This window comes from Cylas formicarius, unplaced genomic scaffold (genome assembly GCF_029955315.1).
Source record: "Cylas formicarius isolate icCylForm1 unplaced genomic scaffold, icCylForm1.1 PGA_scaffold_9__14_contigs__length_23061073, whole genome shotgun sequence".
Classification (NCBI taxonomy): Eukaryota; Metazoa; Arthropoda; class Insecta; order Coleoptera; family Brentidae; genus Cylas; species Cylas formicarius.
The window spans coordinates 1869371-2979506 of NW_026844365.1; the positions used below are offsets into that span (position 1 = coordinate 1869371).

At 43.1% G+C, this 1110136-nt stretch overlaps 128 protein-coding genes, 5 long non-coding RNA genes and 2 other non-coding genes across 191 annotated transcripts in view; 61 read left to right on the top strand and 74 right to left on the bottom strand.

The window, feature by feature from the left end:
* Nucleotides 1-496: 496 nt before the first annotated feature.
* On the top strand, nucleotides 497-4892 carry LOC132707179 (protein atonal-like). 6 transcript variants are annotated; one of them, XM_060678908.1, is made up of 3 exons: nucleotides 497-3961; nucleotides 4007-4438; nucleotides 4497-4892. In XM_060678908.1, exons 2-3 carry the CDS (start codon nucleotides 4065-4067, stop codon nucleotides 4633-4635), a joined length of 513 nt encoding a protein of 170 aa, XP_060534891.1. In that variant the 5' UTR covers nucleotides 497-3961; nucleotides 4007-4064; the 3' UTR covers nucleotides 4636-4892. The 6 variants fall into 6 exon arrangements, with proteins under 6 accessions (XP_060534891.1, XP_060534893.1, XP_060534892.1 ...); XM_060678910.1 differs by having other exon boundaries at nucleotides 497-2847; nucleotides 3504-4438; XM_060678909.1 differs by having other exon boundaries at nucleotides 497-1467; nucleotides 2675-4438.
* Nucleotides 4893-5393: 501 nt separating this feature from the next.
* Nucleotides 5394-6931, bottom strand: LOC132706910 (small ribosomal subunit protein mS31). The gene is made up of 5 exons (XM_060678496.1): nucleotides 6786-6931; nucleotides 6391-6731; nucleotides 6025-6334; nucleotides 5755-5972; nucleotides 5394-5701 (listed from the first exon to the last, which is right to left on the bottom strand). Exons 1-5 carry the CDS (start codon nucleotides 6809-6811, stop codon nucleotides 5436-5438), a joined length of 1161 nt encoding a protein of 386 aa, XP_060534479.1. The 5' UTR covers nucleotides 6812-6931; the 3' UTR covers nucleotides 5394-5435.
* Nucleotides 6932-7081: 150 nt separating this feature from the next.
* On the top strand, nucleotides 7082-7742 carry LOC132706913 (active regulator of SIRT1-like). Its single transcript, XM_060678501.1, has one exon. The coding sequence runs from the start codon at nucleotides 7167-7169 to the stop codon at nucleotides 7509-7511; it is 345 nt and encodes a 114-aa protein (XP_060534484.1). The 5' UTR covers nucleotides 7082-7166; the 3' UTR covers nucleotides 7512-7742.
* A 14-nt stretch (nucleotides 7743-7756) lies between these two features.
* On the bottom strand, nucleotides 7757-16114 carry LOC132706908 (protein virilizer). The gene is made up of 7 exons (XM_060678494.1): nucleotides 15746-16114; nucleotides 15503-15694; nucleotides 14752-15450; nucleotides 13614-14046; nucleotides 8940-12178; nucleotides 7942-8206; nucleotides 7757-7882 (listed from the first exon to the last, which is right to left on the bottom strand). The coding sequence occupies exons 1-7, from the start codon at nucleotides 16095-16097 to the stop codon at nucleotides 7834-7836; spliced, it is 5229 nt and encodes a 1742-aa protein (XP_060534477.1). The 5' UTR covers nucleotides 16098-16114; the 3' UTR covers nucleotides 7757-7833.
* Nucleotides 16115-16353: 239 nt separating this feature from the next.
* Nucleotides 16354-18755, bottom strand: LOC132706909 (nudC domain-containing protein 1). Its single transcript, XM_060678495.1, has one exon. It carries the CDS (start codon nucleotides 18043-18045, stop codon nucleotides 16354-16356), a length of 1692 nt encoding a protein of 563 aa, XP_060534478.1. The 5' UTR covers nucleotides 18046-18755.
* Nucleotides 18756-18882: 127 nt separating this feature from the next.
* On the top strand, nucleotides 18883-19492 carry LOC132706912 (2-iminobutanoate/2-iminopropanoate deaminase-like). Its single transcript, XM_060678500.1, has 3 exons — nucleotides 18883-19015; nucleotides 19066-19292; nucleotides 19345-19492. Exons 1-3 carry the CDS (start codon nucleotides 18945-18947, stop codon nucleotides 19467-19469), a joined length of 423 nt encoding a protein of 140 aa, XP_060534483.1. The 5' UTR covers nucleotides 18883-18944; the 3' UTR covers nucleotides 19470-19492.
* A 149-nt stretch (nucleotides 19493-19641) lies between these two features.
* Nucleotides 19642-22853, bottom strand: LOC132706911 (uncharacterized). Of its 2 annotated transcripts, XM_060678498.1 has the most exons (4): nucleotides 21189-22837; nucleotides 20306-20705; nucleotides 20206-20233; nucleotides 19772-19911 (listed from the first exon to the last, which is right to left on the bottom strand). In XM_060678498.1, exons 1-3 carry the CDS (start codon nucleotides 21295-21297, stop codon nucleotides 20221-20223), a joined length of 522 nt encoding a protein of 173 aa, XP_060534481.1. In that variant the 5' UTR covers nucleotides 21298-22837; the 3' UTR covers nucleotides 19772-19911; nucleotides 20206-20220. The 2 variants fall into 2 exon arrangements, with proteins under 2 accessions (XP_060534480.1, XP_060534481.1); XM_060678497.1 differs by lacking the exon at nucleotides 20206-20233 and having other exon boundaries at nucleotides 19642-19911; nucleotides 21189-22853.
* A 4149-nt stretch (nucleotides 22854-27002) lies between these two features.
* On the bottom strand, nucleotides 27003-30401 carry LOC132707461 (uncharacterized). Its single transcript, XM_060679327.1, has 4 exons — nucleotides 29795-30401; nucleotides 29602-29733; nucleotides 28923-29260; nucleotides 27003-27839 (listed from the first exon to the last, which is right to left on the bottom strand). The coding sequence occupies exons 1-4, from the start codon at nucleotides 30000-30002 to the stop codon at nucleotides 27171-27173; spliced, it is 1347 nt and encodes a 448-aa protein (XP_060535310.1). The 5' UTR covers nucleotides 30003-30401; the 3' UTR covers nucleotides 27003-27170.
* Nucleotides 29327-29399, top strand: Trnat-ugu (transfer RNA threonine (anticodon UGU)). The gene has a single exon. It is a non-coding gene; the product is annotated as a tRNA-Thr (tRNA).
* Nucleotides 30402-31946: 1545 nt separating the features above from the next.
* Nucleotides 31947-40048, top strand: LOC132707755 (dipeptidase 1-like). 2 transcript variants are annotated; one of them, XM_060679695.1, is made up of 5 exons: nucleotides 31947-32261; nucleotides 32822-32982; nucleotides 34142-34656; nucleotides 35685-36140; nucleotides 37282-40048. In XM_060679695.1, exons 1-5 carry the CDS (start codon nucleotides 32130-32132, stop codon nucleotides 37539-37541), a joined length of 1524 nt encoding a protein of 507 aa, XP_060535678.1. In that variant the 5' UTR covers nucleotides 31947-32129; the 3' UTR covers nucleotides 37542-40048. The 2 variants fall into 2 exon arrangements, with proteins under 2 accessions (XP_060535678.1, XP_060535679.1); XM_060679696.1 differs by lacking the exon at nucleotides 31947-32261 and adding an exon at nucleotides 32686-32745.
* Nucleotides 40049-42063: 2015 nt separating this feature from the next.
* On the bottom strand, nucleotides 42064-43142 carry LOC132707407 (epimerase family protein SDR39U1). The gene is made up of 2 exons (XM_060679253.1): nucleotides 43052-43142; nucleotides 42064-42997 (listed from the first exon to the last, which is right to left on the bottom strand). Exons 1-2 carry the CDS (start codon nucleotides 43071-43073, stop codon nucleotides 42114-42116), a joined length of 906 nt encoding a protein of 301 aa, XP_060535236.1. The 5' UTR covers nucleotides 43074-43142; the 3' UTR covers nucleotides 42064-42113.
* Nucleotides 43143-43814: 672 nt separating this feature from the next.
* Nucleotides 43815-48369, top strand: LOC132707880 (ribonucleases P/MRP protein subunit POP1). The gene is made up of 4 exons (XM_060679884.1): nucleotides 43815-45142; nucleotides 45659-46029; nucleotides 46289-46549; nucleotides 46596-48369. Exons 1-4 carry the CDS (start codon nucleotides 43870-43872, stop codon nucleotides 46881-46883), a joined length of 2193 nt encoding a protein of 730 aa, XP_060535867.1. The 5' UTR covers nucleotides 43815-43869; the 3' UTR covers nucleotides 46884-48369.
* Nucleotides 48370-48461: 92 nt separating this feature from the next.
* Nucleotides 48462-49664, bottom strand: LOC132707883 (acyl-protein thioesterase 1). The gene is made up of 4 exons (XM_060679888.1): nucleotides 49477-49664; nucleotides 49389-49420; nucleotides 48905-49292; nucleotides 48462-48848 (listed from the first exon to the last, which is right to left on the bottom strand). The coding sequence occupies exons 1-4, from the start codon at nucleotides 49522-49524 to the stop codon at nucleotides 48660-48662; spliced, it is 657 nt and encodes a 218-aa protein (XP_060535871.1). The 5' UTR covers nucleotides 49525-49664; the 3' UTR covers nucleotides 48462-48659.
* A 222-nt stretch (nucleotides 49665-49886) lies between these two features.
* Nucleotides 49887-53836, top strand: LOC132707881 (alanine aminotransferase 1-like). Its single transcript, XM_060679885.1, has 4 exons — nucleotides 49887-50300; nucleotides 50890-51199; nucleotides 51258-51723; nucleotides 53231-53836. The coding sequence occupies exons 1-4, from the start codon at nucleotides 50052-50054 to the stop codon at nucleotides 53775-53777; spliced, it is 1572 nt and encodes a 523-aa protein (XP_060535868.1). The 5' UTR covers nucleotides 49887-50051; the 3' UTR covers nucleotides 53778-53836.
* On the top strand, nucleotides 53823-60442 carry LOC132707882 (alanine aminotransferase 1-like). Its single transcript, XM_060679886.1, has 4 exons — nucleotides 53823-54077; nucleotides 54305-54614; nucleotides 57892-58571; nucleotides 60092-60442. Exons 1-4 carry the CDS (start codon nucleotides 53958-53960, stop codon nucleotides 60419-60421), a joined length of 1440 nt encoding a protein of 479 aa, XP_060535869.1. The 5' UTR covers nucleotides 53823-53957; the 3' UTR covers nucleotides 60422-60442.
* A 2699-nt stretch (nucleotides 60443-63141) lies between these two features.
* On the bottom strand, nucleotides 63142-101416 carry LOC132707404 (low-density lipoprotein receptor-related protein 2). Its single transcript, XM_060679251.1, has 19 exons — nucleotides 101138-101416; nucleotides 86564-86692; nucleotides 86376-86507; nucleotides 86043-86319; nucleotides 84282-84562; nucleotides 83885-84231; nucleotides 81935-83819; nucleotides 81406-81879; nucleotides 80715-81350; nucleotides 79556-80661; nucleotides 77762-79496; nucleotides 76106-77176; nucleotides 73321-73950; nucleotides 71156-71367; nucleotides 70693-71102; nucleotides 66972-68953; nucleotides 64196-65755; nucleotides 63728-64142; nucleotides 63142-63674 (listed from the first exon to the last, which is right to left on the bottom strand). Exons 1-19 carry the CDS (start codon nucleotides 101241-101243, stop codon nucleotides 63290-63292), a joined length of 13773 nt encoding a protein of 4590 aa, XP_060535234.1. The 5' UTR covers nucleotides 101244-101416; the 3' UTR covers nucleotides 63142-63289.
* LOC132707636 (uncharacterized) lies at nucleotides 88780-98043 on the top strand. Of its 3 annotated transcripts, none has more exons than XR_009619762.1 (3): nucleotides 88780-91349; nucleotides 91853-96129; nucleotides 96183-98043. It is a non-coding gene; the product is annotated as an uncharacterized LOC132707636 (long non-coding RNA). The 3 variants fall into 3 exon arrangements; XR_009619763.1 differs by having other exon boundaries at nucleotides 91853-94968; nucleotides 95030-98043; XR_009619764.1 differs by having other exon boundaries at nucleotides 88793-91079; nucleotides 91147-91349; nucleotides 91853-98043.
* Nucleotides 98209-99463, top strand: LOC132707405 (uncharacterized). The gene is made up of 3 exons (XR_009619733.1): nucleotides 98209-98647; nucleotides 99101-99175; nucleotides 99237-99463. It is a non-coding gene; the product is annotated as an uncharacterized LOC132707405 (long non-coding RNA).
* Nucleotides 101417-106108: 4692 nt separating the features above from the next.
* LOC132707412 (protein HIRA homolog) lies at nucleotides 106109-112109 on the top strand. The gene is made up of 10 exons (XM_060679260.1): nucleotides 106109-106455; nucleotides 106512-107002; nucleotides 107052-107339; nucleotides 109876-110477; nucleotides 110537-110638; nucleotides 110692-110872; nucleotides 110920-111277; nucleotides 111328-111424; nucleotides 111478-111728; nucleotides 111785-112109. Exons 1-10 carry the CDS (start codon nucleotides 106419-106421, stop codon nucleotides 111982-111984), a joined length of 2607 nt encoding a protein of 868 aa, XP_060535243.1. The 5' UTR covers nucleotides 106109-106418; the 3' UTR covers nucleotides 111985-112109.
* Nucleotides 112110-112665: 556 nt separating this feature from the next.
* On the bottom strand, nucleotides 112666-112882 carry LOC132707414 (ubiquinol-cytochrome-c reductase complex assembly factor 6). Its single transcript, XM_060679262.1, has one exon. The coding sequence runs from the start codon at nucleotides 112880-112882 to the stop codon at nucleotides 112703-112705; it is 180 nt and encodes a 59-aa protein (XP_060535245.1). The 3' UTR covers nucleotides 112666-112702.
* LOC132707413 (small integral membrane protein 4) lies at nucleotides 112666-113172 on the bottom strand. The gene is made up of 2 exons (XM_060679261.1): nucleotides 112996-113172; nucleotides 112666-112947 (listed from the first exon to the last, which is right to left on the bottom strand). The coding sequence occupies exons 1-2, from the start codon at nucleotides 113141-113143 to the stop codon at nucleotides 112886-112888; spliced, it is 210 nt and encodes a 69-aa protein (XP_060535244.1). The 5' UTR covers nucleotides 113144-113172; the 3' UTR covers nucleotides 112666-112885.
* A 379-nt stretch (nucleotides 113173-113551) lies between these two features.
* On the bottom strand, nucleotides 113552-114922 carry LOC132707409 (uncharacterized). The gene has a single exon (XM_060679255.1). It carries the CDS (start codon nucleotides 114808-114810, stop codon nucleotides 113641-113643), a length of 1170 nt encoding a protein of 389 aa, XP_060535238.1. The 5' UTR covers nucleotides 114811-114922; the 3' UTR covers nucleotides 113552-113640.
* A 1371-nt stretch (nucleotides 114923-116293) lies between these two features.
* On the bottom strand, nucleotides 116294-131719 carry LOC132707854 (calcium-transporting ATPase type 2C member 1). 3 transcript variants are annotated; one of them, XM_060679827.1, is made up of 7 exons: nucleotides 131579-131719; nucleotides 127279-127418; nucleotides 122504-123249; nucleotides 119730-120293; nucleotides 118422-118676; nucleotides 117469-118356; nucleotides 116294-116829 (listed from the first exon to the last, which is right to left on the bottom strand). In XM_060679827.1, exons 1-7 carry the CDS (start codon nucleotides 131648-131650, stop codon nucleotides 116708-116710), a joined length of 2787 nt encoding a protein of 928 aa, XP_060535810.1. In that variant the 5' UTR covers nucleotides 131651-131719; the 3' UTR covers nucleotides 116294-116707. The 3 variants fall into 3 exon arrangements, with proteins under 3 accessions (XP_060535810.1, XP_060535809.1, XP_060535808.1); XM_060679826.1 differs by lacking the exon at nucleotides 131579-131719 and adding an exon at nucleotides 131082-131445; XM_060679825.1 differs by lacking the exon at nucleotides 131579-131719 and adding an exon at nucleotides 128009-128214.
* Nucleotides 131720-131879: 160 nt separating this feature from the next.
* On the bottom strand, nucleotides 131880-133446 carry LOC132707856 (uncharacterized). The gene has a single exon (XM_060679829.1). The coding sequence runs from the start codon at nucleotides 133420-133422 to the stop codon at nucleotides 131908-131910; it is 1515 nt and encodes a 504-aa protein (XP_060535812.1). The 5' UTR covers nucleotides 133423-133446; the 3' UTR covers nucleotides 131880-131907.
* Nucleotides 133429-134070, top strand: LOC132707860 (uncharacterized). The gene is made up of 2 exons (XM_060679833.1): nucleotides 133429-133606; nucleotides 133662-134070. The coding sequence occupies exons 1-2, from the start codon at nucleotides 133580-133582 to the stop codon at nucleotides 133932-133934; spliced, it is 300 nt and encodes a 99-aa protein (XP_060535816.1). The 5' UTR covers nucleotides 133429-133579; the 3' UTR covers nucleotides 133935-134070.
* Nucleotides 134070-134683, bottom strand: LOC132707858 (probable small nuclear ribonucleoprotein Sm D1). The gene is made up of 2 exons (XM_060679831.1): nucleotides 134535-134683; nucleotides 134070-134431 (listed from the first exon to the last, which is right to left on the bottom strand). The coding sequence occupies exons 1-2, from the start codon at nucleotides 134546-134548 to the stop codon at nucleotides 134080-134082; spliced, it is 366 nt and encodes a 121-aa protein (XP_060535814.1). The 5' UTR covers nucleotides 134549-134683; the 3' UTR covers nucleotides 134070-134079.
* A 127-nt stretch (nucleotides 134684-134810) lies between these two features.
* On the bottom strand, nucleotides 134811-135769 carry LOC132707857 (viral IAP-associated factor homolog). The gene is made up of 2 exons (XM_060679830.1): nucleotides 135039-135769; nucleotides 134811-134985 (listed from the first exon to the last, which is right to left on the bottom strand). The coding sequence occupies exons 1-2, from the start codon at nucleotides 135610-135612 to the stop codon at nucleotides 134864-134866; spliced, it is 696 nt and encodes a 231-aa protein (XP_060535813.1). The 5' UTR covers nucleotides 135613-135769; the 3' UTR covers nucleotides 134811-134863.
* A 458-nt stretch (nucleotides 135770-136227) lies between these two features.
* Nucleotides 136228-140113, bottom strand: LOC132707855 (thymus-specific serine protease-like). Its single transcript, XM_060679828.1, has 5 exons — nucleotides 138043-140113; nucleotides 137569-137992; nucleotides 137078-137521; nucleotides 136725-137027; nucleotides 136228-136671 (listed from the first exon to the last, which is right to left on the bottom strand). Exons 1-5 carry the CDS (start codon nucleotides 138343-138345, stop codon nucleotides 136484-136486), a joined length of 1662 nt encoding a protein of 553 aa, XP_060535811.1. The 5' UTR covers nucleotides 138346-140113; the 3' UTR covers nucleotides 136228-136483.
* A 1533-nt stretch (nucleotides 140114-141646) lies between these two features.
* On the top strand, nucleotides 141647-142546 carry LOC132707595 (uncharacterized). Its single transcript, XM_060679503.1, has 3 exons — nucleotides 141647-142077; nucleotides 142147-142346; nucleotides 142408-142546. The coding sequence occupies exons 1-3, from the start codon at nucleotides 141653-141655 to the stop codon at nucleotides 142506-142508; spliced, it is 726 nt and encodes a 241-aa protein (XP_060535486.1). The 5' UTR covers nucleotides 141647-141652; the 3' UTR covers nucleotides 142509-142546.
* Nucleotides 142547-154582: 12036 nt separating this feature from the next.
* LOC132707730 (protein extra-macrochaetae) lies at nucleotides 154583-161004 on the bottom strand. The gene is made up of 2 exons (XM_060679660.1): nucleotides 160555-161004; nucleotides 154583-155022 (listed from the first exon to the last, which is right to left on the bottom strand). Exons 1-2 carry the CDS (start codon nucleotides 160933-160935, stop codon nucleotides 154978-154980), a joined length of 426 nt encoding a protein of 141 aa, XP_060535643.1. The 5' UTR covers nucleotides 160936-161004; the 3' UTR covers nucleotides 154583-154977.
* Nucleotides 161005-183603: 22599 nt separating this feature from the next.
* Nucleotides 183604-185261, bottom strand: LOC132707510 (reticulon-4 receptor-like). Its single transcript, XM_060679401.1, has 2 exons — nucleotides 185023-185261; nucleotides 183604-184948 (listed from the first exon to the last, which is right to left on the bottom strand). Exons 1-2 carry the CDS (start codon nucleotides 185076-185078, stop codon nucleotides 184276-184278), a joined length of 729 nt encoding a protein of 242 aa, XP_060535384.1. The 5' UTR covers nucleotides 185079-185261; the 3' UTR covers nucleotides 183604-184275.
* Nucleotides 185262-220737: 35476 nt separating this feature from the next.
* Nucleotides 220738-224140, bottom strand: LOC132707216 (E3 ubiquitin-protein ligase RFWD3-like). The gene is made up of 3 exons (XM_060678969.1): nucleotides 222601-224140; nucleotides 221662-222545; nucleotides 220738-221378 (listed from the first exon to the last, which is right to left on the bottom strand). Exons 1-3 carry the CDS (start codon nucleotides 222783-222785, stop codon nucleotides 220942-220944), a joined length of 1506 nt encoding a protein of 501 aa, XP_060534952.1. The 5' UTR covers nucleotides 222786-224140; the 3' UTR covers nucleotides 220738-220941.
* Nucleotides 224141-224333: 193 nt separating this feature from the next.
* LOC132707217 (dual specificity protein phosphatase 22) lies at nucleotides 224334-233928 on the top strand. Of its 3 annotated transcripts, none has more exons than XM_060678970.1 (6): nucleotides 224334-224539; nucleotides 224839-224862; nucleotides 229500-229616; nucleotides 229669-229965; nucleotides 230854-231175; nucleotides 231970-233928. In XM_060678970.1, the coding sequence occupies exons 1-6, from the start codon at nucleotides 224519-224521 to the stop codon at nucleotides 232143-232145; spliced, it is 957 nt and encodes a 318-aa protein (XP_060534953.1). In that variant the 5' UTR covers nucleotides 224334-224518; the 3' UTR covers nucleotides 232146-233928. The 3 variants fall into 3 exon arrangements, with proteins under 3 accessions (XP_060534953.1, XP_060534955.1, XP_060534954.1); XM_060678971.1 differs by having other exon boundaries at nucleotides 224441-224637; XM_060678972.1 differs by lacking the exon at nucleotides 224839-224862 and having other exon boundaries at nucleotides 224382-224539.
* Nucleotides 233929-236217: 2289 nt separating this feature from the next.
* On the top strand, nucleotides 236218-249064 carry LOC132707549 (midkine-A-like). 2 transcript variants are annotated; one of them, XM_060679449.1, is made up of 5 exons: nucleotides 236218-236509; nucleotides 244129-244255; nucleotides 247143-247280; nucleotides 248486-248638; nucleotides 248715-249064. In XM_060679449.1, exons 2-5 carry the CDS (start codon nucleotides 244129-244131, stop codon nucleotides 248735-248737), a joined length of 441 nt encoding a protein of 146 aa, XP_060535432.1. In that variant the 5' UTR covers nucleotides 236218-236509; the 3' UTR covers nucleotides 248738-249064. The 2 variants fall into 2 exon arrangements, with proteins under 2 accessions (XP_060535432.1, XP_060535431.1); XM_060679448.1 differs by having other exon boundaries at nucleotides 236221-236509; nucleotides 248486-248647.
* Nucleotides 249065-250621: 1557 nt separating this feature from the next.
* Nucleotides 250622-254778, bottom strand: LOC132707603 (serine/threonine-protein kinase SBK1-like). Its single transcript, XM_060679509.1, has 4 exons — nucleotides 254248-254778; nucleotides 253073-253355; nucleotides 252759-253013; nucleotides 250622-251503 (listed from the first exon to the last, which is right to left on the bottom strand). The coding sequence occupies exons 1-4, from the start codon at nucleotides 254579-254581 to the stop codon at nucleotides 250837-250839; spliced, it is 1539 nt and encodes a 512-aa protein (XP_060535492.1). The 5' UTR covers nucleotides 254582-254778; the 3' UTR covers nucleotides 250622-250836.
* A 791-nt stretch (nucleotides 254779-255569) lies between these two features.
* LOC132707605 (chymotrypsin-1-like) lies at nucleotides 255570-256865 on the top strand. Its single transcript, XM_060679510.1, has 4 exons — nucleotides 255570-256123; nucleotides 256185-256326; nucleotides 256377-256619; nucleotides 256669-256865. Exons 1-4 carry the CDS (start codon nucleotides 255873-255875, stop codon nucleotides 256825-256827), a joined length of 795 nt encoding a protein of 264 aa, XP_060535493.1. The 5' UTR covers nucleotides 255570-255872; the 3' UTR covers nucleotides 256828-256865.
* Nucleotides 256866-257968: 1103 nt separating this feature from the next.
* On the bottom strand, nucleotides 257969-259184 carry LOC132707488 (chymotrypsin-2-like). The gene is made up of 7 exons (XM_060679363.1): nucleotides 259033-259184; nucleotides 258914-258978; nucleotides 258762-258859; nucleotides 258565-258712; nucleotides 258407-258517; nucleotides 258223-258351; nucleotides 257969-258167 (listed from the first exon to the last, which is right to left on the bottom strand). Exons 1-7 carry the CDS (start codon nucleotides 259079-259081, stop codon nucleotides 258012-258014), a joined length of 756 nt encoding a protein of 251 aa, XP_060535346.1. The 5' UTR covers nucleotides 259082-259184; the 3' UTR covers nucleotides 257969-258011.
* Nucleotides 259185-259394: 210 nt separating this feature from the next.
* Nucleotides 259395-260595, bottom strand: LOC132707192 (chymotrypsin-2-like). The gene is made up of 7 exons (XM_060678936.1): nucleotides 260439-260595; nucleotides 260321-260385; nucleotides 260171-260268; nucleotides 259970-260117; nucleotides 259812-259922; nucleotides 259627-259755; nucleotides 259395-259568 (listed from the first exon to the last, which is right to left on the bottom strand). Exons 1-7 carry the CDS (start codon nucleotides 260485-260487, stop codon nucleotides 259413-259415), a joined length of 756 nt encoding a protein of 251 aa, XP_060534919.1. The 5' UTR covers nucleotides 260488-260595; the 3' UTR covers nucleotides 259395-259412.
* Nucleotides 260596-260666: 71 nt separating this feature from the next.
* LOC132707191 (uncharacterized) lies at nucleotides 260667-262062 on the top strand. Its single transcript, XM_060678935.1, has 5 exons — nucleotides 260667-260814; nucleotides 260865-261175; nucleotides 261229-261334; nucleotides 261390-261807; nucleotides 261856-262062. Exons 1-5 carry the CDS (start codon nucleotides 260761-260763, stop codon nucleotides 262035-262037), a joined length of 1071 nt encoding a protein of 356 aa, XP_060534918.1. The 5' UTR covers nucleotides 260667-260760; the 3' UTR covers nucleotides 262038-262062.
* Nucleotides 262053-262803, bottom strand: LOC132707193 (uncharacterized). The gene is made up of 2 exons (XM_060678937.1): nucleotides 262544-262803; nucleotides 262053-262494 (listed from the first exon to the last, which is right to left on the bottom strand). The coding sequence occupies exons 1-2, from the start codon at nucleotides 262733-262735 to the stop codon at nucleotides 262096-262098; spliced, it is 591 nt and encodes a 196-aa protein (XP_060534920.1). The 5' UTR covers nucleotides 262736-262803; the 3' UTR covers nucleotides 262053-262095.
* Nucleotides 262804-263486: 683 nt separating this feature from the next.
* Nucleotides 263487-272778, top strand: LOC132707429 (histone-lysine N-methyltransferase E(z)). Of its 2 annotated transcripts, XM_060679289.1 has the most exons (9): nucleotides 263487-264271; nucleotides 264328-264488; nucleotides 264651-264751; nucleotides 265380-265587; nucleotides 268896-269017; nucleotides 269078-269339; nucleotides 272046-272216; nucleotides 272277-272459; nucleotides 272521-272778. In XM_060679289.1, exons 1-9 carry the CDS (start codon nucleotides 263589-263591, stop codon nucleotides 272745-272747), a joined length of 2118 nt encoding a protein of 705 aa, XP_060535272.1. In that variant the 5' UTR covers nucleotides 263487-263588; the 3' UTR covers nucleotides 272748-272778. The 2 variants fall into 2 exon arrangements, with proteins under 2 accessions (XP_060535272.1, XP_060535271.1); XM_060679288.1 differs by having other exon boundaries at nucleotides 263488-264271; nucleotides 268896-269339.
* A 1252-nt stretch (nucleotides 272779-274030) lies between these two features.
* Nucleotides 274031-274871, bottom strand: LOC132707329 (MICOS complex subunit MIC25). Its single transcript, XM_060679135.1, has 3 exons — nucleotides 274730-274871; nucleotides 274352-274551; nucleotides 274031-274297 (listed from the first exon to the last, which is right to left on the bottom strand). Exons 1-3 carry the CDS (start codon nucleotides 274839-274841, stop codon nucleotides 274112-274114), a joined length of 498 nt encoding a protein of 165 aa, XP_060535118.1. The 5' UTR covers nucleotides 274842-274871; the 3' UTR covers nucleotides 274031-274111.
* A 352-nt stretch (nucleotides 274872-275223) lies between these two features.
* Nucleotides 275224-277797, top strand: LOC132707328 (hypoxia-inducible factor 1-alpha inhibitor-like). The gene is made up of 3 exons (XM_060679134.1): nucleotides 275224-275358; nucleotides 275415-275966; nucleotides 276991-277797. Exons 1-3 carry the CDS (start codon nucleotides 275257-275259, stop codon nucleotides 277312-277314), a joined length of 978 nt encoding a protein of 325 aa, XP_060535117.1. The 5' UTR covers nucleotides 275224-275256; the 3' UTR covers nucleotides 277315-277797.
* Nucleotides 277798-278714: 917 nt separating this feature from the next.
* Nucleotides 278715-284241, bottom strand: LOC132707327 (intraflagellar transport protein 88 homolog). 2 transcript variants are annotated; one of them, XM_060679133.1, is made up of 9 exons: nucleotides 283952-284241; nucleotides 283621-283901; nucleotides 283153-283566; nucleotides 281763-281994; nucleotides 281461-281709; nucleotides 280778-281224; nucleotides 280516-280727; nucleotides 279110-279258; nucleotides 278715-279050 (listed from the first exon to the last, which is right to left on the bottom strand). In XM_060679133.1, the coding sequence occupies exons 1-9, from the start codon at nucleotides 284069-284071 to the stop codon at nucleotides 278761-278763; spliced, it is 2394 nt and encodes a 797-aa protein (XP_060535116.1). In that variant the 5' UTR covers nucleotides 284072-284241; the 3' UTR covers nucleotides 278715-278760. The 2 variants fall into 2 exon arrangements, with proteins under 2 accessions (XP_060535116.1, XP_060535115.1); XM_060679132.1 differs by having other exon boundaries at nucleotides 281368-281709; nucleotides 283952-284240.
* A 442-nt stretch (nucleotides 284242-284683) lies between these two features.
* Nucleotides 284684-290097, top strand: LOC132707674 (zinc finger protein 260-like). Its single transcript, XM_060679597.1, has 5 exons — nucleotides 284684-285341; nucleotides 285978-286095; nucleotides 286162-286933; nucleotides 289436-289581; nucleotides 289637-290097. Exons 1-5 carry the CDS (start codon nucleotides 284851-284853, stop codon nucleotides 289979-289981), a joined length of 1872 nt encoding a protein of 623 aa, XP_060535580.1. The 5' UTR covers nucleotides 284684-284850; the 3' UTR covers nucleotides 289982-290097.
* A 1280-nt stretch (nucleotides 290098-291377) lies between these two features.
* Nucleotides 291378-314020, bottom strand: LOC132707829 (sestrin homolog). 2 transcript variants are annotated; one of them, XM_060679792.1, is made up of 7 exons: nucleotides 313586-314020; nucleotides 313468-313533; nucleotides 310416-310445; nucleotides 296729-296899; nucleotides 293844-294580; nucleotides 293043-293337; nucleotides 291378-291985 (listed from the first exon to the last, which is right to left on the bottom strand). In XM_060679792.1, the coding sequence occupies exons 1-7, from the start codon at nucleotides 313817-313819 to the stop codon at nucleotides 291896-291898; spliced, it is 1623 nt and encodes a 540-aa protein (XP_060535775.1). In that variant the 5' UTR covers nucleotides 313820-314020; the 3' UTR covers nucleotides 291378-291895. The 2 variants fall into 2 exon arrangements, with proteins under 2 accessions (XP_060535775.1, XP_060535774.1); XM_060679791.1 differs by lacking the exons at nucleotides 310416-310445; nucleotides 313468-313533; nucleotides 313586-314020 and adding an exon at nucleotides 306577-306722.
* On the top strand, nucleotides 311557-312063 carry LOC132707832 (uncharacterized). The gene has a single exon (XM_060679795.1). The coding sequence runs from the start codon at nucleotides 311623-311625 to the stop codon at nucleotides 311935-311937; it is 315 nt and encodes a 104-aa protein (XP_060535778.1). The 5' UTR covers nucleotides 311557-311622; the 3' UTR covers nucleotides 311938-312063.
* An 11-nt stretch (nucleotides 314021-314031) lies between the features above and the next one.
* LOC132707831 (pyrroline-5-carboxylate reductase 1, mitochondrial) lies at nucleotides 314032-315551 on the bottom strand. The gene is made up of 4 exons (XM_060679794.1): nucleotides 315325-315551; nucleotides 315203-315273; nucleotides 314555-315149; nucleotides 314032-314498 (listed from the first exon to the last, which is right to left on the bottom strand). Exons 1-4 carry the CDS (start codon nucleotides 315422-315424, stop codon nucleotides 314422-314424), a joined length of 843 nt encoding a protein of 280 aa, XP_060535777.1. The 5' UTR covers nucleotides 315425-315551; the 3' UTR covers nucleotides 314032-314421.
* Nucleotides 315552-315607: 56 nt separating this feature from the next.
* LOC132707830 (cyclin-dependent kinase 9-like) lies at nucleotides 315608-317468 on the bottom strand. The gene has a single exon (XM_060679793.1). The coding sequence runs from the start codon at nucleotides 316981-316983 to the stop codon at nucleotides 315808-315810; it is 1176 nt and encodes a 391-aa protein (XP_060535776.1). The 5' UTR covers nucleotides 316984-317468; the 3' UTR covers nucleotides 315608-315807.
* Nucleotides 317469-318915: 1447 nt separating this feature from the next.
* LOC132707205 (cyclin-dependent kinase 9-like) lies at nucleotides 318916-321402 on the bottom strand. Its single transcript, XM_060678950.1, has one exon. It carries the CDS (start codon nucleotides 320964-320966, stop codon nucleotides 319791-319793), a length of 1176 nt encoding a protein of 391 aa, XP_060534933.1. The 5' UTR covers nucleotides 320967-321402; the 3' UTR covers nucleotides 318916-319790.
* Nucleotides 321403-322409: 1007 nt separating this feature from the next.
* On the bottom strand, nucleotides 322410-348044 carry LOC132707307 (ataxin-1). 6 transcript variants are annotated; one of them, XR_009619727.1, is made up of 5 exons: nucleotides 342535-342681; nucleotides 327367-327523; nucleotides 326527-327304; nucleotides 322889-323967; nucleotides 322410-322819 (listed from the first exon to the last, which is right to left on the bottom strand). XR_009619727.1 is itself a non-coding variant. In XM_060679104.1 (5 exons), the coding sequence occupies exons 3-5, from the start codon at nucleotides 327492-327494 to the stop codon at nucleotides 323626-323628; spliced, it is 1248 nt and encodes a 415-aa protein (XP_060535087.1). In that variant the 5' UTR covers nucleotides 327495-327523; nucleotides 327771-327880; nucleotides 347272-348044; the 3' UTR covers nucleotides 322410-323625. The 6 variants fall into 6 exon arrangements, 5 of the variants coding, with proteins under 5 accessions (XP_060535087.1, XP_060535086.1, XP_060535085.1 ...); XM_060679104.1 differs by lacking the exon at nucleotides 342535-342681 and adding exons at nucleotides 327771-327880; nucleotides 347272-348044 and having other exon boundaries at nucleotides 322410-323967; XM_060679103.1 differs by adding an exon at nucleotides 327774-327880 and having other exon boundaries at nucleotides 322410-323967; nucleotides 342535-342648.
* Nucleotides 348045-349635: 1591 nt separating this feature from the next.
* On the bottom strand, nucleotides 349636-357572 carry LOC132707505 (uncharacterized). Of its 4 annotated transcripts, none has more exons than XM_060679390.1 (4): nucleotides 357415-357572; nucleotides 353183-353311; nucleotides 352607-353128; nucleotides 349636-350348 (listed from the first exon to the last, which is right to left on the bottom strand). In XM_060679390.1, the coding sequence occupies exons 2-4, from the start codon at nucleotides 353296-353298 to the stop codon at nucleotides 350042-350044; spliced, it is 945 nt and encodes a 314-aa protein (XP_060535373.1). In that variant the 5' UTR covers nucleotides 353299-353311; nucleotides 357415-357572; the 3' UTR covers nucleotides 349636-350041. The 4 variants fall into 4 exon arrangements, with proteins under 4 accessions (XP_060535373.1, XP_060535372.1, XP_060535376.1 ...); XM_060679389.1 differs by lacking the exon at nucleotides 357415-357572 and adding an exon at nucleotides 356983-357380; XM_060679393.1 differs by lacking the exon at nucleotides 357415-357572 and adding an exon at nucleotides 354785-356964.
* Nucleotides 357573-361164: 3592 nt separating this feature from the next.
* Nucleotides 361165-367478, bottom strand: LOC132707787 (TOM1-like protein 2). Of its 2 annotated transcripts, XM_060679728.1 has the most exons (6): nucleotides 367295-367478; nucleotides 366499-367157; nucleotides 363590-363869; nucleotides 361726-361895; nucleotides 361538-361585; nucleotides 361165-361481 (listed from the first exon to the last, which is right to left on the bottom strand). In XM_060679728.1, exons 1-6 carry the CDS (start codon nucleotides 367356-367358, stop codon nucleotides 361317-361319), a joined length of 1386 nt encoding a protein of 461 aa, XP_060535711.1. In that variant the 5' UTR covers nucleotides 367359-367478; the 3' UTR covers nucleotides 361165-361316. The 2 variants fall into 2 exon arrangements, with proteins under 2 accessions (XP_060535711.1, XP_060535712.1); XM_060679729.1 differs by lacking the exon at nucleotides 361538-361585.
* A 162-nt stretch (nucleotides 367479-367640) lies between these two features.
* LOC132707786 (protein disulfide-isomerase) lies at nucleotides 367641-371879 on the top strand. The gene is made up of 3 exons (XM_060679727.1): nucleotides 367641-367946; nucleotides 368187-368384; nucleotides 370572-371879. Exons 1-3 carry the CDS (start codon nucleotides 367796-367798, stop codon nucleotides 371711-371713), a joined length of 1491 nt encoding a protein of 496 aa, XP_060535710.1. The 5' UTR covers nucleotides 367641-367795; the 3' UTR covers nucleotides 371714-371879.
* Nucleotides 371880-373366: 1487 nt separating this feature from the next.
* Nucleotides 373367-374225, top strand: LOC132707789 (motile sperm domain-containing protein 1-like). Its single transcript, XM_060679732.1, has 2 exons — nucleotides 373367-373569; nucleotides 373622-374225. The coding sequence occupies exons 1-2, from the start codon at nucleotides 373437-373439 to the stop codon at nucleotides 374113-374115; spliced, it is 627 nt and encodes a 208-aa protein (XP_060535715.1). The 5' UTR covers nucleotides 373367-373436; the 3' UTR covers nucleotides 374116-374225.
* Nucleotides 374226-374320: 95 nt separating this feature from the next.
* LOC132707792 (uncharacterized) lies at nucleotides 374321-375850 on the bottom strand. Its single transcript, XR_009619778.1, has 3 exons — nucleotides 375611-375850; nucleotides 375499-375555; nucleotides 374321-375432 (listed from the first exon to the last, which is right to left on the bottom strand). It is a non-coding gene; the product is annotated as an uncharacterized LOC132707792 (long non-coding RNA).
* Nucleotides 375851-375998: 148 nt separating this feature from the next.
* On the top strand, nucleotides 375999-381923 carry LOC132707788 (glutathione S-transferase-like). 2 transcript variants are annotated; one of them, XM_060679731.1, is made up of 5 exons: nucleotides 375999-376133; nucleotides 376432-376579; nucleotides 376639-376806; nucleotides 378238-378380; nucleotides 381588-381923. In XM_060679731.1, exons 2-5 carry the CDS (start codon nucleotides 376444-376446, stop codon nucleotides 381759-381761), a joined length of 621 nt encoding a protein of 206 aa, XP_060535714.1. In that variant the 5' UTR covers nucleotides 375999-376133; nucleotides 376432-376443; the 3' UTR covers nucleotides 381762-381923. The 2 variants fall into 2 exon arrangements, with proteins under 2 accessions (XP_060535714.1, XP_060535713.1); XM_060679730.1 differs by lacking the exon at nucleotides 375999-376133 and adding an exon at nucleotides 376141-376290.
* LOC132707790 (uncharacterized) lies at nucleotides 378441-379006 on the bottom strand. Its single transcript, XM_060679733.1, has 2 exons — nucleotides 378770-379006; nucleotides 378441-378721 (listed from the first exon to the last, which is right to left on the bottom strand). The coding sequence occupies exons 1-2, from the start codon at nucleotides 378978-378980 to the stop codon at nucleotides 378480-378482; spliced, it is 453 nt and encodes a 150-aa protein (XP_060535716.1). The 5' UTR covers nucleotides 378981-379006; the 3' UTR covers nucleotides 378441-378479.
* A 988-nt stretch (nucleotides 381924-382911) lies between the features above and the next one.
* Nucleotides 382912-394672, bottom strand: LOC132707543 (solute carrier family 22 member 13). Its single transcript, XM_060679439.1, has 6 exons — nucleotides 393797-394672; nucleotides 389621-390063; nucleotides 389269-389567; nucleotides 387213-387540; nucleotides 386979-387154; nucleotides 382912-384827 (listed from the first exon to the last, which is right to left on the bottom strand). Exons 1-6 carry the CDS (start codon nucleotides 394078-394080, stop codon nucleotides 384507-384509), a joined length of 1851 nt encoding a protein of 616 aa, XP_060535422.1. The 5' UTR covers nucleotides 394081-394672; the 3' UTR covers nucleotides 382912-384506.
* A 2210-nt stretch (nucleotides 394673-396882) lies between these two features.
* Nucleotides 396883-407413, bottom strand: LOC132707084 (E3 SUMO-protein ligase RanBP2). The gene is made up of 6 exons (XM_060678754.1): nucleotides 407033-407413; nucleotides 406725-406950; nucleotides 404531-405939; nucleotides 398207-402851; nucleotides 398051-398154; nucleotides 396883-397994 (listed from the first exon to the last, which is right to left on the bottom strand). Exons 1-6 carry the CDS (start codon nucleotides 407102-407104, stop codon nucleotides 397383-397385), a joined length of 7068 nt encoding a protein of 2355 aa, XP_060534737.1. The 5' UTR covers nucleotides 407105-407413; the 3' UTR covers nucleotides 396883-397382.
* Nucleotides 407414-407542: 129 nt separating this feature from the next.
* On the top strand, nucleotides 407543-440178 carry LOC132707085 (follistatin-related protein 5-like). Its single transcript, XM_060678755.1, has 10 exons — nucleotides 407543-407680; nucleotides 408689-408772; nucleotides 427979-428063; nucleotides 429078-429722; nucleotides 432226-432510; nucleotides 432565-432804; nucleotides 432858-432914; nucleotides 436493-437125; nucleotides 437181-437528; nucleotides 438985-440178. Exons 2-10 carry the CDS (start codon nucleotides 408689-408691, stop codon nucleotides 439212-439214), a joined length of 2607 nt encoding a protein of 868 aa, XP_060534738.1. The 5' UTR covers nucleotides 407543-407680; the 3' UTR covers nucleotides 439215-440178.
* A 774-nt stretch (nucleotides 440179-440952) lies between these two features.
* LOC132707088 (GDP-fucose transporter 1) lies at nucleotides 440953-442346 on the bottom strand. Its single transcript, XM_060678760.1, has one exon. It carries the CDS (start codon nucleotides 442333-442335, stop codon nucleotides 441343-441345), a length of 993 nt encoding a protein of 330 aa, XP_060534743.1. The 5' UTR covers nucleotides 442336-442346; the 3' UTR covers nucleotides 440953-441342.
* Nucleotides 442347-442447: 101 nt separating this feature from the next.
* LOC132707087 (drebrin-like protein B) lies at nucleotides 442448-443731 on the top strand. The gene is made up of 2 exons (XM_060678759.1): nucleotides 442448-443514; nucleotides 443584-443731. The coding sequence occupies exons 1-2, from the start codon at nucleotides 442575-442577 to the stop codon at nucleotides 443727-443729; spliced, it is 1086 nt and encodes a 361-aa protein (XP_060534742.1). The 5' UTR covers nucleotides 442448-442574; the 3' UTR covers nucleotides 443730-443731.
* Nucleotides 443732-443991: 260 nt separating this feature from the next.
* Nucleotides 443992-449464, bottom strand: LOC132707086 (rab11 family-interacting protein 4). 2 transcript variants are annotated; one of them, XM_060678758.1, is made up of 8 exons: nucleotides 449276-449464; nucleotides 447698-447909; nucleotides 447565-447645; nucleotides 446589-446633; nucleotides 446495-446536; nucleotides 446321-446438; nucleotides 445195-445911; nucleotides 443992-444137 (listed from the first exon to the last, which is right to left on the bottom strand). In XM_060678758.1, exons 2-8 carry the CDS (start codon nucleotides 447901-447903, stop codon nucleotides 444006-444008), a joined length of 1341 nt encoding a protein of 446 aa, XP_060534741.1. In that variant the 5' UTR covers nucleotides 447904-447909; nucleotides 449276-449464; the 3' UTR covers nucleotides 443992-444005. The 2 variants fall into 2 exon arrangements, with proteins under 2 accessions (XP_060534741.1, XP_060534739.1); XM_060678756.1 differs by having other exon boundaries at nucleotides 443992-444146.
* Nucleotides 449465-453610: 4146 nt separating this feature from the next.
* LOC132706915 (protein lifeguard 1) lies at nucleotides 453611-456717 on the bottom strand. Of its 3 annotated transcripts, none has more exons than XM_060678504.1 (4): nucleotides 456576-456717; nucleotides 456292-456323; nucleotides 455991-456179; nucleotides 453611-454518 (listed from the first exon to the last, which is right to left on the bottom strand). In XM_060678504.1, exons 2-4 carry the CDS (start codon nucleotides 456311-456313, stop codon nucleotides 453794-453796), a joined length of 936 nt encoding a protein of 311 aa, XP_060534487.1. In that variant the 5' UTR covers nucleotides 456314-456323; nucleotides 456576-456717; the 3' UTR covers nucleotides 453611-453793. The 3 variants fall into 3 exon arrangements, with proteins under 3 accessions (XP_060534487.1, XP_060534486.1, XP_060534488.1); XM_060678503.1 differs by having other exon boundaries at nucleotides 455961-456179; XM_060678505.1 differs by lacking the exon at nucleotides 455991-456179.
* Nucleotides 456718-456846: 129 nt separating this feature from the next.
* On the top strand, nucleotides 456847-458071 carry LOC132706916 (ras-related protein Rab-10). The gene is made up of 4 exons (XM_060678506.1): nucleotides 456847-457116; nucleotides 457170-457369; nucleotides 457417-457506; nucleotides 457558-458071. The coding sequence occupies exons 1-4, from the start codon at nucleotides 456990-456992 to the stop codon at nucleotides 457747-457749; spliced, it is 609 nt and encodes a 202-aa protein (XP_060534489.1). The 5' UTR covers nucleotides 456847-456989; the 3' UTR covers nucleotides 457750-458071.
* Nucleotides 458072-458553: 482 nt separating this feature from the next.
* LOC132706914 (fas-binding factor 1 homolog) lies at nucleotides 458554-462064 on the bottom strand. Its single transcript, XM_060678502.1, has 5 exons — nucleotides 461133-462064; nucleotides 460626-461080; nucleotides 459951-460566; nucleotides 459711-459903; nucleotides 458554-459658 (listed from the first exon to the last, which is right to left on the bottom strand). Exons 1-5 carry the CDS (start codon nucleotides 461930-461932, stop codon nucleotides 459572-459574), a joined length of 2151 nt encoding a protein of 716 aa, XP_060534485.1. The 5' UTR covers nucleotides 461933-462064; the 3' UTR covers nucleotides 458554-459571.
* Nucleotides 462065-463460: 1396 nt separating this feature from the next.
* Nucleotides 463461-465642, top strand: LOC132706917 (myophilin). The gene is made up of 3 exons (XM_060678507.1): nucleotides 463461-463649; nucleotides 464790-464926; nucleotides 465087-465642. Exons 1-3 carry the CDS (start codon nucleotides 463596-463598, stop codon nucleotides 465460-465462), a joined length of 567 nt encoding a protein of 188 aa, XP_060534490.1. The 5' UTR covers nucleotides 463461-463595; the 3' UTR covers nucleotides 465463-465642.
* Nucleotides 465643-465781: 139 nt separating this feature from the next.
* On the top strand, nucleotides 465782-470209 carry LOC132707846 (armadillo repeat-containing protein 5-like). The gene is made up of 5 exons (XM_060679810.1): nucleotides 465782-466886; nucleotides 466949-467176; nucleotides 467235-467529; nucleotides 467586-467772; nucleotides 469116-470209. Exons 1-5 carry the CDS (start codon nucleotides 465846-465848, stop codon nucleotides 470194-470196), a joined length of 2832 nt encoding a protein of 943 aa, XP_060535793.1. The 5' UTR covers nucleotides 465782-465845; the 3' UTR covers nucleotides 470197-470209.
* Nucleotides 470210-470215: 6 nt separating this feature from the next.
* On the bottom strand, nucleotides 470216-470666 carry LOC132707852 (TP53-regulated inhibitor of apoptosis 1-like). The gene is made up of 2 exons (XM_060679820.1): nucleotides 470438-470666; nucleotides 470216-470389 (listed from the first exon to the last, which is right to left on the bottom strand). Exons 1-2 carry the CDS (start codon nucleotides 470582-470584, stop codon nucleotides 470297-470299), a joined length of 240 nt encoding a protein of 79 aa, XP_060535803.1. The 5' UTR covers nucleotides 470585-470666; the 3' UTR covers nucleotides 470216-470296.
* Nucleotides 470667-471114: 448 nt separating this feature from the next.
* LOC132707847 (protein SDA1 homolog) lies at nucleotides 471115-474355 on the top strand. Its single transcript, XM_060679811.1, has 2 exons — nucleotides 471115-472018; nucleotides 473237-474355. The coding sequence occupies exons 1-2, from the start codon at nucleotides 471136-471138 to the stop codon at nucleotides 474310-474312; spliced, it is 1959 nt and encodes a 652-aa protein (XP_060535794.1). The 5' UTR covers nucleotides 471115-471135; the 3' UTR covers nucleotides 474313-474355.
* Nucleotides 474356-474800: 445 nt separating this feature from the next.
* Nucleotides 474801-477926, bottom strand: LOC132707848 (protein germ cell-less). Its single transcript, XM_060679812.1, has 4 exons — nucleotides 477439-477926; nucleotides 477166-477386; nucleotides 476664-477116; nucleotides 474801-476609 (listed from the first exon to the last, which is right to left on the bottom strand). The coding sequence occupies exons 1-4, from the start codon at nucleotides 477573-477575 to the stop codon at nucleotides 475978-475980; spliced, it is 1443 nt and encodes a 480-aa protein (XP_060535795.1). The 5' UTR covers nucleotides 477576-477926; the 3' UTR covers nucleotides 474801-475977.
* Nucleotides 477927-478076: 150 nt separating this feature from the next.
* Nucleotides 478077-479275, top strand: LOC132707850 (cytochrome c oxidase assembly protein COX18, mitochondrial). Its single transcript, XM_060679817.1, has 3 exons — nucleotides 478077-478568; nucleotides 478624-479007; nucleotides 479059-479275. The coding sequence occupies exons 1-3, from the start codon at nucleotides 478209-478211 to the stop codon at nucleotides 479239-479241; spliced, it is 927 nt and encodes a 308-aa protein (XP_060535800.1). The 5' UTR covers nucleotides 478077-478208; the 3' UTR covers nucleotides 479242-479275.
* Nucleotides 479276-479278: 3 nt separating this feature from the next.
* LOC132707851 (uncharacterized) lies at nucleotides 479279-481184 on the bottom strand. Of its 2 annotated transcripts, none has more exons than XM_060679818.1 (4): nucleotides 481032-481184; nucleotides 480082-480535; nucleotides 479929-480024; nucleotides 479279-479844 (listed from the first exon to the last, which is right to left on the bottom strand). In XM_060679818.1, the coding sequence occupies exons 2-4, from the start codon at nucleotides 480499-480501 to the stop codon at nucleotides 479479-479481; spliced, it is 882 nt and encodes a 293-aa protein (XP_060535801.1). In that variant the 5' UTR covers nucleotides 480502-480535; nucleotides 481032-481184; the 3' UTR covers nucleotides 479279-479478. The 2 variants fall into 2 exon arrangements, with proteins under 2 accessions (XP_060535801.1, XP_060535802.1); XM_060679819.1 differs by having other exon boundaries at nucleotides 480082-480530; nucleotides 481032-481160.
* A 591-nt stretch (nucleotides 481185-481775) lies between these two features.
* Nucleotides 481776-483295, top strand: LOC132707849 (diphosphomevalonate decarboxylase). Of its 3 annotated transcripts, none has more exons than XM_060679816.1 (4): nucleotides 481776-481965; nucleotides 482016-482083; nucleotides 482139-482253; nucleotides 482301-483287. In XM_060679816.1, the coding sequence occupies exons 1-4, from the start codon at nucleotides 481914-481916 to the stop codon at nucleotides 483212-483214; spliced, it is 1149 nt and encodes a 382-aa protein (XP_060535799.1). In that variant the 5' UTR covers nucleotides 481776-481913; the 3' UTR covers nucleotides 483215-483287. The 3 variants fall into 3 exon arrangements, with proteins under 3 accessions (XP_060535799.1, XP_060535798.1, XP_060535796.1); XM_060679815.1 differs by having other exon boundaries at nucleotides 482016-482086; nucleotides 482301-483286; XM_060679813.1 differs by having other exon boundaries at nucleotides 482016-482253; nucleotides 482305-483295.
* A 20-nt stretch (nucleotides 483296-483315) lies between these two features.
* LOC132707853 (protein stunted) lies at nucleotides 483316-483983 on the bottom strand. Of its 3 annotated transcripts, XM_060679822.1 has the most exons (4): nucleotides 483840-483983; nucleotides 483634-483764; nucleotides 483546-483566; nucleotides 483316-483412 (listed from the first exon to the last, which is right to left on the bottom strand). In XM_060679822.1, exons 1-3 carry the CDS (start codon nucleotides 483866-483868, stop codon nucleotides 483553-483555), a joined length of 174 nt encoding a protein of 57 aa, XP_060535805.1. In that variant the 5' UTR covers nucleotides 483869-483983; the 3' UTR covers nucleotides 483316-483412; nucleotides 483546-483552. The 3 variants fall into 3 exon arrangements, with proteins under 3 accessions (XP_060535805.1, XP_060535804.1, XP_060535807.1); XM_060679821.1 differs by lacking the exon at nucleotides 483546-483566; XM_060679824.1 differs by lacking the exons at nucleotides 483316-483412; nucleotides 483546-483566 and having other exon boundaries at nucleotides 483626-483764.
* Nucleotides 483984-484433: 450 nt separating this feature from the next.
* LOC132707556 (solute carrier family 53 member 1-like) lies at nucleotides 484434-489704 on the top strand. Its single transcript, XM_060679455.1, has 5 exons — nucleotides 484434-484707; nucleotides 484921-486085; nucleotides 487201-487395; nucleotides 487457-487626; nucleotides 489222-489704. Exons 1-5 carry the CDS (start codon nucleotides 484639-484641, stop codon nucleotides 489615-489617), a joined length of 1995 nt encoding a protein of 664 aa, XP_060535438.1. The 5' UTR covers nucleotides 484434-484638; the 3' UTR covers nucleotides 489618-489704.
* Nucleotides 489705-493588: 3884 nt separating this feature from the next.
* LOC132707016 (1-phosphatidylinositol 3-phosphate 5-kinase) lies at nucleotides 493589-504093 on the bottom strand. Its single transcript, XM_060678633.1, has 10 exons — nucleotides 503974-504093; nucleotides 503526-503919; nucleotides 503058-503479; nucleotides 500370-501067; nucleotides 498948-500319; nucleotides 498480-498893; nucleotides 497672-498424; nucleotides 496907-497472; nucleotides 494038-494199; nucleotides 493589-493985 (listed from the first exon to the last, which is right to left on the bottom strand). Exons 2-10 carry the CDS (start codon nucleotides 503787-503789, stop codon nucleotides 493798-493800), a joined length of 4839 nt encoding a protein of 1612 aa, XP_060534616.1. The 5' UTR covers nucleotides 503790-503919; nucleotides 503974-504093; the 3' UTR covers nucleotides 493589-493797.
* A 12-nt stretch (nucleotides 504094-504105) lies between these two features.
* Nucleotides 504106-510526, top strand: LOC132707018 (uncharacterized). Its single transcript, XM_060678637.1, has 6 exons — nucleotides 504106-504724; nucleotides 504779-504919; nucleotides 505021-505212; nucleotides 506128-506229; nucleotides 506859-507022; nucleotides 509262-510526. Exons 1-6 carry the CDS (start codon nucleotides 504284-504286, stop codon nucleotides 509713-509715), a joined length of 1494 nt encoding a protein of 497 aa, XP_060534620.1. The 5' UTR covers nucleotides 504106-504283; the 3' UTR covers nucleotides 509716-510526.
* A 39-nt stretch (nucleotides 510527-510565) lies between these two features.
* LOC132707017 (CCR4-NOT transcription complex subunit 3) lies at nucleotides 510566-513971 on the bottom strand. Of its 2 annotated transcripts, none has more exons than XM_060678636.1 (5): nucleotides 513746-513971; nucleotides 513412-513644; nucleotides 512845-513346; nucleotides 512309-512784; nucleotides 510566-511419 (listed from the first exon to the last, which is right to left on the bottom strand). In XM_060678636.1, exons 1-5 carry the CDS (start codon nucleotides 513768-513770, stop codon nucleotides 510589-510591), a joined length of 2067 nt encoding a protein of 688 aa, XP_060534619.1. In that variant the 5' UTR covers nucleotides 513771-513971; the 3' UTR covers nucleotides 510566-510588. The 2 variants fall into 2 exon arrangements, with proteins under 2 accessions (XP_060534619.1, XP_060534617.1); XM_060678634.1 differs by having other exon boundaries at nucleotides 512309-512793.
* A 3736-nt stretch (nucleotides 513972-517707) lies between these two features.
* Nucleotides 517708-518526, top strand: LOC132707647 (uncharacterized). Its single transcript, XM_060679570.1, has one exon. It carries the CDS (start codon nucleotides 517708-517710, stop codon nucleotides 518524-518526), a length of 819 nt encoding a protein of 272 aa, XP_060535553.1.
* Nucleotides 518527-521707: 3181 nt separating this feature from the next.
* On the bottom strand, nucleotides 521708-557443 carry LOC132707166 (glutamate receptor ionotropic, NMDA 2B). The gene is made up of 12 exons (XM_060678891.1): nucleotides 556591-557443; nucleotides 542315-542911; nucleotides 537289-537347; nucleotides 536964-537227; nucleotides 535463-535692; nucleotides 530660-530903; nucleotides 529102-529314; nucleotides 528825-529044; nucleotides 524467-525259; nucleotides 524309-524356; nucleotides 522522-522596; nucleotides 521708-522464 (listed from the first exon to the last, which is right to left on the bottom strand). The coding sequence occupies exons 1-12, from the start codon at nucleotides 557027-557029 to the stop codon at nucleotides 522425-522427; spliced, it is 3222 nt and encodes a 1073-aa protein (XP_060534874.1). The 5' UTR covers nucleotides 557030-557443; the 3' UTR covers nucleotides 521708-522424.
* A 2803-nt stretch (nucleotides 557444-560246) lies between these two features.
* LOC132707936 (probable cationic amino acid transporter) lies at nucleotides 560247-565564 on the top strand. Its single transcript, XM_060679984.1, has 3 exons — nucleotides 560247-560504; nucleotides 560558-560835; nucleotides 564161-565564. The coding sequence occupies exons 1-3, from the start codon at nucleotides 560360-560362 to the stop codon at nucleotides 565562-565564; spliced, it is 1827 nt and encodes a 608-aa protein (XP_060535967.1). The 5' UTR covers nucleotides 560247-560359.
* Nucleotides 565565-567492: 1928 nt separating this feature from the next.
* Nucleotides 567493-573663, top strand: LOC132707938 (dual oxidase maturation factor 2). Its single transcript, XM_060679985.1, has 5 exons — nucleotides 567493-567634; nucleotides 570849-571025; nucleotides 571080-571137; nucleotides 571233-572100; nucleotides 572153-573663. Exons 2-5 carry the CDS (start codon nucleotides 570861-570863, stop codon nucleotides 572184-572186), a joined length of 1125 nt encoding a protein of 374 aa, XP_060535968.1. The 5' UTR covers nucleotides 567493-567634; nucleotides 570849-570860; the 3' UTR covers nucleotides 572187-573663.
* Nucleotides 572445-594598, bottom strand: LOC132707933 (protein furry). Its single transcript, XM_060679979.1, has 17 exons — nucleotides 594237-594598; nucleotides 593424-594180; nucleotides 590654-590999; nucleotides 589737-590596; nucleotides 587241-588670; nucleotides 586753-587182; nucleotides 585469-585626; nucleotides 584917-585407; nucleotides 584633-584852; nucleotides 582085-584576; nucleotides 579538-579612; nucleotides 579307-579486; nucleotides 577476-577610; nucleotides 576727-577365; nucleotides 575972-576163; nucleotides 573970-574264; nucleotides 572445-573912 (listed from the first exon to the last, which is right to left on the bottom strand). Exons 1-17 carry the CDS (start codon nucleotides 594268-594270, stop codon nucleotides 573779-573781), a joined length of 8868 nt encoding a protein of 2955 aa, XP_060535962.1. The 5' UTR covers nucleotides 594271-594598; the 3' UTR covers nucleotides 572445-573778.
* Nucleotides 594599-594823: 225 nt separating this feature from the next.
* Nucleotides 594824-604231, top strand: LOC132707935 (inositol polyphosphate-4-phosphatase type I A). 2 transcript variants are annotated; one of them, XM_060679982.1, is made up of 9 exons: nucleotides 594824-595080; nucleotides 595266-595331; nucleotides 595582-595956; nucleotides 596013-596482; nucleotides 600228-600430; nucleotides 600485-601670; nucleotides 602923-603147; nucleotides 603199-603935; nucleotides 603989-604231. In XM_060679982.1, the coding sequence occupies exons 1-9, from the start codon at nucleotides 594963-594965 to the stop codon at nucleotides 604119-604121; spliced, it is 3513 nt and encodes a 1170-aa protein (XP_060535965.1). In that variant the 5' UTR covers nucleotides 594824-594962; the 3' UTR covers nucleotides 604122-604231. The 2 variants fall into 2 exon arrangements, with proteins under 2 accessions (XP_060535965.1, XP_060535966.1); XM_060679983.1 differs by lacking the exon at nucleotides 595266-595331.
* LOC132707934 (dual oxidase) lies at nucleotides 604178-615672 on the bottom strand. 2 transcript variants are annotated; one of them, XM_060679980.1, is made up of 8 exons: nucleotides 615095-615672; nucleotides 614486-614569; nucleotides 612895-613449; nucleotides 612677-612843; nucleotides 611124-612269; nucleotides 608398-609415; nucleotides 606615-606989; nucleotides 604178-605394 (listed from the first exon to the last, which is right to left on the bottom strand). In XM_060679980.1, the coding sequence occupies exons 1-8, from the start codon at nucleotides 615222-615224 to the stop codon at nucleotides 604304-604306; spliced, it is 4566 nt and encodes a 1521-aa protein (XP_060535963.1). In that variant the 5' UTR covers nucleotides 615225-615672; the 3' UTR covers nucleotides 604178-604303. The 2 variants fall into 2 exon arrangements, with proteins under 2 accessions (XP_060535963.1, XP_060535964.1); XM_060679981.1 differs by lacking the exon at nucleotides 615095-615672 and adding an exon at nucleotides 614870-614964 and having other exon boundaries at nucleotides 604179-605394.
* A 150-nt stretch (nucleotides 615673-615822) lies between these two features.
* Nucleotides 615823-617435, top strand: LOC132707939 (transmembrane protein 120 homolog). The gene is made up of 6 exons (XM_060679986.1): nucleotides 615823-616029; nucleotides 616087-616205; nucleotides 616255-616425; nucleotides 616495-616805; nucleotides 616859-617232; nucleotides 617288-617435. The coding sequence occupies exons 1-6, from the start codon at nucleotides 615973-615975 to the stop codon at nucleotides 617327-617329; spliced, it is 1074 nt and encodes a 357-aa protein (XP_060535969.1). The 5' UTR covers nucleotides 615823-615972; the 3' UTR covers nucleotides 617330-617435.
* An 8150-nt stretch (nucleotides 617436-625585) lies between these two features.
* Nucleotides 625586-652520, top strand: LOC132707079 (SCY1-like protein 2). Of its 5 annotated transcripts, XM_060678745.1 has the most exons (14): nucleotides 625586-625698; nucleotides 627584-627905; nucleotides 634796-635137; nucleotides 635190-635310; nucleotides 637361-637456; nucleotides 640593-640738; nucleotides 640793-641038; nucleotides 642254-642803; nucleotides 644750-645354; nucleotides 647417-647494; nucleotides 648263-648280; nucleotides 648707-648856; nucleotides 648958-649049; nucleotides 650517-652520. In XM_060678745.1, the coding sequence occupies exons 2-14, from the start codon at nucleotides 627735-627737 to the stop codon at nucleotides 650674-650676; spliced, it is 2775 nt and encodes a 924-aa protein (XP_060534728.1). In that variant the 5' UTR covers nucleotides 625586-625698; nucleotides 627584-627734; the 3' UTR covers nucleotides 650677-652520. The 5 variants fall into 5 exon arrangements, with proteins under 5 accessions (XP_060534728.1, XP_060534729.1, XP_060534731.1 ...); XM_060678746.1 differs by lacking the exon at nucleotides 647417-647494; XM_060678748.1 differs by lacking the exon at nucleotides 648958-649049 and having other exon boundaries at nucleotides 650517-650687.
* A 125-nt stretch (nucleotides 652521-652645) lies between these two features.
* Nucleotides 652646-654210, top strand: LOC132707148 (phytanoyl-CoA dioxygenase domain-containing protein 1). The gene is made up of 4 exons (XM_060678859.1): nucleotides 652646-653090; nucleotides 653156-653305; nucleotides 653463-653730; nucleotides 653781-654210. Exons 1-4 carry the CDS (start codon nucleotides 653067-653069, stop codon nucleotides 654200-654202), a joined length of 864 nt encoding a protein of 287 aa, XP_060534842.1. The 5' UTR covers nucleotides 652646-653066; the 3' UTR covers nucleotides 654203-654210.
* Nucleotides 654211-654550: 340 nt separating this feature from the next.
* On the top strand, nucleotides 654551-655497 carry LOC132707149 (18S rRNA aminocarboxypropyltransferase). Its single transcript, XM_060678861.1, has 3 exons — nucleotides 654551-654690; nucleotides 654741-655286; nucleotides 655341-655497. Exons 1-3 carry the CDS (start codon nucleotides 654615-654617, stop codon nucleotides 655379-655381), a joined length of 663 nt encoding a protein of 220 aa, XP_060534844.1. The 5' UTR covers nucleotides 654551-654614; the 3' UTR covers nucleotides 655382-655497.
* Nucleotides 655498-655953: 456 nt separating this feature from the next.
* LOC132707147 (mediator of RNA polymerase II transcription subunit 23) lies at nucleotides 655954-664217 on the bottom strand. Its single transcript, XM_060678858.1, has 6 exons — nucleotides 663422-664217; nucleotides 662243-663366; nucleotides 660658-661356; nucleotides 658782-659396; nucleotides 656873-656992; nucleotides 655954-656815 (listed from the first exon to the last, which is right to left on the bottom strand). The coding sequence occupies exons 1-6, from the start codon at nucleotides 663983-663985 to the stop codon at nucleotides 656029-656031; spliced, it is 3909 nt and encodes a 1302-aa protein (XP_060534841.1). The 5' UTR covers nucleotides 663986-664217; the 3' UTR covers nucleotides 655954-656028.
* Nucleotides 664218-664483: 266 nt separating this feature from the next.
* Nucleotides 664484-665543, top strand: LOC132707796 (uncharacterized). Its single transcript, XM_060679742.1, has 3 exons — nucleotides 664484-664659; nucleotides 664709-664861; nucleotides 665215-665543. Exons 1-3 carry the CDS (start codon nucleotides 664636-664638, stop codon nucleotides 665536-665538), a joined length of 501 nt encoding a protein of 166 aa, XP_060535725.1. The 5' UTR covers nucleotides 664484-664635; the 3' UTR covers nucleotides 665539-665543.
* A 358-nt stretch (nucleotides 665544-665901) lies between these two features.
* Nucleotides 665902-666504, bottom strand: LOC132707398 (stress-associated endoplasmic reticulum protein 2). Its single transcript, XM_060679243.1, has 2 exons — nucleotides 666279-666504; nucleotides 665902-666213 (listed from the first exon to the last, which is right to left on the bottom strand). Exons 1-2 carry the CDS (start codon nucleotides 666360-666362, stop codon nucleotides 666103-666105), a joined length of 195 nt encoding a protein of 64 aa, XP_060535226.1. The 5' UTR covers nucleotides 666363-666504; the 3' UTR covers nucleotides 665902-666102.
* A 192-nt stretch (nucleotides 666505-666696) lies between these two features.
* Nucleotides 666697-667767, bottom strand: LOC132707586 (V-type proton ATPase subunit E). Its single transcript, XM_060679492.1, has 3 exons — nucleotides 667610-667767; nucleotides 667366-667541; nucleotides 666697-667316 (listed from the first exon to the last, which is right to left on the bottom strand). Exons 1-3 carry the CDS (start codon nucleotides 667640-667642, stop codon nucleotides 666845-666847), a joined length of 681 nt encoding a protein of 226 aa, XP_060535475.1. The 5' UTR covers nucleotides 667643-667767; the 3' UTR covers nucleotides 666697-666844.
* A 400-nt stretch (nucleotides 667768-668167) lies between these two features.
* Nucleotides 668168-669017, top strand: LOC132707587 (mediator of RNA polymerase II transcription subunit 29). Its single transcript, XM_060679493.1, has 4 exons — nucleotides 668168-668479; nucleotides 668530-668591; nucleotides 668639-668723; nucleotides 668770-669017. Exons 1-4 carry the CDS (start codon nucleotides 668282-668284, stop codon nucleotides 668980-668982), a joined length of 558 nt encoding a protein of 185 aa, XP_060535476.1. The 5' UTR covers nucleotides 668168-668281; the 3' UTR covers nucleotides 668983-669017.
* A 336-nt stretch (nucleotides 669018-669353) lies between these two features.
* LOC132707908 (uncharacterized) lies at nucleotides 669354-678549 on the top strand. The gene is made up of 6 exons (XM_060679930.1): nucleotides 669354-669733; nucleotides 671201-671430; nucleotides 674311-674388; nucleotides 674444-674553; nucleotides 674614-674952; nucleotides 675945-678549. The coding sequence occupies exons 2-6, from the start codon at nucleotides 671247-671249 to the stop codon at nucleotides 678240-678242; spliced, it is 3009 nt and encodes a 1002-aa protein (XP_060535913.1). The 5' UTR covers nucleotides 669354-669733; nucleotides 671201-671246; the 3' UTR covers nucleotides 678243-678549.
* Nucleotides 678550-678949: 400 nt separating this feature from the next.
* LOC132707913 (cysteine-rich PDZ-binding protein) lies at nucleotides 678950-679821 on the bottom strand. The gene is made up of 3 exons (XM_060679935.1): nucleotides 679557-679821; nucleotides 679301-679511; nucleotides 678950-679218 (listed from the first exon to the last, which is right to left on the bottom strand). Exons 2-3 carry the CDS (start codon nucleotides 679471-679473, stop codon nucleotides 679089-679091), a joined length of 303 nt encoding a protein of 100 aa, XP_060535918.1. The 5' UTR covers nucleotides 679474-679511; nucleotides 679557-679821; the 3' UTR covers nucleotides 678950-679088.
* Nucleotides 679822-679948: 127 nt separating this feature from the next.
* LOC132707648 (uncharacterized) lies at nucleotides 679949-697342 on the top strand. The gene is given in 7 exon segments (XM_060679571.1): nucleotides 679949-680245; nucleotides 680464-680650; nucleotides 689725-690342; nucleotides 690344-690929; nucleotides 690986-691226; nucleotides 691473-691696; nucleotides 696694-697342. Coding segments are annotated over 7 exon segments (2637 nt in total). The 5' UTR covers nucleotides 679949-680113.
* A 17-nt stretch (nucleotides 697343-697359) lies between these two features.
* Nucleotides 697360-699029, bottom strand: LOC132707911 (peptidoglycan-recognition protein LC-like). Its single transcript, XM_060679933.1, has 3 exons — nucleotides 698466-699029; nucleotides 697946-698137; nucleotides 697360-697895 (listed from the first exon to the last, which is right to left on the bottom strand). Exons 1-3 carry the CDS (start codon nucleotides 698815-698817, stop codon nucleotides 697360-697362), a joined length of 1080 nt encoding a protein of 359 aa, XP_060535916.1. The 5' UTR covers nucleotides 698818-699029.
* Nucleotides 699030-700381: 1352 nt separating this feature from the next.
* Nucleotides 700382-703095, bottom strand: LOC132707910 (probable ATP-dependent RNA helicase pitchoune). The gene is made up of 6 exons (XM_060679932.1): nucleotides 702984-703095; nucleotides 702670-702930; nucleotides 702304-702618; nucleotides 701946-702247; nucleotides 700915-701238; nucleotides 700382-700860 (listed from the first exon to the last, which is right to left on the bottom strand). Exons 1-6 carry the CDS (start codon nucleotides 703027-703029, stop codon nucleotides 700510-700512), a joined length of 1599 nt encoding a protein of 532 aa, XP_060535915.1. The 5' UTR covers nucleotides 703030-703095; the 3' UTR covers nucleotides 700382-700509.
* Nucleotides 703096-703205: 110 nt separating this feature from the next.
* LOC132707912 (autophagy protein 5) lies at nucleotides 703206-704402 on the bottom strand. The gene is made up of 4 exons (XM_060679934.1): nucleotides 703922-704402; nucleotides 703742-703866; nucleotides 703488-703685; nucleotides 703206-703434 (listed from the first exon to the last, which is right to left on the bottom strand). Exons 1-4 carry the CDS (start codon nucleotides 704284-704286, stop codon nucleotides 703328-703330), a joined length of 795 nt encoding a protein of 264 aa, XP_060535917.1. The 5' UTR covers nucleotides 704287-704402; the 3' UTR covers nucleotides 703206-703327.
* A 95-nt stretch (nucleotides 704403-704497) lies between these two features.
* LOC132707909 (modular serine protease-like) lies at nucleotides 704498-715647 on the bottom strand. Its single transcript, XM_060679931.1, has 13 exons — nucleotides 715366-715647; nucleotides 715207-715309; nucleotides 713893-714003; nucleotides 712483-712620; nucleotides 712074-712247; nucleotides 711674-711781; nucleotides 711409-711611; nucleotides 709014-709226; nucleotides 706618-706782; nucleotides 705915-706039; nucleotides 705623-705790; nucleotides 704848-705013; nucleotides 704498-704750 (listed from the first exon to the last, which is right to left on the bottom strand). Exons 1-13 carry the CDS (start codon nucleotides 715409-715411, stop codon nucleotides 704542-704544), a joined length of 1929 nt encoding a protein of 642 aa, XP_060535914.1. The 5' UTR covers nucleotides 715412-715647; the 3' UTR covers nucleotides 704498-704541.
* A 1228-nt stretch (nucleotides 715648-716875) lies between these two features.
* On the top strand, nucleotides 716876-739693 carry LOC132707652 (hydrocephalus-inducing protein homolog). Its single transcript, XM_060679573.1, has 21 exons — nucleotides 716876-717133; nucleotides 718992-719186; nucleotides 719374-719569; nucleotides 721177-721835; nucleotides 722391-722628; nucleotides 723210-723414; nucleotides 723523-723590; nucleotides 723678-723835; nucleotides 726282-726409; nucleotides 728349-728532; nucleotides 728584-728939; nucleotides 729139-729404; nucleotides 731825-732054; nucleotides 732111-732314; nucleotides 735841-736215; nucleotides 736734-736958; nucleotides 737035-737274; nucleotides 738631-739059; nucleotides 739139-739175; nucleotides 739266-739350; nucleotides 739412-739693. The coding sequence occupies exons 1-21, from the start codon at nucleotides 717026-717028 to the stop codon at nucleotides 739545-739547; spliced, it is 4722 nt and encodes a 1573-aa protein (XP_060535556.1). The 5' UTR covers nucleotides 716876-717025; the 3' UTR covers nucleotides 739548-739693.
* Nucleotides 739694-740580: 887 nt separating this feature from the next.
* Nucleotides 740581-741536, top strand: LOC132707546 (EEF1A lysine methyltransferase 1). Its single transcript, XM_060679441.1, has 4 exons — nucleotides 740581-740867; nucleotides 740919-741069; nucleotides 741118-741327; nucleotides 741382-741536. The coding sequence occupies exons 1-4, from the start codon at nucleotides 740724-740726 to the stop codon at nucleotides 741510-741512; spliced, it is 636 nt and encodes a 211-aa protein (XP_060535424.1). The 5' UTR covers nucleotides 740581-740723; the 3' UTR covers nucleotides 741513-741536.
* A 1875-nt stretch (nucleotides 741537-743411) lies between these two features.
* Nucleotides 743412-744385, top strand: LOC132707287 (mitochondrial inner membrane protease ATP23 homolog). The gene is made up of 2 exons (XM_060679079.1): nucleotides 743412-743864; nucleotides 743914-744385. The coding sequence occupies exons 1-2, from the start codon at nucleotides 743532-743534 to the stop codon at nucleotides 744334-744336; spliced, it is 756 nt and encodes a 251-aa protein (XP_060535062.1). The 5' UTR covers nucleotides 743412-743531; the 3' UTR covers nucleotides 744337-744385.
* Nucleotides 744386-746227: 1842 nt separating this feature from the next.
* LOC132707462 (exonuclease mut-7 homolog) lies at nucleotides 746228-757464 on the bottom strand. The gene is made up of 11 exons (XM_060679328.1): nucleotides 757269-757464; nucleotides 756971-757162; nucleotides 756153-756505; nucleotides 755900-756102; nucleotides 755299-755480; nucleotides 754911-755248; nucleotides 752843-753038; nucleotides 752641-752784; nucleotides 747232-747383; nucleotides 746823-747179; nucleotides 746228-746769 (listed from the first exon to the last, which is right to left on the bottom strand). Exons 2-11 carry the CDS (start codon nucleotides 757149-757151, stop codon nucleotides 746272-746274), a joined length of 2604 nt encoding a protein of 867 aa, XP_060535311.1. The 5' UTR covers nucleotides 757152-757162; nucleotides 757269-757464; the 3' UTR covers nucleotides 746228-746271.
* LOC132707943 (U11 spliceosomal RNA) lies at nucleotides 751473-751604 on the top strand. The gene has a single exon (XR_009619801.1). It is a non-coding gene; the product is annotated as a U11 spliceosomal RNA (small nuclear RNA).
* Nucleotides 757465-757811: 347 nt separating the features above from the next.
* LOC132707531 (vacuolar protein sorting-associated protein 4) lies at nucleotides 757812-761984 on the top strand. The gene is made up of 6 exons (XM_060679426.1): nucleotides 757812-758174; nucleotides 758227-758356; nucleotides 758413-758644; nucleotides 758700-759181; nucleotides 761409-761637; nucleotides 761690-761984. The coding sequence occupies exons 1-6, from the start codon at nucleotides 758039-758041 to the stop codon at nucleotides 761789-761791; spliced, it is 1311 nt and encodes a 436-aa protein (XP_060535409.1). The 5' UTR covers nucleotides 757812-758038; the 3' UTR covers nucleotides 761792-761984.
* A 1945-nt stretch (nucleotides 761985-763929) lies between these two features.
* Nucleotides 763930-769362, bottom strand: LOC132707119 (polycomb protein SUZ12). The gene is made up of 6 exons (XM_060678815.1): nucleotides 769188-769362; nucleotides 769076-769122; nucleotides 768213-769017; nucleotides 766698-767133; nucleotides 766505-766641; nucleotides 763930-764684 (listed from the first exon to the last, which is right to left on the bottom strand). The coding sequence occupies exons 1-6, from the start codon at nucleotides 769285-769287 to the stop codon at nucleotides 764173-764175; spliced, it is 2037 nt and encodes a 678-aa protein (XP_060534798.1). The 5' UTR covers nucleotides 769288-769362; the 3' UTR covers nucleotides 763930-764172.
* A 214-nt stretch (nucleotides 769363-769576) lies between these two features.
* On the bottom strand, nucleotides 769577-770899 carry LOC132707373 (palmitoyltransferase ZDHHC3). The gene is made up of 3 exons (XM_060679206.1): nucleotides 770443-770899; nucleotides 770166-770387; nucleotides 769577-770111 (listed from the first exon to the last, which is right to left on the bottom strand). Exons 1-3 carry the CDS (start codon nucleotides 770707-770709, stop codon nucleotides 769743-769745), a joined length of 858 nt encoding a protein of 285 aa, XP_060535189.1. The 5' UTR covers nucleotides 770710-770899; the 3' UTR covers nucleotides 769577-769742.
* A 922-nt stretch (nucleotides 770900-771821) lies between these two features.
* Nucleotides 771822-782527, bottom strand: LOC132707653 (myosin light chain kinase, smooth muscle). The gene is made up of 8 exons (XM_060679575.1): nucleotides 782449-782527; nucleotides 779478-779774; nucleotides 776553-776847; nucleotides 776145-776486; nucleotides 775933-776085; nucleotides 774534-774654; nucleotides 773775-774453; nucleotides 771822-772264 (listed from the first exon to the last, which is right to left on the bottom strand). Exons 1-8 carry the CDS (start codon nucleotides 782525-782527, stop codon nucleotides 771822-771824), a joined length of 2409 nt encoding a protein of 802 aa, XP_060535558.1.
* Nucleotides 782528-859363: 76836 nt separating this feature from the next.
* LOC132707122 (small ribosomal subunit protein eS6-like) lies at nucleotides 859364-860382 on the top strand. The gene has a single exon (XM_060678818.1). The coding sequence runs from the start codon at nucleotides 859476-859478 to the stop codon at nucleotides 860223-860225; it is 750 nt and encodes a 249-aa protein (XP_060534801.1). The 5' UTR covers nucleotides 859364-859475; the 3' UTR covers nucleotides 860226-860382.
* A 351-nt stretch (nucleotides 860383-860733) lies between these two features.
* LOC132707120 (ribonuclease P protein subunit p40-like) lies at nucleotides 860734-861854 on the bottom strand. The gene has a single exon (XM_060678816.1). The coding sequence runs from the start codon at nucleotides 861800-861802 to the stop codon at nucleotides 860735-860737; it is 1068 nt and encodes a 355-aa protein (XP_060534799.1). The 5' UTR covers nucleotides 861803-861854; the 3' UTR covers nucleotide 860734.
* Nucleotides 861855-861927: 73 nt separating this feature from the next.
* LOC132707121 (leucine-rich repeat-containing protein 59-like) lies at nucleotides 861928-863202 on the bottom strand. The gene is made up of 3 exons (XM_060678817.1): nucleotides 862977-863202; nucleotides 862856-862915; nucleotides 861928-862802 (listed from the first exon to the last, which is right to left on the bottom strand). The coding sequence occupies exons 1-3, from the start codon at nucleotides 863073-863075 to the stop codon at nucleotides 861981-861983; spliced, it is 981 nt and encodes a 326-aa protein (XP_060534800.1). The 5' UTR covers nucleotides 863076-863202; the 3' UTR covers nucleotides 861928-861980.
* A 75-nt stretch (nucleotides 863203-863277) lies between these two features.
* On the bottom strand, nucleotides 863278-864329 carry LOC132707124 (large ribosomal subunit protein eL18). The gene is made up of 4 exons (XM_060678820.1): nucleotides 864271-864329; nucleotides 864057-864143; nucleotides 863746-864004; nucleotides 863278-863565 (listed from the first exon to the last, which is right to left on the bottom strand). Exons 1-4 carry the CDS (start codon nucleotides 864271-864273, stop codon nucleotides 863348-863350), a joined length of 567 nt encoding a protein of 188 aa, XP_060534803.1. The 5' UTR covers nucleotides 864274-864329; the 3' UTR covers nucleotides 863278-863347.
* Nucleotides 864330-864338: 9 nt separating this feature from the next.
* On the bottom strand, nucleotides 864339-865417 carry LOC132707123 (DNA-3-methyladenine glycosylase-like). Its single transcript, XM_060678819.1, has 2 exons — nucleotides 864923-865417; nucleotides 864339-864869 (listed from the first exon to the last, which is right to left on the bottom strand). Exons 1-2 carry the CDS (start codon nucleotides 865278-865280, stop codon nucleotides 864544-864546), a joined length of 684 nt encoding a protein of 227 aa, XP_060534802.1. The 5' UTR covers nucleotides 865281-865417; the 3' UTR covers nucleotides 864339-864543.
* A 496-nt stretch (nucleotides 865418-865913) lies between these two features.
* On the bottom strand, nucleotides 865914-872606 carry LOC132707118 (kinesin-like protein KIF18A). The gene is made up of 6 exons (XM_060678813.1): nucleotides 871266-872606; nucleotides 869360-869689; nucleotides 868293-868557; nucleotides 867834-868230; nucleotides 867527-867685; nucleotides 865914-866210 (listed from the first exon to the last, which is right to left on the bottom strand). Exons 1-6 carry the CDS (start codon nucleotides 872435-872437, stop codon nucleotides 866170-866172), a joined length of 2364 nt encoding a protein of 787 aa, XP_060534796.1. The 5' UTR covers nucleotides 872438-872606; the 3' UTR covers nucleotides 865914-866169.
* Nucleotides 872607-872630: 24 nt separating this feature from the next.
* On the top strand, nucleotides 872631-882431 carry LOC132707117 (uncharacterized). 3 transcript variants are annotated; one of them, XM_060678812.1, is made up of 7 exons: nucleotides 872631-873330; nucleotides 873390-873513; nucleotides 874622-874993; nucleotides 876528-877299; nucleotides 877943-878264; nucleotides 878652-878757; nucleotides 878814-879007. In XM_060678812.1, the coding sequence occupies exons 1-7, from the start codon at nucleotides 873267-873269 to the stop codon at nucleotides 878857-878859; spliced, it is 1806 nt and encodes a 601-aa protein (XP_060534795.1). In that variant the 5' UTR covers nucleotides 872631-873266; the 3' UTR covers nucleotides 878860-879007. The 3 variants fall into 3 exon arrangements, with proteins under 3 accessions (XP_060534795.1, XP_060534793.1, XP_060534794.1); XM_060678810.1 differs by adding an exon at nucleotides 881222-882431 and having other exon boundaries at nucleotides 872632-873330; nucleotides 878652-879257; XM_060678811.1 differs by adding an exon at nucleotides 881222-882430 and having other exon boundaries at nucleotides 872633-873330; nucleotides 878652-879084.
* A 1316-nt stretch (nucleotides 882432-883747) lies between these two features.
* Nucleotides 883748-910033, top strand: LOC132707802 (uncharacterized). Of its 3 annotated transcripts, XM_060679754.1 has the most exons (12): nucleotides 883748-884038; nucleotides 884735-884815; nucleotides 884876-884999; nucleotides 886094-886465; nucleotides 892348-893254; nucleotides 895248-895731; nucleotides 896140-896852; nucleotides 898350-898577; nucleotides 899836-900079; nucleotides 905917-905985; nucleotides 909299-909346; nucleotides 909413-910033. In XM_060679754.1, exons 2-12 carry the CDS (start codon nucleotides 884743-884745, stop codon nucleotides 909523-909525), a joined length of 3375 nt encoding a protein of 1124 aa, XP_060535737.1. In that variant the 5' UTR covers nucleotides 883748-884038; nucleotides 884735-884742; the 3' UTR covers nucleotides 909526-910033. The 3 variants fall into 3 exon arrangements, with proteins under 3 accessions (XP_060535737.1, XP_060535736.1, XP_060535735.1); XM_060679753.1 differs by lacking the exons at nucleotides 905917-905985; nucleotides 909299-909346; nucleotides 909413-910033 and having other exon boundaries at nucleotides 892348-892882; nucleotides 892943-893254; nucleotides 899836-903105; XM_060679752.1 differs by lacking the exons at nucleotides 905917-905985; nucleotides 909299-909346; nucleotides 909413-910033 and having other exon boundaries at nucleotides 899836-903105.
* Nucleotides 910034-911433: 1400 nt separating this feature from the next.
* LOC132707806 (glycine-rich selenoprotein-like) lies at nucleotides 911434-912119 on the top strand. Its single transcript, XM_060679760.1, has 4 exons — nucleotides 911434-911606; nucleotides 911665-911746; nucleotides 911797-911895; nucleotides 911950-912119. The coding sequence occupies exons 1-4, from the start codon at nucleotides 911588-911590 to the stop codon at nucleotides 912053-912055; spliced, it is 306 nt and encodes a 101-aa protein (XP_060535743.1). The 5' UTR covers nucleotides 911434-911587; the 3' UTR covers nucleotides 912056-912119.
* On the bottom strand, nucleotides 912119-920092 carry LOC132707805 (beta-alanyl-dopamine/carcinine hydrolase). 2 transcript variants are annotated; one of them, XM_060679757.1, is made up of 6 exons: nucleotides 919940-920092; nucleotides 914087-914281; nucleotides 913886-913990; nucleotides 913011-913486; nucleotides 912345-912538; nucleotides 912119-912285 (listed from the first exon to the last, which is right to left on the bottom strand). In XM_060679757.1, exons 1-6 carry the CDS (start codon nucleotides 920036-920038, stop codon nucleotides 912188-912190), a joined length of 1167 nt encoding a protein of 388 aa, XP_060535740.1. In that variant the 5' UTR covers nucleotides 920039-920092; the 3' UTR covers nucleotides 912119-912187. The 2 variants fall into 2 exon arrangements, with proteins under 2 accessions (XP_060535740.1, XP_060535741.1); XM_060679758.1 differs by lacking the exon at nucleotides 919940-920092 and adding an exon at nucleotides 916176-916380.
* A 909-nt stretch (nucleotides 920093-921001) lies between these two features.
* Nucleotides 921002-925070, top strand: LOC132707804 (alpha-L-fucosidase-like). Its single transcript, XM_060679756.1, has 4 exons — nucleotides 921002-921575; nucleotides 921714-921852; nucleotides 921909-922372; nucleotides 924508-925070. Exons 1-4 carry the CDS (start codon nucleotides 921374-921376, stop codon nucleotides 925041-925043), a joined length of 1341 nt encoding a protein of 446 aa, XP_060535739.1. The 5' UTR covers nucleotides 921002-921373; the 3' UTR covers nucleotides 925044-925070.
* Nucleotides 925071-926667: 1597 nt separating this feature from the next.
* Nucleotides 926668-928223, top strand: LOC132707222 (alpha-L-fucosidase-like). The gene is made up of 4 exons (XM_060678980.1): nucleotides 926668-926902; nucleotides 926975-927113; nucleotides 927164-927630; nucleotides 927679-928223. Exons 1-4 carry the CDS (start codon nucleotides 926674-926676, stop codon nucleotides 928221-928223), a joined length of 1380 nt encoding a protein of 459 aa, XP_060534963.1. The 5' UTR covers nucleotides 926668-926673.
* On the bottom strand, nucleotides 928208-931417 carry LOC132707221 (cytosolic non-specific dipeptidase-like). Its single transcript, XM_060678979.1, has 5 exons — nucleotides 930901-931417; nucleotides 930213-930843; nucleotides 929376-930160; nucleotides 928432-928958; nucleotides 928208-928370 (listed from the first exon to the last, which is right to left on the bottom strand). Exons 2-5 carry the CDS (start codon nucleotides 930245-930247, stop codon nucleotides 928326-928328), a joined length of 1392 nt encoding a protein of 463 aa, XP_060534962.1. The 5' UTR covers nucleotides 930248-930843; nucleotides 930901-931417; the 3' UTR covers nucleotides 928208-928325.
* LOC132707223 (cyclic GMP-AMP synthase-like receptor) lies at nucleotides 931038-935958 on the bottom strand. 3 transcript variants are annotated; one of them, XM_060678983.1, is made up of 9 exons: nucleotides 935758-935958; nucleotides 934748-934995; nucleotides 933420-933573; nucleotides 933209-933364; nucleotides 932878-933015; nucleotides 931793-931921; nucleotides 931558-931741; nucleotides 931428-931502; nucleotides 931099-931151 (listed from the first exon to the last, which is right to left on the bottom strand). In XM_060678983.1, the coding sequence occupies exons 1-8, from the start codon at nucleotides 935839-935841 to the stop codon at nucleotides 931456-931458; spliced, it is 1140 nt and encodes a 379-aa protein (XP_060534966.1). In that variant the 5' UTR covers nucleotides 935842-935958; the 3' UTR covers nucleotides 931099-931151; nucleotides 931428-931455. The 3 variants fall into 3 exon arrangements, with proteins under 3 accessions (XP_060534964.1, XP_060534966.1, XP_060534965.1); XM_060678981.1 differs by having other exon boundaries at nucleotides 931038-931151; nucleotides 931428-931741; XM_060678982.1 differs by lacking the exon at nucleotides 931099-931151 and having other exon boundaries at nucleotides 931364-931502.
* Nucleotides 935959-937558: 1600 nt separating this feature from the next.
* LOC132707224 (small ribosomal subunit protein uS9m) lies at nucleotides 937559-952816 on the bottom strand. Its single transcript, XM_060678984.1, has 7 exons — nucleotides 952636-952816; nucleotides 952383-952574; nucleotides 952068-952327; nucleotides 951764-952008; nucleotides 946520-946635; nucleotides 937895-938057; nucleotides 937559-937697 (listed from the first exon to the last, which is right to left on the bottom strand). The coding sequence occupies exons 1-7, from the start codon at nucleotides 952687-952689 to the stop codon at nucleotides 937606-937608; spliced, it is 1122 nt and encodes a 373-aa protein (XP_060534967.1). The 5' UTR covers nucleotides 952690-952816; the 3' UTR covers nucleotides 937559-937605.
* On the bottom strand, nucleotides 938065-946512 carry LOC132707218 (transient receptor potential channel pyrexia). Of its 2 annotated transcripts, none has more exons than XM_060678973.1 (3): nucleotides 943269-946512; nucleotides 941456-942790; nucleotides 938065-939948 (listed from the first exon to the last, which is right to left on the bottom strand). In XM_060678973.1, the coding sequence occupies exons 2-3, from the start codon at nucleotides 942694-942696 to the stop codon at nucleotides 938232-938234; spliced, it is 2958 nt and encodes a 985-aa protein (XP_060534956.1). In that variant the 5' UTR covers nucleotides 942697-942790; nucleotides 943269-946512; the 3' UTR covers nucleotides 938065-938231. The 2 variants fall into 2 exon arrangements, with proteins under 2 accessions (XP_060534956.1, XP_060534957.1); XM_060678974.1 differs by having other exon boundaries at nucleotides 941456-943006.
* A 51-nt stretch (nucleotides 952817-952867) lies between the features above and the next one.
* On the top strand, nucleotides 952868-966660 carry LOC132707220 (phosphatidylinositol-binding clathrin assembly protein LAP). Of its 3 annotated transcripts, none has more exons than XM_060678975.1 (10): nucleotides 952868-953127; nucleotides 958505-958647; nucleotides 959521-959596; nucleotides 960035-960055; nucleotides 960272-960374; nucleotides 960433-960641; nucleotides 963212-963961; nucleotides 965754-965976; nucleotides 966036-966213; nucleotides 966268-966660. In XM_060678975.1, exons 1-10 carry the CDS (start codon nucleotides 952986-952988, stop codon nucleotides 966376-966378), a joined length of 1956 nt encoding a protein of 651 aa, XP_060534958.1. In that variant the 5' UTR covers nucleotides 952868-952985; the 3' UTR covers nucleotides 966379-966660. The 3 variants fall into 3 exon arrangements, with proteins under 3 accessions (XP_060534958.1, XP_060534959.1, XP_060534960.1); XM_060678976.1 differs by having other exon boundaries at nucleotides 966274-966660; XM_060678977.1 differs by lacking the exon at nucleotides 960035-960055.
* A 1616-nt stretch (nucleotides 966661-968276) lies between these two features.
* LOC132707288 (U3 small nucleolar RNA-associated protein 4 homolog) lies at nucleotides 968277-971267 on the top strand. Its single transcript, XM_060679080.1, has 9 exons — nucleotides 968277-968451; nucleotides 968498-969192; nucleotides 969242-969455; nucleotides 969504-969741; nucleotides 969796-969973; nucleotides 970045-970253; nucleotides 970311-970490; nucleotides 970982-971077; nucleotides 971131-971267. The coding sequence occupies exons 1-9, from the start codon at nucleotides 968348-968350 to the stop codon at nucleotides 971248-971250; spliced, it is 2034 nt and encodes a 677-aa protein (XP_060535063.1). The 5' UTR covers nucleotides 968277-968347; the 3' UTR covers nucleotides 971251-971267.
* Nucleotides 971268-972395: 1128 nt separating this feature from the next.
* On the bottom strand, nucleotides 972396-973348 carry LOC132707807 (uncharacterized). The gene is made up of 3 exons (XR_009619779.1): nucleotides 973173-973348; nucleotides 972586-972681; nucleotides 972396-972532 (listed from the first exon to the last, which is right to left on the bottom strand). It is a non-coding gene; the product is annotated as an uncharacterized LOC132707807 (long non-coding RNA).
* Nucleotides 973349-977410: 4062 nt separating this feature from the next.
* Nucleotides 977411-979497, bottom strand: LOC132707654 (uncharacterized; the record flags this gene model as incomplete). The annotated part of the gene is made up of 3 exons (XM_060679576.1): nucleotides 977411-977633; nucleotides 977702-977843; nucleotides 979357-979497. Coding segments are annotated over 3 exons (402 nt in total), but the record flags the coding sequence as incomplete, so codon positions are not given.
* Nucleotides 979498-979530: 33 nt separating this feature from the next.
* Nucleotides 979531-984184, bottom strand: LOC132707596 (uncharacterized). 3 transcript variants are annotated; one of them, XR_009619756.1, is made up of 3 exons: nucleotides 982773-984184; nucleotides 981096-982719; nucleotides 979531-981041 (listed from the first exon to the last, which is right to left on the bottom strand). It is a non-coding gene; the product is annotated as an uncharacterized LOC132707596 (long non-coding RNA). The 3 variants fall into 3 exon arrangements; XR_009619757.1 differs by having other exon boundaries at nucleotides 979533-981041; nucleotides 981096-981255; XR_009619755.1 differs by having other exon boundaries at nucleotides 979533-981041; nucleotides 981096-981255; nucleotides 981524-984184.
* Nucleotides 984185-1000681: 16497 nt separating this feature from the next.
* Nucleotides 1000682-1003804, top strand: LOC132707138 (heat shock 70 kDa protein 1-like). Of its 2 annotated transcripts, none has more exons than XM_060678840.1 (3): nucleotides 1000682-1000880; nucleotides 1000932-1001480; nucleotides 1001534-1003804. In XM_060678840.1, the coding sequence occupies exons 1-3, from the start codon at nucleotides 1000736-1000738 to the stop codon at nucleotides 1002769-1002771; spliced, it is 1932 nt and encodes a 643-aa protein (XP_060534823.1). In that variant the 5' UTR covers nucleotides 1000682-1000735; the 3' UTR covers nucleotides 1002772-1003804. The 2 variants fall into 2 exon arrangements, with proteins under 2 accessions (XP_060534823.1, XP_060534824.1); XM_060678841.1 differs by having other exon boundaries at nucleotides 1000932-1001360.
* Nucleotides 1003805-1023461: 19657 nt separating this feature from the next.
* The window catches only part of LOC132707336 (low-density lipoprotein receptor class A domain-containing protein 4-like), a 115670-nt gene continuing 28995 nt past the window's right edge, over nucleotides 1023462-1110136 (top strand). The window contains exons 1-3 of one of the 2 annotated variants that reach the window (XM_060679147.1): nucleotides 1023462-1023900; nucleotides 1028569-1029246; nucleotides 1086883-1087184. In XM_060679147.1, coding sequence (XP_060535130.1) covers nucleotides 1029213-1029246; nucleotides 1086883-1087184 — 336 coding nt within the window. In that variant the 5' untranslated portion in view covers nucleotides 1023462-1023900; nucleotides 1028569-1029212. Of the gene's footprint in view, nucleotides 1023901-1028568; nucleotides 1029247-1086882; nucleotides 1087185-1095052; nucleotides 1095276-1110136 lie in introns of those variants that run through there. The other variant, XM_060679148.1, reaches the window with a different exon arrangement.

Consider the following 1110136-nt stretch of genomic DNA (forward strand, 5'->3'; position numbering starts at 1 on the left):
AGGTTTATACACGACCGATGCCTGTAAACTGATATTCTAGCGAAAAACAAAGAAGAAAAGTCAGCCTTTCGGCCTGCTTGTTGTATTCTGTGACTCCCAGCCTGGTATAATACGTACAGAAAAAGAAGAAGAATTAGGGATTCTGTGACTCGTATTTTTTGATGTTTAAAAGCACCAGTCAACAGCACCGCATATTGGGAATTTCTTCTGGCGTTAACGAATTTCCTTTTCGCCGTGTGACGTAAGATTTTTGGTACTGGTAGATTCAAACTAACCAAAACATTGACGAAAGGTTAATACTTGTGCGTTTTGCGTTTAGGCGACTCGTGTAAAACGTGGCCTGCGGTTAAACGTCTCGATGGACGACAACAGTCGTCGTAATAACAAACCATCACGACGGCGCCCTATATTATTAATCAATTAGCCGGGCTGCTGCCGGTCGTTACCGATATAGGGTCGTTACAAGGTCATCGGTGCGTGACGCGGGCATCTGTGGCACGCGGTGTCATGTGCCCAACTTCGCACTTGACCGGCCAAGCGTGTCGGCTGGCGTGTGTCCCGCGCGCGATCCGCCATTAGCGTCGTCTCGATTTCGGTCGGAAGTGCCGCCGCGAGATGAGCCCCGCTACGGCGAGATGACAGTTGGCCGCGCGAAATTCCCACGGACCATAAAAACCGTCATAGGTGTTTGATATATCACGGCGATTAAGTTTATGGCTCGGTTTCAATCGCTTGTTTTTAATCGACGCCGGCATACTGTTGATCGGGGACCGTTTTTCAGCGCCGCGCGATTGATTTACGATCCATCTAGGCGAGTTTGCCGGCCGTTCCCATCAACAAAGTCGTCCCGAAGGCACTTACACCATACCTCAACTTAATCTAACCTCAAAATTAAGCGAGCAGACGGTTTTACGCTAAGGCTCCAAATTGAATAGGGGACTACGATTTTTCGAGATTATCTCGAATTATTGAAACTGCACTCTGTAATTAATTATCTTTTGAGGACCGAAAAGGAATCAGAGAAAAACATGGAACATTTTGGTAATGTCCGTTCATAGATATAAGAAAGTGACTAACTGATACGGGCAAGCTGTAAGAATGAAATATGGCTCAGCAGGTCCGTACTTTGCTTAGAATTTAATTATTTGGAGTTTTGTTAGGAAAATAAAATTACAAATTATTTTTATTACCTACTTAAATTACTTAAAATTATTCACATAATATATCAGTATCACTATAGTCATCATCGCCTGGTCTAATTATTATTTGTTCTATATTATTTGCAATATGGACATACGATTGTTCTGCTTTTTCTATATGTTTAACAGAATTTGCCAAACTTTGTGGAGGGATGTTAAAAACTTCGGTGTCTATAAGGTTGAGGACATTGGAGTTAACACGGGGAAAAACATTGTTACGAAGAATGCCAGATTTCCAAACATGTTCAATGGGATTAAATATACAGTGGTAAGATGGAAGACTTAAAACTGTATGCTCTAGATTTTTTGCATAATTACAACAGACGTAGATATTCCTTTTGTAGGTTCAAGCTTTGTAGAATCTCAATTAATTGCTTTTTGGTATAATCTTCGTGAAAATAAATGTCGTTATTATACATGTATTGTGCATACATTGTTGCTTTTGTGTCGTATGAGGAAGGGGTTTTAGTCAACTGTCTACTGTGATAACTTGCATTGCACCATTACAATGACGCTATTAGGAGGAATGTTTGGAACTAGTTTGTTTTTAAACCAACTTTCAAATAAATCAGCGGTGGTGTCTTCATGGTAATCCAGAGAAGAATCCTTAATATTTTTCGCAGACAGAGAAAGTCCGTTTGGAATCCAACCATCTTTATGGCCAGCATGCAAAATAGTTATTCTTTTACCTCTTTTTTTTTATGGTAAATGGCAATTTTTTTAAATATAAAACCCATGTGTTGAATACACTTCCATGAGGTAGTTCTGCCACATTTAACGCCGGTTTCATCTTTTTCAAGCCTCCTAATTAAGATATCTAATGTACGCACGCTTTGTTCCTCGTATAACTGGTAAATTTTACGACGTATTATATATTGATCACTTTCATCTACACTCGAGAAAATGTCAGCATCGCTTCTTTTTTTCCTCGCTGAAATGGGATTATTCACAATTTTCCATATAGTTGATTTTGGAATTTTTGTCAATGTGGCCGTTTCTTCTAAAGATGCTTACTTGCTGGCACCACGTTGAGAGTCAAATTAACATTGTTTATAACTTCCTTAGTCTCAATAGAATACTGTTTTCTACATTTGGGCGAGAGCATCTCCTGAGATACACTAAACTCGCACAGATTTTGCATAATTCGAACACGATTCAACACACGCTGTATTACACACGAAATAAGAGTGTATGCCAAAGCAAAGAATATTAAACACGGGTAGGTATAAAATTATTTTCTGTTACGGACCACAATTTAACCTGAATTTAAATTCCAAAATTTTAGGTAATAATCTTGTATTGTATATTAATGACCAGTCTTGGATAATCCCATTGAAAAGCAATTGGTCACTTTCTTATATCTATGAACAGACCATACAAGAATTATTACACCGCAACCAAACCTCAATCTTCTTGACTTTGATATCAAAGTGTCTCTTTTTATGGGATACCCAAAGTTTGTTACGCGATTTCAGCTCAGTCCAAACTCAAAAATGTCCGAGGAGACGGTTTTACACTGACCAAGGCCCCAAATTGAATAGGGGACTACGATTTTTCGAGGATTATCTCGAATTATGGAAACTACACTCAGTAATTAATTATCTTTTGAGGACCGAAAAGGAATCAGAGAAAAACATGGAACATTTTGGTACGAGAATTATTACACCGTAATCAAATCTCAATCTTCTTAGCTTTGATATCAAAGTACATCTTTTTATGGGATACTCAGTTAGTTACGCAATTTCAGGTCAGTCCAAACTCAAAAATGTTCGGGGAGACGGTTTTACGCTGCCAAGGCCCCAAATTGAATAGAGGAGCGTGAGTACGCTATACTCTGTGATTAATGATCTTTTGATAATCAAAAAGTAATTGGAAAAAAACATGGAACATTTTAGTACTAGAATTATTACACTTTCATCAAATCTCAATCTTCTTGGCTTTGCTGCTCAAAATATCTCTTTTGTGCGATACCTAAAGGAGGAGACGGTTTTATGCGCCAAAGCCCCAAATTGAATAGGGATTATCTCGAATTATTGAAACTACGCAAACACTTACTTTACACAATGATCTTTCGGCGATCAAAAAGGAATCAGAGAACAACACGGAACATTTTTGTATAAGAATTATTACACTGCAATCAAATCTCGACCTTCTTGGCATTGAGACCTGCGACAGCGTTTTGTGTATGTTTCTTTTGGAGTTTTGCTGGCTTATGATTTTTCGAGTGACTCGTTCGTCTGAAACATCTAAACCGATATGGCTAGATAACTTTCCCAACAATTTCTTCCTGTTTTTCCAAATAAGGTCGTCGAGATAGTGTCGTGCTTCCTTAGTCTGCCCTACTAACTAACACATTTAATTTACGATTAAATACATTTATCGGACAAAATATGTCTTGAATATGTCCCACTACTTTATTCGGCAAAAAAGATGAAGTTACATCTGTGAACGAACCGTGGACCACAGAACCTCGAATAATGTCACGGATCACGGAGTCGCGACCTCCGCAGATCACGGACCGCTTTACGTCAAACCGTTGTGGAATTTGAATCTGTCAACGGGGGACGCCCCGCCGTCAAAAAACGCGCCGATCTAACGATAATCGGCGGGTTATTAAACGCGCGACGTGATTAATGTCGGTTTCGGCGTCCTAACGGTAGTACGGCGGGCCGTAAATTATCGCGGCTGACGTCACCGGCGAGTCCGGCCCTGCCGCGTGGGGTTGTTCCGATGTGATGATACGGCGGCGGTGGCACGTAAAGGTAGGTCATCGCGCATTCCTCGGAAGTTGTTTTATTTCCGCAAAGGGTGTCGTTTGGAGCGGACGGCGCGCGTTGGGTGTTGCGGCGCGCGAAACATGTGAACATGGAGTTGATGAAGAGCGTCTACGATCAGTACGAGCGGGCGCCGCCTCCCGCGTCGGGCTATTACAACGGGGACGGTTTCTTCGGAGAGTTTTATCCGGGATTCGTGAAGCTGGAGGAGGCGATCGACAGACAGGCGCGAGAAACTTCGCAGAACGACTTTTACGACAACGATTCATCGTACCTGTCGACCGGATCGTCCACGAACGAACCGTACGGAAATTTCAATATTTTTGCGCTCGCCCATACGTCGGCCGACAAGAAAAAACCGGACAAGAAGCGTCGGAACGCGGTCAGGGACAGGCCGACGTCGCCTACCGTGCTCAAGAGGCGCAGACTCGCGGCCAACGCTCGCGAAAGAAGAAGAATGAACGGGTAATGCGATTTTTATTTCTGTTGTCTGCGATCTATGGGTGCCGGCGTCTTTTTTCAGATTAAATGACGCTTTCGACCGGTTAAGACAGGTGATTCCCAATCTGGACGCCGAACAAAAGCTCAGCAAGTTCGAGACGTTGCAGATGGCCCAGTCGTACATATCGGCGTTGCGGGAGTTGCTCGCGTCGCGCAGGTAGCGTGAAAGTGCGTTTTACTTTTTCTAGTCCGACAAACCGAATCGAAATTATATTCAAATCGGGCGTAATAAAAGTAAGAGCGTCGCGAAGAATAGATAAACATCTCCGTACGGACGAAACGTTATTATGTAAATATGTGCAGGTGCCGCTGCTATTTGGATTTTTTCTTTCATCCGCGTGGTTGCAGGGGCATGACGGATTACATATTTTTTATTTTTATAATAGAGTGTGTTCTTTAGTCACTGGGTTGTTTTCAGTTTGAGCAAATAAAACGATTTTTAACCTAGCAACGTTTGAATTTTTACCGCGCGGGCCATCTATGAAACGACGGTCGAACCGCGCCGTAATCTGTTGGGTTTTTCATCGGTGGTCTGTGGTGTTTCTTTTCTATGGTCTTAAGAGGTTAGGATGCCGCGCCTATGTCCGAGCATCATGAGACTGTTTAAATAAAGTAGTGTAGTGGAGTTCTCTTTTGTTATAAAAAGTCTTCAATGCGATAAACGTCGAACTGACGTGGGTGCCGCGTCACTGCAATAAAAACGAAGTAAAAGAGTTCTAATGATTTAACGAACTGCTGTTGGTCTCAGGTCGCCATCTCTGAAGCGAAGACCGCACTAACCGAAGCGTAACCACAAAGGCACGTGCGACATCTGCGGACAACTTTAACCAACTAAATCCAATTAACTGTTTTATGGGACGCAAACTTTGTAGGTTATCCTCTGCTGTCAACGTTTGAAATAAAAAGATGGGAAGCAATCTAGCAAAATGTTTTATTGAAATTGGGATGCTACAATGTCGGATCACGTATCCGTGGCCCTTTCCTTTTCGCCGGACTCGATGGGGATGGCCTCCACCTCCAGCAGCAGTTTTCTCTTTTCCTCAAAGTAATCCCGGTACCATTCGATGTACTCTTTCTTGGCGGCGACGCTCAGGTGGGGATTTTTCGAGAGTCCGACGCACACGAGCTCCATAAAGTGCCGGATGGGGCCCTTCGAGGGACACCATGGCTCCAGGTGCTTCTCGAGGAAAATGTGGTCGGCGAAATACGTGTTGGCTTCGTCCAGACCTAAACGCGGAAAAATGAAAGCGAAAATGGTCTCCTCCGCCGGTTAACCTTACCGTATTCGTTATCGATGGGGAACTTCCATAGTTTGCCCTGCTCGGTCCACAGGATCATCTCCTGGAAGTAGTTCGAGGGTGGGTGAGTCACGGCTAGTTTCAAGTCCCTCTCTCTGCACTTGCGCAACGTCTCGAGCTGGGGACTGTCGCGAAGCTTCGACGGGTCTGTGAATATCCCCAAACCGTCCCCCTCGAACAAGTCTATCTTTTCCCTGACCCTGAAATACCGCACCGTGAGGGGAAAACAAACCCGACGCTCGCGGAACATACGAGGGGGGCCCCGTCTTCCTTAGACCCGGCCTCCGAGAAGTTTGCCTCGAACTTGCCGTGCGCGGAGTCAACATCTCTGCACTGACGCTTTCGAGGACCCGTTTAACTTGACTCGCCCTCGACTCTTGTTCCGGTTTCGGCTCCCGATCGATTTTCATACCTTGGAGGATGTCCCCGAGGTTTTTGGAAGTCAACGCCCCGCCACCTTCCACGGGAGTCAACAACTTCGCCATTAATACCGATTCCGTATGCTTCGCGTCGCCCCCAAACGATGCGGCGACTTCTTTCGCTGCTTCTATTATGTCTTTGTCTGAAAATTGCGACACGCGACAATAACTCACCACCGTTAGTCCCAAAACTACATACCGACAGGCTCTTTTTTAACCTTGACGCGTTTGTTTACTGGGCGGGCTAAGCTGATGCCCGAGTCGTATTTAGGGACGTCTTCTTCCACTATCTGCTTGAGTAGAGCGTTCAGTTTAGACAGGGCGTCGCTACGCGACGCTTTCTTCGAGATGATGTCGTCGTCCGAGGTGGTACTGTCGCTGGACGACGAACTGTCGACTTTTTTGATGGCCGGGGGCTTCTTGTCGTCGTCGCTATCGTCGCCGTCGCTTGTGGAGCCGATTTTGCTCCCCTTATATTTGACGATCGTTTCGGTGTAAGTTACGGGGCGCAAAAGTGGCGTCCTCGACCGCGCCGAGTTCCTGCAAAACGCGAGAGTCACGTAAGAGAGAAAGAAACGGCGAGCAGATCGACACCTTAAAAACTGTCGGGCTAAATTCATATTGGATCAGGAACCGAAGAAAATTGAAACATTAATAGGTAAATTGTTTGAGGTTATATCACAGTCCACCGAATTTACCCTTGGATTAAAGGACATTTTTATATTTTAGGCCGTTATGTGACCAGACCGTTTTTCATACTCGTTCATAGATGGCGGTGTTTAATTTGCCGTTTAAAATCTCTCACATCTTTTGCGTACGTAAACTGCAGAATTTTCCCTTTTTTAATTAAAAGTATAAAGTTACAGGAGTATGGCGCATGTTTAATCACGGATAACGGAAATTGCAAAACGCAGCTCTTTAGCGACCGGGACAGTATTCCGTGAGCATAACCTCAAAGTCGTCGAATGAGTCGCGATGAGCGCGTCGATGGTCCGCAAGGCGTTGGAACTCGTTGATCCCGATTTCGGCCCGCGAAAGAACCGAAAATCCCGCGGCAAAGCGGCGCCCAAGTACACGATAGTCGAAGCGAGGAAACGGTTAAAGTCTAAAGGCGAAATACTGGAACATAACCTCAAAACTTTGGAGCTGATCAAGAAGTACAGCGCGGTGAGGCTGGACAGGGACGCAACGGAGCGCATAGTGGACCGGGCCGTCTCGAGGAGGCCGGCGGCGACGAAGGAGGACGCGGACGACTCGAAAGGCACCTGTTTCACTGAGGAGGACTTTGAAAAGTTCGAAAAGGAGTACCAGCCGGAATAGATGGCCCTATCGGATCGCGACCTCGGCACCCTTAACCTCAGTTTGAGTGTGTTCGCGCTCGCGTACCTATTCTTCGTCCTCATGATCCTCCCCATCTTGCCGCTCGAAAACACAGTATTCGAGGCCCTGACCCCGCCCGCTTTCGTGTTACTTTTTTGCGGGGCTTTCGGGCTCGTTTTCGTCGGTACCCTCGCCCTTTTCACCCTGATCGTATTGTACAAAAAATAAAACACATTTTTCAACTAAAGATTTTTATTTGACGCGATGAACGTGCCGGTGCCCCACGATATTTTATGAGCAAAGAGTTTTTTTTTTAACGCGATTAAAAGTAGGGACCCCTGCCGATGAACATGCCGGCGCCCCACCACGGCCTGCAACAGAAAAGGAGTCGTCAAATGGGAACGATTCCCGCCCGACCCCTACAGCTTACATTTGCCGGTTGTAGTGCATCGAGCGTTCGGACGTGACGAAGGCTCGGCCCCGGGGGCCCCTCGCCATACGCGTCGACGCCAGCAACTCCCTGCTGATCTTGTTGTAGCCGGTGGGGCCGGTCGGCTGCGCCCCGCAAGTTTCCAACGCCACGAAGTCATCCACATGCAGCGACGGCGGTCTCGAAGTGTTCGGGGGCCTCGAACGGAACAAATCGGGCCGCTGCTGCGCGGGCCGAGTGAAATTTCGCGGCCTCATCGGCGTCACTGCGCAACGAATAAAAAATATCGATATTTTTCGATACCGATTCGATTTTGTTTTGGTATCGACCAATTTGACATTAAATGCTGAATTTCTATATTTTTTGCTAAGCGTGTATAGCAATTGGAAAAAAATCCATATTTTTGTCCACCGCTTAAATCAATTTAATAATTTTTTTTAGACAAGTATCTATATGGTCAGCATTCATATCATTTGGATATTAAATGCCGAATTTTCATATTTTTTGCCAAGTATCACGATCGATTTGACATTTTTTTGATAAGTATCAATACCGTTTCTATATTTTTGAAAGGTATTCAATTCAATATTAAATGAAAAAATCTATATTTTTGCCAAAAATTCATACCAATTCAGTGTTTGTTCAGACAAGTATCCATACCAATTCGATAATAAGTCTCAAGTTTCCCTATTTTTTGTCAAATATTAAGATCAATTTGACATATTTTTAGGTGCCAAGTTTTCATATTTTGTTTCAGGTAGAAACGCTAAATCGATATTTTTGCCAAGTCTGATGACTATTTGGATATTTTTTGACCGGAAGTCACACCAATTCGATATTAAAGGCCGAATTTTGATCTTTTTTTGCAAATCATGGAAACCGATTCGATATCCATTGCCAAGTATCGAGATCGATTCGCCGCTTTTTGACAAGTTTCGATGTCAAGTGCCGACGACAATTCGAAACATCATCGCGGTACATTCGAACTACCCGCTCACCGAACGGCTTCTTCGTCTTGCAGCGCTGCTCGGCCGTCTCCTTGTCCTTGCCCGTGACGTCGGCGACGCGCGACACGTGACACAACCGCTCCGCCTCCTTGACGAGGTTGAACTCGGGCGGCAGCAGCCGGCACACCTCCAGCAGGTCGCAGGGCACGCTCTCCAGCTCCGTATCGGGCTCGTCGCTGGGCAACGCGAGCCAATACCGTGCGGTCAACCGCTCGTCGCACGTCTCGGCGTTGCCGTACACCAAACGTCCGGCGAACTGGGCGAGCAGCGGCTCCGGCGGCGGCAGCGGCGCCGCCTCCCTCGACTCCGCCTCCGCGACGTCCCGCTGTCCGCCGGCCAGCTGCTTGAGAATCGACGCGAGACCCTCGAGGATCGTCTCGAAGCCGCTGTCCGTCTCGATCTCCCTCTTCAGCGTCTCCTCGATCGACAGGAACGGGTGGGCGGGGTCGGACCAGCCCACCAGCCGTCTTACCTCGTCGACGGCGAGGGTGGCGGTCCGCAACGGCGCGGCGTCGCCCTCGTCGACCGTCAGACACACCCGCAGGAACTCGACGAGGGTGTCGAGCGTCGACAGGCACTCGGGGCTCGTCTTCGTCAAGTTCGTGCTCAGTTTCGCGAGCAGGGTGCCGAAAACGCGATCCCGCTTGGCGAGCCGCTCCTTCAGGTGCCGGAAACCGTAGTCGTGCTCGGTGAGCAGGAGCAGCGTGCGCACGATCGGCAAATACGTGACGAAAGAGTTCTCGGGCGAGGCCAGGTGATCGAGCATCACATCCACGTACGTGAGCAGGTGCTCCTTGACGGGCAACGCGTTGGCGAGGTAACGCTCGGGACTCGCGGCCGTCGTCGCCTGCGTCAGCGCGATCTCCACGTCGCAGAAACTCTGCACCACGCTCAGGATGCATTCCTGCGCCTGCGCGGCCCCGCCCCCCTCGAGCCTGAGCACGCGGCAGAATCGCGGCACTAGCTCGGCGTACTTGTCGTCGGTCTTGGCGGCGCCTCCGCCGTGGATCAGGTGGAGCACCGCGCATTTGATGGGCGCGTGGGTGACGAGACACGCGAGGAAGTTGAGGAGGCGGGCGGTCTGCGACGCGGAGCACGACGACGCGTCGAGGGCGTCGCGGACCGCGTCGAGGACGCCGCGGGCGACCGTCGCCGCCGAGTTCGCGGCCAAGTCCGCGATCTGGACGCACACGCGCCTCAGCAAGTTCGACAGTTGCGGCTGACTCGACACGCACAGTCGCGAGACCATCGCCTGCACGACGGCCGAGTGGGGATGGAGGTGGGCGGACCACAACCTGCGCAGGTTCACCGTCCACGAGATTTCCGCGTCGCCGACGTCGCCGACGCTCTGCACCGGCAACGGGAGCGGCAGCAGTTCGGAGAGGAGCGCGAGGCCAGGCACGAAGCAGTAAGGGGCGGAGACGACGTACTTGAGCACCTCGCCGCACATCTGACTCCACAGCGTGCGGTTCGGCGAGTCTTTCTCGCGCACCAGGTCCGACACCGGCTGCGTGTAGACGAGGAGGGCGTCCGCGACGGCCGCGCGGGCCTCCACGCTGGTCGCGTGGCCCGCGCAGTTCGCGGGATACGCGCACAGCAGGTTGTAAACGCGCAGCAGCACCGGGATCGACGTCAGGTCCTTGAAGTCGACGTTGCGGCAGCGCACGACGTGCGCGAGCATCCGCTCGAGGAGAACGACGGCCGGATGGAGGACGTGGACGAGACGGGCGCCGCGTTCCGACGCCAACGCGTACGAGTGGAACCCGGGCAGCTGGTAATGGTCGCAGATCTTCTGCAGGAGACGGACGAGGAGGGCGGCGCCGTCGAGCGAATAGAGCTGCAGCAGGACGTGCTTGTACTTGAGCTCGACGCAACCGGCGAGCGGAGTCTCGGGCGCCGCCCGGTGTTTCGGGATCCCCAGGTGGTGGAGGACGCGCAGGGCGGAGACGAGGGCGCCCGGCGCGGACGCCGCGTCGGGCAGCTCGCGTTCCACGATCCCCAGGTACCCGGACACGTTGTCGTAGGTGACGGGGGCGTCGAATGGGGCGAGATGCGCGCGCACCTCGCCCGCCTTGTCGTCGTGGAGGGAGGAGACGGCGTGCGCGACGTCGCGGTGGTACTTCTCGAGGAACGGCACGTTCGCGACGGCGACGACGACGTAGTGAGCGAGGTCGACGAGGTAGCCGGCGGCGGCGGCGTTTTTTTTCAACTTCCCGGCGTCGAAGAGGCGGACGACGCGACGAAAGTTGTCCGCCATGGCGAGCACGTGGGCGACGGCGCGTCTGCCGACGTGCGAGAACCCGAGACACGTCAGGCCGTGGAGCTGGTCGACGACGTCGAGGGCGTCGACGTCGCGCGTCCCGACGTCCAGGAGACGGTCGAGGTGGTAGAGCGCTTGCAGTTTGTACGCTAGGTCGAGGCCGAGGTGGGAGGAGCTAGCGTCGAGGTAGTCGCCGAGGATGTCGTCGTCGTCGTTGGACAGCAAACGCTTGACGAGGAGGTTGACGGCGTCGGGATCGTCGGCGAGGTAACGGAGGCCGTCGAGATTGTCGCCGAGGGCGGAGAGTAGCTCGAAGACGGGCGCCTTCACCGCGGGCGAGTTCGAGGTCGCGGGATGCGCGAGCAGCAGGACGAACACGTGCAGGAGGTCGAACATGCGACAGAAGACGACGAGGACGTTGCCGGGGTCGACGCGGGGCACCTCGAACTGCGCGGACACCGGCAGGAAACGCTTGGGCTGCGAGAGGCCGAAGAGGCCGGCGCCGCAGCAGTGGCGCGCCACCTGGCGCAGCGATTTGGCGATCAGAGTGACGTCGTCGGCGGGGAGGTCGCGCGCGGGGTCGCGCAGTTTGACCGCGACGCCGCGCGTCTTCGTCAGCGCCTCGAACAGGTTGAGTTTCTTCAAGATGGAGGCGATCGCGAACTTGAGACGCACGAGGGGGTTGCGACGCAGGTCACGCACCAGCACGGCGTAACCGTTGCCGGGGTCGGCGGGCGGCCCGTCGACGTAACCGTTCTCGCGGGGCGACGCCCGGGCGTCGCCCCGGAGGAACTTTTCGATGGCGAATTTGTGCCTTAAATAGGCGTCGAGCGCTTTGAGTATCATCAGCTTGATCGACAGCGCCATGAACTCCTGGTGGTACAAGTTGAAGAGTTCCTTGTGGAGGTTAAAGCCGGCGCGCCACAAGTACTGCACGTAGTCGTCGCTAGCGCACACCCACTCGGCGAGTCTGAGGAAAGAGACGGGGGTGTTCGACACTCAGATAACGCTTTGCTAAACGGTTGGAAGAATCCTTTTTTAATTCTCTAAAATTCCCAAATTTTTAGTCAACAAATTCAATCATTTTTTCCAGAAAATTTTCACAATTTTCAAGGGACATTTTAAAGGTACTCGAAAATTCCATGTACCTTTCGGATACTTTCAGGTTAATTTCGTAGTTTTCCCGATTAACATTACTTCAATTTTGGAATATTTTCGGCAATTCCCGATATCTTTCACAATTTTTTGCGAACAGTGTAAAAGGACTCAACATTCAGTGATATTTTCCAGTTTTCCGGATAAACTTTGAAAATAGATTATGCAACATTTTCCAAATTTTCGAATAAGTTTGAAAGTACGCAAAAATTTATAACATTTTCGGCTGTTGTAGGCTAATTTCACAATCTTCCAGGTAAACCTTCAAAGTACTTAAAATTCTGTAAAATTTTTTCAATATTTTTAGGTGTTTCCAGGGACATTTTAAAGGTACTCAAAATTCCCTGGAATTTTCCAGAGTTTTAAATAAACTTCGAAGTTTTCCAGATTAAAATTATTGAAAATTCCGTGATAATTCTGTATTTTAAAAACAAATTTCACCCAAAATTGTGTAAAATGTTCATAATTTTGATCTATGCTTCACAATTCTCCAAAAATAGTTTAAAAGTACTAAATGTTTCCGGAATACTTAAAAACTACTCAAAATTCAGTGACATTCGCGGTTTTTTCAGGTAAATTTCACAATTTTGTAGAAACAGTTTAAAAATGCGACAATTCCGTATTTTTCAACAAATTTAACGGTTAGTTTCACTATTTTCCAGGAATAGTTTAAAGGTACTCAAAATTCCGTGCCGCTTCTGGATCTCAGGTAAGTCACACAGTTTTCCGGAAACATATTAAAATTGTTCAAAATTCCGTGACATTTTCGTATTTTATAAACAAATTTTCCAGTTTTCCAGGTGAACTTTCAAAAAACTTAAAATTCTTTAACACCTCCGGGGTTCCCAAGGAAGTATCACAATTTTACGAGTACAGACATTTCCGTGACTTCCAGGCAAGTTTCACAGTTTTCCAGGAACAGTTTAAAAATACTTAAAACTCATAAGATGACTCATAAATGGACAGCCGAAACAAAGACGACATTGACTTTTTAAACAGAACAAAGAACTTATTATTATTATTTCCGGATTTTTCATGACCGCGCGATAAAAAAAAACAAAATTAAAAAAAATCCACAATACCTTTTTCCAGAGAAGATTTTAACCAAATTTTTATAGGTATTCAAAATTCCCTGGGGTAAAATAAAAAAAAAACATTCCACGTCCCGAAGTTATTATTCTCAAAAGTCGATAGTGAAGAAATAAATAAAAACGCATTTTTTTTTCGTTTTCCATGAACCGCAAACTAACCTCACTCCGCACTTGATGTGACGTATCTTGTAGGTGGGCTGGTCCTGCGCATTGGCCATGCCGTAGTCGAGAGCGATCCTCAACCAATCGGCGACGGTTTCCGCGATGAAAGCGAGCTGCGCGACCAATTCGCGATCTTCGTTTGAGAGCCGGGCGACGTCCGTCGACGCCGTCGACGCGTGGAGACGCGCGATGTCGCGGAATGTCTCCGCTGTGCCGACGGTGACGGGCAACTTCTCGCACAAGTGTATAAACTCCTCCTTGATCTCGGCGTTGTGCCGCTCGAACGTGTTGATCGCGAATCGCGTGATGCTCGACTTCAGGTAGTCGTCGGTGATGCCGATCGCGATCCTGAGACTCTCTTCGAGCTCGAACGCGTCCTCGTTGATCGAGAACGCCGCCTTGGCCGGATACCTTTGCACTTCCGTAACGCCTGATGCGGGAAAAAAAAAAGAAGAATTTCACGGAACACCGACCGCGGATAACGGAACGAGTTTAAGTTAAATGTCAAAAATATTATATAAAATAAAAGATTCCTTCTCATAAGCGTTGTCGCTGTACTTGTGTGCAAACAGATAAACGTATACTGTAACAGGTTATACGCCCAGGGAATGTGGTTTAAAAAAACAAAACGAGAAGAATTTTGAGGTTAGAAACGATCAGTCAACTGTTGTACAGCGAGCGCAGTAACTTGAGATTTAGAGTGGAATACTCGCGAAAGAACGCGTCCAGGGTGTGCTGAACATGACGAAAGAACACTTTGACGACGTGACAGCTTAGGAAAAGGTAAAACGTGACCAAAACGACACGAGGGCAAGGGGTGTTATAATACAGCACATAACTGACAAATATTTTGAATATATTATCCCATTTTGTCCCAGTAATATTCGTATTTCAGCGGCAAAAAGCCAAAGAAAAAAGCTGAATAAAAGTCGACAATGGGCGAATGTCTCTAATAAAACGACTCAAGATAATATAAATTGCAGGGTTTACTATTAAAGGGTACATGCCCCCTTGCAGTCCTTTTTAATTAAGGCATCGTCTGAGGTTGTTGGAAGTAAGTCGCCCGAAAACTGGCCGAATGATCCTGGCCAACGTGACCAATAGCAGCAAAAAAGAAGAAGAATCACGCACTAACCTGGCGTAAACAACCTTATAATGTCGTCGTTGTTGGTGTAGCCCGAATAGTCGCACTCGACGTCCTGATAATGCTCGCCGTCGTCGACGATATCCTCGTCGCTAAGGATGGGCTCGAATTCCTCCACGTCCATGGGCGGCGGCTCCTCCACGAGAGGCGACTTTACTTCGGCCGCCACCGCCTCCACCTTCGTCTCCACAGGTTCCTGCTTAGCGCCGTCTTCTTGGCGCTCCGCCGTCTCCGCGGGTGACGTCTCCTTCTGCTCGTTGTGCGGAGTGTGAGGGCGTTTCGGAGACTGCGCGGGGGGCGGCGTCCTGGGCCGTTTGCGCTCCTCCCTCTCGTCCCTGTACCTGTCGGAACGCCGGTACGAGTCGTCATGTCTCCTGGACCTTTCCCGGTCGTGGCTCCGGTCCGAATCTGGCCATTCGTGCCTGTCGGCATCGGATCTGGAGTACCTCCTGTCCCTGTCGCGTTCCCTCCTGTCCAGGTCCCGTTCGGCACAGGACGACTGATACGCGACGTCCCTGCCGCCCCTTTCGGGTTCCCGGATCCGTGGTTTCGCCTCCCAGTCGGTCTCCGGCGTGTGATGGTATCCGCGCGGATCTTTCGGGATGTCGTTGTAATAATCGGTGAACTCTTGCTGATACGGCTCGTTGGTACCGTACGACTGGTACGTCGCGGCGGTCTGAGAGATGTATTCTGTAAAGGGGCCTCGTTTTTTCGAGAAATCAAGGGAAAAATGTAACCTAACCTATAGGGCCGGCATTGCCGGCCTCCTGCGACCATTCCGACTCCACCGAGCTAGCCGAGATGATCTGCTGGACGTCGGATATCGTGTTCGGTTGACTTGGCAACGCCGGATTGACCACCGGCTGGATTATCTGTTCCGTCAAGTTGTTGGTCAACGTGCCGTACACGGCCAACGTGATTGTCGTGTAGACGCCTTCAAAAGGCAGTCAGCAAACACGGAAAAACAAAATACGAATCACGTTACCTTTCAAGACGAGACCGTCGGTGGGGATCTTGCGCGCGATCGGATCCGGGCAACATTCCAAGTTGATTTTCCCGTTCTGATCGTACTCGAAGCCGCCGAGCGTCTCGAAAGTGCTCGCTCCCGGTTTGCCGAGGTCGTTGACGAAAAATTCGATCTGGAATTGGCTCGGGTTTGTCGCGCCGAGCCGAACCCCGCCCGGGAAATCGGCCTGCACCCGAGCCCCCAACGGGATGATCCTCACCTCGGTTACGTAGACGGGCTTTGGGAACTGCACCAAGTCGAGGTTAATTTCCTCCGTGTTGTCGTGAGCGAACGTGTCGAAAAATAACAGCTCCACCACGTTCTCCGACATCGTGGGCCGCCGCTTTTGTCGGATTTACGAGTCAGTTGCGGCCATCTACTCTATTTTGTTTATGTTAGGTTAACTGTCAAATTCAACGTTGGGCGGCTGGGTCATATTTAATGGCCGAATTATCCTTGCTAACAGCCCATGGGCAATTGACCGTTTTGCCAATAGATGGCGGCAGTTACGCGAAAAATCAATGCCTAAACATTCTAAAAATGGCGGTAAATATACGAAATAAAAAGCACTCTGGATAAAACTTGTGTTATTCATTGCCAACTTTAAATGCCGTGATAAAGTCCTCGCCGAGGACAAACAGGTGCGCGTCCGAGGCGAGGACGCCCAAAATTTGCTGATTCGCCAGGTTGAGGACCTGTTGCTGGGCGACGCTCTTGAATCGCTGTCCGCTGCCCCTGTGCCTCAATTCGCTGGAGACCAACGGCCGGTTCTGCTTGTAAATGAAAATGTGGCCCGTCGATTCACTGACGAAGCAGTAGTTCGTGTCGGGCGAGCACCCCGTGAACTTTCGGTTCTGCTTGGAGGCCTGCACGTAGCCGAAAGCGAGCAGAGTGCCCACGTGCTTAACCTCGAAGTTCGGCCCCGTTCCGCGAGGTTGCCAGAGGCAGACGTCGACGTCGTGTCTCGTGCCGACCGCCGGAGGCAACGGGGGCGACGACCGGCACGTGAGAAGCACCTGGTGGGACCCCAGGTGGATCTTGTGAGTGCACTCATTGGTTAGCCTGTTAATCCTTTGAAACGTGAACGCCTTGTCGCTTTCAAAGTCGCATTCTTCAATCTGCTGGCTGTTGAAAGTAGCGCCTTGCTGGGGCGCCGCCTCCGACATTTGATCAAAGTTCGACGACCGCGCGACATATTCACCCCTACCATTCCCCAGGACTAATTCAGGCCAGAATATCTTTTGCGCCGATTTGGTTAAAGATATCTCGAGCGAGTTGACGTTTTCAATGGTCCACGTCATCAGCGACGGGTCCACGGTCCCGGCGAGGGCCCCACTCAGCAAAACTTTCGCGTCGTACCTAACGTCAATCTTTTTGGGTTCGACGGCAACAAACACCAACTCTTTGTTGGGGCGCTCCGGTAAAACAAACTTCACCGACACTTCCTCGTCACTTTGGCTCCATTTATACGAAGTATCTTCGTCTCCGGCCTGCTCCGCAATCGGATACTCGGAGTTTAACACGAACCGTACCTCACTGTCACTTATAACGTACACGTTTTCGCAACCCTCTTCCAAATAGAGGTACTGGATCTCGCCCTTGGTCTTCAATTGCCTCAGGTTCGTTTGGTTCCATGTTACTTTGTCATCCGCCGTACCCTCTTGGAAAGTTACCCAATGTACGACGCTCACAAACCTATCTTTTGAGTCTTCGGCTATGTGCAGCAGCAGCACGTGCAATTCTTTCTTTTCGTCGCGGTACGCCGCGTCGGAAACCACGAACCCTTGCTCGCGACAGGCGATAACTTCTCCGGAATACAACTGGACAAAGTCAGAGTCGTCGGTCCTGTCTCCCGTGCTCAGTATGTACAAAACGCCCAATCCGTCTGAAAGTACGGCTAAATTGGCGCTGGGGAATTTAAGCGTAATGCCATAATCTCCGGGGTTCCGCGCCCTAACGCTGGGAATCTTCCACACGGTCAAAGGACCTATCATTTCATTACCGAAGTCGTCAATGTAAGTTTTCCGCACGTTTAAGTCTTTGTCCACAAAGTACACCGCTTGGGAGTGCTCGAAAGGATCGCCGAAGAGGTGGTTGTGCAACCCAAACAGCTTAGTATGCAACAACGAATACTGGCTCGTCGTTAAGTGGCTCGGATCAATCGGCACGTCCAGCTTTTTCCTGAACGTGGGTATCTCTTGCAACGACAGCTTGTAGCCGTCGAAGTTCGAGTCTAACAGGAGCCTGTCGGGCTTGAGTTCGAGGGATACGGGCCCCATTTTACGTAAACGAGAGAAAGACGAAACCAGTCGATCCGCTAGCGAAACAGGAATCTTCGTCTAAATAATTTTTGCATAACTCAAAACACGACCATTTAGTGTTTCCGTAAAAAATTGTGAAGTTACGTGATCCCGAAACGTTCGATATCGGCTTTATGCGACTCTAACGGGCAAAAAAAAAACAACGCAAGTGTATAACCTTAGAAAAATTAACCCGCAGAGATCAAATGACGGCCCATGGAAAGTTGAGGAAAAAAAAGAATAAGTCTCGCCGTCTTCATCCGAATGAAATTTCCAATTTTGTAGAAATTTCTGCCATGGATGGAACCACGGAGGGCTTTTTACGTCCGCGGCGCATAGATGGTGCAACCGTGTTGTGCAAATCTCACCGTCACTCCGATTCTTTGCGGAACTTTGATGTTAAGCTTAAGATGGAGCCATACATGCGCTTGATGTGCTCTCCGCCCCGCCCAATTTCGGTTTGATCTAAAAAAAAGTGGTCTTTTCCAATTTTCCGAGGAATTTTGATATTTTTCTCATAGATGGAGGCACAAATGCTCTCGTGTGCTTCTCTCGCTGAGAGTTAAAAAATAGTTAACGGTGTGACGTATAGATTGCATCACCGTATTTTCTAAATGTACCTATAAACACTCCCAAACGACCCGAATTATTTTTTGTGGGAGCCTGTGGGAATAGAATTCGAAAACGGTCACAGAACATGGAAAACGAACGGGCTAGAAGTTTTGCGCCACCACAGAGCGCAACGCCTGTTTAAATTATCCGTCGACAGATGGCGCGACATCGAGCATTTCTTAGGATAACGGCGATCTAAACTTTGACCCCGTTGTTTTTCTATTAACGATCGGGAAACGGCAGTCGCGTAAATTTAGAGCCGCATAATGACTTCACTTATACGGAGAATCGTCAGAACCGCCAGGGCGCCGAAACCGGTGGCCGGAGCCCCTTACAAGTAAGGTCCGCGCTTAAAAATTGCCGCCATCTAAATTGTTATTCGCGCAGCCAAGCGGTGGTGTTTAACGGTACGGTGTACTTGTCGGGGGTGCTCGGCATCAACACGGAGATGAAGCTGGTGCCGGGCGGGGCCGCGGCGGAAGCCCGACAAGCCCTGACGTCGATCGGGCATATTTTGGACGCGGCCGGCTCGTCTTTCGAGAACGTCCTCAAAAGCACGATAATGTTGAACGACATCGCGGACTTCGGCGCCGTCAACGACGTGTACAAGGAATGTAATAGACGTGTTCGCGCGAGGCGACGCGATTTTCACGCCGTTTTTTGCAGTTTTCCGGGCCAATTTCCCGTCGAGGTCGACTTACCAGGTCGGCAGACTGCCGATGGGCGCAAGCGTCGAGATCGAGGTCACCGCGGTGGTCGGCGACGTCGAGACCATAACCTCAAAGATGTGAACGCATTAAAGTGTTTCGTTGTTTGCCTTTTATTTATTCCGACTACATTACGGGACGCCGAATGCGGCGAAACTCAAACTCTGTATAAAAATAGAAAACTTTCTACTGCCGCTACGTTTTGCTACTAGGAAGTGTTCAAAAAACGTGAAGACTAACGCTTCCGAGGGCGCGGCATCTAAACTAGGTTAGTTCTTCTTCTTTTTGTTTAAGTGGCGCGTTCCCCGGAAGTGTTCGGGTCGCGTGGGCGCGATTTCACGACTTGTCCTCCTCCTCGGTGTTCTCCAGCACGAGGTCCTGTTCGGGGCCCGCGGTTTCGGGCGCCCGCTCGACGGCGGAGGCGTAAAAGATCCTGTCCTGACCGCGGACCGGCGCCTCCAACGTTTTCAACGCCTTGCGCGCCAAGATGGCGTCCGCGGCCGCCTCCCAGAACGTCGGCGTCGCTCTGCGGGCAGTAGAAACGACGCGTTAGCCGTTTTAAAGTATCGCGTTTTTATTATCGCGTCGGGGCGATCTCGCGGCCTCGCCCAAGGCCGTAGAAAATCCATAGAGCGATAAAAATAAACCGCGAAAAATTAAACAAAGGCGGCCGTGACGCCCACGCACGCGAACGTAGCGTCACGGAAGGTAGAATCGCCACGGACCACGATACACACGCGGACGGCCAAATTGTGTTTTGGTTTGCAACCGCCCGCGTCGAAGCGTGCGAAACACACACACACAAAACATTATTACGTACCGGACGTCGAGAAAATTACTCGGTACACCTACAAGAACAAGAAAAATACTCGGTTTACTCTTCGTCCTCGCATATTAACACTCACATGTGCCGAACTTACTCCTCCTGCTTCGTCGTCGCGTCCTCGCCGAGCAGCTCTTCGGCGTCGCGCGCCACGTCGTCCTCCACGTCCTCGCCTAGCATGTCGTACTTCTCCTCCCCGTTCTTAGGCGCCGCGACGTCTTCCTCGACGGAACGGACGGTCTCGAAGAAGGGCGTCGTCTTCGACGCGAACGCCTCCCGCACGTGGTCCGCCTCGGACGCGAGCACGGTCTCGGCCTCGGAGACGGCCTCGGCGCCGTTACCGACGACGTCTACTTCGTCGGCCGCCTCCTGGACCTTGTTGGACGCGAAACTGAACGCGTCGCCAATCTTGCCGAGTGACTCCTCGGCGGAGGCGACCGCGTTGTGGACGGTCTCCTTGACCGACTCGACGCTCTCCTTGGCGGCTTCGCCCGCGTCTGGGGCGAGTTAAAATGACGTGGAGTCGACCTTGACTTTTGATACGGCGTTTTTTGCCGCCGCCGACCGAGATATCGATCATTTCGCGAAATGTCAACGACATCGGGGGTCGAGGAGGGAGGCGGCATTGGAAAGGCGTCCGTCGCGTGCCGAACGGCAATATCGTCGCCGGACGGGACGCCGCGAAGGGCGCAAACGAGCCCCAAAGGGCTAAACGTTTTGATTTAATACGAAGCCCGTATAACGAATAAGAGCCGCGCCGCCCCCGCGGGGGCGGCCGAGATAGGGGTTGTGGGGTGTCTAACGGCGGGGAATCGCGCCGCTAGCGAGGCGGTGGCGGAGTTTCGCCCGGAAAATGACCGGAGCGAGCGGATATTGCGATCCCGAAAACTCGATATCGAAAAAGTCTCCTGGGCGTCGCGAAATAGAACCGGAAATGGAAACGCGGGCGGTAGATCGCGGAAGCGTCGATGGATACTCACTCAGAATGACGCGTTCCCCCTTGGCCACCGTCTCCGCGGCGGTTTCCTTGGCGGTCTCCACCAGGTTCTTGCCGGACTCTACGATAGGGGCACTGCTCGCGCAACCCATGATTGCGGCGTACTGACCGTGGCGGACGGCGACGCCGGGCGTCGGGCCGGACGACGGTCAGCCGCGCGCTCGACTTAGTCCGGTCGTTTCGAGGCGAAAATCGCTTAGCGCCGTTTTTTTTCAAATAAAAAAATTCTCCAAAGGCCTTCGGATAGTTCGCTTGACGATTTCCTCTCGATCGCAAGCGGTCAAAATCTTTTTTTTTAACGGAATGCCCTATATATTGTTAGCTTAAATCGTAGATAATTTTATTGTTTGGCGTTGTACTTCCTCAGCATTTGAAATATCTTAAGTTATTTAACTTACGCTGCAGATACTTAGTTTTGATGAGTAGAACATTTTGCAAACATAGATAATATGGTTGCTATCAAGGCAGACTTGACCATTTTTAAACAATATGGATCAACGCTATACGCGGGTGTCGAAATATAACGAACTACCCAGTACAAGAAAAAGCCGAACGGCGCTGTCCCAGCGGTAGGGAAGGTGATGAAATCAAAACAAATCGCCCATACGAAGGGGTCGTGAGAGGCATTAAATTTACAAAAATACAAAATTGTAAACACGTGCGTACATTGGCCATCACTGACTGCAAGGAATAGAACTTAAAGGTCTTAAGTTATGTATTTCCGAGAATGAAATTATTAGTTCGTATTATCGCAGAATTAATAGGCATAAATAATAAATAAAACTTGGATTAAAATGTCGAAGTGCAGTGCCATCTATGTTCTAAAAGGCGTTTCATCGAGTAACGAGGCGAGTCTCAAAACTTCGTCGTTAGATGGCGCTGCAGTTGGCTCAAGCGCGTGCCCAAACCGATACCGATCGAACAAATCCGTTGCCACTAAGGACGTGATAATATTATTTTAGCAGAAGTTTATTACAATATATATACGTGGAGTGCGGTCAATACAGTGAGATGGAAGTTTTCGTAGCGGGTGCGATACAGAATATTTTAATTTTTTGAAAATAATGACTAATTGCACTGGTGAGTGACTTGCTTTTGTTATTTGGATTAACTAAGGCAAACGAGGACCAATGGTGTTTAAATTTGTTGTTTAAGGATTATACCATTTTTTGCAGTTCTAATTTATGACATTAGCAGTGGTTTACACCAAAAATTAATCGAGAATAAAATATCCTTGTTATGTGAAATCCTTGTGAAATCATAGAAATATTATCTTTGTTTTTTTGCTATTTGGCTTTCATTGTATTTTTCTTATACAGAAAAAATTGGGAGTTATCGAAATTCCCATCTAAATGTGTTGAGCATGTACTTCTCTACGGAGTAACTTACTTATTTAAAGCTAAAGAAAACAAAAAAAAATTTTGGAAAACTTGAAAAAGATTTATATGCCCCTTTTTGAAAATTTACGGAATTTACGAAATTTATATTTACTAATTTGACACTGTGCCACTTTTCGCAAAACGGTTTTAAGTATGTTTTTTATATATTATTTTCATATATTAAAAATGGAGAAAAATAGCTGTTAACCAAGAACTACATCTAATATTTATAGAGTTTAAGAAAAAATCATTTAGAAATCTGTGAAATATTCCGTGAAATCTGCGAAATTATAACTTTTTTCCTGAGACACCCTGTATAATAGGTGATATCAATTTTTCGGTGTTAAAGATAAATGGCGTTTAATTTATCTCGATAACATTATAATTGGGTGCAACTTTTTTGTTTTTAGAGAAATCAAGGTAAACAAAAAAACAAAATGTAGAATTAGTAGCCAATTTTTTTTCCAAGCGACGTATAAAACAAAACACTATCAATTCTTTGACATAAAAGCCTACATCATATTTTTTGAATGCAACACCCTGTATATTATATATGTGTTTAATAGAATATCTTATTCCACGACATTGTTATAAAGAGTTATGTGCACGTGTGTTCCCAAAAGAAAAAATCCATTAAAGTTAAGTTGGGGATTGACCAATCCATAGTTCCGCCGTTCCCTATCCAACCCCTGGGATATTCCATGTTAAGAAAATTTTTAACTTGCAAGACATTGTGAGGGGCACCGTCGATCTATTCGAGGTAAATCTTCTATATATTGTTCTATTCGGTGCTCTAAGAGTAGCAAATAATGATCTCCAGTTCACTTTTGATCTATAAATATCGGACCCAAAACATGCCCATCTATGACTCCACACCATTTGATTGGTATGGTCTGTTCATAAATATAATAGAGTGTCCAATTGCTTTTGAATGGGATTATCCAAGGGTGGTCATTAGCATACAATGCAACAAGATTATTACCTAAAATTTCGAAATTTAAATTCAAAAACAAGATGGTTGGATCCCAAATGGACTTTCTCTGTCTGCGAAAAATATTAAACATTATTCTCTGGATTACCACGAAGACACCACTGCTGATTTATTTGAAAGTTGGTTTAAAAACAAACTAGTTCCAAACATTCCTCCTAATAGCTTCATGGTAATGGACAATGCAAGTTATCACAGTAGACAGTTGACTAAAACCCCTTCCTCAAAGGACACAAAAGCAACAATCCAAAACTACATGCATAATAACGACATTTATTTTCACGAAGATTATACCAAAAAGCAATTAATTGAGGTTCTACAAAGCTTGAACCTACAAAAGGAATACGTTTTTGATAATTATGCAAAAAATCTCGGGCATACAGTTCTTAGCACTGTATATTTAATCCCATTGAACATCTTTGGCACCAAATCTGCCATTCGTAGTAACAATGCTTTTCCCCGTGTCCTCAAACTTATAGAAACCGAAGTTTTTAACTTCCCTCGATAAAGTTGGGCAAATTCTGTTAAACATATAGAAAAAGCAGAACAATCGTATATCCATATTGCAAATAATATAAAACAAATAATAATTAGAACAGACGATGATAGCGATAGTAATACTGATATATTATGTGAATAATTTTAAGTAATTTAAGTAGGTAATAAAAATAATTTATAATTTTATTTTAGATTTAAACACATACATAAATAAATAAATATTGTTTAGTATCTCTCCTAACAAAACCCCAAATAATTAAATTCTAAGCAAAGTACGGACATGTTCGGCTATATTTCGTTCTTACAGCTTGCCCGGGTCTTTCCTTAATTCGTATCAGTTGGTCACATTGTTATATCTATGAACAGACTTTACCCCTGGATTTTTGCTTCGTGTATTTGTCTAGGATTATTTAAACACCAATATCGCGTGTTTTGTCAATTACATCCCTTTCTTGTAGTGAACGAACTTTCATGAGTCCATAAAATGTTTTTCAAATAATTGTAATTGTCATTATGTCTATTTAAAAAATCTAACTGCACTTAGTTTTGGAATTTTACGAAATTCGTATTCATTATATTTATATTCTTTCAAAACCGAGTGGATTGATCCCCGAGAAATACCTGTCTTTTCATATATTCCAGTAATAGAGGATGTGTTTCATAGAATCCTAATATGTATACCTTATTTTCTTCATTTAAAACATTATGATTCAAGCATACCTTTTTAAACATTTAATACGTCACCGTTTTCTGCAAATTTCTTTGCCAGCCTTGGAAATACCTGTTTTGAAGGAGCCCCGCGCTCTGGATTAAGCCTAATACACTTTTATCATTTAGAAAGTATACTTGATGACCACAGTTCAAGAAAAACCATTTCAACAATAATGACTTGGACAATAATTCAACGATCGACGTTGTTTACTAATATGTCAAACATGAACGTATTTTTCGTTGTCAGTCAGGGCACTCTTTGAAATTACATAAAAATTTCCTGGAAAAACTGGTCTAAAATGTAATAAGTTATTATGCAACAAGTGCGGTGAACGGCATTTGAGCGGAGCAAAAAAACGCATATTTTATGGTGCGTGAGCGCACCACTGGTAACACCCGGTTTCATTTTTGGTGATATTTTACAAAGCATGAAGTATGTGAATGCACGTTACACTTATTACGAACGTAAATTGTGTGGCTGTGGCTCCTTCGGGCTTTATTAGCATGAACAATCATGAGGTGACCTTGATTATCATAACGCCCTTCATCTATGGCAGGTGCAAGATTTCTTTGAGTAATTGTTTTATCAGTTTTAAGTCGCAAAGCAATGTAACATTCGTCATCAAAAAACATAAAAAATATTTTAAGCGTAGTTTTTCCAAAAAGCCTATTTTTTAGTTCCTCACATGACACATTGACAGTAGAAGCAAGCCTGTCGTTTGTCTTCTTTTGAATTCCAGTGTTTCATCATCTGACGAGTCCCATTCAAGTTCAGTAGTTGATGAATTACAGGACTGTTGAAGGACAGCTGTATCATTAGTTGTACGTAACTCGAAAGTTCCAACTATATCAGTTGGTTCCCCAAACTCTTGTAGATTTATGTTATCGTTCATATCTTCTTCGTTAGTCAAAGTATCCACGTCGGGCAGTGTTGCCAAACCTACAGTTTTAACTGTAGGTCTACAGTTTTTAGGAGATTCTCTCAGTTTTTAGTTTAAGCCTCGAAATCTACAGTTTTCTACAGTTTTTATGCAAGATGCTAGCGTCATCTATTTTATTTGTCTGTACACTAAGTCAGCTTCAGGTAAACCTGCTACTATCGCACCGAAAGTAATGGTCGGATGATATTTTAATAGATGGCGTTAGTGGTAGGTCGTTCCGGCAATATTTTACCGACATTCTCTATGGTTCGCTTTTTTTATTTTTACTGGGGAATCCCCGTAACTGCTTTGTCGATATAAAACAATAATTTATACGTCATTATCTAGTTCATTTCTTATCTGATTAGATTCTTTTTTATTATGTGACGTTGTGAGTTGAGCAAATATTAACGAATATGCAAAGTTGCAGTGATGAGTCAGATGTCGATAAATCCCCACGAAGAAAGAAGAAAGTTATGAGATATGAGCAAAAATTTGTTGACTCTTGGCTCAATGACGCAAATTTTAGTGGATGGCTCGTAAAAAGTAAGAAAGGTAACACTTATTTTTACTGCTCTACATGTGACTGTGATCGTAAATGCGGAATTCAAGAATCGCGATTTGTCGCCATTAACCTCTTTTTAACTGAGCACGTTAGACAGAGAGAGATATATCATTTTTTATGCCACATATATAAAACGTTGTATTGTTTATTTAACTTTTACAATTGATCATTAAGTTGGTTATTTAAAGAAAAGGACTGTAATTGGAAGAAAAACCATCCAAGGATAGAGCTTTTAAGACCCTATAAGCGCGAAACAGCAGCTCCTAACCGTCAATTTTGTTTTGTTTGTTTGTCAACATTCAAACCGTGCGGTAAAATCCCGGAAATGTAAGAAGTGGCTCTGTGAGAAACGAAACCGCCGTCGTAAAGTGACGCTTCCCGCTAGATCGGCGTGGAATTCGGTATTTTACATCATTGTAATAGGAATAAGATATTCTATTAAACACATATACAATGTACGGGGTGGTCTATTGAAAAAAGTATGTTCGAAAATTGATAGAGCTTTGTTTTATGCGTCACTTGGAAAAACTTGGCCAATAACCCTACATTGTGTTGGCATATATTAAAAATAAAACATTTAAGTTACTTTTCGCCCGCATCGATCGGCCCAACAGGTCCGCCGCTTTCGAATTTGCGTGATTTATGCCCGCCGCCCCCCCGCCCCCGCAACTCGACGCCGCAACTTTTCGTCGTATTTAGAACGGCCCCGTTCGGCGTATCGATTCGGCCTCTTTCTCGCGTGCGGGGGAAGAAATAAAAACCTCGATACAACTTCACCGACGGTCTCTAACCTCAAAACGTCCACATACAAAATACTCCCTATAATATATGTATACGTATATAAATATACCTGCGTATGTGATACAAACATCGAACACACGACACTCAAACTAATGTCCACATACTACTGATGCGGGCTAAAGTGCACCATGACCTTGTGCCTGATGTCGCCATCCGACGTCGACGCCGCTCCCTGCTGCTCCTGCTCCGTACTGTTGTTCCTCGAGGGCTCGTACGAGTGGTAGCAGCCGGGGATCGTCGCCGGAAGCCTGGACTCCGAGCTGATGGCCCTTTCCAGCCTTCCGCGCGGCCTGTGGCACGACACCTCCCTCGTGCGGGACCTGGAGGCCCGCGAGCACTCGGAAGCGTTCGAACTCCTCCTCCGCGAGGAGGCGAGGTGCTGGGCGGACCCTCCTCCGGGCAGCGTCCCCGGCAATCTGGGGGAGCACGAATGCGAGCTCCTCCTCGGGCAGCCTTCCGCCGCCTCGTGCTCCTCCACTTTGCGCTGCCGCTTGAGGGGATTCCTGCGTCTGTCGCGAATCCTCAACGTCACCGGGCACTCCAGGTGCAGGTCCATCGCCATCGAGCCCTGGCTGCCGGCGGCGTGCTGCAGGGACTCGTTGCTGCGATAGTTGCCGGTGGTTTCGTCCACCGACACCGCGTGCCGGTGGAGGAGGCCCGGATTGAGCAACGCGCAGGCCGCCAACGTCTGCCTCGAACTCTGGGGCGCCGCCTGGGGCGGCCCCTCGTGTTCCTTGAGGTCCGGCGCGGACGGACTGCGATTTATAGAACCCTGGAACGACCTGGAGGTGACCTGGGGCACGGCGTCCAAAATTTCCCGAACAAAGGATCGAAATTGAACAATTTTTGTTTATTTCCGTCGCTTGACCAAGCACTTGGTTTATGACCAAGAGGTAAAAATAGAATAATCATATTTTACCGCTAAAATGTCTTTTTCCGTTTCGGAACAGATTCATATCTTAAGGATTGAAATACGAGGGCAGCGCCAAAATTTTCCGACCTGTATATGAAAGAAACAAAGCAGAGTTACAATTTTTTATTATTTTTCAATATAGTCCCCCTTAACTTCAATACACTTATTACATCTCTTTATTGACAACTCAATCCTTCTTTTAACTCAACTTCGTCGTTGAAAACGTCCACGTAAGTCCTTTTTCAAATATCTAAACAAATCACAGGCTTCGGTTCCGACCCACAGAGTTTCAAAAAAGACCACGCACAGTCGACACGGCGTTGTTTTTGAATAGCCGAAAGGTTTTTAGGAACCCATCTTGCACTAACCTTATGCTTACCTAAATGATCATGCAGGATTCGACGAACACTTGTATCAGAAAGCTTGGTAATTTCTGGGATGTTCTTGACCTTTAAACGTCGATCACTCAATACCACCTCCTCCATAATGGCAACAATATCTTCCGTTATGACCTCCGCTGGTCGACCAGTTCTTGAATCATCTTCAAGGGACTCCGCCTCATTCGAAAACGTTGTGCCCATTCTTTCACTACAGAATACGGAGAGGAGAAGTTTGGCCGTACACACCCTCCAGCCTTTCTTTATTAATTTTAGGTGCTAACCCTTCTTTTGTCAAAAACTTCACGACTGCTCTATACTCAATTTGCGTTATTTGCGACATTTTTTCGGACACGTCTTGTTTAAAATGCTGCCAATAAAAAACTATTTGACGCAAGACTTCAATTTTTTTTCGCAGCCTACTAAGATACTGGAGCTGCATCTATGTCAGGCCGGGAAATTTTGGCGCTAACCTCGTATATTCTTTTTCTAATTTCCCATAAATTGGAAAATGAAAGTATTATTATTAATGTGATCAAGTTTTCGGCAATTTTGAATCGTGTACCTGTTGAACCTTGAGCGAGTCACGGGAGCGTCGCGCCTGGGGCGTCGGTTCCAGAGCCAGACCTCTGGAGAAGTGTACGAAAGATTGCTTGAGCGCGTGGCGGTCGGCAAGGGCGGGCCCGCCGGCCGGCGGGTACCGCTTCGAAGACGACGTCGCCGGGAGGAAGTTGGCGGCGGTTTGGGAGGCGGCGGTCCTGAGGGAGCCGTGGCCGTTGCGGGTGCGCAGGCCCGCGGCGGCGGGTGGCCCCGTCATGCTCACCTTGAGGCGGGCCGGCACCACCTTGGCGGCCGAGTCGCGCGCCTCGAACGTCATGACGCACGCGGCGACGACGATAAACCCTGCGTTCAAAACGACCGGCGTCAGCGACATTTTACATACGTTGTGCGGGCAGATGCTATTACGTAGCCTCCATAGCTCAGGGGTTAGAGCACTGGTCTTGTAAACCAGGGGTCGAGAGTTCGATTCTCTCTGGGGGCAATTTTTTTTTTTCGCGCGATTTAAAGTTTTTCAATTTTTCCGCGTCGCCTGAATCGTCCCGGGCCCATTCAACAGTCGAATATTTTTTTTAACAGATGATTTCAGCGATAAACGAGACTCGGCCTCACCGCGCCATCTATCGACCGGTAGTGGAAACCGCGAATGGTCGTGCCGCGTGTTTTTTGTTTTGAACCGGCCTTACCGCCCACTCCCATGACAATGGGGCCCGCGTACGACAGATTGTTGAGGTGGAAGCCCCGAGACTCGTTCTTGACGGCGACCGTGTGATTGCCGCGCACCTCTTGAGCAATTGACAGGTGGTCCGCGTAGTAACCTTAAAAAAGGGGACACGGCGTGAAAAAAACGACCCGGCGGGGTCGGGGAAGGGCGCGGACCTATCGTCGCCATCGCGGCGCCCAGCACCATTAGCAGCAGGCCGAGACTCAGCGCTTTGCACGCATTCCACAGACATTTCCCGTTCACTTTGCCCCTGACCACCTGTACGTTCCACTGGGCCCCAGACGCGGGGTGGGCCCTCCGCACCACCTCGGAGGTGCCGCCCCGGGCCCAGCCCCCGGTCAGGAACGCTCCCCTCTGGCTCATGGTCGAAATTAAGCGCGTAAGCGGGGGCTCAGCCCGCGGGCGGGCGACCCGCCCCCCGCACCATCGCCCGTTGCACACACCACTTTCGCGGAAAAATAGAGAATTTCTTAACGCGACAACGACGACGCCGACCGCGGGTCCGCCATGATGATTTCTCGCAACAGGTTCGGATATGCGCCGTGGGAGGCTGGGGTATCGACGGCGCGGATCTCCGAGGGGCGCCCGCCGGATAAATTTTCGACCCCCACGGCGCAAGCTTCCACGTTTCGCTAATTAACGGGCTCGCGAGCTTCGTGAAAGGGAAGCAATCTCCGCGCGGTAAAATTATTCACGAGGCCGAACAAAAATAAGAAGAGGAGATCGCGGCCTACTTTGCTATTTTCCGCATCAAAAATTCATTCCCCGGGTCGTAAAAAGGCCCGGGTTTGTGCCCGGCCGCCCACGATATTCGGGCACCTGTCGAGACCGCCTAAACATCACGGCGCATCTCGGTTGCCGTGGCGACGCGAGCGCGCGCGCCTACCCGCGTGCGAGCCTGCACGCGACTAGGAATGACGTCATCATACAACACACCCGCGATTTCCGGTACCGGGGGTGTAGAGAAGGTTTCTTAGTAAGGTCTGCAAAATTAAACTTTTTGACATATGGTTTTATTTGAAAACTGATTTTATGTAATTTTTGCAGGCTGATTTCAAAATTCTATGCATTTGTTTGTATCACGTGAGTTTTCATCGCAAATATTAAAAAAAAAAAAAAACTTTTTTGAGTGAACTCTTCGTGTTTTTGCCAGAAAACTGGTCCACGAACTAACCGATGAGTTTTGGGCCGGATGGTGACGTGAAGTTTTCTGTATACACAATGACCCAATGTTAGGTCTGATTTTCTATTGATTAGAATGTCTAAGAATGGGAAGTTGTTATTAGTTTCTATATCAACGCGGCAGCGCCAAAATTTCCCGGCCTGAATATAAAAGAAACAAAGCAGAGTAACAATTTTTTATTATTTTTCAATATAATCCCTCTTAACGTCAATACACTTATTATTAACAACTCGATCCCTTTAAAAAAATATTCTTTTGGTTTGTCTGCAAAATGAGCTAAAACAGCCTCTTTTAACTCAACTTCGTCGTTAAACCGCCGTCTACGCAAGTCCTTTTTCAAATATCGAAACAAATTATAGTCGCTGGGGGTTATATCTGGACTATAGGAAGGATGATCTATCTGTTGGAACACACACTCTAAAATGGCAGACGCACGCCTCTGGTCAGTTTTCCTCTACGTTTTACACGTATGCAGTCTTGCAATCTATGTAATAATGTTCCATAATATTTACCATTGACAGTGGTATTAGTTTCTTTAAAATCTATCAAAAAAATTCCTTCACAATCCCAAACGATCGTGGCCATCACCTTCTTTGTTGACTGGCAGACTCTGAATTTTCTTGGAAGTGCTTCACCGTTAGGACATCACTATATTGATTCTTTTTTCGATAGAGGGTCATAATTGAGAACCATAGCTTCATCTCCCGTCACAATAGTTTCTATCACAGGCTTCGGTTCCGACCCACAGGGTTCCAAAAAAGACCGCGCACACTCGACACGGCGTTGTTTTTGAATAGCCGAAAGGTTTTTAGGAACCCATCTTGCACTAACCTTGTGCATACCTAAATGATCATGCTGGATTCGACGAACACTTGTATCAGAAAACTTCAGACCTTTAAACGTCGATCACTCAATACCACCTCTTCCACAATCGCAACAATATCTTCTCTATGCTCAATTTGCGTTTTTGGCGATATTTTTTTGAGACACCTCTTGTTTAAAATGCTGCCAATAAAAAACTATTTGACGCAAGACAATTTGTTGCTAAAATCGTATTTCGAAAAATTAGGCGCAAACAAAACGAAACTTGAATTGCGCGGACCCGCGATCCTAGTAGGCGCCGCCGCGTTCCGAAAACATTGTAAATCCGGGCGTCTTCGGGCAGCGGCGGTCCACTCGACCAGTCAGCCAGTCGGTCTCTGGATCGCAAGCCGTCCGGAGAGGGCGCTCGCGCGACAAACTTCCGGGGCCCGTGCGGGGGCTTGAACGAGATCGATGCTGCAGCTCGGACACACCGGGGCCCACCGATGGGCCATCGGCAGGGGCTCGAGGAACGACCCGGGCCCCCCACGTCCTTGGACCCCGAACTGCTCGAACATATTCGCGAGTGTCCGTGTCCCTGCGACCATATGGGCTACGGCAACTATTTGGACTATCAGGTGAGCGCAACGGGCGGTCGGGGCCGCTTTTTTCGCGGTTTTTTCCGAAACCACAACGCCCGCCACCAAATTTACCGTCGTAACGACCAAACCCCAACTCCTGCCACCAAATTTACGGTCCTAACGACTGCCACCAAAATTACCGTCCTAACTACGAAACCCCAACGTCTGCCGCCAAATTTACCGCCCTAACGACGAAACCCCAACGCTTGCCACCAAATTTACCTTCCTTTGTACCATTTGTGTACAAAAAGCGAACTTTTTCGCTTCCCGGGCGGCCGGGGGGCGGGAAGGCGACCGTCCCACGCCGAAATCACGCGGCAGTTTCAATTTTACGAGCGGCCGGGGTCGTCGGGAACGGCACAGGCGCGCTTGCATATTTTTCGGTCCAGATCAATGCGGCTGCGAGAAAATTTTGATTAGTTTCGGCTGGCGGGTGACGTGTGCGACGGTTGCTCGACCCGGGGGCCCCATTTCCGCCATGGTAAGTACGGCGGGGGCCGCGACAGACGGTTGACCTAGGTTAGGGAAGCGCGTGTCCAAGGGGCGCCTCTTTGCAGATCCCTCCGTGTTCCGGGGACCTGCACGCCGTGACCAGGGAGACGTCTTTCAACGCGGGACCGCACCATCATCAGTACCACAACGTGCGGGACTACAGGCCCCACCACCCGCAGTACGAGTACGACTCGTGCTCTTGCAGCTCGGCGAGTGACACCAACAGGTAATGCGGCTTCCTCCTCGGCGACGGCATCGACGTTCTTGTTATTATTATCAGGTTTAAGTCGAGTAACGATTTTCATTTTTCTGCGGGAGATCGCGTCAGTTTTCGATGGTATTACGTATTGTTGTTGGGTAAAGTCATTGACAAAAAAAATATTCTTACTCGAGTGACGTGGCTGTGGTGGGTGAGGTATATCTCTTTCTTTCTGATTCATATTCACATGACAATTGTTTCGACAACACCGTATCTTGATAAAATGTAATGTTTACAAACTACCTGCTACTATATATACCGAAAAATGACCATAAAACACTAATTAATGTTGTGAGAATTTAAGTTTAATAATGGAGAGGTATTTAAATCTAATTGATCGTTAAGCAATACATTTGAATGTCTCATTTTGTTAATTTTGATGGCTTCCAATAAATTTCATTTTCTACTTTTTGTGGCTGTATGTAAAATATCAAAATTGTCGTCAAAAATGTGTTTTTCTGTGTTTCAGTGTGTAGCATAAATAGAGTCTAGACTATTGTTTTTAAACGCTCTTTTATGTTCGTTAATGCGTTAAACAGTGCATCATCTCCTTAATATGTTGTAATACCTGGACCAGTAGCGTCACAACACAATTTTATCTGGAGTAATCAAAATATAAAAGAAACACAACCTCAATTTCTGTCTAAACTGTGCAAAATCCGAATAGAAATTGTTCGAGAAAGTGACCTTTATTTTAACCAGGGATTCCGAAAGTGTCGATATATACCGGGCGTTCCGATTAAAATATCAACGTTGATGTCAAAGGGGACACTTTTAGGACACCCTGTATCAACAAAATTATATGTTGAAATAAGGCAGGACAGGGGAAACTTGTGTCAAATTGAAAAATCTAGGCGTACCGCAAGGTGCTTGGCTTCGTTTTATTTATCCTTTTTATCACTCACGCTCAGAGCGTCCAGTCCGCCTAACCAAAACTAACCAATTGACCACGGCCTAACAGCCCGAAAAATCTCACATATAACGACGCCGGCCGTGAAAGCCTGCGTAATAATACTGCAGAAATCTGTAATTCTCCGCGGTATTTCCTCCATGATGTGTTCGAATTTTTCCTGAATTACTTCGTGCTGTACTCCATCTGCGGTTCACCCCTGCCCTTTGGCTCCAGAACCACCCTGAGGGGCCCGTGGTGCGTGTGCCTCGTGGTCTGCATCGTGGTCGCCACCCTGACCGCAGGCCTGGGGCTGCCGCTCGCTATGAACCCTCCGTCGGAGCCTCTGACGCAGGAGCAGCGCCTCGATCTGGTCAGGAAACTGCTGAAGGAGACGCCGCTGATCGACGGCCACAACGACCTGCCGTGGAACCTCAGGAAATTCGTGCACAACAAGCTCGCGAGCCTCAACCTCAGCGCGATCGGGCTAGAGGAGCCTTGGGCACAGAGCAAGTGGTCTCAGACGGACATACCGAGGATGAGGGCGGGGCTGTTGGGCGCCCAGTTCTGGTCCGCCTACGTGCCGTGCAAGGCGCAGCATCTGGACGCTGTCCAGATCACCCTCGAGCAGATCGACGTCATCAAGAGGCTCGTCGAGGTGAACTCGAGGCACCTGCGGCTCGTGCACAGCGCCGGCGAGATCAGGGGCGTGCACAGGGAGGGCATGATAGCGTCGCTGATCGGGGTGGAAGGTAAGAGTCTCGGAATCTCTCTATACAGCACGTCTCATAGTTAGCTTTTTTTTAACAAACTTCCAATCTGCAAATCTTATTAATTCTTTCATTTACCATCGAAAAATTCGAGAATCTATAAAAATCTATAAGCACCCAAACAGATCAAGAATTTGTGAAAACTAGGATCGAATCTGGAAAGGTTGCGTTATAAAAGGTTTTTCTAGGAAACAACAAATATCCAAATTACAATGCCATTATAGAAAAAATATTCGAGAAATTTAGGGAAATATGAGTGTAAAACTACCTTCTTTACAATCACATTTGCATTATACCCAGAATTTAAAAAAATGGAACGCAGATACCAAGGTCATTGTTTAAAAGGGACCGTCCGGCCATGGAATATGGACTTCGTTATTATTTGAGACTCTTGAGTTTTCCATTTATCAATTCTTTTAATGTTGACAAAAAATCTTACGCGGAATAGAAAAAAAATGAAGTCTTAGCTAGGCATCAATATCAGAAATAAACTTCACCGAAGAAAAAGTTCTAAAAGCTCTCACACAGCTTAAGTTTTCTGGTCCTGATCATGTGTCCCCAGTTTTTCTAAAAAACTGTTCATCTACAATGATGAACGAATTGAAACAACTATCGACCAATCAGTCTAACTTCTATTCCCTGCAAAATTATGGAGAAGATAATTGCTTGAGAACTCATTGAATTTTTAATGACAAACTATCAGTACTTCCTTGCCAACCAGCATGGCTTTGTACCTCGAAGATCTGTTAATTCCCAGGATTATTAACAATAAATTGTTCCTAATTTTTACAAAAAAATGACATGATATTTTGAAATCTCTTCCTGTCTTTACGATAGTTGAGATGGTTTCAGCCAAAAATCGCAGCTCTAAAAATCGCTCGCAATGTGTAAGATATTTTAAAAACTGTGAACGCGACAGTGTTTACGAACAAGTTCCGCCCCATGGGGCACGGCTTTGGCCTAACCCAGCCCTTTTAGGGGCGTGGCCTTACACGGTTATACCTCCGCAGGTGGCCACGCCCTCGGAAACTCCCTCGCCGTGCTGAGGACGCTGTACAACCTGGGCGCAAGGTACCTGACCATCACCCACTCCTGCGACACCCCGTGGGCTACCGGGCAGGACACGATGACCAAGGAGGGTCTCTCCGATTTCGGCAAGACCGTCATCAGGGAGATGAACCGTCTCGGTATGATCGTAGACCTGTCCCACGCCTCGATACACACTGCCAAGGCCGCGCTCAATATTTCGAACGCGCCGATCATCTTCAGCCATTCGGCCGCCTACTCGCTGTGCAACACCTCGCGTAACGTTCCCGACGACATCCTGAAGCTCGTCGCGCACAACGGAGGCGTCGTCATGGTCAACTTTTACGCTTACCACCTCGCGTGTAACGTCAACGCGACCGTCGCCGACGTCGTGCGCCACATCAACCACATCAGGGCGGTCGCGGGAATCGAACACGTCGGTGAGTGACCCTCCACCCTCCCGGTCGCGCCTCGCTCGTCATAAAGGTTCGCGCCTGAACGAGCCGCGCTTTTCCTTCCGGTCCGACGGACGCCGCTGGCGATTTTCGGGCCGGTCGCGTCACAAAGACGACGCTCCTTTTTTTCTTCCCCTTTTTCCACCACAGGACCTCAACGATGCCACCAATTTTTACATCCCCGGCCTCGCGGAAATTCTAAATTTAACACCCTGAAAAAACCAATCGTGTAAAACTTCTAACAGGACACTTTCCACGCCCGTAGGTCCGCTTTACTTAAAATTCATCACTAAGCTCATATCTGCCGTATAAAAAAAAAACGAACCCCACAAATGACGCCAATTTTTACGTCCCCCGCACTACTCGTAAGATCAAAATTTCACTTTCATAAAAAATCAATATTGTAAAACTTTCAGGACACTTTCCACGCCTGTAGGTCTGCACCGTAGCATACCACAGCGAATTTCAATTCCGTTTTGCTTAAAATTCATCACCAAGCTCAGATCCGTCTTAAAAATATCTAAACCCCACGGATGCCACTAATTTTCACGTCCCTGACCTTTTGCACCTCTTGCTAAGTTCTGAACGTAAAAGCCAATCGTGTAAAACATGAGGAACCAATTTGAATTATATTCTGCTTAAAATCATCAATTTTATTTTGATCAACAAGCTTAGGTCTTCCATAGAAAAGCCTGATGCCACCAATTTTTACGTAGCAGTCCGATGAGAAGACGTCACATTTCAATGCTATTTTTCAAAACCAATTTTTACGTCCCTCCTCGTAAGTTCAAAATTTGATTTCCTTAAACACCCTATTGTGTGGAGCTTCGAAGGCAACATCTACGCCGTAGAGACAACTGCGAAAACGTTAAATTTTAATTCAAAGCCTCCACCCCACCGGCGACACCAATTTTTACGTCCTCAAACAGCTTCTCAAGTCTATATCGTAGAGTCCGCTGCGAAGACGTCAAGTTTCAATTTCTCACTTAGTTCAGGTGCTTAATTCCGTATTTTCCCAAACTTAAGCGCAAAAACACGTCCGAATCTCTTCCCCTAAGTTCAGCAGCATGAGACCTCGACGGCGACGTCGTCCACGGGACACCTCCATGTAGCGCTCGCGTTGCAGGAATCGGCGCCGGCTACGACGGCATCAACATGACGCCGTCCGGCCTGGAGGACGTGTCCAGGTACCCGTACCTCTTCGCCGAGTTGTTGACGGACCCCGAGTGGTCCGAGGAGGACATAGCGTCGCTGGCGGGCGAGAACTTCCTCCGGGTGTTCGAGAAGGTCGAGGAGGTGAGGGACAAGTGGCGTTTGGCGGAGGTGCTGCCCCTGGAGGAGCCCGGACCGCGCGTGGACGCCGGCTGCGTGTCGTCTTACTCCTGACCCATGCTGATGCTGGCCGCGTGGTTCGCCGCCTGCCGGTGGGCGCTCGGAGGTTTGCTGGCGGCCGGGTAACCCGCCCCCACCCGAACAAATCAAACCCAGGTTGTGATTACAATGATGATATACACACAATCAGTTTTAAGGGACGATTTTAGGCGAATTTTTATGTCGAAACCCGCCACCCCCGGCTTCGTGAACCCCCCCGAGGCAGAAAATTAGCGAACGACCTTCGCCCCCCTCCCCCGTGCCGGTCGCCGCCGATGGGCCGCGGCGCCCCGCGTAGGCAACCAGCAATGTCGTTTTTTTTTTTTTTTTCTCGTTTCGCATATCGGTAAACTTGAAGTCGTAAGAAAGACCATCGCCTACTACGATTACCAGTGAAACTCTCATCTGCATATAATAATAATGAATAGTCCTTATTACCATTACATGGGCGAAGGCTGCCTTTAAGGCCAGTCACACTTAACCCATTCCTAACTACAACTACAGATAAATTACAAGTATGTATGAAATTACAAAATAGAATGAAACTAACTTTGATTTGGGGCCGCTATTTAAGGAGTTGAACAAGCTTACAGCATTATATGTAAAAGAACATTGAAATTTTTTGGTGATTGGTGATTTAATTGTAAATTATGAGCCTGCGCAAAGGTGACTATATTTTCCAAATCCTTATCTGCCAAATCTGCCGTATAAATCAAAAACAATAATGGACCTAATACTGAACCCTGTGGCACCCCTGATGGAATATCTAGATTAGTTGATAGCCGGTCCCGCAACAGAACTTTTTGACGCCTGACACGTAAATACAGTAAAAATTCTACGACTTTCTCACATTCGTCATCAATATTGCAAATTTGTGTCTTGTTAACATTATATTCAGGTGTCACTTTGGCCTTAATAATGCAGGGTTTCCATGGGAATGCTTCCCTGATTTTTAGGTTATAATTTACATTTTATTTGATTTACCATTTTAATTTTAAAATCTAGACTTTAAGCGGATGAAAATTATGTCTCCATAAACACATCCACGAAACTTTTCTTTTGACAATAAAGAATCGAGACTAAAATTTAAATTCAAACCACCAAGACGAACGCGTTCTCTAACGGCTTACCAGCGGACTGACGTCAGATGGCAGCGCGTTTCAAAGAAGATTTAAATTTTACAATTTTTAGTTGCTTATATTTGTTACATAGGACTGCGAAATTATTTTTTTTGTGAACTGTGGTTCTTTTAATATTATAAACTTACTTTTATAAGCAATATTTTTGAAATTCAATTCAACTCTACGTACGTCTCAATGAGCTTTAAATCTGTATCCTGAATTTCTATACCTTATCATTTTGGTAGTTAAAGTAATTATAGTGAATTAAGTTGTTTTTTTTTAACGAAATTTCGAAAATTTTTATAAATACATAATATAAAATGGAGGTTTATAACTAACCGTTTAATTCCATCAATTTCTGCGTAATAAACGCGAAACCGGGTCTGCGCGAGGCTGGTTGCCTACTTTCGGGCGTCGTCGGTCCGCTCCCCGACGTCACCGGTCTCCGACGTTCCGACCGATACGCACAACGCGGCGCGACATTCACCGACTGAGTTTCGTAAAATAGTTGACTAAAAACGGTGCGACGCGATTTTTTGTAGACCGTTTTTTCGGTAAAACCGCGAAAATCAATTTCCCGCGTCGCATTTTACTCTGAAACTGCCACTTAGACATATTTAGGTAGGTACCCGGAATCCGCTTGAGGGCGCGCCCGCCTCCGGCGGCGGCCCGGAGCCGTATATAGAGGAGAGGATCCGTTAGACTAACTTAAGTGCGAAAACCGCCCGAAAAAAAGGAACTTTCGCACCCACCCCCGTATATAATATTAACAGGTGTTTGTTTTTCGTTCGGCTTATTTCGTAAAACAAAAAAAAATGCGCGCATGTGCAAAGTAGCGTTAAATTGTGATAAAAATATCATCAAGTGAGCTGTGTCAGATTTTCGTCGTCACACACACACGTCTAGTTTAGTTCCGTCCCCATCACTTACTCCATCTATATCTCTCTCTCTCTCTCTCACGCGGTATACTTTAAAGCACTTCCCCGGTGTTCTTAGCGTCTCTCAGTTGATTTTAGATGTTTTAGCGTAGTAGAGTGGAATAACAAATGCGTAGACGTTTTACATGTAGTAGGCGGTGTTTGATTTCCCTTGGCTTCCGGACTGTTATTAGCGTAGGCTTCGCGCCAGCGTTTCCGTTTTCACTGGATAGGAGGGGGTGGGGGGCGCGCGCCGCCGCCCTCCCCCCCGATAGAAATGTGTGGCTTTAAGAAATAGGTACCTTTTATGATTAAAACATGAGGAAGAAAAAAATCCGAGCTATTTACCCATAGATTTATTATTATACCGAAACGCGGGATATTTTTCAATTTTATTAAGAGTTTATATGTTGTTGTGTTTGTACGGTTTAATAATATAGGACGGTATTTATGTAGGACACACATTTGACCAAGCATATTTTGTTAGTGGAGATTCAAATAAAACATTATTTAAAAATGTACATCGCTTGTCACGTTAATCGATACACCCGCTTCCTCCAAAAGGCGCCATCTCGCGGATATTAAGCGCGGGTAGTTGCGCTTCCGAACCATAGATGTCGCACTTCGAAAAAAAATCATTTTTGTTTGATAAAGGCGATTCAAACTGGTCCATTTTAGACGCTCCTATACCTTATCTCAGCAAACACCAAGGGAAAAAAGGTAATACAAAAAGTGTTTGACCCTACGTATATATTTTGTTTAGAGCATATTTATGTGTACAGGGTGTTCCGTTGTGCCGCGACGATAACCAACATTTTTTGTTAAAGGAATGCTATGAATGTTTTGAAAAATTGTAATTACGAAATTTTGAGTTTTTGAGAAAACTGAACTTTTTTATATTTAATACTGGCGAAAATATATTATGCAGGTATCAAAAAACTTTTTTTCTAATTAAAAAAACTCAATTTTTGTATTTAGCACTTTTATTTAAAATGTTAGTTTAGAGGTTATAGCCAATTTTCTGCAACAGCTCTTGTATTTTATTTTAAATCTAACTTAAGCCATATAATATCCTGTTCTAAGTTTTTTTAAACATTGATTACTTGAATTCAATATAAAATCAACAAGCAATGCAGGTAAATAGATACAAGATACAAGACACAAATAGTACACCTATTTTTATACACTTCGTCTTTTATGCAGCCCCATAAAAAAAAGTCCAGGGGTGTCATGTCGGAGCTCGTTGCTGGTTAATCCGTGGTCCAGTACAATTTCCATAACAGACACTATATATGGCGCACTATCTTGTTGAAAAACAATCCCTTACTTAATATCGTCCGACAGATATCAATTAATAGAAATATATAGTCCTCCGACAAATTTAAATATCCCTCACCTTTCAGAACAAAGTCGTAAAATACTATCCTATTATTCGATCACGTATAATTCCACTCCGACCTTGGCTCTTAATTTATTTTACATGATTTTCCTTTGAAATGCGCCAGTAATGAGTATTTTTTCTGTTGGACACATCGGCCGCACTGCACGTTGCCTCATCGTTAAAAGAATATTTTAAAAATGTCACTTTCCCAATAACGGCCAGTTATCACTAGAGTTCAACTTTAATACGTGCAGGGTTAACGATTTCAACTAGGTTTAAACTTTAATACAAATAAGGTTAACGATTCATGTTAGTCACTGAACCAACCCATTGTCTAATACTCATTGACGGCTCCCGACGCGGAACTTCGGACACATCCGGCCTAGTTACCGCCGTACGTGGGCAAAACAGAAAAACCGCGGGGCAGTTATATCACTAAAATAGACTATCTATTCACTAACATCGAAAACAATAAGAATTTGAAAACGTCTTAAATGTTGAAAAAACCGGACTCTGTAAGCAGCGGACAAGAGTCAACCTGCCTTGTGCAATGCTACTCGCAGAAACATCGAGAAAAAGTCTTCTTTGAAAGTCTACTAATGCTGGACTCTGATTATTTCTTATGTAACATTCGTGAAGATCTAAACGCACTTGAACACTGTAAGAAGCCATTTTTCTTGGTAAAAAAGTTGGTCACAACTAAATGTCTAATAAAAACCATGTTTTTCTGTCCAGGCAACAATTTTATTAGTTTATAAAATACTTACAGTTATAGATTAAAAATCTTTTCTTTTTTTTCCTTCTTCTTCTTTTATTTCTATTGGCCAAAACAGCGAGCATCATTCGGCCACAATTATTTTCCCTAGTTATTTCATAAATTCTTGAACAATCGGCATTATCAATAAGTTAATTGCCTCATTAACTATAATTATAAATTTCGGTCTTTTCCTTTTCTCTTATTCTTTGTAATTTTTAGATTTTAGGTTCAGTTTATTGATGTAATTATTGCATGGAATGTTTCTGCAAGTGTTATACTCATTTGTACTGGATACATACTTGTTGGAACGCATGGCTGTAAGGTATTTTCTTTAAATAAATAAATATTTTGTATATATAGGGCGAGGTTTATTTAACAAAATATCACACAAGAAAATCGGGAATTATCAAACTAAGCCTCCTTGACGACGGCCTCGCAAGCAGCCTCCACAGTGGGGTACGAAAACTCGTAGCCCAAAGCCCGCGCGCGCTTGGGAAGCACTTTGGGACCCGCGGTCACCATTTTCGCGCGCTCCGCCCCCAATACCAAATTAAAGACGAACGCGGGCACCGGGATCACGGCCGGCCTCTTCAGCGCCCGGGCGAACGCTCTCGTGAAATCCCCGTTGGTCGTAACCTGGGGGGCCACCGCGTTCAGCACTCCCCGAACGTGCTCGCTTTCCAGCGCGAACGTTATAAGCCCCGCGAGGTCGTGGATGTGTATCCAAGGCATGTACTGCGAGCCGTCCCCCACGGGGCCGCCTAACCCCAAAAAAAACGGCAGATAGAGCTGTTTAATCATGCCGCCGTGTTTGCCGAGGACGACGCCGCTGCGTACGGTCACCGTGCGGCATTTCGACGCGGAAACGGGGTCCAACGCGGCTGCGTTCTCCCAATTCAAGCACAGCTTTGAGAAAAAGTCGAACTGCTCGATCGGGCTGTCTTCGGAGTATTCGACGTCGTCGTCGGGTCTGTACCCGCTTATTCCCGACATCGTGACGAACACTTTGGGTTTGACGGACGCGTTTTCGATTGCTCTCGCGAGCGCTGAAGTCGTGTTCACGCGTGAGCTGAAAACGTTCTGCTTAAAGCCCGGAGTCCATCGACGTCTGAAATCCATCACGTTTTGGCCCGCGAGGTTAACCACGGCGGAGGTGCCACTCGGCAATCCCGTGCTGTTAATCTCGTTCCACGACACGTGGTGGGGCCCCGGCATTCGCGACACCACGTTGACGCCATAGCCCTTGTTCCTCAGCACCTTGCAGAGGTGGTTTCCTACGAATCCCGTGCCACCACCTGCAATATGCGTTCAGTATCGGCCATTTTCGCGACTCCCCGGACCAAACTAACCCACCAGAACATTTCCGGCCATAAGACGTGATGAAGAAAATTCCGCTTGGAGCAATTTATTTACATAATATAACCCCCAAGCGGCTGAAACTGGCTTCCAACTGTCAATTACTCCACGGATCATAGACAAACGCGGATGCGGAGCCATCTGTGAACCGCGAGCATGATCCTTTGAAATTTTTGCTATAGATGGCGCGCATTGTGTCATATAATCTAATGATTCTCTTTTGCGGGATAAAAAAGAAAGATTGTGTACTAGCCTATAGCGGAGAAACGTAGTTTATAAAACGCAGTTAAAAGACCTGGTTTATAAACAGCACGTCTGCTTAATTTCGGACCCGGAGGGTCTATGACAATAGACACAGATGGTTTAAGAAGACAAGCTTGGCTTTTGATACAATTCTTCGACTGCCAATGCCAATCAACGAACGATATATCATCAGCAGATAATTTCTTTTAAAATAACGAATGCGATTTGAATTCAATGTATCGCTAGTGAGCCAAAATCGACTCGGTGCAAGGTTTAACATTCAGTCGGTAGATGGCAGCTTTATGGTATGAAAATTGAGCGTCCCTCATCAAATCAAATTGAAACCGAAAGGACTTACTATAAATCGGCATGATATAACTGAACCCTCGCCTCTTGTAATTGGAAAATTTTGACCATTGACGGACAGATGGCCGCTTCAAGTTTGTATAGCGGCGACACACCATTTGTTATTCCGTGGGTTTAACCCAACAGTTTAAGCCGCCGATTCTGTGGGTGTGCTTAACCTACCAGTTTTTTAAGCCGCCGGGTTCGTCGTTCACTCGCGAAAATGTTGGGCAAGCACGAGAGGGGCCCCCGGAACGTGCAGCTCCCTCCGAGCGTCACGGTGTCCGCGTTCACCGCGGCCCGCGTCAAAGAAATCCAAGCCATGACGAAAGCCCTAAAACAAGACACGGGCACGAAGCTCGTGTTCCAGCGGCTGCCGCGGCACATGAGGCGCCGCGCCATGTCCCACAACGTTAAAAGGCTGCCGCGGAGGCTTCGCGAGATCTACGCGCGGCAAATGAAGAAAGGCGGACTGCCCCCGAAACAGAAAAGGCCTTCGAGGAAGTTCCGGCGCAGGCCGCAGGATCTCGTCGAAGAGTACGCGCGTCGCAAACGCAGAGTATCGTGGCTATGGACTCACATCTGGCACGCTAAAAGGTTCCGCATGGTCGAAAAGTGGGGTTACAAGTTGCCGTGGTGCCCGTGTGATAAATCCTTCAGGGCTTGTTACCGCGCCACCGCCAAACATTGCCTGATTCAGGACGTCTCATATTGTCGATGCGTCCAAGTCAGCGGCGCGCGAGATTTTATCCTCCAGGGGTTGAAAAAAATTACGGACCCCTCGTGCGGGTTGACCCCCGCGGCGAAGTGCTACTGGGGCGGTAAACGGGGGGGCACCGTAACGTTATTTGGGGTTATAGGCAAAGCGATCGGCCCCGTAGAATTCTTGTGGAACTCCGCGATGACCGGTTTGTGGTTATTTGTTCACCCAGCGTATTACGACACCGTTTTGGGGACCCTCGAAGTTTGTTTCCGGGCCCCGGGCGATCTTGAAGAATTGCACCAGGAGCTGAGCGTGTTCAGGTTAACGGGGCCCCTGTCGCACGCGGTACTCCGTAACGCGCTGCAATTGCCCGATTGGAGCGTCGCCGACCCGACGCTACCGGAATGGGTCGAAAAGTGCCCGCGCGAGTACTTAATCGAGCAAAATCGCGCCTGGGGATCGTTGCGGGGCCCCGGCCAGCTGTCCCCAGGCGCCGCGCTCGCTTTGGTCGTGAAAGACCCTCGGTACGGGATTCCGGCCAAGCGTACCAAGTCGCAGGCCGAAACCGGAGGCGACGCGGAAAATTTCCACCCCTGGGCGGAAGATTTAGGTCGGAGCGCGTTGTGGGACGCCTCGACCCGCGCCTACCTGCGCGACAACAAAGTCCCGAACGGGGCGGTGGCCGACGCCAGGGGCAAGCTGTTGACGCCGGGCACGGAAATCGCGAATTCGGGACAACTCGTGCCTGTGGTACTGGTCCAGAGGCCCGGGGTCCGGTCGGGCCCCAATACCGGTGAGTGTGCCCCGCTAGCGGCTCGAACCGTCTCCAGGGTAAAGAGAATTGTAAATTCCCTGGTACATTTTAATTTATTTAAAATGTAGGAAATTGAAGGAGTGGAAAAACAAAGAAAACATCAACTGTTTAGACAATAATGTCGATAAATTCAACATTTTTCTTGATCCAGACAAAAGAAAAGCTATAAGAATAATTCTACTCGACAATAAAATAACAGAACCTTACAAAATTAATCAAACTAATCAAATAACCAAATAAAACGCAGAAAGGCAACAGCAAACCTGAAAGGTCAAACAATTACCGTCTAATAACGTAACGTTAACCTTACTGTAAATGATTTATCTTCGTTTTGGAGTTTCGAGTTATTTTCCCACCATAAGATGAGTGGACACAATAATATATTAAACAGATATTTTCTACAAATACCCAACGTTCTATCTTCCAACTTCCCTACTTGGTACAGATTAGTTGTGTGATTGTTTGTTGTGGGTCTGTAACCATTCCAATTTTTAGGTTACGCGGCCGGGTGGGACATCATTTTGCCGTCGAGTTACGCGCAGGCGTTCTGGCTGGCGTTTATAATGCGGGGCGCGCGGGCGGGCGGGCTCCGCGAAACGCGCTCAATCGACTTCGAAATGTCGCGGTCGGGGCGGCTGCGACCCGACACGCTGGCGGGGGCGGCCGAAGACCGCGACGATTTCGCCGCCGGCAGGGCCAAGTTTTTCCGCTTGCCGCCCAACAAAAGGACGAACTTCAACAAGTACGCGATAGCGTCTCCGCTCGGCTTCCGTTGGGACCTGCTCGTCGACGAGTGGCGGCGTGCAGGAGAGACGGCCGGCGACTTCGCTGTTCTGCGCGACAGAAACGTCTTGCGCGGCGTTCAGGTTCGTATCCTTTTTGTGGTCTGCGATCGCGGGTTGCCAGTCGACGACTGTCACCGATCACTCCAATTGTCGCGAGTCGCCGATAAACGTCAATCTGTTGTCGCGAAAATCTAATCCGCGTTCATCCGCATGGTTTCGACGCGGAACGTAAAAAATGAGTTGCCTCGACCGTCGTTTATCCAATCGATAAATCCGCACGGAAAATATTTCGACGCAATTCGTTCGAATTCGCGGTATTTAAAGGTAAGTTCGTTTTCAGGATTACTTGGACGCGAAGGCGGAACTGCCGTCCCGTTTGGCGAGCCTGTTGATCCCGGTCGAGGTGACGCCGTCGAAAAAGGGCTCGTGCCGCAAATACTCGATCATATGCGTGCCGAAACCGACGGATCACGGCGGAGACCCGGTCGAGCCGGCGTGCCGTGACGTCAACGCGGCGACGCGAACGCGCCTGCGCGCCGAGCACAAAGCGCTGCTCGGTCGGCTCGGCAGGCGTAGGAAACGCGCGAGGCGGGGCGGCAAGGTGAGCACCGGGTTCCGAAAGTCTGGTTCGTAACCTCACTTTTTAGGAAGTGGCGCCGCCCGACGCCGAAGCTCTCGAAAAATACACCGCGGAGATGCGCGGACTGTGGCTCCCCGACGCGACGACGGTGCGCGCGTCGTGCTCGAGGCAGGTCGCCGGTTTCGTCACTCACGGCGACTTTTCCTTCGCGACGGGCGGCGCCAAGGGCGTCGGATACGTCGCGGCGGGCGCGTTGTGCGAACTCGGCGCTCCGCCCCACCGTCGCCGGGTGCTTGTCCGGAACACCAACTCGAGGCTGTACCGCTGGGCCTCGATAAGGGTCATATGCGAATAGAGCGACGTTGCCACATGTATATTTGTAATCGAGAATGGTCTATTGTTTATATAACGCTCACAAGCAGCCTCTTGTTTTGAGCCTGTCGTGTCTTAGAGGGGGGATAATAGATCAACCTTGCCATATCTACGTCACCACTGGCCTTAGGTAATAAAGCCACACGTATATTTGTTTTATTTTTTTACCGAAATTGGTCTTTTATTGATATAACATCCATGCCCGGCCGCCTATGATGCCCAACTTTTTTTACGCTTGTCGTGTTTTAAGAGGGACAAGAAAAGCCAAATTGTCACATTTATATAGAGGTTGATACTCGGTCTCCCTTGGCCGTTATTATTATTATGATTAGTGTCACTTATATATTCGTTCTATTTCTAATCTAGAATGATCTTTTGCAGATGGAAGGTATATTGTAATTTTAATTGAGGATCCTAATTTGTTTAAATGGACGACCATTGTTATTATCTGTCTACAATTTATCCATGCCCGGCCGTCCAACTTTTTTTACGCACCTCTTGTCTTAAGAGGACTGAAAAAGCCACGTTGCCACATCTATATGTTTAACAGTTAATACTTTTAATCGAGAATAGTTTTTTTTGTTTATATAATGCTCATTATTGATATCTAGCTCTTCTCTTAAGCAGCGTTGCCACATCTATATCACCATTGCCACATTTCCGTATTTTTTCTGAAAAAATTGACTAATTTTCATAAGAACGCAAAATCAATCTCTGAAATCTGATTATAATGGGCAACGCGCAACTAGGAGACTACTAATAGTCTGTGCCATAGTTGTTTACATTTTTGGTGGTTATGATTCTCTCCATAAATTTTTCGTGTTTTTGCGAAAAATTTGTTGTTATATACGGGTAAGTCTTGCCTTATGTACATAATGCACATTTTTTACGCTTCTCGTGTCTTAAGAGAGTAACTTTTTTTTAAAGCCTGTCATGTCTTAGAGGGGGATAATAAAGCAATGTTGCCACACTTATATCCGTTTTATTTCTAAAAGATTGGTCTTTTATTTATATAATATGCCTGCCCGGCTGCCCTTGATGCCCAACTTTTTTTGACGCCCTCTCGTCTTAAGAGGGTCTGGAAAAGCCACGTTGCCACATCTATATAGGTCGATACTTGCTCACCATTGGCCATTATTATTATTGTGATTAGTGGAGTGAGGCTAATAAGGTGATATTGTCACATGTATATTCGTTTTATTTTTAATCTAGAATGATTTTTTGCGGACAAAGGGCAATAAAGCAAGGTTGTCACGTATAGATGTTTTGTTTTTAAGATCCTAATTTGTTTATATGAACTACCAGTATGCTACATATAATGCATATCTTTGTTATTATCTGTCCTTGTCTAAAATTGTTATGTCGTGTAAGGGGGTTTTAAGTTTTCTTGGTTATACAACACCCTTATTCCTTCTTTAAATTTATATTGGAGGTACATCACGCGACGTTGCCACATCTGTATTTGTAAACCTAAAATGAGCTGTTGCTTATGTAACTTTAGTCAGTTTCTTTCCTTGTGTGAGTTTGCCTTGCGATAGAGGGGACAATAAAGCGACGTTGCCACAACTAAAATCGTTTTATTTCCAACGGAAAATCACTCTGACGGTATTGCTTAAAACAAGTCCCTAAACCGGGGGGGGGAGCCCAAAAAAAAAATATTACGCTATGTATCTCGGAAACTGTACTAAAAACGGGGTAGGTTGGGGAAAGTTTCCGCACGCCTAGGAAGCGGGATCGCGAATAAATGCCTCGCCCCGACTCACTGCCCGGGCAAATTCTTTCCGACGAACTGTTTGACGTCACGGAGTTCCTCGTCCGAGGACGTGTGCATCAGACCCCGATACGACCTGAACTCGACGTCCTTCAGCAACGTTTTCAGCACCGACGCGGTCATCTGGCCCCACTTGTAGGGCACGATGGGATCGCAGTCACCGTGACACTGCAGGATCTGAAAGCACCATCCTCCCATTCACTACCTCGAGTTCCGATGATGAAACCACCTACCGGTAGGTCGTCGGGACACTTCCTAGCCGCGGGAAAGCTCTTGCGAAGGGGCAGCCAGCAGGACAACGCCACCACACCGGCCAAACGCTGCTGGAACGTAAGGGCCGAGTAGATAGCCAACGCGCCGCCTTGCGAGAAACCGCCGAGCATGATCCTGTCGGCGGGGACGCCGCCCTTCAGCTCCGCGTCGATCAACGCGTGAATCTGGGCGGTCGCCTTTTTGATACCGTCGTCGTCTTCGGGGCCTGACTCGTCCAGCGTCTTCAGATCGAACCAGCTCGGCATCCGGAGCCCCGCGTTCAACGTCACCGGCATCGCCGGCGCCGTCGGGCACACGACTTTCACGTAGGGCGGCCTGATCGCACTTATAGCGCCCGCCCAACCTTGTCTGCGACCGAAAACGAGGAGGGTTTATTTATATTGGCCCAAATGCCTCTACCACATTTTGTCGGAATGTTAGAGGCTACCCTTGCCATTTACTCACCCGGTGTCGCCCAAGCCGTGCAAAAATATAAGCTGAAAAAACGGAAAACATAATCAAAAGGGCACCGTCTCGCGGTTCCCGTACTCACCGTCGCAGTGTGCTTCGCCGATGCGGATATCACAACGGGGGCTGCCATGTTACCGTGTCTAGTGCCACGCAATCGTATTAAACCCGAAAATCACCCAGCTTTCATGCAAAAAGCACGTAAAAATCAAAAGATATCGCTCGCATCACATTTGACAGATGACGGACGTGACGTTCGACGCGGACCACCGACGTTCGCAGACCATAAAAGCCGAACGAGACGATCTGCTGTCCTTATATTCGTTTTTGGTTGTAAAAACAATCCTATTTTCCGAATCAATTCAACGTCAGCGTGCGCGGCGCGCGCCGCCTCCAAAACCGCCCGGTTTAACGGGCTTAATACCAAGGCCTACCACGTCTAATCTCGACCCAAGCGATAAACCCTTGACATATGGACTCTAGACCGCTGTGTTTTCGGTACGAACGGCCACAGTCCGGCCGGTCAGTGCGCGTTTCGTTGCCGGACGTGCCTTATTGAATTTCCCGCGGCCGATTATGTAAGCGACGCGAATCCGGCCAATAAAAAATTAATACACATATTTAGCCGTTTGACGAGTACGGGAGTTTTATCGCCCCGCCATGCGCCGGTGTTCCGCGACCGCGGCCTACTCAGTGTTTCGGCACGTCGGGCGGGTCGAGGTCTGTGGTCGACGCGAGTTTCGGCTGTCAACGATACGAAACAAAAGCGTTCCGGAGACGATGGCGGGCTCGGGGGCATCGCCGTGTCTCGCCATGGATAACCTCAACCCCAACATCAAGGTTATGGAATACGCCGTGAGGGGACCGCTCGTAACTCGGGCAGGCGAGATCGAGAAAGAGTTGGAGCAGGTAAAAGGGATCGATACCCGGGCGCCCCGTTAGTGCATTTAAATTCAGTAAAATATACGACGTGCCCCGCGTTTTGTTTGTCGAAATCGATTGTAAACGGATTAGAATCTGGATCGAGCGATCCGAAAGCACTCAAGGTCGCCGCGGTGCATTATGCAACTAGTCAATTGAGGGCCAGATTTCAGCAGGCGGCGTTGCCGTCTCCTCAAACTGTTTAAACTTTCGCCGAGAGCAATGCAGCCAAGAAACCGACGTGGTTTTGGCGCAGGCAATCCACACATCTGTAAATAATCCATTTCGTTTCACAACGGAGCGCGCGTCGCTCCTAACTCGCGATTTGCCGTCGTTGCGGAAACATCGGCAACGGCGCAACAGCTGGTCCCCGTCGCCTGCCAATTTTCGCTTGCCGGAAGTTTTTCGTTATCGATATTAAAACAAACACTTTAGCATTTAACCACGGACCACGTGTCCTTGTTTCTGTTATCTGTGGAGTGACAGCGCGGAAACGAAGGTGGCTGGTCCGTGGTCGCGGGACGACGAAATGCCGCGATGACGTCATCGCCTGCTTATCGCTCGTGTTCGTGCGTAGGGGGTGAAGAAGCCGTTCACGGAGGTGATCAAGGCGAACATTGGCGACTGCCACGCGATGGGCCAAGTGCCGTTGACCTTCATCAGGCAGGTACTCGCCTTGGTGACGTATCCGAAGCTGCTGGACGACCCGCAGTTTCCGGACGACACCAAGGAGAGAGCGCGCACTCTCTTGAAGGGGTGCAGGGGCGGCTCGGTGGGCTCCTATACCGATTCCCCCGGGATCGAGGTCATTCGCAAGCACGTCGCGCAGTATATCGAGCGCAGGGACGGGATACCGTCCGATTGGCAGAACGTCGTCATCAGCGCAGGTCAGGCCCGCCGGCGCCGGTCTAAACGCTTATTCTAAGGGGGGGTGGGGCTTTGCAGGCGCCAGCGACGCCATCAAAAACATCCTCAAGCTGCTTATTTGCCCGGTTGACGGCAAACCGCCCGGCGTGATGACCCCCATACCCCAATACCCGTTGTATTCGGCGACGCTGGCCGAATTCGGCATGCACCAGATCGGGTACTACCCGAATGAGTCGCGAAACTGGGGCCTCGACGTCGCCGAGCTCGAGCGGTCGGTGTCGGAGGCCCGGAAGGTGTGCGCACCGCGCGCCATCGCCGTCATAAACCCGGGGAACCCCACGGGTCAGGTTTTGTCCCGCGACAACATCGAGGAGATCATCCGGTTCGCGCACAAGGAGAAACTGTTCGTCCTCGCCGACGAGGTCTACCAGGACAATATCTACGCGGACGGCTGCAAGTTTTTCTCGTTCAAGAAGGTGCTGACCGAGATGGGGCCGCCGTACCGCGACATGGAGCTCGCCAGTTTCATGTCGTGTTCGAAAGGGTACCGTTCGAATCGTTATAATGGTCGCGTTCAACGGACGTATCAAAGGGCTCCCGATTCGTAGGGGTGGGGGACTTTTGAGTTTGCAAAGCCGTAGCGGAAACTTCCGCGTTACAAAGCCAACACGTTGTAGGGTGGACGCCATTTTTAGTAGGGGGGTTATTTTGAGCTACATTCGCACTTAATTTTTTTTTATTGAAATTACATCATGTATTTGTTGTTTAGATTGCATTCCTTTCAATATTTTATGACGGTTTTTAAGTAAAAATATTGTATTGGAATTGTACTTCGCCGTAGGGGCAGTAAAAATAATTCTTGAAAACGTCTCGTATTTTACTGGTTGCTGCTCCATAATGATCGTAGCGTCTTGAAACAGACATTTCATGGTTGTTTATATTTTGTTCGGGTTGTGTTGAAACTCCTTCAATGTCAGTTAGTATATTGTGCAGTAGACATGCAGTTTGAACTAAGATACCTGCTTTCTCGGGATTGACTTGCAATTCGGTTTTTAAAAATCTCCACTTAGCAACTAATATACCCCATGCGCATTCAATGCAGCGTTGGGCCCTAGACAGGCAATGTCCCAATGGGAAGGTTTTCTCGAAAACCCCTCGAGTTTTCGACTATCGTATCAAGGTATGTCTATTTTTAAACAAACGGTAATCTTTTCTAAATGCAAATTGCACTCATATGAAATAGATATGCAATTTTAAACTAAACTTAACCGAAGAAATATTGGATAGGAAATGGAGAAACCTGAAAAAAACCTATACAGGCATCAAGAACAATTCAAAACATTTTATTTGTTACAAAAGCATATTTGCTATGTGGTTCCTCTCCTCTTTTCCACCCTCAGCAGGTAGCTGCTCTTCTAGGACCTCTTCTAAACATATCAAATGTCTCGCTGCTCGGAAACGTGCTAGGTGTTATGGCAATTCTAAAATAGAGCTCTTATAATAAGTTTACAAATGTCGGCCTCCGACGTATTGTTTCCTTCATAACTCCTTGTAATACTTTTGATTTTTACTATACTAAAATCTACAAATACTAAATCTCAAAATCAACAACACACAAAGAAAAATAAGAAACCATAACCTCTTCATATGTCAAAAACGGAAACTGACTGAGGATGGCTCTGCTGGTAAGGCGTTGATCTGCCAACTCGAACTTGCCGGAGGTTGTGGGTTCGATTCCCACCGGGAACCTTGGGTGTATTTCTGTTTGTTCGATTTTAACGACTGGCAAAATTTGCCAAATTTACTCGTTGATATATGGAAAAACCTTGGCAGCCGTCTAAGTAAAGATGCGAGCTAATTGTATAATAGAAAAAAAGTGACTTGAGGGCGAACACGAACCGCTACGTATCGGAAGTGCTTTGCTACGTCCGCCGAATGCGACCAATAAAGTTACTTTCGTTTTCTCGGCCACGAAACGTTTTTTTTTTCAAAGAGCGCGAAAGTAACCTCACCTTTTTCGCAAAAGTCGCAAATTTGCGTGCCATCGCCAGGTACATGGGGGAGTGTGGGCTGCGCGGCGGCTACGTTGAGGTCATCAACATGTGCCCCAAAGTCAAGGCGATGTACCTGAAGGCGATCAGCGCGATGCTGTGCCCGACGGTGCTCGGCCAGGTCTGCATGGACACCGTCGTGAACCCGCCGACGAAAGGCGAGCCCAGCTACGAGCTCTACATGAAGGAGAAAACGGCGGTGCTCGATTCGCTCAAGGCGAGGGCGAAAATGGTCGCGGACGCGTTCAACTCGATGGAGGGGTTCAGTTGCAACACCGTGCAGGGGGCGATGTACGCGTTCCCGCGGATTACGCTGCCCCCGAAGGCGGTCGCGGCGGCGGAGAAGGCGGGCAAGGTGCCGGACGTGTTCTACGCGTTCGAGTTACTCGAGAACACGGGCATTTGCATCGTGCCGGGTAGCGGGTTCGGGCAGCAACCGGGCACTTACCACTTCCGCACGACGATACTGCCCCAGCCCGACAAACTCAAGGCGATGCTGCAGAAGTTCGCCCAGTTCCACAAGGACTTTATCAAAAAGTATTCTTAAGGCGACATGAAACGTGTTCGTGTATATAATTGTTTGGATTAAATGTACTACGCATCCTACGAAGTTTTTTTATTGGCCTCCCCGCCCGACCCACTTGCACATACTATCTCCTCGCGGTGGTAATTAAAGATATCAGTCTAAAGGTGCCGCGGCCGATAACGGACGCATTTAGAAGCGACCATGGCGACCAGACACCCCCTCACGATGACCACGTTGAACCCCAACATCAAGAAAATGGCCTACGCGGTGCGCGGCCCCGTCGTCACCAGGGCGTGCGAAATCGAAGACGAGCTGAGAAAGGTGAGCCGAAATTTCGCGGAAAATGGTTTATTGCCATTACCGGTTAATTACTTCGCGTTTATTATCATCACGCTATTAGCGAATGCATTTCGTAACAGCGCCCTCTGTTCAAAAACTTGACGTGGCCGACCGCTTTGCGCGCTATCTCTCGGGAGGCCATCGAACTTATCGCATCGAGCTTGCCGTTAGCGCTAATGGATGACGCGTCGCGCGTTTAAAACTTGCAGGGGCTGAAAAAGCCATTCGACGCGGTGGTGAAGGCGGATATAGGCGACGCGCACGCGATGGGACAGACGCCCATCACGTTTATTCGCCAGGTGCTCGCTTTGGTCAACTACCCGCCGCTGTTAAACGAGCCGTTGTTTCCCGCTGATGCCAAGCAGAGGGCGCGGGCGATTCTGGGCGCTTGCAAGGCCGGTTCCGTGGGGGCGTACACGGAATCGGCGGGTATCGAGCTGATCAGGCGTCACGTGGCCGATTACATCGAAAGGAGGGACGGAATACCGTCGGACTGGCGAAATATCGTCTTGACGACAGGTCGGTGGCCACGATTTTAGCAGTTAATTTTTGTTAGTAGATATCTTTAAAAAATGTTAATATTTTCGATGCAAGAACTTCGAGAGAGATCGATCCAGCGCGCCCCCTCCCCCGTTAACTCATGTATAAATAAAAAAACAATAAATGTCTTTTTTAATTTATTAGAAAAAAAACTTATTATCTTTGTATATAAAAGAACCACGTCAGTTTCGCTTCCCATGAATCGGAGATATTTCCCACGCTTTGAATTTTGACCTTTGTCAATTCTGACAGTCATGTCAGTGAATGTATTCGTGTAAGTATAGCATGCAACACGTTCGGTAAACAGAATTAAATTAGATCAAAAAACTGTTAAGTTTTTCACAGTTGTTTCTACTTTATGACGGCTGTTTCAGCAACACCGTGTTTTTATCAAATTTTTTGATAAAGGTGCGGTGTTGCCGAAACAGCAGTCATAAAGTAATATTTTTTTTTATAATTTAATTCGACCTCGAAAGTTGTTTATAATTGAAAGCACTCTTTCTTCCTCTGGATTAGTACCGGGCAGATAGAGTGCAAAGCTCACCTACGAAAGATATGTTCTTAAACGCCAGTTACTTTTTTTCTACAATTATCAAAAATTTCAAGCTATCGGGCACAAACATTGATTTCATTAGCTTCCAACTTTTCATTGCTTACAAATTCCTTCGTTAAAGATATTTCGGCAAGTAGTTCGCCTTCGGTTATTAATGTTTCACTTTACAATAAAATAGTTTTTATTGCGGCGTTGCCAATGTTTATACGTTTTCATTGTCACTTGCCAGTATCGGTCTGATACGATTCACGTTGTTGTATTTAATTTTTACGGTTTTTGTAAAATATTTCAATAACCAACTCGATGTGACATTTGCAAAAACAATTAAAAACATCGCATTTTACGTCGTGTATACTCACATGTAGTGACGTAATCAAAAATCCGCATTTCTTAGCTATATTGCTACCATTTTTAGATGCGGATTTCAAAATTGACCAACGAAATTCCTGCATCAATTTACGACATCCAGTCACGCTACGACGTAATTGCCTGATTGCTTTGACTGAACTCTAGCTGTTTGATAAAATAGCGGCCGTACTCCTAACCTGTATTTCGCACGCTTTTTTTTCCCACACCATTTGACGATATCCGGACATATTTTGAGAAAACCGTGCAATAAAAACGTTACACTTAAACGGAATATTGTTCGTTGAACGGCATTCGGTCTTATTGCTAACGTCTAGTCCGCCGGTGAACCTGACCCCCGAAGTGAAATCAGCATCGCCGACATCCGTCTTTAGCCGGAGCGTCAGGACCAAAAGTAACGAAAACTAACGGACACTGGGCGAAAGAATTTGAGAACATAAATTTTAAACAGTCATCGCCGTTCCTGAAACGTAAAAGATAAAAAGCATTCGTTCCGGTTTAGTGATTGTGTTCGGCAATTGATGATGAGTTTGCTTGTCTTAGTCTTATGGCTCTTTTTATCTTTGACGGATCGAAGATGTTGAGAGATTGTTGGACAAGTGATAAATCTGGTTTTGGCGTTATATTTCTTTAGAACTTTTGATATCTGGTCAGTGATGTTTTCAATGAAAGGAATTACAACAGTGGCAAGTGTAGGGTTGCTTTCAGCCTCATGAAGTGAAGTGTATTTTTTAATAGAACGCGTAATATCTTTAATGTGGAAATGATTAAAGAGAAGAGTAAGGTAAACGTAATTCTGGGCTCAGTGACTCGGGCTGAGAGAGTTGTTAACCGATGATTTTTGGGCCGGATGGTGATGTGACAATGCATTGAGGCATCGGTCTGTATGCGTACGTTTTCTGTAAACGCAATTACCCAATAGTAGGTCTGATTTTTATTGATAACCATTAGGTGGTGGTGTACCACCTAAAAATATGTATGTCAACTCCAGCAGTTCTCGATTGTCATCTCTAGGATTACAATTGTACTATATTACTATATATTGTGTTATATGTATTCTTTCTTCAACTTTTTCACCTAAGATTTCATCAACTCTGTTATCCTGTAAGACAGTTTTGTAATTAGACTTGTTAATTACAAGGTTGTACACAAAAAGTGGTTCTAAATAGACAGCAATCAGACTGCCGTGCTTTAATATCTGGGGTGCCTCAAGGCTCCATTCTGCGGCAAACTTTATACTGTTGTTGTATGCAATTTATTACTCATTTCCGGAGATAAAATGTTGGAAAGCTGGAAAACATGGTGTCCCTAGAACATTTCACTCCATCTAAATCCAAAAAAATCTATAGCAATGTTCTTTGGTAGACCCGTTTACGTTGATCGATTATCGCAAATGGTTGAAGTAAAAATGTCGAATGTGTGCATTCCTCTGAACACGGAAGCAAAAAACCTTGGGCTTATGCTCGACAGTAAGCTAAGGTTTAACATATGATGGCGACAGGCAAAGATTTCTCCCTAAAAGCCATTTTTAAGACCTTAAATTTTAAAAAGTAATAAATACAATTTTCCAAGGTTATTATATAGTTTACATTAAATAATCTGTTTGAAAAATCAATCGCAATAAAATTATCATTAGCAGTATTCACAGCTGCCGTATCAAAACATGTAAACAAATCTAAAAACAATTTATAAATTAGAATTTGTAGAATACAGAACTTACTTGTAGAATAAATCATATAAGTACCTGTGTAATCGTTGTTTAGTGTCTGTAACCCGTCGGAGAACGATATTTGAGATTCTATATTGATAATATCTTCGTCACGAGTGATGCTTAGAACTTTACATTTACCTACGTTAAGACTCGATTCATTTGAGATACACCAGTCAAAGAGTATATCTACTGATCTCTGCAACGTAACACAATCGGCAATACTGGAAATGGATTTTTAAATTTTTAAGTCATCCGCAAATAACAGGTTCTGCGTATCATTGAGATTTGAAACAACGTCATTAATAAATATTAGAAATAGTAATGGTAGAACCCTGTGGCACCCCTGATGTGAAATATCCACCAGATGTAAGATATGTACGGTGTTGGAGTTGAGCTACAGGGCTCTCATCTTTGGTAAGGATTTTTGTTATATCAATAAGAAACATTTGAGAGGATAAGAGCTAAAAAAATTTTTTGTTTGAAGCACCCTAAGTATAGAGTTTAAAACGCATATCAACGCGCCGGGGTGCAGCTACCCAAAACTAGATGGCGCCAGGAGCTCCGAATTTAATTTAAAATGTTTGATGTTTGATTTTTTTTGCATTTCTGGGTACCACCGCGTATAGGCGGCAGCGAGGCCATCAGGAGCGTTCTGAGGTTGCTTTTGAGCGGCGCCGGGGACGACCCGGTGGGCGTCATGGTGCCGGTGCCCATGTTCCCGCTCTACTCCGTCACATTGACCGAATACGGCATGCACCGAGTCGATTATTATCCCGACGAGGACAACGACTGGGCTTTGGACGTGTCGGAACTTGAACGAGCCGCCCGGGAAGCGCGGAAGATCTGCGCGCTCCGCGCCATCGTCGTCATAAACCCGGGGAACCCCACTGGCCAGGTGCTCACCCGGGGCAACATCGAGGAGATCATCAGGTTCGCGCACCGGGAAAAACTTTTCGTCCTCGCCGACGAGGTCTACCAGCAGAACGTCTACGGCGACGGCGTCCCCTTCGTCTCCTTCAAGAAGGCGCTGTCGGGGATGCCGTGCCGCGACGACGTGCAGATCGCTAGCTTCATGTCGTGCTCGAAGGGGTACGCGGGCGAGTGCGGGGCGCGGGGCGGATACGTGGAGCTGATCAACGTCTCCTCCGAGGTGATGGCCGAGTACTTAAAATCGGTAGTCGTGAATATGTGTCCCGCGGTCTCAGGTCAGGCCTGTCTGGAGGCCATCGTGAACCCGCCCGCGGCTGGCGAGCCTAGCTTCGAGTCGTACCGCGAGGAGAAGGCTCGGGTGCTCGCGTCCTTGGAGGTAAAGTCTGTTCATAGATATAAGAAAGTGACTAACTGATACGAATTAAGGAAAAACCCGGGCAAGCTGTAAGAATGAAATATGGCCGAACAGGTCCGTACTTTGCTTAGAATTTAATTATTTGGGGCTTTGTTAGGAAAAATACTAAACAATATTTATTTATGTTTAAATCTAAAGTAAAATTACAAATTATTTTTAGTACCTACTTAAATTACTTAAAATTATTCACATAATATATCAGTATCACTATCGCCTGTTCTAATTATTATTTGTTCTATATTATTTGCAATACGGATATACGATTGTTCTGCTTTTTATATATGTTTAACAGAATTTGCCCAACTTTGTCGAGGGATGTTAAAAACTTCGGTTTCTATAAGTTTGAGGACATCGGGGCTAACACGGGGAAAAACATTGTTACGACTAATGGCAGATTTCAGTTGGTACCAAACATGTTCACAACTTGCATTGTCCATTACAATGACGGTTTTAAGAGGAATGTTTGAAACTAGTTTGTTTTTAAACCAACTTTCAAATAAATCAGCGGTGCTGTCTTCATGGTAATCCAGAGAAGAATTTTTAATATTTTTCGCAGACAGAGAAAGTCCATTTGGCATCCAACCATCTTTAGAGCCAGCATGCAAAATAGTTATTAGTTTACCTCTTTTTGATGACGCGTTTGTTTACACTTATCAGTTGAGTGAACTCAACCCTTTTCCGTGGTATCATAAGTGTCGAATCAGGTTTCATCCAAGTAAATAATTGGCCTTTGTTGTTCTCTGTAAATCCAATTTTTTTCTAGATATTCCAGTCGCCATTTCCGAATTCCAAAAGATTCCATTAAAACTTGCCTTTTGTCAATTTTTTAAAATCTAAAACCCATTTGTTGAATACACTTCCATAAGGTAGTTCTGCCACATTTAACACCGGTTTCATCTTTTTCAAGTCTCCTAATTAAGATATCTAATGCAGGCACGCTTCACTACACTCAAGAAAATGTCCTCATCGCTACATTTTTTCCTCGCCGAAATTGGATTATTCACAATTTTCCATACAGTTGATGTTCGAATTTTCTTCAATGTGGCCGTTTCTTCTAAAGATACTTGCTTGCTGGCACCAAGTTCAATGAGAGTCAAATAAACATTGCTTAGTCTCAACAGAATAGTGTTTTCTACATTTGGGCGGGAGCATCTCCTAAGATACAATAGACTCGCACATATTTTGCATAATTCGCACACGATTCAACACACGCTGTATTACACCCGAAATAAGAACGATTACTACTAAGTAGTATACATACCAAACCAAAGAATATTAAACACAGGTAGGTATAAAATTATTTTCTATTACGGACCACAATTATACCTGAATTTAAATTCCGAAACTTTAGGTAATAATCTTGTTGCATTGTATGTTAATGACCACCCTTGGATAACCCCATTCACTTTCTTATATCTATGAACAGACCATAACCGCTCCCCCAGGTGCCGAAAATTTTTAATTTGACGGACGATTCGCAGCTCAAGGCCCGCATGGTGACGGACGCGCTCTCCTCCGTCGAAGGCTTCAGCTGCAACTCGATCCGGGGCGCGATGTACGCGTTCCCCCGCCTCCGGCTGCCCCCGAAGGCGGCGGAGGCGGCCGCCGAACGGGGCCTCGAGCCGGACACGTTTTACGCGTTCCGGCTCCTCGAGGAGACGGGGTTGTGCGTCGTGCCCGGCAACAACTTCGGACAGAAACCGGGCACCTACCATTTCAGGATGACGATCCTGCCGTCTCCGGGGGACCTGCACGCGATGCTGCGCCGCCTCGCTAGCTTCCACGCCGAATTCATGCGGACGTATTCGTAGAAATAAAGTTTTCTTGGAGTATTCGTCGTTTTTATTAGTCGCCATGTATAACTTCCGTAGCCTCCCTTAGCCAACGCGTCCGGATTTGGTTTCGCTACTCATCGAGAGATGGCGACATAACGCAACGTATTGTTTCGTCCATATGGCTATGAGAAAATATGATTTTTTTTTTACTCCCGTCTGTAAAATACCTAATTACCCACCACGTCAATTTCGTTTCCCATAAATCCGAGCCACTTCGGACATTTCCGGGATTTTAGCGCACGGGTTTGGGAGCGATCGGATGTTTTCGGAGATATTTCCGACTCTTAGAATTTTGACGTTTGTCAATTCTCGACAGTCATGTCAGTGAATGGATTCGTGTTTAGCGACAATGTAACCAAAAATTATCAGGCCTAGAAAAAGTATAGTATGCAACAGGTTCGGTAAACCTTTTAACTCACTCGTTTATTAAACACTTGCTCTGCTCGTGTCAAATAAACTCGCGATTCAAATGCCGTTTACCGCACTTGTTGCATAATATACTATTTCCATACAGAAGGTGTGGATCTTTTGCGCGTGCGTCGCCCCCAACCAATTGAAATTGGTCTCCTTGTTAACGCTCCACGCCGCACATAAGCTTAAAAGAAATGGCCCTTATCCGACGTCGATATCCATCTTTTTTTCGCGATTTTCGACTGTTTTTTGGACATTGCTATGAATCCCGACAAGTGTCTGAAATTTGAATTTGAAAATTAAAAATCGCGCGTGCAAAAGCATTTTTCAAAAACCGTTTTCGACACTGTTAGCATCACCAGTCAACACTCGCCCTCCTGGCTGTTCGCATAATGGGGAGCGCGAGTCTGGGCCGTAGTTCGGCAACGATCCGTGAGAGGGTGCCACCGTCTACGCACAACAACGACGATCCGTGAGAGGGCGCCACCATCCGCGCACAACGCTCGCTGAAGCCTGTCAGCCGGCGGGCATTCACTTGCTCCGCGTGTGCCTGGCATAAGCAGTTGTTTACGTCAAATAAACCCCTTTTTACCGTTTAATTTCGGTGCAATCATTAAGTGTAACGTGCTAGAGATTCATTATCTATCAGACACCAAAAAAAATCTTGAACCAGACGACGCACAAGTTACGGTTCCATAAACTTTATACAGGGTGCACCGCATTGTGCATGGTGCATTGGTTATAACTGAAACTCTTTCTTTTATATTGCGATATAGCCCATAGAAATAGCAAAAAGTTTTATATTTAAGGTTTTCACCTATTGTACAGGGTGTTCCCGATATTCCGTGCTAAATGAGAAATGTGTCCTAAATTTTCCAGATATCAACTTCAAATTTAGCAGAGAAGTAAAAGTCTGTGTATACATTTAAACGGTAGCAATTGGGTGCAATCAAATTTCTGCAATTATTTTTTAAACATTTTTGTTTTTTTTCTGTAAATTTTAAGCGCGACTCAGGTCTCTACCTGTCACCAATATGGAAATCAGTCATTAAAGATGGTGTTTATCATTTAGCTCCGCCCCCGTCAAACAATATATAAGCGGGTACAGAGTAAAATGCGAGATAGTTTCAGTTAAGCTCTGAATGTCAGCAAGTTCGATTTAATAAAAATCGGCACAGAAGTTTTGTGAAAAGTAGATTTTAAAGTGCTTTTTATGGGACTCCCACTCACAAACTTGCATAAAAAAAATAAAAGTTATTTTCTTTCATTTATTTATTTTTGATAAAATTTATTATTTATAATTCCACATTCCTCGAAAATATTATTTTGTTGGTAATGTGTTACCAACTTTTTTCGGCCTATTTTTCCTGCAAAATTTTCACGGTAATGTGTGAATGTGATAATTTTCCATCTTGAACATGAGAGAAATTTTTATTGCCGGGGTACGTTTTTAATCCATCTTTAATCTTCCGTCGTGTTCGAAACAACATTACAAGTTACAGAGAAGCCTGGCACCAAATAGTCAGCGGTCACCATTTTTTAAAAAGAATTTAGGCCACGGTAACATATTGCCAACAAAAAAAGCTAATGAAATTATTATAAATGAACAATTTTTTTCATCGCTTTCATCTCTTTTTTTTTTTTTTTTGCAAAGTGGCCATCCTCTCAAATCAAGTATTATAAAAGTTCCTTGAAAAGAATAATACTGATGCATCTTACGTCATACTTCATAGTGTAAATACAAAATAAATATTATGCTATTATGTCTATACAACTTCTTATTTTTAGAGTGGTTAGTGCAAAAAGGCTTTGCCCGTACTAGATATTTGTTTGAGGTGCTAATCCGATAGGTATTGGTCGCTAATTTCTTTAACAACGCTTAATGCCTTGTTCGCCTGAAAATTTAATGGGATTTCGACATATTTCGAGAAAATGCATCACCCAAACATCGACGACCTGTCAGCGGCCATCTCGAACGTCAGAATTTGGAATTGGAGTTGCCATTGGTTAAAAACGAAACGTCAAATCTCGCGCGTGCGCATGTCGAATTCAATGAATTTCCTGTACTGTCAGCTGTATGGTTTCGACATTCAGGCGGCTGGGGCTTAAGCGCCGAGGAGGGGGAGCCAAGGGGAAAACGAAACGTCCGAGCGACGAAACAACCTTTATATTTCACATCTTGATAATCTGCAAGACACTCCCGGGGATTATTTACAGGTAAATTAGCATCGGCGGCACGTCGTCGTCGCCACCTCGCTAAAACTAAACAACAACTCGATAAAATTTCAGTAAAAACAGCTATATACAGTCCGGGGCGGTGAGGACTCGCACTTCCTCCGGCAGATGGCACTCGAAACAGTCCCCCCAGGTCCCTCGCTCCGCGTCGCCCTCCTCCACCGCCCGGCGTGAATAAATAAAATGGACGCGCGCGCATCAGCAGTCCTCTTCGACGAGCTTCTGCGTGTCCTTGCCGGAGTCGTAACGCGCGGGCTCGAGCTCCCGGTGCCGGACCTTCGGCGACGTCTTCTGCGTCACGCTCGACGGCGCGAGCACCGCGCTGCTCGGCTCCGCCTTCGCCGCCTCTCCGGGCACCTCGTAGACGGCGCCGCCTCCGCCGTTGCCCAACGCGTCCGGGTTGTTTTGCACGTGGTCGTACATGGGGTTGTGGAAGTCGCGACTCTTCCGTCCGACGGGGTCGAGGCTGTACGCGACGTCGAGCGGCTCGGGCGCCGTCCCCGTCGGCGGCCCGAATTCCACGTTGCTCCCCTGACGGAAGGACACGCTCTGGCTGCCCGCGAGGCCCCCCAGACCTTTCCCGCTGCGAAAAGACGGAGTAAAAGTCGCGCCTCGACGGCGACGGCGTCCACTTACAAAGGCCGCTTCCTGATGAAGAACCAGACGCCCGTCGCGGCGCCCAGGATCAACAGTATCACGACGACGGGGACGACGACGGCGGTGGCGGCGGCGCCGGGTCCGTCGGTGCCTTGGGCGGCCCTCGCTTCGCAGTACCGCCCTTCGTAGTGCTCGGGACAGTCGCACTCGAGACCGTCCAGGTCGCTCTCCCTGCAGACGCCGCCGTTCTCGCAGCGGCAGACCTGGGGCAGGGCGCGCGGCGGCTCCGTCGGCGCGTCGCACACGATCTCCGCCTTGCTCTTGTGCGACGGCGTCGCCTGCGAGTCGGGACACGCGCAACGGTGCCCGTTCGGCACCGCCAGGCACAGGTGGGAGCACTGGTTCGACGCGCAGGGATTGGGCAGCGAGGTGTTGTACCGGGACTCGTGGAGAACTGCAGAGAAAACCGTTATCGCCGGGTCTACGTGTTCCGACGCGACGTCGTACCTTTGACGCCGGACGGGTTCAGCAGGTCCCGCTGCACGGTGACCTGGACCCCCCTGCCGAACTTGTCCTGCCTGACGATCTCGCCGGTATCCTTGGTGATCCAGAAGAGGTGATTCTCGAACACGTCGAGCGACACGGGATGCTTCAGGTTCTCGCCGCGCAGGACGATTTTCCGGTTGGAACCGTCGTACCGCATCGTCTCGATGGTGTTGAGCTTGGTGTCGGCCCAGAACAGGGCGTGACCCATGGCGTAGTCGACCGTCAGACCGGCGGGATGCCTGATCTCGTCGGTGATCAACGGTCGACGTTTCGACCCGTCCATCCACGACACCTCGATCTTGGGGGCGGAGCCGGAATCGGCCCAGAACATCCTGCCGATCTGCGGGTCGACGACCAACGACGTCGGACTCTCCAAGCCGACGTTCACCAACGCCCTGCGGTACCGGCCGTCCGTTTTCGCCACCATAACTCTCCCCTTGGGTTTCGACCCCGCCCTCTCGGTCTCGGTCCAGTAGAGGTTCTCCGCGAGCCAGTCGCACGCGATGGCGGTCGGTTTCGAGCTGCCCTTGGTCTCCAGGTCCTGCGCGTATCCCGCCTTGACTTGGCCGTCGAGGGCGTCCACCAAGTAACTCCTCTTGATCGTCTTGTCGTAGCTGTCCGCCCAGAACACCATCTGGGTCAACGGGTTGTAGTCGAGAGCCTCGATCCGCTTTTCGTCGCTGACGACGCTCGTCTCGTCGTCTCCCTTGAGGGCGAGGGCGCGGATCTCGGGTCCGTTGGCGAATATAAGCCGAGCGTCTTCTTTCACCGCCTTGCAGACGCCCGACAGGCCGTCGGAGAGGGCGAAGCCGTCGCGACACGAGCACGCGTACGTGCCGTTCAGGTTGGCGCAGAGCTGGGAGCACCGGTGGGTGCCGGTCGCGCACTCGTCGATATCGAGACACACCTTGCGGTTGTCCTTGGAGATGATGAAGCCGGAGAAGCAGGCGCAGATGTAACCGCCGCCGGTGAGGTTGGTGCAGGTGTGTTCGCAGCCGCCGCGGGTCGAATCCGAGCAGACGTTGTTGTGGTGGCAGCCGAGCTCGTCGCTGCTGTCGCCGCAGTCGTCGGCGAAGTCGCACACGCGCTTGCGGTCCACGCAGCGGGAGTTGGCGCACTTGAACTCGGCGACGGCGTCGCAGGGTTTCGTCTTGGTCGCGCACAGGGTCATGTTGTTCTCGTCGGTGCCGTCACCGCAGTTGTCGACGCCGTCGCACAGCTGGTACCTGGGGATGCACCTGCGGTTGCCGCACTGGTACCGCTTGAGCGAGTCGCAGTTGAAGTTGTCGCAGAGCGACGGCGACTCGTCGCTGCCGTCGCGGCAGTCGTCGGCGCCGTCGCACAGGTCCGCCTGGTCTATGCACAGGTGATTGTCGCATTGGAACCGCGATTCGGGGCAGTACCGTCCGCCCGGGTACTTGGGCGGGCAGTCGCGCTCGTCGGACATGTCGAGGCAGTCGCGGTCGCCGTCGCAGCGCAGGTAAGCGGCGACACAGTGACCGGAATCGCATTGGAAGGAATCTACGAAAACGTAATCATGCTCATTTTGTCGTTCCAAAGCCTACGGTTCCTTCGTTTGATGAAAGTGAGAGTCTATGGTCGAAATATAAAAAATCCAAATCTATCGCCGACTATATTGGTTATAAAGAAATAAGGAATGTTGTTACAAGAAAAGTCGGACGGCATATTTCTCTTACAGTTTCCATTCTGGGAATTCTAATCAGATATGGAAAACTTTAAATATGTTTAGAATTTGTAATCGACCGATTTCGGAAATACCACCTAACTTAAAAAATCCCAGTGATATTAACTATTATTTTACTTCTGTTTTTAGCAATATTAACAAATCGCAAGTTCAACTCGAATAAATCATTTGCATTTAAACTCGCAACTATTGACTCAATTAAAGCCTTTATATACCCGCTAGAATGCTTTTGAATGAATTTAACAAAAAGTACCATTCTGGGAAACTAAGAATCAGTTTAGAGGTGCCAAATTAACGTCATGGGCGCCAATTTAACAAACTGCATACCATTCTGACGAGTTAAGTATCAATTTAACGGTTTAAGAAACCGTGTGCCAATGACTAAATGCCAATTTAACAAACTGAGCGGCTTTGTAGAGAGTTGAGAGTTGGAATTTAACAAAAAGTACCATTCCGGTAAACTAAGAACTTAATAAACTGTGTACCATTCTGAAGACTTAGGTACCAAGGTGCCAAGTTAAAGTAGCGTGTGCCAATTTAAGAAACCGCGTGCCATTTTAAAGAGTTAATAGTAAATTTAACCAATTAAATGCGAATTTAACAAACTGAGCGTCTTTGTAGGGAGTTGAGAGTTGGAATTTAACAAAAAGTACCATTCCGGTAAACTAAGAATTTAATAAACTGTGTACCACTCTGAAGAATTAGGTACCAAGGTGCCAAGTTAAAGTAGCGTGTGCCAATTTAAGAAACCGCGTGCCATTTTAAAGAGTTAATAGTAAATTTAACCAATTAAATGCCAATTTAACAAACTGAGCGTCTTTGTAGGGTGTTGAGAGTTGGAATTTAACAAAAAGTACCATTCCGGGAAACTAAGAATTTAACAAACTGTGTACCATTCTGGCGAATTAAGTACCAAGGTGCCAAGTTAACGCAGCAGGTGCCGATTTAAGGAACCGCGTGCCGTTTTAAACAGTCGCTAGTGAATTTAAGCAACTAGTTATCAATTGAGCGGGAGTTCAATTTATCACTCACCCGGTTTACACTGAAAGCCGCTGCAGCCGCGCTCGTCGCTGCCGTCGCCGCAGTCGTCCTCGTGGTCGCAGCGCCACCTCGACGACACGCACTTGCCGTTGCCGCATCGGAACTCCGACTCGGAGCATTCCCTGTACGCGCCCTTGCACATCTCCTCGAGCTCGTCGCTGCCGTCGCCGCAGTCGTCCGCGAAGTCGCACCGCCACTGTCGCGGCACGCACCTGTTGTTCGCGCACCGGAAGTCGGTGTCGCGGTCGCACGCGGGGCAGTTCTCCGGCAGCTCGTCCGAATTGTCGCGGCAGTCGTCTTTGCCGTCGCAAAACAACCAACGCGGTATGCAACGGTAATTGGCCCGGCCGGGACACCTCTGCCACCCGGTGGTGCAGTTCTTCTGACGGCACATGTACGCCGGCTCGTCGGAATCGTCGCCGCAGTCGTTGTCGAAGTCGCACGTCCACAGCGTCGGGATGCAGCGGCCGTTTTTGCACGCGAACTCCGTCTCCGGATCGCACGCGCGATTGTGACACACCTGGGGGTCTTCGTCGCTGCGGTCCTTGCAATCGGCCTCGCCGTCGCACCTCCAGCTGTTCAAGATGCAGCGCCCGTTCGAACGGCACTTGGTCTCGAGTTCGGGACACTCGCGGTCGCAGCCGGCCTCGTCGCTACCGTCGCCGCAGTCGTCGGCGCCGTCGCAGATCGTCGCCGACGGTGTACAGTTGTTGTTCGCGCACTGGAACGTCCCGTTACGACACTGACGGGGCGGACACGTGTTCGGCTCATCGGAACCGTCGCCGCAGTCCTTCTCGCCGTCGCACTTCCAGAACCACGGGATGCACTTGTCGTCCGCGCCGCCGCACCGCCATTGCCCGTCGGTGCAATTGGCCACGCACGTCTTGCGGTCGTTGGCGAGGTAGAACTGGTTCGGACACGCGCATCGGTACGTCGTGCGACCCTCCTCGTCGCCGAGGGGCGGGGCCAGCAGGCACAGGTGGGAGCAGCCGCCGTTGTCGTCGCCGCACGGGTTCGGGTACGGAGGTTGCCGCAGCGGGTGCACCACGTGGATGTCGTACGGTTTGTGGGTGGTGTTGCGCAGCACCCGCAGCTCCGAACCGTCGAATTTGTTGGCCGCGCTGACCGCCTTCAGGTTCCAGTCGGTCCAGTACACGCGGTCGTCGAAGAGGGTGAGCGCGAACACGTGGGGCACCGCGTTACCGGAGAGCACCACGTGCCGGTGACGGCCCTCGAGGTCGGTGAAGGCGACGTAGTCCAGGTGCGCGTCCGCGAAGTAGAGGCGGTCGGTGAAGAAGTCCAACGCGAGGGCGTTGGGCCACGCGATGTCGTCGTTCCAGGTGAGGATCCGGGTGAAGTTCGACCCGTCCATGCCGAGTTTGCCGACGTAGGCCTGCAGGTGCCAAGAGGTGAAGTAGAGGTAACCGGTACCCGGGTGCGCGACTATCGCGCGCGGATCCGCGATGCTCGTCTTGAGGGTCTTGCGGCTGGTGCCGTCCAGCTCCGCGACGTCGAGGTTCTTCGAGTGGCGGTCGAGCCAGTAGAGTTTCCGGCCGACCCAGTCGACGGTGATGCCCTCCAAGCCGTGCGAGTCGTGGCGGACGACGGGCTCGCGCTCGCCCGTCCCTATCGTCGACCTGAAGATGGTCTTGGCGCCTACGTCGCAGAAGTACATCTTCTGGGCGGCGTAGTCGAAGTCGAGCGCGACGACGTTCAGCAGGTCCTGGTGCACGAGGTTGTAGACGGTCGCGTCGACCGACATGTTGCGGATGTAGTACTTGTTGGTGAAGACGAGCCACGGGCGGGTGTTGTCCTTGCGCTTGCAGGTGTGCTCGTCGGGTTCGCGCTCGTAGTACTGCTCGTCGCACTTGCAATAGTACCCGCCGGGAGTGTTGGAGCAGTGCTGAGAGCAGACGCCGGGCGTCTCGACGCACTCGTCGACGTCCGCGCACGCTTTGCCGTCGGCGAGGAGCCTGCGGGATATCGCGATGTAGACGGTATTATACCCAGATAGCACACAATATCCCCAGTCCCCAGGAATAGACTGTCAAATACATCCCAGGGATATCCTGTGAATGGATAGCTTGCGGATTTACCATACACGATATACCACAGATATCCTCTAAATAGATGGCCCTTGCGCCATAATGGGACCATTGGAATAGCAACCTAACAAGTTAAATTTTGAACAGCTCAGAAGGAAAATACTCAGTTTTTTTAGGTTTGTGGTGTTTTGGGAGACATTTTATTGGCGAAGTTTTTAAGCACATCTACATCAACTTGTTTTTAGTTTTTCTGGATACGAACGAGACAAGAGACAGAAAATACGGATACGCCCGAACAAAGTAAAAGAATTACAACTAAGTAAAAAAATTACAACGCGTTTGACAACGCCGTTCTGCTGCAACCAATGACGCAACTACTCGCGCTCGTGCCGCGCCGGACTCGCTCGGGTCTCGTCGGCTTCTCCTCCGTCTCGTCGTCCGCCATCTTTTCAGCCTTATTTTTTTGGCGGCGACTATTTTAATCAGTTTTTTAGTTATTTTTTGTGGTATTATTATTACTGTAATATTATTATGTAAGTGAAACTTTATGGTAATATATAACATAAGATTTTTAGCGACATCATGCCTTGTTTTTTAATATTTTGCTAGGTCAATGAGATAGCAAGAACACGCGGCGGCAGCAGTTATGAGTTTGGTTGTTGGGATAACTTATGGAAAAAACTAGGAAAATTTTTAGGTTGACAAGCATAATTGCATGAAAATAGGCCTTTACTGTCAAACTGAAAAGTCATATTTGTTCTAGTTTTTTTTTTGCACGCCCGATAGTAAATACTCTCTCTACCTACTTTAATGAGGTTTGTATTTAATGAAATGAAATACATAAATGTACACCTACATCATTGTGGAGATTAGCATCTAAGAACACTTTCATGAGAGTACTATCAGCGTCAAATCAAGCCTTTACTTAAAAGGCGGATGTAGGATTTTTTTAAATCTGCTTTTTAAACATATAAGATACCAGTCTCGTTCTTTTTTTTAATAAATTCCAGATATATGCGAAGGCAAACACGTCACAAACATCAAAAGAATGTGAGAATTCGATAGCTGCTTGGCCGAAAAAAGATACATTCATCAAAGAATGACAGGAGAAACCTGTCAAATATTAGTTATCCTTTTAGAGTGTTGTTCAAGATATAGTATCTTACTCTATTTTTAGGATCTTTTAGCTTAGCAGCTTGTTCTATATTTTTGATACATTATATACCTACAATTTTTTCAAATCTAAAATAGAAATAAATGAATAGGTTAATTCCATCACACGCGAGTACCAAGTACTGGGATAGAATTTTTGTAGTCGTACAACCAATTGAACTACTGGACATTACCATTCCAGTATTTATCGTAGACTGTTGGAAATAACCTAATAATTAATTAATTCATTAATTATATCGTCACAATCGGATATACTAACGACGTCTCAACTAGTATCACTGGATATCCCCAATATGTCCTAACAAACATCCTACGGATATATCTGATCATTTCATGCAAAAAGTACCTTTTTCTGCACTCCACGAAAAAGTAGTAAAATCTGTTGCAATTTATAGAAGACGCTAAAGAAAATAATATAAATAACTTCGGGAAAGAACTAATTAACGTGGTGTGCTTTGCGACGTAGAGGGCGCCGGTCGCGATATTACACCTACTTGTAGCCGCGGTTGCATTCGCAGTAGTAGCCGGTGGGCGTGTCGACGCACTTGTGGCCGCACTGGTGGATCTCGACCTTGGCGCATTCGTCGATGTTGCAGTGCGCGGGCTCGTCGGACTCGTCGCCGCAGTCGGGCACCTTGTTGCACACCAGGTGGTAGTCGATGCATTGGCCGTTGAGGCAGCGGAATTGGCCCGGGTCGGGACACGTGGCGTTGTCCTTGGTGCAGCCGACCTCGTCGGAACGGTCGCCGCAGTCGTCTTCGCCGTCGCAACGGTACTGGCCGCGCACGCACTTGAAGTTCTGGCACGTGAACTCGTTGGAAGCGCACGTCTTGTAACGCGCGTTGCACTCTTTGCCCTCGTCGGTGCCGTCGCCGCAGTCATTGTCGTGATCGCAGAGCCAACCCTACGGCGTGGCACGTTAAAATTGAACAAGAGATGCGCACGTGGTCGCCGTACCTTGTTGATGCACCGGCCGTTGCCGCAGGTGAACTGATCTTCGCCGCAGGGCTGCGGCGAAGCGCACCGGTGGAGGGTCGCGTTCTCGTCGGCGCCGTCGATGCAATCCGGGTCGCCGTCGCAGAGCCACTTCCGCGGGATGCACTGCGCCCTGCCCCACGCTTTGTTCGCCTCGCACGTGAACTCGGTCTCCTCGTCGCACTTACGGTCGTCTACGGACACGCGTAGATTCGAAATATCAAAATTTCGATATTACCGTTCACATGTATCACAGTAACTTTTATCGCAACAGATCATCTAATGCAGCAGTAACATTTATTGTAACATAAGCTAAGTAGTTTCAGTGCTGTTCCTGATTTTTATGGCTTTTATTGCAGTCATCAGTAGCAATTATTGCAATTAACCTTTACTGTCACATTAATTAATATTAATTGCATTTATTGGAACGTTTACTACGAATGTTCGGCACTTTCGTAATTTATTTTAATAATTTATATTAAAATGCGTTGCAAACAAACTCTATTTTCTCAATGTTTACTATAACATTTATTGTAATCGTAGCGAATTCCGTAATGTTAATTGCATCTATTGTAACATTCACCACGAATGTTCTGCACTTCGGTAACATTAAATGAATGTTGCTAACAAACCCTATTTTGGCAACCTTTATTGCAATCATTCAGTGCATCAGTAAAAATGTATTGCAATTAGTCTTTATTCTATTAACGTCCACTGCAACATTTATTGAAATCTTTCATATTTTTATAGAGTGTAATATTTATTGCAGTCGTAGCGCATTCCACAAAGTTTTTAATTCCATTTGTTGTAACATTTACCACGAATGTTCTGCGCTTTAGTAACTATCAACTTGTCAACGTTTACTATGATGTTTGTAGTAATCGTTCAGTGCCGCAGTAGCAATTATTACAATTGGACCTTATTCTATTAACCTTTACCGTAACATTTATTGGAATTTTTCCGTATTTTTGTAACTTTTACTGTCACATTGATCGCAGTCGTAGCGCATTCCATAACGTTTTTGGTAATATTAATTACATTTATACTAACATTTATCACCAATGTGCTACACTTCAGTAGCATTTATTATAAAGTACGTTGCAAACAATTTTTATTATCGCAATTAATCCTTGTTCTATTAACGCTTACTGTAACACTAATTAGAATTGTTCAGTATTTTACTGCCACATTCATTGCAGTTGTTCCGCAATTTTCGTCTGGTTTGCAAAAGTTCCGAGCATTTTCGTGACATCTATTGTTACAATTTATTGCAACGATTTGCAGCAATAATAATTGCTAACGCTTCGTGTTTTCGTAACGTTTACCGTAACATTTACCACGAATATTCTGCGCTCCGGTAATATTTATTCTAACATACATTATTACATTTACATTTATTACTATTTTGTTATTATTTGTAACATTTACCGGGAATGTTAAACGCTTGAGTAACATTTATTGTAACGTAAGTTGCAATAAACCGGTAGCAACTTTTATTGTAACAATTATTGCCATCGTTCCGCGATTCATATAACATTCGTATAATATTTTCTGTAATATTTACTGCAATTCTTCCGTATTTCCTAATTGGCGTAATTGCAATAGTTTAGGGTTTTCGTAAAATTTAGTGCAACATGCGATGCCTATTTTAGCACCGCTTACTATTACACTTATTACAACCGTTCAACGCCTCACCAGCGTTTACTGTAACAATTATTGCAATCGTTGCATCAGTAACATCCATTGCAATTGCAAAGTTCACTGTAATATTGTAACTATGACTATTACATTTATTGCACTCGTTCCTCATTTCGTAACCGTTGCCATGCCATTAATTGCAATAGCTTCGTGTTTTCGTAACACTTAGTGTAACATTTGACCCGTATTTTAGCAACGTTTTTATTTCGACCGTTCAGCGCTTCATTAACATCTACTGTAACAATTATTGCACATGGAACGATTCAGTAACATTCATTCCAATAAAGTTTACTGTAATATTTATCCCAATTCTTGGGTATTTTTGAAACTTTTACTGTTATATTTATTACAGTTACTACGTATTTTCGTAAGTATTGGTGTATGGTTGATTGTAATCGTTCCATGTTTATCGTAACATTTTATTGTAACGTTTACCGCCAAAAACTTACTGCATTCGTGACGGGCGTCCTCGTCGCTGTTGTCCAGACAGTCGTTGTCGCCGTCGCAGATGTAGATGCGAGGCACGCAGTTGCCGTTGTCGCAGGTGAAGAGGTCGCCGAAGCAGGTGCGGCCGTCGCTTTTGCAGTATTCCGGCGGCTCGTCGGCGCCGTCGCCGCAGTCGTCGTCGCCGTCGCAGTACCAGGTCGCCGGTATGCATCGATGGTTCGAGCATCGGAAACTGTTCTGCGGGCAGGTCCTCTGCGCGCAATGAAGCGGGTTCTCGTCGCTGTTGTCGCCGCAATCGTTGTCCCCGTCACACAGCCAATAAGGTTCGACGCAGATGTTCGTGTTCTCGCACTTGAGGTGTTTGGGGGGACACGTGGTGTTGTGGGGGCAACGCTCGTGAGTCTCGTCGGAGGTGACGTTGTCCTTACAGTCGTTGACGCCGTTACAGACCTGGACCATCGGGATGCAGCGTCGGTTCGCGCACGTAAACTCGCCCGTCGCGCACGGCGGGTACGAACAACCCTCCTCGTCGCTGCCGTCCTTGCAGTCGTTCTCGTGGTCGCACTTCCATGACTTGAAGATGCAACGGCCGTTGTTGCACCGGAACTCGTTCGGCGAGCACGAATGGTACGCTGCGAGTGCAATAAACGTTACGTAACACTTACCCAATGCTTTCGCAATGTCGTCGCTGCGCGAGGCGACTACTCCGCGCTACGCAGTCCATAAAGCATTACGTCGATTTTTTCAAATATCTCGAGCAGCGTATGTCATAGACGAAAATCGAAAATAGAGAAATTTTACAAAAATTTAAATTTTATAGAGCCTGCGTCTTCTCGTTTAAGAATTTTTTAGGTCGCGTAAACCGTTTTTCAAAAATCATTTTTTTTAGACCCTTGCAAACGCGATTTTTAATTTTTTTTTAAATACTTGCCGACCCCACACCAATTTCGATAGGTTCCGTCGGGGAACTAATGTCTATATTTGTGCCAATTTTGAAATCGACAGCTACAAATTGCGGGCGCTGGTCTTATTTCGTACCGACGTACGAAAAACAATCGAAAATCGCAAAAAAGGTGAGTCATAACTTCCATTGTCTTTATTTTTAACTTTACACAACGTTTCGGACAGTGGTATCACTACCCGTTATCAAGTGTAAACTAAATACAGACGCTATATTCCGGATAACATTAGAACCACCAACCACCAACTCCACATCACACCAAACCACCACATCTTTATGGACTGCCAAAAATCCATAAAGATAATATACCACTCAGACCGATCACCAGTTCAAGAGATTCTGCAACCAGCAGCTTAAGTAGATTTCTCCTTCAAATCGTCCAGCCACTTGTAGGTAAAACTTCTTCATTTGTAAAAAACTCAGGGCACTTGGTAGAGATTCTAAAAAACGTGAAACTAGATCCTTCAGACAAGTTTATTAGCTTTGAAGTTGAGTATCTATATACCAACGTGCCCTTGAAGGAGTCGTTAAGTATTGTCGAGGCTAGACTAAGGAATGATATAACCCTATCAGAGAGAACTTCGCTGCCACTTGAGGGAGTGTTGGAGCTTCTGAGGTGCCGTCTGCATAATTCTTACTTTAAAGTCAAAGATAAGGTTTACACACAAAATGATGGCCTGTCGATGGGTTCTTCTCTCTCTCTCCAGTGATAGCGAACATATACATGGAGTGGTTCGAAACTCATGCCATAAACACTGCAATTATTAAACCTAAGATCTGGCTTCGATATGTTGACGATACCTTCATTATCAATTAAATTTACTATTGAGAAAGAAAAGAACGGCTGCCTACCGTCTCTAGACGTCCTAGTAAGTAGAAATAATGGTTCTATTAACACGTCTGTATATAGGGAACCTACCCACACACTACAGTATCTAACTTTTGAGTCTAACCATTCTGAAGCAACCAAACTAGGAATAATTAAAACACTGTGCAAAAGAGCAGTCACAATATGTAGCGACCAAGCATCTCTTGATGCAGAATTGAATAATATTAAAAAGGATTTGCTTCAGAACGGTTACTCCGAAAAATCTAAACAAAATAGATACTCTTTCTCTCTTGACGATCCCATGCGTGGAAGGAATATCAGAAAAAATTAGGCGAATAGCTAAACCATATCAAGTTAAAACTGTATTTAAATCTGGATCAACATTAAGAAGTGTACTCACAAAAACAAAGCCCGAAACGTCGACTCAAGAGTGTATCTACCAGATACCCTGCGAATGCGGAGAGTCATATATTGGCGAAACCAAACGACCTCTCAAAATAAGAGTTGAAGAAGATAAGAAACACACGATGAAGGGTGAAACGCAAAAATCAGTTATCGCAGAACATGTGTGGACCAAACACAACATCCAATGGTCCAGAGCGCGGGTTGTTCACAGGGAGCGGCATTGGAGAAACAATGAAAATATCTTCAGCAATCCAAGCGTGGATATACCAACAATTTAGCAACCCCTAATGAGGCGATTGGCGAAGAAGTTCGACATCCTTTTAGTATTTCTACTCGATCAGTGTCTACCACATTCAGGATAGGTGCCCCCCTCGCGGGCGATTGCAAGTTTTTGAGGTTATGTTGTTACAAAACCCCTTTTGTTTATCTACTTGGACGCCATTGTTCGGTCGCGGCGCACTGACTTAAGTAGTTCGGAAGTTATTCGCGTGAAGCGTCGACGGGGCACGGATAAAAAGACCAAAAAAAGGTACCAATTGCCGTACGCGTATACCTTCGAAAAATTCGATCACATCGATTGTCGCACACTCACCGCAGTAGTTGACGTCCTCGTCGCTGCCGTCGCCGCAGTCGTCCTCGCCGTCGCACGCCCACATCTTCGACACGCACTTGCCGTTCGCGCAGTAAAACTTGCTCGCGTCGCAGCTGAGCGTCTTCGCGACGCACATGCGTCCGTCGTTGACCAGCTTCGTCGCGTCGTCGCACCTGCACTCGACCGTGGCGTTCGGCGCCGGGTGGCAGCTCTGCGCGCAGCCTCCGTTATTTACCGCGCAGGGATTCGCGTCGCAACGTTGCCGAGTGGCCGCGTACACTTGGATATCTCTCGGACTGTCCTCGAGCCTCTTCACCATCTCGACCATGCCGGCGCCGGTGTGTTTCTCCGCGCGGTAGACGCCGCGCAGTTGCAGGTCCGTCCAGTACATGTAGTCGCCGTAAACGGTTATCGAGAAGGGGTAAATGGTGGCCGTTACGAGGACCTCGCGTTTCTGACCGTCGAGATCGGAGCGTTCGATCTTTTCGCGGACCGCGTCGGTCCAGTAGAGCATCTGCTCGTCGAAGTCGATCGCCAAACCGCTGGGCTGCGCGAGGTCCTTGTCGACGACGACGCGTTTCAACGAGCCGGCCATCGTGGTGCGCAGTATCTTGCCCGACGTGCCGAACTTGCCCCAGTCGGTGTAGAAGAGGGTGCCGTTGCAAGGGTCGACGACGATGGCGCGCGGACGTTCGACCCTGGTGATCATCACGAGCTCGGTGCCGTCGAGGTTCATCGCGTAGATGCTCCGGTTCGACGAGTCGGTCCAATAGATTTTGCGCTGGGTCCAGTCGTAAGCGACGCCTTCCGGGTTCACGCCCTTGTTTTTGATGTTAACGATCGATTTGGAGTCGGGCGCCGCGGCGGGCATGCTCGCTATACGGGCCCACGGTCTGATTTGGGTGAAGATGAGACGGCGGTTCTTGTAGTCGAAGTCGATGCCGACGACGTTGGTGAGGTTGCCGACGGGGGCGAACGGGACGTCGGTGGAACGGGGGTCGAGGCTCACGGCCCTCACCTCCGTGCGGGTCGAGAACACGAGGTACTCGTTCACGGACTCGCACTTGCGACCTGCGGTTATCGGAATCGGTATCGGAATCTTAACGTTTATACATTTCATTCCGCAAAGTTTATTTAACTTTTATAGAAACGATAATTATAACGTTTACCAAAATTTATTGTTGTTTTTTTCGCAACGTCCATTTAACTTTTATTGTAGAATTGTAGTAACGTTTATTTAACTTTCACAGACACAGTACGTGTAGCATTTACCGTAACGCTTATACAATATTTACTTATTGTAACATTGTCGCAAAGTTTAATTAACCTTTATAGAAACGTGTAAGGTGGCAATTTTCTTAAAGTTCATTTAGCGTTTATCCATTATATAATAGCGTATGTATAATATAGGCCTTAATTTTTATTTAAAATTTATTTTAGTATTTTTCGTAACTTCCATTTAACTTTTATTGTTTTTTTTTTGTATTTATGTAACTTTGAGTAAAAGGTTTATTGTAACTTGATCGTAACGCTTATTTAGTTTTTTTTGGTCGTAAAATTAATTTAACCTATATATCGAGACGTTTATTGTGGCGTTTAACGGAAGATTTATCGTAAAATTTACGAAAAATTCATACGTCAGTCGGAAATACTCACCGTCGCTGGAGACGTTGCCGGTGGCGCACCCGCACGCGTACGCGGGCTTCTTGTTCGAGGTCACGACCTCCGCGGGATAAGCGAAACACAATTGTTCGCAGCCGCCGTTGCCGAACCTGCCGCAGGGGTTCGACTCGTCGGCGGGCTGCGTCGTCACGTCGAAGATGGCGATGTCGCGCAATTTTTCCAGATTGGTGCGCACCCGCGTCGGCACCGACACGTTTCCGGGCACCTTGGACGCCTTAAACACCGCCCGCAGGTTCCTATCGACCCAGTAGACGTCGCCCTTGTAGACGGCGACGCCCATCGGGTTGGGCAGGTTGCGTCGCACCACCTGGCGGTTGCCGCCGTTGTAAGAGATCCTCTGGATCGTATCCAGCTTCGAGTCGACCCAGTACACGTCGTGGGTGATCGCGTCGACGGTCAGGTCTCGCGGGTTACTGATTCCCGACGTCACGAGCGGCGTCCAACCGGTACCGTCGAGGTAGGCGCGCCCGATTCTCGGGTACTGTCCGTAATCGATCCAGTAGAGGATCCTCTTGATGGGGTTGACGGCAAGCTCGCGCGGCGCGTCCGTCGTCGTCTTCACCAGCACCTTGCGGTGCGAGCCGTCGAGTCGCGCCACCTCCAGGTAGTTCTCGTGAGGGAACACGTTGGTAAAGTAGAGATTGCCCGCGATCCAGTCCACGGTCAACCCTCTCACTCCGTTGCTCCCGATACCCTCCTTGACCACTTGTTGGAGGTCGGTACCGTTGGGTCGCACCCTGAACACGCCGTTCCAGAATCCGCGGTTGAACTCGGCCCAGTAGATCCAGTTTTCCGCGTAGTGCACCTCCACGTGGAGGATGTGATGGCCGAGGCCGGATATCGGCACCATCGCCTCCGAGCTGTCCTTGAGGCTGTAGCCGCGCGCCACGTCCAGCTGCGTCACGACGGCGAAAGTGATATACGGCGAGCAGCCGTTGGCGTCGTTGCGCCTGTAGCCGACGCCGCAGGCGCACGACCGCGACCTGCCCTCCCCCGGGATGCAGATCTGGTCGCAGCCGCCGTTGCCGACGGCGCACGGGTGGTCGACGAACGGTCGTTTCCGGAATATGGTGAAGGTCTTCAAGTCGGGCTCGTTCTCGAGGAGGGTCTTCGGGTTACCACCCGACGGCAGCGCCACCTGGACGAGCTTCTCGTAGTGCGGGTCTAGGTAGTAGAGGCGCGAGCCCATCACCGCCAAGGCCTTGGGCAGCGAGATGTAGTTCGCCTCCGACAAGATGGTCGTCCGCTTGCCGCCGAAGGCGTCCATGCTCTGCACCAGCGGCGGGAATTGCGTGCTGAAGTAAACCGTCTTGGTTTCGACGTCGACGGCGATGGCTTCGGGACGGTCGACGTCGTCGACGAGCACCACCGCCCCCGACCCGTCCATGTTCACCTTGCCAACCTTCTGCGGCACCCCGTAGCCGCCCTCGTCGGTCCAGAAGAGTTTACCGTCGGCGGGGTCCAAAGCGATGGCCCGGGGCTTCGCCACCGACGTGTGGTTCCCATCGTTGGCGAGGATCACGGCGCGGTACCGGATCTTACCGTCCACCCGCACCACCTCGAAGTTGCCCGCAATGCGATTCGCCACGAAGAGGTTGCGACCGAGCCAGTCGAACGCGATGGAAGACGGGGCGCCGACCATGCCGGTGTCCGCGCCCAACACGCGGGTCTTGTTGCCTCCGCCGAGCGGCGTCGACCACAACGTGCACTGCAATGGAAAAATCGACCTAGAGGACCGACCTCGGCGGCGACGACGTCCACGCTTACGTTATCCTCGTCGTCGGTTTTCGCCTCCAACCAATACACGGTGTCCGTCTTTTTGTCGTACTCGATCTGCTTGCCGTTTTCGACGCCGACGACGGGCGTGACCGAGCCGACGGAGACGTCGCCCGGCGTCAAGGCGAGGTCCACGATCTGGGTGCCCTTCATCAGCATGATGAAAGGCGCGTCGTCCTCGGCGCACCGGCCTTCGGGCGTAAGCTTGAAGCCGGCCCGGCACCTGCACGCGTAACCGGCGGAGGCGCCGGGAGAGGCGAGGCAGATGTGCTCGCACGGCGCGCGCGCGCACGGGTTCTCCGTTACCGGCTGCAGCGACGGATGGTGCACGTGGATGCTGAGCGGCTGCGAGATCAGGTGCGACACCACCGTTTGATTGTTACCGCGGAACTTGTGCGCCGACAGCACCCGGTTCAGTTGGCGATCGGTCCAGTAGAGGGTGTCCTCGAAGACGGTCAGCGAGTGTGGATGGAGGAGGTAATGACTGCCGGCGAGCACATTCTGCCTGCCGGTACCGTCGTAGTTGCAAAAGTCGATAAAGTCGAGTTTCGAATCGGCGAAGTACACCCGGTCGGTGGTGGTGTCCAAGGTTAGGCCGTTCGGCCAGTAGATCTTCGTGTTGACGATGACGGAACGTTCGGTGCCGTCCATGCCGACCCTCTCGATGCGCGGGTTCTCGCCCCAGTCGGTCCAGAAGAGCCAGCGGGCGCCCGGTTTGGGATCGAGGCACATGCCTCTCGGCTGCGTGATGTTCTCTTTGACGAGGACGATGCGGTCGAGGCCGTTCTCTTTCGCCACCTCGATCGTGTTGAGCTTCGAGTCGAGCCAGTAGATGTTGCCGCCGATCCAGTCGTAGGCGAGGCCCTCGACGAGGTCGAGGCCGGTGGAGATGATGTCCACCGGCGCGCCGTTCCTGTCCAGCTTCGAGATCTTTTTCAGTTTCATGTCCGACCAGAAGATGGTGCCGGTGTGCATGTTGGACGCCGTCGCTACCACGTTCTCCACGATTATGGGCACCCTCTCGAGGCCCTGGTCGCGCAGGTCGGCCACCAAGATCGAGTGTCGGTTCGAGATGATCAAAAACGCCGACGAGTGATCTGCGAAAGGGTTCGGTGTAAAGAGGCGCGAGTGTCGACGTCGCGGCGCTTACTGAAAGCCTTGCAGGTGCGCTTGTCCGGCTCGAGGATGTAGCCCGGCACGCAGCCGCAGAAGTACGAGCCCTTGGTGTTGGTGCAGGTCTGGGAGCACGCTCCCGGCGGGTCGCACTCGTCGTAGTCCTCGCAGGCGAGGCCGTCCGAGGACAGCTGCTCGCCGACGGGACAGAAGCAGATCGTGGACTCGGGCGTCTGCTTGCAGTTGTGCGCGCACATCCCTTTCAGCTTCGCGCACTGGTCGAAATCGCAACCCGGACCTTCGTCGGAGCCGTTGGGACAGTCGGGTACTCCGTCGCACACTCGGGTGACGTTCACGCAGCGTTCGGACACCCCGGGACACTGCCACTGTCCCGACGGACACTTGAAGGGCTTCTTGCACGCGTGCGCGGCGCTCTCGTCGGAACCGTCCTCGCAGTCCACCTTGCCGTCGCAGATGTACGCCTTGAAGATGCACTCGGTGCTGTTGCACGCGTAGAAATTGGCCGGGCAGACGATGTTGCCGCAGGAAGCCTCGTCGGAGCGGTCGTCGCAGTCCGGGGTGCCGTCGCAGTGCCAAGACTTGGGGATGCAGATGCCGGACGCCTGGCACTGGAACTGCTTCTCCGCGTTGCACTGGTCGGGCGGGATCAGCGCTGAAAAACCACCTCGAGTATACCCGGGGGACTTCTCCGAGAGCGGCGCGCTTACGGCACCCGAGCTCGTCGCTGCCGTCGTTGCAGTCGGGGATGCCGTCGCACTTGTAACCCTCCTGCACGCACTGCCTGAGGTCGGCGCACTTAAACTGGTTCGCCTTGCAGGTGATGGGCGGACAGTCCTGCTCGTCCTGCTTGTCGAAGCAGTCGTCGTCGCCGTCGCACACCCAGTTCTGCGGGATGCAGTGGCCGGTGCGCGGGCACGTGAACTGGTAATACGCGCACGTCTTCTCCGCGCACGAGTCGCCCTCGTCGCTGCCGTCGCCGCAGTCGTTCTCCGAGTCGCACTTCCAGCTGTTGGGCACGCAGCGCCCGTTATCGCAGCGGAACTGCGTGCCGCTGCAGGTGACGTTCACGCAGCCGGTCTCGTCGCTGTAGTCGCCGCAGTCGTTCTCGGCGTCGCACTTGAACGTCGTCGGGATGCACCGGCCCGACTTGCACTGGAACTCGTTGCCGCCGCACGTCGGCTCTGCAGAAGACGCCCGCGTCGTCGTCACCGCATCCGAGCCACCCGCGATACTTACTGGTGCAGTTCTGCTCCTCGTCGCTGTTATCCAGGCAGTCGTCGTCGCCGTCGCACACCCAGGACTTGGGGATGCATCTCTGGTTGGCGCACGTAAAGTCCCAGCTATTCGGGCACGCTTGCACCGGCGGTTCTCGGTTGGGGTCGGCGCGGCACGACTTGCCGTCGTCGTCGAGGCGCTCGCCGTACGGGCAGCCGCATTTGGACGCGAGACCGGCGACGCCGTCGCCGCGGGGCACCGCGAAGCACAACTTCCGACACCCGCCGTTGTCGACGTAGCAGGGATGCGTAACGTCTTTGCGTTGCTCCGCGCGGCTGTAGATCTTGACGCCGTAGAGGCGGTTCGTTTGGGGTTCGCGCACCAGGATCTCTTCCCCGTCACCGGTCAGCTTGTGCAGCTTGACGATGGCGTCCAGGCGCCAATCGGTGATGTACATGTGATCGCGGTAGATGACGATGCTGAACGGGTGCCGGATCAGTCTCGAGTTGACGGTTTTCACGTCGCCGCCGTCCATGTTGGAGTGCTGCACGTGGTCGAGGAGCGCGTCGCACCAGTACAACCGGTCGGTGTCGAAGTCGATCGACAGCCCGTTCGGCCAGCCCAAGGTTAGGTTCTTGAACACCGTGAGGTTGGTGCCGTCGGTGAACGCCCTCGAGATGTTGGCCGGCCGGTCCCACTCCGAGAAGAAGACGAAACCTTTGTTGGGATGCACGACGATCGCCCTGGGCCGTTTCAGGTTCTTCAGCAGCGTCCTGCGGTAAGTCACATTCCTGGTGGACAACACGTTCAGGGTGCCCTTCCTGCTGTCGATGTAGTAGAGGTTCTTGGCGGCCCAATCGGCGGCCAAGCCTTCGACGCCCTCGTTCTGAGACGCGAGCACTATCTCCTTGGAGGAGCCGTCGCGGCGCACCCTGTAGATGACGTCCTGGAGCACGTCCGAGTAGTAGATGTGCTCGTCGTCGGCGTCGAAGTCCAAGCCGACAAAGCGGGCCCTGCGCGACACCACCGGCAAGATGGCGTCGTTGAAACCGTCGACTACGGGGTCCAGGACCTTGCCTTTGATGAACCTCTGCTGCGAGTACATGAGGAAGTCGTCGACGAGGTCGCAGTCGTTGGGGGCGGTCCGGCTCGGCCGGTAACCGATGCTGCACGCGCACCGGTACCCGAGACCGACGGTGGCGCGCGTCACGACGCACATGTGCTGGCAGCCGCCGTTGTTGGTGCCGCACGGGTTGGGGGCGGGGCGTTGGATCAACGGGTGGACCGCCTTGATCGCCTTCGGGTCCCTGATGTCCTTCATGCGGTAGACGGACTGGATGCTACCGGTTTCGAACTTATCGACGGAGAGGACGCCCTGCTTGGTGCCGTCGGTCCAGTACACGCGGTTCTCGAACACGGCGAGCCGCGACGGACTCGGCACCTGCTGCCCGCGTATCACCAGGAAACGTTTCCGGCCGTCGTAGTCGACGGTCTCGATATAGTCGAGGAGCGAGTCGCACCAGTAGACGCGTCGCGCCACCAGGTCCAAGGCGACGCCGGACGCTTTGTAAGCCGCCTCGGACACCACGGACACCGTGTTGGTGCCGTCCATGTCCGCTCGGAGCACCTGGGAACTGTCCGCCACGAACATGTAGCCAACGGTGGGGTCGAGCGCGATATCCGCCGGATTCGTCAGGTTCGAGCTCAACACTATGGCGTGGCGACGTTGCGGCTGCGCGGAGTATAAGTCGAAGATGTCGATTTTCTGGCCGATCGAGTCGGCCACGTAGAGCTTCTCGCCGACCCAGTCGACGGCGACGGCGACCGGCATCCACGTGCCGGGAAGCACGATGTCGTCGGAGAAACTGCCGAACGCGGAGTACCCTTTGAGTTGCTGCGCGTGGATCTGAAACGAGGCCCCGCCCGCACGTCACTCCGGAGACTATCCGCTAGGGGGGCGTTCCCACTCACCCTTTTAGTTTTCGTGTCCGACCAGAACAGGACGTTGCGGTTGTGGTGGAAGTCGAGGCCACTCGCGCCCGTCGTGTTCACCACCACCTTCACGTTGCTGCCGGACGGGTTCATCATGAATATCGACTTTTCGTGTGCGAAGTAGAGCGTGGCGGGGTCGTCGGCCGCGCATCTGCCCGCGGACTGCTTCGACGGCCGGTAACCGGGTGCGCACGAGCAGGTATAGCTGCCGTTCGTGTTGGCGCAGAGCTGGTCGCAGAAGCCCCACTCCTCGCACTCGTTGCGGTCCGAGCAGGTCCTGTTGTCGCCCGCCAACACTTTACCGTCCGGACACGCGCAGGAACCACCTAGAAGAGCGTTACTCAAGCCAAAAAAAACCTGGGGCGCTCGCCATTACCCGTCAACGAGGCTTGGCATTTGTACTCGCAGCCAAGCGACGGACACGACAGCTTCGAGCATGCGGCTTCCTCGTCGGCGTTGTCCGCGCAGTCCGACTTGCCGTCGCACAGTTTCGACTTGGGTATGCACTTGTAGCCGCCCTGGGCGGAGCCCTTCGGGCAGAGGAACTTGTTATCGGGACACGCGATCGCAGTGCAGTTCTCCTCGTCGGTACCGTCGGAACAGTCCCGGTAGCCGTCGCAGCGGAACGCCCCCGGTATGCACAACGCGTTGGAACACCTAGTTATTTATTTATTTGTGCAGATACACTGTTCAACAGGAACTACATTAATATGTTAGATGCGGTCAACTTTATTAGTAAAGGACAGGACAGGACTTGGAAGATGATCAGCCACACTCTTATCGTCATGTAGGATAAAGCAGTTTCAAATAACAATGAGGAGTTGTAAGATTTTGTGGTGATAGATCAGGATTTGCCTACAACAACAGACTTGACAGAGGAAGCCATATTACAACTAGCAAGAAAGGGTGAGGAAGAGCTCCAAGAGCAAGAAGAAGATGAAGAAGTCGATCTGGGACCACAAAAAAACATTCAACAAGCCTCGTATTCAGTTAAACTGCCAGAGAAATTTTTTGAAAAATAATACATTTGCGTATTCGAGTGCCTATAATGAAAACTCTTTTGTACGTGACGTTAAAACATTTTCTTTAAGGAACGAGCGTTTTGTTGTCCTTTTGAATTTGTCCCTTATGTCTCTGTTCTGTAGTTCCTGTTGAACAGTATTTAAAACATTAAATTCCTAAGTAGACGTTAAAATATGTATACAAAATAATTAAATATGCGTATTGTTATTTTTCAAGTGCCTCTTTATAATGAAAATAAAAAGCAAAAATGCAAAATGAAGAACTTCCATATTATCGCTATTACTAAACGTAAGACTTGAACAAGAGTTAGCAGCATTTAGCACTTAAAATGACAGTAAGACCATCTAATAATTTATCATTGTGGAACATCCTGTCTGAAATGTTAGTCGAGCCCTTTTTATTACTGATAAAACGCCAAAATTTATTTGGCTCATTTTTCTTCTCGACTCGACAGACAGTGCATACGATTTATAATAATTATTACGATCTTAATTAATTTTGTCCCTTAGTAGCTCAAATTCATTGACAGCATCGAGATTGTTCTTAACCTTAACCCATTTTGTCCCAGTATTACTACTAAAGGACATAAGACCGTAGAAATCGCTAATTTGTAATAAGGGCAATGTGAATTTTTCAAAGAAACTTCCACAGGGTACTGTAATGCTTTTTACAAAATGTCTGGATTCCTCCTGCGTCGGTTTTTGCTTAGTCGAAATTGCTGACGTTTCGCCAATCAACCTGTTGGCTTCTTCAGAGCTTGACTGAAACTGGACAGTGGTGCGCTCACGCACCATAAAATATTCTGTGTTTTTTGTATCAAATCATGTTCTATTTAGTTGTTTTCTGTCGAATTTGAACTTTCTTTTGTATACTTATGTATAAATTATATGTTACATCTTATGTGCCCCAAAACATTATTTAATGTTTTTTCCCAGTGGTTCGTTTGCGCACCAGTATTTTTTGTACGTTTCCAGTTTTTTTTTTTGACACATGTAATGTACGGTTAAGTGCAACCAAATAAACAATTTCAAAGCAAAAAAGTATTTTTTCTTTGCTTGGGATAATATGGGTTAAACAATTTTCAATATTTAGGTTTTAAGCCTGGGCGTATTACCTGAACTGGACGCCGTGGCAGACGGGGAAGTTGCAACCCAATTCGTCGGAATTGTCGCCGCAGTCGTTCTTGTGGTCGCACTTCAGGGCGGAGTCGAGGCACTTGAGGCCGTTGGCGCACCGGAACTGATCGAGACGGCACGACACCCCCGGACAGCTCTGCTCGTCCTTGCCGGAGCGACAGTCGAGATAGCCGTCGCACTTTTTCTCTTTGGGGATGCAGGGGTCGGAGGGCTTCGGGCCGCAGTGAAAATCGTCCGGTTGACATTTCCGATACGCTGCGCGAAAAACCCGACGTGAAAATCAAAGACGGCAATCGGCGGGGTGTACTCACTGCACTCGGACTCGTCGGAACCGTCGATGCAGTCGACGTTCATGTCGCATCGGTAGTGGGGCGGTATGCAGTAGGTCTTGTTGAATATGTACTGGCGGCACGTGAGCTGCCCCGGCTCGCAATCGGGGGGCGCTGAAATCAGACGTTATGGAACACAGTGGGGCGGGGGCGCCGCCTCCGACACTCACCGCACTGCTGGAACTCGTCCTCGCCCTTGTCGCAGTCTTTCTGGTAGTTGCACACCCACAGCGACGGTATGCACTTGCCCTCCGGGCACCGGAAGAAGCCCTGAGGGCAGACGGCCCCTCCCGGATCGCCTGAAAGTTTGCCATTTTCATCGGGATACGATAACGATTGGTAATTAGCGGCGCCTAATGATTTATAAGAGAAATATGTTCCAGACAACCGTTTTTCAATTAGGATGAGAAGGTTCGGTTCGAGATTCTCTGATTTTAATATATCTGAAACGACGTTGAGAGTTTCAGGAATAGGAGCTTTGGTAAAGAGAGATTCTACGTCGAAACTAACCAAAATATCTTGTGTATCTAATGTGTTTACGCCCCTCATTTAACTCCGCTCCCTCAAACAATATTTAAGCAGGTACACAGTAAAATGCGAACCAGTTTCAGTCAAGCTCTGAAGAAGCCAACAGGATAATTGGCGAAACCAGGATTTTTGTAAAAAGTAACCTGCAAGTTTTTATATATGCTTTTTATATTTGCCATAGCAGTTGAAATATCTAACTTCTGCATACCCAGTGCCCCGGGAGAGACTTCGAGAGAACGTCGTTACAGATTCCTGTAATTTTTTTTTGGTTAGTTGGTAATCTGCAATTTCGTCATCCCAGGAGACGGTGGATGCACAAGTAAGGTATACATACTACTTAATTGACTTTGAATATTGAAAAAGTGTTATAACTGTAGCGATCTATCTGTTGCAAGGTTGGCTCTTAGACTTGGAAATTAGAAATTATTTGCAAAGTAAAAATAAATAATAATAAATAAAATTGGTCTGCTGGGGTTCCCCAGAGTTCCTTGCTCATTGTTTTATTTTTCTGTGATACAGGAACTTGTTTTGTTTTGTCAACGTGTTAACTCTAGTGCGAGTAACATTTGGGAAAGGTAACGAAATTTGGGAAAACTACTGAGGGCTTTGAGCAGCCAGTTTCGTCCATTACGTTATATGGCGGTATGGTGAGAAGTGTTCTGTACGTTTCTAAAAATCGAACTTTGGCTTTTGGTGTTTCCGAATTCGCTAAATATTCAGCGAGCTTCATGCAAATGGCGACCGACTTCAAAGGGTTGGCCCGCTTCAAAGCGCCGAGTTTTGACGCGCCTATGCAAAGCAGCTCCGCCCCGCAAAGGCCTTTGCGACCGAAGAATCATCGGCCATTTTTAAATATATTTTTGAACATTTTAGAAAATTTATTTTAATCTTGTCCCGGTTAACGTACATTTGATTTAATTCAAAAAAATACGAATAGAATACAAAACCTAGAAAATTTCAAAAAAGAAAAACAACTTAAATCGTGGAATCCAAAACTCAATGGCGTACTAAGGTCAATAAGCTTTCTTCGATACGCTGTCTAAAGATAAACGTCGTTTTTGTTAACTTATCAACTTTCTGGGTAATGTGCTTCTTATTTTTGGATGGAATTTCAATTGAATTTCGAAGAACTCCAAAAAAATTCAAAAAATAAATTTCGAAGAATTCCCAGGATTTCTAAGGAATTCCGAAGAATTCCCAGGATTTCTAAGGAATTCCGAAGAATTTCCAGAAATTAATAGGAACTTCGAAGAATTCCACCACGATGATATCTGCCTAAAGCATAGAATCCAGAAATCACTGGCGTACTTGAATTTTTGTTATAAAGTTTTGCGATACAAGCCAAAACGTAATGGAAGATCATACGTATTTTTAAAAACTCGATTAGGCTTTTCTTCGATACGATTTTGAAGATACACTTCGCTTTTGTTAATTTCTTAACTTTCTGTTTAATGTGCTACATCTTAACTACACTTCATTTATTTTTGGATAAGCTAATAAACGATGGATTGATTGAAAGCCTAACATAGAATTTCATTGGAATTGCAAAGAATCTCGAAAAATTCCCAGGGCTTCTAACAAATTGCGAAGAATTCCCAGGTACTCCAACAAATTTTTATGAATTCCCAGGATTTATAGGGAATTCCGAATAATTCCCAGACAATCAACGGAATTTCGAAGAATTCCACCGTCTAAATCATAAAATGCAGAACTCAGTGGCGCACTTCATTTATTTTTGAATAAGGTAATATCAATTGTTTGATTGACTTAACCTCGGACAAGGAATTCACAGGAATTCCAAGGCATTTCAAAGATTTCCCAACGCACTCCGAAAAATTTCGATAGGTTCCCAGGATTTCTAGGGAATTCCGAATAATTCCCAGACACCCAACGTTATTTCAAAGAATTCCCAGAAATTAAAAGGAATTTCGTTTTTTTTCCATTTGTCAACTTTCTGTTTAACGTGCTACATCTTATATTACCCAAATTTATTTTTGAATATTGAATTTTAATGGAATTCCGAAGAATTCCAAAGAATTTCGGAGGAATTGCGAAGAATTTCCAAGCACTCCAAGGAATTTCGAAGAGTTCCCAGGAAACAAAATAGAATTTTCGAAGAATTCCCAGGATTTCTAAGGAATTTCGTAAATTATAAGGATTTATAAGCAATTCCGAAGAAGGAATTAGTGCGCCCGCTGTCAGCGGGAGAAAAACGCAGGAAAACTTCTTCGGCATAGAAAGTGGCAGTAATTTTGAGCGTATCTGTTATAAGGTTGTCTATTGCGAATATTTTTCGTGGAAACGTCGCTAATTAAACACCTTGCCAATTATAATGGGCTCCGCCTTCCGCTTTTACGTTGAATAATTAATCGTCGACAATTACGTCCGAATATGGGTCGCGGCAGCATTTCTTCGGCACTACTTTGTTTTTCTTACGCGAGTTAATTGGACGCCAGATTGTGGCGCGTAATTAAATCGCAAGGGTACACACAGAAACCGTTCGGTTTGCGAAATTTCGAACATTTAATGTTAAACTAATTAATGGAAAACTCAAAGTTCTTTGATTTACTTAATCAATTGAGGAAAAAAATCATTACTTTTGTTTCCAGCGCACATTTTTAACGCCCCCGTGTGGTACAGAACGAACATTTCAGCCCTCGACGAATTCAAATATGGAAACAATGGAAAATTAATCTCTGAAAAACCTAACCTCATCTTTAGCGGTTTTCGAGAAATTAATTTTCCCCCTTTTTCCTGTTAAAAACATAGCTCCCCTATTTGAGAGTCATACCATAAGCGAATATACAGGGTTCAAAATAAGTAACAACACTAAAAAAAACTAATTGTCAGTGTTAATGTATAAAATATTCTTTTTATTAATAGTTTCTCGTTTTCAAACATATTTTTCAGTAACACGTCATTATTTAAAAAAATATATTTTCGTCCTGTTTTTTCGAAATTAAATAAAGAGTTGATGAGTTGATTTAGTTGATTTACAATCACCTAATGCTACAAATAAAGTAAAAAAATGAACAAAATTGAATTTTGAGCTTAATTTTCAAAACAACTTTATACTAATATGTATTTCTGAAAAGCTTAAATGATTTCCAATTAATATAAAAAATAATCTACAGAATGTTTCCACTTATAAAATATATAGGTTAAAACAATCAAAAAAGCAAACTACGCCACTGGATTCCACGGGAATAACCCTTAAGAACGTTGTTTTAAACTTTTCGATAACTTAAAAGACAACGCAGATACGAGGGTGGTTTTCAAATATATTTTTCTGTATTTTCATACATTGCCATTATTATAGAAAATTGATTAAAATGAAATAAACACAGAAAGAACAACTGGATAGGTAATTAAAAAAAAACTGGCAACCTCGTAAGTATTTGACATATTCGCTTTTTTGTTTTTAATGGATGGGTCATAGCAACCTATCTAGTTGACAGTACAATAAAATAATATTTATGATATTAATAAAATATGGTTATTCAAAAAATATGTTTAGATGTATCTTATTTTTAGTTGATTTAAGTCTACTGCTACAAATAAAGTTAAAAAATGAACAAAATTGAATTTTCAGCTTAATTTTCAAAATAACTTTATACTAATACGCATTTCCGGAAAGCTTAAATGATTTCCAGTTAATGTAAAAAATTGTATGAAAAATAATGTACGGTGTGTTTTCTTCATAACTAAGAAACGGAAAGTAAAAAACAAACAAACTACGCCAACTGGATTCCACGGGAATAATCCTTAAGCACTCAAAAGAGAACGTAGATACGAGGGTGGTCAAGATGCGACAGTTTGGTTGGGACTTTCTTTCCCGAAATACTACATATAGGCGGGCGACGTCCGCCACTGGCGCTGTAACTGTCCGCGTCGCAAACCGATTCGAAAAAGTCGAACGGGGGCAGCGCGGAGCGGCGAGTACCTGCCGGTACCATTTCCCGCGACGCCTCCGGCGCTGCGACGTTGCCGGCTTGTCGAGGTTCCCCTCGACGGAAAAAATGCGTGGCGTCGGAGGTCCGCGCGCCCCCGGGCGATCGTGATAGATCGATAAACATTATTATTTAACAATTTAACAAAGTTGGCGGCCTTGGGCGGCGAAAACAATCGATGCCGTTGCCGGAACGACGAACGTCCCAAGTAAATAACTAACTGAGGGCGACGCGATGACGTTTTAACACTTTTAACGGTTTTTTGTTCGTAACAGAAGAAGAATTAGGTTATGTGACGGGGCGACGAGGAAACGCGTAATGGCGAATAATGGCGGTTTCCTCGGATGCGGGCATCGACACAAAAAAAAGAAGAAGAACTCGGTTACGAAGCAATCTGCGATCTCTTGAGGAAACGAAAGGAAAAAGTATGAAATGTCCTCAAGTTAACGTAGAATGTTCCATCATACCACTCTAACGAGTAAGTGAATCGTTTTATTGTATTTTTTATATCGCTTGCCTCTTTAAAATGTAATAAAATCAACTAAATGTTATTTTCTTGATATTTTTTTGATACGAGCCAAAGTTGTATTTTTCACGTTGTATATATTGCCTGAATTTATTATTTTAAATAAACTTATTTGGACATTTTAGAACATAGATTATAAAAAAAATACGAACCACAGAATACAATGTTACTGCGTGATGTAGTCGGCTACGAAAAAATTGATGATTACAAGAAAGTATTTCTTAGTAACTACATGTCAAAGTAGTAATGATATATCATAAACATAACATACTTGAAGAACAAAAATTCTTATGTAATTACGCAGCGTTTTTTAAGTCGACTTTGATACAATGGCAGAGTTCATCCTAACCTAAAATATATTTGCATTGTCGCTCTTCATATTTCTCTCGCTATTCTTTGCTTTGGCGAGTTAAATATTTCTTCCGCTTATTAAAGGTTTTTTTCTATTCCCCCAGGAGGGTGATGGTCCCTTCGAGTCCCTTTTAATTAAGGCATCCTCGCAAGGAAGTCAGTCACCATTCAAAGAGGAAATGGCCGAATGATCCTGGCATACGTGGCCAATAGCAGTCAAAGAAAAGTGATCAACTATTGAACCAGGTGACGATTTTTTAAGTGACTGATACTTTGTTATTAATATTGTATATATTAATAATGATACTATGTATTTTGTACTAATTTAATTAAGTACATGTTTCAAGAATTGGTCGGCGAAAAAGATTGAAAACATACTTATTTCCCGCTTGTTAGTGTAGGTAGATAAAATCCTAGGATAAGGGTCTGTTCGGGAGTGTGTTCTATAAGGGCCCGCGGTTTTGGCGTAATAAACAGTAGGCAAAGTTGTATCGGAGCTCCTCTTCTTTAAATATTTTTAGGTTTTGTGGTGAATACGGTGATGGGTACTTCGAATGACTTTTAATATAATCATTTTAATCGAGAAATTAAAGTGACGTTTCTACAGACCGCAGAAAGAAAATATTCACGTTGCGCCTCATGCGACACCGGTTTAGGAAATCAAAAAAATATACAGGGTCTATTTTAAAAAGAAAACTTCATACGAAAACATGTCCTAAACGTCTTAATTTTTGAGATAGAGAATACCACCTTAGATTCAATTCAATGATGCGTTTCACAGATAGCTGTTGGGCACGACTACCAGGATCATTCGCCCATTGACCACCTTAGATATTTTAATGAAATTTGGCCCACACGTCAAGAGGCATTTTGGTTATTCTATTTGGCAGGCATTGATGCTACGCCACTGATTTTTTTAAAATAAAAATTATTTTTACAATCCAAAATCGTTTCTAAAGGAAGGGAGTTTTTAAAGCTTTTTTTTTTGAACTGAGGTCGCTTTTAACTTGATGAAAATCCAATTAACAAAATAAATAAGAACAAAAAGTTCAGATTTTCACGAAATTACACATTTTCCCATGACAATTTTTTCCACGACAGCGTGTCTTTATCAAATGTAATATTTACAATAAAATGACCATAAAACCTTAATTAATGTTGTTGTGAGAATTTAAGTTCAAATCTAATTGAACGTTAAGCAATACATTTGAATATCTCATTTTGTTAATCTCCATGGCTTCCAATAAATTTCATTTTCTACTTTTTGTGGCTGAATGTAAAATATCGTTAATGCGTTTCTTGAAGGATCTACCCGTTTGTCCAATATAAGTTTTAGGACAAGATCCGCAATTCAACCTGTAGACACCGGATCTTTGGGATTTTGGACTTTTCGATTTATTATTTTTTAAGATTTTAAACGAAAATTTGCAATAAAAAGTTCTTTTGAATTAATCAACAAAATTAAAGATATCAAAATCCCTTCAAACGCAGCACTATTTTCTTTTGATGTACAAAACTTATTTCCCAGCATTCCACCTATGGATGTGATAGATTAGATTTCACCCTCACTCGGAAACAGGTGAACCCATTGGTGAAACAAGATTTATTAGATTGCATAATAGCATCTTTAGACCAAAATGAATGAATTTGAATTTAATAGGCAGATTTACATCTCTAATGAAGGTTTGATTATGGGAAACCCACTTAGTCCTTTGTTAGCCGAGATTTTTATGGATAATTTGGAACATCTCTTAAGTAAAAGTTTTCTATGGTGGTATAGGTACGTGGATTATGTCTTAGCTTGCTTTGTTGGAACGGACAAACAATTGAATTCTTTTTTAAATTACATTAACGTATTACATAATCATATAAAATTTACTATCGAGATTGAACAGGATAACTATTAATTTTTTAGACTGAACTATCACGAAAACGCAAAACAAATTAGAGTTTTCCATTTACCATAAACCTTCACACAAGGACACAATCATAGATAACAGCTCAACTCACCCTTATACACACATTTGCATTGCATTTCACTCTTTTATACACCGACTTCTTAATACGTCACTCCCAACACAAAATTACATAAAAAAACTTAAAATCACTAAGCAAATTGCACTGAAAAACGGCTACAATCCGTCCAGCGATGAAATTATAAATAAAAAACAAATCCAGACAACAGTAAACTATTTATCCGAAACCTAATACAGAACACGAACAATTTAAAGCAATTACATACATAGGAGAACCCAGTGAAAAAGTTTCAAAACATTTGTCAAAATGTGGTTTAAAAATAGCTTTCCGAACTGACAACACAGTAGGAAAATTTTTAAAAAACAATAAAACGAAGTGTCCAAAAAATTTATATTTGACAAACAGGTAGATCCTTCAAGAAACACATTAACGAACATAAAAGAGCGTCTAGATTCTAATTATGCTACGAAACAACTTGCTGCTACAAACCAAAATAGACCATCCAAAATATATGTAGAGAGTTTTGCGCAAAAGCTTTTTATATAAAAATATATGGTTTTTAATAATAAACTCAAATTAGTTTCAAAAACTGCAAAATGCATCTGCATATATTGGAAATAGTACTAAATGTTAACAAAAATTGAAGTTGTTGAATTTTTTTAAATTTGCGATGCTCATATGTTTTTATTGATACACCTCAGAAGAAAGTAGCCAAAGAAAACACGCAACTTTCGTGCAAACATTTTTTGCCATTGCCCTGTTACTAACCTCTGTCGATATGTATCAAAATATAAATGAAATCCTTGTTCACAAGACATTTTTTAATTCACAACCGTTTTACTACTTTATAATTTTCTGATTTTCTGATTAATAAAAATTTCGTGAAAATCTGAACTTTTAGTTCATATTTATTAAGTTTTTAAAGCCTTTTTAAAACAGAAAAGAAAAAAAATCAAATTCTACTCCCTGTCGCTAACGAACGAACTATAGGCGTCGCGGCGCCAAATTCGAGCGTCACGACTTTACCGGCGGACTCGTCATTTACGACCGGACCGCGGGGACCTAGTTTTCTCTAAACGTACCGTCGACACCGCGATGGTGGTAGGCGCTGTTGGTACGTTGACCTTTCCTTCAGGTAGATACAGTTATTTACATGTCCGGAGCGGCGACACGCGCTATACAGGGCGTCCCCGAAAATTAAAATGGCGAAAGACTCTGCGGCGACACATAGCAGTAGTATATGGTACCGCGCGTTCGATTTATCTTGACAACATTTTAATTGGCTGAAACTTTTTTGTTTTTAGAGATATCAAGGTGAACAAAAAAACAAAATGTAGGGTTAGTAGCCAAGTGACGTATAAGACGAAACACCATCAATTTTCTGACATATAAGCCTGCATCGTATTTTTTTAAACGGAACACCCTGTATATTATATATGTGTCTAATAAAATATCCTATTCCGATTACAACGATGTAACACACTTCGTATTTTAGTCCACTCCTTTCGTCGTCCACTTCTTTTGTCGTGACACAACAAGAATAATTATTTACAAACTAAAATAGAACAAAAACTATATAAATTATGTACCGATAAGGGTTATACATGGAACGTATCATGAATTTTCTTGGAGGTGCTTCACCCTTACGGCGCCACTCCATTGATTCTTTTTTCGATAGAGGATCATAATAGAGAACCATAGTTTCATCTCCCGTCACAATAGTTTCTATCACAGGCTTCGGTTCCGACCCAAAGAATTCCAAAAAAGACCGCGCACACTCGACACGGCGTTGTTTTTGAATAGCCAAATGGTTTTTAGGAACCCATCTTGCACTAACCATACCTAAATAATCATGCAGGATTCGACGAACACTTGTATCAGAAAGCTTAGTAATTTCTGAGATTTCCTTGACCTTTAAACGTCGATCACTCAATACCACCGCTTCCACAATCGCAACAATATCTTCAGTTGCCCATTCCATCACTACAGAATACTAAGGAGAACTTTGGCCGTACACATCATCCAGCTTTTCTTTAATAATTTTTTTGGCGCTAACCTCGTAACTGATGATAGGACGCATCTGAAAATGTAACCTTAAAACTGGCCGAGGACCTCGTGGGTACGTTACGCCCCAATCGAAATTTTATTCCTCAAGAGATAAAGAATGCCAAATTAGCAAGAGGCGAAATCATTGCCAAGGAATCTCCAGAGGGTGTAACGAACATGCCATTTGGGAACGGGAACTGTGGTTACCAAAAATAGGCAAAAAATTGAAAAAATAAAACCCAAATGTATCGTCGATTATGACGGGGTCAAGTCTTCAGTCGATGTTAGTGACCAGTTGGCGTCCTATTATAAGCTCTTAGAAGATGTAATAAATGAAATAATTTGGAGTACTGGACTGGTAAACGCACACTTTTTATACAATCTCAATTCAGTAAACATAACAACCTTTAGACAAAGTGTGGTTTCGTCGCTACTAGAAGTACCAACTTTCCCTGATGACCAAACTGCCCAAACTACAAGTAGGAGAATTAAGGCAAATGTAACGCACCCATGAACAGGAAAAAAGAGCTAGATGTTCTATCTGCTACCAGTTGCATGGCAAAAAAGGAAAAATAGTCGATGGGGTAAAAAAAACGGCTTCTCGGGTTATCACTGCTTGTGATCAATGCGAAGAGTGTCCTCATTTTTGTAAGATTTGTTTTAACAAAAATCAGTAAGAATGTTGATCAGTTGTTTTATTTTGATATTCTTTAAGAATTTTTAGATTTTTGAATAATAATAATAATGTTTTTTTTTTAATTATAAGTGTTTTTATGTAATAAATTACATAAAACTACTTCGCATATTAGTTTTTTTTTCATTTTCGCTATTAACCCATGGTACTGACCAAAAATGTTAATAAGTAGAGTTGGTGCGCCCTAGAGATACACCACGAATACATGTGGCCTGTCGTGACAGTGCTAGGTGTATCGCTAGCGATATTTCAGAACAGGTTCGAAGGGAACTTAGGAAATAAAGGCAAAACATGGCGGAATAAACATTTAAAAAGCGCCAAGGGGAGACGGTTCCCCGGAATGCCAGGGTCCTCGTAACAAATTACTAACCGTGGCGGCTGAAATGGATTTCTCTGCAGATATCGTCGCAATTTAGGCGAATTTTGCGACATAAACGGAGTTGTTAAACCTGTGTCTATCTTCGCCATCGAGTAGTTACTAGCGCTACAGTGTGAGCCAACGTTCTATAAGCAATGATACTTACTGGTTGTGGATTATCTTAAACGTCCAGGAAAATCTATAAAACAGGAATAAATAAACATGTACAGCACTTCCTTATATTAACATTTATTAGAAAAATATTGATCAAGAAAATAAAATAAAAAACAATTTTTATTTCAACTTACCGTTACTGTTGGTTGTTAAGAATTCCCCGTACTCCTCTGTGTTCTCACTGCAGAAAAAACATTCAAAACAATAACAACAGGCAAACAACCGCTTGCGTCAAAGTCACAAATTCCAACCAGATCAGCTCAGCCGAGCAAATAACTTTGTTTTTACTTACCTTCGATAGACTATGCGAAATATCCACAAAATTATATACGAAGCGGTTGAAAATACAGTCCTTTTACACAAATATTCTATTGCAAAAACAAACAAATTAAAATGACTCTCTATGCTTTCTCCTCACGAGAAGCGAAATCGGAAGAAGAATTCCCTTAAACTTCTTCAAATACATTGAGGTTATGTGGCGAGTATACAAGTGGGTACGGCCGTATCGTGCTGCGTCCGTCTTACGTCTTACGTACATCACGTAAATAGCGTGCTGGCGGTTTGCGAGAGAACGAAAAACTCTGCGGATTGAATTTTAGAATTTTGCGGATTCGATCGTGATCTAGCAATATGCTAGAGGAAGAGAAAGTTCAGCGTATGGAACGCGAGCTATCGAGCGTACGGTACAGTTTAGGCATACATTAGACGGGGAACTTTTAACGTTCCTTCGATTTAATAGTAAATTATATTAAAATCGAAGTCTTTCTTCGTGGTTTGGGTGGAATAAGCTTCTCACTTGGGCTTCGCGTTCCAAATTTGACCTGCCAGAGAAGGTTATTTACTTGGTATTAATCTTGGTAAAACAGGTCATTATATGTTAAGATTTTTCTTAAAATTCATTGTTGTTGCTCTTTGTCGATTGTTGTATTGGTCTTCCACGTCCATTTATCGCTGTCTGCATTATCTACCGACTTTTAGTATACTCCGACTCGCGAACTATCGCATTGGTAAAAGAGATTAGTAAAAGGGCCATTTTAAAAGTGACAATTTTGAAGCAAGCAAGTGAGGTTATGATGACCTTCGGCGACGTATAACGCTTAATTTGCACAAACGAAGGGATAATTAACGCTAAAAGGATTGGAAAAAGACCAAACGAGGCACTAGATAACGGTTAAGTTCTATACGACGCCACTCGCTATTAAAAAAAAATGACGCATCCGCGGAAAATTCCGAATTTTGCGTGGAAAATGATGTATTAGTTTAATGGGCCACGGATGGCGGAAATCGTCTCCGCCCACGGACCATTCTTCTTCTTTTTCTCAACACACGGCGGACAAACGTATTGAAAACATTTGCCCTTCGTTATACCGCATTTCGGATAGTATTAACACCCTGTAACATTTCGAATCTAGAATAACGCACCTAGAAAGTGCAATTGGCCGCGATTACCCATTATTGTTCGCCGACAATGAGCGCGGGAAAAAGAAACTGAAAATCGACGCGGAAATTTCCGTCTCACGTTTCGAAAGAAAAATATCGCCGTACCAGGTCGTCTCGTCGCCGGCCGAACGTTTAAATAGGCCTTAATAAGGAAGTCCAGTTTTTGTCCGGCGAAGCGGAGAAGCGATCTTGGCCGTCAATTAACCGCAGGTACGTAGGGCGGCGCGTTTTCGAGGTTATGTTACAAACGGGCAAACAAAAAGCGAATCAACTTAATTCCATTCTAAAACTCGCGAAAAGCGTTAATGAGTCTTTCTTGTGCTAAGAAAAATCCGAAAAAAAAAATATTTCGACTAGTATTTATTTTTATTCCCTTCGACCAAAGTCAACTGCGATGAACCAATCGTTTGTACTTCTTTGAATGTTTTGAGTGTTTTTATGTACATATAAGGGGTGTTTTCCAATTAATTGTCGATAATTAAGGGGACTATTTTTGGGCCATTTTTAAAAAAAATAAAATATATTTTTATATCTGCAATACCACTTTTTTAACATCTTGATCTTCTTCTATCCGTTAGTGTGACAGCATTATTAAAATACTTTAAAAAAATAAACTCCGAGGTATATTTTTGAAATCTTTATAATTATTTCTTACTGTTGTAGTGGTCTGGGTCTGTAAGAATTCTGTCGTCAAGGCGGTTGTTTGACAGATGTCAGTTTTAAATGAGGAGTTGACAGGTATGCATTTTATGTATGTGTACGCTTTTCTAATAGAGTAAGCGAACATTTTATTTAAAAGGAGCGCATCGGACTGTAAGAACAACAGAAATTCAAGAACCAGTTTTCAATTCTATAGAAAAATTGGAAATAATCTGAATATCTCGCGTGTCTTGATTCGGAAAATTTTGCACGATTTTCTATTGTCCCATATCATATTCAGCAAGTTGGGAAATGATATGTATGTATATGTATATGCATTATAACTGTGAAAGTAAAAAGAGTAGTCTTTTATTTTTTTTTCTGAAGGACACTTAAGGATAAAAACGAATTTCCCTGCATGCTGTCATATTAACGATATGGTTATGGCCATGCAGAAAAGAGGATTTTATTTTTTTTAACATCGGTTTGAAACAAATCAAGAAATAACATTTCTTTAGAAATGATTGGGGGTTGTAAAAATAATTTTTATTTTAAAAGAAATCAGTGGCGTAGCATCAATATCTGCCAAAATAGCTAGGTGAAATTCTGTACGCCCGCCACTGGTGTATTTTTTAAAAATTGCAGTACACTAAATAATGCCTTTTGATATATAGTCCGTGTGTGCCAAATTTCATTAAAATATCCAAAGTGGCTTTAGAGATATTAAAAAAATACATTTTATTTTGAATACAGTTAAGATGTATCTTAAAAGTGACGACGTTTAGAATATATGTGCATATGAAGTTTTCTTTTTAAAACGGTATTCAATTAGAAAACACCCTGTATAAAAAATGCCCCTTTGATTTAAATACATTTATTAAATTCAAATAAAATCAGTTTTGGAGTTTTTAGGTTAGGAAAAAAAGCGTTAACAATACTTCCAGTGTTATTTTTGAAACTCCCTGTACGTTCCATCAGGATCCCTTCAAATCTGCGAAATATATCAGCAAAACCCGAAAGAAGTCTACTTTGGTTCTTCAGTAGAATCTAAAAATGAAATGATATACGGGGGACGCCATTTGCACTAAGCAAAGTATAGTGCTGAATTTGTTATTTTATTTATGCCGTTTGCTTATACAGGACGTCCAAGTTGTTTTAGAAAAAAAAGCTAAATCCAAAAGTTATTAATTAATTAATAAATTATTTTGAGAAATATAGCGTGATTCAGAAATATGAGGGAACCTAAACTTTTATTTTTTTATGGAACACGCTGTATATTATTGAGTTATTATGCGCAATCGCCCCAGTGTAGCGAGGATTTTGGTTTATAAATTTTTTTTTCTGTGAAAAAATCTAATGCGAAATTTTTGGAAATTCAGTTAAGTCCCTAAGTGGTTCAATATATTTGGTAAAACAATATTTAACTTATAATTATGCATGCAGAGTTTTACCAAATAGTAAAAGTTAGTAAAACGTATGTATGCACATTTTTTGAGTCGCAATAACCCAAGAAGCCCAACTAACCAAAGTATTATAAGCAATGATGTTTTCAAAGGCAACGTCAGTTGGCCATGCAAATCCAAGTTTGCCATGCAAATCTAGGTCGGCCATGCAAAAGTAAATAAATCAATTTAATTAAATAAATAACCAATGTGAAACTTAATCAAACAGTTCGGGTGTTTTGCGGCTTTGTTTTTTAAGTGTTCTTTCGGGAACTATTGGCAATATCAATATCGCATTTTTGATATTATCCACACTGTTAATAATTTTATTTTATATATTTTTTATGGAAAACCAGCCATATATCCGCAAACACTCGGTATGGGTGATCGAGTATAAAAAGGAGTATCTATGAATGAAGTAACGTACAGGGTGTTCGATTTAAATATACGTATTTATACGTTTTTTTTAGTCTCATAACCAACTTTTACTGGCCGCGTCAACGGCCGCCATTATTTATAAACAACTTCCCGACACGTCGACACACTTTCTACGGGGTAGGTGACGTGGCAACGCCGCCCGCGCCACCCCCGACGTTTGGCAAACGTCGCCGTCGCTCACCTGAACCCGGCGTGAGCCTCGTCGTGTCCGCCCCCATCCCGAATGTCCACCAGGCACTCACTGTCAAAACTACGGCCGTACAGGTCCGTGAGAAAAACCACCCCATCTCGCCGCCCCTGTCCGATAAACGTCTAAACGCGCAACCTCATAACACACAAAACAACGGGAACATTCCCGCGGCCAACCGGATCGCGTACGACGTGGCGTTGGTATGAGAAAAAAAAAACAAACGTGGCCGCCCTCGATAGCCGCCTGCGATCTCGCTACGTCCGAAGCTGAACTGAATGGAGAGCGACGCGAGCAGAAGAACCCACGGAAGTCTTTGTAGGCGCGCGCCGCAGGTATGAGCCGCGTGGCCGGCCTCCGAGAACGGGTACGACCCCAGGTACGAGATCTCCCTGCGACGGGGAAATCCCGACCGATCAGGCAACGTCGCGCCGGTTCTAGAAAGCGGGACACTTTCCTACGCGAAAACGCGTCGCAGGTAGTTCCTAAGCGTCGGATTAGGACGTTTGCTCGTAATGGGCCGCTTAATTTCCCATTCGGGCCGGTACCTGGGAGTACCACCGTGCCTACAGGGCGCCGCATCGTCCGGCGCGGTACCGTCGCGTCTAATGGTACCTTGGGCGGGGGGGAGCGTGACCCGCGCCCGGAGACTGGCACCGCGTGGTACCGAAGGACACCGCGGGTCCGTTCACGAGGTGGTACCGAGACGCGGTAGCGCGCCGAAAAACTACAGTATGGTGCTTTCGCGAATAAACGATAAAGTCTGTTCGTAAGGAAAGACCCGGGCAAGCTGTAAGAATGAAATATGGCCGAACAGGTCCGTACTTCGGTTAGAATTTAATTATTTGGGGTTTTGTTAGGAAAGATAGTAAACAATATTTATTTATGTATGTATGTATTTATGTTTAAATCTAAAATAAAATTACAAATTATATTTATTACGTACTTAAATTACTTAAAATTATTCACATAATATATCAGTATCACTATCGCTATCATCGCCTGTTCTTATTATTATTTGTTCTATATTATTTGCAATATGGATATATGATTGTTCTGCTTTTTCTATATGTTTAACAGAATTTGCCCAACTTTGGGAAGGGATGTTAAAAACTTCGGTTTCTATAAGTTGAGGGCATTTGAGTTAACACGGGGAAAACATTGTTACGACGAATGGCAGATTTCAGTTGGTGCCAAAACATGGTCAATGGGATTAAATATACAGTGGTAAGGTCGAAGCCTTAAAACTGTATGCCCTAGATTTTTTGCATAATTATCACAGACGTATTCCTTTTGTAGGTTCAAGCTTTGTAGAACCTCAATTAATTGCTTTTTGGTATAATCTTCGTGAAAATAAATGTCGTTATTATACATGTAGTTTTGGATTGTTGCTTTTGTGTCACATGAGGAAGGGGTTTTGGTCAACTGTCTACTGTGATAAATTGCATTGTCCATTAGAATGGCGCTATTAGGAGGAATGTTTGGAACTAGTTTGTTTTTAAACCAACTTTCAAATAAATCGGCGGTGGTGTCCATGGTAATCCAAAGAAGAATCTTTAACATTTTTCGCAGACAAAGAAAGTCCATTTGGAATCCAACCATCTTTAGAGACAGCATGCAAAATATTTATTCTTTTACCTCTTTTTGATGGCGCGTTTTTTTTACACTTATCAGTTGAGTCAACCCGGCGTATCATAAGCGTCGAACCAGGTGTCATCCAAGTAAATAATTGGCCTTTGTTGTTCTCTGTAAATCCTATGTTTTTCTAGATATTCCAGTCGCCATTTCCGAATTCTAAAAGATTCCATTGAAACTTGCCTTTTGTCATTTTTTAAAAATCTAAAACCCATGTGTTGAACACACTTCCATAAGGTAGTTCTACCACATTTAACACCGGTTTCATCTTTTTCAAGTCTCCTAATTAATATAATATCTAATGTAGGTACGCTTTGTTCCTCGTATAACTGGTAAATTTTACGCCGTATATCTTGATCACTTTCATCTACACTCGAGAAAATGTCAGCATTCACAATTTTCCATATAGTTGATTTTGGAATTTTTGTCAATGTGGCCGTTTCTTCTAAAGATGCTTACTTGCTGGCACCACGTTCAATGAGAGTCAAATTAACATTGTTTATAACTTCCTTAGTCTCAATAGAATAGTGTTTTCTACATTTGGGCGGGAGCATCTCCTGAGATACACTAGACTCGCACATATTTTGCATAATTCGCACACGATTCAACACACGCTGTATTATACACGAAATAAGAATGATTACTAATAAACTTAAACTTAACCAAACCAAAGAATATTAAAAACAGGTAGGTATAAAATTATTTTCTATTACGGACCACAATTTTACCTGAATTTAAATTCCGAAACTTTAGGTAATAATCTTGTTGCGTTGTATGTTAATGACCATCCTTGGATAATCCCATTCAAAAGCAGTTGGTCCGTTTCGTATATCTATGAACAGACCATACCGCCTGCACACGTAAATCTAAGCTAGAACGTTCACCAAAAACGACTACTATGCGAGAGGAGGGTCCCACTTTTACGTGAATGACATTACACATGATACCACACTTCAAGCCTGTTTTTGAAATTAGATAAATTCAATTGAATCGTACTAGTAACAATTAATGTGTACTTATGGCATGCCATGTAAAATTAACGCGGATAAAACTGTATGACGAGAATTGTTGGGTTAAGATGATAACGTCGCTAATGGGCGGGTGTCCTTAGAGCGCTTGCCCACATTACCGAAAAGCAGAGAAGAAAATATTAGGGTTTAACCAAAGTTTGTTATATAACTTGAACATAACCTGGCCGAATTGCCTTATGAAGCAGCAGCGAAACAAAGCGCAATTAAAAAAAAATAACGAAGTATGTATGGCCGAATGTAGCCGCGGCCAAAGAATTAAATAAGAAGAAAAAGAACCAAAATATATGATGAACTTTAGTTTTCGGTAAGTAACGATTCTTATTCTGTCAAGTCGCGTAATACCTGTTTTCAAAAATAGCTACAAATAAAATATAGATCCGTCGATTGCACTGTAACTGTACAGATTGTGACTATATCGACTATATGACTTTAAATTGCTATTTTTGACACAAAGATAGTCTTCAACTAGCAATACAAGTGATCCAATAAAAACATGTTCTTGCATTGCTTGGAATTGACTTTTGGTATTTATTTTTCATATTATATCCGGATATATAAGTTGTGCAAAAGTGATAGCCCATTGAACGTCCAAATTTGACATATTAAAACCGACCAAAACTGACTTCACTGTTCTGCCGCTAGGAAACAGTTGATTCAATTCAACTCAGAGTACTGCAGTTTGCCCATTTCCCGCTACTCTGCTCTCGCCAAATTTTAATATCGCTTTTCAAAAATGAATTTGTGTTTTAAAATATATGGGCGATTTTACCACTCTTTTGAAAAAAATATTGCGAATAAGGCAGATTCTCGTGCGATTTATCGGTTTCAAAGAGAAAACAAAAAACACAAAATACATCTGACCCAATAAACTTTATGCGGCACATTTCACACTCATCAAAAATATTTTTTATAACTGCTATGTTAATTAATTATATTCAATGTGCCTAAGTAAAAATTCCGCCCTTTATCGGAGCCAGCTGATTCCCCCAGGCACTAGAGGGCGCTGCGAGAGTTGCTGGTCTATCTCCTGCTTATATCTATCATCTGTGGTTCAAAGAAATGTTAACATTTCTATCATTACTTTTAATATAGTATGGAATTTTGAACAAGCTATAAATCTAGTTTGAAATTTTTGTGTGGCAACCGTGAGTGTTAGCGAGCCGATTTAATATATGTAGAACAATATAAATTTGTGTTTTGTAATATGCAGGTATTCCGACCCTGCGCCGCATCCCTTTCTATCTGCGAAAGCACTATACTGTCGCGTAAAGCAGACGCGGCAACGTCGCTCTCAGCGAGTTACGGCCGATTCGATTTTTCGTGACGCGCGGAAGTCTCCCACTTCGTTGTTTTACGCGGAGCAGAAAGCTGCCTTGGCCGTCTTCGACGCAGGATTTTCCCGCCCGCGGAAAAGGACGAAACCTTTCGCGTGAGAACCGGCATTTCGCTCGATCCGATATTTACGACGATCTTAGCTTAATCATCGTGGGAAATGTCGCGCGCTTACGATTCGTCGCCGAGCGTATGCAACCCGGCATACGGCACGGCCTGTGGCACTTTCAGTAACTAAACTATGGTGCCACGTTTGCTGTGGGTGGCTTCGAGTGCTTAGTTTCTGACGGGAACTGCCCGATTCTCCCGGTTATGTTAGTTTAATAAACTTTTTTTATTTCGTTTACTTAACACGCAGATTAATTTGACTCTCACGCCGGAGAATATCTGAAAATTTTCTGCGATTGCCGGGAAATGGGCGAACGACCAAAGCAATCTTGCCCAGCTGCGAGCGATTAGGGTTTTCTCTCTGTAAACTGTGGTGCCATGTCCAACCAACCAAGATATGACGGATCGTCTTTTAAGTCGACCTGTGAGTGTTAAGGAAATTTATTTTCTTTGAGACTTGTTTTTTAAAATAATTTTAGTATTTTAGTATAATAGAATCTTAGTAGTTATTGCAAAGAGGAAAAGCATGGTTACGACTGGGGCAGAAATCAAACGAATGTTATGGCATTTGGATTAACGATAATGCATTTCTAATATTTCATTGTCCTTTGTCCATTGTCGCTAGAAGAGGATCATTAATTAACAAACACAAGACGTTCTCAAATTTACAAAATATTAATAAAGGCAAATATAAATATAAATAAATTTTACTTGTATTATTTTTGAAACGCCTTTTTCTCTAAGACCGGAAAATGGAAGTGTTAGGTAATCTTGAAAATCAAATACTTATATTTAAAACAAAAAAATGTTAGGAATCCCGCGAAATCAAGCTCCGCGTGACGTCAGTGACGTGACTCATTGGTTCCGCCTACATGCGCAATGTCATATCTTTGTTGTATCATGGTGTGGTACATATTTTAAAAATTTATTTTAATGTCCTGTTATTTGGTTTTTGCAATTTTAAAATTCAATCATTTCTCTGTGGCGATCGATAGCGAAACCGGCCGTTTCTGGCGACGGTGGCGCCGCCGCTGTTGACAGCCGCCGAAAATTGTTTTGGGCCGCTCCTCCCGACTTAACCTTTTTTTTTTCCGCAAATTTTCACGCAAATCCGCCTCCCCGCCGACCGGAATGCGCGCCCAAAACAGTTTTTAAGCCGGCGCCCGACGATGATCTTTTTCAAGCCCGCGTGGATCAACCACGAAGGTGGGTCCGAGTTTTTCGTGGGATACGAGGGATACCGTTTCTTCGTGTGTTCGCAGACAACAAACCGATCTTTTCGGTCGACGTGCACCCGAAAGGCAACAGATTCGCGACCGGCGGCCAGGGAGGCTCAGGAGGGAGGATAGTGATATGGAACGTGAACCCGGTGGTCGACGAGGCGGCCGAGTCCGACCCGAAAGTGCCAAAGATGCTTTGCCAGATGGACAACCATCTGGCGTGCGTGAACGTGGTGCGGTGGAGCCACGGGGGGCACTACCTCGCCTCCGGTAGCGACGACAAACTCGTGATGATCTGGAGGCTGACGAACGAGGGCAGCTCGTCTATATTCGGCAGCGGCAAGGTGAACGTCGAGACGTGGAAGTGCGTGCACACGCTCAACTCGCACACGGGCGACGTGCTCGACCTCGCGTGGGCCCCGCACGACGGCTGGCTCGCCTCCGGCAGCGTCGACAACACCGTCATCGTGTGGAACTCTCACAACTTCCCCGAGAAGGTCGCCATGTTGAAAAACCACACGGGCATGGTCAAGGTAGGAAGGATGGAGTCGCCGACGAGGTTTTTTTAAGCTTTTCGCTCAGGGAGTGACGTGGGACCCCGTCGGTAAATACCTCGCCAGTCAGTCGGATGACAAGTCCCTCCGGATATGGAGGACGTCCGATTGGACGCAGCAGGAGACGGTCACCGATCCTTTCCAGGAGTGCTCCGCCACCACCCACGTTCTGAGGTGCTCGTGGTCGCCCGACGGGCAGTATTTGGTGTCGGCCCACGCGATGAACGGCGGGGGCCCCACCGCCCAAATCATCGAACGGGAGGGCTGGAAACAGGACAAGGACTTTGTGGGGCACCGGAAGGCGGTCACCTGCGTCGTAAGTAAACCCCCGGCGTTTTTTAAACAACCCCCGGAGAAGTGACCAACGTATCAAGCTGGGAGATACGAGATACCGAAATTGCTTCGAAATATACTGAACCTGGAAATGTATAGTTTCCAGGATACAGCCGGTCAAACTTTCAAAAATATCTTGCTTTGTTTCTTTAGTCTGGTTAGGAATTTCAATATTTGGCAATTTCGAAGGGTTAATATAACTTAACGAATTTTAAATGGCATAACCAATTTTTTTATTATTTTTTTTATTTTTGAAAATTGTGTCTAAGAGGCTGTGACCATCACAAATACTATTTACCGGGTCACCTGATCGTGGAAAAAATTGTAAATCAAACTTTTCTTTACTTGTCTAATGGCAAATAGCATTTAATGTAAGTTTTTAGGGTAACCTAGATTTTTCAAATAGCACCCTGGTGGAAACAAAAACTTTTTAAAGCCGTTACTTTTTTTGCAACGTTTTGACACGAAAATTATCATAATCCGTTAAAAAATAAGCTCACAGGAAGGAAAAAACCAGATAAGTCAATACATTTTTATAAAAACAAAATTTGACCCAGGTGGCTTTGCTTCTATTCATCATCAAGTCGGCATGATTGAAAGTTCTTACAGTTTGTACATTTTTATCTGATAATCGATTTTGTCGTGTTGTTGATTTGGATATCGCGGAAAACAATAATCAATTTACAAATGTAGAAACAGTTAATATATTTGTGTCAAAATGTTGCAAAAAAGGTACCGGTTTTAGAATATTTTTGTTCCCAATATGGTGCTATGTTGGTCACAGCCTCCTAGACATAATTTTCACAAATTAAATAAAAAATTTAAAAAACAATGAAAATCGCTACCCCAAGCCATTTAAAAATTATAGCGTATATATTGTTGCAAAAATTCTCGGACGTATGCTCTGGAAACATATGTTATTATCTGTCAACTATCGTGATTATTTATTGTAATTTTCTTGTTGCTTTCGCAAAATCGATGATCGATTATTTTGTCCGTTCTCCGTTTCTCTGTAACATTGACATTTTCTACGTGCGGCCATCTTTTTTTTTAATTTTCGGCTGGTTTTTGGACATCGCTATGAAACACGATAAGTGTCCGAAATTTGGAGCAATCGACTTCAAATTTCGCACATATTTGCAGCCTAGTCCTGCGACCGGACCTATTGAAATTGGGGGGGGGGGGGATCGGGAAGTATTTAAAAAAAAATAAAAATTGCGATTAGAAGGCTTCAAGGAAAAAGCTATTTTTCGAAAAATAAAATAAATCCTTATTCTTCATAATTTTCAAAAATGTACGGGGAATTCGCAAAAAACTTAAAATTGTGGTCCCCTAGAAGTGATAATTGACAATAACTAGAAGACTGCGCTACAGATGATAGCTTCTTTTACATGGTCATATAGCCTTTATGGATAGCTAAAACTTTTGTATTTAAGGTTTTCAGCTATCGTACAGGGTGTTCAATTTATTCCGTGATATATTAAGAAATGTAGCAAGTGTCTTAAATTTGAAGCTATCGACTTCAAATTTGGCAGAGAGGTAGAAGTGGTAGAAGAGGTAGAAGTGTTGCGCGAGATATCTCAATAAAAATATTATCGCAAATCGCTACTACTGGCATAAAGTTTCATCTTTATCAAAGTTTGCTGTAATGTAATTTGTGGGTTTTCTGGAACGTTCCCCGGGGGCGCCTCAACTCGAACATTTTCAAAAAATCGTCTGTCTGCATTTGTTTTAACAAAGACTTTGACTTTTGAGAACTAATCAAAACTAAAGATCTGCATCGTAAATTAAATAACTTAAGACATTTCAAATGGGTTTATTCTGAGGAAGAAAAACGCCAAATAATAAAGTTATATTATTCAAACAGTAATATTCCACATAACCTCCATTATTTTCTATACATTGGACAATACTTCCTTTCAAATTCTTATTAATACACGAGGTGATAAAATCAGGGTTTTCTTGTAAAATGAATATTAAGTTTTTCTGTCATCACTTTTAAATTTTCATGTCTATTATAATAAATATTATTTTTTAAGCATCCCTACAAAAAAAAAGTCACAAGGATTCGAATCGGTGCTGTTGGCAGGCCATTTGATTGTTCCTTGCCTATCTATCCAAAGTCTATTTATGTTATCGGTAACTGGTTAGACATCTTCATGCCAAAATAAATTTACATGATTCCTAGCTGGTACATTTTCTAACAACTGTTCTATTTCTGCCGCAAGAAAATTTAAATATCGTTGGCCGTTCTAGGATGCTTCGTGTATAATTGATCCGACCGCCATATTGTTCAACATACCATACCATTAGCTGTGCAAGCATAGATAATATGGTTGCTACCAAGGCAGACTTGACCATTTTCAGGCAATTAAACTGAAAGATCTCAAAAACGGCTAAAAGAAATGTCAATAAACTAAATGTTTTTGAAAAAGATCTACGATAGCGACCGATATATAGGGCAAGGGGGTGGGGCCGAGCAATGCGATAGGTTTGGCCCACGTTGCGCGTCGTTTCAGCGCTTCAACTCGAACATTTTCAAAAAATCGTCGCCCGACAGCCCCAAAAAGGCGACCCAGTATTGCTGTTGCGCGATCGGATCCCGCGATCGCTCGATCAGCGTGTGGCTGACGTCCCTGAAACGGCCCCTGGTGGTCATCAAGGACCTGTTCGACGACAGCGTGCTCGACATATCGTGGAGCAGCGGCGGCCTGTTCCTGCTCGCGTGCTCGTGGGACGGCACCGTCGCCTGCGTCACCTTCGACGCGAACGAGATCGGCGCCGCCCTCACGCTAGACGAAAAGAACGCCCTCTACGAGCGCGTGTACCACAAGTCCCTGCAGGGCGGCTGGGGCGTCAACTTTGGCGGCACCCAGATCGTCGAGGACCCCGAACTTTTGTCCGCCATCGAGGAAATGAACGTCAAGTCGGCGCCGGCGACGCCCGAGGTCGTCGAACCGCCCCGCGCCCCCGACGACGCCTCCAATCCCAACCAGAACGTCCTGGTGCCGGTCAACAAGCAGGTGGAGACGCGGTTGCCGTCCGGGAAGCGCCGCATCACTCCCATGCTGCTGACGACCGCCCCGACCGCCACGTCCGACGTCGACCCCAACGCGTTGCAGTAAGTCGCGGCGTGCGAGTCTTAGGGGGGGCGGTGCTCACCGCAACTGGGCGTTTCAGGGTCAGCGCGGACTCGACGACCTTCAGCAAATCGTCACCGACGAAATCGCAGATCGTGATCGAGAAGAGGACGGAGCCAGAGTGTCCGAAAAAGTCGTCTCCGTGAGTTTATCGCGAGTGGGCCGGGCCGTGCGTGTTTGACGCGGTTGTTTCAGGCGCGCGACCACCCAGACGGACCACGTGGTCAGCAGGCCGCCCAGCTCGGAGATAACGCAGCTGATGTGCTCGGAGGTGCCGGGCGACGAGCCGGTCACCAATCTAATCGGAGTCCTCGACCCTACCAAGCTGCCGGTGGGCGTGGCCGTCACGAAACAGGCCGGCGCGTTCAAAATTCAGGTAAACGTCGCGCGTTCGACGTGCCGGCGTCTGACGCGTCGTTTCAGGTGACCAACGGCTGCCACAAGATGGCGGGCGGCGCGTCCTTGTCGAAGATAGAGGTGGGCGGACCCGCCGAGCCCGCGTGGGATACCTATCTGGGCTCTCCGGTGCGAATAATCGGGTCCAATCGGACGACGATAGTCGCGTGCTGCGAGGACCTCACCCTCAACTGTTACGACCTCGCGACGGGGGCCCGCCCCCTGCCCCCTCTCCTCGTCGAGGACTTGGTCTCCGCCCTCAGCCTGTCCGATTCCGGGCTGCTGCTCGTATTAACGAAAACCGGGCTGTTGCACATGTGGGACCTGCGAAAGGGGCGGAGCGTCCTGAGCCGCGCGTCCGTACGCAGCTTGCTCGCCGGCAAAGGTAAGAACGGGGGCGGGGGCGGGGTTCCGCGAAGCGCCATTCGTCTTCAGTTTCAGTGAAAAGCTGTTTTTTAACCGCGTCGGACCAGCCCATCGTGACCCTGAGCGACGGACGCGCCTACTCTTACTCCATGGACCTGCAGACCTGGTGAGTAGGCGACGCCGCGGGGAACTTCGCCTCCACTCTCGCGTATTCCGCAGGGTGCAGCTGTCCAACCCCCTCGACCCGGTCATAAGGTCGGGGAGCGCGATGGTGCGCAAGGTGCCCGGCAATCTTCCCCTCGCGTCGCTCCAGCGGATGATGCCGTCGTACCGTCCCGCCGACTCCGCCCTCCCGTCGGGAGTGACCCTCAGCTTCCTCGAGTCTCAGATCGCCGCCACCGGCATACTGAAGTCGGTGATCGAGTACAAGCACTGGCTACTTGCCACCGTCAACCATCTGCTCGATCGGGGTGAGGGGGTTCTTCTTTTTTTTTAATGTCTTCTTCTTTTACGGGGCGGCTTACAGGACCGGAGTGCCGGTTGCGGCTCATCCTGGACGATTTGATGGGCCCCGCCCACGGCCGCGCGAAGAAGAGGCGGTTGGAGGCGGACGTGATGGGGATCCCAAGGCGGGGCCTACTCAAGGAGATCCTCGCCGTGATCAAGACGAAACTGCCGTGGCAAAGGCTGTACCGCGAGTACAGCGAACAGCTCAAAGAACTGTGATCGCGTTCTCTGCCATATTAGCGCTAGGCGACACTTTGTACATTTTTTTTTTAATTTTCTACACGCCCCGCGCGGGCGACCACTTGCGATTGTACCCATTTTTGGTAATAAAAACTCAATTCGTATGGCCGTTTGAATTCTGTGCCTTTAGTACCGCCTCTTGGAAAGAAGAAGAGCGGTAAGAATGTATTCTGTATTTTCTTTGATGTACAGGGAACTAAAATGTGATGGCAATGACAATGGGGGTTTTACTTTAAAAGCGAAGAAGATAAGAAGTTTTCTTTGACTAAAACTACCACTACTTTTACGTCAAATGCCAGTTTGAAACAATAATTCACATATACGTAGAGTAGAATAACATCTTAAATAATAAGATATCCAGCTTGGGAAACCGTATTTACATACACCTCATAGAATCCGTGTACATCCACGTAAGATGAACACTATTTCCCAAACTTATAGGCGCTACATCTCTATCACTTCAGATAACGAATATACGTGACAATATTTTCTTTAAACGACACTAATTTCGACCGATTTCTATAAATTTTTTGGAACCGGGCAGGAGCAACGTCCGCCATGTGCAATGGTTCAATCGAAAGTCTGATCATATCCTGAAACGTAGAAACGAAAAGAAGAAGACGACAACGTAGAGGTTAACTTAAAATAAAACGTCATATTCTAATAAAAAATCGTCTATTAAACAACACTAGGCGCTCTAAACGTCCTTGTTTTGCGATTCGCTCGCGTTACGCCGAGCTCTTTCTTCTTCCACATAGCGATCGAGGTCCGTCAGAGGTTTGTAATAGGCGTGCACAAGTTGCGCTCCCGCAAACATGCTAACGAGGGACGCCGCTACCAAGCGGAGATACGCGCCCCAGGAAACGCCCGCCGGCATCTCTCAACGCCCCAGCAGTTCCTTGTCGACGATCTCTCTCGCTCGGCTCCGCTTGAAAGTACGATCTGAAAGCAAGCGCTAGAGCAGCCACCGCAAAGGCATGCGATACTCACAAAAATTAGTCTCTCCCACATGCCAGTTGATCATGGAAAACTCCAACGCGGCGCCCAGCACGAAAAACAAAGGCATAAACCTGTAGAGACCGAAGCGCTCCTTACCGGGCCATTTATCGAGCAACCTATGGATTCGTTTGCGGTACATGAGATTAGTAAGACGTCCGCTTGCATAATAGTCAGCTTCTCCTTCTTAACTTCTCTTAGGCAAAATGGTAGGATCGTTCGGCCAGCTTGAAAAATGTTTCAATTTAAATCTCAATTAGTGTAACGATTCCCGTTACACTAATTGCTACCCATTTGCTATCACTTGTTAGACAAAATACTTTCGAACCGATATTAGGAAAAACACGGCTCTCGAGGGTGTAGGATTCTGTGGTTGATTGTACCTGACAGCTAGAGGCTCAATAGACGCGCCAGAAAATAAACGAGCAAACGTTTCATAAGTTTTTTATTTTATAAACCACTGATTAACAGAATTAACCAACTCAAGAACGATTTCATCTTTTATGCCGAAAGTAGAATGGATTTATGTCTCGTTATTCTAGCCCACTACGGCAGAAGAAGAAGTAGGTTATGTTAACAAGGAAACATTTATTTTCGTTACACAACAGCGAAAAAATAAATAAACGTGTTGGTTTATAGTCAGGAGTTTATTATTTCGAGCATTTGCCTGAATTCGGCGTCGGTCTGGGTCTCGGTGTGCGCCACGCCTTTGAAGCCGGCTGTGTCGGCGGTCGACATCGAAGTCTGGCTTTGGACGGACCGCAGCACATCGTCGAACGCGGTCTGCGTGTGGGTGTCGTTGAAGCCCGTCAAGCCGCTGAGGATTTCGTCGCACGTCTGCGTGTACATGTTGGAGTAATAATCGCAATTGAACAGGTCGTCGCCCAACATAAAGTCAGTCTGGGTCTCAGTGTGGCAGTTGAAAAAGTTGCTGAGACTGTCGCCGAGCAAATCGGACGTGTCGGTGTGAATGGAATCGCGAGCGGTCGTCGAGATAGAGTATATATCGTCTTCGTCGACGGTCTGCGTGGCCGACGAGTTTTTCTGTGTGTCTCTCATGGTAAACTCAAAGTCCTCCAGTCGGAACGAGGTGTTGCAACCGCTCTCGCACGACTTGACGACTTCGGTCTGGGTGACGGCGCTTTTCTGACCGATCGCGTCGTCCGCGTCGCTTCTTCGCCACAGACCAAAAAACTCGCCCACCGTCTGGGTTTCCACCGACAGCTGGACGCTTTTGCAGCCTGTCTGCGTTTGCTGCGAGTTTTGCGTCATTTTGCTGGCCAACGCGCGCTTACCGGGCAACGTATGACTATCGCGGACGCTACTCGATCCCCTTTCGCCCAAAACTTTCGCCTTGAAAGTCGACTTTTCCGGCACGGCATGTTTCTTACGTCTGCCGTGGGTTTTCAACGTGTCGTAACACGCGTAAGACGCGGTGCAGTCGCCGCACGTAAACGACAAGCCGCAAAATTCGAGGTGCGCCTTCATTAGGGGGGCCGACGGGAATTTTTTTCGGCAAGAGGGGCACTCGAACGCCCTCGCGGCGTGCACCTTGAGGTAGTGTTGCCTCAGCAGTTTCATGCTCTTGAAGTGCTTCAGCGCGCTCCACGAGCACGCCCGCTCGGGGCAAAAGTAATGCTTTTCGGCGGCCCCGCGCTCTAGCTCCGTCCTCTTGTGAGTTTTCGTCAGGTGAAGGTTCAGATTCGACTCGGACGAGAATATCTGGTTGCAGCCTCGCTCGGGGCACTCGATCCTGTTGTTTATCTGGCACTGCTCCGCCGTCGGGTAGATTTTTAAGGGGCCCGTCATTTTTTCAGTTTCGTGGTTCTTATTCTTCTTCTTCACTTCTGATGGCCAAGTTTATCAGGATTATTCGGTCAGTATCGTTTGGAGGTTAGGTTCGCTGACGTTTTTCTTCTTTACTTATAAGTAGAGTGCCCACTTAATTGAGAATGAATCATTATAGCTCGCCATTCCATTTAGCAAGAGTGGTGGGGAATCAAGGTACTGTGAATGCGGGGAAGTTTGTACAGTTTGTTGTACTTAAAATTTTAGTTTTATTCTTGTTTATTATAAAAAACATCCAATGCGTCCACAACATCTATCACAGAATACCAAGGTTAATTTGGTTAGTTTTAATTTCGCCATACCAAAAAAGTCATTTCGATGGCCGTATGTTGAGGCAGTGGTGTGATGATAAATTAATATTAACATTAATAGTGCTGCTGCGGGAAGTCTAAATTGAGTATTGTTATAATTATTCTATAGTATTGAGTTACGACATCGATTGGTAGATTTGCTTATGTGTTGAATTGCATATTGAATGAAATATCTATTTTCACACAGGTATTTAGTTTAAACAAATTAATGTATTACTGGCACAACCCAATACGTATTTTGATAAAATTATGATTCAATCAAAAGCAGAACACAGCTAAATATTACACTAACTAGAACAGAAAACATACAGACACAACAATAATTCAAATTAAAATGACTCTGAATCGGTCGTTCGGACTTAGTGACGACTATTGCCGCTTATGTTGACATAAAAAAGTATTGAAATGAACGATTGATTGAAATGATTCGGTCCTTTTCGAAATCGGTTACTGATAGATTCGGTCCTCGTAAAATGAACGAGTGACACACGGATGGAATGTCATTCTAATTCTTCCTTTCATTTATTGGATATATTTGCTGAGATCACTGCTATAAATCAACATTTTTCTTCTTCTTTATTATCCTTCTTCCGGATGGGAAAGAGGCCATGGCATATTAAGTGAATATTCTGGGAACTCCTACTTTTTCTTTCTTCTATGGTGTTTTCTCGAATCTCGACGGGACTATTTCGCGCATGCGTCATGCCCTGTTTGAGTCGAGAAAACCGCCGCAGGTTTCTTTTTCCTTTCTTATATTTTTTTTTTATTTATGCTTGTGTATATTATTATTTACTTATCCATTTCGTCTTTCTCATCTATATATTTATTCTTTATAGATTTAACGTTTTAGATTAATTTTATTGTAATTTAGAAAGGAAATTATAATTTTATTGGGTTCTTCGAGACTGGTGATTATAGGACAAAAAATATATATATGTAGTTAGGGTAGACTCGTTCGTTAACCACAGACGGTTTGCTCGTCTATACCTCTGTGTTCTGTGGTCTGTGCTGCGGTGACGTCATCGACTACTATGCGGACGGATCGTGCGCTCTGTGGTCCGCGTAGAAATGACGTCACAGCCTGCGTTCCGCGATGACGCACTTCGTCCTCGTATTGAAATGAAGCGAACGGCAACTTTTCAAAGAACTTTATTTACAAACAATCTACCCAATAAAGAGGTGATCGAGTGAACGCCGAATCTGTTACCGGACGAAGCGTGAGCTGAAATCGTACAAAACGCGCAAACGAAAGACATTCCAGAGACTAGCGGTGCGAGTTTGCGCGTGCGCCATATACGTAAAAAAAAAACCGTGGGCGGCGGGAGGTTAGAGGAATCGTACCCGACGGCGTCACAAATAAAACAAACGCACGTCCAAATAAAAAACACAACGTTTATGTAAATATTTACAGAGTGGTCCCGCGCCGACGGCCCGCCCCCGTGCGCGTCGTAAAAAATAATAAATACCGTCGTCCGATGGGGGCGCCGCGCGCGAGCGCTCCGGCCCTAGCGGTGCCGGGGCTTCGCCCCGACGGGCCCCCCGCTTCGTCATACGTACTCGAGCGGGGTCTTTTTACCGCGGCACCTCTTCTCCAGCAGCCGCTCGAACAGCTTCTTCAGCTCCGAGAACACCCACACGGACGACGTGAGCGCCGTGAGGAAGGCCATGTCTGGAAAAGATGAAGGGGTGACGGCATTTACAGAGATTTTAAATCAATGGACTGAGTTTTTGACGCAGTTCGAATGGGATAAGTTATTTGCTAACAGAACCCTTGAGGACATGGTCATATCGATATTTACGTTCCCTTAAAGAAGTTTTCGGTTAAGAAGTTTCCAGTTTGGTTTTCCCCAGAGCTTTAAGATTAAGAAGAAATCACATAAACAATATCTTGGGACCGGGTTATATACAGACTATAAGAGATTTTCAGACATAAGAGCTAAATGCAAATTTTTAAAAGTGCAGTGTTACCGGGGCGGAGTTCTTTTCTTACTAGGTCAGCTGCACTAGCGAATCGCTTTTCTGACCGACTCGACTGCTTCCAGAGTGAGAAACAACTTAAAGACTGTCAGTAAAACTATTCCGCTTTTCTTCGCAATAGTATTGTATAACCTTGTGGTCGTGCCTCGCCAAGTGTCCTTACTGGAAAACCAATGTTCATTGTTTGTTCAACTTTGTTTTATTTTATTTTGTTGTTTACTATTTCGTTTATGTGAATCCTAATTTATATCGCGGGGTTGGCCCGTTGATAAATAAATAAATAAGACGTGAAAGCCCCGCCCCCCCACCGGCCCGACCTCGCGCCACTCACCCCAAGCGGTCAGCGCTTCCGTCTGGAACACGCTCTGCAGAGGGGGCACGTAGACGACGAGGAGCTGCCCGAGGACGGAGAGGCCGACGGCGACGAGGAAAAACGTGTTGGAGAACAGGCCTATCTGGAACACGCCCTTGGTCTGCGACCTGTAGGAGAGGGCGTTCCACATGTCGAAGAAGACGAAACAGGTGAAGGTCATCGTGGTGTCGCGGGCCGTGATCCCTTCCGAGCTCATCTCGCGGTTGAACACCCACAGGGTGCCGGCGACGATGAAGGTGGCCGACAGCAGCACGTTGACGATCAGCTTCCTGGTGATCATCGGCTCCTTGGTGTTGCGCGACTTCTGCTTGACGATGTCCTCGCTGACCGGCTCGACGCCCAAGCTTTGGGCCGGCGGCCCGTCCATGATGATGTTGATCCAGAGGATCTGCATGGCGTTGAGGGGCGTCGGGATGTCCATCAGGGTGGCGAGGGCGATGAGGGCGAGGGCCGCGATCGACGTGGACAGCTGGAAGCCGACGAAGTTGCGGATGTTGTGGAATATGCTTTTGCCCTCCTCGATCGCGGCGATGATGGTGTAAAAGTCGTCGTCGACGAGGATCATGTCCGCGGCCTCCTTGCACACGTCGGTGCCGTTCTTGCCCATCGCGATCCCGATGTCGGCCTTCTTCAGGGCGACGCCGTCGTTGACGCCGTCGCCGGTCATGCCGACGATGTAGCCGTTACGCTGCAACGCCTTGACGATCGACAGCTTGTTCTTCGGCGACACCCTGTAGAAGACGGTCGCGTGGGGCACCGCGGCGTCCAGCTCCGGCTCGCTGAACGCGTCCAGCTGCTCGCCGGACAGCACGTTCGCCTGCGACGTCTGCAGACCGATCATTTGGGCTGCGAAAAAAAAAAAACGACTTCGGGGGGCGAGGTCTAGGGGCGGAGGAGGACGCTTACGGTACCTATGGCGACGGCGGTGTCGACTGCGTCGCCCGTGACCATCTTGACCTGCACGCCGGCCTCGCTCAGCATATTGATCGCTTCGCGGACCATGGGACGGGGCGGGTCGCAGATGCCCACGATGCCCATGTAGACGAGTTCGGTGAGAAGGGCGGGGCCTTTGGCGAGGGCGATCACCCGTAAGCCTTTGCGGCCGATCTCGTGCGCCTCCGCGACGAACTCGGCCCGTTTCTGCTCCGTTATGGGCTGGACGGTGCCTGGAAAGCCCCCGATACGTTTGAACTACCCGTACGGCTCCGCGAATTCGGAAAATTAGAAACCGCTCGACGTCCTACGATCGTCCAGGTAATTGACATGTTACAATACATTTAGACTATTATTGCAGTACACTGTATATTTGAACTACTCGTATGGCGACGCTCCCACGGCTCCGATTGGAAATCCTTTTCTCAGACTGTCTATCCTGCTAAAGCGTTCGAAATCGATGAAAACCCGGTAGCGATACATGTGAACTTCAGGTTTGTCAGCATTTGAACTACGCGCGACGAAGATCCTCAGAAATTTAAAAAAAAAATTTTTTCGACGGCCGAAATCGATTAAAGGTGTTTCGCGATTCAAAAGAACAGAAAAAAGATTTCCTGGGCTCGAAATCGTTGAAAACCGGGCTGCGGTACAGTTGAACTACTCGCAAATACGAGCGATCCTAGTTCCCGACAATTAAAAAAAAACTTTTTTCTGGGTTTCGTAGCGGTCGAAATCGTTCAAAATCCGGCGACGGTACGTTTGAACTACTCGCAAATACATGCGATCCCAGTTTTCGACAATTTGAGAACAAACCAAAAACTTTTTCCCGGGTGTTCTTGTAGTCGAAATCGTTGAAAATCCGGCAGCGGTACAGTAAAAGTACTCGCAAACACGCGCGATACTAGTTCCCGACAATTTGAAAAAAAAAATAGAAAACTTGCCCGGCTTTCGTGGACGTCAAATTCGTTCAAAATCCGAGGAGGGTACAGTTGAACTACTTGCAAACGCGCGCGATCCTAGTTCCCGACAATTTGAAAAAATAAAAAAAAACTTTTTCCCGAGGTGGTACATTTGAACTACTCGTACGACCGCCCTTCCGGCGTTCTCAGCAATTAAAAAATTAAAGTGCCGACGTATGCTGACTTTCCCGGATACTCCAAACTTTGCGCCGGTACATTCGAACTACTCGCATAGTCGCGCTCCCACCCCGTTCCGATTCGAAAAATCGTCGAATCGTCCGTCTCACGACGGCGGTACATTCGAACTACCGCGGCGCCGACTCTCACCGTTGACGCTGTAAGCGGTACACTTGGGCAGGATCCTCTCCATCGCGCCCTTGGTGAAGTACACCTCCCGCTTGTCGGGATCGTACTTGGGCACGCAGCGCACGGTCATCGTCTTCTGTTCAGAGCTGAACGGGTACTCCTGGAGACGGACGTAACGGTCCGCGACGTTGTACATGCCGTGTTTCATGGCGGCGGCAAGTAGAGCGCCCTCCGTCGGCTGCCCCATCAGGACCTCGTTGGCGATGACGGCGTTGTTGGCGACGGCGCCGACCTCGAGCAGTTTGGCGACGCTCTCCCGGGCCGCCTCCGGATCGTCGCACTTGTGAAGGAGCACCTGACCGTGGTCGTTGTAGCCCGCCCCCGTCAGCTCGGCTATGTAGCCGTCGGAGGTGACGAGGACGGTGGCGGTCATCTCGTTGCGCGTGATCGTACCCGTCTTGTCCGAGCAGATGACGTTCACGCAGCCGAGCGTCTCGACCGTCGGCAGTTTTTTCACGATCGCCTTGCGTTTCGCCATCCGCATCACGCCCAAAGCGAGCGTCACCGTGACGACGATCGGTAACCCTGGAAACGGACGAATTCGGACGTTTGTTACTTTCGCAAAATGAATTAAATTTTTTTTGCGAAAGTATACGTGCTAGTTACTTTCGCAAAAATCGATGAAATCGAATTTTCCAAAAGTATACGCGCTTGGCAACGGTTGGTCCACTGAAAATTTTTCAAAAAGTACAGGGTGCGCCGCAAATTCGAAAAAACTGAAAAATGTACTATTGAAAATTGGCCATAACTGAAAGACGGTGCTTCGGATGTCAGTTCGTTTTACATGGCGATATAGCCTCCACAAAGAGCTAAAACTTTTGTATTTAAGGTTTTCACCTATTGTACAGGGAGTTCAAGATATTAAGAGATAAATTCAAAAATTAACAGGCGTTTTAAATTTGCGGCTCTCGACTTCAGATTTGGCAGAAGGGTGGAAGCCGACACCCGCATTTCGTCTGTTGAAAAAGGACTAAGTGAAATCTCGCAAAGTACTTTTCAAAAAAATTTAAAAATTTTTTTGGTATATTTTGACTTCCAGAAAAAAATTATTTTCTCGAAAACTATCAACCCGGTCGGGAAAATTTGTGAACCATGAAATGCGGGAGATCCGGCACAATAACTTTTATTCCAGGCATTTTTTCCGTTATATACAAGGTTTTTCAATTATAAACAAAAATATGAAAGGCCCCGAAATCAAAATCGTGAAACAAATTGTTCAGCGTTATAGGCCATCGGGAGCAACAATTTTTTTATTCATGGTTTTCGTCTATCACATCTTCTGTTCGAGATATTTGAAAAAATCCAAATGAAAATGGCCATTTCTCGACCTCAATCTAGACGCGATGACGTCATTTACTATTACCACGTACTGCATGGTTTCAGAAAACAAGTATTTTCTTGAAAATCACCGACTCTAATTTATCTTCGTCCCGCAGATTTTCTTATAACGCCGTGGTGATTTTTAATAGTATACCCGATTCGGTAAAATCAAATTTAATTAAAATTATTTAAAAAATATTTCAGGTTGAAACTGCTAACTTTTAAAAAAATTGTATTATAACAATATTATACTACATTTAATTTATCGATGTATTTATAAATTCCTATTTAGTTTTCGATTTGAACATTTAAGAGGTTAAGTGGAGTGGCTTTTGCTAGACCGCGCCCCTTCTCTACCGTATATTTGTATATACAACGATAAAGGCAATATATTATTACATATTACAAATATGAAGCGGCAGGAAATTCTACTAAAAAACCAAGAAAGCCAAATTTTGAAGATTTGGATAGGGCAACGTTGCAGTGGTTCCAACAGCAGTCTTAAAAATGTACCACTCCCTGGGCCTATCGTAAAACTAAAAGCAGAAAAGATTACAAGGCTTCGGAAGGATGGTTGGGAAAGCCCGTGATGTCGACAGAAACGTCACTAACGATTGGCTGGAGCATCCGTGGCCAAAACTAGCAGATAAGTACCCTGTTGACGACATTTTTAATGCTGACCAAACTGGCATTTTTTACTAAGTGACTCTTAAATTTCGAAGCAAAAAGTGTGTGGGTGGAAAACTTTCTAAAGAACGTATAACAGTGTTAGTAGCTGTCAATATGCGTGAGAGAAAGAAGAAAGCTAGTCGTGATTGGAAAATCAACTAACCCGCGATGTTTTAAGAACATCACTAATAAACAGTCTTGAAAAACATGTTAATGGAAATGATCGAGTCCGAAGAGAAATTTTCCATTAATATGCTAGATGCAGTCAACTTTATTAGTAAAGCTTGGAAAGAGGTGACAGCAGAAACAATTCAACACCCCTGATAGGACTTGGAAAATGATCAACCACTAAGCGGGTAGATAAAGCAGTCTCGAACAACAATTTCGTTTACAAGTGAGGAGTTACAACAGCAGATGCCCCTCTCGAAGTACGAGATGCGATTGGCATACTAAAAAAAATTCAAAAGAAAACGACCGATTATTTGGAACATTAAATGAAGTTCTTAAATATTTATATAAAATAAAGTGCCTATAACTATTTGTAACGAAAAAAAAAACAGCCCCTCCAATTTCGCTATATAGAGTTTCGACTCGTGGACTTACGACTTTGCGAAAGTTCAATAGTGGTGCGCGGGATTGCGAAAGCAATCTTGTCGCCCCCACCCCCTTGAATCTGTTATTGCGAAAGTTCCATAGTGGTGCCAGTCGCCTCGCGCAGCGACTGGATTACCAAAGCAACCTCTTACCTTCGGGTATCGCCGCGACGGCGAGACTGACCCCGATCTGGAACATCTCGAGGAGCACCTTGCCCTGCCACCACCCGATCAGCATGATGACGGCGATGATCGCGAACGAGTACATGGACAGCTGCGCCCCCAGGCTATCCATCGACTTTTGTAGCGGCGTTTTCGGCGCCTTCTCCTCGAGCATCATCTTGAACACGGAGCCGAACTCGCTGTTCGTCCCCGTGCTCACCACGATACCCTTGCCGTTACCCGAACGTACCAGCGTGCCCATGAACGCGATGTTGGTGTTGGAGGAGTGAGCCCCGTTCGGCCTGAGCACCGAGTCGGTGTTTTTCCGAGACGGTTCCGTCTCGCCGGTGAAGGAGCTCTCGTCAATCAGCAGGTCGACGGCGTCGAAGAGGCGCAGGTCGGCGGGCACCCGGTCCCCTATCTCCAAGATAACTATGTCGCCCGGGACCAGCTCCCGCGCGAGGAACGAATCGGGCGTGCCCTCCCGCAAACAGTGACACGACGGCGGCACCAGCTTCGTCAACTCCTGCAGCGACTTCTCCGAGCGGTATTCCTGGACGAACGCGACCGTCACCACGATCACTATCGCGATGGTGATGCTGACCGCGTCGTCGAGCTGCTTCATCGCGCCGGACACTACCGCGGACGCGAGCAGCAGCAGGATGAGCGGGTTCTGGAACTGCTCGAGATATTTCTTCCACGGCGGGTCCTCCACCGACACCTTGAACTCGTTATAGCTGCGAAAACGAAACGGTGTAGGTTCAATTTTTCAATGAAACATCCGCAGGCTACTGCAAGAATTTTCACAAAACTTCTCGACCCCCCATGACTCTAAAATTCCTCGTCTCTACGGACCCCCAAAGATCCACAAAGCAGGATAACCCCTTCGACCTATTGTCAACACCATAGCTTCCTCCATCTCAAAACATTAGAATGTGTTAATGTTATTTTATTTTTTATAAAAATCAGCTACTGGTGAGGAGAAGACTCAAGATATTCTTGCAGACGGATCATATCGTCAAATTAAAAAAGATCCTACGTCATTCACCAAAATTAAAGTGCCTTCTGGTGTTCCGCAAAGATCACACCTGGGACCCCTTACTCAATGTCTTCTTCTTAAGTTTCTTGGTTTCTGCCTTGAGCAATTTGCCAGCTCGTTAGGTGTGAAGCAGCTTGTCTGGCCTGTGCCGTACTAACTTCACTTTGATTGCATTGCAGGATTACTCGGAATTGGAAATCTCTCTTCAACTTACAACTTTCTCACCATTCTTTATAATCTACCGCACTCAAAGAATTAAAAGACTGTCAGTGAATAGTATTGGGCGTTGTAATGTTATCTTTACATTACTCTAAAGCCTTTGATCGGCCTGACCATAAGCTTATGTGCGTCAAATTGAGCTACTACGGCTTCGATGATGTTTCGACTCGTTTTTTTGATAACTACTTAGCTAACAGATATCAGAGAGTGTAAGTTCTGAATTTCTCCCTGTCTCATCAGGTGTACCGCAAGGTTCCGTCCTTGGACCTATATTATCTTTAATTTATATTTCTGATATTTATACATCTGTCGAATATTTGAATTTTCATTGATTTGCTGTTGACACTAAACTAACCACGAGAGACAGACAAACTAATAATGAGAGCGTTGAGCTCGGTAGACACGATGCAATTTTTCTTTTTATAAACTTATAGGTTTAAGCCGTAATCACGAAAGATTGCTCTTGAAATATACGATTATAAAAAAATAGAACTCCCTACATTTTTAGGTACACTTAAATAGCTACGAAGAATGTTTGGGTAATATGCTTTCGCGTACAAGTATTACAGGAAATATAAGAAAACAATTAAGCTACAAGTTGAATTTTTACTACAACAAGCATAGGAAATACCCAATATCTGTGCTTGTTGAACACTTTGATGTTTCTTAAAACTTCTCAAAGTTTTTACAATGGAGGTCAAACCTATGAGTTTATTTTTTTTATTATTATTTCTTTTTTTACAAGCAAAACAAAAATACACGTAGAAATTGCATCGTATCTACAGGGCTTAAAGATCTGCAATCCATCACTGCCTTTCCACACCTTCACTCCTTTTTTGCCCGGGACAGGATTTCGACATATTTTGAGAAAATAGTGCCGTAAAAAATTCAAACATGGACGATCTGTGAGCGGCCATGTTGTTAGATGAAAGCCGCAAGGTCTTATGGGTCCTACGTCACAACTTGCCATTAGAGCTCCCGTGGAACAACTTCAGGTTAGTAAAGAAGAAGAAGACTACAGGAAGGACCACAGAAGAGCAAAAACGTTGCTCAGAGGATGACAATGATTTTGGAGCCAACAGTACTAGAGCGGCTTTCGTTCCAATCGGGTAGGCGAAAAAAGAAAAAGAGTTCTCTATGCGGCGACCGATAAAAACGTTTGTTGATCATTTTAATTCACCTGTCATAAAAATAACAAATATTTAGATTTAGTAAGAAATACGGTTGAGAAATAATGCAATTCAAATATATAATTGATAACAATTTTTATTCTATCACAAATAAAACGAATGTTAAAACTGGTTGCAAATATTTAAGTTGGGAAGCAAACAAATTACCCACAGAAGAAGTGGAACGTACGGGCTTTTTATTTCTATATACGAGGTGACTTCGAAAAGTAACGTGACTTTTTGCATCAGCCACCATAGCCACGTTTTGTTCATACAATTATGGCAAGTCATAAATACAATATGTATATAAAAAATGAGACGATGAAAAATTATATAAAGAATGTATAAATTACCGTGTATAATACATAAAAGCAGGCCAGTGTAAATAACAAAGAACAAGACGTTTATATAAATAAACAAAAGGAAGGACCATCAACAAAGTTATAGAAAGTCATTGCACAGTCACGCCGTTCACAGACGCTTCAATGGACCGAGTAAAAAAAGTGCCTTTTAAGAAAGGTTAAGATGTTTTTTTTTATGTTTGTCTGTCCGTTCTCCGTTCTCGTCTTTTGGTTGTTCCTGAATAACTTTCGAACCGTTGGAGCTACAAAATTGACATCTGCCTCCTTTTTAACCCTCCACGAGGCACATAAGCTTATAAGAAATCGCATCTTCTTTTCGCGATTTTCGACGGTTTTTTGGACCTTGTATATAAGTGTCCGAAATTTGAAGCAGTCGACTTCATGTTTGGCACATAAATGCAGTTTTGCCCCGTGACGGAACCTATTGAAAATGGGGGGGCTGAGGGGTCGGGAAGTATTAAAAAAAAAAAATCTTGACTAAGATCATTGCGGATAAAATCTGCTCAACAATGCCAACAAGCGAGGAACAACAAGGATTCCGAAGAAACCGCCCCACTACCGATGCATTATTCATACTCAGGCAACTGGCTGAAAAATCTTTCCAGCCTATCAATGCTTTATAGATTTAACAAAAGCCTTTGATAGAGTCCAACTAAAAGACATTATCACCATCTTGGAAAGCAGTAATGTCTCGAAAGAACTCACAGAACTTATCAAAGACTTAAACACAAATATGCCATATGGAAAAACAAACATTTGAGTGCAGAATGTAAGTCAAGAATATACAAAACCTGCGTACGACCAGTGATGACATATGGTGCGAAAACCAGAGCTGAAACATCAGTAACAAAGAGAATCCTACGAACTACTGAAATGAAGACCTTAAGAATGATAACTGGATACACATTGAGGGACAGACAGAGAAATGTAGACATAAGAGAAAAGTGCCAAACAAATGACGTTGTCAGATGGATAAGGCAGCGAAGAAGAGAATGGAACCAGCGTGTCAGTAGAATGGGCCCCGACAGAATAGGGACAGAATTGTTATTTCTAGTTAAATAGTCATGGTAAGAGGAGTTCTGACTGAAGCTGTCTATGCTTTTGTGTATTTCTTATAATTGATAATAAATATACAGCCAAGGAAGTGGCATAATTTCCAACTTCTTAAAAATTGGTCGACAATGCCCGAGATAACCTGCACCGGCAATCAAACGAACAACTTTCTTTTGCAGTTTAAATGCCTTGTCTGCTGTGCCAAAATTACAGAGAACTATTCCGTAAGTTAGATAAGAGTGAAGAGTCCTTTAAGTTTACGAATTACTAAAAATATTAGAGGCAAGTTTTTTACACAATAGGGGCCCAATCGTTACTCCCAAGTGCCTAACATTCTTATTATTAGTTGAGTAAACAAGACGTTGTGGCTTATCTGCGTTTAGTTTAAAGTTATTGTTGGTGAACCAAAGATCCGCCATCCGCTCAACATTATCAAACCAAATCGGGAATCACAAATGCATTTTGTTTTTTGAAAAAATCGTGATAATTGATTTTTCAAAAGTGTCTCGAAGACCTTACGAAATATGGGAACTATTGATATGGGTCGAAGAGTTTGTGTTACCTTTTTTTAAATATTGGAACCAGCTTAAAATTAATGTCATGCAATTACACAGTCTGAAACATCGTCTTCCGCCATCCAGTGCAAGAAGAAAGATTAAGTTACATTTGGGATTTTATTCAAAAACTCATTAAATTCATTGGGTGACTTTTTCCTGCTTCCAAAACTCAAGAATCACATGAGACGAAGGAGGTTTGGAAGGGACACCATTAATTTTGATAAATAAATAAATACTTTTTGATAAGACTTACTTTTTGAGGGCAGAATAACTATAACCATTATTTATTTCTATCGCCATAATAAATTAATGTTCATTCGTCGAAAATAAGCAAAATAATTAGTGAAAAGTACTCTAGGTGGGTTACCCGGAAAATTGCCTGCGTTGCGTGGCCTCCTGCCAGGTGAGACCTTTGAGCACGTCGACTTCCAGCCTCTGCGCGACCTCCTCGTAGGACAGGCTGCTGGCCTCGCTGGCCGCCAGCCACATGGGCGTCGTCGCGGCATCCTAAAAAAGAAGAGGACTCACGGAATGCTACGCGGCCGCCCCATATTGCGGAAGCCGCCGAGCGAGACCGCGCGGCTATTGTAAACTAATTCGCGTCGGATCGTTATTGTTTCGGTTTCATTACCGTTCCGGTCAAGTCGCGCCCCATCGATTATCGATTCAAACGGGAAAAACCTCGAAACGCGTCCGACAGATCGAGACGGCCGCGCCGCGACCACGGACCACAGAACGGAGAGAGAGAGAAAACGAGAGACACGGTTCTGTTTAAATTGGTCCGAGCAACAAAACGCTCCTTAAAGCGCGCGTATCTTCATTATGTAATTTAGCGAGAAAACGTTTCCTGTCGCGGACTTTTTATTGCTAGTTAAGGCCAATAAAAAAAAACGGCGGCGGCGGCGAGTCGCTGGTATCGAAAAAAAAGGGGCCGCGGAATCGAATTGACCCGCTTAGATATGGGCGCCCCGCGGCGGTCTCGTTAACCAAAAAAAATATATATTTGAATATTGAAATCGGCGAGCGGTCGAAGTAGGCCGCGACCGCGCGTGACGTCACCTGTTGCGTTCGGAGCGAATTTGAGGCGGTGGTTTTACCTGGGGCGGTTTGTCGCGGGCAGCGCAGGGCCAGCACTTGCACTTTCCCTTGCACATGTCCGGCGCGCCGAAAATCGTCTCGAGAGAACGGGCAGCGAAAAAAAAATATCTCATCAAACCGAGAGCATATCGTGACGCGCGCGTGGATCTACGTTTGAGCGTTACCGCTTGACTGACGCGACCGCGCGAGCAGATCTGCCAATTAAACAATAGGCGAATTTACCCATCACTGGCTAAGCCTTTTTTTTTCGTCGCCCCCCACCCCCCCAGCTCGCGCGCAATCAGCCTCTAAACGGTTGGACGAGCCGCGGCGCGTACAGGGCGGTCAGTTTAAACGCGAACAATATTTAAAATCGAATGTACGACCGTTAAACGGAACCTAACCTCACAATTGTCTCAACGAAGAGTCGGGACAGTTTACAACTATCGGTTCAGTAATTAATTGTTATTTGAGTGCAAAAAGTAATCTAGAGAAGAAAAACAACAAGAACAATTATATTTTGATGCTGTAAAAGGCATTCAAAGACCCCGAGTCGCTCCATTTAATAAGATCTGTCCAGAGATATAAGAAAGTGACTAACTGATACGGGCAAGCTGTAAGAATGAAATATGGCCGAACGGATCACTACTTTGCTTAGAATTTAACTATTTGGGGTTTTGTTAGGAAATAAACTATTTATTTATATACGTGTGTATTTATGTTTAAATCTAAAATAAAATTACAAATTATTTTTATTACCTATTTAAATTTAAATTCCGAAACTTTAGGTAATAATCTTGTTGCATTGTATGTTAATGACCACCCTTCGATAATCCCATTCAAAAGCAATTGGCCACTTTCTTATATCTATGAACAGACCATCCCTAAACCAAACCTAACCTCTAAATTGTGCCCGACCGTGATTTTTCAAACCTTGAATTATTCAGTCGGTGCAAAGAGTCCCTCGGCGCGTTCAATATTCTGAGGCCCACGAGTGCGGGTGCAGCAATTAATCATTATCTCAAAATTGTGCCTAGTCCGGATTTTCCAGATGCGATTTATCCAAAAAACCACTTCGAATTATTCGGCCGGTACAGAGAGTTCCTCGAACGGTTTACCAGGGAACCACTTTTAACGACTAATTAAGGATTATTTGGGTGCAAAAAGTAACCGAGAGAAAAGAAAACGACCATCGAGGTACGACAACAAATTTATTGCAACTAAGAGGCAATTTTCAACACAAATGCAGACCTCTTTAGCGACTTAAAGGACGCTGTAGGCGACATCGAAACATCCAAAGCCTCCCGATTCGCTCCATTTCATATTTAAACCAAACCTATCCGCAAAATTGTTTTAAAAGTGTGCGCCGCTGTCCCAGCTGGGATTTTTCCCTAAACCACCTCGAATTATCGAGTTTGTAAGAAGAAAAAAAAAACTACCATCCTGGTACAAGAACAATTACATTGCAATTGAGCTGCCAATCTTCAGTGCAACATGGGCTCAACAAGCTCATTTTTCTGCCGATTTGTCTTACGCAGTGTTAGCACAGCATCGAGCACTGTCAAGAGCTACCAACCAAAGTCTGCAATCGAAAATTTTAACGACAGCCGTGTTATTGAAGCTGTAAAAAATCAATTGCTGAGAAATGCCTTCTCCGCCTTTGAAAAGTAAATTAGCAGTGCTTTTGAATTGATTTAAATGTTAAATATATATACATAACGAACCTCTAAATAAGTGCTTATTCTGTGTAAATCCTTCAAATCTGTGGCTCAAATAGATTAAAAACGGGTCTCCTGGATACAGAACAAGCGTTCCGCAACTGTCCATTAGGGCCGCGAACCTCTGAACCCATTTTGTTTAATAAATTTGTAACAACACAGATCAGAAAAATGACATACCACCCGAGAACATAAAGAGAAAAAGACCATACACTCGCAACATGCCTTTATTTGGATGTCGCCAAAATTCAGTTGTGGTCTGTGGCGCTGACTACATGTCATTTACCGGCTTGCATAAAAACTTTTTACCGAGACCGCCCTGTAGTCGGGCGCCCTGCACGCTCGGCTACGCGCTTAACAACAAAATTGCTCGGAATTAAGCGATAATACGGGGCGACCCGTATTTCACGTCGCCCGCGTTAAAACGTCTCTTACGAAAAAAAAAAAGACGAAAAAAGTGCAGAATATACAATTAATGCAGCAAATATCGCCGAGGCAGGGCGATACGGCGACGCTCGCGTAGCCTCGATAGCGCGCGGCGACGTCACGGGGCGAATTATCCGTTAATTAAGTCGTTCCGGTCATTTGAGAGCGAAAAAAATAAATAAAACCCGGCAGTTTTCAAGACGATTCGAGCGAAAAATCCGCGTACCGGAAAAAATACGATAATTATCGAGGATTTTTCACGGTCCACGCGGGCCCAATGTCGTCGTTTTCGGGAAATCGATTAACGGGCAATCGTAAAAAAACGATTATCGCCGCGCTAATTCACGAAATCCGATAAACTAATCGGCACCGCGAGCCGATGACGTCATCGGTGAGCGGACAAACGGCACCCCCCACCCCCCGGCCAACGGCCGGGGCGGGAAAAAAGAAGAGCCAACGATCTCGACCCTGTACCGCGGTGGTCCGTGACGATTAAAAATAACTTTCTTTAACGTTTTGGGCAAACACCAGGGTGCCCCGGCGGCGCCGTCCGAATTATTCCTCGCGACCTTGGAAAGGTGAGTTTATTCTGGCGCTTAAAACAATCGTGCCATGTTTGCCGTGATATGCAAAAGAATTATGGAAAAAAAACACGCACCAAAAGATAAAAACGCGGTGTTTGAACGGCGGACACAATGCCTCGCGGTAATCCGCCGCGTAAACAACCGCGTCCCCGGGATTAGGCGAAAGTTTTGCCAGCGCGGCATCGTAAAAAAAAATCAACGTACGTTTTACATTCGGCGTCGCTATCGATCGCGTGTTTAAAAATTCATAAATTAACGCTCCGAGGGTGGAGGAGGGGTAGAAATAAAAAAAAGAACGCGACGCGCCGGCAAAGCCGCCCCCGATTCGAGCGGCTCTTCGAATCGTGCGAAAAGTATGCGCCTACCGAGTGTCTGTGGATCAGCAGGCTGGGAACGTCTTTGTAGGAATACTGCGGCAGCTTGTGGTATTTCGCGTTGCCGAACGCCTTTTTCATTGTCGCCGACGCGGTCGCTACCGGTGCACTGCTCGATTTCTCACATATTTCGAGTTTTTCGCACAGCCCCGCACGTAAACGTTACCCGTCGACACCACAACAACATACGTTTTTGACAGACCCCACGCACGCGAAGTTGGCCGCGTCACGGACCGCATTTTTTCGGCGCTGCGGTCCGTGACTCGGATTTTCGCGAAAAAAACCGACGCTAACGAGCGTTTCGGCGACTAATTGGGGTAATTGGCGGCCTGAATGCAAGCGAAATCGGGGCCGGCCGCGACGGACGGAAAAAATTTTTAAACGAAGGCGGGCGGCGCCATCTGTCGCCCGGTAGCCCGTTCGAAAATCGATACGTCCGTGAAAAATGACGGACGTGTCCGGCGAAAAAGTCGCGATTTTACCCTTACCTCGCGCTCCTCGGATGGCTCACTTTCCAGCAACGCCCTGCGAACCGGTTTGGCCCGTCCCCACGGATGCATGGCTCACGGCGGGCTCATTTCGCGGGCGAAATGGAATTTTGACGATGAATTTCGAAAACGTCAGCGCGGCTTGTCCCGTCGACGGACGCGAAATCGATTTCTTTTTTTTATTTGAAAAGGCACAGAATCACGTTTAGAAACCGTGCGGACTGCGTAACTTTGGTTCTATGCTTTACGATCGAGTTGAACCATCCCAATTCTGTGCTATGACGTAACGAGTGACGACAATGAAAGCCACGTGAAAATCAACTAAACATTTATTGCGTTTTGTGCTTTTTCGACTTTTTTTTGGCGGGACTAAATTGGATATTACCGATATCGGACTTGGCGGGTTCCACCGCGTCGAATATATTGCGAATCGAGTCGTCTTCATCGTCGGGGATCTTTGTCTTAGGTCTCTTTTTAAGCAGTTTTTTGTTGATTCTTCTTAGATTACTTTCCGCCTCTCGCAGCCTCTTCCTAATGCGTTCGTCCAGTTTAATTTGTTTCTTATAAACGGGCCCGAACAAGGGATGCCTCTCCTTCAAATTCTCGGGCAAAAGGATCGACGTTTGTTCGGGTGTAGGAATCTCGCACGTTCCAGAATCTTTGAGGTATTTTTCGATCGAGAGCAACCTTCGAACGCTCACATTTTTCACTGCCGAATCGCGAAAGACGGCCCTCTCGGATTTGCCCGAAAGAACCCTAAGATTGTATTTGCCTTTGCGGCCCGGCACCTTGAACTTGAGCCCCTCCCGTGACCCCAAATCCCAGGTTGCGCCCACTAAAGATTGCGGATCGATGGTTTTCGGGCACCTCAGCATGAAGTATTCCACGCTGCCGCGTTCTGGCACAGTCACATCCAAGTTGTACTCCACAGCTCCTGGATACTTTGTCATGAGGGCGGCGTGCCAGTTATTCGGGTCCGGTTTAGAAGGGGCGACAGAACTAGCCGCAGTCAGGTCCCTAGAGTTGTTGAACAACTCCTCATTTGATTCAACCGGCTGAGGTAAAACGATTTCCTCAGACTCTGAGTCACTTTCTCGTCGAGGTTCTTCTAGCTCCTCCCCATCGTCTTCTTTTGTCTTCTTGGGCTTTTTCTTTTTTCTCGGTGTTGCTCCCAAAGATGAATCCACATTGTTTATCTCAACTTTGGTTCGTTTAGGTGCCGGAACTAGCGCTTCCTCTTCAGCAGAGTGGCTTTCTATACCCTTATGTTTCTTTCGAGACTCGACCTTTTCCTCCCAGTCCCGCTGGACTACCTCAAATTCGTCCCCATCGTCCTCTTTTGCCTTCCTGGATTTTTTCTTCTTTTTCGGCTTTGCTACCAACGACGAATTCAAATCATTTACCTCGACTTTAATCCTTTTAGGTGCCGGAACTAGCGCTTGTTCTTCTGCGGACGAAGCTTGGTGTCTCTTCTCGAATTTGACTTTAATAGGGGAGGGTAACCGTGCATCTGAGGTAGAACTCGCGTCGTCATTAAAACTACAGTTTCTAGAGGACGTGACGAAACTGTGGCGTCTCTTCTCCACTTTAACGTTTATCTCCGCCTCCTCTTTGAAGGTTAGGGGCACCGGTAACCATACTTCCTGGCCGACATCGCGACTCTTGTGTTTTTCCTTCTTAACCTTGATCGGTAACGGCAGCAAGGACTCCCTGTTGCCGCTTTCTACTTTCACTTTAACTGGCGCGGGCACCGTTCGCTGTCCGTCATCTTCTGCGTAACCATTGAGGCGTGATTTCGACCTTTTCGAAGATTTTTCTTCCGTTACCGGACCGTCGTCTTTCATTTTAATTCGAAACGGGGCGCCCCACAAGGCGATTATAGTTTCGCAGGTTATTTCGACGCGCGTCTTCCTTTCGTTGTCCTTTCCGATTAAGAAGAAGGGCGAGGTCTCGCGAAGTGTCGGAAAAGCTGCACGGGGCTCGTTTCATCGGGTCAGAGACATGCCCGGGCCGACGCTGATGCAAAAAGTACGTATCGAACGCTCGCGCCTCACGAAACCGCATAGCGGGGTTGTATTTTAAGATTTCCTTAGCGGAAGAAGCCGTGAAGAATATGTCGAAGAGAATAAAGGCGCTGGAAACGAGACTGTGCACCGAGCAACTAAACGAGGCGAAAGTGAAGGCGATAACGGCCGAGTTGCTTGAGACGAAGAAGGTCGTTGCGGTTTACAGGCAGCAAGTGTCTCACTTATTGCACACCCACAATCGGCGAAGCTTCCTGTTCGTAGGCGGCCTGGTTTTTGTAATATTCACTACGTACATGCTGTACATATTGATAAACGGGGTTGAGATTTGAAACCGTCCGCGCCCCATTTTTGTTTTTGAAAGAATAGACCGAGAAAAAAGGTGTTTTATTTACCTAATGTGTATTTCAAAAAATCTTACAAATTACAGAGTCGCTTAACCTAACCGGTTATTTAAAATCTAGTCCCCATAATCTCTCATCGTCTGCCTCTGCCTCTGCCGCGACCTCTCGGGCCGCCCCTGCCGCGACCCCTGCCTCTGCCCCTGGTGGCGCCGCGCGCGCTCTCTTTCTTTTTGGCTTTGGCCTTCGGGGTGTCGTCGATCAGCAGCGTCTCCAACGGCAAACTGTCGGGCAGTATGTAGTACCGGATATTATTTCCGCGGACCGTTAACGTGTCCAAAGTAACGGGGTTACGATTTTTCACCGTCACCTTTACCGCCTTGAGATGCGTGTTCATCGCAACGTCGACGCCCGTGATGGTGCCGTGCACCTGCGTGCCATTTTTCAACTCCATGGTGACCGTCTCATGGCTCAATTTCATCAGAAACCTAAAAGGACGCCCGGCGTTTTAGGTTAGAAACGTCGGACTCGGCTTCCTCGCGGACGCGTCCCTTTCGAGAGGCGCCCGTACGACGGAAAACCGCCACTCACCTAACTAGCTTCATCGCGCTACCGATGTGATTCAAGCTAAAACAAAAAAATGCCCAAACAAACAAGCCCCTTCCGACGGCTGAGTAGCAAACACGGATTGGTAGGTTTTGATATGCGTCCAAACACGGAAAATATTAAAAACAATAGATTGGAAAGGAAAAGTCGACACGGGCGCCATCTCGTCGTCGGTAGCCACAGTTCGTAAAATACCGTAATCTGTTTACCATCATACCTTTGCTGGTAATGTATGTGCGTTAGGGTCAGCATATTATCAAATGAATGAATACAAAACAACGAAAAACTAATAAATTAACATATATTATAAACAATCACAAAGACCAATCGTTTGTGCTCGCGAGGTCGGACATGAGCTTGTCTTTAATCTTGGGTCGCGGGTCTTCTTTGATTTCCGTCTCTATGGCTCCCGTTTTACCCAACAGATATTCAAATTCTAAAAAAAATACCCAGTGGGCATTTGGAAGTGCCTCTAGACGAAAGACTTACCTTCTTGGGTGAGGTTAGGGCCCCTGAACTCAAGCGAGCCGACGATCTGCCGCTTGAGTTCGCCCTCGAAGTAAACGAACACGGTGGGCAGGTTTTTGTCCGGATAATTCGGTATACAAGTAGTCGATATGGACTTTAAAAATTTTACCGTGGGATATCTGGGCGCGAGTCGCCTCATGTGTTCGTTAATTAACGCGCACAACGGTATACCCTGCTTGTAGAGGTGTAAAACGACCCAGACGCTTTCGCCAGCCTTGTTTACTTCATTTACATAGTCCTGGGCGGATATCTCCCCGACGAAGCCGTATTTGGACCTCTCCGTCAACGCCTTGATCTCCGCGAGCCTCTTGTTTCGGTACTCCAAAAGGACCGCCTCGTCTTCCGAATCCTCGAGCTCGTCGAGCTCGTCGAGGTCCAGCTCGTCCAGCTTCTTCCCGTCCGACGTCTTTTTCTCGATGGTATCTTCGAGTATCGACACGATCTGCTCCTCGGTGATTTCCTTCTCCCTCGCCGGGATTATGCCTTTCGCGCGGAGCGCGTCGTTCCATTCCGTATCCTCGTTGGGATTTTGCATTTCGTGTTTTTCACGACCGCGGATCGCTACTTAAAAGGCAATCGCGCGAGTTGAGGTTAAGACGTTCTATCTTCCACATGACGCGGGCGAGCCATCGCTTAAGTGGTTGACTCACAGATAGCGCTGCCCCAGAAACTAAGCGCCGTTATTAACGACAACAAATAGGTGAATCCGCTCTCACAATTGCAAAATTTTGTGTTACGTAGCTTTGCGGAAACAGATTTTCGAAGTGGAAACACAACGAGTTATATTTAACCACGCTGCAACTTGACCGAAGGCGTGTCGATAGTTGCAATGCGCGGCGAGCCACAGGGTGGTACCGTTTAACTGGTGCGTCGACGCACAGATGGCGCTGGCCGCGAAATTAATTGCCGATCATTTCTTTTGGTTGATTGCCGTCATTAACGACAAGAAATAGATAAATAAACTATGGCAATTGCAAAATTGCCTGTTAAATAGTCTTGCGGTTACAGATTTTCGACTTGGAAACACGACGTGTCATATTTAACCACGCCGCAACTTGATCGACGACGTGTGGACGGTAGCAACGCGCGGCGAGCCACAGGATGATATCGTTTAACTAGTGCATCGACGCACAGATGGCGCTGCCCGCGAAACTAATTGCCGATAATTTCTTTTCGTTGATTGCCGACAATAACGACAAGAAATAGATGCCACTCTCGCAATTGCAAAATTGTCTGTTAAATGGTCTTGCTGTAACAGGTTTTCGACGTGGAAACAAAACGAGTCATATTTATCCACGAAATAACTTAATCCACCAGCAATGAGATGGCGCTGTCCATTACTTGGCTTAAATTAATTTTTGACGCATTTGCTACGGATTTAGTTATGCCGATAACAACGGTTTTATTCATTTAAGTGCAAGCATTAGCGATAAGGCGGCGACGATAGGTATCGCGGAGCCATCGTTCGAAACGGCCGGCGATTTGGCCGTGCTTAACCAGACGCCGATCAATCTGTGCACCTCGCGCCTGACCTTCTTCAGCTCCTCCGGGTCGCCGTCGGTCTCGGGGTACATGTTGGCGCAATGCGCTGTGCCTAAAACCGAGAAACCCTCGATATCGTCGAAACCGCCGAACCGGCACGTATACCGTTTATCAGAAAGGCGGGGGAAGCGTCGTCGCGGGTCCGGGTCACTCCCAGCGGATGCCACGGGTCGAAAGAGCCGTGCACGTGCACCACATTGGTGACGCGCGCGTCCTTGGCGCCGTAGCGCGTGTTGGTCGTCGCGACGGCCGCCGCAACGACGCCCTCGTCGAAGCCGTCGCCGAAGACGTCGCCGCACAGGCCCGTGAAGAACGACAGCGGCAGTCTGTCTCCGAAAACCTTCGTCTCCTGGTTCGACGTTTGGTAGAAACCGAACTCGGTGCATGTCTGGTACAGCCACTGCCTCACTGGAAATTCCGAGTGAATGGCACCATCTAGCGGCCGGCGGTGTACTCACTCATCGTCGACGGGCTGAGAGTGACGTCGCGCAGCTGCGCGACGACGTTGTCGTACTTGTAGTCGACGCAGCTCTTGCCCGACCTCTTCAGCGCGAGCCTGTTGACCTCGCCCAGCCTGTCGAGGACCGTGCCCGCGTCCTCGTCGACGAGGATCTCGCAGAGGTCGTCCACCGACACGGCCCGGTTGTAGTTCTTGTTGTACTGCGCCACCGCCGCGAAGTTGTCGTCCACCAGCATCTCGTGGAGCATCGCCACGTCCTTTGGCGCGTCCAGGCTCGTTTCTATCGGGTTGCAGAGGTCCAGCGCGCCGTCCACGTAAGCGTAAACGGAGGCGTCGCGGCCGGGCACCAGGAAGTCGGCGAGTTGTTCGAACGCGAGCCCCAGGTTCGTCGCGCAGCGCTCGCTGTGGCTGCGCAAGTCGTCCGCGACCACCTGGAGGTAATCTGCGAGGGCGACCGGTGCGAGATCGCATCGCCGACCCTAAACTTACCGCTAAAGTCGAGGACGGCTTCGAGGGGGCCGCTGGCGGCGACGGCGCCGGCCACCAGGTGCGGGTACTTCTGTCTCAGCCACGTGGCCATGCTGGCGGGGTACGAGCCGCCGAAGAGGATCCATTTGACGTCGTCCGCGAGGCGGTACTCGACGTTCATGGCCGCGACGAAGGCGGCGACGTCCTCGAGGGCCTGGTGCGTGGACAGGTAGCGGAGGTTCTCAACGCTGGTGTCGGCGAACGGGTGACTCTCCCCGTAGAAGCGGTGCTCGAGCATGAACATCAGGGCGCCGTACTCGCGGGCGGACTCCGCCCACGAGCCGAAGGTCATCCAGCCGACGGAGGCGGCGGACTCGCCGCCGATCTGCAGGAAAACGCGGTCTCGCGACGCCGCGTCGAAGTACTCGTCGTTGACGTAGTATCTCTACGGAGAAGGCGCCGTGAACGTGCAAAGGCGGAGCCCGCCGGCGGTACCTGGAGCCAGGTGCGGTTGTCGACGTGGCTAAAGTGGTCGAGCCTCTGCGGAAAGCGGCCGGTCGAAACGCGCGGGCTGGCGCGCGTCTCCGTGGGCGGCAGCAGCCCCAGACGTTTCCTGCCGAGGAAGCAGACGCCCACGTCGACGAGGAGCGCGAAGATCGTCAACGAACGCATCACGTAGATCGATTGAATGATCTCGAGATGATTCGGAGGGTTTAGCGTCGTCCGCCAGTGGCGTAGCGCCTCCCGATCGCGTTTCCCGCGTTCAAGAGTATTGAAATAGTATCGAAATGAACCCATAATACATTTCGTACAATGAACGTTTTCCTTATCGCAGACTAATTAAGTAGGCCGCGACAATCAAAATAAGCGATTTAAATCGAAATCGTTTTGTTACCATGGAAACGTCATCAACAATTTTGTAACGTTTGTTGTCAGTGTCATTTTGGGAATGTTGTATTTATACAATTTTCCGTGGAGGGGATTTTTTTAAAAGAAATTTTCTTTTGATAAAATTCGAAATGCGGAAATCCACTAAAGGAAAGTTTTGAGTCTAATTTTATGCTAAGTAAATTACTCTAAAAGGCAATCGTCCTTAAAAAAATTCTACGTTCTTTTGAGTCATATTAAAAAAATAGCCCAAAAAACTATGTTTGTAATTTATCAAGCAATCAAGCAAGCAATTTTTGGCGTAATTTAGGGATGCTGTTGATAAGTAACATGTAGTGTTACAATCTTGCTCCCACCGGCTCCATTTTATAAAAATAATTTTTAAAGAACCTACCGGGTGGGCAAAAAAAACCGGAGAAAAATGTTAAATAAATTTGTTTTCTCTTTTTTATAGAGCGCTATTGTAACTTAAATTTGATTCATGAAAGAAGTTGTTAAATATGTTATGTCATAACGTTTGTTTGCTATGCTCTTTTGACACTAAGATTAACTTTAAATCAAAACCTTCAATGAACGCTCTTATGGCAAACAATTATAACAAAAACAGACCAAAGTCTTAACTGAATGATACTTTAGATGTATAAAAACCCTGTTTTTGTTTAATTTCGTTTCTTTCAAGCAAACAAACTTAAATATTTTTAAAAATCCAATAACAATAACTTTTTTTTTGTTAAATTGTTGCTTTTGGGACACCCTGTATTTTTTTAAAATTTACTTAAATGTAATCATTTCAAATGTTTCAAATGTTTCTACATTTTGTGTAGTGTTTTCATGATTTAATTAAAAACTGTTTGTAAATTTGGTTTTGTTGTGAAAACCCTGTATAATAATCATATTGCATTAAAGTTTAATGTGCGTAATAATATTTTCGTTTTATTGTTGGGTCTTTATTAATATTATGTAAAATTTATTGGCATTACGAAAAAGTCGAATTAGTCAAACACCTAGTGGCGCACCGCGCGCCGCTGGCGCGGTTATCCGAGCCGCCTTAAGCCGCCGAAATCCGCGGATTAAGGACGTCGCGCGTTTGATTCGCGCCGCCGCCGCGTTGCGAAACAATGCGTGCTTGCGTAATGCCATTGTTCGGATTTCAATGGTCGCGCTTTCTACCGAAATCGCCCCGTATATACGGGGTGCTTTCTAATTGAAAAGAAAACTTCGTATGGACGTATGTCTTAAACGTCTTCGCTTTTGGGATGCAGGTCAAATCCGGCTCGAAGGGCCAAAGTATGTTTTGAATCCAGCAAAACGCGTTATACTTCGACCAGAAATATAGTGCTTTTACAACCGACCCCATGACTAACTTTGCCTACTGTTTATAGAACACCCTGCCGATCAGGAATTTATTTAACTATATTAACAAGCGGGATGTAAGTATATTTTCAATATTTTTCGAATTATTAATATACAAAATATTAAATATATAATAATAAAGCACTTAAGAAATCGTCACTTCTAGGGTTAAAACACTATTCACAGTAAGCGTCGCAGATTATACGGTAGTTCGTCTTCTAAATTCTGTATTGTTTTCCATGGTCTCCACATCTTAAACTGTTAAAAAACAGGAAGCTTCAAAAAATGTTTAATTGTAAGATTCTAACGAATATTTATCTGTATTCTCATGACGTACCTTTACGTAGAGTACCCTTTGAACTATCCAGTGAAATCAGCGTCCATGTCCGAACAGGTCCGTACTTTGCTTAGAATTTAATTATTTGGGGTTTTGTTAGGAAAGATACTAAACAATATTTATTCATTTATGTATGTATTTATGTTTAAATCTAAAACAAAATTACAAATTATTTTTATTACCTACTTAAATTACTTAAAATTATTCACATAATATATCAGTATCACTATCGCTATCATCGTCTGTTCTAATTATTATTTGTTCTATATTATTTGCAATATGGATATACGATTGTTCTGCTTTTTCTATATATTTAACAGAATTTGCCCAACTTTGTGGAGGGATGTTAAAAACTTCGGTTTCTATAAGTTTGAGGACATTGGAGTTAACACGGGGAAAAACATTATTACGACGAATGGCCGATTTCAGTTGGTGTCAAATATGCTCAATGGAATTTAATACACAGTGTTAAGGTGGACTAACTAACCAAAACTATATGCCCTACATTTTTTGCATAATTATCACAGACGTATTCCTTTTGTAGGTTCAAGCTTTGTAGATCCTCAATTAATTGCTTTTTGGTATAATCTTCGTGAAAATAAATGTCGTTATTTTACATGTAGTTTTGGATTGTTGCTTTTGTGTCCCACGAGGAAGGGGTTTTAGTCAACTGTCTACTGTGATAACTTGCATTGTCCATTACAATGACGCTATTAGGAGGAATGTTTAGAACTAGTTTGTTTTTAAACCAACTTTCAAATAAATCAGCGGTGGTGTCTTCATGATAATCCAGAGAAGAATCTTTAATATTTTTCGCAGACAGAGAAAGTCCATTTGGAATCCAACCATCTTTAGAGCCAGCATGCGAAATAGTTATTCTTTTACCTCTTTTTGATGGCGCGTTTGTTTTACACTTATCAGTTGAGTCAACCCGGCGTATCATAAGCGTCGAACCAGGTGTCATCCAAGTAAATAATTGGCCTTTGTTGTCCTCTGTAAATCCTAATTTTTTCTAGATATTCCAGTCGCCATTTCCGAACTCTAAAAGATTCAATTAAAACTAAAACCCATGTGTTGAATACACTTCCATAAGGTAGTTCTGCCACATTTAACACCGGTTTCATCTTTTTTGCTTTTAGTTTTACGATAGGTCCAGAGGGTGGTACATTTTTAAGACGTTGCTGTCGGAACCACTGCAACATTGCCCGATCCAAATCTTCAAGTTTTGGCTTTCTTAGTTTTTTACTAGTCGGCATCTTTAAAAACAAAAAAGTTACGGCCAATTAAAGCGTTACCAGGATAAATCGAACGCTCGGTACATATTACGTCTCGAAAAGAGAAAGACGCCGCGAAGAAGACACCGCGGCGAAAGTCTCCGTCGCCGATTTCCGCGGACGACGTCGCCGAGGGGTCCTAAGATCGCGCCGGATCCCCGCCCCGCCGCCGCCGCCCCCACGCTCTATTTAGCGTCGACAATGGCCCCGGGCGCACGTCGTTTTCGCCGTCATTCTCAGTCAGAGTGCCGCCATGTATCTACGCGCGTTATTCCTCGCGAGCGTCGCCGTCGTCTCCGTCGCGGCCGACGGAGACGACGTCCGCACCTGCACCGACAAGATGGAACGCACCCTCGAGCTGATCCGGAGACGGCACGTGGCCAAGGAGAAGACGCTCGAGGGGTACTCGCTGCACCAGCAGATGCGGACCGCCCCCTACGACATGTACGTGACCGACATGCGCGTCCGTTTGCCGTCGGCGAAGAGTTGGGTAAGGGTCGAAAGGTGCAGGTTCAACCCGATCAACCACAGCCTCGACACGAGGCTCCTATTCAACGACCTCACCATCAGCGGCCGCGTCAACCTGTTCGGCGAGGGGGCGGTGTCGAGGGAGCCCCTCGCGCCCAACCCAGAGGACTCCTGCAACATGATACTGCGCCTGCGCAAGGCCGGCATCGGGTGCGTCTAATCCGTCCGCGTGCCCGATTCGACCTCTATCGATTTCGCGGTTCCCATTGTCGATTTTAGGTTTCACACGGAACCGCTGAGGCGGGAACGGGGCCAGTTCAACGTCAAGACCGATTCGCATTTTCTCGAGCCCGGGTTCATATCGGTGTACGCCTACGGCTGCGAGCCGGGCCTTGGCCGCCGTCGTCACAAAGGTCCCGACGACCCGGAGGACGAGGAGGAGGAGGTGTCGCGCGAGATGGAGGACATATTTTTGAAGGGTGACTCGTGCGAAAGCTCCGCCCCCGCTTCCCGGGTGACGCGTCGTTTTTCGTTTTGCAGGAATCCGCTCCTTGCTGACGACGTACATGCAAAAAGAACTGCAGCCCGCTATCAAGGAGACGCTGATGCGCAACATGGGCTACACCGTGTCGTACGGCTGAACCGCTCGAGCCGACCAGTATCGATTGTACATATAGTGTATCGGTTTGGTTGTTACATGATAAATAAACGTTTATTATACGCGCGTTTTTGAATATCTCGCAACGCCAGCGCCATCTCGTAACGGCGAGCGGAACCATATTTGCGGCTTCGCGCGTTATCGAATAGATGACGCTTTTCCATTGAAATAAAAATTGCAATTGCACCATTCAGTCACATTTTACGACAGACGGCTAATTTTGCGTTTCAAATTCTTACAAGTAATAAAAATGGTGTTTTTCTACTACCTTCTGTCAAATGCCTAATTGCACACCGATCTAACGTGCAGGAAGCGTCATTTTACCACGTCAGTTTCGTTTCTCACGCCTAACGATTTTTCAGGTACAACAATTGCTAGCAAAAATTCAAGGCGTTTAGCTTTGAACCATTTCAAAGTGAAGAATCGTAAACGCGTTTACTATGCATGGAAATAATCTGAATCTGACCCGAGTTTTGATGAACTTTGAGTATTTTGAGTAGCTAATATAGCATTTTGTTTGGATAATCACTAGTTATTTTCATTTAATGTCAACATAATTATTGGGAAGTAGCGTAGGGTAGGGTCTTAGGTAGGGTAAAAATAATACTATTACAATCAAGTTTGGCTTATATGCATTATCTTGAAATACATATATTAAATAAATATTGTCCATACATAACAACTATTTTTAGGTGGTAGGTAAATAATAATATGTATTTATATGTATCCTCGTTTGTACAATACCTGGTGAGCTTCTTTTTTGGCATTTTTGGAATGAAGTCTTTTTGATCTAGATAATCCTGCTTCTGTTGGTGGTTTCTTGTTAAATAATAATAGGGTGGGAACAGCAGTTTTTTTAGAATATTTTTTAAAGGTAAACCAAAAATTTAAATTTTGTGGTGAATTTAATGTGTTACTCAAGACAAAAAAAACCTAATAACTCATTTTGTAAGTCTCTTTCGTGATCATTTTCAGTAAAATGAACTGAGCAGACGTAACTTTTATCTGGATTAAGTTTGTCCCCTCTTCTACATCGAACTATCCACTCGTTCTGAATATTTCAGGATACTAGATCTTTCCCTTTGGGAAAGCGATGAAAACTACATTTTCGAGAACTTGCTTTTTCATCAAAATAGTTGTTATTGCACCCATACATCGCACATCTCGTTCCAGGCATACCTAACCAATTTTTTATGTAGCTTATCCTGCTGGAGAAGGTAAAAGAAATGTGTTTCTTACCTTTACCTATATTATTATGTGTAATATTTTGACCTTACCTTCTAACCAGTAACACCGCTAATAAGCAGCACGAACACAAAACTTTTAAGTCTTTGTTTAAGGTTAAAAATACTGTATTTCTCAGTTCTCGCCACTTAAGCACATACAATTTTAAAGTATTTGTTAAAGCTGAAAAACACTGTTTTGTCCAAGTTTTTTTTTACAGAAATACAATTAACACAAGCATAAGCGCACTACTCACTAGTTTAAATTATTTTAATTGTTCAAAGAATACAAAATACAACGGTTTAATACACAAAAACCATTAGAGGACTTCGCTGACGTCACAAGCGACCACGTGCGATCGATAATTTTGGCGAACGTATGTTTTATGGGATTGGGCAATCCTATTGGGTTGCTCCAGTTTCCTAAGTTTCTACGTTTCTGCTAGGTACATTTCACGCCTAATAGATGGCACTCTCGCATTTAAATAATAGCATCGGAGCTAAAGGTTACAACTGCGTTTCGTATATTTAACCGTTCGCCGGTTTGACACGTTAAAAACGCATTGTTTGTAGTAATAACTATTTTATAATGATGACGTACGTAACTGTGTTTTTATGATTGTGTTAATTAGGCGATTTGAAATAAATGGGGCGCATTTTGTATTTAAAAATAGCTTTGGAGCAATTGAAAATTTAGCAAATACATGAATTTTACTGTGTTTTAGCTTAGTATCCTGTCGTCGCCCTTATTTTACGTCAGGTGGTGATGAGGGATCACTATATTACGACTTTGAAATGAGTTCAACATTTTTTGAATAGATAGCTCTCGTCGAATGAAGAAAACCACTAACGTGTTTTTCGTATATTTAATTATTTCTTTGCTTAACAAAAAAAAAACAGTTTAAAACACATTAATTGAAGTAATAAGAGTTTTATAATGTACGCGTTGGACTAAGATTGCCTTAAAGCTTTCGAAAAAGTTAAGAAGTACATGCATTTCGCTGGGTTCTAGCTTAGTTCGGCCTAAACGCTTTAATTATGGCCGTGATTATTATACAAAGTCAGCACCGTGATGCTGGGAACTATATTTAGACTTTGAAATGGGTTCGCGCTTTTTTCAATAGATGGCTCTGCTCCGATAAAGAAAAGCGTTTCAATTTTGTACAAAACTAATGAATTGCACTGACGTTTCGTGTATTTAACTACTGCAATTATCAGAACGTTTTAAGAATGCGTTAATAGATAAGTTTCGAATATTTTGAAACGTAAGCGCCGTGTCGCGATGACGCGCGCAACTACGTTGTCTTCAGGTTGATTCGGACCGTTTCGGATAGATGGCGCTCATCTGCACTTATGAAAATCGCTTTAACGCTATGTACGCTATGTCATGTAACCGTGTTATAACTGAACTTTTCGATAATGCGGGCAAATAAAATAGCGATTTTAAAGTATGGCTTAGATTTATCAATTCCGCGATGTGTATTTGCGTATGCAAGGTTGATTTGTGCGTTTTCACTCGAATTCCGCCCCCGTCGGCACCGATTGCATCTAAAAGTGGGCTCTCGGTCGGGGTAACGGGACTCGCACGTGCACTCATTAGTGTAACGAAGTCACGTGCGTTCCCTCGGGATACGCTGCGGGGGGAAAGTACATGAGCGTAGCTTTGTTCTCGAGTGTCTTTCCGCCTCGTATATACGGGGGGAGTCGCTAAAACCGCCGGCGTGTCGAAACAGGGGGACGCAACGGAGCGTCGCCCCCTCCGCGCTCATAAAACCCAATAAAATCACATAATTAAAATGTGTAAGGGCATTTGTAGAGATTCGCAGTCGGCCGGGCGCGCAACCCTCCCACGATCAATAAGTCACAAGGCCTGCACCCTCGATCGAGAGAGGGTCGGTTAACTAGACCGATGTATTCATTGCGATGGGGGGGGGGCGGCTTCGGAAAAGTCGCCCGGAAATGACTTCGACGCTCGCTTGTTTTCGCACGGGTAAGTGGATTAACGCGAGGGCCACCTGCGTGACGGACGTGATTAGAGAAACCTCGCGGTTTTGTTGCTTCGCGCGCGCGGTCCTCTTTGTCATTTTGCGTTTGCGTAAGAGGCGCGGGCTTTCTCTTTCGCGACGTTGGGCAAACGCGACGTACCGGGCGTCCGAAAAATGAAAACCTCCTCGTTTCTTAATAACCGTCTACGCCGGTTCCCACGTCCAGGTCCGAGACGTTGGCGCCGCCGAGTCTGACGCACACCTGCAAGTCGCGTTCTTACGCCCACGTCATTCTCGTACGGCCGTAAAGACGGACGGCGTCGAAAGAATTGCGACGCGCACTTGGAGCTCGAAAACAGTGAAGTCGTCGCCGACGCCTCCACGGAGACGACGTCCGAGAAATTATTCACCACGTCTAGCGTAACGTGTTGATAAACCTAGAACTCAATTCGTCGGAGACGAAGTCCGACTTCTCGGACGTTCCCCGGGTGACAGTTTCGTAACCAGATGGCGCAAACTTTCGGCCGCAGCTACAAAGACGGCCGCGGCATGTAATGTGTAATGTGGAAATTATTAGAGAGAAGGGTAGAGGTAAGGTGTTTTAATTCTGGAATTGAACTGGGGTGGCTTTTACTTGATGACAATCCATGTATCAAAATAAATAAGAACTAAAAGATTTTCACGAAGTTATATATTTTTACACGACAATTGTTTCGACAACAACGTGTAATATTTACCTGCTACTATATATACAGAAAAATGACCATAAAACCTTAGTTAATTTTGTTGTGAGAATTTAAGTTCAATAAAGGAGAGGTATTTAAATCTGATCGTTAAGCAGTACATTTAGTGACAAAGACAAATATTTTTTAACAATTATGAATCCACAACCGCCGAAATTATATTCTTTAGTTAAATTACAGTGTTACACTTAGTCCTTTGTTAGCCAAGAAACGCATTAACGGACATAAAAGAGCGTTTAAAAAAAATAGTCTAGATTCTAATTATGCTACACACTTAAACTCAGAAAAACACATTTTTGACGACAATTTTGATATTTTACATACGGTCACAAAAAGTAGAAGATTAAATCTATTGGAAGCCATGGAGATTAACAAAATGAGACAGTCAAAGGTATTGCTTAACGATCAATTGGATTTAAGCACCTCTCTTTTATTGAACTTAAATTCTCACAACTTTAATTAAGGTTTCGTGGTCATTTTTCGGTATATTTTCTATTGATAAGAATATATAAGAATGGGAAGTTATTAGTTCCTATTTCAATGGTAAAACGTATGTTAGGGTGTATAGAGTTGATTAGCCTAGAACTCAATTGGGAGCGGTGATCGTCGGAGAAGAGGTCCGGCTTCCCGAACGTTCCCGGCCGTTTCCGAAAAAACACCGTCTCAAATTTACCCGAATTGCGCGGCGCGCACCTAGAGCTCGCCAAGAGTGAGGTCATCGCCGACGCCTCCACGGAGACGACGTCCGAGAAATTAGTGGCCACGTCTAGTATCGCGTCTTAAAAAACCTAGAACTCAATTTACAGCGGGCGATCGTCGGAGACGAGGTCCGATTTCCCGAACGTGCCCCAGGTCACATTTTCGCAACCAGATCGCGCAAACTTTGAGCCGCGGCTACGAAGACGGCCGTGTTCGAAAAAATACCGTTTCAAATTTGCCCGAATTGCGCGGTGCGCACCTAGAGCTCGCCAAGAGTGACTTCATCGCCGACGCCTCCGCGGAGACGACGTCCGAGAAATTAGTCGCCACGACTAGTATCACGTGTTAAGAAACCTAGAACTCAATTTGCGGCGGGCGATCGTCCGAACGGCTACGAAGACGGCCGTGTCTCGCCAGTTCCAGGTGCTAGTGCTCGGACTATACCATAGATATAAATTATCGGGCAGATGACGCAAACGGTGACCGCGTTTTGTTTTTCCCAGCTTCGGTAAGCGGAAGCCGCGGAATTCGGCGTCCGCCGACGACGACGGCGTTCGAGTACCTGTTCTCGGCCGGGTTTAAGTAAACAATTTGTCAACAGAATCGTAAATAAAACCTAATCGCGCGATAAGAGCGGTTTGTTTTCCGTGGTCCGGGCTCAGATAAGGAGCGCCTCGAGACCCTCGGATATGTTCCTGGAAAAAAAAGAAAACCTCTCTCTGAGATAAATACGTTTCGGGCCCGAATTATATCGCACGTCGTTCGTCGCCCGTGTTGTCTTTTTTTTTCACGATCGCTCGAAGACTCTCGGTATTTTCGTAGGAAAAAATGTCACGCCAGGTGTAACAGCTGGTCCGTCTATTTCGAGAGAAGACCAGGGGCGCGCCGACTCGCGTTTTCGTCGATTTCTACGAAGCGCGCGACCTGTGCCGCCTCTGCGAGGCGGCATCCCCGAGGAAGTAACCGCGAGGCGCACGTGTCGCGTCCAGAAATACCGAAACCGCTGAAAGACGCGCCCTGCGGCAGCGTTAACGAGCACCAGGTCTCCCCCGGGTATGGTCTGTTCATAGATATAAGAAAGTGACCAATTGCTTTTGAATGGGATTATCCAAGGGTGGTCATTAACATACAATGTAACAAGATTATTACCTAAACTTTCGGGATTTAAATTCAGGTAAAATTGTGGTCCGTAATAGAAAATAATTTTATACCTATCCGTGTTTAATATTCTTTCGTTTTGTAAACTACTTAGTTTAAGTTTATTAGTAATCATTCTTATTTCGTGTGTATTACAGCTTGTGTTGAATCGTGAGCGAATTATGCAAAATATGTGCGAGTCTAGTGTATCTCAGGAGATGCTCCCGCCCAAATGTAGAAAACACTATTCTATTGAGACTAAGGAAGTTATAAACAATGTTTATTTGACTCTCATTGAACGTGGTGCCAGCAAGCAAGCATCTTTAGAAGAAAAGGAAACATTGCCGAAAGTTCCAACATAACCTGTATGGAAAATTGTGAATAATCGCATTTCAGCGAAGAAAAAAAGAAGCGATGCTGGCATTTTCTCGAGTATAGCTGAAAGTGATCAAGAAAACTGGCAAATTTTTTATTTAAATTTTAGAATTAAAAATAAATACATACATAAATAAATAAATATCGTTTGTATTTTTCCTAACAAAACCCCAAATAATTAAATTCTAAGCAAAGTACGGTCCTGTTCGGCCATATTTCATTCCTACAGCTTGCCCGGGTCTTTCCTTAATTCGCATCAGTTAGTCACTTTCTTATATCTATGAACAGACTTTACTTGCCGTACGCCCTGGACGCAGAAACAAAACATCTGCGACGCAACGTGGACTCCACGTGTCCGCGGAGGACGCAGATGCTCCCGCGTTCCAGAAATAATCCCGAATTTTCCGAAACACGAAATCACGAGAGGAAATAAAACAAACCAAGTGCCCAAAGAACGCCCATCTAGTAGTAAACCACGCCCGGTAGGCGTGGCTAAGGGCGTGGCATGGTCTGAACGTGCGTTGGATAGTACTAAAAAGTGGCAAGGAGTATTCAATACTTTGGAGTTTTAGTCAGATTTATAATACGACCATAAATATTTCGTTTGTCAGTTTTGAAATCCAGATCCAAAAATGTTGGCTATATATATATATATATATATATATATATATATATATATATATATATATATATATATATATATATATATATATAGCGAAATTGAGAGGACTCCGCACACAGCTACAGCTACTTGCAACTTACAACTACTTAATATTTTTATAAATCGATTGTAACACTTCTAAAGTTTTCTTTAACTTTTTTTTAAGTACTTTTTTGTCAACATTGAGATTTTTCAGTTCATTAGGTAATTCATTAAAATATTTTACTGCATAATACACATAGCTTCTTTGCCCAATGGCCAGTTGGTGTCTGGGCAAAATGATACTTTTGTTGCGAGTGTTCATTCGATTTTGTATATATTCATCCAAAAGCTTGTGTGATACTCAGTGGTCTATCTGCATCTTGTTCCTTTATTCTAATAAGTCTAAGAATACGCTTCTGAAGCCGATCTAACGGGTCAAACGAAGACCTGTAGAAACCTCCCCAGCATATGACTATAAACGTAAGTTATTCCTAGATATTTACTACTGGTAGCTCTCTTCAGACTCACACCACTAATCTTGATTTCAATATCCTGTGGAACAGAGTCTCTATAATTTCCAATAGAGACAAAAACAGACTTGTCTGTGTCGAGTACCAGCTTATTTTGATAGAGCCAGGAGCATATAATATCCAGAGTCGATGACATGGCTGTTGAAAGTTCGGGCCATGATTTTGCTTTCATTGGTACTGCACTATCATCAGCATATGCTATTAAGGTATCTTGCAAAACCAACAAATCATTTATATATAAGATGAACAATATTGGTCCAAGTATTGAGCCCTGAGGCACTCCAACATTTGTTTTACCTTGCTGACTTTAAGTACCATTCACCCTTACAACTTGGCGTCTATCTTTCAGATAACTTGCTATCAAGGACAAACTCACACCCCTTATTCACATATTCTGCAATTTGGACACTAGTATAACGCAGTAGCGTAACGCGTGCGGAAGCCAGACCATCCGGTTTCCGCTCATTTTTCAGGGCTCCATAAAAATTATAAATATTGGAGGTACAGTTCCGGGAGTGGGGATTTGTTTAGCAAATTTGCTGATCTTTTCACATCTTTTTTAACATTTCGAAAATTTTCATTATTTTTCGAGATATTCAAAAAAGCAAAACTCTTTTTTTTTTCACTTCATAACTTTTGGAACCTTTCCTTAAACTTTCTATATAATTTATTAAACAGAGGAAGGTATAAAATTATTTTCTATTACGGACCACAATTTTGCCTGAATTTAAATTCCGAAACTTTCTTATATCTATGAACAGACCATACATGTTGACCAGACTAGCAGCGGCACCAGAGTATCGTATGGTACGCGACGTACGTCAGCAGCGTTACGTCACGGACGGTGCCGTTCGTCAGCCCGCGACAAACTCGTTAATATGAAATAACCGGCTCAATGAAAGGTTTATCCGTGGCCGTAACCCGATGCCAAAACAAACCCCGCACCCTCGCGCGTCTAATATACGGCCGATCAGTCATCCGACGAGGGGCGGCTCGCCCCTAAGACCCCGTAAACGCGGGATTATCTTGCCGAAATGAACATGTTACTCAGAGTCGCCGAAAACGCCGCCCGCTCGCGTTTTATTTTACATAAAATATCGATCGATGAATATTTCATCGGGGTTTATCGGTTCGGACGATTACCGCCCCCGCTGAATAATTTACGCGGCTCCAGTGGCGTACGGAGCCGTCCCCCGTTCAAATCAAACTAATGGAAGCCGTGGGGGGAGGGCGACGCGGCCGCCTTTTCATTACCGTTAAAAGGCGTCACGCGGCGCAGACGGGGGCGCCTTTGATTTTCCCACCGTGCGTTCCGTCCGCGGCCCGGCAGACACCTGCATTTTTACAATGCCCGGTTCATCTCGGACACCTGAGATTATTTTCGGCATTCCTTCGCATGGGAACGGCCGACGGCTCCGTTTTTCTGGGAAAAAAAGCGACAATGGCGAATTCCGACGTTTTTCCCACGGACGAACTATATAAACGCAGCGTAAAATTCGGAGGTTATGTTATGTCAAGTAAACTGTTTTACAAAAAGCTGGAAAACGTCACTCGGAAAACCATTAGCCAAAAATAATGCCCCGACAAGTTTCGATGACGTAAGAATAATAAGTATATTACCGGCACTATCAAAAATATACGGAAAAGTTCTTTATAACTCAAATGTATACCTATATAATGGATAATAGAATAGTACCAAAAAGCTATGGGTGGCTTCATACTTTTGCTAACTATGTTATTAGCAAGGAATTATATTGAGTGTAGTAGAGTTGTGTGGTTCTTACGATTTTGCAGGTATTTTTCATATTTTATTTGTTGTTCATCCATTTTTTATTTCAATAAATAGTGCGCAAATTATAAATTATATAAATAGTTGTTTAGGGGTTCAGTAGAGTAGCTATTTAAAGCTAGGCTGTGCCGCTTTAAATAGCTTTATATATATATATATATATATATATATATATATATATATATACATATATATATATATATATATATATATATATATATATATATATATATATATATATATATATATATATATATATATATATATATATATATATATATATATATATATATATATATATATATATATATATATATATATATATATATATATATATATATACATATATATATATATATATATATATATATATATATATATATATATATATATATATATATATATATACATATATATATATATATATATATATATATATATATATATATATATATATATATATATATATATATATATATATATATATATATATATATATATATTCTTTATATTTTGTTTTTTCTTAGACCTTCTCTATATTTATGTTTAGCTTTTGGTTCTTGAGTTATAGGTCTTTGTATTAAAAGCGATTAAAATTTTTTGTCCATATATTGACGTTTCGGTCTTCTATGACCTTCTTCAGAAAGGGGTACAGTCTAAAATTATGTTATAGTACAGTTCTTTTTTTTTTACATATACACAACGGAATTACAAAGAACCTTACCAAAAAGAGACAAACACAAATCTTAAAATTGAAGAGGTAGCATCATATGGAAGTTTATACTTTAAAAGCGTTTGGTTTTGTCATAGTGCCTAGAAATATTATTGTTTTGGTTTTTTCCAACTATGAGAATAAAAAAGTCATACCCTTGATAAAAGATAAAAGTCCAACAAAAAATGATTTGTATACGACACACACATAATACACACAAATTTAACGAAACAGTTAAAATATATATAAGAGTTTAAAAAATAATAATAATAATAATACCGATACGCGAGGTTTGCTCGCGTCGACGTTACTGTAAAAACATCGTACGATGCACGATTGTTTTGGTGCAAGGTTCAGAGGATATACAGAGTGTTTTTGTTAATTTATAATTTTTTTCTTTTATTTATTTTAAATTATTTTTATATATTATAATTTTATATTAATATATTCCTATGTTGTATCTTTCATTGTTGTTTTACTTCATATTTTTTAACTAAAAGTATATATATATATATATATATATATATATATATATATATATATATATATATATATATATATATATATATATATATATATATATATATATATATATATATATATATATATATATATATATATATATATACTTTTAGTTAAAAAATATTAATATTGCATATTGTTTTTTTTTGTTATAATGAAGGCTATATATTATTATTATTATAATTATGTAGCTTTCGAAGTTCATTCATTCTTCTGATAAAACTTGTGAAAACTTTTTGATAAAACTTAAAATTCACCTTACTTTTTGAACACGCCCCGTATAATTCGTAGTATTTACACATTTTCGTTCGACGTATTAAAAATATTTTTTTTAAATTATTAAATCCGTAAAATGAATCCAAGATTTTTAGAGCCTTTTGAACAACATTTTCTATATATTTTTACCGAAAAGTTCAGTTTGTCACCTAGGTAGAGATCATTTTTAAAGAACCAATTTTGATGTTTTTAGATCGTCTGCGTACAAGGCCGAAGTGTAAAAAGCACTTGCCAAAATCGCACAGGAAAATGGCAAACATTAAGAATTTCAAAGTGCATTGTTTTTGAAATATAAGTAATATATATTTTTGAAATAGCGCAAGATCGATGTTTGGTTTGCTCAGATCGGAATCGTCTCACTCGAGATAAGCGAAGGAGGTGACAGTATGTTTGTTTGAGAACACCTGCATTTGTTTAAGCGCTTCGTAATCGATGTCAAATATTGGTTTGTCGTGAAGAAAGATAGGTAGGGGGGACAAGACGACAACCGGGTACAATTCGGTACGATGGACCTTGTTGAGGTTACGTGTACCGCTCAAAGTGCGAAGTCTGAGAAGGTGCGTATCGTTCCGCTGATAATCATGAGTAAGCATGAACGTTCCAAAGGTTCAGTTAAAAATTAAGTTTACTGGGGACCACGAAAATAGTCCGTTGTTTTTACGCAATTTCAAAGAAAATGATATTTCATTTGAAAATCTCCCCAGGCTTCACCTCAACACTCATCAAGGAGAAATTGCGTCCCATATCTATGAGTGATTTTTGATCCAAAGTTGTTATGGGAGCCACCAATTAGAAAGATGATACAGAAAGCTTCAGGCGTAGTAATATCTGGTGGGGGGCACATCCCTCTACCTTTTACAAAGCTTATGTCGGACCCCATTTGGACGACGAATCCGCTTTTTAGTTGGTTGTTCACGAAAGACCATTGCTCAATTAAACAAAATTCAATTCGAGGCATTGACAATAGCTCCTACTAACATACTACTGGGGGAAACAAGTGGGATGGAAGCGACATAATCATTGCTAAACCAGTTTCTATTATTGTTCTAAGCTCTGTTCAGGAGTTAAAACTAAAAAAGATAGTAATAACTCCAAATTATTTGAAATGAAGAAGAGGGAGACTTTTCATTTAGTCTGTACAGACGTTATGTGTTTATATGTTATGTGGAGTAGGTTCTGCTAGACTTCGCCTCTTCTCTACTGCATATTTGAATATAACAATATAGGCAATTTATTATTATTTCTGTGCACGTAAGTTTATATGTACGAAATACAATGTCAAAAAGACAAGGCTAAACATATTTTAATCAATACAAAATCATTTTGGGATTAAATTGTTTATGCCATAGTGCGTCATGGCCGGTAATAATTTGGCACCTGTGGGGGGGGGGCTAAAAAAAACACGTTATAGAAATAAAGACTATATATTTGTTTATATCATCTTCTACCTTGTCTCCGAGAGACGCATAAAATATATAAATTTATTTACACGAAGGAAGAGGGGGGGAGGGGGCGAACAACAGTTTTTTCTCTCCTGTTCTCGCTCACACACGCTCGCTCTCGCTCGCTTCTATACACGACAATGTACAAGTGCGCAAAAACTAACTATACAAGAAATCACAGAAAAAAACACGTCACGATGTCCTGCGCGTTAAAAATAAAAATAAAAAACAGAAATAACGTATAACAAGATTGCAACACAACAGGTACGACACTGTTTCTATCTCGTTCCACGGGCGTTTCGTCAAATCAGTCGGTCGCCGACGGCGACTTTGGAATGAGAAGGATGAGGGGGTCTGGGGGAGGGGCGCCGCCCCTTCAACACGACGACGGCCTGTCGCACGGCGTCAAGGCGTCGACGGTCTGAAAAAAAAAACTCGATCAGTTTTCGGTCTCCAACTTTCAGCACCATACAGTAGGCTGTCAATGTGTCAAATATATTATATTTTCTTTTTTTTTGTTTTATTTTTATTCCTAGTATTCCATGATATTGCTTTTTTGGCCCTAGTCATCCTTTTTTTTATTAGAAAAAGCCCTAGACAAATTTTGAAACGCAATCTTAACCACGTCGCCAAATTTAAACGGAAATATTGTTAAAAAAAAAAGTCGACGAGTTTCCCCCGGGGATCTTCTCGCAACACCCTGTATGTGCATTATGCGCGCATCTGTGCGAACACGTGCGTCTTGCAGCTGTGTGTGTACGGGTAAACATCGCGGAGAAAGGACGGCAGGGGCGGCGCGGACGGGCGGACCGCGCGATTCCCGATTTCTATCGACTTAAAGCCAAATTACATAAAGGTAACTCCATAGTCGGCTTATGTTTGCGATTTTAAAATTCATTGGTTTAATGGATAATGCACAAAAACTCTTCAAATCCTTCCTATCTGACAGAACACAGTGAGTTATAATAGAGGACATGCGCTCACTTCAGGAGTGCCGCAGGGCAGCATCTTGGGCCCCTCTTTTGTGAACCATTTATATTTCTCAGCTATGCTGATACATATATAAGAAATTGCATGACCATCAAACCAGAGGTCGGGACAATGTGGTTATGACCTACTTAGTTAGCTTAGAGAGGAGTCAAACTGGTGCAAGACGATTTTTAATTAATCAAAATTTTTATTCTTTTGATGAATATTTGGATTTCAATTATACAAGGTGCAATTTAAGTACATCTTATTTTGTTACTTTTTGTTTGACGTATGTAAATCACCTGTGATGGTAACATTAATAAAGTATTCCTATACACAGCTTTCAATGACAGTGTCTTATAAATCCTAATGTAACTGAAAAACGCTTATGGTACTTTAAATCTAATTTATTCTTATAGATATTATTTATCACAAGACACCAGGAGGCTGCTGAACCACTGTTCTAGTGTTTACAGCCCTTGCTTCGACGCAAAATCATTAAAAACAAATAAAAATAGAAATTTTCTTTAGAGCAAACATTCGTGGGCTTTATTTGCAGGGAATTACAACAGGCAAATTCTCTGGACTGGTGCAGTAATACAAAACTTGTTAATTTCTGTTCAATTTTTCTTATTCTTCTCCTTTTATTCCCGGCTTTTCAATTTTTCTTCCCTCTTGGATATTTCTTGTTGATTTACTTAATATATAAGGCTTATTATTAAGACTTTAACAGTATCCGGGTTTTCGAGACTTTTGCTGCGTATTTTCCTAATTTACTTACAATTATATATATCTAATCTAATCGTATTATTATTATTTTTGTTTTCGATGAATTTAGTTCAGTTGAATGAAATACCCCTTATATTTTTCCGTTATACTTTACTTTTTTACTTCAGAAAAGGTAAAAATGCTGTCCAAGCGAGAAAAAAAATTGACGGATGTGTATGGAGAAGGCGTGTTAACAGTACGCCAGTGCCAGAACTGGTTTGCAAAATTTCCATCCGGCAATTTTGATGTCGAAGATGCACCACGGTCTGGAAGGCCGGTCGAAGCTGACAAAGATGCGATAAAGGCATTAGTTGATGCAAATCGGCGAATAACCGCACGAGAGATCGGTGAGAGATTAAATTTGTCGAATTCGACTGTTTATGGCCATGTGAAAGGCATGGGCTTACCCTCGAAGCTCGATGTGTGGATGCCCCATGTCCTTACGGAGCGGAATTTGTGTCGTCGCGTTAACGTGTGTGATTCGCTCCTCAAACGTCAAGAAAATGATCCATTTTTGAAGCGGATTATTATTGGGGACGAAAAATGGGTTATATACAACAATGTTAAACGCAAGAGGTCATGGAGCAGAAAAGATGAACCGGCTCAAAGCGTGTCAAAAGCCAACATTCACCAAAAAAAGGTGATGCTCTCCGTTTGGTGGGATGTTTTTTGAGCTTTTGCCGGACAATACAACGATTAATTCAGAAGTCTATTGTCATCAACTGGACAAATTGAATGATTCACTTAAAGAGAAGAGGCCCGAATTAATCAACAGGAAGGGTGTAGTGTTCCACCAGGATAATGCGAGACCTCACACAAGTTTGGTCACTCGCCAAAAACTTTTACAGCTTGAATGGGACGTACTGCAACGTCCACCATATTCTCCAGATCTGGCGCCTTCCGACTACTATTTGTTCCGGTCCCTGCAAAATTTTTTGGATGGCAAAACCTTTACCTCAAATGAAGATGTCAAAAACCACCTGAACCAGTTTTTTGCCAGCAAGGACCAAAACTTTTATGAGAGGGCAATTATGTTACTGCCAGAAAGATGGCAAAAGGTGTTGGACCAGAATAAAATATTTATTCATTATACGAAAACTGTCTTTCATGTTCCCCAAAAAAAACGAAATGACTTTCCGAACAACCCAATAACAAAAGTATGAATAGCCATTTTGTTTAATACGTAGTCAATTTGGCCTGTCCAGGACAAATTACTGTCTATGAACAAGCCCAAATACTTGACAACGTTGGTCTGACTAATCGATTTATCCTGCATTCTAACCAATAAGCTCTTGTTCAAATCTTACATTATAAATAATAAAGGTCCCAGTATGCTTCCCTGTGGGACACCGCTGGTGAGTTCTTTTGATCACAGAAGTATTACTTCTAAGCACAACTCTTTGGTCACGACCCTTCAAAAAGGACTCGATCCAGGCGTAACTATCGCTTGAAGTCAAAGAACATACATAATGTTTTATTATTCTGATCCAGGTTCGAGACTATTTGATCATATAAGGAAACTAAACAGTCTTGAATAGCGAAAACCAAACTGAGAATTCGAGAAAAATTGCTCCTTCTTTAGCCGCAAGTAAAAACACTTTTCCGATATTTTGTTTACTGTTAAAAAAACTGATGATTGCACACTTTTCTGTGGTTTTGTTTTTTTATTTTTTCTCAAAAATATTTTGGAATTATGAACTATTATCGCTTCCGTTTTGGCTAGGTGAAAAGGCAAATTCTCTACCAATTCCTATGAGATACAAAAATACCGTGAAGTGCTTTATTTCAAATGAAACACCCTGTATATTATCACATATTCTATTGGAATTTCGAATGGTGGATCATCATGTCCCTATACCTAAACATTCGGTATGGTCTGTTCATAGATATAAGAATGTGGGAATGGGATTGTCCAAGGGTGGTCAATAACATACAATGCAACAAGATTATTACCTATAGTTTCGGAATTTAAATTCAGGTAAAATTGTGGTCCGTAATAGAAAATAATTTTATACCTACCTGGGTTTAATATTCTTTGGTTTGGTTACTACTTGTGCGTAAGTCCATTTCAGCGAGGAAAAAAAATGCGATGCTGCGTAAAATTTACTAGTTATACGAGGAACAAAGCGTGCCTACATTAGATATCTTAATTAGGAGGCTTGAAAAAGATGAAACTGGTGTTAAATGTGGCAGAACTACCTCATGGAAGTGTATTCAACACATGGGTTTTAGAATTAAAAAAATTGACAAAAGGCAAGTCTTAATGGAATCTTCTAGAATTCGGAAATCGCGACTGGAATATCTAGAAAAAAATAGTATTTACAGAGAACAACAAAGGATAATTATTTACTTGGATGAAACCTGGTTCGACACTTATGATACCCCGGAAAAGGGTTGGGTTGACTCAACTGATAAGTGTAACACAAACGCGCCATCAAAAAGAGGTAAAAGAATAACTATTTTGCATGCTGGCTCTAATGATGGTTGGATTCCAAATGGACTTTCTCTGTCTGCGAAAAATATTAAAGTTTCTTCTCTTGATTACCATGAAGACACCACCGCTGATTTATTTGAAAGTTGGTTTAAAAACAAACTAGTTCCAAACATTCCTCCTAATAGCGTCATTGTAATGGACAATGCAGTAGACAGTTGACTAAAACCCCTTCTTCATGTGACACAAAAGCAACAATCCACAACTACATGTATAATAACGACATTTATTTTCACGAAGATTATACCAAAAAGCCATTAATTGAGGTTCTACAAAGCTTGATCCTACAAAAGGAATACGTCTGTGATGATTATGCAAAAAATCTAGGGCATACAGTTTTAAGACTTCCACCTTACCACTGTATATTTAATCCCATTGAACATGTTTGGCCCAGTGTTAACTCAAATGCCCTCAAACTTATAGAAACCGAAGTTTTTAACATCCCTCCACAAAGTTGGGCAAATTCTGTTAAACATATAGAAAAAGCAGAACAATCGTATATCCATATTGCAAATAATATAGAATAAATAACAATTAGAACAGGCGATGATAGCGATAGTGATACTGATATATTATGTCAATAATTTTAACTAATTTAAGTAGCTAATAAACATAATTTGTAATTTTATTTTAGATTTTAACATAAATACATTCATAAATAAATAAATATTGTTTAGTGTCTTTCCTAACAAAACCCCAAATAATTAAATTCTAAGCAAAGTACGGACCCGTTCGGACATATTTCATTCTTACAGCTTGCCCGGGTCTTTCCTTCATTCGTATCAGTTAGTCACTTTCTTATATCTATGAACAGACTTTATCATATAGAACTAAGATATTAGGAAATAGCAAGTTAAGTCCAAAATTTTAACTTTTTTCCGGCTCCAGTGCCGGAATAAGTTTCAAAAAAATTTGAACAAAAAAGTTGGACTGAAAAGTTGACATCGGCTTTGCTGTTTTATCTTTCTTTTGCGTTTGCTTTGAAAACCCACGTTTTGCTGAAGGTATTTCTCTGTTTTCGTTTTTTATTTGTTCTCAAAAATATTTTGCAATTATGAACTTTTGTCGTTTCCGTTTTGCTCAAAGAAAAATGAATCCAATTTTTACATCACACTTTTGTACCTCGCAGGAAGAGCGTTAGTTTGGTAAACCTTGTAAGCAATAACATGCTTCCCTAGCTCAGTGTCGTAGAAGAAGGGGAATTAAAATCAGAAAAGGAAATTCTGGAAATTGAAGAAATTCAAAGACAAAATAATTTCTACATGGTTATAAACATCATTTACAATACGTTATTTACAGTTTATCTTTAATATATCTCACAATACGACAGGCAATTTAATTTTAAACGGTTGTTTATGGAATAAATTTCAATAATAAATAATACGACATTTCAAAATAAAACTTGAAGAGAAAAAAGTTGAACTGAAAAGCTGATATGAGCTTTGCTGTTTTATCTTTATTTTGTGTTTGCTTTGAAAACCCACATTGTGCTCACGGTAACCTATTATTTTTACATCACACTTTTGTATCTCGTAGTTTTGATCAACCTATATTTTCCGGCTCCAGTGCCGTAGTAATAAATATTTCAAGTCGAAGGGGAAAGCAATTCAGAAAATTGAAAGACAAAACGAACTGGATATACTTTTTTTGCCACGTCAAAAACAAACTGTAATCGGGCAGCCCGCCGCCCCCGCCTCAAAGAAAAAAATTAGGTCGTCAGCTTACCGTGACGTTGTGCAAGACGGTGGCCGCTTCGCACGGCGACACGATCCGATTGGGGCTCCGCCTCACTCCCAGCGGTTGCCTGGGACTCGCCGCTGCCTGGCTCTTCTTCTGGCCGAGGACGGATGCCGCATCGAAAGCCTCCACCGTCGTCGGGTGGGTCTCCAAAGCGCATTGCAGGTCGCAAATGTAATCGATCACGTGCTGGATCACCTCCAGCTTGCTCAGTTTGCGGTTCTTCGGCATGAACGGCACCAGGTCCTTCAGCTTCGCGAGGTACATCTGGATCTCCTCGTTCTCGAGGTCGCGGGAACGCGACACTTTGCCGCCCGCGACCGCCGCCTCCGACCGCACCGCCGTCACCGCGCTCACTACCGCTTTCATAGTCGTCCGGGAATTTTCGGGAAACGTGGCAACGTCGCTACTACGCGCTCCGATCGAACTACCGACTGCGAACGCGAAATGACGTGCGGGGAGCCGACGCGGCCGTTTTATACGACGCCGGGTGGGGGTAAAGCGACGACCAATCGCCGCGGAGGAGTGGGGGAGGAGCATGCAGGTGAGAATGGGGCGCCGCGTCGCCAATAGGGCGCCGCCGGCGACGCCGCTCCGGTGCGACGTCGCTGCCCCGGAAATCGAGTTTCGGTCGCGAACTTCCAAAAAAGTATCAAATTAAATAATGTTTTCGGGCACCTAAGACGTAACACGTAATTTGTACATGAATATACAAAAGAAAGTTTAAATTCAACAGAAAACAACTAAAAGTAGATAGATTGTTTTCCAAATAGAACCTGATTTGATACAAAAAACGCATAATATTTTATGGTTGGTTATGGTTATGGTTTCATTTTTGGTGATATTTTACAAAGCATGAAGTGTGTAAATGCACGTTACACTTATTACAAACCCAAATTGTGTGGCTGCGGCAGATTCTACATCTCCCTCGGGTTTTATTAGCATGAACAATCATGAGGTGACCTTGATTATCATGTGCAAGATTTCTTCGAGTAATTGTTTTATCAGCCTATTTTTTAGTTCCTCACATGAACTAAATTCAGCGGATATAGGTGTGTGAGTGTACTCAATCTCACCTCTCTTCCATTTGACAGTAGAAGCAAGCCTGTCTTTTGCAGAAAGCATACGTCTTCTTTTGAATTCCAGGGTTTCATCATTAGTCCCATTCAAGTTCAGTTTTTTCACGTAGATCTTTCCTTTACACATAATTTTGCGATTTCTCGGTTTTATGTCCTTTAGTAGTGATAATACAAAACAAACAAAACAAAATCATAGAATAGTTGGTGCGTTAACGCACCACTGGAACAAAATGGGTTAATATAATATAAGTATCCTCACAAAAAATGTCACAAGGATTGAGGTCGGGGCTGTTGGCAGTTCCTTGTCTACCTACCCAAAGTCTATATTTATTATCGGTGGACATTATGTGGAGGTGCGCCATTTTGGTACATTTTCTAATTTCTGTCGCAAGGAAATTTAAATATCGTTTTCCATTCAAGGATCTTTGGTATAAAATTGGTTCGATCACCATATTGTTCAACACATTAACTGACGACGTTATTGGTGGACCGAAAATGTTTATTCTTCCTATTACTTACACGTGCTGTGTTCATCGGTTAAATTTTGCGAACTTATACCGGTGAAACTTGTGATACTTTAGCGTTCATTGAATTTTACCATAGAAATTTCCGGGTATTTTTTTAACGTCAGGTATAGAATATTCAGGATTTTCTAAAAAATATGAAATATAAAAATTAAGAAAGTAGAACTGTCAAGTGTCGTAATGGTATAATAATTTATCTTGAAAGTAAAGTAATATATAGCGGTCTTCATCAAAATTTCTTTCTATTGTCTTGGCCATCCGTGTGACGCCATGTCGGTCCTATTGTTTAATTATACTTTCAATTTTATTTATTGAAGGAACTCTCCTACCCGGATATATTTGTTAACCCTTGCAGCATTATGTGCGTTTGACTAATGTAATTTCCTTCCTCAGTAGAACCCATTTAAAATATTTTTAGTTTTGATTAGTTGGCACAAGTAGAACATTGTTGAAACAATTGCAAACATAAGTAATATGGTTGCTGCCAAAGCAGACTTGACCATCTTTAATATGGCTATTATCCAGAAATCGAGTGATAATTATTTTTAAACTGAAATATCTCAAAAATCTGGAAAAAAAGATCTACGATTTAAGCAAATAATATATGTGGAATTAAGTTAATAAAAAAAAAAATAAATTTGTTTTTTGTGACATCTGCATGAGTTAACGGAGCAAAAATCTTCGAAGTTTTGTTTTTACACTTTTTTTTACATCTTTCAAAAATCGCGTTTACAAACTTGAACTCTCAGCAAAATTCAAGTTGGAAATAAAAAGTGCCAAATTTCCCGGAGGCAGAGACTTTGCAAATTCAAACTGGTAAGAAAATTTGCGTTGCAAAGGTTAAAAAAAAATATTTCTCAATAACTGTTTTGAAAATATTTGCAAGATTAAGTGCTACAAAATTTTATTTTTTATACTTTTAAAAAATGCGCAAGGTATGCCCGGTATTCTCATAAAACTGAAAATTGGGTTAATCCTATAAAGATAATTGATCATAAGCAGTATAGGCTGTATAGCCCATATGGACAGCTAAAACTTTTCTATGCAAGATTGGTACATATTGTACAGGGTGTTCGGGATATAGGTGTCTCTTACTATTTTACTAGAACTGCCTGCCGCTTCAGTCTGAATGATTTTTTCTTTGCACTTTCAAATCGTATCGACGTCCCACGTCACTTTTCTGTTCTCCTGGAATTAAAGCCACTTTCTCATCTAGAGATGTTCGCCGTATTCACTAAGTGTGTCCTTTTTTCTTTCGGCATAGAGAGTGAGGAATTCGTTATACAGAGTGGATTAATACATCGCTTTGTATGGAGACCTAATAGTACAAGAAATTTGGTTGGTAATACAGGGTTTTAGGTTATACGCTCTGGGGAGTCTTCGCTGTATTTTTAAAAAATCCTTGAAATTATTTTTTGAAAAAAATGTTTACCATAACTTTTATTTCAAGCATTTTTTTTGATTATCTACAGGGCTTTTCGATAATAGAAGAAGCCTTTAAAATAGAAAAAGCAATCTTGTTCGAGCGTGTTTCCTTCATAATGCACTCAATTTCCTGAGTGTTTTAGATATTTTATTTTTGAAAGTTCCACGCGTTTACTGTTACTATACAAAAGTTAGTTACTACGAGACCTTCTGATTTATTTCGACGCGCAAAGAATATAATTTTTTTTTATTTTTAAATATTTTATATTTTTAATAAGCAAACAATCAATTCAACACCAAAATATTTCGTTTCATCCACATTTTTAGCACCATTTGAACGTCACAACTTCTAACGTCTTCAGGTAAATGCTTAAGGTACTTAGTAAGCTTTAATAAACGACTGGGAATATCCATGTGTCCATTGAAATTAATATTGCTGCTTTACGAAAAGGCAGACAGTGGTTGTAAATGTTTACGACCTTGTTGACCTTCCCGCAATTATAGGCAAACGTAAGTTCAATTTATTTACCTTTACCTTTTATTATCGATTTACTATAAGTCCTAATACCATGCGCATTTGTTAGTCTTTCAACTGATATGGAACTGTAAGATATTGAAAAAGTACTACTTAGAAATATGATTCACGGTTTGTTAGGTACGGTTTTGGAGTTACAGTGCCGGATTTAAGAGCTACGACTTTAAAAATTCAAGTTTACAAGAAAATATTTGGTTAAATGCCAGATATAGAGCTACCAGTTTGAAAATAAGCGTTAAGTGTATAAAATTACTATTTGAAAGCACTACTGTTTGGAAACTCGGAATTACAAACTTGAAAGGCTTCACAAAATTCAAGTTTTAAATAAAAAGTGCCAAATTTAGGGCTAAAAGTTCGCACTTTCAAGTTTGGGGTCTAGAATTCTACTTACCAATTCGATTTTCGAATAACAAGTGAGAGATCCAGAGCTGCTAGCTCGAAATTCGAAATGATTAAATAATTCCAGAGATAGAGACTTTGCAAGTTCAAGTGTATAAGAAAATATTTAATTAAAATTTCAGATATAGAGCTACCAGTTTGAAAATGAGCGTTAAGTGTATAAAATTACTATTTGAAAGCACTACTGTTTGGAAACTCGGAATTACAAACTTGAAAGGCTTCACAAAATTCAAGTTTTAAATAAAAAGTGCCAAATTTAGGGCTAAAAATTCGCACTTTCAAGTTTGGGGTCTAGAATTCTACTTACCAATTCGATTTTCGAATAACAAGTGAGAGATCCAGAGCTGCTAGCTCGAAATTCGAAATGATTAAATAATTCCAGAGATAGAGACTTTGCAAGTTCAAGTGTATAAGAAAATATTTAATTAAAATTTCATATATAGAGCTACCAGTTTGAAAATAAGCGTTAAGTGTATAAAATTACTATTTGAAAGCACTACTGTTTGGAAACTCGGAATTACAAACTTGAAAGGCTTCACAAAATTCAAGTTTTAAATAAAAAGTGCCAAATTTAGGGCTAAAAGTTCGCACTTTCAAGTTTGGGGTCTAGAATTCTACTTACCAATTCGATTTTCGAATAACAAGTGAGAGATCCAGAGCTGCTAGCTCGAAATTCGAAATGATTAAATAATTCCAGAGATAGAGACTTTGCAAGTTCAAGTGTATAAGAAAATATTTAATTAAAATTTCAGATATAGAGCTACCAGTTTGAAAATGAGCGTTAAGTGTATAAAATTACTATTTGAAAGCACTACTGTTTGGAAACTCGGAATTACAAACTTGAAAGGCTTCACAAAATTCAAGTTTTAAATAAAAAGTGCCAAATTTAGGGCTAAAAGTTCGCACTTTCAAGTTTGGGGTCTAGAATTCTACTTACCAATTCGATTTTCGAATAACAAGTGAGAGATCCAGAGCTGCTAGCTCGAAATTCGAAATGATTAAATAATTCCAGAGATAGAGACTTTGCAAGTTCAAGTGTATAAGAAAATATTTAATTAAAATTTCATATATAGAGCTACCAGTTTGAAAATAAGCGTTAAGTGTATAAAATTACTATTTGAAAGCACTACTGTTTGGAAACTCGGAATTACAAACTTGAAAGGCTTCACAAAATTCAAGTTTTAAATAAAAAGTGCCAAATTTAGGGCTAAAAGTTCGCACTTTCAAGTTTGGGGTCTAGAATTCTACTTACCAATTCGATTTTCGAATAACAAGTGAGAGATCCAGAGCTGCTAGCTCGAAATTCGAAATGATTAAATAATTCCAGAGATAGAGACTTTGCAAGTTCAAGTGTATAAGAAAATATTTAATTAAAATTTCAGATATAGAGCTACCAGTTTGAAAATGAGCGTTAAGTGTATAAAATTACTATTTGAAAGCACTACTGTTTGGAAACTCGGAATTACAAACTTGAAAGGCTTCACAAAATTCAAGTTTTAAATAAAAAGTGCCAAATTTAGGGCTAAAAGTTCGCACTTTCAAGTTTGGGGTCTAGAATTCTACTTACCAATTCGATTTTCGAATAACAAGTGAGAGATCCAGAGCTGCTAGCTCGAAATTCGAAATGATTAAATAATTCCAGAGATAGAGACTTTGCAAGTTCAAGTGTATAAGAAAATATTTAATTAAAATTTCAGATATAGAGCTACCAGTTTGAAAATGAGCGTTAAGTGTATAAAATTACTATTTGAAAGCACTACTGTTTGGAAACTCGGAATTACAAACTTGAAAGGCTTCACAAAATTCAAGTTTTAAATAAAAAGTGCCAAATTTAGGGCTAAAAATTCGCACTTTCAAGTTTGGGGTCTAGAATTCTACTTACCAATTCGATTTTCGAATAACAAGTGAGAGATCCAGAGCTGCTAGCTCGAAATTCGAAATGATTAAATAATTCCAGAGATAGAGACTTTGCAAGTTCAAGTGTATAAGAAAATATTTAATTAAAATTTCATATATAGAGCTACCAGTTTGAAAATAAGCGTTAAGTGTATAAAATTACTATTTGAAAGCACTACTGTTTGGAAACTCGGAATTACAAACTTGAAAGGCTTCACAAAATTCAAGTTTTAAATAAAAAGTGCCAAATTTAGGGCTAAAAATTCGCACTTTCAAGTTTGGGGTCTAGAATTCTACTTACCAATTCGATTTTCGAATAACAAGTGAGAGATCCAGAGCTGCTAGCTCGAAATTCGAAATGATTAAATAATTCCAGAGATAGAGACTTTGCAAGTTCAAGTGTATAAGAAAATATTTAATTAAAATTTCATATATAGAGCTACCAGTTTGAAAATAAGCGTTAAGTGTATAAAATTACTATTTGAAAGCACTACTGTTTGGAAACTCGGAATTACAAACTTGAAAGGCTTCACAAAATTCAAGTTTTAAATAAAAAGTGCCAAATTTAGGGCTAAAAATTCGCACTTTCAAGTTTGGGGTCTAGAATTCTACTTACCAATTCGATTTTCGAATAACAAGTGAGAGATCCAGAGCTGCTAGCTCGAAATTCGAAATGATTAAATAATTCCAGAGATAGAGACTTTGCAAGTTCAAGTTGATAAGAAAATTTGGAGATAAAGTACCAGAGAAAATTCGGAATTGTAAGTTTGTTGTGTTGTCGTTTATTGTGTGTTGGTTAAAATTGAAATTAAAGTACCCGATATAGAGTAAACGGTTTCAAAATAGGGGCTTTTCTGTTGTCGTACTCAAATATTTGACCATAGAGTCAAGTAAATAAAATAGATATGTTTTTATATTGACATTTTTAGTATTTTGAAAACTTATATCCTGAAGGACAATCAAAATTAACCCACTTTGTTGTATTTTTTTCCGCTAGATTAACCGCCCCGCATCGCCAGCGGCGTCCGTCGAATGAATGGCGTCCATTGAGAGCCGGCGTGCAGCTGCGCCGCCGCCATCTGCATTCAATCACTTGATTATAACATTTTATCAGCTCGGTGGGGTCAACGCGGGGTCGCGCCTCAGATAATCGACTCGGCGCCTCGCGATCATGTTTTTTTCCGACGTCGAAATAGACGCTCGCGGCGTCGCCACCTGTCCCGCCTCCTCAACCCAAGAATCGATGGCCAGCAGGTGGAAAAAGTCGGGAAACGGCGACGACCGCGATTAAATTTAGGTGGGCCCGAATCGGGAGGTCCTGCTGGCGCACAGCGCACCCTTCGTGTATAAAAAAGGGGAACGCGTATCCCGGGACCCGCAGATGATGGTCCGGGATAACGGGCCATGTGCGTTTACGCGCCAAGGCAACCCGTCAATGGTCAGATGGCGTTTTCCGTTGGGAATCAAGGTGCGCTTTTCGCGACATCTGCCGCCCGTGAGAAAAACTTCCCCGAGTTCGAGGGGTCCGTATCGCGTTTTCAGTTCGCTGTCAAATCGTGAGTCAAGTATCGGACTGATATTGATAATAATAATAATTTTTATTCACGTATTGATATACAAGGAAAAGGACACGGTTCGGATGAACAAAATAAGATATTTCGTGTCTCCGTTTTTAAACCTATCCTAAGAAGAGGGTAGCAGCGCTAGCCAGGCAAAATACACATAAAAAAATAAATAAATAAATTCCTAGTACGATCTGTGCAAATAGAGGGACTTACACTTTGGAAATACAGTCGAACTTCGATAACTCGAACCAAATTTGTTGGCAATAGCGTCAAAAGTAGGAAATGCGTGTTAGTTTGTCTTGATTACTCGAACTTCGATTACTCGAAAATCTTGATAACTCGAACGAAACATTTGGTGCCAACTTCGATAAGTCGAATTTTCTCGGGGAACCCCCTAATTAAGACCGATCTTAACCTGTCTTTTTAACGTATCTATGCAAGCAGTTCAGTTTCTGCGCTTGCTAAGTTCACTTGTATGACTTACTAGTTAATACTAAGTGAAAAATACTGTTTCTATTCAATTTACACATTTTACTAAAGACATTCTTGGATTTTTGCATTTGTTGATATATCATCAAAACATACTTTAAGAGCTTCGTCTGTTGATCAAAAATTCAAGGTTATAAAAGAAGTGGGAAAGTGGAAAATAAAAATGTAGCTGTGAACTATGGGATTTCGGCAAGTACAGTGTCTACAATTTTGAAAAATAAATATTCAGTCATCACCGCAATGGAACGTTTCGAAGAAAACAAAAACGATAACATTACACTAATGGATTGTGTTGACGACGTAACTACCGCGTGGAATATCGACGTTAAGCCTGAAACAATGTCCGATTGTTTTTAAAAATCCGGTTTTGGTCAGTATTCTAAATGGGAAGAAGAACGGCTGAAAGAAAAGAGTGAAGACGAAATCCAAAAATAAATCCAGTTTAAAGCTTGGACAAACATTAGAGGTATAGCAGAAGGTAGCACCATCAACGATTTTCCTACTGATGAAGATATTATCGGGTCCTGCAGATCCGAACCGGTACAGTTAAACATCGAAGATGACTGCGAAAGTGACACGACGGAGGAGGAATTGAAAGATGATTCTCAGCGACCACCTTCAAATGAATTGGTTGAAAATTCGTTGATTGCCTTGCGTTCCTATTTGAAAACCAGTGAATACAACACCAGGATTGTTTAAATAAAATTGAAGCTTTTGTTGAAAACCAAAATAAGAAATTTGGTCGTCAGTTACAAATAACTGACTTTTTTTCAGTGTATGTATGTATATGTGCATACATACTATGTTTATATATACTGGGTACATATACAACACATTTGTATGTACATATATTATGTAAATACATACGTACATATATACTACTATTTCATAATTTTCGTTTTTTGTTCAAAAATCATAGATATTAGGGCATTTATGTAACGTATAACTTAAAAATGAATGAATAAATGTTCATTCGCAGAAAAGTACATGCATTTGTAGTTTTTATTGATAACTCGAAATTTTCATGTGTCAAATCGTCGAATGATTTTTTTTGAAAAGACAGCGTGGATACTTCAATCTTATAATTTTGTGATAAAGATTACATTTATGGAGATATCGTCGATTTTTCATATTAAGCCATCGGACTTCCTTCAGTTTATGACTAACGAGCCTGCAGCGTTTAATCCCAGTTGCGATAATCGATCAACATCCACAGGTCTACCAAAGAACATGGTTATAGATTTTTTTGGATTTAGATGGAGTGAATGTTCTAGAGACACCCTGTCAATGATTTCTTCTTTATTATCTCCCGAAAATGAGTAATAAATTTGTGTATCATCAAAATGGCCTCAGAATGGAGCCCTGAGGCACCCCAGATATTATAGCACGGCAGTCTAATTGCTGTCCATTTAGATCCACTGTGAAAATCTTAACATGTATTGTTTTAATTTAATTTGTGTAAGTCAAGGAGTCGATTCTCAACGTCACCTTGAAAGTTTCGAGTTTTCCTGAGCCGATTGAAGTTTCCCGTAAATTGGGGCACAGGTTCTTGAATTTCGCACTCTTGCATTCTGCTCTTGAATTCGGTGGACTTTTCTAACTAGTTATCGTCTAGAATTCTGGTATACATGCTTGAATTTAGATTGAATGTTCCAAGTTTTGATAATGTCACGATATATATTTTTTAAAACTTGAATTGATTGAATTCAGTCGATTTTTTAAGAAGTTATGTTAAAAATGTCCATTTGAGAGCTTCAAAGTCGGCATTTCGGATTTCAGACTTTGAATTTGGGACCTTGAAACTTAAAATTAAAGTCCGCAGTTTGAATTCGGCCGAATTTTCGAACATGGTCCCGAAATCTTTGAGTTTCGGTCTTCAATTCCGATGAAAAGACTAAAATTCTACATTTTAAAACTTGAATTGATTGAATTCAGTCGATTTTTTGAAGGTCAGCGTAAAACATTCAAGTTTGATCCCGAAATTACGACTTGAGAGGTGACTTCAAACTTTGGACTTGTAGCGACAGTACGTTAAATCTTAGATTTTCCATATTAAGCTTGAATTAGGACTTGAAAATCGATATTTGGGATTTTGGACCTTGAATTTGGAGTAGCAAGACCCGGTCCAATTTAGAGTTTCGAATTTCGAACTTTAAAACTTAAATTTATAGTCTCCAGTTTGAATTCGGCCGAATTTTCGAACATCGTCCCGAAATCTTTGAGTTTCGGTCTTCAATTCCGATGAAAAGACTAAAATTCTAAATTTTAAAACTTGAATTGATTGAATTCAGTCGATTTTTTGAAGGTCAGCGTAAAACATTCAAGTTTGATCCCGAAATTACGACTTGAGAGGTGACTTCAAACTTTGGACTTGTAGCGACAAGCTATGTTAAATCTTAAATTTGCCATACTAAGCTTGAATTCGACAAATTTTTTGAAGGTTGACGTGAAAATGTCTATCATTAGGACTTGAAAATCGATATTTCGGATTTTAGACCTTGAATTTGGATTAGCAAGATTCGGCTCAATTTGGAGGCTTGAATTACGTACGTTAACACTTAAATTTGCAATGGTACGCTTGAATTCTTCCGATTTGTTGTACTCAATATATGCGTCAAATCTGGCTACGGCCCTAACCAAATTGTATAACAGTCTTCCTAATAACTTCAAAGCCCACACTCCAAGTAGCTTTAAATTTGATGCTTTCAGATATTTTTTCGAAAAGTAAAGTTTAAAAAAAAAGCACCGTCTATCTTTAACAACCGTGATCAAAATAGGATACATTAATAAGTGTGAGAAGAAGTAATTTGCAATGTTACGCTTGAATTCTTCGGATTTTTGTAACAGCAAGCTTCCGTTCGACGTAGAATCTTGAATTTTGAAATTTCGCGGGATTTTCGAAAAATTTTCGCATTTCAAATCGGGAATTTGAGCTAAAGGGGACGCGGCGTCGGTATCTGGCATCCGCGGCATGGGAAAAGACACCAGAAAACGGAATGTTAACCAGACGTCGAAAAATCGTCAGCCAGTTGGCAGACATACGGGTTCTCTACAATGAAACGCTTTATGCGTGCATGTGTGTGTGTGCAGGCGCTCCGCAACGACACAAATAAACCACGCGGTGCGCCTCACGGTACCGACCGCGACCCCCCCTCCCCGCGTAAAATCTCCCAGAGCCGCTGACGTCGTCGACGCGATTTAACACGTGGCCGGTGCACGTGTTCCTCTATTTTTTTTTCCGTCGGAATTGTGAGGACCTTTCATGGAGCCGGGCACAAAGGGAGGGCCTGTTCACCCCGGCGAAACGTAAATAGAGCGGCGTTGCCGCGTTTGTGGGGAGAAAACGCGCAGGGCGGCAACGTCGCAACACGCGAGACACCCGGTATACGGGATTCGCGATCCGCTGCCGGCGAAACCGTCTAAAAAGCCGGAGTCACGAACGAGCAAACGGGACAGATTTAGAGCTACGAGTTTGAAAATTCAAGTTACGTGTTTGAAATTGGAGACCTGATTTGAAAGTTTGCAGTCGCAGGCTCCAAATCGGTGGATATTGGAGAATTCCCGAGATAAAAGCTGTACAAATTCAAGTAAAAAATGAAATTTTGAGTAATGACTCGAAATTGGGCTGTGGAAGTTTCAAAATGCAAGTTAGATCTTTGAAATTGGAGCCCTGATTTGAAAATTCGCAATCGCAGGCTCCAAATCGGCGGAGATTGGAGAATTCAAGTGATAGAGAGCCGTAGAAATTTAAATCAAAAATAAAATTTCTGAAATGTGGAGTAGCGACTTTGAAAATTGAATTCGGGGGTTTATTTTAGAGCAATTGGAACTTCGAAATTGCAAGCTTTAAACGGTAGTGAAAGCTCTACATATAGAGCTACCGATTTCTTTTTGAGAACAATACTATTTAGGAATTCTCCAAAGCTCTCAAGTGAGCAATTATAAGTGAAATTTCACAGTTTAGATTCAGGAATTCCACATTACAATCCCGCTAGCTCTAAATTGGAAGTGCATCGATAATTTCAGAGGTAGAGACTTTGAGAAAATTCAAGTTGACAAGAAAATTTGAAGCATATATAGAGCTACGAGTTTGCAAAATTAAAGCTTGGAATCGGCGAAGATACCAGAGATAGAGGCTTTACAAATTCGAGTAAAAATTCCAAATTGGGCCGTCGAAGTTTGAAAATTGAAGTTTAATGTTTGAAATTCGAGCTCTAATTTGAGAATTTGCAATCGCAGGCTCGAAATCGGCGAAGATCGGAGAATTCCAGAGATAGAGGCTGCTGGGAGGTTTATTTTAGAGCAACGCAATTTATAATTTCAAAATTTTAGAGTTCGAGGAATTGTAAGTTTGGAGCGGAAGCTCTGCATATAGAGCTACCGAATACTATTTGAGGGCAACGCTATTTATAAATTCTCTGAAGCTTTAAAATGAAATTTCACAGTTTGGATTCAACATTCCAATCCGATTTTGGAACTTCATGAAGGAATTCAGAGACAGAGACTAACCAAAAGGGATTGAGACTTATCAAATTCAAGTTGACAAGAAAATTAGAAGTAAAAGTGCTAGAATAGAGAAAAATTGGGTTAGATGTCTAAAATTAATATTTTGGATTAATTATTTCTTTTTATATTAACTTTATATTTTAAATTCGAATTGGAAATGAAAAATGTCAGATTTGGTGCTAATAATTCGTGGTTTCCAGTTTGCAGTCCCGAATCCTATTTTCCTAAATTGAAAGTCCTTCGATAATTTCAAAGGTAGAGACTTTGCAAATTAAAATTGATAAAAAAATGTGGAGTAAAAGAGCCGCATATAGAGCTATAGAGCTGTTTAGACATTCGGAATTGCAAGTTTGAAAGGCCCTCCAAAATTCATGTTTTACCAGCTCCAAATTGGAAATACTTCGGGAATATCAGAAACAGAGACTTTGCAAATTGAAGTTAATAAGGAAATTTGGCGTTAAGGTGACAGGTGTGGAGCTACCAGTTTGACAATTGGTTAGATTCTTAGAAATTTCGCATATCAAACCTTTTAAAGCTTCGGGGGATTCGAGATTTCAATCTGATTCAACAAATTTCAGGTATAAATATTGTTCGAATTCATGGTAATACGAAAATTTGGAGTAAAAGAGGCAGATAAAGGGCTACCAGTTTGACAATTGGTTAGATTCTTAGAAATTTCGCATTTCAAACTTTTTTAAAGCTTCAAGGAATTCGAGATTTCAATCTGATTCAACAAATTTCAGGTATAAATATTGTTCGAATTGATGGTAATACGAAAATTTGGAGTAAAAGAGGCAGATAAAGGGCTACCAGTTCGACAATTGGTTAGATTCTTAGAAATTTCGCATTTCAAACTTTTTTAAAGCTTCAAGGAATTCGAGATTTCAATCTGATTCAACAAATTTCAGGTATAAATATTATTCGAATTGATGGTAATACGAAAATTTGGAGTAAAAGAGGCAGATAAAGGGCTACCAGTTTGATAATTGGTTAGATTCTTAGAAATTTCGCATTTCAAACTTTTTAAAGCTTCAGGGAATTCGAGATTTCAATCTGATTCAAAAGATTTCAGATATAAATATTGTTCAAATCGATGGTAATGCGAAAATTTGGAGTAAAAGAGGCAGATAAAGGGCTACCAGTTTGACAATTGGTTAGATTCTTAGAAATTTCGCATTTCAAACTTTTTTAAAGCTTCAAGGAATTCGAGATTTCAATCTGATTCAACAAATTTCAGGTATAAATATTGTTCGAATTGATGGTAATACGAAAATTTGGAGTAAAAGAGGCAGATAAAGGGCTACCAGTTCGACAATTGGTTAGATTCTTAGAAATTTCGCATTTCAAACTTTTTTAAAGCTTCAAGGAATTCGAGATTTCAATCTGATTCAACAAATTTCAGGTATAAATATTATTCGAATTGATGGTAATACGAAAATTTGGAGTAAAAGAGGCATATAAAGGGCTACCAGTTTGATAATTGGTTAGATTCTTAGAAATTTCGCATTTCAAACTTTTTAAAGCTTCAGGGAATTCGAGATTTCAATCTGATTCAAAAGATTTCAGATATAAATATTGTTCAAATCGATGGTAATGCGAAAATTTGGAGTAAAAGAGGCAGATAAAGGGCTACCAGTTTGACAATTGGTTAGATTCTTAGAAATTTCGCATTTCAAACTTTTTTAAAGCTTCAAGGAATTCGAGATTTCAATCCGATTTTGGAAGAACGAATTTCAGATATTGTTCGAATTGATGGTAATACGAAAATTTGGAGTAAACGAGGCCAGTTTGAAAATTGTGTGCCAGACGTCTTGTACTTCGACTGCGAATTGCGGGGATTGTTCCTCGAAGGCAGAGAGAAAGTATCGGTAAAAAAAATGTGCCCGGCATTTGTCCGATCGCGGAAGAACCTCTGGTTTCCACATGTTCGATTGCCAAACAAATGTCGCGTCCATTTTTACGGCCCGATGTTGACAGATGGCCCGAGTGCCTCCGCTCGAAATTGGACGCCAAATGTCGCGCTTTCCTACCGGTCCTTTTTATTGCTCCACCGATCGATTCGCTTGAGCTTAGAGCTGCCGCTAGCCAAACTTACTAGTGGAGTAACATTACAATTAATCAAACTCAAACAGAAAAAAAACTGGAAATTATTTTCAGGTTCGTGAAATGGCCGCTAGGGGGCGCAACCTCTACTGTAAAGTAGAAAAAACGGGTTTTCCCAAAAACATTAAAAATTAACATATATCGAAATTAGTTTTTACGTAATCTACTCTAGATAAGGAAACTTTTGTGTCTGAACTAGTTTTTTTTTGTTGACTTTTTTGATGAAGTGATATTGACATGCCGGTCGAAACTAAAGCAAGTTCGTCAAAATCGGATTAGCCCAAAAAAAAGTTATTCGACTTTTTCTAAACCGATGTTTGACCCTTCCCCCACCCTTAATTTGACGAGATAGAAAAAAATTGTTCAAGCAAAAACGTTTCCTTATCTAGAGTAGATTACGTAAAAACTAATTTCTGTGTAGGTTAATTTGGAATATTTTCGAGAAAACCGGTTTTTTCGATTTTACTGTAGAGGTTACGCCCCCTAGCGACCGTTTTACGAAACTGAAACTAATCATTTATGTGAAGTTTAATCTGGTTCTAAGCATTTTTATTCCACTGTTGATTATGTAATTTACCGGGTAACCCGTTCGACGTAGTCACCTGTCATAACGTGACGTCGACGCGATTCAAAAATGGCGCTCCTTTCCCGTCGAAAGGGGGCCGACGGGCCGCCACGCTGGTCGTTAACATCTCCAAGCTTCCATATTAAGCGACGCGAGAGAATAAACAACAAAAAAAGAGCCGACATTCCGCGCGGAAGGAGATTAACAACAGACGACGGCGCGGGATCGTTCGGGACGCGCCGCCCGGTACCCGCAGGGCGTCGCGACGCCGGTTTCTCGTTTGGGCGGTCGAAAACCGACCTGTCGTGAGGTCAGCCGCCTCCGCGGGCCAAAGAAAACCGCCCCCCGGCGCACATTTGGCACGGGGCGGCGGCGGCCGTGAGAGGCGTTAGACCGGTACCCGCGGCGGGTTCTTCGGCCGGGTTCCGACCGCGTGCGATCTCGCGTTCCGAGGACGCGTCGTACCGAGCATCGAGCATTTCATTTATTAAATAATTATATCGATACCGAACCCAATCTAGGTCTACTACGCCACAAATTCGCTGGATTTGGGATTATAAGCAGCTACTTGTAAGGCTTGGGGCTTATAAGTTCTAAAATTTGCACCTTGACCTCGGGTGCGGGTTTATAAGTCACGCTGTTTCAGCCTATACGACTCATTAGAGTTACTACGTAAAATTGAACAATAGATCGGGACTCATAAGTCAATCTCTGGTCCGGCCCGACTTATAATCATTAATATATTGGGTCTTACAAGCAAGTCTCCAAGGGTACAGACTGAAACAGACACAGACTTATAAGTCACGCGTCTCTTAAACTTATAAGACTCGTTAGAATTGACAATCAGCGCACCAGAAGTGGACTTATAAGTCAAACTCAAACTATCACATTCATCGATCTCGGGCTTATAACGCTTCAGCATATAAAAAATGTGTCAATCCCTAGTCCTATTTATAAGTTTCGAATAATAATATTCGACGTCCAGCTCGACTTATAAGCTTTAATCACGTAGAAAACGTAATTCACACGTCACTTACATTTACAAGACTCATTAGAGTTACTATGTAAATTTGAGAACGAGTTACGGGCTTATAATACACCTACTGCTTCAGTTGGCACTTGAGCAATAGAAGCGGACTTATAAGTCAACTAGTCCTATCTATAAGTTTTAAGTGATGACTCGTTAGAGTTATAACGTAAAATTGGCATGAAGTGGGCTTATAAGTCAAGGTCAGATCATATTTATAAGCTTCAAATCGATCGAAACTTAAAAAAGCTTAAAATAATCCTGTTACAAAAAGGACCTTTAAGTGATTGCTTTCCACGATCTACTGGGGCTTGTGAGTCACTCTGAGTCAATGCGTTCCAACTTATAAGCTTTAGTATGGCCCTGTAAGTCGGTAGCTACGATTATAACGTAAACCGAGGACTTAACGGCCTGGGGCGAGCCTATAAGTTAAACGCTGGCTAAACAGGCACCAGCGGACTCATAAGCCATTACTTAAAGGTCTGGGGCTTATAAGTCAGTCCGGTTCTCCATATAAGCTCCGATGGACGATCCGAAAGCGTAGTTCAGCAATTTTAAGACACTTAAAATGGGCACTTAAATCAAGGAAACGCCGAACTTATTGAAGGAGTTTGTTTTTGGGTCGGTTGCGACCGTGAGACATCTAATCGCGTTGCGACGACTTTAGGCTACGTTTCGGGCTGATAGCGGCCAAGGCAAACACTCTATTTATAAACTGGCGCGATAAGAGTTATATTTCGAGGACGCGTTTGACATTTCGTATATCGGCGACCTTTACGGCTGACCCGGGGCCCCAAAAAACAACCGTCAAACGATTCAGATTTGTAACGATCGAGCTGAAGCTATAAACTTAAACTTGAAGCCCTTTTGATCCATTTTTTTTTTGTATATTTTGAAAATTCAAAAGAAAACACTTATTGGTAGTGCTTTGAGTAGTTCTGCGAAAAAAAAAAAGCGCCGCGCACCGGAAATTCGTCAAGCCGTTCGGCCGCGAAATAGATATCGGCGGACGCACGGGGAGGGGGGCAAAAAAAGTTAATAACCGCCTTCGTGTATACACGCTAGCGGCAATTGCCGAGATGGAATTCTCCGGGGCGGATAAAAACCCGGACGAAAAAGAAACCAAACGGTAAAATTAAATCGAGCGGATCCGTGTCGGGAAGATACGGGGGCCGTCGTCGCGGAAAATGGCGATTTGATCACAATGTAACTAACGCGCTTGTTTGGAGAGAGACAGAAATGTCGTATAGCCCCCCGTTTTGGTGTGGAAAAACGCGCGAGAGCAGGTGTCGGTCCGGTCGGTCTAGTTTTGACCGAGAGTCGTTTACGGGAACCCCCAGTGGCGTAGGACGCCTGCGCTTGCCATTGCGAATTACTCGAAGTTCGAGGTCTGGAACTCGCAAGGTAACATTGGAGTTTCAAAATTGGACTTGTAAATTCAAATATAATATAGAAACTTTGAATCGGATTGATTTGATTCAATAAACTTCAGCTTAGAACTTTTCATCCGTAATTTAAATTCGCAACGCCGAATTTCGAAATCGCAATTCTGAATTCACAAGTTTAATAAGATATTTCAAAGTTGTACCTCAAAATTCGGATATTTAAGTTCCATTTTAACGTCCGAGCTTCGAACCGGACGATTCGCTTCACACAACTTCCGATTGCGGACATTTAACCCCTAAGTTAAACTTACAAAGCCGACTTTCGAAGTCGCAATTCTGAATTCACAAGTTTAAAAAGAGATCTCCAATTTGGACCACAAAATTCGGACTTGCAAGTTCAAATTTAACATCCAAAGTTTGATTGCTTCCCTAAACTTTAGCTTATGGACTCGCAACGCCAAATTTGGAAATCGCAATTCTGAATTCACCCGTTTAATAGAATGTTTCAAAGCGGACTGATTTGCTTCCCCAAACTTCACCTTATGGACTTTTAATACAGAATTTACACTCGCAATGTCGGGTTTCGAAGTCGCAGTTCGAAATTTACACCTTTATTGGAAGATTGACAACTTGCAGTTCAAAATTCGGACTTGTAAGTTCAAATTTAATATTCCGACTTTGAATTGAACCGATATGCTTCTCCAAACTTCAGATTATGGACTTTTGATTCAGAATTTAAAATCGCAATGTCGAGTTTCGAAGTCGCAATTCAAAATTCACACCTCTAATAACATATTTCCAAATTGTAGCTCAAAATTCGGACTTGTAAGTCGAAATTTTACATCCCAGCTGTGAATCTGACTGATTTGCTTCGCTAAATTATACCTTACGGACATTTAATCCAGAATTTAAACCCGAAACGCCGAATTTCGAAATCGCAATTCTGAATTCACACATTTAATAAGAGGTTTCCAACTTGGATCTCAAAATTCGGACTTGCAAGTTCAAATTTAACATCCGATCTTCGAACCGGACTGATTTGCTTCCCCGAACTTCAGCTTATGGACTTTTAATACAGAATTTACACTCGCAATGTGGGGTTTCGAAGTCGCAATTCGAAATTCACACCCTTAATGGGAGATTTACAACTTGCAGCTCAAAATTCTGATTTGCAAGTTGAAATTTAACATCCCGATTTTAAATCGGACTGATTTGCTTCCCTAAACTTCAGTTTACGGACTTTTAATCCAGAATTTAAACTCGCAATGTTGGGTTTCGAAGTCGAAATTCTGAATTCAGACTTTTAACTTCCAACTTGAAGCTCAAAACATAGCCGTTCCACGCTTCGCCGATTTCCATCATACGACTTCGGATTTTAAAATTCTAATGCAGATTTTCGAATATTTCAGAGTTAGAACTCAGAACTGAGTTGGAGTTCGCACACCTAACTCGGTATTTATGAAGTTCCGGAGATCTAACACACAATTAAGACCAGTCGCGTGGATTTGCAGCATTTGGACCTCTTATTAACCGATTTGCTTCGCACAGCTTCCAATTTAAGCGTTCCAATTTAGAATGTAAACTCCCTTAAACTCCGAGGTTAGGCTAACGATACCAAATTCGTGAGTAGACAGTAGAGCCGAATAGGAACTAAAACTTCAGATTTTCCTGGATAATTCTTTGCTGTAATTTTCTCTTGAGAGAGGCGTATTCAGAAGTCTGTTTATAAAAGAGTAAAACGCAGCTATTTTGTGTGTATAAGGGTGATTTGAGCTGTCATGTATGATTGTGTGTGTTTTCGTAATCTTTAAGTCTAAAAAATTAATAGAGTTATCCTGTTCAATCTCGATAGTGAATTTTATACGATCATGTAATGAGTTAATGTAATTTAAAAAAGAATTCAATTGTTTGTCCGTTCCAACAAAGCAAGCAAAGGCATCGTCCACGTATCTATACCACCATAGAAAACTTTTACTTAAATTATCCATAAAAATCTCGGCTAACAAAGGACTAAGTGGGTTTCCCATAGTCAAACCGTCCTTAGAGATGTAAATCTGACCATTAAGTTCAAAATAATTTTGGTCTAAAGATACTATTAAGCAATCTAAGAAATCTTGTTTCACCTATGGGTTAACCTGTTTCCGAGTTAGCGTGAAATCAACTAAATCTATCACATCCATAGGTGGAATACTGGGAAATTACTTTTGTATATCAAAAGACAGTAGTGTTTCGTTAGAAGGGATTTTGATATCTTTAATTTTGTTGATTAATTCAAAAGAATTTTTTGTTGCAAATTTTGGTTTAAAATCTTTGTGGAACTTTAAAATATTTACAAATTTTGTTGAGAGTTTAACTGCTGGAGCCGCTATATAAGACACGACTGGTCTAATGAGCATATCTTCCTTCATTCATTTCGTCGGGCCTTGGATCTGTGCTTGCCTTGAAGCGGTATATATATAGTAGCAGGTAGTTTGTAAATATTACATTTGATAAAGACACGAAACAATTGTCATGTGAAAATATATAATTTCGTGAAAATCTGAACTTTTAGTTCTTATTTATTTAGTAAAGTCGAACCCTCCGGCGGGTTCAAAGCCGCGGGCAGATGTCGAAACGTTTCGTATACCGATCGGTTCGCACCGATCGCGTTTTATATACCAGCTGTCCCGTCGCTATTGTGCAGCGATGAGAAAATCGCGCCAAATGTCCAAACGCCAGGCTGTCGCGAGCACACATCGGCATAAATAAATTAAAAAGGAACAATTAGAGGGGGGGGGGGGAGCACACAACAACGGAAGCGGGGCGCCCCCTAGCCGGGCAAGAAGACATGTGCGCGGTCTTATGGGAAATCACCTGTCTCCCTATAGCATTCTCGGGAACGGTGGGATAGAGGGGTTGCGTAATAGGCAACGCTTCGACCCCCTCCCCGTTCCCTTCCGATGGATTTTTTTTCAGAAATTATTTTCTTGTATCGATGCACAGAGCGATTGCGCCCGTAATGATACAGCAGGTCGCGCTCGAGGATCAACAATAAAGAAAATTATCTTTTAACTAAAATTAAAAGTGAGTTATCGAAATTCGATAAGCGAAGATAGTGTACTTAAAGCCTCTAAAAACAACCATGTCGGTTGCAAGATTATTTTATTTTGTACTGGGTTATTCATCATATTTTGGCACCCACCTACAGGGTTAACTTTGAAGGATAGAAAATAAGTGTAGAGACAAAAGTTCGAAGATTTCTCTGTTATTTTGTGCGAATTTCAGAGAAATAGCCTCTATATTATACTTTATTGACATTTCATTAAGCCGTTTTTGAGATATTTCAGTTTAAAAATAACAATCATTCGACTTCTGGACAATGTTGTTTAAAAATGGTCAGTCTGCCTTTAATAAAATTAATTAAATTAATTAAAATTATTAATACTAAGTCTTTCTCTTATCACTTGTAAACTTTCAGGCCTATCATAATAAAATTTTCTTTTTTAAGTATCCCCATAAAAAAATGTCACAAGTATTCAGGTCATCAGGCTGTTGGCAGGTCATTTGATAGTTCCTTGCCTACTAGGGTGCTTCAAAAAAAATATTTTCTTTTTTAGTTCTTATCCTCTCAAATGATATAAGACAAAATCGTCACCAAAGATGAACCCTGTAGCTCAACTCTAAGGGGTCGCTATTTTTATTTTAGTTTCAGATTTAATTAACATGGGAAAAATTCTTGTTTCATTAAAATTAAATTTCCGTATAACGTTCGCGATTTTTTACAAAAAACGCATTTATATTATTAAAGATGAGCCTTTAAGCTTTCCAAAACCGTATAACAAAGTATGACTATCATTAAAAGAAGATTAATTACAGCCATTTAAAAATTACAATATGTTTCAAATTTGGACATGGTTGTCAGTACGTAGTGTAGGTGGCAGCACTGATTATATTAGATAATACGGTACAGTTGTCAAATTATCAGTAAAATGGCTGAAAAGAAAATTTATTTGGTTGGTTTTCCTTGGTAACCTCACAATTCATTAGAGTCTCTGTCGAAACTTCTTTATTTAAATATTTAGACTGAGCTTCTGTTAGAGAATGTGCTGAGTTATGATTTGATTTATGAAACAAATACTCAAGGCGATTTTTAAATGTATGCTCCGTATGCTGAGTTTTATACCAGGAGGTTCCCAAACTTTCAAACATCACGAATCACATCATTAAAACACTGTCGAATTGTGAGGTTAGAATCTGTGCGCTTGTAGAAAAATAATTCATAGAATAAAACTGACTATTAATTAGGACAAAAAATTATTAGAAGCTATTTCTGAATTAATCTTCTTTTAATGATAATCGTACTTTGTTATACGGTCTTGGAAAGCGTAAAGAATCAACTTTAATAATATAAATTGGTTTTTTATAAGAAACGGGCAACATTATACGTAAATTAAATTTTAGTGAAAAAAGAATTTTTCCCAAATTAATTAAATCTGAAACTAAAATAGAAACAGCGACCCCTTAGAGTTGAGTTACAGGGCTCATCTTTGGTGAGGATTTTTTTTTATATCGAAAAGAAACATTTGAGAGGGTGGGAGCTAAAAAACAAAATTAAAATTTTTTTTTGAAGCACTCTATCTCCTACCTATCCGTTCCTACCTATCGCCATTTATAAAATATTCAGAATTTTCTAAAAAATATAAAATATAAAAATTAAGAAAGTTTCTATTGTCCTGGTCTTCCTTGTGAAGCTATTTCAGTCCTCAGATTGTTTAATTACATTTTTAACTGTATTTATTGAAGGAACTCTTCTACCAGGATATGTTTGTCGATATTCTCTGATAACCCTTGCAACATTATGTCCGTTTGAATAATATAATCTTATTATTTGGGGTTTTTCTTCCTGAAATATCTTAAGTTATTTAACTTTTGTTTCAAATGAGTCGTGCGCAAGCAATCTGGCAACGTTGCCTCGATATTGATAATGTTGGCACCTAGTTGCCGTTACAAAACTTGTCGAAATCCTGCTTGTTAGATAGTAGATATCTTGTTGAAGGGGTTTAGCTCCATTGTGTTTTAAATTTAGGATCTCCTCTTTTAATTGCTTGTTGCTTCAGGATAACATTTGACAATCAGGTACTATTAGGCAGAGCACTTTGGGAAATCATCTCTGGAGGTTAGGAGGGGCATTAATTTTTTAAAATTTCTTTTACTTGGTACGGCGAACTCTGAGTGGCCGAAGTAAAATGTTACAAATGTTTTATCTCAGACGTCAATTTATTTTAATTTAATTTATATTAATGCGGATACACTTCGTGAAAGTGTCGACTCTTTTTGTAACTGCTGATAGTAATAGTAATTATTTTTCTCATCGTATTTATATATTGTCGTCTGTTCTCTGTTCTCCGCCGCGGACCTTCGGGAAATGCTCGAAACAATGTAGAAAAATGTTGAAAGTATCAAAAAGAAAGATTCACGGAAGCGGATGCGCGATAAGCAGTTTCCCACGATAGGAAGGCCCTCGCCTTTCTTATCGCGCCGCCACGACGGAAAATCACCTGAGCGCATCCGAGTGTCTTTCCTCGACCCGTAACAGGTGGTTTGACGGTTGGAAAGCGGCGAGCGAAGCGAAAATGAAACGCTTACTTGTACTATTTATTTGTTATTTACATCGAACGTCTAAAGCTAATATCAGGTACTGTAAAGGGAATTCGGAACGTCGTAATAAACGCTAATCTCGTTGAAGGTGACAGTTAAGCGCCGATAACAAATCGAAACTAAATTGAAATCGCGCGTATCCGACCTTCCGAGCACGAAACGTTCCTTGGGCGGCAAAAGAAATGCCACCTTTCATTCCTAGTGTCCATCGCGAGGTGTTTCAGGCAATCCCCTCAAAATAACCGCCAGTGAACATACGTATAATTCGTTATTGCTATACGAAAGTGGCCAAAGAGGCACACAACACACTCTTCGCAGTCTTAAAGCATCACGAGAATGTCCATTCCAAACACCTTCTTGTCACAGGCGCGCGTCACGTGACCTCGTTCTCTCGCCAAAAAAAAAACTCCAGCCCGCAGGAAACCGGCGTCGACGCACTTTGCATACCCGATACCCAGAAAAGGATGCACGTCGAGATCGTCCGCGCATACCAAACGCCGTTTTGCATAGCCGCGACCGCACCTCGATACCTGGACGTCGTCTTCGAATAATACTGTACACGTCGGCGAAGCCTTCACGTCCACACCATGTCGTCTATGGCGAGCAACCTCCCGACCGCGCGATCCCTGATCTTCCTCAAGGGCGGGTCGAACGTCTTCGCCACGGGCGTGTCGGTGAGGTCCAGGACCCGGGGCACCGCCCCGAACATGGCGCCGTTCAATTTGTAGACGCCGGTGTCGGCGAGCGACAAGTACTGAAGACGGCCGAGCGGTCGGAAACTGTTGGCCGAGACGTAGTACAGAACGTTGTGGTCCATCATCAGGTGTCGTAGACCCGGCAGCCTCGCGAAACTGATGTCGAACACGTGGCTGATACGGTTCCCGCTGAGGACGAGCGTCTCCAAGCTGGCCGACCTGAGGAACGGCTTTTCCGGGTCGAAACTGAGGACGTTGTCGCTCAGGTCGAGTTTGGTGAGCCTGACGTTGTACCTGAACGCCCTGGAGTCCACCCTGGACACGTTGTTGCCGGACAAGTCGATCGATCTGAGCCGATTTAAGCCCTTGAAGGCGACGGCGTCGACTGCGGCCACGAGGTTGTGCCCCATCTCGAGCTTCTCGAGGTTTCTGTAGCCGCGAAAATAGAACGAGGGCAGATGCCGCACCTGGTTGTAAGCCAGGTTCAGGTCGATGACGGTGAGGTTCCCCGGCGGCACTGCGACGATGCTTTTGCCCATCATCTCTGCCACGCTTAACGAGAAAACGCGAGGGTGAACGGTAGGGTCAGGGCGCAAAATGAGACGGCACCTAGGTGCGACGCTTACCTTTCGACGTAGAAGATCACCGCGAAGAGAACGACGTAGAAGAGAGCCAGGTCCATCGTTTGACGATCATTTAAACTGCGTATAATGCGGCGTTCGTGTTTAATGTTTATACGGGTGTTTATCGTTTATATAACTTTGTTGCACAACGCGAGGTCTATAAATAGAGTCGGATGTTGTTCTTGCACGGCCGGTTGCACAATCTACACCAATCGAGACGAGAGCAGAACGGTCCGTCAGGTTTGGACGAGGCGCCTATTCGAAAGAAACAAAATCCGAACGGGTAAAGACTTGGCCCCCGGACGGGTTATCGTCGCGGTCGCGACGCTGTTATCAAGGCGGGCGACAATTTTGTTATAGTTAATCGGAAGGTTATGTACGTCTACCGGGGTGAAGCGATAGAAACCCGCTACAAGTTGCAATACCAAATGGAAATTCTGTCTTCTGAGCGCGGATAAAACTCTCAATTGCGAAATCCAGAGTCGCTAATTCTGTTCTAAGGCTACGAGATCAAAATTCTTGCAGTTATACTCTTTGCTTACGAGCTAGGTCTGGAAATTCCCGTTTTAGAGCAAGAATTGCCAAGTTCTCAATGAGCGGCGACATTTAACGACCTCTCGCGCCATTTTTTCAGACCGCAGAGTGAACGGTTTATTTAACGGGTCGCAGAAAATTTTGAGTTTTAGATGTCGTTTCTGAGATACCCGTCGGGAATTCCGCCCTAAGAGTGAGATCTAACTCGTAATTGCGAAATCCAGAGTAGGCTAATTAACCACGTCAGTTGAAGACGGATTTCGGACCCGCGTGCGCGACATTTTGAGTTACGGATCTGATTTATGAAATACCTGCTGGAAACTAAACTTCAAGATCTATACGAAATTGCGAAATCCAGAGTCGCTTATTCGATTTTAAAGCTACAACCTCAACATTTTCGCAGCTACAGAAGCGAAGTCTTGGATTATCAAGAAATTTATGAGTTGCGAGTGGGAATTGCGATTACAGAGTTAGAATTGTAAAGTCTCGGTGAGAGGGGGTTGCAGATCGATTCGCGAATTGCGGTCGCAACGTTCTGAGTTGCGAAATCCATATGCGAAGTGTTTAGTCGCGGGTCGAAAATTCGCATTTTCGGAGCCGCGAAAGAGCCGGCAACGTCGCGTCGCGATCGTTCCGCAAACTGAACCCGAAAAACGTTATCTCGCGACCAAAGAGACGACAGTTGTCGGCCAATCTGGCCTCCGGCACATACCGCGGTCCAGATGGCCCGGGAGCGCGCCCTTATGGCCGCACATACGCCATATCGCATAATTAACGATAAAGTAACTCTATTTCTGATCCGCGCGCGTATCGACCCGGCCGGCGTCGGCCGGCGTCGCATCTGTCAAACGCGTGGCGTTTTAATAAAGTCCCCGGACCGCCTTGTTTACAAGCCGGATAAGGTCGAAACGTCGTAGGATCACGTGCCGACCGCGTCCATTAAAACGGGGGCGGATTAAAACCCACCCCAGGTCGGTCGCGTGTCTTCCTAATGTAACCGCTTTAATTGCCCCGGTTTTCTAGTCGTATTCTCTTTTTTTTTTTTTAATTTTTGAAGCTTCGAAACCGATAGGTTTGTCCTATGTAGATAGCCACGACGATTGGTTCACTTGTTGCGTTGGAACTTGACCAAATGGCGCATCGAATCGTTCGACATTTTCATTGGCGTGCGTCTTCGCTCTATGGGACCCCCCAAAAAAGCCCCGTACCGTCTAGCACATACGAGGGCAGCGCCAAAATTTCCCGACTTGAACATGAAAGAAACAAAGTAGAGTAACAATTTTTTATTATTTTTCCTTAACATCAATACAACTTCGTCGTTAAACCGCCGTCCACGTAAGTCATTTTTCAAATATCCAAACAAATAATAGTCGCTGGGGGCCATATCTGGACTATAGGGAGGATGATCTATCTGGTGCAGCACCCACTCTAAAATGGCAGTTTGTGCAACAGCAGTAGTATGGACAGGTGCATTACCGTGCAAAAGACGCACGCGTCTGGTCAGTTTTCGTCGACGTTTTACACGTATGCCGTCTCGCAATTTATGTAATAATGTTGCGTAATATTTACCATTGACAGTGGTATTAGTTTCTTTAAAATTTATCAAAAGAATTACTTCACAATCCCAAAAAAACTAACCTCGTAACTCATGGGCAGTTTGGATAGGCCTTAGGATTAGGGAACCACATACCACTTCACATTGGGACCATTAGAAAGGACTCGTCGATTAAGTACCTCGATCAGTAGTCAGTACTTAAAATAAACGACTTTAATAATAATAATAATATTAATAATAATAATAATAATAACAATATCTTTATTATCCCACATATTTAGAATACAATCAGTGTATTATGGATTTCGTCAAGTAAATAAAAATAAATAAAATATATGACAGAGCACAACAATACAGTGTTGACAAACATTAATAGGTAAAATATTCGCTTAATGATAAAAACAGGACTATTGTAGACTCTAATACCGGAGTTCGTAATTTTTTTTTTTGAAAATTCTAATCTTTTTTTTTTGTGGAGAAACAGTCTTTCAACCACTATAATACACGTATTATCTCCGTTTTTTTTGTAAGGTATTTTTATTTTTATATGCCCATAAACAAACTTCCCATACACGCTAAAGGCAGTATTTTAAACGGCCGGAAGAGTTGCCTGCTATCCGGCGACACTCCAGCAACACACCTTAGGACTTCTTTTTGGGATTTGAAAACAGATGTCGCATGACTTGAACGTAAATACCATAGCATAGTGGAAATTTATCAGGCACTTTAAATTTAAAACAGCTTTTTAATTTTTTATGAGGAAACAATAACTAATTGGCATTGAATTTCCCAAGATAGGGTTTCGCCGAGCTCTAGTCCTAAATCTACCGGCCATCCGACTAGAAAATTTTAAAGAGACATTAAAATCGATATTTCTCTCTTAATTGTATTATTTTGAATTTGTCAATGTTTGCGAATTAGCATGAAATAACCTTCATATTAAAAATAGCAATCGATACGATTATCGAAAGATATACCAAAGTTTATTTAACTTTACCATTCCTTTGATAGTACTCACTAAAAGGTATAACTAAGGAATTAAGAAACACTTCACATTCCTATCTAGTATCAAACGGTTTTCCTGTCTGGGAACTTTTAATTCTAGTACTCGGCTGGTTCCTTCGTCTTAACTGTCATCTAGAGGCTACGGCAATTAGAGCTCGAGGCGTTTATCCAGCCCGATCTTCATGACTCCATTCCAACGGAAGGCGTCACCAAGCCCAGATTGAGTAGCAATCAAATTCACAGAGGGTTTTGGTTAGTCTGCTTCGCGCCCGTCGTCTTTTGTGGGGCGTACAAGGCAGCCTCAATCTCTCTCTATTGCAGCATTGTGTACATTACTTTTTGCTGTAGTAGCGAATAAAGAGCCCAATCTTTTCAAATCATCCAAATAAGGTTTACCATCTCTTCGACGAATTTGTATTTCCAATTATATCGAGCACTCTGTACGATGGGCGAAAACTGTAAATAGAGAATTGTTTCGATACAGAAAATTGGACATTTTCAGAATATTTTATATTTTTTTTTATCCAAAAACAACACACCCTGTATATAATTCAAAAAAATATCTAAGCAGAGGTTATAACGCTGGACATCCCACGTTTCCCATAGAGCAAATTGTGGTTCTTAATGCGGCCCATAGTAGTGTTAATTAGTCATATTTATAAAATAACTGTAATTATACCTGTGGAAATAAGTAAAAAAAAAATTATAGACATTATAGTAACTTTTAGGTTACAACCCTGGAGCAGAATAATAAGCAAAAGATAATACATACATAATCTTACATTACATTACATTACATACAATTACATAATCTGGCGGCAGTAGACAACTATTAAATAATTATATAAACATAAGGAAAATAAGAAATTTAACAACATTTTTTTCTTAACAGTTAAACGGCCCTATTTGCATTGTTCTGAATATAATTCCTGGGATACTCTTAAATGTTTGTTTTGAAGCTGATTCTTTAACTTCAAGGTGCAATTTCTTAAGTACTTTTGAAATCTGGTAGGAGAAAGACCGTTTATATAATTCCGTTTTGTGTAGTAGTAGTAATATTTAAATTGTATCTTATATTTTGCATATTTAACCAACCATTCAATTTTATCGTATAAATTAAGCGCAAACACGAATTTTGAATATTTTTCAGAGCTTGACTGCTCTGAAGAAGCCAAGCCAACAGGATAATTGGCGAAACGTCAGCAATTTCGACTAAGCAAAAACCGACGCAGGAGGAATCCAGAAGTTTTGTAAAAAAAAAAACGTTTTTCTTTTGGCTTTTTACTGGAAAATTAAAATAAGTTTTCTTTTCTGTACTAATGAATATGAATAAAACTATCAGGGAGGCAAAGGATTTTTGAAATATTCTTTTAGGTGTTCTTTCAATCTATTTGCTCTTTAAGATTCTTGACACAATCTTTAAAATTTAATTTTAATCTGTCCTCAAACAACATAACGCGTGAATAAGTTTCAAATTTTTATAATTCTCAGTGCTCAGGAAAAGCGGCGGTCCTAAAATTGTCCTCCTTGTGACCTTCTTTGGATTTGAGAAGAATATTATCAAGAGTTTTGTTTACCATGGGTTTTTCAAAATGTCTAGGGGCCCGGATCAAATCTTACAACCGCGCCCATGGTTTCGGGGCCGTGCACGTGCACGGCAGAATGTCGCGCGGCGCCGGAGAGTCTGGGTAACACCTGCAGGTCGGTTTCGACGAGTCGGCGATTTGTACTTGGCGCGACGCCGACGGTCACACCGCCGGTCAGGGACGGCGCGCTATGGAAATGTCGGACACAGCTTTACAAATTAAACATTTTTGGCGGGGGATTTTAATGAATTAAAGCCCAGACTGTCGTATTTTATCGGTAAAAACCCAATTTCTTAAAAGGTGTCAGAGATATTTAAATTTTTTTCCTTGCAAAATGTGCTACTGCAAACGTTCGCTCTTACTTTCAAATAAAAAAATGTATACATTTATATCTATACAATTGAATGTGGGAAATATAGAATTTTTAGTAGCAAAAAATATTTATGTAAATAAAACAATGGAGAAAGCTGGCCGAGACTTTATACAGGCTGTTTTCTGATTTTCGGGCCCGTTTTAACAAGGAAACTGCGTATGAACGTATTGTCCTAAACGTCTTAACTTTTCAGATACCACTTTGGACATTTTAATGAAACTTGGCACGCATGTACTATGTATCAGGAGGTATTACTTATATAGATATAGATATAGATATATATACTTATATAGATATAAGAAAATGGCCAATTGCTATTGAGTGGGATTATCCAAGAGTGGTCATTAACATACAATGCAACAAGATTATTAAAGTCTGTTCATAGATATAAGAAAGTGACTAACTGATACGAATTAAAGAAAGCTGTAGGAATGAAGAGGTCCGTACTTAGAATTTAATTATTTTGGGTTTTGTTAGGAAAGATACTAAACAATATTTATTTATTTATGTATGTATTTATGTTGTGTTTAAATGCAAAATAAAATTACAAATTATTTTTATGACCTACTTAAATTACTTAAAATTATTCACATAATATATCAGTATCACTATCACTATCGTCGCCTGTTCTAATTATTATTTGTTCTATGTTTAACAGAATTTGCCCAAATTTGGGCAACTCCAAAATTGGAGTTAGCACGGGGAAAAACATTGTTACGACGAATGGCAAATTTCAGTGGTAAGGTGTATGCCTTAAAACTGTATTCCCTAGATTTTTTTGCATAATTATCACAGGTTCAAGCTTTGTAGAACTTCATTTAATTGCTTTTTGGTATAATCTTCGTGAAAATAAATGTCGTTATTATACATGTAGTTTTGGATTGTTGCTTTTGTGTCACATGAGGAAGGGGTTTTAGTCAACTGTCTACTATGATAACTTGATTACAATGACGATATTAGAGGGAATATTTGGAACCAGTTTGTTTTTACACCAACTTTCAAATAAATCAGCGGTGGTGTCTTAATTGTAATCCAGAGAAGAATCTTTAATATTTTTCGCAGACAGAGAAAGTCTGATCCCTTTTCTGAATCTGTAAATCGATTACTGCTGTCCACCATTTCTTATCTGCCCATTGCTTTCTGTTTATCTGCTAGTATGTCTACCTTTGGCAAGTTTCGGTCCCATTCAGTATCCACCAGGACGTTCAACTGTTTTTCGGGAAAACGAGACAGCTGCGGAAAGCGGCGGTCACGTGGCCCGATCGGGCCACGTGACCCGCGGGGTTGAGAACGCGACGATCGCGATTTTCACACGCGCCGCCCCATCGACCGAGGGTGCGTCGAATGTTTAACGCGGCGTACGGATCATAGGCGGCAGCTGGCGTCGCTAATTAACGGGGTGCCGCAAGGTTCGGCGGCGGGGCCGCTGCGAGAGAAAGAAAATCCGCGCGACGCGAACACCGTGGGAGTTTCGGCGTTCACCTGTTTCTCGACAAATATTCGAGCCGTGGGAAACGCGAGGTATGAGAATAGACGCTGGGAGACAATACTTTATACGCTTAACGCTTAGGCTCGAATTCCTCGCTTGATATTTGGCGTGTACAGCCAAGTAATCGACTGGAACGGAATATAATTTTATTACAATTTTAAAGAATGTACGAGTTACCCATGTAACATAGGTTTATCCGTGTGGGGTTGCCGGGTTTACCCGTAACGTACGTCAACCTTGTTTTTTTAAATGGAACACCCTGTATATTATCACATTTTCAGATTCAGCGAAACAGTCTGGAAGCTTTTTATGTAACATGTGCCATACCTATCTTGCACATTTTCGGAGATAAAAAAAAATTAAGAATTTGGCGAAAACAACCCGATATAAAATAATAATTTTTTTCACTGGTTTTCGAGTTTTTGATCTATATATATATATATATATATGGGGTTTGTTACAGCTCGCGCCGTTTTCCCTCTCTCAACCAGACTCTCCATTCATCTTTGTCATTCCAATCTCCGTCTTCCAACCCCCTTTCCTCCATGGCTTCATCTATTTCATCCCTCCACGATCTTCTGGGTCTTCCTCTCTTTCTACGTCCCATAGGGCTCCACTCTGTGATTTTCTTTATCCACCGTCTATCGTCACTTCGTCTGACATGACCATACCATTTAAGCTGTTTTTCTGCTATTGTAGTTAATAAGTCTTTTTCTACATTCATTTGCCTCTTGATTTCTGCGTTACGTATTCTATCCATGCGTGTTCGTTGGCAACACCTTCTCCAATATTCCATTTCTACGGCGGTTACTTTAGATTTGTTCTTTTTGTTCAATAGCCAGGTTTCTGCTCCGTATGTAATTATACTTTCTACTATTGTCTTAAATATTGTTGTTTTTGTTTTCTTTGTTAATTTCTTGTTCCATATAATGGAGTTCAGTTGTTTTATACATGTTCTACCCTGACCTAGTCTAGATTTGATTTCTTCTTCTGTTGATCCATCTTTTGTTATTATACACCCTAAGTATTTAAATTTGTCTGTTGCTTTTACGGTTGTGTTTTCATCTATTTCTAAATCTTCGATTTCCCCTTCTTTTGTTGTTAGATATTCTGTCTTTTCGAAGTTTATTTCCAAACCTACCTTCTCATATTCCTCTTTCAGCTTTCTGAGCACGTAACTCAAGTCGTCTTCATCCTGGGCTATGACCACCTGGTCGTCGGCAAAGCTTAGGGTGTATAAGTGGTCGTCGCGTACTGGGACTCCCATACCTTGACATTTTCTTTTCCATTGTGTTAGCGTCCTCTCAAGATAGATTTTAAACAATGTTGTTGATGTAGGGCATCCTTGTAGTAGGCCCTTTGATGTTGTGAATCGATTTGTGTACCTATTACCTATTTTAACCGACAACTCGTTGTTCTTGTACATTGTATCTACGGCTTTTATTAGTTCTCTTTCTATCCCAATATCTTCCATTGCTTTCCAAAGTTGTTGTCTGGGTATAGAGTCATAAGCTTTTCTTATATCTATGAATGCTAAATGGATGTCTCTGTTTTTAGCTTTTTTCTTTTCGATAGTCTGCCTTACCGTATATATCTGATCAACGCATGACTTCCCTGCCGTGAAACCGGCTTGATCTTCACCTATTTTCCCTATTATCTGGTCTTCTATTTTGTTTTTGATTATCTTGTTTTTGATCTAACTTCCTTTAAATATATATATAATACTCCAGATATACGAATAAAACCTAATCCTAAAAATAACAAAAGTAATTAATTAGAGTTTGAGTTTGAGTTATAAAACAAAAAGTTAACCAAAAAGAGCTCGTTAATTCGGTCCATAAAGTTAAGTTAAAAATAGTCCTCCTAAAATGCTCGTTTCATCCGGCATCAAAACAACGAACAAATATCAAAACATTAAAAAATGTAGTTGGCTATGACAAACTTTGACATTTCTGTTTGTTTTTCATATTTCCATTTAAAAAATTCATAGTTGTCAAGTTTTTTGTTAGTGTATATTTTATTTGTAGTGTGAATAAGTTATACTTTTTGGGTTACGTGTAAATTTAAATTATTTATTTTTGTTATAAGGTATTTCCTATCAAGCTATATAAGTAACTATTAAATGTTTCTTTAAATATGAATTCTGAAGTTTTATTAAATCTGTTAAAGTGTGTGGTATAGAGTCGAGTTTTCTCAAAATCTCCACGTATTAACGGACACCCTGTATTGTTAGCAATACGTTTTATTCGTATATCTGGAGTATTATATCTTGAAAAGAAACAGTATCGCGCCTTTGCTATTTAAAAAATACCTAATATTGCCAACAAGTGACCTAATGTGGGCAACTTTAAATTCAACATGAATCTATACTTGTATTATCTTATTATTATCTCGAATATCTCAAAAAGTAAGTAAAATTTAAATATAACATAAATTACAAACTCACCTTATTTTTTGTCCTAGAATTGATATCCGAATAAAAATATAGGGTGTTGCATTTCAAAATTTCGAGATTTTATTATTTCAATTCGCCAAAACGGCACCACCCATTTCGGACACCCTGTATATGCTGAGGCGCATCTGTCAAACTGATTGAGTAGTGCATCATCTCCTTAGTCTCTGGTTAAATTTTCGTTGCAATACCTGGATCATTGGCGTCACAACAGAATTTTAACTGGAGCAATCAAAATATGAAAAAAAAAAACACACATAACCTCAATTTCTGCCCAAACTATGAAAAATTTGAATATGAATTTCTTAAGAAAGTGACCTTTATTTTAACCAAGCATTCCAAAAATGTCGAAATATATAGGGTGTTCCATTTAAAATAACAACGTTAATATCGGGTTGTGCGAAACTTTTTTTCGTATCTCCTATGGGTTTCCAGATCTTATAATGGACTGTATAATGTATGTATGTAATATCAAAATTGTCGTCAAAAATGTGTTTTTCTGTGTTTAAGTGTGTTTAATTAGAATGTCTATTCCTGTCTCAACTACGCCTTGGTTTGTTTGAGCAGGTTCCCCACGTTATTAGGATGCAGAAACGCATTTTGCGGACTACACTGTTTGAGCCCTGGAATTTTTCATGTCGGGACCTATTTCACAACACTCTTTATTGACACTTCCTAGTATGTCTGTATGAATGTAAAACGTAACTCTAATCTTTATTTGCTCTCAAGAAACTCAGATATCCAGTACAGTTTAAGACCGAATCTTACCATAACACATCAGCTGTCTCTTACAGCAAATAATCCCTTTGTTTTGACTGTAAAAATTTATAATAAATTGCCTATCGAACTGAAGGAGGCAACTAGTCAAACAAAATTCAAATGCACTCTTAAAGACAAATTATAAATTAAAAAATATTAAGGATTTTCCTTCTTGTGATACCTTTTAATACGTATTCGTTCTTTGTTATTGTTCGTATATTTCTTCTTTATGTAACATTATTACTCCAATTGAAAAATTGCGAGAGCAAAATTTAGACGAAGCGTGGTTCGACGCTCACGACGCAGTAAGAAAATCGCCAAATACTTTATTTATTTTATTTAGCACTTGGCTATTTACATAAGCAAGTAAAATTTGCATAAACAAAACTGTAAACTTCGCAAATACCCCGTAAGTCTCTTCTTGCACACTTTTGGGCAAGGCGCGCCCTTAATATTATCCGGCAGTTCATTAAAATTACAAACACCATCGTAGAATAGAGTTTTCTGTAAATTTGTTGTTTTTACCATGGAAACATTGAAGTGCTGATTGGAGCGTATATTATATTGATAAAGGTTTGACCTTTTTTCCAATCATAATTTAAGATAGCCTGGTTGGTGATCGTGCGCCATTCCATAAACCAACATTAAACTTGCTCTTCTAATGAACTGCCCGACATTTAGCCAATTAGCTGGTCTAACATACTCGTTATAGAAGTATATCTACCACAGTTCAGGATGATTCTCATAACCCTATTAAAAACCGCGATACACGGTTAAAAAACCCTATTTTCTTACCAATTTTTTCGCATAGATATTCAACATAATTACTAAAGCATAATTGTGGATCCAAGATCACCCCTAAATATTTAATTTCGGAAACAAACTCAATTTTATTACCCTGTATATCCACAGAATACCCCGACTTCGGTGTTCAGTCTGGTAGCTATTTATTTGCAATCGTTTCCAGAGACCGAAATAAGCGTGTCATCAGTAAATAAGTTAACAAAGGAGTTTTTTAAAACCTGATGCATATCATTTATATAAGGTTGTTCGGAAAGTCATTTCGTTTTTTCCCGTCAGAGGACTTAATTACGTTTTTTCGAAACCAACTTCACACTTAAGCCGCATAACCATTATATGTCTTGAGAGCTGATATTGCAAGGCTTGTGTGTGAAAAAGTTCTATTAATTCTACGCAGTAGTTTTTGGTTGGTACCCTTTTAAATATGCAGAGCAATAAGCAGCATTTTCGTCATATTTTACTTTTTTACTTCAGAAAAGGTAAAAATGCTGTCCAAGCGAGAAAAAAATTGACGGATGTGTATGGAGAAGGCGTGTTAACAGTACGCCAGTGCCAGAACTGGTTTGCAAAATTTCGATCCGGCAATTTTGATGTCGAAGATGCACCACGGTCTGGAAGGCCGGTCGAAGCTGACAAAGATGCGATAAAGGCATTAGTTGATGCAAATCGGCGAATAACCACACGAGAGATCGGTGAGAGGTTAAATTTGTCGAATTCGACTGTTTAGGGCCATTTGAAAGGCACGGGCTTAACCTCGAAGCTCGATGTGTGGATGCCCCATGTCCTTACGGAGCGAAATTTGTGTCGTCGCGTTGACGTGTGTCATTCGCTCCTCAAACGTCAAGAAAATGATCCATTTTTGAAGCGGATTATTACTGGGGACGAAAAATGGGTTGTATACAACAATGTTAAACGCAAGAGGTCATGGAGCAGAAAAGATGAACCGGCTCAAAGCGTGTCAAAAGCCAACATTCACCAAAAAAAGGTGATGCTATCTGTTTGGTGGGATGTCAAAGGAATCGTTTTTTTTTGAGCTTTTGCCGGACAATACAACGATTAATTCAGAAGTCTATTGTCATCAACTGGACAAATTGAATGATTCACTTAAGGAGAAGAGGCCCGAATTAATCAACAGGAAGGCTGTAGTGTTCCACCAGGATAATGCGAGACCTCACACAAGTTTGGTCACTCGCCAAAAACTTTTACAGATTGAATGGGACGTACTGCAACATCCACCATATTCTCCAGATCTGGCGACTTCCGACTACTATTTCTTCCGGTCCCTGCAAAATTTTTTGGATGGCAAAACCTTTACCTCAAATGAAGATGTCAAAAACCACCTGAACCAGTTTTTTGCCAGCAAGGACCAAAACTTTTATGAGAGGGCAATTATGTTACTGCCAGAAAGATGGCAAAAGGTGTTGGACCAGAATGGCCAATATATAATTTAATAAAATATTTATTCATTACACGAAAACTGTCGTTCATGTTCCCCAAAAAAAACGAAATGACTTTCTGAACAACCCAGTATAAATAATAAATAAAAGCGGGACCAACACGCTTCCCTGCGGTACCCCCCATCTGCTATCCCTATGACTAGAAACATTATTATTAATTTTAGTCTGGTGAGATCTATCAGATAAAAAGTTCTTTATCCATTCTAGTGCAGAGTCTTTAATGACATATAAACCTAATTTTGTAATAAGAATGTCCCTGTCAATAGTCTCAAATGCACGTTTAAAATCGTCAAAAACACTCAGAATTTGTTTTGATTCATTCATGTCTTTCCGCCACACTGCACACATATATCGCAACGCAGATTCGCACGAGTGTTTGCTCCTGAAACCAGACTGTCCACCGTAGAGTAGGCAGTTCCGCTCCAGGTAGTCTCTCAACTGCCCACACACTATCGTTTCCAGGATTTTATCCACTACTGGCAGCCAGTTAATTAGTCGAAAATTACCAGGTGTTTTCGGTTTTGACATTTTAAGTATGGGCACTATGATGCTTGTTTTTAGTTTATCAGGGATGTTTCCGGCACTTAAAGACGCATTCACCAAATATAACAACGGATAACCTATTACACAAAATAAATCCTTGACGAGCTTAATATTTAGAACAGAGTCACTTGTACTTCTATTTTTTAGGTTATTTACAGTTTTTTCAAGCTCCGATATAGTTATTTTTTTAAAGCAAGACAAGCTACAGCTGATCATTGCTTCTTTTCTATACTCTCTGCTATTTCATTTAAGCTATCGGCATAAGAGTTATTCATGTTTTCTTCTTCTTTGTCACTGTAATGTCCAAAATATTGGAAAAATCTGCTTTTTATTGTTATTTTCAACAAGTCCTTTTAATGTCTGCCACATTTTCTTTCCATTTCCCTTGCAATCATCAATTTTTTGGTTATAGTATCTTTGTTTTTCATTTTTGATAACTGAAATAACGTTATTTCTTTTTCTTTTATATCCTTCCCAGTCTTCTCCACTTTTGGTGCATTTAAACTTTTTGTAAGCAATGTCCCTAACATGTTGCGCCTGCCTTATCGCATATGAAAACCACGGATATTTTCTTGGTTGGGTCTTGCGGAGCGGAGATATCCTATCAAGCGCTCCCTGTACAATTCCTATAAAATCCACATGTATTTTGTTAACATCCGTCGATGTGTAATTCCAATTTTGACCAATAAGTGCTTCCCGTATTTGATTAATATTTTGAGAAATCAGATTTCTGATATAAACATCCTCACTTACTAGTGTCTTGCTTCGAACTTCCACTTGAACGCCAATAGTTTCATGGTCACTGATGACAGGCCTAACTGTGAACCGCGAGTAATAAAAGTAGAAAATATTTATCGAGAACGATTAGTTGATCATTGAACTAGTTGACGACAGTAGCGATACTATTATTATGTTTAATATTTTGTACATTGAAATGTAATGAAATAGAACGTAACAAATTGTTACTTTGTACTAATTTTTTTATGTACATGTTTCAAGAATTAAAACATACTCATATCCCGCTTGGTAGTGTAGCACTATATTTGTGGTCAGAGTATACCATAGAAGGAAGGGCTAAGAGCCATCATCGTCGTCAAACTGTTGGCTCCTTCGGAGCTTAACTGGATCTGAAGATTGGCGAAACGTCAGCAAGTTTTGTAAGTAGTATTACGGTAGCTTCTGGAAGTTTCGAAAAAAAAAACCGTTTTTTGTTTGTCATCGAAAACTGGCCGAGTTCGGTAGTACCGGAAAAATCGCGTCATCTCGAGGGCGCGTAGTATTAGGAACGATCGATAAGATTAGATTTTGTTTTTCGTGTGGTACTTCTACCAGATGACGCTTGCTTTTTCGCGATTGTTTGCCACTCGAGCGCGAGAGAGAGGGAACTGTTGGGTGCACACAGGTGCGTCGTACCGCGATAGCCTTGAGAAAAATTCGGTCGTTCTCCCATCGTTCCCGATCACTTTACCGCGGGAATCGAACCTTTTTGTTTTTGTTTTCGGTACGACCGAGGCTAATTCTCAAACGCGGAGACCTTCGCCGACAAGTACTACCATTTTAGAGGCGAGTACTGCCAGGGAGGAACTACGAGCAGATACAAGTTATTACGCCTTCGCTGACGACACGGAATGCACATTATTCGCAAAAAATTAAGAAACCTTCGACGAAAACACTCACTCGTATATTGACTATGGGAAAGACTATTGAAAACAAAGCGACAACATAATATTTTGATTTTATAGACGATGCGAACTGTTTTAATCTACAAAATGCTCATAGCGCAAAAGTTTCTTTATCTTGATGTTGTCCGGTCTCTCCATTGTATTCTTGGTGCATATGCACGGAATGCTGTAAACTCCTGGCATCTCAAATGGAATTTTGTGACTCAGGCTGAGATAGTTTTGCGGCTCTGTAAACAAGAGAGCTGATAACCGATGATTTTTGAGCCGGATGGTGATGTGACCATGCCTTAAGGTATCTCAATGACCCAATGTTAGGTCTGATTTTCTATTGATAAGAATATCCAAGAATGGAAGGTTATTATTAGTTTCCAACTCAATGGTCTAAGAAAATCTACAACAAAAGTATCATCGAAGTAGTGTTTCCATAATGTTGGTTTTAGATGAAAGGTGTCGAGAGCTTTCTTCTCAAAGGCTTCCATAAATACATATTTGCGATGACTGGTGATAGTGGAGAACCCATAGCTGTTCCCGACGTTTCTTCAAAAATTTGACCGTTACTTTAACTGTTCAATGAAGTCAGTTTTCCCTGTAAAGGGTTTTAGTAAAAAAGCTAGATATTTTGCTGGAGAATATGTTGAAGAACCAATGGTGCTGACAATAGGTCGAAGGGGTGATACTGGTTTGTGAATTTTTGGGAGCGCGTAGAGGCGAGGAATTTTAGAGCCGTGGAGATTTTTTCACTGATAAAGAAGAAGCCTTAATAACAGATTTAAAGTTATTCATTGATGTCCATGACCGTGGTAGCATTTCCTTTATCCGCTTTTAGGGTCACGATGTCTGGATTAGATTTTAGGGATTTTAGGGCAATGCGTCCAGGCTTTGCAATATTAGATTTCGGAGATTTTGATTTGTTTCAAATCGAATTTCATTAGTTGGTTGAGATGGCAGTTTGTTTAGGATAGACTCGACATTTGAAATGATTTCCTCATTTGGGATAATACGTCCGTCCCCCTTAAACAATATATAAGCAGGTAAAGTCTGTTCATAGATATAAGAGGGTGAATAACTGATACGAATTAAGGAAAGACCCGGGTAAGCTGTAAGAATGGCCGCACAGGTCCGTACTTTGCTTAGAATTTAATTATTTCGGGTTTTGTTAGGAAAGATACTAAACAATATTTATTTATTTATGTATGTATTTGTTTAAATCTAAAATAAAATTACAAATTATTTTTATTACCTACTTAAATTACTTAAAATTATTCACATAATATATCAGTATCACTATCGCTATCATCGCCTGTTCTAATTATTATTTGTTCTATATTATTTGCAATATGGATATACGATTGTTCTGCTTTTTCTGTATGTTCCAACTTTGTGGAGGGATGTTAAAAACATCGGTTTCTATAAGTTTGAGGACATTGGAGTCAACACGGGGAAACATTGTTAAGACGAATGGCAGATTTCAGTTGGTGCCAAACATGTTCGATGGGATTAAATATACAGTGGTAAGGTGGAAGCCTTAAAACTGTGTGCCTTAGATTTTTGCATAATTATCACAGATGTATTCCTTTGCAGAACATCAATTAATTGATTTTTGGTATAATCTTCGTGAAAATAAATGTCATTATTATACATGTAGTTTTGGATTGTTGCTTTTGTGTCACATAGGGAAGGGGTTTTAGTGAACTCTCTACTATGATTGTCCATTACAATGACGCTATTAAGAGGAATGTTTGGAACTAGTTTGTTTTTAAACCAACTTCCAAAAAAATCAGCGGTGGTGTCTTCATGGTAATCCAGAGAAGAATCTTTAATATTTTTCGCAGACAGAGCAAGTCCATTTGGAATCCAACCATCTTTAGAGCCAGCATGCAAAACAGTTATTCTTTTACCTCTTTTTGATGGCGCGTTAGTTTTACACTTATCAGTTAAGATATCTCCTCGTATAACTGGTAAATCTTACGCCGTATAATATCTTGATCACTTTCATCTACACCCGAGAAAATGTCAGCATCGCTTCTTTTTTCCATCGCCGAAATGGGATTATTCACAATTTTCAATACCGGTGATGCTGGAATTTTCGTCAATGTGGTTGTTTCTTCTAAAGATGATTACCAATAAACTTAAACTAAGTAGTATACCAAACCAAAGAATATTAAACACAGATAGGTATACAATTATTTTCTATTACGGACCATAATTTTACCTGAATTTAAATTCCCAAACTTTAATGTTAATGTTAATGACCACCCTTGGATAATCCCATTCAAAAGCAATTGGTAACTTTACAGAATAAAATGCTAGCCAGTTTCATTCAAGCTCTGAAGAAGCCAACAGGATGATTGGCGAAACATCAGCAAAAACCGACGCAGAGGGAATCGAGAAGTTTTTTGATTTTGGATTTTGGACTTATGCGGTTCTCGAACTCGCCGATTCAGTTATTGTCTATGGTGCGGCGTGACGTCACGAGCGCGCGGGCACCGGCCTGTAGGTACCTCGGGTGGTACCGGGCGACAGGCTGGCGCCGCCGTGTCGGGTCTCCGCATACTCAGGTGCGCTGTCGATGCCCGTACCCGGCGGGTTCTCACGTGTGCACCACCCACGGTACCGGCGACGCGGCACCATCGTCCGATCTCTCTCTGTCTGTCTTTGTCTCTCTCGTTCGGCTTTTCCGAGACCGCCGGCGTCGAGAAAACTCATTTTCTAGACGCGACCGTCTGATCTGACGTAACCGGAAAAAAATAGGCGCCGTTACAAGGCCGGAAACCGCGCTACAAATTCCATAGACGATCGGTTTTGTCGGTTTGTCGGTCCTAAGAGCTGCGGGACCTGGAGCACTTTATGACTGTAATTTAATTGTTCAATGAAGTCAAAGCAATGAAGTCAGTCAGTTTTCCCTGTAAGGGGTTTTAATAAGGACGCTAACCAATGGTGCTGACAATAGGTCGAAGGTTTAACCCTGGTTTGTGGAAATTTTCATGAGTTTTTAGATTTTTTGCCCATAAACGAAGCACCCAGTGTATAATTCAAACAAAATGAAATTTAGAACGTCTTGGGAAGAAAATAAATTACCAAGAACATCAGTGGATGTGTTGTGGTTACCTTAAAGTGCTTTGCATACTCCTGGGACAACAGAGGGTTTTACTGCCCGCTCTTCATATCAAACATGACTTGATTAAGCAATTTGCTAAAGTCCTACACAAAAGGCAAAGGCATGGAATTTCAAAACACAATCACAAGTGTTTTTTTTATAAAGAAGTTCCTTGGGGACTCTAAGGAAAATCCGGAAAGCTGCGAAGAAGATTTCATTCAAAAAAGTCTAAGTAAATTTTTTCTTTCATTTTATTTTAACTAGGATTCCACCATTTTACTGAATAAAAAAATAAATTATTTTAGAAAAATCCTTTTTTGCTAATGTTCGCGAAATACCTTAAAAATCAGAATTTGTAAATAGTGAGCAAAATTTTAATTAAATAGAAACTGAAACATTTTTCTATTGTACTGTTGGCATTATGATTTCGGCGCCCACTTATACATATATGATTGGAATATAGAGCAGTTGTTATCATTATTAATAACCTGCATCCCATAACACGGCGCAGTCGGTAGGATAATGTAAATTTGCCTAGCTGTAGCCCTAGTAACTCTAGCTCTACTTCTTCCCAGGAAAATACAGATTTTCAAAACTTTGTCTCCAGAGCTGGTATAACCGTCAAGAAAAACACAAAATTTTCAGATTACGTCACGTATTAACTTTGCATAGAAAGCACAATTTGCAAAAGTAAATTGACAAACGGTAAACTTTCTTTTGTAAATTGTGTTCACATACATAAAATGTATACAAAAAAAACTCGGTACTTATAAAAAATCACCCTTTGTGACCTTAACGACTACCGAGGGGGGTGACTGGAGTTCGGACGGGTTTTTGGACGTCGTCTCCGTCGATACTAGCAAGCGAAGCCGAAATGGCAAAGGTCGGATGGTCGTCGTCGTCGTCGCTATCTTCGTCGACGGGCATTTGGCCCGGGGCGTTGCAGGTGTGCTTCAGACAACGGGGCGCCGTACATTCGAGGTCGGATTTGTTGGCCAGTCCACCTGCATCTCGGCGATGTTGCCGCCGCATTCCGACACTCTGATTTGACATGGTGTCGTAGTGAATTTTTACGCAGAAGGGTGTTCCAAACATCATTTTGCTGATCTTATTTTTAAGCTGATTAATAGAGTTCATAAAGTTTCATAGGGTTAATCACTTTTGGGACTCTTCTCGTCACCCTGCTTCAGTAAGCGGCCATGCTTAAAGTTCGTATACTCGGACCAGAAATATAGTGCTTTTACAACTGACCCCGCTATTAACATTGCCTACTAACTTTATTACTCCAAAACCGCAGCCCCTTAAAGAACACCCTACCGATCAGACCCTTACCTTATATAAGTATGTTTTGAATCTTTTTCACATAGCACTTATAGCAGTTAGTAGAAAGTAACAATTTATTACGTTCTATTTCATTACATTTCTACATATCATCATTATTAATATACAAAATATTAAATATAATAATAATAGAGTATCAGTCACTAAAAAAATCTATAGCTATAGCTACTTTCGCCACCTAGTTCAATGATCAACTCAACCTTTTAATCGTTCCCGATAAATATTTTCTTCTTTTATTATGCCTTTTTCACAGTTATACCAGCTGTGTACTGATATTTGCCGAATTATGTTTATGGTACCACGTATGATACCATTGTTTGGAACTGAAAATCCATTTTCTTCAACAAAGTACGCAACGACTCTTGGGCACTTTTTTATGCAGTTCTTCTATGGTTAAAACACTATTCACTTAATAAACGTCTAATTAGACGTGTTGCTCTTTAAAAACTCCCAAAGTACCAGCATCTCACTTTCCTCTTGACTATCCCATTTGCAACAATTTTTTTATTGATCTTCCTACTTTTCCTTCTGAATTTCTAACAAAATTGGAAACATTCATAACAATTTGCTTAGCATCCGAAGACAAATCGATCCGTGTTTTTTATTGCTGAGGTAGTTCGTCTTCTAAATTGTCATTAGGTTCGACTACCATCTCCACTTCGTGTTGAAATTCTGCGTTGTTTTCCATGTTTTCTTCTAACAGCGGAACATCTGCTTCACTCCACATTTTAAAGCCTTAAAAAACAGGAATCCTCAAAAAATGTTTAATTGCAAGATTCTAATAAATATTTATCTGTATTCTTATGACGTATCTAGAGAAGGCACCAAAAATAAAAGAAGAAGAATGTTATTAATCGACAGGCAAACCCTTACTGGAAGGATCACAGTCAAATACCTCCGTAATATATTCATACATTCGAACATGGGATGGGTTTTACTTATACTTATACTTAAAACGTCAAAGTAATAAATAACTATATTTTTGGTCGTTATACAAAATAAAACTTAAAATTAGTGGCTAAATTTTCTATGAGACTGACCTTTGAAAAAAATCATCTTCGATCATTTTCGTACCAAACAAAAGATAACAAATGCAAGCGACAAGACTAAAACGAAAACCAGAAGACTAATGGCTTCTCTACGCAATCGTCCAGCGAAATGACGTCACAACCGGGCACAGCCAGCACGTTCCAACGAGGATTTAAATTTGACAATTTTAATTGCTTATATTGGTTACGTGGAACTAAAAAATTATTTTTTTCTAAACCGTGGTTCTTTAAATAGCACTATTTTGAAATTAAAACTTTGAACAAGTTGCCTATTAGTATGAGGAGGAACGATAAATTCGAATGTGACGTGGCAACGTCGGGCTGCTCGCGGACTCGCTTTCCACCGATTTTCGATCTAGTTGTGCAATTTACGGCCGACACTCCCCCACGCAACGAAGCTATCTCGCTAACCTTTCTATTTTGTCGTTGTTTTCGATTTTTTTCGCATTTATTGACCTCTCCAGCTCTGCTTTGGAATACTTATGGAAAATGATATACTTATATATTCCACCAGGATGAAAAACGGACAACATATCGACGACATGTTTGTCGCAAAAACTGATAGACGAACGAACGGAGGGGAAACAAGATCGCTTTCGAAAAATCGTCGGTGAGCGGGGCAAGTTCGTCGCAAATAGCGCGAATCACCTTTTTATTTTAAAAACAAGGCGCTTCGCGGATTCCTGTAATTTCAATGTGAATACACTCTATATAAAGTGTCCTTCACGTCTCGTCGAACTTCAAAGTTACGGCACACTTCGGTAAATATTAAAATTTGTCTATTAATTGCAATTCAAAATTATATTTTTTCAAATATCTCGCGTCCCCTGTATTATAGACGAAACCTTAAACTCTCTCTCGACACAGTTTACTATACTGTTCATATAAAATTATCACAGATTTAAAAGTTTTTCATAATTCACCCACAAAAGCGGAAATTTGTTCGAAATAGAGGCTATAGCCCTGGATCTCTTCAATGGACTAAGGTTTTCAAAAAACTACTTGCTTTCTGAAACCATGCAATACGTGGTAATATTAAATGACATCGCGTCTAGATTGAGGGAGGGAAATGGTGATTTTCAATTGGTTTTTTTCAAATATCTCGAACAGCGTATGTGACAGACGAAAACCGCAAATACAAAAATTGTAGCCCTTGATACGGCCTATAACAGTGTTCGAACGGATTAGCTATTGTTTGAACGAATTTTGATTTAAGGTTAATAATTTACTCTCTAAAAGAACATTTTTCAGGGTCTTTTAGATTTTTGTACATAACTAAAACACCTTGTATATAATCGAAAAAGTGCACCTGAAGTCGGTAGCTGCAAATTTGGAGTACTTATTATGTTTTTTAATATTGGGCGGAATATCGCCAACACCCTGTACAATAGTTAAAAACCTTAAATGCAAAAGTTTACGTATTTGTAGTGTTCCATGGATAAAAGACATTGTGTGATCAATCAATAAAAACCGTAAATACAAAAGTTTAAGCTGTCTATACGGGCTATATCATCATGTAAAAGAAACTGACATCTAAAACACAGATTTCAATTTAATGCCATTTTTAAGTTTTTTTTTTTGAATTTGCGGCGCACCCTGTATATTTTTGAAAAATTGTCAAGAATGGAGTCGTTTCCTCTGCGTCTTCTGGTTCAAGAATTTTTTCGTTCTTGTAAACCGTTTTTCAAAAATGGTCTTTTTTGTAGAGCCTTGCAAACGCAATTTTTAATTTTTTAAAAAATACTTCCCGACCCACTAGTCCTCCCCCCATTTTCAATGGGTTCCGTCACGGGTGTGCCAAATATGAAGTCGATTGCTTCAAATTTCGGGCACTTATCGTGTTTCATAGCAATGTCCAAAAAACAGTCGAAAATCGCGAAAAAAAGATGGATACCGGAGTCAGATCAGGGCCATTTCTTATAAGCTTATGTGCCTCGTGGAGGGTTAAAAAGTAGGCAAATTTTAATTTTGTAGCTCCAACGGTTCGAAAGTTATTCAGGAAAAACCAAAAGACGAGAACGGAGAATGGACAAACAAACAAAATTTTTTTTTTGACGGTGATCATTTCTGTACCAACGGCGACCCCATCTGTGTGTGACATGGTCAGCTGTAGCTTGTCTTGCTTTAAAAAAATAACTATATCGGAGCTTGAAAAAACTGTAAATAACCTAAAAAATAGAAGTACAAGTGACTCTGTTCTAAATATTAAGCTCGTCAAGGATTTATTTTGTCTAATAGGTTATCCGTTGTTATATTTGGTAAATGCGCCTTTAAGTACCGGAAAAATCCCTGATAAACTAAAAACAGGCATCATAGTGCCCATACTTAAAGTGTCAAAACCGAAAACACCTGGTGATTTTCGACCAATTAACGTGCTGCCAGTAGTCGATAAAATCCTGGAAACGATAATGTGTGGGCAGTTGAGAGACTACCTGGGGCGGAACTGCCTACTCTACGGTGGACAGTCTGGTTTCAGGAGCAAACACTCGTGCGAATCTGCGTTGCAATATATGTGTGCAGTGTGGCGGAAAGACATGAATGAATCAAAACTAATTCTGAGTGTTTTGTGGATTTTAAACGTGTATTTGAGACTATTGTCAGGGACATTCTTATTACAAAATTAGGTTTATATGGCATTAAAGACTCTGCATTAGAATGGATAAAGAACTTTTTATCTGATAGATCTCACCAGACTAAAATTAATAATAATGTTTCTAGTCATAGAGATAGCAGTTGGGGGGTACCGCAGGGAAGCGTGTTGGGCCCGCTTTTATTTATTATTTATATAAATGATATGCATCAGGTTTTAAAAAACTTATTTGCTGATGACACGCTTATTCTCTGGAAACGATTGCAAAGAAATAGCTACCAAACTGAACACCGAAATGCAGTATTTCTACGAATGGCTGTGTCAAAATAAACTGAAATTAAATAGCTCCAAAACCAAGTGCATGGTTATCGGTTCTAAGGTTAACTGTCAAAAATTTTATAAGTCGGGGTATTCTGTGGATATACAGGGTAATAAAATTGAATTTGTTTCCGAAATTAAATATTTAGGGGTGATCTTGGATCCACAATTATGCTTTAGTAATCATGTTGAATATCTATACAAAAAAATGGATTAGAAAATAGGGTTTTTTAACCGTGTATCGCGGTTTTTATCGCAATATTAGCGTATAATTTTGCCTGATTTTTCATATGTTTGTTCATTGCTTAAATCTTGTACAAAAGAAGATTTAAATAAGTTACAGTTACAAAAAAATAGGGTGATGAGAATCATCCTGAACTGCGATAGATATACTCCTATAAAGAGTATGAATTGCGTACGATCACCAACCAGGCTATCTTAAATTCGGGCCTCTTCTCTTTAAGTGAATCATTCAATTTGTCCAGTTGATGACAATAGACTTCTGAATTAATCGTTGTATTGTCCGGCAAAAGCTCAAAAAAAAAACGATTCCTTTGACATCCCACCAAACGGAGAGCATCACCTTTTTTTGGTGAATGTTGGCTTTTGACACGCATTTTTCGTCCCCAGTAATAATCCGCTTCAAAAATGGATCATTTTCTTGACGTTTGAGGAGCGAATGACACACGTCAACGCGACGACACAAATTTCGCTCCGTAAGGACATGGGGCACCCACACATCGAGCTTCGAGGTTAAGCCCATGCCTTTTAAATGGCCATAACAGTCGAATTCGACAAATTTAACCTCTCACCGATCTCTCGTGCGGTTATTCGCCGATTTGCATCAACTAATGCCTTTATCGCATCTTTGTCAGCTTCGACCGGCCTTCCAGACCGTGGTGCATCTTCGACATCAAAATTGCCGGATCGAAATTTTGCAAACCAGTTCTGGCACTGGCGTACTATTAACACGCTTTCTCCATACACATCCGTCAATTTTTTTCTCGCTTGGACAGCATTTTTACCTTTTCTGAAGTAAAAAAGTAAAATATGACGAAAATGCTGCTTATTGCTCTCCATATTTAAAAGGGCACCAACCAAAAACTACTGCGTAGAATTAATAGAACTTTTTCACACACAAGCCTTGCAATATCAGCTCTCAAGACATATAATGGTTATGCGGCTTAAGTGTGAACTTGGTTTCGAAAAAACGTAATTAAGTCCTCTGACGGGAAAAAACGAAATGACTTTCCGAACAACCTTATATAAATGATATGCATCAGGTTTTAAAAAACTCCTTTGTTAACTTATTTACTGATGACACGCTTATTTCAGTCTCTGGAAACGATTGAAAAGAAATAGCTACCAAACTGAACACCGAAGTCGGGGTATTCTGTGGATATACAGGGTAATAAAATTGAGTTTGTTTCCGAAATTGAATATTAAGGGGTGATCTTGGGTCCACAATTATGCTTTAGTAATCATGTTGAATATCTATGCAAAAAAATTGGTAAGAAAATAGGGTTTTTTAACCGTGTATCGCGGTTTTTAATAGGGTTATGAGAATCATCCTGAACTGAGGTAGATATACTCCTATAACGAGTATGTTAGACCAGCTAATTGCCTAAATGTCGGGCAGTTCATTAGAAGAGCAAGTTTAATGTTGGTTTATGGAATGGCGCACGATCACCAACCAGGCTATCTTAAATTATGATTGGAAAAAAGGTCAAACCTTTATCAATATAATATACGTTCCAATCAGCACTTCAATGGTAAAAACAGCAAATTTACAGAAAACTCTATTCTACGATGGTGTTTTTAATTTTAATGAACTGCCGGATAACATTAAGGGCGCACCTTGACCAAGAGTGTTCAAGAAGAGACTTACGGGGTAAAAGTGCTAAATAAATAAATAAATAAATAAAATAGAAAATAATAAATAAATAGGACCTACCGTTACCGAGATATAAAATTTTTATACGAGCGTAGATACTTTCGATTTCATCGATTGTTTTTCTATCGTGCTCCTGCGGACCACTATGGAACTTTCGCAAAATCGATGTAATTTTATTGCGGACGCACCCTGTATGAAGTGTCTTTAACAGCTCGTCGAACTTCGAAGTCGTGGCAAACTTTCGTAAATTCGAGCAATTTTCAGGGTCTTTTAGATCTTTGTCCATCACTAAAACGCCATGCGTATAATCGAAAAAATGTGTGAAACGGAAGTTATAGCGCCGTATCTCCCACATAACACGGTTGTAAATTTTTTCCGATCGGATGAGTGATGAAGAAAAAATAACCAAAAATAAAATTCAAAAATTTTTAAAAAATACCTCGCGTTATTTTATTGTTCCCAATTTAGAGAGTATAAACGTGGGTCAGGATTCCGTACACGTTTTTTAATATTGCACGGAATATCCTCACCCTTTCTTGCTTGTTGTAATATGGCTTCCTTTGTCAAGTCTGCTGTTGTCGGCAAATCCCGATCTATCGCCGTAAAATCTTGCAACTCCTCACTGGTAAACGTAATTGTTGTTTGAAACTCGCTTATTGGCCGATCATTTTCTCCAATTCTCCATTAACTCCAATGTCCTCAAACTTATAGAAACCGAAGTTTTTAACATCCCTCCACAAAGTTGGGCAAATTCTGTTAAACATATAGAAAAAGCAGAACAATCGAATATCCATATTGCAAATAATATAGAACAAATAATAACTAGAACAGGCGATGACAGCGATAGTGATACTGATATGTGAATAATTTTAAGTAATTTAAGTAATTTAAATACATAAATAAATAAATATTGTTTAGTATCAAAACCCCAAATAATTAAATTCTAAGCAAAGTACGTACCTGTTCGGCCATACATTCTTACAGCTTGGCCGGGCTTTCCTTAATTCGTATCAGTTAAGTCACTTTCTTATATCTATGAACAGACTTTAACCCCGGAAACACCAAAGTTCAACGACGTCATTGATTTGATAATCATATCTGATAATATTACCTTTAAGTGAATATGTCATGACATTACGCTGTCACACGGTCAAACGCCATATTTGCCAGATTAGCGATGGCAGATCACCCTTTCATAAAACCATGTCGATGTTATACTGTTTTTTTAATGATTGTATGATCTATTGTACGGGACTGTATCAAAAACGTTAGAAAAATTTGCAAAGTAATGTAATGGAACGAATGTTACGTCACCTTTTTTGTAAACGGGTCTAACTCTGCATACCTTCCAGATATCAGGCACAGTGCATTTAAGGCACGTATTCAGTAGAACTGTAAGTGGTAGAGCAAGGACATTCGGACAGTCCTTTAAAACAAAAGAAAGAATACAGTCGAAACTCTATATAGCGAAGTTTTAAAGAGTTTTAGGCACTTGAAAAATAACAATACGGTTATGTGTTCTGTAATATTCAATTATTTTATATACAATTTTAACATGTACTTAGGAACATTTTATATAAATATTTCTTCTTCTTCTTCTTCCTCTTTTAGAAGGCGTATCGCCTGTTTAGTTCCGGTTTCCTCCTCGTCTAAGCAACTCTTGCGAGGTTGACTGCCAACTGTCTCGCCAACGTTTAGGTGGTCGTCCAGTGTAGGTCTTCTGTTGTTGCGAATTATTATGGCCATTCTGTCGGGGCCCATTCTACTGACATGCTGGTTCCATTCTCTTCTTCTCTGCCTTATCCATCTGACAACGTCATTTGTTTGGCACTTTTCTCTTATGTCTACAAATATTTAAAACCTACATTTAATGTTTCAAATAATCGGTCATTTTCTTTTGAATTTTTTTAGTGTGCCAATACGCATCTCGTACTTTGGCTTGTATTTTCACCATTTCTCGAGAGGGGCATCTTCCCCATGATGTATAAAACATTTCTCTAGCAGCTTAACTGTTGAATGGTTGGTGGTCGTCCCAGACCGACTTCTTCATCTTCGTCTTCATCTTGGTGCTCTTCCTCACCCTTTTTTGCTTGTTGTAATACGGCTTTCTCTGTCAAGTCTGCTGTTGTAGGCAAATCCTGATCTGTCACCATAAAATCTTGCAACTTCTCACTTGTAAACGTAATTGTTGTTTGAAACTGCTTTATCCACTCGGTCATTGGTCGATCATCTTCCAAGTCCTGTTCGCATTCTGTCTCGGTAATAAGTCCTGCATGACGATAGGAGTGTTGAATTGGTTCTGCTGTTACCGCTTTCCAAGCTTTACTAATAAAGTTGACTGCACCTAGCATATTAATGGAAGATTTGTCTTCAGACTCGATCATTTCCATAAAAATTTTTTCCCTGTATCGACTCATAACAAGTAATATTTTCCTCCCGTTTAATTTGGATTTCTTACTTTTTGACTAGAACTGCCTGCCGCTTCAGCCTGAATGATTTTTTTCTTTGCACTTCCAAATCGTGGACACAGTCGACGGTGTAAGTCCGCGTCGACGTCCCACATCACTTTTCTTTTCTCCCCGTTCTATCTCCCGAATTAAAGCAACTTGCTCGCCGTATTCATTAAGTCAAATTAGAACTGATTGAAACAATGTTGTGCTTTTATACATACCGGTCAAGGCATTAACATAATCGCCTCGTAAGGAATTCTGAGAAGGTAAAAGACTCTATTAATTACAAATCGGCCTACATTCCTTACTTTGTTACCTGATGTGCCCTTTTTTCTTTCGCTTTGTATGGAGACCTAATAGTACACCAAATTTTGTTCGTAATACACAGTTTTACGCTATAGGGAGTTTTCGCTGTATATTTCTTTTAATGAGAAATCAGTGGCGTACCAACAATGTCTGCCAATCGCGCCCTCAATTGTTGACATTCCGTCACATTATACTGTGTGACGCTGCGGCGCTGTTGTCGCGTTTCCAAGCTTTTATACCGAGCATGCGCTTCCTAACTTTATGGGGCGTTTCTCTGACCACGTTTGCGTTTTTTTAAACAGTTTAAAAGGCCCGGGCGAGGTACCCGACGCAGGTGTGCGATCGCACAGGTGTCTTCGACGTTTTCGACCCTCCCATGGTCGTCGAAACGAAAACATTATCGCCGGGATTGAAATCTGAATGTGGCACCGCGGTCCAGCGGTGCGAATCGGGCCGAGACGAGTTAAAGGAAGCCAGGCCCATCCTGCGTGGCGGTACCGACCGGGCGGGGGCGGTTCTACGCGCCGCCGGCTCGGTAAAATACCGCGGTGACTCAATCCCGCAATTATTCCAATAGCCGCCCCCCGAAAGCTCTATTATCCCGCACGTGCATCTCGGCGTGCACGTGCCGGGACGATATACGAGAGACCGGAACTAAAAGTCACGCGTTTCCCCCGGGGGCGGGGGGGGGGGGGGGAGGAAGGAAACAAACCGCCGCCACCCCCGTCGGACCTGGCGGGCGAGCTGACTCATCGACGTCTCTCCGATTGCGCAGCGTTTTTCCCCAAAATTTTCGCTGAAGAAATTCAACTGTTAGTCGGTTAACGCTGTACAGAGTTAATTTTGAAAGATAAAAAATGCCTAAATACAAGAGTAAGCTTTTTGCTTAATGTCAGAAAAAACCAACGACGATCGCAAGCTGTCAAATTATTGGAAATTATTGGAAAAATGTTTAACATTAATTATTGATGTTTTCATTCAAAAAAGCGAGGAAAATTTATATATTTTTTACTCTAGTTCTGTTCTACCATCATCTGGTTTACTTTTTCTTGTGTTGCACCTCTTAAAACATCAAGTAGAATTCTTTCTTTGCATCCCCTGCCAAAAGCATCTGACCTGGGCGGAATTTAAAATATATTCTAGTATTTGTTGTAATTTAATGTCCCCGTGCTCTTGTGGTTATTGAATAAATTATGTTGTGAGCATAAGCAAATATCGTTTGTGGTCCAACCTAATAATTATTTCAGATTTCTTCGCCTTATAACAAACTAAAATCTATAGAATTTGACGCAGTATATAACAGGAAACAGTCAACCTTTTTATCCAATATAAGAAGAAATGTGTTTGGAGCCAGAAAATATTACAAAAAAATTGTTTTATTTTGTAGTTCCAATTCGACCAAACAAAATGTCAGTTCAGTATGAGATTGGAGTATATATACAGTTATTCAAGTAGCATTTCAAATAACACCCAATACATAGTATGAGTATCCCCTATTAATAATAATAAATAACAACTGTTTTAAACTTTACAGTAAAATAGAGAAGCAAAAACAACGCTCTAACATTGAATGTCATGAAATTTCACAGAAAATCATGTCTATTTGACAAAGTTTGGCGCTTAATTTTATATAAATCGCATTGTAAATAAACAAGGATATGTTAATTAATTATTAATTATATATTGATTTTAAGTATCGAACCAATATTTTATTGCATTTTTGGCTTTTTGATTAGTTTACACCAGTTTTTGAAAAAAATTTTGTGTATGTTTTTTTTTTAATCCTTTGGGTAGTTGCCTATTCAAGTTACACTTTTCTAAAGCCCCGTTTCTAGAATAAAAGAAAAAGTTGTAGTAGTTTTGCTTAGACACTATTTAAATGTTAGATTAAATCTGCATCCTGCATACCATTGTGTGGTTTAAAAAAAATTATACAAAAATTTACTTTCATAATATTTCAGGTATAACTTATTGAATGGAATTGACGTAATGCTTGATTTGAAGCAACTATGTGAGTAATTAAAACTCGTGTTTATAAAAAAAAATTCATTGTATTGCAATATTAACAAGATTGTTCGTTTTTTTTTAGGTTTAAACCAGTTCTCACTGGATTAGTGGCTTGCAAATGTTGTTTTTTTTCCTAATTTTTTCAATGTTTCATTTCTTAGTTTCGTCCGAATACAAAATTTTATTCGGGTCATTAAAAAGTGAAATTTTGTTTTAATAAAGCCAAGGTATCCTCTGAAGACGCGAAATCAGTCAAAAAGAGGGGAGAAAACAAAAAAAAGGAAAATGATAAAAAATGAGACGCGCAAAGAAAAGAAATGAGAACAAACGAAAATTGTGAAGCAAAAATAACTTTTCTAAAGTTTGCAAAATTTTATTCAGGTCATTAAAAACTGAAATTTTGTTTTAATAAAGTCAAGGTATCCTCTGAAGACGCGAAATCAGTCAAAAAGAGGGGAGAAAACAAAAAAAAGGAAAATGATAAAAAATGAGACGCGCAAAGAAAAGAAATGAGAACAAACGAAAATTGTGAAGCAAAAATAACTTTTCTATAAAATGCTTCTTTTAAAAACGTCTTGCTGCAATATTTCTCTGTTTTGTATTAAGAAATTTCGAAAAATTTCGCTTGGCCGGTTTAACAATGCCATAATGTTTAGCGCATAACGCTTGCATCCGTGCGAGAGAGACGACGCGGTACGGGGACAAACGGCACGACCTGTCAAAGTGACGGTCGGATCTTCCCGGGCTTATACGCTTTTGTTTTCGCGCCGCCGCCGCTCCCACACCCCGGGGGGCGGTAAAGCCAGTGAAATTCCACCTCGGGCGGAAATTCCGTTGCCAGGCGACCGGCGACGGGGGGATCCGCGCCAAGATGGCCGACCGGGGATCAATAAGTCAAGCTTTCGGTTTTCACCTGGCCGTTTCGCGAAAGTTTCCGGTTTTTCAAGCCGACGTTTTTGAAAATAAACGCGCAGATTGCGAAAAAACGAAGTTTTCCGAAATTCTAACCGATTTGCGCCGACAAAAAAGTATAGTGTGTGTCAAAGTACGTCGTTTTGCATTTTGGACCATCTCTCTGAAACAATACTTTTTAACCTCAACAACAACGAGAAGCTTTAAAAGAATAATATCCTCGATAATCATAGATATTGCATAGTGAACAAGGCAAATAAATCAGAAATTTATTGTTTCTACTTTGGGTAAACTGGAACGGGAGCTAGAAATGGATGAAGCCAACAAAATTATCTGCTTTTATTAGACTTAAATAGTGGTCCTTGCTCGTTGAACGTCCTTTAGGCTATTTTAAGGGTTTTAAAAATTTAAAAGATTCTTGCGTTAAATTATAATAGAATATGTTCAGATTTTCACGAAATTTTATGTGAAAACTCCCTATAGGGAAAATATACAACGTAAAACTCTGTATTACGAACGAAAAATTGTTATGCTATTAAGTCTCCATAGCTATGTATTAATCCACTCGGTATAACGAATTTCTCACTCCCTATACCGAAGGAAAAAAGGGCACACTTAGTGAATACGGCGTGCATGGCGAATAAGCGAAAAATTTGATCTCTAGATGCAAAAAAAAATGATAAGGGACGTCGATACGGACTTACCCCGTCGACTGTATCCAGGATTTGCAAGTGCAAAAAAAAAACAATCAAGCTGAAGTGGCAGGCAGTGGTTCCAACAGCAACGTCTTAAAAATGGACCACCCTCTGGACCTATCGTGAAACTAAAAGCCGAAATTTTTTTAAAGAAACTTCCACGGGCGACTGTAATGCTTTTTACAAAACTTCCGGATCCCTCCTGCGTTTTTGCTTAGTCGAAATTGCTGACGTTTCGCCAATCACCCTGTTAGCTTCTTCAGAGCTTTCTTCAGCAATTTCGACTAAGCAAAAACCGACGCAGGAGGAATCCAGAGGTTTTGTAAAAAGCACAAAAGCAGAAAAGTTTGCCAAACAACTTGGCATTATCGATTTCAAGGCTTCGGAAGTATGGTTGGGGAAGATCAAACAGAGACATGGTATAAATTACGGACAGATAAGTGTCGATGTCGACAGAAACGTCACTAACGATCCGCTGGAGAAGACGTGGCCAAAACTAGCAGAAAAGTACACTGCTGAAGACATTTTTAATGCTAACGAAACTGATATTTTTTACAAAATGACGCCAGACAAAACTCTTAAATTTCGAAGCGAAAAGTGTGTGGGTGGAAAACTTTCCAAAGAACGTATAACAGAGAACGTTAGTCGATACGGGAAAAACATTTTAATGGAAATGATCGAGTCCGAAGACAAATTTTCCATTAATATGCTAGATGCAGTCAACTTTATTAGTAAAGCTTGGAAAGCGGTAACAGCAGAAACAATTCAACACTCCTATCGTCATGCAGGACTTATTACCGAGACAGAATGCGAACAGGACTTGGAAGATGATCGGCCAATGACGGAGTGGATAAAGCAGTTTCAAACAACAATTACGTTTACAAGTGAGAAGTTGCAAGATTTTATGGTGACAGATCAGGATTTGCCTACAACAGCAGACTTGACAGAGAAAGCCGTATTACAACAAGCAAAAAAGGGTGAGGAAGAGCACCAAGATGAAGACGAAGATGAAGAAGTCGGCCTGGGACGACCACCAACCATTCAACAGTTAAGCTGCTAGAGAAATTTTTTATACATCATGGGGAAGATGACCCTCTCGAGAAATGGTGAAAATACAAGCCAAAGTACGAGATGCGTATTGGCACACTAAAAAAATTCAAAAGAAAATGACCGATTATTTGAAACATGAAATGTAGGTTTTAAATATTTGTAGACATAAGAGAAAAGTGCCAAACAAATGACGTTGTCAGATGGATAAGGCAGAGAAGAAGAGAATGGAACCAGCATGTCAGTAGAATGGGCCCCGACAGAATGGCCATAATAATTTGCAACAACAGAAGACCTACACTGGACGACCACCTAAACGTTGGCGAGACAGTTGGCAGTCAACCTCGCAAGAGTTGCTTAGACGAGGAGGAAACCGGAACTAAACAGGCGATACGCCTTCTAAAAGAGGAAGAAGAAAAAGAAGAAATATTTATATAAAATGTTCCTAAGTACATGTTAAAATTGTATATAAAATAATTGAATATTACAGAACACATAACCGTATTGTTATTTTTCAAGTGCCTAAAACTCTTTATAACTCATTCAACTTCGCTATATAGAGTTTCGACTGTATTCTTTCTTTTGTTTTAAAGGACTGTCCGAATGTCCTTGCTCTACCACTTACAGTTCTACTGAATACGTGCCTTAAATGCACTGTGCCTGATATCTGGAAGGTATGCAGAGTTAGACCCGTTTACAAAAAAGGTGACGTAACATTCGTTCCATTACATTACTTTGCAAATTTTTCTAACGTTTTTGAAACAGTCCCGTACAATAGATCATACAATCATTAAAAAAACAGTATAACATCAAAATGGTTTTATGAACTACAACTGTCTACTGTGATAACTTGCATTATCCATTATAAATACGCTATTAGGAGGAATATTTGGAACTAGTTTGTTTCGAAACCAACTTTCAAATAAATCAGCGGTGGTGTCTTCATGGTAATTCAGAGAAGAATCTTTAATATTTTTCGCAGACAGAGAAAGTCCATTTGGAATCCAACTTTAGAGCCAGCATGCAAAATAGTTATTCTTTTACCTCTTTTTGATTTCGCGTTTGTTTTACACTTACCAGTTGAGTCAACCCAACCGTTTTCCGGGGTATCATAAGTGTCGAACCAGGTTTCATCCAAGTAAAAAACTTGCCTTTTGTAAACCCATGTGTTGAATATACTTCCATAAGGTATTTCTGCCACATGTAACATCGGTTTCATCTTTTTCAAGCCTCCTAATTAAGATATCTAATGTAGACACGCTTTGTTCCTCGTATAACTGGTAAATTTTATGCCGTATTATATCTTGATCGATCACTTTCATCTGCACTCGAGAAAATGTCAGCATCGCTTTTTTTCCTCGCTGAAATGGGATTATTCACAATTTTCCATACAGTTGATGTTGGAATTTTCGTCAATGTGGCCGTTTCTTCTAAAGGTAAAAAAAGTTCACGTTGTTATTGGTGTTGTCTACTTTTACACAGAATGTCCAAGATTGTTCCGCAAACATTCCCATCGTCAAAGTCGATAAACTCAAAAATATTCAAAATAACTTCTTCTTACAGTATCGCACAGTTAACAGAATAAAAATTGACGGTATACTCAAATGTCAAACTGGGTGGAAATACAATTTTTATTAGTTCCCCGATAATGTCTAAACAGAGCCGAATCCAGTCGACAAACATTCGACTAAAAATTAAGTCAAAACAACATTTAATCGCCTTATATGATTTTAATGTTTAAAATTTATACAGAGACGGTGTACTTTAGAAATTTATTTTTTCCTTAGGCCGTGTACCTTCTTATTGGGCGATTTGACAGGTCTTAAATTACATTGAAATGCATTGTCGGGGCTATATCAGTGGCCATGTGACAGAAAGGACACGACATTTACGCGATTTAAGGCCCGGCCAGCTTGATTAACCTTGGTTTAATTAACCATTGTTGTTCTAAGGCCCGCGCGTTCCGTGGTCTGTGTCCGACAGGCAACCGCCGCGTCCTTTGCTTATACAGTTTTGCGACGTTAGAATGTATCGCCTCGCGCGCCAGCGATCGGCAGGTAGTCAGCCCTAGACGTGCGGCGACTTGAAGATTCTATTGTTCGCCGTCGGCGACTGGCCGGCGCCTCCGCGCGGCCGCGCACTTTGCATAACAATTAACCGGGTCGTAAATCAACGTCAGCGACGGGCGCGACGCGATCGAACAACATCGGATGAATCAGAGCCGGGCCAAATTAAATTCCGTAGCCCGGACAGAATCTAATAAAACGCCGCCACCCGTAAGAAACACTCGTACGCGGTACGAGGGCGAGCGGCCTCCCCCTTTTAATCGCATCGATAATGAAATGCCGCTGCCGGTCCCTCTTCGCCCTTCGAGTTTTTCCAGTCGCGACAGGAAGACGACGTTCAAGTCCAATTGCGATTTAAACGAAGTCGGACGATAATTGATCACAGACGCGGCGTAGATTGGCCGGTTCCTGTCCGGAACCCTGGCCCCGATTCGAACATCGAGAACCGGACGGAATATTTGCGCCGCGCGCCATCTGTCGGCGGGCGCTCACGGCTTGCGATTCGGTCGGCGTAATGAGAACGTGCCCACCGTAAACGAGGAATGTGGTTGCGCGGGTCACCGTCCGGTGGCGCTGTGCGTTAAATAAAAGCCAGGATTAATGGTATAGTTCTTTGATCCTTGGAACTATGGCCAAAGAAATAAATAGAAGAGAACGTAGAGTCTGATTACAAACCTTTGATTTTTTTACTATTTCTTTCTTTGGCATGTAGTTTTTATTCAATAACGGTTTTTACCGATTCGCTTTAATTTTAGCGCTTAGCTTTTTTGCTAGGTGGCGCTGTTTGAAGATCAGGTAAGCTGGCATTTTTTAGAATCGGCTAACTTTTTTTATAGATTCGCCGGGTAAAAATAAATGCAGTAAATAAGACAGTCGGAAGATTTATTAATAAAAAAACATCGTGCTTGCTTATAGTGAAATGGCGACTGGATTTGGATACACGATTCGGAGCAGAGCAGTAAAACATTTTATAAGTACCCGTGAACAATTAGGGACTCCTAGAGACTCGAATTTCTTGAACTTTTGTTCCCGTTTTGTGAAAAATAATTTCGTGTTAAAGATGGTTAAAATGAACAGCGTTGTAAAGCTGGGAAAAATTCTACTGTTGAATTATTGGTTTTGACAGTTATGTCGCGAAGGGCACTTTAGATACCAGCAAGTTATCAATGCAAATCACCTAACAACCCCGAGCTGGACAAGACGCTTTAAGTCCTCCTCAAGTGATTGACTTTTAATTCCGGAAAACTATGGAATATATCCCAACATTAAAATTTTATTCTTTTTATTCTTGTGTAATAAAACCCTTTTAAATTGGAACATCATTATGTGGAGCGGACAACCAAAATTACTGAATTTTTTTTCTTTTAAATCGCTGCTGTCAGAAATTTATATTTGCAAATAAAAGTACAAACCGTGTTTCTTCTTCGTTTTTCTCAAACAGTTGGCCAAGGCTACTATGGCCATTCGCCTATTACCGACGTTCGCCGATATTTTTTGTTGTCACGGAACAACAGTTAACAAAAAACCATTTCCCACATTTTTTCTCAACTTGCAATAAATGACTTTGACCAACAAAAAACAACCTCCCCGCGGACCATCCGGCCACCAACCGGCGTGGATGGAACAAAAACAGCGGGGCCGGCAAAGATTAAACAGTGGAAACCAATTTCAAGTTTTTTGGGGACGAATACGTGGGATTCTCACGGGATGCTCACGACAGAATCCACCATCTTCTTCTTCTTTAAGGTTTGACATCAAGTTGGCCAAAGCTGCCCCTATCATTGGCTCCGCGCGGGTAAATATGAAACGCACCGTTCCGAGTAGGAAAAAATATATATCTCCAATTAAACAATGAACAAAAAAAAAACCGATTTAAAAAATAAAAACGGGGTATACTTAATTAGTAAAAAACGATCACGCGGTGTATTTAAAAAAATCGAGCTTGCTCTCGTTGAGCGTGACGAGGAGCTTGCCGTGGGGAGTCTCGCAGGCCCCGACGTCCAGCACCGGGGTGCGTGCGGGCACCGAACACACCTCCGAGCCGGTGTTGACGCTGTTGAGCACCACGCTGCGCCTCGTGGTGTGGTAACTGGCGACGAGGTCGCCGGGCGCGAAGCACGACGGCTTCGACAGGTAGGGGGAAGCGTTGCCGCCCCGGAACGCGTGCACCACGTTCGCGCCTATCGCGTCCGGCTCGACCGTCCGCTCCAGGGTGCAGAGGGTGTGGCGCGCGTAAGCGCTCTGGTTGTTGGGACGCGCGCTCACCAAGAGATGGCGCGACTTGTCGTCATACCGGGCGCTGAGGAACGGCCCGTCCAACGGCAACAGGTGCCTCTTAAAGCTGACGTCCTCTGCAACAGCCCGCCGTTACGGTAGTTCAAACGCCACGTTGGTCGTTCAAATATCAAGATATCACTTTTCGTAGCTTGAAAGTACCAATTGCCTTTTGGTAGTTCAAACGTACCGAAGGCCACATTTAGTAGTACAAACGTACCCAAGGCACTGGTAGTAGTTCAAATGTAGCCATACTGGTTATAAGTTCAACGTCGAGTAATTCAAACGTACCGGGAAGTTCTTTGGGTAGTTCAAACGTACTCGCGGAAATTTAGTAGCATAAACGTCCAGACAACTCACCTTGCGTCTCGAACGCCCAGAACGTGTTCAGTTTACAGCATAGCACGAGATCGGGGCAGTCGGTGGAGGCGCCCCTAACGGCGGCGACGGCCACGACGGGGGCGAAGTCGCCTTCGACGGAGACGGTGGCGAGGGGCGAGGCCACGGTTCGCAGGTCGTAGACATGTACGCTTCCCGTCTGCGTCCCCACGACGCAGCGGTGCTCGCGCGCGGGGTCCCACGCGCACGACCACGCCCCCGTGTCCAGGGCCAAGGTATGGGTGACCCGGTTGTGGGCCATATCGGTGACCTTGACCTTCTTATCGGAGGAGGCGGTGAGGACCCAGGGCTTGGTCGGGTGGAAGCACGCGTCCTTGATCGCCTCGGTGTGGAGATGCAAAAACTGCGTGGTCTTGTACGAGCCCAGGTTCATTTTTCGCAAGCCGAAACCCCTGAAGAGGCCCGTCGTGCCTTTCGATGACACGACCAGGGTATTCCCGGCGGGGCAGATGTCGAAGACGCGGCACTTGCGGCACTCCGCCACCTGGCACACCTCCAAGCTCTTGTCCATGTAGAGACGGACGCGCTGCGCGGAACAGGGGCCGCCCGTCCTCTGCTCGGCCACCTTGCACTCACCTTGACGTTGGACTTTGTTTTTTATCTGCTCGATGTCCTGGAGGAGAACGCGCTCCCTGGAAACGTACCGGGATATCTCTTGCGACATGCGGCCGTTTTCGTTGAGCGTCTCGGACAGGCGTTCCTTTAACGACTCCAGTTCGACGGTGTCGACCGCGACGAGTTTTTTCGCATAGATGAACCTCAGATCAGAATAACGCGCTTTGGTCATGCACGTCGGGCAGGTCTTTTTCGGCTGCGAGTCGAGCCAGCGAACCACACACTTGTACCTAAACGACATAAAAGCTATGCTGGGACGCGGTGCGCCTTATGGCGGGTTCGTACCCGAAAACGTGACCGCATTTCAGCGCGCATATCTTGTGGTCGCCGCCGTTGGTCCACCGGTCGAGGCAGATGGGGCAAGTCGATCCGTCGTCGTCGTCGTCGTCGTCGACGTCGCCGTTCGGTACGGGATTGACTTGACCGACTTCCGGGGCGTCAGCTTCCCCGTCAGATTCATCGAGTTCCATCGCTAACTCGACGAGCACCGACAAAAAATGTCACACTTTACACTAAAACATCTATCTCGAGCCTCACAAAACACGGACAAAATGGATTCTGAGAGCGCTTAACCTGCAAAGGCAAATTTAAGCGCGAAACGGGCCGCAGATTTTATCGCACACCACAGACTAAACCAAAACGAAATATAACATCGACAAAGTGACATCTCGTGTTGTACCCATTTATTATATTAAGATGCGGGCAAAATGTTACAGGCTCCTTCTTTACCTAAGCCATTCCAATTAAAGGTGCTGAATTGGTGTAGGGCGTTAATTAGATTTCAAGGACTCGAGTTAATTGTGGCTGTATAGTTCGTTTAGCAAGAATAGAAGTCAGGGAAGCAAGAAATTGTAAATGTGAGGAAGTAGGAGATCTGTCATGTACTATTTGAGTGCCCTTTACGTAGGAAAAATTCTATCCCCTTATATGCAAGTTTTAGTCAGCGAACTTTTTCCATTGTCTTTTATTAAGGTATCCTCTCAGGTAAGTGTATGGCCCAATGATCCTGAGTATTTTGGCCAAGAGCAGAATCAAAAAACAACATATTTACCAGATTTCAATTGCAATTTTTGTTTCAATCGCTGTCTACGATGTAAAAGAAACCACAAGGACAAAATAAGGATCTTCAGAAATACACGCCTTGTTTTTGTGAAATTTGTTAATTTCGAGTTGGCAAGTGAAAATTCGGGCAATTCGTGTATAAAATTCAATTATTTTAAATGATTTTCAGTGATGATTTTCGTTTTTGGAGAAAATAGCAGAAGTGTTTTATGCAAAATAAACAATGAACAATGGTTTATTAAGTCCAAAAGTCGCCAAGCACCCACTCAAATGTTACTAAATCGATTATCTTTTAATGCCCCAGTGAATGGTTTGAAATTTCACCGCGAGGTGGCGCCTCGGGTGTTTTGGAATCCCGCTAAAGAGAATGTAAAATCTTACCCACGATACCATGATCTATGGAATAAAAAAAAAACTTATCAAAACATTTGTATTACGACGAAATGTAAACATTATTAAGCACTACTTTCTTCCCACAAGTTAAACCAAATAGTAAATCCGATGAATAATTCAACGCAACGTTGTTGCGATAACATATCACTTGCACATATCCTGTAAATTTCTTCCACTGTCACACACCATGCTTTATTTAATTCACGCAGTCACTTTTCACAAATAGCTAAGTAAATACTAAAAGTACCAAAGGAATGCAAAATGAGCTTAATCACGTCGCCTGCGCCATCTCTTATTCGACCCAGTTTTTAATTGCTCGGGCCAGTGCTAAGAGCCAAAGTAACCCCGGCGTTTTATTCAATCTGCCATAGAGGTCGCCAAACGAGCTTTAGTGCCGCAATTTCCTTTAATCAAAGTCGAACCGGGGACGGTAGCGGCGCCCGCGGAAGCACAAACCGGCTCACGAAATCGTTCAAAACAACTTTTACGATGGCGAACCGAACCAAGCGCGTATCGACCTCCCGAGCCAGCGACGCTTCCGTTGTTGCGGCGACGTTGCCACGTCGTCGTCGACCGCGACGGCGGAAAGCCGTTCACACGCCAATTTCGCGGCTAAAGCGGACGCGGCAATGCCGCGGCGTAGAAACCATCCCCGTGGCGCGCCTCGTTTTCTAGTCGTGCACGGGTCATCGGTGAGGGTTGTGCGGCGCCCCTTCGGAAGCGGCCGTGCCCGCGCCAAACCCCGGCCATGGGGAACGGCATGAACAAGGCAAGTTTTCACACCCTTCCCGCTGAAAATCACCCCCAGAGCATCGCATTAGTGACGTAGATGGTTTGGCGAACATTTTTGCCGAAGCCGACCAAAAGGTGCCTATATGTGTTTTAAATGCGTAACTTAACACTGTATATTTGCTATTCGCGTGACCCGCGCGGTTAAATCGCGGCCTTGTAACTTTCGCGCCGTTGTCGTTCATTAATTATAAATTATTAATTACTTGGAATCAAAGTTGTCGATTTATGTTTTAATTCGAAACATTCCCGTTGGAAAATGACGAATTCGTGTTTCAGACAATGAATGAGGGAATGAGTAAGGCAAGTCGAATCCCAAGTTAAAGCTCACAAAACACATTTGAATTCGAGCAAGCACGCGGAGACCACGTCACTGCTTTGATTTAACTTGTTATTATTATTATACAGTGTGTCCTGCTTAAGAACTGCGCACCCTTGTAAAAACTTGGTTTACTTTTTGATTTTTTTTGTCGGATGGAGAGGAAGTAGAGCACTTTCAACAGATTCGTGTGCAGGTTTGCTTAAAATTAACAAGTAATTGTTGGAAATGAACCTTAAAATTACTTTTTATAAAACTTCTGGTTGGCTAGATATTCTCCAGCAAAATATTCCTTTCAATTCCTTTCAATTAATGTTAATGTTAGAACGTTTATAAAAAGTTGGTCCGCATCAAAATCATCACTATCGTCACTGGACTCGTCCCTTTCATTGATAATTATTTCCGGCACTTTGACTTTCAAGCAAAAAAAAAAAGATTTTCAGCACGAATTTCTTGCATTTCTCTCCATCCATTCCATAAAAACTGGTCTCTTATTGATGGCTTTGTAATAAAAACCTAATTTTCTCTTCATGCACTGTGTTAATTGTTAAAACAATATTCTACTGTTCTTTTTGCGTTTTTCTTTCTTCGACGCCATGGACTTTTCGGTCCATTTGAATTTGACGTCGTCGATCACAATCTCAACTTCTTCGTCGCTGGATATCGCAAGTGACTAACAAAATTGAATAATGTTAGGATTTGATAAGAAATAAAGTGTAATAAAATGTACATGGTACATCGATAAAAATAGCACGCCGAGTCTTGAAAAACAATTAAAGTTGGTTATCACTAATTACATTATTCTGTATTTATAAAAAGAAGACTAATATGAATTAATATAACAGTTTAATAATAGAAAAAAAAACCTTCAATACGAGCCTGGCTGAAAGTCAAAATCATAAAAGCTAGTAAAAACGGTATATCGTTTGGCGAACTTTACTTCCTTTTTAATTAGGCGTATCCAACAAAAAGAGATATATCAAAATCGAACGACAAGCACAGACGTTACGGGGGTGTACAGTTCCTAAGCGGGACACACTGTATATCACCGATGCACGACTATTCAAAAGTCACATTCTTTGCCCAAATCTAGTTAACCGACGAAACGTTGCAGACTGCAGCGTTGTCGCCTCAATATTTTACGTTTTCACAGCTTCATTATTTGGTTACGTCACGGTACAGTTTGGACCAATTAAATGTGGGTGTAAATAAAACGAACTGTTTTCTCTTACTGAGTCTAACTATGAACGTCGTGTACAGGATGTTCAGAAATTAACGTTAACGCTAAAGCCTCCAACATTCACAACACTCTTGGAGTAATGGAGGGAGGCTTGTTCGAAGTACCAGCTTTAGACGTAGGCCATCATAAGTACTCATATAAATCATAGGTCCTTTTATTTTGCCTTCTAGTAGGGTCAGCAATCTGCAATAAGCATTTGTAGCGAATAGAAAGAATGTGAGTGTGTGATTCAATTGAGCGATCTCCATTAAAAATTAACCCACATCTAGAATTTGTTTGTCTCTGTTATCCTAAGTCTAAACTTATCTGAGTTCGGTGTGTAATATTTCTTGATATTGACCCGATCATACTTCCTTTTCCATTTGACACATCTGAATATTTGTCGGCAATACGTCTTAGTATGACCATCAGCAAGAGATTAGGCCTCTATCCTTATATTTATATACAGGGTGTTAAAAAAGTACGAAAAAGTACAAAAAATTAACTACTAACAGGAAGACGTTTATTAATTAAATAATATTAAACATCTGTATACAAAAGGTAACTATTTTTACAAACAATACTCTCCCAGAAAAAAATAAATTAGAGCAAATGCTGGAAATAACCTCCCCCGACTTCGATACATGCGTTTGTACGCCTTATTAGGGACTGGCGATGTCAGGGGTGTTCCTAATAACTGTACAAGTCTTATGTCTGTGTCCCCAGAGAAAGAAATCTATTGGATTTAAATCAGGCGATCTCGGTGGCCAAAAATGTGGTCCAGCACGCCCGTTCCAGCGATCAGTATAATTTTCATCTAAATACTGAAGTGCGGTGGAGCTCCGTCATGCATAAACCACATAGAACGTCTTTGTTCTAGCCGGACATCCTAGAAAAGTTCAGGTAATACATGTCTGCACTGATCACCAGTAAGTCTGCCAAGCAGAAACTGAGGCCCGATAAGGAAATCCCCTATAACTCCAATCCAAACATTTACCGAAAATTGTTCTTGAAAATGCACAAAGCCACTCTTAGCGAAACATCCCTTGGCAAAAGTTGTTGATCTATGGAAATTTGCCATAGTAATAAGGGGTGTTTTTTCTCGATGTATAGAACTTTAAGTTGTAATAAAACAGCGATGGATCATTTCTGGCATATGATCGCCACGGCTGGCGCGGATGTAGTCCAATCTGGACGTCCAATTTTCGATGACTTTTTCCAACATTTGTGGCAGGAGCTGTATGACATGTCGCGCCTTCTTGTTGAAACCACATCTCCTGGACATCATGGTTATTCAATTCAGGAATGAAGGAGTTAGTAATCATAGCTCTATACCGATCACCATTGACTGTAACGTTCTGGCCATCATCGTTTTTGAAGAAGTACGGACCAATGCTTCCACCAGCCCATAAAGCGCACCAAACAGTTAGTTTTTCTGGACGTAACGGTGTTTCGACATACACTTGAGGATCAGCTTCGCTCCAAATGCGGCAGTTTTGTTTGTTGACGTAGCCATTCAACCAGAAATGCGCTTCATCGCTAAACAAAATTCGCTTATGAAAATCGGGAACAACGACAATCCCGTTTTGTGCCCATTCGACGAATCTACGCCTTACTTGATGATCGTTTGGCTTCAATTTTTGCACGAGTTGGATTTTGTAAGCAGTTAAACCAAGATCCTTCCGCAAAATCTTCCATAAAGTGGATGGACACAGATCCAATTCCTGTGCTCGATGGCGGATGGACTCATTCGGGTCTTCCTTGATGCTACGCTCTACAGCAGCAATAGCTTCTTCTATACGCACCGTACGGCGTCTCTGGGATGCGAGTTATCAATAAGAGTAAACGTGGTACGAAAACGTTCCACGGTTAATCGAATTAACTGCTCTGGACGTAGTGCGCGATACGTATTCCGCATAAAACCATTATTTTCGAAATAAAATTGCACTATTTGCAAGCGTTGTTCAGGGGTGAGTCTAACTAACCAAACTGAGAATAAATCACTTGACAGCTGTTAAATCGGTCGCCATCTTGAACAGTAATGCCAACTTAAAGTTCTATACATCGAAAAAAACACCAATTACATGTGCAACGTTTAATTTTGTTGCAATTTTTCTGGTGCTAGTTTCTGGGTTCTCTTAACTAGAATTTATGACAGCTTCCTCTATCTGAACCGTTGTTACTATTCTTGGTCTTTCTATAAGAGCAGTAGACCTCCAGCAAACCAACCAAGTGCAATTTTATTTAGGAATTTGACAACTGTCATGTCATTGTTATAAACAAAAGAATTACAGTTGCTTAGCAAAGCACTTTAGGTTTTTTTGATTAGTAAATTGTCGATTAAATTGCAGTTTGTTTCTTAAATTTTCAAAATTGCTAGTTTCATTAAAACAAGTACATTTAAAAATGATGATGTAGTAGCAAGTTTTAATAAATTAGAAAAAAGCTAAAATTTTTGTTACTTCCGTTTTTTTATGTCTTTATATAGAAATGACACGTGATGCGGAAAGGCAACTAAAATTTTGTAATTGGCTACAAAGGAGACACGGTTTTCCAGCTTTCCCAAAAAATGTAATTTATTTGAAATTGTATTTTATTTGAAACGTAAATGTACCGTTTTACATTTCGAGATCAAAGTAGGCCAATAGGGTGTTTAGACGAAAAGTGGTTCGACACAGTAAAAAAGGATGGTGTGATAACAATAACATGTGTGCTAGACGTGCCGCCCTCACACGAAAAACGCATAAAAATTCTTCATGCTGGGTCCAAAAATGGGTGGGTGGAAGATGCATTATTTTTGTTTGCCAAAAACGTCATACATTTGACCACTGGTTTTAAAATAAATTGTTGCTAAAACTATCGCCACATACAGCCCAAACACTTCTTCAAATATTTTGATATTTTGAAGAGAGCTACACGAGAAAACAACTTCTGGAATTATTAAAAATAAAACATTGTACAAAATCGATTCGATAGCCCAAGAAAACGGACATGGAATCTTGACATTACCCCCGTATCAAAGTACAGTACAAAGCTGGCCTAACTGTGAAAAACGAGTAGTAAAAGAAGAAAATATTTATCGAGCACGTTTAGTGGCGGAGTTGATCATCCAGTAGCGATAGTGACGATTTTTTAAGTGACTGATACTTCTTATGCCCAAAAAGTTCCAATAAGAATGTATTTACACATATTTGCAACACCGGAAGTAGGTAATTAACGAAGATAGCTTCAATTTCAATCAATTTCGGGACACCTTGTACATGCAGTTTAGTCTAACGTTTCGATGCTTCCAGAGTTCCTGCGTTTACCTCGCGGACATTTGCGAAAAAAAAACGTTTGTTTGGTCCGGACGATATTCGTGCACATTTTCGGGACATTTTAAAGCGCGTTTCGTGTCTCCAGGTGTTGCCAGGCCTTTACGTCGGCAACTATCGGGACTCGAAAGACGCGTCCCAGCTCGCCAAACACAACATCACGCACATCCTGGCGATCCACGACACTGCGAGGAGAATACACTCTGTGAGCGGGTAGAGTGCGTTCCGTGCGACGCGTCCTGACCTCTCGGTTGCAGGACAAGCACTATCTGTGCGTGATGGCGTCCGACACGCCTGACCAGAACCTCACGCAGTATTTCCCGCTCTGTAACGATTTCATACATGCCGCGCGTCTCAGGGACGGCAACGTGCTGATCCATTGCTTGGCCGGTATGTCGCGCAGCGTCACCGTCGCCGTCGCCTACATCATGTCCGTCACAACGCTGAACTGGAAGGAAGCGCTCAAGGTGGTGAGGGCGGGGAGGTCTGTCGCCAACCCCAACCTCGGCTTTCAGAAGCAGCTGGAGGAGTTCGAGTGCAAGGGCCTGCTCGAGGTACGGCGTGGCTCAGAACATACAGAGCACTACGGTGACGTAACCGAGAACGATCCGTATGTCTTGGCTATACAAGGTGTTTTCTTATCGAATGTTAATAATTAAGAGGGCAATTTTCGGGGTGTTATGTATCAGGAGTGTGTGCTGTGTCTGTAACAATTATTAAGTCTATTGTCAAGGCGATTGTTTGACAGTCGACATTTTTTTAAATTCGCGAATTTTCACCATTTCTTCGAGAAGAACATCTTCCCCATGATACAAAATTTCTCTAGCAGCTTAACTGAATATAGGGCTTGTTTAATAGTTGGTGGTCGTCCCAGATCAACTTCTTCATCTTCTTCTTCCTCTTACTACTCTTCCTCACCCTTTCTTCCTTATTGTAATTTCCATTAATATGCTAGATGCCGTCAACTTTATTAGTAAAACTTGAAAAGAGGTTACAGCAGGAACAATTCAACACCCCTATCGTCATGCAGGACTTATTACCGGGACAGAATGCGAACTGGACTTGGAATATAATCAGACACTAAGCGAGTGGATAAAGCGGTGTCAAACAACAAGATTTTATGGTGATTGATCAGGATTTGCCTACAACAACAGACTTGACAGAGGAAGCCATATTACAACAAGCAAGAGGAGCACCAAGAGGAAGAAGCTGATTTGGGACCACCACCAACGGGCCCTATATTCAGTTAAGCCGCTAGAGAAACTTTTTATGTATCTTGACGAAGTGGTGAAAATATAAGTCAAAAATCTTTAGGAGAGTCAGTGCGTGTATGTGTGTACATATTATATCTATTTATATTTATTCGTGAGCGATCAAAATTAGTAAAACCCATTATGGGAGCTTTCGCTGTAATTTGAAACACGCCATACGCGGGTCCGCAGGAACGCAGGCGCCTGAAGGAGCGCTACCCGAGCCTCGCGCTCATCTACTCCGACCAGGAGCAATGTGCGCTCATGCTCAACAACTACGAGGAGTTGCTGCAGTCGAGGACCATATGCGAGGGAAGATGTGCCTTAGGTGAAACTTGTCCTACGGGTGTGTGCAGGTCCGCCATTCCGAAGAAGCCGTCGCGACGCCGAAGCAACGCGAGGACGCAGTCCGAGATGCGGAGGAGTCCGAGCACCAGCAGCACCGGTAGCGCTAGCAGTGTGGGAGCTAGTCATAGACCCAGGTCGGGACCAGCGGGATTACGTAGCTACACGGGTACGTGGGGGTCGTCATCGAGGGGGGCATTTGTTACTTTTTACAAAACTCTTCTGGATTCCTCTTGCGTCGGTATTTCTTGACTCGAACTTGCTGTCCTGTTGGCTTCTTCAGAGCTTGACTGCATTTTACTACGTAGCTGCTTATTTATAAACGTAGTCTCGGATGACCAATTCCCATATTGGTAAAGACCTGAGTCGCGGTTAAGATTGTTTGGTTGCTTATATATTTCTAGAGACTCTCGGATTTTTCATTGGTAGAAGAATTGATCACACGTGACTATGTTCGACCACTGCAGATGAGTTTCTTTGTCTTAGTCTTAGAGCGCTTTCATGTTCTTTGAGCCTAGTTGCAATGCTGCAAACTCCTGGTATCTCAAATGGACACATCGAAGATGTGGACAGATTTTTGGAAAAGTGGTAAATCTGGTTCTGACGTTATATTTCTTTAGAACTTTTGTTATGTGGTCAGTGATATTTTTAATGGGGCGGCAAGTGTGGGATTGCTTTCGCCTGATTGCTATTAGAAGGTTGTGCTGAAGTGAGTTAGTGAAGTAAAGAAGACAATGCACTGTGTGCATGTTAGTTTGTAATTCAAAGGTCGAACGTATGTTAGAGTGTATACTAGGGATTCTTGACCATGAGTTAAACTCCTGGCATCTCAAATGGAATTTTGTCTTTGACGGACCGAAGAGGTTGAGAGACTTGTGGACAAGTGGTAAATCTGGATTTAACGTTGTATTTCTTTAGAAATTTTGATATGCGGGATTTGTTATGCAAGGGGGCGGTTCGCAGGTTCCGCGCCGCCGTCCAGGTCCGGCTCGAGGGCGGATCTCAGTGGCCAGGGAACGCTGACGGCGCCGTCGACGCCGCAGACGAGTCCGCCGGTGTCGCCGCTGAGAAGGAGGGGGACCGCGAGCCGCGTCCAGGTGCCCCTTGCCCTCAAGGAGGACGACGTCGACTTGTTATAGCGCCCCATTGCGGGATTTTTTTATTTTTGTACTGTCGCGCCGCAGAGGCAACTACAGCGTAGACAAGTGACCAAAGTGACCAAAAGGGAATAGTGGATTTAATGGGAGACGTTATAGAATGACTGAAATGAAAAGATATGTGGTCTGGTTAGGAAGGTAGTAATAACAAACATAATAGTCATGCACATACGCCAACCTCTCGCATTTACGACTATCTATAGCACCCCCTAGCTGCATAAATATGAACTCGAACGTCATTTCCAGGGTCGCCTTTTGGTCGCTTTAGTTGTACGTTTTTTTTCCGTGGTTTGTCACCCTGTACGGGGTGAGTCGTGCAACTCTGACGTCACTCGTGCATTTTGTGGGGGCGCCAGGGTCGGAAACGTGCGCAATCAAAAGTACATATTACCATTGTAGCGGATAGGTTAGGATTTCAGCTCAAATGGGACGCCGAATGTAAGGATCCAGGTCCTCAATTAGACGAGACGGCGGCAACTTTAGCAGTTAAGATTTTTCGCAATAATGTCCATCAATTACTAGTGAGTTAGGGTCACTTTGTGCAGGGCGGGCCGAATTAAAGGGAAACTTCCCTGTCTAAAAAAGACGAAACGTACCGTACGGAACTTCACCTTCACCACCTACTTTAATTAATACACAATCCAATCAATGTTTAAGATTGTATAGACCAACAACCGATAAGAATAAAAAACGACGCCATTGAAGCAGTGGGAAAAAGACGGGTACAGCATAACAAAAGAAAAAAGGTACATTAAATATATACGAAACAAAACACCAGAAAACTGAAACAACGTTCGAAGAAGACGAAACGAGGTAAACGCAAGAATAAAAGGACTAAAAGAAAACCACTGGGAAAAATTCACCAAAGAAATGGAAATATGGGGGATGTTAAGAAGAAGCAAGCTTGAAGTCAAACGTACCGTACAAACTTATAAAATAACACCTGAACAGTGAAAAATAAATTGAAAAAATCTATATAATCTATATAGAAAACACACTCAAGTCTCTAAAAAGTCGTTAGAATTCAATAAACATGTTTATATGCGCTTTGTCGATATGATCCTAGAAATCATGAGAATGGAAGGTTTAAAAAATAATACACGATATAAACACCCAATGTAGAACAAAAATCAAAGTTGGACATACGACAACTGAAGATAGAAATATAAAAAGAGGAATTAGATAAGGCGATTCGCTCAGTCCATATATATTCAATTCAGGAGTAGATACAAACAGAACTCTACAAATGACGAGAACAGTTGAAATGAAAATATTAAGAACTATAAGGGGTAAAACAGATTTTGCCAAGTTACAAATCAATTTCATTATTTATTAAGTGCATTAAATGCATAAGAAGTCAATTATGAATCATCTCTTAATTAAATTGTCGGTAAATTTTCGGCGTGGAGTCTAATTTGGTCCGCCCTTGAATTTTTGTTTTTCGGGCACAGACCACATATCAGACGGCCGTTGTTTTCCGTGCAGCCCGCACGCGAGTCGGAACATGTAGCACTAGGTGCGACGCTGTCCAGATTTTTCTATATTACATCCTAATTATAGTGTTGTTGATTATGAAATATTTAAAACGTTGATAGCGTAGTGATATATTAGCGGCACAGCTGAAAGGTCGGCGGCGCCGCCTGGCGGCCGATAGCGCGACCACGCGTGCGCCGCTGACCGCGAAACCCGTTCAAAGCCGAGGCAGAAAGCAATATTGTTACCAGAGTTCTTATTTATTTTCGAAATAAACCAGCTTTAACCCAAACGCTCGTGTTTTTTTCCTCACTTCATATACAGTGTGTCCAAGATCGTCGCAGAGACAGCTCGACTCCGATTAGCAAAAAGTTGTGCTTTTCACCTCTTTGAAAACATCTAAAGGTTACTAAAATGCTATTGAGGAAACTAAAAGATTCCCATAAACATCACACATACGCCCAAAATAAAACAAATTTGCACTTTTTTTTCCACCATCAGAAAAAACTAAAATCGGTATTGTCAAATTCCCGTTTTTCCCAAACATCTCAGCAGGCCATGAAAATTATTCTAACTTTCTCCTAATGTTTTAAATATCTATACACTCATTTTTATCTAAGCAATTGAAACGTGTACATATACAAAAAAATAAAGTTGATGACGAAACGTCTGTCATAAAATTTAAAAATCCCATCAGAAAAGACTAAAATCCGTATTGTCAAATTCCCGTTTTTTCCAAATATCTCCGCAGGCCATGAAAGTTTTTCTAAAGTTTCTAAACGACATATAAATAAACTTTCTCCTAATGTATTGAACACCTATACACTCATTTTTACCTATTCTACCATATGTGTGTTACATTTCGAACATTGAAATAATATAAAGCAATTGAAACGTGTTTTCAACAACCTTTCACGCATATTTGGCACAATGAACGCCATGCAACCAGATGCATAGCTCCCTTAATGTGTTGACTCATGTTTTAGCGCTTCACGTCTTCGTGAAAATTTCAGAGACATGAATGTTTTCTAATTAATAACTGCACATGATATATGTGAATATTGTATCACAGAACAGAACAAACAGAACAGAAAAAGAAAAATATTTGTTAGGTTGCGCTACCCGCTAGCAGATGGCGCCAACGGCACTTCTAAGGAAAATCGTCACTGCGCGAAGATGATTGATGACATGGGAGTAATTAATTCTCACCGAGGAGTTAGTGGAAATTGGGTAAACGTAACGCGGACCAACTTTGAAGAGGTTAATGGAGCGTGGCGGTTTTATATTTTGTGCGGCGTGAGAGTTTTTCCATATATAACGCGGTGCAAACACATGCCGATCACACGGCAACTATTTTGAACTCTGTGAGAGTGGGATGTCGACGATGTTTTGACAATTGGCGGGCAGCGTTTAAGCACACAATACACACACAAAGAGTGACGATTGAGGAAACAAAACGCAGAGCCGTATTAAATTATTTTGGTGAAAATTACGGTTGATATCAAAGCAGTAGTAAAGTTGTAAAGTAGTCAGTTAAAGCAATAGTAAAGTAGTATATTTTTACGATAGCACAATAACGGCTTGGCGGCGATTATTGACCTCGCAAGCACCATTTCCAACAAGATGGCGTACCAACTCACTACACTACACTACAACTACCCAAATAGCACAAGGACGTCCGTAAAACTTCCTCGGAATATCTGACGGGACACATCGTATATCCTATGGATATACTGTTTCAGCTAAGGGCCATCCTTAAGACGTCTCAAGGATATACGATGTTACTAATTGCAACGTCCACAGTATATCAGATACGCAGCAGAGGATAATTGAAATGCACAAGCTTTTTCTATTAATAAAACAGATTTTATACATATCTGATTTTTTTATATTGTAAATATGAAAAAATTGTAGGTATATAATATAGCAAAAATATAGAACAACCTAACCTAAAGTATCTTAAATATAGAGTAAGATATTATATCTTGAATTAAACTCTAAAAGGATAAGTAGGTTTTGAAAGTGGCTCTTTTCAGCCAAGCAGCTATTGAATTCTCACATTATTTTGATGTTTGTGTTGTGTTTGCCTTCTTATCCGAATCTGAAAATATTTTAGTATTGAGAAAGACAGGTACTTTATAAAAATAAAATAAAAAGAACGGACTTAAAAAGTCCCTACATCCGCCTTTTATATAAATGCTTATATAAACCATTTTAATGTGAAAATTGTACTTTACGGCAGGGTGATTCCTAAAATTAATACTTTGTTTTTGGGGGCTGATTCTTGCATCCATTTTAAGAAAAAAAAATTAGTATATCGCATATCCTGAGAATATCTTCGACACTGACCTGATATACTGGGGACGTTGTGTGCTATCTGGGTGCTTCATGGGTTCCTGTACTGTATATTCCGCTCACGGGTAACGTCGGATTTTTTGAAAATAAAAAAAAACAGCGGCGTTCCGGTTGTCATTAATCTCGCGCCGCCCCTGGCGCGAATCGGGCCGAAGTCGGTCGGTGGCGGTTTTACGTCTTCGCCGAGGGGGGAGGGAGATATCGCGGGGCGCGCGTTCCTCTCGCAGGCTCGTCGCGCACAGAAATCGATACGAGGCGATACGGACAGGCGGCAGCAGCAGCACAGCAGCCGCCGCGCACTCTCGTCTCTTCGCACGGCACTCTGCGATCGGTATCGCGCGCGTTGGTCAGGGCGTATATTTAGTCGAAGTAGGCGAGTTGTTAGACGCGTTAAATCGAGTGCACCGGACGACGGGAAGAACTTATCTCCGCCACAAGTAGGCGGCGGATCTCGTCCGCGTTTTCTCAGCCGCGGTTATTGAACCAGAGAGATTCGCGTGCCGACGGCGACGACAGAGGTGAGCAGCGTCCTCCTCCTTGTCCCCCGCGTTCCCGATCGATCGCGTTTTTTTTTCTTCCCTCGACGAAACGGGCTTAAAGCCCAGCGGCGCGCGGAAATCGATGGTGTGGCTTGGCGGCTCCCGAAAATACCTCTTTATTTCGGTAGTCCTCCATTTGACCAACTCCAGTCGGAGCCAATACGGTGTGACGGTGGACTATAGCAACAGTCAGAAAGATTTAAAATATTAAAATTTTGTTGATACAGGGTGTCCCAAAAGAGTCCCCTGCGACGTCAAATGGGACGCCCTGTATATATCGCAATTTTTTGAATCCCTCGTCAAAATAAAGGTCACTTTCTTAAGAAATTCCTATTCAGTTTTTCCAGAAATTGAGGTTATGTGTTTCTTTTTCGCATTTTGATCGACTAAGGAGATATATTTTTATTCAGACACCGATATTGCTAACAATACAGATTTTATAAAACTGAAAATATCAAATACCAAGGTAACAAATTTGAATAAACAAATGTATAAGAAAAAAAATTAACTAAAACCCTAACCCATTTTGTCCCAATTTTGCGTTAATGCATGTTTTTTTTTTTACTACTAAAGGAAGTCACTAATTTATGTGTAAAGGAAAGATCTTCAAAAGTTAACAAAAGCGGTACATAAATTTGTATCACATTTTCAAGTAAATCAAAACTAGCAAAAAAAAAATGTTTTGGATTTGTATTGCCATTTTTGTTAAATCCGTAGCATGTAGATTACATCGCGGAAAACATACATTGGAAATACTATATTGATTATGCTTTGTTTTTTGAAAATATTTACTGGTACGTGAATGCACCACTGGTTTTATATGTGAAACAAAAGTTTGTTGTTGCAAGTCAGCGCATGTAGAATAAACATCCAACGATTAGCGTGTTCTTTAATATAAAGGCCCCCACGCACGTCGTTCTTTTTTAGCGATTTTACCCGCACGGTTAAAACGGTGCGGATAGGTTGGTCAGTGTGTGGCCAAAAACTATCCTTTTTTTAAACGCGTTCGTTCAAGTCTGTCAGTGTGTGGTGGCAAAACAGTTAAGGACAGTTTTTATCAGTGTCGACTCACTTATTTCACACAGCAATAATTAGTGCCAGTTTTGAGTAGTGATTTGAAAATTGTATTGTTGAATAAAAATACATTGCTGTAGTTTTTAGCACAAATTACAACAAGCAATTTATAATTGACTTCATAGAACTGTATAGAAGCTATGGAAGGTTAAATCTACGGAGTATTCTGATAGAGATAAAAAAAAGCTTACGAAGATATGATAAAAAAGTTACAAGAAGTAGATAACTCGGCAACAAGAGATTCGATCCAGGAAATCTGGTTCCGGTACTGAAGACATCTATAAACCGCACCTTTGGTACTACGAATATCTATTATTCCTTACAGACCACGAAACACCGAGGAGCACATTTACTAATATTGGTGACGAAGCAACTAGCAATGAGGTAAGTATTACAAAAGGCTCTATTAAATGTTGAAAATTCCAAAATAAACTTACCGATCAAAAAGGCACCCAATTTTATAAATAACAAGCCATCTCCCGGTTCTAGTCGCAATTCATTCAAAATATTAACATGTGAAAATTGTCTTCTCTTGAGTAACCATTCCTTAACCCATTTGGAACGTTGTTTTTTAGAATATTTTATTTTAATAGCAACTGCGGCCGCCACTGCTAACGTCGTCGTGAAATCGTACGGGTAATATTGCTAAAAAAGAAGACGTCTGTGGGGGCCTTTAATTTGTCCTTGTGCAGTGAATGTTACAGTTCGTAAAATATGGCATTTCCAAGGAAAGGTAATAGATGCGGCTGTGGAGGAGATTGTGATGCATGAGGACAATAACAATGAAAGTCGTAAGTGTTATTTGGATTTACGTATTCTTATGTATTGTAGCATTCCATTCCTTGTAAATTTATCCTAAAAATAACTTATATTCCACCCGACGTGGATACCTTGACTGACGAAGAAGAAATGAACGATAACATAAATCTACAAGAGTTGCGGGAACCAACTGATACAGTTGGAACTTGCCAGTTACATACACCGAATGATACAGCTGTCCGTTAACAGTCCTGTAATTCATCAACTACTGAACTTTCAGGTTGAGTACACTCACACACTTATATCCGATGAATTTAGATTGCTTTGCGACTTTTAAAAACTGATAAAACAGTTACTCAAAGAAATCTTGCACCTGCCATAGATAAAGCGCGTTATGATAATCAAGGTCACCTCATGATTGTTGAGATGTAGAGCCTACCACAGCCACACGCCACACAATTTACGCTTGTAATAAGTGTAATGTGTATTTACATACTTCATGCTTTGTAAAATATCACCAAAAATGAAACCGGGTGTTACCAGTGGTGCGCTCACGCACGATAAAATGTTATGCGTGTTTTTTGTATCAAATCAGGTTCTATTTGGAAAACAATCTACAGTTAGTTGTTTTCTGTCGAATTTGAACTTTCTTTTGTATATTTACGCATAAACACGAACATTTCTTGCCTTTTTTTGCAAGAATGGAAGCCAAACCATCATCAAGTAAGGCGTAGATTCGTCGAATTGGCCCAAAACGAGATTGCCGTTGTTCCCGATTTTCATAAGCGAATTTTGTTTAGCGATGAAGCGCATTTCTGGTTGAATGGCTACGTCAACAAACAAAACTGCCGCATTTGGAGCGAAGCTAATCCTCCAGCGTATGTCGAAACACCGTTACATCCAGAAAAACTGACTGTTTGGTGCGCTTTATGGGCTGGTGGAATCATTCGTCCGTACTTCTTCAAAAACGATGATGGCGAGAACGTTACAGTCAATGGTGATCGGTATAGAGCTATGATTACTAACTCTTTCATTCCTGAATTGAATAACCATGATGTCCGGGAGATGTGGTTTCAACAAGACGGCGCGACACGTTTGGTGACCGCCTAATTTCACGTTTTGGACCTGTGAATTGGCCTCCAAGATGTTGCGATTTAACACCGCTAGACTACTTTCTGTGGGGCTATGTAAAGTCATTGGTCTATACGGATAAGCCACAAACGCTTGACCATTTGGAAGACAACATTCGCCGTGTTATTGCCGATATACGGCCACAAATGTTGGAAAAAGTCATCGAAAATTAGACGTCCAGACGTCCATATGCCAGAAATCATATTTAAAATGTAATGCCACAAGATTACCTTTCGGATAAATAAAATTCATGTCAATCGAATAATCCATCGTTGTTTTATTGCAAATTAAAGTTCTCTACATCGAAGAAAAACACCCTTTTACTTTACTATTACTTTCATTAGGGACAGATTCTACACATCTTTTCTTGTTATCTTTAATTGCTACAGTAGTTTGATTTCGCAGTTGTTTTGTACTTTTTAAAGGCTTTATCTCTCAGTTTAATCAGAACTTCCACAGTATCTGTTAACCATGCTGGTTTTTAAATTTTTATTTTTATAGTTCTCAAAGGAGCCAAAACGTCAAAGATATTTTTTTATTAGAATATTAGAAATTATTTCAGTATTTGAAGTGAAATGTCTTAACACATGATCTGAAACTTCGCCGGCGTCCTTTTAATGGGTCGCCCGGTACGCACCGCTGGCAACGTCGCGTTGTTTACGCGACCCCCGAGGTTATGACCGACGACGATGACGCGCGCAAGTCGTTATCGCGAACTCCGCGAACCCAAACATCTTGTTAATTAGGCGCCTCGCTTAATGTGCGCCGTTATTATCGGCCGCTACTACGACGCGTCTGAACGTGGACGAGCCGCCACTGGTCTTCGAAAAAAACATCGTCCACTCGGAACGTTGAAAAAACAAATTCTTTGGTTGGCTGAAACTTGACTGAAACTGGCTCGCATCTTACCCTGTACCTGCTTATACAGGGTGTTAAAAAAAATACTCTGTCGAACGACATAGCTACGAAAATGCATATTTTTCAATATCAACGTGTTAAAATTTTCTAAAAATTAGTTTTTACTTTTATAACTTTTATATCACTTTCGATATATTTATCAAATTTGGAGAACATCTTTTTATTATCGAGAGGCGGTTTTTGGCGCAAAAGCTTTATTTTTACCAGTGGCGTCCGTACGTGGTTTGAACTGAATATTTTTAAAGAAAAAAATGGCACGCCACTGTTTCTTCTGAAAACTAACTTTATTTTTAAAATCCCCATTCTGTTTGGAGTAAATTTGGTGCGTGAACTTTGAAAGTCGACACGGGTAATGCTATGACTAGTGCCGGTCATGTCTTTTTTATCTCCCGTACTTGTCTTTCGACGACACTCATGATATCCAATTAGCGGTCCTTTTTAGCTTTTGTTTATTTATTAAAACTTACTAGCACATCATTTTTAAATGTACTTTTTCTTAATTGAACCAGCAACTTAATAGGAAAATTTAAGAAACAAAAAGTGGCAAAGTGGGCTTTGCCGAGCGGCAGTAATTCATTTGTTTATAACAATAACATGACAGTTGTCAAATTCTAAATAAAATTGCACTTGCAACCGAATTAACGTTAGCCATGTGTTAGTATGGCAAATTTTAAAAGATCAACAACTTTACACTTACCATATGCAACGAGTCCAAGCCCTTTTGCCGCATTTTTGGCCAACGAGGTCATCTGATTTAAATCCAATAGATTTCTTTCTCTGGGGACACTTCAAAACTTTAGTGTGCACAACACCAGTCCAAAGTGAGGAAGATCTAAGAAATCCGATAGCAGACTCTTGTACAGTTGTTAGGAACACCCCTGGTATTTTCGAAAGGGTTCGCCAGTCCTTAATACGGCGTACAAACGCATGTATCGAAGAGGTCATATTTATTTTTTGATTTTTTGATGACAGTTATTTAATATTATTTAATAATAAACGTCTTCCTGTTAATAGTTAATTTTTGTTATTTAATCATTTTTTGATTATATACAAGATTAGTTGTGGACAACAATCTAAAAGACCCTGAAGACAAACAAACCAAAACAATTTTTTTTAGCACAAGAAGAAAAATGAATCCGTTTTTTTATTTGCCGAGGTTCCTTTCCGTATCTTATTCTAACAGGAGAACATCTAGTTCATTCCACGGTCTTATGATGCACCTTCATCTACCGATAATATAATTTATAATCATAACTTATCGGACTGAAATCCACTTTAAAACTGCAGATAACATCATGAAAACCCACTTTCTTGGATTGGTAAAAGGGTTTTCTTCCATTTTTCAAACAGATTCCAGTCGAAATCGGCTCCTCCCACACATATCGAACCGAAAACGGCATCAAAACTGCAGATATCAGCTCAAACTATCATTTTTTCATCCAAACAGTTACTTTTTGTTGTCAATATGTTTCAAATCCTAGTCAAAGTTGGCGTCTTCGGGCATTAGAGTAAAGCAAACCTTAGATATCGATGTAAAACCCTGTTCCTGAGACAAGTAGTTGCCGATTTCGATAAGATCTTAGTCAGAATCTGCTTTTTCGCCTCTTATTGTACCCAAATGTACCTTAGAAATGCAGGTATGTACTGAAAACCCCTCTTTTTGGGACAAAAAGTTTGTTTTCGCCCTTGATTTACGGTAGATTATAGACAAAACAGGCATTTTCATAACTTAGCGGACTGAAATCTACATTAAAACTGCAGGTAACTACTTAAAAACCCACTTCCTTGGATTAATAGTAGCTTTTTCTTCCAGTTTTCAAACAGATTCCAATCAAAATCGTCTCCTCCGACACATATCTAACCTAAAACCGCATCAAAACTGCAGACATCAGCTTAAACCAATCTTTTTGTGACAAATAAATTTTTTTCGCTTTTAGTCAAAACCTGCATTTTCATAACTTATCGGACTGAAATCCACTTTAAAACACATTTGATAAAAGCACGGTGTTGTCGAAACAATTGTCATGTCAGAACCCTAGAATCAGGTACATAAATACATACTTACTGGAAGGATCACAGTAAAATGCCTCCGTAATATGTACGAACATATTGCAATTTAGATTAAACTCTTAAATTAAACGCTTTTAATGTTAATCAAATTTAAAACGGTCCATTTACTTTTTAAATAAAATTTTCAAGTTCAAGACCTTCCTAATACAGAATAATTTAAAGTACTTTAAAATACTTAAAATGCCCATGCAATAATTGCACTATATTTTTGGTCGTGTTATAATAGAGACGGTTTATTGTTATTATATAATGCCCAAAGGTTCAACAATCGTATCAGCGGTTAACCTGTTACAAGAGCATAGTTCAAATTACTCCTTCCCAACTTTTGTATTTACTGTTTACTATTTTGGCTAGTCAGCGGCCATTTTTCACATAAAACGCGGTCGAAACGAACGGCACGTATTTACGGACCTCCGGCCCGCTTGGGGGGCGGTTTTCTTACCCCCATGCGATAATTAAAATCACGATCGCGACGGAAACTTTTAATTAACGATGGCGCCTCGAATCGGTGGCCCCTCAAACACGCGTTTGCGTTCGATCGGAGGGGGAAGCCATCGCTAATGGAAATTTTCGGCCGCCCTACGTCAGCCCGCCCGTTCCGGACGATTTAACCGCTTCCCCCGAGTCGAAGTTTTCTATATTTCTATACCCAAAGTAAAGTCTGTTCATAGATATAAGAAAGTGACCAACTGATACGAATTAAGGAAAGACCCGGGCAAGCTGTAAGGATGAAATATTGCCGAACAGGTCCGTACTTTGCTTAGAATTTAATTATTTGGGGTTTTGTTAGGAAAGATACTAAACAATATTTATTTATGTATGTATGTATTTAGGTTTAAATCTAAAATAAAATTACAAGTTATTTTTATTACCGACTTAAATTCCTTAAAATTATTCACATAGTATATCAGTATCACTATCTCTATCATCGCCTGTTCTAATTATTATTTGTTCTATATTATGTGCAATATGGATATACGATTGTTCTGCTTTTTCTGTATGTTTAACAGAATTTGCCCATCATGCATCATGCATGCATATTCGTGCATGTAATCAATTTTTGTACCAACGAAATCTATTAAAAAACTTAACAATCTTAACCGCGACTCAGGTCTTTACACCTGTCACCAATATGGGAATCGGTCATCCGAGACTGTGTTTATGCATACTACTACTACATACTGATAGAAAAGATTATGCTGTTCTCGTAACACATTCCATCTCAGAATTTTCGTTCTTTTTATAGAAGTGCGATGAAACAATTGAAACAATGAACATTTCTTTGCATCAAGAGTATCGCATTTCCAGAAAAAAGAATGCGGCATTTGAACCAAGGAACTCGAGTTTCCTTGGCTAGTGATTAAATTCGCCTGTGATATATATAAGCTATAGCTATACAGCTTCTACCGTATCCCCGTAACGCACTCCTATCCATCACCTGTTCCACCTAACCGCGTACTTCTAAGTCCCTTCTGTCTTGTTGAACACTGCCGTGTCTTTCTCGAACTTTCCTCTATCCGATATAATACCCTACACCTTTTTTTTTCGCCACCACCGAAAAGAACAGGACCAAATGAGGACGATAAGGCTGGCATGAGTTTGAGCGTTGATACCAGGGGTATTATCGGACGTTTCTCCTGTTGCAGATGAAGTGGTTGCTGGTGCTCAGCGTTTTGGCGGTGGCCGTCTTATCCTTCGCCGCCGCCGAAGGAGAGATTTGGGAGGAGGACGATCACGAGGTGCTGATCAGGAGTGAGAGGGGAGCCAAAAATCGTGAGTATCTCGGTCGCAGTGTATACAGTTCACGTAGATTAGCAAAAAAGCACGAAAAGGCGAATACACCAGATGTGGTTAGTTATTTCGCGGCTTTTGGTATTGGTTTTACAGCAGCGGCGCCACCTAGCGACCGGAAGGTGAATTCGTGTTTCACTTTGTCTACCAAAACAATGCGTCAATTAAACTCGAAAGTGTATTGAATTTGATCTCAGAATATGTGTCCTATTTAAAAAAAAAAGCCTACTTTCCACCAGTTTTGGTTAGCTACTAGACATAAGCTGAAGCAACTGTGCAAAAAAAATATGAAAGAAACAAAGTAGAGTAACATTTTGTTATTATTTTTCATTATAATCCCCCTTAACTTCAATACACTTATTACATCTCTTTATTAGCAACTCAATCCCTTTAAAAATATATTTTTATATATATATATATATATATATATATATATATATATATATTTTATATATATATATATATATATTATATATATATATATATATTATATATTATATATATATATATATATATATATATATATATATATATATATATATATATATATATATATATATATATATATATATATATATATATATATATATATATATATATAGGAATCACTCTTTCTCTAAGACCCTATTAGGTCCTCGTATTTGCCACATTTGCGTAAAAGAACAAAGTATTGAACACGAATCATACAAATTTGTGAGTACGGTACGGAGATGTTGACACTAAAAATGAAAACAACTATGGCAATTACGTTCGGATTTCGGAGATGGATGTTGCGTTCTTATCAAAAATGAATCAATTATCCAGAAAAAATTCGGCAGTGTGGCCACTGAGACAGTTAGGTGGGGCGACTCATACGCAAGAGATATCTGTGTATGAGTCAGTATCTGCTGCGCATCATTTTATACCGTAATAAGGCCACTATATTATCTTTTACCAACCCGGTATAACCAACCAAGAAATTCCGTTCGATACCTTCCTAAGCTATCTCCATAATTTTCTTCTTCTACCGGCTCAAGCGTCACCACAGTAATAAAAGTTTAATCAAAGCTATGTTTTGATCGCAAAAATGATTAAAATAATTATCTTCTTGACAGAAATTTCGTTGTTGATGCTACTTTTCCGAAGACGCGGTAACGTCGCATTAGAAATACTTTACATCGCTAGAGCGTCGCCGCTTTTACAAAAATGCATAAATCTTATCGTGTTTCTCATTTTGTGGAGCCCACACCATCTATATAAAGCTAGTTACGTTCCCGTTTCTAAATGTCAGGAGGCGGCGAAGGTGTCCTCCGAATTTAAGACGAAACCCCTCGAGATTTATGTCTCCGGAAAGTCGATTACATCGTGGGAGGCGGTCGGTTATCGATACTCTACCTTATTAATTCGCTATTCGGGGCACCGGGAGCGGTCACGGCAACTTGGGCACGTTTTGCGAGACCATTTAGCGATCGGAACCAAACACGAATGAAACATTACCACTGGTCTGTGACCATGTAGACGTTTGACAAAACATATACTCTGTGACTTAGGTTAGATGAATATACATGATTTCGTGTTCGCGTTTTCGTTTTCATTCGAACCTCTGCGTTTACCCGGCCACACGAGCCCCAAATGTCAAAAACTTCCACCGGAAATATCGTCCGACCTAAAAACATCGGCTCAATCTCGAGATTTTCGTCGTTTCGAAAGCAATTATTTCGCCGTAAACAGACGTAAATATCCTAATTAGTTGCAGCGCTCAGGGAACGCTTAAGGCGGTTGATTATCTCCGGGTAACGTAAAATAAACTGTTGTCCAATTACGCTCGGATATCGCCTAATGAGAGGGAAGTTCACTAACCACGTCATCCGAGTCGGAACGTCCAGAAATATGTAAAAGGATTAAAATGTAACCGTTTTAAGGCGCCCGTCGAGAAACTACGGCCCACCGACTAAATATAAACAAAGGCACGCACTACCCCGCAGGGCCGTACTTAATAAAGATTGACGCTGTCGCTGTGAACTTGAAAAGAGTGCGGTGGATAAGTTCGCAATTACATATGAAAAATCTTTGCGAACAATTCTCGCCAATCGCACAAACATGTTTGAAGAACGCTTAGAAAAAACTATGCTTAGGTACCGTTTACTTCGATTTTTGCGCTCTAAATCCTTCGGCGTCGAATATTTACGAAAAACGGTTCTTTGTAAATGTTTACAAAGAGACGTTTTTGGTTTTCTGGGCGTTTGCACAAATATTACGCATTCAGTTGTACGTTGTCACGTGACAAACGGTTGAGCTGCACGTCGCAGAAAACAAATTCCGCCGAATACGGCCTTGGCGGATTCCGATCTCGTCCGCGCCGGCTTCCAACGATCGGCCAATAAGAATCGCGCCGTCCACCTGCTTAACGCCGGGGGTTGTTTTGTTTTGCTCCATCGACATAAAAAAAAGACCGCGGTGTAGGGGTTCTCTTTCTGGTCGGAACGAGGCTCTAATTTCCCAATCACTGTTCTCCGATCGACCATCTGGGACGCATAATGCGGCCCGAAAATGGGGACGGCGGGATTCCGGCGTTGCCATCTCGATATCACCCGGTTAGGGTCAGAGCGCCTTTTTACGACGTAGATTTAGTCCCGTGGCCGGTTTCCTTTTATGGCGGTCAGGCGAATAGACACATTCTTTTTTAGCGCGTGTCAACGTCGCTCGAACCGAAACATGGAAGAAACGGAGGTCATTCTCATCGAAATTCGTTTCTAATTTACTTACAAACCACGTCTTCAATCATTTACCGAACCCAACTTTACGCAAAATGTAATTGTCACAGACCATTCTTCTTCTTTTACGTGAATTGTTGTTTCATGTTTCGAACGCGTGGTTTATTTAATTGCAGAAGAGTGCCGGTACGGCAAGGGGGCGTGGTCGGAGTGCGACCCGAAGACCAACCAAAGGTCGAGGACGTTGACGCTGAAGAAGGGCAACCAGACGAATTGCGAGCCGACCAAAACCGTGCAGAAAAAGTGCAAGAAAGGTAAACGACCGTGACGTCACGCGCGGGGCGCTTGGTTCAATATTTTTTACGCCGAATCTCGTCTCGAAATATATCCGCAAACATCGACGGCCGCCTCGAGTGTCTTACTCGGCAATTTTTCATCGTCAATTCCCCTCGAACAACAAACAACGACCGGATTACTGTCCCGGAGATTATAATACACCGCGTGGGAGGGGCAGGGGCGGTTCGGTCGCCGATCGATGCGATTCGCATCAATCACCGCTCAAAAATTGGCGCGCCCGCCCCCTCCCGCCGGTAAACCCGTCGAAGGGGGTCGAAAACGGCGCCTCCGGGTTTCTCCGGGAAAGTGAGGTTTGTTGAATATGTAATTATTTTGTTATTTGTCCACTGTAAAAGGAGAAGAGGAAAAAGGAAAAAGTTATTTTAGTTTAATACATCCGTGTGTTCGTAAATTCACAAAATGAGGAACACCACCATTTGCTTCTGTGGGTGACCGATTTAACTCGTATGCTGGACATAAGATTGCCTCTCCCTCTCTGGGTAAATTTGTTTCAGCAAATTCAGTTCTTACTTTATCTAACAAAGTTACCTTTTTTTTGAAATACTGTTTGAAATAATTTGAAGAAAATTCACCCCCCATTATCACATCTAATTTTTTGTGTGTTTTTTTTTACCCGTGTTCCCTTTCACTCAAAAAATTTTTTGAATGTAACTTCATTATCATTTCGTGATTTCATTTTTAATTCTTCGTCCAACAATCTCGATTTGACAAAATCCATTGTTACATCTGTGTTTAATGTTTCAATTCATTACAGGATCATAGTCTTCATTAAGAGACAAAAGTAAGTGGCATACCTTGTCCGATTCTTCGATTTTAGACCCAATACTTTCTAATTCTCGCATTACAGAGTCAAATTTCAAAAAATGATCCTCTAATTTTTCGTTCCTTTCGTTACATTTTATTGTTAGCAACTTCTTCCTTAAAGTCAACTTCGCAAATACACTTTTCCTCTGAAATACATCTTCTAATGCTAATACTTGAATCTTTAATTATATCAAGGTGTTTGTCACTTACACATTGCACTATGATTGATTTTGCCTTTGCAGGTTAGGTTCTATTGGACAAATGTTTCCTCTTCTCCTTTTACAGTGGATAAATAACAAAATAATCACAACAAGGTTAGGGTGGAAATTACGTGGCACCGTATCCTGCGCTTTTACAGCCTGCAGGTACGAGAAAGGGGCGTGGGCCGAGTGCAACCCGCAGGGACAGATGACGCGGAGCGACAAGTTGAAGACGGGCAGCGACGCCTCCTGCGAACAAACCCGACAGATCACGAAAAAGTGCAAGGCAAAAGGCCCGAAACCGACCAAAGGTAAGAAAGGTACTCGTATCGGACGTTCCGTCTCTTTTTCTCTTTCGACGACTGATTTGCGCCGTTTCCGTCGCAGGTCCACGCCGCAACCGGCAGTAATCGCGAGCGAGGGACGCAGACGCCCCTACGAAGCATTAATTAGATTGTAATTCATTTCCGCCACATTTGTAATAACCATTTCGGTCGGTCCTCCCCTCCCCCTGCCCCTCCCGTGAACGTAGCTGTTTGTCGTTTACCGGTCGGTGTCAAAATCAATGCCAAAAAAAGCGTAGTTTTTCTATAACGTAGCCGTTCAGTCTTCCGACCGCGCTCCGCGCGACCGGACCGCCGCGCCGGGCGCGGCCACGTCAGTTATCCATAAACTATGCTCTCTGGTTCACGTATTGTAATATTTACGACTTCTAGTAATAAAACGTTTGAAACAAACACGTTGTTTTCCTGAAGCCTGTTACCCGCGTCCGTGATGGGCGAACGGTCTGGGCAATTTGGCCGGCGAAGTTTAACGAAGTTTATGTTAAATTGATAAATATTCCAAATTAACCTATATCAGAATTAGTTTTAGCGTAATCTACTCTAGAAAAGGAAACTTTTTTGTTTGATTTATTTTTTTCTGTCTCGTCAAATTAAGCGGAAGGGTCAAATATTGGTCTAGAAAAAGTTGGATAACGTTTTTTGGCTATTCTGATTTCGACGGACTTAGTTTAGTTTTAGGAGCTTCGACTCTTATGTCTAAGGTTGAAAAATATGCTTAATAAACACATTTTTATTTATATCTCAAAAGGGAAAAAAATATTAACATGCCGTTTACATCACTTTCTGTGTTTCATCTTAGCTAATAATATGTATACCATTATATTTAAATTTTTCGAGAAAATCGTAAAAATAGCTGTTTTTGACATAAAGTTACATTTCAGATTCAAAAACTTATTGAACTTGCAACATATTGTTGTGGCAAGACTCTTCAGAGGCTGATAGAATATTTAAAATTCTAAAAAAAGATTGTTCGCACTTTGTGTTGTGCGCAAAATAAGGATCACTGTAAGCCACTATTTTCATCTATCAACGCCTTCCAGACATTAGATTGTCCGACACAGTTTACTTGCGTGTTGGGCCAACGGTCCCGGCCATCTGGCCATCGAAGATTTAGTGACGTATCGCGATATACGTCAACGGTCTGTGGCATTTTGCCAAACACTTAACGTTCGTAGGAGGCTGGCAAATAAGAAGAGTCGTAAAACTAATAGGATTGCCTAATAAGGCAAATCGCTGGCTGTAACGTAGGCGAAGTAATTTATTGGCTAGTTTACTACGTAAATGCATGGAAATAATCTGAAACTGACCCGAGTTTTGATGGACTTTGAGTATTTTCAGTAGCTAATATAGCATTTTGTTTGGATAATCACTAGTTATTTTCATTTAACGTCAAAATTAAATTGTTTTAGAACTTATTTAATAATTATTGGGAAGTAGCGAAGGGTAGGGTCTCAGGTAGGGTAAAAATAATGCTATTGCAATCAAGTTTGGCTTATATGCATTATCTTGCATTGACAGAATACACAAAAACCGATAGAGGACTTCGCTTACGTCACAAGCGACCACGTGCGATCGATAATTTTAGCGATCGTACGTCTTATGGGACTGGGCAATCCTAATAGAAAGAAACTCTGGGGTTATGGTGTGTACTTACCTGTGCATTACAATATGAGGACTTTTTAGATCGAAGTGATAGTTATACAAGAAGCAGCGTTCTATGGAAGGCGTTCTCTCAGTTGACAGCTGAATTGCCAGTGGATGTAATTACTTCATTGCAGAACGAATTTCTTGATTCTATGCCGGATTTTGTCGTGAGCATTGCTCATGGCGGTTTAACCTCCGTTCGCTCCACTGTGATGGATTTAGTGTTTTTAGTGTTCTAAAACTGTTGGTCTATGAGCAAAGGGAAAAATTCCTCTACGGACGAATGGCCATAGTAGTCTTGCCCAACTGTTTGAGAATATCAAAAAAGAAGAAGAGAAAGAAGTCATTCTATGTCAACGGTTCGAGTACGTAACTACTCTATTGCAGATTTATATTCGTTTCTAATTCGTGTAATAAAACATCCCCCTCTAAATCGTTAAAAATGTATTTTTGGTCGAATAAAAAGGTAAACCAAACGTAATAGATATCACAGAGCCGGAAACCTAACGGTTGAACCTAACCTACGTCTTGTGCCTGACACTCTTTCGGTGTCCCTCCCTCGCGGTCCTCATCGAAGGCGCCACGACGCCCGACGTCTGCGGTAACTGCACGCTTATGTTGTGCCTGACGCCGGGCGTGTCCGCGATCGTGACGTGCCTAAAAGGCAACGCAGCGGCGACGACCGACGCCGGAACCTTCTCGTCCGCGTGGGCGTGGCCGTTTCGAGCCGGCCACGCCCACCCGCCGTTTCTATTGGCGGGCGCGTGTGTCGCGGGGCGGAGCTTGTCCTTTTGTCGTTCGAGCGGTATCCTGGGGTCCACGGGCGGTTTATATTCCCTCCCCGCCCCCGAGTCTTTGGAAACCGGCCCCCTCGCCCCCACTCGTTCGCCCGTGGGCCCGTTTCGATGGTCGTGGATCTTTAACTTTTCTTCGTCGACGTCGTCGTCGTCGACGTCCTCGTTCTCCTCCTCGATGACGCTGCTCTGGATCCATTGCCTGATCCGGTCCTTCTTCGCGTTCCTGTCGACGGTGGTCTCGAGGCCGTAGAGGGCGAGAGTGCGCAGCAGCTTGTTTTTCTCCTCCGGCGAGCTGTGGAAGCTGTACATCGACGGGCACAGGCCCTCCTCCTCTTTCAGCGTCTCGTTCGTCTTCTCCATGCCCTTCGACATCCATCGGTCGTCGGTGAACCTATCGACACCCGATGTCGGAAGCAGTTATAGTACAACCAAAAATATAGCTAACCGCGGACCTTGGGGTATTTTCGAAGCGTTTATTTTAACATCAGGTGATATGTATCATTCAATCTGAATTAGAGTATGTTCGTATATATTACGCAGGTATTTGGCTGTGATCCTTCCAGTAAGTACGTATTTACGTAACTGATTCTCGAGCTTTGACCCCGCCGCGATGCTGTTTTCACTAGATAGTTCAAAGGGTAAGGGTGAGGACCTTTACTCTATTTGAAGAAAAGGATTTTCAGTTCAGAAATTTCGTATAAAAGTGTCTTGGACTGTCTTGAAGATTATAAATATTATAATTTTATTTTTGTGTGCCAAAAGTGCCCCCCCCCCCCCCCCCTGCCCACGACATCATCATTGTTATTGTTGTTATATTTCGACATTTTTTGAATCCTTGGTTAAAATAGAGAACATTTTCCTTAAGAATTTTGGATAGTTTGGGCAGATATTGAGATTATAGTGTTTTTTTTTCATATTTTGATTGCCCCACATAAAATTGTGTTGTTACGCTTCTGGTACTGCAACCAAAATTTAACTACAGACTAAGAAGTCCGTCTCGGCTTATACAGGGTGCCGTTTTGGCGAATTCAATTAACAAAATCTCAAGATTTTTAAAGGGAACACCCTATATTTTTATTCAGATGTCAGTTGTGGGACGAAAAATAAGGTAAATTTGTAATTTATATATTTATATTCGAGGTTTAAGATAAGACCCGTAGAAATTCTTGTTGAATTAAAAACCGCCCACACTATGCAATTTTAAGTATTTTTTAAATTGCAAAGACGTGATACTACTTCTTGCTAACCTTGCTACCTATGGCTAACAATACAGGGTGTCCATTAATACGTGGAAATTTCGAAAAAAATTGACTCCATACTACTTACTTAAACAGGTTTAATAAAAATCTAAAAAATCTAATATCAAAAATAAATAATTTTTTGGTAAACCAAAAAACTATAACTTATCTAAAATACAAATAAAACATTTTATTTTAAATCTGGAATATCTCAAAAGGTAAGAAAAATTTAAATATAAGATAAATTACAAACTTACGTTATTTTTTCTTCTACAATTGACATCTGAATAAAAATATAGGGTGTTCCGGGTAGATAAATTCGCGGTTTGACGGTAACAAACAGTAGGCAAAGTTAATCGCGGGGTCGGTTCCAAAAGCACTATATCTCTGGTGGAAGTATACTCGCACCTGTAGACGTCGGAGAGGGTGGCGGGGCGTCGCTCCGGCTTCGGCTCCAGGTACTTTTTGAACAACCTCTGAGCTTTGGACGATACCAGCTTGAACAGTTTCGGCTGCCGCTTGATCGGCAACGCACTGTTCTGCCACGACAGGTATCTGGCGTACCTGGGGTCTTCGCGGGACGCCTTCTGCCACGGCAGACACCCCGTCAAGCAGACGAAGATGACGATACCGAACTGCCACACGTCGTGCGACGTGTTGGTCCTGGAAAATCGAGGTCGTTAAACCCCCGGGACGCGAGACCGCTCCGAGATGACTCTCACGCGTAGCTGCCGTCCGTGGGCACCTCGAGGATCTCGGGGGCGGCGTAGGGCAGCCACTCGTTCCTGCGCAGCACCGTCGAGCCCGCTTTCCGGGTCTCCCCGAAGTCGCATAGTTTGATCCGCGAAAAGTCCGATTTGAACACGAGAATGTTGTCCAGCTTGACGTCGCGGTGCACCAGGTCCCTGGCGTGCATGAACTCCAACGCGGCGGCCAATTGACGCGCCACCCTCTTCGTATGCAGCTCCCCGATACCGATCTCGGAGACGTTCGAGGTTAGATCGCCTGGACAAACGGACTTGAAATTTCGCGACAATAATATTGACTATGCACTCGAGATAGAAGCCGTTATCGCGCGTATTTTTAACGTCCTTCACAGTCCGTGCAATGAACATTTTTTACCCGCAGTATTTACATGAAACCAAACAAAACGGAACAAGTACAATATCTAAATACAGGAAGCATTGAACTGGGGTGGCTTTTACTTGATCAAAGTCCCACAGTTGTACGCGGTGCATCCTACCAGAACAATAACCTTTAAAATACAAAGCCGCCTAATGACTTTGCAAACTGCGTAGCGCAGTTTAAGTGAGTTTAAGAGGAAGAGTAAGCTCTGTTGCCGTGAAAAATGATATACTCGGTTTGATTCTGTGGTGGAGCATCGCGCGCGGCGGTTTAACCTCCGTTCGCTCCGTACAGAATCCCTTGTAACTGTCCCCAAAAATTTTGAAAGCGGTTCCCACTGGGTGGATTTAGTGTTTTTAGTGCTTAGTTAATGGTTTAAAGTGATAATTGTTGCCGACCCCATGGTTTTTGCTCGTTCACGCCGGTAGGGAGGCCGGATGGGCCCGGATGGTCCGCGGTGGAAGCGGGGGGATGCCGGTTTTTTTTTGGTATCGATCAAAATTGTTTTTTTGCTAGTTGAGCAAATACTGGTCATATTTTTTCTTTGTACGTGTTGGTCTATGGCCAAAAGCGAAGATCCTCGACGGAAGTCGGCAATGGGCAAATGATCCTAGCAGTCTAGCCTAACAGTTTTTGTGAAACCCATTATTGTACTTGTACTCTGTTTACGTTTAAGGTTAGGAACGAAGAGCATCTTCTTTTCTAATATACGTGTGCATAATTTCGTAACGACGAAGCTACAGCTTTAATAAGTTTCCGGAACGGACTTTACCGAGTGGGGCGTACTCCTGCGAGAACACGTAGAATCCGGCAGTCTCGAACGCGACGTCGTACGCGGTGACGATGTTCTTGTGGGCCCCCAGGTGTAGGCCGTAGTGGAACTCCCTGTAGAAATCCTTGAGCGCTGTATAGGGCTTCGGCAGCGCCTTGAGCACCATCTCCGTGTCGGTCGCGCGGTGCTCGACCAGCAGAATCTTGCCGAACCAGCCCTCGCCGACGATCTGTAGGATGTCGAACTCGTCCACCAGGTTGACGCGCTCGAGCTCGAACTCCCTGACCTTGTGGACGCTGCCGCCGGGCGCTGCTGCTCTAGCGGCGCCCGCCATACCGTCATAACCCGAAAACGCACGGTACTATATCCACCACCTCTTCTCGGACGCACTATTAAAAGTATGCGAAACGCGCGGCGAGACTATCGGCCGCTCACTGGGTCGTCCAGACGCCCGACGACGACGACGACTTCGTCGCCCGCGACTACACTGGCAGACGTAAAAGTCGGAACAGCTGGACAGGAGGAAAATAGGAAAAGAAACAAGAAAATTGGTTCTGAACTTTGCTATTACCTTCTTACGTGATGTTGTCTATAGACAATATTAATTAATTACATTTTTTAAATGTGTTTTTTTTTAAAAAAAAATATTTTGGAATTCCTATTTGAAAAACTGATTTATAGGTAGATAAAGGGGAAACATCGGCTCTGGTCGTATTAGATTTAAGTAGAGCTGTGTCATGTAAAAACTTTCAATTTATTCATAACCTCAAACGAAGAGATCATGTAAGTCATAAACTTCACGATTTAAACTGGTTAAATATATATTTTTTGCTTGTTTTCTTCACAAACTACTGGACACCCGTCATATTTGTTGGTTGATTAAAGGCTGATTCTCGTTTACGTCTGTTAAACTACGTGATAAAAATCCTCATTGCCCTTTTAAGTTTCATTTAAAAAATATATCTACTACCAAGTTCTCTTTATTTAATATCGTTTTTTTATCGTTTTTCTTTTTTGATTTGTTGCTTGATTCATATCTTTGTACGTAAAATTGGTATACTAAATGAAGTTTAAATTGTCTTATTGCGAACTCGGAAAGTTTAAAATAAAGGCGATTTTATTTATTTATTTATTATTATTTACATGCTGAATTCCACTAAACCAATAAGAGTCTAATTTTATTTATATTTCTCCTATCGATCCGGCTGTTTCGAGCCAATTTCCCTTTGATATATAATATTTAGACATTTATCGAAATGTTTCGAATGTTTTCTTCATAACCGAAAGGGCATCGGATCACTGCGCCACGGAACACAAACGATGATGTTTAGTTTGGAATCCCGCCGAATTAAGTTCCGCGTGACGTCAGTGACGCGTCGGCTCCGCCTACACGCGCAATGTCATATCTTTGTCCGGTCGGGCAGTGTACGCGGGCGTCGGGAATTCAACGGAAGCTAAATCCGCAACGCCGGACGGCTTATTTATAGCCGCGGACGCTTTGTTGGGCGAGTCAGCGGCGCAGGGAGTCGGCTTCGTAGACGGCCGCCACGTGACAGTGGCGTGCTTATCTCGGGGCTCGAGTGCCGCGTTTTATCTCGCAGTGCATCGGGCTTTATAAGAGCCCGATGCAAGCGGCGATGCAGATTTTTTTTTACCGCCCGATGTCTCGAACGACGTTGTTGCTGTGGTTCGCGGTATGCTCGGCGGCGGCGGCCGCCCGGGGGTGGTTACGCATAGCCAACGGGGGCGCGGTCGGGGCCGGCGGCTACAACTACACAGTCAGCGTGCGGAGGAACCTAGTGCACGCGTGCGGCGGCTCGATCCTCAACCAGAGGTACGTGCTGACGGCGGCCGTGTGCGTCTGCGACGAGAACGGGTGAGTAGGAGCGTCGCCGACGCCGTCCACGTATCGAGACGCGACGACGACGACGTTTCAGGCCCGTAAACGTTACGTCACTGACGGTCCAGTACGGGACCGTTAACGTGACCGCCACCAACGACAAGAGCGTCGCCGTCGCCAACGTCACCTGCTATCCCTTCGCGAGGAACGTACAGAACAATGACGTCGCCGTGTTGCAAGTACGACCCCGGGGACGAAAGTCTTTGCACTTTTAACGGTTGCGTTGCAGCTGGCAGCCGCTTTGAACGCGTCCGACAATTCGTGGTCTACGGTGACCTTGGCCGACACCTTCGACACCGACTGGACCAACCAGGGCGTGGTCGTGGGCTGGGGCGTCACCGAGCCGTACGGGAACATGTCGTCGACGCTGCTCCAGCTCGACGTACAGATTCTGGCGGACGCGATTTGCTCGCTCCGCATTAACTACTTGCGCCATCTGTGTTCGACGGGCGGCGACGGCGGTCTGTGCGAGGTGAGGTTACGTGGTCCGTGGCCGGACGGGCGAGTAATTAATTTTGCAGGGAGACTTCGGGTCGCCGCTCGTAGTCGGCGGCCTCCAGGTGGGCATCGCTTCGTACAGCCTGGGGGCGCGCTGCGGCGTCACCGGCGCCTTCATGCCCGACGTCTTCACCCGGATCACTTACTACGTCGACTGGATCCGAGCCAACTCGCAGCCGTAATCGCGATTCGAGATTTGTTTGTCAAATAAAAGTGCTGATAGTCGTATCGGATTTTTATTTTGGTTAAAAACGTAAACTTCACCTTCGCCGCGGAATATAGAATTCATGGACAAAATTTTGTGTGCTTCTTTTATAAGTTCCGGTTTGGGTTTAGGGATTTTAAGTAGTAGAGGCTCAAATGTGTCCACCATGTCTTCTGAGCCCAATATTGAAACCGGTCAATGTGTTTGAGAGACGAGAACTTGCGTTGCGCACCCCAAGACACTAGACTCGAGTGTCTGGACATCGCTGTTTGGAAACAAAAAGGCGCAATCTGCACTTGATTTAGATATGTGAGAGAGCCGTTGTTAGATAATGCCATATGCAGAAAGAAATGCTTTAAATCCCGAGCAATACTTCATAAACAAAACCCAAGTATTGTTCTGGGTAACCTAGGAAGGGCAAATCCCCAGATAAAACAAACTGCGACCACATGCCCAGCCAACGATAATAACGACTATTCAATTCAGGTGATTAATTTTCTCTATATGTGACAGCCCAATAGATCAACTTTTTGAGTTGCGAAGTAAATGGACTAAATTGCTCAAAACCTAACAGATATATAGAGAAGACCAGCTAAGGAAAAGAAATTAGGTACCTTCTGCACCTCTCATTTTGAAATTGTTCTAATTTATCTCTTATTTGAAGCCTTCGCCCTCGATGAAATAGTTCAACACTACTTATGGTAAAACAAGGCTCCCAGTAGTAATACAAGTTTCAATAATAAATTATTCTGTATTGACTTTACGAAAAAGTAAAGATAATTTCGTGTATCTTGTGATGGTTTGTAAGTAAAGTTCAGCAGACACGTTTACAGTTGCCTCTTTGAAAATGCAAATTATTGGAAAGCGATTATTACGACTTGGTGTTAATGCGGGAGGCCCAAGTCGTGAAACTATTTGTTTAACTTCATTGGCCGGTCGATCGTCAAAAATATCACGCAAAATAACGGTTTTTATGAGGTTGTAATTGTAATCACGTGCAAAAAATTGGTATTTGCCAGTTCACCGTGCCTATTATTGCCTAAAATGCGTTAAATAACCAACCGCCAAGCGATGGTCCATGGCTAACGCCACGGACCACAAGGCCCACGGAACGAAACGAAAGTGAAACTCAAAACGAACGACCGGAAACGTTTATTTCGCTTAATTCGCCGAATTCCTGATGATCCAGTCGTAGTAGTGCGGTACTCTAGCGTACACGTTGGGAGTAAGGGAGCTGGTCACTCCGCAGGTGCTGGTAATGAAGGAGGCTATGCCGACTTGCTCGCCGTTGACCACGAGAGCCGTTCCGGAATCGCCCTGCGAACAGAAACGCGTTAAGACGCAACTGACGCGAAAGGGAGAGGCGCCGTACGTTGCAAGCTCCTCCGATGGTGGCCCCGAAGCATATATGATGAGTATTATCGAACCTCAGCCCGCAGACGAAGTTGGTGTAAGTCTGGACGTCTAATTTCTGAAGCGTCGACGGTATTGGCCCGTTTTGCTAAAAACCGACCGCATTAAGACGATTCCGGCGCGCCCCGTACGTCGTTTCTTACCCACAACCTACCCCACCCTACGATCACGCCCCTGTGCTGCGAGGAAGTGTCGAAATTGCGGCTCAACCTGACTGGTTCCCAAAGTCCGTTGTTCGGGATTGGGCTGACGAGCTAAAAACGACCTTAAAACGTCGTCGCGGCACAGACCACTGAATTACCTTTAGCACGGCCACGTCGTAGGTCAGTCGGGCGCTGTTGAAGGGCGCCAGCCTGATTTCTTGGACGCGGACGCTCCTCTGCTCGGTCTGCGAGATGTGCACGGACCCATACTGGATCGAATATAAGGCCGGATTGGCCGCCTGGCCTCTGAAAAGCTCGTCAAAGTCGTTTCGTGACGTCCTCGTTCGCGTCTTACCTGTCGTTGTCGTATACGCAGTGGGCGGCCGTGAGGACGAACCTGTCGCTCAGGATGGTGCCTCCGCACACGTGTCGAAGGTTGTTCCTCAGGGACACCTGCGAACGACGCGATCGTTACCTTACGGGGCGTAACGTTAGCGCTATACTTACGACGTATCGGAACTCGCCTTCCCTTGCGTCCGTACCGTTCACGATTCTGGGGTCGATGACGAAAGCTGCAACGCGGGCAGGGTTAAGTTTTGGTTACTTTCAATGTACACAGATCTTACCAGAGCAAGACGCTAGCGCCAGGAGCAAAATAACCGCGGGAGCTTTCATTTCGCGAACTACTTAAGCACTGCAACGAAACCTACTTAAGTAAAGTCCGCTTCGTTCCGTCCGCCTATTTTATAAGCCCGTTATCGAGTACCCGAGTGGTTTTTAATACCGCCATCAATCTTGCGGATTATACCCGCTTCGAGTGGTCGCATTATCTGTTTTATCTCGACGACGTGTTTCCGCCTGCGAATTTTTCGTTTTCGCCCGACGCCCAGATGGCCTTCACGTCGAATCCGGCGCGTGACGTCACCCATCCCCCACCCCGCCCGCAAATGACTAACGCCCCAGGAAATAAAACGAGCAACGATCGCGGAAAAACGTTTTATTTCGCTCAGTTCGCCGAATTCTCGAGGATCCAGTCGTAATAGAAGGGCACCCTCGAGTACACGTTGGGCGAGTTTGGCCCGGAGACGCCGCAGGAGCTCGTTATGAAGGAGGCGATGCCGACCTGTGCGCCGTCGACCACCAGAGCAGTGCCCGAGTCGCCCTGCGAACAGAAACGCAACACTTCAGACGCGAGAAGGTCGAGAGCGACGACAGCTTACGCTACAGGCACCCCCGGGGCTGGCGCCCAAACATATGTGGTGCGAATTGTTGTAATATTCGCCGCAGATGGCGCTGGTATAGGTCGATACGTCCAATTTTTGAAGTACCGTCGGGGACCGCCCGTTATCCTGAAAAAAAAACAATTATCTCCGTTTTTCCGCGGGTCCCTTTTATCCGTGCTTACCCACAGCCTTCCCCAGCCGACGATGACGCCGCTGTGCTGAGAGGACGCGTCGAAATCGCGTCCCAGCTTCACCGGTTCCCACAAACCGTCGTTTGGCAGCGGGCTGACGAGCTGAAAACAAAGCGGTTACGTCACATTATCACGGAACACCGATTCACCTTGAGCACGGCGACGTCGTAGATTTGTTTTTCCATGTCGAACGCCGCTATCGTGATCTTCTCGACGTCTACGCTCCTCTCGTCTGTCGCCGAGATGCTCACGGAACCGTACTGGATGGAAAATAGATACGGATCCGCCGCCACCCCTCTGAAACGGCCCAAAATATCATTATGTGACGTCATTGTATTCCCGCTACTTACGGGACGATGTAGTAGACGCAGTGCGCGGCCGTCAAGATAAACCTGTCGCTGAGGATGGACGCCCCGCACACGTGGCTCAGGTTGTATCTCAGAGAAACCTGAAACCGTAAGTACGGAACGTGTGACGGATAACGATTATCATGTACTTACGACGTACGGGAATTCGCCTTCGCTGGCATCCGTGCCGTTGACGATTCTGGGGTCGACGACGAACGCTTGAACATTTCATGGTTAAAATGTGTTTTTTCGGCCACAACGGTTAACTTACCGGTGCAAGAAGCAACCGCGAGGAGCAGAATAACAAACGACTGATTCATTGCGTGACCGGGAAAAAATTAAGTGCCGCTCATACACCTGGCTCAATTTATAGTTTCGTTATCGCGAAAGCATCTGGCTGGAGTATTTTTTCAACATCGCGCTAGCAATTTTCGGGCTCGAGTGCCTTTTTTATCTTGCTTTCGATTTCCGGTGCTTCGAAAATAATTTGCATGTCGCGTCACAGACCGCAACCGCGCGGTTTGTTCTGTGGGTGACGGGTTCTGAAAATCCGCGGGACGTCTAACGATAATGCCGTTGTGATCGCTCGAATCATGGAAAAGCGTTTCGAACAGCTAGACGAGTTCATTAAAGACGACGACAAAGTCGTGAGTGGTCGCTGGTTAAGTCGAAGCCGAATATTAGCTGCGAGTTTTAGGTTACTGTCGCGTCTTTCGCTTGCGATGCGGGTCTGTCTCTGGAAGAGGCGAAGCTCGCCATCCAGCGGTACGTAGAGGCGCGCGAGCGAGCGGACGAGCTCACCGTAACGTACGTTTTGAACGGAACGCGTAAAAACGGCCAAGGCACGGCGGTTTCTATAGTCAGAGGTCACGAATTGGAGGATCGTAGGCGGCTGTACGAGGATGGGGCGGTCGCGACTGTATTTAGCGTTCAAAAAGCGGCCGAAATCGACTTTAATTTCGTCGCGCTAGCCGACCCCTTTAGCCGCAAGGATGTGGAGCACCCCATGTAGGTTAAGTTCAGAGTCGCGGTTAGTTTGTAATGTGGGAGCCTGGTTGCAGCGAGGGGTCGATTGTGGGCAAAAATTGCAAGCGCAGGACTTTGAAAAACCACCAGGTCACCCCTGTCGCGTCTGTACGTGAGGTTAAGGTGGAACCCGACACTAAGGTTTGTGGGTGGAGGCAGTTGTGAGGTTTCTTATGCGCGGAAGCCGGTTTTTTAGGCTCCCGTTGAAACGGCGAAGCGGAATAGTCCCAAGAAAAATGGAATCTCTAACTTTTTCAACAAAATGGCGGAGAAATCGCCGTCACGTGCTACCGAGAGTGTCGGGAAAGTGACGTCCTCGCCCTCGCGTACCACGGGGAGCGTCGAAAAAGTGAAGGAGGAGAAAAAAATCGCGCGTAACGGAAGCGAGAAGAAACGCAAAGCGGAGAATAAGCGCGAAAGCGATAAGAAACGGAAGAGGATAATGGTGGTCGAGGATTCCGAGAGCGACGACCTGTTCGGGTCGGAGGATGACGAACGAGTGTTTGATAAATCGGGCGATGAGCCTGAGAAAGCGCCGGCCAAGCAGCCCGCGTCGACAGCCATGCGGAGGAAAGCGGTCAACCGCACTTACGAGGATGAGGAAGGCTTCATAGGTGAGCCGGGGTTTTTTATTCTCAGGGTTTTTCTAACGGAGGTTTTAGTGACACGCACGGAGTACGTTTTCGAGCCCGCGAGCGAAGACGAGGCCGCAGAAGCGGCTCCTGCCAAGGTGCCGGATAAAAAAATTGAGCGGGAACCTTCGGAGAAGGCATCCAAGGGTAAAAAGGGCCCGAAAAAGCCTTCGAATCAGCCCACCCTGATGAATTTTTTCAGCAAAAAGTGATTTTTTTTACTCTGATTAATCTTTATTAAACATTTTTTACAAACGCGCGTTTTTTTTTTCATTCCCGCAAATCCACGTCCTGGTATAACCGGTCGGTGATGGGAGTGCCCAAACCTATTGGGTGCCTTACCGTCGGCTCCTCCCCTTCTTTCGCTATCCGGTACTTGTACTTGCTACTAGCCAAGTTGTAAACGATTTCCATCTGCAAATCTTCCTCGGTAGCAGATTTACTTTCCCTCAACACGAGCTCCCTCATCAACGGGGGTAGCTCCATCCTCTGAGGCAATATTTTCGTTTTGTCAAAATCCGTGAGGGGCGCGCCAGTGTACTTGGCCTCTTCGTCTTTCGGTACGAGCTGGTAGTCATTTTTGTAACTGCTCATGCAAATATGTACAGGTTCGGGCATCCGCATGCCCCTGAAAGTCCTCTCCGCCACGACCTTAACCCGTCTCATGTTCTAAAACGGACCGCTTAACGAAACGCGGACGATCTCAGCGCGTACTTACGTCCATCGACGGATTCTCGGGCGCCGGCAGCGGCTCCACGCTCAGGATCTTCAAGTAACTGAGTTCCGGGTAGCGCTGGAAGCGGCCCCGCGTCACTATGCGTCCCACGCCGAAGTTTTTCAGGTTGCCGACGATCTCCCACAGCGATTTGCCGAGAAAATCGTTCGTTCTACCGATGTATTTGTACGGCATCCTGTTTGTTTTTAGAGCGATGCGGGGAATTTGAGGTTAACGTCGCCCGCACAGGATATAAGGTTGGTTTAGCCTCTATGGGAGAACAACGGTGGCGACGTCTGCGGGGTAATAGCCGAACCGGCAAACAATTATCAATTTGCATTCACTGCTTTGACATTTGGATATTCGGATTGATAGCGCAGAGATAGCGCTGCATCGGAATGGACCATGGAGAATAGAAAAAATTGCTATTTTAAATTTTGCTTCAGCAAGATTAGTAGTAACAATTTTCTCGATTTCCTTATGGAATGCAGAAAATCGCAATGTCTTTCGTCGGAGGGCAATACGCAGGTGATTTTGCCCAGTTGGTGAAGAAATATTTAGTTAAAAGGAACTTTATTTTGGGTGGGTAGCATTGCACGAGGCAGATTGATTCTTGTCCGCTGCCTACAGAATCCTAGTTTTTCAACATTTAAGATTTGTTTTCGGTCAAATTGTTAATGATTTTAGTGTACAGATGGTGTGTATTAGTGTTATAACTCTCCCGCGGTTTTGCTGTTTGTTGTTGGTCCACGCCGCGTTTTTTATAGTATCGATTAAAAAAAACATTTTTTCGACCAGTGTTAGTGAATGGGTTGGTCGGTGACCAGCGCGAATCCGTTAACCTTATTTGTATTAAAGTCTAAACACGGTGTAAATCGTTTACGCGGCATGTATTAATGTTGAACTATGGTAGTGATTGGCCGATTGATCTGAACAGCTTGGCCAATCGAGATAAAGAAAAGAAGAAGAATGCTGTTTTGACGAGGTTAGGTGGTGGTGTTTGGGGCGGGAGTCGTTGTCCGTTGCGCGTCGAAACTTTACCGTGAGGATGTCGAAGCCGAAGCCCCCGATTGACTGGAAGAAACGCGTGAAGCAGGAGTACATGCGGTTGCGGCAGCAGAAGCGCTACAAGCGGGCGGACGACGTGAAGATCGCGTGGAACAAGAACCGAAACAAGATGACCGATACGCTGGTCGCCGAGCAGAAACGGTGGACGGACAACAAAGTCGTGTGGGCGCAGACCACGGAGCTCCCGGCCCACGTGACGTGTATGAAAAAGGCGGAAGTGATCGGCAACGAGGGCGACATCCAAGTGGTCGCGATCAAGATAATAAACGCTGTCACGCCGATCCCTACGATGTACAACTGGGCCCCGATCCAGCAGAACTTTATGGTCGAGGACGAGACGGTGCTGCACAACATCCCGTACATGGGAGACGAGATCCTCGACCAGGACGGCACCTTCATCGAGGAACTGATAAAAAATTATGACGGCAAGGTGCACGGTGATAGGGAATCAGGCTTCATCGACGACGAGCTCTTCGTCGAGCTCGTCCACGCCCTGATGCAATACCAGGACAAGCCCAGCGAGAAAAAGAAAGAGGACGCGGACAACAAAGATGACGGAGAGAAGAAGAAAACAGATTACATGGAGTTCCCGACGACGGTCATTTTCCAGGCGATTTCGGGGCAGTTCCCGGACAAAGGAGGCCCCGAGGAGTTACGCGACAAGTAATTGACCATACGGCGAGTACGTCTTCGAGGTTAGAGATGTTCGATTTACGCAGGTATATCGAGTTGACGGAGAGGACGGACCCGAACGCGCCCCCCGAGTGCACGCCCAACATCGACGGCCCGAAGGCGGCGTCGGTGCCCCGGGAGCAGACGATGCACTCGTTTCACACCCTGTTTTGCAGACGTTGCTTCAAGTACGACTGCTTTTTGCACCGTAAGTTGTTTCTCATTCAGCTCCCATGCCGGTTTTCTCAACCCACGTGGTATTAAAAAAATCGTTGTATTCTCGTACGCCGCCAACTCCCAGGACAACAAGGTAACCCCCATATATGCCTTCTCCTGTTTCGTTTAGCTGTTGTTTTTTTTTTGTGCATAGGTCTCCAGGCCTGCCATCCGGGGCCCAATTTGCAGAAGAGACGCGGCCCCGATCTCAAACCGTTCACGGAGCCCTGCGGCAATGACTGCTACATGCTTTTGGTAAAATAAAACAATGTTGGCCTTTTCCTGCAAAGCGTTAAATGTTTGACTCTGGCCGAGTCGAACTATCTGTCCCGTGTACATATTTTTGAAAGATGCTTAAGAATTTCAGAATTGTGCCTGATGGAAATAACACAAAATATCCAGGAAATATATCAGAATTTTTAACATAAGACAGACAGAAAAAATAGCTTAAAATAAGTCCTACAACTACAAGAGTGAGATGACCTTTTTTATAAAAAAAAGTAAAAATTCCTTCTGATTGCAATAATTAATATTGGCAAACTTCAAGTCAACGTGCAAGTAATGTATTAGTCATAACAAAAACTGTCAAATTTTAATATTTCGCTACGACAACATTCTCAATTAATTACCTGCACACATTTAATGCTTCGATTCGTCCCTGACGAGAAATTCCGACCTATTCTTCAAAAATTTGTCTTATTAAATGTATACCTACATTTCGTTTTCGGTTGCCTTTCAGCCCTTCCAATAATAGAAAGTAACAAAATACTTTTTATTTTTAACCATACGTATACGCGCGCCACCTGTCGGATGGTAGCGAAACCGCGGTTTGGCCGATCGTCTGGCAGAGTTCAGGCGCACTTGTCAAGCACCGTAATTGCAGGAGGCGGTGAAGGAGAAGATGGCGGCGAAGGCGCGTCAGGACGAGGAGAGCGAGTTGCAGCAGGAAAAGAAGCGAAAATCGGCGGTGGAAGCAGCGGACGCGAAGGCCGGCCCGACGGGGAACCCCCGCAAGATCTGCAAGCAGCAGAGCGTTGATTCGGGCAACGAGGCCAGTTCGGAGGACAGCAACGACAGCAACAAGTACAAAGGTTGGTAGGAAAGCTTTTTTTTTGAGAGCGTCTTTCGAAAGGCAAAAGAGTACTGCAAAAACAACGTCGATGGAACGTCGGAGGTTGTGAAAGCTTTTGTTAAATTCCCAGGTCTGGTCGGTATTACACTAAATATTTGTGTACTCTAAAACTGCATTGGTTATCACCAATAATTACATTTATTTAAGTTATTTCTATCTTGCGGTTGATGTCCCAAATAACTGACGCATGTGGGAAACCAACAAATTCAAAGTCGTATTTAATTGCGTTCAAACAAATGGAAAACACAACAATTTAAGTGTAACCATATTTGTAGTGACCAAGTAACCAACCAACCAGCAGTGTTTCGACAGATAAATAGCCATAGAGCCCTTTATTTTGAAAGTGGCTTAAGTCCGTTTTCGTCTTTTATCATTATATATATATATATAAATATATATATATATATATATATATATATATATATATATATATATATATATATATATATATATATATATATATATATATATATATATATATATATATATATATATATATATATATATATATATATATATATATATATATATATATATATATATATATATATATATATATATATATATATTCTCACGTATTGATTCACGGATGGAAAAATGTGATGACACTATATTCCGGGATATCATCCGTTCGCTCGTTGAACTCCGACTGGAATCCTGCATCCGACTGGAATCCTGCAGACGTTTCGCCAAAATCTCATTTGGCATCTTCAATGCTCGCGCTCCGAAAACACTTCGAACACTTCCAGTCGGATGCAGGATTCCAGTCGGAGTTCAACGAGCGAACGGATGATATCCCGGAATATAGTGTCATCATATATATATATATATATATATATATATATATATATACAGGGTTTTTCACTTAAAACTCCGTACGCCAATAAGTCCAAAACGAAAAGAAATATTTAATTTCTGTAAAAAGTAGTCAAAGTGTGGGGTCAAGTAGATATTTCCTAAAGTTTCAAAAATTCGACGCCTGCAAAGAGCTGGGCGTCGCGACGCGTCGAAAAATTATTCGATTGCAGAGACTTTGGAAATACGCTCATACAAAAGTACATATTATTTAAAAACTTTTTTGTTATTTACTCAAACTTATTTACTTTACCCGTTTCTAAGTTATACCGATTTAAAGTAAACATTTCTTGATTAATAAAAAATGTGATTAACGCTTATTTTTACAAGTATGCCATGAATGTTAGCTACTATGGCAACCATTGTTATCGCAGTTGTTTTAAGTGCAATTACAAACAATAGATTTCAACTATTTTAGTATGATTTTATTTATTATTTTTTATCGATTTAGTTCTGATAACATGATAAATAAATGAAAAAACAGTAAAATACCTACAAGTTAATAACCAAAATTATTATTGCAATTAACTACATAATAAGACATTTCAAAAATTTTGTTTAAAATTATGTCCATCTACTCGAACACAACTATCAAAAACTTTTAACAGATGAGCTTGGGTCACTTGTAGGAGAGTCCTTCTTGTGATAGTGGCACACGCTGCACTAATTTTGTTAATGAGATCAGTCATATCTTCGATAGGTTCTTCATAGATAACGTTTTTTAGGTAGCCCCAAAGAAAATAATCTGGTGGTGTAATGTCCGGGGACCTCGCCGGCCACCTTACCGGTCCGTTAGTACCAAACCATGTATTGGGATATTCTCGGTTCAAATACCTCGTTACTATTTGGGCATTATGTGCAGGCGCATATTCATTCTAGTGTCAAGAGGTACTTCTTCTAATAGTTCCGGAAGTGTAGTTTGAAGAAATTTTAAATAGCGATCTGCATTTAAAGTTCTCTCGTAAAAGTAAGGTCCAATAAGGAATCCATTTAATATGCCGCACCAAACATTGATACTAAAAATTCGTTGGTTACCTCTTTCTGTAATCCAACGAGGATGGTTTTCGGACCAAAAACGACAGTTGTGTCTATTAACGATTCCATTATTTTGAAATCGACTTTCGTCGCTCCATAAAATTTTCGAGAGAAAATTTGCATCTTGGCTATACAAATCGGACAATGTCGCTAAGAAATACATTCTTCTAGCATAATCGCCCGGTTCTAGTTTATGAACTAGTTTACTTTTGTACGGGTGAAAAGAGTTTCTATGTAAAATTCTCCACGAAGAACTTATGGTAACACCGGTATTTTCTTTTATCTCTGATAGGGATATCTTGGGGTTATTATCAACCTGCTGAATTACAGCAGCAGTATTTTCATCATTTGTAGCCGTCCTGTTCCTATCTCTTTAGGTTTTATGAAGCTGCCATATTCTCTTAAGTTTTTACATAAACTTGAAAAGGTTTTTGCATCGGGGACTCTTCTATGCGGATAACGCCGTGCGTAAACTCTTTTTGCTTCTCTACAATTGCATCTGCATTCTCCAAACACCAGTAACATGTCTACTTTTTCCTCATTGCTAAATTGCACCATTTTCACATAATAATTCTTAGTTTTTTTTTAACCGAACAAATTTGGATATTTCTTGTGACAAAATGTGACAATTTTTTGATACAGCAATAACAACTTACGTTTGTAATTGCACTTAAAACAACTGCGATAACAGTGGTTGCCATAGTCCAACATTCATGGCATACTTGTAAAAATAAGCGTTAATCACATTTTTTATTAATCAAGAAATGTTTACTTTAAATCGGTATAACTTAGAAACGGGTAAAGTAAATAAGTTTGAGTAAATAACAAAAAAGTTTTTAAATAATATGTACTTTTGTATGCGCGTATTTCCAAAGTCTCTGCAATCGAATAATTTTTCGACGCGTCGCGACGCCCAGCTCTTTGCAGGCGTCGAATTTTTTGAACTTTGGGAAATATCTACTTGACCCCACACTTTGACTACTTTTTACATAAATTAAATATTTCTTTTCGTTTTGGACTTATTGGCGTGCGGAGTTTTAAGTGAAAAACCCTGTATATATATATATATATATATATATATATATATATATATATATATATATATATATATATATATATATATATATATATATATGATGACACTATATTCCGGGATATCATCCGTTCGCTCGTTGAACTCCGACTGGAATCCTGCAGACGTTTCGCCAAAATCTCACTTGGCATCTTCAATGCTCGCGCTCCGAAAACACTTCGAACTTTGTATATGAGAAACAAGTGACCATTGGTAAATGGTTTAATTATTCAATTAAAAGAAGTATTTCTAAATGCACCTTTAATCGTTCATTTTCGTAAGGAAAATATATTATTTTTTTTTAGATTGCGAGAACGGGGACCCGGTGTCGACGACGACGTCGTTCAGCCTGCTCGGTTTGATGGGCGCGAACGACCACAAAGAGTGGACCGGTTCGGACGAGAGTCTGTTTCGGGCCCTCCACAAGGTCTTCCTGAGCAACTACTGCGCCGTCGCGCAGATCATGCTGACCAAGACGTGTCAGCAGGTGTACGAGTTCGCGCAGAAGGAGGCGGCCGACATCCCCGCGGAGGAGACGGCCCGCGATTACACGCCGCCCCGCAAAAAGAAGAAGAAACACCGTTTGTGGTCGATGCACTGCCGCAAGATCCAGCTGAAGAAGGACTCGAGCAGCAACCACGTGTACAATTTCACGCCGTGCGACCATCCGGGGCTCAACTGCGACCACAATTGTCCGTGTATCGGCGCGCAGAATTTTTGCGAGAAGTTTTGCCAGTGCAGCGGCGACTGTGAGGGCGCCACCGTCTCGGCACGCGGGCGAACGCACGGGAAATCCCGGCAGAAAATCCGACGCCAGTAATTTAAAGAAAACAAAACGGTAAAACGCGGAAAAGGTACACGGCGTGGGGCCACATTATTTTCTCAGGGACCGCTGATTTTAGACAAAAAAAAAAGTTTCGTGGTTTGCGTTCAATTTTAAAATATATATTTTTTAATATATATACAGAGTGTCCGATAAGTGATAGACCGACGTGAGCTTTAAAATTTTCAACGGGACGCCCTATATATTTTGATATTTTTAGAATCCTTGGCGAAAAAGAAGGTAATTTTTATAGAAACCGCTCATTCGAATTTTGTGTAGTTTTTTTTTTTTGTAGATTTTGTACATTATGTTCTTCGGATGGCAGTAATAACTATTTGATCGAATTTTAATCGCGTTTTTTTAAAAGACTCCCTTCTAACGATCCGCGATGACTAGGTATTTTACAATTATAAAGGATATTTTTTTAAAATTTCAACTTGCAGTTTTTTTTTTTTTAATGAGACGCTCTTGTTACTTTCGAAAATCGATGAAATCGAATATTCGAAAGTACAAAAATTTTATATCTCGGTAACGGGTATGGGATCGCCGTTGGTACAGAAATGATCACCGTCGAAAAAAATTTTTTTTTGTCTGTCTGTTCTCCGTCTCGTCTTTGGTTTCTCTTAAATAACTTTTGAACCGTTGGAGCTACAAAAGTGCAGTTTGCGTCCTTTTTAACACTCCACGAGAGACATATACAGGGGGCCCGCAAATTCAAAAAAACTTGAAAAATGGGTATTACAGATAGCAAAAAACTTTTGTATTTAAGGTTTTCGCCTATTGTACAGGGCGTTCCCGATATTCCGCGCTAAATGCGAAATGTGTTAAGTGTCCTAAATTCGCAGATATCAACTTTAGATTTAGCAGAGAAGTGAAAGTCCGCGTCCACATTTAAACTGCAGAAATTGGGCGCAATCAAATATTACCAAGTATTTTTTGAATTTTTTTTTGTGGTAATTTTAGAATTGAAGAAAAATATGTTTTCCTCCATAATCGTTCATCCGATTGGCAAGATTATTTTACCGAAGGTCCAGTGCAATAACATTTATTTTTTCGATTATATACAGGGTTTTCAAATTATAGGCAAAAATGTAAAAGACCGAGAAAATTTTTTTTTTTTTACAGATTACAGACAGATTTTTGTATGCAAAATTATGTTCTTCGGGTGGTAGTAATAACTATTTGATCAAATTTTTAAAAGACTCCCTTATAACGATCTGGGATGACTAGGTATTTTAAAATTGTACAGGGTGTCTTAAATTAAAGGACATTTTTTCAAATTTCAACTTGCATTATTCTTTTTTTTTTTTTAAATGCGGCGCCCCTGTTTTTGATATTTCCTCTGGTAATGGTAAAGTAAAAACTAGGAAAAAAAAAAGGATATGCATTAGGTTTTCATCATCATGTCCACCAACAACTTCTCTATGGTTTATAACATAAAAAAAGACCTGTGGGGTGAGGTCTAGATTTGGAGGTGGCCACCAGACGTTTCCATTTGGTCTTATCTGATTATTGTACTTTTGATTTAAAAATTCAGTATAGTGTTATAGCTCGATATTTGATTCTTGAAGCTGTTGACTTTAAAGTACAAAAGTTTCAAGCTGGGGGATCGTGAAGTATTTTTTAAAAATAAAAACATCGCAAGGGTTCAAGAAAAAGGTAATTTGTCGCAAAATTGTCAAAAATATATGGGGTGTGTCCGTTATTCGCAAAAAACCGAAAATTGGCTTCGTCTTTTAATAAAAAGCTGTGATCAATGTGTCTCACACCACGATATAGGCTCTATGGATCGCTAAAGGTATTTAAGGTTTTCATCTATTGTACAGAGTGTTCCAGATATTCCGTGGTGTATAAGAAATCGATTAAGTGTCCTAAATTCGCGGCAGTCGACTTCAAATTTAGCAGAGTAACAAAAGTCCGTACCCACACCTAAACAGTAGAAATTGGGCTTAATCAAATATCACCACTTTTCTTCTTTTTCCTCTCCCACTCGTATTGGCAGCTACCAACACTGTTACGTTCTTTAGAAAGTTTTCCACCCACACACTTTAAGCTTCGAAATTTAAGAGTTTTATTTGGCGTCATTTTGTAAAAAATACCAATTTCGTCAGCAGGGTACTTTTCTGCTAGTTTTGGCCACGTGCTCTCCAGCCAGTGACGTTTCTGTCGACATCGCGGGTTTCGCCACTTATCTGTCCATAATTTATACCATGCCTCCGTTTGGACTTCCCCAACCATCCTTCCGAAGCCTTGAAATCGATAATGCCAAACTGTTCAGCAAAATTTTCTGACTTTAGTTTGACGATAGGTCCAGAGAGTGGTACTTTTGCTTGGAACCACTGCACCATCGCTCGATCCAAATCTTCAAATTTTGCCTTTCTTAGTTTTTTACTAGAACTCGACTTGTTGATAACCGCATTGTACCGTTTTTATGGTCAAAAAACATCCCGTAACTGAAAAAAATCGTACTTCAGACGACGTTATACGGGGTGCATGGATTTTCGGCCGGGATTTTCCCGGAAATTCGTCCCCGTGCGTCGGAGACGTCGCGTCCGCGGAGAGGGCCTTCTCCGTCGGGCGCGACGTCTCCCGGGGACCGACTCGGTGACCGACACTCCGAACGCGTCGACAGGTCAGAACCGGTTCCCCGGGTGCCGGTGCAAGGCGCAGTGCAACACGAAGCAGTGCCCCTGTTACCTGGCGGTGAGGGAGTGCGATCCGGACCTGTGCCAGACCTGCGGGGCCGACCAGTTCGATATCTCGAAGATTACGTGCAAGAACGTGAGCGTACAACGCGGTCTGCGTAAGGAGGAGCCGGCCGTGACGCCCCGCCCCTCGAGCCTCACGTACCACTCGGTTTCAGATAAGCATCTGCTGATGGCGCCGTCGGACGTCGCGGGCTGGGGCATCTTCCTCAAGGACAGCGCGCAGAAGAACGAGTTTATTTCGGAGTACTGCGGCGAGATCATCTCGCAGGACGAGGCGGACCGACGCGGCAAGGTCTACGACAAGTACATGTGCAGTTTCCTCTTCAATTTGAACAACGGTAAGGTGGTGGGGGGCGGGGATCGGCGCGGTGGTGGATGTCGTCACCGTCGTCGTTTCAGACTTCGTCGTCGACGCCACCCGCAAGGGCAACAAGATCAGGTTCGCGAACCACTCGATCAACCCCAACTGCTACGCGAAGGTGATGATGGTCAACGGCGACCACCGCATCGGCATCTTCGCCAAACGGCCCATACAGCCCGGCGAGGAGCTCTTCTTCGATTACCGTTACGGACCCACAGAGCAGCTCAAATTCGTCGGCATCGAACGCGAAATGGAATTTTTGTGACGTCTTTTTATACGTTGAATAAATTACATTCACGCCATTCGTGTTTTTATTGTCGGCAATTTTCCATCGGAGGTCCATAAGAACTTGGGTGGTGCAGCAGATAAAAAAATTGTCTAGAGATTTGTAAGTTTTGTAAGTTGGCTACGTCTTCAAGTCCTTGGTGCCCCATAAGTGCTGCACTCTATGGTATGAACGTGGACGTAAGTTAATGTATGGGGTTTATCTGCTCCGGTTAAAAAATCACACATAAGTGATCTAAATCGGATTTGGAGTTTTATGCAGTCAGCATTTTCTTCTCAGAATTCCGCTTTATGGTATGAACGTGGACGTAAGTTGATGTATGGGCGATTATCTGTTCCGGTTAAAATCACACTAGCGATAAGTGATCCAAATCGGATCGGAGTTTTATGCAGTCAGCATTTTCTACTCATAATTTTAGGCAGTCGGCAACTGTAGTCCGCCCGTCCACGAAATTTAAAAAATCGAAGTGGTATTTCAAAGAACCGATGCCGGAAATAGGTGGTGAGGAGGACGCTTATGGCTCCACCTATGAGACAAGTTTAAAAGTTCCGTAGGAATCAATTTATTTGAGGCGTATCGGAAAGAGGCGGTGAAGAGAGCATTTAAAACGCGAAGCTTTATACATGTCTTGTCGGAACGAGGCGGTGAGGCGAGTTTCTAAGCGTCATTTTATTTTGGTACTCTTACCACATGGTTTTCATTTTCTAAGGTTATACACTTTCGAATTTTTTTCGATCGCTCCGAGTGACAAAAATCCCGATATCGACTATTTCGGGGATCGCCGTGTTTCGTCGGTTTGATATTTTTTTGGAAGCTGTTGGACCCCAAAAGCAGGTTTTGAGGAAAGGACTTCACGGTATTACGTTATTAATAATTTTAAGAGTTTTTAACGTCTAAAAAATTTATTTGGGCGTTGTCTACCTTGGAGGCCTTGGGGATCACTGTAAGCCGCTATTTTAACAAAATCGATGCGTAACGTATAATGCAAGAAAATAAAGTAATGAGTTCCGACCTTCACATGTATGATACCAAACATAAAAATGTGTGCCCCTTCGCGTAAGTGAAACACAGTCGTCCATTAACTTTATTCGTATATAATTCGTATGTAATTGAATGTAAATTTGAGAACACCTGACCTCTAAGTTTTAGAGATAACTCACATTGACAATTTTAAATGTATGCTTGTTCGATCAATGATTATGTTTTATTCCTATGCGGAGCTGCGGTGAGTAGATCCAGGGAGAAAGAAAAACCGCGACACACGGAAACGAACAAAAATAATTTATTAACACGACGGACGTAACCTAAAATTAGCGCCGTTACACTAAACCGAGCGTCTCGGGTCACTTGCCGGCGAGCAGGCTGTGCGTTTTAAAGTCGACGCACTCTTGAAACGCCTGCACCACTTTCGCGCACCTGAGGGGCTCGCCCGGGTACCGCCGGTAGCACTCGATCACCGCCCTTTTCGAGTCGAGACACGGAATCTCCTTCAGGGACTGCGTCCTTTTCGGCTCCTTGTACTCGTCCAGCTGCAACGACGCGAGTTTCACCGGTCCCGGTTTCCCCGAAACAACTACACTTACGGCTTTCTGGTACTCATCCTGCATCACCTGGTTCATCCGTCTGTGACTGTCTTCGACGTGTTTCAACCGACCCGCCCAGTACTCGTCATTTTTGCTCAGTTCGGCGACGTGCGACCGCCTGATCTCGAGACTGGTCGTCGAGGGCTCGGAAACGTAGACGGGTTGGACCGTCGCCTGCTGGGGCTCCGCCCGTGGCGCCGCTACAAAACAACCACGCGATTATGTAACACTTTTTGTGGCTCCACCAAATCACCGGGCATCACGCTCACGCGTTACCGACTCGCGCCGCGCGGATTAATCAATCGCGATCGCCAAAAACAAAGCGGAACGCTCGGCCGCAAAGCGCAAAGAACGATTTTTGAGGTTACGTGCACCTACTCTGAGCGAGTCCCTTTATCCGGTCCACGACGTCGTCGGAAACCTTGATGACGCTCGTCGGGTCATCGTTCTCGACCGTCAGCATCCTCGTTTTGCTCGGACCGCTCCCCATCCTCTTTTACGCCCTATCGACGAGTTTTTACGTTAGATCGGCTTCAAACATCAAAACGACATGTTGGACGGACGACGCGCGGCTGGTTGCCTACCGTGCAGCAAGAATTTACGCGGCGGCGCCTGTCCGGCTGCCTACCCTCGCCTAATGCCCGGGTTTACACGAAACGTCACAGTGGGCGCGCGTTACCGTCTTTAGCATCGACAGGCATGAAATTCACACGGGGTCGCGTGCGTGAGCCCGCCTTAACGCGGGTCGCCTGGCGTACGTGACGCAACGAACGTGTGGCGTTTTCGCGAAACGAGGACCGCGCGCCGTCGAGAGAGAGACGCCGCCAATAATAATAATCCGCTGGGAGAGTTCGTTTACGACAACACGCAGGCAGGCCAGTCTGGTTTCGGAATTGGTGAAAGCGATGTGGGACCAGAGCCAGCTGCGAAAGTACGATCTGACGTTGGAGGCGATCCCGCGGCTGCACCACGCGGACCCCAAAATCGACGAGTACATCGCCGACAACGTAAGTAGGGGCGGCGACGCGCGAGGGCGACCCGCCACATTTCTTTTCCGCCGCAGAAACCGGTCGTCATAGCGGGATCGCGGGTGATCAGGCCGGCGGTCGACAAATGGGACATGGATTACATGGAAAAGTGCCTCGGCGGCCCCGGCCTGACCGTCTTCGTGTCCCAAAGTCACAAGTTCAAGTACTTCGACGAGAACAAGGTGCAGTACTGTCTGCGGCACGGGATAGATTTCGTGCCTCCGACGAGACGATGCAAGATGCGGATCGGGGAGTTCGTGCGGAGGCTCCGCGAGTGGAAAAAGGGCGACGACAGGCTGTACCTGCAGCAGGCGGTCAATTCGTCGGTCGGTAACGTCGTCAAGGATTTCATGAAGTTCGATTGGGAGTACCTCGCCGGTAAACAGGCCAAACACAACTGGGGACCCTTGTCGTCCAACTTGCTGCTCCTGTCGATGGAGGGCAACGTCACGCCGTGCCATTACGACGAGCAGCAGAACTTTTTCGGCCAGGTGTACGGCTACAAGAGGTGCATACTGTTCCCGCCCAGCGATTACGAGTGCCTCTATCCGCACCCCCTGTATCATCCGCACGACCGTCAGAGCATGGTGAGTTGAGAAAACTTCACAATTACGAAGAAAACAATCGCCGGGATGATCACAGAACACTGAAAGCCGGTCTCCTTGCGCTGCCGTTAATTTTCTAACGTCACGTTGCCCGACCGCGGTTGATCTAAGCTTCCAACTGTGCCGACCAATGGGAACGCGGCGGCCATTGCGGATCGTGGCGCCAAATTTAAACCGAATCGGTCAACGTGACGTTTTGCACAGCGAGAGAACAAAAAGAAGACGTATCGTAATTCGAGAATATTTAGTTCGCTTATTTTATTTATTTATTTTAATCAACTGCCCAATATAAAATAATATGTATATAAAATAATTAAATATTACTGTAACTATTAACAACGCAAAAAAAAGCAGTCCCTTCAATTTCGATTCGCTACATTTGCTTACATAACAGCTCAGGTCCGTAAGAATTTCAGCGCAGCAAATTTTAGACACAATAGATGGTGTGCGTAAGTCAATTTAATATCGACTAACACTCCAATATCCCTTGTTATGGAGGCCTACAATAACGGTGACCCTTTTACATTATGAGTTTAATGTATGGGATTTCTGCTTCAGTTAGAATCGCACCATAGCGATAGGTGATGCAGTCATTAGCATATAGAATTTCAGGTTGTCAGCAAATAATAGGAAACATGCATGTTGCATAGACATTGAAGTGTAGGGGTCCCGGGTGTGATCCTTGCGGAACACCAGAAGGCACTGTCTGCACTCTTTCAAAGTTTCGTAACATTTTTGGCTAAGATTCGATGATTTACTCTATCGACTGCCCGTGAAAAGTTTAGCTCACTGGAGTGTTGGGGAGAAATCCAAATTGTCGCTCGATAAAGCAACCTTTCAGGCCAGCGGATAAACTGTCGAATACTTGAAAAATGACTGTCAAAACAAATGAATAATTTTCGACTTTTGACGTACGCGATAAGCGAATGTATATTCCTCTTTTTTCCGATAGCCAAAAAGTTGACAGATGGAGTTTGTCAAATAAGATTACGTCTTTTTTTATCAGGTGGACTTCGACAAGCCCGATTACTCGAGGTTCCCGAAGTTCAAGAAGGCGCGGGGCTGCGAGGCCGTCCTCGAGCCGGGCGACATCCTCTACATCCCGATCTACTGGTGGCACCACGTGGAGTCCCTGATGCGCGCCGGCCCCACGATATCCGTCAACTTCTGGTACAAGGGCGGCCCCATCTCTCTCGAGTATCCCCTGAAGGACCACCAGAAGGTATCGATATCGCGCAACGTGGAGAAGATGCTCGTCGAGGTGCTCCAGGACCCGAAGGAGGTCGGCCCGCTGCTCGAGATGATGGCCGGCGGCCGCTTCGGCGAGTGACGCCCGCGTCCTCGCCCCTTTCCTCATTTCACTGTGATCCGGACTCGGAAAGTAAAGACCGTAACAATTTGAGGCCGGTTTTAAAAACGTCGTGATGGAAATGTGCGCGTGCGTACGTAAAATTTGAAGCCCGTTTAAGGAGGACAAGATCGTGTCACGACTTCAAACGCGAGTCGGAAACGGACTCTGGCGTCGTATTATTAAGTTTAAGTGTCCTAGTCGTAAGTTCAAAGGTGAAATAAAATTATTTTTCTCTCTTAAACGTCGTTTTTGAAGTCGATTTTAAGAATTTGAAGTCGATTTTAATCAATTTAAACCGACTTTAATTTTGGATTTGATATCGAGTTTAACGACCCGCGTATACGTTAAATTCGAAGCCGATTTTAATAACTTGAAAATATTAGAAGAGAACACGCTATTGGGACAAATTTGAAACTTTGCCGTAATCGTTCCCGGTACCATCGAATCTTGGAGTTTTTGGAGCCTTCATTCATTGAATTTGGAAATTAATTTTGTAATAAGTTGGTTATAATTATTTGAAGCCGATTTTAACGACTCTCGCGCATGTTAAACTTTATAACAAGCGCAAGATGCGCTGACGGCTCCATCTATTCGGATAAATTTGAAAATTTGTGGTAATCGTCCGCGGCATCGCACCTCGGAGGTTTTGCAGCCGATTTTAGGAATTAGAAGACGGTTTTAACGCTTTGACGCCGGTGTTAAGGTGGTTTGAAGCCCACTTTAATTTGGAAATAACAGTACGCAAAAAGAGGGTGTACCTTGAAGCGGATTTTAACGAATCGGGCTCACGTTTAATTTGAAGTCGATTAAAAAAAAACGCAGCCGATTTTATAAACGCGTTTGCGGCTCCATCTATCGGGCAAATTTCAAACTTCGTCGTAGTGGAGCCGATTTGTAAGGATTTGAAGACGCTTTTAATGACTCTCGCGCGCGCCATAGTCGACGCGAAACGCGCTCGCGGCTACATCTATGAAGTCAAATTATAAACTCCGTCGTCATGGCACATCGGCGATTTTGGACCAGATTTTAAGGTTCTGCAGCCGGTTTTAACGATTAGCACCCACGTTTAATTTGACGCCGATTTTACACAAGCGGAAATTATGAGGCAAATTTCTAACTTTGTCGTAACGGAGCCGACATATAAGCCGGATATAACGATTTGAAGCCGGTTTTAACCGCTCTCGCGAGTGTCAAACTCGACGCGGACTTTAAAAAATTTAAAATAGGAGCAAATTTGGAAACTTCGTCGTAATCGTTCGCGTCTCCGCACATCGGAGATTTTCGAGCCGATTTTAAGGTTCTGAAGCCAGTTTTAACAACTCGCAGCCGGTTTTATTCGTTCAGGATATCTTAGCGACGGGACCCGAAGGCTAAATAAATTTCTTAATATTGCTTCATGATATAATTTTCTGTTCGAACGTGTATTTATTCGGGCAAAAGGTCGTCCCCGAGGTCGTCGTTGCCGAATTCGTCAAAGTCGACGGGTTTGCCGGCACCGGTCCTCGGCCTCGGCGGCGTCGGGCCCAGCGGGTCCGTGTAGATGACTTCGTGGTCGCGGGCGCCGCCCCCCAGGCCCGAATCGGAACTACCGGCGCTCGACTGGGCCCTGAGAGCCCTCGAGGACCTCGGACCGCGGGCGACGGTTTCGTGTTCCGGCACCGGGCTAAATCCCGATCCCGCTCGCGACGACAGTCCGCTGTTGCTCCTCCGGGAGCCTGCAAAAGGTCACTCGGAGGTCATCGAAACGCAACTTTGCCTGCCCCCCACGTCTTACCGGGACGGCCGCTGTTCACGCGCTCCCTCACTTCTTTCGCCTTCTCCAGCTTCTTCAGCTCCGCCAGGTAGTCCTGGGCCTCGCGCATGCCCATGTCGCCGCACAGCCTCACCAGGTACCGGAGACATTCCGCGTTCTCCGGGAATTGCCTTCGGAGGAGAACGTCTTGAAGCCGGTTTTAAAATAACTTGATTGGAAAATAAACAGTCTAACTCCGCTTTAAACGCACTGAAGCCGAATTAAGAGTCTTGAAGCCGGCTTTAACATAATTTTATTGGAAATCATAACGTCTTTTTGCAAGGTTTAAGACCATTTTAAACCGACTGAAGCCGATTTAAATGTCTTAAAGTCGGTTTTAAAATAATCTGATTAGAAATCTTTTCACAAGATTGAAGCCCGTTTTAAAATAAATGGACTTACCATTTTAAACGCGCTGAAGCCGATTTAAAAGTCTGGAACCCGACTTTAAAATAATTTGATTGGAAAATAAACTGTCTTTTTTACAACGTTAAAGTCCGTTTTAAACACGCTGAAAGCGATTGGAAGCTAATTTTAAAATAAATTGATTGGAAGATGTCTTTTTGAGTCCGTTTTAAATGCGTTGAAGCTGATTTAAAAGTCTTGAAGCGGGCTGTAAAATAATTTGAGATGGAATTTAAACTGTTTTTTACAAGGTCGAAGTCCGTTTTAAACCTATTGAAGCCGTTTTGTCGCATTGAAGCCTGTTTTAAAAGTGGATATTAAACTGTCTTTTTAAGGCCGACTTAAACGCACTAAAGCCGCTTTAAAAGTCTTTAAGCGGGTTTTAAAATAATTTGATCATAAATTCAACTGTCCCTTCAACTCCGTCTTAAACGCACTGAAGCCGATTCAAAAGTCTTTAAAATAATTTGGATGGAATTTAAACAGTCAAATCCGATTTAAACGATCCGAGTTAAAGTGTTTTTTAAGTCTGTTTTAAACGTGCTGAAGCCGATTTAAACATCTTGTCGCTGTACAAGATTGAAGCCCGTTTTAAACGCGCTGAAAGCGATTGGAAACCGGTTTTAAAATAATTTGATTAGAAAATAAACCGTCTCTTTAGCTCCCCTTTAAACGCAAAGAATTCGAATTAAAGGTCATTAAAGGCATTAAAATAATTTGATTGGAAATTAAACCGTCATTTTGTAAGGTTCAAGTCTGTTTTAAAATAAATTGTTTTTCTTTGGAGTCCGTTTTAAAAGCGCTGAAGTTTTGACGCCGGCTTTAAAATAATTTGGATAGAATTTAAACTGCCTTTTATAAGGTCGAAGTCGGTTTTGAACAGACCGAAGCCGATTTAAACGACTTGAAGCCGGTTTTAGAACAATTTGATGGGAAATTACACAAGATTGAAGCCAGTTTTAACGACTGTTACATGTCCTCACTTGTGTATCTCCCGGTAGAGGGTCAGTGCCTTGTGCATGTTGCCGCATCTGCGGTGGCAGCCGGCCACCATCATGTTCCACTTGGGGTCGCCGGGCTGCATCTCCGCCGCGCGTTCCAAGTACCCCAGCGCCTTCTCCACCACCTGCATCTCGACGTAGTAGGTGCCCAGCCACTCGATAACCGACAGGTTGGCCGGGTAACACCTGAAAGACTGCAAACCGACTTTCGGGAGCGGCCTCCTCGGAGACGACGTCCACGTACGTCCGCGTGGTAGTGGTGCGCCTGTTGCTTGTCGCCCTCGCGGTCGAACAGTTCCCCCAGCTTCTGCAACACCTTGGCGTCGGCGGGCACGAGCCCCAGCAGCTGCTGGTACGTGTCGGCGGCGGCTTCGGCGTCGCCCAACAACTCCAGCAGGTCGGCCACGTGGTAGACGACGGCCGGGAGTAGCGCCAGCGAGCCGGAAAAGCGCTGGAAGCAGGCCAGCGCCTCGTCGTAGTGGCCGCGCCGTTTCAGGCACAGTCCCAGGTCGTAGGTGGCCTCGAAGTGGCCCGGGTCCGCCTCCAGCGCCCTCTCGAAGCAATCGGTAGCCTTTCGGAGGTCGCCCTTGGCCATGAAGCAGGCGCCGCGGTTCACGAAGGCGCCGGCCGTCGGCCTCTCGCACCGATCCACCGTCTCCGCGTATTTGGCCGCCGCGTCGTAGTCGCCTTGCTAAATTGAAGCGGAATTTAGAAATATTTGAAGCCGATTTAAATTCGTTTTAAAAGGGCTTAGGTATCGATCGGCGAGAGCGCGACCGGTTCGAAAGCGCCCGAAGCCGGTTTTAAAGGAATTTGAAGCCGGTTAAATTTTACCAAGAAATAAATGAAGCAGAGATTGGAGGCCGCGTTCACGTCCATCTCGGTGTCCTTCTCGAACGTCTTGAGCGTCTCGACGGCCGCCGTCACCTGGTTCTGCTTCAGGAACATGGCCGCCTTGTCGATTTCCAGGTCGGACGCGAGACGCGCGTACTCCGAGTTCTTGATGGCTCGCGCGCACCAGTCGTAACCCGCGCTGAAACCGTCATCCACGAAGGGGGCGATCAGTTTGGCCGCCCCCAGGATGCAGCGGTCCGCCTCCGCCCGCCTCCTAGTCTCGTAAGCTCGCAGTTCGTCGTCGCGGATCGCTCGCGCCAGTAGCGCATCGTTCGGGTTATCCTGCGCGTAGCGCTTCGTCAAGACACCTCCAAAGCGCATCGGGCGCCGCTCACCTGCTCCAGGTTGTACTTGTCTTCGTCGACGGCCTCCGACGGCACGGCCAGCAGCAGCGAGAACGCGGTGCGCATGCGGTCCTTGTCCTCGAGCGCCCTGCAGCACGCCACCAGGTGCAAACCGGCCCCGTGACACGCCTGCTCGCTCATGATGTACTCCAGGTTGCTGACCGCCTCCTCCCACTGACCCATCCGCACAAACACCATAGCTATGTTGTGTATTATCTTGATCCTGCGGAGCGGCGCATTCGATGCGAGTTTTGAAATTTTTGAAGTCGATTTTCGAAATTTTGCGGGTTTTAAATCTGAACAGTGTTTCAAAGCGTCGACAATTTGAAGTCTGTTGTGAAAGTCAAGTTTAGGAATGTGAAGCCTGTTTTTAAGCTGCTAAAATGTGTCAGTTTTAACATTTCAAGCCTGTTTAAAAATGTTGAGTTTTTAAAGCCTGAAAATTTTAAGCTTGTTTTAAGAAATGTTAAGCCTTTCAATTTTTGACGCAGGTATTAAAATTTAGAAGCTCGTTTAAAAGCGAAAAATTCAAGTTTTTGAAATTTGAAGCCTGTTTTAAAAGCGGCACTAATTTGAAGCCTGTTTTAAAAACGTCGAGAATTTGAAGTCGGTTTTAAAATTTTGAAGCTCGTTTTAAAAGCATCGAAAATTTATAATAATAAAGTACCAAAAAGATACTTTTTATACCGGTTTTTAGAAGTTTTGATTGATATTGTTAAATCGAGAAGACTTAAATCATTTATTGTAGGTGCCTATTGCACATGCTAAGCTAACCCGATTATTTTTTCTAAAACTTTAGAAAGAGTAGAAAGGATGCTAATTGACCTCAGTTGTTTAAATTCTGTGAAGTTCTTTACTGAAGTCGGTTTTGAAATGTCAAAGCCCATATTAAAAATATGAAACCTATTTAACACTTGAAACCTGTTTAAAAACTTCAAAGATTTGAATTAACTTGCTTTAAAAAAATTTTTAGTCGGTTTTAAGAATTTTGCAGTGGGTGTTAAAAGCGTCGAAAATTTGAAAAAGGTTTTAAAAAATTGAAGCCGGTTTTAAAAACGTCAAAAATTTGAGGTCGGTTTTGAAATGTCAAAGCCGATTTTAAAAATATGAAGCCTGTTTTATAAGCTTCCAAAATTTGAAGTCAGTTTTAACATTTGAAGCCTGTTCAGAAATTTGGATTTTTTGAAGCCGATTTGAAAAGCGTCGAAAATTTTATGCATGTTTAAAAAATGTGGAACATTTGGAGTGGCTCTTAAAATTTTGAAGCTCGTTTTAAAAGCGAAAATTTGAGAGCCGGTTTTAAATATGTCAAGACTGATTTAAAGCGTCTAAAATTTGAAGTCTGTTTTAAAACTGTTGAAAATTTAAACCCGGGTCGAACCTCAAGTTTCTCTGACTGGCCGGTACTTGGTCAAGCGCCATCCGATACATCTTGACGGCCATCTGGTACTGCCGCTGCTTGAAGTAGATGTTGCCCATGTTGACTTTGAGGCGGTGCGCGTTGGCGAACATCCGGTTCTTGGTGATCATCTGGTAAGTGTTGAGGGCCTCCGCATAAAGCTCGTTAGATGCGTACTGGTTGGCCAGGTTGAACAGTACCGCGTAGGTGAGGTCGACGTTGTGGTGGTCGCCCAACCCGGACTGCTCCTGCATCCGTATGAGGCTGCGCTCCTTGTTGGACGCTTCCTTGGCTTTGGTCAGGGCCTTCCTGACGTCCCCTTCGGACTGCGCGACGCACGCCTCCTCAACCAGGCTCATGATCTTCGCCTCCTGCTGCCTCACTTTGCCCTCGGGCCTGGAAAAGTCGCCTTTCAAATAAAATCGAAGTCTTTTTCAAAAACGAGGTTACGAGTCGTCCTTTTGCAGCTCGAGGGGAGGCGTGGGCGCCTTCCCGCCCTCGTTGAGGGGGTCGAACGGCTTGCTACCCCCCTGCGAGGTGTACCCCGCGCCTCTCACGGCCGTCATCGGCCTGCTGAACGCGTCGGCGCCGGTACCGGGCCGGAACCCGGTGCCCGGTTTGAAGCCGGTACCCGGTCTCTTGAAGTTGGTGGTCGGTTTGAACCCGGTGCCGGCCCTGCTGTAGCCGGTGGATGGTTTCGAGGACAGTACGGCGGAGCCGAGCCTTTGAAACTTCGGAGTGGTGGTTTAGATAGGTCGCGGGGCGTTGAAGCGAGTATTACCTCTGTGGACGAGCCCAAATGAAGCACGGGTTTGGGCGTCGCAAGACGCGCCATATCGGGAAACTTGGCGTCGGGCGCGTCGCGATTTTTGGAAACATTCAGGACGTCAGTCAGTGCCATCGTTCGAGCCGCCGTTGCGATACAAACAAACGTTTCGGCGCATGACCATCATTGTAACGACGCTTCTCTCTTTTCTTGTTTGACGTCGCTTGTTTATACCGTCAAGTTTGCAGTTTGATTAATAAATCAGTTGGTAAAACATCGAGTGATATTTTATCCACAACAAAAAGTGGCCATGGTCTGGAGACTCGCAGCGCCACCTGCCGGTTACGCCTTGCACCGTTTCCGAACACATCGACACACGATAGGCGTTGTCGATCTACCGTCGACGCGACCGTTTTGATAAACATTTGCCGCGCAGCGGTCGCAAAATTTCGAATCGTGTGTTCCGCAAAAATCCATCGGAACGCTTTAGAGACACTCGCGCTCTATCTGTCTCGTCATTCTTGCATCGCCGCTTTGCGCGGTTGCAACTTTGCCCGCTAGATGTCGCGCTTCGAAAAGTTGAAAGGTAACCCGGTCGGCCACAAACTTATTTAATAAACATAACTGTATGTAAATTAAATACGTGGATCCGTCGGCAAGGCGTGGAATGAAAGAGGCAGAGGTCGCGCCTTTTCTTCTTCTTCTCTTTATCGACCGAGAGAACAACATTGTGTCCCAACCAAAACCGATCTCTGGTAACTACGTTCTTTATCTGCCAAATTTGTCAGCTCGCACGATAGTAAACATCGCGTCGTTTTTCAACGTTTCGTGTGTCGGTGCTGCGATGTATCCAGCGTAATTTGGGCGTACCGCGAGCATGCTAGAGGTACCTCGGGGCGCGAGCGAACAGTAACATGGCTGCCGCCGCCCTGGTGGACGCGAACACGAAATTCGACGAATTGTGCCGCTTGTGCGCGGCCAAGACCGCGGTCGTGCTCTCAGTTAACATCTTCGAGGGCGAGGGGCCGGCCCGCCAGCTCAGCAGGAAGATCCACACGTGCCTGCAGCTGCAGGTCCATTGTGAGGACGAGCTGCCCAAAGTGGTGTGCGGCGACTGCCTCTACAAGCTCGAGATGTTTTCCGACTTTAAGGACCGGAGCGTCCGCACGGAGCGCCTCCTCGTCGAGCTGTGTCGCCAGTTCAAGTCGGTGACGGAGGTGGTGCCCGCTGAGCAGCATTGCGTCGTCTCCGTCGACCAGCACGGGCTTATCGTCGTGCCCCACCACGAGCTGCTCGCCGAGGGCCTCCCGAACGTGGCGGACATGCAGATGGCCGGCCTCGGCCACCACGAGATCGTCCTGCAGCACCCGTTGGACGACCTCGCCATGAGCAACCACGATGCGAGGTACAAATATGAATGGGGCCCAAGATTAAGCGTTCGCTGATCACCCCAGAGTATTTAATCTGTCTAGCATCTATTGTTCTAAGTTTATAAATTTTGTGAGAAGCAGTGTAATATTTCATTTTTAACAGACCGCGTAATAATATAAGCTTGTTAGTTTTTCAAAGAAACGTCCCCAGGCTACAGTAATACTTTTTATAAAACTTCTGGATTCCTCCTGCGTCAGTTTTTGTTGAGTCCAACTAGCTAACGTTTCGCCAATCATCCTATTGGTTTCTTCACAGCTTGACTGAAACTGCCTCGCATTTTACTCCGTACCGGACATAAAATTTTATTCGATACAACTAAAATTAATAAATAAGCAACCAAACAATCTTAATCGCGACTCAGGTCTCTACCTGTCAATATGGGAATCAGTCATCCGAAACGTGTTTATGCCCCCCATAAGCAAGTACAAAGTAAAATGGGAGCCAGTTTCAGAAGTCAACAGGACAGCAAGTTCGAGTCAAGAAAAACCGACGCAGGAGGAAACCGGAAGTTTCATAAAAAGTAGATTCTAAGATATCCATAAAATCCCAAGATGTATCTGATATGATACTGTGGAATTGGTGTGGTCGGCCTACATGTTTTCCGCAATAGGTACGACGACGAACAGAACCTCGGGCTCGTGCAGCACCAGCTGCTCAACGAGCACTTTCGCCTCCACGACGATTTGCACGTCGCCATGGACGGGGACGGCGACGGTTTCGCCCGCGAGGTAAGGCGCGGACAGGGGCGGGGGGGGGAGGGGCCCGGCCGTGAGCGACGCTCTTGGTTGTTGCAGTCCGACATGGGGCGGCAACTTCGAGTCGAAGACGGTCTGGGGCCAATGAACGGGATCGCGTCCTACTCGAGCGACAGCCAGATGGAGGAGGCGCTCAAACGGGACGACAGCAGCAGCAGCGGGCCGAATTTGGTAAGCGACGGCGACGCGTACCACCTGGTGGGGAACGACCTCGACGACGGAGGCGGTTACGACGCCTACGCCAAGTTTTGCGAGTCGTCGGCCCCGGCTCCGCCGGAGACGCAAGAGGCTGTCAAAACGGGTGCGGGCGGGGAGGCGAGCGACGACGGCTCCATCAGCGACGACGACGAGGAGGAGGAGGAGGAGACGGCGTCGAGGTCGTCGCCAGAGCAGCAGCAGCAGCAGCAGCAGCAGCAAAATAGTCAGCTCGCGGCGAAGGTGTGCGACGAATGCGGCAAGGTGTGCAAGACCAACTACAAGCTGCAAGAGCACATGCGCAAACACACCGGCGAGAAGCCCTTCAAGTGCGGCTCGTGCGACAAGACGTTCCGCTCGAAGATCGGACTGGCGCAGCACGAGGCCAAACACACGGGCAACTACGAGTACGCGTGTCCCACGTGCGGCAAGGGCTTCCAGTGCAAGAGTTACCTGATGGTGCACCAGCGCGTGCACTCCGACGTCAAACCCTATCCATGCACCACTTGCGGCCAGAACTTCAAGTCGAAGCAATCGCTGCTCGACCACACCAACCGCCACCTGGGGGTCAAACCGTACGTTTGCGACGTCTGCGGCCGCGGTTTTATCACGAACGGTACGTGTTCTCCTACTAACTCACTTATTTGCGAGAATCGTGCTTTTACTATAGTCAGCAACTGACGTCTTTATATATTTTGCCGATGCGGCCAAAGCTTTTGATAAAAATCCTTTACCAAAAAATTTGCGACAAGCGTGCCTTCGTATCAAAAAAATGTCACAAACATGTTTACGATAAACTTGCCTTTACGAAAAAATTATCTCCTAAATAAAAAAAAAAACTATTTGCAACGAACGTGTCGTCATTAAAGGATGGCGTGAGACAAACGTGCGTGAATTATTGTTACGCTCTGTCCTTTACCAAAAAATTTGCGACAAACGTGTCTTTACCAAAAAGTTTGCGACAAACGTGTCTTTACCAAAAAATTTGCGACAAACGTGCCTTCGTATCAAAAAAATGTCACAAACATGTTTACGATAAACTTGCCCTTACGAAAAAATTATCTCCTAAATGAAAAAAAAAACTATTTGCAACGAACGTGTCTTCATTAAAGGATGGCGTGAGACAAACGTGCGTGAATTATTGTTACGCTCTGTCCTTTACCAAAAAATTTGCGACAAACGTGTCTTTACCAAAAAGTTTGCGACAAACGTGCCTTCATATCAAAAAATGGCACAAACATATTTGCGACAAAACTAAAAAATTATGTCCTAAATGATTTTACAAAAAAAAAACTATTTAAGACAAACGTGTCTTGATTAAAAGATTGGCCCTTAAATGACCTGCGACAAAAATGCTACACACAATCTACGATTGCGACAGGTTGTATCGTATAAATCCCATTTTCTGGGTGAATTATTGTTACGCTCTGTCCTTTACCAAAAAATTTGCGACAAACGTGTCTTTACCAAAAAGTTTGCGACAAACGTGCCTTCATATCAAAAAATGGCACAAACATATTTGCGACAAAACTAAAAAATTATGTCCTAAATGATTTTACAAAAAAAAAAACTATTTAAGACAAACGTGTCTTGATTAAAAGATTGGCCCTTAAATGACCTGCGACAAAAATGCTACACACAATCTACGATTGCGACAGGTTGTATCATATAAATCCCATTTTCTGGGTGAATTATTGTTACGCTCTGTCCTTTACCAAAAAATTTGCGACAAACGTGTCTTTTTACCAAAAAGTTTGCGACAAACGTGCATTCATATCAAAAAATGGCACAAACATATTTGCGACAAAACTAAAAAATTATGTCCTAAATGATTTTACAAAAAAAAAAACTATTTAAGACAAACGTGTCTTGATTAAAAGATTGGCCCTTAAATGACCTGCGACAAAAATGCTACACACAATCTACGATTGCGACAGGTTGTATCGTATAAATCCCATTTTCTGGGTGAATTATTGTTACGCTCTGTCCTTTACCAAAAAATTTGCGACAAACGTGTCTTTTTACCAGAAAGTTTGCGATAAACACGCCTTCATAACAAAAAATGCCACAAACGCATTTGCGACAAACTCGCGCTTACTAAAAAATTATCTCTTAAATGATTTTACAAAAAAAAGAACTATTTGCGACAAACGTGTCTTTATGAAAATATTGTCTCCTAAATGATGAGTAAAACATTGGCACCAGAATGTTCTGCGGCAAACGTGCCTGTACGAAAACGTTGGCTCTAATTTAGACACGAAAGTATTCACTCAAACGGTTTTATTAAAATATTTGTTACTAAATGGCCCCGCGACAAATGCCGTTTTTCATTTAAAAAAAACGTTGAAAGTGTATTCAACAAACCTTATAAAAAAAAGTAGACAGAAGTGTCGGAGATGTTAAAAGATAGTCTGCTACATTAAAAAGACAACGACAAACGATTTGCGACAAACGTGCTCTCACAGATAAGCGACACCAATTGCATCTTCGAAAAACGTGCTTCTACCAAGATATTTGCTCCAACGTTTTTGCCACAAACGCGCCTTTCATATAAAACCAAAGACATAAGTCTCTGAGATGAACGTGCCGTTATTAAAAGAATGATTTCCGAGGAAATAATCTGAGCCAATGGTGCCTTCGACAAACGTGCTTCACTAAGATATCAGCTTCAACGTTTTTGCGATAAACGTGCCTTTCATATAAAACCAAAGACACAAGTGTCCGGTAAAAGATTAAAGAAGGATTTGCGACTAATGTGCTCTCACAAATAGGCGGCGCCAATTGCGTCTTCGACAAACGTACTTTTAGCTAGATATTTTCTCCAACGTTTTTGCGACAAACGCGCCTTTCGTATAAAATCGGAATCACACGTGTCTGGGATAAAGGTGTGTTTATTAGAAGAATGATAGGCGACAAACTCGCCTTTCACATATAATCGGAGCCAATGGTCTCTTCGACAAACGTGCCTCCAACGTTTTTGCGACAAACGTGCCTTTCATATAAAACCTGAGACACAAGTGTCTATTAAAAGAATGGTTTGCGACAAACGTGTACTTCACAAATAAACGTCGACAAACGTATTTTTCGTGAAAAAAAAAGCATGCATGCGTCGTTGCAGGTTTGCGCCGGGCCCACCAGAAGGTCCACTCGGGCGTCGACAACCGCAAGTACTCCTGCAAGGTGTGCAACAAGATGTTCGTGTCGAAGAGCTACCTGCAGACGCACCAGAAGATCCACACGGGCGAGCGGCCGTTCATATGCGAGGTGAACGTCGCAGAGGGCGTGGCAAGGGGCTAGTTAATCGCGACCCTCGTTTCAGGTGTGCGGCAAAGGTTTCCTGACCAGGGTCGACCTGAAAATCCACTCGACGATGCACACGGGCGAGAAATCGTACGTGTGCGAGATTTGCGGCAAGGCGTTCGCTCGTCGCGACTCCCTCCGCTGCCACCGACGCTCCCACACCGGCGAACGGCCCTACAGTTGCGACCTGTGCGGCCAGAGTTTCACCCAGTTCACCCCGATGGCGATCCACAAGCGTCTTCACACGGGTGAGAGGCCGTACACGTGCGACACGTGCGGCCGCACCTTCGTCTCGCGCTCCACCATGATGGCGCACGCGAAGAAACACGTCAAGAAGGAGGAGGAGAGGATCGAGAAGACGTAACGGCGGGCGCGGGCTCGGCCCCGCCCCCCACGCCTGTGATTCCGCCGTCGAGACTGCACCCCCCCCACTCCGATTTTATTTTGCATTGTATTTATTGCGACGTATTTAAATGTTAATTTATTACGAACGGACCGTCGTTTTACTTCGCCGGAATCAAACGTGCTTTCGCGAACGGATCGGGGCTAACCCATTAGCGAGAAACGTGCCTTCACCAAAAAAACTGCGACATACGTACTTTTACCACCAGATTGATGTCAACCCATTTGCGAAACGCGTCTCTCCATGACAAGAAGCTACAAACGTGCCTTTACCTAAAATATTTACACTCACTTATTTGCAGAACGCGTGCCTTCGAGGGAAAAAATAGCGACAAACTTATTTTTACCAAAAGATCGACGCCAACCTATTTTCGAAAAACGTGCATTTGTAAAAACGACGATCGACGTTCCTTCCCCAGAAAATTGTCGAAAAACGTGATTTTCCCAAATGATTTAGGCTAACCTATTTGTGAAAAACGTCCTTGCATGAAAACAGGACGATAAACGTGCCTTCGCCAAAAAAATGGCGACAAAGGCGATTTTACCAAAACTAACTTAGTTGCGAAAGGACCTCCTTGAAAAAAAAATGCTATAAACGGGCCTTCACCAAAAAATTGGGGACAAACACGCTTTCACCAGAAGATTGATGCCAACTTACTTGCGAAAAAACGTGCCTTTGTAAAAACGCCGATAACCCTGGCTTCAATAAAAAAAAAATGACGACAAACGTACATTTGCGAAAAACGTGCAATACAATAATCGTGCGTTTACTATAAAATTGACTCCTAAAATAATCTGCAACAAACATATCTTCAGATATTGCTATATGTCGATTTCCCTAACAGGATGCATGCGAAGTACCTGAGGAAATGTAAAAAAAATAATCCGACTATGACACAGGTAAACAAAATGTCATCTGTTAACAAATAGTTCATCACGTTTAGTGATTATTTATAACAGTCGTGCACGGCTGAATAGGCCTCATAAAACCATGCGCCCATAGAATAGAATATTAGCAGAGATAGTCACATTAGTGGTCTGTGATGCGACCAACCAACATGGCTGGTGACAGTTCTTGGGCGCGGCATTTTTACGTAAGTATTTCGTCAGAATGTACCAGGACGTCGTTAAATTTTCAGGAAAACAAAAAACTAAGCCCAGGAAGAGTTAGAGTTTTTTTTTTAATTTTTTTAATTTGCCCGGATCTGTTTCTGTTCCTGTTTATAATTTTGATGCGTTATTTTCTAAAAATATGTTCAGATCCCGCTTGGATGGGAAAAACGTATCAAAGTTTCAATATTAGACAACCATAAAAATGAGTTAGTTTATGGGCGGGGCGAAAAAATAAAATGCGTTCGGAAAAAAAACATCTTTAATTCATCGTCTCTCCGTCGTAGTTCGTTCGGAAAGTTCGGGCGAAGACAATTCACAAACTATCGCGTCCGCCCCCGCCCTCAACGCAATCACATTCAGACGACTCGATATATATGTATGCATATAACAATAAATATCACAAGACGTGGGTAAGCGGCGAAAAGGGCGGGAAACGGGAACCGCCCCCGCCCCCGCGCGCACCTCCCCACCCCGGGCCGATATCACAGCGACGCGACGTTTGGCGGTAGTTCAAACATACCCGCCCCCAAACGGTTTTCTCCGACGCGTTCAAACTATTTACATAAAAATAATCTGTTACGGGTATACAATATATATAGGGTTCTCTCTTACAATATACGCATATGTACAGGGTGTGGTCACATATCGTTCCTGTGTTAAAAATATGTACCTTAAAATATATTTATATAAAAAAACAAATTACAGCATCAACAACAACAATAGTTCCGCGGGGCGGCGCCCCGGCTCCGCCAATCCCAACCCTTCAGTTTGTCATGTAAGTGTTGACGGTGCGCAGCGCGTAGATCAGCTCCGCCTGCATCCGCGACTCCAGTATCATCAGGTTCACGTGTACCTAGAGGAAAAACAACGTTTTTTTCTACCGTACACTCGCAATATTGCGACCTTTAAATCCCTAAGCGAAGTTACACCATAAACGAATGAACTCTAGCTATATCGCGGTAGCGATTCTCGAAACAATTGTACACAAATGTTATACTCGCAAGATAGCGATCTCGCCGCCAAACTGCGACACGTATGTACACTACACTCGCTCTGCGAAAAATTATACTTGCAAAATCGAGATAGCCACTAGTTCTGAAGAGAAGATGTTCTTCTTTAAAGGAATTCATGCTTGGTAAATCGCGACTCTAGAAACGAATCTACACCCGCAAAAAATCGCAACAGCGAGTCCAACAACGAATGTACACTCGCGCAGTTTGCTGCGTTAAGTTACACTCTCAAAATCGCGACAGCTACTCGCGGAACATCTCGTTGCATAAACGAATGAACACGATAGCAATTTTGAAAAGAAATGTACACTCGCTCTACGAAAAGTTACATTACAACATCGCGATAGCTATTCGCTTTGAAAGGAACATTGTCTTTCATAAACGAATGTACCCTAGCTATATCGCGATAGCGACTTTCGAAACGGATGTAAACCCGCCGAGCGCCAACTTACTCGCTCCACGAAAACTTACATTAGCAAAATCGCCACAGCTATTCGCTTTAAACGGAACATTGTCTTCCATAAACAAATGAACCCTAGCTATATCGCGATAGCGATTCTCGAAACGAATGTACACCCGCTGAGGGAGAAGTTACACTCTCAAAGTCGCGATAGCTACTGGCTTCGATCGGAATATTGTCGTGCATAAAAGTAAACATACTCGCTCTTCGAAAAAATACACTAGCAAAATCGAGATAGCTACACGTCCGAAAGGGAGACCGTCTTTCACAGACGAATACACGCTCGCTATATCGCGATGGCGACTCGCGCAACGAATGTACACTCTCAAAAAATCGCGACAGCGAGTCCCGTAACGAATGTACACTCGCGCAGCGAGAAGTTGCGATCGCCACTCTTCCCGGCGCCGCGCTGCGTTAAGTTACACTCGCAAAATATTTACCTTCTCGCTGTGCTTGAACTCCTTGAGTACGCGGTCGTAGTCCTTCTTGGTGACGCGTTCCGGGTAGCAGCACGCGCTCTTGATGAACGTTTTGAGCGACTTTTCGACGAGCGCGTTGATCTCCGCGTAGTCGTAGTCGTCGTGACGGATACCGAGCAGCGCCTGGATGTAGTTCCAGATGGCCCTCCGGAAGCGGGACGTGTCCACGTCCGTCCTCCCGCCCATAGTGTAATACGTCAGGTTGTACGCGGTCTTGAACTTGACGTCGAGCAGGGTGCCGACCTCGTTGTACAGCCTGCGGAGGGAACCCCGTTTGTACACTCGCCACGTCAGCGACAATTTATATAATAATAATAATTGAACTGAGGTGGCTTTTACTTGATGAAAATCCATTTACCAAAATAAATAAGAACTAATTGTTTCGACAACACCGTATCTTTATCAAATGTGATCGAGCTTTTAGTTCTTTTTTATTTTGAACAATAATAACAATAATAAATTGCCTTTAATCTTGTATGTTGTTATATACAAAAATACAGTAGAGAAGAGGCGAAGTCTAGCAAAAGCTACTCAACTTAACCTCTTAAGTGTTTAAATTGAAAGCTATATATCGTTATTTTTTGCCGATGGTATCATCAAACAGGAATTGATGAGATGTGTAACGTATGGCGCGATAATATGGAGGGTCATCTGAAGCATTCTAGCAGGTACACAATCAACACCAGCGGTAAAAGTTTGACATAATAGCGTTAATAATTTCGGGGCAATTGTAACAATTATATTAAGTAAAATCACTCGCACCTGTTGACTAGCGAGTAGCCGTGGTCGTCCCACGAGTAGTCCTGCACGCGGAACGTGTGGATGTCGGTCTCCGCCCTCTTCGCGAAGTCCTGATACTTGAACGACGCGTCGTCGACGAAGTAACCGACGTCGGCGGGCGTGTCCTGGGGCTCGGGCCCGATCACGCCCAACTCGGCGCTCTGCGTCTCTATACTTTCGAACCGCTTCGCGAGTTCCACGGGGGTGCACTCCTCCATCTGCTCCGACAGCATCTTCATGCGTTGCATAAGCGTGGTGATCCCCACCTCGGGTTCCGTCGGCGACGGGGGCCCAGCGTTCGCGCCCCCGTCTTTCCAGTCTTCCGCGCCATGGACGACGTCGCCGACGGGGTTACGACGCGGACTCGACGACGGCGACGACTGGCACGGGTACTCGTAGCCGCCCGCCTGGTCCAGTTCCTGGTTGACGCCGCAGGAGAAGACGAAGCAGCAGAGGGAGTGGAAGTGGGTGAGGATGACGATCGCCTGGACCACCTCCGCGAGGGACCAGCTGTCCTTGCCGCCTTTGGTCAGCTTCTCGATGTGGGCGGTCTTTAGCAGCCACGGCCTGTGCGCGAGGATCTTGTTGATGTCGTAGAGGTTGCGCAGCTTCTGCGGGATACACTTGAGGCCCCTGAGCCAGTTCTGGTCGCCGCCCTGCAGCAGGAACTCCTGCTTCTGCAAGGCGATCAGGTAGCTGCACCGGTGTCGACCGGCCGCCTGAAAAAAACAATCCCAGTCGATCGGGAAAAATACGCGGAAGCGGCAACGCCGCCTCCGACGAGCTCACGGCACGGTGCGTCGATCTAACACAACTAATTGGCCTAATATCTTTTTTGCGGGCTGTTTTTTCGATCATTTGCTACGTGCTAGCCCAGGAGTGTAAACGTAACGTATTTTTTAACATATACTTAGGAACATTTTACATAAATATTTACGAATTACATTTAATGTTTGAAATAATCTGTCATTCGGTCATCTCGTACTTTGGTTTGTATTTTCACCATGTCTTCCCCGTGATACATAAATAATTTCTCTAGCAGGTTAACTGAGCACAGGGCTTGTTGAATGGTCCCAGATCAACTTCGTCATCTTTTTTTTCCTCTTGGTGCTCTTCCTCACTCTTGCTTGCTTGTTGTAATATGGCTTCCTCTGTCAAGTCTGCTGTTGTAGGCAAATCCTGATCTATCACCATAAAATCTTGCAATTCCTCACTTGGAGACGTAATTGTTGTTTGAAACAAATTGAAGAGTTTTATCTGGCGTCATTTTGTAAAAAATGCCGGTTTCTTCAGCATTAAAAATGTCGTCAGCAGGGTACTTTTCTTAGGTTTTTACTAGAACCGCCTGCCGCTTCAGCCTGAATGATTTTTTCTTTGCACTTCCAAGTCGTGGCTACAGTCGACGGTGTAAGTCCGTATCACTTTTCCTATCTTCCCGTTCTATCTCCCAAATTAAAGTAACTTTATCATCTAGAGATAAAATTTTTCGCTTGCTCGCCATGCTCGCCGTATTCACTAAGTGTGCCCCTTTTGCTCAATTTTATAACTCTCGCGATTGGGTAAAGTTCGGTGTATATTTCGAAAAAAAAAATTTGAAATGTGCCAGAATTTTTTACAAGACGAAACTGAAACTGAATTTTATATTGACACCCCTGATAGTGATAATATTAGTGACTCTAGTAGTGGTGGTGATATTAGAGTTACTAAAAGACGGAGAACCAAACCTTTACCATCAAGTTCAAGCAGCGGTGAAAATATACCTGGTGACTTTTTCAAGCTCTTTTAGTGGAATAGTGGAACAAACAAATAACTACGCTAGACATAAAATAGCATAGAAGAGGTTGTCAAAATGTGGGTAGATACTACAGTAGAAGAATTTATGCGCATGCATGTCGTTTAATTGTTTACCGTTTATATCAAATATTTTAGATAAAATAGAAGTTTGAAAGTTGTTTTAAAATTACAAAATGTCACGTAAAAATTCCTCAGATTGTTTTTGCTAGGTTTGTGGGGAATACGTACTAAAAACACAGCGACATGTCATGACCGATCTGGTTAAAACCGCTTATAAGCTATATTTTGGATTTTCTATCGATGAGCGAGATAAAAGTTGGTCGCCAAAAGTATGCTGCAATAGCTGCTCGAGAACGTTGAGAGGTTGGCTTGAAGAAAGTCACAAATCCATGCCGTTTTCAATGCCCAATGATTTGGAGTGAGCCTCAAAATCATCAGAATGATTGTTATTTCTGCATAACCAAAACTTTGTGAAAGCTATGAATAAAGATGGTGCAGGTTTTCAATACTTAAAAACAAAATTTCCTCGAATCAGTGACGCGAAATTGAAGGAAGGAATTTTTGTAGGTCCGCAGATACGTGAGCTCATGAAGGATGACGTTTTTGATTCGAAGTTGAGCAAAGCAGAGAAAAGAGCTTGGGTAGCGTTTGTGGAGGTGTGTCATAATTTTCTTGGGAACGCATTTAGATTTCTTTGTTTCCTTCTGATTTTAGATTTAGGACTGCGAAAAAATTACGAATATAGGTGACCATGGACACTTGGTTATGTTGTGTGTTGTTGCGCCATTAACGTTGATATTTCAGGCTTGCTCTATCATGAACAATTTGTAGTTTGAAATATTATTATTTTTATCATACTTGGAGCCATATTTTTAACATAAAGTAACGAATTTCTCGACAACTGCTTCTTTTCGAAAGAAGCGGCAACGTCGCGTCGCTTCGTATGTATATCTGATCGACGGATCGTCCTCGCTTCCGGCCGCCATACGCAAGGTAATCCGGTGTAAATCGCCCTGTATATGGTCGAGGCCCGTAGCAGCACACACTAACTCAGTAGAAAATCGTAAACTCACCATAATGGCGATGTAATGGCGGTAATCGAAGGGTAAGGGCCCGTCGCCCCTCAGGATGAAGTTCTGCGTCCTGAGAAAGTGCTCCAGGTAGGAGGGATGGTAGCCCATCACCTGGCTGACATGGTCGAGCCTGTTGTTCTGTAGGAACGCGTCCCCGAAGAGCGTGTGCGTCTGCAACAGCGCGGAAAAGCGAGTTAGAAGGCGGCCGGGGCGACGTTGCCGCGTCCCCGCCGCAGAACGAAACAAAAAAAAAACCGGCGGCGCCGCCTCCGTCGTTTGTAATACGCATAAATATCCGGGCTAATTTGTTGTTGTTGTTGTTATTGCGGTTGCCGTCGTTGCACTTTTACCCGCGCCCGTCGCTCCACGTCTCGCCCGTATAGCGTTATTTACTTAAAACACAGACTAAGCAACGGGCGGTATCCTATTACGGGACGGCGCAAAATTACTATTAGTTTACTACAAGTCCATCCCAGCAAAAAACAAAACAAGATATCAGATATGTCTCCATTAGAATTTCGCGTTTGTGGCGCCATCTAACGGTACCGTAGAGACCAATTTTTGTTATGTTTACGCAAAAGCCGCTAGGAAATGCTCGTCCGGATGTATTCCGCGAACTTCTGGATTTATATAAACCATCATTTTTTTTTTAAAACGTTAAAATCGTTCTTCATAGTGATTCACCGCCGAAACAACGCCGGGAGGACGTGGATTTTGCAGCATACGGTCCGTGGTGTTTGATAATCATTCGTTTTTGTGTTCCGCGAATTTTTTGACAATTGACATCTTCCCGTTCCGTCGTGACTGTTGTTTCAACGAAATAAATTTTATGATTGCGCTAAGTCATATCCAAGTTGAAACTAACAGACGTCATTTCTACAGGTCGGATCGTCGCGATAATTTCGGCATCAATTCCAGGTGGCTGCGTTTAGACACAGACAACTAATACAGATCGATGGGTCTAGAAGGCCTTTAAGCGCACAGAATTTGAATGATAGGAAAGGTAACCTATAATGGACTGCTGTATATGCTTTGCAAAAATGAAAAGCCTAAAGGCTTGTAAGCGCATAGAATACAGAATTGGAATCATAGGAAAAGTAATCTATAATGGACTGCTCCATATTGGTCTCCCGAGCAAACCCACATACGCTGCTGTCCATCATCGAGATGGTTCGTTGAAACACCCGGAAGCTTTCCAAGAGCAGTTTTCAATGTACGGGAAAATCCCTTTTTGAAATATTCGCAAGCGCACAAGGTTGCGTATAAAGGAAAGGTCAAATTTTTCGTAGGAAGCGAGGAAGATTCGAGACATCTGCACCCTGACAAAAATCTCGCCGTGCTTGAATCGTTATTTCGCACATGATCCTCGGTTCTTTTTATATACTTAGCATAATCATTCTAAATTCCAAACTTGTTTTCTGTGTTTCGCGCCCGTTTGATTTGGCAACAACAAAAACCGACGCACGAGCCAAAACGCGTCGCGCTTTCGACGTCCCGTTGGTTGCGTACCGACGAGGTGCGGTTTAAAAGCAACCAAAAAAAAAATCACAGACCAAAGAAACATGCGTAGCGTCATAAATCGCACCGTCTCTGACGTAATTTGAAATCTATTTTAGTGCGTATTGATGTTTTAAAAACCAATAAAGTGAATCCAAACAACTTCCATCGTTTAAGTTTTTGTTTTATATCGACGTCTAGTGAGTTGCATACCAAAACCCGACGAAGGTTTTCCCCCGGTGTCCCGGAAACCTTTAGAATGACGCGAAAACGTCCCGAATTTCGAGCCGATCGCTTGCCGCCCGCGTTTATTCGTTTTTTCGCCAAATTCGCGGGTCCAATAACAAGAACGTCGCGCGATAGCGTCCGAGGTCGCGATCGTTGCGTAATAGCGGCGTTGCCGCGTCGGTCGTTCGTAATATTGCCTTTGTTGCGATGCAAATATAGGCGGCGCCCGATGCGTAAACATGAATGGTTGCCACGGCAACCGCGTAAGCCGGGTGAGGATCACTCAGTCAACAACGTTGAAAATAAAATAAAAGTTGATTTTCGGAAGAAAATCGACTTTTATTTTATTTTCAACGATACAATAGAAATACCTTTTTAATTTTTTGCAAAAAACTATACACATACATAATCAAATATATGGAGTAGAAAACCACGACTATGTGCAGCATTAGCAACGCTGTCTCAACCCGTCGGATTGAATGGAAACGATCGTTTCCCCGCCGGCGGGGAAGAGCGGCGCGACACGGCAACGCCGCGTTTTAAAATTAAAGCGCGTCACGCCCGGCCAGCGTGCCTCTCGCGCTTTTTATTAGTTACAAAAGTATAAATAAACGTTGTGATTCGAAAATATTCGATTTTTCTCCGTTTTCCGGTACGAGAAAAATCGAGGCCGCGAAACAAAGGCATCGAAAAAATTTTTTTTTATAAAATTAAGGCCAAGCCGATAAGGCGGCAGATAAGGACCCCCGAGTCCAGACAAACAAGATAAGATTTTCCAACTCGTAACACGAAAACATTGTTATTACGCGCGACGGCCCGTTACCACACCAATCCGCTCATTTCTGCATCATTTACACGACAAGGACGTTGTTCGCCCTTTTTACGGTACAACGTAGGGCGAGCCACACCCCAAAAAACAAGTTCGCGCCGTAATTTTGATTTTCGCCATATTTACGCAACAAGCACGATGTTCTCTTTTTTTTTACAACACAACGCGCACTAAGGAACGCCCTAAAAGGAAATTCCTGCGTGTTACAGATCGTAATTCGGAATTTTGCGTTATTTAAACTTTAAAAATGCGTTCTCTCTTTTTTATTAATTAATTAATGGAGGCCGTGACATGGATTTATGCATTATTTACATTACAATACAACGTATAACAAGGAACGCTGTAAAAAGAATTTCCAGGCTTGATACGGATTATAATGTGGATTTTTGCATTATTTACGCCAGAAGGACGTTGTTCTTCCTTTTTTCATCCTTTGTGTTGGAATATTTATATTATTACGTCATATCCGACAAGACCCCGTAACAAAGAGGCGCCGCCTTGTTTTTTTTTGCCGATCGTAAAATGTATCGGCGTCTCAGGCAAAAAGGACAGGGTGGGCAAGCTGCGGTGAGGAGATAATTAGGGTATTATTATGCGATGTTTTTGGGGGTTTACGATGAGTTAGTGAAGACGTAGTTGTCGAACGGAGAGGATTAAACTCGATTCTGCTTCATTACGTGGTTTTATTTTTGATGATCCTTACAAAGCAGCGGTGGGATTTTACTAAAATCACTTACAATCGTTTTTTTTTTTCTCTTCTCGGACAAGTTAAAATTATTGTACGTCATGGGAAGATTTAAATCGAAAACAGTTACAAGTGAAAAGCGTAATAAACGGAAAGAACGTTCATCCTCGTCTTCGGGAAGTGATAGTGACAGTTCGAATTCGAGTTATAGCTCTTCCGATAATAGCTCGAGGAGAAAACGGACAATAAAACGTTTGAGAAAAGAATTAAATGATTTAAAAAGGCGTAAGCCGGTCTTTCGCGCGGGAGACGAACTTTTAGTGCCAAAATTTGACCCAAGTCGGGATGACGTGATGGTGGATAATTGGTTGAGTAAAGTGGATAGTTTGGCAGAACGTTATCAGTGGGACGATGATACTATTCTTCGAATAATTTCCGGACGATTACGAGGTAATGCTCGTCAATGGTACGACGAGAACGTGGAGTATGACTCAAGCTGGATTGAAATTAAAACATCAATGAGCCTCTATTTCCGTAAGTCTGTTCCATTTTCCAAGTTACTAAAGGACGCTGCTAATTACGAAACTAAGCCGGGACAAAACCTAGGAGATTATTGTTTTAAAAAAATGTCTAAATTAAGGGCACTTAACATAAATATACCTGACGTTTATTTGATTGACGCAGTAATCGGCGGTATTAAAGACGATAATATATCGCGAACTGTTAGAGCCGCACAGCATGAGAATGCCAATGCACTTTATGCGTATCTAAACACCGTGGGTAACATGCCTACGGAAATTTGTAGTTTTCGTCAGAATAATACTAAATTCAAACGTCTGCCTTGGACTGGCTTCAATCGAGGAAATTCGAATAATAAAGAATTTTCTAGAAAATCTGAGTCCCGCCCAACGTGTTACAATTGTGGTATTCCGGGTCACATTTCAGTTAACTGCAAAAAACCACGTCTTGAATGTAATAATTGCAAAAAACTAGGTCACACTAAAGAAAAGTGTCCCTTTTTACAAAAGGAAATACAGCACGTTAATCTGTTAGCAAAGGAAAAGTTTCCTAATATATTCTTACAGCCCGCCCGAATTTTTGGCAAAAAAATAAAATGTTTAATAGATTCGGGCAGTTCAAATACGCTAATAAAGGAGTCCCTCGTTAAGAGATTTGGATTGCAACGTATTGATTCGGAGAGTATGACTTTGTGTAGTTTTATGGGCACTTCTTTAGATAGTAGGTCCCTTTGTAAAATAACCGCTACTATACAAGGGGTTTCGGCACAAGTAAGTGCCATAATTCTTCCGGACAAATACCTTAAATATGATTTATTAGTTGGTCGGGATTTTATTAACCAAGAACATGTAATCATGATTAAACGTGACGATCGATTAGTTTTATACAGCTTATTCCCCATTACAAGTGTGTCTGTGAGTTTGGTTGAGGTTTATGACACTATGGATTTAAATAGTGTAAATTTGGGCCCTATTTCAGAGGCTGATAAAGTAAAATGTATTTCCTTATTGCATAGTTTTTCGGATTGCATTTCATCTTCCATGGAAAATTTAGGAAATACGAATACGGTAGAGATGGAGATAAAATGTATAGTCGACACACCGGTTGTACGTTATCCTTATCGTATGCCTGAGGTTGAAAGGGGTATTCTCCGAAATATGATTCAAGAACTTTTGGATAATGAAGTCATCCGCGAATCCAATTCTCCGTACTCCAGCCCGATTACACTTGTTAAAAAAAAGGATGGAGGCTATAGAATGTGCGTTGATTTTAGACATCTCAATGCAGTAACCATTAAAAACCGTGGTGTATTGCCACATATCGAAGACCAAATCGACAAATTAGGAGGATTTAAGTATTTCACCAGTTTAGATTTAGCATCCGGTTTTTATCAAGTTCGCATGGCTGCTAATTCCATTGAAAAGACTGCATTTGTAACACCCGATGGCCATTACGAATTTTTAAGGATGCCCTTTGGGTTAGCAAATGCGCCTTCAGTTTTTCAATCATTAATAAACAAGGTTCTGGGACCGTTAAAAGATGAATTTGCCTTCCCCTATATAGATGACATTATAATTCCTTCATTGACGGTTGCGGAGGGACTAGAACGCTTAAAAAAGGTGTTAATCCAACTTCGTGCACATAACCTTACTTTAAAAATCAGTAAGTGCGTATTTCTTGCAACTACTATAGAATATCTTGGGAGAGAAATCAGTGCAGAAGGAGTGAGGCCAGGTAAGAAGAAAATTCAAGCGGTATTGGATATGAATTATCCTTCCAACGTTAAGCAAGTGCGTCAATTTCTTGGATTAGCAAGTTATTTTCGAAAATTTGTCAAGAACTTCTCCATGATTGTCGAGCCTCTAACAAAATTAACTCGCAAAAGTGCGAATTGGATATGGAGCGCACCACAAAAAGAAGCATTTCACCAAATTCAACAAAAGCTTATATCTTGTCCAATTCTTGCAATATATAACCCTAAATTAGAAACCGAACTTCACACAGACGCATGTTCCATCGGTGTCGGGGCAATATTGCTTCAATATGATGCTGAGGGTAATACACATGTTGTCTCTTATTTTAGCAAAAAAACAACAAGCGACCAAAGGCAGTACCACTCATACGAACTCGAGACTATGGCTGTAGTTTATGCCTTAAAATATTTTCGGGTTTATTTATTGGGGATAAACTTTAAAGTGGTTACGGATTGTAATGCCTTGCGAACGACCTTATCAAAGAAGGATTTGATCCCGCGCATTGGAAGATGGTGGCTGGAAATTCAAGAATATACCTTCGAAATTGAGTACAGGGCCGGCAAAAAGATGACGCATGTTGACGCTCTTAGCAGAAACCCTATATCGAACAATAATTTTAAAGTTGAAGTTTTTCATATAGACTTGACAGAAGCTGACTGGATTACCGCCGCACAAATGCAAGATGAACAGATTTGTAGAATCCGAAACATTTTAGCCGATAAAATAAAAAATAGCGATACAAAGTTTTACTTTGAGCAGTATGAGTTAAGGAATAACAAATTATACAAAAAATTAGGAAATGGAACCAAAGCATGGGTTGTTCCACGAGCAGCACGTATGCAAATTTGTCGTTTGTGTCACGATGATTCTGGGCATCTTGGTGTAGAAAAAGTGTTACAAAGAATTTGTGAAAACTATTGGTTCGCAAAAATGAGGAAATTCGTAACGAAATATGTTAACGCATGTCTAAGTTGTATGTATTACAAACAGTCGTTTTCTAAACGAGAATGTAAATTGAACCCTATTGAGAAACATCCGATTCCTTTTCATACATTACATGTAGATCATGTTGGGCCGTTTATGACAAGCAAAAAGAAGAATAAGTATATTTTTGTAATTGTTGACGCATTTACTAAATTCACTGTAATCGAACCAGTACATAATCAAAAAAGTAAATACGTTATTAGGGTTTTAACCGACCTAATATATCTATTTGGAGTACCTAGCAGAATTATAAGCGATAGAGGGACAGCTTTTACATCTCGAACTTTTAGAACATTTTGTAATACTTATGGGATTAAGCACGTTTTAAATGCCGTTGCCTCGCCCAGAAGTAATGGCCAATGTGAGCGATATAACAAAACCATTGTGAGTGCGCTATCAACAACAGCTGCAGGCAAGGATGAAAGAGATTGGGACAAATATATAAAACAAGTGCAAAGCGCACTTAATACAAGTTTTAATAAGGGTATTAATTCGACCCCCATGAAGGCGCTTATTGGCTATAATTCAAAACATGCGGCAGAGGCAATAATTCTGAATGAAATCCAAGACGAAATCGATAGGCTAGACCTGGAAGAGCTTAGGTGTAAAATTTCGGATCACATATCGAGGGACCAGAAAAAACAAAAAGAACGCTATGATAAAACACGACGAGATGCCAAAAGGTACAACGACGGTGACCTAGTTAGAGTATTAATAACGAGTATACCTACTACGGGTGCCAGTCATAAGCTTCATCCGAAATACAAAGGCCCTTTTCGCATCACAAAAGTACTATTTAATGACAGATACGAAGTTGAAGACTTACGAGAGGGGTTCAAACGTAGACGAACTGTTGTAGCCGCAGACCATGTTAAAAAGTGGATTAGTATACAAAACGAAGAGGATTAATGGCAAACGTGCCTATGAGCGAACGTCGCTCGTGTTTTGTATTTTGGCAAACGTGCCTATGAGCGAACGTCGCTCGTGTTTTGTATTTTGGCAAACGTGCCTATGAGCGAACGTCGCTCGTGTTTTGTATTTTGGCAAACGTGCCTATGAGCGAACGTCGCTCGTGTTTTGTATTTTGGCAAACGTGCCTATGAGCGAACGTCGCTCGTGTTTTGTATTTTGGCAAACGTGCCTATGAGCGAACGTCGCTCGTGTTTTGTATTTTGGCAAACGTGCCTATGAGCGAACGTCGCTCGTGTTTTGTATTTTGGCAAACGTGCCTATGAGCGAACGTCGCTCGTGTTTTGTATTTTGGCAAACGTGCCTATGAGCGAACGTCGCTCGTGTTTTGTATTTTGGCAAACGTGCCTATGAGCGAACGTCGCTCGTGTTTTGTATTTTGGCAAACGTGCCTATGAGCGAACGTCGCTCGTGTTTTGTATTTTGGCAAACGTGCCTATGAGCGAACGTCGCTCGTGTTTTGTATTTTGGCAAACGTGCCTATGAGCGAACGTCGCTCGTGTTTTGTATTTTGGCAAACGTGCCTATGAGCGAACGTCGCTCGTGTTTTGTATTTTGGCAAACGTGCCTATGAGCGAACGTCGCTCGTGTTTTGTATTTTGGCAAACGTGCCTATGAGCGAACGTCGCTCGTGCTTTGTATTTTGGCAAACGTGCCTATGAGCGAACGTCGCTCGTGTTTTGTATTTTGGCAAACGTGCCTATGAGCGAACGTCGCTCGTGTTTTGTAGTTTGGCAAACGTTGCCTATAAGCAAATGTTGCTTATTTTATTGTTTATAAAGGAATATCGCTTATGTTTAAGATACCCTACTAATTGATTATGTTTTTTTTATTACGTAAGACTAGGAACCAAGCTAGAATAGTCAAATTATTGTAGTTTTGAAAGATTTAAGTTACGTTTAAATTTCACCATTAGGTCTGAGGACAGACCAATAGTCAGGATGGCCGAGTGTTGGAATATTTATATTATTACGTCATATCCGACAAGACCCCGTAACAAAGAGGCGCCGCCTTGTTTTTTTTTGCCGATCGTAAAATGTATCGGCGTCTCAGGCAAAAAGGACAGGGTGGGCAAGCTGCGGTGAGGAGATAATTAGGGTATTATTATGCGATGTTTTTGGGGGTTTACGATGAGTTAGTGAAGACGTAGTTGTCGAACGGAGAGGATTAAACTCGATTCTGCTTCATTACGTGGTTTTATTTTTGATGATCCTTACATTTGTCATCAAAATATGTGGATGGAAAAAAATTATTGTACTATGTTTTAGGAATAATTATTAAACTGCTTATAAGTTTCGTTTCATTTCAACCATTTAAATAGTTTTCCATCATAAAAGAGAGTAATCAGAACAGATATTATATGCTACACCAATGCAACAGCACAATATTTGGTGGGGCCATTAGGGGACATTTCTGGGCTACTCTGGATCCGTGAGTCCAGAAACCAGGTCCACGATGCTGCAGATCTAAAGTATTTTTGTATCGCCATAAGTAGGGGGCCCATAAATGTGTGTTATCCCAACGCTCCCTCGCAACTAGCTGGAACAAATTGCACAGTGAATTCAGTCAGCTTATAATCAGTTTTATTCCCATCATCAGCTGTAAACCCAAATTATTTTGCTAAAAAATGAATTTTGTTGTGGACATTGTCATTCATAACATTTTTGTAAATTTATTATAATATTATATAAATAGGGGGCGATAATGACAACAAAATATTTAAAAGATTTTCGCGGGATAATAAAAAATATTATTTTGAATGCGGGTTGCATAAAATTAACCTATATTTTTTGGGAAAAATAATTGACCGGATGCATAGGAATTCATGTGTCCTGTGACGCTTCCCGCACGCAAATCGATGTGCGCAGTAGGCAAAGTAAATCCCGGGTTCGGTAGTAAAAGCCACTGTATTTCGGGTTCAAGTATAAGTATCAGATAGAGGATACCACGCTATTTTTTGGATTTTTTTACGCATAAAACGGGTCGTAACGAGGATTCTCGCGTTTTTGGGGAAGGGGGCGGGCGTCGCAACGCCCACCCCCACGATATCGGTCGTTGACTGCGCCGATCGCGCGCCAGATTATACCGCGCAAGGTCGTCTGCGGCGTTGTTTTTTTTTTCGCCGTCTTGTTGCCACGCGCGATAAGATAAAGAGCGAAAAATCGAGCCGGTGCCGCCTCGCCCGCCGCCGCCCGCGCCGGATCCACGCGGAAGCCGGATATTTTTTTTCCCCACTCGCGACCGCGAAACGGAGACGACGGCAACGTCGCGTCCGCGAGAAAAACAAAGCGATAAATAACGCGCGCGCGGGGTCGGGGGTGGGGGGAGACGCGTTTCGCGTGTTGTCGCGGGGCGGCCGCCCACGCGGTCCCTTCTCACTTACCACATCCTGGGGTATCTGGCCCATCGTGTCGCCTTCGCGGGCTTCCTCGCCCGCTCCCCTCTTGGCCACGGGAATTTTGACGCGTGGAACTACCGACACCCGGAAAAATCAAGTGAGTGTCACCGTTCGACGCGGCGCATGACACGCGCGCACGTAAACAATCGCGGCCGCCCGCGATGTCTCTCGCAACTTCTCGATGGGGGATCCGATCACGCGTGTCCGTCCGCCCGCAGAACCAACCGTTTCCTCGAGTCCGCACTGTTTGTCGCGAGAAAAGAGAAAACGGGATCGGCGCACGGCACAACAGGCGGCGGTGGGGAGCGCGCGACGTTGCCGCTAGCCTCCCGAATTCCGACGAAACGGGTACGTTTTGCGACGGCGGGTGCCTTAGTGTTTTACCCGCTTGGACCCATTCCACTCTGTATAATGAATCTCTCACTGTCTATACCGAAAGAAAAAAGGGCACATCAGGTAACAAAGTAAGGAGGCCGACTTGTAATTAATAGTCTCTTACCTTCTCAGAATCTCTTACCCTAATAATCTAATTACCGAGAACCTGGTCGTCCTAAGTGTTTTTCTCGTAAAAACCGATTATGTTATTAGTATGTATAAAAGCGCACCATTGTTTCAATCGGTCCTAATTTGACTTAGTGACTAAATGATATAGTTGCTTCAATTCGGCTTATCTTCTACCCACCCATTTTTGAAGAATCCTTTTTTCTACTGTGTCGTGTGTGTCGAACCAAGTTCCGTCTAAATACACCATTGGCCTAGTTTGCTCTCGAAATTTTTCATTGCAAACTTCTTTGAGATTCCATTTGAAACCTCTTACATTGCGCGTTTTTGTGGGTAATTTGATAGGGGGTCCCTAGAACTCGCCCCGTTTTTTAAAAAAAAAAAAAAATCTAAAGTTTCAAAAATAGGTTGCCAATACTAGGGGCACTCCTAGCGGTCGATATTAGGAACACAAAACCACAAAAAAATGGTTTTATGCGATAACCTTGTTTATATTTTTTATTTATTTTATTTATTGTTTATACTACAAGCAAGTTGTTCTCTGTTTTTACGTATGCAGAATTTCGTGTTATTTTTTTTTACATTTCTCTACTTGATAAGGGCCGTAACGTTGATTTCTGTATTATTTGTGCCACAAACGGGTTATTCTCCAACAATACAACGTATAGTAAGGAACACTAAAAAAATATTATTTACACTGCAGACGCCTTGTCATCTTCTATTACAATACAACGTACCTCGAGGAACTCACTAAAAACGAAGTTATCAAAACTTCCAGACTTGATAAGGATCTTAATGTTGATTTTTGCATTCCTTACACTACAGACGAGGTTTTCTTTTCCTTTACAATACAACGTATCCCGAGGAACTCCCTCAAAACGAAGATATCGAACTTTTCATGCTTGATAAAAGCCGCAATGATGATTTTTGCATTATTTACAATACAAGCGCGTTGTTCTCTTCTTTTACAATACAACGTCTCGCATGGAACCCCCCAAAAACGAAGTTATCGAAGTTTCCCGACTTGATAAAGGTCCTAATGTTGATTTTTGCATTATTTACACTACGAGCGCATTGTTTCTTTCAAAAATTATGTTGTTCGTCCTTAACAACGTATCGCATGGACTCCCCAAAAACAGAGTTATCGAAATTTCCAGACTTGATAAAGACCCTTATGTTGATTTCTGCATTATTTACACTACAAGCGCGTTGTTTTATCCCATACTTTCAGGAACATCAATGACTTGTAATTGCTGTCTCTTTCAATCCAAAAAGTATTACGTTTCATGATCCGTTCTTCAATTTGACAGCTTGGCCTCCATCTTGTTAAAAGTTTGGCACAAACCCTTTTTACCAGTCCTTTTAGTCGTTTTCCAGATATTTTTTCCAATATACAGGGTGTTTTTCTTGGCAATGTAACTTAATATGTATCAAGGGATAATTTACAAAAACAGATACTTGAACCCGTGAATAGTGTCTTCTTTTAGACACCCTGTATAATCAGATTCAAAAGATACGTTAAAAATACAATACTACGCGTCAAAACGGAAATTTACTCGACACTGTAGACGTGATTCTGCCCTTAACTCTAGCAACCCTTTTATCTGTCGTGGTGGAAACGAAACATAACGCCCTAGGACACTTGGGAAAAGCCATAATCAATCGCTTTCACGCTTTTCCCAACCCAAGCTAACCAAATCCACGTGGGCCACGTTTTTTCTTTCATTCCAAATACGTGAAAAACATAGATTGCCGGTACATGAAATATCGACGCAGAGCCGGCAACGTCGCGCCCCGCGCGCCAGCTGATCGAACGGGCGGCCGCATTCCGAGTCAGCTGATCGCCTTAGCAACAACGCGGGGCCGAAGGATACGGCGCGGCGTTGCCGCGCGCGCTCGTTTTTCCCCGACCGCGGGTCCGTCGCCGGAAAACGGGTTTTTCGCTGATGCAACCCCGCCGGCGGGTTGCGTGAGTCACCGGCGTCATCGATATCGACAAAGGCCGCGGTATCGATATCGTCTTCGCCGGTCAATATTTGCGTTTTCGTGTTTATCGCGAGGCCGGACCCTATGCAAATCAATTTCCGATATTGCGGCCTCATGCCCCCTCCCCCTCATAGGCGCCCGGCGTTATACAGGGCGTCTCGCGTTAGAGATTTCCGGAAAATTCGGTTTTCGGCCCACTGCACTCCACTCCATTTTTTGACATCTTTTTATGAAAAACAGAATAAAAAAGGAAATTATCAGGTAAGTAACTATAGCACCAGTAAAATGCTGCAATTGTTATACAGGATGTACAATTAGTGTGTCAAAATAAATTTACGTTTTTAATTTTTTTAAAATACCTACGTTCCTTCGAGAAGAAATTTTTGCTAGAAATAGAGGTCAACGAGGTCCATCCGCAGATACCAAAAAGTCCTTCCCCCACCCCCTCCACTTAATTGTAAATAATTATTTTTTGAAAATTTTCAGCCTCTCACAAAAACCGTTCCAGAAAACGAACGATATAGCGTGCGTTAGACTTTTTAGTGTCGTTCGATAGGGGAAGGACTGAGGTACATAGAGTATAAGTTTCAATTTTTCAAAGATAAAAATTAGGGAGATATGTAACTTACAAAATTGATCATCAATTCTTGGAAACTTTCCCGCATATTAAAGTTTAAAATAAAGAGAGAAAATGACGACATCTATTTCTTTTTATGATCAATAATGACTAGTTTTATTATATTAAGGCTTTTAGGTTAAATAAAAATTTAAATTAAATAGACCTTTTTTTATAATCTGTTATGGCCAAGTAAAAATAATTTTCCGAAACTTAAATGTTAGGCTCCACATTGAAAAACAGCCATGGGGTTTTTGCATGAAACACTCAATCGTATTATCCAAAAATATAGAGAGTGAGCCATGAAAAAATCTGTTTGGTTTATTTCCGATAAACTTTAGAGAGAGGCCCCGCAACGACGTCGAAAAAAGGACGTCCGGTATATTTTTTCGAAAAATCGTTTATCGCGGAAGCGTCGCGGCCGCCGGCGCCCCAGAAAAATTTTTATCGGCCCAAATACCGAGCGTTCCCGGGTTTATTTTCGTCCGCCGGACAAAGGCGCGCGTATTGCGGGTTGCCGCCTATTTTTAACCCGTCGAGTAAACACCGCGTATCGCCGTAATAATAGGAAGACGAAAGCGTAATCGGGGTTAAATAAACAGACGATAAGCGGACGTTATCGGCGCGCGATAAGCGCCGAAAACGGAGACAAAAACACGTCTCAATGTCGAATTGAAAAGGCCGCGCCCGGCGCATCCGCCAAAGCGATGCTCGCGCTCACCTTATCGTTGTGGGTCCCCAAAAACGGCAACTGCAACAAAAAGAAACAAGTTCCAGGTATCCAGGTATTGCAACGAAAATTTAACTACAGCTTCGCTTCAGCTTATACAGGGTGTTGCAGTAAGAGAATATTTAAATCACCCAGTTTCAGTTTCAGTCAAGCCAACAGGGTGATTGGCGAAACGTCAGCAATTTCGACTAAGCAAAAACCGATGCAGGAGGAATCCAGAAGTTTTGAAGTTTTGTAAAAAGCATTACAGTAGCCTGTGGAAGTTTCTTTGAAAAAAAAAACTGTAAAGGGTGGACCCAATTATGTGGTACATTGAAAATTGAACAATTTATACATTAGCCCATATCGGGGTGGATTTTTAAAAAGAAATCATGACATGTTTAATGAGTTAATTAAATTATTTTTTTAAAGATAGACCAAGTTATCATGAAAAGTTGCACTTTTAAATTTCTTTGCGACTTTGATTTTTGCACAGCTCGGTGGTAGTTGTTGTTATAATTTTGGTTTTCAGAAAAATTTCTTAATAATGATTCCCTGCCAAATAACATTATCTGGTTCCGTGTTTTAATGTTTTTTTTTTAATTTGATTTTAAGGTTTACCGAGACGGAAGATTTTTGAAAACATACTCCGCAAGCTTTTTAATTTTTTTTAACGTTTTTTTTACGTCTTCGTTATAGTGTAACCAATCGAAGTGGGGTCTGGATTTTAAAATTTTATTTTTAGAGTTTTTGACCACAAACAACACACCCTCTATATAATATGCGACATTTGGATTTGAAACCAACCAAACCAATGGAATTTACTCTATTGTTGACTCACCCTGTATATATCTTTAATAATATTAATAATAATAATAATAATAATAATAATAATAATAATCTAGTATACGACAAACACTAATCTGCATTTTTAACTAAGTGTATTGAGAAAATTACTGGAAAATACTTGTTTATTATTATAAATAATATATATACAGGGCGGGTCGACGAAGGCACGGTACCTGATCACCCATATTCTATACCATGCTATATAAAAGACGAGATACAAAATTTAAATAATAGTTCGTGTTTTAGGGAAACGGGCGCGAGGAGCGGCAACGCCGCGCCGATTAGCGAATCGTCGTAGTCGCAGCAACTACGCGTCAGTTGGACGCGGTTTGCGACGGGAGGAGTGCCGCGAGGTTACATCCCGGGGCCGATGCCGCGTCGCCGCGACGCCGACGACGCACGGTCCTTCGAGCCGGATTGGATCCTCGAGCGCACGGCGAGCGGCCGCCTGTACTGGCGTCGGGACGACGGCGCGTCGCCGCCGACGCGCAGCGTCAAGTTTAGGCACGAGGTAGAGGTGAAAGAGTTCCGCAGGGACGCTCACGAGTTCCGCGAGCCCGATTGGGCACGCCCCCGCCTCACCATGCTCAACCTGGGCGTCACCTGCGCGATCTGCCTCACCGTCACCGTCATTTTGCCGTGGTATCTGCTCGGGGGCATCGCACACTGGATTGAACCGAACTAATTATTTATTTCGGATTGATGTGAATATAAAAAGTTCAGCGAACGATTTTTTACTAAAAATGTTATATACGGGGTGTTCCCGACATGCGAAACAACTTCAAATGAATAAACGTTTGTGTTTTACTAATTTCCAATATTTATTTCAGTTTGAAATAAAAAAATATAAACAGCTCTCTTGCAAGAGGAAAAAAAATCGTGTCTAATTCTGCATCGTTAAAGACTGTTTCAGTTTTCGAAGAACCTATTCACATGTAGAGTATAATATTAAAACCTCTATACCAAATTCGTAGATACGATACTTGGCTGACGACATTTTTTTTTATTTTAACATTTCTCTTAAAGATGGAAACTTGTCGCTCTCTGTAGACGGGACATTAATTGGTTATAACTTTTGAACGGCTTTCCATAAGACAATCAGGCTCCTTTTAAGCGGTCCACGAGACACAAGAGCAGGTAAAAATTGACTCCGCTCAAACCGCGGCATCCATCTTTTTTTTCGATTTTCGACTGTTTTCCGAACGCCGCTATGAATCCCGGTATTCGCAAAAAACTTAAATTCCCCTTATAACGATAATTAACTATAACTAGAAGGCTGTGTTTCAGTTGTCACTTTCTCACAAAATTTTGGTACGGTTTGCTTTTTACATATTGTACAGGGTGCTCTGGATATTCTGCGTTAAATTCAAAAATCTAATAGGTGTCTGTGTGTAGCAGAGAAGTAGAAGAAATTGAGCACAATCAAATGCCATTTAAATTCGTAAAAAATATGGGTAATTGGTTTAGAGGATATTGTAGAGCGAATCTAGAGCTACAATTTTTGTATTTATCCAATTCTAAATAAATCTCATTACTATTACAGCGTACTGCATGGTTTCAGAAATCAAGTATTTTCTCGAAAATTATTTACTCTATTGGAAAAATTCATATAAAAGGAAAAGGCATTAACAAGCGTCCAATTAAGTAATTTCCAACAAGTCCAGCCCAAACATTTATCAAAAATCGTTCATGATGTTTAAATTTAAAAGGGTGAGATAAATATTGAGGACGGAGGGAAGTCGATGCTTAAACACACAACAAATTTTTGTTAAAAAAGAAAGTTAGCATGCCTAGTTTTACCCGGCTCGGGGCCCACCCGGGAAAACCAGCGAAACCGCGGGTCACTTAAATCATCAAAAGACACTATCTCTTCGCCGGGATTCAAAACAGAAACAATTCGACCGCTAACAAGTCTCAAACGTGGAAAAATTCGGTTTCCGTAGGCAACAATCGACTTAACTCGAGCGATGCCACCCACGGAATCCGACAAAATTGTTTTGGTCACAGGTACCATTGAACATCTTTTTTTTGTGGTCCGTCGAACAAATGACGCCGGGCCACTCGCCCATTACCGAACCCTCGCCGTTTTATGCAATAATAGAATAATAAACGATCGCAAAGGTGACGCCTTTGCTTAATTGCGACGTTGCCGCGACGCGCGCGGCAACGTCGCCACCCGATTTCGCCTAGCGACGGGCAGTCTGGAGATACTTGCCTCGTCGGGTGGGATGTAGCGACTCGGGCTGGGGACGACGGGAAACGGCACCGCGAACTCGCGGCTCTGCAACAAAGGAAAACGGGGCGTCAGTGTCCCCTCGAAAACGGCCCAGTACCTGGAGCGCCTCCAAAATGTGCCGGCACTTGTCTCGGACGTTCGCGAAGGGACACGTCAGGCACAACCGCAAAATGACGGGCAGGTGGAACGCGACGAGCTCGACGCACTCCTTGGGCACGTCGCCGCCGTCGCAGACGCGCGCGATCTTGTCCTCGGAGACGCCGTTGAGCCAGGAGATGAGGTCCAGGTCGATGTCGTCGCCGTCGGGCGCGGGGTTACGGGCGACGTACATCGCGTTTTGGACCCCCGCGACACTCGCGCGCGACGAAACAAAGGCGAAACCGGCTTTCGACTGCTGTTTTTTTTGCACGTCAATAGGAACAGCCGGCTCGGATCGCGGACCAGCTGACTGTAATAATAGCGCGGCGTTGCCGGTTCCGCCGTGAGAGGCCGTCTCGATGACGTTAGGGTCGGGGGCGGGGGTTCGAATCAAACGCTACAGTTTCGAAATCATTTTATTCGACGAGCCGGTGCGGAGCGTCGCGACGGGCGACGTGAAATACCGGAACGAACGGGATTTCGCGCCGCCTCCGGCAACATCGCGCGGAGGCCTCTTTGCGCAACCATGTCGATGACTAAATCGGGCGAGCGTATACTCGTACCAACTATATAGGGCCCGTCCGGTCCCAAACGTGCCGAGGGTGAGCGGCCGGAGGGCGCCATCTCACGACATCGGTCCGACGTGACGACGTTACGCGCGACCGGGACTCCCAGCCCGCGTTTGAGAACCAAATAGGCAGACGAAATGGCCGCTATACCGTCGGCACGAGTACACGGCAACAGGTTCGGTGCGGCGTTGCCGGGCGACTGATAGGTCAAGGTGACCCTCAGTGGTTACGAGCTCGATCCGGACACCTCGCGACATCTGGCGGCGGCGGCTTCGACCGCGCCGATGACGGCGGCCCGGAAACCTGCAAAATCGGCACGTCGTGCTCGACGGAAAGTTACAAGCGTTCGACAACGTTACCGTTCCGTTCGAGGAAATGCAATGCCGCGGCGGTCGAGCCCGCAGGCGACGTGACGTCGTCTTTGAGGACGCCGGGGTGAGTCCGGGTGTCCCTGACCATCTGCCCGGCCCCGACGACGGTTTGGGCGGCCAGCCTGTACGCCAGGTCGCGCGGCAGTCCCATTTTCACGCCGCCGTCCGCCAGCGACTCGATCATGACGTAGACGTAGGCAGGGCCGGACCCGCTCAAAGCGGTCACGGCGTCCAGGGCCGACTCCGGCACTTGCTCGCAAGTGCCGACGGAGCGGAGCAGCTTGCCCGCGACGGCCAGGTCACGGTCGGTAGCGGCGGCGCCACTCACGAACACCGACGCTCCGCTTCTGACGAGTGCCGGCGTATTGGGCATCGCCCTGATCACCCTCGCGCTCCTGGGCAATATTTGCTCGAGCTGCTTTATGGTCACGCCCATCGCGATCGACAGGAATAGCTTGTCGGCGGCGTGGGTCCCGACCTCGCCCAACGCGACAGGCACCACCTGGGGCTTCACGGCCACGATCACCACGTCCGACTTGGACACGACGGGCACGTTTTCGAACACCGCCTCCGCCCCTAGCTCCTACGAGGTGCGCGCGCGTCACTCTGGGCGGTCAAGCGCGAGCCAGTACTTACCCGCATAGCCTTGGCGGACGCCAAGTCAGAGGGGTGGCAGCTGGAGACGATGGCCTCGCCTTTCGTCAACCCTTCGGCACACACATTCGATCACAAACACAAACGGTTATCGGTATACGAACCTGCCGCTATGAACCCTTTGGCGAGGGCCTGCGCCATCTTGCCGCCCCCGATGAACCCGATCCTGAGCAGTTTCGACGACATTTGAGCCCGATCAGGCATCGTATTATCGCGTTATCGGACCTCTTCAAAAATCATGTTTACGTTGCTAGCTTATCGGTCCGCGATTGGTACATAATAACAGAAAAGAAATAAACAAAACTACGAGCTCGAGTCTTATCCAGGCGCAGTCCAAAGTCCCGCGGAATCGTTCGAAATGAAAAGCATCTTTGCGATTTTCTTCGAAATTTTATTGCAACGAAAACGCGCCATCTAACGGCGGCGGTGGGTAAGCAGTTACCCGAAACGGGTGCGAGCGCGCCGCCACAGGTGGCGCCACGTTTCGCAGTAACGTTTTCCGTTGACAAGATAGCGCGCGCGCAGTCGCCAGAAAGATTTATTTACATATCAACGTTACAAAATTATAGAAGAGTGTGGCGCCCGCGTTAAAACACGCGGTCCTGGTAGCCACTGTCTTGGACGGCCGACGTCGTCGGCCTGGGCATCGAGTGGTGCCTTATCTGGGTTCCCCTCCGGGCGGGAGCGAGAAACTCGAACATGCTCTGAGTGTGGTTCGCGAGCATTTTCCCGAGCTCGCAGGGCATCGGATCGGTCCAGAAAAAGTCGTGGTTCAAGGCGGTGTCCGAGTCGGCCCTCTTGGCCGGGTCCAATACGAGTAGTTTGTCCAGCAAGTCCAACGCGTACGGGTCCTTCATGTAGGGCTTGAGCCGCTCCTTGACCTTGCGTTTTTGCTCCTGCGGCAGCTCCATCTTTTTAAACAGTTCGAGGCCGTCGACCCCGGGCCAATTTTGGGGGTTTATCGAGCCGCACAGCTGCGAGATCAGCGTCAGCTGTTGCTGCTCGCTGTTGCCCTGCATGATGGGAGAGCGGGTCCACATCTCGGCCATTATGCAACCGGCGCCCCACAAGTCGACGGGCGGGCCGTAATTCCTCTCACCGAGGAGCAGTTCCGGCGGCCGGTACCACAGAGTCACCACTCGATTGGTGAACCTGTTCGGTTGGCCATTTTTATTGGTGCTGAAGGCGCGAGCCAGTCCAAAGTCGGCCAGCTTCAGCACCCCATTCTTCGTGATCAACACATTGGCAGCTTTCATGTCCCTGTGCAGGATCTTGTTCTGGTGAATGTAATACAGGCCGTTCAGCAGCTGCTGAAGCACCTTTTTGATCTCGCCCAAACTAAACTTTACGTTCACGTTCGATAAGAGTCCGGCCAGGTCGTGTTCGCAAAAATCAAACACCAGGTAAAAAGTCGATCGGTAGCGGTTGTTCGAGCACGCCTTGGTCCGACATATTTCGATCAGGTTCACCACGTTCTCGTGCTTGAGCAGCTGCAGGATACGGATCTCCCTGAGCGCGGTAATCGGAAAACCCTCCTTCTCGTTGTCCATCAGCACCTTCTTCATAGCGACGAACTTTTTCGGGTTGCTGTTGTCCCGCGCCTTGAACACCTCGCCGAAAGTGCCCTGCCCGATTTTGGCCACCTTCTGGTACTTGGACGCCTCGTCGCAACAGGGAAAGTTGAAGGTCTCAATGTATTTTTCTTTCTCGCGCATGTTCATCGCCCCCTGCTGCGGGTGCCCCGAATGGTGGTTGTTTTGCATCGCGAGGTCTTGCTCGAACGCGTTTCAAACACTGTCCGCATTCAAGTTTTCATGACTCGTACGCCAATTTATTGGCACGTAAACATAACCTCCAAGAACGTCGACGTCACACGTAAAGCAGAGCGAAATAATAGCAAAAGCGCTGGGAAGCGTTTTGAGGCTAATTGGCGCAAATTTATGAAAAAATAAGAAGACCGGAAAATGTAAACGAAAACTGCCAAAGTGTGGAGTTTTGAAGCAATATGTGCATATGAAATTGACTTATGTACCAATGTATAATCAATATAATTCAGCTTTTTTTGTAACTCTTTAAAACCCGGATTTGATTACGTTCACGATTTCACTTCGGGAGCCTAGTTCATGGGGAAACTATCAGACGGTGGGCCGCGGAGATCACAAACTATCGAAATGAACCCATAATACATTTCCTACAATTAATGTGTTGTTATCACAGAATAGTTAAATAAGCCAGGAACACAAAACGAACGATTTAAGGCGTCTTGTTGCCATGGAAACGTCAACAATAATTTTGTGGTTGTCAGTGGCATTTCGAGAATGTTTTATTTATATAATTTTCTAGCTTCTAGCTTTTCACCAAATTCAAAATGCAAGAAGCCCGTTTTGAGACTAATTAAACTAATTTTACGGAGAAACGGAGAAAACTGTTTTCGTTATAAGTTTTGACCTATTAATATATAAAATTGTTTTCTTTTTTTATATTGCGATAGAGTACCTTAAGTTTGATTCATGGAAGATATTGTTATTATTTTTGGCATTTCAATAGTGAAAAGTATTGTCATAACATTTGTTTACTATGGGTTGTTATGCTCTTTTGACCCAAGACCAATCAAAACCTTAAATGAACGCTCCTTTCGCAAAGCAGTGGTCTAACTTTTTTAGAGCTATGACTAATGCAAAAATTGTAACAAAAACAGAGCAAAGTGCTTAACTGAATGATACTTTTGTCGTATAAAAACTCTGTTATTGTTTAATTTTGTTTCTTTCAAGCAAACGAACTTAAAATTTAAAAAAATCCGATAACAACAAAATTTTACTTTGTTAAATTGTTACTTTTGGGACACTTGCATTAAAAAAAGTCTGTCACCTATTCATGTTTTAATGTTAACAGAGCCTTTTGTCATAGCCAATTACTATTATAGTTATACACTATGAGATCACTTCTAAATTCGTGCGATGTACACCGTGTGCCAAATAAGACGATCCACTATACGATCTGAAAATCCGTAGGAAATACGAAAAAAAGTTTCTTGGACTTCCCTGAAGATTTAAAAAACTTTTGTGTTCATCAGGGGTGTCGGAAAAGTGCCCCCCGACAACAACGTTATTATTTTAAATGGAACACCCTGTATATTTCAACATTTTTGGAATGCTTGGTTTAAATAAAGATCACTTTCTTAAAAAATTCCTATTCGAATTTTGCCTGGTTCAGTCAGAAATTGAGGTTATGTGTTTTTGTTTTCATATTTTGATTGCCCCATATAAAATTGTGTTGTGGCACTACTGATCCAGGTATTGCAACGAAAACAACCACAGACTAAGGAGTTTGCGCTACTCAATCAGTTTGACAGATTCACTTCAGTGTTGCAGTAAGAAAATATTTAAAACACACTTTTTTTTGGAGTTTTTCGCACCCCAGTTAACACTGTAGAAGAACTGAAAGATCGGACACTTTCAACAACCAATCTCGTTTCTATGTTCTACTCTTTTTCAAAAAGGTTGTTATTAATTTATTAACAGACAGTTTTGTTAAAAATGATTAATAGTAGGTAGTGTGTTTTTTTTTAATAAGAATGGTTTATTACTTATCTTTTTGTTAGGATTTTATATTATTTTTATTATTATTTACAATGTAAAGGGTGGACCAAATTATGGGGTATATTGAAAATTGAACAATTTTGGTTTATACAAAAGCCCATATCGGGGTGGATTTTTAAAAAGAAGTGACATGTCATGACAGGTTTAATTAGTTATCATGTTATCATGAAAAATGCACTTTTAAATTTCTTTGTGACTTTGATTTTTGCACAGCTCGGTGGCAGTTTTTGTTATAATTTTGGTTTTCAGAAAAATTTCTTAATAATGATTCTCGAACAAATAACATGATTTTTATTTGGAATTGGATAAATACAAAAATTGTAGCTCTTGATTCGCTCTACAATATTATCTAAATCAATTACCCATATTTTTTACAAATTTTTATAATTTAAAGTACAATGTTCATGGTCTTTTAGATCTTTGCGCCAATAACTGAAAAACCCTGTATATAATCGAAAATATGCTTGAAATAAAAGTTATGGTGTCGGATCTTCCGCGTCTGCCGGTTAAAGAATTTTGCAGATAGGATTAACAGTTTTTGAGAAAATGTATTTTTTCTGTAACCCAAAATAATCTTGATGGTGTTTGATTGGGCTCAATTCCTTCTACTTCTATGCTGAGTTTCGAGTCGACAGCTGCAAATTTGCAAAATTGAGGGCTTATCGGTACATATTAACAGAAAAGAAACAAACAAAATGACAATCTCGAGTCTTATCCGGGCGCGTCCCCCGGAATCCTTCGAAATGAAAAGCACCTTGCCATTTTCTTCGAAATTTTATTGCGACCAAAGCGCACTATCTACCGGCGGCGGCGGGTAAGCAGTTTCCCGAAACGGGTGCGAGCGCGCCGCTACAGAGGCCGTCACGCTTCACAGTAACGTTTTCCGTCGATGAGATGGCGCGCGCGCAGTGGCCAGAAAGTTTTATTTACATATCAACGTTACAAAATTATAAAAGAGTGTGGCGCCCGCGTTAAAACACGCGGTCCTGGTAGCCGCTGTCTTGGACGGCCGACGTCGTCGGCCTGGGCATCGAGTGGTGCCTTATCTGGGTGCCCCTCCGGGCGGGCGCGAGGTACTCGAACATGCTCTGAGTGTGGTTCGCGAGCATTTTCCCGAGCTCGCAGGGCATCGGATCGGTCCAGAAAAAGTCGTGGTTCAAGGCGGTGTCCGAGTCGGCCCTCTTGGCCGGGTCCAATACTAGTAGCTTGTCCAGCAAATCCAAAGCGTATGGGTCCTTCATGTAGGGCTTGAGCCGCTCCTTGACCTTGCGTTTTTGCTCCTGCGGCAGCTCCATCTTTTTATACAGTTCGAGGCCGTCGACCCCGGGCCAATTTTGGGGGTTTATCGAGCCGCACAGCTGCGAGATCAACGTCAGCTGTTGCTGCTCGCTGTTGCCCTGCATGATGGGAGAGCGGGTCCACATCTCGGCCATTATGCAACCGGCGCCCCACAAGTCGACGGGCGGGCCGTAATTCCTCTCACCGAGGAGCAGTTCCGGCGGCCGGTACCACAGAGTCACCACTCGATTGGTGAACCTGTTGGGTTGGCCATTTTTATTGGTGCTAAAGGCGCGGGCGAGCCCAAAGTCTGTCAGCTTCAGCACACCATTCTTCGTGATCAACACATTGGCAGCTTTCATGTCCCTGTGCAGGATCTTGTTCTGGTGAATGTAGTACAGGCCGTTCAGCAGCTGCTGAAGCACCTTTTTGATCTCGCCCAAACTAAACTTCACGTTCACGTTCGATAAGAGTCCGGCCAGGTCGTGTTCGCAAAAATCAAACACCAGGTAAAAAGTCGATCGGTAGCGGTTGTTCGAGCACGCCTTGGTCCGACATATTTCGATCAGGTTCACCACGTTCTCGTGCTTGAGCAGCTGCAGGATACGGATCTCCCTGAGCGCGGTAATCGGAAAACCCTCCTTCTCGTTGTCCATTAGCACCTTCTTCATAGCGACGAACTTTTTCGGGTTGCTGTTGTCCCGCGCCTTGAACACCTCGCCGAAAGTGCCCTGCCCGATTTTGGCCACCTTCTGGTACTTGGACGCCTCGTCGCAACAGGGAAAGTTGAACGTCTCAATGTACTTTTCTTTCTCGCGCGTGTTCATCGCCACCTGCTGCGGGTGCCCCGAATGGTGGTTGTTTTGCATCGCGAGGTCTTGCGCGAACGCGTTTCAAACACTGTCCGCATTCAAGTTTTCATGACTGGTACGCCAATTTATTGGCACGTAAACATAACCTCCAAAAACGTCGACGTCGCACGTAACTTAGAGCGAAATAGTAGCAAAAGCGATGGGAAGCGTTTTGAGGACCAGTTGCGCAATATTATGAAAAAAGGAGAAGACCTGAAAATGTAAACGAAGACTGCGAAAGTGTGGACTTATGTAGCATTGCATTATCAATATATTCACGATTTCACTTCGAGAGCCAAGTTCACGGGCTAACTATCGCACGGTGGACCGGGGAGATCACAAACTATCGAAATGAACCCATCACACATTTCGTACAATAAACGTGTCCTTATCACAGAGTAATTAAGTAGGCCATTAACACAAAACGAGCGATTTAAGGCGTCATGTTACCATGGAAACGTCAACAATAAAATTGTAGCTTGTTGTCAGTGGCATTTTGAGAATGTTTTATATATATAATTTTTCAGCTTCTAGCTTTTCACAAAATTCAAAATGCAGGAAGCCAGTTGTGAGACTAATTAAACTAATTTTACGCTAAAAGGAAATTATCCTTAAAAAAATCTACATTGTTTTGGTTAGTCAAAAATAGCCCATAAAAGTATTTTTTATAAAAATATTTTTTAAAGATCTTACCGGGTTTGCAAAAAACACGGAGAAACATGTTGTCGATATAAGTTTTGACCTATTAATATATAAATTTGTTTTCTTTTATTTATATTGCGATAGTGTAGCTTAGGTATGATTCATGTGAGACATTGTTATTATTTTTGGCATTTCAATAGTGAAAAGTATTGTCATAACTTTTATTTACTATGGGTTGTCATGCTCTTTTGACACCAAGACCAATCAAAACCTTAAATGAACAATTTTATTGCAAAGCAATGGTTTAACTTTTTTAGAGCTACGACTAATGCAAAAATTGTAACAAAAACAGAGCAGTGTGCTTAACTGAATGATACTTTAGATCTATAAAAACCCTGCTATTGTTTAATTTCTTTTCTTTCAAGCAAACAAACTTAAATATTTAAAAAAAATCCAATAACAATAACATTTTTCTGTGTTAAATTTACTGAAACGTAATTATTTCAAAATTTTTCTACATTTTGTGTAGTGTTATTAAACCGTTTTCACGATTCAATCAAAAACTGTAAATATAGTTTTTTTGTGAATTAAAGTTTAATGTTCGTAATAATTTTTTCGCTTCATCGTTGCGTTTTTATTAATATCATGTAAAATTTATTGGCACTACAAAAAAAATCGAATTAGTCAAACACTTGGGGTGGGTTTCCCCGACCCGCCGTGTGGCGTGGTCCGTAACAGTCGAAGCCACAGACCACCGACACAAGCGAAGAGTGGATGACGTCAGCGACGGGAACGTTAAATGACACAAGCGCGTATGGATATAATATATATTTAATTGGTTTCTGACTGTACCGCAGTAAAGGGCTCACAAATTTAACAAAATGGCACACCATGTACATCTCGTAAACAATATATATATATATATATGTCTATACAACAAATCTGCTCTGTAATATAGCTTCTCATTTTTTTTTGCTCTTTATCGTCGTAGACATTTTCTTTTATATAATTAAATAGATTTGCTCGCAGATCCTACAGTTACGATATAACGTAGTTCTCTGAAGGTGGTTTTTGTTTACATTCATAGAAAAGGCACTTCGAATCATTGTCTAACTAATTTCCCCGTATGTTTGCCGTCGTCGACTGTTGACCGGACGTCGACGCCCGCGCGCGCGGCCCTTAAAGGCCCGCGGAACAAAATCTCGTATCACAGGAGGCCAAACGACAAGCTACAAAGGTTCCCACTGTACGGTATTGTTAACGGAAAAAGCACGAGTGAGGTATATGACGTTACTTACGCGCGAAATTACATCGTCGTTTATATATAGTCGGTAGAGGTTTCAGGCGACGCGGGAGAGAGAAAGAGAGACGACGGCGGGTTAAAGAGACGCCCCCGAAACCCCCCTTGCACAGACCCAAAGCTCGGACCGCGTCCGCCGCACACTTTACCGTATCACAGCCAGGAATTCAACACGTAAAAGTAATATAAAACAAGAACTGTCGACTTCAAGCGGCTCCCCGTTACTACCGGGCCCCCTCGGCGGCGTCGCAAAAAAAGCATACCTATATCACACAATATTCTTTGAGACTGAGATCGAAGTGAGAGAGAGACACGGAGACACGCTCTCACAAGCTCCAAATTAAAAACCTTACCTAGACGATATTATCACCCTTTTAATACTCCTTATTATCGATTAATTACACGGCGCGACCCTAACCTCAAATCTTTACACGGGCTCTCGCCCATCGCGCGTTTCGCATTGACAACGCGCCGGCATCCCCCTAAAACTAACGCGTCCCGCCGAGACAACTATTGTCATGAAATCCAGAGTTTCGCCGCGATCGATCGCGCGTAATTTTCGCCTAACAACAACGACAGCACAGTTAAACGGTCGGGACAGGCGCTGACCGCGCGGCGTTCGCGCGCGCGCACCCCCTCGCGGCGATAATATCAATTATTCATATAAAAAGCGACACCTCGATACGATAGCGTGTACGTATCTACAAGGATAATGTTTTAAAACGACCGGCGCCATCAGTCGGCGCGGCGTTTCGGCGGCGACGCGTCCCCGTCGCCAATTTGGTCGGGCGCCGACCAGCGGCGTTTCCTCGCGCCCTCGTCGCCGTACGGGCCGCATTCGGCGACGGGATACTGCCTTGCGGTCATCGACGTCGTCGTCGCGGTCGTCACGACGGTGGCGCCCCCGCCCTGGGACGCGTTAGGCGTCTCTCTCGGCGTGAGAGAGACCAACACATCCCCCACGTGGAGCCGGTGCACTTTGAGCCCGTGACACTGGTGCGTGAGGTCGGGGTTGCAACTGGCCCATCCCTGGCCCATCACGAAGTACGGGTGCTCCGGGTTCGAGTTGACTTCGACCTGCAAAAGCGTGACGTCACTCGCGGTATTGTCTGTTCATAAATATAAGAAAGTGACCAATTGCTTTTTGAATGGAATTATCCAAGGGTGGTGATTAACATACAATGCAACAAGATTATTATCTAAAGTTTCGGAATTTAAATTCAGGTAAAATTGTGGTCCGTAATAGAAAATAATTTTATACCTACCTGTGTTTAATATTCTTAGTTTAAGTTTATTAATAATCATTCTTATGTCGTGTATAATACAGCGTGTGTTGAATCGTGTGCGAATTATGCAAAATATGTGTGAGTCTAGGAGATGCTCCCGCCCAAATGTAGAAAACACTATTCTATTGAGACTAAGAAAGTTATAAACAATGTTTATTTGACTCTCATTGAACGTGGTGCCTGCAGGCAAGCATCCTTAGTCTGTGATAATTATGCAAAAAATCTAGGGCATACAGTTTTAAGGCTTCCACCTTACCACTGTATATTTAATCACATTGAACATGTTTGGCACCAACTGAAATCTGCCATTCGTCGTAACAATGTTTTTCCCCGTGTTAACTCCAACCTGTTCGGCCATATTTCATTCTTACAGCTTGCCGGGGTCCCTCCTTAATTCAGATCAGTTAGTCACTTTCTTATATCTATGAACAGACTTTACCTATAAAATCGATTTTTGCGGCCCGGCGCAGGCCCCGTGGCCGTTCAAGGACACCGGAGCCGGTTCTGTCGTAGTACTACGAGCGTACGCATTCCGCGTCGGCGAGAGAGCGCCCGGGGCTTATTCGAAACGCTCGCCGAAAGACGAAAGAGAAATCCCTGGCGCCACCGTTACGTAAAAGCGCGATCATCCTCACCCGACCTTGATCCGGGCCGTTTTTTGTTTATGCGACGGAAAAACGCTCCGAATTTTACGCGAAAACCTCTTTTCGCGCAGCCCGATTCGATTAATTGACCATGACGTACGTCCGGTCGTTGCGGGCAACGTTGCCAAACCACCTGTTCGCAGCCTCAAATTATATATACATATCCCATTTGTATATACTTATTTATCATAATTTACGACCACAGTTCTTCGTGGCATTCTTTTTGTCGATTATTTCGTTCGATTTCATTTCATTGGCAAATTTAATTTTCCATTCCAACGCTATCGCTGTTACGTTGTCACAACAATTGAAAAAAACCCTGCCGCCGTTCTTTTTATCCACTAAATTTTTACTAGGATGTCAAGTTCGAAAGCGAAATGGCAAATGGCAACGCCGCGCGACCGGGTGTCACTTTGGGAACCGCAGTTCAAATTTTCAATGATTTTCCGAAGGGTTGACCGCCCTGGTTTTCGTTCGTTCTGTGACGGCGCTTTCTCATTGGTTGGCCCAATCACGCGAAGCCGACTGGTTTGAACTTCCCGTTTCTTGGACGTTTTTCGGCGTTTTTTCAGTGTTTTGCGACTTGGTGAAAGTTTATGAGTACCGGTGCGATCTTTCCACTTGTAACTAAACAAAACGCGGCGGTTTGCGTGAACGTGGGTTGGAGGACCGGGCAATATAGCTTGAATTTACGGAAAAACAACGGTAAAGATGTGAGGTAGGCGTTAATTAGTATACCACTTTGTAGGTGTTCGTATTGGACATGAAACAAGTCAAAGTGTTTTGTCGAAAATTAAAACCTAACCTAAAAATTGTTGCGATTGTGGTGTCATTTAAGGCCAAACGTGAAATGCGGAATACTTTTATTTTGGACGCTGCTGCTTGTTATAAACTATAGTCGGTGCGATTTGTGACGGCATAGGCGGCAATAAAATGTTTGTTCATCTTGCTTCCGCTTGAAAACATTTCACACTGAGCCTGCACTAATTTTATGCCATTGAAAATACTAGGATGATATCGTGCGTTATCCATATTCATTAAAGACGGCTCTTCGAGTTTCGGCGGCGGTTTTTCAAAAATATGACCCCGTTTTGTAATTTGTACCGTGCGTTCAATTTATCTTAATTGGCTGCGACTTTTTGTTTTTAGAGATTTTAGGATTTTAGGATTTCTTAATTGATTGCCTCTGAAATCCTTTGCCGAACTTCCACGACATTATTACAAGGAGTTGTGGGCGCGTGGTTTTCAAAAAATTATTATTCTCATTATGTATATTTAAAAAATCCAAACCTTTTTAGCATTTAATTCTATACCATTTCCTGCAATTTTTTTTGTCAGCATTTTATGTATCCGTTTTGAAGGAGCTTGGCGCTCCGGATACCTGCGGTGTTGCAACAAATGGAACCGAAAATATAGAAGATTTATGTTGTGCAAGTTAAAAATTTTCTTAACATGGAATATCCGAGGGGTTGGGAAAGAAGAAAAGAGATTGGCATTTTTCGTCTCGTTATTTACAAAAATACGATGTGGGTTTATATGTCAGAAAATTGATAGTGTTTTGGAAAAAAACTTTGCTACCAAACCTACATTTTCTTTCTTTTTTTTTTTTTCGTTTACCTTGATATCTCTAAAAACACAGCCGATTAAAATGTTATCAAGATAAATTGAACCCACGGTCCGTGGGAAATGTTAAATGTTAAACGTACCTGAGCCTTCCGGTCGTCGTACGTCAGCGTGATGACGACGCCGGTCCCGCCCCTCTCCTCGATCCTGACCACGGTGCTCTCGGCCAGCCTGAGGGCGGGACTCTTCTCTGCCGACTGCACGAAATCCTCGGTCCTCATGTCCTCGACCTTCCTGAATTCGCCGCTAGCCAACTGGATGAGTTGGCCGCGGTTAAAGTTGCGCGCCGCCCCGTTGGGCGGCCTCTTGGGCGACCGGGGCGGCGATTGGGTCGCCTGCAGCCTCCTCCTGCCCTCCGGTACCTTCTGCAGGTCGAGGGGGGCGTCGGGTCGCGTCAGGAGGCGGTGCTTCATCGAGCCCTCCTTGCCCGACGGCACCTTGAAGCCGGCCAGCTGGGTGGGCGTGTTCTTCTCCCGCGGCGTCGTCTGATTGGTCTTGGCGACGCCGGAGGGCGGGCTGTAGGCGGCCGGTGGCGGCAGGAAGGTGGCGGTGCTGCTCGCGGTGGGCGTGCCCGGCGAGAACATGTCCTGGGGACTGAGGGGCGTCGGGGGGAAGCTCGGGGTGCGTATCATGTACGGCTGTTGGCATAACGTCGAGTAGGGGAAGCTGGAGTATTGCGGTCCGTGGGAGAATAACCGGTACGGGGAGTAAGGGGTGAGAGGTTCGTCCGGCTCGTCGACCTTGGCGAGGTTGACTGGGACGGCCGAAGAGGGCGGCGACGAATACTTGCCGGACGGCCGCGAGGGCGCGAGCCTCGTACCGTTGGGGTAGGTGGTCGCGGCGCCCGCTCCATTGTAGCCCCTGAAACGGAAGAACAATGGGTGGTCCCGCGGCGGCGGCGTGGGGCGGGAGTGGGGGGTTACCTCGCGGCTGACGGCAGCAGTTTGGGGGCGGGCCTGAGGAACACCTCGGGCGGCTGCTTGGGGGGGTTCCTCCAAGGTTCCGGGTAGGTCATGTATAGCAGTCTGCTCTCGATGCCTGCTGAAATCATCGGCTCACCGATCGACGCTGGCGTACCTTCTGCAACCAGGAATACGAGACTTGAAATCTGGTCTAGTTTATTAATCCCCACAATGGGTCGATGATAATAACCAACGCCATCAAAATCATTCTCGTAAGATATGGAAAGAACAATTCAGGGGCGGATTTTTAGGTTCTCCTCTGCACATTATTCTTTAGCGAAATAAATAAGAACTAAAAGTTGAGATTTTCACATGACAATTGTTTCGACAGCACCGCGTCTTTATCAAATGTAATATTTACAAACTACCTGCTACTATATACGAGGTTAGCGCCAAAATTTCCCGGCCTGACGTAGATGCAGCTCCAGTATCACGATAAAACGTTGTCTTCTCTTAAATATGATATCTTAGTAGGCTGCGAAAAAAAAAATTGTCTTGCGTCAAATATTTTTAATGGCCAGCATTTTAAACAAGATGTCTCCGAAAAAATGTCGCAAATAGCGCAAATTGAGTGTAGAGCAGTCATAAAGTTTTTGACAAAAGAAGGTTTAGCAACTAAAATTATTAGAACTGGTCGACCAGTGGCAGTCATAACGGAAGATATTGTTGCGATTGTGGAAGAGGTGGTATTGAGTGATCGACGTTTAAAGGGCAAGGAAATCTCAGAAATTACTAAGCTTTCTGATACAAGTTATTTACTTGGATGAAACCTGGTATGATACCTATGATACCACGGAAAAGGGTTGGGTTGACTCAACTGATAAGTGTAAAACAAACGCGCCATCAAAAAGAGGTAAAATAATAACTATTTTGCATGCCGGCTCTAAAGATGGTTGGATTTTTTTTCTCTGTCTGCGAAAAATATTAAAGATTCTTCTCTGGATTACCATAAAGACACTACCGCTGATTTATTTGAAAGTTGGTTTAAAAACAAACTAGTTCCAAACATTTCTCCTAATAGCGTCATTGTAATGGACATGGCAAGTTATCACAGTAGACAGTTGACTAAAACCCCTTGTTCTTGTGACACAAAAGCAACAATCCAAAACTACATCTATAATAACGACATTTATTTTCACGAAGATTATACCAAAAAGCAATTAAATGAGGTTCTACAAAGCTTGAACCTACAAAAGGAATACGTCTGTGATAATTATGCAAAAAATCTAGGGCATACAGTTTTAAGGCTTCCACCTTACCACTATATCTTTAATCCCATTGAACATGTTTGGCACCAACTGAAATCTGCCATTCATCCTCGTTAACTCTAATGCCGTCAAACTTATAGAAGCCGAAGTTTTTAATATCCCTCCACAAAGTTGGGCTTAATTCGTATCGGTTAGTCACTTTCTTATATCTATGAACACACTTTACCGCTTTAGTTAACTTTTGAAGTCATATATAAGATCTTTCCTTTACACATAAATTAGCGAGTTCTACGGTTTTATGTCATTTAGCAGTGATAATAATAAAATTTGTAAATGGAAGTGCAAACATATTTCCTGGATGTGACAAAAAAAAAATAGAATAGGTGGTGCATTAACGGGTTAAATCAATCCGCATTATCGACGCCGCACCGCAACGAACTTATCGTTTCATTCACTTCCGCGCGCGCGGAAATAATCGCTCGCAACGCCGCCCCTCGGCACGGACCGCAATCGCGGGCAAAATGGTCGTCGTATCGGGATGCGCCCGCCGTTGGGTAAGGTTAGGCGACATGCTCGACGACGGCAACCTTCGCCTTGTACTTGACGGGGCGACGTTGCCAAGTCGCGGCAACGATCGGAATAAACGACGCGGCGTATAGGGGGTTGCATACCTGGTAGGGAGCCGGAAGGCTGACGGGTACTTCGCGAGGCTGTCGCGTCGAAACTAAAGTGGTACCGGGTCGTGCTGGGAACCTGTCCGTCACTACGTCGCGTTACTACGGTCGGGTAGAGGGGCTCTGCGAGAGAATTCGTGGAAAGGCGGGCACGCGGGGCCGGTAATGGACCCTCTCGAGATAACAATGGGCCTTTCGGGAATTGTTTGGGTGTACCTTTTTTTGTGTAAATCTCGAAATGATGACCTGCGGCCGGACCGCTCGCCGCGCGTGGGTACAGTCGCGGCACCGACCGTAGGACCTCGCCAGATCATAGCATTTTTTTGTTTACGCGAATTGTTCAAGAATTTTTCGATTTTTTTTAATTTCACGAGAATACGTATTTTCCTTTTTTTGTAGCAATTACGATACATTTTAAAGACACAGAACATAGAACGCGCTTTTTGCAAGAAAATTTCTGTCGCGACCTGGTTTGTCCCCGATCTGTAAACTGTCGTTGTCGATTACGTCTAGAGTTGGTGGGTTGTCGAAATACACCAACGATCACATTATTAGTTCGCGACTGCACTTATATCTTTAGTTTACTCTTACTTACTTAGCTTACAGATACCAGAGAGTTAAAGTTTGTTCATAGATATAAGAAAGTGACTAACGGATACGAATGAAGGAAAGACCCGGGCAAGCTGTAAGAATGAAATATGGCCGAACAGGTCCGTACTTTGCTTAGAATTTAATTATTTGGGGTTTTGTTAGGAAAGATTATTCACATAATATATCAGTATCACTATCGCTATCATCGCCTGTTCTAATTATTATTTGTTCTATATTATTTGCAATATGGATATATGATTGTTCTGCTTTTTCTATATGTTTAACAGAATTTGCCCAACTTTGGGAAGGGATATTAAAAACTTCAGTTTCTATAAGCTTGAGGGCATTCGAGTTAACACGGGGAAAACATTGTTACGACGAATGGCAGATTTCAGTTGGTGCCAAACATGTTCAATGGGATTAAATATACAGTGGTAAGGTGGAAGCCTTAAAACTGTATGCCCTAGATTTTTTGCATAATTATCACAGACGTATTCCTTTTATAGGTTCAAGCTTTGTAGAACCTCAATTAATTGCTTTTTGGTATAATCTTCGTGAAAATAAATGTCGTTATTATACATATAGTTTTGGATTGTTGCTTTTGTGTCACATGAGGAAGGGGTTTCGGTCAACTGTCTACTGTGATAACTTGCATTGAAGTTTGTTTTTAAACCAACTTTGAAATAAATCAGCGGTTGTGTCTTCACAGTAATCCAGAGAAGAATCTTTAATATTTTTCGCAGACAGAGAAAGTCCATTTGGAATCCAACCATCTTTAGAGCCAGCATGCAAAATATTTATTCTTTTACCTCTTTTGCCCTTTGCCGGGGTATCATAAGTGTCGAACCAGGTTTCATCCAAGTAAATAATTGACCTTTGCTGCTCTCGGCAAATCCTAATTTTTTCTAGATATTCCAATAGCCATTTTCGAATTCTAAAAGATTCTATTAAAACTTGCCTTTTGTCAATTTTTTTAAATCTAAAACCCATGTGTTGAATACACTTCTATAAGGTAGTTCTGCCACATTTACCACCGGTTTCATCTTTTTCAAGCCTCCTAATTAAGATATCTAATGTAGACACGCTTTGTTCCTCGTATATCTGGTAAATTTTACGCCATATTATATCTTGACCACTTTCATCTACACTCGAGAAAATGTCAGCATCGCTTCTTTTTTTCCTCGCTGAAATGGGATTTTTGAAAATTTTCCTTACAGTTGATGAGAGTCAAATAAACATTGTTTATAACTTAGTCTCAATTGAATACATTTGGGCGGGAGCATCTCCTGAGATACACTAGACTTGCACATATTTTGCATAATTCGCACACTATTCAACACACGCTGTATTACAGACGAAATAAGAATGATTACTAAGTAGTGTACCAAACCAAAGAATATTAAACACAGGTAGGTATAAAATTATTTTCTATTACGGACCACAATTTTACCTGAATTTAAATTCCGAAACTTTAGGTAATAATCTTGTTGCATTGTATGTTAATGTCCACCCTTGAATACTCCCATTCAAAAGCAATTGGTCACTTTCTTATATCTATGAACAGACCATACCCTCGACAATGTAAGTTCTGAATTTCTCCCTGTCTCATCAGGCGTACCGCAAGGTTCCGTCCTTGGACCTATATTATTCTTAATTTATATTTCTCATATTTACACATCGCTCAGCTATTTTACTCCATCGATCCTAAATTATTTGATATTGCTTCAATTTATATCAATTTCAATTTGCACAACGTATTTCTGGGCATGATCTTCAACTTAATGCTAATAAATGCGGTGTAATGTTCTTTTCTCCTAAATCTAACATTGTATCCCAAATGTATTTATTAGTTAACGGTAAAAACCTTGGTGTTACATTTGATTGTTGACTTAGATTAGATTTGTTGGTGAAAAAGTATTATATGGTTTTGCGCCATTTATACGGGCAGTTCACAGAAACTTTTAGCTTAATCACTTGTCTTTTCGGTTATGAAGTATGGTTTAGTCCTCTATTACCCATGTCTTGAGTATTAATAAATATTGATTTCACAAAAATTGAACTGAGGTGGCTTTTCCTTGATGAAAATCCATTTATCAAAACTAAAAGTTCAGATTTTCACCCCTACAGACTCTCACTGCCACGAGATCGTTTATCTTTGTTCCGCAGATCGTTTTCGTATAACGCTGTCGTAATTTTTAATAGTATACCCGATTTAATAAAATCACATTCAATTAGATTCTTTAAAAAACTCTTTCAGGTTGAGACTGCTAATTTCTAACTGTTTAAATAAACTTCTGTTGTTCCATATTACTATTACATTTATCTATTATACTATATTTAATTTATCAATGTATTTATGATTTCCTATTTAGTTTTCAATTTAAAAGACGTTAAGTGGAGTAGCTTTTGCTAGACTTCGCCTCATCATCAATCAATCATGGTCCGAACTTTTAACAACCATTATATACTCCTGGCTCTATCAAAATATACTGGTGCTCAACACAGACAACAAGAGCTACCAGTAGTAAATATCTAAGAATGACTATAATATAACTGAGGGCTGACACAGTAAAAAAACCAATACTGCTCAGTATTGTAAGTAAGGTAATAGTACGAGGCTAGCGCCAAAATTTCCCGACCTGACGTAGATGCAGCTCCAGTATCACGATAAAACTTTGTCTGTCTTTTGACAAAAGAGGGGTTAGCACCTAAAATTATTAAAGAAAGACTGGATGGTGTGTACGGCCAAAGTTCTCCTTCGTATTCTGTAGTGAAAGAATGGGCAAAACGTTTTCGAATGGGGCAGGAGTCCCTTGAAGATGATTCAAGAACTGGTCGACCAGTGGAGGCCATAACGGAAGATATTGTTGCGATTGTGGAAGAGGTGGCATTGAGTGATCGACGTTTAAAGGTCAAGGAAATCTCAGAAATTACTAAGCTTTCTGATACAGATGTTCGTCGAATCCTGCATGATCATTTAGGTATGCACAAGGTTAGTGCAAGATGGGTTCCTAGAAACCTTTCGGCTATTCAAAAACAACACCGTGTCGAGCCTTTTTCGGAACTCTTTGGGCCGGAACCGAACCCTGTGATAGAAACTATTGTGACGGGAAATGAAACTATGGTTGTCACTGTTTATTCTGGTTCACACGCGATTTTTATTTGTTTTAGAATACTTCCCGACCCCCCAGCCCCCAACTCTCAATAGGTTCCGTCATGGAGCAAAGCTGCATACGTGTGCCAAATATGAAGTCGACTGCTTCAAATTTCGGACACTTGTCGTGCTTCATAACAGTGTCCAAAAAACTGTCGAAAATCTCGAAAAAAAGATGGATACCGGCGTCGGATCAGGGCCATTTATTATAAGCTTATGTGCCTCATGGAGGGTTAAGAAGAGGCAAATTGTAATTTTGTAGCTCCAACGGTTCGAAAGTTATTCAGGAAAAACCAAAAGACGAGAACGGAGAACCGACGGACAAAAAAAATTTTTTTTTTTCGACGGTCATCATTTATTTCTGTACCAACGGCGATTCCCATAGGACCTACCGTTGTCGGGATGTAAAATTTTTATACGAGCGCAAATACTTTCGAAAAATTCGATTTTATCCGCGCACTGTATGGAGACGTGGCAACGCCGGCCCGGGCGGCGGTTGTACTCCGTAAAGGGGAGGCGGTCAGCGTGAGTTTGGGGCGGCCTGTGCGGGATGAATGGGCGCCGTCGTCCCGGCGACGGCGTCGCGCGAAGCTGAATCGATTTTGCTGCCAAGGATGCGGGGGCCGGGAAGGATTGACGCGGCGTTGCCGCTTTTCCCCGCGATTTGGACGCGTGCCGACCTACGCGGGGGCTTCGGGACGGAGAAACGTGGCAACGCCGCGCCCGCACGCCGACGGCAACGTCGCGAGTTCGTAACGACGTTCATTCATCAAACTCGCGGACGTACGAAACCTGGGACGTCGGATTTTAAATTTATCATTGAAAATGTACGCCGCTGATACTTCCCTGAGGTAGAGCGACTACAACTACTTGAATTTTTCTCATACTTTGCTTCGTTACGAGATAAATGAAAACTATCTAGCGTCAAAAACTCACCAGCAACGCGAACTGATGTCGAAAGTGATCTTCAAATGTTTCCCGTAAAATTGATTCGGCCGTTGGGGGAAGAAACACGATAAGTGTCCGAAATTTGAAGTCATCCACTTGAAATTTGACAGATACGAGGGCAGCGCCAAAATTTCCCGGTCAGGATATGAAAGAAACAAAGTAGAGTAGCAATTTTTTATTATTTTTCAATATAATCCCCCTTGACTTCAATACGCTAATTACATCTTTTATTAACAACTCAATTCCTTTAAAAATATATTTTCCTCTCTCAGCCTCTTTTAAGTCAACTTCGTCGTTAAACCGCCGTCCACGTAAGTCCTTTTTCAAATATCCAAACAAATAATAGTCGCTGGGGGCCATATCTGGACTATAGGGAGGATGATCTATCAGTTGGAACACACACTCTAAAATGGCAGCTTGTGCAACACCAGCAGTATGAACAGGTGCATTACCGTGCAAAAGACGCACGCCTCTGGTCAGTTTTCTCCAACGTTTTACACGTATGCAATCTCGAATTTATGTAAAAATATTTACCATTGAGAGTGGTATTAGTTTCTTTAAACTCTATCAAAAGAATTCCTTCACAATCCCAAAAGATCGTGACCATTACCTTTTTTGTTGACTGGCAGACTCTGAATTTTCTTGGAGGTGCTTCACTCTTACGACGCCACTCCATTGATTCTTTTTTCGATAGAGGGTCGTAATAGAGAACCATAGCTTCATCTCCCGTCACAATAGTTTCTATCACAGGGTTCGGTTCCGGCCCAAAGAGTTCCAAAAAAGACTCGACACGGCGTTGTTTTTGAATAGCCGAAAGGTTTTTAAGAACCCATCTTGCAGTAACCCTACGCATCCCTAAATGATCATGCAGGATTCGACGAACACTTGTTTCAGAAAGCTTAGTAATTTCTGAGATTTCCTTGACCATTAATCACTCAATACCACCTCTTCCACAATCCCAACAATATCTTCCGTTATGACCTCCACTGGTCGACCAGTTCTTGAATCATCTTCAAGGGACTCCTGCTCCATTCGAAAACGTTTTGCCCATTTTTTCACTACAGAATACGAAGGAGAACTTGGGCCGTACACACCATCCAGCATTTCTTTAATAATTTTAGGTGCTAACCCTTCTCTTGTCAAAAACTTTATGACTGCTCTATACTCAATTTGCGTTATGTGCGACATTTTTCCGGACACGTCTTGTTTAAAATGCTGTCGATAAAAAACTATTTGACGCCGCACTTCAATGTTTTTTTCGCAGCCTACTAAGATATATATAGCTTAGCTCCGGGTTCTTAAAAACCTTTCGGCTATTGAAAAACAACGCCGTGTCGAGTGTGCGCGATCTTTTTTGGAACTCTGTGGGTCGGAACCGAAGCCCGCAATAGAAACTGTTGTGACGGGAGATGAAACTATGGTCCTCTATTATGAGCCTCTATCGAAAAAAGGATCAATGGAGTTTCGTCGTAAGGGTCAAGCACCTCCAAGAAAATTCAGAGTCTGCCAGTCAACAAAAAAGGTGATGGCCACGATCTTTTGGGATTGTGAAGGAATTCTTTTGATAGATTTTAAAGAAACTAGTACCACTGAAAGAATATTTTTTTAAAGGGATTGAGCTGTTAATAGAGAGATGTAATAAGCGTATTGAAGTTAAGGGGGATTATATTGAAAAACAATAAAAAATTGTTACTCCACTTTGTTTCTTTCATATTCAGGAATGGAAATTTTGGCGCTGCCCACGTGTCAGGGTGATTTTCGATTACGGTTAATTCTTTTACCGGTCTTGAAGGAAAACGACACTTTGGCATATAGATATCCTCTAGGAACTTGGTCCAACTCTTAAAGGTGAACCGACCTTCACAAGAAATAACTTTAAAAGGGCTTGGTTTTGTTCCGGAATCCCTTAAAACTGCATTCCATTGAGGCAGTTCACCGTACGTCTTCGGTTTCACTAAACCCATATTTGTATCGCATTCGAGATACGGATGTTCACGAACAGGAAAAACCATTTTGATTGTGTTAAGTCTTTTAACAAAATGAAGAATTTAATCTAACGGTAGAAACACATTTATTTATATATATATATATATATATATATATATATATATATATATATATATATATATATATATATATATATATATATATATATATATATATATATATATACAGGGTTTTTCACTTAAAACTCCGCACGCCAATAAGTCCAAAACGAAAAGAAATATTTAATTTATGTAAAAAGTAGTCAAAGTGTGGGGTCAAGTAGATATTTCCTAAAGTTTAAAAAAATTCGACGCCTGCAAAGAGCTGGGCGTCGCGACGCGTCGAAAAATTATTCGATTGCAGAGACTTTGGAAATACGCGCATACAAAAGTACATGTTATTTAAAAACTTTTTTGTTATTTACTCAAACTTATTTACTTTACCCGTTTCTAAGTTATACCGATTTAAAGTAAACATTTCTTGATTAATAAAAAATGTGATTAACGCTTATTTTTACAAGGATGCCATGAATGTTAGTTTCTATGGCAACCATTGTTATCGCAGTTGTTTTAAGTGCAATTACAAACGTAAGTTGTTATTGCTGTATCAAAAAATTGTCACATTTTGTCACAAGAAATATCCAAATTTGTTCGGTTTAAAAAAAACTAAGAATTATTATGTGAAAATGGTGCAATTTAGCAATGAGGGAAAAGTAGACATGTTACTGGTGTTTGGAGAATGCAGATGCAATTGTAGAGAAGCAAAAAGAGTTTACGCACGGCGTTATCCGCATAGAAGAGTCCCCGATGCAAAAACCTTTTCAAGTTTATGTAAAAACTTAAGAGAATATGGCAGCTTCATAAAACCTAAAAGAGATAGGAACAGGACGGCTACAAATGATGAAAATACTGCTGCTGTAATTCAGCAGGTCGATAATAACCCCAAGATATCCCTGTCAGAGATAAAAAAAAAATGCCGGTGTTACCATAAGTTCTTCGTGGAGAATTCTACATAGAATCTCTTTGCACCCGTACAAAAGTAAACTAGTTCATAAACTAGAACCAGGCGATTATGCTAGAAGAATGTATTTCTTAGCGACATTGTCCGATGTGTATAGCCAAGATGCAAATTTTCTCTCGAAAATTTTATGGAGCGACGAAAGTCGATTTCAAAATAATGGAATCGTTAATAGACACAACTGTCGTTTTTGGTCCGAAAACCATCCTCGTTGGATTACAGAAAGAAGTAACCAACGAATTTTTAGTATCAATGTTTGGTGCGGCATATTAAATGGATTCCTCATTGGACCTTACTTTTAAGAAGGAACTTTAAATGCAGATCGCTATTTAAGATTTCTTCAAACTACACTTCCGGAACTATTAGAAGAAGTGCCTCTTGACACTAGAATGAATATGTGGCTACAGCAGGATGGAGCGCCCGCACATAATGCCCAAATAGTAACGAGGTATTTGAACCGAGAATATCCCAATAGATGGTTTGGTACTAACGGACCGGTAAGGTGGCCGGCGAGGTCCCCGGACATTACACCACCAGATTATTTTCTTTGGGGCTACCAAAAAAACGTTATCTATGAAGAACCTATCGAAGATATGGCCGATCTCATTAACAAAATTAGTGCAGCGTGTGCCGCTATCACAAGAAGGACTCTCCTACAAGTGACCCAAGCTCATCTGTTAAAAGTTTTTGATAGTTGTGTTCGAGCAGATGGACATAATTTTGAACAAAATTTTTGAAATGTCTTATTATGTAGTTAATTGCAATAATAATTTTGGTTATTAACTTGTAGGTATTTTACTGTTTTTTCATTTATTTATCATGTTATCAGAACTAAATCGATAAAAAATAATAAATAAAATCATACTAAAATAGTTGAAATCTATTGTTTGTAATTGCACTTAAAACAACTGCGATAACAATGGTTGCCATAGAAACTAACATTCATGGCATCCTTGTAAAAATAAGCGTTAATCACATTTTTTATTAATCAAGAAATGTTTACTTTAAATCGGTATAACTTAGAAACGGGTAAAGTAAATAAGTTTGAGTAAATAACAAAAAAGTTTTTAAATAACATGTACTTTTGTATGCGCGTATTTCCAAAGTCTCTGCAATCGAATAATTTTTCGACGCGTCGCGACGCCCATCTCTTTGCAGGCGTCGAATTTTTTAAACTTTAGGAAATATCTACTTGACCCCACACTTTGACTACTTTTTACATAAATTAAATATTTCTTTTCGTTTTGGACTTATTGGCGTGCGGAGTTTTAAGTGAAAAACCCTGTATATATATATATATATATATATATATATATATATATATATATATATATATATATATATATATATATATATATATATATATATATATACATACGCCGTTGCGTAAGCGCCAGACGTTGGCGTACAATTCGGATTCTGCGACCTTGGATTCGGGATCGGATGCAAATCGAGTAGCGACAGCCACGTTTAACGAGATGGCCGTGTTTGTCCAAATGTTCATTTGTCCAAATCGAATCGGGGCGTAGGAGGCTCGTTCAGGGCGGCGAGGCAGGGAGGTCGGCAAAGCGTTTCCGTGGAGAAAGAATTTCCCTCGATAGGGAATAATTACGAATTGTTTACATTACAATGTTTTTAAAATGTTAACCCGTATTATCCCAAGCAAAAAAAAAATACATTTTTGCTTTGAAATTATTTATTTTGTTGCACTTAAGAATACATTACGTGTGCCAAAAATAAAATAAAAACTCGAAACATACAAAAAATACTGGTGCGTAAACGAACCACTGGGAAAAAACATTAAATAATATTTTGGGCCACATAAGACGTAAAATATAATTTATACATCAATATACGAAAGAAAGTTCAAATTCTACATAAAACAACTAAAAGTAGCGCACCACTGGTAACACCCGGTTTCATTTTTGGTGATATTTTACAAAGTATGAAGTATGTAAATGCACATTACACTTATTGCAAACGTAAATCGTGTGGCTGTGGCAGATTCTACATCTCCTTCGGGCTTTATTAGCATGAACAATCATGAGGTGACCTTGATTGTCATAACGCGCTTCATCTATGGCACGTGCAAGATTTCTTTGAAATTTTCTTCAATGTAAGATTTAAAATCAAATCAATCACTTCCTCATCAAAAAACAAAAATATTTCAAAGCCTATTTTTTAGTTCCTCACGTGATCTAAATTCATCGGATATAGGTGTGTGAGTGTACTCAATCTGACCTTTCTTCCGTTTGACAGTAGGAGCAAGCCTGTCTTTTGCAGAAAGCATACGTCTTCTTTTGAATTCCAGGGTTTCATCATCTGATGAGTCCCATTCAGGTTCAGTAGTTGACGAATTACAGGACTGTTGAAGGACAGCTGTATTATTCGGTATATGCAACTCGAAAGTTTCAATTATATCAGTCGATTCCCCAAACCATGTTATCGTTCATATCTTCTTCGTCAGTCAAGGTATCCACGTCGGGTGGAATATAGACCACGTCAATATGTTCTGTAACTACAATACATAAGAATACGTAAATCCAAATAACACTTACGACTTTCATTGTTATTGTCCTCATCCATCACGATCTCCTCCATAGCCACCTCTAACTCCTTTTGAGTCAAATACCTCGGAAATGCCATATTTTACGAACTGTAACGTTCACTGCACAAGGCACAAACTAATACTAAAGAAGACGCTAATCGTTGGATGTTTATTCTACACGCGCTGACTTGTCTTGACTTGCAATAACAACGTTTTGTTTCACATATAAAACCAGTGGTGCATTCACGCACCAGTAAATATTTTCAAAAAATAAAGCATAATCAATATAGTATTTCCAATGTATGTTTCCGGCGATGTAATCTACATGCTATAGACTTAACAAAAATGGCAATACAAATCCAAAACATATTTTTTTACTACTTTGGATTTACTTGTAAATGTTTATGTACCGCTTTTGTTAACTTTTGAAGTCTTTTACACATAAATTAGCGATTTTTACGGTTTTATGTCATTTATAAGGTTGTTCGGAAAGTCATTTCGTTTTTTCCCGTCAGAGGACTTAATTACGTTTTTTCGAAACCAACTTCACACTTAAGCCACATAACCATTATATGTCTTGAGAGCTGATATTGCAAGGCTTGTGTGTGAAAAAGTTCTATTAATTCTACGCAGTAGTTTTTGGTTGGTGCCCTTTTAAATATGGAGAGCAATAAGCAGCATTTTCGCCATATTTTACTTTTTTACTTCAGAAAAGGTAAAAATGCTGTCCAAGCGAGAAAAAAATTGACGGATGTGTATGGAGAAGGCGTGTTAACAGTACGCCAGTGCCAGAACTGGTTTGCAAAATTTCGATCCGGCAATTTTGATGTCGAAGATGCACCACCACGGTCTGGAAGGCCGGTCGAAGCTGACAAAGATGCGATAAAGGCATTAGTTGATGCAAATCGGCGAATAACCACACGAGAGATCGGTGAGAGATTAAATTTGTCAAATTCGACTGTTTATGGCCATTTGAAAGGCATGGGCTTAACCTCGAAGCTCGATGTGTGGGTGCCCCATGTCCTTACGGAGCGAAATTTGTGTCGTCGCGTTGACGTGTGTGATTCGCTCCTCAAACGTCAAGAAAATGATCCATTTTTGAAGCGGATTATTACTGGGGACGAAAAATGGGTTGTATACAACAATGTTAAACGCAAGAGGTCATGGAGCGGAAAAGATGAACCGGATCAAAGCGTGTCAAAAGCCAACATTCACCAAAAAAAGGTGATGCTCTCCGTTTGGTGGGATGTCAAAGGAATCGTTTTTTTTTTGAGCTTTTGCCGGACAATACAACGATTAATTCAGAAGTCTATTGTCATCAACTGGACAAATTGAATGATTCACTTAAAGAGAAGAGGCCCGAATTAATCAACAGGAAGGGTGTAGTGTTCCACCAGGATAATGCGAGACCTCACACAAGTTTGGTCACTCGCCAAAAACTTTTACAGCTTGAATGGGACGTACTGCAACATCCACCATATTCTCCAGATCTGGCGCCTTCCGACTACTATTTGTTCCGGTCCCTGCAAAATTTTTTGGATGGCGAAACCTTTACCTCAAATGAAGATGTCAAAAACCACCTGAACCAGTTTTTTGCCAGCAAGGACCAAAACTTTGAGAGGGGAATTATGTTACTGCCAGAAAGATGGCAAAAGGTGTTGGACCAGAATGGCCAATATATAATTTAATAAAATATTTATTCATTATACCAAAACTGTCTTTCATGTTCCCCAAAAAAAACGAAATGACTTTCCGAACAACCCAATAGTAGTGATAATAACAAGATTTCTAAATGGAAGTGCAAAAATATTTCATGGATGTGACAAAAAAATCATAGAACGCACCACTGGGACAAAATGGGTTAATATTTACAGTGACTCAGCTTAAAAGGTACATTTGCATTTTAATCAAGTTCAAAAAGAATCAAGAATCCAAAAGTAAAAGTTACCTAAGTAGTTATCAGGATAACAAGTATGAAAAAATTGAAATTGCATTAAAATTTTAGAAAAGAACATCGCCCATTACTTAAAGATACCTATTTTAAAAGGTCGAATTGTAAAATCAAAATTCCTTAGGTGCCAATGAAATACATACCTACACCTTCATTGTAGTATGTTTAATAGAAGTTGTAAGTTTTTTTAACTTAAACAATAGCGTAAATTGTTCTTTATATCCCAATAACCTCTACTTTATTTTGTAAACTGTTAATTTTATTTTGTTTGCAAGTAATTAATTTACTATCTGAGCCGTGATTTTACACTTGTATTTTAACCTATCTCTTTGTTTGGGTAAATGTTTCGGCCGCTTTCGGGGTGTTCGTCGCCGGTGCCTCGCACATTGTAGAATTTCTGGTTTTCCGGCGTTTAACGCGTATTTTCGTGCATTTCCGACAGAAACCGACTTTTACGTTGACCGAATAGCCAAAAATAGGGATCCGTCCGCGCCAGACAACAATGCGCCGTTCACACGTTATACGCGCCGATTTATGGGCGAGATACTTCGGAACGTACTTTACCGCCAATTCGGCATTCTCGGCCGGTCGCCCATTGTTCCCGTTCAAGGACGAACGCGTCCGCCGCCGGCCTCCGATCGATGCCCGCCGTTTCATTCACGGACTCGCGTCGCCCGCCCCGTTGCGTATTTCGCGTGGGGCCGGCGTCGTCGAAGCCCCGGAAAGGATCACGGCAAACACTCATCGGGCGCCTGGACGCCTAACCGGCTCCGCCACGCCGCATTTTTCGCTCCGCATTCCGGCCGGTCCGACCGGTCGTAGGCGCGACGTACGCGGTAGCCGTTCGCGCCAGAGCGAGAACGATGTATGGCGGCGGACGTGCGACAGACGACCGGGCTCCTCGATAACGGAGATAAACCGCGAATGTGACAGGGCTGACGTCACCGCAGCGATCGACCACTGCCGTCTATGTCAAACATATGCCGTCGCGGATAGAGAAGGCGGCGGCGTTCGTTTTCGGCGACACGTAGGCGAACGTCGTCGCCGCTTACCTTGCGGATTCGAGTGTATCCATGGGCATGCAAAACCACGTCCCGCGAGACCCGACAACAACGGCACGGTACCACGGATTGGTTGCGACGCGTGCGAGCGTCTGCTCCGCCGCGCGGTTCTCCACTGACTGCCCGACGACGACGACGACGACAACGACGGAAACGAAAGTTCAGAGTCGATCGGCGCGCGCCTTCCACGCGCGAGTCGGCGCCTACTTGTTGCTCTCTCCTCGCGGAAAGCGAAAATTCGGGCGGCGAGGGGTCGCGGGTTTTTCACGTGGCTTCCACCGAGACGACGTCCCCCAGGTGCGAGATGCCTTCTTCTCGTCTCTTCGCCGAGGGGTTTCTCCACCAGGTCCCGGACACGTAAGTGTCAACGAGAGCGGAGCGAGCGATAATCCTAAACGCGAACTGTCCCGTGACCCCCCACAGAGACATCCGCCAGGTGCAAGGTGGGTTCTTCCCCCAGAAACCGGTTTAATGCGCCTTTTGCGACGCGCGCTTCGCGATTTCGGACGTCGTCTTCGTCGATGGGTTTCTCCACCAGGTCCCGGACGTCATCTTCGGGCGGTGGGCGAAGTCGATTTCGAGGGTGATCGATCCCGGAGTGAGGCGAAGGTCGGGCGCGGGCGCGGGCTAGTTGCCGGGACAATAGCTCGCCCCGGAAAGATCTTCCCGAGTTATTTCTAGAAACCCCGGGGTGGGGGGCGGGCACGTGCGTTCGCCGAAACGTCCCCGAAGTGACCCAGCTCGAGTTCGATGCGCGCCAGGCAGCTGCCGGTTTAAACGTTTTTAATTGAGGCCCGGATGGCCTATTAACTAACGGCGACACGTGGGTCGTTAAAAAATGTAAAACTGTCGCCCGTACGGACGGAATAAAACGCTTAATTGGCGACGACGCGCCGCCGCTGCGCGCCGCCAAGTCGCATCCGCAACCTTTTTTGGGAAGAATCAACGCTGACGGGTACCGGGCCCCCGCCTCCGACGGTATCGCGGCCTTGAACTTTCCTCGGAACGCGATCCGAGGGATTTCGCGGCAAATATTGATCGCGCGGCACCGTCGTCGTCGTCGTCGTCGTCGTCGGGGTGGCAATTTTGTTAATTCTGTTTACCAACAACTGTAAACCCGCTGCAAACATTATGCGGGTCTCTCACTTCTAAAATGTTAACAAATCTAACGGAAATCATATACGGAAAACCGCGCTTAAAGCCTGTTCATAGATATAAGAAAGTGATTAACTGATACGAATTAAGGAAAGACCCGGGCAAGCTGTAAGAATGAAATATGGCCGAACAGGTCCGTACTTTGCTTAGAATTTAATTATTTGGGGTTTTGTTAGGAAAGATACTAAACAATGTTTATTTATTTATGTATGTATTTATGTTTAAATCTAAAATAAAATTACAAATTATTTTTATTACCACTTAAATTACTTAAAATTATTCACATAATATATCAGTATCACTATCGCTATCATCGCCTGTTCTAATTATTATTTGTTCTATATTATTTGCAATATGGATATACGATTGTTCTGCTTTTTCTATATGTTTAACAGAATTTGCCCATCTTTGTGGAGGGGCGTTAAAAACTTCGGTTTCTATAAGTTTGAGGACATTGGAGTTAACACGGGGAGAAACATTGTTACGACGAATGGCAGATTTCAGTTGGTGCCAAACGTGTTCAATGGGATTAAAGATATAGTGGTAAGGTGGAAGCCTTAAAACTGTATGCCATAGATTTTTTTGCTTTTCGCTTCGAAATTTAACGAGTTTTATCTGGCGTCATTTTGTAAAAAACACCAGTTTCGTCAGCAGCGTACTTTTCTGCTAGTTTTCACCACGTTTTGACCAGTGACGTTTCTGTCGACATCACGGGCTTGGTCACTTATCTGTCCATAATTTGTACCGAAGCCTTGAAATCGATAATGTCAAGCTGTTCAGCAAATTTTTCTGCTTTTAGTTTTACGATACTGCACTTTTTACAGGGCTGCACTTATGGCGCTGAAGTCAGTGCGTATGCGCTTCTTGTTGATAAAGGAGTGCAAAGGGGTACTGAGGAGGGTGGCTGAGGAGAGGAAGGTCACGTTGGTCTCCTGGTTGGAGGGCTCCTCGCATAGGCATATAGGGCCAGAGCCCCGCTTGGGGATCGGCCCGTGTGTGAGGCGGGGAGCTCTCAAAGCCGGGGCGAGAGACCGGGCCGCGGGGGGCTGAAGAGTTGCTCCGGGAATGAGGCAGGCGAGGCTTATGATGGATGGGCCCGCCCTCCCTCGGACCAGGGAGCTGCTTAGACTGACCAGGAGGGAGTGTAGAGCACTAACAGGGGCCTACACAGGACATTGCAGGCTTAGGAGGCATCTTTGCTTGCTAGGCATTGGAGACGGCCCGGAGTGTAGGTGGTGCATGGAAGGGGAGGAGACCCCGTATCATCTGCTCACCGAGTGCCCTGCCTTGACATGGGCAAGATTGGGAGTCTTCGGAACGGCCCTGATCGATCCGGACTCAGTGCACGGTATTGGGCTAAAGGAGTTGCTGACCTTCTACAGGAGGGGCGGCATTCTGGACGCCCTCTAGAGCGGCCTGGGGGCACAACGGGCCCATCTGGTGGCCTAAGTGCTTGGACGCCCGCGAGGGCGCCCCCCTTTAATACCAATACCCTCTTTTTGATGGCGCGTTTGTTTTGCACTTATCAGTTGAGTCAACCCAGCCGTTTTCCGGGGTATCATAAGTGTCGAACCGGGTTTCATCCAATAATTGGCCTTTGTTGTTCTCTGTAAATCCTATTTTTTTCTAAATATTCCAGTCGCCATTTCCGAATCCTAAAAGACTCCATTAAAACTTGCCTTTTGTCAATTTTTTTAAATCTAAAACCCATGTGTTGAATACACTTCCATAAGGTAGTTCTGCCACATTTAACACCGGTTTCATCTTTTTCAAGCCTCCTAATAAAGATATCTAATGTAGGCAAGCTTTGTTCCTCGTATAACTGATAAATCTTACGCCGTATTATATCTTGACCACTTTCATCTACACTCATCACATCGCTTCGTTTTTTCCTCTCTGAAATGGGATTATTCACAATTTTCCGTACAGTTGATGTTGGAATTTTCATCAATGTGGCCGTTTCTTCTAAAGATGCTTGCTTGCTGGCACCACGTTCAATGAGAGTCAAATAAACATTGTTTATAACTTCCTTAGTCTCAATAGAATAGTGTTTTCTACATTTGGGCGGGAGCATCTCCTGAGATAAGTGTATCTCGGACTCGCACATATTTTGCATAATTCGCACACGATTCAACACACGCTGCATTACACACGAAATAAGAATGATTACTACTAAGTAGTATACCAAACCAAAGAATATTAAACACAGGTAGATATAAAATTATTTTCTATTACGGACCACAATTTTACCTGAATTTAAATTCCGAAACTTTAGGTAATAATCTTATTGCATTGTATGTTAATGACGACCCTTGGATAATCCCATTTAAAAGCAATTGACTACTTTCTTATATCTATGAACAGATCATACCTAGGTGAAAGAGAATAAAAATAAGTAAAAGCGAAAAACAACGTAAACAATCGCGGTAATCGATTTTTGTCGTTCGATATCGTTCCGATCGAATTTTGAGCCGGCAAGGGACGGAATTGCTCGCCGCTTCCGAGACGGCAACGTCGCAGAGGACAATGGATCCGAAAATTCCGGCGCGGTTAGTTTTTCTCCCGCGAGGCATTCCACCGCCGTTGGAATTTTCCCGTCTACAAAACCGCACCGAATTCTTCGATTTTTATCGACGGCTCGCGTGAAGAAGAACCCGTTCCGACGCGGCGGTGCCGTCTCGTACCCCCTCCGCGTTTGGCGCGGAGCGCTCCGGGTCGCGGCGTCGGAGAAGTCGTCACTCGTTACGGCCCCCTTGTTTTCGCAGCTGCCGTCCGTCGCGTACGGCTGCCAAACGCGCGCGTGTTGCGTAACGAGCGGCCCTCCGGGCGATTTAGGCGAACGCGAGGAGTGCCCGTGTGTGTGTGTGTGTGTGTGGCAGTTTCGCGCGTGCCTTTTGGCACCGGTCTACAGTTATTTTTACGCGGTCGCGTATTTACGCGCTCCAGAGGTCGTTGGGCCCTCCGCGAATACCTGCGGCACGCGCGTCGACGAACTTAACGCTTCGGAGATGGCGAATGCGACACCGTCCCCGTCGCCGATCGCGGAATTTTTTATATCCACGTGCACCAGGTGGTCGCCCGCCCGGATTAAACATCACCGAGTCGACGGAAATGGCGAATGCGGCACCATTCCCGTCGGCGATCGCGCGATTTTTTTATATCCAGGCGATCCAAGTGGTCGCTCGCCCTAATTGCAGATAATTAAGCTAGAGCTTCGGAGATGGTGATTTCGGCACCATCCCCAACGCCGTTCGCGGGATTTTTTTATATCCAGGTGCACCAGGTGGTCGCCCGCACGGATTCCACATTACCGAGCGGGAGCTTCGGAGATGGCGATTTCGGCACCATCCCCGTCGCCGATTGCGGGATTTTTTATGTCCAGGTCGCAAATGGGGCACCTTCCCCGTCGCCGATCGTACAATTATCGCTTTAGAAACGTGGGGCTCGAAGACCCGCGGCCGCCGCCAAACGTTCTCGCGGCGGAATCGCTGACGTCACCGTTGTTACTATGCGTGGCCGGCGGACGCGCGCCGACCCGTCCGCGGGCGGCGTCGCGGTCGCCTCCGGACTCACCTGAAATCGGCCGCCCCGAGGTCGTGGTGTGGACGTCGTGGTCGTCGTCGCGGCGGACACAAAAATCACGCGAAACTGTGGTTCGAACGTCGTCAATCCGGCAGCGCCGCGTCTCGACTGAGAGGTCCGTGCGTGCGTACGTTCGGCCTACTACGACCCGCGGGTGGGGATTACTATGAGCAGCGGACCGAATCGAGGCGGACTCCGCGCGCCTCTGCGTCGCGCCGATTACTCGTCAGGTCGACTCGGGTAAGAAAGTTCAAGCCCGGCGTAGGAGAGCCCGTCCGCGTAGTAGTAGGCCGAGAAAATTACGGCGTCGCCCGTCTCTTTCTATCACTGCGTCGAACGCCTGTTCGGCTTCAATGAATTCCGGTAGCGGCCAACATGGCGCGGCGTTCGGGTCCGCGTCGGGCGTTCTCGGTGACGCGCGGGACGGGCGGCGAGCGGCCAGAACCCGCGGGAACCAAAATCTTCGAAGTCAAGGTCGCGGCTATTTTTAGACGCCCGGCAACGCCGAAAACATTCCGCATCGATTGATTTTGTTTTCGTCCGTCGCGGGGTGGAAAACGCGACGGAAACGAGCATCGAGAGTGACACTGTCACTCGAAGCGGAAACGTAATTCTCTGTCGCTTTGCGAGGCGGACAATGGCGCTCGCTGACGATTCAATTGGCCCCGATTACGAGCCCCATTGTACTCCAATGTACCGGACGAAAACAAGCCTCGGTGCGTGCGAACTCTCGCCGCCATTTTGGCCGCTAATTAAGGCGACGCGGCCCGGCGAGCACGTTCCCGCACGCGCGCAGGATGTGACTCACTTTTCGCCGACGATCGCAATCGCGTAAATAACGACGACGGGCTCGCCGCACAAAGGCGACTGAAATATTTACGGGACGCTGAATTCCCAAAAACGGTCACCTGTTGCGCCTGACGGATTCTCTCGAGTGGGCCTAACAAAAGGGGCCGTTAAATCGTCCGGGGGACTGGCGCCGGCATTGACAATGGGCGAACAATGGGACAATTCGGACGTCGAGGGATGCCCGTCTCCGCATTGTACCTCGAATTCCTTCACGTTACGAGTTCCATCGTTATTTACCGACGTCGGCGCGAAGCGCCGCCTCGAGTGTGAGTCGAGAGATGGCGCCACGGTAACGAATAATCGCGTCGCTTCATCTGGTGTTATAAACAAACTAAAATTAACAAAAATAGGTATCTTTGAATAATGGGCTGTTCTTTTCTAAAATTTTAATGCGATTTCAATTTTTTCGTACTTGTTATCCCGATAACTACTTAGGGAACTTTTACTTTTTGATTTGATTTGATTGATTGATCCAAAGTGTTATATTTGACAACCGTATCCTCAAAATAGTCGCAGCTGATGTATTGGAAAAAGATATTGATAAATCATATTGCTTATTGAATAAATTTAAAAATCATCAATAATTATAGCTGTGAGAAGAATTGGGCACACGGTTTTATTAACCTTTCATGATCGCCGTATGCGATTTTCCGAGTAAAAGGTATCTAAATACAATTTTACTATGGCCGCAATGAGAACCTTTAATCCGTTTGGCTCTTTGATTAATTAAAATGCAACTGAACCTTTTAAGCTGAGTCACTGTAAATATTAACAGATGTATTTTAAAAACATTGTAATGTAAACAAATCGTAATTATTCTCTATCGAGGAAAATTCTTTATCCGAACGCACCGATACGATTTGGACAAATGAACATTTGAACAAATTTACAGTTATCTTGTGCAAAACCGTGCAGGAAGCAAAATTTTCGGCGATTAAGACGCCGCCAGGGAGATTCGGTACTAAAATTCCACGCGAAAATCGTTTACAAATAGAAACGTGGCTAGAAAGTGCCTCGCCTCTGGCTAAACGAGAGATTCAATAGCATTACGCGTTGCACTGCAATCTACCGACGTCGGCGCGAAGCGCCGCCTCGATTGACGGCCGATAGATGGCGCCACGGTATGGAAAAATCGCGCTTCGTCTGGTGTTTCATTTGTAATTTGTTGTATTATGTCATATTCGATGCGACAAGTTTGGAGATTAAGACGCCACGGAGATGCGATACGAAAATAGAAAAACGTCAGAATAATGCCTCGTTCGCATTTCGCGTTTCACCGCAATCTACCGGGGTATAAACAGAGCGCTGCTTCGAGAGTCGGTCGAAAGATCGCGCCACGACCTAAAACAACTTTATTGCAGTGAACCGGTCAAATGGCCAGAGGTCGAGTGGCCCCACGAACTTGGCCTCAACGGGTGAAAGAACAAACGACTGAGAAAGCTCACTTGCGTCTAGAAGCGACAATTGCATCGCTTCGTCTGGTGTTATTTCGCGAAAGGTGGGGCGGAACTGACACGACTCGCTATCGAAAAGGTGTTTATTTCTCCGCATAGTCTTTAAACAAAGATGGAAAAGATGCAACGCACATCGATTAAGTAACACTTATATATATATATCGGGCGAGAGATTGTCTTTTTCGAAAAGAACGACGTCTCGACAAAAACACCCAGTAGTTTGACTACGCCAACAACTATATATTCCTAAACAACGAGCCAACATTAGAGACGCTTTTTAAACGCAAATATTTCAATAAGGAAAACGACCAACGTTCGATAAATACTTTGTTTAAGAGAGAAAAAAAAACTCGAGCGAAACGTAGATATGGTAGGCCTCGCCTAGAACTCGCGTCATCACAGCAAACGCCGCGTCGGGCGGATTTCGCGTAAAAAATATCGACTTTTGGTACGCGTCGTCAATCGAAAACGGCCGTCCAGCACGTTAAAAAGTTGAGCAGCGCCCTCTCGCACGCGCCGTCGCATTTCGCGCCGTTCTGTCCGTCCAACGAGACCACCCGCGGCTTCAGGTTGCCCGGCTTCCGCTCCTGCGAGCCCTTGTAGGGCAGCTCCTCCGTGGCGGACCTTTTCCGCCCCTTTTCCCGCCTGCGGATGTGTTCGAGGATCCGGTTGGTTTCGGTTTCGTCGAGGATGCCGCTCCGGTCGGGGCCCTTGACGCCGTCGACGGTGCGCGTCAAGAACTCTCGCTTCGTCATCAGGCCGTACCTGCGGAAAAAACGTTTTTCTTTACTGGAAACACTTCGAAGAAACCATAAACGTTTGAGCGCCATCTAACCACGAGTCTAAGAAACTTCACCGCTCATTGGAAGGTTGCCGCCATCTACGGGCGTTGATGTGAAGTTTAGCTTCACGGGATCGCCGCTAGGAATACGGAGAGAATTTCGAAATTCCATTGTTTTTATTTTTTTCTTTAAACAACGTTTGGAGCGCATACTTAATTTTAATAATACAGAAGAACGTGTAAATTTAATGTACGGTCGCAAAGAGTGGAGATGATTGAGAAGAGAATCGAGTTATTTATGGATTACAATCCAGATGATGATGGTGTGGTCCACATATCGAAGCCAGACTAGGTTTAACAATTGCCGTATCTATAGAGTGAGTTTCAAACCATTTCATGTATATATTCACCAATACTGAAAAGCCCATCGGTAGGCCACAAAACTATCTTCGATTTCAAAGTAAGATTTATTCAGGCGCTCCATCTAGGAGCGGAAGAGAAGTACCGTCTCCACATGCTCCACATTCCTCAATCTGGCCTCGACAATGTCTGACTCAGTTTTAAGGTTTTTTAAATATCTACCAAAATCCTTGGCGTTCCTTACAAATGAAGGATTTGAAACTGCCTATTACTGGTGTGGTACATTATCTTTCTGGATTTTTGGAAGTGCTTTGGTACAATGCAGAGTTAACGAATTTCTTAGTAGCAGTGCTCGATACATTCTTCCCTCAATTGTCCTAGTAGGATCAGTGGAAAGTAGCCTATATTTGCCCTTAGCAAGTATCTCTTCGATTTTGTGGTCTTATTCCTGCACATCCATGAAGACTGTGGCTTTGTCAATGGGAGTTTTTGATGGCCGGTCGTACCTGTCGTCCTCATTCTCCTCTTCTCCAAAACAAAACTTTTTATCGCAGTTCATCTAGTAGTTGTGTGTGTGTAGAAGTAGTGCTTTTTTTATTTCCTTAAAACTCTGTCGGATATCATTAAAAAGGACCAATTTAATTTGAGTTCGTACAAGAATCGTAAACCTAATAGGATTCCGTAAGCGAATTCCTCTAACGGTTTTTATTTATTATTTTGTGTTCTTTGAACAATTAAAATAATTTAAACTAGTGTGTAGTGCGCTTATGTTTGTGTTAATTGTATTTCTGTAAAAAAAATTGTACAAAACAGTGTTTTTAAGCTTTAACAAATACTTTAAAATTGTATGTGCTCGAGTGGCGAGAACTGGGAAAAACAGTATTTTTAACCTTAAACAAAGATTTCAAAGACTTCATTCCAAAGTGCTAAAAAAGAAGCTCGGCAGGTATTGTCTCAGCTTTTAGCAACAGCATCGAATGCCACAAGTGAAATTCTCGAGAAAAATCCGTCTCCAGAACCCATGCCAGAAGTAAGAGGGAAATATAACGTTAGTCTAAAAAGAAAATCTTTGCAAGATGATACCTGCAGAAAAAAAAATAGAAAGTACGGTAAAATTGTAAAATAAAGATTTAAGTATATGTAGTAATATGTATTTTTTATATTATATACATACGACGGTACATATAAATACATATTATTATTTACCTACCACCTGTAAATAGTTGTTACGTATGCCTAATATATTTTTTGTTTTTTAATATATTCTTAAATATATCCAAAAATAGGGATTTCTAGTTTATAAGTATTTGTTGATTTTTGTATATTTAAAATGGTAGAATGCCGTAAATCAAAGTTTTACAAGTAAATCGTTTTGTTCGCTAGATTTATGTATTTGTGTTTAACAATATTTAATTAATATATGTATTTCACATATATGCCACAATGCGGTTTGTACAAAATAACAGATCCCAAAATAAAACCCATACTGTTTTAGCACAACTTAATCTTAATTTGTTACGTAACGCAGTAAAAAACGTAAGAAACAACGTGCGGATTTATTATTTTCTTCTCGGTTACTTTTCGCGGTTGGGCAACACTGCTATGGTCATTCGCCCATTATCGACGGCCGTCTCAAATCGGCATATAAACAGGACCCTAACCCCAAACTGTTGTGAGCTTGCACAAAAAGTTTTCCGACGCGTGTGGCAAAGACAGCGAGACCGGTAACACTTAAACACTTAAAAATCCAGAACGGTATCAAAGCTTTTGGGACAAATACGATGGATTTATGCTTCTCATATAAAAATGAAAGTTTTACGGAACGGTTGTTTACCAGATCGCCGCTAGATGGCGCTACCAAATACGTCGGCAAAAAAAATACCTGGGCGCGTATACCAGGTCCCTGAGCACCGCCTTGATGTTGATGAGCTGCGTCTGGAGCGTCCTCCGTTTGCACTCGTGCATGCACCAGCGCATCGTCGCGCTGTAGACGACCAACTCGCTAGACACCTGCAGGGTGTCTCTGGTGACGATGGCCAGCAGGTCCTCGTAACCGAGGTCCACGATCTCCTTTTGTTTGAGCACGTGGTCGCCGTGCTTGTCGATTTCGAGGAGGCAGTTGTGGCGCACGCCGTCGACGAGTTCCGCGACCCATCCTTCGGGGACGGCGTCGTCGATCTCGACGGCGGGCGGCGCCGACGGCTCGAAATCGTCGCCGTCGGGGTTCTTGCGGCGCCCGCCGATACCGACGAGGATCTGGAGCGCGTTGCCCTCGCGCACATGACCGTTGAGGCTCGCGATGCACTGCCTCGCGAGGTGCGCGTTGCGGATCTTGACGGCGGTGTCGAAGAGCTCGAGGGCGACCGCCGGATTGTCGATCGTTAACGGGTCCGCCGCCGTCGAACTAAATAGATGCGTTTTTGCGACCACGCGGACAACGAGACACCTGGCGGCTCACCTGGAGACGTTCTGGGAAGCGTCGTCGGCGAACTGGCACCCCCCGAAGGTTTTCGCGTCGTCCGAGCCGTGCCGACCGAGGATCGGTTCTGTTTCATCGCTGGTCACCTGCACCATGGCTTCGCACGACCTGCGGCAGCGGAAAGTACTATGTTTAATCTCCGGGCTTTTGCTTTTGCTTTAAAGCAGGAGCGCTCAACCCTACCCCCCTAATTCCCTCGATAGTTTCGCACCCTCTTCGCCCTTCTTCCACTTCCAACAAAAAACACTTCATATCATATCTTAAGATATAAGGGGTTGCTCTATCTAACTTAGTTTAGGTTTATTAGTAATCATTCTTATTTCGTGTGTAATACAACGTGTGTTGAATCGTGTGCGAATTATGCAAAATATGTGCGAGTCCGAGATACACTTATCTCAGGAGATGCTCCCGCCCAAATGTAGAAAACACTATTCTATTGAGATTGAGGAATTTATAAACAATGTTTATTTGACTCTCATTGAACGTGGTGCCAGCAAGCAAGCATCTTGGAAGTGTATTAACATATAGAAAAAGCAGAACAATCGTATATCCATATATTGCAAATAATAATTAGAACAGGCGATGACAGTGATATTATGTGAATAATTTTAAGTAATTTAAGTAAGTAATAAAAATAATTTGTAATTTTATTTTAGATTTTAACATAAATACATACATAAATAAATAAATACTGTTTAGTATCTTTCCTAACAAAACCCCAAATAATTAAATTCTAATCAAAGTACGGACCTGTTTGGCCATATTTCATTCTCACAACTTGCCCGGGCCTTTCCTAAATTCGTATCAGTCTGTTTCAGGACTTTCTTATATCTATGAACAGGCTTAGTGGAATATCACTTCTATCGGTTTTTTCCAAAATATTCGAAAAGTGTTTTGACGTGCGGCTCGATGCATTCCTAAAGAAGGAGCAATTTTTCTCGAATTCTCAGTTTGGTTTTCGCTATTCAAGACTGTTCAGTTTCCTTATATAATCGAACCTGGATCTGAATTATAAAACATTACGTATGTTCTTTGACTTCAAGCGAGCTTTCGATGTGCTTGATATCAATTTATTAATATATTTATTATATATTATTGATTAATAAGTGAGGTATAAACGGGAATAGTTACGCTCGGATTGAGTCGTTTTTGAAGGGTCGTGACCAAAGAGTTGTGCTTAGAAGTGATTACATCCTCATCTAAAGAACTCACCAGCGGTGTCCCACAGGGAAGCATACTGGGACCTTTATGATTTATAATTAAAAACATGATCGAATAATGTTGGGGAAGTCTCGTGGTCCCAAAATTAAACATTTTAACGTTAAATAGCATAATTTACATAAAGAGTAATCCATCTAATTATGGCATGGCCAGAATTGATGGAGATTACAATTTTAGAGCCAATCTTAATTTGCAGGGCCTTCTATTGTTCCATATTACTATTACATTTATCGATCATACTATATTTATAACTTCCTAATTAGTTTTCAATTTAAACATTTAAGAGGTTCAGAGCTAATTATTGCTTATAAATCAATACAAGAGGAAAGTATGAAATTTGCCTTTTTTTACTTTACCTACTCTTTTCTGCTGTTTTTATTGCCGTTTTTAGTTATTTAGGATTGGCAGCACCGCGCACGGCCGACCTGATCCGCCATTTGCAACGCCGGCGTGCGTCCCGGCCAACTGAGCGCAATATTGGTTGCCTATCGTCGCGCGGCCGCGCAAACATTTCGACACCGTCCGCTAACGCGTTCCACAAACGGCGGCTCGTTAGCGCCTTTAAAAACGGCGCTAATTGAAATCGCGCGCGCGCGCGCGCCCCGGGCCACGCGTTTTCGAAAAACCGACGGCCTCTCTAAAATTAGCGAAAATTCCTGCGCGTTTATAAATAGACGTTCGGACGCGTTCCGATTCGCGTGCCAAACGCGGTAGCGCGGCCTACTACGATAAAACGGCGGGGCCGTCCCTCTTATCGCTCCCTTTCGCGAGAGATAAGCGATCGAAGGTCGGCCCGGCGTTTGCCGCCGAAACGCGACGATCCCTCGAGCCCCCGGATTACTTATTAATTTGTTGTTCCGGAATTTCGCCTAATCTCGAGTTTTGACGCCGCCGAGCCGTAATTATTGTATTGCGAAGCCACCGAAGCCGCTATCTCTTATCTCGATCGCTCTGCATTTAAACGGAGATTAAAACCCGATTCGTAGACGTCGCTCGGTGGTCGTTAAAACGGCTTTACTCGAACCGAGTTCAGTTAAACCGAGTTTAATTAATGCAGTTTGTTTACGCCTTAAGCCAAGTTTTCAAATTTTAACTTAAACCCACGTTAATTAAACGGCCTTGAACTAAGTTTAAATAAACCGCATTTAGTAATAATAATAATAATAATAGACGAAGTTAACTTAAAATCCGACTACTTAAAACGAGATTACTTGCGCAAATCCCGGTTTAAATAAATGATAACTTATCCGCTTCAATTTACGCCACATGTTTCCTTAAACCGAGTTTAATTACAGTTTTGGGTCGGGGTTAGCTAAACCACACCCGTTCAAACCAAGTTTACTGAAATCGAATTTTCTTCAACCCCGTTTCGTAGAACTGCATTTAAATCAAGTTTACTTAAACCCAGGTTAATTAAACGGGCTTAAACGGCGTTCAGATAAGCTACATTTAGTAATAATAAGACGTTTTTTATTAGCTACTTTTTTAACGTTATTATTCGATGTAGTCTTAAACCCGAGTTACTTAAACCTTACTTAAATTTTACTTAGCTTACTTAAATCGAATTTTGTTAAACCGCGTTTAGTTAATCAGGTTTACATGGAATACATTTAAGCCCAGCTTATTTAATCTCTATTTTAATATAGTTTATTTTAGTTAAACCGCATTTCAATCTGGTTCACTTAAACTCAGGTTAATATCAAGCTGGCTTAAACTGCGTTTAGATAAACCGCATTTAGTAATATTAATTATTATTCGATATAGTTAACTTAAACTCGATTCAGTTAAATCAAGTTTACGTTATAAGTTAAACCGGCCCAAACTGGGTTAAACCGGTTCTAGTGATGACGCGGTTTAGTTAAACCGGGTTTAACCATGCTAGCTTAATCGTTCGGTTCAGCCACGCCACGCTTAAACCGGGTTTAGTTAAATCGGTTTTCTTTAAATCGCGTTTCCTACGAGCGGAAGTTTCTTTATTCCTTCTCTATTAGACGCAGTTAACTTAAACCCGGTTTAGTTGCGCAAAACTCCTGGAACGACACCCGTTTAAACCGGGCTTACCCGGGCCGCTTTCAAATCCGGTTTATGCCGAATTAAGCCTAGCTTAATTAGTGAAAGAGGGACGGTTTAGTTTAGTTTAGAACTTAAACTCGTTTTACTGAAACCGGGATTAGTTGGCTGCTTGGTTAAACCCGTTTTATACGGAACCGGGTTTATTCCCACCAAGTCGTAGTTAAAAGTGAAACCGGGCTTAAACGAATCCACTAAAACCCGCATGGGCCTAATTCGGGTTTAAGTGCGCCTCATTTAACCGTAATAAGAACACTAGGAAGTCAAGCAAGTTACAAACGTCTTATTTTTATTATCGAGTGAAGTTAACTTAAACCAAACTTAATTAATTCCGCCGTTCGAGTCGAGTAAGGGTCACTTAACTAAGGATAAAAACGTAGGAGTTAGGGGAAGCCCTGGCGAGCCACTTGAAGCCTTTAAACCCGCATGTACCACAATTGCCACCGAATCGGCCGCCCCTCTGCGCGCCCCCGCTTATTTACTTTTACCTATGGTCCATGGCGACGGTCTCGACACTACTGCGGGAGCGAACGAGGGGGCCATCGGCGCGCGGGGCTCTTTACGACCTGCATAAACAAAGAGCCCGCCTGTTCGATAAACAAAACCGCGAAAAATATGACTAACGCGCGTCCATTAGCGCGTTTTTAAGGTCCGCCACGGAATTAACGACAACAAGGGGGGAACGCGGGGCCCGGTATCGACCGCCCCGTGACCTACATCGCCGGGAATACTATAATGGGAGTTGAGCTCGCCAGGGGTTGGCCCAACGACCTTGGCCGAACGCGTAGACGGACAAAAAGCGGCGGTAACGCGATCGAACGTCGGCCAAATGTCAAAAAAAAATCAATCTCGGCGTGAAATTCGGTTTTAATGAGCCGCGGATGACGGGGACGGTTTCGCGCGCGCGTGTGTGTACTTGCCTGATGGGTTGGATCTTCGCGCCCCCTGCCCGCGACCCGTCCGCGACGCGCTATCGCCGACACTGGCCCGCAGTTTCGCGTTTCGTTTTTCGGGGTGCCGGGAGGTGCGCGCGCGTCGCTCCCGATCGGCGATTTTCGCGCCCTCCCGAACGCGTGTCATTTATAGCTTGCTTAAACGCGGTAATTGGGGCGTTGAAAAAAAAAACAGGTCGGCCGACCACTTTTTCAATAATCGCGCGCGTCACCTAATTAGGAACGCCCTTTGCGCCGCAGGCGTGATTTAAAAACGATTTCGTTCAACGAGAAACGTTTTTTTTTTTCGCGCGGCGGCGCCATCTGTGAAGCGATGGCGGAACTGCTTTCCGTGTCCGGCCACCTGGTGAAATTTTACCGTCGTCCATGAAAATTGATTCGACTTTTCGTTGATAGGCGGCTCTGCGCAAACAACACAACGAAAACAAATCGGTAATTGGTAAATAGTAGGTAATTTTCTAATGGGATTCGTCGCCTAATTGCGGCCGCCCTTATTCGAAAACGATTTCGTTGGAAGTGAAACGCGATTCGATTTTGCGCGAGCGCGGCACCATCTGTGACGCGGTAGCCGGAGCTGGTCGGCGGGAACGAATGCGGTAATATTAAATACTGAACACAGTCATTTAACGTCACAATCTTCTTATTTCTCTAATAGGTAAATGTATAACGCCTATTTTGAAATCTTTAAAGACAGAGGAAAAATAACACAATTCTGTTAGTTTTGGTTAGTGTAGATAAAATATCATATCGTTTAGTTTAGTTTTCGCCAGCACGGTATTTGTTTGTTTTTTCTACATTCGATGTTTACATTATTTCTTTTAACGAACGTGAGTCGAAATCCTGGAGTTCGGGACTAGTTTTTGATGAAAGGTTAAAAGTAGGTCGCTTGACCACGGGCACTAGCTATTAGACGGTTAGACGAAAAAGATGCAAAAGACGCAGGTAACGCGGAAATCCGTGCCGCTTTCTCTTTTTCTGTAAAAAGACAAAACACGGATCGTAGACTAATTATTATTGTTTGTATACGAAGTGACGACGAAGTTTTTTGTACGAGGTACACTATAAATGAGAGAAAATATAGTTTTGTTTAATATGCCACAACGTCGGACTGTATTTATTTCCTCATAAACTTAGACTAATGATAAACAAACCTTTAGTTTCGATGTAATATGACTGCAGCATAATGTTGTTTAAATGCGCTTTACAGTATAATTTGTTCCGTCATATGCAGTTTGCAAAAGTTGGTAATAGATGACGCTACTTATCTTCAAAAATAGCAACAGCGCCAAGAACTATTCACTATTTGTACGAGTAACGTTAGGTGAAACGCACATTTTAACTTTTACTTTATTTAATAAATAAAAATAAAAATATTTCGAAACCGAAATATTTTTTCGATGAATATATTTAACAAATTCGGTCTTCCGCATCAAAAAAACTTAAAAAATTCATCTTCTTAATACTTTTTCATTTTCGTTTTATTTTTTTGCTGCTATAACCATTCTACCATATTTTTCTGATAATTACATTGTAAATTAACGATTTGAAAACGATTTCGTTCGCCTGGTTATGCGGTCCGCGGCGCCATCTGTTTGTCAAGATCGACGTAGGTCGTGCGCCATTCATACTTTCTGTAATCTGTAGTTGATGATGGTTTCGCGAAGGATCGGTCATTCCTTCTCTATTCTTTAGCGCTTTACCGTGATGAACGGGTTTGATGGTGCTGTGCGTTTGCGTGCATTTCATGTGACTAAATCCAGGGCCCTTTGTTGTGTGCGTTTTATTCCATTATAACGAACGAAAGAACATCATAGGCGGGGAAATGCACCGCCTGCTTTGTTGTTGTTTGCTGTTCGTAAATTTTCCAACACCTAGTTGTTCGATAAATCGCAAATTTTTATGACCACGGGATTGATAAATATATATGTTTTCCGACCATTTAGATAGCGAAGGGAACCATTTTTTAAAGCATTATTAAGTGCAGGGAGGTGGAGCAGAAAATGGTACTTTTGGTGAAAGTTTTGGTATAATTTCAATTTTTGACAGTTTTCACTTCGTCAATTTTGAAGTGATGAAATCAACTCTTGTGATTTAAGCTAATTATTAAATTACTATAAAACTTTAATGTCTCCTTAGAAGATATTATATAGGTTTGTAACCTCCAAACGGTGTTTAGTTTTCGGTTTCCAATAAATCCTGGGACGATAAAATTAACTAAAAAAAAACACCTCCACTATATTCTCGACGTGATTTAATCTAATATATGAGAATATTTAATTTCGTAGATAAAATATCTTTTCTCAAAGGCACAATGAATCGACGCTTATGCCTTCCTCCGACAAAAATTAATTCGAATGACCATGACGTCATCACTCCACCTCTGACAGCTACGTGTTCTAATCTTGTATTGTTTTTTGTCGTTAACTGAGCGATTCTGTTTGCGTTCACTGTAGAGCAGGGTTTTCACAGCAAAGGCGCAAAGGTGGGAAACTGTTGAATTTGCTCGTTTGTTCTATGATGCTTATTGCTTGTTGTTATCGTCAAATACAGTAAAAACCAAATATTTGACATTGATACTGGTTAAATTGTTTATCAACAAGGGACACCCGACTTCTGCAATTTTTTCAATTACATTGACTTGTTCAATATCCTGCTTTGATGGTGGTGTGCATTTGCGTGCTTTTTACGTGATTAAATCCAGCGCGTTTTGTTGTGTGCGTTTTATTCCATTAAAAGAACTAAAGGATACTAAAACTATCGATAGTGGTCGCGGTAGGTGGAGCAATAATCGACATCAAAGGCGGCGAAATGCACGGCCCGCTTTGTTGATGTTTGCCGATAGTAAATTTTCCGTCGTATTTCAGAATAGCAAACTTTTGTGACGACAGGATAATTTTTTAACGCAATATTATTAAGTGCAGGGAGGTGGAGTACAAAAAAGTACCTTTATTAATTTTATTACGGAATGTTCGGTGCATATGATTTTAACTGTCGGAACTGTTAGGTGCGGGAGAGTAAGAGTTTAAATTTTCGGGTAAAATCGTGTAATCTCTTGTGATTTAAACTTAAATATCTCCTTGGAGATCTTTTATAGGCTTGTAACCTCCAAACGGTCTTTAGTTTTTTCGGTTTGCGTTAAGGTTTAATCTAAAATATGCGTTCTCCGTAAAGGTTCTACATCGTAACGCAGGATTTTCACAGCAAACCTGCAAAAGTGGGAAACTGTTGAATTTGCTCATTTGTTCCATGACGGTTGTTGATATTGTAACATAAAGTAACACTCAAATATTTGCCGAGCGGTTTTGTTTACAAATTAATTTATTAATACAGGGAATTTTTTATATTAAACTGTTTATTATCAACAAGGGGCACCTCACTTCTGCAATTTTTTCAATTACATTGACTTCTTCAATATCATTGGAGGTATAAATATTAAGTTATTACTCATTACTAATAAAACTGGATCGCACAAATAATCAAACAAAAAACCAGTTCTGTTCGGAGAATGCATAAATAATAACAAACCAAAATAGCCAAAAACATAGTGGTTTTCGTCACAGACCATTAAAGCTAATTTTTTTCATTCAGTTGGGCCACTCGTCTATGGCCACTCGCCCATTGCCCAACAAACGATTCAAATTGCTCCTTCTGTAACCGATGTGTTTAACAATCTTGAAGGAAAAGCGCAAGAGGCGGGTTGCGAAATAACACAACTCGTAGCTTCGGCGCGTGCGCCGTAATATAATGTTCAACTGGGGGATACAATAGGGGGCAATTCTAACCTAACAAATAATAATATAAACAGTAATAAAATATATGTCGCTATTTACAACCGTCCGTCTTTGGTCAAACCGTAGGGGGCCACGCCCCTACGACGTCAGCAGGTCGGGCCGCTTCTTGTCCGACTTCCTCGCCTCGCTGGGGTTTGTCGAGCCCGTCGTCGCCGTCACCGTCGGCAGCGTGTCCGCCGCGGCCGCTCTCTCCGCCAGGAACCGCTCGAAGTCGCTGCTCGTCACCGACTCCTCGGGCCCGCTCTAGTAAAAAAAAAAAAAGGCGTGAGCGCCTGCGCGCGCGGGGGGCGGGGCCTCACCGTGCTCCCGAGCCAGTTGGCCATCTCGTCAAACTCCCGGTCCTCTACCTACGACACACGTAAAGCTTTGGAAAAAAGAAAGAGAAGAGGAAAGAGAGGAGAAAAAAAAAACAACAACAAAACAAAAGAACAGCGACGCAAAACAAACGACAATTTTAGGGGCGGAGCGCCGCACTGGCGTGACTCACCGCGGGTCGCGAGTTCGCGAGGCTGCTGAGGCCGCCCGCCACCTGATCGGGCTCCAGGTTGTCCCTGTAGGTGCTACCGCTCCGCTTGGAACTCTCGTAGGTCGCGGTCCGCGACTGCGCGAACATGTCGAACTCTTCGTCGCGCCGTCCGTCACCCCCTTCCGCCACCACTGACATATACACTCATATCAATAACTATGTCGCGCTATAACTATAATATTGAAAAAATGAACTCGTTTTACATATGTGGGAAAAATTACTCAGAAGCGAACTCGGAATCAAAGTTACATAGCGACTGGTTGTGCGTAATTAAACTCAAGTTAAATTTAAATCATGGTATTAGGGAGTAAATAAAATTGTAATGTATTTTTGGACAATAATCTTAAGATTTATATTGACAGTATCTGGGAGCAGTTCTAGATTCTCGATTAAATGTCGATTGTAATTGTCTTGTTTTCAATGCGATTATCAGCCCTCATTTTTGCTGGAATAGTGATGAGTTACACTCCCATTCTTCTTGGGTTTTTATGGTGGTTGTCGGTGTCTCAGAATATTGAGTTCTATAATGTTCCGCTGACATATAAAATAAAAAATAAATTACTTCCATCTTACTTACAACATTATTTAATTCCAAGGTCAAACAAACTCTCTTATAATGTTAGGGGTAAAAATGGTTTGTTAAAACTCTACAAATGCAAAATGCTCTACCGACGGAGAGCAAAAATTTACCGAATGAAAAAAGGTTCCAAAAAATTAACGTGCGTGCGTGCGTAATAGCATGTATGCATGTAGGGACCACCTAAAAATTTACACGGAATTTCCCATGGCAATGCATCACCCGGTATAAATGTGACAACAAAACGGAAATTAGCACTTTCCGCCGTGTTCCGTGGGGGGTTGTCAATGGTCCCGAGAGTGGTAGGTAGTTGATCCGCATGCGCATGATAGTGTTTGAAATTAGAATCACAATTCATTGCCAGCAGTCCTAGAAAATGGCTGAAGTTGGTGGGCAGTGAGAACTTACTGAGGGTCTAAGTCTGAGTCAACTTTCCGCTACATTTTTAGGTCCAAAATATTAAAAGCCGTCACCAAATGGTATCAAACGAAATAAAGGTACCATTAAGGAAATTTTATGCACTAACAAATACGCCTGGACAGTTTACTATTTTTTTTCCAACATTCTCCATTTTTAATAACAATTATACAGGGTGTTTACTAATCGCATGTCAATAATTAAGGGCGTGATTTTTGGGTTCATTTTAAAATGAAACTTTTGCGGCAAGTTAGAAAATAAAATATACTTCCTTATATCATTTTAGATATAATCATTGTTTAGGGTTTACCGAGGATATTAAAAAAAGTTTAATTAAAATTTTAGTTAAAATAAATGATGAATGATTCAAGACTTTATTTAAAAAAAAAAAGAAACAAAGAAAGAAAACTTTTGAGGCAATCGGTCTCGAGGAAAATCTCACGGTTTGCTCAAATGGTCAAGTTTTTTAATTAATGTTCTTCCGCACATCAGGTGTACCGCAAGGTTCCGTCCTTGGACCTATATTATTCCTAATTTATATTTCTGATATTTACACATCCACCTAATAATTAAATTTGCATTCATTTGGTAATTAGATCCTAAATTATTTGATGTAGTTTCAATTTATATCAATTTGAATTTGCATAACTTATTTCTATATTCTTCTAGGGATAATCTGCAACTTATTAAAATAATAAAATAATTATTTACCCATTTTCACATAGTTCTTGACTTGACCTTAAGTAATTTATATCAAAATCATCTGATCTGTCCATATAAACATTAAATATCACTGTCACGCGTAAAGAAACGACCGCGCCGTCCACTCACCGAGCTTCGATACCGCGTCCGCGACGTCGTCGTCGAAGTCGATCAGGCTGTCGCCCGCCGCCGGGGGCGTCGCCCTAGCGGACGTCGACGGCGGTATGGCGGCGGCGACTAGAGCCGACGGCGTCGCTCCCCTGTTCTTCTCCCACCGACCGTAGCGCAGGAACAGGTTGTTCATGTCGTCATTGATGCGCAGCAGCTCCTCCGTCAGCGAGTCGTTGGCGATCTTACCGATCAGGTCCACCAGGCGGCGCTGCATGCCGTCGCACGTGACCCGCAACTCCTGCGCAACATCTTCTAATATTTCCAACCGCTTAAGCGTTGCTTTAAGCATTAACAACGACAAGATTGCTTTCGAAAAATCGTCACCGGGCGGGGCAAGTTCGTAGCGCGTAACGGCTGTTTATTATAAAAGGAATTGTTTTTCTATTGTGCTCCCGCGGACCAGTATGGAACTTTCGCAAAATCGATGTAATTTAATTGTGCATGCACCCTGTATAAAACATCTCGTCGAACTTGAAAGTTACAGCAAATATCGGGAAATATTAAAATTTGCACAAATAATAACGTTGTCGAATGATATTGTTTCAAATACCTCGCGCCCTGTATAATTGGCGAAACCTGAAACTCTCTCCCGACACGGTTTACGATACTGCTCAAATAAAATTATCCCATCTTTAACGGTTTTTCATTTATCGCCAATAATTCACAAACAAAAACAGAAATTTTTATATTTTATATTTCCACACCCTGTATATGATGCAATCATTGTTCGGAGTAGAGGTTATAGCCCTGGATTTTCCACGCGTCCCAATAAAACGAAATGTCCCCAAATCCCAAAAATCGGGTGTCTACAGGTTGAAATGCGGATCTTGTTCTAAAGTTTATATTGAACCAATAGGTAGATCCTTCAAAAAACGCATTAACGAATATCAACGTTACTGTAGTGTTTAGCATATTTGTTCTTCACAGATAACCGTAATTGGGTTGCAAATAATTTTAAATTTTTTCCTCATTTTTCGTTTTACAACAAATTTCTTCTCCATCCGGTTAATTCGTTCTAGCCCCTTTGTGCAGTGTTAAAGATTTAGGGGTTAACATTTGAGTTTTTATTACTTTAAAAGGTATTATTTTCAGCGTGACGCATTACGTAAAACCGCTATGACAGTACTTTAGTACTTGGACACAAATAATAGATGGCATTCGTAACAGTATACGCGACCTTCACCTCTACCTTATTCTCTTTGTCTAAAGCTTTGAATTTTTTCTGTTCTTGGTGATTTTGTCGTGCATAGAACCAACATTTTACGAGTCTGTTCCTTGGATTTTACGAAGATCTTTCAACGATGGGCGAGTGTCCATAGTATACGTGCCCAATAAAATCATGAAGACTTACAATGCATATCTCATGCGTTACTCATGGTGGCATTAAAAAAATATATTTCCTCATAGAATCATTCCTTTTTCTAATTCGACTGTGGAACAATTGTTGCCGGTATTTTATTATGCAATTTAACATCAAAAAAGTGAACCGACGATTGAGTTGTGTTTAACAGTTCGGCTTATAATGATAGAAACGGTGGATGTATCCTAAAAGGAAGGTGGAGGTGGGCGTAATGACTCGGATTTTAAACACAATAACCTACGATTTATCCATAAATGACGAGAAGGATAACAATAATCATATGCGAATGAAAATACGTTTTTAAAACCAAACCAAAATAGCTAGATTTTATATAGGCACGTTGGAATAATTGGCCTCCGCAAATGCATAGGTATGGTCTGTTCATAGATATAAGAAAGTGACCAATTGCTTTTGAATAAATGCCAACAACATTATTAAGTTTTGGATTTTAAATTCAGGTAAAATTGTGGTCCGTAATTGAAAATAATTTTATACCTACCTGCGTTTAATATTCTTTGGTTTGGTATACTACTTATTAGTAATAATTCTTATTTCGTGTGCAATACAGCGTGTGTTGAATCGTGTGCGAATTATGCAAAATATGTGCGAGTCTAGTGTATCTCAGGAGATGCTCCCGCCCAAATGTAGAAAACACTATTCTATTCTATTGAGACTAAGGAAGTTATAAACAATGTTTATTTGACTCTCAATGAACGTGGTACCAGCAAGCAAGCATCTTTAGCAGGAACGGCCACACTGGATGGAAAATTGTGAATAATCCCATTTCAGCGAGGAAAAAAAGGAGCGATGCTGACATTTTCTCGAGTATGGATGAATTTTAGATTTAAACATAAATACATACATAAATAAATATATACTGTTTAGTATCTATCCTAACAAAACCCCAAATAAATTCTAAGCAAAGTACGGACCTGTTCGGCCATATTTCATTCTCACAGCTTGCCCGGGTCTTTCCTTAATTCGTATCAGTTAGTCACTTTCTTATATTTATGAACAGACTTTAGCTATCAAAATACAAGGCGTCAATATCCCTCGATCGATTTTATTGAAATTTGATTATGTGGGTTGGTGAGACAAGAGGCCCACTTGGGATTAATTAAATTAAAATTACGTGGCGTCCCTATGGAGTATTTGAGTATTTTTGACATGAAAAATGCGCGTCGCACATGATTCAACACACGCTGTATTACACACGAAATAAGAATGATTACTAATAAACTTAAACTAAGTAGTATACCAAACCAAAGAATATGAAACACAGGTAGGTATAAAATTATTTTCTATTACGCACCACAATTTTACCTGAATTTAAATTCCAAAACTTTAGGTAATAATCTTGTTGCATTGTATGTTAATGACCGCCCTTGGATAATCCCATTCAAAAGCAATTGGTCACTTTCTTATATCTATGAACAGACCATACCTTAATCGCAAGTGATTTTAAACTTGCGAGAGGGGGCCCAAAACTAAACTGCCGCGCACTGACCTTAAGGAGCGCCACCTCGTCGGGGTGCTCGCGTCCCGGCTCCGCCTCGCCCAGCATCTCGCCCAGTACGCACATGTTGCTCTGCACCACGTCCAGCTCGGACTGGAGCTTCGCCCTCTGTTCGGGCGTCAGCACGCCCTGAGACGCGGCCGCAGGCGGCGGCGGCGACGACGACGGCTCCGCCGGGGGCGGCGCCCCTACGACGCTCTTCCGCGGCGTGTGTATCGGCGCCATGGAGTCCAAGTCGGTGGGCGGGAACTCGATGCCTTTGGCGAGGAGGTCCTTGTAGACGGCGGCGACGCCCGCGAGGTCCGGGTCGCTTTGGAACGCGCCCGCCCAGGACTGGATCAGGCTGAGCACCTTCTCTTGCACGGCGGTCGGCGGGTCGTTTTTGGGGCTCAGCAGTTTGACCAGTTCCTGGACGAAATCTTTGCCGCAGGCGAGCGCGTGGAAGCGCTTGCCGCAGTTCTTCACGCACGTCTCGAGGATCGTCAGCGTGTACATGATGACCGTGTAATTTTTGCCCGCGTTCTGCGACAGCCGCTTCCGGATCGCCCTGATCGCGTCCTTCGGGCCCTCCTCCGTCTCGTTGATGATGTCGCAGATCTCCATGTTCAGGGCCCAGTTTTCCGACGCGAGGCTGCCGTCGGTCGCTTGCTCTGCGCACACACGACCATAAAAAATGACGCGTGACTAAGCGGGCGACAGAGGAAGCGCAAAAACAAACAACGGACGTGTACCCGTCGCAACACCCACCCCGCAAGCGACACGGACCTCTTCGCCGCGCGGTACTCACCTATTTTGCTACCGACGGGCGTCGAGAACGGGTTGCCGATGAGCGCGTTCTGCAAGAACGACATTTTTTCCACCGGATTGTCTCGTTCGATCCGTACGCGCGCATCCGTACGTTCCGGATTTCTTTCCAGACTGGCCTCGACGACACCTGTCAAAACTACGCGTTCGGTCGGTCGATCGAGGTGGTGCCGCTCGCTAAAACTTAAATGGATCGCCGATAGATGGCGCCGCCAGTAATTCTGAAATACGCCCGTGTGTCGGGCGAGATCGATAACGCCGGACGTCGGACGCGTCGCGTTTGGTAAAAATTCATCTTAGCACGGAAAAATCTCGGTCCGTTGATTGCGCGGAGACGATCCTAGGAAACGGACCAATCGCGTCGTCACACGAGTGTTGCCACGTTTCGGACGGGCCCGTTTGACATTCGGAGTGCGTCGCCGTTGTCTTTTCTGTCCGGTTCATCGTCGAGTCAAGAAGTGTGAAAAAAAAAGAAAACGCAATCATGAGGTTCTTGTACGGCGCGGGGCTCCTGTTTGCGCTCGCGGGGGCCGTCCTCTGCGACGACATCAAGAGCGAAGAAGGCGTGCTCGTCCTCAACAAGGACAACTTCGAGAAGGCGACCGCAGACAATGAGTTCATCCTCGTCGAGTTTTGTAAGTTTTGACTTGCTGCCGCAAAGGTCGTGCACGTCTGTTTCCGTAAACAATTTTCACGTGGAATGCATTTTCGAAAAACTCTCGGGAGAGAGATCAACGCACCCGACGTTGCCGGTTTTTCGAAACAAATTGCGTCACTGCCGCAAAATTTACAAGGGGCCGTTTTTCGCGTATCCTTCGTAATGTAATGTTCGTTTTGAAGGCGAGTGTGACTTATTTGTTGGGCCCCCCGTTTAGACGCGCCGTGGTGCGGCCACTGCAAGGCGCTCGCCCCAGAATACGAGAAAGCGGCCAAGACTCTGGCCGAAAAGGAGTCACCCATCAAGCTGGCCAAGGTCGACGCCACCGAGGAGCAAGAACTGGCGGAGCGTTTCGGCGTCAGGGGCTACCCCACCCTCAAGTTCTTCCGCAACGGCACCCCCTTGGAGTACAGCGGTAAGTTTGCCTAGCCACTCTATTCGCGAACGATTCACATGAAATCTTTAACAGTAACTGTCAAGTCTCCGGGAATGACTCGCAGGAGCTCATAAATAATGTCTCTGTTGCGGTTGAACAGTTTAATAAATTTTCCATAATCATAAGTTTACAAAAAACAGTTGTGGTTGGATTTACTGGCTGGTAGTCAGAGCACAAGATTTCTTGGCTCCTACGTTGATACGCCATCGAGGTGTGATCAAGACATAAATAGTGTTGTCTTTTACAAAACTTATGGATTCCTCCTGCTTCAGTTTTTGCTTAGTCGAAATTTGTGACATTTCGCCAATCATCCTGTTAGCGTCTTCTAAGCTTGACTGACAGTTTCGGTCAAGCTTAATGTTATTTTTTGTGACGAAACATCCATTGTAATGAGTTTTGTGAATAAATGAATAACTGATCTATCATTGGGATAAATATTAAACATATACTTTCGGTAAAATGCCAGTAATAATAGTCAATACAATCGTTATATCAATTTGCGCTACTTTTTTTTTCCATTTCGAATAGTCTCCATTAAGTGTCTGATAATTAAATATTATCTAGATCGAGACTTATATTCGCTTCGTATTAAATGCTCAGACTTTTACGTCATATCTACAATCAGAGAACAATTGGGGAGCGTGTTATGCAAAAAACTTCCAAGCCGCAAATGAAATAAGAAAATGTGCAGCCGACGCATACAAAACTGAATACGTGAAAACAATAGCAATAGTGCAAGTGTCATCTTACTTTGCGGTATAAAAGGTTTTTATTTATTTATTTATTTATTTGGCTTGGTAGGATTTTGCAAAATGCAAAAAAATATAAAATTCAAAAGAAATAGGAAGTACCAACAAACACAATTTATATGCAAGTGCACTTGTATCTTTAGATTACTCTAAAGCCTTTGAGTTACTATGGCTTCGATAACAGATATCAGGTATATTGACCCAAAACTTCAGTGGGACTCCCAAAGAGGTTTTGTTGCTCAGAAACCGACCAAAAATCCGCATCTACTGCATGACCATCAGAGGTCGGGACACGATGCGGTTATTACCTACTGCCGCTTGGAGAGGTGGTGTTGGTATTAAAGGGGGGCGCCCTCGCGGGGGTCCAAGCACTTAGGTCACCAGATGGGCCCGTTGTGCCCCCAGGCCGCTCTAGCGGGCGTCCAGAATGCCGCCCCTCTTATAGAAGGTCAGCAAGTCCTTGGAGAGGTGTCAGACTGTGTCAAGTGTGTTACAGAGCGTAATAAGAAGTCTTAAGAGCCGATACAGGAAAACATTTTAATGGAAATGATCAAGTCCGAAGACAAATTTTCCATTAATATGCTTGATGCAGTCAGTAAAGTTTGGAAAGACAGCAGAAACAATTCAACACTCCCATCGTCATGCAGGTCTTATTACAGAGACAGAATGCGAATTGGACTTGGAAGATGATCAGCCACTAAGCGATTTCATTCATTTGCATAGATCAGGATTTGCCTATAACAGCAGACTTGACAGAGGAAGCCATGTTACAACAAGCAAGAAAGGGTGAGGAAGAGCACCAAGGGGAGGAAGAAGATGAAGAAGTTGATCTGGGATCACCACCAACCATTCAACAAGCCCTATATTCAGTAAGCTGCTAGAGAAACTTTTTATGTATCATGGGGAAGATGCCCCTCTCGAAGAAATCGTGAAAATACCAGCGAAAGTACGAGACGCATATTAGTGTACTAAAAAAATTCCAAAGAAAATGACCTATTATTTGAAACGTTAAATGTAGTTCTTAAATATTAACATAAAATGTTCCAAAGTAGATGTTAAAATATGTATATAAAATAATTAAATATTATAGAACACATATGCGTATTGTTATTCTTCAAGTGCCTATAATTCATTATAACGAAAAAAAGAAGCAGTCCCTTCAATTTCGCTATATAGAGTTTCGACTGTATTTTAATGATAATGTACCAAGTACCAAGACTTATGTAAATCATCTGTGATAGTAACATTAATAGAGCATTCGTATACGTATTTGAGGAGCTCCGAAGTGTACGGGACCGAGTGTGGAGCCTCGGGGCACCCCAGAAAGCGCTTGAAATACCCCATGATGATGATACTGAACGTGTTGGAGTATAATTTTCGAAACGCCAATGCCTTTTTTTCTCTCTCTCCCTGGCAGGCGGCAGACAGGCGCTCGACATAGTCGCGTGGCTCGTTAAAAAAACGGGCCCGCCCGCCGCGGACCTCAAGAGCGTCGGCGACGTCGCCGCCCTAATCGACGCCAACCCCATCGCCGTGGTCGGCTTCTTCAAGGACCAATCGACGGATCTGGCGAAGCAGTTCTTGGCCGTCGCGGCGTCCGTCGACGACGTGCCGTTCGGCGTCGTCGCCGACGACGACGTCGTCGCCAATTACGAGGCGGCCGACCAGCAGATCGTGCTGTTTAAAAAGTTCGACGAGGGGCGCGCCACTTACGACGGCCCGGCCGTCGAGAAGGACATCAAGAAGTTCGTCCAGGTCAATCAGCTGCCGCTGCTGGTCGAGTTCAACCACGAGACCGCACAGAAGGTGTTCGGTGGCGAGATCAAGTCCCACCTGCTGCTCTTCCTCAACAAAAACGACGAGGAGGCGTACGCGCGCGTCACCGAAGCGGCCCGCTCGGTGGCCGCACCGTTCCGCGAGCAGGTCCTCTTCGTCAGCATCGACGCCAACGAGGAGGACCACCAGCGCATCCTCGAGTTCTTCGGCATGAAGAAGGACGAGGTTCCCGCAGCGCGGCTCATCAAACTCGAGGAGGACATGGCCAAGTACAAGCCCGATTTCGTCGACCTCACCGCCGACAACCTGAAGAAATTCGTGGGCGACTTCCTCGACGGCAAACTCAAGCAGCACCTGCTCAGCCAGGACCTGCCCGCGGATTGGGACGCGAAACCGCTGAAGACGCTGGTCGCGAGCAACTTCGACGATGTCGCCTTCGACGAGGCCAAGGACGTCCTGGTGGAGTTTTACGCCCCGTGGTGCGGCCACTGCAAGCAGCTCGCCCCCATTTACGAGCAAGTGGCGGAGCATTTCAAAGACAACGCGGGCGTGGCGATCGCGCAGATGGATTCGACCGCCAACGAGCTGGAGACTATCAAGGTGACGAGTTTCCCCACGATAAAACTGTTCAAGAAGGGCGACAACCACGCGGTCGACTACAACGGCCCCAGGACCTTCGACGGCATCGTCAAGTTCGTGGAGAGCGGAGGAAAGGACGGCGCGGACGCGGACGAACCCCTGGAGGACACGGACGAGGAGGCGCCAGCGAAAGACGAGTTGTAAGAGAGAGAGGAGTTGTAGGTTAGGTCTTCCGGCGACCGCGAAGGGTCGAGATATTTTTTTATTCACGTTTTGCAAGGTTAGTGCGCGAGCGAGCGGCCAGTTTTGGCGTTTATTTGGAACGTTTGTGTTATTGGAAATCGCGTAAGGAAATAAAAATTTAAAGGAAGTTAAAGTGTCTCTGTTATCGCGCCTCCCTACACGACGTTCAGGACAACATTTAAAACCTACTTCGCCTTTTTGCTATCCAGACCTTTCACAAAAACTCAAAATATACGATGCCGGTTGCTCCCGAGGTTATACTTTTAAACGCGTAAAGAAATAAAAATTTGAAGTTAAAGTGACTCTGTTATCGCGCTCTCTGCGCGACGTCCGAACTTCGACAATTGAAACCTAGCTCGCCTGTTTGCTACAAAAACCTAAAATATATAATGCCGGTTGACGCACAGGTTATGCTTTACAACTGGGCTGGCTCAAACGCTCGGCATTTTACTAATTTATTAAATTCAATTAAATAAAACTGGTGCTCCGCGGCAGAACCCGTCAGCAGCATCAAACGAGGAACGGAGACCACTACCACACGCACACAATAGAGAGAAAATTCAATTCGCTCTCAGCTGGACAAGTGCGCTGTGGTGATACGTCCATTTTCGGGCACCCGCCAAGGATTTTTCTTTTGGAACCTGACCAATACGTAAAAAGAAGAAATATAACCAATATTTGTTTTCACCTAGCAAAAAATAATTTTGACTGATACCAAAAAAAAAATCGTCTTCCTCCGCGGCCTTCAACCGGCGTGAACACTTTAAAACCATCACGAAACAAATATCACACAAAAAAAGAACCGATAACACAGTTTTTTTGGAGGAATACAAAGCATTCTGCAGGGAGCAAACGGAGGTTTATTCGCTATGTGCAATGTTCACCACAGAATCCACACAGAATAGCGAAGCAAGGTTCTTCTTCTTATCGCATCTTGATCAAAATTTCCAAGGTGAATAAGGGAGACAAACATACGATTTTTTTCCACTGCCTTTTGTAAAATACCCAGTTATACACCGGAAGGTGTCAGTTTAACACGTCAGTTTCGTTTCCCATGGATCGGAGCCGCTTCAGACATTTCTGGGATATCACCGCATGAGTTTGAGTATTTGCTACTGTTGTGCAAAAATGTACCCAGAAACCAATGGTCATAGAATAAATATAGCTAACCTTTTAAAGTCACTCCCCTAGCAACAAATAAACTCATAACTTAAATGCCGTTTACCGCACTTATATACTATTATGGTCGTTCTCTTATAGCTGTGTGGCCTTGCTGCTCTATAAAACAAAATTGCCCGTTAAATGGTGCGCTTAGTTCCTTATCGACGATCTGTCAGCGACCATTTTGGTGGTCTAATGCCGCAAGGTCGGAAACGAGAGAAAATCAAGTCGATCCATGAGTTTCGTCGAAATTCCAATAATTAAAAAACAATGATACTGATATTGCGTACTGAACTGAACGCAATTTTATAGCGAGACAGCGTTAACAAAGGGTAAAAATTTCATCATGAGCCTATAAATAGTTCTTCGTTTCAATTGAGGACACAGAAAGATTAGTGGTCTGTGCCGCGGATGATAAAGCGCTCAGCTGACTTTTCAAACTTGATCGTCGTCCGCGAGGGGACGCCACGCCTCACGTCTCGCGTCGAAAACAGCTGATCCGACGACAACATTCGAACGCGTGATGGACGGGAACGCGAGGCAGATCCCGGTATTCGCGTTCCCCAACTGCCTCAAGTTTTTTCTCGGCTCGAGGACCACCCACACGCAAGTGCTGAGCCTGTATAGCCCGTACGACTTTCCCGTACGCTTCAAAGGTCTGTACGCTTTGAAAATCCGTCTCAGACCCACGTAGTAACCCCGTTACAGTGCACTGTCACGCGAACGCTTGGGACAAGTACACCGTGACGAACCCCGAGGGCGTCATAGGACCCCAGTCGACCGTCGACCTCGTCGTGACGCACAAGGCACCGTTGCCGCATCACTGCAACGTCGTCGACCGCTTCAAGATCGTCATTTTCGACAAGGAAACGGACCAAACGATCGGAAAAAAGTACGTCGAGTCGGTCCTGCTGTCTGGCGAAAAAGACGGCAGGTCGCAGGACGACGATTTCGAGTTCCACAGCAGCGAGAGCGGCAGCAGGGCGGCGCCGAGCGTCGCGCCCAGACCCGTGGACAGGCCCGCCAACAACATAGTCGCGTCTTTGGTGGTGGCGGCGTGTGCAGCCGTACTTTTCCTGCCCGCCGATCCCGAACCTGCTCGGATTTCGAGCCTGCCCACGTATCTTCACGTGTCGCACAAGACGCAGCTCCTCGCCGCCTTGCTGCTCGGCGTTTTCCTGTGCGTTTTGGTTAGGAATTGACGCCCGTGACGTCATTTGGACGGGCTAGTTCTGCGGTCTGTGATTGCGCTCTCTTTCAGTCGTCTGGTTTTCCATGTCGTGCGGTGGACGATTTAAATAAAGGGTATTTTTACAGGTTGTTTTCATTTCGGCGCGGTTATCTCGGCCCTCGGGCGCATTATCTCGCCAACAACGCCGCTATAGAACGCGGCAAAGCGCTTTGGCTAGGCCGGCCGAGTTCTCCGGTCTGTGATCGCGCTATCTTTCTGTCGTCTCGTTTTCCGCGTCGTGCCGTGGAAGATGTAAATAAATGGCGTTTTTACAGCTTGTTTTCATTTCGGCGCAGTTATCTCGGCCCTCGGGCGCATTATCTCGCGAAAAACATCGTTATCGGGCGCGGCAAAACAAATATTTTTCGATTGCGGGCTGAACTTGAGCATATTCGAGTTGGACCGAGGAATAAGTAACATTCTGCCAATTTTATGGACACAGTGGCTCAAAGAACCGTTCAATGTTATCAACTAGATGGCGCCGCATAATCTTTTCCATCAATATAAAACTGAAAAATTGATTTTTCATCGTGCTTACCACGATAATTGCTTAAAATTTGAAAACATCCCCATCACTTCGAGAGCAAATTGAGGTTAGGGCTAGTCTGGTTAAGCCACAGATGTTCTTGATAAAATTATTCTTTAGTGTGACGGAAAATTTAGCAAGAGGGGCGTGAGTGACGTTTAAACACCACGGAAGGCGAGAGAAAATCGTGTTCCCGAGAGCGAGGACGAAACATTACCGTAGCTATTGTAACCATATTAAATAAGGCACGAGAGGAAAAATCAGAAGAATAAATAATTAAACGGCCTGTGAATCGATAACGAAAATATGTTTTTAATTTTTATTTTATCGCAACACAAACGCCAATCTACTTATTCGATTTTGTGGATTCAAGTGTGAAAATCTGTGTATCGCGATCTTTATCTGTTGTTACATCGAATCTATCGTTCAAGTGCTTTGATAAAATTCAAAATACATTAAATGTAATTAAGGAGCACATAAACTTTTGCAAGATCCCTTGGAACTTCTCTGAATAAAGCGCTTATTGACCCTAAAAAATATTACAAATGTAATAAGTCAACAACCGTCATTTTGATGAAAAATATATAACGGGGTTAATAAAAAAAAGTTAAGCGTTATATAACAGATTTTTTGGTGCATAATTTAAAAAAAATGCGAGAACAAATAAACATTTTGTTAGTTTAACGTGTCCTTCTCGTTTGCCCAATGCTGACGTTCCTGTTTCTTATGATACCTGGTGCCAGATCTTGTACAGGCAGTACCCTAAAATTTTAGTAAACAAAATTGGGATAAGCATATAGATCACTCTAATCAACAAACTTCACACACTTTCAGCGGTTTCTCATGTTCGTAGAATTTCCATTATTTACCCTCGCTTACGTCATTCTACAAACAATTCAATGTTTCCATGACCTCACCATGTATCTCACGTATTTTTCACCTAACACACACTTCAAGTATTTTTTTTCATTAATTTCTGATACTACGACTTTATTTTCTCTAAATCCTAATAATGCAAACTGCATCCGGCGCCTTTGGGAAATTTACCATAGATAATGCTAAGCATAAACTCAGAAAACGAGTATGGCCGCCTATTAAACACGAATTGATTTGTTTTCAAACCCTCAAAATGGAAAGGCGCGCGTGAAATTGTGATTAAAACTCCCCCGCGTTGACGCGAACGACTGTCCAATCTAACATGAATAAAATACGAAGAAAATTTTTTTGGGGTCATTCTGTGCGTAACGTATTAACAGGCAACATTGCCGAGACATTTGCGTCACGTTCAAAACGGAAGCGACTCGATTATATGTCGGCTTTGAGGCTGGGGTGGATCGATCGGTCGCAGGGAGACGTTTGCGCGCGAAATCTTTCGGGGTAGGCGCGCGTCCGTCGCGATCCCGCCAGTCGTGCGGCGGACCCGTCGACGAAGCTGAGACGGCCTTGGGAGGCGAGCATTGCAGGTTAGGCAACACGCATTTCGCGCGATAAACGTACGAACGTTCGCAGATAACGGGGCCGTATAAAATCGACGCGCCGCGCCGTTTTCCGATCATGTTGCCCAAATTAATTGCGGGCGTGTTATCGGTCGCTCTCGTCTCTTACCTAGTGAAGATTTACGTGAGTAAAGGGCACCGCGGTTAGGTTAAAGATCATAGCGGTTAAGGGCGCGGCGTTGCCAATTCGTGCGCGATCGCTCGCCCGATATCGGGCTCGTGTTCTTGTCCGCGATAGGTCGCTGTCACTGTTTTCCGTTTTCAGAAACCCGGCAACATGGCGCCCAACTACAAGCTGATCTATTTCGACGCGCCCGGCAGGGCCGAAACCATCCGGTACATATTCGCCGTCGCGGGCGTCGAATACGAGGACTACCGTTTCCCCAAGGAGAAGTGGCCGGAACTGAAGAAGGGTAAGGCGGCGAGGAAGAGAGAGAGAAAAAAATAAATTAAAAACGCCGCCACGTTGTAGAGATGCCGTTCGGAAAGGTTCCCGTGCTCGAAATCGATGGCCGCCAGGTGGCGCAGAGCAACGCGATTGCCCGTTACTTGGCGAAGCAGTTCGGTTTGGCGGGCAAGAGTGACTGGGAGGCGTTGCAGAGCGACGTGCTCGTCGACACCCTCGAGGACCTCAAAATGAGTAAGTGACGTCATTCAAAATGGCCGCTGACAACGCCGGCTGTCAGTTGTCGACAACCGCTGCGATGTTGTTCTAGACGTACGTGAAATGTTTAAAAAGAAATTGGCCGCGAGGAATGTGCAACGTGCAGCTATATAGCTGTAAGATTATGTAGTGACCATACCAGGAAGAGAGGGTATGGATCTTTTGCGCATGCGTTACCGATGTTCCACTGTACAAGAATTACAGGAAATATAAGAAAGCAATTAAGCTGCGCGTTTAATTTTTACTAGAACAAGCATTTAGTGTCTATTAATTGTTTCTTGAATATTTTTTCACTTAGATTTGCGATATCTAGCATCTCAAAGTTATTTCAATGGAGGTTAAGCCTGTGAGTTTATGAAAACTAACGCTTTGCGTCGATTTACAAAAAAAAATTGCATACATAAAAAAATATGTGTAGAAATTCCATAACTCCTTAACTCCTTTTTTGCCAGAAAATTTAATAGGATTTCGACTCATTTTGAGAAAATTCTGCCGTAAAAATGACGATCTGTCAGCGGCCATGTTGTTTGTTCAAAGCCGCAAGGTCTTATGGGTCCGACTTCAGAATTTGGTATTGGTCAAAAACGAAATTTTCAAAAAAATTTACACAGTTATGTTATATGGTTTTTTCACTTCCTAGCCCCACACGCCGTCTCAAAATGGCGAATAACGGTTCGACGGACTCGTAGCATTTGGTGGTTATGGTTGATCGATTTGTTGGTTTTGAAGGCTGCGGTCTTTCAGTTGGGACTCAGTTTCACAGTAAAATAAAAGTTTGACGAGAGTTAGCGTCAACAGTTGCTGAAATTTGAGATCCGTAACGGTTTTTTTTATAAAACTAAAAAAAACCAACGAACATAATTCATCAATACTCCTTAAGTCCATATAATTTCAAAAGGTAAACTCTGTTCATAGATATAAGAAAGTGAGTAACTGATACGAATTAAGGAAAGACCCGGGCAAACTGTAAGAATGAAATATGGCCGAACAGGTTTGTACTTTGCTTAGAATTTAATAAAATCTAAAATAAAATTACATTTTTATAACCTACTTAAATTACTTTAAATTATTCACATAATTAAAATTATAAATAAAAATAATAAAAATAATTAATTAAAACAGTATGGTCTAGATTTTTTGCATAATTATCATAGACGTATTCCTTTTGTAGGTTCAAGCTTTGTAGAATTTAAATTCCCAAATTTTAGGTAATAATCTTGTTGCATTGGTCACTTTCTTATATCTACGAACAGACCATGTCACCTTAAATAATTGCGGTGTCTGGCAAATAACCGTTGTTTAATTCAATGGTAAAGTCTATAGAGTGTAATGGTATGTAGGTCAATCTACGAATCATACCGTGAAAAGTGGCTAATGTAATGCAAATTTAATATTGCTGTGCCGCAGGCATGATGGGCCCGATGAGGGAGCAGGACCCGATCAGGAAAGAGGAGCAGAAGGTCAAAGTCATGAAGGAGGTCGTGCCGTACTACCTGTCCAAGTTCGAGAAGATCGTGTCGGAGAACGGCGGCTTCTCCGTCGGTTCCGAGGTGAGTCTGGCGTCACGTGCGCCATTTTTGCGTTAGGATAGCGAATGAAACGAGTGGACGGAATCGTTCTATCTATTTATTCGTACGTGGTGGCGCGCGTTACCTCGCGAAGACGACGGCCGCGAGGGCGGCGCCGAGGAGGGCGCAGGCGGGTAGGGTCGCGACGTTGCCGCCGCTGTCGTCGTCAGATACGAGGTTGCACATGTCGCCCTCGCAGGTGTAGCAACCCAACACGGTCGAGTTGGGGTACGACGTATTCTGGGCGATGTAGGCGGCGACGTCGTCGCAGGAGAAGGTGCCACACCCTTTTACCGTTACGTTCACGTGGTGCGACTCGGTCGCTGAAAACGACGCTTTGGAGGGTTTTTACGCGACGCTAACGCACTCACCTTCGTAGTGGAACGCGTACGAGTAACACCCCTCGGCGCAGGTGACGTTGTGCACCAGGTCCGGGTCGACTTCCTCGAATTGCGAGCACGCGGTGTTCTTCTCCAGGTAGGAGTCGCACCACGCGCACGCGTAACTTTCGGCGGAGGCGACGGGATAGGCGAGGACGACGCAAAGCGTCGCGACAGCGACAGCAAGCTTCGGAGACGCCATTTCTAAACTAGACTGGCGTCTTCGGCGCCGATCGGCCCCTTTTATCCCGCGAGATAAATCTTCTCGAGTGCGACCTCCGCGATAAGGCGCGTTCTCGAAAAAGCCCCACCGCCGTCATCTTCGCGCCACTCGAAATTTCATCTCGATGATTTCATACGTTTCCCGACCTCATCGCGTTATGACTGATAGATTAAACAGAGAAATTTGGCGAACCTGCTCGGTGAAATTAATAGGAATGAAATCGTTTAAAAATAATTAGTAATTCGAACGCCGTGAGTTGTCTCATCGTCACAGTGGAAATCGTTTTTCAAAATTCCGAAAAAATTTAGAAAACTCGTTTACTTTACTTCGCTTTCTTGGGCTCTCTTGAACATTAAAAATATTATAATTCTGTTGATACACTGTGTCTCAAAAGTGTGCCGGCCGACATCAGCTTTGTTATTTTAAATGTATTTGTTACTATTTTTGGAATCCTTGGTTAAAATAAGGGTCACTTTTTTAAGAAAGTTCTATTCGAATTTTGCATAGTTTAGGCAGAAATTGAGGTTATGTGTTTTTTTTTTTTTCATGTTTTGATTGCGCCATATAAAATTGTGTTGTGACGCTACTGATCCAGGTATTGCAACTAAAATTGAACTACAGACTAAGGAGATGATGGGCTACGCAATAAGTTTGACAGATACGCCTCAGCCTATACAGGGGGTCCCAAATAGCTGGTGCCGTTTTGGCGAATTCAATTAACAAAATCTCAAGATTTTCAAATTGAACACCCTATATTTTTTAAGATGATCCGCGTATAAATTGCCCACATTAGGTCACTTGCTGGTAATATTAGGTATTTTTTAAATAGCAAAGATACTATATTACTTCTTTAAAAAAAAGTTTAAAAAACACCTAAAATTGCCAACAAGTGACGTATTATTTATTCATGCGGGTGTTATCTTAAACCTCGAATATCTCAAGAAGTAAGAAAAATTTAAATATAAGATAAATTACAAACGTACCTTATTTTTTCTTCTAGAATTGATATCTGAGTAAAAATATAGGGTGTTCTATCTGAAAATCTTGAGAATTTGTTAATTGAATTCGCCAAAACGGCACCACCTATTTGGGACACCCCGTATAAGCTGAGACGCATCTGTCAAACGGATTGAATAGTGCATCATCTTCTGAGAATGTGGTTAAATTTTCGTCGCGATACCTGAATCAGTAGCGTCACAACACAATTTTGTATGGGGCAATCAAAATATGAAAAAAAAAAAAAACGAAACCTCAATTTCTGCCTAAACCATACAAAATTGAGGATGTTCCTCAAGTCTATTTAGCGTTAACAAGATAAATAAGAACTAAAAGTTCAGATTTTGACGAAATTATATATTTTCACATGACAATTGTTTTGACGACACCGTGTCGTGTCCTCAATGTTGTGAGAATTTAAGTTTAATAATGGAGAGGTATTTAAATCTAATTGATTTGATTGATTTTGATAATCTCCGTGGCTTCCGACAAATTTAATTTTCTACTTTTTGTGGCTGTATGTAAAATATCAAAATTGTCGTCAAAAATGTGTTTTTCTGTGTTTAAGTGTGTAGCATAATTAGAATCCATACTATTGTTTTTAAACGCTCTTTTATGCTCGTTAATGCGTTTCTTGAAGGATCTATCTGTTTGTACAATGTAAATTTTAGGACAAGATCAGCATGTTAACCTGATTTTTTCGGATTTTGGACATTTCGTTTTATTGTTTTTTTAAAAATTTTCCTTTTTTAAACCACATTTTGACAAATGTTTTGAAACTTTTTCTTATAACATAATTTGATTTTCAATGTTATTCTTTTTATTTCTACTTTTAATCTATACTACTATATTTAATTTATTTAGTTTCCAATTTAAACATTTAAGAGCTTAAGTGGGTTAGCTTTTGTTAGACTACGCCTCTGCTCTACTGTATATTTGTATATAACAATATACAACAATAATGGCTGCGTGCCTCGGCGTTTACGTCGACACTCAACAGCGGACGGTTCCCGGGTTCGATCCCCGGTAGGCGCGAAAAAAAGATGAGTCACGTAACCAAATGTGACGAATTTATTGAGTTGTTGCGAGAGGGGCTATGTATGCTTGGTGGAGAGGGGGGTGAGTGTTATTTAGATTTATTTGAAAGGTGGTTTAAAAACAAGGTAGTTCCAAACATCCCTCCTAATAGCGTCATTGTAATGGACAATGCAAGTTATATCACAGTAGACAGTTGACTAAATTATAATAATTTGTAATTTTATTAAAATTAATAATCAAATAATTAAATTCTAAGCAAAGTACGGACCTGTTGGGCCATATTTCATACTTTCAGCGTGCCCGCGTCTTTCCTTAATTCGTATCTGTTAGTCACTTTCTTATATCTAAGAACAGACTTTAGGTGCGTTGCTACTAAGAGCGGTATTGGATCGAATGACCTCGACCTAATATGAAGAACCTTAAATTTCCGTGTGGGAATTTACATGCAAAAACTTCCGAAAATGTTTGACAGATGTGAAAGTTTCAAAAGTTGTTTTTTTATTTTATCACAATTTTCATAATACCCTCTTATGATGGGTTACCCTGTTTTAGTTGACGTGGTCGGACCTGGCTTTCGCCGTATCGCTGGACTATTTCGAACAGGTGTACGGGGGCGACGCCCTGCGGCCGTACCCCGCGCTCAAGGGCCTCAAGGACAAGGTCCACGCGTTGCCCGCCATCGCGGACTGGATCGCCAAGAGGCCGCCGGCTCCCGCGAAACCCTAGTTTCGCACAACCTCCCCGAACCTTTCACGATTCAATGCAAGCCTAAAGTAACCAATCAAATTTAAAAAAAAAGTGGGTGTGTCGTGTAGGTCGTAGCGCGACGCTAGCGTTGTTGTTTCAATGTTGTTAGATTTATTTTAATAAACGGAAAGGAAAATTCGACCTGCCGTTTTGTTTTTACGAGGTATGTCGCTTATTAGTAACCAACTACGTTGACGTGTATATGACGAAAAAATGACGTGAAAATGTCACAGCCTACTTACGTATATTGAGAAACGACAAACGTCATATTAAGACGGAAATTTTACATCATTCTTTGTTGTTGTGTGACGTAGTTTAAACGGCCCTAATTAATGTAGTGTGGAGTCAAAAAAAAAAGACGAATATGTAATGAAAAATTTATTGAAAGTAAAAAACAAGATTTTAGACATAGTTAAAGAGCTGCGGCGGTCGAACGAGTGTAATACTGCAAACATGCAAGGACCGCTGTCATATCAATAATTTTATTGACAATCATTCCATGACAATCTGCTTGAGAACGTTAATAGTTACAGTGAAATTAAAAAAAAAAACACAGTTTTTTATACATTTCTGATGTTATGATAACCATTAACGTTCAATTTAAGGTTGTCCAATTAAGATAAGGTTACCATGTTATATTAGAAACTTTGGCCCATATAAATGAAGACAATGTTTTATAAAATGCTGTTCTGTACCAAATTTGCCTATTTGAATAGAAGATATACGTATTACAACAGCGCAACTCAGAAGAAGAAAATTCCCAATATTTCCTATTTTCGATCTTAGGGGACTGATTTATACACCCATAAGTGTAAAATATCCGCTAATTCAGTAGGTATTATTATATTATACATGATTGGTAATGGACTGAACAGATGCGGTTGATGTAGTTAACCTTGCTGAACTATATAGCGAATCCTGTTCTACATTCCAACCTAAAATATAAAAAAAAATAGTTTACTTCCATCCGAAGGAGTGTTTTATATTTTCATCTACAGATAATTCGATTCTCTCATCTTCAAAACTAAATACACTCGTCAATACGCATATGTGTTCCGTAATATTTAATTATTTTGTATACATATTTCAACATCTACAACATCTGTGTCAAATAATCGGTCATTTTTTTTTGAATTTTTTTAATATGCCAATACGCAACTCGTGCTTTGGCTTATATTTTCACCATTTTTTCGAGAGGAACACCTTCCTCATGATACATAAAAAATTTCTCTAAGGGCTCAACTCAATATAGGGCTCGTCGAATGGTTGGTGGTGGTCCCAGATCGACTTCTTCACCTTTTTCTTCCTCTTGGTGCTCTTCTTCACACTTTCTTGCTTGTTGTAATATGGCCTCCTCTGTTTAGTCTGCTGTTGTAGGCAAATCCTGATCTATCACCATAAAATATTGCAAACTGATCATCTTCCATGTCTTGTTCGCATTCTGTCTGGGTGATAAGTCCTGCATGATGATAGGAGTGTTGAATTGTTCCTGCTGTCACCTCTTTCCAAGCTTTACTAATAAAGTTGACTGCATCTAGCACGTTAATTGGAAATTTGTCTTCAGACTCGATCATTTCCATTAAAATGTTTTTCCTGTATCGACTCTTAAGACTTTTTAGTACGCCCTGGTCCATCGGGTGTAATACACTTGTTTGTACTGTTTCCTCCCCTTTAATTCCGCATCCCATTTCCGTACCTCCTCTTCAAAAATTTGCGAAGCCATTTTATCTGGTGTCATTTTGTAAAAGATACCAGTTTCGCCAGCATTAAAAATTGTGTACTACGTATTGCTTCAATACGGTAAGGTAGGTCGGATATTTTTTTAACTTATTGTCTTTTGTTAAGGAATTATCTCAACCCACTCAAACCAACCCACATACTCCCTCAAAAAGCGGATCGACTGCGTTTCGCCGCAGGATATCGAACTCACTAATTTACCCACAAAAACGGAAATGTTTAGGATATTTTAGATTTTTTGCCCTTAAACGACACACCCTGTATATGATACAATCATTGTTCGAAGTAGAGGTTATAGCCTTGGATTTTCCACGAGTCTTGGTTCAAGAAGTTTTTGAAAATAGTAAATGGTTTTTGAGAAAATAAGTGCGACGTAATAATCAATGACGTCATCGCCTCTTGACAGCCCCAGAAATAACGATTTCAATATGGAATTTTTCTGTGTGCTATAGACGAAAACCGCAAATACAAAAATTGTAGCTCTTGATGCGGCCTACGACGCCGTTTAAACCAATTAGCCATATGTTTTGCGATTTTTGATTTGCGGCTAAAAGAACATTTTGCCAGGTCTTTTAGCTTTTTGCCTATAATTTAAAAAAATATAATCGAAAATATGCCCGAAATAAATGTTATTGCACTGGATCTTCTGCGTCTGCCGGTTAAAGAATTTCGCCGATCGGGTGAACGGTTATGGAGGAAAACACGTTTTTCTGTAAGCTAAAATTACCAAAAAAAATTTCATAAATTTTATAAAAATACTTTTTGTTATTCGGGGTACCAATGAATTTGAGTATTTTAAGAAAGGTAATGTCTTTTTGGCATTGACTGTTTTAAGATTTCACCGTGGTTGACAAACACGACGTTTCGGAACCAAACGGGTATATTTCGAGAACTACCTACGAATAAGTTAAATACTTTACAACGGCATACAAAAACAAAAAACGATAAAGCTAAGATCACAGGCGTGCGTGGGCGTCGTCGCCGTCGTCAGGCGTCGCAGACCGAGCGTTTCCTGGACCGCACCGAAGAGCGGCCGCTGTTGATCATGCTCGACCTCGCTTCGCCCCTCACGGAAGCGCGGAGCGACGACCCGGTGGACGGGGCGCGTCGGAACTCGGCCGGGGGCGGTTCTTTCCTCTTGACACACGGAAAGTCCCACATTTTCTGGTCCAGGCCGAAGTTCTCGCCGTCCTGCAGCGTCTGCGGCAGCTCCTGGTCGAGCGTCTCGGGTAGAAAGAGGGCGAGGACGCCCCCGACCACGCCCAACACGCCGAGGATGAGCAGGGGCAGCGCGAGGTCGACGTTCGCCTGGATAAAATACATTTGGAACGTGTGGAGGTGTCGCCCTATGCACTAACGTCTAGCGCGGTGATGGGGAAACTGCGGCCCGCGGGCCAAGTCAACAACAATTATTTTAGTTGCGCTACGAAAGCCAGTTATGTGTTGGTTTATAACATTGCTAAATATAATAAAGCATTTTCAGATGGAGTATGCATAAAGCGGTGCGTGACAGAAAAAAGAAAAGAAAAATGATTTTCAGTCACTGTCTCTCTCAAGAGGAACAATCACCGAGAGAACTTTGATAAAAATCTAATTTCACAACTGACTACAAAAACTCAACAATTTATTTTGTATTCAATTACCATGGATGAAAGTACAGATATCAGCGATACTGCGCAGTTACTCATATTTGTAAGAATCCGGAAAATGATGTTGTTTTTTTGCATTGCCTTATACATCAGGATGCTCTCTGTAAATCGGCTTTAGATATTGACCATGTACTTAATATTGTTGTAAAACTAGTAAATATGATTCCTTCCAGAGGATTATTACATCGTCAGTTTCAACAGTTCTTGGAGTCCGTACATGCTGAGCATTCCGATATCCTGTGTTATTCAAAAGTTCGCTGGTTCAGTGCTGGAAAAGTATTTGAAAGAATTTGGGATTTAAAAGACGATATTGTGAATTTTCTTCTTGATATATCAATTTGACGTCGTTCTGATTTCGCTTTTTTCACAGACCTCTTCGTAAACATGAATAAACTTGATCTCAAATTGCAAGGGAAAAATCAGTTTCTTCGCGATATTTGACAATGCCTGAAGAGTTTCTAATCTCTAAATCTGATTTTTCTCATTTCCCAAGAAAATTTCACTATATCACACAATAAAATTAAAAAATGCGAAATTAATTTAAGAAAACTGTCTTCAGAATTTGAAAGGAGATTTCAGGACCGGGAACCAGAGTTTAGTATTTTTGCGACCAACTGAACTGTAATACTCTCCTGAAACAAACTTTTCATACAGTACCGTTACTACTATAATGGGTGTTTTTTTTCGATGTATAGAACTTAAAGTTGGAATTACTGTTCAAGATGGCGACCGATTTAACAGCTGTCAAGTGATTATTCTCAGTTTGGTTTGGCAATTCATCATGAATATACTCACGCCTGAACAACGTTTGTAAATAGTGCAATTTTATTTCGAAAATAATGGTTCTGTGCGGAATACGTATCGCGCACTACGTCCGTTTTATCGTCGACAAAATCGTCCATCAGAGCATTTAATTCGATTAACCGTGGAACGTTTTCGTACCACGTTTACTCTTATTGATAACTCGCATCCCAGAGACGCCGTACGGTGCGTATAGAAGAAGCTATTGCTGCTGTAGAGCGTAGCATTGAGGAAGACCCGAATGAGTCCATCCGCCATCGAGCACAGGAATTGGATCTGTGTCCATCCACTTTATGGAAGATTTTGCGGAAGGATCTTGGTTTACGTGCTTACAAAATCCAACTCGTGCAAGAATTGAAGCCAAACGATCATCAAGTAAGGCCTAGATTCGTCGAATGGGCCCAAAACGAGATTGCCGGTGTTCCCGATTTTCATAAGCGATGAAGCGCACTTCTGGTTGAATAGCTACGTCAACAAACAAAACTGCCGCATTTGGAGCGAAGCTAATCCTCAAGTGTATGTCGAAACACCGTTACATCCAGAAAAACACTGTTTGGTGCGCGTTATGGGCTGGTGGAATCATTGGTCCGTACTTCTTCAAAAACGATGACGGGCAGAACGTTACAGTCAATGGTGATCGCTATAGAGCCATGATTACTAACTCTTTCATTCCTGAATTGAATAACCATGATGTCCAGGAGATGTGATTTCAACAAGACGGCGCAACATGGCACACAGCTCGTGCCACAATCGATTTATTGAAAGACGTTTGGTGACCACTTAATTTCACGTTTTGGACCTGTGAATTGGCCTCCAAGATCTTGTGATTTAACACCGCTAGACTACTTTCTGTGGGGCTATGTATGATAAGCCACAAACGCTTGACCATTTGGAAGATAACATTCGCCGTGTTATTGCCGATATACGACCACAAATGTTGGAAGAAGTCATCGAAAATTGGACGTCCAGATTGGACTACATCCGCGCCAGCCGTGGCGGTCATACTCACGAGGTAGACGACGAAAGGCGCGACGATGCTGGCCACGTAGCCCATGATGTGGATGAGGGCGACGCCTTGCGCCCTCACGACCGTCGGCAGCAGCTCCGCAGCGTACTGCAGCCCGATGTTGTAGGAGATGTTGATCGCGAAGCGGCCGCAAATGGCGAGCGTCGCCGACGGCACACCTGGGCGCGGCGAAGGTCGTCATTTTTTTTGTTTTTTTTGCTACGTTTACACGCTTACCGAGTGGCACTACGGTCGCGAGCAGACTGAAGACGCCGCTGACGACCATGCTGCCGCAGCAGAGCCACCGGCGGCCCCACACGTCGAGCACGAGGGTGAGGAACGTGTCCGCGGGAAACTCGGTCGCGCTCGCCACCGTGAACGTGAGGAAGATGTCCAGGCCCAGGGTGCCGACGTTCCGCACGTGGCCGTCGAACACCAGCGAGATGGCCATCCAAAGCACGACGAGGATGAGCGTGATGCGGCGCAGGCGCGGCGTCTTGAATAGATCGAGCACCGTATAGTTCTCCTGGCACGCCTCCGCCTGCTGTACCCTCACGCAGCTCGCCTGCGCAAACGCCCAAGTCGCGTCAATGCCATTTATCAAGTTACCCGTGGATCGGATGATAGCTGTGGTATGTGGTCACGATTCGGATATAACAAGCGACAGGATATCCCTGTCTGTGATTCGTAGGTGCTTTGTGGTTCCGCAATGGGCGAGTGCCCAGAGTGGATTTGCCCACCAAAATCAAGCAGTGTTCTTGGGTTCTAAAGTTGTGAGTGTCTTTTTTATGGATATTTCTCGTATGTAGAGGTAAGTGCACTAATATCGGTATTTCGTATTCTTTCCAGTGCTCGATCAGACAAAGGTAAAGAAAGTGATTCGAGCGCTAGGAACCGATCGGAAGCTTTAATGTGGGGAAGACTCAAGTTACCAAAACAAAAAAAGTTAAAATATTTTATCGAGAATTTAGCAATTCTTAACCAGGCTGGGTTTTGCAAAGCACGAGACACTTCAGGGGCCATAATTGCTTCATAGCTTTCGATGTCTTCATAACATTATCTTTGAGACACAGTCTGTGGATATCTGGACACTCGAAGAGAAAAAATGTTGACATGCATACGAGATTTTTGTATCTGTGTTTTGCCCTAAAAGTCATTGTTTTTATTACTGGATAATGGGAAAGTTATTTTTTCTTGAAATAAATATTAATTTAAAATCGACATTATTAAATAAATAAATTAAATAAATAAACCGGAAATTATGGGAAAACAAAAATCTCAAATAAGAATCAAGAAGGATTGTGTTCAAAGAGGGGTCAGATTGATTTTTGAAGATAAATTGTCACAGTCGATTTGCTGTTTTGGTTAGTTTTGGTCTGTTGAAATTCCATCGCCATAGACCCTTATATTCAGAGAAAGTCTGTTGCTTCGGTGGGAGTTGTGTGCGAATGGTTTATCAAGATTCGCATTTATAATCTTTTAAACGTTCAAAATTACTATTGACGTGGATAATAAGGGAAACGGTCCCAGGAGACACGTTGGACTGAACAATTTTGTTGTTAGGACTGGTTTTATGTTTTTTTGGCATATACTTTTTACAAAACTGCCTGCTTTTTTTTATCTTTGACGGATCGAAGATGTTGAGAGATTTTTGGACAAGTGGTAAATCTGGTTTTGACGTTATATTTCTTTAGAACTTTTGATATGTGGTCAGTGATGTGTTGAATATAACGAAGGACAACAGTGGCAAGCGTGGCAAAGTATTACAGTAGCCTGTTAAAGGTATTGACCGACGAATTAGTGATATTAGTTACGAGTAGTAATTAGTCGAGGCACGAGTTGTTTAAGTCAAGGAATTAGTCGCTTTAGTCGAGGAATTAGTGGTGATGGTTGAGGTATTAGTTGTGTTAGTTAAGGAATTTGAGGTTCTAGTCGACGAATTAGTTGTATTCGTGACGTAATTAGAGGTATTGGACGAGGAATTATTAGTTGTATTAAGGAATTTAAGGTATTCCTCGAGAATTTAGTTGTATCAGTTAAGTAGTTTGAGGTATTAGGCGACAAATTAGTAGTGACAGTAGAGAAATTAGCTGTACTAGTTGCGTAATTTAAGGTATTAGACGAGGAAATATTAGTAATAGTCGAGGTATTAAATAATTTAAGGTATTAGTGAAGGAATTAATGATATTAGGTAAGGAATTTAACATCTTAGTTGATGAATTAGTACTAATAGTCGAATTATTAGTTGTAGCAGTCAGGGAATTAGTAGCAATAGTCGAGGTAAGAAACTGACCCTGAATTCTTCGTAAACCTTGGGCTCAACGTCCTTCCGGTTGACCCGCTCGAACTTGCGCAGGATCCCGATGGACTTGTCGAACTTGCCCTTGGAGGCCAACCACCTCGCCGATTCGGGAACGATCCAGGGCGTGAGAACGGCGAGGGCGAGGGGCGCGCTCGTGTAGTAACACAGCATCTTCCAGCCGTTGGAGTAGATCGCGATGTAGGGCAAGATGGACGCGGCGAACGTGAAGAATATCGCTATGGACATGTTCGCGACGAACGTCCGCCATTTCGGGCCGACGTACTCCAAAACTGACGTGACGGAAGGGTCAAGGGCGCGTAAAAAAAAACGGCCGTCGCCTTACCTAGGATGTACATCATCGTGAAGCAGTTATCGAAGGCCATGCCGACGAGGAAGCGGCACGCGGCGAAGCTCCAGAACGACGTGCAGAAGGTCGTGGCCATGCCGCCGAAGAAGCCGACCACGTTGGTGCCGACCAGGGCTGGGATGCGGCCCATGCGGTCCGCGATCCAGCCGAACACCAGTCCCCCCAAGATGGCGCCACAGAAGAAGATCGACTGCGCGGTGCTAGGCAAAGCGGCGTCGTCGCACACCCAGTTCTGTTCGGTCGCGATAGTCGAGTACGGCACCTCCGTGGTGTTGTACTCCCAGCCGTGCCGGCACGGCACCTTGCTCCAAGCTGGGTCCGAGCGTGCCACTCCTCGCGCCACCAGGTCCGTGAAGTTGACGTCGTACACGTGGCAACGGTCGAGGACGTCGCCGTCGGGCGGTATGGCCAGCGCGATCCTTGAAAGGATATCGAAGGAATTGGAGATGCATTGGGGGAATCAGTTGTATTAGTTAAGGAATTTGAGGTACTAGTCGAGAATTTAGTGGTATTAGTTGTGAATACTAATAGTAGAGGCACTGGTTGTTAACGTCAAGGAATTAGTCGCCTTAGTCGAGGAATTGGTAGTGACGGTTGAGGTATTAGTTGATATTAGTAAAGGAATTTGAGGTACTAGTCGAGGAATTGGTAGTGATTTTTGAGGTATTGTATTAGTTAAGGAATTTGAGGTACTAGCCGGGAATTTAGTGGTATTATGAATACTAATAGTAGAGGCACGGGTTGGTTAGTCGCCTTAGTCGAGGAATTAATAGTGATGGTTGAGGTATTAGTTGTATTAGTTAAGGAATTTGTGGTACTAGTCGAAGAATTAGTTGTTTTACGTTAGTATAAATCGAGAAATTTGGGTTATTGGTGGACGAATTTGTGATATTCCTTAGTCGCGAAATTAGTGATGCTAGTTAAGATGTTAGTTGTGTTAGTTAAGGAATTAGAGGTTCTAGTCGAGGAATTATTAGTAATAGTTCAAGGTGTTAGTTGCATTAAGCAATTTAAGACATTAGTCGGGGAGTTAGTCGTATTTGAGATCTTATTGGTTGAATTGTAGCAGTTAAGGAATTAGTAGCAATAGCCAAGGTAATAGTTGAGGTATTATTCAGAGAATTTAAGGTATTCCTCGAGGAATTAATTGAATTATTTAAGTAAATTGAGATATTAGTCGAGAAATTAGCTGTATTAGTTGCATAATGTAAGATATTAGGTGAGGAATTGTTAGTAACAGTCAAAGTATTTGTTCAAGTGAGAATTGCTGCCCTTATCCCAGCTTCTATTTTTTGTTTGATGTTTTTGTATGTTTGAAAAAAATTTAAATACATTTTTAACAAAAACTATAGAGATGTTAGTATTAGAGGTATTAATAATGTGTATTAGAAGAATTATTTATCGAAAATGAGAAATTTAGATCCGTTACTAAGAATTAATGTATAGAGTTTTCTCTAAAAAGTTGGTCCTTGGGTAAGGGTTTTGAGGGTTTGTAATTTCGTAAATCTGTATGCACGTTACGAAATCATAGTCAAAGTTTCAGCCGCCGACGAATTGAAATACGGTCGTGATAAAGATAAAAATAGGTGAATTTTTCAATATCCTCTTAACGGCCGTACGAAAATCTATGGAATTTTTTTTATATGGGTTTTTACTTCGACCGTCATAATCAGACGCCGTTTTTTGATTATTTGTTTTCGAGCTCGGTGGCCACTGGCACAGATCGTCGAAAGTCGCAATACGAAGATCGCGGGTTCGAACCCGGTCAAACATAATAATTTTTTCTCGTATTTTAAACAAATAGTACTATTTAATTGTTGCGCGTTACGCGGCGGCGGCGTTTTTAGCCCTCGATAACGCGTCCAATGCTTTTTTTTCCAATCAATGCCTCCGCGACACGCTCTGATTGTTCCGAACGCGATTTACATACATCCCGGGCGGCCGCGTTCGAAGGATACGCGGGACGAAAAAAAAACTCACGCGCAAAAAATCCGCGCGGAAAACGTCGGCGAAAAAAAAACCAATCTCGAATTTGGGTTATATTACGCGCGCCAGTTTAAAAATTCGATTACGTTTCTTGCGATCTCGCAACGCGTCTGCGAGCGATTGCGTCAAGGTCGATTACGCAACGCCGCCTCGTTCAAAACAAACTTTTAATTGGACACCGTGGCGTTTTAATTGGCGACGGAAGCGCCCCTTGTCGCGGCCCGATCCAAGGTTGCTGCCGTTTTCTCCTTAGTTTTCCGATCGAGGGAGGCTGGTATGGCGTTGTCACAGAACACGGTTTCGTCCGTGCCGTTTTCATGCACGGCAACATTGCCAGGTCACCTGCCGTGGCTAGAATAATATTTTTCATAAATTTCTCCCAATGTTTCGTTAAACACCGCCCCTAAAATGACAGGGAGTTTTCATTTTTAAACAATAACTTAAGAAATCAGTTACTCTTCTGTTTCGTATACTTGCGCTCGGTATTGTCCATCGCAAAATGTGCATAGTACGATCAAGTAGGTCGGATGTGATTTACGTTAATAGAATTACAGAAAATAAAGTCGTAGTACCAAAAAAAAACGCATCAGTTGGAAATAATGTTTTTTTCCTAGATTATTATACAAATTGTTCCAAGAATGAGTTCCAAAGAATGAGACTTGATGTAGAAGCAGATTGCCATCGCCCTATACATTGAAGTCAAAGCATCAAAGGGATTACTATAGAGATACAGCCCAGAGAGTGTGGCTCCCATTCTTAAAAAGGGCCACAGGCATTCTGCAATAGCAATCACATCACAATTTGCTAAAATATTTGAATACGCCATGCTTATCGCTTGACCGATTATTTAAGTAAAAACAAAATTTTGTCTGAAACTCAGCACAGTTAAATCAACCCATCCATTCATTTTTGGAGCATGCTATCAATTATATTGAGTCTGACTTTTGACTGTAAGAACCATGAAATTCTTTTGAATAGGATAGAACAATGCGGAATTCGTGGAATAGCTCTGAACTGGTTCAGTGTCAAATTCAAAATTCTCAAGTCCAATCTGTAGATGCGTACCCTGTTTTGTTTTCAATCCTGTTTAGAGTCTACAATAGACTGTGCCCAGAGCTAAAGAGCAATAGTAATGTAAACATTTTTAAATCCAAACTAAAGTTTCTCCTTCCAGAAAACTGTTTTTATAATTTAAACGAATATTTTTCCTATTAATATTTGTCATCACTGTATTGTTGTGTTCTGTCATATATTTCTATTATATAATTTTTTAATATAATTTTCTGCCTCTTTGACGAAATCCATAATACACTGATTGTATTCTAAATATGTGGGATAATAAAGATATTATTATTATTATTATTATTATTATTATTATTATTATATATTTACAAAACTTCTGGATTCAATAAGAGTTGCACGAGCGTTTTGACCTTTTGGCTGTTTTTCGTGGGAAAAGGTACTGAAACTTCAGTTAGACTTTCAAGAAGCCAAAAAAAAACAAGGGGTACGCCTGTGGTTCGTTGACCAGCCCTAACCTCAGCTTGAACGTAATAGGGAAGTTGTCAAGTTTTTTTAACGGTCTCCCGCGATAACCGTCGGTCGAGGCCATATTGACACACGAAGGCGCTCGCGACCATTTCCAAGGCCCGCTCCGCGCGCGCGCGCGAGAATCAATCGTCAAATAACCTGTCGCCCAATTAGGCGTCATTAGTCACGGGCGCGCGCATTTTCAGCGGCCTCCAGCCCCTTTTGCTCCGTTCCGCCCCGCGTACTTAACGCGGACGCCGGCCTTGATTTTGATCTTAGATCGGTATCTTTATTTCGCGACCGCCGATTACGCGTCACTTGAAGGGGAAAGCGCGATACTCTACGCTCTTGACCTAAACGTCAACGCGTAGAGAACAGGCGTTCAGGGCGCCGACGGTCCGTGACGTAGCCACGGACCTTTGCGTTTCGTTCCGTGGTCCGTGCTCCTCTTCTTTTAAACAACAATTACCTTTGACCCTCTCGTTCTATCCGAGTAAGCGTCTTACGTCAAGTCAGTTGTCGAATTTAACGTATAACGTGGAAGCGCGAGTTTGTCAGCGAAAGTGCGTTTTTTTTCGAGCAATATCGACGTGAACCGTATTGAGAACAACGTCAAACGAGGTAAGTGCGCCTCACCGTTCTTCGACGGTCAAGTTGGCGAGTTCGGGCACCCAGCACCAGTGGCGTTCGGGCACGAGCGTGATGAATATCTGCGAGAAGTAGACCCAGGCGACGAAGAACGCGAACGGGATCATCATCAGGAAGAGGAAGACCTGGTAGTAGCCGAAGTCGCCGATGTGCTCGAACAGGTCGTCGAAGTCGAACGCCGTTTCGTCGGGTTTCGGCTTGGCGCCGTCGCCGACGAACGCGGGGTTCGCGCGCCCTTCCAGGCCGGGCGGCGCCTTTTCCTGGGGCGGCATCTCGTGCAAACTGAGTGGCGGAGATTTATATATACGGGCTAACCGCGACGGGTAATTCCCGGTACGAGACGCGCGGACCGACTAGTAGTACCAGCGATCTCTCGCCCACTTTATAAGAACCGCGTCTTCTGCGGTTGGAGGCGGCGTTGCCGCCTCCGCGCGTTTTCCGGACAGCGTTCGATAAATAAACCGCTACAAATATATATAATTTCGTGAAAATCTGAACTTTTAGTTCTTATTTATTTTGAGAAAAAAGAAAGCTAGTCGTGATTGGAAAACGCATAATATTTTATGGTGCGCGGTACATCTCCTTCGGGCTTTATTAGCATGAACAGTCATGGGGTGACCTTAATTATCATAATGCATTTCATCTATGGCAGGTGCAAGATTTCTTTGAGTAATTGTTTTATCAGTTTTTAAAAGTAGCAAAGCAACGTAAGATTTAAAATCAAATCAATCACTTCGTCATTAAAAAACATGAAAAATATTTCAATCGGAGATTTTCTAGTTCCTCACATGATTTAAATTCATCTGATATAGGTGTGGGAGTGTACTCAATCTGACCTTTCTTCCATTTGACAGTAGAAGCAAGCCTGTCGTTTGCAGAGAGCATACGTGTTCTTTTGAATTCCATTGCCATTGCCAATTGCCGGCAACCTCGCAACTAACGGCGTCTGTAGTGGAAGACGCTGGCACAAAGAGACGGGAGAACCGACGTTGCCGGTTTTCTCGAGATACCGGTAACGCCGTTAGAATGAAAGTGAACGAAAGATTTCGTAAGTGTTTTAGTACCATTAGTCTACGATCAACGATCACATTATTATTTCTTTTGATAATGCTCTTGCGACTGCACTTAAATCTTTAGATTACTCTAAGGCCTTTGAGTTACTACAGCTGCGATGATGTTTCGACTCGATTTTTTGAAAATTATTTGGTTAACAGATATCATGACGATGCAAGTTCTGAATTTCTACTTGTTTCATTTGGTGTGTTCTGATATTTACACATCCATCGAATATTTGAATTTGCATTCATTTGCCGATGACACTCGGCTATTTTACTCCTTCGATCCTAAATTATTTGATATTGCATAACTTATTTCTATATTCTTCTAGGCATACTCTTCAACTTAGTAGCTTTTGCTAGACTTCGCCTTTTCTCTACTGTATATTTGTATATAACAATATACAACAATAAAGGCAATTTAATATTATTATTATACTGTCAAAAGAAACGCAAAATATGGATTTTTTGCATTAAATTTATAGCCGGTCCAGTCCAAACTCGCATATGTAAACTTGAAGACGAAACAAACATGGCCACCGCGCATGATAGCCACCTGACAGCGGTGTTGCCAAATAAATTAACTTCTAGCTTTATCCGTCGCAGATACATACAACTCTCGATACAGACTTATTAGTTCCGCATCTCCTTTTCTTGATATCTTCGTGAGGGGTTTCTGTCTCTAATTTTGACGAGCTTGGTTTTGCATTTACCAGAATGTTTGTAAGATGTACGTGTCGTAGCGTTTGGTTGGTTTGTGTGCTTTAATAGCAAATAGGGCCGGCAACGTTGGATTATATTTACCGATGCCGATAATGCAGGCACCGACATAAGGTGCGCGCGTCCTCTCGCCGCTCAATATGGCCGCTGACGTTATCAGCTGTCAGTCGTTTCGTTTGTGCCTCGTTTTTGACGATTGCGTGAGTGGACGTTGCCGTTTGGAAATGGAAAATGGCGAAAAGTGATTTCGCTGGTCGGTAGTCGATCGTGTCTAGGGGTCACACCGGGAGCGAGAGCGAGAGTCGCTCCGGGTGCGACCGCTAGACGGCAGTGTGTCTTTAGGCGTAACCAATCGAGGCGAGGTTTTTCCCTGAACGGACGGGACGCAGCCGGGCCGTGACGGCGAAACAAAATAAAAATAAAGCGTCGTCCGGCGGAATCGCCGAGTCGGCGACCCGTGCGATTCAATTAACGGCTAATTGGTTGAAAAAAAACAACGGATCGTTTGACCGACACGGTCGCGGTTTCGTTTCCTTCTTTTTTTTTGCCGTGGAATCGCGACGGCCGCCGTCCGCGGTTTTCTTTCGTCCCGTCCTGCTTTTTTTTTATCACACGCGAAACCCGCCCACGTGTACGGCAAAGCACTTCCGGGTTCCGGGGTGCGGCCCGAGGCCGACGTTCGGGGCGCGAATGGCGGCCGTTACGTCACCGTTTCGAAAGCTTTATAAGGTATCAACTTCGTTAATCGATACGTGTAATAGGCAACAGTGTCGCAATCGCCATTTCGTTAATTCCGTGTGTGCGCCTTATCTCCGAGAACGTTCCGACCTTGGCGGTCCGACAATGCGGATAAAAAAACGCCCGATCTCCCGCGCCGAGGTCGCTGTCGAGTCGTTGTTTCCGTCGAATAGGCCGATTCGGAAAAGTCTGGTTTAGCGAGACCGCGACGCGACGGGGGAGTTTTGCCGGTTACCCGATAGATGGCGTTACAGTACAATACCGCCGCGTTCCCATGTGGCTGGTATTAATAGCTCATTCGTTCGGACGTGATGTTTTTAATAAGTTTTCGTAATTTTCGTTGATTGTACAATAGATGGAGCTGAAAGTCAAATCACCACTGCATACTAAGAAATCTGTTAAACAGCCATTTTTAAATTGAGTTGTCTTGCAAGTAACGAAAACAAATTACTTTCGCGAAAATTTTGAAATTTTTTCGGCTCTCGAATAGATGGCGCGACCTGATTGCCCAATTTGGCCGTTCGTTGTTTTGGGTCGCCAATTATGTTAATTTACTAAGTTATGCTCTGATGGTTATCCAGAAATGCCCATATTAGGTGTTTTAGGGGGTTGACGAGTGTTGAGGATTTGCCTTTGAAATTTTTATTTGGTTGTTGGTTATCCAAAATTGCTCATATTAGGTGTTTTAAGGAGTAGACAAGTTTTATAGATTTTCCAAGTCTTTGAATTTTTGATTCGCCTGTTGGTTGGTTAGTTTCTGGATAGAAATGCTTATCCAGAAATGTCCGTATTAGGTGCTTTAGGGTGTGGAAGAGTTTCGTAGTTTTTCCAAGGTTTATGGTCTTTGAAATTTTTATTCGGCTGTTGGTTATCCAGAAATATATCCGTTTTAGGGAGTAGACGAGTTTTGAGGATTTTCCTTTAAAAATTTTACTTGGAGATCCAAAATACCGATTTCTTGATTTTTGAACGTTTTGTTGGCCAAAAAAAAAACACCGCTTTAAGTAGGAAAGATTATATTAAATGAATCAAGAAAATCTAAACATATACTACTAAAACGCTCATTGATCTTCGCGATCGTGCTCGTTGGGCATCTCGTCCAGCAGGCCGATCTCTTCCGCGTAGTTCAACCCCTCCAGGTACGACGAGTGGAACTCTTCCGCGGCCTGCGGACTGCTAAACGTCGCCTTCAGGTGGCGCCAGCGGAGGACGCCGTCCGCCCACTCGACCGCTTTCCACCGGGACTCGTTCTTCCCGGTCTCCATTATGGTGTTCATCCCGATAAGGGTGTTGGTGTAGACGACGCCTTGGTCGTCGGTAACGGCGATCCGCGCCGCGTAAATCTCCGTGTCGTAGTACACCTGGAGGTCGCCCATCGCGACCTTGGTCCATGTGCCGGGCGTCGTCGACGACTCCTCGCTCAGCGTGCACCGTTTGGAAAACATCACCGACCGCTCGACGTCCTCGTCGTCGTCGTCGTCGTCTTCCTCCTCCTCGTCATCGTCCTCCTCTTCCTCTGCGGGCTTGGCGGCTTGAAACTCGCCGACCTTGGCGACCGCCTCCTCCACCGCCTTTTTAAACTTGTCCGCGAGCTCGACGCTCTTGAACCTCACGGCGAGCTTTTCCAGACCCTGCGCGTCGTCCGTGTAGTTGTACCCCACCCAGATCCACGCCTGCAACGCGAACGGGACGTGGACGTCGTTTCCGGGGAGGTCCCTCGCGCACCTACCTTATCGGACGTCGCCATCGGCTGCAGGTCCGTCTCGGCGGCGATCCTCTGGTTCAGCACGACCTTGTGGACCTGCTCGCGTCTCAGCAGCAGCCTGTACGTCTCTGAAACGGGCCGCGTCACCTGGGGGAGGACTTAGGGGCGTGCTATACTCACTGTCTCTCGGGTGGAAGAGGACCTTCATCTGGCCGACGCCCCTCTCCTTCCACTCGGCGGCGTCGCCGTCGAAACGGAACAGTTTGGCGCGCTCGTTGAACAGCGGCGTTTCGTCCTCCTCGCCGGTGGTGACGACGATCTGGTCGGGCAGCGGCACGATCGGCTCGAAGTGGGGATCGTGGTCGCCGCCGCCGCCGTCTTCGTCGGCCGCCGTCGTCGTTTCCTCGTCGTCCCGCTTCTTGGCCGAGCCGAAGACGGGTGCGCCCGCCCCCAGGAACGCGAACGGAGTCGCCTTTTCGTCCTGGGGGGCGGCGAAAGCGGGCGGCGCTTCCGGTCCCGCGCGCGCCGCCAGCGATGCGAACGACAACCCCGCGTCGCACTTGAGTACAGGCCCGTCGGTTTTGCCGCCCCCGAACGCGGCCGGCGTCGGACTGCCGAATATGCTGCCCCCGACGCCGGTCAACGCGCCGAACGGGCCGCCCTTCGATCCCACGTCGGCGAAGATGTTCGGCTTGGCGGGGGCGGGCGCGTCGTTCGTGGTGGTTTTCGCACTTTCGGTGCTGGTCTTTGGCGTGGTAACACTGTTTATCGTTTGGGAAGCGGTACCGAAAATATTGGCAGCGGTACCGCCGAAAACGGAGGTCGTTTTCGCGGCGGCGGTACCGTTTGTGCTTTCTGGATTATCGGCGGGGGCGGTCGTGTCGAAAATATTGGTGGATTTTGAGCTGCCGGTACCGGTGGGACCGAATATAGAGCTCGTCTTGGGCGCGGTAGCACTGTTTACCATTTGGGGAGCGGTACCGAAAATATTGGCGGCGGTACCGCCGAAAACGGAACTCGCGTTGGTGGTTTCGGGATTATCCGTGGAGGCGGTCGTATCGAGAGTAGCGGTGCTTTTTGAATTATCGTTGCCGGCGGTACCGAAGAGGTTCCACGAGGCGGGACTGTCGGTCGCGGTGGTGCCGAATATGGTGTTCGTCTTCGGCGCGGTAGCACTGTTTACCGTTTGGGGGGGGCTACCGAAAATATTGGCGGCGGTACTACCGAAAAGTGAGCTAGTTTTGGGGGTCGCGGCGCCGTTTGTGGTTTCGGGGGCGGTCGTATCGAAAATGTTGGTGCCGGTGGTACCGAATATGGTGCTCGTCTTCGGTGTGGTTTTGGGACTATCAAAAAGGTTGGAAGTTTTGGCGGCGTCACCGAACGGGTTAAGCTTGGGCGAGAAGCCGAAGATGGGCTGGCCGGGCGTAAACGAGAACGTCGCCTTGGAGGCGGCGCCGAACGTGAACGCCGTTTTGGGCGGCTGCCGCAGCAGCTCCTCCAGGTTGGGCGCGTTCTTCGTCTCCATAAACAGTTCCTTGAGGTACTCGTCCTCCTTGAGGCACTGGGCGCAGCGGCAGTCGGGCCGTTGGCGGTACGCGAAGAATTTGGGCGGTAATCCGAGCCGGACCGCCTCCCGTTCCTCCTCTTCGCTCACCTTCGTCTCCGACACGAACTCGACGTCGGAATCGTCCGTCGCCGGGACGTCTTCACCGACGCGCACCGCGTCCTCGGCCGCCTTCTTGAAGGCGCGCGCCGCCTCCGCGCTCTTGAACCGCACGCAAAACTGGTCGTTGCTGACGGCGCCGTCCGAATAGTCGGCCGCGTGGAACAACCACGTCTTCTCGTCCTTGGGGCGGTACTCGACGTCTTTGGTGAGACGATGATTGAGGCACACCTTGAGCACCTGCTCGCGTCTCATCACCACGCGCAGCTTCCCGCCCGCCTTCTCGCGCAGGATCTTCACGTCACCGACGCCCCTGTCCTTCCACTCGCCGTCCGCGAAGCGGAACAGCTTGGCGCGATCGCGGTGCACCACCTCCTCGTCCTCTTCGCCGGTGCGCACCTCCACCTTGTCGGGCAACGGCACCGCCGGCTTGAAATAGATCGTGTCCTCTTCCTCCTCCTCCTCCACCGGTTCCTCGGCGTCCCCATCTTCTCGCGCCTCGCTGACGCGCCGCGGCGACTTGGGCTTGAACTCGAACTCGCGCTTCTGCGGCGATCCGAACACGAACTCGGTGGTCTTGGGCGACTCCGTCGGCGCCGGCTTCCACGAAAACGCCGCGGGGGCGGACGGTTGCGGCGCCGGCACGCCGAACGTGAACTTGAGGCCGGGCGTGGTCAGGTCGACGCCTTTGGGCGTGGGCGCCGGAGCCCCGCCCTCTTTCGAGTGGTCGCACGACAAGCAACGCGCGTTGGTCGCGTCGTTGCGCACCAGGCACTGCGCGCACTCCCACGAACCCGCTTTCGGCTTGAAAGCGTCGCCGAAGCCGGCCACGGGGGACCTGGGGGAGTCGCAGGCCGGACACTTGGACGCTTCGGCGCCGTTGACGATGTAACAGTTGCGGCACTCCCACGAGCCCGCCTTCGGCTTGAACGCGTCGCCGAAGCTAAAGTTGGCGAACGGGCTCGGCTTGGACGGCGGCGGCGGCTCTGTTTCCTCCTCCTTCTTCTTCTCCACCCCCTCCTTCACCGCCACGGGCGCCGTAAACACGAACCCGCCGAGCGACTTTTTCGGCGAGTCCGCGGCGGGCCGTATCTTGCTCTTGGCCAAATCGAAGGCGGCGCGAAAGTCGACCGCCTCCTCCGCCGTCTTGAACTTGGCGCAAAATTTCTCGAGGACGACGGCGCCGTCGGCGTAGTCGTGGGCGGCCCAGACGCACGCGCGCTCGTTCCCGCCCATCGGCGTCACCGTCGTCGTCTCGACGATCATGTGGTTCGCGCACACCTTGTGCACCTGCTCGCGTCTCATGATGAGCCGCACCTTGCCCGTTTCGGGGTCGAAGAGGATCTTCAGCGTGCCGACGCCGCGCTCCTTCCACTCGGACGCGGTCCCGTCGGCGACGAGGCGAAACAGCTTGGCGCGACCTCGGAACAGCTCCGTCTCGTTCTCTTCGCCGGTGGTGACGGGCACCTCGGCCGGCAACGGCACGATCGGCTTAAAGTCGGGCCTGGGGTCGTACTCCGCGTCCGTCGGGTCCGCCTCTTTCGCGGGACTGAAGGTGCGGTCGAGCGTCTTCTCGATCTGGACGCCGAGCGTAACGTTCTTGGAGGGCGGCGTGACCGCCGATATCGGGGGCGGCGCGACGTTCGTCAGCAGGCTCTGGGTGGCGATCGCGGGCGGCGGCTCGCGCAAGACGGCGGGCGCCGCGAGCGTCGACGTCGTCGTCGGCATCGGGATCTGGTAGCCGTGCGGCTGCTTGATGTGCTGCGGCGGGATCGTCACCGACAGTACCGGCTTCGCGACGGCGGAGGCGGCGGTCGCCGCGGGCAGCGGGTCCGACGACGTGATGACGACGTTGACGGGGGGCGGCGCTCGTCCCGTCGCGAACGGTTTCGGGGATTGCGGCGCGAGCGTCGCCGGCGGCGGCGGCGGAGGCGCGAGCTGCGTCAACGCCGTCAGCTGCTGCAGCTGCTGCTCGGGGGCGGCGAGGAACGGCGGCGGCAGGCCGAGGCCGCCGTAGGCGTACGCGAGGCCCGGGTAGAGACTCGGATAGAGAGCGGCCGCCGGCGGAGGCGGCATCCGCGCGTGATACGGCGACGGGTAGAGCAGCGGCGGCGGCGGCGGCTGCGGCTGCGGATTCACGTTGTAGTCGAGGTCGAGCCCGAACAGGTCCTCGTCGCTGAGCTGCACTGTGTTCTTCTGCTGGTCCTTCTTCAGCTCGCGGATTTCCAGCTTGAGCTCGCGCACCACGTCGCCGACATTCTGCTTCAGGTCGTCGAGGCACTCGCGGAACGTGCGCGCCTGCTCGTCGACGGCGCCCGAGAGTCGCTTAACCGCGTCCTTGAAACCGCGAAACTCTTCGAGGAGGCCCCGTTGCAGCTCCGCCACCGTCTTGTTTTGCTCGACGAGGCCGCCGACTACGGCGTCCCTCGCGGCCGCCATCTGACGCAGTTGCGCGTCCAAACGCTCGGGGCTGGGACGAGCCTCTCGGCGCGATAGCGGCGTCGACTGCGTGCGGAAACTCGCGCGAGCGTCCACGTAGACGGGGCTACGCTCCGCGCCGTCGTCGTCATCGTCGTCGTCGCTACGCCCGTCGGGGTCGAGCCGGGCCAATTTCCGCTCCGTCTCGTCGATTTCGGCGGCCAACCGGGCGTTGAGGGGATGGTCGCGGTCGCATAGAGGGTCGCGGAGGCGGTCCAGCGTGAGATAGAGGCAGTCGCGTGCGCGAGTCAGCAAAGCGCGGGTGGCGGCGCCGTCTTCGTCGGTTAACTCGTCCGCCATCTTCACGTAGATCCGGGCCTGGTGGAAACTGGCGTAGGGATCGCGGAGCGTCTCGAAGATGGCGCACGCGCGCTCGAACTCCTTGCGCTTGGCGAGCTGCTCGCCGACGAAGAGGTTCGCGCGCTCGATCTGCGCCGCGACCTCCGCGGCCGCCATTTCCCTGCCGCGGTACTCGAACAGGCGGCAAGGGGGGTACGAGACCGCGCGCTGCTTCTTCAGCCTCTCGAGAAGCGGCAACGCCGCGTTCCAGTAGAGTTCGGCGCGCGCCTCGTTCGCCTCCGCCTCCGAGCGTTTGGCGCGCTTCTCGGCGCGCCGAGCGAACGCGTCGCCGAGACGGACCAACATGGCGACGTCGAGGCCGTGGTTCCCCACGCACCGAACCACCTGCGTGATGGTCCCGAAACGGGAAATATTAAAAATAGTTTGCGTTTTCGTAATAAAAGTATTATTTTGCCCCGACACCGACTGACTATCGCACAAAGAAGCTATGCGTACTATGCAGTAAAATATTTTAATGAATTACCTAATGAACTGAAAAATCTCAATGTTGACAAAAAAGCAATTTTTATTTAAAAAATTCAAAAATCATTTATATTTAAAAAAAAAAATGATTTTTTTATTTTCGTGGATTTGTTTTTTAATTGCAGCGCCCTTAGTTTTAAGTGGACAATATTTTCCCATATTTCGGATGTTTATTTTTGATTAGCATTATTTATCGGTCTAGTCTAAACAGTTATAATTCTGTCATTCGTAATATTGTGAACTCATGGGAACCCACTTTGGGTTTTTTTTTCGGAAGTAAACGGAACACGCACTGATTAGGTCGGATTTTGAGTAGCCCCGATAGTTTGTTTTGGATAGGCCATTTTACATTTGATCTAACGGGTCGAGGATCATTGGATTCCCTTCAATAATCAATTAAGTGATTAAATTATTCATTTTTTTTAGCACTGTGTTGTGCATTCTTTTAATGTCCTAGATATCTAACCATTTTATTATTTTTGTTATATTATTTCGACATATATACGAGGGCAGCGCCAAAATTACCCGGACTGAATATGAAAGAAACAAAGTAGAGTAACAATTTTTCATTACTTTTTAATATAATCCCCCTTAACTTCAATACACTTATTACATCTTTTTATTAACTCAATCCCTTTAAAAAATATTCTTTTGCTTTGTCTGCAAAATGAGCTAAAACAGCCTCTTTTAACTCAACTTCGTCGTTAAATTGCCGTGCACGTAAGTTCCTTTTTCAAATAATAATAGTACCAGAGAGCCATATCTGTTGGAACCCACACTCTAAAATGGCAGCTTGCGCATGACCAGCAGTATGGACAGGTGCATTATCGTGCAAAAGACGCACGCCTCTGGTCAATTTTTCTCGACGTTTTACACGTATGCAGTCTCGCAATTTATGTAATAATGTTGCGTAATATTTACCATTGATAGTGGTATTGGTTTCTTTAAAATATAAGAAAAGAATTCCTTCACAATCCCAAAAGATCGAGGCCATCACCTTTTTTGTTGACTGGCAGACTCTGAATTTTCTTGGAGGTGCTTCACCCTCACGACGCCACTCCCTTTTTTCTATGTTTCGAGTTTTTTTTTGACACGTAATGTATTCTGTAGTGCAACAAAATAAATAATTTCAGAGCAAAAAAGCATTTTTTTATTTATTTTTTTACGCTTGGGATTATATGGGTTAAAGTGTGTTTCTCACTCGTGAGTTTTTGAATTAACCAGTAAGTTATTTCTTATCAAGAACAAAAGGGATGATTTATAACATAAATTTTTTATGTGAAATATTTACATAAAATGTTCCTAAGTAGTAAATAACTGTTTACAACGAAAAAAAAAAAAAAAGCAGTCCCTTCAATTTCGCTTATAGACTTCCGACTGCATTTAAAACTAATTTGAAATTGTTTCTTTTAGTCTCGTTTATAACATTCGCATTCGACATTTTTCCATAAAAAAAAATAATAATGATTTTTGGACACGGTTGAATAAGCACTCGTAGTATTACAGTAAGCCTGTGAAAGTTTGAAAAAAAAAAAGCTCACCTCGATGCCCTTCATGAGGAGGCGGCGCGCGTCTCCGGCGACGGGGCCGCCCCCGGCGGCGCCGCCCATCGCGTGAGCGGCCTCGACGAACTTGGCCTGGTCGGGGGTGCCGAGGGCGGCGGTCACCGCCGCCGGCATCACCCGGGGCCGGTCCCTCTCGTACGGTTGGGGGGCGTCGTCGGCGCACATCGCAGCGCAGTACAGGAACGCCTCTACGTCGACGACGCTCAGCGACTCCGCAGAGCAGTGGGTGGGGTTGCGGGTGCCGTAAGGCAACCCGTCGAAGGTGGTCAGTCGGAAGGCGGTCGGGTCTTCTTCGTTGGCTTTCAACAGCCACACGTAGTGGTGGAGGGAGGCCGGGCGGGCGGTCTGCGCGGTCGAGTCGTACCGCTCGAGGTCTACGGCGTCCGGAAGGCGGAGCGTCGGCTCGACGGCGCTCCGCGCGACGAAGAAGCTCGTCGCCGCCTTGCGTTGTCTCTGGCTCCCCGCGAAGACGCTCTTGAAGAATCGCTCTCGCCACGACGCGCCCGTCGCGCATCTCCGCGACGCCTTTTCCATCAACGCACCGCGCCTGTTCTTCGGCGCGCACCCGAGCACCACGTGACCCGATTGCGAGCAACGAAACGAGGCGTCGCGATGCCACCGACAGACGGTGCGACGCGTGTTCTCGGGGGCGGCGGCGAACCACACGCCGTCCAAGTCCGGAGGCGGGCAATGGTATGCGACGAGCCACACGGGCAGGCACGAGTCCGCGCACTCCTTGAAACCGACGAGGCCCTTTTTCGCCTGCCTGAAGGCCAACACGGCGAGGTGGAAGTGGAGCTGCGCCTCGTAGTGGTCGAGGAAGAGGCGTCGGAACGTCGGGTCCGGACACGCGGCCTCCGCGTCGCCGGTGGCGCGAGCCAGAACCTGGTCAAAGTTGAAGACGCATTCGGCGTAGTCCGTCGTGCTGGTCGGCGAGTGCTCGTCGAGCGCGAAACCGGCCATCTTGTCGAGTACCGAGACGGACAGGTGCCAAAAATGCCACGAGAGGGGCGGGGACGCGGCGCGCCGCTCGTACCGCACCAGCACCTCGGCGACGGCGTCGTACCACGCGGGGCTCGCGTGGAAGTCGCCGAGTTGGCGCTCCTCCACGTCGGCGGCGTGCTCGTACGCTTCCGCGATCATGTCGTTGCGCAGATAGTGACGCATCAGTCGGACCCGGAGGGCGACGTCTCCGGGCCTGTTCTCGAGCTCCGCGAGGAGGAAGCGGGTCACCTCGCGCGGGTCGTCGCTCTCGCACGCCACCAGGCGCTCTTTCAACGTGAAAATGGCGGGGTCGCGGGGGTCGAGCGTCTGCGCGAGCTCGCAAAAGTACCGCGCCCCCGACTGGTCCAGCTCGACGTCGTCCTCCGCCATCAGTTGACACACTGTTCAATTTATTTGTTTAATCAAACAAAACAAAATTTAATATACGCGTAGTATTATTGCAAAATTTCCGAGGTAGCAGAGGTTCGTCAACTAGTTGGTGGTCCGACAAACACGTCAAAAAAAAAAAAGGATGTTTGTAGGACAGTGATGGAGAAACTAGGGGCCTGTATAAAAACTACCCGCGGCGATATTCAAACCTCAATAGCATTCTAGACAAATCCATCCGACCCCTCTTCACTCGAAATTTCCAGACACTGTTCTGTTTTTCCGAAAGAATTTGCTTTCATTGGTGATAAGTCCGATAGGTCCATAAAAACAACGTAAATCCAGTTTTTCGAAAGTAACTCACACTACCTGCAAGAGTTCAAAAAAGAATATCTCCCCTTAAAATTAAATCTCCAACTTCTTTCAAATCAATGTTCCGGGTCTTTTAAATGTTTTCCTAAAATCTGTAGCTACAAAATTCGAGATACTTGTTACATTTCATAACCTTAAATAAAACAGCTTTTACTGTCCACCTGGACTATATGCCACTAAAAGAATAGGACTGACTGACTGACACCATGGTATCTCAGACAATTTTCATTAAAGAAGAACCCATTTTCCAAGACATGATTTTGCAAATTCTGCTTTTTTTACCCTCCGGCTTAAACGGTTCGAAAGTAATCGAACTACAATCCTATTCCACTGAGAACGGACAACAGGTCGCACCAAATTCACCGAGCCAGAAGAGCCATGGACCACATAACTAGTTAAACGCTTGATATATATTAATCTACCATACCTTTCATGATCAAATTGTTCTGCTTGGGCTCCTGCTGAAGGCTCTTTTTGTACGCCTCCAAGGCGGCCTCTTTCCTGCCGAGCTTCTCCAGCGCATTACCGAGCAACCCGTAGCCTTCGGGCGACTTGGGCTTCACACTGAGGTAGGAGCTGACGTAGCGAACGGTTTGCTCGTAGTCCCCGACGCTAAAGTACAGCTTGGCGAACGCAAAACATCTCAAGTTTCGCTGCAATTTGCAATTGGCACGTGTCGACCGTAGCCAATAAACAGTAAATAATGATCGATGGACATTTTGGCACGCCGCTTACCTCGGTCTCGTTGTTTATCTTCTTCAGGCTGTTGTCAACGTGTTTGTCGACCTCCAACTTGGTGCGGAACATCGCCGATCGCGGTTTTCGCAATACACTTAATCTAAAATACGATAATATCACTTTTACGACAACCTTGCACGAACGTTGAAATTTTTCAAAGACGAATACGCCATTTGACTTTTTACTCGGTACGAAACGACACGCCGATAGGTGCGTCCCGTCGCGCGCGCACTGTGAGGTAGAAAGAGATCCACAGCGCGCGGCACGTCGATTCTCCAACGACACGAAAGCGGGAACCCAGCGCTGCCAACTTGGTCCAAGTGGAATAAACAAAACCCTGCTCTATAAGTACTATTCAATTGATAATTACGCAAAAACAACGGCAACGTAAACCCTCAAATATAGGACCTTTTTTTTCAAATCAGAGAATAACTGTTGGTCACTGAAAAACAGGCGAGCAGGGATAAAACGCGAATATGTGCGCGGTATTGACCATACGCGTTGACACAGTCGAAGGGCGCAAGATCGCCGCTTAGGGGGTGCGAAGGGGTGCGACCGTCATCCAGTTGACGTCGCGACGCATTCTGAGACGGTCGGCGTCGTGTCGTATTGTTCGTTGTTTACGTGTCACGGGTGCAATAAAAGGTAAGCAGTATTAGTCGAACGAACGGCTTTCTTTTCGCGGTTGGTACAATTGAACGCAATGTAACCGTCTTCTGGAACGTAAAAAATTGACGTACAATGCCAGTCGCTTCCGTTAGACAATTGATTCAAATCGTCGTGCACTCCAAACGGGTTAATAATTTAATCATAACGACTATCGATTGAGAGTTTGCGTCAAGACGGTTGTTGGTTTTTAAACGTTCCGTAATAAGGTAAACGAGGCGCGTCACTCTCCGCGTTTGCATTCACGGACCACAAAAAATTACTTCGACACCACATTTTTTTATTGTCCGCGACCGGGCGCCCGCACAATAACCACTCGGCCGTGATCGATGGGTCTTTATTTGACGCGTGATTGACCGCCCCTCGTCATTCATTACGCTCGGGCATAATTGGCCGTCCGTTAATTCATTAACGGCCGATCGGCAGGTGTCAACGGCAGGCGAAACTGAATTTTTCCCGATATTAATCACGCGACGAGAGGCTTTCGCTGTCCCGAAATAACCAAATTCAATTCGTCGCTTTTAACGGAGCCAGGGCGAATCGGATCAAACGCTAAAACGCAAAAAGCCGCTCGGTGGAGGGGGGACGGGGACGGTATTAATTAAACCCTCCGCCTCGGGCGTCTCAGGATTTTTTTGCCGCGCTTTTAACGATATCCGAAATCAAGGAGGCCTTTGTTTCGCCAGGGAAACCGGCCCTGCACGCGGCTCGTTATCTCGACTGCGAAACGGCGGTTTATCTCCGTTTCCGTGGCAACGGTCGTTTCCGCAAAACGAAGGGAAGCCCGTGTTATCATTAACCGCGTCCGTCTTTGTCTCTTAAAACGTTAAAATCGCCGTAACCACCGAATGCGTGTTAATGCGTGGGCGAGACAGTAGCGATCACTCGCCCAAACCACGGAACACTAACTATAATCAACGACGAACACGGAACACGGCATTTGGATTGTTAAAATTGAACGGAAACTTATGCTTTCCTCGTTTTCAGATGAAACGTGCGAAAACTGCTCTGGCGTGGCTCGCTTGTCTGCTGGCGGCGGCGGCCGCCGAGTCCACGCGTGTGGAGGACGAGGTAAGAGGCGGGCAGTGGTGACGTCATTGGATAATTGGCGGCGATTTTTATATTTATTATATCGCGTCGGAGCTCCGTTCGAGGGTGGGATGGGGGGCCACAGGGCCCCTTTCGGGTCGCGCCAATGACGGATACGAGGGGCTGATTGATGGATCGCGCCCGAAGTCGTATTTTACGACGTCCCCGAGGACCCCGTCGAAAGCGTCGCGGTTTTGAATCCCCCGAGAGGGGTGGGGGCGGGGGCGGCTTGCCCGCCCCCGACTCCGCGTCTTTGACGGTGAAATTATGCCGGAGCACGCGTGTCGTCTAACCGCCACGGGCATACGATCATCGGTGCGGTTGTGAACATACTGGGTGTCTCCAAAACTAACCACAACTCGATATAGGGCGGGGCAACTAGGGGTTGTGGCGTATTATCGCAGAGCTTGCTCGAAGAATATTTTTGCGTTGCAGTTTTGATACGTTGACCGTACCGTATTACCCGTATTACTGCTGATGAGTTTATTTGTTATTTGTTAAAGTATTCTTTGCCTCGTATCTTAAAGATCCTAAAAAATAAATGAAAAATTATTAAATATGTGATAATTCTGTTTGAACACTATCGTAAACTGTGTCGAGAGAGAGTTTCAGTTTTCGTCTATCATACAGGGTGCGCCAGATATTTGAAAAAACATAATCGCAATTACCGGTACAAATTAAAATATTTACCAAAGTTTGCCGTAACTTTGAAGTTCGACCAGATGCGAGAGACGCTTTTTACAGGGTGCGTGCACAACAAAATTACATCGATTTTGCGAAAGTTCAGCAGGAGCACAATAGTAAAACAATGCGTCCATCTTTTGGTAATAAAAAGCTGTTTCGCGCTACTTGCGTCGAACTTGTCCCGCCCAGTGCTGATTTTTCGAAAGCAATCTTGTTGAATAAGCGGCGCAATAGCTACTCTACTGAACCGCTAAAGAACTATTTATATAATTAATAAATTGCGCATTATTTATTGAAATAAAAAATGGACGAGCAACAAATAAAATATGAAAAATACCTGCAAAATCGGAAGAACAACATAACTATACTACGCACTACAGAAAATGCAATTGAAGATAAAGAATTTGATCACTCAATATAATCCCTTGCTAATAAAATAATTAGTAACACATTGTTTGGAAAATTGTATTTGTAACAAATGATCTTTGCACCTTTTTTTAAATGAATATAAATTTAAGTTACTGAATTCCTGTGACAAAGAATTATAAACGCGAATCGCGTTGAATGTGAAAGATCTACGAAACAAGGCACTCCGATGATGTGGCATCGTTAGTCCGTACCCGTATCTTACATTTACAGAATGGATAGTACTCCTAGGAGTAAGCCGAATATGTTGAAATGAAGAGCTCTTCTTTGTTCCATTTTAAGGCAATTAAGTTGACGATATGCAGTCATATTTTCGAAGACCCATAATAAAACAAACACAAGCATTCTGCAACCTTTGAATACGGCACTTACACTCGTTATCAATAAAAAAAAACCATACATTACATCACAGTAATTAAAATGTGAGAGAACAAGTGACTCACATAATTGTTTCCTAAGTATATAATTTAAAATATGCCTGTTAATACATAAGATCTTTAGTAAGAAATATGCCTTTTGAAATATATTTTTTAAATATTCACGAAATCTTAGATCACAATCTATGATCACCCCCAATTTTTTTGCTGAATCGACAACGGAAAGTTTAATATTATCTAACATTATATTAATATTTTGTTTAAGTAGCTTAACCTTATATGATTAAATATGGTTAAATGCGATTTTAATGGGGTCAACATTAAATTATGGGGATGAGAAGGTTCACTAATCCTGTAAAGATCTTGATTTATAAATACTTCTGCATCCACGCTGCTATTAAAATCAAAACAGCAATACCATTGAGTATTATCGGCATATGCGTGAACTTTGCAAAACTTTCAAGATTTTAAAATGTCAGGAGTGTAAATCGAAAAAAAATTAACGGCCCCAAAATGGAACCTTGCGACACCCCGGAGAAAATGTCAATTTCTTTCGAATATCTGCTATCACTGACTATTTTGTGATATCGATTTGAAAAATACGATACGTGAATTAGAGGAAAAACCATAAAAATTCAGCTTGGAAATCGGTAGGTCAAGGGAGATTTCGAATCACCATTTGGAAAAATGTCTCTTCAAAACAGCTTCGCGTGTTTCGAATTTTTGCGCTTTTAAAATCATTTGCATGTATAAGGTTGTTCGGAAAGTCATTTCGTTTTTTCCCGTCAGAGGAATTAATTACGTTTTTTCGAAACCAACTTCACACTTAAGCCGCATAACCATTAGATGTCTTGAGAGCTGATATTGCAAGGCTTGTGTGTGAAAAAGTTCTATTAATTCTACGCAGTAGTTTTTGGTTGGTGCCCTTTTAAATATGGAGAGCAATAAGCAGCATTTTCGTCATATTTTACTTTTTTACTTCAGAAAAGGTAAAAATGCTGTCCAAGCGAGAAAAAAATTGACGGATGTGTATGGAGGAGGCGTGTTAACAGTACGCCAGTGCCAGAACTGGTTTGCAAAATTTCGATCCGGCAATTTTGATGTCGAAGATGCACCACGGTCTGGAAGGCCGGTCGAAGCTAACAAAGATGCGATAAAGGCATTAGTTGATGCAAATCGGCGAATAACCACACGAGAGATCGGTGAGAGATTAAATTTGTCGAATTCGACTGTTTATGGCCATTTGAAAGGCATGGGGTTAACCTCGAAGCTCGAAGCTCGATGTGTGGGTGTCCCATGTCCTTACGGAGCGAAATTTGTGTCGTCGCGTTGACGTGTGTGATTCGCTCCTCAAACGTCAAGAAAATGATCCATTTTTGAAGCGGATTATTACTGGGGACGAAAAATGGGTTGTATACAACAATGTTAAACACAAGAGGTCATGGAGCGGAAAAGATGAACCGGCTCAAAGCGTGTCAAAATCCAACATTCACCAAAAAAAGGTGATGCTCTCCGTTTGGTGGGATGTCAAAGGAATCGTTTTTTTTGAGCTTTTGCCGGACAATACAACGATTAATTCAGAAGTCTATTGTCATCAACTGGACAAATTGAATGATTCACTTAAAGAGAAGAGGCCCGAATTAATCAGCAGGAAGGGTGTAGTGTTCCACCAGGATAATGCGAGACCTCACACAAATTTGGTCACTCGCCAAAAACTTTTACAGCTTGAATGGGACGTACTGCAATATCCACCATATTCTCCAGATCTGGCGCCTTCCGACTACTATTTGTTCCGGTCCCTGCAAAATTTTTTGGATGACAAAACCTTTATCTCAAATGAAGATATCAAAAACCACCTGAACCAGTTTTTTGCCAGCAAGGACCAAAAATTTTATGAGAGGGGAATTATGTTACTGCCGGAAAGATGGCAAAAGGTATTGAACCAGAATGGCCAATATATAATTTAATAAAATATTTATTCATTATACGAAAACTGTCTTTCATGTTCCCCAAAAAAAACGAAATGACTTTCCGAACAACCCAATAGATCTTTTGACACAGCATTATCAGAATTATCAATATAGCATCAAGTTATTTTTGCACAAAAAAAGGGGAGGTGGCTTTTACTTGATGAAAATCCATTTAGCAAAATAAATAAGAACTAAAAGTTCAGATTTTCACGAAATTCACATGACAATTGTTTCGACATCACCGTGTCTTTCTCAAATGTAATATTTACAAACTACCTGTTACTATATATACCGAAAAATGACCATAAAACCTTAATTAATGTTGTGAGAATTTAAGTTCAATAAAGCAGAGGAATTTAAATCTAATTGAACGTTAAGCAATACATTTGAATGTCTCATTTTGTTAATCTCCATGGCTTCCGATAAATTTAATTTTCTACTTTTGGTGACTGTATGTAAAATATCAAAATTGTCGTCAAAAATGTCCTTTTCTGTGTTTTCTGTAGCATAATTAGAATCTAGACTATTGTTTTTAAACGCTCTTTTATGTTCGTTAATGCGTTTCTTGAAGGATCTACCTGTTTGTCCAATATAAATTTTAGGACAACCTGTAGACACCTGATTTTTGAGATTTTGGACATTTCGTTTTAATGTTTTTTAAAAATTTTCCTATTGTGTTGTTAGCTCTGAAAGCTATTTTTAAACCACATTTTGACAAATGTTTTGAAACTTTTTCACTGGGTTAAGTTTTTTTGTTGTAATTTTCTGAGTGGCGTGTAAAAGAGTGAAATGCAAGCATTTTGTGTGTATAACGGTGATTTGAGCTGTTATGTATGAGAATGTGCGTGTGTGTTAAGGTTTATGATAAATTGAAAAATCTAATTTGTTTTGCGCTTTCGTAAAGTGAAGTTTAAAAAAATTAATAGATTTATCCTGTTCAATCTCGATAGTGACTTCAATTCAAGAATTCAATTGTCTGTCCGTTCCGACAAAGCAAGCAAAGACATCATCCACGTATCTATACCACCATAGAAAACTTTTACTTAAAGGATTAATTATCCATAACAATCTCGGCTAACAAAGGACTAAGTGGGTTTCCCATAACCAAACCTTCTTTAGAGATGTAAATCTGTCCATTAAATTCAAAACAATTTTGGTCTAAAGATACTATTCAGCAATCTAATAAATCTTGTTTCACTAATTTCACTTCCATAGGTGGAATACTGGGAAATAAGTTTTGTACACCAAAAGACAATAGTGTTGCGTTAGAAGAGATTTTGATATCTTTAATTTTGTTGATTAATTCAAAAGAATTTTTATTGCAAATTTTGGTTTAAAATCTTTGTGGAATTAATTACTAACATTAATTAAGGTTTTATGGTCATTTTTCAGTATATATATATATATATATATATATATATATATATATATATATATATATATATATATATATATATATATATATATATATATATATATATATATATATATATAGTAGCAGGTAGTTTGGAAATATTACATTTGATAAAGAAACGGTGTTGTCGAAACAATTGTCATGTAAAAATATATAAGTTCTTATTTATTTTAAAATTATTAATAGCTGCCAAACTTTCAAATATCTATGATCGACAATACACCGAGAAATGGTACACGTTTAAGGGATGTAGAGACAAAAATAAGACGAGGACAACTGATATAGAACAATACTCTTACTATAGAAAACAAAAAAGAATCTTCGGAAGCGTAATACAAAATATGGAGCAGAAGTATGATCAAATTGGACTTTATGAGAAGATGTCTACAAGTCACAAGAACTGACAAAATAAGAACTGCAGAAATTTCCAATGGGAATAGAATGCTAGATAACAAGGAAATTAGAAAACAGAGCATTACAATGTAAGAACACGGGTGGCCCAAATGAGTATTGGAACGGGAACATCCAGGGAGAAGACATACTTTGGGCATGTGGTGTTTGATAGAGATCTGAGAGTAATGTAAGAGAACTGTGGAGGAGAAGAACAAGAAGAAGAAGAAGACAAGCATAATTTTCATCTTGATTTTACAAGTTCCTGGATAAGGTATAAGGTGGTTTTGGAGACACCCTGTACGTATAAAGTTCCCATTGCAATCCATCAACAAATGTTCACTTCTCATTCCTCCCTCTAATGTTTGAACGCCCTATATAATGGCACGGGGGCGGCCGGGGACGGGAAACGTATTAACAGAGAGGTCGGGGGCGGTGGCAATCGAATTATAAACCGGCGGCACTCGGCAGCGTTCAATCGAGTTATGTCCCGCCGCCCGCCTCCGCCCCGCCGTCAAAGACGACGTCAAAGAGACCGATAGAGTGTCTTCGCGACGTCTAAAAAATCCGGGGCGGGGACGGGGGCAACTTGAAATATTGTGCCCCCGCCGCCCCGGGGCCGGTATGCCGGACACGTAGCCGCCGCTTTAATTAAAGTCGACCCGTAGCGTTTTACATCGGGGGCCGCCCCCCGACCGCCTCCGTCGCGGGTCGGGGGCAGGATCCGTGGCAGAACGCGTAAGAGATTCGGCAGGGGAGAAAAGGCCATCTTACTGCGGCGACGTCATAGGAAAATAATTATGAGGCCTCCAAGTGGCGGTTTACATCGTCCTAAAATGGTTTTGCTGCGAATATTTCAAATTGTCGACTATACGAGAGAATACGGCCGAAAAACTGGAAAATGGCAGTGTCAGGGGTGGAGAGATGGTATTAACATATCCTCAACTGGATAAACTTAAAGAATCAAAGATGGAAAATGCTCGCTTTGCTTTGGGTTCTTTTAAGATATTCTTATTAATTTTAGACAAAACGATACTACATCACTATCGTCTTGTTTACAGAAAAGATGAGTGTCGGGATGGCAGCAAAAAAGAGTATTGAGGTACTATTATTGAAGCCCAAGGAGGTTCAAAAAAATGTATGCTTATAAAAACACAACACATATTGATCCAGGAAAGAATGAAGTTCCTTAAAGATGGGCCAGTTGCAAATAAGCTTTGAACGAAAAGAAGATCTAGCGAATGTTTCCAAGGGTATGGTCTGTTCATAGATATAAGAAAGTGACCAACCAATTGCTAATGAATGGGATTAACCAAGGGTGATCAACAAGATTATTACCTCTGGATTACCATGAAGACACCACCGCTGATTTATTCGAAAGTTGGTTTAAAAACGAACTATTTCCAAACATTCCTCCAAATGCAAGTTATCACAGTTGACTAAAACCCCTTCCTCATGTGACACAAAAGCAAAAATCCAAAACTACATGTATAATAACGACATCTATTTTCACGAAGATTATACCAAAGAGCAATTAATTGAGGTTCTATAAAGCTTGAACCTACAAAAGGAATACGTCTGTGATAATTATGCAGAAAATCTAGGGCATACAGTTTTAAGGCTTCCACCTTACCACAGTATATTGAAACTGAAATCTGCCATTCGTCGTAACAATGTTTTTCCCCGTGTTAACTCCAATGTCCCCAAACTTATAGAAACCGAAGTTCTTAACATCCCTCCACAAAGTTGGGCAAATTCTGTTAAACATATAGAAAAAAAACAACAATCGTATATCCATATTGCAGACAATATAGAACAAATAATCATTAGAACAGGCGATGATGTGAATAATTTTAAGTAATTTAAGTAGGTAATAAATATAATTTGTAATTTTATTTTTGATTTAAACATAAATAAATAAATATTGTTTAGTATCTTTCCCAACAAAACCCCAAATAATTAAATTCTAAGCAAAGTACGGACCTGTTCGGCCGTATTTCATTCTTACAGCTTACCCGGCTCTTTCCTTAATTCGTATCAGTTAGTCACTTTCTTATATCTATGAACAGACTTTACACGAGATAAATTTGAATAAAAAGTATCCAAGAATTAAAATTGTAAACCTCGATGATTGATAAAAATAATTTCATACCATGCCATTACCAAACCAGAGGCTGCGAGATATATATCTGTGATAACACATTTCAAAGAAAGAAGAGAAGAGGTGGACATATATACAGAAAGCTTAATAATAATAATAATAATAAATACGAAAATTTGGCGGTGGAGCTGAAAAATATTTGGCAGCTCAATTAAGTGTTTATCTACCCATTTGTAATTTCGGAGGAGGGAATTGTCTCCAAAAATTTAAAAGACATCGGACTTCCACCGAACATCGTGGAATACACAGACAGAAGGCTGTCGTACTACAGACATGCCACATTGTTCGTAAATTTCTGAATTGAGTGGGAGGAATTGAACTGTTTTCTCGCCAGTTCAGAGAGCTCGCAGCAAGCAAAGCCTCGGGTGAAAACAGACCAGTGAGAGCTGAGATGTAATCGTATAATAGTAGTAATAATAATAATAATGATAATATCTTTATTATCCCACATATTTAGAATACAATCAGAGTATTATGGATTTCGTCTAGTAGGTCAATATATAGGCAGAAAATTACATTAAAAATTTATATAATAAAAATATATGCCAGAGCAAAATATACAGTGATGACAAACATTAATAGGTAAAATATTCCTTTAAATTCTAAAAACAGTTTTCTAGAAGGAAAAACTTTAGTTTGAATTTAAAAATGTTTACATAACTACTGCTCTTTAGCTCTGGGGACAGTCTATTGTCGACTCTAATACCGGTGTTCGTAAAATATTTTTTTCAAAATTCTGGTCAATTTTTTTTATTTAGAAACAGTCTTTGTTACGTGTATTATAGTCGTCGAAATCTAAGTTTTTTTGTAAGGTATTTTTATGTTTATAAACCCATAAACGAACTTCTAATATGTATATACACGCCAAAGGCAGTATTTTAAACTCACTATCCGGCGACACTCCAGCAATACACCTTAGAACTTTTTTTGGGATTTGAAAACAGATGTCGCATGACCTGAATTTCCCCAAAAGGGAAAACCATAGGGTAACGTCGAATAGATGTGAGTATAGTAGAAATTTATCATGCACCTTCCAGCCAAAACAGTTTTTAATTTTTTTATTAGGAAACAATAACTATGCAGCTTTGAAGAAAGTAATTGACATTGGGCTTCCCACGATACGGTTTCGTCGGGCTCTAGTCCTAAAAATTTAGAGTGCTTTTTTGGTTTTGTGCGCATTTGTTTTTTGGACATTCAAAAAAGTTCGTTGGTGTTAAACCAGCTATATAGCAGTACATTAATCCTGTCTTAAAGAGACACATAACAGTGTGAGGAGACTAAACTTGAACAATCGTCAGCGAACTCTGATAGACCCAAACTAGGTAGGTGATAAAAAGGATAAATAAAACAGGGCCAAGCACTGTACCTTGCGGTACGCCTCTATCTACAGATTGGACTTTCAACATACTGCCTAAGATTTGTTAAGAGTGATCTGAACCAGTTCAGAGCCATTCAAAAGAATTTCGTGGTTCATACAGTCAAACGCCCTGCTGAGATCACGAAATATCCCAGCATGGTGCTCTCCAGATTCAATATAGCTGATAGCATGCTCCAAAATTGAATGGATCGCTGTTTGGGATGATCTGCCTGTTCTGAAACCGTGCTGACTTTCAGGCAAAACTTTGTTTTTACTTAAATAATCGGCCAAGCATTGCGTATTCAAATATTATAGCAAAGCATTATGTGATTGCTATTGGACGATGAGTTACTGCAGAATGCCTATGGCCCTTTTTAAAGATGGGGGCCACACGCGAAACTTTCAGGGCTGTAGGAAAAAAAAAGAATTTTTGTTTTTTATTTTATTTTTTATTATTTATTATTTCAAGGAAGCTTCCAATTGCATCATACATACAATACAAAAGAAAGAAAAATTGTCAATTGTATGGACAGCATCTAGATATTTTGATCATATAAATATAGTTAAGTGTTTCAACTGCTACAAATTTGCCCTCAATGCACAAAAGGTCATAAGATGAATGAAGAAAAAATTGTAAGAGTGATTTTCTGGGATTTTCAAAGAGCAAAAATTACAAAAATATCAAACCGTACTCAGGAATACAAGCCAAAGTACGAGATGCGCATTGGCATAATAAAAATATTTAAAAAAAAAGACCGATTATTTGAAACATTAAATGTAGTTCTTAAATATTTATATAGAATGTTTCTAAGTAGATGTTAAAATAGGTATATAAAATAATTCAATATTACAGAACACATATATTTTTCAAGTGCCTAACAAAAAGCAGTCCCTTCAATTTCGCTATATAGAGTTTCGATTGTATCTGAAATGATGTTGAGAGTTTCAGGAATAGGAACTTTGGTGAAGAGAGATTCTACGCCGAAACTAACTAGAATATCTTGTTTATCTAATGTAATGCTTTTTAATTGTTCGATTAAGTGAAAGGAATTAATTACGAAACTGTCAGTTTTCCGTGCAAAGGGTTTTAATGGTGCTGACAAGAGGTCGAACGAGTAATCCTGGTTATGGATCTTTGGGAGTCCCTAGAGAGGAGGAATTTTGGAGTCACAAGTGGTGACAGACTTTTTCATGGAGTCTGACCGAGAAGAAGTCTTAATAACAGATTTAAGGTTGGGTTCTGTAGATGACGTAGGATCTTTTTTAAGTTGGCAAGAATATCTTTTCCTGATATTCATTTGTGTTCATGACCACCTTGGCGTTTCCTTTATCGGCTTTTAGGATTACCATGTCTGGATTAGATTTCAGAGAATTTAGGGCGATGCGTTCAGGCTTTGCGATATTAGAGGTTTTGATTTTTTAAGGATCTTTGCGGTTTCAAATGGAATTCCATTAACTGTTTGAGACGGCAGTGTGTTTAGGATAGACGCGACAGTTGAAATGATTTCCTCTTTTGGGATAATACGTGGGGCAAGGACGAAGTTGGAACCTTTTGAAAGAACTGATTTGTTCGTTTCCGAAAATTGGTGCGATCACGGTGTTTGATAGTTGAGAAGAGTTTTATGCTTTTCCTAGTAGTGACTAGTGAGGTTATGAGCAACACATTTTTCTATAATTTATTGTAGGGTATATACATGCTTTTCGGAAGCTCCCTCTGTAATGCCCACATACTTTTCTGTTTCCTTTGTTATGGACGGAGCTAGATACCAATCTTCCGTGTTATACTGAAAACAAATATTACTGATATCGTTAAATGATGTTTTAAAAAATATGTTTTTATTTATAAGGCTAAGAAACTACCACAACTTGTATTTGTATTTGAATTTGCCGAAAAGTATCTGTAAAAGTGGTAACGCTTACTTGAATGAAACCACGGACCACAGCTCTAAGGAAATTTAACGTTTAAACCAGGTTTACCACTTGCACTAACTGACCAAAACTAAGAACCAACGCAGGAGGACCCAGAAGATTTGCATCGATTGCACTTTAATTTCGGTGGATTGGTAAGTAGGGTACGATGTTAACCATTCCAAAAGTCTTCGACGGATTACAATGTTTCCCAATTTTTTTATTAAGATTGATGATTTGAAAAGTCTGTGTAAATGGCATGAACGGGAGACTCCCGCATCAATGTAAATGAAAGCAAGTTTAGCTCAGTGGAGCGATGGGGGAGAAATCCAAATTGTTGGTCGATGAGACAACCTTTCAGGCCAGCAGACTAAACTTTAGAACTCTTTGGGAATACAGCTCAGGTTACTGACGGGCCTGTAATTGTTAACTTGTTAACAGTAAGTTGACAGTAAGTTGAAAAAGTCCCCGTTTTTAAGGATTGGTTAAAGATAATATAAAGTTTAGGAGGTTTTGATTTTTTAAGTTGCTTTTAATAGTTAAATGAACATTAAACAGTGACGTAAGGGGGAAAATTTAATTGAAACGCATATGAAACCCCCCAGACCGCCCCCACTGGAACGAGGGCGAAAGAAAAACGCGTCAATTACGCGCTTAAGCCGATAAAACCGAAAATAAAAAGCGATTCGGGGAGACGCCCGCCGCCCCCGACGAAAACAATGGCGGGCGTATGTTTTTAATACCCGCCACACCTGGCCCCGCGTTATAAACGGTGGCGTTTTTTTTTCTAGCCAAAACAACAATCGCCGGCCGGAATTGGAATTCGCGCCGCCGCCGCCGCCGGGAGGCGGCGAATAAATAAATACGACCCCGGCTCGTAAAACGCGCCCGTACACCTTTTCCGCCCCCCCCCCCCCTGATTTACGACCCTAGGGCGAATCTTGCCCGAGCGAGATAAAAGGGTCGTCGGATGCGAAGGGCCCCCCCTCTATCCGGCGTAGTCGTAAAACCGGATCCTCTGAGGGGCGGCACGCCCGTCAGTCGAGAGCAAAAATTACGCGAGACGGACCTCGTCTTCGTAGCCGAGGAAATGGAAAACGTCGCCGCGAGGAAATTCGAAACGCAAACGCAGCTTCCCGTTTCTATAATCGCCACCCTCGAAGACGTCTGACGCTACCGCCACCGACACGTTTCATAAAAAAAATTAAACGTTGAAACAAAAACAAAAAATTTATTTTAAATAAGTGTATACTTCGACCAGAAATATAGTGCTCTTACAACCGACCACTTGATTAACTTTGCCCACTGTTTATTACTCCAAAACCGCAGCCCCTTATAAAACACCCTGCCGAGTAGACCCTTTATCTACCTACACTCACAATTTTTTTTGTGGCTGGGAGGTCGGGAAGTATTTTAAAAAGAAATAAAAATCGCGTGCTCACCGACGAGTTTTCGAAAGTAATCTTGTTTTTATTGCTGTTCCTACTTCCCCTTCCGAATTTCTTATAAAATTGTGAACATTCAAAACAATTTGTTTAGCATCCGAAGTTCCTCTTCTAAATTGTCATTAGGTTCGACTACCATCTCCACTTCGTCTTCAAATTCTGCGTCGTTTTCCATATCTTCTTCTAACAGGAGAACGTCTGCTTCGTTCCACAGTCTCCACGTTTTAAAGTGTTAAAAAACTAATTCTAAAAGATTCTAATAAATATTTATCTACCGGGAATATAATCTAGTCTTAAAAAGGACTGTCGTTTACAAATGGAAGAACTATATAGAAGGCACAAAAATACAAGAAGAAGATTGTTGTTAACCTACAGGCACAAGACAAAAATGATTATATTCATTTACTTTTTGAATTATCCAACAAACGGCTAAGTTCAAATAACAAGCGTCCCGGAGGTCATGTTGCTTCTGATATCAACATTTAACTAACAATGTTCCGCCCAAGTAGATAAAACAATCAAAGCTGGTACGACCTATACGCGACCACAATTTTCGCTATTCTTTTTAGCACCCTTTTATCTTACTGACGATGTCGTCTTTACGGATCTTGTTGGATGTTTATATCTCTTTTACTTTGGGCACTTATTACGTCCTATAAACTATAAACCATAACCTCAAACGCGTCCCAGTCGTCGTGGACCATAGAATTTCTTCTTCTTTTCCTTCTATTGTCCAAAACTGCTGGGATCATTCGCCCATTTTCTCGGCGAATGGTGACTTCTTCATAACCTGGAAGGGCGCCTTAATTAAAAGGGACTGAACGAATCCATCACCCTCCGACGTTTATGCACTAAAAACAGATAATTATAGTCTAAAACTTCTAAAAAGCTCAATCGTCCTCTAGGATAACATATACATAATGGAATAACACATCACAAATCCATATACATATACATATACATAGACATCGATCAGCTTGACGCTGGGTCGAGTCAAAAAACGCACGGATCGCAGAAATATCATTTCGACGACATTCTGACGTCGGAAGTTTGCATAGATTTATATCTCACACGCACTTATTACAACTTGCAAATAAAATAAAAGAACCTCAAACGCTTCCGAATCGTCGTGGACCATAGAATTTCTTTCACCTGCGGAATTCGGGCAGTTCGAGTATATCAATGGCCGAATTGAAAACGAATGGACTCTTGTCCCGCAAAACATCCCCCCGTTTTATTTGGAACATTGGACGTTAACGTTAATTTACGCAATTTATAAACGACAAAACATAACCTCAAACGCGTGCTATTCGTCGTAGACCACAGAATTACTTCTTCTTTTAAATGTTTTATAATAATAATAATAATATTTATTTCAAATTGGTTACATATTATAATGAAAGTGAAGTGACGTCAAACATAAGTCTGTCACAAATAAATTATCTAGCCTATTACATATTAAGGTAGTCATTAAGACAATAAGGTTCTAACTGGATTAACAACTGTTTAATTTTCGTCTTGAACAAACGTTGACTCTCATTCCGTTTAATATGGAGTGGTAACTTATTGTAAAGTTTAACACACATATATTCAGGGCCTGTTTCAGTAATTTGAAGGCGGTGTATCGGGTAGTTAAAACTGTCCGCCCTGGTTTCTCTATAACTATTTCTTAAATGGTGAAAAAGGTTCAAATTTCTACGTAAAAACATTAGACATTCAAAGATGTACAAAACGTGCACCGTCCGAATTCTAATTGTTTTTTTTCTGTGATACGAATATATCTTGTGTTCTACTGTGACGCCCTCAGAATATTATTCCATATTGAAGTACCCAATCGAAGTTTGCAAAATAATTGATTTATATGAAATGTCCAGTTCAAATTTACATCAACGAAAACTCCCAAAAACTTTCCGAAACGTTGGATGAATTCTCCGAAATTTCTTGTTTTGGTGTATTTTCTAATTTTGAATTTTTTGTTTTGAAGATTATTATGTTCGTTTTATTTGTATTAAGAGTTAGCTTGTTTTCATTAAACCATTGTTTTACCTGTACGAAAAAACTACCAAAACTAACCATAATATCCCTTTTTCAAAAAATTGCAACACTATTTGAATAAATTGGAAGATTGCTGTTTGAGTCGATTTTCTTTTTAAAAACCCATATTGATTATTCCGTAGTAACTTACAACTTACACTTTAATGTCCGTAACCACGGAGATCGTACGAAATTAGGTCGGTTCGAGCCGATCATTGGCCGAATCGAAGACAAATTGACTGTTAGTACGTAATTCATCTCCAAAAAGTTTTGTTTTACATAGAACTTTGAAACGTCGACTGTGGCGTGTCACAGATAACAAAAGTCGATCGATCGGATGCACAGAGCACAGAACTTTCGGCTTGAAGCTTCACGAGGAACACGCCGGCCCCGGCTTTACCGGGATCGCGTCCTAAGCCCCTCGGCGAAGCTCCGCGGCGCTACAGCTTATCCGAGAAAAGCCACAGCTGAATATTAAAGCTCCCTCGTAGGCGAACTCTGCGATACCATCGTCGTCGTCGTCGTCAGGGAGCCGCTTCGGCAATTATTTTTTTAATGGGGCGAGGACGTGACTTTTCCGCGGGTCTTAATCGCGCGCCGCTAATTGCTGCTTCAGATTTCCTCCCCCCACTCCAACGGATCGATGATCCTCCTTCGAAAATTCGAGCGACCTTCATTGTGCGAGTCTATGAAAGATGGCTTCATATTACGACCGTTAAATCCGCCCGGCGCTATTAATTAAGTCCCTCCACACTGCCGAGTCCCGGGGTTAATCTTGAGAAAGGGGAACCGTAAGTCTGGACCACGTTATTAACCGTTTCTGCTCTGATCCAGCGCACTGCTCGGCTGGTTTGCATTCCTTGACGGGTTTTAGCGTGGATACTGATACTCCATTTGCTTCGCAACTTCAAGAAGGTAACTATCACAAATTTCCAGATGCATTGACAGAATGCACAAAAACCGTTAGAGGACTTCGCTTACGTCACAAGCGACCACGTGCGATCGATAAATTTGGCGAACGTACGTCTTATGGGATCGGGCAATCCTATTTGGTTTACGATTCTTGACTTGCTTCTAAAGCCTAAGACGCTACAGCCAAAGTCTGTTCTGTGTTACCTCACCTCTTCTTCTTTTCCGGTATTGGGCCGAAAGTTAACATGATCAGAGAATACATCTGTGATGTATGCAAATGATGCAAATTAAAATTTAGAAAATCCTACAACCTTCAACGGGCTAACATTTCCCAGAAGTCGAGAAAAGTACCGCGTGTACGGAAAAGAAATTCACCAGTTGTTGGATTTTTTAAATTTTACTGTTAAAACTATCAAATAAAATTGTCTATTGCATGTCATCGATAAGACAATATATTTTTCATAAAATTTTGAAAAAATTCAATCACAAACCGCCTGCGCGTTTTCTTCTTCTTTTATACTTTTACCGTCAAAGTCTGCTAGGATCATTGGGCCAGTTGACTATTTGCAGTTAAAGCAGAGATCCACTTCTTGTTCTTTACTTTGTATGGCCATCGCAGCATAGACGTAATCCGTAAAGATCTACGAGTCGAAGAAATATTTAAGTACACGCAGCTTGTCGAATAATGCGGTCTCGTCGTTCGAGCGGGATCAAATTTCACGTAATTCCCGCGAAATTCCCGCTACCGATCTTTTAATTAGGCCGCCGACGAACAAGAATCCGGGACATTTACAAATTTTTCGCGTTTTTCATCGAACGGAAGGTGGAGGGGCTGTTATATAATTGAGTGCACGCGCGCCGCTGCCGTCCTAGAGGGCGCGCGATAATCGCTTGCCCGTAGCCTATTATTACGAGGTTAGCGCCAAAATTTCCCCCCTAATTTTAAATATATATCTTAGTATTGACAGCATTTTAAACAAGACGTGTCCGAAAAAATGTCGCAAATAATGGAAATTGAGTATAGAGCAGACATAAAATTTTTGACAAAAGAAGGGTTAGCACCGAAACTTATTAAAGAAAGGCTGGATGGTGTGTGTAAAGTCCTCCTTCGTAATCTGTAGTGAAAGAATGGGCAAAACGTTTTCGAATGGGGCAGGAGTCCCTTGAAGATGATTCAAGAACTGGTCGACCAGTGGAGGTCAAAACGGAAGATATTGTTGTGATTGTGGAAGAGGTGTGTGTGAGTGATCGACGTTTAAAGGTCTGAAGTTTTCTGATACAAGTGTTCGTCGAATCCTGCATGATCATTTAAGTATCCATAAGGTTAGTGCAAGATGGGTTCCTAAAAACCTTTCGACTAAAAGAATATTTTTTTAAGAGATTGAGTTGTTAAAAGAGAGATGTAATAAGTGTATTGAAGTTAAGGGGGATTATATTGAAAAATAATAAAAAATTGTTACTCTACTTTGTTTCTTTCATATTCAAACCGGGAAGTTTTGGCGCTGCCCTCGTATGTTGTCCCATCGATTCGGGCTTATAGCATCGGGAAAAAGTACTGGACGCGTGCCCGGCGATAAATAGAGAGCGCCAGGGGCGTGCGCGGCCTCGAAAAGTTCGTCAAAATTAATAAGTTTCTCAAGTGGTTATTAACAGTTTGTTTTGTTTAATTTTGCCCGTCCGGCACTTTTTTTCTTATAATATCGCGTTGTTCAGTGTTATTTTACGTCGAAAGGTTTTTTATTTGGGGACCAAAATAATACGTTTAAACACACTGGATCTAAGTTAAAATATCCATCGACAGCAGTTTACGATAACGCGACAAAGTGTCGTCTTTTTCGCTGTTTCAAATGGAGCATTTTTCTATCGCATCTATTTCCGACGGATAATGGAGTTGGGATGCGAAATTATTCACGGGTCGGGGGGCCCGGGCGGATAACGGGGGCGAACGCGAATGTGGGTTAAGGGAAATCGATCGTTCGGCGCCACCCCCCTCCCCCCTCTTTTTTTCTATAATTAACGCGATTTATTTTTAAGTTTTCGCCGCACGGAATACGGTACAAGCGGAAAGCACTCACCGAGCGTTCCATTTCTAGGTTAGATTTTGTTGTCGCAGTAATCGGCGCGGAACCAGCAACTTTACGCGAAACCTTGGCAATTTTTCGCATTCGGAACGAACGAAATTTAAACGCGGCAAACACGACGAAGCATAGCACAGCAAACCGGCGAAATCGACCGTTTCAAACGGACCAATGACGTCTTCGACGTGCAACAATCAAGATGGCCGCTGACAAGTCGTCTATTCCGTGGTTTTAGACGCGTAATGCCGACCGCCTTACCATTGGTCGCATTCACCGGACGTAGCAAAGCGCTGCGAACTTGTCATGTCATTTGCCGTTTTTGACAAATGTTGAGGTTATGGTTTTATTTTTATTTGGATGTTGATTTCGGGATTTAGATTTTTTCGAAGGTATATGCTGTTCAGTGTTTATAATAATAATAATAATATACTTTATTCAGGTAATTTCGAGAAGAAAAATTGCAAGAAAAGGCAAGAGTGCAGCGCCCAGACGTATCTGCTTGCTGATTTCTACACTTATCCTTACACATAACATGGTTTTAATTAATGTTTACAATTTACAATACGTTAAGTACCCACTTAATTATTTCAGGACCTCCTTTTGCTTTCTCCCCGTTAAATAGTTTTTTAATTAAATTTACGGATGCCTCCCCAAAACCTGTTTGTGCGTATAATGAGACAACGTCTATGTACTCTAGTATCTACTACTTCAGAAATTAGTAGAAATTTTAATTTAAAACGAAATGACGGAGGATAATTTGGTCAAATGGCTTTGGAATTTTCAGAAGCAATTCGGATATTTGAGGAACTTAGTCTTAGAATATTTTCGAGGCCTACATTTGTAATTTTATTTTAAGAGGTCTATTTTAGAATTTATCACAACATATAGCACACCAGGAAGTAGATATTGCAGATAAGGGTGGAACCAAATAGCAAATATGCTAATATAAAAAATATAAAATGTTTTTGAATTAATGCTCTTTTTTTTGTAATTCACATAAGTGCAAAATTTTATTTCTTTCCTCCTTGATTTTCTTGCTTCTTCCAGTGGCGTTCAACCTACGGGCTGGATGCAAGTGTTGCTCTGACAAAGAAATTAATCTGTTTATGTCAAATGTCAACTGGGATTGTATTTTTAAGTGTGCGGATGTGGATATGATGGTTTCGCAGTTCTATGATGTTCTGTTTTGTGCTATTGAGTTATTTACACCTATCGCTCCCTTCTATTTTTTGACATCTCTACATTGTACAATGTCCTTAATAACTTGATGGATGCACCAGATTTTTTGGAATCTGTTGGTTTTCTTATTTCTCTTATTAATGCAAGAAATAAGGCCCTTTTTAATATCGATTTTCGTAGGACCAACTATGGCGTGTGAATCGAATGTGCAAGCTGACAAATATTTTACTCTCAAATAACAACCGTATTGATTCATTTTCTGATTGATTGATTCAATTCAGCACAAAATAAACTCGCCACTAAAACTGTACCACTGAATGCGACCATTGTCATAGGATCAATTTTAAACTAATTTTTGAATAGCGCCATCTAACGTGCGCACGTTTAAACAGTTATTGCATTAATTTGGTTCATTTTACGGTGTAACGCCAGAGGGCAGGGAACTAGGAATTTTCATGACAAAGTTTAGGAGGTTGGTTGATCTTTTGGTGGCTTTTGGGACTCTCCAACTAAACATTGCGGTTTAAATTCATTGTCGGGATTTAATGCAGTGAGCTCAAATACTAAATACCCGGTTGAGAGGTGGATCGAGTCGAAATCCAGCGCGGAATTATCGGATTTCTTTAACCGAGTGGGGCGGAATTGACTGACGTATTAATATCCGTCCGCAATTTCGGGGATCGCGCGGCGGGCGCCGGCGCCGCCCCCCAATTTCCGGGGCAGTTATTAATTATTCGCCGCCCGCGTTATTGCACCGCCGCCGCCGCGAAATCTAATTAAATTCGTAAAAACTCGCGCGCGGGTCGAAAGTTAAATCCGCAAATGAATTTGATAGGCTTCTTTCTTTCTGCAGAACGCCGGCTCCCAGAGACGCCACCGCGAGTCCGGGTCCACCGCGTCGCCGCCGGAGGGCGCCACCCGTACTCTTTTGGAGAACGGTAAGTACCCGAGAATCGTAAACCGAATTGTCACATGAGGAAGGGGTTTTAGTCAACTGTCTACTGTGATTGTCCATTACAATGACGTTACTAGGAGGAATGTTTGGAACTAGTTTGTTTTTAAACCAACTTTCAAATAAATCAGCGGTGGTGTCTTCATGGTAATCCATGGCGCGTTTATTTTACACTTATCAGTTGAGTCAACCCAACCCTTTTCCGGGGTATAATAAGTGTCGAACCAGGTTTCATCCAAGTAAATAATTGACCTTTGTTCTCTGTATGGTGTTTTCTACATTTGGGCGGGAGCATCTCCTGAGATACACTAGACTCGCACATATTTTGCATAATTCGCACGCGATTCAACACACACTCTGTATTACACACGAAATAAGCATGATTACTAATTAACTTAAACTAAGTAGTACACCAAACCAAAGAATATTAAACACAGGTAGGTATAAAATTATTTTCTATTACGGACTACAATTTTATCTGAATCTGGTTGCGTTGTATGTTAATGACCACCCTTGGATAATCCGATTCAAAAGCAATTGGCCGCTTTCTTATATCTATGAACAGACTATACGACTTCGACAACCGGCAACAGTAGCGATACAGGCCTAGCAGCCCGGAAAATCTCACAGATTAGTCATCTTAGGTTTGAAGGTTTGAAAATTCTGAGTTAAACGGGTGCTTCCAGAAATTAATACAGAAAAATCGTTTGCTTCAAAGCACGTATTATTTAAGTTAGGAGTAAGTTGATCTATATTAAGGTCGCCCGTTATAATAACGTGATCATATTGGGGCACCGCGTAAGACAATATTACAAACGTTCAGATGTTATCAGTGTGCGTTACCATGGAACATGGGACAGTTTGTTTCAAACCTGGATATTTGGAAAAGCATCCGTTCAAATTTTTCTCTAGATATTTAAAACCGACGGGTTGTCCCGACGACAAGAAAAAATAGGTTTTCGGTTTTCTCCAAAAAACCCAATATGACCGCGTTTTCCAGATCCGTGCCTCGTGCAGTACTGCGCGAAGGGCCGGGAGTGCGTCGTTCAAGACGGCGCGCCGCGGTGCGTGTGCGCAACGCATTGCCCCCCGCATCGCAGACCGGTCTGCGCATCCAACGGCAAAGTGTTCGGCAGTCATTGCGAGATGCACGCGCACGCGTGCCGCGTTCAGAAGAAGATCACCCAAATGCCGGGCACTTTCTGCGCCGGCGCCGCCAAGGCCCCGCCGAACGTCACCGTCACTAGGGCGTCGGAGACGACGCCGCCCCCGGGCCCCGTAATCGGCTCGCCGGACCTGGTGAACGAGATCGAGGACCACTACTACGGACGGGACGAGTGCTCGATGCAAGAGTACGAGGTGATGAAGGACAACCTGCTGCTTTACCATCACGCGCGACTCATGGCCGACGATAACCAGAGCAAGGACTACCTTCTGTCGATGATGTTCGCGCACTACGACAAGAACAGCGACGGCCAGCTGGAGGCGACCGAGCTGAACGAGATCGCCGCCGATGAGCACATGGAGAGCATCATCAGCCTGACCAGCGGCTGCTCCCTGGCCAGCATGGTGCAATTCGACGACGGCGACGGAGACGGAAAGCTCAACATCAACGAGTTCTCGATGGCTTTCAGCAAGCTGTACAGTGAGTGTTGACGTTACATAGAATGGGTCGTTTTTTTTATTCATTTTTGAAAATTGTGCCTTGGAGGCTGTGACCATCATAAATACTATTTACGGGTCACCTGATGATGGGAGAAATTGTACACGAAACTTTTCTTTACTTTAGCATTTAACGTAATCAACTATAATTTTTTTAATTTTATTCCCAAATAATAACATCTGCGTGTTAGTCGTATTCGATAAGAAATAATGAACCGCAGACAACTCCGAAATTACTATTAAATCCAAATTATTTATTTACTTATTTATTAACCGTCAATATAAACCAAGATTCGCATAAACAAAAACACTTGAAAACGAAATAAGATAAAATACAACAGAATGAAATAGGTAGGTGAAGACCCGACCCTAGTATGACAAACATTGGTTTTCCAAAATATTGATGGCCCAAGAAAGTGAGAACACTCTGTAACTTTTAAATGGCTTCAGACGGCGACGAATGTTCATTTTTTTGACGATATGAGCGGAAAGGACAGCAACTCTCAAATTTATGTTTTTTTTTGTATTTTTAAATTTTTATTTAATTTTTGAAAATTGTGTCTTGGGGGCTGTGACCATCATAAATACTATTTACCGGGTCACCCATTAGCTAGATAAAAATTGACAGGACAGGAAATCAAAGAAAGGGCTCAAACCAAATATTTAGGTATAATTATATAGGAAAATCATATATGTTATCTACTTAAGAAAATAATTAAGTTGAACTTTTTTTTATTAAATAAGGCAGATTATGTCTAATATATAGATCGCTAGTGTAGGATGGATTGTATAGTAATGCCTTATAGAAAGTAAAAAATACATCATATAAATCATACACTATCAAGAAAAACTATACCAGTAGATAAACAAAGGGGGTTCTGCGACGACATAACCTCAACTCACTTACTATTTGACAGAGACATATGTAATACTGGAACTCTGTACCTTATTAATATTTGCACCTTTGCACATAAACCTGAATAGCTACGAATAGTTGTCTGCTATTATCAAGGCCAAAACCCAAAGGTTTCCAATCTAACTCTCCCAAAGTCTATAATGTTTGCCCCTGGGGTATAACTAACCATGGACGGTTTACTTGCACTCAAGGAGTTCATCGATACAAATTTCTTTTAACCGTCTCGCTATTATAGAATTAGGAGAAATGGACCAGAGGCGCACGGTCACTATTGACACTGATCCAGATATTAAAAAAAAACTGTTTTTCTGTGTTTTAATGTCAAGTACCCCATTTATTACACATCAGACTGCCCAGACAACTAGGATAAGTTCCACCAAAAGCAACTGTTCCCTAGGCGATGATGCCATGGAAGAATGCACAGTAAAGCAGCAGGCTGTTTCTGTATTCATTATTTTCGAGAACAGCTTGTGAAATATTAAAAATTAAGCATTTAGTTTCATCCAGAACAAACTCTTTTTAACAGTTGTTCCCTTCACCCACCAAGATTTAAAGACAGTTTACTTAAGGCTAGTCAATTGCTAACGTCGTCGATAATCCAGTCTAAATAAACATTTGATCTAGCCAAAATTCGCATAGAGCTAAAAATTGGCAGAAAAGTTAAATATACCGTTCTACAAGAAATGTCAAAAATCCCCTTCAATTCGACTTGTGCAAAAGAAATTAATTCAAAGTCAAACGTGCAAAATTGAGTTTTTTTACATTTCTCGCGAAAACGATAAGTTTTATCGTAAAAATAGGTCAGACAAAAGTTATAGATCGTACAGTCCTCTACAATAATTGTTCAGGCACTTTTTTTTTCACGACTCTTCATTCGTGAGATATCGCTGCTTCCACTATTAAAAAGTTCGTATTTTACATAATATGTACACATTTCCGCTCCACCTACGACATAATCTATTCTAATGAAGAAAATTTGATCAGATCGTATCCTATTGATTGAAAGTACGGTAATATTGATAATTTTCATAGTGGAATAAGTTGTTACTTGAGTTGTCCCAGGTTTCAGAAAGTAAAGTATCAACAACCAACAACGACGATTATATTTGAACATTTGCATTGTTCTATTACTCTTTCAATTATATGGACATCGGCGTCATTATCAGCTTGTTTTATTGAAATACCAGCAGCTGTAAATTCTTCACATAACATTGAAATGAGGCGAGACTTATTGTCAGTATTTGCAAGAAATTGTTGTTGGTTTGTTTGAACTTTCATAGATCGATCGAAAATGACAGTCCGACGACGTTGTTCTGCAGCTTTAATATTTTTCATATGATTCGTATAACCATCAAATACAATCGCACTGTTACGACCAAAATGTCCGTAGCTTTTTATTTTAATTTATATTGAACGTCAGATGACGTGTATAAGCTGCGTTGTCACCGTCATCCGTCCACAGGCTACCGTAATACTACCTACAAATCTTCTGTTGGCTTTTTCGGAGCTTAATTGAAACCATTTCGGTGGAGTTCTGAAGAAGATTTCCAGTTTCTTTCTTCGGTCATAGGCGTCTCCGTCGTGTCCCTCGACAAGGCCCTCGAGGTGAACCGCCTCTCCGCCAAGGTCGGCGACAACGTCGAGATCAAGTGCGACGTCACGGGGTCGCCGGTGCCTCCCGTTCAGTGGCGGCGCCACGGGCTGGACCTCGCGTCCCTCGACGAAGAAGAGGTGCGGGTCTTTGGCGACGGCAGCCTTTACCTGACCCGCGTGCAGCTCCAGCACGCGGGCAACTACACGTGCCACGCCCAACGTAACCGGGACGTGGTGCAAACGCACGTGTTGACCGTTCACAGTGAGTAGGGCGGGGCCTTGGGAGGCGGGGCTTCGTATATCGTGCGTTTCGCAGCCGCGCCCGAGGTCCACGTGATGCCGCGGATCCAGTCCAAGAGGCCCGGCGAGGAGGCGACCATGTTCTGTCACGTGACCGGCGAGCCGTTCCCCAAGGTCGAATGGCTGAAGAACGACGAACCCCTGAAGCCGGACAACCCGAGGAAGTACCAGATCGTCGGCAACGGCACCGCTCTCCAGGTGCGCGACATCGATTTCGCGGACACCGGCGCGTACATGTGCCAGGCGACGAGCATAGGTGAGTGCCCCGCCCCCAGGTTAATAATCGGACCAAAAGGACGTTGCTCGCAGGCGGTCTGACGCGGGACATCAGCTCGCTGGTGGTGCAGGAGCAGCCGACGTCGCAGGGTGAGTCGCGACAGCAAAGTTTGCAGAATTAAAATATAAGTTGCCCCACTCTCTCGACGTCCAGCAGGTGCAGTCGTTCGTTATCCTACGCGGTTGCGAGGGACAAGATTGCTTTCGAAAAATCGTCATTGAGCGGGGAAAATTCGGAGAGTGTAGCGCGGACCAGATTTTAATTTCAAAAGGAAGGCAATTCGGGGATTTTGTCCTTGAGGGACGCTTTGATTTTCTATCGTGCTCTTGCGGACCACTATGGAACTTTCGCACATTCGATGTCATTTTATTGTGAATACACCCTGTGTTAAATGTCCTTCACATCTCTTTGAACTTCAAGGTTACGGCAATCTTCGGTAAATATTAAAATTTGTACAAATAATAGCGTTGTCGAATACTATTTTTTCAAATATCTCGTGCGCCCTATATAGTTGACAAAACCTAAAACTCTCTCTCGACACAGTTTACGATACTGTTCAAATCAAATTATCCCATCTTTGGCAGTTTTTCATTTATCGCGGAAATTTTAAGGAACTTTTAGATTTTCTGTCAATAATCGACACTCTGTATATTATTCAAACAATGTTCGAAATAGGGGTGATAGCCCTGGATCTCCCACGTTTCCTGCTGTATGATTTTTTCCAATAGAGTAAGTGATTTTCAAGAAAATACTTGTTTTACAGTACGCCGTAATAATCAATGACGTCATCGCGTCTCGATTGAAGGCGAGAAATTGTGATTTTCATTTGGATTTTTTCAAATATCACGAAAAGCGTATGCGATAGACGAAAACCGTAAATACGAAAATTGTAGCTCTCGATGTGGCTTATCACACTGTTTAAACCAATTGGCCATATTTTTCATCAATTTTGATCTACGGCTAATAATTTTCATGGTCTTTTAGATTTTTGTCCATAATTCAAAAACCCCCGTATACAATCGAAAAAATGTCTGAAATAAAGGTCATAGCCCTCGATCTCTCGTATTTTCCTGGTTCAAAAATTTTTCTGATCGGTTGAATAGTTTTTGAGAAAATCATGTTTTTCTGGAAGCCAAAATATTGAAAGAAAATTTTCCAAAATTTTTAAAAAAATATTTGGTGATACTTGATTACGCTCAAATTCTACTGCTTAGATGTGGGTATGGACTTTTACTCCCTTGCCAAATTTAAAATCGATAGCTACATATTTGGGTCACTTATGACGTTTTTGAATATAGTACGGAATATCCCGTTCACCCTGTACAGTATGTGAAAACTTTAAATGCAAAAGTTTTAGCTGTCCATACGGGCTCTATAGTTATTTAAAAAAAAACTGGAACAGAATCACAGCCTTCTTGTTATGATCAATTATCATTACAGCACCCAGCACATTTTTAAAAAATCATCAAGAATAAGAGGTTTTTTTGATCCGAATCTTGCGCGTCGTTTGGTTAAAGAATTTTTTCAATCGTATATACCGTCTTGAAGAAATGATTTTTTTTTCCCGATACCATGCAAGTGCGGTTTTTAATTTTTAAAAAATACTTCTCGACCCCCAGATCCCCCAGTTTTAATAGGAACTATACTCTATATATGTGTCAAATTTCAAGTGGATGGCTTTAAATTTCGGATACTTGTCGTGTTTCATAGCGAAGTCCAAAAAACAGATGAAAATCGAAAAAAAAAAGATGGACGCCTTAGTTTGATCGACCCATTTTTTACTGGTTTGTGTACCTCGTGCACGGCTTAAAAGGAGCCAAATTTGAAGATCGTGCTGGAAACCGTTCAAAAGATATAGCCAATTAATGCCAGGTCTACAGGGAAACGGATAACGGAGAACAGGAAAAAAAATTTTTTTTCGACGCTGATCATTTCTGTATCAATGGCGGTCCCCTGGGACCTACCGATGCCGAGATGTAAGTTTCGTTGCCGAGCGCGTATACTTTCGATTTCATCGATTTTTCGAAAGTAACAAGGGTCTAAAAATGTATTATTGGTAAAATACTAATTTGTTTAGAGCATAGACTCTTGTGATTCCAATAAGTGAACGTTAAATTTTATCCTAAACACTAGAACCGAGAACAAAGAAAAAGAACGAAAGTAGAAAATATGGTAATACAGTCCAAACAAGCAAAACCAATCAAAACCTTTTCTACAGAGTGCTGGTCTGCGAGCCAATAAAAAAATAGATGTGAACTAGTAATAACGGAAACAGATATAATGGAGCGCTGGAGAGAATGTTTTGAAAGATTGCTCAAAAAGACTGGCAAAAGGACAGAATACCAAGGTAAACAAATGGTAGAGCAAGAAGAGGCAGCTCAAAAACGGCAAGTCGCCAGCTGAGATGGTAAAAAACATGGAAGAAAAGGCGACCACAATATTATTAAAAGTGCGATAGATCGGGAGTGCAAAAAGTTAATTTTATTTTTGCATAGTTTAAAATGAAAAATCTTAAACAAATATACTAGTATTCGCTTCTTGGGCAAAAATATTGATTATTTAAATATATTTTCATAAGACTTATTGTAAAAAAGAACAAGGCTTGAAGGGTTTAACAATAAAAAACTTCTATTTTTATCAGCAAATTCCACAGAGTGATTCAAATGTGCACTTCATTAAATTCGTTTTTTTTTTCAATGTATAGTACCACTATTGATTGATTTGAGAATGGAAAATTTCAAAGGAGTTATTTAGCTTTATAGCATAGTGTGATTACATTAAGAATGATGATGATTTACATTTTGAAGAAAGCTGCACGAAAGAACAACTTCTGGGACAATTAAAAATAAAATATTTTAATAAAGACTAGAAAATAGATTTGATAGCATAAAGAAACGGACGTGAAGTCTTGAGATTACCACTGTATCGTTATTTATACAGTATGTAATAAGTATATAAAAAAGTAATAACAATAGGTAGAGTTAATCGCGGGGTCGGTTGTATAGGCACTATATTTCTGGTCGAAGTATAACAAATAAACACACGCTATCTGCCCACAGATGTTCTAGTCAAGCATAACCTCATCGAGGTAGATACGTACGGACCCGCTAAAGTAACCAGAAGGCGCTGGTCTGAGGGCAAGAAGATGGCCGTTGGCCAGTTTTGATACGCGTGAAATGTGGTTTTACGATTTTTTTTTGTACCCACTTCATTTGTAGCAAATTGTTTAAGTTCGATTTCGTGTGTTTAATTACGCTCTCGGATTGCTACAAATGTTTTATTTTCCAAAGGAAAACAATTTTTAGCCCTGGATTTTGCGGGAAATCCTATCAAATTTACGGAAGCCGAAAATGAATCTGCAATATCTGTTTTGAATTTTTTGCAATCTATATTTATTAATACTATCCAGACGTTGATAATAGAGGACTAAACCATAGTTCATAATCGAAAGGAAAAGTATCTGTTTGCCTTATATCTAGATCAGTATCAGTGGTCGTTGTGAATACGCTCCCCTGCTCCATTTCTCTTAATTCTATGATCAACTATCAGCTAAAAAATGTACGCTTAGGTCTGCCTACTGCCAATCTACCGAGAGTTAAGCGGCAACTTATATTTTAATTCCGTAAACTTTGACGAGGGGGCGGGGCGCAAATATCCAACTCGGCAGGCGCCTCGAACGAGGAGAGGCGTTTCTTCGCGTTCCACGACTGGGGCGTTTCGGTGTACGAGCCGTCCACGTGCCGTCTCCACCACAACATCAAGGGCACGGACATCATCCCCGGGACCCAAGAGTACGTGTGCGGCGACAAGGGGGTGAGGTGCGAGTGGGGCCGCGCGGTGGGCGTGGCCAATCGGTACGTGTACGCGAGCCAGCCGACGCTCGACCGCGTCGTCATCGTGTCCACGGTGCAGATGGTCGTCGTCGACGTCGTCAGCGCCGACAAGTACCCGGTGGAACTGTTCCACGTGCCCCACCTCGACCAGGTGTGGCTGTTGAACTGGAGGAGCGGCAACGACTCCGGCGTCAAGACCGTCCAGGTGATTCGGGACGCTGGCCAGAAGAGGAAGCACCACGCGGTGCACCCGGAACCGATCGACGGCCAATACGACATGGTGACGAGGATGTTCGTGCCGTCGCCGCTCCAGGAGCTGTCGCACTATAGCTTCAAGTACGGCTACGTGACGCACACGAACCAGCGGGGCCTCTACAAACTCGACCTCGTCAACCTGCGTTACACCAGGTCCGTGGACCTGACGCCCTACAACTGCGTACCGGTCGAGATTAAATTTTCCGCTCTGTGTAAGTGCGCCCCGCCCCCAGGGAACCACTTCCTCCCTAATTCCCGTCACCGCAGATGGGATGGTATTCATGCAATGCCTCGAGCCCGTCACCCGCAGGCCCACCGGGCAGCTGGTGCTCGACTATTTGACGGACAGCGTGATCTCGACCGCCCCCACCCTGTTCGGCACGCCCCATATATCCCCCGACTCCCGCAAACTAGTCACCTTCGACAAGAGCGCGACGGGCACCGCCCTCGTCGTCCAAGAGATCCACGGCGACGGTCTCGAGTTCCTGTTCGACGTCAAGACGAGCCTCGACGTATCCGACTTAACGTTCTACCCGAGCCAGACGAGCCACGGCTACGACCTCTACGCCAGCGGGCAGAACAAGCAGGACCTCCTCTACGTCAACCTGGATACAGGTACGACAGCGGGATCTTATAATTAAATATATTATTTTTACGGGTGGCGATTGTTTTGAGGTTATGTTCTTCCGAACTCTCTTTGCTTATCTACTTACACGAGTCAATATTTTGAGTGGGATTTTTTTTCTTGTGTTCATAATAAAAACGAGTTGATTTTAACGGTTCGATTCCGGTTGTTTCTTATGACTTGGCAACAATGACGTCGATGTAGAATTGCACAAAAACGTTGCCAACGAAACACCACAAATCAAAAAAGACTTGGTATTTTCCGTCTCGGTTGTCCAAAATTTAACTTTTTAGGCTTGTCTGACAACACCGTTTTGAACAAAACTTGCTGATATTTTTTTCAGTTTTTTTTTCCTTTTTTCTATTCTCATGTTCCCATTATGGCGCAAAGGGATATCCTCAGGCTGTCCATTCAGACGATATCCCTGGGTTGTATTTTACGGTATAACATTAGTATACCGGGTGACACAAGAAAGTGGGAACACTCTATAACTTTTAAACGGCTCGAGATAGCGATTTGAAATTTGGAAGGGTTAATATAGGTGTAATGTCCATTTTTTTGACAATATGTAGTCAATGGTTGCCCTTCCGGTTTGAGCGGAAACGACTTTCGAATTTTAAACAGTACGCATTCTACTTAGAATAGGACTTTCATAGAATGTTTTAAAAATGACAGTTCCTCCTTCTTGTCTCCCTGACTCTAGAAATTACATTCGCTGTCACGCCAAGAGATAAATCATCCGAATTTTCAATTTCATTTCATAGGAATTGTAAATATCGTGCACCAGTTAAGGCACCATGAAAAAAAAACAGGTTGTTCTGTCTTCTGCATTATTTGAGAATCGAACGAAATTATTATTATTATTCTTGCCAATACAAGTCTTCTTACAAAGTCAGCTTCATAAAGATGTTGATGAACGTGATAATTAAAAGAATGATAGCCGTGTTTTTTTTTAATGCTCACAGATTCGCTTGAGATGTCTGTACGTATTCCACAACATTGATTTCCATTTCTACACTTAAATTGATTATTGTTTGTACAAAATGTACAAACTGTCAGAATTTTCGATAATGCCCACTTGATAATGGGTAGAAGCAAAGCCACCTAAGTAATATTTTGTTTTTATAAAAATGCATTTACTTGTCTGGTTTTTTCCCTTCCCGTGAGCTTACTTTTTTAACGGATTTTGAAAATGTTGATGTCAAAATATTGCGAAAAAAGTACCGATTTTATATAGTTTTTGTTCCCACTAGAGTGATACTTGAAAAACTAGGCTAATTAGGTCAATAATATTTATGATGGTCACAGCCTAATTGACACAATTTTCAAAATTAAATAAATTTAAAAAAAAAACGAGAAAACCTATCCTATCCTACGTAGAATGATCTCTGGTACCCGGGGTGAAGGGGGCGTGTCCGTCAGGGTGTAAAAACGCCCTTTCCGCAGGCAAGGTGGAAGTGATAACGGGAGTGGGAGAGGCCAGTCCGCCCCGCCTCAGCCACTGGGGCAGCCCGAACCGCCCGATCAGCGCGTCCGGCCTGTTCGGCCAGTTCATGGTGACGCCGGCCAGCGAGGCCATCTTCGTGGTCAACGGAAGGTCGAGGACGGTCAATTGCGAGATCGGCAACGTGCACCACCCGAGCCAGGTGGTGTGGACCACCTTCAAGTACCACTAAAAGCGTCGCGGGGGACGGGGGGCGGCGCCGTCGGCGAGACAATAAACCGGGGGTTCGAGACAAGCCGGGTCTCGTCGCCCCCTTTCGACGGCGTATCTTATTATCACCACTTGTACATAATTAAACGGTTACCACACACAGAACAACATGTCTAGTGAATATCGACGTTAATTCTAAGGGTTAAACACTTTTTTTTACGGGCACGCGCCGTTTCGTTACCGCGCGGGCGGCTCTGGCCGTGGTCCGTCGCGCGCCACGGAACACGGAAACGTTTCCGCCCCGTTGACCTCGGCATTCCGTGGTCCGTGGTTCCCGGAGCGTCTCCACAGATAAAAGATGTAAATAGACTGGTTAACGCGACAAAAGAACAAAGATAACATGTCCATAACAAATATCTGATATTAGTATTCATCAATTGCTAAAAAGACATACACAAAAATATACTTACGACGTTGTCCAAACGTTTTAACCACCTTAACATCATTTTGACCAAAACAAGTTTCACCGACGATGCTTAATAAAATTTTCATGGATTCAGACCACCTCAAAATATCGTTAACACCATCATCAACACGACGCGCGACAGTTACAACTGTCATTTTGCTGCGACGCCAGCGACAAGCGGTTGTCGTCAGAACCACAACCGTCCATTTCTTCCCGTTATCTGTGGGCGTCCCCCGCGCGAGCTTAGTGGCATGAGCGTATTTCTGTGACTTGTATAAACAAAGCTATATAAATATTGCCGTTCGCGTTCGTCGTTGTTGTACCGGCAAAAGCCGGCAGCTGATTTTAAGGATCGCGTTTCCGGATTAAGGAACCGCGCGATCGATCAACGCCGCCTCGGATAATCCCGCCTCGTGTCTCTAATCGCGGGCCCCCGGCGGGATTATTTTTATTGTAAAGACAAACTCGGGCGGCGCGTGTAAGTACTTTGTTCCCATTGAAATATAAACTAAAAATCGCAGCCTTGGTTTTTGTTCGTTCCCCGCGTTTTACCGTTGCCCACAAGGAATGGAAAGCTCCATTGTTTGTGCCCACCCTCAAGCGATTTTCGCCACCCATTTTGAGGCTAAATGGGTGTATGAATATCTTTTAAGGCATCCATTGCGAACGCGAAGACGTCAAGTGGGCCATGCGGTAGCACTTTTCACAGGAATTTATGAAGCAACATGGCCGCTGACAGGTCCTCAACTAGCTTGAATGCTGCATTTTTAAGGGTATATTTTGTCAAATGTTTTCGGCAAACCATTGAAGTGTGTGACAATCGCTGTTCAGAAAGAAAATGCCGCCTGCGACGCATCAATTTTCACGGGGTGAAATCTAGTCCGCTACACAATATTGTGTGAAATCTTTGTTATCGGTGGCATCCGTGGAATATTCGTGAGATCGTAACGTATTTCGTTGCAATGTTGAGCAATTGCTATTAATTGAACCATCTTTAAGTAATAAAAAAATTAAAATTAAAGTAGATCGACGTCTAACAAACTGTCACAAATATCATTGTTAAATTATACGGTCATCGGTGGAATCTGTGGTTCAAATTAAATAATTTCCGACCTTGATTATAATTTTTTCATGGCCATATATTGATAATTATCAAAATCGTTTACTTAATGCTATAAACGTAGCTTTTTCTATAAAGTATCAATTCCGATAATGCGGCATAACCTCAAATTTTCAAGTTCGTGTTATGGTTGCTATAAATCTGATCGACGTTGTCATTGAAGAAAAAGAGAGATTTATTAAAAGAAAATTTCTGTATTTAATTATTAGTTTAGCCATTTCATAATTTATATAATTATTTTTTATTGTAATACACATAGAAAACTCAGGGTATTTTTAGAAGAGGTTTGTCAAATTCTTGTGGTGTGAAATGTACCGTACCAGTTTTGGGATGGTGGTTTGCCCCATTGCCATTTCATCCTTAAACGGTAAGTAGAATAGAAAGCAAACTATTTGACAACTTACCAGTCAAATGTTAGAATACAAACAAAAAAGTATTAATAGCTAGTTTTGGATAAGGGAGCTTTCCATTTCCTAGCCGAGTTTGGCAGCAAGCTGTCGTCACCGAAAAATGCCTCTCGGGTGATAAAAAACGAGGCGCCGTCCACCCGACAACGTTTTATTGCTAAACTTTTTGATAACGCACGTCGAGCGCGTGACGGCGCTCCATGTCGAGCTGTTTGATCCTCGCGTAGGCGGCGCTCCCGATTAAAACTATGGCGTTCGAGCACCACCACAGCGCGGACTTGAGCTCGCCGTACCAATAAGCGGCCATCACGGTCTGGGCGCAGGCCTTGGCCGTGCCGGAAATGTTGTGCGTCAACGCGGACGTGTACTTGATCTGCAGCGCCGTAAAGAAACCTATGAGGAAGCCGCACACTCCGCCCCCGGTTAAAATTAACAAGAAACTCGGACGGGTGAGGTTAGTGTAGCTCCAGAGCGCTGGCAATTCGCCGTTGCTAACGATCATGGGCACGAATAATACCGAGGCGTACACGTTATTCGCGTACGAGAGGGCCCACACTTCACCGTTCACCACCGGCAGTACCTTCTTGGTCCAGATGGAATAGGCGGACAAGGAGAGCGAGCCCAGGATTCCGAACGCGGTGCCCGCCACGGAGAGGCTTCCCGCCAGGTTCTCCTGGTCGACTCCGAGCCAGAAACCAAACACGATCACGGCGCAACACGCGACGCAGCTCTTGGACGTTTTCTCGCCCAAAATGAAATAGGTTAGGAGTACGTTAAACACGGTGGTCAGCGACCGTCCGATGTAGTAAAACGAGACGGAGACGTATTTCAAGCACAGGTTGTTGGTCGCTATCATGCTCGTAAACATAATCGACAGCGGCAGAATGGACCTGACGGTGCATGGATCCGTCACGTCTATGTCCGGGAAGCTGACCCTGTCGGGGCACGAGCGGCTCGCTAGTTTCTTGCCGTAGCATATTAGCGCCGTGATGACCGTTTGGCTGAATGCTATGAATAGCGGCGCCTCCAAGTCGATGTGGCTCAGCAGCGCTTTGTTTACAAACACCGTCGAGATCGACACTACCCAATAGCCGCACACCACGAGGAATATTACCACGTACCGCCGCAGGAGCGTTTTTTTCGCGTCCATGGAGATTCGAAAACTGCCGCTTATCGATGTTTAATCGCCTGCATCGTCGTTATCTGCTGCCACTCGAAAATTGCGGTTATGTCGTGAGTTTTCGGTGATACTTTTACTATACTACCGGCGCGCGTTTGACATTTCAATCCGTGGCGTAAACCGACCAATATGATTTTTGTCTGTGCGTGGTGTTTCGTATTCGTGTCGTCGGTATCGATGATTTGATAATGTGATCGTTGTGTGGCGAAATGACCGTCGACTTGAGTAAAAACAACGCGGCGCTGAAAGCGGCGTGGCGCGACGTGCTCGACGACAAAACCGCCACCAACTGGGCCCTGTTCGGCTACGAGGGCCAGACGAACGCGCTGAAGGTGGTGTCGACGGGCGAAGCCGGCATCGACGAGCTGAAGGATGACCTAAACAGCGGCAAAATCATGTACGCGTTCGTCAAAGTCAACGACCCGAAGACGTCGCTCGACAAGTACGTGCTGATCCACTGGCAGGGCGAGGGGGCCAACACCGTCAGGAAGGGCATATGCGCTAATCACCTGCGGGATGTCGAGCGGTTTTTCCCGGGGGCCCACCTCACGTACACCGCGCGCAACGAAGAGGAGATCGAGGAGGAACTGGTCGTCGACAAACTCAAAAAGGTCGGCTCCGAGTACAGGTTCAAGGCGAAGGTGACCCCGATGGAACCGGCCGCGCCCGTCGGCACCGTCTACCACAAGGTGAACGCCGTGAAGGAGATCGACTCGCAGGAACGGGACCGCTTCTGGAAGCGGGAGGAGGAGCTAGAGCGGAAGCGCGTGGAGGAGGAGAAGAGGAGGCGGCGGGAGGAGATCCTGAGGTTGGAGACGGAAACGGCGCGCAGGGAAGAGATCGACACCAAGAAACGGGAGGACGAGGCCCGGAACAGGGACGACGAGCGGGAACAGCAGAAGAAAGCGCCGCAGAAGCCAATCAGGGCGTCGGCGGTGAAGGCGGGGGCGGAGTCGCCGGTGAGCGACGACGACTCCGATCAGTTCGCAACGATCAAAAGGTCCCCGCGGGACGTTGTCAAGGACGCGACGCCCCAGGAAGAGAAGACCGTGGTGGGCATTACGGAGCAGGACTTTGTCGACGAGTTCGTGTACGGAATCGACAAGGAGGGGGGCCAGAAAGCCCGCGCCATCTACGATTATCAGGCGGGTAAGGTGGGCGCGGCCGGCGCAAGGGGACCGTTTTTGTTTTTCCTGTTTTTTTTTTATACATTGGTAGCCGACGACACCGAGATTTCGTTCGATCCCGGCGACGTCATCACCAACATTGAGAAAGTGGACGACGGGTGGTGGCAGGGCCTCGCCCCCGACGGCATCACCTACGGCCTATTCCCCGCGAACTACGTCGAGCCGCTCGACGAGTGACATTTGGGCGGCGGTAGTTCAAATGTACCGGGATGCGGTGGGGGTGTGAGACGGCCAGTTTTCGCGGACGTTAAAGGTGGCGACGCGCTTTTTATTTTGTAGGTTTTATACGACGCCTGTCAAATAAAGTCCTTGAACTATTCGAAAAAATATATATATACATATATATTTAACAGTAATAATTACATAACAGGGTGTTTAAAAAAATAGACGCTATCTACATTTAAAACAATATCATCGAGGGAGTATCAGATCCGTGGGGGGAGTGGCCGCGTCTCACGCGGGCCTCTCGAGGCACCTCTTCTGCTTCACCTCCAGCAGCTGCGGGTGGTTCTCGACGATGTTCAGCAGGATCCCGTCGATGTACGCCCGCAGCTGGCGGTTCACCTCCTGCTGCTCCCGGAGCGCCTGTTGCGCCTGCGGCGTTCAGTTTTTTCACTTGTTTATACCCGGGTTCTCGATGCGAGAGAGTTAAGGAATGGGGGACAAACTACACACTTTGAATCGAATCAATATAGACGAACCCTATCCGTCAGGGCCCAAAGAAATAATAATGTTCTACGGTATTTTCTAGGAGATAATTAACAATGAAATTAAAATCAAAAGGAAAGAAACTGGATGTAAGGTGAATTTAAAAATCCAATAAGAAGTGCTTAGACCAAATATATTGTCTTACTCAATAATTTTTTTTTATCCAGTTTCTAAATCTGCTTTCATTGGTGATAACTCTAACGAAGTCTGGAAAGTGATTATAAATTTTAATAGATTGTTGAACTTGCAAGTTATTAAATGACCTAGTTAGATAATTGTTCACTTTATTTGCAAATTTTTTAAATGTGATAATAAATTTGACAGTGTACCCAATAAAAGAATAACATAACCTGTCTATTTCCAAAATTTCATAGTTTCCACAACCTAAAAAAACACTTATTCTTTTTGCAAGTATCTAAGTTTATGACCAAAAATTTTACTCATTTAGAAAAGAACCGACTTTTTCATCGAGGAAGGACTACTGTCTTTTTATGTCAACAATAAAAATTGCAAAACAGAACGGCACCAATAAGCGGCTCTCGACTACGCGCCACTCTGAGTGACGTCTCTTCCTCAGAGTCATTTTCTCAGAATCTTTCCCTCCATTATGCGACTTACCATTACAAATGGTTGTGATTAGTCGGAAAACATGCCAGTTTGAGCATTCATTTGGTTGCCGAACTGACCCTCGAATAAGTCGTCTAAGCTTTGTTGTAAATTTTAGAAAAAAAAAAAAAAAACAAGAGCAAATTCACTGGCCCACAACTGTCCAACTTGCCTTTCGTCAAAAGGATTTTTTAAAGCTCTGTTTTAAATTCACCAACTACAATTCAAATTTGAAACGCTCAGATAGGTCTCAACCCTCTCGCATTCGGAAACGGGGCGTAGAAGAAAAAGAAACAAAAAAGGATCTAAAGGGTGGAGGAAGACTGACCTCGTCCTGCGACATGACGTCGAGCTCGCGGGCGAGGCTCGCCTCCTCGTCCGCGAGTCTCCGGCCCGTCTCCAGGCCGGCGTGGAGCAGGCTCGCCTGCAGCTCCTCGTTGGAGTCGCGGAGCTGCGTGTTTCGTTCGCGCAGCTGCTCCATCTCTCGTTGCAGCTCCTCGAGGCGGATGCCCTCCGGCGAGGTGGTGGGCAGGGCGGGGGTGCGCGCCTCCGCCCGCAGCCGCTCCACCTCACGCGAGAACTCGCGCAGCAGTTCCTCCTGCGCGTCCCGGTCCCCGGTCAGTCTGTTCTCTCGGTCGCGGCAGCGCTTCGCCTCGTCCCTCGCGTCCGCCGCCTCCTGCCCCGCTTCCTGGAGCTGCGCGACGAGCTCGTCCCGCTGCGCCTCCAGTTTGTCGCACTTGGAGCGGCACCTGGCCAACTCCTCCGCCAGTTTCGCGCACTGCGTCTCCGCGTTCTGGAGGCGGATGCTCGCGTTCTCCAGCTGGAGCTGCTTCTCGCGTTCGAGTCGCGCGACCGCCTCCCGGCACCTCTTCTGCTCGTCCTGGAGCCTGTCCTCGTAGCGGAGCTCGGTGTCGCGCAGCTGCTCCTCGAGCATGAGAACGCGAGCGTGCAGGGCCGCGTTCTCCGCCTTTGCCCGCGTGTATCGCTCGTCGTTTTGATGCGCGTTGTCCTGCAGCACGCCCACCTGTTGCTGCAGCACCTGAAACTGCGTCGCGGCCGCCTTAGATCGCGCGAAAAAAAAAAGAAAAACACCGGACGCAACGCCTACTTCGTCGTGGTTTTTGACGGGGCCGCCGCCCATAAACTCGAACTGGCCCTGCCACAGGTCGAAGTCCAGTTCGGCGACGTCGTCGTCGTCGGCACGCGCCATCTCCGCCCGAATTTATGCGGCACGTCGACGCACGACTTTGCACCCCGCGGGCGCGAACTAACCTCAAATTCCGGTCGCGGCTAAAATGGCCGCCGCGCGCGTGTCCACGTTACGTTATCGCGCGATTAAACGGAAACGGCGGGATGCTCATGCATATTCACCGCCCGTGACGCGCTCGGTATCGGAACGCATGGGCGGAGGCGGCGGGCGGGGCGTGGGTTCGTTCGATCGCGTCAGCGCTCACCTTATGGTGCAGGTCGTGGACGTCCTCTTCGAGGGACGCGTCCGAGTACATGTCGTCGGTGGTGTCGCACGTGCTGCTGCGGCCCGACGAGTTGAAACTGGAACTGCGGTACAGCTGGCTGCGGGATTCGCGAGCGTTAAATACCGAATAGGACGGCCGTTGCGTTTTTTTTACCTGGCGAGCGCGTTCGATCCCAAGTTTTGGCGTCTCGCGGTGCTGCAATCGCAATTTTATTATGACAAATCAACGAGCCGGCAAGTCTACTTACTGCCGGAACGATCCCCATCGCCTGTTGGGTAGACTGTCGGGATTGCTAAAGCAAAAAAATAACCGCGTTTAATCGCAACCGAAAATTCGTCAACAAACCCGCGGCATACGAATATAAACGCCAAAACCCACAGGTAAACCCCTGTACCGTCCCTCGATCGGGTAAAATGCGGCAGGGCCGGTCGCCCAAACGGGGAAACAAAAATCTATTGATCTCGACGCGCAGTAGGCGAGTGCAAGCATTCCATATAGTCACTAGAAACCGTGGATTATTCCCATAACGATAACTATTTTATTTTATTTAGACTTATGCAATGTCTGAAGCGGATTTCTTGATGTAGAAAGATTCTTATAAACAGTAAATAATAATAGTATAGCCACTACAATAGCCCCCGAACTACGAAAAATACTTTACGCGTTCGCGAGAATTGAAACTTCTGGCCACAGATTGTCAATAAGTTGGGACACGGCCATTAAATTACGAATTAACCATGCCGACGTGGCTGTTCACAAAGAAAAGAACCCATGGCGCAGGTTCAACGACTTCATAGGTGATTATGTAAATTTGAATGTGACAAATTTTTTTTTTCTGTCAGAGCATTTCTGCAGTTACGTCATAGCATGACATCTTCAACTAGGTCAAATGATGTCGTCGATACTTCGTTTTTTAGAACTGAAATTTAAAATCTAAAAGCGCTGTGTGTAAAAGCGTTCATTTCCCTTTCACGAATTAAATATATAAGAAAAAAATAGGTTTTTGCTGAAATCGCTCCTTATCGGTAGCCCGGCAACGCTGTAACGCCGAACGCAAAATACGCTCTCATTAGTGCACATATCACTTTATAAGTTAAAAAAAGGAAAAAACGCTCATCGACCTACTCGCGTGATTAATAACCGTCAACAAACCTTGAATCGCGCTAAACACCTATCGCGTGACCTCACCCGGGAAATTAGCACACAGCAGAAGGTAAACTCACCTAGGGGACGACCTGCGCAGGCTGGTGCGCAGCCATGTGTTGCGGTTGATGCCCGACGGGCTAGACCCCGCGACGACCAGGCTAAAACGACGAAACGTCGACACCTTTTACCGTCTCCCAACTTCAAACTCACTTGTTGTTGTTCCGGGCGAGGGCGACGTTGCCGTTAGTTTCTTCCGCGACGCCGGACCACTCGAAGTTCTCGCCGTCCGACAAGGATGAGCACTGGCTGGCGTTTTGGTCGCCGTTCGGCGACGCGGCGGTCAACTCGAAGTGGGGACGCAACGTGCCGCTTCCGAGAGGCGAATCCTCGGCGTTAGTCACCGTCGGCGACATCATCACTCGCTGAAACGTCCAACCGTTCGCTATTCTGTGTCAACACGCGGTCGGCCGACACGGAGAAAGAAAGAGACCGACGCGCGCCGCTATACTGTGCCTGACGGGTCGAGTTACGACATGCGCGCGTTACCCAATTTTAAAACAAAATTTATACGTTCGTGCCGTATTGAGGCAACAAAACTTCAAAACAACGGTAAATTGAAAGTGAGGTTATTGCAGGGTTTATTAAAATAATTCCGATCATTCGGCATCATTCTGTGTTTTTCTACTAGAGCAACAGACCAGTTGAGAATGTTCATTTATTGCGGATTGTGTCGACGAGAGAGAGCGAGAGAGAGAGAGCACGTTCTAAATAAACGTGGGCTAGAGTGAAGATTAAAATTATTGTTTGCGAAACGCTTCACTAATAAGGTTACATTGTTAATAACAATTTCAATTATGTAAACTGGCATTGACTAGAACAAATCATTAGTCCGTTGTATGCGTTACAAAGTCGTTTCAAACGTTCAAATAAATAATATTTTTATTCCCGTGTCGTTTACTTCATCCGATTGCGAAATGTCCACGGATCAAAACCTCAAAAACGTTAAAATTTATGATCGTATTCCAATACTACACTCTACACTGCTTGAAATCAAGGTTATGTTATTATTTAACCCGTACCTAAACGTATTTTATAAAATCTTTCTTTCGAAAACCTCCATAATTGTTTACAATGTTCATCGACCGAATAAGGGCTATAAAATTCGAAATACCACAAGTTAAAAGAAATTTGGCAAATCTAATGGGACGCGACGATACGCCACTGGCCGGCGGGACGAATGCACGCGCCAATATTATTGGAAAGCGGTCGGTGGTCCGCCCGATTTACGCAACGTCGACTCCGAGGCGCCATTTTTAATAATTACGCCTGATTTTCAACTTTCTCCGCGGGCAACGCGAAAGTGCAGATTTTCCGGACAATTGCAGCCGTCACAACCGGCGACTCCGCCATTAACCGAAAAGGTATAATTCCACGAAGCCGCGCGACGATAAATAGGGCACGACGCCGCATTCCTCCGGTTACCGACAGGTTCTTTGCGTCAATGACTCATCGCGGCGTTGCCGCGTCCTCTCGCGGCGGCCCACGCGATTTAACGCCGGCAATGCCGCGCGGGACAATCGGTACCTTCGCTCGCGGAATCCTCGCTGGTACCGAATGGTACCGCGTTTCGTACTTTTACTTTTCGGGTATCGACCGCGTATTCGGGGGGCGTTATCGGATTTCCTTACTCGCAGATCGGGCGTAAAGCAATTAGGTGTCGAATAACGCAGAGAATCGAAAAAAACAGCGCCTGACGAATGCGGGTCACTGGAAGACGCGGAATTTTACCTCAGGTCCGCGGTATTTTCGGCAAATTCCCGTAGACGGTCACCGGGGCACTCGATTGAGGCCGTTGGCGACGACCCGCGCCTAAAATTACACGCACAGCGTCGAGTATTTCGCGAACGAGGTTTCCTTCGAGCCGGGACACGCTCCGCAACGAACCCCGCGACGAGCGGAGGGAGACTGACGTTGTTACGGATGCGGACCGTGAGAAAAGGAGAGGATCGAGCTCGGCGCGCCTGCGCGCAGGTAGAGCCACCTGCGTTCGAGCGCAATGCCACCTTCCATGGAAAGGTCAAATCCGTGAGGAATCGCGTACTTCGGCGCAAATAAACAAACCGTGAGACGAGTGACGTCACGCGCCCACCACAGAACACATTATTAAATCGCGTAAGGAGCATCGCACGCTTTTCGAAATGAATCCGCCGCGTTCTGTGCCCGCATACGTCATTTTCACGGCTGCGCGGTCAGGACAGAAAAACGGTTTTATAGTCTTAAAATGTCAGCGCGACATAAAGTAGAAGCGTTTATTTTAACGTCAGGTGATATGTATCGTTCTTAAGAGTTTAATATAAATTGAAATATGTTCGTACATATATTACTAAGGTATTTGAATATGATCCTTCCGGTAGGTACGTATTTATGTACCCTATTATTGAAAATTGGCAATAATTTCAAATCTGTGTTTGAGATGTCACTTTCTTTTACATGACGATATAGCCCATATAGACAACTTAAACTTTTGTATTTACTTTATACAGGGCGTATTCACAATCAAATTACATCGATCTTGCGAAAGTTTCATAGTGGTCCGCAGGAGCGTCCCTCTAGGACAAGAATGAGCGAAGCGCCTTCTTTTTAAAATAAAAAGCTGATTCCGCGCTATTTGCGACGAACTTGCCTCGCTCACCGACGATTTTTCGAAAGCAATCTTGTTAGCACTTCCGTGTTTCTCACTTTCTGTGCCCAGGGAATACGAAGACGCCTATAAATGTACATGTGACCTAACTCCACTCGAAAATAAAAAGTCAGATTTTATAAAGACACACCAAAAATTGTTCTCCCAACGACTATCACCGGTCGCATTTTGTTTTTATTTCGGAGATTTTTTTTATTGTTTTCGTATGTACAATTTACGCCACACCAACAGCTAATACGAGCCCTAACAACTAAATGTTCGGACGATGTAAGAAATGGTAAAAAAGACATTTTTATATCTATTTAATTTTTTTTTTTTGCTTTGTCAATTGAATAATCAATTTAGTGCTATCGTAATGAATTATTTTTTATTTCGCATGAATTACATAGCAAAACAACGGAAACATACCAAATTTGCTGACAAATAAATATTCGGGCGCGAATGTTTATTGACCAAGAAATCCAACCATGCCATGCATTGATGGTAAAATGTAGTGTGCTTAGATAAATGAGATGTCGTTCGGGTTGTATCTTTCAGTTTGTATAATAGTTGATAAGAAAATGACACGTGGTAAAAATTATTAATATGCCAAAACGCATAAAAGCTGTTATTGCCGCGAAAGGTGATGTTACTTCTTATTAATGTTCGATTTAAAGTAAAAGATTTAAATGCGCCCGAATATTTATTTCTCAGCAAAATCGGTACGTTTTTGATATTTTGTTATGTAATTTATGTGAAATAAAAAAAATAATTCATTACGATAGCACTTTTTGGTATAAAAATAAGTGTGATTTCATTTTTCAATCGAAAAGGCAAAAAAAATCAATTTAAAATAAGTATAAATAGGTTTTCGTATTAGGGCTCGTATATTAATAATGACACCATGTAAAAATACTAATTTTTCCATGTACATCTTTCAAAAATTGCTCGGCGATAAAGATTGAAAACATAGGTATAGTCTGTTCATAGATATAAGAATGTGACTAACTGATACGAATTAAGGAAAGACCCGGGCAAGCTGTAAGAATGAAATATGGCCGAACAGGTCCGTACTTTGCTTAGAATTTAATTATTTCGGGTTTTGTTAGGAGAGATACTAAACAATATTTATTTATTTATGTATGTATTTATGTTTACATCTACAATAAAATTACAAATTATTTTTATTACCTACCTAAATCGACCGTCCATTGTAATTATTATTTGGTCTATATTATTTGAAATATGGATATACGATTGTTCTGCTTTTTCTATATGTTTAATAGAATTTGGCCAACTTTGTGGAGGGATGTTAAAAACTTCGGTTTCTATAAGTTTGAGGACGTTGGAGTTAACACGGGGAAAAACATTGTTACGACGAATGGCAGATTTCAGTTGGTGCCAAACATGTTGTAACATGTGTAAGGTGGAAGCCTTAAAACTGTATGCCCTAGATTTTTTGCATAATTATCACAGACGTATTCCTTTTGTTGATTCAAGCTTTGTAGAACATCATTTAATTGATTTTTGGTATAATCTTCGTGAAAATAAATATCGTTATTATACATGAAGTTTTGGATTGTTGCTTTTGTCACACGAGGAAGGGGTTTTAGTCAACTGTCTACTGTGATAACTTGCATTGTCCATTACAATGACGCTATTAGGAGGAATGTTTAGAAGTAGTTTGTTTGTTTGTTCTTAAACCAACTTTCAAATAAATCAGCGGTGGTGTCTTCATGGTAGCCCAGAGAAGAATCTTTAATATTATTATATAATTATTCCCAAAACATAGTATTTCCGCCGTAACTTTCTTCCATTCGCATTTCCTTGTATTTGACGTACAATCCACAGTGCCTCGTCCAAGTAAAAGCCTATAATAATAACATTATAGATTTTTATGACAAAGGTATAGTCTGTTCATAGATATAAGAATGTGACTAACTGATAAGAATTAAGGAAAGGCCCGGGCAAGCTGTAAGAATGAACAGAAGAACAGGTCTGTTTTGCTTGGAATTTAATCATGTGGGGTTTTGTTAGGAAAGATACCAAACAATATTTATTTATTTATGTATGTATTTATGTTTAAATCTAAAATAAAATTACAAATCATTTTTATCACCTACTCAAATTACTTAAAATTATTCACTATCTCTATTGTTATCATTGCCTGTTCTAATTATTTGCGATATGGATATACGATTGTTCTGCTTTTTCTATATGTTTAACAGAATTTGCCCAACTTTGTGGAGGGATGTTAAGAACTTCGGTTTCTATAAGTTTGGGAACGTTGGAGTTAACACGGGGAAAAACATTGTTACGACGAATGGCAGATTTCAGTTGGTGCCAAACATGTTCAATGGGATGAAATATACAGTGGTAAGGTGGAAGCCTTAAAACTGTATGGCCTAGATTTTTTGCATAATTATCACAGACGTATTCCTTTTGTAGGTTCCAGCTTTGTAGAACATCAATTAATTGATTGTTGCTTTTGTGTCACATGAGGAAGGGGTTTTGGTCAACTGTCTACTGTGATAACTTGCATTGTCCATTACAATGACGCTATTAGGAGGAATGTTTGGAACTAGTTTGTTTTTAAACCAACTTAATCCAGAGAAGAAACTTTAATATTTTTCGCAGACAGAGAAAATCCATTTGGAATCCAACCATCTTTAGAGCCAGCATGCAAAATAGTTATTCTTTTACCTCTTGTAATCCTAACCTCTTTGTAAATCCTAATTTTTTCTAGATATTCCAGTCGCCATTTCCGAATTCCAAAAGATTCCATTAAAACTTGCCTTTTGTCAATTTTTTAAAATCTAAAACCCATTTGTTGAATACACTTCCATAAGGTAGTTCTGCCACATTTAACACCGGTTTCATCTTTTTCAAGCCTCCTAATTAAGATATCTAATGTAGGCACGCTTTGTTCCTCGTATAACTGGCCGTATTATATCTCGATCACTTTCGTCTACACTCGAGAAAATGTCAGCATCGCTTCTTTTTTTCCTTGCTGAAACTTTCACAATTTTCCATACAGTTGATGTTGGAATTTTCATCAATGTGGCCGTTTCTGCTAAAGATGCTTGCTCGCTGGCACCACGTTCAATGAGAGCAAATAAACATTGTTTATAACCTCCTTAGACTCAATAGAATGGTGTTTTCTACATTTGGGCGGGAGCATCTCCTGAGATACGCTAGACTCGCACATATTTTGCATAATTCGCACACGATTCGACACACGCAGGAATGATTACTAACAAACTAACTAAATAGTATACCAAACCAAAGAATATTAAACGCATTAATAAACAGTAGGCAAAGTTAAGCGCGGGGCCGGCTGTAAAAGCACTATATTTCTGGTGGAAGTACACCTCGGAGCTTGGACCAAAGATTGATTAAAGGTATTAGAGGCATTAAAGGGCTCGGGATCGAATGAAACGCGATTTTAATTATGAGCAGTTTAATCAAGACTTGGAAACGGTACAACGTAGACGTGGACGCCGCGTCGGCGCACGCGCGGTGCCGCTTAAATATTGTACAAGGTGCGGAAGCAAAGGCGCCCTCCCCCCGCGGCCTACGTAACCTACAAACAATAAATATGTATAGTCGCGACGCGATAGCGATACTTAGTCGCGCGAGCTGCCTATAATGGCCAGGATGTACATGAAGATGTTGATGATGTCGAGGTAGAGGTTCAACGCGGCGAAGACGTACTCCTCGGGCGAGATCGAGTACTTGTGTTTGCCGCCCATCATCAGTTGGGTGTCGTAGATCAGGTAGATGGAGAAGATGAGGGCGCCCAGTGACGCGTATACCAGCTGGACTATGCGGTTGCGCACGAATATGGCGACGATGCCGAACACGAGCAGGATGACGACGGCGACGAGCAGGATGCCGCCCATCATCGTAAAGTCCCACTTGGTCTGGAACGCGAACAGGGTGAGGGCGAGACAGACGGCGGCCGTGATGCCGACCGCCATCATGACAGCGTCGGGGGCGTAGGTGGACGCGCTCACGCCCAACAGGAACGACTCGGCGATGGTGAACAGGAACAGCATGACGAAGTTCATGGGCGCTTTGCGTCGCACCTCGCCGCAACACGCCAACGTGATCATGCAGACGATCATGACGACGAGGGCGACTATGAAGAGGGACGGGGTGCGGTGCACGAACTCCTTGGTCGGCTGGTGGTAGCAGAACAGCGCGATGAATGCCAGCGTGATGCTCAGCTGGCTGAGCAGGATCGCGTACACCTTGCGGATGAAGCCGCGCCTGATCGACGCGTCGTTGAAGTCGAAACCCTTGACCTCGGGGTCCTCGCCCCCGGCCCCGTACCCGCCGTAATGGCCGCCTGGAACGCGAGAGGCACAGGATTATTCGCAAATCTTCTGGACGGGTCGCTTGTTCGCACATCAAACTCGCTGTTGGCTCGGTCGAAGTATGGGGAAACCCAGCCAACAGCGACCGAAAGAAGAAAAAGTGTCATTCGTCATTGGTTATTGGCCATTCGTCATACGTATTTCATTCGACTTCTTTCTGTTCTATCTAAATCCTAGACATTGTCCACATTTTCCTTTACACTAAATATTCTAGATAAAATACAAATCGTCTCTTCGTTTCGCGGTTTCATGTTCAAGTTTTTTTGATCGATTGACGAGGCACAGAATTATTTACAAATCTCCAGCCAACAGCAACGGAAAAAAGTGAATCATTTGAAAGCTGTTGCCGAGGGTCCTCTCCGAAAATGGAGTGTTATTCGTTATTGGTCGTTCGTCATTGGTCATTGGACATTTGTTACTGGCCATGGGCCATTGGTCATTTATTTCTAATTCATTTCATTCGATATACGTCATTGGTCGTACTTCTTTCTGTTCTATCCCAGAGATTGTCCACATTTTCCTTTACACTAAATTACACTACATTCGTCATTGAAACATTTTCACTGGGTTCTCCTATGTACGTAATTGTTTTAAATTGTTCGTGTTCTATATTAGGTTTCAGATAAATAGAGTTTACTGTTGTCTGGATTTGTTTTTTATTTATAATTTTATCGATCCCATTCGAGTAAGTCCTCCAACTTTTTCCAAATAAATATAGTATTGTGAGACGTAAAAGTGAAAGACAAAGTATAGACAAATAAATCCAACAACATACAGGGTGCCCCATTAAAATTAAAAAAACCCTGATTAATTTTTTTTTATCATAAAATAGACAATCGAAGTTGAACAAGGAATTAACAATTATTTATTTTAAATAAATGATAATTTGAAGAATTGCATTTTGGACAAACTCGGTTTCATTCAGATATTTGCTCTATCTACTCAGCTGTTTTACTGCTTGAGTGTCAGCGAGTGTCAAATGTGCAATATGAATTTCTTGCTTTAACTCAGAACAAAAAAGAATAAGAAAATTCTTGTGAAGTTTCGAAACCTTTCGCCTCAAACGGCTCAAAACAACGATACGCCACTGATCAATTTACGGTGCACGCCCACATTTTTTTTCCTTAAAAAACTGTCAAATTGACATCTGTGAACGGCCATGTTGGCTATCTCTATACGGCATCTTCAACAGATAAACTAAAAAGGGCAATTTTGTTTCGATTTGATCAAATGTATTAATAAAATTGCAATAAATCATTGCCGCACTGCATTTTTTATTTACTCTAATTAAAACCGTCTCACAGGAGTCATTGGTTAAACAAAAACAATTTTATCTATGTTGTAAAAGTGGCACCGATTTTATAGTATTTTTTGGCCGAACAATTCTTTGAAAAAAAAAACGTGCTACACCGACCCTGTGCGTTATTAAGCGGCAAACTTTCACCTGGGGCTGGATTGTAGGGGTCCGCACCGGGCCCATAGTTAGGCTGAAACCCCGGCTGCGGCGCCGAAGGGTACCCGCCCGCGCCGTAAGCCGGGTACCCGCCCGGCTGGGGATACGCCCCCGGCGGAGGCGGGTAGGCGCCGGGCGGCGGCCCGTAGCCCTGCTGCTGGCCCCCGTACGGGTTGGGTCCTGCAATCCCGAAAGAACACCTTTTAGGAACTCACGAACGACACTGGGTTCCGCGCCGGCGGGGAAAACGACGCGCGTAAACCACGAAAATGTCGACCAAATTGTGACTCACCTTGGTTGTATGGATAGGACATGTCGTCTGATCTGCGAAGGAAAAAAAACTGATAACGATTGCACAAAATTCCACGTAAACCGTCGATTTATTATCGTTTGTCAAACGAATCGCGTTTTTTTGACGTTAAATCGATGAATCAAATTGTTTTTCCAGCGTACAAACTCGTTGGCGAGCCGAGGCCGAATGAGTAATGGCTCTAGCGACTCCCACACTAAGCAAACGATTCGATTGCGATCGCGTTTCCTTCACAATACAATAAACTACGTTTTTCGAACGCTTACCTGGAAACCGTAAACGGTGGATTATTGCTCAACGCACTTTCGGAAACGACAAGAAACGCAGTCTGTTTTGATAACAATCAATCGTTAAGTTCTAGATTTGTCAAAAGCAGAGTTCCGGAAAAACCGGGCATGCGTCACCGAGCCAACCAAAGATTAGGAGTCGGTCGATATACGGTGGGTGCCAGGTTTCTCGATGTTTGTATAAACGGCAACGACGCGATGTAATAGTTTACAAGGCGAAGTTGAGTGTAAAATTAAGAATGACCGAAATCAAATGCCGATGGGTTAACCCAACCAGCTCCGCGAGCGGCCCGACCGCCTCGCGAACCGTGCTACGCGCGGCGTACTGTCAGACGAACTTCGTTTGATGATTTACATAACTGTCAAAGTCAAACGTCGATTTATTTATCCGAAATGGCAAAGAAGACGTACGACCTGCTGTTCAAATTGCTCCTGATCGGCGACTCGGGAGTCGGCAAAACTTGCATCCTGTTTAGGTTCTCGGACGACGCGTTCACGACGACGTTCATATCGACGATAGGTAAAATTCGCATGGAGGATCGCCCGCCGTTCTCGAGACGCGTCTAATTTTAGGCATAGACTTTAAAATAAAAACGATAGAGCTGCGCGGCAAGAAGATCAAGCTGCAGATATGGGACACTGCGGGCCAGGAGCGCTTCCATACCATCACCACGTCGTATTACAGGGGTGCGATGGGTATCATGCTCGTCTACGACATAACGAACGAGAAGAGCTTCGAAAACATCGTCAAATGGCTGCGGAACATCGACGAGGTAAACTTTGCCGGTTAGTTGACTCGGTTATTAACCGGTGTTCGTAGCACGCCAACGAGGACGTGGAGAAAATGATCCTGGGCAACAAGTGCGACATGTCAGACAAGCGGACCGTCGGCAAGGAAAGGGGCGAGACGGTAAGACGTGGGCGGGGGCGCGGGCCCTAGTGAACGGGTTTTTTTTTGCAGATCGCCCGCGAACACGGCATCAGGTTCATGGAGACTTCGGCGAAGGCGAACATCAATATTGAGCGGGCGTTTAACGAACTCGCGGAGGCCATTTTGGATAAGACGGCGGGCAAAGAGCCCGGGGACCACGTGGACCGCGTGCTGGTCGACAGGAGGCAGCAGGCCGCCAGCTCAAAGTCCTGCTGCAACTAGTCTTAGTCCGGTTTTTAGGTTAAGTCAAACGCCATCTGTTAGCATGTGATTTTTTTTCGTTCGACACTGTGCGAGAATGCTCATCGTCGCGAGGGGGGAGGGGGAGCCCGGAAATTCGTCATACTCAAACCTTTGTGCCAGTTTTCTTTTAGGATTCGCGCGAAGAAACTTTAAAAGCAATACGTGTCCGTGTAATAAGGGATAGAGGTCTCCGGTTTATCCCCGGTGTAATTTTGCTTGTGTAACTATTTTTTTTTCTTTTCCTCGTCGGTCAGTGTATTATCGTCTGTAAAGATTGTTAATTAAAATTAAATATTACGGACGCGGCGTTTTTATTTAACGTTTCGTGCCCAAATACATCATAAAACGCGCTCTTATTGGGCGTGACGTCACCGCTCATATCGACACCTTCCTGTCGACCAACATAATCACACAGAATGCAATGCAATTAGTGGTCTGTGACGATGGTGGACCGTGAAGCTCGGGCTTTAAATTGTGTTCGCGGAAGATGCAACAAACTCAAAAATTATTCAAATTCAAATAAATCTGAATCGGTCGTTTGGACTGTTCGGATTTAGTGACAAATTGCCACTTATGCAGTTAAGCCCCATAACAATAAATTAAATGAACCCATAGTACATTTCGTACAATGAAAGTTTTCCTTATCACAGACTAATTAAATACGCCATAAAACGTCAACAATAATTTTGTAACGTCTGTTGTCAGTGTCACTTTGAGAATGTTTTATTTATACAATTTTCCGTGTGACAAAATTCAAAATACAGGACGGCAGTAAAGGTAAGTTTTGAGACTAATTTTATACCAAGTAAATTACTCTAAAAATCGAATAAATTATCCTTAAAAAATTATACATTCTTTTGAGTCATAAAAAAATATCCCAAAAAAGTATGTTTGTAATTTATGTATGTTACAATTTTAGCACAATTTAGGGATGCTGTTGATACTGTGTATTAAAGTAACATGTTGTGGTGTTACACCGGCTCCATTTTATAAAAATAATTTTTAAAGAACTTACCGGGTTTCGTTTTTTCGTTATAAGTTTTGACATAAAAATATATAATTTTTTTTCTTTTTATAGAGCCATAGTATAATTTAAGTTTGATTCATGTAAGACATTATTATTTTTGGCATTTCAGTGAAAAGTATTGTCATAATTTTTGTTTACTATGGGTTGTCATGCTCTTTTTACACAAAGACTAACTATAAATCAAAACCTTAAGTGAACCCTTTTATTGCAAAGCAATGGTTAACTTTGTCAGAGCTATGACTAATGCAAAAATTATCACAAAAAAAGACCAAAGTGCTTAACTGAATGATACTTTAGATGTATAAAAACCCTGTTTTTGTTTAATTTCGTTTCTTTCAAGCAAACAAACATATTTCAAAAATCCCGATAACAATATTTGGTTCCAATCTACATTAAATAACTTTTTGTTAAATTGTTACTTTTGGAACACCGTATTATTTTTTAATTAAATTATCAGTTTCAAAATGTTTTTGTAATTTGTGTCTTTTGTAAACCGTTTTTAGATTTAATTAAAAACTGTTTTTATATTGTATCAAAATTTAATGTTCCTTATAATTTTTTCCCGGACGGTCTGAACGGCAAAAATCGGCCGGGATGTGTCGGTATCAACGGTTTTGGCAATTTGTTGGAACCAAAAAGCAACGTTTCGATGTTACGATAACCAAAATAATTTTATCGAGGGACTGGCAATTTTTGTTTCATAAAAAATGTATTAATTAGTAATATGACGCCATTAAAGGTTAGAAAAAAAAAGACAAAACATTCATTCCTGTGCTACGTCGTCAGCGGCTCCTCGCGGCTCACCTCGCCCTCGTCTTCCAACGTTTCCGCGCGCAGCCTCATCAGCTCCGGATCGGAACCCTGCGGGAAAACTCGCTGGAGACGAACCCCACTTGCGTCAAAATAATCATACCGCGCGTTCCAAGGAGTGCGACGGGGCGATTCCGTCGCCCTCTGCCGCGCACAGCACGCACCTGTCCCGCTTCAGCGTCCCGTACAGCGACGTCCTCTCCTTGGACAGCGCCAGCTTGTCCTCGGTCAGCTTCTTCTCCCGCGCCGTCAGCGTCACCGCCCGCGACCGCACCTCCGCCAGTTTCTCGCGATACCTACGGATCGTCTCCGAAAAAATGGCGGATGCGCCGGGCATACTCACATGTTCTCCAACCGTCCGGCCTCGCCGATAAATTTACCGCCGGGGGCGGCCGCCCCACCGTGCCACCTCCTACTCGCCTCCCGCTCCAGGTCCGCCTCCCTGTCGAGCAGCTCACGTTCCTTCTCCGCGAGCGTCCTCGCGACGCGGTCCAGGTCCGCCTTCTGCCGTCGCACCAGGTCCCGTTCGCGGTTCAGCCGGTCCGACAGCTCCCTGGCGACGTCGACCGCCGCCTCCGCCTCCGCCTTGATCTTTTCGATCTCGTAGCCGCGCGTCAACCTGTCCGAGACGTCGGCGCGCGACCTCTCCGCCGCTAAACGAAGCCGCTCTTCGGTGAGCTGTGCGAGCGCGCTTTCGCGCTCCTCCAGCAGCGTCTCCTTGAGCGTCTTCAGCTGGTCCCGTTCCCGTTCGATCGACGCGCGGCTAAACTCCAGCTCCCTGTCCATGGCGGACGACCTCGCGGCCAACGTGGCGGCCGCCTGCCGCAACGCCCACCTCTCCTCCTGCGCGGCGAGGCTCTGCTCGGCGATCTTGCCCTCCAGGCCACGGATCAGCCCCAACAGCTGCGCCCTCTCGGTCTCGGCCGTCTCACGACACTTGTCAAGCGTCCGCCTCATTACTGAAACACGTAAACGTTGCCGAGCGACGCACCTGGACGTCGTCGCCGTCGCTCCCTACATTCGAGCTCCTCCTCCTTGGCGTCGAGCGATTTCTCCCGCGCGGCTCCCAGCACGTCGTGATCCGCGGCGACCTTGTCGTGAAGATTTCGTAGGAGGATCGCGTTCGCGGCCAATGCGCCGACGCCGGCGTCCAGCTTCCGTTCCAGTTCCGACCCGCGCGACGTCAAATCAGCCTCCCGCTCTTTGGTCTCTTTCAGGCGCTCGATTTGCGCGGAATACTCCTCGTGGAGCTCCGCCACGAGCTTCGAGTGGCGGGCCTTAGCCCGTTCCGCGTCCTCCAGGTGTTTTTCTTCGGTCGCTTTCAGTTTCCGCTCCCAAAACTCGACCTCGTCCCGGTGACGCTTCCGCGCGGCTTCCGTTTTGGCCTCGAAGTCGGCGGCGAGGTCGGCGAGGGCGCGATTCAGCCGCTCCTCCACCGCCTCCGCAGACTTCTCCGCGAGGCTCAGCCGTTTCCTTGAACGGGATCGCGATCATAGAGCGGGAGACGACTAGCGATATTACTCACTTGTATGACTCCTCCAAGAGGAAGAGTTCCTCCTGGTGCCTCTGCGTCGACGACCCCGACCCTTCCGCCACCTCGTCGGGAGGTTTGCTAGCGCCGACTAGAAGGCCGATATGGTCATTGATCCTCCTCTGTTGGTCCAACATGCGGGCCTCGAGCTCCTGCTGCTTGGCCACGTACGCGCCGAGGAAAGTTTCGAATTGGTCTTCTTGCTTGCTCAAGATCTTCTCCTGCTGTCTCCGTATGCCCTCCAGGTTGTCCTCGTGCTTTTTCAGCTGTAACGACACCAGAAGCAGAGATTCCTGCTGCTGCAGCGCGGAGAGCGCCGTCCGGGTGTCTTCGGCGGAGTCTTTGGTATCCGCGGGGGCAGCATCAATAGCGGCGGGAGCCGGCGGCGGGTCCGCCTTTTGGTCGACGGCGCCGCCGCCTCCAAGCCAGTCTGGAACGTCCTTCGTGGCGGGAGTCGGCGCCCGCGGGGCGCTTTCGGCCCCAAACAGGCCCAGGACGTCCTCCACTCCAGCCGCCCTCCCGCCGCGTCTCTTGGGAGGCGCGACGCTCGACGTCGGCCTGCCGCCATCCCCGAGGAGGTTCGGGTTCTTGGTCGCGCGCGGCAGGAGCTCGTCCAGCAGGTCCGACGATCTCTTCTCCTGCGCCGCGGGGACGTCGAAGCGTGTCTTCGGCGGCTTCGCGTCGCCCAGCGCTTCGAACAGGTCGTCGACGGACTTTTTCTCGGCCGGCCTCGCTCTCCTGCCGGCCCTCGGCTCGTCGAAGAAGCTGTCGTCGCTATCCGCCTGCTCGTCCATCACCCGGACGCTCGTCGTTTACGTTGACGCGTTGCCGGGGAAACGCCGGACAATAAGGGTGCGTTTACGACGTACGTTATGCAATTTGCATGACGTTAGACAAGTCTACTAGGGGCAGTCGCCCATAGCGCTTCCATGTGTACTGTAAATTGAAAAACAAACAACTAAAGTCTGGTTACAACTTAAATTTTGGCTCGTTTTATGGAAGTAAGAGGGTGGGGAGATGGTGAAAGATGGAGGAAGAGGATCTTCCTAATTTCTCAGTTCTTTCCAGTTTGATAGATATCAGACTTGTTAGTAGAAGAAATTCGTATTTGTGGCCCCATTTAACTTTGCTGTAGAAACAAATTGTTCATTTTGTGGTTTTGTAGCCGCTGTCATAAAAATATGCCGTGGTACTCTCTCACTGGCCTGCGTACGCTAAGCTAACGACATAACTTGTATTTCGTCCTTTTCAAATAAAAGTGCCCAAAACGTCGTGAGTTACTTTATTGCCGACATAATCTATGATCCCCTAGTACGCGTTAGAACCCAAAGTTGTTTAAGGCTGTTAAAAGTGCACGTTACATTTTTTTTTGAACGACATAAGCATTTAGCCTTAACCAAAGAGTATAAGATAGTGGGGAAGGCAATGTTAAAAACCGTACATGAGTTTCAACGCCCTCTAGTGACTATGTCCAGTCATGAAAACGGAAAACGCGTGGGACGTGCGGTTTAATTGAATTTAAAGTTTGAAAGGTAAAATCTGAAAAAAAAAATTATGTCCAAATAGCTTTTACATTTTTTTTATTTTAGAAATAAAGTGCTGTTATCTGTTACAAGCTACTGTAGTATTTTCAGTGTGACGCATTACTTTAAACCATATAGCTATAAGATAATGTAGAGGTACATCGAACTATCCACTCGTTCCGAATAGTTCGGGATACTAGATCTTCCCCGATGAAAACTACATTTTCGAGAACTTGCTTTTTCATCAATATAGTCGTTATTGCACCCATACATAGCACATCTCCTTCCAGGCATACCTAACTATTTTTAATACGCTTTCAAATGCATCGACAGAATACACAAAAACCGTCAGAGGACTTCGCTTACGTCACAAGCGATCACGTGCGATCGATAATTTTGGCGAACGTATGTCTTAACGGATTGGGCAATCCTATTAGGCTTACGATTCTTGCGCCTCTATATGTCTAGTAGCTGTATGCTTTAAACCGCCATGACAGTACTTTAGTACGTGGATACAAATAATAGATGGCATTCGTAACAGTATACGCGACCTTCTCTATTTTATACTCTTTGGGTTCAACTATCATTTACGTCATTTTCAGTTATATTCAGTCAACGGTTTTCGGATACCCAAAGGTTATAAAATTGCCCCAATCTGCATTCGGATGCAACTAGTTGTGGTTCGAGCAAGGGTTATTATGCGAGTGCACGTTTGCCGACTTTGGGCCACCCTGTACGGGTCGTTTTTTTTATCGCTCCTCGGCGACAAAGACAGACTCGAGAGAGGTCGGCGCGGCTCGCCTCGGCGAATTTAGTCCGTATTCGGCAGTGAAACGTGACGGTCGTTATAGGCGCAGCGAGGTTCAGAACCGGTCTCGAGGAACCATCATCAAACGACTTCTGACCGATCGTAATACACCCCAAACATTCCGCAATGGCTACCAACAGGGCGACCAAGAGCGGATTCGCCGCCGAGGCCCAACGAAAAGTGAGTGTTTTTTTGTCCGCATTCTTTGCCGATCGGGTTGGGCAGCGGTTAAGTTTTTGCGCGCGGAGGTCCGGCGGGATGCTGCGTTTAACTAGGTCACGACTGCGATCGATAGACAAGGGTCGTCGGCAATGTGGGTCAGGGTGAGCCGTCGTGTCGGCCCGTGTTTATCCACAATTCTCGGGGTGTCATAAATGCAATGGTCGATTTTACTAGACTGTCGGCACTCCCAAAAGTCTCGAATATCGTTAAACCCGCCCCCCTACGCGTCTAAATTCCGATCTACGGTCCCGCACCGACGGAGTTCGATCTTCGGATTCCTCGTTAACATCGATCGGACAATTGAAGTTTTATCGCGGTGGCCGTGGAAATGCCTGACGTAATTTTTAATTACCGGCGTCCGAGCGCGCGTTCGGCAAAGTTCGACGGATTCCGGCACCGGACGCGGGTACAGCGCGGGCCGAAAAACGCGAAGATCGGCCGCCTTGTACGGCACGTGACCAAATACGGCGCGTCCATAAACGGACGCAAAAGTCGGCCGTTACGGTTACGTAAGCGCTGGACCGCCATATGTTCGATCGATTACGATAACTCGGACGGGGGTATTAAGATAGCGCGCCGTTTTACGACACCCGGAGTCGTAAATCGCGCGCCGATCGAAGTCCGACGACGTGACCTCCGATGCCCCGATAGGTCGGAGGTGGCTTTGCTTCGGAAACACCTGTGGGCGCGCGTGCGCGTCGCGCCACGGACCACAGTACAGAAGCGAAACGTAACGGCATCTCTGATGTCAATATTTGAACCACTGAAGCTTTTTCTCATGAAAACACAAGTAAAAGTACCTGTTTTTCCCTTTGCGAAAGCGAAATAAATTGCTCCTACAATATAAGCACGTCTTTCCGTCATATCGTGGACAGTCGAGACTGTTAACGAGAAAACTATGGTTACGCTAGCTGCGAAAAAATCCAAAACTTCACGATTCGCAGTGTTACAGGAAACCCCGTGTCGCGAAAAAACCGTTCTATTCGGCAACGTCGCGTAACTGCCACGGAACATGTTTGTGATATGGTTAGTTAGGTTTTTTCCACCCGTTTATTAATCATTTACGATTTATGCGATTCTTTTGGGGGTATTCGACAGGTGAATGCAAAGTACAACGAGGAGCTCGCGTCCGAGAGCCTGGAATGGATCGGCAGGGTGACGGGCGACAACGTCAACACCGCCGGCGACATGGACAACTTCTACGAGACGCTCAAAGACGGCACGCTGCTATGCAAGTAGGTATATATCGGCGATGACTCACCGCTCCTTATACGGCCTCAGGTTTTCGCGGTGATGTCAGCGCTTCGTCGATAAGTCGGCCGCGCTTACGAAATAAGACAAACAGACGTATCATCGATTAAAAATACTTCGATGATTTTGTTGACACGATATCAGGTTGGTGAACTCGATCAAGCCCGGCATCGTTAAAAAGGTGAACCAATCGACGATGGCCTTCAAGTGCATGGAGAACATCAACGCGTTCCTGCAGGCGGCCAGAGACTTGGGCGTGCCTGCGCAGGAAACGTTCCAGACGGTCGACCTGTGGGAGCGCCAAAACCTTAACTCCGTGGTCATCTGCCTTCAGTCGCTGGGCAGGAAGGCGCACAACTTCGGTAAACCGGGCATCGGGCCCAAGGAGGCTGAGAAGAACGAGCGCGTCTTCTCCGAGGAGAAACTCAAGGCCGGCCAGACCATCATCGGTCTCCAAATGGGCAGCAACAAGGGCGCGAATCAGTCCGGCATCAACTTTGGCAACACCAGACACATGTAGACGGGCAACCGGACGGAAGCTGTTGCGAATGACACGCCCGCCATCTATCGCCTACTCTCTAAGAAACGTTTTTGTATCCGAGGCATTCCAATTATTATTATTCAATTTCGACTGACAACGTATGCGTTACGTTAAGTCGCGTCAATTGTATCATCGAGTAATATATTGCCTATTTTTTCACTACCGTTTTTTATTGCACCCTTCGATATGGCGCGCCATCTAGGCAAATGTAGTTAATTCGAGTCATCCATTTTTATGATGTAACCCCTCGCTCATAGATGGCGCCGATCCGTAAAGACCGACCAAAATTAACTGTCAACCACCAATTTTTATATCCGCACACAGGTTTTGTTTATAACAGAAACTTGCAAAAAACAAATGCGATGTCCGACGCTAAGCTCGAGGCCGCGATAGCGGCCGTGCAAAAGCCTCAGGAGCGCGGGGGGCTGGTGAGAGCCCTGATCGCGCTGCGGAAGGAGGTCGAGTGGCCCAAGAACCGCAATGGGATCGGCAAGCTGCGCGAAAGTGGTTGCCTCAAACTGCTGACGGACATCTTGCGGAGCTCCGGCGTCGGCCACTGCCTCAACTTGGCTCTGAGCATACTCGGCAATTGCCTGATGGACAGGGCGTGCAGCAGGGAGGTGGTGGTGCAGTACAACATACTCACGACGATCAAGCAGCTACTGAAAAAGCACCCGAAGGAAGACAGCGTCAACGGCAGGCTGTTCCGGATCGTGGCGAACTTGTGCCAACACCGCGACCTCTGGGCCAACATTATCATAGACCGCAAGCCCCAGATCGTTAACCACATTGTGCGGACGTTGGAGAGAACGTGCGACGCCGTTTGCGAGAAAATGTCGGACGCTACCATCTCGATGGCGTTGAAGGCGTTAAGGGAACTGTTGAACAGCCAAACGGTGATGCGGTTAGTGAAGGATTTTGGGGTGCTGAGAGTGGTCGGCCGGTTGCTGATCAAGTGCAGCTTGGAGTTGGACGAGAAGAGAGGAAACGAGAGGCTCTTGCTCGACGTGCTCAAGGTGGTGCAAGAGTACTCGCGGTACAAGTGTCCCTTGTCGATTCCCGAGCTGCGCGGCACGGGCCGGGGCGACGCCCTCGCGCGTCTCGGCAGCGCGGTCGAGGTGGCGCCGCGGCGCGTCGTCAAAATCGTCATGAACTTTCTCCAACTGTCGCAGCACCAGTCCGAGTTGCCCGTGCCCGAGATATGCGGCTACCTCATCCGAGCACTCAAGAGCTATTCCGTTACCGCGTCGACTTTTACAGAGTTCGACGCCCACAACGAGTACCTGCGTTGTCTGTGTCTGCTACTAGACGACCCGGCCAACCGGACTAACGGACGGTGCGGCCAGAGCGTGCCCGTGCTCGTCAAAGTGCTGCGGGATTACGAGGAGCCGTCGAACGCGGTGGTGAGTGCGACGGGTTCGGGATTCGCGGCGTCGCCGGTAACGGGGGCCCCCCATTTTTTCAGCTCGACAATTGCGTGCTGCTCGTCGCGACGCTCGCCAAGTTCCGATACGACGAGCGTCTACTGTGGGCCCAGATCAGATGCGGCGTCGTCGACGTCCTCGTCGAGAAGCTGCGCTGGCTCGTGGGGTCCTCGTCCGAGCTCGATTTGCGGCACGAGATCGAATTGCCGCGGGACGCGAGGAAACCGAGGCCCGCCTCCCTCCATTGCTACCGCGAATCCGACGACGACGTCAGTGATTCGCGCCTCGTGTCCTTTTCGACGTCAACCGCCTCGTCTCTTTTCGCAGAGCGCCGACGAGGCGGAGATGTCGAGCTGCAGCGACGACGACACGTTCAGGTGGTTCGAGCCGTTGCCCGATCGCAAAATGAGCCCCTGCTCGAGCCCGGACAGTTTACGGACGACGTCGTGGTCGTCGCCGGGCACGAGCACCGACGACGACGACGTCGACGACTCGGACGAGTACTCGCCGGTGTGCAGCGAGGCGGGCGGGTCGCCGAGGCCCGAGGCCAGCGCCGAGGACGACGACTTGCCGCTTCTGGAGAAGTTCGAGGCGACCGAGGCCGGCGACGTACCGGCGAACGGTGAGCGAGACGCGCGTCGTCGCCGTCGGCCGATTAACCGGGCCCGCCATTTGCAGCCTCCACGTCCGACAGGACCCTCAGGAAGAAGCTCTTCGTCGTGATCGGGAGCCTGCTCAGGTCTTACGCGAAACTGGCGCTCCCCGCGTCCGACCTCGTGGGCGAGCAGCTGCTGCTCGCGTTGCTCGAGTGCGCGAGACTCGACGACTACGCCGCCGCGGTCGGCTTAATATGCAGCATTTTTAGGTATGTCCATTCGGTACAATTTTATTTAGGTTGGGGGCTCGCTTTATTCAGGTTTGCTGCCCCTGTTTCTTAGGTTTGTTTGTTTTTTAATTACGCCTTATTTGGCCACTGTTTCATAACACAATTATTCGGTCTGCTTACAACCACGTCTTTAAAACTTAAACAAATCTATAATGGTCACAACACCCAAGACTTTCGTTTCGTTTAGGTTGGGTGTTTATTTTATTTAGGTTGGCGAAAAATGTTATTTAGGTTGGGCGTTAATTTTATTCATAGTGGTAAAAAATATAAATAACTTAAATTACACGCCAATATTATTTAGGACCGCGAAGAATGTTATTTAGGTAGGGAGCTCATTTTATTAGGTTAAACGATCGTTGTTACTATTGCTGCTCCTTATTTTTATTTAGGTTGGCCATCGGCGTTTCATAGGTTTGTTTGTTTTTTTTTAATTACGCCTTATTTGGCCACTGTTTCGTAAGAGAATTATTGGGTCAACTTACAACCACGTTTTTAAAACACCAAAGGCTTGGTGTCAATTTTATTTAGGTTCACGAAGAATATTATTTAGGTTAGGCGTTAATTTTATGTTAATTAGCTTGGGAACTAATTTTATTCAGGTTAACGTTGTTACTTTGGCCGATCCCCATTTTCATTTAAATCGGCGTTGCTTAGGTTGAGCATTAATTTTATTTATGTTGACGAAGAATGTTATGTAGATTCAGTGATTTTATTTAGGTTGACGACCGATTTTATTGAGATTGGACGTTAATTTCATATTATTTAACCTGGGAACTAATTTTGTTTAGGGTAACGGCAAATATTATTTATGTTTTGCGCGCGCTAATGTTAATTAGACAAAGAGGGTTATTTAGGTAGGGAGCTCGTTTTATTCAGGTCCGCGATCGACGCTACTTAGGTGCGCTTCGATTTTATTTGGGTTAGTGACCTATTTTTATTTAAGTTGGTGATCTGCGTTACTTAGGTTGGGCGTTAATTTTATTTAGGTTGGTGAAGTATGTTGTTTCGGTGGCGAGCTAGTTTTATTTAGATTGGTGATCAGCGCGGCTTAGGTTGGGTGCTAATTTTATTTAGGTTGGCGAAGTATGTTATTTAGGTTGAAGGTACATGTTATTTAGGTGGAGAGCTTATTCTATTTAGATTGACGATCGATTTTATTTATTTTCGGTGATAATTTTATTTAGGTCGACGAATAATGTTATTTAGGTTGACGGCAGGTATTATTTATTTGAAGAGCTCGTTTTATCTAGGTGGTCGGTTGATGTTATTTAGTTTAGGCGTCAGTTTCGAAGGGGTCGTTTAACGGGGTTACGTATACGCAGCCACCACGGGTACCTGCTGCCCGCGATGGAGACAAAGTTTGCCGAGAGGGCGTACAGACTGACGAGGTGGCGGCACGCGCCCCAACGGTGCCGGCGGTGCAAGCGGCACCTGGAGGTGGGACAGCCGATAGTGAACGCGCTGACGGCGCTCGCGGAATCGGGAGGCGGCAAGGGGGAGATCGCGCACAGACTGTTGACGGGCGCGGACGACCGCTCCAGGGAGCTCGTCGCCCTCGCCGTCCCCTACGTGGTCGGCAACGCATCGTTGCTCGCGACGTTACTGCTCAAGTGCGGCGGCCTCGACATCCTCACGACGCTGCTGCGTCGCGACGCGGACGTCGAGACGAGCAGTCGCGCCGTCGAGGCCCTGCACACGGTCGCCGCCCACAAGCTCCGCATAGCGAACCCCCGAAGCGGGCCGCCGCCCACCCGGCCCCCGATCATCGCCGACGCTTACGCCCCGCCCCCCGAAACGGGCGTCGTTTTCGTGCTGGACGACGGGGCCCGGGTGGTCGCCGACCGCGACTTCCTCGCCTCCAAGTCGGACTTTTTTCGGCTATTGTTGACCGGCGACCACTTCCTCGAGTCGGGCGCCAAGGAGATCTCGCTGCCCCAGGTGGCGCATAAGACGCTCCGCTGCCTGCTCCACCTGCTGATCAACGTCCGCGACACGGACACGGTCGAGGTCCACGCGGACCTCGACACCGTCCTCGATGTGATCCTGCTGTGCGACCGATTCCTGCTGGTCGGGCTGTGCGTCGCGCTCACCACCACCGTCGAGCGGTTCGCGATGTGCCCCCGCACAGTCCCCAAGATATACGGGTGGTCGCTCGAGTCGCGCACCAATTTCCTCCGGGTGGAGGCGATTGCGTACGCCCTCGTCGCCGAAGTAGACGAGGAGGAGCGTCGCGCCATGTTCGACGGTCTGCGCGCGCTCGGACGACCCGACGACCTCGTCGAAGACGTCGAGAGGCTCTTCGTCCGCCACCTGACGCTCGGCCACGCCGACCGGCGCGCCTGGACGAGCAAGCACTCCAAACGCGTCCGCCTTACCTTACCCCCTACTTCTGATAACTTTTAAATAAATGTTACATTTCCACATTCGGATTTTTATTTCACGACAAAGCTCGAGGAATCCTTTTCGTTTATTTAACAAGCACTAGAACGTTCGGTCGACGCCGTCACGAGTCCCCCGGCACCCGCTTCTCCTTCCCGCTGCCCAGCAGGTCCCTCTTAACCTCGTCGAAGTCGAGCTTGTGCTCCTTCATGGCGTCCTGAAACCCGAGAGTGAGTTACCGGCGCGACGCCCCCGCGTCGCTCACCTTCACGCACTGCTGGTACACCTTGAAGATGGGGGCGCACATGGAATCGTTCGTGCTCCCTTTCAAAAACTGCTCCGAGAACCATGCGTTGAAACAGTCGTCGTACTCTTTCTTCAGGTCGGTGCACGCGCGGCCGATGCTGTTCATCCTGGCGGCCCCGTTTATCGATCGGCGCCCCGTTTACTTCGTCCGCATTTTTTTTGTTGAAAATCTTCTTCTTTATTCTTTACCTCCGTTAGCCGAGGCTACTACGATCATCCGTGGTCCGTGACGTTACCTCTTCTTCTTTAAATCGCGGCCTAACATCGTTTTTTCTTTTTCCAGGGAACCATTGCACATGGCGGATGTTGATTCGGCCCGGTTCCAAGAATTTGTAGAAATCGGTCGAAATTAGTGATGTTTAGAGTAATGTGTAATTCCATGAGATGTACGTTGACACGGTTTCCGGATGTGTATAAGATAATTGCGGGAGCCGTTTGAAGAATCGGTCGTCATTTTATGACCATTTATTTGTTTCCGTTTTTTATACGTTAAATAACCTGGAGGACGATGGATTGCTCCAGACCCTTCTCTTTAGAAGGCACTCTTTGGGATATCTGAATAATGTTAAATATTGTGTAAGCTGGTCGAATGACCTTATCTAATCGTGGCCATTAGAAGTGAAGAAGAAAGAACCTCGTTCTTTTCCGCGCATCGGCATGGTGCGTAAACACAACAACCAGCTGCCGGAGAACCTGCCGCAGCTCCAGAACCTCATAAAAAGAGACCCGGATTCGTACCGCGATGAGTTCCTGCAGCAGTACCAGCACTTTCGGAACACGGTCGAAGTGTTCCGGCTCGATCCGAGTCGGCCCAACAAAACCCTCGACGCTTCGGTGATGTTTATCGCGCAGGTGGCGCAGTGCTACGCGAAAGAGGTGGCGGAGTTCCCGCAGCAACTGATCGACCTGATGCAGAGCCACAACACCGTGATGGACGGCGGCGTGAGGATGAGCTTGTGCCGCGCGCTCATTCTGCTGCGCAACAAGAACCTGCTGGCGCCGACCGACCTGCTCGAGCTGTTTTTCCGGCTGTTAAAGTGCCCGAGCAAGTCGCTGCGCGAATTCCTGCGCGACCACATAGTGACCGACGTGAAAAATTTAAACGCGAAACACAAAAACGCCAAGTTGAACGCCACGCTTCAGAATTTCATGTTCAGGATGTTGAACGACGCGAACCCCAAGGCGGCCAAAATGGCCGTCGACATCATGATCGAGCTGTACAAGAAGAACGTGTGGAACGACGCGAAAACCGTCAACGTGATCGCGACGGGCTGCTTTTCCCGCGTCACCAAGCTCATGGTGGCGTCTATCAAGTTCTTTCTCGGAAGCGACCCGGAAGACAAGGACGGGTCCGATTCGGACGATGACGACGACGTTGACCCCCGCGACGTCGCGATGGCCAACAAGGTCAACAAGAAGACGCGCAAACGCGAGAAACAGCTTTCCAAGGCGAAAAAGTTGGCGGCGAAGGCCTACAAGAAGAAGGCGAAGGGCCCCGCGTTCAACTTTTCCGCCGTCCATCTCGTCCACGATCCCCAAGGTAAGCGGATAGTCAGAATAATATATTTAACTCACATAGCCCACCATTTGTAGCCGTGTCTGATTGAAAAGGCATTATTAGCTTGGCTAATTTTCGCTACAAAGGAGAGGTATTTAAATCCAATTGATCGTTAAGCAATACATTTGAATGTCTCATTTTGTTAATCTCCATGGCTTCCAATAACTTTAATTTTTTACTTTTTGTGGCTGTGTGTAAAATATCAAAATTGTCGTCAAAAATGTGTTTAAGTGTGTAGCATAACTAGAATCTAGACTATTGTTTTTGAACGCTCTTTTGTCTTTTGTCTTTTGTCTCTGTTTGTCCAATATAAATTTTAGGACAACTGGTTTTTGAGATTTTGGGCATTTCATTTTATTGTGTTGTTAGTTCTGAAAGCTATTTTTAAACCACATTTTGACAAATGTTTTGAAAGTTTTTCACTGGGTTCTCCTATGTATGTAATTGTTTTAAATCGTTCGGGTTCTGTCTTAGGCTTCGGATAAATAGAGTTTACTGTTGTCTGGATTTGTTTTTTATTTATAATTTTATCGATAATGGACGGATTGTAGCCGTTGTTCAGTGCAATTTGTTTAATGATATTAAGTGTCCGTGTGTGAAGGTTTATGGTAAATGGAAAAATCTAATTTGTTTTGCGTTTTCGTAATAGTTAAGTCTAAAAAAATTATAGAGTTGCCCTGTTCAGTCTCGATAGTGAATTTTATACGATTATGTAATGATTTAATATAATTTAAAAAAGAATTCAATTGTCTGTCCGTTCCAACAAAGCAAGCAAAAATATCATCCACGTATCTATACCACCATAGAAAACTTAAAGGATGTTCTAATATGATATTTTCCAAATTATCCATAAAAATCTCGGCTAACAAAGGACTAAGTGGGTTTCCCATAATCAAACTTTCTTTAGAGATGTAAATCTGTCCATTAAATTCAAAATATTTATTATTATTATTTTGTTAAATGGATTTTCATCAAGTAAAAGCCACCTCAGTTCAATATGTTTTTTTTTTAACAAAGATTATTTATTTATTTTATTCATCGGCCTCATCGGGTTACAAAATAAACAAATAAAATGCTTTCCACGGGAGAGTTTCAACTCTAGAAATCTGTGTTCGTGGTGCTTCTAGTACTATCTATCGGAGCAGTCGACAAACTCTCGCTTTGATTAACGAGACCACAACCAACAAAGACTCGTTACAGGCATGGCGGAGAAGCTGTTCGCGCAGCTGGAGGCGAAGAACCACCGCTTCGAGGTGAAACTGATGACGCTGGACGTGATATCTCGCCTCGTCGGCCTCCACGACCTCCTCCTGCTCAACTTTTACCCGTACCTGCAGCGGTTCGCGCGGCCCCACCAGCGCGACGTCGCCAAAATACTGCAGTGCGCGGCGCAGGCGTGCCACGAGCTGGTGCCGCCGGACGCGGTCGCGCCGCTCCTGAAGACGATCGCCGACAATTTCGTCACGGAGCGCAACAGCTCGGACGTGATGGCGATCGGGCTGAACGCGGTGCGCGAGATCTGCGCCCGGTGCCCCCTAGCGCTCGACGAAGATCTGCTCCGGGACCTGGTGCAGTACAAGTCGTACCGGGACCGGTCGGTGATGATGGCGGCGCGCTCCCTCGTGCAGCTCTTCAGGAGCCTGCGACCCGAGCTGTTGCACAAGAAGGACCGCGGCAGACCGACGGAGGCGTCCGCCGAAATTGAGCCCATCGACTATGGCAAGATGGACGCGAAGGATTACGTGCCCGGGTCGGAGGTCCTGCTCGCCGTCGAAGACGACGCCGTCGAGATCGACTCCGGATCGGAGGGCGACGACGACGACGAGTGGGTGGACGTGGGGGATGACTCGACAGCGACGGCGTCCGACGATCGGCCCGGGAAGAAAGACATGGCGCGGGAGGTGACGTCGGCGCGCCTGTTGACCGACGACGACTTCAGGAGGATCGACGCTGCCAACGTGGGTAAGCAGATGAGGGGCGCGAAGCGCCGCGCCGACGGCGACCTGGTGAAGCTCGACGACATCGAGCTGGTGCACAAGAAGCGGCGCCACGATAAGGAGGCGCGGCTCGAGAGCGTGAGGCGGGGCCAGGAGGGCCGCGACAAGTTCGGGCACCGCGACGGTCGCGGTCGCGCCTCCGCGACGAACCGCGAGAAGAACAAGAGGAAGAATGTGCAGATGATCAGGCACAAGGCGCTCGTCAAGACCAAGCGGAGCTTCAAGGACAAGCAGATCGCACTCCGCAACCACCTGCTCAAGCTGAAGAAGATGAAGTGATCGGCCCGTGTCTCATGTATATTTATGTATAATAAACCATTCGAAGTTAGGCGGGGGTTCTTCTTCTTCTTTTCCTAAGTTTCTTGGCTTCCGCCTTGAGCAATTTGCCAGCTTCTCTGGCCTGTGCCATACTAACTACACTTTGATTGCATTTTATGTTTAGAAACTAATTGCGTTATTCCAAACTTCTTCATACATCCTTCAAGCGACTGACAGTGACAGATTATGGACTCTTCAACTGAGGTGTTGCCTCGTATAGGATTGATTTTATTATATTTGGAAAATATAACTATTAGTTTTCCTATATTTCCTTATTTTATTTATATTACAAAGCACAAACCCACAGCTCCTGTATCACTAAGTGCAACTGGAGACCCTTAGAGTTTTATTTGGATATAGCTACAGACTATGCTTTATAGATTATCGGTGTTGACCATTGATAATTAATAAGATTGCTCCAAGAATGTTCGACAGGTGAAAATGATCTTAAAATCGTAAAGAACCTCTACATGAATCAAATGGCATCCGCGAGAGTAGGACAGGAATTTACGCCATATTTTCTACTTCTTCTTATTTGGGGTTGGCCCTGCTAATAGGCAATTTACTGACGTCATATTTGAAGATCAATATAGGCAAGACGAAGGTAATGGCGGTTAACAGAACACAAAACATGCAATTAAATACAAGAGTAAACAAACAAGAACATCCTAGTCACAAAGTTCTGATATTTCGATAGTTGGATAGCTGAAGATCTAGATCCACACTTAGAGATATGTAGCAGGATCGAGCAAGCCAGAACATCATTCATTAATATGAGAACTTTACTAAGCAACCGCGGACTAAACTGGACGGAGAAAGACAATTATTGCCAATAATAAAAAAGAAAAAATGCCTATCTGGGTCACATATTTTTCGAAATTCCAATTACCACTTCTCAAAACTTACAATGGAAGGAAAGATTGAAAGAAAATGACGCATCGGAAGGAAAAACACTCTTGGCAAAAAAACATAAGGCATTGAACAAATCTCGACGTGCACGCACTTTTTAGAGCCACACAAGATCGAGAGGCGCCTTAAGAAGTCAGCTTCAGAAAGTCAGAAAAAGGATATGTTCCGGGTTTTCAATTTGTCCTGCGTAGATGTTCACCACTCGAGCAATGTTCAGTACTCGGTCTCATAATAATAGTCAAATGTCGTCTGTCTATAAAAAGGATTCCGGAAAACCGTGGCACCGTAGGAAATACCGTTTGGACAACCAGATCGCGCTCCGCGACCACCTGCTCAAGCTGAAGAAGATGAAATGATCGGCCCGTGTCTTATAAATAGATGTGTATAATAAACCGTTCGAGTTTGGGCGGGGGGTTTCATTGCCGTTCGGCGCAGTCGGTAGGATCGGGTTATATCCGCCTTTATTGGTTTAACGGCTCTCCAAACGAAAACTTAAGACTAAATACATAATTCCCATATATATATCTATAAACGACCGAAACTTATAAAGGCACGCGCGGGTATAAAAAAGAGAGATTAAACGCGTAGAATACTGGGGGCGGGGCAAACAGATTTATTCGCTCACGCCGTCGGTTAGCTGTACATCTGACTAGACGAAAAAAATAAACGCGTAAAAAAATATATTTATATATCGTGGACGTCGTCGGTACCCACGACTCACGCCTCCTCCGCCCGCTCTGCGTCCCCCGCCGGCTCCGCCTCCGGCGACACGTACATAATATTGGCCGATATGATGGTGGGGTACTCGAGCCCGGGCGCGAACGACATGATCTGCACCTCCTCGCCCTTGGCGAGGCTCATCTTCAGCACCGGCGACTGCATCGAGAAGACGATCTGACGTTGCTCGTTGAGACGCACGACCGTCACCCGCAGGGCCACGTGGCGCGTCTGCTGGAAGCTGAGCAGCTGCTCGAACTCGGAGCGATGATTGCGCTTGACGGAGAGCGTCGAGCCGTCGGTGATCATCAGCAGGTCGGTGCCGAAGTGGAAGCCCGTCCAACGCCACACGTGGCGCTCCTTCGAGGTGACGATGCGGCCGCAGCGCAGGCTCTCCGCCAGGAACACCTCGTCGGAGACGTTGGCGGGGCCCTTGTCGTCGTTCTGGTTCACCCGGAGCACGTTGCGCCACTGCTGCAGCACGACCGGGTGCAGCCACGACTTGGGGACGATGTTGTCGCGCAGGATGAGCAACACGTCGAGCTGGTGCGAGATGAGGTTGGGCAGGCGCAGCCCTTGGAACACCGGCACGAACTCGCGCCCCTCCGGCGAGTATAGGTACGGGGTTTTGTCTGGAACGGCCGGTAGTTCAAATGAACCGGTGGACGAATAACCTTCCCGCTCACCCGTCCTTGAACAAAAGTACTCGTTGACGGTCGACACTGTCGGATCGTCGCCCTCGTCGCCCCGCTTGATCAGAAACATCCAATACTTGAGCATGACGTAGATCGAATACTCGGTTTGTATGACGAAGAGGTCCGGATGAGCGACGAGCTTCGTCATGAGCGACACGGGGATAGTCCTCAGCTCGGAGTGGGAGCGGCTGAAGTAGTGCGGCATCAGGTTGACGAGGAACCACTTGAAGCACGCCTCTTGCAGTTTCTTGTCGCCGTACTGACACGCGGCGTTGTAGTAGTCCAACGCGGTTTTCGGGTTGATGGTCTCGAGCATCACTTCCGCGCAATGCTCGATCAGACCTTCAAGTTGGAACATGGTGGCGGTCGCGAGGATCGGCACGATTTCCAACGGGTTGAGGGCGACGTCCGAGTTGTACAGCGAACCGAAAACCACCTGCAACGCTGCGAGAACGAGTGGGTGACGCGGGGCGGGAGAAATAAGGACGCTTACAGTCGAGGGTGATCAGGGGGTCTACCACGTCGATATTGATGTACTTCTGGGTGGTCTCGAGCCACGAGCCGCCGAACATGCTCGCAAAGTACGGACTCTGGCACAAGTACACCCGGTGCAGGTGATGCTCCTTCCCTAACGCCCACACGGTGACGTCGGAATTTTTCCCTTCCAAAAACAACGCCTGGTATATGTACTTGGCGGTGCAGAGCAGTTTTTTCCTTAAAAAACGGAACGGCGTCACGACGAGAATGGTCCGCGCGAACTACTCACTTTTTGGGGGTGTGCAAAGCGATCTCGATCACTTTGCTCTCCTCGTCCTCCTCCGATTCCGAATGTTTACGTTTTCGGCCGGTGACGTAGCCCGTGAGGTTGTCGACGATGCTCTGGGTAGAGACCATGCCCCCCATTGTCAAGTGTAGGTCGAAGTTTATTCCCGTCGGGACTGTCAGCGCCGGGAATCGCGAAAGCCCGACGCGCCACGGAACTCTCGTCGAAAACGACTTTACACCGTAACAACGCAAAACGCGAAAAAAACATTCAAACCGCACGCACGGTCCGACTTTCACTGGTGTGTTTACGGCACGCGAGCTGCCCGTCCCGCGGGGGCTTTGACGCCGATTTCGGCGTGGAAAATCGCGACGCTCGACGCCGTTCGATCGCTTGGATTTAATAATCGGACGGATCGCACTTCTAGAACGGATAGCGCCGTCCTACTCCGGGCAAATTTTAAAATAGTGTCGACCCGCGCGGTCTCATCTCCACGCCACTGCTCCGAAGAGCACAGAAACTGGAACATCTGTCAAAATTGCGGCGACGTTGCCGGCTCACCGAAAAAGTGTTTCAACGGCGCGAGCTCGGTAAGGCGGCATCGCGCGCACACCGCCAGATGACCTCGTACGTTTGACAACGTCGCTGGTCGTTCCGGCGCAAACATAACCTTCGCTGGTTACGTCAGCGCCGAAAATATTGCCCCCGTTTTTGAATAAATTTGCGCGGCGCGAGTTTCGCAACGCGTCAGCGATGGTGCAATAGCCGGCGCGATGTTTAAAATAACGCGCCTGAGGCCGGTCCTGCGTCCCCAGGTTAGCCCGTACTCCGAGTACGGGCTGTACAAGTCTTTGAGCGAGAGCGCGCCGGTAGAATGGTGCCAGAACCTGCTCGTGACTGTGCACGACGCGACGGGGCTCCCGTGGTGGGCGTCGATAATCGGCACCACCGTAATGTTGCGCACCTGTCTCACGTTACCGCTGGCGGTGTACCAGAACCGCGTCCTCGCGCGTTTGGAAAACGCGACCCTCGAAATGGGGCCGCTCGTCGACGAGCTGAAGAAAGAGACCGCGATCGCCACCAAGGTGTACCAATGGGACGAAAAAACCGCCCGGTACATGTTTAACCGATCCGTACGTTGCCGATACGCGTGACACCCCCGCAGCGCCATCTCTTGTACTTTCGTAGGTGAAAAAGCAGTGGACCAAGTTGATCGAACGCGATAACTGCCACCCGCTAAAAAGCACTCTGCTGGTATGGGTCCAGATTCCGATGTGGGTATCTCTGTCGGTGGGCCTCAGGAATTTGGTGTACATGCTGCCCTATGGCGATCCCCGTGCACAGGTAACTTTGCTCGAGCTGACGGTGGGCGGTTTCGGTTTTATACCCAACTTAACGGTCGCCGACCAGTCCTGGATCCTGCCCGTCACTTTGGGCCTGCTGAACTTGGCCATCGTCGAGCTGCAGCTATTGTCGAGAAAGAACGTGCCGAGCAAAGTGCAGACCGCCCTCAGTTACGTATTTCGCGGGATCAGCGTCCTAATGGTGCCCGTTGCGGCTGCAGTGCCATCCGTAAGTGCTTCTTTGGTATCAGGGTTCCAGGTAAACGTTTCCATTTTCCAGTGCCTCGTGCTGTTTTGGACCACGTCCAGCGCGTACGGTTTGGCACAGAATTTGCTCCTAATGTCGCCCAAGGTGAGGAGGTTGTGCCGCATACCCAAGACCTCGAGCGAGGCACAAAATCCCTACGACGACGCCCTCGACCGACTCAAAGCCAAATTAAAAATGTCCCAGTTGTCTAAATAAATCGTTTTTAGCTTCAATAAAACAATAATTTACGAAACAACGTGGTTTATTTACAAAAACGGTGACTCTTACATCCCTTACATAATACTGATAGCTGCGACGCAAGCGACGAGCTCGTCGGTGGCCCCCAAACCGCTAATACCTTAACAATAAAAAATCTTTGGGTCGCGTGGTATCTCGGATCCTTGTCCGCGTCTAATATCACAAAATTCACCCCTCAGTCTCCAGAACTCCACATCAGCTCCCGTCGCTTTTGACGGGATCGCGAGCCGGCACCCTGGAGAACCCCGCCAGGTCCCTGTCGGTCCAGTGGACGTACAAGTACGAGATTTCGAGCACCAGCATGACGAAATTTACCGCGCAGGTGGATATTTCGAGGTCGCGCAGGAACTGCTCGACCTCGTCGCACGTTAGGTCTTCGTAGTGGTAAACGTCGTTAAAGACGGCCGAGGTCGCGCCGCCAGGCGCGCACACGCACGTCTTGTTGAGCTTGTCGAACGACTCGCACGTCGAAGAGTACAAATACGTCACGTGGATCAACGCGAATGTTAAAACCAAAACTATCGAAGCGATAGAAATGACAGTGGTGGATACGCTAAGGAACTGCAAAAGAAAACGGGTTTTTGGTTAGTTGCGGACGAAGCCATTCTTCTTCTTGAAAAACCAACTGCCTTTGGTCACATTTACCTTGACGTAATGGTAGGTCCAGCTGAGCCGTCTGCCGGGGTACGGACGCGGGCAGCAACCGAGGAATAAACACCCGACGATTCCAGAGCACAGCGCCTGGAAACAAAACCGGTTAGTTTTGGTTGTGTTCGGTTGGTTTTGGCATTCGCTCACGGGGACGGCGCTCCAGTAGGGATAGTCGGCCGCGCTCATCGTCGGCGTCCAGAGCACGAGCCACACGGAAATTAGGCACATGGCCACCGCGAGCAGGATAGTCATCACCTTCATCGACTTGACAATTTTGTAGTGGCGTATGACGAAAGGCAAATAATGCCGAGGCGTTTTTCCGTTGCGATTCATCACAATCATTCGGCTGTGACGTAGACTGTTGCGAGTCGGGGTGTGTTTGTCGCCGAGGGCCCTCGCGGTGATGTTTTGCGGCACCGTCGTCACCAGCGCGTGCGCCAGCGACGGGCTCTCGAGTATCGCCGCGCTGTTGCGCGCGCAGCCGTTTTCATCGCGACCGTCGTCCGTCGCGGCGGCGATGCCCTCGGATTTCTCGTTTCGGTTGTTGTTGTCCATGGTGGCTGACATCCGCTTCGCTTTCCGCCTCACGGCCTACCCTAAACTAACCAAAACGCAAACCGACGTTAAGGGAGCGCACAAGGCGAGTGACGGTTTTCAAACGAACTGTGCTACTGTCGCGAGATCGCTTCCATGGTCTGTGCTCGGGACCTTCGACTGTTTTTCAACGACCAAGAGATTTTTCCGTTATTAAATGTAGCAGCAATTAAATTGCCGGTCCGTTGATCACGTTTTTGCTTTTTTTTGCTCTCGATTCGATTTGCGACAAACATTTTTTTTGTACTTCGCGCCTACGACGAGAATTTTAAACCTTGCCGTCAGGTAAATCGATTATTTACGGCCGAATGTCGACGGTAAGTAACGTTTTTCGAGAACCGCTTTTTTTTTTGCGACAGTTTTTCCCACCGACTTCACGGTGTCAAGGCCGTTAACCGACACAATAAAAGAACAAACTCGTTACCCGGCAAGGTTTTGCGTTGCGGGGCCGATTTTAGGGCGAAAATCGGACTTCCGTCCGGGAAACGTGCCCACGCACTCACCTGTTGAAGGGAAACGCGGTCACGTGACGGCGGAATTTCCTCCGATTTCCACGCAAACACTCGTAATCCGCGTCGTTCACTTTCCCCGAGCGACGCGACATCCGTTACGCGCGCCCGTCGCTTCTTACCTGAACGCACTACACCTGTCCGACCACCACCTACTGTGACGACTAATGCTACACGGCGGCCCAAAAGCACGTATACGCCCGACGCTGTCCGCAACTGATTTTTCGGCCGCTCGAAAATCTCTAGCGGCGACGGCGCTAAATATGGAATCCCGATTCCGTTTTTGGGCTTCAATTTCGTCGTTTTTACAGTTACCGGCGCAGCGGTCGACGTGATCGGCCAGCGCAAAACCGGAAAGTGCTTTGTTATTGTTCTGCTTGGGCGACAGAAGCGGTCAAGGAACGAGGTTGAGCGCTTTTCGGTGACCACATAACGACGATCCAGATCTTCGAACTTGCCGACAACAGTCGCCATCGACCTTTTTTGGGGAAATACTAAAATATCCACAGAAAACCTTAGAGTTGCCGGTTTGATTTGTGCACGCCTCGCGCTCCCTACCGAGCGGTAGATGAACTTTCACGTCGCGATCCGAATCGTATTTTTGCTGTTTTTCTCCGATTCGAGTCGTATATTTATTTTTGGTTTTTCTTCCGATAGATAGCGCGACCAGCGCGAGTCGCTTGTCGATTTTATAATCTTTGGAAATAATGCGTTACCACTCGTGGTACTGCGGGGAAACATATATTATTCTAACCTATTGTTGTAAGATCGTTGACCCGGATAACTAACGTCAACAAAGGGCGCCCTATGGGTGGTAGAAATTCTTTCAATTAGCTTTCGTTCGTCCGCGTTGCCGCACTTTTACACGAGAGCACGATGAAGATTGTTACGTGCGTCGCTCCGGTGAACATTGCCGTTATAAAATATTGTAAGGCGCGTGCCGCGTTGCGACCCGATTAACTTTCGTCGATTTTTCAGGGGGCAAAAGCAACGACGAACTCATAATCCCGCTCAACGATTCCATTAGCGCCAGCTTGTCGACGGACGTCGTGAGAGCAGATCCGACGGTTCAAGGTTCGTTTCTATTGTCGTTATTTTTAGATGTGCGCCAAAACGACGATAATGGCGAGCCCGTTGTTGAACGAGAGCGCGTTTTGGCTCAACGGGGCGAAACAGGACATGAACTCGCCACGGCTCGCGCGGTGCTTAAAAAAAGGTAAGACCCCGTTTGGGAAATGGCTCTGGTTACCCCCCCCCGTCTAGTTAGAGAACGCGCCGACCCGTCTTTGCCCGAGGCCTCCTGGAATGTGGTCATTTGTTCGGAAAACAATTTCCCGACCGCCGCGGGCCTCGCGTCCTCTGCCGCGGGTTTTGCTTGTCTCGTCTATGCTTTGGCAGTCCTTTACGGCGTCGAGGGCGAAATTTCGGACGTCGCGAGGCAGGGATCCGGTAGCGCTTGCAGGAGCATGTACGGCGGATGGGTGCGCTGGCATTGCCAGGGCGATTCGATCGCCAGACAGTTAAAGGGGCCCGCGCACTGGCCCGAGATGCGAGTTTTGATCCTGGTCGTGAACGACGCCACCAAAAAACACAGCTCCACGTTGGGGATGAAGAGGAGCGTGGACACGTCCAGCCTCATCGGGTACAGGGCGGAAAAGGTCGTCCCGGACCGTATTAGGGACATGGAGGGGGCGATTTTCGCCAAGGACTTCGAGACGTTCGCCGAACTGACGATGAGGGATTCGAACCAGTTCCACGCGATCTGCTTGGACACGTACCCCCCCTGCGTGTACATGAACGACACTTCCCACGCTATAGTCGACCTGGTGCACCGTTACAACGAGTTTAGAGGCAGGAACGCGGCCTGCTACACGTTCGACGCGGGCCCCAACGCCTGCGTGTTCCTGCTCGAGCAGGAAGTCTCTAGTTTCGCCGGCGCAGTCGACTACGCGTTCCCGAGAGTCGGCGACGGTGCCGACTACTACAAAGGGCTCGGATTCGAGCGAGTGCCAATCGAAGGGGGCCTCGCAGAAACGTTGACGCCCGCGGAGCAAGGAAAATTAAAGTACATGATACACACCGAGGTCGGGGAGGGCCCGAGGGTGCTGGAAAATTCCGACGATCATCTGCTGACGGTCGACGGCCTACCGAAGGCTCTGGGACTGGTGCCCGCTTGAGCGGTTTTATACGTTTTTTCAATAAATTTATGGAAGGGGCTGCGATTTTATTAACTCAGACCCGTTCAGACTACTCCTTGCGCGACAAAAAAGGCAGGTACCATACTAAAACCTTCTATTTACGCTTTAAATTAACATAAGGTACAGTTTCGCCTTTACATCCTCGCTTAACGTCCTAGCCCTAATATTCGGTCTCCTCTGAAAAAGAAAAACGAAAAGCTCAATTAAAAGAAAGAACAGTAATATTGACCCCCCCCCCGTATTAGTCACTCAAACGCAAAAAAAAAACAAACGCCATTAACGATATTATCAAAGTTCACGCCGGACTTACGAAAAACTTATTCTTGAGCGTCTGGAAATATCAATTCGCGCATTAGCTGGGCTCAAATGTTGTAACACACTACAGAAATATTACTTACTTATCGGCTTGCCGTTCTCCCATTTCGTCACTTTGATTGCGGTCGCGTCGCGTTTCTGCGCCTCCACCCTCAGGTCCGATTTCAGGGCCTGCCTGAGCAGTTTGGCGGCGATGTTCGAGTAGTTGATGTAACTGAAATGCCCGCGGTTACGTAACCTTAACCTCGAAACTACCCCCTCGCCCCCAGCTCCCGAACGCTCCACTTACTTTAAACCGGCTTGCCTCCAGCCGCTCATTTTCCCTTAGTCGTGAGTAATTGTCTCGTGAGAAATGGCGAAAAGCAACAGCGACGTCCCAAAACCACGATCACAGAGTAACGAGATTAGCGCGAGCCCGATCACAGACGGTAAACTTTCGGGCGCCATCTGGTCGCTGCCTTATAAAACTCGATTTCAGAGCGGCCGCAAAAGATGGCGGGTCGCGCTTACGATAAAATTTATTTTCATCGTAATTTAAAAGCGGGGCTCAAATAAGACGGTTTACGACCATAGCCTTTATTGATATTCGGGATTTGTTTACTGTACCGAACGGATTTTCGCGGCAAATATTGATGCCGCTGCAATATGCGTGATAAGAGAGCCCGCGGCGCTTTAATTGGAATTGAATTTGCTCGCGTTTGATAACGTCCGCATTTCTGTTTGTTCGGATTTTTTCCCGGAAGTCTCTCAAGGATCCGCGAGCGCTCGCGTTGCATACCGTGGGTATGCAACGCGAAATACACGGGTCGGATTTCCTCAAAAACGATAATTTCATTATCGCGGCGATAAAAACAGCGGTCAAAAAAAATTGTTTCGCCGAGATTTCGAGCAGAGATAATAACGACTTAATTAATCGTCAGGAGTGCTCGAAAGTCGTTTTTTTTTTGTTTGCCTTGTTTATTAGCGGTCTCGTTATAACGGGGGAGTAAACAGCGGGTTTGATAATTCGGTGCGTACCGAGCGGCACCGCAATCGCGAGTGTCGCGGCGACCGTTACGTATCCAGCCAGCCACGGACTCGCGCGAGACATGAAATTCGCTGAGCACCTGAGCGCGCACATCACCCCGGAATGGCGCAAACAGTACATCAATTACGAAGTAAGTCTCTCGTTTTTCGTTCGTCTTGCGGATTGCGGGAAACGCGTTTCCCGTCGCCGTCCTTTCACCGCTGCCCATTTTTTCGTCTGTGGTATGACGCGTAAAGGTTAAGTCGAGAGAAAAAAAAAACAATCGGCGACCACATGACCGGAACTCGGGTCGCGTTGGCCGCGAGCTCTCGTTTGTTTTTTAAAATGTCGACGAAACCCGCAGGAAATGAAGGCGATGCTGTACGCGGCGGTGGAGGAAGCGCCTTCCGCGGAAACCGTCGACGCGGAAGACGTCCAGAAGCACTTCGCCAACTTTGACGAGCACTTTTTCCTCTACTGCGACGGCGAGCTGAAGAAGATCAACACGTTCTACGCGGAAAAGATGGCGGAGGCGAACAGAAAGTTCGCGACGCTGAAGACCGAGCTCAAAGACACCACCGACCACGAGAGGCTCGGCAAGAGGCGCGAGCGGCGCCAGGTCGCGGTCCGCAAGCGGCAGGACCTGAAGCTCGCGTTCAGCGAGTTCTACCTCAGCCTGATCCTGCTGCAAAACTATCAGACGCTCAACAACACCGGCTTCCGCAAGATCCTCAAGAAGCACGACAAGTTGCTAAACACGGACGTGGGTATGAAGTGGCGCGAGGAGCAAGTGGAGACCTCCCACTTCACCACCAACAAGGACATCGACAATCTCATAGCGGAGACCGAGAGCCTAGTGACGAACGAGCTCGAGGGCGGCGACCGCCAGAAGGCGATGAAGAGGCTGCGCGTGCCGCCGCTCGGCGAGCAGCAGTCCCCGTGGACGACGTTCAAAGTGGGCCTGTTCTCGGGCTCGTTCATTGTGCTGTCGATCGCGGTCGTACTCACGGCGATTTTCGCGGAGCCGACGAGCGATAACCTCAAAATCGGGTTCCGGATGTACAGGGCGCCGCTGCTCGTCATCGAGTTCCTCTTCCTGCTCGGCGTGAACGTGTACGGATGGCGCTCGTCGGGCGTGAACCACGTGCTCATATTCGAGCTCGACCCCCGCAACCACCTCTCCGAGCAGCACCTCATGGAGATGGCCGCCATTCTGGGCGTCGTGTGGTCCATGAGCCTTCTCAGTTTCATGTACAGCAGCAGCCTGAGCGTGCCGCAGTACGTCAACCCGCTGGGCCTGGTTTTGATCATGTTCGCGTTCGTCGTGAACCCCTTGAAGATGTTCCGGTACGAGGCGCGGTTCTGGTTCCTCAGGCTGTGCGGCCGCATGATCTCCGCGCCCTTCTTCCACGTCGGCTTCGCCGACTTCTGGCTCGCCGACCAGCTCAACAGCCTCGTCGGCGGCCTCCTCGACGTTCAGTTCCTCACGTGCTTCTACTTCACCAACGGCAACTGGGTGCACGCCGGAGGTGACTGAAACGCGTTTTAGAACAATGATAGCCCCTTAAGGAACCGACACACATCATATACGCTCAATTTTTATTAATAATAAAAAGGGCTCAACTAACATTTCAGACTGGATCTTACTTTGCTTACTCTTCTTCAAATTATAATATGCGAGTTCTTCATTTTACGTCTTCTCAAGAATGTGAAGTGCTAGCGGCTCTTAAGCAAACAAAAAATAAGGTGATGTCGGGACCTGATTGCATTCCGGCTTTTGTTTTGAAGGGCAGTGCGAACGTCCTTGTTCTACCACTTACAGTCCTACTGAATAGGTGCCTTATATATCTGCAAGTTATGCAGACCTATTTACAAAAAAGGTGACAATTTAGATATTAGTAATTTTCCTTCCATCTCATAACTTTGCAATTTTGCTAAGGTTCTAAGGATCTAAAGTTGTTCTGCAAAATTGACAGCATTCAGGGCTGCCAAAACCTGTCATTGAATGGGGGTATTGAAAACTGGTGTGTCCATAATGAATTGTCGTGAAATCCCATCAAAAAAGTAATATTATCGGATATGATTAACAAATCAATGACATCGTACTTCAGCGTCCGGGCACTCTTGCTGATATAGGTGTCACTTTTGACCCTAAACTTTTTTTCATTCCACATATTGACTCGAGACTTTTTAAAATTTTCTCCTTTCCACAGAACGGGCGATCTGTGTTACTCGCCAAGTTTCCAGCTTGATATATTTTCTTCTGTATGTGACGTTAAAACATGTTTTTTAAGGAATGGCATATAATTATTTTTGTTTTATTTTACGTTGTATTAGCATTTTTTTCTTTTTTTTTTATTTGTCACTTATGTCCCTGAGGGGTTTATCATGTTGAACAGGGTATCTAAATAAATAAATACGAAACTGAGAAGAAAAATACCGACTATAGGCAATACGCCGCTAGCTTTACGATTTTCCAAAGTAGGTCGCCCAGTTCATTGCAATGCATTTTATCTGCACAGTATACTCTCTCCAATGAGACAGTGTAAGTTCTGTGGCAACGTGTGTTACTAAATGTCACTCCCAGATCTTTGATAGAACGGACTCTTTCGCACAACGTGAATTACCTCTCTCTCTGTCGCAGATACGTCTCAGTGCATGGAGAACAACTTCGTGGTGCGGCCGATCGTCAACTGCATCCCGGCATGGATCCGGTTCGCTCAGTGCCTGAGGCGGTACTACGACACCCGCGAGGCGTTCCCCCACCTGGTTAACGCCGGCAAGTACTCGACTACGTTCTTCGTGGTCGCGTTGGGCACCCTCAAGTCCTACTACAAACGTAGGTGTCCCCGCCCACCGCCGGTCACGCCCCCTCGCGCTCACTACCGTCTGCGTTTCAGCTCACTACGAGTCGTCGCTGGACAACCCGTATTTTGTGCTGTGGATCGTCGCTCAGGTGGTGAGCTCCACGTATACCTACATCTGGGACATCAAGATGGATTGGGGCCTTCTCGACAAGAACGCCGGCGAGAACCGCTTCCTCAGGGAGGAGATCGTTTACTCGTCAACGGTGAGGCTCGCAAAAAAAGCGTTCTATATCAATTGTGACTAATGCAATAGTATTATTCTAATAAGGGCCCGTGAAGGTGGCTCCAGAAATGCAAGAAATTGTTTTTTACAAAAAAAAGTGCCTCTCAGCTCGAAAACTAACGTAGAGATTGACGATGAAAGCCACCGATGTTGCTTTAAATGAGCAGAGAGAATTAAGAAATTTTGTGAACCGCTGTGTGGGTACATTTATCCTACTTTCATGGTGCTTTTACTTCTTTTGGAGCTGTGGGTGGTATAGATTCTGGGTTTGGGTCTGCAAATTACACAATCTGGACCACTCTGTATTTAGTCGATCGTATCCATGGTATCAATCAAAAATGGGGGGTCTGGGGGGTCGGGATGTATTTGCAAAAGGTTAAAAACCACGTTTGCATGGATCTAAAAAAAGATCATTTCTCCATTCGCAAAAAAAATAAAAATGGGGTTTCTTTTTCAATGAAAATTTACCACAACTAGCAGACTGCGATTCAGAAGTCAATTTGTTTTACACCAAAAGCCAGCTAAGACTTTTGTATTTAAGTTCTACATTTAAACCATTAAAGTTGGGCACGAACAAGCGTCTAGAAGTATTTTTAAAAATTTTTGAAATTTTTGTGAGTATTTTGGTTTTCAGAAAAAAATTATATTCGCCAAAACTGTTATTCCAATCGGAAAAATGCTTTAACCGGCAAACGCGGAAGATCCAGTACTATAACTTTTATTTCAAGCGTTTTTTTGATTATATACAGGGTTTTTCAGTTATGGAGAAAAATCTAAAAGACCCTGAAAAAACTGTCCGTTATCGTGAGCAACAATATTTGTATTTATGGTTTTCCTCTATCGCATCCTCTGTTCGAGATATCTGAAAAAAAAATTTCACCCTCAATCTAGACGCGATGACGTCATTTACTGCTACGACGACTGCAAAAAAAACTACTATTTTCTCGAAAACTACTTACTCTTTTGAAAAAAATCATATACGTAGGAAACGTGGGAGACCCAGGGCTATAACCTCTATTTCGTCCATTGTTTGAATTATATACAGGGTGTGTCCTCAAAGGGCAAGAAATCTAAAATGTCCTAAAAATTTCCGTTTTTGCGGGTAAATTATTGGCGATAAATGAATAACTTTTAGAGAAGGGTTAATTTGATTTGAACAGTATCGTAAACTTGGTCGAACAGCTTTCGTCTATCACACAGGGTGCGTGAGATATTTGAAAAAATATTATTTTAAATCACAATTACCAGTAAAGATTTTAATATTTACTAAAGGTTGCCGCAACTTTGAAGTTTGACAAGGTGTGAAAGACACTTTATACAGGGTGCCCGTACATTAACATTAGATCGATTTTGCGAAAATTCCATAGGAGCGCGATAGAAAAAGAACGCGTCCCTTTACCACATGAAATCGCGAAGTTCTTTCCTTTTAACTTGCCCCGCCCACTGACGATTTTTCGAAAGCAATCTTGTTTCTTACGTCGAATTTTTCGAAAGTATACGTGTTAGTTTCATCTCCACATGGTCCACACTCACTTCTTTGACCCTTCTTGAATGGTTATTTCTCTCATAACTTAGTTCTTCTACTACTTCGCGATCGTCGAGGACCTGGTGCTCCGGTTCACGTGGACCGCGAACGTCTACCTCACGGAGTGCAACTACGTCAGCGGCGACGTGCTGACGTCGATCTTGACGCCGCTCGAGGTGTTCCGGCGCTTCGTGTGGAACTTTTTCCGGCTCGAGAACGAGCACCTCAACAATTGCGGCAAGTTCCGCGCGGTGCGCGACATCTCCGTCGCGCCTATCGACTCCTCGGACCAGATCCAGATCCTGAGGATGATGGACGACGAGGACGGCGCGGTGAACCGCGGCCGCAAGAAGACCGGCAAGAGGAAGGAGGACAAGACGCCGCTGTTGCCGGAGGCGACCATCGTCAACATCAAGTCCATCCCCTTCTCCACCATCCAGGGCTGAGGACGCACAAGGAGGGGGGGCCGGGTGTACAGTATATTATATTTTATTATTTTTTTCTAAACTAAGCAATAAAGGGTATCGCGAGTGCGTTTTTTTTTGTTTCTTTTCAGCTGGGTCATTTGAACTACTCGCGCAAATCGTTTTTAATTTTATTTTTTTATCGTTATTATTTATTGTCAATATCAAGGCCATCCCCTTCTCCACCGTCCAGGGCTGAGGACGCGGGGCCGGGTGTACAGTATATTATATTTTATTATTTTTGTTCTAAGGTAAACGCAATAAAGGGTATCGCGAGTGCGACGATTTTTTTTTGTTTTTTTTTGCCGGATCATTTGAACTACTCGCACAAATCGTTCTTAAATATATTTTTTATCGTCAATATCAAGTCCATTCCCTTCTCCACCGTCCAGAGCTGAGGAAGCGGGGCCGGGTGTACAGTATTTTATATTTTATTTTATTTTTTTCTCAGCTAAACGCGTTAAAGGGTATCGCGAGTACGACGTTTTTTTTTGTTTTTTCTCGGGTCATTTGAACTACTCGCGCAAAATCCCTTTGAGAATGTTTCCAGTAAACCTACCATTATCAAATTCAAATTTTCATTCTTCCAGTTCATAATATAAATAATTTTTTTATTGCAGTAATCACGTTATTAACAAATACATAGTTAATTCAAATCACTTCCTTTAATTTACTGTTAAAATAATAATATTTATCGCCAATAATTGCTTTTACATAAAAATATCTAGGTCGGTCCTAAAATAACTCGCAACTACTTAACATCGGTTGTGGGTCGCACCTCGCCGGTTATACACAATAGAACTTTTTTTAAAGCACTTTTTTTCGAGATTGAGATTTTTCAGTTTATCGGGAAATTCGTTAGCTTCTTGTCCGATAGCTCGTTTGATACTCGGTGGTCTACCTGAAGAGCGTTGAAAAAAAAAAAACGTTTTTATTTTTCGTCTGTTCTCTGTAGACGCTCTTTAAAAATGCGAATAACTTCGGAACGGTTCGAGGGAGGGAGCTGAAGTTTAGCTCCTTTTAAACATCCTACGGGACACATAATCCCATAAGATATGGCCTCGATCGGACCTTGCCGTCCATATTTTTTTCGCCATTTTGCACTGTTTTTCGTACAACGTTATGAAAGCCATATAATATAATAAAGCCATTGGGTTGAAATGTGGCACAGGCATAGGGATTGGTGCCCTAAAGGAACCTTTTGAAACTGGGGGCCCTGGGGAGACGCATAAGATCTCGATCAAAAAATCATCACGGATAATATTTTTTGAAAATGTACAGGGTGCGTCGGTAATTGCAAATAAAAATGGGTTCTTCTGTTAAAGATAATTGGCTATAACTAGAACTGTGTAACTTAAATATGCAGCTATCGAATTCAAATTTCGGAGGGATGTAGAAGTCCATACCCACTCCTAAACCGAACTTGGCGCAATCAAAATTCGTGATGTTCTTTTTATTTATTTATTTATTTTTTTGCTATTTTTGATTTAAAAAATATGTTTTCCTCAAAAGCTATCTAACCGATAAGCAAAATTTATTTCATTTAATTATAATTGTCGTATTTACGATATTTGAAAGAATCCAGATAAAAATCACCATTTTCGCGCCAAATCTAGACGCGATGACGCCATTTACTATTACGGCGTGCTGTATAGTTTAGAAAACAAGTATTTTATCAAAAACCATTTACCCTATTGAAAATATTTATATACCGAGAAACGAGGGCTATGAGTTTTGCCACAAAAACAAACTTGTCTGTGTTGAATATCAGTTTATTTTGATAGAGTCAGGGGTTGATGACATGACTGTTGAAAGTTCATGCTTTCATTGGTACTGCAACACCATCCGTATATGCTAACAAGATGTCTTGCAAAATCAACTAATCATGTATATACGAAATGAACAATATTGGTCCAAGTATTGAGCCCTGAGGCACTCCAACATTTGTTTTAACTTGCCGTCTTTTAATACCATTTACCTTTACAAATTGGCGTCTAACTTGCTATCAAGGTCAAACTTCCACCCCTTATTCTCACATTCTGCAGTTTGGACAAGTGCGGAAAACAAAATTACAACAAATATCACGGTGGTGCTAAACAGGATATTTATAATGTCTTAATTTGTAAAAAATGGAATATTCTATATTAAAACGTATAGTTCCAATGTACACAGGAATGAGTATTGACGTTTGAAATAATGTAGCATTTATTTATTTATTTTTAAATTTACGTTCTGTCCTTTATCATAGAAAGTACAATTAAGACGCAGTTTCTGAAAAATAAGTCGGGATCTCCGGAAAATGGGACGAAATTTCCAAAAAATAAGTCAGAACCGCCGGAAAACGAGTCAGGATTGCTATAAAACAGGTCAATAAGTCAGAATTTGTGATACAATTCCAAACCTCGTCGTCATCCCCTACTCCCTTTCCTTTGTATTTTTTTAAACAAATATTAAGAACCCTGGTCGGGCGTCTGGTGATAAAAAATTTGACGTTTTTTACTCTACTTTCCTGTGGTACTTTAACAAACATTTTCCTTTAAAAACCCGTTCTCAATGTCCCAATAAAGAGTCGTGGCTTTCCGCGTCAGTAACACATCTTAAAAAACTGTTTGCGCAAAAAAGGCTGTATTTCCGTCGAAAAATATAAATATGAGAAAAGTAAACATAAAAAATTTAACAAAAAAAGGCTAATATGTGCGAAAAATTTTAGAACCAGATAATCAGAATAAAACTGCTTGGGCTATTGTGTGAGATAAGTGGAAGGAATAAACGGCCAAAGAATTTTTAGATTAAGAATAATATTAATATTCCTAATAAAATAGTTGACAAAGTTAAGGTCATTTAACTTGCAAAAACCCTTAAAATTTGGCGTGCGGTCCCCATCTTTAAAAAGGGCGTCGGGCATTCTGCAGAAAATTATCGTCCACTAGCAATCACATCATGCTCTCCTAAAATATTTGAATACGTCATGCTTGACCGATTATGTAAGTTAAAACAAAATTTTGTCTGAAAGTCAGCACGATTTCATAAGAGATAGATCAACCCAAAGAGATATTTGGGATATTTTGTGATCTTAGCAACCACGAAATTCTTTTGAAGAGGATGGAACAATACGGAATTCGTGGAATAGCTCTGAATCTGTAGATAGAGGCGTACCGCAAGGTACAGTGCTTGGCCCTGTTTCATTTATCCGTTTTATCAATGAACTATCTGCTCACCTACCTAGTTTGGGTCTATCAGAGTTCACTGACGACTATTCAAGTTTAGTCTCCTCACACTGCTATGTCTCTCTTTATGACAGAATTAATGCATTACTTGTACTGCTATATAGCTGGTTTAACACCAACGAACTCTTTTTGAATGTCCAAAAACAAATGCGCACAAAACCAAAAAAGCACTCTAAATTTTTAGGACTAGAGCTCGACGAAACCCTATCGTGGGAAACTCAATGCCAGTTACTTTCTTCAAAGCTGCACAGTTATTGTTTTCTAATAAAAAAAAAAAAAAAAAGTTTTGACTGGATAAATTTGTACTACGCTCACGACTATTCGAGATTACTCTATGGTATTCCCTTTTGGGGAAATTCAAGTCACGCGGCATCTGTTTTCAAGTGCCAAAAAAATGTCCTAAGGTGTATTGCTGGAGTGTCGCCGGATAGTGACTTTAAAATACTCCCTTTGGCGTGTATATACATATTAGAAGTTTGTTTTTGGGTTTATAAACATAAAAATACCTTACAAAAAAACTTAGATTTCGACGACTATAATACACGTAACAAAGACTGTTTCTAAATAAAAAAAAAATAGACCAGAATTTTGAAAAAAATATTTTACGAACACCGGTATTAGAGTCTACAATAGACTGTTCAAACTAAAGTTTTTCCTCCTAGAAAACCGTATTTATAATTCAAACGAACATTTTAGTTATTAATGTTTGTCATCACTGTATTGTTGTGCTCTGTCATATATTTTTTATTATATAAATTTTTAATGTAATTTTCCGCCTCATTTGCATGATCTGTTTGACGAAATCCATAATAATCCATAATAATTGTATTCTAAATATGCGGGATAATAAAGATATTATTATTATTAATATATTACCAATAAACGCGAGCTAGGTGAAAACATTTTATTAATATCACAGGGGTTTGTTCGAGGTCCTAAAGGTCGATGCCTTTGCCGAGACCCGCCCAGTGGTCGGGCACCTCGAGGAAGTAGTTGTGCATGGCGTCGACGAAGCGCTTCTGGTACTCCTCCGGAGACACGATCGTCGGCAGCTTGCCCTGCCCGCCGATCTTTTTGAATATGTGCTCGATCCTCTTGTCCCACGTGAAGGTCCGGATATAATCTGCAACGTTCCCGAATTGGCGGCCGTTTTACACGCCCCGCCCCCTGTATACCTATGATTCCGACGACGAGGTTCCTGTCGACGGCGTCCAGCCCGACGACCAGCGAGTAGTCCATCACCGAGTGGGCTGACAAAAAGTCCGTGTCGTTTTGTATGGCGGCCATCAGCACCTCCTTCGAGTGGGGCAGCACGTAGAGCGGCGACTCGCACGTCACTGAAAACCCGCGGAAATTAACCTGGGGCGTGGGGGACGCATATTCAGTAACAGTGGACGCGCCATGTTTTCGAATAGGTCTGGAACGTCTGTTGAAGTTAACTTTCAAGTAAATGAGAAAAAGTTTTTATTTATTTTAGTTTAACAAATGATGACTTTGTTTAAAAATACATAACCTAACGTATAACCAATATTATGTTTTATTCACTTGTAAATGGTTAAAAAATAACAAACCAACGTAAGAAACTTATTTTCACCTATGTCTGTATTCATATTGACACGTTCTTGTAGAAAATGGGGTGCTTTAGCCTTTTTTTAGCCAGCTTTTCACTTTTCTACCAGCTGCACACTTCCTCTAAGTCATCGAGTTGCTTTAAAGCACACGCGGAAACACTTGTCATTTTGTAAAAATGGCTGCGTTCAAACTTCGGCGTCCATCTTTTTTTTTTTCGATTTTCGACTGGTTTTTGGACGTTGCTATGAAACGCGATAAGTGTCCGAAATCTGAAGCTAAGGACTTCAAATTTGGCAGGCGAAAAGCGTTTGGTCTCCTAAAGGATCCTATTGGAATTGGGAGGGTTGGGGGGTCGGGAAGTATTTAAAAAAAAATAAAAATCATGTTTGCAAGGGTCTAACAAAAAAATCATCTCACGTGAGCCGCATTTTCAAAAAAACTGAAAAATGGCTACCCCTAATAGTTAAAATTTGCAATAACTACAATACAGTGTTACAGTGGGAGGTGATAAACAATGTTTATTTGTCTATCATTAAACGTGGTGCCAGCAAGCAAGCATCTTTAGAAGAAACGGCCGCATTAACGAAAATTCCAACATCAACTGTATGGAAAATTGTGAATAATCCCATTTCAGGCAAAAAAGAAGCGATGCTGACATTATATGACATTAAAGACTCTGCACTAGAATGGATAAAGAACTTTTTATCTGATAGATCTCACCAGACTAAAATTAATAATAATGTTTCTAGTCATAGGGATAGCAGATATGGGGTACCGCAGGGAAGCGTGTTGGGCCCGCTTTTATTTATTATTTATATAAATGATATGCATCAGGTTTTAAAAAACTCCTTTGCTAACTTATTTGCTGATGACACGCTTATTTCAGTCTCTGGAAACGATTGCAAAGAAATGGCTATCAAACTGAACACCGAAATGCAGTATTTCTACGAATGGCTGTGTCAAAATAAACTGAAATTAAATAGCTCCAAAACCAAGTGCTTCTAAGGTTAACTGTCAAAAATTTTATAAGTCGGGGTATTCTGTGGATATACGGGGTAATAAAATTGAGTTTGTTTCCGAAATTAAATATTTGGGGGTAATCTTGGATCCACAATTATGCTTTAGTAATCATGTTGAATATCTATGCAAAAAAAATTGGTAAGAAAATAGGGTTTTTTAATCGTGTGTCGCGGTTTTTGTCGCAGTGGACTAGATATTAGTGTATAGGAGTATAATTTTGCCTCATTTTTCATATATTTGCTCATTGCTTATATCTTGTACAAAAGAAGATTTAAATAAGTTACAGTTACAACAAAATAAGGTTATGAGAATCATCCTGAACTGTGATAGATGTACTCCTATAAAGAGTATGTTAGACCAGCTAAATTGGCTAAATGTCGGGCAGTTCATTAGAAGAGCAAGTTTAATGTTGCTTAATGGAATTGCGCACGATCACCAACCAGGCTATTTTAAATTATGGTTGGAAAAAAGGTCAAACTGCTAAATAAATATTCTTACTTACTTATTTACTTATATTTTCTCGAGTGTAGATGAAAGTGATCAAGATATAATACGGCGTAAAATTTACCAGTTATAGGACAAAAGGCGAGTTTCAATGGAATCTTTTAGAATTCGGAAATGGCGACTGGAATATCTAGAAAAAATTAGGATTTACACTTTAGTTGGATGAAACCTGGTTGGACACTTATGATACCCCGGAAAAGGGTTGGGTTGATTCAACTGACAAGTCTAAAACAAACGCGCCATCAAAGACGTACATAAATAAATAAATAAATCTTGTTTACTATCTTTCCTAACAAAACCCCAAATGATTAAATTCTAAGCAAAACGGACCTGTTCGGCCATATTTCATTCATACGGCTTGCCCGGGCCTTTCCTTAATTCGTATCAGTTAGTCACTTTCTTATATCTATGAACAGACTATACCTTTGTCATAAAAATCTAAAATGTTATTATTATAGGCTTTTACTTGGACGAGGCACTGTGGATTGTACGTCAAATACAAGGAAATGCGGATGGAAGAAAGTTACGGCGGAAATACTATGTTTTGGGAATAATTATTAACATTTGAACAGTTTTACACGCGAAAAGAAAAGAATCAGTACAAATATTTTCTGCTACACCAATACAACAACAAACGATTTGGTGGAGCCAGGTCCACGATGCTGTAGATTTTAAAGCATTTGTCATGAGAGGAATGCGTTACGCCCAAGGCTCACTCGCAACTGGCTAGCACAACACCATGTTGCTAAAAAATGAATTTTCACTTATCTATAATTTGCAGTTCTATGACGAAACTTAAGAAATGTTAAATGAGCGATACGCCCCAAAAAGTACTAACCGCGACTCAGGTTTCTACCTGTCGCCAATATGGGAATCAGTCATCCGAGACGACGTTTAGCTCCGCCCCATCAAACAATATATAAGCAGTTACAGTCAAGCTTCACTCACTCTTCAGGAGGTTCTCATCGAGGAAGACGACCTCGCCGTCCGGCAGTTTGTCCGGCACGACGAGCCTGTTGCGCATCGAGCCCTTGAGGTCGAACTTTTGGCTCACGTCGCGGTCGTAGAACAGGTTCTCCATGACGAGGAGGTCCGTCTTCGAGGTCGCGTTCGCTGCGTTCCGCAGCGACACCTGGTAGACGCCGACGATTTTCGCGAGCAGCGACGGCTGCCCGCTCGTCGCGCACTTCTCCACGTACGCGAAGTAATGGGCGGCGAACTCGAGGAACAGCTGCACCTCCGTCTTGGAGAGGTCTTTGAGGACGAATCGGTCGTCCCACGTCTTGGCGAAAGTCGAACCGGACTTGCCGCCCCTCACGTTCCAGCGCATCGACCTGGATAGCGAGCGCACGTAGCCGTCTTCGCCCGAAGGTACCAGCGCCGACCGCAGGGCGGCGAACTTGTCCGCCAGATAAGCGGTGCAGGAAAACTTGGACGCGCCATCTTGGAAGTGGACCTCGACGTGCGCGTTGCGGGATTTTCGGGCGTCGTCGGGCGTCGCCGGCTCCGCCTCGCTGCGCAAACGAGTAGTTCAAATAAAAAGCCACCGTCAAACCATAATCCTAAACTTTTACATCCGTCTAAAGAAGAGGACATAATTTATTTATTTATTTAACCGACCGTCCATTATAAAATAGGATTCGGGTTAGCCAAGGGGCCGACCAAATGAGTAGTTCAAAAGTACCGACGCGATCTCCCCACCGTTCGACTCACCCGTCGCTGCCGCCCTCCTTGCCGCGCAGGAATCCCAGCAGCCCGGACGCCTTCTCCTCGTCCGTCTTGTCCGCGAGGTTCTTCCTCTTGGTCGCGGGGCTCGGGCTTTTCGACGTCAACTCCTCGAGCGCCTTCTTGTAGTCGGGCGTGGCGAGCGCGTGCGCGACGATCGAGCTCAGCTCCGCCTCGAAGACGGCGCCCGCGGCGTCCCAGTAGTGCTCCTGCGGCCCGAAGGGCGCGGCAATGGGCCCCGCGTTGGCCGCGGGCGCCAGCAGCTTCTCCAAAATGTTCTTCGCGGCGACGTCCGCGTCCCCGTCGCCCTCGTCCGGGCTGGCGACGGGCGAGCCCTGCTCCTTGTCCCGTTTCCTGCCCTCCTGCAGCGTCACGTTCCACGCGTCGACCGTCTCGAGCAGCGAGAGCTTCGCCGCAGCGAGGGCGCGCGCCGTCTCGCCGCAGGCGGCCCACGCGGCCTCCGGCTCCGCCTCCTCGGCCCCGAGCAGCGCCACGACGTCTTCGACGCGCCGCTTGAACTGCATCTGCTCCTTGACGACGGCCTGCACCAGGTGCCCGTCGGCTTCTTCGACGCACACCGACGACAGACGCTCGTGGACGGCGGCGAACCTGTCGTGGGCCTTCCGGGCGAGGGCGCGCGCCTCCTCCGCGAGGGACTCGCGCGCGCGCGTCACCGGACCTCGCGCCAACCCGATCCGGAGGCGGGGCAAGCGAATCTCCCACGTGGCCACGCTCGTGTACCTGCGAGCGCGACGAAATCGTAACGGGAGCGGCGGGAGGTGGTCGCGGCACTCACTTGAACGACGCGACGTACTTGCGGTACCCGAAGTACTGGTAGTGGTCGTGGTGGAGACTGTGGCGGCACGGGCTCGGTCCCCGACGGCCGAACGCGTCCCCGTGGAACTTGAGCTCGAGGTATTTCGCGAACGGGTACGACCACGAGTCCGCGGACAGCGGCGCCACGGGCGACACGCTCTGGCACCGCGTGCACCACGTCCACGTGACGATCGCCTCGTCCGAGAACTCGTGGTCGAAGTCGTCGAGCGAGACGGTGACGCAGCCTGCGCCGTGCACGAACCTGCGCACGTGTTTCACCATGGGGGAGTCGCACGTCTTCGACGGGCACGCGTAGCTCGGCCGGAAACAGTACCGCTCGAGGAAGCAGCCCAGCGGGATGTCGTTGCGCCCGTAAAAGTCCATGTAGACCACCCTGTCGACGGAAGTTCGGGTGGCTACGGCGACGGGGTTTTGCGCCGCGGCTTACCACGGGTTGACGCAGAAGGAGGGCGCGTTCGCCGACTCGTGGCTGAAGCTGCAGAAGAGCACCGCGAGCCTCTGGTGGTTGGCCGGGTCGAGGCAATCGGCGGCGGCGGCGGCGGCGGCCGGTCGCTCGGACGGCTCCTTCGGCGTCGGGACGCTCAGCGTTTCCTTCTTGGGGTAGCGGCCGCCGCACGCGCGGAAGTGCGCCAGCTCGTTCTGCACGTCGCGCAGCTCGACGGCGATGATCTTCAGCGCGAGGAACGGATGGAGCGCGACCGTTTCCTTCACGTCCGACGTCACGACGTTCGCCTCGTCCCGACGCTGCTGCTTCCCGGACGCGGGGTCGAACTGCGAGCTGTGGTACATATCCTTGGGGAAGAAGCGGCGCAGCTCGCACTTTTTGCCCGCGTCCGTCTCCAGATACGGCACGGAGAAGACGACGTACGGTGACACGCACAAGATGGCGTCGCCGAGATGCTTGCGGAACGCGTTGGCCAGCGGCAGCTCCGCCACCGCCATCACCTGGTCGTTGACGGAGGCGGGGCCGTCGCAGTGCAGCGGGTCCGTGAAGTCGTCGATCGCCTCGACCACCGCCCCCCTTTTGGATTCGGTTTGCGGCGGTTGCGGCGAAGGGTGTTTGGCGGGCGACGGCGGCGGCGGCGGCGACGACGGCGAGTCCAGGAACTCGCACTTGGGGTCTGGCGGCATCGCGAACTCGTCCATCAGGAACGACTTTTCCAGGCGCCAATTGTAGGCGGCGAGGAGAGCGAGCGACGCGACCCGCTTCAGACGGGCCAGCTCGCGCTCCGCCCCGCCTCTCAGGAGCACCGTGCCGCCGAGCCACGGACGCGGCAGCCCCTCGAAGAACATGAGCCGCTTGCCGTCCAAGTTTCGCGAGTAGAAACGTGCGCAGGTGCCCAGACGGGGCCGCCCGATGTGGGAGTCGACGGCGGCGACGACGTCCGCCCCCGTGCACCGGGCCAGCCGGTCCATCACCGTCCGCTTCACGTTGTACACGAGGACGATCTTGCTCTCGCGCAGCATGTCCTGCGCGAGCCTCGACACGTTCCGGTGCACGACGACGACGTCGGGACGGAACGCCACTATCCGCGCGCACACGTGCCGCAGGTACTCGTTTTCCTGCATGAGAAGGGGCTCGAGGGACATCAGACGACCTTCGGTCCGCTGATAGACGACCGCGCACTGCAGCAGCAGCACCTTGGGGTCGACGACGTCGACGTCCATGTCGCGGTGCGCGACGTGCTTGCTGCAGACGACGCCCGGCACGAGGCGGCTGTCGCCCCGCCTCCCGCCGGCCACTTTCTTGAACTGCACGTAGTGCCGCACGTCCAGGTCGATCGCGTCGTGGTGTTTGTCTGCAAAGAGACGCGCGGTACATTTGAACTACTCGGCGGGCGGAGCGTACCGGGCCTCACGACGGCGACGGCCTCGCGTATCAGCGGCGACACCGCGTCGATCCACGAATGCGACAGCCCCTCGCTGGACAGCAACTGCTTCCAGAGGCTCTGCTCGTGGCGCTCGTAGGTCTCGGTCAGACGCTCGTAGGCCTCCCGTTCGCCGTTCTCGTCGCGCAGCGACGTCGCGTCGAACCAGCCCGACTCGGGCGCCGCCCCCAGCTGCTCCGTCGGTCTGACGACCACCGCCGACTCGTGGATGCGAGGTTCCGGTGAGCGACGACGATCCTCGTCCGCCGGCTTAGACAAGTAGACCGTGCTCGCCTCCACGTCCAGGTCCAGGGTGTACGAGTCGGAGGAGCGCAGACCCGGGGAAGCACCTTCGTGGGGTATCTGCTTGACCCAGCTCGGCTCGAAGGGGCGTTGCGTGCCGGCGCCCTTCCTGTATCGGGCGTCGCCGTCGACGAAGGGCGAGGGTTCCGCGAGGCACTCGACGTAACCGCCGTCGAGCAGCGCTTGGCAGATGGCGACCGCTTGGACCCTCGTCGTCGCCTTGTGGCGGGCGATGAGCCAGTCGACGAGCTCCGAGCCGACGAAGTGGTCGGCGAGCGTGCGCCCGAATTGCGCGCCGCACACCTCGTCGTAGAGACCGCACAGCGACGCGGAACTGCGCAGCGCGCGCAGCTTCTCCTCGGGCGACAGGTACGCGCTGAAACCGCCATTTAAAAATAACGGCAAACGCATGGACTGCGAAAAATCAAGTGTAGCATGACCAAAAATGTAGTATACTTATTACTTTGACGTTTTAAGTATGTCGCGGTACCTTAAGCGTAGACCTTCGCGGGACCGTCGTAAAAGTATTAACTAAGTTTTACCTGAGATGGAGCGTAACAAATACATGTTTAAACTTGAAATTTTTATTTGAAACATAAACGGACCGTTTTAAATTTGATGCCGGGGGACACTGTCGAATAAGTAATAAGTTGCAATGGAGTAAATGGTTTTCTGAAACCATGGAGTGCGTGGTAATTGTAAATGACGTCATCGCGTCTAGATTGATGGCGAGAAATGGCGATTTTCATTTGGATTTTTTCAAATATCTCGAACAGCGCATGTGATATACAAAAACCGTAAATACAAAAACAGTAGCCGTTGATACGGCCTATAACACTGTTTCAACGGATTAGGTCCAAAAAACAGTCGAAAATCGCGAAATAAAGATGGATACCGGCGTCGGATCAGGGCCATTTCTTATAAGCCTATGTGCCTCGTGGAGGATTAAAAAGGACACAAATTTCAATTTTGTAGCTTCAACGGTTCGAAAATTATTCAGGAAAAACCAAAAGATGAAAACGGAGAAAAAAAACATGTTTTTTTCGACGGTGATCATTTCTGTACCAACGGCGATCCCGTAAGGCTTACCGTTACATGCAAAATTTTTATACGAGCGCAGATACTTTCGAAAATCGATGAAATGAAAGTGACATAGAACGCAATACTTTGCACAATTTTTTTTATGTACATATTGTTAGTGTAGATAGATAAATTCCTAGGACGGTCCTGGACTGATTACGGGTAAGCGGCTGCTCGTCAGGATGTTCTATAAGGGGCGGCGGTTTTGGAGTAATAAACATTAGGCAAAGTTAATCGCGGAGTCGGTTGTAAAAGCACTATATTTCTGGTCCACCTATAACCTTCGGCCAATAACACACATGTGAAAATAGTATATTATACAAATACGGTAAACGGCATTTGAATCGCTAGTTTTTTGACACGAGCGGAGCGAGTTTTTAATAAACGAGTGAGTTAAAAAGTTTACCGAACGTGTTGCATACTCTTTTTCTACAATTAGTTGTTGCAGCAGTGCGGTAAAATCCCGGAAATGTCCTTAAGTGCCCCCGATTCGTGGGAAACGAAACTGATGTGGTAGTGACTGCAAAATACCTAAATTGCGCACCGATCTAGCGTGCGCAGTCACTTTACCACGTCAGTTTCGGACATGAATTGTTGAGTTTCCACAATTCTAATGATCAAACGTTGAAAAAGTTTTTGTCACTTTGTAAAGTATAAAACATGTTCGACAGCCCATTTAAGTTGCTATCAAATTAACGTCCGTGTCTTGTTACACTTTTTAACGGACTGTTCGGACTTCAAACGGCGAGCTGCACACTAGCGCCCTCTATCTGCCTTACCACTAAACATGTTTTCATTACTCTACAGACCTGCTAATGTCTCAGACGTATGATGTCGTTTAAGTAATTTAAGTGTCACTTAAGCGCTTGCTTTTTTCTTTTCGGAGCGAGGAAAACCGAAGGTAAATTAAAGTAAATAAAGTGAGTAAATTAAATTACATAAAACGTCTGTTGCGGTCGAGTAAACATTTCGAATGTTTTTGTGTTGATTTGCGAAAATGTGGCCAAAAACTAACGATCGTAGAAAAAATATAGTATGCAACACGTTCGGTAAACTTTTTAAGTCACTCGTTTATTAAACACTCGCTCCGCTCGTGTCAAATAAACTCGCCAGTCGAATGCCTCTTTACCGCACTTCTTGCATAATATACTATTACAGACGGGAGTAGAAAAAACGCCATTTTCAGCGCAAACGTGGGTAGGAACCCCAGGAACTACTTTATATTAGTCGTGGGTTCCTACAGAAGACAAAATTTATTGGACATGCCATTTTTGGGTTCCACCAACCTTCCTGGGGAAAACTGCTCGTCTCGATATCCTACCGAGATTTTCCTGCGCAAGGCGTCGTTAGTTTCCGAGGGTTTGTTTGGGGACGAGACCGGGCCCGACGGGTCCCCGAACTTGGCCCGCAGGTCCTTCTGCAAGTGCCCCAGATCGGCGGAGAGGTCTGCCCCGAAGTTGGACGACTGCATGTAAGACAGCACGATCTTGCAGCAGTACGTGCAGACCCGTAGGTCGCCCGTGCAGCCGAATATTTTGCCCGGGATGTGCTGGTTGCAGCACTGCGAGCAGAATATCTGGCCGCACACCCGGCAATGGTGACGCCTACGGTACACTTTGAACTTTTCCGAGCACTCGTAACACTCCTTGCTGACCGAGTCGGGCATCCAGTACTTTTTGAGCTCCGTGTCCGCGTAGTCCTGCAAATTCTGCTGAGAGATTTAAGCGAAACGTGTCGAAACGCGGCAAACCGACGTTACTCTTGAGCGCCAGCAGGTTGCTGATCCTCTTGAGCACGTTCGGTAGGCTGCGGCCTTCGCTCAGGTCCACGTCGTAGATGCTCGGCTCGCGGGCCGTCTCGGACTCTTCGGTCGCGTCCTCCCCCGAGGCTCCGTCTTCGGGCTTGCCGCCCATTTTGAAGAAACTGGAGATAAATTGGCCCACGCTCTGCGACCTGTCCTCTTGCTGGAGCGGCGCGAACTCCGCGAGCTTCGTCGGCGATTCCAGATTTTTGTTCATCGCGGCATCGTTCTGTGCCAATCAGGTGACGAGAGTAAACAAATATTATCGACCAACGTCGAAAAGTAGGGTTAGGTGAAACGTCACAGTCACCTGTTCCGTGGGCGCCATATGTTTCGGTAATTTTACCCTGAAATGTTTATTCGGGAAGGGAACTAATGTATTTTTTAAAACAATCAAATACCAAAAACCATTCGAGTGAAATACCGAAGCGGCGTAATAATTTGTTGCCTGTAAAACCGGCAACGCAGCGTGAAAGTACCCTTCAGATGGCGTCGTAGTCGAACGGTCACGTCAGTTCCCATAATAATTTTTCTGTGGTCAGTTTTCTCGAGCGTGTCGGGAGGTGACGTCGCGTCCAATTCCGCTTTGTTTTTTTTCCACTTCCACCACCCGAGTGTTTATTTTTATCGTGTTTGCTTCTTCGACGAAGAAGCGAGCGCGTCCGCCTTTCTAATGCGCGAGTCTCGCGCTAGTTTACCGACGACGAAATAATGACCGATTTATTGGTGCCCCGGGGGGACACTTTTCCGCGGGCGTTCCTGGACGCGTACCGGGCCAACAGGACCCCGGACCCATACAACGAGCTGAGCTCGAGCAAAAGCGACGAGCTCGTTCTCCAAAACCCGACCGATATCCCGCTCGGCGAGGAGATCCACCGGGGGCGTTCCGAGACGCTGCTCGATTCGGGGTGCATGTCGCCGACGACCGACGACTTTCTCGACGCGTCGCCGGCCACGGGCCACCGTAAACGGACGTCCGTGTACGATCGGGTCGATCCCGAGGACAGTATCCGGGACATGGTCAGCGAGAATGACTTCTACAGGTTCGTGCTGTTCAAGAAGCACTACGACAAGTACCTGCACCTGTCGAAGAAGTACGAGGAGGCGCGCGACATCGCCTATTACCTCGAGGAGAAGTACCACGAGGTCAAGGTGAGTGTCGGGGTGGCTCGTTCCCATTTTCGTACCCCACGATTCGCGTTCCAGACGGAACGGGACGACCTGATTCAGCAGCGGCGCGAGTACGCGAGCCGCCTGGAGTCGAACGAGTCGCTGCTGCGCGAAAAAGAGGACGAGGTGTTCGTCCACCTCGAACGGGTCGTCTACCTAGAGGAACAATGCGACAAGGTACGCGATTTGAATATTTTCTAGGCCGCGTGTGGCCGAAATCGGCCCCGTTTTCGGGCGGGCGACGCGGCCCGCATAAAAATTAAACGTCGTTTTCGCAGCTGAGGGCGGAGAAGGAGCGGTTACTGGAGCAGAAGGCGCTCATCGAGAAGGAGCGGGACGCGACCTTAAAGTTGCTGCGCGAGCAGGCCAGGGAGTCTGAGTACACGCGACGGAAGCTGGAGAGGGCGCGCCAGGAGGTGGTGCACCACCTGACGAAGATCAAGAGCGAGAAGGAAAGCTTGGAGCGCGAGGTGAGTGATTTAATATTCTCGGCCGCGACTCATGAATATTTACGACACGGTTTACTCACGCATTAATGTGGCGTTGCGTCAGAGATATTTTTTATTCTTTTACCTAGTTTTTTTTTTTTGGAAAATGTGGATTTTATTTAAATGAGAATTGCAAATTACAGCCAACGGGACCCGCGTATTGCGCAACTAACTAACTCATATTTTAAAAGTTAATTTCACAGGGACAGTCAATTCGACAACTAATTTAATCTAAAGGCTAGTAAATACACAATAATGGAAATAATAAGTACCCATACGGTGTCAACAAAGTCCAGATAGAGAAAACAAACTCAGAAGATAAGCTTATGGTAGTTCAAAGGTACAGCGGTACCTGTTGTGAAACGACTAGGTTTTCGATGACTAGCACAGTCCAACGTACTTATCTAATTGCTCTCTAAGTACTTAAACAACTAGCTACAGGTATAGCAAATTATAAGCAGTGAAGTTTACTAGATATGACTTCAAAAAATGTATTTTGTAACTCGGTCGCCCATCTCTCGCATCCTCTCTTCAAAGTTTTTTTTTTTTCTCCAATCTTTGATTTTCCACGCGCCTGACTAGCCCGTTCTTCCTGTGTCGTGTCTCCTTTTTCTTTCACGTCAGCATTTTCATTCCATACAAGCGGATTTACTTTGGAAACGGTCCGCATGGCTTGATTTAACTGATGAGATGTTTCTTTTCCGCTGGATCTCCCACTTGGAATCTTTACACCTAAATATTTATTCTTCACAGCCATAAATTCAACCGGGGGCTTGACAAAACTGCATAGGCAAGCTATGCTAGCACATTTGTTCTGCCAGTTCTTTGTGTAGTGCAATATATAAGATTAGTATAACCTTGCTTTTTGCTACGTCTCAAAGATTACATTTCTTTCAGAACGACCAACTGAAAGAACAGCTGGAGGCGGAGCGCAAGGAGGCGGGGCGGCGTCCCTTGCGAAGGCGGAGGACCGACGCTTCGGACTATTTGTCAGGACAGGTGAGTAGGTTTTTTTTTTTATTTTTTTAACTGTATACAGAAAGGGGGACGAATCCAAATTATACAGGGTGTGTCTGCTGCGTTTTTCTACTTAATATGACATTTGAACATATCTCTTTTCTTCCCGTTTGGGGAAATATTTTAGGATAGATTTTAGAACCACCTTGAATACTAACTTACTAATACTTTCTTACTTGTGTTTCAAGTTTCACATGCCTCGAAATAGTTGAAAAATCTTAAGAACATATTAAACGGTTTCCATTGTTTTCAACACAAATATTGGTCTGTTTTGGTTGGGTTTTCGTAATTCTTGGTGTGGGTCAAGACTCCATGTTAATGGTTAGTTGGTGTCTGGATACCTTTAACTCCAATTTATCGTAATTTTTTTAAAGAAAATAGTTATAACATAATTGTAAAGGGAAATTGAACGCAGCAAATGTACAGCAACGTGAGACTTCAGCCCAAAGTCAAGGTCGGACCGTCAAATATCGCGTAAGCGTTGCGTAACGTCGCCATTAATCAGCGTCTGTTATGAATAATTTTTGGTTGCGTAAGGCGGCAGGTGCGGCGCTAAAAATAAAAATGTCGGCGGCGCCCGATCGATTTTCACGCGGGGGCGGTTGTTACAGGTGGCGGCGCAGCTCAGGACGGATCACCACCGCAGCTCGTCGCTGACGTCGCAGTTCCAGAAGGCGGTCGAGCACCTGGTGACGTGCAAGCGGAAGAAGTGCTCCGTGTGCAAGTACACGCGCGCCACCTACGGGAAGTTGGCGCCCAATCAGCACCGATACGAGTAAGTTTGGACGAGTAGTTCAAATGTACCGCACCGAGTTTCCTGTTACTGATATATTTGTGAGGTCCTTTGGCGTATTTTCTCCAATGCCGAGCTCTTCAACATCCTACGATGGCATTATCCATTCAAACGCTGCGATCATATTGATCATTTGATATGGTGGTTGTTCCGGACATCGACCAATGCTTCTTTTATCATCCCTCCCTTGATTTCTGGCTCGGGGCCACCCTTGTCGTCCACCATTAACAAACGTTCGGTCCTATTGTGGCCCTCATTCTGGACTAGCAGTTTCAATCGTTTCCTGTTCATTCTGCCCCAGAATGTGGGTGCTTATTGAAAAGGAAAAAAATGTGATTATCGCAAATGTGTTTGATGACGTTTTAAGATACAATCGCAATCTTATAAGAAACATTTTGCGGTATATTTTAAATGATCGACAATTCCGGCGCAGGTTCTAAACGAGGTTTTTCGCGTGGTGGTTATTATGGCAAAACTGTAATGGTCTTGCGACTGCATTTGTATCTTTAGATTACTCTAAAGCCTTTGAGTTACTACGGCTTCGATGATGTTTCGACTCGATTTTTTGAAAACTACTTAGCTAACAGATATCAGAGTTACCCTTGACAACGTAAGTTCTGAATTTCTCTCTGTCTGATCAGGTGTACCGCAAGGTTCCGTCCTTGGACCTATATTATTCGTAATTTATATTTCTGATACATCCATCGAATATTTGACTTCAGCTTAATGCTAAAAAATGCAGTTCTTTTCTCCTAAACCTAACATTGAACGAGTATCCCAAATCCCAATATTAATTAACGGCGAACGTTTGCAAAATTGTGAATTGTCAACCTTGGTGTTATATTTGATTGTGGACTTAGATCCGTGGAATATGTATCTTTGTCGGTAAAAAAGTCTTAGAACGATTTACGGAAACTTTTAGCTCAATCACTTGTCCTTTCGATTATGAACTATGGTTTAGTCCTCTGTTACCCATTTCTTCTCAATTAAATTTTTTAAAAAATATTTCAGGTTTAAAGTGCTAACTTCTCAAATAATTCGATTTCCATTGTTTTTTTTGTCAAGTGGAGTAGCTTTTGCTGGACTTCGCCTCTTCTCTACTGTATATTTGTATATAACAATATAGAACAATAAAGGCAATTTATTATTATTACTGACAACACCGCCTAGACTTTAAGCTTTAGTAACGGGGCGCTTATTCGGCCCTAGGCAATGTTGAACTTTATCGATTGATAAGAAGGGACACGGTAAAAAGGACGGCAGAATAAGAGGTGCGAAAATTCTCCGTTTATCTAGATCCAAGCTGCGAACGTTTTATTTATTTACAACAGCGAAAAAATCCTTGTTAAAAAATATATATAATATATATGTTAAAAAGTATATAGTGTATATTCAATGATATCACAAAAAAGAAATAGAAATTCTTTGTTTTTTTTCTTTTAATTTTCGACAAAAGAAAGACTTATAAAGCCTGAGATCATCTATTAAAAAAGGCCTTCTTCATACAAAACACCAAAGTCTTAACCTGTTTAACTACTTTTGAAATATGTGTCTCCCATTTCAAGTTGGAAGTTATCACAATTCCCAGATCTTTACGTTCTTCTACATGTTGTGAGCTCTTTTTATTAAGGATACAAAGATACTCAGTTTTCTGTTTGTTCCAATACATAAAACATTGCATTTTTCAAAGTTCTATCATTGTCAGGTCTCTCTGAAGGTAGTTTCCAGTAGGATTCGCGTATAGTTTTGTGTCATCTTCATTTATGTCGTTCACATAAATTAGAAAAAGAAACCGCCCAAGAACAGATCCCTACGAAACAACACACCTTATGCCTATTTGACAAACTGCCATTTACTCGTATTCGATAGTAACGATTTTGCGGAACTTTCTCAAAAGCCGCCTTTCGAAATCTAAATAAATTACATCAACTTGTTGATTTTAATCGTAGCTTCTCGTCCAGTCATCTAAGCATTTCGTTAAGTTCGTGATAGTTGATCACCGAGGTAAGAAAGGCGCTAATTCAGATACAATAATTTTCTCCATGCATTTACATGGATGACAGGTTAAGCTAATTGGCCTATAATTGTATTGCATTCTTGTGTAATGCTGTTACAATACAACGTTGTAACTAGCATTTTTGCCATATACGAGGTCATTTCAATAACACTCCGTATAAATCGAGGCGGGTAGTTCAAATGTACCATGACCGTGTCTGCGCAGCCGGAAGCTACTCGGCTGTCTACAGACGCCGTTCCTCGAGATGCGCAACATGATCAAGCCGCCCCGGTCGCCCATCCACGGAGAGGGCGGCGAGAGCCTGTCCGAGTGGTTCTGTCCCGCCGCCGCCGCCGCCGCCTCCGGGGACCCGTCCGAGTGCTCGTCGCTAGGCAGTCTTCCGTTCGCCGAACTGTCCATCTCGTACATGGACGACGCGTCGGACGCGTCGTCCGCCCTCCTCGGCGACGACGTCCACGCAAACCGGGACAGCTTCGGCGCGTTCGGCAGCGACTCTGGCTTCTCGTCCGACTTGTGCGGCGACTACAAGAGCAACGCCGCGACGCCCAAGGACAAGTTTTGTCCGTCGGCGGCCCTCGACGAGGACGACTGCGCCAAGCTGACGCGCACCAAGTGGACCGCATCGTTCCGCAAGATCATCAGGCGCATCAAGAAGTAGGCCCCCCCCCGCGACCGCGCCTTTTTTTTTATTGTATAACGTGTAGCGGGGCGAGAGATAGCGACGTCTTGCCTTTTATGAGGGTGTGGGGGCGCCCTTCTCCAGTATTTTCCATTTTTATGTACTTAACACTAGTGGAAAAAAGTATGGAAACATTTGAATACCGCGAGCGTATTAATTTCCGCAGGTTATGACTCCGTTCACGTAATATTAACGTTTAAGTTTGGCTTATTATTTTGCATCTTCTAGGCATAGGATCGACCAATTTCTGTAGTTTCTAATTTCCCATTGGATTTTAAGGTATCCAATGGGGTCGACACAATGGAACCAAGAACTAATTTTCTTCACTTTCCCCAACTTAAATGCCAAATTTTTCTACGTTTTAAGCTTTCCATATTCCGTAACTGATTTTACCAATCCTAAGGGTAGTTTTGGGGCCCCTTCTTCACTTCCTTTACTTTTATTCCATGTTGTATCGGCTTGAATGGCTTTACCAATCCTAAAGGTAGTTTTGGGGGAGGGTCTTTTTGGCCTTTTCTTCACATTACTGACATTTAAAACCAAACCGATGCTTTTTTTTAAGCCCTCCCTATACCTTGAATGAGTTTTGGGGCCTCTTCTCCACTTCCTTTGCTTTTATTCCAAGCTGTTCCATGTTTTGGGTAACTTTTAAGCAAATCTACAATTTTTAATTACGCAAAGTATGGAAATGAATTTCCATGCTTTTTTCCACTAATCTATATCGAAGCTCCGTCGCGCACATTCCACGTCCTTGTGATAAGTTTTAGGTAAATAAACGTTTCACGTAGTAGCCGTGGTTTTTCTTCCCCCCTTCCCGAAATGAAACCCCCGCGTCTATAAATATTACTTTAATCAATTAAGGTCTCTGTCCTCCAGGTATTTGTATTCGAAGGTGAAGCCCTCTTTTTTGCGCTGGCCCCACTTTTCGTAATCGAAGTAGATGTAGGTGCCCTGCTCGTACTCCTCGTTGATGATCTTGGGTTCCTCGTGCCGCTGGAACCACATCATGTACTTGGTGTGGAAGCGCCAGCTCTGCTTCTTGAGCGCCTTCGCCGCCAGGTACTGCGCCTTGGTGCCCTCCATGTAGTAGAAGACGAAGAAGAGGGTCTCGGTGCCGAGGCGCTGGTAAAACTCCAGGGTGTCGGAGTGGGCGAGCGGCGCCTGGATGTAGTAGGAGGGGGTGTTGTAGGGGTTCCGAGGCAGGTACGTCCGGATGCGTTCCGAATCGGACGGGTGCGGCAGGTGATAGAACGCGGACTCCATCAGCTGGAACTGCTGCTGGTGCTCCTTCTGGAGGGGCACGGCGCCGAGGGGCGCGACGCCCAGCAGCGGCGGGATGTGCGCCTCCGACTTGGCCTGTAGGCTCTTGGCGGCCGCCGCCGAGTCGAGGATCGCCTGCTGCTGGTGGAGGTGGGGCGGCGTGGGGGGCGGCGCCTCCGCGAGTTGGCTCTCGAGCCCCGCCCTGTCTATCACCTGCTGCGCCATCGACTTGAGCGACGTCAGGCCGTCGATCGAGATCTTGTCGCTGGGCGTCGCGGCGGGGACGTCGGGCGCCGGCGACGGCGTGCCCGGAGGTGGCGCCGCCGCCGCCTCCGGACTGACGCGGCTGTTTTGTACGGGCGTCGTGACGTCGGCCGGGTTGAGCTTCTGCGGGCCGCCCGTCGTCGAGACCGTCGTCGTGACCTGCGCGCATCGCGGACCAATCAACGTTCGCTTCCACCCCCACCACATAAAAAAAAATATATTGCCCGATTCTCGGACCTTTTTCGTACTTTATTATACATTTTTAAACTGGCGCCACCTGGTTCGAAAACACTAGAAATACACTGACACGCGACGTCGGAATTTTGACATAACCTTATAGGTGCAGAGATGGATTTTATTTTCGAAAATATATATCGACGCGTGAAATGTGCAACTTTTAATTTGACAATAGGTAAATGTCTGGAAAATGCAGATTTCCGACGCAGTGTTTCCGATCATACGAGAAGTAATTTAATTTATTGGTTTTAATCAATATCGCGGGTGCCTTGATTGAAATCTAATTGGAATCAAAAAGGAAAAGCTACCATAAGACCCAGAAAAAGAGCCCAGTGTTACGGTTTTTGTTACGGTAAGTGGCGGTGAATCCGATTTTGATCTGATCCGATAATAAGGCACGGTTTAACGTTGATATATATGCACTGATGTAGATAAACATGCAAAAGCCCATCTGGGTTGGAATTTGCTCGAAATCGGCAACTATTTGACCCGGAAAGTGAAGTTTTTAGCTATTATCTGCAGATTCGATGCCTTTTTCCTCATTCGACAAACATCCTGTGTAAAATTTAAGACTTTGGCATGAATTTCGTGAGTTTTTTTTTACATTTTTAGAATTATACTCCTTTTCGGTGGATCGTAGACAAAAATTCGTTTTACTATAGGTTTATGGACCTACAGCGGGATTTTTCCGAGGTGGGGCTCTCACTTGCGAAAGTACGCGCACATGCTTTCCGTTTATTATTACGTAACTTGAAAGGGTTTTCCGACACGGAAAAACTTTAACGTAGAAAGTTTCCCCTTTTTTACTCACTTGTGCGGGCGTGGGGCCGTTGGCGGCGGGTATCGCCGCCGCCCCCGAGGTTTGCTGACTAACGTTGGGTATCACAGACGAGGGATTGCTATCTCCGCTTGTACTAATCTTGGCGGTGCTGGCCGCCACCGCAGCGAAATTGCTCGCCCCTAGGGGCGGGCTCGACGGCGGCGGCGGCGCCTTGGGCGTCGCGCCTTGCGACGCCGCCTTGGCCGACGGCGTCGACGTCGCGCAGCTGCTGTAGTTGAGGATCGAGCCGGTGCTGGTGTTGAGAGTCGCCGCCGCCGTCGCGGGGGCGGCGGTCGCCCTCACGGGCGTCGGCTTCACGGGTTTCGACGCCCCGACCGCAGCCCGTTTGTCCGCCTCCCCGCAGCTGTTGTTCGCGTCACTGGAATGGTTGAAGGTGGCGGGGGGCGCTCCGCAGGGCAGCGGCGACGAGATCGGCGACGACCCCGATATTATCGACGTCGGCGTCCCTGAAAACACTGACCCATCAATAAATACCGCCCGCCGCGCCGCCTCCGGCTCCCTCCTACCTCCCGTGTCGTTGCTGTCGGTAGTCGCCGACGACGGCAGCCCCACCCCCGACAGTTCGACGTCGTCGAGCCCGATGATGTCGTCGTAGATGAACTCATTGTCCTCGAAGTCGGGCTCCTTCCACGACTCGATGTAGTACTCGACGTTGTCTTTGATCGGCTTGATCTGCTTCACCTCCACCGACTCGTTCATCAGCATCCTGAGGAGGGCCTCCAGCTTGTGTATGTGGAACTTGTGCCGCTCGAGGCGCGCCTTCAGCTCGTCCATCCGCTCCTGTTTGTCCTTGTCCAGCTTCTTCTTGCCCTTGGACTGGAGCTGCTCCATCTCGCTCTCAAACGAGTCCCCCTGGATCGCTAGCTGATTGATGGACGATCTGAGCCACTGCTGCATCTCCTCTTTCTCTTTCTGCGCGGGGTCCAGCTTCTGGGCCGCGCCCAGACCCTCTTTCGAGTACGCTTTAGTTTTTGTCTCGCGTTCCACCACTTTAAACCGCTCCATTTGCTGATCGAGCGGTAAAATCGCACGTAAAAACCCGGCCGCGACGCCGCAACCCCCTACCCACTCACCGTTTCGATCAGCTTCCGGTTCTCCATCAGGATACTCTTGTCTTTGATCTCGCCGGACGCGATCCAGCTTTTGATCTGGTCCCGAAGCCTCTGCAACTTTTTGATTTCCTTCTTGAGGTCCGCCTCATACTTTTCCTTCTGGTTGGTATTGCCGGCATTGCGGACCTTCGCCCAGATGTCTTCGAACGTGTCCACGCCTTCCGACACTTTTTTTAAACACCGATCTATTTCGCCTAAAACACGGGGCCAAACGTAACGGCGGGAAGCGCGGGGCCTTGCGGTCCGGCGTCCCGAGGCCCGCCGCCGCCGGCGACGCGCCGCCGCGTCCGTTTACCTTGTAGTTTTCTGGTAGCCGCCATGTCTGCCACCTCAATTCATCCTAAAATCTATCACTTAAACCGTCCAGACGCGACTAAACAAACACCCATCAATTCGACCGGAGCCTACGTCTCGCGCATTCGTACCTAAGGCAAATATTTTCCGATTCCGGATAAATAATTCGCGCTAAACATAAATAAAACTCTTCCTTTATCGTACGTGTTTGCTCACAGATCAACCGTGTGTACGTCCATAGATGTGCTGCCGCGTCGGTCGTACATTGCTCGCGGCACGTTCGCCCATCAGCGTCGTTGCCGTCGTGACCACCATTCCATTTTCTAGGGTCCAGCTTCTAGGTTTACGGACTCTTGCTTGAGCAATTAAGTGGCTAGTGGGATATGATTGGAGAGTTAGTTTCTAATTTTGGAGCACCCGTAATCGGCAGTGAATTAAACAACTAGTTCCACAATCAACCTCGACATTGACAATTACAGATAAGTTTCCGTTTTTCGAAGAGCGGATGAGGAGACACTTTGCCACTGAACACGGACGTTTTTTTCCTAGAAAATTCGTCGTGAATCTTGGGCGTATACGAAGAGATTCGCTGATAAACGAGTTCAATAAATGTTAATAGTCTGGATTTTGCTCGATTTATTACCTTCGCCAGTTAATCCGGACCGCCGGTGATTTGATTTTGATTTTTCGGGTTAAGCGGTTCTTAATTGCCGTGTTTTATTGCCGCTCCGCCGTAAATTCGGGATCAGTCGACATCGTGCGATACAAGGTTGAGTTGAGTGGCCAGAGTTAGTGCAGGTTGAACCCGTTCGTTAAAGAAGCGTTGACGTTCAGCTACCATATCATAGATGGGGCACGGCGATTGTAATTTTAAATGATTATGTGACGAACGGTGCGCACGTTTTTCATCGTGAAAGAGATATGACTCGATGTTTTACTATCTGATTTATCAAATAACTACGGTGGTTGTATAATCTGGCGGCATAGAAAGAGGAACGGAAACTGCGGACTGTCAAACCCTCAGAGAAGCAAAGCAGTTCTTCTTCTTAACGTTTCGAAAATAATTGGGTAAGTCACTATAATCAACGCACAAGCATAGTTCATCTGTTTGTGCTCTGGTTAACTTTGCAATAGTTCCTGCGTTAGTGATTAGCGTATGATAATGGTTCTCGGGGAAAAAAACAAAAATAAAGAGATAACGTAAAAAAAAATGAAAATCACAAAGCATAAGCTCTCATCTGCAGCAATGTAGATGTTTGTCGTTGCGTTGCCAAGTTTCTGTTAGATTCAATTGTGTAAAAAAACACTCGGATGAATTCGTAAATCGAACTATACCGAACGAACGATTTTTTTGAACAAACATCAAATGAACCTGTGGCGCCAAAATGGCCGCTGACAGTTGAATATTGCAACGTAGGAAAATTTCACAGATAAAATTGCCCAATTTGTGGGCGTAGATCGTTTGTTTTCGAAAACGTATAATTTTAATCTCCCTGAAAAATGCGAATCACGAGAGACTTTACAATTTGTTTCATTTTAATACTAAGGTTATGGATTTTCCTTATACGTTATTGTACGCGTGGTATTTTTTTTGTATAAAGATTAACAAAATGATTATAAATTCCATCTAAATAATCAAGGCCGTAATGCTCGCAAAATTGCATCAGGCTTATACAGTAGATCTTTCCCGCGTAGCAGAGGGTCGTCAAAGTGACGTCACTTTCGAGTCATAAGTGGTCGCTACTCGTCAGTGGTCGAATGTCGTCATAAAATAACGTGTTAATTCCAGATATTGACTTTAAACTCTTATCAAATTCTTCTATTTATGGATGAGATTTAAAGAAATCCATAAATGTGTTGGAAAACAAATTTAAATGTTTTAAATGGAACACCCTGTATATTATGGAATTAATAGATACTCCATTTTATACAATCACCCAATGTGTTGTTCTTCAAAAATGCTCCGCGTTTAATACCCTATATTTTTGACGCCGTTTCCGACAGCTGTAGTTTTATTATTCCAACAAATTTTTATATTTCTATACTTGTCTTGAAATTAATTCGAATGGTTTGTACACGGTCGCTTAAAATGAAAAATATTGATTTTCGTGAACAATTATACTTCCGTTATTATTATGCTTTATGCGTCTTTATTTTTTGCGCCACCGCAAAAGACGTTCTAGGTCATTTAATTTAATTTACTCACTTTACTTACTGTATTTTCGCCACTCCAAAAATAAAAAAAGCAATCGCTTAAGTGACACTTAAATTACTTAAATGTCATTATTCGTCTGAGATATTAGAGTATTCACAACATGTTTAGGGGTAAGGCAAATAGATGGCGCTAGTGTGCAGCTCACCGCTTGAAGCCCCGGCAGTCCGTCAAAAAGTGTAAGAAAATGATTTATTACGCAGGTGCGGTAAAAGGTACCTGAGTTGCTAGTTTACTTGACACGAGCATTTAAAAGTTTAATGAACGTGTTGCATACTTCGAAAAACACAAATACTTTCTATGAAACGTCAAAATTAAAAGCGTGGGAACTTGTGCGGTAAAATCCCTGTAACGCTACTGATGCGGTAAAGGGGCTCTCCCCGCACGCTAGATCAGTGTGTAATTAGGTATTTTATTGACAGCAGTAGACAAAGACGTTTAAACTCTATGGTTATTATCGTCCTCTCATTTTTAATCGTCATGTATAATTGAGAGCGATTGAATGGCTTCCAAGAATTGTGAATTAGGTATTTCTTTGTTTTCAAATAATAATAATAATAATAAATTGCCTATATTGTTGTATATATACAGTAGAGAAGAGGCGAAGCCTTGCAAAAGCTACTCCACTTTACCTCTTAAATGTTTAAATTGGGAACTAAACAGGAAGTTATAATTACATTGATAAATTAAATATGGTATAATAAATAAATGTAATAGTAATATGGAATAATAGAAAGTTAATAAAAGTAAAAATAAAAAGAATAACATTGAGAATCAAATTATTTGAGAAGTGAGCAGTTTCGACCTGGAATATTTGTTAAAGAATTTAATTGAATGTGATTTCATGGAATCGGGTATACTATTAAAAATTACAACAGCGTTATAAGAAAATCACCTGCGGAACAAAGATAAATGACATCGTAGCAGTGAGAGTCTGTAGGCGTGTTTAAAGCCACTGATTGAACATTACGAAACTCTGATTTAGCTCGTAAATAGGACATATTGGATGTGCTAATAATTTGCAAAACCATAGACACCAAAAAGTACTTGAAAGTACTGTCAATTTTTGTGGGAAATCCTATCAAATTTACGCAAGCCGAAAATAAATCTGCAATAGCTGTGCTGAATTTTTTGCAACCTATATTAATTAATACTATCAAGGCATGGACGATAGAGGGCTAAACCATAGTTTATGATCGAAAGGACAAGTGATTGAGCTAAAAGTTTCCGTAAACTGAAATTAAGAACAGTTCTATGCCTGTATAAATGGCGCGAAATCAATGACTTGACTTTTTCACCAACAAAGATACATATTCCACGGATCTAAGTCTACAATCAAATAAAACACCAAGGTTTTTATTAATTAATTAATAAATACATTTGGGATACTTGTTCAATGTTAGGTTGAACGGAAAAGAACATTACATTGCATTTTTTTATCATTAAGTTGAAGATTATGCCTAGAAGAATATAGAAATGAGTTATGCAAATCCAAATTGATATAAATTGAAGCAATATCAAATAATTTAGGATCGATTGGTGAGAGTCACCAGCAAATGAATGCAAATTCAAATATTCGAGGGATTCGAGTAAATATCAGAAATATAAATTAAGAATAATATAGGTCCAAGGACACCTGATGAGACAGGAACAAATTCAGAATTTTCACGTCCAGCTGATATCATATATAAAGTCATTTTCGTCATTCGGTGACCAGATAACGACGTCATTTTCTCTCTTTTCAGCACTCGATGGCAACCGCGGACCTAAAGGCCGCCGCCGCCGAGATGGCGTGCGCGTTGTGCGGCGACCGCCTCCGGCCGCCCATACGCGGCTGCGTCAACGGGCACGCGATGTGCCCCTATCATTTCCACCGCGACGCTCCCTGCGACGCCTGCGGGACGCGCGAACGCGGCGACAGGATCGTCGCTTTGGACAACGTCTACGCCTTGTTGCCTTTCCGCTGCAAGTTCGCGGACCAAGGTTGCCCGACGGAGACGTGGGGCGCCGGGCTGGCGCGCCACGAAGCCGAGTGCCGGTTCCACGTGACCCTTTGCCCTTTTAGTTTCGAAAGGGACTGCGGCTTTCGCGGCACGGTACTTGCAGCGACGCGCCACTGCTTGGAGGCGCACCCGGACGCCACCTTCGCAGCTATTGACGACGCCTGCGTTTACTCTCGATCGGTCCGCGTGCCCCACTTCCTGCAGGACCGGTTAGAGGGCGCCTCCGGCCCGACGCGGACCTACGTGTTCCTCGCGAAGGGTACCATGTTTAGGGCGGTCTGCGACGTGCACCTCGGCACGTTTTGGTTCGCCGTCGCCGTCGTCGGACGGGTGGACAGCGCGTCGAGGAAATTCGAGTACGAGATCGACTTCTACGACGCCCGGATCGGCCGGACCGCTTTTACCCTGGGGAACGCGTGCCGCGTCCTCCTAGACGACAGGCTACGGTTCGTCGAAGACGCTTACGTCGTTACCGACGAGTTGGTCGCTATGCGCCACTGCGACTTGTTCGGCGATTTGCATCTGCGCGTCAGACTATTCGAAATTGTAGACGGCGAACGCCGGTAGGGTTTCAATAAAATGATCGATATCTTAGCAGCAGTCTTTTTTTGCGATTTCGCTACCGTCTAGCAGGCGGCGCCGCCCATAACGAAAGAAACAGCACGTTTCGGCCACCATCCGATAGATGGCGCTTATTATCTTACGAAGACTTGCACGTACAAGATTACTTTCGAGTAATTGATCGCTGGGCGGCACAAATTCGTAGCGCGTAGCAGATTTGTATTTTGAAAAGAATCCGCTTCGCGGTTTCTTGTATTGTTTTTCTATCGTGCCCCTGCGGATCACTTTGGAACTCTCGCAAAAAATGTTTTTCATTTTTCAATTTACCCACACTTTTATTTATTTATTGGTATATGATTTTTTCTAATAGAGTAAGTGGTTTTCAAGGAAATACTGGTTTTCTGAAACCATGCAGTACGTGGTACTCAGGGTCTTTTATATTTTTGTGAAAAACTCTGCAAATAATTGAAAAATTGCTTAAAATTAAAGTTATAGTACCTCATCTTCTGGTTCAAGAATTTTGTCGATTGGGTTAATAGTTTTTGAGGAAATAATTTGTTTCTGGACGGCAAAATAACCAAAAAAAATTTTCAAGAATTTAAAAAATATATTTGATTGCAACCAATTTCTACTGTTTAAATGCGGCTACGGACCTTTATGTCGCTGCCAAATTTACGACATTTAACACATTCTTATGTTGCACGGAATATCGGGAACACCCTGTACAATTTCGGTTTCGGTTTGGTAAACGGTTTTCGAACAACGATCTTTTTTGTAGACTCTTGCACACGCGATTTTTACTTTTTTTAAAATACTTTCCGACCCCCCACCCCACCCATTTTCAATAGGTTCCACATATGTGCAAAAATATGAAGTTGATTGCTTCTAATTTCGAAAACTTATCTTGTCCAACATCCAAAAAACAGTCGAAAATCCCGAATCAATAAAACGATCGATCTCTTAGCTGCAGTCTTTTTTTTCCGTTTCCGCTACCGTCTAATAGGTGACGCCACCGCTAATGGATGTAGACGCTTGCGGTTTCCGCCAAACTGCACGTTTCGGTCATCATCCGATAGATGGCACTTGTTAGATGGGTGAAACGAGCGAGGATAGGAAAATAGTTACATTCGTTTATGGAAAAAGCGACAAATTCGCAAAATTAAAAGAGCTACAACCTCCACTGATGAGTCAAAAACACCTCGTTTGATCTGCAAGTAGTTTTTTATTTATGAATTTTTTATTCAGTGCGTATGATACACTTGCGTGCATGGAAATAGGCACGTTGTAACCTTTTTTTTCTTCAGAAACCAGTCATGCTGTTTGAAAAAACAACTGCATATGCTTTGAAACGGATTTAAATGATTCTTTATCCCATAGATGTTCGATCGAAATGAGGTCGGGACTACACGCTTGCCACTCCATAACTGGAAAAACCGACTTCTGCAATGTAATGTAGCATTGTCATGCATAAAAATGAATTCTTCTCCAATGTAGTCAACATATGGAGTCACCGCACCGCACCATGGTGCCCGTACGGATGAAATCAGGAAATACCTCCATAAGGGTTCCCTTCTTCAATAGAAATCGCTCTACTGGTTTTCGGTATACTTTTTTCCTCGATCGTTAGTTCTGGTCTGATCTGGAAACAGAACTAGCGTGCAATGAGTAGGTGGGCTTGTCGGACCAATTGCAGGTGTTTTTCGGGTCAGCTTAATTTCACGCAGTGTTCTTCTCGCTGTCCACTGCTGTCTAAGTCATTTTCTTTGGCAAAATTAAACAGCATGTTGCAAGAAAGTCCAAAGTTTACAAGCATATAACCTGTCCCTTTTTTGAAAAGTTTTGTTAAAGCCGACTTGTAATAATCTGTTAAAGAATAACATTTAATTTTGTATTAAAAATAGGGTTACAAATATGTTCCTAACAAATAAAATAAAAATGTTAAACTTTCTATGGATAAATTATCTATTCTACCCGTATTTGTATTACATTTTTTCTACTCCCTTCTGCAAAAAACCTAATTATCTAAAGATCTAGCGTGCGGAAAGTATCATTTTAAGTTTCGTTTTTCATGGATCCGGGTCACTTCGGACATTACCGGATGTTTTCGGAGATTTTACCGCACAGATTCCTTTTTTTCGTCACTCGTTTATTAAGCTTAAACCCGCGACTCAAAAACCGTTTACGGCACTTGTTGCATAATGTACTATTATAAAGGGTTCGCAACCTCAATAGTTGCGACGTAGTAGGTGGTGGTGGTAGTTTATTGAACACTATTCCTTTTTTCCTGCACTTGTGGATGCCTTGAATGATGATTCACTGCTGGATCCACTCTACAGGAGCCCCGTCCATCCCTGCCGAACCTGTCAAGCCATATTCAAATTCGGGACTTGAAACCAAAGAAATATAGCAATAACTCCAAGTTATTTGAAATCAAGAAGAGTGAGACTTGCACTTAGTTTTTACAGATAAAGAAGCTCGTGTAGGTTTTGGTGTTTACGATTACAATACGAACCTTAAAATGGGACAAGGCCTGCAAAGGGATCTATCCATTTGCTCTGCCGAGATTTACGCTCTTGAATGGATTGAATTCAATGATATCAACAAAGCAGTCATCTTTTCAGACTAAAAAAAGTGCCCTTGAAGATATCAATAAAACTGGGACGGTTGCAAAGTCCCTTGAAGGTCAAAAATAAACTAGTACTAGTATAAAACAGATCGCCAACGCTGCTCGCAGTTTTTTCCTAAATTGAAGCGTAACATCTGGAATGCTTGGAGCGACAGATGGAAATCTATAGGATTAGGGAAAGGAGTTAGTTCCAGCTCACATTTTTCATTTTTCATACAACTATGTGTAGACTGAAAAGCAACACCTAAATAGAATTAAAGTTAAAGTTAGTTCATATAATTTAACTACGCACCAGTTTCTTTCTTCGATGAAATTTTTGTATTAATATTTAATAAGAAATTTCACAGATGAGGAAACAAAAACTAAAAGTTTAAGTTAGGTTAAGCTTTAAATATTGTTTTAACATTTTCTGATTCTTTCGTTAATTTTTTTCTGTATAGCCGTCCAGTGGGACGATGGTATCACCCAGACACTTTACGGAGGCATTCTTTGCACCAATGCCGATGAGCTGGCCGAATGGTTTTAGCAGAAGCGGCCAAAAAAAAAAACGTAATTAAAAAAAAAACCTCGTTTATGGTCGATAATAGCCGAAAACGTGGGATCGGAGGATGCGGGAAAGAAGTCGGGCACTCACGTCAATGGCTCGTTTATTTACTCAAATATGTAGGTTACATGGTTTTAACATTTAGTCCGCCCAATCGATTTACTACACGCCCAGCGGTTTACGGTTATTGACTCGGTGTGCGACTTTAAGTTTGACAATTTTATGCATTGCCCTTATTTACACTCTCGTTTAGTTATACGCGTGCGGATGGCGTCCGAAAAAAAAAAAAAAAAAAAGGTCGACGGGGAAAATGGGAAAACGGAACCGGCTCGACTTAGGCCGAATTTCGAAAACGGTCGCCGGGTGGCGACGGCGGCGACATCTACCGAAAAGCGATACGCGGGACGCCGACGAGGCGCGCCTTCTGTATGTACATTCAAATTACGTGAAAAACATCAACAATTATTATATATAACAGCAACAACGATTCTTTAGCAACAACATTATCATTATTATATGCGTTATTATTAATAGTAGTCATTTTCTTCTTCCCATAGATCCGTGCCCGTCTTAAACGGACACTCCCGTTTATTATTTAATTTTATAGGATACGCTAGTGATTTCTTTTTTTGTTTGTTTGTTTGTTTGTAAATGCACCTGATTCATAAGAGATTTTCATTCGCGATACGATTGGGGTGTGGCGAGGGGCGGGACGAGGTCGAACCCCGATGCCATCACAGCACAGTCTCCATCTCCGCTATTTCGGTCTTGGGTCTGAGAAAAAAACGGACGCCATTTTTACTCGGCACCTACGACGCCTGCCACACTCACCCGTTGACGTCGGCGTAGCCGTCCGGGTCCAGACTCCGCATCCGTGCTCTGCCCTGCTCCCCCGACACCACGATGCTGAAATGCGGACGGGGACGTCGTTTTTTTTAAATCGGGCGGACGCGCCGGGCGAGCGGGTCGGGCAATAATAGACAAAGAACTCGCAAAACTCGATTATCCGAGGACTCCCGTTTCCGATACGGTCTGCTAATGAAAGGCGGATTCGCCGGAGATGATTTAATTTCGGCCCGACCCCCACCCGGGGTTTCGCTCGCGCGTCAGCGTCGACTCGTCTATCTCGAAAACCGATAAAATCGAACGTTTTCCGATGATGTTTATATTGCAAATCTTTGCTACTCATATTACAAGTAATGTTTCGAAGCTTGATGTTATGGATTTTTATTAACAATCAATAACATCGCTCATTTTAATATTCTTAATTCATTTTTTATCCTACCGACTACGCCACTTATTAATTATTGTACCGGAGTTTTATACTTGCTACTCCGTCAGTATAAAGATTTTATAACAAAGTCCTAGTCCAAAAGTCACCGCGTTGCCGTCATTTACTTTATATTGTAAACATATATGCATTTGTTACTTATAGATATTTATTAATAATTAACGAGGTCGATCATTTTAATAATCTAAATGCATTTTTTATCCTACCGACTGCGCCGTGTGGTATCATTACATCGCGGGAACGTCGACATTTATATTTACTATTTTATCAGTATAAAGATTACATTTTATAAAAAAGTCCTAGTCCAAAAGCCAAAGCGTTTCCGTAATTTACTTTTTATTGTAAACATGTATGCATTTGTTACTTTCATTACAAATGACGTTGGAAAACTTGACGTTATAAATATATATTAATAATTAACGAGGTCGGTCATTTTAATTATCTAAATGCATTTTTTATCCTACCGACTGAGCCGACATTTATGCTTACTGCTTTATCGGTATCAAGATTAATTTTTATAATAAAGCCTTTATATTGCAAACATGCAAGCATTTGTTAATTACATTACAAATAACGTTTAATTTTATAAATATTTATTAACAGTTACCGACGTCGGTCATTTTAATATTCCAAATGTATTTTTGATCCTACCGACTGCGCCGTGTATCATCACTACTTTGCGGCAATGTCGAGATTTTACCTTACTGCCTTATCAGTATCAAGATAAATTTTTATAATAAAGGCTTTATATTGTAAACATGTAAGCATTTCTTACTTACATTACAAATAACGTTTGAAAACTTGATTTTAGAGATTTATTTTTTTTTTTAATATTTTTTTATTTTTTATTTTATAGATTTATTAACAATTACCAACGTCGCTCATGTGTGTTATCATTAATTTGCATTTTATTGCTTCATCAGTATAAAGATTACATTTTATAGTAAAATCTTTGTTATTTACATTACAAATAATGCTCGAAAGCTTGATTTTATACATATTTGTCAACAACTAACAACGTCGGTCATTTTAATATTCTTAATTCACGCCTGCAACGGCGCGAACGGCTAGGCGAAGAAATAAAAAGAATTAACGCTCGTAGTTTTGTATGCGAAAACGATTAAAAGGGTATTTAAACCGGCGCAGGCGGTAGGATACGGATACGGAACCGGTGACAAACCCAAAGTGATTGGTTACCATTTGCTTTAAAAAGCGGAAATATTCGATTTTGCGGGTTATCGCGATCCGCTACGGCGGCGTGAGGAGGGCGGCTACTTGGAGACGCGTGCGCATGCGACATACGTGCAACTCTACCGAAGGGACTTACTCGGGTGAGTCGGAGACGCGAAGACATGAAGCGACGCAGCCGCGACGTCTACGACGCCATTCGCGGGAACAAAAACAACAGAGGGTGAGGTGCGGGGCGTGTGACGCTCTCGTGAGAGGGGTGATCATGCGACGAGGCGATACGTAAGGGCGACTTACCGCTTGCAAGGGGGCGGCTTGACCCCGTGCGCCTCCAGCTCCTTCTCCAGCTGTTTGACGCGCATCTGCGCGACGTCCAGCTCCCGCTTCACCTTCCAGAGGTGCGTGTCGCAGATGGGATCGCGACACCGGTGGTTCCTGAGGATGTCCTGCGCCTCGTAGACCGCCCCCCGAAACGTCAGACTCTTGCCCATCGAGAGGCTGATGAGGGCGCAGCAGCCGCCCCGGTCCGTCTTGGCCAGGTGCTTGCGCACGTACTTGAAGTAGAGATGCTCGAGGAGCAGCAGCAGCACCGCCATGAGGATGCCGGCCATCAGGAGCAGGAACGCGGACAGGAACTGCTCGAGCGCGAGCGGGTCGGAGCTCTTGTGCTCCTGCTTGCCGGGCCGACAGACGCCGGTCATCCAGTAGCGGCGCAGCCGTTCCAGGTCGCCGTTTTCTCGGAAATCGAGCAGCCGCCTGTTGAACATCTTCAGGTACTTGGAGTTGCGGGGGAAGGCGAGCCCGTAGCCGGTCATCGCGTACCACGAGCCGACCGTGAGGAGGCGGCAGTCCTCGTCCTGCGAGGTCAGGTAGTCGAGGACGGTACCGTCGTAGATGAACGAGTCCATCTCGCCGGAGAGCACGGCGCCGACGCCCTGCAGCACCGTGCTCTTGTTGAACTGACGCATGTACGCGTGCATGTCGCCGAAGTACTTGGCGAGGGTCGAGTCCGTGTGCGACCACGGGATCGTGCCGAACTTGATGCTCGGCTTGTGCGAGTACGGCCTGCATAGCCGGTGGTCGTCGATGCCTTCGGAAGCACGAAAACTTTGACGATTAGTACCGAAGTAACCGTGTTATCGATATATGGACGTGGGAGCCGTCATCGTGACAGAGGATGCCATCTAGCGGCACATATAAATTACTCTATACAACATGACTTACCACAGAAAGTCTTCGATAAATGATCCACCTATATACCGGGTAACACAGAATGTGTTAATATAGGCTGAATGTTCGATTTTTTGACAATACATAGTCAACATATACACTTCCGGTAACTTTCGAATTTTAAACTGTTTTTTTTGCATTTTTGGATCAGGAGATCTTTTTTTTTGTTTTTTTAAAATTTTTATTTAATTTTTGAAAATTGCTTGTGGGAACAGTTTGAAATGTAACAAGTAAAAAATTATGCAAAAAAAATTAAGCGCAAAGACCAAACTGAAACAAAACTTCAAAAACGGAATTAAAATTAAAAAAAATAAAACTAACCAAATCTGTTTAATATCGTGTATTCCCTCAAAAAGACCATGCTCGATCGGATGTCAGCCAATGCTTTTTCCTGGCCTTCGTGGCAATAATGTTAACTATCTGGAGGTGGTTGGTATCTAGTCTGGCATCAGACGTAAAAGTGACATTGTCTCCTGTATATGGGCCAAATGGGTTAAACCTCGCCACGTACATAACGGCTTCTTCAGCAGTTAAAAGACGATTTACGAATAAACGAATATATTCTTTTTATTCCCTTTTATCGTTTACAATTATTTGAAAAAATGAACACCTTACATAGGTACAAAATTTTCACAACGAAGATGTTGAGAGATTTTTGGACAAATGGTAAATCTGGTTTTGACGTTATATTTCTTTGGAATTTTTGATATGTGATCGGCGATGGTTTGAATATAAGGAAGGACAACAGTGGCAAGTGCGGGAGTACTTTGAAAAAACTAACGTCAACACTATGGAAACCATCAAACACTTCTCAACTACCAAACACTGTGATAAATGTAAAAGGTTCCAACTTAAAGAAAAAGAGGAAATCATTTCAAATGTCGAGTATATCCTAAACAAACTACCAACTCAAAAATCTAATGAAATTCGATTTGAAAAGGCAAAAATCCTTAAAAAATCAAAACCCCCTAAATCTAATATTGCAAAGCCTGAACGCATTGCCCTAAAATATATAAAATCTAATCCCGACATTGTAATCCTAAAAGCAGACAAAGGAAATGCTACGGTGATCATGAACACAAATGAATATCAAGAAAAAAATATTCTTAAAATTATTATTAAAACCCTTTACAGGGAAAACTGACTGTTTCGTAGTAAATTCCTTTCACTTCACAACAACAAATAAAAAACATTACATTAGATACAGACGATATTCTGGTTAGTTTCGACGTAGAATCCTTCTTTACTAAAGTTGCTGAAACTCTCATCATCTGAAGCTCTGAAGAAGCCACGAGGATGATCGGCGAAACGTTAGCTAGTTGTCAACAAAAACAGACGCGAGAGAAATCCAAAAGTTTTAGAAAGAGCGCTACGGTGGCCTGTGGAAGTTTTTTTGAAAAAAACTATCCTTGTTAATTTTAATTCGTTATTCAAAAACCGCCCCCGACCCGCGTCCATCACCGCGCGTGTACCGTCCTAAGCGGGCAATTGGTGCCGCTTTCGAGGAAGACCTCGATCGGGATGAGATTAAACGGGACGCGACGGTAGTTTTGTTCGTCTAGTTCGATCAGGACGATCGGAGGGTGCTTCCGTCCCCTTCGCCGCCCTCTTTGCGTCGACGGGGGCGGCCGAACCGTCGTCAACGCTGACACGGATCATTGGTACATCATTGAAACGACATCGCATCATTTAATCCTACTAGATTTCAATAACACTCTTTATAAGCAACAACCGGCCATATTAGAATATATAGGTTTTCTATGGTGGCTTCATACAATACCCGTGCACGTAAGTAAAAAAAAATGGACATTACAGCCCGACCTTTAGCAACAAATCTCGGTCGTTTTTCTTCGAGACCGAAAAAAAATTTTCAAAATTAAAAAAAAAAAATACTTGGCAACCGATCCCGTCCAACCTTGGTGGCTCCTATCCGGGCATATAACTCAAACTTTTTACCGAATTTCGACTTGATCGGTTGAAATTTCGGACGCTTACGTTCTTTCGTGGCGACTTTCCCACACAAAAACCGTCAATAGCTGATAAAATGGCCGCCGATTGTAGGAATTCGTCGATACTTTGCGGGCCGCTGCCCATCGTCCTGTACTAGAACGCATTAGAATTTGAAGTGCGTAACTGCGACCGTTAGAATGTTATCCGGCTTCAAACGCTTCCCGTCCGTCCTTGGTGGGGAACAGAGAACAGACGTCACGTGATGACAGACATCGTGATGGTTACCGAACGCGTCAGAGAAACGTTTTAAATTTCGACAGCGACGATGAATGACCTGCCATTGCCCCAAAAATTTAGTGAAGAAATAGTTCCAAGGTCTGGCGATAATCAGTTTAAGCAAACCTTTAGAATGAGGGAGTCAAGAACAAAAATTTCGTGGAGGTTAACCACAAAAAGGCAATAGAAAAACAACTTATGATGGCAAATATGGAAGGTTCTCGGTAAGATAAAAGACATATCATATATCTTCAAAAACTACACTGTTGAATAGGAGAGCGAGCCACAGACATCACATTACAATTTACATTAAACTAAGTATCAAGATAGACACTGTATGCACACAGGACCAGTGACACACATAATGTCATCGTGGAATCTTTCTTGTAATATTATATAAAAATATAAGCAAAAATTATACCTAGTGTCTGAAGTGATCGATCCTATTATTTCTGGCTTCATAAATAGAATGTCATGCCTTATATCAAAAAAATCTTTAGAAGAAATAACTCCTTTGTATAGTTCATCGTATTAATTACACGTTGGTTCTAGAAAAAGTTGATGGAGGTATATTTGACAACCAAACGATCGCTTTGATGAAGCCTCATCAATCTCAAATTATGTAAGGTGAACTACTACGCTAGCATATACTAACTCAACTTTTCGCCTTATCTGATCATCATCCATTCTTGAAAAACATAATGTAATTTTCACTTTTCATTTGCTAAATGAGCGAAGTTCACAAATATACTACCGAAAATTACGAATTTAAATGTTATACTCGGACGTAGCAACGCAACTACAGAACAGCCGATCGCTTTCAAATAAATTGCTCTGGACCCTCGAACAAAATATCTCGACGCCCTCTATTAGCTCTGTGACGCAATAAACGAACACGCTTCAGACGAATCCGGCCCCTCTAAAACCTAATTTTATAGAAAAAAACGGGATGTCCCAGATTTTCCAAAAATAGTAAGCGCCGGCTTCAACATATCATGTCGGATCCCTCTCTTCTTTTTCGATTACCATTTCTTAATCATTGCGGGTTGTAATAATACCAGCCAAGATTTTGCTTACACAAATTGTCTAGATCTTTTCGTTTTTCCTGGCATTCGGAGAAATTTAGCGTAAAATAAAAAATAGTGCGGTGGAGGGGGGTCGCGTGACACTTAAGCGAAAGGGGCGGCGCGTTCGCTCACCGGAAAACTCGAAAAACTCCTCGCGGGTGATCATGAAGGCGGCCAGGTTGGCGGTGTAGATGGCGAGGAAGACGACGGCGAACATGGCCCACACGTTGGTCATGAAGCGGGAGGTGAAGCCGCGGGGCGAGTCGACGTGGACCGCCGCCTGGAAGAGTACCGCCCACACCAGCCAGTAGGTGCGGAAGAGCGAGAAACGGTGAGCGTTCGACGGCACGCCCTGCAACAAAGTCGGCGGTCGGGGGGGCGGAGGAGGCGGCTATTTCGGCGTCGTTACGTTGTTGAAGGCGACCTTCATGTCGAAGCCGCTCGGCGAGAGCCACTCGAACAGGAAGATGGTGAAGGTGGAGGCGTGGATCGCGACGACGCCGACCAGCATCCACGACGCCGCGTCGAACGGCTCGAGGAACGCCGTCGGCGATATTATGCCGGTCCGTTTCGCTACCACGATCGCGATGCCCGTCTCCATGAATGGAACGCTAAAGTCCACCTGCGGAAACGACGCGTCGCCACCATATTGCCGAGAAAATGGCACTGTTATAATGCCGCCAGTTTAGTTCGCACTGCCATCTGTCGACGAGCGGTCAAATTGAATTCGATTTTTTTTTTCGCAGAACTGACGCAAGTTTGGCACACATTGTCGTTACTTATACACATGCCTCGTTACATATTAGGTATAATCAGATATATACAGTCGAAACTCTATATAGCGAAATATATGTGTTCTGTTACATTTAATTATTTTATATAAACACATCTTCCCTATGACACATGAAAAATTTCTCTAGCAGCTTAACTGAATATACCGCTTGTTGAATGGTTCTTCCTCTTGGTGCTCTTCCTCATCCTTTCTTGCTTGTTGTAATACGGCTTCCTCTGTCAAGTCTGCAAAATCTTGCAACTTCTCACTTGCAGACGTAATTGTTGTTTGAAACTGCTTAGTGGCTGATCATCTTCCAAGTCCTGTTCGCATTCTGTCTCGGTAATAAGTCCTGCATGACGATAGGAGTGTTGAATTATTTCTGCTGTCAACTCTTTCCAAGCTTCACTAATAAAGTTGACTGCATCTAGCATATTAACGGAAAATTTCTCTTCGGACTCGATCATTTCCATTAAAATCTTTTCCTGTATCGACTCTTAAGACTTTTTATTACGCTCTGGTCCATCGGCTGGATGGAATATGGGGATGTGCAGGGCGGCTATCCCCTTTAATTCCGCATCCCATTTCCGTACATCCCCTTCAAAAATTTGCGATGTCATCGATGCAGACCGAATGAATTGAACGAATTGAACCAATGGTGTACTTTTATACATACCGATGAAGGCACTAACATAATCGCTTATTAGGAGAAAAATACTGAGGTTCTCGGTGATTAGATTATTAGGGTAAGGAATTAATTACAAGTCGACCTACATTCCTTACTTTGTTACCTGATGTGCCCTTTTTCCTTTCGGTATAGAGAGTGCGAAATTCGTTATACAGAATGGATTAATATGGAGACCTAGTAGTACAACAAATTTTGTCGTTAATACAGATTTATACGTTATACAGAGTTTCGCTATATGTATTTTGAAATTGAAATCGTAACGGGATGAATTTCGAAGACACGCTTCTTCTTTCGCGTTTAAAACCTCGTATACGCCGCCCTTTGCTCAATATTTGGTGTGTGGGGGGGAGCTCGACCTCTCCCGCAACCCCCCCAGGTGTAAAAACTTCGCGCCGCCCCCGCGGGAGCACATAAATTCGCCGAAACGAGGAAAAACAGCCGTAAATATTGTTTTCCGGAGTAGTATCGATCCTCCGGGTCGAACGAAAATAGTGGTTGTTCTCTCACCACCGCCTCCCGTTCCGCGTTGATCGTCAGCGAGGTCAGCACCATGTCCGTTTTGCGGTTGACGAGGTCGGCGATGAGGCCGTTCCACTTGCCGTTCACGTTGGTGCCCCAGCGGCCGTCCTCGACACGTACCAGCTCGTACGTGAACCCCAACTCCTCGGAGAACTTCTGCAGCAGGTCGATGCAGAAGCCGGAACAGCACTGGTAGTAGCTGCCGTTGCGGTGCGCCTGCGCCATATCCACCCTGGGTCCCCAAAAAACGACCGGATTGAGAAGCCGAGGATCGCGCGAATCCGGGGGGGGGGGGGGGGTCTCGCTCCGGGTCCCGGAGGAAACACGCGCGTGCCGCATAATTTCCCCATATAAATGTAAGCGAGGGTTGATGGCGGCCGAAAACGCGGAACACATTCGTATTAATAATACGCAGGGCGCGTAATAGTCCGGTGGCCGGCAGCCATTTTTGATGACCGACAGTGAGAAAGCTAACTTTTATGTCACTTTCGATATTTTTCTCGAACCGTTTCTCAGGGGTGTTCCAAATAACTGAGAAAATCGACACTTGACACAAAGTTTCCATTGATATAGCAGTTCAAACCGGGATTGTCCTTGCCAACATGCAGTACAGAGTACAATAACCAAGATGAACAACACTTATATTTAAACCAAAGTGCGTCGATTCGCGTCCAATCTGAAATGACGAAAGCAGTGGAAATCAACGTCTACTCAGAGGAAATCTTCACCAAAGCCCTCGAAAATGATACCGCTGGGATAAGAATTAACGGGATTCCACTGAACAATCTGCGTTACGCGGATGATACAGTACTTCTCGCCAAGACTAGTCGAGAATATGGTCTGACACTCAATGTTAAGAAGACCAAGTACATGATTGTCACCAAAACCAAAGTGCTCCATGGACATATGTATGTTAAAAACCAAGAGCTGGACAGAGTCGAGAGATATGATTACCTGGGTACGAGTGTCGACTGCAATGTGGATTATTCTTCGGAAATAAAGATCCGCATTGAGAAAGCCCGTGCAGCCTTTGTGAAGATAAAGAAGCTGGTCTGTAGTCGCGATTTGAGAGCTCGAATGCTCAATTGTTATGTATTCCCGGTCCTTTTGTATGGTGTGAAAGCTTGGACTCTCAACCTATTTTGCGAGCGGAAACTGGAAGCCTTCGAGATGTGGGCATACCGTAGGATGCTGAGAATACCATGGACGGAACATATGACGAACGTGGAGGATCTGAGAAGAATGAAGAAAGGTGTAGAGATCCTACAGGAAGTGAAAGAAAGGAAATTGCAATATCTCGGCCACATCATGAGAGGACCAAAGTATGAAATTTTACAACTCATAATCCAGGGAAAAATTGTGGGAGGAAGATCTATTGGAAGAAGAATATCCTGGCTTAGAAATCTACGAAAATGGTTTAATGTTACATCATCAGCAAAGACACTAGCAAAATATGAAGCAAATTCATTTGAAATGAAGTTCTGGTTTTAAGAGACTTCTCCCGAGGTATGACAAGAAAGGATACCTTAGACGATACCTGTCTAACATAGAAATAAAAATATTAAAAGCAATTAATTATTTTTTTTTATTTGGACGACGCCCCAAAAAAATGGCGGCCGGCGTCTTCTGGACTATATAGAGCCGTAAATCAAATCTCCGGGATTATAGTAATTTACGCGCGAGGTCTATCTCGTTTTTGAGGTTTATTAATCAAAAGCGTTACGACGCAAAACCTGGCGCGGCTAATCCGCCCCGACGCCCGGATCCGCGTCGCGATTCCGGTCGAATAACGGCCCCGGAAAATCACACCGGACCCGGCGTTATTTACGCAAACAAGAGGGACCGCGTCCGGATTATCTTTAATCGGGCAATTTGCGTTTCGTCAAAAGGGGGGGGGGGGAGGTGGAAACTGCAATTGACGTGTTTCGAAAGGGTCGCCAGTGACATAATTAAATCCGTACGTCAAAATAATTAGGAAATGTTTCCGCATATTGCGTAATCGATTTCCGGTTCGCGCGAATAAATTTTAAATGTCGCGGCGCGCGCCTTCCGCAAGGAACGGCCCCCGGCGTCGGCCACGGACGCCCGTTTGGGAGGTCGTCGAGAGTAACGTCGTCCGGTGGTGAAGAAATTTAACACAAGCCGGCAACGCCGCTTTGTTGAGAAAGAAGGCAAACACGGCCAAAGAATTGGCAATCTCTAAATAGTGTAAATTTCTGAGAAACAAAACGGAATTTCGGACTTGACTCGGAATTTTCGAAATATAAGTAAAAATTCCTGAAAAATAAATAAATAAGTCAAAATGGGTGGCAGAGGCTTCTCATAATTTATAAAGAAGGGGTAATCTCTAAACTGTCAGAATTTTGAACTTAAATCTGAACTTTTGAAAAGTAAGTCAAAATTTGTGGCAGAGGCCTGTCGTAATTCATAAAGAATGGACAATCTCTATACTGTCAGAATTTTGGGCTAAAATCAGAACTTTTAAAAAGTAAAACAAGTTTGAATTTGTGGCGGAGGCCTCGCGTAATTCACAAAGAATGTTCAATATGTAAATTGTCAAAATTTCTGAAAAACTAATCAGAATTTCAGACCTAAGTCCGAATATCTGAAAAAATAAGTCCACATTTCTGAAAAACAAGTCCGAATTTGTGACATAAGTGTCCCACAATTCATAAATAATGTTCAATCTATAAATTGTCAAAATTTCTGTAAAACAAGTCGGAATTTATGACATTAGTTTCGAGAACTTTATGGTGAAACTTGCTCTCTCTGGGAGCAACGTCGAAAAAAGTTACAAATTCGTAATTGTTACGTCAAAAAAAATTAGGACTCAATTAAAACGTTAAACACCTTGTAGCTTCGAAACTAGCGATATTCTTTATGAATTACCCTATATATTTGATGTTTCGATTGGCAATGTCCCTTACGAGAGAATTGTGTCAGAAATTCTAATTTAAGTAAACAATTCCGACATGTTGTCCAGAAATTTTGACAATTGTAATTCACGTCAAAAATTGTTACTTGTTTCTCAGAAATTCCGACTTAACTCATAAGTCAGAAATTCTTAAATGTTTCTCATAAATTCTGATTGAAGTCAAAATTTCTAGCTTGGTTTTCGGAAATTATGATTTAAGTAAAAAATTGTAATTGTCAGACCTTTTGAAACTATTTTTCAGAAATTCTGAATTTACTCAGAAGTAGGAAATTCAGATTTGTTTCTCAGAAATTCTGGTTTTAGTCAAAAATTGAGACTTGTTACTCAGAAATTTTGAATTAATTCAAAAATTCTAAAATTACAGAAATTCTGATTTAACTCAGAAGTCGGAAATTCAGAAATGTTTCTCACAAATTCAACGTTTTCGTGTTTTCATTATATTTTTTAATATTATTTTTAAGAGCTTAATTAAATAATCCCCTTTCTGCCAAAAAACAACAGGATACTGCGCTTCGTAGTAGATTTTCAATAGTGCCCCATCTCGTGGGGCTGAAAGTGAAGATCACACACATTAAAATGAATAAAATTGACTAACTGGCTACGTCATCTCGTGATACATAGATTCCGTTTTAAAAAGTATAAACAATTCAAACAGATTCTTTGCATCGAAATAATAGTAATTAATATCAATTTAATTTTTAAATATGCTCGTTTATCTACGAGCCCGCGTACGTCATATTGCAACACGTGGTGGTGGGGGATGAACCTCCGGGTGATTAATGACAGCCCTGAGTAACTCGAAGGACCCGGGAAGGGAGGGGAGGGGTGGAGTTAAATTTGACGCTTATTGACGCGTACGAGTCCATACATCACGCGAGTTACGACAAAGAATTAATGGCGCTCAAATACGGCCATCTGGGATTGTGTGTTTTTTTTTAAGCGATCGGGATCCTCTCCGCCCCCGCGTACGTGGGGGAAGTTTAAAGTCGTCTCTAACGACCCACGAATTCCGGATAAAACCCGGATAATTACCGCGTCGAGACGGTTTCATGTTCCGGAGCCCCCCGCCCACTCGCAACCCGCAGGAGTTTTCGTAATTTTTCCGGGCGGCTTCCGCCGCGTCTTTAATGGACCCGCCTTTGTACGGACCTCTAATATTATCATTCGATTTCGTTCCATCGCGACGTTCCTCAACCGCGAGACGCGTTCCCTCGGGAACAAGGGAAAAAGGAAGTTTCGTCGTCGAAACGCAATTACCGACGACGTCGTCCCCGTGCGGGCCCCCCGTTTCCGATTATCCGGAAATTCGGTCGAAATAATCGCGACCACGGAGAAGTTTTCCATTGTTAATTAATCTACCGACCCTACCAAGAGGGGGATTCATCGGTTAATTTGTTATCGCGTGGAGCGCCATTAAAATAGTCCGGGCTACGGTGAACCGACAACCTTCCACCCGCCCCACCGTGGTCTGAGTCTCCAGAAAACCGGTCATAATATTTGACTTTTACCACCTCAATTTTAGTTGTAATTTAGTGTGTTTTTCGAGAGTGGTAGTGTTCAGAAAGTTATAGATTGTGACTTTTTTATAAAATAAAGAGAATTAATTTCACAAGGTTTAAACTACCCTCCAGATACCTACGAAATATTGAATAATAATTGTCAAAATTTTGTTTCTCAACATAGCCCTTATAATCAATCCGCCTGCAACCTACCCCCTTAGATCATTATTTTTATTACTTAAATGCGATTCTTTTTGAGCATATTGAGAATTAATTTTTGAGACCACTGTGCGCCCCCGTGAAGAAGGGGTTAAATCCCCAAAACCCAATTTAAATTGAGAAGGAAAAAAAACTCACTCGGTGATGGCCTCGTCGCTGGCCACCCTGCACAGCACGCCCCTGTCCATCGAGCACTTGCCGGTGACGGGATCGGGGGGCGCGAGCTTGATGTACGGGGGCTCCTCCAGGAACGTGATCTTCAGGTGGAACTTCTCGGGCACCCCTTGCGGCGGCGTGTGACTGTTGCCCGGCCACACGATGTCTTTGATGTCGAGACCCTCTTTCTGCCACGACTTCCACACCCCGATCTGCGAGCACCCGAATAAAATATAAAGTATAATTAGCGGTCTTCTATTGCCAGAATTAGCGACCATGACAATTGAAACGATTATGATTATCTCACGATGTCCACAGACGCGGGATGGACGTAGAAGTTACCCTTTCCTTCTACCGAAGTTGCTGAACCCCTTAAAGTTTAAAAAAAAGCTAAAATTAACTAGCTCTATTCAAAATTGTCGATTTTTTGATTTTGACATCTCGAGGAATGGTGGACGCAGAAGTTACGCTCTGCTACTACTGAAGTTCTTCAGAACTCGAAGGTGATTTCTCCTTTTAAGAGTGTTTTATAATTATAATGATGACTGCGATGGGTGACCAATTAAACCAAAATCTTTGATTAGAGATCTGTAATTTTGACATCCCAAGATCTTCCACACGGGAATGGTGGACGTAAAAGTTACGCTTTCCTACTACTAAAGTTGATTTCTCCGCATTAATTAAGCCAAAATAAAAAAAAAACAAACCTATTTTCCCAGTTTAAGAGTTTTGATGATTTAAAACAGCTAAATCAGAATCTTGATCTTTGAACGCATTCATTGTGCCAAAATGAAGTAATTTGAGAGTTTTGACGTTTCAAAACTGCCACACATTTGAGTCTTTTAAAGTTTCGTAGGCACTCTTGATTATCACGAAGAGTGGCCAGTTAAATCAGAATCTTTGATTAGGAATACGTAATTTGTACATCCCAAGAAGGCCACAGACGAACAGTGGACGCGGAAGTTATGTTTTCCTACTACTGAAGTTATTTACAACGAAAGGGCGGTTTCTCGCTTTTTCTTGAAATCCAATTTCTTAGTTTGGGCGTTTTGAGGATTGTCGATTGTCGATTCTTTGAGTCTATCAAAGTTTTGGAGCGAAACCTATGCTTCACTATTGAGCGTTTTACAATTATCATGAGTGGTCAGCCAAATCGGAATTTTGATTAGTAAAAAAAATGCTATTAATTTTATTAGACGATGGACCTTTTAATAGTATAAACCATTTTAAATACTTTGGTAGCTGGATCAACGGAAGTGCGAGCTTTGATCCCTGGACCTTTATGGGTACTCAATCTAGACTTTAAAGTATCGCCTTTCTCGCCGTTTTTAAAGATTAACACCAACAAGACTTCCATTAAATTAGGAATATGAAAACCTATTTTCCTAATAACTCAAAATAAGAAATGCTAGTTTTGGTTATCGCGTATTGAAGTGGTCGAAGTCGAAAAGAGGAACCGTAACGCGCGGAGGCCGCCGCTCACCTCCTCCCACACGAGCTGCTTGCTGACTCCGGGCCGCAGGTTCATGATCTTCAGCTCCGCGGCTTTGAGGACGCCGTCCTGCGTAAACTCAAGGTTGGGCCGGCCCATTTCCGCTTCGACGCTCACGTTCCGCAGATACTTAAAGAAACGATCGCCGGTGTCCCAGCGGGCCGCCCCCGCACCCTCGCACGACAGGTGCGTGTTGAGGGAGCGGTGCTTGTTGGCCGGGTCGGCGATGAAGTCTTCCACACCGTACGCGTACACCTGAAGGCGGAAGAAGCGAAAAAAAAAACGTCGGCGAGGAGGCCGAATTCTGCGAACTTACCTTGATGGCGGCGGTGATCTCGTTGACCAGGCTCTGGCTGGAGGTGTCGAAGTGGACGCCTGCAAGTAACCCGCAACATTATACGTAAAAGGAGCCACGTGGAAGTGATGTATTTCGAAACAAACTATACTAAATTGTTCGGAGATCAAACGGCGTTTGATATTGACCTTCGTTTTGGTAATATCCCGCGTTAATTATTGACAAGCGACCGGAACAATGGCGACGGAATTTGACCCGCCCCCCTTCCGCCCCGTCGTCGACGTCAATAAAAGCTTCCGGCGGGTAATTCGAGAGTCGCAAACGCGCGAGCATCGCTTTCTAGGGTAAATAAAACCATTAATAACGGTCGCATTGATAAAATTATGTCCCGAATTAATAATGGTAGCAAAGAACTAAGAATGTCAGACATGGTACAGAGGAACAGACAACGCCTGGATTGTCCCTAAGTATAATACGACCAAAAATATAGTGCATATGTATATATATATATATATATATATATATATATATATATATATATATATATATATATATATATATATATATATATATATATATATATATATATATATATATATATATATATATATATATATATATATATATATATATATATATATATATATATATATATATATATATATATACATATATACATATATATATATATATATATATATATATATATATATATATATATATAATATATATATATATATATATATATATATATATATATATATATATATATACATATATACATATATACATATATACATATATATATATATATATATATATATATATATATATATATATATATATATATATATATATATATATATATATATATTTATATTTATTTATATATATATATATATATATATATATATATATATATATATATATATATATATATATATATATATATATATATATATATTTATTTATTTATTTATATATATATATATATATATATATATATATATATATATATATATATATATATATATATATATATATATATATATATATATATATATATATTTATTTATTTATATATATATATATATATATATATATATATATATATATATATATATATATATATATATATATATATATTTATACATATATATATATATATATATATATATATATATATATATATATATATATATTCTTAAAACGTGAAAGCAATAAATGCACTATATTTTTGGTCGTATATATATGAATTATTATTTATATCGATTCAAGAGCACACCAAAACGGACATGAAGTCTTGAGATGACCCCCGAATTATTGTTTATTTAACCCGATTAAGATGACTTGGTCTGAGTTAAAAGCGCATATACGAAGGAATAACACTCCACTAAAATTTAGTGATAATATCATAAACGTAATTCGGCAAGAGGTAGCTAAAATATTAGTCTAGTCTAACTGTGAAAAACGAGTAAAAAAAGAAGAAAATATTTATCGAGAACGATTAGTGGCGGTGTTGATCATCCAGTAGCGATAGTGACGATTTTTTAAGTGACTGATACTTTATTATTATTATACTTAATATTTTTTATATTAATATTGACACTATATAGAAATGTAATGAAATTTTTGTTATATTGAGATTGAAAACATACTTATATCCCGCTTATTAGTGTAGGTAGATAAGTTCCTAGGACGGTCCTGGAACGGTTAAGGGTAAAGGCCTGCTTGCCAGGGTGTTCTATAAAGGGTTACGATTTTGAAGCAATAAACAATAAAAGCACTATATTTCTGGTCCAAGTATATCTAAGTATTTTAATTAGGTGGTATCTACAATTTGGTAAGAACCAGACCATTTCAAACACCATGTTGCTGAAACGACATCATATAATTTTAAGATTTGCCAAATTTTTGTTCTGAAATGAGGTCCCGCTAGTTTCAAACGTATTTTTTTATATTATTTATATTTTAGCAATAATCCCTAGCCCAAAACGCTGAGGAAAGAAAAATTTTAAGTACCCGAGTTGACAAAAGGTCACAAGGCTTTACTAATACAAATTATTTAATATTTGCTTTATCAAAATTACAAACAATATTGAATACAACTAAGTTTGGACAAAAAAAAACTCCCTTTCACTGTCTCCCTTCTGTCTCCCAAGCTTCTTGGATTATCCTTTCTGTGTAGTTGCTTGAGATTGCTCTTATTTCCATTTAAACTCAGACCAAACACATTTCAAGAGAAAATCTAAGTATTTTGCGACCTATAGATTTCATAGATTGGTCCAGGTAGAACTTTTTTATACAATGCTGTCAAAATCAACATTCTTTTCTTTTATCCATACAATGACCAACCTCTGCTGCTTTCTTGGAATATCCTCCAAAAGGCCAGAATGATAGTTTGCGTAGTCCATCACTATAAAATTCTTTGGAAGAAGTTTTTGTAGCAGCTGATTTTTGTTTTGTTTGATCCAGCGGTACAAGCATCTTCTCTCATACATTTAGATTTTTCATTTATTCCTGCAAGAAACTGATCTGCATCGCATATCTCAGTCGCAGTCACGACAACAGACACGATTTTTGTCAAAATTGTCAATAACCAAAAATTTTAGGCCACCGTCAGTGCGCTTAAGCGATCTTACTACTTCGCCCGCTGAAAACACTTGCCACAAAGCTTAAATTATCGTAAATCCAAAAGTCAAAACAGTTCTTGCATTTAACGAAATCACTAACGCATTAAAATTATAGACAAATTGGCATAATTCTCTCAAAAAAATTTATTTGCGACCCAAGGAATAACCTACAAAATATCGAAGCGTCGCTCGAGCGTCATAACGCGCGTGCGAGCTTGCCGCGACGCCCTCTGGCGGCGACGCGGTTCGTCTCCGTTTCGATTTGATTCGCTTTTCCGAGACTAGATGGCGCCAGCTTGACGGCAATTTTAAACCAATTTACGCGTTTTAATGCGGTGCTATTATATTTTATTTTTAAATAGGTAGCCGGAGATGGTTTAATTTTCTTTTTTGTCGGCTATTCGGGGTCCAACTTCGCTAATCATGTGATATGACGTCGCTTCGAGGCGAGATTGTCGATCTACGCGCTTTAATAAAAATGCTGCTTGAGAGCGTTCCCTCGTCCGGGAAGACTTTTAACCGGAAATAACAGCCCGGAAAGTGCGGGACGTCCCGCGACGGCGATAACTTCAATTTTCGGCAGAATGATTTAACTCCCCACGGAAACTCCGGAATTCTTCTTGGTGACCGCATAAAATGCGAAAAAACTGAAGAACAATCATCCGTAGCTGTGCAATCGGCTTTCAAACGGGTACAGCGTGTTATTTTCGACGACGTCTCCGACGGCGGCAGTAGCACGCTGGTCGATATCGCTGTGACGTGGTGCCAGACTATCCCGAGGGACGAAGGGGACTACAATTACGCCCCGGAATGGGATTTGCATCCGGTAGGGACGACCCGGAGTTCATTCCGGCACAAAGCGCCGCGAAAACACGGGGCGACGGCCGAATCGCCCACCCCCCCAAGGATTCGTCAAACTCTCGCGTCGAATTAAACGTCGCTTCGCAATTTCTAACGAAATTACGAAATCGGTGAGCAAGAAAAATCGGTAAGCGAACGTATTTCCGGGCCTCCTCTCCGAAATGCCGGATTTTCGTCGCTCGAGCAAATCGAATCAGACGTCGAAACGACGTGATTTATAACGCAAACGTGCGTCCCCCCACACCCCGTAAACCCATGAACGATGCATATAGGAGACGCGACGACGGTTGAATTGGAGGCAAAGTCGCGTCTAATTTCGTCCCACGCGAAATCGGGCATCATCTAGCGGGCTTTGAATCCGCCAACTACGAAGCGGAAAGTGATTTTCAACCAATCGGAACGCGTTTTTTGACAAATCACCATGGTAACGGCGAATTATACCGGAAATTGTTATTACCACGTGCGTTACTACGGAAACTTGTAGACAAGTTCAAGAAAAGTGATGTGGGACGTCGATACGGACTTACAGCGTCGACTATATCCACGATTTGGAAGGGCAAAGAAAAAATCATTCAGGCTGAAGCGACAGGCAGTTCTAGTAAAAAACTGAGATAGCCAAAATTTGAAGATTTGGATCGGGCAATATTGCAGTGATGCCAACAGCAACGCCTTAACAATGTAACATTCTCTGGACCCATCACAAAACTAAAAGCAGAAAAGTTTGCTGATCAGCTTGCCATTATAGATGCAGTCAACTTTGTCAGTAAAGCTTGGAAAGAGGTAACAGCAGAAACAATTCAACACTCCTATCGTCATTATTACCGAGACAGAATGTGAACAGGACTTGGAAGATGATCAGCAACTAAGCGAGTGAATAAAGCAGTTGCAAACAACAATTGCAAGATTTTATGGTGATACATCAGGATTAGCCTGCAATAGCAGACTTGCCAGAGGAAGTCATATTACAACAAGCAAGAAAAGGTGAGGAAGAGCATCAAGAGTAAGAAGACGAAGAAGTTGATCTGGGGGCACCACCATTCCACCATTCAATAAGCCCTATATTCAGTTAAACTGAAAGAAATGATGAAAATACAATCCAAAGTACGAGATGCGTATTGGCATACTAAAAAAATTCAAAAGAAAATGACCGATTATTCGAAACATTTAAATATTTATATAAAATGCTCCTAACTAGATGTTAAAATATGGGCGTTTTTCAAGTACCTATATAGCGAAAAAAAAACAGTCCCTGAATTTCGCTATATAGAGTTTCGACTGTATTTAAAAAAAAAGTGTTTAATAAAAAAAACGTTACTGATCAGTAACTACGTTTCTATTATTTAACTATTTATAAGATTTTCGAAAGTTCTGGCTTTAGGTCGCCTTGCCACACCCATCCCTATATAATGCGTTGCCCGTCTCCACGTACCTCGTGACGTCACGTTTTTGTATGACGTAACCTATCGTATTTTAGAAGGCGATTAAAACGTTTTCTTGACATCGACGGTAATTATTATTCGACATTTTCGATAAAAGAGAAGCGTGACGCTCACCCAACATGCCGACTGGAAACTGGTAAGGCGCGGTGAAAGCGGTCTCGATGACGCTCTGCGTGACCACCCACACGTAGTTCTCGCCGGTGAGGTGGAGGTCGCTGGCGGCGGTGAGGATGTCGATCGCCTCCTCCCTGGTGCAGTAGAGCAGCATGACCCGCGCCTCTGAGTCGACGAGGGCGGCGAGGTCGCCCTTATTGGCCACCAGCACCGCGTTCAAGATGGTAAACTTGAAGCGGTCCTGCATGGCGATGACGCGCTCCCTCACCGCCTGGATGAAGTCGTCGTGGCCCGCGATCAGACTCGTCACCACCGAGAACTGGTGCCATTTGTACCGCTCGAGGATACTAAGCATCGCGGCGGTCTGGTGCTCCAGCGAGGGCGCGAGCTGCAACTGGAGCGACGACTGGGAGGCGCGCCGCTCCAGTCCCGAGTTGTCCGCGTTCCACGCGATGACCGGCACGCCCAGGTACCCGGCCAGCTGCAGGAAGTACTGCGCGGACGCGGTACTGCGTCCGTACTGCTCGTAGTTCATCAGGTAGAGGATCGCGGACACGTTGTACGAGAGGAACTCCTTGCAGATCGACTTCAGGATCGCTGCGGGCGACAATACGGCCTCAAAAGCTTCAAAACATGACGACGCGATGGAAATTACAGCGGAAAGACCGAATTCTTGGATGTAATAAAGTACAACTGTACCTTTCTCATTCGAAAGAAAATTTTTTCACCAAACCAAGGGACTCCCCATGGGTGGTGCTGCTTCTCCAGTAATAGCAAAGATTGTCATGAATAGTTTACTTGATTATGTCTCCATTAAAGTTAACTCATTTCCCTTCACTTTTCAATACGTAGATGACCTACTGACGGCAGTACCGAAAAATCAAATTCAAACGGTACTGGGTACCTTTAATTCATTTAATGACAGTCTAACTTTCACGATGAAGGAGGAGTCGGACTGTGGGGTCCCCTTCCTAGATACAAAGCTATTAGAACGTCGTGCTGCTGGATTGGTACCAAAAAATTCTAGTTCAGGGAGGTTTATCCCATTCACGTCATATCATCAGAATAGAATCTTGAGAATTTGCCGTCCTAAGATATCCTAATCTCAAATCAGTACCCTAAATCTCTCATCAATAAATTACTTTTTTGTGAAGACGATACCACTTTGCGTAACAATCAACAACTTAACGATGATATCCCAGCTACACAACAACAAAAATATTTTAAATTACAATACATCCAAAATCTCACTCCTTCGTTGTGTAGACTATTTAGTAAATACAATATTATCATTTTCTATACTAAACTAAAAGATAAATACCAATTTTTTTAAAAATCCAATGTTGTTTATGGCCTACCGTGCCATTGCGGCCTCATGTATATGGGACAAACGTCCCAAAAATTTTCAAAAAAAGGTTGCAGGGCACAGAAGTGACTGCAGAAACAAACCCAACGCAGCGAGTTTGAGCGAACACGTGAATGAGACGGGACACAAGGTTTCCTACGATGAGGTTTCCGTTCTGGACGTAGAGTCGAGTTTCTTCAAGCGTAAATTCCTTGAACTGTGACAACAGCATAAATTTAATGTTGTCAATATCCATGCGTAGTGAATTTAATTGTTTGGTTATTACCAATTGTCACCCCCTCTACTCAAATGTCATCCCGACTTGGAAAATTTGTTGTTAACGTGGTGTTAATATTTTAAAGAAACAAAAAACTATTTTTAATCTGTGATCATCCCTCTTTGTGTTGTTTAAACTAATTTTAATGTTGACAAGAACATGCTGGCAAACTGCTTTTGGATTGATAATTTATAGTTAAAATTAACTGCTCATTCTGTAAATGAAAATTAACAAAATAAATAAAAACTAAAAGTTCAGATTTTCACGAAGATTATATGGAAAATATCATATTAGAACATAATTTAAGTAAAAGTTTTCTATGGCGGTATAGATACGTGAATGATGTCTTTGCTTGCTTTGTTGGAACGGACAGACAATTGAATTCTTTTGTAAATTTCATTAACTCATCACATAATCGTATAAAATTCATTATTCGAGATTGAACAGGATAACTCTATCAATTTTTTAGACATAACTAAAACGGAAAACAATTTAGATTCACACACGGACACAGTCACACATAAAAGCTCAAATCACCCTTATACACACACAAAATGGTTGCATTTAACTCTTTTATACACAGACTTCTTCATACGCCACTCTCGATAGAAAATTACAACATCATTAAACAAATAGCACTGAACAACGGCTACAATCCGTCCATTATAGATAAAATTATAAATAAAAAACAAATCCAGACAACAGTAAATTCTATTTTTCCGAAACCTAATACTGAACACGAACAATTTAAAGCAATTACATACATAGGAAAACCCAGTGAAAAAGTTGCAAAACATTTGTCAAAGTGTGATTTAAAAATAGCTTTCAGAACTAACAACACAACAGGACAATTTTTAAAAAACAATAAAAGGAAATGTCCAAAATCTCAAAAATCAGGTGTTTATAGGTTGAAACGCGGATCTTGTCCTAAAATTGATATTGGAAAAACAGGTAGATCCTTCAAGACCGAGGGGTCCCCAATTAGGGACCAATCGGGTCGGCACGAGTTTTCCGTTCGTAAAAATAGCGATGCGGAAATCTCGCGACAGTTTGATTAAATTTTTTCGCCGGAACGGGGGAAAAGTAAACGTCCCGGATTGCGTCCCGGAGTCGAGGGCCCTCCGGTCCGGTTTACCGCGGCCGGGAATCGATTTGGCAACATGCCTCTCCAATAATCATTTAAAAATTCGGCGTATCCGACGGATGGGATAAGCGTGTCGATCCGCGATCGCGATGCAGCTGGGAGTGGCTGGAATTGCTTTCGGACCCCCGGCAAAATCGAATTACACCGAAAACCGACGTCGTCGATTCTCTCACTTTGCACAGATTATCGGTATCGGACATTTTGCAATCGTTTACGTTTTACGTATTGTTTACGGCCCCATCCAAAAGTTCAACATTAAAGGAAAAACTTACCGGTTCTAATCCAAACGCAAAACAAATTGCTCTGTCGATTGGCGTCCCTCGAGAAATATCCGATAATGGAAAAATGTGTTGCTTAAGTTTTTTTTCTTGCAACGGCAATTAAAACTAACGCCTCGTCTTCTGCAAAACTCCGGCTTTCGCATTACACTTTAAATATCACAAACTAATACACACTGCAAAATCAGAGGCACTAACGACGCTTAACATGAAAACATTTAGTTTAAAAGTCAAACGGCTTCCCTTGCTTATGTTTAGCAGCGCCGTCATCGGGGCATAAATTTATGAATTCTTTAATGGCGGCATCTAACGTCGAAACAGCCGTTGCGTTTTCTTAATTTCTAGCTGTGACGCCAGATGGGGGTGTGAGTTTACATTTTTTAAAAGAGATTAGGGATATTTGTGGCCCGATTTTGTAAAGAAATAAATACTAAAAGGGGGATCTACTGGTGGATCAAAATCTTTCTGTTTTTTCTTCATTCCATAATACGACCCTTTTATTTTTCTGATTATTTTAAGCAACCTAACTTCTTGCAACGGAACCGTAAATAAAGAACTTGGCGAGCGCGTCCCCCGCCAGAACCAATTTTTTCGTCGGCCCGCGTGAAAAGGCGCGTTTTACGGAATTATAAGAGGCGCTTCCCGCGAATATCAATTCCGCCGGAAGCGACGTTGCCGGATCGCGACTTTTTCCGAAACTATTCTTCAAAAACCCGTCCGATTCGGAAATTGCCCGTCCTAGATTCCGTTCCGGAGATTAAGGACTAAGTGGGTTTCCCATACTCGCACCTTCATTAGAGATGAAAATCTGTCCATTAAATTCAAAATAACTTTGGTCTAAGCAATCTAATAAATTTTGTTTCGCCAATGATATTCTACATGCAGCCAAAAAAAGTAGATAATTAAATTTATTGGAAGCCATGGAGATTAACAAATGAGACATTCAAATGTACCGCTTAACGATCAATTAGATTTAAATACCTCTCCTTTATTGAATTTACATTCTCACAACAACATTAATGAAGGATTTATTGTCATTTTTCGGTATATACAGTAGCGGGTTGTTTGTAAATATGACATAAGATAAAGACACGGTGTTGTCGAAACAAATATCACGTAAAAATATATAATTTCGTGAACATCCGAACTTTTAGTTCATATTTATTTTTATTTTTTATTTATTAATTATTAGGTTCCAGGAGTAGTCGGACAAACATCCGAGAGTTCCATCCAGAGTTCTGCGTAGTGAATTATGGTGACGTTCCGGTAGAGAGCGCTACATGTCACTCCATTGTGGTGCACGATATACAATCACACTCACATGGCATCCATAGTACGTTGGTAAATATTGTAAAGTAACCCGGAGCTGAGAAATAAGCGATGGTGTTGGAGACATCGCTTTGCAATTGAGCCGCCAGAGAGGGCAGAGTAAGTCTTCTTGACTTTTTCACCTATTTTGCGATTTTTGTAGAGTTATGCGTAAAAGGAGTTAAACCCAAAGGTCATGCAGGGTTGAGAGTGGATGAAAATTACAGAAATGATGCGATACCACATCGCAAGAAAGGAGAGGCATTAAACCAGCAGCAGTTCCCTGTTTGAGTGTGAGACTGAGTTAGTTATACCGATGGAAGAGCAAAATATTTTTGACATTTAAATAAATTTTCCACTGAACCAGATTCACGATTGCGAAGAGAATAAAAGTAGCCGAGGGTATGTCTAGATTGACATTTCCATCTGGTTTAGTCTGATTTTTTTCTTAAAAATGTAGTCATCTTTTTTTTTTCTTTCAGGTACAACTGATGTCGGATACAGCAAATGCATGAAACTCACACAACCTGGTAAAGTATTAACAAAAAATTGAAAGGACAGAAGAGAATAAAATTAAAGCGGACAGCGAAAATTGAAAAAGAAGACATAATTTCTCTGCAGGCTTTTGATTTCATAGTTCCCTGTCCTGTTATTTTCAATGTCCATCGTAACATCGTAACTTTGCCACAATAAACTAACCAAATTCGTTAAATTCGCTCGTTGGCCGATGGCCGTTGGCGGTCTATTTTATTCTGTGGTTGGGCGTTGATCACGTAATAGACACCATTTCATAAAGCTACGTAAAAAAAAAAACGTGGACCGAGGATGGTTCGGTTTGTGTTTGTCCGATATTAACGAAAAATGTGAACGTGCTTGGGCGGCCGTCTAAAAAAACATTGAGCGACTAACACTTGTATGACAACACGGACCGAACCTGTGGGGCTCGGCGTGAGCGTCATCAGCACGTTGTGCACGTTCTTGGGGTTGAAGTTTTTCTCCTTGACCCAGTTGAGGGTGCGCGCGCCCCTGCCTCGATGCAGCCCCGAAACCGCGTTGTTGATGGCCCGCGTGTACTCGCGCACCCCAAAATTAGTGTGCGGCAGGATCAGGCCGACGTTGAGCGGCTCCTTGGAGGAGGCCCGGGGGCCCTTGCCCCCGGCGGGGTAAAAGGAGGCGCGCGACAGCGCGAGCTGAAGCAAAAGAAGCAGCGGCGCGGTTCGCATGCTCGCCTAGCATAGTATACGCGAAGCGACGCGCGTAGTACACCGGGAGGACCGACGGGGACACCTGGGGGACGTCGTCGACGGCTCCCGGCAAGTATCGGGGTGGCGAGCGTCGGGGAGGTCGCGACGGACTGCGGGAATCGAGAATGGCGCCGTGCCCAAGCGGAAGGGCTCGCGGGACATGCACATAACCAAACGAAACGGACCTTGGAGCGTCGGGGAGCGGCGCCGACGGTTCCTCGGCGGAACGCGAAGCCCCGGGCCGAAAAAATAGCCGGGAACGGCAAAAAAAGGTCGAACGACGCGTGTACGCGGACGCTTGCGGCGGGAGACAAGGCAGCCACCGCCCCAGCTGATGGGAACGGTGAGATAAAGACGACGCCGCGGGGACGAGCGAGACGGAGGCGGCGTCGCTAGGCGACGGAGCGGCCGATCCAACGCGACGGCGGCGGCGTTGTCGCGTTTCCGACGGAATTACGCTCCTGGGGGCCCCAGGGCGCTCAAAAATCGGCCCCCTAACCCTCCGTTATCTTATGAGTTATTGAAGAGTATAAAAAAACTTTCGTATAGGATTTTCCGTAAATGTTCGATCGGATTGAGGTCGGGGCTGCATGATGGCCACTCCATAACTCTTGCGCGATCCTTGCGGTGTACGGTCTAGCATTGTCACGCATAAAAATGAATTCTTCTCCAATGTAGTCGACATCGATCTGATAAAATATCCCCGACGTACCTAGCACCTGTTAGACCTCCTACCCTTTGACCACGGCCGCCCCTACCGATTAAAACAGGGTCGGTTCGTGCGTCCATAGATATTGCACCCCGATATCGTGCCTCTATAAGGCATATTGTGGCCTCATTTAAGAACAGAACAGACCCCCATTGGTACAATGTTCAAGAGTAGGCGTGCTTATCGATGAGCTGGAGTGAGCTTCGGACCAATTGCAGTTGTTTTTGGGGTCAGGTTAATTTCCTTCAGTCTTCTTCTCACTGTCCACTGACTAATAGCCACTCTCTTCGAACTTCATTGCTTGTTACTTTCGAAAATCGATGAAATCGAATATTCGAAAGTATCTGCGCCGGTATAAAAATTTTATATCTCGGTAACGGTATCGCCTTTGGTACAGAAATGATCACCGTCGAAAAAAATTTTTTTTTGTCCGTTCTCCGTTCTTGTCTTTTGGTTTTTTCTGAATAACTTTCGAAGCGTTAGAGCTGAAAATTGTTCTTTTGGAGAGTAAATTATTAACCGGAAATCAAAATTCGCACAAACAATAGATAATCCGTTCAGACAGTGTTATAGTCCGTTTCAAGGGCTACAATTTTTGTATTTACGGTTTTCGTCTGTCACATACACTGTTCGAGATATTTTAAAACATCTTACTTGACAAAGACATGTTCATTTTTTGGGAGATGAATACTTTCTACAAAAAAAAATACCAGTCAAGAATTTACAGTGGGCGGATATCTACACGCACAAGATTATTTCGGAAAATGTTCAAGTAGGCGCAGAACAATTTTCGTTTTATTAGTGAGGCAGACTCTATCAAAAAAATAATTGAAAACCAAAAATTAGCTCTTGAATTAGGAAAATTCCCAACATTTTTTTTGGTTAGTTACTGGTCACACCCACTACCGCATGCGGTGTCAATTTTTCTATTTAAAAACCTAGTAATAATAATAATAATAACGATAATGTTTATTTCCAATGACTTTTATGAAAAGTATCGGATAATGTCAACAAGTAAAAAAAAACATTAGAACACTAAAATACAAACTTTAAAAACAGAGAGGGAGAGGCAAACGTTAAAATATTTAATTTTGGGAACAGGGTTCTACAAGAGCGACCACGAGACTTCCACAACATTGTTCGAACAATACGTTTTTGCTGGACAAAACCTTTACTAGCTCTGGAAGAGTTTCCCCAGCCTATAATAGCGTAAGATAAGAGAAGATTGAACACATGCGAAATAATACAATAGTACAAGCTGAAGATCCACACTCGACCAGTCGCCAAATAACAAAAGTATGCCCAGCCGTTTTGTTTAATACATAGTCAATTTGCCCTGTCCAGGACAAATTACTGCATATGAACAAACCCAAATACTTGACAACGTTAGTTCTTGTTCAATTTCCTAAGCGGAAACAACATCATCTCAGTCTGTGTCCCGCTCAAACAAATACCGTTACGCTCACAATATCGCGCTTACTGCCCTAGTGACCAAGGACGTGAGATCTTCTAGGCTCCTAGACGACACTGCCACAGCAGTATCACCTGCATATAAGGAAACATAATTGTCTGGGAAAAAATCAGATATATCATTAATAAATATTATTAATAATAAAGGTCCCACTATGATTCCCTGTGGGATACCGCTGGTGAGTTCTTTAGATGAGGATTTAATCGCAGCACAACTCTTTGGTCACGATCCTTCAAGCACATCAAGAGCTAGCTTGAAGGCGAAGAACATACGTACTGTTTTATTATTCTGATCCAGATTCGAGACTATTCGATTATATAAGTAACCTAAACAGTAGATAATAGAAAAGAAAAAAGGGGGAAAACCGATAGAAGTGATATTCGACGGTATTGTTCTTCTTGTATATAGGCACAATAATGGAGTGTTTTAAGGCTGAGGGGAATACACTTTCTAAAAAAGACAGATTAATCAAAAAAGTACGAGGTTCAACTATAAAATCTGTATCACAGGGTATTTCATCGTACCCAGCTGAATCTCTTTTTGACGTCGACTTGAAGATTTTCTATTAGTTGTTTTTGTATTATTTATTATTTCTCTAACGGAATCCACAAAAAAGTCGTTAAACTTTTTTTTTGCTTGTTAATCGACAAACTTTTTATGTTTAGAAAGGTTACTTTCATTTTTTATAATCGTCCACGCCGTTTGAGATTTGTTGACAGAGGTTGTGAGAGGTTTATTGTAAAAACTTTTCTTAGCATTCTCGTGTTTTTTTCATGGCACTTTTTTATAATTATATATTTGGTTAAAATTTCATTACTGTTGGTATATTATAATACTTGTGCAAGTCTCTAACTAAACCACCCACCCACCCACTAATTTCACTATCTTTGACTTTTTTTGAGTAACTGAACTATCGACAACAGATTTGGTAGATTGAGTGTAATGTAGCGTCGGATCTCCCCTTTTCGTCGTGGGTAGTTCCCGTATAAAGTTCAAATTAGCGTGGACGACCGGCGGTCGGGGGTAAGTGGGGCGAAAAATCCAGAGCCGTCCTGACGGAAACCGCCCCCCTACGGGGGGCCGGATCGAACCCCGCATACGGCGTTGTGTCCCGTGTATCTGCGATGTAGGCGCGCTCTATTTAACACGAATAAACTCTTCTTTGCGCAAAAACGCCATTGGAAGGTTATGGTGAAGTGTATTTTGTGATGGAAACAGAAGAATCAAATCTATGAAAAGGTTCCAACTTCGTCCTTGCCCCACTTATTATCCTAAACAAAATGCCATCTCAAACAGCTAATCGAACATTCCGAAGCCTGAACGCATTGCCCCAAAAAACAGATAAAGGAGATAGTCATGAACAAAAATGAATATCAGAAAAAGATTCAAGATATTCTTACTTAAATCTTTCAAAGAAATTTCCATAGGCTAATGTAATATTTTTTACAAAACTTCTGGATTCCTCCTGCGCCGATTTTTGATGAGTCGAATTGGCTTACTTTTCGCCAATCATCCTGTTGGCGTTGAGCGTTTAAAAACAATAGTCTAGATTCTACACACTTAAACACAGAAAAACAAATTTTTTACAAACAAATGGGACATTTAAATGTATTCCTTAACGATCAATTAGATTTAAATACCTCTCCTTTACTGAACTTAAATTCTCATAACGAAATTAATTAAGGTTCTATGGTCATTTTTCGGTATATATAGTAGCAGGTAGTTTGTAAATATTACATTTGATAAAAAAACATTTGACACCGTGTTGTCGAAACAACTGTCATGTAATTTCGTGAAAATCTGAACTTTTAGTTCTTATTTATTTTGATTATTTTTTAAATTTTTTATTAATCGCAATAATTCGTAATGATTAGTTGGCATTTTTCCCTGTCAGTCATTAAAAATCTGTAATTACAGTTTTGATTAGTAAATACTACATTATTTTGGGAAGCCTTATCTTTAATTGATTTTACCATAGAAATACTGGAATTTTTTTTCTTTCCGGTTAGTGTTGGAGCACAAACAAGTTGTGAACAAACTTGAGGGTCGCGTGTAAAATATTAAAGTGTCCGGAAAACTCTGGCAAAACGGCTCGTCGTCCGCAAAGCCGCCGTTATTTGCCTTTGAAGCGACCCGGAATATGTCAAATTTACCGAATTCCCGAACCGAGTCAAAGGCAACTGCTTCGGGGACCATGTTGTTGGTACAGGGGCCCCGGAGGCTAATAAAATTTTAACCGTTAAGGAGAATACGGGCGTTGCCATTTCACTATTTTCTCGTTAGTTCCGCTTTGCTGTATATCAATTTGGCAATAGAATAGCAATGACAGTTCAAGAATGTAAATCATCATTCTCAATATCCAACACATAATTACACATCGCTTTTAATATGCTCGTTAGCTGGGCGTTAAAGTCGGAGTTCAACGAGAGACGGTTCCCGGGTTCGATCCTCGATTGACGCGAAAAAAAAAGTCACGTGACTAACACACGTAATGACGTATTGTGAGAGGAGGGGATGAGGGTGGATCCAGCTAATAATATAAACTTTCTTATGTAAAAATGAGAAAATTTATTCTTGAACCGTCATTGCGATTCTTCTACTCTTCCCTTATAACATTTGCAAAACAAGAGCCTCTAAAACTGATCCCAACTGGAAAGTTGAATATAACTCCACACCACATAATATTGTCACTATTAATTGATATATTTACTGAAAATTTTCAAATGTTTTCACCCCCTATATCTATCGCATGCGCTATATAACTAATTGTTTTTAATTTATCATTTTGCATTTGTTCTATGCGCTGATAAAGCTTACAGTTTATCGCCTCCCTCACTCAAAAACCTTTCTATGCATTTAAAATCGACAAAAGGAAACTTTTTCAAAGCACGGATTTGTTTTGTGTCACCTTGAAATAACCCCATACAATACATAATTACATTTTTCTTCTAATATACATGTTTTGCTTTTCTCGTTTTTAATTCTGTTTTTTTTTTAATGCATTTTGTATTTATTTTCTTTAGAACTAATAAAAAAGATTTATTATCAATTGGATCGAGCTTTTGGGGCAAATTGTAGAGGGCGCTACCTATGGTACATTTCGTGCATTTGATACATCCTAACATTTTTGCGCCTTGGCGTATGCAGCTTTATAATAAATATATCACTTTTTATACCTTTTTGCAAAAAAGTTCTATTTGGGTTTAAAATTTTCAATACATCATTAACTAATATTTAAGATTTCGTTTTTTTACGCCATCAATTGCAAAATTGCAAATTGAATGGGGATTTTAAAAATCGTTTTTGTTTACAGAAAAAGCAGTGGCCTGCCATTTTTTCTTTAAAAATATCCAGTCCAAATATAGACGAATTCTGTTAGTCGGTTAGTTTGAAAATGTTACGGCCTAATAAATATACGCGAAAGTTGTAGTAAACATTTTGTTATCGAAATGGAGCGCCCCACTTGTCCGTATTCGGGTCGACAGCTCGAAAGTTTCCGCGTCCGTCGCGTTTTCGAGCCCATTCGGAACAAAGTTTCGCCGATCCGGAGGCGGGCCGTCGCGCCCGGAATAACAACAGAGCGCGCGCCGTTCGAAACGTCGGCCGTCGCCCGCGCCTCGATTACGTCCCGACCGCGCTAATTAATCCGGGCTATGTTCCGGGGATTCCGGGCGGACGTCGCGAATTCCGCCGGAGCGAATTCCCGCTTCAATATCGACAGCATCGAAAAAATAAACGAAAATTACCGACAATTTTTTCGCCAACTTAAAATCGGATCGATAAAATATCGACCTCGATCGACATTTTTTTCAAAAAGTCACGTATTTAATACCTACGTTGCTCCGGGAAAGTTTCAATTTTCAGGGAATGTAGAGGTCAAGAGTCCCGCGTAAAACTCTCCGTTTGGTGTTTTTCTTTTCGACCCTATAACTTATAATCGACTTTTCGATAGAGAAACGGCCAAGAACCTCGCCGAAACCGGATTTTGAGGTAATTTCGAATTTTGCATTCCGAAGTATAACTGACTCAAATATTTACGTTTTTATTTTTTTAAATACCTACGTCGTTCCATGAAAGTTGCAATTTTTATCGAACGTAGAGGTCGAGGAGGCCTATTTGTAAATACTTCAAAGTACCCACTACCTTGACTCGTAATTGCTTTTTTTTTTATTTTAAAATATTCATAAATTATCGACAATTTATCGATAAAAGCCATTTTTTTTGCTAATCACCATTCTTAAAAGTTAAAATTTTAATCGAAGATAGAGCTCGATGAAATCGATTCGGAGATATTGACCGCAATTATTTGTATTTTTAAATTTTCCACCCTCTCACACAAATGAATCCTAACGGCGAACGGTAAAACTTATAATCGACTTTCGATACCGTCCGATAGAGGAAGGACCAGAGTATATGACGCATAGATATCAATCTCTCACGATTTTAAACGAGCGAGATGTAAAATATGAAATGTTGAACCAGCGAATGGGGGTTTAGAAAGTCAAAAATTAGTATTTAATATTATTTTTTTGAAAATATCTATTCTTTTATGCAGGAGGGGTTAGCAAAATTCTAATTAATGGAAACCTACATTTCTGAAATTTTTATCGAACGTAGAGGTCGAGGAGGTCTATTCGTAGATACCTCAAAGTACTCACTTTTTTAAAATTTCGACCCCATAAATTATAATCGACTTTTCGATACCGTTCGATAGGGGAAGGATCCAGGAGAAAAACGTGAATTTTGCTTAGGTCGCGAGGCTTCGGGAATTCGAACTTCGGATTATTTTTCGAAAATATCGATAACTTATCGACAAAACACGTTTTTAACATTCTAAAATACTAACGAAATCCCGAATCGACACGTCCGACGAAACCGGTCCCTTCCGGGGTGGGGTGGCGGTGGGCCGGGGTCTCGCGGGAGAGTTTGTCGTCGTGAGCCTGTCGTTTGCTGCCGGGAATTCTACACAAATCTACGTCGGCACCAGCCGATACGCGATCGGAATTGATGACTCCCGGTAAATGGCGCTTAAGAATTATTATTATCGCTATTAGTTTGGATTGTTTTCCTGAAAACGGGTGTTGTCATTAAAATTCTTTGAAAAAGTCGGGAATTAAAAGTTATATTATCTACGTTTGATAAACGCAACACAGTTTACTAGAAAAAAAGCTGTATCGGACTGCATCGAAAAGTTAATTGTATGTGCATAACATATACATATATACAAATAAAATATAAAAAATCAAATATTTCGAGGTTCAGGAATTTAAATTTAATATTATTTTTTTGTTATATCGATAAATTATCGACAGTTTATCGACGCAAACCAACTGTTACCTATACCTGAATTATTTGAAAGTATCTTCATGCAAAATTTTAGCCCTGTCCATAAAAATCGGCCTAGATAAAAAAAAACGTTTCAAAAATTGTCGTCTTTATTTTTTTAAACACCTACGCCGCTCCGGAAAAGTTGAAAATTTCAGCGAAGCTCAAGATCAACCAGATCCAGGTCCCCCTCCCTTTAGTTGTAATTGTTATTTATTTCTATTTTCGAAGCTCTCACAAAAATGTCTCCTGACGACTAATGGTGCAACATTTCGATACCGTTGGTCAGATGAAGGACCACGGAATATAACATATAAATTTCGGCCCCTCACAATTTTAAACAAGCGTGATAAAAAAAATCTAAATTTTTCGAGTATCAGGCATTTGAATTTAAGAGTTATTTTTTGGAAATATCTATGAATTATCGACAATTTATCGACACAACACAATTGTTACTTATAATTGAATTATTTGAGAGAACCTTCATGCCAAATTTCAGCCTCATCGATCCAAATCGGCCTAGATCAAAAATTTACGCCAGCCAGTCATTATTATTTCTTTTTATTTTCGACGCTCTTACAAAAATGACTCCTGACGGCTAAAGGTACAACCTCGGATCGACTTTTCGATACCGTTCGTAAGATGAAGGACTAAGGTGTATAATACATACACAGCCTGTCACAATCTTAAACAAGTGGATAACAAAAATTTCGATTATCAGGAATTTGAATTTAAATGTTATTTTTTGTAAATTATCGACACAAGCCAATATCTGAATTATTTGAGAGTGCCAAATTTCAATCCCGTCGATCTATATCGACATAGATCGAGAAAACGTGTCACAAATGCATGCAAGTCTCTCCTACCCCTATGTAATTATTTTTATTTCTATTTTCGACGGTCTCAGAAAAATGGCTCCTGACGGGTAACAACTTCAATCGACTTTTCGATACCGTTGGTCAAATGAAGGATCACTGTATATGATTTTAAATAAGCGCGATAAAAAAAAATCAAAAATTTTCGAGGTTCAGGAGCATTTACATGTTATTTTTTATAAATATCGATAAATTATCGACAGAAGTCAATATCTGAATTATTTGAGAGTACCTTCAGCCCCATCGATCTATATCGCGTCTACCATTTAGATAGAGGACCGAAAACGACAAAAGGCTCACCGGTGGGGCTCGGCGTCATCGGGTTCATCGCGATGTGCACCTCGATCTCGTACTTCTTGAACAGCTTGAGCTTCCTCTGGATGATGCTTTTCGTGGTGGTGATCGCTTTGGTGTACTCGCGCACCCCGAACGACTTGGACGGCACCACCATGCCCACGTGGAGGTGGTGGTGCGCGCGGCCGCCTCTATCCGACGGCGCGGCCGTCGGCGGCTGGACGTGGTCCTCGATCTCCGGCGAAGAGGTCGTCGTCGTCGTGGACCTCATCCCCCTGGAGCCGCCGCCCAGTTTGATGCCGTTGCCGCGCGACGAAGACACGTTTCGGCCGCCCTTTTCGGCGCCGATTTTAAGGCCGCCGCCCCTCTGCACCTCTTTCCACGCGGGGCCGCCGCTCACCACCGACGCGACCAGCAAATTAAACGCGAACATTGTCAGTTTCATGTTGAGCGAAACGTACGGTCAGCGGAGGCGTCGCGACATCGCGGGCCTCCGGGGGCCCCCCCAATTCTACGTCGGGGCGCGGGGTGTGGGGGTGGGAGTGTCGAACTTTATCGGCGGCGGGCGTTGAGACGGCGACGGCCGATGCGACCGACCGATACGCTCCGATTCTACCGACTGGCACATCGCCGCATTGGGGGGCGATGCGAGAAACGCCCGAGGGGGACTGCGCAGGCGCGCGCGCGCTCCGCTTCCGTCCTCGATAATTGTTGTTGATCGCCACCGTTTTTTTACCACCACAAAAGCCCCGCTTAAGCGGAAAACAACCCGCCGACACGGTCGGTTTCGCTTACCAGGCGACCCGATAACAATAATAATAATTAGAGTTCGGATTTTTATGCACAGAAAATGCTTAAATAAAAAATAAAATATTTGGAAAAACCAGACATAAAAATGTCTGGTTTTTCCAAAAAACATGTCAAATATACGCTTTATGGCAAAAACTATTTAGCTTTACAACCAGACCTATTATTATTATTGTACCAATTGTCTCCTATCGCTTTTGTACTTGGAGAACGTCCTTTCGACGTCGACCGAAGTAATTGGCCCAAATTTAAATGATGCAATGTGTTCTGGTTCCAAATAATCATTATCAACGATAAAGTTTTTGAAATTTTAAGTAACTTTGGAAAACCTTCGTAATTTTCCTTATTCTGCTTGGAACTTTTTTCAACAAATGTTCGCCCTCTTCTACTGAAATTGACTGTAACAAAGACATTTGTTTGGTTAGTTTAGCTTTGATTAATGTCCACTGATCTATAAGTTCACATTTTTCATATAATTTTTTAGTTTTTTTAATTGAATCAGCTGAATCTGAAAAGTCCCTTGAAGATGATTCAAGAACTGGTCGACCAGTGGAGGTCATGACGGAAGATATTGTTGCGATTGTGGAAGAGGTGGTATTGAGTGATCGACGTTTAAAGGCGAAAGAGATCTCAGAAATTACTAAGCTTTCTGCTACAAGTGTTCATCGAATTCTGCATGATCATTTAAGTATCAATAAGGTTAGTGCAAGATGGGTTAGTAAAAACCTTTCGGCTATTCAAAAACAACGCGGTGTCGAGTGTGCGCGGTCTTTTTTGGAACTCTGTGGGTCGGAACCGAAGCCTGCGATAGAAACTATTGTGACGGGAGATGAAACTATCGTTCTTTATTATGACCCTCTATCGAAAAAAGAATCAATATAGTGGCGTCGTAAGGGTGAAGCACCTCCAAGAAAATTCAGAATCTGCCATTCAACAAAAAAGGTGATGGCCACGATCTTTTGGGATTGTGAACAGATAGATCATCCTCGCTATAGTCCGCATGGATATTTGAAAAAGGACTTACGTGGACGGCGGTTTAACGACAAAGTTGAGTTAAAAGAGGCTGTTTTAGTTCATTTTGCAGAAAAACCAAAAGAATATTTTTTTAAAGGAATTGAGTTGTTAATTAAGAGATGTATTAAGTGTATTGAAGTTAAGGGGGATTATACTAAAAAATAATAAAAAAAATGTTATTCTACTTTGTTTCTTTCATATTCAGGCCGGGAAATTTTGGCGCTGCCCTCATATTCCATGCGCTAAGCAAGTCATGTGGATTAAATTTTTATATATATTTTTTAAATTTATCCCTGCTTTGGTCACACAAGCTGCTGCGTCCGTGACTAAGAGAAGTGTTTTATCAGCCATTATGCTTTCATTTACAAATCGAACAATCTCTATACTGTTAGTTTTTTTAAACTGTTTTGTACATTTTCATTCAAAACTAATGAATGGGTCAAAAATATGCGATATTATGTTCGAAAAATAGAAAATATTCACTTCATGTACAACAACTAAAAATATGTACTAAAGCTTCATTTTATGCGAAATATGTATTTTTTTGTATCGCTAATCTAAAACGGGTATATCCAAAATATTGGGATGGTATTCCTAATAATAAAGAAGATGTTTTTTTTTGAGTTATTTATTTCTGTTTTTTTTTTTAGATTTATTTATTCAAATTTGTAATCTTGTTTATGTAGTCTATTTTTATTTTTGATATTAGGTATTTTTAATCAAGCTTATTTATGAATTCTGAAGTTTAATTAAATATGTTACAGTGTGTAGTATAGAGTCGATTTTTTCAAAATTTCCACGTATTAATGGACACCCTGCATTGTAATAGTTATTATATCTAGGAGCAAACATTAATATCAGGATGCCTATATATGAGTACGAGAAGTGAATTAAAACTTGCGTAAGACACTGGAAACTAGAGCGGAGAACACAACCAGGGAAATGCGAACTACTGCGAATACTCTTGGCAAACGCTCGATGAAAAAACGCACTTGTCGAGCAAAATCTACTTTGCTTCAGAATATGCACGATGGAGATTACCCTCAAGTTTTCATAAAATGTTTAGTTTTTTGACAACCTAACTGGTTTCGCCGTAAACAAATTTCAAATTTCTTCGTGAGCTTCCGTTTTGCCTCCATTAAGATTCCAATTCTCAAGTTTCGTTTAGATTCGTCATATCAATTTTCTTTACTAATATCCAGTAGTAGCGAATGCACTGGGAATCAATTTAAGGGCTGCAAACTTAACGATATAACCGTTAAGTTGTCCACCCTGTTTAATGATACCCGTCTCTTTGTTTAACTGTGGCCTCAAAATAAATATCGTAATATAAATAAGACAGACTTATATATACATGAAAAATGGATGGTTTTAAATTTAACAAAGTATTTCGAAACCGAAAGAGAGAATTTCTATATTCTCTTTCCACGACAGCACTGGGAATCAGTTTAAGGGCTGTCACAATATAATACCGAAAAAGATTAAAAGATGTAAACTGAAGATTCAAGCTTTTTCATAAATATTTGTTAGTGCGACTCTGATAATTTCATGTCTTTTATTACCTTCTGGCGACACTAACGAAAACTATAAAAAAAAGTCTTTTAAACAATAGTTGTTGCGATAACGGAACGGGTCCTGAAGGAGCGTTTCTCGACTCCCCCCCAACCCCCAACATCGGAAATTGAGAAACGTCGGATGCAGCGGCCATCGATTAAAACGTCGGCGCGTTCCGAGTCTAACTTTAACGGAGTTATGATAATTAAAAAAAAAAGTTGGTCGCTTTCGCGCGCCATCTACCAACGGGAGGCGGAAAAATGAGGGGACGCGGCGCGCGTGCCCGGGTTTCATCGATTTTCCCCCGGTTATCTACGGCGGAAAATGCGACGCAATCGTAAGTTTTCACCTTTGGTCGTCGCGGCGTGAGAATGCCCATCCCCGAACATTTTCCGCGACCATGAGCAGCCTCCAGGACTACGCCCCCGTCCTCGTGCACTGGTCGTTCGGCTCCGCCGTCTTGGTGGGGCTCGTCGCCTCCGAGTTCACCGGTGCCGAGACCGTCGCGGCCCTCTGCATCGCTTGCTGCGCGTCCACGTTGTCGGGTAAGTGGGCACCGTCCCCGTGGGCGTCCGGGTGACTCGAACGGCACCCCCAGGTCTCTGCGGCGCCGACGAAGAGGCGCCGTCGAGGCGGAGACGCGGCCTCGGCGACCTCCTCGCCTTTCTAGCCATCTGGCTCGACGCGCTCACCAACTTGGTGGCGGCGTCGACGTGCGCCCGTCTAGCGAGCGCCACCGTCGACTACATCACCAAGGGCAGCTTCCGGGAGTTCCTGTTCGGCCTGCAGCAGCACTCGCTGGGCGAACCGTGGCCCGACGTCCTCGGCGTCACCATTGTCCTCGTCGTAACCGCCCTCTTCATGCTGGGCCTCGAGGTGAGCGTGAAAGTCAAAGAGTACAAGATAGAGGGGAGGTCGCGTATACTCGCACGAATGCCATCTATTATTTGTGTCCAAGTACTAAAGTACTGTCATGGCGGTTTAAAGTAACGCGTCACACTGAAAATACTACAGTAGCTTGTAATGGATAACCGCACTTTATTTATATTGTAATAAAAAAAAATTGATAACTATTTCGACATAATTTTTTTTTCACATTTCACCTTTCGAACTTTAAATTGAATGGAACCGTACGTCCCGCGCTTTTTCCGTTTTCATGACTGGGCACAATCACTAGAGGCGTTTTTTCGAAAGTATGCGCGCCTGGCAACGGAACCTATATCGCGTTTGCGTTTGCACGGATTTAAAAAAAAAACATTTCTCGAAAACGGTGTACGAGGTCGAAAAAAATTGGATATCCAAAGATCCGCAGGACCCAACGCTGTAAACCTTAATTCTTGGAAATTTTTAAAAATGTACAGGGCGTGGTCAGTATTCGCAAAAAACTGAGAATGGGGTCTCTCTTTTAATGAAAATTTGCCATAATTGTACAGGGTGTTCGCGATATACTTTGCAATAGTATAAAACGTAATAGGGGCCCTAAATTTGCAGCTACCGACTTCAGATTTAGTTGCGATGCAGAAGTCCAGACACACATTTAAACCATTAAACCGCAAAGTATATTTTTAAAAAAATTGTTTTTTTTTTGGGTTATTTAGGTTTCCATAAAAAAATTATTTTCCCCAAAACTACCATTCCGATCGACAAAGTTCTTTAACCAGCAGACGCGGAAGATCTAAAACTTCTGTTTCAAGCATTTTCTTGTATATATACAGGGTTTTTCAGTTAATGACAACAATTTAAATGACCCTGAAAATTGTCCGTTTCTAGAGTAAATTATGAGCAGTAAATCAAAATTTTTAAAAAATATGGCCAATTGGTATAAACAGTGTTATAAGGCACATCGAGAGCAACAATTTTTGTATTTACGGTCCTCTGTTCGGGATATTTGAAAAGCCATCTTGTTGCTAGTAAATTTTTTCCGTACCTCGGTAACGGTAGGTCCTAGAGGACTGCCATTGATACAGAAATGATCAGGGTCGAAAAAAAATTTTTTTCTTATTTTTTGTTTCTCCGTTCTCTGAGACGCGGGTTTTAATTCAATAACTCTCGAGCCGTTTGAACTAGGCGGCTCAAATTTTGCTCCCTTTTTACAGTTCACTAGACGCACAAGACATTTGAAAATGGCGGCGATCGAAAATTGGCGGCAATTTTTCTTTTTCGGCTGTTTTTGACATTGCTATGAAACACGTGCAGATAAAAGGAAGACAGTCATAGCTCTCGATCTCGCAGAATATATTTCAAAAACCAACAATTTTCTTAAACCAGAACTTTTCCTTTTTATCAAACACGATCCAACTGAGTTATATCAAAGACAAGTCAAGGATGTTATTACTAACTCCACACTATTTAGTGACAAAGACAAATATTTTTTAACAATTATGAATCCACAACCGCCTGAATTATATTCTTTAGTTAAATTACATAAACAAGATATGCCCATTAGACCAGTGGCGTCTTATGTAACAGCTCCAGCAGTTAAACTCTCTACCAAATTAGTAAATATTTTAAAGCCCCACACAGATTTTAAACCAAAATTTGCAATAAATAATTCAAAGATATCAAAATCCCTTCTAACGCAACTCTAGTGTCTTTTGATGTACGAAACTTATTTCCCGGTATTCCACCTATGGACGTGATAGATTTAGTAGATTTCACCCTAACTCGGAAACAGGTTAACCCATTGGTGAAACAAGACTTATTAGATTGCTTAATAGTATCTTTAGACCAAAATTATTTTGAATTTAATGGACAGATTTATATCTCTAAAGACAGTTTGATTATGGGAAACCCACTTGGTCCTTTGTTAGCCGAGATTTTTATGGATAATTTTGAAAATATCATACTAGAACATCCTTTAAGTAAAAGTTTTTTATGGTGGATGATATCATTGCTTGCTTGGTTGGAACGGACAGACAATTGAATTCTTTTTTAAATTACATTAACTCGATACATAATCGTATAAAATTAATTTTTAGACTTATCTATTACGAAAGTGCAAAACAAATTAGATTTTTCCATTTGCCGTAAACCTTCACACACGGACACAGTCATACATAACAGCTCAAATCACCCTTATACACACAAAATGGTTGCATTTAACTCTTTTATACACAGACTTCTTAATACGCCACTCTCAATAGAAAATTACAACATCATTAAACAAATAGCACTGAACAACGGCTACAATTCGTCCATTATAGATAAAATTATAAATAAAAAACAAATCCAGACAACCGCAAACTTTATTTATCCGAAACCAAATACAGAACACGAACAATTTAAAATAATTACATACATAGGAGAACCTAGCGAAAAACTTTCAAAACATTTGTCAAAATGTGGTTTAAAAATAGCTTTCAGAACTAACAACACAATAGGAAAATATTTAAAAAACAATAAAACGAAATGTCCAAAATCCCAAAAATCAGGTGTCTACAGGTTGAAATGCCGATCTTGTCCTAAAATTTATATTGGACAAACAGGTAGATCCTTCAAGAAACGCATTAACGAACATATAAGAGCGTTTAAAAACAATAGCCTAGATTCTAATTACGCTACATACTTAAACACAGAAAAACACATTTTTGACGACTATTACACACAGCCACAAAAAGTAGAAAATTAAATTTATTGGAAACCATGGAGATTAACAAAATGAGACATTCAAATGTGTTGCTTAACGATCAATTTGATTTAAATACCTCTCCTTTATTGAACTTAAATTCTCGCAACAACATTAATTAAGGTTTTATGGTCATTTTTCCGTATATATAGTAGCAGGTAGTTTGTAAATAACAATTGTCATGTCATAATATATAATTCCGTGAAAATCTGAACTTTCAGTTCTTATTTATTTTGTTAAATGGATTTTCGTCAAGTAAAAGCCACCTCAGTTCAATTTAAAAATATATATATATATTTTATTTTTGAAAACTTCTCCACCCTGCATCTCAAGAGTGAAGACGTTTAAGACGTCCACGCGAAGTTTTCTTTTTAAAACGGACCCAAAAATCGCCCCCTCCATCATCGAGATTAAATTAGAAAACACCTTGTGTACAAAGTGCTTACATGAAATGTCAATTTCGAGAGATGGAAATCAACTAAGAAGGTCCCAGCTTAAGGAAAAATTTAAGAAGCCCTTGAAAAGCTTAGGCTTTTTTTTAAATTTCTCTACCGGGGTGCGTCGCCATTTTTGCAGAGGTCGCCGATAATTTCGGCGCTGCTCGCGCTCGTCGCCCTCGCCAACTGGGCCTTCTTCGTCGCGGTCGGCGGCTTCCACGCCGTCCGCCGCCTCGACGAGTGGTTCTCCACATTTGAGATCCGCTCCTTGCCGACGGTGCTGAGGGCGGCCGCCGTCTGCTCGTTCGGCTTCGTCCACAGACTCGACCGTCCCCCGCGACCGCTCGTCGCGTCGCTCGCGCCGCTCCTCCTCTACGGCGTCGTCGCCGTCGTGTTCGGCCTGATGACGCGCCACCGGGAGCTCCTCGGCACCGCTATCCCGTTGATCCAAGTGTTCGAGAACCGCGACGTGGATTGGGCCCGGCCCGCGATGGCCGTCTTCACCGTCAGCGTCGCGTGCCTCCTGCTGACGGAGGTCACGCCCCAGGTGTACTCGGCGTTCGTGCGTCTCGGCGACCGCGATTGGCGCGTCCTCGTCAGCGCCATCCGCTTGCGGAGCGCCGCGACCGGTGCCCCCGTCCTCGCCGTCTTCGCCGCCGGCAGTCTGGCCGCCATTTTGGCGTTCGCGTGTCCCTTGTCCCACCTCGTCCGACTGTTGAACGTCGCCCGTCTCGTCGGCTGCGCCCTGGACTCCTGCCGCGTGATCCTCGCCCGTTATAAGGCGGACGCCGTCCGCGACGAGCTCCGCGGTACCGCCAGCGTGCAGTACCGCAAGCTGAACGGCGCGAGGCGCCACGAGGTCACCTTGAAGGAACGCCTGCGGGGCGTGTTCGGCGCCAAGCCGGTCTACGTGCACCGGCTCGCGTCGCCGAAACGGCCCGCGGAGGAGCGCGAGCGCCTCCTCGGAGAAGGCGTCCCACCGACTATCGACGGCCACTCGGACGACGAGGAGAACGAAATGGACGTGCTGTCGTCGTGCTCCGACAGCTCGACCGACATCGACGTCATCGTCGAGGAGTACAAAGAGGCCCTGAAGGTCGCCGCGGCCGGCGGCAACTTGCACGACGCGCGACGCCCCGCCACGCGGACGACGTTCGCGACGGTCGTCGGGGGCGTCGCGGGCATCGTCGCCGGCGCCGTCGGCGTCGGCTTGTACGTCGCGCGGGTCACGCCCCTCTGCTGGCCCTACCTGGTGGGCGTCGTCGCCGCCGTCCTGCTGGTTACGGCGATGCCGTCCAACGCGTCGGAACGCGCGAAGCCGGGCCCGGTGCCGACGTGGGCGTTCCCCGCCGCCCACGCCGCCTCCGTGACCGGCCACGTGGCCCTCGCGTCCGCCGCCGCGTCCGAAGTGTGGCAGGGCGTCGCCTTTTGGACGCTCGCCGGCCTGCTGCTCTATTGGAAGTGCGAGTGCTGCACGTGCGACCCCGAAGGGCCCGAGGAGTGGAAGCGGCGTCTGCCCGACCACGTCCACGTGGCCAGATGACACCCGGAGTACTACCTGGACGACGAGGACCTCGTCGCCGACGACCACGATGACCCGGCCTTCTGAAAACCGCCGACAACGAACGGAGACATCGCGGACGTAATAATTGAATTATTGTAGGATCAAAAATATTGAGCGTTTATATTTGACGGTACATTAACCGCAGCCCTTCGCAGCACCGCGTCTCAGCAGGCTATAAAATAGGTAAGGTACCCCATAGACGATACGGTTTACCGGAAAACAGGTCCGATTTGCAAACCTGACGGCAAGCCTGTTCTCTCAGGCTCTTGCATACACTTTACGTTTTGTTCACGGGGTTTTCGTCAGTTTTTGGTGTAGTGATCTTCACTAATCTCTATTCCTGTATACTGGACTTGCTCGGTACTTCATGATCACGTAAGAAGTCCAAAAGATGAAAATATCACATCGATGTTCCGCTTGCACCACTTCTTTGTCTTTCCTTATTTTTTTTTAATTCTTTGCGGTACGAACTGTAGCTGCTAAATTTGTTTTTAATTTTTGCACCTAATTTTAAAGCTTTTATTTAAATATTGCTTGCTATTAATAAACAATGTAGCGATCTATATAACTGAATGAATTCTTCTGTAAATGTCTGCCATTTTTTGAAAGTAACTTAATTAAACACTTAAAACGACTCAGTATAGTTCTTCGATTTGTGCTTAACTGATCATATACTGATCTTGTACTCTTATATCGCACATACACGCCTTGCGATAAAACCGTATCGATTATGGGGTGACTAATAAAGAAAAAATCGAAGCTCTTTATTTATTTATTTAATAACAAGGTGATTATTTATTTTATTTTATTTGTCTTAATTCTAAAGGGTAACTGAATTTTTTTGTAAATTCAAAAGAATACGGGAAGGAAAGTAAAAGTACATTAAGTTCAGTTTGAGCGAACAACGTCATTTTTTACGATATATTTGTCCGCGTTCATTGATTTGATACGACTTCTTAATAAAAATTAAAAAACCCACAAACGACATCGAACTAACTTATAGAAAATTATAGCCTATTTATCTAATAATCATATAAGATGTATAATTTGTACAACATATTAGCTTATATATTTAATTTTATCTGTTAACATTATTATAATCTTTTATATAAACAAATATACAACATCCAAAATCACAGTGATATCAGAATTAGCGAAAGATTTGAAATAAGCGTAAATCATAATCGAGTCGCGCCATCTATCGCGCCTAAGACTAATTAAATCGCGGCCTATGTCAACTTGCGGCGTAATGGCCTAGAAGAAGAAGAATTATTGGTAATTCTGTCACGAACTTCGGCGAACTGATTTGTTTCGGGGCAAGTGGAAATGTTTTTTTTTTAATGCTGTTGTTCATTGTTCTGTAATCATAAATTATGAAAAGACACAGGAAGCCCGCAATAAAGGGATTAAATAATTTGGAGAACATTTTTGAGAGGCCACTTCTGTGTCATCAGATGCTTATGGTGCTTGATAAACACATAGAAAATTATGAACGATCTACACTAGCAATAAAATAGGCCCACTGTGTTGCGCTATCATTTCTTAGTTTGTATAAAATTGTTATCGAATTGGGTGAATTTTCCAATTCTTTACCGCAAAATGATTGTTATTCCGTTGGTTCCATCATATAAATTATTTTGTAAAAATTGAAGTGGATTTTTTTTTCGCCGTGTTTACGGGCAAATCTACCGGTGCGCGACGGTCGTAGTGCAAAAACGTGGAATTCTGTGTGCGTGTCGTGTTTTTTTTTTTGGGCTCAATAAAACCGCAGCTTTATTTTCCAGACCGGTGACTTTCTCCGGGGTTCCGGGCGGTCGCGAGATCGCGGCGTTGCCGCGCGCGCGCGAGCCGGCAACGCCGCCACTTCCAAGGCGACCTTGGAGCCCCTTCCTGCGGCCTGGCCACGGCCGAGCGAGGCGCAAGAAGCGCGATTCTCGTTTGTTTTTAGTGTTCCCGGACGGTTTCCGTGTGACGTAGCGTTTCGTTGTTTTGGTGCTTTCCTTTGTGCGGCCCCCGTCGCAGCGCATGAGGCATCCGTGAGCCACGCAGGTTGGTAAAGGCGAGAAGTGTCGAAACGGCCCGCATGGACGCCGTTAATGGTTCGCTAATTGTCGAGGCGAACGCGTTTCTCGCGGCTTTCTCTTCGCCTCGCGGAAATCACACTCGGCGGAAGGTCGATACGCCAAATAGACTCGTAAAATGGACTCGCGTCCGTCACATATAACATCCGAGACGTTTAAGGGCCGCCGTCGGAGGTCGAACGCGTTAATTCGCCGTTTAAAGCGACGGCGCCGGTGGACGCGGCCCCGACGCCGTCCGAAACGCTCCAATTGCGTTCCTTTCGCTCGGGCCTCGCGCCATTGCGAACGAAACATACACGATTCTGAATAATTTTGACCGTTTACAATCTATGATCGATGAAATTGTTTTTACACGGTCCAAGGATCTTCTCGTTTACTCATTTTTCATTATTTAATTTATTCACTGTCAAAGTTTCTTAATGTCTAATCCAATCCATCGAGTTTCGAAAAAAATGGATGTTATGCGAAATCTGTCAATCAAAAACATCGAAACTTTAAATTATGCTGTATTAAGATTGTGACGTGTTTTATTCTTATTTATTCCCCTTACTAATATAACACAAGCGACCCTTTTACTCTCTTGAAAAGAATTACAATTACAATGGCATTTTAATGTTCTTGTCACTCGATGTTCCATTTGTCGATACTTTTGCTTCTACGTACCGAATTCTTGCACGTGGTGTAACATATTAATTGATCAAAACAAGTTAATTGTAAACTTAAATCAAGCATCATTTGGTTTATGTTTGCAGATTAGGAGAGCGAACGTCTTAACCTAAAAATAAATGCAAAAATAAAACCCGAAAAAGGGACTCTTCTTTTGCGAAACAAAACTCCACGTACGTTCTTAAGCGGTCCTTAAAGCCCGGAAAATATCGCAATTTATTACGCACCGAACCGTGGAAGGCTGATGCCAATCGTTCTCTTGCGATATAGATGTACAGATAATATAAAACGGAAAGTCTACTAACCATAACTACAGATTTCGATAAAATCTACGCTACATTCGACGCTTCGTTGATGGAAAACGCAATTGGTTAAAATTGAAGGGTGACGATGATATTTTCCTAGAAATGGCGTTAATGTTTCTAATGCTTCTACATTTTACCTGCACCCTGCACAATTTGTTTTCTAAACAATACGCGTCTAACCCGCCATCTAGCGTTTACCACCCTATACGCACGAGCACGGATTAAAAAAAAACTCCGCTGTCGACGTCATTTGTTTTTTATGGCACGCGGTCCGACGTCGACGCCGTTTAAAACCAGTCCTGCGTTTTGATCGATCGATCCGGATCGGGCGGCGACCTTGACAGTGGCCCCGCGACATTGTCGTCGCGCGTTTCGGCCGCGCCCCGACCCCGTTTCGAAGAAGTTTTTCGTTTCCGCACGGCCTCGCTGGAAGCGCCGCGAGGACGACGTCGCCGGGGAGGCCGTCGCAGTCGTATTATCCACGAACAGTTCGCAAATTATAGAGTAACACAGAAAATTGTATACTCCTCAAGTAAATATCCCACGTGGGATTAATTTTAATCTTATTTTTGAATAGCGCCATCTAGCGCGCGTTCGTTTAAGCCTATATTGCATTATTTTTGTTAGTTTTACGGTGTAACGCCAGAGGAAAGTCGACTAGGGATTTTCGTGATATAAGGTTAGCAGGCTGGGTTTTCTTTTGCTGGCTTTTTAGATTTCGGGGTATCAAAGATAGTCGCAATACAGTTCCCTAAAAGTTTTTTTTGTATGATTAGGAGTTTTTTATATACATTTACCAGGAACGAAATTTTAGAGGGACGTAATGAAACTGCAACGCCTCCGAGTTAATATGGCTTTATTTCGAAATTCACAAATCTAAAACGCAACGAACCGAAACTTAAAAACGTCTGCCGTTCTAGAACGCGTTAAATTCTACGCCAGCTTGACAGAGACTAACCAAACATTTAATGTCTTCTGTCACGTCGAACCAACCAATAGGATCTAGCGGCGTTCATCAATTAACATGGGCGGTTATATTTCGTCAATTCGACAGGTTCCAGTTCTTTTTTGGCAATTTTGTCTAATAGCTACGCGGCCGTGTTATTGGAGCCCGGCCGACATTTGCATATTCTTTTTAAATCAAAGTATTTCTATTGTAAGGGAAACATAAACAATGTTTCAAAACAACTCGATTTTACTCGTTTGTTGAACATATCCTTCAGTTCCATTAAATATTAATGATTAAAGAGAATAATATGGAATATTTTTATTTAAGTCACTCAAAGCATTAGAGTCGTCGTCAACATTACTAGTTACCTGTTTAGTTCTGTGTAATGGAATTTGTCCACATGGAACGAATTAATTAACTTTTTTTTTATTTTTTATAATGGGATATTAAGAACCTCTTTGACCTAAAAGTTTCTTTGTATTATTGGTGATAGGTGAGTTGGTTATTTTACCTATTAAACCTACTCGTTTATCGTTCTGATCGGTTCTGCTATTGTTGTCTCTTTTTAACTGTATACGTTAGACAGAGAGAGATGTATTATTGGATATGTCATATAAACAACAGAATAAACACAAATTTAAAACGTTATGTTGTTGATTTAACTTTTACAATTTGTCCTTAAGTGGCTTATTTAAAGAAAAAAAAAACTGTAACTGTCCTATCCTTCATTTTTGTTTTGTTTGTACCGAAAATGGTATAATTGGTCTTGACAAGATATTAATATAAAAACTGTGAGAACCACTAAAGTTATAGATGTCACTACTTACCGACTAGATCACTAGATTTTACTTGTAGCTTATGGCACGTAGTATTTAAATTATCCGATATATTGCATGACGTTTTTCTGTGTATTAGTTTTTTGGGTACATGCGGTAAAATCTCCGAAAACATCCGATTGCTCCCAAATCCGTGCGGTACAATCCCGGAAATGTCCGAAGTGGCTCAGATCCGTGGGAAACGCAACTGAAGTGCTAAAGTGACGCTTCCTGCACGCTAGATCGGTGTATAATTAGGCATTTTAAAAACGGAAGTAGAAAAACTCTTTTGCTACTTTTACCGCACTTGTTTCATAATATATTTGTTAAATTGTAATCTTTTCCTGAGGGTCGTAGAAAAAGTATGGTATGCAACACATTTTGGGTAAACTGTTTATTCCTTATTTCCGCCGTTTACCGCGTAATACGCAATTTTTTAATCGGCAGCCGACCGCCACGATGAAGGGGTGGTTCGACGCGTTCCGTAGCGACGGCGGTCCGACCCTTTACAGCTTCAGCAATCGGACGGCGGTCACGGGCGACGTCGCCGTGATCGCGTGGCTCGCCGTCTTCGCGACCCTCTACGTCGCCTTCCTCATAGTGTTCCCCGGCATCAGGAGAGAGGTGGGTGACGGCCTCGCGCGCCGCTCTTAATTGCCGATCTGTTGCGTGTTTCAGAGGTTTACCACGTTCTGGTCGGTGACCTTGTCCCTATTCGTCGGCGCCACCATCTCGAGTGAGTCCCGCTTATTTATTCGTTAATTGGCCAATTAATCGGTCGCGTTAACCTTCGCGCCAATTACTATTATTTTTTTTTAAACCGTTTCGCAGTTTCCCTCTGCGGGTCGGCGTGGCACGTGGCCAGCGCGCCCATCCGCGGCACTTACCGCGCCTTCTCCAAGGAGAAGGTGTCCGCCACCCTGGGCGCGTACGTAGGCCTCGACCACGTCAACATCACCCTCCGCGGTAACGCCACCCACGACATCGACTTCAACGAGCGCTTCAGCTGGATCGACTCGCGCCAAATGGGCGACAGCTTCAGGGAGGCGCTGGTCCGCGGCCTCCCGTACCCGGTGCTGACGGTGGCGGAGCACTTCGCCACCGGACAGGACGGCCTCGCGTGGGGCGGCCAGTACCGGGCCGCCGGCTACTTCGCCGCCGTCGCGCTGCGGACCTCGTTCGCCGCGTGGCTCCTCATGAACCTGATGCTGGTGGTGGTGCCGCGCTACGGCGCCCTCCTCATGACCGCGTGCGGCTTCCTGCTGCTCGCGACCGCCTGCGGTTACTTCGGCATGCTGCCCGACGCGCCGCTCCTCGTGCGCGTCGACGGCGCCGCGCTGCGCTTCTCCTTCGGCTGGTGCTACTGGCTGGTGCTCGCCGCCGGCGCCGTCTGCCTCCTCGTGGGCGTCGTCACGACGACGCTCGAGATCGTCAAACCGCACAGCTTCTTGACGATCCTCGAGGTCAACTACGACACGCCCTACGATCGCCACGTCATCATAGAGGACAGCAGGGGCCGCAAGGACCAGCGCAAGAGAACGACGACGCTCGAGGAGCCGCACGCGTTGGGCCTCGGCTCGCGGATCCTGAGGCGGCTGTCGTCGAAGCAGCGGGACGAGAAGGCGGCGGCCCCGTCGAACTTCGAGCTGGCCGGCGGCCCGTGGAAGTACCCCGACTCGGCGCCGCGGCCCATTTTGAGGCGAGTATGAGGGGCGCGACGCGCCCCCCAAGCTAACCCGGTGACTTTACAGGTACGGCGACGGCGTCCAGGCGCCGATGTGGTAGAGGACGCTCGAGGACTCGTCAGTGCAATTTTATCCGACTTGGTGATATTTGTGATAAATTTTAGGGTTAAGACCATAATAATGGCCATAATAATGTGTGTATATTGTACGCCGTCTGCCAAATAACACCATTAGGAGACACGAAAGAAAGTTTCGTGCAAAAGTTTTTTGATATGGGGTGGCCCGTATATATCGTCATTTGTGGTTAAAATAAAGGTCACTTCCTTAAGAAATTCGAATTTTGCATAGTTTAAGGCGGAAATTTTGGTTGCCCCATATAAAATTGAGGAGGATGATGCACCACTCAGTCAGTTTGACAGATGCGCCTCAGCTTATACAGGGTGTCCCAAGTAGGTGGTGCCGTTTCGGCGAATTCACAAAATCTCAAGCTGCCCACATTGATTCACTTGTTGGCAATGTTAGGTATTTTTTAAATAGCAAAGACAAGATCGTACTTCTTTTAAAGATATGACACCAAAAAAAACTATTGCCAACAATATAGATTTAATAAAACTTTGGAATTTATATTTATGTTCCTCAATACGGTCCATAAAGTTTAGTTAAAAATTTTCCTCTTAAAATGCTCGTTTCGTCTGGCATTAAGGTATAACTTTGACATTTCAGTTTGTTTTTGTTGTTTTTCATATTTCTGTTTAAAAGTTCATAGTTGTCAATTTTTTTGTTAGTGTATATTTGTATTTTAAATAGGTTATAGTTTTTTTGGTTGACCTATAAACGTTAATTATTTATTTTTGCTATTAGGTATTTTGAATCAAGCTAGATAAATAACTACTAAATGTTTCTTTAAATATGAATTCTGAAGTTTTATTAAATATGTTAAAGTATGTAGTATAGAGTCGATTTTTCTCAAAATCTCCACGTATTAATGGACTCCCTGTATTGTTAGCGATAGGCTTTATTCGTATGTTATATCTTTAAAAGAAATAGTATCGTGTCTTTGCTATTTAAAAAATATATAATATTGCCAAATTTATACCGGTGTAGCTCAGAAAGTAAGAAAAATTTAAATATAAGATAAATTACAAACTTACCTTGTTTTTTGTCCTAGAATTGATATCTGGATTTCGTCACCACCTATTTGGGACACATCTGTCAAACTGATTGAGTAGTGCATCATCTCCGTTGTCTATTAAATGTATACGAATTTATATGGGCCAATCAAAATATTAAAAAAAAAAACACATAACCTCAATTTCTACCTAAACTGCGCAAAATTCGAAAAGTAAATTCTTAAGATTCCAAAAATGTCGAAATATACGGGACGTTTCATTTAAAATAACCAAGTTGATATCGGGTGGTAGGACATTTTTGGGACACCGTGCATTAACAAATTTATAATATTTTCAATCTTCAGGAGAGAAAACATTTTTTTCGTATCTCCTATAGTGTGTCGTTGTATTTGGCACACGGTGTACGCCGCTGCGCGACTATTTATTATAGTTTGTTTCGAAATTAAACGGCGTAGTTATTTCTAAGCGGATCAAAGGGAAGGGGCAATTGAAACTCGCTCGTTTCCATTACATCGCTTTAATCCTAAATGTCATGTTCGACGATAATACTAAAGTCGTCCGTTCACCCCTTGGTCGGTTCGGCGGACGCGCCGTCCCTTACGACGCTCTCCAGATCCGAAACGGCTGCCGACACTTGAAACAACCGGCCGTAGACGTCGGCCAGGTCGTACTCTTGGTTCGTGATGACGTAGTACGCTGAAAAGGGTACTCGTTATACCGCGAGCGCCCGGCGATCCGCGCGCCCTCCCTTACCCGGCTTCTCCGCCACCAGCTTCCTGCAGTAGACGTTCAGGATGGAGGTGACGTCGTCGGCCCTCTCGCACACGTCCCCGTTCTCTCGCAGGAACTCGTCTTTGTTGCACTTGTAAAACAAAATGGCCGACGTCCACTTTTCGTTGTCCACCAGGTGGCAGATGTTGTCGACGAGGTTCTCAGACGTCACCACACCCGTCACCGACGGCGTGATGCCGCCGTCCGCCTCCATATCTTCCAACGCGCGAGTCAGCGCCCCCTTCATGGCCAACACGTCGACGCTGTAGTCTCTAAACTGTAACGAGGTTATACTTTTTATAAAACTTCTGAATTCCTCCTGCGTCGGTTGTTGTTGACTCGAACTTGCTAACGTTCCGCCAACCATCCTATCGACTTCTTCAGAGCTTGACCGAAACTGACTCGCATTTTACTCTGTACCTGCTTTTATATGGTTTGAGGGGGGGCGGAGCTAAATGAGGGGCATAAACACTGTCTGGGATGACTGATGATTGTTGGGTTGGATTTCTATAGACTCTCGGATTTTTCGTTGGTAGAAGAATTGATAAGATAGATAAACTCATCGGCAGTTGCCGAACACAAACACGAAACCGATTGTATTCGATACAACTATAATTCTTGCATGTAATCAATTCTTCTACCAACAAAAGAGTCCATAGAAATCTATAAGCAACCTAACAATCTTAACCGCGACTCAGGTCTCTACCTGTTACCAGTATGGGAATCAGTCATCCGAGTAGGTGTTTATGCCCCCCATTTAGCTCCGCCCCCTACTCAGACAATATAAAAGCAGGTACAGAGTAAAATGCGAGCCAGTTTCAATCACGCTCTGGAGAAGCCAACAGGATGATTGGCGAAACGTTAGCAAGTTTGAGTCAACAAAAACCGACGCAGAAGGAATCCATAAGTTTTATAAACAATGTTGAAATTTCACGACTATCCGGAGGTATTGCGTCGCTCGAACCAGACGCGTCCATTATACATCAATATACCTATTCTATATCCCTCCCTTTTCTGTACGTTTATATACCTTCCCTATTCTTCCATTTTCCCTTCTGTACGTTGATTGGCTTCCATATCAATACGACCGTATCTTTTTCTAGATATACCTCGCTAATTACCTCTTCTATGCCTTGATATCATATTTCCTCCCATCTTATAAAATGTGTATTTTTAATAATTTAATTTAAAAAAATAATAATAAAAACCATTATTAGCGGGTCCAGAAGGTCCACAATTCGTGCCTAAGGCTAATTTATGGAGTAATTAGAAGAGGTCGCATCTTCTTTACCTTGCTGCGTCGGGTTGGCTGCCACTTATGTGTCAATTTGAGGCTAGAAAATTCCAGGGCTGATTTTGGAAAACTCTACAGACCAAGATGCAAATTGCGAATGAATTCCCTGTATTTTAATATATATCAAAACAAAAAAAATATGTTTATCTTCATAGAAAAATTACTCTTAACATAACTACACACAATAAGTCTTTATCTTCCTATATACCAATTTTATAACTTCATTGAGATCTTCTATACTTTCTTATTCTTATATGTACGCTACCATACCTTTTCTATATCTTCATACACCATTTCCATGTACTTTCTAATACCTCCATTCCTATACCTCTTCTATGCGTTCATATAGAGGTCGCGGTTATTGTTGATTAAGAGATCTTAACAGTACGAAAAAAAAAATAAAGATCATAGAGTACTAGGTGCAAATTTTGGTTCAGTTCTAAAAATTGTATATATATTACACTTCCAACATATAAAAAAAGATGTATATGTATAAGATGATGAAATTCTTATTTCCAATTTTTTTTTTAATTATTTTTAACTAAGCTTTGCATATTACGTAGCCAACAGATAAATTATCTCTTCGGTACCCTCGATAAACCTTCTACGCGTCGGGCATATGGAGTAGTTCAAATGTACCGTGTAGCTCGAGCGAAGCGATACCTATTGACCGACGCGCGCGTCCCTTACGTCGGCCATTTTCATGCTGCCGTGGAGCGTCGCGACCATCTTGTTGCCCGCCTCCGCGAGCAGGATCAGTTGGAAGTAGAGCTTGTAGAGGGCCTTGCCCAGGTCCAGCAGGTACTGTTCCTGCTGAAAGTCGGAGCGGTGGCCGGCGTTCAGCAGCTCCAGCTTCAGTGTGGTCTTCAGCGCGTCGCAGTACTGGAAAAGGGGCCGCGTTATTCGGTAGGGGGCGCGACGTACGGTGCGCCAGAGAGAGCCCAAACATAATACATTTCGTACAATGAACGTTTTCCTTATCACAGACTAATTAAGTAAGCTATGACCCTTCACAAAACAAGCGATTTAAGTCTTGTTACCATGGAAAAGTCAACAATAATTTTGTAACCTTCGTGGTCAGTGTCATTTTGGAGAATGTTTTTTTTATAGAATTTTCCGTGTGAAAAGTGGAGGGGATTTTTTTAAACAAATTAGCTTTTGACAAAATTCAAAATGCAGGCAGCCCTCACCCTCTCGGATGATTGACTCCCATATTGGTGACAGGTAGAGACCTGAGTCGCGGCTAAGATTGTTAGGTTGTTTATAGATTTCTATAGACTCTCGGATTTTTCGTTTTACTATTTTTGTGAACACCCTGTATAATAATTACATCGTATTAAAGTTTGATGTTCGCTGACAATTTTTTCTTTTTATCGACGTGTTTTTATTAATATGAAGTAAAATTTATTGGTTTCGCTGGCCCAGTGTGCGACGGCGACGCTCACCATGATCGCCTGGTCCCTTCGATCGCAGAACGTTTCCAGGTGCTCTTGCACCTCGAGCGTGCCGTACTTGAGCGCCTCGAAGAACCTCGAGTTGGCGATCGTCGTCGCGTTGAACCATATGTGGTTGACGGGGGAGACCCGGTAGGCGACGATGTCGGTCATAGAGGCGAGACGCGAGCAGATGAGCTTGACGGTGGGCAATCCGCCCGCCGTCGACTGAGAGATATACGTGCAGGAATCTTTTGTGATGTCGACGGTCACGCGGCACACGTCCCGCACCAGCGTCTGGAAGCGGTGGAAGAACTGGAGCGTGTTCGCCGTGCTCTGCACCATGTTCGACTGGACGAAGGCGGTCCAGGCGTCTAACGCGTCGCTCTTCGCGATACCCTTGAGGACGGTCGACATATTATTGGGCGACTCGTTGCACGGCGTGACCTCGCCGAGGTCGGCGGCGCTCGAGCCGCTCGTGTCTGACCTCGCGCTCGAGGTGGCCTGCTGCTCCCTGAACGCGAGCGACGACGGCGGGAACATGGCCGAACTCTCGACGGTGCTGTTGTCGAAGTCCGGCACGTTGGCGATCTCGTCGAGCGGCGACTCGGAGCCGACCTCGTCGTCCGACGACTCCTCCGTCAGCAGCCTCTGAAACCGCCCACCACCACGTCCGATTATAAACCCGTCCGCGTCGCGACGCCGACACCCCAACGAAAGAGACGATCACTCACGTTATGGTTAAAGGGGCACACGTGTACCTTTCTAACTGTCAACACGGGCGTCTTTTCGCTCAGACTGCCCTCCTCGGGCTGCTTGCCGGGGGCGTGGTCGTCCTCGCCTTGGCCGAACGGCCGCCGCCTCACGCCCCAGTTGAAGTTGTCCGCGCTCTCGCCCTGAAAAACGTCACGTGGCCGTATTTCGAGCGGTCGCACAGTAGTTCTGGTATGAAACCCTAGCATGCTCAAAAAAACGTCATTTATTTTTATTTATTTATTAATGCGACGATGCTGATGAATAAAATTTACTAATAGCGCATTTTTTACTATTTGTTTTCCATACTTTATGCACAAATTTTTGCTCGGCCCTGTTGACAGCTTACAACTTCTGTATGATTTTGGTAAATAGAGTAGAAAATGATGCCTCAATCGTTTTTCCACAACGTCCAGTAATCATCGTTTTTAGATGATTCAATAGATCAGATAACCCTTAGACTTGGGCGGCCCTTCACCATATCGTAAATGTCCTTTCTAGTATAAACTAGTGCCTGGCAGGAGGAACCAGAAAATAAAGAAACATCTGGTAATATATATAATACATAATCCGATTCTTGCTTTATTCTTTTATATACAGGGTGTTTAACATTGCTTTAATTGAATTAAAATTGAACCTGTGTACGAGGTTATGATTTAATTACTAATTTTCTCTAAATAAAACGCGTTTTCTGTCAGCTGTGGCTAGAGTGGCGGCCAGCGGCTGCCGGACTGCACCAAATTTAAAAGATAAGCCATTCTGTTAGGTTTAATTATTTATTTTGCCGGAACAGAAACCGTAAAATTTCTATATATATAAAAGCGGTTTGGCTACAACCTGTGAGACTTCTCTTTTGCATAGCTCGTAATTTTTTTTGGGTATTCTGTCGCTCATGCGACTCATATGCCCGAACCACATTAGTTGTTTTTCCTTCAATAGTATCTAATAGTCCCTTTTCTACATTCATTCTATTCAAAATTTCGTCATTTTTGATTTTGCTCATTAACGTGGTTTGACAGCACCTTCTTCAATACATCATTTCTGTAGAAGCTACCTTCATTTTCCAAGTCTCTGACCCATACGTAATTGCACTTGCACACATTAGGTGTATTTGACGTATCACAATTTTTCCTTTAATTTTTTTACTTCTAAGTATTTATGCTGGTTTGTATGTTTAATAGTTCCCATATCAGTTTGTGGATCTTGTGTGTGTAATATTTCCAGGTATTTCTTGTATTCTTCTAGAAACTTTCTAAACATATCGTCAGCTGATATTACTTGATCATCTGCAAATAATAGACTGTTCATCATTACACCCATTTTACTGCATTTTCGTTTCCACTCCTTCACGGCCTTATCTATGTAAATTTGAAAGAAAGTGGGAGAGATACAACATCCTTTATCTACTATCTACCTACTTGAAAAGTGTCTTTTCCAATTTTTACTAAGCTTTGGGTGTTATGATAGGACTGTTTCACTACGTTTATGTACTGGTACTTCTTTTCCTTTCATCCCATAACTTATTTATCGGCACGGCCTTCTGGACGTCTATAAATATAAGGTGTAATTCTCTCGAGCAAGCTATAGTTGTTTTCGGCCCGGAAACCACTCTGCTCTTCTGCATCTTCAATTTTGCCTTCTATACGATTTTTCAATGAACGTCCATACGGTCCACCAATAGAAGCCGTTACACTTATCCCCCTGTAGTTTTCGCATAAATCTTTGTTTCCTTTCTTATGAATGGAGCTTATATCAGCTAATTAAATAATTAAATTAACTAAATGCCTAAAAATTTCAGGCGAGTCGGACGACGGCGGGTCGACGTGACGCGTCACCTACCTCGATACTCTCGCTCTCGTACTCCAGGAAGTCGAAATCCTTGAAGACGCCGAACTCGGCGGCGGCGTCGTCGCGTCGCGAGCCCCCGCTAGTGTCGTTGTTACCTCCGGACATCTCCTCCGTGCTAGAGGCCATGCTCGACTGCCGCTCGATCAGGTCCGACGTCTGGCTGAATATAACCTGCAAAGTTCACGTGGAGCCGGGCGTTTTTTAGACATTCCGCGACCTTACCGACGGACTCTTGGGCAGGCCCACCCTCTGACCGCACGTGGTCAGCAGATTGACCAGGCACTCGCGCACCCGACCCTAAAATACAACGTGGGGATGAATAATTATAGGGGAGGAGCGAAAGGGACACGCCCATACAGCTTCTAGCGATATGGAAATGGGACAGGAACTTGAGAATAGGCCAGATTTTAAATTTCTTCTTTAACTTCTTTAACTTAATTTCTTAATAAAATTAATATCAAATCGAAAATGGCTTTAATTTATTTAAAACTTTAAAAGCTATGTACGAGGGCTGCCTTTTATATTTTCTTAAACCAGTCCTGCCATCTGGCGACTAACATTTTGACATTTTGAGGTTAGGTTTACTCAGTTTTTTCGGTGTTGGTTGTGTTTTTTGTGATAAATTAAAAAACTGTGACGGTCGTGCAATAATTTTATACAACTTTAGACGTGGACTAACTCAACAACAATGCATCGATGAACTTAATTCGACTTTTGGAGTTGAAGCACCACCTAGGACTACTGTTTATCGCTGGTTTTCGGACTTCAGTCGTGGTCGTAGTTTTCTTAAGGATGAATTTCGTGAAGGCCGTCCAAAAAATCCAAGAAAACATTGATGCAGTGCGAAACCTGATTTTGATGGATCGTCATATGACTTACCATGAGGTTGAGGTACCTTTGGGCATTAGTGGGACCGGCATACATACAATTTTGCATGAACATTTGGGCGCTAAAAAAATTTGTTCGCGTTGGGCTGATGTCAAATGTTTGGAAAAACAATCAGCTCAAAAAAAGGCTCGAAGGAAATGTTAAAAAAAATAAGATCTATGTATATGAACCTGAAAGTAAGCAGCAGTCGACTGTGTGATTCTTTCAAAATGAGACAAAGCTCAAAACAGTTGTTATTGCGCAAAGCACCTCGCACCTCGCAACTGTTTCTTTGGTGAAAGGTAAAACAGTCAATTCTGAATGGTACAAAAAAATTTATTTGCCGGAAGTCTCACTAGCTCTCACTGGTCGGTGCAAACTTTTTGAGCATTAAAAACGTCGATTTGATGAGCCATCCACCATATAGTCCTGATTTAGCACCTAATGACATCTTTTTATTCCCATACACCGAAATATAAAAGGTCCCTCGTATATAATAATAGACGGAATTGAAAATAATAAACACACCCACCCAAATCATTACTCTACATTAATATTGCTAATATTGATAAGTTTGTATTTTTTAAATTCTATTTTAAACTTTCTGCCAGCGAATTGTACAACATAATTACATCATAGACATAGGTTCTCTTAACTGAAACTTGACTTTGATGGGGAAAAGTGATTACCTGTAATAATCATAACCCAATTCTTTTATTTTTTCCGACACAAGCAAGCCTACAACAAGATTTCGCATAAATTACTTTTTAAGGTCGTATTGGAGAAAATGTCTGCTTGAATATAAAAGTTTTAAGTTGATAGATGTTTTTTGAATTGGTTTCTTAACATGTTCGCGAAGTCTGAGTACCGTATCTACGATGATTCCAAGATTTACAGCAGAATCCAAAGATAATTTACACAAACCCTCCAATTCGTTGTTAATCATCGTTTCATTATTCTTAGCATTATTGACATCGAAAACCCAAAACCAAAGCCTGTGGAATCCCAGACGATACACTCATCCTCGACGACGTTTTAATTTAGAGCTGAATGGTGTCAGTGTGTTCAGTAAGGCTTTCGTAATATTTTTGTTTGCTCGACTTTCTCAGTGCCTGCGGTTTCATCCTCAAATGGGTTGATTTATATCTAAACGTTTCACTTCAGGGTGTTATTTCAGACTCAATTAAGCTTACTTTCGACGTCCCATCGGGTGAAATCTTTTATATCTGTGAAATGCGTGTTTCTAAAACTCATTTTGTGGACAGAAAATTAAGAATAACCGAAATTACTAACTAAATGTTTTTAGAATGAAAGTTGAAGTTTTTTTGAAAAAAAATCAAAATTTATGGAATTCATAAAATGGATGTTTAGTAATTTAACACAGACGCTATCTGCATATACCATTTCATTTTTTTTTGTAAAAAAGTTTATAAATGTAATTTTTACATATATTTTTTGCTTAATATTTTTTTAATTACGACTGAATAGAAAAATTTTCCACAAAATCATGTGAAATCTGTGAAATCATATGCCTGTGTGATATTTGGTTTACAAAAATATTTAAAAGGGTTCGATATATAACTGATATTGTACAGATTTAAAGTGGCCTGGACGAAAATGACTTGTCCGTTACTAGAGTCTAGAAAATCGAACTCTGCGAAAAATTCACCTTTACGTCGAATTGCAAAAAGTGCCAAGTCAATGTTTCTCGTACAAGTTAAAGAAACTCTAAAAACTTAACATTATAATTTTGGTTTGGGTTATATTTTTATGGTATCGAAAAAAAAAAATCTTCGCCACGTCGAAAAGTGACACTTGGTACAAGTTAAGGAAACTCTGAAAACCATTATAATTTGTATTGTACGGGTAAGCTCGTGGACTCAACGATGGGTGCCCACCTACCTGACACATCCAGGGTCGTTTCCAGCCGCTCTGCATGGTCGCGTCGGCGGGACTGATGGAGCACGAGCGCCTGGGCGTGGCCGCCGTCTTCGCCCGGTCGGCCTCCTCGGTTTTATTGAGGAAGCGCCTTCCTATGACCGGCGTCTGCGACAGGTCGAACGTAAACTCCATAGTGCGTCCGGGCAGCTCCTTGCGCGCGAAGACGCCCTCGTCGAACGAGGGGTGGGGCAGCGTGACCACGCCCGCGCTCTCCCAGTGCGTGCTCAGCGACGCGGGCGGCGCCACCAGCGAGCTCGACCTGCTGACGACCAGCTTGAGGATCTTGAGCGCCTCCTTCCAGTGGGGACCCTCCACGTCGCGCACTATTATACGCAGCAGGTCCGCGTTGATGGGCTGCGCGGCCGTCGTCGCCAGGTCGACGTAGTGCAGCACGCAGTGGATGATGTTGAGGATGGGCAGTTGCAGGCCGTTGGGTCCCTTCTCGAGCACCTCGACCAGAAACGAGAGCACGTTGAGGCTCAAGTGCGCGTACGTGTCGTGCAGGTACTTGACGACGCACTTGGTCCACTGGAAGCTCTCCTTGCTGAACGTGCGACGGCTGTACAGGTTCATCACCGTGCCCAAGTTCTCCAGTTTCTTGCTCTTCTCGACGCTGACCTGCGCGATGTTCTCCGCGGCCCGCACGCACAGCTCGTTCGCGTCCTCGTAATTGGCCAGCATGTACGGCAGCAGGGCGATGACGTTCATCGGGAACGCGACGCTCTGCGACGGATCGACCACGACGAAGTTGAGCAGCGGCGTGAACTGCGACAGCAACTCGACCGTCGCCTCGTACAGGTTGGGGTGCGTGCATCCCTTGAGGAGGAGCGCGTGCACCCCCGGGAACGACGCCCACCGCAGCTGCTGCTGCAGCTTCTCCACCTTGTCGCGCGCGTCGGGCCTGTCGAGCGGGAGGCGGTGCATCACGCGCGTCAACAGCCTCACCGCGAGCGAGAACTCGTGCTCGTAGTCGGACTCGAGCAGCGACACCGCCAGCCAGAAGAGCTGCGCGAGGATGGTGAGTTTGTCGTCCTGCGTCGCCGAATCGCCGAGCATCTTCAAGCTTTGCGCGGACCTCGACCTCGCGAGGTTCGACGAGAACTTGGGCCGCTGGTCCGCGTCGTTGGCGCCGTTGCGGTTCCGCTCCTTGGCCTCGGCCCCGCCCACCTGCGTCTTCCGGTACCCGTACGACACCGAGTAGCTGGTGCTGCGCGCGTGGCCCACCGACACCGACTGGTTGTAGACGGGGGCGGCGTTCGCGATCCCGCCGTCGGCGTGCTTCTTGTTGTTGAGGTTCGGCGTCGACTTGAAAATGTCCTTCATCAGGTCGAGCGGCCGGAAATCGGACTCGAGCGAGTCGACGGCCGCCTCCAGCGTGAGCAGCAGCTCCGTGACGTAGCCCTGCATGTCCTCGCCTTGCTCGGCGACGGTCTCGACGAGCCGGCCGAGGATGTCGGAGAGCATGCGCGACGTGATGGGGGCGCGGAGCGCGCGGAATATCTGCAACGAGCGGCCCGCGTAATGGCGCGACGAGCAGCTCAGCCCGAGCTGGAGGGCGGTCTGGGCCCAGCGCTCCGTGACGTGCGCCCCCGGCAACGAGTCGCGGAACACGCGCACCACGTACTGCGCGAACGTGTCCATCTGCTCCGCGCTCCTCACGGTGAACACCTTCGCCGTGATGTCCTCGTAGTTCCACAGCGGCGTCCGTCTCGCCGCCAGGAAGTCGATCAGCGACTTGATGACGACGCCGACCGTCGGTTCCGGTTTGGCGACGGGCTCCGCCTCCGGCGGCACCGTGGCGGGCACCGCGGCGACGTCCTCCTTCGTCTGAGCGTAGAGGAACTCGTCGAAGGTGCCGTCCGTCTCGGTGAACGTGTGGCTGACGACGTCGAGCGAGGGCGTGCTGAGCCCGAGCCCCGACCGGTCCGACCGGCCGTTCAGCAGGATGTGGGCGACGGTGAGGTGGTCGCCGTGGCGGCCCAACACCGTCAGCAGGTTGAGCAGCAGCTGTTTGCAGTGCTGGTAGACGATCGGGCGGGTGTGGTCGAGACCGAGGAAGAGGATGTGGAGCATGAGCGGCACGTGGATCGCCCAGTCCAGCTCGATGCCGTCGACGACGATGTCGCAGAGCAGCATGACGCCCACGTTGCACCTGTGGAAACCGGATATGGGCTGCGAACTGTCGGGCAGGTACTCGGTGAGCGGCGCGAAGTAACCGCCGAACTCGGGCATCGGCAGCGGGTGCGGCTGCGGCACCGCCGGGTCCGGTTTCTCCCTCAACGCGACGACGTCGTCGCCGCGGTTCGACGCCTCCTCCAACGGGTCGTCGGGCCGCCGCGGCCTGCCGACGTTGAACTCGGGGAAGACGTTGGAGGCCGACTCCGACTTGGCCAAGCCCTTGGTCGGGTCCTCGCCGCTGTGCCGTTTCGTGTGGATGGTGCCCTTCTCGATATCTGCGACAGAGACGTGTGCCGGTGGCGCGCTAATCCGACGGCGTCGATAGACGTACTCAAGTCGTTCCTGCTGCCGCTGTCGCTCTGACCGGCGGCGCCGTTCGCGCCGTCCGAGTGGCTCGACGTCTTCCTCATCACCGTCAGCCTGTAGAACGGGGGCGTCTCCGTGCGCTCGATGAGGCAGTTGAGCGTCTCGACGGTCTGCAACTCGACCATCGTCTCGTCGAGGAGGCGCACCGGCTGCACCCGCGCCAGGTAGAGGGTCACCCGTTTCGCCTAGGATCCGTCTTTGAGCGCCTACGGCGGAGGAGAAGAAGAAGAAGAAGAAGAAGAGACTCACGTATGGGAGCAGCTCGCAGGGCGCCATGCCCGAGATGATGATCAGGTAGCGGATGATGACCTTCATGTTGTTGGGCCACGAGGTGCACAGCGTGCCCCACAGTTCCTCGATCTCTTTGGGGTGGTTGTCGCCGTACTTGGCGGTGATGTAGAAGATGTTGTTGAGGACCATTTCGGTGGCCTCGGCGGAGCCCCAGCCCTCTTTGCGTTCGGCGCCCATCTCGTTCGCGTAGAACTGGTACATGTGCGGATTGGTAGGCGGAATGTTGGGATCGACCAGTTCCATGTTGTGGAGCCACGGCAGCACGTACTGCAGCAGGAGCTGGCGCACCTCCGGCCTGGCCGATTGGAATCTGTAGGTGATCTCGGAGAACATCGGCATCGTGAGCTCGGGATGCAGCAGGGACAGTTGCCGGGAGAGGTGGGTCTGCGAGCGGCAGTACGACGCGGACAAGATGGCGTCCAAGGTGCCGCGGCCGCGGTCCCCTTCGGCTGCGGGGAGCGCTTTTTAAGGAAACTAGACGAGGGAGAGGAGACGGGGATCGGGGGTTACCTAAATCGTTCTCGGGCAGGGGGCCGACGGACCCGAAGAACCGCTTGTCCAGGAGCTGGAGCAGCTGGAGCGCGGTGTCGCGGACGTTTTGTCTCGGGCAGCCGGTGTTCATGAGGGTGACGTTGATGATGGCGGTGTAATGGTCGCACGGGTACTCTCTGAGTAAAATCGGACACCAAACTTTGTACGTTTTCGAAAAAATTTAAAATCTTTCGACTTAAAATTAACCGCTGTTCTGAAGGCTTTTGGAGGTTAATATTTAGCAAATTTTTCGAGTCAAAAGTTGGCGAATAAAGTAGTCTTAGAAATGCTGTGGACCACAGCGCGGCTTCAAAATGTAAAACGTTTAAAAATTTCTCAAAAATCAACTACGATTTCGGAATTTTTTAAGGTTATAAGTTGACGAATGAAGTATTCTTGGAAATGCCATGGACTATAATGTGCTGTCATTGAAATAAAATAAGTTATTAGAAAAAGTATAGAGCAATGGATGCGCCATAAGAAAAATCCTCTTACTTTCGAAAAGTTGATTGCGATTATGAGTTTTTTCAAGTCAAAACTGGACGGACAAAGTATTTTAGGAAATGGCATATCATTTCTATAAAATATCGATGCAAATATAAAACGATGGCGGAGTTGCCTCAAGAAAAATTTAATAATTTCGCAAGAATTAATGGATAATAGAACAGTACCAGGAAGTCAGTACAGTTTTAAACGAAAGTCAGGTATCGCGAATGCTCTTATAAGTGTCATTGATGATATTGTCCGAGCCACTCACAAAAAACTAATGAGTGCCCTAATACTTTTGGATTTTTCGAATTCACGCGAGCTGTATATATAGGTCTTTAGCGGTTCAGTAGAGTAGTTTTTGAGCTATCTGTTTACTTTTCGTTGAAAAATATTAATATCGTATATTGTTTATCAGAGAAAGTATAGAGCGACGGCGGATGTGCCATAATAAAAATTCTCTTTTGAAAAATTAATTGAGACTATGAAAGTTGTTTGAAGTCAAAAGTTGACGAATGAAGGAAATGGCATGTCATTTCTATTATAAGTTATTGATGAAAATATAAAACGATGGCGGAAACGCCGCAAGAAAGTTTTGCCACTTTTAAACAACTCGTTAAACGTTAAAAGTTAGCGAAATAAAACTGCTTGGGCAACGACAACATGCCCCCGCATAAAAAAAAATAACTGCCCAAAATTTCGGTGGAGTTGCCGGGTAGAAATCGTTCTAACAAAATTTCCCGACAACCGATGGCAAAATCGGCGGTTGTAACGCACCTCGCGCTAAAAATGGTGGCCAAGGCCAGGAAGCAGCTGTCCGCCACTTTGGCGGAACCGCCCGTGTAGCACTTGTCGACGACCCAGTCGAGCAGCTGCGGCACGTCCGGGTTCGCTTCCAGTAGCAGCACGACGGTTTCCTGCGCGAGCCCGTAGACCTTCTCGTCGGAGCTGTCCAAGAGGCGGTCCAGCCAGGCGTAGTACGGACTCTCCTCGGTCAATCCGTCGAAACAGGGGCCGCAGCACAGCAGCGAGCTCATCGCCTGGAGCGAAGCGAGCTGAAGCTCCGCGTGCTTCTTGGTCGCGTCGCCGTCGCCGCCGGTCTGCGACGTCTTCGAGTTGGGCAGCGTGTACTTCCCCGCCCAATGATTGAGCAGGACGAACAGGCCCCGGCGGAGGTCGCGCTTCAGCAGCCCGCGTTGCACGTCCACTGAAACCACACGCACCCGGTATAATCGCGATCCCGACGCATCCGCCAATACACCCACGGCTGAAATTCTTGACGGTCTTGCGCAGGAAGTGGCACAGGTGGTAGGTGAGGTCGCGCACGCTGCTCGCGTTCTTGTCGGGCTCGTTCTCCAGGTAGTACTTGACGCCCTCGACGAACTCGACGAGCACGGGATGCAGGCCGTGGGTGTCCTTGTCGACGGCGCACGCGCTCGCGCCGAACGTCTCGTTCTCCGCGACGTATTCGAGAAGGCGCACGATCTGCAGGCGCAGCGCGTCCCTGCGCCTCCGCCGCCTCACGTTCTCCTGCTTCTTGTCGACCGCCTCCCTCACGTACACCGTCAACTCGTCGAGGAGGTCGCGCAGGGCGATCCCGTTGACGTTGCCGGCCGCGTACACGGCCGAGTCCCGCACGTCGACCGCTTCGCACCTCAGGTGGGGCACCACCAGCTTGTAGAGGGCGCTCGAGGAGATGCCGCCGCTCGAGAAGCGTTGCTCCGCCGCTCGGTCGGTGCTCAGGCTGTCAGGCGACGAGCTGAGGCTCAGGTCCGGACTCGCGCACCTCACCACCGGACTCGACATCAACGGCGCCACCTTGAACGCGAACGTGACATAGTTCTTCCACAGGTGCATGTACGCGTCGCGCTCGGTGGGCGGCTTCTTCACGGCGGTCGCGCTCCGCAGCAGCGAAGCCCGGTTATCGTTGAGGGGCGTCGGATCTACCACCGAGTACAGGGCGTTCAGCCGCGTGAAGACGATGGGCCACGAGTGCATCACGACGGCGGGACACGCGCCCGGCAACTTGTCCAGGAAGGCGAAGAGACACGCGCTCCACGGGTCGACGACGTTGAACGAGTAGACGCCCTCCGCCAGGCCGGCGGTCCACGCCGGCGAGCTCCGCTCCGTCACCCACTGAAAGTCCAGGTTGGTCGCGGCCTGGATGGCGGCCTTCTCCGCCGCGGGCACCAGCGGCAGGCACCTGTCCGTCAGCACCTGGGGACAGTGCTGGTCGAGGACGTCGATGACGGCCGCGTTCTCCGAGCAATTGAGCAACTTGAGGAGGCTCTTGGCCTCCTTCAGGATGAGGACGGCGAGGCGGCGCAGGGCGAGGCGGTAGTTACACAGCGTCACGAGCGCCAGCGCCTCCACCAGGCGGAGGACGGACGACGGCGACTCCGACTTGCCCGAGTCCGTTCGCTTCGCGGTAGTGGACAGCGTCGACTTCCACGCGCACAGCAACGTCAGCACCATCTTCAGGCCGTGATCGGTAAGCTGGGGGAACGTGTCGGGCACGTCCTTGGCGACGAACTGGGTCAAACCCCACAGCACGTCGTTGCGCCACTCGGGAAAGTCGACCACGAGGCTCTGCAGGCTGCAGTACGACAGGCCGCGCAGCTCCTCGTCCATGTGGACCGTCAGGCGACTGAGCAGGTCCACCAGCTCGCCGCTCGTCATCCCGTCCGGTATTAATCTACAAGCATTCGGAAAATTTAACAAGATTGCTTTCGAAAAATCGTAGCCGGGCGTTGTGCATAGTTCGTAGCGCATAGCGCGATGCTACTTTGTGTTTTATGGGTCTAAAATTTTGCCGATCGGTTGAATAGTTTTTGAGAAAATCATGTTTTTCTCGAAGACCAAATGATCAAAGAAAATTTTTCGAATTTTTAAAAAAAAAATTGCTGACATTTCACTAAGCTCAGTTTCAAATGTTTAGGTGTGCCTACGGACTTTTACTTCATTGCCAAATTTGAAGTCGACGGCTACATATTTGGGTCACTTATGAAGTTTTTGAGTGTAGCACAGAATATTCCGAACCCACTGTACAATATGTGAAATCCTTAAATACAAAAGTTTTAGCTGTTATACGGGCTACATAGAATGTGAAACAAACTGACAACGGAATCACAGCCTTCTAGTTATGGTCAATTATCAATACAAAGTTAGCTCAATTTTCAGTTTTTGCAAATTACCGACGCACCCTGTACTTTTTTAAAAAATCATCAAGAAAAAATTTTTTTGATCGCATATACCATCTTTTAGAAATGATTTTTTTCTCGATACCCTGCAAGCGCAGTTTTTAAATTTTTAAAAGATTTCCCGACCCCCCTCCCCCCCAGTTTTAATTGGCTGAGCTCCATATATCTGTCAAATTTTAAGTGGATGGCTTCAAATTTCGGACACTTATCGTGTTTCACAACAAAGTCCAAAAAACAGACGAAAATCGAAAAAAAAAAGACACCTGGGTTTGATCAGACCCATTTTTTACTGGTTTGCGCACCTCTACAAAGAAACGGAGAACGGATAACGGAGAACAGAAAAACAAGTTTTTTTTCGACACAGATCATTTCTGTACCAATGGCGGTCCCCTAGGACCTACCGTTGCCGATATATAAGTTACGTTGCCTTTCAAAAAAATCGATTTCATCGATTTTCGAAAGTAACAAGTAGCGACTTTTCGTTACTTCTACGACCTCTGCCCACTATCCAACCCCCACGTGGTCTCGCGAGGTACGGTATACTAGATAACGAGCTACTACCTGGGCACGGCGGCGACGCATGTGCGAAAGAGCTCGATACGCGGCTTCCTCTCGCCGGTGATCATCTCGTCCGGCTCCTTGTTGACGTTCTGGGTGTTGGTCATCATAAGGGGCCGGCCGTACTGCGTGTCCAGCGCCCTGAGGATGTCGACGAAGACGCGACGCACGTGCGGAAAGTACGCGTTCATGCCGATCGTCTTCGCCGTGTCCTCGGTGAGCATCTTGTTGAGGAAGGTCTTGCGCACGCGCAGCGTGTTGCCGCTGGGCAGGACGCCCACCGAGCGGGGCATCGGCGGATCGCCCTCCTTCTGCTGTAGGCTGTCGGCGACGACCAGGAACGCCCGCAGGCCGATGCTCATGCGTTCCGGCGTCATGATCATCTTGATGGGACGGCCGACGGACAGCAGATCGAAGACGATCTCGCGCATCGCGAAATCCAGGCGTTCCTGAGCGACGAACTGGATTATCTTGACGAATATGTTGAGGGGCGTGTCGCGGGGCACCACGCCCTTCGAGCCCTTCGGGAACAGCGAGTTGACGATGCTCTGCAGACGCGACTGCGTCGCCGAGTTGCTCTCGCACTTGATCCTGATCATGTAGACCCAGAGCAGTCGGTAGAGGGACTCCAACGCGACGCGGCACATCTTCGGGTCGCGGTTCTTCAGGTGCGACAGGCACATCGCCAGGAAATAGTGCCAGTTGTTTAAGAAAAACTGCTTCTGGCTGACGCAGAGGAGGCACGTGACGAGTGGGAAGAGCGCGAGCCGGTGCTTCGACTTGGTGCTCGCGTCGAGCGTCTGCGAGTACAGCATGTCGACGAAGTTCTTCAGGCAGGGCACGTTGACCTCGTGCTTGACGGCCTGCGCGCAATATAGGTGAGCGGGGACCCGCGCGGACGGGGGAGGGATGAATCTTACCGCCGCCACTGGCACCAGGATCTCGACGAAAAGACCGGCGAGCGCGTGCTTGATGTCCTTCTCTTTCACTTCGAGGAAGTACTGCGCGCACTCCTGCATGAATTGGAACGAAGCCTCGAACTCCTCGATCGGGGCCATCTTCACGCGGAAGAACTTCATGCCCATCAGCAGGCTGATTATGCTCTGGCTGGTCGCGGGACTCGGCTCGCGCGACCTCAAATCCTTCAGCTCGCCCATGAACCGCGACCTCACCGACATGAAGCGGCTCTGCGCGAGCGCCCCGATCACCTCCGCGTAGAGGTCGCATATCATGTGGACATTGGCCCCGTTGGGGCTGCTTTGCACCCTTGAAACGCGAAAAACACGGTTACTTAGGGACCCCGCGTCAGATGAGCCATCACGGAAAGGAAAATAACTATTAAAACAGAGACATGCGAGAAGGACGGCCCAAAAGTGTCAACTTTATTATTCCCACAAACGGAACAAAAGACATGAACACAACTAAAATTGTTTTTTATAAGTGTACTACAAAGACATGGTAGCGAGTTAAATAATTTCAAGGTATGTGAGCTTCATTTTCACCCCCACAAAATTGAACACATTTTTTATTCATTATTATTATTTTAATAAGTGCTAATAACGTAATTTTACTGCCCACAAATTGTATCAAAAATAAAATAAATTTTGGACAAGTTCAGTAAAAAACTAAGAAAGCCAAAAGATTTGGATCGGGCAATGTTGCAGTGGTTCCAACAGCAAGGTCTTAAAAATGTACCACTCTCTGGACCTATCGTAAAATTAAAAGCAGCAAAGTTTGCTGAACACCGTGGCATTATCGAATTCAAGGCTTTGGAAGGATGATTGGGGAAGTTCAAACAGATACATGGTATAAATTATGGAGAGATACGTGGCAAAGTCCGTGATGTCGACAGAAACGTCACTAGCGATTGGCTGGAGAAGACGTGGCCAAAACTAGCAGAAAAGTACCCTGCTGACGACATTTTTAATGCTGACGAAACTGTTTTCTTTTACAAAATGACGCCAGATAACAGTACTAGTAGCTGCCAATATGAGTGGGAGAGAAAAAAGAAAGCTGGTCGTGATTAGAAAATCAACTAACACACAATGTTTTGAGAACATCAAGCATTTGCCGGTCATTTACAAGGCAAACAAGTCTGCATGGATGACATGGCAAATTTTTGAAGAGGAGGTACGGGAATATTGAAACAGTTTCAAACAACAATTACCTTTTGCAACTCAGTTGAAAGATTGATGGCTATAGATCAGGATTTGCCTACAACAGCAGACTTGACAAAGGAAGCCATATTATAACAAGCAAGAAAGGGTGAGGAAGAGCACCAAGAGGAAGAAGAACATGAAGAAGTTGATCTGGGAGCACCACCAACCATTCAACAAGCCCTATATTCAGTTAAGCTGCTAGAGAACTATTTTATGTGTCATGGGGAAGATGCCCCTCTCGAAGAAATAATGAAAATACAAACCAAAGTACGAGATATGTATTGTTGATGGGTTTGTTGATAAGTTTATCCCACAGCGTGTATAACCAAGCTAACCCGTTCTAATGAGTCATTTTCTTTGGGTGAAGGGCAAGAATGCGCAAGAAAATACATAATAGAACACCTTACCTCAAGACCACTTCTCAACGTATTTGATCCTGCACTACCCACAGAACTGCATATTGATGCCAGTAGTATTGGATATCGAGGAGTGTTACTTCAAAAGTTCGATGGGAATATACGAGTTATAGGATAATACAGTAAAACGACAAACAAGTACCAACAAAAATATCACTCCTACGATTTGGAGACTTTAGCGGTCGTCAATTCAATGAAGTGCTTTCGCGTTTATCAACTAACCAAAAATAAAAAAAATCAAAAGGAAATGACCGATTATTTGAAACATTAAATGTAGTTCTTAAATATTTATATACAATGTTCCTAAGTAGATGTTAAAATACGTATATATAAAATAATTAAACATTGCAGAACACATATGCGTATTGTTATTTTTCCAAGTGCCTTTATAATGAAAAAAAAGCAGTCCCTTCAATTTCGTTATATAGAGTTTCGACTATTTGTACTATATTGTTTCTGTATTTGATATTTTGTGCGCCACGTGACCAGATATACCCCTTCCCTAACGTGATGACTCGTACTTTAGGAGGTGTCGCCTAGCAACGTTCAACAATCAACATGGCCGTTGACAGTACAATTTGACAGGTTTCAGTGTGTTTTTACAGCGATATTTTTTCAAAATATGCCCAAATTCTGTTAATTGAGCTGGAAAAACGAGTTAAGTTTGTGGAAATCGCCGCTTAGAAACAAAATTGCGCAAAGCGCTAGTTAGTGAGTGAAACATTACGAAACGCTATATATATATGTATGTATATACTAGACTGAGACAAAAAAACGACGCTTTTTGTTAAATATATCCATAAAATCACTCAGAATGACGAAAAATATATCGTAAAAGTTTGGGAACAGGTTCATTTCATCTATTTACAATTTTGCTTGTCCTGATAAAAAAATAGTAAAACAAGGTAATTATTCAAAAAATTGGGTGAAAAATGAAGGCTTAGTTAAAAAAAACATTATAAAAAAATATTCAGACCTTTTTTGTAGAGCGTTGAATATCAATTGTTTCCTTTTTCAAAGCTTTTTTTTATAGAGTTCCCACAAAAATATATTCGGATAAATATTAAGTGCTCCAACTTTTACGATATATGTTTTTGAACCAGGCTAGTGTGTACCCTTCTTGGTATTTGAAGTGCTTGAGCGCGAGATTCTCGATGTGCTGCACCAAATCCTCGTGGCCCGGATGGAACGACAGCTGCTTTAAGACCTCGATGAGCACGAGGCAAAATATAAACTCGACCGCCAGGTCTCGCTTCTCCTTCTGCACGTCCGCCTCCGACCGTTCTACGGTCTCCGTCGTATTCCCGGCGACTATGTTTATAATGCTTTTCTGTTTGGTGTCGCTTCGCTTCTGCTCGGGATTCGGCGCCTCGGACATTTGCCGCTCGTACCACGAGAACAACGCCCTGAGCAACGAGGGCAAACAATGTTCGGCCACCGAGCCGAACGCGCTCAGCAGCTGATCGAACTGGGCGTCCTCGCCCCTCTGCAATGTTTTGGACAGCGGCTTCTCTTGCGGCTCGGTCATAACGTTTTCAATTTTTTTCTCCGCCAGCACGGTGAACTCTTGGAAGAGGCTGCGCATCACAAACTCGCCGGGCCTGGCGTTCACCTCAGAGTGTTGGTCGGCCAGCAGGAGAGCCGCCCGTTCTTTCTGGGAGCTCCAGGGCAACAACATGCCCCGATTAACGAGGGGCGCGTTAGGTCTGCGCCCCGCTTCCGACAAACCGTTCGGGGGGGACGCGACATGCTCGGTATCGGGCGCATGGATCGTAGATTCGGACAGGGTGCTTTTCTCGGTCGCGGCGGAGGCCGACGTGTGGTCCGAATGCGTGTCCGAACACGCGCTGTCCGAATCGTTGAAAGGCAAATCTAAAAGCGCAGAGGTTAGACCTAAACTTGTATTTCGCGGTGTCTTATATCCTAACCTGGATCCGCACCATCGTTCTGCAAGTCCGACATCGCGGACTTGATCTTTTCCGTTCGTCCTGCGCGAGAAATTAGCGTCGCATGCTACTCGTCGTGTTTACGATTTTTTAGAAACACATCAAACTGACAATCAGATGTTTGGGTAAATAAAAACACAGACGAAAAAATTCTCAAGGTGTGGTCAATGACGTTACCCAGTTAGAAGTGGGCACGACCGTTCTTCGAATCTGGTTTCCGATTGTTTTCAACGATATAACGGTCGACGAATTAGGAGCGGTCAGGTCTAAAATAGGGACTTTTCGTTTGTTAAGTTCGGGTTTCTCTCGTTGTTTAATAGAAATAATTTCTTTTATCGCAATCTAAAAGTTTTAGGATGCGGAAGTGCGGTTCATAATTCGAACCTTATAAGAAACATTACGAGGTTTATAAATGAGTGATAAGTAAGACATTAAAAGAAGAGGGGCAAAAAGTCTTTATTTACATTTTTAACCTTAAATAAAAAAGTTTTTTTTAAACTGTGGTTCTCATCGATTCATCCTAGATCAGCCCATCTCTATTTGGTAAATATTTGGGTCGCGGCCGTCGACGTTGACATAAGGCCGGTCGTGCCCACTCAAATTTCGAAATGTGATGTGCTTCGATAATACCGCGATAGAATGATCAAAATCGGCATAGACCGGGAGCAAAAGTGCCATTCCCTACAATTTTCGTAGAACGCGATTAAAATGCGCTTCAACAAGCAAGAGTTGGTCGCGTTGGCCACTCAGCCGTCGACCAAGTTTGAAAAGGAGGGCATACTTTACATCCGCGAGAGGCAGGAGGGTTTTTTTCGTAAATCCGAAAGTAAGTCGCCGCGCGCTCTCTTTGCAGGTCAAGTGTAAATATCCGGTCCGGTGTAAATATATATGGTTTTTGTTTACATTGATGGAAGTCTACTGTCTCAACGGTCACGGCATGGTGTAACCCTTTAAATTCACGTCGACTGATTTCCGACATTTTTTTTTTGTTCTCTAATCGTTGTATTACAGGAGGGAAAAAAAGCAACAAGGAAAAAAGGCTCCGAAATCTGAGCTGTGTCGGTGGAATTAATAAAGGTACTAAGACCAACTGGCACCGCTATTAACCACGTCATTCGACCCCCTCCCCGCGGGGCAACGGAACGTACGTTTCGCGATGTTCCGCTGCCCACTCTCGAGGGGTAAATCACTAACCAAATCGATCACCATAACCGCTTTACGCTAACATCCCACCGGCTTATTAACACCATGGGGGCGGCACTCTAACGGACAGTTGTTTTTGTGTTTTTCGTCTCTTGTCGATCGTCCAATAAGAGTGGTTTCGCAGTAAACCTGGAGCGATGGTGCCGCCTCCGCGGCAACCTGCTCTTCTACTTCAAGAGCGGGGACCCCTGGTCGGAACCGTTGGGCGTGATCGTGCTCGAGCAGTGCCAGGTCCGTCTCGACGCTCCCACGGCGTCTTCGCCCCTCGCCGCCGACGGCCACTACCCCTTCTACTTAGTGTTTGACGGCGGCCTGTGTCAGGCGCTCGCCTCCACGTCGGGTGCGGAGCGCTCCAGCTGGATGGACGCCATCCGCGGCGCGAGTTACGAAGGGGTGCGGGCGGAGCTCAACGCGCTCCGCCAATGCCTGGAGCGCCGACGCTGCCACAAGCCGAGCGTCGACCTGCACACGTGGCGGCTTCAGCATAACCACGCGTTCGGTTAGTCGAAATCCCCGGCTCTTCTACATTTTTGTCCGAAAAACGTCGGTTCGCAGACGTCACCGAGGTGCCCCTGTACGAAATCTCGCTCGCGTGCGACAACCTCCTCTGCGACGGCCACGGCCGGCCGCCGAACCCCACGTTGCTGGTCGACGTCTTCATGGCGCCGCAAAAGACGTGGGTGCAGTACGGACGCACGGAAATCGTCGACAGGAGCAGCAACCCGCAGTTCCTGAGCACCGTGAGTTTTCGGTCGTCGGACGGGCTCGCGGGCGACACCCGCGTCCGCTTCACCGTCTACGACGTGCGGGAGCGGGTGTCGCACACCGCCGTGCCGCTGGGCTCGTCTTGCGTCCTACTCAGCGCCGTGCAGGATTCGTCCAGGCTGAGGATACCGCTGGTGTCGCGGCAAAACGCGACCGTCGGTTTCCTGACGGTCAGCTCGTGGTCGCCGGAGGCGGAAGACAGGGGCAGCAGCACGGAACACACGCCGTCGCGGGTCCCGAACGCCCATCCCAACCCACAGGTGCGACCGGGTGTAAAAGTAAACAACCAGTTTTTGGTTATGTTCTTCTTCTTTTATTTCTATTGGCCGCGACCTCCAGGATCGTTCGGCCAGTTTCTCGGTAAATGGTGACTTTTCTTTATAATAAGAAAGGGCGCCTTACTTAAAAGAGACTGGATGAATGAATTAACATATTCAAACAGTGGAACAACTTCTAAATAAATGATATCCGGAAATCGTGTTAATCTACGTGTATCACAAATCCATATCCATCCGCATAAGACGAACACCATTTTCCAAGTTCATAGGCACCGCACCTCGATCACTTTAAATAACGAATATACAAAACAGTATTTTACATCAAACGACATTAATTTCAGCTGTTTCTCGTCCGCCATTTGCAACGGCTCTCGGTTAGGTTATGTTTTATTTCACGCGTATTTTTTTCTTTGACGTCTTCTTCCTTTTAACGAAGCTCGCCAGGTCCGCCATCGTCGCGTTGAAAGAGTCCCCGACGCCTCGGTACGCTCTGAGTAGCTGCTCGCGCGCGTACGTCACGATCTCGCTCACTCGGGAAGTGTTGCGTTCGAGGAGGCGGCGGGCGTCGCGCGGCAGCAGCTCCTTGAGTGCCTCCCACGCGTCCCACACGTAATAGCGCACGTCGTCGAGCATTTCGGCGACGACGGCGACGAGGTCCGAGCCCGTGCCCCGCTTCGCGTCGCAGCGCTAAAACCAATCCGATTAACACCCGCGCACGAGTGCGCCGACGCTCTTATACTTGGACCAGAAATATAGTGCTTTCACAACCGACCCCGCGATTAACTTTACCTACTGTTTATTACTCCAAAACCGCAGCCCCTCACCCGTCATCATTTCTCTACCTACACTAACAACTAAGTATGTTCTCAATCTTTTTCGCCTAGCAATTCTTTCCTTGCATTTCTACGTAGTGTCATTATTTATATACAAGTTTACTGTAATTATAGCACAAAAAGGTAGTAGAGGAACATATAATATAGCGACTCGTTAGTGATAGTCTATACAGTTTTTGAGGTCGTAAACACAAAAATAGTAGTATACTTCGACCAGAAATATAGTTGTTTTACAACCGCGATTAACTTTGCCTACTATTTATTACTGCAAAACCGCGGCCGCTTATAGAACACCCTTAGGTTAGGTTAAGGTGGCTATGACGGCGTTTAAACAAAACAAGTGATAAATTGCAGCCACTATGATTTGCCATTTCGTAGTCGGCATTAATCTTGCCAATGCCATTATGCGATAACGTTGGTGAGTATTTTATTAACAAACGATCAATAAAAAAGAAATAGCTTACAAAGGATAATAATGATTGTAACAATTGTTCAATAATTCGGTCCCATTTAAATATCCGATTCCATTTCTTATCCGACATTTAAATTTTTCGTCAGTTGACGGTTTGCGTTTGTAAATTAAATCTTTAAGTGCGCCCTATAATAAAAAATCTAGGGGAGTTAAGTCGGGGCTCCTTGGAGGTGCCTTCATTTTTATTGCTATATGTTAAATAACGGGAACCTTCAAAATATGTTTAATTGTAGAATGTAGAATGTACCAGAAGGGTCACAGTCAAAGACTTCCGTAAAATATACGAACATATTACAATTTAGATTAAACTCTTAAGATGTTAAAATAAACGCTCCTACTTATTCGAAAATACCAGGCAGCATCAATGCTTCATCAAGTACTAAAACTGTCGATTTACATTTCAAATACAAGACCTACATAATGGAAAATAAAACGATCCTGAGAAGGTCTGCGGTTAAGGTGCCGTAAAATACTAAAAACGTCAAAGCAATAAATGCACTATAGTTTTGGCCGTACTATACCTCGACCGTTAAAATCGCGCAGACGAGCAACGCGACTCCCGTGCGGCACATGGTTGAATCGCGACTGACCGACTACTGTCCGCGCACCAGATGTCGGACGGACCATCGCGTCGTTTGTTTTTGTGAAAACGTCCCCGAGGCGCTTGTCGTACATTGCGGCCCGTTTAAGAGGGGCCCATCTCGAAACCTACGGGGGTTACAAAAAAAATTAAATGCACGGACTTTCTTATCCGAACATTCGGTTAATAAAGCCCACAAAAAAAATTGGGGCCCGTTATGAAGGCCCACCTAAAACAAGGCTAAAATAGGTAATGTACATTTAGTTATTTTTTATATAAACACTAAATGCCAAGTTTGCATAAAACATATTTTTTCGTACTACAAAAATCAACAAAATAACGCAAATTACACTCTATAAAAGAAAAAAAAATCTAATCAGAACGTACGCAGATATACTCGTCCATGTCGTCTTTTGTGAAGCCAATGCAGACTTCGTGGCACCAAGTGCTACTTGACACACAGCTTCGTATATCTAATTGTTCCCATTTGTTACACACAAAGCAATACCAAGACTTGGTTTTTCGGCATCATTTTCCGGGCGCTTTCTTAACAAAAACAGGTCTTTGGTTGCCAGCTGTGCCTTGCAATTTAGGAATTTTCTTTTTAAACTCTTATTTTCTTTCAATTTGTACAGTTCCGATGTAAGAAGAAGTTCCTTAAAAGACTTATTAAGATCTTCACTTTCTTCTTGTGTCCGTGTCTTATCTGAGATCGTATTATCAGTCTTGACAGGTGTTCTCTTGGGTCATGCATCTGGGCCAAACTTTAGACAGAATTTTGCCAAAACGAGATTCGTTCAAACGACGATCTGGATGTGCCTCCCAAAACCTGAGAACTTCTTGGTTCCAGTGATATTCAACCGCTTTATCTAAAGGCGTGGTGTTAGATGGCATGGCAAATGGCAACTCGTCCTCGACCTCGGTCATGGAAATGTCTAGGTGACTAGCAGCTCCATCAAAAACTAGCAACTGGACCTTTGTAACGATATAGATGCCTTAGAAATCAATAAAAAGATTATTGGTCATGCTACCTTTTTCGGCCATTTTAACTATGGCACCTGGTGGTAGGTTTCCGAATTCTAAAAGATTCCATTAAAATTTGCCTTTTGTCATTTTTTAAAATCTAAAACCCATGTGTTGAATACACTTCCATAAGGTAGTTCTGCCACATTTAACACCGGTTTCATCTTTTTCGAGCCTGCTAATTAAGATATCTAATGTAGGCACGCTTTGTTCGTCGTATAACTGGTAAATTTTACGCCGTATTATATCTTGATCATTTTCATCTACACTCGAGAAAATGTCAGCATCGCTCCTCCAAAGAATATTAAACACAGGTAGGTGTAAAATTATTTCTTATTACGGACCACAATTTTACCTCAATTTAAATTCCGAAACTTTAGGTAATAATCTTGTTGCATTGTATGTTAATGACCGCCCTTGGATAATCCCATTCCAAAGCAATTGCTCACTTTCTTATATCTATGAACATACCATACCTGATATTATGTTGGATGCAGAATTTGTATGCAGAGAGATGTAGTAACAATGATGTTAGCGGCATCCCGATTTAACAGATTCTATTTTTTTTTATTTAGAACGCCAGGTCTTAGATGGTTTCTAAGAACTCTCCTGAGTATTCCGTATCACTATTAAGGGAAACATATTATTTTTCGAAAAAAGAACATATTCACGTTCGATTCGAGGAGAATTTTAATAACCGGGCGTCGTTTAGACCGCGACTTACTTTTTTACGAACGTGCAAATTTCGGATAAGTTAGATGAAACGACGTAATTTTAAAAAACGAGGCGCAGGTTTCGAGTTTTGGCGATCGGTTTCAGGTGTGGTCGCACAGGAGGTCGCAGTCGTTACCGCCCCGTCTCGGGGTTAAGATGCGCTTGCCGAACCAGGCGGAGCTGAAACTGCTGTTCGCGGCGCCCCACCTCCAAACTTATCGCTTCCATTCCGGCCTGGGCGGCGACATCTGCGTCCACGAGTACATGGCGGAGAGCCGGCTGTGTTTCGCGTTCCCCCACCAGTTGCTGTAAGTATGGGCGGACGCGTGCACGGCACCGTTGTAATTCCCTATCGCGAGCAGCGACGTGTGGATCCGGCAGGAGAAGGAGCTGCTGCAGGAGGTGGCGGGGATGGGCGAGCTGCGCGAGCCGTGGCACTCGCGACAGGTGGAGCTGCTCGACCGCCACCTGCACCTGCTGCGGCTGTACTCGCAGGCGCGCGAGAACCTGCGCGCGCACTCGGGCGCCCTCTTCAAGAAGAGTTCGCGCAAAAACGACCGCAGCCTCGAGTTCGTGCCGATCAACCTGCACCTGCAGCGCATGTGGGTGCACAACGATACGTTGAACAAGGGCGGCTTCTACGATTGGGTGACGGTGGGCGCGTTCGCCGCGCACTCGCACCGCTCCAAGAACGGCGGCCTCATCCGATTGGTGAGGCAGCTGAAGGAGTCGCCGGCGCGTCACCAGGTCGCCGCCAAGATCTCGATGGCCAACGACGCGATCCAGGCGATCAAGCAGCTGCGCAAGGAGGTCGTCGAGGCGATGAAGTGCCTGATGAGGCTCGCGCGGGACAAGCGGACGGCGGGGATGCTGCCGATCTGCGACGACATGGTCAGCAAGTCGCGCATCCTGCTCAGCCTGTGGGACCCGGGCCTCGTGGAGGAGGCGCTCGCCTTCGTCGAGGAGCACAAGCTGGCGCCGCCCGCCGACGACTCGGGGGTGGTCGAGGACCTCGGCCTCGACGGCCGGCCCGGCCTCGCGCTCTCGCCGTTTAAGCGGATCACGCAGCAGCTGACCTCGCTCGACCTCAAGAGTCCCGAGCTGGAGGACTTCGCGACGCCGTGCGCGTCGAAGAGCGTCGACGAGTTGTGGCGCGCGGCGCCGGACGAACGCGAGAGCCTGCTGGACACCAGCGACGGCCTGAGGACCCTGTGCTCGGACATGGCCACTCCGGACGAACGGGACTTCGTCCTGTTCCCGGACGCGGACGACGCGGACGACGCGAATGGGGAGGTGGCCGACGCTGGTGCGCGGCCCTTCTTGGACACCAACGCCATGTGCAATTCGCCGTCGGCCAACTACTACAAGCCCACCGACGAGCCGGAGCCCTGGGACATCACGCAGCTCAACATCGAGGCGAGCGTCATGTGTCTGGTGAGCAAGGTCAAGTTCTTGTGCGGCCGCTGCGGCAGCCCCGCCGTCCGACTCAAGCAGCATCCCGTCGCCAAGAGGCGGGTGATTACGGAACAGCCCTCGGCCAAACACAAGGTGAGTTTCGGGTCGCCCCGCCCCGAATCATAATCTAAGTAAACGAGAGTTCGTGATGTACGCTGTCGCTCAGAAGTTTATAATAATAATAATAATAATAATAATAAATGGCCTTTATCGTTGTATATTGTTATATACAAATATACGGTAGAGAAGAGGCGAGGTCTGGCGAAAGCAACTCCGCTTAACCTCTTCCTTGTTTGAAACGAAAACTAAATAGATTCGGTGGAAACTCTACATAGCGAAATTGAAGGCACTGCTTTTATTTTCCTGCGCATATGTGTTCTGTAATATAAAATTATTGTTATATATAATTTTCATATGGATTTTTTTGAAAATTGTAGCTCTCGATGTAGCCTATGACACTGTTCGAACCGATTAATAATATTTTTTACGAATTTTGACTCACGGTTAATAATTTATTATAGAAAAAAACAATTTTCATTAGAATTTTGCTGATCGGTTTAATAGTTTTCGGGATATGCATTTTTTTATGCAGCGCAAAATGAAAGAAAAAGAAAAAAAATTTTCGAAATTTTTAAAAAAATATTTGGCGATGCCGGATTGCACCTAGTTATATATATATATATATATATATATATATATATATATATATATATATATATATATATATATATATATATATGATGACACTATATTCCGGGATATCATCCGTTCGCTCGTTGAACTCCGACTGGAATCCTGCAAATCCTGCAGACGTTTCGCCAAAATCTCACTTGGCATCTTCAATGCTCGCGCTCCGAAAACACTTCGAACACTCGGAGCGCGAGCATTGAAGATGCCAAGTGAGATTTTGGCGAAACGTCTGCAGGATTCCAGTCGGATGCAGGATTTGCAGGATTCCAGTCGGAGTTCAACGAGCGAACGGATGATATCCCGGAATATAGTGTCATCACATTTTTCCATCCGTGAATCAATACGTGAGAATATATATATATATATATATATATATATATATATATATATATATATATATATATATATATATATATATATATATATATATATATATATATATATATATATATATATATATATATATATATATATATATATATATATATATATATATATATATATATATATATATATATATATATATATATATATATATATATATATATATATATATATATATATATATATACCAGACACTTGCTGCATTTTTCGGAATAACACGTTATATCTCGAACACCAATTGTTATTCCGGAGCCCACTGTTACGCACCTAGGTGGTCCGCAACGGCAACAAGTTCACCGACGGCCTCGACCTGACCAAGATCAGCGACTGGGCGGCGGAGCTGCGCCCGAGCATGCGCAAACTGCGACAGGCGATGGACGGGCTGCTGAAGACCGCCCGGCTCACCCACTCGGCGTTCCGGGTCCAGGAGGACCCCAAGTCGGCGCAGCGGGCGTGCAACGTACGGTACCGGCGCGACGTATGCTTCTCCCAAGCGGTAAGTAACGCGTTCCGCGTCGACGAGGTCTCGCGACGTCTCGTGCCGCAGCTCACCGCTCTCGTGGCGGGTTTGATGACGCGCCTGTGGTGCCACAAGCCCGACCCCGCCTTCGTCAACACCCTGACGCAGCTCGGACCTCTGGCCCACTTCGAGGGCCTGCTGAGCTACCACGGCAACGAGATCGACATGTGGGGCGACATGTCGGTGGCCGTCGAAGACCTGCGCACGGTGCTGTTCGTGTTGGCGCGTTGCCCGACGGAGCCCCACCCTACGCCCAAGGTGTCCGGATCGCGGAACTCGCTGAGCGTGGTGCTGCCGGTGCCCGACGGCCTGTACTCGCTGGTGCCGTCGCGGCAGACCGTCAACTTTCACGTCACGCCCGTCTTCTTCAACGTCGGCATCAACGAAATGGCGAGCATCGCGGAAAGCGTGGGCGCGACCAAGCCCCAGGAGCGGTCCAACGTAGACAACTTCGACCGCCTGTACGAGTACTACCTGCGGTACCGCAAGATCGATCGGTGCGAGTCGACGGGCCAGGCGAGGTCGTTGTCCGCCCTCGTCGACGACCTCCGGAACGAGGTGCGCTCGGGCAAACCGAAGAACGTCGAAGTGCTGAGGTTATCCGCCCAGATCGCACGTCTGATGAAGGGGATGCGGTTCACCAGCTGCAAGAGCGCCAAAGACAGGACGGGGATGTCGGTGACGCTCGAGCAGTGCCGCATCTTAGCGGACGAGTACCATCTGGCGGAGCACGAGTTTCAGAGGGCGCTCGACTGCATGCGGAGGTGAGTAACCGCGGTCCGGTACGTTCGAACTACTCTGACGTTTCGCGACGTAGCGAGGGCTGCAGACGCGAGAATACCGTGAAGAACGTCGGCGTGAAGAAGTACGCGTTCAACTCGCTGCAGCTGCTCGCGTTCCCGAGGGCGTACAAGCCGCCCCCCGGCACCTACGGCTCGGCGCAGACGTAGGGGGGCGGCGACGCGTCCGCCGAGTTCTTCCGACGGTGCCAACGATAGTCCGGGTATACTTAGCGGCATTACGTGTTTAGTTTGTACGAAAATAAAGAGGTTTTATTGCGGGAGGTGTTTTCCTTTCTAAACGATCGTCGCGTAAAAAAATACTTTATTGGGAGTTAAGTAAAAAATCACAATCAGCCAAAGTTCTCGAAGTGGTGCACGAAGTAGGGCAGCCTGCGGCCGGTGTTGACCTCGTCGCAGGCGGACATGATGCTCTTGGTCAGCGGCCGCGGGCCGCAGCTGAACACGCCGATCTTGCTGACGTAGCTGTGCCTCTTCTGCACGAACTTGAGGAACGAGGTCATGTCGGGCCGGCCGAAGTGGTTGACCGCCTTCAGACCGGTAAAGATGGACGTCTTGGCCAGGCGCTGGAAGTGGTTCTCGCAGATGTAGAGCATCGTCGTGCGCAGGTCGAACTTGTGGAAGAACTGCGTGATGAAGATGTGGATCTCGAGCACGTCGGTCACGTCCTTTTTCTCGACGTCGCGCAGCACGTCGATGAACCACTCGAAGTGCTTGTGCGACGGGCAGATCCACAAGAAGTACACCTTCTTGCACGCGACCCCCGAGTACCGGTTGGTCGACGTGCCGAACACGAGGTCGTTGAGTATGGAGGCGTAGGGCGTGACGCCGATGCCGCCCCCGACCATGACCGCGATCTCGAACTTGTACCAGTCCTGGTTGCCGCCTCCGAACGGGCCCTCCAGCAGGATCTTGGGCCGGTCGTCGGGGTTGTAGTTGCACGGGTCGAAGTAGTTGCGCAACTTCCACGTCCACGGGCCCTGGGCCTTGATGTGGCACGACAGGAAGTTCTCGTGGGGCGCGGACGTCAGCGTGAACGAGTGGAACTCGCGGTCCCTGAAGGCGGTGCACGCGAGCCGCACCCACTGCCCCGACAGGTACTTGAGGTTCGGCGGCCTGTAGAACTTGATCTTGATGACGTCGGAGGGCAGCAGCTCCGTCTCGAGCACGTCCAGCGGGATGTAGCGCGTCCTCATGCTCACCACCTTGTCCAAGATGAAGACCGCGCCCGGCCCGACGAAGAACATCCAGAAGCGCGGCGCCCCCGTCAGCCGGGCGAGGCCGTGCACTAGGCACAGCGCGTACAGCGCCACGTAGAGGCTGTGCGTGAACCAGAAGAACTTGTAGGCCTTTTTGCGCACGGTGGGGTGGGCGAACACGATTATCACGCACATGACGACGAACAGCAGCACCCCGGTCAGACCTGCGGAAGGGAACACTTTTAGCATAACCTCGTTTCGCCTGCAAACTGTAATAAAAGTGCTCCGAGGCCGAACACTCGATATCCGTCGACATATATGGTGAACTGAAAACTTTTTGACCTTGCAAAATTTCAGTTATAATAATTTACCAAATTTAAGCGGTCACGATATAAAGAAAAAAGAAATTAAATAAATAAGAACTAAAAGTTCGGATTTTCACGAAATTATATATATTTTTTCGACAACACCGCGCTTTTATCAAATGTATTATTTACAAACTACCCCATTAAAACTTCAACTAATGTTGTGAGAATTTATGTTTAATAATGGAGAGTTATTTAAATCTAATTCCAATAAATTTAATTTTCTACTTTTTGTGGCTGTATGTAAAATATCAACATTCGTTAAGTTTAAGTGTTAGAATCTAGACTATTTTTTTAACGCTCTTAACGATCAATTAGATTTAAATGCCTCTCCATTATTAAACTCAAATTCAAACAACACTAATTAAGGTTTTATTGTCATTTTTCGGTATATATAGTTGGAGGTAGTTTGAAAATATTACATTTGATAAAGACACGGTGTTGTCGAAACAATTGTCATGTAAAAATATATAATTTCGTGAAAATCTGAACTTTTAGCACTTATTTGTTTCGTTAAATGGATTTTCATCAAGTAAAAGTTCAAAAAAGAAACGACCAGCAGTCGGGTTTGAACCCGAGACCTGTCGCGTCACTTTCTAGCCCGTATTTCGTGATCCCTGTGCGACAGTCGAAATTTTTTGCTCGCAACCGCGACACCCTGTACATTTTTGGAACGACTATATTTTTGGGTTGTCGTCTCCGATCTCGAAAATAAATCATCGAATTTTTTTAAAAAATACTTCATACTACATTCCTACCAAATTTCAACTCGATAGCTTGTAATATCGGACGCTTACTTCGTTGCATGGCGAATTTTCGAGTAAAACGGAAAAATGGCCGCCGACGTCGCATCGCCCGGTACTAGAACGGAGGAAAATTCGAAGGCAGTAGTTACCACCGTTCTGCTTCACTACATTGTTTTATTTGATTATCCTTACATTATATACCATACTTCTCATAAAACTACTGTATAATGACTAAGTACTGTTTTGTCACAGTACCCACTGCTCCTATAAAATTTAGTAAACAATTTTGCGAAATATCGTTTTATAAAAAAGGATAAAATCGTTAGTTGGTACCTGTGACGGTCTGGAACAGCCAAAACGTGATGCCCGGCTTGTAATCGGACGGGAACCGGATCTCGTTGGTCAGACACTTGAGGTTCTCGACCGGCTGGGTGGACACGTGGTAAAAGTTGACGATATGGCCGACGGTGTGGAGCATCGAGAAGAAAAGGGCGGTGCAGGCGGCGATCTTGTGGAACTGGATATGCGCGTCGAGCGGCACGTATTGCTGCACCGAGAACTCTTTGAGTTTCGTGATCAGGTTCCTGCACATCGTGAGCAGCAGGATGCTGTAGGAGAAGGAGAGCGAGGCCGCGGATCCCCGCGTGATCGCTATGCCGACGCCCATGATGTGGCGCAGGTCGGTGTGCTCCGCCATGAACGAGTAGTCTACGCAGGAATGCGGCATAAAAAGACGATGAAAATGATGTTAACCTCAAACCGCGTGCTAAAATTGAACGTTGAAACTGCGGTCGAATAACGTTGGTATAACTGCTTATTGCCATTTTCACAAAAATTGCTTTATCTAAGGCTACAACTGTTTATTTTTTAATCTTAACAGGGCCATCTTGGCTAATAGTTTTGCTTTATCTGGTAAAACCCGTCCCGACAGATGTTTATTCTGCATTAAGTGGGACAGAGCTTGACAATTTTATAAGAAATTCAGAAGGGGAAGTAGGAGCAGCAATAAGTGATATGAACAAAGATCCGATGTCAGAAAAATTGTTGCAAATGGGATAGTCGAGAGAAGATGCTGGTACAGTGTTTTAACCCTAGCGTAAAAAGTACTGACAGACTTAAATATTAGTTGTGCCGAAGAGTCGTTGGGTATTGTTTTGAAAAAAATGGTTTTCCGTTCAAAACAATTAGACGTCGAATGCTAATGGGTTTCTCAAGGAATTTCGTAATTTAGTGATAGTAATACAAACGCAATTCGGCAAGATGTAGCTAAAATATCAGTACAAAATTGGTCTAACAATGAAAAACGAATAGTAAAAGAAGAAAATATTTATCGAGGTGACTTTATTATCATTATATTTAATATTTTGTTTATTAATAGTGATACTATGTAGAAATGTAATGAAATATAATAACTCGTTACTTTGAACTAATTATTTTATGTACATGTTTCAAGAAAACATACTCATAACCCGCTTGTTAGTATAGATCAATAAATTCCTGGAGTGGTTACGGGTAAGGGTCTGCTCGGCAAGGTGTTCTATAAGGAGCTGTGGTTTTGGAGTAATAAATAGTAGACAAAGTTGATCACGGGGTCGTAAAAGCACTATATTTCTGGTCCAAGTATACTACTATTTTTGTATATGCGACCCCTACAACAAGGCGATGAAATGAATGACGAATATGTTCCTCTGCTATCTTTTTGTGCTATAATGTTAGTAAACTCTTGCTCTGGTCCGAACAATAAAAGCCATAGAATGAGACGAATCTTATTACAACTCGCACTATTGAATGAACACGAGCTAAAAACACTTCCTGTGATCCTTCTATTTCTACCTGACTGTGTGTGTAACAATAAAATAATATAAAGAATTGAAATGTGCTTTTTTTATCTTCTTTCCCTCAAATGTGATATTAAGAATGTTACGCAACCTTGATGTGATGACTCATAGTTTAACGTTTCGCAGCCTTGTCGGGCCTGTCAGTTTTTAACGTTGAAACTACAACAACCAGAATCAAGTCCGTGCAAGTTGCTTTTTTACGGGTTCGTGTACATTTGAACTACTACGTATACCCGTCTGGCTAGTTCACATGTACCGGACCTTAAAATTCGACTCACGTATGAACCGCTCGACGAACAGGGCTATCGTGGCGACGTAAAAGATGAACAGGTAGAATATGTTCTGGCGGTTCTCCTCGAGGAAGGTGGTGAGCGCGTCCCACCTGAGGCGAAGCCACGATTTTTCCGCGTCGACGCTCGGCTCGATGTGGAAGCTGGTCATGCGCGCGACGTTCGTCGACGTGTCGAGGAAGTTTTGCTTGGCGCCCTTGCAGTCGAGACCGATCGCGACGAAGTCGCCCTTGTACTCGCGCATCATCTCCTTAAAGTCCTGGTAGGTGAGGTAGTCCTTGTGACGGAGCCCCGCGTCCTCGAACATGCCGTCGATCAGCTCCGTCACGTGGTCGTCGGAGAGGCTCGTGGTACGCGCGATCTCCACCAGCGAGCGCAGCATCTCCGAGAACTCCTCCTTGTCGATGACGCCGTTGCGGTCGTTGTCGCACATGTCGAACACGATGCGCAGCTTGTCCTCGGTCTTGCCGCGCGAGAACAGCACCACCGTGTCGAGGAACTCCTGGAACGAGATGCGGCCGTCGCCGTCCTTGTCCACCACGTTGAACATCTTCTTGACGAACACCGCGTCCGTTTTCATGCCGAGCGCGCTCGCGAACTCCGCCTTCGTCAGCGACGTGCGCATCACGGTGACGACCTCGCCGTCGGCGGTGTCGTCGCTGCGCCTGCGCCGCTCGCCGGGCCGCAGCCCGAACGTCAGCGCATAAGCCTCCCTGAAGAAGTGCTCCAGCTTCTTCTCCCTGCGCTCCTTAGTTTCCGCCTTGGCAAGCATTAGCTCGCGCGCCACCTGCGTGAGCCGCAGGCCCTTCTTGTTCGACGCGAGGAACGTCTCCAGCTTGCCCAGGAACTTTTTCTTGCCGGCGACGGTGTCGAACTCGAGCACTAGGTCGTGGTCGCGCGGCACGCGGATCAGCGCCGTCGGCTTCTTCGCGCTGCTGACGTCGAGGGACTCGTCCACAACCACCTGCTCGCAGTTTTTCAGGTTGACGGACCGCAGCGTCTCACCCTGAGAATAAGACTGGTCAGAAGTCTCAGAAATATTACCAGCGTACGATACAAACGCCCTGTATATGCCGATATTTTTGGAATCCTTGGTTAAAATAAAGGTCACTTTCTTAAGAAATTCCTATTCGAATTTTGCATAGTTTAGGTAGAAATTGAGGTTATGTGTGTTTTTTTTTATATTTTGATTGCCCCATATAAAATTGTGTTGTGACGCTACTGATTCAGGTATTACGACGAAAATTTAACCACAGACTAAGGAGACTCTACACAGGGTGTCCCAAATAGGTGGTGCCGTTTCGGCGAATTCAATTAACAAAATCTCAAGATTTTCAAATGGTGCACCCTATATTTTCATTCGGATATCAATTCTAGGATAAAAAATACGTAAAGTTTGTTAAAAAAACCTCTCTGTATAATGACTTTGGAGTAAGCGGGTGTCAGATAATGTGACGGGGGCGGGGCCCACCTTATGGCCGACGATGTTGTGAATTATTGATTTAAATATTTTAGTTAAAACAATTAAAGGAAAAAAACTAATCAATTTTGTCCAAACAAAACGTAGCGTTTGTTATAAAAAAAAATCTCTCTGTGTAGTGACTTTGGACTAAACGGGTGTCGATAAGGCGACGGGGGCGGGGCCCACCTTGCGGCCGACGATGTTGTGAATTATTGATTTAAATATTTTAATTAAAACAATTTAAGAAAAAAAACTAATCAATTTTGTCCAAACAAAACGTAGCGTTTGTTATTAAAAGAAAATCTCTCTGTGTAGTGACTTTGGACTAAACGGTTGTCGATAAGGCGACGGGGGCGGGGCCCACCTTGCGGCCGACGATGTTGTGAATTATTGATTTAAATATTTTAATTAAAACAATTAAAGAAAAAAAACTAATCAATTTTGTCCAAACAAAACGTAGCGTTTGTTATAAAAAAAAATCTCTCTGTGTAGTGACTTTGGACTAAACGGGTGTCGATAAGGCGACGGGGGCGGGGCCCACCTTGCGGCCCACGATGTTGTGAATTATTGATTTAAATATTTTAGTTAAAACAATTAAAGGAAAAAAACTAATCAATTTTGTCCAAACAAAACGTAGCGTTTGTTATTAAAAAAAAATCTCTCTGTGTAGTGACTTTGGACTAAACGGGTGTCGATAAGGCGACGGGGGCGGGGCCCACCTTGCGGCCGACGATGTTGTGAATTATTGATTTAAATATTTTAATTAAAACAATTAAAGAAAAAAAACTAATCAATTTTGTCCAAACAAAACGTAGCGTTTGTTATTAAAAGAAAATCTCTCTGTGTAGTGATTTTGGACTAAACGGTTGTCGATAAGGCGACGGGGGCGGGGCCCACCTTGCGGCCGACGATGTTGTGAATTATTGATTTAAATATTTTAATTAAAACAATTAAAGAAAAAAAACTAATCAATTTTGTCCAAACAAAACGTAGCGTTTGTTATAAAAAAAAATCTCTCTGTGTAGTGACTTTGGACTAAACGGGTGTCGATAAGGCGACGGGGGCGGGGCCCACCTTGCGGCCCACGATGTTGTGAATTATTGATTTAAATATTTTAGTTAAAACAATTAAAGGAAAAAAACTAATCAATTTTGTCCAAACAAAACGTAGCGTTTGTTATTAAAAAAAAATCTCTCTGTGTAGTGACTTTGGACTAAACGGGTGTCGATAAGGCGACGGGGGCGGGGCCCACCTTGCGGCCGACGATGTTGATGGCGGCGTCCGGCCCGAACTTGACCTTGACGACCCTCTTGTAGTTGGCGTGGAGCCACTCGTGCACCACCATGCCGTCGACGGTCAGCTTGCAGTTTTTATTCTTGAGCGCTTCCTGCTTCATCTTGAGGCGGCGCCGGCGGCGGTTCTGCAGCTTGACGACGCCGTAGCCCGCGCCGGCGCACATGATCGGCACGAAGCCGAGGAACACGCACGCGTAGATGTACACCAGCTCGTTGTTCTCGAAATAATCGTGGCCGCCGATAATCTTGCACGGCTCCATCAGCGAGACGTTGAGCTGCGCTGGTTGGGGACACGGATCGCCCGATAACCAGAAGAAGACGTTCCTCTGGATCGCGTTCGGGTCGACGTTGGTGCTGTTGACGATCACGTCCCAGAGCGTGATCTTCTTCAGGTCGCTGATCTCCGCCGCGGTGAAGACGTCGTTCGCCTCGTTCTCGAACCAGAAGCGGTCCGAGTCGCGGATACGCTCGAACTGCTCCTTGATGACGGCCCGGAACAATTCCCCGGGTCCGCCGTAGCTCTCCAGCATGCCGCCCACGTAGACGTCGACGTTGTCGATGTCGTTAGCGTACGCGGCGACGAGCGTGCGCAGCAGCTCCGGCCTGTTTCCGAACAGTTTCGGGTTGATGTCGGGAAAGTTGGCGACGCGCGCCAGGCCGTAGTGCGCCCTGGCCGTGTTGTAGTCGGGCAGGCCGTTGTCGCGACCCCGCATGATGTTCAACGCGCCCAGGTCCCGCCTCGAGAACTCCATCGGGCCGAAGAGTTTGTCGCGCACGTCCGAGCACAGGACCGAGTCCTCGCGTTCCGCGAGCTGCGACGCCATGCCCATGAGCAGCTCCTCCAACGAGTCGCTGGCCAGGACGTCGTTCGAGTCCCACCAGGTGGAGCAGAGTCGCAGGGCCGGGTATCCCATCGGGGTCTTCTTGAAATTGCAGCGGGCGTCGCGACGGTAGAGGCCGGGCGGGATCAGCGAGTGGCCGAACCGGAACGCGGCGCTCTGGAACACGTGCGTGACGCCCGGGTGGACGTCGCGACGGTACCCGCGGTACTGGGGCAGGTTCTCGCCGAGGAACGCGGGCAGGTACTCGTACGCGATGACGTTCTGCGAAAGCACAAGCACAAGAATAGCACAAGGACATCCGTAAAACGTCCTCGGGACGTCTGACGGGACATAGTGTATATCCTAGGGATATACCGTTTCAGCTAAGAAGCATATACGATGTTACTAATTGGAACGTCCGCAGTATACCCGATACGTATATCCGTAGTATGTTTCATAGGAGACGCCATCTATATAGTATGCGAAATCATCGCCGGAACAGCAATATTTAAGATGCACGCGTTTTTTTCCTTCGGTAATAATCTTGTTGCATTGTATGTTAATGACCATTTTCTTATATCTATGAACAGACCATACATAAAGCGCGTACCTCGGGACATGCGACTTAAATGGGACATTGACCGGATATACTGGGGATATCGTGTGCTATTTGGGCGTCGCGGTCGTACCTGTAGCGTCGCGATGACGATGCGCCGCGCCTTCTGGAACACGTCCTCGTCGGACCACGTGGGGTTGGCCTTTTGGACGCGCGCGGCCACCACGTTGTGCCAGCGGAAGAAGAGCACGCCGAGGGTGAGGAGGGCGGGGTTCTGGTTGGTGCGCGGATCACCTAACACTAAACGACTCGTTTTTTAACGGGCGGAGCACGGAGGGGCGGTATACTCACGGAACAGCCTCTCGGTGCTAGGCGTCTTCATGGTGTGCGGCACCGGGTTGTTGAACAGCGGCACCTTCTTGTAGTTCCGCACGGGCATCTTCCCCGTAGGGTCGGCAAGCAGCGAGCCGTTGACGAAGGAACGCATCGCGTTCAGCCACGGCTCGCTAGTACTGTACACGAAACTGGCGTCGATCCAGCTGGTCACCTGATTGACTTGCTCGCGGGGACTGTTGGGACTCTGCCCCGTCTTCCTGTCGTAGACGGCGCGGTGAAAGGGGATGTGCTTGTCGCCTTTGCACTCGTCGTCGTACATCTCGTCGCACTTTTCCACCTCGATGTGGTGCATCTCGATCGGGCAACCGCTCTCGCTCGCCATCACAACCTCGGAGGTCACCAGTTGTCCGAAGAACGCGAGCAGGGCGGTCCGGTTGGTGAGGGACCCGAGCCCGTCGACCCCCTTCATGAACAGGCGGCTCAGTTTGCGGGGGCTCGGCCGGTCTTGCCCCGACAGCGTGTAGACGCCGTCGGCGTAAGCGGGCGGCGCCCTCCGCACCAGGTGGCTGTCTAAGGAAAGCCGTCTTTGTTACGTTTACGTAGTTAAAATATATGACGGTTGATGTGTCTTTGATCTCTGATTGTATGTTCGCTCCGCGCGTGATATAACTATATACGCCGGGTTTCCAAAACTAAGATGCATCTATAATTTTTTTAATTATTTAAATACATGATTCTAATAATAATAATAATAATAATAATAATAATAATAAGAATAATAATAATAATAGTAAAATGCTTTTATTGTTGTATATTGTTATATACAAATATACAGTAGAGAAGAGGCGAAGTCTAGCAAAAACTACTCCACCTAACCTCTTAAATGTTTAAATTGAAAACTAAATAGGAAGTTATAATTACATTGATAAATGGATTTTATTGGAAATCCTATCAAATTTACGCAAGCCGAAAATGAACCTGCAACAGCTGTTTTGAATTTTTTGCAATCTATATTTCCTAATACATTATTATACATTATGTCTTATAAAAATAATTTCAATATTCCATACTTTTCATTACGATTAGTTAAATAGTGGAAATACGAAGGAAAAAAATAAAATTTAGTTTTTATAATGATCGTTTTCATAATTATATTTGTTTAATACAATCTTTATATAAATTTATTGACAAACTTTCGTCGTATCAAATAAGTACCCGTTCAAATAGTCCCTAAAAGAAAGCCCGTTTCCATTCGCATGTACGTTATGAAATTTTCCGTTTTTTTTTGCCATCCTTTGACGTATAATTTTGACATTGTCAGTGTTAATCTCGGAAGTGAATGAAATGAACCATAAACAAATGAATGAAATGAATAGCTATCTGTTTTGGTGGTCTGTGGCGAGGGTCGTTCGTTGCCTCGCGACGCGCAAGGAGACAAAATGGCCAAATAGTTTTTCGTTTTCTTTAAGATTCGTCTAGGAATAGTGGCAGCGGTGGCGCGTTTAACGGGTTTTAAAGTTTTTAAAGTATGCGGCAACCTAAATACGAAGAAGTCGTCGTCGCTCGTCCCGAAGCTAAAGCGACGCGAAATATTACCCATACTCACCCACCGAGCCCCATTCGGGATGCGCGAGGTTGTTGAACCAACCGTCGTAGCGCTGCTTCTCCACCCCCGCGTACGCCGCTGACTCTGCAACAGGATTCGGCCAGATTAACGCGAGATCCGTGATCCGATTAAGTCGCTCGCGAGTGATAAACGATCGACCCACATCCGCGTGAATAAATTAGCGGGAAGCGGGTTTTCGAATCGGCGATGACGTAGCCCGAGTCCCCAAAGACGCTTCGACGCAGTCACGCGCATAAAATTGCAATAAAAACGCGGAAAAAAAAAATATATTTATGCGGTTTTGATCGATGCCCGTCAAAACGCCAATCGGAACGTCGCTCGTAAATCGAAACGTTTTTTTTTTGCGGCATTAAATTAAATTACCAGAATGCGGCGTTGCCGCGATGCAACTTTTCCGGAAGCGCGGTTAGGAGCGGCAACGCCGCCGACAACCCGCTGGCCAACGGACGTCCCGACTTTAAGAAAACAATTAAAAGGGACGACCTTGGCGACAAAAAAAAAAACGAAGATAAACGGAACCAAACAGGAGCAGCGATCGCGCGAAAAACATATGGTCGTCGCCATAACCCGTTTTCGCGAGCTACTGACCTGTATTAACGCACTCGAGGACGTTGACGCAGATCGTCGCGAGGGCGACGACGACCCGGAGACGTCTCATATCGCGGTTCCCGGCACTCAGCCGCTCATAACCCGCGGACGGCCGAGACAACGATAACATAACAAACGAAAACGGTTCGTGGGCGGCTTAGGAGCCGGCGCGAAACAAAAACGAATCGAAAAAAACCAAACGCATGGTCGACGGCGGGCCGACGAGACGGGTCAGATTTACCCGATTCGGATTTTTCAAAGACACTGACAATGAGCCCGTCGTGGAAGAGAAAGTGCGCGTACGTGCGTCTCCCACCATCTCGAGGATTTGCAATGCCGTCTTTTTTGTTTCTCGGCACGGTTTCTGGGAACTCCGTTCGGCCGAAAATTCCGCACCGGAGATGACGGCCGGGCCACCCGAGGGCCAGTTTTAAATCAAAGTTTGCCGTTAAAAGGAGACACCACATGGGACTCCGTTCTCTAGAAACCATCGGACGCACGGTCTTCGATAGAGGCTGCCCTTGTGCTCGTTTCAAACCCGTCGAGGATTGCCGATAATTAACTTTAATTGCTTGTACACGATGATAATCACGCCAAATCGCCGCAGCGCCCTCTGGCGGCAGGAAGTCCGAGCGACAACGGGATTTAAAGTTCGAGCGTTTCGTCGAGCCACTCGGCGACAGATAGTGCGCTCGAAAACAATTTAATGACGGATGCGACAGATAGCGCTCACGAAGCCGATTTTAATCTCGTACGGTCGGGGTGGACGGTCAGAAAAACACGCAAGAAGAAAACGCGTTTGTTAATTTTTTTTTGGCAATACTGCTGGCCGTCGGGCGAGAAATGTAATATAACCAATTTCGGAGCATTTCCGCAAGATGAGCGAAGTCTTCGACGAGTGGGACGAATTGAACGCCGACTTTAAAGAGTTGGAGGTTAGTTTCGTTAAGGCCCCTACGTTTCGTCTTGCTTTAGCGACGTTTCGTCGATAGGTGGCGAACAGGGCTTACCTTCAATACCTGTCTGAGCTGTCCGGTTACCAAAAAAAATGCATCGATCACATCAAGCACCAAAGATATCGAATAGGAGTTATAACCAAGGCGTTAAAGGAGTAAGTTTGATTTCGCACAGACCGCCAGGTAAGTAAACCCGATTTTTAGTATAGCGAAAGGCAAGGAGAACGAAGGGCGCGTGAAAGAGTTACGGACCAATATCATGAAACGCAAGGCCCAATTGTACGCGATCGAGCAGACGCTGCCCAAAGAAAACGGCACCTATCTGAAAATTATCTTGGGTAATGTGAACGTCTCCATCTTGAATAAGGAAGATAAGTAAGTGATGATAACCTTTGACACTCCCGTTTGTTGTTTGATTATAAAAACATGGTTTTCGTTTGGTAGGTTCAAGTATAAGGACGAATATGAAAAGTTCAAGCTGATTTTGAGCATGATCGGATTCGCGATGGCCATTTTAAATTACTTCGTGCGTTTTCGAGCGCTCGAACTCAGCTACATTTTCCTCCTGGTCTGGTACTACTGCACTTTGACAATTCGGGAGAGCATATTAAAGCTGAACGGGTCGCGGATCAAGGGATGGTGGAGGTTCCACCATTTCGCGTCCACCGTAGCCGCTGGCGTTTTATTGATCTGGCCCGACAACGAGACGTGGCTCATGTTCCGCAACCAATTCGTACTGTTCAATATCTACATCAGTAAGTTGGCACCCTCGATCTAAAACGGGCCCCATACAAAAACGGTGGCTCAGGTCTAGTCCAGTATCTCCAGTTCCGCTATCAACGGGGCGTTTTGTACCGGCTCAAGGCCCTAGGCGAGCGCCACAACATGGACATCACCATTGAAGGGTTCCACTCGTGGATGTGGCGCGGCCTGAGTTTTCTCTACCCCTTCCTCTTCGGCGGCTACGTTTTCCAGCTGTACAACGCGTACAGCCTGTACAACCTGAGCATGCACCCGACCGCCACTTGGCATGTGCCCGTGCTCTGCTTCATGTTCTTCTTTTTGTTCCTCGGCAACACCGCCACCACGATCATGGTGATCCCGTCCAAATTTCAGGAGGAGGTTAAGCTGCAGTACCGGATCATGAGCCAGCGACTGAGCAGCCAGCTGCTCAATCGAGAGGTTCGTTCGTCACGCTCCGTTTCGCATTTAATTTCGTCGCTTTTCTTTGCCGCAGAGCGAGGACAGCATAGACTTCGAATCGCGAAAGGACAACTGATGGTGGCGAAGCGAATCGTATTTTTTAGGTTAGAACTCGAATTCCTATCGGATATTGTACGCGTACGGAAACAAAAAATTCAATAAAATCTCAAAAGTTACCAAAAGTATCTTTGTTTGAACGCTGCCCCAATCAAACCACCAAAATCAACGCAAAGTCGTTTAACTAGATAATTTAGTGGCCCCAGAACGCTATAAATTAGGGAGCGGTACATTTTTTTTTGCCCTGACATTTGACCAGAGAGCGAAAGTGATAGATTCTCAACGAAAAGTGCAGCTGCGACATCTAGCGGCCAATCGGCGAAACTTTGATCAAGCCCGGCCGGTCGCCGATAGATGGCGCGATGTGAATGTGAGGCGAGTTAATTTAAAAGACAATCTTACGGACGTCCGTTTGTTGCTAAATGACACGCAAATGCTTTAGGTGGACGTTCGGTCACGTACAATCTCCTCGGAAGCTGCATATCGATCTTTGGGACGAGACTATCTCGTCGCAGATCCGATTTACGTACCCGGACCGAAACCGGAATTACCGGATTAAAACTCCCCCGCAGGCTGTGTCGGCTTAAAGTCTCCACGCCGCCGGATTGTTTACCCCACGGAATCCCACGGGGATGGTGACGTCAATACGCTACGTTCTATATACGTACGGTTACGTCGTTACAAGAAGATAACAGATATAGTTGTATATATTGTTCGTTCGGTAATTTGTTGTCGTTCATAGGATTCCGATTCATCACTTTTTAATGACAAAGAAGTTTCTTTCGTAACAGCACCATCAGTTAAATTTTCAACAAGATTAATTAAAATTTTAGAATATAACATTGCCTTTAAACCTAGATATGCTTCAAAAATTTATTCGAACTAATTGACAAGGTTAAAGACATAAAAATTCCTCCTAAGGCAATTGTAACGGGATCAATTTGTCATTGGCTACATGAAAGCTATTAAACTGCGGAGTTCCGCTCTGCGATTTGGGGCGAAGTAGGGTTGTAGAGTTTTGGTGGGCTCTAGCGCGAAATAGAGCTTGCTATTGCACTACTTCTTAATTTAGGAAGAATACGATCGCTGCGGTTCCTGTAGTCCTTCATGTGGAGTTGTAATGTAGAGCCTCAGTTGCATTACTTCTGTTGCTTCTAACATCGCATTTAGAGTGGAGATTAGGTTTGATCTTAGCGCGAACTCTGATCACATCATCTCTATACTATTGTGGTGATATTTTAGGGTTTTCATTAATGGTGGTGTATGGTATTTTCTCTTTCTTCAGAATGCTTGAAGATCCTTTTCAATTAGTTTTAGTCATAGCTTTAGGTTCTAGAGATTACACCTTTGTTCATATACAGGCCCTTTTATGGCAGGTGCTGTCAAATTCCTCATCACCAAATCCCTTTAGGAAGGGCAAACGTTGGGGGGCGATTAGTTCGGTTTATGTTCATAAATGTGCATAAAATAACTGGGTATCACTACTGCGGCTTGCCTCCGCCCCTTTAGGTGAGAGATGTTGGAAGGTTGGTGTCAGTGTCCTTTTAGGGAACACCCTTTTCTTTTTTTTTTGGGTAGCTCTTTTGTATTCAATGCCGTCAGCATTTTTCAGCTTGGTGTGCGCTATAGTTCACTCCCTTATGATAGGTGGAACATAGGGGTTACTTGTTTTTTTTCTTCATATTTTTGTTTAATGGGGTTGGGATTTTCTTTGGTTTTCCGCCCTTTGAGTATTTTCCATTGGTGCGAGTGCCGGTGGATTTTGGCGGGTTTGATGCTGCATTTGGTTACAGTCAGTGGGAGGCCAGTAAACGAGGTTCCCCCCGTCTTGGTTGGTGGTAACGCAATGCTGGCATTTTCCTTCAAGAGTTGTAAGTCATTTTACTCTTTGGATGTTGCTTCCTTCTGAGTGTGCCCAGGTGTCTCATTGGACTGGTCGGATTCATGCTGGTTCTGCTTCATTGGAGAATCTTCAAAGTGGTTTTTTTTTGGGTTTTTACTAGTATTGTTTTGGTGATTCTTGCGGAGTCATTGTTCACATCTAGTTTTGAGTTTTGCGTCCTAGTTTGACTTTACGGTTGTCGTCGGTTTACTTTTCTATGACACATGTCTAGTTTCATTTGATGTTCAAAACTTATTAACTAACTACTAAACCAAACTACAGAACAAGTTCGGCTTCTATTTTTTCTGAGTTTTAGAATTGTAGGTTACCACTTCCCCTTCCTACGCATAGATATTTCTTTTTTTCGAGATTCATAGTCAGTCCTCAATCTTCATAGGTTTCTTTTAGTTTGCGTTCCCTAGATATGTAAGCTGTAGGCTAAATACCGTTCTATTTGTTAGGGGTATTCCGTTTCAGCTACCATTGCGAAAGCTCTGTGTTACGCAGAAATCTCTGGTATTTCCTGTTTTCATTTTTGAAGGTTTTCAACCATTTCAGGTACAGTTGCTATTTCGCGTTTATTAGCTTTTTAATTTCGTCTGACCGCCATACTTTATTGCTTTTTGGCTGTTGTATATCGTAACTTTCTTCGAAAGACATATTCTCAGACAGGTTTTAGTATTCATCCAGGCGTACTGTATGCTTTCAGATTGTCCAAAGTTAGGATCAGTTCATTCATCATTCAGTTTCTTACCTGTCCCACTGTTAAAATCGGCTAAAATTCTGATTTCTGTTGTGTTCCCAATGTTTGACGACATTTCATCGAGTTTCAACATATACATCTTGGGACAATATGAGAGGAAAAAGATTAACCACGCCACTGGCGCAGGAACTTCGCAGAAAAAATGGGCAATTACGAGAGTAGAAGGAGAGGGAGATAAAATAAACTTTCCAACAACAACCAAAACGAAACGTGAATAGGATAGAATGGAATTTTATTGACTATGTTTGTGCAATTTTACAGGTGTTTACAGAGTGTTCGGGATATTCTGTGCTACATTGAAAAATGTCACAGGTGTCCCAAATATGCACCTCTCGACTTCAAATTCGGCAGAGACGTACAAGTTCACACCCACATCTGACCTGTAGAGTCTGCATTTTTTGAAAATTTTTGATTTTTTTTTACTTATTTTGGTTTTTGTGGAAAACAATTAACTTGATACAAAAAATTATTTAGCCAGTAGACGCGACGGATTCGGTACCATAACTTTTATTTCAAGAATTTTTTCGATTATGTTCAGGGTTTATTGACAAGAACCTGAAAATTGTTCGTCTGTCCGTTCTCTGTTCTCTGTCGTAAAAATGAGAATATCTTCCGAAGGGTTTGAGCTAGGGTACTGAAAACCTATAACCTAATGAAACCGAAAGGGCCCTTGAAGGGGCGGGGGGTATTTTTAAAAATGTAAAAACCACATTTGCAAGGGTTCAAGAATTTTTTTTCTGAAAAATGGTTACTAACAACACAATAAGCGTCCGCAATTTGAAGCTAACGACTTCATATTTGGCTAGAAAATAGCGTTTGGTCAGTTAACGGAAGCTATTGGGGGGCCGGGGGGTCGCGAAGTATTTTTTTTTTTAGTATTTACTATAACTAGAAGACTGCGATTCAGAAGCCAATTTGTTTTACACCAAAATATAGCCCGTGTAGACGGCTAAGACTTTTATATTTACCTATTGTACAGGGTGTTCGCGATATAAATTTGCAGCTACCGTCATCGGATTTAGCAGAAAAGTAGAAGTGCAGACGATCAAATGCCGCAAATTATTTTTTTTATTTTGAATTTTTTTTTTGGTTATTTTGGTTTCCAGAAAAAAATTATTTCCTCCAAAACTGTTAATTCGATCTGCAAAATTCTTTAACCATCAGACGTGGAAGATCCAGTACTATAATTTTTATTTCAAGCATTTTTTCTATTATATACAGGGTTTTCCAATTATGGTCAAAAATCTAGAGGAAACTAAAAATTGTCCTTTTCCAGAGTAAATTATGAGCCGTACATCAAAATTCGTAAATAATATGCCACATCGAGAGCTACAATTGTTGTATTTATGGTTTTCGTTTATAACATATTCTACTTTTAACTCGCTGACGTTTCGCCAGTCACCCTGTTGGCGTCTTCAGAGCTTCACTGAAACTGAGCTTCAGTCACGCTCTGAAAAATTCATATACCAGGAATCGTGGGACATTCAGGTCCAAAACGTCCATTTCGAATATTTTTTGAATTATATACAGGGTAACAACTCCCGTTCTTGTGGGTAAATTATATTTGATTTAAACCGCGTCGTAAACTGAGTCGAGACCTACAATTCTCTGGCAATAAAGCTCGCATACACAGCTAAAATTTTTGTATTTAAGGTTTTCAGCTATTGTACAGGGTGTTCGCGATATTCCGTGCAATATTAAAAAACGTAATAGGTGCCCTAAATTTGCAGTTACCTACTTCAGATTTGGCAGAGAAGTAGAAGTTCAGACCCACATTTTAACCATTAAAGTCGAGCGCAATTAAATTCCGCTAAGTTTTGAATTTTTTTTTGGTTATTTTGGCTTCCAGAAAAGCATGTTTTTCTCCATAACCATTCACCCGATCTGCAAAATTCTTAAACTAGCAGACGCGGAAGATCCAGTACTATAACTTTTATTTTAAGCGTTTTTTTGATTAGATAGAGGGTTTTTAAATTTTGGGCCAAAAATCTAAAAGGTTTACAAAATTGTTCTTTTCCAGGGTAAATTATTAACAGCAAATCAAAAATCGTAAAAAATATGGCTAATCGGTTCAAACAGTGTCATGCGCCGCATCAAGAGCTGGGTTTCGTCTAGCGCATACGCTGTTCGAAATGTTTGCAAAAATCAAAATGAGAATCACCATTGCTCGTCCTCAATCTAGACGCGATGACGTCATTTATTATTACGACGTACTGAATGGCTTCAGAAAACAAGTATTTTCTCGAAAACCGTTTAGTCTATTGGAATTATATACTAAAAAACATGGGATAATTGAGTAGATTCAGTCGAGAGAGAGAGAGAGTTTCAGGTTTCGCGAGATATTTGAAAAAATATCATGGGAAGTCGAAAATTATTTGTACAAATTTTAGCATTTATCAAAGTTTGCCGCAACTTTGAAGTTCGGCGAGCTGCGGAAGACACTTCATACAGTGTGCATGCACAATAAAATTACATCGATTTTGCAAAGTTCCATAGTGGTCCACATGAGCACGATAGGAAAGCAATGCGTCCGTCCTTTTAGCACAAGAAACCGCGCGCCCACTGACGATTTTTCGAAAGCAATCCTGTACGAATGAAGAACGCTAACAGAGAGTTGGAAGAGTATAGACCGCTTTAACCAATTTTGTCCCAGTGGTGCACTACCGATTCTATGATTTTTTTTTGTCACATCCAGGAAATACTTTTGCACGTCCATTTAGAAATTTTATTATTATTACTACTAGAGGACATAAAACCGTAGAAATCGCTAATTTATGTGTAAAGGAAAGATCTTATATATGACTTCAAAAGTTAACAAAAGTGGTACATAAATTGGTATCACCTTTTCAAGTAAATCCGAAATAGTAAAAAAATATATTTTGGATTTGTTTTGCCATTTTTGTTAAGTCTATAGTATGTATTGGGTTGTTCGGAAAGTCATTTCGTTTCTTTGGGGAACATGAAAGACAGTTTTCGTATAATGAATAAATATTTTATTAAATTATATATTGGCCATTCTGGTCCAACACCTTTTGCCATCTTTCTGGCAGTAACATAATTCCCCTCTCATAAAAGTTTTGGTCCTTGCTGGCAAAAAACTGGTTCCGGTGGTTTTTGACATCTTCATTTGAGGTAAAGGTTTTGCCATCCAAAAAATTTGCAGGGACCGGAACAAATAGTAGTCGGAAGGCGCCAGATCTGGAGAATATGGTGGATGTTGCAGTACGTCCCATTCAAGTTGTAAAAGTTTTTGGCGAGTGACCAAACTTGTGTGAGGTTTCGCATTATCCTGGTGGAACATTACACCCTTCCTGTTGATTAATTCGGGCCTCTTCTCTTTAAGTGAATCATTCAATTTGTCTAGTTGATGACAATAGACTTCTGAATTAATCGTTGTATTGCCCCGCAAAAGCTCAAAAAAAACTATTCCTTTGACATCCCACCAAACGGAGAGCATCACCTTTTTTTGGTGAATGTTGGCTTTTGACACGCTTTGAGCCGGTTCATCTTTTCTGCTCCATGACCTCTTGCGTTTAACATTGTTGTATACAACCCATTTTTCTTCCCCAATAATAATCCGCTTCAAAAATGGATCATTTTCTTGACGTTTGAGGAGCGAATCGCACACGTCAACGCGACGACACAAATTTCGCTCCGTAAGGACATGGAGCACCCACACATCGAGCTTCGAGGTTAAGCCCATGCCTTTCAAATGGCCATAAACAGTCGAATTCGACAAATTTAATCTCTCACCGATCTCTCGTGTGGTTATTCGCCGATTTGCATCAACTAATGCCTTTATCGCATCTTTGTCAGCTTCGACCGGCCTTCCAGACCGTGGTGCATCTTCGACATCAAAATTGCCGGATCGAAATTTTGCAAACCAGTTCTGGCACTGGCGTACTGTTAACACGCCTTCTCCATACACATCCGTCAATTTTTTTCTCGCTTGGACAGCATTTTTACCTTTTCTGAAGTAAAAAAGTAAAATATGACGAAAATGCTGCTTATTGCTCTCCATATTTAAAAGGGCACCAACCAAAAACTACTGCGTAGAATTAATAGAACTTTTTCACACACAAGCCTTGCAATATCAGCTCTCAAGACATATAATGGTTATGCGGCTTAAGTGTGAAGTTGGTTTCGAAAAAACGTAATTAAGTCCTCTGACGGGAAAAAACGAAATGACTTTCCGAACAGCCTTATAGATTACATCGCAGAAAACCTACATTGGAAATACTATATTGATTATGCTTTATTTTTTGAAAATATTTACTGGTGCGTGAATGCTTTTATCTGTGAAACAAAACTTTGTTACTGCAAGTCTAGACAAGTCAGCGAATGTAGAATAAACATCCAACAATTAGCGTGTTCTTTAGTATTAGTTTGTGCCTTGTGCAGTGAACGTTACAGTTCGTAAAATATGGCATTTCCGAGGTATTTGAATCAAAAGGAATTAGAGGCGGCTATGGGGAAGATCGTGATGGATGAGGGCAATAACAGGTATTATTTGGATTTACGTATTCTTATGTATTGTAGCATTCCATTCCTTGTAAATTTATGCTAAAAATAACGTGAACAAATATTTACAGAACATATTGACGAGATCTATATTCCACCCGACGTGGATACCGTGACTGACGAAGAAGATATGAACGATAACAGGAATCTACAAGAGTTTGGGGAACCAACTGAAATAGTTGGAACTTTCTAGTTACACCGAAAGATATAGCTGTCCTTCAACAGTCCTGTAATTCATCAACTACTAAACCTCATTAGATGATGAAACCCTGGAATTCAAAAGAAGACGGAAATGGAAGAAAGGTCAGATTGAGTACACTCACACACCTATATCCGATGGATTTAGATCACATGAGGAACTAAAAAATAGGCTTTCTGGAAAAACTCCGCCTGAAATATTTTTTTTAGGTTTTTTGATGACGAAGTGATTGATTTAATTTTAAATCTTGCATTGCTTTGCGACTTTTAACAACTGATAAAACAATTACTCAAAGAAATCTTGCACCTGCCATAGATGAAGTGCGTTATGATAATCAAGGTCATCTTATGATTGTTCATGCTAATAAAGCCCGAAGGAGATGTAGAATCCGCCACAGCCACACAATTTGCGTTTGTAATAAGTGTAACGTGCATTTACATATTTCATGCTTTGTAAAATATCACCAAAAATGTATATTTATGTATAAATGATATGTTACATCTTATGTGCCCCAAAAAATTATTTAATGGTTTTCAACACTGGTTCGTATACGAGTTTTTTTTTTTTTGCAACACACGCAATGTACTCTTAAGTGCAAGTGCAGCACAAAAGCATTTTTTTTATTTTTTTTATGCTTGGGATAATATGAATGACGTATATTAAATACCACCAAATGTTGCACGTACGTCGTGCGAAGACGGTCGAGGACGGATCCGGCCAAATATTTCGTCCTCGATGCGGATTCCTCGTGACCCACATCGGCGGCGGCCCGTCCCACATGCCTACATTCGCGAGGGTGGCCCGCCGCCTCGCCTCCGTCTAAATCCGGGCCATCAGGTGGCGCAGGCGTCGCTCCCGCCCCTGCAGGTGCGGCGTCCGGGACGCCTCAACAGGTAGTCCGAGGCTTGGCGTCGCTCCGACGGCACATTCCAGACGCTCGGCATCTGTTGCGTGGCGCGCGAAACTACGTCGCGATCTTTTGAGGTTTTTTGAGGTGCCCGCGGAGAAGCTTCGACGACGAAGGTAAGAACCGCAGAACGCCTCCGTTTTTCCACCCGAAGGCCCCAATTTGTCGCGAGCCGTCGGCGGCGTCGCGAATAATTCGGGTCGGAGGGGCGCGACGCGCCCCCCCTTAAGGGTAATTTCCGGCGCGCCGCCCCTGGCAATCGGGACGCGATTAAATCCGTTTCCGATTTAGTAGCGTCGATTTCCGCGTCGCGGCGCCGCGGTCGCCCCGTTTTTTATTTTCCGCCGAAAAACGTCGCGTTTCCGGAGCGGGGGGTGGGGGTGGGGGCCACGGCGCGATCGATGGGTCGCACAACAGGTGCCCGACGCGACGTCGGTAGGCGTCTGGATAAATATAGACGCTCGTGTGGTGGACGTCGATATGTCGCTAATGGGATGCGCTTTTGGCGGGCGATTTTTTCTCTTTTTTCGAAAATCCCCGAAAACGAGAGGGGCGCGGCCGTATCGATTTCGGGAGGGGGCAGAACCCTCCCGCTATAAATAAACCCGAGAGGAGATTTAATATTTTTTTCGGGGTGTCCCGACGGGCCCCCTCAAGCGTGAATCGGCGCGAGATTAAAGGGGGGAAACGTCTCTTTTCCGCAGAGAGAGAGAAAGCCCGATTTAAATATGGAGATTTTTCGGCGCCTGGCCGGGGCCAAACGTCGATCTCCGATTCTCGCCAAAGGGTCGTAAAGTGCCGGGCGCCGCCCCCGGGGGCGAACGCCGTCGATCTCGGTTCTTCTTGTATTTAAAACCCACGGGACAAAGTTCTTGGTACACTTTACATATGCTAAATATGTAATGTTAATGTTACAAATAATCGGTCATTTTCTTTTGAATTTTTTTAGTATGCCTACTTTGGTTAGTTCACCATGATACATAAAAAATTTCTCTAAGCAGCTTAACTGAATATAGGGCTTGTTGAATGGTTGGTGGTGGTCCCAGATCAACTTGTTCATCTTCTTCTTCCTCTTGGTGCTCTTCCTCGCCCTTTCTTGCTTGTTGTCAAGTCTGCTGTTGTAGGCAAATACTGTTCTATCACTATAAAATCTTGTCCTCCATGACGATAGCAGTGTTGAATTGTTTCTGCTGTCACCTCTCTCGAGCCTTTACTAATAAAATTGATTCCATCTAGCATATTAATGGAAAATTTGTCTTCGGACTTGATCATTTCCATTAAAATGTTTTTTTTTTCTGTATCGACTCTTGAGATTTTTTATTACGCTCTGGTCCATCGGCTGTAATTCGCTTGTTGTTTTGGCAATTCGATATTCCGTAGATTTGGAATATGGGGATGTGCAGGGCAGTTATCTAAGAGAAGTAATATTTTCCTGCCACTTAATTTTTTATGTAAAAGGAATTTTTGGCAATAAATATTTCCGTATTTCTTCTTTCTTCCGTACAGACTTGTTTGCCTTGTCAGTGACCACCAAAGTAAAAAGTAAAAGCCACCTCAGTTTAATTTTTAAACAAAAAATTCCATTAAAGTTAATATTCGGCGCGGCATCTACACGGGCACCGTCAAACTAACTTTAACTAGTTATGCGGCGCTGTTGTAGATGTCGCGCCGAGTCGTTTTGTCTACGCCGCTTATCCAAAATGTCACTTTGGCAGTTTACAAATCGAGTTCTATTGATTCCACTGACTAGAGAGTGCCGTGTTTATTCTTTGCTCTGAAGTTTCGATTATATTATGGTTACGTCTCTTTGGCCGGGCTTCCACTGTGGTCTGAGTTGGCCGATACGTGCGAACTATTGTGTGTCCGTAAATTAAATAATTGTGAAGCGAAAATCGGCCCGTCTATACACGAGTCCGCACGTAAATAAACGACTACGACGCGTGATAAATTATTCGTAAATGGCGGCGGGTCGGACTAAAACGGACGCGGTGGTTGTTGCAGATCGACCCGGAATGTGCGACGAAAGGGGACGCGGGTCGCAGGTCGACCTAGGGGCGAGCGAGCAACAACGTTTCGGCTACTAGACCGGGCGTCCTTCTTCGGGACGCCCGCGAGCGGCGGCGGCGAGCCATGTAACCAGGCCGCCGGCCGGATGCCCGCCACCACGATGTTCTCGAAGCTGCGGAGCGGCGGCGGGGGCGCGCAGACCCCCGTCGAGACGAACCCCATCGGTCAGTTTTTCGAAATCGGCAAGCAGATCGCTAGCGCGGGCCCGGAACTCGTCTGGAAGATCCACGACGCTTACCGGAAGAGCGACGGCAAAGTAAGCGCAATTCCTTAATTATTTATCCACCCAAATATCACTTTTACAAAAAACAGAAAATAGAAAAAAGTTCGTTTCGTTAACGTAGATCCCGGAAAAACAATAGAAAAATTAACTTTTATTTAATTAGGATTGTGACATTCGCAAATTTTTATTATTTACTTTAGTTGCGAAATAAAACTCCTTTATTAACGGTGCAAATTTTTATATTTCGACGAGGGTGTACACTTTGTACAGGGTGCACGCACTATACAATTCGAAAGTTCCATGGCGATCCTTAAGAGCACTATAGAAAAACAAAATTCTACGTTGTTAAATATCGCACACCCAGTATCTTGGAAGCTGTGTATACGCCTCGAAGCACAATGGGGTTTATATGCGAAACTGTACGCACGAGAAGGGGCGGCGTGGGTCGAAGGGGGTGTTAGTGGGGGGCTGCGCAAATATATGCGGCATCGGAAATGGATTCTCGATTTTATCGCTCCCGTTGGAAGAGTCCCTTTTATTTACCCCGAATAAATAAATATCGGCTTCGAACTTGACGTCGATAGAAGTCGAGCCGGATATAAAAAGCGGACGCCGCTGGATAAAATAAATAGTCGCGGTCGAATCGCATCGAAAAGTTTGGATTTTCAGTTTTATTTCGAGGCTTATTTTAGCCCTGAAGTCCCGAGGACCGTGCCTGGTTTGATCCTTCTACTCGAAATTACGTTTAAGAAAATCGATATTTTTCGTTTGTTTTGGACACCCTGTAGCATCTAATTAAAATTTCGTTGCGTATATCTTTTACGCCCTCTCCCACCGACCGGAACCAGAAATTTTTTTTTAATAAAAATTACGATATTGGAAAAACTATTAGGTGTCTTATATAATTAATAAAAAAAGTTGAAGTATTTCAAGACGAATTCAAAACTTAAAAATAGGGCGTTGCATTAAAAAAAAGGTATGCTTTTTTGAGCCAGCAAAACTGTTTAGGACCTTCATGCATGGACCTTCTTAAAAATGACTCCGCCTGGTCGTCAAGATCAGTTACCCGGAAGAAAACAAATTAGAATGAAATCTTGGAGACGCAAATTTCCTTGAATTCGTTTTGAATGACACCCGCGCCGGCGCTTTTTGTTCTCAAACTCGACGTTCGAAAATACCGTACACGTTGAACACAATTTCCACTAAACCGCGGCCGCAAATAAATATCGAATAAGACAGAGACGATTTACGGGGGTTGCTTGAAAAGTTTTCGACCCAACGATGATACACGACATTTTTCTACATAGCCTCCTTGTAACTCTATACTTCATTCGACGGTCGTTTAACACCATTTGATGAATTTTCGCCATATCATCGTCGATAACGTAAATAACGGTGCAGAGTCCCCAGACACACAGCCCGACTCAACTTTAATTTGCGTAAGCGTATTGCCTTTCAAAAACAAATATTTTATAACAGCTCCACACTCAATTTTTTCCATTTTCACACTCACATCGACTCACTCAAACGACACGAAGCAGGACGCGTCCAAAGTGACCGAAACTTTGGTATACTTGGACCAGAATTATAGTGCTTTTACAACCGATCCCGTGATTACTGTTTCCAAAACCGCAGCCCCTTATACCCCCATTCCAGGACCGTTCTAGCAAATTCTTGAAACATGCACGTAAAAAAATTAGTACAAAGTAACAATTTATTACGTTCTATTGTATTACATTTATACATATAAAAAATATTAAATATAATAATAATAATATAGTTTGTTACTCGTTTTTCTACATCTTACCGAATTACGTTAACCTTAACCTTAAAAAGTTACGCAGAACACCATTGTACCCCCACTCTAATTTGAACGCTTTGTTGAACAGTTAATGTAAATAAAATATGTATAATGCATATTATGTTTATTGAAATAGTTGAACAAAACAATTTCCGAAAAGTAAAAAAAAAGTTATACGAATTCCTCTACTCATATTAATTCTTACGTTTTTCCATACATAACCTGCAAATTATCTGTTTTACACTATGGTCGGTGCATGTAAATCTTTGCAGTCGCAACATTGTTGCCCGGACTTGCGATGTTTCTTTCTATTGCACAAATAACATGGCGCTTTTCCAATTCTGGAAACATTTCCAGCACATATGATTTGACACTGTTTAAAATGCTATCAATAAAAAAACTATTTGACGCAAGACTTCAATTTTTTTTTTCGCAGCCTACTAAGATGCATATTTAAAAGAAGACAAAGTTTTATCGAGACCCTGGAGCTGCATCTATGTCAGGCCGGGAAATTTTGGCGCTAACCTCGACGAGCTGAATATTCTTTTACCATTTTATCGGTAGTGTCTACAGCACCTTTTGTTTTTGGCTTTGACAACATAAGGTCAGCCTTATTCTTGCTAAGCACATGGGATACAATTGTATGTTGTTTCCGAAAACCAAACATTGACGAAAAAACAGGTTTATAAGGTTTTGGCAAGGGTCCTTCGGGAATGTGAGATTTATTTTTTCGTAATGTTCCGCAAGGTGTCATTTGTTTCTCTAATAGTTCATCTGCTAGTACAAAAATTATCTGTGGTTATGCCATATCCGGTTCCTAGATCTCCGACAAGGTCTAAGACGACTCTTTCGCCTAGATTATTTTCTGCTGTATTATTATTTTTTCCCAAGTGTGGTTGCATATTTATAGTGTATGAATTTTCACTATCTGCTGCCACCCAAATTTTCAGACCATCTTTATCTGGTTCACTTTACACGTAAACTCTAAATGAACAACGACCTCTAAATCCAAATAGTTGCTCATCTACTGTAATATGGCTTCCGGGATTATAACACTTTTTGAAATTGTGCACAAACATGTTGAAAACTTCTCTTACCGGTGCAAGCTTATCAGTTTTTCTTTCTGACTTCCCTTGTTTTGGGATCGTCAAAATGAAAAAAACTCGTCAACAATTAAAAACGTGAGCGAGACAAAGTTGCAGGAATAACTGGTCTAGTGGTACACACAGCTCGAAGGGCATCTAAGATCAAAATGTATGCCGTTATTTCAACAGCATCCGTTTGGTTTCCATATGCGTTGTAGAGGTTGCGTTTGATTTGGGTGTTTTGAAAAATCTAATTTGTTTTGCGCTTTTGTAATACTAAGTCTAAAAAATTTATAGAGTTATCCTGTTCAATCTCGATAGTGAATTTTATACAATTATGTAATGAATTAATATAATTTAAAAAAGAATTCAATTGTCTGTCCGTTCCAACAAAGCAAGCAAAGATATCCTCCACGTATCTATACCACCATAAAAAAACTTTTACTTAAAATATGTTCTAGTATGATATTTTCCAAATCATCCATAAAAAACTCGGCCAACAAGGGACTAAGTGGGTTTCCCATAATCAAACCTTCTTTAGAGATATAAATCTATCCATTAAATTCACATCAATATATTTATATATCTTTAATCTTGTTGATTAATTCAAAAGAATTTTTTATTGCAAATTTTGGTTTAAAATCTGTGTGGAACTTTAAAATATTTACTAATTTTTTACAGAGTTTAACTGCTGGAGCTGTTACATAAGACACGACTGGTCTAATAATTGTTAAAAAATAATTGTTAAAAAATATTTGTCTTTGTCACTAAATAGTGTGGAGCTAGTAATTACATCCTTGATTTGTCTTTGAAATAACTCGGACAAGTTCTGGTTTAAGAATATTGTTGGTTTTCCAAATATATTCTGGGAGATCGATAGCTATGACTGTCTTCCCTTTATCTGCACGTGTAAATATTATGTTATTTTCAGAAGCTTTGTTTTCGATGGTTTTAACTAGTGACATTTGAGAAATTTCTTTGTGTTTGTTGTTATCTACTAATTGAGAGTTTATTATATTCGTTAATACATGTTTATTGAAACTAGAATCGCTTAATTTCTAATTCACAATCGATCCCTAAACAGTCGAATTCTCTATTAATGTACGAGTGTTGTAAGTTAAAGTTGAAGCCTTTTTCCGGAAATTCAACTTCATTTTTGGAAAATGTCATGTCTGTTAAGTTTATGAACCTGTTGTAAAATTGATGGTGGGTATACTTTGTAATAACTGGCTTGCTTTCAGCTATTTTTGGTTTTTGGTTTTGGTTAGTCCAGGTTTTTTCCTAATTATATTTGCAACTCTTCATCGTTTCTGTCGAAGTGGCATTTTATACCATTTTATGTTATCTTTGGTTCGATAAAATAATCTACCTTCTTCTAAGATTTCTTCACTATCGTCAGTCTCTATTACACTGCTCGCATCACCACTGTCATTTTCTTCTTCTATAATCACATCCTCAGACACTATTTCACTCACTATAGCACCATCGTTATTTATTCTTTCTATATCATCTTCAGAATCTATCATTTCCGGAACATCATCATTATCTTCTTCACTATCACTATGTCAGCGTCATCGAGATTGTCATTCATTAATTATTCTAACTCTAAATCGGTTAATTTATTTGGCTTGCGAATATTTATTTTATCAGAAGTTTCACGCTAGCGTTATGATTTCAAAGCCCACCAGCTGATATCTACTGTATTCCGCATGACCGTCACTAATCAAAATTAATTAATTTTTTTTTGTGACTTTTTTGACGCACTTCATAACTAAAATATACCGAAAATGAGTCTGTAAATACTAAATGCCAATAAATAAAATTGCGGAACGCTTGCGTAAAGTTTTTAAAAAGATATAAGAAAAATTGAGTTGTTACGACGGTACGACGATGAAATTTTGGTGCAGTGTCATTTTTTCTTATATGCGCTTTCAACTCAGACTAAATCATCTCAATCGGGTTAAATATACAATGATACGGGGGTCAAGATTTCATGTCTTTCTTATAAAAGTATATTTAGCATTTGAAGACAAATGATCGGTCTTTTTATCTGCTGGGGTAGTTCGCCTTCCATTCGACTACCATCTACCATTTGAAAGTGTTAAAAAACAGAACCTTCAAACAATGTTTAATTGTAAGATTCTAATCTTTTATCTAACGCCAAAAGGAATTCCCATCGAACTTTTAAAGAATGGACCAAACTTACTCTTCCAACTACTTACATTTGTTTTCAATTGTTCCTTGAGAGGCGAACAATTACCCCCAGAATGGAAAACTGCCTACATATCGAATTTACATAAAAAAGGTGACAGGAAATTATGCTCCAATTATAGAGGACTTAGTGTAACAAACTCACTTTCAAGATTATATGGAAACATCATTAAAACACGAATAGAACAACAAATTCCTGATAAACAAAATGGTTTCCGTGCAGGCAGATCATGCTCTGATAACTTATTCTGTTTAAAACAACTACTAGAAAAAAGAATGGCTCGGGATTTAGAAACACATATTATATTTATAGATTATTGGGTACGAAATTATCGGAGGAATTTCCAATATCTAAAGGCCTACGACAGGGATGTGCAATCGTTCCTACCTTGTTTAAGATATACCTGAACACCACGTTAAGACATTGGAGACGCAGCTGCCGAAACTTGGGAATTTCTGTTGGTAATGATAAACTCTTCAGAATGCACTTTGCCGATGACCAGGTCATTTTTGCTGATGATGAGGATGATATAAACTATATGGTCAGGAAACTGACCGAGGCGTACAAGTCTTGGGCTCTATCAATTAATATGAAAAAAACAGAATATCTTATCGCAGGAGGCACAAACAGAGATTTAATCCTAGATCATGGAATTATAAAATGTGTCGATTCCTACGAGTACTTGGGAGTAAATATAACAAAGAGTGGCACTAGTGAATTAAGAACCGCATCCGACAGAGAAAACATGCAACAAAGCGGTTAAATGGAATACTGTGGAGTACCCAAATTCGACCAGAAACTAAAATCAGGATTTATAAGACCATTGTAGGAGAGTATTACAACCTATGGGGCCAAAGTATGGGAAATGACGAATTATTTACGTCAAAGATTATTGGCAATGGAAATGGACTGCTGGAGACGCTGTTGTGGACTAACACTGCTAGACAATATAAGTAACAATGAGATAAAACCATTGTTGACACTATAGAAGCCAAAAGTTTAAAATGGTACGGCCACCTATGTCGAATGCCGATGGCCAAAAAAAATATTGAATTGGGTTCCTCCAGAAAAAAGAAAAAGAGGACGTCCCAGAAACACATGGGGAGACGGTATAAGAAACGCAATGACCCAAAGAAATCTACAAGAAGAGGACTGGAGAGACAGAAAGCGTTGGCGATTAGGATGAGAGAAACGACTCTAAGTTGTATAAAAATCGCAAATATACATAAATACTTAAAACGTCAAAGCCATAAATGCACTATATTTTTGGTCGCACAATAACTATCATGATAAAACCAAGAGAGATATGACGTTGCGTGTGTAGGCGTAGCCAATGGGTCACGTCAAAGACAAAATTCCATTTAAGGTGCGTATGCGGCAAAGAATACATTGGAGAAGGAAAATTGGCTCTAAACAGTCGCATTGATAAAAGAAATCGAACAAAGTTAGTTGAGACTTTTTTAGATAGCGGATAAGTTTCTTTTTTTATGTACCCATTATCGGGTTAGAGCATGTAACTGAATTCCAACCTAAGAAAATTAACTGTAGTCGTTTACTGGAATAAGAAGTTGTTGATTTTTTTTTTCGTTTTAAATAAAAGTATACTCTCTATTCTAAAAAACAATTTATTTACTTTTAACACTCTTGTTTTTTAAACTATAAATTTATAATTAAACTTCGCAGCGAGGTCGGAAACTTTCCACGTACCACGTCCTTTAATAGAAGCGCTTTTATTCGAAATGTAAAGGAGGTTGTCTACGTAACTTTAGGAAACTAAAGGAGGTTGTATACGTAACTAATGCTAATTGGGTCGCGTTTACCACAGGAGTGCTCGGTGTTCATCTTCGAGAAGCGCAGCGCGGAGAAGCTGCACAAGCCGAAACGCAAGGAGACGATCACGGAAATTCTGCGGAACTCGGTGAGGCAGCTGGAGCGTTTCCGCCACCCGAAGATCCTGCACGTGCTGCACACGGTGGAGGAGTGCGCGGACACCCTCGCTTTCGCCACGGAGCCGGTGTTCGCCAGTCTCGCCAACATTTTGGCGTTCCAGGAGGCGGCGATCGGGGGCTCGGCCCCCGCCGCCCAGCAGCAGCCTCCCGGCCGACCGGCCGTCCTCCAACGCGAGTACAACTTTCTCGATATCGAGTACAAGTACGGTATACTTCAGGTGAGAACGCGTTTCGGCTCGGAAACGGCCGTCCTCAATGTATAGGTCGCAGATAACGGAGGCGCTGTCGTTCCTGCACTTCTCCGGGCACGTGATCCACCGGAACGTATGTCCGGCGAGCGTGCTGGTCACCAAGAAGGGCACGTGGAAGCTCGCCGGGTTGGAATTCAACGGTAAACGAAATAGCTTGCGAATTTCGAACGATAGAAAAAAAAGTTGCATAGTTGGAGTTGGAAGTAAATCGACTTAAAAACACACTTTTTTTTTTCGATAAACTTAGTTTCGTGATATGGTTAACAATGGAATAGTCGGTGTCAAATCACACCTACCATGGTTTCCTTGTTCGTTTCTAAAAAAATACGAGTTGATGATACCGTTACGAACATTGGATGTAAGTTGAAGTTGAACTTGATAAGCGTGAAGTTTTTACAAAATAAATGACAAAAGGTCGCTTCGTTCTTTTTTCCAACAGTAGGAAAAAAGTGTAATACAAAAGTTGTAGGATGTGGGTTGATGCATATTTTAAAAATATTGTTAAATATACAGGGTGGCGCGAAATAGTATGATGTCATAAAATATGTATTTTATAAATGACACGTTTTGTTTTTTTTGGCAAATTTAACTTCCTTTTACATAATAAACTCAAATTGAAAAAAAAAATCTTCTCCTCCGTTTAACCTTGATTAAATCCTGAAGTAGAAAACGAAACTACTCCCGTTGAAGAAAAAAAAAAGAAAACATTGGTACAAATTGCACGAATTTGGCGATAGAATAGGCAAAAGGAAACTACTCACCTTGCAATGAGGTTCTTTTGATACAAATATGCGGTAGCCTATCATTTCAAACGCTTCAAGATGTCGATTCATAAGTTGGCATTTGTTGTAATTTTCTGAACATTTACCAGATTTTAGCCAGTCTCCTAAAAGCTTCTTTTGCTATCCTATTTTTGCTAGTTAGTTTTGCCCCTAAGATAGATGACAGTGTCCCCGGTTTCTTTATCATGAATGGGTCGAAGTGGTATTGGGAATATCCGAGGTCTATCCATAATCAGCAGACAGTATTTGGACCTATCAAGGCCTGATTCCAAACTCGCAGCTTCCACACGTTGAAGGAGTTCAAACACTTCTTGTCCAATTTGTGCCAAAACTATCGAAAGTTTGACACGTTCTTCTCGCCAATAGAGACTTAGTTTTCAAGGTAATTCTTCAATCGTTCCTGTATGATTTGCGAGAGAACTTTACTGGCAGAGCGATGGTTCTATAATTGCCGCATTCGTCTTTAGCTGTTTTTTTATGCAGAGGGCCGTTTACCGTTTTCCCAGACCTTTGCGCAGATCTGATGCAATAGATCTATGCCTTTCTTACCGTTGTTCTTTAGATTTCAGCTGATCCATGAGATTTGTGACTATTAGGTTTGCGCAAAGCGGCTTCTACTTCAGATTCCGGTATAGCTGGTTCGCGTTCCTGGATATGTTCTACTAGATCCTCGTCCTCATCATCTGAAGCCATCAGATTCTCGCAGTGTTGCGTGATTTCAGGTTGTTAACCTAATCCCATGGGGATCCTTGATTGGGCGATAATGAGGTCGGAATGTTTGTGAAAGCATTCTAACTTTTTTAAAAAGATCTCGAGGCTGGTACATATGACTTTTTATCATTATTTATGCTCCTGCTGATCGTTTTGAGATTACGTGTTGGTAGGGTCAACCAGGTATCGGTCAGCACCACGATCATTAGCTGTCAGCTCCCTATTCATAATTCTTGATAGAAGTTGTCTAGGTCGTCTTGCGACGATGTAGATGTCGGGCGTATATCTGAATGATGTTTAGGGTTACTGGCCGTGCCTTCATTTCGACAGTTGACTACTTCGTAGCGTCCTTTAAGTGTTTCTGGATTGTGGAGGCGACACCGTTGATGGCTTCCTGAGCATAGTATTAATATAATATTAGGAGATACTCTAATATCGCTAATGTCTGTCTTGAACGTTCCGTGTTTGCAGATTGTATGCATTGACGGTTTCTGCATGTGCGATGTGTCATTTAAAAGAAAAAGATTTTATGACGTCACACTTTTTTAGACCACCATTTTGCATGTCTAAAAATATTTTTGAAATATGCTGATGGAACTGTATAAAAGATCGTTTACCGAAAACTGGCGTCTCGCGTTAACTCGCGTTAAGTGATCAAATTTTATATGGCGGTCGGTCACGCGACGCTCATTTCCAGAGAGGGTAACCGACGTCGACGGCGTCGAGCCGGTCGCGTGTCAGCCGTGGACGTCGAGACTGTCGAAAATGGCGCAGCCCAACCTGGACTACCTGGGTGAGACACGCTCCTCCCCCCCCCCCCCCAAATGAACGACGCGTCGCGGCGCCCTCCGGATATTAATCGTTCGCGCGTTTTCTTTTATTCGTGTCGTCGTTTGTCGACGCCGACACCCGACGGCGATGTCATTATTCACTCGGGGCGCCGCGACGCGCGTCAGACGTCGCCCCTTCATATACAGTCGGTCAAAAAAGTCTCCGTACACATAGTATTTTTTCAGTTTTCTTTTAGTTTCTTCGTTCACTTGCATTTAAGTTCTAGAAGAAAGAAACTATGTCAAATAAGTGCCCGGACACTTTAATAAATCACTATTTGGAACTGCAGGTAGAACCGTTAATTATCAAGTCGGCTTGTATCAAATTTCGCTTAAACAAATGAATTGGGCTTGTTTATTTTTGACGCCACTTTTAAGTAATTGTAACTGTACAGTATGCACTTGGAGGTTAACTGCACGAGAAAAGTCTTCTGTTGTAAAAAAAATTGGATTTAATTGTAAAACAAGCGCTCCACACCTTTACGATTAGCAACCGCTTGCAACGAGCAACGCTGCGCGAAGGAAACCATCAATTTCGGGAAAAAATCGAAAAAAAAAAACGTTTGAAATTAATCTTTTTTATTAATCGTTTTGTTCACATTTTTTGTTAAAGCTGTTTTTTTGTTATTTCGTTTTTTTCGATGGCAAGTTTAAAAGAACAACGTGCAGCTGTGAAATTTTGTTTTCCGCTCGGTAAAAGTGCTGCTGAAACTGTTTCAATGTTAAAAACAGCTTATAAAGACGATGCGATGGGAGAACCTCAAGTGTGCCAGTGGTGTGTTCGCTATTCCTTGTAAATTTATGCTAAAAATAACGTGAAAAAAAATTTACAGAACATGATAAATTGGTTAAGGCTTTCGCGGCCCGTTGATAAGCTATTATCTTGATTCGGGTTTAAAGGCCGTCGTCGATTGGAATTACTTCCTAACGTTTCGCTAGCACGAGTGGCGAGCTTCTTCAGAGGCCCATCCATCTCCGATGTTGGACGTAGACTGACGATTTCTCCTGCGCAGGTTGTATTTATGGCGATTGGTGGTGGGCGGGGTTGTTCCGCTTCGGTTGGTCTCGGGATATCGATCGGTACTGCTCGGGCGTTCCTAATGATCGGATTCCAGATTTGGTTGAGTCTAACGGTCTCCTCCTTTCGGTTGAAATTGTGTGGGTGTTTTTGTATCTCAATGGCTTCCCTGACTAGTCTGTTGTGATAGCCGTTGACCGATGCTAGTAACTTACAGCTATCAAAGTGTATCCTGTGTTCCCCGCTGCCCAGTGCGTGTTCAGCTACTGCAGACTTCTCTGTATGTCCTAGCCTGCAGCTTGCTTTATGCTCCTTAAGTCTCGTTCCCATTGATCTCTTGGTAGTCCCGATGTAGACCTTTCCGCATGAACACGGAATGCGGTAGACTCCTGCAGCTGAAAGTGAGCCCCTCTTGTCCTTCGCTGACCTGATGGTCTGCTGGATCTTCTTTGTAGGCTTAAAGATTGTTTTGATGTCGTGTCTTTTCAATACTCTGCCAATCCTGTCGGTGACACTCGGAATATACGGCAGATATGCGTGGGAGGTGGAGGGTCGTTGTTCGGTATCCCGTGATCTTGATGATCTCGAGTTCATTGATCTCTCGATCTCCCTCTTGCTGTAGCCATTTGCCTTGAAAGCAGTTTTTAGGTGTTTTAGGTGTAAATTCCATCTGGAGGTTCTCCGGTTCGCAAATCCTACGGGCTCGTTCTGTCAAGGTTCTGATAACCCCATACTTTTGACAGACAGACAGACAGACTTCAAAAAGTTTGCAAATATCGACAGGAAATATCCTGTTCACCAGGTCCAAGCAACTCTTCAGAGGTACTTTGGTAAACAGTGAGACGACGTCGAAGCTCACAAGGATGTCGTTTTGTTCAATATTGATATCTTGAAACTTGCGCACGAAGTCCGTGGAGTCCTTGATGTAACTGGTGCCGTGTCCTACGTGTGGTTGGAGCAGCGATGCCAAGTGTTTAGCCAAGTAATACGTTGGTGATCCGGGTGCGCTAACTATTGGTCTTAACGGGACATCTACTTTGTGTATCTTAGGTAGTCCATAGAGCCTTGGTGGAACAGTCTCCGTCCTTACAATACATATTGACGCGGTCTATATTCCACCCGACGTGGATACCGTGACTGACGAAGAAGATATGAACGATAACAGAAATCTACAAGAGTTTGGGGCACCAACTGATATAGTTGCCACTTTCGAGTTACACCGAAAGATACAGCTGTCCTTCAACAGTCCTGTAATTCATCAACTACTAAACCTCATCAGATGATGAAACCCTGGAATTCAAAAGAAGACGTATGCTTTCTGCAAATCTTACATTGCTTTGCGACTTTTAAAAAGTGATAAAACAATTACTCAAAGAAATCTTGCACCTGCCATAGATGACGTGCGTTATGATAATCAAGGTCACCTTTTACAAGGGTAATATGCATTTACATGCTTCATTCTTTGTAAAATATCAGCAAAAATGAAAGCGGATGTTGTCAGTGGTGCGCTCACGCACAAATATGCGTTTTTTTTGTATCATCATCATCATTGTATTTGGAAAACAATCTGTCTATTTTTAGTTGTTTTCTGTCGAATTTCAACTTTTGTATATTTATGTATAAATTATGTTATATCTTATGTGCCCCAAAACATTATTTCATTGGTTTTCCCAGTAGTTCGTTTACGCGCCCGTGGGAAGAATGCAAGCGGCGAGTGAAAAAACATGGGGTTACGAGTAAAGAAGACCACAAAAATGGGATAAGAGAAGTTGCAAGGAAGCTTGTTTTATGTCTTCCAAAAAGACCTAATGTCATTATTAAGAAACTATTCAAGTTATCATAAGAAATAATAGTGTACGGAAACTTATTTGAAATAGTTTTTTGCTTCTAAAAATGCCTTATTATTTATCGTTGAAATAAAGTGTTTCGAATGATTTTTATTTCATTTTTATTACTCTTAATGGGGTTGCCGGTATTTACTTGAAATGTATTTCTCACTAAGTGTAAGCGAAAGAAGAAACTAAAAGAAAACTATGTGTACGGAGACTATTTTGATCGACTGTAAATTACCGTCAATTCAGCGCCCGAGTGTCAGACGCAGTCGGTGTGCACCGTACTGAGCGACATGTTCTCCCTGGGGATGATCGTGTGCGCCATCTTTAACCACGGCCGGCCGATCATCCAGGCGAACAACTCGAGCTCGTCGTACCTGAAGCAGCTGGAGCTGGTGAGTGATTAAATTGGAGGAGACGCGCGTCTGACGACTCGCTCCCCTCTCAAGCTGGAGGACCAGGTGCACAACGTCCTGGGCAAGATACCGGCCCCGCTCCAAGAGGTGACGGCGAGGATGCTGAGCAAGGACACGCGGCAGCGACCCACCGCCCAGCTGCTGGTCCTCATCCGGTACTTCGACGATCCGTGCGTGCACGCCCTCAAGAACCTCGACACCATCATGATGAAGGACCCCACGCAGAAGAACCACTTTTACAGGAACACGCTCAAAGACGCGCTGCCCTACGTGCCCAAGGTGCGTCTTTTTAATGATGTTTCGAAATATATTTTAGCAATAGGGGGCGCCCAATACGACACAAATCCAGAGATCCGGACGGCCAAACGCTCGCAACAGTGTGGCTGGAGTTTTGTTGCTTTTTCGATTAGACGTTATCATTTGGTGGAAAAATAATAGATGATAGATAGATCTAGGGCCATGACACATCCTGAAAAATAAAGTCGTGGGGTACGTGAGCTAAAGTAGCGTCAAACGGGAAAAACTAGAACTCACAAATGACCTAAAAGTGAAATACGTAGAACATATTTCAACATCTACTTAGGAACATTTTATATAAATATTTAGGAACATTTTTAAGACGTTGCTCTTGGAACCACTGCAACATTGCCCGATCCGAATGTTCAAAATGTAGGTTTCTTAGTTTTTGACAGAACCGCCTGCCGCTTCAGCCTGAATGATTTTTCTTTGCACTATATAGAGAGTGGATTAATACATAGCTTTGTAGACCTAAGACCTAAGTTTATTTTAGCGCCTTCTAATATAGTCTTTTTAAATCACGTTATACAAGGTGTTTTCTTATCGAATGTAGGCAGGAGGAATCCCGAAGTTTTATAAAAATCAATAAGAAGTTATATTTACCAATCGCAACTAATCCCATCCATATTTAAAGGGTCGAAAAACTTGTTTCCTCAGAGTTGGATACCATTTGTTTAGACGATTGCGTCGGAAATATTTTTTGGCAAGTCTCATTGTAAACCAGATTTTCCTATGAAATTATTTTAAATTTTATTTATATTTATTTTATTTTTTTTATGAAGAAATAGTCACAGTAACGAGGTATTATTCCTACACATACGTTCAACGCTGTGTTCAAAGCAACAGGTTAATACTTGTTGTATCTTGTTTGGACGCGTCAGACATATAAGACTGACACGGCTTGTCGAGAAAAAATTAAGTTTTAATATAGGTGACATAAAAAATAGTGTTTTCCGGGAATTTTTTTCTGTGAGGCATTAAGTTTCCTTGATACTTCTTTAACTAAATTATCTAATAAAGTTACCACGGCCCACGTGACCCTTCCGTCTTTACGAAATGACTCGCGGTGATCAAACGGTGGTTAAAGGCTGTCACGGTTGTGTTTCAAAACTATTTCATGTAGTATTTTACCTTTTTTTTTTTTTTTTTTTTTTTTTTTTTTTTGAAACACAACCGTAACAAAGGGAACTGTTCCAGAAACTGTGGTACCAGCACGTGTGGCCGTCGCTGCAGCAGGAGATGCGGTCGCAGGAGGTGCTCGCGGCGGTACTGCAGCCCGTCCTCTACCTCATTCAGGAGTCGACGATCGAGGAGTACGAGTCGATGATATTGCCGTCGTTTCGCACGGTGTTCCAGGCGCCGAAAACGGTCCAGGCGGCGGTCACGCTTCTCGAAAACGTGCACATCATCCTGGAGAAGACGCCGCGTGACGACATACGAGGCGACGTGCTGCCGATGCTGTACAACGCGTTCGACAGTACCACCATCCAAGTGCAGAACGCGGCCCTGGTCGCGGTCGCCAACATCGCCGAGTACCTGGACGAGACCGCCATTCGAAGGATCGTCCTGCCCAAGACGAAGATCATCTACGAACGGAACCAGAACGATCTCAAACTGGTGTCGAACGTGTTGACGTGCGTCGAGCGCATTCTCGACAGGCTCGACAAGTCGCAGATCATCGACGAGGTGATGCCGTTACTCTACGAGATCCGCCTCTCCGACCCGCAGATCACGCTGCGCGTAGTCAGTGAGTACACGCCGTTGTCGTGACGATCGTTCGGTCGTTGTAGGGCCACGACGCTGATTTTATTTCTTCAAAGAATAATCGCTCGCTCGGCACCTCTGTACATGGGAACACTACACCACATAGTATTTAAAATTCGTGTCGAATCATGCAAATACTCTGCAGAAGAGCAATGATATGAAGTGACGAAACAATACTCGATCAAAACTTTTCGAAAAGTGTCAATAAGTTCCATCCGGACATAGAAATCGAAATTTCTGTGAGATTTTGAGTCGATAGCTCGCTATTTAGAACGCATATTTTGTTTCGTAGCGACTTTCTTATCAAAACCCACAAACTAGTCGCCAAGACGACCGCCGACGTCTGATCGATTCGATATTTTGCGGGCCGTAGTTCCGACCGTTCGAATGAACTTCGGGAAGTAGTTGACTACTTCCCGAAGTTCAGTGTCGGGTGACAGAGAACAGACATTTAAAAAAAATTCTTTTTCAATATTGAGAGATGTGTCGGAGCAATAAGAAAAACATGTTATGAAGACGGACTTGTAAAAACTGAACTGGGGTTAGAAATAATTTCGAGGACGGTTCGGAGATTATTATAATAATTAAACTGAAAACTATTGATTTTTGAACAAATAATATAGCCATTGTGTTGAGACTTCGAATTCAATTTTAAAATATATTTTTTTAAATTCATTTCAATGGACCGAAACCGTGACCAACAAACGGATATAAATCATCATTAATATTGTTCGCTACATTTAGGAATACCAACAGTTATCGGATTTATTGCATAAAATTCCATTTACTTTTGGAAAAAAAAACGCAAACACTTCTTGGCACTTTCACGCACTTGCCATATCTTCGAACGCTGTTGGCGTTGAAGAACTTCTTTCACTCAGTCAACCACTATAAAAAAATAACTATTACAAAAGTAAAGTAAAGCAACATCAAGCTACACCAAAACATTTTAGTAAAGTTAAGGAAAGGTTACATATTTTTGTTCTCTGATATAGTTAATGGCCCATAACTAAGTGCATTTAATTCGTTGATGAGAGTGGTCCATAAATTTTTAACTAACCAAAACTTGCTCTACTTTGTCGGTAATGGGCAATTGTCCCGAATAATCTTGCCCAATTTATGGCAAACTGTTGATGAATTATTGGCCGAATGATCCCATTAGACATGGCCATAGAAGTAAAGGAGGAAGTAAAGTCTGTTCATAGATAGTTGAAAGTGACTAACTGTTGGGAAAGATACTAAACAATATTAATTTATTTATGTATGTATTTATGTTTAAATCTAAAATAAAATTACAAATTATTTTTATTACCTACTTAAATTACTTAAAATTAACCCTTTTCCGGGGTATCATAAGTGTCTCACAAGGCTGTGAATCCTAATTTTTTCTAGATATTCCAGTTGCCATTTCCGAATTCGAAAAGATTCCATTAAAACTTGCCCTTTGTCAATTTTTTTAAATCTAAAACCCACTTTCATAACGTAGTTCTGCCACATTTAACACCGGTTTCATCTTTTTCAAGCCTCCTAATTAAGATATCTAATGTAGGCACGCTTTGTTCCTCGTATAACTGGCCGTATTATATCTCGATCACTTTCGTCTACACTCGAGAAAATGTCAGCATCGCTTCTTTTTTTCTTCGCTGAAATGGGGTTATTCACAATTTTCCATACAGTTGATGTTGGAATTTTTAAACTAAAACTTAATAGTATACCAGACCAAAGAATATTAAACGCAGGTAAGTATAAAATTATTTTCTATTACGGCCCACAATTTTACCTGAATTTAAATTCCGAAACTTTAGGTAATAATCATATTGCATTGTATGTTAAAGACCGTCCTTGGATAATCCCATTCGCAAGCGATTGGTCACTTTCTTATATCTATGAACAGACCATACCGCGATTAAACAACTGTGGTATTCGCAGACGTTTACCGGCTGATGTTGAGCGACAAAAAGTACGGGCTCAGCGTGAATCTGATGGCGACGAAGGTGATGCCGTCGCTGTTGCCGCAGACCGTGAACCCGTCGCTCAACCTCGAGCAGTTCACCGTGCTCGTCGAGGTGCTGCAGGACATGCTCGACCAGATCGATCGCAATCAACGCAACAAGCTCAAGTTGGACAACTTGTCGTTGCCGAGTCCCGATCGGCACCGGCCCCTCCGCCATCAGTACAGCTCGGACAACATGCACGTACCGCCTTTCAACATTCCCAATTTGCGGATCGAGCAGCGCAAGACGTCGAGCGCGGAGGACATGCAGCGGAAGAACTCGACGGGCGGGATGCTCGGCGGCTGGTGGTTCGGGGCGTCGCCCTCGTCGCCCGACAGCAACTTCCTGCGGGTGGTGAACGCGTTCCCGAACAGGAGGCTGTCGGACAACACGCTGATGACGCCCAAGATCCGGATAGCGCCTTCGTGCGCGTCCTCGCCGGGGGGCACGCCGGGAGGCGGCGGCCTCCCCATCCGCCGCCACTCGAGCATCGGGCCCCAGGAAAGGCGGGGCTCCACGGTAAACCTGTCGCCGCCGACGGTAAGTACGCTAGCGTACGGCATCCCTTAGCGTAATAGTTATTTAGATGAGGTGGTAGTAAATGCAACCCGGCCGGGACCCCCGCGCGCTGGTTCCCCCTTACGCGACCAAAAACTTTACTTTGCTTTTTCGTACCTTTTACGTCCCTTAAAGGTCAGAATTTTATTTTTTTTTTGCGACTTTCCAGAGACTGACGGGTGAAAATAAGTCTTTCAGTTTAAAAAAGGCATAAAATGAACCTGTAAGATGGTTTTTTGTGGTTACACCACAATTCAGTTTGAATTCAATAATGCTAGAAACAGTAGTCTGAAATTTTGAGTAAATCTCGCGGGAAAATCGTGAGCAACTAGAGCCCTATATATGAACAAACGTTGGGTCTGATTTTCAATGGTCAAAAGGGTCAAGAGTTTAAATGAAAAAATAACAAAAGTATCAGTTTCCATGATGAAGATGGAATTTGGTTAGTTTTAATTTTAAAATATCCGAAGCGCACCAATATCACAAAGTTCATAAAACTTTTACTTTTAACCACCCTGTATCTCGCACGAGGTACACGACGCAGCGAATATGATAATTGAAGACGTGGAAATCATTTCAAATGTTTCCAAAGCGTACAAATCGGTAATAGAAAGAAAACTCTGATCATTTTCTCGGTGCCTTGCAAAGACGCCTTATTTATAAAGGATGATTCAAAATTAAAACAAAAAAACTCGGAAAAATATAAAAATATACAAACATTTTTATTTGCCATTTTAGATTAGTGTATCACAATTAGGTATGAAAGATGATGTCATTTTCCTATCACTTTTTGACCCAATTCAGGTTCTATGCCGGCTATTTCGCGTCTAATCTCCTGTTTCAGCTCTGGAATAGTGTTTGGTTTATTTCTAGACACTCCGCTTTTTAGATACCCCCAAAAAAAATCTAGGGGAGTAAGATCACATGATCGCGGCGGCCAATCGATATCGCCGTTACGTGAGATAATCCGGCCAGGAAACTTGCCTTTACCTTCAGACCGCTCCCAGAAAAAATCATATATCATGATGTTTCGATAGCGAACGCCATTAACCGTAACAGCGTTCTCCGCATTATCCTCGAAAAAAAAAGGGCCAATTAGTTTGAGGGTGCATTGCTCTTTGAACAATCTCTCTTGGATTTTCTAATCCCCAAATACGAGCATCGTGTTTGTTTACAAAGCCACCAACGTGAAAATGTGCCTCATCGCTAAAGATGATTTTCGCCCCTTGTTCTCGTATCCATTCTGCAAACACGCGGCGCTGTTGATGATCTCGAGGGTTCAGCTCCTGAGTTATTTGGGTGTAGATGCAAGTGTTTTGTTAAAATTCGCTGTGTGGTTGAATACGTAAGGCCCACTTGCTGAGAGCGATGACGAATCGATGTGTTTGGATCTTCGGCTGGCCGACCTGCAGGAGCACGTTGATGGACTCTGAGGTTAGTTATAAATTTTTGAACCACATTCCAGAAGGTCGATTTCGCTCGCCGAAAAATTCAGGTAGAGCCCGAAATGCATTTTTTCTTGATCGACCATGTTCATAATAGGCTGGCACAATTTTTACACGTTGTTCGGTCGTATGACTAATTGTGTTTATGTTTTGAGGTTAGAAATCTCATATGATAATAAACAAATACAGTGGCGTTTCAAAAATATTTCCGATTGTGGAAACTCTTATCGAATCACCCGTTAGTACATTTTAATGACACCGCATTAACGATGAAACCTAGGAGTCACTTTTGAATATTTGATGTCACGTAGCTTTGCGTGACGTAGTTTTTTCCCGCTGCTTTATTGCGAAATGGTAAAAGATTCATAATTTTCTACCGTCCGACTTTAGATCAGGTCGAAACAAAACGATCTTTAATTGACATCGAGTTTTGGGCCGAGCGGGGGACGAACTAGTGCGCGCCGGTCCGCCCCCTTAGACCGTTAGCTGCTAGACTTAGACTAGAATAGTCGGCCCGTTCTAAATGCGTCGCGGCACTAAATAGCTATTACCGCCGGCGGGCTTTAATTCCGCCGCCCGTTACATTCGTTGGGCTTTAGGGCGGGATCGCATACGGCTCGATGTACGGTCCGGTGTCACGCGAGGGCTCTAGCCTCTCGGTCCCGTCGACGTCATACGTAAGTCGTTTTGTTGCCATGTCGATGTTTATCCGTGTACGCACCCCGCCAAAATTATCGCGTCACTTGTAATGACCAGTTCACTGCAGCGATGAAATGAAATTGTCCCCTATATAAGGCCAAAAAAGAGTTACTTAACCACCAAAACTCGCCATCTAAACAAAATTACAAACGTAGGGTCATCTGAGCGTGGATTTTACAACTCCAGAGATGGACAAGCAGCTAGTGTGGCTTCGATCCTCCTCGACAAGAACAACGGCCTCTTCAACAGTTAAGTGACGATTTGGCACTTCCATTAACTTTCTCCGTTTTAAATTGCAGAGTTTTGTTGCTGTTATATGAAAACATGAACAAAGACTTGTTGCGTGCGACAATGTATAAAGTGCGAAGTTGCAAAACCTCGAGGAATCTTCCCGAAGATCGGTTTCCCCAAAACAAGAAGTGATTTGTCCTGTTCCTAAATCATCCTCGGTCAATTTCGTGGTACTAAATAAACCGTGTTTTTAAAAAAATATATTAAAAAGTTCGTAACGTACATGACAGTATAATTTTTGGTGAGGTGCGTATATCGTCGTCTCCATAACAAGCACCAGGTCCCCATCACGTCATCGCGTGCGATCCATTATTGTGTCAAGTGTGTTGCATATTTTTGTCGACCCCCCCATCGACCTTTCATATAAATATTGTTATCGTTACTCGCCCGCCCCCCTCCGCTTTCGACGAGAACCGCCGCCCGCCTCATTAAATCGTTCGTTTTTCTCTGTTCAGCTTGCACGGAGCATGATAGTGAGTATTATATCCGTCGCGGTCGCTCCGGACGTTTTTAATAATAATTTCCTCTTTATTTTGCGTTTGTTAAAAAATAATTAATGTGGCGACATAAAAATGTGAGCCAAAACTGTAAAAATATTTAACTTGGAAAAAAGTCGGTGACTCAATTATTTTACAGAGTGTTTTATAATTCGGGTCATGATGCAACCATTTAATTCATAATGTAGGCAACGCCTACATTTTATCTAAAGTTTTCCAAAAAAAAATTATTTATTTAATTTATTACTTTTTATTTTTATTTTATTATTTATTTATTTTGCTCTTTATGTTGCGTTTTTAATCTTTTCCTCTCTATATTGTGTTTTTTTATATTGTCCTCTCTATTTTGCATTTTATAAAATTTCCGCGCCCGCGTAACTTTTGTCGACACCGTGTCCGTAGGGCGGCTCGATGCCCAACACCAGCAGCAGCGTGCCGTTCCTGTTGAGCAGTAGTATGCAGTCCATAAGGTCGCGGCGGCCGTCTGCCGCCATGGGCGGCTCCCAAGGCGGCGGCAGCAGCGGCCTCCTCCAGCAGCTCGGATCCGGCATGGTAAGGCTCCCCTCAGCCCCGCCACAGCGCGGGGGCGGTCGGGCGGGGGCGACCGCCGCCCCGCCCGTCCGCAAGTGCCCCTCCCTGAACATAACCTTTAGTTGAGCACGTGCCCTGCCGCCGCCGCGACGACGACGACGACAGACGACGCCGACGGCCGCCTCCTCCGCCGCCGCCGCCGCCCCGGCCGCCGGTAACGACCCCACTTTCTGTCTCGCCACCGATACCACCTACCGACACCGCCAAAGCACCGTCGTGACGGCGGCGGCGGCGGCGCACTATTGCCGCCGCCCCCGCCGTCGGTGACACACCCGGGTCCTTTTTATTTTGAATTGGGGGGAAGTGGGCGGCAAAGTCGTATTCTTGAAAATGTGACGGTAAAGTGAACGTCCCCAAACGAAAGAGAAAAGTTTCTACTATATATAATATATAATTGGGGATTAAAAGTAGCAGAAATAATGAGAAACGTTCCACCTCAACAATAAAAACGACAAGATCCTTTTGCTGCTTTGGTACATCGTCACTCTGTATGGTTACGTAAATCGGGGAAAACAGTTTGTTTTTATGTACATAAGGCATAATCATTGACCACAAACACAACAAGTTTTTCGCAAAAACACGAAAAAGGTACGGAGAAAATCATAACCACGAAAAATGTAAACAAGAATGGCACAGATTATGATGATGATTTTGCTTTCTTATGAAAATTAGTCAATGTTTTTAGAAAAATTACGGAAATGTGGCAACTCAGTTGAGGCGTGACGCATGCGCCAAAGATCCACACCTTCACCACGAAAATATCATAGCCACCTGCGGCGCATCACTTTTTACCGTAGTAGGGCCATGACTGTCGGGATCATTCGCCCATTTTCTCGATAAATGGTGACTTTTCTTTATAACCTGGAAGAATGCCTTACAAGAGGCTGGACGAATCACCCTCCAATGAATTAATATTCAAACAGTGGAACAACTTCTAAATAAGTTGTCATAAAATGACGACCGATTCTTCTAACGGCTCCCGCAATATATATAATACAACCGGAAACCGTGTTAACTTACACATAAGGGAATAAATATATCACAAATCCATATACATCCGCATAAGACGAACACCATTTCCCAAATTTATAGGCACCGCACCTCTATCACTTCAGATAACGAATATACAAAGCAGTATTTTACATCAAACGATACTAATTTCAACCGATTTCCACATTATATGGAACGGGGCACAGAGCAATGTCCGCCATGTGCAATGGTTCCCTCGCGAATCAAATGTAAGGTTAAGGTTATACCATCACCGTCACTTCTTTTTGGCATTACGCATAGTATGAACTGTGCAGACTCCCTGGCGTTCGAGAATACGATCGTGGCGTTCCCGGGAGTGGAAGAAGAAAAAGTGACCAGCTTCGCTGGGTACGTTCCCTCTCCCTTCCCCGATATTCAATTATAGGGGGCCCGTTCATACACACACACCAAGTCGCCCGCCGCTTTCACCACCGCCACCATCACATACGGCCCCTCCCACCCCCCACTTCCCACGCTAACCATCACGTTTGCCCGCGGGGCCATCTTCGAGGAACGCACGAGCTTTAGCGTCCCCTCCCCCACCGTCACGCCGGGCGTCGCGACGTCTTCGTCACGCCTCTCCCTGTTTCAGTACCAGCTGTTCGCGGGACGCCAGTGAGCGCGAACCCGCCGCCTGGTGCGTCGGCCGCCCCCTTCCCGTCCCCGACCCCCACCACCCGCAATTGGAAAGCGAGCAATCCGATCGACAATCAGAACCGCAGGACGGACGTACCGATGTGTTTGTCTCTTGATGTCGTCCTCCTCCGCACTCGTGCCCGTGTCTCTGTGTGTGTGTGAGCGTGTGTGCGTGCGTGCGCGCGTCCCGCCCCCGCTCCGCCCTCCCTACGTCGCCAACCCACGGGGGCGGGACGACCGTCGGCCTATCATTAAAGAATGTCCTTTTTGCCGAAGCCTTGTTCTATAAATGATGTCGCGTATACAAGTATAGAGTTTATATTCTTTACACTGTCACTGACAATCGCCTATACAAAAAAAAGAGATTTTAGAGCGAGAGAGAGAGTATACAATTCCATATTTTTCATATATTCGTATTTTCCGACGATACTAATTAGTGTTGATATAATTATAAACGTAAGGGTCGTTGATACTGTGTTTCTGTCGCATTTCCGCTTTCGTCCCTCTTCTCTTCTGTTTTTAGTTAAGGAAATACCCGTTGCGGACGTATACAGGGTCATTCGGGAACCGCTTCCACGGAGTAAGTCTGACTTATTTTCAGTGATACGTAGCTTTAACGCGTCGAAAGCGTATTTGTAAACGGCGGACGCGCGCAATACTAACGTCAGACGTCAAAAACAGCGCCACCGCACCGTAGCGTGGAAAACTATTTGCGTCGATAAAAGAAATTCCTGTAATTAGGTTAAACATGCGCGGCTCCGTCTACGAATTAATAAATTACGTTTTATGACACGTTGGTAGGTTAACCCAAAGAATATAAGATAGAGGGGAAGCTCGCCCATACTGTTACGAATTCCATCTAGTATTTGTGTCCAAATACTAAAGTATCGTCATGGCGGTTTAAAGTAATGCGTCGCACTGATAATACTACAGTAATCCCTATTGAAATCCATGAGTAAATTAATATTCAAGAAGAATATCAACTTATAAACTAGCGCCACCGTACCGCGGCCCGCGAAGACAGCCGAACCAAGATTTGCATGTAGCAGACGAATCCGCTTCGATGCTTCTGCCCGTTACCAGATATTTCAGATGCCGAGGTTATCGAGCGAGAGGTTAACTAAATCTAGCTAAAACTGATGCGTCCGCCGTTTACAAACGTGCCGGCCGAGCGAGACGTTTTCGCCGGTCCCCGTTCTTCTTCTTATTCTTCTTCTTCTTCCAATTTCCACGTTATTCGTGTGTCGTCGACAATCTTATAGCGCTATTATGTAACGTGATGTGCACAATTTTTCTAGCGGATATTTAATACCAATGCGAATCAATTCTCCTATCTGAATGTACGTGTGAGAAAACTTCCAAATACGATGTCCTCAATTCAAAAATCATATCATGTGTATAAAAAAAATCTATTAATAAAGTATTCGGTGTATATAGGTCGAAGAAAAATAGACTATATTCCTTATGTATATGTGAATCGATATTATATGACCGTATATATTTATTAAATACAATCAAAGAGTGAAAGTACAAACGACAATTGTGAAGGGGTCGAAGGGTTTCCCTGCATCCGTTAAATGCTTGGCCGCGGGCCATTGTTGCCAAGTTGCGCTTTCTCATATACATATCTTTAAGTAATGGCAATGGCTAATGAAAATAAGGAAAGCCATTGGAACGGGGTCAAACACTTAACGCCTAATCGGAACTCTGCGACGTCCTACGGACGGCCATTGTTTGAAGCAACATAACCTAATAATATGAGAAATATACAATGTGATATGTTTTAAAGCGGGCGTTTTATTCGCCTTTCACAAATTGAAGAACACAATAAATAAACCCCCTTACAAGTGCGGCAAATGGTTTTGATTGCGACTCTGCTTTTTTCGAACACACCTGCCTGGAATACTTCTTTTATTTTCGATTTCTTACGCCAACCTCCCAACGAAAACGTTCAGAGAAAATGTCAAAATAACGCGCCCCCCCCCCTTCCCCTCCATCAGGCGTTACACCATGAAACGTTAGATGGCGCAATTGAGCATAAAGTTGACTTTAATCAATTTGAGAGTCACGTAAAGAGTTCAATACGACGGGTGTTTAGCATCGACACACTTATCGCATGCTGACGAATTTTTTCGTTCCTGCTTTAGGCACGAACGACTTTTCTATTAATAACCGCAAATTTGATCAACATCCTGCGTGAAGTAACGATACTAAAAATAACCCCGCCGAGGTATTATTATTATCCAAAGTTGGTGCAAGTTTAGGTTATCATAAGTTACACATAACAATTACGCAGCGTGGCTCGCATAAGCCCTCGGATCGAGAGAGCGCGTGCGCTTACTCAATCGCTTTCGACCTCCTACATCGAAAATACCATTTCGATGATTGGCGTCGTCGATTCTCAAATATCCGTCAGTGCAGAGTTGCGCGTGTACGCCTCACTCAGTCTTTTATATACGTAAATTCAGTAATATCGGCGCAACGGTCATCGAAATACTTCACGAAGATGAAGGAGAGCATCAGGTCAAAGGTCAGTCTAAAGAACTACGCGTGTATGCCAAGTTTCGTTTATCTTTCTGCGACTCGATTAATTAGCTCGATTCGGACGGTTACGTGGTGCTCGAGGACTTTCTGAGCGAGAAAGAGGTCGACGAGCTGAAGGACGAGATCCAAATTTTGATCGGCAACATGCCGGATCAGGCGCAGCGGACGATTTTTAGCGGCAAAGAGGCGGATAATCAACAGGTAAAACGGACGGCAACGTCGCGCCCGCCCGTTTGGCGGAGTTAAATGCGCGACCGTAATCCATCGTTGCCGGCAAGTGTATACTGTCGGCAACATTGGATTGCGGTCGAACATTGAACTCATCTCTGACTTTCGGTCTTCCGGCTACGCTTTTCAGAATAAAGCGACATATTTCTTGGAGAGCGCCGACAAGATCGGCTATTTTTTCGACGCGGGCGCCGTCGGCCGCGACGGCGGGTTGCTGACGCGGACGCCGCGCGCGTCATTGAACAAAATCGCTCACGCCCTTCACGAGCACGATCCCGTGTTCCGCAGGGCGACGACGAGCGAGCGCGTCAAAGAGGCCGCGTTTCAGCTCGGTTTCGAGGAGCCGCTCGTGGTGCAGAGCATGTACATATTTAAAAACCCCGGCAAAGACGCGGAAGGTAAACGCGGCGTTGCCGCATTTCGTCCGGTCTAACGACGCCGATTGCAGTGAAGCCGCACCAGGACGCGTCCTACCTGTACACGGAGCCCGTCTCCGTTGTGGGCTTTTGGATCGCGTTGGAGGACGCCACCATCGAAAACGGGTGCCTGTGGTTCGCGCGGGGGTCCCACCGGAGCGGCGTGCACCGCCGTTACCGTAGGAATCGCGACCCTGCGTCTCCGGAGCTGCTCGTCTACGACTCTCCGGCCCCCGTATATCAAAAGAGCAGCTTCGAACCCGTATCGGTGACCAAGGGCACGTGCATATTGATCCACGGACAGGTGGTTCACTTTAGCGAAGCCAATCGATCGTCCCGATCGAGGGACGCGTACACTTTCCACGTGATCGAGGGGAAAGGCACGACGTACCCCGAAGACAACTGGTTGCAACTGCCGCCCAACAAAACTTTTCTGAATTTGTATAAAAACTGAGTTCATCGATGGAAATAAACGGAACGCTTATTTTTCTAATTTGTCTCTCGGTCGATCTGCGTTTCCAACCGGGCGTCTGTGCCCGTGCAATTCGACAAATTTATTTTCCGTGCTCGTAGAGCTGGGCGATTCGAAATATTCACGGATCGTGGTGCTCATATTCACAATTTGTCTTGCCGCTTGTTACATTTTAGTTGTATTCATTGCCAACAAAAAAGAGTTTCCCATTCTAATCGTGAAGGAGTTGTTTACAAATGAAAAATGCAATGATTCGTGGATTTTAAAGCATTCGGTCGGCCCAGCTTTACATCAAAATCCAAAACGCGTTCCATGGTTAGTTTTGGTTGGTTTCCAGTAAAACGGTAAACAAATATAGGTAACTCACGTATGCTTGTTTTATTCCACCCCGGCGATGGATAAAGATGAAAACGCCGGCGATTCGCAGAGTTCTGCGTCCGGCGACGATGAGAGTTCGTCTGGCGACGGGGGTACAACTTAACTTGCGTGACCGGCCTCGCTGTATTCGTTTTCGTTGCAGAAAATGCTGCCGCTTTCACCGTTGCGATGTGGGACTTTAACCAGTGCGACCCGAAAAAGTGTTCGGGCCGCAAACTGGCCCGCTTGAAGCTGATAAAGCCGTTGAAGGTGAAGCGGCGGTTCCCGGGCATCGTTCTGACGCCCGTAGCGGAACAATGCGTCGCGCCCCATGACAGGGAAATCGTGGCCTCGAAAGGCCTCGCGGTCGTCGACTGCTCGTGGGCTAGGATCGACGAGACTCCGCTGGCCGCTCTGAAGCCGGCCCACGGCCGGCTGTTACCCTTCCTGGTGGCCGCCAATCCCATCAATTATGGCAAACCTTCGCAGCTGAGCTGCGTGGAAGCGCTTGCGGCGACCATGTACATCACGGGGTACAAACGGGAGGCGCGGTTTTACCTCAACAAATTTTCCTGGGGCCACGCTTTTTTCGCGCTCAACGGCGACCTGCTGGAAGCGTACTCGCGGTGCGCGGACTCGCGGAGCGTGATCGAGGAACAGAACCGGTACATTGAACAAGAGCAGCGGCGGCGCGACGAGGATCGGCGAGGTAAAAACAATTGCAGAGTGACGGTGACACTTTGAGGATTTTGAATGGTTACAGCCGCGCCGACGTTTCCCAGTTCGAGCAGCGACAGCGATTAGGGAAAATGGCGGGACACGTAATGAAAACGACCAGTTTTTCTCAGATTGCTTAATACCAATAATGTAAAGATTTGAAAAAAATAAAACAGACCTAACCTAGCAAATCCTGAATCGAACGCAAGTGTAGTTTTAATTTTAAACTCTCCCTGCTACTGTCGGGGAGATCACTAAGTTTTACACTTTAATTGCAAATCTATATCTGTAAGTGGAGGAAGGTAGTCTCGCCATACTCATCCAGCCTCCCCCTCACTTCAAGCTCCACTCCTAACTGGGAGCTAAGGACATTCTGAGTTGTTGTGTATTGTCCACCACCTTTTTGCTGAGCATGGTCAGGTAATGTTCAGCTGCTGTTTTGTTTGGATAGCTGGATAGCTTGCTACCTAGCCACCAGTTTTCTTTTCCTTCCGGTAAGTTTTTCCTGATCGGCTGACCACTGATTTGGAGTAAAATCCCCACCCAATCCTTTGGTTAATTTGTGGTGATCAAGTGATCAACATTTCCTTCGTTGAGAATTGACCTACAACCTACCCAACCCAAGCATAACACAGCCCCCTCGTAATAAAACTACATAGTTTTCCTATTCCTCAGATTGTATAATGACGGTTTCGCTATGTATAAAAACTTAAAAAAGGGCGACGGTCGATTTATCAAGTGGCGTTGACCTCTTCCAAGGTAAGGTGCGCGATGAAGCGCAGCCGGAGCTGCAGCGGCGGCCGCAGCCGCCTCACGACCGCCTCCAGCTCCTTCTTCATGCTGTCGCCGACGAACATGTACTTGATGTGGTAGAGCAGGTCGCAGATGGGGTCCATGTGCCTGAGTTCGGCCTGGGACGTGTCCACCTGCGCGAGCAGCTCGTACAGCGCGCTCGTCAGGTCGACGAGGGCCATGTTGAAGCGCTGCAGGAAGGGCCCCACGAGGTGGCACACGAACAGGAACTGCTCCTCGGTGCGGACGACCGAGGGCAGACACTCCCTCACCCAGCGGGGCACGCTCGCGATCTGGCCGGGCCCCGCGTGGTGCCACACCGAGTGCGCGAGCGCGAGCACGTAGCTGAACCGGTTGTGGAGGAGCCCCGTGTGGGTCTCCTTGAAATTGAACAGCCTGAAGGGGGAGCAGTCGAAAGGCCACGCGTCGAGTTCGGCGAGCGTCGTCAGGAGACGCTCGTGCAGGACGCCCCAGTAGCTGTTGGGCAACGCGGACAGGATCAGGCCGATGGCGTTGATCCACTGGTGGACGTCGGCGGGCGGGATCATCACGTAGCCCTTGGCGACGACGTCCAGGAGGCCGTTGGCGACGGCTGTGGGGCCCGCGGACAGCGCCATCAGCTCGACGCACGCGGTGTAGAGGACGTGGGCCCCCGCGTTCGGGAACTCGTTGAAGCGCCAGTCGGTCTTCGAGTTGGCCCCGGAGCCGCTCAGCACGTTGACGACGCGTCTGCGACGCGCGAAAAGTTTAGTACGCGCTCGCGCGGCCGGGGGGCGGGGGGCTTACTTGACCAGTTGGATGTAGTAGTCGAGCTCGGGCAGCCACACCTCGTCCGTGTTGCGCAGGAACGCCTGATAGGGCTCCGACAGCGTCTCCTTCAGGTTGCCGAGGACTGCCGCGACCAGCCTAAGGGTGGGAGCAAAAGCGTTTGTTGTTGAGTAGGATTAAGAGAGGTACAGTGAATCAACTGTCAGGATCTCGGGGGTTATTGCACACGAGCCCTTTAAGGCCCGGCTCAAACCGCACTTTTACTAAGCTACCCTCAGCCACGGACTGGGTTCAAAAATACATGTCCTAGTTCAAGAGAAAAAAAATGGTTAGTAGCGTTTGCGCATGTCTAGTTGTTCTGTTCTGTCGAAAATCAGATCGTTCAGTGTTGCTTTGTTGGTTATGTTCTGATTTTTACATTTTAAAGCACCACGATTTCAATTGATACTTTTTAAAAATATATCTGTAAATAGAAAATTGTACCCCTCCACACAGTTACTGTTTAAACCAAATTGTCCCACCTTTTGCCGTTCATCTTTTAAATATTTTGCAAACATAAACCACACACCTTGTATATAATGCATAAAACGTACATCCCACGTATCCCGGTCCATTAATTTTTCCAACAGAGTAAATAGTTTTTGATAGAATATATATTTTTTGAGACTATGATATTTTTTCAAATATCTCAAGAAGGGACGTGATAGACGCAAAAAAAAACGTAAATACAAAAATTGTAGCTCTTGACGCGGCCTATGATATTGTTTGAGCCGATTTTTGATTTTGACTTTTGATTTAGGGCTAATAATTCTCTCTCTGGAGGACGCAATTTTCAGTATCTTTTATATTTTTGCCCGTAATTTAAACGCCCTAGACATAATCGAAGAAAAGCTTAAGATAAAAGTTATAGAATCGAATTTTAACCCGACCGGGTTAACAGTTTTCGAGAAAATAATTTTTGTGTGGATGCGAGAATAAGCAAAAAAAAATCAAAAATTGCCACGTCTGTGCGATTTGTTTGATTAATTATTAGCGAACTAACGCTGCGTATACGGGATGGGACGACTGTCACCTGTCAGTGACAGTAACACGAAAGTGACTTTTTTCAAGCAAGCGGTTTTTTAATTACATTTATGTAATAATATTCATAATTTTTGTTTTCAAATAGCGAGATACAATGTTTGCATAAGAAATTGGTAAAAAAGATTAACAAACTGGCCACTAAGTCCGGAAAAAAAAGTTGCTTTAATTCGTAGTTATCTAATATTTTCTTTCTAAACTGTAATTTCCACACACTTAACTCGTTTTCCCAAAAACATTTTAGCGAGATCTAGGCATATTTTGAGAAAACGTTGTTGTAAAAATGCCGTATGACGATCTGTCAGCGGCCATGTTGGATTGTTGAATGCCGCAAGGTCATTGGTTAAAAATAAAATTCGTACGTACGTCCGCGGGTACATTTTCCATAAAACGATCGCACCCTTAAATATTGCAGAATCTACACCTATACTATTTATACGAAACGAGACGTGCTAACATTGTTTCGGGATATTATATTCATATCCCCTCATTGCAAATAAGCATGGATTTTTCTTTATAAGTATATAAAAAATGTAAAGGTGATTTTCAAATACCCAACCGAGCAAAGTATGGACCGCGCGAGGCTCTAAGATGTAGACGTAACCTTGTAACCTGTTGTATGTGCAGAGGAGCCTCAGAAGATCAACCCAGAAAATTTGTTGTCACAAATGAAAGTGTCGTCGCCATAATGGCAAAAAAATCCCCATTGCTCAACTCCAATTTTGGTGATAACAAGTCAAATACGCTGTTGTAAAACACCTTCCACATAATACGGAGCAGTGAGACGGGTGTACAATTATCTTTACATTGTTCATTAAACTGTTTTACATGAATAACGGCGTCTTACTTGCGCTTGAGGGGCGGACGGTCGCGCAGCTTCGCCTCGTAGTAATGCAACGTGTTGTACATGTAGGTGACGGGCCGGTCGTGGAACTTGTACAGGCAGCCCAGGTGCTCGAGCAGGATCTCGAGACTCTTCTGCACCTGGGCGATCTCGAGGAAGCGATGGACGACGATGTCGAAGACGGGCAGGAAGCGGAGACACACGTTGCCGAAGTAGGGATGGTAGCCGCTCGACTGCTCCTCGGGCGCGAACTTTTCCGGGTACTTCCGGTGGAACTCGAGGTGCTTCTCGTGCCAGTTGGTCTGGTTCCAGTGGTCGGGCGAATTGTCGCGCACAAAATCGGACACCCGGTTGCGAAACTCGGTCGCTTTGAGCAGCACCAGCTGGATGATGAAGGAGCACACCTGGGCCTCGCTACCCTCCTGGGTGCGGAGCGCGAGGCACAACACCAGCCGATCGATGGTGACGATGTTGTACTTCCAGATCATATCGTTGATGGTGTCCACGCACTTGTTGACGTGCTGCCCGCCCGGCGAGTTGCTAAACTCGAACACCAGACAGTCGCAGAATTTGCGAAGGTGGGCGGAGAGGGCGCGCGCCCCGATCCGCTCCAATATCCTGCAGGACCACCACAATATCGTAAAAGCCACATGAACGTAATGAAACATAATACAAAATTTCCTGTATATGGCTTGATTCGCGTTGATGACAGATGGTAAACGATATTTTAAAAATATTTTGAAAATTCTTGATATTTTTCATGTGGCTTCTTTTCAACTGTTTTCGAGATATTGACAGCTGAAAATTGAGCGTCTTCCAAATTTGCCAGGGCATGGGAGTTATCAATTTTGACAACGGCTGTCAAATATTAACATTCCACCAATTGACCGTTGAAATTGTCTATAGGAAGTACCACACAAATATCAAAAATTTTAAAGCAATTGTCTATATGAGAAAACGACTAATTTTATCATCCGCATCTTCCTTTCACATTTAGATCTGGAACCATTCAACTGATGAACATCAGAACTTGTAAAAAGTTCCACTTCGTCCGCAAACATTGATAGCTTGCCGAATACATTAGAAAAAGTAGCGGCCCAGCGCACCCCTTTCAATTCATGAAGTCCATTCCTCCAAAAAAAAAGGATCGCCAGCTATAGCCCCTCATCGATTGATTAAAAATAAGTTAATTTTTGAAAGAAACTTCCACAAACCGTTGCCATACTATTTACAAAACTTCTAGGACGCCTTCCCGCACGCTAGATCGATGGGTACAGACGGGAGTAGAAAAAAAAAATTTCATATGCGCATGTGTTCGAAATCTTTTGAGATACAGGATAATAAAATATATTTTTTTAATATCTGGAATAACATTTTAAATATTTTAATGAAATTTGACACGTCAAGAGGAACAGCTGTGTAGCACAATTTTTTTACAAATACACCCGTGTCGGCCATATGGAATTTCATACGTCTTCCTTGGCAGGCACTGATTTCTCTTAAAATAAAAATTATTCTGACCAGCTCGAATGATTTCTAAAGGAATTTAATTTCTTGTTTTTTTTTTTTTAATGCCATGTACGGTTTTCACTTAATTAAATGAAAACCTCTTCTCTGCGTGGTCATAACAATATCATTAATATGACGCCATGCAGAGAATTATCACTAACATCTTTCTTGTGACCCCGCTTGATCGCTTCTAATAGTCATGAGTAGTCAAAAAATAAGGCAATAACTTTGATAGCTTCGTGTACGGGCTAACTCTTTTGGAAACCCAAAAAAGTTATTGAACGCCCCTGTAACCTTTATCCTTCCTTTCTTTATAGTCCTTTTTGTATAATGGCCTTGCAACTGTGGGAAAAATCCCCGCCCCACGTACTTGTAAGCGATCGGACTGATGTGATTGGTCTCGAGCAGCATCTTCCACAGGAGGCAGAGGAAGAGGGGCGGCGCGCCCGGCACCCCGAAATGCGCCATGATGTCGTTCTCGTTGTTCATCGAGGCCCACTTGCGGTTCTCCTCCTCGACCGCCTTCTTCAGCTGCGCCTTGTTCTCCTTGGGCACCGCGTGCTGCGTGAAGAACTCCTCGAGGGCGCGCGGGAAGCAGTCGAGCGTGTGGGGGGCCCACGCGTGGGGCGTGCTCTGGGCGATCGTGACGAGCAGGTCGTGGCACCACGAGCCGTCCGAGCCCGTCACGTGGGTGGCCCGAGCTAGCGTCAGCACCAGAGCCCGGTTCAACTCTTCCGATTCCGCGGAAACGATCGTTTTTGGTTCCGCGAGGAACCGGGAGAGTTCGGGCTGCACGTCGCCGCTCCCCAGGCCCGTGATGAGCCTGAGGGCGGTCGACTCGACGCACAAGTGGAGCTGAGTCTGGTTGGCCTGCGGCACCGCCGCCAACGAGTGCAGGTGGCTGAGCAGCTGCACCCGATAGTGGGGGTGGATGTGGTGCATGCGGTAGCTGAACATCTCGAGCAGCGTGTACAGGGTGCCCCACGCGTGCGACTTGTACACCTGGGGCAGCAGCTGGCTGATGAAGCCCTTGATGCCCAGCGATTCGATCTCGGTGTACACCAACAGGCTGAGGGACGCGGGACGTCGAAAATAATGTATCATAAAACATAAGGGTACTAATTCAAAATATAACTTTGCAAGTTTGAACATTAACATTAACATTAACATAAGCTTATTAAAAAAGAACCTTCCTGAGGTCAATGAATATATGAATAATCGCTTTCGTATATGTGAATCTGTGCAACAAGAATGACAGATAAGCGAGTAAAAATATTAGCTGTGGTTAGTTACTGTGACAGTGTTTCCGATCATAGACTCATTTGATGAAACGCCGGGGATAAATAAGTAATTTTTGGAATAATTGAAAATAAGTGACACACTGTATAACCCCTTTTCTGATCAAAAAAATTAATTGTCCTAAAGCACTTTTTTTTTCAAGAAAAAAATGGGAACAAACCGGTACAGATCGGAAAAGGCAGTGGAAATTTATAAACGAATTAATTAAAGGCAAAAAAAATCCTAACTAAGAAATAAGGAGGATTGAAAATGGAAATGGGTCACATTTTGTTGGCAGTATGAATCGCTCCCTGTTTCGTAGAGATCGAAATAATGGACTCAGTGTTTAAAAAAAGGCACTGTTATATATTAAATCCTCAGACCATTTTATGTAAAAACTTCCCATAAAAGTAGTTTTAATTTTCATTTAGTTAAGGTTCTCATAAATATTATTTAAAATTAAAATTAACCTACACTTGTGGCAACTTTTTTTGTAAATGGAAGTGAGGAATCAGCCTCTTAAATATTGCCGCGTCTTTTTTAAACACCCTGTACTATCGCAAATAGCCGTAAACCCCGATCTCTTTCCCTGGACTGATCGGTACATTTGAACTACTAGCCGCTTTAATTAACAACGCAAACTGATAAGCGATACATCTGAACTGCTTTGAACTTACCGGCTATAAGTCTCGACCAGCGCCGGCGCCAAAGGCACGCCCGACTTGCTCTGCGCGAGTTTGATGACGTGCGTGACGATGCTGTGTATGAGGCTCATCTTGGAGTGGACCGTCAGCGAGTCGAGCACCGCCATGCTCAGCGGGCACGTGGGCAGCGACGGCACGCTCTGCGACGAGCCCTTGGGGTTGCCCTGGATCGTGTCGACCAGCGCGGCCATCGGCTTGCTGAAATAGTCCTGATTGGTGCTGTAGGCGTTGCACAGCAACGCGATGCGGTAGTCGTTGCCCATCGCCAACGACGTGTTGCTGGGAGGCACCAGGTGCTGCAGGAACTCGTGGTGCGCTCGCAGCTTGCCGGGCAGCGGCCAGCTGATGTTGCTCTGCTCCGTCTGCGCCTTTTTCAGCAGGTGGATCCATATGCAGGTCATCGCCATTTGCCGCGTGCACTGCGGCTGATTAAAATCGGGCACGGGCAGCGGGTGCTCCTGCTCCGGAAACAGCAGCTCGTAGAGCTTCAAAACGGGCAGGAAATTGGAGAGGGGGTTACGCTGAATGGAGCCCGAGATAAATTGGAGGAGCACCCACATCAGCTGGTCGCGGCCGCGTCTCAACTCGCGACCCTGCAATCTGGAATGCAGCGACATCACGATGTTGGGAAAACTGGCGAACTGGAAGAGGACAAAGTAAATCAGCTGAGAGGAGAGGTGGAGCCAGAGTCCGTCCGTCTCGTTGCCCTCGGTTTCGGTGCGCTCCAACGCCGCGATCACCAGCTCGACGAGCTGCTCCTCGATGGCCTGACAGTGCTGCTTGTGCTGCTTGTTCAGCCCCAGCATGCCGCACACCATGTCGCGGCTGTACGGCTGCTCCAGCACGTACCGCAATAATCCCGTCTGTTTCTCCAGCAGCTCGGGCTCGTAGGGCAACGTGCCTTTGAGGGTGAAACGTAAGGTGCACGGGTCGAGCTTCCACGGATTGACGAGATGTTCCGGGCAGCCGCTGTGCTCGACCACGGGCCGCATTTGGGCGTGCCCCACGATCGACACCATTTGGGCGCACGCGCGAAAACTGTCGATGTAGTCCGTAAATAGCGCCGCGAGACTCCAATGGGGACACTCGGAATATGCCTGGAAACTCGAACGCTTGTGACCAAAGAGGCGACGACGCACCTCAAGCACGCACCTTTTGCAGCTCGTTGACCAAGAGGTACCCGGGTAAAAGACACGCGGTCCGATTCATAATTTTCCCAGCCACGTCCATCAATGCCCGCGTTTGGGGTCGCAACCCTGACGAAAGCCTCCAGGGCAACGCCTTGGCCTTCTCGCAACAACCTTTCATTATTTCCCTGACGCCCTTGTACTCTACCAACTCGATGATACTGTTAATGAGTCGAAAGCACTCGATCCAAAAATCGCAGTTGTTGTGCTGCAGCGTCTCGCTGCAGACGAGGAACTCGCACAGTTTTCTCGCCGGCAACGAGCCGTTTCTCACAGACGACTCGAGCAGACCCATGAGCAATTGCCGCTGGCTCGGCGAGCAGGTGGAGGTGACGTAAAGGAACTGACGCAATGTCGCGTCCAGTTGTTCCGGCGGCACGTTTCGGAATATGTTGGCCAGTTCCTGCTGCCATCCCGCGATTTTATGAGCCTCCGCCTCCGGACGATGGACGAGGAAGCAGCTGAATGCTTCCTCTATACCTTCCACCCGTAATATGCCGTTTAGGACAGCGGACAGAGCGTCCGCCATTATTTTTTGCCGCACTCGCTCTCAGTAATTAGGTATTACAATATTTGCCTACATGCCATTCACTTTTCTGATAGAGGTTAGAATAACCAAAACAAAATATTTAGCAGAGAATATCTGTTGCTTTATCCCTTTGTGTAACTAGGCAACCGAGCAAACAGACTCTTGCAATATAATATTTTCATGGAAGCCCAATTTGAGATACAATAAAACGGAATCCTATGCAATTTATTTAAAATTTTGGAAGCGCTGCCACCGACAACGTACTTCTCTGAGAGAGTTTAGAGCAACTAAAACAAAACTTGTAACATTGGACGCTGCTCCTTTTTCTCTGCTTGTAAATAGGCAACCAAACATACAATATCGATTTACCCTCTAATATTTTCACGGAACGCCCGAAAGCCCAATTAGAGATATAATAAAACGGAATCCTATATTTATAAATCGAATAACTATTTACTTTGCTCTTTATCTCGCGCTTATTAGAATCGGATCGTAATACGAGCGAGCGCGTTGGGGCGGCAAATAGAATATTATATTTACAAAACAATCAGTCTCGCAACAAAACGTTATAAGACACAACAGGAATACACCCCAAACTCTGTTTCCTTCTCGATAGATTGTATTATTTTTCCGTCGGCACCGTTCGCGGGATGAAGTCGCAATTTGTTCAACAGGTGAGCGTTACGCGCCCTCGTACGTTGTAGCGAATACGCCCCGTTTCAGATACAAATTCTGATGGAGCTCCAACACGCCAAACTAGCGGAACGCGCGTTCGTCAACAATAACAGTTACACCTGGTTGTTTACGAAAAAAACTTCGCAAACTTACTGGATGAGCACCAAAGACGAATTAAAAATCCGCCGCGCTTTGAACAAGGTAAGTAAAGTTTTGGTTCGTTAATATAGTAGTAACCGATGCGTCTCGGGCGGCCGTGAATTTTCATAAAGTCGTGTGGCCCCAAATTTTACCCAGTAACCTGCAATTTTTCTAAACGGCGATCTCTACCACACTCAACTCATTTTTCCAGGACGCTTAACGGAGCAAATTTTGAGAAATTACTGCCATTCTGCTGTATCTAAACTGACGAACTATCAGCGGCCATGTTGGTTATTGAACGTCGCGAGCTCTCATTGGTCGACAATATGTCAATTGGCCGCGCATGCGCATCTCAGTTTATTAGCATAGGCATAACCGTCTTATCTGGTAACCAAATAGGTATCGAATTTCAGATCAGTCAGGAGCAGGAGATGAGGGTTCTGCGGCACGTGCTCATCTTCCTCGAACGAAATCCCAACTGCGACGCCAAACTCGTAGTCGAAATCACCCTGCACCATTTAAACGACGCGATAACTGAGAATTTTCTCAACGGGGCGCCGGCTTCGCGAAATTCCGCGTTTCCGCGAGTGTCCAGTTTGCGCGACAGCATCAGAAAATTTTCCTTGCTGTCGTTGCGCGGTCCCCAAAATTTAACGGTACCCCACACCAACGAACGTTCGAGAAGGTCGGTCACATTTAACGAAACTCCGGTAATTTATACAATTTCGAACAAATAAATAGTCGCCTGTCTTTTTTTTGTGCCTCCTCCCGAATTTTTACTGCCTGTCCAAGTAAATTGTTTTTATTGTTCTTAAAAATAAATAGGCAGCAAAATAAACAAAGAAATTTTCGTTGTCAACTTTCTCAAGGTACATATTTAACAGATATATATTCATTACTCCGGTGCACGCCGCTAGTGTATTTTTCGATCATCGAAGTTCGGCTTTTGTTATCAGCACACAAACATTACACCGAATCGTTTTTTTTTGCGTAGTTCGATACCTCATTACAAATACATAAAAATTAACTACGTCACATTCAGAGGGTCGTTTATTAACGACTAATCACATAAGCCACAGACCGTACCAATAAAACGCCACTGTCAAAGTAAAATATATTAAATTGTAAAACACAAACTGCAACCCATGGAATGCTACAGCATGAATATCTCCCACAGATATGTTTACGCCCTTATTAAACGATATTCTTTATATATATGTACACAAACATAACGCTTTTGTAATGACAAAGAGAGGTTCAAATTTGGAAGAGTGAAAATTTAACCTAGACTTGAAGAGGTCCTACGCCATCCTGATCGACTGGATTATTTGGAACACAGCCGAGCCACAGACGACAAAGATGAACAGGGCCAAGAGCCAGGGGCCCACCGGCGACTGATCTTTATCTTGTTTCTATAAATTAAAACGGAATTCGACAAGTCCGACTGGAACGAACAATATGGTTGAGTTATACTTACCGATGATTTGGGTACGTTGCCCCGCATCGTTACCATTTTACTAGCTTTCTCGTTGGCGATGCGCATTCTTTGTTTGGGCGCCATTATTGCTTTTCTTCGTTAAAAAATCTTTACGCGAAAACCGAGCACGACGTAAACGTTTATCCGAGCGATAGCCGCGTGTAAACGCCACGGAGACGTTTTTCAAAGTGACGTTCGGGAGGAATAGAAGGAAACGACAACAAATAACACGGTGAGCTGTCATGCGACACGTAGAAGCGCACGAGCGTCGTCGTTTCTGTGACCACGGTTAAATCACTGAGTTTTCAGCGGACGGGAGCCAATCTATCAACATCAACGGCGGTGTCTGGAACGAGGAACTTGGGTTACGTCACTGCTCGTACTGAATAGTGTTACGAAAAAATATGAAAATAAAAAATTAAAAGGCAACGTCGGATTTTATTTCGACAACAGATTTTTTATTCCAACAAAATACAGCGGTGGATTATATACATACATCAAATACAGTGGAATACATAACATCTTAACTATAGTTTTACAAATACTAGGAATGCACCGAAAACTATCTAATCCGTAAATTTGCGATTGACGTTGCGGCCGAACAGTGCCGTACGTATCTGGGGCACGAGCTGCTGAGAGATCAAATCCAAACGGGCCTCCAGCGTGTTGTTAATTTTTATTTTGTTGTTGTGCGCCAACAGTTCGATGCCTCCTGTGGTCTCGTGGGACAACTGGACCTCGTCGTCGATCACTAGCTTGACGTCTTTGCCGGTGATATCTTGATACTTTTTCGAAATTGTGGGCAGAATGGACTTGAGCAAGTCGCGATCCTGGGGTCTGACCCTTACAGTAACTGTCGACTCGAACAGCTGATACAATGCTTGCAGGATCAGCGACTCCAATATCTGGACGTAGCGACCTTGATCTTTAGTCACCTCGCCCAACCTTTTACGCGTCTCTTCCAATACGGCCCTCACATGGTCTTCCCTGACCTTGAGCACCTTGAGCCTTGCCTGATTCAGCATATTCGACGATTGACTAAAACAGCCGGTGACGGAAACCAGCGAAACATCATTGAACCACTTACATTTTCTTCTGCAGCTCCACTTGCTTCTCCTTCTTCTCGTAATACTCCATAATTTTGAGACGTTGCTGCTGCACCAAGCGCCCCTTTTCGATATTAAACTCCTCCTCGGCTTTGGCATCTATCTCTTCAGCTTTCTCGTTGGCCTCTTGCTCGATGAAAGCCATCATATGCTTGATCTGGAGGAGAAGCACCGAAAAAAAGGAACGCAATAATAATGAAATACATAAATAAATCACTATTTTACCTGTTTTTGAACGTCTGCGTCGCTGAGAGCCATATTGAAGCGGTTTCAGATCCGTCGAGCTCGAAAACCAAAGTAATTCGCTTAATAGATAGAGACTACGCCTTCACTTGCCTGAACTACAAAGTTCCGAGATCATATGATTCTTGGCAAATGACATGTGACATTTCGAAAGTTCACATCGGGTTTCGTTTAACGACCTTTTTTTTATCAGTAGCCTCGCAGAAAATACTTGGTGTTTTTAGCAGCTGGCGCAAGAAAAAGAAAAGTTAAAAGTTTATAGGATTTAAGCTACTTTCGAACGCTATTTTGACTAATTATTTTATTAGTTTTGGCATGTAGCGATAGGTGGCTCAGGTACCCTTGTTTAGCATGTTCCATTGTTCTATGTATGGTTCATTGATTGTGCAAAAAAAGAACTTTATTAGAAATATGGGCGAAATCAAATTCTTCGCTTAGAAGTTTCTAAATGTTGCATTATGGAACACACTGTTCAAATGTAACCATAATATTGGCATTTTGTGTTTCCTGGTTAAATCGAATAAATATAGGAGTTTGGCAACACTGCGCAGCTGCATGACATTTGGCGACCACAGATAAAGTTTGACCATCTATTAAAAACGTAAACTCCAAACAAATACTCGCCGCGTTTTTATACGATATCGGACCAGCGCAATGTTTTCGTTGCAAGACAAAACGATGCAGTTCTGCGTCACAAAGCAGCAGCAACAGGAAATGCAACAGCAGCAGGCTCAGCAGCAGCTGCAGCAGGCGCAGCAGCTGCAACAGATCCAGCAGCAGCAACCCCCGCAGCCCTTAGACAACATTTCGAAAATCAAATCGCTGATCGGCCCCCTACGGGATACTCTGGCCGTAAGTTTAATTTTTTTTAGTAACTCCCCTGTTAAAAGTGTGTTCGGTAGAGCACAATCAAAACGGCGGCGCAGACGTTGAGCCAAAACAGCCAAGTGGACTCGGGTTCACAGTAAGTGAAGCGACGATTGTTGTCGTGGAGTAAGTTTCGATTTGTAGGAAGGCGATGGACATGCAACTCCCGCGGTTCGACAAGAACTTAGAGGAGTTTTACTCGATATGCGACCAGATAGAGCTTCATCTGGTACGCGATTTTGTTTACTCTCGGCGCCTCTAATCTTCGGTTTCAGAAAACGTCTTTAAAGTGCCTCACGCAGGCCGAAAGCAGCAACCGCTACTTGAACTTGCCTGTGGTGTCGACCCGAAACGAGAACTTGGGCATAAACGACAACAGCCTTACGTACCCCCAATTTTTGGCGACGGTCGGGGCGCAGGTTTCCTACACCAAAGAAATCCACGACACGCTGGTCGCCGCCGCCCAGAACATTTCTCCGTCGGATTGACATTATCATTATTAGTTAATAATAAAGGTTCCGTTAGCAGCTTGTTTTCTTGTGTAAACGATAGATGTCTCGATGGAATTGGTTTTGTGGCGAGGCGTGTCGCTCGGCATTTTTACGAATTGATTTATTCAACTAAATACAATTGCTGTATTTCGCGGCATCCGACGACGAACAGAGAGCACCGCCGGACGCACAGAAGAGCGAAGCAACGTTCTTTTTTTGCGTGCCGAGTTTAGTCGGGGCACTCGGCCACGCACTCTGCCTGTCGGTTTACGCGTTTGCTAAGAGATGGCGCTCTACCGCCGAGATAATTCCTGACGAAAATTTCAAGTTTAGCGGCTGTTGCACACGATAGTACCTGTAATAACGAAGGAGAGTGTCTACGTATCGCCGCGGTAACCTTGAAATCGGTAACAATTAGCGATTCGGGCATTTATGTCGCGTCCGTAACCGAAAAACGGCGTCCGATCCGAGCGAGCCCGCGCGAATGAGGTGGCAAGTTCAAGCCGTACCCCCGGGCGGTCGAAAATTTTCGTCTCCGTCGCATACCTACCTGCGGCACACCTGTCGACCGTTCAGTACGACTTTTCCACCTGCGCGAGAACGTGCTGTCGCTGCAGCGAGCCGCGCCGTACCAACTCCGTGTGTGCGTTTTCGTTTGTTTGCAGCCGCGTGATTTTCGTTTTGCCGAGCCGCCGTTTTCGAAAAGCGAGGAAACCGTGACGGCGCCGCGACCAACGCTTCAAAGCAGGTACGCGTTCGATCGTCGGAATTTCGACGACGTCGAAAATACGCGCGATATGCAAACAGGTTCTCTCCTCTCGAACGATTTATGTTAATTCGACAATACCGTACCAGCGGCTAATCTCGTACGGCCGAATATGACCCAAAGGCGGAAAGGGAACGTCGAGATATTTTGAGGCGCGAAAAAGAGTGCGAGCTGTTCCTTATCGTAGGGCTCCCGTTGGCTGTAGTTTCCCGGGTTCACTTTCACTCCGTATCTCGGGAACCTAATCGGTGGCCGAGACGTGCGGCAGCACAGAAATGCGGCAATTATACGGGACATTTTTTCCTAAGCCGGCCTCAAGGTAACGCGGCGTAAATAGCAGCGAACGAGCGCCGTGTTTGCGCAAATATTTGCGTTGCGGGGCGACGTTGAGAAATCGTGACGTCACGGGAGACCCGTCGTTCCCGACGACCCCGTTTGAAAAGTACTACGTCACAGACGTAGGTCACGTACTATTCGAAGCAAACTCGATTAAGGGCCGGTTTTGTAAGCTTTTTCTTTTTACCCTTTATTTGGGCACCGCTTCGCAAGGCAATATGGCCCATCCCAATGGATGTTTATTCTGCATTAAGTAAGTCTTGCTAACCGAACCACGCCCCTGAAAAATTGAAACAAAATTAAAGCTTTTTCTTCTTTTCGTGCCGGAATTACGACGTCCGGCCAGGGGCTAACTCAAATTAATTTAGCCCGAGCTTATGAAACCGGGCATTAATTCTCGCGAACCGGTTTCGCGGCTGCCCCCCGCGGCGTTCGAAACTTTCCAGCGTCTAACCGCAACTCGGCGATTAAAATCCCGGCGTCGTCGCGGAGGCTGTGACACACTGCCCGAGCGACGCCACAGATAGGAGATGTAAATATACACGGCCAACTGCAACGGAAACGTGACTGGGGTGTGAACCTAATTTTACCGACCGAAATATGAATTTGCGGGAATTCTCACGTTCGCCGCTATTCATTTACTTGGCCCGTACTTATGAAAATTCATTTCGTTAATAACTTTTACCGAATTTACATAATCAAATAACGGTGATGCGAGTGAAACAACTTTATGGGGCGCTGGTTTTCTTCTATAAAATGGCCAATGGAAAAAACTTATTTTTTAGATTCATTTATTTAAAAATTCATGAAATATAGTTTTCACAAACATTGTAGGGTCCCTAAAACCCAATGGATTTGTCGTAATATAATAAAATTCAATATGCCATTCTAGACACTTACTTTATTATTATGAAAATATTTTTTGACGAATATCACAATTCGTAGGACTACACATTAGTTTTAACTAACAGTAAACGGGAAACAAAATGAAATGACGCAGACAGTTTTACTGTCATTTGTTTGCGACGCTAGCGACAAGCGGTTGTAATGCAAACTATGATAGATTCTCTTTCAGATTTAAACTACAGTTTCATTTCTTTATCTATGTTGCAGACGCGGCGCGGCAATGTCCGACCCGAGGACCTGAGGATCGAGCACCATGACCGTCGTCGTCTACGTCGTCGTCGCGACTCTTTCGGTCGCGGCGGCGCAGGAGGCTCAATCGCCGTGCTACGGGGGCGGTAGCATCGCGACGGCCGTCGTTCTGACGGCCGTTTTGTCGTTGGTCGCCGTCGCGGCGCTGCTTTACTTTCTGCACAGGCGTCGGCGGCAGATGATCAAAGGTGACGAACGCTAAATATAAATATTTATAAATCGACGTGGCGACTTTAATTGCGAGCGAAACGTGGTCAGTGGAACACGCGGGAAACTGTTTCCTGTCGGCGCGAGATTTTTCTGAGAAATTCTTCTTTCCCTGCGCTTTCTACGAAAGAATAAGTACCTGCGACGCCGAGTGCGCTCGCGAGACGACACGAACCTATCCGACATTCTTTTGCGTAACACGCGGACGTATACGGACGCGGAGGAAGTCGTTATTATACGGGAACGCGCGGGTCATACCAATCCCCGCGCCTTTTAGAACCATCTTTATATTACATCCGTTCGTTGCGCCGCAAAAGGACGCCCCAGATTCGACGCATATACGGATCAAACTAACCAAAACTACCGTATTGCATACATTTGCATACGCGTTCCATCTTCTGAGCCCACAAACTGACCAGAACCAGAACTAAATGTAAAAAATAACAAACAATAATAAAACTAGTTAGTACACAGCAAAAGGATGGGCGTTTATTTGTAAACAAACTCGCCTTCGAAAAAATGCAAAAGGAATCTCTAGTCGTGCGGCGGCGTTTTCGCATAATTAAGTGGGCAGCGGCGCGCGCGAGTTCCTCTCGACCGAGACGCGTCTTCTCCGCCGTTAATATAATAAAATATTACCGATACATCGATTTCGTAATTGCGCCATCTTACTTGGACCCATCGAAACCTCCTAATTTTACGGTGTACCGCCAGATGGGGATATAAGTTGCCGGTTAGGAATGCTTGTTGCCACGGAGATGGTGGATCTCGGGCGTGGAAACTTAAAGTACTCTTTAGTACTTACTTAAAGTACTTTTTAGTGGAAGAAATTTTAACTGCGGTCGTCAGCTACACGGCGTTGCTAAACAGCTGAATTTATTAATTATATATTATTTATTATCTATATAGTCCGGCCATGTAGAATTAACAAGTGTGCAATTATTTATTTCAAAAATACTGCTAGTTTTTAGTGGTAGTTATTTATTATATTGATGGAACAACTTAATCACAACAATAGCACCATTTTGGCTAGTAATATAAAAAGTATAACAAAACCGAAAATCAAATTCTTTTGAGTTTTGTTTAAAATTGTATTTTAAAAATAACTTAAAACAAATCTAGGTCTTGAATTTTGGAAAATTAAAGATCCATGTTTGGGTCAACTTGTATTTTTTTTTTATCTATGACTAAATATATAAACCGTAGGATTATCCAAATATTTCCCTTGTGCTTTCACGTTCAACTCAGACCCCCCGAAAAAGAGATTTTCACTTTCGCGAAACATTGGCCTTACCGCAGCGTAATTTTGAAATGGGCGAATGGTCATAGTAATCTTGCCCAACTGTTTGTGAAAAGTTTTTAGAAGAAAATTCTACTAGATTATATATGGGCTGAACGATCCCGGTAGTTTTAACAGTAAGATTAAGCATTTAAAATTTAATTTCTCGATTGTATAACACCGTTCCATAAGTAATTGAATGTTGGAAGCCAAATGGCAAAAGAGGATCCTCTGCCGATGGAAAACGACGTAGCCATTCTGATTAATGATGATTATGTCCTGTTAAAAAATGATAAAACGGAATTCTAACTAACTGAATCTTTATGCCTTAAAACATGTTCACCACCACCACAGTTCCGTTGTTTTCTGTCTCTCTTAGTTTTTGGTCAAAACAAAAAACACAGACCACAACCAAAAGGCACATAACACAAAATAGACATTGTTAACTTAACTCTTAAAATATAAAATCATAATTTAACATTTGCAACAGTTGTATAATACGACCAAAAATATAGTGCATTTATTGCTTTGACATTTTAAGTGTTTTGCAGCACCTTAACCGCAGAACTTCCCAGGATCGTTTTATTTTCTATTATGAAGGTCTTGCCTGAGATGGACCGCAACGGTTTTTTGATAAATGTTTGAGAAAACCCGTGGGCATTTGTGATAAAAACCAAGTACCAGAAAGTACAAAGAACAGTGCAAACATGCCGCGATGTTGTTGTGTTTTTGGGTGTCGCTCAAATTACAAGTTCGAAGAAACGGGACCCGTTTCCACTTTCAGTGTACCATCTGACCCGAATCAAAAAGAAGTTTGACTAAGAAAGATACCTCATGATATTAGCAATTAAAGAAACCAGCTGTATGTATAAAACATTTTGCAGAGAAAGATGTTATTTGGATTGACAAGTGCCTAATTAAAGGAGAGCACAAAGAATATGCTCGCGAGAGGCCAAAATTGGCGGAAGGTGCTGTGCCAACTATTTTCGAGAATGCCCCAAAGTACTTCACCCAAACACAGCCCAATGTTGTTCGTTTAGGTGATGTCGAAACAGAGCAAATAGACGCTGCGTTAAAAGCAAGCCCAGAGACACAAAAAACCTTTGAAAATGCCACAAAGGTTTCATGACTGGGAGATAAGTTTGTTTAAATCGATTGTAAGATTTGACGACAATAACACCTACATTGCATTGCATGTTTTGATACTAATATAATAAATAATACGTGACTGTAAAATAAGTTTTTAAATACTTTTAGATATTAGAGGTAATCTTTAGGAAACCATTTTATTGCGATGCAGCCTATTTCAATCCTGGATCTATTAGGGTCACGTGACCACCAATACCTGCAATATGCGCCCAGGCCGCTATTTTCCGTCGACTGCGGTGTAGGTAGATAAATTGCTAGGCCGATCCTGGAATGGTTTGGGGTCTGCTCGGTAGGGTGTTCTATAAGGGGCTGCGGTTTTGCAGTAATAAACAGTGGGCAAAGTTAATCGCGGGGTCGGTTGTAAAAGCACTACATTTCTGGTCGAAGTATATGCGGGTGAACAAGCCGTAACATTTGGCGCTTGACGTTGCAGGCAGCCACCTGATTTTGGAAAGCGACCCCGAGAAAGGTCCGAAAAGCGACTTCGCGTTCGACAATCCCGGATTTAAGGGTGAGTATCGGTTTGCGACGTCGCGACCCCGCAATACTTCAATGCGTCGTTTCAGACGCGACGCTCGTTTCCGAGAAACCGCCCAAGTGGACGCCGTGGGCCCCGTTGGCGGCGCTCGCCGCGAGACCGGAAAAGAAACGCGCCTTGGACGACTCCGTCCTGGAGGTAGTGATAAGGAATCGGCGAGCGCTGCGCTGGGCTAAACCCTTGCCCCTTTTTTTTTAGAATTGCGAGGTTAAAGTGGTGGCGTTGAAGAGCCGCGACTTTACCGGCCTGGGATTTAGCGTGTGCGGCAATATGAAGGACGGCATTTACGTGAGGGACGTATTGCACCGTGGACCCGCCTTCGAGTCCGGCAAACTCGTCGCCGGAGATCGCATTCGAAGCGTGACCATCAGTTTCGAGCACATGGTGTACGAAGACGCGCTGGCCATCCTCAGCTACGCCAGCCCCTACGAGGTTATGGTCGAGGCCAAGAGCGGCGGCGGCGGCGGCGGTCACGGCCCCTCGGGCACCCCGCGTCACCCCGTCTACCGCAACGCATCTTGCACCGACTTGTACCACGTAAGAAACTGTCCAAATCATTATTATCATTTTGAACCATAAGGAACTTCTTCTTCTTCTTAAAGTGTCATGTAGATTTCTGCAGCCTCTTGATGGTATTTAGCTTCAAAAAAAGTCGCTCAAATACTTAAACCGAAACAACCAGAAATTTCGTTTTATTTATATTAATCTTTAGACCTTCCCTCTTTGAGTGCATTCGTTGGGTTTGGGTATAGAATACCTCCCGCCGAAATAAACTAAAGCTATCTATTTAATCCAATCATCTTTCTCCTCAATAATATTATCGTCGCTGTTCCTTTTTTAATTTGTTGTTCAATTGGAGTCATGAAATGTGCTTTCCATGGATTTTCCGCGATCTTTTTTACATAATTTCGTCATTCCAACAGGGCCATACGTTTTGAGATGTCAGTTACTTTCTGTCTCTTTAATGATTTTATTGGATATTTCATCACTCAGTGATCCAGCCATAGCACGTCTAGGCGTACTCCCAGCTTCGCCTTGTTATTTTTTGTCTGACCAATAGCCATTTAAAATACACCTACCTGTCTCCATTCAATTTCATCCTGTCTTGTTATCTATTTTTATGGCGACTCCTAAAAAATATGCAATGGGCATCGTCAGCAGTGAGAAAGCAGGTTCTCAATATCTCCTTTTGTTCAATAAGATTTCAATTTATTTTATGGGGTTATTGGAGGCTCTTCGGGAGATGGCCACTTTTTTATTTGCATTCAGCGGAATGCACAGATTCTTATAGAATTTTCTCATTTCATTCCATACAGGCTATTTGTTGGTTAATATTAAATATGAGGTGTTTGCGCATGAATTCTAGCTGTTTCAAAATAGGAATTTTTTATGTTTACATCCACAAAACCGTTTTTGATGGATTCTGATGTTTAGAATTTACTTACCACCAGGGGAGAGTTCCGTGTTCAATATTTTTAGGAGTATCAGAACAAATGGGCGTGGTGCTCAGGTGGGTCGTCACGTTGCAGATAACCAAGTCCGCGAGAGGCGAGGACTACTCGTCCGGCTCGAACTACTCCAGCTTGCAAAAGTCGATGGGCGGTCCCGCGGCCCTCCCCGATAGGCTCGAGTCGAAATCGCCAAGGTCCAAGGCGAGGAAACCGGACCCGGAGGAGGTGGTGACGGCGGCGCAGGTGCAAACGGCCGCGAAACCTCCTCCGGCCCACCCGGGGGTGGACGGGAGCCCGAAAATCGAGGAGCAGAACGAGAACAATCTGAACCTGGAGGCGGACGACGCGGACGCGGCGGAAGATCGGCCGCAGCCTAGGAAAAGGGAGCGGAAGTCCGCGGAGTTCGAACGCGGCGACTCGGACATCGAGCGCGACAAGAACGGGGTACCGCGAGAGATACCCGACTACTTGGCGGAGGCGGCGAACGCCGCCAGGTCGAACCGAAAGGTCGCGGAATCCGAGAAGAAGGGCAAAGGGCCCGCGCCCGCGCCGCCTCCCGAACGAGAACCCGCGTACCATTCGGACTCGGACGAGGAAGCGGGGAACCTGTCGTCGGTGAACACCATCGAGCTCAATCCGGGCGACGTCACCGTCCACCAGTCGGAGGACGAGGAGCGCAAGACGGCTAGCACCGGTGACCTGTCCAAGCTGAAGCCGGCCAGGTCGAAGACGGGCGCGCTGGAGCGCGCCCAAAGCCTGGACATCGCCGACGCGTCGGGCGCCAACCTGGTGAAAAAAAAGATCTACGACGAGACCGAGAATCTGATCATCGACAAGGAGCCGAGACTCTCGGTGATCCTGGACGGTCTGAACACGTGCCAGAGGAACCGACTGAAAACGTCCGCCGAGTGGGGCGACCTGGAGGACGTCATCTTGAACGATCGACGGAGGCGATCCGAGCCGCAATTCGACGCGCTCCTCGACCTCGCCAACCAAATCAAGCGCGAGACGCCGGAGGAGACGGTCACCAACGCGATATGGCCGGACGAGAGCGAAATCCGAGGCGTCACGGTGCTCGCGTCCGAGCCGAAGCGCCGCTTCGTCTTCGGCGGCAAAAAGTCGCGACAGCGCGTGCCGCACCGGGACCCGGGGGACGAACCCGTCGGCGACGAGAGCGCGCCGTGTAAACTGATCCGGGACGAGTGGGAGATCGAGGAATCGCCGCCGCGATCGCCGACCCTCGTGGAAGAAGTGATGGACGGCATCGGCAACGTCCCCGACGAGACCAAGCACGTCGGCGACGCGAAAACGGCGACGGACGCGTTTTTGCACCACGAACGGACGCGATACGAGCACGACACCAACGTGCCCGACGACCTGAAAGTATCGCGGCACGCGACGGTTACGAGCCACGTCGTCGTCGCGGAGAACGGCGGCTCGAACCTGCACAGCCTCGAATTTAGCGTCAACGAGCCGGGCGAACTTTACGTCGCCGCTATCGACGACGTCGGCGTCGCGGACGCGGCCCCGGAGGAGGACGTTCGTCCCGCGCGGGACGTGGTGGAGATCGTCGAGAGCACGTTCTCCCGATTGGAAGTCGACGGTCCGGAGAAGACGTACGTGACCGAGATCCAGGTGCTCACGGCTCCCGGTCGGGACGAGGCCGTCTCGAACGGCGACCACTTGGAGAGCGCGTTCGAAAACTACGTGAAAAATTTCGAATCGCGGCTCGAGAACTTCGAGAGCAACATGCAGAATTTCGAAAACAACCTGGAGGAGTTTATTCGGGAGGAGCCGCGGCCGATCATCGCGGACGAGGAGCCGAGCGAGATCGAGAAGCAGGTAAGCAAGATCCAGGAGATGGCGGAGGAGCAGCTGAAGCGGCTGCCCGAGATGCGGTTCAGCACGTCCAGCTACGAGGGTGGCGGCCGGAAAACGCCGGAAAAGCGACACTCGTTCGAGCTGCTGCGCTCGAATTTCGAGAGGAGGGACTCGACGGCGACGACGCCGCCCAAGTCGCGTATCCCCATCGCGACGACGGCGAAGACGCCGCCGATGAGTCCCGAGAGGCGGGACTCGCGCAACCTGGACAACGAGAACGAGAGGGCCATCCTGGAGTTGATGTCCACGTCTACGCCTTTCGCGTCGAAAATTAAACCGCCGAAGAACGTGACCGTTACCTCGATCCGCAACAACTCCAAGATACCGTCGGGGTTGCCGACGCCGTCGGGGAGGCCGCCCATCGCCCCCAGGAAGCACGACGCCGCCTCGGACGCCGTCCAGATATCGACCAACGGCAGCGCGGAGAGCGGCTTCAAGCAGTGGGTGTTCAACCCCGCGAACGTCACCAACGTGACCGTCGGCAAGGACAAGTGACGTAGTTAATTTCAGGTAAGCTCAGGTTAAGGAACGCTCAAGTCTAAATAGATGAAACATCGTTTATATATATATATATATATCGTTCACTTTTATTATATATTTTACTATTTTTCACATTGTTGTTGGAAAATTTTATTACTAATACGGCATATCCAACGCAGTTACCTCCATGTGTCATCGAGTAATAGCAATCGTTGGTGTATTGTTAAGTGTTATTTGTTTCTCTGTATATACTGTATGTAATTTAAAGATTGTTTGACTATTTAAAATATATCAATAAACACGACAGAAGTATAATTGCGAGTATTTCTAACCTTACATTTCCTTTAATTTCCCTTGCACCACCTTTTCGATAAATAGGCAACGCCACCACATTAAACACACAAAAAAAAACAATGTAATGGGTCATAATTTTGTTTTAAAAGAGTGGATGATGCTCAAAAGGGGGTGCAATCGGAATCAATCGTTCCATTTAACAGTTCAATTTAAAAACAAGAAAATCCTTATCCCAATTCGGTTATTCCTTTGCTTCGACCTCTTTAAATAACTCCTTTTCCGGATTGATAGGCATCGTTCGTTGAAAATGCAATAAAATGTAATGAAATTGCGATCGATAACTAGAGGAAGTATTTAAATAGGGCTCCATTTGCCCACAACATTCATTTCAGACTGTTTTCGTTTACAACCGCTTCTAATATCAAAAATGCCAACCTTTTTTTTGCAAATACTATATTAACTTAGAGATTATTCGACTATCTACAAAACTTAAATAATGTTGGGAGGATTGATAGCTGGGAGCATTTAAAATTATATAATGTACACTTTAAATTAATTATGTTTGTTTTAAGCGGACGACTGTCTGTAGTTTTTCGTGCTCAGCAGCTTTTTGCCGCACATCGCGCAAATGCCTTTTTTGTACGCGCAAGACTGACAATAATGCGACCCCGCCTGGTGAACTTTTTGTCTGCATATTCTACAAAATTCAATACGTTCAACAATTAGACGCGTCGCGGGGCACCATCTATCAACGACGCAAAACGATCGTTAAAGCTTACCTGCAGGTTTCGAATTTGGTCGTGTATGGATTGAATTTGTTCCTCGATGCCGTGAGCGCTTTGTTTTCGTTCACTTTCCTGCCGCCGCTCTCGGTTGTGTTTCGCGCGCCCGATTTCCAAGGATCCGGCGTGATAACGGTGCCCACCTTTTTCTGGCACTTGTCACAAACCATCTCGAGCAACCGCAAAGAAATCGGGGTTATGCTACAAACTACTAAGGAAAATGGGTTTGTGGGGTTCTTCTTTTCATCTTTACGTTCATTGCGCAAGACTGCTGGAACCACTCGTGCAATTCTGTGACTAGTTGTTAGTTGTCTTTTTCGGGTAAATTAATTATTCAAATGCTAAAAATTGTCGGATACATTTACAAACAAACTAAACTAAGAAAACGGGCTTCTAAATAAGTCCGCCGAATTAGTTTTTTTTTGGTCCATCTATAAAATGCAGGAAGCACCATCTATCGGTGACCGTGGCTAAACCTTAAGTGCGACCGACATAGATCGCTGCAAACCGTCGCGTGTGTTGTAGTACGCAAAGATAGATAACGCGACGCGTTCTTAAACACGGTTTTCCCGAAGCATAGCGAGAACGATATCGCCGGCCCCCTCCACGGCCCATCGAAACCCAACAACAAACAAATAACTCGATAGCGTTGGTCGCGACCGCGAATGTTGCAAACTTATCTGTAATCTTTCGAGATTACGGCGCTGCCATGTATTCGCCGACAGTACCATCGTGACAACAACGCGATACGTTGCGCGACATCGGCTAAAAAGCGGTCCCGACGCCACTGAAGGCGATGCAAGACCGCAAATGACGCAGCAAGCGTCCCACAGTAGAACGAGCAGGGATGATTTGGCGCCCAGTCCCAGCGGTAGCGGCAGCTCGGCCGAGTCGACCGAGATCTACCCTTATTCGATCGGAGACAAAGAGATCGTCCTCAGCGTAAGTGACGTCTCAAAATGGCCGCCTGTGTTTCCGAGTTCCGACTATTTTCGAAAAAAAGTCACCCGAAACTTGGGGCGCCATCGAATAACGACGGGTCTGCTTATTAATATTCCGGTAGCACCGACGAGTACCAAGGCCAACGTCGCGTCATAAAAACGATTCAACGCGGTTAGTACCGGGTGTCCCAAAATAACGAATCGATGTTCGCGTTTCAGAATGGCACCATCGCCGTCCCGGAGGACGACTTGGTCGGTGCCAATCCCAACATTAACGTCGTAGAGTCTAGCGGGGTGCGCATCGGCCACGACACAGTCTTCAACGGGGACGTCACCCTCATCCAACACGTCTACGCGCAAGGAGACAGGGGCACCGTAGGCCACACGGCCGAGTTCAAAAAAGAAGGTAAGGACTGCAGGGAAGGGGCGTGTCTCCGGTGCCGTCGTCTCGACCGCCTTTCGGTAACATTTCCCGAATATATCACGTTTTAAGCCATTAAAAATTCAACTTTTCTTCTGGATGTCGTTTTGGCTACACACTTAAAACTTTTGTAATCCAAGTGCGGAAATATTTTTTAAATACCACGGAAGAAAGAAATGGAATGTAATAATAATTTACGACAAGAATTGTTTGGTTGGGATGTTAAGGTTGGGGTGTCCAGACATTGAGAAAAGAAGAAGACCGATCTCTTCTTCTAGCGGATCTGTGGTCGGCCTAAAATTCACACCAAGTGCTGAGTGCATTCCGTGCCTATATCCGCCGTATCTACGTGTTTTATGCGGGTTTAATTTGAACTTCAACTTGTAATTTTTGACGATTTTCTTCAGTTGGCATTAGAGTGTCAGTAATCCTGCAGTTTTACCTGTTTGGTGGAAGAATTTTTATTCATTAAATGACGTCTAGTTTTACAATGTTGCCAAACTACTATTTTCAATCGGTTTAATCAGGTAGTTATACAAAATGGCGCCATTCGCGATGATTCGAAAAACTATCATATGCAAATCAACTTTCAAAAGTCTTAAAACAGTATTACTAATAATAGCAGTACAAAAATTTAAGCAGAAATTAAACCCTGACCGAAACTGCCTTATTATCACATCTTTTTACGTAACGGTGGAATGTTTAGAGGATATTGAAAAAATATCCGCCACTGGATGTCCAGAATTTGTACAAAAACGAACGTCCAGAGAGTGAACGCTATCTGGGTTCTGTGTATGTGCGTGCTCGTGGCTTTTGTGTCGCTCTGTGTTCGCTTATTAAATTGACGCGGCGAACAACGAAGAAATAACGCGAGGTCGCTTTCTCCGATAATAAATTGGAAATAAATGGAACGGAATTATTGAGGACGAAACCGATAAGGCCGGCACGATTTTTGCGAACGCCCGACTACGGTTTTCCGTTGTTTTAGTGCGGGTCGTCCCCCCGGCGTCGAAAGCGCGCGGGCGCCGCTGCAAAGCGGTCACGGTCGCACTTATGGTGGGCACCTTCGTCGGGACCGCCGTGCTGGTGGCCCTGCAGGTCCGCGCCGCCGGCAAGACGGACGAAATCTTGCCGTCTTCGCCTACCACCATTATTACCACCCCCACCACCACCACCACCGACAGACCCGGCAACATCTTAGACATTTACTTCTTCAACCGCACGCAGTGGGGCGGCAGGCCGCCCGTCGCCCGGCTCGATCTCGACGAGCCGGTGCCGCTGGTGATCGTCAAACACACGGGCGGCGACTCCTGCGACGACCCCTACGCTTGCTTCGGCTTCATGCAGACGCTGCAGTCGGAGGACGTCGCCGGCGGCGAGCCCGACCTGCGGTACAATTTCGTGGTGGGCGGGGACGGTAACGTGTACGTGGGGCGGGGCTGGGGCGTGCGCAACGCCCAAATGAACGACACCATCGACATAGCGTACACGGGTAACTATTCGGTGGCGACGCCCACGCAGAAGATGATCACCGCCGGCAAGGAGATCGTAATCAAGGGCGTGCTGTGGGGCAACCTCGACCTGAACGTGCGCGTCGTGTGCGACAATCAGACCGAGGCGACGGACAGTCCGGGCGAGAACTTGTACCGCGAGGTGGTCAAGTGGACCCCGTGGTACTCCGGCGAGATCGTCGACGGCACGCGAGCCCCGCCCCACGCTTAAGTCCATTTGTCGCGTACGTGTCCGTTTCGACGTTTCTCGAACTTATCGAGCGCCGTTGTCGTAGTGGTGCGACGAAATCCGCCCCGTAGCGACGTGGCCAAATACCTCAAGGTCGGCGCGGTCGTAGGGGCGGTCGTCGTCGTCGTCGTCGTCTTCGTCGTCGCTACCTTTGTGCGTTACGGGTCCAGCGAGCGGAACTCGCCGATCGACGCCACCACCGGAGATAGTACCGTGGTCGGTTCCACCGCCACCACGACGACTCCGGGCAGCGGCGAAACGCCAGTTTTTGTATCGCGGAGTCAGTGGGGCGCGAGGGACGCCCGGTCCGTCGAACCGACGGACCCGCTTCTCTCTCTGGTGATCGTGAAGCACACCGGCGGCGCGACCTGTCGCGATTTCGCCGAGTGCGCCGCATTAATGAGAGCCGCGCAGGCCGAAGACATGGACGTGCACGGCCTGACCGACGTGCGGTACAATTTCGTGGTGGGCGGCGACGGCAACATCTACAGGGGCAGGTCGTGGGGAGTGCGAAACGCTGGCCCGAACGGTACCGTGGACGTCGCGTTCGCGGGCGATTTCGACGTGGACGTGCCCACGCCGAAGATGCTCGACGCGGGCAACGCGGTGGTCTACGTGGGCGTCCTCATCGACTACCTGGACGGCGCCACCTTGCGGGTGGTGTGCCATAACCAGACCGAGGAGACCGACAGTCCGGGCCGAAACTTGTGCGACGCGGTATCCCGGTGGAAGTACTACTCGCCGGAGATCGTAGAAGGGCCGTAGATGCGCGCGATGCTTGAACGCCGGCCGAGTGCGCGGGGCGGTATAGGAGTGCGCGTTTGTTTTAGTGCGCCGGGCGGCGAAGGGCGGGAAGCGCGTCGCCGTAATCGCCGTCGCGACGCTCGTGCTGGCGTCGTTAGGGACGGCGTGCGGAGTCTACCGGGCGACGGCGGCGACGGGGGCGGCGCCCCGGAATGCGACGCGAGCCGTCGTCGAGCGGTCCCGGTGGCTCGGCAGAGCCCCGACGTGGATAAACGAGACGACGGAGCCCGCCTCCCGCTTGATCGTCGGGCAGACGGGCGGCGGGCGGTGCCGCGACTTGGAGTCGTGCCGGGCCGCCGTCCAGCACTTGCAGAACCGCGACATGGACGTCGACGGTTTGCCGGACATCCGGCACAACTTCCTGGTGGGCGGCGACGGCAACGTGTACGTCGGCAGGGGCTGGGGCGTGCGGAACGGCGGCCCCGTCGGCGACGGCGTCGACGTGGCCTTCGTCGGGGAATTTTCGTCGGTCGGGCCGCCCCCCGACGTCTACTGGGTGCAGGAGCTGGGCTCGATCGGCCTCTGGGTTCACCGCCTCTTGAGGATCGATTTCTGCGTGGTGGTCGCCGAACAAACGGGAGAACGATTACGCGAGGAGATCGCGAAGCTCGGCTACAGATTGCCGAAAAAGAACTCCTCGTGCGAAAGCGCTTCAAACGCCGCCAAAAATTAAAAAAAAGTCAAATTTCCGAAAAATATATCAAAATTTCTGACTTCAATCAGAATTTTTGTGAATCGTGTTAGGATGTCTAAAAAACAAGTTAAAATTTCTGAGATAAGTTAATTTCTCCCGCAAGTCCGAAAAGTATCTCACGTTTTCTGAGAATCGCGTCAAAATTTCTACGAAACAAAGTTTGTGGGAAACATGTCAGAATTTTTGACTTAAATCGAAATTTCCGAACAACAAGGCAATTTCTGAGAATCTTGTTGGAATTTGTGAAAAACGAGTCAAAATTTATTATTACATATTACAATTCAAGTCAAAATTTCCGAAAATCACTTCAGAATTCCAAGAAAACAAGTCGAAATAATAATAAAAATAGAAATAAAAATTTCTATTAGCTTAAAATTTTATCCTAAACCACCATTTAACTCTAGGAAACAATTTTAAGTGTATTTTAATTTAAAATTATTTCTTCATTAATTTGCTCAATAAAAAATAAAAGGGAAATCCTGAAAAACAAATAAAAATTTCCGGAGAAACATACCAGAATTTCGGACACGAGTTAGAATTTTTGAAAATCATTTCAGAATTTACGATTTTCATAAAAAATGTCCGGTCTGAAGGTAGAGGCCGCAAAATATTATGAATGGCGCCGGTTTCGCAGATACAGGGCGTGCAACTTTTTAATTGTACTCATTGATTCGTCGCATTGCCGCTGAAGAGCGCAATATTTGTTAAATAAATCGAATGATTTTTTTTTTAATTTGAAATAATTTTCGTCATTTTTCGTAAAAAGACTCTGTAAGTTTTTGATTTATTTACATTTGAAAAGTTCAACGTTATTTTTTCTGATATTTTTTACAAGTGCCCGCAGGATGAAAATGTACGGGAAACAATAAAATAGTAACATTTAACAGTAACAATTTTGGCGTCGGGTAACTCCCACCTAGAGATTGGCCGTTATTTATGAAGCCATCTGTGGTTTACGTCACAATTCTGACTTGTTTCTCAACAATTCCGACGATTTTAAGCCTAACCATGGGCAACACAAAAAACTCGGACACGGACAAATAGAGCTAACATGGCGGGATTGGCAATCCCCTTACATATAATCGAGCTGTATTTTAAGATAAAAAAATAAAATGAATCAAAATATCCTAATAACATCGTTTAATTTACCGATTGCGTAAAAATTGACTGCTTTTTTTGAAGTAGATTGTATTTTTCGCGACTGCGTCCACGTTCTCACGATCGAAGACGGCTGTGCAAACACGTGGCGGCCGTTTTCGAGTTGTTTGCGAAAGCGTATAAAAAAAAAGTTGTTTGGACAAGTGCGACGGGGATTTACGCCTACGCGCAGATGTTATTTTTCCGATAACATACCGTTTATTGTGATTGTTGGTGTAAACCGCGAAGAGCGACGGTTTATATCGAGGTTGATCCGGTTATTAAAGTGTTATTAGTGTCGGTAGTTTTTGTTATTCCCACGTCCCGCGAACGCGTTTATTTTTTCGGCACTGACCCGTTTCAAAAGGCGAAGAGAGTTTATCCAACATGGTGGGGGTCGCATTCGACGGTAATTCCCCGGGAGATTACGGGCATAAAAAGTCATCCGAGCGTCGAGGTACGAGCGTATTCTTCTTGCGCGTATCGAATTGATCGGTTGAATCGCGGGCGTCGGCGATGCTACCCAAACACATTGAAAAGTGCAAAAGTCTGGCGAACCTGATGGGAAACGAGCCGGACGACGGCCCGACGTCGTACAAGGAACTGGTGGAGTCGCAGGGCAATCTCATCCGTCAGCAACAGGCGTTGATCGATTGGCTCGCGCGTAGGTACCCGCGAATGTGTTAGATAGAACAAACGTTCTATCGAGCCCAGTACTCTACTATTACTAATATTTAAAACATTTTTTTATTTTATTAATTTCCTCTTCTCATTCGTCGTTTATAATATCCATTAACTCTAGCCTTCGACGTACTTACAACTTTAGGCGCGTACGTTGTCAGTGGCGGTTTGTGATAATCTAGTGAGTTTTACCAAATTTCCTAAAAACGTTAAAAACCCACCCTTTTCGCGTCATAATTTTTTTTTTTTGTTTTCAATAGAAATAAAGTTTCAATTTAAATGTTATTTAATGTAAACAAAAGCATACTTTTCCAAAATTTTTCGTAGACATTTTTGCGAGCCGCGGTTAAAATGAAAACAATAAATGACATAAAGTACCCTAGCAGATAGAGTCAGTCTTTCAAAAAAAAAAAATTATACAATGTTTCAAAAAGTTATGTTAAAACGTAATTAAAAATGATTGCTTTTTTATTGCAGTTTTGATTAATTCAAATTGCCGACAGTGAAAAATTATATGCGATTATTTGTGTTTAGGATCGTAATAATACGTTTCCGTTATGTTTAATACGTTATGTTTAAGTCATAGCTATCGATCTCCCAGAATACTCGTATATTTCAATAACCAACAATTTTCAATCAAAAATTCTTTTGAATTAATCAACAAAATTAAAGTTAACCAAATCGCTTCTAACGCAACACTATCGTCTTTTAATGTACAAAACTTATTTCCCTGTATTCCACCTATGGATGTGATGGATTTAGTAGATTTCACCCCAACTCGGAAACAGGTTAACCCATTGGTGAAACAAGATTTCTTAGATTGCTTAATAGTATCTTTAGACCAAAATTATTTTGAATTTAATGGACAGATTTATATCTCTAAAGAAGGTTTGATTATGGGAAACCCACTTGGTCCTTTGTTAGCCGAGATTTTTATGGATAATTTTGAAAATATCATACTAGAACATCCTTTAAGTAAATGTTTTTTATGGTGTTATAGATACGTGGATGATGTCTTTGTTTGCTTTGTTGGAACGGACAGACAATTGTATTCTTTTTTAAATTATAAGGTTGTTCGGAAAGTCATTTCGTTTTTTCCCGTCCGAGGACTTAATTACGTTTTTTCGAAACCAACTTCACACTTAAGCCGCATAACCATTATATGTCTTGAGAGCTGATATTGCAAGGCTTGTGTGTGAAAAAGTTCTATTAATTCTACGCAGTAGTTTTCAGCAGCATTTTCGTCATATTTTACTTTTTTACTTCAGAAAAGGTAAAAATGCTGTCCAAGCGAGAAAAAAATTGACGGATGTGTATGGAGAAGGCGTGTTAACAGTACGCCAGTGCCAGAAATGGTTTGCAAAATTTCGATCCGGCAATTTTGATGTCGAAGATGCACCACGGTCTGGAAGGCCGGTCGAAGCTGACAAAGATGCGATAAAGGCATTAGTTGATGCAAATCGGCGAATAACCACACGAGAGATCGGTGAGAGATTAAATTTGTCGAATTCGACTGTTTATTGCCATTTGAAAGGCATGGGCTTAACCTCGAAGCTCGATGTGTGGGTGCCCCATGTCCTTACGGAGCGAAATTTGTGTCGTCGCGTTGACGTGTGTGATTCGCTCCTCAAACGTCAAGAAAATGATCCATTTTTGAAGCGGATTATTACTGGGGACGAAAAATGGGTTGTATACAACAATGTTAAACGCAAGAGGTCATGGAGCAGAAAAGATGAACCTGCTCAAAGCGTGTCAAAAGCCAACATTCACCAAAAAAAGGTGATGCTCTCCGTTTGGTGGGATGTCAAAGGAATCGTTTTTTTTTGAGCTTTTGCCGGACAATACAAAGATTAATTCAGAAGTCTATTGTCATCAACTGGACAAATTGAATGATTCACTTAAAGAGAACAGGCCCGAATTAATCAACAGGAAGGGTGTAGTGTTCCACCAGGATAATGCGAGACCTCACACAAGTTTGGTCACTCGCCAAAAACTTTTACAGCTTCAATGGGACGTACTGCAACATCCACCATATTCTCCAGATCTGGCGCCTTCCGACTACTATTTGTTTCGGTCCCTGCAAAATTTTTTGGATGGCAAAACCTTTACCTCAAATGAAGATGTCAAAAACCACCTGAACCAGTTTTTTGCCAGCAAGGACCAAAACTTTTATGAGACGGGAATTATGTTACTGCCAGAAAGATGACAAAAGGTGTTGAACCAGAATGGCCAATATATAATTTAATAAAATATTTATTCATTATACGAAAACTGTCTTTCATGTTCCCCAAAAAAAAAACGAAATGACTTTCCGAACAACCCAATACATTAACTCATTACATAATCGTATAAAATTCACTGTCGAGATTGAACAGGATAATTCTATTAATTTTTTAGACTTAACTATTACGAAAACGCAAAACAAAGTAGATTTTTCAATATATCATAAACCTTCACTCACGGACACAGTCATACATAACAGCTCAAATCAACCTTATACACAGAAAATGGCTGCATACTTTTTAATACGCCACTCTCAACAGAAAATTACAACAAAGAACTTAATAACATCACTACACACATTGCACCGAACAACGGCTACAATCCGTCCATTATCGGTAAAATTATAAGTAAAAAACAAATACAGACAACAGTAAACTACGAACAATTTAAAACAGTTGCATTCATAGGAGAACCTAGTGAAAAAGTTTCAAAACATTTGTCAAAATGTGGTTTAAAATAGCTTTCAGAACCAACAACACAATAGGAAAATATTTAAAAAACAATAAAACGAAATGTCCCCAAATCCCAAAGATCAGGTGTCTACAGGTTGAAATGCGGATCTTGTCCTAAAATTTACATTGGACAAACGGGTAGATGCTTCAAGAAACGCATTAACGAACATAAAAGAGCGTTTAAAAACAATAATCCAGATTCTAATTATGCTACACAGAAAAACACATTTTATTGATATTTTACATACAGTCACAAAAAGTAGAAAATTAAATTTATTGGAAGCCATGGAGATTAACAAAATGAGACATTCAAATGTATTGCTTAACGATCAATTAGATTTGATGGAACTTAAATTCTCACAAAATTAATTAAGGTTTTATGGTCATTTTTCGGTATATAAAGTAGCAGGTAATTTGTAAATATTACATCTGATAAAGACACGGTGTTATCGAAACAATTGTCATGTCAAAATATATAATTTCGTGAAAATCTGAACTTTTAGTTCTTATTCATTTTGATAAATCGATTTTCGTCAAGCAAAATCCACCTCAGTTCAGTTACCGAATTACACACCGATTTAGCGTACTTTTCCGGGTTCGGGAGCCATCGGATGTTGTCGCGTATGACGTTTGTCACGCTCGTTGCATAGTATGCTAATTTTCCGCCAGAGGTCTCGTTGAATTGTATAATCGCGGGTACCGAGCGTGGGACTGCAAATATTTGCGAAAAAGCATCGCGCGCCTATATTTCTACAGGGCGTTGATAAAATATCGCGGACCGTTCCGGAAATGTCGACCCACAACCCACATAGCCGATTGACATAGTATTAAGTAACCGACGAGTCAGATTCACTAATATCTTATCGGTAAGCGACAAATAAACCCGACTCCTCGAGTTGTACTTAATATGTCATCGATCGGCTTGTTTCGGAAATTGCTAATGTTCCGGTTATTTATAAACGCAAAAGTAAACAGGCAGACGAGGCTGCCGAATATTAAACATAATACATATCTCGTTTGTTATTGTACAAACGAGTGAATCTAATAAGCGGTGAGTTGAGTTGGATCTGATTCTTTCTACAGCCTAGTGCGCACCCGATAAGGATTAGCACTAAGAGATAAGCGACTCAACAAGAATTTTGTCAATTTTATAAAGGAAAATTACGTCTGGGCAATTTCTGCGCGGTCGGTTAGTCGGGCCATGCGCGTGATCAACCGACTCAACAATAGTGTAACCGACGAGTGAATCCGACTCGTCCTTGTTTCAGACTCCCTCGGATTCTCGGGCGTCGCGACGCCCCGCTTTCGCCGTCTGCTAATCGCCTCCTCCGTCCTCCTCGTGGCCGTCGTCGCGGTTTCCGCGACTCTAATCATACTCAATCGAACGGCGACCCTCTCGCACCCCGCCCCCAACCCCAACACCACCCGCTACATCGAAAACCACCCGGTTTACGATCGGGACAACTGGGGCGCCTCCGCCGTGGACGAGCCGGCGCCCGAACGCTCGGGGCCCTCGTCGTTGGCCATAATAAGCCACACCGCGACGGACTCTTGCGAAACCTTCACCGCGTGCGGCGACGTGCTGCGCCGCCTCCAAGACGACGACGTCGACGGAGGCCGGGGCGATATCGCGTACAACTTCCTCGTCGGCGCCGAGGGGGGCATCTACGTGGGGCGCGGGTGGGGGCGCGAGAACGCCCTGCGCGTGGGCAGCGTCGCCGTCGCTTTTATCGGCGACTTTAACTTCGGCAACTTGACGAGCGTCGCGGCGGACGCCGCCGCGGCCCTTCTGGCGCGCGGCCTCGACTCGGGCCGATTGGCTCAAGATTACCGGGTGGTGGGGGAGAACCAAACGTCGCCGAAGAGGTTCTATAGTCCGGGAAGGAACGTGGTGGCCGAGATCGTCCGATGGCCGCGTTATTTCGACGGCACCGTTCTCTGATCCGCCGTTTCGTTTGCAATCGTACTCATATATCATATATACAGGAAAGTTTTCGGTGTTTTTAGACGAGCTCACGACCGGGTCGTCGGGACGCAAAGCGTTCAAGTTCTTCGCCGGGAACCGGACCACCCAGGTGGCGCTGTTGGCGTTTCTAGTTCTGCTCGCGCTCACCTCGGCCACCGTCGTCTATTTCGGCACGAAGATCGGCACGCGGGCCGTCGTCCCGGCGCCCGTCGACCCGGGGCACCGCGACGACCTCGGCGCCGGCGTCCAGATCGTCAAGCGCGCGGAGTGGCTGGCGAGGCCGCCGCTCAGCGAGATTCGGCTGAAGGAGCCCCGGGACATGGTACGGATCATGCATACCGGCGGCTCCAACTGCTCCAGCTACCAGGAGTGCGCGACCAAGGTGTTGGCCCTGCAGGGCTGGATGGTGCAGACCAAGGGCTTCCCCGACATCAGCTACAACTTCCTGGTGGGCGGCGACGGCAACGTGTACGAGGGGCGGGGCGCAGACGTGCAAAACGAGTGGATGTAAGTGGGGAGGAGTCGGCGTGGGGCGCGCGAGCGAACGTTCCGTGGGTTTCCAGGCACCGGGCGATCGACATCGTCTACCTGGGCAACTACCTCGCGCCCTACGACAAGATGACGAACAAAATGGAGGAGGCCGGCAAGAGGCTGATCGCGAAGCTGCTGCGCGAAGAGAAAATCACGCCGGATTACGTGCTCGTCGCCCAAAACCAAACGACCAACACCCTCAGTCCCGGTCCCAACATCTACGAGAAGATAATCCGCTGGCCCCACTACGACGCCCGTCTCTATTTCGACAAATAATCTCACCTATCAATTAAATTGTTAATACTTGATATCAAACTGCGTCTCGACTGTAGTAATAAAGCGTATACAGAAATCGGCTTTGTTATAATTATTAATAGAGGCTTCGCGATTTCCTATCTCCAAATCTCCGGTTGTTTTTTTTTTTTGGGTCGCCAGATAAGAGTTTCCACGATAAACGAGAGATTAGGCAAACAAATCGCGCGATGCGGACGACGTTTCAATCGACGAAAGCGTCGATAGGTGCGAGTCTCCTTAATGACCTTGTCCGAGACGGACGGCGTCGCGGCGCTCCTTTCGACGACGGACGCCCGTCCCCCGGCCATCGTCGTCGCGAATTCTAGGGACGTCCACCTCGCGGATCGCTACGAGACCAATTATTACGCGCCGGTGACCATTCGCGTGTCTGGCGGCGTGACGTTGCCTCTAGAAATGGCCGCGTGGCGGCGGGCCAACGCAAAGTATTGGTGAGAACCCCGTAGCTATTAGACTTCGATAGAAATCGACAGACGAAATGCGTAAATAGTCGCGTTAAGAATTAACGTTTAATTTCCACCAATAATAATAATAATAAATTGCCTTTATTGTTGTATATTTTTATATACAAATATACGGTAGAGACGAGGCGAACTTTAGCAAAAGCTACTCCTATTAACCTCTTAAATGTTTAAATCGAAAACTAAATAGGAATTAATGAATTAAACATAGTATAATAGATAAAATGTAATAGTGATAGGTAACAATGGAAAGTTATTAAAAGTAAAAATTAGTTATCGGGTTCAACTTGAAATGTTTTTTAAAGAATTTGCGTGTGATTTTATTGAATCGGGTATACCAGTGGCGGGGAAACTTTTTTTTAAGACGGGCCATTTGTAATAACTAGACGATCGTAGCTGGCCAAAGAATAATTAGTGGAGCGCCGTAAGGTTTATACCTCGGAATCCAGGGCCAGTCAATAAATCTTTTTATAAACTTTGGCAATGTGTTTTTAATAGCATATAGAAAAATATTTTGTGCGATCTTAATTTTTTAATAATTATTATAAATAATTATTAATTTTTTGGAGTTTTCCTTAAATTATATTAATGTAAAATTAAATTTTATTGGGTTGTTCGGAAAGTCATTTCGTTTTTTTTGGGGAACATGAAAGACAGTTTTCGTATAATGAATAAATATTTTATTAAATTATATATTGGCCAATCTGGTCCAACACCTTTTGCCATCTTTCTGGCAGTAACATAATTCCCCTCTCATAAAAGTTTTGGTCCTTGCTGGCAAAAAACTGGTTCGGGTGGTTTTTAACATCTTCATTTGAGGTAAAGGTTTTGCCATCCAAAAAATTTTGCAGGGACCGGAACAAATAGTAGTCGGAAGGCGCCAGATCTGGAGAATATGGTGGATGTTGCAGTACGTCCCATTCAAGCTGTAAAAGTTTTTGGCGAATGACCAAACTTGTGTGAGGTCTCGCATTATCCTGGTGGAACACTACACCCTTCCTGTTGATTAATTCGGGCCTCTTCTCTTTAAGTGAATCATTCAATTTGTCCAGTTGATGACAATAGACTTCTGAATTAATCGTTGTATTGTCCGGCAAAAGCTCAAAAAAAACGATTCCTTTGACATCCCACCAAACGGAGAGCATCACCTTTTTTTGGTGAATGTTGGCTTTTGACACGCTTTGAGCCGGTTCATCTTTTCTGCTCCATGACCTCTAGCGTTTAACATTGTTGTGTACAACCCATTTTTCGTCCCCAGTAATAATCCGCTTCAAAAATGGATCATTTTCTTGACGTTTGAGGAGCGAATGATACAAATTTCGCTCCGTAAGGACATGGAGCACCCACACATCGAGCTTCGAGGTTAAGCCCATGCCTTTCAAATGGCCATAAACAGTCGAATTCGACAAATTTAATCTCTCACCGATCTCTCGTGTGGTTATTCGCCGATTTGCATCAACTAATGCCTTTATCGCATCTTTGTCAGCTTCGACCGGCCTTCCAGACCGTGGTGCATCTTCGACATCAAAATTGCCGGATCGAAATTTTGCAAACCAGTTCTGGCACTGGCGTACTGTTAACACGCCTTCTCCATACACATCCGTCAATTTTTTTCTCGCTTGGACAGCATTTTTACCTTTTCTGAAGTAAAAAAGTAAAATATGACGAAAATGCTGCTTATTGATCTCCATATTTAAAAGGGCACCAACCAAAAACTACTGCGTAGAATTAATAGAACTTTTTCACACACAATATCAGCAATATCAGCTCTCAAGACATATAATGGTTATGCGGCTTAAGTGTGAAGTTGGTTTCGAAAAAACGTAATTAAGTCCTCTGACGGGAAAAAACGAAATGACTTTCCGAACAACCTTATAAAAAGAAGAACTATTACAAACTTCATCTTGGATCTCAAGGGACTGCGGGTATAACGATGAAGGGGGGGGGGGTTAGAGGGGGCAACAGCAGCTGTTGGGTGTCGTTAACGCGGGCCCTAACAGAATAGTACACGTAGCAACTTGCTAGGCTTGATACGTTGTTGTTGTTGTTTGCTCCGAAAAAAGAATAATTTAAAATAATTAAAAAATAAATATATTATTGTGCAGCGAGTGTGATAAAAGTTAATTACTGAGTTTTACAAACTTTGAAGATAGTGGCATAAATAGTAAGTGTTTGTTTATTATTTATATTACATGGTTTTGAAAACAACTGTGAATATTCAATAGTATATTTTATAACAGATCGATCTTAAAAGTTAGAATGTAATGGTAAAATTTAATATATATTTGGAATCTGCATGAAATTTCCTATAAGATAGTGCTTACACAAACAGTTGATTTATTTTTATGTATTTTATTTATGCAGAAATAATAATTTAATTAATCGGAAAAATAGTGAAAATTCCGATTTTTTTCACATTTTTGTTTAAAAAAAAATTTTAATTAATTGTGATATAAAGGTTAGTTATTGATATTAGTAATATTTGTTGTTACGGCCTCGGATCAAAATGGGTGAACCATCGAATGGTGATAATATAAATAATGATTGCCTCATTTTTGACAAAATTGGATGTAGGTCTGAATTAAGCTCTGAGCTAAGAGATATTATAAAAGTTACTAGGGGAATACCAACAATGAAAGCTGCTTCTGTGGAAAGAAGAGATGGACTTTCTCAGTATTTAAATATTTGCGAATTTGAATTTGAATATTGCGAATTTGAAAATATGTCAATAAAGGATGTATTAATGCTTATTTAAAAAAAAAGAACACCACATCAACATGTTCTCCACCCAAAAAAAAAACTGCGAAACGGCTACTTCTATTGATTTTGATTGGAAAAATAAGTGCTTTTTATGTGAAAAAGAAGCGGATGAAATGAAGGAAAGAAAAAAGTCCAAATCGGTAAGACAGCAAATCAGCTACGTAACTACTTCTGAGTTCAAGCAAACTATTTGAAATTTGATTTTTCGCAATATCCATAAAAGAATTGTAGGTGTGTTAGATCTAGTGGCTCAGGACGCTTGTATCACGCGGATTGTTATATGCGTTTGAAAACTACCGTAAAATAGACCCAGAGGGATAAAAATATTCATCCAGTAGATGCAGCAATGGAGCAGATTTTCGAATATATTGAAGAAAATGATGACTGCCAGTTTTCACTGACAGAATTAAAAAGTATTGAGCTAAAATTGAGCCTTGAGGAACTCCACTTCTTATATCTAGGCAAGTAGACTCGACCCCGTTCAGGACCACCTTTTGCTTTCTCCCTGTTAAGTAGTTTTTAATTAAATTTACGGATGCCTCCCCAAAACAAGTATTTAAGAATAGTGAGCAGAATATTGTGACTAATGGTATCAAAAGCCTTAGAATAATCGAGTAGAACCAACACATCACACTTACCTTCATCAATTCCTCTGATGATGTCATCTGTCACATTAAGAAGCGCCGTAGCATAACTGTGCCCCCTCCTAAAACCGGCTTGTGTTTTGTCAATTAGTTTCTCCTTTTCAACATAATTTATTATTTGGCTTTTCAAGACACGTTGCATAATATTGGCAGAATGGAAATGGGCCTTAAGTCTCTAAACGACAGCGGGTTGTCAATCTTAGGAATAGGGACATTAGCTACTTTCCAAAGAGAGGGAAAAAAATAAAGTTGATATGGATTCCGTCATGACCAACCGCTCTAGTTTTACCTGACCTGACATTCTGAACTTAGTTTTCTTTTTTTAACGTCTATTTTAGACGTTACCTACTACGGAGAATAACACACAGAAACGCAATTGAAGAAAACTTACTACTAACTAATGCTCTTGCGCGGGTGTTGAGGCAGTGGGAGTTTCGGGGATTACACAAACAATTACTCGGGTCGTTGCAGATCATACCCTGGGCACTCTCCGAAATATTTCAGACCGTGTTTAATTGCTTACATCCCGCCAGAGGCGCTGCAAACAGATGAATTTTGACAGAAATTGGTTTAAATTTAAAATTCGCATCCGTCCGCATCTATGGTCCGTGTTCGCCGAGATGACTAGTTTTGCGTAGTAGTGAGTGTTTTTGGATTTTTTGAACATTTTATGGTTGCAGTGATTTTTTTTTTACTGTCAATTTGTAGCCCTCGATTTTGTGGGAAATATCAAATTTGCGCAAGCCGAAAATAAATCTGCAACAGCTGTTTTCAAGTCAAGAAATGAGCAATAGAGGACTAAACCATAGTTCATAATCGAAAGGACAAATGATTGAGCTAAAAATTTCCGTAAACCGTTCTATGTCTGTATAAATGACGCAAAACCAAATAAGACTTTTTCACCAATATTCCGCGATTCTAAGTCTACATTCAAATATAACCCCAAGGTTTTTATTATAGTTCACAATCTTCAAACGTTAGTTAATAAATACATTTGTGTTACTTGTTTAATGTTAGGTTTAGGAGAAAAGAATATTACAATGTACAAATTAAATCGATATAAATTGAGACAATATCAAATAATTTGGGATCGAAGAAGTAAACAGATGAATGTCGTCAGCAATTGAAAGCAAATTCAAATATCCGATGGATATATAAATATAAATAGGTTCAAGGACAGAACCTTGCGGTACACCTGATGAAACGGGTAGAAATTCATAACTTACATTGTCAAGGGTAACTCTCTGATATCTGTTGGCTAAGTAGTTTTCAAAAAATCGAGTCGATACATCATCGAAGCCGTAGTAACTCGATTTGGCGCACATAAGTTTATGGTCAAGCGGATCAAAAGCTTTAGAGTAATCTGACGATATAAATGCAGTCGCAAGACCATTAATCTCTTTCCGGTCTTTATTTCGCGCACCGTGTACGATAGACGAAATACCTCCCGCAACTCCGCTACGGAGAACAGACACTAGATAACAGAGAACAGACCAGAAATAAAAACATCTTTTCGACTCTGTTTTTTTTTTTCAAAATCTTCGATGGCGCGTCTCGTTTTAGGCGGAGAGGATGTGCGATCGTCGCCACCGTCGCCGTCGCCGTCGGTCTAATCGCCATTTTGTCGATCGAGCATCGATCGAGCAAGCGAGCGGTCACCTTCCCTAAACCGCCGGCGGACCGAGCCCGGTGGCGGGGACGCCCGCCGTCGTACGTGGACGCCGCCGAGCCGGCGTCGGTCGTCGTCATCTCGCACACGGGCGGCCCCGGGTGTCGCGACGCCGACGAGTGCGCCTCCGCGGTAAAACAGATCCAGGATTACGATATGGACGCCCGCGGTTTGCCCGACATCAGGTACAACTTCCTGGTGGGCGGGGACGCCGTCGTCTACGTGGGCCGCGGCTGGCGCGTGCGCAACGAGCTGCCGCTGCGCACGGCCAGCGTACAGTTCGCCTTCGTCGGCGACTACTCGGCCGAGGCGCCCGCCGACCTGGCGCTCAACTCCGTCAAGGGATTCCTGTGGGACCACGCGCAGTCGCCGGACGCGCCTCTGCGCCGCGACTACGTAATCGTCAACGAGAACCAAACATGGCGGACCGACAGCCCCGGCGAGCACCTCTACGAAGCGGTCACCCACTTCACCAAGTACCTGGAGGGAGTGTTTTACGCCGACGACGGCGGAAATGAAACGACGCCGTCATCCACTAACTAATATATTTCGAGGATAGATCACGGTTCCGCCGCCCAATGGCTCCAGGTCTGCAACTCCTGGAACAGGGCGGCGCCGGGGCTCTCCGTCGTGTGGAGCTGCCGGTGCGCGAGCAACTTGTAGTTTTTGGCCACGTAGCCGTCGTCCACCCCCTTCTGGATCAATTTCTGGCACGCGACCAGCTGGATCTCGGGCGGCTTTTCCGCGACGAAGGTACCTATGAACGCGATGCCCAGACTCTTCGAGTTGTACCCCAGCGTGTGCGCCCCCTCCGACGTCCAACCCCTGCCCTCGTACGCCGCGCCGTCCCCTCCCACCAGGAAGTTGTACCCGATGTCCCACCAGCCGCGGCTCTCGATGTGGAACATTTGGATGGTCCTAACGTGCAGGATGCACTGGCCGTGGGAGGAACAATTTTCGGTGGCCGTGTGCTGGATAATGACGTAAGGCACGGGAGTGGGCAGGGCGTTGGGCTTTTGCACGGGCGGCTGAGCCAACCACTCGATGCGGCTGAATATGTGCAGCTTGCTCGCGAGTTGGGTGGAAACCGTTAGACCTGGAAATTGCGAGGTTACGCGGGCCGACGGACGACGAGAGTAGTATTACTGGGCTCGTAATCGACGGGATTGATGACGTCTTGCTCGTGAGTGTCCGAAACGGTAGAACCGCGCGCCTTCTCGGCCGGGCGCTTGAGGAAAAGGACGGACAGCAAAACGAACAGCGACAGGAGCACGACGGCGAGAAATATCGCTATTTCCAGCGGACGCCGCTTGGAAGCGTTTTGGAGCCATATGAAGCCTGAAAACGTGAAAAGTACTTCCGCGAGTATTTTAATTTGAGTGGCGCCCTCTATCGGACCGAAACGGGGTTCGTTACATCACAGACGAATTCACGGATTAAGTCGACTTCGGCAGAAGAGAAGAGGTGCGATGATGAATTGTTAAGTGGTCTGTGGCGAAAAATGGTCTTGGCTTTGGAGCGAAGTAAAAATACTTTTTCAATTTTCTTTCTATTATTTTCTGAAAACAAATATTCCGATATCGTTTATGAGCGATCAGTTTCCCCTCCGACCTATTCTATCGCGTTTTATTTTACCGCCACCGGGACGACTACGCTAAAACCTAACCTCTTGGCGATCCGTCACCTCGGGGGGTTTCGGCCTCGTCCCGTTTACCGATTTCCGCGCCGTCTTCGACAAACGCCACGTTGTCTCTGCCGCCCGGCGATTCGCCCTCTTTGCCGTTAGGGTCCGCCAAAGTCGCGGACCCGTTCGCGTAAACCACCTGTTTGATGGTGACCGGGCCGTTGTACACGTTTTTGTCGCCAAAATGGACGTCGCTCGAATGGGCGACGACGACGTTATCGAAGCCGGGCAGTCGATCGGCATTTTCGTAACCTAGGTACTGGACGAGGCCGTTTTTCGGATCGACGAACTCATCGTCGCTGCCGAAATCTTCGTGGGCGCGAGACAGCGTCATCGCGCCTGATGCACATAGCGTGCCGCGAATTGCCGCGTTTGTTGACTAATTCGAGGGCACCAAAAGATCGCGACGACGCCGACCGCGTGACGTGTGAAACGCAAAAAAAATTCACTTGCGGAACGCAAGTCGACGTCTGTCGCCGAACTGCGAAGTTAATTTAAGATAGACGCCAGGATTATGTTTACCTTGAGAACAAACCAATAAAACAGTTACATAAAAATAATAACAGGAAACGCTAAAAGTGATCCGTCGTAGTCGCGTCAGATGGCGCCGCACGCGTCGCGTATTTTTCCGTTCGATACACCAGTAGTTTCCGATTTGTTTTTTTCCGTGCCGTACACACCTCTGCTGTTGTTTCTCTCGAACGTTCGCAACCTTGCTACTACGCGCACGTCGCTATGCTTATTCGGAGACATTCTCGAAACAACTCTAGGTTTTTGGCCGCGAATAGAAAAATTATCTAGTTATCGGCGGTGGCAGTGGGTCATCGATTCATGTTTACACTTTTGTGTCCCGATAACAACACGACGCGTAATTAATAGTTATATTATTTATCGTAAAAGTTTGATTGTTTACAGGTTATTCTAATGTGGATTTCAAACAAAAAAAAGTTACTTTTTAATTATTCTGGTATTTGTTTAACATTAAGAACTAACCAACATTAATCGTTCCGAATCAACTATTCTTCTTTACTTATATTGCCCACGAGAATCGATTCCAAAAACAAACCTTTCCAAAGGGTTAAAAAATGCGAGTTTTTTAATAGTAGTCACAGGAATATCAAAATACTAAAACATGTGTTTACTTTGGATACATCAGTTGTTCGAGCATCAAAATTATCATGAAACTGCCTTGGAAATTAAAAATTAACATAATAACTACAAGTACACTCCCTTTTTTTTATTACGCCACTCGTCCGCAAATTTGGGAAAGAATGCCTACGTATACTCCCATCGTGTTTTACACCGTAAGCTGAGAAAGTGCCACAGAAGTTTCGATGTCAACAGAGAGCTGGTTATACGCCCGTGGGCAAGTCGGCCAGTGGTCGGGTGACCCGTCGCACCTTGGCCTAAACAGAATATAAAGAGCGGACATCACTTTTTGTGTTTTTCTGTCGTGCAAATGTTACCTGTTATTTGAAAATAAGAAATCTCTAAATATTGCGTTTAAATCATTTACTTACAGCCACCGAACCCAAAACATTTCATTCAATACCGTCATGTTTTTAGGATGAAAAATAACGCGTCGTTCGCACAATATAAAATGGCAGCGAATCGGGCCTCGCTATTGGTCGACGAACGTCGAATTTATGTCGTTGGTTAGATTTCGGTCGTGTTGTTTGAAAAGCGGTCGAACTGAAAACTCATTATCCGGGTTTTTTGAAAATATGAAATTTGAAACTGGGAACTAGTTGTTTGAAGCGTTGTGGTTAGAAGTTTGGGATTCATTTTGGTTAAGCAAATTGTGGATTTTATAAAGATATTGTACGTATGTATCAGCACGCAGCTCTTATATTTGTTTACACGCGAACCGGAAGAAATGCAATTAGCATGTAACAATACATATAAAATAGATATGATTCCGTTTTAGGTGATTTCTGTAACTTTTATTCATTCTTTCAAATGTCACTTAGTCCAAAATAATACGCAAAAAAGTAAATAAAAATTATATTTTCGCAGAGGAAAGCGACTAACGCGAAAACTGCCTCCGGTCCCTACCGCCCTTTTTCTTGCCCTGCTGCCTGTAGATGACGTTTTTTCTGACCCCACTTTCCGACAGAGAGTTCATGTTCTTGTAGTAGCCGAATCCGCCGCCTCCTTTCCTCGTCTTCTCCAACCTCTTGACCTTTTTGGCCGAGACGTTGAGGTCGACCGCGGGCGGCACCTTAAATCCGAACGACTGCGCCACTTTAGTCAGGTCCAGCGTGCTCACGTCGAATATCAACTTCAAATGGTGAGAGTCGTACGCCCTGACGTACGCCTTGAACGCCTCTTTGGCCGACAAATTCAGGTAGTAATTTTTGCTGATCAAATTTTCCAACTAAAATGACACGCGTCCCGATATAACGAGTTACTTACACGAGTATAGCTTTACCTGCAACTGGATATTGGACACTTTATTCCAACTGATCTCGAACTCGTTCAGGGACACTTTTGCCTGCTTGAGGTACCTCAAGAATCCCAACTCTTCGGGCCTCAATATCAGCAGCGCGTGGCCGCTGCCGCCCTCCCCTCTGGCCGTGCGACCCACCCGGTGGATGTACTCTTTGGGATCGTCCGGCGGATCGTACTGCACTATCCAGTCAACCGACGGGATGTCCAGACCTCTCGCCGCGACGTCCGTGCAGAGCAACGTGCCCGACTCTGCGTTACAGAACTCGAAAAATGTCGTCGTTCTCTTCGTTTGCTTTTGTTTTCCCTGAAATCGTCGAGTTCCAAAGGTATAACTTCAAATATCTCGGGCACCCTGCACGATAGAGCAAATCCGCAAATACGAAAATCGTAGCTCTCGACGCGGTCTACACTACTGCCTAAACCCAATCGGCATATTTTCCACGAATTTTGATGTACGGCTAATGATTTACCCTCGAAAAGGCCCGGATCTCCCGCGTTTCCACATTTAAGAATTTTTCCATACCGTTTTCAGATCCAAATTTTAAGTGACGCTGCGCATTGCCTAGTATTAGAGTGCAAGAAAATTTGGAACTAGTAATTACAACTGTTAGGATGTTATCCGGCTTCAAAAATTTTCCAAAGTTCAGTTACTAGTAACAACGAACATACTACTTGTTTCAAAAAAAAAAAAAAAAACTAATTAATGCTGGTCAATATAATTTAGTTACCTTTTCAATTAATTTAGATCTGTCAAACATTTAATTAATTCATTTAATGCCTGGAAGAAATCCACAAATTAGGAAGGAACATTATATTTTGGGGGATTCACTGGGTTTTGGAGCCCTTGTTCCCCTATCGGATCAATTTTTTCGTGACCACCTTGGAAAGCTTCATCTGGTAATAAAATAACCACTCATGCCTTAATTGATAGCTTAGGAAAACCCCTTTTCAATGAACATAAATTTCGTTGCCTTATTGGGGCACCCAGTACACCACAACATACAGACTTACGTGAATGCACATGACCGGTAGATCAATGTAGTTCAACAGCTCGTTATGATACTTGACCGACATGCACGAGCTAAAGAAAACCATGATTTTCTTCTTCCTGTTCTTTTTCAGGAAAGTAAACAACACGAGAAATCGCTTCTCCGAAGGACACACTATGTAGCCTTGTTCCAAACCAGACACAGTCGCCTGATCCTTGGTGTCGTCCACCCCCACGTACATGGGCTCCTTTTTTAGCGCCAACGACGTCAGGGATTCGGTTTTCTGCGTCTGGGTCGCGCTAAACAACATCGTTTGTCGGTTTTCTGAAAAGTCCATTATTTTGTGGAATAAATTAAGTTTCAATGAAACGGTCGCTCACTTGGTAGCAACTTCACTATCTGCTTCATTTCCTCCTCGAACCCGATGTCCAGTATCCTATCGGCCTCGTCGATAATTAAACACTGGAGATTTTTGTAGAGGAACTCGGCGGTGTTTTGCATGTGGTCCAGCAATCGGCCGGGTGTGGCCACTAAAATATTGACCCCCTTCGCGAGTTTTTGCGCTTCGCTTTGCCTACTGGCGCCGCCCATGACTAATCCATAAGTGTGATGATGATACTTCATGAGTTCTTTGAGCACGCCAAAGGTTTGCATCGACAGCTCCCGCGTAGGAGAAATTATTATAACCCCGGTACCTGGAAATGTTCTAATATGGAGGTTAGTTACTAAACAACGTCGGAAATTACCATTTCTAGGCATAAATTTCGCCTTGTATATCAGTTCGATGGCGGGAATGAGGAACGCGAGAGTCTTACCCGACCCCGTCTTGGCTGAGCCGACCAAATCCCGCCCTTCGAGCAGGTGCGGAATGCTCTTGGCCTGTATCTCGGTCATCGTTGTAAATTCCATGTCCGCGATAGCTTTCAGGGTGTTCTCGCAAACTTTGCCCTGCAGCGATTCGAACTGGCAGTTGCTGAGGATTTCCAACGCGACGCTGGAGCCGGGCACTGCAACGTTTAATGTAATATTGAACTCTCACGGCGAATATTACAGGTATTACGTTTGATTTCATCTTGTTCGTCTAATTCAATTGCGTTGCCCGACATGGTTGCAAATTCACAACTATTCACAACGCATCGAGGTCTGGGACAGAATCGTGATCTAAGGTTACATTTCATTGACGAAACCAGAGATTATTCTTCTTCTTCCTTGCTTTTATTGGGCAAGTCTACCATAAACATCGCCAATAAGCAAGGATGATAGATTGGGATAAGTTATAAAGTCAAGTTCATAAGATTTATTGACATTTTACATCTTAAGAGGTAAACTATAAACAAATACAAAAAATATACATTTAAAGAGCGGTGCCTATATCACAAAGGAACATAAAAGCTAAAGGTTTCCTTAAACTAGAGATAAATGCAAAAAGTTATCAGGATAACTCAAATGTTCCGACATCCACTGCAATGGAGTGTCCAGGGGCGGAAACATGCCGTGAGTTTTTATCTTTGCTGAAAGGAAATATGAATTCAGATTTATTTATTGACTAATAATTGATACTTACCGGTCGAGCCTGAATCTAATATTTCACGGACTAAATCTTGTAACGTTTTCTTCCTACCGTCATCGGTCACGGGTTTTATCAGTTTTTGTTTGTAGCCGTCTCCCACGTAACACCTAAAAGGAATGTATTTGAAACACTCGGTCTCACCGGAAACTTCCATTAATTTTCTGTTGACGGTCCAAAATTGATCAAATTTATCTGAAACGAACGAAAACTGTTAGTTCTCCCGTTGCCATCAGCATGCCCTACGTTACCGTTTTGAAGCCCCAACCATAACTGATTGTGGTCCTTTTTTTGCATGCTCGTCACAATTTGCCCCCTATGTTTCAAGACGTCTGCTTCTTTTAAGCAGGACATAAAATGCGACTCTACCATTTCCCTAAAATCACAAAGTATAGCAAATGAAGCGTTTCCGAAAGTACTCTTACACTTACTTGCTGCTAAATCTGTAAATTTGCGTTTCCGGAAATTTATCAAAATGCACCGTCACGACCCAAGGGAGCGACTCGCCTTCTGCATCCACAATCAGATCGTACAGCACCCCGATAGGGAGGTGCCACTTCAAAGGTTGTCCGTTGTATTCCAACCACATTTCGTGTTCTTGTTTTTCATCGGATACGTATTTCAAGAAGTGCTTCCTAACTTTATCCGTCACGAGAGGAAAATAACTCAATCTAGATACCATTAAATAGAAAGGGTCCGGCTGTTGTAGCGTGGCGACTTCGTCTTGAGTGAGTTTAAAACAGACCGGTAACTTGCCCTCCCATACTTCGCGTAAAACTTCCCTGTCGTTCGCCATCGATTTAATCCCTTAGTTAACAATCCAATTAATTTCTAGCCAAGACATTGAGGTTATGTCACAAAATTGATTAGACGCACGGATTAATTTCTCGACGTGCTATCCACAGATAATTTTTGATTACACACTAGCAATAGCTACTGTGGTGGCGGAGTTTGCCAGAATCATTCGGCCAATCGCTCAGAGGGAACGTAGTTTATTGAAAATAAGGAAACTTGGAGAAAAAAAAACGTCCGTTTATTCGGTCTAATTATTTCAAGACTTCAAATCGGAGTACTGCGAGACTTGGTACTCTAACCAGTTCGCGTGATCCGCCACTCTCGTAAACAGGGCGTTTTGTTCGATGTTGCACGTATCCTTTTTGTAGGAGTGACTGATACTGACAATGCCGATGACGTAAAACCTGTGGAACTCGTTCTCGAAGGCGAACGCTCCGCCGCTATCCCCCTTGCATACGCTCCTGCCTGCGGGCAAGAATACGACCCAAGGTCAAAGGAAATAATTTCGAACGCTATCGTTGAAACTTGTTTGTTTAGCTCGCGGGCCGAAGTTTCGACTCACTTTTGTTATAGAAACCGCCGCACATTTTATCGTAGGTGAAAAACCTGTCGACCCACACGGGCGGTAAGGTGGCCTTGCATTCGTCGATGTTCGTGTAGGGCAGTTCCAGCTTCTTCAGGGTGTCGGACGGGACGCCGTCCGCTTCCGTGTATCCCCAACCGGTCACCTGTAAGAACGATAAGAAAATAGCGACGCCACGATTACACAGATCGCCTTTCGAGAACCGAAAGTCGGTCATAAGTCGCGAGATGGCAGCAGTTCATGAAATTGAAACAATGTTGCCAGTGCTGATGAGCATCGCCTCAGTTACTGTGTTAATAATTGGCGTCAAGTCGGCGTATATTATTGTCTGCAGCCATTTTTTTGAAGTTAGCTGAAACCCCGGGGTAGTTAGTTATGGTTAAGCTGTTTGATGCAACAGTTAGTTGTAAGAAATGTATTTTTATCGTGTGACGTGTCCATCTACAGACGCTTACGACATTGTGGACAGTTGTTTTTAACATTCATTTTATGTGTTTTGTGATTAGTGACTTTTTCAAAGTGATAAACGGTTTTAGGAAAATAATATTATAAAGACTGATAGTGACAGCAACGATGTGGAGTTGACGGCACTTCTAAATGTATATATGGTCATCACAACAAATCACAGCAATTCAGAGAGATCGGATTAACATTGTTTCCTTGCGAATTGAAATTTTGCCTGGAAATCGGCACCCACTATTGGGTCGAAAAAAAAAACACTTTCCATGTTAAAACGACGGAAACAATTCCTTACCACGCCCAAGTCGTTGTAATGGACGGTCATTTCCGCCAAATTCGTGTAACATATCGGCTGGATCACCTGTGATAAGGGAATGACCCTATTCAGTACGAGTATCGCCATGTCGCCCAAGTAATTCTGATTACTTCCGCCGTATTGCGGATTGACCAAAATCGTCTTGATCTACAACAAGGTTGAAAAACTGTTATTTTGATCTGTAAACTCATCCCACTATCTGAATAGAATGACATTTTTGGACACACAGTCGAAATTTATTTATTCATTTATTTGTAATGTAAGTACGTACGTCCGCGTATTCTACAGTCTTGTTATCTCTCTCGTCCATGTATCGGTTGTAGTATTTCCCGGCCGCGATTTTGTAAATGGCGGTGTCACGAGGTCTGCCCTTACTGTCCGTTACGCAATGCCCGGCTGAAATTAATACAAATTAATACAAATGTCGTCTCGTTATTCTTTATTATATCATTATATTTGATTCAAATTGGTAAATTCATGACGAAAACAGACAAGCAATTAAAAGGAACATCCTGTATATTTTTTACTCTAACGTTCGTAAATCTCAAACAGAACATAAAAGGTCATAAAGTTACCAAATGATACATATAATTAATTAACACATTAAAAGTAATTTCAGTTTTCTATTTGGCAGGGCTGTCATTATTTTGCACGGCCTTTGCACCATTTTTTTTATCGAATCTTTCGAAATAATGAAAGCGTTTTTGAAAAAAAAAATGGGACGAACATTTTTTAAAATAAATGAAGACGCGGAAATTGGTGTTACGATAGCCAACGGTCTCAAAGATACATGGGCTGATAATTTTGATTTTGTTGATGATTTACGAACGTTAGAGTAAACAATATTCACGGTGTTTCATTTTAAAAGAGTACATTTTCCTCATATTTTCATAAACTTTAAATTCAATTGTATTTTCGTTTTTCTCCATCGTATTCAGTTGGAAAAATGGTACCGTTTGCTTGCTATTATTTACCCGTAAGGACCAAATTTTGAGTGAGCATCGATCCCCCGCATATGTTCCTGTAGGACCCGGACGGCGATTTCCTGTAAATGGCAATCGTCCACGGGAACTCGCCCGCTTCTATTTCTTTTCCGTCCACCAAAAGCGGTATTGCCGTCACCCGTTGCTCTCCGCATACTGAAAAACCTTATTAAGTCAGCGACGCACGATGAAAGCAATAGTTTCCGACTAGGGTGATTTTCACGTCACCGCGTCACCACGTTTACCCTTTTCAGTTGGTTTCGAACCTTTTGCGTTGCAGTGGCTAGAAAACCCAGACAATACTAAACGCGAAGAAGATCAGCTTGCAAAACGAGAGTATAGAATAGCATAGAAGAGAAGTGGAAAGAAGAAAATATAGAGAAAGTTGAGGACTCTTCGGAATGTGAGAGCTGATCTGAAAAGGGAAATGTTCTCACCAATATCATCCGAAAGATTTTACCGATACTTCGGAAAAACCTGACCGACAGGCAAGCTGATTGAACAGCACGATAAATTGGCTCTAGAAGTCAACATTGACAAGGCCTACGACTAGCAATGTTACAAACCGTCAAGCACTGCAAAGGACACAAATGCCTAGGAATGAATATCTTCCAATTCCGGACACTGGACGAAACGTTCAAGGAAGAAGAACAATAAAAAGAAAATTAAAAAACGAAAGAACACAAAGAACAAGAGCCGCAGAGAAGGAGACGGGCGGCCGGAAAATCCAGACGATAAGACACGACATTATCGATGGCGTTAGAACCCAACAATTGGTGCGGTACGGACATATCCAGGGAACGCAACGAATACCAAAGAAGATGCTTGGAACCCACAACAAAGAAGAAAACAGAGAGTTAGTGTAAACGTGGTGAATCAGCAACATGTGGAACAACAATTATTATGTGTTAGTTTGTTAGAAGTTACAGTTGCTGCGAGAGCGAACTTACCCCTGGTAACATTTTTTTCCAATTCGCAGCAAAACAAGCCCGGTACCACAATAGACGAACCTTTAACTTCAAAAAACACATTCGTCTCATTTGACTTCGACAAGAACCTCATTCTTACCCCTTTCCAACGTCTGCACTGTTAGGCTTGGGCTGGTAAAGTCTGTTTCGGGAATATTCGTTCGTTTCTTTTCGAAAATCGCAGTTATATTTCTAGCACAATGTTGTTTATCTGATTGTGTGTGTCTAGTGGTTAAAATTTAAAATTGGATCAGACTAAATTGATTTCTGCCTCAGCCGTTTTAAGATACCGTCTCGTAGGGCTGGCCTGTCCGCAAGTCTTCGGCGAAAGAATGAACCGCATTTAAAAATAATAACTTCCAGAAATATCCTTTATTTTCGATATAATATCCAATTTACATTAAATAAGTTCTCTGTCACGTATTCGTCATACGTTTCTCGTTCCGTTTGATTTATGTGGACCGGGTGGTAGCTTTGCCAGAATTCGTGATATTTTACGCGTTCAATTTTCTAGTTAGAGCTGGTTAGTTTTGGTTAGTTGCCGCCGACGTAAAAGGTGAGCGAATTTTAACACTAACCTGAATAATTATTTTGATTTCCGACATTTTTCAAACGGATAACCTATTGTGAACTTAATGATTGTCAGCATGTTTCCATCGATAAATTATTAAAAAGGTTAAGTTGTTGCCGGCTTCACTTGACAGATAAATAATTGACTTGACAAAAAGAAGAAGAAAAGCTTCGTAAAGTTTAGAAATAACAATTCTGTGTGATGGGCTTGGTTGTGTGTTTTACAAAATGATGCAATTATTGTAACGATGCCACTTTCAGTATCGTTGTTTCGACAACACCGTGTCTTTATCAAATGTCATTTGATAAAGACACGGTGTTGTCGAAACAATTGTCATGTCAAAATATATAATTTCGTGAAAATCCGAATTTTTAGTTCTTATTTATTTTGATAAATGGATTTTCATCAAGTAAAAGTTCAATTATAGATTAGGACCTTTATATTAAACATAGGTTTTCAGGATTGCAAGTTAAACGCTTAGCGGTTAGTTTATAAGAAAGTGATGCTTTATTTAAGCTCGATGTGACAAATAAATACGAATAAAACACCTACGTGTCGGGGTTATCTTAGAGACGTGAGAAATCGCGAATCTTTTTTGTCAAAGTGAATACGGCCATCCCCAACCCGGATATGCCCGCCATATTTGCATCGTCACCTTCCAACAGTGACGCGTTTAGAACCGGAATCTTTCGCTCCACCTTTGAGATCGGCGGCCGGAACACCGGAAAAATCCCGCTAATCGTCCGGGAAGTAAATCGCGTCCGGATCGAACGCCATATTGTAATTGACGTTGAGAGGGTTCGCGGGAAAAATATTAAATACGAAATAGATATTGAAAACTCTCTGACCTACTACGCACTCCGGTCTGTCACCGTCCCAGAGTCCGTTTTCGAGACAGTACCTGTTGAGTTTGACGCCCTTGGGCGGCTCGTAAAACCTGGAGCACTTGAACGTCAATCTGGTGCCGGCGGTCGCCTTGTCGCACGGCACCTCCGACCCGCTTTCCGCTTCCGTGCATTTTAGGATCGTCGTTTTGGTGCTGTAGTACGGCGGGCAAAGTTCTACAATTACATTTTATGAGTTTGAGGAGTGAGGATTTTTGAGTGGATGCGTAGTCGCTTTATTCTTTATGTTACGATATCATTCCTGATGTGATGGTTTTACAAAGAAACTGTACGGCGGGCAAAGTTCTACAATTACATTTTATGAGTTTGAGGAGTGAGGATTTATAAGTGGATGCGTAGTCGCTTTATTCTTTGTGTTACGATTTTCTAAAGAAACCGTGATATTACGATATCATTCCTGATGTGATGGTTTTACAAAGAAACTGTACGGCGGGCAAAGTTCTACAATTACATTTTATGAGTTTGAGGAGTGAGGATTTTTGAGTTGATCCGTAGTCGCTTTATTCTTTGTGTTACGATTTTTTAAAGAGACCGTGATATTACGATATCATTCCTGATGTGATGGTTTTACAAAGAAACTGTACGGCGGGCAAAGTTCTACAATTACATTTTATGAGTTTGAGGAGTGAGGATTTTTAAGTGGATGCGTAGTAGCTTTATTCTTTGTGTTACGATTTTTCAAAGAAACCGTGATATTACGATATCATTCCTGATGTGATGGTTTTACAAAGAAACTGTACGGCGGGCAAAGTTCTGCAATTACATTTTATGAGTTTGAGGAGTGAGGATTTTTGAGTAGATGCATAGTCGCTTTATTCTTTGTGTTACGATTTTTTAAAGAGACCGTGATATTACGATATCATTCCTGATGTGATGGTTTTACAAAGAAACTGTACGGCGGGCAAAGTTCTACCATTACATTTTATGAGTTTGAGGAGTGAGGATTTTTGAGTGGATGCGTAGTCGCTTTATTCTTTGTGTTACGATTTTCTAAAGAAACCGTGATATTACGATATCATTCCTGATGTGATGGTTTTGCAAAGAAACTGTACGGCGGGCAAAGTTCTACAATTACATTTTATGAGTTTGAGAAGTGAGGATTTTTGAGTTGATGCGTAGTCTCTTTATTCTTTGTGTTACGATTTTCTAAAGAAACCGTGATATTACGATATCATTCCTGATGTGATGGTTTTGCAAAGAAACTGTATGGCGGGCAAAGTTCTACAATTACATTTTATGAGTTTGAGGAGTGAGGATTTTTAAGTGGATGCGTAGTAGCTTTATTCTTTGTGTTACGATTTTCTAAAGAAACCGTGATATTACGATATCATTCCTGATGTGATGGTTTTGCAAAGAAACTGTACGGCGGGCAAAGTTCTACAATTACATTTTATGAGTTTGAGGAGTGAGCATTTTTGAGTGGATGCGTAGCAGCTTTATTCTTTGTGTTACGATTTTCTAAAGAAACCGTGATATTACGATATCATTCCTGATGTGATGGTTTTACAAAGAAACTGTACGGCGGGCAAAGTTCTACAATTACATTTTATGAGTTTGCGGAGTGAGGATTTTTGAGTTGATGCGTAGTCGCTTTATTCTTTGTGTTACGATTTTCTAAAGAAACCGTGATATTACGATATCATTCCTGATGTGATGGTTTTACAAAGAAACTGCAATCAAGAAATTGTCTAATTTTTTTAGTAAAAATATTAAATACAGTGTGCCCTACTTAATCTTTGTTTATAGTTCGATTTTGATTTTTTTTTATTGGACAGATTTCTCATGAACGCATTAAAACCTCATGTTTATTATTATAATTGTTACTTTTTGATGTCAAATATCGAAGGGCTATTGGGGATTTCTTTAAGAATAAAATGTCAACGAATCTTTATTCAGGACTACTTAAAACCTAACTACACTAATTTCCATTAAGTTCGCTTAAGCAATACTCGTGTGGAATGTTTGTTTACGGCTTTTGATAATTCTTTTTTGCTGGAAAGAGCTTACTAAAGAGAAATGAAACGGTTTTTTCGTATAGCATCGACTAAAGTCACTACTAAATGGAACTGCTTTTTGAAGCAGAATATCGAGAAGCATTTTCATTTTCACTATTTTATATGTGATATTAAGATTTTACAAATTTTAATTATAAAAATTTCAAAACAAACAAAAAAAAACAAAGATTTTACATTTCTGAAGTGGGACACACTGTATAAATATTCGACGTAAAAGATAAAAAAAAAAGTGTGCGGGAAATTCCGAATAAGCGTCAATTTAAGATATATATTTTTAATTTCAAAGGTCACCTCGTCGAATAAACCCCGACGTACATACGTACTTTCACAATGCGGCATCTGCGTCAAACTCCATCCGTTTTCTTTGCACTCAACGATCTCCTGATCCCTCACCGTCGACAACCTGTAGCCCCCGTTACACGTAAACTTGATGAGGGAGCCGATCCCGACCCTTTGACCTTCAGTCCCTTTAACGTTGTCGCGGGTCCACTGTCCGTCGGTGGGTTGCGCGGGGGTCGTGCAACCGCTTTTAATAAAAAAAAACGCATTATCAAAATGCGATAGGCGGAAGGTGGAGAAAAAAGTTACCCCGATGCGCCATCTTGGCCGCCGGGCGTGACGGGCGGTGTGACGACTGGACCGCACAGTTTTTCGTCTTCGTCTGAATTGTCCAGACAGTCTTGTACGTTGTTGCAGCTGAAATCGGAGGATATTTTTGACATTTGAAACACAGTACGGCCACTTGGAAATTGACGAAAATGAAAATAATTTACAACTAATCAAAAAAAATAGATGACACGACGGATGCCGGCTATGGGAGTAATAAGTATTCTCTTAGCTCATCTTAGCTTAGAGCTAAGAGCTAAGAGCTAGAGAAGTATTAAAAAATATAATTTTTTAATACTTCTTAAACAAAAAGGCCAAACATCCCAAAACGATGGATACTTTTCCGACTATTGCGCTTCATTAGAATTATTCAGTGACTTACGGCGCGTCTCGATCCACGCACGCTCCGTATGCGCATTTGAAAGAGTAGCCCGGACAGTAGATGTTGTAGCACAGACTCTGGGCTTCGTCACTTTTGTCCTCGCAGTCCGCTACGCCGTTGCATTTTCCGTCCACCTCTATGCATTGGCCGTTGTCGCATTCAAACTGGTCCGATCTAGAAACCCAAAGAATAGACCGCCCAAAAGTACAGGTTTTTATGAGCAAGACGGACTGCTCGAGCACCGATGGCACAGTTCGACAATCTTTAAATTTTTGAAAATTTCGATTCTGTGTTACTTAGGCCTCCTAAATCTGATAAGCATTTTCCCCTGTCACGTAAGTTTTTTTTATATCAAAATTTAAAGACTTAATAAGTGTTATAAATCTTTAATGAGAAAAAAGCAACTTACCTGCAATAGATGTTACCCTTCTTCTCTACCGGACAGTTTTCCTCGTCTGAGTTATCCTTGCAATCCTTAACGCCGTTGCATTTTTGGTCGCCGCCGATGCAAGCCCCGTAAGCGCATTTAAATAGATAACCGTAACAGCTGGAAGTTAAAAAAACTCATATATATCGGGGCCTAGCCAAAACAAACCTAAGTATTGCTTCGCAGAAATATCCTGTTATGCTGATGGCTCAAAAACTCAAGAAGGAGTAGGAGCCGGAATATATGAACCCAGGACGAAAAGGAGAATCTCTATTCCAGTGGGTAAGCTAGCGACAGCGTTCCAAGCAGAGGTCACTGCACTAGAACACTGTGCAAGAGAAATAAAAGCGAGGAAGATCCGTAACAAATCAATTGCAATTTACACCGATAGTCAAGCGGCTATAAAGGCCCTGCAATCTAATAAAATAACATCCAAGTTCCGAAGGGTCGTCAATGCGCCTGATTGGACCAGAACCCTTTTGTGGGGTGGCCAAACCCGTTGCAAAAACAGCCATCAGGGATTGGATGGACCGAGAATCCCGACGATGGTGGAGGGACGTGCCGGGGCAAAGACAGGCCAAGGAATTCCTAAGAGGCCCATCGGCCAATTTTAAGCTACAATAGGAATGCCGTAAGAATAATGGTAGGTCTGCTGACGGGCCACTGCAGGCTTAAGAGGCATCTAAGCCTGATGGAAGAAAAGTGGAAATGGAAGAAAACACAGAACGTAGATTCTGTCAGGAAGAGGAGGAAACAGCCGCACACGTACTGTGCCACTGCGAAGGCCTAGCGAGAGTGCATGGGCGATACCAAACCAGAGGCAGACAGCTATGCGAGGGAGCCATTATCGAAGTTGTGGAGTCTGGTTAGAGAGACGAACCTGGATAAAGCTCTACAGCTATGGAGAGAGTCACAATATATCCTCTGGGTCGCAGTGACGGACAGGCTGATTGCTAGCTTTCCCAACTGTTAATATGTTAATCTGTTAGCCAAAACAAACCAAGAAATTTTATTAACATTCTTCTCATCCACTTGAGCAAAATATCGCGATAGGATATGCCTTCTTTGTCTCGTCGTTTGGCGGCTGCCATCATTAAGTGTTGTAATTTGTGGTGTATGTATAGTTTTTTCTTGATTATTTTTGTATTTAACAGACCGTCTTCTACAAAGTGAGTGTATATTGGATTTATAAGTTTCATGTGGACTTTGAATTTTCTCTTGCTTCTCTGACGATGAATAATGTTTATTTCAGGGTTAGAAAATATTTTTTGGTAGTCTCGTTTCATCAATATTAACAACAACGTCGCTGTAGAGGTTATTTGCATTGTTTCGTACGTGAGATTGTTAGGGAACATTACCAACGCTTGCCTTTTTCTTCCCGTCCATACTTACGGTATGTCCTTGCAAATGTTCTCGTATTCATCGCTCCCGTCCTTACAGTCCTCTACGCCGTTGCATTGTTTGTCCGGATCGATGCAATCGGGCGTCGTTTTGCATTGGAATCTATCCGAAACAAATAATTACACTTGAAATGAGTGCGATATCACAATGTAGTTCGATAACGAGACCGATTGACCTCTTTAAATGCAATCGAATCTATTTGCGAAGTTCTTGTCATTCCAAACAAACAAATTTAGGGGCAGACTTATCATCAGGGTGCGATTTTTGTTTGTATATTTTTTGCGGATCCTTTTAGTAATAAATTATAAAGCAGTTGTGGATAATGCCAGATAGTGGAGGGCTCTAGGAGATATTAAAGATACTGAAAAAAGAGCGATATTGATATGAACATAAATGAAAATGTCGCATTTGCATCGCATTACTATAATGCGATTTTTGTCTATTCCGTCGTGGTTGGTATTACCATTTACCTATCCAACTTATTTTCAGTCGTACACAACGCAAGGCTTCTCGAAAGATTCACCGATTTCCCGGATCGCAAGGGTTTACACACGGAATCCGGGATCCCACGTTTAGTGACAATGGGAAAGTTCTCAATTGCCATTTTGGTTTTTCGTACTAAATCGTTTACCTAAATAGGAAAATAAAATAGAAAAAAAAAACAACATTTAAAACAGAATAGAACCGAACCTCTAAATTAATTAAAAGAGCAATGAAGTTTATCACATGTGTATGCGGGAGCAACTTTCAGCAGCTCTAATTTCAACTTGGAGTCTTCAAAACAAATAATATCGAATTTCGTCACTGGATATCTAAATTTTAGGAGAACGATAGTTAGGGTGAATGAAAAGCGGAGCTCTTTCTGTAGGTGCTTCAAGGCCTTCATGATTTGTTACGGTATTGTCACACCAAGCATAATTAAATTGACTCGACTGTCATAATACCCTCAAATTGCTCGCTAACTATTTTATACTTTATTATTATTATACTTTTGCTAACTCGCTTCACATATTCAAATATCTAAAGAAAAAGAAAAAAAAAGAAATCCGTATCAATTTGTTTGGGCAAACCATTAAAACCTTTGTCCTTGTCCGCTTTCGTCTTGGAGTTTCATTTTAAAAATTGTTCTTTCTACGCTACGCTACCTACGTCCACTGTTTTCCGGGTCTGACTTGGATTATACGGGCGAATTATGAGGCATTTCGCGAATAATTTGTAAACAGTGCGGTAAGATTAATTTCTAAGTATAACAATTACGTGCCAACGTTAAAACGCTTTTTTATCGTGCATTCGATTTTATCTTACCCTCCGGTACAGTTGCCGGCTACTTGCTGGACCTCGTGAGATTCCTGCGGCCAAACCCATTGTCTTCTTATTCGGCCCGACACGCTCGCGCCCCAACCCAAACCTGCAACTCCGATTTGTCCCTTTTGACTCCGTTGCCCAGCATTCACTCAAACTTACCGCACACAAAGACCGCGATGGCACAATAACAACCGGCGGTCCTCATTTTATTAAAATGTGTCCGTCACGATATAGTCAATTACAAAGATTACCGCGACGACCGACGACGCAGACTATTCGCGAATCCGATTTTATTCGAATTCGTCGAAAACTCGTCGATCTGGTTGGCGTCGCTGGCGGTTAGGCGGAAATCCCTCGCGCAATTATGCCGAGAAAGGCTGTTTTTCGGCCTAAGGTCAATGACGTAACGCGTGCGGCAGGGATTTACCTCAGGATTCTCGCGTCGCACTAGTCTCTGGTTTTTTTTTCGATCTTCTTCTGTTTCTATTGAACGTTGGGGATCATTCTGTATTTTGGAGACCGCTGCGCGAAATAACGGTACTTCTCGCCCCTCAAGTGTTAGAATATTTATAGTATTACGTCATATCCGACAAGACCCCTTCACAAAGTTGGGGTGAGGAGATAGAATTAAGGTCTTTATGCAATGTTTTTTTTGGTTTACGATAAGTTACGATAAGTACAAGACGTAGTTGTCGAACCGGGAGGATTAAATTCGATTCTGCCTCATTACATTGTTTTATTTGATTATCCTTACGGAAGTATTCCAGTTTTCGCAGCTCTACGCTGTTTAAGATCTCGGTCGTTGTATTTAGTCCAAGAAATCCCATAAACCCACATTGGCCGGTCTAACAAAGGTCAGCAATTTAATCCATTTAAACTTAAAGTCACAGTCAGACATTCAATTTTTCAGTTATTTATATCCAATTATTTTCCTATATTTATGGATTTAGGCCGAGTAAGTGTTAATCGGTTAATGTACACAAAACATACTGAAATAAGAAAAAAGCACTGTTGAAAAAATCGAAATAAATGGATCGACTCTGAATATTAAAAAACGCAACGGCAGTTGGGAATTCAAATATGGTTTTTAATAAAAATAATTAACAAACGTTCCTTGTTAAGTGACGGTGTACACAGCTGCCAATGTTTAGATTGTAAACTATAAGCAAATACTGGAAGAATCGTTATCTCGTGTGTAAAATATCGAAAAAACGTGATTCTCTTCTGTTCGGGGGTCGACAATGGTCGAAAGCGCTTTAAATTCGTCTTAAATAGAACTAACATGGGCAGATATTTACTGACGCACCACTACTTTCTTTCGAAAAATATCTTTTGTTTCAGAATACTTAATAATTAATAATAAATAAATAATATCGTTTCGATTGAAACTATGTCATTTTTGGACAATATCCCCGATGAGTCCATTCAAACTGTTAGGTGGGATCGAAACATTCTCAATGGGGTTAACATCAGTACTGGTTGCTGGCCAATCCAGATAATAAGATAAGATAATTTTACACAATCTGAACAACATCCTTACCTACCTAAGGGCCAAATGATATCACGTGTTCTTGCAGAATCTACTATTATTAATAACCACCAAATAAGCATTAGCGATAAACTCTGATACATCTTTATCCGAGTTGTACTGATAAAATCTGGTCTAATTGGACCCCTAATACATTTTTGCAACAATTTACGAGGGAAACGTCAGCGGTATCCGGGCAAAATCCGGAAATTCCAAGTTGCGTTGGAAAGTTCATGTCAACTTCAGTTAGCTGTCGAAGGTACCGTTTCTCAAATAATAATAAAAAAAATAATGGAAAAGAAGGCGGCATTTGACTATTGTCCCGGACAAGAGATTGATTTTAACGAGGTGATGCCGTATTTGTTGGACATTACGCCGGACGAGCTAGAGAGATGTCAGGTAATGTGACAAATTAACGTTTACTTTCGTTTTGAATTGTTTGCTGAATTGAATTGGAGCGCACCGAAGTCGATGGGGGTTAACGAAACTTGTAAAACAAAAAAAAAGGTTTTTGGCGGAATAGCAAAACCTTAATAAGGACTTTTTAATCGGACTTCATTAAAAAAGGGATTTTTAATTCTCTACACCAATTTGGACAATAGAAAAATGCTTTAAAGCGTTTTCAGTGCGAAATTAATGTAGTGGAGTGATAAAAGATGTAACGAAAGAGTATAAGATAGTTAAAGTTTAAAAGGTAAAATGTGAAAAAAAAATATTTCGAAATAGTTTTAATTTTTTTTTATTAAAATATAAACAAAGTGCTGTCAGTGTGACGCGTTACTTTAAACCGCCATGACAGTACTTTAGTACTTGGACACAAATAATAGATGGCACTCGTAAGAGTAGACGCGACCTTCCTCTCTATCTTATACTCTTTGGATGTAAAGTCTGTTCATAGATATAAGAAGTGACTAACTGATACGAATTAAGGAAAGACCCGGGCAAGCTGTAAAAATGAAATATCTCCGAACAGGTCCGTACTTTGGTTAGAATTAAAATTATTTCGAGGTTTTGTCAGGAAAGATACTAAACAATATTTATTTATTTATGTAGGTATTTATGTTTAAATCTAAAACAAAGTTACAAATTATTTTTATTATCTATTTAAATTACTTAAAAATTATTCACATAATATATCAGTATCACTATCGCTATCATCGTCTGTTCTAATTATCATTTGTTCTATATTATTTGCAATATGGATATACGATTGTTCCGCTTTTTCTATATGTTTAACGGAATTTCCCCAACTTTGTGGAGGGATGTTAAAAACAAATGGCAGATTTCAGTTGGTGCCAAGCAGGTTCAATGGGATTAAATAAATATACAGTGATAAGGCGGCAGTCTTAAAACTGTATGCCCTAGATTTTTTGCATAATTTTCCCAGACATATTCCTTTTGTAGGTTCAAGATTTGTAGAACCTCAATGAATTGCTTGTGAAAATAAATGTCGTTATTATACATGCAGTTTTGGTTTGTTGGTTTTGTGTCACACGAGGAAGGGATTTCAGTCAACTGTCTACTGTGATTACTTGCATTGTCCATTACAATTACGCTATTAGGAGGAATGTTTGGAACTAGTTTGTTTTTAAACCAAGTTTCAAATAAATCAGCAGTGGTGTCTTCATGGTAATCCAAAGAAGAATCTTTAATATTTTTCGCAGACAGAGAAAGTCCATTTGGAATCCAACCATCTTTAGAGCCAGCATGCAAAATAGTTATTCTTTTACCTCTTTTTGGTGACGCGTTTGTTTTACACTTATCAGTTGGGTCAACCCAACCCTTTTCCGGGGTATCATAAGTGTCGAACCAAGTAAATAATTGGGTTGTTCTCTGTAAACTTGCCTTTTGTCAATTTTTTTAAATCTAAAACCCATGTGTCCATGTGTTGAATACACTTCCGTAAGGTAGTTCTGCCACATTTAACACCGGTTTCATCTTTTTCAAGTCTCCTAATTAAGATATCTAGGCACGCTTTGTTCTTCGTATAACTGGTAAATTTTATGCCGTATTATATCTTGATCAGCATCGCTTCTTTTTTTCCTTGCTGAAATGGGATTATTCACAATTTTCCATACAGTTGATGGAATTTTCGTCAATGTGACCGTTTCTTGCTGGCACCACGTTCAATGAGGGTCAAACAAACATTGTTTACAACTTCCACATTGTCTGTTAGTGACCACCCACAAATCCCATTCAAAAGCAATTGGGCACTTTCTTATATCTATGAACAGACCATAACCACTTCGTATTGTAGATAAAACCCTCGGATTTATTTCGCGAATTACGGCTGACTACGGAAGAGAGACTCGGTAAATTAAAAGATCCATCGAGACGATATAAATTGACCACGGCAACTGCACTTCAGGTATCGCCTGAAGCAATAGTTTTCCAAAATTTCGAAAAGGAGGTGATTTACGAGGCCACCATATCCGTCATTAACCGAAGCTCGGTAAGCCAAATACCTGTCTCGTCATTTGCCTATGATATATTCAAAATGTTTTACTTACGTAATTTGAATTTTGTCAAAAGTAGATTATTTAGTTAGTTAATCTGATATGAAATTTAAGTGGTTTGACGCCATTTGGATGACAAGTAAAAGCTTTGGTTACCGCCATCTGCAACCTCGAAAATTGTAGATGCCCCAGAATGTAAAAGTCGATTTTGAAAATTCTGCGCATTTGTCCATGAAGAACGGCAGTTTTACGTGGAGATCGATGCCCGGATTGAAACGTCTTCTCAGAATAAAATTTTCCCCTTCAGACGAAAAGCGAGACTATCGCAACAAAATCACAGTTGCGACGGAAACGGAAAACATCACCGTTCCCATATTCGGTAATTTTTATAAGGTTGTTCGGAAAGTCATTTCGTTTTTTCCCGTCAGAGGACTTAATTACGTTTTTTCGAAACCAACTTCACACTTAAGCCGCATAACCATTACATGTCTTGAGAGCTGATATTGCAAGGCTTGTGTGTGAAAAAGTTCTATTAATTCTACGCAGTAGTTTTTGGTTGGTGCCCTTTTAAATATGGAGAGCAATAAGCAGCATTTTCGTCATATTTTACTTTTTTACTTCAGTAAAGGTAAAAATGCTGTCCAAGCGAGAAAAAAATTGACGGATGTGTATGGAGAAGGCGTGTTAACAGTACGCCAGTGCCAGAACTGGTTTGCAAAATTTCGATCCGGCAATTTTGATGTCGAAGATGCACCACCGTCTGGAAGGCCGGTCGAAGCTGACAAAGATGCGATAAAGGCATTAGTTGATGCAAATCGGCGAATAACTACACGAGAGATCGGTGAGAGATTAAATTTGTCGACTTCGACTGTTTATGGTCATTTGAAAGGCATGGGCTTAACCTCGAAGCTCGATGTGTGGGTGCCCCATGTCCTTACGGAGCGAAATTTGTGTCGTCGCGTCGACGTGTGTGATTCGCTCCTCAAACGTCAAGAAAATGATCCATTTTTGAAGCGGATTATTACTGGGGACGAAAAATGGGTCGTATACAACAATGTTAAATGCAAGAGGTCATGGAGCAGAAAAGATGAACCGACTCAAAACGTGTCAAAAGCCAACATTCACCAAAAAAAGGTGATGCTCTCCGTTTGGTGGGATGCCAAAGGAATCGTTTTTTTTTGAGCTTTTGCCGGACAATACAACGATTAATTCAGAAGTCTATTGTCATCAACTGGACAAATTGAATGATTCACTTAAAGAGAAGAGGCCCGAATTAATCAACAGGAAGGGTGTAGTGTTCCACCAGGATAATGCGAGACCTCCCACAAATTTGGTCACTCGCCAAAAACTTTTACAGCTTGAATGGGACGTACTGCAACATCCACCATATTCTCCAGATCTGGCGCCTTCCGACTACTATTTGTTCCGGTCCCTGCAAAATTTTTTGGATGGCAAAACCTTTACCTCAAATGAAGATGTCAAAAACCACCTGAACCAGTTTTTTGCCAGCAAGGACCAAAACTTTTATGAGAGGGGAATTATGTTACTGTCAGAAAGATGGCAAAAGGTGTTGGACCAGAACGGCCAATATATAATTTAATAAAATATTTATTCATTATACGAAAACTGTCTTTCATATTCCCCAAAAAAAACGAAATGACTCCGAACAACCCAATAGTTCGCAAAACGTGTATTGTTGAGAACAAATTTTGCTCGCTAGATTGAATGCACTTATAATAAACTAAAACGTTATTACCGTAAAATCAAAATTTTTCATCTACGGATAGTTATATTATGCCACAGTCCAAAGTTACGTCAAGGTGTGCCGCAGGGATCAATACTAGAGCCACTATTCTATTACTTGTGAATGGCATAGAACATAGAAAAATGGAGACCGAAAACACCTATAATCTTGCACCATTGCACCATGGACTTGTTTTCTTATACTTACGAGTTTTTTACAATTTTATGAGCATGATCCCTTAGGTATCGGGGCCAAGCCGATCATCAACTTACCGGACAAGGTCGTTTTGCAAGGGACCGTCGTAAACCTAGCGTCGGAAACGCATTTGTTCCTGAAAAACTCCAGCGATGTGCCGGCATCCTGCACTTTTTCTATACAGGGGCCTTTCCGGGTCAATGTGAGAAAAATAGCGTTGGAACCACTAGGCACCGGCGAAATTATCATTCAGTGCGTCGGTACTGAGGTCGGCTATTCTGTGGGTCGCGTCGAAACGCTGCTGTGCAACGATCAGATCCGCTTAACCACCGTGCTGGAATGCGAGGTGAAAACCGCCAGCATTTTTCTGGAAAAGAACTGGATGACGTTCGGTGACGTTTACGCGGGCCTGACGAGCCAACGGAGCTTGATGCTTTGCAACCGGAGCACCTACGCGTTGGATTTTTGCTGGAAATCGCACAGTTTTGCGGCGGAGGACCGTTTGAAACGGAAACTGCTGAAGCTGTCTCGGGAAATGAGCGAATACGAGAAAGTACGGTGCCAGAAGTTGGAATATTTGGGCGTCGTGGACCAGGGCGCGCACTCCAAAATCTATGAGCGCATCTACGAGGCTCAAAAGGGCCGATTATTGGAATCTCACGCGGGATTCGCGTTCGAAAACGGGCATTTTAAAATAGTTCCCACGGTACGGCATAACATTTTAATTTTCATTTTAAATTCGGGTTTGCGAATCCGACTGTGTTTTGAATGTGATAAGTTTGTACATTGTGGGTTTTAAATAATAATACTATAGATAATATGTTTTTAAATGTTAACCACTTCCATGGATCCATAATTAAAATTCCCAGTTTTTGTTTTTAAGTGTAAAAAAGAACACATTATTCCAAAAGAGCTGTTTTTCACAAAAAAATTGGTCGTACTTATTTAGAAAAGGTTTAGAAGCATATCTACCACCCTGTACTATAGTTCTAATATACTAATAATAATAATACGAAAGCAAATTAGGATTCAGATTAAATTAATTACAAAAATGGACCGATCGTCATAGCTAATATATTGTTCTGGTTATTGCTTTATATAGGTTGGGCAAATTTGAGGTTATGTATAAATTGACTTCCCTTATCTCCAAAATGCATCATCTTCCGTCTTGACAGCTTATTTCCTTTCTAAACTCACTCGCCCACTCTATATTTTATGGCCAAATAGCACGATCTCGCTTCCACCGTGTTTGTTCGTATAGACGGGGACAATCATGCCGGATTCGACGCGGGAATTCATATTGCACTTTTCGCCCGTCAAAAGTACGACGTACGAATGCACGGCGCACCTGGACATCGTCGGCGTTGCCGAAAGAATAAGATTTACCATGCGGGGCCGCGGAATGGGACCCCGATTGATCATCAACGTGAAAAATTTAAACGTTAATACTATTTACGTGAGCGATCGCCATCGCTACGAACTGGTCGTCAAAAATATCGGTATGCCCTTCAGTATATTACGACCTGTCGTTTATGTCGCGTGTCTCTGCCCTTCAGTGCCGGTGTGTTTATTTGCGACAGCATATTTCGCGTGTCTCTGCCCTTAGTATGTATTGCACGATCAGCACTAGTGATTGAAAGAGGTACTGGGCGTGTCTCTGCCCTTAATACCAACCGAAACTCCCAGATTTTATGCAAGATATATCTGTTATCTGTAATTTCTGGTGATATTGAGTAATATTAAGTTTGTTTTATTAATCTTCAGGATATTTTTTTTAGTTTCAGATGTGAACCGTATCACCTCGGTGATGGCCTAATCATCCTCCATTTAGACTCAAAAAACTTAATTATAAATATAAAATTTTGTTGTCGCGTTTACCCTCTCTCACACGTGAACTTTGCTCGATAGAAAAATTCTTAGTACTGGCCAACTAAATTCTTATCAGCCTCCAAAGTAAAAAAAATACTTAATAAAAATAACTTGAGTTTCGAACAGTACGTAACCACAACCACATCAAACGTAACGCTGAAAGAAAATGAGACGTGAGAGATTATTATTGCTGTTAAGTTGACAATTGCAGGCGACATTCCCGGTACAGTAAAGTATCGGTCCAAGATGACCGACCGCGGCGCCGACATTTCCTGCGTCCCCGATACATTAAAAGTGGACCCGAATTTGTCTAAAGCGTTCGTCGTGACGTTATGCTCGAACGTCCAGGGCACCTTTATGGAACCGCTGCACTTCGAAATCGACGAATCGAAAGAAATTCTAAGATGCATCGTCACGTGAGTTTCGATTGTAAACGCGAAACGTCTATCTCCCTGTATAATAGTCGGGAACCAGTATATTACTAGCCGATTTGTGAGAAAGATAATCGAACGAGATGATTGCAGGGGCAACGTGCTATGTCCGCTGTTGGAATGCGTCCCGAATGCCGTGAACTTCGGCACAGTCTCCGTCGGTAAGTGCAATAAAAATATTAACTTTTTTTTTTAAATCAACCGAGTTCAGAGATCGTTGGACTTGAATTTAACACGTATTTAACGAGGGTTCGAACATCAAGCGGGATTCGCATTGCTTAACGATTCTCTCGTCGATATCGAATTCGAAGTGGTGCACGAATCTGATTCGGCGGGTGGCAGAGTGACGCTTCGCGTCGAGCCCAGTTCTGGCAGTGTCAGTGCGCGATCGCAAAAGAACGTCAAGGTACGCGAAATTTAAACGACTTTTTAACTTCAATAAGAAACCGCTTTAAGGTTCTATTGACGTCTCCCGCGCCCATCACGTTCAAGACGATCGTATCGGTCCTTATGTGGAAACCCAATCAATATGCGATCCACCTTCCCATACGGGGCGAATTTTCTTACCCAAAGTTCTCCTGTCACCCAAAAGATATCGTGATCAAGTTTTGCTTTATAAACTACGAGTACAAAAGAACTCTCCGGATTAAAAACGAAACCGATTTGACGGGTCGTGTGAAGTTTTCCCACGACAAGGTATGTTGCAGAGATAAGAAGGGCGAATTTCCATCTCTCTCCCAGTGTAGTTATTTTTATAGACCAAAAATTCACCTTTCTCAAAAACTTGGACGTAGCACAACACGCACGTCAAATGCAGGCTAAAAATTACTCCCCCACAATGACAAATGACGCTCACAATTTATCTCAATTTATCTGCTTAAAAGTGCGGACACGTGCGAGTGACATGGACGCGCGGCCCTGAAGATGCGAAGTGATATTTTGGCGAAACGCCAGGGTCAAACAACGAACGGATGAGCACCCGGATTAGCACCAATACATATATATATATATATATATATATATATATATATATATATATATATATATATATATATATATATATATATATATATATATATATTTATATATATATATATATATATATATATATATATATATATATATATATATATATATATATATATATATATATATATATATATATATATATATATATATATATATATATATATATATATATTTATATATATATATATATATATATATATATATATATATATATATATATATATATATATATATATATATATATATATATATATATATATATATACCACCTGCAGACGGGTCACAGAATGAATTTTGGAGAAAGCAAGGAGATCGCAAACATTACAAAATTCAAACAGAGAACAATAAGGGAGGCGATTGAAATTCAAAAAGATGATAACATAAACAACAGAGATGATGCCTCAACCCTCCCTGCAGTTTGGAAAGTGGTACTAAACCACACTAACAGCGTGATTGCACAGCCTATTGTTTCCACCAATAGCGAGGAAGCGCCAACCACCGCGGCGCAATCAAGTCGAACCAATAGCGAGGTAGCACCGCTAGTCGCGGCAACCGTGTCCCCCACCTTGCCGCGATACAATTTACGGCGGAGGGGACCGCGATTATAAAAAGCGCCGCACCGCTCATTTTCACCTCAGTTTAAGTGCTAACACGTACGAGTGACATGGACGCGCGGCCTCTGAAGATGCGAAGTGATATTTTGGCGAAAAGTCAGGCGAAAGATCCTACTCCAGGGTCAAACAACGAACGGATGAACACCCGGATTACCACCAACACAGAGTGTTCGAAGTATTTACATATCGCGCACTACGTCCATTTTATCGTCGACCAAATCGTCCATCAGAGCAGTTAATTTGATTAACCATGCACCACGTTTACTCTTATTGATAACTCGCATCCCCAGAGACGCCGTACGGTGCGTTCAGAAGAAACTATTGCTGCTGCTCGTGCAAGAATTGAAGCCAAACGATCATCAAGTAAGGCGTAGATTGGTCGAATGGGCCCAAGACCAGATTGCCGTTGTTTCCGATTTTCATAAGCGAATTTTGTTTAGCGATGAAGCGCACTTCTGGTTGAATGGCTACGTTAACAAACAAAACTGCCACATTTGGGGCGAAGCTCATCCTCAAGTCCAAACACCGTTGCATCCAGAAAAACTGACTGTTTGGTGAGCTTTATGGGCTGCTGGAATAATTGCTCCGTACTTCTTCAAAAACGATGATGGCCAGAACGTTGCAGTCAATGGTGATCGGTATAGAGCTATGATTACTAACTATTTCGTTCCTGAATTGAATAACCATGATATCCAGGAGATGTGGTTTCAACAAGACGGCGCAACATGTCATACAGCTCGCGCCACATTCGATTTGGTGACCGCCTAATTTCATGTTTTGGACCTGTGAATTGACCACCAAGATCTTGTGATTTAACACCGCTAGACTACTTTCTGTGGGTTTATGTAAAGTCATTGGTCTATGCGGATGAGCCACAAACGCTTGCCTATTTGGAAGACAACATGCGCCGTGTTATTGCCGATATACGGCCACAAATGTTGGAAAGTCATCGAAAATTAGACGTCCAGATTGGACTACATCCGCGCCAGCCGTGGCGGTCACATGCCAGAAATCATATTTAAAATGTAATGCCACGAGATTATCTTTCGGATAAATAAAATTTATGTCAATCGAATAATCCAGCGTTGTTTTATTGCAACTTAAAGTTCTATACACATTTAAGTTTAAGATTTGGGAAGAAAATTTCACCGTTCGTCATTATTGGTCTCGCGGACCTCCTGCGGTCTGTAATGGATAATGCGTTTTTAGAGAGAAGACGGGAGAACAATCCGCTGCGTTCATACGGAACGTGAATTTCTAATACCCCCCAGCGGCGCCGTCGAAATCGAACTGCTGATCAAAACCATTTCGTTGGGGCCGCAAGAATTGCCGCTGAGGTAATTCCGGAAATTCTAACTGTCATGTTTATACCGATTTAAGCAGGCAGTTTTCCAAAATAGCGTATTTCGTGGTTATATTTACTAGGTATTATTTCACTTTCAAACTTAACTCGCAAAGCCAATATAATGGCTGAATAATTATCAAGATTATCATGAATACGATATCGCTGTTGACAGTAAAGTTCTCCAAAATATATACCGTTTTTACGACATAATCCGGTATTTAACTTGGTTGGACTGGACTGGAACCTTCGGCACTGCACTAACACACAATAACGCGTTTTACCACAAACCGAAACTCAATTTTGGCAAACTCAAGTTGGCATCTTCAGGAGAAGAGTAAAACTGTGGCAACCAAAGATGAGTTTGTTACAGAAATGTTTACAAAATTTGGGAAAACGATGTTTTTTACAGGATTTTAGAAACCAAATATCTGCTAATATTAACCTAATCTTAGTGCTAACCTTATGGTATAAGTTAAGTTCCGTTGCCCGTGAAGCCATCGAAGTTTTAATCTTCTCCTGAAGATGCCAACTTGGTTGGCGAAACGCGCGTCAAGTACGTAAAATGGTAAAACGCGTTATTGTGTGTTCGTACTTCGGTACTTTCTGCATACAAATGCTAAAAGCTGACGGAGTTGTATAGAGTTTCATCGGTGAGATTCCTCGATTATTATTAGTCCGAAAATCCATTCTCACTTTTAAATCCTATGGTAAACAACTAAGTTTGTTATCTGTGTTCCCCTCTACTAAATATAGTCTGTTCATAGATATGAGAAAGTGACTAACTGATACCAATTGCTGATGACACGCTTATTTCAGTCTCTGGAAAGAAATAGCTGCCAAACTGAACGCCGAAATGCAGTATTTCTACGAATGGCTGTGTCAAAATTAAATAGCTCCAAAACCAAGTGTATAATAGCATAATTTTGCCTCACTTTTCATATATTTGTTCATTGCTTATATCTTGAACAAAATAAGATATAAATAAGTTACAGTTACAAGAAAATAGGGTAATGAGAATCATCCTAAACTGTGATAGATATACTCCTATAAAGAGTATGTTAGACCAGCTAAATTGGCTAAATGTCGGGCAGTTCATTAGAAGAGCAAGTTTAATATTGGTTTATGGAATTGCGCACGATCACCAACCGGGCTATCTTAAATTATGGTTGGAAAAAAGGTCAAACTTTTATCAATATAATATACGTTCCAATCAGCACTTCAATGTTTCTATGGTAAAAACAACAAATTTACAGAAAACTCTATTCTACGATGGTGTTTGTAATTTTAATGAACTGCCGGATAATATTAAGGGCGCGCCTTGCCCAAGAGTGTTCAAGAAGAGACTTACGGGGTATTTGCGAAATTTTACTTGCCAAGTGCAAAAAATGTATAAATAAATAAATAATTGGCCTTTGTTGTTCTCTGTAAACACTAATTTTTTTCTAGATATTTCAGTCGAATTCTAAAAGAATCCATTAAACTTGGTTTTGTCATTTTTTTTTAAATCTAAAACTCATGTGTTGAATACACTTCCATAAGGTAGTTCTGCCACATTTAACATTGGTTTCATCTTTTTCAAGCCTCCTAATAAAGATATCTTATGTAGGCACGCTTTGTTCCTCGTATAACTGGCAAATTTTACGCCGTATTATATCTTGACCACTTTCATCTACACTCGAGAAAATGTCAGCATCGCTTCTTTTTTCCTAGCTGAAATGGGATTATTCACAATTTTCCATAGAATAAACTAAGTAGTACCACAATTTTATCTGAATTTGAATTCCGAACCTTTAGGTAATAATCTTGTTGCATTGTATGTTAATGACCACCCTTGCATAATCCCATTCGAAAGCAATTGGTCATTTTCTTATATCTATGACCAGACTATACCTCGATGGTAGGATTACCGCCTAATTTACATCGCGTTTCAGTTTTGAACTCGGAGAAGGATTGACGCAGGAATTGTGCCGGATATACTGTAACGGCCAGGGACCAGTCATTTCTTACTCCCCGGACGAAATCAATTTCAAAAGAGTAAACGTTTTGAATCGATACGACGCGACGCTGACCCTCGCCAACGATTCTCCTATCCCGGCCGACGTTAAACTGTATTTCGTAAATGTTATCGAATCAGCCGAGGCCGCTTATTGAACGTCGTGCTTACAGAAAGACGAAAACGTCTTTAGTGTCGACGAGGAATCGTTGCGATTGGAAGGCCAAGAAACCAGAAGTGTGCGAGTTTCGGCGTATTTCACCAATCCCGGTAAGGCGAGAGAGACGCTTTTCGTCGACATTTCGGACGGGGACACCTTGTCCGTGATGGTGTCGGCGGACGCCGTCGGTTCGTCCATTTACGTCGAACCGTTGATCACGCCTCGATGCGATCTGGGCAAACTGCTCACGTGCAAAGAGTTTTCGCTCGATCTGGTGTTTGCGAATAAGGGAGATTTTTCTCATAAAATTCTCTGCTCGAAGAGGAAAACCGTGAAGAACCTTAAAGCGGAAGACGAAGAGGATTCCGAGTATGAAACCGTGGTTTACATATTGCTTTTGATTTGATATAGACCATATAGTTTTTCATACTGATCAACTAAATTTATTGATTTAATAAAAAATGTGTATTTTGGAAATGAAAAAATCAATTTGTTCTCTAATTTACAGTTATACTTTCGTCTCTGTCGTAAATTGTATATGGTTAGTGAATCTTCTGTCTTCTTTCAGGGGTGTTTTTAAAATGGAACCCAGCCATTTCGAATTATGCGAGAAGGGACGCAAGAAGGTCTCAATTAAAGGGTACTCGAGGAGGCCTAAGATTGTGGAACAGACGTTTTACTGTCACGCCCTCGTCGGCCAATCGGCCGTCCCTCAGACCATATTGTGTTTTGCGGTCGCAGCCGAATTCGTAGATCCGACCCTCGAATTTAGCAAACGGGACTTGTATTTCGAGATGCAGATGTTGGAGGCTGCGCCCGCTAAGGCACCCAGCGGTACGTTAGATCAGGAACATATTTTTGGAGCGATAGAATATCATGTCAAAGAATTTTTGCGTTTTTTGATGAGAAATATTACACTCAATACATAACTCAATACATAATCGTATAAAATTCACTATCGAGATTGAACAGGATAACTCTATTAATTTTTTAGACTTAACTATTACGAAAGTGCAAAACAAATTAGATTTTTCAATATATCATAAACCTTCACACACGGACACAGTCATACATAACAGCTCAAATCACCCTTATACACACAAAATGGCTGCATTTAACTCTTTTATAATACGCCACTCTCAACAGAAAATTACAACAAAGCACTTAATATCACTACACACATTGCACTGAACAACGGCTACAATCCGTCAATTATAGATAAAATTATAAATAAAAAACAAATACAGACAACAGTAAACTCCGAAACCAAATACAGAACACGAACAATTTAAAACAATTACATACATAGGAGAACCTAGCGAAAAAGTTTCAAAACATCTGTCAAAATTTGGTTCAAAAATAGCTTTCAGAACTAACAAAACAATAGGAAAATATTTAAAAAACAATAAATCAAAATGTCCAAAATCCCAAAAATCAGGTGTCTACAGGTTGAAATGTGGATCTTGTCCTAAAATTTATATTGGACAAACAGGTAGAAACGCATTAACGAACATATAAGAGCGTTTAAAAATAATAGTCTAGATTCTAATTATGCTACACACTTAAACACAGAAAAACACATTTTTGACGACAATTTTGATATATTACAAACAGCCACAAAAAGTAGAAAATTAAATTTATTGGAAGCCATGGAGATTAACAAAATGACACATTCAAATGTATTGTTTAACGATCAATTCTCACAACAACATTAATTAAGGTTTTATTGAAATTTGTCGGTATACGAGGTCTGTCAATTAGATTCCCGGAAAAGTGGCAACACTGCGACTCTCGTTATGCTACGGCGTTCGCGTTGTGTCATTCGAAAGAGGATTCATTTCTGCGTCAGTTTCGTCTCGATCGGATGTTCAGTTCGTGTGTTACAGTACTTTGATCATCGGCGTGTTTAGACCCCTTGTCGCGAAAATGTGTGCTAAAAAAACTGAACAAAGAGTAGTGATCAAATTTTTGGTCAAACGTGGTGTAAGTTCCGCGGAAATTATGAAACAGTTAACCGATGTGTACAGGGATGATTGCCTGAAAAAAACAGCTGTCTACGAGTGGGCTAAGCGGTTCAGGGAAGGCAGGGAGTCGGTGGAGGACGATTCACGTGAGGGAGCTCCCTCCACCTCTCGAACGGCACAAAACGTCGATCGCCTGCGCGTGCGTGTGCTCGGAGACCGTCGGGTAAGCCTCAGAATGTTGGAAGACGAGTTGGGTATCAACAAGGAAACCATTCGACAGATGCTACACGAGGATTTAGGGATGCGCAAGTTGTGCGCGAAAATGGTTTCCCAAAGTGCTCACAGTTGAGCAGAAAGAGCTTCGTTTATCCATCTGTGAAGACATGATCTCTCGAATTGAGGAGGAAGGAGAAGGCTGGATGTCAAATGTTATTACCGGAGACGAGTCTTGGGTGTTCCAGTATGACCCTGAGACCAAACGACAGAGCATGCAGTGGGCGGAAAAGGGGGAGAAGCGCCCCACAAAAGCCAGAATGTCGAAATCAAAAGTGAAATCTTTGCTCATCGCATTCTTCGATATTAATGGAGTTGAACACCACGAATACGTTCCAGCAGGTCAGACAGTCAATGGGAAGTTCTACATTGAAGTTTTGAAACGTCTGAAGGCCCGTGTGTTTCGTGCACGGCCGGAATTGGCCGAACGTCATTCGCAGTTCGCGATTTTTTGACCAAAAACGGCATTCCAACGCTTCCGCACCCCCCCTACAGCCCGGACCTGGCCCCCTGCGACTTTCATCTCTTTCCACAATTGAAGTCCTTCCTCAAGGGCAACCGATACGACGGCGTCGAGGAGGTGCAACGTGTCACGACACGGGTGCTGAGGGCCCTATCTTCAGGGGGTGCTTCCAATGGTGGATCCAACGGTGGCGCCGGTGCATCGAGCTAGAGGGAGACTACTGCGAAGGCTTATAACTTAATTTTAAGAATTTATGTATATTCCGGACCGTCCGGGCACTTTTCCGGGAATATAATTGACAGACCTCGTATATAGTAGCAGGTAGTTTGTAAATATTACATTTGATAGAGACACGGTGTTGTCATGTCAAAATGTATAATTTCGTGAAAATCTGAACTTTCAGTTCTTATTCATTTTGATCATTAAAAGCTATTTGTTTTTTCTGTGTGTGAATTCATTTAAAAGTAAAATTTTTTCTATTGAATTAATAGGAAGTGGGTTTATAATATGATAAATCGGAATATTTTAACAAAAAGAATGCGCTGGCGTTGTAGACACGTTGTGCATGAGCAATACCACGGGGGTGAACTTGCAAGTGTCGTTAACGGTAGACGACAGGTTCAAGATAGTCGAAAATAAGGAAAAGAAGCAGAAAATGGTTCGACACATCGACGCGGGAGAAAATTTTATCGCCCGCTTGCAGTACCATCCGAAAATAAAGCACAAACGGAAATATAAAGAGTGCGGCGTGTTGCAATTGAAATACGAAGATCATCCGAAGACCGTATAAAATACGATGTACCATTCCGTCTACGGTTATGACGAAATACGTGTTTGCAGGATATCATTCCCTTGCACGGCGCAATCATTTTCCCCACCGTTAAAATGTACCCCAATCGGGTGAACTTTTCGGGCGTCCCTAACGGCTCCGCCCCCTACAAAACCGTCATCGTTCGGAACGTCAGTTCCCTAGAAGTGTCGTACAAATGGAAATGGTTGGGGGGCAGTTTCGCGGTGCGACCCACGCCTTCAGCTTGTACGGAGGTAATTTAAATGAAAAATCTTAATTGCTTGAATGCCCAGTTTTTTTCGTAACCTATACCATCTGTCAAAGTAAGGGCAAAATGTAAAAATGTAAAAAACAGTTAAGCAAATCGAGGTTCTGAAATGGCTGCCAGATCGCGTAATTGACATTTTGAATTTCAAAACCCGTTTTCTACATTAATGTTACTTCCATACCATTTTAATGCTCAGATGCTCCACCGCGTACCAGTGGGTCTCACAAACGTACACTCTAAAAAAACCAATAAATAAAAACTAAGAGGGAAAAAAAAGACATCAGATACAATGAATGTTTATTTTCCACTTCTATTTTTGATTCGTACGCCAAAGCAAGAACGTTATTGTTTTTGGCTATGATGTATGTTGTGGTACTTTTTCACAAACAGCCCTAAAAATATACATTTAAAAAAATAATAATAAATTTGTGGGTATGACTAATATATGTAATGTGTTTTTGTAATATTTGTAATTTTTAAATTCGTATATGTCTATTGTTTTAGATTTTCTGTGTTAGACGTTTTATTTTTTGATAGCGAACTAATTAATTCTTTATATGATCTCGCTTTTTTTGTCCTTTGTTTTGCAGTTTTTGAAAAAGACCTGGGCTGCCGGTCGAAACGTCAATGACAATTACAATGTTTTAAAATTATTTGTGTGTTTTGTTCACTGTGGACCAAACCCTAAGAATCAACCTATAAAAAATATATATATTTATATATATATATTGTCACGTATTGATTCACGGATGGAAAAATGTGATGACACTATATTCCGGGATATCATCCGTTCGCTCATTGAACTCCGACTGGAATCCTGCAAATCCTGCATCCAACTGGAATCCTGCAGACGTTTCGCCAAAATCTCACTTGGCATCTTCAATGCTCGCGCTCCGAAAACACTGGGAGGTTATCGGCGGTGCGTGCGGTATTTATACCCTGCGCCGGAGATGGTAACGGTGCTGCTTGTGCGGGAGGGGAAGTGGCTCCGCCCCCCGAATTGTCGCGTTGTTAATTTCGCCCGATCGTAGTTGCGATGTCCCCGTTGGCTGCTGCGCACGTGTTGGATAAATGCAGAGCGTCGTCTCTCGTATTGAGGTGTCCGGACTTTTCTATTTCGATGGCCTCTCGTATAATCCTAGTCCTAAAATCAGGAGTATTAGCTATTTGTTTGCAAGTGCCGAAATCAATTTTATGGCCTGTCTGATGTTGGTGCTGAAACAAAGCAGATGTTGTTTGTTTGTTTCTTATGGCTAAACGATGTTCCTCGAGCCTGGCTGAAATCCTTCTGTTGGTCTGTCCCACATACGTCGGGCTGCACGATCCGCATGCTACACTCTATACTCCTTGGTTTTCCAGAGTAATTTTTTGTTTTGGGTTTCTTAGGATTGCTCCGATGGTATGATCAGGTTTGTATGCCGTTGATATGTCGTGTTTCCGTAATATTCGGCCGATTTTGTCAGTAATCCCCTTGATGTATGGCAGGACAGCGATCGATCTTTGTTGGGTCTCGTCCTGCACTCTCTGCTGCGGCTGTTGTTGCCTTGCTGATGATGCGCCTTTGGTATCCGTTTTGTCGAAGACAGGTACTAATTTTTTTCAGTTCTTCATCTCTGTTCCTCTCGTTTGTGAGCCTGAAGGACCGAGCAATTAATGTATTTGCCACTGCCTGTATCTGTGATGGGTGGTGATGAGATTTAGCGTTCAGATATCTATTAGTGTGTGTTGCTTTTCTATAGACAGTGTGTTCCAAATGTCCATCTTCGGCCCTTGTGATGTGCACATCTAAAAAGAGCAGACTGTTATCCTCTTCAAATTCTATTGTAAATTGAATCCTTGGGTGAATGGAATTCAGATGATCTAGGAATTTCAAAAGCTCCTCCTTGCCAAAAGGCCATACTACAAATACGTCATCAACGTATCTTGTCCATAGTTTTGGCTTCAGATTTGCCTTCTCTATTGCTTTCTTTTCGAAGTAAATCATGAAGAGGTTGGCAATCACAGGTGAGAGAGATGATCCCATTGCTGTTCCATCTATTTGTCGGTAAATTTTCCCGTTGTACATAAAGTAAGCGTTTTTCAGGCAATGTCTTGACAGATCCATTATGTACGGCGGAAGATCTTCGTTTTCTTCTATAAGCAAGAGTGCCTCTTCTACTGGAATGCTCGGGTAGAGGGATTTGACATCCATCCTGAGAGAACCTAAAATCTGAGTGAAATGTTCTGAGTTTTTAACATAGGAATCTGCCTTTTCCACTATGGGCTGAAGTGCACTGGCCAGATGTTTTTCCAGCTTGCATAATGGTGAGTTAAAGGCGCTCACGATTGGACGCAGGGGAACCCCGTCCTTATGGATCTTTGGGAGCCCGTAGAATTTTGGGCAACGACTCGATTTTTCCCTCGGAATAAGTTTCTTCTTTGTATCCTCGTTTATTGATGAATCGAGAATTTTGGACTTAGTTGTTTTTTCCAAACATGTCGTGGGATCTCTGGTGACTAGTTTGTATATTGGGTCTTTCAAAATATCCTCCAATTTTGCATTATAATCCGACGTATTCATGACGACAGTGGCATTTCCTTTGTCTGCTGGCATTATTAGAATATCTTCGTTTTTGTTTAGATTCCTTAGAAGCTTAAATAATTAAATTGTAAATTTGTCGTCAGTTATTTTTATTTTATTTTTAATTTATAATTTTTTTAAATAAATACTAGTGAAAAATTTTCCAATGGTTTGTAATAATGAAATTGGCGAGTATTTTTAATTGTAGTTCATGATTTTGTTTGTTTTTTTTTTTAAAGAACTTTGGGCCTACTGAAAAAGGGAAAGTGGGATTATTATTTCAAATTATCACTGATAAAACCTTCAATGCAGTTCGAGAGGCTGTCATAAATAAATTCATTTTGTTTAAACTAATGACGAGCAGTGAAATTTTCTTCCAGAATCTTAAACTTAACTTAAAAAACATGATTTTTTTTATCAAAAAATCAGTAAAATTTTTATTTGTTAACTTATTGAAATTTTTTTTGGAGACCGAATCTAAATTAATTAAAATCGTAGGAGCGAAGTTACATTGACAAGCATTAATTAAAAAAGTGGTCTGTTCTCTGTTCCTCGGATCGGACCTTGGGGAAGTTTTTAAAGGTTGTTAAATTTATCTCTTACGGTTGATTTTTAATCTATTTTTAAATTAAAAATTTTCATTAAAAAAAAAAGTTGTTAAAATCAAAATTTTAAAAAATCGTCTGGGGGATCAATTTTCCATCAAAAGTACTTATAAAAAATATATATAGATTATATTTTTATGATCAAGTGGACCCCTTGACGTGATCTAACTCTTTTGTAGATGCTTTTACGCTCCAGCATTTCCGGAAATAAAATATGTTAACTTGTCTAAATAACGTTGAGGTTATTTGTCAGTAACGGTTTTTTTCCCCAAGAAGTTTGTGAGCTTAAAATTAGCCTTAAAAGAATCGGAATGACCCGAAAGTTAACCATAGATTTAATTTGAGAGGCTGGCGGCTTAGTAGAACCGGAAGAGTTCAACCGCGACGGCCGATCCGACGTGGAAGAAATGAAGAATGTTTTATTTGCCGCATTGAAGCAGTTTTCCGACTTTAAATCGCGCGCCGAAGATATTTTGCTCGTAAAAGGAAACGCGAAAGTCGATACAACGGATCCGTTTTATCTGGTGCCCTGCGAGGGGGTCATAAAACCCAACGGATACGCGGTGATAACGGTGGCGTTTGATCCTCCGCATAACGCGGAAGTGTGCGCGACGCTGGCGTGCACGGTACGCGGGGGGGAGGAAGAACTTTTGCACCTCACGGGCACGTCCGCCAAGCAAAGTTACAAACTGAATACGGATCACGTGCGTTTCTCGAACACGGTGAGTTTGTTACTTTCGCGAAACCGATCAAATCAAGTTTCGAGAAAGTATCCGAGCCCATCAATGAACGCGAAGTGTCGAAAAAAGTTCCGCAAGTATTTTAAAAAAATTGATTGAAATTTTTTTGGAGACCGAATCTAAATTAATTAAAATCGTAGAAACGAAGTTACATTGACAAGCATTAATTATGTCTGTGATAAAATATGTTTTTGTGGCCTGTTCCCTGTTCCTCGGATCGGACTTTCGAGCCGATCAGGTATCGGCGACCATTTTAATTGTGTCTGCTCTGAAAGTTACTATCCGGTGTGACACGAAAGAGATCGGGTTCAAACCCGATTGCGGTTCCGTTTTTTTTTCTCTTTAAATATTTCGTTTTATTATATTTTATGTCGTGACTGCTCAAATTTTTGGAAATTATTGTTGCTGAAGCTTTCCACTTCGAAAAACTATAGCGGACGGACATTGAGCGTAAGGCTTTGGAGAACCCAAAACTAAGAGAACTCTTTCAAACCATTTAGTTATTCTGCGAAGTCTGCTCGGGCGAACTGGTTTTGAGTAACGACGGCTTGTGCAACTTCAGTTTTAACGTGTGTTGCGACGACATTTCCGTTGATGAGCCGGGCATCGGGACGCTCGACGTACATCCAAAAACGGGACTCGTCGCCCCTAGCGAAAGTGTCTCGTTAACTGTTCGCTACTTTCCGGGGATTCCCGGTGAATTTAGCAAGACGTTTGTTGTCGAGGTATTTTTTTATTGGCGAAATTAGTTTCCGTAACCTTTTTTTTTTAATATTTTTTGATTTTACGTATACTTTTCAGATCGGATACCTGGATCCGTCGGAAATATTGGTGAGCGGATACGCCACACCCAGTCAAGTTTATTTATCCGTTCCGAGGTGCGACGCAAACGAAATAGACGTTTGCGACGCCTACAAGGCGATATCCTGGATAACTCCAGAGTATCTGGGTTGTTTGGGAAAGCGGCCCGACGACGGCGTCCCAGATGACCACCGACCAGCAATTTGGGAGGATAGCGATTGGGAATACCTAACACACGATGTACGACGTTTATCGTTTAATTTAGTTCATAAAAATTTGAGAATTGAAAATTCGTGTGCATATATACGACGGCAACGCCAATATTTCCCGGCCTGAATATGAAAGAAACAAAGTAGAGTAACAATTTTTTATTATTTTTCAATATAATCCCCCTTAACTTCAATAAACTTGTTACATCTCTTAAAAAAAAATATTCTAACCAAAACAGCCTCTTTTAACTCAACTTCATCGTTAAACCGCCGTCCACGTAAGTCCTTTTTCAAATATCAAAAAACAAATAATAGTCGCTGGTGGCCATATCTGGACTATAGGGAGGATGATCTATCTGTTGGAACCCACACTGTGAAATGAGAGCTTGTGCAACACCAGCAGTATGGACAGGCGCATTAAGGTGCAAAAGACGGACGCCTCTGGTCAGTTTTCCTCGACGTTTTACACGTATGCAGTCTCGCAATTTATGTAATAATGTTGCGTAATATTTACCATTGACAGTGGTATTAAGTGGTATTAGTTTCTTTAAAATCTATCAAAAGAATTCCTTCACAATCCCAAAAGATCGTGGCCATCACCTTTTTTGTTGACTGGCAGACTCTGAATTTTCTTGGAGGTGCTTCAGCCTTACGACGCCACTCCATTGATTCTTTTTTCGATAAAGGGTCATAATAGGGAACCATAGTTTCATCTCCCGTCATAATAGTTTCTATCGCAGGCTTCGGTTCCGACCCACAAAGTTCCAAAAAAAAAAAAAAAAAAAAAATATATATATATATATATATATATATATATATATATATATATATATATATATATATATATATATATATATATATATATATATATATATATATATATATATATATATATATATATATATATATATATATATACCTAAATGATCATGCAGGATTCGACGAACACTTGTATCAGAAAGCTTAGTAATTTCTGAGATTTCCTTGACCTTACATACCAACCAGCCTTTCTTTAATAATTTTAGGTGCTAACCCATCTTTTGTGATACACTTCAGGACTGCTCTATACTCAATTTGTGTTATGTGCGACATTGTTTCGGACACGTCTTGTTTAAAATGCTGTCAATAAAAAACTATTTGACGCAAGACTTCATTTTTTTTTTCGCAGCCTACTAAGATATATATTTAAAAGAAGACAAAGTTTTATCGTGATACTGGAGCTACATCTATGGCAGGCCGGGAAATTTTTACGTTAACCTCGTATATATATAATTTCCGGATTTTGTCGGTTATTATTCGAAAAAATATCGTTGTTCGTAAGAGTATTGGAATGAAATCGCATATCAAAATAGCTTCAGTTTCAAGTTGATATATAGTTCTCTTTTAGGAACTCTACCCAGACCCGGTAGACATTGACATGTCCATAGAAAGGGTTTTGGCGTGTAAGCACATCACGGCAAACAAGAACGTCCTACGCGAGCATTGCGTATCGAAAAAGTCTTTTCATATTCCCAAGTTCCACGTGCATCCGTACGTCATCGATTTCGGTGACGTAGTTAGGGACGTGACGGTTTGTTATTCTGTGCTGATACACAACTACGGCCCGGTTAAGACCGAAGTGAAACTGGTCGAACGGGAACGGTCCTTATTGGAATCGAAGGGGTTTCGGGTGGAATTCTCGAAACGTTTGTTTGCACCCGAAGAGTCAGCCGCAATTTACATATATTTTTCCCCCTCCGGATATCCGAACGATATTCATCGCGTGAACGAAGTGGCCCACTTGCGCGTTAAGCACGGCGCAATTGTGTCCCTTAAAGTAAGGGCAGTGCTGGTTTGATCACGTAATTACTACCGATAATAAAAAAAATTAAAAGTTCGTTTTGTTTTTTTTGTAGAATAACGATTATGGCGACGACGACTATGACTATGAAGGTGACGATGTAGAGGTTATGGTGTCTTATTTTTGTTTGGGTGTTGTTGACTTTGAGATTTTGATTTTTTTCGAATATATATCTTTTTCAGTGTTGGTGTGTAGTGCTGCTGATTTAACACGTGTTAATAAAGAGGAAACGTGTTTGTACTCTAGGACCTACTATATTAGAAATTAGTAAGTAGAAAGGACGTTACGAACATTTTAATTGAATACGAAATAACGGAGGATAATTTAGTCAAAAGGTTTTGGAATTAGCAGAACCAATTCGAATATTTGAGGATAATGAAGGTGTCCAATACCAAAGAATTTCAAGACTAAGGAATTATGGAGGGAACTTATTCTTAAAATATTTTCGAGACCTACAATTGTGAACTTATTTATCCATCGAGACATTTGACATGTTTAGAAGAGGATCTGCCACACCTGGAAGTCGATATTGCAGATGAGGTTGGAAATGAGGAAAGGAATCAAATAGCAAATATGCTCTTATAACAAATAAAAATATATTTTCGAATTATTGCTCTCTTTTTTTTGTAATTCACATAATAAGTGCAAAATTTTATTTCTTTCCTCCTGGATTTTCTTATTTCTTTCAATGGCATTTCGTAAGAAGTTAATTTCTTCTATTCGAGCTTCCTCGATATTTGTCAGCTTTCTTCGAAGATAAAACATTAAACTCTTTGACTTCCTAACCTTGGTACTTCTAAAATGAAAACATGTTATAAGCCTTTAATTAATTTTTATTTCATTATCGCGTCGTTTATGATCCGTTTCGCTCGGGCTACGTTAGTCGAGCTTCGGCGATGACGACTCGTTTATTTCGCGGCGACAACGTTAAAAGAATTCAACTAGGTCGCGTAAAATGTAATTAAATGAAGTAAATGCGCATCGATAAAATTTATGATTTATTGACATTTACAAAGTATTGTCACAGAACATTCCAGAAAATACGACGACTTATTGCCTACTTTCTAATCGATTAGAGCCGTTTAATAACGTGTAGATTTTTTTAAAAACTTTTTATGCTTTTTATGCGCCACCTTAATTCATATATAAAATATATTGTCCCATCGAATATACACCATTTGAAATAACTCGAATATACATATATTTATTAACCTTTAATGCTCTAAATTGAATAATGTTATCAAATACGAAGTTTTTGCACTAAACATGCAAAATGCCTTTTTTGTGAGCTACTATAAAATATTAAATTAATTTTACCTCGTACCGTTACACTTTCTGCGTGATAATACATAAAGTCGTGAAAAACTATTTGTTAAGGGGTTATGTTCCTTATGTTACGTTACGCTATGAATTTACTACCCACAATTTACTGAATCCTTAAATTTTTTTTGGTTAGTTGGACGTGGCTGCTAAAAACAACTGTCCGTGATTACTGATTAATGATTTCACTTCGGGAGCCATCTTCACCGGCTGGCAAGGAGGTGGTATAACGCTTTCTACTTACCAAACAAATTTCTCTGCTGATAACCTCAAATTATTTGCGCGTTTTAAGCAATTCGAAAATTCATTTTGTTATTGCAATGACGAGTGCATTAATCGAAGACGACGTACCTCGGTTGTCGGGGCATGCCATGGAGGCTCTGGCTGAATTTTATCGCGAACAAGAAGAACGCAAAGCTGTGGAAATTGCCGCTGATACAGACTTTGTGTTCCATGAAGATTGGGTAGCGTACTTTTAAATCGTCAAATAATTATCTATACCGGTTTCTTTGTAGCAACTCAGCCAGTTTTGGTACGACGAGGATACCATTGACAAGCTCAGTACAGTGGCCGTTAAGGCGGCCGGCCCAAACAGCAAGATAGCATTAGTATCATGCCCTTCGCTTTTTCGAAAAACGGAAGCCAAAGCCGGCGATAACGTTAAAGGTTTGTGATGCGTTGCGCGGGGTTCGTAAGCGAGGTCACTTGTTGCAGTGACATTATTCGAGTATGATACGCGTTTCGCGGCGTACGGTAGCAGCTTTGTGTTTTACGACTACAACAGCCCGCAAAACATTCCCCAAGAGAACAAACACGATTACGACCTCGTCGTGGCAGATCCCCCGTTCTTGTCTGAAGAGTGCCTGACGAAGACTGCCGTCGCGATCAAATTTTTAACAAAAGGAAAAATAATCTTGTGCACTGGTTTGTATTTAATCGCCTTCTGTTGACTTTGAGCTTAGTTTCGCACTTTTGAAGGGACGAAGATGGCAGAGCTGGCGCAGAAGCTTTTGGACGTGAGGGACAAAAGTTTTAAGCCTAAACATAAAAGTAACTTGTGTAATGACTTCTCGTGTTTCTCCAATTTAGATATAGACCAGCTTTTATAATCATACAATAAATATTTTTAGAAGAATCATATTTTATTTTTTCGTTTTCTCGTTATTTAACCGCACTTACTTAAGGTCATTGGGCCACCATTTAAAAAAAAAAACCGAACGCATCAGACAAACATAATCTCTATCTGATCTATGGTGACGCGTTGTCTCGCGTCAGCCAAGCCGAATTCGTCCGACTTCACTCGACCGAGCCCGAGACAAAAAAGACGTCCGCCCTTCATTTTTTTTCATTGTCAAACATACAAGAGATTGCTTACAAATAATCTTATTTATTGTAATCATCGGCTTATTATTCTAATGTTATCATGGAGTTTTTGTTTAACGTGACGCAAACCTTTATAATAAAAGTTTTCTTTTCCTTCTTAATTTTGTTTAATTATTGTCCTTCAACGTTCATTAAAATAAATTAAAAAATACTTTACTTTAGGAGTATTTATTTGAGTAGTATCGAAACAAGATTTGAGTACTATCGAAATGAGTAGGTATCGGAACATCCCTAGGAGCTACAAAATTGAAATTTCCCTACTTTTTAACCCTCCACGAGGTACATAAGCTTGTAAGAAATAGCCCTGATCCGACGCCGGTATCGATCTTTTTTTCGCGATTTTCGACTGTTTTTTGCACCTTGCTATGAAACACCAATTTGAAGATATTGGGCACATATATGCAGCTTTGCCCCGTGACGGAACCAATTGAAAATGAGGGGGCTGGGGGGTCGGGCGGTATTCTAAAAAAATAAAAAATCGGGCGTGTAACGATCTACGAAAAACATCATTTTTCAAAAATTGTTTACGAGGCCAAAAAAATTCTTGAACAGACAGAAGATTCTCTATAAACTTTGATTAGTGACAATTTTCCAAGAATATACAGGGTGCGCCGCAAATTCAAAAAAACGATATAGCCCATATAGACAGCTTAAACTTTTGTATTTACAGTTGTTAAGTATTGTACAGGGCGTTCTCGATATTCCGTGCAATATTAAAAAACATAATAAGTACTCCATAAGTATTGCAACTACCGACTTCACACTCGGGAGAAAAGTAGATGTCTGGACCCGCATTTAAACTCTTTAAATTGGGAGTAATAAAATGACGCGAAGTATTTTTTTTAATTTTAGAATTTTTTGTTGGTTATTTTGGCATTCAGAAAAACATCTTTTCTTCTAAAGCCATTCATCCGATGGTAAAAAATTTACATCCGTAATACGTGGGAGACCCGTTGATATATCTTTTGTCTGCATGGTTTCAGAATACAAATAGTTCTTTGGAAACCATTTACTCTATTGGAAAAATTCGGATACCAGGAAACTAAGGACATCCAGAACTATATCCTCTGTTTCGAACGTTGTTGGAATTATATACAGGGTACGTCGTTTGTAGGCAAAAAATTCCAATAGATCCTAGAAATTTTAAAGTTGTGATATTTGATATGAACAGTATGGTAAACTCTGTCGAGAGAGAGTTTAAGGTTTCGTCTATAATACAGGGGTTGCAAGGTATTTGAAGAAATATAATTTTAAATTGCAATTACCAGTACAAATTTTAATATTTACCCAAGTGTTCGACGAGTTGTGAAGGACACTTTATAGAGGGTGTATTCACAATCAAATTACATCGATTTTGCGAAAGTTCCATAGTGGTTCGCACGAGCACCATAGAAAAACAATGCGTCCCTCAGGACAAGAATCCGCGAAGCGCCTTCTTTTTAAAATGATTCGCGCTATTTGCTACAAACTTGCCCCGCTCACCGACGATTTTTCGAAAGCAATCTTGTTAATAACGGACTTTGGTTCAATTAAACAAAATCGGCTTCTACCACGGTCCATCCGCCATGTTCAGTGCTCACGACAGAATGTGGTTTTTGTATTCCATGTTAATTCCTATTGGGCAACTTAAATCGAGTAAAGAAGAGGAAGAGTAGTTCCAATGTCGGTTACCTAACCTACTAAAGTATTAAACTCGCAAATTCGGCTGGGTAATGCGACGGTAGTGGGAATATTTCCCTGTAAATATGACATTCGTCGACGAGAGTGCAGAAAATGGGCAGCGGGAAGGTACCGGCAATAATAGTCAATGGGGTTACGACATGTACCCAGAGAGGAGACAACGGCCGTCTACGAACACGGGAGTAGTCAGCAAGCTGTTCTCGCCAAAAGGACGCGACAACTTGGAGAAAATAAAGTGCGAGAGGAACGTTTATAGGTGCTTCAAGGAAAGCCCCTTGGTTAAACTGATGTTGGGGGCGCTAAAATCGGCCGGGTGCCCCGTCGATATCCGCAGGCACATCGCGTGTGAAGAGTGCGCCCCCAACGTTAGCGGGGGCTACGACCCCGTTCTAAACCAGGTGAGCTGGAGGACGTTTCCCACGGACTCCTGTGTTTACCAAGTTTTAGGTAGTCATCTGTCACAATACGGTCAAAAAATCTGGTCTCATGCAAGGCGTGTTGATGCACGAGATGATCCACATGTTCGATTACTGCCAGAACAAATTGGACTTTAAAAACCTCGACCATCTCGCGTGTACGGAGATCCGGGCGGCTAACTTGGCCCACTGCTCGTTCATGTCGGCTTGGATGGCCGGCGACACGTCCATATTCAATTTCAAGCAGAGCCACCAGACGTGCGTGAAAAACAAAGCGTTGAGCTCGATCCTGGCCGCGCGGAATGTCACCGAGGAGGAGGGTATGCGCGCTATCGAACGCGTCTTCACCAAGTGCTACAACGACCTCGAGCCGGTGGGCAAGCGGCTCAGACGCAATTCCGACGACATAAACAAAGTTTACCGGGACGGTTTCTATTACGGTTACGAGTTGTAATCCCTGTTTTGTTATAATCAGCGAAAATATAGTTTAGCAAATGGTTGAATGTGGCGTTTTTGGGCGATCTTGTTGACTTACAACACTTCGTGTAGCTACTCGCGCACAGAACCCTCCGCTGCTTTGAATTTTTCTCTTCCCGCTCTTCCCACGCGTTAACAAATCCATCAATATCGGCAGTTTGCTGACGAACTGCTGAAATATTTTTTTTCTAGTCCCTTTTTCAAAGCGTCACTTTACCACATTACATTTCCGTTGTACTACCACACTTTTTGGAGCTCGAATTTTGACGTTTGTCAATTCTGATGGTAATGTCAAAAACTAAGGGTCGTTTAAAAATAAATTCGTGACTCAAACGCCGTTTACCACACTTGTGGCATAATATACTATTTCAAAGTGTATTAGAAAATCGAATGGATGAGAGGTTCGGTATTATAAGAAAATCATTTTGGCGTCATGTATTTTGAACCCATAAAAAACTTCGGAACGAGGCGGTGAGAACAGAACTAAATTACGCGTCTATCATGGTGCCATCTGCCCGTTTTGTTTTGAACTATGAAACGTTTATTTTTATTCTCTCGTCGCAAATAAGCCATGAGAAGAGCTATAAAAATACTTTTATGGCTCCATCTCCATCTATACGTTTCGATGTAAACGCGTTCGTGGCTCCACCTGTGAGTTAAACTTTAAACTTGACCAAAAAAATTAATTTAGATAATTCGTTTATAGGTTAAGGACTAGCAAAACCCTTGCGGCTCCATTTAATGAAAAAAAATTTTTTTTACCAGCGTTCCGCAATCTATAGGACACATTTTAGACTATCGACAAAAATATATTCCTCGGTAATAGTAATGTTTTATAATTTATTACAAATATAATAACATGAAAAATAACTAAATAAAAAACTACTTGAAAAACACTAAATAAAAAGTAATGGCCAACAGAAATAGTAAATCTTGGGATACCATTTATCATTAAATATTTATACACAATATAAATAAAATGTAGTCTATGTTACCGTTCGAAGCAGTCACCAATGTGTAGTCCAGGCTTATGGCTGCAAATGTCACACAGCTTCCCTAGTTTTTCATTTGATTTTTTTTCTAAATATACACCGAACATAACCCAATCGTGTTAGTTATAAAACTAAGTAATATTCAAAGTGCAAAAAGTGGTGGAAGCAAAGAGTAGAAGACAGTGGGGAAGGTCGCGTATACTGCTACGAATGCCATCTATTATTTGCATCCAAGTACTACATGGCCGTTTAAAGTAATGCGTCACACTGAAAATACCACAGCACCTTGTAACGGATAACAGCGCTTTATTTATATTTTAATAAAAAAAAATCTAAAGCTATTTCGACATTTTTTTTTTCACATTTTACCTTTCAAACTTTAAATTGATCGAACCCTACGTTTCGCGCGTTTTCCGTTTAATGACTGGATACAATCACTAGAGAGCGCTGAAACTCGTGTACGCCATTTAACATTGCCATTAATGGGAGCGTTCCCCTCTATCTTACACTCTTTGGGTTTGAAATATATACATTACGTAAACATGTCGTCAACGAAAGTTGAAGAAACCAATTTAGAAATATTATAAATGAGCTTAGAGGATAACAGACCGACCAACCTGCTGTAATGATAAGACATGGTGTGCCTATACGGCTACATACGAGTCCAAAGGGTTAAACGCGCACGTTAGATAAGTTCAAATAAGTAAAAATAAGTTCAAAATTAGCACAAAGATCCTGGAAATTTATTCCATTGCAGTGAGAGAACACGCATCCTTCTCACACAAGGCATAGGTGTCTAGTATCGAAGGCACATTAGGGCATCACCTTTTGAAGAAGAAAAAGAAGATCAGACCAATGTAACTTAAAAAACGTTTAATAAAATCGGTTACAAAATAAAAGAAAATGCAATTAAATGCGGATTAATGCACGATGCCCTGAAGGCGGCCGTTCAGCAGGCGGCCGTAATGGCTGCCGTCGTAGTAGACTTTGCCGCAGTCGTCGCACACGTAGAACGCGTCGTACTTGAGGATGACGGGCCTGGGGATCTGGTCGACCTTTATCGTCGCCCCGAATCTCGTCTGCCGGGACCCGACGTCCGTCGAGGTCGGCGCCGCCGTCGAACTGTGACCGGGCGCGTCCTCGTCGAAATCCTCGTCGCTCGTGAACCCCGTCGACTCGTCTTCGTAGTAACACGCGGGCACGTACCTAGGGGGCGCCGCCGTCGCACCGTCGTACAGCGCCAGCATCGTTGACTGCGGCATTTCGGTGAAACTCTTGCCGTTGCACACCTGGCAACGGCTGAGCACGTGGTCCTTCGTCACCGACACCCTGTAGTAGTCCAACACCTCCTGCAGTTGCTCGTCCACGTCGTCCGAGACGATTTTGAGACAGTGGCCGGACGGAACACGGCCGCTCAGCTGAAAAGAAGAAGAAGATTCCCGACCCGGACGTCTATTCTTCTTCCTTTTACCGTCTTGAAGGGCCCCTTCCTTGTCAGGATGTACCGGTGCTCCGTGGCGTGGTACTTTACGCACTGCTGGTGGTCCTGATGGTTTTCCAATATGGCGGTGTCGATGCCGCACCGTCTCAGGTTCTTGCCGAGACCCTGGAGCATCGTGTCGCACACCACCTTGAGCTCGTCCGCCTGGACGGGCGCGGCGTGGGGTCCGGGCGGTTGCGCCACGTCGTCCTCGCGGTGTTGCCGTTTCTTGCCCGACGTTTTTTTCGGTTTCTTTTTGGCCGCGCGCTCGCTAGTCAACAGACTGTCGCATATCTCGTAAAACGGACAGTCCGCGTGCTCGCAGCACCGTTTCAGCACGTCGTACACCTTGCAAAACCGTAACGTCAGCGTCGTGTAAAAGAAAATCGCGCGATCTAACCTCGATCAGACAGTAGGCGTCCAGCGCCGCGTATAGGACCTGACTCTGACGTAACGGGCGGTTTTCCCAGTTCGAGAACTGCTCAGATTTGTCGAGGGGCCTTCCGAGACACGCCTGCACCAACGTGCTGAGACTCGGCCCGCCGCCCTGCACTGAATTCGACAAGGCGTTAGCGGGTATCATTTACGGTAATTTACGCAGTAGAGTTATGGTCTGATAATAGATATAAGAAAGTGACCAATTGCTTTTGAATGGGATTATCCAATTATACAGTTTCGGAATTTAAATTCAGGTAAAATTGTGGTCCGCAACAGAAAATAATTTTATACCTACCTGTGTTTAATATTCGTGTGTTGAATAGTGTGCGAATTATGCAAAATATGTGCGAGTCTAGTGTATCTCAGGGGAGGCTCCCTCGGTCACATTGACGAAAATTCCAACATCAACTGTATGGAAAATTGTGAATAATCCCATTTCGGCGATGGAAAAAAGAAGCGATGTTGACATTTTCTAGAGTGTAGATGAAAGTGATCAAGATATAATACGGCTTGGATGAAACATAGTTCGACACTTATGATACCCCGGAAAAGGGTTGGATTGACTCAACTAATAAGTGTAAAACAAACGTGTCATCAAAAAGAGGTAAAAGAATAATTATTTTGCATACTGGCTCTAAAGATGGTTGGATTGCAAATGGACTTTCTCTGTCTGCGAAAAATATTAAAGATTCTTCTCTGGATTACCATGAAGACACCACCGCTGATTTATTTGAAAGATGGTTTAAAAACAAACTAGTTCCAAACATTCCTCCTAAGCGTAATTGTAATGGACAATGCAAGTTATCACAGTAGACAGTTGGCTAAAACCCCTTCCTCATGTGACACAAAAAGCAATTAAATGAGGTTCTACAAAGCTTGAACTTACAAAAGAAATACGTCTCTGATAATTATGCAAAAAATCTAGGGCATACAGTTTTAAGGCTTCCACCTTACCACTGTATATTTAATCCCATTGAACATGTTTGGCCCCGTGTTAACTCAAATGTCCTCAAACTTATAGAAACCGAAGTTTTTAACGTCCCTCCACAAAGTTGGGCAAATTCTGTTAAACATATAGAAAAAGCAGAACAATCGTATATCCATATTGCAAATAATATAGAACAAATAATAATTAGAACAGGCGATGATAGCGATAGTGATACTGATATATTATGTGAATCATTTTAAGTAATTTAAGTTAGAGAAAAGTTTTGCTGACTCTCGATCTAGTGAATGCGCTAATTATGCCGCGAGAGCCAACTGTCCGTCAGTAACCATGACAACCGCCTTTGTTCGCGCCCCGCCGGAAAATTCGCCAGAGTCGGGATCTACATCGAGTAGAGAAATACCGCCTCGAAGTACAACGCAAGTTGCACTTAGTACGTTTTGATTCTCTTCCCGTTTATCCATTTTTCTTAATAGTATTCTGTGAATCGTGATTTCTTTTCATTAAAGTTCTTAATCAGAACTTCGGGTTTGATTTCACTGCTGATTAAACTCCGCCGACAATTTAAGTAGGTAATAAAAATAATTTGTAATTTTATTTTAGATTTAAACATAAATAAATAAATATTGTTTAGTATCTTTCCTAACAAAACCTTAAATAATTAAATTCTAAGCAAAGTACGGACCATATTTCATTCTTAAAGCTTGCCCGGGTCATTCGTTAATTAGTATCAGTCTGTCACTTTCTTATATCTATGAACAGACTTTAAACGATATACCGTTTTTACAATCCTTTACAGTTTTGACTACGGAAAGGCCCATTCTTTTCAGCACGTGTACTACAAGCCAAGGCAGTATTTAAGATGTTAGGCGACAGAAATTGGCCGTGCGGCACTGTTGTATTTTAAGATTAAACTGTTTTTGCCCAATACATAAGTTGATATCCTATGTTAAGAACATATTAGAAAGCTTAAACTGATTTCCAATTTAATGTCTTTCGAAAAAACTTCCCCCGTCTACTGTAATACTTTTTACAAAAATTCTGGATTCCTTCTGCGTCGGTTTTTGAAACTGGTAAGATTACTCTGCACACTGACCCTTTTTGTTGCGATAACGTTATTCTCGATTTTATTCAAATATATCATGTCAAAACCTCGAACGCTTAAAAAATTCTTCGAAAATCTACTTTCGCTTTACTTCGAGAAAGAATTCATCATACCCGTAAGGAAATAGACCAAGTGCCTACATCTTAAAATTGCTTCAATCTTGTCCCCGTCCGAGTTCGATACCCTTTCAAACATGAATCACATTCATAAATTTAAAAAACTAACGTCAACAATAGGGAAACCATCAAACTCGTCTCAACTATCAAACACTGTAATAAATCGATCATCGCACCAACTTTCGGAAACGGAAAAAAAAGTTCTTTCAAAAGGTTCCATATTCGTCCTTGCCCTATGTATTATCCGTATTCAAATGTCGAGTCTATCCTAAAGAAAATGCCATCTCAAACAGCTAATGAAATTCGATTTGAAAAAAGATCATACGTCATCTACGGAAAACAACCTTAAGGCCTCTTCTCTATCAGGGTCCGGAAAAAATCTGTGACTCCTCATGACTCTAAAATTCCTCGCCTCTACGGACCCCCAAAGATCCACAAACCAGGAACCAGGAAAACTGATAGTTTCGTACTTAATTCCTTTCACTTCGTTGAACAATTAAAGAGCATTACATTAGATACACAAGATATTCTGGTTAGTTTCAACGTAAAATCCCTACTCACTACAGAGAACCTATGCACACAGACTGATACCTTAATGCATTGTCACATCACCATCTTGGTTACAGAGCCATAAAACTATCTCAGCCCGAGTCACTGAACTCAGAATTAAAACACCTTACCTCTGCTCTTCTCTCTAATAATTTCCACATTAAATATATTAAGCGTTCCATCAAAAAATACACTACACCACAACCTTCCAATAGCAATGAAGCCGAAAGCAATCCTACACATTCTACTGTCCTCCTTCCTTATAAAATTATCAAGTAGGCTCAAAGAACATGATGAAAGAGCCTTAAGACTAAGACGAATAAACTCATCTCAAAACCGGACAGAAAATTTTATTCGATAAATAAATATGGGAATCGGTCATTCGAGACGGTGTTTATGCCCCTTATTAAGCTCCGCCCCCTTCAAACAATATATAAGCAGGTAGAGTAAAATGCGGGCCAGTTTCCGTCAAGCTCTGATGATTGGCTCTGATGAAACCGACGCAGGAGGAATTCAGAAGTTTTGTAAAAAGTATTCCAATTTAATGCCTTAACATAATAAATTATTTTCCTAGGAATCTTATGCAAACAATTGATTTACAATGGATGTTTTCCCAGTTTGCTATTGGTTAGTTAGAAATAATATTTTCTTAGCCGTTGAAACTTTGGTGTTATTTCTGTTCAGATGGATTCGGATGGATCAAAGACTCGGCAACCGAGAGGGCCTTCAGATAGAGCTTCGTAAAAATTTACCAACGTCAAATACCGGATTATGTAGTAAAAACAGCGTATCGTTTGGAGAACTGTAACCAATACTGCAAGGGGGCTCGCGTCATTTTAATATATATTTTTTTATTTATACAATTAGGAACGAATAAGACATTTTAGCCACAACACAACAAAATATTAGAAAATTAAGGCTTCAATATTTTTTTCTACTCCCGTCTGTAAAATACCTAATTACCAAACCGATCTAGCGGGCGGAATGGGTCACTTTACCACGTCAGTTTCGTTTCCCACGGATCCGAACCACTTCGGACATTTCCGGGATTTTACCGCACGGACGGATATTTCCCACGCTTTGAATTTTGACGTTTGTCAATTCTGACGGTCATGTCAGTGATTGTATTCGTGTTTTTTTGCGAAAATGTACCCAAAACTAACGGTCGTAGAAAAAGTATACTATGCAACACGTTCAGTAAACTTTTTAACTCGCTCGTAGTGTCAAATAAACTCGTGAGTCAAATGCCGTTTACCGCACTTGTTGCATAATATACCATTTTTACTAATATTTCAAGTCTTTTAACAACCAACAGCACAAAATAATTTAGTTTGAAACATACTTTTTTTCCATTTATGAAAAACAATCTCCGCGGCAACCGCTCCTAGTGTACTTCTGCTACCGGGCGACAGATGGCGCGGCGCGCTCCACGCCGCCCGTAAACCGCTTCGACTGTATTAAACGGAATCGGATGATTAACATATTTAAAAAAGGGTGTTTGTCGCTTGATGGCACGCCTGTTCCGAAGGGGCAGGTGGGGTATGGCAATCAAGACATACCCAGCACGTAATTTTTGAAACCGTGGGGCTGTTTTTAGGCATTGCACCAGGAACGCCCCCTCTTAATAAATTCAAAAAATTTGCATTATCCGCGAAAATTTAGTTGATTTCCGTTTGAATGGATTTATCGATTGATACTTTCTAAACGTAATTAGTGACGTTTTTGTAATCCTGAAAATTACTTAATATATTCCCTGCATTTTTCTATATAAGCGTGCTAATTAATAGTTTTCCGGCAGCATCACACTGGCTCACTATTGCAAATCACTAAAATTTTTTGCGGGCACCCAAAGCGTCTACTTATTTTATTAAATTTATTTTGGTATCGAAATAAATAATCTCGAAACACCCTGTATAATATATCCTGTGAATCTTTTACACACATTCAATTAATTTCCTAAATATTAGTGTCAATTGGAAATAGAAATAAATATTTTTCTTAAACAAAAGACAGTTTCTAGTTTCTTGTACAATAAAAATTTAACCAATCACGGTGTAAATTATTTAATACAATTATGCTATTTATAGAGAAAAAAAATTCATAACAAATCGAATTTGAACCCGGGACCTTCCCGTCGCAGATAACGTCCTATTCACGGAGTCACGTAGATTGTAATTCTTCATTGGGTATTTAGTATAATACGACCAAAAATATGGTGCATTTAATTCCTTGACGCAGACCTTCGCAAGATCGTGGTGAAACCCATCCCAAGAGCACCAATAAAAACGAGTGACATGACCAAAGTTCCGAAGTCAACTGTGAGAAAAATTGTTTCAAATGGGATAGTCAAGAGGAAAGTGAGAGAAGAAGCTGGTACTTCGAGAGAGCAACACGCAGATAGATAAAATAGGCGTATAATCTACGACGCCTATAAAGTGAATAGTGCTTTAACTCAGTAAACAGTAGGTAAAGTTAATCGCGGGGTCGACTGTAAAAGGACTATATTTCTGGTCGAAGTATACTACCAACTGTTCGAATTTTACCTGCCTTCAGAAACCTACCGAAGGTTCGTTACGAAGAACAGAGGACAGAAACAAATAACCGACCGACCGTTACCGAGATCTCGCGTTTAGTGACGAGCTAAAGTCTTCTTACCTTCGTTGGGCAGGACGACTTTGGGGAACTTGTCGAGGTGCTTCCACAGGGAGCAAAGGTCGAGGAAGCCGGCCCGCGCGTTTGAAAAATTAAGCTCGGGCAGGGCGTGCTGGATCATGTGGAAGTCGCTGGTGAGGCTAAAACCTACAACGCGCGTCTCCTTCATTTCCCGACGGTAGAGGGCGCGCGCGCTACGACTCACCTAACTTTAAAATATCACAATTGTTGAACAAGTCGCGGCCCAGCGTCTCCCAGGAGCGACTTTCCCGACCCGCCAAATTGACGACGTCCAGCACGAAGACAGACTCCCTGGTGGAGATCTGCATCAGGGCGAGCTCGTTGAGTTGACTGCCGAAACTCGGCTTCCACTCGCAATCGATGCCCACCAGGTCCGCGTTCTTAAAAAAAAAAAAAAACGAATTCAATTGTACAGGTTATCCTATTTTTGACACTTTTACAGGGTATCTCGGTTTACACGACACTCTGCTACTTTTTTTTTAAATTAAGATGCCGTCGACAAAATTATCAGGGCCTTCTTGGTTTTTGAGATATAGGGTGAAATCCAAAACTATCGATTCAGTGGCGTCGTTTGTTTTTTACTTGTTTCTTTCGAAATATCGATGAAATCGAAAGTATACGCGCTCCTCACTTAAGTCGAGATCTTGATAACGGTGCATCGTCCAGCATAGCCGCTGGTACAGATGGAATCAGCATAGAAAAAAATTGTTTTTATTTTTTGTCTGTCTGTTCTCCGTTCTCTGTTTTTTCGACGATAACTTCCGAACGGTTTGGGCTAAACGCTTCAAATTTTGCTCCTTTTTAACCGTCCACGGGGTGCATAAGATATGTAAAAATGGCTGCATTCAAACTTCGGTGTAGATCTTTTTTTCGCGATGCCATCTATGGGTGCAATAACAACTATTTTGATGAAAAAGCAAGTTCTCGAAAATGCAGTTTTCATCGCTTTCCCGAAGGGAAAGATCTAGCATCCCAAACTATTCCGAACGAGTGGATAGTTCGAGAGGACCAACTTAATCCAGATAAAAGCTCAGTTCATTTTACTGAAAATGATTACGAATGCGACTTACAAAATGAGTTATTAGTTTTTTTTTGTCTTGAGTAACACATTAAATAATTCACCAAAAAAATTTAAACTTTAGATTTACCTTTAAAAAAGATTCTAAAAAAAAACTGCTGTTCCCACCCGATTATTATTTAACCAGAAGCCACCAACAGAACCAGAATTATCTAGATCGAAAAGACTTCATTCCAAAAATGCCAACAAAGAAGCTCAGCAGGTATTGTCTGAGCTTTTAGCAACAACATCGAATGCCACAAGTGAAATTATAGAGAAAAATCCATCTCCGTACCCCAAATAATAAATTATAAAGCTAAGTGTATGGATTTTTTGGATAGTTTTGGATAAAACAGTTATCACATCGGGGGCCTTATAAAGCCTTCTGATCATTTTTTGAAAAAAAAAAAAAATCTTTGCAAGACGATACCCGCAGAAAAAAAATTAAAAAGTATGGTAAAATAAAGATTTAAGTATATGTAGTAATATGTATTATAAATAGTTGTTATGTATGTCTCGAGGCACTTCTAGTACGCACTTTCAGGTATGGCCTTGGGTTCTTTCAGCGATTTTTTTCTTGATCTCCTGAATCGTTCCAAACCCCTTCCTTTCATGGAATTCTTGAGTTTTGAGAACGGGAAAAAATCGCAGGGGGCCATATCCGGTAAATAAGGTGACCTAGGCATGATTGTGGTTTTGTTTTCGGCCAGACACAAGCAGCGATTGTTTCCCATAATTGCGGACGTTTTCTTTTGAAAAACAGTTTTAGGAATATTATGTTAAGATTCTTTAGATATAATGTTATTTCGCATTAATTAATATAACATCATGGCCAAATTTTCAGCTTACTTTTCAAAACATTATATTAATACATATTTCTGAAAAGCTTAAACGATTCCGAAATGATGTAAAAAACAATACACAGGGTGTTCCATTCCATAAGTAATAAACGATAAGAGCGAATAAAATACAAACTACGCCGCCGGATTCTACCGAAAAAAATCCTACGTGAACGTTTTTTAAACTCTTTCGATAATTGAAAAGACACCGGAGATGGCTGGGCGGTACCCAAATCGATGGTTGTGGAGTTCACCCTGTATCTCAAAAACCTTTTCTAATTTTTTTGACGGCATCAATAATTTCACAAAAAAGTGACACAGTGTCGCGTAAACCGGAAATGGGTTACCCGACTCACCTGGAATCCGGTGTCGACCACGCCCCTAAACTTGTCGGCCGTATCGACCAGGACTACGCGGTCATCCGCCAAGCGAAGTTTATGGTACTCGATCTTGTTCGCCGGCTCGCTGTCCCAGTCGTCGACGAGGGGCGACGCCTGCACCGCCTCCTCCAACTTGTTCTCGTCCAGTAGCCGGACGCCGTACGGCCACCCGCTCTTGTCTACGTCGTAGTGCCGGGCCCACCAGAGTGCCTCGCGGAACTCCCCGTACTGCGCGACCAGCTGCACCACCTCCTTCTGCAAGGACTCGTCGTCGCCCACCGCTTCCTGGACCATCTCTTTCCAGCTCTCGTCGCCTGCGCAAAATACAGTTTGCCGCTCCGCCTCCACCGGAAGAGGAACTTACTAAAAGTGTTCTCCGTGAAGCGTTTGTGGATGAGGAACTTTAGAGCGCCCTCGTTGCGCTTCTTGTTCAAGTTCGGGGTCAGGTCCGCCGGCAGTTTGAACATTTTCGCGAACCTGGTCACCAGTTTCTTCCACGGCTTCGAGTGCACCTTGTCATACTTGACGTCCGGTATACCCTTCTCCCTGAAAATCGCCAATTTGCCAAAGAACTACAAACTACCGACTGTTATCGAGCCTTTATGCCCTTTTGCAGCTCTTATATTTTACTTTCAAGTCTTAAAATGCAGAGAAACACTTGGTGCCAGTACAAAGTAGAATGTAAACCAGCTTTAACTAAGCCTGCTACAAAAAAATACCTTCAAACCACTGATTCAAATATGTAACGACTTGTATGTCAAATAACCAAAAAACTAGTCAAAACCACAATAGGAATTACAGTTACGATTTTAAATCAGGCGATAAAATTACGTTTTCAATCAGCTGTGACGCAAAGATCAGACCAAATGGCAAGGCGATCACAGAACAGCGAAAAGATCGCATTAACCAACCGTCGTATCTAGGGGCGGAATGACAAATGACATTTGAAAGAAAAGTGTACTAACTCGATGTAGGGGTTCATGGTGTCGCCGACGGACATCTGGCTCAGCGCCGAGTCCAAAAACTGCACCAGTTCGACCTGGTGTCGCGGACTTCCCGCGAGAAACTCGTCGACGCTGTACAGCTTGTCCTGGAGCACGAGCGGCACCAGGAAATCGTCCACGCCGAATTCCCCGTGGAGATTCAACATGGTCGCGTACTGGCAGGCCTGAAAGAACGTCTGAAACGCGCGTTCGGCGGCAAATACCCCCGCCCTACCTCTTTGTACTGCTTGTTTTCGATCAAGCAACGCAGACAGTCGACGAACACGTGAGGATGCTGCGCCATCTCGTAACTGTCGAACACGAGTTTCGTGAGCCCCTGGAAGTTTTGTTTCGTGATCAACTTGAACGCGTCCAGTTTGATTTGGGGCACGAGCAGGTGCGCGATCCGGTCGCGGCGACTGCGACTCCAGTGCCGGAACTCTTCCGCTATGAAAATCGGAAGGCTTTTGTTTTTCGCGTTGAAAAAGTCCTGGCAGTTGTTCAGGAGGCGGAGCGTTTGCTCGTAGGGGTCAGCGCACGCGCCGAAATATTGCTCGAGCTTCGAGACGACCGGCGGGCTTCGCTTTACTGAAACAAACGACCCGTTTCGGGGTGAGGGGAATGGGATTCCCAAAACAAAATATTTTTGCAAAAACAAATTAAATTGTGGACTATTTGGATACTGTTATTGAGTGGGCGGCAACTGCCCACACCCCAAAGAAAAACCGGACATTAAAGTAACAAAAAATAACAACCTTTTAAAGAGAAGGTAAATTTGTGTTTGTAGCATTTAGAGAAAAATTAATTTTTAAGAAATATGCAAGGGTAAGTTAATTTGTTCGCCTCTGAGCTTTACTTGGAGCCAATAACTTTCTCAGTCAACACAGATTGAGGTTATGTAATGTCAGAAACTTGATAAGTTATGGTTTAGAGATTGCTCTCTAGAGGCTCGTTTTTATTTGTGGAGAATCTGGGCCTGCAACAAATTGCAACTTGAAAAGGTAGCAAGTCGACAGCAACTTGTTGCAATGTCAAAATTGAACATAAACGAACCCATGTTGTACATCTTCTTGAGTTCCTCGAAAAACGCCAAATCGTCCGAGTCCAAGCCCAAGTTTAGGCTAATCGTTTTGCAGCAATTATTGTCGTGGATTGATATGTTTTTGCCCGGTCTGGTTGTTTGTCTCGCGACGTATTGCGAGACGGCCGCTCGGCCTCTGCCCCTCGGGAACATGTCGTACGGATCTGGAATTATCGCGCAGTAACGGTCGGCGAGCGTTTACGCGGCTGTCGCGCGGTCATTTTCACTTGGAATTTTGACACCCTTGCGGGAATAGAAATCGCCACTAACCTAGTTACGGTGTCGTCGGAAAAATTACGCATCAGTGTTGAACTCTGCTCTTCGTGATGGAAGTGCGCCAGTTTACGAATCCGCTGGGAAAATAAATACCGTTACTGTCGCGATAACCATTTTTCGCCTACGACGTCCACATAAAAATGCTCTTGTAATTTTCTAACCTGACGGCATATGCAACACGTTTTACAATGGGCGCGCGCCATCTATCAGAAAACAGTAACGTCTCCTCTCGTAAAACATCTGGCAAGCAAAATGGTTTACCATACGGATCTTCAATAAAAAAGTTGTGGTAATTCGGAGCGAGTTGCGATTGCAATTAAACGGGTAATACAAAATTAAAACAATTATTTTTTGCAAAAACGATACGGCTATCTACTGGTACTTCAATGGTATTAAATATATCTTGGTGTCGCTACTATCTCGTAGATGGCGCCTAGTTTCAAAATATTTTCAATAATTAATACCCTTACAAAATGCCAAAAACTAATATTACATTTTAGTTTGGCTACCGGTCGGTAGATTTCGCCACACTTTTGAAATTTATATGTCAACCAACTGTCATTAAATTTTACCAGTATACCGTCATTTCTGTAAAATAGTGCCCGGTGTATCCTCACGCAAAAAGACGTTAGAGCTTGGATTGATACGATGCTTTTCGGCGACGTCAGTTAACCGACCAGCCGACCGTTCGTCTCCACGTCCGAGGTTCGAAATTTCGGCGTGATTTTCGTGATAATTCGTGAGTCACCCGTCGTCTTACAACCATGGCCACAGGCACGACCCTCCAGAAGGCGATAGATTTGGTGACGAAAGCGACCGAGGAGGACCGCAACAAGAATTACGAGGAAGCGCTGCGCCTGTACGAACACGGCGTCGAATACTTTCTGCACGCGATCAAGTGTAAGTGAGCTTCCCCAGCTTTGTCCCCGTAATACCGGCGATTTTTTCGTAGACGAGGCCCAGGGCGAGAAAGCCAAGGAGAGTATACGCGCCAAGTGCGTCCAGTACTTGGAACGCGCCGAGAAAATCAAAGAGTCGTTGAAAAAAGGCAAAAAGAAGCCCGTGTTGGACGGCGGTTCCAAGTAAGCCGACTTAAGTAACCGGGGGCGCGCGCCGCGTGACCATACCTTCGTTGCAGGGATGAGAAAAAGAGCGACAGCGACGACGACGACGAAGACCCCGAAAAAAAGAAGCTCCAGTCGAAGCTCGAAGGCGCGATCGTCGTCGAGAAGCCCCACGTCAAGTGGTCGGACGTCGCGGGGCTGGACGCGGCCAAGGAAGCCCTCAAGGAGGCCGTCATCTTGCCGATACGTTTCCCGCACCTGTTTAGCGGCAAAAGGGTGCCGTGGAAGGGGATTCTCTTGTTCGGAGTGAGTGCCCTAACCTCAAAGTCGTTCTCGGTTGAGAAAAACGCCGCGTTTTCAGCCTCCGGGTACCGGCAAGTCATATTTGGCGAAAGCCGTCGCGACCGAGGCGAACAACTCGACGTTTTTCTCGGTATCGTCGTCGGATTTGGTGTCCAAGTGGCTCGGCGAGTCGGAAAAGCTGGTCCGCAACCTGTTCGAGCTGGCGCGCGCTCACAAACCGAGCATCATCTTCATCGACGAGGTGGACTCGTTGTGCTCGTCCCGGTCCGATAACGAGTCGGAGTCCGCACGGCGCATCAAAACCGAGTTCCTCGTGCAGATGCAGGGCGTCGGGCACGATACCGAAGGTATCCTCGTGTTGGGCGCTACCAACATACCGTGGGTGCTCGACGCCGCTATCCGCCGACGTTTCGAAAAGCGCATTTACATCCCGCTGCCCGAGGAACACGCGCGCGTCACCATGTTCAAGTTACACCTCGGCAATACCCGAAACACCTTGTCCGAGGAGGACGTGAAAGAATTGGGGAGGAGGACCGACGGGTAACGTAAACGATAGAAAAACGAACCTGTAGAGAGCTGAGTCAAATCATTTCCTATAACGATTCGATACACCGAGAAAACATTCCGAAAAGTTAACAAAATCGTGTTATGTACGCGAATAAGCAGTAGGACTGACGCATTCCCACCGTAATGATCCGAGACAAATTATTATGTTTAATAAGCGCTTTGAAAACAAAAAAGAAAATGAAGTTAGAGTTCGGCAAGCGATATACCGTTCTTACAATTGTGTTAAGCGAAAGCACATGTACCACAACCGAGATGCGAACCGACCAGAAAGAGAATGGATTTTTCACAGCATAGACTAATTAATAATAATTGAGGAATCTCACCGATGAAAAAATTTACCAAATATGTCGTAAAAACGGTATATCGGTATATCGTTTGGAGATTTCTATTATTTTTACTGGAAATACTTGCGGGCAACAAAACCAAGGCACACCACAGTATTTGAAGGACATCCACCCATATTTAAAAAAAAATCTGCAAAATTTAACAAAAACCGAATGACACGTGTTAGCTAACGGGCTGCACCACATATGGGCAAGCAGTTGACAGATTTATTTTTTTAGTACCCTAACACGACGAACTAACATCACAATTTACTAAGGTAAAGTCTGTTTATAAATATAAGAAAGTGACTAACTGATTCGGATTAAGCAAAGTCCCGGGCAAGCTGTAAGAATGAAATACGGCCGAGCAGGTCCGCACTTTGCTTAGAATTTAATTATTTGGGGTTTTGTTAGGAAAGATACTAAACAATATTTATTTATTTATGTATGTATTTATGTTTAAATCTAAAATAAAATTACAAATTATTTTTATTACCTACTTAAATTACTTAAAATTATTCACATAATACATAAGTATCACTATCGCTATTATCGTCTGTTCTAATTATTACTTGCCCAACTTTGTCTAGGGATGTTAAAAACTTCGCCACATTTAACACCGGTTCGATCTTTTTCAAGCCTCCTAATTAAGATATCTAATGTCGGCACGCTTTGTTCCTCGTATAACTGGTAAACTTTGCGCCGTATTGTATCTTGATCACTTTCATCTACACTCGAGAAAATGTCAGCATCGCTCTTTTTTTTCCTCGCAGAGATGGGATTATCCACACTTTTTCATACAGTTGACGTTGGAATTTTCGTCAATGTGGCCGTTTCTTCTAAAGATGGTTGCTGGCACCTCGTTCACTGAGAGTCAAATAAACATTGTTTATAACTCTTAATAGAATAGTGTTTTCTCCTGAGCTACACTAGACTCGCAGATATTTTGCATAATTCGCACATGATTCAACACACGCTGCATTACACACGAAATAAGAATGATTACTAATAAACCTAAACTAAGCAGTATACCAAACCAAAGAATATTAAACACAGGTAGGCATAAAATTATTTTCTATTACGGACCACAATTTTACCTGAATTTAAATTCCGAAACTTTAGGTAATAATCTTGGATAATCCGATTTAAAAGCAATTGGTCACTTTCTTATATCTATGAACAGACCATACCCCTCAGTGCCTGAGACATATCAGATCGGATACTTGCTGTTATTTTTTTCTTGGGAACGTTTTTTTGTAACAGATTTGTAGGCTATGTCCTAAAAGACATGGACATAGTCATCAACTTTTAGGTCATTGAAAAGATTGAGCCACGACACTCATCATAATCATATTTAAGATTTTCCAAATTCGATTTTGTCTTAAGGGATTCTAGTGTGTTTGTGTCAATTGAAATATCAATACATTTGTGTTGAGTGACTCTTTCACAGTAACATTTTTGAAATTATTAAACACTAAGTCAATTACACTGGCATTGGATACGTCAGTAAATCAAAGTAGAGAGTCTATCAGTATGAACCAGATATGTCTGAGGGTACATAATTCTCACTTCACTTTACTTTTGATGCATTAGATATAATAATAATATATACAGGGTGCGCGATGTTAATAAAAACCAAACTACATAAAGCAAACATTTTTTTAAAATTATTTTTGAAATGTACATTCTATGCCATTTAGGAACGTTACGACACACTCCGCTCCAAGCCATGTCGATAACTGAAAATTGTGGGAGTGCGTACGCAGTGTTGCCGGTTTTACAAACCGAACAACCACTATTTGAAATCCCGCTCCTGCTTCACGCACTTGCTTCAAAAGGTGCGTGAATGCAGATCGTTGTAGAGCGGTTTTTTCCAGCTATTCGGGGGCGGACATCAGTATAGTGGTGCGGGACGCCCTCATGCAACCCGTGCGCAAGGTACAGACCGCGACGCATTTTAAAAAGGTGCGCGGGCCGAGCCCCAAGAACCCCGAGGTCGTAGTCGACGATCTGCTGACGCCGTGCTCGCCCGGCGACCCCGGAGCGATCGAGATGACGTGGATGGACGTCGACGGCGATAAACTCGCGGAACCGCCCGTCACCATGGTAAGTCTAGCCTCCCAACTCGTCCACGTGACGACAGAGGGCGTTGTTGTAGAACGACATGTTGAGGTCGCTGGCGACGTCGAAGCCCACCGTCAACGACGAGGATCTCGTCAAGTTGGAGAAGTTTAAAGAAGACTTTGGCCAGGAGGGCTAGGAGTTATCAGTCCAACGCATTTTTTTTTCGTTTCTATCATATATATATATATAAAGAGAAATTGTTACTGTTGATGGAAGAAGCAGAGAAGGTTATTTCTTTTGTGTGTACGCGCGGTAGCCGCACGAGCCTTTTTTCTGTTCTAGGTTAACATAGTTTATATTTGTATTTAATAAAGAGTTTTAAGTCTTAAGTTTTTCTTTTTAGTTTCCCGCTGCTACTTACACTTCTAACGGCCACGATTGTTAAAGATCACTCAGCCAGCTTACGATCCAAAATTCCTAGACGGTGCATTCGTAAAAGGTCTGGCCACATAGTCATTAGATAGTATAGTAGCTTTAGAACGGTAAAAAATGATATACTAAGCCGCCATTTGGGCCATTGTCTTTGTAAATAGCGATATACACACCCTAAACCTCTCGCTGCCTGAAAATTTCGTGGCATATTTTGCGAAAATACTGCCGTAAAAATCGACGAGCTGTCTGCGACCATGTCTGCTGCCATGTCATTGGTTAAGAACGAGATTTTAAATCTCGTTCATGCGCATGTTGAATCGAACTCAATTTTTTTTTCATAGTTGCGTTATAAGATCCCGTATTCTCGGCGTTTACGCAAGGCTTCTATGTCTCTAGTGGCTATTTGGTCTGGACTAATCAATCATCCTCTAGGTATGATCATATACAACGAAGGACAATAAAAATCCACAAACATTTCAATATTTCAATCGAACGGCACAATTTTTAACCGATTTCTTTAATGGAAACGTTTTCTTGTTTTTATTCTTATAATGATTGCGGAATACTAATCACTATTAGCGCCGCAACAGGCTGATATTTGAAAGTGCACATGTTAGAAAAAACTTCGGGGATAAGAGGTTACTGCGCATATGCGTGTACATTATCAAAACAAACTTACCTCAGCGGATTTTTTGAATCAAATTTATACGTTACATACATACGTTTAACGGCATTTTCACAAATATCGCTCAAATTTCATATGGTCAAAGCTCAACCGTAAACAAAACAAAGTGGGCACGGCGTTTAACCTGCAGTCGTCAGCGGTGTTGCCAATAGCTGAGAAGGTGAAAAAAAGAAGAGCTGTCAAGCAAAAAAATAAACTAACCAAAATTCTTCTGGCCGCATATGTACAAAAAATATTAAAATTTATATTTTTTATGTATTTGAAATTTATATAAAGTGGAAAGTTTTATATATTACAAAGCTTAAGTCTATTACAGATTTACTATCGACAATCATGAAACAAATCTTGAGGAGGTAACTTCAACATACATATGCGCGAGATTTAATATCTCACCAAAGTGGCCGCTGGCAACCTCGCCAATAAGTTGTTCCACAGTATTTACATACATATATAGTACATTAAAAAATATATTTTGTGAAGGGTCGTTATATTAATTGTAATTTGATTTTTTGAATAAAGATATTTGATTTGAATATAACGTAATTTTTCTGACGTTATATCTCGAATATTTAAAAAAAAGAACTACTTAATTTGAGTTATGGAAAAACGTTTAGAATCAAGCAGAGAATCACGGAGAACCATACCCTTTCTTTTACACCGACACTGTATGACGTCACCGGCCGTAATGACGTACTCAACGTCATCGCGTTACCCCTGATCGCTGGCGTTGCGATTGGAATAAAACAAAGTGCGTGAATCTGTAGTTATATTTAAAGTAATAAAACGATAAAAACCTTTGTATCCCTTACATATGGAAAAAAACGGCTTTCTTGGAAATATGCATGTGTTTCAAGAGCCCTTGTTCTCCGGTCACTATCAAAATAGGTCCGTTACTGATGAGTGATGTAGGTGACGTCACCGTGTTACCTATTGTCGTTGGTGATGCGATTGGAATAAAACAAAGTGTGCGAATTATATTTAAACTAAAATAAATCAAACAATATTAACATAAAACAATATAAAATTAATATAGTCTCGATAAAAACCTTTGTATCGCTTACATTTCAAAAAAGAATTGTTTCCTTGGAAATAAGTATGTTTTAAAGAGCCTTTTGCTCTCCGACCGACACTCTCACTATGATAATGATATAGGTGACGTCACCGCGTTACCAGTGGCCGTTACCGAGGATATTGGAATAAAACGAAAGTGTGCGCGTCTGCGGTTATATTTCAACTAAACTAAATCAAACAATATAAACATACAACAAAATAAAAAGGGATAAAGGCGCGATATAAACTTTCCTATCGCATATATTTAAAAAAAGAACTATTTCCTTGGAAAATAGCAGCGACACCTGAGCGCTTGTAAGGCATCCCCGATCCGTTATCGAAATAAATATGTTTTCCCCCTTGCCTCATCGACAATCTCACTTCTGAAATGGGTCCGTAACCGATCGAAACTAACTCGATTTCTGATCGTTCTTGTTCAGAGATAAAGACAGCCTCTTCCTGGTGGTCGACGCGTCGACGCTCGCTGATTTCCGCCGCGTCGGCGCCTCGGACGGCGTCGGCGTCCCCTTGCGCCTCTGCAGGCCGACGTTCGCGGTCTTCCGGCCCGCGGAAGGCGTCTTCAGAGTGCACGGCTTCTCGGGCAGGTGCAAAACGCACCCCGCCTTGGCGAGGTTGTCCATTTGGGCCTCGCGTGACTCCTTCAGCACGTTCCTTATTGCGCCCGTCTCGCCGACCATCTCCTGGAGCTTTTGCAGCGTCGTGTAGAGACAGACGGCGCTCACGAGGCCGAAATCGAACAGCGACGTCATGTGGAGGACGAAGTTGCGGTAGAGGTTTTTGAGGAGGAGCTCTTTGCCGCGGTGCTGCACGAACATCTGGCAGGCCAACGGGATCTGGCAGTCGCCGACGAAACCGCACTTCATCACGTGCAGGTTCCACATCTTCATCAGCTCCTTTTCGCCTTAACACGAGCGATAACAAAAAAAAAATCACCCCCACCTTTCATGATATTCGGGGAAACCCCGGCCAAAAAGTATACGTCCCTATTTTTTCTGAAATATGACAGTTGATATTCCTTGTAATAAGTGAAAAATCGGTGTTTTCTGACTTCGTTTCTAATAAAAATCCTGAATTATAACAGAGAAACTTAAACAGCTTATTCAGCGGACAACAATAAATAAAGCGGTTCTTGTATTGTTCGTTCTCATTGGTGATCAATTAATAATCTAATAATATTATGTCACTCGGGACGAAACTACACGATACCGGCCGACTGTCATGTCCATTTCTATATATTCTTAATTTTTTGTCATAATTAATTATTTAAACTAATTACCTAGTGAAATCTTATTTTTACGATCAAAAATGACACTTTCTTGGTCAATGTTTTAAGTTAACACTAAATTTCTGAATTTGAATTTATACGACTCGAGCGCCATCTACCTTGAGATTTATGGAGGTGTATTGCAAAAAAAACGTGTTTCATTTTTTTTTTTAATGTTTTATCGGGTTTTTAAGAATAAACTTAAATACCCCGATCAATTATAAACAAAAACGATCTGTTCAGTTGTTTCGCTATAACTGTAACCGAGAAAAAAAATTACATGTGCACCTAATACGTGCCGGAAGCGTCACTTTACCACGTCAGTTTCGTTTCCCACGAATCCGAGCCACTTCGGACATTTCCGGGATTTTTCCGCACGGATTTGCGAGCAATCGGACGCTTTCGGAGATATTTCTCACGCTTTGAATTTTGACGTTTGTCAATTCTGACATTTTTGTCTGTGAATGTATTCATGCTGTTTTGCGAAAATGTACCCAAAAACTAACGGTCGTAGAAAAAGTAGAGTGCAACACGTTCGGTTGTATAATGTACTATTATATAACAATTCCGAAAATCATAACTTAATAATAATTAATGTTATTAACTTAATTATTTTTTATGTAATGCCTGCCAAGTTTGAAAGCAAATTCTAGAAGAGGTTTGTTAAAATAACAAAAAAAAATATTTTTTTGCAGTATCTCCGAAATGAAGCATTTTAGGACACAAGTTATAAATAAATAATATGTTATAATTTGATCCACCCTGTAGAATAACCCACGTACAGCGGTGTTCAGGCAATTTTATTTTAATGTAGTTACAGAATTTTTTAAAACAAATTTGGTTTTCGCTTTTTCCTTAAAGAAAACGGGCATTTCTGGCTTCAAACTATAGGAATACTTTTATTTCATTAATCTCTAGGGCAATTTGCTGCGGTCTTGGTTGAAATATTTAATTTTTAATTTTTATGGTCATTTATTTCAACAATACAATAATTATTATTAATATGAAATAGATAAACTTTTTCCTTTTGCTCAAATTAGCTGTGAAATAAAACTATAAAACACTGGACGAAAGTAGCGCAAAATAAAAGAGTTTTTGATTTGTTTTTAAATGATTTGCGTTTGCTAGTAGATCAGGCAAAGCCTGGATTTGGTAGTACAAACTGGGCGTTTTGTTGAAAGTTTTGAAAAACCCAAAATGTCTTGAAACGGAAACTACGTCGAGTTATATGCGCGGTACAAAATTTTTTCTTCGTAAGTGCTTAATTTCGAAGTAAAATTGAAATGTTAAATGCCACAGAAACATAAATCGATTTTTTTTTTAGGATTTTGATTGCAACTCGAGTGAAATCAAAGTAAAAAAGTTGGTTATTCCACATGTCACCAATTTTTTTTTATTAGAATTATCGGGGCTTACTCTTGGCCGAGATTTCGCCCGCGTGTGCGCCGTCGTTTTACCTTCGTTGACGTCGGTGAACTCGTCGATCATCATCATCGTCTTGTTCTGCAACCATTCCGGGTCGTTCTCGCCCTCAGAGTCGACGTCCATCTCCTTGGGGTAGATGGGCAGGCACGTGGTGGTGTGATGGTACAGTCTGTAAGAAAAACGCCCAAAGTTCGGGTCGGCCCCGCCCCTTCCTGGTCACCGTACCTGTTGTGACCGGTTATGAACGGCCTCTGGCCGTCGTACTCGCAGTCGTCGAGCTCCAGGAACTCGGACAGGCTCGGTTTGGGCCTCTTGGGGTGGCAGACGAGGATGTGGGTGACGGACGCGCGCCTCACGGGCCCGTTCCTCGAGAACGCGCACACCGTGGGCTGCGTGATGAGGTCGTGGGGCGAGCCGGTGTACGACCCGTCGTACATTTCGTTTATGGCGACGTCGATGCGCGCCCCCACCGAAATAGGCACGTAAGTGAAGGTGAACCGCGAGTGGCACAGTTTAAGATGCTTGAGCAGCGTGTAGAGCTCGTTACAGTTCAAGCTGCACCAAGGGCAGTGCAGGTCCTCGCACGCCTCCGTCTGTTGCCGCGAGTTGTTGTTGTAAACGAACTGGTACACTATCTGCAGCTTTTCCGACTCCGAGTCGCCTAGAGAGAAGTTTTACAACAAAGGTACCGTGCGTTCACTTCACATTTGATAAAGACACGGTGTTGTCGAAACAATTGTCATGTCATAATATATAATTTCGTGAAAATCTGAATTTTTAGTTCTTATTTGTTTTGAATGCAGTTTTGTTTGGATTTTTTAATTAGACATAATGAGAAAATTTTTTTGAAAAACATTTTATGGACTGATGAAAGTTCGTTCATTACAAGAAAGGGTTGTAATACACAAAATACGCCATATTTGGTATTAATAATCCAAGACAAATACACGAGATAAAAACCCGGGGATACTAATCAATATATCAATTTAGTTAGTTAGCTGGAGATCATCATTTGCAACTCTTAGGGCACTAAATAAAACAATATATTTTTTTTTACCTGTAAATATAGCTTCGCTGATTATATGGCAGGAGTTGGATAGGGAAGGACGGAACTATGAATTGGCCACCCAACAGCCCCCGACATCATACATGTCAGAAAAATGGTGGTATTTAGAATAGTTAAAGAATTTTTTACTTTGGTGGGTTTTGTCATTTTTAGTTTTTTTTTGTTCTACTTTGTTTATATTTTTGCCGATTTGTCAAAAACGAGTGAAATAAAATATAAAGTGTGTTACATCAAGGTAATCAGAATAAGATATTCTATTAAAGGGTAAGAAATCTATTAAAATATGACGTAAGCTTATATATCAGAACATTGATAGTGTTTTGTTTTGCACGTCACTTGGAAAAAAACTTGGTTACTTTTCTTTATATTTTGTTTTACCTTGATATCCCTAAAAACAAAAAAGTTACATCCAATTGAACACACCCTTACCTTTCATTGCATGTTTTGTCAATTGCACCTTTAAATCAAGTTAAGAGAATAAAGCAGAACTTATTATTCGTGACTTTGAATTTGCCAATTTATGCCCTATATGGCATATGAAGTGATAATACCCCTGAGTCAATCAATATTAAACCTGCGGGTGACAATTGGGCCGCAATGGTTATAAAATGATAGGAATTTAACAGTTACCTTTCCTAACAAACAAAACAACCGACATTTAAAAACCAACCCACCATTGGCCAGAGCTGATATGTTCTCCTTGTTCTCCTGGAGGGGATACAGTTTGGGCCTGTCCACCACTTTAGCACTGGGTTCAGTCGACCAGTTCAACTTGAACTTCAGTATGGAGCCCTTCATGAAGGCGTCGATGTTGCCGCAAGTCTCGACCAAATCGTTGACGTTCTCCCAGCTAGAGTGTTTCTTTGGTGAGTTTTTCGGTATCGACGACACGTCATGCACCACCACATCGTAATCACCGTCACTCAAGTAACACCGGTTGTGTTTATCATATATAATCAATTCCGCACTATACACTTTTACGCTGTCTGTCAGATTGCCGCCCACCGACTTGCGCTTTTTCATTGCCGGCTCGTCGTCTTCGCAGTCCTTGTCTGTGAGCACTTTGACCCGAAAGAGAAGTATGTAGGACTTGACTAGGGGCCCGCCATTGGAGGAGAACGATTCCGTCGGTATGCTTATTGTTGGAGCAGTCAGGGGCATCTGCCCTTCAACCGGATTAATAGGAACGTCCGCGACGCCCAACGAAATCTGCATGCTCGGCGCCGAGCTGTCTTTCCGTTTTTTGTGCGTGATTTTCAGTAAAACCGTCTCGACTTGCGCGACGTCCGCGTCACATGGCAAAGCAGCGTTGTTAAACCCCAAAAACGTCAGGTTAATGTAACCCGGCTCGATGCACATCGAATCTTTTTTGTCGAGGACCCGCTGCAACAGCGAATCGACTTTAAACGCGGCCCTACCTTTGTGCGACCTGGACATCCTGTGTCTCATGTAAGTCACCGTCCTATTGAGGAAAATCGGCTACAAAAACACCTAACCTGTCAGAAACCGGCAGAAAACTGACTGGAAACACACTCACCGAACACATATTCCGCGTCCTCAGGTACCTGTAGATTTGGGTGGGCTCTGAAACAACGGAAATACCAACGTTAATCCCCGGTCCTTAGTTTTTACCCGTGGACGGCGTTTACTTTCGAATGCTTGCAGAAACAACTCATGATCTGCCTGGATGTGGTCGATTCGCGGATTTTTCGACGGGTCGGGCTCTTTTTCGCGTTTTTTCGGGGGCATTGCGACACCGAGAACGTCCGTTTATGCCGCGAAAACCCACTCGGCCTGGCGTCCCGTGTTTGTATTTTTTTGACAGCTGACGTATCGGTTGCGGTTCACGACCTAATGGCCGGTTCACAAATTTTAAAAAAAAAACTTTCCAAGTACAAGATAATAATTATATATCAGATTGTTGTAAATAAATATACATTTCCAATGGGCGTTTACGTCATGCCACCGAGCGAGGTTAAGCACATGGACGCTTTGTCAAGCAATATGACGTCACTGGTCCTTAAATAACAAATCGGTAAATAGTGAAGTCTTTATTCAGCCTTACAAACGAAAATGTGATATACCTTCTCGTCGCGGGAGAGAGAATGTGGAAGTTTAATGTACACGTTTCAAATTATCACAAGTGAAAAACCGTTTTTCTCCGTAATAAAAAAAAAATAATACTAACAAATCATTTATACAATTCAAACGGAATAAAATTCGTACTCGTTCTTGTACTTGCGGGGCCGGGCGAACGGGGACAACCACAGCAGCGAGAACCGCCCGAAAACCGCCTGGATACTTTTCCAGCGGGATTTCTTCACCCATCTGGCTTCCTCCTTTTTCAGCTGCTCGATGCCAGTTTCATCGGTCCAGATCGCCTGGACCTGGGTGCCGAGCATCACCGCCGTAAAAATGGCAAACAGCAACGCCTCGAACATCAGGAACAGGAGGAGCACAATGGTAACGGGCGGCGAATAGCTGGCGCAGTCTTTCCACTCGTGCCGGATGCACATAAGAAACTGGTTCACCGCCAGAAACAGCGAATGGAGCGATATGATACAAATGTAAAACTACAAACCGCCGCTAATAGGGGACCGAAAAACACACCCTGTTATATCACTTACGGTAAATAGTACAAAGTACTTTTGATTGTTCTCGCCTACGCAGTTGTTCACCCAAGGACAGTGGTGATCCATTTTCCTAATGCACCTCTGACAGACAGAGCAGTGATGGGCTCTGTCCGGCTTAATACTGCAACATTTCGGGCACTTGAATATAACCCTGCCCTCACGGAAACCCATCTGTTTAATCATTTCCTTGGTCGCGTTGCCCTTGGGCACGGCGCCCTTAAACATAACCCGGTTGCCGCCGAGCATCTGATATGGTGAGTCTACTACTTACCGGATCGGTGAACATGGTTTTCAAGTGCGACGCGAAAGCCAAAAAGGCGCACGTCTGGAATATAATAGCGTTTATGACGCTGTAAACAGGGTAGGGACTAGGAATTAGTATCACACACATAACAACAAACTCTGAGTAGGAAATCAGGAGCCACGTAAGCAGGGCGCATATCACGCCGCATATGTCACGTATGCACCATAACGCGCCCCCGCAGCACCGGTTATGAAAATCCGACTCTTTACGGAAAGCGTTATAATCGTATTCCATCGTGATTAGGCTATTTTTGTTTGTACCATCATACGCCGATTAGAGAGCCCTCGACGGTTCCCAAACTGAGAAACCCTACGGGGGCACCATAACTTCCAACTTTCGGGTAATTTTCGACTCAAATCTACGTCTCTTAAATAACATAAACATAAAAAAACCGGGAGAGGCTATCACCGAGTTCTCTGCAGCATGGCATCATAGATCATAATTGGTCACTTGAATCGACTCCGCTCGAAGGTTAAGTTGAAGGTGCGTTCATGTGTTTAATGTCATTTTACTTTGTTGTTTAAATGGTTTTACAATAGTAGTTACAAGACAGCGAGCTATTTAGTTCTAATAAAATGAAAAAAAAATCTTGAGAACGGCCATTAGCACCTGTCCTTTTAAACTAACCAATGAGACTTTGCGTCGTGACAAGTAACATGGCCACTGACAGTTGGTCAAATAGGCAGGTTTCAGTTTGGATGTGGCATTTTAAGGGCAGTTTTTTTCTCAAAATATGCCCAGATCGCGTTAAGTTTCGGGAAAACGAGTTAAATGTGTGGAGATTGCTGTTTGGAAATAACATGGCGCAAAGTGCAGGTGTGTGGGTGAAATTTAGATTCATGCGCGGAATGTCATCATCTTTTCGAAAAAATTACGTTTGCCTCGGAAAACTATATTAGTCGGCCATCGGAAATGTTTGATTGTTCGGAAAGGTCTACTGCTACGCCCACAGGGTCGGAATTTGATAACTGATTACGTCCACAAAGGAATTAAGTGAATAAAATACCACGCCCAAAAGGACAGAGTCAAAGTCTTAGGGGCGGAGTCAAAAAAGAAACCACGCCCAATCAGGTGTTGTGGAATGGAACGCCACGCTTACCGCTACAGACGTCAGTGGCGTAGTCGGGACGAGAAAATAAAACGAACAGCAACGAGAAACTTAATATATTACTTTCGCTCTATATGTATACAGTTCAACGCTACGATCAAACGATACAGAAAAAAAAATATATATTTATACGAGGGTAACACGAAAATAGATAATTTTATATTATAAAAAATAAATCCGAATATCTGGGGCGTTATACCCGCGTAGGGGGAGGAAACACGAAAAATCGCCCCGCCCCTCACGTCTTGGGCGTGTTCCAGAAAGCGGCCGCCCTCTGGAACGCCTCGCTCTTCGGCTTGCGCTCCTTCCTCGCCGCCCCCGGCGATTTGGGGCAGCCGTTTTTCGGATACAACCGCTCTGGGTCGTCGCGCCACTGTTCTTTCGCGATTACCGCCTGAGTTTTTCTCAGCAGCGACGGCGACGGGCTGCGGAACCTCACCGTCGGCGTCGCCGTCCTCAGCGTCGACCCGTCGCCGCCGCCCTCCAACCTCTCCACTAGGCGGTCCACGGCATGTGGGCGTGGCTTGCGCACCGGCGCGGGAGACGAAGGCGGAGCTTGACGGAGCCGTTGGTTTGTGGGCGTGGCTTCGGGGCGGTCGAATTTCTTCCTCGTCGCGGTCACCGTCCGAGAGGTGTAAACAGGCAGGCGGCTTAAGCAGTGGCCCGCGTTTGGTGGTTGGCCTGCGGAAAATGACCGATTTTCGGGGGGAAAATAAAATGAAGAACAGCACGGCAAAAGCGAAAACACACGAGAAGAATAGTTTGGTTCGAATTACGACGTCGGGTTTCCTCCCAAGGTAATGGTGTTTTATAATTGAAGACTTGATGCCCTAGAATAGCGTTCAAGCATAAATTTTCTCAATTTTACATGTAAAGAAAATCTAAGGTTAGTGTTGGCGAAAATTGGTCCGGGGTCATTCGATCAACCACCCTAACTAACCCTCACACCCTGTCTGTCCACTCCACTCCACTCAACGCTATATTTATTCACCATAATGATTCATCTTTTTTTTCGTGTCTACCGAGGATCGAACCCGAGTTCGGAAGACGGAAGAAAAGACGAGTCCACATTTCGAACAAACCTCGTTAGCTCGGGGTTAAAGTCGGCGTTCAACGAGGACGGATCCCGGGTTCGATCCTTGGTAGACGCAAGAAAAAAAAAGGATGAGTCATTAAGGTGAATAAATGTTGAACTGAGGTGGCTTTTACTTGATGAAAATCCATTTATCAAAATAAATAAGAACTAAAACTTAAAAAAAAAAAATGTGTTTCTGTGTTTACGTGTGCAGCATAATTAGAATCTAGACTATTGTTTTTAAACGCTCTTTTATGTTCGTTAATGCGTTTCTTGAAGAATGTACCTGTTTGTCCAATATAAATTTTAGGACAAGACCCGTATTTAAAACTGTAGACACCTGATTTTTGAGATTTTGGACATTTCGTTTTATTCCTATTGTGCTGTTAGTTAAAAAAGTAAAAAACAATAAAACGAAATGTCCAAAATCCCAAAAATCAGGTGTCTACAGGTTGAAATGCAGATCTTGTCCTATAATTTATATTGGACAAACAGGTAGATCCTTCAAGAAACGCATTAACGAACATAAAAGAGCGTTTAAAAACAACAGTCTAGATTCTAATTATGCTACACACTTAAACACAGAAAAACACATTTCTGATGACAATTTTGATATTTTACATACAGCCACAAAAAGTAGAAAATTAAATCTATTGGAAGCCATATCTGTCCTTTATTGAACTTAAATTCTCACCACATTAATTAAGGTTTTATAGGCATTTTTCGGTATATATAGTAGCAGGTAGTTTTTAAATGTTACATTTGATAAAGACACGGTGCTGTCGAAAAAAAAATGTCATGCAATAATATATAATTTCGTGAAAATCTGAACTTTTAGTTCTTATTTATTTTAATAAATGAGTGGATGGGGAGGGTTTGAGGGAGAGAGTGTGAAGGTTAGGTAGGGTGGGGTTGATCGAATGACCTTCGGCTGACCAATTTTCATGTAAAATTGACAAAATTCATGCTTGAACGGACATAGTTATTGTCCTCGATGGCGTGATTTCCGACACTTTTGGAATTTTTTTTGATGACGTACCACTTTTTATATAATACGAGCCAAACTGTACAGTCGTCCATTTCACAACTTTCTAAACGCTCTCTACTCACACTTACTTTTTGCGTTGACGCCGCATCCATCGAGCTTACCGGATCGCTTGTTCGCGTCGCTTCCCCATCCGTCCTCGTCGTCCGACTTGCTCCGCCCACCGAACTCGCCCTCCCCCGCCCCGCCCTCAGCCGCGAGTTTCTCCTCGCTCGGGTACTCGCCGTCCTCCTCGTCAATCGGGAACTTCTTGCCCAGGAGGGGCGTGGAGGTGCAACTGCTCGAGGTCAGGTGGGTGGAGCAGTCGCTGATACCGCTGTCGCTCCTCTCGCTGCACGCCCGCGTCCGTACCAACTTCCGCGACTTGGACTCCTTCACTTGGAGGCCCTCTTCCAACTCTTCGGTGGTACCGGTACCGCAATCTACTACTACCTTCTCTCCGATCTCGATCGTTTCCGTCACGTCCGACACCTCCTCGACAGCGTCGACTTTCGCGTCCAAATCGACCACCTCATCGGCTTGGTGGTCCACCTCCCCACAAACCTCTTCCGTTTCGTCGAAGGACGCGGATAAGGTATCGTACCTCGCCACCATGCCCGAGCCCCGTCTGTCCTCGACGCTGGGCATCCTCGGCACCGAGCCGCCGGAGAACGAGACCCTGGGCGTGTTCGGTGTCGAGTTCGCAGAGTTCCTCCTGCTGGCCGACAGTGTTGCCATCCTTCCGAGCGCGCGGATCGCGTTTCCCGTCTTCTAAACGACCAACACACACGCACGCGCACACAGACGTGCCAAACTACCGGCCATGCAAGACGTCACCGTCGCCGACTTACCTGCCATTTCCTGCGGATGATGAACTTCTTCAGCTTGTCGGTAGAGAGGACGACCGTCTCCCGGTGGGTGTCCGGGTCGAGCCACACGTGTTTCAGGCACTGCTCGGCGGACATGCGGTCCCTGAAACGTCCGACGTTCTAGTAATTAGGTCGAGACGTCATAGAGACGTCGATATTTGGTGATTTTGTGATCGACTTCTTTAAAAAGCACTTTCTTAAAGCTGTCGACGTCTTTAAAACCGTAATTTTGTACTAGTACGTTCCTAGGAAGTGTCGGCTTCGATATTATCGTAAATAAGCTGATACGTCGCAGGAATTTCGATATTAGGTGATTTATTAGTCGACGACGTACTCTCGACGTCTTCCAACTGTAGTTATGTCTACGTCCTGTAAGTCTATTTAGCAGGACGCCGTTGTGACGTATCAGCTTGGCCATATCTATGCTGACATGTCGCAGACTCTTTAAAAAGTAATTTTGTGACATTCTCCTACTTAAGCGTCGATATTTGGTGATTTATTGGTCAACGACGTGCTGGCGACGTCTAGACGTCTGGCACGTTCCTAGGAAGTGTCGGCTTCGATATTATCGTAACTAAGCTGACACGTCGCAGAAACGTCGATATTAGGTCTTCAGATTGCAGTTTTGTTTACGTCCGGTAAATCTATTTAGCAGGACGCTGTTGTGACGTATCAACTTGGACGTATCTATGCTAACACGTGGCAGAGACGTCGATATTTAATGATTTATTGGTCGACGATGTGTTGTCCACGTCTTTAAATCGTAATTTTGCTTATGTCCTGTAGGACGTTCCTGTGACATATCGCATTCGACCACGTCTTTAAACCGAAATTTTGGATTCGTCTTGTAGTGCTACGAAATTGTGAAGGATCAGCTTAAGCAACACGTCGCAGAAACGTCGATATTAGGTGATTTATTAGACGACGACGTGCTGTTGACGCCTTTAAACCGTAATTTTCCATACGTCCTGTAGTGCTACGCCCCTATGAAGGGTCAGCTTTGATATTATCGTAACTAAGCTGACGCGTCACGGAAACGTCTATATTATGTAATTTGCAGGCCTGCAGGATGCCGTTGTGACGTAACAGCTTGGATACGTCTACGCTGATACGTCACAGAGACGATGATATTTGGTGATTTATTGGTTGACGACGGACTGTCGACGTCTTTAAAGCGCAACTTAATATACGTGTTATGGTGTTACGTCCCTGTGAAAGATCAGCTTCGATTTTATTGTAACTAAGCTGGCACGTCGCAGAAACGTCGATATTAGGTAATTTATTGGTCGACGACGTGCTGTCGACTCCTTTAAACCGTCGTTGCGACGTATCAGCTACACTGATACGTCGATATTTTGTGATTTATTGGACGCGAACTTACTCTTTCCTTTTGACCAATAAGGCGCCGATAAAGTTCCGCGCGTTTTGTGACACGGTGCCGAAGGCCTCGTCGTCGAAGTCGTAGTCGGCCCTGGTGATGTTGGCGAAGGTTTCCGAATCGCTGTCGCCCATAAACGGCGACAGACCCGACAGGCTGAAAACGGGGCACGGTTGTAGATCGTTTCAGCGTCGGCATTCGTTTCAAAGACTCACAGCACGTAGCAGATGACGCCCAGCGACCACATGTCGGACCTGGTGCCGATCGGCTCGTAGCTGATGATTTCCGGCGCAATAAACTCGGGGGTGCCGAATAGCACTCTGACCGGTTTGTCGGGTTCGAGTTTCTGGGCCAAACCGAAGTCGATAATTTTGATCTCGTGCGAGGTGCGGGTGTGACACATGATGTTCTCCGGTTTGAGATCCAGATGGACGACGCTCTGGGTGTGCATGTAGGCGACGCCCTCGCAGATCTGTCTCGTGAACAGGATGCAGTCTTTTTCGGTAAGGGTGAAGTCGTCGGCGACGACGCGCTCGAACAGCTCGCCCCCCGAGATGCTGCGGGAGATGCCGAGTAAGGGCGTGCGCGTGGAGTGGGGGGTTACGGCGACGAGGATTACTTACTACTCCATGACCATGATCATTTCGCGGGGGTTCTCGAACGCTGCGGCTAGCTGGAGGAGCTTCTGGTGCCTGAGCAGGTTCATGATGTCGATCTCGTCGTGGACCTTGTCCTTGTCCTTTTGGTTGCGGCATTTGATGAACTTGGCGGCGAGTTTGAGGTGCGACGTTTTGTCGATCACCTTGTGGACGACTCCGAAACGGCCCTTGCCGAGTTCCTCTTGGACGTCGTAGCGCGATTTGAACTCGGCACCGGGTTCCGGTACGACGAGCCGGTGCTCGAATGACGAAGACTCGTCTACAAGTGCGGAACCAAAGGAGGCTAGTTACTGATTATTCTGGCGAATTAAGAGGGGACCTCGTCCCTATCTCGAAAAGTAACGGTCGCAAAGACTTGGGGGTGAAAAAACTTACGATAAAAGCGGCCGAGAGAAAATACGGGAAATTATTTTAGGCCACTAGATGGCGCTTTGCGACATCCCTATAAATAAAATTTATTTTCCCAAAGAATATTAAAGGGCACAATAGTTGCGTGCAGAGACACCAGAATACACCTTTATCGGTAATATACAAAAATGACATAAAATCCTTTAATAGTCTTTTCGCTGGAGTCACTAAAATATCATTACAATGCGTTAAGAGACGCAAGTAGAACCAGAAATAAAAGCATCCAAATACCACAACGATCAAAAACAGTTATTGTAAGTAAATAGTTGTTTTTTTTAGTAAAATATATACAAATTCACTGTTAAAACAGTATAAGTATTACAATAATAAAAAATAACACATATGAAACGGCAGGATCTTGGCGTTTAAATGCATCTCTGCATTTTCAATGTTTTGAAAATAAACACGAAACATATCAAGAACTTCTATAGGATTCTTTTATTGATAATATAGGTTTTTGAGAAAATAAATTATATTTATAACGATGGAGCAAAACGCTCTCTAGCGGCAATAGGAGCAAGAGGGATTCTACGTCACCCTTAATATTATCCGGCAGTTCATTAAAATTACAAACACCATCGTAGAATAGAGTTTTCCGTAAATTTGTTGTTTTTACCATAGAAACATTGAAGTGCTCACATATTATATTGATAAAAGTTTGACCTGGTTGGTGATCGTGCGCGATTCCATAAACCAACATTAAACTTGCTCTTCGAATGAACTGCCCGACATTTAGCCAATTTAGCTGGTCTAACATACTCTTTATAGGAGTATATCTATCGCAGTTCAGGATGATTCTGATTTTGTTGTAACTGTAACTTATTTAAATCTTCTTTTGTACAAGATATAAGCAATGAGCAAATATATGAAAAATGAGGCAAAATTATACTATTAAACCAATTTTTTGCATAGATATTCAACATGACTACTAAAGCATAATTGTGGATCCAAGATCACCCCTAAATATTTAATTTCGGAAACAAACTCAATTTTATTACCCTCTATAGCCACAGAATACCCCGACTTATAAAATTTTTGACAGTTAACCTTAGAACCGATAACCATGCACTTGGTTTTCAGTTTATTTTGACACAGCATTTCGGTGTTCAGTTTGGAAGCTATTTCTTTGCAATCGTTCCCAGAGACTGAAATAAGCGTGTCATCAGCAAATAAGTTAACAAAGGAGTTTTTTAAAACTTGATGCCTATCATTTATATAAATAATAAATAAAATACATAAATAAATAGATGACGTAGGATCTTTTTTAAGTTGACGATATGATCCGTCTGTAAGGATATCTGGAATCTTTTCGTGATATTCATTTGTGTCCATGACTACCGTAGCATTTCCTTTATCTGATTTTAGGATAACGATGTCTGGATTGGATTTTAGAGATTTTAGACCGATGCGTTCAGGCTTTGCAATATTGGATTCAGGAGGTTTTGACAGTTTGACACCAGCAAGGTACATTTTGACAACACGAAAATTCGTGAGAGTAAAAACATTTTTATTTGTAATTGTTATACGTTATTAAACGCCCTTTAATTGAAGATAAATTTGGGTTATTTAATTTAAAAAAAAAAGTAACCATATTTAAGTGGTATTATGAAGCAAACAGTTTTAGAGCAGTGTTTATGTATATAATAAATAAATAATAATATAATATAATAATAAATAAAAGTAAATGTCTATAATAGAGCAGAAAAAAGGGAGAATAGAGATTTGAACATTTTACCGCACGAGGAGGAAAACAAACAGGATTCTTGGCCAAGCTCTAAATAAAAAAACAATGATATATCTACATACTTAGTTCATTCGATATGTCATTGTTCAGCTTCGTCAAGTTTTGGAAATAGCGTAATGGAAAATATTTGCTGGTGTTTGTTGTATTGGCCTTTTGCAATTTTACCATCATATTTAATTCAATACTCAATAGCTCGGCACACGAGTTTATCATACGTACTGGCCCTTTTAAAAACATATATTACAACTTTGCTATAAAATGTACAGGCGAGTCGATTATGATATGTAAAAATAGTTTTATATATAAATTTAAATAAAACTAAAGACGATTCGACAAACGAATACGAGATTTTTATTTTCGCCAATCCGTTTGTTAAATCGGTCCCAAAATCGTCGAATATTCTGGACCGTTCAAAAAAAAAAGGGGAAAACTGAAGTCGACAAATAGTCGACCGAAAGAGACGCCCGAACGACGTGAAGTTTCAAACTTACCGTCGTCGATATCCATTGTACCATTTCCACCCAAATCAACCCAGAAAACGGCCCATTTAATCCTCAAAGGAAGCAAAAACCCGTAAAATCACAGACCGCGACTGACAAATTCGCACCGAAGGCCTCGTGTCACGACAATAACCATAAACCGGCCGAGATAAAATTGTTTAATTGTTTTTTGCCGTCGTTAATATTTCGGCCGAATCCAGTGGCGTGCACTTTACGCCCAGCACTTGGTTTACTTACTGTGTTCCTCCAGCTGAACGATGCCACTCTCCAGGCTGGGCCTGCTCGCTCCGTGGACGTTGACCGCCCTCACCCTGAACACGTACCTCCCTCCGAGCTGCAGGCCCCCCACCACGTAGCCGAGATTCTCGCAATCGTCCACGGCCGTCGTCCAAATGTCGCTCCCGAATAAAGTGTACTCGACGACGTAGCAGGTGACTTTTCTACCCCCGTCGTAAGGCGAGCTCGACCACGCCACTGTGACGGTGTCCAGGTGCGCTGTGATGCACGGCGTGCCGCTCGGGGGGTCAGGGGGCCCTGAAGGAACGCGTGCACCGCGTTAATCGCAACATAATTATACCCGGGCTTTTCGAAAGGCGCGCTGTCGCTCTTTCTGCTTTCGAAAGTATACGTGCTCCTCACTAAACTCGACATCTCGTTTGGGTTCGCGACTGCTTTATGGAAAATATCTAGAAAATCATTGACAGCCCGATATGAAAGTAAAGTACGCGAAACGTAACCTCTATCGCGAGATTACACCACGGAGGGTTGAAAAGAAGAAGAGACAGTTTCATACGCCGCCTTCGCGGACTGGCCAGGTGTTCGGCGACCAACGTAATTATTAATAACCAATTTCAAATAGAACGGTAGATAAATCTGGGTAATTGAACAATGCGGCTTTCTACCTTCAAGATAATTATACATGACACCTATTAGATAACGACTGCTTAATGGTGAAATATTAGACACCGCCGTGAGAAACTCTCGGGCACAGGACCGGACTTTCTTCCGCTACCAGGTTGTGGTGCTTTTTGACGTTTTTTTTTTAATAAGTGTCGTGGCTGTCGGGCTCCACCCGAAATGCTAGAGCAACGAAAAGCCATAAAGACGAAGAAGAAGTTAAGTTGCTAATGCAATCTGCATCCCTTCGACAATATAGCTTTTAACCCAACAAAATAGTGGGTCTATCCGGTCTATCCAAATTGTTTAGATATAATTAATAAAAATAACTTAACAATAATATCTTGAAAAAATTTTGTAAATGCGCTTACGATGTAGCAAATTGGCACATTTGTTGGGCCACCAAATCAACGTTTTTTCAAGAATATTGGATGTATATAGTTTTCTCATTGTGAGTAGATGCAAGATGCAGGAATTATGAATTGAATGTGTTCAGCACGGGGTTCGGATGCTGATTTAATGCAATGCGAGGGCATACACTGATTTTGCAAAGGACGAGATCTCTTTTGAGTTACGCTGTAAAGTTCATTCCATAAAGTGTCCTTAATCTACCTCTGGAAGTTCTCTCTATCTCGGGAATTGGTTACCTTCCGTTGGATATTCTCTTGACAGGTACAAAGAGATCAAATGTTTCATATAGAATACCAAAAAAAAATTTTGATCATTGCATCCGTCGACTCATTGCAGGAAAGTAGCCATCTTTCAAAGATTTATTTTCAAGACAATCCACATTTTTTCAAGAAGATTTGATGGATATAGTTTTTCATTCTAAGTATATGTCTGGAATTACAGATTCAGATAAATAAATGCAACATGCGATGATTCTGCGGTGCAAACTGAACCAAAATGGTCAGCACAGCTGCTTGGTGGATCATAACTGCTCATTTAATGCAATATGGGGGCTTACTTGATTTTGCACTCATTTTCTCAAAAGGGTCAGATCTCTTGTCTCTCAGTATTCTTGATGTAGGTCCGGAAGTACTCTCTCTCTCTCTGTGTAGACTGAGTTTTGCACTGATGTGCTTGCTGCTCTTTTGAGAATTTCCCATATGCAGGAAAGTAGCCAAGATAGAGTTCTTCAATGTGAGTAGATGTCAGAAATTATGGAATCAGATAAATTTTTGAGGAGTAAAAGGAAGCCAAAGTGTTCAGCAGTGATGTAATGCAATATGAAGGTTCACTTGGTTTTTGAACTGACTTTTAAACGCTGTGAAGCCGATTCAGTGTCCTTGATGTAGCTCTGGAAGTCCTCTCTCTAGGGATTTGAGCGTAATGTAAAGTATGAGAGAGCCGCTTGGGAAACCTACTCTTGGCTATTCTCTTGACAGGTACCACGAGATCAAATGTTCCATGTAGAAGACAAATCATTGCATCCGAATACTCATTGCATTTTCAATGTGCGGTAAAGTCAAGACAAGCAACATTCTCTTCAAGAAGATTACATGTATATAGTTTTTTCACTCTGCTGCTGCTTTGCCCATGCAGGGACTGAGTTTTGCACTGACTTCATACAGTAAGTTTCGTAAAGTTGATTCAGTGATGTAGGCCCCAAAGTTCTTTCGCTAGAGACTCGGTCACAGTGCTGGCTATGCTCTTGACGGTTGCAAAGAGATCTAATGGTTTATATAGAATATCAGAAACGGAAACGTCCCAGCAAATATCTTTGAAGTCGTACTATTTGAAATCATATTAGTACCCAATTAAGCAAAAGAAAAAAAAAACTAATTGCCCATATATTGGAAGAAAGATGATTGCTATCTAATCTTTCTTTATCCGGCTGAGTCACTGTCGTCCTCGGAGTAGGTTTGGATCCGGGCCTGCCCCTTACTTAAAGTTTGTAAACAAACTTTCGCCGCGGTTGTGCTTTTGATGGTATATAACGACGCATTACAATTGGATTAATTGGCAAGGTTGCCGGCGTGTGCCGTTCGAATTTTAACTACCGCGCGAACCGTATATACCGTGGGAGCAGCTTTTTTGTTGCACGGCATAAATTTCCGATCGAGACTATCGGTACATAAATCTAACGTCCGCGATGGCGATGTTGGCAAAAAAAAACAGTCATCGCGATTTATATGGAGCTCACAAATACGGAGCATTTCGCGACAGTATTTTAACGTCGAGCTTTAAAGCGGATCTTTCAGAATATTCACCAGCCATCGACTGAGTATGTTCTTGTTTGTTTGGTCAGTTTCCGCAAACGGAAAAGAAGTTTTTCTCGATGACGTCACTTTTATCGTAAAAATACTACGTAGCAAATATTCTCGCGTCGAGTTTTCTGGCGACGTCATAGCCCTTCCTCCAGATATCGCCATGTGGTCGTCGCGCATTTTTAACCACCCCACCCCCCCCTCGCTACGTCATCGGCCGCGGTCGGATCCCATGTCGCAACGCCATGTATACACGGAGCGGTACCAGCGTGTGGTACCGCAGATGGGACGTGACTATAATATCTTATGAAACCTACGTTCATATATACCCAGTGGCCCAAACAGACACCAAGGATTTTGACCACAGATCGACGGCGTGCTTTTAAAAGGACCGTCCAATCAGAACGTTCCAGCAGGTAAATAGTTTTGAGTTGACGGAAGAACTTTTTAGATAATAAATGCCTCAGGCTTTCGTCTGTGCTTGATAGTTAATAAATACCTCGAAATGGCGTTTTCGTAATGCCAGATAAAACCCATCCTAACAACAACAAAATTACGCCAAAACACTTAACGTCAAGATAGGAGTGCCTCAGGGTTTCGTCCTGGGGCCGTTTTTCTTTATTATGTGCATAAATATTATGCCTTGGTCATGATTCTGTGGCCTTAAAGTTAGTAAACGCTGGGAAAGAACATAATTATGTCCGGTTCCATGAGCTTCAACAAAGAAACGACCTTGATGAGGGATAGCATAAAATTCCTTGGAACCCCCAACGGAAGAAGTTGCTAGACAATAGTTAATATGATATATAGATTTAGATATAAACCAAATAATATTTTAAAAATTATTTTGTTAATCTTTTGCATATCATTGCAATGCATTAATTACAAACGTTTTGTATCAGCATCACTCAATTTTATACCACTACTACGTTTTTGCTCGTCGGCGTGTCATTGCCAAGCCTTTCTCTGCGCGATGAGGCCTGCGCAGGTAGTTTTATTGCGTACAGTATATCAAAACCTTCTATTTGCGAAAGTACTATAGCAGGCGCGGTCTAGTCGCGTCCACCGCTAGCCGCGATTGGTCGTAACTGTGATGCACCCCCTCCCCTTACCTTCCACCGCTACAGATGCGTAGTGGGAATCGCTGCCGTGGCGGTTGTCGACGCAGACGTCATACTTGCCGCTATCGTCGGCGGTGATGTCCTGAAGGAGGAGGCACGAAACGCCGTCGCCGGAAGTGATGCTGGTGCGCTCGTCATTCTTCAGCTGTTTCCCCTGGAGCGCGGAAAGACGCGTTAAATAGTGAACATGGGGCTAAATATTTGAGTCCGGTATCAGGGCTACCATAAAAATCGATTTTTAGAAAACGGAAATGTATTTCGTCGTTTTACGGAGGCTTGAAACTAACTGTTTTCGAAAAGCTGAAATTTGATTTTTTTTTATTGGCCAAACTGAGCCAAGTTTTTGGATTGCTGTTATTTTTTTAAGCCAACTCGTTCATTGTTTATGAATTTTTTCCAGTTATTCAGGAAATATTAACAAACACACCAAGCGTATTCTTTTTGCTGGTGTCATCTTTCCTGATTTCAACTTATCTATGTTTAACTTTATATCGTCATTAAGAAAGTGCCCTAAGGTATCATAAAAAATTTTTAGTAATGTTTTGAAATATGTTCCACCTCTACGCGAAAAGATAAGCCGGAACGCGCAAAATATAAAAGAAAAAGTTAAAGCGTACACTTTTCAATTATTTTACACTTTTTTATAATAAAACTTAATTATTTGGATGGTTTTATTTTTAATTACAAATTAGAACCCCAGATTTTGAGAAACATTGTTCAATCGGTTTCCTAAATACAAAAGCAAACTTTTTTTAAGTCATATATTTTTTCCTCACCCAATTACGACCTGAAATATCGAAATTTTATGCTTTAAAATCAAATTTAAATTTTGTACATCTAAGCCTGATACCTCCCAAGGTGAGATGTTAATGAAAAAGCTCCCTCGTAAAAACGATTTTTTAATGCGTTACATAAGGCGTACAACTTAATAATACATTTTTCGTTGAACACTTAAAGATTGTTTTTCTTTCTGTACCACCCTGTATATGGCCGGCGACCGTCGGAAATTTCCTTCGATCGCGATGAACGCGCGCCATTGACGCCACTAATAACCTCATTTTTATGGCAACGATGCTTGCTATAGCGTTCGCCTTAAACATCCCGGTCTTCTAATAATAATAAAGCAAACTTTTTATATTTATAATTGCGTTTATGTTTTGTTCTGTAGAATAAAAGAAAATAAAAATAAACCTCAATAAAATAAATAAGAATATATATATATATATATATATATATATATATATATATATATATATATATATATATATATATATATATATATATATACAAATGACAATTGTTTCAACAACACCATGCTACTATATATACCGAAAAATGACAATAAAACCTTAATTAATGTTGTTGTGAGAAATTAAGTTTAATAATAATAATCTAATAATAATAAATCTAATTGATCGTTAAGCAATACATTTTAATGTCTCATTTTGTTGATCTCCATGGCTTCCAGTTCAATTTTTGAAAGAAACTAAAATTGGTTTCTTGGCTATTTGGTATTTCAAATCGCTTCTACGTTGTTAAATATGTTCCCAAAAAATTTGGTTTTTTAACAAATGTTTACAAAATAAAGTTTTTCCCAAGTTTATTAAATTAAAAACCATCAACAGAGGTCCCGCTGCAAGGAAAGGCCAGACCCAAGGCCAGACGAAATGGATGAAGGAAGAACGAAGACACGAGTACAGAAAACGGGATACAAATAACATTTATGTAAAGGTAATACATTCTGAATTGTCTCATAGACTGAATCCCATAGAACTCGACACATCTGATGATAGAGTTTCTTAGACAAAAACTAAATTTAGACAAATTAATTTCTAATACAAAAATATCTAAGTCAGTTATTCCAAAATATACCGACCACGAATTTTACAACAGGTTCATAAACTTAACAGACACAACATTTTCCAAAAATGAATTTGAATTTCTGGAAAAAGGTTTCAACGTTAACTCACAGCACTCGGACATTAATAGAGAATTAGACTGTTTAGGGATCGGCTGTGAATTAGTAATTAAGGACATTAACGATTCTAATTTAAACAAAACAAACACCAATAAATTTCTCAAATGTCACTGGCAAGATTTATCAAAAACAACGCTTCTGAAAATAACATCATATTTACATGTGCAAATAAAGGAAAGCTATCGATCTCCCAGAACATATTTCAAAAACCAACAAGTTTCAACACGATCCTACCGAGTTATATCAAAGACAAGTCAAGGAAGTAATTACTAACTCCACACTATTTAGTGACAAAGACAAATATTTGTTAACAATTATGAATCCACAACCGTCGACGACTCCAGCAGTTAAACTCTCAACAAAATTAGCAAATATTTTAAAACTCCACACAGATTTTAAACCAAAACTTGCAATAAAAAATTCTTTTGAATTAATCAACAAAATTAAAGATATCAAAATCCCTTCTAACGCAAATCTATTGTCTTTTGATGTACAAAACTTATTTCCCAGTATTCCACCTATGGATGTGATAGATTTAGCAAATTTTATCCTAACTCGGAAACAGGTTAACCCATTGGTGAAACAAGATTTATTAGATTGCTTAATAGTATCTCTAGACCAAAATTATTTTGAATTTAATGGACAGATTTACATCTCTAAAGAAGGTTTGATTATGGGAAACCCACTTAGTCCTTTGTTAGCCGAGATTTTTATGGATAATTAATCCTTTAAGTAAAAGTTTTCTATGGTGGTATAGATACGTGGATGTCTTTGTTTGCTTTGTTGGAACGGACATTACATTTAAATTAACTCATTACATAATCGTATAAAATGCACTATCGAGATTGAACAGGATAACTCTATTAATTTTCTAGACTTAACTATTACGAAAATGCAAAACAAATTAGATAAACCTTCACACAGGGACACAGTCGTACATAACAGTTATATATACACACAAAATGGCTGCATTCCACTATTTTATACACAGACTTCTTAATACTTTGTCGTACTTTGACTCAACACCCTCTCGTTCTTTTTGACTGATAATCTCTAAGTCCGAAGCACCCTGTATAACTAAAATTTTTAAATTCGTACCACCCGGCCGGCGAGCAGAGTAAAAAAACCTCAAGGCCGATGGCCTGGTAACCTTTTCTAACGCGCAGACAAAATGGCGGTTGCCGCCCTATACGGGCGACCGTTGTCGATTGAAGTTGACGTCAAATTTATATGTTCCACTGTACAGAGTGTCCCACAGCCGACATTAAATAATTACAAAATTAAGTTTTACTATCGACTTTTGTGGCTTGTTTTGTGGAACACCCCGTATTAAAATAAAAAGCCCGATTTATCGGATTTAATAAAGAAACGTTTATCATTTATCTGTTCAATTAAGACAACAGCGAATGCTGGCCGAGATTAGAGGATTTTTTTAATTAAATAACTATGACGTAAATGGGCAAGGTTTTTTTATTTTCCGACAAACCCGGAAAATATTGCACCAGGATAAGTACTCGGCTGCAATTTAAAAAGCGCGTAGACGCTTCGAGTGTAGTTCAAAATATTCGAAATTGTTTACAGTGAAAACGTGGGTTTCAACCGAAACATTAGCTGGGGCACTGACCACTTAACTATTGTTATGTGCTCATGGCGCTGAGGAACATTATTGGAACCATTTTCTTTAAGGGACCTAGACTTCCCTGTTGGCAACTTTTCAAGGATCTAAGTATCTTGACCGTCGCTGCCATTTATTTATCTTGTAAAGTACATCCAAACGTTTTTATTGAATTCATTTTATTGTACCATTTTCCAACCGGCTGACCTACGACCCGTAACTAACTAACTAACCAAGGAATATTAAACACAGGTAGGTATAAACTTATTTTCTATTAAGGACCACAATTTTACCTGAACTTAAATTCTGAAACTTTGGATAATCCCATTCAAAAGCAATTGGTCACTTTCTTATATCTATGAACAGACCATACCCAAAATCGCCAAAATCCAACTCTCACTTAATGTTTATTTTTTGATTACTGTATTTATTCGACTAATTTAAACCAATCTTTGTTCAATTTTTTTAAGCAATTCACCAAAGTTTGTTAATCAATTCTTCTATCAACGGAAAATCCGAGAGTCTATAGAAATCTATAAGCAACCTAATAATCTTAACCCATATTGGTGACAGGTCTCTAAATGTCACCAATATGGGAATTAGTCATCCGAGACAGTGTTTATGCCCATCATTTAGCTGCTCTCCCCTCAAACCAACGCAGGAGGAATTCAGAAGTTAAGTTAAGAAGTTAAAATATTGGGGAATATGACAGTGAAAACTACTTCCAACGACCGTGTAGTGTAGTTAAAGCGACTTTATGGTTTTTAAATTACGTAAAATCGACTCACCGCCCTAGTCCATCGCACCCGGGGCTCGGGCCTGCCGACGTAGGTCGCCTTCAGCAGCACCCTGTCGCCGACCAACGCGGTTGTGTCCTGGGGTCCCCTGATCAGCATCGCCGCCTCCTCGACCTCCATCGCGGCGTGCGGATCCTCCGGGAAGTCCGCACAGATCGATTCGAGACTCGCGTCGAAAACTTCCGCGACCTGGAGCGTCGTTCCGACGCCTCCGTCGCCGATACCCACGGAGACGACGTCCACAAGATCGCGCGTTACGACGGTGAGGCGCGCGGCCGTGCTCCAAGCGATCGCCACGTCGCGTAGGTCTGACCGCGACTGGGAGTACGCGACGCATCTCACCTGAACCGAACGCGTCGCATCGAATATGTGAAGAATGCTGGTGACGTCGGCGCCGTCGGTCTCTTCCTCTACCTGAAACGCGTGGCGGTAAAAACTGGGCCCCCGCGGACGTTTCGGCGAAGGTGAAAGAGGTGAAATTTTCGAGTTTAATTAAATTCCAGCTCGGGAAAGATAAATCGCGGCAATCTCCCCGTGTCATCTTCTCTCTTCTGGTCGCGTGTAGACGTAATAATTTGCTTCCAATGCGCGGGCGTCCGGCTACGCGGTTGACACGCGAGAGAAAACATCTTACGATTACCAAGGACGAAGTTAACGATAAAAGGAAGCGGCGAAAGGGGCAAACTATATTTTACATTGTTACATTGAAAATGAGGTCTGTGAAGTTCGGCTCCAGAAAGATATTAAAGTTGTCGGAATATTTACAAAAAATTAATACACGGGTTCCTGGTTTCCTGGCGTTATGATCGGAATTACCGTGCAAGATTTTTGGGTTCATTTTAAAAAGAAAACTCATATGCCCATATGTTCTAAACGTCTTAACTTTCGAGGTACAGGGTGGTAAATTTCTCAAAAAAAAACTTTAGAAGTTTTAATTGAATTATGTAAATATCAAGAGGCTTTATTTAGTGGACCACATTTTTGTGTCTATGTCTATTTTGGCAGACATTGATGGTCAGCCACCGATTTCTCTTAAAATAAAAATTATTGTTACATTCTCCAATTATTTTTTATACAAGGGCAGCGCCAAAATTTCCCGGCCTGAATATGAAAGAAACAAAGTAGAGTAACAAATTGTAATTGTTTTTCAATATAATAACAACTCAATCCCTTTAAAAAAATATTCTTTTGGTTTATCTGCAAAATAAGCTAAAACAGCCTCTTTCAACTCAACTATGTCGTGAAACCGCCTTCCACGTAAGTCCTTATTCAAATATCCAAACAAATAATAGTCGCTGGGGGCCGTATCTGGACTATAGGGAGGATGATCTATCTGTTGGAACCCACACTGTAAAATGAGAGCTTGTGCAACACCAGCAGTATGGACAGGCGGATTATGGTGCAAAAGACGTACGCCTCTGGTCAGTTTTCCTCGACGTTTTACACGTATGCAGTCTCGAAATTTATGTAATTATGTTGCGTAATATTTACCATTGACAGTGGTATTAGTTTCTTTAAAATCTATCAAAAGAATTCCTTCACAATCCCAAAAGATCGTGGCCATCACCTTTTTTGATGTTCGATGAAGAAATTGATCTGGGACCACCACCAACCATTCAACAAGCCCTATATTCAGATAAGCTGCTGGAGGAATTTTTTATGTATCATCATTTTGCAGACAAACCGAAATAATATATTTTTAAAAGCATTGAGTTGTTAATAAAGAGATGTAATAAGTGTATTGAAGTTAATGGGGATTATATTGAAAAATAAGAAAAAAATGTTACTCTACTTTGATTCTTCCATATTCCGGCCGGGAAATTTTGGCGCTGCCCTCGTACATGTGTCCCAAATTTCATTAAAATATGTTAAATGAACACTTTACCACCCTGTACCGGAAAAGTTAAGACGATGGACCCAAAAATGGACTCTTAATTATTGACATTCAATTAGAAAACATCCTGTATACAGTCGATAGCTAGCTGTATGAAAACTTTTCCAGTGCGTTCTTCTTTAGGTTATGCAATTAGTTCTCTGTTACTAAAAAAAACCGTAACTTATATTATAAAATTAAATAAAAATTACTCGTGAAAATAATAAAATTTACTTAGATCAAAGTGCCTATGTAAAAACAATCTTAAATAAATTTGGTGTTTAATTCGAACGCTGTCAATAGTCCACTTGAAAGTATATTTAAGTAGGTTTATGAATAAAAATAATAAAGGACTGTGAAATTGCATCAAGAGAGTTTTTAGGTTACGTTGATTCTGATTGGGGCGGTAATGACGGAAAATCTCTTCAGCCGAAATTCTTCTGTTCGGTCTTACCATAAACAGATGATTTCAAATGAGAAGAAAATGTCTTCTCTACGGCAGTCGTAAATACTTCTAAAAATTTCATCAAAGAATACTATACTCCAGTTAGCAGCAGTCACTACACGTAACGTAATCAAAAATGATCCATATATCTTGGTTATATTGTTACTATTTTGACATGTGTCAATTTTCGATGTCCAGTAATCAACTCGATGAAGGTATCATGGGACGACGTAACTGCACGTAATTGCTGTGACTGGACTTTATCTTTCTTTATTTATGGTAGCTCAAATGGAAAGATAAATGAATAGGATTGAAAAATAAAACGAACTTCTCCGAACTAGATGACCCTCCTTCCTTTTTCGAATTTCTCACCCGTAGGTTGACAGGTGACACACGAGACGCGGAAGGTAATATTTATTTTAAGCATTTTTTCGATTATATACAAAAATCTAGACCTTGTCCCTTTCCAGAGTAGATTATTAGCAGTGAATAGTGGCTTTGTGAACTGCGCAGCGCAGTCGTCTCGCGCAGCGACAACATTGCGAAAGTAACATTGTTTTCGCAACTGGTGTCACTGCACACAATATTTGTTATTAATAATGCGCTTCGCTTATAAATAATTCTCAGTATTTCAGTCAATTCTCTTGACCGAAACATAGTAAACCTTTTTAAAAGAAACAACAAAATGATTACGATTATTATCATAAAAAAAAAATATGAACGATATAGACCGCGATATGAGTGGTCCCCAGGAGCACGATAAAAAAACAATGCACTCCTCGTAGCGGGTTTTGTAAACTGCATAGCGCAGTCGTCTCGCGTAGCGACAAGATTGCGAAAGCAACCTTGTTTTCGCAACAGGTTTCGCTCCACATTATATTTATTATTAATAATACGCTTCGCTTATAAACAATTGGCAGTATTTCAGTCACTTCTGGTGACTGAAACACAGTAAACATTTTTTAATGAAACAACATGACTACGATTATTATTATCAAATAAAAATATGAACTATATAGACGGCGATATGAGTCAACGCGCCTGTTTACCGCTCGAAAGCTCGCCAGCCGTTAAAAACGATTTTATCAGCGGGCGAGTACGCGTTGACCCTCATAAAATGTGTTTATTACGTGTCTCGCGAATTAAAAGCGAAAAAAACCGCGAATATTTATCTTGTCACGTCGTGCATCAGTCGCGGAATGTACAACGACACTCCCAAATTGCCTTTTATTGTGCGCGGCGATCGCAATTCGAGATAAATACCGTGAGGAGTTCGGAACAACTATAGCGTCAACCTAGAATCTATCGCCGAGGTATGGACGGGTCCCTAATCAGATTTAAACCTTTACCTTAATATTCCACGAAGGCGGAGCCCGTTTTCCGTCCAATTCCCACACCAACTGGACGTCCCCGCCCCCGTAGCGCGTCGCCTTGGCACCGAACGAGGCGATGCCGCCCCCGACGGCGATCACCGAGGTGGGGTGCTTCGCGAACTCCACCGGCGACCTTTCCTCTGCAAAGGGGGTGCCTCAGGGTTACCGTACCGGGCCCGTCTTCGCTCGCGCTTACCATAAACCGACACCTTGCAACACGTGGAGTCTGCGCCGTAGCAGTTGTACACGGCGCACGCGTACGACCCGGAGTCTTGGTGGTAGGGGTCGCGCAACCTTAACTTCGCCCGGCCCGCGTCGAATTCCTGCTGGAAATCCGGGCAATCGGGCAGCAAGCGGCCGTCCTTCGTCCACACCACGTCCAGAGGCGCCGCGCCTTCCACCTCCGCCTCCAACGTCACGGGGACACCTTCGAGCGCGTTTACCTTCAGCGGCAACCCCATGGTTATCGTCGGCGCGGAGTTTCGGGTCACTTCGAGCACCATCGAGGTCGTGGCTTTGCCGTGCCGGTTCTCCGCCTCGCAGACGTAGACGCCGGCGTCGTCGTCTACGACGCTGTCGATTTCCAAAGCGGCCACGCGTCCGTCGTACCCGTACGAGTACTTGGCGCATTCCTGCAGCGGCACGCCGTCCTTGTACCACCGCAGGAATGGCGTAGGCACCGCTCTGACGTCGCAAAATAACCGGGCGTTGGTACCGTACCGCGCGGACGCCGCGAGGTACCTGGGGGCCGGTTTCGGCGACAAACTCCGCGCCCTAAGGCCTCTGGTGGAGTGGGTGCGGTGCGCGATGACGTCGAGCCTCGCACTCGCCTCCACACGGCCCACGTCGTTCTCCAACACGACCTTGTAGAGGCCGGAGTCGCCGGAACGGACGTCTTGGAGTTCCAAGGTGCGCAGGTCGTCCCGTTCCGTGACGACGAGCCTCGGCGAGGGCGTCACCTCGGTACCGTCCTTGTACCACTTGACCCACGGGTCCGGGTGTCCCGCGACGGCGCACTGGAATCGTACCGTTTCGCCTTCTTCGGCCACCTGAAAGGGAAGCTCAACGATACCCCCTCCACGCTGCCCGGACGGGTCTTACTCTATTGTGGGGGTAAGCGTAGAATTTGGGGGCGGTCGCTCGCACGTGACGTCGTCTCGGTTCGTCCGCCGGAGGCGGTCGACGCCTGGGAGACAGGCTCCTGTTGGGCGTGGTACGGGGCGTGGTTATAGGCGTGGAACCGCCCCCGAAAAGGCTCGGAGGTCGTTTGAGCTGCGAGTTGAGGAGGTTCTCCTTCTCCTCGGGCACTGGAAGCGATTTATTTTGCCGGTATAATCCGACCAAAAATATAGTGCATTTATTGCTTCGACGTTTTAAGTATTTTACAGTACCTTAACCGCAGGAGCGTGGTAATTTTTATTCTGCATTAAGTAGGTCCTGCCTGAGATGGACCGTAACGTATATTTGTAGAAACTTGAAATTTGTATTTGAAACGTAACTCTATTTTTCTTACTGGTAAGCTTGAAAATAATAATTTATGTCTTGTGTGCATTTCGATTAACAACATTCTTCTTCTTGTATTTTTGTGTTTTCTACATAGTTCTTCGATGTGTAAACAACAACAGTCTTTTTTAAGATTATAGATTATGTTCGCGGTAGATAAAGGTACGTCCTAAGAATACCGATAAATATTTATTGGAAACTTACAATTAAACATTTTTTGAAGGAGATAGTGGAATGAAGCAGATGTTCCCCTGTTAAAAGAACACATGGAAAACAGCGCAAAACTTGAAGACGAAGTGGACATGGTAGTCGAACCTAATAAAAATTTAGAAGACGGACTACCTCAGCGAATAAAAAAACGGATCCATTTGCCTTTGGATGCTAAACAAATTGCTTTGAATTTTATAAGAACTTCAGAAGGAAAAGAAGGAGCAGCAATAAAGACGCATGACGTGACTAAAGTTCCGTAGTCAACTGTAAGAAAAATTGTCGCAAATGGGATAGTCAAGAGGAAAGCGAGAGAAGATGCTGGTACTTGGCGGGTTTTTAAAGAGCAACTCGCAGATCTAATTAGTCGTATAATCTACGACGGTTATAAAATGAATAGTGATTTCGACAGATTTAAGAGTCGTAGCGTGCGTTTTTGAAGAAAATGGATTTTCAGTTCCAAACAATTAAAAAACGTCAAGTGCTAATGGACTCTCAAAGAGTTTCGCCACGGAGGGTGGATTATTTAAATGCAATCGAATAATTTCGAGAACAAAATAGGCAAATAGAGTATTTAGACGAACAGTAAAAAAAAGATGGTGTGACAACAGTAACAAGTGTGTATTAGACGTGCCGCCTTCGCATGGAATGCATAATAATTCTTCATGCTGGGTCCAAAAATCGTTGGGTGGAAGATGCCTTATTTGCCAAAAATGTCAAAGACTAGTGTGGATTATCTCTGTGTGTCTCTTATAAAATTCCAAATGCTTTGTCAAATAATGTAGAAATTAAAGACTTTCTGTACGAAAATGACTTATGTTTTGCAGGGAGCTATACGAAAAAACAACTTCTGGAATTATTAAAAATAAAATATTTTAATAGACAACAAAATCGACTCGATAGCACAGCAAAACGGACATGAAATCTTAAAATTGAGATGATTTGGTCAATACTTTATTATTATGTAGAAATGTAATGGCATAGGACGTAATAAATTGTCATTGTTTACAATTTTTCTTATGTGCACGATTCAAGAATTGCTCGGCGAAAAAGACTGAGTAATAATCACGGGGTCGGTTGTAAAAGCACTATATTTCTGGTCGAAGTATACCGGTAAAGTCTGTTCATAGATATAAGAAAGTGACTAACTTATACGAATTAAGGAAAGACCCGGACAAGCTGTAAGAATGAAATATGGCCGAACAGGTCCGTTTTTTGCTTAGAATTTAATTATTTGGGGTTTTGTTAGGATAGATACTAAACAATATTTATTTATTTATGTATTTATGTTTAAATCTAACATAAAATTACAAATTATTTTTATTACCTACTTAAATTACTTAAAATTATTCACATAGCATATCATTATAACTATCGCTATCATTATTTGTTCTATATTATTTGCAATATGGATATACGATTGTCCTGCTTTTTCTATATGTTTAACAGAATTTGCCCAACTTTGTGGAGGGATGTTAAAAACTTCGATTTCTATAAGTTTGAGGACATTGGAGTTAACATGGGGAAAATAATGTTACGACGAATGGCAAATTTCAGTTGGTGCCAAACACGTTCAACGGAATTAAATATATAGCGGTAAGGTGGCAGCCTTAAATCTATATGCCCTAGATTTTTTGCATAATTAGCACGGACGTATTTCTTTTGTAGGTTCAAGCTTTGTAGAACCTCAATTAATTGCTTTTTGGTATAATCTTCTTGGAAATAAATGTCATTATTATACATGTAGTCTTGGATTGTTGCTTTTGTGTTACATGAGGAAGGGGTTTTGGTTAACTGTCTACTGTGATAACTTGCAATGTCCATTACAATGACGCTATTAGGAGGAATGTTTGGAACTAGTTTGTTTTTAAAAAAATTTCCAAATAAATCAGCGGTGGTGTTTTCACGGTAATCCAGAGAAGAATTTTTAATATTTTTCGCAGACAGAGAAAGTCCATTTGGAATCCAACCATCTTTAGAGCCAGCATGCAAAATAGTTATTCTTTCACCTCTTTTTGATGGCGCGTTTGTTTTACACTTATCAGTTGAGTCCACCAAACCCTTTTCCGGGGTATCATAAGCGTCGAACCAGGTTCCATCCAAGTAAATAAGTGGCTTTTGTTGTTCTTTATAAATCCTATTTTTTTTGTAGATATTCCAGTCTCCATTTCCGAATTTTTAAAGATTCCATTAAAACTTGCCTTTTGTCATTTTTTTTAATCTAAAACCCATGTGTTGAATCCACTTCCATAAGGTAGTTCTGCCACATTTAACACCGATATCATCTTTTTCAAGCCTCCTAATTAAGATATCTAATGTAGGCACGCTTTGTTCCTCGTATAACTGGTAAATCTTACGCCGTATTATATCTTGATCACTTTCATCTACACTCGAGAAAATGTCAGCATCGCTTCTTTTTTTCCTCGCCGAAATGGGATTATTCACAATTTTCCAAACAGTTGATGTTGGAATTTTCGTCAATGTGGCCTTATTCTCTAAAGATGCTTGCTTGCTGGCACTACGTTCAATGAGAGTCAAATAAACATTGTTTATAACTTCTTTAGTCTCAATCGAATAGTGTTTTCTACTTTTGGGCGGGAGCATCTCCTGAGATACACTAGACTCTCACATATTTTGCATAATTCGCACACGATTCGACACACACTGTATTACACACGAAATAAGAATGATTACTAATAAACTTAAACGAAGTAGTATACCAAACCAAAGAATATTAAACACATTTAGCTATAAAATTATTTTCTATCACGGACCACAATTTTACCTGAATTTAAATTCCGAAACTTGGGTAATAAATTCACTTTCACTTTCTTATATCTATGAACAGACCATACCGACAAGATCGCCGACACTTACGGTCAACCACCAAGCACGCCGACGTCACCGCCTTGCCCAGGTTATTGTAGGCCACGCAGGAGTACTCGCCCTCGTCCTCTGGATAGACCTCTTTGATGACGAGGGTGGCGCGTTCGCCGTCAAAGCTCGAAACGAAATCGTCGCCGAGCTTCAAGATCTGTAGAAGACGACGTCAATATGCGAGGTGTCCTCGCGACACACTCTACGTACCTTGCCGTCCTTTTCCCATCGGATATCGGGCCGGGGTAAGTCGGGTTCGAAAGCGCATTCGAAGGCGGCGGCATCGCCGTCGCAACACCTGATATCCTGGAGGAAGTCGGAAACTTCCGGAACCTTCTGGACGTTGGCGAGTCGCTGGTGGTGCATCGCGTCGCGATCTGCAATCAGGGACGTCGAGGGAGGGGGAAGTCGAGCTGCCCCGAGTGGTTTACCTTTTACTTTGACCTGGAGGGATATGATGGCCTTGACGTCGCCGTGGCAGTTCTTGGCGTACACCGTATAGGTTCCGGTGAAATCTAACTTGACGTTGGGTATTTCCAAGCAGTATTCGGGACCGGCGCCCACGGCGCGGAAGTGCGCCGCATCTTTGTAATAGTCGGGCTGGAATTCACATAAAGAAAACCCCAGTGACTCACATTTTAAAGCCACTTTTCATCGCGCAGTGACGCAAGATATAGATAGATAGATATACGAGGGTAGCGCCAAAATTTCCCGGCCTGACATAGATGCAGCTCCAGTATCACGATAAAAATAGTTTTTTATTGACAGCATTTCAAACAAGATGTGTCAGAAAAAATGTCGCAAATAACGCAAATTGAGTATAGAGCAGTCATAAAGTTTTTGACAAAAGAAGGGTTAGCACCTAAAATTATTAAAGAAAGGCTGGATGGTATGTACGGCCAAAGTTCCCCTTCGTATTCTGTAGTGAAAAAACGGGCAAAACGTTTTAAAATGGGGCAGGAAGATGATTCAAGAACTGGTCCACCAGTGGCGATTGTGAAAGAGGTGGTATTGAGTGATCGACGTTTAAAGGTCAAGGAAATCTCAGAAATTACTAAGCTTTCTGATACAAGTGTTCGTCGAATCCTGCATGATCATTTAGTTATGCATAAGGTTAGTGCAAGATGGGTTGCTAAAAACCTTTCGGCTATTCAAAAACAACGCCGTGTCGAGTGTGCGCGGTCTTTTTCGGAACTCTGTAGGTCGGAACCGAAGCCTGTGATAGAAACTATTGTGACGGGAGATGAAATTATGGTTCTCCATCGACAAAAGAATCAATGGAGTGGCGTCGTAAGGAGGAAGCACCTCCAAGAAAATTCAGAGTCTGCCAGTCAACAAAGAAGGCGATGGCCACGATCTTTTGGGATTGTGAAGGAATTCTTTTGATAGATTTGAAAGAAGCTAATACCACTGTCAATGGTAAATATTAAGCAGCATTATTACATAAATTGCGGGACTGCATACGTGTAAAACGTGGAGGAAAACTGACCAGAGTCGTGCGTCTTTTGCACGATAATGCACCTGTACTGCTGCCATTTTCAAGTGTGGGTTCCAACAGATAGATCATCCTGCCTATAGTCCAGATATGGCCTCCAGCGACTATTATTTGTTTGAATATTTGAAAAAGGATTTACGTGGACTGCGGTTTAAGGACGAAGTTGAGTTAAAAGAGGCTTTTTTAGCTCATTTTACAGACACACCAAAAGAATATATTTTTAAAGGGATTGAGTTGTTAATAAAGAGCTGCGATAAGTGTGTTAAAGTTAAGGGGGATGATACTCCACTTTGTTTCTTTCATATTCAGGCAGGGAATTTTTCGCGCTGTCCTCGAGAAGAACAATTTTATTGTAGTTTACACTACAACCGCTTGTCGCTAGCTTACCCAATGACACGTATTAAGAGACTCAGATTTCCTATCTTCGTGTCATTGAATTCAGCGCAAATTTTATTTCCCGTAACGCGATCTTCGTAGTTATGTAAAAGATAATAAGCCGGTTAAACTGCTTAGATTCAACTGTTATTCAAAGCGAAGTGTTACTTTCGGAAATATTTTAGTTATTGACGATTATCAGAGATTTGATGTGAAGAGATCTCTAGAGTTTTTTTTTACATTTGATGATAGTTTGATGTTAGTGTATGGTACAATTTAGCTTCTCATTCTTAAACACTCTATCGATGGTACCTATAAGAACCAACGTTGCAGCTAGAGTCGTTGTAGTTCACTCAGAAATTGACAAAAAAAAGTATATGTCATAGGCCACTTCCTGACAATAGGGAACAACGTAAAACAAAATAAATAAGAACCAAAACTTTCACGAAATTATATATTATGACATGACAATTGTTTCGACAACACCGTGTCTTTATCAAATGTAATATCTACAAACTACCTGCTACTATATATACCGAAAAATGACAATCAAACCTTAATTAAGGTTGTGAGAATTTAAGTTCCATAAAGGAGAGGTATTCAAATCTAATTCATCGTTAAGCAATACATTTGATCGTCTCATTTTGTCAATCTCCGTGGCTTCCAATAAATTCTAATTTTCTAGTCCTTGTGGCTGTATGTAAAATATCAAAATTGACGTCAAAAATGTGTTTTTCTGTGTTTAAATGTGTAGCATGATTAGAATCTAGACAATTGTTTTTAAACGCTCTTATATGTTCGTTAATGCGTTTCTTGAAGGATCTACCTGTTTGTCCAATGTCCAATGGGAGATCGATTTAATTAATTAATTAATTAATTATTAATTAATTATTAAGCATATTACATATACATTACGTTACTAACAAAATCAGATCCTGAATCAGATTCAAACAAGCATGACATAACATGATCCAACATAAACTTCCCTCTGGCCATTATTGTTTTGAATAATCTGTTAAATTTTTTTTTTAAATAAATTTCAGACCCTTTATTGAAGCAATTTTTATTAAATTTTTAATTAAACAACTCTAAACACTAATTCCTTTTATTAATTAAGTGCTAAGTTCACGCGTCTATAAACAAAATAACAACCTCTGCGAGAAATCCCGCAAGTTCATATTTTGGCGCCTAAAATTTAGTTCACGCTTCGACCGCGTTGGCAGCACAGTGGCATTAGTTTGTTTCTATTGCGCACGATCTTCTATCTGAGTGGCTTTCGAATTTTTTAGTAGTTTAAGTTAATTATTCGGTTTTTTTTTTCGTAAAACGCACATTGTCTTCAAATTTGAGATGTATGGCGACCGGTCTAGTTCGTATTTAGTACGAACGGGTTTTGAGGGGCGGCAAACCCGACAGATGGTGCTAGACGGGCGAAGAATTTGGGCGCTGAAATTCCAATAGTAACAATTTCAAGAAGCAACAGTGCGCGCTGGCACACTTTCGTCGGTTGTTTGTTGGCCGGAACAGGTTTTGCGGAATCCGGGGGTCCTATTTAGACGGAGTCTCGTTCGTCAATTAGTCATGATTTCGGCGAGGCGGGCAAGGTCGTCTTTTAGATGCCCCGTCAAACTAACCAAAAGCTTCTTAATTTCCGGCACAGACCACAGAAAAGATATCTGTCGGATTCTCTAGTTTTCGAAAATTATTTAGAGTAAATTGATAGAAAGAACCTTGGAAGAGAATATTTAGTAGATATTAAAATTAGTATATAAAATAATTAAATATTACAGAACACATATGCGTTTGTTATTTTTCAAGTGCATTTCATTTTCTTGGTTTGTTTTGATTCATTTTGGTTGGTGTCAGTGAATATTCGCTATTTCTTTGTTGAAATATAGACGGGAATCTCAACAAAAAGGCTGACCAAAGCCGAAATAAAAAACCGTCAAGGGTAGCATTTTCACCAATCAAAATCACGCGTGCCGTGCCCATCCACGGACCATGGACGAACTCTTCTTCTTTTTGTCGTGTAGCCTTTCGCATTAAACTGTCAAACCGAATTAACCGAAACGAAGAAGGGAAAGCGTGAAAAATCAGTCAAATTAGCGACGCGCGATTATTGAATTGAAACGCTTTTTTCTCTCTCGTTTCTGCGTTAATAAAATGATTACGCGGCTGTAAGTAGGTACTTAGGGCGGACAGATGCGCTCCATATACGGACGCGGGTCGTTCCTGGAGGACACAAAGGGGGCCTCGATAAACAATTTCGAGTAGCGCAATATCTTCTAAATTATAATTTTACATTCTCAAATGCCAACGGCGCCGTCCGATCAGAAAATCGGGTCAGCGGATCAAAGCCGATCGCGAGCGGCGTCACAATTATTTTTTACGACTGCCGTGACGCGATATACGGGGTGTTTCGGAACATGATGCCGATGCGGTGTTAAACTGTCACGAAAAAATCGTTGTCGTGGCGTAACTTTAATGCCCAAGCAGCGACGCGCCCTCTAGCGGTTATTTTTTTTGTGCCGTGCTTTGAAACAAAACAAAATGTAGGTAAATAAAAAGAACCTAAATGTAGGATTAGCATCCAACAACACTAACAACTTTCTGAGATGTCAGCCATCTTAATCTCACTACAATTATACAGGACGTCCAAATAGTATGTCAAAGTAATATATCTCGTTTATTATATGTTTTAGGAAAAAATATTAAATACAAAAGTTATAGATAAGACTAAAACAAACTATTTAAAAATTGTTTCAAATTTACAGGGTGATTCCTAAATATGTGCGAAATCAAACTTATATTTTTTTTAATGGAACGTCCTGTACGAGTAACATTGATTTCCAATAATATTTTTAACCCTGTATAATACACTAAAATTTAAACTCTCTCTCGACACAGTTTACAATACTGTTCAAAACCAAACTATCCCATCTTTTATAAATTATAAATAAACTGATCAAATCTATACTCCCTGCATATAATCCAAAAAATGCTCGAAAAACATTTTTTTTATGAAACTATTTAGTAAGTGACGTCATTGCGTCTAGAGTGAGCGCTGAGGAAATAAATTATTTAAGTAGTTCGTAACTTGATGGGCACGGCGTGCAGGATGGGCATGAAGGAGTCACATTCTATGCCTCACTGCGTTTGGAATAGTTCTTAACACGTTTTGCCACTTCTGCTCTAACAAGTATAAATAAAAATGAAGTCGTACAATGTCATTTTCTATTATACCACCCCAAACTCTTAAGGACCACTAAAGACACTAAGAGACAAGATCTGAAAACACTATTTATGGTTGAATAATGTTTTGGAAAGAAAGGAAACATTTTTTTCACAAAATTAAAAATTTAACTATTTCATAGTTTGTCACTTTTTGGAGTTTTGTTCGTAAAAAGGTGTATACTTTAAAAAATACTAGGTTTAAGTATAGGAAACGCCCAATAAATTTTAAATTAAGTATAATATACAGGGTGTTCCATTAAAAAATATAAGTTTGGTTTTCCACATATTTATGTATCACCCTGTATTTTTAAAATTATTTTAAATTGTTTCTTTTAGTCTTATCTATAAATTTTGTATTTAAGTTTTTTTTAAATAAATTACACACTTGTTTTTGAGATATTGCCACGAAATTATTGACATTTTCACATAATTTTGTAGAGTACTCCGACTGACAATTAAACATCATCATCCTTATATTTGACACAATTGACACAATTTGACATCCAGAAGAAGTGATATTAATTTGTAAGTTGGAACAAAATAAAATATACAGGATGTTCAATTTAAAAATATAAAATAGGGTGATATCGCAGAAAATTGTTAGTGTTTCGTTTTACATGGAAAAACTTGACTTCTAACCTTAAATTTTGGTAGTTTACCTATATTATGATCCAAAGCCTACTGCCCTTTTTTTGAAATAGTAAAATATTAAAATTGCCTTTCCAAAAAAATATTTTTTTAAGTTCATTTCAATGACTCACGCATATACAGAGTATCCCATGCAAAAAAAAAACATTTTTTCAGTTGATAACTAGCAAACCATTACTTTAAAAATTATATTTAAACCAATTAATTCCGCCAAATTATTATCGATTTCTCAACACTGAAAGAAAGAAAAGCCTTTGAAAACAAACTGTCTGCCTGACGTAAATGGAAAGCAGTTCGCAGGGCCAATGTAGTTTTTTTGTGGAAAAAAATGTTTCCTGGTTTGACAAAGATATTTTTATAGAAAGCAAAATAGCCTCAAAATCAAAAAAATTTAGTGACGTATTTTCTAAACCAAAGCCTTGGCATTTTTATGTCGGAGGAAATTAAACAGCATGCAGTGGAAAACTATTAGGGATGTTTATCACTATTTCACCGTGTAGATGGATTTGTAAAAATGATTTTGTCCACCTTCTGACTGAAATACAATATGCAACATCAAATCAAATTATCCAAAACAACCCAAAATTATTATTTGTTTAATATGCTTATAGATGTTATGATTTTGCTTTCTGCAATCTTAATGGTCTTGTTTTCGAACGTTTGCCGCAAAAAAGAACCGCGGAAAGCAAACAACTCGCTAGATCGAGTAGGTCGTGAAAAATTCGCGCTGTAAACAGAGCTATTAACCACATATTTAAAACGACTAAATGTATGATACAGGGTGTGCGCTAATTATTTACGTACTACTATTCAGTAATATTGGCGCGTTCGGGTTCATCTTTTCAACTGACTGACTAATCGAGCGGCTAGTCAGTCAGTTAAGCTACGGTCTACTTGGAAGTGCGATTTACGAAAGAAAGTCATTATTAACTTTACCATAAAAAATACTTATTAATTTTTATTAAACTAACAAGTATAAAGAAAAATGAGGTAAAACACTTTGAAATGGATGGGAAGAAAATTCACGACATTGCAGTGCAAAAAATATGAAAGTTGACCAGGTCACGACAGACTTGGTTTGTACCTAGAAATAATAAAATGTGCCTATGGGTTTTGTATGTTAATTTTATAACTTATCTCTTCACTTTGTAAAATATACATCAACTATATTTCATTCAATTATATTCAATTCTATACTAAGAGGTTACGACCAAAGCATTTTGGTTGCAGTGGTGCGCGTATAGGCAGTGAGGTATGAAATATTGATTTGATGTGCTTTTGGTGGGAACTATGTTATTATCATAAATCTACTCGCAATAACATCCTGTTCTAGTGACAAACCAAAAAATAATAAGTTGATTGTCAGGCTTAAATATTTCGAAAACTTGCAAAGCTGGAACGATAAAATTCAATACCTGGGAGAATTTAACAGCACAGCACATGTTTGAATTATGCACATTTGAATATTAGGAATCCTTGACGAAGAAAGGTAGAAGGAGAAATTTAAAGTCCTACTTGTAAAATGGCAATTTTATTTGAAAATTATTGAGACACAACAAAGTAAACATGTTTGGTGATTATTTGCAACCATATATAGCCTTACTACGTTAAAAATTGATACGCCCCCACGTATTTAAATTTAATGGGAACTGGACGTACTCTGAGAAAGTACTGCTGTAAAACTGCTATAAAGCAGTTAAATGATAGCCATGCACGGCTGAACAAGACCAGTATGATGCACAGGTCAGTTGAATCCCAGAGTTTATTCTAACACGTGCCTGCCCAGAAATTCTCATCCATACAGGACAGCTCAGCAAATATCATGTATGACGAAGTGAGAACATGTATTCACCGGGCAAACAACAGTCCAGAACCGAAGCTAAGCCTGCACCATAGTGCAACAACACCTTGGAAGAGAAAAGAAAGCTCCGAATGAATTCTGAGAAAAGAAGATAAATAGGAAGATATTAAAAATCACGAATGGAAACTTCTAAAAAAGAATAATGACTCGGCATGTTTGACTGTTGATTAAAGGTAGACAACCATTTTAAATTAACGAAATTTAAACCTATGAGGCTCCGGAAATTAAGGCATAGGAAATACAATGCTCGGATGGATATGAATACTGGAAAGGCTCCTTCTTCGAAACTCATGGAGAAGCTTTCCAAAAATTTCACCAACATTGTAAAAACTGTAACGAGTTGTATGGTCGAGTTCTCAAAAACCGAATAGAAGATTCAGAAGAGCAAAAATCTTATTGAATATAGGGTAGAGAACGATTGACTTTCGTGGATTTCCAGAAAGCTTACGACACGGTGTCACTAACTAAGTTGTGGTCAGCGATGAACCAAAATTTGATAAGAAATATAAACACGCAAGGTCACAAAATTTCCGAAAGATTCCCGACAACAAACGGTCTAAAACAAGGTTGTTCAGTTGCTCCTCTAGCGATAAGGAAGGACATTTCATGTCAACTGGGTCAAAGGTGATTTCTCAGCTTAATTCCCTATTGTGAGAAAGAAAAGAAATAGAAACGTATGACTCAGAAACCTGGTAATTAAGCAGGAGAGACAGAGAGAGAGTACTGCTTGCTCTGGAGAGAGCAGAAGAACATCCAAACTGGACCATGTTAGAAATGAAACATTAAGACGATCCATGGAAGTGAATGGAAGTATAATAGTGGATTCCTTAGGAAGAAGCCTGGTGGATCTCTCTTTCTTAGTGAGTTTTGTGTGTTTTTATTGGAAGAATGTCAATTCGATGTCTATATGTCTCAATTTCCAAGATGAGCCACTTTCAATATGCTTACCGTCGCAGATTCGGATTCGAAGGGTCTATGACGTCATACCGATCTCAAAATTCCGCACGCCGAACTTCCGTATCGCGCCGGGACCCCGAACACGCGCGGGACGGCCGAAAACAACAACAACAAAAAAAAAAGAAACGACGAAGATTTTTCGGAATAAAAGTCTCGGCGGCCGCGCTCGCTGCTACTGATGAAGAATGCAACCGTTCTTTTCCTCGATGAGCGTAATTGCGACCGAGGAGCATATGGCACGACGCGAGAACATATGCTCGACCCGCGTATTGCGTCATTTTCTTCTCCGAGTGACGTTAGTGCGACGTTCCCAACGAATCCAAACACATTTACTTCAATAAAGTAAAAAAAAAATGTTTCTTTTGTCCTTACTTAACCCTGCTGTTTTTATGATTTCAAAATAAATAAGAACTAAAAGTTCAGATTTCAGTCTTTTGATAAAGACAGGGTGTTGTCGAAACAATTGTCATGTCATAATATATAAGGTTGTTCGGAAAGTCATTTCGTTTTTTCCCGTCAGAGGACTTAATTACGTTTTTTCGAAACCAACTTCACACTTAAGCCGCATAACCATTATATGTCTTGAAAGCTGATATTGCAAGGCTTGTGTGTGAAAAAGTTCTATTAATTCTACGCAGTAGTTTTTGGTTGGTGCCCTTTTAAATATGGAGAGCAATAAGCAGCATTTTCGTCATATTTTACTTTTTTACTTCAGAAAAGGTAAAAATGCTGTCCAAGCGAGAAAAAAATTGACGGATGTGTATGGAGAAGGCGTGTTAACAGTACGCCAGTGCCAGAACTGGTTTGCAAAATTTCGATCTGGCAATTTTGATGTCGAAGGAAGGCCGGTCGAAGCTGACAAAGATGCGATAAAGGTATTAGTTGATGCAAATCGGCGAATAACCACACGAGAGATCGGTGAGAGATTAAATTTGTCGAATTCGACTGTTTATGGCCATTTGAAAGGCATGGGCTTATCCTCGAAGCTCGATGTATGGGTGCCCCATGTCCTTATGGAGCGAAATTTGTGTCGTCGCGTTGACGTGTGTGATTCGCTCCTCAAACGTCAAGAAAATGATCCATTTTTGAAGCGGATTATTACTGGGGACGAAAAATGGGTTGTATACAACAATGTTAAACGCAAGAGGTCATGGAGCAGAAAAGATGAACCGGCTCAAAGCGTGTCAAAAGCCAACATTCACCAAAAAAAGGTGATGCTCTCCGTTTGGTGGGATGTCAAAGGAATCGTTTTTTTTGAGCTTTTGCCGGACAATACAACGATTAATTCAGAAGTCTATTGTCATCAACTGGACAAATTGAATGATTTACTTAAAGAGAAGAGGCCCGAATTAATCAACAGGAAGGGTGTAGTGTTCCAGTGCGAGACCTCACACAAGTTTGGTCACTCGCCAAAAACTTTTACAGCTTGAATGGGACGTACTGCAACATCCACCATATTCTCCAGATCTGGCGCCTTCCGACTACTATTTGTTCCGGTGCCTGCAAAATTTTTTGGATGGCAAAACCTTTACCTCAAATGAAGATGTCAAAAACCACCTGAACCAGTTTTTGGCCAGCAAGGACCAAAACTTTTATGAGAGGGGAATTATGTTACTGCCAGAAAGATGGCAAAAGGTGTTGGACCAGAATGGCCAATATATAATTTAATAAAATATTTATTCATTATACGAAAACTGTCTTTCATGTTCCCCAAAAAAAAACGAAATGACTTTCCGAACAACCCAATATAATTCCGTGAAAATCTGAACTTTTAGTTCTTATTTATTTTGATAAATGGATTTTCATCGAGTAAAAGCCACCTCAGTTCAATTTTCTGATTTCGACGGTCAGAGAAGTACAGCATACGGAGAGCGACAGAATATCTCATAAAATTAACCGGTAAAACGTCTTGTTGATGAATCGAAAAGTATATGTCCAGACCTTCTTTCACAAACTGATAACTTAATCTGTTTTGGGGACATAAATTTAAATTTATTCGACATAAGCGAGTATGGAGTTCGTTCATACCTGGATCTCTTAGATACATTGCAGCTAAACCAGATCATCGATGGGCCGACCAATAAAAAGTTAATAGATCCCCTATTAGTTTCAAAAGAGATAAAAGTCATTAGGTCGGGCACTATTGATGACTACTTAACAGGGAGTAAGCAAAAGGTGGTCCTGAACGGGGTCGAGTCTGCTTGCATAAGAAATGGAGTTCCTCAAGGCTCAATTTTAGCTCCTGTTCTGTTTATTATTTTCACAACAAAATTGTTAGATTTTCTCAAACATTGCAAAGGACAATCATATGCTGGGACAAGCAGCTCTACCATGTTTTTGACCCCTCTAGGTTGCAGCTTGAGTGCCAAAATATCAAAATATCAACAAAAATATCAACAGGGATTTTTCATTCTGTTATATAATTAAGTGGGTACTTAACGCAATTGTAAACATTAATTAAAACCATAGTGTGATGTTATGTGCAAGAATAAGTGTAGAAATCAGCAAGCAGATACGTCTGAGCGCTGCACTCTTGCCTTTTCTTGTCGAAATTACCTGAATAAAGTATATTATTATTATTATTTAAAAGAGAAGGATCCTTCTATGTCTATAGAATTCACTAGCCAAATTTTCGTCCTACAAAATTATAAATTATAATTGTTCTTAACTCTTAAAGGGGGGGGGGGTTCAATTTACACCATTGGTTTACTTTGGGGGGCACTGTATAGCAAAAAGGATCGCTATTGGTTCAAATCCTAACTCTAGAGGGGCTTGGTTTTGTCGACACGCCCTCGGGGCGTGGCTTAGCTATGATTGGCGTTAAAGAAAGGATCGCCATTGGCTAAAACCTATTAACCCAATCCCGTCGGCTCAACTTGGCCTGCACAGCTTCGTATGAAAAAAATGAAATCTTATACCTGGCACTTGCAAAGTAGACAGCAGTTTGTGGAATACGACGTAGTAAGCTAGCACTATTTATTATTTATAGAAATGACCATCACTGTTTGTTTCAACTATTATTAACGTGTTGCATACTAAACTTTTTCTACGACCGTCACAACTGACAAACGTCAAAATTCAAAGCGTGGGAAATATGTCCGAAAACATCCGATTGCTCCCAAATCCGTGCGGTAAAATCCCGGAAATGTCCGAAGTGGCTCAGATCGTGGGAAACGAAACTGACGTGGTAAAGCGACGGTTCCCGCACGCTAGATCGGTGCGTAATTAGGTATTTTACAGACGGGAGTAGAAAAAATTGTTATCTTGGATGTAGACAAGAATCAAAGGATTGTGCTTCTGTCCGATTGCAAGGCAAACGTTCGTCACACCGGCGCCTTTTGCTTTGTGAAATAAGTATTACGTTTTAAGGGTTCTCATTTTATATATTTTACCCCGAAAGAGCTTGGTGTGTTAGTTTAAGTTGCAGGGGCTTTTGTCAGGAGCGGACTCTTAAATAACGCCTATAATTTCATGCGTTATCTCTTTCTTGCACGCCGCGTCTAGCGAACGGGAGCTTATCGGCCGTGCGAGCGGCGACCTATTCTCCGAGTTTCTAATTACACTCAAACCGGAGGGCGTTTACAACCGTTTAGGCCTACGCAAGTTTGTCAGTGCCCACGCGAATTGTCCGCCGTTTATGCTAACTCGCGGTTTTATGGGCGACAAATCAATGTCCAACAATCAATGACCTGGCCTCTGTTATACTAGATGCAATAAACCCGAGTACTTCACCGTAACAGGGACGGATTTTCCATGGTGCCTATTAAATGCAAATTGATGGTGAAAAGACTTTACATAAACAAGTAGGTAATGAAAAATACTTTTCAATTAAGGAGACGTCAGTTTTAACGAACACACCTGAAAATATCTAGGTACCAAAAAACCAAAACCAAAAAATTTCACAAACCTTTTAAGATTATTTGATTGCTTATAGATTTACTTTTCACCAATATGGCAGGCAATATTCATGGCCTTCCTTTAGCTCCGCCCCCCTCAAACGATATATAAGCAGGCACAGAGTAGAATGCGAGCCAGGTACAGTTAAGCTGTGAAGAAGCCAACAGGATTATTGGCGAAACGTTAGGATGTTCGAGTTATCAGCAAGAGGAATCCAAAAGTAAATAGTAAAACATTAATTAAAGCTTCACCGTTTAACTCCTTCTATTATCACATCTGGGAGATTTTTTTGGTTTCTCCATGAAAGGGATATTTTCTTTAAACTTTGTGAATCTGTCCAAACCACTGTGGTGAACATTAAAACTGTTTGATATGTGGATCCTATGAGTATGTGTTATTAGCTGTTTATGTCACAATGTCGTAGAACAATTATTATTTTTTGTCACAATTTTACCCATATAGTCTTTATTTATTTACCCGTATAGTCTTATATTGATGTTTTAGCTCGGTGCAAGTGATTACTAAAAAAGTATAAACCAGTACGTCGATACTTTGAAATTTATTTGAAACGTCAAACTAAAACCTAGCGTCTTTACGAAAAAAATCAGAATTCGGCTACGCATTTGTCCTCTGCATTAAGGTGACACTGTTCAAAGCAAAATATCAAATGTGCTATTATCACATCTGGGAGATTTTTTTGGTTTCGCCATGAAAGGGATATTTTCTTTAAACTTTGACAATCTGTCCAAACCACTGTGGTGAACATTAAAACTGTTTGATATGTGGATCCTATGAGTATGTGTTATTAGCTGTCTATGTCACAATGTCGTAGAAGAATTAATATTTTTTGTCACAATTTTACCCATATAGTCTTTATTTATTTACCCATATAGTCTTATATTGATGTTTTAGCTCGGTGCAAGTGATTACTAAAAAAGTATAACCCAGTACGTCGATACTTTGAAATTTATTTGAAACGTCAAACTAAAACCTAGCGTCTTTACGAAAAAAATCAGAATTCGGCTACGCATCTGTCCTCTGCAATAAGGTGACACTGTTCAAAGCAAAATATCAAATGTGCTATGTTTTTTAAAACAGGGTATATCCATAATCTAGTCCCTTTCTACCCGAAGGGTGTAAGGGTGACATGCAATTTAGTGAACTTTCTATAAAAAGTCTCCAGTCTTATCTATTTAGTGCCAAACTTTTTTTAGTTTCTGCCCATGTTCGTTTTTGGGTCTCGGTCCAGGTCTTCCTCTTTTCCGTTTTCCCTGCATTTTACTCTGCCAAACTCTTTTAACCAGTACAGTGCGGCCCTGTAAACGGCACGGCCAGTCAAGTTGTTTCTTTTCTATAGATTCTTCTATGAATTCCACCTTTAATTCTTCTCTTCTAGATTCCTTAGACATTTTCATAAATAAAAAGGAAAATCCCTAGGAAACTAAAATGAAAGTTTGCAGAACAATCCTTACGTATGGCTCCGAGTCTTCGATATTATCGGAAAGGGACAAGGGCTAAATTGGAGCAGCAGAGATGAAACACTTGAGGACAGTGAAAGGAATAACCAAAAGGGCCGAAATTAGAAATGCACATATAAAAGAGCAGTTCAGGGTGGAATCCATAGAAGCCCATATAAACGAATCGTATTTTGGGTGGGTAACCAATAAAATATCATCAAAATGTTCCATGTATTATTTACGGAATTAAATTTTTCAACCAATGATAGGTAGACATAAGTTTACTACTTTACTTGGGGTTGGGTCGTCAAGTCGCTTTCTTAGATTGCGGACGCCACTGTGTCCCGTTAATCGATATACGCGATCGCTCGTTATACCGAACGAAGCCGATATCGCCATCTGGAGATCGCGGAAACCGATTGCCTTCTCGACGCGGCTCCCTTTGCGCCTCCAAATACGGTAGCGGCAACGTTGTTAAGTGTGGTCCGCGTCAGCGTCGTCGGCTTTTATGCTACGCGGGAGTTTGACCCTTCGGGAACGCGGGAATCCGGCCCTCCGAAGTGTCAACAAACCCGTCGATTACAATTAAATGCAAAATACGCAATAAGACGACGTTCTCCAGGTCTGGGGATCGTTTCACAGAAAGGCCACGTTGCCAACGATCTGGTTTTTGGACTCTCCAGAACATTTAAAATATTATTGTTAATTCTAATCGAACACCCTGTAAAATTGTGTTGTGACGCTACTGATCCAGGTATTGCAACGAAAACTTAACCACAGACTAAGGAAACGCACCAGATTATACAGGGTGTCCCAAATAGGTGGTGCCGTTTTGGAGAATTCGATTAACAAAATCTCACGATATCAATTTAAGGTTTAAGATAACACACGTATAAATTCTTGTAGAATTTAAAGCTATTAGGTCATTTGTTGGCAATATTAGGTATTTTTTAAGCAAAGACACTATTCTACTTCTTTTAAAGATATGATACTCTAGATATACGAGTACAACCTATTGCTAACTTCAAAACTTCTTATTTAAAGAAATGATAAATAATGGTTAATTGTCTAGCTTGATCGAAAATACTAAATAACAAAAATAAGTACTTGAACTTTATAGGATAACTAACCAAGGTAAAAAATTTGCGAAAATAAATCTATAAAAAAAAGTTAACTAAAAAGGGTTCCTCAATTCGGTCCATCTGAAATCAAAACAACTAGAAAATATCAAAACATTTAAAAGTGTAGTTGGCTATGACATTCCAATTTTTTATACGCATTAAGGTATAAAAGAACTTTGTAATTTCTATTTGTTTTTGTTGTTTTTCATATTTCTATTCAAAAAGTTCATAGTTGTCAAGTTTTTTGTCAGTACATATTTTATTTGTATTTTAAATAAGTTAAAGTTTTTAATATTTATTTTTGTTATCAATTCTGAAGGTTAAGTATTGTCACTTACCTTATTTTTTTTCCCGGACTTCTGCTAAATGAATCCGCCAAAACGGCACTACCTATTTGGGACACCCTGTATAAGCTGAGGCGCATCTGTCAAACTGATTAAGTAGTGCATGATCTTCTTAGTCTGTGGTCACATTTTTGTTGCAAGCGCCACAACACAATTTTAAAAGACGCAATCAAAATATGAAATAAAACACATAACCTCAATTTCTGCCTAAACTCAAAATTCGAATAGGAATTTTTTAAGAAACTGACCTTTATTTTAACCAAGGATTCAAAAAAAAATCGAAATATACAGGGCGTTCCATTTAAAATAACAAATTTGGTGTCGGGAGACACTTTTGGGACACCCTGTATCAACAAAATTATCCAATTTTAAATCTTCAGGAGAGTCTGAGAAACTTTCGTAAGAAACTTGTGTTCGTATCCCCTCTGGGTTTCCAGATCGAAGAGTGGATCGTTTTATTTGGCACACGCTGTACACAATTTAAAACATTTTTGTAACTTTTCGCGACAACTAATGCGGATCAAACGACTACTGACCTTGAGGAAATCTCTCAGCCACACCACGTCCGGTTGCGGATGGCCGATCACTTCGCACAAGATGGTCACGCTGTCGCCCTCGTACGCGTCCGTATTCAGCGGTTTCTTCAGGAACCTCGGCGCCTTCGAATACCTAGAAAACCCGCGTTACCCTTACGGCCACGCCCTACGAGCGAGCAACTCACGGGACGTCCGTCGGAACGCCTCCTGGGGGCGTGGCTCCCGCGGAAACCACGAGCACGCGGGACCTAGTCTCCGCCCTGCCGACCGCATTGGTAGCAATGCAACAGTACACGCCCCCATCCTTGCTCGTTATCCGCCCCACGGCAAGTTCTACCCTGCCATCGTACGACAGCGTCATCACCGAGTGCCTGGAGGGTCTCAGACGCACTCCATTTTTGTACCACATGATCCCCACCGAAGGATAAGCCTCCACCGTCGCCGAAATGCGCAGTTCCTCCCCCTCCTTGACCTCCCGCTCGGGTTCCAGCGGTGTGGAAAAATTGGGAGCGATGTACGCCTTGATTCCCTTGTCGGTCGTTAGATGGCACCTGCAGGAAACCGAACCGTATTTGTTTTTGGCGCGCACGCTGTAAACCCCGGAGTCTTCGAGGCTGGTGCTGTCGATTTCGAGGGTGTGGAAGTGGTCTTCGGAGGTCATAGTCACTCTCGCTGAAACCGCATCACAGTTGGGATCACTCGACCCTGCGAATCTCGTAGATATGCTTACGGTTGGAGGAGAGCTCGTCCCCGTCCTTGAACCAGGTGACCTCGGGTTCCGGACACCCGGCTATCTGACAGGTGAGCCTCACCGGATACGTCATCTGGACGCGTCTGTCCCGGAGCCGCATCGTGAAATGCGGCGGCAGTTCTTGCAAGGACGCGAAGTCTTTGAGCGAGGTTCTGAGGTTTTCGTCAGCTCGCAGCACTTTGAAATCGTCGACCACGTAGAGGCGGACGAAAGTGGACACCCTGCCCGCCTTGTTGACCGCCTCGCACATGAACCTGCCCCCGTCCGATTCTTGGACGTTGGAGATGATCAAAGTGCACACCCCTTTGGCGGTGCTCATCCGGTACCGGTCGTCGTCTTCCGGATAGATCTCGGTACTATCCTTGAGCCAGCGGATATCGGGGGAGGGTTCACCTTTTGCCTGCGTGAACGTGCCCCGCTAAACGCACCGCGCCAAACGAAACCCGGATATAATGCGACCAAAAATATAGTGCGTTTATTGCTTTGACGATTTAAGTATTTTACAGTACCTTAACCGCAGAACCGCGGTAACAGATGTTTGTTCTGCATTAAGTGGGTCTTGAATATACGTAGCAACTTTAATTTCAAATTTGAAGTAGAAGCGTTTATTTTAACATCAGGTGATATGTATCGTTCTTGCAATATATTATGGAGATATTTGACTGTGATTCTTCAAGTAATTACGTATTTATTTACCTGATTCTCGAACCAAGCTGTTTTCACTGGCTAGTTCAAAGTGTAAGGGTAGGTACCTGTACTGTATTTATCTTACAGGTAAGTTTTACAATAATCATTTTTGTCTTGAGTGCCTGTCGATTAACAACAACAACATTAACAACAACAATAGATAAAGGTACATCATAGGAATACTGGCTCGTATTTGCAGAGAACAACAAACGTCAATTATTTACTTGGGTGAAACCTGGTTCGACACTTATGATACCCCGGAAAAGGGTTGGGTTGACTCAACTGATAAGTGTAAAACAAACGCGCCATCAAAAAAAGGTAAAACAATAACTATTTTGCATGCTGGCTCTAAAGATGGTTGGATTCCAAATAAACTTTCTCTGTCTGCGAAAAATATTAAAGATTCTTCCCTGGATTACCATGAAGACACCACCGCTGACTTATTTGAAAGTTGGTTTAAAAACAAACTAGTTCCAAACATTCCTCCTAATAGCGTCTTTGTAATGGACAATGCAAGTTATCACAGAAGAGAGTTGACTAAAACCCCTTCCTCATGTGACACAAAAGCAACAATCCAAAACTACATGTTTAATAACGACATTTATTTTCACGAAGATTATACCTAAAAGCAATTAACTGAAGTTCTACAAAGCTTGAACATACAAAAGGAATACGTCTTTGATAATTATGCAAAAAATCTAGAGCATACAGTTTTAAGGCTTCCACCTTACCACTGTATATTTAATCCCATTGAACATGTTTGGCATCAACTGAAATCTGCCATTCGTGTTAACTCCAATGTCCTCAAAATTATAGAAACCGAAGTTTCTAACATCCCTCCACAAAGTTGGGCAAATTCTGTTAAACATATAGAAAAAGGCAGAACAATCGTACATCCACATTGCAAATAATATAGAACAAATAATAATTAGAACAGGCGATGATAGCGATAGCGATACTGATATATTATGTGAACAATTTTAAATAATTTAAGTATAATAATATATAAATTAATAAATATTGTTTAGTATCTTTCCTAACAAAACTCCAAATAATACCGTTAATCACGGGGTCACTTGTAAAAGCACTATATTTCTGGTCCTGGTATACTTACTTCGCATTCCAAGGCAACTTCGGACCCCGCGAGCACCTTCATCCGTCCCGGAAGTATTTTGATAAACTCAGGCATTTCCATTGGTTGACCGACGACGAATGGTGCGCTCCGCGCGCCCTCGCCCCACCCGTATCTGAAAACCGGGCGGTTCAGGCACGCCCACTCCAAACCAACGCCACCTACCTGTTCCTCGGGGTGACCCTGAACTGGTATTCCGCTCCGGGTTGTAAATTAAAAGCGTCGAAGCTGGTCAGCGGGGTCATACCCAGTGTGGTCCAGCTGGCGCCTTCGCCACCTTTTAGCCATGCGTCGACGCGGTAAGCCAGCACGGGGGCGGAGCCACGTTGTTCGGGTTTCGTCCAAGAGAGTGACGCCCAGTTGCGACCTGAGTCTCGCACTACGGGCTCCTCGGGTATGACTCCGGGCACACCTAAGGGCAACGTTTCATTCAAAATAAATAAAGCTGTAGACCGTATGACTTCCACCTCTATGATACAGACGTTCCCTGTATGACGGAATATCGTCCAAGATGCTCTGCGCGGGCTCCCTGTTCGGCGTCAAAGACCTGACCCTCTCCCTGAGCCTCACCGTGAAAAACGCCCTATCGCACCCGTTCCGGTTTTTCGCCATGATGCAGTAGGTGCCGGCGTCGTCCGTCGTAGCCCTCTTCAGGGTTAACATGTTGTAATCGTCCGATGTCCATCGCATGCTTCGCAAACTGTCCGTGATATCCGTCAGACCTTTCATCCAAGTAACTATAAGGATACCCTAGGAATTACACCCCGAAAACAACCTCCGCGCACACTTACTCTTTGGTTTCGGATCCCCTGACACCCGGAAGGTGACGGTGACGTCTTCGCCTTGAGCGACGTTCAATATCTTGTCCGGCCTGGACAGAAACATGGCGGGTTTGCCTGAAGGGTGCACCACTTGGACGTAGGCCGAGGTCTCGGTAGTGCCCTCGGCGTTCAGAGCTCTGCAGGTATATTTTCCAGCTTCGTACTCGTTGATGTTGGGTATGATCAGGGAGTGGACGCCACGTTCTTCGAATGTCCTGTGTCGCGGCGACGATTTGGACAATTTTTGACTTTCCTTGTACCACGACACTTCAGCTGGGCCACCTTTGACCTCGATCTGAAGCGCCATTACTCCCCCGCGCGGTACAAAGCTATCGGTCAGCACTCCCGAGAAGTACGGCCTCCTAGATACCGCTCCGGTATTGAACCTCCTCTCCTTGACTTTGTCCCTGACGTAGTCCTGTTTGGACGTGAATTTAAATTCGTGGGACACTTGGTCGCACCAAGAACTGTTCTCCGCTCTGCACGTGTACCTTCCGGTGTCGTATTGATCTGGGTTGGATATGGTTAACTTGCAAACACCGTCGGCCAAATAACTCTTGGCGTATTTAGTACCTGGACCGACCTCTTGCCCGTCTTTGTACCAGGTGACTGTCGGAGGTGGTTGACAGCGGATCCTGCACTCCAAAGTGGCTTCGTCTGATGACATCCTGTACTGCTCCCTGATGCTTCTGGTGAATGTGGGCGGTACAGGGGTAGCGTTAAACGTTTCGATCACATTTAATGTACCGACGGTGGAACTGAAACCGTGCTCGTTTCTAGCCACGCATGTGTATTCGCCACTGTCCTCCGACGTGGTGTTCAGTACTTCCAACGTAGCCAAGTTGTTGGAGAAACTGGCCAAGCAATTGGGATGATCGTCGATTATTTTACCGTTTTTTAACCAGTTGATTTCCATTTCGGTGTCGCTGATTACGCTGCAGGTGAGTTTGACGCGGGTGTTCGCATTGGCTGTGCGATCTGACAAGGTGGTGGTAAATATAGGTTTCTTTCCTGAATACCTCGGCCCGTGGAAGGTTGTCGGTTTGTACAGGTCGAGTTCCGCACCTTCGAGGTTTTTCCCAGTGAATTGCCTCGTCTCTCTGGATGCACGGATGTGAGGTTCGTCGAAAAGCGTAGAAGAAAGTGTAACGTCGGTCTTGTATTGTTCCCTTTTGTAATCTGAATCGCCGTTTGTGAAACATTTGGCGTCGCCTGTAGATTCGTTTACACCTCGTGTTTGATTCTTACGATCTCGCATCGTATCGCATCGATCGTCGTCTGTAGTAGCCGTAGATTGCTCTGCCTGGGATTTTTTCCTTAACGACGAAATATCCCCGTTTTGTTTTCTAGTGGCGTCTTTTTTCATCGTGTCGCCTTTTCTCTTCCTCTGTTCGTAACCTTCTCCCATTTGATTTTTCGATTGTTCTTCTTTATCACTTTCCTTCGATACTTTTTCAAGTTTTTCTTTTCTTTTATTTAAATGTGTAGATTCTTCTTCCTCCGTTTGTTTCTTTCCTTCTACTAATTTTTGTTGCTGCTCTTCAGCTTCCACATTAGCTTTTTCTTTAGCTTCTTTTTTAGTTTCCTCTTCATCATTTTTCAACTTCACTTCCTTCTCTTTCCTCTGCTTCTTTTCCTCTATTAATTTTTTCTTGCCTTGTTCTTCAGTTTCCGTCTTAGCTTTTTTGTGCGCTTCCATTTCAGCTTGTCCCTGAGCTTCTTTCAGGTCTGCCACTTTTGCTGCTTCTTCCTTCTCCCTCTGTTTCTTTTCTTCTACCAATTTCTTCTGATGCTCTACAGCTTGGGCTTTAAATTTTTCTTCAGCTTCTTTTTCGGCTTTTTCTTGTTCCTTTTTGAAAGCTGCTTCTTTCGCTGCTTCTTCTTTTTCCCTCTGTTTCTTTTGTTCTTCCAGTTTCATTTGTTGCTCTTCAACTTTAGTTTTTTCTTCTGCTTCTCTTTCAGTTTTTTCTTGATCCTGTTTCAGCTCTGCTTCTTTCTTTTTCTTCTGCTTCTTCTCGTTTGCCAATTTTTTCTTGGCTGTTTCTTCAGCTTCGGCCTTAGCTTTTTCCTGGGCTTCCTTTCCAACTTGGGCTTTTCTCAGCTCTGCTTCTTTCGCGGCCTTTTCTTTCTCACACTGTTTCGTTTCTTCCACCAATTTCTTTTGCTGCTCTTCAGCTTCGGCTTTAACTTTTTCTTCAGCTGCTTTTTCAGCTTTTTCTTGTTCCTTTTTGAGAGCTGCTTCTTCTTTCTCCCTCTGTTTCTTTTCTTCTTCCAGTTTCTTTTGTTGCTCTTCAGCTTTAGTTTTTTGTTCTGCTTCTTTTTTAGTTTTTTCTTGACGCTTTTTCAGTTCTCCTTCTTTCTTTTTCTTCTGCTCCTTCTCCTCTATCAATTTTTTCTTAGCTTGTTCCTCAGCTTCGGCCTTAGCTTTTTCCTGAGCTACCTTTTCAGCTTCGGCTTTTCTCAGCTCTGCTTCTTTCGATGTCTCTTTTTTCTCCCTCCGTTTCTTTTCTTCTTCCAGTTTCTTTTGTTGCTCTTCAGTTTTAGTTTTTTCCTCTGCTTCTTTTTGAGATTGTTCCTGGGATTTTTTCAGCTCTGCTTCTTTCGCTTCTTCTTTTTTCTCTCTCTGTTTCTTTTCTTCTTCCAGTTTCGTTTGCCTTTCAGCTTCGGCTTTAGCTTTTTCTTCTGCTTCTTTTTCAGCTTTTTCTTGTTCTTTTTTCAGCTCTGCTACTTTCTTTTTTCTTTGCTTCTTTTCCTCTACTAATTTCTTCTTTGCTTGTTCTTCAACTTCCGCTTTAGCTTTTTCCTGCGCTTCCTTTTGTTCCTGGGATTTTTTCAGCTCTGCTTCTTTCGCTGCTTCTTCTTTCTCCCTCTGTTTCTTTTCTTCTACCAATTTCTTCTGATGCTCTACAGCTTGGGCTTTAGATTTTTCTTCAGCTTCTTTTTCGGCTTTTTCTTGTTCCTTTTTGAGAGCTGCTTCTTTCGCTGCTTCTTCTTTTTCCCTCTGTTTCTTTTCTTCTTCCAGTTTCATTTGTTGCTCTTCAACTTTAGTGTTTTCTTCTGCTTCTCTTTCAGTTTTTTCTTGATCCTGTTTCAGCTCTGTTTCTTTCTTTTTCTTTTGCTTCTTCTCCTCTGCCAATTTTTTCTTAGCTTGTTCTTCAGCTTCGGCCTTAGCTTTTTCCTGGGCTACCTTTTCAGCTTGGGCTTTTCTCAGCTCTGCTTCTTTCGCTGCTTCTTCTTTCTCCCTCTGTTTCTTTTCTTCTACCAATTTCTTCTGATGCTCTACAGCTTGGGCTTTAGATTTTTCTTCAGCTTCTTTTTCGGCTTTTTCTTGTTCCTTTTTGAAAGCTGCTTCTTTCGCTGCTTCTTCTTTTTCCCTCTGTTTCTTTTCTTCTTCCAGTTTCATTTGTTGCTCTTCAACTTTAGTTTTTTCTTCTGCTTCTCTTTCAGTTTTTTCTTGATCCTGTTTCAGCTCTGTTTCTTTGTTTTTCTTTTGCTTCTTCTCCTCTGCCAATTTTTTCTTAGCTTGTTCTTCAGCTTCGGCCTTAGCTTTTTCCTGGGCTTCCTTTTCAGCTTGGGCTTTTCTCAGCTCTGCTTCTTTCGCTGCCTCTTCTTTCTCACTCTGTTTCTTTTCTTCTACCAATTCCTTTTGCTGCATTTTAGCTTCGGCTTTAGTTTCTTCTATTTCTTTTTCAGCTTTCTCTTGTTCCTTTTTGAGAGCTGCTTCTTTCGATGCTTCTTCTTTCTCCCTCTGTTTCTTTTCTTCTTCCAGTTTCTTTTGTTGCTCTTCTGCTTTAGTTTTTTGTTCTGCTTCTTTTTTAGTTTTTTCTTGATCCTTTTTCAGTTCTCCTTCTTTCTTTTTCTTCTGCTCCTTCTCCTCTATCAATTTTTTCTTAGCTTGTTCCTCAGCTTCGGCCTTAGCTTTTTCCTGAGCTACCTTTTCAGCTTCGCCTTTTCTCAGCTCTGCTTCTTTCGATGTCTCTTCTTTCCCCCTCCGTTTCTTTTCTTCTTCCAGTTTCTTTTGTTGCTCTTCAGCTTTAGTTTTTTCCTCTGCTTCTTTTTCGGTTTTTTCTTGAACCTGTTTCAGCTCTGTTTCTTTCTTTTTCTTTTGCTTCTTCTCCTCTGCCAATTTTTTCTTAGCTTGTTCTTCAGCTTCGGCCTTAGCTTTTTCCTGGGCTTCTTTTTCAGCTTGGGCTTTTCTCAGGTCTGCTTCTTCCTTCTCTCTCTCTATTTTTTCTTCTACCAAATTCTTTTGCTGCTCTTCAGCTTCCGCTTTAACTTTTTCTTCTGTTTCTTTTTCAGTTTTTTCTTGAGCCTTTTTCAGCTGTGCTTCTTTCGCTTTCTTCTGCTGCTCTTCCTCTATGAATTTTTTCTGGGCTTGTTTTTCAGTTTCAGCCTTAGTTTTTTTCTGCGCTTCCATTTCAGCTTGCCCCCGAGCTTCTTTTGCTGCTTCTTCTGTCTCCCTCTGTTTCATTTCTTCTGCCAATTTCGTATGTTGTTCTTCAGCTTCGGCATTAGCTTTCTCCTGTGCAACTTTTTCAGATTCTTCTTGGTCTTTTTTCAGCTCTGCTTCTTTCGCTGCTTCTTCTTTCTCCCTCTGTATCTTTTCTTCTACTAATTCCATTTGTAGCTTTCCAGCTTCGGCTTTAGCTTTTGCTTCTGCTTCATTTTCAGCTCTTTCTTGGTCCTTTTTCAGCTCTGCTTCTTTCTTTTCCTTCTGCTTCTTCTCTTCTATCATTTTTTTCTGGGTTTGGTCTTCAGCTTCTGACTTAGCTTTTTCCTGCGCTTCCTTTTCAGCTTGGGCTTTTTTCAGGTCCGCTTCTTCTTTCTCCCTCTGTTTCTTTTCTTCTACCAATTTACTTTGTGGCTCTTCCACTTCGAATTTAGCTTTTTCTTCTGCTTCTTCTTCAGCTTTTTCTTGATCCTTTCTCAGCCCTGCTTCCTTCTTTTTCCTCTGTTTCTTTTCCTCCATCGATTTTTTCTTTGCTTGATCTTCCGCTTTAGCTTTTTCCTGCGCTTCTTCTTCAGCTTGTTCCGGAGCTTTTTTCAGCTCTGCTTCTTTTGATGCTTCTTCTTTCTCCCGCTCTTTCCTGTGTTCTATCAAATTCTTTTGTTGTTCTTCCGCTTCGGCTTTAGCTTTTTCTTCGGCATCCATTTCAGCATTTTGTTGATCCTTTTTCAGCTCTGTTTCTTTCTTTTCACTCTGCTTCTTTTCCTCTTTTAATTTCTTCTTTACTTCCTCTTCAGCTTTCATTTTAGTTTTTTCTTTCGCTTCTTTATCAGCTTGCTTTTGGGATTTTCTCAATACCGATTCTGTTGCAGCTTCTTCATCCCTCTGCTTCTCTTCTTCCTCTACTGCTTCCGCTTCAATCTTGTCCTCTGATTTTTTTGCAGCTTTTTCTTGGGTACTTTTCGGCTTTGCCTCTTGATCGTCCTGCATATTCTCTTTTAATTGATTTTTTTCAACATTTCCTTCGTCCTTATCCACAACGGTCTCTACTTTTTCCTTCTTGCGTTTGCCCTCTTCGACGTTCAGATCGTCTTCTCCGCAAGGTTCTACTACAAATTCTTGTGTATCTTCCATTGCTTCGATTTCTTCGCGTATACTACCGAAGACTTCTTTAACGAACTTCAAAGCTTCCGAAACGTTGGATAACTTAATCGATAAACGAGTGGCGTCAATCGCCGTATCGCATTGCCCGGCGATGTCTTTCAACTTGGACCGTAAGATGGATTTGTTCGTTATCACTTGATTTTCGCTCACGATGTTTCTTACCAAGTCACGGAAGGCGTCAAATTCCATGCCCAGCATGGACCGCTCCACCAAAGTCGTATCCGCTTCGGCGACATCTTTAATTTGACGTATCGTGGTTTCCGAATCTTTCAACGAATCTATCAAGACGTCCAACGGTTTGTGAACTTTATAGAGCGACGTATCTCTATGAGTGTTCGATTTTAAGTCTTTGGAACTTCGAATTAAGCTTCTAACAAACCTGATGTCGTTCCTATTATCTACAATGAACAGCCTCAGAGTGTCAGCTACTCTTTGAACTTCCCCGAGGAACAAGTTCGAAGACTGAGACACGATTTCCATCTTTTCGTTTAGGGATACCGCGTCCGCTATATCTTTAATGACACTCTGAGTGTCTTGGAGAACGCGGAAGATCTCGACTCCCTTGTGCTCCTCCAATTGGAGTGACGTCGGATCGTTTAAAATGTCACCGACGTACAAAGACAGGCTGGTTAACTTATCGCCGAGGTTGTTGAGCTTCGTCGCGTAACTGGCGCTGAAATCGTTCGAATTGGCTCCGATTTCTCGAGCCACGCTCAGATTACTCTTAAAGTTATCAACCGGTCCGGCCAAACTTCCAAGCTCCAAAACGTAGGTTTCCCCAATTTCGTTGAAGATATCTTCGGAGTGTTTCAATTTATCCACGCTTGTCATCAACCCGGTCAGCGAGTTGTCTAGATTGATCAACGCCTTGAAATCATTGCGCTCCTTATTGCATTCCTCCAGGACCCCACCCAACGCTCCCAGTAACTCAGTCATTGGTTCTTCTATAGTTAAAGGCGCGAATTTAGCCTCGAAATTGACATTTTCGACGAACTTTCGCGCTGCTCCTACTGCTTTGGAAAGTGAAGGCAGTTCCAGCAGTACTACTTCGATGTTGGACGCGGCCGATCTTATTACGGCAAGTTCTCCCTTCAGACTAGCCATGGCTGCTTCGCTCTCGCTACTAAATGACTTCAAAATGTCAAGCGGGTGTTCTTCTTTATGTTCAATAGCATTCAGTGTCTTTCGTAAAGGTTCTTTAACATCCAGCAATGACGTTACCGCTTTTGGAGGTTTTAAAGCGACAATATCTTTCTCCAAAGCACACAGCTCGTTCAGCACTTGGTGTAGAGGCTCTAGGAGTTTCTCTACCACGAGAACCTTTCTCCGGCGTTGAACGTCGCGGAGGTGTTGCTCCATAACTGACACCCCTTGGTAGAGACTTTGCAAAGGCACCACCAGGTTCTCCATCAGTCTGGTGTCTACAGGCACTGCAACCACAGACTCGAGTTGATGTTTCAGAGCAGCGTACGCTCCGATCAGCGGCTGGAGGTTAAACTCAGCTTTCTTCACCTCCGGTGAAGAATTGAGCTTCACGTATTCGACCAACAACGCCTCCATCGGGGCGATCAGGCCATTCAAGGTGTCAGACACCGAAAGTGACAGGTCTTCGACCCAAACGTGACGAGAAATGTCGCATAGAGCCTGGATGACGTCAGCGATAGGTTTCGCGAGCTCTGAAAGAAATCTTAATTCTTCCGGCAATGGACTGGCGTTGGTAACTTCCATCTCCTCAGCGATTTGCACTGTCGGCAACATTAAGTTCCCGATGAGGTTTGAAATACGCTTTTGACTCTCAGACTGGCGATCCAACTTGTCTTCTATCTCAGCTAGCGCCGCGCTGAGTGCGAGCAATGGGTTCTGCACTATAGTCAGCATTTGATGAACTACCAGTTCGATGTGAAGTTTTAAAGACGACACGGACTCTTTTAAGTCAGCTTTCGCACTCAACATAGCTTCTGGGGATCTAATACTTTTTAAAACTCGTCTGACTGAACTTGTGAGTTTCTTAAGATGGAATGCCAGTTGCTCTAAAGAATGGTGATCCCTTCCGGAAGTATCAGCAGCGGATTCGGCAAGGGTTACCTTCACGGAAGACAGAGGGTTCTCTATATAAGTTACAGCAAATACACCAGCGTCGGAAGTGAGGTAAGCGTGGTCATGGAGATTTTGGCGCAAGTTTTTAACTTCGTCTAAAAGGTCATTGATTTCTTTATTAACGAATATGGCTTTCGGTTCAGGGATGGGCTTCGTTTCTAAACATTCTTCGACAGCTGTTAAACTGGTCACGAGATCTTGCAGGGGTGAGCTTATAATTTCTAGTTGAGCGGAAGCTTGAACCTGAGAAGAGAATTTTTCACTACCCTGTTTTAATGCTGATATTGCCTGATTCAATTTTGGTTTTTGTAAGTCCAATGTTTCAGGCATATTGATCTGTTCTTGAATTTCAAAAATAACGGCAGATAATTTCTGGATAGGTTCCGCGAGAGCTGCAAAACTTGCCGCTGCAGCTTCGGGGACATCTCGACCTAGATACGCAAACTCATCTAGAGCATGATCTAATGCTTCTATTGGTTTCTGCAGCATAATCACTGCTAGGGCACCCCGATGACCGGATAACGACAACTGTTCAACTTTTCGATTCAACTGTTCAATCTCCAATTTTGCTTGGTGTAGTGGCTCTTTCAGTAAATGAGATATTGACTTAACTTTTTCAGCTTTTTTAGCTTCTGCTTCTAAATCAGATTTATCCTCTAAACGTTTTTCTATTTCAGATAAAGTTGCAACAAGACCTTGCAGTGGAATACCAACAATTTGTAGATGTTTGGATTCTTGTGGCTGAGACGTAATCTTCTGGATATGCTGTTTTAATGCAGATACTGCCTTCTTCATTTTTGGTTTTTGCACGTCCAACGTTTCTGGCATATTAATCTGTTCCTTGGTTTTAACAATCACCGCTGATAACTTCTGGATAGGTTCGGCAAGAGCCGCAATACTTGCAATTGCAGCTTCGGGAATATCGTTAGGAAAAGTATCTTGACTCGTAATTTCTTCGAGAACATTATCTAATGCATCCATTGGCTTCTTAAGCTCAACCACCTTCAGCGTTCCTTGTTGAGGAGACAAAGACAACTCCTCAATCTTTTGACTCAGCTGATGAATTTCCAACTTTGCTTGCTCCAGTGGTTCTTTCAGTAAGCGAGTTATTGACTTATCTTTCTTATCCTTTTCAGCTTCGACTTCTAATTCAAATTTCTCTGCTAAATGTTCTTCTATTTTAGACAAAGTAGCAACGAGACTTTGCAGGGGAACACTGACAATTTGTAGCTGTTTGGTATCTGCTGGTTGAGATGTAATTTTCTCAATTTTCTGTTTTAATACAGATACCGCCTGCTTCATTTGTGGTTGTTGTAGGTCCATTACTTCCGGAACACTAACCTGCTCTTTGATTTTAACAATTATGGCGGATAATTTTTGAAGAGGTTCGACGAGAGCCTCAATATTTTTAACTGTTGCTTCGGGAATATCTTGAGAAAAGGTACCAAGATTCGCAATTTCTTCTAGAGCATGATCTAATTCTTCCATTGGTTTCTCAAGCTTAATCACTCCTAACGTTCCTTGCTGGGGAGATAAAGACAACTGCTCAATCTTTTGACGCAACTGATGAATTTCCAACTGTGCTTTTTGCAGTGGCTCTTTTAGGAAATAAGTTATTGACTTATCTTTCTTATCCTTTTCAGCTTCTACTTCTAATTCAGATTTCTCTGGTAAATGTTCTTCTATTTTAGACAAAGTAGAAACGAGACTTTGCAGAGGAACACTGACAATTTGTAGCTGTTTGGTATCGGCTTGCTGAGATGTAATTTTCTGAATTTTCTGTTTTAATGCAGTTACTGCTTTCTTCATTTCTGGTTTTTGAAGGTCTATTACTTCTGGCATATTAATATGTTCATTAGTCTTAACAATTACAGCGCATAATTTCTGGATAGGTTCTACGAGAGCCGCCATATCTGCAGCTACAGCTTCGGGAATATCTTTAGATAAAGTATCTTGATTCGCAATTTCTTCTAGAACATTATATAAGGCTTCCACTGGTTTTTCAAGCTCAATAACTGTTAAAGTACCTTGCTGGGGAGATGGCGCGAATTCTTTAATTTTTTGACTCATCTGTTGTATTTCCAACTTTACGTGGTGCAGTGTTTCTTTCAATAAATGAATTATTGACCTATTTTTCTCATCTTTTTCAGAGATTGCTTCAAATTTAGATTTTTCTGATAGACGTTCTTCTATTTCAGACAAAGTAGCGTCAAGTCTTTGCAGGGGAACACTAACGATTTGTAGTTCTTTTGTATCTGCTGTCTGAGATGTAATTATTTCGATTTTTTGTTTTAATGCGGTTACTGCTTGCTTCATTTCTGGTTTTTGCAGGTCCATTACTTCAGGCACATTAATATGTTCTTTAGTTCTTACAATCAGAGCGGATAATTTTTGAATGGGTTCGGCGAGAGCCTCAATGCTTTCAGCGGCGTCGTCGGGAATATCTTTAGAAGTATCTTGATTCGCAATTTCTTCTAAAACATTATCTAATGCTTCCATTGGTTTCTCAAGCTCAATCACTGCCAGCGTTCCTTGCTGAGAAGATAAAGACAACTCCTCAATCTTTTGACTCAACTGATGAATTTCCAACCTTGCTTGCTGCAGTGGTTCTTTCAGTAAACGAGTTATTAACTTCTCTTTCTTATCCTCTTCAGCTTCTACTTCTAATTCAGATTTCTCTGCTAAATGTTCTTCTATTTTAGACAAAGTACCAACTAGACTTTGCAAGGAAGCATTAACGATTTGTAACTGTTTGGTATCTGCTGGCTGATTTGTAATTTTCTCAACTCTCTGTTTTAATGCAGTTACTGCTTGCTTCATTTCTGGTTTTTGAATTTCTATTACTTCTGGCATATTAATATGTTCTTTAGTTTTAACAACTACAGCGCATAGTTTCTGAATAGGTTCTACGAGAGCCGTCATATCTGCAGCTACACCTTCGGGAATATCTTCAAAGGAAGTATCTAGGTTCGCAATTTCTTCGAGAGCCATATCTAACGCTTCCACTGGTTTCTCAAGCTCCACAACTGCTAGAGCACCTTTCTGAGGAGATAACGCCAATTCTTCGATCTTTTGACCCAACTTATTAATCTCTAACTTTACTTGCGCCAGTGGTTCTTTCAGTATTCGAGTTATTGACTTAACTTTCTTATCCTCTTCAGCTTCTGCTTCTAATTCAGATTTCTCTGCTAAATGTTCTTCTATTTTAGACAAAGTAGCAACTAGACTTTGCAAGGAAGCATTAACGATTTGTAACTGTTTGGTATCTGCTGGCTGAGTTGTAATTTTCTCAACTCTCTGTTTTAATGCAGTTACTGCTTGCTTCATTTCTGGTTTTTGAATTTCCATTACTTCTGGCATATTTATATGTTCTTTAGTTTTAACAACTACAGCGCATAATTTCTGAATAGGTTCTACGAGAGCCGCAATATCCTCAGCCACACCTTCGAGAATATCTTCAGAGGAAGGAGGAAGGTTCGCAATTGCTTCGAGAGCCATATCTAATGCTTCCACTGGTTTCTCAAGCTCCACTACTGCTAGAGCACCTTTCTGAGGAGATAACGCCAATTCTTCAATCTTTTGACTCAACTTATGAATCTCTAATTTTGCTTGCGTTAGTGGTTCTTTTAGTATACGAGTTATTGACTTATCTTTCTTATCCTCTTCAACTTCTACTTCTAATTCAGATTTCTCTGCTAAATGTTCTTCTATTTTAGACAAAGTACCAACTAGACTTTGCAAGGAAGCATTAACGATTTGTAACTGTTTGGTATCTGCTGGCTGAGATGTAATTTTCTCAACTTTCTGTTTTAATGCAGTTACTGCTTGCTTCATTTCTGGTTTTTGAATTTCCATTACTTCTGGCATATTAATATATTCTTTAGTTTTAACAACTACAGCGCATAATTTCTGAATAGGTTCTACGAGAGCCGCCATATCTGCAGCTATACCTTCGAGAATATCTTCAGAGGAAGTATCTAGGTTCGCAATTTCTTCGAGAGCCATATCTAACGCTTCCACTGGTTTCTCAAGCTCCACAACTGCTAGAGCACCTTTCTGAGGAAATAACGCCAATTCTTCAATCTTTTGACTCAACTTATTAATCTCTACCTTTGCTTGCGCCAGTGGTTCTTTTAGTATTCGAGTTCTTGACTTAACTTTCTTATCCTCTTCAGCTTCTACTTCTAATTCAGATTTCTCTGCTAAATGTTCTTCTATTTTAGACAAAGTACCAACTAGACTTTGCAAGGAAGCATTAACGATTTGTAACTGTTTGGTATCTGCTGGCTGATTTGTAATTTTCTCAACTCTCTGTTTTAATGCAGTTACTGCTTGCTTCATTTCTGGTTTTTGAATTTCTATTACTTCTGGCATATTAATATGTTCTTTAGTTTTAACAACTACAGCGCATAGTTTCTGAATAGGTTCTACGAGAGCCGTCATATCTGCAGCTACACCTTCGGGAATATCTTCAAAGGAAGTATCTAGGTTCGCAATTTCTTCGAGAGCCATATCTAACGCTTCCACTGGTTTCTCAAGCTCCACAATTGCTAGAGCACCTTTCTGAGGAGATAACGCCAATTCTTCGATCTTTTGACCCAACTTATTAATCTCTAACTTTACTTGCGCCAGTGGTTCTTTCAGTATTCGAGTTATTGACTTAACTTTCTTATCCTCTTCAGCTTCTGCTTCTAATTCAGATTTCTCTGCTAAATGTTCTTCTATTTTAGACAAAGAACCAACGAGACTTTGCAAGGAAGCATTAACGATTTGTAACTGTTTGGTATCTGCTGGCTGAGTTGTAAGTTTCTCAACTCTCTGTTTTAATGCAGTTACTGCTTGCTTCATTTCTGGTTTTTGAATTTCTATTACTTCTGGCATATCAATATGTTCTTTAGTTTTAACAACTACAGCGCATAGTTTCTGAATAGGTTCTACGAGAGCCGTCATATCTGCAGCTACACCTTCGGGAATATCTTCAAAGGAAGTATCTAGGTTCGCAATTTCTTCGAGAGCCATATCTAAGGCTTCCACTGGTTTCTCAAGCTCGACAACTGCTAGAGCACCTTTCTGAGGAAATAACTTTGCTTGCGCCAGTGGTTCTTTCAGTATACGAGTTATTGACTTATCTTTCTTATCCTCTTCAGCTTCTACTTCTAATTCAGATTTCTCTGCTAAATGTTCTTCTATTTTAGACAAAGTAGCAACTAGACTTTGCAAGGAAGCATTAACGATTTGCAACTGTTTGGTATCTGCTGGCTGAGTTGTAATTTTCTCAACTCTCTGTTTTAATGCAGTTACTGCTTGCTTCATTTCTGGTTTTTGAATTTCCATTACTTCTGGCATATTTATATGTTCTTTAGTTTTAACAACTACAGCGCATAATTTCTGAATAGGTTCTACGAGAGCCGCAATATCCTCAGCCACACCTTCGAGAATATCTTCAGAGGAAGGAGGAAGGTTCGCAATTTCTTCGAGAGCCATATCTAATGCTTCCACTGGTTTCTCAAGCTCCACTACTGCTAGAGCACCTTTCTGAGGAGATAACGCCAATTCTTCAATCTTTTGACTCAACTTATTAATCTCTAACTTTACTTGCGCCAGTGGTTCTTTCAGTATTCGAGTTATTGACTTAACTTTCTTATTCTCTTCAGCTTCTGCTTCTAATTCAGATTTCTCTGCTAAATGTTCTTCTATTTTAGACAAAGAACCAACGAGACTTTGCAAGGAAGCATTAACGATTTGTAACTGTTTGGTATCTGCTGGCTGAGATGTAATTTTCTCAACTTTCTGTTTTAATGCAGTTACTGCTTGCTTCATTTCTGGTTTTTGAATTTCCATTACTTCTGGCATATTAATATATTCTTTAGTTTTAACAACTACAGCGCATAATTTCTGAATAGGTTCTACGAGAGCCGCCATATCTGCAGCTACACCTTCGAGAATATCTTCAGAGGAAGTATCTAGGTTCGCAATTTCTTCGAGAGCCATATCTAACGCTTCCACTGGTTTCTCAAGCTCCACAACTGCTAGAGCACCTTTCTGAGGAAATAACGCCAATTCTTCAATCTTTTGACTCATCTTATTAATCTCTACCTTTGCTTGCGCCAGTGGTTCTTTTAGTATTCGAGTTATTGACTTAACTTTCTTATCCTCTTCAGCTTCTGCTTCTAATTCAGATTTCTCTGCTAAATGTTCTTCTATTTTAGACAAAGTAGCAACTAGACTTTGCAAGGAAGCATTAACGATTTGCAACTGTTTGGTATCTGCTGGCTGAGTTGTAATTTTCTCAACTCTCTGTTTTAATGCAGTTACTGCTTGCTTCATTTCTGGTTTTTGAATTTCCATTACTTCTGGCATATTTATATGTTCTTTAGTTTTAACAACTACAGCGCATAATTTCTGAATAGGTTCTACGAGAGCCGCAATATCCTCAGCCACACCTTCGAGAATATCTTCAGAGGAAGGAGGAAGGTTCGCAATTTCTTCGAGAGCCATATCTAATGCTTCCACTGGTTTCTCAAGCTCCACTACTGCTAGAGCACCTTTCTGAGGAGATAACGCCAATTCTTCAATCTTTTGACTCAACTTATTAATCTCTAACTTTACTTGCGCCAGTGGTTCTTTCAGTATTCGAGTTATTGACTTAACTTTCTTATCCTCTTCAGCTTCTGCTTCTAATTCAGATTTCTCTGCTAAATGTTCTTCTATTTTAGACAAAGTAGCAACTAGACTTTGCAAGGAAGCATTAACGATTTGCAACTGTTTGGTATCTGCTGGCTGAGTTGTAATTTTCTCAACTCTCTGTTTTAATGCAGTTACTGCTTGCTTCATTTCTGGTTTTTGAATTTCCATTACTTCTGGCATATTTATATGTTCTTTAGTTTTAACAACTACAGCGCATAATTTCTGAATAGGTTCTACGAGAGCCGCAATATCCTCAGCCACACCTTCGAGAATATCTTCAGAGGAAGGAGGAAGGTTCGCAATTTCTTCGAGAGCCATATCTAATGCTTCCACTGGTTTCTCAAGCTCCACTACTGCTAGAGCACCTTTCTGAGGAGATAACGCCAATTCTTCAATCTTTTGACTCAACTTATTAATCTCTAACTTTACTTGCGCCAGTGGTTCTTTCAGTATTCGAGTTATTGACTTAACTTTCTTATCCTCTTCAGCTTCTGCTTCTAATTCAGATTTCTCTGCTAAATGTTCTTCTATTTTAGACAAAGTAGCAACTAGACTTTGCAAGGAAGCATTAACGATTTGCAACTGTTTGGTATCTGCTGGCTGAGTTGTAATTTTCTCAACTCTCTGTTTTAATGCAGTTACTGCTTGCTTCATTTCTGGTTTTTGAATTTCCATTACTTCTGGCATATTTATATGTTCTTTAGTTTTAACAACTACAGCGCATAATTTCTGAATAGGTTCTACGAGAACCGCAATATCCTCAGCCACACCTTCGAGAATATCTTCAGAGGAAGGAGGAAGGTTCGCAATTTCTTCGAGAGCCATATCTAATGCTTCCACTGGTTTCTCAAGCTCCACTACTGCTAGAGCACCTTTCTGAGGAGATAACGCCAATTCTTCAATCTTTTGACTCAACTTATTAATCTCTAACTTTACTTGCGCCAGTGGTTCTTTCAGTATTCGAGTTATTGACTTAACTTTCTTATCCTCTTCAGCTTCTGCTTCTAATTCAGATTTCTCTGCTAAATGTTCTTCTATTTTAGACAAAGAACCAACGAGACTTTGCAAGGAAGCATTAACGATTTGTAACTGTTTGGTATCTGCTGGCTGAGATGTAATTTTCTCAACTTTCTGTTTTAATGCAGTTACTGCTTGCTTCATTTCTGGTTTTTGAATTTCCATTACTTCTGGCATATTAATATATTCTTTAGTTTTAACAACTACAGCGCATAATTTCTGAATAGGTTCTACGAGAGCCGCCATATCTGCAGCTACACCTTCGAGAATATCTTCAGAGGAAGTATCTAGGTTCGCAATTTCTTCGAGAGCCATATCTAACGCTTCCACTGGTTTCTCAAGCTCCACAACTGCTAGAGCACCTTTCTGAGGAAATAACGCCAATTCTTCAATCTTTTGACTCAACTTATTAATCTCTACCTTTGCTTGCGCCAGTGGTTCTTTTAGTATTCGAGTTATTGACTTAACTTTCTTATCCTCTTCAGCTTCTACTTCTAATTCAGATTTCTCTGCTAAATGTTCTTCTATTTTAGACAAAGTACCAACTAGACTTTGCAAGGAAGCATTAACGATTTGTAGCTGTTTGGTATCTGCTGGCTGAGATGTAATTTTCTCAACTTTCTGTTTTAATGCAGTTACTGCTTGCTTCATTTCTGGTTTTTGAATTTCTATTACTTCTGGCATATTAATAAGTTCTTTAGTTTTAACAACTACAGCGCATAATTTTTGAATAGGTTCTACGAGAGCCGCAATATCCTCAGCCACACCTTCGAGAATATCTTCGAGAGCCATATCTAATGCTTCCACTGGTTTCTCAAGCTCGACTAGTACCAGAGCACCTTTCTGAGGAGATAGCGACAATTCTTCAATCTTTTGACTCAACTTGTGAATTTCTAACTTTGTTTGCGCCAGTGGTTCTTTCAGTATACGAGTTATTGACTTATCTTTCTTATTCTCTTCAGCTTCTACTTCTAATTCCGATTTCCCTGCTAAACGTTCTTCTATTTTAGACAAAGTAGCAACCAGGCTTTCCAGGGGAACACTGACGATTTGTAGCTGTTTGGTATGTGCTGGTTGAGATGTAATTTTCTCAATTTTCTGTTTCAATGCAGTTACTGCTTGCTTCATTTCTGGTTGTTGCAAGTCTACTGTTTCTGGCATAATAATCTGTTCCTTGATTTTAACAATCAGCGCTGATAACTTTTGGATAGGTTTGACAAGAGCCGCAATACTTGCAATTGCAGCTTCGGGGATATCTTGAGGGGAAGTATCTAGGTTCGTAATTTCTTCGAGAGCCATATCTAATGCTTCCACTGGTTTCTCAAGTTCAACTACTGCTAGTGCACCTTGCTGAGGACACAACGACAATTCTTCAATCTTTTGACTCAACTGATGTATTTCCAATTTTGCTTGCTGCAGTGGCTCTTTCAGTAAATGGGATATTGTCTTTTCTCTCTTATCCTTTTGAACTTCCAGCTTTGATTCAGGTTTTTCGGATAAACTTTCTTCTAATTCGGACAAAGTAGCGATGAGGTTTTGCAGAGGGACACCGACAATTGATACCTGTTTGAACTCTTGTGGATGACACGTAATTTGTTGGATTTGCTGTTTTAATGCACTTACTGCTTTCTGCATTTCTGGTTTTTGCAGGTCCATTATTTCTGGTTTATTGATATGTTCATTAGTTTTAACAATTAGAGCTGACAATTTCTGAATGGGCTCGACAAGATCCTCAATATTTTTAAGTGCTACTTCGGGAATATTTTGAGAGGAAGTATCTAGGTTTGTAATTTCTTTGAGAGCATGATCTAATGCTTCCATCGGTTTCTCCAGTTTAGTAACTGCTAGAGTACCTTGCTGAGGAGATAATGACAACTCTTCAATCTTTTTATTCAGCTGATGAATTTCCGAATTTACTTGTTGAAGAGTTTCTTTTATTAAATGTCCATCTAGTATATCTTTCCCCTCTGCATTTATTACTGCTTGGTTGTTTTCTAGACTCGCTGATGCCTTTGGAATCTGTTCGGTTATGTAATTTATCTTAAGAATTAACAACTTGAGGGCTTCACAGGTGTACTCGGCCACAATACCCCTCGATTCAACAATTTGAGACGACACATCTTTCAAATAGCTTAACTCATGCAAATTTCCTACTCGTAGAGTTAGTAATGTAAGAATTTTAGTCATTTTATTCAAAAGTTCCAACTCCCCAGGCAAAGGCTCTAACACCGTTCCACTTTCAATAAGTTTACGTAAATTTTCCTCACATTCGCTCAAAAAATCCAGAGCTTCGACCAGTTCTTCCATGCCGCTCTCAGATTGCTGCTTTATTTCGTCGCTCAGGCTCTGCGCAGCTATTTGGTTTGCAATTAAAAATGTAGAATCTACTTGCTTAGCTTCGCCGCCATAAGCAGTTCGCAATTCCTTATCAACTTCCTCCAATTTGGCCACGAAACAGTTCAACGGTTCTAGTATAGCTACGGAAATTTTAGGAGTTGCCTCTACTTCTAAAGCCACCTCCTTTACAGCCTCAATTGCATTCCGTAAGTCCACTTTCACTATTTCCTCAACCACTGCACTTTGCACTGTAGTCTGAACGCTAACTAAAAGTTTACCCAGCTTCAGGATGGGTTCTTTCAGCGACGCAACGCTTGGTGGTGTTTCCTGTAAATCCGTAATTACATGTCCTAAATTTGCTACAGATTCGCGTAGTTCTAAGATGTTTGCCACAGCGGTTGACGGTGCAACTCTCTGCTCCATTACTGAAAGCTCCAACCGCTTCATATTTTGTTTAATGATTTCTATGGACTGTCTAACAGGCTCAATACCCTCGTCTGCACCTGAAAGAGTTCTAGATAACGCCATTATGCCTCCCAAAATACCACGAAGGTGGCTCAGGTTCACTTCTTCGATGGGTATTCGGAAAATAGCGCTCAAAGCATCTCTCAACTCAGCTGCGGCGTCCTTGTGCGCGTCATCCAGACTTTCACAGATGTCTCGTATATTTTGCAAGTGGATCACAACTATTTCAACCACCTCCGGTACAGTTTGGGGGTTTTCTAACCCGCTGAGCAGTTCACAGACCTTCTCTAACCTCACTGACAAATCCCGAAGCTTTTGCGTATCAGCAGTCTTCAATAGGCCAGACAATGACTCGCCCGAACGCTGAATCTTCCTCAAAGTACTTTTCAAAGCTACGCGATCGCTCAGCTCTCCTTGTATTGCGATTATAGCCTTGGACACGCGTTCCAAAGGCCCGAGAAGTTCGCGGAACGCGGAAGCCTCCATTTTAGGCACGAATACGGCCCTCATGCAGGCGCTTATCAGCTTGTTCTGCAACGCGTCCAGGCACTCCGAAAAATCATCCAGATTTTTCATGCCGCTCGCGCTCGAGCAAATGCTACGAAGCAAATCCGTTATTCCATCCAATATTTGTGTTTCTGCTTCGGTCAATTCATGCTCGAGATGCTTTGCCACAACGACGTCTGCCTCTTCCACCGGAGCTATCAATTTAGATAACAAGTTCATGTTTCCATAGGAGATGCGCTTGGTGGCCACTAGGAGCTTCAAAAAGTCATGCAGAGCGCTTTGCAATTGTCTGAGCGAAGTCGGCTTTTCTTCTGGAAGCTCGACGATCAAATGAACCACCTCCAAAGACCTCTTCAATTGCTCCAGAGGCTCGTTAATGAACTCGGCGAATGTCGGTTCCGCATCTGGTGCCTTCAAGTCTTTCGCCTGCTCGTTGACCGCGACAATTTTCGTCAGGTTATCGTTTAAAACTTGCAGCTTTTCACTCAAACGTTCGTTCACGTTATCTGCGACGTCCTCAATAGCTTCAGCTAGCTGTTTTATGTCCTCGGTTTGTTCCTTCGTAACGTTTTCGATACTACCTTCCATCGACGTTGCTTCCAGAATCGCCCGCAACGGAACCTCTAACTCCTTTACAAGGAACTTGGTCTCAGGTTTGGAAACAGTCGCTACCACCGCGCTTATTTTCTCGATAGATTTTTTGAGTTCCCTGAGCCCGTGCTCCTTCATCGACTTTTCTTGCTCGTGCAAAGCTCGAGCTTTCTCTTTCACCTTCTCCAACGTTCTCAGCACGTCCTGCATGGGCTCTATGAAATCTTTGATTTGAGATTCCTGGTTTATACAAGCCAAAAGCGTTTTCAACCCGTCTCTACCCTCTTCGAGGACGCCAATCTTCTCGGTCGTCGGCTTATATTCCATTTCCTCCACTAGGGTTTGCATTTTGTGGATCGTCTCGTTGGTAGCGTTTAGGACATGAACATCGTCAGAGGAAAGCTTTTCCTTCTTCTCCTCCAATATGGTGCTGGCTATAAACTGCATGGTCGTCACGGGTCTCAGCATTTCCGCTATCAAAATCTTCTGACACTTGCACTCGGGCATCGATTCAACGGTAGTTAAGGATTCCTGCAAGTTTTGCAACGAGTTCTGCAAAAACTGCAATGGCTTGCATACCACCGCGGGAGGAGGAGTGTCGGGCCTTAGTAGATCGAGTATGGTTTCTACCAGCTGTTCTGTATCTTCCCTCAACTTGGTTATATCGGAGTCTTGAGGTACGACCTGCATGGCTACTTGGAACTCCCGAACGGCTTCCGATATACTCTTGGAGGGAGCTCTGCTCGATGGTCTCGAGGCAAATATATCTAAATATTCTTCCGCTATCACAAAAATTTCTCCGATTAAGAAAATCGCCTTTACGTCTTCGTCGTTCTTAACTTCGATCGTTTCTATGGCTTTGTCCAAACGTGTACCCAAACCGTCCACTCTATCTAGAATGCTCAGCTTCGATTTGCTAGCGCTATCTTTCCTACAGTTGGTCGCTTTATTTTGAATACCTTTTAGAGCGCTGCTCAACCTCTGCTTGTAATCTTTCTCGGAAGCGACAGACTCTACGAGATTGATAACGTTCTTCATTGTTTTCTCCAGGGGTTCGACGGACTCCTTTATTTTGGAATCCTTTGGAGTGGATACCACGGCCAGTCTAAGGTCTTCGATCATCTTCTTGGCGCTTTCGATGGTGGCGGCCGTTTCACTACTTTCGCTTGCCTCCCGCCCTACAGTCATGCAACTTGCAATTTGACTCAACGTCGCTTCAGTTGCTGCCAAAGCACTTTGCTCTTCCGTAGTTAGCTGTGTTAGCTCCAAATTTTGCAGTGCTAATCGAAAGTCTTCGGTTTCCGCCGATATCGCCTTTTTCAATTCAGTGATAGCCGCCTTCTTTTCTTCCGACAACGGTTCTCCTTCCACCCAGCATATGGCCAGCTGAAGATGATTCAAAGATGAGACTACAGGGTTATCTTCTTTTTCTAAGTGTTCGCCACTTTGAGCGCTTTGCTCCTGTCTAGATTTTATACCGCTGTCTTCCCTTGATTGAAATCCAGGCAGCCTTTCCTGTTTTTCTAGTGTGTCTAGAACATCCCCGCTTGACTCTTCCGCTTTTTCAGTTACCTCTGGATGTTTACCCTTTACTGTCTCTTCGTCGTCCTTTCCTTCTTTACCATCTTTGCGTTTCTTGCTTTTGTCTTTCTTCTCTTTTTTTGAAAGTGCTGCTGCGTTCTGTGCAGCTTGGAGCTTTAAATACGCCATTGTGCTTTTGCAAATCTCGATTATGCCGCTCACCATACTTATGGTGGCGGTATCCGTACATTCCGTTCGCTTCTCTAAATCTTTAATGTCTTCTTCTATATTCACCTCGACTCTATCATTGAACGCTTGAGTCACTTTTGCCAATAACATTTTGGCGCGTCGAACAACATTTTTGTCATTTTCATTAAGACTGTCTTGATTGGTCAATTCATTTAGCTCTAACTTTGCCGTCTCTAACAATTCCTTACTGAGAGTTTCTTCGATTAGGGGCGCAACGTCTGCTTGTGCTACCACGGCAATCTCTTCCACCGCGTGTCTGATTTGTTCATCTTGTGCTTCAATTTCTTGGATCGTTCTTTCGTCATTATCGTCGGTTTTCTGTCTCTTTAAAAATGAGGCCACCTTTTTTGCAACCTCTATGATACGCCTTGATATATTTACTATTGGGTATCCCTTGAGCTCCATTTGCTTCTCAAGTTTTTCAACATCTTCGCCTATTTCCAACTCGCCTTTGTTTTCGAAGGCATCGGTGGTTTTCCTCAAAATAATTTTGGATTGCTCCAATATCTGCAGTTCTTCCGTTGTCAAGATACGACTAGAACTTTGTTGAAAGTTACATAGAATTTTATCCAACGATACTAGACCTACTGCCGACTTTGTCAGAGACACTTTTTCGGCAGAACGAGGCACTCCATCTTGTTTTTCTAAAAGTTGTGTTGCAACATAATCAATCGTTGATTCTAAATGTTCTACTGATTCATTAACCTTTTTTACTTCTATAACATTTGGCACTTCTTTTGCTTCGGTGGTCATTACTTCATGGGCTCTCTTCTCTTCATCTGTGATCGTGAGTACTTCTTCGCTTCCAATATCATCTAAGTTATAATTCTTAATTTCACCTGGTTGTGTTGACTTGTCTTCGCCTTCCATAATATCTATTTTTTGGGCCACTTCTTCACCTGCTGCTGGATGTATTTCTTTTACATCTTCATCTTTATCTTTTATTGCTTCTGCGATTATGATGTCAGCGTTGTTCATATCTTCAATTGGTGCAATTTCTTGCACAATATTTTGCACTTCCATGACTGCTTTCTCGTCTTCAACTTCGCCCGTTGCTACAGTCGTTTCCTTCTCGAGATGAGAACTTTTTATACCTTCCTCGAAGTTCATGTCTATGTGTTCGTCAGTTGCCAATGTTGGTTTATTTTCTGGTAGCGTCGCAGTTGTTTCTACTTCAGCTTCCATTTTGCTCAGATCTTCACGTTTTGTCGCTGTGATTTCATGGGCCTCTTTAATTTCCTCAAATGCCTCTGTCGCACCTATTTCGGTGTCTTTAATGTCCTCCGTTACATGTGCTTGTTCCTTCTCTGGGGGAGGGATCTTTGGTTCTTCCTTTACTGATTCCGTTTTGCTATCCGCAGGTGCTTCAGGCATTTGCTCTTTCTCATTTGTCGAAGCTATTTCCTTATCTTGCTGTGTTGCTGCTTCTGTGAGCGATACAGTGATTTCCTTCTCCAGATAAGAACTTTTTATACCTTCCTCGAAGTTCATGTGTTCGTCAGTTGCCAATGTTGGTTTATTTTCTGATAGCGTCTCAGTTGTTTCTACTTCAGCTTCCATTTTGCTCAGATCTTCACGTTTTGTCGCTGTGATTTCATGGGCCTCTTTAATTTCCTCAAATGCCTCTGTCGCACCTATTTCGGTGTCTTTAATGTGCTTCGTTACATGTGCTTGTTCCTTCTCTGGGGGAGGGATCTTTGGTTCTTCGTTTACTGATTCCGTTTTGCTATCCGCAGGTGCTTCAGGCATTTGCTCTTTCTCATTTGTCGAAGCTACTGCCTTATCTTGCTGTGTTGCTGCTCTATTGTCTTCCTGCACTGCCGTGATTCCACTTTCTGAAGGACTTTCAAGTATTTCTTTTGTTCCTTTAATAATGTCTTTTTCTTTATGTCTACATGTATCAGCTTCCTTCGGAATCGCTAGAGGCACCCCATCCTGTTCTGAAGATTCCTTTTTGTGATCTGCTACGAGCCGATCTTTCAAACTCTTTGCTACTCTTTTACATATCTCCATGATGTTTCGAGAAACCTCAGCCACAGGACCGGATGTACCCTCAGCTAGCTGAGCCAAGTGTTCTAAATCCCCGTCGATATCTAACTGCACATTCTTTGACATCGCCTCTGAAAGACGTCCCAACAGACATTCAGAAGAACGGATGATATTTATTTCTTCTTCACAGAGATGACTTGCACACCTCTCGCAAAAGTCAACTAAATTTTGGTTGAGCTCATCTATGTGGCGTTCGGATTCTATTGACTCGCTAGCTTGGTTCAGCGGTTCTCTCAACATAGCTTCAACCATTTCAACCTTGAACACGGTCGCTTGTGCCTCGTCTAGTTGCTGGATTATACAGGGCAAGGCTTTGGTCAGAGTACGAAGCATGAACGCCACATTCTTCGTAGGTGCGTTGTCATTTATGACTTCAACCTCCCTGTTGATCTCTTGCAATGAATCCGAAGCCAGGTAGTCATGATCTATGCCCGATACTTTACGGTTGATGTCGTCGAACGCTTTGGTAACTTTCTCCACAAACCGGAGATCTTCTTCGCCTAGCTTCACCTCCACCAGGTCATTTATCGCCGTTTGCAACGGATACAAAGTTTTCTGCATTTCCAACACCTTATCTTTATCCACGTTCTTATATTTTATAGCGGCCAGATTTTTGGCCAAAGCCTGGACCGCCTCCGTCACCTCTTTTAGTCTCTCAACTTTGCGGCCGAAATCTGCAGACTCGCGATCTTTTATATCAGTTAGTATTTTTTTCGTGTAGTTCAGAATGTGTTCGATGCGTTTGACCACTGCCACGTCAGAATCGGCTCTCTTGGTTTCCATAAACTGAGCTAGTTCGTTCAAGATGTCGTCAGTGTTTTTATCTGTGCTTTGGTCGTGTTGGTGTAATTTGACCAAAACCCTTCCAGCTTCGTCAATGAAGCGCAACTCTGGTCCCGAAATTGGTGCCTGTAGCGCGTTTCCGATCTCCACTTCTAAGTCAGGCACCACCGAACTGAGATACTCTGCTAAGTTCCTTTTTCCCACATCAACTTCGCGTTCTACACTAGCAAGAGGCGCCACGGCCGATATAAACTGGGCTAGCACGTTTTCCGCGATTTGGGCTTCGACGGAAGTTTTAGCGCCTGCTTTCAGCTGACCCAGATCTCCCTCTAGTACCCTCAACGTACTCAAAGCGTCTATGGACGCAACCAGAGGCTCCACTATGCTATCCAAGCATTCCACGCGGGTTTCTCGGAGAGCCGCCTCTACGCTAGACTGCAGAACGCGGCAGAACTGCTCCACGAGCTGCAGATCTTCCGCTCGTTCGAACTTCGCGTCCCTTAAGGATGCTTCTAGGGTTTCCAAGAGTCCGATAAGTGTCCCACGCATATGAGCTCCTTGAAGGGTAATCAAGCACTCTCGAAGCGGCTCGAGTTCGCTTTGGGACAGTTTGAAGGTTGTTTCTTTTTCGAAATAGTCGCGAAGACTTGAACTCAGCGCTTCCACAGAGGGGACAGCCATGGTCAAAGATTTGGCGATCGTTTCCAGTGCGTCGGCGGATACTTGCAGGTCGCGTCCTTCGTCCTCTCCAAGCTGGTTGGATATATAACCGAGATGATCGACGAACTGTCTTACCAAACACTTTTCCTCTGGGCTACATCGAGGTAGGTCGGTCTCTTGAATTGATCGAATACAGTGATTGAGATTCTTCAAGATCGCTTGTTGACGACCTTCTACTGGATTTTCCATTATTTTGGCCTGGATCTCACCCAGCTGAAGCCCTATCTCCCGTTTAAGGGCATCGCATTGCACCCGGTCTCTCAATGTCTGTATCGATGGCAATAGAGTCTCGTCTTTTGCAGCAGATGCTTCAATATGTCCTAATAATGTTTCCAGCTGCGCAGGCTCAGGGTTCTTCATTGCAACGGCAAGACTTTGCGCATGTTCGAGAATATTTGCAATAGCCTCGACGCCAGTTTCGTCGGCTTGAGGTAACCTCTGCTCGATTTCCTGCAAGACCAAGCGGAACTCTTCTGGTATTAGAGTGCTCTCCCCCGACGTGTTCTTGATGCTCTTTACTTTTTCCGTCAATTCTAATTGCTTAGCGGCTCTTCTCATCTCTCCTTCCAGCTCCTGCAACACAGTTTTCACAGGAGTGGCGATAGGAGCGTTTGTCTCTTTAAGTTTCCCCTTGCAGTCGTTAATAGCAGCTTGCAGCTCGGGAGACTTGCAGATACTCAGGTTTAAAGCGCCACTCAACGCATCTAACGCTTCCTCCACCTGCCCCATTTCATCATGGGTTAACTCGTTCGACGATACGCAGGCAACCACCTCGTCCACCACTTTCTTCAAAGGTTCACCCAACTTACCAGCGTCTTCTGCCAACTTCTCCTTGGCTCTATTTAGCGCCTCCGTCGCTTCGTCGTTCAGCGTTTCGGAGACCATCTTTGAAAGCGTCGTAGCCGCTCTCTGTACCGGTACCAACAACTGGGGTACTTCCCTGACGTCGACGCTTCCCAGTTTGTTCAAAACGGCCCGCAGGTCTTCTCTGCTGGCTCGGTGCTTGTCGATCACGATTTTAGCGGCCTCGTTTACCGTCTCGAGCGCTCTATCGATCGACTCCACGTTCTCCTCTTCCAAAACGTTCGACGCCCCCTCCACAGACCTCAGCATTTCAGCGATTTCGGTCAACAGGGCTCGCTGCTCGGGCAACTCGACGTGAAGATCCGCGACGGTCTCCCTCAGCAGCTCTAGGTTCTTGAAACAGAGTCCCTCTTCGGTTATGGAGACGTCCGGCCTCTCTTCGACGTCGAACTGGCGGCTCACGTGCTCCATGGAGTCGGCGAATTCGCGCAGAGCGTACACGATGTGTTTCAAGCTGTCCCGATCGACTCCCGCCAGGGTTTCGATCAAGGTGGAGTTTCTCTTGGCGAGTTCCGACCCGATCGACTGCCGCGTCAGAAAACACTCCACCAGGTTGCCGATAGCCTCCCCCACGACCTTGAGGTGTTCAAAGTCTTCGGGTTGGATGTCGAAATTGTGCTGTTCCAAGGTGATGATCTCGATGGCGTTCTGCAGAGGCAAATGCGTCGTGTAGAGCTTGACTTTCAAGTCCTCGGGGATGGTTTCGAATATCTCGGCTATCTCGATCAGCGGTTCGCGCAGGGCGACGAAGGCCTCCCTCCTCAACTCGTCGGCTTTTTGGGCGCCGTCGATGGTGTCGCCCAATTTGTTCAAAGGCGTCAATAGGGTCCGGATTTCCGCTATATCTTCGACGGTGATCACCGGCTCGTCTCTTTCTTCGCTGAACAGCGTCGTGCTCGTCTTCAACTTCTCCACGCACTCGGTGACCTCGGAAGCGACTTGAAACAGTCCCGGCGGGATCTGGTCCACTCCCTCCAACATCGCCGTCTCGTACAACGTCCCCAAGCTCTTCTCCAACTCGGAGACGTTCTCCACGATGACCTTCCCGCCCTCCGCAGATACGAACTCTCCTTCCGGCAATTCGGCCATGATCGGCAAGCTTCGTATGGAAGCGACGCAACGTTTCAGCTCGTCCAGGCTATGTCTGGTGTCTCTAGCTTCGACGAGGTGGGTCTCGTCCAGCACCTGCTGATGCATCACGGCCACGTTGTACTGCAAGTGCTCGAGGAGTCGTTTGACGTCGGCCCGTCTGGGGATGTTGGAGTGCATCATCACAAAGTCCAGCGTTTCGATAATCCTGTCTTCGATCATCTCCAGGGGCAACACGCAGTGCTGCAATCGGGCCCGGTCCTCGTCGGTCAGGTCGGTTTTGTTCGCCCGCAGGAGTTCCTCGTTGGAGATCTCGTACAGGGCGATCGCGTGCGGCAGCAGGGGTTGCAGGATCAACCCAACCGTCGGTTCGCTCGCCACTCCTTGCAGCGCGGTCAACACCTGTTTCGTGTCGTCCAATAGGGCGTCCGATATCACGGTGCTCGACGATTCTTCGAGGATGACGACCACGCCTCCGGCCGGAGCGCCGCGTACCGCCAGTTCCTCGACGTCGCGTCGGACCTGCGCCACCCGCGACTTCAACGATCCGAAGGCGTCGTGCGCGAAGATCCGCGCGCTACGCTCGACGCCGTCCTCCAGAAGGCCGAGCACCACGCCGCAGTCTTCCAGCGAGCCCGCTCCCACACCCGGCGCGAGGTCGACGACGAAATTGTTAACCAAACCGACGCTCCGGTTCAGATTCTCCAACGCTGGTATCGCGTCCTCCGCGTTCTGTTCCGACACTTTGGCGACGGCGTCCGCCAGGTCCTTCTGCAGCGACGCGAGTTGACGCAGCGCCTCCGACACGTCGGCGTCGTCGATACTCCTCTCGGCCGTCTCCACGTTGAAGAGCAAATCGGCGACGGCCTGTTCGGTATCGGCGAACACGATCCTGCCGACGCGCTCCAGAACGTCATCGAAAATCTCCTGCCGGGACGGCACGGCCGAGCGGGGCGCCCGCAGTTTGGTCACGGCGTCCGAAACTCGCTCCACGGCGACGGCGAACGTCTCGAGGACGTTGACGCCGACGATGCCCGAATGCCTGTCGCCGGGTTCTTGCGTTTTGATCACTCGGAGACCTTTGGACAGCTCGTCGACCGGACCGGACACTTCGTCGAGGATGGCGAGCCGCAACTCCTGCGTCGGAGACTTTTCGCCCGCGGAACGCAACGCCCGTTTCTCCACGGCTTTCGTCCCTTCGACGAGGGCCTCGATCGGATCCCGAAGCTTGTCGACGATGACCTCGCAGAGGTGGGGGTACATCGCGTCGCTGTCGCCGTACGCGACCATCCGCTCCAAGTATTCGAGCGACTCTTTAATCTTGGCGGTGGAGTCGGTAAACTTGGCAAATATCTCGGCCTCGACCAGTTTGCCTTCTTCCGGCAGGAGGTCGGACCCGCCCAGTTCGGATCTGATCTCGTTCACCGTAACGCACACTTCCTGGATGATTTTCGACGGGGTCAGTCTTCCGGTAGCCCCGCCCCTGTTCAGTTCCTTCTCCCACGACGCGATCTTCTCGACGGCGTCCAAACAGTCGAGCAGCTGAGCTCTCGCGCTCCCCATCACGCTGTGGCACGTCTTCTGGACGAGCGTGTGCTCCCTGCCCTCGACGGCCAAGCATCTCCCCACCACCATGAGACTTTTTTGGAGGTCGAAGATGGGAGGCGCGATCAGCTCGACGACGGAAACCTCCTCCTTGCCGCTCATGGTGTCGAACACCGTCTGCATGTCCTTGACCGGCTGACAAACGCTCCTCAACACTTCGAGGCTGCTGCCGGCCGCGGCCGTCGAGCTCTTCAGAGCGGCCCGAGCGACCACGTCGTCTTGGATGGCGCTCAGGCGGTGCCGGAGCTCGCTCAACGCTCGCCTCAGCTGCGACACCGCTTTGCTCTCTTCTGCCTTGAGTGCGGAGGCGTTCGCGAGCAGACCGTCGCCTTCTTCGCCTTGGAAGTCCCTCGGGGCGTCCGCCAGATCCAAACTGACCGCTTGGCGTATGGTGCCGCGCCTGAAACCGTCTTTGGACGTTTCGTCGGAGCTCTGGGAGGTGCGTCTGTTGCGCTGCGCCTCCTGGCTCTCGCTCCGGTTGACCCTTAAGTCGGAACCGATTTCGTGGACGGTGCGCGGGGTTAACGGTCTACTGCCACCTTCGGGGCTCGACGTTTCCGTAATAGCGGCCGCTCGGAACGCCCTGTCGTCTTTCTTGTCGGAGCCCATCGCGCTCTCGTAGTCGCCGTAGCTCTCGCTGTCCAACTCGGTCGCGCCGGCCAAGCTTTCGTTCTGCGAGTCCAGGGAGATGTTCTTCGACAGGCTGTAGAACGTGTTGTCGCTCTTCACGGAGTCGTTCTTCCTCGGGGGGCGTTTGGGGGCGTCGCCGCTCGACGTCACGTCGATTTTGAGCCTCTCCGACGTCACCGACGACAATTGGTGTCCGGCTTCGTCCGTTATCGAGTTAATCTCCTCGACGTCCGCTTCGGTGCGCAAATCGTCTTCGGCCGTGACGAAGTAATCGTCGGAGACGTCGACGAGGACGGCTTCCATCAGTAAGTTGCCGGACGTGGAGGATTCTTTGATGAATCGCATCGGGGGTAGCTCGACGACGTTGTGCTCGGAGACGTGCTCGGAGAGCTGTTCCGCGTACATTTCGACGATCTGGAGGGCTTCGTCTTCGGTAAGGTCGGGGGTTTCGTAGAGCGACACGGACACCTCCTTGCCGTCGAAGGAGAAAGACACCTCGCCGGCGGCCAGGGTTAAAGATTGATCGCCGGCCGTGTCGTAGACTTGGGAGGTCCTCTCTTCGGCGATGGTAGAAAGGGAAGGTTCCCTAACCAGCTCGACCCGTTGCTGTTGACGGGCCCGTTGATCTTCGAAGCCGAGGAGCGATGCGGAACTGGCCACCTTCCCCATGCAGTTCCGAGCCTCGCAGGTGTACGTTCCCAGGCAGCAGGTGCCGTCTTCGCCGGAGGTGATCCTGTGTATGTCGCCGGGTTTGAGCTCGACTCCGTCCTTGTACCATTTGAGCACGGGCTGCGGGATGCCGATCACTTTGCACTCGAGATTGACGGCGCCTTCCTCGGAGAGGACGGCCCGCAGGCATTCCAAAAACTTGGGTTTCTTGTAGTGTTTGGGGATGACGAGTCGTAGGAAGCACTGCGTCACGGAATGTCCGAACTCGTTGGTCGCGACGCACTTCCACTCGGCCTGGTCGACGAATTCCAACCGGTGCACGTCCAGGTGGCAGACGCCCAAATTTTCGCGTAGGACCGAGTATTTTTCGGGTTCGACGTCGACCGGATGGTCGTCCCTGAACCACGAGAAGCTCGGAAGGGGAGTGGTCACGCTCGCTATACGGACAAATCGTAAATTCTGCGAATTTAGCTAAGGAAACGTTTACCACCCCCTAGGGCATGCAACTTAATCCATTACATAAAACAGACGCATTCTGTACCAATTAAAAAAATTCGATGTCTCTAGTGTGATTTTGATTTTTGCGCTCCTAGGAGCCGACATTGATTATTGAGCCCTAGGGGACGTGTTCCCTGCACGATGATCCATACGCGAGAGCAAAAAATGTATTTAAAATAAAATTATCGCGGACACATTCTGTATCTATTAAAAAAAAATCGAAGTTTCTATTATGATTTTGTTTTTCGCGCCCCTAGGGTCCAACGCCAATTAACACCTAAGAGACGTGCGTCCCTGCGCGATAGTAGATAGTAAAAATAAAATGATTCCCGACACATTCTGTAACCATTAAAAAAAAATTCGAAGTCTTTACTGTAATTTCGATTTTTGTGCTCCTAGGGCCGACATTGATTATTGAGCCCTAGGGGACGTGCTCCCTGCGCGATAATCCATACGCGAAAGCAAAAAATGTATTTAAAATAAAATTATCGCGGACACATTCTGTATCTATTAAAAAAAAATCGAAGTTTCTATTATGATTTTGTTTTTCGCGCCCCTAGGGTCCAACGCCAATTAACACCTAAGAGACGTGCGTCCCTGCGCGATAGTAGATAGTAAAAATAAAATGATTGCCGACACATTCTGTAACCATTAAAAAAAAATTCGAAGTCTTTACTGTAATTTCGATTTTTGTGCTCCTAGGGCCGACATTGATTATTGAGCCCTAGGGGACGTGCTCCCTGCGCGATAATCCATGCGTGAGAGCAGAAAATTTATTTAAAATAAAATTATCGCGGACACCTTTTAAAAAAAAATCCAAGTTTCTACTATGATTTTATTTTTCGCGCCCCTAGGATCCAACGCCAATTAACACCTAAGAGACGTGCGTCCCTGCGCGATAGTAGAAAACTTATTAAAAATAAAATGATTGCCGACACATTCTGTAACCATTAAAAAAAATTCGAAGTTTTCCTGTAATTTCGATTTTTGTGCTCCTAGGGCCGAGATTGATTGTTGAGCCCTAGGGGACGTGCTCCCTGCGCGATAATCCATGCGTGAGAGCAGAAAACTTATTTAAAATAAAATTATCGCGGACACATTCTGTATGGGAGATGGGACTCACCATGAACCGTGAACCTGTAAGGCTCGTTGATCTTCACCTCGGCGCTCTTAAGGCCGTGAAGGAATTTCGGCGCCTGCGAGCCCGACAACAGCCGTTGTCGTTCTTCGTCGTTCAGCTGACTCTCAATGTCTTCGACGGTGAGCTCGGCCGAGCTTCTCGCCTCGCCCATGCAATTCTTCGCGATACAACAATACGAACCGAGAGAATTGGTCCCGGTCAGCTGGTAGACATCGCCCGGCTTCAACTCTTGCCCATCCTTGAACCACCGCAGCAAGGGGGTGGGGGAACCTACCACCTTGCACTCGAACGACACGAGGCCTTCCTCGGTAAGGATCGCTTTGAGGGTGTCCAGGAAGCGGGGCTTCTTGAAGTGCTTCGGAACTGTACCAGCGAAATGGTTAGGCGGTACTTAGACGTCGAAAGTACTTACTTATCATTTTCACGTCGCACGTGGATATGGCCACCGCGCCTTCCTCGCTGGAAGCCACCACCTTCCACTCGCCTTGGTCCTCGGCTTCCGTGGGTTTCGCTTCGACCATGTACCCGCCGATACCGTCGGCCATCAGCTTGTACCTGGTGCCGGGATTTTGGTCGTCGATACGACCACTGGAGTTGTACCATTGCACGGACTTGGGCCACGGAGGGACGCTCACTGAAAAAGACGCTCAAAAATGGTGGGGATTCGGAATGTATCGTCGCCCATACCTTGGCATGACAGGAACAACGGGTCGCCGATTTTGATCTCTTCGTTCTTCAAGTCGCTGACGAAAGTCGGAGGAGGCCCCACCGGGATCGAACTGCAATAGAAACCCCTGGAAGTACACGACCCGGAATTTCGGGAGTTTACGCACCTGTCCGTCGACGTCGCGCCTCCCTCCCCGCCCCTGACCACGTGGACCCTGGAGGTGGAGCACACTTTGCCCATGCAGTTGGACGCCTCGCAGACGTAGGTGCCTAGGGAGGTAGGGTCGTCGTCTGGGTCCGCGGTCAAGGCGAACACGTCTCCGGGTCTGATCTCTTTGTCGTCTTTGAACCATCGCAACAGCGGGGTCGGTACCCCCACCACCTTGCACTCGAGGGAGATCGTTCCCTGCTCGGTGAGCAGGGCTCGCAGGTCTTCGAGGAACTCGGGCGCCTTGTACGTCTTCGGCACTGCAGGAATATCGTAGAAGTGGATGGGAGCGTGACGGTAGGAGGGGAGAGTCATTTACCCACGACGTTCAGTTGACAGGCGGAGGACGCTTCGCCGCGGAGGTTCCGGGCCACGCAGCTCCACGTCCCAGAGTCGTCGACGGTGACCGGAGCGACGTCCACGCAGTAGAAGCCACCCTCGTTCACCAGCCGGCGTCGTTCGCCTTCGCACACTCTCTCGTCGTTTTTGAACCACTCGACCTGCAACAAATTCCTTTTTCCTGGAGGTTTGTCATTTTTTTTGGAGACTCGATCGAGCACTTTCCCTTTTATACCAATATTTTTGAAGCCATATTTGTACAGGTCCAATCATTATATTTTGACATCCACCTACAGGATTAAGATAGAAAAAAGTGCAAATACAAAAGATTTTTGCTCCATTATCATATGCAAATATCAAAAAAAAAAAAAACAAACGACGATCAAAAAGAGAGCAACATCTTTTTTTCAAAAACATATAGTTTATTGATATTTCATTTAGCCGTTTTTGACATATTTCAGTTAAAAAATAATTACCATTTGACAATAGTCGCATTATTTTAAAATGGTCAAGTCTGCCTTGATAGCAACCATATTATCTATATTTTCAATTCTTTGATGTTCTACTTTTGACAACTAACCAAAACTAATGATCTACCGCGTAAGTTAAATAACTTGAGATATTTCAAATAGGTTATACCGAGGAAGATGAACGCCAAATAATAAATTTGTATTATTCAAACAATAAAAATATCGATAATAAATACACATAACCTCTAAAATCATGGTTTTCTCTGTTTAGATCTTGCAAAACGATATTAAGTCTTTCTCTTATCACTAATAAACTTTGAGGCCTATTATAATAAATTTTGTAGGTATCCCCACAAAAAATGTTGGCTCGCCTACCTATCCAAAATCTATATTTATTATTTAGATAAACGGCATTTGGCTCACGAGTTTATTTGACACGAGCGGAGCGAGTTTTTAATAAACGAGTGAGTTAAAAAGTTTACCCAACGTGTTGCATACTATACTTTTTCTTTTTCTGAGTACATTTTCGCAAAACAACACGAATACATTCACTGACATGACCGTCAGAATTGACTTGAATTGAATTGACATGTAGATGAATGTCAAAATATAATAAATAACCCAATACAACTTGCACGATGACGTTAAAAAAATCAACTTCAAAATATTATAGAGCACTATAAAAGACGCCTGCGCAAAAGAGAATCCATGACAGAAACACGCCACTGCTGGAAGACGAAGACACCCATTGATCGCCTCGGCCGGACAATAGCAATCGCGATTTTGAAATTCACTCTAACTGACGCTCACCGTAACATCGAAACCGCTCCTGATCTCCACCAGAAACCTGGTCCTTGTGCCGACTTTCACCGACAGGTCGTTCAGTCGCCTGACGAAGGCGGGCGGTTCGTCGTCGTCGCCGTCGGATATCGCGCGCACGCGCAACTCGACGTCCCTAGACGCCGTCCCGGACGGCGCTCGCGCGGTTATCCTGCAAAAACGCCGCGATGGAGACGGAGCATCGAGGAACATGACGCCGGCTCACCTGTAGATCGCCGCGTCTGCCTTTTGGACGTTGTCCAAGGCCAGCTGGACCGCGTTGCCAGCGACTTCGAGGCGCCTGCGCGCGTCCGTACCGAACGGCGCGCCATCTTTCGAGCTGCAAACGAGCGAACAACATTTTTTTATCCTTTTCCGACCCTCGACGCTCAAACGAAAGCATAGTTTACAGAATTCAAATAGAAGTGGTGTCGCACTCTCGTAAGTAAGGACTAAAAGTTCAGATTTTCACGAAATTATATATTTTGACATGACAATTGTTTCGACAACACCGTGTCTTTATCAAATGTAATATTTACAAACTACCTGCTGCTATATATACCGACAAATTTCAATAAAACCTTAATTAATGTTGTTGTGAAAATTGATCGTTAAGCAATACATTTGAATGTCTCATTTTGTTCATCTCCATGGCTTCCAATAAATTTAATTTTCTACCCTTTCTGGCTGTATGCAAAATATGAAAATTGTCGTCAAAAATCTGTTTTTCTGTGTTTAAGTGTGTAGCATAATTAGAATCTAGACTATTGTTTTTAAACGCTCTTTTATGTTCGTTAATGCGTTTCTTGAAGGATCTACCCGTTTGTCCAATATAAATTTTAGGACAAGATCCGCATTTCAACCTGTAGACACCTGATTTTTGGGATTCTGGACATTTCGTTTTATTGTTTTTTAAATATTCTATTGTGTTGTTGTTGAGATTTAAGCGGGCAGCGGCCAAATAATAATAATATTTATTTCAGCAATTAGGTAATTTTAATTTTCTTCACAGCTAATTTATCACTTCCCGAATGTCATAGTCCACACTAAACAACCAGGAGTCAACAATCCTCTTAATTTTTGTATATTCCCTATTTTGTAAATACACTGAAAGGGCGTTATACATTCTAGGGGCTGCAAACAGCAGACTCATCGACACTGAAGTAAATTTTACCATCGGTATTGGCATGGTATAAATCTGGTTTTTACTGAATTGCTGATTTAATAGTCTGATAACCGTTTTATTGTATATTTTGTTGATACTAAGTGCTTTTGCTTCAGTAAAGAATTCTTTAGAAGGATATACTCTGTTTTTGAATAATATTTTCCGCTACAGCACATAAGATAAAATTGATTCTAGTAACGATTTATATATCCTAATAAGGGAACTGTTTGACAAACTTTCACGTAATATACAAAAATTTAGGATTAACTTGCGAATTTTCACAGTGACTTGGTCATCCCATTTAAGGTTCTGATCAAAAATTACCCAGAAGAATTTTAACTTTTTGGTGGAATTTATGTAAAGATCGCATTTACAATTCGTGTCATAGCGGCAGTCAAAATTATAAACAATTATTCTGTGCAAATCTGGAGCAACAGCTTTCGTCTAATGAATTAGGTTTCCTCTAAATTAAATGACAAGGGCTTATAATCTAGCCATTTTTTTTACCAGCCTTTGCAACAGTTTCTTCCTTGGATAAAATAGGTATATTCAAATAAATAAATAATATAATAAATAAATAATATAACGCACTTAATAAAGTTAGTTCTATTCTTATATAGTACATTTTACAGAGTGTTTCAAATATGTGCTTCATAATTTTTTTTTTCGATTTAAATTTAAAAGATCCTCTGCACTTTAGTGTTAAGAATACAAAATTTACATTGTCAAACCTTTAAAGCCTTGTTTTTTTTATGGTTTAATGTTTCGTTCGGCTTGATAGCTTCTTTTTCCAAGGAGTGATTAAGCTTTGTAGTCGAGCATGATTACATTAAGTCTTTTAAAAAATAATTTAAATATTCGATATTATAAAAACAAAGGAAAAAATTAAAATTTTGTTTTTATAATTATATTTGTTTTATACTATTTTGTTAAAATTGACATAATAGGTGTCCCTAATGGAATCCCCACTTCAATTCCCAAGTACGTTATAAAATTTTCGTTTTTTTGCCAACCTTTAACCTAGAATTTTGACCTCGTCAATATCAATTTTGGAAGTGAATGAAATGAGCCATAAACATGAACAACTATAGCTATCTAAATGTAAATACCTTTTTGATTTAATTTCAGTTTGAATTCATACATCTTTCTTAATATAAGATTTATTTTTGTTTTCTTCTAAACCATACATATATTTATTACACAAATGTAGCAGTCGATAAGTAAATTCGGCCGTTTGTTAATTTTACCATCGCAAGTGAACCCTGGACGTAATTTCAAAGAAGCAATTGCAAATTTCTGAAATTACAGAATTTTAACTAACCACAAACCGCCTACCGCTCTACAGATGGCAGCGCAGTTCCAATAATTACAGAAACGAAACTAACCAAAAATAATAATTGTTTATGCTAGTGCCTAAAATCTACCGAAAACACTCGATTGGATGGTCGACTACAATGTTTTCGTGTATATACATTTTCAGCGCCTTGCCTTAATGCGAAGTGAAGGTTTTGTTAATATTAATAAAAAATCTTCTTACTGGATAAAATAATGACATTAAATGATGCCAACTTTAGATGGAATGGATTTAAATTGACAGTTATATAGAGTGTTGACTTCCTTTGAACAGACAGTGAAGTGGAAGAAGATATCTTGAATGATCTATGGCAACAAATGTTTGTTAGCACCAGCTGTGCCTTAGAGTGCCGCAAAGTGCTCATTAACGGCAAAACTAGAGAGGTTATGTTGCGAAAATAGCCCAAATAGGATCCAACGTCGGTTTACGAATTAACCCGAAGAAAAAGTGAGGACTTATTGCGTGACCGTTGGCCGTTTTCCATCTTCCCTATCGATCAACGTTTTCGATTGTTTTTGGACGAGCACGGCCCACCCGATCTGTCGATATCTTTTCGCTAAACGGTTAACGGGCAAGATGGCTTAACGTTTGGCCCGATTTCCTCGAAAAGCGGGTTAGACTGATCTAAATTTAGACGAAACTACGACACACGCATTTCCGCGGTCGAGAATAGGCGTTTTATGCGCCGACATCTTTTAATTTTTGTTAAGCTATTTTCATTATTGTCGTATTGGAGGCTTTTTATAATAAAAGAGAACTCCTTTATTTAATCTGCGTCATGAGGTTCGGACATAAGCGCGTGAGATACCAGGCCGAGAGGCCCACATTCTAACCTCTCAAGACCATAGAATATGAACACCACAGACCACCGAACCACCCTGATGCAACAATTATCTCGCATTATTGCGGTTTTACCACAGGAAGCGGTTACTTCTACCTAATTCAAATGCACAAAAAAAAGCGCTTAAACGCCAATGACGTCACACGACATCGATAATTTAAAATGCCCTTGCCCTTTGTTTATTTATACTGCACGGTCTTGGAGATCCCAAAGTTTAAACAATGCAACTTCCTCTAGTTTGTTGATAATTATAAATATGGGAATAATAAGGTATAATAACCGAGGACTCCTTATAGGGTTGTTATAATGTCCACAAAAAGTGCTATAATTGCTAGTCCAACGCGCTATATATAAACCATTGCGGAAAAATTTCAGTTTTTTACACACCTGATGATTGAGAACCCATAAATATCATCTTATAAAAAGTATTGGAGCATAATAACACCTGAGACCCAGTAAAACTCCAAATTCATTCACGGAAGAGCCCTCAAGAGTAACTTATATTCTGAAGCCGCTGTTTGTTATACAACGAATACATCGAAAAATAAAAAATGGCATGAAATAGACAAATATCGTAAAGAGGCAATTTCAATTTTGTTGGAACTGGAATTAGTAACGAAAGATCTCGCAAACGCGTCCAATAAAGCCTTTAGAATAGAGCTACGACTCGGAACACTAATAAATGTAAATGAGCAACTAATAATAATAATAAGGGTAAAGTCTGTTCACACATATTTTGCACAATTCGCACATAATTCAACACACGCTGTATTACACACGAAATAAGAATGATTACTAATAAACAAAAACTAAGTAATGCTTTTTACAACACTTCTGGATTCCTCCTGCGAAATTGCTGACGTTTCGCCAATCATCCTGTTGAATGTTGATTGTTGATCCTGAACCAGTTTAAGTCAAGCTCTGAAGAAGCCAACAGTATGATTGGCGAAACGTCAGCAATTTCGAATTTTGAAAAAAAAAAAATTAAAAACTAAGCAGTACACCAAACCAAAGAATATTAAACAAAGGTAGACATTAAATTATTTTCTATGACGAACCACAATTTTACCTGAATTTTAATTCCGAAATTTTAGGTAATAATCTTGTTGCATTGTATGTTAATGACAACCCTTGGATAATCCCATTCAAAAGCAATTGGTCAATTTCTTATATCTATGAACAGACCGTACACGTTGTCGTCTCATATAAACCTAGAACAACCAAGTAAACATCCTAAAACAGTTCCAGTTTTGTTGAATGAAAAAAAAAAAGGTTCCCAATTGTTATGATGACGTCAAAACCGATAGCGCCTCTCGCAGCTTTGACTGTATTGTTGCGGAGGTGCTTGGTGTTGAAGAATCAATAATTTGTTGCTTCTAACCGATAAAGTATATAGCCGTCTAGGTTGCCCAGTTAGAAGTTTGCGATTGGTTACAGAGAACAGATTCGAGTGACGCGTAGATAGTTTGGCGAATTGCGAAACTCATTCACTGGCGAAAATGACAAATCGATGCATCTTGGTTCGATTCGCGGCGTCTATTTTTACATCGCTGGCAAAGCGTCAAAAAAAAAAAACACGAGCGTCCGTACCCCTGTGAGGAATTCTCGCAGCAGGCCAAGTGCCGACCCTTCGAGGAAGAACACCTGCAGCAACTGCTGACTTTCTGACCCATCGACCTCGTTGAGTTGTTATAGGTTCTTTTCCGCACCGACGCTGTTTTCTTATTGGAGAAACTTCCGAAAGGGTCGCGCAAGAGCGACGTCTAGCGTGCCGTGGACGTTGACGGCGCGCATACGTCACGAGCGCGCGCGAGCCGCCTTGATTTATCGAAAACAGTAAACTAGAATCTCGAAACGGCGGGGTGCGCGCGTCGCGGATAATCGCGGCGTTGTTTCTCGCGCGAGCCTTCCCGACGACTGGGAAAAACGGTAAAAAAGGCGGGCGTCGCCGTCGCGACGCCGCCCACGACCGACCGCTACTGGCCGGATTCCGCGGACGGGCCCGCGCATCCACCGACGTCAAGAATCTATTAACCGGCGCATAATTTTTCATAATGCAAGTTGCAAGTCAATAAACTAATATGAAAACAAATTTTTACACAAGTATGTTGATATGGAAAATACATTTATTTTGCCTTTATTAAAATTTGGTTACGTAATAGCCGATTGTGTGTTCTTTTTAATATATTTTTTACTTATACAACAGTAACAGCTGCAGTGATTAAAAAAAAAACGTTTGTTATAGGGAAAAATTTCGCAACAAGGCACGAAAAATTACTATGGGTGCACCAACTAGCAATTCTGCCATCTATGACCACATTACGTCCATGCTAAAATTTTAAAACGTATCATTTCCACAGCAAGAATTATTTTATCCCTTTGAGACGTCAACCAACCAAACATAAAAAACCCAAGTCGCAGACATCTCCAATTCCCGTCGTTATCTGTAGCAGGATAGACAACTTACCCATTTTTTTGATATGTATGTACGTGTTTAGGTTTTGCGGCATATTTCGGAAAAATGGCCGAAAACTCCAAAACCACGATAAATTGTATAGATATATTACCAAAGGGTTTTTTTCCTTTTGCATTTTTTCCCTACAATAAGAACTTCGCTTCCAGTAGTTCAAATCAATCAAATCCAATTCAAAGAGGAATAAAATAATTTTGGTCGTGATTATTTGCCATCTTTTTTTTCCTAAATGTCTTCTGTCTCCCACCGTTACATTCTCCCACTTCCTTTACTTTATATAATACTCTACAATTCCCTTATTGGTTTTTTTAAGGGAAAATCGCGCAATAACCGGTTCGTACTCCGGCCTGACCGAAGCGTATGAGGCCCCGGGACCTTGCGACTTATTTTTAAAGATAACTGAAAACAGAATCATATTTATATTTAAATCCGGCCAGAGAGCGCGCCCGGTTAATTATAATTTCGAATCGAAAGTATCGTTATTTCGCTACGATACCACAGTAACACGCCCGACGGCCCAGCTTTTCTCTCGCGCCCAAGCCCCTCTTATCTATGGTTGAGCGAATGATCATAGAAATCGCCCATCTGTTTGTGAAACGTACGAAGAAGAAGTCATCTGTGGTCGCCGCGGAAGTATCGCCTGACGTCACGGCCGCGCGTCACTTACCAAGAAAATTCCGTTCCTTCGGGCAGATCGTGCAGTTCGGCCTTGAGGATGGCGTTCGAGTTTGCCGCAAACGTCACGCACTGCGACGCGTCGTCGCGGAACCTGGGAGGCAATTTGTCGGGGTTCGGGACGGCTAGAACGAAGAAATTCGTAGATATCGAGCGATTTTTCTATCGTTCCTCGTATACGACGTGACCCCCTACCTTGCACCTGAGTCGGGAGGTCGGGGGCACACGATTTGTTGTGGTGCCAACGGTTTTTGTTTTCGGGCGCTTTTTTTTTGCTCTTTCGGCGGTTTTAATGGGCGCATCGGCTATTTCGAGCGCAGCGTCTAAAAATAGTCGATGTAAATCTACGATTCGGAGCCCATCGCGGCACATATCTCGCTATTTCGGACCGGAATGTCCCAATTAACTCGCGCGAAATTGTTTACTCTGTGACGCGGAGCGGTTTCTATGTTCCGTGACGCCGAATTGACAGGCGAGATTCTCGCCGTACGCCGCGCTTGCGTCAAAGAACAAACAGCAGCGTGTCACTAGCATAGATCAAGAAAAAGAAACGACGTTTATGTTAAATTGGAGATCGTATTTGTTGTAGTTTGCACGCTCATAGCGCCGCATTTTGAATGTTGCTCAAGGAGTTAACGGTTTTAGATATTTTTTTGCATTTTAGTCCTTGTTAAAGTCACATTTGAATCCGCGTAAAGTTTATAATTATACGGTTACTTTTGATGACAATAAGCTGGTTAAACCATTTAGATTCTCTTATTTGGAAATATATTTTTTGCTAAAAGGTTTTGGTGTCGATGTTTATTTTAAAAAATCATAACACGGTATTAATACTATCATGAAGTGATCATAGTAAAATGGTTCAATTGAATATCATCTCAATCTTTCCCTAAAATCACTTTTTATAAAACTTCTGGATTCCTCCTGCCTACAGAATGATTGGCGAAACGTTAGCTAGATGGACTCAACACAAAACAGACGCAGGAGAAAACCAGAAGTTTTATAAAAAGCAGCACGCGGAAGTTTCTTTGAAAAATTGCCCTAAAATTAATAATTTTTTTTATTTCTTATGGTTGCGGAAGAAAACCATAAAGTGAAAATCGATAAAATGTGAAAATGTGTGTCGGTAATTTGCAAAAAACTGAAAACTGGTCTCCTTTTGTCCCTCGCGGACAAAATCCCCGAATTGGCTTCTTTCTGAAATTAAATCTGGTCCGCGCTACACTCTCCCAATTTGCCCCGCCCACCGACGATTTTTCGAAAGCAATCCTGTTACATACGTTACGTAAAACTTATGTACAAAATGTACAAAGGTAAGAATTTCTTCAAATTCATATTTTGGCGGTAAAATCGCGCCATAATCATGTTGGCAGCACACTAAAAGTAGAAGAAGTTGCTGTTTATATGGAACAGAGAACAACAATTCGCCATTCTCATCTAATTTGCTTCTTCATTTCGGTGCACCGTTCGCAAAAACAGGAATAAGTCCGACGCAAACACACAGTTCTATTTTTATAGGCTATGTTGTTTGTTATTGTGCTCAGTTGATCGAGAGATATTTAACACGCATGCGCACATCGCTGTAGGGTAGGGTAGTGCGTTTAGAAATAAATAATATTGAGGTGGTATCATGGAAATTATTCTCGGAAATGTCTTTAAAACAAGTTTTTTAGTTCATGAACTGACGTAAAATCTGACTTTGGAGAGTCACAAAGGTCATATTAGACGAATCGCGTGTCTTTTTAACGTCGATAAGACCCGATAGACGAACACAGGAAGACGCGGCCGGAACATTACATTAGTCGTGACCTCCGAGGTAAAAATAAAAATAGAAACAGACGCGCTTACATCACGTCGAGGAGGCGTTCGAAAAAAAAAACAGCCCATTCAACGCAATCGCCGCACAAATTTTCCGAAAAATCGGGGGTCTGGGTATGACGCAAAAAAAAAAACAACTGACCTCTAATAAACTTCATCTTGTATGTTCGTCGTTCTGTAAGCGTCGAAGATTAAAAACGTACGCGAAAACATCGAATAAACGGCGCTTTTTCCAATTCCGCGACGTCGCCTGCGAGCGTCGACCGTCGGCGATGGATACTGGACGGCGCGCCGCGACGTTCGGTCGCGGGAAGAACAAGCGTCGCGGTACGACGTCATCCCGAACCGGGACCGGTCAAAAAAATGTCGGCACGTTCGTCCGCAGACCATGGTACGGTTAGGCAACCGACAAAACGTGCATAGGTTTATTTTCCAACGGTGCCGACCAATCGGAACGCGGCGACTAGTTCTTGTCACGGCGCCAAATTTAAACTGAATCTGTCGCGCGATGCACGTTCACTAGCAGGGACTTTCTTGAAATATTGTTATCGGAGAACGATTGTGATTGATTTCGATGGTTAAATATCATTTTATTATGAACGGTATATGTTAAATACTACTTTTATTATTGTTTTGCAATTTAATGTCTATTGCTATTAACCCTATACATATTAAAAATTAATAAATTCAACACACACTGATGGCAGTATACAATCATTTGATCAAACCCAACCATTAGGGCAAATAACGTATTTATTTTTTATCTCTAAAAACGAAAATATATGGAACATTAAAATATTAGGGAAGTACCGTTAAACGGAACACTACGAACATTTTTTTTGTTTTTATTATTTTTTTAATTTTCCCTTCTTTTACTTTATGTTGATATCAGATTCTAATCTTACAAGTACTAAGTAATTAAAAAAAATTAGGTTAGGATGTTTTCTTCAGTTCTTGTTTAATTTTAAAACTGTAAGGCAATTAAAATGTTTCATTTATTTTTTTAACGACCAGTATAAAGTGCCTTTAATAAAAGTGTTTTAACAAAAAAAACCTTCTTTTCTTTGATGCTGCGACCATATAGTTACTAGACAAATAGAGGTCCTGCCTATGCTGACAGTACAGGAACAAAATTTTTATGAGAAGGTTCAAAATGTCTTTTTTAACCAATTTCAGCTCTAATGATAAATTCTGGCATAGACCCATAAGACCTTGCGGCTTTCAACAAACAACATGGCCGCTGACAGTTCGACGATGTTTGGTTGCGGCATTTTTACGGCACCTCCTATAGACAATAATTGACAAGGGGTATTTCTTATACTTGTTCTAGTAAAAATTAAAATTTTCAGTTTAATTGCTTTCTTGTACACTTCCAAACATCCTTCCCAGCTATTTAAGAGTATCTAAAAATGTAGGGAATTCTGTCTAATAAATTGACATGTAAATATTTGTGTAAGTCTATTTTCCAGTTTGTTAAATATCAAACATATAGACACTGTTTCTATTGTGTGAGTACGGTTGGAGGAGTACATTTTTAGTTTTTTTTTGTTTGTTGTTATAATCTAATTTATATCACAACGTTAGGTTAATAAATGAGGACGTTATATAACGTGTCAAAGTAGCTCCGTTTGACTGCACGTTTTCTTATTTATTTTTTTAATGAATGGAAGGTATTGACTTAACCTACATTCTTCTTAATTAGACTTAAGAAAAAACTTATGCAATGACATAACAAAAATGCGGCCGCCAAACTATTCGCCATCTGTCAGCGGCCATGTCGGTTGTTAAAAGCCGCAAGATCATTATAAACGAGGTATTAAATCCCGGCCTTGCTCACGTTGGATAGACCTTCGCAATTTTTTTTTCACAATTGCTTCATAAGTATTGGCTGGACGCCGACTACGTCGTGCGTTCAGATTTAACCGCAGACGACAGCACGGTCAGGCAACCAACAAAACGTCGGCGTCTCGATCGATAATTTGTTTCGACGCCGACCGGTTCAAAAAGTACGGCGTCGCGAGAAAATGTCGCGTTAATATTCGTAATCTACACCCGCGTCGCAGACATGAAGCTGAACATATCGTTCCCGGCGACGGGATGCCAGAAACTGTTCGAGATAGTCGACGACCACAAAATCCGGATCTTTTTCGACAAAAGGATGGGATCCGAGATCTCGGGCGATCCGCTCGGCTACGAGTGGAGGGGCTACGTGTTCAAAATAACCGGCGGCAACGACAAGCAGGGTTTCCCGATGAAACAGGGCGTGTTGACCAACGGTAGGGTGCGTCTGTTGCTATCGGCGGGTCATTCGTGTTTCCGACCACGTAGGGACGGAGAACGTAGGCGAAAATCGGTCCGCGGTTGCATCGTCGACGCCAACTTGAGCGTGTTGTCGCTCGTTATCGTGAGGAAGGGCAACTGCGACATACCGGGGCTCACGGATACCAATATACCTAGACGGTTGGGCCCAAAGCGAGCGAACAAAATCCGCAAGCTGTTTAACCTGACGAAACAGGACGACGTGAGACAGTACGTGGTCAAGAGACCGCTGCCGCCTAAAGAAGGTAAGGAGCAGAAGAAGCCGCGGTTCAAGGCGCCGAAGGTGCAGAGATTGATCACGCCCGAGGTGTTGCAACGCAAACGCCACAGGCTCGCGTTGAAGAAGAAACGCTGCTTGAAGCGAAAGGAAGAGATGAACGCTTACAAGAAGCTTTTGGCGCAGAGGCAGAAGGAAACCAAGCAGAAGAAGCAAGAGGCGAAGAGACGCCGGTCCGCCAGCCTGCGGGAAAGCAAGAGCAGCGTCGGGAGCGCTTAAAGTGTACATAAAGTGTGTGCCGACTTCTATATTTATTTCAATTCGCTGTTTGTTGTGATTTAGTTTACTTCGACTGTTTTAGCGCATACTTTCACTGTATTATATGTTGGTGCTTATTAAATGTGTTTCGGCAAGGGCTACATTAAAATATTCTGCGCAATACTCCACGGATAACATTAGAGGTTAGTTTTGAGTTTCAGTGCAAGAGAGGTTGCTGGAATCTTATTTTGCGTTGAAAACAATTTTTGACGTCACGGCGTTGCCTAATCAATTGAAAATACCCTGGGCATTTCACTTATATCTCAAAGGAATCCATTATAAAACGCCGCCATCTCTATTTTAATGATTTGGAGAGTCAGACTACCAAACATTTTAAATCAAAGTAAGCCATCAGATTTTGTGAAAAAAAAGTCAATGAAACCTCGCGTTAAAACCAGTTTCCTTGCCAATTCAATAGGAAATACTCTCCGCATTCTATGATTAACGAAATAAAACACCAAGATGCGTGTCTATTTTAATCTCTTCTTGGAGCAACCGAACGTACAAAGCAAACATTTTAAATCACAGAACGTCATCAAATATCCGCTGTCGCCGCTTATGAAATGCTGCTGTTCCTCATAATTCCATCCGACGGGCGAATCTGAAAATCCCTGCACGTATAATGTCACCCAGAGCTTTGGATTTGTGGAGTTTAAATTTTGCAAAGCGACCAATAGGGTTTCGACGTGCCGAGGCAAAAAGAGGCCCCGCCACTGTAGCACTTGGGTCAGACCCGCGTCTACATTCGGTTCTGGACATTCATAAGTATTTATGTAACTTTCTACATCACCGTCCAAGTCGGCTTCCAGAGAAACCATGCCCAACCATTCGACAAATTCTAAAACGCCATTTTCTTTCCTCTCGTCCAGAGGTTTGATAAGCGGGGTTTGATTTGAGACAGTGACGTGCCTCCCAAATTTTGGCGTACACAATTTGACTTTGTACCCGCGGTCTACTAAAAATTTTGCTACTGATGACGGGCATATTTCGTCGTCGGGCGGGCACCACGATACAATAACGTCAAAACTCGGAAACCTATCCAAAACGGTTTGCAGCTTCTTGTAATTCGATTTTCCCGATACCAAGGCCCCGTCTTTTAAATCAATACATACTATGTAGGGATCGCCCAATTTCTTGGTAAAGTGCGACACTCTACCTTGAAGACCCACCTCTTGGTAGGTCCTCTTTGTGAGCACTAAAGTGAGTACTCCGGTTGGAGTAATAGCCAAGCAGTTATCACAATCGATCCGCGTACCCACGGACAATAATCCCAACTCACCGTTCCTGACGAAATTATTCAAGAACAACCCGTTTTTCAGTATCTCGGACGGGCGAAAATTTAAAATTTTATAATAGTCGCGGTCTTTCGAAAGAATTTCCGTTAGGTCAGAGCTCACTTTCGACGTGTCGGGAAGCACCACCGTTACTAAGTGAGCGAACGGAAACCTTTTCGTTTTTTCGAGCGGGATCTTTGCGTGTTCGTGAATTTGGAAAAAATGGTCGGGTTCTTTAAAGTCCCAGATCTCGGGGCTTTCCATAACGATTATCCGCAGATACGATTTTTGTTTATCTCATTTTAGAGGTTAGCTTCTTATGTCTGCGTCTTTTCAAAATGATAACTGTTACTTCGGTAAGGAAACAGTAAATACCAGCGCAAATGTGTCTCTAGTAACAAAAAAACCCTTAATCACAGCGTTTTATTAAAAAAAAAAACATTTATTTCACAAAACTACTAAAAATCTCTTTGATTCTGTTTAAGACATGTCGATATAACTCGCTCGAACCCACCCGATCGGCGAGCAGAAGCACAAACTCCCCAGTTTTGTCGTGAAATTGGCTAGTGGCGTTCGCCAGTGATTTGCCGTAGACCCTGTATTCCGACGGGAATTTACTTAAAATGGCGTAATAATACTCGGAGCAGAAGGGCACAACCCATCTGACAGGCTCATATTTAACCGACGTAAACACAAACAGAGCAGACCCGGCCACCCCAAGCAGAAATATAATTGCTTTTATCAGACGCCAAAGGGGTCTACTAGAGCTAACAGCGTCGGCCACTTTCTTGGTCTTTTTCGACGCTTTTTTCGAGTTGACGCTCTTTTTCACTTCATTATTCAACACTTTCTGCTTTTCCTTCTGTTTCTGCTTCGCCTTATTCTTTTTCTCTTCCTGCTTTTTATGCTGGTCCTGTTCAATTTGCTTCTGACGCGTTTTTTTCCTCATTTCTACCTCGCCTTCCAGCTGCTTCTGGAGCTTACGGTAAAACGCTACAATGTCCTTGGCGCAGTTCAAGCAGCCTTTATGGTCCACGCAAGGGCCCGCAATTTTCGCTATCGCCGACACCAAAGGGTTGTCTTTCAAATCCAGAAATCGCAAATCTTTCAATTCCCCAAAGCTCAAAGGCAATCGCTCGAGATTGTTTCTGTACAGGTCCAAGTGCTTCAGTTTCGTTAATTTGCCGAAGTCTTCTGGCAATTCCTTCAGCTCGTTTTTGCTCAAATCGAGTTTTGTTAGATTGATGAGCACCGTAAAACTGTCCTAAAACATTGAGGTTAAGAAATTGAAATAACGCACGCGTCCCGCCTTCTCACCGGCAATTTGGTGAGCCTGTTGTTGGACAAATCCAAGCTCGTCGTTTTTCTCAGGGCCGCCTACAAAACCACTGCGATCTTTAACTAAACGCGCGTCCGCGTCCCGGCGGTTCGTACTTACGATTTCTTTGACAGGAACATCGTCCAAATCTGACATACTCAGATCGATTTCGCCGTCGGAAAAACGTTCCTTTACATTCACTTTCGTGTTCGAAGCCATTCCGCGTTAATGTTTGTATCGGAAAACGAGTCGCAATATTGTAAGACACGTCAACACTCACGCCTTTTTAAAAAAACAAATGTTTGAAAAACCACGTCACGCCGAGACATTTGAACTACCACGACCATAGATAACGGACGTTCACAGACCTTAACCCGTTCCTTCTATTCACAGGAATAACGCGAGAAATAAAAGAAAAATGGGCGTGTTCAAGGTTTTATTGATTTAATTATGAACCATTATGTCATATAATTAAAAAATATAAAAACGGTCTACTTCTTGTAACCGCAAGAGCGCCTGCGACCGCGAGCACGCTCGAATTTACGGCCCTTCGATCTAACCAAAGGCTTGGTGTGGCTGTGCGGCACACCGGGAGCGGGACCGAAGTGCTTGACCGCCTCTCTGGCGTTTCTCCTGCCTTGCAGAAGAACAGTTTTCGAACCAGTAGGGGCCCTGAGAGCCAACTGATCGAAAGTTATTACTTCCCCACCTACAACGAAGCGAATGGACTTTACGGCAAACAAAATTATTGGGCAAACTGAAACTTCAGCAAAAATGTGTCAGAATTACGTCCTCAATTAAAAACAGCATTTTCTCGTTAAGAATCTGTATTTAGCTTCATCATATAGCGACAATTGGCAACATACACGGAAAAACCTCAATCACTCACCAGCTTTCAGAATCCTTGCCCGAGCCTTTTCGGTCACTCTTAAGGCGCAAATCGATAATTTCGGCACCTCGTAGATTCTAGTGTCGTCCGTAACCGTGCCTACAATGACGGCAGTAAGTCCGTCCCGGCCGGGTTTCTTCATAAGCCTCACAACTTTAGACAACGAAATCGGAGGCCTGTTAATCTTGCTCATGAATAACCTTTTTAGGACGATTTTGTTGAACTTGGCCCCTGTACGGCGAGCCAAATAGCGGTACAACTAAAACACGTTAATTCACCATCGTAGTTAATGCGGTAAAATCCCGGCATACCTTGACCAAAAGACGTAAATATACATCTTGACTTTTGGGTTCCGTACGTCTAACCTTTCGGTCGTATTTGTGATTTATGTCGATACCCTGCAAAAAGCAACGAAAATATTAACCTACGCATGACACTCAATTGCTATAACACCGCGCCGCATTCTTATTTTGTTATTTTATAATCCGATGGACGAGATAAACGCGAAAATAATAAACGACTCACCATGTTCAACAAAATGTATCCAAGAGAAAAGGATCGACGACAGCGCCATTTCACGGGCAAAAAAGCGATTGGTAAGTGAATAATACTTAAAGAAGAGTTCTTCTTTGCTATTTGCTCCGTTGAAATATTAACCGAAGGACACTCGCCCATGATGTTGCTTGACTGCTTATTGGTGCGATTAATTAATGACAACGAGCTTATTTCGAAAATTTATTAATACAAAATCAACTAAAACAATATCACAGGTTTAATAAACAAAACAACGAAACCGGATTAGTCCGAAAAATCAACCGAGTTGAGTTTGGTTTCCAAGTTTTTGTCACGTTTGCTAACACTCGGGTTGCCCAAAATATAAAATCTTAACGGCTTCTTCGACCACTCCTCTCCTGCGGAAGCGATTCCGATCCGGGACGTTTTAACAACTTGAATATTGCGGGCACTGAACTCCGGATCATGCTCTAACCACAGAGTATCGCTTTGGGTCAAATCTAGTTTGTTACATTCAATTTTTGTTATGTTTAGCGAAATGCAAAGCTTGGATGGTCCGTTGCACAATTCGTCCACTTTCAGCTGCCTATCGTCGAGTTTTTTCTTTCTATCTGCAAAGGGACATAGATATATTCACTTATACAGAGTGGTTAAGCCAGGCAACCTTTGCGAAGCCTCTGCATTACGTCGAGGCCTTCTACAGGCTCCAAAGCGCGCAATAGCACGGCCGCTCCCGGTTCCTTGCTCGATATATTGAAGCAATGGTACATCCCATAAGTCATGTACACGTAACTGGTACCAGCGGCCATGTACATGGGTTCGTTGGAAGGCGTGCGCCTGCCGTTGTGCGAATGCGAAGCCTTATCTTCGCCGCCCGGGTAACATTCCGTCTCGACTATTCGGCCTCTTAAGACGGTGCCGTCGTCCAGCCTCCGCGCTAATATTTTGCCGAGGAAATCGAACGCCATAGTTTGACACGCAATATCCAAGTCCGTTATCCGTTGCAAATTCAGACCGCTCATTGTGTTACGAACGACAAAACGGTTTTGGTTTTGTTTGCTTTCTTCTTCTTTTGACGCGCGGGTTCGTTGCCCGTTACGACGGACGGATTGACGCAAATTGCGATGATTTATAAAGAGCTTAACAGTTAACGTTTATGTGTTCTTTCCGGCCTATTTTATTAACTCAATTGGCGTTGTACCGCCACAATGGACTCACTACGCGGCAAATGGCCTCCCTCACGACAAAAGGATCGCGTACCGTGCCAAGCCAAATATATAAACCAGACGGAGTGGAAAAATGACGGTTTCGAATATTTTTTAGCGTCGAACACAGAATGCGAACACAGAGATCGAAGCAGGCGTGAACGATCGAGTCATCAGAATCGGCAGGATGGCCTATCACGGAGCTCATCACCACTGCGAGATAGTGACGGCAGCGTCCTTGGGCGGCCCGATGATGCCGTCGTACGTGTTGCAGACGACCATGGTCGGGGCGGCCGTGATTTTTGCGGTTTTGGTTATCGGATTTTTGGTGATTTTAGACCGGGCGCGTCTGACGCCGGTAGTGAGGGCCCGTTCAAACTTGGACGACCTCGAACAGACGGTGTCGAGGGCGTTGGCTCTTTACGAGCGAGCGGGGTTGTGAAATTGTTTAAATAAACTTTCTTGGTGAGTGGTTTTACGAATTTAATTTAATAATAGATATTGCGAATACTGTACATGGCTGATATATAAAAGCGGAAGTAATCAGACTTTATTCTTGTAAACTTTAAAAATCAAACATATAAAAATATATATATATATATCAAATAAATCGCGCATATAATATACAAAAGGCTTTTTTTGAGTAAAACGAAACACAAATGAAATATTTACGAGTCGTTGCTGCACCGCGTTGAGTAGTCGTTTATCAACGGAACACTGGTCTTTCTAGCGGCGCCTTCGTTTGACCTGGAAACAATACCCGATGTGTGGATGACCCCACCCCGTTTTTTAATATTTTAGATTCGCCATTATGGCCAATAGTTTACTCAAGACCATATTCTTTTTCAACTCCGACGAAACGGTTTCGTGAACTCAAAAAAATCGTTTTAATTCATTTTCATTTCATTTAAAAAATCGCCAAGAAAAGATGGCCGCCGAGCGGAGCAGTGAAAAGGAGCAAAATTTCAACACCCCACGTGGTACCGCTCGGAAGTTGCAGGCGATTCGAAAAATTCCGTCCTTCGTTACAGAGAACAGACTTTTTTTTCGACGCCGTTTTCGTACCGACCGTTCTGCCATTTTCGATTCAGCGTTACGGGAAATCATTTAATCAAGGCAATTTTCATTTTTACGCTCGATATACCTTGCACATTTTTAAACAGTTTTTGAGAAACGTAAATTTTCTTGAACTCAAAAAGATCTTTTTAATTTATTTTTAAAGATATTTCCGGATTTTTTTTTGGCTGCCATCCTCGACCGGTCCCGTCCGAAAAATTTTTAGCGCTTCGTCGCGCTTTTCGAGAAAACGCCAAAAAAGATGGCCGCCGACGTTAGCATTTTCGGCGGCCTTCCGCGGAAAGCGGAGCCGCGAAAAAGAGCAAAATTTCAACCCCCCCACTTGGAACCGCTCGCAAGTTATACGCGATTGACCGTCCGTTACAGAGAACAGATTTTTTTTCTACCACGTCTAGTACCGACCGGGTCGTTGCCATTTTCGATTCGGCGTCACGGCTAATAGTTGAATCAAGACATTTTTCATTTTTCCAAAAAATTTCCACAGGGTACTGTAATACTTTTCACAATTTTCGTGTTTACGCCCGATATATCTTGCGCATTTTTAGCGAAACGGTATCGTATGAAAGGTCGAGATTTCGAGTCCCGCGGGGCTTTCAATTAAAGAATTACCTCGACCGCACAGCGTCCGAGAAGAGTACATTTTTCGCGAACCCAAAAAAAAAATCGTTTTAATTAATTTTTCAAGAGAGACCGGAGATCGAACTTGGCCGGGCTTCACGGCGATTTTCCAAAAGCCGCCAAGAAAAAATGGCCGCCGACGTTGGACGGCACGGCCATTTTCGGCGGCGGGGGCAAAACTTCAACCACCCACGTGGAACCGCTCGATTCGAAAAAAAATCAAGCGCGTCTGTTACAGAGAACAGACTTTTTTTTCGACGCCGGTACATCCGAACTACTCGTGGGCTTTTCATCTCCGAATTTTTTCCGGGACGTTCGAACTACTTGTCGAAATCGCCGTTCAGGACAGTTCGCGCGCTCCGACTTACTTTTCGTTACGAAGGTGGTCTTGGCCGTCTCGAGCCTACCGATGGGCGGCCGTCTCGTCGCCGGCAGCGCCCTGTTCTCCCTCATCTTCGGCGACACGTGAGGGTACTTGCGTGGCGACGTGGCGTGCGCGATCCGCTTGGAAGTCCCGACCTTTAACCCTGACGAAAACAAAAAAAAAAGCAGCGTAAGAAGAAAACAAACCCCCTCCGTGGCTTAAACTTTAATGTTCGTTCGCTTTGCTCGCGACCACGTCCCCGAACAGGCCCCCCAACACTTCGAAAAATGCCGCGCCCAAGTACTCCCCACCTTTCGCGACGAGCTGGTGCACCCCGACCGTCTTGAGAGGCGCGCGCTGCTTGCCCGCGGGGCTGCTGTTCGGCACCGTCGGCATCGTCGAGTAGGTCGAGTCGAGAGAGGCGTTACTGCCACCCTGCTGCTCGCCTATCTTTCGTTTGACGCCCGGCGCGGCGCCCTCGACGGCGGCGACTTCCTCCGACTCGACGTCGCCCCAGCACATGTTCTTCCTGCCTTGGAAATCGAGCAGCAGGTTGTCGTACTCGGCGACGAAAGCTTTGGGGATGTCGCCGCGGCCGAGCAAATTGAGGTACATCGGTTTCACCAGGCTCGAAATTTTCTCGAGGAGAGCGTCCTTGTTCCGGTGCTCGTCCCACAGGATCTTCGTCTCCTTTTGGCTCAGCTCCCACTGCGAGAAAGCGGGCGACGTCGGATAAAGGTCGCTTCGTTGCGGCGTCGCCGCTAGCTTACCTTGTACTTATAATCTACGCTGGCGATCTCTAGGTTGGCGGTGGCGACGAGAGCGCTCAGCTCGGGATGCTCGTCGAGGTAGGCCTGGATCTTGTCGTCCACTTCCCGCTTCGCCGTCTGGATAAGCGCGAGCTCGTTCTTGGTGGCGTCCTCCTTCTTGACGAAGCGCTCGACGACGCGGGTCAGGCGCCGGTGCGCCTCGTCCTTCTCGGGACTGATGACGTGCAAGTCGCTCAGTCGACGGTTCGTTTCCTCTTTCAGTTTCCTTGAAGCAAAAAGAGCACGTCGTTTTACGGCGCGCGGTACGTTTGAACTACCGCGGTTTCCCTGAGACGGTAGCAAATGATGAGTTGTGGCACGTGTGGCATACTATACTTTTTCTACGACCGTGGGTTTTTGGGTACATTTTTGCAAAACAACAAGAATACATTCGCTGACATGGCCGTCAGAATTGACAAACGTCAAAATTCAAAGCGTGGGAAATATCTCCGAAAACATCCGATTGCTCCCAAATCCGTGCGGTAAAATCCCGATAATGTCCGAAGTGGCTGAGACGGGAGTAGAAAAAATTGATTTCATATTTTATAGTAGCTAACAAAAAAGGCATTTTGAATGTTTAGTGAAAAAACGTCGTATTTTATAACATTATTCAACCTTTTTTAGGTTTAAAGGTTAATAAATATATGTATATTCGAGTTACTGCAAACGGATATCTCAGAAGCACAGAAACAAAATACCAAGCATCAGGAAATTTGAAGAGAATGGTGTATTAATCTTAAAGAAGGGATGAACTTTCTTGGTAATTTTTAAGGTCCTAAATAAATATATATATTTTTTTGGAAACAACAATTGATCGTATGCATAGGAATTCATATGTCCTATGCGGATTTAGCAAACGATGTACGTCCTGTATCTTTAAAACAAGCACCGTTTACCTAATTCGTATTCGGATTACACTTATCTTAGATATCGACTGTCAAATTACAATTATCTACAATATTTGATCGTCTGCTACATCGAGATCCCTTGCAAGGCGAGACTATTTGCGGTGTTCCCGTTTCCCTTACCTGCGCAGCGACATGCCGAGCTCGGAGCTTCGCATTTGGTACTCGCGTTCCAGTATCTGCTTCTTCTCGTCGAAGAGCAGTTCGATTTGAGGCAGCAAATCGGAAGGGGGCGGTGGCGTCGGCGGCCCCTCCTCTTGTGGACGTGCGCCATCGGACAGTTGCGACGCGACCCGATCGAGATCGCTTTTGAGCGCAGCGATTTCCGCTTTGAGGCTCGCGTTCTCGGTCTGCAGGTCTTCGACGAGTTTTATGTACTGGTCGAAGTGCATGTCGACGTTCACCACGTTCCGTTTGATGGTCGATTTGATCTTTTTTGCGCGGGTCGCATACCTACAGGGAAGGCGAGGCCGCAAAAAGATCGGTGAGTTTACAAAAACGCCAGAAAACAAATGAAAAATCCCATTAACAAAAACAAAAATGGAAAAAGAGCAAGAGCGAAGACTACATAAATTAACGATTTTTGCGCTGAGGCGATTCCCAAAACACATACATAAGGTTATTTATTATGTGGCTGATTTTGATCAAAATCAAATCACGTGATTTTTTTTTTTAATTTAAAATCATCATTTAAATTAAGCCCCTATTTTTTAAATATTTTTTTATTGAAACCAACACAAAAACCACAACTTCGCAAATAAAAAGTAAAACACGACTCTTTAATAAAAAAAAAAGACAAATAATATAATAACATACACTGTATGCATCTGCATTTTAGTTGTATAGTTTGAACAAAAATACTAATTATCCCCCTTTTTCTATCCCGATACTGTTCCTTATATCTGACTGTACCAAACCAAAAGTGCTACTGATACTAAGGAACTGTTTTATTATCGGTAGCTGTTTCGCAATTTCTGGCTCTTCCTGTTATGATTTCCACCACTGTATTCCATTTACGTTTTTTATTATTTCATCCAAAATAGTATATTAGGCAACAAATTCGGTAAACGGCATTTGACTCACGAGCGGAGTGACTTAAAAAGTTTACCGAACGTGTTGCATACTACACTTTTTCTACGACCGTTAGTTTTTTGGTACATTTTCGCAAAACCACACGAATACAGGCACCGACATGACCGTCAGTATTGACAAACGTCAAAATTCAAAGCGTGGGAAATATCTCCGAAAAACGGCGTGTTCGAGTGACGCTTAAAGATAAAGATAGCTTTATTTCCATAAGACTTCATTTACAAGGTGTTGGATATTGTCAGCATAATGTAAAAGTATAAAATTATCTTAGTATAATTAGTTAATTAATAATAATAAGTAATACTGTTAGATAAATAACAAATATATATAAACAATAACAAACAACGAATACGTATTAAAAGGTAACACAAGAAAGAAAATATTGTGATAGGCGACGAGTAGCAATTTGTCTTTAAGAGTGCATTTGAATTTTGTTTGACTAGTTATCTCCCTCAGTTCGATAGGAAATTTATTATAAATTTTTACAGTCAAAACGAAGGGACTATTGGCTGCAAGAGACAGTCGATGTGTAGGTATGGTATTTTTATGCTAGATGACCTAGGGTGGAGTTTTGGAAACTTATTTACACAACTAGATATTGCACACAAATGACTACTTAAACTAATTTTAGGTAGAGGTAAATATACATATTTTAGGTTAGGATAAAGATGCGGTTCTCATTGGGGAGTTAAATAATAAATAATTAATAATTATTAAATTAATAAATAAATACAAAAACATTTTTTTAAAGTACATCACTTTATACGTACTTTTTTGGCTGCGAGAGAAAAACAACAATTTCCACTACTAGGGGCCTTTTCCTAATGCAAAAATTGCCTCACTTCTCTATAGGTTTTGGTTTTTCAGTTTTTCGAAAAAAGACACACACACATTTTTTAAAATTTTAAAGGTAACATAGGGCCGCAAATTCAATACTTACTTGAGGGTGTTATAAGTGTCATCGAAGCTCATCGACGACGGAGACACGTTAGCGATCATGATGGTGTGACAGTTACCACCCAGGCTGTCTTTCAGCAGCCTCGTCAGCTTGGAGTCCCGGTAGGGTATGTGGCGATGCCCGTCCGCCAAATTGTTGATGCAGTTGCCGAGGGCGAGTAGAGATTTGTTGATGTTGGCCCCTTCCTTGAATCGGGCGCCGACAAATCCCGTGGCGGAGCCCCTCTCGCTACCGGCTAAATCGATCATGCTCAACTTGGCACGTCTCACTTCTCTTGTGGTTTTTATGGTCATCTGAATGTACACCTGGAAAACGGCGTGAGATCGGCTACTCTCCGCGTTCGCGTCGGTCGGATGCTGGGTCCTTCGATGATTGCCTTGCTCCAGCAAGGCGAACAACTCTTCGGGGCTCGTAATTTTGTAACCTTTGACGCCGGGAATCATCACCCCGTATTTGCTGTCCTCGCGGAGGTTCAGCGGCGGCCCAGGATTCAGCAAATCCTTTACGAGTTCGTTGTACACCTCGATATAAGTGAGCATCAGCTCGAATTCGCGCTCGGCGCTCAGCGTGTCCTTGCATTTGAATAGTTCTTTCATCGTTAGGTAAGTGATGCCTGGGGAATCGGCGCTGCCGATCATAGTGAAGGTTTTCCCGGCGCCCGTGGCGCCGTACGCGAACACCGAGCAGTTGTATCCGTCCATTAGGGTGCCAATTAGAGTTTGAGTGGTGCTTTGGAACACCTCCATGTTTGTAGACATATTGTTATAAACTTTATCAAACACGAACGTTAAATCTTTGTTGGCTCTCTTGTTCAAATCTCGGCCCCTCTGCTGCACGCCGTGGTAAAAGAAAGGCTGGTCGTCCTCCTTCGGATCGAATATAAGCATCTGTTCGTCAACCACTTTCACTACATTTCTGCAATTGTCGCCTTGTTCTTTGTTGTTCGGAGGACGCACCCTGACCACGACCCTTATATTCGCTGCCGTAGGAGCGGGCACGGCCGAAGAAACGGGTCGAGACAGCACCTTGGAAATGGCTTTGTTGCGAGTCGCTAATGGTGGTCTATGTCGCGGCGTCAGCGCTTCCTTCTTGGTACGCACCATTTTCGATGCACAAGTGTGCCGTCCGCGTTCAAATTCAGCCGATATTCTCATAAACGTCTGTACAATTTTTTTACGACTTCCAATCACCAGAAAGACCGTTAAACCTTTCAAATTTCTCCTCTGGCAGCTACGTGTTCTAAATTACCGACAGATTCACCACGGAACACTAGTCAGTAAACCAAATTTTGTCTATGCTCTCCGATTACTTGGTGCAACGGTAGGTAGAGGTGGGAATTTCAATTTGCATATTTTAACCAAAAAAAAAAACAGTAACTTTTTTTTAGTTATATCGGAATAAAATTATACAAAAAAAACACACGTTTTGTTTGATGTTTTGTTGATCGTTTTGTTTTTGGTGTGTACTTCAGGTTTCGGATCACGAATTACACAGCTGTAATAATTGGTAGTGACGTTAGCATTCCGTGCCTGGCAGCAGTGATTCGTATGTCCAATGTTGATTGTTGATGAACGTTCGGTGATAATGGGATATACTTTTCGCCTTTGCTTGTTTAAATATCCCAATTTAGTTCAAAACGTGACACGTGTATTATTTAAAACCCAATTAATGACAAGCGGCTTTTTTATGGTCTAGAGTTGTTTCTTTCACGGGAGCCGAGGTAATTACCGATTTAGCGAATGACGAGGGATTGTACAAAATAACAGTCATATCAATATCAATTAAGACGTTTTTGTATGTCGTTAGTGGGGTGCGTCACTTATGCACTTGATTATTTTCGGAATAAATAAAATAAATAAAGGTGTTGCCCTACAGTAATCGGGCGGCCCTTTTCATTTGTTTTTAACATTGAGACTGCTTGGCATGAAGAACTTTCGAGGTTCAAGTTTTATTGTGAGTTGTTAAATTGCATTTGGGTTGGGGATGGCGGTCGCTTTAGGGGTGGCGGGCCCCATAAAAGGTAAGCCGCTGGACATCATAGACTTGGGTAAGTTCGGTCAACAGATTGGGAGATATTATTTTTAAATAATACGTTGCGGGAATCAGATAAGGCGAAGACACCCGCGGAGGCCATCTACGAGTGGCACGACAAGGTGCGCAAGGAGCTCAACAAACATATCCTTCTCCGGGGCGAGAATGAATTGCTCGAAATTATGGAGTGGTACTTGGAGTAAGTGCTTTTCTCTTAACGAAGTCGGGTTCATTTCATTTCGATCTACACAAGCCAAATTTTCTGAGGAAGGATAGGCACTTTTTGCACCCCTTGCTTTGGAGTTGTTTTACTTATCCTTTATTTGAAGCTTGCACACTTGATGAGAGAGTATTGGGGAATTTTTTTTTATCCGAAGGACCACCTGGAGGTTTGCCAGTAATTAAAAGATGAGCGTAAAGTTAAAATGAACTTTTATGTCCATCTATATGTACCGTTAAGTCATAAGGGTGTCGCAAGTTAATCACAACTCCTTAACTGTGCCGACACTGGGCGGGTTCCCCCTGTAACTAATTGTAAATACAGTGTTGTCACCTAATATAAAATTCAGTGGTACCTGTGGTGGAAAAAGGCTGCCATTAATAAAGTTTGAAGAGTAGGAGGAGTTGTCAGTAGCAAGCAAAAATTAAAGTTTGCTTTTATTTCATTGTACTTAAACTGTCACCTTTTAACTATTTTTATTTGACTACTTGCTTTTCTATTGTTAAAATATCTAATGCATGGACAAGGTCTAATATGGCCATACCGAAGAAGTGTTTTCTATGGTCTTTACATATTCCATTCAAAGGTTTAAGGGGAACTTTTGGTAGCAGACATTTGTAGTTTCCTTGAAATTAAATTAAAATATGAATGCAGGTTGCTAATAATGACGGCCTAGTGCCTTTTTTAAATGTCAATGTGTGGGCCATACTTCAGGAACATGTTGGGTCCGTAACTTCTAATTAACAAGTTTTTCAGGGAGGGGTTTCTTGCAGTATCTCTGAATAAGGCAGTTGCAAGGCCCATATATACAAAAAACAATATAGAAAGGTAGACAGTTATAAGGTTGGTGACCTTGCTCTCAGTTTCTTTCAAAATTTACATTTATTATTTTTCTAAGTAGGCTCAATATCTCATTTGGGGGTCATTTCTTCTTTTTCAGAAATGGTATTTTGTTTTATTATTTATTATGGTTTATACTATTGTATTTGTTTGCGGGATTTTTTGTTGAAACGTGTACCTAAATAAGTAAAACATTATTTCTAAATTGTTTTTTTTTTGCTTTGCGGTTTCACTCGCCGTCCCGCAGGCAGCTCAAATTCCAAGGGAAATACCTGCAGGACCCCGAGACCCTGCAGAACGTCATAATCAAGCACATCAAGGTGATCGAGCTGTCGTTCAAGCGGCTCAAGGCCCGCAAGAGCGACTCGCACTACCTCGACCTCATGGAGGAGATCATGACCCGATTCTGCGACGTCGTCGTCGAGAACGCGTCCCAGAAGAAGAAGGTCGTCCCGAAGAGGGAGATGAAAAAGATCATGGCGCTGTCCTGCAGGCGCATCAAGTGCCTGCTGTATCACTGCTTGCTCGCCAGTCAGCAGCGTATACAGCACGTGCTGATCAAGATGCAGATCGATCCCGGATCGCAGCCCTGCCGCGACATCATCAACTACGTTTACGCGTCAGTATAAAACACATTTAACCGAATTTCATTTCAAAAAAGTTAATGCAAATATGGGTGAAAGGGTGAAAAATTGATGCATTTCGTTTTAATTGTTTTTTACTTATGTGTGTATTCTATAAATAACTTTAGGTCAAATATTAAACCTTTACCTTGCTCTCTAAGGAAAATTCAAACGTAAGTCTTCAATTAGAGAAGAGAAATAAATACACTTTGCAAACAACATAACTTAATATCAAAAATGTAAACGTCAACCAACCAGCGCCGCCTACACCACAATGCCGTGAAACACTGAAGTATGAGTCATTACATTAATGACGATTTATCTGGACGAATGGCGTTTATAATATCAAATATAGGTGAAAGAGGATTGAAAAAAAAACTTTATATTATTTTAATTATTGAAATATAGTGTAAATATGTAGAATAGTTAAGAATGTTATAAAAATTCATAGAGAGGTGGTGCATAGGTGCGTCCATAGAAATTGCACCCTATATCTTGCAGACCCCACCTCCATAAGGGTTCCGCTGTTCACTGCAGAATTCTGCAAATCGCTGTCCTGGTCTTCAGTACACCTTTTTCCGTCGTTCACTACCGAAAAGGCATATTCTTGGCTCATCTCAGAGCAGAACAGACCGCCATTGGTCCAATGTCCAATTCAGATGATCCCGTGCAAAGCGTAGGCGTGCTTTTAGATGATTGCGGTGGGTTTCGGGGTCAGGTTATTTTCTTCTTCTCACTGTCCACTGACTAATAGCCACTCTTCGAACTTCATGGAGCTGTTGACACAATAAAGTGGTTATCACGAGCCGTTGTAATTCGCCTTCTGCCTGTTCCTGTCCTCATACCTTTGGCTACAGTTGCCATTTAAGTCTCTAACAAGTTAGTTACTATCACTATAACACGTTTCATTTCTTTAACCATAGCTACGCATATAAAAGATCAGCACCCTTGACATATTTAAACTCATACTGAAACATATTAAATTGTTGATTTTTTGGGTCAGATAAATAGTTTCACTGATAAAAATAAAGGAATAAGAAATCGCTCGTGCAGCTTTTAAGAATATAAGATAATGACACTGTCCTTTATCTATATTCCCCATAATCATTTAGAAATTCCCAAACATACTAATATATTATCCAACACGTGCAAAAAATCGTATATCAGACAAAAATTCTTTAAACATTAACTTGTACAATATGCTGCCAGATAGGTACAGACATATGGCTTTTGAGGTGTTCAAAACAGATATGTGTTGCTTATTGAAAATTGTTTCTATAGTGTGGAAATTAAAATCATTGGCTCACTGAAATGTTTGAAGATCATAGCGTACTATCCTACCCTTTCTGTACAATTTTTATACTCCGTGTTAGTGTTGTTGACCTTTACATTTGTTATTGTTCACTATACTGTGTTATTTATAAAATAGGTTTTTTTTATACTTTTATACTGTTTACATTTGGTTCTTCTTCTGTGCGCATCACGAGCTTAATCCAGGACCCGGTTTGATTCGCCGTCGCTCTTTTCCAGGCATTTTCTCACGCGGATCAAGCAGGAGCAGACGGACGAGGCCTTCTGCCGCGGCTACATCATATTCCAGAAGTGGAAAATGGTGCGCAAACCGGAGGAAGCTGACACCGTGGACCGGTGTCTCTATTCGCTATACGGGCACCTACCGAAAAACGTCGCGACGCACGAGATATTCCGTAGCGTCGTGAAACTCGTCTCTACGTCGATCGCGGGGATGACGCGCGACTATTTCGCATACATCAGGGCGCGGGAACGGGACCTGGAAAAACGGGAGATGGCGCTGGACACCGTGTTCGACGACGTGGCCGATCTGGACATCGCGAAGAACTTCGGCTGGGAGCGGCCGAGAGGGTCCGACTCTGACTTTAGCAGCGCGTACAAACGGTGGGACGCGGAGATCCACGCCTTCTCCGTAGGCAACACAGACGGCGACGACGTGGTGCTCCTCAGCGACGATGAAACCGTCGGAGATGACGCCGATGACGTGGTGCCGGCCAGCGACGACGAAACCGTCGAGGTTTCGTACGACACGACGAAGAAGGCGACGGCGAAGTCGCAACGCGCAACTGTCGAGAGCAGCGAGCCGTCGACGATGACAGAGGAGCGGCTACTGGCCAATCCGGACCTGACACGCGACGGAGACGCCTCGCGTTCGCTGTCGGCGTGCAGCTTCCTGGACGACGCGGCGTCGATGACGAGCGCGAAATCGTCGGCGACCTGCGAGTGCGACAAGTGCCGAGACTTCGAAACGCCGCCGCCGCCTCCGCCACACGTACGTCGTTATTTGTTTTTTTTTTGGCGACGGTTTTTTTATAGGAAACCAATCTTTGTGAACACAATCTTGCCGTTACAGCCTTTTAAGGGAAAAAGAAAATCTGTTTCTATCGTCATTTATTTACTTATGCCAAAAACAACAATATAGCAAATATTTTACGACCAGTGAAAGAATAACTCTCTTTGTGAATGACAAATCATGAAAATAATTTACAAAAAATTTGTTGTTCTCTGTTGGCGCAGTCTAACCAAGTCTAAACAAAGAATGGCTTGCATATACTTTTAAATTGTAATTTTAAGAAAGAATAACTCCTCTCTCTCTCTTTCTCTCCTACCCCTATCTTTCTCTCTCTCCTACCCCTCTTTTTTTCTCTCTCCTACCCCTCTCTCTCTCTCTCTCTCTCTCTCTCTCTCTCTCTCTCTCTCTCCCCACCCCTCCCTCCCCCATCTCACTTTCTCTCCCTCCCCCTCTCTCCTTCCCCCCCTCTCCTCTGTAAGAGATAGTTTTACAGCTCTGTAAATAAGGGGCCTGATGGTGAGGTTACAATGTCTATGCGCGTATTTTTTCACCCAACATGACCGAATGTCAGGTCAGATTTTGTTACACGGGCAATCTCGACCGATGATCGACTAAATTCCAGATTATAAAAACTGATACGCCCCTTTACGAACAACCCGACGTCGCCGTCGCTAATGAAACGAAAGAGGCCCAAGTCGACGACGGCGTCGCCAATCAGTCGACTACCACCTACGTCATCATGAAGTTGATCGCGGCGGAAGAGGCGGGGCTCAAATCGAGAACCGCGACGTCGCCCATTGCCAAGTGTACGACCAGAACTCGGTCGCTGACGGAGGCGTCGGTCGAGCAAACGCCGGTAACGCCCTCTAGCATGTTCCTGCACCTGATGACGTCGCCGTCCGAGGAACAAGCGATGGGAGGACACACTTCGAGGATGGACAACTGTGAGTAATTTTATCCTTTTCGTTTTTTTCCCACTTTATCTTAACTACTTACTTTGGACGTCAGGTTGTCAACATGTTTGTGCCAAAATAATGTTGGTTCCAGATCACCATTAGTTACCTCACTTTACCATCGTTATTGGGGATGTTTGCTTGTGAAAAAGGAGAGAGGGCCACGAATAAGGGCATATTTCATCTTATAATGTGTTTCTTTTTTTTGTCGAACATTATCTACAAACTAGCCTGTGAGGGGTATATATTTGTACTACTGCACATTTGGGAGATTATTTGAAATTCACTTTATACTATACCGGGTGCGCGCAAAACGAAATTGGAACCGGTGTAGGATGTTCCTCCTAAGTAAACATCTGCAAGTTGGTTTTTTGACAGGTGCCGCGGTAAAAGAAAGGACCTACCAGAGTAACGGCGAGGAGGACTACAAAAACGCCTCGCACTATTACTCGAGCTTCTCTCCGATGATCAACGCGCGCCACTGGTCCGACGATAACAGGTCCGAACCCGTCATCCAACTGAACAAGTTGTTGTTCGAAGGTCCCAACGTCGCGAACCCATCGATTCGACGTGCACTCAACGATGACGATGACGGGCCGAAGATCGACACGAAACTGCCGCTGAAGAAAAGGAAGATGATGGCGGCGCCGCCGAAAACGGACTTCGACCAGATGCTGATGAACTACACAGATTGGCTCCTCGAAAATCCCGAGATCTCTTATCCGGCGACGCCGATGCTGAGCATCGCAGAAGTGCAGGAGCACGAGAAAATGGGGAAGAGGATGGCCGTGGAAGCAGAAAACGGCACTATGTACGCACTGTTATTAACATTTTTACTCTCATTTATGTTTTTCTCTCAACTACCATCTCTGATTGTGTATCATCGTCTAAAGAGGAAGAAGAAGAAGAGGACGAGGAGAAAAAAGAAGAAGATGGGGCGGAGGAAGACTTGGCAGCAAGAGAGAAGAGCGGGAAAAGTCCGGCGTACTCTTTTTTTTTTTTTTTTTCAATATATAAGGTCTTGGCGGCGGTTAAATGTTTTCCTCTCTTAATGTTTTCTCAGTCGATGCATAAGAAATGCTTAGACGTTTGGGCCGCTCGCGGTAGTTCGTTGAAAACCAATTATGGTAGTTTCTAAATGTCGGGTCGGATTTTTAGAAAATTCGCCGTTTTGGGAAAGGTAAAACTACGTTGAAAATGTTAACGAACTTTGAATTTTTTTTATCTTCCCCGTTATTATTTTTTTAACCCAACTCGTGCTTTCTTTGCGAAAAAACTCGATTCTATATGAGTATGCAATATAAAAATAACTAGCTTCGATTTTTTGCTCAATACACTGAGGCAAGTTGCTGGGAGGGAATGCAAAAAAACAACTGTCGAGAATTAGCGTGTTCCCGAAAAAAAAAAGGGGCGCATATACAGGGTTTGCCACGATGGCCGTCGATTACAATTGAAAAATATTTTCCCTGTGTGCAATGTTGCCGGTTCTACCCGAAATCGACGTCAACGTTGAAACTGCAAATGAAACATGTATTATATTAGACGTTTATGAAGAATGATAATTTGCAATATCAAACTACCGAACTATAGTACATCTATTTTCACTGGTTTGTGAGTTACAAGTAGAAAAAACAAAATATTGCAATTAAAGCGAATAAAAGTAATCAAGACGGCACATAATTATAGAAACGCAAATATTTTGAATTTGTTTGGCATTTATGGTGAGTGTTTCAAGAACGTCCAGAAGCACTAAAGGTGATTTGGGCATATCTTATTTTTATTTATACTGAAGAAGCATAATATGCATAATTACAAAATAATTTCATTACAATCTCTTCTCCCTCATGATGCGCAGAGATTTTTTGAAAAGAATTATTTGAACCGACGATTCAAAATTGTCACGGGAGGGAGGGTATTCTTAACAGAAAGAATAACCATTTTTGGTCATCAGAAAATCCAAAATTTGTACGAGAACAGCGATTTCAACACACATTTAGTTTCGACGTGTTTTGTTTGATGATGAACGAAGAAAAATATATGGATATTCTGCGAACAGTAGCTCCAGATTTTGTAATTAAGTAATTAGACCGTGGTTGCCGATTTTTAAAAAATAACCTTATTTTCGAATTACAATTTAACAAGATCACAACATAAACATGATTAAAGTTATTTATGTCAAAGACGACATTTCTTTAAAGGTAATTTTTATCTCCGAAAATGTTCAACATGTTACATACAAAAGATCCAGAATGTTTTGCAGAATCCAAAAATGTTATAAAGTGTCCATTTGAGTATACCTGGCAGCACCGCATCGCCAAAAATATCACATAGATAGCTCATATTCGCTTACATAACCAACATTTCAGGTTTTCACCGTAAGTCGTTCTTCATGACCGTCCAATGGGACACTCGGGTATTTTTAACAGAAAGAATAACCATTTTTGGTCATCAGAAAATCCAAAATTTGTACGAGAACAGCGATTTCAACACACATTTAGTTTCGACGTGTTTTGTTTGATGATGGATAATAAAATAGATTTTTGTATTAACAATGAGAATTTGAACGAAGAAAAATATATGGATATTCTGCGAACAGTAGCTCCAGATTTTGTAATTAAGTAATTAGACCGTGGTTGCCGATTTTTAAAAAATAACCTTATTTTCGAATTACAAGTTAACAAGATCACAACATAAACATGATTAAAGTTATTTATGTCAAAGACGACAGTTCTTTAAAGGTAATTTCTATCTCCGAAAATGTTCAACATACAAAAGATCCAGAATGTTTTGCAGAATCCAAAAATGTTATAGTGTCCATTTGAGTATACCTGGCAACACCGCATCGCCAAAAATATCACATAGATAGCTCATATTCGCTTACATAACCAACATTTCAGGTTTTCACCGTAAGTCGTTCTTCATAATTTTTGTTTCCTTTCTTTTTTAAGGCACGAAACACTTCATTATCGTGGTCCAGATTATCACAGCGGGAAGAAAAATTTTCCAGCCGACCCAGAGCTATCTGGTACAACGGGTAAGCTTCCAGGTCGGGGAAGTAGTCTTGGGATTCCTCGAACTCCTTCAAATCGGCCACCATTATGTCCACTGCATTCTCGACAAATAAGCGCGCGTCTATTTGATGATGGTCCATTACCCAGCGAACGATATTGACAGAAGATGTCTCTAACAGGCGGATGCGGAGTTACTGCTGATAATCTTTCAGAATTGGGAGTAATGGGATTTTCTTTTTGCGCGTTCTGTGCCGCAGATCTTAGTCGCAAAGCGTTTTGACTTGTTTGACTTATGGTACTAGGAACTCGAGTGCGTTTCGGTCTCCTTGACATTTTCCAAAATTTTCTTCTTCTGTTCCTTTAAAAGAATTAATTTTTTCGCGTTGCGTAATATCTTTCTGTTGAAGTACCACTCCATCAATCTTTTAATGATGCCTACCCCAAAAGGAAGCTCGATCGAATGGACACTCCAGAAAAGCTTCTGGTCTGAGAATATTTTTGAGGAATGCAAATATAACAGCAAGGCGATTACGATATAAATGGTCCCTGCTACTAAAATAAACTTCCGTTGCGTTTGCTTCCTCTTTTTTTGGAAATCCGATTGTGTTTGTTTTTTTCCTTAACTTTGCGATAATAACACCCATTATAGAAAAAGTTTTGAGACATCGATCTGGATGCCAGCCTGGTCCGGATCGATATTTCATGCGGTCAGATTCGGATAAAAAAGGCCACAAAGTAACACTAGGGTTGTGGAATTGACCGGTCAAATTTTTTGTGTCGATTGACCGATATAATTTCAAAAATCCAATGAAATTTATGTTGTGTTCTGAGTACTAAATGGAGTGAATATCGTATTCGGGTATTCCTTGAAGAGGGTTATGGGTAAACAATTGCAATATGTTGTTTAAAACGTTTTTTGACCAACCATATAAGATAATATAGCGGCCCTACTAGGGTAAAAAGTGATGCGCCGCAGGTGGCTATGACATTTTCGTAGACAAGGTGTGGATATTTTGCGCATGCGTCACCCCCAACTAACGGAATTGTCACTTGGTCGTAATTTTTCTGAAATAATTTAATATATACATTCACACAACACCAGGATACAAAATTATATACGTCCTAACATCATTTAAAATTTATACTTTGTATTTTTTATATATTTTATGAAATAAACGTTTTTATTATTATTATTGTTATTATTATTATTATTGTTATTATTATTATTATTATTATTATCATTATTATTATATCAATAATATAATGTCAAAAATATTCGGAACTATGAAAGTTTTACAACGCAACTGAAATCATTTGTAAACTTGTCTTAAGTAATTACTTACATCAGAAAGCCTTGTTACTTTCGAAAATCGATTAAATCGAATTTTTCGAAAGTATCTGCGCTCGTATAAAAATTTTATGTCTTGGTAACGGTAATTCCTATGAGATCACCGTTGGTACCCAAATGATCACCGTCAAAAAAAAAAAAAAATTTTTGTCTCCGTTCTCCGTTCTCGTCTTTTGGTTTTTCCTGAATAACTTTCGAACCGTTGGAGCTACAAAATTAGAATTTGCGTCCTTTTTCACCCTCCGCGAGGCACACAAGCTTATAAGAAATCCATAAGGTATCCATCTTTTTTTCGCGATTTTCGACTGTTTTTTGGACCTTGCAATGAAACACGATAAGTGTCCGAAATTTGAAGCGATCGGCTTCAAATTTTTTCACATATATGCAGCTTTGCAGCTGTGATGGAACCTATTGGAGGGGATTGGAAAGTATTTAAAAAAAAAATAAAAATTGCATGTGCAAGGGTCTACAAAAAAGACCATTTTGTGCTATTAAAAATATCAAGACCCTCCTGTAAAGTATCGAACAAAAAAATTAAAAAAAAAATAACACAGCAGTTGCGCTCTCTGACTGTCATTTCGGAAATTCGAGAACAATTTCCGGCATTTTCTCTTGAAAGATATTTGCTTATTAAAAAAAATATCTCAAATATCTAGGACCCTCCGTTCCCTAATAACCCATTTCATGATAAAGTATATTTGCCAGTATTTAGAAATAAAAAATAAATCGGTTTTTTGGTATTATCGGGCTATTTTTAAAAATTTTAAAAAGAAAAAATAAAGTTTTTTTAATTTTTGACAGAAAAGACAGATACGTTCTAAATAACCGACAGCTTTACCACGGAACACTTATCCTTATCAGTCACCCAATTTTTTTCTACACTCTCTGTTGTATAGATGGGACCTTCGATGGGATCGACAAAAAAATAGTAACTTTTTTTTGAGTTATGTGGGAATAAAATTATACAAAAATATGTTAACCACATTTTAACATAAAAAACAATTTTTGTTTGAGGTTCTGTTAGATCGCTTTGTTGTCGGGCTTAGGGGCACGAACCAGACAGTTCTAACGGTTGGCACTAACGTTAGTATTCCGTGGCTGGCAGCAGTGATTCTCGTACGTCTAGTGTTGACGAAGGTCGGACAATGCATCGGATGTATTTTTCGCCTTTGAGCGTTTAAATACCCCGATTTATTTATCCAAAACGTGGCACGTGTGTTATTTAAAGCGCAAACCTTCATTTGCTCTACGAGAAATCGTGAAAATTATTAATGACGGACGAACGGGTGCTATCGATTTTATCCATTGCAGTGGGAACTGGTGCGCCGCCATCTTTATTTGACTTTTATTTATAGGCGTTTTTGTTGTCTAGAGTTGTTTCTTCCACGCGATTTCGGCGAGCTGAGGTAATTGCCCGTTTAAAAAGGAAAACGCACGGGATGTAAAAGTCGCGCATCTCGATATCGCGTAAACTTTTTATTATTGAGTGTCATTTAAGTAGAAAATCGGGAGCGAAAGAAGAGTTACGTTCAGCTGATCTGCACGTAATTCCTATTTGTACTCCAAGCAAATAGTTGGAGTTTTTTATTTGTTCCTTCGCATTTCGATAGATGTAGAACAATTTATTCAAAGAAAAGCGGCTGTTTGTCGCAGGATTGTACAAAAATATGCGCTGCGCGAAAAGTAGGAGGAAGGTTGCATTCGCCGCGAGTTTTTTTTTGTAAAGCGTCAAAATGTTAGGTTAAGGGTTCGCAGTTTTATTGATTAGCAATTGAGACGTTTGTATGTCGTTTGTCCGGTGCAGCACGCATGCACTTGATTATTTTCGGAATAAATCAGCTCCAGATCCGGGTTGATGTAGTTGCCCAGGTGATGCACATTCATTGAGTAATCGGGCGGCCCAAAAAAATTACCTTTTCATTTTCCGCTCGTGCCCGCGCTGCTCTAGTATTGATTTTTCTGCTAGTGGCCCAGGGGAGGACCTTGGCGTATTCGTAGTTATCGACGGGCCGCTCGCGGTGTTACGTTTTAAACGTTAGAAATGATCGTCGTGAAGAAAGTTCGACGCTCAAATTTTATTGTAAGTTGTTGATTTGCATTAGGGTTGGAGATGGCGGTCGCTTTAGAGGTGCCGGGCCCCATAATCGTGATAAAGGACGAGCCGCTGGACATCATAGACTTGGGTAAGTTTGCTCTCCGGACGGTGGGGTCACAGTTTCTTAATAATCTGTCCCGTGAATCAGATGAGGAAAAGACACCTGAGGAGGCCATCTACGAGTGGCACGATAAGGTGCGCAAGGAGCTCAACAAACATATCCGGCCCCGGAGCGAGAATGAATTGCTCGAAAATATGGCGTGGTACTTGGAGTAAGTATTTTCCTCTTGTCATATATCAAGCCGGGTTTATTTCATTTCGATCGATACAAGACAAAGCTTTCTGGGATTGTTTTATTCATCCTTTATTTCAACATTGTTGAATGTTTCTTGATTTTTTTATGTTGTGTGTTATGAATACAAAAGAATTAAGATTTTTTTTTAAATATTTTTATTTGATTAGTTGACTAGAATGAAATTGAATGGGAATGCAGTCTGGCGATAACGAAGACCTAGTGCTGCTGTGGGAAGCGTAAATCCTTTTTTAAATCCTATTGTGTAGCCATAATTCAGGAACATATTAGGTTCCTAACTTTTGATTGCCGACTCCTTCTGGGGGTGTTTTTTTTTCGAGTAGCTCTGAAGAAGGCACTCATAATATATAGAAAGGATAATGAAGAAAAGATGGATAATTTAAGGCCCCTCGTGACTCGGCTCTCAATTTTTTTGAAAATTAATGGTAACACTTATTACACTTGACACACAGGATGCCATCATAGTAAAGTTCATTATTCATAAACTGGATTGAAGAGCTGTGTGTGAAGGAAGTTTTATATTTTATGTTATTATGTATTGTTTGTATAGTGTACCTACTTGCGTTTTTTTTTTGAGGAAACAAGTACCATTTTTAAGTGCTAATATTGTAAATTTAATAAAATAAGTCAATAAATAAGCTCTGCCTGGAACCTCGTTGACGGCTTTATCATCAAAAGCGTCGCCCGAAATAATATTTCTTATAAAGTTGCAACTTCAAACTTTATCAAAACACATCTATTGTGATAAAAAAATTGTTTTCTTTAAAATAATGAAAGAAACCCAGATTTAATCTAACCTTTTCAGGTAAATTATCAAATTTGAAATAAATTTAAGTGATGGAGGGCAATATTACAATTTGCTTACAAAAGGTCCTTGTGATCACCAAAGAGAAAATTTAAACTAGATAATTGTTTCTTTAACGTCAATGTCTCCATAATTTTTGAGTTACAGAGAAAATCGTTGTTGGAAAGGTGCAAAAATCCCGTTTTTGATTTAAATCGAATTGTTTTTTTTGCCCTTCGGTTTTTACGGTTTCACTCGCCGTCCCGCAGGCAGCTCAAATTCCAAGGGAAAGACCTGCAGGACCCCGGGACCCTGCAGAACGTCATGGTCAAGCACATCAAGGTCATCGAGCTGTCGTTCAAGCGGCTCAAGGCCCGCAAGAGCGACTCGCACTACCTCGACCTCATGGAGGAGATCATGACCCGATTCTGCGACGTCGTCGTCGAGAACGCGTCGCAGAAGAAGAAGGTCGTCCCGAAGAAGGAGATGAAAAAGATCATGGCGCGGTCCTGCAGGCGCATCAAGTGCCTGCTGTATCACTGCTTGCTCGCCAGTCAGCAGCGTATACAGCACGTGCTGATCAAGATGCAGATCGATCCCGGATCGCAGCCGTGCCGCGACATCATCAACCATGTTTACGCGTGAGTATGAAACCTCGAATTTTATGTTAAAAGATTGCGCCCTGAAGGTATCGTTAAAGAAAAATCCTAAGGTAAGTAAAGGATATCATGGAATAGTTTGGCACTTTTGGCGACTCCATGTATATGAGAGTTCAGTTAGAACGCGGCGCCTCTAGCGCCAATTCGAAAAAACTATGTTGCCAGTCGAGTTGCTTACCGACTTTGACATGTGTAGCCGCAGTAATACAGCGTGTTCCCAAATTAATGGATCGTATTTTTATGACTGAAATAAGCCTTTCCTTTTTCATGCCGTTGACATTTCCTTCGCCGCTTTGAACAAATTTATAGAACTGTAAGTAGACGACCCTCTCCATGACCTTGCTCAACCCACGTAGTAAGCTAATCGGCGTTATATCATTGAGAGATTCGGGAGAACTTACCTTAGGAATGGGACACAGGCTGGAAAGTAACCATTCTTGAGGCATGAATTTACCATGTGGGTTATATGGTTAACCCCTGAAGCATTTGAATTATTTGGTCAGATTTAGAGAAGCGAAAGTGAAAATCGGAAGCGTTATGTCGCGTAGTCTGTGTACCCGAAAAAACCGCAAGAAAGTGTTTATTTAACGTCTCACAATCCTGCATGTTAAGTGGTAACTCCAGTCTTGGTTGAGTGATAATACGTGCAGATTTCAAAGGTTTCCGCAGAGGCGACGCATCCTGAAACTCGACAAACTTAAGATACTCCGCTTTTTCACGCCTCGATGAGGTTAATAAAAATATTTCCGTTAGCCAAGGAGCACGAGGCTTACTCAGTCTCACGGCACGCACAGGTGCATGGCGGTCGAATATTTTCACCAAATTCATAGTAAGAAACTCCGTTTGGCTGTCAGTGTCATTCATATAATAGAATTCGTCCCATTTAATTTTGGTTCGTATTATTGGATTGTCGAAATGCTTGTAGCCTCTTTGTTTTCAGCTATTAAATAGAATTCAAATTCCTAAAGGATACTTTTGTGAAGAACGGGTCCATTCTACTAAAACAATAAACAATTCGAAAAACTATAGACATCACATTATTAGCAATATTTTAATTGAGTGACACAAGTCTTTAACCAATTTCCAGCTTTTCGAACCGGGCTGAAACAAATGTCCGGCATGTGCAATTATTCCTTCCTCGCTAGTAATTGATTTCGAAGTATTTTTTCTCAGCCTTTTCTAAATCTAAAGGCAGCTGTGAAATTCCTCAAATTGTGATAACATAGGTTTAAGTTTCTCTGATTGAGAGGATTGAAAGGATGCTCAACTTGTCGCTATCGCTGCTAGACGCCAGCCTCCGTGTAAATACAGTCGAAATTCTATATAGCGAAATTGAAGGGACTGCTTTTTTTTTTCATTATAAAGAAGTATAGGTACTTGAAAAATAACAATACGCATATATGTTCTGTAATATTTAATTATTTTATGTACGTATTTTAACATCTACTTAGGAACATTTTATATAAATATTTAAGAACTACATTTAATGTTTCAAATAATCTATTATTTTCTTTTAAATTTTTTTAGTACCTCGAATTTTGGCTTGTATTTTCACCATTTCTTCGAGACGGGTCTCTTCTCCATGTTACATAAAAAATCTCTCTAGCAGCTTAACTGAATATAGGGCTTGTTGGATAGTTGGTGGTGGTCCCAGATCAACTTGTTCATCTTCTTCTTCCTCTTACTGCTCTTCCTCTCCCTTTCTTGCTTGTTGTAACTGTCAAGTCTGCTGTTGCAGCCAAATCCTGATCTATCACCATAAAATCTTGCAACTCCTCACTTGTAAAAGTAATTGTTGTTTGAAACTGCTTTATCCACTCGCTGTTTCTGCTGTCACCTCTTTCCAAGCTTTACTAATAAAGTTGATTGCATCTACCATATTAATGGAAAATTTGTCTTCGTACTCGATCGTATTACGCTCTGGTCCATCGGCTGTAATACAATTGTTGTTTTGTTTTATTCCGTAGGTTTGGAATATGGGGATCTGCAGGGCAGTTATCTAAGAGACATAATATGTTCATCTCCTTTAATTCTGCATCCAATTTCCGTATCTTCTCTTCTAAAATTTGCGATGTCATCCATGCAGACTTGTTTGCTTTGTAAATGAGCGGCAAATGCTTGATGTTTTTTTTTTCTTTTTTTCTCTCCCATTAATATTGGCCGCTACTAACACTGTTATACGTTCTTTAGAATGTTTTCCACCCACACTGACAGTTTTATCTGGCGTCATTTTGTAAAAAATATCAGTTTCGTCGGCATTAAAAATGTCGTCAGCAGGGTACTTTTCTGTCAGTTTTAGTCACATCTTCTCCACCCAATTGTTAGTGATTCGCCACTTATCTGTCCATAATTTATACCATGCAAATGTTTGAACCTTCCCAACCATCCTTGCGAAGCCTCGAAATCGATAATGCCAAGCTGTTCAGCAAACTTTTCTGCTTTTAGTTTTACGATAGGATTTTTAAGAACCACTGTAACATTGCCCGATCCAAATCTTGAAATTTTTTCTTCGTTATACAGTGTGGATTAATACATAGCTTTGTATGGAGACCTAATAGTACAACAAATTTTGTTCGTAATACAGAGTTACGTTACACAGAGTTTCGCTATAGGGAGTTGTCACTATAGTGTCAATATTTACTCCTTTACTTGACTCCTGCAGGATCAAGTGTCACTGCAAAACTTGACTCGTATTCTTGTGAATATGTGTCAATATCCACTTGAATTCCGGCTCGTCGGGACCAAACGAATGGTAGGTAATGTCGGGGACTGTATTTAGTGATTGGAATTGAAAATAGTTGCCTATGTGAAGACCTATTGAGCACGTCGTGCGAGGTTGTCACGTTTATTTAAATTCCCAAAACGCACGACGTGGAAATTATCACAATCAAAAGAGGAAAACTTGAGTATTCGGGTCAAATGGTGAGAGGGCAGAAGAGTAGGTCTGCGGAAGATATCCTGGCTGCGGAATTTGAGAGGTGGTGAAGTTCCAGTGAATTATTTTAAAAAAGAAGATTATTTTGTCTAATAGTACTGGGTTATTCGTAATATTTTGACACCCATCTACAGGGTTAAATTTGAAAGATAGAAAAAAAAATGTAAATACACATGTTTAAAAGTTTGAAGATTTTTGCTCTATTATCTAATAGAAATGTACGAAAAAACAATCGACGAGCACTAGTTGTCAAAATGCTCTATATAAGTAAGTTAAATAACTTAAGATATTGGAAATGGGTTATACTGAGGGAGAAAAACGCCAAATAATAAAATTACATTATTTAAATTTACATAATAAAAAGATAATATCAACAAATATATCTGGGTGGAAGAGGTTCTTCAATAAATACCATTAAAAATGTAATTAAACAATTTCCAATACTTCTGGGTTCTGTCGGTTTTTGCCGAGTCGAACTTGAATATTCTTTACCTGACGTTAAGAAAATATCCGCAAAGTCCTATAGTAAAATTTAACGAATGTTGAAATATCATAAGTTTCACCCGTACAAGTTCCTTTCAGTGCAAAATTTAACCGATGAACATAAAAGGCAGAAGCTCGAATTTGCACTGAAATGTATAGAACATCTCAACAGCAGGTGTACGAGGGGGTACCCATAAAAAACCGGAATTGAATTGCCGCGCGCAGAGCTTGTATGGTACACCTTTCTGCCGCTAGGTTGTGGTGAGACCGTTAATCGAGCTTTTTATCTGGAAGTTTTAAGAAGATTGCGCAACGGTATTCGACAAAAAAGACCCGATTTGTGGCGGGCAGGGGACCGGTTCTTTCAGCCGTTTCTGTTAAGCAGTTTTTGGCTAAAAATGGCGTGGTTCCTCTGCCCCATGCACCTTACTCGCCTGATCTCGCTCCGTGTGACTTGTTCTTATTTCCACGTATGAAAAGGGGCATGAAAGTACAGCGATTTGACAACATTGAAGAGGTCAAGAAAAAAACGAGGGACGAGCTGTCGGCTATAGCCAAAGATGAATATAAAAAATGTTTCGAACAGCGAAAGCACCGCTGGGACAAATGTATTAGTTGTAATGGAGAGTATTTTGAAAGGGATAAGGTCGTTCTGTGATTTTGAAAACAATACAAGAATAAACATTTTTGGTTCACCAATAATCCACACAAAATCCAAGGACCGACATCAATTTATGTATGGTGTGGCATCTTGAACAATATGGCGGTCGGACCAATTATATAACAAGAATCCTTGAATGGCCAACGATATTTAAGTTTCCTTGCAACAGAAATAGAACAGTTTTTAGAAAATGTGCCAGTTAGGAATTATTTAAATTTAATTGAATAATGTCCGACCCTGTTACCGATTATCTAAATAATAAATATTGACTTTGTATAAATAAGCAAGGAACTATCAAATGGTCTGATTTTATCACCTCGTGTATTAATAGGAAATTGAAGGGAAATATTGTTGTATAGAAAATAATGGAGGTTATGTGGAAAATGTTTAGCATTAATTATTGATTTTTTTAGTGTTTGAATTATATAATTTTATTAGTTGGCGTTTTTCTTCCTCAGTATAATCCATATCTTAAGTTATTTCACTTCTGATCTTTAGTTTTCGTGAGTTGTTAAAAGTAGGAACATTGAACAATTGCGAACATAGATAATATGGTTGTTATCAAGCCAGACGTGACAATTTTTAAACAAAATGGGTTTTGTCCAGCAATCGAATGATGATTATTTTTAAACTGAAATATCTCAAAAACGGCTAAATGAAATGGAAAAGATCCACGATGTTAGCTAATAATATATAGGACATTGCATTAAGAAGAAAAAAAGATGTTGCTGTCATTTTGTCATTTGTTTTTTGCGGCATTTCCATAAGTTAATATCTTTCAAAATTAACCCGGTACGGGGGCGTAAAAATATAATGAATAACCCTTACTGTATAAAATAATTTCTTTCGAAACATATTTTTTTCATTAATTCGAAAAAAAAAGTTACCTCTGCGTACGATGCCAGTTTTACATTATATGGTCCCAATTATTGGAGAAGTGGAGAACAATGCAAACAATCAGTTTAAAAATAATTCTTTGAAATTGAATACCGACAAAATTCAAAAAATATTCTTTTCGCTAGATAAATACAACAATTACACTTAGTAGACTTGACTGGAAAGATCATATTTTATCTCTTAAGCGGAAACTATCTTCCAGCTTATTCGTCCTTAGAAAAATTAGGGAGAACCTAGGCCAAAATGCCCTAATGATATCACATATCATAGGGCACAATATTCTGGGGAAACTCTGTCAATGCTGTTCAAATATTCAAAATTCAGAAAAGGGCTATAAGAATTCTTGCTGGGACTAAGCACATTGAACACTGCACTCCATATTTTAAAACATATAAGACAATGACACTGCCTTTTATGTATATTCTCCATAATCTTTTAGAAATTCACAAACATACTGATATATTATCCATATTATCCAACACGTGCAAAAAATCTTATAAGAGTTCCAAAGCACAGACATGGTACACCAGACAAAAATTCTTTAAACATTAACTTGTACCCAAACAGTTTTAATCTTCTCCTGAAGATGCCAACTTGATTGGCGAAACGCGCGTCGAGTACGCAAAATTGAGTTTCGGTTTGTGGTAAAACGCGTTATTGTGTATTAACTTGTACGATATGTTGCCAGATATGGCTTTTGGGGTGTTCAAAATAAATATCAAAGTGTTGCTTATTGAAAATTCTTTACACTTTTATACTTTTTACATTTGGTTTTTGTATTTTACCTTATATTGACAATATGTGGTTAATAAAAATTCTTCTTGTTCTTCTGTGCGCGTCACGAGCCTAATCCAGGACCCGGTTTGATTCGCCGTCGCTCTTTTCCAGGCATTTTCTCACGCGGATCAAGCAGGAGCAGACGGACGAGGCGTTCTGCCGCGGCTACATCATATTCCAGAAGTGGAAAATGGTGCGCAAACCGGAGGAAGCTGACACCGTGGACCGGTGTCTCTATTCGCTATACGGGCACCTACCGAAAAACGTCGCGACGCACGAGATATTCCGTAGCGTCGTGAAACTCGTCTCTACGTCGATCGCGGGGATGACGCGCGACTATTTCGCATACATCAGGGCGCGGGAACGGGACCTCGAAAAACGGGAGATGGTGCTCGACACCGTGTTCGACGACGTGGCCGACCTGGACATCACGAAGGACTTCGACTGGGAGCGGCCCAGAGGGTCCGACTCTGACTTTAACAGCGCGTACAAACGGTGGGACGCGGAGATCCACGCCTTCTCCGTAGGCAACACAGACGGCGACGACGACGTCGCGATCAAAGAAGAAGTCGACGACGACGACCAGCCGGACGACGTGGTGGCCCTCAGCGACGACGAAAGCGCCAGAGGCGGCGCCGTCGTCAAGGTCAGAGAATTGATAGGCGACGACGACGACGACATCATCGAGATTTCTTACTTCATGAAGGAGAAGAAGGCGAAGGAGAAGTTGCGACGCGCGGCCGTCACGACGGAGGAGTCGATGGACTCGGTGTCGACGACGAGTTCGAAGGCAGAGTCGAGCAGCGAGCCGTCGACGATGGCAGAGGAGCGGCTACTGGCCAGTCCGGACCTGACACGCGACGGAGACGCCACGCGTTCGCTGTCGGCGTGCAGCTTCCTGGACGACGCGGCGTCGATGACGAGCGCGAAATCGTCAACGACCTGCGAATGCGGCAAGAGTCGAGACTTCGTCGAAACGCCGCCTCCACCTCCGCCCCCGCCACCGTCACCGCCCCACGTACGTCGTTATTTGTTTTTTTTTTTTGGGCTACGGTTTTTATAGGAAACCAATTTTTATGAACGCAGTTTTTATCGTCATTTATTTATTTATCCAAAAAATCACAATTTAACAAATATTTTACGACCAACGAAAGAAGTGAAAATTATTTCCAAAAAAATTGGTGTTCTCTGCTGGCGCAGTCTAACCAATTCTAAACAAAGAATGGCTTGCGTATAGTTTCAAATTGTAATTTTAAGAAAGAATAACCCTTTGAAATAATAGTCACTAACTTGCACCAATAAAATTTAGATATCAAGGTTGTGCTGCGCAGAGTCGAATTATTTAGTAAACAGTATAGGTGGACGTCATTGTCTTCTGCGCGAACTTAATCACTGTACCAGTACCGTGACGCGTAATAGAATACATTAAGACCTTAACAAGCTAAACTAATTATGCGATGTTTGCATTGAAATGTTGAGACTAAGGAAGTTATAAACAATGTATATTTGACTCTCATTGAACGTGGTGCTAGCAAGCAAGCATCTTTAGAAGAAACGGCCACCTTGACGAAAATTCCAACATCAACTGTTTGGAAAATTGTGAATAATCCCATTTCAGCGAGGAAAAAAAGCAATGCTTACATTTTCTCGAGTGTAGATGAAAGTGATCAAGATATAATACGGCGTTAAATTTACTAGTTATACGAGGAACAAAGCGTGCCTACATTAGATATCTTAATTAGGAGGCTTGAAAAAAATGAAACCGGTGTTAAATGTGGCAGAACTACCTTATGGAAGTGTATTGAACACTTGAAGTTTTAATGAAATCTTTTAGAATTCGGAAATGGCGACTGGAATGTCTAGAAAGAATTAGCATTTACAGAGAACAACAAAGTCAATTATTTACTTGGATGAAACCTGGTTCGACACTTATGATACCCCGGAAAAGAGTTGGGTTGACTCAATTGATAAGTGTAAAACAAACGGGCCATCAAAAAGAGGTAAAAGAATAACTATTTTGCATGCAGGCTCTAAAGATGGTTGGATTCCAAATGGACTTTCTCTGTCTGCGAAAAATATTAAAGATTTTTCTCTGGATTACCATGAAGGCATGAAGGATTTATTTGAAAGTTGGTTTAAAAACAAACTACATAGTTCCAAACATTCTTCCTAATAGCGTCATTGTAATGGACAATGCAAGTTATCACAGTAGACAGTTGACTAAATCCCCTTCCTCATGTGACACAAAAGCAACAATCCAAAACTACGTGTATAATAACGACATTTATTTTCACGAAGATTATACCAAAAAGCAATTAATTGAGGTTCTACAAAGCTTGAACCTACAAAAGGAAAAATCTAAGGCTTCCCATTGAACATGTTTGGCACCAACTGAAATCTGCCATTCGTCGCAACATTGTTTTTCCCCGTGTTAACTCCAATGTCCTCAAACTTATAGAAACCGAAGTTTTTAACATCCCTCCACAAAGTTGGACAAATTCGGTTAAACATATAGGAAAAGCAAATAATAATTAGAACAGGCGCTGATAGCGATAGTGATACTGATATATTAAGTGAATAATTTTAAGCAATTTAAGTAGGTAATAAAAATAATTTGTAGTTTTATTTTAGATTTAAACATAAATACATACATAAATAAATAAATATTGTTTAGTATCTTTCCTAACAAAACCCTAAATAATTAAATTCTAAGCAAAGTACGGACCTGTTCGGCCATATTTCATTCTTACAGCTTACCCGGGTCTTTCCTTAATTCGTATCAGTTAGTCACTTTCTTATATGAACCGACTTTACCTGATCCGGTAAGTTTAATAATTACACTGTATAACCTGAAATCTATCTTATAAATAATATAACTTGCGTTATGTTATGTAATATGTTGTTTTATCGAATTTCCCATCTTCTCAATTTTCCCCATAAACACTGGTTTCCTATCGAACGTTAGATTTTGTTATACGGGCAATCTCGACAGATGATCGAATAAATTCCAGACTATAAAAACTGACACGCCCCCTTGCGAACAACCCGTCGTCGCGGCGCCCGACGTCGCCGAAGCTAATGAAACGAAAGAGGCCCAAGTCGACGACGATGTCGCCAAAGAATCGGCCGCGGTGCCGATCGCCGCCAAGTCCCTGGTGAATCTGGCCGGGGGCGGCGAAAATGCGACCGCCGCCGCCGCTGCTGTCCTGGTCGTCGTCGACCCTACCTACTTCGCCAATCAATCAACCAACACCGGCGAATGCTATGACCCGGCTACCAACTACGTCATCATGAAGTTGGTCGCGGCAGAAGAGGCGGGGCTCAAATCGAGGACCGCGACGCCGCCCACTGCCGCCAAGTGCACGGCCAGCACGCAGACTCAGACCGAGTCGTCGGTCGAGCAAACGCCGGGAACGCCCTCTAGCATGTTCCTCAACTTGCTGACGCCACCGTCTGAGGAACAGGCCACTGGAGGCACTTCCAGGAGGGACAACGGTGCGTTTTTTTCCCTCTTTATCTTAGCTACTTAATTTAGACGTCAGCTTATCAACATATTTTTGCCAAAATAATGTTGGTTCCAGATCAGCATTAGTTATTGTTATTGCGGATGTTTGTACTCGTCAAAATTATAATAGGCCACGAACAATGGACGTGTTTTTAGTAAATAAGGGCATATTTCATGTTATAACGTGTTATATTGTCGCACAGTATCTACAACCTCGCCCGTGACGTATGTACATTTGAACTACTGCAGATTTTTATAGGGCAAAAGACAAATCCTAGGAAAATTGCCATTTTCCGGGGTAAATTTCGAGATGTTTGAAAAAAAGGCAGTTTATACTAGGTGCTTGCAAAATTATATTGGAAGCGATGAAAAAAACCTGCAATTTGGTTTTTTGACAGGTGCCGCGGTCGCGGAAAGGACCTACCACAGTAGCGGCGAGGAGGATCTCGAATCAGTGGAGATCAATGACAACGAGCACTACAAAAACGCGTCGCACTATTATTCGAGCTTCTCCCCGATGATCAACGAGGAGGAGATCGAGGCGCCCGCCTCCAACCAATCGTACCGGATGTCCGGGTCGCCCGAGCCGCAGGAGTATGCTGGGGCGGGCGAGACGCCGTCTCCGTACGCTGCCGAATGCGTCGTCTCCACTTCCGACTATGTGGACATCGTCGTCGATACGAAACCGCTTCAGCTAACTGACGGTCCGGAAGAAGAAACGACGCACCCGGGTAGTTCGAACGTACCTCAAGAGGTGTGCCACGTCGTCGCCTCCCTGCTAGACGCCACCGTCCGGGACGAAGGGACGACGGACCCCGACGTAGGTGTCGCCCGCATATCCGTAACCCCGCTGGAGAACATGTCAGTCGAGGGAGGAGCCGCGAGCGACTGGGCCGACGACATCTGGTCCGGACCCGTCACGAAACTGAACACGAACATCGTCAACCCGGACAAGAATTTCGATTTGTTCGACAGCGGCGCCGACGACGAAGCCGCCGCGACTCCGGCGGCCCCGCCGAGCCCCTCGCTCTACGACGACGACGTCCAGTCGCCCGCGTACGAACCGCTGGACAGCGTCGAGGTGGCAAGCAGTTTCTTCCCGAAGAAGCAGGTGAGTTGGGAGTGTGAATGGAACGAGTCCGCGTGAAATGTCGGACATGGGGCTACTAGAGTCAGAATTTCTGAAGAACAAGTCGGGATTCCTGCACAATAAGTCAAAATTTCTGAAACACGGGTAGGGATTTCTGGAAAATAAGTGAGAATTTCTGAAACATTAACGTTAAAATTTAAAGTAAGTCAAAATAAGTCCTGATTTCTGGAAAATATGTCCAAATTTCTGAGAAATAAATGAACATTTCTGGAAAATAAGTAAGAACTTTTAAAAAACAAGTCGGAATTTCTAGAAAGTAAGTGAGAATTTCTGAAACACCAGTCTGAAAATAAGCCGGAATAGGAATAAGTCAAAATTTCTGAGAAACAAATTTGCATTTCTGGAAAATAAATAAGAATTTCTGACAAGTCTGAATTTCTGCAAAATAAGTCAAAAAATACAAGGCGCAATTTATTTGAAAGATGCCAGAATTTATGAAAAACAAGTCGGGATTTCTGGAAAATAATCAGAATTTCTAAAAAGTCAAAATTTCTGAAAAACAAGTGTATATCTTTAAAATAAGTCAAAACTTATGGGAAACAAGTCGAGATTTCTGGAAAACAAGTCAGAATTTATGGAAAATAAGTAAAAATGTCTAAAAGACAAGTCGGAGTTTTTGGAAAATAAGTCAATTTTTCAGAAAAACAAGTAAGAATTTCTGATGTTTGTCTCTCGTAAGGGACAGTGCCAATCACCCTGTATATCTTATGTTTCGATTGGCACTCCTTTAGGAGAGACATATGTCAGAAATTCTTACTTAATTCGATATTATTTATTATATTTTTGATCACCTTTCATAAAGTGCTCAGATTTATAATGGAAAAACTTTGACAGCATATAAATAAAACAGTTTCTCTCTTATTAAAAATCTATTTTAGCTTTTGCTTTTAAACCAAAGAAGCTTCCGATTCTGTAGTTATCAGGGACAGTTTTTATAATATGATATATATATCAAACGTGATGTTGAACTCTTTTTAGAAGTTTTAAATTTGGCAAACTTGACCGACGACCTTGAAATATAATAAATGATAAAAATTAAAACAATATTAAATAGACATCATTTAATCAATATTAATATAAATTGTCTTTAAACATGGAGTGCTATTGATGTAAATCGTCACGGATCTATTTTGTTTTATCATCTAGCGGGACCATCCTGGCAAATTTTGGGTAGTTTGAAAAGATGGTATAGGAAATAAAACTTCTGGATTCCTAATGCGAAGTTTCAGTGAAGCTCCGAACAAGCCAACAGGATGGTTGGCGAAACGTTAGCTAGTTCGGCTCAACAAAAACCGACGCAGGTGGAATCCAGAAATTTTATGAAAAGTGTTACCGTAGCCTGTGGAAGTTTCTTTGAAAAATGGTGTAGGAAATTTAGCCCAATGTCCGACAGAATGTATGTTTCGTTCCACCGCGCGTGAGCGTGGTTCGTTACGTTTGAACTACTTCGGTCTCCAGCTGCGCTCGATACACAAGGTGGAGCCGGCCGACCCTACCGGCCTCAAAGTGAAGATCAAGAAGGTGGGGCAGGTCGAGAAGAACGCGAGGGGCGGCGTCCGGGGCGGCGCGACGCGTGGCATCCTGAAGCCCACCCATGTGCTCGGCTATCGCGTCAACGTTTTGTCGTTTAGCAAACACAATGTCGCCGTCAATGACGACCGTCTCCTGAGGACCGATGACGTACAGGTGAGCCTTTTTATTCGCGACCGTTCAAAAATGATCAGCAAACGTTTAGTTTTTAGCTAAATAGGTTTTGTATACTTTTGTGTTGGTTTTGTGTTCACTTTCTCAAAGTTGTATCAATTATTTATTTATAAAAAGTGACGGGAAACCAATTTTTTTACTGCGCATTTTCTTAGCTGCCTGATATAGAAATTTTCCTTTCATTATTAAATTGATGCCGAAGCATATATAACTTTGAAAAAAACTTGTTAAGAAGTAAAAAAGTTTGCAGCCTTACACAAAACGACTTATTTCGAAGAAAAAATAGTTTTTGTTGCTTTAAACGGCCCATCTGCGGTTGTGATATTTTCAAATTTCATAGATTCATTTTCTGAAAAAATATATGCCAGGTTTGTAAAAAGTAACTGAGAAAGCTGGAAAGATAAAATACAATACCTGTGTCATTGTCGAGGAGTACAACTTTTATTACAGACATTTTTTCGATTATGTACAATTGTGAAAATTGTTTTTTTTTTTCTACAATAATAAATTATGAATCGTAAATCAAAACTCGTAAAAAATATTAATAATCGGTTTGAACAGTGTCATAGGCCGCATCAAGGGTCATAATTTTCGTATTTACGGTTTTCGTCTTTCACACACGCTGCTCGAGATATTTCAAAAAAATCCACATGAAAATTACTATTCCTAGGACTCTGTCTGGAAACTAAGAATACTTAATATGCATCATACCAATAAAAAATGGCACTATTTAAAATATTCTCGATCCCTTCGTTTCACCAATCATCCTGTTGGATTTTTTAAAGCTTAATTGAAACTGGCGGGGAGGAGTCCCGAACATTTGTAAACAGTATTGCAGTGGCGTGCGCAAGTTTCTTTGAAAAATGAAATGAAAAAGAAATTAAGCTTATGTTTTTTTTTCCATTTTCATGACAATTTTGATATTTTACATACAGTCGCAATCAGTAGAAAATTGAATTTATTGGAAGCCATGGAGATTAACCAAATGACACCTCTCGTTTATTGAACTTGAATTCTCACAACATTAATTAAGGTTTTATGGTTATTTTTCGTTATATATAGTAGCAGGCAGTGTTGTCGAAACAATTGTCATGTAAAAATATATAATTTAGTGAAAATTTGAACTTTTAAACAGCGTCGTACGGCCACATTGTACTGGCGGGCCCACCGCGCTATTCGCGCTACTACGAACTTGCCCCTTCCAGCGACAGTTTTTCGAAAGCAATCTTGTTCTTTTCAGGTGCGTCTCGAGTGCAACCCGAAGAGCATCGAACGTTGGCTGAACCTGACCAAGATGAAACGGAACGACACGAAGAAGAAGACGACGACGTCGGCGCTCAGACACGGCGAGATGGTGCGCATCGACTACAAGAAGGAGCCGGTCCGGGACGACGCGGAGGACGTGCCGTGGCCCGGCGGCGCCCACTTCACGATGATCGACTCGCAGCTGAAGCGAGTGGCCGCTTCACCGCCCGACGTCAAAGGTACGTTAGCTTTCGAACGTCCCGACGTCGCGGACGCGTGGACTCGGGAGGAGGCCGCCCGCACCCTGGTCGGCCTCAACTTGACCTTGGCCGCCTCCTCCGAGTCCTCCCCTTACTTAACCGCCGCCCTCTCGCCGATGCCCTCCGTCGACGACGACGATTCCGGTTTCAACGTCACCGTGCCCGAGATCCCGTGCTCGCCGCCCCTCTCAACAGAAGACGACGACGACGTCAAAGACGTCCGCGTCAAGGTCGATTACGACGACGACTACGGCGGCGGCGAGTCGACGCGGAAGCGCGCGCGCGCCGACCCCGCCCCCGCGGCGGCGTCGCTCGAATCATGCCGCGCGCTGATCGAAAACTTTCGCGGTTTCACGCTGAACGAGGACGAGGACGGGCCGAAGGTCGTCGAGCTCGACACGAAACTGCCGCTGAAGAAGAGGAAGATGATGGCGGCGGCCGCGGCGGCGACGCCGACGCCGCCCCCGGAAACCGATTTTGACGAGATACTGATGAAGGACATAGAGCGGCTCGTCGAGGAGTCGAAACACGAGATCTCGTACCCGGCGACGCCGATGCTGAGCATCGCGGAAGTGCAAGAGCACGAGAAAATGCCGCGGCCGCCGTTCAAAACGGCGGCCGAGCGGAAAGAGATACCGCCGCCGCCGCCGCCGCTCGCCGCTTACGGCGCCGACCGTTCGCGCATCGTCACCGAGCAATACAACAACCACACCTACAACAATCCGACCATCAATTACCACATGAACGGGCCGTTCCCGTTTTACCAGCCGTGCGGGCCGGTCGCGTACATTCCGCTGCTGCCTTACGGCGCAGCCGCGTTCGCGACCGACGGCGCAGAACGGGAGGCGGCGATGCCCGCGCCCGTCCCGCTGCCCGCGCCCCCGCCGCCGTCGCAACCGCAGCCGCCACCGGCGAAGAAACCCAAACGGGGAAGAGGACGGCCGAGGAAGCACAAGGCGACGCTTTGAACGCGTTATTATTCAAATTTTCACTGTCATTAATCTTTTTCTCTCTACTACCACCTCTCTTTTTGAACTACGTCTAAAGAAGAAGAAGAAGAGGAGCAGGAGGAAGAGGAAAAAAGAAGAGGAGGAGGAAGACTTGGCGGCAAGAGAGAAGAGCGGGAAAAGTCCGGCGTGCTCTTTTTTTTTTTTTAGTATATTAAGTCCCGAGCGGCCATTAAATGTTTTCCTCACTCGATGTATTCTCTGTCGATGCATAAGAAATGCTTCGATGCGTTTGAGGCGCGCGCCGCGGTTTCCCGAACGTTCGCGGTAGTTCGTTTGTCCCGACGCCGGATCGTAAAATTTTGGCAATATATGAAAAAATCGCCTCGAAAACTCAAAATGGCGAATGAGTTTGCACAATATATTTTGAAGATCGTCGATTGCGAAATTCAGTACTAATTTTCCGAAATTCAAAATAAAAACGAAAAAGAAACGTATTAATATCTACTTATATATTTATGTATTGACAAACAAAGTATAAATCTGGTTTGAGGTTTGTTGCTTCGAAGAAGCCTTTGTAGGTCGAAGATTTCTTTGACTTTACAATTATATTACATTACATTACAATACATACTATGTTTGCAGTACGTCTAAGTACAAAAGAGGAAAATATATAATTACATACATACACACACACACACACGTCTGATTGGGTAAAATCTACAATTATAATACTAAATAACTAAAGTAAGATTTTGTTTTGGTTTTAAAATTTGAAATAGCAAATTTGTGACTTGATTTGGAATTAGCAAAGAGTTGAATAGTTGAAAATTACTGAAATTTATTAAATTAACATCTAAAAATACATAGTAATAAAAAAATGATTAATGAAACTATTATTATAACAATAATTATATTGTAAAAATCAACTAAAAGTACCATTTTCTTTTTTAATAAGTCATTTAATATACAATAAAATTTATTCTATTTAAAAACATAATATAAAGCTTGGTGTAAATAAAGTTCTCTCATAATAATAAAAGTTTTTTTAAAAGACACATGTTATGATAACGAAATTTTGCAAAAAATATATTCCTTAGTAATATGAAAAAATATATGTTAATAAAAGAAATGTAGATACGAAAATATGCTTTAACGTATACAAGAGTTTAAAAATTAAATAATACATATAAAAATATTTTTGCTTACGTGACTGCAGCAGATAATTAAAATATATATATTTTACTCAATCTATTCCTTAATTTATTTTTATTAGTCCTCATTTTGATTTTATTTTTTTATGGTACTTCATCCTCTATTTTTCCTCTTTGTCGTCACTTTGCTTTGGTTTTTTCATGGGCATTTTTTCAGTAGTTGATTTTGCGAATTGCTGTTTATTTTTTTTTTTTGATGTTACAGTATCAGTCTTTTTGAGATCACGTCTGATGAACCAACCAATATCCAATCTTTTGCTTCGTTGGTTTATTAATCCAAGTTATCATTGCTACTAATGCACAATGAGCTATCAGCATAACCGTAGAACATCCTGTTAATTCGGCTTCTCAATCAACCTATTGTTCGAGCCCCTTTTGCAGCCTTAAAGATTTAGGCGTTAACCTTTGAATTTTTCTTACTTAAGAAGATAGTAAATAAATAAAGTGCTGTTATCCGTTACAAGCTACTGTAGTATTTTCAGTCCGACGCATTACTCTAAACCACCATGACAGTAGTTTAGTACTTTGACATGAATAATAGATGGCATTCGTAACAGCATTCGTATCTTATACTCTTTAAGTTGTGTAAACTTGGATCAAGAGAATTTTTCACGCTTTTAGTGCATTTAAATTTCCTAGTTCGAAGTAAGCTTGAGGAGGAAGTGGGGTATTTATAATTATCAGAGTAAACTGATAAGGTATTTGTGGAGTTATGAATTTCTAATACCGTGTGGTGTATGTATACCGATGTCAGATTCTGAAATAGCGGTTGACAATAGTCTGTAAATCCTGCGTCAGATATAATTCTAGTAGATATATAGCACCGTTTAAGGAAGCAAAAACCGCACATAACCTCAATATCCTAACCCCCGCGCGTGGCGGTCCGGCCCGTCCTAGTGTCCCTCGTGGCTACCCGAGTGTGCTCCGACCCCCCCCCCCCCGTCCTGTTTGCCTCGATCCCCTGCGACTCCGCGCCGCACCGTCACCGCCCTCTGCCGGGGGGGCCGCGCTGTTACGCGGCCGACTATCGGAGCGCGCGACATCCACCAGAGACCGGGGCAAACAGGACGGTGGGGGGCGGAGCACACTCTGGTAGCCAGGGGGGGACACTAGGACGGGTCGGACCGCCACGCGCGGGGTTGACCCGCTGCGAGGGGGTTAGGAGATTGAGGTTATGTGCGGTTTTTGCTTGCTTAAACTGTGCTGTATATCTACTAATTCTGACCGCCCTTTTTTGCATACGAAAATTTTTTATTGAAACTATTGAGAGACGATTTTTGTTGGTTAGAAATTCTTTTCCGTCCGAATATTGCCTCAAGTAGTTAGTATTAGCATCCCCAATGGGAAATTCTGTAGCTGTACAGAGCGATATAATTTTCCGCCGTATGTAAACAATAGATACGCGTTTCCTTCAAGATTCCTACTTTAATAGATGAATATTTTTAAGTTTTATAAACGAGATGGCGTTGGGTTGCCTTAGACGACATTTTACGAAGATAAATTTTTTGAAGTTTCACGAGAGCAACCTAGTGATACGTATTTATTCGAAATACTTGGATTAATTAAATTTCAACATATGTGCAAACATTATTTGCTTAAAATTAGACTGGAGTCCGTCCTGTTATGTTAAAAAACGTTCAACTTCAGAATATTGACAATTTTGTAACAACGACTTTAAAAATCCGAACGGCTCAACTAATGTCACTACTTGAATAGTAACATTTGAAAGGCGGACACGTAGTTTTCGCATTGTAGTTTTAGTAGACATGTTTCTACCGGATTTAGTTCTTCGCAAGCCGTAAAAAAAATATCGATTTTAGGATGTATTGTCAACTTTTTACGATTTGATTGCAGTGCGCGCAGGATGGAAGGAGTCCGCGTTAAGTGTCAGGGCTGAATATTTTTTCTTTTAGAAAATCGAAAAGCTATTGTAATAGTATCAAAATGTCGGGCCTCTCGTGAAAACCGATTTTTGGAAAACGGAAATGGGTCTGCTGTTTTCGAAAATGCAAAGTCACGCTGAAAATGTACTAGTGTTTTTCTAATCTAACTCGTTTTTGTTATTGAATTTTTGGTCATTTATCAACACGATCATTCTCCCGTGATCAAGATAATAATGCAGTTCGGATATTATTATAATAGAAAATTGTTTTTTTTTTAATAACGTGAGCCAATAATTTGCATTTATTACATATAACCTTATCTGATAACCTCAAAGAAGCAGTCACAAAAGCCGGTTTCGAATTGCTTAAAAAATATAAAAACTATTCTTAAGACTTAAGAACCTTATATATTTATTACTTAAAAATTTTGGAATCTATAGAATATAGAACTTTTGAATTTTGAGAATATCGAAAAAGTACCTTAAAATTGAAGAAAACAGAAAAAATCCTTTTAGGTAACTTTAACAAATATTTGAATTTTTTTTATTAGATCAAAATTATCCAAATCCAAAATTTTTTCTATCTAAATTTGGAGACTGCTTTAAAAGTTTCCTGAGACGAAGCATATTGCCAGAGAAATTGTATTGTTTTAAAAATTTAACTTTAAGTTTTATTTCTAAAGACATTATGCTTTTTAACAATAAAAAAAATCATTTGCTCTTCGATTTTTCCTCACAACACAGTGGGAGGTTGTGGGAAGGTGGCCTGCCTGAATATAAACGTATAAAAAAAAGTTGGTCTAATTTGCCGTTTTTTTGAAAACAAATTTTGAACTATTTCCGGAGGACTTTTGAAGTTGAAGTTTCAAAAGATATGGTATAAGAAATATTGGCCCAATGTCTAACAAACGTCTGGTTCCTTTCACTATGTTGCGCAGACCAAAGGCGCTTAACCGCGTTTATGCCCATGTCAAATTGAAAAAAAAAACATTGAGTAAATATAAAAGGGGCGTGGTTGAGGTGTTTCCATCTCGGTTCCCGCTTATCGTTCGCTTATTTTTCTTTCTCGCGCGATGCGGCGTTGCCAAGCCGTACATTTTCCCCTAAAGTTTGTAAAACTAATGTGCCATATTTTCCTCAAAGTTATTAGTTGACGTTGGTAAGCTTGTAGGCCGGTGATGGCGGGGAATTTTGAATAATTTTCAAGATTCCATAAAAAGATGTGGAACTGGTTCGAAAAAAAAAATTGGCGGATATTTCGCGCGGTTTAGTGTCTTTGGTAAAAAAAGCCTTTAAAACGAAGTAGTTCTTTTGTCCCCCCACGCCTGTAACGTAATTATAATATTCGTCGTGTGGTAAATGTCTTGCGCGATTCTCCTAATATTTCGCACCGGCCTTCTCTATACGGCCTGGTTAAACGCTTTATGTGCTTACGCATTTTTCCGTTTCCATTTTTCCGAAAAAGAGGCGAAGGGGATGGGGGACACGAAAAAAATAACAGCAGACGAAAAAGCCGCGCATAACAGTTTGCGGGAAACTAGCGCTCGCGCGCCCTCTACGACGTTTTTAAATAAAATCCTCAGTGTTTTCGTGTCGCATGAAAATAAATGTCCGATTAAAATAAACATAAAACCATAATATCCAGTCTGTTAAATGTCTACGTCGACATCATGGGAAGAACGAAAATCGTGCCGAAGTGGGGGGCCGGGGACGCGCCCCCTACCCGTCCGTCGGTGTTCCCCCGACGATCCTAATTGTTGTTTCCTTTTTAAGGCACGAAACGCCCTCGCCGTCGTGGCCCCGGTTATCCCAGCGCCCTGGCGCCCGAAGACAAATCGAAGCGTAAGTTTTTTTTATACTATACGTTATACCGGGCGTTATTGAAACGACTATTTACTGACGTCATTCGGATTTTAGGAGAAAACATATACAGTAGAACCTCGATTATCCGTTGCCTTTGCCGGAGAGTCGAAAACCCGTATTTTTATGTTTTTAATAACTCACGTATACGTGTGTCTAAAGAAGAACAAAAAATAAAAGTTTAATTATTTATACATCGTATTACATAAATACATGGATATATTAGTACGTATTAGGTAAACAAATCACTTTTTTTTTGCTTGTTTTAAGAGTAACTTCTACAATTTATAATTTCTTCCATTTTTCTAAGCTGAAACAAGTAAATGTCGTCAATTTCTGACTGTTTCTAAAAATAATGTAATAAATAATTTATCGTGATAACATTTTAATTGGCTGTAACTGTTTTGTTTTTCGAGATGTCAAGATAAACAAAAAAAACAAAATGTAGGGTTAGTGGCTAAATTGTTTTGCAAGTGACGTATCAAACAAAACACTATCAATTTTCTGACATAAGCCTGTATCGTATCTTTTTAATTCTAACATCCTGTATATTATTAATGTGTTAGAATAGAATACCTTATTCCGATTACAATGACGTAACACACTTTATATTTTAGTCCACTCGTTTTTGAATTTTAGTTAACAACGTTGATGGTTGCATTATTCTCCAAGTCATTATTGTTAAAATGGTTTTTCGCAAATTTAGCATCCGTGAAAGGAGTGATGTGCTTCAAGTATACTTTCTGAATAATAAAAGTGCAACCGCAGTATTAGACTTTATCCTACTAACCCTAAATTTTGTTTTTTTTTTTAACAAAAAAGTTACAGCCAATTAAAATGTTATCAAAATAAATTGAACGATGATTTATTTTGATGACGCAATTATTTTCATCGTCATCACTATATTTGCTAGAACTGTTTGCATAAGTCTGGTTATTTGGATAATCGTCATCCATCATTTGATGCCCTTTTTCTTCGCTATCACATTCCATCCATTCCGTTATATTTCGTTGTTTATTCCTTCCAAACCTTTAATTTGCGAAGCCATAAATGCTATGTTTTCGATAGACCTTTCAGTGACCATCGCCTTTAGTACCATCTCAATCTGCTTTTCAAATTCAGACATTTCCAAAACCCCATAAAATCGCATTCCCCCAACAGTTAAAGCATAAAGTCTGATGCATTAGCACAGCATTTAACTGGAAAACTTTCTTCGCTTACTTTAAAATCTAAAAAAAAAAACAAGAAACATTGGTGCACCAGTTTCCGAGCCTGCAACAAGTATTTTTTTCGGCATAGCTTTCCAATAAAGGGCCATTGTACACGTGCTCAGGCTTTAATTAATTAACTTAATTTCTCCCCTTGAAGAGCAAATTCTCGTATTCTATGACGTTTTTTACATCTATAGAGCCAGCCCACCGAAAGGTGCTCAAAAGTTGAAACCTATTCTGATCTTTTCTGTAAGAACAACCTGATCATAGCATCATCAAGTAGACCATTTTAGAAATTTCCTGTCATTTCCTTAAGAAAGTGATCTATATTTTAACCAAGGAGTCCAAAAATGTCTAAATACATAGGGTGTTTCGTTTAAAATAACAAAGTTGATGTCGGGAGGACACTGTTGGGGCACCCCGTATCAACAAAATTATAATACAGTCGAACTGCGATTAGACACATGAAAATTTCGAGTTACCAATAAAAAATACAAATGCATGTACTTTTTTGCGAATGAACATTTATTCATTCATTTTTAAAAATGGGTTATACGTTACATAAATGCCAATGAACAAAAAACGAAAATTATGAAATAGTAGTACATATGTATGTATGTATTTACATAATATATGTACATACAAATGTATTATATATGTACATATACATACATATGTATGTACATATTAAAGTTTACTCTTTCACTGGAAAAAAGTCAGTTATTTGTAACTGACGACCGGATTTCTTATTTTGGTTGTCAACAAAAGCTTCAATTTTATTTAAACAATCATAGAGGGAATGGGTTGTGTATTCACTGGTTTTCAAATATTAACGCAAGACAATCAACGAATTTTCAACCAATTCATTTGAAGTTGGTTGCTGAGAATCATCTTCCAATTCCTCCTCCACTTTCGCAGTCATCTTCGATGTTTAACTATAACGGTCCGGATCTACAGGACTCAATAATATCTTCATCAGTAGGAAACTCTGAAGTAGCAATATCCTCATCCACATGTATAAAATCGTTGATGGTGCTACCTTCTGCTATACCTCAACTCGATTTCTATTTGGATTTCGTCTTCACTCTTTTTTTTCAAGCACTTAGGAAAATCAAGGGAATCTCATCTTCTTCCCATTCAGAATACTGACCAAAACCGGCTTTTTTAAAACAATTGGAAATTGTTTCAGGCTTAACGTCGATATTCCATGCGGTAGTTACGTTGTCAACACAATCCATTAGTGTAATGTTATTGTTTTTGTTTTCTTCGAAACATTCCATTTCGGCGATGACTGAATGTTTATTTTCAAAATTATTGACACTGTACTTGCCGAAATACCATACTTCACAGCTACATCTTTATTTTTTGAGCCACTTTCCACTTCTTTTTATAACCTTGAATTTTTGATCAACAGACAAAGATTTTATAGTACGTTTTGATGACATATCAACAAATGCAAAAATCCAAAAATGTCTTTAATATAATGTGTAAATTGAATAGGAACAGTATTTTTCACTTATTATTAACTAGTAAGTCATACAAGTGAACTTAGCAAGCACAGAAACTGAACTGCTTGCATAGATACGTTAAAAAGACAGGTTAAGATCGGTCGTAATTAAGAGTTTCCCCGAGAAAATTCGACTTATTGAAGTTGGCACCAAATGTTTCGTTCGAGTTATCAAGATATTCGAGTAATCAAGACAAACTAACACGCATTTCCTAGTTTTGACACTATTGCCAACCAATTTGGTTCGACCTATAAAAAAATCGAGGTATCGAAATTCGACTTATCAAAGGTCCACTGTATTTTAAATATTCTGGAGAGTCCAAGAAACTTTTTTTCGGATCGTATAGTGGATCGTTTTATTTGACACGGTGTACATTATTATTTCTACCATAGATGCGAACCGTTTCTACTATTCCATTAAGAATTATTGCTCGATGGCATTAACGACCGATTCACGCTTTCCTACTCGCTGGCTCTCGGAGAGTCACTGGTTAAATAATCTAGTGTCATTTCGATAACGCCCCGTATATAAATGCCGCTCCCTTGCCTTCCTCCGTCACACCTATTTGACTTGCAGGACCCGGCAAGACGAATCCGGCGGTCGAGCACGCGCCGAAACGAGTCAGTAAGTGTCGCGGTAGTTCAAACGTACCGGACAATTTTTTCTGATATTCCCGTCGCCACGTTTCAGCGTTCGCAATGGACGACAGCTCGCGCTCGGGTCGCGCGAGGAAGAGGCCGCAGAAGGATTACAGCTCGCTCGAAGACGGCTTCTACTCGCGCCCGTCGAAGGCGAAACAGTGAGCGGGCCCGGTGCAATATCTGCCCCCCGCACACACACACACGCAGGGCTGTGATTCGAAAGAACTGAAAATCAGTGATGTCCGGACGTAATACCCGATCGTTTATTCGTACCTATAAAAGAGATTTTATGCTGTTGCATTAAGCTCGCGAGCCCTTTTTCAACACTTTCCGCGCCCCCTCAGTTTTTTTTGTTCCCCGATTGGGTTTTGTTTAGTTGCACGGCGGCGTTGCCAAACTCACGCTCCCGGAGGCCTCCCGTCGCGCTATTGTCACTTTGGCAGCGTCGCCCGGTTTAGTTTTTTCTTTTTTTCTTTTTGAATTGAGTTCGTCGCGTGGGAGTTTGAACAAGGTCGACGCTTACCCTTAAAGTTGTCACGGTTTCGCCATTTTTGTTGTTGTTATGTTCCGACTCAGGTTTAGGTTAATTTTTGAAGTAAGTTATTTATTTGTTTGTTACATTTTTAAATACCACCTTGAGTTGACTAAATAAACTCGCTGTCTAAATGTATGTTGGTCTCCTTATTGTGACGTCACAGTCTGTGGTTCCGTGTTTACGCATTCGCGCATCCACCAGCGAAAGAAGAAGAAAGTTAATAAGAGTGTTGACCACTTGTGGCAGTGTTGAGTAATCGTCAAAGTCATTTTTCTACTTCCGTCCGTTTGTGTCAAATAAACTCGTGAGTCAAATGCCGGATACCGCACTTGTTGCATAATATACTATTGTACCTTGATACAAAACAGGTTGGGAAAAATGTGTATGAAACTTTAATTATTCAATAAGAAGCTTAAAAAGTAACCTGTCTACTTAGAAAAATGCCAATCGTAGATGAGGGATATTATTAATAGTGGAGAATTGAACAAAAGGAGTAAAAGTAATGATTTTCAAACTCACCGTATGGACAATAATGATCAGAACCTAATAACAAGGAAAATATATTGTCTTTATGAAAGCAAAGTTATTTCTACCTTAGGTAAACTGAAAAAGAAGCTGGAACAAGGTGAAACCAATATGAATATAAGCTGTGTCACCCTCCATGGAGTTGTTCATAAAATGAGATTTAAGTACCGCAAAGTAGATAAAAGACAAGTAGTAATGGAATCACACAGATTACGCACTTGGATTTAATTACCTTCAAGATATAGATTAAACAATCGATACACACGACACTGTATCCAAAGGTTTGGCTGATTTCACTCAAAACTGTAGGACGACTTATTGCCATGCATAACACAAGCTACCACAACAGTCCAATACGCACTAGCCTTATCAAGTTGATAAACTGAAATCCAGGAATATTAGAAAATGATATTTATTTTGAGTTCATTTACAAAAAAGCGCAACTTTTGGAAGTCCGTCCCACATTCATATGCAATTAAAAAACAATATGTATTCGATAATCGTTTTTTCTTTATGTACAAAAAAATTATATTATTAGCAAAATCTTTGAGAGTCAATCCCTGGGCAGGTAACTTCCATAATTGCGGGCAAAGCCCACCACGACGAAACTCTGCTCTCTATTATCTAATTATTAAATGAACGCAATCTTTTTTAATTCGAATAATATTCAAGGCCGTCCGACTGAAACTAAGTAGCGTAAAGAAACAATCAAGTTTGGTATTCTACGTCTATAATTTTTACTTTTCGTTTCTCATCCACAAAAATACATCGCATGTGGACAACACCTCTTAATCACAGAATGAACAAACAACCAGAACGATCACTCAGTTTTTGCTAACTCAAAAATACAGAAAACAATTTTAATACTGTTCTGCATACATCATCGGTTTTCGTAATCTTTCTGGCGTTTGTCTATTCTGTGGCGAAGAGATGTTCCGTGGTTACTCGCGTAGAATAAAAGCTCTTTCTATGTTGCTTAGCAGAAAGTTTCTCTTTCCTTATGTGCTTTGACCAAAGCAGTCGTACCCCTCCGTCAGCGAATAGTATTTTCTATCTTTCTCGCGTTCTGTGCTCATACTGTCTCAAAGTGTCAAAAATTGAGGTTAGGTGTGTCGAAAACGTAAACTCAACGCCCTCGTCTAAAAACAATACGACCTCGGAAACATGGTGTATGTCAGGAGCGGTAAGCGCCGTATACGCGTTTCGAAAACGTATTCCGCAATAATATGCGTGGTTTTTAGACGGAACGGTGACGGAAAATCCACCACTCCATACGAGACTCGTTAGCTTCGTATTCGGCATATTCTCCTTTGTGATATTCTTGTACGTACTTCGGTATCGTTACGCAAATGTTCGATGTCGTTCGTTTTCAGCTTTAAGTCGTTGCTCGGAATGGATACCAGTTCGTCAAAAGCGAGTACAAGTAGCGGTTCTTCGTTTGGAGGCGGTGGAGGCAGCGGCGGACCTTTTGGGTAAGTCTAGCCACTGATGGTGCTGACTTTTCGATTGTATTTATTCGCTCTTAGGCCCGGCAAGGGCGGCGGTGGCCCTAGATTTAGGAGTATGAGCGATATCAACAAACCGACCGTCAGAGGAGTGGGTGGGTGCCCAGGCGGAAGTTGTGGGATGTAATATTTAATGTTTCTTTTATCTCTGGATTTGGAATAGGTTATTTTGTACAAATAAATCCGTGTATAACTAACACTGCTTATTATTTATTATAAGGTACGTTAAAATCAAACTAAACTATTCGAGGTTTGGAGGTTATGTTTTCAACGCTAAAGGCAGGACGACCAGTGGCTCCGTCTCGCTGGGTCTATCGGCGTATAGAGACCACGTCTTCGCGACGCAGTCGAAAATTCCTTAAAGAACAAATTAATCAACCCACTATTTCGTTTAATTCAGAAAAAAAAAACCGTACCCACGCATATGGTCTTGACGTAATCATCTTTGCCGTCTCTGAACACCTGGTGGGTCGGGTGGCTCCGATCGCTCAACATTTTCTTTAGGTCGGATTCGTTCTTGGGCGCCCTGTACTTTTGGAACGTCGCCAATCTGGCAACGCTGCTGTCCGTCATGCTCTTGTTGGCTTCCTCGACCTGCATCCTCTGATAACTATGCGAAACGCAATCATTACAATATGTTACATTGTTGATGACGTAGAGCTGGTGACTGTCTATATTTGAGATTCAGAATGAGAGTTTCAGTTTTTGTGCGTTTTATCAATAGTGTACTACACAATCGCTGGAAATAAAAGACACAAGTTGGGGTATTTTATTGAAAACAAGTAATCTATAATCATTTCAGATCATTTTTAACATTTAATAAAGCAGTACGAATAGTGAACTGTTGATAAATGATTACGATCTCTGTTAAATAATCTGCAAGAATTAAAAATCACACAAAAACTGAATCAACCCTATCCACTGATTGGCTAATCAAATCAAATTGGATACCAAACTTCGGCAGCTGACGTTACGTTGATTAGCGACATCGTTTCGTCCATGGTCCGTGCCGTTAAACATTGGGCCTACCGCGAAAACGAAGAAGACTCGCACGGACCACGGACCGGTCGCGGACCACTTACGAGTTACAGTGGACGATGTGTTCGCCGGGACTAGCGGTCAGAATGTTCAGCTGCGACTCGTCTGATTTGTCGGCGGCGGGCGCCATTTCGGCGTTGTGAAACAGACGGTCGCCGTCTTGCCGCAGGAACGTCATATTGACGGAGCAGCCGTCGCCGGCGCCGCAGCCCGCGTCTCGCAGGATTTTCTGCGCGCGTTCAAAATTGTCTGCCGTCAGCAGCGCCCTCGCCACAAAATGGCGGGGCGTCTTGCCGGGCCTGAGGTGTTTCGCGCTCAGCGTATTGATGGAAAACACGAGGCCGTGGTGGTTGTAGCTCATCGTGTAACCGGGCAGGTGGCCCGCGTAACACAACGACGTGAAACGTTCCTCTTTGACGCCCCACTTGCCAAGAGGTTTGTCAGAAACGATGTGAGCTGATACGAAGTAAAAATGGTTCAGGGTCGACGCTAACGCGTCCTCGGTGTGGCCCAGCAATTCCTGAAACGCGTGTTCCAAATAGCATCGCCAGCCATACACAGTGTTCGAAGTGTTTTCGGAGCGCGAGCATTGAAGATGCCAAGTGAGATTTTGGCGAGACGTCTTCAGGATTCCAGTCGGAGTTCAACGAGCGAACGGATTTTTCGCGGACTACGGAAGCGGTGACGTCACGGACCGCCGACGATACGCGACTTTTATAAACACCGCCAATGAAGACGTTGAAAGGAAGCCTTTCGGTCTCGTTAAATCCGATTAGCCGCGCGTTACGTAAAGTTAATCGAGTTAAAATACTAATCCAATTGCGCGTCCACTTAATGAAGCCTGTTAAGAGCAGTGCCAATGTCCCTAGTAACCGTGCCCAACGCTGCGTAAACTAAATTTTCTGGTCGCGCTGCTTACTTGGCCGTCCTGATTCACGCAGATAGTCGAGCACCCGGTCGGCTGTTCGATGATACGTTTTCTGGCCGCGTGCAGTATAATGTTGTCCATGTGATGGAGAAAGAGCTGCAACATAAAAATGGCGAGGCCGAATAATTAATAAGTCGTTTTCTGCCGCAACAATAACATTGTGTTGCGCGCGGCCGCGACGTCAACTCTGACCTTGTGGAACGGAACGTTGGCGCCATCTGCGGTGCCTTCCAGTTCCCGCACGTACTGCGGGAAGTTGGCTTTGAGACAAGCGAGGGTGTCGTCGTACGCGCGGCGGCCTTCCGCCGTTTCGTACGCGTCGAGGAACTCGGGCAGGCTCTCCGAGCAACGCAGGAAGCTCTGGATCACCCCCGAGAACGTCCGGCCCTGGAAAAACGCATGAATATTTGTGGTCCGCGACTTTCTATACTCCGTGGCCCGCCGTTGCGGTGTCAACGGACGCGGCCGACTCGATTTCGCGTAACCAGATACGTATCGATGGCATGGGTGGACGTTTGCCGCAAAACCTTTCATGCTAAAGTTTCCTTGAGAGGACGAGCGATAAATTACAGTGGCGCCGCGCGATAATTGCGCGTTTCCCGCGGATTTTCTCGCGCCTCCTTCGCGCGTGACTCTCTCGATTATCGTAATTTTCCCCGAGCCGTGCCGTTAGACAGGCCGGCTTTGATCTGCGGTAAAAAACCGCGCCGTGAAAAAAACGATCGATTCCTATTCGCGCGTTAATAAATAAAACAAATCAATACGCGTGATACCGCATATTTCGCGTCGTTACGTGCGCATAAATTACGCACGACGACAAAAAAGTGATCGACGTATTTAAATCGATTTGTTTTTATAATCGAAAGCGATGTAAAGTAAATACGGAAGCCCGGTTTAGGGAAAATCGTCTTCCATTTCGTCGAAAAGGAGACGTCACGGAGTGATTCACGGACCACTTCATCGCGCCGAGCGATACGAGGAAGTAAACGACAGTGAGGCGAAACAGTGTATATTTTGTAAAATATTAATAAAACTATCAACAAGAATTCGTTTAAATTTTATTTACTTACAAATTTTTTTACCGGGTGTCCGATTGTGAGAATCGGAAAGTAGTATAATTCAATGTTTTAAATGTTTTTTCCTATTTTTTCCTATATTTAGCATCTAAATAAGGGATTTCAAAATGTTAGCAATAAAACAGGAATTTTGCCCAATTAAATGTTTCGATAACATTACTTCAACATTGATTGAAAATTAAAAAAAATATTTTGTATAGTGATGTCTGGAGTCACAGCGAAAATGCTGTTTTATCACATTCTGTTACCAATATTGCTGTAATAACCAAAGCCCTAATAGAGCAAATGGACGAGGTCTAATTAACATACTGTAATTAGCGTTCCTGCTGACTATGCGGCTGTTTACTTAAAAGCGAGTCCAAACCTTCATCCTTACAATGTCAAGTATGTACTTAGAAAACTAATTTTTAGGTTTTGGTTTTTAACGTTTTTTCAATGTGTGTTTTAAATTTAATGGTTATTGATATTCATGTGATTTTGTTCATAATATGTGCCATTCTATTATACGTCCAAAATAACCAATAGTTTTTCTATATAAACATATGTGCAGAATGTAATTCTAAAATTATAAATGTCAAATGTCAATCACTTTTTTGTGGGTTGACCTTTAGAGTTTTTCGTACAAAATCGTAAAAATTGTGTTCTGTGACGCGAAAAAGGTACGCTCGATTGATATTGCTAGGAGGCACGGTCGCCTTATTTATTTTAAAATTGAAAAGTAGGCGTTGAAACAGAACTGACAAGATTGTTATTCCGCTGTCAGTTTGAGGTCAGTTTTTTTCTTAAGTCCGCATACAATCCCGTTCATCCGCGTGATACATTTTTAAAATTGTATACCGGATGTAGGTTATTCCTACATGCAGCTTAGAATTAATCATATTAGGTTGATGAAAAAAATGTAAATAAAGCAAAATAAAACGACGGAACAATTAAACAAACACCAACGAATTCGTCTGATTTAATCATTTTAATTTCGTGTTTATGTACACCTTGGGCGCAATTCACAACTTAAAAAAAATAATTACCTAATAATTACACATTGGTATTGGTATTTAATTTGTTTATTATTGAAAGATGCTTTAATTGCCCGTTAAAAAAAATCAGAATACCTCACAAACGTGGACTTTTTGTCTTAACGGACGTTAGAAAAAAATAACGCTTTCGGTCGAAATCCTCCGAAAACAAAAAAGCAAATCTCTACGTACCACGTCGTAGCCGACTTCGTAGTGCGTGCCCCTCGTATATAGGACGGGGACGCAGTGCCGTCTGCCCAAGTTTTCGCTCGGCATCCCGACGCGTTTTCCTCGACACTGGACGTCCGTTTCCCGAGCTCCGAACTATTTTTCTGCGTCGCTAGCGCCGCGATATCCCCACCCCCACCCACGATTCCAGTTTTCGCCGCTAAATCGCCTCGTTAATTGGAGCCGGACGCGCGTTCTCTTTCTGTCTCGTTTCTATTTTTTTCACATTATTATCGCGTTTGCTCGGGATCAAGGCGGCATCAGATCCGCGTCGTCGGAAAACAAAAGATAAGCCGTCCGTACCTTGGCCGAATTTTCGAAAATTTCGATAAGCGTCGCCGTCCGCGCCGCCCTGCGGTGTTAATTGGAACCTTTTTTTTTATCACGAAAAACCTATTTCCCAACTGCCTGGAAATCGACTGACGTCGCGGCCAATTTTTCAAATTTATCGGCAACTTTTTTATTTGCGAATATTTACGATTCAGTTAAATACAATGTTAAGGCGCTTTTTCGAGGCAAACGCAGCGGCGCGCTAGGATTTTTTATACAGGAATCATAGTTGACTATGATTTAAAAAAAAATGTTCGCGAACAAGATTGCGCGAAGCAGACTTTTATTTTAAAAAGAAGATGCTTCATGGTTTCTTTTCCTAAGGGGACGCATTGGTTTTCTATCGTGCTCTTTTCCCATAATTGGTACATAATTGAAAAAATCCGCAAATGCTCTGAAACTTCCACTTTTCCTGATTCCAGAATTTTTCCGAAATAGTAAATGGTTTTCGAGAAAATAAGGTATTTCTGAAACCATGCAATGCGCCGCAAGAATCAATGACGTCATCGCGTCTTGACTGAGCCCCCGAAATAGCGATTTTCATATGGATTTTTCAAAATATTGACACTGTTTGAAGCGATTAGCCATATTTTTGCGATTTATGATTTGTGGTTAATAATTTACCCCGCAAAAAAATTCTAGGTCTTTTAGATGCCTGAAATAAATGTTATTGCACTGGATCTTCCGCGTCTGCTGGTTAAAGAATTTTGCCGATCGGGTGAACGATTATGGAGGAAAACATATTATTCTGGAAGCCAAAATTACCAAAAAAAAATTCAAAAATTTTAAAAAAATTCTTGGTAAAATATGATTGCACCCAATTTCTATTGTTTAAATGTGGACACGGACCTTTACTTCTCTGCTAAATTTGAAGCTGATATCTGCAAATCTAGAACAATTAACATATTTCTTATTTAGCACGGAACATCGGGGACACCCTGTACAATAGCTGAAAAAAGTTTTAGGTATGGTCTGTTCATAGATATAAGAAAGTGACCAATTGCTTGCGAATGGGCAAAGGCAAAATCAATTATAGTGCAATGTGTAAGTGCAAACACCTTGATATAATTAAAGAGTCAACTACAGCGAAGCATATGTTAAAAGCATTAGAAGATGTATTTCAAAGGAAAAGTGTATTTTCGAAGTCGACTTTAAAGAAGAAGTTGCTAACAATAAAATGCAAAAGGAACGAAAAATTAGAGGATCATTTTTTGAAATTTGACGCTGTAATAAGAGAATTAGAAAGTATTGGGTCAAAAATCGAAGAATCGGATAAGGCGTGCCACTTACTTTTGTCTCTTAATGAGGACTATGATCCTGTAATAACGGCGATTGAAACATTAAACACAGATGTAACAATGGATTTTGTCAAATTTTTTTTGAACAGGTGTATTAAACTTGTAACGGCAAAATGAATACGTCGTCGGTGGTATTTCCACAATTAAATGCACAGAATTATAATAACTGGAGGTTTAGAGTTAAAGCATTTCTGGAGGAGAAACAGATTGAAGATACGTTGGAGAAAGAAGTATCACATTTTGCTGTTGAAAACAATTTTCAGAGATCAAGACATGATTGCTGCTTGTACTGTGGTAAAAATAACTGGATATTATTATATGTAGACGACATGTTAGTAGTGGGAACGAATGAAAACATTGAAGAAACAGTATTTTTACTAAAGAAACTTTTCAAGCAAAAGATATGGGAGAAGTCAAGAATTTCTTAGGGATGACAATAAACAGAAAGGAAGATCGAGGTAAACTAGAAATAAAGCAAACAAAATTTATTGAAAAACTATTGGAAAATTTTAACATGAAAGAGTGTAGTGGAAAATCTACACCTACGGAAAAAGGATTTCAATATAATGAAAATAGTGAGATTGTGAATGTTCCTTACAGGCAATTGATCGGAGGACTGATGTACTTGTCAACCACTACACGACCTGATATAACATTTTCTGTTTCATATTTAAGTAGATTTCTGGACAAGCCAAAAAATGATACTTGGAACGCAGGAAAACGAATACTACGTTATTGAAATACTACTAAATTTAAAGGGTTAACTTTTGTGAAAAATGAATCAAGTAATGACAGAGTAAAATTAAAAGCTTTTTCAGATTCAGATTGGGCATCAGATAAACATGATCGGAAGAGTGTAAGTGGTCGCTTAATTTTACTTGGTAACAACCCTGTATGCTGGTTTTCAAAGAAACAGGGATGATTTGCTCTTTCTACCGCCGAAGCGGAATATGTTGCAGCGGCTGCTTGTGCTCAGGACCTAATGAATCTTAAAGGGGTGTTACATGATTTTAAGCTTAATATTCCCACACTGCTTTTTTGTGATAACAGAAGTTCAATATTAATGTCAAAAAGTAATGAGAATTCGAAAAGGGCTAAACACATAGATATAAAGAATCATTATTTAAAAAATTTAGTATTACACAAGAAAATATCTGTTGAATATGTACCAACTGAGGAAAATTTAGACATGTTAACAAAACCTTTAAGCAAGGATTTATTTGTAAAACTTAGAGATAAGTGTAATATTGTATAACACTGCAATTGTTTATTCTTGTAATCACGATTTTCATTTATCCAAACATTTGTAAAACTTCAAATCGACGAGGAATGTTGTGATTACTTGACATTAATCCACTGTAAAAAGAGAAGAGGAAACGGTGTAGAATAGAACCTAACCTAACATGAGAGAGAGTGTTAATTTAAAATCAGTGTATTCATTAATTATAAAGTTATTTTAGTGTAATACATCCTTGTGTTCATAAATTCAAAATAGTCGAGAATAAAAAAATCGATTTATGGCTAAACGATAGCACTTATTGACTTAAAACAATTAGAATAAAAAAATAATAATCTGCATTTCCATTTGTTCTTCCGTAGCAAACATGCATGTCGCGATATTCAGTATTTGAATATTCCTGATGGACCATCACAGTGGATAATAATCTCTTTTAATACAAACTAATTTTTAAATTTCATTAAATCCTGTTGGGTAAAATCAAATTTTGAGGCTAAAGGATAACACTTATCGAACTTAAAACAAGAGTAACAATTTTAATTGTTGTTTAAATAAATAAAATAGAGGGAAAATATAAAAAATATTCTAGGTAAAGTGCCCTCTGGTGACAGATTTCTGAAACTTTTGTATTTTGTAACGATGACTGTGTATAAAATACCAACTTATTATTATTAGCCCACTGCGTTAAAAATAAAATTTTGTTACATTTTTCTCCAAGTTTTCGAACTCAATTTCGTATATACCTTTACATCGTAAATTAAATAGGCCCAACCCTGGCTCGATACGTTGATCGTTTCTTAAAGTAAGGGTTCTTTCGCCATTCCCGCATTTCGCACCGGCGTGGGATTAAAAATCTTACTTACCACGTCGTAACCGACTTCGTAGTGAGTGCCTCTCGTATACAACACGGGCACTTTGTGACGCCTGGCGTCGTCGCCGGCAATTTCGTAAGCGCTCGGCATCGTCAACACGCGACCTGCCGGAAACGGCGTCTGACCCGCGATTTTAAACTAACAACCCCACCGTCGCAGCCACCGCTCCCCACTCAGAGGGCGCCGACGAAAAAACCGCCGCGGACAACGATTCAAGGCCCGCTGCGGCCAGAAAAACACCAAAAAAAAAAAAAAAAGAGAGAACGATAAACCGTCGGCTGCGGAGCGCGTCTAGTGCTCCTTGGACGGCAGAGTAGACGACTTCGGTTAGGCCAGGGATGTAAACACAAACGCCTGCGCGTTTCCGCGTTACGTACCCGCCAGATTTGGCGAAATCGCGGCGAGACGGAATCGCCGTAACACCCAGTTATCCTTAAAGCTCGCAAAAATTACGCCGAAACCGCAAAATTATTACCGAACAACGTCGATCGGCGCGACATTGACCGTTACGTCACGCACACGGAACACGGAAAGCGATGCGCGCGGGCTCCTCGATTGTAGCGAGATAAAAAAATAAATTAAAGTAAGCACCAAATAAGAAGAATGCACTCTATTATACATATATATACCTTTATATCACAACTTCGAATGTTTCTTCTTTATGAAACTTCCCCAAATATTACTTGGAAAATAATCATAAATTATATTAGATAATGGAAAACATTCTACGAATATTTGAATATTAGGTTAAAAGAGAATGTTCTATGCACATGTTTTAATAGTCTATCTAATCTTCTTGGGACAAAATCCCTTAACAAACGAGTTATCTTCTGCTCGAACCCAATTCTAATGTCAATGTCAAGAAAAGAAGAAGTTTTCTTTCATGGTGTCAAATGTCATCGAACATAATTACACTTCTAATTCCAAACTAGTTAGGTTTAACTTATAAGAAAACATTTAAAGAAGCCCTATGTAAAATGTAATGTAATGTAATATTATTTTTTTTGTTTTATCTCACTGAATTATCAAAAATTGGAGATTTAAATGTCAGAGTTAACGTAAAACGTATTATGGCCCGATTCTTTAATGACCAGCTTGTGTATAAGAAATATGAAATATAACAATTTTTCCAATCAATTCAAAGACGAAAACTTAAGATGGCGGCGACAAAATCGGTTATATAACGGCGACCGCAGAACCCGCGAGATAGCCTTCCGTTTTTTGTGTCTCAGAAATCTTTCGAATGGAATTTTTACACAATTATCGCGATTGAAACTGTTTTTGTTTTGAAATTTGTTTTTTGCACCTTCCTCGAGTGCGTTGTTGTCGAGGAGAGAGTCGAGTACCCTTAAGGACCGATAAGATAATAACGGACGAAGTTATAGTCATTATGATGTTCGTCGCCGCTTCAAATGTGAAAAAGACATGTTCCCGAGAGCATCCATATTGGGACTCCTCTGTGTGGCGGCGGCCGAGGCCGCCTACGATGCCAATTGGGCCAGCCTGGACTCCAGGCCGTTGCCTTCGTGGTACGACGAGGCCAAGGTCGGCATCTTCCTGCACTGGGGCGTCTATTCGGTACCCAGCTTTGGTTCCGAGTGGTTCTGGGCCAACTGGAGGACGGGCGGTGAGTGCGATAACCGTAAAACATACACACGGCAGTGGTACACGACAAATGACAAAAACATTAGTTGTGATACTACTCGCTAGATTATATGACGTCATTTCAATAACGCGACGGACCACAGAACAATAAAATCCGCAGGCAGCAACAACGAATACGTCGACTACATCGAGAAGAACTACCCGCCGGGATTTTCGTATCAGGAGTTCGCGAAAGACTTCACCGCCGAGTTTTTCAATCCCGCCGACTGGGCCGACTTGTTCGTTAAATCGGGAGCGAAGTAAGTACGCGGCTCGTGACGTCACGACGTTACCGCGATTTCATCACGCGTCGCAGGTACGTGGTGCTGACGAGCAAACACCACGAGGGGTACACGCTGTGGCCGTCCAAGTACTCGTACAGCTGGAACTCGCAGGACGTCGGGCCCCACAGGGATTTAGTGGGGGACTTGGGCGAGGCGGTCCGGGCGGCCAACCTCACCTTCGGCGTGTACCACTCGCTGCTCGAGTGGTACAATCCGATGTACCTCGAAGCGAAAGAGAACTACGACGCGAGAAGCTTCGTCGACAACAAGGTCCTGCCAGAACTCTACGAGCTGATTAACAACTACGAGCCTGCGATACTGTGGTCCGACGGCGACTGGGAGGTGCCCGACTTCTACTGGAACTCCACCGAGTTCCTCGCCTGGCTCTACAACGAAAGTCCCGTCAAAGACTACGTCGTTACAAACGATCGGTGGGGTTCAGGAATACCCTGCAACCACGGCGGCTTCTTCACGTGCAATGACCGATATAATCCCGGTATATATCGCATAGGGGCGGGGCAGGGTTGTTTCAATGTTTCCATTGCTGTGTTTTGTTTTATTCTGCGAACTGCAACCGAATTTTCGCAAACGTTATGTTCGAATATCTGGCGTGCCCTGTATAATAGACGAAACCCGTGAATATCGTAGCTCTGTCCCCTTCACCACGGTATTGCGGTTACCGTTAATCATTTCTGACCGTTTTCGATCAAATATCTCGCGCAATTGTAGCTCCCAACGCGTTCTACCAGGTATAGTCTGTTCATAGATATAAGAAAATGATCAATTGCTTTTGAATGGGATTATTTACGGGTGGTCATTAACATACAATGCAACAAGATTATTACCTAAAGTTTCGGAATTTAAATTCAGGCATAATTGTGGGCCGTAATACAGAATAATTTTATACCTACCTGCGTTTAATAATCTTTGGTTTGGTGTACTACTTAGTTTAAGTTTATTAATAATCATTCTTATTTCGTGTGTAATACAGCGTGCGTTGAATCGTGTGCGAATTATGCAAAATATGTGCGAGTCTAGTGTATCTCAGGAGATGCTCCCGCCCAAATGTAGAAAACACTATTCTATTGAGACTAAGGAAGTTATAAACAATGTTTATTTGACTCTCATTGAACGTGGTGCCAGCAAGCAAGCATCTTTAGAAGAAACGGCCCCATTGACGAAAATTCCAACATCAACTGTATGGGAAATTGTGAATAATCCCATTGCAGCGAGGGGAAATAGAAGCGACGCTTCCGGTGTTAAATGTGGGAGAACTACCTTATGGAAGTGTATTCAACACATGGGTTTTAGATTTAAAAAAATTGACAAAAGGCAAGTTTTAATGGAATCTTTTAGAATTCGGAAATGGCGACTGGAATATCTAGAAAATATTAGGATTTACAGAGAACAAAGACCAATTATTTACTTGGATGAAACCTGGTTCGACACTTACGATACCCCGGAAAAGGGTTGGGTTGACTCAACTGATAAGTGTAAAACAAAGTTGGGCAAATCTGTTAAACATATAGAAAAAGCAGAACAATCCTATATCCATATTGCAAATAATATAGAACAAATAATAATTATAACAGGCGATGATAGCGATAGTGATACTGATATATTATGTGAATAATTTTAAGTAATTTAAGTAGGTAATAGAAATAATTTGTAATTTTATTTTAGATTTAAACATAAATACATACATAAATAAATAAATATTGTTTAATATCCTTCTTAACAAAACCCCAGATAATTAAATTCTAAGCAAAGTATTTCGTATCAGTTAATCACTTTCTTATATCTATGAACAGACTTTAAAATAAATCAAATTGCTCCGTTTGGCACGGCATTTCAGTTCTGGTTAATAGTTTACTATCGGTGTGAAGTATTATTAAGCGTTTTCGATGAAATATCTCGCGCACCCTGTACATTTTGAGAAAACAGTAAATACATAAATTGTAGCTCCCGACGCGCCCTACCAAATAATATAAATCAAACTGTACCGTTTGTCACTGTATTGTAGTCACGGGTAATAGTTTACTATCGGTACGAATTATTATCAACCGTTTTTGATGAAATATTTCGCGCACCCTATACAATGTGAAAAACGCTAAATACAAAAATTGTAATTCTCGACGAGGGCTATGAACGCGTTCAGACGAAATCGACTTGTCGCAGTTTTCGAGAAGGTTCGGTTTTTCACGCAGAACCGACACGCCCCGTATATTTTTGTTAACAATTGTATAATAGATAAGGATCCCGCGCTTCTTCTCTCTGAGTCATCTTTCTCCATATCTATCACATAATTACCCAGTGATTTTAATAAGTTCGTTAGCTCGAGGTTAAAGTCGGCTTTCAGCAACGGACGGATCCCAGGTTCGATCCTCGGTAGACGCGAAAAAAAAAAAGATGAGTCATTATGGCGAAAAATGTAGTAGAGTTTAAGTTGCTGCGCCAGGATGGGGAAGGAGGTGAGGGATTACGAGAGCGGATAGGGGTTGAGTTGAGGGTTGAGGGAGAGGGTGCGATGAGGTTAGGTCGGATGACCGACTAATCACTTTTACTATCTATCACTTATATCTTAAAATGAAGCACCCGTTGGCACGAGTTTTTCACGAATATTCCTTTCAGGCACGTTGCAGGAACACAAATGGGAAAACGCGATGACCATCGACCGCGTGTCGTGGGGTTACCGACGCAACGCGAAACTAGCCGAGTACTTGACCACGGAGGAGCTGCTCAGTGAGCTGGCGTCGACGGTGAGCTGCAACGGCAACCTGCTCATAAACGTGGGTCCCACCAAGGACGGTCTCATCCATCCCATCTTCGAGGAGCGGCTCCTGCAGCTGGGCGATTGGCTCGCCATCAACGGCGAGGCGATTTACTCGAGCCGGCCCTGGACCGCTCAGCAAGACAGCGCCAACGAGAACGTGTGGTACACGACCAAAGATGGCGCCGTATACGCGATAGTGCTCGGATGGCCCGTCGGCAACAAGGTGGCGCTAGGATCGGTCTCGGAATTGCTGTCGGACGCCGGCGTCGTGACGCTGTTGGGTAACGACGGCGAACTCGAGTGGGCCGTCGACGACGGCGTCGTGAGAGTGAGCCTTCCCGACCGGGCCGTCGTGCGCAGCGAAAGGGCCTGGGTTTTGAAAATAATCGCCTGATTGTGCGCAATAAATTCGTTTTGATTGTGGCGCAGTTTTCTTTCGTCACCATCGAAATAAAGTCTAACATTTGAACGATCAATTATACTTAGACCAGAAATATAGTGCTTTTACAACCGACCCCGTGATTAACTCTGCCTACTGTTTATTACTCCAAAGCCGCAGCGCCTTATGGAACACCCTGCCCGTAACCATTCCAGGACCGTCCTAGATTAAAAAAGAAATAAAAAATGGGTCCCCCTATAATTGAAAGACTGTTATTCAGATGTCACTTTCTTTTACATTGCTATATAGCGCGAATAGACCGCTAAAACTTTTTTTTGTATTTAAGATTTTCACCTCTTGTACAGGGTGTTCCCGATATCCCGTGCTATTTAAAAAAAAAATGAATTTTTTTTTGGTAATTTTGGCTTCTAGAAAAATATGTTTTCCTTCATAATCTTTCACCCGAACGACCAAATTTTTGAACCATAACATTGATTTTAGGCATTTTGTCGATTATATACAGGGTTTTTAAATTATAGTCAAAAATCTAAAAGACTTAGAAAATTGTTCCGTAACGGAGTAAATTATTGACCGCAAATCAAAAATCGTAAAAATATGGCTACTCGGTTTATAGTGCGCATCAAGAGTTACAATTTTCGTATTTGCGGTTTTCGTCTATCACATACACTGCTCGGGATATTTGAACAAATCCATATTAAAATCACTATTTTGAGGGCTCAGTCAAAACGCGATAACATCAATGATTATTACGGCGCACTGCATGGTTTCAGAAAAAACTTATTTTCTCGAAAACCGCCCCGCCTGGCGACGATTTTTCGAAAGCAATCTTGTTTCTATTGCTGCTCCTACTTCCCCTCCTGAATTTCTTACAAAATTGTAAACATACAAACATCCGAAGGCAAATGGATCCGTTTTTTTATTTGCTGGGATAGTTGGTCTTCTATATTGTCCAACAGGGGAACATCTGCTTCATTCCACGGTCTCCACATTTGAAAGTGTTCTTATTCTTATGACGTACCTTTTTCTACCTCGGATATGATTATAGTACAATCTTAAAAAACACTGTTGTTGTTTGCAAATCGAAGAACTACGTAGAAGACACAAAAATACAAGAAGAAGAAAGTTGTCAATCGAGAGGCACACAAGACAAAAATGATTATTTTCAAACTTAGGTGGAAGATAAATAGAGTATAGGTACGTACCCTTAACTTTTGAACTATCCAATGAAAACAGCCTTGCAGGGTCAACATATTGCAATTTAGATTAAACTCTTAAGAACCGTATATATCAGCTGACGCTAAAAGAAACGCTTCTACTTATTCGAAAATACCCCGCAGCATCAATGCTGAATCAAATTTAAAACGCTCCATTTACGTTTCAAAGAAAAATTTCAAGTTTCTACAAATAAGACTTACTTAATGCAAATGGGTTTTACCACGGTACTGCGGTTAAGGTACTGTGAAGTATTTAAAACGTGAAAGCAATAAATGCACTATATTTTTGGTCGCAGAATAAAATAATTTTCTGTGAGATCGGGCCGAATACGCCCCTGCGCAACGCCCCTCAGGTCATCGGCGATTAGACCGACCCGAGAATACACAAACAACTCGATCTTTATTGCAATATGGCGCGTTTTCGCGTTCTCTCGATATTTCTGTTAATCTCGGGGGCGGCCTGCTACGAAATAGTTGACGCGACGCTATCCAAGTATTCGCCGAATTGGGACAGTTTAGATTCGCGCCCGCTGCCGTCTTGGTACGACGAAAGCAAAGTGGGCATATTTATACACTGGGGCGTATTCTCCGTTCCCAGTTTCGGCTCCGAGTGGTTTTGGATCGATTGGAAGTCAGCGGGTAAGTCGTATCTATCTGCGGTACATAGGTCACGGACCAGAGAAACCGTGACGTCAGTCGTCCCGCTTTCAGGCAAAAACAACCGGTATGCGGAGTACGTGGAGAAAAACTTCCCGCCGGGATTCTCGTATCAGGAGTTCGCGAGGGACTTCACCGCGGAATTTTTCAACGCCACCGAGTGGGCACGGCTGTTCGCGAAGTCGGGGGCGAAGTACGGCAAAGTCTACCGTTTTGTTCTGTTTTTTTATTTGATAAACGCAGGTACGTGGTGCTGACGAGCAAACACCACGAGGGTTTTACGCTGTGGCCGTCGAAATACTCGTTCAGCTGGAACGCGAAAGACGTGGGGCCCCACCGGGACATCGTGGGCGAACTGGGCGACGCTGTTCGCGCGGAAAACCTCGAATTCGGGTTGTACCATTCGCTTTACGAGTGGTACAACCCGATGTACTTGTCGGACAAGGCGAGCGAGTTCGCCGAACGCACTTTCGTCGAGTACAAAATGCTGCCGGAGATGTACGAGCTGGTTAACAAGTACGAGCCTTCGGTGCTGTGGTCCGACGGTGACTGGGAAGCCCCCGACCTCTACTGGAACTCGACCGGGTTCCTCGCCTGGCTTTACAACGACAGCCCGGTTAAAGATCGGGTCGTGGTCAACGATAGGTGGGGTTCGGGAATACCGTGCAAGCACGGTGGCTTTTTCACTTGCTCGGACCGCTACGACCCCGGTAACCCGGCGCCCGTCCGAAAACCAGGGGTTAATATCGAATTTGCAGGGGTGCTGCAGGATCGCAAGTGGGAGAACGCGATGACCTTGGACAAGGAGTCTTGGGGTTTCCGCAGGAACGCCCGGTCCGCGGACTACATGACCACTCGCGAGCTGTTGGCTACCTTAGCGTCGACGATCAGCTGCGGGGGTAACATACTGATCAACGTGGGCCCCGCCAAGGACGGCACGATAAGCCCCGTTTTCGAGGAGCGCCTCCTCGACCTCGGCCGTTGGCTCTCCGTCAACGGGGAGGCGGTGTACGGGAGTCGACCGTGGACGGCGCAAAACGACACAGTCGACTCCAACGTGTGGTACACGTGTCGCGACGGCGCCGTCTACGCCGTAGCCCTCTATTGGCCGAAGGACAACGTGCTGACCTTAGGCTCGGTCGCGACGCTGTTCAGGACGTCCGAAACGCTCGTCTCGCTGCTGGGACGCGCGGGAAAACTCAAATGGACGGTACGAGACGACCGGGTAAGCGTCTTGCTTCCCGACAAAGCGCAGGTAGAGACGGAGCACGCGTGGGTGTACAAAATTACCAATTTTAAGTGAGTACGTGAGCGAGCAGCGTTATACTGTGGTGGGTCAAATAAAAACAACCGTTATCTGCGTTAACATCGTTTAATGCTTCGTCGTATCGCGCAGCAGGCGTCGCTAAAGCCGCGCCACCTCGTAGAGATAGGCCCCGAGCAATTTGGTCTGAAATAAAAACACGCGCGACACTCTAACCTCAATCCGGGGAAATTTGCCGCGCGCTCACCCCTCCGACGTAATTCCTGACGTCCAGCTTTTCGTTTTGCGAATGGGCGCCGTCGTCTCCCGCCCCGACCGGCAGAAGAAGCACGTTCCGCCCCGTCGCCTGCTGTAGGGTGAGGGTTACGGGTATGGAGCCCCCTTCACGCGTCAGATCCGGCTCCACTCCGTAAACGTGCTTCGTGGCGTTAATGGCGGCGCCGTAATGGGGGTGGGAGGGGTTTTCCGTCCAAGGGTGACCCCCGTCCGCCATAAAAGCCCTCATTTTGTTCGGACTGCCCCTCCGTCGCCACAGTTCGGCCAAATGCCGAACGACGTATTTTTCCACCCGATCTGGCGTTTGATCGGGCACTATCCGTATCGAAAATTTGCCGATCACTTTGCGCGGAATAACAGTTTTTTGACCGGGCTCCGAGAACGCGCCCTCCACGCCGTGCAGCGATAACGAAGGGTAGCGCCAACGGTGACATTTTATATCCGACCGGTAATCGTTAACGTCGAAGTCTATTTTGCGATAGATCTCGCTCTCGCCTTCTAAATTTACAAAAAAAGCGGACGTAAGAACGGGCTTGGGCGAACGGCCTCGCTGAACTCGCCCAAATAATAACAGTAATAATATTCTGTGGTGGTTTAACCGTTGTATTCCTTTCAAAACTATTAATATCAGTCTGAATGGTGGGGGTTTAATTTTTTGCCCGTTATGTGAACGTTTTTATAGAATAAGTGTTGTCGTTCGCGCCGTTTTTCCCATAACGGGGGTCCAAAATATAAACAAACGTTAAAACGTTTTAGTTTAGTCTTGCCGAGTTACCAACAAAGAATGGTTTTCAACGGATGCGGCAATGGGCGAGTGTCCCTAGCAGATTTGCCCAATGTAACGTCAAATTCGAATTTTTAAGGTTTTGAGGTATATCTCAAGCAATTTGGAAGACCCGGAAGATTATTACTTACCTGAAAGTGGGGCGACGTCCTCGTACAGCCCGGGCACTAAGATTTTGCCGTTTTTATCAACCAAAGAGTCCAATAGGAACACCAAATCGGCCATGGCCTCGTGCACGGTGCCCCCGTACACTCCGCTATGCAAATCTTTGGAGGCGCACTCGACTTCCACAAAGAAATAACAAATACCGCGCAGGCCGTACGTGATGCAAGGTTTGTTCTTGCCCAGCCAATAGTTGTCGGATACGCATACATAGTCGACGTTCGATAAAAACTTGTCCTTCTCCGAGAACAGGAGCTCGTCCAAGCCCTCGCTCCCGCTCTCCTCCATACCTTCGAACACGAACTTTACATTCACGGGAACGTCGTCGCCGATGGCTCGGAATCCTTCAACGGCGTGAATCCAGCACAACACCGGCCCTTTGTCGTCCGAACTGCCTCTCCCGAATAATTTGCCGTCCTTTTCCGTCAACACGAAAGGCTCCGTGTCCCAGCCGTCTTCCTTGTAAGCGGGCTGCACGTCCAAATGGCCGTAAACTAACACGGTTTTCTTTTCGGGGTCATTTCCTAATTCGCCAAGTAAAATGGGAGGCAAAGGCAATTCGGTACCGTCCGCCCACGTTTGGGTACCGTTGTCGCGCAATTTTACGGCGGTTCCTAATTTTTTTAGCCTTTCCGCTATGAAATGAATCATACGCACTACCTCCGAACGTTTTTGGGGCCACGTCGATACCGACTGGATCGCCACCGCCTCTTTTAGAGCGTCGATGCAATTTGCCTTGTTATCGTCGATGTGTCTGGAAATCGGCGAAATAAACACCTCCGATCGATAGTCCGAAAGGTACTCACTTGAAAAGTTTCGATAGGACCTCTGGTAACGCCATTTCAAATAATTTTATGTTGAGGAGATCTGTTAATTAGGTTAGCGACCCAAAATCGCAACGAGCCGCCCAATTACAAGGTACGTTCCATGATTTAATTTATTTTATTGGTGTTGTCGTTGGTCGGACCGTATTGAGGTTATGTTTCATTTTTGAACGCATTTTATTCTATCTAATCTGAATCTAAGGAGAAACGAATCTACTTTTATTTTGTCAAGAACAGAATATCAAAAGATAAGAAAACACCCGTTAAATGCTATTAGCTAGTAATAAACAAATAACAGATATAAAACCTTCATCAGATCATAATTATTTATGGTAAATTCTTTTTTTATTTTTTTTTACAAGATTTTTTAAAAATCTTATTATCTATTAAACAAGGAAGCGTATATCAATTATTTTATTTTATTTTTTGTAATCCGTAAATACAATAAAAATAATTCTTAAAATTAATGGAAATATCCAGCCTTCACTCTATGCTTTTTAAAAATACCGCCGTCTGGCGCTCCTCAACTGCCAACACAAAAGAACGCGTAAGCACGACCAGTCAAATCATAAAACGTAAATTGTGAACCAGCTGCTCGTAAATTACACTGGAGCTGAAATTCACACAACACCAAGTCGTTTTCGATCATGTTTAACGGTGACGTGATTACCCAATTCTTTATATTGCCGTCGGCGTAGAAAGATTGCACTTTCAGAACAGATCACGACAGTGTAAATTTATCATTGCGTCATAAGTAGCGTATTATGCGAAGTCCAAAGAGATGGCGCTTTTAACGCAATCGCTGTACGGATCTGCAATTAGTCCGTGTTCAGTACCGGGCGAGATTGTTTGGTCCACGCTAAACGTTCGCATTTTTCGCAGCCTATTTATCGACTGTGTTTAGTGCTGAAGAAAAAGCGTCTGAAAATACAGCGGCAGTTAATCAAAAAGTTGAGTGATTCGTGCCTTTAATATCCTCCAAGGTCGTTTTAGACGGAAATTTTATTAAATTCGTGAGTACCTAGGTATAAGTTTTTAACCTGTTACATGTATTTGTGCACGGAAGATGGCGTTAAACTTATAGTCGGAAAAACGTATTTTTGGTTTTTCATGGAAAAAACAAATGGCGTCTACGAATTTGGCTCAAAAATGCTAATAGTCGTTTTTATTAATGTGGACGGGGTTTTGGTTAGGTACTTGTAAAGAAATGAAATCTACGCCGGCGTCAGTTGAACAAATCCCTTTCGAGCGCCGATAGCTTCGCCGGTGAAACTACAAACGAAAAACCTTTTTGTCCCATTGATCGAATCATTTGTTCGAAACTTGCTTATGTATTTGGCGACCAAAAACGCGTCCGCGGGGTGACTTTCCAAATCGGCGATGATATTTTTCACTCGTTCGACCATCTTGGACAGAACCTCTCGCCCAATGTCCGGCATCAGGTTAACGCGGTGGTTCCAGAAGTACGGTACTCTGCCGTCCTCCAAGCATCGAAGATAAGCTTTCAGCACCTGAAAGGACGCGCGATTCCGGCTGTGATGTGATTGAGAATATTGTCGTACCGTGAAAAACAAAGGCTGCACGCTCGGCGGATTTCGGACGCCGTCGTGGACGTCGTATAAACCGGTTAAAACCAGATTCGTGAAGCACGATTCGGGGACGCGTGCGTGGTTGATGTAGCGCCGCATTTTCTGGAAAAAGAAAACGCCGCGCAGGAGTAGTTTTGGAAACTAACCAATGGTAATAGCAGAGTATGAGTATGTGTGATTAATTTTGTTGAAGTTTATGTACCCAAAAGAAAGTTATGTGCTAAAATGTATCCTGCTTTAACCAAAGAGAAATTAGGAACGAAAAATCAGAAAGCTAATAGTTCGTAGTTCGTTATGCATTTAAATTTTTAGTTTTAGCTCTGTTCACATAGTTCACATCAAGTTTTTGATTATTTATATTTGTATGATGTCCGATATGAGCATGTCTGATGGTATTCCTTCTTTTATCTTTAAATGTATGATTAGCGTTTTTTTGCTGAGCCCCCTGGCACATTTTTAACCTCTCTTTAAAGATAAACACATTTCCTTCAGAATGGAGGGAAGCAAAAATCTGCCCAATTTTTAAAAAAAGGTGACGTTTCTGATGTTAAAAACTTTAGACGTATATCAGTACTTTCTTGTCCTGCTAAAATATTATATACTTTTGTGCAGCACAAAAAAGACGATTCCACATGGTTTTTTAAATAAAAAATCTACTTCTGCGAATCTTTGGCAAATTGCTCAACACATTGCTGAGGGATGGGACAAGAAAAGTCAAGTGGATGTTATGACAATGGGTCACACAATGTCCTTTTGAAAAAATTATTCAACAATTTTGGTTTTAATTTAATTTTTTTGATCATATTTGTATATGAGACCACAGCGAGTTGTTGTAAGGGGTTACTGCTCCAACTATTATTACGCAACGTCAGGTGTTCCACAGGGTTCCAATCTTGGCCCGTTGCGTTTTCTTTTGTTTGTTATTGATTTGGCCGATTTGTGTGATTTGTTTATTTGTTATTAAATTTTAAACTTCTATTTCTTAAATTGTTCCCACTCTACTCTGTAAATGGACATAATTCTGATGAGTTTGTAACTAAATGGCGGCTCGGACGTACCTTAAATAGTTTGACAACCGTTCGAAATGGCGGACACTCGTTGAACAAACGTCGCTCCTGCAACTGAAAGCACGGACTCCAATATTGGTCCGTGTTTTTCACACGTTTCGCGGCCTTCGGCGTGACGAAAAAGTTTGGCTGAAACAACCAGCGGTAGTAAGCGGTTTTTTAAGAATTTTTGGAGATTTTTCTCGTTATAAAACAGTTTCACTTAATCTCTGAACATGCCAACAGGAAGGATCGTGAAATTGCTTTGTTTTCAAAATACGCGGTGTTAAAAATAAAACTTTTCGGGTCCATTTTGCCGTAAAATCAATTGGGCAACCCTAACCTCTCTCCCTAGCGGGTTAGACCTCAGGGCCGGCGGCCAATCGGATTTGCCGAAGTAGATGCACGGCTCGATGTGGACGTCGAAAGGGGCCAGTCCGCCCCTGGCGAACTTTGTGGGACGCACCGCGAGCCGGGCGTCGGCTTCGCAGATCTCCACCTGATTGATAATTAAAACGCGTCATCGCGGATTTTTGAAAATCTCGCTGGCTCACATAAAAATCGCCCAGGTGGTGCTCGACGAGGTAGCGATTGTTGTGGTGCTTCCGCCATTCTTTGCGGATGGTCGCAGACGCGACGTTCACCAGCCATCGGCGCGTCGTCCGCGTGTCCAGATAACCGTATCTGTCCAGGAGGCGCTCGACGCCACTGAAAAAAGAATACACTTATTATATTTTGTGGATGTTTCCATTTCAACTCATTGTTATCTAACAGCGGAAATTACTTTGTTGATAGAAAATTTACATAAACAATTTGTACTATACTTAATACCCGTATTAAAAATAAACATAATTTAATCACCATAAGTGTTCAAAAAATGACCTTCATTATCGATACATTTTCTTGCTTTCCTTTGCAAGGATTGAATTAAATTGAAAAAAAACAGGTCCGTATTTAAAAAAAAAAAAAGTTGAAGCCGAAACGTCAGATTCAGTATTTAATAATACTATGTTATAGAGCAGAAAAAGTGGCCATGAAAGTGTGTTTTACCTTAAAAAAATAATGCCAGGAGACATTAGAAATCGAAATTAAAAATTCCGTTTTTTCTCGAATACTTACACGGAGAAACGTAAAATTTCACAATTTCAGTTGCCTTTCTACTTTCAAAAACCTTATATTGCTAGGTTGTAGGTAGAATCCAGGGCAGTACTAGACAAAATATGGGCTTGTTTGCAATATTTGCTTTTCACGTCATTCGCGACATTGCTAGCCTTTATTAAAAAAAAATTGATTCCCAAACTAACCAAAACTAACCTAATTTTTTATTCCACTGAACACTATTATTTTTATTAAAAAAAAAATCAAATTACAGAATACAATAATTAAAGTTAAAGTAGGCTATGAAAATGTTGGTAAGTCATTGTCAGAAAGCAGCAACTAAATAAATTGTATTGTTTTGGGGATAAACAAATCAACAAGTGCAAATATTTATAATAATTTTGGAAAATGACTGAAAAAAACTATGCATGGTGTTTCATCTAAGAATAGCTTGTATCTGAAAACTTAGATTTTATAAAAAGATCTGAGGACGCCACTGAATTCTGGATTCTACCTTCTAGGGCCGGTTAAGAAGGAGTAGCAAATTATGCGATATTTTGTGATAGAAAAAAGTATATTTTCTCAAATTTAAAAAAAATATGTTTATTTTAAAACATATATGAGATATCATGCAATTAACAACACACTGTACGACTCCAACTTCGTAACACCCATGGGCGCGCATGCGCATCACTAGCAATCGGTCTGCCTGATTTGTACCTTTCGTTCGCGCATGCGCGTCCGAGAGCACTTCAAGCCTCCGAACATGTTGTTTTATATTTACGCGGGCCTATTTCTAACGCCCCCAGTCACGTCGGAGACGTATGCTCGAGCCAGCGCGGGCCTGTCCGCCTCCGTCACAAGTTTCGTCTTGATCGCTTTCGGGACGTCCAAAAGAAATCGGATTTTGTACGAGGCGACGCGTTTCGTGTTGAAGTCGTCGTCGCCGTAGTAGTCTTTCTGAACGCCGACGTACAGTTCCCTGAATAAGTCGTCGTGGTAGCACATATTCCGAAGCAGCGACTCGAGCAGCTAGAAAATGTCCCGTTCGAGTGCTTTTACAAGCTACAAAACCGCAGCCCCCTATGGAACACCCTGGCCGTAACCATTGCAGGACCGTCCTAGGAATTTATCTACCTACACTAACAAGCAGGATACAAGTGTGTTTTCAATCTTTTTCGCCGAGCTATTCTGGAAATATTTATTACGTTCTATGTCACTTGTTACTTTCGAAAAATCGATAAAATCGCCGTGCACAAGCTACAAAAACCAGTAAAAATGGGTCCGCTCAAACACGCCGTCCACTTTTTTTTTTAGATTTTCGCCCGTTTTTTGGATTTTGCTATGAAATACGATAAGTGTCCGAAATTTGAAGCAATCGACTTCATATTTGGCACATATATACAACTTTCCCCCTTAACGGAACCTATTAACCCTGTAGGTGGGTGTCAAAATATAATGAATAACCCTGTACTGCAACAATCGAAATATACAGCCGGGATCAGGAATTACCTCTGCCCACACCTCCCGTACCCGTTACTCAGTGCCTATTATGCTTACGAATCTTGCAATAAGGGTCCTTCGGTAATGTTCGATTCAAAAACGTTATTATGAAGAATTATACAATTTTTGTTCATTTTTCTCAATCGCGAGAAAAAAATTGCCCGAACGGCAACAGCGCGGGGCGTCGGCTTGGGCCGTTCGATCCGCGGCGAAGCGGCAACGTCGCGCTAGGCACTTCCCGCTGTTTCCACGCGCACCGATTCCATCTTAATTATTCGCAACGGTACTTACGAACTGAAGATTCTTCCTCCTCGCCTGCTCTCCGGGAGCTGGCAACAGGTATCGGCAGTCGATCGCGGTCAAAACGGAGTCCATGTCGACGAGCACGACGATTGTTTATCGATATCCGGCGATAACAATCCTCATATTGAACAAAAAAGCCGTATAGTCGGGGTAACGTTGGCAACGCCGCGCATCTAAACGCTTGCGTCGTCCAGGCATCACTGTTAGCGAGTGATTCACATTCGATTCCCGGAAGGGCTAATATAGGCTAATGTCCAATTTTTTGATGTAGTCAATGGTTGCACTTGCGGTTTGAACGGAAACGCGTTTTTGGATTCAGCAGATCATTCTGCGTAGGAGAAAACAGTTTTTCTCATTTTTTTGTTTTTTTTTTACATTCGCATTTAATTTTTGAAAATCGTGTCTAGGAGACTGTGGCCTTCATAAATACTATACTACTCCCGTCTGTAAAATACCTAATTATCCACCGATCTAGCGTGCGGGAAGCGTCACTTTACCACGTCAGTTTCCTTTCCCACGAATCCGAGCCACTTCGGACATTTCCGTGATTTTACCGCACGGAGCAATCGGATATTTTCGGAGATATTTCCCACGCTTTGAATTTTGACGTTTGTCAATTCTGACGGTCATGTCAGTGAATGCATTCGTGTTGTTTTGCGAAAATTAATTGGGATAACCTCGTTTTTTCAAATAGCACCTTAGTGGGAACAAATACTTTTTAAAACTGGTACTTTTTTTTCCCAACATTTTGACACCACACCACAATAATTAATTGTCAAGTCGGTAAGATTAAAAATGCATAAGAAACTCTCGACAAGCTCATATGCAGTCGAAAGAAAAAATATATTAGTATTTAAAAAAAAATAAAAATCACGGGAGAGTTTCTTCTGAGATTCAACGATTAGAAGTTTTTGTTGAAAGTGTTTTATTATGGTAAAAAGTTATAATAGTTATAATACCCGGATTATAGGGAGGATGATCTATCTGTTGGAACCCATACTCTTGTGCAGCTTGTGCATTATCGTGCAAAAGACGCACGCCTCTGGTCAGTTTTCCTTGACGTTTTACACGTATGCAGTCTCGCATTTTATGTAATAATGTTGCGTAATATTTACCACTGACGTTGGTATTAGTTTCTTGAAAATCAATCAAAAGAATTCCTTTATAATCCCAAAAGATCGTGGCCATCACCTTTTTTGTTGACTGGCTTTTATATATAGTTATATAAACACGATCTTTGACGCACCCCCAAACATTGACTACATATTGTCAAAAAATTGGACATTCCGCCCTCTATCTCAAGCCGTTTAAAAGTTACAGGGTGTTCCCACTTCTTGTCACCCGGTATATCGAATTTTTAACGATGGAGCTGTCAAAACGTCATTTATCTCGGATCTTGTGCAATGGTATTCAAAACTGCAAGAATCCAATACGGCGTCCTTAAGAAAAGTTTCATGTCGGTGCTGGTTTAAGAAAAACGAAATGCCTTACTGGAAATTTGACTTGGGTACACGTCGAAGCTCAGGATGTTGCGATGAGACTGTTAAGTTTTTCCGTCATGAACCGCTCGGTGGTCGCGTATATATATATATGCATTTTTTTAAAAAGTGTTTACTAGTTGAACGCCCCGTATATCTTTACATTTCTGCATTATTTGCCTGTGCTAATACCGGTAAAAAATTGAATAAACAATTGGGTGAGTGACAGCATAAAGGGGAAACCTCGACCTTCAGATAACTTTCAGATAACGGGTTCTCGGCGCGCATAGGGAGTAAATAAAACCGGGCTTCGGATAAAATCGAAAATTTTATTTATCTTCCTCCTAAAACTTAACACTTAACGTTTCTTCCACGTGAACTTGCGTCTGGCGCCCGCCTGGCCCGGCTTTTTCCTCTCCCTGGTCCGGAAGTCCTTCGTCAGCAACCCCGCTGAAAAATGAATAAATAAAATGCCTCAATCTGGGATATAGATTGGCAAGGTAGTTAATGAGAAAACTCCTAAAATTAGATACCCTAGGGAACAGAATGCTTAGAGCCCACTATCTACAGCTAAACAGCTCAGAAACCAAGGAAGGATTATACGAAACTAAAGATGGTGGCTAAATGAAAAGCGATGAAATGCTTACCCACGCGCATTCTCTCGATCGAGTCGCCGTCCAGGAAGCTCCTCAGCGCTGTCGCGATGCCCCACCTCAAAGCGCCGGCTTGCGACGACCATCCGCCTTTCTCCACGTGGCACACGACGTCCACTTTGTCTAACATGTCGGTGAATATCAGCGGAAACAGCAGCTAGAAAGAGAGCTAGACAATGTCGGGACGCGGGTTATGATTCGTTTCGTTACTGTCAAAACCCAAATACTAATAAATAGAAGCGGCGTCTTGAGTAAGCATTTTATTGGCTACACTTTACAGCCTTAAAGCTAACCTAGAAAGGAAAACGGTATTATATACAGGCGGGACGCGTCAGCACTTGGCGCTATTCCTGCGACTCTGGATGATCGTGTTGAGGAGTTTCTCGACCACCCGCTGGCTGTTTTCGAACGCGTGTTTCAGCTCCTTGAAATCCTTGTTCAAGTTTTCGATCTGCTCGTGGCTCTTGTCGAGTTTGCTCTGCAACGCGGCCAGGTGGTCGGGCTTTGGGTCGAAAACTCCTTCGCCACCCGCAGTGGCCGGGTCGGCCGCGTTGTTATTGAGCGTCCTCTTGCCGTACGTGCCCGAACTGCGGAACGAAGATAGCGTCTTTGAGTGCTTCTTCTTCTTTTTCGCGATCTCGTGCGCCGCCTCGAGGATGTCGCGAGGGAGCCGTTTCTCGCGCGGGTTCAAAGGTTTCACGTTGAGTACCACTCGATAGGCTTTGGGCGACACCAGCGCCGTCCAGTGCAGCAGGTTCAGCAGGTACCTGGGCAGGTAGCCGTTGAAGAGGGCCAGCTCGATGTACGATATAAGTTTGGTCTGGCGGACGAGTTTGGAGAGACCGGCGGTTTTTTGGAGGCCCTGGATATCGTGGACGGCGATACCGACCAGGAGGTTCATGAGGATGACGGTGACGAAGAGCAGAAACAGAATATAAGTGACTTGGGCGCTGATCTCGAGCAGGAACGGCGGGTCGTCGGGGTCGTCGTCGACGAGCAGGTCGAGACTCAGCTCGCCGGTCATCATTACCAGTACGGTGATGAGACCGATGAAAGGGTTCGCGAAAGTGGACGAGTCGGGAAAAATAACGCAGAAACTGATGGTGAAACCGATCAGGAGACAGGAGTAGGCGAGCAGGAGTTTGGCGAACTCGCCTTGGACGCGGGTGTACATCGCGACGTACGGCCCGAAGATCGGCAACTGCCCGATCATCAGCATCAGATTGGTCCACCCGAATAGTACGGCGAACGCGCCGATGTGGTTCTGCCACGTGTAGGTGCGGCCGGTGTAGATAAACGAAATGACGAAAACGCTCACGATGACGGTCCACTCGATTATGTTCTCGGGATGGGAAAGGTACTGCCTGACCGACGGGTACCCGGCTATGCCGTAGACCTTGCGCAGAATCTCGCAACACGTGATGCCGACCAACGCGAACCACTGCATCTCGATGACGAACGGGTTATTGCGCAGCATGTGACCCATGATTGACTTGCGCTCGCACAACTCGATCACGTTCTGTGGCTGGGTGTCGTTCATGTTTTTGCCGTGGTTGTAGCAGTTGTGCGCGAGCGCGGTCAACACGTACAGCGACAGGCTGAGCACGAAAATGAAACAGAAGAGCATGCGCGCGACGTAGTACTTGCGGATCTTCTCCCACTTGAGGTAGAGGAACGCGGAACAGAGCGGATGGAGGAGGATCTCTTTCTGACCCTCGTCGACGAACGTGTTGAGGAAACTGATCTCGCGCGGGTGACAGTGCTGCAGGATGCTGCGAAAGTCGAGTCGCAGCTCGACCTCGCGGTTGGACGACTCGGGGTGGTGGTGGAGCGTGATAGCCTCGTCGAGTTTGTGTCGGACCATCGCGAGGGAGGCGGGCGTCTTGCGCGTGATGATCCCCAGCGCGGTCATGCCGAATTTCGATTTGGCCGTGACGTCCGCCCCGTGGAATATCAGAATTTCGACGCATTGCGATAGCTCGTTGAGGGCGGCTATGTGGAGGGGAGTGTAACCGTATTGGTCCTTCGCGTTCACGTCCGCGCCGTAACTGTTCAGATGAAAACCTTTTTTTAATTAAGGGAAACGGACGAAGAAGAGATGAGATGTGTGATGATTTGGCCACAAAAGGTTACGTAGAAAAAAGAACAAATTTTTTAAAAAAAGCAGAAGGACAGCAAAATGATAGAACGTAAAATAAAACGAAAATAATTATACGCCGTTCCTTAAAAAAAAAAAACATATTTCAACGTCACGTATAGAAGAAGCTGGAAACTTGCCGAGTTGCACAGATCGCAAGAATGTTCGTTGTACGGATTCCAGCTTCCTTGAATGGACTTGGTAAAACAGACTTCATATAATATCGCCGTATTCCAATTTAGATCTAACAAATGCGAGGTACAGAGTCGTTAAAGTTTCTAAATCCGTTAAGTCTCGAGAGTTCGGTATATTTTATTCGCGGCAGACACAGGGAGGTCAATATGTGGAATGAAAGAAAGTTTAGGGTCAAAAGTGACACATAGATCAACAAAAGCAGCTGGACGCTGAAGTACGATATTACTTTTAAGTGAAGACAGCAAGCAAGCATCTTTAGAAAAAGCGGCCACATTGACGAAAATTCCAACATCAACTGTATTCTTTCTTTCTTTAGTTCGTATCAGTTAGTCACTTTCTCATATCTATGAACAGACTTTATACAAGGGGAAATGGTTAGTCACTTATGAGAGAACTATAATAAAAGCGGAGAAATACCGTGAAAGTATATTAATATCAGATCAGGAACATTTTGGCAGTAGGAATCACAAGCTACAGAAGCTTAATCAAAGAAACTCGTACACAAGCGAACAATGCATAATTGCAGGATAATTTTTTTAATCACGGGGCGCGCACGAAGAAGAGACAATTTGAAATGGGTTTCACGGATTAGGCAGAAACGGACAGTGAACATTAAAAATAATCTACTGAAAGCATCCAATGGAGATCCCGAAGAACGGTTGGCGCCAAGAATAGTCTCTTGGAAGCATCTACACGTATGAGATGGTTTTCAAAATAGGTAAAGGCGGAGTGGAATAATAAACAACCATAATTATTTCTACAAGGGAGAAATGGAAGTCACTTATGAGGGAACTGTGTAACCACGAAGAAAGAAAAGATTGTGAAAGTATATTAGTAAAAGACCCGGAAAATCTTGGCAGTGGAAATAACAAGCTCAGAAAACATCCATAATTGCAGCATAGCTGATACATATAATTTTGAAATTACAATTTGAAGGCAAGTTTCGAATCTTTTAGACAAATCTGAATGAACGAAGTAACGTTGAGAAATCAGGTAAGACGTGAGACCATACCTAAATAACGAACGACGATTCTGGAGAGATCATGTGGACAGAACGAACGAGAACAGATAAACAAAATGGGCAAAAGATCACGAACACAATACGAATCATCCTAAAATACGGTATGACACCTTAATTAAAGAAGAAAAAAATTATTTCTTCCACGGCGACTTAAAAATTGTCCGGCTCGAAGGACCAGAGGCGAGAGCGAGCGCGCGCTTACCTGATCAGGATCTCGATGATGTCGTAGGAGCGGGCGGCTTTGCCTACGGCGGCGTGTAGCGGCATCCTCTTGTCGCAATCGGCGACGTTGGGGTCGGCGCCGCCCTTGCGCAGCAGCAGTTCCACGCAGTCGTAGGCTTGCGCGCGGGCCGCCAGATGGAGCGGCGTCTGGCCGCGATGATTCCTCGGATTGACGTCGGCGCCGCGTTCGAGAAGCACGTCGACGCAATCGACGTAGCCACCCTCCGCCGCCAGATGGAGCGGCGTCTGCTCTTTCTCTTTGGTCCTGGCGTTCACGTTCACGCCTTTGACGTCGAGCATGATGCGCAGGCACTGCGCGTGGCCGAGATCCGCGGCCAGGTGAATCGGCGACGAGCCCGCGAACTCGACCTGCCCCACGTCCGCCCCCTCGACGGTGAAAAGGCGCACGCAAGCCACCGCGTTCGCGCGCACCGCGCAGTGCAGTACGCTCTCGTTTCCGTTACTGGTACTGTTGGCGGTCAACGCCTGCACCCTGGCGCCGTTGTTCAGCAGTATCATGGCGGTTTCGGGACTGTCGCCGAACGCGGCGCAATGCAACGGACTGTAACACTTGTAGATGGCGTTGACGTCGGCGCCGCGCGAGATCAGGAACTGGGTGCCGGGGATGCAACCGCCGAACGCGGCCAAATGGAGCGCGCTCATCCCCTGACACGGCTCGTAGTATTTGAGCTGAGCGCCGAGACGTAGCAGACCGTCCAGCAGTTCCCAGCGTTTGAGGAAAGCGGCCCACAGGAAGCAGACGTTCAGTTCGACCTTGCTGGCGCCCTTGAGCGCCTCCGCCAAGTTTTCCTGGCCCACTTTTCTGGCCTCGATGTCGTCGAGGAAGTGGTGCCGGCCGGCGGACAATTTCATGTGCTCCGCGAGGTTCATCTTGATGGTATCGTGGCATATTTGGACGGTGAGCTCGCTGGTCGCGAACTCCTCGTAGCTCTCGTATAGGTTAGGGGCGTGGTCGGCGGGCGGGGACGGTCCGCATTCCATGTACTCGAAGTCGTCGGACGGGAACTCGTCGTCGAGCGCGGCTTCGGGGTCGTCGCGGCCGCGTCGCCACCGGAGCAGCGTCGACGACGAGTGCGTCTGGTAGAGGGGGCGGCTTTCCGCGTTGGCGACGCTGACCGCGCGGCCCAGTTTGGCCCGGCCCCCGTTCTCCTGGTAGCCCAGGTTCTCCATGCCGATACGTTCATCCGACGGGGACACCATTTACCTCGGTGTAGTTGCAACGGATGGTCGGAAACGAATTTTGAAGAATGAAGCGTGTGTCGTCACACGGACCCAGAACTACGAGTTTCCATCACTGGAATGATCGCCAACGCATAGCGTTACCAAACCAAAAAGAGGAACTTAGGGGACATTTTACGGCACAAGCGGTCGAAAGAGGACACAGACACGAGCGCCACGTAAATATTTTTCCCAACCGCGATAACACCCCGTATATTAACATTGATTTTGTGCGTTGCGCTCTCGCGTCCGAATGGAGACTTTCGTACGACTTTCGACTCTTCGTAGGCGACTGAAAAAATAAAAATTCTCGGAACGCGAGACGACGGTACCGCGAAGTGTGTGCGATGTTGACTTTGAACTTGAACAACAATGCGCTCGCGGATTAGGCGCTTTACGACCCAATTAGAATAAATTTGGGGTCGTAAAAGTCCGCCGACGACGAGTCGGCGACGTCACGCGAACGTTAAGAGAGATTCTTTCGGCCACCAACAAGGCCGAAGAGAAAACCGGAACGATAAGGTGGGCGATTAAAAAGAAAAAGGGGCACTTACCTCACGCGGCAACTGCGCAGCATCCCACCGATGAATTGAACGGTCGCACCGGCTACCTATCCTTCTCCTCGACACTCCGTATTGTTTTGGTGCGCCGCCACACACGCGAAAACGATTTTTTTCACACACACACACTAGCGCGTGACGGGTTCGATTATTACACGTTAATTGCGCTAATCAGTGGCGCGCGTCCGACGAAGGGTGCAGCAGCACCTCCGCTTGAGCCGCGAGGGCAAAAAAAAAATCGGTCGCAGATACGTATTTTGATCGAGCACAGTTCCGAGTCTCTGGGCGCGAATCTAAACTAAGGCAAATTGTTAAATTGCCTCCGTTTTAAGAACGCCGAGGCGGCGTAGAAGGGGGGAAGACGGACTCGTCTTAAGATGCGCGACCACCTGGGGCGGTCAAATGAACACGCACGCACGTTGAAGTGGCAGCGTCGGCGAGCAGGCGACCGCGCGCGCCGCTGGTCGTCGTATAAAATATAAATCGAAATTAAAAAAAAAAAAACGGGACGGGTACAGAATGATGGAGAGAATTAAGGCGCCGGCAATCGAGAAGATCAATTAATCTGTAGCGGACGTTTAATGGAGCTTGAAAATGGCGGGGTTAGAAGAATCGTCGGTTCAACTATTGCGGTGGAGACAATTAATCTAACTCGTCCAGTTATCAGATATAAAAAATCAAATTCGTAGAATCGACTAAAATGTTCCATTAATTAATCCGCTTGGCCTGCTGAAAATAACAAAAAAAGGCCTCATAACCGAAACGCAGCTTAACGATGTAATAGTGGAGAGAATTAATCCCCTTCCCCTGATGAAAATAACGAAGAAAGGAGTTGTAATCCAAACGCAGATTGTCTTTTTCGAAGGATGAAGCTTAACAGTGGAATGGTGGAGAGAATGAATCCGTTTCGCCTGGTAAAAATAAAGAAAAAAGAAGTTATAACCGAAACGTAAGTTGTCTTTTTCGAATGAAGAAGCTTAACGATAGAATGGAGAAAATTAATCCCCTTCTCCTGGTGAAAATAAGGAAAAACGGAGTTATAATCGAAACCTACGCTATCTTTTCCGAAGGATCAAGGCTAGTGAAGAGAATTATTCCTCTTCGCCTGGTGAAAATAGGAAAAAAGGAGTTACAACCGAAACGCAGGTTGTCTTTTTCGAACGATGAAACTTAATGATAGAATGGTGGAGAGAATTAATCCCCTTCGCGTGGTGAAAATAAGGAAAAACGGAGTTATAATCGAAATGTAGGCTGTCTTTTTCGAAGGATTAAGGCTAACGATGGAATAGTGGACAGAATTATTCCGCTTCCCCTGGTGAAAATCAGAAAAAAAGGAGTTGTGACCGAACCGCAGGTTCTCTTTTTCGAGTCAAGAAGCTTATCGATAGAATGGTGGAGAGAATTAATCCCCTTCGCATGATGAAAATAAAGAAAAACGGAGTTATTACCGAAACACAGGTTGTCTTTAGCGGAGGATGAAGTTTACCGACACAACGGTGGAGACAATTAATTAATTCGTACCGTCCGGTTGATGAAAATACGGGAGAGAATTTATCCGGTTCATGAAAGCAAAACAAAAAGTGTGATGCAGGATGTAGTTGAAGTGCAGAATGGTGTGGAGAATTAATCCGATTCTACAGGTGAAAATAAAAAAAAGAAGTTATAACCGAAAAAGGTAAGATAGAGGAGGAATTAATCCGTTTTCTACTGCGAGAATAAGAAAAAATGTTAAAAAGAAACCAGTTTGTTTTAGTCGAAGGATAAAGTTTGACGATAGAATGGTGGAAAGAATTAACATTGGTCCGGTTAACGAAAAGAGGATAAAATGTAGTTATAACCGAAAAAGTGACCAGTTCATCTTTGTCGAAGGAAGAAGCTTTACGATAGAATGGTGGAAAGAATTAATCCGCTTCGAGCAGTTAATAGTTACTCTCCAAAAAGCTTAAGGTGGAGAGAATTAATCCGTTTCTCTAGGTGGAAATAAGAAAAAAATGTAGTTATAACCGAAGAAGTGATAAGTTCGTCGTTGTCGAAGGATGAAGCTTAACCATAGAATGGTGCAGAGAATTAATCCGCTTCGAGCAGTTAATAAAAAGAGGAAAAAAATGTAGTTACTACCCAAAAAGCTTAAGGTGGAGAGAATTAATCCGTTTCTCTAGGTGGAAATAAGAAAAAAATGTAGTTATAACCGAAGAAGTGATCAGTTCGTCGTTGTCGAAAGATGAAGCTTAACCATAGAATGGTGTAGAGAATTAATGCGCATTGTCCGGTTAACGAAAAGAGGAAAAAATGTAGTTGTAACTCAAAAACTGACGCTGAAGCTTAAAGTGGAGAGAATTAATTCGCTTGGCATGGTGAAAATAGGAAAAAAATGGAGTTATAACCGAAGTGACCAGTTAGTCTGTCGAAGGATGAAACTTAACTACAGAATTGCGCAGAGAATTAATCCGCTTCGTCCAGTTAAGGATAAAGAGGAAAAAAAATAAATTTTCAAAGAAACTTGACGTTTCGCCAATCAGCAAGTTCAACTCAGCAAAAATCGACGCAGAAGGAATCCAGAAGTTTTGTAAAAAGGAAAAAAATGTTATAATAAGGACGATGGACGAAGCTTAACGTGTAGCATTGTGGAAAGAATTATTTCTTTTATTTACCAACAAAAAAAATACAGTAGCGAAACAATGAGCGGTTCGAGTTTACCTGTAAAAAGCCTGGATTGGTGGAGAGAATTAATCCGACGCATCCGTTGAATAGAAAAACTAAATGGCGGCGTTCGTCAAAGGATGGGAATAAAAGAGCTGTCGAAACGCACATATTTATTCAAGATTTGCATTTCATATTTTCCCGTGCGTCGTACCATTTTTTTTTAATAAAAACCGTGACTCCGCGTCGGATAAATCCGAAAGTTGGGACGCCCGGTATATATTTTGTAACTATAATGGTGTTAATTGCCGTCTTTAAATATGCAAAACGCTTCGGGTTTTGACAGTAATAAAAACGAAAAGATAAGACGGAAAGTGCTTTGCTCGCAGCTCCGGCTCGTATTTTTTTCGTTTAGTTTGGAAAGCCCGCGCCCTCGCGATTCCGCGCGACGCTGACGACAAATTTTAGATGCGCGCGGTCGGCCGTGACAAAAAAAAAATAGACAATCGAACCGGTCAGCAGTTTTCCGGTCGCGCCCGCGCCGGTTGCGAAACAACCGGGTCGGAAAAGGACGCGAGCTTTCCCGCATTTCCCGCAAGGCGTACCTGCTCCCTGGACTGCACCTCCCGAAAATAGGTTATGTCCTCGCCGTTGATCGTGATTTTGCCTGTGCCCGGTTTCCACAGCGTCACGTTGCCGATCGATGACTTCCTGCGACATTCTGAAACAACCCTCCTGTATAAGATTTTTTTTATACCTTTTTTTTAAATAACTTTTGTGTGGCGATCGGTAACGCGTTAGCGGTTGAGCTGTCCCTACATTGATGCCGAGATTTTTTTTATACTATAAACATTTTTATTTTTTTTTAACTGATTTTCTGTGGCTATGATGGGTATGGTCTGTTCATAGATACAAGAAAGTGACCAATTGCTTGCGAATGGGATAATCCAAGGGTGGTCATTAACACATAATGCAACAAGATTATTACCTAAAGTTTGGGAATTTAAATTCAGGTAAAATTGTGGTCCGTAATAGAAAATAATTTTATACCTACCTGTGGTTAATATTATTTGGTTAGGTATACTACTTAGTAATCATTCTTATAGACAATGTTTATTTGACTCTCATTGAACGTGGTGCCAGCAAGCAAGCATTTTTAGAAGAAACGGCCACATTGACGAAAATTCCAACATCAACTGTATGGAAAATTGTGAATAATCCCATTTCAGGAAAAAAAAAAAAAGAAGTGATGCTGAGATTTTCTCGAGTGTAGATGAAAGTGATCAAGATATAATACGTCGTAAAATTTACCAATTATATGAGGAACAAAGAGTGCCTACATTAGATTTAGATATCTTAATTAGGAGGCTTGAAAAAGATGAAATCGGTGTTAAATGTGGCAGAACTACCTTATGGAAGTGTATTCAACACATGAGTTTTAGATTTTAAAAAATTGAAAAAAGGCAAGTTTTAATGGAATCTTCTAGAATTCGGAAATAGCGACTGGAATATCTAGAAAAAATTTGAATTTACAGAGAACAACAAAGGCCAATTATTTACTTGGATGAAACCTGGTTCGACACTTATAATACCCCGTATAAGGGTTGGGTTGACTCAACTGATAAGTGTAAAACAAACGCGCCATCAAAAAGAGGTAAAAGAATCACTATTTTGTATGCTGACTCTAAAGATGGTTGGATTCCAAATGGACTTTCTCTTTCTGCGAAAAATATTAAAGCTTCTTCTCCGGATTACTATGAAGACACCAGCGCTGATTTATTTGAAAGTTTGTTTAAAAACAAACTAGTTCCAAACATTCCTCCAAATAGCGTCATCGTAATGGGCAATGCAAATTAGCACAGTAGACAGTTGATTAAAACCCCTTCCTCATGTTACACAAAAGCAACACTCCAAAACTACATGTATAATAACGACATTTATTTTAACGAAGATTATACCAAAAAGCAATTAATTGAGGTTCTACAAAGCTTGAACTTACAAAAGGAATACGTCTGTGATAATTACGCAAAAAATCTAGGGCATACAGTTTTAAGGCTTCTACCTTACCACTGTATATTCAATCCCATTGAACATGTTTGGCGCCAACTGAAATCAGCCGTTCGTCGTAACAATGTTTTTCCCCGTGTTACCTGCAATGTTCTCAAACTTATAGAAACCGAAGTTTTTAACATCCCTTCCAAAAAGTTGGGCAATTTTTGTTAAACATATAGAAAAAGCAGAACGATCGTATATCCATATTGCAAATAATATAGAACAAATAATAATCAGAATGGGCGATAGTGATACTGATATATTATGTAATTTAAGTAGGTAATAAAAATAATTTGTAATTTTATTTTAGAATTAATCATAAATACATAAATAAATATTGTTTAGTATCTTTCCTAACAAAACCCCAAATAATTAAATTCTAAGCAAAGTACGGACCTGTTCGGCCATATTTCATTCTTACAGCTTGCCCGGGCTTTCCTTAATTCGTATCAGTTAGTCACTTTCTTATATCTATGAACAGACTTTAAGATTAGAACCCGTAACATCTGAAAAGATGACAAGACTAATGCATTCGCCACTGAGCTATCCTCATCCTATATTGGCCCAGAGTTCTTATGTTTCAATTTATAATATTTGAGTTTCTTTTTGTGGCGATGATATTGATCCACAGTTTATTTAATTCAATTCGCCAAGTTAACGTGTTTTTTTCCTTACTATATAAATTTTTCGACAGGGTAAGGTGTGAGTTATAACGCGGTAACAAATGAGCTACTTTATTGATGCGGAGTCTTTTTTAAATACGGTCGCAACTCTATATAGCGAAATTGAAGGGACTGCTTTTTGTCAATACGCATTTAATTATTTTATATACACATTTAAGAATTACATTTAATGTTTCAAATAATCGGTCATTTTCTTTTGAATTCTGTTAGTATGCCGATACGCATCTCGTACTTTGGCTTGTATTTCAGCCATTTCTTCGAGAGGGGCATGTTCCCCATGATACATAAAAAATTTCTCTAGCAGCTTAACTGCTAGAGAGATTGGTGGTCGGTGGTGGTCCCAGATCAACTTCTTCATCTTCCTCTTCCTCTTGTAATATGGCTTCCTCTGTCGAGTCTGCTGTTGGAGGCAAATCTTGATTTATCACCATAAAATCTTGCAACTCCTCCCTTGTAAACATAATTGTTGTTTGAAACTGCTTTATCCACTCGCTTGGTGGCTGATCATCTTTCTAGACCTGTACGCATTCTGTCTCGGTAATGAGTCCTGCATGACGATAGGAGTGTTGAATTGTTTCTGCTTCGGACTCGATCATTTCCATTAAAATGTTTCTCTTAAGACTTTTTATTACGCTCTGGTCCATCGGCTGTAATACACTTGTTGGTTTGACTGGAAGAAATGCCAATTCAATATTCCGTAGAGAATTAATATTTTCCTCCCCTTTAATTCCGCATCTTATTTCCTTATCTTCTCTTGCGATGTCATCCATGCAGACTTGTTTGCCTTGTAAGTGTAGTTGATTTTCCAATCACGACTAGCTTTGTTTTTTCTATCCCACTCATATTGGCAGCTACCAACACTATTATACGTTCTTTAGAAAGTTTTCCACCACACACGCTTTTCGCTTCGAAATTTAACGAGTTTTATCTGGCGTCATTTTGTAAAAAACACCAGTTTCGTCAGCAGCGTACTTTTCTGCTAGTTTTCACCACGTTTCGACCAGTGACGTTTCTGTCGACATCACGGGCTTGGCCACTTATCTGTCCATAATTTGTACCGAAGCCTTGAAATCGATAATGTCAAGCTGTTCAGCAAAATTTTTCTGCTTTTAGTTTTACGATACTGCACTTTTTACAGGGCTGCACTTATGGCGCTGAAGTCAGTGCGTATGCGCTTCTTGTTGATAAAGGAGTGCAAAGGGGTACTGAGGAGGGTGGCTGAGGAGAGGAAGGTCACGTTGGTCTCCTGGTTGGAGGGCTCCTCGCATAGGCATATAGGGCCAGAGCCCCGCTTGGGGATCGCCCCGTGTGTGAGGCGGGGAGCTCTCAAAGCCGTGGCGAGAGACCGGGCCGCGGGGGGCTGAAGAGTTGCTCCGGGAATGAGGCAGGCGAGGCTTATGATGGATGGGCCCGCCCTCCCTCGGACCAGGGAGCTGCTTAGACTGAAAAGAAGGGAGTGTAGAGCACTAACAGGGGCCTACACAGGACATTGCAGGCTTAGGAGGCATCTCTGCTTGCTAGGCATTGGAGACGACCCGGAGTGTAGGTGGTGCATGGAAGGGGAGGAGACCCCGTATCATCTGCTCACCGAGTGCCCTGCCTTGACATGGGCAAGATTGGGAGTCTTCGAAACGGCCCTGATCGATCCGGACTCAGTGCACGGTATTGGGCTAAAGAAGTTGCTTCTATAGGAAGGGCGGCATTCTAGACGCCCTCTAGAGCGGCCTGGGGGCACAACGGGGGTCCATCTGGTGGCCTAAGTGCTTGGACGCCCGCGAGGGCGCCCCCCTTTAATACCAATACCAATAGGTCCAGAGAGTGGTACATTTTTAAGACGTTGCTGTCGGAACCACTGCAACATTGCCCGATCCAAATCTTGAAATTTTGGCTTTCTCAGTTTTTTACTAGAATTGCCTGCCGCTTCAGCCTGAATGATTTTTTCGTCGCAGTTCCAGATCGTGGATAGAGTCGACGGTGTAAGTCCGTATCGACGTCCCACGTCACTTTTCTTTTCTCCCGAATTATCTTTATCATGTAGAGATAAAATTTTTCGTTTACTCGCCATACTCGCGGTATTCACTAAGTCAAATTAGAACTGGTTGAAACAATGGTGGGCTTTTATACATACCGATAAAGGCTTATTACGAGAAAAACACTGGTTTTCGGTAATTAGATTATTAAGGTGATGAATTCTGAGACGGTAAGAGACTCTATTAATTACAAGTCGGCCTACATTCCGTACTTTGTTACCCGATGTGCCCTTTTTTCTTTCGGTATAGAGTGAGAAATTCGTTATACAGAGTGGATTAATACATAGTACATAGTAGTACATAGTACAGTAATTTTTTCTTTTTTTTTTTGTGGTGATCGGTAGCATTTGAATTCGCCACATCGGCCACATTGTCAGTTGCAACGCATCAATCACTGAGTTATCCCTGCCGGGCTCACAGTTTTCTTTTTTTTTTTAAATTGAACTTTTTTTTTGTGGGATCAGTTCTGACACATTAGCTATTGAGCTATCCCTCACCCTATATTGCTCCAAAGTTTGTTTCAATTTTTTTATTGAGCTTTTTTTGTGGCGATCGATAGGATTTGAACTCGCGATATTCGCCAAGTTAACGTGTTTTTTTTTTTAAATACCATGTAATTTTTTATATATTTAAGTGAACTTTTTTTTGTAGCTACATTTCAATTGTTTTGATTGATTTTTTTTGTGGCGATCGGTAGGATCTGAACTAGCAACATTCGACAAGGTAAGTTATGAGTTCTAAAGCGTTACTAAATGAGTTACTATATTGATTGATTCATAAATATGTCACAACCAACATATTGGACACTGAGCCATGCCTTATATTTGTATTTGCAATTTCTTTTTTATTTTAAATACCATGAACTGAAAGTAAAGATATCAAGGCCAACATACTAATCACTGACCTCACTTTATATTGGCCCATATTTTTTTAAATTTCGTCAAGCTAGTGTCAATTCTGAAGTTGTAACCACTGAGTTTTTTTTTGAGATATAAATGTTTTGGATTTTTTTTCGTGCTTTTCGATATTTGTTATTTTTTTCCCAGGTGAACAGAACAGAACAGAAAGAAGAAATTTTTTTTACCGTAAACCGAGATGAACTCGCGGCCATCCTCATCGAGTTGCGGTTTCGGTATCTCGTCGAGCTTGATTTGTTCGAGCAGGGCCTTTTTATAGCCCATGATAAATTCTTTCTCTTTGTAAGCGTATGGCAGGCTGCTCAGACGCTGTATCGCGTTGACAAACGTATTGTAGTCGCGGTCCGAGAGAGATTCCATCAGCGCATTTTCCAAATGGACTTTGGAGACCCACTCGAAGCCCACAGATTGCCTGAAATCAAAGTCAAAACCGCCGTTTGCCGAAAGCACCCGCCATTACGGATGACTCACAGCGCCAGGTTGGGATCGGGGCTCAGGCCTTTGCTGACCATGGCGTCTTCAAACTTGTTCAGTTCGTTTATTTTGCGCACGATGTCGTGCAACAACTGGTAGAGATGAGGTCGGCCGGTATAAAACAGGAAATGGTGCGGGCGGCCGGTCTCGTCGAATTCGGCCGCCTTCCTCTGTGGAAATATCTCCTCGGGGGGCTTCATTATGGGCCGCGCTTTTTTCTCAAACAGCCCGCTCGGGAACAAGTATTCGATGGCCCTCTACAACCGAACTATCGTTACGCGACGTCGTAATAAGAACGGGCCTTTTAATTACGTCGATGTCTTCTTGCGTGAAAGTCTCGGGGTCCTCGCCCATCATGTTGGCCAAGTGTCGTTTACCGATTTGGAACTCGTGGCGGCGCTCCGTCATGAACTCGTCGTGCTCCCGCGCCCTCTCGAGGTACGCCTTCATCGCTTTGCTTGTCGATTTCTGTTCGGCGACCGCTTCCGTAGACACGAGTCTCTGCTGAAATTCTTTGGAAATGAGCGGGTGGTCGCAAAAAAAACTTTAAAAAAGTTCGCCCAACCTGACGCGCGAGCGATCTTAGCGGCCGCCAAGCCGCTCGTACTCGTTTCAGCATGACTTCTGATACTTCATGTAAACCAAACTCGCATAACCTCTCGAATTCCTATTCTTCTTCCTATATCAAGTCGCTGGCCGCGTGTCTCGTGAAAGCTTTGCGCGTTTTCCGCCAGGCGTCACGCGACGTGCCACGACGTAAAGTGTGATTTGACAACGACGGGCATCGTCAGTAACTCTCGAGCGGCGTTGTGAGGTTCGTTGCGCGCGGCGGAACAAAAGGCGAGAGGTTGTTCCGTTGGGTGGTGTTTTTTTTTTTACGGTGATCGCGTCGCGATAACGGCGCAAAGTGCGACAATGGCAGGCAGAATGGCGGGACAGACTATAAACGACCGGTTGCTGGCCGCGAAGCACAGTCTTGCCGGCCAGGGCCTCGCCAAAGCCGTCTGTAAGGCCACGACGGAAGAACCGATCGGACCCAAGAAAAAGCATTTGGACTGTAAGTGCGAACCGATAATCGGTCGGGATTAACGACGATATCTTAGATAACAGGCGATATATACGGGGACCCGATAGCGTGTTGTACGTCGAGTGTTTGTATCGGGTTGTCACCTGGCGCGTTGCTTAATACTCAGCGGTCCGTGTAAACATATGTTGCGCAACGCGCCTAATTATGTGTAAAGAAAACATCCATCGTCCGCTATATCGCTCCACTTTTTCCTCGGTGTACCTTATATAGGAGCTATCGCGTTGACGTGCACGTGATCGCGTGTAACAAAAAAAAACGTTCGAAGTGGTCCGTCAGCGCGAGCAAAAACGTGGTTATTTCGACCCCTCCGCACGCAAAACTGTCCCGAAATCAAAATATTTACGTTCCCGGTACACAGGAAACGCCGATATTTTTAGCGATCGTCCGAAAATAACAGGCACACTAGATTCGACCCTTTGGCGTGTTCCTTCTACCTGGCGAGCGTGGGAGCGCCGGACCGCACGAAAATCTAACGCCTCGCCGTCGAGGAGCTCTTTTTTCTCTTCCCCCCTTATCCCACCGGGTGCACGAACTTTCAAGGTCGCGGCGAAAGGACCGTCCGTCGCGGACGAACGCTACTGTGGTCCGTGTCCACGCAGCGTTCGGTTCCGGTCGTTCGCGCACCACACATCCGTTCTTCCGTGTTGTCGTAAACATAACCTCTCGTACCGCCGAGTGGTTATTTGATGTCGAGTTTTTGTCCCTTTCGGGGCTTTGTTGTTGTTTCGGAGGGCCTTATTTTTGGAATGACATTAGCGAAATGTCTAGCGGTAAGACCCGTTAATCGCTTAATTTCATTAATTTGTTTATAATTTAACAATCGAGGCTGTGACGTCGGTAGAAAACAATCACCCAGTGGTCGCAAATATCGGTATTATTTGTAACCGTTTGATTTATTTTTAGTTTTAGTTTTAATGTCACATAAACATTAACATTTTAATTTAAAAGTTTCACATTGATCTATAAAGGACTTTCATGTACGTTAAGTGACAGTGTCCAATCGCAAAATAGAACGTTGGTTCCATAAAATGGCCGATATTCCCCATCGAATTTTAAGCGAATTGTCGAAGCTTACTTGGTTATCTTTTCTTATGCGTTAAATTATCTTAAATTGTGTTTACGTGCTCAAATTTAAATTTCTTGACGCGTTCGTTAAATTTAGATTACACTAACGCATAATTGTACTTTATTTTTTATTCTCTGGAACCATGCAAAACTCGTGAATGCAACGAGTGACATAATAAATGCCAAACAGCCACAGATCACTAACGTTCGGGTACATAGATTGCACGAACCGCGAAAGTACGTTCGCAACGCCTAGTCTTCTGGACGAAGACGTAACGCGTCGATTGATTTCCTCGAGCGGCCGGTCGTTATGCAACCCGTTACGTAACAGTCTGGTATAACTTTCTTTGCCGCGTTCAGAAAGTAACGCCGCGCGTTAATTACCAATTAGTAATAACACGAGTCGCACTTCGGGGGCTTAGCGGCTGAATCACCGCGAGAACGATGGTTCCCGGAAAGGACTTTGTCCCGCATTGTGAATCACGCGGGCGGCGACGATCGCAGGGTTAAAAGGAATACGTTTTCTCAACGCTTGCGTTTTGAATAACAAACGGGCGTTCGCGACGATGCCAAATCGAGTCTCGTCGCTGGGCCAGGGCGGGTTACGGGGCCACCGAAACGTGAAGAAGAAGAATTGCGTGCCTTATGAATATTTTATCTTTGGTTGTTTTTTTTTTGTCGTAATAAAAAGACGTTATAGGGATAACAGGTGTCGTGTTTTTTTTTATAAATAAAACGGTGACTTGATTTTAGCCTCGTCCTTGCGAGATGGTGGATAATACGTCGCAGGCGCAGCGATTGAGCCAGGTGTGATTGCTTGGACCTAATAAAGTAAACCGGATTAACATGCTCGCCGCCCGGGACGTTCTAAATACACTCGCTAACGGGTTTTTAAGCGCCAATATTGTTTATTAACATTCTACGTTGTTTGTGTGCGCGCTCGCACGCCTGTGTTATTGAGCAAATAAAGTTATTATTGGCGATCGTGGCAGTGGCGTGTTATTCGATCGGCGGCCAGCGTCCCCGACGGAATATTTGTTTCGTATCGGCAGTCTCTACATTGGCAACCCGACCTAAATACTTCGGATAATATTTAAAGTAGAGCAATGATAAGACGTAGTAATAACGCAACCAATGCCCAAACGCGGGAGATTGACAAGTTTGACTATAATTATTTTCAATTAGACCTATTATGGTAGGTTTTAATTACTTTACTTTACTTAATTAAATTACGCCGGGCGGAGGTCGATGGGGTTAGGTCAATATCTTTAATGGCGGCGTGTTTGTTTCGAAAAATTAATCGTCCGGGCGCCGTCTGCCCCCTCGCAAATTAGCCCACACGGCTAGACGCATATTCGATAATGCGTTCGCCTTCTCCGCGGGTTCCCTTGACCGATTTATTATGGTGGTCGCCGCGTCACCTTCGTTCGTGACGTCGACTACGCCGCCTCGTGTTTTTTTCTCTTTCTTCGGCTTTCGTAACCACCTCCACCCCTTCGGCTTCCTTTCTTTCGGCGTCGTCGTAACGTCTTGCGGCTTACGTATTCCGTTTTACGCTATTATGTTTTTGTCGAATACTTCTATTTTCGTCAAAAGGAAATTATCAAAATTTGTTTGAAAATGTTATATTCATTACCGAACGGAACATAAGAAATCCCATGTAAATTTATTATTATATTGACTCCCTGTACATTTTATAGCAAAGTTTTTCAAGGGACCTGTATGATTAACTCATGTGCCGAGTTTGAATTAATTTTGATAAGCTAATCTTCAATTATTCAATTAAATATAAATTAGAAAATTCTTGCAGTTAAGGTAATAAATCTAGCACCAGTAATTCGTCACAATAACAATATTTTATAATTAAAGCTAAACAAAATAAATAAGAACTAAAAGTTCGGATTTTCACCAAATTATATATATTCACATGACAATTTTTTCAAAGTTTACAAAATAAACCCTTAATTAATATTGTGAGAATTTAATTTTAATATTGATCATTAAGCAATACATTTGAATGTCTCATGGCTTACAATAAATTTAATTTTCGACTTTTTGTGGCTGCATGTAAAATATCAAAATTGTCGTCAAATCGCAGATTTTAAACCAAAATTTGCAATCAAAAATTCAAAAAAATAAAAAAAGACAAATATTTTTCCTATAAATACGATAAGCACCAGGAGCAACAGGGACACTTGCAATGGATGTAATATTTTGTGCAATCTCTACCCGCATCGATCACAGCTTAAAGTGTTCGGCTCATGGTCATGAAAGGAATTATGAAGTTTTCTTCAAGCGACAATTGCTCCCATACTTCCTGAATACAGCCGTTTCACCATTATCCCGCATACGTTTTCGCTTGGGTTGAGGTCAGGACGGTTACTTGGTCATGGCAAGGTTTCAATGTTGGCATATTCGGGCCATTGTGGACGAGGCACCATACCGCTCCCATTCTATATCTATCCACAAATTGGAGGTTGAAACACTGCTTGTCTGGTCTTTGATTTTATACTTTTTGGAAGACCGGGAAGATCTTTTGATCGGACAATACGACTCCATCCCAAAACCGTTTTTCTTGGTGGTTAAGAGGGTAGATAAGCTGATTCTTTTGGCAAACTGTAGTTTTTGATCTTCTTGAACTCTGTGCTCGTTTGTGGAGCCATTTTAGGCTTCCTTGTATTTTCTAACGTGTCAATATGACACGCATGAAGTTTGCGTGACAACATGGTAATTCACTGCTGCAAAACTTTGAAAAAAAGTGCTTTCAGGGTCGTTTTTTTTTTGTGAAACCAGCGGCACGTGAGCTGGAAAGATGAGGAATTGAAAAGAAGTCAATGGCGTATTACTTTCTTCTTGAGCATTGCAGTAGTTATTTTATTGTTATTGAGAAAAAGCTGTTACGAACTGGCATGCCGTCCGGTCGCTGGAGATTAGGGGGCGGTCGGTATCGCTTGGCCGCCCCGCAACGCGACACCGCGTGGGCGGCGGCAAACATTTCTCTCGCCGATAACGGGCGTTATCGCGCGCGATGCATATGGCGGCGGCGTTTTTTATTGTCGTTGATATTGGTGGACGCGCCGAAACGATGGTAGAGTTTGCAGCGTACGATTCGACAGTAAAAATTGGACGGTTTTTCATTCCAAACAAAATGTATAATAAATGTTTAAAAAATTGGAATAAAACCACTTGGTTATCCGTGGAAATGTTAATCATACTGCGATGGATCGGTTTCAAACAGTCAACGGGTCCCAGTATTCGTAATTGCTTCCCAGTTCGAAATCTGAAGTCAGAAGTAAACAAATGAAAATCTAGTCATGTCTTATGTGGAGTCCAGTTCTTAACTCACCGCGTTTATTTCTCGGAGTCATCTTTGGTTATGTTGTTTGACATCTCGCTAGATTTGCATAGTTCGTATTTGTATTGGTCGGTTATCAGCAGGCAAGGTAAAACGAGGGGGTTAGGTTCTTTGTTGGTGTAACCACGGTTTAGCTAGTGGTTAACTAAGTTGATGTTTTATCAAACTCCTGATATTCATGTACTGGTACGTACCAACTTTTTGGCTTTGATTTTTTGTCTTTGACCTGACCATAACGGAGTCCTAGATTTTCCTATGTGGAAATTTGGGCTCTATATATGAGATTAGGAGGGCACAGTTTTTTATGGGGTAGCTTTCTATGATAAGTGCTTTTCGTCCCGCAGAGATATTTGCCAAATGCCACCAACAGTGAAATACGAGTTTTAGTTCGATTAGGTAAAATTTTGAGGAAGAAGTCAGACTTTCCGACATAAACATTGGATGTACAGGGTAATTCATGGCCAATCTCGAGGACAACAAAATTTTATTTACAAAAAAAAAAAACAGAAAAAATACCTTGAACTTTTTGAATGCAAATAAGCCAAAAATCTATCGAGTTACACGTCATTCCTATAAAAAATTGAAAATTCATTGGTTACTTTTCAACGCTTTCCTACTTTTGCAATGAACTGATGTAAAATAAATAATTTTACGGCATCAGTTTAGTTGATTTAAAAAACAAATGAAGCGTAACGTTATAACAGGACGCTACGTGGTCATTCATTGAAATTCGTGACAAAAATCTTTTTCTTCCCTTCCTTTTTTAGCATTTCTTATTTCTTTTTTGTCTCCTATTTGTAATCCGTGTTGTCTCTTTCTTATCTCGAGCCGTCCATGTTAGTTTTTTAGGCTTTAATAAGATTTTCCTGTGGAAGATAAATGATTTGTAATTTGGAACGAAATTGTAACGAAATTGTTTCGTTTCAGATTTAGTGCACTGCACCAATGAGCCCAACGTTTCGATACCGCAACTGGCGAACCTGCTCATCGAAAGGTCGCAGAGCGCCAACTGGGTGGTGGTGTACAAGGCCCTGGTGACCGTCCATCACATGATGTGCTACGGTAACGAGGTAAATTTGAAGATATTCAAAATTACTGACAATTGAGGTAGAATAAATAAGTCATTGTTTGTTACAGTTACAGTTACCTTATATTGTGGACGAAACTTTTTCTCTTTAACTTGATAGTTAGGACACCAAAACACAAAAATCTCTCGACATTATTATAACGAATCCCAACATTTGGTTAGTTTTGATCTACTGCTCGTTATGTTAAAGTGATAGATAGATAAATAGAACGTGTTTTACGTAAAATTGTAAACTTAGTAGGTAATTTCCGCGTATTTTAAAACTTTTATGTCGAACTTTTCGTCGTACCTCGTATATGTTCCTAGTTAGCCGCGCGGTAGAAGTGAACGCCAGTTTTTACAAATTAAACGTACGCATATCAATTATTTTGCAATCCCATTGTTTTTCCCCCGAACAAAGCAAAGTCTGCCCGCTCGTAGTTTTTTTTTATTTCGCTATCGGAGGTCAAAGAAAGCCCCATTCATGATGATTCATTCAGTCGGGTTTATTGTGATTGTTTTATTCGCAGGTGGTAATCCTTTCGTTCCGCCGAATAATTAGTTTAACGATCTTTTGTTTAGCGTTTTTTTTCGATTTTCAAAAAATAATTAATTAATAATTTATACATTTCTTTGAGATTTCAGCGTTTCGGTGGTTAACTTTTGCCTAAACCTGTATAATTCGCGTATGGAAGATTGCAAAAATTGGACGGTTCGAATTTGATCCACGTGCATAACTTTTTTAACAGGTATTTTCGCGAATGCCACGTTGCCGGATCTACTCTAAAATACCCATGGCATTAGACGCTTGTTTTTTTTGTCTCTTTCTTTTTGTTGTTTTTTTTTTAATTGTTACGCTTCTTTTTTATTGTTCCAGAGATTTACGCAATTTTTGGCGTCCAGCAACAGCACCTTCCAGCTGAGCAATTTCTTGGACAAAAGCGGTCTCCAAGGTACATACGAAACATTTCGTCCTGCGTAATTTTCGAAGACTTGAACATTTGACACTTGACAGTTGCTTTTTACGCTTACAGTCGCGGAAACGCGGCAACCCTGTAATTTAAGCGCCCGCACCGGACAAGGTCCGTAACTTTTTTTTTGTGGTTCGTTTTTGTCGCATTTTTTTTATTGCGCGGTAGCAAAAACTCTACTCAACACCTAATGTAAAATTTATGCTGAAAAACCAGTTTTTATTAACGTACAATACAGGGCGTTTCCACATTTCGTTTCATGGAGTCGCTTTTTTTTCTCGAACAAACAAATAACGAAGCCGTTTCGCTTCACCAACGAAGATACGAAACGTCGCGTAATTGTTTTACATGTCAAGCGAAATCTCAATGTCAATGTGGTTTAATTAACTATTAAGACGGTACTTTTTGTCCCCCACGCAGGGATGCTAAACTCGAAGGCGGGTAAGTGCGGTTTTTTATTGCTCGGCCCTCTTCTCCTACATCCTCGATTAACTACCGCCCTGGCCGAACCCCCTCCCCCCCAAATAGACCATTTGACTAAAGAAAAGCGAATTAAAAAAAAAAATCCGCATGCCGCTGTTAATATAGCGATCGGTCCCCGTACATAAACCGGTGCCGCTACGGGGACCGCTCACGCATCGACCGTACGTTTTTTAGGGTACGAGATGTCGCCGTTTATTAGGCGCTACGCGCGCTACCTGAACGAGAAAGCTATGTCGTATCGTCTGGTCGCCTTCGATTTTTGCAAAGTCAAACGTGGGTGAGTATTTATAGTCCCTGCCAGCCGCGCTCCCCCCTCTTACCGCCCGCGCTCACAGCAAAGACGACGGCGTGCTCAGAACGATGAACGCGGACAAGCTGCTGAAGACGGCGCCCGTGCTCCAGGCCCAGGTCGACGCCCTCCTCGAGTTCGATTGCTCCGCCAACGATCTGAGCAACGGCATCATAAACATGTGCTTTATGCTACTCTTTCGCGACCTGATCCGTTTGTTCGCCTGCTACAACGACGGCATCATCAACTTGCTGGGTAAGACATTGGCCAAGACCACCCACGTGGTTTGTATTCTGTTATGCAACACAATTTAGTCCCAGCAATCCTGAGGAATCTGTGTATTTGGAGATTTTTTTGTATATTGCGCGGTATTTGGTCATATAAAACTTTTTTATTCAGTAATCATCCCAATACTCGAAAAAAAGCTCGACTCGATCTCCTTTGTATTTCAGTTATTCAAAAATCTGTATTTTTTTTTTGTGCTGGCCGCTTCGAATCTGTGCTGCTATCTGTCTGACGATTCTTGGGTTAGTTAGGAATCTGTATTTTCGGGAATGCGGAATTAACGAATCCGCACCACTCCTGACCTCTTGATACTCCTTGTATATAATTAAATAATGGGATATAATTAATCGTGCTTAGGATGCAGGGAATAAAACGCCACGTATGTAAACGCTGTACTTTTTTCAAGGGTTCAGGTCGGTTCGGATCAGGTCCATGGCCCTAAGCGCTCAACAGAAGTAAATAAAATTTTCCTGGGTATTGGTCATATAAAATTTGCTTTTTTTCTAAAAAACTTGTCTAGGCGATTGTGATACTATTTACAAATCTCCTGGATTCCTCCTGCGTGGGTTATTGATAAATATAACTCGACGTTCCGTCAATCAGCCTGTTGAGTTCTTCATGGCTTAACTGGAACTGAATATATATAATATTAAAATAAGTAATAACATTTTTAGTCTTCATTCTTCGTCCGACTTATGTCGAAGTTTTTTCTGTAATTTCGTTTGTGCTGCCATCTGTTGAGGGGCGGCGAAACTTTGGTTAGTTAGGAATCTATAATTTAGGGCATAGGCAAGTAGGAAATCTTTATAATTAATAATACAATTTAATTAAACGTGGATAAGATGCAGCTAATAAAATACCACGTATCTAAACACCGTAATTTATTCGCGTCGGTTCAGATTACGTTCATGGTCGTGTGCACTCAACCGAAGTAAATAAAATTTTCCTGAGTATCGGGTCATACAAAATTTGTTATGAAAACTGTGCGTAAAGTGACCCTGGGGAAGTCACACTTGAGGAAAACCGCATACTTACGTTGTATGTTAACGTATACTCATTACAAATGTTCTGGATTCCTCCTGCGTCGGCTATTGATAAATCGAACTTGCCGACGTTTCGCCAATCAGCATGTTTGCTTCTTCAGGAATTAATGAAAACTGCATATAAATAATAACAAAATGAGTAATGGTATATAAACTTCTTTGTTCAGAAAACATTAAATAAAAAAAGAGTACTGTAGTTAAAGAAACTTCGACAGGCTACTGTAATGCTTTTTACAAAAATTTCTGGATTTCTCCTGCGTCGGTTTTTACTTAGTGGAAATTGCTGACGTTTTGCCAATCATCCGTCAGCAATTTCGACTAAGCGAAAACCGCATCTGCAATTTCATTTGTGCTGCCATCTAGCGATGGGCGGAGGGACTTTGATTTGGTAGGAATTTGTAATTTAGACCATGCAAGTGATTATGGTCTGTTCATAGATATAAGAAAGTGACCAATTGCTTTCGAATGGGATTATCCAAGGATGGTCATTAACATACAAGGAACAAGATTATTACCTAAAATTTCGGAATTTAAATTCAGGTAAAATTGTGGTCCGTAATAGAAAATAATTTTATACCCACCTGTGTTTAATATTCTTTGGTTTGGTATACTACTTAGTTTAAGTTTATTAGTAATCATTCTTATTTCGTGTGTAATACAGCGTGTGTTGAATCGTGTGCGAATTACGCAAAATATGTGTCCGTCTAGTGTATCTCACTATTCTATTGAGACTAAGGAAGTTATAAACAATGTTTATTTGACTCTCATTGAACGTATTGCCAGCAAGTAAGCATCTTTAGAATAAACGGCCATTATTTTCACTAAGATTATACCAAAAAGCAATTAATTGAGGTTCTACAAAGCTTGAACCTACAAAAGGAATACATCTGTGATAATTATGCAAAAAATCTAGGGCATACAGTTTTAAGGCTTCCACCTTACCACTGTATATTTAATCCCATTGAACATGTTTGGCGCCAACTGAAATCAGCCATTCGTCGTAACAATGTTTTCCCCGTGTTAACTTCAATGTCTTCAAACTTATAGAAACTTATAGAAACATCTAGAAAAAGCAGAACAATCGTATATCCATATTGCAAATAATATAAAACAAATAATAATTAGAACAGGCGATGATAGCGATAGTGATACTGATATATTATGTGAATAATTTTAAGTAATTTTAGTAGGTAATAAAAATAATTTGTAATTTTATTTTAGATTTAAACGTAAATGTATACATAAATAAATAAATATTAGTATCTTTCCTAACAAGACCCCAAATAATTAAATTCTAAGCAAAGTACGGACTTGTTCGGCCATATTTCATTCTTACAGCTTGCCCGTATCAGTTAGTTACTTTCTTATATCTATGAACAGACATTACCTTTATTATTTTGCTGGGGACCGCAAAAAGGCTACCGGATCTCGCGCCACATTTGAATGTTGCGTAGTGTTATGTTTAAGCGGGGAATCGATTTTAATGTTGGCCCGCAGAGAAGTACTTCGACATGAACAAGAAACAGTGCAAGGAGGCACTCGACATCTACAAGAAGTTCATCATCCGGATGGACCGCGTGGCCGAATTCCTCAAGGTCGCGGAGAACGTTGGTATCGACAAGGGCGACATCCCGGACCTGACCAAGGCGCCGAGCAGCCTCCTCGACGCCCTCGAGCAGCACTACGGCCACCTGGACGGGAAAAAGTCGTCCACGAGTTCCGCGTCGTCGGGAGGCGGCAGCACTAACCAGAAAAACGTCAAGTCTGGGGTGTCGGCCTTGAACACTACCGGCACAGCGTTCGGCAACGTCGCAGCTAGCGCTCGTTTCGACTCCGTCAACGGTATCGACGAGAGTCTTAAGATCAAAGCACTGGCGGAGGAGGAGGCGGCGATGAACCAGTTCAAGTCGAAAGTATCGTCGCCCACGACCGCCGCCCCCGTCGGCGGTGGCGGCAATCCGTTCTTGGGCGGCGGCGGCGTGTCTTCAACGCCCGACCTATTCGGGGCGGACGATAACGTCCCGCCTCCGGCGAGGGCATCCGACGACCTCCTCCAGCTGTCCAATCCGTTCATCGATCCGTTTGGTCATCCCGCCCCCGTTCAGCAGACCGCCGCGTGGGTGGTCAACGGGAACAACGGCTACGGCGTCCGGTCGCCTACCCACCACCCTACGGCGACGGTACTCAACGGCACCTTCGTCTCGGAAAACAACTTCGCCTCGGTCTTCGGCAACGCGGACCCGCCACGTAAGTGCCCCGCCCCCATCGGCCGAGTGGCGGCTTCGAGCGTGCACCCGCCTCCATCGTTGCTCCGAGCACACATCTTATTTTCTGTACTAATGCCGTCTGACGCAGAGGTCGTCCGAAGGTCGCGTATTCAAGGGTTTTTAGCGACACCGGAACAGTAACAAAGATAAAAAGGGACACTCTCGGGTGTCGTTTTTTTTTACCCACGCGAATCATGATATCTGGTGCCAGTAAGTGCTATTCTCTAGGTCATTTTTCGGTATCGATGCCGCACAATGTTACGTGTTGGACATGGGGTTAAATATTTTTTAGACTGAATATGGTAGTAACAACCAAAACCGAAATGTGGGAGAGTATCGATCGCTTAAAGCTAAGGGCGTCGAGATTTATGAAATGTTTATAGTTTCTTGTCGAATAATTTTTTTTTGCCAATGAATAATTTTCTAAAATTTTGAGTGAGTTTATAGACAGTCCAACATGTTTATTATGCTTTTTCTTGCTTCGTAATAGATTAAAAAAAAATTAATACTATTGTAAATCCCGACAAACCCAAAATGCTCTGGTTTGTTGATGTTATCGTTACAATAAAGGGCCAAGAAGCCTACTTTGACTAGTATTTCATTGGTATTGACAAGGGAAGGTAAGTAGTTGGAACAGAAAATGGGGGTATGCTTTGGAAAATTCAGTATTCTTTGGAATCTATTAGAAATGAACAAGGAATATTTGGCAAATATTTGATCCAGAAAATAATGTTTTAGGCTGATATTTGCAAGTTTGATAGTGTTTTCGTAAAAATATCGGGCAGAAAAGCCGTTTCTGACTGGACTCTGCACAAAATCAAGAAACAAAAATAATTGAGCTAGAAACAGGGCTTTTAAGTTCATATCTGCATTTTTAAGGCAGATTTTGGTACAATAAGAGGCGAAAAAGCAGGCTCTGACTTGAATCTAATCGAAATCGGCATCTATTTGACCTAGGAAGTGCGGATTTTAGTTGATATCTTCCTGTTTGTTTAGGGTTTCGTTGCGATAAAAGCCGAATATGCCGATCCTACTAGTGTTTGGTCAATATTGATAAGAAAAGTTAGCTATTTGGAACAGAAAATGAAGGGTTGGGTTTGATATCTGTCATTTTGGATACAATATACCTTGGAAAAGTCAATTTGACTGGAGTTACTTTTGAAATGAGATACATTTTTTACCATCCTCTCAAAATTATCGAAAGATGGTCAAAAAAAATACTGCCCGATGTCCGTTTCGTTTCACTGTGCGGCGCCACCTTGGCTCGACCTCCGCGAAAACCCGTAGCAGCGTTCTTGTATTTCCGTCGCACGCAGCGCAGGAGAACCCCGTCCCGTCCCGCAATCCCTTCCTGGTCGTGGACACGACCGTTCCCCTCGTCGACCTGGACTCGCCCGCCGCCGAAGACCGCCATTTCCGCGACGTGCTCGACTTTTTCGGGCACCGGGGCTCCGGCGACCGCCACCACGACGCCTGATCGCGTTCCGCGAGGCGACGCGACGCAGGTGATTCGATGTTTGTGTACGCGCGCCCGCCTCCTCCGCAACCCGCACCCGTATATCGAAGAGATTCCCGAATCTCCCGCCCTCCGTCCGTCGCTTGTCCGTAATATACGTTCATTTTCACGGCACGGCTTTACGCAGCACGTCGTCGGACCGCGCGTGACGTCACCCGTCGATAACACACGCCGTCGGTGGCCCCGTTAACGAGCGGGTGACGTCACTGCACGTGCCTAACGAACAAACGGCGGCGCCTAATGTAGCGACGCGCAGCTGTAGGCACATTCGACGCCCTCGGCGGCGTGTTACAACCGACCAATACCCACGGGTCGACCAACAACAACAACAACAACAACGCGACGGCGGCTGCGGCGCCCTCTGTCGGCAAAAACAACTCCCAACAGAACGGCAACGGGTTGCTGACCGGCGACTTGGAGTCGAGCCTGGCGTCGCTTGCCGAAAATTTGACCATCAGCGATCGAAAACAGACCCTGAAGTATGGCGTGTCGGTGTAGGGCGTCGCCGCGACGCTGACCGTGTGTTTTGTTTGCGCAGGGGCGTGTGGAATTCGCCGAAGAACGGTTCGAAACCGAACAATTGGACGCCGCAACCGATGCCCGCGACGACCGGCGCCAATTACAAGCCCATGAACCAATCCATACCCAATTCGCCGTTCAGCAGCATGATCACCCCGTCGTCTAACCCGGTCGTTTATCCCCAAGTGTCCCCCGTGGTGAGTTTTACCGCCGCCACTGGTCGCGGGTCGAGACAAAAAAAAAACTCCCAGTTGCAGGGCATGAGACCGATGGCCGGCATGATGACGCCTCTGACGCCCATGGTTACGGTGCCGCAGCAGCCGAACTCCATGGGGCCGCCATCGCAACTGTTGTTCCATTGACGGCGTGGGGAAGGGAGCGCGCGTCGCTTAAATGTAAATACGACCCGCCCCCGCGGGCGGCAAAAAAAATTGTACATATCGGAGAGTCGTCGAGCGAAAATGTGGTCCAATTAAGCGTTTTTTTTTTTTGTTTATGTAAAGGGAAGAACGGTTCCTAGTTTTGCCATTTCAGCGACCCCCCGGTAAGAACGAGAGTACGTCCGGTTGGGAGTTTAATTCGGTATATTCTTTTATATATTGTATTTCCGTGTAATATATTCTTCTATTAAAGGTTAAAATTTTGTTGTTTTTTTTTTTCATTTTCTCTAACCTGGTAAATTCCATAAGAGGATGTAAGCGCACTTTACGCAATTATACGATTGGTTTTAATTGTTCGACAAGAGGTGGCGCCATCTAGCGATATTTGCTAGGACCAATTAGTTCGTCGTGCCACCTGTTGGTGTTTTGGGGTTCAAGGATTTCACGAGAAATGGCGTAACCGCCTTTAATCGAACAAGTTAGTTCCACCATCACTCGAAAGTTGGCGCCACAATCGCGCCATCTATTGGTGGAAGCTTCAACTAAATAGTCGCGCAATCTCATCAAAGATGGCGCTATCATCATACCAACTAATTAGTTCGGTAATTTTACAGCAGATGGCACCACTCCACCAACTAGTTTAATTAATTAATAACAGATGGTACCACATTCGCGTGTCAGCTTTCCCTTTTCTGTGTCGAGCTAAGGTTGTGTCAATCGTTCATTTTACGAAGAACGAATCAATCAGTGATCCATTTCGAAAAGGACCAAATCATTTCAATCAATCGTTCATTTCAATACTTTTTGATGTCAACATAAGCGGCAATGGTCACTGAATCCGAACCGTCTGAACTACAGATATGTTTCGTTTCCTGTTATAGTTAATATACTATTTAGCTGTGTTCTGCTTTTTATTGAATCATGACTTTATCAAAATAGGTGCTACATATTGGGTTGTACCAGTAATACATTAATTTGTTGAAATTAAATGCCTGTGTGGAAATAGATATTTCATTCAATATTCGATTCGACACATCAGCAAATCTACAGATCGATGTCGCAACTCAATTATAAAAATACTTCCATTCCTTTTCCGTGACCTGTCTCAGTCATGCATTTAAATCTTAAACCATTCAAATGAATCGTATTCCGGCGAATTCAGTCGGTCGATCCATCGTCTTGTATTCGGTCACTTCAGACCGGTCAGGGCAGCAGCGAGAGCGAACAAGGTGATCGAATCGTTACGAACAAGCGGGATTCATTCGTTCGATCTTATGAAGTGATTAAATCAAAGTGACCGAATCAATCGCGATTGACACAACTCTATGTCGACCTATTGGTTCGCGGTCTACCCAGGTATCTCGTTAAAGAATATACCAACAAAATTTAAAAACCGTTTCCAATCCAATAGCTGGGAATACATTTTGGCGGATGAGGATCCCGTGGGGAACGTGTGGAACCCTTCTGTCGCTGGTTGGGCACGTCATTGCATAGATCAGCATTGCACGTCATAGCGGCCTCTTTCGAACTCTACATGCTATCTAAAGAAGCGTCAAATCCCACATTTTACGAGACACCGCACACAACTTACTGGTGAATCTGATAATAACTAATATGAGAGCCACTTGTATCCATCGTAAACTCCTTCGTCAAATCATTTCTCGTCATAACGGTTGCACGCTAAAATGACACAAGTTTTCGTTAGAACTCTGAATAGATTGTGAGTTTTGAAACATGACCAAAAACTATCAAACTGAAAAGAAGACTGTGTTTGCGCGCTTCTTCTGATTTCTATCGATGCTTGCTTTGTCGTGGCCACCAAAAGTAAATGAAGAAGATTCCTCCAATCTGCTTACCGTGTCGCAGACCATTACGCATGATCGCAGATACACGCGGCAGTGTGAGGTTATGCGATGCAAATTTCAAACATTTCACATTTGGAATAAAAACCATGACTCACTGCAAGGTCCATAACGTGGGCTTCTACCTGCCCGAGCCGAGAGCGATATACTGCTTCGCGTTAAACAAGAGACGCGAAAAATTGGCTCTGTCGAGGTAAAATCGAGTTTCCGGTCTGCGCGCCTTTACGCCGTGATTGCAGGTCCGACGCTAGCGTCGAAATATGGAACTTGAAGTACGCCCCGTTTATGGAAAAGTGCGTGCCCCCGTCGCTCGAAAATTTCAGCATCGAAGGCTTATGTTGGGCAGGCGACCGCCTATTTAGCGTCGGTTTGCACGGCTGCGTGTTTGAGTACGACCTGTATAGGATGCGGTCCAAATCGAAATGGATCGTGACGGGGGAGGCGGCCACATGCCTGGACGTGAACAAATCCAATACTCTTTTGGCGGTAGGAACCGAACTAGGTTACATAAACCTGTTCGGTATTTGCGAAGACGGTTTAGATTTCGACAGGTTTCTCGATAAACAAGAGGGACGGATAGTGTGCATAAGGTTCGACCATTCGGGCGAATTCCTGGTGACGGGCAGCCTGAACGCCGTCAGGGTTTGGAACGTGAGCTCGGGCCACGCGATCCATAAGATGCAGTTGGGTCGGTCGGAAGCCAAAAAAGAGACGGTGGTGTGGTGCCTCGAGATTTCTAGTGATTTTACGGTGTTCACCGGCGATTCGAGGGGCATATTGACGCTCTGGGACGGCAGAATGGGAGCCCAAATCGAACAGTATCAATCGCACAAGGCAGACATACTAAGCGCGTGTTTGTCGGAGGACGAGGATTGTTTGTATTGCGCGGGGGTCGACCCCTTGATTACGAGTTACATGAAAATCACCGTCAAGGGTATGGTGTTTCGCAGTTTGGGGATGAGATTAGAGGTGGCGTGTTGCAGAGGGGGTCACAAAGTGGGTAAAATCGGTGCACAGGAAGATACACGAACACGACGTCCGGGCGATGGCCCTCCTGGGTAAAAAGCTATATACAGGCGGGATGGACAGTTATCTGACATGCAGCTACCACCCGCCAAAGACTTTGATCAAGTTCCCGCCCCTAATCTATGGTCGGTGCGTCCACGTAGCGTCGCAAGCGCGACGCATCTTGCTTAGGTATGATACTCCGGGTGTGACTTCTGTAAACCTACCGTTCGGTTAAAGGTACCCCACACGTGTGGAGCTGTGGTCGCTGGGCGAGACCGAGCCCGCGGACGACACCTATCGGGGATTGTTGGAATTAAAATCAAAATGCAAAAAGTTGGTGGCGGTGCAGCGGATGGGCCGAAACTGGAACGACGAGTACGAAGGCGAGGGCGTGGTTTGCTGCGCCATATCCGACGATGGTCGGTGGATACTCGTCAGCACACATTTGGGCTTTAGATTGTACCGCTTTAGCGTGGTTAGTGGAGACGGAACTCATATGGAGGACGAGTTCAGTACGAGTCGGTTTCAGGAGGACGGCGTACCAGAACTGATCAAAATGGACGACCTGAAGGGAGGCGAGGATCCCTGCGTGCAGGCCGTTTTCGTCGGCGAGCAGCTGGTTTGCGCCCTAAGCGTCGGCACGCTTGCCGTATACGATTTGACAGACGAAGAGGTGTCGCTCGCGCAGACCATAGATCACAGGGACGGTAAGTTTCTGCTACCCGCCTACAGGTGGCGCTGTTGGCGCTCACTACATGCAGAGGCGCCCTTTTTTTAGAATTGTCCGACACTGTGACGTTTTTGGGCGCCTCGAGTTGCGGTAAATACCTGGTGGCCGCGGACGGCGGCGGCAACGTGACGATTTGGACGAAAAGGAACCGCGAGTGGCGGAATTACTCGCGGTTGCCGCGGTACGAAGTTCCGCCCACCGCCCTGGCCGTCCACCCGGTCACCCTGAACCTGGTGGTCGCCTACGCCGACGGCAAGGTGCGATAATCGCGTTGTCGCCACCCCGCCACCGTTTTCCAAGTGACTCGGTTCCAGGTGATCGAGTACAGCGTGAAGAAGAAGCAGCTGACGCGCTTCTCGCTGCGTTTGGCGGAAGACGTGCCCCAGTGGCGCGCGAGGGGCGGGGCCGTCCGGAACATCACTTTCGATCCGAGGAAGAAGAACGTCTTGCTGCTCCACGACGAGGCCAACATCGCCGTGGCGAACAAGGAGAGGGTAGGCGGTAGTTCAAATGACCCGTCCTCGTTAATCGCATTAGCCGCGGCGCGTCATTATTCAATTTCGGCGTCGAGGCGGTGACGTTCCATTGTTCGCGCCATTGTTACCGATCCCCCTCCCCTTCTCCCGCCCGCTCTAATTATTTCGTTACGTTAACGGGACGGGTGGTTATTAATAGTCGCTCTTTACATCAGAAGCGGGATGTGTATCGCGCGATACGTCCCGCTTCTGATGTTTCGCGAAATGATCGTCCCGGGTTTGCGGTCAATACCGTCCGGGGGGCGGGGGCGGTGGGATTTGGCCGCCGCCGCCGCCTAATTCCGGGAATTTCTCCCGGGCGCCGCCGGTATTGTGTTCACGTCCCGCGGACACGGTCCACTATAAATTAAGAATTAATCCGGGAGACGCGCGCCCGGCTATTTTAATTAAACCGGAGTCGGCGGCCCGGCATATTGACGAGCGTTGTTTTTTTTTTGGCGCGGGTGCAGAGGACGCCCTCCGAGGACGCCGAGCCGAGCCCGAAAAAGGCGTCGAACCGGAACCAGGGCGCCGAGCCCGACGTCAGGGTAGTTCAAAAGTACAAGGTAGGTAGTAAGCGCGTTTTTCGACCGGATCCGACGTCGACGGGTTTTTCCAGCATCTGGTTCACCTGGAGCGTGTCGTCGACGAGCAGTACCTGGCGGTGGAGGTGAATCCGCTCGCCATATTGGAGAAACTTCCGCCCGCGTTCGCGCAGAAGACTTTCGGAACCAAATAAAATGATTTTTTAGACTTTACGGTTGTTTCATTCAATTCTCATAAACACCTCGTATCGTGTACTCGGGTCCAGTATTGGTGTTTTTCTTACAATAAATAGTTCAGTACACACGTCAACAAACCGGATGAATTGTCTTCGAAAAACATTGCAAAATTCCCTCGGATTGATGGTTACCCACAAGAGAGAAATTTGAAAAATTTCGAAAAACCTCGAGAAAGAAAATTTTGATAAAATTTGTAACCCTTATACGTACAAAAAAAGGTTAGTAACGAATGATGCAAATTAGATGCTTTGTTTAAAGGTCCATACAAAGTTTTAGACGTAAAAACCACTAATTTAATTTTGGAAATTGATGATACGCAGGTAGAAATACATAACGATAGTTACTTGATAAATGGGTAGGTTAGTTTTAGTTTATCTCGTTTTGTGAGTATAAGTAAAAAAAAAACATTTTTTATCGTTTTTGAGGGGGAAGGTGTATATTGTATTGACGTATATTTTATTTTATGTTTTATTTTATATATATATATATATATATATATATATATATATATATATATATATATATATATATATATATATATATATATATATATATATATATATATATATATATATATATATATATATATATATATATATATAAAATAAAACATAAAATAAAATATACGTCAATACAATATACACCTTCCCCCTCAAAAACGATAAAAAATGTTTTTTTTTTACTTATACTCACAAAACGAGATAAACTAAAACTAACCTACCCATTTATCAAGTAACTATCGTTATGTATTTCTACCTGCGTATCATCAATTTCCAAAATTAAATTAGTGGTTTTTACGTCTAAAACTTTGTATGGACCTTTAAACAAAGCATCTAATTTGCATCATTCGTTACTAACCTTTTTTTGTACGTATAAGGGTTACAAATTTTATCAAAATTTTCTTTCTCGAGGTTTTTCGAAATTTTTCAAATTTCTCTCTTGTGGGTAACCATCAATCCGAGGGAATTTTGCAATGTTTTTCGAAGACAATTCATCCGGTTTGTTGACGTGTGTACTGAACTATTTATTGTAAGAAAAACACCAATACTGGACCCGAGTACACGATACGAGGTGTTTATGAGAATTGAATGAAACAACCGTAAAGTCTAAAAAATCATTTTATTTGGTTCCGAAAGTCTTCTGCGCGAACGCGGGCGGAAGTTTCTCCAATATGGCGAGCGGATTCACCTCCACCGCCAGGTACTGCTCGTCGACGACACGCTCCAGGTGAACCAGATGCTGGAAAAACCCGTCGACGTCGGATCCGGTCGAAAAACGCGCTTACTACCTACCTTGTACTTTTGAACTACCCTGACGTCGGGCTCGGCGCCCTGGTTCCGGTTCGACGCCTTTTTCGGGCTCGGCTCGGCGTCCTCGGAGGGCGTCCTCTGCACCCGCGCCAAAAAAAAAACAACGCTCGTCAATATGCCGGGCCGCCGACTCCGGTTTAATTAAAATAGCCGGGCGCGCGTCTCCCGGATTAATTCTTAATTTATAGTGGACCGTGTCCGCGGGACGTGAACACAATACCGGCGGCGCCCGGGAGAAATTCCCGGAATTAGGCGGCGGCGGCGGCCAAATCCCACCGCCCCCGCCCCCCGGACGGTATTGACCGCAAACCCGGGACGATCATTTCGCGAAACATCAGAAGCGGGACGTATCGCGCGATACACATCCCGCTTCTGATGTAAAGAGCGACTATTAATAACCACCCGTCCCGTTAACGTAACGAAATAATTAGAGCGGGCGGGAGAAGGGGAGGGGGATCGGTAACAATGGCGCGAACAATGGAACGTCACCGCCTCGACGCCGAAATTGAATAATGACGCGCCGCGGCTAATGCGATTAACGAGGACGGGTCATTTGAACTACCGCCTACCCTCTCCTTGTTCGCCACGGCGATGTTGGCCTCGTCGTGGAGCAGCAAGACGTTCTTCTTCCTCGGATCGAAAGTGATGTTCCGGACGGCCCCGCCCCTCGCGCGCCACTGGGGCACGTCTTCCGCCAAACGCAGCGAGAAGCGCGTCAGCTGCTTCTTCTTCACGCTGTACTCGATCACCTGGAACCGAGTCACTTGGAAAACGGTGGCGGGGGTGGCGACAACGCGATTAGAAATACATAACGATAGTTACTTGATAAATGGGTAGGTTAGTTTTAGTTTATCTCGTTTTGTGAGTATAAGTAAAAAAAAAACATTTTTTATCGTTTTTGAGGGGGAAGGTGTATATTGTATTGACGTATATTTTATTTTATGTTTTATTTTATATATATATATATATATATATATATATATATATATATATATATATATATATATATATATATATATATATATATATATATATATATATATATATATATATATATATATATATATATATATATATATATATATATATATATATATATATATATATATATATATATATATATATATATATATATATATATATATATATATATATATATATATATATGATGACACTATATTCCGGGATATCATCCGTTCGCTCGTTGAACTCCGACTGGAATCCTGCATCCGACTGGAATCCTGCAAATCTTGCATCCGACTGGAATCCTGCAAATCTTGCATCCGACTGGAATCCTGCAGACGTTTCGCCAAAATCTCACTTGGCATCTTCAATGCTCGCGCTCCGAAAACACTTCGAACACTTCGTCTGCAGGATTCCAGTCGGATGCAAGATTTGCAGGATTCCAGTCGGATGCAGGATTCCAGTCGGAGTTCAACGAGCGAACGGATGATATCCCGGAATATAGTGTCATCACATTTTTCCATCCGTGAATCAATACGTGAGAATATATATATATATATATATATATATATATATATATATATATATATATTCTCACGTATTGATATATATATATATATATATATATATATATATATATATATATATATATATATATATATATATATATATATATATATATATATATATATATATATATATATATATATATATATATATATATATATATATATATATATATATATATATATAATATACATTTTTACGGCATAACTACATAACATACTATCTTACCTATGATCCTACCACAACCTCTTCCAGATAAAGTCAGTCAGGAACGTTAACGACAACCTTCTGGACCTAGTGTTCGCACAGGATGGCGGAATTTTAATGGTTGAGGCGGACAGTGCTTTGCTGCCTATAGACTTGTATCACTCACCACTCTCTTTTTCCTTGCAAGGTGATTCAATACCTTTCAACAATTCTGGTCTAAGGGGTGACGGCTATTATAGAGATTTTAAGTCTATGGACTTGGGTGCAGTGACTGAGTTTTTGTCGCAGCTCGAATGGGATACGTTATTTGCTAACAGAACTCTTGAGGATATGGTCAATCTGTTCTACGATATAGTTTATTTAGCCATCGATATTCACGTTCCCTTAAAGAAGTTTCCAGTTTGGTTTTCCTCTGAGCTTAAAGACACAATAATTGAGAAGAAGATATCACACAAACGATATCTTGGGACCGGGTTATATGCAGACTATAAGAGATTTTCAGACTTAAGAGCTGAATGCAAATTTTTAAAGGTGCAGTGTTACCAGGAATATATATCTCTGACTGAATCGCCCTTAAGAGAAAACGTTAAGAATTTTTGGAAGTGCGTCAACGGTAAAAAGGAACGAAACTTTATTCCATCGGTTGTGCACTTTGGCGACGTGTCTCTGAAGATGTACTACCTTCTGGAGATGTCAACCTCTCACACTTGAACATTTCGATTTCATCCATTTACGAGAAACTGTCGACTCTAGACAAGAACAACGGATCCGGTCCCGATGCAAGCAATGCAGCTTCATACTTTCCAGACCACCTTATATAATCTTTAACCATTCTTTAAAAACGGGAACTTTTCCAAATTGCTGGAAATCAAGCTTCATTACCCCTATCTTAAAATCCGGCGATAACTCGCAAGTGAACAATTATAGGCCCATCAATATCCTGAGTTGCATTCCTAAAGTATTCGAAAGTTTAGTTTGCGACTATTTATCTGTTGGCCTTAAAGGTTGCTTCATCGACCAACAATTTGGATTTCTCTCCCATCGCTCCACTGAGCTAAACTTGCTCACGTTCACAAATCATCAAATCTTAATAAAAACAATGCGAAACATTGGACTCCAGGGGAAACCTTTGGACTGGTTAATATCGCACCTTACTGATAGAGTGCAGATAGTGCGCGTCCGGAGCTTCCACAAAGATCGCACCTGGGACCCCTTCTCTTGTCTATGTGAATGATATTGCCTCGTGTTTTCATCACGCATGTTTCCTATTACGACTTAAAATTCTATGAGAGTCTATAATTCCGATGACTGTATTAAACTCCAGTCCGATTCAGATCACCTATTGCTATGGAGCGATTTGAATGGAATGGAACTAAATATTAATAAATGCCAACAAAACTTCTACCGGAGCAGAAACACCATACATTTTACGTATAACATAAAAGGGACACCACGTTCCCCCCCGCCAGACCAGAATAAACCGCCCCTTCCAGGTGGAGTTCCATCGTATTAACTATGGGCAGAGTTCTTTTCTTACTAGGTTAGCCGCACTAGCCTAAGAAGGAACTTAAAGACTGTCGGTAATACTATTCCGCTTTTCCTCGCAATAGTTTTGTATACCATTGTGTTGGTGCCTCGCTACTCTCATAAGTGTCCTTACTGTCGTGTCGACTAACTACACCAATATTTAATATTTTTAAAAACCAATGTGGCAGCTTTTGCATGAACGTATATTTTGTTTTAGGTTTTAATTTTTTGTATATTAAGCGACATTAATTAGTATTTCAAAATAATATTTTGTAAGTAGGTTATTAGCGTCGATCGATTAGTGGAATAAGTCATATAACTGTAGGCGTAAAGAACGGGAGTTCACCACTTCTATAAGTAAAGATGATTGGAGTGTCCTATATTAAGTGCGTCCGGAGAACCGAGAATGACCAAGGAACGACAACCATTCAATCGAAAGAGAAATCGTACTATCAGGGTAGTTAGTACAAATGAATTGCCCGGTTAAATATTTAGTTCTATTAGGTAGTTCAAATAAACAGTTTAATGGCGGTAATTCCAATGAAAATCGAGTGAGAAACCATGCAATTGATTTAGTTCGAACGAACCATCTACTCGAAGAAGCAGAAAATCAATTGGGGAACCGAACAATCAGGGTAGTTCAAATGAACCGCCGCGCTGATTCGAGTTCAGTACTGTTAGCCGCAGTAGTTCAAATTAAGAATAATAATGAAGGGCCTCTATTTGATTTTGAAGGAGATGTCTTGCAAAATATGTAACTGTGGTACACTCAATCAAAGTGATAAGAGTTAGATTGTGAAAAAACATTTTTAATAATTTTAACACTGCTAGAGTGAAAAAAGAGATAAAAAAATTAATTAACACTATACGTATATACAATTTGATAGTTACTAGTTTTATGATCGGTCTCTGTTATGATAAATGTATTGTTAAAAAATGTGTTGTTTAACAGCCCTCTAGGGCTAGTATTAACCGAATGAATATCTGATCCACCAGTTTATCAAAATATATGTCGGACGTTGGAGAGATATTACTTTTTTAATTAAGACTAAAAGCTGCGGAACATTCGTAATGTTAGCCAGCGAGAATCCTCTAGCCTAGATTTGTGATCAAATTTACGAATGGTGTATGAGAATCTGAGACAAGTATTCTGAAGACGCAGAAGACTAACCTTGTCCTTCTGAAGCAGGGCAGAATTAAGGAATCGGTAAATTTTAATTTAATTGCTATATCCACAATATATTTATTATAGTAAAGAATACGCAGCTTGTAAAACCATTTATGCATCAATGAACTTGTGTTGTAAAAAAGCCTGTTTCTCTCACTTAACAGCCATATTTGCAAGATTTCTCGACTCCTTGTATTCAAGCCAGTATTGTTCGGTTTTCGGTCTCTTATATTAAGACAGTGCTTTATGTTTCAACTTTCATCCTAATTAATATTGTTTAAATCAAATATAAAATGTTTTAAGTATATCATAAGATGATCAGAGATGCCCTCAATCTTAAATACTCCTGGCTCTATCACGATATTAGGAGAGGTCCTGACAATTAAGCCAATAAGAGACCAATCCCAATCGATTCCAAAGCCTTCTGACCGAAGTAGTTCAAATGAACGACCACCACCGGGCGTTACTATTTATTTGAACTAGCCGAGTATAATGCAAGAGTACGATTGCATGGGACGCATGGTAGCCTTAGGGCTAACGTACAGCGGACCGAACTTTTCCAGGGCGTCCTTTTGTTTTGCTCGCCATCCTATGAAACCTGGAAAACGGGTGGAGTGGGGGGCTGGGAGATTAGCGGAATTAAGAGGAAGAATTGAGACGACTTACCCGCAGTGGTGCGGGGACATCGATCACAGGCAGGTCCGAAATCTCCGCCTCCCGTTTCCTCCGCTTGTTTGTTTTGGCTCCTCGTCCGTCTTTTGTACTCGTCGCCGGTTAAGCCCGCGTTTCGGGCCTCCTCGACGCAAATCTGCAACAAACGAGACGTTCGCGTAACCGCGGCAACTACGTCGAATTTTTCCTGGAAATCTTAACGAGTCCCGTGTCGTCGGGACGTAAACATCTTACCCTCCCCCCTGCTTACAAATTGCAATCTTAAAAGCTAACAAGATTTACAGTAATATCCTCAATTTTGAATTTTGGCCAACTGCGAAAATTATTAAATCAAAGAGAAGTATGATTAACCCAACTTTCAAATGCGATGAAAGTTTTTATTAATGAAAAAGTAAGAGGGAAGAAGAAATAATAATAATAAAAATAATAACAAAGGTAATAACAGTTAAAGGTCAAATTTCAAAAGTGTCAAAAACAATTGGAGCTTTCACAGGGCCACCAAGGTGACGTGATATCGACTAGCAATCCCGTACTCGCATTGTAAAAAAAAGGACGGACAGTAAAAAGTGATTGCGGCATATAGTGGATGAAAATAGCTACCGAAAACCGTACCAGAGGTTTCTGCCCATAAATTAAAAGCAAAAGGCACGTTCAGGTGCCTGATTTTCGTTTAACACACAATAATTCTATATACATATATATATATATATATATATATATATATATATATATATATATATATATATATATATATATATATATATATATATATATATATATATATATATATATATATATTCTCACGTATTGATTCACGGATGGAAAAATGTGATGACACTATATTCCGGGATATCATCCGTTCGCTCGTTGAACTCCGACTGGAATCCTGCATCCGACTGGAATCCTGCAAATCCTGCATCCGACTGGAATCCCGCAGACGTTTCGCCAAAATCTCACTTGGCATCTTCAATGCCCGCGCTCCGAGTGTTCGAAGTGTTTTCGGAGCGCGAGCATTGAAGATGCCAAGTGAGATTTTGGCGAAACGTCTGCGGGATTCCAGTCGGATGCAGGATTTGCAGGATTCCAGTCGGATGCAGGATTCCAGTCGGAGTTCAACGAGCGAACGGATGATATCCCGGAATATAGTGTCATCATATATATATATATATATATATATATATATATATATATATATATATATATATATATATATATATATATATATATATATATATATATATATATATATTGCTGGTTGAACCTTCTTCGGAGAAATCAGGAAAGGAAAGGGAGGTTGCGGATTTTGAATATCGATGAACCGAAAATTTTATAATTGACTAACCGTGTGACGAAATTAATTTTGTTACAACTTAAAAGGGCGTGATCAAACGTCCCAAAAGGGCGAAGCAAATAGACAAAAATGCGGGCGCAAACTAACCACGCCCAAAAGGGGCGGGACCAGAACGTAGACCACGTCTATAAGCGCGGACTCATACGCATTGCGCGCCCACTAAGCCAAGACGGCCCCACGTGGGCGTGGTTTTTCACACTATTTAGGACTATCCCTACTGGGTGTGATTTTCGTTGTGGTCCCGCACACCCTGAACTAAGCATTATCAGGCGGTCGGGGTATCGAATTATAACCTTACCTGGTCGAACTCTAAATAAAACCCCCACTTGCGTTTCCACCCGTTTCTCGCCCTCTCCTCCAAGACCGCCTGCTCCTTCCTGCAAAATTCGCACAGTTCGAGAACCCACCCCCACGTTTTCGTCACCGTGTCGTACAAAATTTCAATGATCAAACGAACTTACCTGGTAAGTGAAGTTCGATCGTAATTATATGTTACACCTCTTCGTAGAAATCAATATACGTAGTCCCCCTTCTAGTCGCTAGGTGGCACCACAGCTTTAAAGCAGAGCCAAAAAACTGTGGAATAACTTACCATGGACGGTATATTCGCCATCTATGGTCTTAACCTCATTCTATTTTAAAGCCCGTTTATAATAAATTTGCCAAAGGGCATTTTAGTACTGTTCAGAACAGTAAATTGGGCGGGAATGGGTGATTTCTACGAAGAGGTGTAACATATAATTACGATCGAACTTCACTTACCAGGTAAGTTCGTTTGATCATTGAATTATATGTTACACCTCTTCTATGAAATCAATATACGTAGACTTTCAAAGGCAACTCAGCAAATTTGTTATAAAACGATTTTATTCGGCTATATAAGGAAATCCAGAAAGTTTATGAAAGCCTCGAGTACAAATACAAAATAAATGGCTATCCGAGAAAACAAACCTTCTGAAAAATTCTATGTCCCAAATGTGGCATTAACAAAAAGGCCTGCACTTGCTGTACAAATAGGTCTATTATATAAAAGGGGAAAACATTTAGAGCATTCTCAATAATCTGCCGTTTTTCCAATCATATCAATTGAAACACCTTTACAAAACGCAGACGATGTTGAGGCATGTCGAGTTCTGTGAACAGTAAAAATAAAAGTGTAGACACCACTATCTTCTAAAGTTATCTTTATTCATCTACTTTTGTTGGGTATAGTTGCTGCCCTACAAGGCTTTTTAAATGTAATGAGTAAACGAGATTCACTGCCTCTTAAAGCACTGGCCCTCTCAATAATATATTTGAAACCACACAAAGATTTACATCTTCATATTTATGCAAAATTAAAAAACAGGTCGAGTCTTATTTATAGCTGAAATCTTAATTTGATTCGTTATTCTAATTTCTAATCCATCTGGAAATGATTTTATGTTGACCAATTCTATAAGAGAGAGCGTTTGGACTCTATGTACAATCGTTAACTTCAGTAGGAGAAACTAATTTAATTGTTTTAATGACAGTTAATTGCTTTAATGACAAGTCATTAGAACGTAACCCTTTTACAAAGTCAGGGACATAACTAGGGCCCCAAGTGCTGTTATATCTTGGTTTACTTGGCCTTAGATTATAAACACCTTAAAAAACCTAGTTAGATTTGCATTGTTAAATAAACCTGATCCAAAAATAAGGCCGTGCTGCACTGAAAGAACTCAATGAGCCATAGGACTTGCCTTGTCTAAAATGAATAGTAAGGAAATCCAATACAGCCTAGGTGAGAAGTAATAACACTCCACTCCCCTCCTTTCGTAGAAGCTCCACCAAAGTTTAAATGCATGCAGGTATTAAATGCCTCAAGGTAGCGCTCTGAACAGATGATAGAAAAATATCCAGCAAATCTTCTGGAATGCTTGCCTGACAAAATCCCTGCAGCCAGGGTAAGGGATTTCCACAAAGGGTGACCTCTCCTGTCAAAAGAAGAAGGTAATTTGTCTGGAATTAGAAACAATAAATAACTACAACGCCTCCCATAAAAAAAAAGCAAACCAATGCTGGCTGTGCCCGTAAGGGATTACTGCGATCCCTGTAGCTCAATCAGCCTTGATTTTTCGTAAAACAAGTGGCAACAAGCAAAACGGGGGGAAAACATAGAAGAAACTGTCGCTCCAAAAAACAGTAAACGAGTCTTCATTAGATGCCTCCGGATCTGGAAATTAGGAAATAAACTTTCCGCATTTCTTACTTAGGCGAGAAGCAAACAGTTCGATTTATGGGAATCCAAATTTGCTTGTTATTTTAGCAAAAGCATTGTCCGAAAGGTACCATTCACCATCAAAATTCAAATTCGTGGGTTCCTTATGCGCTTCAAAATTATCGGAAGATCGAATGTAAGATGCTTTAACCCATAACCTCCTTTCTTCACACCAACCCCAAGGCGCCTCGAAATTTCGTTTAAAACAGGAAATTTTACTCACCCTATTCTATTTACATACAAAATAGCAGTTGTGTTATCAATCCTCAAAAGTGTCTCGCAGTTAGTCAAATACGAGGCGAAGCATTAGAGACCAAATGAGGCCGCAGTTAATTCTAGTGCATTAATATGAAGCTGAGCTTCCCTAGGACTCCAAAGTTCTCTGGCACAATTCCCCAACCCAAAGGAGTACCATCTGAGAAAATCTCAAGTTTGTAACATTGCTGCCTTACAGGGCATTCAGGATTCTGTAAACTTTTTAGCCATCACATAAAATCCCTCCGTAAATTACAAGGAATTATCATCCAAATATCATAATTATCGACAGAGTCTTGAAGGGCTAGATATTTGATTCTCTCAAAAATTCTTAGTATATACCCAACTGTAACAAACTGCTGGGCAAACTGAAAACTAGCACAGCACAAAGCTCGGCAAAGACTCTTATTTCGCAACGGTTCAAATTGCAAAACTTACTTACTCATCAGAAAAAACAAGTGGTGGGATTCAAAAAAACAAAACCTAAAAATTTACGGGATTTCGAAGGATGTAAAACATTCTTATAATTAATAACATAACCCAACCTAATCAGTGTGTTGCAAGTTACTGGAACATTTTTTAAGGATAGCTAACTATCACCAAATAGTAAAGTTATCTAAATAAACTATTGAGGGAAAAGCCTTGGCAGGGAGATAAGAAACCACAGATTTCATTAATTCTGTAAAGGCCCACGGGGCGGTGCATAAACCAAAGGGTAACACGTTAAACTGATAACAGAGAGCATCAAAATAAAATCTTAGAAAATTCTTTTGATTTTCAATTATTGGGACTAGAAAGTAAGCTTCTTTCAAGTCCAGAGTGGTCATAAAGGACTTCCTTGTGAAGAGTGTTTCTACTAATTTTCTGTCTTCCAGTTTAAAATGACAAGTGTCAATAAAAGCATTCAGTTTCTTTAAATTTAAAACTAATCAAACCGAACCATCCAATTTTGAAACCAAAAAGATCTGTAAAATAAATTGATTCTTGCAAGGTTCGCAAACTGCAATTGCACTTATCTCTAACAGGTGTTTGACCACATTACAAATTGAATCTTTTTCTTGTTGGGACCAAACAGGATCTGTCGTAATCAAGTCCTGTATAACTGGCCTCGCAAATGGAATTTTATATCCATCTAACCAAGGTAGAATCTGTGCATCTTGAGTTCTAGAGTTCCAAATGTCCCGAAACTCGTGCAATCTTTCAACAAAAGTACTTACTATTTTTTCCTGGGGACACAACTCCACCCCCTTTCCTCTCGAACCTTCCTGTATTCCCTCTTTTGAGGGTACAATGACTTTCACCCACTTCAGCCTTGCAACTTCCGGGAACGAAGTGGGACGGTCGAGTTTAAATTTGTATGCTATAAAAGCCTTGTTCCGGATGCACCTGACTTTAACTCGGCCACTAATCTGCAGCTAATCTGATTGATTTGAGCCTATCAGCCAAATCTTCTCCATATAAACAAGAGTGCAAAGAAGCATCAACGAGCACTTCCTTCATACATGCAGCGAAAGGCTTAACGCGGCTGAACTTCTATATACTGAACCTAAATGGTGTATTTTGCTTAAAACAAATATTGCATTACTCAACATTTCGATGAGAAGTAAGTACTACTCATCCTTAACCGGTTTCAAAAGCAAGGTCAAGAGCGTCCTACCAACCACCATCAAAGCACCCCTTGTTGCAGTCAGTCTCTCATCCCTTTTCTTTCCACCTTTGTTGATGGCAGATTTCATCTGCACATTCAATTTAGGAGAGTTATTGAGCGGCAATTCTTCGGCACAGGATATCAACGCAAAAGGTCACTGAGACAATCTTCGGACACACCGGATTTCAAAAAGGTATTAATCTGACTTGCCAAAATGTCATGACACATCAAACTTTGTGTTGGGACTATCGACCCCATAGCTTAAAGGCCATTTTGCTTTAAATCCGTCTCAAGGGGCTCAACAATGACATCAGAATTAATTGAAGGGCCTAAAAAATATACTTACGATGGAGTAAATGCATTCCAACAGCCATAAAAAATTGTTCATTATGTCCCAGTATCCCGGGCGCCTCATCCATAGCCGGACGAGCCAGAAAACTCTATTTTTTCGATGTCGAAAAAATATAAAACCATATGTATGGCCGACCCCCTCACAAAAGGATTGCTTCCAATTGTGAAACACTTACATACGACTGCCGTCGTATAAGTGGGAAAGATGGGGGGTCTTTCGAGTTCTGGGGATTCCGATCGGAACCCGGACGATGAAGAAATCGTCTCCCAATTGTAAGAAAATCTCGTTGATGGGAACCACGCCACTAGCGATTATGTAATCGCGGATGGAAAGATTTAATCTTTCGTCGTAGGTAGGTTCTTTCTTCATCCGATAAGGAATAACGTAAATCTCACTTGTACTTCTCCATTTAACTTCCAAAAACGCTGAAAAAAGCTGAAAACACCGACGCCGAATAAAAATGAACATGTGCCACCAAAGCACAAAAAGAGGAATGAGGTTAAGACCATAGATGGCGAATATACCGTCCATGGTAAGTTATTCCACAGTTTTTTGGCTCTGCTTTAAAGCTGTGGTGCCACCTAGCGACTAGAAGGGGGACTACGTATATTGATTTCATAGAAGAGGTGTAACATATAATTCATTTTTTACCACCAAATCGGTCCGCAGTTTGTCGTTTCCCATTTCGCGTTTGATCGATACGGTAAGTTTGAGTAGTAGAGACGGCCGTCTCCACCTTTAACCCGGTTAAACAATAACAACAGACGCGGAAATTCCTGTAGCGACTGATTACCGACGCCGCCGGGGGCGGGGGCGGAGGCGATTTATTTCGCTGGAAATTTCTCCGCGTTAACATTCGCGGTCAGGGCCGTGCCGCTGGGTTTATTCAAATCAAAAAATGCAAATTACAAATACCCCTGACGTCGTCACCTTACGACCAGACCCAGACCACGCCTTCCGGGGCGTAACTAGAAGAAAATGGACCCATTCGGATGTAGAGAGGGGTTTTGCCACCTATTTCTGTCCTCAGTAGTATAGTAGTGCCGGTTCTAAACCGCTTTTGGCGGGAAAATTTGAATTTTCGCGAATGTTCGGGTGTGTTCGGGTTTGCGCGGGAAAATTTTGAGTCTTTGGGGATGTTCGGGTTTTGCGCATATTCAAAGCTGTTCGTGTTACTTCGTCGTGTTCTGCAATATTCCAATTTTTTCTCTCCCCTCCATATATGTAAAAAATCTATATGCACGTGAGTGTTTGTGTTAAATAGTTAATTTCTAGTTTTAACGGTGGCAACGGAATTATAACGACGCCCTCTTTCCAAAAAAACATTAATGACAACTTGTTTTTTGAAGAAGAGTTTGTAAGTTGTGAAAAACCGAAGATGGGTGACGAAAACTAAAGACTGACTTTTAGTAAGAGGACAGCACAGTTCGCTGGGAAAATCTACGCGGAACTTGAAAGTTGTCTGGTTGTATTACCTCAACGATTCACAAAAAACTTTGATCCGGAAACCATTAATAATTTGAACAGGGATATCGCTAAAGGAAAATCATTGTATCTTTTTTTGCGTGGGTAAGAATATGAAGTGTATATATGATAAGAGAAAATTAGCGTCAAAGTATAAGGAAAGGTCAGTTAGTTATATTGTAAAAGTAGTATAGAATATGCAGGTCTGTAAATCTAGCAGAAATAAAGAATAAATATTTTATATTAATATCGTTTAGGTGGTTTCATTTTATTTTAGACCCCGCAACGAACACGTGCAATCTAATGACGATATCATTGTACATATAACATAAACATAACATAAAGATAGAACTTCATGCTACCAAATAGAAAAAAACAGTTTACAAAAAAGAATAATGAATACAACGAATACTTTTCGCGATATTTTACAGAGAAACTTTTATTGCTCAATGTTATAATAAATTTCGGGCTTCTCTGGGAGAATTCCATGGTAATGCATTCTGTTATTTTGATTTCAAAGGAATGAAACTAACGCAAATGAAATTATGTTTTTTACATTTACATTTACATTGTCTTTAAATGTTTTACTAAAATAAGTTCACGTACTTGGAAGAATGTACTTTAATTTCAATAAATACTGTTTTACTGATGTATAAATTTAAAGCTATTGAGCCATAAATGTCAGATATCCAACTTTTTCAAAACAAAGAAAACGTGACCGTTAATGCAACCAAAAAGATTCTTGAATAAGAAGCACAAAAGATTTGCCTCTATAAACTTTTATTCTTGATAATTTTTCGAGAATGTAGAGAGTATAGGCCCTATATTCGGAAAAAGTGAAAAGTGGATCCCCGAAATATTGAAAATATTGGATATAACTAAAAGACTGCATCTCAGATGTTAGTCTCTTCTAAATGACGATATACACAGCCAAAACTTTTGTATTTAAGGTTTTCACCTGTTGTACAGGGTGTTTTCGATATTCCGTGCTAAATGAGAAATGTGTTAAGTGTCCTAAATTTGCAGATATCGACTTCAAATTTCACCAAGTATTTTATAAAAAAAAATTGATTTTTTTTTCTGGTTGTTTTGACTTCCAGAAAAACGTGCTTTTCTCCATAACCAGTTACCGGATCGGCAAAATCCTTTAACCCGCAGACGCGGAAGAAAAAACTTATTTTCTAAACCATTTACTATTTTGGAAAAATTCTTGGACTAGGAAACGTGGGAGATCCAGGGCTATAACCTCCATTTTCGAAATTTTTTCAATTATGTACAGGACGTACCCATAATCAAGGCTAAAAATATCTAAAAGACCCTGAAATTGCCGTTTTCGTTTGTGCACGATAGAAAAACAATGCGTCCCTCTAGCATAAATAAAAAGGTGCTTGGCGCTACGCGCTACGAACTTGCCCCGCCCAGCGACGATTTTTCGAGAGCAATCTTGTTTTTTACTTTACCCGCCAAAACTGGCTTAGAACCGGCACCACTATACTACTCTTCTCGGTTACGCCCTTGCGAGGCCTTCTCTCCCGACTAAAACAAGCTACACCGCCCCGAGGCATACTTCGCCTTTTCTTTCCGAGAGAATTAAATATGATTTAGTAACGGGAATTGCGAGGCCCGTTGTAATTGGCCGGGAATAACTTCCCAAAACTTTATCCCGCCTGCGGGTGAGCGGGAGAACAAAAAGACTCGGGAAGCGGGGCAGACGTAAAAGACAACATAAAAAAAAACTACGGCGGGAAGTCAAAAATGAAAACGAAATGAGACACATCAAAAAATATTCTTCTGACAATGAAGGAATAAGAGAATCAAGACTACACGCCACAGTCAGTTCGTTGAAGCGACTCTCGAACGAAGGAGATGGATTGAAAAGAAAATCACCACAGATCACAACCGAAATCGAAAATGAAAGTTGAGAAACCTAAGGACAAGCTAATCGAAGGTCGAATTAGGCAGACTAAAGATATACGAGAAATTATCACGATGGCTGGTAATAAAAAAGAGAGACAAGAGACCTATATAATGGTGAACATTGCATACAGGCCAAAAGAGGAGAGATGATCATCAACTCAAACATATTTATATAATATGCTAGCTAGCTATTTGGAAGACGGTTGACTAAACAACGGGGAAAAAAAAGGATGCAAATGACCTGTGGTGCACCACAGGGATCCATCCTTGGACCAACACTGTGGAACGTCTATTACGATGGCATTCTGAGACTATCGGTGCCGCAGGGTATGCGGGTGACCTAGCAATCGTGGTGGTGGAAAAGAACAGGCAGGAGCTGGAGGAAACCTCAAACAAAGCGACGGAAGAAATAACCCGCTGGCTTAGATCAAAATACTCCCCAAAAAAACGGAGGTGGTGGTCCTAGCAGGAGGGAAGACTATAAAACAGAACATATAAAATAACTGCGTGTTGCATTGGACAGACACATGAGGGGGGGGGCACAACACGTAAGAATGGTGGCAGAAAATGCTGTAATGAATCTCCTTCTTGATGTGCCTTATCGGATATAAATGAGGATGAGGATTAACATGAGGCTGCATAGGCACCATTCACACGTTCTTTGCGTGTCCGAAATGGAAAAAAAAGGGAAGAATGACAGAAGAATATCTTCACTGAACTGGTGCAATTATGGAAGAAGAAGAAGAAGATCAGAAGACCTTAGACAGCTTCCGGAGCGTCGGCGTCGAGACGAAAGTATCAGGCGGGGTCGCGCGATCCCCGAAGGTAAATGTCTAGCTCGACGGGGCTTTAGGGGGATTAATACGCGGATATTCATGCCAGACGCGTACGCGCGTACGCCGAATGCATGCCGAAGGGGGCGGGGGACGATTTCGGTTTCGGGCGGAATTAAATCTCGACGCAAACCTGTCCGGATTATCGGCAGCCAGTGCGCGTTTACATATGTATGACGTGTGATTCGGAGCCGTCCGTTTCGATATGTTACGTTTCTTCGTAGCGTAGGGGCTCATTGGCGGCGGCGCCGCCCGGCGATATCGTGACCAAATATGGCCGTCTAGGGAAATTATTGTAGGTCAGAGAAACTGACACAAAAGTTCTAGCATACACAAATTCTAGAAAAGAAATTTTACTACTAGGAGGGCCGGAAAAGCCGAAAATAATAACGTAGTAGGTAAATATGGGGAACAAGTAAAGAACGAGCCTCTTCCTGAATAATGAACGGTTTTTTCCCACGTAAGTCAATTCACAAATTCACTTGGAACCAAACCAAAAGACTCTTAAAAAGTATTATAGACTATACTTTTCACAAAACTTTTGGATTCCTCCTGCGTCGGTTTTTGCTGACGTTTCACCAATCACCCTGCTGGTTCCTTCAGAGTTTGACTGAAACTGGCTCGCATTTGACTCTGGATCTGCTTATATATTGTTTGAGGGAGGCGGAGCTAAATGAGGGTCATAAACACCGTCTCGGATGACAGATTTCCGTATTGGTGACCTGAGTCGCGGTTAAGATTGTATTCGACAACAGCTGATGAGTTTATTATTTAATTTATTATATATTTTGACATGACAATTGTTTCGACAACACCGTGCCTTTATCAAATGTCACATTTCATTGTCGAAACACTTGTCATGTCAAAATATATAATTTCGTGAAAATCTGAACTTTTAGTTCTTATTTATGATTTTCATCAAGTAAAAGCCACCTCAGTTCAAGTTTATTTGACTTAGTCGTAAGGCGCTTTCGTGTTCTTTGAACCTAGTTGATATTCTATGGTATTCTTTGCCGCATATGAATGGAATGCTGTAACCTCCTGGCATCTCATATGGAATTTTATCGTTGACGATGTGATGACGAAGATGTTGAGAGATTTTTGGACGTTATGCTTCTTTTGAACTTTTGATATGCGGTCAGTGATATTTTGAATGCCAGGAAGGACCACAGTGGCAAGTGTAGGATCGCTTTCGGCATCATTGCTATTGGAATGTTATGGTGAATTGTATTTTTTGATCCCACACCCATAAAGGCGTGGCCATCCTCAAAAGGGCGTGGCTGAAACTGAGATTAGGTCTAGAGAGGCGTAAAGATGCGGATCATAGGCGGAACAATTGATTGAATGAAACTGCGCGTGAGTTTGAAATGAAAAACGGTGACGGCGTAAAAGAAAGTTAAATCTTTGACGACGCAAAATGAACCGAAACTCTCTGCGTACCGCCATGTATTGGTGGGCGCTGGCACCGCTCCGGGAATGACAAACGGTAAAACGTGCGGATAAAGGTTCCATCGGGTACCAATAACGTTCGATTACACGCTGCCGATTTCGGTGCCGTATGGCGGCAGTAAAAAACGGCGGAATTGCTTGCCCGCGCAGGGCTATCTCCCGCGGACTGGTATAGTGCTTTCACAAATAACCGCCTTATTGAATGCATTAAAAGCAGCTTTGGCTAAAAACATTCAAATTTAAAGTGGTTTATCGAAGTGGAAAATCGAATATTTGGAGATATACTCACCTAAAGCCCCAACGATCTCCCAAATCATGGTTGAAAATCAATAGAAATACCCAAATAATTGACGCCATGAACAAAACCAACTAAAACTCTTAAGAACACTCGCACTAAACACTAAACACTAAACCAACCAAACACACCAACAAACCACACTCTGTAAAAAAAACAACTTTCTTGGATTGATGGTAGGTTTTTCTTCCTAGTTTCAAACAGATTCCAGTCAAAATCGGCTTTTTCGAGTCTTATTGTACCGAATTCTACCATAGAAAAGCAATTATTTACTTAAAACCCCCTTTTCTGGGACAAATGATTTGCAGCAGATTATAGCCAACACAGGCATCTTCATAACTTACCGAGCCGAAATCTAGATTAAAACTGCAGATGACTGCTTAAAAACCCACTTTCTTGGATGGATGGTAGGTTTTTCTTCCTCATGTCAAACAGATCATAAACAAAATCGGCTTTTTCGAGTCTTATTGTACCGAAATCTACCTTAGAGAAGCAATTATTTACTTAAAACCCCCTTTTCTGGGACAAATAATTGGTTTTCGCTGTTGATTTCGCGCAGAACATAGTCCAAACCTGCATTTTCGTAACTTACCAGACTGAAATATGCATTAAAACTGCAGATGACTACTTCAAAACCCACTTTCTTTGATTGATAGTAGGTTTTTCTTCCTCTGTGGCGGTGATAGACTACTCTTTCCTGTTTCCTATATCTACTAGGAATATTTTCTGGACTGGGAATCCTACAGTTAATTAGAGCTGAAAATGGTTAAGAATTTAAAATGTTCTGTAAAGACAATGACATCAACCTAACTCGCGTAAAACGCAGATTGAATGCAAAGGAAAAACGTCTATTAAACAAGAATTTAACGAGTCTTGGCGTTTGAGCCTTTTCAATTTCTATCGCTTCTGGTATGAGGCGTATCTTACAATGTTGGTGTGCAGTTATGGAAGTTGACGCGGTGTGCTGTATCTAGTACATGTTGAAACAAAGTCGTTTTTAATGTTGACTTCAACATCTTTTTGTTTATCCGATACCTTCTTATCTTTTCAAACAACAGGTAGCACGACTTTTCATTGCAGCGCTTGACCTTCACCTGACTGAAACTGGGTCAAAATTGACCCAATATTTACTTTTTTCTTGATAACTTTTAAAATACTCTGTTAGAACATAATAAATAATAACCAAAACAAAAATTATTACAGTTTCAGAATAATTTTAATTAAAGCTGTGCAAAAAGGTAAAAGAAAATAAGCTCAATTTAGTTGTGAAATTATTTTTGAAATTATCGTAAAAATTGCTAATCATGGAGAATCTTGAAAACAATTTAATTGAATCATCGATTTACCTTCTTTCTGCGCAATAAACATTTTATCTGGAAGATTTGGGGAAGCGAAAGAAACCCCAGTTAATTTGTGGTCTTAAACAAATAATTTGTTTTCAAAATCTATTTTGAAATGCTTGTATGAGCCGTGACATATTATATCGCGATATATTCCCCATCTTACGTTTCAATGATATTTCTACAAGAGCAGAGAGAAAAGGACGGGATAAACTTGCTCCTATTCGCGATGCAGCATCAGCAGACGTTTGTCAATTGTGACGGTCAAGTCAGTGAATGTATTGCTGTTGTTTTGCAAAAATATACACCAGAGACCTAACATAAGTGTCCTATCTTACTAAACAAAAAAAGGGTGATATCGAAGAAAACGATTTCTTCAAGACAATAGGATGGAAGCCACATATTGAAAGCAGCACAAGTAATATTGGTGGCTGCAGCTATAGAGAGTACAGGAAGAGAAATAAGAAAGGATTGTGAGGTACTAAAAGAGGTTAAACTCTATAGGTTAAGCAAAAAACTATAACTTATTTAAAATACAAATAAAATATTTTAATGAGAAATGTGGAAAACAACAAAAACAAACAGAAATGTCGAAAGTTTGTTTATACCTTAATGCGTCAAAAAAAAGATTCTGAAGTCATGGCCAACCACATATTTAAATATTTTAATATTTCTTATTATTATTATTTTAAGAGGAACATTTTTAACTAAACTTTATGAATCGAATTAAAGAACACTTTTCAGTTAACTTTTTTTAAATAGATTTATTTATTCAAATTTGTTACCTTGGTTAGTTAGCCTATAAACTTAAATTACTTAGTTTTGTTGTCTGATATTTTCAATGAAGCTAGATAATTAACCATTCAATGTTTCTTTAAATATAAATTCTGAAGTTTCATGAAATATGTATTAGCAATTATTCGTATATCTGGAGTATTATATCTTTAAAAGAAGTAGAAACATGTCTTTGCTATTTCAAAAATACCTAATATTGCCAGCAAGTAGCCTTAAATTCAAATTTATACGAGTGTTATCTGAAACCCCGAATATCTCAAAAAGTAAGAAAAATGGGACACCCTGTATAAGCTGAGGCGCATCTGTCAAACCGATTGAGTAGTGCATCATCTCCTGTCTGTGGTTAAATTTTCATTGCAATGCCTGAATCAGTAGCGTCACAACACAATTTTAAATGGGACAATCAAAATATGAAAAAAAACACATAACCTCAATTTCTGCCTAAACTGTGCAAAATTCGAATAGGAATTTCTTAAGAAACTGACCTGTATTTTAACCCAGGATTCCAAAAATGTCGATATATACAGGGTGTTCCATTTAAAATAACAACGTTATTATAAGTTATAATATTTAAAATTTTAAAGAGAGTCCAAACCAAACTTTCTTTTGTATCTCTTATGGGTTATCGTATAGTGGGTCGTGTTATTTGACGCACGGTGTCCATACACCTAAATATCAAAATTGACCCTATTTTGGTAAGCAGCAAAGTTTGATCGTTATTTCAGTCGGGTGCAGGCTAAAACCATTTATTTGCGAAAGCACTATACCTCCGGTACCCGGTACCCGTCCGCGGGGGAATACAACGCACGGTCCGCACCAGATCGGCGATCGATTTGCATAATGGCCGACGTATCTTAGCCGCGCTCGTCGCGGACGAAAGTGGGCAGATAAGTAGCCATCGGACGTATCGGGTTGGCATTTTTAATTCCGACGTTTCGACCGGTAAATAACATTAAGTCGGGACGTTATGGCCAAGCGTCGGACGTCGCGGTGGGCGGCACCTATGGGGATTACGCTGGGCAGGCCATGCGAGATTGCAATTTTATTCGGACGTAGAACAAAATGTAATGAAACCTTCTTCTTCTCTGTTGCATTGCTTCATCAATTCCTGGTTCGCGTACAATGACAAGTCATCAATCTTATTTGCAAATCCTTGTATGTTTAGGTGAAAAAAATTTACACCATTTGTCATCTGACCACTGTGCTTGGGGTTTATCTCTCGATCCGGTTGGTTCTCCTTAAATGAAAAAAATTGTTGATTCTAGTACCCACGTCCCATCTTGCTGGATCAAGGAGCTCTTTTGCGTTTGATTCATAGACTCCCACTTTGAACGAAGAATACTCTTCTGGATGTTTGGATTCAAGGATCGTGCAAGCAACTTCAGGAAACCTTGGCTGGAGATATTTAATAATATCTTTCTCTGTTGTTCCAGGATCAAGTCGGTATAAATGGTAAAATGAGAGTGCAGAGGCAGCCTTTAGCATTATTTTGTCGGCCCTAGCCGAAGCACCAGTGCCAACAACAATAGAATTGACGTTCGGCCTCCTTTTGTGTCGCACGGTTTTGTATCCGTCGGTTTTTGGATCCGTCGAATCTTCGGTACCGAGAGAAATAGCGCTCTCTAGTACCTGTCTCGTATTAATTCCTGCGACGTCCCCCCGGGTTATTTCAGGCTGTGTATTATTTGCCTGTATCTTTGTGGTGGGGTTTTGATTTCGGGTACGATTGACTGGCCGTTGATTATTTGCAGAATACTGCATATTACTATATGAAACAGTTTCCTTCGCTCGTTGTTTTTGTCTATTATCTGTGTTGAGCAGTTTTAAATAGTCTTTGCTAGATGGCGGTAGGATGTTAGTACCATCACCATTTATAGTTTTATTTTCTTTCTTTACAAGAATATTTAATAGGTTATTTTGGCTCAACAATGAATTTATAGCAATACTTTGGTTTTCAATGCCATGTCTTTGTGCCTAATTATGTCATTCAGATAATTTACCTTTGTATCGAACCCAACAACCGTGTTTATACTGTTGCCTGAAAGCACTGTCTTGTTTAGTTCATCTGCTTTTGGCGTGAGTTAGGTTTATACAACGTAATTCCAAATTAAGTCACAAACTTGCTATTTAAAAAAATATGATTTGATGATTTTGATGCATTTTTTTTTACTCTGTAGAGGAATACAAACAGAAGATAAAAGATATTACTTGATTACCCGATTCTTGATGGTGGCCTGTGTTTGGTAGTCGCTTATATTATAAATAATAACATTGAACGATTCCCTCTGTTCTTTTAATATCTCTATTGTGGGACTGAGAGCAAAGAAAAACGAACGGATCATGTTCCCCCGCCCCTGTCGCAGGGGTGCACGTTCGCGATATACGGCGGTTCAAAGGTCGCCTCCCCCACCCCCCCGCCCCGCCCGTACTTATCCAAACCCCGCCGGAATAATTGAGAAATACTGTTCAATTTCTCGGGCGGCGGTTTGTCGTTTCTTTTTCCGCCGTCAAACGAGAAGGTATGTGTTTTTACACTTCCCGACGTTATAGAGAAATATCTCGGGCCATTTTCGGCGAACCGCAACAGGCGCGGCTGCAGTAGTAGGCGCGTCCGATACGATTTCCCCCACCCCTTGGCTTTGCCAAATAATGGAGTTGGCAGATATGCATTTTATGTATGGTTTGGCTGATGGCAGGGCGGTTTCCTACCAGAGACACCAGATATAATAATAATAAATAAATAAAAAGCGATCGACACCTATGCTATGCCAACAGTCAGACATAGCTTAGGGCTAATTAAATGGACCAACACTGATATTCAAAGCATGAACCATGATATCAGAGTACAATTCACAAAAAATAGAGCCAGGCACCTCAAAAGCTAAATAGAAAGGTTCTATCTACCAAGAAAGAAAGGAGGAAGAGGCGTACTAGACTTAAAAGATGCCCACCAAGAACGAGTTGACGAATTGAGAAGGGTCTTTTATGAAAAAAGCACAACATCCAGGTACCACCACAACGTCGTGAATGCAGATAAGAAACTCACACCTCTTAATAAAGGCTATCAACCATTGCTAGAAATGACCACTGTTGAAGATAAGATGCAGAAATGGAAATGAAAAGAACTACATGGACGGTACCCCGCTACGATTGAACTCGACCAAATAAACACCAATGCCTCCAACGCCTGGTTATAAAGCAGTACGCTGACGGCGGAAACTGAGGGCTTTATGCACGTCATTCAAGATCAGGTAATACCGATATCAAACTACCGCAAGTACAAGATAGGAGATCCATACGTACACATAATTGCTGAATGCACAATCTTAGCTCCAACAGAATACCTCTGATACTCTTTGGGCTCAAGGCCTATCTAATATGCGGCGGTATGCATACATTTCAAAGGCTTCGAATCGCTTTTCTAGTTGTGTGTCTACTGTCCAACTCTCGCAACCGTACTAACTAACTACTAACTGTCTGAATTTCATTTTCCAGGAGAGGTTAGGTTCCCTTTGCCTTATTTTTCCTTTCCTCCGACATTATCCTTAACCACATCCACGGCAGTTGCTTTATCAAAGTCAGACAGCGTACATGGTTTCCGTTTCCAGAACTTCTAATGCACTACCTACATTTCCAACTCATCTTACGACAAGTTTTAACTTTTCAAAGAAACTTCCACAGGCTACTGTGATACTATTTACAAATCTTCTTTATTGTACTGTTGGTTTCTTCAGAACTTAACTGAGACCAGATTTGCAAATTGCAACTTCTTTAATTTAAATTTTACCAAGGCCTTTTGTGTCGGTTTTAAATTTTATAGATTTTTTGTTTTTTTCAATTTCTATGGATTCGTAGAGTTCTCTTTTTTTAGTATTAGGCTTCATTAGTTTCACTACAGTGTGTATGAATAGCTGTTCTGTTGGCTTTGTCAAATTTGTGCCGATTCATTCTATTTTTAAGATACTGTGAGATACTTATGAGATACCATGTATATTGTCTAACTTCCATACAAACTTTTGTATTTAAAAGTTTACTACCATCATGAGTATAGTAAGTAGCAGGCGCTGGAGATAGGATGCGCACCCCCCACCACCACCGGAGATCACGCCCATGCCACGCCCATTTCAAATTCGAGAGTGTTCGTTAATCGAGCGGACCTGGAGGCGGGAGACTCGCCGAAAAGTTAAACGCGACTCCGGCAACTCCGCCGGAACTCTATTAAACAACTTTCGCGGCGGCGACAAAAAGACGAGCCACAACTCTCTCCATATATATAATACGGTACATCGGGGGCGGCTTTTCGAATGGAATTGCTTTGAAACGTTCCTCGCCGCTATATCCGCGAGAGCTTTCTGAGAGACCGTAGTTGCCAACTCATTATAAATTCGAAACCGTGACTAGGGGCAACAAAAAAAGGTTTGAAATAAATGAGTGAAACTCCAGTAGACTTGGACGAAACAGCAAGCAACTCTTTTCCTTAACATCAGCTCCAAGAAGGATGTTTTGCGAAAAGACAATAAGAAATGAGTGAAAGGTAGTACGACTTCAATGAAATTCTAGTAAAAATCAGCTTTTTCACAACGAACGAACACTTAATCGAGTTTGCAGGAATTAGCGTAAAACCTTACCTTATGCAACAACAATGACTAATAAATCTAAACTCAAAATAAACCTTTTTACCATTTATCGTGACAGAAACTTCATCTAACTTGCAGATATCAAAGTAAAACCTCACTTTTTGGGTTCAACAGTAGCTCCTATAAAGATTGTTGACGAAAACCAAAACTCTACTCTTCCTAGTAGCTTTTTCACCATTTAGTGTTGCGAAAACTTCATTAAAGCAGCAAAGATCAATTTAACAGCTCGCTTCTGGGCTGAATGAAATTGCAGCGAAGATCGCAACAAGAGAAGAGGTAAACTCCACTCTTAGCAAATTTCGATTAAATTCTAGTCGAAGCCAACTTTATCAAACATGTAAACATAAATCTAAAACCTCACATTTTGGGTTGACCAGTAGTTTTAAGGAGAATTATTGAGGAAAAAATAGCAAAATAAGATTGAAACTGTACTGTTCCTAGTAGATTTTGACTAATTTCTAGTCGAAACCAATATTATTGCTACGAAAGCTTTTGATAACCTCACTTTTTGGGTTGACCAGTAGCATTAAGGAGATTTTGACAAAAAAACAGGAGAAGAATGACACTGCACTGTTCCTAGAAGATTTCGATTAAACTCTCTTTGAAAATGACTTTATTGTTACGAAAATTTCATTAAACGCGTAAAGATCAACCTGAAACATCACTTTTTGGGTTCACCAGGAGAATTTTTGCCGAAAAAACTTTATTGTTTTGAAAACTTCATCAAACCTGCACGGTTTAACCTCAAACCTTACTTTTTGGGCTGACCAGTAGCATTAGGGAGACTTTTTGACGAAAAGACAAGAGAAGAATGAAACTGCACTGTTCCTATTCCGATTTCGATTAAACTCTATTTGAAAATAACTTTATTGTTACGAAAATTTCATTAAACTCGTAAAGATCAACCTGAAACATCTTTTTTTGGGTTCACCAGGAGAATTTTTACCGAAAAAACTTTATTGTTTTGAAAACTTCATCAAACCTGCACGGTTTAACCTCAAACCTTACTTTTTGGGCTGACCAGTAGCATTAGGGAGACTTTTTGACGAAAAGACAAGAGAAGAATGAAACTGCACTGTTCCTATTCCGATTTCGATTAAACTCTATTTGAAAATAACTTTATTGTTACGAAAATTTCATTAAACCCGTAAAGATCAACCTGAAACATCTTTTTTTGGGTTCACCAGGAGAATTTTTACCGAAAAAAGACAAAAAAGTGAAACTCCACTCACCCTAGTAGATTTCGATGAAATCGTCATTTTCGCTCCTTTGCAGAGATCAACTGAAAACCTCACTTTTTAGATTGTACGCTACCGCTAAGGAAGAATTTTGGGTAAATGATTGCACAGATCAACTTAACCAACCATTTTAGCTTGAACGGTAACCACAAGCAGGTTTTCTGTGTGTAAATGAGTAGAAAAACACTCTGTCCAGCAGATTTCCAGTGAAAACCTAATCGAACATCCAGTTATCAACCCATGAGGTCACGTTGTGGATTGATAAAATTTCTATTATTATTCTTTCCTCATATTTAAAACGCCTCTTTGTTCGATTACAGCGCCCTCGTAATCCGAGAGGTGGGAGTGAGGCGCGCCCTGTACGTGTCGGTTTAATCCCGTCGTGTTTACGCGTCCGTTTATGGCAAACGCGGAACGCCGGTGCCCAAAAAAAAAAAAAAAGGCGGGACGCGAGAATGATCGATGGGCCGCCGCCACCGCCGCCGCCGCCGCGGGACCGTAATACGTTTAAAACGCTTCAAAAGAGATTGATAAATGACATTCGCCGATCCGACGGCGGCGGGGATGCAATAAAATAAAACTCCAAAAAAAAAGAGGAAAAAAAAAAGAAGACGGGCTAATGCAGTCAAACAAAAGGGAAGTGCCACGATTACTCTCGTTGTCGGACGGTGGATGGGGAGGGGGGATAACGGAAAAAAAAAGGAATATCGTTCGCTCGGTTGCGGTAATGACGAGCTGGCTCCGGGCATATTCCGGTTTCTTTTACGACCGAACGCGCCGCGAGCAAATAGAATTCGTCCATTAAGGTAATTCCTTCTTAAGAGCGGCGAAGGTCGCCGTTTACATTAGCGGCGCCCCCCAAAGTCGAAAAGTTCAAAAAAGTAGATTACCACTCCGTGGTCCCAGAATCAAGTCCAGTCAAAACAGACAGAGCTGGATTTTACTTAGTTAACCTTGGATACCGCCAGAAGGACATTTAAGGTCAAAAATTTTATTTAAAAAAATATCTCAGACATAAAATGTAGAATACAAAATTATCTACAAAAATCGTTCCTGTACTTTTTCTCTAAGAATCACCATTCCTAAGGATTTTACATTGCAGACTACAAAATGCTTCTTTTACTTTTTCTGAAGGAGTCGCCATTCCGAAGGAGTGAAGGAATTACATTCTACATTATGCAGACTAAAACATTGTCCTTTTACTTTTTCTCTAGGAATCATTGTTCCTAAGGATAGAAGGAGTTAAATTCAACACTATATACAAACTACAAAATGGCACTTTTACATTTTCTCAAGGATTGAAGGAGTTATGGTCTGTTCATAGATATAAGAAAGTGACCAATTGCTTTTGAATGGGATTATCCAAGGGAGGTCATTAACATACAATGCAACTAAATTATTGCCTACAGTTTCGGAATTTAAATTCACGTAAAATTGTGGTTCGTAATAGAAACTAATTTTATACTTACCAGTGTTTAATATTCTTTGGTTTGGTATACTATTTAGTTTAAGTTGTGTTGAATCGTGTGCGAATTATGCAAAATATGTGCGAGTCTAGTGTATTTCAGGAGATGCTCCCGCCCAAATGTAGAAAACACTATTCTATTGAGACTAAGGAAGTTATAAACGATGTTTAATTGACTGCTGACATTTTCTCGAGTGTAGATGAAAGTGATCAAGATATAATACGGCGTAAAATTTACATTCTACATTATATGCAGATTACAAAAAGATTGAAGGAGTTACATTCTACATTATAAGCTGAATATAAAAATAGTCTTTGTACTTAGTCTCTAGGAGTGTAGAGTATTCTAAGTAAATCAAGTACTATTTGTATAAACCATTTAATTGAGAGGATATACTCTCAAAAGAAACGTGGTGCCTTGGACCGCATGCACTTGATCAACATCTATCTGCTCTAGCTCCACTTTCAACGGTCCGTTTGAACAATTGGTGACCATGCAGTAAGACGAATACTTTGAAGAATATGAATCAGATTCAAAACATAAGCAGAAACCAGTACTGCAGCGTAAATATATGCCAAAAAGTCATTTAAGGTGAAAAGTTTTATTTTAAAAATATCTCAGACATAAATTGTAGAATATTCAATAATCTACAAAAATGGTTCTTGCATTTTTTCTCTAAGAATCACCGTTCTTAAGGATTATTTATTGCAGACCTGGTCTTTTTACCTTTTTCGTAGGAATCTCCAATCCTAACGAGTGAAGGAGTTACATTTTACATTATTTGCAGACTACAAAATGGACTTTTATTTTTTCTCTAAGAATCACCATATCCTGAAGATTGAAGGAGTTATATTCTACATTATATGCAGAATATAAAAATGGTCTCTGTATTTTTTCTCTAGGAGTGTAGCAGTATTCTATGTAAATCATGTACTATTTGTAAAAATCATTTAATTCAGAGGTTATACTCTCAATGGTTCCTTAGGCAGTGCCTTGGACCCGCATGACCTTGATCTCTCTAGCTCTATTTTCCACGTACCTGCTTCTACCGAAATAGTTTTTGCATTGAAATGTCGCTGCAGAATTTTCAATTGAATTCAAGGGTCAGTTTGAACAATTAATGACCATCCAGCAAGACGAATACTTTGAAGAATATGAATCAGTTTCAAAACATTAACAGAAACCACCACTACAGCGTAAATATATTGTCAGAAAGTCCTTTAAGGTGAAAAGTTTTATTTAAAAAATATCTCACACATAAATTGTAGAATATTCAATTATCTATAAAAATGGTTCTTGAATTTTTTCTCTAAGAATCACCGTTCCTAAGGATTATTTATTGCAGACTTGGTCTTTTTATCTTTTTTGTAGGAATATCCACTCCTAACGAATGAAGGAGTTACATTCTATATTATTTGCAGACTACATATACTATATGTATAAACCATTTAATTAAGAGGATGTACTTTCAATAGAAACGTCAGTCAGTGTTTTGGACTCGCATGGTCTTGATCATTATGTACGGTTCAAGTGAACACATGTCATTATTAGAGGTGCTATCGTTGTAAAGTAAAGGTGGCTGTAACTATTGAGAGAATTTTTTACTTATATTTATTTCTATCGGTGGACTGACTCTATTTTATTTCCAATTTGACAACGTCAATGATGGCACCCAGTGATTTAGATTGACGTTCGCGCTCGTCAAGCTCAAAGTCGAATCGTCATCCCTGATCCCTCACGCCGTTTATGGCGTCTTCAGCCAAGTCGCCGTCGGTCGGCATCGATCTGGGCACCACTTACTCTGTGGTGGGCGTGTTCAGGGGCGGGACCGTCGACATAATCGCCAACGAGGAGGGCAACCGCACCACGCCCAGCTACGTCGCCTTCACAGGTACCACCGTCTCCGTTAGGCTCAATTTTCCTGCCTAAAACTACATTGCAGACGTCGAGAGGCTAGTGGGAGACGGCGCCAAGAACCAGATTGCCATGAACCCGTCGAACACCGTTTACGGCGTGAAGAGGTTAATTGGGAGGCGGTTCGACGACCCGGCCGTTCAACGGGACATCAAGAACTGGTCGTACCAAGTGGTCAACGACAGAGGCAAGCCGAAAATCCAGGTAAACTACAAGGGCGAGGTCAGGGCTTTTTTCCCCGAAGAGATATCCGCCATGGTGCTGGGCAAGATGAAGGAAACGGCGGAGGCTTTCCTGGGGAACCGAGTGTCGTTAGCTGTCATCACGGTACCGGCCTACTTCAACGACTCTCAGAGGCAGGCGACGAAAGACGCCGGTACCATAGCCGGCCTGGAGGTCCAGCGGATCATCAACGAACCCACGGCGGCGGCCATAGCTTACGGATTGGATAAAAAGGGTGACGGCGAGAGGCACGTGTTGATATTCGATTTCGGAGGCGGTACCTTTGACGTGTCGATCCTTTTAATATCCGGTGGCATCTTCGAGGTCAAAGCGACGGCGGGTGATACTCACTTGGGTTAGTGGCGCTCTAACGTAAATTCGATCTACGATTGCACCGCTCTTCCGCAGGTGGAGAGGACATAGACAACCGTCTCGTGCAACATTTCAAAGAGGAATTCAGGAGAAAATTCAAGAGCGACATTACCGGCAACAAGAGGGCGTTGCGGAGGTTGCAGAACGCGTGCGAGAGGGCGAAACGTACGCTGTCCACATCCGCGCAGACATCCGTCGAGATAGACTCGCTGGCCGACGGACACGACTTTTACGCGAGTATCACGAGGGCCAAATTCGAGGAGTTGAACAACGATATATTCGAGAGCACACTGGAACCGGTACGGAAGGCGCTCAGAGACGCCAAGCTGGGCAAAGAGAAGATTGACGACGTGGTACTGGTCGGGGGTTCGACCCGGATACCCAGGATCCAATCGCTGCTGCAGAGTATGTTCCAAGGGAAAGAGCTGAACAAGTCGATCAACCCGGACGAGGCGGTAGCGTACGGGGCGGCTGTGCAAGCCGCCATCTTGTCGGGAGACACTCACGACGTCGTCAAGGACGTTCTTTTACTGGACGTAATCCCTCTATCTTTGGGTATCGAGACCGCTGGGGGCGTGATGACGGTTCTGATCAGGAGGAACACCACCATACCCACCAAGCACGCTCAGATCTTCTCCACTTATTCCGACAACCAGCCAGGGGTACTGATTCAAGTCTACGAGGGTGAGAGAGCCATGACCAGGGACAACAACCTGCTGGGCAGGTTCGACTTGGCGGGGATCCCGCCCGCACCCAGAGGCGTGCCTCAGATAGAGGTCAGTTTCGACATCGACGCCAACGGTATATTGACGGTGAACGCGTGCGACAAAGCAACTGGGAGGCGGAACAACATCACCATATCCCACGACAAGGGCAGGCTGAGCCAAACGGACATAGAGAGCATGATACGGGAGGCGGAAGAGTTCAAGGAAGAGGACCAAATGATGAGGGCGGCGGTGGCCGCCAAGAACGAGCTCGAATCGTACGTCTACAGGATGAGAGGAGTGATCAACGACCCCACCGTCTCCGCCAACGTGTCGGATGGGGACAAGAATATGGTCGGTAACTTGTGCCGGGAGGCAGAAGACTGGATAAGGACGAACGACAGGGCGACCGAGAGCGAGTACGCGAGGAAGAAGGAAGAACTTGAAGCGGTTTTTCATCCCTTAGTGGCGAGACTGTATGGCGGCTCCGGGGCACCGATGTCGGCTAGGAATTTCGCCGGTGCCGATCAAAATGGCGGAGGTGGACCGATTATAGACGAGGCAGATTGATCCTAAAAATTTTCCAGTAACAAGACTAACACCCTGTACCATGTGAATGAAGCGTAGCCGTCACGGCCCCTCGGGACTAACTTTGGATGCAATTTATCAAGTGTCGGACATTTCGGCTCTATCGGAGCGCGGAAGCCTCGGAGACGCGCACTCGGTGGGCGGACAGAGGGTCGATTGCGTAACCGGTGGTGGCGGGGGGCCGCAATACCCCCGGCCCGCTCCCGCGCGTCTGGAAATCATCACGTCCGCAATAAAAGTTCTTTTCCGGTGAACCGGATATATATCTATATATTGAGTAGACGGCCCGCGGGGACTCGGAAGACGCGAACTCATATATCGCGGCGGACGTCCCCTAGCGGCCAGTTGAAGAAACTGGAAAGCTATCGCGATGCGGGGGAAATCCAATAAGCGAACTCCCCCCTTCCCCTTGCGCGCGACGTTGGCACGATCAGTCAGGCTGCCTACGCCAATGGCGTAATGTCCAATAAAGCGGAGGGGGAGCGGCTTGGAGTTGGACGGGGCATACGATCGAGATTGTTACGGGGCGTGGCCGACACTTTCAAGTCGAGTTTGAAGTGACGCAACCAGAGGGCACTATATTTCACCAAATTCAAATTTTGTGTTACGATTTCCATCCTAAAAATGTTAGCTACCTACGCAAAACATTTTCGGCCATGGGATGTTGCGAGATATACTCGCAATACCCGTATCATTACATTTTTACATTCTGCCAAATATTCTGGAACTTTTTTATGTAACATGATGTACCAATACTTATCTTGAGCATTTTCGGAGATAAAAAATAATTTTTAACAAAAATTTCTCAACAAACAAACCGATATAAAATAATAATAAATCTCTCGCAACCAGTACGGCTGAACATTTGAATTTTTGGATGCAGTTCTCTATTAAACTGCTTTATCATAGAATAGTATGAGAATTAAATTATCGCTTAAGATAAGACCCAATTGGCAAGCTGGGAATTTTAAATGGAACTTCCCATATTTTATATTGGCACGTAAATGAGCAATTAATTTGCGGTCTAAAAGTATATACAATACAATACAATACAATACAATACAAAGCTTATTTATTTTTGCTTATACCTCGAAATCCGGTATATGATACTAAAATTTCGATATTTCTGGAAACCTGAAAAAATCGGTCCCTCCCGTTGAGAGTTCGCAAATACCCGGAGATAATCTCGTTCTCGCCCCGCCCGCCCGTCGAGAGAGGATATTCGGAATTGGCTTTCGCTAGACCTATACTTCGACGTGTATGTTGACCGATTTTTTTTTCTGCGCCCGTTATAAAGGTGCTCTCCCCGGAGTAAAAGCAGTTCGATATTCCGGGCGGGAGGAGCCGCGGCGACCGAGGAGATGTTGCTTACACAAGCCCCGGGTATTCCGCTTTGGCGGTTCCCGGTAAAGGATTACAGAGAATCCGGTTTGCCGTTTCGTCCCGCACCCCGTGGGAGGGGGACTTGTCCGCCGCTATGAATTTTATTTTCGCCAGGCGGAAAATGGGATTTGGCGTGCATGCCCGAGAGAGCCCGCGATAAAGATACTTATAAAGGGTGTCCCTCCTCTCGCCACTTGCGGTTTTACCGGAATTGGTCGCCAACTTGCTTATTTTAATTGAACATCCTTTTAAACTCCTCCATAGGCACAAAAAAGGAAAGTTAACACTCACTTCCGGCATTACCGGAAGCGATAAATTTACTTATTTCAATTTAACATTCTCCGCTTTTCAAAATAAGCAACTAGACACCCACTTCCGGTATAACCAGACGCGCAGCCCACATCGGAAGTAGATACTTATACAGGGTGTCCCTATTTGCCTATTGCCTATTTTAATTGAACATCCTATTAAACTCCTCCATACACAAAAAGGAAATTTAACATTCACTTCCGGTATAACAGGAAGTGCAGCCTATACCGGAAGTGGCTCTTTTTAAACGAATTGAACGAATTAATGAATTCCTTTTAACTCCCCCGTTTAAAATAAGCAAGTAGCACCCACTTCCGTTATAACCGTAAGTTTCGTCACCTTGGCGGAATGATCTCGGACGGCCCGCATAGTATTTAAAAACTAAGCGATTACCAAAGTATCACTTCTATCGGTCTTTTCATTAAAAGCATTAAAAAACCCTACGCTATGCTTATGTCGGAATAGGTAAATTATAGGTGTATATGTATATATGGCTGGCACCCCCTTTTTCGGCATCCCCGAAGACGGACAGATTTATTGCCCCAGGTTTACCGTAGGGCCACAAAAAAGGGTTGATTTATGTGGCGTGGGTGCTACATCGTCGGGGTGGGGGCTAGACGGACGCCCTTGACCTTGATTCGCGCGCCGGACGATTCGATCGTGGCGGGTCGGGGCGGGGGGTGGAGGGTCGCGTCCCCCGCCCCGCGCCTCTTACAACTTACACAAGGTCGCGGCTACGAAAGGGTGGATCATACAAATTTGATAACGAGTGAATTGAGTCCGGATCAACTGCACTGTACCTTATAAACATGGAAAAAGGGAATGTTCCGGACTACTCCGCGCGCGGCTGACAGCCTTAAAAGCGGACCGACGTTTCGTCGCGGTACTAATCGCACATCCTCGGTACTGGTAATTGATGGTAGTCGACCGTTTCGAATCGTTAAGCGATCCTTTTGGCCATTCCAAATTGGCGTTGATTGTGTACCCGACAGTTACAGGATGTATTTGAGCGGCGTCGGTCGAGGTATAATAACCTTTCCCGTCTCTCTCCCTATCTCGTTCTGGCTACATTAAACGGACATAAGCGAGAAATTCTCCAAAAAGCAACGCCGCCTCGCTCGCAGTTACCGTGTCTCGCAAATGGCAAACTCGTTAAGTCTAATCTCCTCCTATACGCATTGGCGTACGCGCGGGTCCGTCGGAGTTGAAGGGAAACTCAAACGAACCGATTAAAAAAAACACGAATGTTCGCGAATTTGAAGTCGATTTTAATACACAAAAACAATCGATGTTGTTCGTTTCGACGTTGGCAGGATGCAATTTTACCAGTGGAAGGAATGCCTATTCGAAGCGTAGAAAAAGCTAAAAAAAAAAAGAAATGAAGCCTATTTCAAAATTTGGAATGTCAACCGCATCGTTCCTAGTAAAATGTGTTTACAAAATTAATTTTTTAAAAAGATTTTTACTTATTTAAAAAATAATTAAAAGCGGCTTAAATTTTTCTTTCCCAGCCGAGTTTAATAAAATTTTAGCAATCAACGGACTAATAAAGGTAGTTAACGAAAATTTAAAAAGTTAAAAGCTTCTTCTTTATTTTAAAAGTCGTAAGATCGGCTTCAAATTTCAGTCCATAGAAGAATTTAATGAAATTTCGTGAGAAAATTTTACTCTAGCACTAGTAAAAAACAAACAATTCGTTAGTCTTGAGTTTTTACTTTGCAAAAATTCTTAGGTGCGGCTTCAAATTTCAATCGCTAAGCGAATTGCATGAAATTTTTGAAATAAACCCGACCAAAGACTCCACAAATAATCAATTGGAAATCAAATTTATTTTTAAGTTTTGTGACGGTTTCATATTTCAATGGTAAAATTTAGCATTTTTAAAGTACCAGTGCTGGCACATTTGCGAAGTAACGGGTTTATTTTATTAGTACCTTGTAGAATTAATTGTACTGTCCATTTCCTTCACCTTTTGCGGTTTGGCGAGTGCTTCTTAAGAATTAAAATTCTTGTTTATTAGGTTCATATCGATTTTGCGATTTGAACACATGTTCTTTTGTAGACTCGGTTTCGGACTTGTACTCCCCGGCCGATTGTGTTGCCGAACCATAAATATTTTATGCTGCAACGGCTGTGTGCGTGGCCCCTTGTTCGCTTGGTTTTCTCTTAAGTGACACCGGTTTACTGAGAGATACTAATGCAAAAAAAACAGAGTATTAGTTGCGCATTAGAAGGAGTCATAACCATTACCATCTGTCACCCTATGAGACTAGGGACCACATTTGCTTTTCATTGCTTCGGTATTCCTCGGAGAGCCTAGTAAACATTGTTTTGTTTCTTAACCTATTCTTCCTCGATTTTCTGTGACTGGCCGTCCGGTCGCCACCATAGATAGCGTTCGGGTAGTTCGATCTCGTTGACGCAATCTCGATTCTTTGACACGGGCCATACGGCCATCACCACAGATATAGTTCGGTTGTAAATTCTACTGGCGGCGTACCGTCGACTAGGTTGGCAAGAGTGGCGTTTTCCCTCTAATTTTTTGTGCCCGTTTAGCCTTTTAATAAAACTGGTTGTCTGAATCGTCCGGCATTTTGTACGCTAGCTTTTGAAGCTTGGGGTTGTGGCGGATTTTCTTTTGTGTGACCGATTTCTTTTTGAGCCGGTAGTGCTACCCCAATAAGAGGGGGATATGTAAATTGGTCACTAATTTATGATTTCCCATACTTTTGGATCTATTTGGAGTTTGGAATGGGAATCTTCCTCAACGAGGGATTTTGAAAAGAATTGTCATTGCCCCATATTTCCAGAAAACCCTCGAATCGAGGTAAGTTACCTTTTGGAACCATTTCGCCACCTAATCAGTGTTCCTCAATTTATGCCGATTTTATTTTAGGGTTTTTTTTTTAATTAGTATTGTACGTATTGTTGCTCCGTTTCCCGCAAACCTTCCACGTGGTTTCTTCTTTCACCGGAATACCAGACCAGGCTTGGTGTCTTGCAGTGTATGCTGTCTCTTGGGTACATGTTTAGTTGTGGAGTTTCCCCTATCGAGCAGCCGGCTTTCCGGACGGACTTTGCTGGGTTAACTGAGACTGCCCACCTGCGGCTGTCCCATTGAGCCACCATTCCATCTTGGCTTGGTTCCCGGGATAGTGACAGACAGCTGTGTAACGTTCGGGACATCTTAAGGTTTGGGTAGCTTAAGTGGCCTGTTCTCTTCAAGAACGGTTTGCGGAACTTATAGCCTTAAATTATAGTGTCTTACATTCTTTTGCACCGCCAAAACTTGAAGGTGAGATTTGACACTCACACCTACCACCAGGTTGAAGGAAATAAATTATTGTTCGTGATTCACTTGTTTATTTCCTTTACGGGTTGGAACCTCGGGTTGATAAGTCTACCTTTTTCGAATCACGTGGCGCCTACCTACCACCTTCCGGGACTGACCGAGGTGCCCTTCACCGCCTTCCAACTTGGCTTTGGTTTAGTTTTTTTTTTTCCTACTTTATTAATTTTTCTCGGTTGTTAATGAGCTAGCCTAGGCATTGTCTTACCTCACTATTAAATTACGAATTTAATTAATTAATGCGTTTCTTTTTCACGATCCTGAGATGGAGAGGTAAGAGTTTTCAAAAAATTAAAGCCATTCTTATATTTCAAAACTCGTTCGTAACGTCGCTAAGAAAACTGAATGCCTATTAAATAATTGAAGCCGATTTTAAGCGACGCGTCTCAGCAACGAAGGAATTTCGGCCTCATTGTCTTTCGGTTCCCGACGTTTACAAACATCTCCGGGAGTTTTCTCGGAGCAAGACAGACGCCAGTCATTTCACTTGCAAATCGGCTAGAAGCCTTTTTTTCCGCTTTGGATCACGCTGCAAAATTTCTAGCGTCTAGACGACGTTCGTTCGCGAACGATTGAACTTTGAGAGGCTCGTAAATTCCAAGCAGTGTTTTATTCCACGCCTAATGCGGTGGAGGGACGATAATTCAGAGAGGTAAAGTTGAATTTCAAATGTTAGAAGCTTCCGTTAAACCGCCAAAGACGCTCGATCTTCGATTTTAAAATCTTAAACCCGTCGCCAGTCTCTAAGCCGCTGACGCTTCGGACGCAAATACTGCAGCACTTCAAGGAGAGGAATTGTTCCCAATTTGGGCTTTAAATAGCAGCTCCAATGTTATCTGCAGCGAGAAGCTTTAAGTGTGTAAATCAAAAATAATATCAAAATAACAGCAAAACAACCTTCAATCTCATTTGAAGTCATTTTAGACTAATCGCACAGGTTGAAATACAAATTTATCCCCAATATTTTCAAGTACAAGACAATTTAAAAGTTCACATACTCATTTTTATCACCTAGCGAGTCAGTAAAACAACTTCCCATAAAATTCGAAGCGATTTACATCTGACGCAATATTTTTAACTGCAAGGCAATTGCAGAACTAGCTCATTGTTGAAATAATAAGTTTTATCACCGGCCGACTCAGCAAAAAAACTTTCCATATAATCCGAAGCAATTTTAAAATAATCGCTCAGGTTTTTCTACGAATTTAACAAAAAATAAAATCTGTCGCAATATCTTTAGCTGCAAGGCAATTTCATAACTCACTCAATGTTGAAATAATAATTTGTACACCAGCCGACTCAGCAAAAAACTTTCCATATAATCTGAAGCAATTTTAAAATAATCGCTCAGGTTTTTCTACGAATTTAACAAAAAATAAAATCTGACGCAATATTTTTAACTGCAAATCAATTTCGGAACTCGCTCAATGTTGAAATAATAATTTTTATCACCGGCCGACTCAGCAAAAAAACTTTCCATATAATCCGAAGCAATTTTAAAATAATCGCTCAAGTTTTTTTACGAATTTAACAAAAAATAAAATCTGACGCAATATCTTTAACTGCAAAGCAATTTCAGAACTCACTCAATGTTGAAATAATAATTTTTATCACCGGCCGACTCAGCAAAAAAACTTTCCATATAATCCGAATCAATTTTAAAATAATCGCTCAGGTTTTTCTACGAATTTAACAAAAAATAAAATCTGTCGCAATATCTTTAGCTGCAAGGCAATTTCATAACTCACTCAATGTTGAAATAATAATTTGTATCACCAGCCGACTCAGCAAAAAACTTTCCATATAATCTGAAGCAATTTTAAAATAATCGCTCAGGTTTTTCTACGAATTTAACAAAAAATAAAATCTGACGCAATATTTTTAACTGCAAATCAATTTCAGAACTCACTCAATGTTGAAATAATAATTTTTATCACCGGCCGACTCAGCAAAAAAACTTTCCGTATAATCCGAATCAATTTTAAAATAATCGCTCAGGTTTTTCTACGAATTTAACAAAAAATAAAATCTGTCGCAATATCTTTAACTGCAAAGCAATTTCAGAACTCACTCAATGTTGAAATAATAATTTTTATCACCGGCCGACTCAGCAAAAAAACTTTCCATATAATCCGAATCAATTTTAAAATAATCGCTCAGGTTTTTCTACGAATTTAACAAAAAATAAAATCTGTCGCAATATCTTTAGCTGCAAGGCAATTTCATAACTCACTCAATGTTGAAATAATAATTTGTATCACCAGCCGACTCAGCAAAAAACTTTCCATATAATCTGAAGCAATTTTAAAATAATCGCTCAGGTTTTTCTACGAATTTAACAAAAAATAAAATCTGACGCAATATCTTTAACTGCAAATCAATTTCAGAACTCACTCAATGTTGAAATAATAATTTTTATCACCGGCCGACTCAGCAAAAAAACTTTCCATATAATCCGAATCAATTTTAAAATAATCGCTCAGGTTTTTCTACGAATTTAACAAAAAATAAAATCTGTCGCAATATCTTTAGCTGCAAGGCAATTTCATAACTCACTCAATGTTGAAATAATAATTTGTATCACCAGCCGACTCAGCAAAAAACTTTCCATATAATCTGAAGCAATTTTAAAATAATCGCTAAGGTTTTTATACGAACTTAACAAAAAATAAAATCTGACGCAATATCTTTAACTGCAAAGCAATTTCAGAACTCACTCAATGTTGAAATAATAATTTTTATCACCGGCCGACTCAGCAAAAAAACTTTCCATATAATCCGAAGCAATTTTAAAATAATCGCTCAAGTTTTTCTACGAATTTAACAAAAAATAAAATCTGACGCAATATCTTTAACTGCGAGGCAATTTCAAAACTCATTCAAAGTTGACATACTCATTTTTATCACCTAACGGCTCAGTACAACTACTTTCCAAACAAATCGCAGCAATTTAAAAAAAGAGCTGAGCTTTAAATAGGAATTTATCAACATTTAAACCTGAAGCAATATTTTCAACTGCAAGGCCATTTCAGAACTAGTTTTAAGTCACTTTTAAGTGAGCCGAAAGCGGCCTTCTCCGATCAAACAACGCAATTACTAACCAGCACGACTTGGAGATGGTTTAAAAGCGATGTATTCGTACACAAAAATTTGCAGCGCGTTTAACAGTTCATTTAAATAATCTGAAGTCACGAAAACGGTCCTCTCTGATCAAACACCGCAATTGCTAATCAAAACCACTTGGAGATGGTTCAGAAACGACGTAGGCGTAAATGAAAATTTAAAGCCTGTTTAAAAGTGGATTTAAACAATCTGAAGTCACTTTTAAGCGGGCCGAAATCTGCCCTCACTGATCAAACAACGAAATTGCTAATCAAAACGACTTGGAGATGGTTCAGAAGCGACGTAGGCATAAACCAAAATTTAAAGCCTGTTTTTAAACACTCTGAAGTCACTTTTAAGCGTACCGAAAGCGGTCATCTTCGATTAAACAACGCAATTGCTAATCAGAGCGATTTGGAAAAGGGTCAAAAGCGACGTAGGCGTAAACAAAAATTTGAAGAATGTTTAAAAGTCGATTTAAACAATCTGAAGTCACTTTTAAGCGTACCGAAATCGGCTCTCTCCGGCGTAAACAAAAATTTGATCGACGAGACTAAACGGAAGGAGGTTTTAAACGCGGCGGCTACGCCCCTGCGAACCCGGTGCATCCTGGCAAACAAACGGGCATTGTTGGAGCCGCGTTCCGGAGCGTCTAAAACCGACGACGCGACCGTGTTTGCGAACGAATCGAGAGGCACGGCCAACTACGAAGACAAACACAATCAGCGCGCACTGAAGAGACAGACGCGTTGTTGGTTTATGCATATACATATATGCACCGGTATACGTGTTGACAGTGTTCTTATCTACTTGAGGCCCGAGAAGCTATAACGGCGACGGAGGCGGCGGTCGTTTTTACACCCGTCGAGGTTAGACGCGTCGTCGATTTTTAAGTCCTTCGGATATATTGGGCGTCTAGACGTCCCCCGAGGCATTTCCGAAGCGTTCGAGAGATAAGGATAACGACGTGACGGGGGCGGCGCCGAGGGGACGGGCGGATTTTCAACATTTGAAGCCGATTTAAACAAGTTGAAGCGCTTTAAAACGAGCTGAAGTCGAATTTAAAAAAGTTGGAACGTAACTAAACCGAATATCAATTTTCGAAGAAAGTGGAACTTAATTTAAACGGGAGAAGCGTATTTAAAGAAAGGAGATCAAATCAGGTTTATGAAGCGGTGTTATCGTCCTTATGTTTATCAGCAGCCTACGCTAGACAGTCTGCCATGGACCCCGCAGTACTGGGCCAACATTTTTAATTGCAGCAAAAACTGGTTAATGTTCTTGACAATGTGGTGGAGGACAGCATTAGATGTAATAAAATATAAAATTTTTGAAGGTCGTTTTATAAAACAAAGTTGTTGAAAATAGTATGGGTGTATAACTTTTCGGTGTTCTTGATTTTTGGAAACCACTTTTCGCAGGCCAGAGTCAGGTTTATTATCAAAATTTCCTTAAATTCGCTTGGCGATTGAATTTTGAAACCGACATTATGGATTTTAGAGTAACGGACAAACCAAAATTCACAATTGTGGAAAAAGCTTTTATGAGTTTTAAGGGTATAGCTTTATCACCAAAATTTCATTAACCTTGGTTAGGGATCACAATTTCAAACTAGCCTTAAGATTTTAATAATTTGATGCTAATTTTGAAATTTTTTAAATAAAGAAAAAACTTAAAAATTGAAGATCCGATTTTCCTATTGTTTGAAACATTTATTACTAGTCGCATTTTCCCAATTTTATTCATGTCCAAAAATTTATGAAATTTTGTTGGGAATTAAAATTTGAAGCCGAGCTTAATATTTTTTGATAAAAAAAAAATAAAAATTAAGGATCCGATTTTTTAATCTTCTTATCTGGGTTGAAAATATGAAGTCGATCTAAAAATTTTTTGGATAAAGAAGAAATCAAAAAGGTCCGTTTTTTTAATTTTGGGGAATTTTTTTTTCCATTATTAGGATAGATTTATCTCCATAATTTGCGACTGCGTTGAAAATTTAAAACCGATCTTAAAATCTTTTGGTTAAAGAAAAAATTAAAATTAAATTAAAAAAAACAAAATCCGATTTTTTTAATTTTCAGAAACATGTTTTTATCAGCATTAGGACAGGTTTATCTTCAAAATTTCGGACAGCGTTGAAAATTTGAAGCCAAAACCAAAATCAAAGGTCCGTTTTTTTTTTATTTTCGAAAACATTGTTTTACTGGTATTAGGAAAGGTTTACCTCAAAAATTTGAAGCCGATGTTAAGATTTTCGTAACGAAAGTCGAGAATCGCGTTCCCCGGGCGGACATATCGAAGGGAAAGGGTTCTACACAGCCAGACCGATGCCCTACAGGTCGCCGGGACCCGTCGGTGCATCAGCCGTGCACGACATTGCCGTAGCAGATGATGATGATGATGATGCACGGCCAGCAGGAATCCGCAGATTCATGCATTCGTCTCCGTTTTCCGAATCTCGAGCGTACGAAAACCGGTAACACAGGGAGCCGGTTTTAATGCAACGCGAAATCGGAAAAAATCAATAATTTTTTTTTGGGATCGGGGCGGTTTCGCCCGGGTCCCACCCCCGCCGACCTATAACCCGGAAAACGACGCGCCGCCGGCGTTAATCATCATGGCGGGCAGCGGACGGACGTCGGCGGCGTCGTCGCGATGGGCGGCCACGTCGCGGTGACGGGGGCGGCGCGGGGTGCCCGGAGGGGGGCGTGTTCGTCTAGACGTTACGTCACGCGGCCGGATCGAATACAGCGGCCGACGTTTCGTCCTCCGATAGAGTGTATTCCGGGGGAAAAGTTTAGGGCGTCGACTTACCATCAGTTTGAAGTCCACTGGCAAGTCTTAAACAAGTTTTTATATTTGTCGCATACAATGAAATCGATGGTTCAGTTAGCATGATTTCAGAAGCATTGTCAAAAATTGCGAACTAGATTCCCTTAAGCCTCACGCTTCATAATTAAAGCCGCGCATTAAGCAATCTGCCAGCAAGCACAGTGTCTTAAAGCCTTTAAGCATTAGCGCAAGTCTTAATCAAGTATCAGTATTCATTTGGTGCATTTTGTGAGCATAGGCCCGTGCTCATTACATACGCACGTACTTAATGCAGAACCTGAGAGAAAAGTGTGCTTAAAACCGCCCCAAGTGAAGCTCAGCATTGGGATTGGGCTATTCAACTTCTTCTGGAAATTGAAAGGCTTCTGATTAGCACCCGATCGTGTTTAAGACTGGAGTGCGTGTTTGCGGCACTTTCTAAGATAAAAATATGAAAAAAACTACGTGAAGCTTAAGATATTCTAGCCATGACAAGCTAACGAAGGCTTGAGCGCAAAGAACTATGCTTAGGCGCGTCTGCTTAGGGAAGGTTCCAAGAGAAAAGCGTGCTGAAAAGCGGCCTTAATCTCAACGAAAATTTGCGAACCAGATTCGCTGAAGCCGCAACGGAAGCCTTCAAGCTTCATAATTGAAGTCGCGCATTAATCACATTTTTTATTTTCCGATTGATGCGCCTTAAGCAATCTGCAAGCAAACACAGTGTCTTAAAGCCTTTAAGCATTAGCGCAAGTCTTAATCAAGTATCAGTCGTCATTTGGTGCATTTTGTGAGCATAGGCCCGTGCTCATTACATACGCACGTACTTAATGCAGAACCTGAGAGAAAAGTGTGCTTAAAACCGCCCCAAGTGAAGCTCAGGATTGGGATTGGGCTATTCAACTTCTTCTGGAAATTGAAAGGCTTCTGATTAGCACCCGATCGTGCTTAAGACTGGTGTGCGTGCTTAAGACAGGTTCTAAGAAAAAAATATGAAAAAAAAACTACTTGAAGATTAGATATTCTAGCCATGACAAGCTAACGAAGGCTTGAGCTACGTCTACGCTTGATGCGCAAAGAACCGTGCTTAGGCGCGTCTGCTTAGGGAAGGTTCCAAGAGAAAAGCGTGCTGAAAAGAGGCCTTAAACGTCGTAAGTAACGAAGTGGTAAGTCGAAGCGATGCGGGTGCAAGAACAGGACCGATATATAATAAGCAATTTAGCGATCTAGACGCTTCGACGTTAATTTTCCGGCGTATTAAAATCGAACGGCCGCACGTAATGGACACTCAACTCCGGCGCGACGACGACAGAAAAAAGGCAGTACGAACTTTAATTGATATTTCTCATCCGCTTATACGTTGCCGAACCTTTATTACGGTTTCGACGTCCCCGCGGGTCATAAAAACAGGCGCGCGACCGTTATAAGGTGGGCGGGCAGAAGAGGGGGGATTTTTATGACGAAATTGAATTTTACTTTGCGACTAAAATGTTATCTTACAAAAATGAAGCGACAACCCGCCGCCGCGACGGAAGAACTGCCTATAAAACGAGCGTCTCTCTTCCTCTCTCCCTCGCGACAAGCTTTATGCCGACGAAGTGTCGAAAAGTTATATTGAAATTTTGCAGCGGCATAATGGAAACAACCCGTCGTTAAAACTGCCCTAAAGTAACCCCCCCCCCCCCCATTCACCAGCCGTATGCTAGAACGCCGTTTTAACAACTTCACGTTTGCTAGACGTGCTGCTGTTACAATGCGAAGATCCTGACCTCAAGGCGTAAGACTTTAAGCACGATTCCGTGTATTATTTTTTGCTTCGGTTCTACTAAAACCTGGTTTAAGCACACGCACAAGTGCTAAGCAGTACGCCCAAGGCGTAAGGCATAAGCACAAGTTTTTTTAAGCAGCTTGCGCTGAATAGCTTCGTATTCTAATTGAACTAAAGTGATTAGGACTTGTGAGAGTGCTTAAAGCTGATCTTCAGGGCTTGGCTTAATTGTCAATGATATGCTTAGAGCTTAAGTTTGTGCTTAATAACTTCAACTTAAAGTGTGCCGTGAATCTTATTTTGTGTTTGCAAGCGTGCTTAAGATGATGGCGTTTAAGTCTGGTCCAACCTGAGTCTGCTTAAACCGCTATATTGAAGTTTTCAAATTTTTCAAAGAGTACACCGTTCTCCATGGTTCCCACGCTCAAGGCTTCTAAGGTTCCGTGAACAGGTCAAGCACAGGTCTAAGACTTTTTTTTCCCGCTTAATAAGCATAAATCTTTCCGACTCTAGACACGTTTATAATTCTATTTGAACTAATTAGGATTATGACTTGTGAAAGTGTTTAAAGCAGATCTTAAGGGCTCGCCCTGATTGCCAAGAATCAGATTAAGTTTGTACTTAAGAACTTCAGAAGCTTGAAGTTTGGCGTGATGGCGGTTAAGTCTGGTCCAAACAGAGTCTGCTTAATCCGCAACATTCAGGTTTTGAAACATTTGCAAGAATACACCGTTCTCTACGCTTAGAGATTCGTTTTATTCTGGAAATACCTCAAACGTCTCGAAGTTTACGCAAATACATCAAGCACAGGCCTACCGTAAGCCCGTTTTAGTTAGGATGCGTTTCTAGGGCGATTCGATGCTTAACGCTCTGTTTTCTTTCGCTAGTCAAGCACAAACCCTTTCCCACTCTAAGCAGATTTTTGGGCATCTCTATGAGTTACTTTAAACACGCTGCGCAGAAAAACTGAACGTCCCAAGTTAAGCGACGCATGTCGTGGAAATTTGCAAGCCTAAGCCCATATTTCGACGCCTTGAGGATTTACACGCTTTGCGCTTAGGGCTTTGTCCCAGTGGTGCGTTAATGCACCAACTATGATTTTTTTTTCTCACATCCAAGAAATATTTTTGCACATCCATGTAGAAATTTTATTACTATCACTACTAAGGGACATAAAACCGCAGAAATCGCTAATTTATGTGTAAAGGAAAGATCTTACATATGACTTCAAAAGTCAACAAATGTATCACATCAAAAAAAAAAATATTTTGGATTTGTACTATCATTTTTGTTAAGTCTATCTTCTTCTTCTTGTGGTGCCTATCCGTTACGAATGTTGGCGATCATCATGGCAATGCGTACTTTGTCAACTGCTGCACGAAAAAGGTCTACTGTTGTTGTATTGAACCATGTACGCAAGTTCCTCAACCACGATATCCTTCGCCTACCGGGCCTCCTTCTGCCTTCCACCTTGCCCTGCAGAATCAGCTGCAACAAGTCATACCGCTCGCTGTTCCTCATTATGTGTCCCAGATATTCAAGCTTGCGTGTTTTTATTAAGAGAAACAGCTTCTTCTCTTTACCCATTCTTTCTAGGACCCTAAGATTGTTTATATGGTCGATCCATGGGATTCTTAAAATGCGTCGATATAACCACATCTCAAATAACTCGATTCTTGTACAGGCAGCTTCAGTTAGAAGTCCAGGATTCCACCCCGTAGAGTAGCACTGGAAAGACATAGCACCTCAATAGTCTGATCTTAGTTGGCAGTGATAGATCATGGCATTTAAATTGTTTTGCCATTTTCAGAAATGCGGCTCTGGCCTTCTCTATTCTGCATTTGATCTCCAGAGAGTGATCCCACGTTTCACTTATCTTGGTTCCGAGATAAACACAAGTCTAAACTCGCTCTATATGCTGGTTATTTATAGAGTTGACCAACATGGTTGTTGGTTTTTGACACAACCATATATTTTGTTTTCTTAAAGTTCAGAGAAAGTCCGTATGCTTCACTGACCTCGACCACCCGAACCATCAGGTGCCAGGCACTTGGAAAAAAATGGCGGTGGCCTTTATTTTGCAACTCACTGGATAGATTATTAGTAAATGCACGGAAATTATATAATATTGTCAATGAACAAAAAATTTCCCAGGTAGATTTTACATGTTACATTCCTTTGCGACTTTTAAAAACTGATAAAACAATTACTCAAAGAAATCTTGCCATAGATGATAATAAAGGTCATCTCATGTTCATGTTAATAAAAATCTGCCATAGCCACACAATTTACGTTTGTAATAAGTGTAATGTCCATTCACATACTTCATGCTTTGTAAAATACCACCAAAAATGAAACCGGGTGTTAGCAGTGGCGGTTTTTTTGTAGCAAATCGGGTGCTATTTGGAAAACAATCTATTTTTATTTGTTTTCTGTCGAATTTGAACTTTTTTTTGTATATTTAACTAACCAAAACATTATTTATTGTTTTTTTTCCAGTGGTTCGTTTGCGCATCAGCAATTTTTTGTATGTTTCGAGTTTTTTTTTGACACATGTAATGTAAGCGAAACAAAATAAATAATTTTTAGAGCAAAAAAGTGTTTTTTTTAATTTTTTTTATGCTTGGGATAATATGGGTTAAGGCGTAGAGTCCTGGAAGTGACCTCAGAACGGCGGAACGAACATTACGTCAGCGGGTTGTCTAGCGTCAAAATACTTTTGGCAAGCGTGAGGACCGAGCACGTCAGACGGGCCGCGTTCTCCGATTGTTTGCTCGCGTATACAATAAACAAGCCATTACGGTAGTAGACTGTTGACATTTTTAGATACCGAAGCGAACAACTCGGTCCTAGAGATTAACGAAAACAAGAACGGAGGGACGGCGGAGATAAAACCGCCGCCGGCGATTTTTCAACATCATTTTCACGCGGTCCTGGGGTAAATAAATACTCCCGTCAGCGTCGGAGCAGGGTTGTGAAAAATGACGACTTAAAAATACGACAACAATGCCGGGCGGATCGCGACGCGCGCGACGTTGCCGAATTTCCCAGAAAAATAAACAGAGCCGATATAAAGCAAGAATTTCAATAATAAATAGAAAAAATAAAAAGATGTCGAACTTCCATTGTCTTTATTTTTAACTTACACAACGTTTCGGACAGTTGTATCACTACCCGTTATCAAGTGTAAACTAAACTTAATTCTAAGGCTACAAGGTTTATATACTAGGCGACGGCGCTCATCCATGACGGAGTCGGGTGTAGTCAAGCACGAAGTTGTTGAACTAGAACGCCAGCATTCACATTCGTGAAAGGAATATCAGAAAAGATTAGACTCTCACTGCCACGATATCGTTCATCTTTGTTCCGCAGATCATTTTCTTATAACGCTGTTGTAATTCGGTAAAATCACATTCAATTAAATTCCTTGTTCTACTCCTGTCCGCAAAATGCCTAATTACACATCGATCTAGGGTGCGGGAAGCGTCACTTTACCACGTCAGCTTTGTTTCCCACGGATGCGAGCCACTTCGAGCATTTCCGGGATTTAACCGCACGGTTTTGGGAGCAATCGTATGTTTATTTATTTTACAAAGAAAAGGTAACAATATAAATATAATATAAATAGCAACATGACTAAACAATAACTTAGATAGCAAGCATATAAAAACAGTACAGTAAACAAACAGTATCACACTAGTTACAACTACAATCAACCACCTGTTTTAATTTTGTCTTAAATAGTCGAAGACCGCCAGCAAAGGGATGAAGAGAGCAACTGTCAAATAACCTCAAAGTTGAAGTTAAATGAGAAAAATAGCCATAGTTGCCGTGACGAAATGGAATACAAAACATTGGGGAGCTCTGACGCCTTTGATAGACGTTAAAATCAATAGACTGGAGGAGAGCCGGATAGTTATATACACTGTTCAACATTTTATATAACGTCAAGATATCGGAGCAAGCTCTTCTAATTTCCAGACCATCTATCTCAAAAGGCTCACATACCAGAACATAATTAATGTGAATGTTATTGTATATATTTATACCAGCTCTATATGCTAGGGACCTCAGACATACCCTCTGAACAGTCTCCAATCTATCAATGTGACATCTGCAATGTGAAGACCACACTACTGATGCATACTCCAGTGTAGATCTAACTAAGGAGCAATAAAGGGCTTTCAAATAGTCGGATGAGAGCAGTGTACTATCACGGGTAATAAAACCCAGACCTCGCATGCCCTTGTTAACAATATCCTCCAGCTGATCCAAAAAGGTCAGTTTACTGTGAAAAATGATTCCAAGGTCCCTAGCTTTGGTAACACACTATATTGTTGTATTGTTAAACATATATCTATTTTGAAAGGTGCCTCTTCTCAACTGTATATTTTCATACAAGATATTGAACTGAGGTGGCTTTTACTTGTTTTGAAACTTTTTCACTGGGTTCTCCTATGTATGTAATTGTTTTAAATTGTTCATGTTCTGTATTAGGTTTCGGACAAATAGAGTTTACTGTTGTCTGGATTTGTTTTTTGTTTATAATTTTATCGATAATGGACGGATTGTAGCCGTTGTTCAGTGCAATTTTTTTTTAAAACAATATACAACAATATAGGCAATTTAATATTATTATTATTATAATTTTTGAATAAGTCGCATTCGGAGCAGTCGATCCATCAAAAGAATCAGACAGAACGCGGCGTTAATGGCGCCCGAAACGGATGAGTAATTGCTATCGTTCCGGAATCGGCATTTCCATCGTAACCGGATTACACGAACTCGAAACGTCGCGAACGTAGCCTAATCAACGTTGGGTTACGGTTTTCCGGCCCCGCCGGCGGAAAACGCCTCTTAATCCGCTCGCAATTGCCGCAAAAACCATAACCGAGTGGTCGTTCGACGAGTTCGATAGAAAAAAAAAACAAACAATCGCCATTTTTGATCGCGCCTCGACTTACTCTGCGATGGCGCCTAATTTCTTCCTCGTTCGACCAGTTTCGGGCGGACTTAAACATGTCGTCCCCAAAGAGAAATTTCAGTTTGGTTGGTTTTGCCAGTCCAAGGTCCTAAACACGCGCCCTAACCACGCGCCCTAACCACGCAAAAGTTTCCGATACAATGCTTTACACGCCCCTGAGCCTGAGCACGATATTAGGTGCTCGAAACCTAAGCGTGTCCCCAAATATTTTCGCCAAGCTCAAGTTCAAAAAGTACGTTGTCTATTTGATCTTTCTAAATATTAAGATTCTCTTGTGTCTCGAGTATGGTCATGAGTCTCAAGCACGCAGGGTTGCAACGGGTTGCCACAGGCTAAGCGTAATAAACAAGATTGCTTTCGAAAAATCGTCACTGGGCGGGGCAAGTTCGTAGCGCGAAGCAGCTTTTTATTATAAAAGGTAAGAACTTCGCGATTTCGTGTGGTTGTTTTTCTATCGTACTCCCCACTATGGAATTTTCCCAAAATCGATGTAAATGTCCTTCATATCTCGTCGAACTTCAAAGTTACAGCAAACATAGGTAAATATCAAAATCTCGCGCCCTGTATAATTGACGAAACCTGAAGCTCTCACGACACGGTTTACGATACTGTTCAAATAAAAATGATCCCCTCTTTAACGGTTTTTCACTTATCGCCAATAATTTAGCCACAAAAACGGAAATTTTTAGGATAATTTAGATTTTTCGCCCATAAACGACACACCCCGTATATGATACAATCATTATTCGAACTAGAGGTTATAGCCCTGGATTTTCCGCTTGTCAAGAATTTTTTGAAAATAGTAAATAGTCTTCGAGAAAATAAGTTTTTTCTGAAACCATGCAGTGGGCAGTAATAATCAATGACGTCATGGCGTCTGGACAGCCCAAGAAATAGCGATTTCAATATGGATTTTTTCAAATATCCCGAGCATCGTATATGATAGGCGAAAACCGCAAATACAAAAATTGTAGCTCTTGAAGCAATTGGCCATATTTTCCCCGATTTTTGATTTATGGCTTATAATTTACTCTGTAAAAAAACAATTTTCTACGTCTTTTAGATTTTTTTACTCTCAAATACAAAAGATTTTGCTATCTATGCGGACTATATCACAATATAAAAGAAAGTGAGATCTGAATCATAGTCTTTCAGTTATAACCATTTTTCTATAATAATTTTTCAGTTTTTTTTTTAATTTGCGGCGCACCCTGTATATTTTTGAAAAATTGTCACGAATAATAGTTTATAGGGCTGTATCTTCTAATTCTTCTGATTCAAGAATTTTTTTGGTCTCGTAAACAGGTTTTGAAAAATGATGTTTTTTGTAGACCCCTACATTCGGGATTTTTTTAGAATACTTCAATAGGTTCCGTCCGTAAAAAACTCAAATACAATAGTTTTAGCTATTTATATGTCGTCATGTAAATGAAACTCACATCTAAAACTCAGATTTTAAATTATTGCCAATTTTTTTAATTTGCGGCACACCCTGTATATTTTTGAAAAATTGTCACGAATAAAAGTTTATGAAGCCGTATCCTCTGTGTCTTCTGATTGAAGAATTTGTTCGGTCTTGTAAACGGTTTTTAAAAAATAGTCTTTTTTGTAGACCCTCGCACACGCGATTTTATTTTTTTTTAATACTTCCCGACCCCCCAGCCCCTCCATTTTCAATAAGTTCCGTCATGAAATGAAATCGAATGCTTCAAATTTCGGACACTTATCGAGTTTCATAGCAAGGTCCAAATAACAGTCGAAAATCGCAAAAAAAGATACCGGCGTCGGATCAGGCTCATTTCTTACAAGAAGAGCAGAGGTAAGGCGAAACGTCAGCAAGTTCGACTCAGCAAAAACAGACGCAGGAGGGCTCCAGAAGTCTTGTCAAAAGTATTACAGTAGCCTGTGGAAGTTTCTTTGAAAAATTTGAGGACTGATTAAAAAAACACTGTTGCCAAAACTATCGCCAAATACTTCTTCAAATAAAGAAGAAATTAAAGAATTTCTGTGCGAAATTGATTTATATTTTGAAGAGAGCTACACGAAAAAACATCTTTCGATTCGATAGCATAACAAAACTTACATTAAATCTTGATATTACGTATCATTGAATACTTAAGTTGAGTTAAAACGTAATTCGGTAAAAAGTAGCTAAAATATCGGTACAAAGCTGGTCTAACAGTGAAAAACGAGTAATAAAAGAAGAAAATATTTATCGAGAACGATTAGTGGCGGAGTGACGATTTTTTAAGTGAATGATACTTTACTATTATTATATTTAATATTTTGAATATTAAATAAAACTACTTTAAATAACATAAAATTTATTATATAATAAATAATGTATATGAGGATAAAAATTATACAAAATTATCAATTTAAATTATTATCTTAAATTTAAAGTTTATATTGCGATTTTTTTTTTAATTAAAAGGCAAATTTTAAGTTTTGGGTTGGAAAATTTTTAAATTTGTGCAAAAAATAGGGTGTATAGGGTTAATTTTTAATTTAATTAATTTGTAGGAAATAGATAAGATTGAAAACATACTTATATCACGCTTGTTAGTGTAGGTAGATAAATTCCTAGGACGGTCAGTAGGCAAAGTTAATCGCGGGGTGGGTTGTAAAAGCACTATATTTCTGGTGCTAGTATACCACTTCGCCCAGAGTACCACCGACAGATTCGGGGGCGTAGCCCCGGGACTCGCAAGACGTGGTTGATACTTAGGCGTACGCCTTTGGATTGGATTCCCTTCCCTGACGCCCCGCGGGCGTCATTTCGCTTTGCAACGTCGCAACTCCCCGATCGTCGGCGTCAGCGCGCCCAACGCGGCAACGTCGCGCTTCCGCCGATTTCTCTCTCTCTACGCGGCTCGGAGGGCGAACTTTGCCGATCTACGTTCGGATATCCGTCTGGCCCGTTCGTAGCGGGTCGAGCGCGCCGTCCTGGCCAACACCGCAGGCCGACCAGTTCGCGCCGGTCATCAGAAAGCGACGGAATCGCGCATCGACGACGCACAGACACACAGCAGAGCTCAGCAGTGTGATAAAAGGCCGACGGCGACGACGACCACGACGACGATGACGGCCGCCATGTTTCTTTCGTAAACGCCGGCGTCCCCGAAAACGCGTATATCCCGATTCGTGAAGCTTTGGCGTGACGCGCCGCCAGCGAGTGCAACGACTTCCTGGGGGCACGATAACTACCGCTGCGAATCATGCCGCAGCTGCCCCCCCGTTGACGCTGCTGTTGTTGTTGTTGTTGTTGTTGTGTTGGTGCGTTGACACGTCTCTCTCTTATCGGCACCGTCGTCGTCGGGGGCAATAGAGGAAGGGAGAGCGAGAGAGCGAGATTTCCAGCAGCAGCAGCAGCCGCCGCCGCCACCGCCGCCGCAGCGGACGAATAATGTACGTACCGTACGCACGCGACCTTGACGGAGAAAAAAAATGAAACGCCGAACTTAACCTCAAAACGCGAGGCACGCGCCGTTTCTTCGCGCCTTTTAATAGGCCGACTCGCGAGTCGCCAAATTCCACCCCCCACCGCCGACCCGCAATTGATTTAGTTTCCAATCGATGACCTGGGGAAATCGATTTTATTGAAAACAAAAAAAAACGGAAAGCGGGTCTGGGAAAAAAAAATTATGCGTACGCGCCGCGCTTACCGCCCGGCCATAGTTTTGGCGATTTGGCAACGCACCCGTAATAATTTTCTGGTTAAAAATATCGCGAACGACGGCCGTTTTACGGTCGCGACGTTGTCGACGTTGAAACGCGCGCGCGCCGTTGCCAAGTCGCCGCCGCGGGCGTCGGGCGTGTAGTTTTCGCGCGCAAGCGCCGAAATAAGTATACTTCGACCAGGATTGTAGCGCTTTTACAACCGACCGCGTCATTAACTTTGCCTATTACTCCAAAACCGCAGCCCGTTTTAGAACACACTGCCGAGCGGACCCTTACCCTTAAACATTCCAGGACAGTCATAGGAATTTATCTAAAGTCTGTTCATAGATGTAAGAAAGTGACTATCTGATACGAATTAAGGAAAGACTCGGGCAAGCTGTAAGAATGAAATATGGCCGAACAGGTCTGTACTTTGTTTAGAATTTAATTATTTCGGGTTTTGTTAGGAAAGATACTAAACAATATTTATTTATTTATGTTTAAATCTAAAATAAAATTACAAATTATTTTATTACCTGCTTAAATTACTTAAAATTATTCACATAATATATCACTATCACTGTCGCTATCATCGCCTGTTCTAGTTATTTGCAATATGGATATACGATTGTTCTGCTTTTTCTATATATTTAACAGAATTTGCCTAACTTTGTGGAGGGATGTTAAAAACTTCGGTTTCTATAAGTTTGAGGACATTGGAGTTAACACGGGGAAAAACATTGTTACGACGAATGGCAGATTTCAGTTGGTGCCAAACATGTTCAATGGGAAGCCTTAGATTTTTCCTTTTGTAGGTTCAATCTTCAATTAATTGCTTTTTGGTATAATCTTCGTGAAAATAAATGTCGTTATTATACATGTAGTTTTGGATTGTTGCTTTTGTGTCACATGAGGAAGGGGTTTTAGTCAACTGTCTTCTGTGATAACTTGCATTGTCCATTACAATGACGCTATTAGGAAGAATGTTTGGAACTAATTTGTTTTTAAACCAGCTTTTAAATTTTTCAAACTCAAAAATCATCTCATAAATACACAGCTTATAACTTCCGAGGCACACAAAATGGATTGTATATATAGGTATAACCCCACTTGATTTCTATCTACTTGTTTTTTCTAGTTTCTTATTTACGCTCAAAGCGCCACTAGCTAATTTAACCGACTTTGTATCTCTGCTCATAACAAAGTTAACAATGGTGAGCACTTAATTTAGATCAGCTTGTATATTAAGTTTCGACAGGATGTGTAAAATACTGGGATATTTATAAATATAAAACTTTTATAAAATTAAGTCCAACGCCCTGAATAAAAAATAGCATAAATTAAGTTCCATTATTTTCACGCACACCCTGTATATTGCAAGGATTTATGCAAAGTCCTGTAAAATTGTTTTTCGACTCAATTAAACTCATTAAACTTTCAAATCGAACATCCCATAAGGCGGTGCGCTTGCGACCAGTTTTTTGACCTGTCTCAGTGGTCCTGATAAGGCCTAAAAATAATCCCTTCGCGATCCATGGTTTAAATAAACGAAACTTTTAGTTTGACCCAATCTTTGGATTAACTTTTGGTTTTAGGATATTTTTTTTTAGTTGAGTTTAGTTTAGTCAGTCATTCATCACCATGGCAGCTCTTGAAACTGACTACATGTATCAGATCTAGTGAGTTGCTGTTCTTGCAAATGCAAAACAATTACGCAGCATGTCACGAACTTGTACTATACTGTACCTATCATCAGGCTCACATTAATTTGATGTTTCTTTCATTTACCGACGTGTTTGGGCACCCACTGAGTGGACGAAGGTCTTTTAGTGGCGTTAAATATCAAAAATTAAAGACATATAATATATAATAATAATAAACCATTTCCAGCCTTGAAATCTATTTTCCGTCGATATTCCTTCTAGTTTTTTATATACTCATTGAGTTTTTCTCGCTTAATTTTATTGCCTTTGCCTTTGAAAAAGTTTAAAAACTGAATTGAAGTGAGTGCGAGTTGGAAAATCGGCGTTCTGTAACCACTTCCTCTTTTTTAGAAATACGTTGTGGCCAGATAACCATCTGACAAACACAAACAAAATTAATGTCACTTGGAGGTTCTTCTGAAACTTTAATCAGTAGAGGAAGCTTTAAAAGAAACCTGTCTACTTACAAAAACTTACAACAACGTCATTAGGGGATATTGCTGATAGTGAAGAAAATGAATTTTCAAAATCACCACATAGAAAATAGTGATCAGGATATAATAAGAAGGAAAATATATCGTCTTTATCAATTGTTGCTTTTCGATTTTTTTGTTTAATGTGAGGGTTAAGCAAGGTGAATTTCGAGAATAACGTGGATATCTTAAAACGCGAGATGACGCAACAGATTGATGTAGTGAGTTCATAATCTCGATTCCACTCGAAGATGCTCGATCGTCTGCGTCAGAACAACGTGCGAAGCATTATCGGTCGTTCCCACAAAAAAGCGCCATTTATTAACACCAAACACCAGTTCTCACAACGTTTGGTCTGTCGTCGCTTCCGTGTCGCTTTTTAGACGCTGTCACACTCAATCGTTAGTTTTTATAATGGAAACCGTGCTGCGGCGGCTCATCCGGGTATAGTCGCCCCGGTATCGTAACAGAGTAGACCCGCTTCATCCTCAGATGGTGGAAAAAAAACAGACAATTATAAGCTCTTCTTTTTAACGAACGAAGCAAACTTTCGGGCCAGCGGTCGAATATAAAATGTACCGGGTGCGCTGATATCTCCTCACAGAACCTGCATGTGAATGATGGAAAACAAGTTTTAAGGCAAAAGTTGTTTGGATAAACTTATATTTGCGGGGCAAGCAACACCTTACAAATTTTAAACCCTGTATATTACGGCTTTTTTGAATTCCTCCGAACATTCTAGACATAATTCACATATAATTCTGTGTGGCGACTGTCTATTTCCCCGACTGCTTTAGGTCTACTTTGGTCATTAAACATTAAAAATATAAATGAAAAAATGTCGTTCAAATATATTTTTCTTTCAAATGCCCCAGAAAAAAAAAACAATTGAGTACTGCAGAAACGTCATTATTTTGACGTCCTGTGAGTTTTTAAGTTTTTAAAATTTTTAAATATTGAAGTATTCTACTTATTTAACACACTTTTAGTATATCTCGATATTTATATAAATTAAACAAATTTAAATAACTAGGTATAGCGTATTTCTTAATATAGAGGGCGTTCTATTTCAAACAAGTTGTTCTGTGCTTATGAAAATACAAGCATAATGCATAGATAATATACTATTTAGTTTTCTTGATATTTTTGACCGGTTCTTCCTATAATAAACGAACCACCCGGTATATTGTATCGGTGCCCTTGAAAATGTGCCCTTTTGCAGTATTTTTATATTACCTAGAAGAGACCTGTGACATTATAAACAACGTGTAATGGATATCCGCAAATAACTGTGAGTCCACCTTCGTAACTTCTGAAAATAATCTTCCCTCCGTTTTTCCAGGGGGTTTTCGCGGCGTACGTATATATTTTCAATGTCCATGGGCGAAGAACCCAATACTATGCAAACACTTTTTTAGTTTAATTTTAATTTAATATATAAATAATAATAAATAATTTAATATACATATAAAATAATTTTTTAGTTTAATTTTAAACAATGGCGTACATCTCATAATTTTAATCTGGCTGAAGCAAAGTTACTCATTTTCCAAAAAAAAATTGAACATATTTTGAAAACGCCGTATTTTTTAGAGCGGAGTATTGGCACATGTTTTTTGAAACACCCTGTGTAATTTTCCAAAGGTCAAATAGGGATATCGGCAGGCCGTGGGGTTTGGTCGTATTTGGAGAGGTGCATTGCAAGTTGCATAATGCCCAGACGCAGTGTGATAGTTATGAATTCCAAACATTGTTTGATAAAACGTGCGCCACTGAACTTTTTCTGAAGTTTTAAGCACATTTTCTTCGCATTAAGCATAAAAAATTCGCCACTTCCTTTGTTTTCAGAGAAATATGTAAAGGTCACCTAATTTTGGGGAACCCTTTTTTTTTGTTTAGTCAGTGGCGTTCGTCGTACGTTTTAAGTAATTTAAATAATAAATGTGGTACGCCAATGTTTTATCGTAATTTTGTGAATAAATTCATATTCTCTTCAGCTCGTTCCCTAGAACGAACCGTTGTCGAGACTTTTGTTTTGTTTGAATGTGAACTTAATCGGCGTACCTCCTTTTTTATCCTTTTAATTAATTAAAACGGTCTCACGAACGTCACTGGTTAAACAAAAACGAGTTTATCATTTATCCTATGGATAATCTTTTAAGCGGCAATAAAAATAGGAAAAAACCTGTATTTTCCGTTTTTTTTTTTTAATTCTGACCGGCCACGTTTTCGAATTGCAGGTGCCGCGTCTCCGACGCCGCTGTCCCGACGCCCGACGCACAGTGAACGAACTATAATAAAACGAACGGCCCCCGCCGCTACACGATGCGACCGGCGAGCCACCCACCGCCGCCACTGCGCTCCCCCGTCACCGCAAACGAATGCACGTCGAACTGGGAGAGAGCGCGCGTGCGCCGCGTCACGTGAGCTCCCCCCGTAACGCCCCGCGTCTCAGTGATACCACCGGTACAACGTGAAAAGCACTATACCGACCACCGTGTTGTCGTTGTATGTGGGCTCGTTGGTCACGATATCGACCACAGCCCGTAAGGCTAATCAGCTGGCCGCCATACTGGTTCTCGTCGTCGCAGTACTGACAACGACGGCGAACCGGACAGAGGCGGCGTCGCCACCGCCCCCGACCGTTCGCCACCCTTGCAATTCCAAACTGACCCCTTCCAGTTTAGTTTTAGGCCGGTCCGACCGGAAAAGTGATACTAGCGTAACTTCCACGAGGCGTCGTGACGCGGACCCATCGTACGCGGGTGCGTTTGTCGGTGTAGGTGTCCGCGGCGGAAATTTAAGCGAGAACGCGAACCGAGCGCGCCAAAGCCACGAGGACGCTGCCGACCGAGGTCGACTGAGAGCGAACCACCAGTTGTCCATGCCACCGGCGCATGCGCAGGATACAGATTCATGTAAGTGAAGTTTCGAATATACGGCAGCTACGGATCCGACTACGACCGGCCGATTTGCCGGACGCTTGTGCGGGCGCATCGCTACGGTGGTATACGATAATTATTTATTTTCGAATAATTCGGATCACGAGAGATAAAATTACTGCAACACTCGGTGTTGCGTTGTCATCATGGCAGCAGGCGATTTTTGTTCTCGGACTACGGTGACTACGAGCAGTGTGCTCAAGGCTCCACGCAAATACTAAAACAAAAGGCTCCAATTGCAAGACAACCCGGAGGCTTGATTAAAGATTGGCTCAGTACAATTGTACTTACATTGAATTCAATTAAAGTCGGTGTTTTATTTTTTGTAGAATTCAAATCAAAAAATTTGCATTGCTTGTGACTCATATTGAATTCAATCTTAGAAAGGTCGGAGTTAAAGGGAATTTCCGTTGAATTACATTTTAAAAATGGCTGATTAAGAGGTAGAATTCAAGCTCAACATTTGTTGAATCGCAACTTTAAAATGGGCCCGAAAGTTTGGTGAAAAATTGGTTTTGCACAAAACCGATTCGAACGAGTAATTCATCGTCAATTCAACATTAACAATCGAAATTCATGTTACAAAATTACGTTACGAACAGTTCCTGCCGAATTTAAATTTAAAACGCACCCGAAAGATTGATAGTAATGGAATTAGTGTAGAATTTAGATTTGAATTCAAGTACTAATCGGTGCTACATTGCGTGGACAATTACGGCGAAGATAATTCTTAGGAGTAATTCATCGTCAATTCAACATTAACAAGCGGAATTCATGTTACAAAGTTACGTTACGAATAGTTCCTGCTGAGTTTAAATTTAAAACGCACCCGAAAGATTGATAGTAATGGAATTAGTGTAGAATTTAGATTTGAATTCAAGTACTAATCGGTGCTACATTGCGTGGACAATTACGGCGAAGATAATTCTTGTTCAAGTTCTAAAACTTCGTTCTTTAGTCCTTAGTCCCGCCCAATTCAACTTTAAAGTAATAATAAGTAATTCCTCTGGAATTCAACATTAAAGAACCCGGAAACTTTGTAGAAGTTTTCTTTTTGCAGAACTCACGTTATAAAGCAATGTTGGATGTAATTCCTGCCCAATTGAAATTTAAAGTAATAATAAGTAATTCCTCTAGAATTCAACATTAAAGAACCCGATAAGCTTATAGAAGTTTACTTTTTGCAGAATTCAAGTTATACATCGATATTAGAAGTAATTCCCGCCCAATTCAACTTTAAAGTAATAATAAGTAATTCCTCTGGAATTCAATACTAAAGAACCCGATAACTTTGTAGAAGTTTTCTGTATGCAGAATTGACGTTATAAAGCGATGTTGGATGTAATTCCTGCCCAATTGAAATTTAAAGTAATAATAAGTAATTCATCTAGAATTCAACATTAAAAAACCCGATAAGCTTACAGAAGTTTACTTTTTGCAGAATTCAAGTTATAAATTGATATTAGAAGTAATTCCTGTCCAATTCAACTTTAAAGTAATAACAAGTAATTCCTCTAGAAGTCAACATTAAAGAACCCGAAAAGTTTGTAGAAGTTTACTTGTTACAGAGTTCAATTTATAAAGCGATGTTAGATGTAATTTCCGCCCAATTCAACTTTAAAGTAATAATAAGTAATTCCTCTAGAATTCAACATTAAAGAACCCGATAAATTTATAGGAGTTGACTTATTCCAAAATTCAAGTTATAAATCGATGTTAGAAGTAATTCCTGTCCAATTCAACCTTGAAGTAATAATAAGTAATTCCTCTAGGGGCCAACAAAGAACCCGAAAAGTTTGTAGAAGTTTACTTGTTGCAGAATTCAAGTTATAAAGCGATGTTCAACATTAAAGAACCCGATAAATTTATAGGAGTTGACTTATTGCAGAATTCAAGTTATAAATCGATGTTAGAGGTAATTCCTGCCCAATTGAACTTTAAAGTAATAATAAGTAATTCCTCTAGAATTCAACATTAAAGAATCCTAAAAGTTTGTAGAAGTTATTTATGACAGAATTCAAGTTAGAAAGCAATGCTAGATGTAATTCCTGCCCAATTCAACTTTAATGTAATAATAAGTAATTTCTCTAGAATTCAACATTAAAGAACCCGATAAATTTATGTGATTTAAGTTTCCTTTTTGCAGAATTCAAGTTATAAAACGATGTTAGAAGTAATTCCTGCCCAATTCAATATAAAAATAATAATAAGTCCTCTAGAATTCAACATTAAAGAACTCGAAAAGTTTATAGAAGTTTACTTTTTGCAGAATTCAAGTTATAAAACAATCTTACATGTAACTTTTGTTGAATTCAACTTTAAAACGAGCTCGAGAGTTTGGTGAACGATTAACTTAGTAGAATTTTAGAATTTACCATTAAAGAAAAACCCGCAAAGTTTATAGAAGTTTCCTTTTCATAGAATCAAATTCCTGTCGAATTCAAGATTTAAACCACCACGACGCGACGGGTTGTTTAGCAGAATTCTGGTTGGACTAAAGCGTATTTTGGTGGAATTCAAGTTAGAATATCACGTTAGAGATACGCGAGGAGACAAAAGTTCGGAGGGTTCGGATCTCGACGGGTTCGTTCCCTTTTCGCCGACCAATTTGTATTCTAAGCGCGCGCCTGCTCGACAGACGTCGTTGCGATCGCGAGAGAACAATTTGTCGGCCCAACCCCGTCCCGCCGCGCCCCGCACGCCGAAAATAAAAAAAAAGAGAACAGAGCGAGTCGTCCACCTTTTCGGCATATCAATCCCGCGAGACATGAAGACGTAAACAATTTGACCGCGTAACGAGACAGATTTATGTCCCACGGAACCCGCCGTCGGAGTGGGTTGCAATTTAAACGAGTCGAATCAGATGCGCGGCGGGGCGCTATCGTCGCGATCTCGACGGTTTACAGACGTTCTTTTGAATAGATCGTATCGCTGAATTACGTGCCTCCCGTCTTACTCGGCCGGGACAAATTTAAAGTTCGCGATAAGCGCGGGACCGCAGCCATTTGCCCGAACGGCCCGACGCGGTGCCCTTTGGCAAAAACCTCAAAACGCCCGTTAACGTGTAGCGCCGCAGACGCGTCATACGCAACTAAAAATTGAAATGTTGTATTCAAGTTTAAAAAAAAAATTCTAACTAAGATTTCACTCCCGTGCAATTCAAGATTATATATATATATATATATATATATATATATATATATATATATATATATATATATATATATATATATATATATATATATATATATGTGTTCGAAGTGTTTTCGGAGCGCGAGCATTGAAGATGCCAAGTGAGATTTTGGCGAAACGTCTGCAGGATTCCAGTCGGATGCAGGATTTGCAGGATTCCAGTCGGATGCAGGATTCCAGTCGGAGTTCAACGAGCGAACGGATGATATCCCGGAATATAGTGTCATCATATATATATATATATATATATATATATATATATATATATATATATATATATATATATATATATATATATATATATATATATATATATATATATATTGATTCACGGATGGAAAAATGTGATGACACTATATTCCGGGATATCATCCGTTCGCTCGTTGAACTCCGACTGGAATCCTGCAAATCCTGCATCCGACTGGAATCCTGCAGACGTTTCGCCAAAATCTCACTTGGCATCTTCAATGCTCGCGCTCCGAAAACACTTCGAACACTGGTGGTGGTGGTGGATAATCCCATTCAAAAGCAATTGGTCACTTTCTTATATCTATGAACAGACCATACCTGGTAAATCAAAGCTTGCTCAAAGACCGAATTCAAGTTAAATCGTCATTAATGTGAAATTTTTTAATTCGTGGTCGCTGGGACGGGTTGAAAGTTAAAATACGCGGAGTGGAATTTAATTTTTTTATTTTTTTTTTCGTGTCGCACTAGGGTCCGATTAAGCTCGAAACTTGCGAGGCGGTAGTCGCGGTCCCACGTAGCTCGACTTTATGCGATTCTCGTTGAGAAAAAAAAAATAAGAGAGGACGTAGGGTACGTAAAACGGCAAACGTAACGACCTGACGCTTAGGCCCACGAAATTGAACAATTTGCATAATTTAGACGGCGTAGGCGCGCGCGCATCGCTCCTGCTACAGAAATGATCAACGTCGAAATTTTTTTTTCGTCTGTCCGTTCTCCGTTCTCGTGTTTTAGTTTTTCCCGAATAACTTTCGGACCATTGGAGATACGATATTGAAATTTTCCTCTACGAGACACATAAGCTTGTAAGAAATGGCCTCGATCCGACTTCGACATCCACCTTTTTTTCACGATTTTCGACAGTTTTTTGAACATTGCTATAAAATACGATAAGTGTCCGAAATTTGAAGCAACCGACTTCATATTTGGCACATATACGCAGCTTTGCCCCGTGACGGAACCTGTTGAAAATGGGGGGCTGGGGGGTCGGGAAGTATTTTTGAAAAATTAAAAATCGCGTGTGCAATAATTTAAAATCCGAGTTTTAGGTGTCAGTTTATTTTACATGACGATATAGCCCGTATAAACAGCTAAAACTTTTTTTTAAACTTTTTAAATATTTTTTTTTGCGATATTCCATGCAATATTAAAAACTTTGAAGTTCGTCGAGATGTGAAAGACACACCAGGACGCATGCACAATATAATTACATTGATTTTGCGAAAGTTCCATAGTGGTCCGCGGGAGCACGATAGAAAAACAATGCGTTCCTCTAGGACAAGAAACTACGGCTTCTTTTAGAAAACAAAAGCTGCTTCGCGCTACTTGACCCGCCCAATGGCGATTTTTCGAAAGCAATCTTGTTATTACTTTTTTTATTATTTTTGCAACCTCGCCGATTTTTTTCGACAGTAACTATTCGATCCCCGTGCACGCACGCACAAGTACGCGCGGACGGCCGTAATAATTATAGGTGGACCGGTATCTATTTCCGTTGCTATTAGTAACGCGTTAACGTTGCCAAAAGGTACGCGGTGACGTTGCCACTACGTCCAATTTTTCGCGGCGGCGAGGCAGGCCCGTATTGACATTTTATTTATTATGAGAAAAAAAGACCTATATATATATATATATATATATATATATATATATATATATATATATATATATATATATATATATATATATACATATATATATATATATATATATATATATATATATATATATATATATATATATATATATATATATATATATATATATATATATATATATATATATATAATGTAACACGTTAATCATCCATCAATCATTTAATCAATAAATTATGAACTGATTAAAATTAAATAATCCATTGCATAAAAATTATACAATTTATTGCAAATTAATTGGACAACTAATTTGTTGGACCGACATGGTTTACTAAAAATGAATTAATTACATTATTTTTCATAATTTGTACGGTTCACGATATTTTATTTTAACTAAAAAATTAATAATTATCCGGGGCATTAGTAAATTAATTAAGAATTTTCCAATTTTTAGTTGATCCAATTCATTTTAAATTAGGAAAATCAAATTTCAATTCAATAATTAATAATTATTTCGTTTGTTATTAATAGTCAATGAGAATTAATTAAACAATTAATTAAATTATTAATTACGCAATTCATTGTCGCCCCATTAATTATACAGTTAATTACTAATTATTTTTACTAATTATTTAGACAACTAATTGGTTGGACCGACTTTGTTTAGCAAAAATGAATCAATTACATTATTTGCCATAACTTTTCACAGTTCATAATATTCCAATTAATTAATAAATTAAAAATTATCCAGTTCATTAGTAAATTGGTTAATTAATTTTCATTTTTTTTAGTTAATTAATTAATAAGTATCCAATTCTCTTTTAAAATTAGTAATTGGGTAGACGACTGATTTTTGTGTCGCACATCGCTTAGCAAAAATATTTTATTAAAATCAATTTTCAATTAATAATTAATTAAACGACTAATTTTTTTGATCAGCAATATTGAGCAAAAACAAATGGTTTACATTAATTGAAAAATAATTAACGGCTCATAATCTAATTTATTATTTAATTAATAATTCACCAATTAATTAGTTAGGTGATTAAGAATTGTTTATTGATTAACCAATAATTTTTCAAAACCGTCTTCGTTGACTAGAAATTCATTAATCACATTAACTATAATTTATAATTTTTTGTCTCCAAATTATTAACTAATTAGTTAAATTAATATTAATTAATTGTTTAATAACTGTCGAATAATAAACTCTTTTGTGTTTACTATACTGGAAATTACAAATACTTTATTTTAAGGCGCCGACAGACGCGGGTTAAAGTATCAAATAAGAGTAAGAGTCTGGCAACATCGCGTTAGGCCAGACTAAGCGGCTAGCGTTCCAAATAGATTTTCCGCCGCATTGTGTCGTCGCGTTTATTTATCGTCGCCCAATTACGCGACACACAAAACATCGAGGGCGACTTGGCAACGGCCGCGGTCGGTCTTTTACACTTCGGCGAGGGCGCAAGAAAAAATCACCCTCTCGGCCGGGCAGTCGTTTGCAAACAAAAGCGCGCGGCGTTGCCGGTTTCGACGCGACGCGGCAACGTCGGAGGGCGCGCGAACCCGGTCACGCGTTATTCGGAACGCACTTATGCCGCCCCTCTTTCGCGTTGCACGGGGGCGAATTTAAATTGGTCTCGAATATAGGTCAGCACGCAGCACGCACCCCCCCCGACGGGGTGAGAGCGTTTAAACGTCGAACCGGTTTAGTGTTTAATCTTTTTAAGGGGTGACTGCGATCTCGTTCCACGTGAACGATCGTTTGCACCCGCCGCGGAGTGTGTGTGTGTGAAATCCGAAACGCTAGTCGGCAGGTAACCGCCACCCGCGGGGACTATAACTCTCATGTATAGGGAATCCCGTGGGAATTAACGCGAATCGGACGGGAATCTGAGGAAGAGCCTCGGAATCGATCGAAAACGCGTTAAATTCGGTTGAAATTGTTTGGTAACCGCACAGTGTAACGAAAGACACAAGTAGTATATTATCTGGACCCCGTTTCGTGGGAATCGCTCGGAAACCAACACCAGTTAACTGGGAACCCGTGGAAATGGGAGAAAAATGATTGGCAATTGCGTAACCAAGCAAAAGAGAAAAGTAATATGTATTATCTGCACTTCGTCGAAATGTGAATCAATCTGAAAACAATGAACAGCGTAGGAATCCGTTAAGTAGTCTGGGAATCCGTGGAAATAGGAGAGAATTGTTTTATAACTACATAACCATACGAAAGAGCTAAATAATATATTATCTGCATTTCTTCTCATAAAAATACCTAGTGAATTACGCAACTAGGGCAGGAACCAGTGTAATCACATGAAATCCATGGAAATCGCATTGAATTCGGCGGATGTCGTTCGGGAAACACAATATGAAGCGAAAAAAAAGCAATAAGTATCTTATCGGCATCCCATCCAATGGGAATCGCTCTGAAACCAACGCATATCTGCATCTCGTCTCATAAAAATATCTCGTGAATTAACTCGATTCTGGCCGGAAACAGTGGAATCGTCATGAAATCTATGGAAATCTCCTGGAATTCGGCTGAGATCGTTCGAGAATCACAATAGGAAGTCAAAAAAAAAACCATAAATATATTATATGCACCCCATCCCATGGAAATCGCTCTGTAACCCAATACCTATCGCGTAGAGATCCGTTAAGTCGTTTGGGAATCCGTGGAAATAGGAGAAAATTGTCTTATAACTACATAACTATACAAAAGAGGTAAATAATATGTTACCTGCAATTCGCCTCATAGAAATACCTCGTGAATCAACTCGGGTCGAATAGGAACCAGTGGAAATCGATTTCAATTCGGCTGAGATTGTTCGGGAATCGCAATATGGAGCGAAAGTAACGAATAAGTATATTCTCTGTCCCATCCCACGGGAATCGCTCTGGAACTAACGCCTATCGCGTAGGAATTCGTTAAGTCCTCTGGGAATCCGTGGAAATAGGGGGAAATTGTTCAGCAACTATCCAACCATGCGCAAAAGGCAAATAATATGTTATCGGAATTTCGTCTCATAAAAATACGTCGTCAATTAACTCGACTGGGAAAAAATCGCAATATAAAGCTAAAGAAACGAATACGTATATTTTCTCTTATGGGAATCGCTCTGGAACCAACGCTTATCGCGTAGGAATCCGTGGCAAGAATAGCTTCACTGGAATCGTCTTGGAATCCATGGAAACCTCGAAGCGTATTAACGCGAATCTTGCAGGAATGCTTGAAGTGACCTCTAAACTCATAGAGATTTGCGCATATTTGTTTGAAAATATGGTAGTAAATTTTTGAGTAATTCGTAAAATCGCCTGGGAATTTATGGAAACCATGTCGAAAGTTGCGGAAATTTGTTAGCGACGTGGTGAGGCAAACAACATGTGGTGCGAAACGCGCTTAAACATTCCCCAGAAGACCGGCCTCTATGTCGGGGATGACACCGCGGGGGGAACGAGGATCGATCCGTCCGGATCTAATTAGCCCGTGTCATGTCAACGACACGTGCCGGCGGCTGAAAACCGGTCGTAATGGCGAACGCGTATTTTGAATTTCAAAGGGGCAGATTCAATTTTTTATATGCCAAAGATGATCATCGGATAAGGGGTGACCACGTGGCCACGTACGGTGACGACTACAGTTGCTCCCGCTAGAGGTTGAGAAACACGACAGCCCTTTTTTATCAACTCTGCTACAGATGCGTCGATCGACGGTCTAATTTGAACCAAATTATACGTCCCAAGCTACTCGTATCCCGCCACTGAGACCCGACTTTTTGCAGAGTCGGTGGAAATTTTCGTCCGGGGCTTAAAATAGCCAAGCGCGGCGTGTCCTTGGCCTCGGCCGGATGACCTTGCGGCGGAGGGGCAAAAAACCACACGCACCATTGGTTACGCAACGAAAACCCGATCCAAGTTGGTTCGTCTGGTCCCCGGCTCGAGGTGAACGAACCCTAAATCTACACGCAACATCCACAGTCGACTACGTCGAGTAGACTATACATATTTCAAGATATTTTTATTATAATCCGCGGCGGGTATCTACGACATATGTGCTTTTAAATCAAAACCGAATGTCTCGAAAAATAGGAAACACCACAAATGATCGAATGTTCAAATGATCGAAAATCCCGAACGACGTTCGGTCCCGTTTCGGAAAGTCTCGGTGAATCTCGGTGAATCTCGCCTCTCCTAGCAGACGGTCAAATGTCAGACTTTGCAATTTGACGGTCGATACGAGATAGGTATAACCCGAATACGAATTAGGAAAGCGGTGCTTGTTTTAAAGGTACAGGATGTACTGTCAATTATTGTTTCCAAAAAAATATAGGTTAATTTCATCGAAGGGGGCTGCAACCCGCGTTCAAAAGAATATTTTTTATTAACTCCTGAGTATCTTTTGAATATTTTGTTGTCATTATCGCCTTGTATTTATTACAGTCACCGCCTAAGGTAAAAGTTGACGTCTTCTTCTTCTTCTTCAGCCTCTAGACATCCACTCCTGGACATAGGCCTCTTCCAGTGATTTCCATACCAACCTTTGCTGTGCGGTTTGCATTCAGTTTTTCCCAGCATGTCGTTGAATGTCATCTATCCATCTCGCTTGAGGACGCCCCGCACACTTCTTTTCGTTCTCCTTGGACGCCACCGCATTAGTGTTTTGGTTCATTTCAGATCGTTTCTAGCAACGTGTCCTGCCCAACGCCACCTGAGACTCACTATCCGCTCCACAACGTCACAGACCCCTGTTCTTCTCCTTATCGATTCGTTTCTGATCCTCTCTCTTAGGCTTACACCCAGCATTGCTCTCTCTATTGCTCTTTGACAGACTCGGAGTCGATTTGCACTGCCCACTGTAAGCGTCACAGTCTCGAGTCCGTATGTTGTTACTGGGAGGATACACATATTGTAGACCTTCTTTTTCCAATTCACTAGTATAGTCGGGTTGCGGAAGATATAGCTAAGTTTCCCGAATGCTATCCAGGTGAGATTGATTCTTCCGGTGATCTCTGCTGTCTGATTTTCTTTCCCAAGCTGGATGTTGTGTCCTGGATATATATATATATATATATATATATATATATATATATATATATATATATATATATATATATATATATATATATATATATATATATATATATATATATATATATATATATATATATATATATATATATATATATATATATATATATATATATATATATATATATATATATATATATATGTGTTCGAAGTGTTTTCGGAGCGCGAGCATTGAACATGCCAAGTGAGATTTTGGCGAAACGTCTGCAGGATTCCAGTCGGATGCAGGATTTGCAAGATTCCAGTCGGAGTTCAATGAGCGAACGGATGATATCCCTGAATATAGTGTCATCATATATATATATATATATATATATATATATATATATATATATATATATATATATATATATATATATATATATATATATATATATATATATATATATATATATATATATATATATATATATCCCTTGACATTTTCTAACTCGTGATTTTCAATGGAGACCTTTATATTGTCAGGGCTCGGAAGTTTAGTTTTTTGGAGGTTAATTTTGAGGCCTACAGCTTGGGAAGCATCTTTCAGTTCTTGATTCATTGTTATCAACTCATTTGTGTTGTTGCTGAAGAGAACGATGTCGTCCGCAAATCGTAAGTGGTTGAGGCGTTTTCCGTCTATATCGATATCCTTCTCTTCCCATGACAATCGTTTGAATATATCTTCCATAGCTAGGCTAAATAATTTAGGTGAGATTGTGTCACCTTGGCTCACGCCTCTTCTCACTGGAATCTTTCCGGTGATCCAGTCTTCATTGATTCTTACATGTAGGGTGGCAGTCTCGTAGATGTATTGAAGTAAGCGAGTATATCTCCAGTCTACGCGGGCGTTGTTCATTGCATTCATCACTGCCCAAATTTCGATTGAATCAAACGCCTTCTGGTAGTCTATAAAGGCCATGTGGAGTGGGACATTATATTCCGTACATTTCTCTATCAGCGTGCGTACTGTCTGGATATGGTCGATGGTGTTGTAACCCTTTCTGAAACCGGCTTGCTCTACTGGTTGGTAGAAATCAAATTTTTGGCTCAGGCGGTTTGTGATGGTTTTGGTTGAGGTCTATAAAATCAAATTTATAAAAATTTTGTCCACAACAAAATTCATTTTTTAACAAAATAGGTAGGGTTTACAGCTGATGATGGGAATAAAACTGATTATAAGCTGACTGAATTCACTGTGCAATTTGTTCTAGCCAAATCTTTTGTTGTTGAATCGGTGTAGCAGAAATATTTGTACTGATTGTTCTCTTTTATGATGTAAAACTGTTCAAATGGTTGAAATGAAACAAAAATTTTCCCAAAACAGTATATCCGCCATCATTTTTTTCCATCCGCATTTGACATACAATCCACAATCCAATGCCTTGTCCAAGTAAAATCCTATAATAATAATTTTTATTTTTAAACGTCAAATATATTTATTTAAGACTTCAAAAATTACCATATACTGAGTTGATGGCACCTTCGGCATTTCTAAAATTACATTAACATAATTGAAATTTATTATATATGAAGTATGGAACCTTCGGCATTTCTAAAATTACATTAACATAATTGAAATTTAGTAATATTTATATAGTTTTCTGTCATACAGTGTAATGTACTACACATTTCTAGAAATTTTTTTATTATTAACAACTTCTTTACCTTGTCGCATGTCTATTGGATCTGGGCTTTCTTTGCAACGGGATTTCTGTTGTTGGTTTTCAATTTTATGTGTTTGGGAAAAACCTTATTTTGCAGACATTTGTTAAAAAACCAAATATTTTGGGAACATATTCGGCAACGTAGAAGTAATTTAAACATTCTGTCACTCGACCACGTATATGTCGCGACCCAGCTGTTGGCAGATCGGCTGTTACAAACCACCCCCCGCCCGAACTCGAACGCCGTTCGGGATTTTCGATCATTTGAACATTCGTTCATTTGATACCATCTCGAAAAATACTGCACGATTAACAAACAGACACGAAGTCGTCGGATCCACGGCTATACGCGTGACGTAACCGAACAAAGAACGGAGCGGATGCAAAAAGTGACCGCTCAAAGCGACCCCGCGGGTACGGGGGCGGTGGGGGCGGCGGAGGCGGTCTGAAAAAACCGGGAAACCGCTCTCGCTGCGGAACGAAAACTATTTGTCGGCAATCCAGACAACAAAGAAAACACGGGAGCTGCCGCTGACATTTAGGACTTATATTTTCGGTCCGTGGTAGTAGTCGTCGTCGTGGTTATCGATCCAGCAGGATTCCCGGCTATACGAGCGGGCGTTCGACTACAAACGGGGTGGTTAAAAAAAAAGAAAGCAGGACGAACGCTGTGGCTGAATTTACCGCAGGTTCGGGGAGCCGTAGCTTCCAACTAAAATGGTAAATGGGTTACAAAAAAGTAAGATCCCGGTGAAACGTCTGCAGGATTCCAGTCGGATGCAGGAACATATTATCAACCCATTTTTCCATCCGTGAATCAATACGTGAAAATATTACACACCTTTACGGGGAGGAGACCTTTTCAACCACCAAGCTTTATGAAAAACTAAGACAAAGGAAGGTTATTCAGCCATGTAACTTGAATTTTCTTATAAATCGCCGCAACCAGAATTTGCTGCCAACGTTTACGAGGTTGTCTTACCACACACGCACCAGAAAGACGCAAGCCATCCTGGACAGAGCTAGCAAGGCCCTACTTCAAGCGACAACTTTTCAGACTCCACCTGATACTAAGCAACGAAATCTCAGTTGCTGTGGGACATTATGGTGCGCTGAAAAAGACAAAGAAAAGCTGTGGAAGAAATTAGAAATCCTCCTCCAAGAAACCTAGACAATTGCCAAACACAAACCAAAGCCGTACAGTTCATAATATTTCAGCATACCATCTTTCCGATCCAGAGGTCAGCGTGCTGAACTAGGGGTTTAACTATGCAATAGCTCCAAAAAGAATACCCGTCGAACAAGATGCGGAGTTAATAAGGCAAGATGTCGCCAGAGGTTTAAGACAGGCAAAACCACCACCAAGTCCAAAATTCTCGAAGATACAAAAAAGAAACTTATACCCAGGGAAAAAGCGAGCCGTTGTCCAAAATTCTACGGGCTCCCAAAGAAACATAATGATGGGGTTCCCCTGCGTCCAAACGTGAGCGCCTTTAACTCACCAGTATGCAAGCTGGAGAAACATTTGGCGAGTGCACTACAACCCATAGTGGAAAAGGCATACTCCTATGTCAAAAATTTTGAACATTTCACTCAAATTATAGGTTCGGTCAGGATGGACAAGGACGATATTGTGGCAAGCTTTGATATCAAACCCGAGCATTCAAGTAGAGGCATCACTCCTGCTTTTAGAAGAGAACGAATATCTTCCGCCGTATATAACGGATCTGTCAAGACGCCGCCTGATGATAGCAATAGGGATACTGATATATTATGTGAATAATTTTAAGTAATTTAAGTAGGTAATAAACATAGTTAGTCAGTTAAAGTTTTATTTTACCATTTCGTTGGTTAAATGTTCGGGTAAAACATTTTTTTGTTAAACGTTATCAATTTGAATGCGATTTTTTCGAAAATTATATTATTATACAAACCAAAAGAAGGGAGGACTTCTTCGCGGCGGAGGAGTCGTTAGATGGGGGGGGGGGGGGAGGTATCAAAATATCGATCGTCCTTTGTCGTGACGCTTCCCGTTCCGCGCTCCCTCTCCTAACAAGTTTACGATCCAGACTTGTGACATAAACAAGTAAACGGGAGCCATTATAGACGATATTTCGCGTAAATCCGTCGCATAGATTCGACGTGGCGCGACATTGTCTCAAATCTGACGGTCGCTTTTAATCGTAAAGTTCCCGGAATTTATTCCCAATCTCGCCGAAAAAAAAATCTATTGCCGATGACGTCACGCGACGAAAAAGGGGGGGTCCGTTGCGTTGCCCCGGCGACAGCGGCGGGTGGGCTAACTTACGCACGTAGCAACGAAGGGGCGGTGTGCGTGAAACGGGCGAGACGACAACGTAGACGCGTCATCGATCGGCCCCAATTCTCGTTGGCGGGGGGGGTTGTTTAAATTCAAGTTACGCGTCGTACGGAACGTAGTGTAGCATACTCGAAGAAAGAAGATAAGAGTACCGAGACGAAGGCGACGCGTTTACTTTCGATATCGATCCGTAGCTCGCGAGGCTTCTTCTTCTTCTTCGAAGGGTCTTTGAACCGTACCTTTAGGGTCGAACGCCTTCGTCTGTCGGCGACGCGTCGAGAGTGAGAGGGAGGGAGAGTCTCCGGCCGCGTTTTTTTTTCTTTCTCTTCTTCGCTCGCGTATCCACCACGTAGACGTCATCTCCGTTGGGCTCTCTGGACGACGACGGCGGCTGCTGCGGCGTATATTCGGGGGTCAAAGGTTCACCCCGGAAATCATTCGTCGTATCCTCCCCTGCCCCCCCGCCCCAGCGCCGCTCTTTCCCGGATCAATCTATGCGGCAGAAGGAGACGTCGCCCCCCGGACGATCTATAACCGCCCCGCCCGCTCCCTGTATCTCGAAGGGATCGTCGCCGATTTAAGGGCAAAGTTACCCGATAACGCGCGAGCGACACCCTCGGGATAGCTTTCGATTGACGAGTCGACGAGACGTGATTCTCCATCCCCACCCCACACTCTTCTTTTATTTACGGGATGCCCGATGCTGTACGGTTGTACGGGACAAATATTTTTTGATAAAATATACTTACTTGGGGGCGTTGTCCAATATTAAGTTTTGCTTGAAGATAAGCGAAATCTGCTGGTCTCGATTGATATGGTCCGTTCATAGATATAAGAAAGTGACCAATTGCTTTTGAATGGGGTTATCCAAGGGTGGTCATTAACATACAATACAACATGATTATTACCTAAAGTTTCGGAATTTAAATTCAGGTAAAATTGTGGTATGGTTTGGTATACTACTTGGTTTAAGTTTATTAGTAATCATTCTTATTTCGTGTGTAATACAGCGTGTGCTGAATCGTGTACGAATTATGCAAAATATGTGCGAGTCTAGTGTATCTCAGGAGATGCTCCCGCCCAAATGTAGAAAACACTATTCTATTGAGACCAAGGAAGTTATAAACAATGTTTATTTGACTCTCATTGAACGTGGTGCTAGCAAGCAAGCATCTTTAGAAGAAACGGCCACATTGACGAAAATTCCAACATCAACTGTATGGAAAGATATAATACCAGAATCTTTTAGAATTCGGAAGTGGTGACTGGAATATCAAAAAAACATTAGGATTTACAGAGAACAACAAAGGCCAATTATTTACTTGGATGAAACCTGGTTCGACACTTATGATACCCCGGAAAACGGTTGGGTTGACTCAACTGATAAGTGTAAATCAAACGCGCCATCAAAAAGAGTTAAAGAATAACTATTTTGCACGCTGACTCTAAAGATGGTTGGATTCCAAATGGACTTTCTCTGTCTGCGAAAAATATTAAAGAATCTTCTCTGGATTACCATGAAGACACCACCGCTGATTTATTTGAAAGTTGGTTTAAAAACAAACTAGTTCCAAACATTCCTCCTAATAGCGTCATTGTAATAGACAAACTGGCATTGTCTAGACAGTTGACTAAAATCAATTAATTGAGGTTCTACAAAGGTTGAACCTAGAAAGGGAATACGTCTCTGATAATTATGCAAAAAGCTAGGGCATACAGTTTTAAGGCTTCCACCTTACCACTGTATATTTAATCCCATTGAACATGTTTGGCACCAACTGAAATCTGCCATTCGTCGTAACAATGTTTTTCCCCGTGTTACCTCCAATGTTCTCAAACTTATAGAAACCGAAGTTTTTAACATCCCTCCACAAAGTTGGACAAATTCTGTTAAACATATACAAAAAGCAGAACAATTTATATAGATATATTGCAAATAATATAGAACAAATAATAATTAGAACAGGCGATGATTGCGATAGTGATACTGATATATTTGTGAATAATTTTAGTTTTAGTTTAGTAGGTAATTGTTTAGTATCTTTCCTAACAAAACCCCAAATAATTAAATTTTAATCAAAGTACGGACCTGTTCTAAAAAATAACAATCCCAACCTTATCTAAAGTTTTGGAGAAAGTCAGAAGTGTACAAATTTATGACTATGTTATTTCTAATCATATTGTCACTAACAGTCAATCTGGATTTCGTAAAAGTTTTAGTACTACTTTTACACATCAACGATCACATTATTAGTTCTTTAAATAATAAGTTCTGAATTTCTCCCTGTTTCATCAGGTGTACCGCAAGGTTCTGTCCTTGGGCCTATGTTATTCTTAATTTATATTTCTGATATTTATGCATCCATCGCATTTTTGATTTTTTGAACTTGCAATCGTTTGCTGATGACACTCAGCTATTTTACTCCTTCGATCCTAAGTTATTTGATATTGCTTCAATTTATATCGATTTATCAATCAAATGTATATGTATGAACTATGAAGAGGTTAACTGGAGTAGCTTTTGCTAGACTTCGCTTCTCCTCTACTGTGTAATTGTATATAACAATATACAACAATAAAGACAATTTATTATTATTTTTATTAATATTATCTAACAAACATTTAATTGTCGAAACGCTATTTCTAGAAGAGTCGCTACTGGATTTGATTACTTTACTTAAAGCTACCACCGAGCATCAAGGAGGGCCACTCCCCACGTGGTTACACCAATCAAAACAATGCGAGAGCTCCGCCTACGGCGTTCGTGGTCCAATCGCGGTCCGGTGGGCGTGGTCAAAGCCCTTTACCTTCCCCCTAGTGGTCGATTGTTTGGTCGCCCCGCCTTACCTATAAAGGTGCGGCGTGCCGGTGACAGGTTGGGTGACTAATCGGTCGGACGTGGACTGCCCGATACGTTGCGTATCGCGTCAAAACAATGTCGGATTTTAATTATCGTCGCATTAATTAGGCCGTCTGGTCATAGTTCAATGCCGATGTCTTTACGCAAATTTATCGTGATAGTTTCGAGTTGTGTTCCTGCATCGTCGCGGCAACTTTTTATCTAGCCGAAATCATTTTTTAATATTTATTCATCCGATAAGCACCTCGGGAGTTATCTGGGCGATTAAAATGCGCTTAATTTTGTTCCGCAGGTCTCCTCCCGTACGACATTCACAGTTCTATTGACGATAACCTCCCGTTGGATTTTGTTTACCACACGCATTGTTGTTGTATTCTAATTGAATTCAAAATAAGTTTACATCAATTAAGCCGTCTCTACTTAGGACTCTCAGTTTGTAGACATATTTAAAATACGATACATTTTTTTCAGTTTCATCGATGTTATGCAAAATTTATTTTGAGCCATTGCAGAAACAAACTTTACAAATTAAAATTTATAAATTAAAATTTTAATTTCTATACAAACTACCGCCCGCCATTTTTTTTTCGTCGTCGATAAAAGGCGACCCGGCCCGCGCATAAATCACCCCCCACCGCCCGTCCGAATCCGGCCGTAATTAAACGCGGAGCCGGCAACATTGATTAATAATTAAACGGAATGCCCGTCATTAAATTCGGCTTAATTTTAATTACCTGCAATTAGGGAGTTCGAGTGCAAGATGGCCGACGCCGTCGCCGCCGCCGCTCCCCGTAATGGGATCGCGTAAAATTAAAATTAATGTTCGCGCGATGTTTAGTTTTTCGAGGCCGGGTGTTAAATCGCGGACGATAACTACGACTTTCCCGGTTTGCGAGTCGGTATAGACATCGCCTTCGAAACAGGGAAATAAAATTTTTGATCTTCGCAACGTCTATATCAACTAAAATCCTCTATCACATCATGAAGCTGGACCAAAAGCAAGTTTCTTCGCAATCTAGTCTACTTTTATTAGTAATAATTGTCGCTGATATCAACTAATAACTTAGTCACATCATAAAGCTACGGACTCCATATTGAATTGATATCAACCCAAAACCTGAATAACAACCTAAAGCGAACCAAAGTAAAACATAAAGGAAGTTTCTTCGCAACCTCCCTATTTCTCTTTAGTTTTAGACTTCCTGCCGCACTCAGCGAAGGTAATGCTTTTTAGCTGAAAGTCACACCATAAAACACTTAGCTGATATCAACTACCATTAGAGCACAGAAAAAGTTCCTTCACACTTTCTGAGACGTTCTCTACTTTTAAACTTCCTAAGTTATTATTTTGGCTGTGGCTGATATCAACTAATAACAGTAACATCCTAAAATTAGCTGTTCTTTCAAACCAAACTAGAGCACAAGGAAAGTTTCTTCGCGACCCCGGTAACTTTCTTTACCGTTAGACTTCCTAAGTCATTGTCTCCGTACTCATCAAAAATAATCCTTCGTCAATGGGTTAATCATAAAGCTACTGGTTTCGCTTTCGAGCTAAACTAGCTTAAAAAAAAGAACGTTTCTTCGCAACCTCCGAAACATTTTCTACTTCTAGACTTCCAAAGTCATTATCTCGGCGCCGTATTCGGCTAAGGCAGTCTTTCCATCCCGCATTCCTAAACTTACTAAGTCGTTATCTGGACGTCGCGGTCGGCCAAACAAAAAATTTCCCCCCACTCCCCTCGCGGCACGCATGAACGCGTGACGGCGCCGACGTTACCGGCGTGACTAATGCGGACCTCCCCGCGTCGACGGACGTCGGGACGCGTCGTTTTTATTTTCGTCGGTTGCGTAACCGACGGCACGTGTTTCTTGTTTCTCTACGCGCGGTCGTAACCGAAACGTTTCTTCGACAAATCTCCGTGACCGCGCTCAACTCGGTACGACCTCGCGACCATAAATCAAATCTTCTCTTAAAGTGCATGCCGGGCAACGAGTCCGTCGACCTCGATTTCCATTGTCCGTCTCCCGCGAGAGGATGATGTTTTTTAAATTATTTTCATCGTCGTCGAGAAATGAGAGCAATATAGAGCCCCCTCTCTTCGCGCCTCACAATGTCGAACCCTAGCTACCAACGAGGTCAACGGCGTACCGATTACCAAGTCTAAAAATACGCCAAGGTGATGGCGGTACGCAACGGAACCTCCCCTACTTGGGGAACGAAAGCGATGTCGCGTGCCATCTCGCATATTTGCGAAAACAGTTTGTTACGCGTCTGATACCGAGACCGAAGTCTGGGCAGACAGTCGTGGGACAGTTAGATTGGTAGGCTATATCATTCTATAGCAATCTGCACTAGATAATTGGTAGACAAGTAACCATTATTGATACATCAGAAGTGGGATATGAATACATGCCCACAATAGCTAAAACAACCATGCAGAAGCATGCATTTCTCATTTAAAGAAATACAACAGCTGTGATAAGTTAATATCAACAGTTCAAAGTCTGTTTAACACCTTTGAAAACTGTTCTTCCGCAAACACTGAAATACCCGAAGAGTTAGCAAAATTAAGGCAAATACAGAAGACCTACTTCGACCTAAGTCGACCTAAAGACAACTTAAGTAGGGGTTATTATATCATAAGTTTGCTTTTTCTAACCTCTGTCTAATTGAGTGGCAACCTAGTTTTAGATATCCACACCGAAGTCTGGGTAGCGATTCATATTTCTACCACACCGTCATGGGGCAGTTAGATTTCTAGGCCATATCATTCTATAGCAATCTACCCTTGAAGTATATAATTGGTACATAAGTAGCCATTATTAACACATCAGAAGTGGGATTCGAATTCATGCCCACAATAGCTAAAACGTTGATTTATGAACTGCAAGAAGGAGGAGGTGGTATAAGAAGCTTGCATTTATCATTTAAAGAAATAAAAGTCTGTTCAGCAATGAAATACCCGACGAGTTAGCAAAATTGAGGTAAATACGGAAGACCTACTTCGCACATCAACTAAGTCGATCTAAAGAGAACCTAAGTAGGGGTCATAAGTCATTAGCTGTCTAACTGAGAGCCAACCTAGTTTTGGATATCGAGATCGAAGTCGGGATAGTGATTCATATTTCTATAACACAGTCATGGGGCAGTTAGATTTGTAGGCCATGTCATTTGAAAGCAACCTGTCCTTAAAGTATATAATAGGTAGATAGTAACCATTATTGACACATCAGAAGTGGGATTGGAATCCATGCCCACAATAGCTAAAACTTTGATTTATCAACTGCAAGAAGGAGGAGGTGAAATTAAGGAAACACAGAAGACCTACTTCATCGCACTTCATCTAAGTCGATCTAAAGAGAACCTAAGTAGTGGTCATTAGCCATCAGTTGATGTTTTCAATTATAAGTTTGCTTTTTCTAATCTCAGTCTAACTGAGTGTCAACCTAGTGTGGTTAGGAAATAATAAATATATCTATTGCAACTGACCAGTATTAGTGATAGCTTTATTTTGGTGCACTTGAAGCTTTTTCCCTAATTTCTTAGACAGATATTGAACATTACTGCCAACATCGAGCTATAGGTCAAGAAAGAGTCCTGAATATTTGATTTCTTGTACATATTCATTTCATTATTTAAATATAATGTTATGAAATGTTCACAATTGACTTGACTTCCTAAAATCAGACAGATAGATAGTTTTATTCACAGAGCCCAGTATGTATACAGTGGATGTTTCGTCAGGAAACGAGTACATTATAGAGTAGTATAAAGATACATGGAATTATGTATATAAACAATATGATAACACACATTTAACAGTACAGTATAGAATAGTTAACAGATATACAAACAGTACAAACATATTGACAAAATGTAGAGAAAATATCACTAAACTCATCAGGGCACTCCTGTAATATATGTTTCAAATTCTTTCAGGGCGTAGAAAGCATTGGTTGACAGAAGCTTTCTGATGCACTTTTTAAATTGTCTTGTAGATAATGCTTTTATGCTTGTAGGAAGCAAATTATAGTAATATGGTCCTGCGTAATTTAGCGACTTTTTGTAGAACATGTGGTTCAGTCTTGGCTTTAGAAGGTGTTCTCTGTTTCGGGTGTTGTAACCGTGGACATCCGTATGTTTCTTGTGAGAGCCTTTATTTTTATGAACGATGATGAATAATTTAAATAAATATATGCAAGGCACTGTTAGTATTTTTTACCTTATAAATATATCTTTGCAGGATAGCCTCGAGGGCAGTCTGAAAATTAACCTAAGTATCCTTTTTTGCTGAATGAACACCCTCTCCGCATCACTCGCTTGTCCCCAGTTTACGATATTATATGAAATAGACGAGTATGCTGAGGCGTAATAGAAAGTCAACAGGGATCTTTCAAAGAAAGAATATCTGATTGTTAACATTGCGAAAAACGTTTCGTTCAGTTTATTACAAACACTATCTATGTCGTAGTCCCACTTTAGGAAGGCATCGATGTAAGATCCGAGAAATTTTGATCTGTAGTTTAATTCCATAATTTTCCAAATTTATAATCAAATGGTTCTGTTTGCAAAAATCAACAAACTGTGCCGCAACACAAGAAAACCTATTGATCAGCTCGTGAGCTTCCCTTCCGGAGACGAAGATGGATGTGTCATCCGCGTACATAAAAACGCGGCAGTTGCTATTGAGGAACTTAGGAAGGTCATTCACATACAGAAGAAAAAGTAGTGGACCTAAGATTCCTCCCTGGGGCGTTCCTAAGTTGACGTTGAATGGTTCCGAGTATATTCCATTCACTTTGACCCTTATTTCCCTGTGTTTCATATATGATATTATCCAACTATTGATATTACCTCGAAACCCCAGGCATTCTAGTTTTTTTGCCATGATATTCAGATTTAAGGAATCGAAGGCGCGCGGTAGATCAAAAAACACTCCCACAACTGTCTCACCCATGTCGAGTTTGTCGTAGATATACTGGACAAGGTAATTAATCCCCGTTTCCTTTGAGTAACCAACACGGAAACCATGTTACACATTCGATATAATGTTTTCTTGCTCCAAAAAATGTGTCATTCTGTCGTACATGGCCTTTTCGAGTACTTTAGAGAACCAATCTGCGATTGTTATAGGCCTTAGAGTCTCCCTTTTTGAATACAGGAATCATTTTTGATTTTTTCAATGCCGCAGAGAACGGACGTATTGATAATAGTAGTTAAATATGGAGCTAAAACATCTCCACAGGCTTTTATGAGTTGTATAGGTATTTCATCGATTCCAACAGATCGCTTGTTTTTGAGTGATTGAATTAAGGTTAGTAGCTCTCTATCGGTGTATGGCATGAAAAACATACTCTTTGCCTTGGTGGTTGGTAGAGTGCCAGTTTCATCTTTAGTGAACATAGTATCGGTCTTAATTAAATTAATTACATTGACATTATTAACATTTATTCGTATACGGCGTTGAGTTTTTTCCTTACCCAGCTTCGCGTTGACAAGTTCGCACATTTTTTTACTTTTGTTGTTAGAAAGACTTATTAAGTTCGAGAAGAAAGCCTTTTTTTCATCGGCGACCTGACTGTATACTAGGTTTTTCATAATTCTGTAGTTTTTTTCCACAGCTTCATTATTAGTGCTTTTGCGTCCCCGATTTAACTCTTTTAATTCGCTCATTTGGTTTTTGAGTTTTTCGAAAAACGGTATAGATCTTTTAAGTTTTGTGTTTTTTTGCTGAATTGTTCTTTTAGGATGTGATACCTCAAAGCACCATAGTACATGATCCCAGAATATGTTGAACAGGTTGTCAATGTTTGTGTATTCCAAAAGAGGTATGGTTTCCTTCACGAAATAGCTACGGAATTCAGCAATGCTCTTGTCTGTAACAACTCTTTGTTTGTGGTAGTGTTTAAAAGTTATTGCCTGCGCTAAATGGTCTGATATTCCTAAATTAAGCTGACTAAAGATGGAGTTTTCGATGTTTGTAACAATATAGTCGATGGTTGACGAACTCGTATGCCCAGCACTGGGTGAATTCACAAGAGAACTCAAGCCAAATGAGCCAAAGAGGTCGAATAATCTCTTTGTTTTATTATCTTTTTTATCGCTGTTAATATTAAAATCTCCGCAGCAGTGTCACTTCGAACTTTGCGGAAGAGTACTGCAATACTTCCTCAAGTTTGTCAAAAAATAGGTCGTAGTCGCCCAAGAGTGGTCTGTATATGCAGATAATACATCTTTTGTCTTTATAACTAGTTGCGCAACATTCAAACGACTGTTCCACCGACATTTACCATTCTGAGCTGTCAACTTATTTACACAAAGCAGCTTATACTATCGTCGGATTTGTGATTTAACCTTGTAATGATTTCCTCAAAGTCAGTTCCAGGCACACCAATTCCCCGACAAATCAGCTTTTGAACTGCAACCAACACAATCTACGGATATGGATATATTTCATAGGGAGCGGCCTTAATGCGCCACCAAAACTCTTAACAAAGTCACCAGTAATGCTTTATTGTACAGGTAGGATGAGCCGGCCAATGGTTCAAAGGTTCAATTGCTGTACGCATTTTTTCCCCCCATTGCGGCGTTTCTAGATCGAAGGTGCAGCGGAAAAAGGCTCAAAGGACGAAAACAAAAAAAAAACGAATCCAATTAGCATTCGCACAATAGTCTCTCGAAGGACGCCGTAACGTAATTTCGGACAGTGGCGTCCCGTTTCCAAGCTAAGTTGATAAAGGTTTGATGGACTTGGGCCGAGGGTTCTCAATCTTGTGAGTGCCTCTCTCTACCACTCTCTAGAGGCTCTCTAGGACCCTCACGTGATTCTTTATCAGGGTAGCGCTCGCTACTTCTTCTAGTGTAGTTTGATGGCTCTGCTAACTTAAAAAGTTGAAGCGAGCCTTAAAATCACTTAAAATCACTTGCCTCCTAAGTGATGTCCGCCTGTTAGAATATATTTGGAATTTCTATTACTTTGGCGATAGTCTTCGGCCTCTGGCTGTAGATGATAGTCTTATTAACGTCATCACCAAAAATGTTACAGGGGTAAAAAACCATTTGGATCCCAAAAAACTTGAAGTGCTTTATTGCTAATCGGATTACGTCTGCCAAGGTCTTCCTTATGTCTCTGCAATAGTTTCACATGCTCATGTGTTCAATCGTTTCGCCTTCTACCGAAATCTATTGTGGTGTAGGTGTAGGTAGGTCTCCTTGCCAACGTTATCAAAAGATGTATTTCCTGACGAACCGCTTTTTGCAGTTCCCAGTAGATCCGATGATGATAGTCGCTGTCGATTGACGTTCATTGAGTGCGAAGGTTTCTCTCGCGTGTCGGCGCCACTGCCATCGCCGCGGTATTAGAAAGTAGGTGCACAATGCAATCGGATTCTTGCAACAAAGGTCGCCCGTTCGTTGTATATTTTTACCTATTTAGTCGTCCGAGCGAGACGGCCGCTTAACGTTTTGAAAAATCTAACGAAGCGCGCCCGTTTTTCCTCTTTTCGAATTGCGGGCCGCCATAACATTAAAAAAAAAATTACTACTCTGGCACCCCAGCAAATATTAGCGAGAAATTGCCAAGCCTAAACGTGCAGGGTCGATGAATATCAGAGGCCCGATTGGTGATCCTTGAGGAACACCAATTGAAAAATTTATCGCTAGAGTCTGGAGGTTGTACAATGGTCCGATAGGGGATGCGTGTCCTCACGATTAGTGTTCGGCAAAATTACCAGATCCGGATGCCGAATCAAAGTGCGGCCCTGTGGCGGCGGATCGCGTGTCGACGTCCGTGCGGATGTAAACGGCCATAATTATTTGTTACGGCGGCAATCAGCGACAATGTTGCCCCGGCGCGGAGGGATTATTAAACTAACGAGTAACCGCGCGATCCGATAGGACCGATTTGACAAAAAAAAAAACGAGCTTATGCAACACACGAGAGCCCGCGAAATCCACGGTTTCGCCGTTACTCGAGAACGCCGTAATTTATGCTAAAAAATGTGGCAAACATTCGCGGGAACATCGAGGAAACGGGCCGCCTTTGTTATCGGCCCGGGAGCCTCGAGAAAAAAAGTCCACGTGGCTTAATTGGTCTATGCAATCGGTCTAAGGTCCGTTCCTTAAGAATCCGCAAATGCGATTTCTGCTTTTTCTTATGTGCTCTCTTATGCTGAACGACATTGAATACTCTGGATAGTTTTGGTTACTTTCATCGGTATCTTCCGGCCCAGCGTTCTTACAATTTCGCCAAAATTTGCCGCTTCCCATGAACTTTTATCCATTTTGATACGCTCCATGCACATTGAATGATATAAATCGGCTAAATCCGAAACTCAATCAAAGAAGAAGATTCTTGCTATTCCGTCCTCACCTAATTTCTGTAACCACTCGGGGTTTCAATCTATAAATGGAGCAGCTCATATAATCTTTACGTCATAATTTCATTCTTCCTCAGGTATAGTTCTATTCCGACGTTTCAACTTCTTCAAAAAAAAAAAGAATCTTTAAACGAAGAAACCCACATTGAATTAGTTTCTTCTTTTTCCGGTTTGACTCTTGAAGAGCCCTTCTATCTTCAACATCTTCAATGACTAATCTAATCTTAAATGACTACTTACAAAAGTTCTGGTTACAGAAGATCTGGTGAATCCATCAAGTTATTTATGATTTTGTACAATGTAGCCATGTCAAAAAATATGCGCCTATTCACCAAAGATGTCAGATTCAAAAGCTTCACAATCTCCTCGTAGTTTATTTCCTCAAATGATATTCCCAATTTAAAACCCATCCCTCTAAGGAACTTACGCTGCACACGCTCTATTCTTTCCTTGTGAATTGCATAGTATGGTTGCCAGACACAGCCAGCATACTCTAAAATTGAACGCACAAGCGCACAGTACAGCTCCCTATACGTAAAGATGTTCTCAAAACACTTCAAAGTCCGAAAAACAAAGTCATAAAATCTAAAGCTTACAATTTTGCACTTGTTGGTATTAAGAGTTAAATTGTTCTGCCCGCACCACAAAGAAAACCTATCAAGATCCTCCTGTAATCGATGACGGTCAAGAGGTGATGCTATAACCTTAAAAGGCTTTAAATCGTCCGCAAATGCAAGAAATTGGCAAAAGCTAAAAATATTTTTTAGGTCAACAATCATGTGGAAAGATGTCCCCCTTGTGGGACACCAGACGTCACAACAGTCTCTAACGAAATATAATTTTTAACCTTAATTGATTGATTCCAGTTAGTGCTATTACTGCGAAACCAATTTAGAAGGTCTCCAAAGATTCCCATCCCTGAGAGCTTCCCTACCAGAATGCCATGGTCAACCCTGTCGCAGGACTTGGAGAAGTCGCAGTATATATGGCATCTCCTTGATACCCACTATACCCAACTAACCAAAACTATACCCTCAAATATTTTCAAAAACAAGCAGATTTTAGCCCTGTCACCATCTTTGGAAATGGGTGTAACACAAGATTTTTCCCGATATGAAGGAAAAACGTCCCTGCTTAGTGAAAAATTAAAAATTTGACATAAAATTTCGGATAGAACGAATTTACCATTCTGCACCACTATCACAGGAATACATGGGGTCCCGGTCCTAAGGTGTGCTTTGAAATACTTATTGAGAGAGTTTCAATTAAGATCCGAAGAAGCCGGCTACCGACACAAGAACAATGTCGAAGTTATGTAAAAAGAAGTTTCTTTGAAAAACTTCCATTCTTCCGTAGTCTTTTTTCTTTCGCTTTAGCCCTTGGGGATTCTTGATATTCCGTTCTTTCAACTCATTGACGTTCTAATCTTCAAAGGAAAAACCCACATTGTTTTTAGGTCCCATAGAATTATTTCGACGCCGTCCTCTCGGCTTCTTCAAAAAAGAACCTCATTTTCTTCTTTTACCCTTTCAGTTCATGTGTAAAAACTCATCATATTTATTTGCGATTCTATCGGGGGTCAACTTTTAATATCCGTAGTTTTCTGGTCGCCGTCGTATGGAACGCACTCTAGCCGGCCCGAATAGATGACATTCTGCGCTGCGGAACACACATTCAGTGTTATTGATCCCGCCTAGCAGCATTCTAGGCATAAAAATTCGGCGCTGGACCTATAATTTAAATATTTCAGGGTCAGAATTTGGCGGTTACCATATATGCGGTTGTTAACCCCTGCATAATAGCGAAACGGGCTTCCTTGTGCCGCCGTGGCGACGTTGCCGTCGCGCTTTTGTTTACGTCGCGCGAACAGGTCTCCCGCCGCGCGCGACGCCCGATCTAAGTACCATTGATTTGTCGCGCGAAATCGGCCGGCATCACGCGACGCTTTATTTCGCCGTTTGATTAAAACGGATTCAATCAAACGAACGACGACATAAACCCGGTCGAAATAAACGGAGAACAATGGCGTAGCCGCCGCCCCGCCCTCCCCCGGGATGGAGCTCGTTATCTGTTTTACGTGTCCGGGCGATATAAATTTCGGGTCGCCGAGTTTATATACGGACGACAAATATGGCGCTTTATTCGACCGTTCCCGTTGTCTAGACTCAATAAAAATTCGTGCATGTCTAATTTCGACGACGCGAGTGCCCAATAAAACGGATGGATCGCTAATCGGCGATGACCTTGCCCGATACGGACGCCTCGATTTCATTTTTAGTGCCGTTTTCACCGACGACACGAACCTCGCGATGGCACGCGATCGCGACGCCTACGCCACTGTACAATGGTGCCTATAGAACGAGAGACGGCGACGTCGCAACTCTTCCCATTCACTGCTAGACACGATCTTTGCCTATCGTTGATTACTGCCCTCAGCTCTTGGTTGTCAACTTCTTGGTGTTGGTCCAACCTGTAGAATGTCCTTCAAGCCTCCGATGTTGGTCTCCGCTCAACCAACCTTGGGGTTAATGGCCTCTTGTCTTGCTTCCTCACATGACATGGCAATGGCAGTTGAAGCATCTGATTCATCTGTTGGACTTCAATCAGTCTAGTCCTGATTCCTGACAGCGTAAGCGCCCTCTGCTGAGTCAGTCTAGCCCGTAGGAAGTCTTATTCCCCCTACACTTCATATCGACTCTTGATTTTCACTCAAACATATTCAGCCATATGTCTTGGTTCCTGAAGTGACACCCCAAGTGTCTGCTTCCTCTCTTGAGGGCTGTACTCCTAGCAATCTCTAGATATCGGTCGATCGTGAAGGAGATTTTCTCCCACTATTGACACTTCTGAGGACTAACACTCCAAATAGAGACGGTTATGCAGAGCTTTTTCACACAATGTTAAAATTTCACAAAAAAATGATTCTCCCTTAAGATCGACATTTTAGCATCTAGTAATCTTAAAATTAATTTGTCATGCGTCCTGAAGTTTTCTATAGAAGTATCTACGCAAGTCAGTTGTTTGATACAAAATTAATTACGTACAAAAACAACTACGTCGTTTTCGTAATACCCACAGAAATTGTTCATTTTGACAAATGGCGAAAGCGCCGGGGATTTAATTTTTTTTTCGATTGTTTCAGGTGAGTCGCCGTCGAAAAATCGAACGTAGTCGTAAGTAAAATCGATTAGTCTAGCAACGGCATAAAAACATCTCGACAGGGTCGACCGCGCGACAAAGGGCAACATTTCCCGGAATCTGGAGTCTAGACGTCCGCCGCTTTGATAAGATAGCCGACAGGGCTTATTCGATTCACTAGTAACGCGGCCAGTGGCGTCTCCCGTTTCGATTTGCCCCCCGCAGCGCGAGTCCATCCGGCTCGAAGGACCAGAATCGCGGTATCGAAGCGAGTATTCGGCTCGAACGACCGCGAAAAGGGTCTGAAATATTTTCCCCTGTACCCTCGGGCGACGCCGCTGCCGAGTGAATCGTGCGCTTTCTTCTAAAAGGGCAGACGGTTCATGCGGATCCAGTCAATTCGACCCAACGACGTGGAAACTGCCAGGGAATGCATTTTCGGCGTCGGCGGGCAACGGTAATCAAATTTCTCTCGCCTTACGATGCGATAGTTTTGTCTAGCAATGTCTTTTAGTAGACCAGTCATCGTAATTCTGGGTGACTGGAGGCGAGAAATAGTCAGCAGGTTTGCTTGTTCACACTCCGATCTACGTGTCTATCTAAACACCTCCCTCTGGGACCTATATTGTGTCATACAGAAGTAGCAGATGTATCACTTTCCATCAGTCGTTGTTAAAGCAGTTTTCTAGCTACAATGAATCTAGGGACTTCGCGATAGTGACAGATCTGAAATAAAGGAGGACCTCTCAGCATCTTCCGCTCGTGCCTTACGGTGCGTTGTTAGGTGGCCATACTATTAATGTCCTTGAATAATAGGCCACTTCTTGAAATTCTGGGTGATTGGTGGCAAGAAACAGCCAGGAGGTTTGCCTCTTCGCACTTCGACCAACGTATCTATCTATACCTCCCTCTGTGACCTATACTGTCTCATAGAGAAGAAGCAGACATATCAGGTTTGCCCTGCTCTTGCCTAACATTCTATTAATGCCTATGAATAGACCAGTCATCGTAATTCTAGGTGATCGATGACGACAAATAGCCAGGAGGTTTGCCTCTTCGCACTTTCACCTACGTGTCTATCTATACTCCCCTCTGTGACCTACACTGTCTCATACAGAAGAAGCAAGCGTTGTGAAAGCAAACAGAGGACGATCTCTCAGTATCTCCCGCACACGCCTCACCGCGTGTCAGTTACGCGTTTCTAGATGGACGTTCTATTAATATTCTTGAATAGACCGGTCCTCGTAATTCTAGGTGATTGATGACGAGGACTAGCCTGGAGGTTTGCCTTTTCACACCTCCTACCTACATTCGACCTCCTGTTTTCACCTATACTGTCGCAACTCTGAGGTGTTGTTGAAGCAGTCTTCTTCATTCTTCTTCAGATGAAAAAACAGAGGCGCACCATTTGGTAGAAGGAACATGGAACAGCATAAAATTATCTGAAGTGAAGAACCAGCTTATCTCTTCATCCAACGACATTCCGGTCATCGAATCGATTTTAATTTCACGTGGCGATACCGAGAATCCAGTCGGATCGTCGGACGGCCGCTGCGACGATTAACGAACAACCCCCCTCCCGTCCCTCCCAACGGACTTTGCCGCGGCAGTGATTGCATCTCCTGGTGCAGCGGAGCGCGCTGCAGCGGCCGGCACTTCTTTTTATTGCCCCGGTAATGTTTATTGTTTATGTTTTGTGTTATTTGCGACCGCGGACGGTCGAGGTCCGCACTTTCCTTTTTTCCTTTTGCGCTCGTTTTTCGCGCGGTGAAGAGCCGAACGGAAACGTCGCCGGGGGACTTGACGACGGCGACACCGCCTTTATGGACATCTATTAGATACGTCACCCCGTAGCAACTAAGCTAGGTAGCGATAGGTCCATTCTGACTTTCCAATGGACGTGGCCAGTTCAAGAGGCACCTACGTCCAACGACAGTGAACGAAAACTCTTACTGCCTTCTGTCAAGAAGATGAGGAAACTGATCCTATCGAGAAACACAGAATTCTCCATTTACAATAGCTTCTACTTTCTCTCGAGGGGATTTTCAAGTTTTTTGCTGAGTCTAGATGAGCTTGCAGAGTCCTTTCTCACTTTGACAGCGAACCTGAAATTATCCAAGAACGGAATACTGACGCTTGGCATTTCCTAATATAATGTTAAGGTAGGCCAAGTCAAAATGTAAAAAAATTGCGTCGCCTTCAAAGCTTAATGTTAACTGCCACGGTCAGGAGAGTGCCGTAGCCTCGTTATGAATGCTTCTTTGTTTTAACTACTCCTACATAATACAGTACCAAATAATTATTAATATTACTGGTTGATTGTTTATGTTTAGTCTAGACCTCTAGGTATATCGATTATCGTGGACGCTAGACTAAACAACTTTAAGAGATAGCAAATAACGCTCTCTCATGCAATAGTTAATGAACCAAATTAAAAGCGAAAAATGATATTACATTTTATAATAATCTCAATGTTAATTATTATAAAAATTTCACTTTCGAGGAAATTTATTTCACCGCTGATCATCTGCCATGTTAACTTATTTGAAAAGCAATGTCTCTACTTTGATTATGCCTTTTTCCCGTTTGCAAGTTATTATTATTATTCTCGGATTTTTTGTTGATAGAACACTACTACTACGCACACAGGCCGATACCTTAATGCATTGTCACATCACCATCCGGCCCCAAAATCATCCGTCATCAACTTTCTTGTTTAAAACTATCTCAGCCTGAGTCACTGAACCCGAATTAAAACAATTTACATCTGCTCTTCTCTCTAATAATTTCCCCATTAGAGATATTAGGCGTTTATCACAAAATAGACTCCACCACAAGCAACCTCACACTTGCCACTGATGTCCTTCCTCACCTTCAAAACATCACTGACCACATATCAAAAGTTCTTGAGAAATATAACGTCAAAATCCGGCTTAAAACTTGTCGAAAAATCTCCCAACACCATCGATCCGCCAAAGACAAAATTCCGTTTGAGATACAACATTTCTTGAATATGCGGCAAAGAGTACATTGGGCAGACAGAATGAAAGATATCAACTGGGCTCAAAGAACATGAAACAGCCTTAGGACTACGACGTTTATGGGTTTCTTCATTTAGATTTTCAAGAAGCTGAGAAGACTCAATAGAAAGAATCTTCAAGAGTCTAACTGGAAAAAGAATAAAATAAGATAATATGGGTTTCTCGATTTAAAGGTTATTTTTTGAAGTTGAGATGATGGAATAGAGATACTCCTGAGGAAGAATGATATCCTGAAACTTACGAGGTTAGCGCCAAAATTTCCCGGCCTGACATAGCAGCTCCAGTATCACGACAAAACTTTGTCTTCTTTCTTTCTGCTTAAAAAATGAAGTCTTGCGTCAAATAGTCTTTTATTGACAGCATTTTAAACAAGACGTGTCCGAAAAATTGTCGCAAATAACGCAAATTGAGTATAGAGCAGTCATAAAGTTTTTGACGAAAGAAGGGTTAACACCTAAAATTATTAAAGAAAGACTGGATGGTGTGTACGGCCAAAGTTCTCCTTCGATTTCTGTAGTGAAAGAATGGGCAAAACGTTTTCGCATGATGCATGATCATTTACGTATGCATAAGGTTAGTGCAAGATGGATTCTCAAAAACAACGCGGTGCCGAGTGTGCGCGGTCTTTTTTGGAACTGTGTGGGTCGGAACCAAAGCCTGTGATAGAAACTATTGTGACGGGAGATGAAACTATGCTTCTCTATTATGACCCTCTATCGAAAAAAGAACCAATGGAGTAGCGTCATAAGGGTGAAGCACTTGACATGGGCAAGATTGGGAGTCTTCGGAACGGCCCTGATCGATCCGGACTCAGTGCACGGTATTGGGCTAAAGGAGTTGCTGACCTTCTACAGGAGGGGCGGCATTCTGGACGCCCTCTAGAGCGGCCTGGGGGCACAACGGGCCCATCTGGTGGCCTAAGTGCTTGGACGCCCGCGAGGGCGCCCCCCTTTAATACCAATACCAATACCAAGGGTGAAGCACCTCCAAGAAAATTCAGAGTCTGTCAGCCAATAAAAAGGTGATGGCCACGATCTTTTGGGATTGTGAAGAAATTCTTTTGATAGATTTTAAAGAAACTAATACCACTGTCAATGGTAAATATTCCGCAAAATTATTACATAAATTGCGAGGCTGCATACGTGTAAAACGTCGAGGAAAACTGACCAGAGGCGTGTGTCTTTTGCACGATAATGCACCTCTCCATACTGTTGTGTTGCACAAACTACCATTTTAGAGTGTGGGTTTCAACAGATAGATCTTCCTGCCTATAGTCCAGATATGGCCCCCAGCGATTATTATTTGTTTGTATATTTGAAAAAGGACTTACAGGGACGGCGGTTAAACGACGAAGTTGAGTTAAATGAGGCTGTTTTAGCTCATTATCAATTTTTTTTAAAGGGATTGAGTTGTTAATAAAGAGATGTAATAAGTGCATTGAAGTTAATGGGGATTATATTGAAGAATAATAAAAAATTGTTGCTCTACTTTATTTCTTTCATATTCAGGCCGGGAAGTTTTGGCGCTGCCAGAACATTTGTAAATAGTAAAAAGAAGGCAGAAGGGGAGAAGGAAACAACGACATACAGCTTAGACATTAGCATTTTTGCCGTAAATCTTCATATATTTGTTCCATCGGTCTCGTATGGGCGGCTTCTATCCGGCTCGAAGGACCAACGCGATAAAGATACGTACCCACGGTCGACATTAAAATTCAGGTCGGAACTGCGCGAGAGGCAACATTGTTGCATCGTACTTTATGGCCGGGACTGCTACATAACTAAAGACGGCGAACGGGGCTCGTTTACGTAACACGACCCGCCGCTACAATGTTGCAGACGCGTGGGTTTCTATACCATCACGTTTACATAAACAAAATCTCGGAAGAGTTACACGAAAAAGAAGAGCGTCACGTCGAAGACACGTGTTATTTCACGCGAACGTTCCCATTAAAAATGGAAAAGTCCCGCGGGAGCGCGTAAACTATTTTAAGTGCCCGGTCCGACGACAGCCATTCCCGACACCTACGAGATGTAAAACGTCTTTTTTTTTGTCACTCTGCGGCTCGGCCGTCATTAACGCGACCGAAGGAGGTTCGCCCGCGATATCGCCCGACTTAGTTCCTAGCGAGTTGTTTCGATTAGACGCTAGTATATATTTTGGTTATTTATTCTACCGGTAGCCCTGGAAAGCGTGGAAAGTCTCTGGGATCTAGGCAGTACGCAGTAGGAACGAAGAAAAAGGAGTTTTACGCTGTGGCTATAGTGTGTTTTTAACTAATTAACGACCTTTTGAGAGTTTAGAATGTCGGAAATAAAATTTAGGAAGGAGGATGCACCAAAAAGTATTCGTGAACTGAGGTGGCTTTTACTTGATGAAAATCCATTTAACAAAATAAATAAGAACTGAAAGTTCAGATCTTCACGAAATTATATATTTTGACATGACAATTGTTTCGACAACACCGTGTCTTTACAATTGTCATGTCAAAATATATAATTTCGTGAAGATCTGAACTTTTAGTTCTTATTTATTTTGAAAAAGTATTCTTTCGAGATAAAAATGAGATTCGAATAACTTCAAAATGTATCTGGCCAGTTTAACCCTGGAAAAAATTAAAAGTCAGTGGCGTGCATTTTTTTTTTATACATTAGATAGATTGTCATCCCCGTACCTAAATAGTTACAATCGTCGCGAAATTTAACTAGAAGGTTATTTAGAAAATTTGGTATTAAAACGCGATTTTTTAAAAAGTTTGAAACCCCGTATCGTGTTTTTAATATATAAATGATCAAATTTAATTCATACCTATATACCGAGCGTCCACGGATACGTCCTATATATATGTGGTCTCGGCAGAACACGACGAAATTCCTAGAATTTTCTTATTGCAGGTGAAATAAACCATTAAAAAAGGCGCCTGGAAATTGTTTTTTTTTTTAATTTAAAAAAATGCACTTAAATTCATAACAGTTAAATAATTCATGTTTTCCTTTCATTCTAACAAATTCTTTTATAAATTTTTATTTAATTTAATAGAGGCAATTTTTGGAAAAAATCTTTTTTTCTAAATCATTAATTTCAAAAACAATTTTATCGATATTTAACAGGCATAATTTATTTTTCAGTTCAAAAATATCCTAAAGGACGCCACTTTAGTTTTTTATAATTAAAAAAAATCACTAACAATAAAATTATTCACATTTTCAATTCATTCTAATTAATTTTTTTTTATTCTACACGGACCCATTTATTTATTAGCCTTGTTTCAAAAACCGATATTAAACGAATACACTATATTTCTCAGTTAAAAGCTCAAAAATATATTTTATATTTAAAAAAAAATTAAACCCACTCAGGTTCGTAACAATTAAATAATTTATGTTTTTAATACCTTTTAATTTATTTATTTTTTATTCTATTTTTTTATTCTATTATATCATTATTATAATATATATTATATCAATTAAAGGCTCAGCGCACCTGAAAATATTTTTAAAGCTTTACGGAGTATTGAAAAATGATTCATTTAGAATTACAATTTAGTTCGCCCCTGGTATATTACAGAAGCCAAATATTTTCCAGGATTCTATTTAAAGGGGTTCCTATTGGCCGTCGTCACGTAACATTTTTCTTAAAAGCACATTTCTGCCGAAACCCTGTATATGGTCTGGACCGGTTGCAGTTTAGGGTTCGTCGGCGCAGGACCGCGACTTTCAGCTTGAAACAACTGCCAAAAAAATGGACGTTATCGAACAATTATAACGCAAACGTGAAGAAATTAACGCAATAAAGCGGACCAAAGGCCTTATTCAAAGCACTACGCGGTTGTTCTGCTTTCGGTTTCACTGCAGGATCAATACTTTCTTTCGATCCTTCGCTCCGGCTCGAAGGACCAAATTGCGAGACGCAAAAAAGAAACTCTAAACGCGCCCAATCGATCGTCGACGACGGCAACGTGGCACGCGTGAAAAAAATCCCCCCCCCACCACCGCCCCGAACATTAGTCGCCGGGCGGCGTGCGGCGTCGCGACGCATTGTTCGGTGCGTGGCCCCGGGTCTATTGATCTCGTCCCAACTAGGGAAACAGGAACAAGGTCCTTGAGTGCTTTGTCCTTCGGGGGAGAGAAATCGCGTCGGGGATTCCGCCCTCCCTCCTCGCTTCTCTCGTCTGTCCCGCGTCGCCGAGACGCTCGATAGGCGGCGGCGGCGGCCGCCCACGCAAGTGCGTACACCGCGGCGACCTTGGAAGTTTTAGCCGCCGCCACGTTGCCGCCTCTGGCCAAGAACGGATTGACGGCGTCGCCTGCCCCGCCCCCGCTGCCGCCACGTATTGTTACACAACGCGCGGGTTCGTTAAACCGACAGATTTGTAAACAATGGCGCATATTTTTTTCTCAGTTTGGGTTATCGACGACGTCCGCGTCGGCCTTATCGGGTCACGATTGACCTGCGGTTTTGCGCGTCTACGCCACATCCGGCAACGCGGCGCGAGGTCCTTCGGACGGGTCGGCGTTTATATACGGTGTGTTCCACAAAATCATATACCAGAACAGGGACTGGAAAAATAGGGGAAAAATAGTTTATGAAATTTTTCGAACTTAAGAAACAAACAAAATATTTTTGGTCGTTTATTCGCAACAAAAAAAAACACAAAAAAATTACCACAAAGAATGAGCCTAAACGCCTTCGATGCTTCGAACAGCCTTGGTAAAGTCTGTTCATAGATATAAGAATGTAACGAACTAAAGAAAGACCCGCAAGCTGTAAGAATGAAATATGTCCGTACTTTGCTTCGAATTTAATTATTTGGGGTTTTGTTAGGAAAGATACTAAACAATATTTATTTATTCATTTATGTATTTATGTAAAATAAAATTACAAATTATTTTTATTACCTACTTAAATTACTTAAAATTATTCACATATTATATCAGTATCACTATCGCTATCCTCGCCTGTTCTAATTATTATTTGTTCTATATTATTTGCAATATGGATATACGAATGTTCTGCTTTTTCTATATGTTTAACAGAATTTGCCCAACTTTGTGGAGGGATTTTAAAAAATTATATATCACTATCACTGGAGTTGGAGTTAACACGGGGAAAAACATTGTTACGACGAATGGCAGATTTCAGTTGGTGCCAAACATGTTCAATGGGATTAAATATACAGTGAGAAGCCTTAAAACTGTATCCCCTAGATTTTTTGTGTAATTATCACAGACGTATTCCTCTTGTAGGTTCAAGCTTTGTAGAACCACAATTAATTGGTTTTTGGTATAATCTTCGTGAAAATAAATGTCGTTATTATACATGTAGTTTTCCATTGTTGCTTTTGTGTCACATGAGGAAGGGGTTTTAGTCAACTTGCATTGTCCTTAAACTTTCAAATAAATCAGCGGTGGTGTCTTCATGGTAATCCAGAGAATAATCTTTAATATTTTTCACGGACAGAGAAAGTCCATTTGGAATGCAACCATCTTTAGAGCAAGCATGCAAAATAGTTATACTTTTACCTCTTTTTGATGGCGCGTTTGTTTTACACTTATCAGTTGAGTCAACCCAACCCTTTTCCAGGGTATCATAAGTGTCGAACCAGACAGGGTGTTGTCGAAACAATTGTCATGTAAAAATATATAATTTCGTGAGAATCTGAACTTTTAGTTCTTGTTCACTGTATTTTGAATTAAATTAAAAGTGATCTCTCTATCTAGGTAGCTACAAACTGAAATTTTCGGACTCTGTAAAGCACCTGGGTATTACTTTGGATTCGGGGCTTCTTTTTAAGATGCACGTAGAAAATATTGTTCAATAAGCTCTAATGGTTTTAATAATAAAAAATCTTTAAAAATACTTTTTTGCAGGCATGTCAGACCCGTGCTGGAATATGCTACGCCATTGTAAATGCTATAAATTATTTCTATTGTATGTAGTTTTTGGAAAATCGTGGAACAAAATTTGATTTATTATTTCTATATAAAGTTGGGAACAATATGATTGAATCTCCTTTCGTTTTGGAAAAAAGCACTTTAATTGTAACCCCTACATTCTTCGAAATAGGCAAACTTTTGCTGTATCTAGATATCATTCAAACTACTCTCCTAACTCTCCAATTATCAGATGTACCCGTACTCATAACAGGGTACAGAACGCGTTTCCGTATCTTGATCTATTTGCTCTGAGCTTTGAAGCCTTTAAAGGACACTTAAGACGGTATACCGATTAATATACTGTAATAAAAAGCTGTAATTAGTTCTTAATAAGATTTAGATGGTAAAAAATAATTTAAACTAGTCCACTGACACATTTTTGTGACATTTTGTGCTTTTCTTTTATTGGACAGCTGCGTCTGTCTGCAGGCAAGACTTGTTTTTAAATCAAAAATAAAAGAAAGAAAACATCACTGTGAGAATTTTAAGTTATTTATAAAAACCGGGGAATACCATGAACATCAGATTTTTGTTGTGGGCAACGATAAGCCGTATCAAAATCGAAACCAGTACTCTATCAATGAACTGACACAACTGTGGTGTTTATTTAGCATTGACGAATTTGTATAGTGATTACGGAAATACGTTGAGAATATAATTAATTATAACTCCAAAAAATATACTTTTAGCAATATGGAAATATCATCTGTAGTTTTTATTTTTATTACAACAATAGCCAGAGCAATCGAATACCGCCGCAGAGATATTCAGGTAGAGTTCTCCGTACGATATACCGTTTTTACGACAAAATCCGGTATTTAACTTTGCTAAATAGTCTAACCGCAGCGAATTTCATCTAAATCAAAATCCATTCTTACTTTAAAATGTTTATTATAAATATAAATGAAGGAGTAAATTCAGCTATAAATATAAGAGAAGAAAACTGGGAAAACATCAATTATAAATCAATTATCTACATAATATTTGGTATTGATTTCCTAGGAAAATATTTTAAAGTCACTCTTAATTTAAAATAAATTTTAGTTTTAGGAAGATCTATAAAAAGCACACTAATATGAATTAATATAATAACAGTTTAATCAAAGAAAGTTTCCCTACTCTTACAATACAGCAGTTCGCACGGCTAACATCTTAAATACGGCCCTGGCTTGTGGTACAAATGTTGAAAAGAATGGTCCCTTCCACTTACAACAGGCGGGTCTTAAACTCATTCCGAAGACAAAACCATAAAAGGTTATAAAAACTAATTAGCAATAAAACACAATTTACTGAAGACATGTTTTTGTGGATAAAAGTGGAACAGGTCACTCAAAACCTGAAAAAACTGTCACCAAGGAAAGTCAAAAACATCTGAACCAGACCATTGAAATTCCAAATTAGGGGAAGCTTGAAAAACTTCTTATAGTTGCTCACTTCGCCATGTCTTTGGACGGAGTCATACCAGCGAACCTTACCAACCTTATGAACAAAAATATTTGTCTCATTTAAAATTTACTAAATTCCGAATATATGTACTGTATATTAAAATATTTCAACAAACCATAAAACCTTTGGATTCAAAGTTCGACTGATGGCCTAAAATTATGTGTTTTTTCGATGAGAGTGCTCATAGCGTCCTCTATGAGCATTGGCTAGCGAAGAAAATTATTTTTCTACTCCCGTCTGTAAAATAACTAATTACACACCGATCTAGCGGGCGGGAAGCGTCACTTTACCACGCCAGTTTCGTTTTCCACGGATCCGAGCCACTTCGGAACGGGATTTTACCATGCAGGTTTGGGAGCGATCGGATGTTTTCGGAGATTTTACCTCACGGTTTGAATTTAGACGTTTGTCAATTCTAACGGTCATGTCAGTGAATGTATTGGTGTTGTTTTGCAGAAATGTACCCAAAAACTAATACAATTTAAGACAATTTAAATACTACGTCATGTAAGCTACAATTAAAACCTGGTGGACTAGTCGGTAAGTAAAGTGACATTTATAATTTCAGGTTAGGACCTGTTTTTTCTTGCTTATACGTTTTTAAAAATTAAATCCTCTTAAAAGCTCTATTCTTGGATCAATTTTCTTCCAATTACAATATTTTTCTTTAAATAAACTACTTAACGATCAATTGCCAAAGTTAAATAAACCATATGTTTTAAAATTCTCTCTCTCTCTCTATCTCCCCCTCTCTCCCCAACATTTCTCTATCTCTCTTTCTTCGGTCGTAGAAAAAGCACAGTATGCAACAAGTTTCGTAAACAAACGTCGTTAGTTGTTAAATTTTCCAACGTATTTTCTTAACAAGCAAACGAAAGTAAAGTAAGAAAATCGATTTTGAAAGATCAAATACTATGAAGCGTGTTAATAATAGGCCGGTGGCGCCCTCTATCAAATATCGCCATGCACCATAACGGAAAAAAGCAGAAAATAACTTTTAAAATCGACCAAAACGCGTGAAATATCTGGAATCTCGATATTACGCGATAAGTTCTTACATTTCTTTCTCTAAATAGCTGCAAAAATGAGCCCCTAAAAGACGTAGCAGTTTTTTTAAATAATAATTAAACATCTTATTCGATGACTCCAAAATAGTCCATTTTATCCAAAAGAAAATCTCGAAAAAATGAAAACTTTCGAACCTTTCTCGACCCTAAACGTGTACGTGAATGTAACCCTTTCTATATTCGTCTTACGCGAACCGGCCGCCTACGCCGATCGCTTGTCGAATGTTTATGGCGGACGGCCACGCGTCCGACTAAAAATATCCGTGGTGCATAAATCGTGTAGTTGCGGTGGCCGAAGGTCGGACCCGCCCACGGACGCTCGTCAATTGCAAATCAAACGCAACGTTTCGGCACCTCCCGCATTCGGTTTTAAATTTACGACGGAGGCGAAAAAAAAATACGTTCATGTTAAATTATCATTTTTTGCGCATTAAGATTAAGCACAGTTTTTTGAACAAATAATGCAATCGCTAATGATTTTGTAGGTATATAAAGAGCCATAACCCCTATGATAAGTATAGTAGCTTCATTACTGTAAAGCTGGCCCCTATTTTGGACTACACTATACACCAACACCAACGACCCGATAAATAGGCTGTTTTTTACTGAATTCCCTCTATCTGTGGTGGAATAAATACTCTAAAAAAACTGTCACCTCATCATAATATCCTTGCAAAAAATGAATGAGTTTTAGCCAAAAAAAAGAAAAGAAAATAGAGAAAAAAAATACCTTTCTATTAAATTTCTAATTTTTTTCGCCTTAAGATCAAGCACAGTTCTTCTTGAAAAAAATAATACGATCGCTAATAACCATATGATAAGTATAGCAGCTTCATTACTGTTAAACTAGTCCGTATTTTGGACTATACTATACACCAACACCGACGACCCGATAAATAGGCTGTTTTTTACTGAATTCCCTCTATCTGTGGTGGAATAAATACTCTAAAAAAACTGACACCTCATCATAATATGCTTGCAAAAAATGAATGAGTTTTAGCCAAAAAAAAGAAAAGAAAATAGAGAAAAAAAAATACATTTCTATTAAATTTCTAATTTTTTTCGCCTTGAGATCAAGCACAGTTCTTCTTGAAAAAAATAATACGATCGCTAATAACCATATGATAAGTATAGCAGCTTCATTAGTGTTAAACTAGTCCGTATTTTGGACTATACTATACACCAACACCGACGACCCGATAAATTGGCTGTTTTTTACTGAATTCCCTGTGTCTGTGGTGGAGCAAATGCTCTAAAATAACCGTCACCTCATCATAATATGCTAGCAATAATGAATCAGTTTTAGCCAAAAAAAGAAAAGAAAATAGCCAAAAAAAAAAAATTTATACCAAGAGCTCACTATATCCCAGCAATGAGGCCCGTAACGAATATTTAGTTTTGCTATTGATCGTTATGCTTGCGTTTGTTTTTCGACTGCTTCATTGTCTAGGGGTAAGAGGTTTAAGCCTCTTTAGCGGTACCTTAAAGCCTTTTTTACTATATGTTGGAGTAGCACAAATATATTTTTTTTTTACACAAATCGTTGTTCCTTTCTATTTCTGAGGAGGTTTTCTTGTTAAGGCGTCCTAGAGGTTTAAAATTAGACTGTGGGTACTGTTGTTATATTTGAGGATTTCACATTACAATTAATTTGAATTTACAATTTGTTCCATTGATTGATTGATTGTAATAGCTTTCTCTTCGGTAACGACTTTCCGTAGACTCCGACCCCGACCAAAAAACAAATATGGAACCATGCCCGACGACCTGGCTGTCGTTACCTGCGCCCCAGATAACATCTAGCGCTGCTTTTTAATTTTTTTTTTTTGGCTCGCCATTAATAACGTTCCGGCGTGTACCTACCACCACCCCCACCCCGCCCAACCCGCCGCACCGTCTCCCCCCCCCCCCCGCCGTCGGAGCGCGGGCGATTTTTTTCAGCGTTCGCTAATTGATTGTTGACCTTGGCGGCAGTCTAGACTGGTTATAGTACCGCGGGAATTTCTAACAAGTCCGCGTATCTATATATATATATATATATATATATATATATATATATATATATATATATATATATATATATATATAAAAAAGGAGATAAATGAGTTTTTTATGACGGCTCGAATTGGGCGACAATGGGTCGAGACGAAAGTAAATCGCTGTCCAAACATCTGATCGTTTCTGAAAACAGGGATGGCCCCCCGTTATTTTAAAAAATAACTCGAACTTTCAATCGTAATTAAGCAAACCGTTGACGAACGATGACGTCACGGCGTATGACTTTGCGAGAGCGAGAGGGAGAGGGGGGGAGAGAGAGAGCGAGGGTGCACGACTCGAAGAAAGAATCCATACGAGAAAAAGTTGAATGCGTAACGATATCATAGACCTCGTGGATCAGAGACGAAAATATAGACATCGAAACAAGGAGAAGTACAAGACATTGCATGCAGAGATCAGACGAAAGATAAAGAAAGCGAAAGCGGAATACCATGCCAGGGAATGGAGTTACGGCAGCAACTTGTAAGATGGAAAGACTACGTACAAGAATAACTGCAAACCTGTGTCGGAACCAAAAGGCAACAGTGAAAATGGGAAACCAATTGACAGATGGACTGCTACATCTAATCATGGAAAGAAAGATAAACAGCAGAAGAGGCCCCGGACGAAGAAGAACATCCTAGTTGAAAAGCTTTCGTCAATGGTATGGTCAGTACTCCGCGAAATTGTTCTGAGAAGCCACGAATCGTCAACAATCGTTAACGGTTACGGCACTACAAGAAGAAGATGGTTATGTTATGTGAAAAAATCGGGCTCGCCCGCGATTTGACTCATTCATGTCGTTCTATTTTCAGGCGACGGCCCAGACGAATAATAAACCACACGAGACGGAAATAGAATCGGATTTTCGTAGTACGCGAAACGGCGCGAAAGAGATCGAGGATCTAATAATAACAATGGTACCATCGTTCTAGTGATGTTGTAACCTATAAATATCTCTTTTATAGACTTTCCGCGTCCGCGCACAGGGGTGGGGAGGCGACCGCCGGATTTATCATTTATTTAAGTTGCCCGTAAATTTCGCACAGCTGTTTAGTCTGCGAAATTCTTAATTTTTTTGTTCCCCGATACTTCGAGCGAGGGATTCCGCGATTTCCCGCCGCTCCCGGTTCTAAATATAGCGGGTTACCTAATCGCGAAGCTTAAACCGCGGATTAGCCATTATAAAATGACGCCAGTGTTTACATAAACAATATATATGGCGACTACGCTCGTTAGGCGACCTCGTAAATTGCTTTATATACGCCCACCAAGCCCCCAATTCGGCTACGTCTGCCCGATCGACCACGGGCGACGCGATTGTTCCGTGGATGGTGGGCTTTAGCGTATGTAAAACCGCGACGGGTAACATATAGGAGTGAACGTTAGCAAACCGCGCCCATCCTCCGGCCGCGACACGCCTCCTTTTCCAATATCAGCTTTGTAGCGTGGACAAGGCTGCACGGTGGGCGTCAACGTTCACAACCCCGTCCAAATCTCCGCCCCTAGTGATACGCCTACGTTAAAGTGGGAAAACTTCCTCTAGTTAAAAAATTAAAACAGAAAAAATTTCCTGGAGAGGTAGGGACGGTCGTCGTGGCACTTGGTGTTTGCGGATGCGTTAGCAACCGTGCGTGGTCATTCGTTGATTAACCAACTCTGGGTACAACGAATATTCTTACTGGGATACACCAGTAAGTTCTTTTTAGGCAGGGCCGCCATGCAAGAATGAAAACCACTTATGTATTGCATAAACACAGCCATTACGATACTCTGCAGAAAATGCCAGTACCTCTACCATCGAAAGCGCCTGAACTCCAAGTATTCTCAATCAACTGTCCTCTAACGTTGCGTAGCTAGCTAGGATGTGAATAATAGTTTCTTCGTCTTTTAAACACAGCCATCACATTATTAATAATAATATAGGGTTACACCCGCCCGTACGAACGCAGAAGAGCCCGATACTCTGCAGAAAATGCCAGTCCCTCTACCATCGAACGCGCCTCAACTCCAAGTATTCTCAATCAACTGCCCTCTAACGCTGCGCAGCTGGCTAGGAGATGAATAATATTTTCTTCGTTTTTTAAACACAGCCTCGTAGTGCAGCCCGGCAGATTTTACCGATACGAAGCCTCAATGTCTTTTGCGTCATTTGTTGAGGAGTAACTGAAGCTCTTAGTTTAGACGCTCAGTGCAAAAGTACACTTGTCCGAACTCAGCGAAGATAAGGGCGTGGTCGCGTGGCCACGCCTCTCTCACGTGATTGGTCCGCCAGAGACCTCGTATAACGTTGGAGTACTATTGGGGTACTATACGGACGCGACCCTCCTCAAACTACCCCATTACACATTAAACGACAGTGGCGCAACTACGACGACGGCACAACGGAGACGATCCAAGCCGCCGCCGCCGGGTCTTTTGTTCGACACGTGCGACGAACGGCAGTAATGCGGAACGGCCAGGCACGTGCCAGCCAGACGTCTGCAAGGTCCGAGAGGGCCCGAATATCGACCGGCGGCGCGCGAGACAACCGCGAGGGGTGTAACCGAGAGAAGGGGTGGAAGGAATTTCATTTTTTTTTTGGCGGAACACGAGTGTGCGAGCGTCTGTCTAATCTCGTCTAGACTGCGGTACGACTGGTTCTCGGAATTAAGGCTTAACAGTCCGTCATCGTTACGTCACCCGACGTCGCAGGTGTCTAACCTAGATTTAGGAAGATAATCGAATTGTCTGTGGCGAAAGTCGGTCGATACCGCGTCTCGTGTCCCCTGGCTTTATTATACGAGGTGGGGAAAAAATTCGGTACGAGATTGGTTCGAATGTATCGGACGAACGCAAACTTCTGATGTTACGCGGTGCGTAGGAAAGAGATTATTATAAAAAAAAATACGTTTTTCACACATTTTGTATGTATGTTAGTCAAAGTAAGCAACATATCAACTAACCAATTAGCTCCATAGTGACGGAGTCCAGCTTTCAATAGTTCTTCTACTGAACCACTATATAGAACTCTTAATGTAACTAATAAATTTACGCACCACTTATTCAAAATCGAAAAAGAAAAAAAAAACTCACCATTAAAAGTCAAGTTTTCATGACGAATATGTCAAAATGTAGAGCTCTTCTTCGTTCTATCTTAAGCCAATTAAGCTGACGAAGACCCATAATAAAACGTACACAAGCATTCCACATTCGATAAAAAAAAACACCATAAATCACATCACAGAAGTTGAAATGTGAGAGAACAAGTGAGTCAGATTCTTTATTTTAAAAATCTTTTAAATCTATGATTACTCCCAAGTTCCTTGTTGAATCTATTGAATTATCTAACATTATATTAACATTTTATTTTACTTAACTTTAATTTTATTTCCGAATATCATTAAATAAGAGTTTAATGGAATCAGCTTTAAAGTATGGGCACGAGTAAGTTCGCTAATCATATCCGGCCAAAATCGAACCCTGCGGTACCCCAGAGAAAATTTGTATTTCCTTCGAACGTCTGCTCAGAGTATGTCTGTTGATATCGATTTGAAAAACAAACAACGATTTAAATGAAAAACCATAGAAATTTAGCAGCACATTAGTGGGGAAAGAGGGCTGTCCTGTCCACTGTTAGCCTCAAATTCCCTCCTTTCCCTCCCCCCGATGAAACAAAGAGACAAACACACACACAATTCATGATATTATTAGCGTTTTTCATTTTAAACTATTGCAAACGGGTACAAACTTGACTGTTCCTGAACACAAAATCAATCTGTGTGCCTTCCTCAGTAAACCTGTCTTTTTAAACTGAAACTTTTATTGATTTATAGATATACAAAACAAATTAACATTTCATAAAAGGGACAAAAAAAAAGTGAACATACAATCAGCACAAACGAAAAACAAAATAGCGTCCGATGCGATACTCGAATATAATTTTTATGCAGATTTTTTTGTTATTGTATATTAAAACAAAAAATAATGCTCATCTTTTAACTTTTAATTTAGTAACCGAGGTGGCCATATCTCCAAAACAACAATTGTCATAAAAAATAAAAAAGAGAAAGAATTACATTCTTTTTTTTTTCAACAAAAACAATTATTTAATATTATTATTAATTTTCTGTTGAATTTTTTTATTATTTTTATTTTATTTTCCGACGGGCTGTGAGCGCACAAAGTTTTACAAGTATCCTAATAAATACCCTCTACAAACAAGAAACCGTCCATCAAAAATACACATACTAAATTAAAGAAAAATGATACAAAATGTCATATTACGAAATTCAAAACTAACATAACAATAAAAATTATAATTAAACTCCAATACGAAACACATTTGTACATATTATCTACGTATATATTATGGCCATACTTTGTTCTTCGAGTAGTAACAGAAGAGAACAAGTCTGTCTGTCTTGTGTTTCTAGTTGAAACATGTATCCCAATTTTGCCAGCAAGTCAGGACAAGGACAGGGGACAGAACGGGTTTCTAGAGTCTTCATATTCAAAGTGGCCTCCCAGGTCGTGGTAATTATATGAATTCTTTCAAATAAAACCAAGGCGAACAAGAAGACAGTAGACGATGATGGATGAAATTAATAACCCCCAAGTCTCTGACGTGGAGCATAATTCCAATGGACTATTGTCTATGTTGATTGTCGCAACTCTAGCTCCTATTGAAGATGAGGGTCCATTAAGGCCAATTCCGTTAAAAAGTTACTTATTTGTAAGGACGTTGAAGAAAGGTGGTCCAAGATGGGAACCCTGCGGCACCCCTTAAGACACTTTTATTTCCCTGAAATGATCATTGGAGAGACCACTACTGGACACCCAGTCCCTCACACTTGTACAAAAGAAAAACCATGGCGTGAAAAAGAAAAATGACCGAAAAAACAAAGACCGCCCCCTTCGTAGTCCCCCCCACCCCCCACAAGACGGTCGCCCGTCGAAATAATAATGTCCGTCGTTGGACGTTTTAGCAGAGATGCAAACAGCTGGCAAATGAGGCAATAAGAATGCAAACGGTGTCGGGCAGAGACGCGTCGCGGAAAATGATGACGCCATCGTACGTAAAAATTCAGGTGTGGGATCGCGCTCCGCGGTTGATATGGCGAAAAAAAAAACCGTTTCGTGCCGACGCGCCAGCGGCGTAACTCCAAGATATATACGAGGCGAGTTAAAAGCTCGACGCTGCCTAAGACATGACTAGATTTTTATTTTGTTTACTTAGAAATAGGAAGAAATTACGAAAATAGTTACCTGTTTGTAACCAATTCATTGTAGTATGATTAATATTTTCGTGGATAACCAAGGTTTTACAAGAAAGAAACAAATAAGATATTTGCACTTTAAGAGAGGTGGCGCCACTAGGTCTACTTTTGGAGCGGCGTCCTACACTGCCATTCCTACCGAGCTTGTATGCCTAATCACTACGTTATTTGGGACCGCAAAATGGAAAAATTTGAAAAAGTGGTGTCATTAAATACTTCTAGGTATTTTAAGACAAGACAAATTAAAGAAGAGATGGATTTAACACTAGGGGACTTCTCCCCATCAGATTCAACTATGAAGCTGTAAGTTTTTGAATTTAAAATGGCTTAAATATTCCAATTCGTACTTTGCTCAGAATTCAATTATTTGGGGTGTTGTTAGGAAAGATACTAAACAATATTTATTTATTTATGTTTATGTATTTATGTTTAAATCTAAAATAAAATTACAAATTATTTTTATTACCTACTTAAATTACTTAAAATTATTCGATTATACGATTGTTCTGATTTTTCTATATGTTTAACAGAATTTGCCCAATATTGTGGAGGGATGTTAAAAACTTCGGTTTCTATAAGTTTGAGAACATTGGAGGTAACACGGGGAAAAACATTGTTACGACGAATGGCAGATTTCAGTTGGTGCCAAACATGTTCAATGTGATTAAATATACAGTGGTAAGGTGGAAGCCTTAAAACTGTATGCCCTAGATTTTTTGCATAATTATCACAGACATATTCCTTTTGTAGGTTCAACACTTATCAGTAGTTTCCACACTTATCAGTAGAGTCAACCCTACCCTTTTCCGGGTTATCATAAATGTCGAACCAGGATTCATCTAAGTAAATAATTGGCCTTTGTTGTTCTCTGTAAATCGTAATTTTTTCTAGATATTCCAGTCGCCATTTCCGAATTCTAAAAGATTCCATTAAAACTTGCTTTTTTCAATTTTTTAAAATCTAAAACCCATGTGTTGAACACACTTCCATAAGGTAGTTCTGCCACATTTAACATTGGTTTCATCTTTTTCAAGCCTCCTAATTAAGATATATAATGTAGGCACGCTTTGTTCCTCGTATAACTGGTAAATTTTACGCAGTATTATATCGTGATCACTTTCATCTACACTCGAGAAAATGTCAGCATCGCTTCTTTTTTTCCTCGCTGAAATGGGATTATTCACAATTTTCCATACAGTTGATGTTGGAATTTTCGCCAATGTGGCCGTTTCTTCTAAAGATCTTTGCTTGCTGGCACCAGGTTCAATGAGAGTCAAATAAACATTGTTTATAACTTCCTTGGTCTCAATAGAATAGTGTTTTCTACATTTGGGCGGGAGCATCTCCTGAGATACACTAGACTCGCACATATTTTGCATAATTCGTACACGATTCAACACACGCTGTATTACACACTAAATAAGAATGATTACTAATAAACTGAAACTAAGTAGTATACCATACCAAAGAATATTAAACACAGGTCCATATAAAATTATTTTCTATTACGGACCACAATTTTACCTGAATTTAAATTGCGAAACTTTAGGTAATAATCTTGTTGCATTGTATGTTAATGACCACCCTTCGATGATCCCATTGAAAAGAAATTGGTCACTTTCTTATTTCTATGAACAGACCATACCTAGAAAAGGGTCAATATCGCGCAGAGTTTGAACCACGAGGTGCAAATTAAACGAACTCATTTGGCGAGGAAAAAAGTTTTGTTTCATCACTATAACGCACAAGATTCGTCGATTGCTGCCATGTCGAAAAACCACGAATTAAAGTTTGAATTGATGCCGTAATCTCCCTATTCTCCAGACTTAGCCCCCAGCGATTATTACCTGTCTCCTAACCTCAAAAAAATGGCTTGGCGGTACAGCTGTAAGTCTGTATTTTGAGAATCTTGGCGATTTTACGTTTAAAGCCGTTATGAGAAATGTATCACTGTTGATGGAGATTATGTTGAAAAACAAAGCAAAAAAAATAAATAAATATTTAAAAACATCTTGGTCAGGTGGGAAACTTTTCACCCCACTGGCTGTTACGATACGATCGCTGACGTCATGACTAATGAGAGCGCGTTTAGCAAAACTCATTTAAGTCAGTTTGTTACTCCGAGCATATAATTAATCACTGATCATGTGAGCAAACTTGACCCTATTCTATTCTATTACTGCCCCCACCCCAAAAAAAAAACAACCCCCGCCGTAAATAAACATACGGAAACATATAACCGGTTTCTTCATCCTCCGGGCGTAAATAATTCACGCCGCCGCCGCCGCCGCCCCGGGCGCCCGCCCCTCGCCGATAATAAACCGCCGCTTTCGGCGGCGCGCAAAAAGCCGTCCTCGAAAAAACGACGAGGCTCCCGCCGCCTCCGGCCGACGGCTAGACAAACGGGATGCGAATCGATACGGCGCGGGGGCGGCGCGCGGGGACGCGGTTCGCCCAAATCGGGGATGTTACGGCGGCTAGACGAGGGACGCGTCTCGCGGGCCCACTATGCGGCGGCGGCGGCGACCGCCTCCGAACGCGGGCGGCCGCCTTCCGGCCTGGAGGCGGCGACACGGGCCCGCGAAGCCCGCGCCTTCAACCGAGCCGCCCCCGACACGGATGCGACGTCTCCGAAATTTATTTCGCTGTATACGAAATGCAGTATTTTATTACGCAACAAATTTTACGGTTGCTAAGTACATCATATTTATAGTAGAAATCAACATTGATGAAAAAAAGAAAAAAACTATGACAGAAACTCATCAATTTTGTGCACAATCTACGGCATACGACTGAACAACATTTCAAAGTGGGATCTGATACTTTCTCTACCTCTCTCTCTGGTCAATTTTCCTTCTCTTGTAGCAGCATCTACAGTCTGTTCTGCTCTGGCCTTATATACTGTAGTTAAGTCTCTTCTTGCAATATGAGCTTCGGTTTGGCGATTGGCAGACGATGAGTCCTGCAGGAAATCCGTAGCAGCCTCATCTATCCTCCTGATGTCGCTCTTGTTCAGTGTCCATAAATAATGACACTTTTTATAACCTCTTGCAGAAGCTCGCTACTATACTTCTTCGAGTATATCAGAGGATAGGAAAAGAAGATGTGCGGTCGAAATTAGGGGTCCCCCAATTGGACCCCGGACTTTCAATTTACCTAATAACCAGAAGAAAAAGACTGTTTTCATTTTCTCTTGATTTTGCAACTCCACTTTGAGAATTAGAACTTCTATGCAATAACGAGAACATTTATATTCCTTCTATTTGCTCAAGCTCTACAAAACTAGAGCTCTATAGCTGTATACAGATATACAACGTACTAACCGATCAGGTCAGAGATCTGGGTGTTTTACTGACCTCCGATTAGTATTTTTTGTCCCATATCGGTTGGATCTATTCAATAACCAAGAGAAAACAGAAACATCCTTGTCACCAAGAAAAATGACGAGGTAGTTTCTCTCTTCTGTTGATTTAATAACTTCACTTTGACATCAATTCATATTTCCCTACAGTTTATATTTCTTCGATTTGCCAACGTCCTAAAGTTACTCAGGAAAATTGTCGCTACTGATTATAATCTTGTATTGCAGGATGATCTCAATGCGTCAAACGGCATAGTAATCAAACTGCACAGGACCTCGATAACTGTGTATAGTAGTCCACTGGATCAATTCAGGAATCTGGGAGTTTTGCGGAACTCCCAATTTCAAGTTTTCGTCCCACATCGACGATATCACTAACCAACGAGTGTTTGGAGTTGAGAAATGTAACGCATAGTCCATATTCCAGTTACAAGTTTATCCACAATGAAGACTTCCATTATACACCACGTTGCAACACAATCAACTGGGCGACTATTTCCTCCAGAAGAAATAATTGGTACCTCACATATATCCACAAAATCATAAACTCTCCAATTGATCGTCCCTTCCTGATTTCTAAAATAACTTTACATGTCCCATCATGCATCACTCAAACTTTTCAAGAGACACGAACCCTTAGGAGTCCGAAAATGAAAAGGCTGGATCCATAGTACGTACCAAAAAAATACATGAATTAAAAGCCGGGGAAAAAGGCACCATTCCTGGTCGAGAAATCTACGGGATTGGGCGTCACAAAAGATTGCGGTCTGTGTCGATAATTAAAAACGTTTCTGGCGGATGTTTCGTCTGGAAATCTGTTCGGCCTACGCCACTGTCGTTGTAAACTTTACGCCTTTACGCCTGTAGCCTATAAACATTTATCTCCGTTTACGGCCAGATTTACGTAGAGCCGCATTTTATTTTATACCTCCGCGGATCTTGTTCCCGTTTTTATTGCGACGTCGAGGAAAAAGAAAGCAAACGACGAGCCCGCGTTACAACGCCCGAAACGTCGGCCCGCGTCAGGGTTTTACGCGGCGGCTCCATTTTTTCTCTTCAACGATGCCATTTAGAAAATTTATTGCCGAATACAGGCATTAGAATTTAGGAGGGGAGAACTGAGAAGTACTTTTTTTGCCCTTCCCATCACCATTTCGGAATTTTGGGATTGTTTGTACGGTTCGGGAGGTTTTTGGGGATGGAGATGCGATAAAAAAAAAAGGTAAAAATGATCGTTACCCCACCGGGAAGAGCTGTTGACTCTATAAATCCCAACGTTTCGTCAAAAGTCATATGTTTTTCCGATAAATCGATATATAATCGACAATTGATCGATATGATGAAGTTTTTAATTTAAAAGAAGACTACATCCCCAGTACACTAACTCCTAACTACTAACTAACTAATCCGTTTTTCATATTTATTTTGCACACTAGAGGGGCTAACAAATTTGCAATTAGGGAAGGTACCTCTACATTCGCAGCCAATACACCAGTATCCAACCGATAATTTATCGCTAAAACCCGTTTTTGGTCAATATTTTGCGCACTATAGGGGTTAAAAAAAATCAATTAGGGAAGGTAACTCCTTGAAAAATATTGATTTGCTATGAGGCCAAATGTTGGCTACAATTTTCCATAATTTAGGCCATTGGTTCTCTGTAGAGTAAACAAAATCATGTTCAATGAATCGTATATATAGGATGCCCTCGAAAATGTAGAGAGTCGCTGGGTCCCGGATAGAACACGAAAAAAGAACACGCTTCGACATTTTTTTTCTCAAATAATTAAATCCTTTTGTGTTCAATTCAATATCATTCATTAATAAAACATTGTTCATTGATTAGTTTTCTTTCTCAAAAATAGTCCATTTTATAGATATCAAACAGCCTTCTTGTTAAACATACACATATATAAAGATACACAAAACGCTGCGAAAATATATTTTAATTTCAAAAATTTGGAATATTTATTAATAAATAATAAATTCAATTCAATTCAGACACGCAATATAAAATCATAGTTTTGGCCGGTTGGCTAAGGCTCCCTTACTGACTGCTTTAAAGTGGCCTTATTTTTATTTAACAGCTAGCTAAGTAGAGAAAGATTTTCTTGATTCTGCAAATTGGATGCATAAATAAAATCTTAAAAAGAGATTCCCAGATATTATAAATACATTTGATTTGGTACATCCTCCGAAATAGTTCGACTTTCCAATAGATTGACCTTTCGGTTACGGCGTCTAAGAAGAAATCGAATTCTCTCTCGCGGCGTAGGTTCAAATTGGACAAAGTACGTACAAAACTTCTTCTTCTTACGTTAGGAGGTGGTCGTCCAGAAGATCGAGTGTTGTGTCTGGTTTCTTTTTCTTTGCAATGTTTGCTAATCGTCCATTTGGTATCTACATCCTGAATATTTGCACAAGTCCCTTATTTCATCATTTCTCTTCTGATCAAATAACGTATGTCCTGTTATTGATCTCAGGGGTCGCATTTCCATTGTTCTTACGAGCCGCGTTCTCCGCTCTAGTTTTGGTTAGTTCATTCTTTAAGTTTCTATCACTTGTTACTTTGGAAAATCGATGAAAGTATCCGCTCCCGTATAAAAATTTTATATCTCGATAACGGTAGGTCCTATGGGATCGCCGTTGGTACAGAAATGATCACCGTCGAAAAAAAATTTTTTTTTTGTCTGTCCGTTCTCCGTTTTTTTCTCTTGGTTTTTTCTGAATAACTTTCGAACCGTTGGAGCAACAAAATTGAAATTTGCCTCATTTTTAACCCTCCACGAGGCACATAAGCATATAAGAAATGGTCCTGATCCGGTATCCATGTTTTTTTCGCGCATTTCGACTGTTTTTTGGGCCTTGCTATGAAACACGATAAATTTGAAGCAATCGACTTCATATTTGGCACATATATGCACCTTTGCCCCGTGACGGAACCTAAAAAGACTATTTTTCAAAAACCGTTTACAAGAGCCGAAAAATTCTTGAACCAGAAGACGCAGAGAAAACGACTCCATAAACTTTTATTCTTGACAATTATTCAAAAATATATAGGGTGCGCCGCAAATTCAAAAAAATGGGTCCCCTTATTATTGAAAATTGACAATAATTGCAAATCTGTGTTTTAGATGTCAGTTTCTTTTACATGACGATGTAGCCCATATAGGCAGCTTAAACTTTTGTATTTGCGGTTTGTGTACAGGGTGTTCGCGATACTCCGTGCAATATTAAAAAACATAATTACTCGAAATTTGCAGCTGCCAACTTCAGACTTGGGAGAGAAGTTGCAGTCTGGACCCGCATTTAGACTCTTTAAATTGGGAACAATAAAATAACGCGAAGTATTTCTTTTTATTTTTGAATTTTTTTTTGTGGTTACTTTGGCATCCGGAAAAACAGCTTTTCCTCCAATCGGAAAAATTTTACACCCGGCGCTATAACTTTTGTTTCACGCATTTGTTCGATTATACACAAGGTGTTTTAATTATAGACAATTGAATATTTTTTTATTCCATTGTTCTCAATAAAGGTTTTTTGACAAAACTTAACAGGCACAGTTAGCTTTGGTTTGGTGATATTATAAGATTTTATACAAATTTAAAGTGCGTTAACAAATTACACTCTGTATAATAAAACGGCACAGATTTCCGTCTATTTTCGAAAGGGCCATTAGAACGATTTAGGCACGCCGTTACGTCACAGACGAGACCCCCGTTTTTACGATCTTTCCGTCGAAGACGCGCGACAATTTGCAGACGATGCCGAGACCCCCCCGCCCCCGAAAGCGACGAACGCCCGCAAGTGCGCGCAATTTTTACCGGTATACCTGCAGTTTCGCGAATATCCCTCTTTTTTTTACTCGCGACGTTGCATACGGAGCGGGTCCGCCGTGCGGGGCTGGGGGGGGGGGCTACGACCGAACACACGCATTTGCATATTGCAGTCGCCGGTGGATGCGTTCCGGGCTCCGCGCCCAGACAAAATAAAATTCGGGTTTTATTTTACGACCGGCCAAGGTCGAGCCAAGGTCGCGCCTCTTTCTCTCCCTCTCTCGCACACTCCGTACGCGCCCTCCTTTTACGAAAATTGTGTGTTGATGGCACCGACCATCATAAATACTATTCACCTAATCGTGGGAAAAATTGTAAATGAAACTTTTCTTTACTTGTGCAATAGCAAATACCGTTTAATATAATGAACTTTTAATTTTTTAGGATAACCTAGTTTTTCAAATAGCACTCTGGTGGGAACAAAAACTTTTTTTACATTTTGACACGAACATTTTCCAAATCCGGAAAGAAAAAACCTAATAAGTAAATACATTTTTAGGTGGCTTTGCTTTGATTCATTATTAATCGTTAAGTCGGTAAGTATAAAATGCAGAAGAAACTTTCGACAGTCTTATGCAGTGGAAAAAAAACAGATTAGCATTAAATTAAAAATTCAAGAGACATTTAGCGATTAGACTTTTTTGTTGAAAGTGTTTGTGTTGTGGTAAAAATTTGGTATGCAAAATTTTGTTCATGAAAAATTACAAAAAAGTGCAACTGGGTCTGTTTATTTTCTTATCTTCCATTTTTTCACTTTTCTATGAGAATTTATATCTACACTTATATTTTTACACTATCGAACCATTTTTTAATGTTTCTTTTGCACTACAGTGAAAATTTACACTTTCATTTCTCCATGTTAGGTCAGTCGTTGCTACTGTAATATACCGGAATTGCCTGTTTATTAGGGAGTAGATCAACTATTTCATTTTACGATTGTCTATCTGGCTATCCATAGATTTTACTTCAGTGATTATTACTGAAGTTATCTTATTTCTCCTTCATATCTGACTACACTACATCAGACCTCATTCGAGTTTGTATTTGTAAAATTCATGATGCAGTAAACCATTATTTTAGGCAGCACACCAACAAATATTTAAGTCTTACCTCCTATTCTGAATTATCAAAATTTTGTTACTAAGGAAAGCTCCTAGTTACAGAGTAAAATACGAACCAGTGTCAGTCAAGCTCTAAAGAAGCCAACGGGACGTTAGCAAGTCAGCAAAAACAGACCCAGGAGGAATCCAGGAGTTTTGTAAAAAGTATTACACTAGCCTGTGGAAGTTTCTTTGAAAAAAAAAGTATCATATTAGTTTATTTTTTTAATCAAGTTCTGTCTCTTCGCAGAGGTTTATTCAGAGGAGCACGTGTACCATTCGGATATACACATGTTGATGCGCCTATAAAAAGTATCCTTGGAGTGATAGTACCAAGCAAAACATTTTTTTCTGTTGATTCACAATAAAAATAATTTTGGCCAAAATAAATCCTGACGGTCATGTCAGTGAATGTATTCGTGTTGTTTTGCAAAACTGTACCCAAAAACTAATACACAGAAAAATGTCATTCAATATATCAGACAATTTAAATAATACGTGCTGTAAGCTACAATTAAAATCTAGTTGACTAGTCGGTGAGTAAAGTGACATTTATAATTTAAGTTTCCCAAAAATTTTACATACCGTTCAAATGAACTTTAGTGGTTCTTAGTGAATCTTACCTGTACTGAATACATCTTTGACATCGAGAATTCCTATAATTAATTATAATTAAAAGGAACATTTGTTACACCACCAGCACCATCACCATTCACACAGCTGCTAGATACGTCTGATGTATGATAGATAACCTTTAAAGCTACCATAACAAAAATGTCGAGTTGGACATTTCAAATCTCGTTCTCTACCAACAAGATCTAACGATGTTCGACGACTATTTATATTAAATTTTGAGGCGTCCTGTGTATTCAGATACTGCTCTCGTGTCATACGCCGACTGCTCCAATTAGCTTCAGCATCTTTCTTGAGCACTAAGGCATGGACACCATACGGAAGATATAAGTGTATGGTCTGTTCATAGATATAAGGAAGTGACCAATTGCTTTTGAATGGGGTTATCCAAATTACCCAAAGTTTGGGAATTTAAATTCAGGTAAAATTGTGGTCCGTAATAGAAAATAACTTTATATCTACCTGTTTGGTTTGGTATACTACTTAGCTTAAGTTTATTAGTAATCATTCTTATTTCGTGCGTAATACAGCGTGTGTTGAATCGTGAGCGAATTTTGCAAAATATGTGCGAGTCTAGTGTATCTCAGGACATGCTCCCACCCAAATGTTGAAAACACTGTTCTATTGAGACCAAGAAAATAATGTTTATTTGACTCTCATTGAACATGGAGCCAACGAGCAAGCATCTTTAGAAGAAACGGCCACATTGACGAAAATTCTAACATCAACTGTATAGAAAATTGTGAATAATCCCATTTTAGCGAGGAAAAAAAGAAGCGATGCTGACATTTTCTCGAGTGTAGATGAAATTGATCAAGATATAATAAGTAGGTAATAAAAATAATTATTGTTTAGCATCTTTCCTAAGAAAACCCCAAATAATTAAATTTTAAGCAAAGTACGGACCTGTTCGGCCATATTTCATTCTTACAGTTTACCCGGTTCTTTCCTTAATTCGCATCAGTTAGTCACTTCCTTATATCTATGAACAGACTTTACCTCGCATTCTCACTTCCATTTCTTATTCCGCCACTGGTCACAAGACTGGGCTTCTCCAGCCCCTTCCGACCCTAACACTCCTCCTCCTGCTATGTGGTTTCTCTTAAGGTATCCGCTGATGTGTGTACTCTCTTCTTCCGTCCACCAACGAAGAAGGTCGTTTTCCTATTTTTCACTCGTACCACTGAACACCCATAATCCAAATGCGTTTGACTTCGTTGTTTTTTTGTTCGGGAATAACAATTCAAGAGGTTTGGTCTTTGAGGTGTCCATTTCCAAACCCGTTCTAGTACTTACAACTTTTAGAGTGCTCAATAGTCCTTGTAACTGCTCTTATTGATATATTTAGATGTCTGATATCGGTCACGTCCCTCCGCGATGCGAAGACGTTCCGGCGGTGATTCACCCGATGCCTTCACGTGTTTCAGCCGAAGTCGTATCGCAACGCAAGGAGTACCCGCCACCACCGCCGCCGCGTCGCTCTCACCGCCGGCCCTCGCTCCCGCCTCCTCACTTAAAAGGGCGACCGACCGAGAAGGAGGAGGAGGAGGAAGGGGCGGCGGCGTTTTGGGGCCCCCTGATAGCCGTGCTGGCCGTAGTGGTGGCCGCGGGTCTCGCCCTCGCCCTCGCCACGTGTCTGCTTCTCGACCACGCCTACGACGACAACGGCAGGCGTTGCGCCCGGCCGCGTTGGGGGAGGAGCGATCGCGACCCGCCCACCGTCACACCCGTAAGTTTGTTGTTTGCCGCTGGTTTGTCGAATACATAGGGGGGCGTGGCCGGTGTAATAAACTTGACCGCGTATTCAGCTCTATAAAATTTTCTTCCTCCAGGGACCTCAAACCCTAAAAGGATACCTTTAAGGGTTATAGACGTAGGAATAGTCTCTTAGTCATCTTCTAAACTATCGACGTCCTTCGCTAATCCGTTGACCATCTCTCCGAACTCACCAGGGTAGCTCGTTTAACCGTCCTCTTACTCCTTTTGGCACAAGCCAAAAGCGATCAGAGATACGTCCTGATTTGTCTAACAATCTTAAGGCAAACAACACAATGAGGGAGGAGCGATGGCGTCCCGCCCACCGTCACACCCGTCAGTTTATAGTTTACCGCTGGTTTGTCGAATAGAGAGCGAGGGGCGTGGTCATAGTAGTCGAAAGGTTCCAGGCGGGGGGCGATTGCCCACTATGCGTTTCCGGTGCATCGGCCGAAAACAAAATTTTTAGCGAAAGAGCGCGAGACCGCGAAACGATTTCGGCAAACAAAAGGTCTACGTGTGCCTGTGTGTGTGTGTGTGTGTGTGTGTTTGCAGACCGAAAAGGGATTAACGCGGCCTGTTTTATTTATTGTTTATTTTTCGTCCGAACGCGCTAATTCCTCTTTATGGTGAACGCCGAAAGCGTCGAGACGAGAGGAATGTATTTTTAAAAAATTCCTAAAGGTCCTGCTTGCTTGGTGTGGGGGAATGTGCGTCGCTCCCTATCTCTACCCCTAATGCCGTTTATCTAATTAGAGTCTTTCTCTTTAGAGTGGAGAACCAAGTCCTTCGAAATCTTTGCACCTCCAGGTGTCTTGCTCATTAATGAAAATGATGTTTTGTTGATCCATATGACGGCTATCTGTGTTGGACAAGTAGAGAAGCAAAGAAAAAAAAATGTATAAAATACAGCACAGACACAGATACATAATTTAAAATGTACATTAATGCGAAAAGTACTCTTTAATTTTCTTTTAAAACCGGAAACTCTGAGAGGTAATAGATAGATAGTTTTATTCACAAAGCCCAGTAGTAAACAGTGGATATTTCGTATATATATATATATATATATATATATATATATATATATATATATATATATATATATATATATATATATATATATATATATATATATATATATATATATATATATATATATATATATATATATATATATATATATATATATATATATATATATATATATTCTGTCATCCCCTTGGCCCTCTGTCAAATCTCTGGCACTCATCGCTTTGGTTATCCCCTCTTTCCATGTATTTTTGGTCCTGCCATGTTTTCTACGGTTCTGGGGTATCCATTCCATTACTTTTTTCGGAAGTCTGCTATCATCCATTCTTTGAACCTGATCGTATCCATATTAGTTGTTTTCTCTCAATATCGGTACTTAGAGAACCATCTATTCCTACTCGCTTAATTTTGTCATTGCGGATCCTGTCTCTTCTAGAAATTCTCAGTATTCTTCTAAAGGCGTCCATTTCTACCGCTCTTTTTCTCTCCATTTCTCCTCCACGTTTCTGCGCCTCCACGTTTCATTCAGACAGCCAACCGTTCGTCTAGCTTGAGTTATTCGTTTTTTGATATCACCGTCATCTTTGCCATTTGCATCAAATATCACTCCCAGGTAAGTATATTCACTGCAAGGCTGTATCTCCTCATTTTCTTCTAGTTGTTCAGTGCACTGCGCCAATCGGTAGGTATTTGGTTTTTTGCGTGTTGATCTCCAAACCCCATTGTTTATACTCTTCTTGCAATTGGCCATGATAATCTAATCATCCGCAAATTGTAGGGTATACCCCCAAGGTCGATGCCCTTCCTCTTCCAGTGTCTTAGATCTTAAATAATGTAGGTGATATGCAGCAGCCTTGCCGTAAACCCCTATTCATCGGGAACTTTTCAGACAATGTATTACCTATCTTTATCCGACATGTCGATTCTTCATACAGGTTTTTTAAAGCTTTAATTAGGCTGAGGTTGATGTAGGTTTCTTGTAATACTTGAACTTCTATCAATTGTTTCAGACAGAAAATATTATCGGTGCTGGTTCTCCCAGCCCGAAATCCGGACTGTTCCTCTTCTTCCTTAGTACAGGCTCGTTTATTTCCTTTTTTGTTAATTAAAGATATTTGAGCTACTTTCCATTCTCTTGGTATTGGGGCACCGTTCAAGTATTTATGTCAATGCGTTAAAGAGCCTTTTCGTTCCACACTTTAGTAACTCGCCAGGGATATCCTCAGCTTCCGGGGCATTTCACAGGTTCTCTCTCAATACTTATTTCGTTAGGGGATCTTGTGGCATATTCATCCCTTTTGTTTGTTTTGTTAATAGGTGTTAATTGCAATTTGCTGTCGGTTTTTCTGTGGGTTTTATTTTTCTGAAGAATTTTTCTGCCTTTCAAGTAAGTATTTATCTCTTAATAATCGCAAGTCACTAGTTATGTGAAAACAAAGTAAACCAAGAATGATAATTATATCCATCGAATCGCTTGCTAGAAGTTAATTTTTCAAAGAAACTTCCATAGACTGTGGACCCCGTAGGCGCACTCCTTATGGCGACGCTTCGCCAAACATATTTCGGGCGCAGGCAGAACAATCTACCCTGAGTTTCAGACAGCGCTCTATAGACGACGCAGGACTGCGGGTGATTCACGGAATCTGTCCCGTGACGCGCTCTTATCTGAGGTTTGCTCAAGCCAGACGTAAAAAATGGAAAAAATTAGATTTATCGCGGCCGCCATATCTAAACAATCGTTCCGGTTCTTATCTGCGCCGATTAGGTGTCTTTGTTTGAGCGACGTCGTCTCGGATCTGATGAAATTTGTACGGACGGACGGAACGTTTTCGATCGCCCGAGTGCCGATTTATCATGGTGACGACCCTCGGGTCGTATCGTCGCGACATTCCCGCCGTACCCGTCCATAAATCTAAATTCGAGAACTAATGGAACGCGAACAATCCGCGATCGTGTCGCAGATACGGTCGCGTGACGAAGGTTCCCCCGCGCCGAACGTCGAAATTTAAATAACGACCAGCGACCCGTATACGGGGTGTTCTCGAAACTTGACCGCATGTTCACCGCTCCGGAATCCGAGCGAAACTACATGAACGCGGCTTCCCCGTTTTAAGATACCGGGTGATAAACGGTAGGACTTCGGAAAACATTGCTTCGATTTTCATGATTTCCCTCTCCGGAGAACCCTAAACTCCTTTAGGGTTTTATCTCTCTTCTCTCTTTGGTCCATTTCCGTAAGAAGGAATTAGGAAGGACTAGGATTAGGAAGGACTATGATGCTCTTGAAGCATGAATGGTATTGTGCCATTCCGTTCTATTCCTTGGTTTGGTCTATGAATGTTAGAAAGCTTCGATTTATCGTTTTCCACAGATTTAGATGATTCCTGAAGAACGGACTCATTCGTACGGTGGGCCGTTCAGGGTATCCGTAACAGCCATCTGTACGCCCACATTTCAAAGGCATCTATCTGCCTTGCATCGCTCTTCTTGATCGTCCAAATTTCAGCTCCATAAGTGGCAATCGGGAACACAAGTGCATTCAACAATCTTAGTTATGCCTGTATCTTTCCAGATCCTACTTAGCTTAGTTACTTCTGTTCGAGCTAGTGTAATTCTTCGCTTTACTTCACCTTCACATGCACCGTCATGCATTGTCAATTAAAGATCCCACGTTGGTTGTGTTTTGTTGGGATTTAATTTCAATCCAAATTCTGCACTAGTTGTGGACTTTCCTTCCCTCTACAGATATACAACTTTGAAAGTTATCCAGAATGTCCCTGTATTCGGTGTATACTTCGAACAGTATGGGCGAGAGAACATATCTCTGTCTGACAACCTTCATCGCTTGAAACCTATTTGATAAGTAAGTCGGATAAGTATTATTAAGTGGTCAGGGGCCCCCATTTCTTTGAGTATTTGCCACAATTTTGGCTATTTTACCAAGTCGAAGGCCTTGGAGTAGGCGACAAAACAGAGGTACATTGTTATGTTAAATTCTCTGGCTTTCTCAATTAGTTGTCCGGCATAAAGCCGGTTTGTTCTTCTGCAATCTGGGGCAATAGATATGGTCTAAGTTATTAATGATCTGAAGGAGATATAAAAACATCAACTGCTGGCTGTCCTATTGACTTTAGTATCTCCGCAGCTATGTCATCTATGCCTGGAGCTTTATTGTTTTTGGGGCTCTTTAAGGCGTGTTCAACCTCCGACTGAAGAATCCCGGTTTCGTGTTCAGTGAGTGTAGAATGGTTTTCATCTGGAGAGGTAATCATTCTACCATTTTCATCCTGTATAATTTGTGTGCGTATTTTACTTCATTTTCTATTTCCATGCAGATTTTGTGAATGTGTGCGTTTTTATCCTGTCTACAGCTGATTTTTATTTCTTTATTGATGTTTTTCAATTTTAACTCTTCAACAGCAAACTGACAGTGTTATCAGGTAACCAATGTTTGGATTTTATCTCTGTTTCCATGTGTACAGCTTTTTCTGACTATTCTATTTATCCACATTTCCTGTCTAGGCATTTCGACAGAGCTCAGTGCTGTCATTATTTTCTCAGTAGAGGGGATTGGATACCTTGTCGTCTTGTTTAATTTCACTGATCCACATTCCATGCCAGGTCTTGTGTTAACATTGGTAATAGAGGACCGCCATCTACAGCTTATTAAGATATAATCGATTAGATTTTTTCGCTTTTTCAAATTCAATGAGTCTATCTCTTCGAGTATTTCTGTCTCCAAGCCCATGCCTACCCAAGATATTCTGTAATTTGCAGGGTTTTATAGGCGTGAGAATTTCGAGGGCCACGTAGCGTTTTAGTCTTTTCAACTAGCGACGTTCAGGCATTCATTTATTTGCTTTGGACGACCTCTACCAGCTCCCCAGGGTAGCGTGTCTCCTAGATCCGAAGACCGGTTAGAAATACGTCCTTGCTTGAGGCAGGACGTTTATGGTAAAGGCTCGGGAAACCATCCTTTGTTTTCGTATATCCCAACTTTAAGAGTTGGTCCGTGAAATTCTCGGGCTGGCGTACAATTGTGTGTGTAACTTATACTCCAATCACGTAAATTAATTCATCGCTCCAACGGACGACATAATGCAAGAGAACCAAAGGCCGCATAGATGAAGGTCTAGATTTTTCGACCAAAATTATAGTGAAAACATGAACTCAGCTACCTAACTTAGTTACTTGAGGCAGGACGTTTATGGTAAAGGCTCGGGAAACCATCCCTTGTTTTCGTATATCCCAACTTTAAGAGTTGGTCCGTGAAATTCTCGGGCTGGCGTACAATTGTGTGTGTAACTTATACTCCAATCACGTAAATTAATTCATCGCTCCAACGGACGACATAATGCAAGAGAACCAAAGGCCGCATAGATGAAGGTCTAGACTTTTCGACCAAAATTATAGTGAAAACATGAACTCAGCTACCTAACTTAGTTACATCTTGACTTTTAGACCGACCGCTTAACGTCTTAGTCTTTTGAATTGAGTGACACGTTCTTCTCTTATCCATTCTGGCATTTCTATAGCACCTTCGGATTACAGGGGTAGCAGCGCTTTCTAATCTTCACGCGTTTATGACCAAGCCTAAGAAAAGATACCATTCCCTTTCTTTTGTATATTTTAACCTCAAAGGTTGGTCCTTAAAGGTCGCATAGATGCTCAAATCGCGGAAATCGATTGATCGCTTCAATGAAGTCGTAACATAAAACCAAAAGGTCGGTTAGAGTTACGCCCGGACTTTTCGAACAAAGTGACCACTTATTGTCAAATCGAGTAAAACGAGTGATCCTTTCAATGAAATGGAAAAAAGCCGGTTAGAGCTTCGTCCGGACTTTTCGATAACGTTACTCACAATACCTCCACTTTTAAGCTAGTCCTTATCTAATCGGAGTCTTCATTGCGCATTGCACGATGGAAAAGAAAACCGCAAGCGGTTCAGCGCTTTCCGAACCTTCATCCGATTTATGATCAGACTTGGAAAAATACCATTCTTTTCTTATATCGCAACCTCAAAAGTTGCTCCGTAACGGTCACATCGATCTAGCGGAGCACAATTGAGAGCGCACGTGGCAGAGTTATCCTCAAATCGTGTAAAGCGATTGATTTCTTCAACGGAACCGAAGAATTAAACACTAGATACAGCTCGGTCTAGGCTTTTCAACCTCGACTGCGCTTTCCAACCTTCAGACCCTGTGAATGCGGAGGGTCATAGTCTTAGTATATTGGCGGAACCAAGAAGAACATAAGAAACATAGAATGAAGGGTGAGACGCAAAAATCAGGCATCGCAGAACATGTGTGTACCAAACAACACAACATCCAATGGTCCAGAGCGCGGGTTCATGCTTGACTACACCCGACCTTGTAGCCTTAGAATTAAGTTTAGTTTACACTTCCGAAACGTCGTGTAAGTTAAAAATAAAGACAATGGACGTTCGACATCCTTTTAGTATTTCTACTGAATCAGTGTCTACCACCTTCAAGCAAACCCTCAGACGTTGATTGATTGGGACTCGGAAAAGACACTCTTCTGAGTGTCTTCCTTTCTTTCGTTTGCCAACTTCAAAGATTGGCCGATGAAAGTCTCGGTCCGCATAAATTTCTTTCCAAACCTACATTCGTTTATGATCAGACGTTCCTTTCAAATTTCACAACCTCAAAGGTGGCGCACGTGGCGCCAGATTTACCTTCGAATCGGATAAAGCGATTGATCCATTCGACGGAAGACGTAACGTAAGACCCAAAGCTCGTTTAGAGTTACGTCTAGACTTTTTGCGTAAAATTTCAATGAGCCGTACGAAAGATGACTATCCTGTCGGTAATACAAGATCTCGAAGAGTTTCGCAACGACATGAAAACTGATCGCGCGAACACGATGGTCCTTCGAAGTACGCGGTGTTTCCCGCTACCCCCTAGTGTCGGTTCCGCGACTGTACGCCCATAAATTATACACACGCAGACGGTCAGCTTTTACTACACATTGTTGTTGTTCGACTCTCGGGCTCAGACGGTGGCTAACCTGTAATGAGGTCGGCCGTTCGTCTGGCAGACTGTCGACGTTACCATTTGATATAGTTCGAGTTTTTCTACCGAATATATATTGGCCAACCTTTCGTCGTACTTCGGTGGCGGCGGCGCGCGCGCGGCAGACAACCTTGCTAGGTCGCGCCGCCTCTCGCGTCCGAGCACCTGACTCTCCGATAACCTGTTTTTTTTTCCTCTTCTCTTGCCGCGCAGACGACTGTCCGAAAGCTTTTCAAAAGCGAAGCCCTCCGCGACAGGCGTAATAGAGGTGTTGGCCCCCCCTCAGACAATATATAAGCAGATACAGAGTAAAATACGAGCCAGTTTCAGTCAAGCTCGACTCAGTAAAAATCGACGCAGGAGGAATCAAGAAGCTTTGTAAAAAGTATTAGGATAGCCTGTGGAGGTTTCTTAGAAAAATTAAGATGATCCTTTGCGATGTCCATATAATTTATGTGAACTTCTGGCAAACAATTATTTTTGGACGGAATTTATATAGCGGTTCCGCAGCGAATAGTTAAACATAAAGAACTTGTTATTCCAATCAAACCACAGTACTCAGGACACATCGTGAGAGGTGAACGATATCAGATTCTTTCAATTTCAGATCTTAGGCGGTCGAAAACAGAATTCATGTCTATAGACATATTCAGAGCTGCGGTTTGGATCGCCAACCTTCCTTGGGTGATGTGAGAGTCAACTCGTCAAGCCGCAGTATTTATGCCATCTGCAGAGAATTAAATGCTTCGCTACTATTTACAAAACTTCTCGATTCTTCCTGCGTCTGTTGTTGGTATTTGCTTCTTCAGAGTTTCAGTTTTGAAGAAGCCAACAGGATGATTGGGGAAACGTTAGCAAGTCCGACTAAGGAGGAATGCAGAAGTTTTGTAAATACTATTACAGCAGCCTGTGAAAAATTAAAATGTTCCGCTCTCTGCAGATCTAAGTGCACAGGGTGTGTCCTCCCAGTTTGGACCAGCACTTATCAATGTCCAATGGATGTGAGTTAACGTTCCCTTTGGTATTAATTATCCGATTAGGCCGGTAATCACCATTCGGGTTTTATCGAACGAACGGGGATAATCCCCAATCGTAGTCGGTAAGCGAATGCAGAATTATCGCGGTCCTGTAATTGCATTTCGACCAGAGTTCGCGGTAGCGGGGGGGATTGTTACTCTTGCTGATTGTATATCAAACATTCTCGTAAATAAAAACCTTCAAATTTAAATGTGGTCGGTATAGGAAGTAACTTCGCTACTCGCTGATACGAATTAAGGAAAGACCCGGGCAAGCTGTAAGAATGAAATATGGCCGAACAGGTGCGTACTTTGCTTAGAATTTAGTTATTTGGGGTTTTGTTAGGAAAGATACAAAACAATGTTTATTTATTTATGTATGTATTTATGTTTAAATCTAAAATAAAATTACAAATTATCTTTATTACCTACATAAATTACTTAAAATTGTTCACATAATATATGTACGTATATATGTATGTACGATTGTTCTGCTTTTTCTATATGTTTAACAGAATTTGCCCAACTTTGTGGAGGGATGTTAAAAACTTCGGTTTCTATAAGTTTGAGGACATTGGAGTTAACACGGGGAAAAACATTGTTTCGACGAATGGCAAATTTCAGTGGTGCCAAACATGTTCAACGGAATTAAATATACAGTGGTAACGTGGAGGCCTTAAAACTGTATGCCCTAGATTTTTTGCATATTATCTTTTGTTGCTTTTGTGTCACATGAGGAAGGGGTTTTAGTCAACTGTCTACTGCGATAACTTGCATTGTCCATTACAATGACGCTATTAGGAGAAATGTTTGGAACGAGTTTGTTTTTAAACCAACTTTCAAATAAATCAGCATGGTAATCCAGAAAAGAATCTTTAGTATTTTTCGCAGACAGAGAAAGTCCATTTGGAATCCAACCATCTTTAGAGCCAGCATGCAAAATAGTTATTCTTTTACCTCTTTTTGATGGCGCGTTTGTTTTACACTTATCAGTTGAGTCAACCCAACCATTTTCCGGGGTATCATAAGTTTTGAACCATGTTGAACATTGTTTATAACTTCCTTAGTCTCAATAGAATAGTGTTTTCTACATTTGGGCGGGAGTATCTCTTGAGATACACTAGACTCGCACATATTTTGCATAATTCGCACACGATTCAACACACGCTGTATTACACACGAAATAAGAACGATTACTACTAAGTAGTATACATACCAAACCAAAGAATATTAAACGCAGGTAGGTATAAAATTATTTTCTATTACGGACCATAATTCTACCTGAATTTATATTCCGAAACTTTAGGTAATAATCTTGTTGCATTGTATGTTAATGACCACCCTTGGATAACCCCATTCAAAAGCAATTGGTCACTTCCTTATATCTATGAACAGACCATACACTTATATCTTCCGTATGGGGTCCATGCCTTAGTGCTCAAGAAAGATGCTGAAGCTAATTGGAGCAGTCAGCGTATGACACGAGAGCAGTATCTGAATACACAGGACGCCTCAAAATTTAATATAAATAGTCGTCGAACATCGTTAGATCTTGTTGGTTGTTAATGACCACCCTTGGATAAACCCATTCAAATGTAATTGGTCACTTTCTTATATCTATGAATAGACCATACCATACCGTACCGTGTGGAATGGGTGTTTCGAGGATAAACTGTTTAATTGTTGGGTCATCAAGTGTCACAAGGTTTGGAATCTTTGGCAACTTAGTAGCCTTTCCGGCGAGGACTTTCTCGAGAAACCCTTTCCAGGGCGTTGCGAATCGAACAATAACAATGTCTTCCACGGACCGTCGTCGTTTGAAGCCGACTTTACGAGACGCGGCTGTCCGAATCAATCGGCCTGCGTTCCAGGCAACAATGTTGCAATTAAAATGCTTTCGAGGCGAGCGGCTGGCTTCGTTCCAGAAATTCACGTACTGTGTCCCCCTTCCCTCATCACCCTCGCTGCCGCGTGTCTCGAATAAAATCGAAACCGAGGGTGCAGTTCTGTGCCACCTGTCGCTCGGTAGTATAATCAACAATTTCTAACAGACGTCTTCGTACGCCGGGCCATTCGCTTCGTCTTTTTCCGTTTGCGTAGAACCGTCTTCCTTTTCCCTCTGGATATTTAAAGATGTTAAGATCCAGCTCAAATATCGAAGGGTTTCTGTTTATCGTTTAACTTCATTCAAAAGCGAATCGCTCTCCTTAAGGAAAAAGTCATTCCGCCCAACTTTCGAAAATCGATGAAATCGAATTTTTCGAAAGTAGCTACGCTCGTATAAAAATTTTATATCTCGGTATCGGTTTCTATGGGATCGCCGTTGGTACAGAAATGATCCCCGTCTTGTTTGGCACACGTATGCAACTTTGAGACGGAACCTATTGATGGTCGGCAAGTAAATAATTCTTAAAAAAAAATGTTTCTATAATTGTGTACTTTATCTTTACCCTAACTGAGCTCTTTAATTTATATTGATATTTAAAAATTGAAATTTGTATTTAATAGGCATAAAAATAACCGGAACATAGAGGCTTATCTGTGATCCTCCAGTTACCAGCAACGAACGGGTCGGGCAAGCTCTAAGATGGCTGTTCTGTATACTGCCTACCAGTCAGTGGGATAGGCACGAATTCTTATCACTCTTCGACGAGGAGATATGCACTGCAACGTCCTGAACCGAGCTAACTTGAAGACTTGACGAATTCTTGGGTTGCAGAATTCATTACACGTGCCGTCGACGAAGTAAGGAGGCACCAAATCCAATTGAACCGGAACTAGGGAAGCCAGTACCAAATGGGAAGCCAAAACCAGACCAACAATCAAAAACTGGTTCCAAAAGAAAAATCAAATCTAAAACCAGAACCCTACAAGCGTGAAATAAATTGTGAAGCTTACGCCTGATGATCGTGGGTGGCGGTGAAGAGTGCCAGGTGCTATGTTGGTTAGCTTTAATCCAGCCTAAGCTGTAATGTTGGGGACGTCCAAGCAAAATACTACCAACAAGACGACGATCCGCAACTTCTATACGATTTCAAGTTCCAAAAAAAGAGACCGATGGTGCTGGCAATACGATGTTCGGTTCCGACACCACTAGGGTCAATGGGCCAATAATGACAGAAGTTAATCAACGCAAGGAGACCGAATATTACCTAACTACTACCCGCTATTACCAATAATAATGAATTATTACACACACACATGAATGAGATTACACAGTAACGTCTTAGGAAATCGAAGACGAACGTGGGCCAAAGGTCGAGTGCTTAACTGTACTAATGGCCGAGTGCATTCGCATTGACACAGGATTGAAATATAACCTCTCCAAAAAGCAACAAGTGTAAATAAATGAAAGCAAGGGACAAGAATAGAAATTGCCGTTAGTTCGGAAATAAAAAGGAATACAGGACGATCGTTTCGTGCAATCCAACCGCATTCCGCCGTAACATCTCAAATTGCAGCAAAAATGCAAGGACTTACACTTATTTACATGTATTTTAGGACAGGCAAACCACACCAAGCAATTAAACAGTTACAGTGTGTTCCAACAGAATGAAGTAGTGAAGAATAATTAGCAATACCAGTAGCTTTGAGGATTAAGACAGTGTGTAATTGTGAGAATAAAACATTTAATAGGTAGTCTCCGAGCATTATTAACCTACATGTGAGAAACATAAGTCGAAGTAGCCAATGACCATTTTCTTTTTTTTTTTTAATTCTTGGACCAGAAAACGTGGAAGATCCAGGGCTTCTCTACTTCGAACCTTGTTTGAATGATATTGTGGGTAAATTATTGGCGATAAATGAAAAACCGTTAAAGACGGGGAAATTTTAATGACAGTATCGTAAACTGTGTCGAGAGAGAGTTTCAGGTTTCGTCAATTACTCGAGATATTTGAAAAAATATCATTCAACTTTGAAGCGGCGAGATGTGAACGACACTTTATACAGGGTGCATGCACAATTAAATTACATCGATTTTGCGAAAGTTCCATAGGTCCGCAGGAGCACGATAGAAAAATAATGCGTCCTTTTACCACACGAAACCGCGAAACTCTCTCTTTTTGTAATAAAAAGCTGCTTCGCGCTAGGCGCCACGAACTTGCCTCGCCCAGCGACGATGTTTCGAAAGCAATATGTTCCAAAAAGTTACTATTTACGACTCGGTCCGGAAGCGGTCATAGATCGAAAAATCGGCGGGTCCTACCGACTGCGCCGTAAGTGGAGATAGAGACGCGACGTCGTAAATTATGCACCCGCCGGGGGTCCATTACGTAATCACGGGTTCGATCGATTTTCGCGACGTCTCCCCCCGTACCTCACGTCGCGATGGGCAGATTTGTTCCCCTATATATTTTATATCCGAACATTTTCCAACTTCCACGACGACCATATTTGGAGCCATTCGAGTTAATTTTCCGGATATGCCGTTGCATAGAAAAACCGGCAAATCTAAAGTTATTACGAATGAAGGAAACAGAAATGATAAACGTAAAAATTCCACCAAAGTATCAAAAATTGAAGTAAAAGTACATAAATAAAGGGTAAAATAAGAACGGAAATTTCATGAAATGGTGATTCATTCTATAGCAATGTAATAAATAAGAAAAAAACGGCAAGAAGTCCCCGAAAATTATGAGCATTGTGATTGACGCAAGATCATAAATAACATTACAAAATTCCCCATCGTTTAGAAATTCGTAGCCAAAAAAGGAAAATTTTAAATGGCCATGGTTGTAATAGTAGTACAATACATCAAAAAAGGACATAAACATCATAAAAAACGTTACAGGATTCTCTGTGTAACGAGAAAGGATTAGAAAATAACCACCATTGGTGACGCATATATATGTACTGGCTAACCAGTTAAGCACATGAAGTCAACATAGTGCGTAGACTGAAGCGACTACTTCCATCGGACTTAACTATAAGTTTAAGGTTAAGATCGTACAGACTGAAATACTCTAGACTTAATATTTAGATATAATTTTAAAGACGATCAACTCGCTGGAGTGATGCTCTGTAGGTCGTTCTCTTATCAAATCAAATGATTAGTGCCCAATGGGCAGAGTACAGAATTCTCTGAAAGTTAAAAAAATGTTTCGATGTTACGAGACACTTATCAGAAATTCTAACTCTTTTTTTGATTTGCCGACTTGTGTTTCTTAACTCACTTATTTTCCAGAAATTCTTACTTGTTTTGAGAGATTCTGACTTATTCCTCATACGAGGGCAGCTCCAAAATTTCACGGCCTGAATATGAAAGAAACAAAGTAGAGTAACATTTTTGTAATATTTTTCAATATAATTAAACCGCCGTCCACGTAAGTCCTTTTTCAAATATCCAAATATTAGTCGCTGGGGCCATATCTGGACTATAGGGAGGATGATCTATCTGTTGGAACCCACACTCTAAAGTGGCAGCTTGTGCAACACCAGCAGTATGGTGCATTGGCGTGCAAAAGACGCACGTCTCTGGTCAGTTTTCCTCGACGTTTTACACGTACGCAGTCTCGCAATATGTTGCTTAATATTTACCATTGACAGTGGTATTAGTTTCTTTAAAATCAATCAAAAGAATTCCAAAAGAACTAGCCGTGAATACTTGGAACAGTGGACTTGCTTTCCTACTAAATTTTATGAATTTTATGTCGACCTGGAACAAATGCTCCAGTAGAAAGAGTCTTTCTCTCATGAACAAACTGTGGACATCCGAAAAAAATCATTTACAGGTTCCAGTGTTGAAAGCGATGTTGATAACTAAGGTAAATGTAAAAAAAACGTGCCAAGAATTTTATTGTTATTTAAAGTCATCGCAAACTTTATTAAAGCAAATTTGTTCCTCTGAAAAGTATAAAAACAATTTTAAAAAAATGCGTTGCATATATTTTAATAATTATTATTATTATATTATTTTAATATATATTAATAATAATTATTTAATACCATCTCTTCCACAATCGCAACAATATCTTCCGTTATGACCTCCACTGGTCGACCAGTTCTTGAATCATCTTCAAGGGACTCCTGCCCCATTCGAAAACGTTTTGCCCATTCTTTCACTACTGAATACGAAGGAGAACTTTGGCCGTACACACCATCTAGGCTTTCTTTAATAATTTTAGGTGTTAACCGTACCTTTTGTCAAAAACTTTATGACTGCTCTATACTCAATTTGCGTTATTTGCGACATTTTTTCGTCTTATTTAAAATGCTGTCAATAAAAAACTATTTGACGCAAGACTTTAAATTTTTTTCCCGCAGCCTACTAAGAAGACAAAGTTTTATCGTGATACTGGAGCTGCATCTATGTCAGGCCGGGAAATTTTGGCGCTAACCTCGTATACGCTGGAGATCGTAAAATCAAATAATAAAAATAGACACCCGGTGGTCCGATTAAAAGAATGCACACAGTGAAAAGGGAATCCAATAATCCAATAATAAAAAATAAAAATCGGACCTTCTTAAAATCAGACTCTGTTCACCGGGACCCGTTCCAAAGTGGGTCCACAATATCACGAATGAAAGAAGTATAACTGTTGAGGCTAGACCGATAAATAATACGAGTCAAAAGTAAACACTTCAATACCCCCAAAAAGAAACATGGGAAAGTATCGACCACTTAAAGCTAAAGGCGCTGACATACATATTTAACTTATTAATCTAAAACCTATGTCTTTGGCATCTTTTCAGTGCTTTCGTACTGAGACGTTCTTACGCTACTGTAAGCTTTCAAATATTTTTTAAATTTCAGCTTAGAAATTAATAACAGTTATCCATTACAAGCCAATTTTAAAGCAGAACAAACCATCAGAGTTTTTTAATTCCATCCTTCCAGCAATTTATTGTATTTTATTTTCTCTGAATACCGCTGTTAAACATGTAGGCATAGCGCGGTGGTACTCAACTCAGGAAAAACGATCCATCCGAAGTAGCTCATCGAGCGGTACATTCGAGGCCGGACTAAAGTCGCCGCGTAGATCGCGTTCGAACCCTTTTGCCGCGTTCCTTTGTCTAGCCTAGAACATCTAGGGGTCCGATCCCGCCCAAAAGACCCCGTCGGCGGCGGCGTCGGTTAAAAATAGAAAAGAAAAAACGGAACTGGTTTAATGAAGTCTTATAATTCCGAGAGCGGTTACGACTTTCCTTCTTTTTTTTTTCTTGCTTCGTCGGAGCGTATTTTTCCGTTATGTGGCGCGTTTTAATGGAAAAGGGTTATCGCGACGGGGTCTCCGGCTCATCACTTCGCGGACAAGATGGCGCGTGATTTGCGTGACGTTCGCCGTAAAAATACCGTATTTATCGCGCGATAAGCAAAAGGAAGAGACGGCGGATTCGACGCTTCCTCGAAACCGTTGCCAAATGTCTCGCAAATGCGCCGATTGTGTAAGTTCGGGAAATTTCGAACTGATAATCTGTCCCGGATCGACAATTAAATCCAAACCAGACAAGCGTGAGTTGCTATACTAAGGACGTATGTATGTTTTGGTTTTAGGATCGGATAATGACATTGATATCGATTTGATGTAGCCATACATGTATTATATTTGTAGACGTACTATTTATCCTTTATCCTTTTAGAGCTTAGTTTTCCAGGAATCTTGCGGCCTGTCTTCCAATTGATGATGATACTCACTGGAAACAAACATACCTTATCTAAAATTTACGTAATGAAATCGTAAACTGTAACAGGAATTATTGAAATTGCAAGGACCACATCGGTAATCTAACTAACTAATAATAAATTCATATAATAAAATAATTAAAATGTTTATATTGCACGTTATACTAGCAGATTGTTAGATAATAAAAATACACATCTCTAATACCGGCCTATTTTTCAAGGGATGTTATTGGACATCCTACGGCCTAGTTAATATATCAAACGTCGAGTTCCACTCAGAATTTGTTTTCCTTAGTTTTGGTTAGTATTAAGTGAGGTTTCGTTGTAACCAGGATACGGGTTTTAGTTAGGAAAGATGGTGGTGTCTTGCTATACTTCGGATATATAAGGTTGTTCGGAAAGTCATGTCGTTTTTTCCCGTCAGAGGACTTAATTACGTTTTTTCGAAACCAACTTCACACTTAAGCCGCATAACCTTTATATGTCGTCTTGAGAGCTGATATTGCAAGGCTTGTATGTGAAAAAGTTCTATTAATTCTACGCAGAAGTTTTTGGTTGGTGCCCTTTTAAATATGGAGAGCAATAAGCAGCATTTTCGTCATATTTTACTTTTTTACTTCAGAAAAGGTAAAAATGCTGTCCAAGCGAGAAAAAAATTGTGTATGGAGAAGCCGTGTTAACAGTACGCCAGTGCCAGAACTGGTTTGCAAAATTTCGATCCGGCAATTTTGATGTCGAAGATGCACCACGGTCTGGAAGGCCGGTCGAAGCTGACAAAGATGCGATAAAGGCATTAGTTGATGCAAATCGGCGAATAACCACACGAGAGATCGGTGAGAGATTAAATTTGTCGAATTCGACTGTTTATGGCCATTTGAAAGGCATGGGCTTAACCTCGAAGCTCGATGTGTGGGTGCCCCATGTCCTTACGGAGCGAAATTTGTGTCGTCGCGTTGACGTGTGTGATTCGCTCCTCAAACGTCAAGAAAATGATCCATTTTTGAAGCGGATTATTACTGGGGACGAAAAATGGGTTGTATACAACAATGTTAAACGCAAGAGGTCATGGAGCGGAAAAGAAGAACCGGCTCAAAGCGTGTCAAAAGCCAACATTCACCAAAAAAGGTGATGCTCTCCGTTTGGTGGGATGTCAAAGGAATCGTTTTTTTTGAGGTTTTGCCGGACAATACAACGATTAATTCAGAAGTCTATTGTCATCAACTGGACAAATTGAATGATTCACTTAAAGAGAAGAGGCCCGAATTAATCAACAGGAAGGGTGTAGTGTTCCACCAGGATAATGCGAGACCTCACACAAGTTTGGTCACTCGCCAAAAACTTTTACAGCTTGAATGGGACGTACTGCAACATCCACCATATTCTCCAGATCTGGCGCCTTCCGACTACTATTTGTTCCGGTCCCTGCAAAATTTTTTGGATGGCAAAACCTTTACTTCAAATGAAGATGTCAAAAACCACCTGAACCAGTTTTTTGCCAGCAAGGACCAAAACTTTTATGAGAGGGGAATTATGTTACTGCCAGAAAGATGGCAAAAGGTGTTAGACCAGAATGGCCAATATATAATTTAATAAAATATTTATTCATTATACGAAAACTGTCTTTCATGTTCCCCAAAAAAAACGAAATGACTTTCCGAACAACCCAATAGCTTTAGGTTAGTATCGAGCGTTGCTATAGTCACGTTGCTACTCGTTAGAGGTCTTGATTTGCTGCTCTATAAGGATTTGATGTGCTTACTTTTGGGTGATGTGTCATGATCCTAGTTTTCCTTAGCATGACGTCTTGAAAGGTTGTGATGGTATGTTATTATACTCAGGATTTTGTTTGTTTAGGTTTGATTGGTATCAAGTGACGATGGAAATTTAAGTTAGTATCAAGCAATGGTGACATGTTGCTATAGTCTAGATAGGATATTACTTTTCATGTGATGTGCTACTAAATTCAGGAATTGGTTCGTTGAGTTGTGGTTGACCGTCAATATATGATTTTTGCTTGAAAATTCGTGACGATGTGTTTATTCACTCAAGATTTGGTTAGTTTAGGTTTGATTAGTGTTATGTGATGCGTGATGAAAGATGGTGATGGGTTGCTATAGTCTCCTAACGTGCGGTAAACCAAAAATATTGATGTCTTGCAATACCCAACTATAGTTTTGTGTTGGTATCATGTGATTAACAGTTGGTATGATGTGTTCTTCCACATGAACTCCTTTCCCAATTAGCATGTGCCCTACTGAGCCCTACGGTGCACTCTCTATCAAGCCCTAGGTTAGAGCCAATCAAGCCTTCCACGGAGTTGTGACAATTTAGCGTAGCCATGTCGTGAAAGTCTACCTCTGACCTGAGGTTAAGTTAAGGTAAGGTTAAGGCGTAGAATATCGAGCCCTAGGCTCAAATACATCTACGGTCTTCTCTGTCGAGCGAGCCTTAATCATAAAACCTCTCACGGAGTTGCTACAATTATGGATTTGTGTCAATGTTTGTTTAGGTTTGATTGGTGTCAAGTGACGATGCAAATTTTAGTTAGCACCAAGCGATGTTGACGTGTTGCTATAGTCTGGATAGGATATTAATTTTCATTAACACGAGGCCATGAAAGGACGTGATGATGTGCTACTATATTCAGCATTTGGTTTATTTAGTTAGTTTTCGTGACGATGTTTTGGTTAGTTTAGGTTTGATTAGTGTACTCAAATATAGCTTTGGGTTGGTATCATGTGACGAAAAGTTGCTATGATATGTTGCCCAGGTTATAAAATATTTAGTTTTGGTTAGTATCAAGTGACGATAATGGCATGAGGTCATTGTCAATGTCAGTGTTGTGTTACTATGCCGAGGATAATGGGTTTCGCGTTTAGTTTTGGTCCACTTCGTGCGACGAAGCGCGACGTAGGGGGGAATTTTAACGTAGGTGACGAAAGCGGTATAAATCAGAACCGCGAAACCGGCACTTTTTACTGCGGCAGTTTTTTTTATTGTCGTCGCGCAACTTTTTTTTTTTAATTATTATTATTGTTGTTGTCGCTCGCGTCGTCCTCGTCGCCGGTTTACCTGCACGGTCCGACGGTCTCCCGTGTACCGTAAACTTTTTTAATTTATTGCCCAATAAAACGGGCGCGTAATTGCGAGCCCGCGAACAATTTTTATGCAAAGTTTTTACAACTTTTTAATCGTCGTCGGGGATCTCGCGTCGTAAATCCGGAATAAAAACCGACCTTATAATTATATTCGGCAACGACGCGGCGGCGTAACCGAGAGAAAAACGGACGTCGACGACGACGGCTACGGGAAGAGCCTTGAGGCACATGATATTTCATCCATCACTTCACGTTGTTCTTTTTTGTAAAAGACGTACCGCATCTTGACAGCTCAATCATAGAAATACGCAAGAGTCCTAGGCTCGAAGGGTTGCTCAAAATTGGTTAGACAAGCCTCACGGTAAAAACTTTCGCAGGCATATACCGATTTCTGTCACTCCTTGTTCAACTACCATGTGCCCTACTAAACCCTGGTGCACCTTCTATCAAGCCCAAGGTTAGAGCTAAGCGAACCTTAATCAAAAGCCTTCAACGACTAGAAAGTCTATATCTGACCTGAGGTGGTTAAACGAGTCTCGTATACATATACCGATTTACTAACAGCACGAATTAATACAGGCCCTATCGAAACCTAAGGCGAAATTAAGACGACTGACCTACGGTGTTCCCTACCGCGCCCTAGGATCGAGCTTATTAGGTCGATATCACAAAATCTCCTATCTCCAACCTACAGTGTAGAAAAAATAGAAACCTGCGATCGTACTAAGCGAGCCTTAGTTATAAAAGCTCTCGCGGAGTTGCTATACGTAATTATGTAAAGTATGACCTATCGAGCAATAGGCTCAAATGAACAGTTGAAAAAAATTTAAACGCGGCTCAAGGAAAAAACTTTCACAAACCCACCGATGGGTATCATCTCTAGCATATGAAGCGTCTTTCTCTCTCTCTCTCTATCGCGCCCTAGGCGTCTAATGACAGAGGAAATTTTTTGACTATCGAGCCATAGGGTCGAATTAAACGAGGATTAATCAAAAAACCTTTTACGAAGTTGCTACAGTAATTATGTCAATGTCGAGAAAATCTACCTCGACTGTATTGGAAAATACAATAATGCAAGAAATATTTTCCACCTATTTACCAATGGTAGAGGAAACCGTGTGTATCGACTATAGAGCCGTAGAATCGAACTTATCGAGCCTTAATAAAAAAAAAATCTTGCGTAATCGAGAAAGTCTATATCCGACCTATCGAACGTTATAGGGCTTAAATGAAGAGGAATTAACATGAACCCAAGGCATAATAAACCTCTATCTTACCTAACGAAGGCTCTGTAGAGCCCTAGGTTCACATTAACTAATCAGAGTAATTAAAAAACAGTTAACGTAGTTACAACTGTAGTAATCTAAAGTGTCCTTTAACCGGCCTAAAAGGCCTAGGGCTCGAAGAACCTTTAAAAAGCTACCTAGCCCTACGTTTAGTCTAACCTCATTTACGAATGTTTCGCCTGGTTAAAAACTGCTGATCAGAAATTGGGATCTAGGGGCGGGTACACGCGGCCTCGGACTAGAATCCGACCTAACGGTTCGAACGGCACCGGAGGGTTAAAAAAATTCCCAAGGGCGTATTAGTAGACTCGTCCCCTACGCATACAAGACACGTGAAATATAAAAAAAAAACCATTCGAGTTCGTTTTAATAACCCTTTTAAAGCGGCCAATTCTTCGAAACTGGCGTCGACAAAGGCAGGAAAAACGACAGACGTCCCGGGCGGGTCAGTGGCGTTCGCGCAGCCGATCCACAAATTTCCTCCTTCAATGACGCCGAAACCAATGAGAATAACGAATTGCGGGTGTTTTTTATTCTCGTGTTCTTTCGCGGCAAATTATACGGCACCGTTTGACTTTTGATGGACAAAAATTTTTAAAAAAATATCGAGCCGCTGTGCGTTAAGGTAACTAAGAGAAAAATCTACAATAATTATAATAGTCCAGAACAGCCAGAAAGTGAAATAGAAGCAGCAGTCAGTTTGGCACCAGAAAGGGAAATAGAGACGATATGGAACATATTTAAAAACAAAATAACCAACATAGAGGAACAGGACATCGGCTACATAAAGAACGACAGGAAGAAAGAGTGGATGACACAGGAAATTATGGACCTAATGAATGAGAGAAGGAAACTTAAAACAAAGCCGACAGAATACAAACAACTAAATAGAACTATTAGAAAGAAATGCAGAGAGGCAAAGGAACAATGGTTGATAACAAAATGCCAAGAAATAGAGGAGCTACAATCAAAACATGACAGCTTTAATCTGCATAAAAGAATAAAAGAGATGACAGGCAAACACAGGCGACACCATGCATCAATACTTAGGGACAAACACAATGAAATAATTACGGGAATAGATGCTAAACTGAAAAGATGGCATGAGTACATCGAACAGCTATACAACGACGAAAGAACACACATCCCACCCTCATATAACAGCGAACTAAACGAAAAAGGTCCAGTAATATCCAAATATGAGGTCATGCACGCCATCAGATCACAAAAAAATAGAAAAGCTACTGGGCCAGACAAAATTCATGCAGAAACACTTAAACTAATAGCAGATAATGAAGGCAAAAGCTTGGATTTGATAACATCACTGTTTAACAAGATCTATAGTTCGGGCAAGATACCAGCCGATTGGCTAAAGTCAACTTTTATAACGCTGCCCAAAAAAGTCAATGCCTCTAATTGTGACGATTATAGAATGATTAGCCTCATGTCCCATGTGCTCAAAATATTTTTTAGAATTGTCCACACAAGAATATACAGGAAATGCGAAATGCAAATAGGCGTAACTCAGTTTGGATTCCGAAACGGACTAGGTACACGCGAAGCACTCTTCTCTCTGAAAGTGTTAACACAAAGATGCAGGGACATGAATGTAAGCGTATATGCATGTTTTATCGACTACCGCAAAGCATTCGATTGCGTCAACCATCAAAAGATGATCGAAATACTAACAGCAACCGGTATCGATGAGCAGGACTTACGTATTATTTCAGAACTTTACTGGAGGCAAACAGCAGTGGTCAACATCGAGCAAAACATATCAGATGAGATACTGATCAAGAGGGGAGTTCGCCAGGGTTGTGTGCTGTCCCCACTATTGTTTAACCTCTACTCGGAGGCTATATTCAGAGAGGCAATGGATGGAATTAACGGAGGAATAAAGATCAATGGCATCAGCATAACCAATATCAGGTACGCGGACGACACTGTTGTCATGGCAAGCAGTCCGTCCGAGCTACAAATCATGATAGATCGCATAGTCCATTATAGCCACTTTTTCGGATTGCAATTAAATGTCGCCAAAACCAAAACACTAGCGTTCTCAAAAACGGTTACTCATGTACATCTAAATGTTAATGGGAAGCCAGTTGAACAAGTCGACTCAATCAAATACCTGGGAGCCAATATCAATAGTCAATGTAATCCGAAGAAGGAAATATTGTCGAGAATCGAGCAGGCGAGAAGAACATTTATGAGCATGAGGGTATTCTTCATAAGATCTGACATAAGTCTTGAGCTCAGATTGAGAATGGTGAAATGCTTCATCTTCTCTGTTTTGCTTTATGGATGCGAGAGCTGGACACTCGATGCTCAAACAGAGAAGAGACTAGAAGCGTTCGAGATGTACATATATAGAAGAATACTGCGGATCTCATGGGTACAGAAAATCACCAATAATGAGGTTTTGAATCGCATGCACGGGTCTCGCGAATTATTAAATATAATAAAACAAAGAAAAATGCAGTATCTTGGCCATGTTATGAGGGGCGAAAAATATGAATTTCTGAGGCTGATAATAGAGGGCAAAGTCCAAGGTAAAAGATCGATAGGAAGACGTCAAAACTCGTGGCTCAAGGACCTCAGGAGGTGGTTTAATCGCTCATCAATAGAAATATTCCGGGCTGCAGTTTCCCGAGCCACAATAGCCATTTGGATCGCCGACCTTCGAAAGGAGAGGGCGTAGTAAGAAGAAGAAGAAGAACAGCCAAGGGAGTCATTTGATGAGTGGACGGCGTAGTTGGCTCTGTCAAATTGCTGATGAAAATATGAGGTAAGGACGATCAACTTGTTCAGTTGTCTTGTGTGCTAACAACATATTTT

Excerpts from the sequence above, each read along its gene's own strand:
- LOC132707179 (XM_060678908.1), top strand. The coding sequence starts at position 4,065 with ATGGAGTTGATGAAGAGCGTCTACGATCAGTACGAGCGGGCGCCGCCT. Across the intron at positions 4,439-4,496 it reads GAAAGAAGAAGAATGAACGG|ATTAAATGACGCTTTCGACC; the intron begins GTAATGCGATTT and ends GTCTTTTTTCAG.
- LOC132706910 (XM_060678496.1), bottom strand. The coding sequence starts at position 6,811 with ATGAATTTAGCCCGACAGTTTTTAAG. Across the intron at positions 6,335-6,390 it reads GGTTAAAAAAGAGCCTGTCG|ACAAAGACATAATAGAAGCA; the intron begins GTATGTAGTTTT and ends CGCAATTTTCAG. Across the intron at positions 5,973-6,024 it reads AGGAAGACGGGGCCCCCCTC|GGTCAGGGAAAAGATAGACT; the intron begins GTATGTTCCGCG and ends GCGGTATTTCAG.
- LOC132706913 (XM_060678501.1), top strand. The coding sequence starts at position 7,167 with ATGAGCGCGTCGATGGTCCGCAAGGCGTTGGAACTCGTTGATCCCGAT.
- LOC132706908 (XM_060678494.1), bottom strand. The coding sequence starts at position 16,097 with ATGTCGGAGAACGTGGTGGAGCTGTTATTTTTCGACACGTTCGCTCAC. Across the intron at positions 15,451-15,502 it reads CGGCAATGCCGGCCCTATAG|AATACATCTCTCAGACCGCC; the intron begins GTTAGGTTACAT and ends GCCCCTTTACAG. Across the intron at positions 12,179-13,613 it reads CACATCAAGTGCGGAGTGAG|ACTCGCCGAGTGGGTGTGCG; the intron begins GTTAGTTTGCGG and ends CTCTTTCCTCAG.
- LOC132706909 (XM_060678495.1), bottom strand. The coding sequence starts at position 18,045 with ATGGGGCCCGTATCCCTCGAACTCAAGCCCGACAGGCTCCTGTTAGAC.
- LOC132706912 (XM_060678500.1), top strand. The coding sequence starts at position 18,945 with ATGACTTCACTTATACGGAGAATCGTCAGAACCGCCAGGGCGCCGAAA. Across the intron at positions 19,016-19,065 it reads GTGGCCGGAGCCCCTTACAA|CCAAGCGGTGGTGTTTAACG; the intron begins GTAAGGTCCGCG and ends TTATTCGCGCAG. Across the intron at positions 19,293-19,344 it reads CAACGACGTGTACAAGGAAT|TTTTCCGGGCCAATTTCCCG; the intron begins GTAATAGACGTG and ends CGTTTTTTGCAG.
- LOC132706911 (XM_060678497.1), bottom strand. The coding sequence starts at position 21,297 with ATGGGTTGCGCGAGCAGTGCCCCTATCGTAGAGTCCGGCAAGAACCTG. Across the intron at positions 20,706-21,188 it reads GGGGGAACGCGTCATTCTGA|ACGCGGGCGAAGCCGCCAAG; the intron begins GTGAGTATCCAT and ends AACTCGCCCCAG. Across the intron at positions 19,912-20,305 it reads GCGACGACGAAGCAGGAGGA|AGCGACGCCGACGTTCTGGG; the intron begins GTAAGTTCGGCA and ends TACTGCCCGCAG.
- LOC132707461 (XM_060679327.1), bottom strand. The coding sequence starts at position 30,002 with ATGAGCCAGAGGGGAGCGTTCCTGACCGGGGGCTGGGCCCGGGGCGGC. Across the intron at positions 29,734-29,794 it reads CGCCGCGATGGCGACGATAG|GTTACTACGCGGACCACCTG; the intron begins GTCCGCGCCCTT and ends CCCTTTTTTAAG. Across the intron at positions 29,261-29,601 it reads CATTGTCATGGGAGTGGGCG|GGTTTATCGTCGTCGCCGCG; the intron begins GTAAGGCCGGTT and ends TTTTGAACGCAG.
- LOC132707755 (XM_060679695.1), top strand. The coding sequence starts at position 32,130 with ATGGGCCATCGGCAGGGGCTCGAGGAACGACCCGGGCCCCCCACGTCC. Across the intron at positions 32,983-34,141 it reads TCGGCGAGTGACACCAACAG|AACCACCCTGAGGGGCCCGT; the intron begins GTAATGCGGCTT and ends CTTTGGCTCCAG. Across the intron at positions 34,657-35,684 it reads GTCGCTGATCGGGGTGGAAG|GTGGCCACGCCCTCGGAAAC; the intron begins GTAAGAGTCTCG and ends ATACCTCCGCAG.
- LOC132707407 (XM_060679253.1), bottom strand. The coding sequence starts at position 43,073 with ATGGCCGGAAATGTTCTGGTGG. Across the intron at positions 42,998-43,051 it reads GGCCGGAAATGTTCTGGTGG|GTGGTGGCACGGGATTCGTA; the intron begins GTTAGTTTGGTC and ends CGCATATTGCAG.
- LOC132707880 (XM_060679884.1), top strand. The coding sequence starts at position 43,870 with ATGTTGGGCAAGCACGAGAGGGGCCCCCGGAACGTGCAGCTCCCTCCG. Across the intron at positions 46,030-46,288 it reads ACGTCTTGCGCGGCGTTCAG|GATTACTTGGACGCGAAGGC; the intron begins GTTCGTATCCTT and ends GTTCGTTTTCAG. Across the intron at positions 46,550-46,595 it reads GCGCGAGGCGGGGCGGCAAG|GAAGTGGCGCCGCCCGACGC; the intron begins GTGAGCACCGGG and ends CTCACTTTTTAG.
- LOC132707883 (XM_060679888.1), bottom strand. The coding sequence starts at position 49,524 with ATGGCAGCCCCCGTTGTGATATCCGCATCGGCGAAGCACACTGCGACG. Across the intron at positions 49,421-49,476 it reads CGGCGAAGCACACTGCGACG|CTTATATTTTTGCACGGCTT; the intron begins GTGAGTACGGGA and ends CCGTTTTTTCAG. Across the intron at positions 48,849-48,904 it reads AGTGTCCCGACGACCTACCG|ATCCTGCAGTGTCACGGTGA; the intron begins GTAGGTGGTTTC and ends TGGTGCTTTCAG.
- LOC132707881 (XM_060679885.1), top strand. The coding sequence starts at position 50,052 with ATGCGCCGGTGTTCCGCGACCGCGGCCTACTCAGTGTTTCGGCACGTC. Across the intron at positions 50,301-50,889 it reads TCGAGAAAGAGTTGGAGCAG|GGGGTGAAGAAGCCGTTCAC; the intron begins GTAAAAGGGATC and ends GTTCGTGCGTAG. Across the intron at positions 51,724-53,230 it reads TTCATGTCGTGTTCGAAAGG|GTACATGGGGGAGTGTGGGC; the intron begins GTACCGTTCGAA and ends TGCCATCGCCAG.
- LOC132707882 (XM_060679886.1), top strand. The coding sequence starts at position 53,958 with ATGGCGACCAGACACCCCCTCACGATGACCACGTTGAACCCCAACATC. Across the intron at positions 54,078-54,304 it reads TCGAAGACGAGCTGAGAAAG|GGGCTGAAAAAGCCATTCGA; the intron begins GTGAGCCGAAAT and ends TAAAACTTGCAG. Across the intron at positions 54,615-57,891 it reads AAATATCGTCTTGACGACAG|GCGGCAGCGAGGCCATCAGG; the intron begins GTCGGTGGCCAC and ends CACCGCGTATAG.
- LOC132707404 (XM_060679251.1), bottom strand. The coding sequence starts at position 101,243 with ATGGGGTGGTTTTTCTCACGGACCTGTACGGCCGTAGTTTTGACAGTG. Across the intron at positions 68,954-70,692 it reads GAATGCAACCGCGGCTACAA|GCTCCTCGCCGACGGCAAAG; the intron begins GTAGGTGTAATA and ends GATATCCCGCAG. Across the intron at positions 65,756-66,971 it reads CGGCTTTCAGTGTAAACCGG|ATTCCTTCCAATGCGATTCC; the intron begins GTGAGTGATAAA and ends ACGTTTTCGTAG.
- LOC132707412 (XM_060679260.1), top strand. The coding sequence starts at position 106,419 with ATGATCTTTTTCAAGCCCGCGTGGATCAACCACGAAG. Across the intron at positions 107,003-107,051 it reads ACCACACGGGCATGGTCAAG|GGAGTGACGTGGGACCCCGT; the intron begins GTAGGAAGGATG and ends CTTTTCGCTCAG. Across the intron at positions 111,729-111,784 it reads CAACCATCTGCTCGATCGGG|GACCGGAGTGCCGGTTGCGG; the intron begins GTGAGGGGGTTC and ends GGCGGCTTACAG.
- LOC132707414 (XM_060679262.1), bottom strand. The coding sequence starts at position 112,882 with ATGCCGGCGGGCGTTTCCTGGGGCGCGTATCTCCGCTTGGTAGCGGCG.
- LOC132707413 (XM_060679261.1), bottom strand. The coding sequence starts at position 113,143 with ATGTACCGCAAACGAATCCATAGGTTGCTCGATAAATGGCCCGGTAAG. Across the intron at positions 112,948-112,995 it reads TGTGGGAGAGACTAATTTTT|ATCGTACTTTCAAGCGGAGC; the intron begins GTGAGTATCGCA and ends GCTTGCTTTCAG.
- LOC132707409 (XM_060679255.1), bottom strand. The coding sequence starts at position 114,810 with ATGACGGGCCCCTTAAAAATCTACCCGACGGCGGAGCAGTGCCAGATA.
- LOC132707854 (XM_060679825.1), bottom strand. The coding sequence starts at position 128,122 with ATGAGATATTTTTTTTTCGCTGCCCGTTCTCTCGAGACGATTTTCGGC. Across the intron at positions 127,419-128,008 it reads CCCGCGACAAACCGCCCCAG|GATGCCGCGACGACGCCCAT; the intron begins GTAAAACCACCG and ends CTTCTTTTTTAG. Across the intron at positions 118,677-119,729 it reads TACCGCTTACAGCGTCAACG|GCACCGTCCAGCCCATAACG; the intron begins GTGAGAGTCGGC and ends GGGGCTTTCCAG.
- LOC132707856 (XM_060679829.1), bottom strand. The coding sequence starts at position 133,422 with ATGAAAGACGACGGTCCGGTAACGGAAGAAAAATCTTCGAAAAGGTCG.
- LOC132707860 (XM_060679833.1), top strand. The coding sequence starts at position 133,580 with ATGCCCGGGCCGACGCTGATGCAAAAA. Across the intron at positions 133,607-133,661 it reads GGCCGACGCTGATGCAAAAA|ATTTCCTTAGCGGAAGAAGC; the intron begins GTACGTATCGAA and ends TTGTATTTTAAG.
- LOC132707857 (XM_060679830.1), bottom strand. The coding sequence starts at position 135,612 with ATGCAAAATCCCAACGAGGATACGGAATGGAACGACGCGCTCCGCGCG. Across the intron at positions 134,986-135,038 it reads CCCTAACCTCACCCAAGAAG|AATTTGAATATCTGTTGGGT; the intron begins GTAAGTCTTTCG and ends TATTTTTTTTAG.
- LOC132707855 (XM_060679828.1), bottom strand. The coding sequence starts at position 138,345 with ATGGGTTCATTTCGATACTATTTCAATACTCTTGAACGCGGGAAACGC. Across the intron at positions 137,522-137,568 it reads AGCCGTCCTCGACTTTAGCG|ATTACCTCCAGGTGGTCGCG; the intron begins GTAAGTTTAGGG and ends TCGCCCTCGCAG. Across the intron at positions 136,672-136,724 it reads CCCCGCCTTTCTGATAAACG|GCACAGCGCATTGCGCCAAC; the intron begins GTATACGTGCCG and ends TCTCGGTTTTAG.
- LOC132707595 (XM_060679503.1), top strand. The coding sequence starts at position 141,653 with ATGTATCTACGCGCGTTATTCCTCGCGAGCGTCGCCGTCGTCTCCGTC. Across the intron at positions 142,078-142,146 it reads CTGCGCAAGGCCGGCATCGG|GTTTCACACGGAACCGCTGA; the intron begins GTGCGTCTAATC and ends TGTCGATTTTAG. Across the intron at positions 142,347-142,407 it reads GGAGGACATATTTTTGAAGG|GAATCCGCTCCTTGCTGACG; the intron begins GTGACTCGTGCG and ends TTCGTTTTGCAG.
- LOC132707730 (XM_060679660.1), bottom strand. The coding sequence starts at position 160,935 with ATGAAAGCGGTAGTGAGCGCGGTGACGGCGGTGCGGTCGGAGGCGGCG. Across the intron at positions 155,023-160,554 it reads CCGTCTTGCACAACGTCACG|ACCGTCGACGCCTTGACGCC; the intron begins GTAAGCTGACGA and ends TTTTTTTTTCAG.
- LOC132707510 (XM_060679401.1), bottom strand. The coding sequence starts at position 185,078 with ATGGACCTGGCTCTCTTCTACGTCGTTCTCTTCGCGGTGATCTTCTAC. Across the intron at positions 184,949-185,022 it reads GTGATCTTCTACGTCGAAAG|CGTGGCAGAGATGATGGGCA; the intron begins GTAAGCGTCGCA and ends TTTCTCGTTAAG.
- LOC132707216 (XM_060678969.1), bottom strand. The coding sequence starts at position 222,785 with ATGGAACTCGATGAATCTGACGGGGAAGCTGACGCCCCGGAAGTCGGT. Across the intron at positions 222,546-222,600 it reads AAATGCGGTCACGTTTTCGG|GTACAAGTGTGTGGTTCGCT; the intron begins GTACGAACCCGC and ends TATGTCGTTTAG. Across the intron at positions 221,379-221,661 it reads CTGGGCGTTCGAGACGCAAG|AGGACGTCAGCTTTAAGAGG; the intron begins GTGAGTTGTCTG and ends GGGCTGTTGCAG.
- LOC132707217 (XM_060678970.1), top strand. The coding sequence starts at position 224,519 with ATGGGGAACGGCATGAACAAG. Across the intron at positions 229,617-229,668 it reads CTGCGAGGAGAATACACTCT|GACAAGCACTATCTGTGCGT; the intron begins GTGAGCGGGTAG and ends TCTCGGTTGCAG. Across the intron at positions 231,176-231,969 it reads GGGATTACGTAGCTACACGG|GTTCCGCGCCGCCGTCCAGG; the intron begins GTACGTGGGGGT and ends GGCGGTTCGCAG.
- LOC132707549 (XM_060679448.1), top strand. The coding sequence starts at position 244,129 with ATGAAGTGGTTGCTGGTGCTCAGCGTTTTGGCGGTGGCCGTCTTATCC. Across the intron at positions 247,281-248,485 it reads GCAGAAAAAGTGCAAGAAAG|CCTGCAGGTACGAGAAAGGG; the intron begins GTAAACGACCGT and ends GCGCTTTTACAG. Across the intron at positions 248,648-248,714 it reads ACCGACCAAAGGTAAGAAAG|GTCCACGCCGCAACCGGCAG; the intron begins GTACTCGTATCG and ends TTTCCGTCGCAG.
- LOC132707603 (XM_060679509.1), bottom strand. The coding sequence starts at position 254,581 with ATGGCGGGCGCCGCTAGAGCAGCAGCGCCCGGCGGCAGCGTCCACAAG. Across the intron at positions 253,014-253,072 it reads CCCACGGACGGCAGCTACGC|GACCAACACGTCGCACGACG; the intron begins GTGAGAGTCATC and ends TCGATTTTCCAG. Across the intron at positions 251,504-252,758 it reads ACCCTCTCCGACGTCTACAG|GTTCACCGACGACCGATGGA; the intron begins GTGCGAGTATAC and ends GGGTGTCGATAG.
- LOC132707605 (XM_060679510.1), top strand. The coding sequence starts at position 255,873 with ATGCAAGCGGCGATGCAGATTTTTTTTTACCGCCCGATGTCTCGAACG. Across the intron at positions 256,124-256,184 it reads TGCGTCTGCGACGAGAACGG|GCCCGTAAACGTTACGTCAC; the intron begins GTGAGTAGGAGC and ends ACGACGTTTCAG. Across the intron at positions 256,620-256,668 it reads GCGACGGCGGTCTGTGCGAG|GGAGACTTCGGGTCGCCGCT; the intron begins GTGAGGTTACGT and ends TTAATTTTGCAG.
- LOC132707488 (XM_060679363.1), bottom strand. The coding sequence starts at position 259,081 with ATGAAAGCTCCCGCGGTTATTTTGCTCCTGGCGCTAGCGTCTTGCTCT. Across the intron at positions 258,860-258,913 it reads AAGGCGAGTTCCGATACGTC|GTGTCCCTGAGGAACAACCT; the intron begins GTAAGTATAGCG and ends CGTCGTTCGCAG. Across the intron at positions 258,352-258,406 it reads TAGGGTGGGGTAGGTTGTGG|CAAAACGGGCCAATACCGTC; the intron begins GTAAGAAACGAC and ends GTCGGTTTTTAG.
- LOC132707192 (XM_060678936.1), bottom strand. The coding sequence starts at position 260,487 with ATGAATCAGTCGTTTGTTATTCTGCTCCTCGCGGTTGCTTCTTGCACC. Across the intron at positions 260,386-260,438 it reads CGCGGTTGCTTCTTGCACCG|CGTTCGTCGTCGACCCCAGA; the intron begins GTAAGTTAACCG and ends GAAATGTTCAAG. Across the intron at positions 260,269-260,320 it reads AAGGCGAATTCCCGTACGTC|GTTTCTCTGAGATACAACCT; the intron begins GTAAGTACATGA and ends TTACGGTTTCAG.
- LOC132707191 (XM_060678935.1), top strand. The coding sequence starts at position 260,761 with ATGGAAAAGCGTTTCGAACAGCTAGACGAGTTCATTAAAGACGACGAC. Across the intron at positions 261,335-261,389 it reads AGGTGGAACCCGACACTAAG|GCTCCCGTTGAAACGGCGAA; the intron begins GTTTGTGGGTGG and ends CCGGTTTTTTAG. Across the intron at positions 261,808-261,855 it reads GGATGAGGAAGGCTTCATAG|TGACACGCACGGAGTACGTT; the intron begins GTGAGCCGGGGT and ends CGGAGGTTTTAG.
- LOC132707193 (XM_060678937.1), bottom strand. The coding sequence starts at position 262,735 with ATGCCGTACAAATACATCGGTAGAACGAACGATTTTCTCGGCAAATCG. Across the intron at positions 262,495-262,543 it reads CCGAGAATCCGTCGATGGAC|AACATGAGACGGGTTAAGGT; the intron begins GTAAGTACGCGC and ends GGTCCGTTTTAG.
- LOC132707429 (XM_060679288.1), top strand. The coding sequence starts at position 263,589 with ATGTCGAAGCCGAAGCCCCCGATTGACTGGAAGAAACGCGTGAAGCAG. Across the intron at positions 264,752-265,379 it reads ATGACTGCTACATGCTTTTG|GAGGCGGTGAAGGAGAAGAT; the intron begins GTAAAATAAAAC and ends CCGTAATTGCAG. Across the intron at positions 272,460-272,520 it reads CCTCTTCAATTTGAACAACG|ACTTCGTCGTCGACGCCACC; the intron begins GTAAGGTGGTGG and ends TCGTCGTTTCAG.
- LOC132707329 (XM_060679135.1), bottom strand. The coding sequence starts at position 274,841 with ATGGGGAGCGGTCCGAGCAAAACGAGGATGCTGACGGTCGAGAACGAT. Across the intron at positions 274,552-274,729 it reads GATAAAGGGACTCGCTCAGA|CGGCGCCACGGGCGGAGCCC; the intron begins GTAGGTGCACGT and ends GTTGTTTTGTAG. Across the intron at positions 274,298-274,351 it reads AGGATGAGTACCAGAAAGCC|CTGGACGAGTACAAGGAGCC; the intron begins GTAAGTGTAGTT and ends GCGTCGTTGCAG.
- LOC132707328 (XM_060679134.1), top strand. The coding sequence starts at position 275,257 with ATGTGGGACCAGAGCCAGCTGCGAAAGTACGATCTGACGTTGGAGGCG. Across the intron at positions 275,359-275,414 it reads ACGAGTACATCGCCGACAAC|AAACCGGTCGTCATAGCGGG; the intron begins GTAAGTAGGGGC and ends TTTCCGCCGCAG. Across the intron at positions 275,967-276,990 it reads CGCACGACCGTCAGAGCATG|GTGGACTTCGACAAGCCCGA; the intron begins GTGAGTTGAGAA and ends TTTTTTTATCAG.
- LOC132707327 (XM_060679132.1), bottom strand. The coding sequence starts at position 284,071 with ATGGCACTGACTGACGTCCTGAATGTTTCCAAAAATCGCGACGCGCCC. Across the intron at positions 281,225-281,367 it reads TCTGCTTCATTTATTTCTTG|CAAGGCGACTACGACGCGGC; the intron begins GTAAAATTTAAC and ends GCTTCAATTTAG. Across the intron at positions 279,259-280,515 it reads CTCTACCGGGAGATACACAA|GCAATTCCCGGAGAACGCGG; the intron begins GTGAGGACATGT and ends TCTCCTCCGAAG.
- LOC132707674 (XM_060679597.1), top strand. The coding sequence starts at position 284,851 with ATGGCTGCCGCCGCCCTGGTGGACGCGAACACGAAATTCGACGAATTG. Across the intron at positions 285,342-285,977 it reads ATGAGCAACCACGATGCGAG|GTACGACGACGAACAGAACC; the intron begins GTACAAATATGA and ends TTTCCGCAATAG. Across the intron at positions 286,934-289,435 it reads CCGCGGTTTTATCACGAACG|GTTTGCGCCGGGCCCACCAG; the intron begins GTACGTGTTCTC and ends GCGTCGTTGCAG.
- LOC132707832 (XM_060679795.1), top strand. The coding sequence starts at position 311,623 with ATGCCGCGTCGCCGCGACGCCGACGACGCACGGTCCTTCGAGCCGGAT.
- LOC132707829 (XM_060679792.1), bottom strand. The coding sequence starts at position 313,819 with ATGTACGTCGCCCGTAACCCCGCGCCCGACGGCGACGACATCGACCTG. Across the intron at positions 296,900-310,415 it reads TGGGGACCCACAACGATAAG|ACGCACACGCTCTTCGGGGA; the intron begins GTGAGCGCGAGC and ends GCGCTGTTGCAG. Across the intron at positions 294,581-296,728 it reads GCCATTACATCGCCATTATG|GCGGCCGGTCGACACCGGTG; the intron begins GTGAGTTTACGA and ends TGTTTTTTTCAG.
- LOC132707831 (XM_060679794.1), bottom strand. The coding sequence starts at position 315,424 with ATGCCTGATCGGGCTCAAATGTCGTCGAAACTGCTCAGGATCGGGTTC. Across the intron at positions 315,274-315,324 it reads CAAAGGGTTCATAGCGGCAG|GGTTGACGAAAGGCGAGGCC; the intron begins GTTCGTATACCG and ends TGTGTGCCGAAG. Across the intron at positions 314,499-314,554 it reads GCATTTCCTCGAACGGAACG|GTTTCCGGGCCGCCGTCATC; the intron begins GTAACGTTGTCG and ends CCGATTTTGCAG.
- LOC132707830 (XM_060679793.1), bottom strand. The coding sequence starts at position 316,983 with ATGCAAAACAACCACCATTCGGGGCACCCGCAGCAGGGGGCGATGAAC.
- LOC132707205 (XM_060678950.1), bottom strand. The coding sequence starts at position 320,966 with ATGCAAAACAACCACCATTCGGGGCACCCGCAGCAGGTGGCGATGAAC.
- LOC132707307 (XM_060679104.1), bottom strand. The coding sequence starts at position 327,494 with ATGATTTCAGCAGGCATCGAGAGCAGACTGCTATACATGACCTACCCG. Across the intron at positions 327,305-327,366 it reads CTGCTGCCGTCAGCCGCGAG|GGGCTACAATGGAGCGGGCG; the intron begins GTAACCCCCCAC and ends CTTCCGTTTCAG. Across the intron at positions 323,968-326,526 it reads ACGACGACCGGAAGGCTCAG|GTCGAAGTCAACTCGAACCC; the intron begins GTACGTTTAACA and ends ACGCTTTTGCAG.
- LOC132707505 (XM_060679389.1), bottom strand. Across the intron at positions 353,129-353,182 it reads GCTTCCCAGAACGTCTCCAG|TTCGACGGCGGCGGACCCGT; the intron begins GTGAGCCGCCAG and ends GCATCTATTTAG. Across the intron at positions 350,349-352,606 it reads GACCTGGTATACGCGCCCAG|GTACGGCCTGATGACGAAGC; the intron begins GTATTTTTTTTG and ends TTTTTTCCGCAG.
- LOC132707787 (XM_060679728.1), bottom strand. The coding sequence starts at position 367,358 with ATGTCGTTCTTGCAGAACGCGCTCATCGGCAACCCGTTCTCGACGCCC. Across the intron at positions 367,158-367,294 it reads GCCCGTCGGTAGCAAAATAG|AGCAAGCGACCGACGGCAGC; the intron begins GTGAGTACCGCG and ends GTGTGTGCGCAG. Across the intron at positions 361,482-361,537 it reads CCAACTGGCTCGGGAGCACG|AGCGGGCCCGAGGAGTCGGT; the intron begins GTGAGGCCCCGC and ends TTTTTTTACTAG.
- LOC132707786 (XM_060679727.1), top strand. The coding sequence starts at position 367,796 with ATGAGGTTCTTGTACGGCGCGGGGCTCCTGTTTGCGCTCGCGGGGGCC. Across the intron at positions 367,947-368,186 it reads GTTCATCCTCGTCGAGTTTT|ACGCGCCGTGGTGCGGCCAC; the intron begins GTAAGTTTTGAC and ends CCCCCCGTTTAG. Across the intron at positions 368,385-370,571 it reads CACCCCCTTGGAGTACAGCG|GCGGCAGACAGGCGCTCGAC; the intron begins GTAAGTTTGCCT and ends TCTCCCTGGCAG.
- LOC132707789 (XM_060679732.1), top strand. The coding sequence starts at position 373,437 with ATGGACGGGAACGCGAGGCAGATCCCGGTATTCGCGTTCCCCAACTGC. Across the intron at positions 373,570-373,621 it reads CTTTCCCGTACGCTTCAAAG|TGCACTGTCACGCGAACGCT; the intron begins GTCTGTACGCTT and ends ACCCCGTTACAG.
- LOC132707788 (XM_060679730.1), top strand. The coding sequence starts at position 376,225 with ATGTTGCCCAAATTAATTGCGGGCGTGTTATCGGTCGCTCTCGTCTCT. Across the intron at positions 376,580-376,638 it reads GTGGCCGGAACTGAAGAAGG|AGATGCCGTTCGGAAAGGTT; the intron begins GTAAGGCGGCGA and ends GCCACGTTGTAG. Across the intron at positions 378,381-381,587 it reads GCTTCTCCGTCGGTTCCGAG|TTGACGTGGTCGGACCTGGC; the intron begins GTGAGTCTGGCG and ends ACCCTGTTTTAG.
- LOC132707790 (XM_060679733.1), bottom strand. The coding sequence starts at position 378,980 with ATGGCGTCTCCGAAGCTTGCTGTCGCTGTCGCGACGCTTTGCGTCGTC. Across the intron at positions 378,722-378,769 it reads GTACGCGTTCCACTACGAAG|CGACCGAGTCGCACCACGTG; the intron begins GTGAGTGCGTTA and ends CGTCGTTTTCAG.
- LOC132707543 (XM_060679439.1), bottom strand. The coding sequence starts at position 394,080 with ATGCCGCCCCAGGAAAAGGCGCCGCCCGGCCTGGAAGGGCGCGCGAAC. Across the intron at positions 389,568-389,620 it reads CACGATGATGTACATCCTAG|TTTTGGAGTACGTCGGCCCG; the intron begins GTAAGGCGACGG and ends CCGTCACGTCAG. Across the intron at positions 387,155-387,212 it reads CGCGACCGTAGTGCCACTCG|GTGTGCCGTCGGCGACGCTC; the intron begins GTAAGCGTGTAA and ends CGCCGCGCCCAG.
- LOC132707084 (XM_060678754.1), bottom strand. The coding sequence starts at position 407,104 with ATGTTCCGCACCAAGTTGGAGGTCGACAAACACGTTGACAACAGCCTG. Across the intron at positions 406,951-407,032 it reads AGATAAACAACGAGACCGAG|CGAAACTTGAGATGTTTTGC; the intron begins GTAAGCGGCGTG and ends TGCAAATTGCAG. Across the intron at positions 405,940-406,724 it reads GAACAATTTGATCATGAAAG|TGTGTCAACTGATGGCGGAG; the intron begins GTATGGTAGATT and ends TAAATTGAACAG.
- LOC132707085 (XM_060678755.1), top strand. The coding sequence starts at position 408,689 with ATGAAACGTGCGAAAACTGCTCTGGCGTGGCTCGCTTGTCTGCTGGCG. Across the intron at positions 428,064-429,077 it reads CCGTACTCTTTTGGAGAACG|ATCCGTGCCTCGTGCAGTAC; the intron begins GTAAGTACCCGA and ends CGCGTTTTCCAG. Across the intron at positions 432,805-432,857 it reads GTGCCAGGCGACGAGCATAG|GCGGTCTGACGCGGGACATC; the intron begins GTGAGTGCCCCG and ends CGTTGCTCGCAG.
- LOC132707088 (XM_060678760.1), bottom strand. The coding sequence starts at position 442,335 with ATGGACGCGAAAAAAACGCTCCTGCGGCGGTACGTGGTAATATTCCTC.
- LOC132707087 (XM_060678759.1), top strand. The coding sequence starts at position 442,575 with ATGACCGTCGACTTGAGTAAAAACAACGCGGCGCTGAAAGCGGCGTGG. Across the intron at positions 443,515-443,583 it reads CATCTACGATTATCAGGCGG|CCGACGACACCGAGATTTCG; the intron begins GTAAGGTGGGCG and ends ATACATTGGTAG.
- LOC132707086 (XM_060678756.1), bottom strand. The coding sequence starts at position 447,903 with ATGATGTCGCCGACGGTGACTAACGCCGAGGATTCGCCTCTCGGAAGC. Across the intron at positions 446,537-446,588 it reads CGATGGGGATCGTTCCGGCA|CACCGCGAGACGCCAAAACT; the intron begins GTAAGTAGACTT and ends TTGCGATTGCAG. Across the intron at positions 446,439-446,494 it reads GGATCGAACGCGCTCGCCAG|CCAGCTGTACCGCAGTTCCA; the intron begins GTAAAAAAAACG and ends CGAATCCCGCAG.
- LOC132706915 (XM_060678503.1), bottom strand. The coding sequence starts at position 456,313 with ATGTCCTATCCATACAACCAAG. Across the intron at positions 456,180-456,291 it reads GTCCTATCCATACAACCAAG|GACCCAACCCGTACGGGGGC; the intron begins GTGAGTCACAAT and ends TCGGGATTGCAG. Across the intron at positions 454,519-455,960 it reads GCCGCTTAATAACGCACAGG|GCGGCCATTACGGCGGGTAC; the intron begins GTCGGTGTAGCA and ends CTCGCGTTCCAG.
- LOC132706916 (XM_060678506.1), top strand. The coding sequence starts at position 456,990 with ATGGCAAAGAAGACGTACGACCTGCTGTTCAAATTGCTCCTGATCGGC. Across the intron at positions 457,117-457,169 it reads GACGTTCATATCGACGATAG|GCATAGACTTTAAAATAAAA; the intron begins GTAAAATTCGCA and ends GTCTAATTTTAG. Across the intron at positions 457,370-457,416 it reads GGCTGCGGAACATCGACGAG|CACGCCAACGAGGACGTGGA; the intron begins GTAAACTTTGCC and ends CGGTGTTCGTAG.
- LOC132706914 (XM_060678502.1), bottom strand. The coding sequence starts at position 461,932 with ATGGACGAGCAGGCGGATAGCGACGACAGCTTCTTCGACGAGCCGAGG. Across the intron at positions 459,904-459,950 it reads GCCGGACGGTTGGAGAACAT|GTATCGCGAGAAACTGGCGG; the intron begins GTGAGTATGCCC and ends GACGATCCGTAG. Across the intron at positions 459,659-459,710 it reads CGCACTCCTTGGAACGCGCG|GGTTCCGATCCGGAGCTGAT; the intron begins GTATGATTATTT and ends GTTTTCCCGCAG.
- LOC132706917 (XM_060678507.1), top strand. The coding sequence starts at position 463,596 with ATGGCTACCAACAGGGCGACCAAGAGCGGATTCGCCGCCGAGGCCCAA. Across the intron at positions 463,650-464,789 it reads CCGCCGAGGCCCAACGAAAA|GTGAATGCAAAGTACAACGA; the intron begins GTGAGTGTTTTT and ends GGTATTCGACAG. Across the intron at positions 464,927-465,086 it reads GACGGCACGCTGCTATGCAA|GTTGGTGAACTCGATCAAGC; the intron begins GTAGGTATATAT and ends ACACGATATCAG.
- LOC132707846 (XM_060679810.1), top strand. The coding sequence starts at position 465,846 with ATGTCCGACGCTAAGCTCGAGGCCGCGATAGCGGCCGTGCAAAAGCCT. Across the intron at positions 467,177-467,234 it reads ACCGCGAATCCGACGACGAC|AGCGCCGACGAGGCGGAGAT; the intron begins GTCAGTGATTCG and ends CTCTTTTCGCAG. Across the intron at positions 467,530-467,585 it reads CGGCGACGTACCGGCGAACG|CCTCCACGTCCGACAGGACC; the intron begins GTGAGCGAGACG and ends CGCCATTTGCAG.
- LOC132707852 (XM_060679820.1), bottom strand. The coding sequence starts at position 470,584 with ATGAACAGCATCGGCCGCGCGTGCACCGACCTGAAGAAAGAGTACGAC. Across the intron at positions 470,390-470,437 it reads TGTACCAGCAGTGCGTGAAG|GACGCCATGAAGGAGCACAA; the intron begins GTGAGCGACGCG and ends CTCGGGTTTCAG.
- LOC132707847 (XM_060679811.1), top strand. The coding sequence starts at position 471,136 with ATGGTGCGTAAACACAACAACCAGCTGCCGGAGAACCTGCCGCAGCTC. Across the intron at positions 472,019-473,236 it reads TCTCGTCCACGATCCCCAAG|GCATGGCGGAGAAGCTGTTC; the intron begins GTAAGCGGATAG and ends GACTCGTTACAG.
- LOC132707848 (XM_060679812.1), bottom strand. The coding sequence starts at position 477,575 with ATGGGGGGCATGGTCTCTACCCAGAGCATCGTCGACAACCTCACGGGC. Across the intron at positions 477,117-477,165 it reads CCCCCTGATCACCCTCGACT|CGTTGCAGGTGGTTTTCGGT; the intron begins GTAAGCGTCCTT and ends TCGTTCTCGCAG. Across the intron at positions 476,610-476,663 it reads GTACTTTTGTTCAAGGACGG|ACAAAACCCCGTACCTATAC; the intron begins GTGAGCGGGAAG and ends CGGCCGTTCCAG.
- LOC132707850 (XM_060679817.1), top strand. The coding sequence starts at position 478,209 with ATGTTTAAAATAACGCGCCTGAGGCCGGTCCTGCGTCCCCAGGTTAGC. Across the intron at positions 478,569-478,623 it reads GGTACATGTTTAACCGATCC|GTGAAAAAGCAGTGGACCAA; the intron begins GTACGTTGCCGA and ends GTACTTTCGTAG. Across the intron at positions 479,008-479,058 it reads TTGCGGCTGCAGTGCCATCC|TGCCTCGTGCTGTTTTGGAC; the intron begins GTAAGTGCTTCT and ends TCCATTTTCCAG.
- LOC132707851 (XM_060679818.1), bottom strand. The coding sequence starts at position 480,501 with ATGTCAGCCACCATGGACAACAACAACCGAAACGAGAAATCCGAGGGC. Across the intron at positions 480,025-480,081 it reads CCTACTGGAGCGCCGTCCCC|GCGCTGTGCTCTGGAATCGT; the intron begins GTGAGCGAATGC and ends TTTTGTTTCCAG. Across the intron at positions 479,845-479,928 it reads GGACCTACCATTACGTCAAG|TTCCTTAGCGTATCCACCAC; the intron begins GTAAATGTGACC and ends TTTCTTTTGCAG.
- LOC132707849 (XM_060679813.1), top strand. The coding sequence starts at position 481,914 with ATGAAGATTGTTACGTGCGTCGCTCCGGTGAACATTGCCGTTATAAAA. Across the intron at positions 481,966-482,015 it reads CATTGCCGTTATAAAATATT|GGGGCAAAAGCAACGACGAA; the intron begins GTAAGGCGCGTG and ends TCGATTTTTCAG. Across the intron at positions 482,254-482,304 it reads CGCGCGGTGCTTAAAAAAAG|AGAACGCGCCGACCCGTCTT; the intron begins GTAAGACCCCGT and ends CCGTCTAGTTAG.
- LOC132707853 (XM_060679821.1), bottom strand. The coding sequence starts at position 483,868 with ATGAGCGGCTGGAGGCAAGCCGGTTTAAA. Across the intron at positions 483,765-483,839 it reads TGGAGGCAAGCCGGTTTAAA|TTACATCAACTACTCGAACA; the intron begins GTAAGTGGAGCG and ends CGGGCATTTCAG.
- LOC132707556 (XM_060679455.1), top strand. The coding sequence starts at position 484,639 with ATGAAATTCGCTGAGCACCTGAGCGCGCACATCACCCCGGAATGGCGC. Across the intron at positions 484,708-484,920 it reads AACAGTACATCAATTACGAA|GAAATGAAGGCGATGCTGTA; the intron begins GTAAGTCTCTCG and ends CGAAACCCGCAG. Across the intron at positions 487,396-487,456 it reads CCTCAAGTCCTACTACAAAC|CTCACTACGAGTCGTCGCTG; the intron begins GTAGGTGTCCCC and ends TCTGCGTTTCAG.
- LOC132707016 (XM_060678633.1), bottom strand. The coding sequence starts at position 503,789 with ATGAACAAAAATCTGGAATCGCCGACGAAGCTCGCGGAGTTCGCGCCG. Across the intron at positions 500,320-500,369 it reads CGTCGCCGTCGTGAGGCCCG|ACAAACACCACGACGCGATC; the intron begins GTACGCTCCGCC and ends GTCTCTTTGCAG. Across the intron at positions 493,986-494,037 it reads CCTCGTCGTCGGAATCATAG|ATTATATCCGGACCTTCACG; the intron begins GTATACAGGGGG and ends GGAACGTTGCAG.
- LOC132707018 (XM_060678637.1), top strand. The coding sequence starts at position 504,284 with ATGACCGATTTATTGGTGCCCCGGGGGGACACTTTTCCGCGGGCGTTC. Across the intron at positions 506,230-506,858 it reads CGGACTATTTGTCAGGACAG|GTGGCGGCGCAGCTCAGGAC; the intron begins GTGAGTAGGTTT and ends CGGTTGTTACAG. Across the intron at positions 507,023-509,261 it reads CCCAATCAGCACCGATACGA|CCGGAAGCTACTCGGCTGTC; the intron begins GTAAGTTTGGAC and ends GTGTCTGCGCAG.
- LOC132707017 (XM_060678634.1), bottom strand. The coding sequence starts at position 513,770 with ATGGCGGCTACCAGAAAACTACAAG. Across the intron at positions 512,794-512,844 it reads CGACAGCAACGACACGGGAG|TGTTTTCAGGGACGCCGACG; the intron begins GTAGGAGGGAGC and ends TTGATGGGTCAG. Across the intron at positions 511,420-512,308 it reads ACGGCCCCACGCCCGCACAA|GTCACGACGACGGTCTCGAC; the intron begins GTGAGTAAAAAA and ends CGATGCGCGCAG.
- LOC132707647 (XM_060679570.1), top strand. The coding sequence starts at position 517,708 with ATGGCAACCGCGGACCTAAAGGCCGCCGCCGCCGAGATGGCGTGCGCG.
- LOC132707166 (XM_060678891.1), bottom strand. The coding sequence starts at position 557,029 with ATGAAACTGACAATGTTCGCGTTTAATTTGCTGGTCGCGTCGGTGGTG. Across the intron at positions 542,912-556,590 it reads GATGACGCCGAGCCCCACCG|CGATCCTGAAGTCGATCTGC; the intron begins GTGAGCCTTTTG and ends TGTCGCCCGCAG. Across the intron at positions 522,465-522,521 it reads GGCTACGCCGACGTCAACGG|ACCCAAGACCGAAATAGCGG; the intron begins GTGAGTGTGGCA and ends TTTTTTTCTCAG.
- LOC132707936 (XM_060679984.1), top strand. The coding sequence starts at position 560,360 with ATGAGCAGCCTCCAGGACTACGCCCCCGTCCTCGTGCACTGGTCGTTC. Across the intron at positions 560,505-560,557 it reads CTGCGCGTCCACGTTGTCGG|GTCTCTGCGGCGCCGACGAA; the intron begins GTAAGTGGGCAC and ends CGGCACCCCCAG. Across the intron at positions 560,836-564,160 it reads TCTTCATGCTGGGCCTCGAG|AGGTCGCCGATAATTTCGGC; the intron begins GTGAGCGTGAAA and ends CCATTTTTGCAG.
- LOC132707938 (XM_060679985.1), top strand. The coding sequence starts at position 570,861 with ATGAAGGGGTGGTTCGACGCGTTCCGTAGCGACGGCGGTCCGACCCTT. Across the intron at positions 571,026-571,079 it reads TCCCCGGCATCAGGAGAGAG|AGGTTTACCACGTTCTGGTC; the intron begins GTGGGTGACGGC and ends TGCGTGTTTCAG. Across the intron at positions 572,101-572,152 it reads GCGCCGCGGCCCATTTTGAG|GTACGGCGACGGCGTCCAGG; the intron begins GCGAGTATGAGG and ends GTGACTTTACAG.
- LOC132707933 (XM_060679979.1), bottom strand. The coding sequence starts at position 594,270 with ATGTCGGACTTGCAGAACGATGGTGCGGATCCAG. Across the intron at positions 584,853-584,916 it reads CCTGCGAGCTGCTCCCATAC|GCGAAACGGGTGACCCTCTA; the intron begins GTGAGTCTCTTC and ends GACGGATCCTAG. Across the intron at positions 573,913-573,969 it reads GCTGGTGGCGGAGAAGCCGG|CGTACTACGTCATCACGAAC; the intron begins GTAAGGGAGGGC and ends TACCCTTTTCAG.
- LOC132707935 (XM_060679982.1), top strand. The coding sequence starts at position 594,963 with ATGCGCTTCAACAAGCAAGAGTTGGTCGCGTTGGCCACTCAGCCGTCG. Across the intron at positions 595,081-595,265 it reads TTTTTTTCGTAAATCCGAAA|GAGGGAAAAAAAGCAACAAG; the intron begins GTAAGTCGCCGC and ends GTTGTATTACAG. Across the intron at positions 595,957-596,012 it reads TCAGCATAACCACGCGTTCG|ACGTCACCGAGGTGCCCCTG; the intron begins GTTAGTCGAAAT and ends GTCGGTTCGCAG.
- LOC132707934 (XM_060679980.1), bottom strand. The coding sequence starts at position 615,224 with ATGTTATCGTTGTCTCGGCCGTCCGCGGGTTATGAGCGGCTGAGTGCC. Across the intron at positions 614,570-615,094 it reads CCTCGAGTGCGTTAATACAG|AGTCAGCGGCGTACGCGGGG; the intron begins GTCAGTAGCTCG and ends ATCCTGTTGCAG. Across the intron at positions 605,395-606,614 it reads GCTGTTCCAGACCGTCACAG|GTCTGACCGGGGTGCTGCTG; the intron begins GTACCAACTAAC and ends TCCCTTCCGCAG.
- LOC132707939 (XM_060679986.1), top strand. The coding sequence starts at position 615,973 with ATGAGCGAAGTCTTCGACGAGTGGGACGAATTGAACGCCGACTTTAAA. Across the intron at positions 616,806-616,858 it reads ACTGTTCAATATCTACATCA|GTCTAGTCCAGTATCTCCAG; the intron begins GTAAGTTGGCAC and ends ACGGTGGCTCAG. Across the intron at positions 617,233-617,287 it reads GCCAGCTGCTCAATCGAGAG|AGCGAGGACAGCATAGACTT; the intron begins GTTCGTTCGTCA and ends TCTTTGCCGCAG.
- LOC132707079 (XM_060678745.1), top strand. The coding sequence starts at position 627,735 with ATGCCCGCCACCACGATGTTCTCGAAGCTGCGGAGCGGCGGCGGGGGC. Across the intron at positions 635,138-635,189 it reads ACAAGTACGGTATACTTCAG|ATAACGGAGGCGCTGTCGTT; the intron begins GTGAGAACGCGT and ends TATAGGTCGCAG. Across the intron at positions 645,355-647,416 it reads TAAACCTGTCGCCGCCGACG|GGCGGGATCGCATACGGCTC; the intron begins GTAAGTACGCTA and ends GTTGGGCTTTAG.
- LOC132707148 (XM_060678859.1), top strand. The coding sequence starts at position 653,067 with ATGAAGGAGAGCATCAGGTCAAAG. Across the intron at positions 653,091-653,155 it reads AGGAGAGCATCAGGTCAAAG|CTCGATTCGGACGGTTACGT; the intron begins GTCAGTCTAAAG and ends TCGATTAATTAG. Across the intron at positions 653,306-653,462 it reads AAGAGGCGGATAATCAACAG|AATAAAGCGACATATTTCTT; the intron begins GTAAAACGGACG and ends TACGCTTTTCAG.
- LOC132707149 (XM_060678861.1), top strand. The coding sequence starts at position 654,615 with ATGGATAAAGATGAAAACGCCGGCGATTCGCAGAGTTCTGCGTCCGGC. Across the intron at positions 654,691-654,740 it reads GAGTTCGTCTGGCGACGGGG|AAAATGCTGCCGCTTTCACC; the intron begins GTACAACTTAAC and ends TTTTCGTTGCAG. Across the intron at positions 655,287-655,340 it reads GCGCGACGAGGATCGGCGAG|CCGCGCCGACGTTTCCCAGT; the intron begins GTAAAAACAATT and ends GAATGGTTACAG.
- LOC132707147 (XM_060678858.1), bottom strand. The coding sequence starts at position 663,985 with ATGGCGGACGCTCTGTCCGCTGTCCTAAACGGCATATTACGGGTGGAA. Across the intron at positions 663,367-663,421 it reads TGGTCAACGAGCTGCAAAAG|GCATATTCCGAGTGTCCCCA; the intron begins GTGCGTGCTTGA and ends TCGAGTTTCCAG. Across the intron at positions 659,397-660,657 it reads ATCAGTCCGATCGCTTACAA|GATATTGGAGCGGATCGGGG; the intron begins GTACGTGGGGCG and ends GTGGTCCTGCAG.
- LOC132707796 (XM_060679742.1), top strand. The coding sequence starts at position 664,636 with ATGAAGTCGCAATTTGTTCAACAG. Across the intron at positions 664,660-664,708 it reads AGTCGCAATTTGTTCAACAG|ATACAAATTCTGATGGAGCT; the intron begins GTGAGCGTTACG and ends GCCCCGTTTCAG. Across the intron at positions 664,862-665,214 it reads TCCGCCGCGCTTTGAACAAG|ATCAGTCAGGAGCAGGAGAT; the intron begins GTAAGTAAAGTT and ends ATCGAATTTCAG.
- LOC132707398 (XM_060679243.1), bottom strand. The coding sequence starts at position 666,362 with ATGGCGCCCAAACAAAGAATGCGCATCGCCAACGAGAAAGCTAGTAAA. Across the intron at positions 666,214-666,278 it reads GCAACGTACCCAAATCATCG|AAACAAGATAAAGATCAGTC; the intron begins GTAAGTATAACT and ends TTTAATTTATAG.
- LOC132707586 (XM_060679492.1), bottom strand. The coding sequence starts at position 667,642 with ATGGCTCTCAGCGACGCAGACGTTCAAAAACAG. Across the intron at positions 667,542-667,609 it reads ACGCAGACGTTCAAAAACAG|ATCAAGCATATGATGGCTTT; the intron begins GTAAAATAGTGA and ends CTTCTCCTCCAG. Across the intron at positions 667,317-667,365 it reads GTGGAGCTGCAGAAGAAAAT|TCAATCGTCGAATATGCTGA; the intron begins GTAAGTGGTTCA and ends CGGCTGTTTTAG.
- LOC132707587 (XM_060679493.1), top strand. The coding sequence starts at position 668,282 with ATGTTTTCGTTGCAAGACAAAACGATGCAGTTCTGCGTCACAAAGCAG. Across the intron at positions 668,480-668,529 it reads CCCTACGGGATACTCTGGCC|AGCACAATCAAAACGGCGGC; the intron begins GTAAGTTTAATT and ends TGTGTTCGGTAG. Across the intron at positions 668,592-668,638 it reads CAAGTGGACTCGGGTTCACA|GAAGGCGATGGACATGCAAC; the intron begins GTAAGTGAAGCG and ends TTCGATTTGTAG.
- LOC132707908 (XM_060679930.1), top strand. The coding sequence starts at position 671,247 with ATGACCGTCGTCGTCTACGTCGTCGTCGCGACTCTTTCGGTCGCGGCG. Across the intron at positions 671,431-674,310 it reads TCGGCGGCAGATGATCAAAG|GCAGCCACCTGATTTTGGAA; the intron begins GTGACGAACGCT and ends TTGACGTTGCAG. Across the intron at positions 674,389-674,443 it reads CGACAATCCCGGATTTAAGG|ACGCGACGCTCGTTTCCGAG; the intron begins GTGAGTATCGGT and ends GCGTCGTTTCAG.
- LOC132707913 (XM_060679935.1), bottom strand. The coding sequence starts at position 679,473 with ATGGTTTGTGACAAGTGCCAGAAAAAGGTGGGCACCGTTATCACGCCG. Across the intron at positions 679,219-679,300 it reads ACCAAATTCGAAACCTGCAG|AATATGCAGACAAAAAGTTC; the intron begins GTAAGCTTTAAC and ends TGAATTTTGTAG.
- LOC132707911 (XM_060679933.1), bottom strand. The coding sequence starts at position 698,817 with ATGACGCTGTCTCGCGCCCACGAAGATTTCGGCAGCGACGATGAGTTC. Across the intron at positions 698,138-698,465 it reads AGGTGACGGATCGCCAAGAG|GCTTCATATGGCTCCAAAAC; the intron begins GTTAGGTTTTAG and ends TCACGTTTTCAG. Across the intron at positions 697,896-697,945 it reads TCCCGTCGATTACGAGCCCA|GTCTAACGGTTTCCACCCAA; the intron begins GTAATACTACTC and ends CGCAATTTCCAG.
- LOC132707910 (XM_060679932.1), bottom strand. The coding sequence starts at position 703,029 with ATGTCGGGCAACGCAATTGAATTAGACGAACAAGATGAAATCAAAC. Across the intron at positions 702,931-702,983 it reads CGAACAAGATGAAATCAAAC|TGCCCGGCTCCAGCGTCGCG; the intron begins GTAATACCTGTA and ends TAAACGTTGCAG. Across the intron at positions 701,239-701,945 it reads TACCGGTCATGTGCATTCAC|GGAAAACAAAAGCAAACGAA; the intron begins GTAAGTCTGTAT and ends CGACGATTTCAG.
- LOC132707912 (XM_060679934.1), bottom strand. The coding sequence starts at position 704,286 with ATGGCGAACGACAGGGAAGTTTTACGCGAAGTATGGGAGGGCAAGTTA. Across the intron at positions 703,867-703,921 it reads ATTTACAGATTTAGCAGCAA|GGAAATGGTAGAGTCGCATT; the intron begins GTAAGTGTAAGA and ends TTGTGATTTTAG. Across the intron at positions 703,435-703,487 it reads ATTAGATTCAGGCTCGACCG|CAAAGATAAAAACTCACGGC; the intron begins GTAAGTATCAAT and ends ATTTCCTTTCAG.
- LOC132707909 (XM_060679931.1), bottom strand. The coding sequence starts at position 715,411 with ATGAGGACCGCCGGTTGTTATTGTGCCATCGCGGTCTTTGTGTGCG. Across the intron at positions 715,310-715,365 it reads CATCGCGGTCTTTGTGTGCG|GTTTGGGTTGGGGCGCGAGC; the intron begins GTAAGTTTGAGT and ends TCGGAGTTGCAG. Across the intron at positions 712,621-713,892 it reads AACATTTGCAAGGACATACC|CTGTTACGGTTATCTATTTA; the intron begins GTAAGTATGGAC and ends TTTAACTTCCAG.
- LOC132707652 (XM_060679573.1), top strand. The coding sequence starts at position 717,026 with ATGGAAAAGAAGGCGGCATTTGACTATTGTCCCGGACAAGAGATTGAT. Across the intron at positions 719,570-721,176 it reads CATCACCGTTCCCATATTCG|GTATCGGGGCCAAGCCGATC; the intron begins GTAATTTTTATA and ends ATGATCCCTTAG. Across the intron at positions 739,351-739,411 it reads ACCTACTATATTAGAAATTA|TCAAAAGGTTTTGGAATTAG; the intron begins GTAAGTAGAAAG and ends AGGATAATTTAG.
- LOC132707546 (XM_060679441.1), top strand. The coding sequence starts at position 740,724 with ATGACGAGTGCATTAATCGAAGACGACGTACCTCGGTTGTCGGGGCAT. Across the intron at positions 740,868-740,918 it reads TTGTGTTCCATGAAGATTGG|CAACTCAGCCAGTTTTGGTA; the intron begins GTAGCGTACTTT and ends GTTTCTTTGTAG. Across the intron at positions 741,328-741,381 it reads AAAAATAATCTTGTGCACTG|GGACGAAGATGGCAGAGCTG; the intron begins GTTTGTATTTAA and ends GCACTTTTGAAG.
- LOC132707287 (XM_060679079.1), top strand. The coding sequence starts at position 743,532 with ATGACATTCGTCGACGAGAGTGCAGAAAATGGGCAGCGGGAAGGTACC. Across the intron at positions 743,865-743,913 it reads ACGACCCCGTTCTAAACCAG|GTAGTCATCTGTCACAATAC; the intron begins GTGAGCTGGAGG and ends ACCAAGTTTTAG.
- LOC132707462 (XM_060679328.1), bottom strand. The coding sequence starts at position 757,151 with ATGTTCCCGAGGGGCAGAGGCCGAGCGGCCGTCTCGCAATACGTCGCG. Across the intron at positions 755,481-755,899 it reads ACCATGAACCCCTACATCGA|GGAGAAGGGTATACCGGACG; the intron begins GTTAGTACACTT and ends GGCGATTTTCAG. Across the intron at positions 752,785-752,842 it reads TTGTGATATTTTAAAGTTAG|GTTTTAGCCTCACCAGCGAC; the intron begins GTGAGTCGTAGC and ends CGCGCGTTGTAG.
- LOC132707531 (XM_060679426.1), top strand. The coding sequence starts at position 758,039 with ATGGCCACAGGCACGACCCTCCAGAAGGCGATAGATTTGGTGACGAAA. Across the intron at positions 759,182-761,408 it reads TTGGGGAGGAGGACCGACGG|CTATTCGGGGGCGGACATCA; the intron begins GTAACGTAAACG and ends GGTTTTTTCCAG. Across the intron at positions 761,638-761,689 it reads CGGAACCGCCCGTCACCATG|AACGACATGTTGAGGTCGCT; the intron begins GTAAGTCTAGCC and ends GCGTTGTTGTAG.
- LOC132707119 (XM_060678815.1), bottom strand. The coding sequence starts at position 769,287 with ATGCCCCCGAAAAAACGCGAAAAAGAGCCCGACCCGTCGAAAAATCCG. Across the intron at positions 769,018-769,075 it reads GGACGCGGAATATGTGTTCG|CCGATTTTCCTCAATAGGAC; the intron begins GTGAGTGTGTTT and ends GTGTTTTTGTAG. Across the intron at positions 766,642-766,697 it reads TTCATAACCGGTCACAACAG|ACTGTACCATCACACCACCA; the intron begins GTACGGTGACCA and ends TTTTTCTTACAG.
- LOC132707373 (XM_060679206.1), bottom strand. The coding sequence starts at position 770,709 with ATGGAATACGATTATAACGCTTTCCGTAAAGAGTCGGATTTTCATAAC. Across the intron at positions 770,388-770,442 it reads AAACCATGTTCACCGATCCG|GGCGCCGTGCCCAAGGGCAA; the intron begins GTAAGTAGTAGA and ends GTTATGTTTAAG. Across the intron at positions 770,112-770,165 it reads AGTACTTTGTACTATTTACC|TTTTACATTTGTATCATATC; the intron begins GTAAGTGATATA and ends GGCGGTTTGTAG.
- LOC132707653 (XM_060679575.1), bottom strand. The coding sequence starts at position 782,527 with ATGCGCGACGACCACATGGCGATATCTGGAGGAAGGGCTATGACGTCG. Across the intron at positions 774,655-775,932 it reads TTATTGGTCAAAAGGAAAGA|GGACCGCATGTCCGCCGAGC; the intron begins GTAAGTTCGCGT and ends CGGACGTTTCAG. Across the intron at positions 774,454-774,533 it reads TCATCCGCAGGAAATGGCAG|AAGACGGGAAACGCGATCCG; the intron begins GTAAGTCGGCGA and ends TTGGTCGTTTAG.
- LOC132707122 (XM_060678818.1), top strand. The coding sequence starts at position 859,476 with ATGAAGCTGAACATATCGTTCCCGGCGACGGGATGCCAGAAACTGTTC.
- LOC132707120 (XM_060678816.1), bottom strand. The coding sequence starts at position 861,802 with ATGGAAAGCCCCGAGATCTGGGACTTTAAAGAACCCGACCATTTTTTC.
- LOC132707121 (XM_060678817.1), bottom strand. The coding sequence starts at position 863,075 with ATGGCTTCGAACACGAAAGTGAATGTAAAGGAACGTTTTTCCGACGGC. Across the intron at positions 862,916-862,976 it reads ATGTTCCTGTCAAAGAAATC|GCGGCCCTGAGAAAAACGAC; the intron begins GTAAGTACGAAC and ends GTGGTTTTGTAG. Across the intron at positions 862,803-862,855 it reads ACAGGCTCACCAAATTGCCG|GACAGTTTTACGGTGCTCAT; the intron begins GTGAGAAGGCGG and ends TCAATGTTTTAG.
- LOC132707124 (XM_060678820.1), bottom strand. Across the intron at positions 864,005-864,056 it reads ATTTACGTCTTTTGGTCAAG|TTGTACCGCTATTTGGCTCG; the intron begins GTATGCCGGGAT and ends AACGTGTTTTAG. Across the intron at positions 863,566-863,745 it reads GGCAAGGATTCTGAAAGCTG|GTGGGGAAGTAATAACTTTC; the intron begins GTGAGTGATTGA and ends GCTTCGTTGTAG.
- LOC132707123 (XM_060678819.1), bottom strand. The coding sequence starts at position 865,280 with ATGAGCGGTCTGAATTTGCAACGGATAACGGACTTGGATATTGCGTGT. Across the intron at positions 864,870-864,922 it reads AATGCAGAGGCTTCGCAAAG|ATAGAAAGAAAAAACTCGAC; the intron begins GTTGCCTGGCTT and ends GTCCCTTTGCAG.
- LOC132707118 (XM_060678813.1), bottom strand. The coding sequence starts at position 872,437 with ATGAGAATATCGGCTGAATTTGAACGCGGACGGCACACTTGTGCATCG. Across the intron at positions 869,690-871,265 it reads GACACTTATAACACCCTCAA|GTATGCGACCCGCGCAAAAA; the intron begins GTAAGTATTGAA and ends CCTTCCCTGTAG. Across the intron at positions 866,211-867,526 it reads GACCACCTTCGTAACGAAAA|GTCAAACGAAGGCGCCGCTA; the intron begins GTAAGTCGGAGC and ends TATTGTTTCCAG.
- LOC132707117 (XM_060678810.1), top strand. The coding sequence starts at position 873,267 with ATGGCGGTCGCTTTAGGGGTGGCGGGCCCCATAAAAGGTAAGCCGCTG. Across the intron at positions 873,514-874,621 it reads ATTATGGAGTGGTACTTGGA|GCAGCTCAAATTCCAAGGGA; the intron begins GTAAGTGCTTTT and ends GCCGTCCCGCAG. Across the intron at positions 877,300-877,942 it reads CGCCGCCGCCTCCGCCACAC|ATTATAAAAACTGATACGCC; the intron begins GTACGTCGTTAT and ends ACTAAATTCCAG.
- LOC132707802 (XM_060679752.1), top strand. The coding sequence starts at position 884,743 with ATGGCGGTCGCTTTAGAGGTGCCGGGCCCCATAATCGTGATAAAGGAC. Across the intron at positions 886,466-892,347 it reads ATCATCAACCATGTTTACGC|GCATTTTCTCACGCGGATCA; the intron begins GTGAGTATGAAA and ends GCTCTTTTCCAG. Across the intron at positions 895,732-896,139 it reads CACTTCCAGGAGGGACAACG|GTGCCGCGGTCGCGGAAAGG; the intron begins GTGCGTTTTTTT and ends GTTTTTTGACAG.
- LOC132707806 (XM_060679760.1), top strand. Across the intron at positions 911,747-911,796 it reads TTCTCCTTTGTGATATTCTT|CTTTAAGTCGTTGCTCGGAA; the intron begins GTACGTACTTCG and ends GTTCGTTTTCAG. Across the intron at positions 911,896-911,949 it reads GGCAGCGGCGGACCTTTTGG|GCCCGGCAAGGGCGGCGGTG; the intron begins GTAAGTCTAGCC and ends ATTCGCTCTTAG.
- LOC132707805 (XM_060679757.1), bottom strand. The coding sequence starts at position 920,038 with ATGCCGAGCGCTTACGAAATTGCCGGCGACGACGCCAGGCGTCACAAA. Across the intron at positions 913,991-914,086 it reads CCAACGTTCCGTTCCACAAG|CTCTTTCTCCATCACATGGA; the intron begins GTCAGAGTTGAC and ends TTTATGTTGCAG. Across the intron at positions 912,539-913,010 it reads CACATCGTCCACTGTAACTC|TTATCAGAGGATGCAGGTCG; the intron begins GTAAGTGGTCCG and ends CGTTTCGCATAG.
- LOC132707804 (XM_060679756.1), top strand. The coding sequence starts at position 921,374 with ATGTTCCCGAGAGCATCCATATTGGGACTCCTCTGTGTGGCGGCGGCC. Across the intron at positions 921,853-921,908 it reads TTCGTTAAATCGGGAGCGAA|GTACGTGGTGCTGACGAGCA; the intron begins GTAAGTACGCGG and ends CACGCGTCGCAG. Across the intron at positions 922,373-924,507 it reads CAATGACCGATATAATCCCG|GCACGTTGCAGGAACACAAA; the intron begins GTATATATCGCA and ends TATTCCTTTCAG.
- LOC132707222 (XM_060678980.1), top strand. The coding sequence starts at position 926,674 with ATGGCGCGTTTTCGCGTTCTCTCGATATTTCTGTTAATCTCGGGGGCG. Across the intron at positions 926,903-926,974 it reads GATCGATTGGAAGTCAGCGG|GCAAAAACAACCGGTATGCG; the intron begins GTAAGTCGTATC and ends TCCCGCTTTCAG. Across the intron at positions 927,114-927,163 it reads TTCGCGAAGTCGGGGGCGAA|GTACGTGGTGCTGACGAGCA; the intron begins GTACGGCAAAGT and ends TGATAAACGCAG.
- LOC132707221 (XM_060678979.1), bottom strand. The coding sequence starts at position 930,247 with ATGGCGTTACCAGAGGTCCTATCGAAACTTTTCAA. Across the intron at positions 928,959-929,375 it reads GGACGTCGCCCCACTTTCAG|AAGGCGAGAGCGAGATCTAT; the intron begins GTAAGTAATAAT and ends TTGTAAATTTAG. Across the intron at positions 928,371-928,431 it reads TCAGGAATTACGTCGGAGGG|ACCAAATTGCTCGGGGCCTA; the intron begins GTGAGCGCGCGG and ends TTTTTATTTCAG.
- LOC132707223 (XM_060678981.1), bottom strand. The coding sequence starts at position 935,841 with ATGGACTCCGTTTTGACCGCGATCGACTGCCGATACCTGTTGCCAGCT. Across the intron at positions 934,996-935,757 it reads GGAGGAAGAATCTTCAGTTC|CTGCTCGAGTCGCTGCTTCG; the intron begins GTAAGTACCGTT and ends GACATTTTCTAG. Across the intron at positions 931,742-931,792 it reads TGCAGCCTTTGTTTTTCACG|GTGCTGAAAGCTTATCTTCG; the intron begins GTACGACAATAT and ends GCGTCCTTTCAG.
- LOC132707218 (XM_060678973.1), bottom strand. The coding sequence starts at position 942,696 with ATGGTGTCCCCGTCGGATGAACGTATCGGCATGGAGAACCTGGGCTAC. Across the intron at positions 939,949-941,455 it reads ATCATCGAGATCCTGATCAG|TTACGGCGCGGACGTGAACG; the intron begins GTAAGCGCGCGC and ends TCATCTGAACAG.
- LOC132707224 (XM_060678984.1), bottom strand. The coding sequence starts at position 952,689 with ATGCTGAAACGAGTACGAGCGGCTTGGCGGCCGCTAAGATCGCTCGCG. Across the intron at positions 946,636-951,763 it reads CGAGTTCATCTCGGTTTACG|AATGTCGCAGGAAGTCATCG; the intron begins GTAAAAAAAATT and ends GGGTTGTTTCAG. Across the intron at positions 938,058-946,519 it reads AGGTGCAGTCCAGGGAGCAG|CTGCTGTTTCCGCTGATATT; the intron begins GTACGCCTTGCG and ends CTCTCTTTCTAG.
- LOC132707220 (XM_060678975.1), top strand. The coding sequence starts at position 952,986 with ATGGCAGGCAGAATGGCGGGACAGACTATAAACGACCGGTTGCTGGCC. Across the intron at positions 953,128-958,504 it reads CAAGAAAAAGCATTTGGACT|ATTTAGTGCACTGCACCAAT; the intron begins GTAAGTGCGAAC and ends GTTTCGTTTCAG. Across the intron at positions 966,214-966,267 it reads ATCCCCAAGTGTCCCCCGTG|TTGCAGGGCATGAGACCGAT; the intron begins GTGAGTTTTACC and ends AAAAACTCCCAG.
- LOC132707288 (XM_060679080.1), top strand. The coding sequence starts at position 968,348 with ATGACTCACTGCAAGGTCCATAACGTGGGCTTCTACCTGCCCGAGCCG. Across the intron at positions 970,254-970,310 it reads TCGCCTACGCCGACGGCAAG|GTGATCGAGTACAGCGTGAA; the intron begins GTGCGATAATCG and ends ACTCGGTTCCAG. Across the intron at positions 971,078-971,130 it reads GGGTAGTTCAAAAGTACAAG|CATCTGGTTCACCTGGAGCG; the intron begins GTAGGTAGTAAG and ends GGGTTTTTCCAG.
- LOC132707138 (XM_060678840.1), top strand. The coding sequence starts at position 1,000,736 with ATGGCGTCTTCAGCCAAGTCGCCGTCGGTCGGCATCGATCTGGGCACC. Across the intron at positions 1,000,881-1,000,931 it reads CAGCTACGTCGCCTTCACAG|ACGTCGAGAGGCTAGTGGGA; the intron begins GTACCACCGTCT and ends ACTACATTGCAG. Across the intron at positions 1,001,481-1,001,533 it reads GGCGGGTGATACTCACTTGG|GTGGAGAGGACATAGACAAC; the intron begins GTTAGTGGCGCT and ends GCTCTTCCGCAG.